The sequence below is a fragment of the Heterodontus francisci genome, chromosome 9 (genome assembly GCF_036365525.1).
Source record: "Heterodontus francisci isolate sHetFra1 chromosome 9, sHetFra1.hap1, whole genome shotgun sequence".
NCBI lineage: Eukaryota > Metazoa > Chordata > Chondrichthyes > Heterodontiformes > Heterodontidae > Heterodontus > Heterodontus francisci.
Window position 1 is genome coordinate 43563454 of NC_090379.1, and position 1153433 is coordinate 44716886.

Here is a 1153433-nt window from a genome sequence, read left to right on the forward strand (position 1 = left end):
CATGTGGCCCATTGAGCCTGCTCTGCCTTTCGATCAGTCCCATCTGAACAGATCACCATGGGGAACAGTTGCCACACAATGTAACTGAGCGAACTGTGAAGAAAATTAGTATGTTCAGATAGACTTTATTTTTTCTGTATATCTGCTTGGCAAAGAAGTAGTTAACAAAACATAGCTTTATCCATTTAATGATCGATCAAACCATGGCTTTATATAGCTGATAGTTTTGATCTCTCTCTTTCTGAGATTAACAAGTGAGATCTAATGTTAGATTTTGAAACGTATGGCTTCAGATTTTCTGAAAACTCCCCTTGGAAGCTACAGTAGGGGCTAACTTCTGCACTGAAATTACAAGGCAATTATAGTTCCCTATCATACTTGATTCTTTTTCTCCCTAATCTTCTCCTCTTTGAAAACATTTCACACTTGTCAGCGTCACAGAATTCTTACAGTGCAGAAGGAGGCCATTCAGCCCATCGCATCCGCACCAGCTCCCCGAAAGAGCAATTCCCCCAGCTCCATTCTCCTGCCCTCTCCCTCATCCTTGTAACCATGTGAGCCTAGACAGTAAGGGCTGTCTTAAACAAACTAGATCATGCCCTCATCCAAATCCCCCCCCCCACACATTTTCCAGCAGGGATCACTAGATGGTGACCAAAAGTGGAAACCCAGGATGATTCTTTCCTCTCCCTAGTTGAGTGCTGAGGCCAGTTGGAGCACATGTGCTGTATCTATTAACAGTTTGGAAAAGTTTCATACCTGCTAAAGATGGGTGTTTATTCTGTGCTGTAAATAAGCTCATCTTAATTTCAATCTTGTGGACTACATGGGCAAAGTGAGCATCCAGTATTATCCTATTGGAGTTTTGGGCGTCCTTATCCAGGTCACTGTGAACCTGATGGGTCAGTCAGCTGCTTACAATTATAAACCATTTTTGTTGATGCTTCTGTTGGTGTTGTGCAGGAAGCTTCTGTCTGAAATTTTTTTTGGGTGTGATGAGTTGGGGAATGCAGTGAGAGAAACAATTCGGGCTGCAAATTTTTCTCATCTGAAGGCTTGCAGTGTAGGGCAAGTGTTAATAAATAGAAATACTACACCCAGCTCTTGCCCATTCTAATGGTGGACGTAGTTTCTGTATTTGCCTATCTAGCTATCCAAGTAAAAAATATTGCATTTGGTAAGTACCTACAGCGATTGGATCATTTTGATATGTCTGTTGGATGTGGAAAAATATCTCATAACAGAGGGATGTTTTTGCTATGTCCATGGATACAGATTAGTTCCACTTCCCTATTCATTTTATAGAAAAAAACACACTACCCGTAAAACTTTTTTCTGTGTCTGTGTTTCCATTAACTAAATGAACAACAGCAAAAGCAGCCAAAGAGCCGGAATAAAAATCTCTTCAGCTGACCAGGTTTGTTCCTTGTCTACTGGGCTATGACGTGCCTAAAAATTAAATTTGGAACAAATGCACAGGATCTAGACATCATCTGATTAGCCATATATTGCCTTTCAAGTTTGCTTTCCTTAACTAATCTAGCATATGGCATCTGTAGTTCTTTTTAATATAACTAGGAACTCTTCAACTTACTTTTACAGGACTGCCATCCTGCTCTTTTGTCATTTGGATTCAGTGTGAACTGTGATTTCATGCTGCTCTCCCTCCCTTTCCAGAAACTTCACCCACTCTTTTACATTCCTTACCTTGGCATCTGGGAGGTGACAGACCATTTGGGACCTTGTCATTGCTACAGAAAAGTTGTCTCTCTTCCATGGAGAAAGAAAGACTTTTTGAGAAGGATGCACCATCTGTGGCTAACTAAGGAAGTTAAGGATGGTATTAAATTGAAAGAAAAGGCATAAAATGCTGCGAAATTTAGTGGTAGACCAGAAGATTGGGAGAATCTTAGAAACCGGCAAAGGAAGATGGCTTAAAAAGGGGAGAAATTAAAATAATAGGAAAAACTAGCAAGAAATATAAAAACACAGTAAAAATCTTTACAAGTATATAAAAAGGAAAAGAGTAGCTCAAGTAAGCATTGGTCCCTTAGAGGATGAGACTGGGGAATTAATAATGGGGAGCAAGGAAATGGCAGAGACTTTAAACAACTATTTTGTATGTGCCTTCACTGTAGAAGACACGAAAAGCGACCCAAGAATTGTAGAAAGTCAAGAGGCAAAAGGGAGGAACTTAAAACTGTCACTAGCGCTAGAGAAAAAGTACCAGGAAAACTAATGGAACGAAAGGCTGACAAATCCCTTAGACCAGATAGCCTGCATCCTAGGGACTTAAAAGAAGTGACTGCACAGGTAGCAAATGCATGGGTTGTAAGCTTTCAAAATTCCCTAGATTCTGGAAAAGTTCTAGCGGATTGGAAAATTGCAAATGTAACCTCTATTCAAGAAAGGAGGGAGACAGAAAGCAGGAAACTATGGGCCAGTTAGCCTAACATATGTCATTGGGAAAATACTAGAATCCATTATAAAGGGAGTAGTAATACAATCAGGCAGAGTCAGTATGGTTTTATGAAAGGGGAATAGTGTTTGACAAATTTCTTGAAGTTCTTTGAGGATGTATCAAGCAGGATGGATAAAAAGAAAACAGTAGGTGTAGTGTATTTGGATTTCCAAAAGATATTTGATAAAATGACACACAAAAGGTTATACACAAGAGCTCATGGTGTTGGGGGTAATATATTAGCATGGATAGAGGATTGGCTAACAGAAAACAGTCAGGATAAATAGGGCGTTTTCAGGTTGGCAAACTGTAACTAGAGGACTGCAACAGAGATAAGTACTGGGGCCTCAACTATTTACAGTCTATATTAATGACTTGGATGAAGGGACCGAGTGTGATGTAACCATATTTGCTGACAATACAGAGATAGTTAGGAAAGCAAGCTGTGAGGAGCACACAAAGAATCTGCAAAGAGATATAGATAGGTTAAGTGAGTGGGCAAACATTTGGCAGATGGAATATAATTTGGGAAAATTAGGTTGTCTACTTTGGCGGGACTGGCCAAGAGAGTGTGGGAAAATGGCACACTGTCACGGAACACAAAAGTCCGAGTGTATCAAGCCTGTGTCCTCAGTACCTTGCTCTACGGCAGTGAGGCCTGGACAACGTATGTCAACCAAGAGCGACGTCTCAATTCATTCCATCTTAGCTGCCTCCGGAGAATCCTTGGCATCAGGTGGCAGGACCGTATCTCCAACACAGAAGTCCTCGAGGTGGCCAACATTCCCAGCATATACACCCTACTGAGCTAGTGGCGCTTGAGATGGCTTGGCCATGTGAGCCACATGGAAGATGGCAGGATCCCCAAAGACACATTGTACAGCGAGCTTGCCACTGGTATCAGACCCACCGGCCGTCCATGTCTCCGCTTTAAAGACGTCTGCAAACGCGACATGAAGTCCTGTAACATTGATCACAAGTCGTGGGAGTCAGTTACCGGCGTTCACCAGAGCTGGCGGGCAGCCATAAAGGTGGGGCTAAAGTGTGGCGAGTCGAAGAGACTTAGCAGTTGGCAGGAAAAAAGACAGAAGCGCAAGGGGAGAGCCAACTGTAACAGCCCCGACATCCAATTTTATCTGCAGCACCAGTGGAAGAGCCTGTCACTTTAGAATTGACCTTTTATAGCCACTCCAGGCACTGCTTCACAAACCACTGACCACCTCCAGGCACTTACCCATTGTCTCTCGAGACAAGGAGGCCAAAGAGGAAGAAAGAAAAGAACTTTGGCAGGAAGAATAGAAAAGTAGAATATTATTTAAATGGAGGAAGACTGCAGAATGCTGCAGTGCAAAGGGCTCTGGGTTTCCTTGTACATGAATCACAAAGTTAGCGTGCAGGTACAGCAATTAGGAAGGCAAATGGAATGTTGGCATTTATTGCAAGGGGGGGTGAAGTAAAAAGTAGGGAAGTCTTGCTGCAACTGTACAGGGCATTGGTGAGACAACACCTAAAGTACTTCATACAGTTTTGGTCTCCTTGCTTAAGGAGGGTTGTACTTTCATTGAAAGCAGTTCAGAGAAGGTTCACCAGGCTGATTCCTGGGATGAAGGGGTTATGAAGAAAGCTTGAGCAGGTTGGGCCTATACTCATTGCAGTTTAGAAGAATGAGAGATGATCTTATTGAAACATAAGCTTCTGAGGGAGCTTGACAGGGCAGATGCTGAGAGGATGTTTCCCCTTGTGTGGGGATCTAGAACTAGGCGGAACAGTTTCAAAATAAGGGGTTTCCCTTTTAAGATGAGATGAGGAATTGCTTCCTTAAAGGTTGTTAATCTTTGGAATTCTCTTCCCCAGAGAACAGTGAAGGCTGGGTCATTGAATATATTCAAGACTGAATTGGACAGATTTTTGATCTACAAGGGAGTAAAGGGTTATGGGGGCCTGCAGGAAAGTGGAGTTAAGGCCACAGTCAGATCAGCCATGATCTTATTGAATGACGGAGCAGGCTTGAGGGGTCGAATGGCCTATTCCTGCTCCTATTTCTTATCTCATGACTGTTATACCAGTTGCCATTTCTCAGCACCTATCGCTTCCCCTGTCTCTATCTTGTGTGAAGTTTCTCTTGCTTGCTTCCTCTGAGTCACTGTTCTAATCAGAATTGTAATTATCCTTTTATATATTCCTCATCCCCTCTAAACCTCCTTCCCCTTACCTTAAATCTATGCCTCCTGGTTATTGACACCTATAGGTGCTATAGGAAATGTTCTTCCTGTGTAATGGAGAGTGTCTGCAGTTGTGGTTCAAGCTAAAATTGTTGCATTTAAGCAACTTCAACTTGTAGACACCTCTTAAACCTGTGATTCTACTAAACAGAGTTCCCAGAAACTCCCACATCAAGCAAGTTGCATTGTTGTGCCATGAACTCGCAAGACTTGAAAACTCAAAAAAAAAACTGAACATAAAGTTCAAACCAAATGCACTTGAGCATGCAATTCCATTTCAGACTCAAATGCCTCTACTCACTCAGCTGCCTTTTCATTTTCCTAGCTTTTTATAAGCTGGTTGTTCTTCGTTTCCGTAATCTGCTTGAATTCATTCAAATCGCAAGTCAATATAACAAACAATTCAAGCACAGATACCACTTTCAAAACAACCAACAATGAAAAACATACCAGTGCTTCCACACCTAATTAATAGGAAGCCTCACTTATCAAACCACAACAACCCCAGTTGATTGCTAACTCATTGAAAAAATATATAATTTAGTATTTATCCAATAAGCAGTTCAGACTTCACACTCTCTTAGCCTAGCAACTTAGCTTTTAAAAAGAAAAATCTTGATCCAGATGCTGGGAATTGCACCATGTAACCAGGAGCTGCAGTGTGGACCTCCTTCCACTATCACGTGCACAGTTTCTTGAGCAAAACACTTGCACACAGGGCTCCCTACTCCTTGACAATCCAATGGGAGATTTAATTATGAGCAAAGTAAAAGACTTCTAAACGGAGTATTATGAAATTTTTTTTATCTCCGTTTTCTTCTGAGCACCAGATCTCTTTCCCCTCTCCTACCATTTCACTTGCCATTCCATTGCTGTACTTAAGAAATTTGTTCTTGATTCAAGTATCAATTCTTTTCTCTTGAAGTAGCTATTTCGAGTGAAGGGTGAAAGGATTTCAGCCTTTCCTTTGTGGTTTTACTTCATTGGTTCAAACTATTCAGTGCCATAGAATTTTTTTTTAAACTTATGAAAGAAGAATAAATTGATGTATTTTATGAAGTCACTAGTTTGTACACTTGTGTAGTTGATGTATTGTGCCCGTGTTGGAAGCAATGTTTGTCTGATTAACTTATTAATAGTCTTTTGAGGTTTGATTTGAAAGGTGTCAAGAGACTTGTGTGCAGGATGGTGTATCTCGTTTCTTATGGAGCTCCCAGTGGGGGAGTGGTGGGGGGTTGCTAATTTGCAGTTCTCCTGGCCTTTGTTAAGGGATAGTCTGAATCACAGGTGCCTGGGTTATGTGGGCTTCTAGGAATGGGTTCCAGGCTCTGATGCATCTTTCTGAGACTACATGTGTCCCACAGATTTTTCATTGCCATGTTTGTTGTGGGAAGAATTCTGTTTTGTTGTAATGGGGAGTGTATCAGCTTGGTAGATAGCAATTATTCTAGTCTGCATATTGCAGGAAGGGGTTTTCTCCTTTTTGGGGGGCGGGGGGATGCGCAGGAGGCAGGGGTGGTAAGCCCAGCAAAAACAGGCTTGATTGTTTGGAATTATCATGCTATCTGTGGCTTACCAGATTCTTGTCAAGAAATTCAGACCAGAAATGCAGCAGTGTACCCTTCTTCAGTTGCTCCAGCATTTGCCCCGAGCGAGTGATGGAATTTGCACACCAAGTGTAGGGTGCTGTTTGCTCGCTGTATTATCCTGAGCTGGCCCTCCTGAATTCTGCTGCAACTAGGAGTTGAGGGTCCACTTCCATACTTTTTCTTATGTTATTTGGTAACAAATCTCACTCACAAGCTTCTTCAAGGCTTTTGTCTTTCCTTTTGAAATGAAAGAGGATGAGAATCTATTGTGTACATATTCAATTTTGGGGACTGGGGGTGTTTGAACATGGCTATGTCATGAAGGAAGCCTGTAACTTTAAGACTTATTTAAAGTTACTGACAAACAGCTTTTGAAGCTAAAGTACATCAATGGTCAACTTCAACAGTTTGATTTCCTATGTCCTTTTCCCCTATTCTTCTTTGAGGAAACATCTGGATTCTCCTTACTGGGCAATGAACTTACATTCTTAATCTTCTGGGGCTGAATGCTGACCAGTTAATAGTTATCTTTTGCAGGATACACCTATAATAGATGAATAGCACAACTCTGACTTTTGGTACCTTTCCTCTTCAGAGTAATAACCTTAGAAGAGGCTTTCTTTCTCAGTATTACACACTCAGCCGACAGTGCTAAATTCTGTTACGTGGTTGAAAGAACTAAGAGCAACCACTAAATGTAGGCCATGAGAGGGAATAGTCATTTACGATCAGGCTAAAAATCCTTCAAGGAGCAGACAACTCTGATTATCTTAGACATGCGGCATGGCATGTAGCTATGGTGTGTGGCAATTAGCTTTCTTTTACGACTAACTACTGATTTAAAATTGAGTAACTTATATTTACTTCAAAAAACTGAATTTCCCTGAAAAGATTTGCAATATGTTTGTGTTTTTTAACATCAAAAATGATCTGTCAAATTTTAATGTTGAGTAATAAAACTGAGAAATAGATACGGTGGCTTGGTGTACAAATTTCCCAACACTTCCACGGGACACCTGCAAGGTGCAGATTGAATGTTTGGAGAATGGAAAATTCTTGGGTAAAGTGAAAGAGGGAGATTTCTTATTTGAGAAAATACTGTAATGCATAGAAGGAGCATTTGATTATATCTTTATATCTTGATTCAACCTTTTAAGAAGTTATTTTATAGTTGAAATGGGGAAATATTCACCTGCATCTTAAAAATGCCTAAAATGGCAAAAATATTTTACAGGAGATGAAGCAAATTATACATCATTGTACGTTTCAGAACTTGAAACATCAGAATGAATGAAGAAAAAGCTTAGACATGCGTAACTGTTGTACACTAATATATGTAATATTGAAAAACTCTGCAGGTTGTGGCATACAGCCTGTCTGGGAAAGGAATTTGAAGTGATGGTGTTTGGTGGGAGCAAGGATGACTTACTTTCCTATGATTCTGTAAGTATGTTGAAATGAGAGTTTTGTTTAATTCTTTGGGAGAACAGATGTACAGTAGGTTAGTAAAAATGGCTTTCCGTTTTGCTACAGCCTCTGAGATGCCTTGAACCTTGTCAGTGTCTTTTGAATTCTGTGTGTTCTATAGTGTTGATAATTCATAGATCCGTACTGAACAAACCACTTTGAGTAAAATAAAAAGGAAAAGCTACAAATGCTGGAAATTGAAATAAAAACTAGTGTTTGGAAATACATGGACATCAGTCAGTGCGTATAGTGAGAAGACAGGTTATGATGTTTTAATGTATTACCACTTTAAAACCATTTCCTAAGGATGTGTTCATCAGAGGTTGAGTTAAGAGATGCAATAAAAAAAATTTGGCCGTCTATGGAACCTAAGAAGAAAAATCTCTAACATTTTGGCAATTGAAGGGATTTGAAGAAAACTCAAATGTATTGATCCAGGTCTATATTCTTGTTAACTAGTTCTGGGTACTTGCGACTGATGATTCATTGGGCCCAACAGAACAGACCAGACACATTGTATTTGAGAACATTTTGATCTGCATGTATCTTTATTTAACCTTGCAGCCTTCAAACCTATTCAGTCATTTTCTTGCTCTCTGTCAAAAAGAATAAAAGGGGAAAGAAAATCTGTCACCTTTTGATTTTTGATCTCTCAGGCACGGAAAGAATTTTGTAATGAGTTACGTTGAAGTATTTGTTTTATTAAAAAAAGTGAATTTGCACATTTTAAAAAAAAAAACAGAGGCTTTGAGATGGGTATTAAAGCTAGATGAGACAGTTGGTGGAATGTTATAGTTCGCAGTCTACCTCATGGAAACAATTAAAGTAAATTTTCTCATCCCAAGCCCATTAAACCAGGTTGCCTACTATTCATTTTGTGCAGGAGATGGTTGCTTGAGGCCATCTCCCCAAGCTGGTAGGAGAGATTTTATTGACAGATCCACTGGCAAATCACTGAAGATGGAGGAAGTCAGAGGGACAGCTCTTCCACTTCCTGTGAATAGATGGGGAGAAAAGGGCAAGGACATAAGGTTGAGCAGGCAGCTAGAGGAGAGGAGGAAGTCTGACCCAGTGAGGGAAGCTCAGAGCTGGTCAGGATCCAGAGCCTGATCAGAAACAGTGAATTAGCCTGATAGTGAAGGTTTGGCATGTTTTTATTATTTTTGTGAAGGGTTCTATAGTGAATTGATTCAAATGTGAAACTTGATTATATGTGTTACTTAGTGTATTCACTTGATGTCCGTAAAATAAAGCAGCTGGCCTTAATAAGTGTTTCCATTCAGCTTCAGAAAGATTGGGGATGTGCTCAGTATTTCAATTAAAATTACATCAGGTTCGGTTTACGCTCCTGGGTTATGCTGCTAGACATTTAGATATTGAATAGGATGGGTACACTCTGAACATAAAGAACTCAGTCTGCTCATGGAAGTGACCAGCAGTACAGTGTCCCTGAGGCAATATCCAAAGCAGACTGAAATTTGCAACACAGTTTTTTCATGTTGAAACACATTATTTCCCTGTTTTCTCTGCCTTTGAGTTGATGCTATCCACTTTGAAGGTGGGAATTTTTATTTAATGTAACTTGGCCTATGGCAGTCTGGAAATTGATGCATCAGTAACATCTTTTAAAACAAATTTCCAGCATCCAGCACAGCTCGGATAAGTTATCCAGTCAGTACCATTGACAGTTTGATTGCATTCTGATAAAATAGCTCATTTGACTCTGATTTGATCCTTATTGGGGTGAAAAAATAGTTGGGTTCAAAATAGTTGCAGTAGGATGATAAAGAAATGCAATGGTGGGAGTTACCAATGGAAGTCTGTGAAGAAATAATTATGAAATAAAGTCTCTAAACAGCAAAACTTAATGCAATTTTTAAATATCAGAACTGGACTTTTGTCTCATTTTATGCAACCCTATATTTTTTCTCAAATATTTGCTACTGATACAGATTTGTGCATCTGTATAAAACTAAACTATTTTATTTATCTTGGGTCAGAACAATAGTTCTGATCAGAAGCATCTCATCAAACTGAACTTTCAGCTTAGATGATGCTTCAGGAGAAATTAGAAGAAATTTGGATGATTGAAGTTCAAATTAATATATAGAATTTATATATGTCCTTGTCAAACCGCTATGCAATTGTAGTTTTCACAGCTGTTGCTACAGTGTATCAATTGAAAGAGCATGATTTAAAGTCTGCTGCAAAGCTTATCTCTATTCTTTTAACTAGGGTCACTGTAATGATGTGCTGATCTTTCAAACACAGCCCTATTCACTGTTCAGGTAAATGTGCTAAAATATCCTTTGATTTTATATTCTATTTGTAAATTTATCATCAGTTAATATTAGCCATGTTCTAATTAGAAAAACAGAAAATAATCTTGATTTCTTGTTCATGGCAAAACAATATTCACAGCCCCAGTTTGAGAGGGTGGGTAACTTCTAATAACTTCAATGTCATGCTTGCCCAAAAAAAATTAACACACTTGCATGGTGAAGTATTTCACTTGTGTGAACTTTCTAATTTTTCCTATCTGTTGGTTAAGGTTACAGGATATCTACTAAAAACTAAAGAGGGAGTAGGGGGGTGCGGATCTAGTAATTCCTGTTGGGTGCAAAAACACATCATGCAATATGTGGGGAAGAATTTGGGGCAGAGCCTGGTGTTGACATCAGTGGAAGAGGTGGATAATGCCAGGGGCCCTAGATCCTGCCAGAGGTGGGGGATTAGCAGTGTTTTGAATTTTGTCTCCGTGGAATAATTGATTGTAAAAATAGATATTTAAATTTCAGAACCTGTTAAATTTTTCTTCTGAGCTCTTGGCTGGCTGTGGTATGTTTCTCCTCTGACTATGCCCCTTCCGCAAAACTGTTGAGATGGTTGCCCCAGCTGTACTAAAATGGCTTGGGCACCCATCCAAAATATGTGTTCATTTATTGACCTTGGGATTTCGTTCAAAGTCAGCATTGGGGCCAGTCAGTGGGCAGAAGTGTTTCTGATTCACGTATGCAGTGGCATTATATAATGGAACATGTGGGTGTGATCCATAACTCCTCTACCTTTTGGGAATCCCACCACACTTTTAAGTTGCAGAACTTTCTCATGTTGCTGGTTGACGATGGGGAAGGAGATGAACTGCGAGGCTTTAGATAACAATGCACCTGTTACTTTGATCACATATTAATTCACAGCTGATGATTGCAATGTCCTCAGTGACAGCTTGAAACAAATATTTTACTTCTATGGTCACTGGCACTGCTGTGGCTATGTTGGAGTTTGACTACACTGCTTCCTTCCCTTGTGAATCAAACTTTTGCAGTCACTGCTCCTCAGATAGCCATGGAAGTGTGTGTCTCTGCTTGTCTACTCCAGTGTTAGGGTACTGATGAATGAGTGCAGTCAGACCTGCTTGGCTTTTCCTCAGCTGGTCCTTCCTATTTCCAAAAAAAATGATATAGGGCAATTTTCAACAGAAAATGTACTGTGAAACTATGGCAGCAACAGTAAGAAAAAAAGACAACACTATAACAATAGTCATGAAGTGTCTTCAAATTGCTCATAGCAGCAGGGAAAAATGCATACTTGTGGCCTGACGATGTAAAAATGTTACAGTTGGTCTCTTCAATTTCTTTATGGAGCTTGATGTCTAGCAGCCCAGTTTAGGAAACAGCATGTAGTTGTGACAGTTACATCATCATGTTGGTAGACACCCATGTACAAACATACTCATACACCAATAAAATTCAGATCAGAGTTGGAATACAAATGAGTGGCGATCTGGCATAATATCTTCACGCAGGGTTTTTGATTGGAAGCACTCACTTTGCACCCAAAGGTCAAACGTTACTGACTGGAGAATGCACCCTTCTGTCTGAGCAAATGCATTTTATTGTTCTAAAATTACTAGGAGACATTTTTCATTTGGCTCAAACACTCCAGCTTAAGTCCAACAGTGCGTAGTTAGCTGATGTCCTATTTGAACTTTTGAACCTGCTTATTCAGGATTCAGCTAGTTTGTGTAATGTCAGACAAGGATTATCCCTTTAATTTAGCAATTGTAATAGTGGCCAGCTTAAAGGGACATGTGACATTTTGAATGGGGCTTAATGACAGCAGTTGAAGAAAATGTTCAGCATTGACCCTGCTTCAAAGAGAAACCAGGTGAAAGATTGTTGCAGTAAGCACAAATGTTATCCTTTTTCCCCAAGTGGCTGTAGAGTTAGAGGGGTCCATGAGAAGTGTTTGATTAAGTTGATTGCATCAGTCCTGGAAAAAGTTCAGTTAAGTCACCAGGAGTGGCAAGATTGGGTACTACACTATGACCTTGTAGTTATACAGTGCAGCAACTATTAATGCTTTTGCATTACCTCCTACCCGTACATTCTTTCACTATTTGTCTTGTTACAACCGAGGCAGGAGGAGTGCACCTCCTATTTCTAGTTCCATTTCTCCACAGGTCACTACATCTAATTAAATGTTTAGCCGGTTACTGATACAGCCATCATATACTCTATTTTTTTATCCCAGAATAAAATATACCAACCAGGTTTCTTTAATAAACAACAAAATTATCAGTTTATTATAAAACAAGACTTATCCAGTAATGAAGCAAAGCATTAACGCATGGATTAAAAAAATATAGAAGTCCCCTTTGTAAATTCCCCAATTACTTACACCCAGGAAAAAAATACAGAAATTCACTGCAGAGGTCTGTTACAAAAAAAACTTCTATGGCCAAATACGTGATAATTCTTGACGAGAAAAGAAGATACGGAAGGAAGTCAGTTGTCCCTTTTTTTGGTCTGACATCCAGATATACGGAGATGGGTCATGATAGTTTCAGAAGCAGTCCATTCTGGAGATGTCTAGAATTAATCTAGTAGGCTTTCTAGGAGAAATGTGGCATCAAAGTTCTTCTGCCAACGCACACTTGAATCACAGGATTTTTTTTCAGCTCCTCAGGAGCTATTACGGCACCAGGGATTTTTTTGTTGTTCCACACTGAATCTTGGCAGATTTCTTCAAAAAGGTAGAGAAGAAGGTGAGCTGGGTAATTTCTTTTTCCTTGGCAGGAAAACACCAACTGTCTTCAAGCAGTTCAGAACTAACTGAAAACAATGTCCAAACAGAGTCGACTTCCTGACCTCCATAAACCTTAACATGTAGCTTTTCAGTAACCATTTTCCCCCAAGTCACCAAGGGTTCTTCTGTTTTCTGAGCCCAAATCACAGGTGGACTCCAGCACAGGTGGCTTTCAAACGACCTCTTGTCCTGTCGGTGAACTTGGTTTTAAAAAAAATCCATGGAATCTTTTCAGTTTTAACACAAGTTCTCAAAAAAAAATTTTAAATAATGGAAGCACTTTCGTAACAGTCTAGCTTCCTGTGGTAGGCCATTAGGCTGCACTGTACACTTGCTAGCATTTTCTTTTGTCATGCAGGCCCCCACCTGCCAAGAATGAGGCATATTAATTTTGGAAAAAACAAACAGTGCTAGGAGGGACAAAAGGGCTATTCCCTGCTCCAATTTAACCCACAATCGACTTTGAGCACCAGGTATTGTGTGTAAGAAGAGACATTCCAGGGTCGGCTAAAACAAGGGAATCTACGAGAACACATGGTCAGACCAGCTAGTCACATGACTAACCTGCTTGGCAACCTGGGTTTTTCTGAATTGTACAAAGAGTTTGAACTGAAAAAAGACGATTTGCTCCTGGAGTGAGAAAACCTCTCCTGTCTCCTCCCATCTCTTACTCTCAAGCCTCTGGACCCACTGAGGACACATGAACTTCGAGAGAAAAATCTCCTACATCAAACAAGGTTTAAGAAGAATATTGGGCCCCAACGAAAAGCAAGACCTACCTACAAGTTAGGACTTTACAGCAAGCTCGAAGAACAGTAACCAAAACCACCTTCAGATATTGCATCAACCTTTTCCACTTTATTTCTTCTCTTTTCTGTCTCTATCTGCCTGTGTGTATCGCATATGCATGTTAGCGTGGGCATGTCGAGTATCTGTAGGCGTTAACTGAATTAGAGTTTGTCTAATAAAGGTCAACCTTTCTTTAAACCGAAGAAAACCTGTTTGGCTAGTTTCTTTGCCTTATAATTGGAAGTAAGTGAGCAAGGATTCACTAAGGGGGAGCTTAAAAAAAACGGTGTGTTTAAAATTAAACACTGATGCAGTAAGATCAGGTGAAGGCTGAGAGGGAACCGAGACCCCTTTCTCACCTGGTCGTAACACTTTGCTCAGCTTTAACCTTTTAGTACAAACCTTAACATGCAAACCCCTGCTGATTCTTTCCATGCACAGTCTCTGTATGAAGCATCTTTCTGTCTTCCCAAATCCTACAAAAAGTATCCTGTTACAAGTGTTTCAGAATATGTCACGTCACATTGTTCAGTACTTCTGTATGCTTCTGTTTTTGTAGGAAAAAATGGCACATAACGAGAGGGAGAGGAATAGGAGGCGGATAGTCCAAGCTGCATCCTCCTTTTTAAGGGGCAGGCCATCCAAATACTGGAGCAGGACTTTGAAAGGTAGACAGACATGAGATGGGAATATAGAAGGCTCCAGATCATAGTTTGTACCACACTTATTCTTTAATCTTCACCTTATTCAGTTGTGAATTCTGCCATGCATTGAACAGCACCATGCCAATAAAATAGGCAAAGGCTGCATGGCCATCCAGTTGTAATGACAGCATGTTGCTAATACTTTTTTTTTATTTCTGCAGGTGTAGCAGAAAAAACTGAGCAGTCAGAGGCTAGTGACCAAGTGTAACCTTGCATCTCTCAGCACACCTGGCACTCAGTCTCATCCAGGCAAGCAGCAGCACAGCTATATGCACCCCAGGAGATTTAGAAAACGAGTTTGAGGACAGTGCACTGGGTGAAACACAAAACAAGTGAACAGGTAGAGGTGACGTGGGAAACAGCTGGCTGGAAGGTTACATCCACAGCTGATGAGGGCAGACGACCTGATTTGGAACCCAGCATTTAAAAGAAGAATGCCTTCTGAGCACGAGAGGAGCTTTTATGTCTTGGTGGTTTATATCCCACAAAAGTGGTGCTTTGATGTACGGGGAAGAAACTACAGCTCACTTTGGAATGCATGGGAACTCTATGGCGGATGTACCTTGTGCACACATTCTGATAGTGAGTGCCACTTGGATGACCTTGGGGCCATCAACAGCTGGGCTAGATTCTATCCTCATCTGGCCTCCGCTATCACAGGATAACACGTCAGGAATTAGAACCACAGCTGTTTGGTTTTATTCCCTAGCTTGAGAAAATTGGGGTTGACCAACTCCTCAATCGAGTGAGAATCAGATCGGTCAAATTCAAAAATATGCTTTGTCTCACTATGTATTATATTTAATGACTGAGTTTTTAAGCTGAGTCGGTGTTACTTCTGATGTGAAAATATGCATTATAGGCTGTTGGATTTTTTTCCTCTGTAGGTTGTGCTTAGACTGCATTGCCAAAAATTCCACTGTTTTACAAAGTCAACTTCCATGGTTACCTCGCCAATTGTTGTCTCAAGTGCAGAAGAAAATCACTTTCTGGGTTTCAGCTGGACACCAAGAGAAATGAGAATGTATTTTAAGATGATAGTTTGATTGAAGAATGTTTGCGTATATCACACTTAATGATATATTACAAGATATATATCATTATGATAGGCAAATGTAATGTTTGAGATGTGAAAACCCAAATTGGGTTGATATAAATGATTGTTCAGTTGTACTGTATTTTATTCATTTTTGTAGACAAATTAACATATCTATATGTTAATACATTTTATATCATCTTGGGGCTAGGTTTTGAAATAAACTGTTTTACATAATAAACCAGTAGTGATGGTCTTTTCATCAGTGAAATATAAACTGGTAAAGCATGACATTTCTTAATTTGCATTTTATTCCAAGACACGAAGATATTAGGTAAGTACTGAGCACCCATTTTTATATTCACTGGTGATGGTCAGTCAACATGTCATTCTTTGCTGCTCACAAGTTGAGATTATCCTCATGAGTGTAAGGTCAATATGTTGAATTGCAGGGAATTCACATTCTAATACTTGCTGGCTGCACACTCACTCCTGTGGACAATTAATGCCTTTGGGACGATCTCTGAAATATGTTTCTTTTAGTATATTGGTCCTAAATATGTAATTGAGTGTAAATACAGAGTAGTATCTTATTGTGGTTTGAGTAACAATGTAAAGATTACAGAAATTATCAGCCATTCTAGGAGACTTGTTTCAGTATTTTGCCCCAAATTCACTTTGGGTTTTGTGCATTCTTGTATTATTTTTAATACGTTCCCATTAAATTTTTTTATTATCAAATTAAATGTTTACTGTTTTTATTTTAAAACTGGCATGAAGTGCATTGGTATTTTGCTATGAGATATTTAAGATCCAAATTAATGTTTTTCATAGTTCAGTTTTTGATAAACTTTTCTTCACACTTTATCAAATCATTAGAAGAGACACAAATGCTCAATTTCCTTTTCTGAAAAGTTACCATGCTCCCAGAACATAGTGACAGACTGGACAGTTGCCACTGCCTTAAGTGGGTATTTTATTGTGTCCTTCACCCAGTACACTGAACCAAAATAATATTTTTGAGCCTTTTGTTGTCATCTGTGTGTTATTTTTTCTTTTGAACTTGCTTCCCACCTTCTCAGTAGTGGTTCTATGCTGATTGTATTCAGCTGAAGGTGTTCATCACCAGTTCTATACTCATTGCTATTTACCTGTGATTTCTCACTGGTAGTGACTTAACTGAAACCACTCATGCAGGTTTAACTCTGAGTAAAATGTAGGACCTGTAATGATGAACCATTGTTTCTGTTCTATCACCTCGGTGATAAACTGCAGGAAGAAAGCTTGAAAGTGTGATAGACCAGAGTCTAATGGTGATAAAAATACAAATACCATTAGTAGCAAGAAATTATGGGATAAAAACAATCATGAGGTTCTCATTTGGGTGGATTAACAAGTTATATTGCAACCAGAAAGATTGCAGATGGGGTGAGCAGGAAAGTAGGCCAGTTAGCCTAACATCTGTCATTGGGAAAATGCTTGAATCCATTGTTAAGGAAATAGTAACAGGACATTTAGAAAATCATAATGCATGGTTTTATGATCGGGAAATCATGTTTGAGAAATTTATTAGAGTTCTTTGAGGATATATCAAGCAGGGTGAATAAAGGGGAACCAGTAGATGTGTATTTGGATTTCCAAAAGGCATACGGTAAAGTGCCACATAAAAGGTTACTTACTACATGAGTTCATGGTGTTGGGGGTAATATATTAGCATAGCTAGAGGATTAGCTAACAGAAAACAAAGTTGGGATAAATGGGGCATTTTCAAGTTGGCAAACCACTGGAGTGCCACAGGAAATAGTGCAACTATTGACAATCTGTTAGTGACTTTGATGAAGGGACTGAGTGTATTGGAGACACATTTGCGGACAATATCAAGATAGGTAGGAAAGCACATTGTGAGGAGGACACATAGTATCTGCAAAGAGAGGTTAAGTGAGTGGGCAAAAATTTGGCAGATGGAGTATAATGTGGGAAAATGTAAGGTGGTCCACTTTGGCAGGAAGAATAGAAAAGCAGAATATTATTTATATGGAGAGTGACTGCAGAATGCTGCAGTACAAAGTAATCTGGGTGTCCTTGAATATGAATCACAAAGTTAGCATGCAGGTACCGCAAATAATTAAAACGGCAAATGAAATATTGGTGTTGCAAGGGGGATGGAGTATAAAAGTAGGGAAGTCTTGCTACAACTGCACAGAGCATTTGTGAGAGCACCTAGAGTACTGCGTACAGTTTTGGTTTCCTTGCTTAAGGAGGGATATACTTGCATGGGCAGCTGTTCAGAGGAGGTTCACTAGGCTGATTCCTAGGATGTCTTATGAGGCAAGATTGAGTAGGTTGGGCCTATACTCATTTGAGTTTAGAAGAGATGATTTTATTGAAACCTAAGATTCTGAGGGAGTTTAATGGTAGATGCTGAGAGGATGTTTCCTCTTGGGGGAATCTAGAACTAGGGCACAGTTTCAAAATAAGGGGTCTCCCTTTTAAGATACATGAGAAGGAATTGCTTCTCTGAGGGTTGTTATTCTTTGGAATTCTCTTTCTCAGAGAGCAGTGGAGGCTGGTTCATTGAATATATTAAAACCGGAATTATATTTTTGATCTACAAGGAAGTAAAGGATTATGCGGAGTAGGCAGGAAAGTAGAGTTAAGGCCACTGTCAAATCAGACGTGATCTTATTAAATGCAGAGCAGACTTGGGCTGAATGGCCTACTCCTGCTCCTATTTCTTATCAACAAATGTTATAATTTCTGAGAAAAGGTATTTGTGACCAGTAAAATGGGTGTGGAAAGAGACAGGTCATAGGGGCCCATGGGTCATTCAGTCAAGAGAAGCAGGTGTGCACTGGTATATGGAAGTACAGGAGATTATTAAAGTAGTGAGTGTTGGGAACCAGAATAAGAATTTTGAATTCAGTGTGTTGAGGGATGGAAGCTAGTACAGGGTAGGATGAGGGCAATGGAGTTTTGTATTAGTTGGAATCTGATAAGGGAATACCATTGGAGTACGGCTCCTCGGCCACAACTTCAAAGTGCCCACGGGAGATGGCTCGGAGAGCATCTGCAGCGCATTGTCAGCAAATTCCTTCTGGTACCAGCGCCCGAGGATGTCACTCACCTCCCGGAGGACGCGGATGAGCGCTCTCGGCATCGATGGTGGGAACTGATGAAATGGCTTATTACCTGCACCCCCTTTCCTTCCCTTTCCCAGCTCCACACACTCAGCTTACCCCACCCCTCTCCCCTCACAACCCCTTCCCAGCTCCTTGCAGCAACCCCTTTGCTCCATCCCTCCCCCTCCTCCCACCGGCATCCTCCTACCCCTGTGTAGGGGTCCTAACAACCCAACTGCCTTGTGGGCGTCTCAGGAGAGACCAAGGCTAAGGGAGTAAACCTTAACAGAAAATCCGGAGCGGAACCCCGTAGGCGGTCATGTGTCACCTTTGGCATGTTTCCGGCAGTTCCTGCAGCCATACCGGTGCCGATCGTCGTGCTCTGCACTCCTCTGGACCCCACCAGAAAGGTCGAGATGGGGGTTTTGACGCTTGAGCAACTCTCAACCTCCATACATTCACCCAGGCATGCACCATGGAGCGGTCACTCTATTGTCGCCTCACAGCGATTGAAATAACACGGAAGGCAGCAGTTCCGGGTTATAAGTCCAGCTCAATTGGCGTAGAGATTGGGTGCCACGGGTTGCCTTTGTCAGTGGGATAGGTCATCGCACTCACTGGACAGCTACCGCCCGCCTCAAACCGGGCAGTCACCGGTCAATAAGGCTCTGTCCCACCACAGTCCACTTGCTTCAATGGGTGCTTGGAGCTCAGGATCATTGCCTGAAAAGTGGACTGCAACACCGCACCAAACAACATGAAAAAAGCAAAGAAGATACCAGCCCTTCGCTTTGCAAGCTGGAACGTCAGAACTGTGTCCTGGCCTGGCGGAAGACCTTACACAAATCAACGATTCTCGGAAGACCGCCATCATTAATAACGAGCACAGTAGACTCAATGTAGACATTGCAGCACTTCAGGAGACACGCCTCCCTGCGAGTGGATCTGTAACAGAGCAAGACTACACCTTTTTCTGGCAGGGTAGGGATCCTGAAGAACCAAGACAGCATGGAGTGGGCTTCGCCATCAGAAACTCCTTGCTCAGCATGATAGAGCCTCCCTCAAATGGCTCGGAAGGCATACTGTCCATCCGACTGCTCACCACCTCTGGTCCAAGTACACCTACTCAGCATCTATGCTCCAACACTGCTCGCTACCTGAAGCTAAAGACCAGTTCGACGAGGAACTCCATAATATCATTAGTAGCATTCCCATCACCGAACACCTGTTCCTGCTGGGGGACCTCAATGCCAGGGTTGGGGCTGACCATGATTCATGGCCCTCCTGCCTTGGGCGCCATGGCGTTGGAAGGATGAATGAGAATGGACAGAGACTGCTTGAGTTGTGTACCTATCATAACCTCTGCATCACCAACTCGTTCTTTCATAGGAAACCCTGTCACCAGGTTTCATGGAGGCACCCAAGATCACGTCGTTGGCACCAGCTAGACCTCATCATCACAAGGCGAGCCTCCTTAAACAGTGTTCAAATCACACGCAGCTTCCACAGTGCGGACTCGACACCGACCACTCCCTGGTGTGCAGCAAGGTTAGACTCAGGCCAAAGAAGTTGCATCACTCCAAGCAGAAGGGCCACCCACACATCAACACGAGCAAAATTTCTCATCCACAGCTGTTACAAAAATTTCTAAATTCACTTGTAACAGCCCTTCAAAACACTCCCACAGGGGATGCTGAGACCAAGTGGGCCCACATCAGAGATGCCATCTATGAGTCAGCTTTGACCACCTACGGCAAAAGTGCGCAGAGGAATGCAGACTGGTTTCAATCTCATTGAAGAGCTGGAACCTGTCATAGCCGCTAAGCGCATTGCACTGTTGAACTACAAGAAAGCCCCCAGCGAGTTAACATCCGTAGCACGGAAAGCAGCCAGAAGCACTGCACAGATAACAGCCAGGCGCTGCGGAAATGACTACTGGCAACACCTATGCAGTCATATTCAGCTGGCCTCAGACACCGGAAACATCAGAGGAATGTATGATGGCATTAAGAGAGCTTTTGGGCCAACCATCAAGAGGATCGCCCCCCTCAAATCTAAACCAGGGGACATAATCACTGACCAACGCAAGCAAATGGACTGCTGGGTTGAGCACTACCTAGAACTGTACTCCAGGGAGAATGTTGTCACTGAGACTGCCCTCAATGCAGCCCAGCCTCTACCAGTCATGGATGAGCTGGACATACAGCCAACAAAATCGGAACTCAGTGATGCCATTGATTCTCTAGCCAGCAGAAAAGCCCCTGGGAAGGACGGCATTACCCCTGAAATAATCAAGAGTGCCAAGCCTGCTATACTCTCAGCACTACATGAACTGCTTTGCCTGTGCTGGGACGAGGGAGCAGTACCTCAGGACATGCGCAATGCCAATATCATCACCCTCTATAAAAACAAAGGTGACCGCGGTGACTGCAACAACTACCGTGGAATCTCCCTGCTCAGCGTAGTGGGGAAAGTCTTTGCTCGAGTCGCTTTAAACAGGCTCCAGAAGCTGGCCGAGCGCGTCTACCCTGAGGCACAGTGTGGCTTTCGAGCAGAGAGATTGACCATTGACATGCTGTTCTCCCTTCGTCAGATACAGGAGAAATGCCGCGAACAACAGGTGCCCCTCTACATTGCTATCATTGATCTCACCAAAGCCTTTGACCTCGTCAGCAGACGTGGTCTCTTCAGACTACTAGAAAAGATTGGATGTCCACCAAAGCTACTAAGTATCATCACCTCATTCCATGACAATATGAAAGGCACAATTCAGCATAGCGGCACCTCATCAGACCCCTTTCCTATCCTGAGTGGCGTGAAACAGGGCTGTGTTCTCGCACCCACACTATTTGGGATTTTCTTCTCCCTGCTGCTCTCACAAGCGTTCAAGTCTTCAGAAGAAGGAATTTTCCTCCACACAAGATCAGGGGGCAGGTTGTTCAACCTTGCCCGTCTAAGAGCGAAGACCAAAGTACGGAAAGTCCTCATCAGGGAACTCCTCTTTGCTGACGATGCTGCTTTAACATCTCACACTGAAGAGTGTCTGCAGTGTCTCATCGACAGGTTTGCGACATGAAGTCCTGTGACATTGATCACAAGTCGTGGGAGTCAGTTGCCAGAGATCGCCAGAGCTGGCGGGCAGCCATAAAGGCGGGGCTAAGGTGTGGCGAGTCGAAGAGACTTAGCAGTTGGCAGGAAAAAAGACAGAAGCACAAGGGGAGAGCCAACTGTGAAACATCCCCGACAAACAAATTTTTCTGCAGCACCAGTGGAAGAGCCTGTCACTCTAGAATTGGCCTTTATAGCCACGCCAGGCGCTGCTCCACACACCACTGACCACCTCCAGGCGCTTAAACCATTGTCTCTCGAGATAAGGAGGCCAAAGAAAGAAGTGCAGTTCTGGTCACCATATTATAGGAAGAATATAGAAGCAAGAGAGAGGGTGTAAAGAAGATTTACAAGGATGATACCAGAAATGCATGGGTATACATATCATGAAAGGATTGACAGGCTGAGTATTTCTCTGGATAAAGAAACGTTGAAGGATGACCTAATACAGGTCTTTAAAATTCTGAAAGGTTTTCATAGAGTGGATACAGAGAGATTGTTTCCTGTTAAGGGAAGAGCATAACCAGAGCCATCAATGTCTTCTATAAGATCTTCTTTGGCCTCCTTGTCTCGGGAGACAATGGGTAAGCGCCTGGAGGTGGTCAGTAGTTTGTGGAGCAGCGCCTGGAGTGGCTATAAAGGCCAAGACTGGAGTGACAGACTCTTCCACAGGTGCTGCAGATAAAATTGGTTGTCAGGGCTGTTTCGCAGTTGGCTCTCCCTTGCGCTTCTGTCTTTTTTCCTGTCAACTGCTAAGTCTCTTCGACTCGCCACACTTTAGCCCCGCCTTTATGACTGACTGCCAGCTCTGGCAATTGCTGGCAACTGACTCCCACGACTTGTGATCAATATCACAGGACTTCATGTCGCGTTTGCAGACGTCTTTGAAGCGGAGACATGGACGGCCGGTGGGTCTGATACCAGTGGCGAGCTAGCTGTACAATGTAGCCTTGGGGATCCTGCCATCTTCCATGCGGCTCACATGGCCAAGCCATCTCAAGCGCCGCTGACTCAGTAGGGTGTCTAAACTGGGGATGTTGGTCGCCTCGAGGACTTCTGTGTTGGAGAAACGGTCCTGCCACCTGATGCCAAGGATTCTCCGGAGGCAGCGAAGATGGAATGAATTGAGACGTCGCTCTTGGCCGACATACGTTGTCCAGGCTTCGCTGCCGTAGAGCAAGGTACTGAGGACACAGGCTTGATACACACGGAGTTTTGTGTTCCGTGTCAGTGCGCCATTTTCCCACACTCTCTTGGCCAGTCTGGACATAGCAGTGGAAGCCTTTCCCATTCGCTTGTTGATTTCTGCATCTAGAGACAGGTTACTGGTGATTATTAAGCCTAGGAAGGTGAACTCTTGAACCACTTCCAGAGCGTGGTCGCCGATATTGATGGATGGAGCATTTCTGACGTCCTGCCCCATGATTTTCGTTTTCTTGAGGCTGATGGTTTGGCCAAATTCATTGCAGGCAACCGCAAACCTGTCGATCACATTCTGCAGACACTCCAGTGTGAGATGTTAATGCAGCATCGTCAGCAAAGAGGAGTTCCCTGATGAGGACTTTCCGTACTTTGGTCTTCGCTCTTAGACGGGCAAGGTTGAACAACCTGCCACCTGATCTTGTGTGGAGGAAAATTCCTTCTTCTGAAGACTTAAACATATGTGAGAGCAGCAGGGAGAAGAAAATCCCAAATAGTGTGGGTGCGAGAACACAGCCCTGTTTCACGACACTCCGGATAGGAAAGGGTTCTGATGAAGCGCCGCTATGCTGAATTGTGCCTTTCATATTGTCATGGAATGAGGTGATGATACTCAGTGGCTTTGGTGGACATCCGATCTTTTCTAGTAGTCTGAAGAGACCACGTCTGCTGACGAGGTCAAAGGCTTTGGTGAGATCAATGAAAGCAATGTAGAGGGGCATCTGTTGTTCGCGGCATTTCTCCTGTAGCTAACGAAGGAAGAACAGCATGTCAATGGTCAATCTCTCTGCTCGAAAGCCACACTGTGCCTCAGGGTAGACACGCTCGGCCAGCTTCTGGAGCCTGTTTGAAGCAACTCAAGCAAAGACTTTTCCCACTATGCTGAGCAGGGAGATTCCACGGTAGTTGTTGCAGTCACCGCGGTCACCTTTGTTTTTATTGAGGGTGATGATATTGGCATCGCGCATGTCCTGTGGTACTGCTCCCTCATCCCAGTACAGGCAAAGCAGTTCGTAGAGTGCTGAGAGTATAGCAGGCTTAGCACTCTTGATTATTTCAGGGGTAATGCCGTCCTTACCAGGGGCTTTTCCACTGGCTAGAGAATCAATGGCATTACTGAGTTCCGATTTTGATGGCTGTACGTCCAGCTCATCCATGATTGGCAGAGGCTGGGCTGCATTGAGGGCAGTCTCAGTGACAACATTCTCCCTGGAGTACAGTTCTAGGTAGTGCACCACCCAGCGGTCCATTTGCTTGCGTTGGTCAGTGATTGTCTCCCCTGATTTAGATTTGAGGGGGACGATCTTCTTGATGGTTGGCCCAAAAGCTCTCTTAATGCCATCATACATTCCTCTGATGTTTCCGGTGTCTGAGGCCAGCTGAATATGACTGCATGGGTGTTGCCAGTAGTCATTTGCGCAGCGCCTGGCTGTTTTAAGTGCTACGGATGTTAACTCGCTGGGGGCTTTCTTGTAGTTCAACAGTGCAATGCGCTTAGCGGCTATGACAGGTTCCAGCTGTTCAAAGTGAGATTGAAACCAGTCTGTATTCCGCTTCACGCGTTTGCCATAGGTGGTCATAGCTGACTCATAGATGGCGTCTCTGATGTGGGCCCACTTGGTCTCTGCATCCCCTGTGGGAGTGTTTTGAAGGGCTTTTTTAAATGAATTTAGAAATTTTTGTAACAGCTGTGGATATGAAATTCTGCTCGTGTTGATGCGTGGGTGGCCCTTCTGCTTGGAGTGATGCAGCTTCTTTGGTTTGAGTCTAACCTTGCTGCACACCAGGGAGTGGTCAGTGTCGAGTCCGCACTGTGGAAGCTGCGTGTGGTTTGAACGCTGTTTAAGGAGGCTCGCCTTGTGACGATGATGTCCAGCTGGTGCCAACGACGTGATCTTGGGTGCCTCCAAGAAACCTGGTGACAGGGTTTGGTGTGAAAGAACGAGTTGGTGATGCAGAGGTTATGATAGGTACACAACTCAAGCAGTTTCTGTCCATTCTCATTCATCCTTCCAATGCCATAGCGCCCAAGGCAGGAGGGCCTGGCGTCATGGTCGGCCCCAACCCTGGCATTGAGGTCCCCCAGCAGGAACAGATGTTCGGTATTGGGGATGCTACTAATGATATTATGGAGTTCCTCGTAGAACTGGTCTTTGCTCGCCACCTGAAGCTAGAGTGTTGGAGCATAGATGCTGATTAGGTGTACTGGACCAGAGGCGGAGAGCAGTCGGATGGACAGTATGCGTTCTGAGCCATTTGAAGGTGGCCATATCATGCTGAGCAAAGAGTTTCTGATGGCGAAGCCCACTCCATGCTGTCTTGGTTCTTCAGGATCCCTACCCTGCCAGTAGAAGGTGTAGTCTTGCTCTTTTAGAGATCTGCTTACAGGGAGGCGTGTCTCCTGAAGTGCTGCAATGTCCACATTGAGTCTACTGAGCTCGTTGTTAATGATGGCAGTCTTCCGAGAATCATTGATTTGTGTAAGGTCTTCCGACAGGCCAGGACACACAGTTGTGACATTCCAGTTTGCAAAATGAAGGGCTGGTACCTTCTTTCCTTTTTTTATCATGCTGTTTGGTGCGGTGTTGCAGTCCGCTTTTCAGGCAATGACCCTGAGCTCCAAGCACCCATTGAAGCAGGTGGACTGTGGCGGGACAGAACCTTAGTGACTGGGGGCTGCCTAGTTTGAGGCGGGCGGTAGCTGTCCAGTGAGTGCGATGACCTCTCCCACCGACAAAGGCAACCCGTGGCGCCCAATCTCTACGCCAATTGAGCTGGACTTATAACCCGTAACTGCTGCCTTCCGTGTAGTTTTGGTCGCTGTAAGGCGACTATGGAGTGACCGCTCCATGGTGCATGCCTGGGCGAATGTATGGAGGTTGAGAGTTGCTCAAGCGTCAAAACCCCCATCTCGACCTTTCTGGTGGGGTCCAAAGGAGTGCAGAGCACGACGATCGGCACCGGTATGGCTGCAGGAACTGCCGGAAACATGCCAAAGGTGACACATGACCGCCTATGGGGTTCCGCTCCGGATTTTCTGTTAGGGTTTATTCCCTTAGCCTTGGACTCTCCCGAGACGCCTACAAGGCAGTGGGGTTGTTAGGGCCCCTGCTCACGCATAGGTGGATGCCGGTGGGAGGAGGGGGTGCGAGGGGGAGCTGGGAAGGGTGCTGCAGGGGGGTAGGGTGGGCGCAGGGGAAGGGGGTGCGGGGGGAAGATGGTGCGAGGGGGGGAGCGGGGGTTGGGTGAGGAGGTGCAGGTAATAAAACATTTCATCAGTTCCCACCATCCAGAAGACCTCGCTGTGCCTGGTGTGTTGTTTGCTGCTGTGTTTAACAGGATTCCTCATAAGGATTACTAATGGAGATGACAAAGGGGAATGGTTCATAACCCAGCACAAAACCACTGCCGCACATCAATTGTCATGAACCTGGGAGAATGTTACCAGTGGAGTCCCACAGGGGTCTGCTTTGCAACCTGTTTCATATCTTCATAAAAACTTTGCAGCAGTTGTCATAGCTGATCCGCGTCCTCCGGGAGGTGGGCGACAGCCTCGGGTGCCAGTATCAGCAGAAATTCGCCGACATTGCGCTGCAGATGCGCTATGAGCCGCACATCTCCCGCGGGTGCTTTGAAGTTGTGGCCGAGGAGCCGTTCCGCGATGGAGTCAACTGGGGCCGGGTCATGGCTTTTTACGTGTTCGGAGGCACCTTTTTCTCAATGCTTCCCCTCTGTACTAGGTCTTATTACCCTAGGGTTCCACTGCTCCTTTCTCTCTGCCTCTCTGCACTGGACTTACCGCACGCCGTGGCCCCAGACCAAGAAATTCAATAGGAAATTCACAAGAAACTTCTATAGCCAGAGTGGTGAGAATTTTTTATTATTTGTTTGTGGGATGTGGGCTTCGCTGGCCAGGCCAGCATTTATTGTCCATCCCTAATTGACCTTGAGAAGGTGGTGGTGAGCTGCCTTCTTGAACCGCTGCAGTCCTAGGGGTGTAGGTACACCCACAGTGCTGTTAGGAAGGGAGTTCTACGATTTTGATTCAGTGACAGTGAAGGAACAGTGGTTATAGTTCTAAGTCAGTATGGTGTGTGGCTTGGAGGGGAACTTGCATGTGGTGGTGTTCCCATGTATCTGCTGCCCTCGTCCTTCTAGGTGGCAGAGGTCACGGGTTTGGAAGGTGCTGTCAAAAGAGACTCGGTGAGTTGCTGCAGTGCATCTTCTATATGGTACACACTGCTGCCATTGTGTTGGTGTTGGAGAGAGTGAATGTTGAGGGTGTTGGATGGGGTGCCAGTTAAGCAGGCTGCTTTTTCCTGGATGGTGTCAAGCTTCTTGAGTGTTGTTGGAGCTGCACTTATCCAGGCAAGTGGAGAGTATTCCATCACACGCCTGACTTGTGCTTTGTAGATGGTGGACAGGCTTTGGGGAGACAGGAGGTGAGTTACTAGCCGCAGAATTCCCAACCTCTGACCTGATCTTGTAGCCATAGCATTCATGTGGCTGGTCCAGTTCAGTTTCTGGTCAAGGATGACCCATAGGATTTGGCAATGGTAATGCCATTGAACATCAAGGGGAGGTGGTTAGATTCTCTCTTGAGATGGTCATTGCCTGACACTTGTGTGTGTGAATGTTACTTGCCACTTATCAGCCCAAGCCTGGATGTTGTCCAGGTCTTGTTGCATGTGGACATGGCCTGCTTCAGTATCTGAGGAGTCGCGAATGTTGCTGAACATTATGCAATCATCAGCGAACATCCCCACTTTTGACCTTATGATTGAAGGAAGGTCATTGATGAAGCAGCTGAAGATGGTTGGGCCTAGGGCACTCCCCTAAGGAACTCCTGTAGTGATGTCCTGGAACTGAAATGATTGACCTCCAACAACCACAACCATCTTCCTTTGTGCTAGGTATGACTCCAACCAGCAGAAAGTTTTCCCCTGATCCCCGTTGACTCCAGTTTTGCTGGGGCTCCTTGATGCCATACTTGGTCAAATGCTGCCTTGATGTCAAGGGCATTCACTCTCAGCTGGAGCTCTTTTGTCCATGTTTGGACTATGGCTGTAATAAGGGCAGGAGCTGAGTGGCCCTGACAGAACCCAAACTGTGCGTCACGGAGCAGGTTATTGCTGAATGTCATGAAAACCCTATATGCCAAATGGGAAATATTAATTTCATCAGTTGGAACTGTGCATTAGACTTTTGCTGGAAATTCTTACCAGTAACTTTTGTTTAAAAGTAAACTGGCACCCAACACCACCGCCACCCCCGCCCCCGCACCCACTCCAAGTGTGACTGGACAGCTTGCAGTGTAGCGCCTTGAATCTTAGAGAAGATTCCAGAAAAATCTCATTAAAACAACAAAGGGGCTTGATAGTGTCTTGTGACTACCTGCGCAGCTCTGGAGAGACTAAGTTTTTTCGCACAGAAAGCAGACAGGAGTAACTGAAAAGCCATCAACGAAGCAGGTCTCTGTCTTCCCAGTAAATATCAAGAGAAGACCCAGCTGCAACTGGGGGACCCCTCAAGCCTACTGACCGCCACAGCCAGCAACCAGGGAACAAGAATCAAACCCCTCTTCTGCCATCAGGAGCCCTGAGAAAAGCAAACCCACAACCATGCGCGTGGCCCATCAAGGACTTCAGGACTACAGTTTCAACTAAGGACTTTGGGACTAATATACCACATTTAAAGTCCATTTATTCCGGACTCTAATCCAACCACCAAATCTGTTTTCCCTCTGTAATTTATTTGTGTATGTGACTCTCATGTGAATGCGTAGCTTATTTTTAATAATTTTAACCGGGTTAAAGTGTTAAGAGTAATAAACTTACATCGTGTTTAAACTCAAGAAAACCTGTCTGGTTCTTTTGCAATTAATCATAGAATGTTTATGGCACAGAAAGAGGCCACTTGGCCCATCGTGTCTGTGCCGACTGAAAATCGTTCCACCCATTCTGATCCCACCTTCCTGCATTTGCTCTGTAACCCTGCAGATTACGGCACTTGAGATGCATATCCATACCTCTAACACCCTCTGGGTGAAATAATTTTTCCTCATCTCCCCTCTACTCTTTCTACCAATCACTTTAAATCTATGCCCCCTAGTCACTGACCTTTCTGCTAAGGTAAATCGGCCCTTCACATCAAGTCTATCCAGCCCCTCACAATTTTGTACATCTCAATAAAATCTCCCCTCCCCTCTCTTTCAAGAACAACCCCAGCCTATCCAATCTTTCCTCATAGCTGCATTTTTCCAGTCCCTGCAACATCCTCATAAATCTCCTCTGTACCCTCTCTAGTGCAATTACATCCTTTCTGTAATGAGGTGACCAGAACTGCACATAGTACTCAAGTTGTGGCCTAACCAATGATTTATACAGTTCCAGCATAACCTCCCTGCTCTTATATTCTATACCTCGGCTAATAAAGGAAAGGATTCCATATGCCTTCTTAACCACCTTATCGACCTGTCCTGCTACCTTCAGGGATCTGTGGACATTTATTCCAAGTTCCCTCACTTCCTCTACACCTCTCAGTATTTTCCCATTAATCTTGTATTACTTTGCTTTGATGAACTTTCCCAATTGCATCACCTCACACTTCTCCGGGTTGAATTCCATTTGCCACTTTTCTGCCCATCTGACCAGACTATCAATATGTTCCTTAGGCCTACAGCTATCCTCACTATCTACCACATGGCCAATCTTTGTGTCATCTGCAAACTTCTTGATCATGCCCCCCACAGTTACGTCCAAATCGTTCCTATAAACCACAAAAAGCAGGACACCCAGTACAGAGCCCTGCGGAACGCCACTGGAAACAGCCCTCCAGTCGCAAAAACGCCCGTCAATGGTTACCCTTTGTTTCCTGCCACTGAGCCAATTTTGTATCCATCTTGCTGCCTGGATCCGATGGGTTTTTTTTTTTAACCAGTCTGCCATGTGGGACCTTGTCAAAAGCCTTGCTAAAATCCATGTAGACCACATCAACTGCAGTATCCTCATCTATCTTCCTTATTACTTCAAAAAATTGGATCAAGTTGGTCAGACAAGATCTTCTCTTAACAAATCCATGCTGTCGATCCTTGATTAATTTGTGCCTTTTTAAGTGATAGTTTATCCTGTCTCTCAGAATAGATTCCAATAATTTGCTCACTACTGAGGTTAGACTGACTGGCCTGTAATTATTCGGTCTATCCCTTTATTCCCTTTTTAAACAGAGGTACAACGTTAGTAGTTCTCCAATTCTCTGGCATCACACCTACATCCAGTGGGGACTGGAAAATGATGGTCAGACCTTCTGCTATTTCCTCGCTCGCTTCTTTTAACAGCCTGAGGCACGTTTCATCCGGCCCTGGTGATTTAGTTATAATAATTACATTAGAGTAACAGGAGCAAGTGTTCACTGAGGTGGTAAGTTCAACCACTGTGTTAAAAAAGGATAAATCCTGCTGCAGTCAAACCAAAGAGGCAAAAGGGGAACATGAGACCCCCTCCTCATCTGGCCGTAACCTGAGCAAGTGTTGCTTGAAATCACTATCAATGACCCCTTCCATCACTTTGCTGATGATCGGGAGTAGACTGAAAGGGCAGTAATTGGCTGAGTCAGATTTGTCCTGCTTTTTGTGCACAGGACATACCTGGGCAAGTTTCCACATTTCCAGGTAGATGCCAGTGTTGTAGCTGTACTGGAACAGCTTGGCTAGGGGTGCTGCTAGTTGTGGAGCACAAGTCTTCAATACTATTGCCGGAATGTTGTCAGGGCCTGGAGCCTTTGCAGTATCCAATGCTTTCAGCTGTTTCTTGATATTATGTGGAGTGCATCTGATTGACTGAAAACAGGCCTCTGTGATGCTGGGGACCTCAGGAGGAGGCCGAAATGGATCATCCACTCTGCATTTCTGGCTGATGATGGATGCAGCCTTGTCTTTTGCACTGATGTGCTGATCTGTCCTATCATTGAGGATGGAGATATTTGTGGATCTTCCACCTCCTGTCAGTTGTTTAATTGTCCACCACCATTCACGACTGGATGTGGTAGGACTGCAGAGCTTAGATCTGATCCGTTGGTTATGGGATCGCTTAGCCCTATCAAATTCTGCTTCTGCTGTTTGGCATGCAAGTAGTCCTGTGTCGTAGCTTCACCAGGCTGACACCTCATTTTGAAATATGCCTGGTGCTGCTCCTGGCATGCCCTCCTACACACTTCTTTGAACCAGGGTTGGTCCCCCGGCTTGATGGTAGTGGTAGAGTGGGGATTTTGCCGGGCCATGAGGTTACAGATTGTGGTTGAATATAATTCTGCTGCTGCTGATGGCCCACAGCGCCTCATGGATGCCCAGTCTTGAGTTGCTAGAACTGTTCGAAATCTATCCCATTTAGCACGGTGGTAGTGCCACACAACACGATGGTGGGTACCCTCAATGTGAAGACAGGACTTTGTTCCACAAGGACTGTGCGATGGTCACTCCTATCACTACTGTCATGGACAGATGCATCTGTGACAGGTAGATTGGTGAGGACGAGGTAAAGTATGTTTTTCCCTCATGTTGGTTCCCTCACCACCTGCCTCAGACCCAGTCTAGCAGCTATGTCCTTTAGGACTTGGCCAGCTCGGTCAGCAGTGGTGCTACCGAGCCACTCTTGGTGATCGACATTGAAGTCCCCCACCCAGAGTACATTTTGTGCCCTTGCTACCCTCAGTGCTTCTTCCAATTGGTGTTCAACATGGAGAAGCACTGATTCATCAGCCGGCCGGGGGGAGCGGTAGGTGGTAACCAGCAAGAGGTTTCCTTGCCCATGTTTGACCTGATGCCATGAGATTTCATGGGGTCTGAAGTCAATTTTGAGGGCTCCCAGGGCAACTCCCTCACGACTGTATACCATTGTACCGCCACCTCTGGTGGGTCTGTCCTGCCAGTGGGACAGAACTTACCTCAGAATGGTGAGGGTGTGAGGGACATTGTCTGCAAGGTATGATTCCGTGTGTTGCCTGACTAATATGTGGGACAATTCTCCCAATTTTGGCACATGCCCCCCGATGTTAGTAAGGAGGAATTGACCAGGTCGAAAGGGCTGGGTTTGCCGTTGTCATTTCCAGTGTCTAGATCAATGCCCTGTGGTACGTCTGGTTTCATTCCTTTTCAGAGACTTTATAGTGGTTTGATGCAACTGAGTGGCTTGCTAGGCCATTTAAGGGTCAACCACATTGGTGTGGGTCTAGAGTCACATGCAGGCTGGACCAGTTAAGGACAGCAGATTTTCCCTAAAGGACATTAGTGAATGTGGAACTTGCTACCATAGGGAGTGGTTGAAGCGAATAGTATCGATGCAGTTAAGCTAAAGCTTGACAAGCATGGGAGGGAGAAGGGAATAGAGGGTTACAATGATATGTTTAGATGAGCCTCGAGTGAAGCATAAACACTGCCATCCGCTGGTTGGGCTGAATGGCGTTTCTGTGCTTAGAGGTGGCAAAGATCCCATTTTAAGTCTTGCATTTTATTTGTGCTGCATTTTTATGTATTTTAGTACATTGTGTATTGCAAGTATTATTTTTAATGAATAAGATGTGCCATTTATTAGGTCTGTAGCAAACCTTTGGCTTGGTGGTAGCGTTGCTGCCTTAGTGTTGCATCTAACCACCAATGAGATGGAGGCAGGAGTGCAACAGTAAGATGGCTCTCTAAGTGAGAACCCGCCCCTCCAGCATTGGAGATCTGAGATTCAGAGCGTTGCATGAAGCAGTAGTGTACAATAAACTTGTAAATACTTCCGTGGATTTTTGCGGCCTACAAAAATCCAGGGTTTCACATGTATGCTGACTGTAAGAATTTGCAATAAAAACAAAAGGTGTTGGAGTCTGGCAGCACTTACAGAGAAAGAAACACAGTTAGCATTTCAGGTCTGTAACCTTCCACAATAAACGCAGCCCCCAAAATACGGCTCGGGTGAGCGACCTTGTGACCCTGGCCCGTCGCTGCCCCTGTCGGGCACGAGCTCCCGATCATGTGATCCCGGCCCGTCGCTGCCCCTGTCGGGCACGAGCTCCCGATCATGTGATCCCGGCCCGTCGCTGCCCCTGTCGGGCACGAGCTCCCGATCATGTGATCCCAGCCCGTCCCTGCCCCTGTCGGGCACGAGCTCCCGATCATGTGATCCCAAGCCGCCTCCTGGAGCGCTTCGTCTGTCAATCTTTAACCAACCGGAAGTTCTCCAGAGCGTGGCTTCCGTCGTTTGCGGTCGCGTGTATAGTTTGTAAACAAGCGGCCGAGATCGGGGATGCGGACACAGGTACAGGGATCCAGCCACACCTTGGGGCTGGGAGTAGGGATAAATACTGCCATTCAGGAGTGGAGGGGGGTCTGTCAGTCGGTGCACAGCGAATAGAGGCCGGCGGAGGCTTTGCCCGCCCTGTTCCGGGTTATCCGCGGTCAGAAGGCCGGCTGTTCTTGGGGATCGAGCTGACTTCTGTCGACCCGAGGCCCATCAGTTAGTTTGAAAGTCTCTGCGAGTCAGGGTGAAGTTCTTTGATTCAGTTGCCGCCCTTGGCTTGTCCGCCTAAACTGTTTCCTGATCTCCACCATGTGTTTCGGACTTTTTTATATACCCCGGTAGTGCAATTTAAAAATAGCTGCTAATTGACGGCATAATTAAGAGTGTACAGTTCTATTATTAATTATATTTGTATGCCTGTTTTAAAATTGCAACAATTTGTGATATACTATCGCTCTGGTTGAAGTAAATGTTTTACTTCATGACTTTCATTTGCTGAATACTTATTTGGAGCCATTTGGAAATTGTACATAGTAAAGTTGCATTGCAGTCAAATGTTGACTACTTTTGTTTACAGATTGTGAAAAATGGAAAATGAAAACGAAGGTGTGAATGAGGAACTGCATGTGGTCGAGGAGGAGGAAGAAGAAGAGGAAAATGCTCTTGATTATCACCAGGATAGGATCCCACTGCCAATTTTGCATGATTCTGTACCAGAAGAACGTAGCGGTCACGTAGCTGTAGCACATGGAAGCTATATGTATATCTTGGGTGGCTATAAGGTAAGATAGTATAGGCTTTGTGACATGTTCATGTAAATATTATGAATTTATCTCCATGTATTCCATTTACTTCAGACTACTGTACACAGCAAATAATTATCTTTAAAACCTTTGTGTGTGAAAAAATATATCTTCAGGGAATCTAGACCATTATTTGAAAAGGCACTAAGGAGGTCATTTGGCCCATCGAGCCCACATTGGCACTCTGTAGAGCAATCCGGTCAGTCCCATTCCCCTGCTGTAGCCCTGCAAGTTTATTTCCCTCAAGTGCCCATTCAGTTTCCTTTTTAATTTTCAATTGCCTTTGTCTCTTCCACCACCCTCGTCGACAGCAAGTTCCAGGTAATTACCATTCGCTGCATTAAAAAAAAATGTTCTTCCCCGCATTCTTTCCCTTGTCTCTTGCCCAGAATCTTAAATCTGTGTCCCCTGGTCCTTGTACCATCAGCTGATGGGAACAGCTTTTCTTTGCCTACCTTATCAAAACTTATTATCTTGTACACCTCATGAGTGCCCTGCTCATCCGAACAAGAAATCGGCATGCCACTGTCAGTGCATACGCTCATACCCTTGAGACAAGACCAACGGGAGATTCAACACTGACCGTGAGAAATTCCTAGCCCGAGTTCCAGCAGACAATAAACTGACTTGGAGACTTGAATGCCAGAATTGGGAAGGACGTGATTGGCAAGGAAGGAGTAGGGAAAGCAAACTCCAACAGAGTCCTCCTCCTGATGAAATGCCTTAAGCATGATCTTGTCATAAATAACGCCCTGTTCTGCCTGTGAGACAAACACAAGACCTCATAGCAACACCCACGGTCCAAACACTGGCACCTACCTGACTATGTCATCGTTGAGCGAGGGACCATAGAGACATCCACATTACCCGTGACATAGAGAGATACAGCACTGAAACAGGCCATTTGGTCCAACGAGTCCACACCGACCATCAACCACCCATTTATACTAATCCTACATTAATCCCATTTTTTTTTACCCTCTCACATCCCCACCTTCCCTCAATTCTCCTATCACCTACCTACACTAGGGGCAATGGTCAATTTACCTATCAACCCGCAAGTCTTTGGCATGTGGGACGAAACCAGAACACCCGGAGGAAACCTATGCGGTCACAGGGAGAACATGCAAACTCCACACAGGCAGTACCCAGAACCGAACCCGGGTCGCTGGAGCTGTGAAGCTGCGGTGCTAACCGCTGCGCCACTGTGCTGCCCGACATGACATACACCGCCAACTGCTGGACTGACTGCCACCTCATCCGAACAACAATCTCCATCAGCCTAGCCCCCAAGCACCAGAAGCAGCAAAAACAATGCTGCAAGAAAATTAACAATGAAGGCCTCAAAGGTCTGAAGTGGTCCTTCTCAATTGGCGTCTTACTGTTGACCTCCAATCACCAGGAGCCGCTGTGTGCCATTAGTGCCTGGTCAACAGTAAAGGCCACCATAGCAAGCACCTGTAAAGAGGCCTTTGGTTTCTCCACTAAGAAGCATTGTGACTGGTTTGACGAGAACAACCAAGAAATACAGGATCTAATCGAGCATAATTACAAAGCCTTTGCAGAATGGTGACCACCTCCCATATGGTTCAGTCTCAGTGTGAGGTTGAAAAAGTCATTCAGCAGTTGAGGAACAACAAGACCTCTGGAGCAGAAGAATCCTTGCAGAAATCCTGAAGTGTGACGGAGATGCATTCCTGGCACGACTGTACAATCTCATATCTCTCATCTGGGATAAGGAGTGCTTGTTGGGGGAATTCGGGGACGCTGTGATCGTGACTGTATTCAAGAACTGGGTCAAGTCTGTCGCGGGAACTACAGAGGAATTTCCCTGCTGTCTGCCACAGGGAAGATCATTACAAGGATCCTCCTCAATCACCTCCTCCCAGTGGCTGAAGAGCTCCTTCCGGAGTCACAATACGGCTTTCACCCATCGAAAGGCACCACAGACATGATCTTCACCTACATGGTAAATCCAACAAAAATGCAGGGAACAATGCCAACTGCTGTACATGGCCTTTTTTGACCTCTGTCAACCGTAAAGGCTTACAGAGTATGCTGCTCAAATTTGGCTGCTGGCAGAAGTTTGTCACCATGCTCCATCTACTCCACAATCATTCTCACCAACGGAACCACCACAGACCCTATCTCCCTCAAGACCAGGGTCAAGCAAGGCTGTGTCATTGCACCAACCCTCCTCTTCATTTTCTTCACTGCAATGCTACACCTTACCTCCAGCAAACTATCTGCAGGAATGGAGATAACAACCTACAGAACAGACGGGGAACTGTTCAACCTACGCTGCCTTCAATCCAAAACCAAAATCACTCCGACCTCCGTTGTCGAGATTTAGTATGCAGATGACACTTGCGTGTGCACTCACTCTGAAACTGAGCTTCAGGACATTGTTGACTCCTTCTCCGAAGCATATGAGAAACTGGTTTTCTGCTAAACACTTGAAAAATGAAGGTCCTCTTCCAATCAGCTCCCACAACTCAACACCTTCCCTCATCAATCAAGATCAGTGGCAAGAACCTGGAAAATGTGGACCATTTTCCATATCTTGGGAGTCTCCGTCAAGGCAGACATGGGCACGAGGTTCATCATTTCCTCCAGTGTGCCAGCTCAGCCTTTGGCCGACTGAGGAAGGGATTAATTGAGGATGAGAATCAGGATCTCACAGAGACTAAGATCATGGTTTACCGGGCAGCAGTGATCCCTGCTCTCCTATATGCTTTGGAGACTTGGACAACCTACAGCAGGCACCTGAAAGTGCTGGAGAAGTACAAGAGGTGCCTCTGCAAGATCCTCAAAATTCGGTGGCAAGAAAGGCAGTCCAACAGCAGCGTCCTCTCTCAAGCCAACTTGTCCAGCATCGGGGTGCTAATCAGCCAAACATAGCTCCGCTGGACATATCGTTCACATGCCTGACACCAGACTCTTGAAGCAGCTGTTCTGCTCAGAAGTTGGTTAGGGCAGGACACTCCTAGGATGACAGCGGATCCCTTTAGCAATGTTTTCAAAGCATCTGTGAAGCAATCAGACATCCCCGTCGACTCATGGGAATCCTTGACTCAAGACTGTCCTAGATGGAGAAAACTCATTCGGGAAGGCATCGTACACCTCGAGGGACTTCGGGGACATGTAGAGGCAAAGTCGAGGTGTCTGAAGGAGCACACAAACCTCCAAACTACCCATCTACCTGACACTTGAAGCCCCTCATGGCAGAGTCTGCATTGGACTTATAAGCTATCTCAGAACCCGTCAAACTGGAGTGGAAGCAAGTCATCTTCGAGCCTAAGGGACTGTCTAAAAAGAGACACCCCTGTCAAATCTCCACTGCTCCAAGGAGAACAGCCCCAGCTTCTCCAACCTAACCTTGTAGCTAAATTCCTTCATCCCTGGAGCCATTCTGGTAAATATCCCCTATGCCCTTTTAAGGACCCTTACATCCTTCCTAAGGTATGGTGACCAGAGCTGGAGTTGAGCAATACTTCAGTTGTGGCCTAAACCAGCCTGTTATGTGGTGCTTTATCAAACGCTTTCTTAAAATCCATTTGGACAACATCCACCACATTCCCTTCATCAACCTTCTCTGTTACTTCAAAAAATTAGATTAGTCAAGCATGATCTGTCTTTTATAAATCCATGAGGCTATCCTCAATTAACTCAAACTGCTCCAAGTGCTTGTGTTTTTTTTTCTGATTATTGTTTTTAAAGCCATGCCCACCAGTTAAACTGGCCTGTAGTTACTAGGAATGTCCTTACACTCTTTCTGAGAGGCTGAGTAAATTGGGCCTATACTCTCTGGTGTTTAGGTGCTCTCATTGAAACATACTAGTTTCTGAAGGGGTTTGACAGGGTAGATACTGAGAGGTATGGGGCACACAGCCTCAAGATAAAGGGGCAATTATTTAGGACTCATGAGAAATTTCTTCACCTCAGGGTTGAGAATCTTTGGAATAGTTTACCACAGAAGGTCGTGGATGCACCATCGTTGAGTATATTCAAGACTGATATAGATAGATAGATTTTTGATTTCACAGAGAATTAAGGGATATGGGGAGCGGACAGGAAAGTGGAGTTGAGATAGTCGATCAGCCATGATCATATTGAATGGTGGAGCAGGTTTGACAGGCCGAATGGTCTACTCCTCCTATTTATGTTCTTTCTTGAACAAGGGTCACATTTGCTACTTTGCAATCTTATGCCATCTCCCCCATATCTAGGGAAGTTTGCGAGATTATGGCAAGCCCACCTGCTGTTCCCTTAGCAACCTGGGTTGCAAGCCATTTGGACTAGGTCCATTTCTAATCAAAGCCAACTTTTCCAGTACATCCTAGCTATCAATTTTCATCCCATCCATTACCTCTACTATATCCACTTCTATTTTTTCAGCATCCTCGTCCTTGGTAAACACTGATATAAAAATTTTGGCCTTGCTCTGTACCTCTAAGCATATATCACTTTTTGTCCCTAATAGGCCCCACCCCACTTCTTACTACCTGCTTACTATTTACATGTTGACAAGATTTTTAGCTTACCTTTTACGTTAGCTGCCATTCTATTCTCATATTCTCTTTTTGCCAGTCTTATTTTCCTCTTTACTTTCCCTCTCAACTTACTGTATTTGGTCTAGTTCTTATTTGAAGAATTCACCTGGCATACATCATGGAGAGATGGTGGCGTAGTGATAATGTTACTGGACTAGTAAACCAGAAGCCTAGACTAATGACTTGGGAACATGGGTTCAAACCCCACCATAGCAGCTGGTGGAATTTAAATTCAATTAATTAATAAAAATCTGGAATTGAAAGCTAGTCTTATTCATGGTCCTATGAAACCATCATCGATTGTCGTAAAAACTCATCTGGTTCACTAATATTTTGGGGAAGAAAATCTGCTGTCCTTACCTGGTCTGGCCTCCATGTGACTTCAGTCTCACAGCAATGTGGTTGATTCTTAACTGCCCTCTGAAATAGCCTAGCAAGCTACTCAGTTGAAGTACAATTAGGGGATGGGCAACAAATGCTGGCCTTGCCAGTGACACCCACATCCCATGAAAGAATAAAAAAAAGATTTTTTTGTTTCATCATATTCTCTATCTCTTTCATCATTCAAGGAGCCCTGGCTTTGGTTCCCCTGACTTTCCCTCTTGTTGGAATGTACCTAGCCTGTACTTGAAACATCTCCTCCATAAACATCACTCATTATTCCATTACATTTTTTCTGTCAAACTTTGTTTCCATTTTACACTGGCTAGATCCCCTCTCATCCGATTGAAGTAAGATCTAGTCCAATTTAGAACTTCTACTTTAGATTGTTCCGTTACTAATCTAAACCCTATGATCCCTCATGGCCCTGCAGCAGATCCAACAATGCCTCCTTCCTGGATGGACCGAGAATATACCGGTCAAGGGAAGTTTTCCTGAACACATTTCAGAAATTCCTCTCCCTTCTTTCCCTTTGTTCTAACATTATCCCAATTGATATTTGGGTAATTAGGTCCTCCCATATCACCACTCTATAGTTCTTGCACATCTCTGATTTTCCTGCAGATTTGTTCCTCTATCTTTCACTATTTAGAGGCCTATAGAATACCCCCAGTAGTGTGATCATACCCTTTTTGCTTCTCAACTCAAGCAAATGGATTCTTTTGCTTCCTCAAAAACATCCTCTCTTTCCAACACTATATCCTCCCTAATCAGTACTGCCATCCCATCTCCCCTTTTCCTTCCCTATCTTTTCTGAACACTTTGTATCCCTGAATATTAAGTGCCCAGTCCTCAACATTTTTAAGTCATGTTTTCTCTCTTTGTACTTGTAGCTCACCAACCTTACTCGCCACACTTTGTGCGTTCATATGCAAGCATTCTAAACCTATCTTTGTATTCCTTGTAGTCCTTCTTAGTCTGCTTCTTTCTTAGTCTGCTCCTGTCTAATCCTTCTCTTGTACTATCCAACACTCACTCCTTAATGCACCTTATTCCTCTTTTCTACTTCTATATGCTGGTGCCTAACCCCTGTCAATTTAGTTTAAACCTTTCCCAACTACACTAGGACATTGGTCCTGGTTCCCATGAGGATGACAATGTCCCATTGGTCCCCATGAGGACATTGGTCCTGGTTCTGTTGAGGTGTAATCCATCCCTTTGAATAGGTTGCTCCTGCCCCAGAACTGGTCCCAATGCCCAAGAATCTGAAGCACTCCTCCTGCACAATTCCACAAGCCATGCACTGATCCTGCCTATTTCTACTCTCACTGGCACATGGCAATGGGAGTAATCCAAGGAATGCTACCTTCGTGGTCCTACTTTTTAACTTCCTACCTAGCTCCTGAAAGTCTGACATTAGGACTTCAATACCTGCACCCTTTGTTGCTGGTACCAATATTTGCCATAACTTCTTGCTCACTCCCTTTCCCCTGCAGAATATTCTGCACCCTCTCCATAATGTCCTTTATCTTGGAACCAGGATACACCATGTGTGACTCATGATGATGGTTATAGAAATGCCTGTCTGTCCCCTAACTATGGAATCTCCTATAATGCAGTTGCATCTCCATGGCCCAGTAATGCTGCATGAGTTCAAAGATTAATTTGCATCAAAGTATTGAGAGAACATTGTACAATATTGTCTCTACTTCTATATCTTCTGTTGAGTAAAGGAGCAGTGTGCAGAAATTCTCAACCTTTATTACCACTGCTGTGGCAGTATTATTTATTGTATTTTGGTAAAATAAAATGATTTGATCAAAAAAATCAGAGGATTTTTATTAAACAGAATAGGGACTTCATAAAATCACTGTAAGGATGTGACATTAGAATTTTAAGTACAGTCATTGTTTTGGTTACTTCTGAACTGATTTATATTTCATTTTGCAGAATGCTGCAATTCGAGGCTATCATGATTTTTACTTGCCAAGAGAAGAACTTTGGATCTATAACATGGAAACTGGACGATGGTATGTGCAATGTTTATATTTCCTATCCATGTTTTACACATTGACATTGAAAAGGTAGCCACAGTCCTTGTTTCCTACAAGCTAGCCAACATCCCAGACAATTTACTCAATTTCCTCATACACACTATGGGGTAGATCTGATTGTCCAAGTCTCCTATGAGACACCTTAACCAGCTTCCTCAGAAAATTGGTCCAATCTGCTTTGTTCACGATTCCCTCTATCTGGCCAGTAATGCAGGTCATAAATTATCATTGAGTCAAACATAATACTTACCAAAGCTAACTGTAATGCTCCAGGGAATGGTTAGCAAGGGCATGGTCACATTCATTGCATGCTCCCAATTGCCTCAGGAGAGTAGCCGGTCTTCTTCACTGGCTGCAATTGTTGTGAAAATATTAGCCCCACAACAGTGTTACGTTGGGGAATTCATGATTCTGATCATGGAAGGTGGAGGACAGATAGTGGGGTTGCTCCTGTTTGACATGGCCATTACCTAGAACAGACATGGCATCAGTGTTACCCACTGCTTGTCAACCCAGGTCTGGATGTTGTCCAGATCCTACTGTAGGCTGCTTTAGGCTGCCTCCATGGCAAGGGAGTAATGAATGTAGCAGAGTGGTGTGGAATTGTCAATCAGTAGCCTCACTCCTGCTGTTATGTCAGAGGGAAGGTCATTGAGGGGCGTTGGTCTTATTTGCAAGCAGTAAAAACAGTCTTGTCTCATATGGTGCTAGCGACGGAACTATTGAGGGAGCCCAGAATCTGTATCTGCATTTCAATGTGGGAGGCATGGCATGATGTGAAGAATACGCTTGTGACTGTGGCAGTCCAGGAGAACAGTGCAGGCACTGGACAGCAGGAGGATGGTATGAGAACTGAAGTAATTTCTGCAGTGGCAAAGTTACTTTTCCATAGATGGAAGTTTGACAGAGACTTGTTTCAAATGAATGGACATGACATGCAGCCAAAACTTTAGTTGCAGAATCACACTCCTGTGTGCTTTCATTTAACCAGCCCCAGCTACCCCTTACCAACCCACCCCCCCCACCATTTGATTCTTGTGGGCACTTTGCAGGCAAGTGCTACAATTAAGATGTTATATTCACCCTTGTTATAAGATAGACAGAGACTGCTGGAGTTGTGTACCTATCACAACCTCTGCATCACCAACTCGTTCTTTCACACTAAACCCTGTCACCAGGTTTCATGGAGGCACCCAAGATCACGTCGTTGGCACCAGCTAGACCTCATCGTCACAAGGCAAGCCTCTATAAACAGTATCCAAATCACGCGCAACCTCCACAGTGCGGACTGCGACACCGACCACTCCGTGGTGTGCAGCAAAGTTAGACTCAAACCAAAGAAGCTACATCACTCTAAGCAGAAGGGCCGCCTGCGCATCAACACTAACAGAATTTCTTATCTACAGCTGTTACATAAGTTTCTAAATTCACTTGAAAAAGCCCTTCAAAACTCTCCTACAGGGGATGCAGAGACCAAGTGGGCCCACATCAGAGACGCCCATCTATGACTCAGCAATGACCACCTATGGCAAACATGAGAAGCAGAATGCAGACTGGTTTCAATCTCACTTTGAAGAGCTGGAACCTGTCGTAGCCATTAAGCGCATTGCACTGTTGAACTACAAGAAAGCCCCCAGCGAGTTAACATCCGTAGCACTTAAAGTAGCCAGAAGCGCTGCACAAAGAACAACCAGGCGCTGTGCAAATGACTACTGGCAACAGCTATGCAGTCGTATTCAGCTGGCCTCCGACACCTGAAACATCAGAGGACTGTATGATGGTATGAAGAGAGCATTTGGGCCAAACATCAAGAAGATCGCCACCTCTCAAGTCTAAATCAGGGGGCACGATCACTGACCAAAGCAAGCAAATGGACCGCTGGGTGGAGCACTATCTAGAACTGTACTCCAGGAATAATGTTGTCACTGAGACCGCCTTCAATGCAGCCCAGTCTCTGCCAATCATGGATGAGCTGGATGAACAGCCAACAAAATCAGAACTCAGTGATGCCATTGATTCTCTAGCCAGCGGAAAAGCCCCTGGGAAGGACGGCATTACCCTGAAATAATCAAGAGTGCCAAGCCTGCTATACTCTAGGCACTCCATGAACTGCTTTGCCTGTGCTGGGATGAGGGAGCAGTACCACAGGACGTGCGTGACGTCAATATCATTACCCTCTATAAGAACAAGGGTGACCGCGGTGACTGCAACAACTACCATGGAATCTCCCTGCTCAGCGTAGTGGGGAAAGTCTTCGCTTGAGTTGTTTTAAACAGACTCCAGAAGCTGGCTGAGCATGTCTACCCTGAGGCACAGTGTGGCTTTCGAGCAGAGAGATCCACCACTGACATGCTGTTCTCCCTTCGTCAGATACAGGAGAAATGCCGCGAACAACAGATGCCCCTCTACGTTGCTTCCATTGATCTCACCAAAGCCTTTGACCTCGTCAGCAGACGTGGTCTCTTCAGACTACTAGAAAAGATTGGATGTCCATCAAAGCTACGAAGTATCATCACCTCATTCCATGACAATATGAAAGGCACAATTCAGCATAGCGGCGCCTCATCAGACCCCTTTCCTATCCTGAGTGGCGTGAAACAGGGCTGTGTTCTCGCACCTGCACTGTTTGGGATCTTCTTCTCCCTACTGCTCTCACATACGTTCAAGTCTTCAGAAGAAGGAATTTTCCTCAACACAAGATCAGTTGACAGGCAACCTTGCCGGTCTAAGAGCAAAGACCAAAGTACGGAAGGTCCTCATCAGGGAACTCCTCTTTGCTGACGATGCTGCATTAACATCCCACACAGAAGAGTGTCTGCAGAGACTCATTGAAAGGATTGCGACTGCCTGCAATGAATTTGGCCTAACCATCAGCCTCAAGAAAATGAACATCATGGGACAGGACGTCAGAAATGCTCCATCCATCAATATCGGCAACCACGCTCTGGAAGTGGTTCAAGAGTTCACTTACCTAGGCTCAACTATCACCAGTAACCTGTCTCTCGATGCAGAAATCAACAAGCGCATGGGAAGGGCATCCGCTCCCATGTCCAGACTGGCCAAGAGAGTGTGGGAAAATGGCACACTGACATGGAACACAAAAGTCCGAGTGTATCAAGCCTGTGTCCTCAGTACCTTGCTCGATGGCAGCGAGGCCTGGACAACGTATGTCAGCCAAGAGCAACATCTCAATTCATTCCATCTTCACTGCCTCCAGAGAATCCTTGGCATCAGGTGGCAGGACCGTATCTCCAACGCAGAAGTCCTCAAGGCAGCCAACATCCCCAGCATATACACCCTACTGAGCCAGCGGCGCTTGAGATGACTTGGCCACGTGAGCCACATGGAAGATGGCAGGATCCCCAAGGACACATTGTACAGCGAGCTCGTCACTGGTATCAGACCCACCAGCCGTTCATGTCTCCGCTTTAAAGACGCCTGCAAATGCGACATGAAGTCCTGTGACATTGATCACAAGTCGTTGCCAGAGATCGCCAGAGCTGGCGAACAGCCATAAATGCGGGGCTAAAGAGTGGCGAGTCGAAGAGACTTAGCTGTTGGCAGGAAAAAAGGACGGAAGCGTAAGGGGAGAGCCAACTGTGTAACAGCCCCGACAACCAATTTTATCTGCAGCACTTGTGGAAGAGCCTGTCACTCTACAATTGGCCTTTATAACCACTCCAGGCGCTGTTTCACAAACCACTGACCACCTCCAGGCGATTACCCATTGTCTCTCGAGACAAGGAGGCCAAAGATGGAGATGAGATGATTCACCCTTGTTATAAGATATACTGGATTTAGGCAGAGGTTGTTATGCACCAGACCAACTTTCATTTTGTTGCTTCCAGCTTTATAGAAATAGCCATTTTATCCAATTTGCAAAGCATTCCAGGACAGTTGCAATTAAGGGAGTTCCACAGACTGTAAAGTGCACAATTCATTATATGTGAGACTAGAGGATGAACTTTGAAAGATAATTTGGCCAACACCAATCTTATCCTCATTTGAAGTTCACACATGCACTTATCAGCAGAGCTCGATTGTTATGACCAGTAGTAGGAACTGTGTGTGATTTTTCTCTTTTTTTTCCCCCCCCCCCCCCCCCTCCCCTGTTTCCATTACCCAAGGGCACTAAAGCAATTGTAGCCTTCCCTCACCCAAACACTCTGACTGAAATCAGTTAACTCAACAGTTAAACTGTCAATAATTTTCCTTAAATAATGCTGGGGAAGGTGGAAGTTGTAGGTCAGAGAATTTTCACTGTGATTGTGAAACCAACATGATGAGAAAATCAGGTGTTTATCTCATTGGGCCCTTGTTTGTGTCATTTCATGGTTGAAGAAGAACAGCATTTGAAGATATAGCTGTCCAACTAACTTTCTCAACCATGAACATTTATGAGAAACTTAATGAGGAGAGGAAAGGGAAGGAATGGAAAAGGGACTGCATGGCCGCCTTTGGAACCAAGACACTCTAGATAGTAAATAATCAAAATGCTTAAGATTTGGCAGTATCCATTTTAAGAATTTTTTAAAAACTAGCCAACTGTAGCTCCTGAAGGTAAAATGGTTTCTTTCTTATAGGAAGAAGAAGTACACAGAAGGTGACGTTCCTCAGTCCATGTCAGGAAGTTGTGCCGCTTGTGTGGATGGAGTACTGTATTTGTTTGGAGGACATCATGCAAGAGGGAACACGAATGAGGTAGCGGATTTGCACTTGTTGAGTAGGAATTCTGTTGTAGTTAACTGTTCGGTTATTAGAATGATACATTTTTTGAAAACTGAATTGTCATGTATTTAAATTTGCACACATTTATGAACCCATTCCATATTTTGATCAGTGCGTGCATAGAATACATGGTAATATTAAAGCTTCTAGGTTGCAGTTGTGCTGGGTGGTATGGGTTTCAAAATTGAAGTAAGTTGTTTCCTTGTAGTCCTTTTGTAATGCTTATTAAGTTATTTTTGAAGGGTGGCTTTTGACTTGTAGATTTGTAAAGACAAAATAAAAAACAAAATTTTTCCACATCCAAAGATAATTTTTTTTAATTTGTGGGTGATGCTGGTAAGGGCACAATTATTGCCTAATCTTAAGTTGTCTGAGAAGGTTATGGTGTGCTTTCTCCTGGAACTGCTGCAGTCCTTATGATGCTTCATATGATGATATTAGATAGGGAATTCCAGAATATCGATCAGACAGCAATGAAAGAACAATGATAACATGTCCAAGTAAGGATGGAGTGTGACTGGAGGTGAACTTGATGGCATTTCCAGGATATTGCTGCTCCTATCCTCCTTGATGGTACAGGTGACTTTAAAATGGTGATGTGGGAGTAACCTTGGTGAGTTGCTGTAAGGCATTCTGTAGTTTGCAGCCTTGTTAGAAGCACAGTGATTACTTGGCAATTATATCATAATTTGATCACTGTCTGTATAATTATGCAACTTGATTTAACAATTTATTACTGTTATAAAGTTTCTGACAAGAACAATTGCGATTTTAGAATTCCTAAACATGCTCCTCAGACATGGGAACAAGAGAAGGCCATTCAGCCCCTTGAGCCTGTTCCACCCTTCAATTAGATCATGGCTAATCTGTATCTTAACCCTCTACCCATTTTGGTTCTATAACCTTTAATACCCTTGCCTAACAATCTATCAATCTCAGTTTTGAAATTTTCATTCGATCTAGCCTCAACAGCATTTTGGGGGAGGGAATTCCAGACTACTTCTACCCTTTGTGTGAGGAAGTGCTTTCTGAGATCACCCACTGAATGGCCTAGTTCTAATTTTAAGGTTATGCCCCCTTCTTCTGGACTCCCCCACCAGAGGAAATAGTTTCAATTTACTACTTGCACAGCTGTAAACTAATACTGTATTAATAACTGGAGTTTGAACCTGTACTGCAACATATCTGAACTTTTCTTCAATGGTCTATGCAGTTTCTTCCTATCTAGATTGTTTAAGATAGTTGGAAAAAAAACAATCCCTTGCTGTAATACTGTAGTATACTACTAACAGTTTTAATATGAATCACTAAGCATAACAGGACAGAGGATCTATTTGTTACTGGCATTATTGAAGTTCATTGGGAAATTATAGATCTGGAATTTTATTGTGACATTTTTGTTTGTTTATCAAAACATAAGAAAACAGAAACTTGAGAATAAAACCGAATGGAGCACCAAGCATCGACCTTGGCACTGAAAGCGACAAAGGCACACCCTGCCCAGTTGATTCTGCAAAGCCCTCCTCACTAACTTATGGGCCAAAATTGGGAGAGCTGTCCAGCAGACTAGTCGAGCAACAGTCTGACATAGTCATACTCACAGAGTCATACCCTACAGCCAATGGCCCAGACTCATCCATTACCATCCCTGGGTATGTCTTATCCCACCATGGTCTGCATTTGGGTGTTAGTTTCCCTGGGATTCATCAACATTGACTCTGGATCCCATGAAGTCTTACGGTATCAGGTCAAACATGGGCAAGGAAATCTCCTGCTGATTACCACCTACCTCCCTCAGCTGAGGAATCAATACTCCTCCATGTTGAACACCACCTGGACGAAGTATTGAGGGTAGCAAGGGCACAGAATATACTCTGGATGGGGGATTTCAATGTCCATCACCAAGAGCGGCTCGGTAGCACCACTACTGATAGAGCAGGCCGTGTCCTAAAGGGCATACCTGCCAGACTGGGCCAGCAGCAGGTGGTGAGAGAACCAACAAGAGGGAAAAACATACTTGACCTTGCCCTTACCAATCTGTCACAGAGACATCTTCCATGACCCTATCGGTAGGAGTGACCACTGCACAGTCCTTGTGGAGATGAAGTTCTGTCTTTACACAGAGGACACAGTTCATCATGTTGTGTGGCGCTATCCGTGTGCTAAATGGGATAGATTCAAAACAGATCTAGCAGCTCCAAACTAGGCATCCATGAGGTGCCTTAGGCCATCAGCAACAGCAGAATTGTATTCAACCACAATTTGTAACTTCAAGGCCCAGCATATCCCTCACTCTATCATTACCAACAAGTTAGGGGATCAACTCTGGTTCAATAAGGAGTGCAGGAAAGCATGTTAGGAGCAGTACTGGGCATACCTAAAAATGAGGTGCCAACCTGGTGAAGCTACAACACAGGACTACATGCAGGCTAAACAGTAGAAGCAGCATGCGATAGAGCAAAGTGATCCCACAACCACCAGATTAGATCAAAGCTCTGCAGTCCTGCCTAATCCAGTCATGAATGATGGTGGGCAGTTAACTGGAGGAGGAGGCTCCACAAACGTCCCCATCCTCTACGATAGGGGAGCCCAGCACATCAGTGCAAAAGAAAAGGCTGCAGCATTTGCAACCATTTTCAGTCAGAAGTGTTGAGTGGATCATCCATCTCGGCCTCCTACTGAGGTCCCCAACATCAGAGGTCCAGTCTTCAGGCACTTCGATTCACTCCATGTGATATGAAGAAATGGCTGAAGACACTGGATACAGCAAAGATTATGGATTCTGACAACATCCTGGCTGTAATACTGAAAACTTCATTATTACAATGCTCCAGAACTAGCCGCGCCCCGAGCCAAGCTTTACTGGTACAGCTACAACACTGACATCTACCTGGCAATGTGGAAAATTGCCCAGATATGTCCTGTCCACAAAAAGCAGGACAAATCCAATCCAGCCCATTACCGCTTGATCAGTTTGCTCTCGGTCATCAGCAAAGTGATGGAAGACAGTGTAATCAAGCATTGCTTACTTAGCAATAACCTGTTCACTGATGCTCACTTTGGGTTCTGCCAGGCCACATGTTCGCTGATGATTGCACAATGTTCAGCACCATTTGTGACTCCTCAGATACTGAAGCAGTCCGTGTAGAAATGCAGCAAGACCTGGACAATATCCAGGCTTGGGCTGATAAGTGACAAGTAACATTTGCGCCACACAAGTGCCAGGCAATGATCATCTCCAGCAAGAGAGAATCTAACCATCTCCCCTTGACATTCAACGGCATTACCATCGCTGAATCCCCCACTATCAACATCCTAAGGGCTACCATTGACCAGAAACTGAACTGGAGTAACCAGGGCGGGAGAGTGACGCAGTGGTTAGCACCGCAGCCTCACAGCTCCAGGGACCCGGGTTCGACTCTGGGTACTGCCTGTGTGGAGTTTGCAAGTTCTCCCTGTGACCGCGTGGGTTTTTGCCGGGTGCTCCGGTTTCCTCCCACAGCCAAAGACTTGCAGGTGATAGGTAAATTGGCCATTGTAAATTGCCCCTAGTAGGTGGTAGGGAATATGGGATTACTGTAGGGTTAGTATAAATGGGTGGTTGTTGGTCGGCACAGACTCGGTGAGCCGAAGGGCCTGTTTCAGTGCTGTATCTCTAAAATAAATAAATAAAAAATAAATATAAATACCGTGGCTACCAGAGCAGGTCAGAGGCTAGGAATCCTGAGGCGAGTAACTCACCTCCTGACTCCCCAAAGCCTGTCTACTATCTACAAGGCACATGTCAAGAGTGTGATGGAATACTCTCCACTTGTCTGGATGGGTGCAGCTCCAACAACACTCGAGAAGCTCAACACCATCCAGGACAATGCAGCCTGCTTGATTGGCACCCCATCTACAAACATTCACTCCCTCCACCATCGACGCACAGTGGCAGCAGTGTGTACCATCTACAAGATGCACTGCAGCAATGCACCAAGGCTCCTTAGACAGCACCTTCCAAACCCGCGACCTCTACCAACTAGAAGGACAAGGGCAGCAAATACATGGGAACACCACCATCTGCAAGTTCCCCTCCAAGTCACAAACCATCCTGACTTGGAACCATATCGCCGTTCCTTCACTGTCGCTGGGTCAAAATCCTGGAACTCCCTTCCTAACAGCACTGTGGATATACCTACCCCAATTGACTGCAGCGGTTCAAGAAGGCAGCTCACCACCACCTTCTCGAGGGCAATTAGGGATGGGCAATAAATGCTGGCCTGGCCAGTGACGCCTACGTCCAATGAATGAATTTAAATAAAAAAAACTTGGCTCCAGACCTCATTACAGCCTTGGTCCAAACATGGACAAAAGAGCTGAATTCAGGAGGTGAAGTGAGAGTGACACCATTGACACCAATTGACCGAGTGTGGCATTATTGAAGTCAATGGGAATCAAGGGGAACAGTCTCCACTGATTGGAGTCATACCTAGTGCAAAGGAAGATTGTGTTTGGAGGCCATTCATCTCAGCCCCAGGACTTTGCTGCACAAGTTCCTCTAGGTAGTGTCCTGGGCCCAACCATCTTCAGCTACTTCATCATAGGGTCAGAAGTGGGGATGTTTGCTGATTGATTGCATAGTGTTCAATACCATTCACAACTCCTCAAATACTGAAGCAGTCTGAGCCAGCATGCAGCAAAATCAGGACAACGTTCAGGCTTGGGCTGATAAGTAGCAAGTAACATCTGTGCTATGCATTACTATCACTGAATCCCCCACCATCATCATTCTGGGGGTTACCATTGACACAGAGCTTAACTGGACCAGCCATATGAATACTGTGGCAATAAAAACAGGCCAGAGGCTGTGAATTCTGCGGCGAGTAACTCACCACCTGATTTCCTATCCACTATCTACAAGGCCCAATCAGGATTGCGGTGGAATACTCTTCACTTTCCTGACTGAGTGTAGCTCCAACGACACCATCCAGGACAAAGCAGCCAACTTGATTCCATCACCTAAAATATTCACTCCCTCCACCACAGGCGCACAGTGGCAGCCGTGTGTACCATCTACAAGATGCACTGCAGCAACTTGCCGAGGTTCCTTTGGTAGCATCTTCCAAACCCACGACCTTTACTACCTAGAAGAGCAGATGAAAGAGCAGCAAATGCATGGGAACACCACAGCTTGCAAGTTCCCCTTCAAGCCATACCCATCCTGACTTACAACTATATCACTGTTCCTTCACTGTCACTGGGTAAAAAACCTGGAACTCCCGTCCTTACAGCACCATGGGTGTACCTACACCAGATGGACTGTAGCAGTTCAAAAAGGTGGCTCACCACCTTTTCAAGGGCCATTAGGGATGGGCAACAAATGCTGGCATGAACGAATTTTTAAAAATTCAAGATCAAAATCCTATAAAGGAAATTTAAACTTGTTATTTCTATTCCATTTCGCTGCAGTTCTACATTTTAAACCTGAGAGCCAAAGACAAAATACTGCATTGGAAGAGAATAAAAGAGTTCAAGGGGATACCACCAACACCCAAAGACAAGCTTGGCTGTTGGGTGTACAAGAACAAGTAAGTATATATTACCTGTAACACAATATATATTGATAAATGAGCAGTGTATGTTGGAATGGGTTCTTCCAGGTGATTATGCAGATAACCTGTGTAAGTTTTGCAGTTGCTGTTTTATTGTGCTCAGAACCGACTTTACTGTACTTTTTAACTTGCTGCTTTTCATGTATGTAAAAAGTACGAATACATAAAGAAAAGTATGGAAATGTTCAAACTATTTTCATTTAATTTTTCACTGCAAGAATATTTTAATTCACAAGGTAGATACAAATGAAAGGGAAAATAAAGGTATGCAATTTTTAAACTTCAATTTTACTGTTCAAAATAATTTGACTCGAAGGGAAATTATAGAATCTAACATTTCTATTCCATTGTTGATTTCAGCCTTTTAGAATTTAAAAAAATAATATATTAACAAAAATTGAAGCTGATCTTGTCAGAGAAGTGCTTTTCCAGTAACTACAGAGGTGGGAGAAAGGGAACCGTCATTGACATTTGATGCTGTTATTCCATTGAGTTCATGGGAAACAGTAGATAGATTGTGATGATCTTAAAAGGTCTAATTATTGACATTCCACATTTGTTATAACAATTTTTCTGTGTACGAAGAGGACCTGACATAAATAATAATTTATTCATTAATGCCATTAAGTTCTATTTTAAAAAAAAAACAATTTTATTCTTGTTGACTTTGCAAATTTCTTTCTTTCACTCTAACTTTTCTCTTTTTACTCCAGGTTGATTTTCTTTGGTGGCTATGGTTATCAACCTCGAGAACAGCATCATGGATCTTTTGAATTTGATGAATCATCATTTTGGGTAAGTAATTTAATATATTACTTAAGATTGTCTTCCTTTGTGTGAGAAGATAATGAGAATGAAATCATTGTTACATTCTTTTCCAGAATGCAAGCCATCCAAGAGGCTGGAACAATCATGTCCATTTCATTGACCTTGAAACTTTTACTTGGAACCAGCCCATTACAAAGGTATCCCCACTGTTGTTATAGTGCTACACAAGAATAGGTTTTAATTTTCCAGTTTGCAGTACTTTCCACTGGTGTGACGGCTATGCTTTTCTTCTAATGTTGATTAGAATAATTTTTATCAGCAGCCAGTACCCCTCCAAATAATGGAATTCCAACCTTTTAGCTATGCTTTATAATGTGTTGTTGTAACCAATAGGGCAAACCCCCTTCACCAAGAGCTGCTCATGCTTGTGCTACAATTGGAAACAGAGGCTACGTGTTTGGAGGAAGGTATCAGGTATGTTATTTGATTTACTGCATAATAAAAAGTTGTCTTTCACTAATTCTGTAATGCTTGTAATAACATCAGAAATGTTACATTTGGTGAAAATATGGAGTGGTTTTTAAGAAAAGGGATCATGCAATTTAAATCAGATTGCATTATTACTTTGTTTACATTAAGGGAGAATAGTTCCTATTATTTCCTAAAAATTAATCTTTAAAATGTTTTATTGCTACAAGAGTGCACAACATTTTTGTAATTGGGTACAGAACACAAAAAGAATAGAAATTCTAGGACAGCCTTTACAATCAATTGAACAGTGTCTTACTGAGGCCTTTTCTTGTTCTTACTTTGAAACAAATTGTTATTGTAACTATTCAAGACAAGGCATAATCATTGCTGAAAAATGGCAAATAGAATTATTTGCCACTTGTAGCACAATCACGCATTCCCAGATCAGGTCTGGTATTGAATGGACCAGATGAAGAGTAAAGGTCTCTCTGCTGCCAAGCTTGTGTTGCACAACTGTACCAGAAAAAGATTATAATTTCCCTTACTGTTTGTCCTTGTGGGATGTCTTCATTTTTATTTCCCAATAGAAGAAAAAGACCTGTTCTACGGAGAAAGAAGTTACAAAGCACAGAAATTAACACCAACATTAGAATTAACAAAGATTTAATGGAATTCAAATCTTTCCATTAAAAAGCCATTTGTATAACAATGTTTTCTGAAGGGGACATGCCCATAACAAAAAATAAAATGCTTCCAACAATTAACTTTGTATTACCTGTCCAATACAACTCAATGTTCATTTATGTACTTTGTTTTCCACTATCTCTACCTAAGGATGCCAGGACCAACGACCTCTATTACCTTGATTTGGATACTTGGGAATGGAATGAAGTGTATGTTACAGATTTCATATATTTTGCATGGTTGTGGATTGATGAATTAAGAATGACCATTTCCCATGCACCATCTCTTCCCTCCCCCCCCAAACTCCTCAATATATTTGTCAGAAATTTCTTTGGTGCTGAACGTAAATGGGGTTTTCATTGCCATTCCGCATTGTTACATTGGCAGAACAGGAGAAGCTCCAAGGAAATTCAGGCAATGATTTCTTGCTGGGGTATAGTTCCAAATGCATTAAATGTCCTTCAGTGACGCATCCAAGTGACTCATCTTCATTTGTAACAATAAGTGTCAACAAGCTAATCAACCCTGTAGAACATCTCAGCCAAGCTTAATTATTCTGCAATAAAAACAAGAAATGCTGGAAATACTCAGCAGGTCTGGCAGCATCTGTGGAGAGAGAAGCAGAGTTAACGTTTCAGGTCAGTGACCCTTCTGCGTTTGGCACCCACATAGAGCTTCTGGAATGGCATTTCTGGATGTAGCCAAGTACAAACCCTAGTTGCAATTTTCCTCTGGGGCGGTGGAGACAGTTGTAAGGCTGCTACCACCACTGTGACTGAGACCAGTCACCAACACAGACATGGATAAACCTGGAACCTCCCTGATGTGTATGGTTCAGCTATGTTATAAACTTGCTGAACTATTGCGGGGACAACGAACTAGTCTTCAAGCATTAGAATGTATTTGGTCCAAAGGATATTGTCAAACTACTGTCTGTTAAATTTGAAATTCGCTATGCTTTTATGAAAAAAAAATTTTTTCCTCACTGCATGAGTAAGTGTGAGCAGCTCCTAGACCTCTGCCAGTGCTGGTTGATAGCCAGTTGTTCAAAGGTGTATGGCAGTGAGCTGCAATAAATACTCTATTTTCGTTTTATAATTTTATTCCTGTGGGAAGTCTCCATACATCAGGTAGCGGCTAAGTTATAGCCTGACCAAGTTCTGAAACTTGGGGCGGCACAGTAGCGCAGTAGTTAGCACCGCAGCCTCACAGCTCCAGGGACCCGGGTTCGATTCTGGGTACTGCCTGTGCGGAGTTTGCAAGTTCTCCCTGTGTCTGCGTGGGTTTCCTCCGGGTGCTCCGGTTTCCTCCCACATGCCAAAGACTTGCAGGTTGATAGGTTAATTGGCCATTATAAATTGCCCCTAGTATAGGTAGGTGGTAGGGAAATATATAGGGACAGGTGGGGATGTGGTAGGGATATGGGATTAGTGTAGGATTAGTATAAATGGGTGGTTGATGGTCGGCACAGACTCGGTGGGCCGAAGGGGCCTGTTTCAGTGCTGTATCTCTAAACTAAACTAAATGTCAGCTTCTGTATGTGTCACATATTAAGAATAAAAACAACTTATAAATATATTTATAATTTATTCAATATACAGGAAATATATAGTGGGTCCACCAATAACTGAAAAGAGAAGGGGCAGGTTAATGTTTCATTCTGAACTCTTCATTTAACCTGTCTTTATTCAGATGCTAATGAACCTGCTGTGTATTATCAGCTTTTATTTCAGATTTCCAAGATTTGCAGTTTTCTTTTCAAATCTCTACTATTTTTACTGTATCAACCTTAAAAACAGAAATATATTCATAAGTTTACATTTGCATCACCATTGCTGATCATAAATATAGTTCCTAGACTTTTCCCATTTTTGACAGCAATGCAATATGCTGCACCACCAGTGCAAACTGCTTATTTAATTTATATAAAAGCAAAATACTGCGGATGCCGGAAATTTGAAATAAAAACAGAAAGTGCTGGAAATACTCAGCAGGTCTGGCAGCATCTGTGAATAGAGAAGCAGAGTTAATGTTTCAGGTCTGTGACCTTTCATCAGAACTGTTCTGATGAAAGGTCACAGACCTGAAACATTAACTCTGCTTCTCTCTCCACAGATGCTGCCGGACCTGGTGAGTATTTCCAGTATTTTTTGTTTTTATTTTGGTTATTTCATTTGTTCTTTCTGTAGTTAAGAGATTTGGTGTATACAGTGTTGTATTACAGGAATTGAGTGTTTAGACTATCTGTGAATCATTGCATTTCCGTTGGAAACGTTGTCTATCATTCAAAACTTTTATTTACTAGGGTACAATCTCCCGATCACATCCCCGTTGGCCGCTCTTGGCACTCACTCACTACAATCTCAAATGACCATCTCTTCCTTTTTGGAGGTTTCACGACTGACAAGCAACCGTTAAGTACGTTTAACTCTTGTTTTGTTTCATAAATAATTTATTATTGCAGAGAATTTTTGGAGACTGCAGTTAGAGTTGAGTCTGCCTTTGTTGTATTATGGTCAAGCTAACTTTGAGCTTTCCCATTGTATACCCGTTCTAGATGTTTACATTTTTGCTTGTGCGTTTATTTTTCTGTAAATCATTTGCCTTAAATATAAATGTGAATATTTGCATTCAGGTTTTGTGCCTAAATTACTAGTGTAAAATATTGCATTTTATATGGAAAAAAAAGTCTGACTCTTAAAATATTCACATCATGGCCATCTTTTAGTGAAAAATGTGATGGCAAAATCTTTTGAGGTATTTGTACTCTCTGTATGAATTGACAAATGAACTAAGCAATTAGCACAACATTTTTTTTGTGAAGTTACATATTTTAATGTATAGGTGTGCTTCAAGAATTCGCAATTAATTGTGTTTCTTAGGTGATGCTTGGATTTACAGTGTGAGCAAGAATGAATGGTTACAAGTAGAGCACAGTTATGCAGACAGACCAAGGTAAACTGCATAAATTGAAGATCTATTAGATTATAGTTTCCTTCTGAATTTTGTATTCTTGAAATGTTAGTTGCAGTCTTGTAACTTTGTGTTAGTCGGTCAGATGATCCCACCATTCTGTTATTTATGAGGATTTTATTCTGAACTGTCTCTGTGTATTTATCCTGTTATCAGCAGTCTTGACTGTTGTCTACACTAGTTTTTAAAAATTGTTTTCAGTGTTTCATTTGCATTTTAAATTGTGGTCTAGTATTTATAGATTTTATGGCCCCCCAATGAGCGGGCTGGTGGCAGGAGAGGCTGAAAAGTTGAGTGGGAAGTGGTGGCTGGTGGGGGGGCCCGTTCCCGAGGCCTTCCCACCTCCCCTGCAGTCGGGATGGTAGTGGCGAGAAACGGCTCGCCCGCTCCAAGCCAATCTAAGCCCTTACATGGGCAATTAACTGCCACTTAAGGGCCTCCTCCCGCTGCCGCGGGTATTTTACCTGCGGTGGTCGAACGGCAAAGGTCTCGAACCCTGGCTGGTAAAACAAGGTTGCCTTCCTGTGGACTATGGTGGGGGGGTTCCCTCCTGATTGGGCACCCTGTGGCCGACGCAAGGCCACCCCAGAAGCCCCAACTGCCCCCAATGCACAACACTCTTCCCTCAACCGATCCCCTTTGTCACGCCAGGGCCCGGCCAATTGTCCCCGTCGAGGCCCCAATACATTAGCTGAGTTCTGGGGCTGTCCTTCGTCTTGATTCCGATGGCTGGGTGTAGTCCCAGCAGTGGCCACTGCTGCCGGTAGTGCTGCTGGGACTAAGAGCTGCCAGCCCACTGATTGACCGGCAGCTCCATTAGGCAGGACCTCCTGCCTCAAGGAAGTGGAAGTTCCGCCCAATCCCGTCTTAGCTCCCCAGGCCCAGCGGAGGCGGGCTTGCCACCGACTTTTCGGCCAGTGGGCAGAGCCTCCTGCCCAATGTAAAATTCCGGCCTATGTTTTAAAAGGTTCAATGTAATTTTTTGAGTTTTCACCAAAGTTGAAGAAGTATCCAACACCATCAGTTTGGCTGATGCACGCTTTAATTTTCATCTTTTCATATCCGTTCAGTCCACTGAGGCCTACTTTGGGCTGATGGGTTCTGGTCATCTCATTTTCAGTCATAGAAGAAACCAGCTCTCTGTTTGAAAACCCTGCATTGAATGTTCTAGTTCTCTAGATTTGTAGCCACTATCCACAGCAGAGAATGCAACCAGCTGTAAATATTGCACATCCATCAGAAGTATAAATCCTACTTCAAGCTTGTGAAGAGGTTTTGCCATGATCTGATTTTCTGGATACCTTATCAAACTGACAAAACTGTCCAAGCTCAACTCCTCTTCCAAAGCAACAAAACACAAGAATAAGCCAAAAACAAAATTCTGCAGATGCTCGAAATCTGAAATAAAAGCACAAAATGCTGGAAATACTCAGCAGGTGAGGCAGCTTGTGTCAAGAGAGAATCAGAGTTTACGGTCAGAAGCATCTCTCCTTAGTCCCTGCGCAACGGCGGGACCATTTCTTGGTTGGGCAAACTGCTGTTACTCTTTCCCAGAGCAAACAAATTATCATCCTGCCTCCGACCAATTAGGGAGGGCAGGATGACATGTCTATTCTGTCAAAGGAAGGATTTCTAATTAAAGGGATCATGACATGGGTTACAAGGGCTTACCAGCACTTGGATCTTTAAGGCTGTGGCAACCACAGGAAGGGAGAGGAGACCTGGGAAGGGTGCCTCCCAGATCTCTCTCACTTTCCTGCAGGTATTGCTCCAGGATCTGAGGGGTTGCAGTGAGGTGAGGTCTCCCAAGGACAGGAGGAGGAGGACAACTTCTCCAGCCAAGCAGATGTGGATGAATAAAAGCAAAATACCGCGGATGCTGGAAATCTGAAACAAAAACAAGAAATGCTGGAATCACTCAGCAGGTCTGGCAGCATCTGTGGAAAGAGAAGCAGAGTTAACGTTTCGGGTCAGTGACCCTTCTTCGGAAGTGACCCGAAACGTTAACTCTGCTTCTCTTTCCACAGATGCTGCCAGACCTGCTGAGTGATTCCAGATGTGGATGAAAGTGGCTGAGGAAAGCAGCAGTAGAAGTGTGGTCTCTCCAATGTGGAGTCAGTGCCCCAAGAGGGTCCAGGATCTCAGGAGATATGACAGGTTAAAAAGATAAGAAAGACTTGCATTTATAAAGTGCCTTTCATGACCACTGGATGCCTCAAAGCACTTTTCAGCCAATGAACTACTTTTGCTGTAATGTAGGAAATGCAGCAGCCACACAATCAGCAATCTGATAATGACCAGATACTCTGTTTTGTGATATTGATTGAGGGATAAATATTGGCCAGAACACCAGGGATAACTCCCTTGCGCTTCTTGGAAATAGTGCCATGGGATTTTTTAGTCCACTGGAGAGGGCAGATGGGAGTCTTGGTTTATCCTCTCATCTGAAAGATGGCACCTATGGTAGTGCAGCACTCCCTTGGTACGTCACTGGAATGTCAGCCTTGATTTTTGTGCTCTAGTCCTGGAGTGGGACTTTAACCCAGAATCTTCTGATTCAGAGGGGCGAGTGCTATCAAATGAGCCATGGCTGACGCTGACAAAGTTGAGTGGCATAACACTTTCAGGTTCCAAATGTTAAACCAATCCCAGCCAAATAGCGAAGAATGAAGATAGACACAGATCCTTTTCTTGATAGTCGGTTTACTCGCAGAATGCAGCATTATATATCTCTGCCTCCTGCCTACCCCCACCCCGTGTCTCAGCAGTCTCTCTTTATATTCACTCTAAGTTGTTAATCAAACAATGCCTTTCACCTGTGTATCTTTAGCAACGTAGTTAAGCTACCATTAACACCAAGCTTCACACTCTGACTTGCCCAGCATTCTGCTGCACAGCATGTCTCGGATGAAGACACCTTACAGCATCAGTGCCGGGCACCTTGTCGGCCAATGGCAGTCAGTCCACTGGAAAGGAGGTCGTTCCATGATGTTGCACATGTTTGATGCTCAGACATGTCGAGAGAGCTGAACCTCTGCCTGCAGACCCTGTGTTGGAGGTCTCTCCTTCCTTCTGGACCTCTGTTCAACCCATCTTGTCCTGAGGAAAGGCATACAGTTGAGAAGACAACTGGTGCTGCTGCTAGTGTTGATCCTGCTGTTCCTGGTGACAGTGGTGTGGACTCTGCTCTTGCGCCTCAGCAGAGATGGAAGATGGAGTTGCATAAGCTGCTCCCATGCCATGTTGAGGGCTGGCAGCAGAGAAGTACTGCTGAAAGTGCTAGACAGGTGAAGTGCCTTCCAAGAAGTTGGAAATCGCCTGTTGAGCAGTGGTAGCACTCTCTCCGAGAAGCCTTTCAATGGCCATGGCTTGAACTCTTCAGTGTAACTGATCAAAGGCTTCACGGCATGTCAGTTACACTGAAGAAGCTCCTCCTGCAGTGCACTTGCCTAAAAGGCCCTGGCTCTTAATTGAGGTGATTCAAAAAGCAGTTGCTTTCCTGCCAGACTCTCAGGGGTTCCCTGCTAGACTCGCATCCCAGCCTGAGGAAAGCCACAAGAGGTTACATCAGGATCCCGACCCGATGTCAGTTTCTGGGAATGCAGTTTTGATCCCCTTACCTTAGTAAGGATATTATTGCCATAGAGGGAATGCAATGAAGGTTCACCAGACTTGTTCCCGGGATGGCGGGACTGTCCTATGAAGAGAGATTGGGGAAACTGGGCCTGTATTTTCTAGAGTTTCGTAGAATGAGAGGTGATCTCATTGAAATCTAGAAAATACTTAAAGGGATAGACAAGGTAGATGCAGCTAAGATGTTTCCCCTGGTTGGGAAGTATAGAACCAGGGAACATAATTTCAAAATAGGTGGGAAGCCACTTAGGACAGAGATGAGGAGAAGTTTCTTTACTCAGACAGTTGTGAATCTTTGGAATTCTCTACCCCAGAGGGCTGTGGAAACTCAGTCATAGAGTATGGTTAAAGCAGAGATTGACAGATTTCTAAATACAAATGACGCAAGGGGATATGAGGATAGTGTGGGTAAAAGGCATTGAAGTGGAAGATCAGACATGATCATATTGAATGGCAGGGTAGGCTCCATGGGCTGAATGGCCTACTCCTGCTCCTATGTTCTCCTTTGAGAAAAGAGAAGATTAAGAGGATATTTGATAGAGATGTTCAAAATCATGAGGGGTCTAGACAGAGTAAATAAGAAACTGTTCCCATTGACCAAAGGATCAAGAACCAGAGGACACTGATTTAAGGTGATTGGCAAAAGAAGCAACAGTGACGAGGAGAAAAACTTTTTTACACAGCGAGTGGTTAGGATCTGGAATGCACTGCCTGAAATTGTGGGGGAGGCAAATTCAATCGAGGCCTTCAAAAATAAACTGGATAACTATCTGAAGAGAAAAAATTTGCAGGGCAACAGGGAAAAGGCCAGGCAGTGGAACTAGGTGAGTTGCTCTTTTAGAGAGTCGGCACGCACACAACAGGCCGAATGGCCTCCTTCCATGCTGTTCGCATTCAAATGATTCTATGATGATTCTGTGAACTGCTTCACGTTCTCTCGCACAAGTGATGGAGCGGAGGTGCAAACTTAAAAATGGTAAAGGTGAAGATATCTCACCCCTGCATGCTCCAGAATCTGCCTCCACCAGGCTTGGAAGATTTTGCCCAGTTTGATGACCTTTCATCAGAACTGGGAAAAATTACAGATGTAACTGGTTTTAAGCAAGTACAGAGGCAGGAAAAGTGGGGAGGAGAGGAAAGAACAAAAGGGAAGGCTTGTGATCAGATGGAAGGCATCTTCACAGATGCTGCCTGACCTGCTGAATATTTCCAGCTTTTTCTTTTTTTATTACAAAAGTAGGCCATGAACCAAGGATCTCTGAAAATTGCTTCAGACCTGCATTTTCTGCCTTAGATCTGCATTTTTTGCCATAGATATCTGCTATAACAATCTTGAGTTCACACACCAATTTATAAGACACAGGTCCCAGCAGCTCTCTGTGCTGTATTGGCCTCTATTAACGTAGTTGATCTGGTGTCAAATGATTCACTTGAAACTAGTATCATTGCATCTTATCCAAGAGGAAGAATTTGGTCTGAGAGCATCAGCAGGAGCAAAGTGATTTCACAGTTCTCCTTCATTCAGGGCTCCAGTCAAGTTGCCTTTGACAACCAGAAAACTTGGATATCACAGTCTTTTTAGACTAGGTAGAGATAGCTTCACCGTTACCATTTCTAGGTTTCCTCCTCCGCTCCATCATCTCTGTCCTAAGTGGCTTCACCCTTATTTTGAAATTGTGTTTCCTGGTTCTATACTTCCCAACCAGGGGGAACATCTTAATGTATCGACCCTGTCTATCCCTTTAAGTATTTTCTAGGTTTCAATGAGATCACCTCTCATTCTTCGGAACTCTAGAAAATATAGGCCCAGTTTCCCCAATCTCTCTTCATAGGACAGTCCCGCCATCCCGGGAACAAGTCTGGTGAACCTTCATTGCACTCCCTCGATGGCAATAATATCCTTACTAAGGTAAGGGGATCAAAACTGCACACAGTACTCCAGGTGCAGTCTAACCAAGGTTCTATACAATCGAAGAAAGACTTCACTACTTATGTACTCAAATCCTCTTGCGACAAAGGCTAACATACCATTAGCCTTCCTAATTGTTTGCTGCACCTGCATGTTAGCTTTCAGTGACTTATTGACAAGGACACCGAGGTCCCTTTGTACGTCTACACGTTCTAATCTCTTATCATTTAAGAAATATTCTGCACATCTAGTCCTCCTACCAAAGTGGATAACCTCACATTTTTCCACATTATATTCCATCTGCCACATTCTTGCCCCCTCACTAAGTCTGTCCAAATCCCCTTGAAGCCGCTTTGCATCTTCCTCACAACAGACATTCCCACCTAGTTTTGTGTCATCTGCGAACTTGGAAATACTACATTTGGTCCCCACATCCAAATCATTGATGTATATTGTGAACAGCTGGAGCCCAAGCACTGATTCCTACTATACCCCACTAGTCACAGCCTGCCAATGCGAGAACGTCCTGTTTATTCCCACACAAACAAGAAATGCTGGAAATTCTCAGCAGATCTGGCAGCATCTGTGGAGAGAGAAGCAGAGTTAACATTTCAGGTCAGATGCTGCTAAACCTGAGTATTTCCAGCATTTCTTGTTTGTGTTTCAGATTTCCAGCATCCACAGTATTTTGTTTTTATTTTACTGTTTATTCCTACTCTGTTTTCTGCCTGTTAACCAATCCTCAATCCATGCTAGTATATTACCTCCTATCCCATGTGCTTTAATTTTGCTAACCAACCTCCTGTGGGGGATGAATACCTGGAATGGGTGGGCTATCTTATGAGGAAAGATTGGACAGGCTAGGCATGTATCCACTGGAATTTAGAAGAGTAAGAGGCGACTTGATTGAAACATATAAGATCTTGAGGGGTCTTGACAGGGTGGATGTGGAAAGGATGTTTCCCCTTGTGGGAGAATCTAGAACTAGGGGTCACTGTTTAAAAATAAGGGGTTGCCCATTTAAGACAGAGATGAGGAGAAATTTTTAATCTCAGAGTCGTGAGTCTTTGGAATTCTTTTCCTCAAAAGGCGGTGGAAGCAGCGTCTTTGAATATTTTTAAGGCAGAGGTAGATAGATTCTTGATAAGCAAGGGGTTGGAAAGTTATCGGGGGTAGGTGGAAATGTTGAGTAATCAGTTCAGCCATGAACTTATTGAATGACGGAGCAGGCTCCAGGGGCCGAGTGGCTAACTCCTGCTTCTAATTCATATTCTCGTATGTACTTTATCAAAGGCCTTTTGAAAATCCAAGTATACCACGTCCACCGACTGTTATCAATTCTGTTAGTAATATTCTCAAAAAACTCGAACAGGTTCGTCAAACTTGATTTCCCATTCATAAATCCATGTTGACTATGCCCAATCAAATCATTATTATCCAAGTGTCCATTCATCACATGCTTTAGAATAGATTCTAGCATTTTCCCAGCGACTGATGTAAGACTAACAGGTCTGAAAATCCCTGTTTTCTCTCTCTCTCTCCCTTCTTAAATAGTGGGGTAACATTTGTGACCTTCCAACCTGCAGGAACCGCTTCAGAATCTATAGAATTTTGGAAGATGATCACCAATGCATCCACTATCTCCATGGCTACCTCTTTCAACCCTCTGGAATGTAGAATATCAGGTCCTGGGGACTTATCAACCGTCAACCCCATTAATATCTCCAATAAAACCTCCTTAGTAAGTTCCTTCAATTCCTCATTCCTCCAATCCCTTAGATTTCTAATTCTGAGAGATTTCTTGTATCTTCCTCAATGAAGACAATGAAAACAAAGTAATCATTTAGCTTCTCTGCCATTTCTCTATTCCCCATTATAAATTCTCTTGACTGTGCCTGGAATAGACCCACATTTGTCTTAGCCAAACGTTTCCTTTTTACTATCCGTTTTTATATTTTTTGCCAATTTTCATTCATTCTCTATTCTCCCTTTCTTTATCAGTTTCTTGGTCCTCCTTTGCTGTGTTCTAAAATCCTCTTAATCGTCAGGTTTAATACTATTTCTGGCAACTTTATACGCCTTTTCTTTTAATCTGATACAACCCTGAACTTCCTTTGTTATCCACAGTTGACTGCCTTTACATTTGGGGTTTTTGTGCCTTGAAGGAATGTATAGTTGCTGTAAACTATGTAATATTTCTTTAAAGACTATCCATTGCCTATGTACAGTCATACCTTTTAATGTATTTTCCCAATCCACCTCAGCCAATTTGCCCTTCATACCTTCATAATTTCCTTTGTTCGAATTTAACATCCTGGCTTCAGATTGAACTACCTCACTTTCAAACATAATGTAAAATTCAATCATATTATGATCATTCATCCCTAAAGGTTCTTTTACAAGAAGATTATTAATTAGTCCTTTTTCATTATATAGTATTAGATCTAAAATAGCCCGTTCTCTAGTTGGTTCCTCAACATACTGCTCTAGAAAACCATTTCTAACACACTCCAGAAACTTGTCTTCCACAACATTAGTGCTCATTAGGTTTACCCAGTCTGTATGCAGATTGAGGTCACCCATGATTACTGTATTACCCATGCTACATGCTTCTCTAATCTCCTGATTAATGCCATGCCGCACACTACCACTACTGTTTAGTGGCCTGTAAACAACTCCTGCCAATGTTTGCTGCCCTTTGCTGTTTTTTAGTTCCACCCAAACAGATTCCAGAACAGACCCAGCTTCTCCAACCTATCCATGTAACTGAAGTTCCTCATCCCCAGAAACCATTCTCGTGAATTGTTTCTGCACCCTCTGATGCCTTCACATCCTTCCGAAAATGTGGCACCCAGAACTGGACACACTCAGGTTGAGGCCGAACCAGTGTTTTACACAGGTTTATCATAACTTCTTTGTTTTCATACTCGATGCCCTTATTTATAAAGCCCAGGATCCAATATGCTTTAGTAACCAGTTTCTCAACTTGCCCTACACCCTTCAATGATTTGTGCACATGTATCCCCAAGTCTCTCTGCTCCTGCACCCACTTTAGAATTGTAACCTTTAATTTATATTGCCTCCTTGTTGTTCCTACCAAAATGAATCACTTCACACTTTTCTGCATTAAATTTCATCTGTCATTTGTCTGCCCATTCCACCAGCCTGTCTATGTCCTCTTGAAGTCGATCACTATCCTCCTCACAGTTCACAATACTTCCAAGATTTGGGTCATCAGCAAATTTTGAAATTGTGCCCTGTACACCCTAGTCTAGGTCATTAATATAGATCAAGAAAAGCAGGGGTCCGTCGCAACACCGACCCCTGGGGAACCCCACTATATACCTTCCTCCAGTCCAAAAAACTGTTCACAACAGCTGTCTGTTTGCTGTCACTCAGCCAATTTTGTATCCTTGCTGCTGCTGTCCCTTTTATTCCATGGGCTCCAGCTTTGGTGACAAGCTCGTTATATGGCACTTTATCAAATGCCTTTGGAAGGCCATGTACACCACATCAGTCGCATTACGCTCATCAACGCTGTCTGTTAACTCATCAGAAATCTCAAGCAAGTTAGTTACTATCACTGTCTTGAGGATTGACAGGTTTTACAGAGCCCCTAATGACAGTTTAAAAAAAACTTGTGTAATCAGCTTGTAGAAAGCTAAATTGGATCTTTTAATAGGAAACTTCCTGGTGCGTGCTAAAAAAACACATTCTTCGAGGAAGCATTTAAAGAAAAGCTTATGACTATTCTCGGGGAACTGTACAACTAAGTGGTCATTAAGAAATAAATAATTTGCTTTTACACATTGCTGTCATATCTCAAAATGCTTCACGTGGAATGAAATATATTGTGCCATTGCTGTTGTGTGGGTAAATGTAGCAGGCTCCCATAAACATCAAATGATGATTGATCTGCTTTTGATGCTGCTGGATAAGGATATTGGGCGGGACACAATGCTTGTATATGCAGTGCCTTGGGATCTTTAACATCCACTTGAATAAGAAAACAGGGCCTCGGTTTAGCATTTCATTTGATAGGTGACACCTCCAACAATTCAATACTGCACTGAAGTGTCAGCCTAGATTGTGTTCCAGTCCTGGGCTGAGTCTTGAATGTACATTGTTTTGCTTCAGATGAGAGTACTACTAGCTGAGTCAAGCTAACTATTAGGTTTGTTAAGTCAAATACACCATCTCAATTACAACTATAGCAGAAGCCTCTGCAGCAATCCAGATTAGTCCCCAGATTAACTGTAAACTGACTGCAGCAGTTCAGTGTGAATGTTTTTGATGTAGAGGGAATTTCAGAAAAGTTAGTGAGCAGCATGAAATGGTGGAAGATCCACTGCGTCTTTATTAGGCTGAAGCTGAGTTGTTTATTAAACTACATTTGCTACTTCTGCCAGAAATTGTTTTAAGTTTCATTTGCTTCAAAACAAATGAAGTTTTATCTTCCAAATGGTACATTTCATCGAAGGAAAATATGATGCTATTCTCATGACCAGAGAGCCTTACTTGGCTTTCTACTGAAATCTTCTCCCAGAACAGAGCTGAGGTAAATATGTTCCTAAACAAAGGAAAAAGAAAATCTGCAAATTCTGGAAATCTGAATTAAACACACTGCTGGAAATACATAGCTTGCCGGTTAGTATCTATCATTTCAGTTGTGAGACGCATTTATCAAAACTCAGAACAAAGATTAACAAATTGGTACCTCCATGTGTTCTCTAGACAAACAGGAACTACACAGAAATTTGATCCAAGTTCTACTTACACTGTTGCTATTAATTTATCAAGACTACGGTGGGTTTCCCTCAACCTGGAGTAACTTAGATAATTTCACCAAACCTTGATGTATTGATCTGACTGCACAGAATGAGAGCTTTTATATTATGTCCTCTGAGGAGCATTTAGGTTTTCAGTGTCCCATTTCGGCATGATGAAGAATATTAGATTTCGTTCAACCTCCATCAAAAAATTGCAAGATGATCTGTTGTCACAAGGCATTGGTGTCATTGAATTGAAAGGAAACAGGTTTGATTGTTTTGTTATGCTCAATTCCTGATCTGAACCACATCAAGCATAGATTAGAGTGTCTTCCTGCTTGAAAGAAGGAAATCAGACTGGGGTCTCCTCATCGACTTGCTATCATATACCCTTGGAGCTGAGTAAACTGGACATTAGCAGTGGTAATGCCCTGTAGGCAGAAGAGGTACAGGATCCATGCAGAACCTAGAAATAGTAGGGAGAAACTGGGGGTATTTGGTTTTTGTTGAAGTATAGATACCATATTTTTTTTAAAATTACCCCTCAATTATCTCTCTAACTGGTGCTGCTCCAAGCTGTTGAGGTGATTTTTTTTTAATGTCATTGTCACATAAGGATTCGGCTGCTACTCTAGTCTTGGGTAGTTAAAAAGAAGACCTTGTACAAACATTGTGAGAAGATAAGGTGACCAAATAGTGGTGATTACTGCCTCCTCTCATAGTGAAAGTAAAATTTAATTTAAATCTAGTCAAAATCCTTTCAAACAACATCAGTAATATAACATTTTGTTGCAAAAAAATGCAACAATTTATACTAATACCATTATTTATTTTCAGGCTTTGGCATTCTGCTTGTACAAGCGATGAGGCAGAAGTGATTATTTTTGGTGGATGTGCTAACAATCTATTGGCTCGTCAACAAGCGGTATGTTTTTTTATATAGTATTTTAAACATTATCCTGGTTTTACCATACATATACCGTTATCTTCTAAGGAAGAGTATTGAGGTGTAAATTTTTTGAAGGCCAGAGAACATATGACTCCAGCGCAAGTGGAGCTCTGCAACTCTACAGAGGGTTAAGTTTCTGGAGGTCACGATTTCAAATCTTTACTTAAGATCAAGCTTTCTATTTTTATAACCTCACAATTTAAGGTATCCTCAAGATAACTAGAACATTCTGTAAATGATGTTTTGAAAGACTAGTTATTCTTAAAATGAGAAGAATTCTGGAAGTACATTATAGAGCTTCAACCAATGCAGTACAGCAAGTAGTATAGCTACAATTTTCCTCACTGTATTGTTTTGCTTATCTCAGTTCATTTTTATTTCCAATACAAATTGATGTGTTCCTTATACAAATATTCTGGTAATGCTGGCTGATATCAAATTACTACCCAAATATACTGTTTACACTGGAAAAGAGTTAGGTCAGTTCTGCCAGCTTTTTAAGGCTCCGTGTGTCAGCTGGATAGGTTATATATATATGACCATTTTACCTGCAGAACGTTTTGCGAGCAGGACAAGCTAAGTGATAATGGAGGAGCTGATATTAATTTACCTTAACATTTCATAATGTTAAGTTGAAAATAATGCAGAAAATTGTTCACTGAGGACTTGAGAATGAAAGTGCTGTGCCTTTTTTAAAATTGCATTAGCAGGTCACTTCGGTGTTGCCAACAATTGTTTTGCTTTTGTGATTTTAAAGAACTACATGGACGTAGTATTTTGTAGATAGACTTGCAAATCTTATATAGATTTACTTGGATTAGGATTGTTTATTTGTAATATAAACAACGCTGCCTCAGCCAATCCATGTTGTTTTAAAACATTTCAAAGCTCTGTTTTATACATCTAAATTGTTCTACTTTTCTGCAGGCTCATAGTAATGACATCCTTATCTTCTCTGTACAGCCGAAGTCCCTTGTCAGGTAAGGGCATAGTTTTGCCAAGATAAACATCGGTCAGGGGTGCTGGGTCTGAGTAAATTAGAACACTTTCATGTTTTGAAATTAATTAAATCCAGCTCAGGCTGTAAGGATTCTAAATTAAATGGTTTTGGTAGTCTGAATCCTTTCCTAGTGGGTGTAAATCTAATGTATCAAATTGTGTATAATTCATCAATAATTAGCAGTTTAAATTGAAGAGGGTACAGATTGCTCTGGTATTATGCAGGGTCTAATGCTTCCCAGTTTGGAGTTGAAGCATATAAGGGCAGTTTAGGAGGAGCTTTTTTCCTTTTCTGATCTGTGTAATGTCTCATTTGGGAATATTTTTGCTGGCAATGTAAATGTAAATGTTTGTCCACATCAACTTAACTTTCTGAAAAAAAGCAAAATAAACTGATAGATTTTTTGATGAAAAATGGTTCATGTTAAAATTTAGCAACTTGAGCTGATTTAAATCATAGCTGTTTTAATTTATCTGCCTCTCTAGCAATTTTTTTTTAATGCCTAAAACTTGTTAAATCTATAACTGAGGCTAGTAAATGCCTGCAGCCTCCTAATATCCAGATGCTGCCGGGGTTAGAATCATGGAATGAACTGGTGTTTTCTACAGTTATAGCATAGCTTCCCTGCTCTTATATTCATAAGAAATAGGAGCAGGAGTAGGCCAATAAAGGAACGTATCCCGTGTGCCGTCTTCACCGAGAGTAGGGTTCAATTGGCGAGCCCTGATCAGGGACAAGTCTTAAGTTTACTTAAACAGTAGGCTAATAAATTGAGGCATGACAGTGAACCTTAGTTCCATAGAATGCACATCCTGTGCTACGTGGGAACTTCAGGAAGCTTCTCATGCCCTGGACAACCATTCGTGCAGAAAGTGTTTTCAGAGCTTGAACAGCAGCTGGCGTCACTGCAGCGTCTCCGCAAGGCTGACAGCTATGTGGATTGCAAGTTTCCGGAGGTGGTCACAGTGCAACTGAAGAATTTGCAGGTTGAGAATGAATAGGTGACTGCCAGACGAGGTAGACCAGGCACATAGTGCAGGAGTCCCTTGACTGCATCTTGTTGTCCAACCAGTATTCAATGCTGAAACTGGTGAGAATGATGGTCCCTCTGGGGAATGCAGCCTGAGCCAAGTTCACAGCAACATGGGTAGCTCTGGTGTACAGATTGGCTAGGAGGAAGATTGGGGAAGCAATAGCGATGGGGGATTCAATAGTTAGGAAACAGACAGGCGTTTGTGTGGCCACAGACATGATTCCAGGATGGTATGTTGCCTCCCTGGTGCCACGGTCAAGTATGTGACGAGTGGCTGCAGAAATTCTGAGGGGGGATGGTGAACAGCCAGAGTTCATGGACCATATTGGTACCAGTGACATAGTGACAAGAGGGATGAGGTCCTTTAGGCAGATTTTAGGGAGCTTCCAACGCCATGTACTACTGAGCAGAGAAATAGGAGGATAGTGCAAATGAATGTGTAGCTGGAGGGAACGTGCAAGAAGAAGGCCTTTAGATTCCTGGGGCATTGAGACTGGTTCTGAGAGAAATGTGATCTGTAGAACCTGAACATGTTGTACTTCAACAGAGCTGGGATCAATATCGGCGCAGAGAGGCTTGCTAGTGCAAGTGTAAGGGGTATTGAGGGTGCAAAATTCTTAAAATGCATTCTGGAGAACTTTTTTTTAGCAGTATGTCTCAAGCTGAACAAGAGAAAGGGCATTATGGATTTAATTTTCAGGAATGAAGCTGCGCAGGTGGAAGGGGAATCAGTGGGGAAAGCATTTTGGTGGTAGTGATCATAATTCAGTTAGATTTAATGTAGTTATGGAAAAGGTCAAAGAGTAAAGGAGTAAAAGTTTTCAATTTGGGGAAAGGCAAATTTTACTACGCTGAGATGTGATTTAGAAACAGCTATTTGAAGGAAATTCTGTGTCAGAGCAGTGGGATGCATTCAAGCAGGAGATAATGCATGTTCAGAACAAATAATTTCCCACAAAGTAAAAGGGTAGGACTCCGAAGTCTGGAGCCCCTTACATGTCTAGGAGCATACAAGGTAAGTAAAAAAACAAAAGGGAAGCATTTGTTGATCATCTTCTTTGGCCTCCTCGTCTCGCGAGACAATAGGTAAGCGCCTGGAGGTGGTCAGTGGTTTGTGAAGCAGCGCCTGGAGTGGCTATAAGGGCCAATTCTAGAGGGACAGACTCTTCCACAGGTGCTGCAGGTAAAATTGGTTGTCGGGGCTGTTACACAGTTGGCTCTCCCCTTGCGCTTTTGTCTTTTTTCCTGCCAACTGCTAAGTCTCTTCGATTCACCACACTTTAGCCGTGCCTTTATGGCTGTCCGGCAACTGACTCCCAAGACTTGTGATCAATGTCACAGGACTCACATGCATTCAAGTCTTCAGAAGAAGGAGGAAGTGGTTCAATGTAACATGTTGCGTTTGCAGACGTCTTTAAAGCGGAGACATGGACGGCCGGTGGGTCTGATACCAGTAACGAGCTCACTGTACAATGTGTCCTTGGGGATCCTGCCATCTTCCATGCGGCTCACATGGCCAAGCCATCTCAAGCGGCGCTGGTTCAGTAGGGTGTATATGCTGGGGATGTTGGCCACCTCGAGGACTTCTGTGTTGGAGATATGGTCCTGCCACCTGATGCCAAGGATTCTCTGGAGGCAGCGAAGATGGAATGTATTGAGACGTCGCTCTTGGTTGACATACGTTGTCCAGGCCTCGCTGCCGTAGAGCAAGGTACTGAGGACACAGGCTTGATACACTCAGACATTTGTGTTCCGTGACAGTGCGCCATTTTCCCACACTCTCTTGGCCAGTCTGGACATAGCAGTGGAAGCCTTTCTCATGCACTTGTTGATTTATGCATCGAGAGACAGGTTATTGGTGATAGTTGAGCCTAGGTAGGTGAACTCTTGAAACACTTCTAGAGCGTGGTCGCCGATTATTGATGGCTGGAGCATTTCTGACTTCCTGTCCCATGATGTTCGTTTTCTTGAGGCTGATGGTTAGGCCAAATTCATTGCAGGCAGCTGCAATCCTGTGAATGATTCTCTGCAGACTCTTCAGTGTGGGATGTTAATGCAGCATCGTCAGCAAAGAGGAGTTCCCTGATGAGGACTTTTCGTACTTTGGTCTTCGCTCTAAGACGGGCAAGGTTGAACAACCTGCCATCTGATCTTGTGTGGAGGAAAATTCCTTCTTCTGAAGACTTGAACGCATGTGACAGCAGCAGGGAGAAGAAGATCCCAAAAAGTGTGGGTGCGAGAACACAGCCCTGTTTCACGCCACTCAGGATAGGAAAGGGCTCTGATGAGGAGCCAACATGTTGAATTGTGCCTTTCATATTATCATGGAATGAGGTGATACTTAGTAGCTTTGATGGACATCCAATCTTTTCTAGTAGTCTGAAGAGACCACGTCTGCTGACGAGGTCAAAGGCTTTGGTGAGATCGATGAAAGCAATGTAGAGGGGCATCTGTTGTTCACGGCATTTCTCCTGTAGCTGGCGAAGGGAGAACAACATGTCAATGGTCAATCTCTCTGCACAAAAGCCACACTGTGCCTCAGGGTAGATACGCTCAGCCAGCTTCTGGAGCCTGTTCAAAACGACTCGAGCGAAGACTTTCCCCACTATGCTGAGCAGGGAGATTCCACGGTAGTTGTTGCAGTCACCGCGGTCACCCTTGTTATAGAGGGTGATGATATTGACATCGCGCATGTCCTGTGGTACTGCTCCCGCATCCCAGCACAGGCAAAGCAGTTCATAGAGTGCTGAAAGTATAGCAGGCTTGGCACTCTTGATTATTTCAGAGGTAATGCCGTCCTTCCCAGGGGCTTTTCCGCTGGCTAGAGAATCAATGGCATCACTGAGTTCCGATTTTGTTGGCTGTTCGTCCAGCTCATTCATGACTGGCAGAGACTGAGCTGCATTGAGGGCGGTCTCAGTGACAACATTTTCCCTGGAGTACAGTTCTAGGTAGTGCTCCACCCAGCTGTCCATTAACTTGTGTTGGTCAGTGATTGTTTCCCCTGATTTAGTCTTGAGGGGGGCAATCTTCCTGATGGTTGGCCCAAAAGCGCTATCAATGCCATCATACATTCCTCTGATGTTTGCGGTGTCGGAGGCCAGCTGAATATGACTGAGAGGCTTACTACTGCAGAAAGCCTAGCTAAGTTTTAGGGGGAAGGTAGCATATTTATAATGTTACTGGGCTAGTAATCCTGGACTAATGCTTTGGACACGAGTTCAAATTATACACAGTAGCTGGGGAATTTAAATTCAAATACATCTGGAATAAAATGCTGTTCTCATTAATAATCATGAAACTACTGGATTGTTGTAAAAATCGATCTGGTTTACTAATGTTCCTCAGGGAGGAAATCTGCCATCCTTTCCCGGTCTGACCTACATGTGACTCTAGATCCATAGCAGTGTGGTTGACTCTTCACTGCCCTTGGCATAGCAAGCAACTCAGTTGCATCAAACTGCTACAGAAAAAAGCATGTGGGTGTACCTACACCACCTGGACTGCAACAGTTCTAGAAGGTGGCTCACCACCACCTTTTCAAGGGCAATTAGGGATGGGCAATAAAGCGACACTTGCATCGCAGAAACTAATGAAACTTTAGAAAATAGGCGACATGTTTAGAGAGAGGATCTGGATCGGCGCAGGCTTGGAGGGCCGAAGGGCCTGTTCCTGTGCTGTAATTATCTTTGTTCTTTGTTCTTTAATAATAATAAAAAGTATGGAAAGTACAGGGGTGAAATTTAAAAAAAAAAGGAAATTCGGAAAGCAAAGAGAAGGCATGAAAAAAAATCAAGGAAAACTCTTGATAATACACAAAGAGCAAGAAAAAAGCAGGGCCTACTGGAGACCAAAAAGGTAACCTGTGTGTGCAGGTGGATGATGTGGGCATGGTTCTTAATGAATACTTTGTGTCTGTCGTCACAAAAGAGAGGATGATGCGCTGGATGGGCTTAACGTAGAGAGGGGAAATATTAAGGGGCTTAGCTTTGAAAGTGGATAAATTGCCTGGCCTGGATAAAATGTATCCCAGGCTGTTGAGAAGCCAGGCTGGAAATAGCGGAGGTTCTGACTATCTGACTGCTAACGTACCATTGTTTAAAAAGGGAGAAAGGAGTACACCGAGTAATTACAGACCAGTCGGCCTAACCTTGGTGGTGGGCAAATTATTGGAAAAAATTCTGAGGGACAGTATTAATCGTCATTTTGCAAGGAACGGAATAAACAAGGACAGTCATCATGGAATTGTTCAAGGAAGATCGTGTCTGACTAGATTACATTTTTTGAGGAAGTATCCAGGAGAGTTGATTGCTGGCACATTTGATGTAGTCTGCATGGATTTTAGCAAGGTTTTTTTGACAAGTTCCCACAGGGCAGACTGGTCAGAAAAGTAAAAGCACCCCCCCACCCCCCAAGATGGGATCCCAGTAAAGTTCCTAGGCCTAACCATTTTCAACTGCTTCCATCAATGACCTTTTTGCCACCATAAGGTTAGAAGTGGGGATGTTCGCTGATGATTGCAGTGTTCTGTCCCATTCTTAACTCTCATAATAAAGCAACCCTCATGTAGCAAGACCTGGACAACATCCAGGCTTGGACTGATCAGTGGCAAGTAACATTCATGCCACACAAGTGCCAGGCAATGACCATCTCCAACAAGAGAGAATCTAACCATTTCCCCTTGACATTCAATGGCATTACCATTGCTGAATTCCCCCAACATCAACGTCCTGGGCGTTACCATTGACCAGAAACTTAACTGGACCAGCCGCATAAATACTGTGGCTGCAAGAACAGGTCAGAGGCTGGGAATTCTGCGGCACATAACTCACCACCGGACTCCTCAAAGCTTGTCCACCATCTACAAGGCATAAATCAGGAGTGTTGTGGAATACTCTCCACTTGCCTGGATGAGTGCAGCTGCAACAACACTCGAAGCTCGACACCATCCAAGACAAAGCAGCTTGCTCACCACCCCCTCCACCACCTTAAACATCACTCCCTCCACCACTGGTGCACAGTGGCAGCAGTGTGTACCATCTACAAGCTGCACTGCAGCAATTCACCAAGACTTTCTTTGACAGTGCCTTCCAAACCCATGATATCTACCACCTAGAAGAACAGTGGCAGCAGGCGCTTGAAAACACCAACACCTGCAAGTCACACACCATCCTGACTTGGAACTATATTGCCATTCCTTCACTGGCTCGGTCAAAATCCTGGAGCTCTCTTGCTAACAGCACTGCAAGGGTACTTACATCACATGAACTGCAGCGGTTCAAGGCGGCAGCTCAACACCGCCTTCTCAAGGAAAATTAGGTATGGGCAACAAATGCTGGCCTTGTCGGTGATGCCTGCATCCCATGAACAATAATTTTTTTAAGAAGTGCCAAGTTGCATCCAAATTGGCAGAAAGCAAAGGTTAATGGCCGACTGGACTTTTATGACTGGAAGTCTGTTTCCATTGAGGTTTCGCAGGGCTCAGTTCCGGATTCCTTGCTTTTCATAGTGAATATCAATGATTTAGATTTAAATGTAGGGGACATGCTTAAGAAGTTTGCAGGTGATACAAAAAATTGGTCGTGTGGTTGATGGTGAGGAAGAAAGCTGTAGACTGCAGGAAGTTATCAGTGGACTGGACAGGTGGGTGGAACAGTGGCAAATGGAATTCAGTCTGGAGAAGTGTGAGGTAATGCATTTGGGTAGGGCAAACATGGCAAGGAAATACATAATAAATGAAAGGATTCTGCCAAGTGTAGAGGAACAGGAGGACCTTGGAGTCTTTGTGCACAGGGAGCAGGACTGGTAGAAAAGGTGGTTAAGAAGGCTTACGAGATACTTTCCTCGATAGCTGAGGCATAGAATATAAGAGCAGGGAGGTTATGCTAGAACTGTATAAAACACTAGTCTAGTCAGGCCACAGCTCGAGTTCTGCATACAGTTCTGGTCACTGCAGTACAGGAAGGATGTGATCACATTAAGAAGACACAGGCGATTTACAAGGATGTTGCCAGGAATGGAGAGTTTTAGCTATGAAGAAAGATTGGATAAGATGGGGTTATTTGGAACAGAGGAGCCGAGGAGAGATTTAATTGAGGTGCATCAAATTGAGGAATACGAAGGACCTGTTTCACGTAGCAAAGAGGTCAATAATCGGAGGCATAGATTTATAGTAATTGGTAGAAGGGTTAGTGGTCGTTGACTTTTTTTCACCCAGAGGGTGGTGAGGATCTAGAACTCACTACCTGAAAGGATGGTAGAGGCAGAAACTCTTATCGCATTTAAAAAAATAATTGGATGTGCACTTGAATTGTCATAACCTACAAGGCTACAGACCAAGAGCTAGAAAGTGGGCTTAGGCTAAATTGCTCTTTAGGCCCATACAGACACAATGGGTCAAATGGCTGCCTTCCGTTCTGTAAATCTCTTTGATTCTGTAATTAACCACCTTATCTGCCTGTCCTGTTAGCTTCAGGAATCTGGTCATGCATTACAAGGTCCCTCTACACATCTCTGTATCCCACCATTCATTATATATTCCCTTGCCTTCTTTGCCCTCCCCAAATACATTACCTTTTCTCACCCTTTTTGCTTCTGATGAAACCCCCCCCCCCCCGTCCTCCATGTTATAAAAATTCCACAGATCCCCGTAACACAAGTATTTAAAAAAAAAATCAGTTATACAATTAAATATATATTGTTTTACTTAATGTGAAACTTGCTGCTGCTGAGCACCAATTCTGTCAAGACATGGAGATCTGATCTATTTGCTCTATTTACCAGATCCATGCTGAAGTTATGAGGTAGCTTTCAGGCAAAAAAGGGAACCTGTTACACGGAGGCAAGATTCTGGGTATAAGCAAACCGTGATCAAGTAATTGAGAAGGTCAACAGATCTCTGTGGAGATACTTCTGCTAAACTTGACATGGGGCAGTGTATTTCCCATCTCTTTTTTTATTCGTTCATGGGATGTGGGCGTCACTGGCTAGGACAGCATTTATTGCCCATTCCTAATTGCCCTTGAGAAGGTGGTAGTGAACCGCTGACTTGAATTGCTGCAGTCCATGAGGGGTAGGTACACCCACAATGCTGTTAGGAAGGGAGTTCCAGGATCTTCACCCAGCGACCGTGAAGGAACGGCGATATAGTTCCAAGTCAGGATGGTGTGTGACTTGGAGGGGAACTTGCAGGTGGTGGTGTTCCCATGCATCTGCTGCTCTTGTCCTTCTAGGTGGTCAAGGTTACAGGTTTGGAAGGTGCTAAGGAGCCTTGGTGTGTTGCAGCAGTGCATCCTGTAGATGGTACACACTGCTGCCACTGTGCATCGGTGGTGGAGGGAGTGAATGTTTGTGGATGGGGTGCCAATTAAGCGGGCTGCTTTGTCCTGGATGTTGAGCTTCTTGAGTGTTGTTGGAACTGCACCCATCCAGGCAAGTGGAGAGTATTCCATCACACTCCTGACTTGTGCCTTGTAGATGATGAACAGGCTTTGGGGAGTCAGGAGGTGAGTTACTTGCTGCAGGATTCCTAGCCTCTGACCTCCTCTTGTAGCCACGGTATTTATATGGCTGCTCCAGTTCAGTTTCTGGTCAATGGTAACCCCTAGGATCTTGATAGTGGGAGATTCAGCAATGGTAATGCCATTAAATGTCATGGGGAGATGGCTAGATTCTCTCTTGTTGGAGATGGTCATTGCCTAGCACTTGTGTGGCGCAAATGTTACTTGCCACTTATCAGCCCAAGCCTGGATATTGTGCTGGTCTTGCTGCATTTCTGCACGAACTGCTTCAGTATCTGAGGGGTCGTGAATGGTGATGAACATTGTGCAATCATCAGCAAACATCCCCACTTCTGACCTTATGATTGAAGGAAGGTCATTGATGAAGCAGCTGAAGATGGTTGGGCCTAGGGCACTACCCTGAGGAACGTCTGCAGTGATGTCCTGGAGCTGAGATGATTGACCTCCAAAAACCACAACCATCTTCCTTTGTGCTAGGTATGACTCCAGCCAGCGGAGAAATTCCCCCCGATTCCTATTGACTCCAGTTTTGCTAGGGTTCCTTGATGCCATACTTGGTCAAATGCTGCCTTGATGTCAAGGGCAGTCACTCTCACCTCACCTCTTGAGTTCAGCTTGTTTTGTCCATGTTTGAACCAAGGCTATAATGAGATCAGGAGCTGAGTGGCCCTGGCGGAACCCAAACTGAGTGTCACTGAGCAGGTTATTGCTAAGCAAGTGCTGCTTGATAGCACTGTCGACGACACCTTCCATCACTTTACTGATGATTGAGAGTATACTGATGGGGTGGTAATTGGCCCTGGTTGGATTTGTCCTGCTTTTTGTGTACAGGACGTACCTGGGCAATTTTCCTCAATGTCTAGTAGATGCTAGTGATGGTGATACGTTGCCATCGACCCAAGACCCCACCCACCACGCTGAAGGCAGTTGTTTCATCTTCTGGCTAAAGGGGAAACTCTGAAACTTGGGAGGACAGCCACTGAAGCATTACCTGGAGACTGAACCAGGGAGAACTATTCCAGTGCTCTGTACTGGAAACCAGTCCCGGGCCACTGGGTAACTCCAGTGGGATACTTGGACGCATTTGGGGGTCCGTGACCCTTGGTTCTGTCAACATGCACATTAATCTCTCTGGAGTCAGGTCAATATAGTCTTTGTCAGGGATAGATTTTGGAATCCATATATAGATCCTGTGTTTGTTTTTTGATACCGATTTACTGGAACCATTGAACTCTCAGTTGCCCTTCCCATTTCTGCTCTGACACTGCAGTGTCTGGCTCTAAATAAGTCTGTTGGTGTCTTTGTTACAGTTCCTAGAAGGATTTGAGGAGTTGAAATTCTTGCTTTACTTTCCTTCAGCATGTTATCTCTGAATGGAGCTGTCCTTCTGCGTATCACGTTACATTTAATATTGATTCTCGGGGGCTACTAGGGTTGTTCTGCATTCTTTATATTTGGAAGATTGAACAGTTGTATGAAATATATTTTCATCATCCCATGACTATATCCCAATGATCTGTTGTGGACAATTTGCAATAGATGTCAAAAGTATCAGGTGTGACATTGAGAAACACTAAATGTGTTGACAGTTTAATCTGCTACTCCATCAGACCCAATTGTATAGGCTGCAACTGAAGAGAATTGTCTGTGGATCAGTTCCCTACCCCAGTGTAGTTCAGGGCAAGAAACCCTCAGGCACTCCATTAAATAAGCCAGGGACCGAAACTGCTCAATGAGAGATCTTTATAACTGCAGTTCCCAGGGATGCCACACAGTGGCAGCACCATTCTGGGTCTGATATTAAGTCTTCTTCTTTGGCCTACTTGCCTGGAGGTGGTCAGTGGTTTGTGCAGCAGCGCCTGGAGTGGCTATAAAGGCCAATTCTAGAGTGATAGACTCTTCCACAGGTGCTGCAGATAAAATTGGTTGTCAGGGCTGTTACACAGTTGGCTCTCCCCTTGCGCTTCTGTCTCTTTTCCTGCCAACTGCTAAGTCTCTTCGACCCGCCACACTTCAGCCCCACCTTTATGGCTGCCCGCCAGCTCTGGCGATCACTGGCAACTGACTCCCATGACTTGTGATCAGTGTCATAGGACTTCATGTCGCGTTTGCAGACGTCTTTAAAGCGGAGACATGGACTGCCAGTTGGTCTGATACCAGTGACGAGCTCGCTGTGTCCTTGGGGATCCTGCCATCTTCCATGCTGCTCACATGACCAAGCCATCTCAAGTGCCGCTGGCTCAGTAGGGTGTATATGCTGGGGATGTTGGCCGCCTTGCGGACTCCTGTGTTGGAGATACGGTCCTGCCACCTGATGCCAAGGATTCTTCGGAGGCAGCGAAGATGGAATGTATTGAGACGTCACTCTTGGCTGACATACATTGGTCCAGGCCTCGCTGCCGTAGAGCAAGGTACTGAGGACACAGGCTTGATATACTCAGACTTTTGTGTTCCGTGTCAGTGCGCCATTTTCCCACACACTCTTGGCCAGTCTGGACATAGCAGTGGAAGCCTTTCCCATGCGCTTGTTGATTTCTGCATCGAGACACAGGTTACTGGTGATAGTTGAGCCTAGGTAGGTGAACTCTTGAACCACTTCCAGAGCATAGTCGCCGATATTGATGGATGGAGCATTTTTGACGTCCTGTCCCATGATGTTTGTTTTCTTGAGGCTGATGGTTAGGCCAAATTTGTTTAGTTTGTGTAAGCCCTTTTTGGCAGATCCCATGCAATCAAGAGGTCCATAAACCCCTGGTTGAAAATCACTGCTATAGGGTACTTTGAGTGCTTGAAGTAATTGCCTCATAAAGCAGGTTTATCTGTTCTATCACTTGCAGTATTATGTGTGTATGAGCACCTGTGTAAAAAGTACTGTTCCATCTTGCTCTTGTACTGAGAGGTTCGGAGAAGACTTCTGGGATGTGCTACTGCCCAGTTTCACAGTACGAAGGAAGATGGGTCAGATAGAATTTCCCATCCCACCATCCCCACACAGCATTCTCTGTATCTCTTTGGTAGTATTACATGAAACAGTATCAGGTAGCAGCATGGACCTTTATACCATAATATTAAAACTTGAATGGGTGAAACAGATAAAAAGATGAATTTGGTCTTTTTGTTTTCAAGTAACATGAATGGTGATTGAGTGGTTGCATTGTGGTATGAAGTTAATGTTTATGCTTTAAACATGAATTTAGATACAAACTACATAAATAATTTTCTATACCATAAAAGTATGCTCAATTTTGATTTTAATGTATTATTTTTATCCCTCAGACTTTGCCTAGAGGCAGTGATCCACTATAAAGAAATGTTGGCCAATATATGGGACTGTCTTCCAAAGCATCTGCTTCTTAGTATTAATCAACGAGCTGGGAGTAGTAACACCTCTGGATCATGAGTTCTACCAATGCAGTTACAATTTCAAGGATCACAGCTATTTATTTAGCTATTCTTTGTTCTAGCAGTCAGAAATACTATCGTGTCACAAACCAATGGTTGAAGGGCAGAGAAGCATGACTTTTGATTTTTATTGGTACCTGCATTTTTGCAGGCAGTTAATATTTTGTTTGTCATGTTCAAAAGAAAAATTGATTTAATGCTTGTACATATAAGATTCTTATTGTTTTCTGTTTTGAATAAATGTGAAGCAAAAGAAAACTGGTCTACTCTGAACATTTAAATGTTCTCTCTCATTCAAAACAATATGTTCACAAATTCAGATGTTGAACCTCAAGCACCTGATGCAATTTTATTCCTCATTCAATTAGCTATTAAAAATAGGGATAGAATCTCAGGACATCCTTTTTTCATGACTGGTGTCATTTCAGGATCTATGTGATTCATGTGAAGTAACATTTGCACCACGTAAGTGCCAGATAATGACTATTTCCAAGTCTAACCACCACCTCCCCTTCACTCAACAGCATGAAAGTTGATGCGGAATCCCTCACCATCCGGGGGAGGAGGTTACTCCCTGGCTCATAAGAGGCAGAGAGTAAGATGAAGTGACAAGCTGACAGGTTGACAATACACCCGAGAACCAGGCTGAGTATAGAAAGTTCAGAGAAGCAGTTATAAAGGGAGTATGAGAAGAAACTGGCAACTAATGGAAAGGGAATATAAATAGTAAAAAGGTAGTTAGAGGAGGGGTGAGACTGATTAGGGACCAAAAAGAGGATCTATGTAAGGAGGAGGAGGGCATGGCTGAGGTACTAAACATCTGTCTTACCAATGAAGAAGATGCTGTCAAAGTCATAGCGAAGGAGGAGGTAATTGAGATACTGGATGGGCTAAAAATGGGTAGAAGTATTGGAAAGGCAGACTGTACTTAGTTGATAAATCATCAGGAGTGGATGAGATGCATCAGAGGATGCTGAGGGAAGGGTGGAAATTATGGATGTAATGGCCATAATCTTACAATCCTCCTTAGATACAGAGGTGGTGCCAGCAAATAGGAAAATTGCAAATATTACACCCTTCAAAAAAAATGTAAAGATAAACCTAGCAACTACAGGGCAATCAGTTTAACCTCTGGTGGGAAAGCTTTCAGAAACAATAATCTGGGGCAAAATTAAGTCATGTGGACAGAGGTGGATTAATTAAAGAAAAGCCAGCAAGGATTCATTCAACATGATTTGCCTTTTACTAACTCAGTTTGTTTGATGAGGTAACAGAAAGGGTTGATGTGTAAATGGGACTTCCAAAAGGTGGTTGATAAAGTGCCACATAATAGGCTTATCAGCAAAGCTGTGACCCATGGAATAAATCAGTAACTTCAGTTACGAGGATAGATTGGACAAGCTGGGGGTTGTTCTCAGAAGAAAAAGTTAAGAGATTTGTAAGAGGTGTTCAGGGTCTAGAACCATAGAACAGATATAAGGTGACAGGAGAGAACTTTTTTTTTTACACAGTGATTAGAGGTGGCTTGCACTACCTGAGTGTGGTGAGGGTAGATTCAATTATTGCTTTCAAAAGGGAATTAGATAAGCACCTGAAGATTAAAAAGTGTGCAGGATTATAGGATAAGGGTGAGGGAGTGAGACGAGCTGAATTGCTCTTGCAGAGAGCTGGCCAGACTCTGCACTGAATAGCCTCTTTCTGTGCTGTAACCATTTTATGATGCATTGACCAGAAAATTTAACTAGACCAGTAACCTAAATACTATGACTATAAAAGCAGGTCAGAGGCTGGGTATTTTGTGGCAAGGAACTCATCTTCTGGCTCCTTAAAGCCTTTCCACAAGGCACAAGATGGAATACTCTTTCACTTGCCTGGATGCATGCAGTGCCAACAACTCAAGAAGCTCAACTCTATCCAGGACACAGCAGCCTGATTGATCAGCACTCCCTCCACCACCAGCACACTACGGCAGCAGTGAGTACCATCTACAAGATGCACTGCAGCAACTCGCCAAGGCTTCTTGACAGCACCTTCCAAACCTGTGACCTCTACCACCTAGAAGGACAAGAGCACCAGACACATTGGGAACACCATCACCTGCAAATTCCCCTCCAAGTCACAAACCAACCTGACTTGGAACTATATTGCTGTTGCTTCACTGTCGCTGGGTCAAAATCCTGGAACTCCCTCCCTAACAACAAAGTGGGTGTATCTACACCCCAAGAATTTCTGTGTTAAGGTGTCAGCTCTACCACCTTCTCAAGAGCATTAGAGATGGGCAATAAATGCTGGCCTTGCTAGTAACACCGACATCCCATGAACAAATAAAGAAAACTTCTCTTCCATTCTATATTACATATAAATGACTCATTCTGGATTTGCACCTCAGTTCTTTTCCAACTCTGATCAACCATCTACTGTTGGTCTACACCCACAAAACCTACTTTCGATATTGTTTAATAAACTGTTCCAGATCTTTGCTGTCTGCAGTTCCAGCATCACTATTCCATGCTCACAGCATTTTTTATTCATTTGTGTTATGTGCTTCAGTCAAGGTTTCCATTTAAACTAAAGCAGCATCAGGCAACATAAGTGGCCAGTTACGTAATCAGTTATGATTGATGCTTATGTTTCCTAAAGTCAACTTGGCCGTAGTTTCTTTTCACTTTTGAAAAAAAAAAACATTTAAACATTTTGCCATGCTTGGGTTAAGGGAAATATAAAACCAATCATTGACAGAGTGGAATACTACCATTCTTCAGAATTTTACATCTAATTGAAATCTTGTCAAACTGTTCTGACTATATTTCCATAAGTCACATGTAAGAGGCTGTAATTTGAACAGCTTGATTAACAATTTTAATTTGGCAACTGCGTTACAATTACAGCAGATTGTGATAGATTACACATAGTATACACCTTACTTTGTTGATATGCACTATAAGTGAAAGAGTTTGGCATTGATCATACAATTGTCCCAGAAACACGACTTTTGTGCAGGTATTTACTGTGTGTTTTCCTACAGCAATATTTTAACACTCACATCATAAGCAGTTTTGATCTGACATCACTGGAATGAGAAGAAAACATTTCTAGCCTTCTTTGATGGTAGCATATTAGCCTCAAATGTGCCTGTCCACATGATCACTAAACAATCAACATTTACTTTCTATGCTTAGTGATAAAGAATGACTACTTGGGTAAGGTACTGCAGGGTGTCTGATGCCCATGGTACTATATTCCAGCATGTACTACTGTGGAGGAGGAGGATAATAGCTGGGAGTAATTTGAAATTAAATGTAGCCATTCTAGAGGGAATCTTCAAATTAGCCATCACACCTTTATCATCAGCACTGTTCAATTCTGGCTTCAAATAAAGGAATAATTTGGCAAGTGTTCTGGCCTTTGCTGATGCTCTTTCTTGGATAGGTGCAGCAACCTCTTGTCTCTGCTCCTGTTAATAGTCATCTTTAGAGAACAGATAAAGTAGGAATGTTATGTTCACTATGCAGAGGGACTTGGGAAGGAGGCAAACATTCTGTTTTCAGTTAGTAACAGGACCTAGTGAATTTAATATAGTGTTTTGTGATGAACCAAGACAAGTAAACTGGGTTGTACACGGAGCAATTTATATTTACAGTTAACAATTGAAAAAATAAATGGATACTTAATTTTAGAGTACAGAGATTTAGTGCTATTGTAGGACATACATGAAATTTGTCTGAGAGGCCTGAACATGGAGGAGCAAGCTAAAATCTTTTGTTACTCCTAACACTTTTTTTTTTATAAAGGTAGCAGGATTACTGACCACAACTATTTTTCAGATGAAGTCCTTCACATACCAAGTTTCATCTTCTGTGGTCATTGATTTGAGCAAGAAAGGAACCTGGGCCTTGGAATGCATTTTAAAAACAAAATGAGACGGCTTCAGAATCAGTGCTGCATGGTTTCATTCTCAGTATTTACACTCAGTTCTATTTTTCAAAAAGATGTGTAAAGCAACTGAATGAAAAATGGAGATTATTCCACAGTTTGCAATCCTCCAAAAGTTAATATTTAGCCTTTATTGAAAGAGGTGGCAGACAAAGTTGCATTGGATGGCCATAATGTCTGGCCAACCAGGCAACTAGCTTCTTTGGGTGGTACCAATTTATGGAAGACAAATTTGCCAGTAAGCGATCCGTCAGTTCTTAAAAGGGTTTTAAAAGTCAGTAATTCTGGCCAGAATTTAACAGAGGTGATGTCCCCGCCCACTGGCTGAAAAGTTGGGTGTCAGCCCATCTCCACTGGGCCTGGAAGCCACACTGCTATTTTGTGTAGCTCAGGCCCTTAATTGGTCTTGTTCAGGACTTACGGCCCTCTGAGGCAGGAAGTTCCACCGCCAAGAGCTGCCGATCAATCAAAGGGATTGGTGGCCACTGCTGGGACTGCACCCTGCGAGGGGAGCCCAGCCTCAGAACAGATAAGTGAGGTTGGGGCTCGCTGGAGATAATCAGCTAGGCCCCAGAAAGGGGTGGGTGGTTTGGAGAGCAGGGTGGGTATGGGTAGCATTAACGGGCCGGCCCACGCTGTTGGGAGGGCCCTCCGTGGGGCACAGGCTGCCCCCAGCCCGCAAGGTGGCCGTCAGGTATTACTGGTGGTCTCAGATGCTAAAGTGCCTGTTGCAGCAGCGGGAAGAAGCCTTTAAGTGGCAATTAATTGGCCACTTGAGGGCCTCAATTGGTTAGGACGGGTGAGCCGTTTGCCAACCATTTCCCCTACCACTGGTAAAATAGCAGCAGGGACTCGTAGGCGACAGGTATGACACCCCTGCCTCCCACACGATTTTACGATTCCTCCCCTGCTCCGGGGTGGGGGGGGGGGTGCGTTGGCGGTGGCATGTAGCGGGGTGTTAAGTTCTGGCCTCTAAAGTAAATTGGTGGGAAAGAACTAGGCAGACCTTCCAAGAGGTTGCATTTTTTTTCACCTAGCCAATCTAGAACATTAGAAGAGGAGGTTGGAAACAGATTGCTGTGCAGTCAAACTAAATAGGAGGCAGTGTTTACCAACCCAGTAAAGAACAGTTTGGGGTATGGTAATTTACTTTCTGTTTATTTGCAGTCCTCAATATATGTATGTGTGTGTGTGTATATAACTGATATTAGGAAGAGCAAGTTTGTAATGCGCCTTTAAAGGGTAAGGAAGAAGATGGAAGCTTCTGATCATCAATAAGGGGATATTGGACATCATGTTTTAAATGAATTAATGAATGACTGCATTTTGATACTAATTACAAGAAAAGTAATTTTGACACATTGCCAAATAAAAGAAGCCAATGCAACTATCCTCTCTCCCCTCCCCACCCCAGCAAAACAAATTAGGTAATTTGATGAGTTGGACTTCAAAGTCACTGCCAAAATGCCTTTTTGATGACAACATGGAATATAAAATGACTGGCATTTCCAAACCAAACATTTAAAAACATTTTGTGCAAAACACTTAGTTAGTCTGGATATTGTGTGTATGAATGTTCAACTAGAGCTTTTATTTCTAATCTTTGAGCAGCACCAACACAGAAGTCCTTGAAGCGGCCAACATCCCCAGCTTATACACACTACTGAGTCAGCGGCGCTTGAGATGGCTTGGCCATGTGAGCCGCATGGAAGATGGCAGGATCCCCAAAGACACATTGTACAGCGAGCTCGCCACTGGTAACAGACCCACCGGCCGTCCATGTCTCCGTTATAAAGACGTCTGCAAACGCGACATGAAATCGTGTGACATTGATCACAAGTCGTGGGAGTCAGTTGCCAGCATTCGCCAGAGCTGGCGGGCAGCCATAAAGACAGGGCTAAATTGTGGCGAGTCGAAGAGACTTAGTAGTTGGCAGGAAAAAAGACAGAGGCGCAAGGGGAGAGCCAACTGTCCAACAGCCCCAACAAACAAATTTCTCTGCAGCACCTGTGGAAGAGCCTGTTACTCCAGAATTGGCCTTTATAGCCACTCCAGGCGCTGCTTCACAAACCACTGACCACCTCCAGGCGCGTATCCATTGTCTCTCGAGATAAGGAGGCCCAAAAGAAAAGAGCAGCACCAAACCAAGAACATATGTTTATCACTTACTCTGGTTATATTTAAATAATTCTTAATACAGCAGCTCTTAAGGGTTTTCATCATTTGACATGCTACACATTGATGGACAGTCCCTGAAAACATTAAATTCAAACCAAAGTAAATCCTGTGTAGTTATTTCCGTTTCTTTGCTAATAAGTTAGGTGCTGAAACCTTCACCTTGCCAGGTATGTTTCTTGACAAGTCAGTATCCTAAATAAAATAGAAAAAAGATGCATTTAGTCTCCAGTATCAACACTAATATAGAACATGAAAACTGGACTATTTCTGCTGGATTCTGTGGTGATAAGGGGAATCCATGTAACCATCAGGAAGGAGAACACATAAACATGATCTTGAAATAATGTGAAATTAAATATTCTAAGTGAACTTTTAATTGTTTCAGCTGCCTCTTAACAACTGCAGTAGAAACACACACACTTTTTGTATGGTAGTAGAAAATAAACATAGCTTTTCAAGACAAAGATCAGCTGAATCTTTATTCTTCAGTAAACAATGTAATATCAACGACTGAAATGAAATACCATTTCACCACAAGTATTACAACAAAAAATAGAACTAGTTTATTAATAAAGTAGCATGAGCTTTTAGCATTCTACATTAAATTACTATAATAAACTATAGGCAAGTGTTTACAATATATTCCAAGTTAATTTAATATCTTCATTTTCCTAACTTTTGTGTTATAAAATTAATGAGGTCTGCATTTTCTGTCTAATGATCTGTAATCTCAGTGATGTATCATTGTTATTAACTAAAAACTGCCTCCTCAACTGCATTAAAAACTTGACCCCATGGAATGCCCACTTTTGTGAATTAAGTTACAAAGGAGAAAAAGTAGGCAGATTACATGTAACTGCAATGAGCTAGAAGCCTTCATAAAAACTGGCTCCAAAAGTACATTTGCTGTACTTCTATTCAATGCTTCCTACATAAAATACTTTTATTTGATACCGAGCTTGAACAGGATAAAGTTCCATTGTGCAAAGAATATTCTAAAACGTATTTACCTTCACACTGCGGAATAAATCTTTTTCCCGTTGCATAGCTTCTTTAGAATGCATGAAGTTGTGCAAAGCTGTTTTAGCTGCTAGAAAACAAAATCAAAAACCATTTCCCATAGTCAATTTGAAACAAGTATGTGGAGAAGATACAGTACCAAGGATTTTACATACCCTTTCCTTTCTTCTGTGTGCCAGGAGTGAGTTTCACTTTGTATCTAAAATAGAACAATACCAATTAAATGGTTTGTTTCCTGTGTGTCAAATGTACTTGTCTCTGTTAGGTAAGTTTCAACATTCCCACCAGCCCATAAATCTTCGTAAAACCAAATACAGTGAGTGATACTAAAATAGCAAAAGGCTGCAAGGACTACATTCACGTCTGAAAGTATCAAGAATTGCAAATATTAAATTGACTAGAATATAAAAATTACAAATTTGAAGAGCAGCTGTTTTGTGTAAAGCAAATTTCTATTTTGTGCCTTTGATTTTGTTCCCTCAATTTCTTCTTTCTGTTTTTAATTAACTTTCAAACATTACATCTTTCCTTCCACTACCAAGTACTTATTCTTGCCAAGGGGAACATTGTTCCCATATTTCTATCAAAGCCAATCTTGGATCAGTGACATGGATCAGTGACAACAGAGTACAGAACAGCAAATACAACGTTCCCTTTAGAGTTCCCAACCTCCTAATGTATAAATGCCTCATCCCCTCCCCCCACCCCCCATAACATGTACATACAGTACCAGTCACCGGATGGGTTGGTCTATCTCTTATATTAATTTTTAATCAATTTCTTATGTTTTATGTTTTTATTTTAACTTCCACAATCTTTAAAATTTTAGCCCTGTCCAAAAAAATCATTCACTACAACTCCGCTACTCTGCCAATTTCATACCCATACAGCCACTGCCCCTTCAATCCTATGGGATTCATTTTTGCTAACAAGGTTTATTATGTGGTACTTTAAAAAACATTTCTGAAAGCCTATATACACAACATCAACTGCACCAACCTCATCAACACTTCCTGTCACTTCATCAAAGAACTCAATCAAGTTAGTCAAACACAAATTTGCCTTTAACAAATCCGTCCTTTCATTTACTAATTCATACTTTTCCAAGTGCCAACTAATTATGTCCCAGATTATTGCCTCTAAAAGATTCCCTACCACCATGGTCAGACTGATTAGCCTGTTGTTCCCAGGTTTTTACCTGCCCCCTTTTTTGAGCATTTGTAATTCTCGGTTCCTCTGACACTATTTCCATATCGAAAGAGGATTGGAAGACTGTGGCCAAAACATCCACAATGTTTCCCCCTATTTCCCTCAGCAACCTAGGATGCATCCCATTCAGACTGGGTGACTTTGAGTAATGCCAACCTTTTAAATACCTCCTTTATTATTATCCTGTCCAATTTCTCTACTATCTACTCCTTTACAGTGATATTGGCAGTATGCTCTTGTTCAGTGAATACAGATGCAAGGTGATCTTTTTGGTCCCTAATTGTCCTCACCCTTTCTTTGACTACACTTTTACTATTTATATGTTTATAAAAGACGTTGGGTTCCCCTTTGTGTTACCCACCAATCTATTCCCATACACTCTCTTTGCCAATTAATTTATTTTTTCAGTTCTCTCTGTACTTAATGTATTCAACTTCTCTACTGTATAATGAGCCTTACATTTATCGAAAGCCTTTTTATTTTTCATCTTAATCTCTATATCTTCAGTCATCCAAGGATCTCCAGCTTTGAATGCCCTTCGTTTCTCTCTCGTGGGAATGTGTCTTGTATGTAGTTGAACTATCTCCTCTTTGAAGGCTTTCCATTGCTCATTTACTGTCTTACCTGCCAAACTTTAATTCCAATTGACCTGGTCCAGATCCCTTTTCAATTTACTGAAATTAGCTATCCTCCCATTGAATATTTTCATGTTTATTTTTTCTTTGCCCTTTTCCATAACTACTCTAAACCTAACGATATTGTGAATGACCAAATGCTTTTTGCTGATGTTGGTTGGCCAAGTCAGCGGAGGACTCCCTACTGTTTGAAAAAGTGTCCTTTGATAAACGTGTCATCTTAATGAAGGCAGGTCCTACAATGCAGGACTCCCTCAGTACCATACTGAACTGTCAGCCTAGATTATGAACTCAAGTCCCAAAATGGTGCTTGAAGCAACAACCTTCTCACTCAGACGTGAGCATGAACTAATGAGTAAACCTGAAAGTTAATTTGATTGATTACTTACTTATACAGTCCTATTTTCTCCTGCCAACTCTCGCCATCTTGCTGAAAGCATGGCACACATTGTGAATCTTAAACAACTTAAGTAAATTCTTGGCAACTGTTCATAATAAAACTTACTTATAGTTGGTCATGGCAGTGTATGGAGCACAGAAAGGTACAGCAAACAGCAATACATCATCTGGGTGAGGTTGACCAGTTAGTGAGTTCAGCAACTTCTCACCCTCCTAAAGTGAAAAGTAAAAATTTATGAAAATTAATTACTTCAATAGTCAATTACAAGTTTTCAAAGTACATTCATGTTCTTACTTAAATGCAATTCTGATAAGTAATTTGCTCTGGCTACAATACTATTAACTGAGTTATTTCTTTTACTTGTCATTCTGGAAGAATGTTCCTAGCAGTGAAATCAAGAACACTTGTGATTATTTGCAGTGAAATCGCAGGCACAAAGAGGAAATATTGCCTTGAATTATCAGACAAAAGCAAAATACTGCGGATGTTGGAAATCTGAAACCAAAACCAAAAATGCTGGAAATATGCAGGTCAGGCAGCATCCGTGGAAAGAAAAACAGAATTAACATTTCAGATCTGCGTGACCTTTCATCAGAACAGGTCTGTTTTTCTCTCCACGGATGCTGCCTAACCTGCTGAGTATTTTCACCATTTTCTGTTTTTGTCTTGAATTATTGGCCTCTTTTACCTCCATGGCCTCACTCCTCCCTACCTCAGAGAGGTCAAGGAAGAAGGGAAACGTAAATCACAGTGAGGGGAAAAGAGTAAGTGAAACAAAAGTGTTCTAGGAGTTTCCCCTTCCCAAGTGCCCATTCTTTATACTTGACCCTTGCCAGTGGGGGTCAGCAGGCTTTTCGAGCATAGGGAATTACACAGTCAAGTCAAATCCTATCTTCACTTCACCTCCACAAATGTGCATTTCTTAGCAGGGTCATTAGTACAGTGCTCAGGATTGGGAATCCTGACTTATTTTTCCCATCCACACATATGAAACCCTGAGGTCCACTGTATCAGCCCAGCGTTTGAGTTGAGATCAGCTAACTCAGCACAGATTGTATTATTCTAATATTTTAACATTTATTGTTACATTTTAATACCAAATTTAAATCACTATAATTCAACTCAAAGTTCCTTTATTTATGTTTCCCAATTTTTCTCTATATTTTATTTATTATTTTTTAAATCTTAATTTTACCTTTTTGTCAACTTTTCAATATTTCCTACACTTAATACTGCATAAAATCTCTGAATAGCTTTCAAATTCCCACACAGACCATTTCAGAGGTTGGAGTAACATCAGAAAAAAAGGCTGATCGGCTAAAAGTCGGCTCCAAAGGCCAATTTTGAATTAAAAGACTTCTATAGTTGCAGATCAGTTCAGGTCAATATGATGCATATTTACACATCAAAACAGCAAACATTTATATTCTTGGATTTCTTTATTAGTGACAATACAGAAATGGGCTATTTGGCTCAACCAATTCATGTAATCTATCCTCTATACGAGCAATCATCCGAAACCCAGGTGTCTGCCAGATTTTTGCTCATATCAATGTCCCCACCCAGTTTCTTTTGGCCCTCAGAAATATTTATTATACCTCTTGTTTGGACATTGTATGCTAATTTGGAAACCACTCCTTCTAACCCTCTATCCAAATCATTGCTGTACACGCTAAATAGAAGCAGTCTCAGAACAAGGACAGTATTGCCTACTTCTAACCACTCTGAGAAACTCTTAACTCCTGCTGTTTCCTCTTGTCCAAAAGTTTTTAATCCTATTTTCTCCTTTCCCTACTTAATCTTCTCCAATATGTGGTACCTTGTCCATGGCTTCTAAAATATACACTATATCAACTGCATTTCCCCCACCTACCATATCTGTCACTTTGTTAAAGAGGTTTATCAGTTTGACCAGCACAATCTTCCTTTCTGAAATTCATATTAGTTGCTTTTAATTATTTTCTCATCTGAATATTAGTAATTTCATCTTTAATTAAATATGTCCATATTTTCCCCGCCTCAGATGTTAAATTAACTGTTTTTTTTACAGCAGGTTAGCTCTGTCTCCCCTTTTGAAAATGGGTATTACATCAACCATTCTTCAGTCATACGAACATATGAATTAGGAGCAGGAGTAGGCCACTCGACCCTTCGAGCCTGCTCCGCCATTCAATAGGTTCATGGCTGAACTCATTACTCCACATTTCCATCTACCCCCGATAACCTTTCACCCCATTGCTTATCAAGAATCTATCTACCTCTGCCTTAAAAATATTCAAAGGCTCTGCTTCCATTGCCTTTTGAGGAAGAGAATTCCAAAGACTCACAACCCTCAGAGAAAAACATTCTCCTCATCTCTGTCTTAAATGGGCGATTCCTTATTTTTAAACAGTTGCCCCTTGTTCTAGATTCTCCACAAGGGGAAACATCCTTTCCACATCCACCCTGTCAACACCCAACAGGATCTTATATGTTTCAATCAAGTTGCCTCTTACTCTTCTAAATTCCAGCGGATACAAGCCTAGCCTGTCCAATCTTTTCTCGTAAGACAGCCCGCCCATTCCAGGTATTAGTCTAGTAAACCTTCTGCGTACTGCCTCCAATGCATTTACATCCTTCCTTAAATAAGGAGACCGATACTGTACACAGTACTCCAGATGTGGTCTCACCAATGTCCTGCATAGCTGAAGCATAACCTCCCTACTAATAAACAACCTACCTCAGCTGCCTGCGGGTCTTGCTCAGGTTCCTCCTGGTCCTAAATGTTAACAAAAATAACACAAATATTAATAAAGGACATTAATTTATCACAAATTAAAAGTACACTATGCCACTTTTGTTAGTTGATGGAATCAAAGTTTTTCAGAACATTAATGCTTAAATGGGATTTCAATGCCTTACTTCTTGGTGATCTTCTACAGCAGTCCCCTCTATAGTAATTTCTGCCAGATGATCTGTCACAATGTTGAGATCTTGTCCTTTGCTTTCAACATTACTTGTTTTGATCAAAGCATGCTGCTTCTCTTGCAGTTTTTTAGCAGGTTGTTTTGTTTTGCCTTTTTTTCCTTTCTTAACCTTTTCCTCTTTACTTGGACCTGCTGACTGGATGCAGGTAATATAAATTAAAATCCATTTACTAAAGCATTTTAAAATAGAATCTGTTTAATGTGAATTTATCCTTACCCCAAGTAATTTCATCATTAATTCACGATCCTCTTCATCTTGATCTTTATATTTTTCTTTAATTTTCTTCAGTTTAGCCTGAAAATTGCAAAACAAAGTAATAACTTCTTTTAAAAGTAGCAGCTGTATCCGAAACTAAGCAGTGATATTTTCACTTAACTAAAATGCACATTCACTGCAGTGTCACTGTCATTTGACTCTTCAGTACCAATTGTTAAATATGAAGAAAGGTTGGTGGAAATTTTCACATCATCAGATCTATAGAGTTTCTCTCTTTCTAATCTATACTTTTAATGGTGCTCATAAAAGGGAAGGTAATGGAACTCTTCCCATTTCAGGCATCCAGTGTCGCCATTAAGCACCAGTAGGCCAGAGTTAGCACAGCCAAATTCAAACTAAAACTCCCTTTACTCTTCCCTAAGAATATGCTTCGGCCTCAACACAAGTACACTCAATTTTTTAATTCTCCCAACCAGCCAACCTGTGACCTTTCAGTATCAAAATTAGTGTCAAGTTAAGAAACCATGTTGGGCTTATGCCCACTAAGAAGTGGACTGGTCAACGAAATTCATTTCACATAGGACCCTACAGTCAGCAGACTGAAGATATTTTCATCCCATTAGTCTGGATCTGAACCCAAGTCACAAAAGGGAAGTCAAGATTCAAAACCACTGCCACCCACTTCCTCCTTAACCATATTTTTACAATATTATACGAGGACCAAAGAAACATCTGAGGCACATGTAACAGCTTTTAATCGGAGAATCTTCCAAAACGGTTAACAACCATCACAGCTACAGAATCAGATAGCTGAAACCAAGCATTAAAAATAAAACATGAATGAAGAATCAGGCAAAGAAATCCAAACTGAGCTGCAGAACTACAGTACCAGTACAAGAAAACTGAAGAAATGGTTAGACTCTGTATTCAGAACTTATGAAATAGGAAAAAAGTAAACATGAAAGTCAAAAAGGATATCCTAATGCATTGTGGAGAAAGATCAATCCTAGCAAGTCCTTCAAGACCCAACTTAGGCCCAAATGAATAAATCAAGGCCTGTGGCTTATGGAACTGACTAAATTATATTAATAGTACAGTAACAATGAGTTGTTGATAAGGGGTGAAACTAAAACAGTTTTAGACAAGAGAAATATCCCCTTTTTAATGTTTTCAAGCATCCAAATAAATGGCCCTTGCTGGGTGTCTTTATCACACTGAAGTTCTGCATCTAGGAAAGGCTTGTAGTTTGAACTGCTTGCTTTAGAAACATTTAACTCACTGCTGCTCTACAGTGCAAAAATATTAGCCAATTTATGTTGTAAAAAATTTTATACCAAGACAAAACCGTTAAGATTTCAACTGCGTTATAAAAGAAAATTACATAGCATGTATAACACCGTCTAAAACAGAAGTTAGATTGATGTTTCAAGTGTAGATCCTTCCTGTCGTTTATGATGCTGATTGACCTGTTGCGACATTTTGAACTTTTTCTGTTTTGAATTGAGATTTTCAGCATTTGTAGTTTTAATGTCTTCAATTATACAGTGCGAGTACTGGAAGATTCTTATTACTGGTGTTACGACCAAAGCGGGAGGAGTGCACTGTTTATTCTAGTCCCACTTCTCCACAGGTCACAACATATATTTAAATTTTCACACTTGCCGATACGCTCAACCATATATTCTATCTTTCCCAGAATAAAACACACCAAACCAGGTTTCTTTAGTAAACAACACAATCATCAGATTATAATACAAGTCTTAACCAATAATGGAGTAAAACATACCCACACAAATTGAAATTTTAAAGCCCCTTATTTATCTTAGCCCCTCGCTCTCTCACACACACACACATATATCTATACACATAGGTTAATCAGAAAAATAAAAAGGGATTTTTGTTTATAGCGCTGTTACAAAGAAAAAAAAACACTTAGGCGGAATACTTGTCCTTGGTTTTGGTTTGGCGTCCCAAATACATATAGATGGCTGTCACTAGGATCTTGCTAGGACAGTTCTTTCCAGGCGATGCTGAAGATCAGTTTGGGAGGCTTTCCAAGAAATGCAGCTGGGGGATTCAGATAGGTCTTACAGTAGAAATGTGGCAACAAGATTTCAGTTCCCGCTCATTCGATATGCAGGGTTTCTTCAAATATGGTTGGAAATAGGAAACTGACACACTGTCTGCAAGACTTCTTTTCAAGAGAGCGAGAGAGCTGGGTCTTCTTTTGGCAGGCAAAAACCAACTGTCTTTTGTAACCGTTCAAACTGAAACTAAAAACATTTCAGAAGTCAAGCCTCCTGACCTGTCACTTCTTTGTAAACATCTCCCAAGATTCAGACAGGTGCCTTCAAGTAAGACTTGTTTACAAGCTAAATCCAGGAAACTTCTGGTGACTTTAAAAAAAAAACACAAAGTTCAGCATCGCTCCAAGATTCCAGATGAATCAATGTCCATAATTCAACTAAGTCCTTAAACCACATTTTACAAAAAAAAAAGCAATCTTGTAACACTGGTAATATCACTGGATAACTCTGACAGCTTAAAACAAAACCCATTTACTGTACAATAATATAGTATTTAAGGCAGAATACATAAATCCATCCCCACCCATTACCTTTTGTCCTCTTTTCAAAGCCTGCTGCGAAGATGATGATGATGATGATTTTTCTACAGATGGTGTTTTCTTGCCTTCAGGTTGAATTGTTAGTTCTGAGTCTTCAGTCTCTGGCTTTTTCTTTTTCTTCATTTCTCTGAAATGTACAAAAAGAAATCAATTTGATCATACCTTCTGTCCCACATCAAAAAGGGTAGGCGGTGGCGTAGTGGTATTATCACTGGACTAGTAACCCAGGGTTAACTCTGGGGACATGGGTTCGAATCCCACCACAGCAGAAGGTGGAATTTGAATTTAATTAATAAATCTGGAATTAAAAGCTAGTCTAATGATGGTCATGAAACCATTGTCGATTGTTGTAAAAACCCATCTGGTTCACTAATGTCCTTTAGGGAAGGAAATCTGCTGTCCTTACCTGGTCTGGCCTACATGTGACTCCAGACCCACAGCAATGTGGTTAACTCTTAAATGCCCTCTGAAATGGCCTAGCAAGCCACTCAGTCGTACCTAACCGCTACGAAGTTAATAAAAAGGAATGAAACCGGACGGACCACCTGGCATCGACCTAGGCACTGGAAACGACAACAGCAAACCCAGCCCTGTCGACCCTGCAAAGTCCTCCTTACTAACATTTGGGGGCTTGTGCCAAAATTGGGAGAGCTGTCCCACAGACTAGTCAAGCAACAGCTTGACATAGTCATACTCACTGAATCATACCTGACAAGCAATGTCCCAGACACTGCCATCACTATCCCTGGGTATGTCCTGTCCCACCAGCAGGACAGACCCAGCAGAGGTGGTGGCACAGTGGTATACAGTAGGGAGGGAGTTGCCCTGGGAGTCCTCAACATCGACTCCAAACCCCATGAAGTCTCATGGCATCAGGTCAAACATGGGCAAGGTAACCTCCTACTGATTACTACTTACCGTCCTCCCTCAGCTGATGACTCAGTACTCCACCATGTTGAACACCACTTGGAGGAAGCATTGAGGGTGGCAAGGGCACAAAATGTACTCTGGGTGGGGGATTTCAATGTCCATCACCAAGAGTGGCTCGGTAGCATCACTACTGACCGAGCTGGCCGAGTCCTAAAGGACATAGCTGCTAGACTGGGTCTGCGGCAGGTGGTGGGGGAACCAACACGAGGGAAAAACATACTTGACCTCGTCCTCACCAATCTGCCTGCTGCAGATGCTTCTGTCCATGACTGTATTGGTAGAAGTGACCACCGCACAGTCCTTGTGGAGACGAAGTCCCGCCTTCACATCGAGGAGTGTGGCACTATCACCGTGCTAAATGGGATAGATTTCGAACAGATCTAGCAATGCAAAACTGGGCATCCATGAGGCGCTGTGGGCCATCAGCAGCAGCAGAATTGTACTCAGCCACAATCTGTAACCTCATGGCCCAGCATATCCCCCACTCTACCATTACCATCAAGCCAGGAAATCAACCCTGGTTCAATGAAGAGTGCGGGAGGGCATGCCAGGAGCAGCACCAGGCATACCTCAAAATGAGGTGTCAACCTGGTGAAGCTACAACACAGGACTATCTGCGTGCCAAACTGCGTAAGCAGCATGCGATAGACAGAGCTAAGCGATCCCATAACCAACGGATCAGATCGAAGCTCTGCAGTCTTGCCACATCCAGCCGTGAATGGTGGTGGACAATTAAACAACTAACTGGAGGAGGTGGCTCCACAAATATCCCCATCCTCAATGATGGGGGAGCCCAGCACATCAGTGCGAAAGATAAGGCTGAAGCATTTGCAACAATCTTCAGCCAGAAGTGCCGAGTTGATGATCCATCTCTGCCACCTCCTGAAGTCCCCAGCATCACAGATGCCAGACTTCAGCCAATTCGATTCACTCCTCGTGATATCAAGAAACGACTGAAGGCACTGGATACTGCAAAAGCTATGGGCCCTGACAATATTCCAGCAATAGTACTGAAGACCTGTGCTCCAGAACTTGCCGCGCCCCTAGCCAAGCTGTTCCAGTACAGCTACAACACTGGCATCTACCCTGCAATGTGGAAAATTGCCCAGGTATGTCCTGTACACAAAAAGCAGGACAAGTCCAACCCGGCCAATTACCACCCCATCAGCCTACTCTCTATCATCAGTAAAGTGATGGAAGGTGTCATCAACAGTGCCATCAAGCAGCACTTGCTTAGCAATAACCTGCTCAGGGACACTCAGTTTGGGTTCCGCCAGAGCCTCTCAGCTCCTGACCTCATTACAGCCTTGGTTCAAACATGGAAAAAGAGCTGAACTCAAGAGGTGAGGTGAGAGTGACTGCCCTTGACATCAAGGCAGCATATGACCGAGTATGGCATCAAGGAGCCCCAGCAAAACTGAGTTCAATGGGAATCAGGGGGAAAACCCTCCGCTGGCTGGAGTCATACCTAGCGCAAAGTAAGATGGTTGTGGTTGTTGGAGGTCAATCATCTGAGCTCCAGGACATCACTGCAGGAGTTCCTCAAGGTAGTGTCCTGGGCCCAACCATCTTCAGCTGCTTCATCAATGACCTTCCTTCAATCATAAGGTCAGAAGTGGGGATGTTCGCGGATGATTGTACAATGTTCAGCATCATTCGTGACTCCTCAGATACTGAAGCAGTCCGTGTAGAAATGCAGCAAGACCTGGACAATATCCAGGCTTGAACTGATCAGTGGCAAGTTACATTCGCGCCACACAAGTGCCAGGTAATGACCATCTCCAACAAGAGAGAATCTAGCCATCTCCCCTTGACATTCAACAGCATTACTATCACTGAATCCCCCACTATCAACATCCTAGGGGTTACCATTGACCAGAAACTGAACTGGAGTAGCCATATAAATACCGTGGCTACAAGAGCAGGTCGGAGGCTAGGAATCCTGAGGCTAGTAACTCACCTCCTGACTTGCCAAAGCCTGTCCGCCATCTACAAGGCACAAGTCAGGAGTGTGATGGAATACTCTCCACTTGCCTGGATGGGTGCAGCTCCAACAACACTCGAGAAGCTTGACACCATCCAGGACAAAGCAGCCCGCTTGATTGGCACCACATCTACAAACATTCACTCCCTCCACCACTGACGCACAGTGGCAGCAGTGTGTACCATCTACAAGATGCACTGCAGCAATGCACCAAGGCTCCTTAGACAAACCCGCTACCAACTAGAAAGACAAGGGCAGCAAATACATGGGAACACCACCACCTGCAAGTTCCCCTCCAAGTCACACACCATCCTGATTTGGAACTATATCACCGTTCCTTCACTGTCGCTGGGTCAAAATCCTGGAACTCCCTTCCTAACAGCACTGTGGGTATACCTACCCCAAATGGATTGCAGCGGTTCAAGAAGGCAGCTCACCACCACCTTCTCAAGGGCAATTAGGGATGGGCATTAAATGCTGGCCTGGCCAGTGTTGCCCACATCCCATGAATGAATTAAAAAAAAAACACTGAGTAGTGCAAACTAGTAAGCATAGCAGCTGCTAGTCCTAATACAACATTAACCAAACTCACTTTTTAACCAATCACTAAATACTTTGTTTAATCTTGTCAATGAATACGAATATACCAATTAGGAGCAGGAGTAGGCCACTCGGCCCCTCGAGCCAACTCCACCATTCAATAATATCATGGCTGATCTGATTGTAACCTCGACTCCACATACCCGCCTACCCCAATAACCTTTTACCCCCTTGCTTATCAAAAATCTACCCACCTCTGCCTTAAAAATATTCAAAGACTGTGCTTCCATCGCCTTTTGAGGAAGAGCGTTCCAAAGACTCTCAACCCTCAGGAGAAAAAAATTTCTCCTCATCTCTGTCTTAAATGAGCGAGCCTTATTTTTAAATCGTGACCCCTAGTTCTAGATTCTCCCACTAGGGGAAATATCCTTTCCACATTAACCCTGTCAAGACCCCTCAGGATCCGAAGAAGGGTCACTGACCCGAAACGTTAACTCTGCTTCTCTTTCTACAGATGCTGCCAGACCTGCTGAGTGAATCCAGCATTTCTTGTTTTTGTTTCCCTCAGGATCTTATATGTTTCAAAAAAATCACCTCTTACTCTTCTAAACTCCAGTGGATACAAGCATAGCCTGTTAACCTTTCCTCATAAGACAACTCACCCATTCAAAGTATTAGTTTAGTAAACCTTCTCTGAACCACTTCCAATGCCTTTATATCCTTCCTTAAATAAGGCGACCAATACTATACACAGTACTCCAGATGTGGTCTCACCAATGCCCTGTATAACTGATGCATAACCTCCCTACTTTTGTATTCAATTCCCCTCGCAATAAATGATATCATTCTATTAGTTTTCCTAATTACTTGCTGAACCTGCATACTAACCTTTTGCGATCCATGCACTAGGAACTAGGACACCCAGATCCTCTGCATCTCAGAGCTCTACAATCTCTCACCATTTAGATAATGTGCTTTTTTATTCTTCCTGCCAAAATGGACAATTTCACATTTTCCCACATTATATTCCATTTGTCAGATCTTTGCCCACTCACTTAACCTATCTATATTCCTTTGTAACTTCCTTATATCCTCTTCACAACTTACTTTCCTACCTATCTTTGTGTCATCAGCAAATTTAGCAACCATACCTTCGCTCCTTTCAACCAAGTCACTGATATAAAATTGTAAAAAATTGAGGCCTCTGCACAGATTCCTGTGCACACCACTTGTTACATCTTGCCAACCAGAAAATGACCCACTCTTGGTTTACTGTTAGCTAGCCAATCTTCTATCCATGCCAATATGTTACTCCCCATGAGCTTTTATTTTCCCCAATAATCTTTGATGGGGCACCTTATTCAATGCCTACTGGAAATCTAAGAAACATCTCCGGTTCCCCTTTATCTACAGCACATGTTACTTCTTCAAAGAACTCCAATAAATTGGTTAAACATGATTTCCCTTTCACAAAATCATGTTGACTCTGCCTGATTACCTTGAATATTTGTAAGTGCCCTGCTATAATGTCTTTAACAACAGCTTCTAACATTTTCCCTAAGACAGATGTTAAGCTAACTGGCTTGTAGTTTCCTGCTTTTTGCCTCCTTTTTTGAATGAAGGAGTTACATTCGCTATTTCCCAATCTAATGGAACCTTCCCCAAATCTAGAGAATTGTGGAAAATTAAAACCAATGCATCAACTATCTCATTAGCCATTTCTTTTAGGACCCTAGGATGAAGTCCATCAGGACCCGGGGACTTGTCAGCCCGCAGCTCCAACAATTTGTTCAGTACCACTTCCCTGGTGATTGTGATTTTCTTGAGTTCCTTCCTTCCATTTCCTGACTTACAACTATTTCTGGGATGTTACTTGTCTCCTCTATGGTGAAGACCAATGCAAAATACCAGTTCAATTCATCTGCTATTCCTTATTTTCCCTTATTAATTCCCCAGACTGACTTTCTACAGGACCAACCCTCACTTTGTTAACTCTTTTCTTTTTTAAATATCTAGAGAAACTCTTCGTTGATTTTTATATTTCTAGCTAGCTTTCTCTTGTACTCTAATTTTCCCTTCCTTATCAATCTTTTAGTCATTCTTTGCTGTTTTTTATATTCTGTCCAATCTTCTGACCTGCCACCCATCTTTGTGCATTTTATTTCAGTTCATCTGTTTTGTTTCGAACGCTAAATGCATTCAGAATGCAAAATTTTTTTCATTCTTAATTTTTAAATTCCTGTTAACTAAATACTGGGCTGGATTTTACCTTAGGCGGATGGGAATTCACCACCGACATAAAAGTCGGTGGCGAAACCGCTTCCGCCTAGCCCGGGGATCCGTCCCACATTTTACGGGTCCCTGGGCTTTAATTGTCCCGAGGTGGGACTTCCACCCGCTTGAGGGAGGAAATCTTGCCTCAGTGAGCTGCTGACCAATCAGCAGACCGGCAGCTCTTAGTCTCAGCAGCACTACCGGGAGCGGTGGCCACTGCTGGGACTGCAACCCAGCCGACCAGATGGAGCCAGGAGACAAGGTCAGTTGGGCATGCCTCACCAGGGAGATGGGTCCTTCCCTGGTGATGCTGGAGTGGTCAGTTGGGGGGGGGCGGCATCTTGGGTCCCAGGGGTGGGTTGGGAGGTGGACCTCAATCGGGAATCCTGTGCCCGACTGCCATGGCCCCCCCGGCGCACGGAAAGGCCAGCAGCTATCACTGGGCATGCCCGTTTGCCACAGGCAAAATACCCGTGGAGGCAGGTGAGGGCCCTTAAGTGGCCACTTTAAGGGCCTTGATTGGCCTCGGGCAGGTGGGCCGTTCACCGCCACCTCCCTCCCCACGCCTGACTTCCGTAAAGTTGACCAGAGGCGGCAGCGAGGCAGGTCGGCCTTCTGGAGCCTCCCGCTCAATACACCGCTCCCATGCCACCATCCGACCCGCTGGGGCAGCGGATAATTCAGCCTAAAGAAAATTGAGACTAAAGATGCAAAAAGCAAAATCATATTAAGTCTTCAGGATATAAAGAAACTCCTAAACGCACTGCTTCCCATGGAATACACTCCCTTTTGAATTAAATCAACTAAATAATGCATGGTTGAAGTATTCAGCAATGACCAGCCAAAACTCTGAAGCACAGGATACTTAATTCGTTGTCATAAATTTTTTGTTAACACTTACGAAACTAGAGAAGATAGTTACAAGCCGTGGTGTCACATCACTGAAGCCATCATGACAAGAATTCTGAAAATTTGGGAATTCTCTGAGTGACCAGTACAGGAGTATAATACTAAGTAATAGTTGCTTATTTTACAGAAGTTCTAAATGATACTCACTTCCTTTCTTTAGCTGACAGGTGTTTCCGACTTTGTGATTTCCCATCAACCTGCAGATAGGAAACAAACTTTTACATTGATATCATTGGATCCGTCAAATTCACAACCGATGTTCTGAAGCTCGACACCATGACAAATGAAGCACAGGAATTAAGTAACTGTACTTCTGGTATACATTATAAAGAGAAGGTACAATTAGACATTGCAAAAATGTCATTACCCTGGCCAGTATAAAAGGGAAAACATTTTTATCACAATTCTAAGTGAAAACTATGAGAGTTTGTGAGAAATATCTTCATTGCTAAAATATTAACTGGATTTTGTCCTTGTTCCTTTCTCCTGGCCAAGTATTCTCATCTATAAAAATGTTGTACTCGGATCAAAATCTTCCTGGTGCATATGCTATTCAGCAAAATTAACAGATTCTAAGAATTCTCACCTCAGGAAAAGGATAGACCAGCTGAATATGTGCAGAATAAAATGTTGATAAAATGGACTACAGAGTCCATACTGAAGATATGGGTCATGCAGTGGGATTGGAAAATTATCCTTTCATATGGAGGCCAACATTTGAATTTAGCCCAGGCCAGAGGGTGAAAGTCTTATTGTTGGAACAAAGCAAAGGGAGCTCTACACTTGAGATAACTTTATGACCTAAAAATGCTTGTTGCTGACATTGGATGCCAAAATTAGAAATGTATTAAATTCTACAGTGTAGATACTTTTCATCATCATGGGAATGGGAAATCAGTGCTTTAAACCATTCAGTTTTGCTAGTTTCTTTATTGGGTACCTGGAAAATCTAAACTTTTTTTTGAAAAAGCTGTACATTTGTGCTGTTGTACAGTAATTTTTGGGTTCATCAAAATGAGGAAGGTCAGACACTTCATTTTTGGCACATCTGTCAGAAACAATGACTCTCATAGCGAGACAAGATGAATATCAAAGTTGCATGTGCCCTAAAATGTAATTTAACCATTCTCCCAGAAGCACTGCAGAAAATAATTTTAGTGACCTATCTGAAAGAAACTACCAATTTTTAACAACAATTAGCACAAGTATGTACCTATTAATCAGACTGAAACCCAAGTTAAATTCACTTCAGAGCCTTACAGGCTAGAGACATATCTGCCCCAACAGTCAGAGATGTATTCAAATCTAGATCCCAAAGGTGAAAAAATAGCATTCTATGTCACGCCAACAAACAAGCACAGTAAACCTGGATTTGAAAAAAGATATCACTAACCCTTATGCACCTTACAACTAAACTAAAGACATTTTACCCTTACCTCTTCAATTAGTTCTTCTTTAAAAGTTGCACTATGTATCCGCAAAGGTCTGTTGAAAAATAAGATTTTTAAAAAGTATTTGGATATCAGATTTTTTTTTTTATCACTATGGGCTGAATTTTATGTTGCTGTCACCGATTATGGTGGCGGCTGTAAAAGATGGCGGCCTGCACGCATGGGTTTTACTCCGCGGAGCTGCCGGCAATCTTATACGCAATGACTCATTTATACGGCTGGGGCAGACCGCCCCACCCCCCCCCCCCCCCCCCCACCGATGACAAGAAGGGGCTGGGCGAGCCGCCCCCAGCAACAGCGTCCAGCGCCATTTTTAAAGGTCTTCCAGCCCTTACATTTAATTTAAATGTTTAAAGGGAAAGTATAATAAAACTGATTTTAAAACATTACATGTTTCCAGCCCCTCTCCCAACACCCCATTAACATTACACTCATTCCTTGTCCTCTTCCCCCCACCCCCCAAGAAATACTTACCTTGTGTACCTGACCTTCACCCCCCACCCCTCAAAGTTCACAAAATTTTAACTTTACCTCTTCCCACCATCCCCTCTACCAATCAGAATAGTTTGACCTTGCTTCCCCCTCCCTCTCTGCACTGAGAAACTTACCTCCTCCACCCTCCGCACAGGTGTCGTGCCTCGTTTCCCCAGACGGGGATTCGAAGGCGTGGCAGTGCCGGCCACCGAGGTGACGATCACGGCGGCATTCAGGCGGTAACAGGAACGTTATTAACTCAAGTAAGCTAATGAATTTGAATATTTAAATTACGGTCCCGTTGCCGAGTGGTGGGGGCCATCACGAGGCCTCGCTGCCGCCTGCAAGATCAGGATGGGCCCTGCTAGCATCGAGGTCCGTGGCGGGTCTCATCCAGGAAACCTTCATGCCCCCCCACCCCCCCTGCAAGGAGCCCAACGTAGAGGCCTCTATAAAATCCAGCCCTATGACACTTTAATAGCCCCAAAATGGCTCACTTATATAAAACATAGTTGGATAATTTAAATTTTAAAAATCTGAAAGAACATTTAGTTAAAATAAGCTGCTCACCATGACCTTGAAAAGAAAATTACATGAAATGTGAAACTGGTAATTAGCTTCGCCCAAAGAAGTCCCGTTGTGATGGCCTGTCAGTCTGCCTCAATGGACCATCCCTCAGTGACAGAGCAATGCTCCGGCCAGGATAGCTGACAGGTTATTTTGTATTGTCAGTTGTCATTTTTAAATTTTAGTGGTTTTGTTTCTGTGCATCACAGTAGAAATGTCTCTTCTATAGTTAAATGGCGCCTTTGATAGTAAAAAAAAATCAAACTATTCTACAGAGGAGTGATAGGGGAAAAGACATCAAACTCTAAACAGGAACCAGGACAGAAATTAAGGGAAATGGCCAAAGGCAAAGTTGTAGGGGTAAATTTTGATCATAGACAGGAGTTTTTTTTTTAAAAAGAGAGAATTCTAGAGCTGAGGCAGGAAATTCTAGAGTATCTGAAGATACTGCCATCGATGGGGTAATCTGACTCAATCCCAAATTTTGTAGTTATCTGTGCTTTCATTGTTACTTCTAGTTAGTGTTTTATTTTCAAAACTACTGTTTCAGATTTAGATTTAGATATACTGCACTGAAACAGGCCCTTTGGCCCACCGAGTCTGTGCCGACCATCAACCACCCATTTTATACTAATCCTGCACTAATCCCATATTCCTACCACATCCTCACCTGTCCCTATATTCTCCTACCACCTACCTATACTAGTGGCAATTTATAATGGCCAATTCACCTATCAACCTGCAAGTCTTTTGGCTGTGGGAGGAAACCGGAGCACCCGGAGGAAACCCACGCAGACACAGGGAGAACTTGCAAACTCCACACAGGCAGTACCCAGATTTGATCCCGGGTCGCTGGAGCTGTGAGGCTGCGGTGCTAACCACTGCGCCACTGTGCCGCCCCTCAAGTTAGTATAGGAAGGTATTTTGCATAGAACTCCCTTTATGACATGAAAAATGTCCAAGTGTGCTGTGTCTGATTTGGTTCAGAATTAAATGTCTCAGCTATGGCTCAATGGTAGCATCCTTACCTCTGCGACAGAAGGTTGTGGATTCAAGTCCCACTCCAGGGCTTGAGCACAAGAATCAAGGCTGACATTCCAGTGCAGTACTGAGGGAGTGCTGCACTGGCGAAGGGGTCGTCTTTCGGATGACATATTAAACTGAAGCCCTGTTGGCCCCCTCAGATGGATGTAAAAGATCCCATGGTACTATTGCGAAGAGCAGGGGAGTTATTCCTGGTGTCCTGGCCAATATTTATCCCTAAACGCTGCCACATTTCCTAAAACAGTGACTACACTTCCAAAGTACTTCATTGGCTGTAAAATGCTTTGAGACATCTGATGGTTGTGAAAAATGCTATATAAATGCAAATCTTTCTTTTTTTTTGTCTTTTTAAAATGAATATGGCAGCAACAGGGTACACCAGTAATAACGTGCCAGAAATATTAAGCTGAAAATACATATTTTTAAAAAAGTTCTGGCATGGATTTTTGCTTCCATGAATAAGCAGCAGTAATGACAAGATCACACTTATGGAAAAATAATGAGAGAGAAAAGTGATTTCACAAAGCTGAAACTGAATAAATTCAAAAGTGAAAAACTGATCTCAAAGAAAAAGTTGATTTTTTTAACAACTGGTAAGGGCTCCATGTATGAAGTCAGATTATAAATGTATGTGTTAAATGAACAAAATAGCCATGATCCATCTTCTATTTCGTTTGATTATTTTACTCTCATCATTCCTCCTCATGTGGTCTCACCTTTACACCGTCTGTTCACCTCTCAAGGTGGACAGGCATAGCATGGATTCCTCAATGGCGAATGCCAACCCAGACAACAGGGGAAATGTTTATAAGTAGCAAGAATGACAGATAATATTTATCATCGCCAAAATATTTTGCATAGCAACTTTTGAAGAACTGAAAGTTAAAATGTTAGGAAGCAATAGAACACCAAGCCACTGAAAGAATGAGCTATCTAAATTTCTGTGCTGCAAGACGGCCAATCTCTCAACTTCTCTACTAAACTATTGAGACAAAAACAGACTTGGCTTCACATAAGCTTCTTTAACTCTCGCATGATACATTAAGGGGCTTAGAGACAGCTTAATTTACAACAAAAAAAATTCCAGCTCATTTTTCACATTTGTTGCAATCAGTTTATATAAAAAGAACAGGTATTTGGGGGTTCAACGGAGGGGTGGGGTGAAGCCACTCAATTCAAATACAAACAAACATTCTGTGTAGTTTGTTCAAATAGGTGTTTGACTGATTAAATTCAGAAGGATCAACTATTATTTACATTTATGAGATCCTGGGCACTGTTTCAAAACTCTTTATGAGCCTTTCATTTTCAAATCAATAAGTCTGTCTAGAACCTCTGAAGGCAGAGTTAGTTAAACCAGTTAACCTGGAATGTTGGTGAAAACCGGGGGAAAAAAGATCAACCAATACATAAGAAATTTAAGTACAGTTTAGCATAGAAGGTGAAAAGTTTTTTTTTTAAATACAAGGAGCTAAATTCAACATCTGCTATAAAAATATATTAAGTCTCAGCTACCTTGTATTTTGTTCTATTACTGCTTAATAAATCTGTTTAGTAGTTAAAGATGAAGACAACAACAGCTTGTATTTAAACAGCACCTCTGACGTAATAAAACGTCCCAAGGCACTTCACAACAGTGTTCGAAAGCAAAATAGACACCGATCCACATAAGGAGGTATTAGGGCAGATGGCCAAAAGCTTGGTCAAAGAGGTAGGTTTTAAAGACCGTCATAAAGGAGAAAAGTGAGGTAGAGAGGCGGAGAGGTTTAGGGAGGGAATTCCAGAGCTTAGGGCCCAACCAAGCTGAAGGCACGCCAGCCAATGGTGGAGTGATTAAAATCAGAGGTGTTCAAGGGGCCAGAATTAAAGTGCAGATATCTCAGAGGGTTGTGAAGCTAGAGGAGATTACAGAGATTGGGAGGTGGCAAGGCCAGGAAGAAATTTAACAAGATCTGCTGTAGTGTTGTTCTGCTACCTCTGAAAACCAGGAGGATCCTGTTAAGGCACAGGACAGAACTAGCTCAGGTAATCTGAAAGTGGTTCTCTTTGTTGCCTGGCATGCTACAAATTTTACCCAGTGTTATCAGAACTGATAAAAAAAATTAAAGCAAAATACTGCAGATGCTGGAAATCTGAAATAAAACAAAGTGCTGGAAATACTCAGCAGGTCTGGCAGTATTTGTGGAGAGAGAAACAGATTTAACGTTTCAGGTCTGTGACCTTTCATCAGAATTGGTCACAGACCTGAAACATTAACTCTGTTTCTCTTCCCACAGATGCTGCCAGACCTGCTGTCTATTTCCAGCACTTTGTTTTTATATTGAAAAAATTCTTGAAGTGTAAGGAGATAGGGTTTCAACCTGAGAGTAGTGTGAAGCACAGAAGTCAAAAATAACTAAAATAAAAAAGGTAATAAAGGTCCTAAAATCATAACTACCATGACTATAACCGAAAGAAATGTATTTGCAAATTACCTCTTTGACTGAAGATGTGACAGATCAATAGCTGTATCAGGATAACTAAATTCTACACTTTCTTCTTCACCTCGATCTTCCTCAATCTTTTGGGTTTCTCCAGAATTTTTCAGATCAGCTTCCTTTTCATCTTGTTTGTCTGATTTATCTTCAGCATTGTCCTGTTGACCCTCTGCAACCCCTTTCACCTCTTCATAATGGTTGTTTTCAGCTTCTGTACCAGTCTCTTCATCTTCATCACTACTGCTCTCACCATTGTCCTGTTGACCCTCTGCAGCCCTTTGCACCTCTTCACAATGGTTGTTTTCACCTTCTGTGCCAGTCTTTTTGTCTTCATCACTACTGCTCTCACCATTGTCCTGTTGACCCTCTGCATCCCCTTGCACCTCTTCACACTGTTTTGTTTTAGCTTCTGTACCAGTCTCTTTGTTTTCATCACTGCTGCTCTCATCATTGTCTGATTGGGCTTAACAAAATAATTTTAATTTAATCAATACATAAACCCATATATCATACAGTCATGTAATATTAACCGAGAAACTTACATTTTGGAAAGGAAGCTACAAGAAATATTAGCAATCTTTTCTGTAGCTATGTGTGGACAGATTATCTGCGAAAATAAAACATTCAAGGTACTGAAAGTTAAGTTTATCTATTACCGGCCTGTGATGGTTACACAATATTCTTGAGTTTTGCTCTGTACCAATGGAGTAGTAAAAATTGTGTTCCTCTTTTGGGGTCATTAATGGGAAAGTTTATAATGTTATCAAAAGATAGTTTACTCCCTAATGTGGTAGCCTTCCTTCCTCAAATGAAGGTTATTCCCCAAATGATTCCTCTATTCTATGACATTCCATGATTCCATGGCACCACCACTCATTTAAGGATCTAGAAGACTGGGTGGATGACTATAAAATAACCTGTTTAAAGACATGGATGAAACCAGAACAAAAGGAGATACAAAGGACATGTAGTTACCAGGGGCTTGATGGAGCAGATCATCAGGATGTTAAAGCAAAGTTGCAGATACCTCAAACAATTATGGCTCATCCTTCAATGCAACCTGGCCAAGGTATCGAAGATCCAAGCTTACTGCGCTTTGCACAATTTCACCATACAAAATGGAATTAGTATATTGTGGGCCGACAAATGGAGAGCATAGCCCTCTGCTAGCCAAGGTCATAAGCTCTGCCACAGTTTTCACAGCAATTGCTCAGAGTTGAGACTTCAAAGTGCACTATTTATCATGTTGGGAGATCAGATTGAGACAGCCATTACAGCATTAACTCTGTCAACAACCTTCATTAAGGTGCTGTGCTTCACTGAACAATGTACCTGAATTCCAAAAAAGACTAGTCTTTCTACTGGAGCACCTTCAAAGCTGTGTTCTCAAGTGGTGACATTATGCCTGTGGCCTTGCTCTAACCATTATTCCTCGTAGGCAGCAGGATAATGTTTAAGGAGCCAAGTACACCTTTAAAGACATTAAAATGCGGAACTGCATTATCAGCACCATGAGCTGATACAACTGGCAGGCTGGTAGTTTAAAAGACACAGTAAAGAATCATGTGGATTCCCTCTAAAAAGCTTCTTGAAGGGATATGTATTCTGATTTCACTCACTTGCTTATTTTACCTTTCCCTTGCAAAACTAAATGAAGAACTAATACTGGCTTTTTCTAGTCAGAAGAACAGTACAATGCATGAAAATATGAAAGCCAACAGCTTAATCAAATCTCCCATCATCTTCTGTTGCACAAACTACTTACCTTTAAAAGATATACAGTCACCATGAAAAATGCTCAACAAACTGTTTTTTGCAAATATAACCAAGACACGTGAAACATATTGTCATTTTCACATGGTCACTACAAATCACAAAAGTTTCTTTTGGTCCTGCTTCCTCCACAAAAAATGCTGTATACAATGTCAAGAAGGTTAGACTGAGCAAATAATTTCTCTGGAAACTCAGAATCTTCTGTCATATAAACTTTTGGTATGGCCTCTCCTCAATTACCTAAAGGTATAGTCTCCTCAGAAAAAAGTTCAGATGTGCTGCTAGTTACTGTCTCCATGTCTTCATCCTGCACTTTTACCTTCCGTTCACCTATGTGCCTCCATATAAATTGATCATCAACCTAAGTACAAGCAAATCATAGCATCTTTAAAACGCGGTTGAGACAGAGTATTTAAAATCAAGCAAGATATTTGTATATGTTTTAGTTTTGAATATCTTTACAGCCAAAATACCACACAAAGATAAACTTAACCCTAATGAACTGGGTAATAAATAATTAAGAAATAAATTGAAATTGAGAATTCGGTTGCAAAGTAAAATAACAAAAGGAGATTGAGGAGTGATTTAATAGAAGTATAATGGCATCCGGCGCCATTTTTAAAGGGCTTCAAGCCCTTCAGTGACATTTAAATTTTTTAAAGGTTCCGAAAATGAAATTTTATTACAACTTTGAATCCTATCTCCCAGCCCCCAAATGAATGATCTATAGATAAATTGCTCTCTCCCCACCCCCAGAAACAGCTTTTATTCATATCACGAACGTCTCCCACCCCCCCGAACGTTATTCACTTTGATCCTCAACCCCTTCCCACATTCCGCACAACCAATCGTTTTTGCCGCTCCCCCACCACGCCCTGAAAAATTCACTCCTCCCCCCTCCCCACCAGAGTCACGCCTCGGATCTCCAAATGGACAAGCCGTCGGGACAAGCATGCTTTTGCATGTACTTAAATTTATTTAAATGTTTAAAATATTTAAATGAAGGCTCTGCCGCCAAGCAGCAGTGGGGACCGCCCTGAGGCCTCACCTCCGCCGGTAAAACGTAGCAGGGTCTTCCCGGCATCGTGGCCCGTGGCAGGCCTCTCCTGGAGGTATTTTACGGGCCTCCCCACCACAACCACTGACATCAGGGGGCTTATAAAATTCAGCCCAATGGGCCGAATGGCCTCCTTCTGTGCCATAAATGACTCTATACTGTGGGAAATAGAAATGTCATACTAGTGCAGTATGGTATGCAGAGGTTGGAGCTAAATCACAACAGAGTAAAGGCAGTTTTACTGAAGTAATTAGGAAGAAAATTCAAAATATCCAGAACTCTGCAATGTCAAACAGTAACATAAAGTGCCACATGTGGGAAGGCAACAGTTCCAATCATTGAAGGTGGCACAGCAGGTTGAGAAAGATGTTATAAAGATATATTGGCTTTATAAATAGAGGCATAGAATACAAAAGCAATGACGTTATGATCAAACTTTATAAAACACAGGTTCAGCCTCAACTGGAATGTTGTGTCCAATTCTGGGCACCACACTTTAGGAAGGATGTGAAGACTTTAGAGAGGGTGCAGAAAAGATTTACAAGAATGGTTCCAGGGATGAGGGACTTCAGTTACGTGGATAGAATGCAGAAGCTGGAGTTGTTCTCTTTAGAGAAGATTGAGGAGATTTGATAGAGGTGTTCAAAATCATGAGCAATCTAAACAGAGTAGATAGAGAGAAACCGTTCCCATTGGTGGAAGGGTTGAGAACCAGAGGACAGCGATTTAAAGGAATTGCCAAAAGAAACAATGGCAGCATGACATTTTAACATTTTACACAACAGGTGGAATGCACTGCCTGAGCATGCGGTGGCAGCAGATTCAATAGAGACTTTCAAAAGGGAATTGGATAAGCACTTGAAGAGAAAAAGTTTACAAAGCTACGTGGAAAGGGTGAAGCAGTAGGACTAGCTGAGTTGCTCTTGCAAAGAACCAGCATGGGCACAACGGGTAAAATGACTTCCTTCTGTACTGTAACCATGCTTTAATTCTACCCACTCCACTCAGTTTCCAGTTTATGCTAGGAGAACCAGAGGGGAACGTTGTATCTGAGCAGACTCCTTGCTGTCTCCGACAGGTTGCACCCCATAGGACCACTGACTCCCAGATTAACTGAGACAATATAAAAATACTATCCTCGCAACATGACTTGTAATATTACTTTAGCATAGTTGCAAAAGATAGTTAAGGGGTCCACTAAACTCAATTTTTCAGCTTTTATTTCATCACGAATTTCTAGAAAATATTAATACATTACCTTAAACAAAAAGCCAAATCCCATCATAAGATAAGAAGGTGGGAGGTAGTTCTTTTTACCTGGAAATATGAAATAATGGTATGAACCTTGTATCAACATTATTTGGAGCTTGAGAAAATACTATAAAAATAATCAAGCGCCTGCAAAACATTACTCAACAGAACATCAGATCTAAGAGAAAAACATGCAAATTGTTATACTAAAAATAATTTATCTTAAAACCTGTTGACATTGTATGAAAACATTTATTTTGGCCAAATAAAATAATACACAATCTACCTGGGCTTCTGTCTTCACATGGCTATCCGGGAAAGGGATCAACAGCTTTATATCAAAAGAGGAGGTGGTGGCATAGTGGTATTGTCACTGGACTAGTAATCCAGAGGCCTAGGCTAATATTGTGGGGACATGGGTTCGAATCCAAGCACGGCAGATGGTGAAATTTGAATTCAATTAATAAATATGGAATTTAAAAGTTAATCTAATGGTGACTATGAAACCATCGTCGATGGAAAAGTCCTGGGGAAAATTGATGTCCAGAGAGATTTGGGTGTTCAGGTCCACTATTCCCTGAAGGTGGCAACGCAGGTAAATAGAGTGGTCAAGAAGGCATACGGCAGGCTTTCCTTCATCGGACGGGGTATTGAGTACAAGAGTTGGCAGGTCATGTTACAGTTGTATAGGACTTTGGTTCGGCCACATTTGGAATACTGCGTGCAGTTCTGGTCGCCACATTACCAAAAGGATGTGGATGCTTTGGAGAGGGTGCAGAGGAGGTTCACCAGGATGTTGCCTGGTATGGAGGGCGCTAGCTATGAAGAGAGGTTGAGTAGATTAGGATTATTTTCATTAGAAAGACCGAGGTTGAGGGGGGACCTGATTGAGGTGTACAAAATCATGAGAGGTATAGACAGGGTGGATAGCAAGAGGCTTTTTCCCAGAGTGGGGGATTCAATTACTAGAGGACACGAGTTCAAAGTGAAAGGGGAAAAGTTTAGGGGGGATATGCGTGGAAAGTTCTTTACGCAGAGGGTGGTGGGTGCCTGGAACGCGTTGCCAGCGGAGGTGGTAGATGCGGGCACGATGGCGTCTTTTAAGATGTATCTAGACAGATACATGAATGGGCAGGAAGAAAAGAGATACAGACCCTTAGAAAATAGGCGACATGTTTAGATAGAGGATCTGGATCGGCACAGGCTTGGAGGGCCGAAGGGCCTGTTCCTGTGCTGTAATTTTCTTTCTTTGTTCTTTGTTGTAAAAACCCATCTGCCCTTTAGGGAAGGAAACTTGCTGTCCTTACCCTGGTCTGGCCTACACGTGACTCCAGACCCACAGCAATGTGATTGACTCTTAAATGCCCTCTAAAATGGGCTAACAAGCCACTCAGTTGTATTAAACCGCTTCGAAGGAATGAAACCGGACAGACAACCCAGTATTGACCTCACTGTTGCTGGATCAAAATCCTGGAACTCCCTTCCGAACAGCACTGTTGGTGTACTTACACCCCAAGGACTGCAGCAGTTCAAGAAGGCAGCTCACCACTACCTTCACAAGGGCAATTAGGGATGGGCAATAAATGGCCACATCGCATGAACGAATAAATTTTTAAAAAAAGAACGTTCTTTATTTACAACTTAAGATTTATATACAAAAATATGACTTGTATTGCAAAATATGACTTCAACTGCGGTGGATCAACTCAATTAAAGTAAAATGAGAAAATCCTATTAAATGATCAAAAATGTCAAATTATCAAACCACCAATCAAGTTGAATGTCAGTAACTTTCTACTTACCTCTGATCATAAAACTTCCTGTGGTCAGGTATTCTCCTGTAGGTGCTGTTTTTGATACCTGAAAGTTTAAAGATGACAAATTTAAGAACATCTTTTCTACATTTATCTATTTGTTTTAAAATAGATATAAATAAAAACTATGTCCCAGTGTGGTATCATCAATTAGTGCAGTGCATGGAACAAGAAGCTCAACTTTCACACTCTGACTGTCAAACAGTGAGCTTCTGACTTTAGCCAGATCAACAAGTGAAGATGTAGAGGTCAAGCCCTGGCTAATAGAAAGGAGGAAAAACTTTTTTAAAGCATCACAAAAGACTGGGGTGAAATGACACCACAGCAACAGTACAATAGTGGGGGGCGGGGGGGGGGGGGGGGGGGGTGGCGGTTGAAATATTCTAGCATGAAAGACTGCAAAGGACACAAAAGTACAATCAAATAAAGTTCATTTTCATTTTTTGAGGGACAAGATTGGTGGCCCTCAGCCACACAGCTTCTAGGACTTTAAAGATCAGCAGTTTAAAAGCAATTATATTGACCATCTGGAAAAGTCATCACTTCTGCTAACCTCAAAAGTACTACAATGCAGTGTAATATTATTAGATTACTTTTGGCCAGTATTCCTATACATTAGGGATTACTGATGACACAATGTCATCAATAAATGATGACACAGTCATCATTGTGCAATTCTTCTTACACATCTGGTAAACTGGCCTTCAAGTTACTTTAGGATGATGATATTGCCTTTAAAAAAAATTAACTGCAGCAAGAATGAGTTCCTGATGTTAGCCAAGCCAGGTAGGTACCAGGTAGAGAGTTGACATTACCTCACAAGGAGGGTAAGAACTTGAAACAAGAGATATTCTGGTCTAATCTTATTTGTCTCAGTGGCTCAGTGATGTTAGTGTGAGCCAGGGATCAGACAAAATAATCCACTTTTCCTGCCTCCAACCAAATTAAATCTAAATAAGTGCATATACAAATCTGTTTTAAAATAGGAAATGGAAGTCACGCAAGAGAGGTTGGGTGGGGTGGGGTGTGGGCGGGGGGGGTGCCCACCATAGAGAGGTAGGAAACCAGTTCATGCCTGCAGTTACCCAAACGGTGAGTTACCAATCATAGCTGCACTGTTGTATGAAAGTGTCAAGCAGAGTTTAGGCACTTGCCCATAGGGAGGGAATATTAGAGGGAAAGTAATTCTTCTGCACCTTCTAGTGTACAGACATTCATAGCGCAACAGAGCACATGTTGATGTCCTCTGCTGGGAATAGAGTGTGGTATAGTCTGCAGAGGGAAGGGGGAAAAATACTTACAAATATATTTTTAAAAGATATGCAACACAAAACATAACCAGAATAACCTGCATGAAGATACAATTTTATTTTTTCACATGCTTTCATATTTGCTACTTTTGATTACTAATTACTGAGGCATCACTACGTACAACTCCTAACTCAGTCAGGACTACTGCAGCATTTAGAAAATAGAATTGTAAAAATAATTTTCAGATTTTTATTTTGTACAGAACACATTACCAAATAAATCTTATTTTGATGAATACTACATAAACTATCTTCACTGACACACTGGCAAATTTTTGTCTTCACCATCTAGGCAATTAATACGACAGAGAAAATTGCCTATCCAATTTTTATCCCATTAATTTCAATGGGTAGGCAATCTGCTCTGTCAGATTACCAACCAGACAGTGAAAATGAAAATCTGCCTCACAATTCTTAGAGTTCTGTGTCAGCCATGGCTCAGTGGCCACACTCTTGCCTGAGTCAGATGGTTGTGGCTTCAAGCACTGAGCACGTGCTGCCTGTCAGAAGTGCCATCCTTCAGATGAGATATTAAACCAAGGCCCTGTCTCAGGTGGATGTAAAAGATCACTTATTCGAAGAAGAGCACGGGAGTTATTCCTGATATTTTGGTCAATATTTATTCCTCAAACAACATTACCGCTCCATAACTTCGATTACACATGCATCCAAGGTAATGTTAAAGATCCTAACAAATAAATTGGAAGCCATTACATCGGCTGTGATCAATTCGGTTTTAGGAAGGTTTTAGAGAGGCTATTGCAGTGATGAGAACGTTAAGCAAAAGAAGCTTAGAATACCAGTAATAAGTGTACACCTGCTTTGTGGATTATGAAAAGGCATCTGACCTGATGAACTGGCAAAAGCTGTTGAAAATGCTAACTGGAGAGATGAAAGAATGATTGTAGCCCTGTACATGGGACAGACTGCTACAATCAGGACAGTATTTGGTGAAACTGAGCCTGGTGTAATCGGGCACACAGCGAGAAAAGGCTGTCTACTATCACCATCGCTCTAACATTAACGTGGAAGCCATGATAAAAGTAGCACAAGGTGAAGTACAGAAAGGTGTCAAAGTAGGAAGGCCAATTGGTGAAGGTAGCGAGATTTGCAGACCACCAGGCCCGAGCGGCTAGCACAGCAGAAGATCTACAAATACTAATGGATAGAATGAATGAAAAATTAATGTAAAAAGGACGAAAGTTATGAAGACTGGAAGAAACAATGGTGGGAAAATAGAGGTAGCGATAAATGGTCAACAGCTGAAAGAGGTATCACAATTTAAGCACCTGGGAAATATCATGTCAGATGATGTTTACTGCCATAAAGAAATCAGAGCTAGAATAGCAATGGCAAAGAATGCATTCTCCAAACATTAAGAATTGTTCAGTATAGGAATGAAGAGAGATCTTAAGAAAAGAATTATCAAGACTGTGATTTGGAGTATCCTGTTGTACGAGGCTAAAATGTTGACCTTGAAAAAGGACTAGAAAGTTGTGAAATGTGGTGCTGGAGAAGGATGGAGCAGGACACTTGGAGAGAACACAAAAGCAATGAAGTAGTTCTCAGGATGGTGGAGGAGGACAGATAGTTAGTTAATATCATCAAGAAAAGGCAACAGGGTTGGAATGGCCATATTCTAAGGCATGAACACTTGCTGAAGAAGGTGACTGAAGGAAGATTAGAGGGATGTAGACCAAGAGGGAGAAAGAGAATGATGATGTTAGACAACTTGAAATTGAAAATGGGAGACTCCTAAGAGCAACTGAAGAGAAAAGCGCACGACCTGGAGAAATGAACAGAGGACCTACCCTTCAGCAGATCACTATAACAATGACGTTACTGAAAAACAGATTATTATCTCGTCGTTGTTTGTGGGAGCTTGCTGTGTGCATACTGGCTGCTGCGTTACCTACATGACAAGTGACTACACTTCAAACGTACTTCATTGGCTGTAAAGCGCATTGTGATGTCCTGAGGTTGTGAAAGACGCTTCATAAATGTAAGTCTTTTTCTTTCTATTAATATTCAAAAGGTTAACTATTATTTTTAACTACAGACTGTATAAGCAATGACTAATCTGGGGATCTCTGCAGCGTAATACTGCAAAAATAAAAATTCCACAGCGGCTGATTACCTGATTATGATAGACCCACCAAGCACTAGTAATTACACGTGCTTCCCATGCAGCGCTGTAACAAACTGCCATTGTGCCAGCTTCTGTCAATGTGCGCGGAGGAATTGGCTCCCCTGTAAATAAAGAATTTCAATAAGGTTGTTTATTTTTTTTTAAAGTAGCAGAAAGATCAGTTTGCAACATTAAATAGTAAATGAATTGACCTTTTTGGTTCTTGATGACACAGCTGGTGGCACCATGGAGGTCAGCATGTACATACATATCACCTACAAAACAAAAATCAAAATAAAATTATCATTGAAAAAGAGCCACTGTAAAAAATAATATACAAAAAATAACAATAACTAGCCTCAGTGTCCCGAGGTTCAGGAAGGGGTGAAAATTGGTTAGAGTTCCTGATAATTACTATTCAGTGAATGCCAATGGAGTATGCATGTGTGAAAATTAAATAAGGACCAGGCTTAGTTTTAATGCACTTTGGTTTGGAATAACTTGTCAACACTTACTAGTTTGCATCACAACAAGAATGGCCATGAGCAGGTCCTGGAAGAAAATGGGCAAGAGCAAATCCGTATAATCAGTTGATATATACAGGATTGTGCAGTTTTAGTGATCGGCCCAAGGGCAGGTCCTCTGTTCATTTCTCCAGGTCGTGCACTCTTCTCTTCAGTTGCTTGTAGGAGCTTCCCATTTTCAATTTCAAGTTGTCTAACATCATCATTCTCTTTCTCCCTCTTGGTCTACATTCCTCTAACCTTCCTTCAATCCACCTCCTTCAACAAGTTCTCATACCTTTATAACAGGGGTTGCCAACTAACGGTAGCTCGCGACAGTCTTTTGAGTAGCTCTCAACATAGTCAGATCGCCTATATCTTCCAATCTGCGCATGTGCATCCGTGGTGACTTCACAATGCGGTGATGTCACAACATGGTGACATGACAACGCGGCAAGTCCAAAGGCGAATTGAGCGGCGAAGTGGCGAGACCAAGTGGCACAGCGAGAAAGCAGCGAGGCGGGGAAAGAGCTAGCGGTGAGGGAGCAGCGAGGAAGGAAAAGAGCAAGCGCGAGGGAGCAGGAAGGCGGGGAAACGAGCAGGCGCAAGGGAGCAGTAAGGCGGGGAAAGAGCAAGCGTGAGGGAGCAGGAAGGCGGGGAAAAGAACATGCGCGAGGGAGCAGCGAGGAGGGAAAACAGCAAGCAGCGAGGGAGCAGGAAGGCAGGGAAAAGAGCAAGTGCGAGGGAGCAGCGAGCGGGGAAAACAGCAAGCGGCAAGGGAGTAGCGAGCAGGGAAAAGAGAAACCGGCGAAGGAGCGGTGAGGATGACTCGAATCATGGATGCTGAGGCAGGCCCATCCATAAAAAGACAGAAGATATATTATTTTCATTAAGAGTGGGGAAACATCAGAGGAATGTATGATGGCATTAAGAGAGCTTTTGGGCCAACCATCAAGAAGATTGCCCTCCTCAAATCTAAATCGGGGACACAATCACTGACCAATGCAAGCAAATGGACCGCTGGGTGGAGCACTACCTAGAACTGTACTCCAGGGAGAATGTTGTCACTGAGACCGCCCTCAATGCAGCCCAGTCTCTGCCAGTCATGGATGAGCTGGACATACAGCCATCAAAATCGGAACTCAGTGATGCCATTGATTCTCTAGCCAGCGGAAAAGCACCTGAGAAGGACGGCATTACCTCTGAAATAATCAAGAGTGCCAAGCCTGCTATACTTTCAGCACTCTACGAACTGCTTTGCCTGTGCTGGGACAAGGGAGCAGTACCACAAGACATGCGCGATGCCAATATCATCACCCTCTATAAGAACAAGGGTGACCGCGGTGACTGCAACAACTACCGTGGAATCTCCCTGCTCAGCAGTGGGGAAAGTCTTCGCTCGAGTCGCTTTAAACAGGCTCCAGTAGCTGGATGAGCATGTCTACCCTGAGGCACAGTGTGGCATTCGAGCAGAGAGATCGACCATTGACATGCTGTTCTCCCTTCACCAGCTACAGGAGAAATGCCGTGAACGACAGATGCTCCTCTACTAAAAATCAATGAAAGCAACGTAGAGAATGGCGATCTTTTGCTGCATGCTGAAATCCGGTGGTTTAGCAGAGGGAAAGTGCTGCGTTGATTTCTTTCCCTTGTGTCAGTACTTAAAGCTTTTATGGAGTCAAGGAACAAAAGTACCACCCAAATATCAGACAGTGCATGGCTGCTTGACTTGGCATTTCTAACAGACATGACAGAAATTAAACAGCCTGAACTGTGAATTACAGGGAAAACAAAAACAATTGCCAACATAAGTACAGTGAAAGCTTTCAAATTGAAACTAGACTTTTGGTCGCAACAATTGCAGAAAAAGAAAATGCAGCACTTTCCATCTGTGCTCCAAAAGCTGGTAGAAAATGAAGCTGCTGCTGAACTTCTGGACACCAGCAAGAAGAGTGATCTCTTGACCAGGCTCGGTCAAGAATTCAACAACAGATTTTGTGACTTTAAGCAACTGGAGCCGTGCGTGATGTTTACTGCAAACCCCTTTTTGGAAGTGGATGTAAGTGACTTTTCTCAACAAGTGAGCTTGCGGTTTAATCTGGATTGTGCCGATTTGGAAATGGAGATTATTAATCTTCAAAATGACAAGGTACCCTGCAACTGATTTCTGGAATCTTGTGGATATAGAGAGGTACAGCAATATCCACACAGCAGCAATGAAAGTGGCTTCATTGTTTGATTCCACATATCTTTGTGAGTCTGTCTTTTCTAACATGAACTTTATTAAATCGAAATTTCGAACCCGATTGACCGACGAGCATCTGAACAACTCCATCAGGGTTGCCCTCTCCAGTTATAAGTCAAATTTCACAGGACTGATGGACAGCATGTAGTGTCAAGTATCACACTGAAATAAAGTTAAGATCAGTTTTCCTTCATATTAAATATAATATAATGTAATTATAATAGCTACATATTTAGTTGGCATTTATCTATCGATATTTTTCAATATATGTTTAAGTAGCTCGTGATATTTTTTGTTTATTAGAAGTAGCTCTCACTAAAGGAAAGGTTGGAGACCCCTGCCTTAGAATATGGCCAATCCAACCCTGTTGCCTTTTCTTGAAGATACTCACCAACAATCTAGCCTCCTCCACTATCTTGGGAACTGCTTCCTTGCTCTTATGTTCCCTCCAAGTGACCCGCTCCATCCTTCTTCAGAACTACATTTACCAACTTTCTAGTCTTTGGATGTCCGCTTTTCTCAAGGTCCAGGTTTCAGCCCCATACAAGAAAATACTCAAAATCACATTCTTGATAATTCTTTTCCTAGGTGCTTATAATTGTGATACCTGTTTCAGCTGTTGGCCATTTATCTTGACCTCTATTTTCCCACCATTATTTCTTCCAGTCCTTGTAACTTTTGTCTTTTATACATTAATTTTCATTCTATAAGCTTTCATCACTTCATTCATTCTATCCATTAGTATCTGTAGATCTTCTGCTGTGCTAGCCACCAGGGCCTGATCGCCTGCAAATCTCACTACCTTCACCAATTGGCCTCCTACTTTGACACCTTTCTGTACTTCACCTTCTTCTTCTTTGGCCTCCTTGTCTCGAGAGACAATGGGTAAGCACCTGGAGGTGGTCAGTGGTGTCAGTCGCTGCGAGGCAACTATGAAGTGACCTCTCCATGGCGCATGCCTGGGCGAATGTATGGAGGTTGAGAGTTGCCCAAGCGTCAAAACCCCCCTCTTGGCCTTTCTGGTGGGGTCCAAAGGAGTGCAGAGCACGACGTTTGGCACCAGTATGGCTGCAGGAACTGCCGGAAACATGCCAAAGGTGACACATGACCGCCTACGGGGTTCCGCTCCGGATTTTCTGTTAGGGTTTACTCCCTTAGCCTTGCCTTCCTGAAAAATGGTACATTTACTGTCCTCCAGTTCTCTGGCACCTCTCCTGTGAAAAGAGAGGATTTCACCTAGTGCTTCTTTTATCATGGCTTCCCCATTGATGTTAAAGAGCAATGATGATAGTAAACAGCATTGTCTCACCAGGCTCAGTTTCACCAAATACTGTCCTGATTGTAGCAGTCTATCTCGTGTACAGAGCTACAATTGTTCTTTCATCTTTCCAGGCAGCTCTGATCGCCTCCAGCACTTTCAACAGCTTTTGCCAGTTCACCAGGTCAAAAGCTTTCTCATAATCCATAAAGTGGGTATAGACTTCTCCGCTTCTTTCGCTTAATATTCTCATCACCACTATAGCCTCTCTATTTCCACAACTCTTCCTAAAACCGAATTGATCACAGATGATGTAATGGCTTGCAATAGCTTCCAATATACTTGCTAGGATCTTTAACATTTTCTTGGAAGCATGTGTAATCAAAGAATTAAGGTTATGGAGCGGTGTTCTTCACATTTTGTGATATTTGCCTTCTTCTCCAATGGGACCATTGTGCTCCTCAAAAAATCTTTTGGCCATTCTCCTTTAGTGTACTTCTCTCTACACAAGTTAATCAATTCTCTTGTTGCCTTCTTTCCAAGCCCTTTTATCATTTCTGCAGTGAATCCATCACATCCTTCTGCTTACACTGGCTTGAGTTCTTTTATAGCTCTAATTATTTCATATTCCAGAAGATTAGGTCCTAAATCATCCTGGGAAATGTCTTCTTCTTTCTCTGGTTCTAGTTCTGTTGGCTTTCCATCTTTGTCATTCAGGTCTTTGATGTACTTTTTCCATCTATTCTTTACTTCCCCAGGTTTTAAAAGCAGCGTACCATCTCTACTATAAATTCCTCTTTGCCATTTCTTACCGCTCTTTCCTCTAGTCAATTCCTTTATTTTCTCAGAGAGTGTCTACTCTTCCTTTTTTTTAATAATTCTTCCAATTCTCTGCATTGCTCTCCCCACCAACTCTCTCTTGCTTGGTCTTCTCAGCTCATTGTTTCGTTTTCCTTACATTTGCTTACCTTTATTAGTGTTTTTGTTCTTCCACTTTCTTCTCTCATTTCAGCATTTCTTTTAAGACCCATGGCTTTCTAACTCTTTTCCAATGATAGACTGCTATTCAGTGGATGTTGTTATTATAGCAATGTTCATGCCCACATCAGAGCACCCGGATCAAGAAGTGGGGACAAAGTATAGAAACTGGAACAACTGATAGAAAAGGAAAAAGGAAACAGATTCCTGGTAATCATGGGACACCGGACTGCTGCAGTCAGTGAAGGCAGAGATGGAAACAAAGTTGGAAGCCATGGACTGGGTGTCAGAAACAACAGAGGAGAGATGCTGGTTGAGTTCTGTAGAAGATGGAAGTTGTGCATCATCAATAACTGGTTTAAGCGTAATCAGAGGAAACAGTATACTTGGAAGTCACCTGGGAATCTGAAGAGGTACCAAATTGATAGCATCCTTGTCAAGCAGAGATATCAAATCAGCATAAAGAATGCAGTAGCTACCCAGGTGCAGCTGTGGACACAGATCATAATCCAGCTGCCATGAGAGTAAAAATTCAGCTGAAGAGAATCAAGAAGGAAAATCAAAAGCCGAGATGGGATAGAGAGAAGGTGCAGGGCTCTTGGAGGGAGTGGGGGGGGGGGGGGGGGGGGGGTCAAGTTTCACAAAGTAGTAAACAAAATGTTAAAGGTTAACAACAGTTCAGAAAACAATTGCCAAGGTCAGCGGAATAGACTGAAAATGGCCATCTTGGAAAGTGCTAAAGAAAACACTGATTACACAGATTTTCAAGGTGTACTAGCTGGATGGATAAAGAACTGGCTGGGCAACAGGAGACAGAGAGTAGCAGTGGAAGGGAGTTTCTCAAAATGGAGACGTGTGACCAGTGGTGTTCCACAGGGATCCGTGCTGGGACCACTGTTGTTTGTGATATACATAAATGATTTGGAGGAAAGTATAGGTGATCTGATTAGCAAGTTTGCAGACGACACTAAGATTGGTGGAGTAGCAGATAGTGAAGGGGACTGTCAGAGAATACAGCAGAATATAGATAGACTGGAGAGTTGGGCAGAGAAATGGCAGATGGAGTTCAATCAGGGCAAATGTGAGGTGATGCATTTTGGAAGATCCAATTCAAGAGTGAACTATACAGTAAATGGAAAAGTCCTGGGGAAAATTGATGTACAGAGAGATTTGGGTGTTCAGGTCCATTGTTCCCTGAAGGTGGCAACGCAGGTCAATAAGAGTGGTCAAGAAGGCATACGGCATGCTTTCCTTCATCGGACGGGGTATTGAGTACAAGAGTTGGCAGGTCATGTTACAGTTGTATAGGACTTTGGTTCGGCCACATTTGGAATACTGCGTGCAGTTCTGGTCGCCACATTACCAAAAGGATGTGGATGCTTTGGAGAGGGTGCAGAGGAGGTGCACCAGGATGTTGCCTGGTATGGAGGGCGCTAGCTATGAAGAGAGGTTGAGTAGATTAGGATTATTTTCATTAGAAAGACGGAGGTTGAGGGGGGACCTGATTGAGGTGTACAAAATCATGAGAGGTATAGACAGGGTGGATAGCAAGAAGCTTTTTCCCCAGAGTGGGGGATTCAATTACAAGGGGACACGAGTTCAAAGTGAAAGGGGAAAAGTTTAGGGGGGATATGCGTGGAAAGTTCTTTACGCAGAGGGTGGTGGGTGCATGGAACGCATTACCAGCGGAGGTGGTAGACGCGGGCACGATAGCGTCTTTTAAGATGTATCTAGACAGATACATGAATGGGCAGGAAGTAAAGAGATACAGACCCTTAGAAAATAGGCGACAGGTTTAGATGGAGGATTTGGATCGGCGTAGGCTTGGAGGGCCGAAGGGCCTGTTCCTGTGCTGTAATTTTCTTTGTTCTTTGTTCTATTTCCCAGAAAATCTGAATACAGGTCCAAATTTAATTTCTTGGAACCCCAGATTTGTACAAGCCTTTGGAAATCACCTGTTGTACACGTCATCACATCTGAACAAGGATTCAATGCTTTCAGATGAGGTGGCGTGGACAGAAAATCCTACCTCAAAGGGGTTGAAATAATAAAATGAAGTGATACTTCAGCTGTATACAGCCTTGGTCAGACCCACTGGCCTTGCAGGCATGCAGTGCAGGTTCACAAAAATGATACCAGGGTTTAAAAGGTTAAGTTATGCAGACAGTTTGCATAAACTTGATTTGTATTCCCTTGAGTTTCGAGGGTAGATTAGATAATTTCTAATCTAAGTCTTTAAATGATAAAAAGATTCAATAGGGTTGATACAAAGAAACTATTCCTCTGGTGAGGGAATCCAGAACATGGGAGCATAATTTTAAAATTAGAGCTATGCCATGTAAGAGTGAAATCGAGAAGTACTTTTTCACACAAAGTGTAGCAGAAATCTGGAACTCTTTCTCTGAAAAGGTTATGAATGCTGGGTCAATTGAAATTTTTAAGACTTTACAATCTAGAAAGCAGGTTCATAAATAGCAATAAAGTTAACGGTATCTAAAATATTAAATGGTATAAATACATAAGGTAAACACATATTACTACTTTGGTTTGCCATTCCTCTCCCTGGCCACTGCCTGAGGCTGAGCCACGCCATTCACAACCTTGGCATCCTATTTGACCTTGAGATGAGCTTCTGACCCATATCTACTCCATTACCAAGACTGCCTATTTCCACCTCCGGAATATTGCCCATCTCTGCCTTAACTCATCTGCTGCTCAAACCCTCATCCTTTATTATCTCTACACTTGACTACATGTACTTGAGCTCATTTGAAATTCTGCTGCCCGTATCTTAAATCGCACCACGTCCCATTCACCCATTGCAGTGTTTGCTGACCTACATTGACTGCAGGTTCAGCAGTCCATGGTTCATCCATGGTCTCGCCCCTCCCTATTGCTGTAACCTCGTCCAACCTACAACCCTTCCAGGTCTTTGCTTTCCTTCAGTTCTGACATTTTGCTCATTTCTGACTCCCTTTGCCCCTTCATTGGACACCATGTCTTCAGCTGCCCAGGTCCTAAGCTCTGGAATTTCTCCATAAACCTCTCTGCCTCTCTTCTCCTTTAAAATGCTCCTTAAAACCTACCGCTGTCATGACTCCAATGCTCTCCTGGCCAGCGTCACGTCTTCCACCCTCATCCCCTCCCATATACTTGAAGTCTTTAAAATTGAAATTGGTTTCAGTGTTTTTGTTAACTGCAGTTATGATCTATTCGAAATCTTGTGCACTTTTTAAATTACTGTGACTACCTGTTCTAACATCTCCTTCTGTGCCTCAGCATCAAATTTCATTTGATAACAGTGTATAAATGAAAGTTGTTGCCGCCAAGCGGGACCAAATACTATAATGGAAATTGGTGAAATATAAATTTAGAACAGTTATGCCAAGAATTTGTTATTCAATGCCTGATAATCCACTGAGCTATGTAACAGAGGCAGGAACACTATTCAAAATTAGATGCCTTGGTGGGAGAATTAATTTACTGGACGAATGAGCTTTGATGTGCAACCCAGAGTCTTATGCGCTTAATCCTCTTTTCTAGAAGATGCTTGGCACAGTTTAAACAGCTCATCCCAATTCCCCTGTGACTTTGTATCAGGCACCAATCACGCTGAATTGTGTATTAATAAAACAGTGACAATTCTACAAATGCAAAAAACAATAGCCTATGGAAAAAAAACACAAGCAGTAAATACAAACCTGATTTAAGATAACGTTTGACAATTAACTCATTTTGCTGCTGATCTCGCCCTGCTATTACGAGGTAGTTTTCACTGCTGATAAACCACAAGAATTTCTCAAACCTGCAAAAGAAAACGTAAGCTAATAATAACGAGCTAAGATATATTAAAATCATTTCTCAAGTTTGAGCTAACCATTATAACAGATGAATTGAAAAGCCAATATCAAATCCTACATAACCCAGAGTTAAGATGATTCACTACAAATTTATAAAGATAATGTTTCAGTCATAGGAGTAAAATATACCTTCCTACATACATACATTAGAATATTTTTAGAAATTGAAAGAACTTGATAGCTCGAGTGCTTTGTAAATTGGGTACTGCATATAAGATTTAGAATAGATCATAATTCTTGTTAAAAAAAACCGAAAACAAAATCAATTTTAAAGACTTCAAACACATGACTTGCATCTTTCTGTGTTATTTCACCAATATCCAATCCAATAACACATTGGCCTGGATTTTGTGGGCTCACCGCTGCTCCTGAAGAAAGCTGCCCACAAAGATCGCTCGATCCAGGCCAATGCAAGTCATGTGTTTGAAGTCTTTCAAATTGATTTTGTTTTCAGCAAGATTCAGAACAGCTCTAGCAGCTCAAAACTGGGCATCCACTGGCCATCAGTAGCAGAATTGTATTCAACCAGTCTCTAACCTCAGGGCCCAGCATATCGCTCATCCTACCATTACCATCAAGCCAGGGGGTCAACCCTGGTTCAATAAGAACTGCAGGAAAGTACGCCAGGAGCAGTACAAGGCATACATAAAAATTAGATCTCAAACTGGTGAAGCTACAACGCAGGACTACAGCATCCAAAGACAGAGCAAAGTGATCCCACAACAGTACAAAAGACAAGGCTGAAGCATCTGCAACCATCTTCAGCCAGAAGTGCCAAGAGGTTTGATCCATCTTGGCCTCCTCCTGAGGTCCCCAGCATCACAGCTGCCAGTCTTCAGACAATTCATCCCATGTGATATCAAGAAACAGGTGAATGCACTGGATACAGCAAAGGCTATAGGATTAGTCAACATCCTGGAGATTTCTGCTCCAGAACTAGCTGAGCTTCGAGCCGAGCTGTTTCAGTACATCTACAACATTGACATCTACCACACTGACATCTACCCGACAATGTGGAAAATTGTCCAGGTATGTCCTGTCCATAAAATGCAGGACAAATCCAATCCAGCCAATTACTGCTCCATCAGTCTACTCTAAATCACCCAAGTGATGGAAGGTGACGTTGACAGATCTATTAAGCGGCAATAACCTGCTCACTGATGGTTTCACTAGACTCCAGATCTCATTACAGCCAAACATGGACAAAAGAGCTGAATGAGGTGAAGTGAGAGTGACTGCCCTCGACATCAAGGCAGCATTTAACCAAGTGTGGTATCAAGGAGCCCTAGAAAAATTGAAGTCAATGGAAATCAGGGGAAATCCATTGGTTGGAGTCATACGTAGCACAAAGGAAGATGATTGAGATTGTTGAAGGCCCATCATCTCAGTCCCAGGATATTTCTGCAGGGGTTCCTCATGATGGTGTCCTAGGCACAACCATCTGCAGATGCTTCATCAAGACCTTCCCTCCATAAGGTCAGAAACAAAGATGTTCGCTGATGATTGCAGTGTTCAGTACCATTTGCAACTTCGCAGATATTGAAACAGTTTGTGTTCACATGCAGCAAGACATGGACAACATTCAGGCTTGGGCTAATAAATGGCAAGTAACATTTGCGTCACACAAGTGCCAAGCAATGACCATCTCCAACAAGAGAGAATCTAACCATCTCCCCTTGACATTCAATGGCATTACCATCGCTGAATCCCCCACTATCAACACCCTTGGGGCTACCATTGACCAGAAACTGAACTGGAATAGCCATATAAATACCATGGCTACAAGAGCAGGTCAGAGGCTAGGAATCCTGCAGCGAGTAACTCACCTCCTGACTCCCCAAATCCTGTCCACTATCTACAAGGCACAAGTCAGGAGTGTGATGGAATACTCTCCACTTGCCTGGATGGGTGCAGCTCCAACAACACTCAAGAAGCTCAACACCATCCAGGACAAAGCAGCCTGCTTGACTGGCACCCCATCTACAAACATTCACTCCCACCACCACCGACGCACAATGGCAGCTGTGTGTACCATCTACAAGATGCACTGCAGCAACGCACCAAGGCTCCTTAGACAGCACCTTCCAAACCCACGAGCTCTACCAACTAGAAGGACAAGGACAGCAAATGCATGGGAACACCACCACCTGCAAGTTCCCCTCCAAGTCACACACCATCCTGAATTGGAACAACATCGCCGTTCCTTCATTGTCGCTGGGTCAAAATCCTGGAACTCCCTTCCTAACAGCACTGTGGGTGTACCTACACCACATGGACTGCAGCGGTTCAAGAAGGCAGCTCACCACCAACTTCTCAAGGACAATTAGGGATGGGCAATAAATGCTGGCATTGCCAGCGATGCTCACATCTTATGAACGAATTTAAAAAAAGGATGATTTATTACTTTGAAGAGTTCACAAGCAATTTGTTAGCAATGACTAGTCATTCAGTAGATATCCATCAAGTGGGTTTATGCACCAACTGAATTACATTATACTTAGTGATTTGTACCAGCCAAAGCAAACAATAATTCATCTAGTGTTAACTTCTTTCCACCTTTACAGCAATTCAAGGACAACAGGTGCTTAAGTTGCGGAGATCCAATCCAGATCACAAAGGAGATTCATTGTTACACTCCTGGGTCCCACTACCGCACTAGCAGTTACAGATAAGTGGGAGTCAACTTCCTTATATAAAAATGAGCAATCAGAATGCATAAGGCAGTGACTTACACCACTAAACCTCAGTAGATACATGCAGCAGACCCATCATTGCAACACTGATGCATGAAATGTCGCATTAATGCCAGGGTGTGTGGGGGGGCTGGTGGTCATCATTTGATATCGGGCTGAGCAAAGGGAAATTTATTCTGAAGCTATCCTTGCTAAGTGCTTGATGCTGATACTGAGTGCGTGAAATAGGAATCTATTCAATTTATCATTACAATCATTCCTCATGTTTGCCTGGTTGTATTGACTTGGTCTCTTTTGTTGACTTCTTCATTCTCCCCTCCCTGCGAAGAGGTACCTGACCCTCCTAGTAATAGTACTGTTAAGATCAGGAACTGACTGTGTGGGAAAATATAGATGTCAACCCACATCTTGACAACATTATTTTGTGCACAGCATAAAACTGAAAATAAAGCAATTTACATTGTTCCCATAGAGTAATACAGCACAGAAACAGGCCCTTCAGCCCATCGGATCCACGCCAGCCATCAAGCACTTAACTATTCTAATACCATTTTCCAGCACTTGGCTTATAGCCTTGTATGCTATGGTGTTTCAAGTGCTCATCTAAATACTTCTTAACTGTTGTGAGGGTTCCTGCCTCTACCATCTCTTCAGGCAGTGTGTTCCATATGACCTTTTGCTTAATCACTAGTTTTAATCTTGAGAGGGAGTTAGTTTTCATGCCTAATTTACTTAAATTCATCATTCTGAGCCAATTTATCAGTCACCTTGTTGATATTCCCAGTCTGTCTTACTCAGAATCCCCTATTCTTACTCTAGGCTCATTTAATAAGTGAATTATCAAAGACTGAAGTAATATGTGGAGGCACATTAGTCCAATTCAGCAAGAACACATTCTAAATGTAAACCAGACATACTACACCACCTACCAATACACTTTTCTTGCCTTCTGAATTGTAATGACTGTTTGAACTTCTTTTAGTGTCCTTTTTGTCTTCTTTTCTGCTGATTTAAATGCCTAAAAGAAACATAAATTAAGAATAAATTAAAAGATTCAAGTTAGAAGTTTTAAAAAAAGTTAACTGATTTAATCTAGTCATTTTGGAGCCGAAATCTGTAGTGCCAATAGATATAATGGGCTGAATTTTACGTCGGGCGGACAGGAGCTGGCCAATGACGTAAAAGTCAGTGGCGAACCCATTTCTGCCTGGCCCGGGGATCCGACTCGCATTTTACGGGTCCCTAGGCTTTAACTGTTCCGAGGCAGGACTTCCACCCACTTGAGGGAGGTAGTCCCACTTCAATGAGCTGCTGGCCAATCATTCGGCCGGCAGCTCTTAGTCCCAGCAGTGCCACTGGGAGCGGTGGCTACTACTGGGACTGCAGCCCAACTGAGGACATGGAGCCAGGTCGATAGGTAAGTTTGGTTTGCCTCACTGGTGTGATCAGTCGCATCTCGGTGAGGCAAGGGTAGTCGTGTGGGGGGAAAGGGGGCATCTCGGGTCCTGGGGGCAGTTGGGGAAGCGGGGTGGCCCTCAATCGGGCACCCAGTGCCCGTTTGTCAGTGCCCATCCCCGGGGCGCTGAGAAGCCGCCAGCTTTCACTGGGCGGCCTTTCACGTCTTCTGGACGCCCGTTTGCCACGGGTAAAATCCCCGTGGAGGCGGGCGAAGGCCCTTAAGTTGCCACTAAGGGCGGCCCGTTTCTTGTGCCTCCCCTGGCCCACATAAAGTGGGGCGGAGGCGGCAGCGGGTCGGGAAGGCCTCTCAGAGCCTCCCGCTCAATTTTATGCCACCCACCCCCCGCCACCATCCGGCTCGCTGGGGTGGCGTAAAATTCTGGCCAATGGGCTATAAGGAAATTGAAAAAATTAAATTTCAACAAAGCATCTGGATCAGACGGGATACATCCTAGAATCCTAAAGGGAACTAAAAGATACAGACATGGGTAATACATCTTTAAAGAGTTCTGTAAACATAGCAGCCGTTCCTAGATCAAGAAGCTATCTAACGTTATCCTAATATTTAAAAAAGGAGAGAGATGTTTATAGAACAACCAAGGGGTGAACAAGTGAGTCTCGCTTGAAGTCAAAATTAAATTCTCTGCTATTAATTACTAATAAACCAGAATTAAAACAAAATCTTTCTCTCTACCCCAATGGCAGGGCAGCATTTGAAGAAACCTCACTGCGGTACAGGAAAAAACAAATCAGAACTGCAGTTGTCACCAGGCCACTCTCGCGCACCATGTGACCAGTAGAAAAGCAGCATTGGTAGAAGCATGGGGACAGATTGTCAACCCCTGAACCTCAAGAGCTCTATGGCCCAGTAAAACCTGTACCAGAAAAAAAGGGGAGGGACATGCAGTGTCATTGTTCTAAAAATCGTGAAAAAAAATTGTTTGTGTAACACTGCTTCTAGTTTTTGACACTGTTGCACTGATGGGGAAGAAATTAATTAGAAGCGGCACTACACAGACCTACATCGATTTCCAAGGGCAGGCCATGGGCCGTTATGTGTGTGGCCTGCATGCCATTTTTTACTGATATAATTTGTCTTTCAATGTGAACTATTTCTTACCTTTTCTGCAGCTTCAACTGTCTTCTTCTCCTTCTTCGCTGCATGTCTTTTGTGATCATAGTATCTGTATCAAAATATCATTTGAAAAAAACCATTTACAACCTAGTTAACATATTACCCCCCATTAACCACTTGCAATTAAATATAAAACAACAGGCATTAGAACAAATTAATGCAACCTTTCCACTTTCCTTTTCTCATTACAGGATACTTCTTTTTATAACTGTGCTCTACAATTTTAATTACATTAACCGTATGTACAGCTATTGCAAAATCTGCTTACTCAACTACAAATCAGTAGCATATGGTAATTCAATGCAATGTTACGCTGGTAAAAGAGCAGAGCGGTGGATAGGCGATGGGAATGTGCCCCCCCACCCCCAACCTCCCCCTTGATTTTACGCCCCCTAAACCCGCCTCCAGCCCATTCCCATAGGGTGTAAAATTCCAGCCTTGGAATCAGGCTGGCGAAGCAATAGTATTAGCTAGGATACTGAGACGGTAATGAGCAGAGACTAGATCCTTCCCTCAAAAAGACCAAGAATAATAATCAGCAGGGCACCCAACCCCTTATTATGCACTTTCTAGTAATTAACTTGAGCATCAGTGGCAGAGTCATAAGTTACAGTTCATCTCTGCCGATAGTTTTGAACTTTGAGGCAGAAGAGAAGCTTACATAAAATTGGGAGCTCTTATTTATTGTACATGGGAACACTTCAGAATGTGTAAAATCAAGCATTACACGTCAAAACGCTCGATAGTTAGCAGTCCATGGTGCAGTGTTCTACAATTTCCTCAAAGACATGATTCAAAGTTTTATCAATTTCTTCAAACTGAAATTCAAGAGACTATCTCACCATTAAGTTACATTCTTTCACATACAGAAATCTCATTATTGGTAAAATATTCTACGTCAAATATTTCAATAATAATTGATAAAATATTCAATTAGAAAATGTGTGAAATTATAACTTAAATCTTAAATATTTGAAATGTGAATAGAATACAAACTCAAATTTAAAATTTAAAGTTAAAGCAACAGTGTTTATCTATCCAATTAAAGAGAAAGCATCAAAGTATCACAGGTATTTTAAGTTTTCTAGATGAACACCTACTTTTTTGCATTAGCATAGGCAGACAGACCAAGATCCACATCTACTAATATTGGCTTGTATTTCTGTACCATTTTCTTCTGATTTTTATTTTTGTTCTTTTTCTTCTTGCCTTTTGTTTGCTCATTTTGAACATCTTCATCCAGGTCAACATCTTGTTGATCTTCATCATCAGTTGTATATGGGTTTCTAAACAGTGTACAGAATTACAATTATATACTAGTGGATAGAGACAGAGCACAAAATAATCCACATCCCAAACCGTCCCACTTTCCTGTCCTTTAAAATACGAGGCAGAAGACAAAAATAGCAAAAGGTAGGAACAATAACAAGATACAGTCTCTGACATTTCATTTTCTATTTGAAAACATTTTATTAACAAGAATTCAAGAGTCAAGGGTGAGAAAAGGCCATTCAATCCATCAAAGCTCAACTCTCTAATAAGGACATTTTCAATTGACTTCCTATCAAAATCTTTAAAAATTGAATGACATGGCAGTTGTAAGACAAGCAGATCTCCCTGTTTGCTGAGCATAGTCCCAATCAACTGTTGCATAAATGCAGAATGCCCTTGACTCAGCAGGAACAGGGTGGTGCAGAAACTAAGCCACAAGGTATGCTTTGGTTTATCTTAAAGGTGGGGAGCCAAGGCACCTCCCCAGTTCAGGCAACAGCCTCATGAATTTATCAAACGTTGGGGTCTTATCATGAACTACTGGTCACAGAATTTGTTGTTGATGCTTTATTCAGTAGAGGCTGTTGGCCCCAAAGCAAATATCTGATGAGTACTCCAAGCCCCACAAAAATAATTCAGATCGCTGCTGCCACTAGCGCCCCCATTCTTTGTTCCCAAGAATTTGGTGATGACTTGCCCTACTGCTGGCTGGGTGGCCTCTGGGCTATTCAATATTGTGCCAGTCCGAACCTGTCTCTGGATACCAGTTTGACGGGGGGACGTCAGCTCACCAGTTCTATTTGAATGAAGCAGAGTTGTTAAAATGGACTCGGCCTCTTAGTGTACGGGAGTTAAATTTCCCCTTATGACTTTCATCTGTAAGTAACTGGCTATTTAAAAGGGCATAACTCTCTAACAAACTGCCTTGGCAGGAATAATGATTAGGCTAGTAACAAGACAGCAAATGTCATTAATTCTTTGATATAATTTTCTTCCAAATTCTAAAACAATAACACTCTTGCTTTCATTTTCCATTGCCGTAATTTCAGAACATGAAAGCTGTCAATAAAGATGAGCATAACAGTTTCAGTATGTATCCATTATTAATGCAACAATATTAACAAAATAAACATTATTATCCTACTACAAAAATAACCTGGTTTCATAAGATTTGGGCAGAACAAAATTAAGGCAGGCAAGTGTAAAGTATTGTATAAAGGAAGGGAAAAGGAGCAACACACATAGTCCATGAATGGTGCTGAGATAGTTGAAAAGAATATTAGCAGCTCAATGCTAAACACGTCCAATCAACAAAGCCAACAGAATGTTGAACTATACATAGCCAAAACAATAGAAGTCAGAGGAATTCAGGATTAAAGCTGGGCTGGTAAGTAGCTAGTAACATTCACGGCACACAAGTGACAAGCAATGACAATCTCCAACAAGACAAAGTCTACTCACCTCCCGACATTCAACATCACGACCATCATTGAGTCCCCCACCATCAACATCCTAGGAGTCACCATTGACCAGAAATTTAACTGGACCAGCCTCAGAAATATAGTGGCTACAAGAGCAGGTCAGAGGCTGGGCATTCTGCACTGAGTAACTCACCTCCTGATTCTCCAATGCCTGGTACACCATCTACAGGACACAACTCAGGAGTGTGATGGAATACTCTCCACTTGCCTGGATGAGTGCAGCTTCAGCAACATTCAAGAAGCTCGATACTATCCACCCTAGTTGACTGGCACTCATCCACCACAGTCATACCGTGACCATAATGTGTACTATTTACAAGATTTGCTGAGGCTTCTTCAACAGCACCTCCCAAACCTGTAACCTCTACCACCTAAAAGAAAAGGGGAGCCGGTGCATGGGAACACCACCAGCTCCAAGTCACACACTATATTGGCATGGAAATATATCACCGTTCCTTCATCGCCACTGGGTCAAAATCCTGGAACTCACAACCTAACTGCACAGTGGGAGTACCTTCACTACATAGACTTCAGAGGTTTAAGAAGGTGGCTCACCATCACTTCTCAAGGGTTGTTAGAGATGGGCAATAAATGCGGGCCTTGCCAACGATGCCCACATCCTGTGAATGATGATAAAATTAAAAGTGCACAGTGCTGCATGTGATCTGTCCACACATCAAATACTCCATTTAATTCTGGTCGCCAGGTCACAATAGAGAAGTACATGTGGCGAAGGCAGTGCAGGAAAGAGCTATCAGGCTGACCCCTAATGTCATGGGTCTGAGTTATTAGGAAATACTGGAGAAACATGGGCCTTCTAGCCTGGAACAGAGGCATCTGAGAGGTAACCTTATTCAGGCAGACAAGATGACTATGGAAATAGACCCAATAGCCTTTTCTTGTCTTAGGTACATAACACAACAGGTTATATTAAACACTTAAGAGGTTTATGTACTCTCCAATGCTTAACCTTATGATGAATATCGCAAGATATTTACAAAGTATCAGCTGATGTATCTGTATCTTTAAAGCTCTGGTAATTAGAAGTTAGTCACTTAATTCAGTAGTGTACTCTTTCCTTGTTATAATTGGTTTGCGGTGTGTAAAATGATTCAACGGTCAGCTAAATTTAAAGCATCTACAAACTAAGATGTATGCGGTAGAAATCTAGTTCAGGAGAAAGATCAATTTGATTCCTCATAAGGGGTTTAGACTGAATGTCAGAAGTTCCAAGAGTATACTTCATATATACAAACATGTTCTACAATCTACACAGCTTTTTTACACAACCTTTGCAACAAAATACACAATTCCAAAACCTATTAGTTTATTCAACAAGTTATTTATAGGGAACAATAACAATAACAATTCCAACCAAACCATAAACCTTCAGAGGGATTGACATGGATCATTGACCCCAAACAACAAAGAAAATTACAGCACAGGAACAGGCCCTTCGGCCCTCCAAGCCTGCGCCGATCCAGATCCTCTATCTAAACATGTCGCCTATTTTCTAAGGGTCTGTATCTCTTTGCTTCCTGCCCATTCATGTATCTGTCTAGATACATCTTAAAAGACTCCATCGTGCCCGCATCTACCACCTCCGCTGGCAATGCGTTCCAGGCACCCACCACCCTCTGCGTGAAGAACTTTCCACGCATATCCCCCCTAAACTTTTCCCCTCTCACTTTGAACTCGTGACCCCTAGTAATTGAATCCCCCACTCTGGGAAAAAGCTTCTTGCTATCCACCCTGTCTATACCTCTCATGATTTTGTACACCTCAATCAGGTCCCCCATCAACCTCCGTCTTTCTAATGAAAATAATCCTAATCTGCTCAACCTCTCTTCATAGCTAGCGCCCTCCATACCAGGCAACATCCTGGTGAACCTCCTCTGCACCCTCTCCAAAGCATCCACATCCTTTTGGTAATGTGGCGACCAGAACTGCACGCAGTATTCCAAATGTGGCCGAACCAAAGTCTTATACAACTGTAACATGACCTACCAACCCTTGTACTCAATACCCCGTCCGATGAAGGAAAGCATGCCGTATGCCTTCTTGACCACTCTATTGCCACCTTCAGGGAACAATGGACCTGAACACCCAAATCTCTCTGTACATCAATTTTCCCCAGGACTTTTCCATTTACTGTATAATTCACTCTTGAATTGGATCTTCCAAAATGCATCAGCTCGCATTTGCCCTGATTGAACTCCATCTGCCATTTCTCTGCCCAACTCTCCAATCTATTTATTTTCTGCTGTATTCTCTGACAGTCCCCTTCACTATCTGCTACTCCACCAATCTTAGTGTCGTCTGCAAACTTGCTAATCAGACCACCTATACTTTCCTCCAAATCATTTATGTATATCACAAACAACAGTGGTCCCAGCACGGATCCCTGTGGAACACCACTGGTCACACGTCTCCATTTTGAGAAACTCCCTTCCACTGCTACTCTGTCTCCTGTTGCCCAGCCAGTTCTTTATCCATCTAGCTAGTACACCCTGGATCCCATGCGACTTCACTTTCTCCATCAGCCTACCATGGGGAACCTTATCAAACGCCTTACTGAAGTCCATGTATATGACATCTACAGCCCTTCCCTCATCAATCAACTTTGTCACTTCCTCAAAGAATTCTATTAAGTTGGTAAGACATGACCTTCCCTGCACAAAACCATGTTGCCTATCACTGATAAGCCCATTTTCTTCCAGATGGGAATAGATCCTATCCCTCAGTATCTTCTCCAGCAGCTTCCCTACCACTGACGTCAGGCTCACCGGTCTATAATTACCTGGATTTTCCCTGCTACCGTTCTTAAACAAGGGGACAACATTAGCAATTCTCCAGTCCTCCGGGACCTCACCCGTGTTTAAGGATGCTGCAAAGATATCTGTTAAGGCCCCAGCTATTTCCTCTCTCGCTTCCCTCAGTAACCTGGGATAGATCCCATCCGGACCTGGGGACTTGTCCACCTTAATGCCTTTTAGAATACCCAACACTTCCTCCCTCCTTATGCCGACTTGACCTAGAGTAATCAAACATCTGTCCCTAACCTCAACATCCATCATGAGATTAGGGTGCATGTAACAATATGCTGTTATCAGTTATTTTGTGTGTGGAAAGTTTCAAGGGCTCTTATTATTGAATAACAATATCCTGAGTTACATTTCCAGTGGGCATTCTACTCCATTCTGATGTAATTAAGGATAATTAGAAAATAACAACAGGAAAGTTCCATAATTTACACCATAAATTTGAAATTTTCAGGGCCATAGTCATGCATTTTTATATTGACTGACGACGTTTCTCAAAAAATAATTTTCCAAGATGATTTGCAAGCAGCTCAAACAGTTTCCTTTTGTATAGAAATGTTGGTATTTTGTTGATACCATAACTATCAGTGCAAAGAGAGTCATTCATCTTGGAATCTGAACAACAAGATTCACATCAGCAGGTATTCCAAAATACCATAAACTAGAATAAGACAAAATGGAGGAGACAAAAAAAAACTATTTCAGAATTGCAAACTATTAATTTTTGTGATAATTTTTGTGTGTTGAAATCCTTCGTCAATATACAGTACATCTTCAATTATATTTCTTAGATTAAGAGCTTAGATTGATAAAAGTAAAAAGCTTACTTTAGCAACATCGTGATATGATTGGTATTCAGCTTCAGCTCTTTAATGGAACAAGCTACAAGGTCTTCTTGTTCCTGTGCTTCCTTTACAATGCTTCCAATTTCTGTCCAGTCAATCTGATTAGCTAAGGCACTGCGTATCACTTGAATAGCTTTATCAACGATGCTCAGATTGATCTCAATTAGCTCTCCCTTCATCTTATCGTATTCCTATTGAAACAAAGAAATGTAGATATAAAATTATTTATATTTTTACAACATACACACACATATATCACCTTTAACATAGAAAAATGTTCCAAGGCCCTGCAGTGGTATAATAAAAAAATGTTGTCAAAGAAAAAATAGGAGGGAGCCAAATGTTTGGTTGAAAAGGTGGGTTTTTAAGGAGAAACCGAGTTAAGAAGTATAGGGAACAAATTTCAGAACATGGAGCCTAGGCAGAGCATCTGGGTGGGAGGGTGGGGAGTGGGTTGGGCAAGGGCATGAAGCAATGTAAATAAGAGGATCAGAGTGTTAAATCGGAGACATTGGGGGAATAGGAGCCAAAGTAGGTTAGTGAGGATAGGGGTAATGGTGAACAGGCCCTGGTGTGGGATAAGATACAAGCAGCAGAACTTTGGATGAGCTCAGTTTATGGAGGATAAGGGCAGTCAGGAGAGCATTGGAATAGCCAAGTCTGAAGGTAACAAAAGCATGGATGTAGGTTTCAACAGTTTATGGTCTAAGGTATGTGAAATTATGAAGGTGGGAGTCAATGGTTTCTATGATGGAGAAGATATGGGGTCAGAAGCTCTAAATTTGGGTGCAAATTTGGACTCACTAGTACCAATTCTCTGGGCATTACGGGAACCAAAATGACATATATAGACTTCTGCTGTGAATCATGCCAGATGCCACCTTGGTGAGGACATTGGCGCAGCTCACGTCCACTGGAAATATGTAAAAAAGGCAGATTATGACATCACTCAGTGTACAATACTGATTTGATGTCTGCGATGCCACTTTGGAGCTCAACGCTCCAGCTGACACCCTCTCGGAACCTCGCACAGCTGAACACGTTAAGCAGCAGGAAGGACACCCCCACTAGTGCTATTTAAAGGCATCATCAACTACTTACAGGTGAGTTGCTAGTTGATTTCTTCCGGCTGCTGCTATGATTTTACAATTGCTTAGTCCTTTCTATATTTCTTTCAAGTTACGAAAGTCTAAAGGTAGTGGTGTGGCAGGCGATGAAGGACTTTTTGTTGACTTCAAGGCTTCTGCAGAAACCAGTTGTTCCCAACACATGCGCACAAATAGGCATTCACTTTGGAATACAGCATGACTGAGAGAATGAGCAAAGGCCACACAGAGTAGGACAGCTGCCAGAAGAGGGAGGAGGAGACAGAAGTGCATTCAGCAGGAGGACATATCCGTCCAGAGTGTTCAGGGAGCAACTCTCCTACCTGAATCTCAGTGAGGAACAGTGTAAGATATCTGTGTTTCAATAAAGGTGTCCTCACTGAAATCTGTCACCTGCTGCAACTACAACTGCAACCTCAAAGCAGGGCAAGGATCGTATTGTCAGTGGCTGAGAAGGTGACCATGGCAATGAACTTTTACGTCTGGCTCCTTCCGGGGTGGAGATATTTGTAAAATTTTGCAGTTTGCCATCCACTATTCATTAGGGAGGTCACTGATGCTATCTATTAAAAGAAAGCTGACCATATTTCATAATCTCTTGCCAGAGACCAGCAGGCAGAGCGCGCATGGGCTTTGCTAAGATTGCACTCTTCCTGATGGTGTAGGGTGCCACTGACTGCATGCATATTGCTGGTTACACTCTTCACAAGCAGATCCCACCTCTAATCTATCGTCTAAGATAGGTGCTGTGCCACTATCTGAGCTGTTGCCTTTTTTTTTTGTTTAAAATTCATTCTTGGGATGTGACGTCACAGGCAAGGCCAGCATTTATTGCCCAGTTCTAATTGCCCATGAAAAGGTGGTCTTGAGCTGCCTTCTTGAACCGCTGCACTCCATACGGTGTAGGTACACCCACAGTGCTGTGAACATGAAATCTAGTGACAGTGTTGTGTCTTCATCATCACCCTCTTCATGGAGTCCCTTCATTGCCTGGCCAGGAGGCACTTCTTTGATATTGCTGGTAAATTTGAACAACTTAGCCTCAGTGCTGTGGGCAGGGCAGAAGCCAGACTGAAGGGTACAGGCATGAAATTATGGTTTGGGGTGGGGGGGGGGGGGGAAAGAGAGGGGCGGAGTGAAACACCAAGATGGGTGGCAACCTCACAAAATTTTCAGGAGCAAAAGAAAGCTAGTTAAGGTAAATGGGAGAAGAAGGAGGGGCTAACTGTAGGATTGTTGAGGACAGAGTGATGGGGACAGGGGGTTGGGATGGTGGGGGGAACTGGAGCCTGTGCAAAGTCATTAATAATGTCAGTGAGCACTGGGGCAAGAAGGGGTGATTGAGTGGTTAGGAGTTAGGTATGGAGAAGATCATTCTCATAGAGGAGAGAAACCCAGTGAGGACTAGATGGATGGGGGATGGAGAGAAGAGAGGTTGAAGATGGGGTAAGGAAAAGGCTACAGCTGATCATCTCAACCTGTGAGATAAAAAGATATTGGCTCTTCAATCTAAAAATAAGGAATTCATACATAAAAAATAATAATTACATATGCACAGTATCCCCAAAGATTACTGCAGCCGTATAATTGATAGATTAATATTCAAAGCAGGTTTACAATTAACTATCATACTGTATATACTGTTACAAGTTTATAATTAGTCTTACCTGATTCACTTGCAGGGCATCCAATCTTTTCTCATGGTCTTTACGAACATTTTCCAGTTTCTTCAATGCTTGTTTTTCCTTGAAACATGAAATATAAGGTATTGTGCATACCACGCATTTTGTCTACAGTGAGCATCAATTGTATGTCCTTTCACATGGAAGGTTTCAAAATATTTTCACCTCTTTTGAAAGTGCTTGTAAACTATGTATTAATCTGCTTACAGGTCATGCTCTTATAATATCCTTACCAAGGAATAAACCTGAAATTCTGTGGGGGTGTTCTACTTTGGTGGGAGCCCAGCAAAACTAGCAAGTAAAGGAGTAAACAACTAGTTTCAGCCTTTACACTGTTACCATCGTCTCTTGCCAAAGTCAGGGCTGGAGACTAGAAGAATCTCCACAGAATCGGAGTCCTAATGTTTGCAGAACCTTGGAATTGCTGGTTGAGTCATGTTCTTTATTTTTATTTAATGAAACTGTTATAATGCAATACTAAATCTTGTGTACAATTATTGTGAATAAAGTGCAAAGATTCTGATTTCTGAGCCAAAGATAAACTTCGTATGTAAACAAGTGAAGTAACAGTCACCATACAACATAATGCATTACGTGCAAGAAAGTTTTAAGTTGGGCAATGCACAAATAAAATTAATAAAACTTCCAATGATTTAAAAGTTAATAATAAAACAGGAGAACATTCTGATTATAATTGAGATGGGAGAACTGTTTTCATACTGAAAGCCACAAAGAGACACAAAGGTACAAATAGACCCTAGCATGCTTATTATTGAAAGGTGCTTAAAACAGAGAAGCTTGGTTAAAGCTTTTTAAAATGATGTAAATAAAGAAAGACTGTAAAATTAATTTAGGAGATTAGGAAACAAGTTTAGGAGTAGGATTTCAAGGGTGAACATTTCAGCTCTTCATGCGCAGCCACATGCTAGGAATGGAAGATTACGGAGCTCGATGCACGAATAACCATGCGGCGCAAGGAATAAAGATTTTACCTTGCGGGGCACTGGCGCAGTTCTAGGACAGATTGGAGCTATTCTGTAAGGACAAGGATGGGCTATATCTGAAGAGGGGGGAGTACTAATGTACTTGCAGAGGATCATTTTGTTCCCAGGCGGTGAAAAATTTAAAATTAAAATCCCTATCTTTGTAAATGTTAACATGAATGTCTAGTAGCACTGAGACCACAGCTTTGTGGTACAAGACGAAAACCAGTTTGACAAAATTTTCCTCAAACACCTAAGTCTCAACGCAGTACTCCACAATGAAAATGGTATTTAGCAGCTGTGCAACAGTATTTACATTTAGCCCCATATGTATATAAGTTACTCCATAACATTTTAAAAAACATTTTAAGCATAGCTATCACAAAAGTGAAAATATTACTGAAACATCAGTACATTTTTCATACAATCAAAATAATAATTTGCTCTTCCATTTTCGGATGAAATTATGTCACTCTGCAAACACAAAATGCTCTATAGAAATACAAAATTCAAATAAGAGCAGCTTCATATATATTTTAACCAACTGTAGGCAGGGCTAGAACTTTCCACGGTTTGTCATGTTAATATGCTAATGCGCAGTTTCCAGCATGTCTGCTTTCAAAAGCAATCCAATCAGATGATTTTTTTGAAGTTTGGTAACTAACCTGTTAAATGCTAGAGTTGTTAATTTTTTTTATTATTCTAGATACATGGATTGATCCAGACCTTTCTTAAATACTTAGTTTCGATAGAATACAATCTAACAAGTTCGTTGAAAATGCAATAAAATGGTTAGGGATGTGATAAATTAGGTACTTAGTTTCCATTATCATGTTTTCTAAGATGAAAATAGTTTCAAACATTGGCAAAAATCTGATAATTTTTTTTTTTTAAGGTTCTCGGGCAATGCATTTATATGTTTTAGAACGCTATGTTTACAAATTGTCAGATACTCATTAGTTTCAGCAGATCCATTTTGAAAAGGACCTCAAAGATGAATGAAAAGTCATTTAACAAATCTGGTGTAATCTTTACTTAGCATGACAGAGACAGACATCCCTTTAACTCTGGTGAGGGAAGATGAAGAAAGAACTTCAACAATATACATTCAATAATTAAAATATTGTGCAATTTGTCAAGGTTGTTTAAAGGCAGTTAAACCTTACCTGCTGTAAAGCCTTTAGGTCTATTTTCTGGCTTTCTAATTTTGAGTAAAATTCATCAACTGCCTGAACAAAAAATGTATTTTTACAAAGTCAGTATAAAAAAATTAAACATGAATGAGAAACAGACAGTAGTATTTATGATGCTGGGGTTCTGCTGCATAGGTGTTAGGCACCCTCCTATTCCGCTTCCCAAAGTGGTCCTTGAACTTTGGTATCGAGTGTTAGCAAACTATTCAGCATAGAATGGATATCACACCCAAGCCAAATCCTGCCTTCACCCAAACTACATGTGCATTTCCAATAGAAGCTGCTAGATAGTGATTAGGAGCAGAAATTCCTTAACCTACGAGCACGGAGACCGGCTGTACTATCCCTATCTGCATCCTAGCTGACTTAAACTAACTCAGTACAGACAAGGAATGAAATTGGGACATTCCTGGTTTGTATAATTCAGTTATGTACTGTCTATTGTTGGAATAATAGTTCTTATTTGACAGTGTTTTTCCACTATAAAGTTTAGTTAATTTTGCAAAGGATTTTATTAATATACAAATAAGTTAAAGATTTTAACTTTTAAACTCAAATATCAGCATAGTACAAAATCTATTTATTTGCACTTCATCTTCAATGTTTGGATGGCAAGAGAATTCCACTGAAAGCAGTATTTGCAGCATAAATTTTATCTATAACATGCCACCAGGCATAACTGTTAATCCTGTACCACCAGTTCTCAACAACCATTAAAACAGTTTTAAACTACAAATGGGACAAAATGCCAGTGATTGTTTTATAGCATTTCCTCTATCAAGCATAGAACTACAACATACATAATCAATCTCCATGAAAGAATACATAAAGGGAAAATTTGATTTACATTCTTACACAACATACATAAATCCAAGTTCTTTCTTTCCTCTTTATTTATAAAAGCCTATGGTTAGAGGACCAATTTGTGTTGAATTGAGAAATAACATTAAACTTGTCATTAGCAACAAAAAAAATCAGTGTTCTCATTTTTGGCTTTTACTTACATGGTGCAAGAATGTGAGCCAGGTGTTCCCAACAAAAAAGGTCATTCATTTAAAAAAAAATGCTGAGTCTCTTTTGTGGATATTGCAACTGAATAATCCCACTTTAAAGACTGAAATGCTATTTAGTCACTGATACTTTTGCCTCCATTTTTGCTATAAAAAGTACTGAGTTACTGAAAACCCAATCCATATTAAAACAGTATACTAACACCAAAACTGAAATGTAGAATCCTGAAAGCAATAATAAATAGAAAGAATAATGGAAGTCATGCAAGAATACTCAAATTACAGCCAAGATCATACAATGAGGGTACCTTTGAGAACTGCACTGCTTACGAGAAATCTTGCTCACAAGCAACCTGAATAAGATTGAAATTTTACCCAACAAACAATAAGATAAAAAACAAAATATATAAAATCCAGAAGCGTATTATCACCTTATCAAATGAGTCGAATACAATGCAAGAACAGTTCGCATGCTGTGCAAAAAGAAATGGATGAAATTCCTCATAGCTGTAAAAGATAAAAACATTTTTTAAATAAAAACACACCTAAAAACTCTACAACCAAACTACAGTGAAAAAGGTATTAGACTTACGTTAGTAACTCTTCAGGTGGCTTGCTTGGATCCAAACTTGGCTTTGTTTCTCGTTTCTGTATTATATAACCCTAAACACAAATACCAAAAATAATACAAGTTTTGTGTATTTCATGGTTATAAATAGTTTAAAATTTAAATAGTTACATGATTTTTAAAAACACAACTCTCATCAGTGAACCCTCAATCTAACTAAAAAAAGGAGTAAAGGAGAACAGAAAACACTGGAAATACTCAGCAGGTCAGGCAGCATCTGTGCAGAGAGAAACAGAGTTAACGATTCAGGTGTGTGACCTTTCATCAGAACGGGGAAAAGTTAGAAATGTAATAGGCTTTGAGCAAGTGAAAGGGGAGAGGGTGGGAAGAAGGAATAAAAGGGAAGATCTGTGATTAGTGGAGGGCAGGAGGGATTAAATGACAACAGGTTTCATGGTGCAAGGCCAAACGGAGTGGTAATGGGACAAGAGATGTCTTTTGTCATTACCGCCTGAAATATTAACTCTTTCTCTTTCCACAGATGCTGCCCGACCTGCTGAGTATTTCCAGCATTTTCTGATTTTATTTCAGATTTCCAGCAGCTGCAGTATTTTGCTTTTTTAAAGGAGGACTGTACCCTGGCTCTCAAAATTAACCGAAGAAAACAAGATTGAACGAACAACCTGTTAGAGTTTCATATCATTATAAGGGTTCAAATTGTTACCCTGAGTCTGAATTTGACTCTGCATAAGAGTTTGCATTAAAACAATAAGTGTCAACAAGTGGAAACAAGAAGCCATCAACATAAAGTGATGCAAGATGGCTCTGTGAAACCTCAGATATTCATGATTGAATTTTTGATCTCAGTTGTGTCACTCATGGAAATACATAGAAGTTATAACTTAGAAACAGACCATCTGGCTCAACCAGTCCATGGTAGCATTTATTCTCCATGCATCTATCAATCCAATTTCATCTTGAATGTTGCCATATCCTCACAACTGTGTGTGCAAAGAAGGTCCTCTTATTCTTTTCTAAGTGTCTTGCCTGCATTTAATGTTAGACCCCTCAACTACTGGAAACAGTACGCTTTATCTACCTTGTCGCATTCTTATATTATTTTTAAAACTTTTTTTCATATCACCCCATAATCTACATCATTATAACAAAAACAGTCCCGATCTTTCAAGTCTCTTTTCTATTTGTATTTCTTCATACCAAGTAGCATCCCAGTGAGTATGTGTTACATCCTCTCTCAAATTTCATTAACATTCCTGTAGCGTGGAGGCCAGTGCGATGTACAGTACTCTATCTGAGGTCTTATTAACTTTTAATATAGGTTCATCATTAGTATTGGCTTGTACGTTGTATACCTCGTGTGATAAAACCTAGAATGCCATTAGCTTTTTTTAAAAATGTCTCATCAACTTGAGATGTTGACGGTAATGTTCTGCGAGGCTCCACCCTGCACACACACCCAAAATCTCTAGGCTTTTCCAAAGCACTAAGTCTATTTCCACTGTTGTTATTTGTTCTAAACCAAAATGTATCGCCTCAAGCTTACGAACACTAAATTTGATCTGCCTATTATCTCATCTTATCAATATATTTTTGCAGTTTCCTTAGGCATGCTAAAGAATTAACTTTATCTCCTATTTCACATCATCTACAAATGTTGACATCGCTTTCTCCAAGGCTATATCCAGACCAGCAATATATACAGGGAAGCACAAGCAGAGACTAGGTCAGGATGGTATCTGAAACAGGGAGATCCAATTACAGAATGAGGCAAAATAACTTACAGAAAAGAGAGAGACTTAGCATCACTAAGTAGATAATACTACATAAGTCTACCTGTCCTTTAAAGTTATTTGTCATCGCAGTAAATTCCTCAGCCTTCTGTAGAGCAGCCAAAAGTTTCTCTCCATCTAGAAATGAAAACTAAAAATTAATACGAACAAAGACAGAATTTAAAGCTTTGAAAATTAAAGCAGAAAATAAGTAAAAACATGTCCAATTTCCAACAAATTCAAATTACTCCCTTTCGTTATTCATACCAGAGATTCCAATTACGTTGACAATACTATGTCATTAATTTAAAGTTTAAACTATATTCATAAAATGGATTATTTTAAATAGAACTATAATAAAAATCAAAGTTCATAAATGCTGTTGGAAAAATTTAATTGCTCCTCTAAACATACCTTTAGACAAATCAAAGTCTTGGCCTACTTTTGCACTGCCAGAGAATCCAAACGTCATGAGGCAATGCTCGATCAATGTTGCTCCATAAGCTTTAAAATGAAAAAGATTTTTTAAACGGATAGGAAATTTCATCACATTTCAAATCATAAGAAAATCAATATGTTTTCAGTATCTATTCTGAAATGTGTCTGCCCACTTTTAATATATTTTATTGCAGGCTCAGTGCTGAATTGGGTAAAACCCACATCCCGCACGTACTTGAAAATGACCTTCGACAGTTGGATGCAGATTCTAGCTCATTGTGTTAAAACTTTGGAATTACAAATCCAATAGAACTGATCCAATCAGAAGCGCTTCTGTATAGTTATCGTTGTTAGTTTGTTAAGCTGTTTAGATGTGTATGGGAAGCCAGCATTATGCCTTTAAGCCTTGCTACAAGTGACAGCTGTATTTGTGACAGCACCATTTTGATTCCCTTTGTCCTGGAATTAAACAATTTTGATTTACTGAGTAAATCACTCCTACCATTGGGGAAGGTCTTGCAGGAAATCTCTGAGGCAAGCAGGCAGGTGGAAGATGATGAGCAAGCAGAGATATACCTGAAGTCATTACTCTCAGTTTGACAGTTCTATCTTGTATCACTGTATTGTAGCTCAGTGGAGGTGTTCTTGAGCTGTGAGGGCCATTACAACAGTTAGTGTCATCATTAGAGCTTGTCAAGTGTTGTGTATTTTGTTATTATTGTATCACAGAGTTAAAAGTTCTGTTAAATAGCACAAGTTGCTGTATTGTCTATTCCTACTTCTTATCGATTACTTCTAATAAACCTACATCATAATTTATAACCTACATCATGATCTTATAGCGCACATTCTTCCACTTTCCTAGTCTATGAGAACACAAGGTTCACGTTATATTCAGTAAGTTATATACAGTGAAATGTGTTTCTGTTTTACACTTACTCTGATGTGCAGGAAAAAAAAATCACACATTAGATCATAAGGAGTGAGGGCTCGAATACAGAAGTGTTCCTTGGTGCCTAGTATGAGAGAAATACCTAGGTACAGCCTAAACAGAGGTGTCAGATTAAACTACTAAGAAAAAATGTAATCAATCAGATCCACATTGATAATGTTACTGTAAAATAACATGAGAAACAAATAATAAAAGCAAAATACTGCAAATGCTGGAAATACTCAGCAGGTCTGGCAGCATCTGTGGAGAGAGAAGCAGAGTAAACATTTCAGGTCAGTGACCTTTCATCATGAGAAACAAATAAACTTGCTTTGAACTTCTTAGATAAGAAAGCAACAATCTCCCATGACTTCCTTATGAAAAATTTCTCAACACAGAAGCTATCTTTGCTGATGATAGAATGGAACTGATCGGTCTGTACTTAGATAAGGTAGATGGAATGGGAGGAGACTTGCGTGGCATACAAATGCCAGCACAGACCAGTTGGGCTGAATGACCTGTTTCTGGACTATGTATTCTATGTAACTCAACTGACAGATTATCGGCTGCTAATCACAGAATCGTTACAGCACAGAAGGAGCCATTCGACCCATCGTGTCTGCACCGGCTCTCCCTCAGTCCCATTCCCCTGCCTTCTCCCCATAACCCTGCACATTCTTCCTTTTCATATAACTGTCTAATTCCCTTTTGAATGCTTCAATTGAACCTACCTCCACCATGTTCTCAGGCAGCGCATTTCAGACATTAACCACTCGCTGCGTGAAAATGTTTTTCCTTATGTCACTTTTGCTTCTCTTACCAAATACTTTAAATCTGTGCCCTCTCGTTCTCGATCCTCTCACAAGTGGGAACAGTTTCTCTCCATCTACTCTGTTCAGACCCTTCATGATTTTGAATACCTCAATCAAATCACCTCTCAGCTTTCTCTTCTCCAAGGAAAACAGTCCTAACTTCTCCAATCTATCTTCATAACTGAAATTCATCATCCCTGCAATCATTCTCATGAATCTTTTCTGTACTCTCTCTAGTGCCCTCACATCTTTCCTCAAGTGCGGTGCCCAGAATTGGACACAATACTCCAGCTGAGGCCAAACTCGTGTCTTATACAAGTTCAACATAACTTCCTTGCTCTTGTACTCTATGACCCTATTAATAAAGCCCAGGATACTGTATGCTTTATTAACTGCGCTCTCAACCTGTCCTGCCACCTTCAATGAGTTATGCACATATACACCTCGGTCCCTCTGCTCCTGCACCCCCTTTAGAATTGTACCCTTTATTCTATATTGTCTCTCCATGTTCTTCCTACCAAAATGAATCACTTCACTTTCACTGCATTGAACTTCATCTACCACCTGTCTGCCCATTCCAACAACTTGACTATGTCCTCAGACATGATACCAACTGTGGCATGGAAAATAAAAATGCCAAGCTCTGTGCTTTTCATGTCAGTACACTGCCCAACAGCTCTATTCTTCACCATTAACCCTGCTCCATCTCCCCATTATTCACCATTAACCTTGCTCCTCATCTCCATTATTTACTATTAACCCTGCTCCACCTCCCCATTATTCACCATTAACCCTGATCCACCTCCCCATTATTTACCATTAACCCTGCTCCACCTCCCCATTATTCACCATTAACCCTGCTCCACCTCCCCATTATTCACCATTAACCCTGCTCCACTTCCCCATTATTCACCATTAACCCTGCTCCACCTCCCCATTATTCACCATTAACCCTGCTCCACCTCCCCATTATTCACCATTAACCCTGCTCCTCATCTCCATTATTCACTATTAACCCTGCTCCTCATCTCCATTATTCACTATTAACCCTGCTCCTCATCTCCATTATTTACCATTAACACTGCTCCATCTCCCCATTAACCCTGCTCCTCATCTCCATTATTCACTATTAACCCTGCTCCACCTCCCCATTATTCACCATTAACCTTGCTCCACCTCCCCACTATTCACCATTAACCCTGCTCCACCTCCCCATTGTTCACTATTAACCCTGCTCCACCTTCCCATTATTCACCATTAACACTGTTCCATCTCCCCATTATTCACCATTATCCCTGCTCCACTTCCCCTTTGCCCTATATTAACCCTGCTCCACCTCCCCATTATTCACCACTAACCCTGCTCCACCTCCCCATCATTCACCATTAGGTCTGCAATTTCTATAACTTACTATTAATCATGTACTCAAAGACAGTTATTAGCTTAAAAAAAACTGCAGATGGAAATCTGAAATGAAAACAGAAAATGCTGGAAAAACTAAGCAGGTCAGGCAGCATCTGTGGAGACAGAAACATTGTAATGTTTCGGGTTGATGATCTTTCATCACAACTGGAAAAAGATACTAATGTAAAAAGTTTTAAGCAAGGCAGGGAGAGGGAAGGAAAAAACAAAAGGTAAGTTCCGTGATAAAGGTGGAAAACCGGACAGATTAAATGTCAGAAGCGATGATCATGCAACGCAAAAGGAGAAGGTAATAGGACAAGTAAAGAAACAAAAGATGGGTCTAGAGGATGTGTAAATGGAAATAGCAGTATCATGACCAACAGCTGCCATCCAAAAAAATGGGAGCGGAGATTATGATCTGAAATTGTTAAACTCAATGTTGAGTCCAGAAGATTGTAAAGTGCCTAATTGAACGATGAATTATAAACAGAAAATACTGGAAATACGCAGCAGGTCTGGCAGCATCTAGAGAGAGAAACAGAATTAATGTTTCAAGTGTGTGACCATTCATCAGATCTGATGTTCTGATAGAACGAATAAAAAACCCATATTTACCAATTGAGGTTATCATGTTATGATCAAATGCCACCTGTGATTGGGCACTCTCCCAATGGAGGAGGGAATTTGTGTGATATTGCAATAAATACTGCAGCTTAAAGGGTAGGTGGCACTTTGGAACATTGTTGAATAAATTAATTGTGCAGTGAAGACATGTCTGGTAGCAGTCCGTGGAGAAGAAAACCACCATGCTTTGATAAGTTTCTACAGAAATCGTGGTGCAACAAGATAGGCATCGGGTGAGCAAGATAGTAGAGCAACAAACTTGGCAGAATGTGGCAGATTCCATCAATGCAAAGAGCATTGTGGGTTCTACGTGGTTTAAATTTCATAAGAAATTTGATTACCTTTACAGGTCAGGCAAGCTAGAAGACAGCAACGTGATCTCATATTTATGCACGATACCAACTATTACGATCATGAATTGCTCCGTTTAACCCTTGCATTCCTTCACTTTTGTCTTCACCTTTTCATGGGTGCTCAGTATACTATATTGTGCATTTTCAACCACCTCCCTGGCTCAGCATCATCTACTTAAACAGAAAGGTGGAAAGAACAACTCGCTGCCAAGAGCCACTGACATGTGGGGGTAGGGACAATCCATGCCACCAATACCAAATAATCAATGTATGTTCTGTTTTTGAGGAGAATGCAACACTAACAACTCACTTTTATATATTTTAACATAAAGGAACACTGCAAAGCACTTCACAAAGTCGTGTAGGAAACTGATGCTATAGCAGAGGAGAGATTAGGTTCGGTAACTGTAAATTTAGTTGAAGATAGATTTTTAGTAAGTTTTTACAGGAGGAGATAGAAGTGGATAGAAAGGGCTTGGGGAGAGAATTCAATGGAGTAGGGTCCAGACAGCTGAAGGCTGTTGTTGAAATGCTAATTTGTAGGATGGCTTATTATACCGGTCTTAAGAACACTTTTGATCTTCATTCTTACATAACATGTCTGCGTAATCCTGAAATTAAGCATGACATATTGTAACTGTAACATGGGACCTATGGTTCCCAAAGCTTCTCACCACTGGAAGTTTTCTTTGCCTCATGTCTGGAACATTGCAGATGAATCGATAGAGATTGACTGTCTTGACTAGTCAACAACTCTATTAGTGTTGTATAATGCGCCTACCAAGATGGTAAAAGGTCAACAAGATGAACCTCTTGCATCTAGCAAGTCCTATGTATTTGATTATCATGATTACAGTACATTTTAGATTCATGATATAGGACTATATAGACTGAATATATACCAGCTTATGACTTTTTCATATCAGTCACCATACTGATAACACAACTGTACCATTTAAGCAATAAAAGCAGGTCAGGCACCACCTGGAGAGAGAAACAAAGTTGATATTTCAACTCAATGACCTTTTATCAGAATGGGAAAAATTTAGAGCTGTAAGAGGTTTTAACCCAGTACAGAAGCTTTGTCTTGCTTAAAACTTGTTATAGCTCGAACTGAAATGTTAATTCTGTTTCTAGCACCAGAAATGCTGCCTGACCTGCTGAGTATTTCCAGCATTTTCTGTTTTTATTTCAGATATCCAGCATCCACAGTATTTTGCTTTCGCATTAGTAATACTTAAGAACATAATTTTCTTGCTTTTATTCAATGGTGGTTTCAGTAAATTACCGTCCTTAAGCATATTATAATACAACTAGCATATTGATACCTCAGAGATTTCCTGATTATCTGATACCTTATCTATTGTACTTAGAAACAAAAATATTACTAACATAGGTGGGGGTTGAGCATTTTCTTTATTTGTTCCCCTTTTGGTGTATTAGCCAAGACTTCTGTCAACCTGTAGAATAGAAATCTCAGCAGTTACAAAAATTGGCAACCGCACAAATTTCGATTAATTACTGCAATATACAGACACATCAATCAGAGTTAAAATTATGTAGTGGGGGCGATTTTCCACCACACTGAATCTGGTAAATTTATTTCCTGGGATCAATGCAAAGGTCTCCCCTTTACACTTTGTGTGCACTCTGGAATATGTCCATAGCATAGGCAGAGTGGTATTGCCGCAGAACAGTGGTCTTATTGAAATAAAATGTAAATGGAATTGACTTCAGAATGTCTCCAGTGTCATTTTTTGGGGGCTTTGCCTGCTGCAGCCCCAAATGTTGATGTGGCCCCAAGAAGTGCATTTGGAGGTTGCTCTAAGCCTCTCAGATTGAAGTAAACTGGAGGGCTGGCTACCAACAGCATCTCATACTCCTAGACAAGTAAATGCTTCCTTTTGAGGGCCAGCAAACAGGATTGCTGGGGCTAGAAAACTTTTGGCTATCTCTAGATAGCCACCAGGCTGGTGGCAATCACCACTCCTGCAGTATCAAAATACTTTCTTCCAATTCTGGATGAATTCCCATTCCAAGGGGCATAATTTTGCCAGCAGTATGTTGGGGCACAGTAAAGAACAGACTCGCTAAAATATAAGTGGTTTAAGTTCTATTCAGGGTGTGCTTCATCCAACTTGACCCAAGTCAGAGGATGGGGGAGGAAAATCAATCCAATACCTTTCAGCAAATGACAAACTGAAATGCACCTGGACGAAACCCACTGAATGTTTCACCCCTCCATATTTTAACTAAACCCAAAAAGGACTCATTACTGCTCTGATGTCATCCATCACGGAGTCTCTAACAACTTCAAATTGGTGAAACAAATATTAAAGATGGGCTTGAAAAGATACTGGAGCATTAGTGTTATAATTAATGACTGGTACAGCCAGTAATTCTTAGTATAAGTGAGTGAAGTTTAAAATTATAAACAGAGTGCCAGACTTTGAATAAAATATATGGGGTAGATTTTTGCCTTCAGCACCTGGGCAGTAATCTGGCAAGGAAAATCACACGATTATTTAAAATGAGGCTCGAACTTGAAATGGCTTGGGCCTCCTAACTCTGGCCTTGGTCTGGAGCTGCAGGCGCACATCAACTTTATGCCCATTCTGCGCCCGACTTGAAAATCTCCTCCTGTAATTTCCTTCCTTCTGCTCTATATTTTTCCAACACTAAACAGCTAGAAGGATGTGAGATCCCTGAAAAGGTGCAGAGGAGATTTACCAGAGTGGTTCCAGGGATGGGGGATTTTAGTTAAAAGGTTAGGCTGGAAAGGCTGGGGTTCTCTTCCTTGCAGCAAAGGAGATTGAGGGGAGATTTAATAGAGGTGTACAAGATTATGACGGGCTTAGATAAGGTAGACGAGAAAAAACTGTTCCCTCTAACTGATGCTTAAAGGCCAAGGGGCGCAAATTGACGTTTTTGGGCATGAGATGCAGGGGGACTCTGAAGAACAACTTTTTTACACAGTGAGTGGTAATGACCTGGAGCTCGCTGCCCATAAGGGTGGTGGAAGTGGAGACAATCAATGATTTCAAAAGGAAATTGGATGGGCACTTGAAGGAAATGAACTTGTAAGGCTACGGCAATAGTGTGGAGGAATAGGACTGACTGGATTGCTCTGCGGAAAGCCGGCATGGAAACAATGGACTAAATGGCCTCCTTCTATGCCATAAATGACTTTATGACTCAATATCTCCAAGGCGATTGGTCAGTTTTTGGAAATTACAGATACAAACACAGCTCCAGTGTGATGCATTAATATATTGCCCTTCATTATGCCTAAAGTAACATTTATGGCGTATTCATTAAAATAGGTTCTGAAACACTGACAGCAAGAAACAGTTTTACATCCGAATATATAACAATTTCAAAATAAAACAACGCATTTATATAGTGCCAATAACTTAGCAAAACATCGGAAGTTGCTTCACAAGAGCATTATCAATCAAAATTTAACACCGAGCCAGAGATGATGATATCAGGATTGATGGCCAAAAGCATGGTCAAGAGATAGGAACTACCTAAATGAAGAGAGGTACAGTGGCTGAGAGATTTAGGGAAGGAATTACAGAACTTAGGGCCAAGACAGTTGAAAGCACGGCTGTCAATTGCAGATCAATTAAAATCAGGGATGGACAAGATGCCAGAATTGGAGGAGCGTAGAGATCTCAAAGGCGTGTAGGGCTGGAGGAGGTTACTGAGATAGGGAGGGGTGAGGTCACAGAAGGATTTGAAAACAAGGGCGAGAATTTTAAAACTGAGGCATTGCCAGACTGGTAGCTAATGTAGGTCAGAAAACACAGAGTGATGGATGAACGGGACTTGGTGAGACTAACGAATTGGGTAGCAGAGTTCTGTATGAGCACAAGTTTATGGAGGGTGGAAGATGCCAGGACAGCATTGGAATAGTCAAGTCTGAAGGTAGCAAACACATGGATAAGGGTTTCATCAGCAGATGAGCTGAGGCAAGGTTGGAGTCGGGCGATGTTTTGAAGGTGGAAGTAGGCAGTCTTAGTGATGGAGCGCTTATGTGTTTGGAGGAGAGAGGAGTAGAAGTTTAAGGGGAGAATTCCAGAGCTTCGGACCCAAGTAGTTGAAGGCATAGCCACCAATGGTAGAGCAGGTAAAATTGGAGATGCACAGAGGCCAGAATTGGAGCAGCGCAGAGATTTTGGAGGATTCTAGGGCTAGAGTGGATTACAAAGAAAGGGACAAATTGTGACTTATTTACAGATTGGCAAGCTGTCTGGACAAACCCAAATAATTCCAACTTTATACCGAGCATGTGAATGGGAGAAAGAGGGAGAAAAGAAGTGCTTCAATGTGCAACAGTTGATCTCCTAAACTTTGGACCTTCTAAAGTTTAGGCAGTACAGACCCTATCACATTTTAAAATCTATCTTTACAACAAAATCAAGTTAGGTACTTTTGTTCATGAGGCAAAATGCAACACTTCAGCCACCAGAAATGAGACAAAGTTAAAGGCAATGTCGGAAATATTTTTAGAGTTCATTAGTTTTGAGTAATGCACATGATGATAGTACCTCTCTAAAGATAGCAGAGGCTGTGAACCTTTGGCATTATCAACTGGGTATCGCTCACGAACTGCAAATTTCACATCTTCTACCTCGTCAGTGCGGAATCGCAGAAGATTTAGAATTGTGTATTCATAGTCAGTGAGAATTATGTTACCCTGCGAACACACAGGTCGGAAATATTAAGGTACAATATTCTGGTAGAAATTAATAATTGCAGGTAGATTTAAATATCTTGAAAATAATAAAGTGCAAGCACCTATGGTACAACATTTGAATTTGACAGCTTAATTTTAATAATCATAGGAAATTGAGAACATAAAACTTTATATTCTTTGTACCGGTCAGCATTGAGCACTCTGAAGTCAACTGTAACACTGGAAAAGATGCAGAATTACATAGAATACACAGCACAAAAACCAAGTCGTCTGTGCTGGTGTTTATAAACCACATGAGTCTCCTCCATTCCATCCACCTCATTTCAGCCTTTCGGCTTGTCATTCTATTCCCTTTCTCTCATGTAGTCCTCTGGGTTCCTCTGAAAGCAGCTAAGCTATTTGCCTCAACCACTTCCTCTAGTAGAGAGTTCCACATTCTAGCCACTATCTTGAAGAAATTTCTTCTCATTTCCTTATTGGATTTATTAGGAACTAGTTTGTTTTTATGGCCCCTAAGTTTGGATTCTTCGACAAGTGGAAACATTCTCTCCACATCTACCCTGTCCAACCCATAATTTTAAAGACCCTCTACCAGGTCTTCTCTCAGTGTCTTTTCAAAAGAAAACAGCCCCAACCTGATCAATCTTTCCTGATAGCTGTAATCTCTCAGTTCCGGTACCACCCTTGTAATTTCCCGCCCCCCCACTTTCTATGTCCTTTATATAGTATGGAGACAAGAACTGTGCACGGTCCTACAAGTGCAGCCTGACCAGGGCCGTGTAGAAATTTAACATAACTTCACTACTTTTGAGTTCTGTATCCCTAGAAACAAAATCCAGTGCTTTGTTAACCAGCGATGCTGCTTTTAATGATGTGTTAACCTGTAACCTTGGGTCACTTTGCTCCTCTATCCCAGTTTTTTTTTTATTTTATGAGATGTAGGTGATGTTACTGCTCTTCCTTCCAAAGTGCATAACCTCACATTTATCCATATTAAAGTTCATTTTCCACTTAACGATCCTGTCTCCAAATTTTCTAATGTCTTCTTGTATTATGTTGCATTCTTCCTTAGTGTTAGCTATATCCCCAGTTTAATATTATTTACAAATTTTGATATTGAATTATTCTCAGTTCTAATTTTGAATCTTAAAATGTTGTGATCACTACTGCTGAGATACTCTCCTACTCTTATATCTTTCTATCTGTTCTGGTTCATTACCCATTACAAGATCCAGCAGTGATTTTCTTTCTCTTGTTGAACATTTTAAGTACTCGGTGAGGAAGAAGTTCCGTATACATTGTAAAAACTTAATTCCCTTTCTTCCTCTTGTCACTTCTTCCCTGCCAGTTTATTTGGGGGTGGTTGAAACCTCCCATGATTATTATTCTATACTTGCTATTCACCTTGTAGATCTGCCTGCATATTTCTCCCTTCAATTCCCTCCCACTCTGATCTATAGTATATCCCTATTAGGGAGATGGATCCCTTCTTATCTTCTGTACTATATATGACAACATTTATTTGCTCTTCAGTAATCATGCTTCAATCAATCCCACTATATCCAATCCCCTCTAAAATTACTGCCTCCAGTCATCAATTTTGTTTTGAATACTATGTACATTGTTATATCAACAGCTTAAATTGTTTTTCTTATTCCTTTCTTTTTTGGTATATATAAATGACTTGGATCTTGGAATACAAAGTAAAATTTCAAAGTTTTCCAATGATACTAAACTTTGAGGAGTGGCAAACAGTGAGGATGATACGAACAGCCTGCAACTGGACATGGATAGGCAGAAGGGATAGGGTGAGGCAATTTAGACTTAATGGCAACATTCTAAAGAGCGTGCAAGAACAGAGGGACCTGGGGGTGCATGTGCAGCAATCTTTGAACGTGGCAGGATATATTGAGAGAGTGGTTAGCAAAGCATATGGGATCTTGGGCTTCATAAATAGAGACATAGAATACAAAAGTAGGCAAGTTCTGCTGAACCTTTATAAAGCTCTGGTTAGGCCCCAACTAGAGTACTGCGTCCAGTTCTGGTCAGCACACCTGAGGAAGGATTTGAGGGTCCTTGAAAGGAGGAGATTTACCAGAATGGTTCCAGGGATGGGGGATTTTAGTTAAAAGGTTAAGTTGGAAAAGTTAGGGTTCTCCTCCTTGGAGCAAAGGAGATTGAGGGGAGATTTGATAGAAGTGCACAAAATTATGACATGCTTAGGAATGTTAGCTAATGAGAAACTGTTCCCATTAACTGATGGAAAAAAGGACAAGGGGCCACAGTTTGAAAGTTTGGGGCAAGAGATGCAAGGGGTTATGTGATGAAGAACTTTTTTACACAGCAAGTGGTAATGACCTGGAACTTGCTGCCCATGAGGGTGGTGGAAGCGGAGACAATGATTTCAATGGAAATTGGATGAGCACTTGATGAGGACTATGGGGATTAAGCAGGGGACTGGGACTGAGTGAATTGTTCCCTGGAGAGTCACTATGGACTCAATGGGCCATATTACCTCCTTCTATGCCATAAATGACTCTATGACTGTACATTTTTCAGTAGTTATTTTACCTATATACTCTATGAATTTATCTGATATATGGCCATTATCCTTATTCCTTCCTTTTCTTTTATTGCTAGGTTTCAATCATTTCTAGCAACTCCTCCCCTTCCCCCACTCTCACCATGTTGTTAGTTTAAAGTCTTATTTACAGCCCTAGTTATCCTGGTAAGGCCTTGGTCCCAGCCCTGTTCAGATGCAGCCGATCCCAACAATACAGCTCCTTCCCGTACCAGGTCTGGTGCAAAGGTCCCATGAAATTGAACTTTTCTTTCCCACACCACTCAGTAAAATTTCCTAACCTGTTTGACCCTTTGCCAATTGCACATAGGTTGAGTAATAATCCTGAGATTATTACCCTTGAGGTTCTGTTTTTCAATTTAGCTCCTAACTCCTGTTAGTCCCTTAGCAGGGCCTCTTCCCATATCTTTCCTATGTCGTTGGTTCTGACATGGAGCACAACCAATGGATCCTCCCCCATCCTTTTCCAGATTCTTTTACAGCTATTTAAGATGTCCTTTATCATGGCACTGGGTAGGCAACACACCCTTCTTGACTCTTGATCTTGACTGAAAGGAATACCATCTATCCCTCCTAGTGTGGAATCCTAGAATGAAGCTATCTACACTCTTCCCCAACAATGGGTCTTAACACCAGGTTCTGACGAGTACCTTCTAATCCACATTAATGTAATTTTTTTTCACTTGTTGGATCAGTCTTCTCTATCACCTCTGAACAAGATAGCTGCTCTAATGCTATCTTGTGCCAAACTATGAGTAATCTATATTATGCAGTCATTTCTCCTGGAAGGTGAGTTAAGATTACCCAAACAATTTTACAAAATACATTGCAGTCACCTGGGAAGGAGGAAACATTCAAACTGTTAATCTGAACTTCATTTGGAGTTCCGAAGAAGGGTCACTGACCCGAAACGTTAACTCTGCTTCTCTTTCCACAGATGCTGCCAGACCTGCTGAGTGATTCCAGCATTTCTTGTTTTTGTTTCAGATTTCCAGCATCCGCAGTATTTTGCTTTTATCTTCATTTGAACCAAGTTGCTCGAGTGTGCTAACCACTGTCTTAGTTACTTCTCTGACTGATAACTGATTCCCTACCAGCAAAACAGGAAAGACAGTGTAGAGTGGTAGAGAATCTCTGTGTGGTTCCACTAGAATTGATGCAAACTATCTCAATATAAGTTCTAGAAAACTTAAAGCTGGAGAATTCATGTATGAAAGAACGTTAGGTTTGAACAACAAAATGCTCCAGTGAGGACATATATAGTAATACCTCACTTAACGCGTTTTCACACAATGCGCTTTTGCCAGTAACACGGTTTTTCTATGGTGAACACTTTACGTACAACATGGGACACAGTTTCTGAGCAGTCGGTCCATGATGAACTAGGTGCAGTACTTTGCTGCGCGGCCGAGCGGTATGTGAATTGTGGGTCTACGCACAGAAGGATACAGTACACTGTGTATCCTCATCTCATCCAAGTTCTTTGTCCTGCCTTCTTTACTGTGTGTAATTGTACGGATCTTGCCAAACTTTTTCTCGATTTATCCTACTCTAACGGCGCCATCCATTGAAATGATGATCACAAAGTGACCGAGTGATAAAAGCGTCTCTGTGAGCAAGGAACAAAGAAAATCTATTTCGTTGGAGGTTAAATTGGAAGTATTAGAGAGATATGAGAAAGGTGAATGCGCCAACATAGGGCGAGTTCTCTGTCTAAGTGAATCAATCTTAAGGACAAATCGTGCAAACACAGATGAGATTAAAGCAAGTTGCAAAAGAATGATCCCTGAAAGCGCTGCAAAAATATTTTGCACGCAATCAAACATAGTGGAAAATATGGAAAGATTGTTGAATACCTGGATTGAATGTCAAAATCAACAAAATATGTCCCTAAGCTTGCTCGTCAAACAAGAGAAAGCTAAAAGCTTGTATGAAGACTTGAAAAAAGAACCTGGTGCATCTGAAACAAGACGTTTTGTTGCAAGTCATGGGTGGTTCGAACACTAAGAGAAGCAGTAATTCACATAATATTAAACTGACTGGTGAAGCTGCTGCTGCTGATACCGAAGCAGCCAAAAATTTCCCTAAACTCTAGGAAAAAATTATTGAAGGTGGCTATACCGCTAAGCAGTGGTGATGAATGTTGGATGAGACCGGTCTTCACTGGAAATGTATGCTATCAAGATCATACATCTTCAAAGAAGAAAAAACTGTGCCTAGTTTTAAACCTGCCAAAGATCACTGCAATATTTTGCTTGGTGGAAATGCTGAAGGTTAAAGTTTAAATCATTAATGGTTTATCATGCTGAGACACAGAGCTTTGAGGGGCTATTCGAAGGAACATCTTCCTGTTATCTGGCGATTGGACACAAAAGGCTGGATAACATGGGTTATTTTCATAGAATGGCTTACTGTTTACCTCCACAAAGAACTGCAAGAATATTGCGCAAGAGAAAATTTATCCTTCAAGATTCTCCTGATTCTTGACAATGCTCCCAGTGATGCTACAAACATTGTATATCTTAGAGAACATTAAAGTTGTTTTCCTACCACCCAACACAACATCATTGATCTAACCCATGGATCAGGGTGCGATAGCCGCATTCAAGGTGTATTATTTACGCTGCACCGTTGCCAAATTAATTAAGGAAACAGACGGTGAAGGGAAACCCACGATTAAGGAGTTTTGGCGTGCCTTCAATATCAAGGATGCCATCGATATCACTACCGAGTCACGAGCTGAAGTATCGTCTGCCTGCATGAGTACGGTTTGGCGAAAATTGTGGCCTGAATGTTTTCATGACTTCAGAGGCTTCCAGATGGTCGAGGACATGACCAAAATGAGACGTCAGATCATCAGCTTAGCCAAAGAGGTTGGTTTTGAGGAGGTGGAGGAGGCTGACGTGGAGGACATGCTGTATCATACAAGGAGGAGTTGTCGAACAAAGAATTGATGCAACTAGATGAGCAATGGGAGAAGAACAGGAGGTTTCTGATGTTGCACCTGCTGCTCGCGTATTGACTACCAAGAGATTGTCAAAAGCTTTCCATCATGTTGAGCAAGCACTAACAATCATTGATGAAGATGAGGAGGAAGAACGTTTTTACGCAGTGGGTGGTAATGACCTGGAACTCGCAGCCCACAAGGGTGATAGAAGCAGAGACAATCAATGACTCGATGACTGTATAATGCAGATAGAGAACGCAACTCTGAAGTAGCCAGACTAACGAATGATGCCATGCATCGCTATCGTCAGCTTTATTTAAAAAAAGGGATTAGAAACACAACTGTTGCTTGACAAATTTATAAAATCTACTAAAAAGGCATCCTCAAGCAAAGATCCTGATGTTCCTAGGCCTTCGACCTCCGAAGGAGAAGATGCGCAGCCCCATTTGGCTCCATCTCCGTCATCTACACTGAGTGCTGTTGGACGGCAGAGTGTGAAGAAGGGAGTTTAGTAAGTGAGTGGATTTTAAGGGTTAATCTCTCAAATCTAGTTTTGATTTTGTTTACATTTAGCAATTAATTGAAATTCTTCTTTAAGTTAAAGATAAGTTAGGTTTCTTAGAGTTTTATACAGGGATATACAAGCTCTCTGAGAGTAGCTGTACCTAGTTAATTAGGTAGCCAGCTTAAACTGGTTTCTGAGCTCTAGCACAGCTGACACAGCATTGTTTCAGAGTATAACTTCAGGGGACTCTGTTGGAGGGCACAGAGCGTGAAGAAGGGAGTTTCGTAAGTGAGGGTGTTCGGTAAGGAGGGGAACTATAAATTAATTAAGAAAAAGTAAATTTGACTGCACTCAGTCAGAGCAGTGTGAATCAGCAAGACTAACAGGGCGTAAATCAGTGGGGCTCGCTGTTGCCTGTAACCAATTGCAGCCCGCATTTGGAAAGCGAAAAAAAAAGGTGTGACATCACAGGAAAGTAGTAGGTAATTGGCTGGTGAGTTTTGCAGCTTAGGGACTGTGTCTCAACAACTAGCAGACTAAAAACGAGAAAAAAATTAAGTATTAATAATAAGGAACAAAGGAGTAGCTGGTGAGTCTTTTTTTTTGAGTAAGGTTTATTTTAACTAGTGAACCGTATTGATTAGTAGTAGAATTTATCAGTACCAGTAAGGTTTTATTAATTGTTCTAAGATGTTTTAGTATTGGTAACATTTATTTTTAGCGGTAGCAAAGGGTCACCCAACAAAGGAAGGTATGGGAGGGTTGCTTCAACCTCGAGAGTGTACCTCCTGTGCTATGTTGGAGCTCCAGGATGCTTTCCGTATCCTGGATAACCAGTTGTGCAGGAACTATCAGCAATTGAAGCAGCTTGAGCTCCAGGTTTTGGAACTTGAGCGGCAGCTGGCGACACTGCGGTGCATTAATGAGGATGAGAGCTACATGGCTAGCACTTTTATAAATGTGGTCACCCAACAGTTCAAGATTATGCAGGAAGAGAGGGACTGGATGACCGCCAGGCAGTCAAAAAGAAACATGCAGGAGACCCTTGATTGAATCTCACTATCCAACAGGTATTCAGTTCTGAATGCTGATGAGAGTGATGGTTCAACAGGGGTGAGCAGCCAGAGCCATGTCCATGGCACCACGGGTGGCTCAGCTGCACAGGGGAGTACAGGGAAGACTGGAAGAGCCATAGTGATAGGTGATTCATTGGTCAGGGAAACAGACAGGTGTTTCTGTGGCCGCAGATGTTAATCTAGGATGGTGTGTAGCCTCCCTGGTGCCAGGGTCAAGGATGTCAGGCTGCAGAGCATCCTGAAGGGGAAGGGTGAATAGCCAGTAGTTGTGGTCCACATTGGAACCAACGACACAGGTAGAAAGAGGGATTATGGTCCTGAAGTTAGAATTTAGGGAGCTAGGTAAGAAATTAGCAAGCAGGACCTCAAAAGTAGTAATCGCTGGATTACTCAGAGTGCCAGCGCCAGTGAGTACAGGAATAGAAGGATAAGACAGATGAATGCGTGGCTGGAAAGATGGTGCAGGAGGGAGAGCTTTAGATTATTGGGACTGGCTCTGGGGAAATGGGGCCTGTACAGGCCGGACGGGTTGGACCTGAACAAAGCCAGGACTGAATTCCTCGCAGGATGTTTTGCAAGTGCAGTTGGGATGGGTTTAAACTAGTTTGGCAGGGGGATGGGAACCTGAGAGTAGACTCAGTTGGGACAAAATCATAAATGAAAATGGAAGGCAGAAAATTAATGGAGGAGTCTGGAAGACAGAGGAAACAAAGGTTAGAACATCAAAAGAGTTTGGCAGTGCTCAAGGGTATCTATTTCAATGCAAGGAATATAGCAAATAGAGCAGATGAGCTGGGGGCACATGATAGACACTTGACAGTATGATATCATAGCTATTACAGAAACATACCTTGAGGGGGGGCAGGAATGGCAGCTCAATATTCCTGTTTACAAGGTTTTCAGGCGTGATAGGGAAGGGGATAAGGAAGGAGGGGCAACTTTGGTCTAAGAAACTATTGCAGCTGTGAGAAGGGTTATGTTGGAAGGTTCATCAAATGAGGCCATATGGATTGAGCTAAGGAACAAAAAAGGGGCAATCGCACTGCTGGGAGTGTAGTATAGGCCCCCAAACAGTCAGAGGAAGATAGAAGAGCAGATATGTAGGCAAATCTCTGAGAAGTGCAAGAACAATAGGGCAGTAATAGTAGGGGATTTTAACTACCCCAATATTAACTGGGATAGTTTTACTGTGAACGGAATTGAGAGAGCAGAATTCTTGAAGTGCATTCAGGAGAACTTTTTTGGCCAGTATGTAGCAAGTCCAACAAGAGAGGGTGCAGTTTTAGACTAAGTTTTAGGAAATGAAGATGGGCAGGTGGAAGGCGTGGCAGTGGGAGAGCATTTTGGTGGTAGTGATCATAATTCAGTTAGTTTTAACATAATTATGGAAAAGGACAAAACAGAACAGTTAAAGTTTTCAATGGGGCATGGCCAATTTTACTGAACTAAGGTGTAATTTAGCGAAAGTGGACTGGAAACAGCTACTTGAAGGTAAATCAAGTGGGAGGTATTCAAAGAGGAGATTCAAAGGGTTCAGAGTAGACATGTTCCCACAAAGAAAAAGGGTGGGGCGGCCAAATCTAGAGTCTCATGGATGTCAAGGAGCTTACAGGGTAAGATAAGGCAGAAAAGGAAAGCTTATGCCCCACGCAGGGAACTCAACACTACAGAAAGCTGAGAGGAGTATAGAAAGTGGAAGGGTGAAACATGGAAAATAGGAGCAGGAGTAGGCCATTCGGCCCTTCGAGCCTGCTCTGCCCTTCATTATGATCATGGCTGATCATCCAACTCAGTAACCTGTTCCTGCTTTCGCCCAATACCCTTTGATCCCTTTAGACCCAAGAGATATATCTAACTCCTTCTTGAAAATATACAATGTTTTGGCCTCAACTGCTTTCTGCGGTAGCGAATTCTGCAGGCTCACCACTCTCTGGGTGAAGAATATTTCTCATCTCAGTCCTGAAAGGTTTATCCCGTATCCTTAGACTATGACCCCTGGTTCTGGGCTCCCCCACCATTGAGAACATCCTTCCTGCATCTACCCAGTCAAGTCCTGTTAGAATTTTATAGGTTTCTATGAGATCCCCCCCTCACTCTTCTGAACTCCAGCCAATATAATCCTAACCGACTCAATCTCTCCTCATACATCAGTCCCGTCATCCCAGGAATCAGTCTGGTAAACCTTCGCTGCACTCCTCTATAGCAAGAACATCCTTCCTCAGATAAGGAGACCAAAACTGCACACAATATTCCAGGTGTGGCCTCATCAAGGCCCTGTATAATTGCAGCAAGACATCCCTGCTCCTGTACGCTAATCCTCTCGCTATGAAGGCCAACATACCATTTGTCTTTTTTACCACCTGTTGCACCTGCATGCTTACCTTCAGCGACTGGTGTACGAGAACACCCAGGTCTCGCTGCATATTGCCCTCTCTCAGTTTATAGCCGTTCAGATAATAATCTGCCTGTTTGTGCTACCAAAGTGGATAACCTCACATTTATCCACATTATTCGGCATCTGCCATGCATTAGCCCACTTACTCAACTTGTCCAAATCACCGCGAAGCCTCTCTGCATCCTCCTCACAACTCACCCTCCCACCCAGTTTTGTGTCATCTGCAAATTTGGAGATTTCACATTTAGTTCCCTCATCTAAATCATTAATATATATTGTGAATAGCTGGGGTCCTAGCACCGATCCCTGCGGTACCCCACTAGTCAACGCCTGCCATTCGGAAAAAGCCCCATTTATCCCTACTCTTTGTTTCCTGTCTGCCAATCAATTTTCTATCCATCGCAATACACTACCCCCAATCCCACGCGCTTTAATTTTACACGCTAATCTCTTATGTAGGACTTTGGCGAAAGCCTTCTGAAAGTCCAAATAAACCATATCCACTGGCTCCCCCTCATCAACTCTACTAGTTACATCCTCGAAGGATTCTAGTAAATTTGTCAAGCATGATTTCCCTTTCGTAAATCCACGCTGACTCTGCCCGGTTCTACCACTGTTCTCTAAGTGCTCTGCTATAAAATCTTTGATAACGGACTCTAGAATTTTCCCCACTACCGACGTCAGGCTGACTGGTCTATAATTCCCTGCTTTCTCTCTACCTCCCTTTTTAAATAGTGGGGTTACATTAGCTACCCTCCAATCTATAGGAACTGTTCCAGAGTCTATAGAATCTTGGAAGATGACCACCAATACATCCACTATTTCTCGGGCCACTTCCGTAAGTACTCTGGGATGCATACCATCAGACCCTGGGGATTTATCGGCCTTCAATCCCATCAATTTCCCCAACACTATTTCTCTACTAACACTGATTTCCTTCAGTTCCTCTCTCTCACTAAGCCCTGTGTTCCCCAACATTTCTGGTATGATATTTGTGTCCTCCTTTGTGAAGACAAAATCAAATTATGCATTTAGTTGGTCAGCCATTTCTTTGCTCCCCATAATAAATTCCCCTATTTCTGACTGTAAGACATTTGTCTTCACCAATCTTTTTCTCTTCACATACCTATAGAGACTTTTACAGTCAGCTTTTATGTTCCCCGCAAGCTTGCTCTCGTACTCTATTTTCCCCTTCTTAATCAATCCGTTGGTCCTCCTTTGCTGAACTCTAAACTGCTCCCAATCCTCAGGTCTGTTGTTTTTTCTGGCAAATTTATATGCCTCTTCCTTGGATCTAATGCGATCTCTCTTCCTTGGATCTAATGCTATCAAGAAGGAAATTAGGAAAGCTAAGAGAGGGCATGAAAGAATATTGGCAAGCAAAATCAAGTGAACCCAAAGATGTTTTATCAATCAATTAATAGTAAGAGGATAACTAAGGAAAGAGTAGGGCTCAGAAAAGACCAAAAAGGTAACCATTGTACAGGGACGGAAGATGTTGGTATTGTTCTTAATGAATACTTTGCATCTGTCTTCACAAAAGAGGGGGACGATACAGATATTATAGTTAAGGAAGAGGGGTGTGAAGTATTGGAAGTGATCAACATAGGGAGAGACGACGTATTAATGGGATGAGCATCCTTGAAAGTTGATAAATCACCAGGGACGGATGAAATGTTAAAAGAAGCAAGAAAGGAAATAGCGGAAGTCCCGACCATTATTTCCCAGTTCTCACTGGATACAGGTGTGGTGCCGGAGGATTGGAGGACTGCCAGCGTTGTACCTCTGATTAAAAAGGGAGCGAAGGATAGGCCTAATAATTACAGGCCAGTCAGTCTAATCTCAGTAGTGGGCAAATTATTGCAATCTATTCTGAGAGACAGGATAAACTGTCACTTAGAAAGGCACAGATTAATCAAGGACAGTCAGCATGGATTTGTTATGGGAAGATCTTGTTTGACCAATTTGATCTAATTTTTTGATGTAACAAGGAAGATAAGTGAGGGTAGTGCAGTTGATGTGGTCCACATGGATTTTAGCAAGGCTTTTGACAAAGTTCCACATGGCAGACTGGTTAAAAAATACAATCCCATGGGATCCAGGGAAATGCAGCAAGGTGGATGTAAAATTGGTGCAGTGGCAGGAAACAGAGGTTAATTGTTGACAGGTGTTTTTGCGACTGGGGGGGCTGTTTCCAGTGGCGTTCCGCAGGGCTCAGTACTGGGTCCCCTGCTTTTTGTGGTATATATTAACGATTTGGACGTAAATGTGGGGGGCATGATCAAGAAGTCTGCAGACGACACAAAGATTGGCCGTGTGGGAGATAGCGAGGAGGATATCTGTAGGCTGCAGGAAGATATTGATGGTTTGGTCAGATGGGCAGAAAGGAGGCAAATGGAATTCAACCTGGAGAAGTGTGAGGTGATGCATTTGGGGAGGTCAAACAAGGCAAAGGAATACAAGATTAATGGGAAAATACTGAGAGGTGTAGAGGAAGTGAGGGACCTAGAGTAAATGTCATACAGTCAGAGAGATACAGCACTGAAACTGGCCCTTCGGCCCACTGAGTCTGTGCCGACCAACAACCACCCATTTATACTAATCCTACATTAATCCTATAGTCTCTACCACATCCCCACCATTCTCCTACCACCTACCTACACTAGGGGCAATTTACAATGACCAATTTACTTATGAACCTGCAAGTCTTTGGCTGTGGGAGGAAACCGGAGCACCTGGCGGAAACGCACGCGGTCACAGGGAGAACTTGCAAACTCCACATAGGCAGTTCCCAGAACCGACCCACAGATCCTTGAAGGTAGCAGGACAGGTCAATAAGATGGTTAATAAGGCATATGGAATCCTTTCCCTTATTGGCCGAGGTATAGAATACAAGAGCAGGGAGATTATGCTGGAACTGTATAAATCATTGGTTAGGCCACAACTTGAGTACTGTGTACAGTTCTGGTCACCTCATTACAGAAAGGTTGTAACTGCACTAGAGAGGGTACAGAAGAGATTTACGAGGATGCTGCCGGGACTGGAAAAATGCAGCTATGAGAAAAGATTGGATAGGCCTAGGTTGTTCTCCTTGGAACAAAGAAGGGCAAGGGGTGATTTGATTGAGATGTACAAAATTGTGAGGGCCATGGATACAGTTGATGTGAACGGCCTACTTACCTTAGCAGAGCAGTCATTGGCTAGGGGCATAGATTTAAAGTGATTGGTAGAAGGATCGGAGGGAAGATGAGGAAAAGTTTTTTCACCCAGAGGATGGTGGGGGTCTGGAACTCACTGCCTGAAAGGTAGTTGAGGCAGAAACCCTCAACTCATTCAAAAGAAGTCTGGATATACACCTCAAGTGCCGTAATCTGCAGGGCTATGGACCAAATGCTGGAAGGTGGGATTAGAATGGGTGGAACGTTTTTCGGCTGGCACAGATCCGATGGGCCAAGCATCCTTTTTCTGTGCCGTAACCTTTCTATGATTCTATGATCATCTTTAGTTGATGATCCTGATGACCCTATGCCTTTGACGCCCCAATAACACCACCACACGCCTCTCTACCCCATCCACCAAAACAACAAGCAACCACCACCACTGCCATCTAAGGTAAGTGAAATTTTCTTGCATTAATCATTTTTATTTTAAAAATTGAATAATTGTTACATGTAATATCTCTATCCTCATTTCTTATCATGGCACTTTTCAAGAACGCACCTACTGCAATTCATAGATTAAAATAGGAGCTATGACAAATATTCCAACTAGTTCAATCTAGTGCAGAATAAATTGCTAATTGGTCCTACTGGACAACCATTGGCAATTGCACTACTGTTTAGAGACCTGAGGCTTATCCCAAGATACATGGAAGACAAAATAATGAAGAATGCCCAAGATAGGTTTCAGCTTACATGCAGAAAATACTTTTAATGTTGTCAATTACTTACAACAATGAACCTATCAAGTATATTTGACTATATTGTGTCATGAAGACCCCACCTGCCAAGAATGAGGCATATTAATTTTGTCATATGAACATGCATTTTAAACTGTTGCTGAAAGGAAGAGATGACTTGTTTGAAGAGATCAGCAGTGGCTGGAAAACATTTGCATACTAAGAGGCAATGCCTGGAGACAATAGAATAGCTCCCTGATCCAATTAACCCAAATGGATTTTGATCACCAGACATTGAATGTGTAAGAAAGCCAGCATTTCAGTCTGCTAAGATGGAGAATCCACAAAGGCAAGTGTTTGTTAAAACAGCTAGTCACATGACTAACCTGCTGGCCCAGGTTTTCGGTTTTGAACTGCTCACAGGGCAGTTTGGGTGAGATTGCAACTAAATTTGGAAGAAGAGAGCCTCTCTCCTGGCTAGCTCTCTCTCTCGACTCTCCGGATCCACTGAAGTCACTTAAACCTCAACAGAGAAAAGACTCCTACATTGAAACAAGTTTTAAAGCATGCACTGGGCCCCAACGAAATGGCCTGACCTGCAATCAAACACTCTATATTGAACTCAAAGGACAGTAAATAAATCCCAGCTATTGCCTTTTCCCTTTCTACTTTTCTGTCTCTATCAGCGAGTGTGTTTATCGCGTATGCATGCTAGTGTGGTCGCGTCGCGTATTCATAGTCGTCAACTGAAGTAGAGTTTAAGGTTAATAAACTTCCACCTTTCTTGTTTAAATCTAAGAAAACTTGTCTGGTTGATTTCTTTGCCTTACAATTGGAGAGCAATGAGCAAGGATTCACTGAGGGGGAGCTAAAAACACTGTGTTTAAAATTAAACCCTGTTACGGTCAAACCAGGCAAAGGCCGAGAGGGAACCCCTAGACCCCTTTCTCACCTGGTCATAACAATTATTTTTCAAAGAATAATTAATTTTTATTGCAACTTACTCGGTCGTACAGTTCAACAATCAAGTGGTAGGCTGCTTGATCAGAGCCAAACTGAAAATCTACAATCCTATCAACACCAAGTTGCTTGATGTAGACCAATCTTCGTGACTTTAGATGTTTACGGCACTGCAACCAAAAGAAAAGTCCCATCAGTTTTAGTAGAAATTTGCTGTAATCAAACATCCTAGTAACTAGGGAAAGGATTCTTATTTTGTGATTGAATCAAGACTCAAGGAAGCAGGAAAATCTGCTGCATCTTAACATAATTTCAAAATAAACAAAATAACTGAGGTAGAACTTTTTTAAGCATGTCAGGGAGTAATATACAAAACCATATTTTAAAACAACATAGAATGGTTACAGCACAGGAGACCATTCAGTCCGTCATGTCCATGATGGCTCTCTGCAAGAGAAACTCAACGAGTTTCACTCCCCCACCCTTCTTCCATCGCCCTGTAAATTTTTTTTCTTTGTGCTTATCCAATTCCCTTTTGAAAGCCATAATTGAATCTTCCTCCACCACACTCGTAGGCAATGCATTCCAGATGCTAACCAATTGCTGCATAAAAAGGTTTTTCCTCATATCTCTGTTGGTACTTTTGCTATTCACCTTAATTTGGTGTCCTCTGGTTCTCAACCCTTCCGCCAATGGGAACAATAGAATTCATAAAGGACAAATTATTCTGACATTTAAAAGTAGTTTCTAAGTCCCCCCAGAACAATTATCTACCCTTTAACAGCAGTAAAATTAAATCTTTTAACTGGTTCTGATACTATACTTTTCCTGCTTCCATTGATTTGATAACTTTAAACCTTACATCCACAAAATTAATGCAAACAGAAATACCTCATGGTATTCAAAAAAATCAGCTCAAAATGTTACTTAACAATTATTTATACCCGAAATTACTGCATTGGTAAATGCTACTGCAGGGAAAATTCCCTTGAAAATACCCTGTGTAAGTCTATCACATATTTAAGGATATAGGCGCCCAACACATTGTTAATGTAGTAATGTACAAAACGATATTTTAAAACAGCATAGAATCATAGAATGGTTAAAGCACAGGAGACCATTCAGCCCGTCATGTCCATGATGGCTCTCTGAAAGAGCATCTCAGCTAGTCTCACTCCCCCACCCTTCCTCCATCGCCCTGTAAATTTTTTTTCTTCATGCTTATTCAATTCCCTTTTGAAGGCCATAATTGAATCTTCCCCCACCACACTCACAGGCAGTGCATTCCAGATCCTAACCAATCGCTGCATAAAAAAGTTACTGCAAATTTGTTAAAACTATAGAACGATTCCAAGATTATCATGGATACTATTGGGTAGCAATCATTTAGTACCTTCATTGCAAAGCCGGATGGCATCATATTCTTTGGCCACTCAAACTCTGTTGTGTGAATCCGGATACCAGATTCAACTAAAAGAACAGCTTTTGATTCTGGCCTGTTGGAAATGGAAAGAACAAGTAGAATGGAAACAAACAAGTTAAATATAATGTAAGAAAGCAGTAATATGTTAACAGTAAATCATTCTTGATGCTTCTAATTATAATTATTGGTGCGACATCGAATTTGAATTAAAAACTCTAGCTGGTCTTAAAACCAAATATTAAATTATTTCAAAACTGTACTTCTAGCAAATGAGCTTTATCTTTAAATCTTGACGTTAAGGAGTAACTGATTTTTTTTGTGGAAAGGCAATAGCTGTATTTAAAATTATATTGCTTTCTATCTGGATGAATAGGAAGCACATTTTACAAATAACAAAATAAATGCACTGTTCCAAAGTGGAGGAGAATCAAATAACTTTTGTGTTCAGAATTGTTTCAAATCAATACAAAAGCAAAAGTATCGAAACAAGTTTCACCACCAGCAACAGTAGTTAAGTACAATAGTTGATAGTCTTCTAGATATTGACTGGAGTACTATGCAAAAACAATCCATTCTACCAGACAGAATGGAACTGAAACCTCTGAGTTATCCCTACTTGAATTGTACCTCATTGCTGCTGCACAAACACACACTCTGCTGCAGGAGAGTGCATGTCATCAATTAGACTGCAAAGGCAAAAATTAGAAGGTGGGGGTGGGGGAGGAAATTAAGCTTTTAAGAAGGTATTTAGCCACAAGAATTTAAATGCAAGAAAGTATAAATTCAAGGGATGTTGAAGTATTCAAGACAGTTTACATGGGATACCAAATACACGTGTTTGAAAATGAGCTTGGTCCTGTGCCCATTGTTTCTGAAAGATGCACTTTATTTGCACTGAATAAATTAGCCAATCCAAATAAATAACAAATTTGATTAGATTCAGATGGACTCACCACCTATTCATTTTAGAAAATATGAAGGATGTACAATAAATAATTGTTCTGACAAAAAACAAACTTGATTCAAATACCCATTCTCATTAAATATACATAATTCTGTTAACTGTAAACAGTACTTGACAGATGCAACAAAACACAAGTAACACAGCCAAACTTACTTCTGAAGTCGAATGAGATACGTTTTGTTGTCCACATCATACACATTGTTTACCCTCATCCCTAGTAAGCTAAGTGAAACAAAAATTTATTATTTTAAATAAAGACAAATAATGTGAACAAAAAAAACTTTTACATAATCACCATAAAATCAGTGTTTATTTTCATAGAATAGTTACAGCACAATAGGTGGCCATTTGGCCCATCATGTCCATGTCAGCTCTCTGCAAGAGCTACCCAGCTAAGTCCACTCCCTTGCCTTTTCCCTGTAGCCCCGCAAATTTTTTTCTCTTCAGATAATATTCTAATTCCCTTTTGGAAGCAACAATTGAATCTGCCACCACCACACTCTCAGGCAGTACATTCCAGATCCTAAGCTCTTGCTGCATAAAAAAATGTTTTTCCTCATGTTGTCATTACTTCTTTTGCCAATCACCTTAAAATCACTGTTCCCTGGTTCTTGATCTTTCTGCCAATGGGAACAGTTTCTCCCTATCTACTCTTTCCAGACCTCTCATGATTTTGAACACCTCGATCTCCTCTCAAAAGAGAACAGCCCCAGCTTTGCCCATCTATCCTCATAACTGAAGTCTCCATGACCTCGCTCTCATTTTTTCTGTAATCTCCTTATCTAATCCACCGCCTTAAACTTTCACCCCTTGCCGTTCCTTCACTGTCACGGATTCAAAATCCTGCAACTTCCTCACTATAGATTCGGATGTATTTCCCAGTCATACTCAACAAATCATAACTTACAAAGTCCCAGACTCCTCCATCACCATCCCTGGGTATGTCCTGTCCCACCAGAGCTGGCAGCACAGTGGTATGCAGTCAGGAGCGAGTGCCCCTGGGAGTCATCAACATTGACTCCGGACCACATGAAGTCTCATGGGGTTAGGTCAAACATGGGCAAGGAAACTTCCTGCTGATTACCATCTATCACCCTCCCTCAGCTGATCAATCAGTACTCTTCGATGTTGAACACCACTTGGAAGAAATATGGAGGGTAGCAAGGGCGCAAAATGGACTCTGGGTAGGGGATGTCAATGTCCATCACCAAGAAAGGCTTGGTAGCACCACCACTGACCAAGTTGGCCCCGTCCTGAAGGACATATCAGCCAGACTGGGCCAATGGCCAGCGGTGAGAGAACCAACAAAAGGGAAAAACCTACCTGACCTCGTCCTCATCAATCTGTCGCAGAATTTTAATTAAATTTTTCATGGGATGTAAGCATCACTGACAAGGCCAGCATTTGTTATCCATCCCTAATTGCCCTTGAGAAGGTGGTGGTGAGCCACCTTCTTGAACTGCTGCAATCCATTCGGTGTAGGTACACCCACAGTGCTGTTAGGAAGGGAGTTCCAGGTTTTTGACCCGGTGACAGTGAAGCAATGGTGATACAGACCTAGGTCAAGATGATGTGTGACTTGGAGAGGAAGTTGCAGGTGGTGGTGTTTCCATGCGTCTGCTGCTCGTGTCCTTCTAGATGGTAATCGCAGGTTTGGAAGGTGCTGTTGAAGCAGGCTTGGCGGGTTACTGCAGTGCGTCTTGTATATGGTACACACTACTGCCACTGTGTGCTGGTGGTGGAGGGAGTGAATATTTAAGGTAGTGGATGGGGTGCCGATTAAGAGGGCTGCTTTGTCCTGGATGGTGTTGAGCTTCCAATGTTGTTGGAGCTGCACTCATCCAGGCAAGAGGGGAGTATTCCATCACATTCCTGACTTGTGCCTTGCGGACAATCTTTGGGGAGTCAGGAGATGAGTTACTCACTGCAGAATTCCCACCTATGACCTACTTTTATAGCCACAGATATTTATATGGCTGGTCCAGTTAAGTTTGGTCAATGGTAACCCCCAGGATGTTGTTGATGGGGGAATTCAGCAATGGACACACCCTTGAATGCCAAAGGGAGATTGTTAGATTCTCTTTTGTTGGAGATGGTCATTGCCTGGCACTTGTGTGGCATAAATATTACTTGCCACTTATCAGCCCAAACCTGAATGTTGTCCATGTCTTGCTGCATGTGGACACGGACTGCTTCTGTATCTGAGTAGTAACAAATGTTACTGAACATTGTGCAATCATCAGCAAACATCCCCACTTCTGACTTATGATGGAAGGAAGGTCATTGACGAAGCAGCTGAAGATGGTTGGACCTAGGACACTATCCTGACGAACTCCCGCAACGATGTCCTGGGGCTTAGATGTTTGGTCTCCAAAAAACCACAACCATCTTCCTTTGTACTAGGTATGACTCTAACCAGTGGAGAGTTTTCCCTGATTCCCATGGAATTCAATTTTGCTAGGGCTTCTTGATGCCGCACTCAGTCAAATGCTCCCTTGATTTCAAGGGCGGTCATTCTCACCTCACCTCTTGAAGTCAGCTCTTTTGTCCATGTTTGGACCAAGGCTGTAATGAGGTTTGGAGCTGAGTGGCCCTGGTGGAACCCAAAGTGAGCATTGGCGAGCAGGTTATTGCTGTGTAAGTGCTGCTTGATAGCACTGTTGACGACACCATCCATCACTTTGCTGATTGATGGGGCAGTAATTGGCCAGATTGGATTTGTCCTGCTTTTTATGAACAGGACATATCTGGGCAATTTTCCACATTGTCAGGAAGGTGCCAGGGTTGTAGCTGTACCATCAGCAGCAGCAGAATTCTATTCAACCACAATCTGTAACCTCATGACCGAGCATATCCCTCACTCTACCATTACCAACAAGCCAGGAGATTAACCCTGGTTCAATGAGGAGTGCATGCCAGGAGCAGCACCAGGCAAACCTAAAAATGAGGTGTCAACCTGGTGAAGGTACAACATAGGACTACATACATGCTAAACAGCGGATGCAGCATGCTACAGACAGTTAAGCGATGTCACAACCAATGGATCAGATCAAAGCTCAGACTACTCTCAATCATCAGCAAAGTAATGGAAGGTGTTGTCAACAGTGCAATCAAGCAGCACTTGCAGAGCAATAACCTGCTCACTAATGCTCAATTCAGGTCCCACCAGGGGCATTCGGTTCTACACCTTATTAGAGCCTTGGTCCAAACATGGACAAAAGAGCTGATTTCAAGAGGTGAGGTGAGAATGAAAGCCCTTGACATCAAGGTAACATTTGACCCAGTGCTGCATCAAGGAGCCCTGGCAGAACTGAAATAAACTGAAATCAAGAGGTGGTGCAGTGGTTAGCACCACAGCCTCACAGCTCCAGCGACCCGGGTTCAGTTCTGGGTATTGCCTGTGTGGAGTTTGCAAGTTCTCCCTGTGACCGCGTGGGTTTCTGCCGGGTGCTCCGGTTTCCTCCCACAGCCAAAGACTTGCAGATTGATAGGTAAATTGGCCATGGTAAATTTCCCCTAGTGAAGGTAGGTGGTAGGAGAATGGTGGGGATGTGGTAGGGAATATGGGATTAATGTAGGATTAGTATAAATGGGTGGCTGTTGGTCGGCACAGACTCGGTGGGCCAAAGGGCCTGTTTCAGTGCTGTATCTCTAAATACTGATTGGAGTCATACCTAGCACAAAGGGAGATGGTTGTGGTTGTTGGAGACCAATCATCTCAGCCACATTAGAAGGGTGGTGTCCATCTTCAGCTGCTTCATCAATGACCTTTCCTCAATCATAGGGTCAGAAATGGGGAAGTTTACTGACGAATGAACAGTGTTCAGTATCATTCACAACATCTCAGATATTAAAGCAGTCCATGCCTGCATGCAACAAGACATGGACAACATTTAGGCTTAGGCTGATAAGGGGCCACAAGAGAAGTGTAGGGAACAGCGTATACCCCTTTACCTTACTTTCGCAGATCTCAGTAAGGCATTCAACACCATCAGCAGAGCAGGGATCTACAAGATTTTGGGAAACATTGGCCGTCCACCGAAGCTTTTAAGTTTCATCCGTTCTTTCCATGACAGCATGCACCGCACTGTACAGTTTGATGGCTCCACTTCCTGACAGTTTCGGAGTGAAGAATGGAGTGAAACAGTGTTGTGTCCTAGCCCCCACTCTGTTTGTCATCTTCTTCTCCATGCTCCTATCCATTGCCTTCCCTGTAGATATGAAAGGAATCTACTTGCACAATAGGTCAGATGGCACGCTCTACAATCTAATCGAGGCTGAAAACGAAGACAAAAATAAATCACGCCCTGATCAGAGAACTCCTCTACGCTGATGATTCTGCACTAGTCATTCACATGGAAACTCAGCTACAAAGACTCATGGACTGTCTCTCCCATGCCTGTAAAGTGTTCTCCTTGACTATAAGCATCAAGAAAACCGTGGTCATGGAACAAGGTGTTGCATCTCCACCCCGATCACTAAATAACGCCCCACTGGAATTGGTTAGCAAATTCTGCTACCTTGGGTCCATGGTGACAGACAATCTGTCCCTTGATGCAAAGCTCGATACACGCATGGGGAAAGCAGCTACAACCTTTGGCTGACTTGTGATACGCGCATGGGATAACACCAAGCTGACCCTTAGGACTAAGCTGATGGTTTACAAGGCGTGTGTTCTCAGCACCTTGCTGTACGGCTGTAGAACATGGACGACTTACAGCGAACAGGAAAAGAAGCTCAATAATCTCCATCTTTGCTGTTTGCGGCACATTATGGGTATATCCTGGCAGTCCTTTCAAAGGCAGAGCTCCCAAGTGTGTTGGCACTAATCAAACAGAGGTGGCTGAACACGTCCGCAGGATGAAAGATGGTTGCATACCCGATTACCTTCTGTATGGTGAGATAGCTTGGGCCAGACAACCAGTAGCGTGCCCAAAGCTCTGCTCCAAGGATGCTTGCAAGCGTGACATGAAGGTCCTAAATGTCAACTATCATACCTGGGAGTCACTAGCTGGCAAAAGAGGGAAATGGAAACACATCCTGAGGACTGGTGTGCATGACCATGATGATCCATTGCTGCAGGAGCTTGGCAACAGGCGCCAACGCCAAAAACAACTCACAGCATCACTTGGCAGCTTCACGTGCAGCACTTGTTGGCAGAACCTGCCTCTCAAGGATTGGCCTTCACAGCCATCAGCAAAGGTGCACCAAGAGAAGACACTTCACCAAAATGGATAATTTGTATCATGTCCATCATCTTTCGTAGATGGAAGGATGCCAACCAATAAGCGGCAAGTAACTTTCACGTCCTGGGGGTTACCATTGACCAGAAACTTAACTGGACCAGCCATATAAATACTGTGGCTACAAAAGCAGATTAGAGGCTGGGAATTCTGCAGCGAGTGACTCATCTCGCGACTTCCCGAAGGCTGTTCGCAAGTCAGAAGTGTGATGGAATGCTCCCCACTTGCCGCTCCAACAACACTCAGGATGCGCGACATCATCATGGCAAAACAGTCCGCTTGATCGGCACCCTATCCCCATTTTAAACATTCACTCCCTCCACCATCAGCAAACAATGGCAGCAGTGTGCACCATCTACAAGATGCATTGCAGCAACTTGCCAAGGCTCCTTGTAAACCCACGACCTCCACCACCCAGAAGAACAAGGGCAGCGGATGCATGGGAACACAACCACCTCCACGCACCATCCAGACTTGGAACTACATCACCGTTTCTTCACTGTCGCTGGGTCAAATGCCTGGAACTTCCTCCCTAACAGCTGTGGTGTACTTACACCACCACATGGACTGCAGCAGTTCAGGAAGGCAGCTCAGCACCACCTTCTCAAGGGTATTAGACAATGAATGCTGGCTTTTCAGCAACGCTCACATCCTATGAACGAATCAAAAAAAACTCCAAAAAAAGTTCCAAAACTGGGCAGAGGCCCCAATATTGACGAGGGGACTTCTGAAACACTCCTCAAAGGGATCGGGCTAAAACCTCCATCCCGAAACCAGAGATTGGGGCGGACGGGGGTTACAAGCCTCTCTCGCACCCCTGGCGCTTTAGGATGTTTTATGAAGTTATATAAATACAAGCCATTAACAGTTAGATGCGCGGGCCCCGGAACCCGAAAATGTTTCTAAAACTCCTGGCGGGGTTTTCAGACGAGCAGCTCCAGCACCGAGCTGATCCTACCCAGGCCCATACGGGGTAGAGATAAGCGTCAGTCCCAGATACCTCTGCAGCTCCGAGACGATCGCTTGGATATCGATAGTGCTGAAACGCGACTTCATCTTCACTGCCAGTTAAAGCTGAATGCTCCCGGTTCCGTCTCCCCGCTCATCTGCGCAAGCGCCAACTCCATACGGCGAGCGATTTGACCAAAACACTGCACGACGACCATGCAATGTCAAAATATTGCAAGATGCACCAGAAATATTCTACGTATTGAGTTCATCAAGTTTAAACTATAAGTTATCTTTCAAAGTTAGCCTCCCTTCCATCTGTAAACTATTGCATTTTTCTTTGTATTACGTTTTTCTCTTTTTAAAGCAGTTATGAAAAAACTGTCACAGGTGTGTCCAACATACTTCTCCTCTGCAGAACACCTCCAAAGGACCATTTTCACCCGGTACCGATAGGAAGCATATCCTGCGTTTGCTTCTTATTTTGCCTCTGCATTGCAACCCTTGGAATACCCCAAGATTCCTTTCTGGGTCTCTCCGTTTTCTCGTTTACATGTTGTCCTGCAGAATCAGTACCCACAGGCAAAGGATCTCTCCATCGATCACCACCATTCTTAATGCCATGAGTGGAGCTAAGAAACAGCATGGTATTAATCAGGAGATTAGAGAAGCATGTAGCATGAGCAATACAGTAATCATGGGTGATTTCAATCTGCAAACAGACTGGGTAAACCTAATGAGCACTTGGCTATCGGGCGGCACAGTGGCGCAGTGGTTAGCACCGCAGCCTCACAGCTCCAGCGACCCGGGTTCAATTCTGGGTACTGCCTGTGTGGAGTTTGCAAGTTCTCCCTGTGTCTGCGTGGGTTTCCTCCGGGTGCTCCGGTTTCCTCCCAAAAGACTTGCAGGTTGATAGGTAAATTGGCCATTATATAAATTGCCCCTAGTATAGGTAGGTGGTAGGGAAACATAGGGACAGGTGGGATGTGGTAGGAATATGGAATTAGTGTAGGATTAGTATAAATGGGTGGTTGATGGTCGGCACAGACTCGGTGGGCCGAAGGGCCTGTTTCAGTGCTGTATCTCTAAACTAAACTAATGCTGTGGAGGAGGAGTTTCTGGAGTGTGTTAGGGATGGTGTTCTAGAGCTGTATGTTGAGGAACCAATGAGGGAACAGGCTATTTTAGATCTAGTATTATGTAATGAGAAAGGGCTAATTAATAATATTGTTGTAAAAGAACCTTTAGGGATGAGTGACCATAATATGATTGAATTTTACATTATGTTTGAAAGTGAGGTAGTTCAATCTGAAGCCAGGGTGTTAATTTGAACAAAGGAAATTATGAAGGTATGAAGGGCAAATTGGCTGAGGTGGATTGGGCAGATACATTAAAAGTTATGATAGTACATAGGCAATGGATAGTCTTTAAAGAATTATTACATAGTTTACAGCAACTATGCATTCCTTCAAGGAACAAAAACCTAAAAAGAATAGGCAGTCAACCATGGCTAACAAAGGAAGTTAAGGGTTGTATAAGATTAAAAGAAAAGGCCTATAAAGTTTCCAGAAATAGTATTAAACCTGAGAATTGGGAGGATTTTAGAATACAGCAAAGGAGAACCAAGAAATTGATAAAGGGAGAATAGAATATGAATGTAAACTGGCAAAAAAACATAAAAACAGACTGTAAAAGCTTCTATAGGTATGGAAGAAAGAAACGTTTGGCTGAGACAAATGTGGGTCCATTCCAAACAGAGTCAGGAGAATTTATGATGGCGAATAGAGAAATGGCAGAGAAACTAAATGATTACTTTGGGTCTGTCTTCACTGAGGAAGATACAAGAAATCTCCCAGAATTAGAGATCCAAGGGACTAGGGAGAATTAGGGAGAATGAGGAATTGAAGGAAATTAATATTAGTAAGAAGATTGTATTGGAGAAATTAATGGGGCTGAAGGTTGATCAGTCGCCGGGACTTGATATTCTACATCCTAGAGTGTTGAAAGAGGTAGCTATGGAGATAGTGGATGCATTATGGTAGCTATGGAGATAGTGGATGGTTGGAACTATGATGTTGTTGCTATTACAGAGACTTGGTTGAGGGAAGGACAGGATTGGCAGCTAAATGTTCCAGGATTTAGAAGCTTCAGGCGGGATAGAGGGGGATGTAAAAGGGGTGGGGGAGTTGCATTACTGGTTAAGGAGAATATCACAGCTGTACTGCGGGAGGACACCTCGGAGGGATCATGCAGCGAGGCAATATGGGTGCAGCTCAGGAATAGGAAAGGTGCAGTCACGATGTTGGGGGTTTACTACAGTCCTCCCAACAGCCAGCGGGAGGTAGAGGAGCAGATATGTAGACAGATTTTGGAAAGATGTAAAGGTAACAGGGTTGTAGTGGTGGGTGATTTTAACTTCCCCTATATTGACTGGGACTCGCTTAGTGCTAGGGGCTTGGATGGGGCAGAATTTGTAAGGAGCATCCAGGAGGGCTTCTTGAAAAAATACGTGGATAGTCCAACGAGGGATGGGGCCGTACTGGACATGGTATTGGGGAATGAGCCCGGCCAGGTGGTCGAAGTTTCAGTGGGGGAGCATTTCGGGAACAGTGACCATAATCCCATAAGTTTTAAGGTACTTGTGGATAAGGATAAAAGTAGTTCTCGGGTGAAGGTGCTAAATTGGGGGAAGGCTAATTATAACAATATTAGGCAGGAACTGAAGAATTTAGATTGGGGGTGGCTATTTGAGGGTAAATCAACATCTGACATGTGGGAGTCTTTCAAATGTCAGTTGATTAGAATCCAGGACCAGCATGTTCCTGTGAGGAAGAAGGATAAGTTTGGCAAGTTTCGGGAACCTTGGATAACACGGGATATTGTGAGCCTTGTCAAAAAGAAAAAGGAAGCATTCGTAAGGGCTGGAAGGCTAGGAACAGACGAATCCCTTGAGGAATATAAAGACTGTAGGAAGGAACTTAAGCAAGGAGTCAGGAGTGCTAAAAGGGGTTATGAGAAGTCATTGGCAAACAGGATTAAGGAAAATCCCAAGGCTTTTTATACGTATATAAAGAGCAAGAGGGTAACCAGGGAAAGGGTTGGCCCACTCAAGGACAGAGAAGGGAATCTATGTGTGGAGCCAGAGGAAATGGGCGAGGTACTAAATGAGTACTATGCATCAGTATTCACCAAGGAGAACGACTTGGTGGGTGATGAGCCTAGGGAAGGGAGTGCAGATAGTCTCAGTCATCTCATTTTCAAAAAGGAGGAAGTGTTGGGTGTCTTGCAAAGCATTAAGGTAGATAAGTCCCCAGGGTCTGATGGGATCTACCCCAGAATACTGAGGGAGGCAAGGGAAGAAATTGCTGGGGCCTTGACAGAAATCTTTGCATCCTCATTGGCTACAGGTGAGGTCCCAGAGGACTGGATAATAGCCAATGTTGTTCCTTTGTTTAGGAAGGGTAGCAAGGATAATCCAGGAAATTATAGGCCGGTGAGCTTTACGTCAATGGTAGGGAAATTATTAGAGAGGATTCTTCGGGACAGGATTTACTCCCATTTGGAAACAAATGGACTTATTAGCAAGAGGCAGCATGGTTTTATGAAGGGGAGGTCGTGTCTTACTAATTCGATTGAGTTTTTTGAGGAAGTGATGAAGATGATTGATGAAGGAAGGGCAGTGGATGTTATCTATATGGACTTCAGTAAAGCCTTTGGCAAGGTCCCTCATGGCAGACTGGTACAAAAGGTGAAGTCACACGGGATCAGAGGGGAGCTGGCAAGATGGATACAGAACTGGCTCGGTCATAGAAGACCGAGGGTAGCAGTGGAAGGGTGCTTTTCTGAATGGAGGGATGTGACTAGTGGTGTTCCGCAGGGATCAGTGCTGGGACCTTTGCTCTTTGTAGTATATATAAATGATTTGGAGGAAAATGTAGCTGGTCTGATTAGTAAGTTTGCGGACGACACAAAGGTTGGTGGAGTTGGTGGACAGTGATGAGGATTGTCAGAGGATACAGCAGGATATAGATCGGTTGGAGACTTGGGCGGAGAAATGGCAGATGGAGTTTAATCCGGACAAATGTGAAGTAATGCATTTGGAAGTTCTAATGCAGGTGGGAAGTATACAGTAAATGGCAGAATCCTTAGGAGTATTGACAGGCAGAGAGATCTGGGTGTACAGGTCCACAGGTCACTGAAAGTGGCAACGCAGGTGGATAAGGTAGTCAAGAAGGTATACGGCATGCTTGCCTTCATTGGTCGGGGCATAGAGTATAGAAATTGGCAAGTCATGCTGCAGCTGTACAGAACTTTAGTTCGGCCACACTTAGCATATTGCGTGCAATTCTGGTCGCCACACTACCAGAAGGACGTGGAGGCTTTGGAGAGGGTACAGAAGAGGTTTACCAGGATGTTGCCTGGTCTGGAGGGCATTAGCTATGAGGAGAGGTTGGATAAACTCGGATTGTTTTCACTGGAACGACGGAGGTGGAGGGGCGACATGATAGAGGTTTACAAAGTTATGAGCGGCGTGGACAGAGTGGATAGTCAGAAGCTTTTTCCCAGGGTGGAAGAGTCAGTTACTAGGGGGCATAGGTTTAAGGTGAGAGGGGCAAAGTTTAGAGGGGATGTGCGAGGCAAGTTCTTTACACAGAGGGTGGTGAGTGCCTGGAACTTGCTGCCGGGGGAGGTGGTGGAAGCAGGCACGAAAGCGACATTTAAGAGGCATCTTGACAAATACATGAATAGGATGGGAATAGAGGGATACGGACCCCGGAAGTGCAGAAGGTTTTAGTTTAGGCAGGTATCAAGATCGGCGCTGACTTGGAGGGCCGAATGACCTGTTCCTGTGCTGTACTGTTCTTTGTTTGTTTATTAGTGATCATCTTCCAAAATTATATAGATTCTGGAACAGTTCCTGCAGATTGGAAGGTAGCAATGTCACCCCACTATTTCAGAAGGAAGGGAGAAAGAAAACAGGGAACTGCAGACTTGTTAGCCTTACTTCCGTAGTAGGGAAAATGTTAGAATCTATTCTAAAGGATGTGATAAATGGACACTTGGATCATAAGGATCTGATTGGGCATAGTCAACAAGGATTTATGAATAGGAAATCATGTTTGATAAACCTGTTGGAGTTTTTTTGAGGATGTTACTAACAGAATTGATAAAGGGGTTGATTTTCAGAAGGCTTTTGATAACGTGCCTCGCAAGAGGTTGACCAGCAAAATTAAAGCACATGGGATAGGAGGTAATATACTGGCATGGATTCTTCTTCTTTTCTTCTTTGGCCTCCTTATCTCAAGAGACAATGGATAAGTGCCTGGAGGTGGTCAGTGGTGTGTGGAGCAGCGCCTAGAGTGGCTATAAAGGCCAATTCTAGAGTGACAGGCTCTTCCACAGGTGCTGCAGAAAAATGTGTTTGTCGGGGCTATTACACAGTTGGCTCTCCCCTTGCGCTTCTGTCTTTTTTCCTGCCAACTGCCAAGTCTCTTCGACTCACCACACTTTAGCCCCGCCTTTATGGCTGCCCGCCAGCTCTGGCGAACGCTGGCAACTGACTCCCACGACTTGTGATCAATGTCACAGGACTTCATGTCGCATTTGCAGACGTCTTTAAAGCGGAGACATGGACGGCCGGTGGGTCTGATACCAGTGGCGAGCTCGCTGTACAATGTGTCTTTGGGGATCCTGCCATCTTCCATGCGGCTCACATGGCCAAGCCATCTCAAGCGCCGCTGACTCAGTAGTGTGTATAAGCTGGGGATGTTGGCTGTCTCGAGGACTTCTGTGTTGGAGATACGGTCCTGCCACCTGATGCCAAGTATTCTCCGGAGGCAGCGCAGATGGAATGAATTGAGATGTCGCTCTTGGCTGACATACGTTGTCCAGGCCTCGCTGCCATAGAGCAAGGTACTGAGGACACAGACTTGATACACTCGGACTTTTGTGTTCTGTGTCAGTGCGCCATTTTCCCACACTCTCTTGGCCAGTCTGGACATAGCAGTGGAAGCCTTTCCCATGCGCTTGTTGATTTCTGCATCTAGAGACAGGTTACTGGTGATAGTTGAGCCTAGGTAGGTGAACTCTTGAACCACTTCCAGAGCGTGGTCGCCAATATTGATGGATGGAGCATTTCTGACGTCCTGCCCCATGACGTTCGTTTTCTTGAGGCTGATGGTTAGGCCAAATTCATTGCAGGCACCGCAAACCTGTCGATGAGACTCTGCAGGCACTCTTCAGTATGAGATGTTAAAGTAGCATCGTCAGCATAGAGGAGTTCCCTGATGAGGACTTTCCATACTTTGGACTTCGCTCTTAGACGGGCAAGGTTGAACAACCTGCCCCCTGATCTTGTGTGGAGGAAAATTCCTTCTTCAGAAGACTTGAACGCATGTGAAAGCAGCAGGGAGAAGAAAATCCCAAAAAGTATGGGTGCAAGAACGCAGCCCTGTTTCACGCCACTCAGGATAGGAAAGGGGTCTGATGAGGTGCCGCTATGTTGAATTGTGCCTTTCATATTGTCATGGAATGAGGTGATGATACTTAGTAGCTTTGATGGACATCCAATCTTTTCTAGTAGTCTGAAGAGACCACGTCTGCTGACGAGGTCAAAGGCTTTGGTGAGATCAATGAAAGCAATGTAGAGGGGCATCTGTTGTTCGCGGCATTTTTCCTGTATCTGACGAAGGGAGAACAGCATATCAACGGTCGATCTCTCTGCACGAAAGCCACACTGTGCCTCAGGGTAGACGCGCTCGGCCAGCTTCTGGAGCCTGTTTAGAACGACTCGAGCAAAGACTTTCCCCACTATGCTGAGCAGGGAGATTCCACGGTAGTTGTTGCAGTCACCGCGGTCACCTTTGTTTTTATAGAGGGTGATGATATTGGCATCGCGCATGTCCTGAGGTACTGCTCCCTCGTCCCAGCACAGGCATAGCAGTTCATGTAGTGCTGAGAGTATAGCAGGCTTGGCACTCTTGATTATTTCAGGGGTAATGCTGTCCTTCCCAGGGGCTTTTCCGCTGGCTAGAGAATCAATGGCATCACTGAGTTCCGATTTTGTTGGCTGTACGTCCAGCTCATCCATGACTGGTAAAGGCTGGGCTACATTGAGGGCAGTCTCAGTGACAATATTCTCCCTGGAGTACAGTTCTAGGTAGTGCTCAACCCAGCGGTTCATTTGCTTGCGTTGGTCAGTGATTATATAGCCTGATTTAGATTTGAGGGAGGCGATCTTCTTGATGGTTGGCCCAAGAGCTCTCTTAATGCCATCATACATTCCTCTGATGTTTCCGGTGTCTGAGGCCAGCTGAATATGACTGCATAGGTGTTGCCAGTAGTCGTTTGTGCAGCGCCTGGCTGTTCTTTGTGCAGTGCTTCTGGCTGCTTTAAGTGCTACGGATGTGAACTCGCTGGGGGCTTTCTTGTAATTCAACAGTGCAATGCGCTTAGCGGCTATGACAGGTTCCAGCTCTTCATTATGAGATTGAAACCAGTCTGCATTTCTCTTCGCACGTTTGCCATAGGTGGTCAAAGCTGACTCATAGATGGCGTCTCTGATGTGGGCCCACTTGGTCTCAGCATCCCCTGTGGGAGTGTTTTGAAGGGCTGTTACAAGTGAATTTAGGTTTTCTTGTGCATGAAACACAAAAAGTTAGCATGCAGGTGCAGCAAGTAATTAAGAAGGCAAATGGAATGTTGGCTTTTATTGCGAGGGAGTTGGAGTTCAAAAATAGGGAAGTCTTGCTGCAACTGTACAGGGTGTTGGTGAGGCCACACCTGGAGCACTGTGTATAGTTTTGGTCCCCGTATTTAAGAAAGGATATACTGGCATTGGAGGCAGTTCAAAACAGATTCACTAGGCTGATTCCTGGGATGAAGGGGATGACTTATCAAGAATGGCTAAACAGGTTAGGCCTTTATTCATTGGAGTTTAGAAGAATGAGGGGTGATTTTATTGAAATGTACAAGATTCTGAGGGGGCTTGATAAGGCAGATGTTGAGAAGATGTTTCCACTAGTGGGGAATCTCAAACTAGGGTCATAGTTGCAAAATAAGGGGACACTCATTTAAAACTGAGATGTGAAGGAATTTCTTCTCTCGGAGGGTAGTGAATGTCTGGAATTCTCTACCCCAGAGAGTTGTGGAGGCTAGATCACTGAAAGTATTTAAAGTGGAGGTAGATAGAAATATCGGGGAGTTGAGGGCTATGAGGAGCTGGCACGAAAGAGGAGCTGAGGTCTGGGGCAGATCAGCCATGATCTTATTGAATGGCGGGGCAGACTCGAGGAACCGAATAGCCTACCCCTGCTCCTATTTCTTATGTTCTTATGTCTTATGATTCGGACAGACTTCGTGAGTGGGCAAGAACATGGCAGATGGAATACAATGTGGAAAAATGTGAGGTTATCCACTTTGATAGGAGGAACAGATGTGCAGAGTATTTTTTAAATGGTAAGAGATTAGAAAGTGTAGATGTACAAAGAGACCTGGGTGTCCTCATCAATAAGTCACTGAAAGCTAACATGCCGGTGCAGCAACCAATTAGGAAGGCTAATGGTATGTCAGCCTTTATCGCAAAAGGATTTGAGTACAGGAGTAGCAAAGTCTTGCTTCAATTGTGCAGAACTTTGGTTAGACTGCACCTGGAGGACTGTGTGCAGTTTTGGTCCCCTTACCTTGGGAAGGGTATTATTGCTGAAAATAGAGACATGTTATCGAAGTTTTTGGTCTTGCACTCATCAGGACAATCCGCAATATTGCCAATGTAAGGGAAAACAACAACTTTATATTGTATGAGCAGTGAGTGCTGATTAAAGCCTGGCTACCCGACCCAAACCCGACTAGACCCGACTACATGTGCCGGGCTCGGGTTGGTTCGGGCTGGATAGTTCTGCTTCCGGGAACTCACGGGATCAGGCTAACCCATGATTCCTCACAACTCCATCTGCAGGAATAGCCTGCTGCCGGAACAGCTGAACAGGATCACTAGTACCACCATTTGGACAAGGTAGAGCACAATAACATGTTTGATATCATTAAATTTATTGCAATATTTGGGTCAGGTCAGGTGCAAAAAAAAATTAAAGGACTCGGGCCTGGGTCGGGTTGGGTTTCAATTTTATACCCAAGCAGGCCTTTAGTGCTGATTGTACATGTTTGTACATGTTCTTTCTGTCTGCAAAGAAATAAGTGACAGCCATTCGCTGGTTCATTCCTCAGGGCAATGCCTTGACCAATCAGAGTCAAGCTGCCTGATTTAAATTTTAAACAAAGCTTGGCAGTTAACTGCCAGTCACTGTAAACTGGTGCATTCTCCATGGCAACATCTCTACCAATCAATGTTCACTTGCCAACCAATCAGCTGTTTCTTCTCATACAGTAAAAAATTGTTGTTTTACCTTACATTGGTATTCTTGCAGATTGTGCTGATGAGTGCAAGACGAAAAGCTTTGACAACATGTCTCTATTTTCAGCAATACTCAAGTTCTGTACTACCAAAGGATATTATTGCCAAAGAGAAAGTGCAACAAAGGTTCAACTGACTTGTCCTATGCAGAGAGATTGGGGAAACTGGGCCTGTATTTTCTAGAGTTTTGAAAAATGAGAGGTGATCTCATTGAAACCTACAAAATACTTAAAGGGTAGATACAGGTAAAATGTTTCTCCCGGTTGGGGAGTTTAGAACCAGGGAACACAATTTCAAAATAAGGGGGAAGCCACTTAGGACCAAGATGAGGGGAAATTTCTTTACATAGAGGGTTGTGAATCTTTGGAATTCTCTACCCCAGAGAACAGTGGAAGCTCATTGAGTATGTTTAAAGCAGAGATTGACAGATTTCTAAATACCAATGACATAAAGGGATATGGAGATAGTGTGGGAAAAAGGCATTGAAGTGGATGATCAGCCATGATCGTATTGAATGGCGCAGCAGGCTCGATGGGCTAAATGGCCTACTCCTGCTACTATGTTCCTAGCCATCTCTGTGTTGTCAGACTGATCGTCCAGCATCAAGCCATGGATGAGCCAGAACTTTTTCCAGTTTAACTTCAGGAAAATTGAATTTTTCAGCTCCCATCAAAACTCCATACTCTTGCTCCTGAGTCCCATCCTATTCTCCAGCTGTTTGGCACCTTAGTGTGGAAAGGTGGAGTTGAGCTAGAAGATCAGCCATGACCTTGTTGAATGGCAGAGCAGGCTCTTCAGGCCAAATGCACTACTCCTGCTTGTATTTCTTATGTAACCTGAACCAAGTAATGGACAATCTTATTGTTCTGTTCAACCCTGAAATGTGTCAAAATGCATACCTGATCATCAAAATAGTTTACTTGCATCATCAAAAAATTGCCTACCTCCGGAATTACCTCAGCCCCATCACCACTGAACATCTATACATACCTTTGTTACCCTTAGTCTCAAAGTTTCAAATGTCCTCCTCAATCACCTCAGTTCTGCTCTGCACCAGCTCCAGCTTATTAAAAATTCTACCAGCAACATCCTGTACCACACTAAATTCTGCTTGCTCATCATCCCTGATCCCACCAATCCCTATTAGCCCCTTGTCCTCCAATACACTGAATTTAAAAAATCCTTATCCTCATTTATAATTCTCTTCCTGGCATTGCCTCACTTCATCTTAATCTCCTCCAAGCCTACATGCCAGTTCATGTCCTTCACTCTGCCAACTCTAGCCTCCTGCACATTTCCCATTTCTTCCTCCACAACTACAAATGGGTTGAGTTAAGTAGTGGTGATATTACTGGACAAGTAGTTCAGAAACCTAGACTCATAATGTGGAGAACATGAGTTCAAATCCCACCATGGCATTTTGAGAATTTGAATCAACTTAAAAATCTAGCAAGTAAAGGCTGGTAAATGTGACCATTAAGTTCTTGAATTGACCTAAAAACCCAACTGCTTCACTGATGTAGTTTAGGAAAGGAAACCCACCATCCCTCCCTCATCTGGCCTATATGTGACATGCATCTCAAAATGCGATTACCTCTTAACTACGCCCTGAAGTGACCTAGGAAGCCACACAGTTGTATCAAACTGCTATAAACAATTCAAGAAGGCTCATTCTTTACTGTAATCTTAATTCTGTGATTGTTATTACTACCTCTGAATTAATGAAATGTTCATGATACATGTAATTAAACATGAGCTGATGTTTTGCTAAATAGATGGTCACAGTAGTAATTCACATTACCTTCTGGTGCCAAATCAGCAATGTCTTGTCAATTGAATATTTAATTATTCAGAGCTGCCCTACCAATGCTACCAGGCCAGAAAGGAAACTAAAAGTTCAAAAGTACCAAATTTACTGAACAACCCCAAATAGAAAAAACAAATGGACAAGATTTCACTTTTATAACTTTTACTTTAACAATCAAACCGAAATTGACATAAATTAAGCATGAATTAACAGACAAATCATGGTCAATATATACATTACAAATTGCACGTTAATTATCAGATACAACAAAGATAAATCTCACGAATTTACTGGGCAGTCCATTCAGCATTTATGGCACCAATTACAGCCACAAAGTTCCTCAAAGCTCTGAACTTCTTCAAGTAGATCCCCAGTTTCTTTCTTCAAAGATGTGGGCACCGATTCTCATCTGACAGCAGGTCCCCTTCAATTTGAACTCCACGGGTATGGCCTTCACCCAGAACGGTGCTGTCTCCAGAACCTCCTCAGCTCTGTCCACAACATTCTTGATGGTGTAGATCCACCAGTATTACCTTTATCAAAGTCCTTCAGTGACAACCCAATGCACTGTCTGGCCGGGTCTGGTTAATCAGTTACTTTAAGGAACAGGAACAACTGCAGCAGCCCCTGAATCCAGCCTTCACTTTCTTCAGCCTGCCAACACTCCACTCCTGAGAGATCTGAGATTGGATGGATTTGTGTCCTTTTTATTTGGTTCCAACCAGTTCAGTTTCCCCAGAAACCTGAAGTTTTAGTTACTGTTTCAATTTTAGTTTCCTTTTCAGTTAGAGTCTGTCTCAAAAAAACAAGCTTTGAAGCCAGGGTCAGTGGACCCAACAGGACATTCAACAAGTCATCCGTTCAGACAGCGGCTCGCACATGCTCTCCCACTGGTCCCACACCACAGCGGATTCCATCACAAAATAAATAAATTGTGTGTATATAGCACCTTATTCCTCCCCAAGGCACTTACAATCAGAGGTACAGTCACTGAAATGCAGGCAAATACAGGAGTCAATTTTCACAGCAAGTTCACTCAAATCTCAAATGTATGAACGACTAGATAATTTGGCTCTGAATTTCCTCAATGTCAGTTACTCTGATGTTACTACAAGAAAACCCCCAGCGAGTTCACATCCGTAGCACTTAAAGCAGCCAGAAGCACTGCACAAAGAACAGCCAGGCGCTGCACAAACGACTACTGGCAACAACTATGCAGTCATATTCAGCTGGCCTCAGACACCGGAAACATCAGAGGAATGTATGATGGCATTAAGAGAGCTCTTGGGCCAACCATCAAGAAGATCGCCCCCCTCAAATCTAAATCAGGCTATATAATCACTGACCAACGCAAGCAAATGGACCGCTGGGTTGAGCACTACCTAGAACTGTACTCCAGGGAGAATGTTGTCACTGAGACTGCCCTCAATGTAGCCCAGCCTTTACCAGTCATGGATGAGCTGGACGTACAGCCAACAAAATCGGAACTCAGTGATGCCATTGATTCTCTAGCCAGCGGAAAAGCCCCTGGGAAGGACAGCATTACCCCTGAAATAATCAAGAGTGCCAAGCCTGCTATACTCTCAGCACTACATGAACTGCTATGCCTGTGCTGGGACGAGGGAGCAGTACCTCAGGACATGCGCGATGCCAATATCATCACCCTCTATAAAAACAAAGGTGACGGCGGTGACTGCAACAACTACCGTGGAATCTCCCTGCTCAGCATAGTGGGGAAAGTCTTTGCTCGAGTCGCTTTAAACAGGCTCCAGAAGCTGGCCGAGCGCATCTACCCTGAGGCACAGTGTGGCTTTCGAGCAGAGAGATCCACCATTGACATGCTGTTCTCCCTTCGTCAGATACAGGAGAAATGCCGCGAACAACAGATGCCCCTCTACATTGCTTTCATTGATCTCACCAAAGCCTTTGACCTCGTCAGCAGACGTGGTCTTTTCAGACTACGAGAAAAGATTGGATGTCCACCAAAGCCAGTAAGTATCATCACCTCATTCCATGACAATATGAAAGGCACAATTAAACATAGCGGCACCTCATCAGACCCCTTTCCTATCCTGAGTGGCGTGAAACAGGGCTGTGTTCTCGCACCCACACTTTTTGGGATTTCTTTCTCCCTGCTGCTCTCACATGCGTTCAAGTCTTCAGAAGAAGGAACTTTCCTCCACACAAGATCAAGGGGCAGGTTGTTCAACCTTGCCCGTCTAAGAGCAAAGTCCAAAGTATGGAAAGTCCTCATCAGGGAACTCCTCTTTGCTGACGATGCTGCTTTAACATCTCACACTGAAGAGTATCTGCAGAGTCTTATCGACAGGTTTGTGGCTGCCTGCAATGAATTTGGCCTAACCATCAGCCTCAAGAAAACGAACGTCATGGGACAGGACGTCAGAAATGCTCCATCCATCAATATTGGCGACCACGCTCTGGAAGTGGTTCAAGAGTTCACCTACCTAGGCTCAACTACCACCAGTAACCTGTCTCCAGATGCAGAAATCAACAAGCACATGGGAAAGGCTTCCACTGCTATGTCCAGACTGGCCAAGAGAGTGTGGGAAAATGGCGCACTGACATGGAACACAAAAGTCCGAGTGTATCAAGCCTGTGTCCTCAGTACCTTGCTCTATGGCAGTGAGGCCTGGACAACGTATGTCAGCCAAGAGCGACGTCTCAATTCATTCCATCTTCGCTGCCTCCGGAGAATACTTGGCATCAGGTGGCAGGACCGTATCTCCAACACAGAAGTCCTCGAGACGGCCAACATCCCCAGCTTATACACACTACTGAGTCAGCGGCGCTTGAGATGGCTTGGCCATGTGAGCCGCATGGGAGATGGCAGGATCCCCAGAGACATATACAGTGTACAGCGAGCTCGCCACTGGTGTCAGACCCACCGGCCGTCCATGTCTCCGCTTTAAAGACGTCTGCAAACGCGACATGAAGTCCTGTGACATTGATCACAAGTCGTGGCAGTCAGTTGCCAGCGTTCACCAGAGCTGGCGGGCAGCCATAAAGGCGGGGCTAAAGTGTGGCGAGTCGAAGAGACTTGGCAGTTGGCAGGAAAAAAGACAGAAGCGCAAGGGGAGAGCCAACTGTGTAACAGCCCCGACAAACAAATTTTTCTGCAGCACCTGTGGAAGAGCCTGTCACTCTAGAATTGGCCTTTATAGCCACTCTAGGCGCTGCTCCACACACCACTGACCACCTCCAGGCGCTTACCCATTGTCTCTCAAGATAAGGAGGCCAAAGAAGAAGAAGAAGATACTGTACTTTTACTGGTAAATTACGCTTTTTCTCAGCAGAAGGAGTTGCACACAAGTTTCCTGAATACTTTAATTAGCACTTGAACAAGTGTAAATTCGGGCATAATTCATACATAAAATGATTGAAAGCAACCAAACCTTCCTTTGCTCTTGGATTGCTTCAGAGAGGAAGAATTATAATATTAAACTATGTCATTGATTAACATAATGTTCAAATAGGTGGCAAAAGATTATCACTGGATGTTCCATAATGACAAATCACTTGCCTAAGTATAGTAAACACATAGTTATGAATACAGTGTTTATTCTGCAAGTGAAGGAGCCTGCCTAACTCTCCAACACCAAAGTTATGGGTGAATTATTCCTCAGGAGTGGAATAAAAATCATATTCAACAATTTCTTATGCAGTGTGCTATTTACATATTTGCTCTTGTTTCATGTTATTTTGTTACCAACTTTAATTAAACTTACTTTTTAGCAGTTAAGTTTTCATGCAGTATAGTGCTTTTTATTATATGAAAAAGAATGTTATGAAGTAGCCTCCCAGAATGCTTAGCATTAGTACAGCATTATTATGGTTGCTAGGTATCTGATGCATTTAAGTAGTGTATCTGCCTCTGTTAGTTGTGAGAACGTATAGCGAGAATGGTATATACGATTTTTCTGGCTCAATGACAGAAAATCATTAATAATACAATGCGGTGTTTTCTTTGTCTTCATTGTTTCACTTGATATCCTGAGCCCTTACATTGTTGTAATGTCTATAGTTGTGAAATATTACAGCATTCTGCAGTTGGCTACAAATTCTGTTAAGTAATTCATTTTTGTAGACATATAAACACATTTCGTGGTCCAGAAATTCTAAGTGAAGGTTAAAAACAACCCATGATATTTTCCACAAATCTCTGTAGCACAAAGATGTTGTATATGCAACACTGATATAACAGAAACCTTAACAACAGTTACTCGTTCTTGTTGCTATGATTGCAGTGAACATTGCCTTGTGGTGACAGCACAGTTTAATTTTACTTTGAACTGCCAATAGCTTATGGGAAAGTAGTTCTGGCCAGGTTATTTAAATGAATTTTACATCCACTTACCTGAAATAACAACTATAGAAACATAGAAAATAGGAGCAGGAGTAGCCATTCGGCCCTTCGAGCCTGCTCCGCCATTCATTATGATCATGGCTGATCATCCAACTCAGTAGCATGTTCCCGCTTTCGCCCCATACCCTTTGATCCCTTTAGACCCAAGAGCGATATCTAACTCCTTCTTGAAAACATACAATGTTTTGGCCTCAACTGCTTTCTGTGGTAGCGAATTCTGTGGGTGAAGAAATTTCTCCTCATCTCAATCCTGAAAGGTTTACCCCGTATCCTTAGACTATGATCCCTGGTTCTGGGCTCCCCCACCATTGGGTACCAACTATGCCACATTCTGTCACTGGTCACCTTCAGAGTTAGCACAGGTCCTGTTCTGATTGGATCACTGTTGAACTCCAGAACAACATTCCATTTTTAAACCCTTTCAAAACTTGTTTAACGTGGCCTAAACATTTAAAATCTGCATATTTTCATTTCCATGGGCTATATGCTCTGGTATGAGAATTTCACCAGGTAATCATACAACAATGCACCAAATCAACAATTTAATTCAAGAAGAATTTCTTGTGCAAACTCCTGTGTGGAGTTTGCAAGTTCTCCCTGTGTCTGCATGGGTTTCCTCCGGGTGCTCCGGTTTCCTCCCACATGCCAAAGACTTGCAGGTTGATAGGTAAACTGGCCATTATAAATTGCCCCTAGTGTAGGTAGGTGGTAGGGGAATATAGGGACTGGTGGGGATGTGGTAGGAATATGGAATTAGTATAGGATTAGTATAAATGGGTGGTTGATGGTCGGCACAGACTCAGTGGGCCGACAGGGCCTGTTTCAGTGCTGTATCTCTAAAAAAAAAGAAATTAAATACGATAAAATATATTGGGGTTAAAATAAACATATTAGTTATATATACGTTTAAATCATTAAAAAGAATCCCCTTGTACTTCATTAAACATTAGAAAGCAACTTGGGGGGGTCCCCCCCCCCCCCCCAAATGTGGATAAATTCAATGGCCCAGAATTTGCTGGAGAAGGGCACCTTGCGGTGAGCAACGTGAGTTAGATCTTCTTCCGTATCCTTCAACTCCAGTAAATTTTGCACCAAAAAATTAGAGTCAAATTGGATACAGAAAGAAAAATAGAGAGAATGAAGAAAGGTTGGGTAAGAGAATAAAATTTAAAATAAACCCCTGGGAACAATTTACTACCTGCAGAAGTGAGATTCCACAGTTTCACTTGTTCCCTTTCTGGGCCACTAAGATTAAGTGGTATGTTGGGACCATAAATTATCCCTTTAACAGAACCAACAACCCGAACTCTCCGCAGCCAGCTTGATTTGTATTTATGGTGCAAAACCAGCAATGTCTTGACAGTCATGGGGAGATTGACAGCAAGATCCCATTTTTGTGAGGCTAACGACGGAGCAGTGCAATCATCGGGAAATTTGTGGTGATTCTCAACTCACGTATACCACTTTCATTACCACAAATTGCTTCTTTATGCGGTAATAACGGTGTGTGATGTGAACTCGCCGTTATTTTTTTAAACGAATCCGGGACCAAATGTGGTATGGTTCTCGGCCAACAGACCATATTTAGCTGGATGCCCAGTTCAAGTGACGCCCTCGACCCAAGGCCCTGACGACCTAATTAGCTCATGCACATTTACTCATTTCTTGCTGTATCTGTTGGTAGTCTCCTTTTGTCCATAGGCCTGCCTATTTGTGCATCCCATTTCTCTCACTGTCCCTTTCGCCCGATATGTCCACTGGCGGCAACGCCACCGCCTAACTTGTGTATTTAAGTGACAAAAGAATTGAACCACATTTCCGCCATTTCCTAGTTGACACAGGTACTGCTACTGCTATGCAACAGTAAAATATCCATCCACGTTCAGTGTATTTATTTTAAATAATGTAGTTGCACTCTATTACCGACTAAGTTTTGTTTATCTATAATTTGACAGTCGTAAAAAACGGAATCTTGAATTATGCACTTGAATCAGATATTACAGAACATCGAAACTGCAAGTTTTCTATGTTGGATTGTTGTCAGATTTCTTAGAAAGTATGAAATAATAAATGCCAGCAACTTCCTTTTATAGAATATTTTTAAATCAACTTATGGTGACTTTATAGTTGTTAACATTGTTAGCTCAATGTTATTCCAACTGTAGCCTGTGACTGAGCTGTTCTTGAAATCCTCTACACGATGCTTCGTGTTATATTTGTTTTGGCACAAGGCGATCTGTAAAGCTAGCGACTGGAACAAATGACGAAATCATTTGTTAGGAGAAGCAACTGAAGCACTAATTTTTATATAGTATATATATTTTAAAGAGTAATTCAGCAATTATAAAAATCCTTCTCGAAGATTTATATTTCGAAATGAGTGGTTTAAATTTAAAAAAAAACTGGTTGAAATCCAAAATCTCCTGGAAACCAGAGTAAACAAACTGTAACACAGGATTGGCGGACATATTTCTCCACTCGTTTTAAACATTACGTGCAACTGATTTACGCCAAAGTGGTGTTCAATAACAATCTTAGTCGGGATGACAAATATGATAGACCTGTTGAACGATGGAACTCTTCGAGAAAAACAATGTTACAACCAAAAGGTGTTGGTTCATTTCACACTCAGCAATTTACTCAGAGCTAAAGGTGAGACATTATTGTCATATTTACTGAATATTGTGGAGACAAAGATAATTGTGGTTTAAGACTAGCAGTCGGTCTCTTTTGTGTGCCATTCTTTATGGTTATTCACCTTTGGATCCAAAAAACCCCATAATATTTTCTTAATGATGAGAAACAAGAGACTGGAAGAGCAAAACACTAAAACTATTGCGCATGTAGATAAAACAAATTTAAAAATAAGGCATTTACCTCAAATGGACAGAAATACAAAGGGAGGAAGTTATGCTTCAGTTGTACAGAGCCTTAGACTCCATCTTGAGAACTGCATTCAGACACTGAACATCAGGAAGAATGTAGTGGCCTTGGTACAGCGCAGATTTACTAGAATTTTACCATAATAAAAAAGGGTTAAATTATGAGGACGTGTTCCATAAACTTAGCTTGTATTCCCTTGAGGTTTGAATGTCCAGAGGAGATCTGGGTGAGGTGTTTAAAATGACGAAGGGATGCAGAAACATTATTTTCTGTAGTGGGGAGATTTAGAATAAGGGGGCATAATTGTGAAATCAAGCTAGGCAATTTCAGAGTGAAATCTAAAAGCACATTTTCAAACAAAGTGTTGTATAAACCTAGAACTCTACTCTCCAAAAAGGTTGTGGATACTGGGTTAATTGACATTTTCAAGGCTGAAATCAATGTATTTTAGTTAGGTAAGGATATCAAGGGATATGCTGCAAGGCAGGTAAATGAAATTGAGGTTCAGATCATCCATGATCTAATTGAACTTCAGAACATGCTTGAGGGGATGAATGGTCACAGCACAGAAGGCCATTTGACCCATTGTGTCCATGCCAGCTCTCTGCAAGAGCAACTCTGCTAGTCACACTCCCCCATCTGTAGCACAGAATTTTTTGTTCTTCGGATAATATTCTAATTCCCTTTTGAAAGCCACGATTGAATCTGCCTCCACCACATTCTCAGACATATCCTAACCACTCACTGCATAAAAATGTTCTTACTCACATCGCCGTCGCTTCTTTTGTCAATCATCTTAAATCAGTGTCCTCTGGTTCTCGACTCTTCTGCCAATGAGAACAGTTTCTCCCAATCTACTCTGTCTAGATTCATGATTCTGAACACCTCTATCAAATCTCCTCTCAACCTTCTCTTCTCTAAGAAGATCAACATCAGCTTCTCCAATCTATTCATGTAACTGAAGTCTCTTATCCCTGGAGCCATTCTCGTAAATCTTTTCTGCACCCTCTCTAAAGCCTTCACATCCTTCCTAAAGTACAGTGCCCAGAATTGGACACAATACCCCAGTTGCGGCCAGTGTTTTATAAATGTCCATCATAACTTCCTTACTTTTGTACTCTATATCTCTGTTTGTAAAGCCCAGGATCCCATATGCGTTTAAACTGCTTTCTCAAGATGCATTGCCAGCTCCAGCGATTTGTGCACATATACCCCCAAGTCTGTCTGTTCCTGAACCCCCTTTAGAATTGTACCTTTTATTTAATGTTGCCTCTCCTCTTTCTTCCTACCAAAATGTATCACTTAACACTTCTCTGCATTAAATTTCATTTGTCGCGTGTCTGTCCATTCCACCGGCCTGACTATGTCCTCGTGAAGTCTATCACTATCTGCCTCACAGTTAACAATACTTCCAAGTTTTGTATCATTTGCAAATTTTGAAATTGTGCCCTGTACACCCAAGTTTAGGTCATTAATAGAGATCAAGAAAAGCAGCGGCCCTCGTACTGACCCCTGGGGAACCCCATTATGTACCTTTCTCCAATGTAAAAAACAGCCGTTCACAACTACTCTCTGTTTCCTGTCACTCAGCCAAATTCATTTCCATGCTGCCACTGTCCCTTTTATTCCATGGGCTTCAACTTTGCTGGCAAGCCTACTATGTGGCACTTTATCAAACATCTTTTGGAGGTCTGCATTACCCTCATCAACCCTTTCTGTTACCTCATCAAAAAACTAATTCAAGTTAGTTAAACATGATTTGCCTTTAACAGATTTGTGCCGGCTTTCCTTAATTAATCCAATCTTGTACGAGTGACTTAATTTTTTCCTGGATTATCATTTCTAAAAGCTTTCCCACCACTGAGGTCAAACTGACTGGCTTGTAGTTGTTGGGATTATCCTTACACCCTATTTGTGGACAGGATATACCTGAGAAAATTTCCACATGCTAACTACATTTTGGGAAATTAGGTTGGATGGGCAAAATAAGTCTTATCAAGGAGCACCCCGACTGCCCCCGAGTCCACATTCAAGTAAGTATATTTTACAAAACTTACCTCATTGGTGGCAGCCTCCAGAGGTTCCTTTAAGGTCAAGTGGTTATGCCATACGTAGACCCTATTTTACAGAACAAAGCAGGCTTCGTAATGGCTGTGTTCAGGGCAAACTGATTGGTAAAGGCGGCATCAAACAGATACTAGGTCCCTCATTTCCAGATGTAAAGGGCCTAACACCGGTTTCAGATGTAAGCCTTGGATGACTCTTTTGATGACTATACCAAAATGGCATGCACTTCCAGTTTAGAATGTACATGTGATATTGGGCACATTGGTGCCATTGTCTGCTAATTAAATGGGTACAGCCTCATTGAACTTTTAGCCTATGGTGTCCGGGTAGTTGGAAGGATTACTGTGTGGTCTTCAGCCTCTCGTATACCACAAATTGGAATCATTCACATGCTGTGTTCACTGAATAAAGTTATATGTTGTACGAGAAGCTAAGGTTCCAAGTGGTCATCAGAAATAAGGTCAATTCTCTTTTTGTACTTGGTCTCTTACCATTTCCTGATACATTTTGACAGCGACGATGAGAGGCTAAAGAGAATAATTAAAATTAACAATCAATGCTTTTGTCATGCCAACATGCTATGAGGTGACTTTGCTAGCAGCTTAAGATGGCCACCTTATATGCAACACCGTATCCTACATTCCAAGGACTGTGAGGTGGAGACGAAGTGTCTGCCCCGTCCTAGTAAGAACCAAGACCTGGGAAATTTAAGGGAACTGCCTATTCCCATTAGCAAAGCATCAAGACTATTATGGGCGGCACAGTGGCGCAGTGGTTAGCACCGCAGCCTCACATCTCCAGCGACCCGGGTTCCATGCTGGGTACTGCCTGTGTAGAGTTTGCAAGTTCTCCCTGTGTCTGCGTGGGTTTCCTCCGGGTGCTCCGGTTTCCTCCCACAGCCAAAAGACTTGCAGGTTGATAGGTAAATTGGCCATTATAAATTGCCCCTAGTGTAGGTAGGTGGTAGGGGAATATAGGGACAGGTGAGGATGTGGTAGGAATATGGGATTAGTGTAGGATTAGTATAAATGGGTGGTTAATGGTCGGCACAGACTCGGTGGGCCGAAGGGCATGTTTCAGTGCTGTATCTCTAAATCTAAAATCTTAAAACTATCACTTGAACAATGGGACCCTGGTTATGAGAAAGAAATCCCAGACATAGGCTGTTTTAGTTCCAAGAAGAAAGACATTGCTAACTACCATGCTTGAATCACTGGGTGACTGTTATGTGACAAGCACCACCCCCCCCCCCAAATCTGTGTGTTTTAAGCTGGTGTTTCTCTGCAGCAGGCTGAAAAGCATCTGGGCTCTGACAAGTGCAGACCCAAGTGGAGGTCCCTCCCTTCTCTATCTCTCTCCATTCCAGCTTGCAAGCTTTGAACTCTGCCTGCTGACTGACCATCTCTGCTTACTCTGGCTGCAACCAGAGACCACTTGAGTAAAATCATCCGCATCACTATCTCCAAGAGACCCACCGAATAAGCCATCTATCACTTCAAACCGGAAGCCTCAGGACTACCAAATTCAGCTAGAAGCCAGCCAAATCACCAGACTTCTCAGACTGTATACCCTTTTTATTCAATGGACTCTAACTTGACCAATCTACCCTTCCCCACTCTGTAACCTATTTGTGTGTGTGTGTGTGTGAAAGTTAGAGCATAATTTATTATTTTACTTAGATCGGTTTAAGTACAATAAAGCTAACCTCTTTCTTTGTTAAACTCAAGAAAACCTGTCTGATTAGTTCTTATAATGATCATAGCACACAAATAATTAAATACTCACTGACTTGGCAAGTACATCCATTTAAAAAAAAGAATTAAACCTGTTGTGGTCAAACAAGAGGGAAAAGAGGGAAAAGACGGAAGCCCTTTGAACCCTCCTCACCTAACCGTACCACTTTACATTCGATATGTGGTAGTTTGGCTTTATTTTTACACAGAAATTCATTGGGTGGAATCTTACCGCCTAAAGTTTTAAATACAGGTTGGGACCATTTCTGGGTCCCAACCCCAATAATTTATTAGATCCGCTTGTCTGTGCAATCTTCCCAGAGGCAGCCAATTAACAGGAGCCTCATCCAATTAAGGTCCGGACAGCGGGCGGGCTGTGCAGGCAGGGGGGCCAATGGCTCTGAGTGGCCAGAAGCTCCACTGGGAGAGGTGAATGCCATCGCTGTAGGTGGGACACCGCAAGGCCACGTCAAGATGGAAACGGCCTATGAAGAATTTTGAATGCAAAGAAATAAACTGTTGCCAAAGCTGCCAGCCCAACATTGTGGAGAATTCCCTGCAGCCACAGCTATGGCCCTCTGGCACTTAAGGCTCCATGTTGGCAGGGGTGCATGAGGGGAATTAAAGGAGGCCTCACTGGTCCCCTGGCCTGCCACCAGGAAGCCACTCTAACCATCTGCCGGACTTCAGTCACAGAGGGAGAGCCATCGGGAAGATCCTGATAGCATGACCATTCTGCCCCCAATTTAGCACAATTGCCAATAATTGCCTACGTGCCCCTGCTGGGCAGGTAGCTCTTAACATTCTGAATCCACCGCTGGCAATATCATTTAGAGTGGGATTGTGTCGAGTATACAAGCTGACGCACACCTTTCCAAAATTCTCCCTCCGCTTCCAAAGTCGCCTCCGCGTGGCAGATCAGATTACACATATCTGCTATTTTATGGAAAAGAATATATCATTTGACCATATGTGATGATAAATACATCAGTGGTGAAGTTGACTATAACGCCTTATCATCTTGGTAGATTTACCTTTGGAAATATTTATTATACCTCATTGGTAGAAAATATATCCTGATCTCTGTCACTCGTACTGTTGAAAGATGATGCAATAATAAACTGGTGTGACCTCATGGACTGACAGTCTGAATGGTCTGATGTGGATACATTTAACAGATTTACCTTCTGAGAGAAATTAAAAAGTTAGAACTTTTACACAAAAGAGAAGCCAAAAGGGTCCACCAGAGAACTGATAATGGACAGAGGTAGATTTCCATACAGTAAGGAATAAGAATGAGAGGGTTCTGCACTTCAAAATACCTTGTTGACTTTTACAAAGTTACTGTAAATGGAATTTTTAATGAGGAGTGAATCAAAACATTTTATGGAAAAATTACTTCAGGATCTTAATAATAACTACTTTATATCATCTTTTAAATTTAGAGGACCGAAACACCAGGAAACGTTGCTTCTTAGGTAAGTACGTAAGCTTACTTATAGAACAGAGAAGTGTTGTGAAACGGCATATTTATTTATTTTTAATTCACTGCCTTTTGCTGTGAATTTCTTCCAGTTAAATGTCAGAAGAATGAACACGACACTGCTCTCATATAAATGAACGTCACACACAAAATATTTAAGTGACTGGGAAGCATAACAAGTAATACGTAAAGATCTGAATGCATTGGGCCGGATTTTGTGGTCGGGAACGAAGTGACGGCACTAGTCGCTGACCTCCAACTAAAGTGCCCACTTACTTAACACGATGATTGGTTGGTGAGGGGGATGCGGGAATTTCACCTGGAAGGCAGGAGGATTCCCTCATCCCAGCTCCTGGGCTCCAGCATAGCTTTGCAGTGTTTTCTAATGCAGGGGTAAAGGACAGATCACATGGTGCAGAGGACAGAAGCCATGCCCACAGAATCTGTCAAAACTAAACTATTGCAGCACCTGTCATAATCGAATCATGTTAAAAAGTCATTTAAATTTAATGACTTAAAACAGATAAACCTTATCAGAATCCCGTTAATCATTTAAATTTAAAACTTCAGATAAATATCAGATTCATGTTAAAAAGTCAGTCAAATTTAATAGTTTAAAAGTCAGATAAATGATAGCAGAATCATGTTAAAAAGACACTTAAATTTAATAATTTTAAAAGTTAGATAAATTATCAGAATCATACCAAAAATTTTTTAATTAAATCATTTAAAAAGTCAGATTCCGAATGCTTCCCACAGCCGTTTTGAAAGTTGAAAATGCCTTTCAGTACCAGCGTCCTAATTGACCCAGATTTTTAAAAATTCGTTCTTGGGATGTGAGCGTCGCTGGCAAAGTCAGCATTTATTTCCCATCCCTAATTGTCCTTGGGAAGATGATGGCGAACCATGTTGTTGAACTACTGCAGTCCAAGTGGTGCAGGTACACCCATAGTCGAGTCTTTGGCCTCCTTGACTCGAGAGACAATGGGTAAGCGCCTGGAGGTGGTCAATGGTTTGTGAAGCAGCGCCTGGAGTGGCTATAAAGGCCAATTCTAGAGTGACAGACTCTTCCACAGGTGCTACAGGTGAAATTGGTTGTCAGGGCTATTACACAGTTGGCTCTCCCCTTGCGCTTCTGTCTTTTTTCCTGCCAACTGCTAAGTCTCTTTCACTCGCCACACTTTAGCCCCGCCTTTATGGCTGCCCGCCAGCTCTGGCAATCGCTGGCAACTGACTCCTAAAGACTTGTGATCAATGTCACAGGACTTCATGTCGCGTTTGCAGACGTCTTTAAAGCGGAGACATGGACGGCCGGTGGGTCTGATACCAGTGGCGAGCTCGCTGTACAATATGTCCTTGGGGATCCTGCCATCTTCCATGAGGCTCACATAGCCAAGTCATCTCAAGCGCTGCTGGCTCAGTAGGGTGTATATGCTGTGGATGTTGGCCACCCCGAGGACTTCTGTGTTGGAGATACGGTCCTGCCACCTGATGCCAAGGATTCTCCAGAAGCAGCGAAGATGGAATGAATTGAGACATCGCTCTTGGCTGACATACGTTGTCCAGGCCTCGCTACCGTAAAGCAAGGTACTGAGGACACAGGCTTGATACACTCGGACCTTTGTATTCTGTGTCAGTGCGCCATTTTCCCACACTTTCTTGGCCAGTCTGGACATAGCAGTGGAAGCCTTTCCCATGCGCGTGTTGATTTCTGCATCGAGAGACAGGTTACTGGTGATAGTTGAGCCTAGGTAGGTGAACTCTTGAACCACTTCCAGAGTGTGGTCGCCGATATTGGTTGGAGCATTTCTGACGTCCTGTCCCATGATGTTCGTTTTCTTGAGGCTGATGGTTAGGCCAAATTCATTGCAGGCAGCCGCAATCCTGTTGATGAGTCTCTGCAGCCACCCTTCAGTGTGAGATGTTAATGCAGCATCGTCAGCAAAGAGGAGTTCCCTGATGAGGACTTTCCATACCTTGGTCCTCGCTCTTAGACGGGCAAGGTTGAACAACCTGCCACCTGATCTTGTGTGGAGGAAAATTCCTTCTTCTGAAGACTTGAACGCATGTGAGAGCAGCAGGGAGAAGAAAATCCCAAACAGTGTAGGTGCGAGAACACAGCCCTGTTTCACGCCACTCAGGATAGGAAAGGGGTCTGATGAGGCGCCGCTATGCTGAATTGTGCCTTTCATATTGTCATGGAATGAGGTGATGATACTTAGTAGCTTTGGTGGACATCCGATCTTTTCTAGTAGTCTGAAGAGACCACGTCTGCTGACGAGGTCAAATGCTTTGGTGAGATCGATGAAAGCAATGTAGAGGGGCATCTGTTGTTCACGGCATTTCTCCTGTAGCTGGGGAAGGGAGAACAGCATGTCAATGGTGGATCTCTCTGCTCGAAAGCCACACTGTGCCTCAGGATAGACACGCTCAGCCAGCTTCTGGAGCCTGTTTAAAGCGACTCGAGCGAAGACTTTCCCCACTATGCTGAGCAGGGAGATTCCACGGTAGTTGTTGCAGTCACCGCGGTCACTCTTGTTCTGATAGAGGGTGATGATATTGGCATCGCACATGTCCTGTGGTACTGCTCCCTCGTCCCAGCACAGGCAAAGCAGTTTGTACAGTGCTGAAAGTATAGCAGGCTTGGCACTCTTGATTATTTCAGGGGTAATGCCGTCCTTCCCAGGGGCTTTTCCGCTGGCTAGAGAATCAATGGCATCACTGAGTTCCGATTTTGTTCTCTGTTCCAAAGTAAACATTAGGGATGGGCAATAAATGCTGGCCTAGCCAGCGACACTGACATCCGATGAACAAATTTAAAGATGTTGGTTGGAGGATAAATATTGGTCAGGAGTCTTGTGAGAACCCCCCCAACTCTTCATTGAATCATGGAAATTTACAGCACTGAACACTAGCCTATCCAATCTTCCTCATAACTAAAATTCTCCAGTCCAGGCAACATCCTCGTAAATCTCGTCTGTACCCTCTCTAGTGCAATCACATCTTTCCTATAGTGTGGTGACCAGAACTGCACACAGTACTCCAGCTGTGGCCTAACTAATGTTTTGTAGAACTCCAGCATAACCTCCCAGCTGTCATATTCTTTGCCTTGGCTAATAAAGGTCTTATTGACCACCTTATTTCCAACCACCTTCAGGTATCTGTGGACATGCACTCCAAGGTCCCTCTGTTCCTCTACACTTCTCAGGATCCTACCATTTATTGTGTATCCCCTTTGCCTTGTTTGCCTTCTCCAAATGCATTACCTCACACTTCTCTGGATTGAACTCTATTTGCCGCTGTTTCGCCCACCTGACTAGCCCATTGATATCTTCCTACCGTTTACAGATTTCTGCTTCATTCTTACTTCAAATTAGTGCCGTGGAATCTTTTATGTCCACCTGAGAGCGCAGACGAGGCCTCAGTTTTTCATCTCGTCCATAAGTTGCCACCTTTGACACCCATAGTGCTGTTAGGGAAATGCGATATATTTCCAACTCAGGATAGTGTGTGACTTAGAGGGGATCTTGCAGGTGGTGGTGTTCCCATGCATCTGCTGTCCTTGTCCTTCTAGGTAGTAGAGGTCACGAGTTTGGAAGGTGCAGTAGAAGGAGCCTTGTCAAGTTGTTGCAATGTATCTTGTTAATTGTGTATCACTTGTTTAATTATATGCAGGTGGAGGGTGTTAATTGAGGTCTTGAGCACTTATATGGAGACTCTTACTGAGACTGGCGGAGTTTTGAGTGAGGAGCTACTTGTTTGTAATCCATTTTACTCTGTACAATAAATGTGAAACTGAGTAAAGACAGTATTATCCTTTCACAAGCTTTCTGGAATTTAACAGTACACACTGCTGCCACCATGCGCCGGTGGTGGAGGGAATAAATGTTTAAAGTGGTGGGTGGGGTGCCTATCAAGTGGGCTGCTTTGTCTGGATGGTGTTGAACTCCTTGAGTGTTGTTGCAGATGCACTCATCCAGGTAAATGGAGTGTATTCCATCACACTCCTGACTTGTGCCTTGTAGATGGTGAACAGGCTTTGGGGAGTCAGGAGGTGAGTTACACGCTGCAGAATTACCAGTCTCTGACCTGCACTTGTAACCACAGTATTTATACGGCTAGTCCAGTTAAGTTTCTGGTCAATGGTAACCTCCAAGATGTTGATGATTCAGTGGTGGTAATGCTTTTGAATGTCAAGGGGAGATGGTTAGAATCTTTTTTTGTTGAAGATGGTCATTGCCTGGCACTTGTGTGGCACAAATATTATTCGCAATTATCAGCCCAAGCCTGAATGTTGTCCATGTTATGCTGTATGCAGGCACAGACTGCTTCAGTATCTGAGATATTGGGATGCTACTGAACACTGCGCAATCATCAGCAAACAGCTCCACTTCTGACCCTATGATTGAGGTAACGTCATTGATGAAGCAGCTTGGTTGGGCCAAGGACACTAGTCTGAGAAACTCCAGGAGCGATGTCTTGGGGCTGAGATGATTGGCCTCCAATAACCACAACCATCTTCTATTGTGCTAGGCATGACTTCAACCAGTGTAGACCTTTCCCCCTGGTTGCCATTGACTTCAGTTTTGCTAGGGTTCCTTGATTGCACACTCAGTCAAATGCTGCCCTGATGTCAAGGTCAGTTACTCTCATCTCAACTCTGGAATTCAGCTCTTTTGTCCATGTTTGGACCAAGACTGTAATGAGGTCTGGAACTGAGTGGCCCCGGTGGAACCCAAACTGAGCATAGTTGGGCAGGTTGTTGTTAACTGCTGCTTGATAGCACTGTTGACGACATCTTCCATCACTTAACTGATGATTGATTGTAGACTGAAAAGGTGGTAATTGGTCAGATTGGATTTGTTTTGCTTTTTGTGGACAGGACATACCTGGGCAATTTTCCACATTGTTGGGTAGATGCCTGTATTGTAGCTGTACTGGAACAGGGACACAGCTAGTTCTGGAGCACATATCTTCAGTACTACAGCCGAGGTGTTGTTAGGGCCCTGAGCCTTTGCTGTATTCAGTGCCTTCAGCTGTTTCTTGATATCATGTGGAGTGAATCGAATTGTCTTAAGACTGGCATCTGCAATGCTGCGGACGTCAAGAGGAGGCCGGGATGGATCATCCACTCAGCACTTCTGGCTGAAGATGGTTACAAATGCTTCAGCCTTGTCTTTTGCACGGACTTGCTGGGCTCCCCCATTATTGAGGATATGGATGTTTTTGGAGCCTCCTCCTCTAGTTAGTTGTTTAATTGTCCACCACCATTCACGACTGGGTGTGGCAGGACTGCAGAGGTTTGATCTGATCTGTTAATTCTGGGATCGCTTTGCTCTCTCTTTCGCATGCTGCATCCGCCCTTCAGCATGCCTGTAGTCCTGTGTTGTAGCTTTGCCAGCTTGGCACCTCACTTTTGGGTATGCCTTGTGCTGCTCCTGGCCTGCTCCCCTATACTCCTCATTGAACCAGGGTTAGTCCACTGGCTTGATGGTAATGGTAAAGTGAGGGATATGCCAACCAAAGTAAAGGGAAATAAATGCTTTGGATTGACTTTGGATCCAATAATGCAATGCTCACCATCGGGTCAGAACATCATATCATTGTACACTGAGGCCTGCTGTGCATCCATTGCACATAATATCACACAATGCAGGTTGGGAAAGCCAATTTGGTGCTGAACTAGACTAATACCTAGAATAGGGGAATGTCTTATGAGGAAAGATTGGACAGGCTAGGCTTGTATCCACTGGAATTTAAAAGAGTAAGAGGCAACTTGACTGAAACATACAAGATCCTGAGGGGTCTTGACAGGGTAGATGTGGAAAGGATGTGTCCCCTTGTGGGAGAATCGAGAACTAGGGGTCACTGTTTAAAAATAAGGGGTTGCCCATTTAAGACAGAGGTGAGGAGAAATTATTTCTCTCGGAGGGTTGTGAGTCTTTGGAATTCTCTTCCTCAAAAGGCAGTGGAAGCAGAGTCTTTGAATATTTTTAAGGCAGAGGTAGATAGATTCTTGATAAGCATAGGGGTGAAAGGTTATAGGGGGTAGGTGGAAATGTGGAGTAATGAGTTCAGCCATGAACTTATTGAATGGTGGAGCAGGCTCGAGGGGCCGAGTGGCCTACTCCTGCTCCTAATTCGTATGTAAGTCTTGCACATCATCAATAAGGGAACAAAAATTATATTTGATATGTATTGTACTTTATATTTTGTAACTGAACACTAGAGGGCCCAATGATGGAAGCAAGAATATTGTATCAATTGCACCTCAGGATTTCTCATATTGGATTTATATCTAGAAATAATTCATAGTCTGAAATAAAAGCAGCCATGACATATCTTCTGCAGCCAGTAAATTGAGGTGATGTGGTAGTTAATGAAGATGTGCCAGAAATGGAAATTCCCAAGCTAGAGAAGTAACTTCTGACCTGTGCATTCTGCATCGATTCATCAGGCCAAAGATAGTGAAATGTTTGATAAATTTTATGCACCGCAAGGGAAACTGTGGAGTTTGATGACTTCTGATGTTCACCAAAAAAATCACAATTTTTTCACACTTCAACCGTCACACCCCCCCCCCCCCCCCCCCCCGAGATGTGTGCATGTTTCTTGATTTTTGAGATGTTATATTCACCTTTTAAGATGTAATTTTAAAATGTTATACTGTATTCAAACTTGTAGAATTTTTTTTTCAAAATTTAGACAAAGAAAGGTTGTTGTGCACCAGACCAGCCTTGATTTTTGTTGCTTTACTCAATTTGCATAGTTGTCCCAAGCAGTGACAATTAAACAAGTTGAATTGTATAGCTTTTAAAATGGAAGGGAATAAATATTTGAAGATGAAAAGGAAAGGATATGAGGAAAGAGCAGGGAAATTAGGCTAAGTGAACAGCTCTTTCAGAGAGCTGGTGCCAAGAATCAAATGACCTTTTCTGTATTGTAAAAGTTTTCCAGTTTGGGATTCTTGAAATTTTTCTTTCATTCCCTAACAAAAGAATGCTGGAGGCAGGATTTTGCCAACATTAGTGCATGTATATCACACTCTGTTAAATTTATAGGGCATACAGTTTTATCAGAGTGTTTTCACTTACATCATACATCCGGAATAATTCCACATTCCCATTCTGTTGCTTTCTCACTCTCCAGGCAGAGAAAGCAAAAGAAAAATGATACAGGTGCCCACAAATCTTACGACAGAGCAGACTTTGAAGAGAGCTGATAAAACGAGACAGAAAACGCAAGGTAGAGAAAAAAAAAGAAAATGCAGGATAGAAAGTGCATGGGAGAAAAAAAAAACAAATGCCATTTTTGCACTTTGAAGGTTGCAGTTTGGGCTCTATTTTCACAGTGAGGCTCAAATCATTACAAAGATATGGAAGCATGGTTGTGAAATAGATCATTATAGATTGCTCTTAGTCTTAAAAACTTATCACCTTTGGTGGGGCGTCATGCCGTATGATTTTACACAGCAATTGGCACCCATTCAGTCGGGTGTGAAATCGCCTCATCTGTATGATTTTCGATGAGAAGGTTGCCTGAAAGCAGTAACTACCCCACAAGTATCGGGTGACTCGGCACTGTAGCATGAAATGACGATTATCACATTGAACTGGGACCAAATCCACTTCTGGACGTGGAAAGCCCCACCTGACGGCTGGAGCTTGCAGCTTTACGCTGTGTTGATGCGCTTGGTGCAGGGCAACTGCGTCCACCTCCCCCTCTCAAAATGTTGACTGTTCACGTTTTTAGAAGATAAATATATACAATCAAACGTTTGGGTTATATCAACTGTGGCAAATAAAAATTCCCTGACTTACGAGAGAAAAGATGCGCGGTCACATCAGAGGTTAGAGAGTTGGCCTGGCAGGTGCGGGCAGAGGCCCTCCCTGACCACACCTGGCCACCTAGCAGCCGGCGCTCGAGCCCAGGAGCAGGGGTCAGAGGGCAGGCGTGCCCGGTTTCTAGGGCAATGCCGATATGAGATGGCGGTCGGCAGCTTCCCCTCCTCCTCACTCTCGGCTTGCTGCCTGAATCCCGTTCATCTGTGTGCTGAGGTTTTACACTAAAAAAAAATCGATCCCGGAAATGTATTTAAATTTTTAAACCATGAGCCGACGATGAATAGTAAGAATGATATTTTGCATGAAATAGACCAGCCCGAGAAACACGCGACCATAGTTGGACACAGCTCCACGCAGATGATATGCCATCTTGTGCACACCTGGGTATCAGTGTGTGTGAGTGCAAAACAAGATGTGAAGATTTGTTACCTGCTGCTGGCCCAAAGGGCATGGGATCTACCTGTGTAATGTTATAAAAACAAGGCAGTTTAGATTTGTTGTAAACCAATGTTGCTTTGTTTAATTAAATACTGTCTTTTTTAAAAAAAAGAATATCGACTAATAGCTAAAATAGGCGAAGGGACATTTTCAGAGGTCTGGAAGGCGCAAAGCTTAAAAAATGGGACCTACTACGCCTGTAAAAAGATGAAACATCATATCGAAAGGTAAATTCAAATCATTATACCGTAAAAATTGTGAATTTGTTATTTACGATAGTTTAATATGTTGTGAAATCGTTTTTTAATCTTAGCGTTGTCTTAGTCGAACTTACTCGAATCGAGCAAGTAATTATAAAATAATTCCAAACTATTTGATATGAGCCTTGGTTATATGCACTATTCGAAACATTTTATTGTTACAAGTTGTCATTGCAATTAATTCGTTTTAACTAATAAAGCCTAGTAATCACCAATAGATTTTAAAATCATTACTTTTTCCTACTGACATTTTTTTAGTGGAATGATTAGATTATGATTAGAGATACAGCACTGAAACAGGCCCTTCGGCCCAACGAGTCTGTGCCGATCATCAACCACCCATTTATACTAATCCTACACTAACCCCATATTCCTACCAAACATCCCCACCTGTCCCTATATTTCCCTACCACCTACCTATACTAGTGACAATTTATAATGGCCAATTTACCTACCAACCTGCAAGTCTTTTGGCTTGTGGGAGGAAACCGGAGCACCCGGAGAAAACCCACGCAGACACAGGGAGAACTTTGCAAACTCCACACAGGCAGTACCCAGAATCGAACCCGGGTCCCTGGAGCTGTGAGGCTGTAGTGCTAACCACTGTGCCACTGTGTATACATGGTTATATGGCTAGTAGCTACTTTAAATTTGTAGAGAGTTAGAAATGGTGGTATGTTCTTGTTAACTGCCCTTATCATCGGAGGTCACTAAATCAGTCCCAGTCTGAGGCTTGATTTGGCTCTTACTGAGTCCTGTTGCTGCCATAGTACAAAGCTGAAGTGATTGAATGTGGCTACATAACCACATGATGTAGCTCCAGTCAGCCATTTCAACTTTTACCGTAGCAGCAACAGGACTCAATAGGAAACATGGGGGAAGCTTTGGTAGGGCTTGACATGGGGAGATGTACTGGAATTTGGGTAGGGGTTGGGAACAGAGAGGAAAACCAGGGAGTAGCATGGGGCGGGGGGTGGGGGGAGGCATCCAGTTCCAGTTCCAGTATGGTTGAGGTGTGGGGTGCAGAAAGAGGGACACCATGCAAATGGATTGGAAGCATTGAGGAGGTACACAGTGCCATTATGGACTAGAGGATAGAGATGGAAATCAGTGTCAGCAGGACTGGAGAGGGTGAGGATGAACATAGCATGAACCTGGGTGGGATAGATGGCAGGCCCAGCATGGGTTTGGCTGAAGAAAAAGAGACCCTGTGGTTAGAACTACAGAAAAATTATGGTACAGAAGGAGGCCAATCAACCCATTGCGTCTGCGCCGGCTGAAAAAACTAGCCGCGCAATTTAATCCCACCTTCTATTACCTGGTCCGTAGCTTGCAGGTTACATCACTTCAGATGCACGTCCAGATACCTTTTAAATGAGTTGAGGGTTTCTGCCTCCACCATCATTCCTGGCAGTGAATTCCAGGCACGCAACACCCTCTGGGTGAAAAGGTTTTCCTCTTGTCCCCTCATCCTTCCAGCAATCACCTTAAATCTGTGTCCCTTGGTAATTGACCGCTCCACCAGGGGAAACAGGTTCCTCCTGTCAACTCTATTTAGGCCCCTCATAATTATGTACATCTCAATTAAGTGACTCCTCAGCCTCCTCTGTTCTAAGGAAAATAACCAATCTTTCCTCATAGCTGCAACTTTCAAGCCCTGGCAACATTCTTGTAAATCTCCTCTGTATTCACTCCAGAACAATTATATCCTTCCTGTAATGTGGTGACCAGAACTGTATGCAATACTCCAGCTGTGGCCTAACCAGCATTTTACATAGTTCCAGCATCATACCCCTGCTTTTGTATTCTCTACCTTGGCCAATAAAGGAAAGCATTCCATATGCCTTCTTCACTCTATCTACCTGTCCTGCCACATTCAGGGACCTGTGGACATGCACTCCAAGGTCTCTCACTTCTTCTACCCCTCTCACTATCCTCTCATTTATTGTGTATTCCCTTGCTTTGTTTACCCTCCCGAAATACATTACCTCACACTTCTCTGGCTTGAATTCAATTTGCTACTTTTCCACCCACTCAACCAAACCATTGGATATCATTCTGGAGTCTACAGCTATCCTCTTCACTATCAACTGCACGGCCAACTTTTGTGTCATCAGCAAATTTCCCAATCATGCCTCCCACATTTAAGTCCAAATCATTAATATCTACCACAAACCTGCAAGGGACCCAACACTAAGCCCTGTGGAACGCCACTGGAAACTCTTTCCATTTGCAAAAACATCCATCAACTACTACCCTTTGTTTCCTGGTTTGGATCCAACCTCCCACATTCCCCTGTATCCCATGGGCTTTCATTTTTCTGACCAGTCTGCCATATGGAACCTTGTCAAATAGAGTTTTAGAGAGATACAGCACTGAAACAGGCCCTTCGGCCCACCATCAACCACCCATTTATACTAATCCTACATTAATCCCATATCCCCACAATTCTCCTACCACCTACCTACACTACAGGCAATTTACAATGGCCAATTTACCTATCAACCTGCAAGTCTTTGGCTGTGGGAGGAAACCGGAGCACCTGGCGGAAACCCACACGGTCACAGGGAGAACTTGCAAACTCCACACAGGCAGTACCCAGAACTGAACCCGGGTCACTGGAGCTGCGAGGCTGTGGTGCTAACCACTGCGCCACTGTGCCGCCCTAAATGCCTTACTAAAATCCATGCAGACAACATCCACTACTATCCTAGTGTTTGCAGCCTTGTTTTGAGCAGCTATCTTCTGACTACATTTGCTACATACACCTAATAGTGCATCATAAGAACATAAGAAATAGGAGCAGGATTAGACTATATGGCCCTTTGAGCCTGCTCTGCCATTCAGTACCATCATGGCTGATCTTCTGTCTCAACTCCACTTTACTGTCTGCTCCCCATATCCTATAGTTCCCTGAGAGACCAAAAATATGTCTGTCTCAGCCTTACTCAACAATGGAGCATCCCCTGGGGTAGAGAATTGCAAAGATTCACAACCCTTTAAGTGAAGAAGTTTCTCCTCATCTCAGTCCTAAATGATCGACTCCTTATCCTGAGACTGCCCCTGTGTACTAGATTCCCCAGTCAGGGGAAACGACCACACGGTGTCTACCCTTTTAAGCCCCTTCAGAATCCTGTATGTTTCAATAAGATCACCTCTCAGTCTTCTAAACTCAGAGATATAGGGCCAATTTACTCAGCCTCTCATTTCAGGAACCAATCAGTGAACATTTGCTGTATGGAGACCAAAACTGTGGTACTCCAGGCATGGTCTCACCAAAGCTCTGACCAATTGTAGCAGTCTTCCTTATTCTTGTACTCCAGTCCCCTGCAATAAAGGCCAACATGCCATTGCCTTCCTAATTGCTTGCTGTACATGTATGCTAACTTACTGTGTTCCTTGTACGAGTACAGCCAAGTCTCTCTGAAAATCAACATTTAGAAGTTTCACACCTTTTAAAAATATTCTGCTTTTCTGTTCTTACTACCAAAGACTATCTGACACTTCCCTACATTATACTCTAACTGCCCCCTTGTTTCCCATTCATTCAACCTGTCTATCTATTTTCAGCCTCTTTGTGTCCTCCTCACAGCTTACATTCCCACCTAGCTTTGTATTGCCAGCAAACTTAGATACAATACTCCTGGTCTATTGTCTCGGTCATTAGTATAGATCTTAAATAGCTGAGGCCCCAGCACCGATCTTTGCGGCCCTCCACTAGTTACAGCCTGCCAATCTGAAAATGCCCTGTTTATCCCGACTCTCTGCTTCCTTTACGTTAACCAATCCTTTAGCCATTGCTGATATATTCCCCCCAGTTCCATGTGCCCTTATCCTGCATATTAGCCTTTTGTGTGGCACTGTCAGGCAAACCCCACCTGCCAAGACTAAGGCGCACATTATTTCGCCACATGAACATTAAAACATAAAATTGCAAGCCCTGACCCAAAAGACATTTCCATGAAACAGACAATGTTGAAACAATGAAACAAGAATTACAGTCTCTTCTGTCTGCCTTCATCTCTTCCCGCGGAACTGAATCTTGTGAAAACACATGAAACTAAAAGAGAAAAAGATTTCCTACATGAACAAGGTTTAAGACTAATACTGGGCCCCAACGCAACGCAAAACCATACCTTCAATTAAGGACTACACCGAGCTCGAGATACCAGTAACAAGATATTGCCTCAAACTGTTCTACTTAACTTTTCTTCTCTTTTCTGTCCCTAGTTTGCATATTTATATCGCTTGTGCATGCTAGCGTGAGCGCGTCGTTTATCCGTATGTTTGAACTGTATTCGAGTTAAGTTTAAGAGTTAATAAATTTCATCTTCCTGCTTTAAACCAAAGAAAGCCTGTTTGTGCTCAGTTCTTTGCTTTATAATTGGAAACCGTGAACAAGGATTCACACAAAGGGGAGCTCAAAACACAGTACATTTAAAAAAAAAACCCTGTTACAATAAGACCAGGTAAAGATAGCAAAAGTCCCCTAGACATTGCTCACCTGGTCGTAACAGGCACCTTATCGAATGCATTTTGGAAATCCAAGTGTACAATATCTACTGGTTTCCCCCCTACCTACCCTACTAGTTACTTCCTCAAAAAACTCTGTCAAACATTATTTCCCTTTCATAAAACCACGTTGACTTTCTGATCATTTTATGATTTTCCAACTGCATTAAGACTTCCTTAATAATAGATTTTAACATTTTCCCGACGACTGATGTGCATCTCTGCATTGTCTATTCTATGATGGTCCATTGATACAGCAGGTTGTTTTCTGCAGCCACAGTATGCAGTTATGATTTTCAGCAGCTAACTGTTTTGCATTCTGTTTTTTAATTTCTTCCAGAGGTCAGGGTCCCAATCTCTTCCTCCTAGCCTTCAGTTTGCAGCCTTTCCCTCTTGACTCCCTTACAATGGCAGAGTCAATGCTGAGTCATGACACATCCCTTTCCGCTGCCTCATTACTTTTAGATTGGCTAATTTTGTATGTCAGGACTTGGCCAAAACTGATTCCAAACAATTTACTCATTTACCTCACTCCCAATCACTTGCGGTTTTGATTGTGAAGTGAATGGAGGACATTGTTGTGGCTGTGCTGTGCTGAGTTGACCAAATCTGGATTTTGACCCCCCCACTCCCCCCACAAGCTCCCACCAATCTTTTGACACCCTTGGCTGACTTTGGGCTGGTGGATTTATCTCGTCTTCTTGATCTGTAAAGCTCAGTTACTAACCAGATAAAATAATTGAGAAGGAATGAACCAAACAAAATATCAAGAATCAATCTTTTCTGGGGTAACTGCACCAAAACCCAACACCTCACAAAATAATTTTTCATCTATGACGTGCAGTACAACCACTTCTAAAATTGGCACATCACTGGGTGACATTGCACATCAGGCACTTAATGTGTGCTGTCAAATGTAACCAGTGCAAACAGTTTAAAATGCAGTAAATATCTACAGACAAATTAAGCCATTTATACTGGTTAAAGAGACATAAAATGAGTTGCACAAAGTAATAGAATTTTTGAGGTTCAGTTGATATAAACTGTAGTTTCATGCTCTTTGTTTCAGATATAAATCTATCAGCCGCATAACAAGCTCGCGGATAACGATTGTTCTCTATTCAATTTTGTAATTAGCATGGAGCAAGTGAACAATCTACGTGAAATTCAAGCCATGCGCAGACTGAGTTTACATCCTAATATTCTTCAATTACATGAAGTGGCCTAGTAAGTATTGTTTCATTAAGACATATTATAATTAACTATCTTTATAAAACAACATACCATTTATAGATCTGACTGTTTTATACCTTCAGTAGGTTTGAATTTTGCCTGCTAAGCAAAATGTCTGAATCTGAGAAATGTTTTGCATTTTCATGAAGTGCGGCACCAATACTTACCAATAATGTAAAAATAGTCTCTGTTTTATGGCGGGCAGCCATAAAGACAGGGCTAAATTGTGGCGAGTCGAAGAGACTTAGTAGTTGGCAGGAAAAAAGACAGAGGCGCAAGGGGAGAGCCAACTGTGCAACAGCCCCAACAAACAAATTTCTCTGCAGCACCTGTGGAAGAGCCTGTCACTCCAGAATTGGCCTTTATAGCCACTCCAGGCGCTGCTTCACACACCACTGACCACCTCCAGGCGCGTATCCATTGTCTCTCGAGATAAGGAGGCCCAAAAGAAGAAAGAAGAAAGAAAAGAAAGAGTCTCTGTTTAATGCTGTAAAATCTTTTGAATATTTATCTTTATGTTGTATTGTTTACTGTCAGCTATGCATGCAGATTTTCTGACTTTCTGGTGTTACGAAAGTGCTTCTTTTTTTAATATTTTATTTTTTTGAGGCCATGTGTTAAAACTGAAAAAATTCCATGGATGTGTTTTTCTACCAAGTTCACCGAAAGGACGTTCGAGATGTTGTTTGAAAGCCATCTGTGCTGGAAATCATTTGCTTTGGGCTCAGTAAACAAGAGAACCCTTGGTGACGTGGGGGAAATGGTTACAGAGAAGCCACTTGTCAAGGTTTATGGAGGTCAGGAGGTCAATTCTCTGTTTGCGGTTTGGATATTGTTTTCAGTGCAGTTGGGGTTTGAACTGTTTAAAGACAGTTGGTGTTTTCCTGCCAAGAAAAAAAAAGAAACCACCCAACTTACCTCCTTCTCTACCTCTTTGAAGAAATCCTGCAAAGATCTAGTATGGCAGAGCTAAAATTCCTGGTGCTGCATAGCTCCTGAGAAGCTGAAAAAAAACCTGCGATTCAACTGTGTGCTGGCAGAAAACCCTGATGCCACATTTCTCCTGGAAAGCCTACCAGAATAATTCTCGACATCTCCAGAACGGATTGCTTCTGAAACGATCCCAGTGACCCGGCTCCGTATACCCAGACGCCATATCATAAAGGGACAACAGACTTCCTTCCATATCTTTTTCTCTGTCAAGAATTAGCAAGTATTTGACCAAAGTAGTCTTTTTTTGTCTTTTTTTTGTAACAGACCTCTGCCGAGAGAACGTCTGTTTTATTTCTAGTGTGTGAGTGTAATTGGGGAACTTTAAAAAGGGAAATTTCATATTTCAATCTGTGTGTTAATGCTTTGCTTCGTTACTGGTTAAGTCTTGTTTTATAATAGACTGATAATTTTGTTGTTTATTAAAGAAATGTGGTTGGTGTATTTTATTTTGGGATATAAAAAAAATAAGGTATTTGGCGATCCAGGACAAACACATCTGCAGAAAGTGTAAGCAGCGAGAGGAATTCCGGATCAGAATTATTGATCTGGATGCCGAACTGCAAACGCTGCGCAACATAAGGGAGGGAGAGAAATACCTGGACACTTGGTTCTGCAGGACGGTCACACCTCTTGGAACAGGGTCATCTATTTTGGTCTGCAGTGTGAGACGGGAGGAGTGAGGCAGGTAAAGGGACCGAGCAGACAGTAGTGGAGGAGTCTCAGACTTTACAATTGTCAAACAGGTTTGAGGTGCTCGCAACCTGTGTGGGTGAAAGCGAGGTCTGCAAGGTGGTTGAGCTGGCTGGCCGTAGTACTGTGGTACAGGAAGCCATTCAAGTGGGGGGAGCAAAAAGGAATGTAGTGGTAGTAGGGGATAGTATAATGAGGGGGATTGACACTTCTTTGCAGCCGAGACCGTGAGTCCAGAAGGCTGTGTTGCTTGCCCAGTGCCAGGGTTCGAGACATCTGCTCAGGGCTGGACATGACCTTGGAGTGGGAGGGGGAGGATCCAGTTGTCGTGGTCCATATAGGTACCAACGACATAGGTAGGACTAGGAAAGAGGTTCTGCTTAGACAGTATGAGGAGTTAGGCAACAAATTGAAGAGCAGAACCTCACCTGAGCCACGTGCCAATTGGCAGAGGAACATAAGATTAGTGAAATGAATATGTGGCTCAAAGACTGTTGTGGGAGAAGTGAGTTTCGGTTCGTGGGGCACTGGCATCAGTACTGGGGAAAGTGGTGGCTGTACTGTTGGGATGGTCTGCACCTGAACCGTGCTGGGACCAATCTTTTAGCAAATCATATAACTAGGGATGTCAAGAGGACTTTAAACTAAAAAAGCGGGGAGAGGGATCAAGCTTGGGTAGATGTAGCAAATCAAGGGGTAGAGTGAAGGCAGGCGAGCACAATAGTAATATGGGAAATGAAGGTCAGAGAATGGCAGGAAGGGTCAGAAAGAAAAAACCTAAGAACACACCAACAGTCAAGACCAGGTGTTACAAAGATAGCAAAAAGACAAAACTAAAGGCTCTGTATCTGCATGCACATAGCATTCATAAGGAAGTAGATGAACTGATAGCACACATTGAAGTAAATAAATATGATCTGATAGCCATTACGGAGACATGGCTTCAGGATGACAAGGATTGAGTCCTCAGTATTGAGAGGTATATAACATTCAAGAAGAATAGGAAGCTAGGTAAAGGTGGAGGGGTAGCACTGTTAATCAAGGATGGCATTGGTGCAATAGTTAGAGATGACCTTGGTTCAGGAGATCAGGATGTAGAATCGATTTGGATAGAGATGAGGAATAGTAGGGGAAAGAAGTCACTAGTGGGAGTGGTCTGCAGGCCCCCTAACGGTAACCATAATGTAGGACAAAGTATACAAGAAGAAATATTTTTTTTAATTTAATTTATTTATTTAGAGATACAGCACTGAAACAGGCCCTTCGGCCCACCGAGTCTGTGCCGACCATCAAACACCCATTTTATACTAATCCTACATTAATTCCATATTCCCTACCACATCCCCACAATTCTCCTACCACCTATCTACACTAGGGGCAATTTACAATGGCCAATTTACCTATCAACCTGCAAGTCTTTTGCTGTGGGAGGAAACCGGAGCACCCGGCAAAAACCCACGCGGTCACAGGGAGAACTTGCAAACTCCACACAGGCAGTACGCAGAATCGAACCCGGGTCGCTGGAGCTGTGAGCAGCCACTGTGCCGCCCAAATATTGGGTGCTTGTGATAACAGAACGGCAATAATCATGGGTGATTTTAATCTACATATAAACTGGAAAAATCAGATTGGCAATAGTAGCCTGGATGAGGAGTTCATAGAATGCTTTCGTGATAATTTCTTAGAGCAGCACGTTCTGGAACCAACCAGAGAGCAGGTTATATTAGACTTGGTATTGTGTGATGTGACAGGATTAATTAATGACCTCCAAGTAAAAGCACCTCTAGGTAGCAGTGATCAGAATATGATTTGAATTTTACATCCAGTTTGAAAGAGAGAGGAGTGGATCTAAGATTAGTATTTTAACCTTAAATAAGGGCAACTATGTGGGCATGAAGGCTGAGCTAGCTGAAGTGATCTGGGTTACTAGGTTAGGAGATAGATGAATAGAGAAGCAGTGGCAGACATTTAAGGGGCTATTTCAGAATACTCAGAATAAGTATATTCCTACTATAAAGAAAAATTCTAAGGGGAGGACTCACCATCTGTGGTTAACTAAAGTTAAGGAAAGTATCAAACTTAAGGAAAAAGCGTATAATTGTGCAAAGATGAGTGGCAGGTCAGATGATTGATCAGAATATCAAGAACGGCAGAGAATGACTAAAAGGTTAATCAGGAGAAAGAAATTGGAGTATGAGAGGAAGCTAGCTAGAAATGTAAAAACGGATAGCAAGAGTTTCCACAGGTATTTAAAAAGGAAAAGAGTAAGTAAAGTGAGTGTAAGGCCTCTAGAGCGTGAGAATGGTAAGTTAATAGTAGATAATAAGGAAGTGGCAGATGAAATGAACAAATATTTTGCTTCTTTCTTCACTATAGAGGATACAACAAACATTCCAGTAATAGCTCTAAATCAGGAGGTGGAAGGAAGAGAGGAACTTGGTGAAATTACAATCACCAGGGAAGCGGTACTGACCAAACTAATGGAGCTGTAGGCTGGCAAGTCCCCAGGCCCTGATGGACTTCATCCTAGAGTCTTAAAAGAGGTGGCTAATGAGGTTGTAGATGCGTTGGTGTTAATTTTTCAAAATTTGCTAGATTCTGGAAAGGTTCCATCAGACTGGAAAGTAGCAAATATAACCCCTCTATTCAGGAAGGTGCGGGGAGGCAGAAAATAGGTAACTATAGGCCAGTTAACTTGACGTCTGTCGTGGGGAAGGTGTTAGAATCGATCATTAAAAAGGCTATAGCTGGGCACTTAGAAAAACTCAAGGTAATCAGGAATAGTCAGCATGGTTTTGTGAAAGGGAAATCATGTTTAACCAATTTATTGGAGTTCTTTGAAGGATTAAAATGCGCTCTGGATAAAGGGGAGCCCGTTGATGTACTGTACTTGGATCTCCAGAAGGCATTTGACAAGGTGCCACATAAAAGGTTAGAGCGCAAAGTAGGAGCTCATGGTGTAGGTAACATATTGGCATGGATAGAAGATTGGCTGGCTGGCAGAAAACAGAGTATGCAAAAATGGGTCCTTTTCTGATTGGCAGGATGTGACGAGTGGAGTCCCGCAGGGGTCTGTGCTGGGGCCTCAACTTTTTACAATTTATATCAATGACTTGGATTAGGGGAGCGATGGCATGGTAGTTAAATTTGCAGATGACACAAAGATAGGGAGGAAAGTATGTTCTGAAGAGGACATAAGGAGCTTGCAGACCGAGATTGTTCAGTGAGTGGTATAGATTGTTCAGTGAGTGGGCAAAAATCTGGCAGATGGAGTATGATGTGGGAAAATGCGAAGTTGTTCACTTTGGCAGGAAGAATAAAAAGAGTATTTCTTAAATGGAGAACGACTGCAGAATTCCGTGGTGCAGAGGGATTTAGGTAGTCTAGCACATGAGTCACAAAAGGTTAGTATGCAGGTGCAGCAAGTAATAAAGAAGGCTAATGGAATGCTGTCCTTTATTACGAGAGGAATTGAAAATAAAAGTAAGGATGTTATGCTTCAGTTATACAGGGCATTGGTGAGACCACATCTCGAATACTGTGTGCAGTTTTGGTCTCCTTATTTAAGGAAGGATGTGAATATGTTGGAGGCGGTTCAGAGGAGGTTTACTAGATTGATATCTGGAATGAGCGGGTTGTCTTATGATGAAAGGTTGGACAGACTGGGCTTGTTTTCACTGGAGTTTTGAAGAATGAGGGGAGATTTGATTGAAGTATATAAGATCCTGAGCAGTCTTGACAGGGTGAATGTGGAGGGGATGTTTCCTCTTGTGGGTGAGTCCAGAACTAGGGGGCACTGTATTAAAATTAGGTGTTGCCCTTTTAGGACAGAGATGAGAAATTTTTTCTCTGAGGGATGTGCGACTTTGGAATTCTCTGCCTCAGAAGGCAGTGGAGGCAGGGTCATTGAATATTTTTAAGGCGGAGGTAGATAGATTCTTTTTAGGCAAGGGAATCAAAGATTATCGGGGGTAGATGGGAGCGTGGAATTCGAGACAGAAGCAGATCAGCCATGATATTAAATGGCGGAGCAGGCTCGACAGGCTGAATGGCCTACTTCTCCTAATTTGTATGGTTGTATGGCTGTATCGGTAAACATTTAAATATATGTTATGACCTGTCGAGATGGCAAAAAAGGCTATTGCTGCATATGAGTTGGTCCCTGAAGCATACAAGCAGAGATTTCAGGACCTCAGGAAACAGCCTGGGCAGACTTATGTAGAATTTGAGCAAATTAGTTTTGATTGTTTGATACGGGCACTAAAAGTAGAGGCCACGTATGAGGACCTCAGGGAACTAATTCTCCTGGAAGAATTTAAAAATTCACTCCCTCCGTTAGTAAGAACCCATGTAGAGAACCGGAAGGTTTTAACAGCCAGACAGGCATCTGAGATTGCTGGTAATTATGAGCTTGTCGACAAGCCCAAACCCTTTGTCTGTCGCTCCCACAAACCCGAGAAGGATAGAAGGTGGGAGGGTGAAAGGAAGGCAGGTAGCCGGGGACAGGAAAGGACAGCTGGGAATGCCCCGGGATCTCCTCCTCAGGCCAGAAAGGAAGGTGCTGATGGGGGAAGTGAGGTCTGCAAGCCCATGTGTTACCATTGTCACAAGGTGGGACACCTTCGTGCAGAATGCTGGAAGTTGCAGGATAAACCCGTGGGACTTATTGGGGTGCACAAGGCCAATTCAGAGAAAAGGGCCCTAACGGGAGTACAACAGATCAGGCTGTAGTTCTGACTGCAGCTGTGAGGCCAAGTACAAAAACCGCTGTAAGTGTGGGGGGCGTGAACAAGATACCTGAGAGTTATAGGGAATTCTTGTCAAAAGGAAAAGTAACTCCTTATCCTTCAAGTGAGGCAGGTAAAAGTTATACTTAGGGATACAGGAGCCATCCTAACTCTTTTGCTGGGGAAAGGCATAACTTTTCCACCAGAGAGCACATTGGATGCCAAGGTTTTAGTAAGTGGTATTGACAGGGAGTATATACCCGTACCTTTGTATTGGGTGCGCCTGGAGTGTGAGCTAATGTCTGGAACAGTAACTGTAGGAGTTGTCCATATTTTGCCTGTAGACAAAGTTGAGCTACTCCTGGGGAATGATTTGGCCGGAGTGAAGTAGTCGGGAAGTGTTGCTGCAACTGTACAAAGCATTAGTGAGACCGCACCTGGAGTATTGCGGACAGTTTTGGTCCCCTTACTTGAGGAGGGATGTAGTTGCATTGGAGGCAGTTCAGAGGAGGTTCACGAGATTGATTCCAGGGATGAGGGGTTTGTCTTATGAAGAGAGATTGAGCTGTTTAGGCCTTTACTCGCTAGAGTTTAGAAGAATGAGAGGAGATCTAAATGAGGTATACAAGATGATTAAGGGGATTGACAAAGTAGACGTAGAGAGGATGTTTCCTCTGGTGGGGCAATCTAGAATGAGAGGTCATAGTTTTAAGATAAGGGGTAGCAGATTTAAACCAGAGATGAGGAAAAATTACTTCTCTCAAAGGGTCGTGAGTCTGTGGAATTCACTGCCCCGGAGTGCGGTGGATGCCGGGACATTGAGTAAATTTAAGGAGGAGATAGACTGATTTTTAATTAGTAAAGGGTTGAAGGGTTATGGAGAACGGGCAGGAAAGTGCAGTTGAGGCCGAGATGAGATCAGCCATGATCGTATTGAATGGTGGAGCAGGCTCGAGGGGCTGAATTGCCTACTCCTGCTCCTAGTTCTTATGACATTATGAGTAGCTTCTCCAGTCGTCACAGAAAAACAAAGTGAAGTTAAAGAGACAGAGCAGTTACAGGAAAAGGTTCCAGGAATTTTTCCTTCATGTGTAGTAACCCGAGCAATGGCTTAAAAAAAAGTTCCATTGTCAGAGGTAAAATTGGCAGCACAAACAGATAGCCGAATATCTGAAACTTTCTTTGGGGATTTGGATAATCTGAAGGAAATGTTCAGTGAATCTTCTCTGATCAAGGCTCAGCAAGCCGATCCAGAGTTAAGTAAAGTGGCACAATCAGCTCTAACAGAAGCTGAAACAAAGGGCATTCCCATTGAAAATGGGATTCTGATAAGGAATTGGAGACCTCCTCACAGACCTGCGGATAAAGAATGGACGGTTGTTCCTCAGATAGGAATACTGCCCAAGTATCGCTGGGAAATATAAAGGATAACCCATGAAATTCCTATGGTGGGACATCTGGGGATCCAGAAGACCCAATCATGTATAGGTCTTTCCAAGGACCTGGTGCAGTTTTGTAAAACGTGCCATTTTGTGGGAAAACGCAACCTGCCATAAAACTGGAACCTCTAATTCCCATACATGTTATTGGGGAACCATTTAGTAGGGTGATGGTAGACTGTGTAGGACCTTTACCGAAAATAAAAGTGGGACGCCAGTATATACTCACTGTCATGGATATGGCTACTCGGTTCCCAGAGGCCATTCCCTTGAGAACAATTTCTGCTAAGGTCGTGGTAGAGAAGTTCTTCACTCGATATGGATTACTGATTGAGATTCAATTGGATCTAGGTTCCAATTTTATGTCCAAAATTTTCCAGGAAGTTATGAATAATTTGGGTATAACACAGTTAAAGTCTTCAGCCTACCACCCACAGACTCAAGGACCTTTAGAAAGGTACCATCAGACCCTCAAAACGATGATCAGGGCATACTGTCATGAATATCCCATGATTAGGATGAAGGGCTAGAATTTCTTTTGTTTGCCACTCGGGATTCACCGAATGAATCTACCGGTTTTACTCCTTTTGAATTAGTTTATGGACATGAGATAAAAGGTCCTCTGAAGCTAATTAAAGAAACTTTTTTAGAATAGAGAATTTAATCTTTTGTGTTAGATTATGTATCCGTGTTTCGGGAGCAGCTCACGAGAGCCTGCAAACTGGTTCAGGAACACCGGAAAGCTTCCCAAACAACCATGATGAAATGGGCAGACAAGCATACCAAGACCTGAACATTTCAACCAGGGGATGAAGTGTTTGTATTACTGCCCTTACAGGGTGAACCGCTGAAAGCATGGTTCACTGGTCCATATAAAGTGGTCAAAAGAATTGGTGAAGTAAATTATTTGATTGACACCCCGAATTGCCAGAAAAAGAATCTGCTGTGTCATATCAATACGTTGAAACAGTATCATTGCTGGGAGGAGGATAAGCGAGCACAGGTAGTAGGGACAGAGAAGCATGAAAGGGGTAGTGAGGATGAGGCAGCAGGAGACCTAGACAATTCTCAAATTGAACCTCCTACTATCCGGTTAGCTAATACTGAATTGTTAGAGAGATTGGACACTATACTTTCATATTTAGATGCAGAACAACGAGAAGACCTAACAAGACTACTCACAGCATTTAAAGAAGTCTGTAGGGACAAGCCAGGATGTATAACCTTAGCCACACATGATGTGGATGTAGGGGAATCCTTTGCTAGAAAACAGCATCCTTATCGCTTAAGTCCAGAGAAACAGGCCCAGCTGAAAGCAAAAATCCTGTACATGTTGGAAAACCACCTGATTGAACCCAGTCAAAGCAGCTGGAGTTCCCCAGTGGTGTTAGAGCCTAAACCTGATGGTTCAACTAGATTCTGCATAGACTACTGAAAGGTTAATGCAGTAACAAAGGCAGATTCCTACCCAATTCCTCGCTTGGAAGACTGTTGACAGAGTGGGCAGTGCCATGTTTCTTACAAAAATAGATTTGTTAAAAGGATACTGGCAGGTTCCTTTAACACCCCGAGCTAAAGAAATAACGGCCTTTGTCACACCAGACCGTCTTTTCCAATGCCGAGTGCCATTTTTCAGAGACGAATGAACCAAGTAGTAACCAGTGTTCCTAACTGTGTAGTTTACTTTGACAATCTACTGGTATACAGTGACACTTGGAAGGACCACTTGGAACAATTGGAAGCTCTGTTTGGAAAATTACAGTCGGTTGATTTGGTAATAGACTTTGCCAAAAATTCAAAAACCGGAATGCCAGACTATTCTGATGGGGTTTACTATTACAACCTTATTACTTAAAGATTATCCATATTGAGGGCAAAATTAATGTAATTGTGGATGCTTTGTCTAGAACCTAACTTTGCTTTGAGTTATGAGTGCAAAGACGGCACAGTGGCGCAGTGGTTAGCACCGCAGCCTCACAGCTCCAGGGACCTGGGTTCGATTCCGGGTACTGCCTGTGTGGAGTTTGCAAGTTCTCCCTGTGTCTGCGTGGGTTTTCTCCGGGTGCTCCGGTTTCCTCCCACATGCCAAAGACTTGCAGGTTGGTAGGTAAATTGGCCATTATAAATTGTCACCAGTATAGGTAGGTGGTAGGGAAATATAGGGACAGGTGGGGATGTTTGGTAGGAATATGGGATTAGTGTAGGATTAGTATAAATGGGTGGTTGATGTTCGGCACAGACTCGTTGGGCCGAAGGGCCTGTTTCAGTGCTGTATCTCTAATCAATCAATAATCAAAGCCAAACTGTATTAGCTACAGGTAAAGAGTGAATGGAATGAGTGTGTAAATGTGTTTTAACATTTTTTCATCTTCTGTTTTTTTCACTCTTTGTAATGAAACACGTTTAAAAATGGTGTTTCATTCCTCCAAGGATGGAGGTGTTACAAAAGTGCTTCCTTTTTTAAAAATATTTTTTTTTTGAGGACGTGTGTTAAAACTGAAAAAATTCCATGGATGTGTTTTTCTACCAAGTTCATTGAAAGGACACTTGATGTTATTTGAAAGCCACCTGTGCTGAAAATCTTTGTTTTGGGCTCAGTAAACAAGAGAATCCTTGGTGACCTGGGGAAAAATGGTTACAGAGAAGCCAAGGTTTATGGAGGTCAGGAGGTCGATTTTCTGATTGGGGTTTGGACATAGTTTTCAGTGCAGTTGGGGTGTGAACTGTTTGAAGACAGTTGGTGTTTTCCTGCCAAGGAAAAAAGAAACCACCCAGCTCACTTCCTTTTCTATCCTTTGAAGAAATCCTGCAAAGATCCAGTATGGGAGAGCTAAAATCCTTGCTGCTGCATAGCTCCTGAGAAATTGAAAAAGAAATCCTGCAATTCAACTGTGTGCTGGCAGAAAACCCTGATGCCACATTTCTCTTGGAAAGCCTACTAGAATAATTCTCGACACCTCCAGAACGGACTGCTTCTGAAATGATCCCAGTGACCTGTATCCTTATACCCAGACGCCACACCAAAAAGGGGCAACTGACTTCCTTCCATATCTTCTATATTTTCTGTGAAGAGTTAGCAAGTATTTGGCCAAAGTAGTCTTTTTTTTTGTAACAGACCTCCGCAGAGAGAACTTCTGTATTTTTTTTCCAGTGTGTGAGTGTAATTGGGGATTTTTAAAAAGGGAACTTTCATATTTCAATCTGTGTGTTAATGCTTTGCTTCGTTACTGCTTAAGTCTTGTTTTCTAATCAACTGATAATTTTGTTTATTAAAGAAACCTGGTTGGTGTATTTTATTCTGGGATATAAAAAATAGGGTAGATGATTGGCCGTATTGGTAACCGGGTAAACATTTAAATATATGTTGTGACCTGTCGAGAAGTGGAACTAGAAAAGAGAGTACACTCCTCCCGCTTTGGTCGTAACATTGATTAGTGGATAGAATATCTTGCACTTAGTTTCCTTGCTTAGGACTACAGTATATAGAATATTATTCTAATAAAAAATAAAATATTATTCTCCTATACATTTGAGTGCTTTACATGCAGGAAGACAGGCTTTCATCAAGGCTGAGGTCTGAGAAAATTCTCAGAGCTCTGACACATTGTATAACGCCATCGGAGGTGGACTTTAGTTCAGGAGATTTGGTGTATTATAAAAGAGAGGGCCATAAGGAATGGAAGGGTCCTGGTAAGTTAATTGGTCGTGATGGTAAGACCGTAGTTATCAAGCATGGAAATCAAATATTTAAAGTTCATTCATCATGATTAATAGGGATTGATTACAAAATCTGAGAATCTGAGCAGCTGATAGAGGGAAACGAGGCACCTTGTACCTCAAATACTCATATTTTGTGATGAAATTCCTGATGCACAGAATATGGCAGATCAAGAATTGGATAGTAATGTGACTGATCATGATGCTAAAGAAAGAGCTATTGCATCCAAAGGCCAATTGTCCCGAGTAGGTACGCGGGTGACATATATTCCAGAGGGGTCTAATAAATGGAATGATGTAACAATTGTGAGACATGCAGGAAAATCTACAGGCAAGCTTAAACATTGTTTAAATGTTCAAGATAATGGCCAAGAAGCAAGGTCCATGGACTGGCAGAATGGGGTGAATGAGTCGAGGGTAGAAAACGCAGTGCAAGTTCTAATAGTGGGTCTGGAAATGACTATTGCTTAAGGAAATGATCACATACTGGACAAAGAGCCTCCAATAATGTGCGAGGGAGATCTTCTAGCAGTAGTCCTGAAAGACATCAAAGTGCTAATAGAGGCTGTAGTTGGAACAGATTCCACAATGAAACGAAGGCTAGAGAGCAGTCTCGGAATAGAACTAGAGGCAGAAGTCCTCATTACCGTGAAGTCTTAGTGGCCACCAATAAATTTCAGGATAAACTAATAAGAGAAGCAAACATAAGGAATTAGAGAGTTGGAAAGAGTTTGGCGGCAAAGTGGCGCAGTGGTTAGCACCGCAGCCTCACAGCTCCAGCGACCCGGGTTCAATTCTGGGTCCTGCCTGTGTGGAGTTTGCAAGTTCTCCCTGTGTCTGCGTGGGTTTCTTCCGGGTGCTCCAGTTTCCTCCCACAGCCAAAAGACTTGCAGGTTGATAGGTAAATTGGCCATTATAAATTGCCCTTAGTATAGGTAGGTGGTAGGGAAATATAGGGACAGGTGAGGATGTGGTATGAATATGGGATTAGTGTAGTATTAGTATCAATGGGTGGCTGATGGTTGGCACAGACTCGGTGGGCCGAAGGGTCTGTTTCAGTGCTGTATCTCTAAATCTAAAAAAAAATCTAAAATTTATTCTGAGGTACCAGATAGGGGACAGTCAGCTTTGTCACATAGATGGATTTGTCATGAAAAAGTCCTTCCCGATGGAACTTCCAAGTATTACGACCAGGTGAGCAAGGGGTCTCAGACTCCCCTTTCGCCCCTTCTCTGGGTTGACTGCAACAGGGTTTATCCTTTTTTTAAACACAGTGATGGAACTTGCCTCCTCAGTGAGTGCTTGCTCCTGTTCCTCTATATAGTTGCCAAAGAACCAATCAGACAGGTTTCCTTGGGTTTAAACAAGAAAGATGCAAGTTTATTGTCCTCAACACTCTAAACCAGTTAAAGTTACTAAACGCATTTACGCCCACATCACATGAGAGAAAGACATACAAATAGATTACAGAGGGAAAACAGAGATGGGTGGTTGGAGTAGAGTCTGAAATAAATGGAATTTAAATATAGTTCAGCAGTCCCAGAGTCCTTAGTTGAAATTATAGTCCTCGCTGGGCCACGTTCACAGTTCAGGCTTGCTTCTCAGGCTCTGGAAGGCGGAAGAGGGGGTTTTGACTCTTGTATCCTAGTTGTTGGTTGTGGTGATTGTATACTTGGCTTTACCAGCTGCAGCTGGGCCTTCTCTGGATCTGTACTGGAGAGAGAGAGAGAGAGAGAGAGTGTGCTGCTCCCTTGGTGGCTTTAAGTTACTGTTCTACTTCCTGGCTGACGAAGCTTGGCCTCTCCAAAGTTGCACAGCAGTCACATGATGTTCCCAACACCTCTTTGTTTGGTTAATGAGATCCTTCTTGAATTTTCTCTGAGATTCAAGGCGCCACACCGTAAGCTGTTCAGTCACACTTGGAGGGGTTGGCTCTTTCAAAGTCAATGGGTGTTGATGGCTGTGTTGAAAAAGCCATCATGGGTAATTTAATCAGCGAACACCCCATTTTTCTGGCTAAGTTGCCTCAGTCATGTTGTCTCCAGTCTTCTCTGTTACTGTTTCATATGCAAATTGCCGTGGCCATCTTGGCTGCCAGGTTACTGATTCACAAAATCAGTTTTTCACATTTTGTTTCACAAAAAATAATGCTAGTACAAAGAAATTGTTAGGGGTGCTAGAGGAGGGGTGTCTCACAATGTGATAAATTCCATATTGGGTACAATATATTTCAAAATGTTTGTTGAGCATATTAATCCAAGTTGTACTGTAAAACAAAGAAGAGAATCTGTTAATTGTGTATCAGTGCTTTGATTATATGTAGGTGAAGGGTGTTAATTGGGGTCTTAGTTGAGCACTTATAAGCAGACACTCACTGAGACTGGTGGAGGGTTTGAGTGAGGAGCTACATGTTGGTAATCCTTTTACTCTGCACAATAAATGTGAAACTGAGTAAATATAGGCTCCAGCATTTTCCTTCCATAACAAGCTTTCTGGAGTTTAACAGTAATGACCTGGAACTTGCTGCCTACAAGGATAGAGGAAGCAGAGATGATTAAAATTTCAAAAGGAAATTGGATGGTTATTTGAAGGAAATAAACGTGTAGGGCTACGTGGATAGCACGGGGGAATGGGACTGATTGGATTGCTCTATTAAGAGCCGGCATGGACTCGAAGGTATGAATGGCCTCCTTTTGTACATAATGACTCTATCGGCTGGATTATAGGGAAATGAGTTCGGGGGTGGGAGGGTCCTATAGAATTGCGCGAGGGATGGGGGGGAAGGCGCAGAGGGCCCATCCGGCACACCAGACTTTAGTCGGGCGGAATAGGCTGATGATGGCCTTCCAGCACAGAGGCCTATTATCAGCCACAAGAGCCTCTTTTGCTCTCTTTCCCCCCCCCCCCACCTCCACACCACCACCATGCGGGGAGGTCCCCCAGTAAAATGAGGCAACCGCCCTGAGGGCTTGGTGGGGAGGCTCTCCTCCATGGGCAATCTGTGCCTCATGGAGGAGGGATCCTGCTAGCAAGCAAAACACTTCCCTGTAGCCTCTCCCCCTGTACTCTAGGCTCCTCCTCCCCTCCAAACCCCCCACGATTGCTGGGGCCTTCCAAACTGAGCTGCCAGCCCTTTGATTGGCTGGTAGCTCTTGGAGGCGGGAACCCAGTCTTTAAAGGGATGGGGTTCCTGGTGCCGGCCTGCTAACTACTGGGCATCGTAAAATTGCGCCGGTGGTGTTCCAAATGGCTGAGGCGGGATTCCCCCCATCTTTTTGGCCTGGCACCGGAAGTCCCCTGGGCACCACAACATTCAGCCCTATGACATTAAATCATCGATTGCCACTTTCCACAGAGAGTTAAGAATTTTTTGTGCCACGTTGCAAGCTAACATTAGCATCATTTGGTTGCTCAGTGATGGCCAGGGACGCTTATACACAGTAACTGAATAAAATTGCTTTTTTTTGTTGCGAGATTCTGAAATTCTATCCTGTGGTTTTGGGATTGCTTTTTGCAATTCCCTTTGTTTTCCTGTGAGAATGAAAAGCCAATGAGTGATCTATATAACATTTAAAATTGATTAAAGTATAATTTTGAAGTTATAGCCATAGGAGAACAATAATAATAACTTTCATTTGTATAGCGCCTTTAATGTAGAAAAATGTTCCCAGGCCCTCATAGAGGTATATTTAGACAAACATGAATTCTGAGCCAAAGGATGAGGTGACCAAAAACTTTTTTAAAAAGTTAGGTTTTAAGGTATGTCAAAGGAGGAGAGCAAAGTGGAGAGGCAAAGAGATTTGAAAAAGGAAGTCCTAAGTGTGATGACTGAAGTCATGGCCACCATTGGTGATACAAATGTGGGGAGGATGTTCAACAACAACTTGCCTTAATATAACACCTGTAATGGTCCAAAATTTTCCAAGGCATTGCTCAGGAATGTTATCAAACAAAATTTGATACCAAACCACATAACAAGATGTTGGGACAGTTGACCAAAAGTTTGGTTTAAAGCATCATCTTAAAGGAGGGGAGAAAGGTAGAGAGGTGGAAGGTTTAGGGAAGGAATTCCAGAGTTTAGGGCCCAGGCAGTTAAAAGCATGGCCGTTTGTGGTGAAGCAGTTAAAATAGTGGATGTGCGAGAGGCCAGGATTGGAGGAGTGCTGAGATCTTGGATGGCTGTAGGGCTGGAGGAGGTGACAGAGGGAGGGAAAGGCAAGGCCATGGAAGGATTTGAAAACCAGAATAAAAAAAATTTAAATTGAGGCTTTGCTGAACTGGGACCACAGTAGGTCAGCAAGTACAAGGGCGATGGATGAATGGGATTTGATGCAATTTAGGATGGGGCAGTAGAGTTTTGGATAAGCTCAAGTTTATAGAAGGTGGCAGATGGGAGGTTGGCCAAGAAGAATGTTGGAATAGGGGGAGAAGGTGGGGTAGTGGTAATGTCACTGGACTAGTAATCCAGAGACCCAGACTAATGCGCTGGGGACACTGGTTCAAATCCCACCACAGCAGCTGGTGCAATTTAAATTCAATTAATTAATTTTAAAAAATCTGGAATTGAAAGCTCGTCTCAGTAATGGGGCAGTGAAACTATCATTGATTGTCAAAAATCCATCTGGTTCTTTGTCCTTTAGGGAAGGAAATCTGCTGTCCAACGTCTGGCCAACACGTGACTCCAGACCCAAAGCAATGTGGTTGACTCTTAAGTGCCCTCTGAAATGGCTGAGCAAGCCACTCAGTTGTCAAGGGCAATTAGCGATGCCAACATCCCATAAAAGAATTTAAAAAGTGAACTCGAGAGGTAATAAAGGTATGGATGAACAATAGATAAGTTGAGGCAGGGGCAGAGTCAATGAACAGGATACCTCTGGATGTGCAGTGTACTGATAGGCGCTCCAGCCACACAGTGCATGCTTGCAGAGAGGTTAAAGGAGCCTGTCTCAAGCGTGAGTAGCATGATGTCACAGGCCTTTGTGATGAAGTCTTCATGGAAAGAGCGGCTGCCTACGTGTTGTACTAAATGCAGCGATCAAACAAGTGCATGCAAGTCTTCATCAATGGCAGTCATAAACCTTCCATAGGTTGAATGGTATCCTAGCCGTGACCGTTCATCACTTTGCTGCAGATCAGTTGGCTGTTCTCCAGCTCATTGCTCGCAGGGAATTTCAACTGTTCCGTGAGAGGGATTATGGTGAAAGGGCATATGGAAGAGGAGACATGGCTCACAACATTTCCACTTCTCACCCATTGTCCCCCAGCCTGGTCAGTCTGTATGCTACCTTGTGTCCTGATGGATGAGTTTGCCCCTGCACTGGTGCTGGTGGACCAGTCTTTGGCAGGACCCTCAATGTTTCCAAAACCCAGAGGACATCTGCAAAGAGTAGCCAGAACTAGGACCTGACCAGCCTGCTTCTACATCTGCTGAAGCCACAAGGGTTGCACCATGTAGAGGCGCTCAGAAGATTAAAGATTTGTAGTTGCATAAGTGTATGCACATGGGTATATTACACAATGTTAAATTGGTAGGTTTCTCTTACTTTTCAGCCACATAAATATAATTTCTTTCCACCACTTTCCTGTTTTGTCTATTTTTGGTTGGTGCCTGCCAAGTGGCCTTTTCACTTGTGATGACATGAATTGATGCTGAGCAGTGGAGGGCTGTAAAAGGGATGCTTGGCTGCTGACAGGACTGCTTTGTTGTGTTAGTGCTATTGGTGGGGAGGGGAGAAAGTGGCTTTTGCAAGTGGTTATCAGATGGGAGCAACGGTGGAACCTAAGTGAACCTTGTGATAATGAGGGCATCCCAGGCAGTAATGAGTACCGCTGCTGGTGCATTTGCTGCATCAGGTTCTGCCGCCTGCTCCCTTTCTGTATTGTCGATAGAGACTGTATGCTGTGTGCCTTGTTTCTCCTGCTTGTCCAGACCTCTTAGCAGTTGATTGTTGTGCAGAGTGCAGCACATCTGGTTGTCTATAGTGTTACGGCCACGTTCAACTCCCACCTGACCGCAGCAAATATGTTTTGTTATTGGGGTTTAACCCCTTTGGTGTTTTGTTTGTCAAATGAACAGACAGTGACAGGTTTCATTGTAGGTTCAAAACAGAAAATCAGTTGTTTATTGATCAATATGCATCGTCCTGAAAATGTCGCAACTGTACCCACTCACGTATTCGCTCACGCACACGTGCATGCACACACACACACGAAGAGACAGAGAGGAAAAAAGGGGTAAGCGATTATAAGCGAGGAGTAGGTTTCAGGAAGTCACGGTAAACCTTTTGAATTCTCTTAGAAGTAAAGCTCTTGTTGGTTGCAGATCTGAGGTGTTGGTAGATTTCTCTCTTAGTTGAAAGTTCATTTGAAGACAGTGGATCACTTCTAGTTTATACTGCTGTATAAAGTTAAGGTGTAGAGTTCTGCAGAAGGGTGCGTGCCTTCTGGTTTGATGGAAACAAGGTTCTGGGATGCTGCATTCTGGGTGTCTCTCTTCCCAACCCTCTCTCTCGGCTGCTTTTTAAGGTAAAACTGTGTTAGATCTTGCCTCCGGGTAGGTGATACTTTGGTCTCTTCCGCTATGGTGATCACACAACGGCCTTGGACATGGCTACTTGCACCTTCTTTGTTTCAGACAAACCCAATCAATTCTGGAATGTTTAAGGGTAGATGTGGGATGGGTGCAATCGACACCTCTTAGCTTTGAAGATTTTCCTTTGTTACTGTCAGTTTGAATATTCAAAAGCCAAGTCCTTTTCCTTCGGTGGCCATTTTGGAGCGTTGTTCACTTTTTAAAAGAAAGGTCCATTTTCTGGGTCACACCAGCTGTCCATTGATGGAGTAGCAGCCCTTGCAGTTGATGAAAACTCCTGCTTGACTTGGGGCGGGCGGGGGGGGGGGGGGTTCCTTAATTACCACATGCGTGCAGTTGATAACACCCTGCACCTGTGGAATTCCAGGGAGAGCCACAAACATGAGTGCTCATTCTGACTGGTGTCATTGCAGGAAAAATCTGCATAGTTGACGGCCCTGCCAAACAAGACATCAGTCTTGTGTATTTGTGGGCTACCGACTATGAAATCCTGCAAATGTCTTGGACATTGTGTTGTCCAGATCTGGAGTCATACCTAGCACAAAAGAAGACGGTTGTGGTAGTTGGAGGTCAATCATCTCAGTCCCAGGACATCACTACAGGTGTTCCTCAGGGTAGTGTCCTAGCCTGAACCATTTGCAGCTGCTTCATCAATGACCTTCCCTACATCATAAGCCAGAAGTGGGGATGTTCGCTGATGATTGCACAATGTTTAGTACCACGAGCGACTCCTCAGGTACTGAAGCAGCCCATATCCATATGCAGCAAGATCTGGACAACATCCAGGCTTGGGCTGATAAGTGGCAAGTAACATTCGTGCCACACAGGTGCCAGGCAATGACCATCTCCAACAAGAGAGAATCTAACCATCTCGCCTTGATGTTCAATGGCATTACCATCGCTGAATCTCCCACTGTCAACATCCTGGGGGTTACCATTGGCCAGAAACTGAACTGGAGTAGCCATATAAATACCGTGGCTACTAGAGCAGGTCAGAGGCTAGGAATCCTGTGGCAAGTAACTCACCTCCTGACTCCCCAAAGCCTGTCCACCATCTACAAGGCACAAGTCAGGAGTGTGATGGAATACTCTCCACTTGCCTGGATGGGTGCAGCTCCAACAGTACTCAAGAAGTTTGACACCATCCAGGACAAAGCAGTGTGCTTGATTGGCACCCCGTTCACAAACATTCACTCCGTCCACCACCGACACACAGTGGCAGCAATGTGTATCATCTACACGATGCACTGCAGCAACACACCGAGGCTGCTTAGAGAGCACCTTCCAAACTCTCTCAACCTCTACCACCTAGAAGAACAAGAATAGCAGATACATAAGAACACAACTACCTGCACGTTCCTCTCCGAGCCACACACCATCCTGACTTAGAACTATGTCGTCGTTCCTTCAATGTTGCTGGGTCAAAATCCTGGAAGTCCCTTCCTAACAACACTGTGGGTGTACCTACCCCACATGGACTGTAGCAGTTCAAGAAGGCAGTTTACCACCACCTTCTCGAGGGCAATTAGGGAAGGGCAATAAATGCTGGCCTAGCCAGCGGTGCCCACATCCCATGAATGAATAAAAAAGGGACCCACAGTGAAATTGTGAAAGCCATGTTAATATCGCTATAATTAAGCGATTAACATATTAAAATTGACAACCTGCCTCACTCAAGAGGCTTGTGCACAAGCAGCCAAACGCGCAGGAGTTAAATGCGGAAGTCGGCGGGTTGGAGTTGGCTTCCTGACGTGCTTGTGTTTTTGCAGGACTTAACCCCACACCCAAACCCATTGTCATGAAAATGTGCTATGTTGAATTTTTTTTTAATTCAGCGGTCGGAAATCTGAATTAATTTTTTTTTAAAAGAAACCGATAAAAGGTTAGATAAAATACTAGCAGCTAAAGATGGCCACCCCAATTTGCATCACTGTACTCCACATTCCAGTGCATTGAGGTGGAGACTGATTGTCTGCACAGACCCATCAAGAACAATGACCTGGGGAATCTGAGTGAACTACCTATCCTGTTCTCATTCGCAAGGCATCAATACCATCACCTGAATATTAAACTGCTGGAGACGAACTACTCAAACCTAATCACTTGAACAATGGACCCTGGTTGTGAGAAGGGAATTCCTAGACATGGACTGATTAAGTTGCAAAAGGGAATACACATTGGTAGTCACCATGCTTGAATCACTGGGTGACGGACATGTGACAGGCCCACCATCTGTGTGCTTAAGCTGGTGTTTTTTCTGCAGCTGCCAGACAAGCAGCTAGACACTGACAAGAGAGGGCCCAAGTGGGGTCCCTCTTTCCTGTCTCTCTCTCCAATTCACCTTGCAAGCATTGAACCCTGCCTGCTGATCGTGACCACCTAAGCATATCCTTGCTACAGACAGAAACCCCTTGAAGGAAATCAGCCACATAACTGTCTCCAGGAGAACCACTGAATCAGCTGTCCACATCTTCAAACCGAAAGCCTCGGGACCACCAAAGTAAAGTCATGCAGCCACCGAATTCAGTCTGAAGCCAGCCGAGTCACCAACCTCCACAGACTGTATACCCCTTTTATTTCTCTCGGCTCTAATTAGACCAATCTGTCATCCCCTACTCTAACCTATTTGTGTGTGTGAGAGAGGCAGAAAGTTGGAGTGTATTTTACTTTATTTTGATCAGTTTAAGTACAATAAAGCTAACGTCTTTCTTTGTTAAACTCAAGAAAACCTGTGTATTTGGTTCTTTTTATGACCATATTGCGTAAGCAGTTAAATACTCACTGAATTGGCAAGTATATCCAATTCAAAACGAAATAAACCTGTTGTGGTCAAACAAGGAGAGGGAAAAGAGGGGAGCCCTTTGACCCCTCCTCACCTGATCATAACATCTATGCCCTCACCTGCATTAAACTCTCACCTGCATTAAACTCTCTTTATCCTTTTTGTCTGCAATGATTGACTTATTTTTTATGTTTAAATCAGTAATACATCATCAGGAGTGTGGTCTTACACATCTAATCTTTGTGACTTAGATCTGAAATTTTGGGATGTTTAATTAAGGTTTTTAATTCTCTTGCCTCTTTTATTCTTTACAAAATAGACTCTTTTAACATTGCAGTTCTTCCTTTGCTTATTGTTTCTTGAACCATGCACCAATGTATGGCAGACAGGCGGATGGATACTTTTGACTTATGACTAGCAATAGGTGATTGAGGGGAGGCCGGTGTTGCTTTTGAGCCAGTCACTGGGAAGTGCACAAGAGCTGCAAGGATTGCTCACCAACTATGTTTGACTTCCCTGCATAAACAGAAATAAAATACTGCACGCATATGCTCAAAATTTGAAAACAAGCTGGTAATACTCAGAGAATTTTAGGCAACATCTTTTTGTAAAAACTGATCAGTCCATGTTTCAGGTCTTAAAACCCTTCCTCGGGACTGGGAGATATTGCAGATGATCAGCAGTTAGATAGGAGATGGTTAAGATGCAACTTTAACAGGAGAGAAATCAAAGACGTGTATGAGACATAAAGAATGTCTGAATAGCTGAAATGAGATAAGTAGAAAGGTAAGCATCAAAAATTGGCAAGAGTCCATCAAGGTTGCACCAATAGTGCTCTGATGGGGTGGTCTGCACCCTTGGTATTGACCTGTTTTTGTTTCTGTCACCAAACTCCCAGAACACTGGAGCCTGTACCACCTTGCTGGTTTTTCATGCTTCCTTTTCTAAGTACCTCTATTTAGCTATTTACACGCTGTCTGTGTCTTGTATTTCTTTTATTTCCTTGATTTCCCCTCATTAGGTTCTCCTGTTGTCTCTTCCTAATATCACATTTGCCATTTAACCCTCTTCCTGTTCTCCACTCAAGCACTACACAGGTCACTGTGTTTCTTTACCCTTTTCCTTATCCATGTTCTGTTCCTTTTTAAACGCTATTCATCTGTAATATCTCAGCCTTCAGGAAGCATCTTAAGAAGTGAAATGTTTATTTATTTATTTAGAGATACAGCACTGAAACAGGCCCTTCGGCCCACCAAGTCTGTGCTGACCATCAACCACCCATTTATACTAATCCTATATTAATCCCCTTACCCTCTGCCTTTTTTTCCCACAGATTGGGCCTGACCTGCTGAGTATTTCCAGCTTTCTGTTTTTGTTCTATTTTGCTGTGGTGATATCCATTGCCTTCCTTCAGGATATATTTGTAATTTTTTTTACTCCACACCAGTTTCTCTATCAAATTACTGCTGGTGTGAGAATTGAGATTCATTGAAGGTCTGTGAATCTTTAAACACTCAGCTACAATCTAACAAAAGTTGCACTTAGCCTCATTACAAAATTAAAATTAAAGCAGAAAATGGAACACGGAGGAAAATTGGGTTCATAATTTTTTTTTCATTAAAGTGTTTTAACATTTCTCTGACATTTGAATAAGTGTAAGTAACTGGTTTTGTTTCTCCTTGTCTGTTTCTTTCCAGTGATAAGAAGTCTGGGTCTCTTGCTCTTATATGTGAACTAATGGACATGAATATTTATGAGCTTATACGAGGTCAGTGCTATTCTATTGTCTGACTTTTAATAAGTTGCTTGTTGCTTACAACTTGTTCAATAATAGCAAAATCATAGCAAAGTTATTTTCTATGGAATAACATTTTTTCAGTTGGTTCATGGGATGTGGGTATCACTGGCAAGACCAGTATTTATAGTCCATCCTTAATTGCACTTGAGAAGGTGGTAGTGAGCCACCTTCTTGAACCGCTGCAGTCCTTGAGGCCTAGGTACACCCACAGTGCTGTTACAGGGGGAATTCCAGGATATTGACCCAGGGACAGTGAAGGAACGGCGATACATTTCCAAGTCAGGATGGTGTGAGACTTGGAGTTGAACTAGCAGGTGGTGGTGTTCCTATGCGCCTGCTGCCCTTGTTTTTCTTGGTAGTAGAGGTTGCACATTTGGAAGGTGCTGTCAAAGGAGCCCTGGCGACTTGCTGCAGTGCATCTTGTGGATGGTACACACTGCTGCCACTGTGTGCTAGTGGTGGAGGGAGTGAATATTTAAGGTGGTGGATGGGATGCCAAAGAAGCGGGCTGCGTTGTCCTGGATAGTGTCAAGCTTCTTGAGTGTTGGAGCTGCACTCATTCAGGCAAGTGGCAAGTATTGCAACACTCCTGATTAGCACCTTCTAGATGGTTGAAAAACCTTGGGAAGTAGTGAAGTGAGTTATTCACTGTAGACTTTGCAGCCTCTGACTTGTTCTGGTAGCCACAGTATTTATATTGCTGGTCCAGTTAAGTTTCTGGTCAGTGGTAATCCTCAGGATGTTTATGGAGGATTCAGCGATGGTAATGCCAATGAATGTCATGGGTGGTTAGATTCTCGCTTGTTAGAGATGGTCATTGCCTGGGAATTGTGTGGTGCAAATGATACCTGCTACTTATTGGCCCAAGCCTGAATGTTGTCCATGTCTTGCTGCATGTGGACACGGATTGCTTCATTAGCTGAGGAGTTACGAATGAGACTGAACACTGCAATCATCAATGAACATCCCTGCTTCTGACCTTATGTTAGAAGGAAGATCATTGATGAAGCAGCTGAAGATTGTTGGGCCTAGGACACTGCCCTGAGGAACTCTCGCAGAGATGACCGGGGGCTGAGATGATGGGCCTCCAACAACTATAACCACCTTCCTTTGTGCTAGGTATGACTGCTACAAAACATATATGTAACTCTTTTAAGAAGGCATTACCCAAAGGAATAGTGTAACTGAGAAGCTTGTATATCTGTATAATTAAAAACCTTGGGCTAGAAATCAGTCACTGCCGGTTTTTAGGGGCGGGCAGATTGAGAATCACGACCCCCGTGCCTGTTGCCATGAGTTAGGCAGCGTGAAAATTTCTCCTCATTTGTTAAATGAAGCTTCATTCAAATGATTGTAGCATTGGTCCAACAGGGCCCGTGCTGCTAAAAAGTGTTCAGTGCTCTTTTTAAAGGCATCTGTCCCTCCTAGAGGGAAGCTGCACTGAGTCACAGGAGGCTCCTGCTGCAATTCTAAGCAAGGAAAATATAACACCAGGGCAGGGAGAGGGTTCCCAGGTCATTGATGCGGCACTGGAGGCCTTAGTGGTAGTGAACAGGAGGAGAGAAGCCACGTTTCCACGGGGAGCCCAGGAGGCCACCAAGGACCACCCTCAGAAGGGAATAGGAGCATGTGACTAGGGAGGTCAATTCCCAGAGTCTGGTCCCAAGGGCCAGGCAGCAGTGCCGCAAGAAGTACAATCATCTCACATGGGTGGGCAAGATCAGTGAATGCATCCTCACATGAAATCTTGTACCCACCGTTACACCAACCTCTCCTGCTGTTCAATGTACCATACCCCCATCACTCACCCATCAGCAGTTCCTGACACTCAGGACTCTGGCCTAACATCTTGTCACATTCACCGAGGGAACAACGATGAAATATGAAATGATCTGGAGGAATTATGAAAATAAAGGTAAACTGTTGAACTTAACTACAAGAAAATGGACACTTTTTTATCCGGCAACGTGGAGGGAGAGGTCAGGTAATCTCCTCCTGTACTGCCAATCAACATGTTTGTTGAAGGCAGGACCATTATTAAGGTCTGGAATCACCTTGAGGAGGCACATTGACATGTAAAACAGCCCATTCCATGCCAATCACCCCAATCATCAAATATTGGGCTAGCAAAGGCTTTTGCAGGCAGACTGACTCCGAAGCCAAGTCCAAGATAATAGGTATGAAATAACATCTATTTATCAAAATGGATCACATTCAGACACCATTTTTAACAGTGTTCCCCCATCCTGGGACATTGTATGAACACCCCAGGGGAGAGTGTCTTGAGTCACCTGAATGAAACCAGAACCTGATAGGTTTTACTTTAAAAGAAGTAACTTCTTTGAGAAGGGTGCGAGTCAGAAAGCCATTCCAGCCAGAGAAGCTGAGAGATCAATCCAGCTAAGCAAGGAGCCCTGCCAGCACCATCGTTAAACCACTGAGGCAGAGAGATTGCATGGTGACCTTGAAAACTCCCCATCTGAGAAATTGAACCAGGGCTTCCACCACCAAATTTGGAGTTTTAACCAAAACAGTCTGCAACACTCCATCAGGTCCAAGACGAGGAACATTCAGGCCTGCAACATTGTTAAATATTGCTCCAGGAAAACCAAGAAGGTTTCAAAGTGAGAAGTCTTACAACAGTCAGACTCCATCTTTTCTTGTGTGTATGCGTGAGTGGGTGAGGTTGTGAACATTTTCGGGTATTGTTTTAATAAATAGTTATCTATCTTCTAAAACCTATGAGAAAACCTTTTGTCTGTTTATTTGACCCTTAAACACTCAGAGACTAACACTTTTTTTAAAATGCCATCTGCGGTCAGTTGAGAAGTGAAGAGTGGAAGCCACCCACACGATTTCCCACTTGTCCGTAACAATTCAGATACTCCATCTGATCTTCACACATCTACCAATGATGCCAGCCTCACACCCAGCTACTGCTGCTACATAACTCCAACTATTCAACTGTGGCAGGCACATCATCCAAAAGCAGTGCAACACAATCACTGACATTTTTCCCTCTCTCTTACAGGAGAAGGTGGCCCACAACGGGAAAGAGTAGAACAGAACCAATTGGGGACAAGGATGCCTGCATCTCTTGAGCCCTATGGAGGAGATGGTTCCCTACAACGTGGGGCCTCCTGCGACAGAGCCTGTGACATTCAGCATCACTGAGAACATTGAGGATGACCGTATGCTACTGCCTTATGCCCCTTCTCAACATCCAGCTAACTGCCATGATGACCAAGCTGCAGATGGTGTGATCATGGACCTCCTGCTTTCCACCCCAACCCCCTTCCCTCATCACAATCTTCTGCTTTCTGATTTCCTGCTCTTGGATACCCAAACACTGTCACCAGCCCAGCCCAGCCATGGCAGTCCCAGGAGGAAGCGAGAGAGCAATGAGAATATTGATGGATTGTCATACAGGAGAATGTTGATGAGGATGCATACTAAGATGCTGAGTGCATTAGCTAGTCTGCCAGACAATCTCCTGTCACTGTCGAGAAGCTTTTATCAGGTCCTTTAAATAATGCTAGTGCTGGACCCCTTTTGCAACTGATGCATGTTTTTTGGTGAATGACAGGTGAATGGACCTGTCTCGTGGTCCCAGTTCTCAAACATAGCACCAATCCAGCCAGTAGGGCTTAGTGTTGTCATGACAAAACCAGTTAGGAGGCTTTTGGTGCAGTTATGGGATGCTTGCATAAACGCCCTTTCCAGCATAGGGTGCCAAATAGGTAGTGCTGGAAGTGGCTGGAGGCGCAGTGTGCCCCACTCTGTCTCCAGCGGTGCTACAGATCTGAATTTAGCACCCCTTTTGACTACAAAGACTTCCTGGGCTGAATTTTCCCGTCTCATGGAAATGGGGTTGGAGCTGGTTGCGAGGGATGGTGTGAGGAGCCGGGAAATTGGTGGGAGACAGTGTTGGGATGGCTCCCTGATGTCTTCTTGCGACCAGGCAAGGTTCCGAAGAAGGGTCACTGACCCGAAACGTTAACTCTGCTTCTCTTTCCACAGATGCTGCCAGACCTGCTGAGTGATTCCAGCATTTCTTGTTTTTGTTTCAGATTTCCAGCATCTGCAGTATTTTGCTTTTATAATATTAGTAGGGGTGACTGGGGAATGGGAGTAGCAGCCTGTTGGCTGGCGATGAGCATCTAATTGAGGCTGTTATTGTGATTTTGCACAGCAATTTGAATTTTATAGAATTTTATGCACGGGTCCTGTGGAGCTTCAGTGACTCGTCAGCTCAACTGTGGTGAGAGCACAGCGGGAGGTGATGGTTGCCTGTAACTGACAGGCAGTAAGTTGTGCGCAGTTTCCAAGCAAGAAGGCTCAAGGCTGTTATTGGAAGGAAATGTACTTTGAAGGGATAGCTGGGTGGAAGGACTGCTGCAGAGGTCAGTAACTACAAGGTTTTCTCCCAGGACCCCTGCAGCAAGCCCAGGAAAGATGAGGCAGGGTGGTTTTGGGGGATGGTGGGGCAGGGGCTGCTGTGGCACCTGTTGAAGTTTGAAGGCTGCAAAGGAAGATGGGTGCTCTGCACTCAAGAATTTGTCTCTTCCAGTCAAGAGGGGAGAGAGGGGAACTGTTAGCTTGGATTTGTTAAGGGAAAGTCATGTCTGACTAACATGATTGACCCTCCTTATTAACTCCTCAAAAATTCATTGAGGATAGTGCATTTGATGTAGCCCATATGGATTTTAGCAAGCCTCTTGATAAGGTCCCACATAGCACACTGGTCACAAAAGTAAAAGTTCATGGGATTCAAGGCAAAGTGACAAGTTGGCTCCAAAATTGGCTCAGAGACAGGAAGCAAAGGGTAATGGTTGATGGGCGTTTTTGTGACAGGAAGGCTGTTTACAGTGGGGTTCTGCAGGACACTTGTTTTTTGTGGTATATATCAATGATTTGGACTTGAAGTAGGGGGGTATGATTAAAAAGTTTGGAGACGGTACTAAAATTGTCTGTGTGGTGGTTTATGAAGAAGAAAGCTGTAGACTGCAGGAAAATATCAGTGGACTAGTCAGGTGGGTGGAACAGTGGCAAGTGGAGTTCAGTCTGTAGAATTGTGAGGTCATGCAATTGGGGAAGGCTGACAAGGCAAGGGAATACATAATAAATGGTAGGATACTGAGAAGTGTTGAGGAACAGAGGGACCTTGGAGTGCATGTCCACAGATCCCTGAAGGTGGCTGAACAGGTAGATAAAGTGGTCAAGAAGGCATATGGGATACTTGCCTTTATTCGGAGGCACAGAATATAAGAGCTGGGAAGTTATGCTGGAACTGTATAAAACACTAGTTAGGCCACAGCTAGAATACTGCGTGCAGTTCTGGGCACATTGGAAAGATGTGATTGCACTAAAGAGGGTACAGAGAAGACTTACGAGGATGTTGCCTGGACTGGAGAATTTTAGTTATGAGGAAAAATTGGATAGGCTGAGGTTGTTTTCTTTGGAACAGAGGAGGCTGAGGGGAGTCCTAATTGAAGTGTATAAAATTGAGGGGTCTAGGTAGAGTGGCCAGGAAGGCTGTATTCTTCTTGGTTGAGGGGGTCCATAAACAGGGGGCATAGGTCTAGAGTAAGAGGTAGGAGGTTTAGAGGGCTTTCAAGGGGAAAAGTTTTCACCCAGAGTGGTGGAGATCTGGAACTTACTGCCTGAAAGGGTGGTAGAGGCAGAAACCATCAACATTTAAAAAGTACTTGAATGTGCACTTGAAGTGTCATAACCTAAAAGGCTACAGACCTGGAGCTGGAAAATGGGATTAGGCTAGACGGCTACTTGTGGACTGATGCAGACATGATGGGCTTAATGGCCTCCTTCCATGTTGTAAATTTCTATGAACTTCAGCAGCCACATGGGAGCAGGCTACAGTGACTGAGGAGCACTAGCGACATGACACTGTGCTGACGCGCATGTGATGGGCACATCGGGGCAATAAGGCAGTCGGATGCTTGAAGAAGGCGCTACCCAGCGCACAGGGTCTACAGACAATGGCTCAACTTCGTGGACCTGTCAGAGCACCAGTGTCTCTGAAGACTGCATTTATCAAGATAGATGGTTGCTGACCTATGCGGCATGCTGGAGGAGGAGTTGAGGCCACTGAGGTATGGTGGGCACTCATTGTCTGGCAGTGAAGGTGACCGTGGCGCTTAACTTATTCGCTACGGGGTCGTTTGAGGAATTGGCTAGGGATGTTTGTGGGATCTCGCAATCTGCGGCTCATCAGTGCATCAGGCAGGCAATGGATGCCTTTTTCGTGAGGGCAGTGCAGTACATAAGGTTCCAGACTGATAATGCAAGTCGGGCTGGGAGGGCAATCTGCTTTGGCACCATGGTTGGATTCTCTCAGGTCCTGGGGGCTGTTGCATACATGTGGCCATCAAGGCTCCTTCAGAGCAGCCAGGTGCTTTCACCAACAAGAAAAGATTCTACTGCCTCAATGTGCAGATCGTGTGCGACTACTGCAGTAGGATCCTGTATGTGTGCACTAGGTTCCCAGGAAGCTGCCATGACACTTTCATTCTGAGACAGTCCTAGGTGCCTCAATTGTTTACTCCACTGGAAAGCCTTTGTGGATGGATCCTGGGTGATAAGGGATATCCATCAAAGATATGACTGTTCACAACAGTGCGGAACCCCAAAACTAAGGCAAAAGAAACTTACAAATGCAGCTAACTACAAGGGAGACCATTGAGAAGGCAATTAGCCTTCTGAAAATGTGCTTTAGAGGTTTAGACCGCTCTGGGGGAGCCTTCTAATATGGTTCCTCAAGGGTCTCCTCTATTGTGGTGGTGTGCTGCGCTCTGCACAACCTGGCTCAGCAGAGGGGTTGAACTGGCGCTGGATGATTCTCTTGACGGCGTTGCCTCCTCCAATGAGGGGGAAGTCCAGCTAGACCTGGGGGCCAAGCACAGGAGGCGCCAGTGGCTGTGGCCAGTGACATGCAAAGAAAACCAGTGACTCCCTCATCAACATTAGATTCATCATAGTCAGTTGCCTCATTGTGGATGCCCTGGTGACCTGCGATGCCATGCCATGACAAGGTCATGGCCCCGTGCGGACTGTCTCCCAAGTTCATCACCATCCTTGCCCTACAGTCACTAGCACCCTTTTCATGTGCTCCAGCTGCATGTCATTACATCTGGTCATGGTCCCCTCAGGGAGTAAGTAGCACATGAGATGTTAAAGTAAGGCATAAAGCATACATTGTGGTGAACAAATCAAACACAGTGCCATACTTAAAATAAAGGCAACCCCGTGATACCCCTTGCACAACGAGATGCGTTTACACATTTGCTTCCAGGTGATTATATGTTGTGCTCCCACTGTGGCTGGAGCTGATATGGGGGCAGCCTGCTGGCCTTGATGCTCTGGTACGTTAGATGCCCATGGTGGACGATCGCTGGGTTGTGGTGCTTTGAGGGGCCTAGCACAGGGTGAACCACGTGCATCTGTGTAGGGGCAGCTTTTGTAATTGTATTTTCGTGGCCCACCTGCGCTCACCTGCTTAGAGGAGCGAACAGTCATCAACTGGTCCATGTGTCTGAGTCATCATGCCAACTCAACACTGTTCAAGGTTGACGCGACTGTGGAGGCCAATATATGCACATCCTCTCAGTGGCCTGCCGCATGTGACTCTCCATGCGGGTCACCACTCTCTCAATGGAGGATGCCATGTGGTCGTAAGCCAGAGACATGGTCTAATGGCATGGATGGACTCCTCCATTGTGTGTGAGCGAACTGCCTCTGGGAACTCTAACAAATGTCCATACATTTCCCACTGCTGCTCTGTAAGTACCCGCTTCGCAGGTGACTCCTGAGACTCAGCATCAGCCTGGAGCTGAACATTGTTGGGCCTGCTCTCCTTTGATGAGGATTGGCTGCAGCTGTCACTACCTCCCTCACCTGCTCCTGCGCATGTGTGCTGTGCTCACCAGCTGGTGTCACCTGTTCTAACCACGCACCATGCCCCATTGACGTGAGTATCTGTGCCCGTGGAGGGTACACTGGTCTGATGTGATGGTGCGTCTGCAATTGGCACTTCCTCCTCTGGGGTCTCTGCTGGCTCGGTGCCCTCTGCTGTGCCGCCTCTGCTACTGGCCCTGCGAGAGAGACGAGTGCAATTAACAACAATCCTATGCTTCCCCTTCCTCCTGACAGTACATGCTCCTGAGCTTCATATGGTCATCACGGACCACAGGGGCAGCACTGAAACGACAATTGAGAAGGATTCATGTCTACAGCCGTGGTAACTCTGACTCTGTGAGCTCCACACCCATCTTGCCCTCTGCGACAGCCTAGCCTGCTGCCAACCTGCCGATCTCCATCGCCACCTCCATCAGCGGTATCATTGCAAGGAAGGGCACACCATCACCTGTCCCTCTCTGCTCCCTTGCATTATGAGCTCTCTTCTGCAAAGACACAAATAGTGTGATACAACTCTGTTGCCCCTGGGGACCCCGTTCTTTTTACATGCATTTACAATGCCACAATAAATATTGATTAAAGCAGTTCTCCCCCATAGAATCTGTATCGACCCTATCAAATCAATTAACCATTTTAAATGCACTGATTAGATCACTTCTCAACTGTCTAAACTCAAGGAAATACAACCCTCTACATTATAATTTTGGATGCATGACATCGCCATTCACAAGCATCTATCATTTAATCATAGAGGGAGTAGTTTTTAAATTTATTTTAGATATTACTTTTTAAAAAATATTTTTATATTTTAGTCCTTGCGATTATTCTTGTATATGTTTGGGGTCCCCAAGTTTCACGGGGGTTCTACTGATCTCATGTTATAACTTTTTGGCAGGAAACAGACAGTATCTCCAAAGAAATGGGGGAAGAACATGACTGGACCCCCAGATAGGACTTTTAAATAAAAATCCTGCATGAGACCCGGGGTTGATCTGTGTAGCTCCAGGATCAGGGAGGCCTTAGCAACATCCATTTCCCCCACCCTCGCACCACCGCTGGACCCCATAAATTTAGGTGGGGTGCAAATTTAGAGAGCACTGGTAGGCACGACTTCGTCATGACTGCGTTTAAAATTTCATTAGAGAGTAACCGATTCTCCCCACTGTATGGGGAATTTTATCAAATACAGAAAATTTCATTTAAAATTATTTTTCATGTGTAACATTTTCTGTTGATGAAATTGTTTAATATTAACAGCCAAAGAAACTAATAGCCCTGAATACAATTAAAGTAATATTCTAATCACTTGTTTTAAGGTTATCATAAGACTAGTGTTATATTCAGAATATAGGCAAGTCACAACTAGCCCAGTTTTAATGCATTGATTGATCCAATACACCTCGTACAAAGCTATAGTTCATATTGAGAAAAATACCTTGAAGATTGTACCTGTTTGGGGGGTATTTTATAAATACCTTAGAGAGGTTTAAAATAATTAATTACAAAGAGATTATTTTTTCTTTAGATTTATTTCTAGCATTTTAGAAAGATTTAGGGTGAATTATCCAGCAAAAATGGAAAGAAAAAACTTCTCATACAGGTAGGTCCTAGGCCATCTGAATAAATTTCTATAACACAGATCCCTGAAATCATTTTCTTTTGTTCTTAAAATTGATGTTGCTTACATTGACTTCATAATAAAAATAGATGTATTTGTTTACATTTTACTTGTATGTATAGTGTAGAATATATTACTTCATTTTTACAAATATATGTTTACCCCACAGAAACCTAATAAAATAGTTGAACTCTCCAAAAATAAACAAATTGATTGAGATACAAATCCTATGCAAGTTAGACTGTGCTTTTGATTGGTTTTTAATCTTTCATTTATGGCCCTTTTCCATAAATTTTCTCTCTTTTATTCTTTCCTTTCATTTTTCTTACTGTATTTTTCCTTTCACTTTTTTATTTGATTTTCTTCTTTTGTTGCAATCAAAAGAGGAAAACAGAATATCTTTCCTCCCTTCCCTTCTCATCCTGCCTATCAGCTGTTTCTCCGTCTCATTCTTTCATTTATTGTTCTATTAAGTGGTGCATATTTTTCTTGTTCCTCCAGCCCCTACCCAAGCTGTGTGTTTTTCTCTCTTCTCTGTTTTCTCATGGATATACCCAAGGTTTCAGGAAGGTTCCTGTAGCTGCACGTAATTATTGGGAAAAAGGTCAGTGGCTTTATAGCACTGCTTGTGTGCCAGGAGGAGCAGGGAGAGTAGGAAATTAGGGAGGGGAAGATGGAGAGAAGTGAAGGGAAGAACAGGTCAACGGTTTTTTTTTTTGGCTGAGGGATCTGGATTCAGATCACCTAAATGATGATCAGTGTTGGAGGAAGATGTTGCTTAAATGAGAAGTTGGTTGCTTCACACACTTGGGCCCGATGTTGACAGACCTGCCTTTTCTGAGTGGTGTGTGGAGTAAAGGCCAGCTGCCTGACCCGAACCCGACGGGAACCGATGACGTGTCAGGTTCGGGTCGGGTCCAGTTGCACCTCCGGGTCCGGCATTCGGGCTCAGGTCGGACACGCTGTATCACAGGTAAGTGGCTCCAATGTTAATTTAATTTTTGGACTAGCAAAGTGGTTTTGTTGGTTATTTTAAGCTTGTACAGATCAGCAACAAAGTGAAAAATGGAAGGTAAGTTAACTGATAGTCAGGTTGGGCGTGGGAAAAAATGGAAGGACTCGGGTCGGATGTGCTCCAGTTGGGGTCGGGGCGGGGTTTTTTTTGCAGACCCGAACAGGCCTTTAGTGTGGAGTATTCATCGGGAAACTCAAAGATTGGATTTGCCTGCATGAGCGTGCCTCATTTTTTAAAAAGACAGAAACCCTAGTAGGAAGCTAGCCTGATTGACGTTGGTAAGGAACTTGCTGATGTATTGGGACGAGTTTGGGGATGGTCCAATCTCTGACCCTGGGGGAGGCCTGATCCCCAATCCTGGTGGACTTTAACCCTGAGGGAAGGGTCCAATCCCCAACCTCTGGAGGAGAGGGGAGGGGGGTTGATCTTGGGTGGGAGAGTCCAATCCTCGACCTGGGGAGTGGGGGGGGGGGGGAGCGGGTGGAGGCTGCACTTCAATAGTAGTTCATTGCCTGTGAAATGCTTTGCTAATCTTACGATCATGTAAGATGCTATATAAATGCAAGTTATGCAAGGTCTTTTGCGGAGATTCTGCATGCCTAAATGATAACTTGCTGTTCAGTTCTGCTCAACCTTCTTGGCTAATGAGGATTTTCTGTCTGACATTGGTAGAAGTTAAGTACATTTACTCTTGGTGGAGATGGTGAAATTTCTGGTCAGTGGTGTGCAGTTTTCCTCCTAAATTGTGTGGCTGCGCAACAAACCAAAAGTTCCCGTGCAGGCCCATCCCAATTCGCCCTTTTAAGTTACTACTCCTGCATGTGTGCACAAAAGAATTTAGAGGGCCTGCAAATTTAGATGAATCAGCCGTGCACTGCAAAATACAATTAGAGGGTATGTTGGTGTGGTTGAGTGACCATGAATTCTTTTCAGCAAGGGTGGTGAGAATTTTGCTGATTTCAGGGTATGTGTCACTGTGTTTATGTTCATGTTAAGGGATTTTGATATTGATACTTTGAGGTTTGTGCAGTTCCTTTTATAATCCATTCTGCTGTTGGTATTTTGCTCTAGCAAAATGTCTTCATTTAAAAAGTATAAAATTTAAAGAAGTAGAATTACCTTTCTTTATCTTGTGGTTCAGTAAAATCCAGGAATCTTCAAGCATTTACTACAGCAAGCAATCAGGTTCCATGTGAAAAAAGCAAACTCCCAGTCGGAGGTATTTACACTGCTTGGAACTTGCCTGTGCTGTGCAATTCACATTGAGTTTGGAAATTATGACAGACAGCATGGATTAATGCCGATCGTGCTTGACTGATTTGGTTGATTTTTTTGATGAAGTAACAGAAGGTTGATGAAGGGAAAATAATGGATGTTTTCTATATGGATTTTAAGAAACATTTGACAAAGTACCACATATAAGGCTGTTGAACAAAAATGAGTTTCTTGGAATTGGAGGGTCAATGTCAGCTCGGATAAAAGATTGGCTTAAGGACAGAAAACAGTGAGTCGTGGTAAAGGTTGTTTTTCAGACTGGAGGATGGTCGACTGTCGTGTTCTCCAAGGGTCATTGCTAGGACCACTGTTTTTTTTTTAGGTTCACATAAATGACTTGGATATTGGAATACAGATTATAATTTCAGAAGTTGCCAATGAATACCAAACTTGGAGGTGTGGCAGGCAGTGAGGATGATACAAATCAACTACAGCAGGGCAGAGGTAGGCCAGCAGAGTCCGCAGACAAGTATCAGATGGAATTTAATACAGAGAACTGTGAGGTGATGCAGTTTGGCAGGAGGGATAGGGAGAGGCAATATAGTCTTAATGGCACTTTTCTAAAGAGTGTGCAGGGACAGAGGGACCTGGGGATTCACGTGCTTTGGTCTTAGAAGGTGGCAGGATATAGTGAGAGAGTGGTTAGCAAAGCATATGGGATCTTCACAAATAAAGGTATTGAGTACTAAAAGCAAGGAAGTTTTTCTGAGCCTTTATAAAGCTCTGGTTAAGCCCCAACTTGAAAATTGCATTACGTTGTGGTCACCATACCTTAGGAAGGATGTGAGGGTCCTTGAGGGGGTGCAGGGGAGATTTACCAAAATGGTTCCAGGGTTGAGGAATTTTAGCCACGTGGTTTAGGTTGGAGAAGCTGGGGTTGTTCTCTCTGGAGCAAAGGTAATTGAGGGGAGATTTGATAGAGGTGTACACGATTATGACAGGTTTAAATAGGGCAGACAAAGAAAAGCTGTACCCGTTAGCTGATGGTACAAGGACTAGGGGACCCAGATGTAAGGTTTTGGGCAAAAGATGAAGTGCGTATGTGAGGAAGAACTTTTTTACGCAGCGTGTGATAATGACCTAGAACTTGTTGCCTACGATTGAAGTGGAGACGATTAAAATTTCAAAAGGAAATTGGATGGACACTTGAGGAAAAGAAACTTGCAGGGCTTTGGGGATAGAGCAGGAGAATGGGACTGATTGGAATGCTCGTCAAAGAGCTGGCATGAACCCGATGGGCCGAATGGCCTCCTTCTGTATTGTAATGACTCTATGATTCCAATATTATCTCATGTTGTCAGTCAAGCAGCCGTCCTATCCCATCACACTCTTGGTGGGATTGTGCCCCAGTAAAAAATCAGGACCAATGTGTTTCTGCACCACTTGACACATTTCTATATATCTATGCACACAGAAGGGGATATAGAAGAGAAAACAAGATATTAGTATATATTTTGTGTTATGTGTCTGAATCTATCTTGAGGATAGGTCTCAGGATGTCCTGACAGCTGAGACTTTGGAGAGGATAGCAGGGAATCTTGTTTTTGGGGCTGGTGCTGGGAATGCAAAGCCAGGTCATGGAGTGAAGAGCAAGCCTGGCTCTTGCTCCACGATGGAGCCTGGACTTTTGCTACAGTAGTTAGCGTTTCAGGATTAGCTACTGCATCAAGTGGTGTTACAGTCAACATATGTTCCACTCAGCAGCCTAGTAATGGCTGGAGCTGTGGGGAACTGTATAGCAAAGTTCTGAATTGGTAGGCCAAATAATAGCTCAAATGTTTAAATGCCAGCTGATTTTGCTGATGAGTAGAATAGCAAAGGTGAGTAAAGGATAAAAATGCTGGCAGTCCCGCCTCCTGCTCGAGTCTCTTCCTCAAAAGGCAGTGGAAGCAGAGTCTTTGAGTATTTTTAAAGCAGAGGTCGGCAGATTCTTGATGAGCAAGAGGGTGGAAGGTTATTGGGGGTAGGTGGAAATGTGGAGTAATCAGTTCAGCCATGAACTTATTGAATGGCGGAGCAGGCTCGAAGGGCCAAGTGGCCTACTCCTGCTCCTAATTCGTATGTCAGTATGTTTTGAACTTCTCACGGACAATTAACCACACTGATTGTGGGAGTGTGGATAACTAGAGTTGCACCATATTTCTAGGCATGGTCACTGCCATTATTCCATACCTTTATTTAATAAACATCAAGTACGGAATGGTTGTTATAATATCTGTGCTGGTGCATATAAAGGAAAAGACAAAATATAACATATGGAAACTCAAAATTTAAGGCCATTTCCATCAATGGCTCTGTCATTAGTCTAAAATTGAGCAGACCAGGTAAGACAGTTATGAAAATGGTGACATGATACCCCAAAGAACTAGTCCATTTTATCTATTTGCTGTTTTACTTACCTTGCAACTCCTTTGAAAGTGCTTTTGAATGATATAGCCTATGAATATAGCTAACAGACTGCTGGTGAAGTTATTGTTTAAACGAACAGTTGACTTTTGTGAGATTTACAAAACACTCTTATTTATAGGACGGAGGAACCCGTTACCTGAAGGTAAAATAAAGAGTTACATGTATCAACTATGTAAGTCCCTTGATTACATGCACAGGTAAGGAAAGTATAGGCAGTGAAAATAAGCATCATAAATATTTTCTAGGTAATATTAAGCTGAGTTAATTTGCAATTTCTTTTAAGATGTTTCCATTTATTTTTATGGACTGATTTGTAATGCCAGTGTATTCAAAGATGCATATGCACATTAAAAAAAAATCTATTAATAACAGAAAACCATTGTATATTCAGGAGTTTTATTTGATACAGGAAAAAGAAGCATTTTATTAATTTTCTGAAATCTGTTTATCAATAGCATAGTGATAAAATTGATTAGAAAGTTATAAATAATGAAATCATGGCTCAGCTTATTTGTTTACAAAATCTTCTATTCACCACAGAAATGGGATTTTTCACCGAGATGTAAAGCCAGAAAATATTTTAATTAAGGTAAGTTGTATTTATAGTTCTTCAACACTCAGTAGTTAAGAGTAGTAGGATGCTAGCTGACATCCTCAGTTTTCCTACGTGGTGATTAACACATCGTAGCTGTGTTGTTGTCAGGATGAAGTGCTTTGGCTATTGACTGAGAAATAGAAAAAAAATCACACTGATTTAGTATGGATGAACTTCTGAAATTAAGGCAGAGAAGAGGGAAGTTTACTGTGTACTTGACTGTACAGTACATGACCTAGAATTGCTTGTCACTAACATGAGGTGGCGAAAATAGAAAGTGTTCCATTTGGCATCAGTGAGCCTCATCACCTTCACAAGCACAAAATACAGCATTACGTCTTTGTAAAGATTGAAACATATGGCATACAATATGTGAAGAAAAAATTTGAGATTCACAATCTTTGATTAATTTGGCCTTGTATAAAATTGAATGAGTTATAACGCATGATTGTACTCATAGAATCCTAGTCATTTATGGCATAGAAGGAGACCATTCGGCCTATCAAGTCCATGCTAGCTCTCTGTGGAGCAATCCAGTCAGTCCCACTCCCCTAGTCGATCCATGTAGCCCTGCAAGATTATTTCCTTCAAATGCCCATCCAATTTTCTTTTGAAACGCTTCCACCACCCTCATGGGCAGCGGGTTCCAGGTCATTACCACTGGCATAAAAAAGTTCTTCGTCACATTCCCCTGCACCTCTTGCCCAAAACCTTCAATCTGTGTCCCCAAGTACTTGTACCATCAATTAATGGGAGCAGTTTTTCCTTGTCTGAATTATCTAAGCTTGACATAATCTTGTACACCTCCAAGGTAGGAGGCAGTGGTGTAGTGGTAATGTCACTGGACTAGTAATCCAGAGCCCAGGCTAATGCTCTGGGGATATGGGTTTGAATCCCACCATAGTAGATGGTGAAATTTGAATTCAATTAATTAATCTGGAATTAAAATCTAGCCCAATGATGAACATAAAAGCCATTGTTGCTTGTTGTAAAAACCCATCTAGTTCACTAATGGACTTTAGGGAAGGAAATCTGCTGTCCTTACCTGGTCTGGCCTACATGTTAGTCCAGACCCACAGCAATGTGGTTGACTCTTAAAATGCCCTCTGAAATGGCCTAGCAAGGAACTCAGTTCAAGGGAAAATTTGTGATGGGCAATAAATGCTGGCTGAGCCAGCGATGCTCACATCCCACAAAATAAATTTAAAAAAAAATTAAATCTCCCCTCAATCTCCTTTGCTCCAAGAACAACCCCAGCTTCTCCAACTTAGCCTAAAATCCCTCATCCTTGGAACCATTCTGATAAATCTCCTCTGCACGCTCTCAAGGACTCTCACATCCTTCTTAAAGTACAGTGACCAGAACTGGATGCAGTACTTCCGTTGGGGCCTAACCAGAGCTTTAGAAAGGCTCAGCATAACTTCCCTGTTTTTATACTCACTGCCTTATTTATGAAGCCCAAGATCCCATATGCTTTGCTAACCACTCTCTCAATATATCCGGCCACCTTCAAATATCGATGCACATTCACACCCAGATCCCTCTGTTCCTGCACATACTTTAGAACAGTGCCATTAAGTCTATATTGCCTCTCCCTATCCCTTTTGCCAAACTGCATACACTTGTTTATATTAAATTCCATCTGCCACTTTTCTGCCCATTCTGCTAGCCTATGTATGTCCTGTTGCAGGTGGTTTGTATCATCCTCACTGTTTGCTGCTCCTGCAAGTTTGATATCATCGGCAAAATCTGATATTCTACTCTGTATTCCAATATCCAAGTCATTTATGTAAATCCAAAAAAGCAGTGGTCCTTCCACTGAGCCTTGGAGAACACCACAGTCGACCATCCTGCAGTCTGGAAAACAACCATTTACCATGACTTGTTTTCTGGCCCTAAGTCAACTTTTTATCCAATTGGACACGGATCCTCCTATTCCATGAGCCTCAATTTTGTTAAAATGCCATATAAAAGGCTGGTTATCAAAAGCTTTCTTAAAATCCATATAGACAGCACCCACCGCATTCCCTTCATCAACCTTCTCTGTTACTTCATCAAAAAAATTCAATTAGAGTAGTCAAGCCTTTTACAAATCTGTGCTTGCTATTCTTTATTAATGCAAACCTTTCCAAGTGTCTGTTGATTTTTTTCTCCCCTGATTATTGGTTCTAAAACTTTACCCACCACTGATAAGCTAACTGGCCTGCAGTTGCTAGGACTGTCTTTACATATCTGGGGGAGATTATGGCAAGCCCTTCCACTATCTCCACACCCACTTCCTTTAACAACCTGGGATGCTAGCCATCTGGACCAGGTGACATCTACCCTGAGCAGAGTCAGCCTTTCCAGTACCTCCTCCCTCTCAATCTTTACCCTATCCATTACCTCTACTCTCTCCGCTTCTACTGATATTTTGTCAGATTCCTCTTCCTTGGTCAACACCGATACAAAGTACTTATTAAGTATTCTAGCTTTGCCCTGTGCCTGTAAGCATATATTACCTACCTATTACCCTAATAGGCCCCACTCCATCACTTACTACCTGCTTACTATTTACATGCTAGAAGATTATTTTTGCGTTCCCTTTTATGTTGACTGCCGTTCTATTCTCATATTCTCTCTTTGCCAGTCTCTTCACCTCCCCTCTCAACTTAAAGTATTAGGCCTGGTTCTCACTTGAAGAATTCACCTGACAATGCATCAATATATTACATATTGAGGCATTAAGGTCAAAAATCTGTGGCTATTATGGCACTCTCCTGCTGTAACTTGGTTGGGTGGGGGAAGTGAACCTGGGTAGGTGGAAGCCTGAAATCCGAGCATTTACATTGGGGATTCTAGGATGCCTGTTAGGGCTGGAGCCTCAATCCATCCCAAACATGGCCATTGCATTAGACAGAGTGCAGCTGAGAATAGGGAGTTCACACCTTTCCTTCCCTCATTGAGACCTAGTATATGGCTACTGTGGTGGACAAAGAAATTCTGGCTCCAAAAATTTAGGGTGGCAAGAAGGAGCTGACAATTCACTGAGGTTTAAAGAAAATAATGCGAAGCAAGGAAAAGGAATCTCCAGCAAAATGATGAAGTAGTATAGCATTCAAACTCCCCATTTGATGGAAAGTAGAGAGTAGATGTTGCTGGATGAGATGGCCAGGAGTAACATGTCAACCAGGGTTAGAGATGGGACATGCCTGGGTATCCAAGAAACACATCATTTTAAAAAACAAAACAAAATTGTAAATGTGTTTCCATGGGCCTCACGACCTCACAATTTCTGATGGACTTTCCAGCTTTCTTTTCAATGGTGATGCTGGTGTCTGCCATTGCAATGTAATATACAGAGCCTTCCCTGACTAGAAAGTCCACAGGGGTGAACAGTAGAAGTTTAAAGTAGATTAATTTCAATCCTTTGGCCAGGATGTTCTCCTATGCAGATTTCCAGGGTCCTTGTTTTTTTTGTCCCACAAATTGATCTATAAATATAAATGCTGTTGTATATTTTCTGTTCTTTTATCTTTTTTATCCATGGGCTATTTTGTATTTTCTGTAATTTCATTCCTTCCTTCATCTGTTTAGTTAGCCAAGAGGGTAATTGTACAGCTGTAGCTGCTTAATAACACCGCAAAAAATGTAGTCTCTAGTCATTTATTTGCTATTTAAGGAACCGTGCTATGCGGAAATTGGCTACTATGTTTGCCTACGTATTAACAGTAATTACAAGTCAAAAAATAAATTTATTAGCAGTGAAACTATTTACTGTGTTATGAGGAAAATCTACATAAATATGTTGTTTCGTTCTATTAGGAATTGCTAGGGGCTATTCAGTGATCTAGACACCATCGACTCTGCACTGGGCCCTCCAGCTATTGCTGAGTGTTGTCACACCACCTATGTTATCAATTATATCTGACATTTAGAAATATAGGTATATATTCTCCACTGGTACTGGTGCTCCAGATGCCAGCTTTGAACCTGTCAGCTTTTGGAACTGCTGTCCCCAAAATGGTTGGGGTTTTGCTAATTATTTGTGCAGTGGAAGCTCCAATATGGAATGCAGCTACTACTGAGAGCTCATTTCTTGGGGATTGGAATTTCTGTGCTGCTGCAGCCATGTCAAAGGAAGATTACACTTAAAGGGAAATGGCCATTGTGGAGGACAACAAAATTCTGGCTCCAAAAATTGAGGGTGGCAAGAAGGAGCTGACAATTCACTGTGATGTTTAAAGAAAATAATGCAAAGCAAGGAAAAGGAATCTCCAGCGAAATGATGAAGCAGTATAGCATTCAACTTCCCCATTTGATGCAGAGTAGATGTTGCTAGATGAGATGGTTGCAAAATGGGTTGCATTTTTTTGACATTTCAAGTTACCCTCCAATGAGGAGAGGAGTGCAGCATGCCTGCCTGCCACGTACTGCATACCAGGGTCAATATTATTTGCACTACCCTCTATGGCGACAGATACAGGAAAAAATGCATACCTTAAGGAAACTGTCAAGTAATGTTACCCAAAAGTACCATGTCAATAACCCAAATATGCATATGACTAAGTATTGCCTGTCAACTTGTTGCATATTTACTACAGGTTCTTTCCAAGCCCTCAAACAATCTTGGATCTCTTTCATTGCTTACCATGCATGCCTATACTTCAGAGACAACTTGCAACTGAAACTGTTGGCAAACTGACATCTTAAAAGGATTTCACTCAGCAAATCTGTGCATCATGCAGGTAGTTTCTGTTGCAATATCAGTTACTGACACAAAGGATGGGCTCCTGGTTTGGTACGTGTCTCATAACACAAGCTCATTCAATTTATGGCATCTCAAGACTACTACTCTGCTTGCAGGAGAATATACGCTTAATGCAGTGAACAGGCCTGAACTCAAGGAAGGATGAGAAACTTTAAGCACTTGAATCACTTGGAGATGGCCACCTTCCCTATTCAGAGCTCCAAGTAAATATGGGAAGGTGAAGCCAGAGGCCAAGTCAGACTGCGACCTGGTGCCATCTGCTCTTATCAAGATTCAATTACCTAAATGCAGAGAATACCAAAAAATTAGATTGGTTGAAATAAATGCCTGTAAAGGATTCTATGCAATTTTCCTTCCATTAGATTAAATGGATAGAACAACAGGTGGGTTTCATTACTGGCGAGTGCTGCTACTTGCCTGGTCTTCTAATACTGACTGTGCCTAGGCCAGGGGTCTCAACTAATTTATGGCTCCCAATTTTTTTGAGTTAGATCACGAAATCATGAAAAAAGCCTAAAAAAAAATTAAGTCAAGAAAATGACAAATCAAAAAACTATATGGCAACACGATTTTCCGTATTGAGTAATCATTTGCATAATCAAAAGTTTAGTTTCTACGCTGTTAAATTTCAAAATAGCATTTTTAGGGATTATTTTGGAAAATATATGGTAATTGTAGTCTTAAGGGCAGTTCGACCTTTTATCTTTTTAACAGGGTGGTCTCCTCGTTGACAGTTTATCTTATGATGCAATTTATAGATGTTAAAGAATTTAGCATTCACAATTATTTAATGCTGGAATTTACTAAATTGTATAAATGAGTTTAGGAGAAATATCTCACTGGATTTGTCTCACTTGCTGAAGAAGTGAGAACCACGTTTTTATTGGTGGGCATAAAAGGCTAATCATTATGCCGCATTTTACGGTTTCAAATAATTATTTTAACGAAAAACTCTAAATAAACTCATTCAAGTGGTATAGCGACACCATGGTTATGGATAATGCCTTTTGTTCGAGGAACAGGTTTTATGGTTGCAACCATTATTGTTTCTAATATAGCTGAGATGATAAATTATTCTGAACGTACTATTAAAAGCTATTTTTAATCACGAGCATCGATAGCCGAAAAAATTGTCTTAATTCTACGCATTTTAAGTTAAAGTTTGTTTTAAAGATGACTTTACTGACAATGTTAGTTGTAATAAAAATTCCATTTATTACAAGATCTGTTACAAAAGCACAAAGACTAAAAGCATTCTTTCAGTTTTATTTGTAAATTTCTTTTTACTTTTTTATTCAAAGTGGAAACGTGCTGTTTTTCCTTAAAATATTATTCACAATTTTTATGCTCTTTTTTTAATGTTGAACACATATAGAGCTTGGATTAGTACTTGGAACTATGATGTTGTTGCTATTACAGAGACTTGGTTGAGGGAGGGACAGGATTGGCAGCTAAATGTTCCAGGATTTAGAAGCTTCAGGAGGGATAGAGCGGGATGTAAAAGGGATGGGGGAGTTGCATTACTGGTTAAGGAGAATATCACAGCTGTACTGCGGGAGGACACCTCGGAGGCGTCGTGCAGCGAGGCAATATGGGTGGAGCTCAGGAATAGGAAGGGTGCAGTCACGATGTTGGGGGGTTTCTACAGGCCTCCCAACAGCCAGCGGGAGGTAGAGGAGCAGATATGTAGAAATGTAAAGGTAACAGGGTTGTAGTGGTGGGTGATTTTAACTTCCCCTATATTGACTGGGACTCGCTTAGTGCTAGGGGCTTGGATGGGGCAGAATTTGTAAGGAGCATCCAGGAGGGCTTCTTGAAACAATATGTAGATAGTCCAACTAGGGATGGGCCATACTGGACCTGGTATTGGGGAATGAACCAGGTGGTCGAAGTTTCAGTAGGGGAGCATCTTGGGAACAGTGACCATAATTCCATAAGTTTTAAGGTACTTGTGGATAAGGATAAGAGTAGTCTTCGGGTGAAGGTGCTAAGTTGGGGGAAGGCTAATTATAACAATATTAGGCAGGAACTGAAGAATTTAGATTGGGGGCGGCTGTTTGAGAGTAAATCAACATCTGACATGTGTGAGTCTTTCAAACATCTGTTGATTAGAATCCAGGAACAGCATGTTCCTGTGAGGAAGAAGGATAGGTTTGGCAACTTTCGGGAACCTTGGATAACGTGGGATATTGTGAGCTTAGTCAAAAAGAAAAAGGAAGCATTCGTAAGGGCTGGAAGGCTAGGAACAGACGAATCCCTTGAGGAATATAAAGATAGTTGGAAGGAACTTAAGCAAGGAGTCAGGAGGGCTAAAAGGGGTCATGAAAAGTCATTGGCAAACAGGATTAAGGAAAATCCCAAGGCTTTTTATACATATAAAAAGAGCAAGAGGGTAACTAGGGAAAGGGGGGCCCACTCAAGGACAGAGAAGGGAATCTATGTGTGGAGCCAGAGGAAATGGGCGAGGTACTAAATGAATACTTTGCATCAGTATTCACCAAAGAAAAGGACTTGGTGGATGATGAGCCTAGGGAAGGGAGTGTAGGTAGTCTCAGTCATCTCATTATCAAAAAGGAGGAGGTGTTGGGTGTCTTGCAAAGCATTAAAGTAGATAAGTCCCCAGGGCCTGATGGGATCTACCCCAGAATACTGAGGGAGGCAAGGGAAGAAATTGCTGGGGCCTTGACAGAAATCTTTGCATCCTCATTGGCTACAGGTGAAGTCCCAGAGGACTGGAGAATAGCCAATGTTGTTCCTTTGTTTAAGAAGGGTAGCAAGGATAATCCAGGAAATTATAGGCTGGTGAGCCTTACGTCAGTGGTAGGGAAATTATTAGAGAGGATTCTTCGGGACAGGATTTACTCCCATTTGGAAACAAACGAACCTATTAGCGAGAGGCAGCATGGTTTTGTGAAGGGGAGGTCGTGTCTCACTAATTTGATTGAGTTTTTTGAGGAAGTGACAAAGATGATTGATGAAGGAAGGGCAGTGGATGTTACCTATATGGACTTCAGTAAAGCCTTTGACAAGGTCCCTTATGGCAGACTGGTACAAAAGGTGAAGTCACACGGGATCAGAGGTGAGCTGGCAAGATGGATACAGAACTGGCTCAGTCAAAGAAGACAGAGGGTAGCAGTGGAAGGGTGCTTTTCTGAATGGAGGGATGAGACTAGTGGTGTTCCGCAGGGATTAGTGCTGGGACCTTTGCTCTTTGTAGTATATATAAATGATTTGGAGGAAAATGTAGCTGGTCTGATTAGTAAGTTTGCGGACGACATAAAGGTTGGTGGAGTTGCGGATATTGATGAGGATTGTCAGAGGATACAGCAGGATATAGATCGGTTGGAGACTTGGGCGGAGAAATGGCAGATGGAGTTTAATCCGGACAAATGTGAGGTAATGCATTTTGGAAGGTCTAATGCAGGTGGGAGGTATACAGTAAATGGCAGAACCCTGAGGAGTACTGACAGGCAGAGAGATCTGGGCGTACAGGTCCACAGGTCACTGAAAGTGGCAACGCAGGTGGATAAGGTAGTCAAGAAGGCATACGGCATGCTTGCCTTCATCGGTCGGGGCATAGAGTATAAAAATTGGAAAGTCATGCTGCAGCTGTACAGAACTTTAGTTAGGCCACACTTAGAATATTGCGTGCAATTCTGGTCGCCACACTACCAGAAGGACGTGGAGGCTTTGGAGAGGGTACAGAAGAGGTTTACCAGGATGTTGCCTGGTCTGGAGGGCATTAGCTATGAGGAGAGGTTGGATAAACTGGGATTGTTTTCACTGGAACGACGGAGGTGGAGGGGCGACATGATAGAGGTTTACAAAGTTATGAGCGGCATGGACAGAGTGGATAGTCAGAAGCTTTTTCCCAGGGTGGAAGAGTCAGTTACTAGGGGGTATAGGTTTAAGGTGCGAGGGGCAAAGTTTAGAGGGGATGTGCGAGGCAAGTTCTTTACACAGAGGGTGGTGAGTGCCTGGAACTTGCTGCCGAGGGAGGTGGTGGAAGCAGCAACATTTAAGAGGCATCTTGACAAATACATGAATAGGATGGGAATAGAGGGATACGGTCCCTGGAAGTGCAGAAGGTTTTAGTTTAGGCAGGCATCAAGATCAGCGCAGGCTTTGAGGGCCGAATGGCCTGTTCCTGTGCTGTACTGTTCTTTGTTCTTTGTTCATATTCACACTAAAATGTTAAAATAACACAACTTGCATACAATCACTTTAAATGAAAGTAAATTGGTGTCTATCAAACAAGACTTACCAGTGGTCTGGCACATGAATAACCTTAACAATCGATATCACAAGATGCAAAAAAAAAACATGCATGTTTTAATCTGCATATATCTCTGATTTTCGAGAAGGTTCATCAAAAAAGTTGTTCGGTTACAAAATGAATTGCGGGACAAGATGGGGTTATACACATCATATTAAAGAAAAAAAAATGTAATCACGGAAAGCAAGAGGGTTGAATGGCATTGAAACAGGGAACCATTGAAGATGAAAATAGTGACTTTAGCTTAGAGATGACAAGATTGTGTTTTTCTACCAAGCAAAAGAGGTCTCTCATGTTTCTGATATGGGATGAAATATTCCGTGTTGACAAAAAAAATCAAATTCCGGCCAACAGTTATTTTATTTTATTCGTTCATTGGATGTGGGCATCGATGGCTAGGCCAGCATTTATTGCCCATCCCTAATTGTCCTCGAGAAGGTGGTGGTAAGCTGCTTTCTTGAACTGCTGCAGTCATTGGGGTGTAGTTACACCCACAGTGCTGTTAGAAAGGGAGTTCCAGGATTTTGACCCAGTGTCAATGAAAGAACGGTGTACGGTTCCAAGTCAGGACCATGTGTGGCTTGGAAGGGAACTTGCAGGTGGTGGTGTTCCCATGCATCTACTACCCTTATCCTTCTAGATGATAGAGGTCATGGGTTTGGAAGGTACTGTCTAAGAAGCCTTGCTGGGTTACTGCAGCATCTTGTAGATGGTGCACACTGCTGCCACTGTATGCCAGTGGTGAAGGGAGTGAATGTTGAAGATGGTGGGTGGGGTGCCAGTCAAGCAGGCTGCTTTGTGTTGGATGGTGTCGAGCTTCTTGAGTACTGTTGGAACTGCAGCCATCCAGGCAAGTGGAGAGTATTCCATTACACTCCTGACTTGTGCCTTGTTGACCTTGGACAAGCATAGGGGATTCAGGAGATGAGTTACTCGCTGCGGAACTCCCAGTCTCTGACCTGCTCTTTTAGCCACTGTATTTATGTGGCTGGTTCAGTTCAGTTTCTGGTCAATGGTAACCCCCAGGATGTTGATAGTGGAAGAATTCAGCGATGGTAATGCTATTGAACATTAAGGGGAGATGGTTATATTCTCTCTTGTTTGAGCTGGTCATTGCCTGGCACTTGTGTGGCACAAATGTTACTTGCCGCTTATCAGCCCAAGCCGGGATGTTGTCCAAGTCTTGCTGCACCTGGACACGGGCTGCTTCATTATCTGAGGAGTTGCGAATGGTGCTGAACATTGTGCAATCATCAGTGAACATCCCCACCTTATGAATGGAGGGAAGGTCATTGACGAAGCAGCTGAAGATGGTTGGGCCTAGCACACTACCCTGAGGAACTCCTGTAGTGATGTCCTGGGACTTAGATGATTGACCTCCAACAACCACCGCTATTTTCCTTTGTGCTTGGTATGACTGCAGCCAGCGGAGAGTTTTCCCTCAATTCCCATTACTCCAGTTTTTCTAGGGCTCCTTGATGCCATTCTCGGTCACATGCTGCCTTGATGTCAAGAGCAATCACTCTCACCTCAACTCTGGAATTCAGCTCTTTTGTCCATCTTTGGAGGCAAAGGTTGTAATGAGGTCAGGAGCTGGGTGGCTCTGATGGAATCCCAACTGAGCATCAGTGAGCAGTTTATTGCGGAGCAAGTGCAGCTTAATGGCACTGTCGATGACCCCTTCCATCACTTTGCTGATGATTGAGAGTAGACTGATAAGGCAGTAATTGGCCGGGTTGGCTTTGTCCTGCTTTTTGTGTACAGGAGATACTTAGGCAATTTGGCACATTGCCGGGTGGCTGGCAGTGTTGTAGCTGTACTGGAACTGGTTGGCTAGGGGCGCGGCTAATTCTGGAGCACAAGTCTTCAGTGCTATTGCCAGAATGTTGTCAGGGCCCATAGCCTCTGCAGTAACCAAGTGCCTTTAGCCGTTTCTTGATATCACGTGGAGTGAATCGGATTGGCTGAAGACTGGCCTCTGTGATGCTGGGGACCTCAGGAGGAGGTCCACTCGGCACGTCTGACTGAAATTGTTGGAAATGCTGCAGCCTTATCTTTTGCACTGATGTGCTGCGCTCCCCCATCATTGAGGATGGGGATATTTATCAAGCCTCCTCTTCCTGTTAGTTGTTTAATTGTCCACCACCATTTACGACTGGATGTGGCAGGACTGCAGAGCTTAGATCTGATCCGTTGGCTGTGGGATCACTTAGCCCTGTCTATCACATGCTGCTTTCGCTGTTTGGCATGCAAGTAGGCCTGTGTTGTAGCTTCACCAGGCTGACATCTCATTTTGAGGTATGCCTGGTGCTGCTCCTGGCATGCCCTCCTGCACTCTTCATTGAACCTGGGTTGATCCCCCGGCTTAGTGTTAATGGTCGAGTGGGGATATGCCGGGCCATGAGGTTACAGATTGTGGTTGAATACAGTTCTGCTGCTGCTGATGGCCCACAGCGCCTCATCGAAGCCCAGTTTTGAGTTGTTAGATCTGTTTGAAATCTATCCCATTTAGCACAATGGTAGTGCCACACAACTCAGTGGGTATTCTCAATGGAAAGGTGGGTCTTCATCTCCACAAAGATTGTGCGATAGTCACTCCTACAAATACTGTCATGGACAGATGCATCAGATCGGTGAGGACGCGGTCAAGTAGGTTTTTCCCCCTTGTTGGTTCCCTCACCACCAGCCGCAGACACAGTCTAGCAGCTATGTCCTTTAGGACTCAGCCAGCTTGGTCAGTAATGGTGATACCGAGCCACTCTTGGTGGTGAATGTTGAAGTCCCCCACCCAGAGTACATTCTGTGCCCTTGCTACCCACAGTGCTTCTTCAAATTGATGTTCAACATGGAGAAACACCGATTCATCAGCCGAGGGGGTGGGTGCAGTAGGTGGTAATCAACAGGAGGTTTCTTTGCCCATGTTTGATCTGATGCCATACAACTTCATGGAGTTCGGCGTCAATGTTGTTCGCAAAGCTCAAAACCTTTGTTGAAAAATATCTATCTACCTTGAAGTGAAAGAAAATGTGCCGTTATGATTCTCCAGGAAAAAGTTGATATAGCCGAAGGCAAATTTAAGATTGGGTAGCATCACGATTCAACTTTGAAAATAAAAATAATAGTTTTTAACCCGATCGTGGGACGTAGAAACTGGATTTTGCCCTATCTGTATACAAGATTAAAATTACACGAAATTCAGTTGTAAAGATGGTCATTCTTATATGCGTCAGAGAGAAATTGAAGCAAAGGACTTTTTACGGCATCGAATAAGTGCATAAAGTTCCTTAGATTCTCGCTAAATAGTTTTTTCCCCTTAAGAATTAAGATACGTTTGTGCCTTTACTCCATTCTTTAATTTTTTTTGTTTTGCGGCTCCCATTAGGTTTTATTTTAGGCATTTTTTTTTAAAGGCTCTTTATATAAAAAAAGGTTGCCGCTCCCTGGCCTGGGCAATCCAGCACGCGTGGGCAGAAGCCAGAAAAATTTATTGAAAACTTCCGATCTTCTCCTACACGCAAGCATACACATAATAACAAAACCATTACACACCATATTCTCTAAAGAAGTTTTTTTTTGAACTGGAATTCCAGTAGATGTTCGTCTTCTGTCATTGTAGGTCTCGGAGGGCAGCTTGCTAGAGGCCCAGAACAAAAGCTATCACCAAAGCTGCATAAGCTAGTGACACTGACTCCCTTTTTGAGGGTGCACCTGCAGAGTCCCTGGTACGTGACTATGCATGCCAGGCTAGCGTGTATAATGCTAGTTTTTAAAAATTAGTTCATGGGATGTCGACATTGCTGGCAAGACCAGCATTTATTACCCATCCCAAATTGCTCTCGAGAAGGTGGTAGTGAACCACCACCTTGAAGTGCTGGAGCCCATGTGGTGTAAGTATCCCTACAATGCTGTTAGATAGGGAGTTCCAGGACTTTGACCCAGTAACAATGAAGGAATAGCAATATATTTCCAGGTCAGGATGGTGAATGAGTTGGATGGAAACTTGCAGATGGCGGTGTTCCCCTGTGCCTGCTGCTATTGTCCTTCTAGGTGGAAGAGGTCATGGTTTTGGAAGGTGTTGTTGAAGAAGCCTTGTCGAGTTGCTGCAGTGCATCTTGTAGATGGTACATACTGTAGCCACGGTGCACCAGTGATGGAGGGATTGAATGTTTGTTTGAGGTGGTCGATGGGATGCCAATCAAGTGGGCTGCTTTGTCCTGAATGGTGTCGAACCTCTTGAGTGCTTGAGGGTTGTTGGAGCTGCACTCATCTGGGCAAGTGGGGAGTGTTCCATTACACTCCTGACATGCTCCTTGTAGACAGTGGAAAGGTTTTGGGGAATCAGGAGGTGAGTCACTTGACACAGAATAACCAGCTTCTGATCTGCTTTTGTAGACACAATACTTATGAGGCTGGTCATATTAAGTTTCTGGTTGGTGACCACCCCACCCCCCCGGCCCCCCACCAAGATGTTGATGGTGGGGGATTTGGCAGTGGTAATGCCATTGAATGTCAAGTGGAGGTGATTAGACTCTCTCTTGTTAGATAGAGATAGTCATTGTCTGGCACTTGTGTGGTGCGCACGTTACTGATCTGTTATGAGCACAAGGCTGAATGTTGTCCAGATCTTGTTCCATGCGGGCACAAACTTCATTATTTAGCAGTTGTGAATGGAACTGAACTTATGATAGAGGGAATGTCATTGAAGCAGCTAAAGACAGTTGGGCCTAGGACACTAGCCTGAGGAACTCCTGCAGAGAAGTCCTGGGACTGAAATCATTGGCCTCCAACAACCACAATGATTGTGCTTTGTGCTAGTTATAACTCCAGCCTGCAGAGACTTTCCCCTTGATTTCTGTTGACTTCAATTTTATTCTTCTTCTTCTCTTCTTTTGGGCCTCCTTATCTCGAGAGACAATGGATACGCGCCTGGAGGTGGTCAGTGGTTTGTGAAGCAGCGCCTGGAGTGGCTATAAAGGCCAATTCTGGAGTGACAGGCTCTTCCACAGGTGCTGCAGAGAAATTTGTTTGTTGGGGCTGTTGCACAGTTGGCTCTCCCCTTGCGCCTCTGTCTTTTTTCCTGCCAACTACTAAGTCTCTTCGACTCGCCACAATTTAGCCCTGTCTTTATGGCTGCCCGCCAGCTCTGGCGAATGCTGGCAACTGACTCCCACGACTTGTGATCAATGTCACACGATTTCATGTCGCGTTTGCAGACGTCTTTATAACGGAGACATGGACGGCCGGTGGGTCTGATACCAGTGGCGAGCTCGCTGTACAATGTGTCTTTGGGGATCCTGCCATCTTCCATGCGGCTCACATGGCCAAGCCATCTCAAGCGCCGCTGACTCAGTAGTGTGTATAAGCTGGGGGTGTTGGCCGCTTCAAGGACTTCTGTGTTGGAGATATAGTCCTGCCACCTGATGCCAAGTATTCTCCGAAGGCAGCGAAGATGGAATGAATTGAGACGTCGCTCTTGGCTGGCATACGTTGTCCAGGCCTCGCTGCCGTAGAGCAAGGTACTGAGGACACAGGCCTGATACACTCGGACTTTTGTGTTCCGTGTCAGTGCGCCATTTTCCCACACTCTCTTGGCCAGTCTGGACATAGCAGTGGAAGCCTTACCCATGCGCTTGTTGATTTCTGCATCTAGAGACAGGTTACTGGTGATAGTTGAGCCTAGGTAGGTGAACTCTTGAACCACTTCCAGAGCGTGGTCGCCAATATTGATGGATGGAGCATTTCTGACATCCTGCCCCATGATGTTCGTTTTCTTGAGGCTGATGGTTAGGCCAAATTCATTGCAGGCAGACGCAAACCTGTCGATGAGACTCTGCAGGCATTCTTCAGTGTGAGATGTTAAAGCAGCATCGTCAGCAAAGAGGAGTTCTCTGATGAGGACTTTCCGTACTTTGGACTTCGCTCTTAGACGGGCAAGGTTGAACAACCTGCCCCCTGATCTTGTGTGGAGGAAAATTCCTTCTTCAGAGGATTTGAACGCATGTGAAAGCAGCAGGGAGAAGAAAATCCCAAAAAGTGTGGGTGCGAGAACACAGCCCTGTTTCACACCACTCAGGATAGGAAAGGATTTCTGTTGACTTCAATTTTATTAGGGCTGCATGATACCACACTCAGCCAAATGCAGTCTTGATGTCAAGGGTAGTCACTTTCACCTCACCTCCTGTAATTCAGCTCTTTTGTCCATGTTTGGACCAAGGCCTGGAGCTGAGTAGTCACAGTGGAACCCAAACTGAGCATTGGCAAGCAGGTTATTGGTGAGTAAGTGCTGCATGATAGCACTGTTGACGACACCTTACATCACTTTGTTGATGATTGAGAGTAGAATGTTGGAGTGGTAATTGGCCAGATTGAACTTTTCCTGCTTTTTGTAGACAGGCCATACCTGGGCAATTTTCCTCTTTTTGGTTAAATGCCAGTGTTGTAGCTGTATTGAGACAGCTTGGCTGGAGGCAGGGTAGTTCTGGACATGGTTTCAGTACTACAGCCGGGAGATTGTCGGGGGCAGTATCCGGTGCGATCAGCCATTTCCTGATATGACATGGAGTGAATTGAATTGGCTGAAGACTGGCTTCTGTAATGCTGGGAACCTCAGGAGGAGGCTGAGATGGATTATTCACTCAGCACTTCTGGCTGAAGATGGTTGCAAATGCTTCAACCTTGTCTTTTGCACTCATGCAGCAGGAGGCAGCAGCAATGATGGCAGATAGAGCAGAGTGGGGGAAGAACAGACCTGATTGGAGGTGGCAGCACCGCTAGCATACCTTCCAGTCTACACTCCAAAAATTGAGGAGTGATGTCACAGGACAGCAACTAACTGAGGGGTGACCTAATCACAGACACCAGCAGTGGCATAGAATGAGAGAGGGAGAGAGAGCAGTGGAACAGTGTGGACCTGATCGATGTAAAAGCAAAGAGTGACCTTATAGGACAGCAGGTCGGTGATTGGTTGGTGAGTTTTAAGGCTTTATTTTTCCCCTAAACTAAGGCAGTGGTTTAAATTAGGACCGGGAAACTATTAAGTACTGTATTAAATTTACAGCTTAGCCAGTTAAACTAATGAAATTTCATTTGGGGTGAGTATATGAATTAGTATTAAGAGTATTAGCATGGAGCAGGTATAGAGACATTGATTAAAATTAATAGTTTATACAAGGTGTTAAGACTGAGGTGGGAGGAGTGCACTTTTCTTTCCAGTTCCACTTCTCCACAGGTCACAACATATGTTTAAATGTTTGCCCAGTTACAGATACGGTCAATCATAGATTCTACTCTTTATCACAGAACAAAATACACCAACCAGGTTTCTTTAATAAGCAACAAAATTATCAGTTTATTATAAGAATTTAAGAATTAGGAGCAGGAGTAGACAATTCAGCCCCTGGAGCCTGCTCCGCCATTCAATACAATCATGGCTGATCTCATCTCGGCCTCAACTCCACTTTCCTGCCCGTTCTCCATAACCCTTCAACCCATTTCTAATTAAAAATCTGTCTATCTCCTCCTTAAATTTACCCAATGTCCCAGCATCCACCGCACTCTGGGGTAGTCAATTCCACATATTCACGACCCTTTGAGAGAAATAATTTCTCCTCATCTCTGCTTTAAATCTGCTACCCCTTATCCTAAAACTATGACCTAGATTGCCCCACCAGAGGAAAGATTCTCTCTATGTCGACTTTGTCAATACCCTTAATGATCTTATATACCTCAATTAGATCCCTCTCATTCTTCTAAACTCCAGAGAGTAAAGGCCTAAACTGCTCAGTCTCTCTTCATAAGACAAATCCCTCATCCTTGGAATCAATCCATAAACATAACCAGTAACAAAGCAAAGCATTAACACACCGAGTGAAATATGAAAGGTCCCTTTTACCTTAGCCCCTCTCACTCACACACTCACACACACTCACACACACTCACTCACACACACACACACACACACTCTCTCACTCACACACACACACACTCTCACACACACACACTCTCACACACACAGTCTCTCATACACACACACTCTCTCATACACACACACACACACTCTCACACACTCACACACACTCACACACACTCTCACACTCACACACACACTCACACACACTCACACACACACACACACACACACACACACTCTCTCTCTCTCTCTCTCTCTCTCACACGCACACAGACACACACACTGGTTAACCAAAAAAGTAGAGAATTTTTTCTTTAGAGTTCTGTTAGAAAAAAAGACAAAAAAGAATACTTTGGCCAAATGCTTGCTAATTCTTGAAGAAAAAAGGGAGGATATGGGAAATATGTCAGTTGTCCCTTTTTTTTGGTTTGGTGTCCCAAATACGTACAGACAGCTGTCAAAGGGATCTTTCTAGAACAGTCCTTTTCAGGTGACGTTGAAGATCAGTTTGGCAGGCTTTCCAAAAGAAATGCGACAACAGGGGTTTCTGGCAGGCTTTTCAGAAGAAATGCAGCATCAGTTTCTCTATTTCTTACACTTGATTCTCAGGAAGTTCTCAAAGAGATGGAAGAGGGTGCTGATGGTGACTGCTCTCTTGGCCCATTTTCTCCAACTGCCTTCAAAACGGTTCACACCCCAACTGACTGTCCAAAGCGATACCAAAAACAATATCTCAAGAGTCAAGCCTCCTCACCCGTGTAAATTTTGACCTGTCACTTCTCTGTAAACATCTCCCTCAAGTCAAAAAAGCCCTGCTGCATATTTATCTGAAGACAGGTGACTTCCAGTAAATGTTGTTTTCAAACAAGACCTCTCAGTATCCTTTCAATGACCCCAGTGAAAAACAATCCATGGAATCCTTTTTAGTTTTCCCAAATAAAACAATGTCCATAACTCTAAAATACATGAGTCCTCAAAAAATACTTTAAACAATATAGAAGCACCGTCATAACAAAGGTAATAACTAGATTCTAAAAGAGGGAATAGATTTTTTTCTTAGATCCTGGATGGGCGTTTGAGACCTGTTGCTTGTAATTCCTGCTCCATAGCTGGAGGAGGTGGCTCTGCAAACGTCCCCATCCTCAATGATGGGGAGCCCAGAACATCAGTGCAAAAAATAAGGCTGAAGCATTTTCAACAATCTTCAGCCAAAAGTACCGAGTTGATGATCCATCTCAGCCTCATCCTGAAGTCCCTAGCATCACAGATGCCAGTATTCAGCCAATTTGATTCAATCCGCGTGATATCAAGAAACGACTGAAGGCACTGGATACTGCAAAGGCTATGGGCCCTGACAACATTCTGGCAATAGTACTGAAGACCTGTGCTCCAGAATTTGCCACGCCCCTAACCAAGCTGTTCCAGTACAACTACAGCACTGGTATCTACCTGGCAATGTGGAAAATTGCCCAGGTATGTCCTGTACACAAAAAGCAGGACAAGTCCAACCCAGCCAATTACCATCCCATCAGTCTACTCTCAATCATCAGGAAAGTGATGGAAGGTGTCATCAACAGTGCCATCAAGCGGCACTTGCTTAGCAATAACCTGCTCAGGGACGCTCAGTTTGGGTTCCGCCAGGGCCACTCAGCTCCTCACCTCATTACAGCCTTGGTTCAAACATGGAAAAAGAGCTGAACTCAAGAGATGAGGTGAGAGTGACTGCCCTTAACATCAAGGCAGCATTTGACTGAATATGGCATCAAGGTGCCCTAGCAAAACTGAAGTCAATGGGAATCGGGGGGAAACTCTCCGCTGGTTGGAGTCATACCTAGTGCAAAGGAAGATGGTTGTGGTTGTTGGAGGTCAGTCATATGAGCTCCAGGACATCACTGCAAGAGTTCCTCAGGGTAGTGTCCTAGGCTCAACCATCTTCAGCTACTTCATCAATGACCTTCCTTCAGTCATAAGGTCAGAAGTGGGGATGTTCGCTGATGATTGCACAATGTTTAGCACCATTCACGACTCCTCAGATACTGAAGCAGTCCATGCAGAAATGCAGCAAGACCTGGACAATATCCAGGCTTGGGCTGATAAGTGGCAAATAACATTCGCGCCACACAAGTGACAGGCAATGATGATCTCCAACAAGAGACAATCTAACCATCTCCCCTTGACGTTCAATGGCATTACCATCGCTGAATCCCCCACTGTCAACATCCTGGGGGTTACCATTGACCAGAAACTGAACTAGAGTAGCCATATAGATACCGAGGCTACAAGAGCAGATCAGAGGCTAGGAGTCCTGCGCCGAGTAACTTACCTCCTGTATCCCAAAGCCTGTCCACCATCTGCAAGGCACAATTCAGGAGTGTGATGGAATACTCTCCACTTGCCTGGATGGGTACAGCTCCAACAATACTCAAGAAGCTCGACACCATCCAGGGCAAAGCAATCTGCTTGATTGGCACACCATCCACAAACATTCATGCCCACCACCACCACGCACAGTGGCAGCAACAGATACCCATATATAAGTTGCACTGCAGCAACGCACCAAGGCTCCTTAGACAGCACCTTGCAAACCCGCGACCTCTACCAATCAGAAGGATAAGGGCAGAAAATGCATGGGAACACCACCACCTGCAAATTCCCCTCCAAGCCACACACCATCCTGACTTGGAACTATATCACCGTTCCTTCACTGTTACTGGGTCAAAATCCTGGAACTCGCTTCCTACCAGCACTTTGGGTATCCCTACCCAACATGGACTGCAGCGGTTCAAGAAAGCAGCTCACCACCACCTTCTCAAGGGCAATTAGTGAAGGCAACAAATGTTGGCCTAGCGACGGCCACATCACCTAAATGATTTTTTTTAAAATGTGGGAACTTCAGCACACTTGTTGTGTCTTGGGGGACCAGATGTGTAGGAAGTGCTTCCAGCTGCTTGAGCTCAAGCTCAGGATTTCCGAGCTTGAAGGGCAGCTGGAGTCACTGAGGAGCATCAGAGAGGATGAGAGTTTCTTGGATCATATGTTCGAGTAGGTGGCCACCCCACAGGCAGTAAGAGTTCAGGGTAGTAGATGGATGACCATTCAGAAGAGTAGGAAGAGGAAGGCGGTCCAGCAGGAATCTTTGGGGTGTGTGCTACTCTCAATCCGCTACTCAGCATTTGAATCACTAGGAGTGACAACACCTTACAGGAGTGCAGTCCAGACCTTGGCACCAATGGTCAAGGGACTGTACAGGAGGGAACAGCAAAGAGTAGAAATGTTGTCGTTATAGGAGATTCTATAGTTAGGGGGATAGATGGGCATTTCTGTAACCATCATTGTTAATTCCGCATGGTATGTTGCCTTCCTGGTGCCTGGGTAAAGGACATTTATGGAGAGGGTGCAGAATATTCTGCAGGAGGAAGGGAGTGAGCCAGAAGTTGCGATACATGTTGGTACCAACAACATAGAGAGGGCAGGTATTAATGTCCTACGGTCAGATTTTCAGGAGCTCGGAAAAATGTTAAAATGTAGGACTTCTAATGTAGTAATCTCTGGATTACTTCCAGTGCCACATGCTCGCTTGAGTAAAAATATGGAAGGTGGGGAGTATGAATGTGTGACTTGAGGCATTGTGTAGGAAGGAGAACATTTGATTCTTGTGTCACTGGGACCAGTTATGGGGCAGGAGGCACCTATTCAAAAGGGACAGGGACTGGGATCAATGTGCTCATGGGAAATTCACTCACTAGTGTGGTTGGGGAGGGTTTAAACAAAATTGGCAGTGGGAATTTACACCAGCATATAGAAGTAGAGGAATAAGTTGCATAAAGGACTGAGAGTATTAGATAGGACTACGGAAGGAAATTGTACCATATTAGCTAAAAGCAGAGAAAGAAGGTCTATGAGGAATACAAAGACCGGTTTAGAATGTATGTAAACGCACAAAGTGTGGTGAATAAGTTTGGTAAGCTACAAGCACAAATAGCTGTTTGGGAATATGATATAGTGACAATAACGGAAATGTGGGTTGAAAATGGTGAGGACTGGGTGCTTAATATTCAGGGGTACAAAGTGTTCAGAAGAAAGGGAAGAAAAAGGGAGGTGGGGTGGCAGTACTGATTAGGGAAGATGTTGTAGTGTTGGAAAGAGAAGTTGTTCAAGGACAGAATCCATTTGGTTAGAGTTGAGAAGCAAAATGGGGATGATTGTGCTGCTTGAGGTATTCTATACCCCTCCAAATAGTGAGAGAAATAGATAGAGGAGCAAATCTGCAGGAAAATGACAGAGATGTGCAAGAACTATGGAGTAGTGATATTGGGGAACTGTAATTAACCAAATATTGATTGGGATAATGCTAGAATAAAGGCTTACTCCCTTCCGCCTGCAGATTATTCTGCACCCTCTCTATAATGTCCTTTACCCTGGCACCAGGGAGGCAACACATCATGCGAATTAACAATGGTGGTTACAGAAATGCCTATCTGTCCCCCTAACTATGGAATCTTTTATTACGACTACATTTCTACTCTTTGCTATTCCCTCCTGTGCAGTCCCTTGACCATTGGTGCCATGGTCTGGACTGCACTCCTTTAAGGTCTCGTCACTCCCAGTGATTCAAATGATGAGTAGCGGATTAAGGATAACTTCCTCGACGAGTATGTTCTTGGTCCAATTTGGAAGGATGCATTGCTGGATCAGGTGCTGGAAAATGAGGTAGGCTAAGTGGACCAAGTGTCTAGGGGGGAACACTTAGGTAAAAGTGATCATTGTATCATAAGGTTTAGATTAACAATGGAGAAGAGCAAGGAACAATCTAATGTCGAACTACTAAATTGGAAGAGTGCTAACTTGAATGGGATGAGAAGGGATCTAGCCAGGGTAAAATAAAACCAAAGACTGACAGGAAAAATCGTAACAGAGCCATCGGTGATCTTTCAGGTACACGATTGGTAGATTCCAATGAAGGTGAAAGGGAGAGGAACCATAGCCAGGGCTCTTTGGATGACAAGGGAGATAGAAAATATGATGGAACAAAAAAAAGAGGATGTATGATGCATGTCCAATCACAGAATCGTTACAGCACAGAAGGAGGCCATTCAGCCCATCGTGTCTACACCAGCTCTCTGGAAGAGCAACTCCCTCAGTTCCATTCCCCTGCTTTCTCCTCGTAACCCTGCATGTCCTTCCTTTTCATATAACTGTCTAATTCCCTTTTGAATGCTTCAATTGAACCTGTCTCCACAACGTTCTCAGACAGCACATTCCAGACCTTAACCACTCGCTGCATGAAAAAGTTTTTCCTCATGTTACTTTTGCTTCCCTTACCAAATACTTTCAATCTGTGCCCTCTGTTCTTGATCCTTTCACGAGTGGGAACAGTTTCTCTCTATCTACTTTGTCCAGACCCCTCGTGATTTTGAATACCTCAATCAAATCACCTCTCTGCCTTCTCTTCTCCAAGGAAAACAGTCCTAAATTCTTCAATCTATCTTCATAACTGAAATTCTTAATTCCTGGAACCATTCTCATGAATCTTTTCTGCACCCTTTCTAGCGCCATGACATCCTTCCTAAAGCGCAGCCCCGGTAACTGGACGTAATACTCCAACTAAAGCCGAACTAGTGTCTTATACAAGTTCGACATAACTTCCTTGCTCTTGTACTCTATACCCCTCTCAATAAAGCCCAGGATACTGTATGCTTTATTAACAGCTCTCCCAACCTGTCCTGCCATCTTCAATGACTTATGCACATATACACCTAGGTCCCTCTGCTCCTGCACCCCCTTTAGAATTGTACCCTTTTATTCTATATTGTCTCTCCATATTTTTCCTACCAAAATGAATCACATCACATTTCTCTGCATTGAACTTCATCTGCCTCCTGTCTGTCCATTCCACCAACTTGTCTATGTCCTTTTGAAGTTCTACACTATCCTCCTCACAGTTCACAATGCTTCCAAGTTTTGTATCATCTGCAAACTTTGAAATTGTGCCCTGTACACCAACGTCGAGGTCATTAATATATATAAGGAAAAGCAAGGGTCCCAATTCTGATCCCTGGGAAACTCCACTACAAACCCTCCTCCAGCCCGAAAAACATCCATAAACCACTACTCTTTGTTTCCTGTCACTCAGCCAATTTCGTATCCATATTGCTACCATCCCTTTTATTCCATGAGCTACAAGTTTGCTCACAAGTCTGTTGTGTGGCACTGTATCAAATGCCTTTTGAAAGTCCATGTACACCACATCAACAGCATTGCCCTCATCAACTCTCTCAGTTACCTCCTCAAAAAACTCTAGCAAGTTAGTTAAACATGATTTTCCCTAAAGAAATTCATGTTGGCTTTCCTTAATTAACTCCCATTTGTCCATGTGACTATTGATTTTGTCCCTAATTATTTTTTCTAGAAGTTTTCCCACCACCGACGTTAAACTGACTGGCCTGTAGTTGCTGGGCTAATCTTTACACCCTTTTTTGAACAAGGGTGTAACGTTTGCAATTCTCCAGTCCTCTGGCACCACCCTGAGTCTAAGGAAGACTGAAAAATTATGGCCAGTGCCTCTGCGATTTCCACCCTCACTTCCCTCAATATCCTTGGATGCATCTCATCTGGCCCTGGTGCTTTATTCACTTTAAGTTCAGACAGCCTATCTAATACTTCTTCTTTACCAATTTTAAACCCCTCTAGTGTCTGACTTACCTCCTCTTTCAACATTGCCTGGGTTGCATCTTCTTCCTTGGTAAAGACAGATGCAAAGTATTCATTTAATACCTCAACTATGCCTTCTGGCCCCATGTATAAGACCCCTTTCTGGTCCCTAATCGGCCCCATTCCTACTTTTACCACACTTTTACTATTTATATGCTTATAGAAAACTTTGGGATTTCCTTTAATGGTAGCTGCCAGTATCTTTTCATGCTTTCTCTTTGCTTCTCTTATTTGCTTTTTCACTTCCCCTCTGGACCTATATTTAGCCTGGTTCTCAATAGTATTTTCGACCTGGCATCTGTCATAAGCACACTTTTTCTTCTTTATATTAATCTTTACCTCTTTTGTCATCCAGGGAGCCCTGGATTTGTTTGCCTTACCTTTCCCTTTCGAGGGAACATACCTTGACTGTGCCCAAACTATCTCCTCTTTGAAGGTACCCCATTGTCCATCTGCCAGTTTTCCTGCCAGCTTTTGACTCCAATTTATTCACCCCAGCTCCATTCTTACTCCATTTACATTAACCTTCCCCCAGTTAATTATTCTTACCCTGGATTGCTCTTTGTCCTTTTCCATAGGGTGGCACAGTGGCGCAGTGGTTAGCACCGCAGCCTCACAGCTCCAGCAACCCGGGTTCAATACTGGGTATTGCCTGTGTGGAGTTTGCAAGTTCTCCCTGTGTCTGCGTGGGTTTTCTCCGGGTGCTCCGGTTTCCTCCCACAGCCAAAAGACTTGCAGGTTGGTAGGTAAATTGGCCATTATATAAAAATTGCCCCTAGTATAGGTAGGTGGTAGGGAAATATAAGGACAGGTGGGGATGTGGTAGGAATATGGGATCAGTGTAGGATTAGTATAAATGGGTGGTTGATGGTCGGCACAGACTCGGTGGGCTTAAGGGCCTGTTTCAGTGCTGTATCTCTAAATAAAAATTACAAGATAAATAAATAGTCAGCCTAAACCTTATGATACAATGATCACTATCCCCAAAATGCTCTCCTACTGATACTTGATCCACTTGGCCCACCTTTTTTTTGTTCATTCATGGGATGTAGGCGTCATTGGCCAGGCCAGCATTTATTGCCCATCCCTAATTGCCCTTGAGGAGGTGGTGGTGAGCTGCCTTCTTGAACCGCTGCAGTCCATTTGGGGTAGGTATACCCACAGTGCTGTTAGGAAGGGAGTTCCAGGATTTTGACCCAGCGACAGTGAAGGAACGGCGATATAGTTCCAAGTCAGGATGGTGTGTGACTTGGAGGGGAACTTGCAGGTGGTGGTGTTCCCATGCATTTGCTGCCCTTGTCCTTCTAGTTGGTAGAGGTCGCGGGTTTGGAAGGTGCTGTCTAAGGAGCCTTGGTGCATTGCTGCAGTGCATCTTGTAGATGGTACACACTGCTGCCACTGTGCGTCGGTGGTGGAGGGAGTGAATGTTTGTAGATGGGGTGCCAATTAAGCAGGCTGCTTTGTCCTGGATGGTGTCGAGTTTCTTGAGTGTTGTTGGAGCTGCACCCATCCAGGCAAGTGGAGAGTATTTCATCACACTCTTGACTTGTGCCTTGTAGATGGTGGACAGGCTTTGGGGAGTCAGGAGGTGAGTTTCTCACCTCAGGATTCCTAGCCTCTGACCTGCTCTTGTAGCCACGGTATTTATATGGCTACTCCAGTTCAGTTTCTGGTCAATGGTAGCCCCTAGGATGTTGATAGTGTGGGATTCAGCGATGGTAATGCCGTTGAATGTCAAGGGGAGATGGTTAGATTCTCTCTCGTTGGAGATGGTCATTGCCTGGCACTTGTGTGGCGTGAATGTTACTTGCCACTTATCAGCCCAAGCCTGGATATTGTCCAGGTCTTGCTGCATTTCTACACGGACTGCTTCAGTATCTGAGGAGTCACGAATGGTGCTGAACATTGTGCAATCATCAGCGAACATCCCCACTTCTGACCTTATGATTGAAGGAAGGTCATTGATGAAGCAGCTGAAGATGGTTGGGCCCAGGACACTACCCTGAGGAACTCTTGCAGTGATGTCCTGGAGCTCAGATGATTGTCCTCCAACAACCACAACCATCTTCCTTTGCGCTAGATATGACTCCTGCCAGCGGAGGGTTTTCCCCCTGATTCCCATTGACCTCAGTTTTGCTAGGGCTCCTTGATGCCATACTCGGTCAAATGCTGCCTTGATGTCAAGGGCAGTCACTCTCAGCTCACCTCATTCCCAAGAACCAGGTCTAGCAGTGCATCCTTTCTCGTTGGACTAGCAACATATTGTTGTGGCAAAGCTTCCTGAAAACACTCTAGGAACTCTTGCCTCTCACTGCGCTTTACACTACTATCATCCCAGTCTATGTTTGGATATTTAAAGTCCCCCATTATAACTATCCTATAATTTTTGCACCTTTCTATAATTTCCTTGCAAATTTGTTCCTCCATGTCCTTCACACTAGCTGGTGGTCTACAGACAACACCAAGCAATGTAACCACGCCTTTTTTGTTCCTTGGTTCTAGCCAAATTGATTCTGTCCTTGACCCCCCAGGGACATCCTTTTTCTCCAGCACTGCAATGCTCTCCTTAATCAATACTGCCACCCCTCCCCCTTTTTTCCCTTTCCCACCTTTTCTGAACACCTTGTATCCTGGAATATTTAATACCCAGTCCTGCCCTTTGAGCCAGGTCTCTGTTAAAATCACAGCATCATATTTCCACATGGCAATCTGCACCTGTACCTCACCAATATTATTAACAACACTCTGTGCTTTCACATAAATTCACATTAACCCTGATTCAGACTTTATTACTTTCTCCCTTACTCTGACCCCACCTAATAACGTATTATTCCCTACTCTCGTGCTATCTACCTCCCCCAGTATTCTGTGCACCTTGGTATTCCTCTCTGATTCTTGCTCCTGGTTTCCACACCCCAGACAAGTTACCAGTTTTGCTTCCCTCCAATCTGAACTCCCTCTCAGGTTCCCACCCCCCTGACAATTTAGTTTAAACCCTCCCCAACAGCCCTAGCAAATCTCCCTGCAAGGATATTCGTCCCAGTCCTGCTCAGATTCCAGCCGTCCATCTTGTACTGGTACCACCTGCCCCAGAACTGGTCCCAATGTCTCAGAAATTTGATGCCCTCCCTCCTACACCAGTTCTCCAGCCACATGTTCAATCACTCAATTGTCCTATTTTTATTTTATTTTAGAGATACTGCACTGAAACAGGCCCTTCGGCCCACCGAGTCTGTGCTGACCAGCAACCACCCATTTTATGCTACTCCTACATTAATCCCATATTCCCTACCACATCCCCACAATTCTCCTACCTCACTAGGGGCAATTTACAATGGCCAATTTACCTATCAACCTGCAAGTCTTTGGCTGTGGGAATAAACTGGAGCACCCGACGGAAACCCTCGCAGTCACAGGGAGAACTTGCAAACTCCACACAGGGCAGTACCCAGAATCGAACCCGGGTCGCTGGAGCTGTGAGGCAGTGGTGCTAGCCCCTGCGCTGCCCTATTCTTACACTCACTTGCGCCGTGGGACTGAGAGTAATCCTGAGATTACTGCTTTTGAGGTCCTGCTTTTTAATCTCCTTCCTAGCTCCCTAACATCTGCTTTCAGGACCTCATCCCCCTTCCTACTTATTTCATTGATACAGATGTGGACCACGACCTCTGGCTGTTCACCCTCCCTCAGAAGAATGTCCTGCAGCCTCTCCGTGACATCCTTGAGCCTAGCACCAGGGAGGCAACACACTGCCGCAGAAACGCCTGTCTTTTCCCCTAACGAATCCCCTATCACTACCGCTCTTCCACTCCTCTTCCTCCCTTCCTGTGCAGCTGAGTCACCTGTGATGCCACAAACGTGGCTCTGACTGCACTCCTCTGAGGAACCATCACCTTTACCAGTAACCAAAATGGATAACAGATTAGGAAGTGAGATTGTCTCTGGGGACTTCTGCACTTCCTGCCTGGTTCTCTTAGACTGCCTGTTAGTCACCCATTCCCTATCTGCCTGCATACTTCTAACCTTCGGTGTGATCACCTCCCGAAACATGTGATTCACGTAGTCCTCCGCCTCGCAGGTGAACAACAGTGATTCCAGTCGCCGCTCAAGTTAAGAAACCTGGAGCTCAAGCTTCTGCAGCCGGTGACACTTCCTGCAGATGTGTTCGTTTGGGACACATGGTGCATCCATGACTTCCCACGTACCGCAGGATGTACATTCCACTCGGCAGAGGTGCCCTGCCATACCTTAACTTTACAGATTATTTATTATAAGTAGAATAGTTTACCAGGTACTCACCAAACAGCTCCTTCCACTGCACCGAAGCGGGACCCAAATACTGGAGGATTAAAAAAGTATGAAAATGTAGAAAAATGGAGCACCTCCTCCGCCCCTTCACCAAACTCGAATCTCCAAACTCAGCTTGCAGTCTGCAAACCATGATGAATTCTTCAAGCCAAATACAATAAGTTAAGAGGGCAAGTGATGAGAAAAATAAGACTGGCAGAGAATAGAATGACAGTTAACATAAAAAGGAACCCACAAATCTTTTATGAGCATGTAAATCGTAAGTGGGTAATAAGAGGCAGGGTGGAGCCTATTAGGGACAAAGCGACAAAGAAGGTGATGTACGCTTAGAGGTGCAGGGCAAGGCTAGATTACTTAATGAGTACTTTGTATTGGTGTTTACTAAGAAAGAGGATGTTGTTAAAATATTGATAGAAGCGGACATGGTAGAGGTAATGGATGGGGTGAAAATTGATGGGCAGGATGTACTAGAAAGGCTGGCTATGCTTAGAGTTGCCTTGTCCGATGGCTTGCACCCACGTTGCTCAAGGAAGTGGGAGTGGAAATAGTGGAAGGCAATGCCATAATCTTCCAATCATTTCGAGATGCGGGAGAGGTGCCAGAGGATTGGAGAGTGGCAAATGTGCAACCCTTATTCAAGAAAGGTGTAAGAACATTCCTAGTAACTACAAGCTGGTCAGTTTAACATCATTGGTGGGTAAGGTTTTCGAAACAAGAATCGGGGAAAAGATCAACAAACACTTGGAGAGGTTTCAGTTAGTTAATAGAGCCAGCACCGATTTGTAAAAGGCAAATCTTGCTTGATTAATCTAACTGAATTTTTTGCTGAACTAACAGAGGAGGTTGATGAAGGGAATGCAATGAATGTTGTCTGTATGTGGATTTTAAGAAAGCATTTGACAAAGTACCACTTAAAAGGCTGCTTAAAAAAATTGAAGCTCATGGAATAGGAGTCAAAGAATTATTTACGGCACAAAAGGAGGGCATTCGGCCCATTGAGTCCATACAAGCTCGCCATTGAGCAATCCAGTCAGTCCCATTCCCCTGCTCTATCCCCGTAGCCCTGCAAGTTTATTTTCTGCAAGTGACCATCCAATTTCCTTTTGAAATTGTTGATTGTCTTTTTCACCACCCTCGTAGGCTTTGAGTTCCAGGATCATGGGATCCAAAGTCAATGTTGAGGACTCCTCAACGTTGACACCACACAGGTTAGAAGCAGACTCTTCCACACTATAGTAAGTCCTTGGCAGGCCTTCAAATACAACTGAATGTATGAGGCAAGTAGCTTTTTTTTTCATAGCTGGACCATTGAAGCCATCTGTCCTCAGAAGAGCTGGAAGATAACCTTGCCTCCAACGAGTGATGTCTTGGCCTAGACCTGCCACCAGTACCTGCTGCTGCCTACTTGTACTGGGTGTTTCATCACATGCAGTCCCCTTTGCCTCACTAACCAATGTAGTGCGCTTATGTCTGTGCTGTTGCATGGGAGGGATTGGGCATCTGCCGAAGAATCCTCAGGAGAATTGTCCTCCTCTGAGGTGTCTTCTTCAGGAACTTCTTGCTGCCAAGAAGGTCCTATAGGAAAGAAAGAACGGCCAAGAGTTAGAAGAAGCCAGGTATGGTAATGTAGTGGTTATATTACTGGACTAGTAATCTGGAGGACTGGATGAATATACCAGAGAACGTGAATTCAAATCAACCATAGTTTAAGAAGTTGAATTCAGTTTTTAAAAAAAATTAAAGCAAAAAGATGGCATTAGTAAAAGGTGACCATGAAGCTGTCAGATTGTCATAAAAACCCAAAAGGTTCACTATTGCCCTTTAGGGAAGGAAACCTCTATGTGACTACAAACCATCAACATGGTTGACTGTTAGGTGCCCTCTGAAGTGGCCTTGCAAGCCGTTCATTTTTATCACAACAAAATGTTGCTCAGGTCAATTATGGATGGATAATAAATGCTGGCCTTGCCAACGAAACTGATATCCTGAGAACGAATAAAGGAAAAAAAGTCACTAGCCTGCTCTCCCTATCTCAGCCATGTCATCAAATTAAATACATTTACATTTAGTTTCAATATCCAAGTTATTAATGTAGATTAGGAACAACAAAAAGCCAAGCAATGACACCTGCAGGACCCTACTCAACATCTGTTTTCTGACATTAACATTTGCCATGAATACTTTCTCCTTCCTTTTTAATTTACTTCTGATCATGTTTAACCCTGGTTTCCTGTGACTTTATTTAATTAGGAGTCTTTTGTGTGGTACAGTGGCACTTCTCACCCCTTGCCATGGTTTCACAATGTCTTCTGACCTTCCCGTCTCTGATCCTGAACGATCTGTCCTTAGCAAAGGCTTCAGCTTCATTGCCTTGCGCCCCCATCTCAATGACTTTTGAGCTCAGCAAGATGCTGAGTTCTTCCATCGCATTCGCCTCCATGCCCAATTCTTTGGCCAGGCGTCCTTGCCCCAAACAGTGGACCCTTTTACCTGTCTCTAGTATGCTCCCTCTACCTGGACCCCTCCCTCTGGCCTCTTGCCCTCTCTTGATCTTTCATTGAGAACTGCTGGTGTGATTTTGGCCGTCTGAATTTCTCTGCTCCCCTCACTCACTCTAACTTGTCTCCCTCTGAACTTGCTGCACTCGTTCTCTCAGGTTCAACCTTAACATTGTCATCAAACCTGCTGACGAGGGTTGTCTGATGAACTAATCTCTACCTGACCTCTACCTAATCTCTACAGAGGCTGAATGCCAACTGTCCGACACTTCCTCCTACTGCGACCTGGATCATAACCCCACCACCGAACATCAAGGTGCTGTTTCCAGACCTGTTGCTGACCTAATTTCCTCTGCAAATCTTCCCTCTACAGCTTCCAACCTCATAGTCCCCAACCCTGAACAGTCTGCTTACCTCCTTCCCAAGATCCACAAACAGGACCGCTCTAGTAGATCTATCATTTCAGCCTGTTCCTGCCCCACTGAACTGATTTCTTCCTATCTGAACCCTATCTTTTTCTCCCCTTGTCCAGTCTTTTCCTACCTACACTCATGACTCTTGAGGCCCTCTGTCACTTTAGCAGTTTCCAATTTCCTGGCCCTAACTGTCTCCTCTTCACCATGGATGTCCATTCTCTCTACACCTCCATCCCTCACCAGCACAGTCTGAGAGTTCTCCACTTCTTCCTTGAAAGGAGGCCCAGCCAGTCTCCATTCAAAACCACTCTTCTCTGTCTGGCTGAATCTGTTCTCACATTGAACAGCTTTTCCTTTAACTCAACTCATTTCCTCCAAATAAAAGGTGTTGCTATGGGTATTCGCATGGGTCCAAGCTATGCCTGCCTTTTCGTGGGATATGTGGAACATTCCTTGTTCCGGTCCTACTCTGGGTGGGGGCCCCCTCCCTCACCTCTTCTTCCAGTACATTGATGACTGTAATTGGTGCCGTTTCCTGCTCTCACCCTGAACTAGAAAACTTCATCAATTTTGCCTCCAATTTCTATCCTTCTCTTCACATGATCCATTTCTGACTCTTCCCTTCCCTTCCTCGATTTCTTTGCCTCCACTTGGGATAGTCTATCAACAAATATTCACTATAAGCCCACTGACTTCCATGCTAACTCGACCACGCTTCCTCATACCCTGCTTCCTGTAAGGACTCCATTCCATTCTCCCAATTTCTCCATCTCACCTGTTCTGATGATGCAGCCTTCCATACCAGCGCTTCTGATACGTCTTCCCTTTTCCTCAACTAAGGATTTCCCCAACCATGGTTGACAGGGCCCTTGACCATGTCCGTTCCATTTCCCACACTCTGCTCTCCCCCCTTCCCCTTCCTCGCAGAGCCAAGATAGGGTTCCCCTTGTCCTCATGTTCTACACCATCAGCCTTCGTATTCAGCGGATCATTCTCCACAACTTCTGCCACCTCCAGCGTAATGCCACCACCAAACGCATCTTCCCCTCTCCTCCCCTTTCAGCAGGGACCATTCCCTCCATGACACGCCAGTCCAGTCCTCAATCACCCCCAATAACCCCTCTCCTTCTCATGGCATCTTGCTATGGAAACGCAGGAGATGCAACGCCTGTCCTTTCACCTCCTCTCTCCTCACCATCCAAGGCCCCCTTGCACTCCTTCTGGGTCAAGCTGCAGTTTATATGTACTTCTTTCAATTTAATATACTGTATTTGCTGCTCACAATGCAGTCTGCTGTACATTGGGGAAACCAAATGTGGATTGGGTGACCGCTTTGATCGCCAGCTATTTTAATTCTCACCTAGTTCTTAGGTTGACTCTTTGTCCTCTGCCTACTACAGTGTTCCAATGAAGCTCAAAATAACCTACAGGAACAGCACCTCAATTTTTGATTCAGCACTTTATAGCCTTCTGGACTCAACATTGAATTTAACAATTTCAGACAGTAATCTCTGTCCCCATTTTGTTTCTTTTCTCTTTGCAGGTTTTGGTCTTGCTCTTAATTTCCCTTGTTTTTGTTTTTGGATGGCAGCTGTTCATCATTCTGCTATTCACACCTCCTCCTCTTTGTTTGCCCCATTACCGCTCCCTTTGGTCCTGTAGCACCAACTCTTATTGTTTAATCTCTGCTGTCTTCCACCCTATCGCAGGCCTCCCTTTTGTTCTTTTTCCACCCTCCCCATTCCACTTGCTTAAAACCTATTACATTTCTAACCTTTGCCAGTTCTGATGAAAGGTTATCAATCTGAAACGTTAACTGTTTCTCTTTCCACAGATGCTGCCTGACCTGCTGAGTATTTCAGCGATTTTCGATTTTATTTCAGATCTCCAGCATTCACAGTATTTTGCTTTTGTACTTTTGTACCAGAGCTGGCGGGCAGCCATAAAGACAGGGCTAAATTGTGGCGAGTCGAAGAGACTTACTAGTTGGCAGGAAAAAAGACAAAGGCGCAAGGGGAGAGCCAACTGTGCAACAGCCCCGACAAACAAATTTCTCTGCAGCACCTGTGGAAGAGCCTGTCACTCCAGAATTGGCCTTTATAGCCACTCCAGGCGCTGCTTCACAAACCACTGACCACCTCCAGGCGCATATCCATTGTCTCTCGAGATAAGGAGGCCCAAAAGAACTGTGGTATAAGTAGTAGGTTGGGGGAGGAGTGATGGGGAAAGTTCTGCCAAGCTACACCCTGGCAACAAATTAGTTTCCTCAGACGGCATTCCTTTATACATGTTTAAAAAGATTTTTTTCAGTGCAATACTCTTCGTTGGTGAGAAAATAATTGGCAATAAAGCACTTTTGGATGTCCTGAGGATGTGAATTATACTATATAAATGTAACTTTCTTTCACAACCTCTGAACTTTACAGAGAATTAAATATGTTTGAAGTGTAGTCCCTGTTGTAGTGTAGGGACTCACAGTAGCCAATTAACGCACAGCAAGGCCCCACAAACAGCTTTGAAATACATGATCTGCTAATTATTTTTGGTGATGTTGGTTGTTCTAGCTTTACATCTATCTATGCTCTAGTAGACCTCTTTCTCCTGCTGCATAGTGACATACCTAATAATGGTCGCTACACAGATGGTATCAGGTAGAAAACTCCTCTGTACTATTCATTTTTTAACTACAGTGACTTTGTTAAATTCACTAATGCCACATCTGACCTGGAACAAAATAGTTAATTTTTAAGTGCAGCCATGAAATGCTGTACAACTTCATCATTAATAACCATAACAAGGTCTTCACAGGCAAAGAATAAATACCATGCTGAAAACATGGGTGAATTGTCCATTAGCACTTCCTAATGACATTCTAGCTATGAAGAGAGGTTGAGCAGATTAGGATTATTTTCATTAGAAAGACGGAGGTTGAGGGGGGACCTGATTGAGGTGTACAAAATCATGAGAGGTATAGACAGGGTGGATAGCAAGAAGCTTTTTCCCAGAGTGGGGGATTCAATTACTAGGGGTCACGAGTTCAAAGTGAGAGGGGAAAAGTTTAGGGGGGATATGCGTGGAAAGTTCTTTACGCAGAGGGTGGTGGGTGCCTGGAACGCGTTGCCAGCGGAGGTGGTAGACGCGGGCACGATAGCATCTTTTAAGATGTATCTAGACAGATACATGAATGGGCAGGAAGCAAAGAGATACAGACCCTTAGAAAATAGGCGACATGTTTAGATAGAGGATTTGGATCGGCGCAGGCTTGGAGGGCAGAAGGGCCTGTTCCTGTGCTGTAATTTTCTTTGTTCTCTTTGTTCTTTATACCATTTTGTACTTTCATCTGTTTTTTGGCTCAATATTTATGCTGCAGGGAACTGCCAGGCACTGAGATGAAGCATCACTGGAGTCAATCATTTCGTTTTGATTTTGGACAGCAGATGCTTTATTGTCTTCATAATGAATGAATGGCAAATAACAAAGTTGGATTATATAGGATATACAGCACAGAAACAAGCCATTTGGCCCAACCAATCTATGCTGGTGCTTATGTTCCCCTTGAGCCTTCTCCCATCTTTCCTCATTTAAAACTGTCATTGTAACAATCTATTCCCTTCACCCTCATATGCTTGTCCAGCTTCCCTTTAAATGCATCTAGGCGATTTGCTTCAACCACTCCCTGTGGTAGCGAGTTCCACATTCTCACCACTCTGGGTAAAGATGTTTCTTCTGAATTCCCTTTTGGATTTCTTGGTGACTGTCTTGTATAATGATGGCCTCTAGTTATGCTATTCCCCAGGAGTGGAAACATTCTCTCTCTATCCACTCTATCAAAACCTTTCATAGTTTTAAAGATCTCTATTAGGTCATCCCTCAACCTTTTATCAAGAGAAAAGAGACCCAGCCTGTTCATCCTTTCCTGATACATATACCCACATGTTTCTGGTATCGTCCTTCTCTGCACCCACTCTAGTGCCTCTATATGCTTTTTATAATCTGGCAACCAGAACTGCACGCAGTATTCTAAGTGTGATCTAACCAAGGTTCGATGCAGATTTAGCATAACTTCCCTACTTTTCAGTTCTGTCCCTCTAGAAATAAAGCCTTGCTAACCTGTGGCAAAACATTTAGTGATTGGTGTATTTATGCTCCGAGATCCCTTTGTTTCTCTACCCCACCTAGACTCTCACCTTCCAAGTAATAAGTGACCTTCCTATTCTTCCTACCAAAATGTACAGCCTCACATTTATCTGTATTGAACTTCATTTGCCAATTATTTGCCCATTCTGCAAATTTATTCATGTCCTCCTGTAATTCGTTGCAGTTCTCCTCAATATTGACTATTTCCGTCCCAATTTAGTGTCATCCGCAAATTTCAAAATTGTGTTTTTGATTCCAAAGTCCAAATCATTAAGGTAAATTGTGAACAGGAGTGGTCCCAGCACTGATCCTTGTGGAACATCACTTCCCACCTTCTGCCACTCTGAATAACTACCCTTTATTCCCACTCTGCTTTCTGTCTTACAGCTATCTAGCAATTGATTCTGCCACTTGTCTCCTGACTCCACATTCGCTGCCCTTATTCATTAGTCAATGAAGGGGCACCTTATCGAAGCCCTTTTGAAAATCCAGATAAAGTACATTTACAACATTACCATTGTCTACTCTCTGTTACCTCCTCAAAAAATTCAATAAGGTTGGTCAAGCAAGGTTTCCCTTTTGAAATCCATCCTGATTATTCATTGTTGTATTTTTCTTTTCTGGATGTTCTTCTATTCTCCCCTTTAGAAGGGATTAAGGGATTCAGGGATTCCATTATTTTTCCTACCACTGACGTTAAGCTGACTGGTCCATAATTCCCTGGGCATGTCTGTTCCCCATCTCACCACCCCCCACCCCCCCCCCCCCTTCTTAAATATAGGGATTACTTCAGCTATCTGCCAGTTCTCTGGCACTATACCCTTTTCTAACAAATTATGAAATATGTGTACTAATGCCTCTGCTACCTCTTCCCTAGATTCTTTTAAAATGCATGGATGCAATCCAGTCAGACCAGGGGCTTTATCCTCTTTGAGTTTGACTAATTTATTCAATACGTCCCCTTTTAAAATTTTAAATGCACTTATCTCATTACTTATCTCATCATTCAATGTCGTGTCTACCTGTTCTATCTCCCAGGTAAATACCGAAATGAAATAATTATTTAATATTTCTGCCATCTCTCTATTGTTACCAGTGTTATTATCCTGTCTATCCCTTAATGATCCTATTCCCATCCCAGCCTTCCTTTTTGTTATTGACGTGCCTGTAAAATATTTTACTATTTTGCCTTATGTTCCCTGATAATTTAATTTCATAGTTCCTCTTTGCCTTCATAATTGTTTTTTTGACTTCTCATTCTCTCTTATGCACTCCTTTGCTGTCTGTGTACTTAATGATTGCTTCTTTCCTAACCCTCAATAGTTCCTTTATGTCTTCGTTCATCGATGGAGTCTCACTAATGTTTAATTTGTTCTTTCCTTTTAATGGAATATATTTTTTCTGCGCTCTGTTGAACACCGTTTTAAATGTTTCCCATTGTTGTTCTATATCGTTGTTTACCAATATTGTTGCCCATTTTATTTTCCCAAGTTTTATTCTCAGCCCCCTCCCCCAAAATCAGCTTTTCTCCAATCTATCAACCTTGTTTTCATCAGACTAATGTCCTTCTCTATTATCATCTTCAAGCATATTTTATTATGGTCACTATTGCCTAGATGTTCCCTTACTTTTACTTCTCATCTGCTCTGGTTTATTTCCCAATACTTGATCCAATAGTGAATCTTTCCTTGTTAGACTTTTTACACATTGGGTTAGAGAGGAGTCCTGTATGCGTTGTAGGAACTCCACTCCCTTATCCCCTTTACCCATCTCTTCTGTCCAATTAATATCGGTGCAGTTGAAATCCCCCATGATTATTATTGTTTTTTACTCAATTCTCTAATTTGTCTGCATATTTCTTCCTCCACCTGTGGACTACACCTATTAGTGTGATAGATCCTTTATTATCTTCTATCTCTATCCATATGAATTCTATTTTTAGCTTGCTGATAGTTGCGTCCCTTTTTCCTACTGCTAATATGTTATCCCTGATGAGTACAGCTACTCCATTGCTACAATCCAGAAAATGTGTTATGGAAGGATAATGCTGGGGCCTATCTTTACTCAGTTTCACAATTATTGTACGGAGTAAAATGATTACAAACATGTAGCTTCTCGCTCAAACCCTTCACCAGTCTCAGAAAGTGTCTGCTTATAAGTACTCAAGTAAGACTCCAATTAACACCCTCCACCTGCATATAATCAAAGAGTTGATACACAATTAACAGATTCACTTGTTTCTTTTAGAATACAACGTGGATTAATATGCTCAAACATTTCAAAATAAATTCCATATTGGGCACAAAGTATTACATTGTGAGATGCCCCTCCTCTAGAACCTCTAACAATTTGTACTAGCATTTCTTTTTGTGAAACAATCAGATAGCTGATGACTTGTATCTACCCATTTAAGTTTGGAGATTCCCTTTTCTCCAGCATTTGTTTCAATCCAGCAAGGTCAATACATAGTCTTTTCTCACTCTCATTTGTGTAGAATGTACATTGTCCCACAAAGAATGATTATCCACATAACATTCAATGGGTATCCTATCTTCAGTATGTCCCTTGTTCAGAATTTCACCCAAAATATTTGACAAATAGAACCCCTTATCCACTGCTTCCACAAGACCCAGTGTTTCTTCAGTTAACAACCCGTTTTATTTTCTTAGCCTCCCAAGCTAAAGGGCAAAATTTCCCATTTTCACCCATCGGAAATATTATGAAACCAGCTGCACTCAAATATCCATCAGCAAGATTAGCATGTGACACTTCACTAAAAAAATTATTAGCTTCGTGTTCTTTGGGTCATCTAAGGATGAAAACGTCAGTACACATTTCTCCAGATTTAGTTTTTTCAATGTTTTATTAGTCCTTAAAACATTCTCAACTTTTGGATGATTCATCATTGTGCTTAACTCCAGCACATCAAACCTAACATCAGACCCAGTCTGAGAGCACAACTAGTTTAATTCACGAATCAAGCTTCGCAGTTGCTTAGTCTCTGCTTTAGATAATATCTTTCCGTGATGACCTAACACGATTAACCAGGATGGGAGTAACACTCTCTAAATAGGGCTGTTGATTTAAAGTTACTCCAGACTTATTCTGCTTAATATCTAAACCAATATATTTAAAGGCCCCACAAGTCTGACTCTCAATCTTAAATTCTACCCTAATCTTCTTATTAATATATTTCTCAAAATCCACAGTACCACCCCATAAGAAATCTTCATGATGCATCATGAAGATGCCTGAAAGTTTCCCTTTCTGATACCAATAAAACATTGCAGGATCTGCTTTTAGTTGAACACAACCAATTTTCAACAAAACAAATCGCACCGAGAAATACCACACCCTGAAAGCATCATTAAGGTCATAGACACATTTGTTCAGTTTCCATAGTTTTCCTTCTGCATCTGCTGCCTCTTTGGGTGGTTTCAGAGACACTTCTCTCTGAAAAGTATCACCCTGCAGAAATGTTACTTTAATGCCAATGGATCTACACTCCCATGAATATGTGGCCAAAAGAACTAAAAGGATTTTCAAGATTGCTTTTCCAGCTGTTTGAGAGTCCACTCTAACATCAGTATCACCCTGTCGCTCTTCAAAACCCTTCACAACTAGCCTCGCTTTAGCCTTAAGTTCCATCCGGAAGGACTTTTTTAGTACAAATCCATCTGTGAGACAAGGCTGGCTGTCCCCTATCTGATACCTCAAAATAAACTCCAAACTCTCTCCAACCCTCTAATTCCTTCTGTTTTGCTTCTCTTATTAGTTTATCCTCAAGTTTATTGGCGGCCACTAAAACTTCACAGTGATAAGGACTTCTGCTTCTAGTTCTATTCCGAGACTGCTCTCCAGGTTTAGTTTCATTGCAGAATCTGCTCAAACTATGACCTCTGTTAGCACTTGGATGTCTTTCAGGACTACTGCTAGAAGATCTCCCTCGCACATTATTTGAGGCTTTTCAGTATGTGATCGCTTCCTTACGTGAGTCACTTCCAAACCCACTGTTAGAACTTGCATTGTGCTTTCTTACCCTCCACTCTTTCATCCCACTCTGCCTGTCCATGGCTTTGGCTTCTTGGCCATCATTTTAAACACTTAACCAATATTTAAATTTGCCTGTAGATTTTCCTGCTTGTCCCACAATTATTGCATCCCTCCATTTATTTGACCCCTCTGGAATATATGTTACCTGAGTACCTACTTGGGGCAATTGTCCTTTGGATGTGATAGCTCTTTCTTGAGCATAATGATCCCTCACATTACTATCTAACCTTTGATCTACCTCATTCTGTTCCTCAGGAACTTCATCACAAAACACAAGTATTTGGGGTACAAGGTGCATTGTTTCCCTCTATCAACTGCTCAGATTCTCAGATTTTGTAATCAGTCCCCATTAATCGAGGGAATGAACCTTAACGGTTTGATTTCTATGCTTGATAACTGCTGTCTTACCATCACGACCGATTAGCTTACCAGGGCCCTTCCATTCCCTATGACCCTCTCTTTTATAATACACCAGACCTCCTGAATTAAAGTCTGTCTCAGATGGCCTTATACAATGCTTCACAGCTCTCCAAATTTTCTCAGAGATCTCAACCTTGCTGAAAGCCTGTCTCCCTGTGTGTGCAGAAAAAAATATGGTATTAGAAGTACCTTTGAGAGCAGGAGGATTATCGCACAGCATAGAAGGCAATTTGGGATTCTGCCCATAGACCAGTTGATGGCGACTATATCCTCCAACCATCTGAAGCAAATTCTTCGCATGAACCACCCATGCCAGGGCAGTTTTCAACTTGGAGTTTGGTTGGTCAGCTCAGATTTTATGCAGCATTTCATCAACCACTGCATGATTCCTTTCACAGAGCCCATTGCTGAAAGGAATTTCAGCTGCAGTATTCATCACCATAAATTTTGTGTTTTCACACATGTCTCTGAACTCATCATTGTCAAATTCCCCTCCATTATCAGTCAGAAACTTAGCTGGTGCCCCAAGTCCAGTCCCTATCCATTTCTCCATAATTTTGTCTATAATCACCCTTTTGTCCTTGCTATTTATTATTGTAGAAGAATTAAATCTAGTTGCTCGGTGTATAAAATGTAGAATGCAACAGGCAAACATGGAAGCAAAATATATTGAGCACGCACATAAATGTGAAAAACATAAAATGAATTTACTTTTGCTATAAGTAGGGGGCTAGATAGCGTCCTATGCATCCAAGAACAAGAATCCCAAAGGGATCCCAAAGCAAAATACTGCAGATGCTAGAAATCTGAAATAAAAACAAGAAATGCTGGAAATACTCAGCAGGTCTGGCAGCATCTGTGGAGAGAGAAGCAGAGTTAACGTTTCAGGTTAGTGACCTTTCATCAGAACTGGCAAAGGTTAGAAACATAATAGGTTTTCAGCAAATAACGTGGGGGTGGGGCAAGAGATAACAAAAGGGAAGGTGTTGATAGGACAGGGTCACAGAGAATAACTGACAAGAAGGTCATGGAGCAAAGACAAATGGTATGTTAATAGTGTGCTGAAAGACAAAGCGTTAGTGCAGAGAGGGTGTTAATGGGCAGTAAAATGAACAGCCCTGGCCCAAAGAACAAACATGAAAAAAAAACAGTGGGCAGGCACATCGTGAAAAAAAATGAATGGTGAAACAAACTAAAATAAAATAAAAAGAAAAAAGAACTACAAATAAAAAGGGGGGCCTGTCATGCTGTGAAATTATTGAACTCAATGTTCTGTCCGGCAGGCTGTAGCATGTCTTTTCGGGAAATGAGATGCTATTCCTCGAGCTTGTGTTGATGTTCACTGGAACATTGTAGCAATCCCAGGACAGATATGTGGGTATGAGAGCAGTGGGCAGGGTTGGGGGGGGTTGGTGTTGAAATGGCAAGCAACCGGAAGCTTGGGGTCGTGCTTTCGGGCTGAGCAGAGGTGTTCTGCAAAGCAGTCACCCAATCTTCATTTGGTCTCCCCAGTGTAGAGGACACCACAGAGCAGCGAATACAGTATACTAAATTGAAAGAAGTACAAGTAAATCGCTGCTTCTGCTGAAAGGAGTGTTTGGGGTCTTGGATATTGAGGAGAGAGGAGGTAAAAGGGCAGGTATTACACCTCCTGCTGTGTGAAGGGGACGAGGTGTTGGGGGTAATGGAGGAGTGGACCAGGGTGTCGCGGAGGGAATGATCCTTTCGGAATGCTGCCAAGGGAGGGGAGAGGAAGATGCTGGATGTGGCAGAAATGGCGGAGGGTAATCCTTCGGATGCGAAGGCTGGTGGGGTGGAAAGTGAGGAGTAAAGTGAGGACAAGGGGAACCCTGTCACGGTTCTGGGAGGGAGGGGAAGGGGTGAGGGTAGAGGTGCGGGAAATAGGCCGGACAAGGTTGAGGGCCCATTTATGAAGTCACAGTTGCCTGTAACTGTTCTCCAGGTGAGTTTTTTATTCATTCTTAGGATGTGTGAGTGGCTGGCAAGGCCAGCATTTATTGGTCATCCCTCATTGCCCTTGAGCTGGTGGTGGTGAACCATCTACAACTGAGTGGCTTACTCGGGCATTTCAGAGGGCAGATAAGAGTCAACCACACTGTTATGGATCTGGAGTCACTTGTAGGCCAGACCAGGTAAGAACAGCAGATTTCCTTTTCTAAAGGACATTAGTGAACCAGATGGGTTTCACAACAATCGATAATTTCATGGCTAGCTTCCAATTCCAGATTTTTATTAATTAATTGAATTTAAATTCCACCAGCGACCATGGTAGGATTTGAACAGGCCTCTGGGTTACCAGCTCAGCGACATTACCACTATGACATCAGCTGGCCACGACTGCATCTTGGAGTTTTATCACTGTTGGTCAGGACATCAGGCGAACTGTTGTTGTTCTTTGAATAGTGCCACAGACAGGATCTTGGTTTAACTTTTTAATCTGAAAGACAGCACCTTCAACAATGCAGCACTTCCTCAGTAATCCAGTGAAATATCAAACTAGATTATGTGCTTAAATCCAGTGATATTTAAACACGTAACCACCTGATTAAGAGGTAAAAATAGTACCAACTGTACCAAACTAACACATGCCTTGCATAATTGGAATCTGCAGTGCAGATTCTACTGGTGTTGCCATGTGCTGAGGGGAAGACTGGCAAATAACCATTGGTGAAACCTGACCATTCCACCTTCCAATGGTATCTATTAGCTGTGGTGAAGCATTCCATATTCCAACATCTGCACAAAGAAATTTCTCTCAACGTTTTTCCTCACTCTTAATGGTTTTAAATTGACCTTTCATCATTGACTGTCCAAATAGAGGAAATAGTCTTTCTCTAGTCGCTCTTAACAAAACCTTTTATAATTTTAAAAAGCAATGTCTTAGCTCACCTCTTGGCCTTCTCTGCTCGAGTGAAAATAGTCCCAATCATAAGTATAATTTCTAATCGCTAGAGTTGTCCCATTTGATTTCTTTCTGTATAATTCTATTCATGGTCTATCTAAATCATCTTCATCTTGCATATCAACTGCAGGGATGAAAAATTTCAGCCAAGTGGTGGATTTCGGACATTGGAGTTTCATAAATCTGCCATTGGCTTCTCCCTTCCAACCTTAAAAGACCGGCTGTAAAAAACTGACCATTTAGAATTTTTTTTCAAAAGCCGGCCAACCACAAAGCTGCCCTCGTTGGATGGGGGTGGGGGGGAGGAGTTGGATGGGATACAGTGTGTGGGTGTGGGGGGGGGCGGGAGGAGTTGGATGCGGTATAGTGTGTGGGCGTGGAAGGAGTTTTTTTAAAATTTGTTTGGGGGATGTGGGCGTTGCTGGCCAGGCCAGCATTTATTGCCCATCCCTAATTGCCCTTGAGAAGGTGATGGTGAGCTGCCTTGTAGAACCGCTGCAATCCGTGGGGTGTAGGTACACCAACAATGCTGTTAGGAAGGGAGTTCCAGGATTTTGACCCAGCAACAATGAAGGAACGACAATATAGTTCCATGTTAGAATGGTGTGTGGCTTAGAGGGGAACTCACAGGTGGTGGTGTTCCCATGCATTTGCAGCCCTTATCCTTCTATGTGGGAGAAGTTGTGGGTTTGGAAGATGCTGTCAAAGGAGCCTTGGTGAGTTGCTGCAGTGCATCTTGTAGATGGTATACACTGCTGCCACTGTACATCTGTGGTGGAGGGAGTGAATGTTGAAGGTGATTAATGGGGTGCCAATCAAGCAGGCTGCTTTGTCCTGGATGGTTTCTTGAGTGTTGTTGGAGCTGCACCCGTGCCCTGTAGATGGTGAACAGGCATTGGGGAGTCAAGAGGTGAGTTACTTGCTGCAGAATTCCCAGCCTCTGATCTGTTCTTGTAGCCACAGCATTTATGTGGTTGTTCCAGTTCAGTTTCTGGTCAGTGGTGTCCCCCAGGATGTTGTTAGTGGGGAATTCAGTGATGGTAATGCCACTGAACGTCAAGGAGAGATGGTTAGATTCTCTCTTGTTTGAGATGGTCATTGCCTGGCATTTGTGTGACGCGAATGTTACTTGCCACTTATCAGCCCAAGCCTGTATGTTGTCCATATCCTGTTGCATATGGGCATGGTCTGCTTCAGTATCTGAGGAGTCACGAATGGTGCTGAACATTGTGTAATCATCAGCAAACATCCTCACTTCTGACCTTATGATGGAGGGTAGGTCATTGATGAAGCAGCTGAAGATGGGTGGGCCTAGGACACTACCCTGAGGAATTCCTGCAGTGATGGGACCGAGATGATTGACCTCCAACAACCAAAACCATCTTCTTTTGTGCTATGTATGACTCCAACCAGTGGAGTGTTTTCCCCTGATTCCCATTGACTCCAGTTTTGCCAGGGCTCCTTGATGCCATATTCGGTCAAATGCTGCCTTGATGTCAAGGGAAGTCACTCTCACCTCACCTCTTGAGTTCAGCTCTTTTGTCCATGTTTTGACCAAGGCTGTAATGAGATCAGGAGCTGAGTGGCCTTGGCGGAACCCAAACTGAGTGTCAGTGAGCAGGTTATTGCTGAGCAAGTGTCGTTTGATAGCACTGTTGACAAGCCCTTCCATCACTTTGCTGATGACAGGGAGTAGACTCATAGGTTGGTAATTGGCCAGGTTGGATTTGTCCTGCTTTTTGTCTACAGGAAATACCTGGGCAATTTTCCACATTGCTGGGTAGATGCCAGTGTTGTAGCTGTACTGGAATAGCTTGGCTAGGGGCGTGGCTATTTCTGGAGCACAGGTCTTTAGTACTATTGCCGGAATGTTGTCAGGGCCCATAGCCTTTGCAGTATCCAGTGCCTTTAGCCGTTTTTTGATATCGCGTGGAGTGAATCGGATTGGCTGAAGACAGGCATCTATGATGCTGGGGACATCAGGAGGAGGCCGAGATGGATCATCCACTCATCATTTGTGTCTGAAGTTGGTTGCAAATGCTTCAGCCATGTCTTTTCCACTAATGTGCTGAGCTCCCCCATTGTTGAGGATGGGGATATTTGTGGAGCCTCCTCCTCCTGTCAGTTGTTTAATTGTCCACCGCCACTCATGACTGGAGGTGTAGGACTGCAGAGCTTACATCTGATCTGTTGTCTGTGGGATCACTTAGCCCTGTCTATTGCATGCTGCTTCTGCTATTTGGCATGTAAGTAGTCCTGTGTTGTAGCTTCACCAGGTTGACATCTAATTTTTAGGTATGCGTGGTGCTGCTCCTGGCGTGCCCTCCTGCACTCTTCATGAAACCAGGGTTGGTCCCCTGGGTTGATGGTAATGGGAGAGTGGGGGATATGCCGGGCCATGAGGTTACAGCTTGTGGTTGAATACAATTCTGCTGTTGCTGATGGCCCTCAGTGCTGCATGGATTCCCAGTTTTGAGTTGCTGGATCTGTTTGAAATCTATCTCATTTAGCATTGTGGTAGTGCCACATAACACGATGGTGGGTCCCCTCAGTGTGAAGACGGGACTTTGTCTCCACAAGGCAGTGCGGTATTCGCTCTTATCAATACAATCATGGACAGATGCATCTGCAACAGGTAGATTGGTGAGGATGAGGTCACATAGGTTTTTCCCTCTTGTTAGTTCCCTCACCACCAGCTGCAGACCCAGTCTAGCAGCTATGTCCTTTAGGACTTGGCCAGCTTAGTCATTGAAGTCCCCCACCCAGAGTACAATTTGTGCCTTTGCTACCCTCAATGCTTCTTCCAATTGGTGTTTAACTTGAAGAAGCACTGATTCATCAGCTGAGTGGGTGGGGTACGTAGTAATCAGCAGGAGGTTTCCTTGCTCATGTTTGACCATGGGGTCCGAGTCAATGTTGAGGACTCCCAGGGCAACTCCCTCCCAACTGTATACCACTGTGCCGCCACCTCTGGTGGGTCAGTCCTGTTGGTGGGACGAGACATACCCAGGGATAGTGATTTTGTCAGGGACATTGTCTGTAAGGTATGATTCCATGAGTATGACTATGTCAGGCTGTTGCTTGACTAGTCTGTAGGACAGCTCTCCCAATTTTGGCACAAGCCCCAGATGTTAGTAAGGAGGACTTTGCAGGGTCAACAGGGCTGGGTTTGCCGTGGTTGTTTCCGGTGCCTGGGTCGATGCTGGGTGGTCTGTCTGGTTTCATTCCTTTCCTTGGACTTTATAGCGATTTGATACAACTGTGTGCTTTGCTAGGCCATTTCAGAGGGCATATAAGAGTCAACCACATTGTTGTTGGTCTGGAGTCACATATAGGACAGACCAGATAAGGACAGTAGATTTCCTTCCCTAAAAGACATTAGTGAACCAGATGGGTTTTTACAACAATCGACAATGGTTTCATGGTCACCACTAGACTAGCTTGTAATTCCAGATTTTTTTTATTAATTGTGTTCAGATTCCACCATCAAACCATCAACCGTGGTGTGTGTGTGTGTGGGGAAGGTTGGATGCGATACGCATGGGTGTGTGTGAGGAGGGAATTGGATAGCTGAGAGTGTGTGTGTGCGTGTGTGTGTATAAGGTTGTATGGGGTATTGTGTGTGTGGGGAGTTGTATGGGGAATTGTGTGTGTGTGGAGAGTTGTATGGGGTATTGTGTATGTGTGTGGGGAGTTTTATGGGGAATTGTGTGTGTATGGGGGGAGTTGTATGGGGAATTGTGTGTGTGTGTGTGGGGGGAGTTATATGGGGAATTGTGTGTGTGTGTGTGTGGGGGGAGTTGTATGGGGAATTGTGTGTGTGTGGAGGGAGTTGTATGGGGAATTTGTGTGTGTGTGTGTGTGGGGAGTTGTATGGGGTCTAGTGTGTGTGTGTGTGTGTGTGTGTGTGTGTGTGTGTGTGTGTGTGTGTGTGTGTGTGTGTGTGTGTGTGTGTGTGTGTGTGTGTGTGGAGAGTTGTATGGGGTAAAGTGTGTGTGTGTGGAGAGTTGTATGGGGTATAGTGTGTGTGTGTGGAAAGTTGTATGGGGTATAGTGTGTGTGGAGAGTTGTATGGGGTATAGTGTGTGTGTGTGTGGAAAGTTGTATGGGGTATAGTGTGTGTGTGTGGAAAGTTGTATAGTGTGTGTGTGTGGAGAGTTGTATGGGGTATTGTGTGTGTGTGTGTGTGTGTATGTGTGTGTGTGTGGAGTTGTATGGGGTATTTGTGTGTGGGGAGTTGCATGGGTATAGTGTGTATGGAGAGTTGTATGGGGTATAGTGTGTGTGTGTTTGTGGAGTTGTTTGGGGTATAGTGTGTATGGGGAGTCGTATGGATATAGTGTGTGTGTGTGGGGGGAGTTGTATGGGGTATAGTGTGTGTTTTTGTGTGTGGGGAATTGTATGGGGTAAAGTGTGTGTGTGTGGGGGGGGTTGTATGGGGTATAGTGTTTGTGGAGAGTTGTATGGGGTATAGTGTGTGTGTGGGGGGGGGGACTTGGATGGGGTACAGTGTGCTTGTGGAGGAGATTTGGATGGGGTACTGCGTGTGTGGGTGGGGGCAGTTGCATGGAGTACGGTGTGCGTGTGGGGGGACTTGGATGGGGTACGGTGTGCGTGTGGCGGGACTTGGATGCAGTGTGGTGTGCATGTGGGGGGACTTGGATGGGGTACGGTGTGTGTGTGGGGGGGCTTGGATGGGGTACGGTGTACATGTGGGGGGGCTTGGATGGGGTACGGTGTGCGTGTGGGGGGACTTGGATGGAGTACGGTGTGCGTGTGGGGGGACTTGGATGGGGTACGGTGTGCGTGTTGGGGGACTTGGACGGCGTACGGTGTGCGTGTGGGGGGACTTGGATGGGGTACATCGTGCGTGTGGGGGGGTGTTGGATGGGGTACTGGGTGTTTGTGTGGGAGCGTGTTGGATGGGGTATTGTGTGTGGGGAGGATTTGGATGGGGTACAGTATCTGTGTGGAGGGCAGTTGGATGGGTACAATGTGTTTGTGTGTTGCGGGGGGAGTTGGATGGGGTTCTCTGTGTCTGTCTGTGTGTGTGTGTATGGAGTTGGATGGAGACACTGAGGGAGAACTTCATAGCTTCAATCTGGAGGTCAGATAATTCCATACAGACAAACAGTTGCCCCCCATACCCAAAGGAAGGAAGGTTAGACGTGATGGAATGAAGTACACAAGGGGAACAAGTACAACACTTTCTGCAGACTTGTATTTTCTTCGGTGAGCTTCTACCATTGACCTATAGTTGAAGGTTCTTTCAGCACCATAGTCATATCATTGACTCAGGGTCTACCTGGATGGATGTTAGACATACAGTGCCATCCAAACTGTGAAATATGCACTGAGAGCAGAGCATAAGTCAAGTTTGGAGTACTTCGCAAGAAGGCACAAGTCTAGTGATCCTGTCAGTGGAAAGCTGGTGAAGTGTAAGCAAGAGGCCCGCAAGATGTATGCTGAGGTGAAACATCAGGGGAGAAAAGAAAACGAGGAACAGAGGAAATCACACACCAGAAACTGGCCACAAAACGCTCTGCCAAAGCATTAATGGTTGCTGCTAAGAAAGCTAGAAAGGTCTGTGTTACAGTTCTGCATTCATTAGTTAGAAGAAAAACCTACCCAGTCAATTAGCAGTATTTGTAAAACTTTAGCACAGATTTGTGTACAAAGCAGAGAATACCTCAAATTGTGTGCTGATGTGAAGAAAGCCTGTATAAAAGCCAAAAACAACTGGCTGAATGAAAGAGCAGCAGAAGCTTTCAAGAATGGTAACACCAAGTATATTCGCTAGTCAAGTCATAGCTGGAAAGAAATATGTAAACCCAGGAATAGGTATCAAGGACGAAAACGGAGACTTGTTATCTGATGAGGACAAGATCAGGCTGAGATGGGAAAATTACTGCAGCAAACTGTTTGAAGAAGAACCAGAAAAGGTAAACAACAGATTTGAATTCAATTAGTAAAAATCTGGAATTGAATAACTAGTCAGATGATAGCCATGAAACCATTGTCGATTGTTGTAAAAACTCATCTGGTTCAGTAGTGTCCTTTAGGGAAGGAAATCTGCTGTCCTTACTTGGTCTGGCCTACATGTGACTCCAGACCCACAGCAATGCGGTTGACTCGTCCATGCCCTCTGAAATGGCCCATCAATCCACTCAGTTGTATCTAACCACTACGAAGTCAATAAGGAATGAAACTGGCCGGACCACCTGGCATCAACCCAGGTACCGGAAACGACAACGGAAAATCCAGCCCTGTTGACCCTGCAAAGTCCTCCGTGCTAACACCTGGGGGCTTGTGCCAAATTTGGGAGAGCTGTCCAACAGACTAGTCAAGCAACAGCCTGACATTGTCATCCTCAGAGTCATACCGTACAATGTCCTAGACACCGCCATCACCATCCCCAGGTTGGTCCTGTCCCACCGGCAGGCCAGACCCAGCAGAGGTGGTGGCACAGTGGTATACAGTCAGGAGAGAGTTGACCTGGGAGTCCTCAACATCAACTCAAGATCCCATGAAGTCTCATGGCATCAGGTCAAACATGAGCAAGGAAATCTCCTGCTGATTACTACCTACCGCCCCCTCTCAGCTGATGAATCAGTGCTCCTCCATGTTGAACAGCACTTGGAGGAAGCACTTAGGGTGGCAAGGGCACAGAATGTACTCTGGGTGGGTGACTTCAGTGTCCATCACCAGAAGTGGCTCGGTAGCACCACTATTGACTGAGCTGGCTGAGTGCTGAAGGACATAGCTGTTAGACTGGGTCTGCGGCAGGTGGTGAAGAAACCAACAAGAGGGAAAAACATACATGACCACGTCCTCATCAAACTGCCTGCCGCAGATGCACCTGTCCATGACAGTATTGGTAGGAGTGACCACTACACAGTCCTTGTGGAGACAAAGTCCCGTCTTCACATTGAGGATACCCTCTATCGTGTTGTGTGGCACTACCACTGTGTTAAGCGGGATAGATTTCTAACACATCTAGCAACGCAAAACTGGGCATCGATGAGGCGCTGTGGGCCAGCAGCAGCAGCACAATTGTACTCAATCACATGACCTCATGGCCCAGCATATCCCCCACTCTACCATTACCATCAACCAGGAGACCAACCCTGGTTCAATGAAGAGCGCAGGAGGGCATGCCAGGAGCAGCACCACGCATACCTCAAAATGAGGTGTCAACCTGGTGAAGCTGCAACCCAGGACGACTTGCGTGCCAAACAGCATAAGCAGCATACGCTAGAGCTGAGCAATCAAATAACCTACGAAACATATTTAAGCTCTGCAGTCCTGCCACATTCAGTCGTGAATGGTGGTGGACAATTAAACAACTAACAAGCGAAGGTGGATCCACAGATATCCCCATCCTCAATGATGGGAGAGCTCAGCACATCAGTGCAAAAGATAAGGCTGAAGCATTTGCAGCAATCTTCAGCCAAAAGTGTCGAGTTGATGATCCATTTCGGCTTCCTCCTGAGGTCCCCAGCATCACAGATGCCAGTCTTCAGCCAATTCGATTCACTCCACGTGGTACCGAGAAACGACTGAAGGCACTGGATACTGCAAAGGCTATGGGCCCTGACAACATTCCGGGAATAGTACTGAAGACCTGTGCTCCAGAACCTGCCACACCCCTAGCCAAGCTCTTCCAGTACAGCTACAACACTGGCATCTACCCAGCAATGTGGAAAATTGCCCAAGTATTTCCTGTACATAAAAAGCAGGACAAGTCCAACCCAGCCAATTACTGCCCCATCAGTCTACTCTCGATCATAAAGTGATGGAAGGTGTCGTCAACAGTGCTATCAAGCGGCACTTGCTTAGCAATAACCTGCTCAGGGACGCTGAGTGATGCTCTGTTTGGGTTCTGCCAGGGCTACTCAGCTCCTGACCTCATTACAGCCTTGGTTCAAACATGGACAAAAGAGCTGAACTCGAGGTGAGGTGAGAGTGATTTCCCTTGCCAACAGAGGGATACGGTCCCCGGAAGTGCAGAAGGTTTTAGTTTAGGCAGGCATCCAGATCGGCGCAGGCTTGGAGGGCCGGATGGCCTGTTCCTGTGCTGTACTGTTCTTTGTTCTTTGTTCTTTGTTCAAGGCAGCATTTGACCGAGTATGGCATCAAGGAGCCCAGGAAAAATTGGAATCAATGGGAATCAGGGGGAAATCTCTACTGGTTGGAGTCATACCTAGCACAAAGGAAGATGGTTGTGATTGTTGGAGGTCAATCATCTGAGCTCCAGGACATCACTGCAGGAGTTCCTCAGGGTAGCGTCCTAGGCCCAACCATCTTCAGCTGCTTCAAGGTCAGAAGTGGGGATGTTCGCTGCTGATTGTGCAATGTTCAGCACCATTTGCGACTCCTCAAACACTGAAGCAGTCCGTGTAGAAATGCAGCATTTGCGCCACACAAGTGCCAGGCAATGACCATTTCCAACACGAGTGAATCTAACCATTCCCCCTTGACATTCAAAGGCATTACGATCACTGAATCCCCCACTGTCAACATCCTGGGGGTTACCATTGACCAGAAACTGAACTGGATTAGCCATATAAATACCGAGGCTACAAGAGCAGATCAGAGGCTAGGAATCCTGCGGCGAGTAACTTACCTCCTGACTCCCCAAAGCCTGTCCGCCATCTGCAAGGCACAAGTCAGGAGTATGATGGAATACTGTCCACTTGCCTGGATGGGTGCAACTCCAACAACACTCAAGAAGCTCGACACCATCCAGGACAAAGCCATGCGCTTGATTGGCACCCCGTCCACAAACATTCACTCCCTCCACCACCGACGCACAGTGGCAACAGTGTGTATAAGCTACAAGATGCACTGCAGCAACTCACCGAGGCTGCTTAGACAGCACTTTCCAAACCCACAACCTCTACCACCTAGAAGGACGAGCAGCAGATGCATGGAAACACAACCACCTGCAAGTTCCTCCCCGAGCCACACACCATCTTGACTTGGAACTATATTGCCGTTCCTTCACTGTTGCTGGGTCAAAATCCTGGAAGTCCCTTCCTAACAGCACTGTGGATGTATCTACCTCACATGGATTGCGGCAGTTTAAAAAGAAGGAAGCTCACCACCACCTTTTCAAGGGCAATTAGGGATGGACAATAAATGCTGGCCTGTCCAGCAATGCCCACATCCCAGGAACGAATAAAAAGAAAAATTGGAAGTTGAAAGAGCAACTAGAATCTGAGATACAGAAAGATGACATAAAGGTTTATAAAGAAAGTCGAGTGGAAAGGCAGAAGGACAAGATTAGATACCAGCGGAAGCACTAAAAGAGGGAGGTGAAACAGTAGTGGATGCAATGAAAGAAATTGTTGATGATATATGAACAACAGGTGAATAGGCTTGTAAGTGGAATATATCTGAGATGGTCACAATGCCCAAGATGGCAGCCACACAGGACTGTCCAAAACATCGTACACTAAGTCTCATCAGTTATGCATCTAAAGTACTACTTGACATCATCAGGCAGAATCACTCCCATGTGAACAGAGAAGTGGCAGAGGAACAGTTTGGCTTCATTCCAGGAAAGGGTACAACTGATGCTATGTTCAGAAGTCTGATGGAGAAATGTGAAAACAAGCAGGAAGCCCAGCTTTGGCTCATGTTCATAGATTATGCCAAAACTTTTGACACTGTCCAGCATGATGCTGTATGAAAGACATTTACAGATAGACTTTGGTGTACCCAACCATCTGCTGTGGCTAATACAAGAGCTAAACAGAAATGCTTTCCAAGTCATCCAAGTTGGTTATGAGCATACAAACCAATTCCAGTTTGAGAAGGGAATCAGACAGGGGTGTCTTCTGTCACCCATGATGTTTAATGCGTTTAATGCTGTGGGAGAGAAGATAATGAGGATGGTGCAGGAAGAGTTACCATAGAGAGAGAGAGATACAGCACTGAAACAGGCCCTTCGGCCCACCGAGTCTGTGCCGACCATCAGCCACCCATTTATACTAATCCTACATTAATCCCATATTTCCTACCACATCCCCAACTTCCCTCAATTCTCCTACCACCTACCTACACTAGGGGCAATTTACAATGGCCAATTTACCTATCAATCTGCAAGTCTTTGGCTGTGGGAGGAAACTGGAGCACCTGGCGGAAACCCACGCAGTCACAGGGAGAACTTGCAAACTCCGCACAGGCAGGACCCAGAACCGAACCCGGGTCGCTGGAGCTGTGAGGCTGCGGTGCTAACCGCTGTGCCACTGTGCCGCCCTGTACCAGAGATATGTGGCTGCATTATAGGAGGTTGTAGAATATGGAATCGCAGGTATGCAGATGACACCACACTCCTAGCCAGAACAAAGGAAGGGCTGGAGACTTTGGCAGACCTAGTCTTTTGGACTGAACATAAATGAGGTAAAGACCAACATTATGGCCCTAAATGGCCGTGGCAAAGTCAAGATTAGAAGCACCGAGATAGAGGCAGCGGGCAAATTCAAGTACCTTGGCTCTGATAAGTGTAGTATAATGTACATAAGCTGTTGCTGGGTAGATTATGTATCTCAGCCTCATGACATCACATCCTGTGATGAAGTTTGAGTCTGAACCTTGTACTGCTCAGTGTGAATGTAGATACCTTAGAGATAAGACCCCTGGAAATAAATTCCTGTTAGTTTAATCCAAAGTCTACTATCCTCATTTAATATTAACAGCACACTGACCAGTATAGTATATGGTGGCAGCGGTAAAAATGACTTTTGTAGGGTAAAGACAGAAGATATTGGAGAGAAGCATGAACAAGTCGATATCCTTACTGGAGTGCTTTGAGCAAACAACAGGGCCCAGCTAGGCCAAGGCATGGCCAAGATGGATGAGAAAATTCGACAGTTATGGTTCTGCGTCGGGTCAAGCAGCACAACCAGACAGAGAACAGGTCAGTGTTTTACTTTACGTCATGGGAGTGCGGGCGATATTTTAACTACCCTAGGGATAGATGTAAAGGAAACCCCGGTTGGCAAAGTAATAAAAGCCTTGGAGGGATACTCAAAGAATGTTATTGTAGAAAGGGCGAAATTCAACGCACCCAAAAAGATGGTGAAAGTATCGATTTTTTTTTCCATAAATGATCTATATAAAATAGCTAAGGATTGCGACTATGGAAGCTTGCGAGAGGAACTGATTCGGAACAGAATAGCAGTCAGAGTCACAGCTGAAGCGCTGTCAGACCAGCTTCAGTTGAAAGAGAATTTGACTTTGCAAAATGCCATTCTGTTGAGCAGGCAAGAAGAGGTCCAAAAATTTAATCGACTACTAGCTCAGGGGGGATTGGGGGAGTCCAAGCTCGTAAATTCTAGATTCGGTTGAGTCTGTGGAGAAGACAGAGAATAATGGCGCCATAAAGACCGAGAGGCAGGAAAGACAACTCCAGGCAACAACATGAATTGCAGTATGTGTGGCCGGGAGCGGCACCGGTGGGAAATTTGCCCAGCCCGGGAAGCTGAAAATGTTTCTGATGCAAGAAAAGGGGGCACTTTCGGCAAGTCTGTTGCAGCAGGAAACAATCGCTGCAGTCTAGCATAAAAAATAGATGAAATAAGCAAAACAAATGGTCAATACTCCCTTCTATGGGGAAGTGCAAGAGAAAAACGAAGATTGCTGGGAAGCAGAAATCTTAGTGTGGAAAAATAAAACCAACTTCAAGTTAGATTCAAGAGCAGCAGTTTTGTCCTATCTGGCAAAACGCCATGGCTGAGGAAGGAAAGAATTAGGAAAACTAACAAGAAATTAGACGGAACAAAAACAAAAAGCTCCGGAACTACTCAGCAGGTCTGGCAGCATCTGTGGAGAGAGAAACAGAGTTAATGTTTCAGGTCTATGACCTTTCATCAGAACTGGCAAAGGTTAGAAAAGAAATAGGTTTTAAGCCAGTGAAGGGGAGGGGAGTGGGGGAGAGAATAAAGGGGAAGGTGTTTGATAGGGCAGGAGAGATTAAATAACAAAGCTGTCCTGGGACAAAGGAAAACTTGTGTTAATGCTTGTGGTGAAAGACAAAGCATTAGTCCAGAGAGACTGTTGATAGCGGAATAATGAGCAGCTCTGACTGCCTGAAAAGCAGGCACATGGTTAAAAAATAAAATTAAAAAAGGCCAGTCATGCTCTGAAGTTATTGAACTCAATGTTCAGTCTGCAAGGCTGTAGCGTGTCCTCACTTTCCACCCCACCTGAAGGATCCACATCCAAAGGATCATCCTCCACCATTTCCGCCACCTTCAGTGTGATGCCACATCCAAATGCATCTTCCCCTCGCCTCTTCTGTCAACATTCAAAAAGGATCATTCCCTCCGTGACTCCATGGTCCACTCCTCCATTACTCCCGACACCTCGTCCCCTTCCCATGGCACCTTCCCATGTAATCACAGGAGGTGTAATACCTGCCCTTTTACCTCCTCTCTCCTCACTATCCAAGGCCCCAAACACTCCTTTCAGGTGAAGCAGCGATTTACTTGTACTTCTTTCAATTTAGTATACTGTATTCGCTGCTTACAATGCAGTCTCCTCTACATTGGGGAGACCAAACGCAGATTGGGTGACCGCATTGCTGAACACCTCTGCTCAGTCCGAAAGTATGGTCCCAAGCTTGCCATTTCAACACTCCCCCCTGCTTTCATGCCAACATTTGGCAGATGAACTTAGAGCTTGGATTAGTACTTGGAAATATGATGTTGTTGCTATTACAGAGACTTGGTTGAGGGAACGACAGGATTAGCAGCTAAATGTTTCAGGATTTAGAAGCTTCAGGCAGGATAGAGGGGGATGTAAAAGGGGTGAGGGAGTTGCATTACTTGTTAAGGAGAATATCACAGCTGTACTGCGGGAGGACACCTTGGAGGGGTCGTGCAGCGAGGCAATATGGGTGGAGCTCAGGAATAGGAAGGGTGCAGTCATGATGTTGGGGGTTTTCTACAGGCCTCCCAACAGCCAGTGGGAGGTAGAGGAGCAGATATGTAGACAGATTTTGGAAAGATGTAAAGGTAACAGGGTGTACTGGTGGGTGATTTTAACTTCCCCTATATTGACTGGGACTCGCTTAGTGCTAGGGGCTTGGATGGGGCAGAATTTGTAAGGAGCATCCAGAAGGGCTTCTTGAAACAATATGTAGATAGTCCAACTAGGGATGGGGCTGTACTGGACCTGGTATTGGGGAATGAGCCCTGCCAGGTGGTCGAAGTTTCAATAGGGGAGCATTTCGGGAACAGTGACCATAATTCTATAAGTTTTAAGGTACTTGTGGATAAGGATAAGAGTAGGCTAATTATAATAATATTAGGCAGGAACTGAAGAATTTAGATTGGGGGCAGCTGTTTGAGGGTAAATCAACACCTGACATGCGGGGGTCTTTCAAACGTCAGTTGATTAGAATCCAGGACCAGCACGTTCCTGTGAGGAAGAAGGATAAGTTTGGCAAGTTTCAGGGACCTTGGATAACGAGGAATATTGTGAGCCTAGTCAAAAAGAAAAAGGAAGCATTCGTAAGGGCTGGAAGGCTAGGAACAGACGAATCCCTTGAGGAATATAAAGACAGTAGGAAGGAACTTAAGCAAGGAGTCAGGAGGGCTAAAAGGGATCATGAAAAGTCATTGGCAAACAAGATTAAGGAAAATCCCAAGGCTTTTTATACGTATATAAAGAGCAAGAGGGTAACTAGGGAAAGGGTTGGCCCACTCAAGGACAGAGAAGGGAATCTATGTGTGGAGCCAGAGGAAATGGGCGAGGTACTAAATGAATACTTTGCATCAGTATTCACCAAAGAGAAGGACTTGGTGGATGATGAGCCTAGGGAAGGGAGTGTAGATAGTCTCAGTCATCTCATTATCAAAAAGGAGGAGGTGTTGGGTGTCTTGCAAAGCATTAAAGTAGATAAGTCCCCAGGGCCTGATGGGATCTACCCCAGAATACTGAGGGAGGCAAGGGAAGAAATTGCTGGGGCCTTGACAGAAATCTTTGCATCCTCATTGGCTACAGGTGAGGTCCCAGAGGACTGGAGAATAGCCAATGTTATTCCTTTGTTTAAGAAGGGTAGCAAGGATAATCCAGGAAATTATAGGCTGGTGAAGTTAATAATCCTAGAAAGCTTGGAGGGAATCATCTGCCACATGGATGTTCTGATTCACAGAGCAAACCAAGAAGAACATAACACAAGGATAAGAATGGCATTACACAGATTACAAGAGGCAGGTCTCACATTAAATGAGAACTATGTATTCTCACAGTCGACAGTGAGGTTCCTTGGCCACATAGTTGATGGATCTGGCAATTCATGGGTATGGTTAACCAGGTAGGCACACTGACTAGTACAATAAACACCAAAGTTACATCCAAAAATGAAATCCAAGTTAGATTAGTTACGGCAAGAAGTGTGACCAGTGACTTAAGTAGCGTCTGGAAGTCCAAAAGCATCAGCATGAAGTTGAAAAAAGTTTAGTACAGTCACTAGTGTGAAATGTTGCACTCTATGGATGTGAGTTGGACTCTGAAGAAAGGATAACAGCTTGTGAAATGTGGGTATGGCAGCGGATGCTCAGAATCAGCTGGATGGACAGAAAGACAAATGAGTGGGTTAGATCAAGAGTAGAAGTTCAGGAATCAAAAGGTTTGCTAAGTACAGTTAGAGAAAGATAACCAAGTACGGAAATTGGAAATGAAAATCCGGCAGCTTTGTCTTGGTAACAATTGAAGGAGAAATTGGGGGAAAAAACAGAAGAGGAAGAGGAAAAATCGGATGGGTGGATAACATTGAGACGTGGACTGAGGGAGACTTGAAGAAAGTCAGAGAAGAAGCAAGTCGATGCCAATGGCCCCACTAAGGCCATGGTGACACAAGAAATAGGAGTAGGAGGAGACCATCTGGCCTGTTGAGCCTGCTCTGCTATTCAATGCGATTATGGCTGACCTTAGGCTTCAACTCCACTTTCCCGCCTGCTTGCCATATCCCTTGATTCCCTGAGAGATCAAATAGCTGTTTATCCCAGCCTTAAATGTATTCAACGATGGAGCATCCACAACTCTGTGGGGTAGAGAATTTCGAAGATTCCTTTTGAGTAAAGTAATTTCTCCTCATCTCAGTCCTAAATGATTGAACCCTTATCCTGAGACTGTGCCCCATGTTTTTGATTTCCTGGCCAGCGGAAACAATCTTTCAGCATGTACCCTATCCAGCCCCTTTAAAATCTTGTATATTTCAATGAGATCGCCTCTTATTCTTCTAAACTCCAGAGAATTTAGTCCCAATTTACTTAGCCTCTCATAATAGGACAACCCCCTCATCCCAGGAACCAATTTACTGAACCTTCACTGTACCGCCTCTTGTGCAAGTATATCCTTTCTTAAATGTGGAGACCAAAACTGCACACAGTACTCCAGATGTGGTCTCACCAAAACCCTATACAATTGTAGCAAGGCAATAGCAATTGCGACAGCGAACAAACAAGTACAGATTTATGAATACATTTTCAAGGTCATGTTCTGGGGTTAAAATTTACTTCATCCTTCATAATTACATGATATACTAACTATTAAATGCTGAAATGCTGAGGTCACTGGTGATTTTATACAAATGCATCGGTCCACCGTTTTGACAGTAATCAAAGGTAAAGGGAAAACTAATGTTTCTACACATTTGAAGTGGCAATTGCATTCATTACAGATCATTAATAGTGCTATAATTATATGATTCCTTGTCAAAAATATTTTTCAGACTTTCTTCTCTTCGGCCACTAATTTTCAGCTTTTGGGCGTTGGCCACACTCACCCCTGTAACTATTGTTTGAGCCGTAAGGATTGCTGTCTGTCCAGAAATCGAGCATGCCTGCAAAGTATGATAGGATAGTCATTTTGAGGAATGATGAATAAAGATTATCCATAAGAATTGTCATCTATTATTGTGCTGAAATGAATAGCCATCTTAAAAAAAGTGATTATTGAGGGCTGTACAGTGAGTGATAGGGGATTTACACACAAATAAAATTTTAAAAAGACTAAAATCCAGAATGAGCTTGAGTCTTAGCCTTGTGAAAATTCAAATAGTAACAAATGATTTGGAAGAGAAGCTGAATATGCCTCGGATTAAAATTACTTAAATTTTTGAAGTACACTAAATTAATGATTTGTATTTAGTAATGATTCAGTTTTGTTAGATTAGATTAGAGATACAGCACTGAAACAGGCCCTTCGGCCCACCGAGTCTGTGCCGAACATCAACCACCCATTTATACTAATCCTACACTAATCCCATATTCCTACCAAACATCCCCACCTGTCCCTATATTTCCCTACCACCTACCTATACTAGTGACAATTTATAATGGCCAATTTACCTATCAACCTGCAAGTCTTTTGGCAGGAAACCAGAGCACCCGGAGAAAACCCACACAGACACAGGGAGAACTTGGAAACTCCACACAGGCAGTACCTGGAATCGAACCCAGGTCCCTGGAGCTGTGAGGCTGCGGTGCTAACCACTGCACCACTGTGCCACCCTAGTAGCTTAGTAACTTCTTTCAGCTAGTCCCTATGATGTCAAGGCTACTTTATATCTGAATGCAAATATTCAAAAAAAGGAAACTGAAATGGACAAATGAAGTGAATGCTATGATTCTTCTCTGTAACTGATTTCTAAAAAAGTTTTTAATGTAAAGAGATAATATTGATAACTACTCCCATGTTTTAAATATACTGGGTTTACCGTTGCAGCAAAACTTGCTGAAGTTGGCAGATTTTGGTTCCTGTAGGAGTGTCTTCTCAAAGCAGCCATATACAGAATATATTTCTACCCGATGGTATCGAGCCCCAGAGTGCCTTCTTACAGATGGGTACTACAGTTTCAAAATGGACATCTGGAGCACAGGCTGTGTTTTCTATGAAATAACAAGGTGAAGTTCAAACTCTACTGTGGTAGAAGCATTATTTGATGTTTAAAAACGTTTATACCTTTGAGCCATTTGACATCTTAGTAAAGTTGTACAGCTAGTTAACCAAGTAGTAACTCAGGGGATCCAACAGAGCATTAGGATCATGAATTTTAATTCCCAGTTTTAACTGGTATTCTAGCCTGTGCACCTATTTGGATATTATTCACTAAAAAAACAAAAACCACAGTGTCACCTACAGGGGTAACAGGTAATTGCAACATGTAGACACTTACATAATGAGATTTCCCATAAGAACTAGTTTATGAAGGAACTTTCAATGGAACGCACATCACACATACTGAATTTAATACGTTATAGATATAATGTACACTATTATTAGCCTTATTTGTGGATATTCTGGGATACTACCCAGGGGATAGAAAGGAATAAATTCTCCCTGAAAAGGGCCCCCACTGCACAAGGGGCTTCAGCCTTACTTTCTGTTTCGTGCATGCATTGTTTACCATTCCTCTCCACATGCGTGACCTGAGAGTTCAGTCCCTTGACTGCTGCTTTTTCTCCTTTGTGATGTGCATTAGTAGGAGCTTTCTTGGCTTCCAGACATTTGCAATAATGTTTTCCTATCCTTTTGTGTACACACAACCTCTAGCTGAAGGAGAATCCAATCCTGTTTGAACGAATTTGATTGTTCACTGGAGTACTGAGGGACCAAAAATATATGTGGGGCTAGAATAGTAAAGGGAAATTCTATCAATCCTAAATTAATCAGGTGCTGCTGTTCAGCCAAATTGTTAAGTAAAACATTAATGTTTAATATTTAGATTGACAATAGAATTGAAAAGCTGGAAATGATTCTGAGTCTGAGGGAATCATTAGTAAATAAGTTGATATATAGGATTATATAGTGTTTCTGATGGAACAAGCCAAACGGCAGTGTGGATTAAGTGAAAACGATAAAACACTGCGCGGCAATAAACACACCAATGGATACTTCCTTACCCGTCATTGGGCATAAGCTTTGCTTCAGTGGTTGCATGGTTACCTCTTGAGTCAGTAGGTCATGTGTTTAAACCCCAGTTCCACAGACTTGAACACATAATCTGGGCTGATACTTCATACAGTGAGAGAGTGCTGCACTGTTAAAGGGTACCATTGCTCGGATGAGACATTAAACCCTATCTGACCTCTCAGGTGGACATAAAAGATCCTAAGGCATAGGAATTCTTCAATTCACCTGGTGTCCTGGCTAATATTTATCCCTCAACCATCACCACTAAAAGAGATTATCTTGTCATGTATTTCTTGCTATTTGTGGGACCTTGCTGTGTGCATGTTAGTTGCTGTGATTCCCTACATTACTATGGAACTATACTTCAAAAGTACTTCATTGGATGTGAAGTGCTTTTAAGCATCCTTAAGGTGGTGAAAGTTTCTACTATGAATTTGGGTTCTTTTTCTTTCAGCTAGCATTTTTATTCTAAACATTACAGCCCCAAACTGGCTGGGTTGGCACTTTAATCAGAGCTGCTTATTTTATGTCCATCATACATGTCAGAACTCTGTGTTTAACAAAACAGACATTGTTCCTGTCCCACTGAACTTATTTCCTCCTATCTTGATTCTATTTTTTCTCCCCTTGCCCAGTCTCTTCCCACCTACATCGTCTCTTCTCACGCCCTATGTCAGTCATTTCGATAGTTTCCAGTTTCCTGGCCCTAACCGCCTCCTCTTTACCATGGATGTCCAATGTCTCTACACCTCCATTCCCCACCAAGATGGTCTGAGAACTGTCTGCTTCTTGCTTGAACAGAAGCCCAACCAGTGCCCATCCACCACCACCCTCCTCCGCCTAGCTGAACTTGTTCTCATATTGAACAACTTCTCCTTCAACTCCACTCACTTCCTCCAAATAAAAGGTGTTGCTATGGGTCCTAGATATGCCTGTCTTTTTGTGGGGTGTGTTGAACATTCCTTGTTCCAATCCTACTCAGGCCCCCTTCCCCACCTCTTTTTTGATGATTCTATCAGTGCTGTTTCCTGCTTTCGCCCCAAACTGGAAAACTTCTTTAACTTTGCTTCCAATTTCCACCCTTCTCTTACCTTCCCACGGTCCATCTCCGACACCTCCCTTCCCTTCCTCAACTTCTCTGTCTCCATCTCTGGGGATAGGCTGTCCACTAGTATTTATTATAAGCCCACCAACTCCCACGGCCACTTCAACTACACTTCCTCACACCCTGCCTCCTGTAAGGATTCCATTACATTCTTCCAGTTTCTCCATCTCCGCACATCTGTTCTGATGATGCAACCTTCCACAACAGCGCCTCTGATATGTCTTTCTTTTTCCTCAACCGAGGATTTCCCCGCACTGTGGTTGACGGGGCCCTCGACCATGTCCGACCCATTCCCTGCACTTCTGCCCTCACCCTTTCCCCTCCTTCCCAGAACTGCGAAAGTGACATACCCCACAAAAGGACAGGCATAACGAGGGTCCATACGGGTACTCGTAGCAACACCTTTTATTTGGAGGAAATGAGTGGAGTTGAAGGAGTTGTTGTTCAATGTGAGAACAAGTTCAGCCAGGCGGAGGAGGATGGAGGTGGATTGGGATTGGTTGGGCCTCTGTTCAAGGAAGAAGTGGAGAGCCCTCAGACCACATTCCACCCCACCAGCCTCCACATCCAAAGGATCATCCTTCGCCATTTCCGCCACCTCCAGCGTGATGCCAAATACACCAAATACATCTTCCCCTCCCCTCCCCTGTCAGCATTTTGAAGGGACCGTTCCCTCTACGACACCCTGGTCCACACTTCCATCACACCCGACACCTTGTCCCCTTCCCACGGCGCCTTCTCATGCAATCGTAGGAGATGTAATACCTGCCCTTTTACTTCCTCTCTCCTCACCATCCAAGGCCCCAAACATTCCTTCGAGGTGAAGCAGCGATTTACTTGTACTTCTTTCAAGTTCGTATACTGTATTCACTGCTCACAATGCGCTCTCCTCTACATTGGGGAGACCAAATGTAGATTGGATGATCGCTTTGCAGAACGCCTCCGCTTGGTCCGCAAGCATGATCCCAGACTTCTGGTTGCTTGCCATTTTAATTTGCCACCTTATTCACATACCCACATTTCAGTCCTCGGCCTGCTGCAGTGTTCCAGTGAACATTAACGCAAGCTCGAGGAACAACATCTCTTCTTCCCATTAGGCGTTCTAAAGCCTTCTGGACTCAACATTAAGTTCAACAATTTCAGACCATGAGCACCATTATTTTTTTTATTTTTTTTTAATATATATTTTCTTTCTTTTTAACCATGTTCTAGTCTTAAACTTGTTTTTCTTGTTTTTACTTTCGTACAGCGCTGTTCATAATTATCCGTTCTCTCTGGACTCATGCTTTGTCTTTCACTATAACTATTTAGCACTCCATTTGCACTCTGTTCCATGACATCTGTTATTTAATCTCTTTCCCCTCCTCCCCCCGTCCTATCACAGACCTTCCCTCTTGTCCCTCTTGTTCTTCTTCACACACCCCCCCCACCCCCCCCCCCCACCCCGCCAATCGCGCCCTTTCACTTGCTCAAAGACTGTTAACATTTCTAACTTTTGCCAGTTCTGATGAAGGATCACAGATAACTCTGTTTCTCTCTACACAGATGCTGCCAGACCTGCTGAGTATGTTCTCATTTCAGACATTGTCATAATTGATTAGTTGCTGGTTTAGTGGCTTTGAAAGTTCTTTAGCATTTGGGAAATATAATTGTTAAAAACGGAAAAAGACTTGAAAAGATTTGAAGTTGTATAATGTTTGTCAGGTGTCTCAGATTTGTCTCCCTAACTCTGTGAACTCCTCCTTCCAAACTTCTTGTTCCTCTGACTGACTGGCCTTTTGTGCAACCCACCCATCTTTTTGATCCACCATTCATAGCCGTGCCTTCAGCCATCTCGGCCCCACCCATTGGAATTCTCTCTCCATATCCCTCTGCTTCTTAACCTCCATGTCTTCCTTTAAGCCCCTCCCTGAAACCCACCTCTTTATCAGTCAGTTACTCGATCTAATTTTTTTTTGGCTTAGCATCCATTTTAGCCAAATTGCAGCTCTTCGAAAAGTGTCGCAAGCATTATATAAATTTAAATTGTTACAAGCATTTCACATTTGGTCACAAGATCAAAGATAATTATGGATGAAGAAGCAATTTGGGATATCTGACAGTGCCACCATGGGCTAGTCATCTTATAATTTATATTAAAAATGTTACTATTAAGTTAAATGTAGCTTCCAAGGGATTAAAATTGCAGAACTGCAGAAATTGAAAAATGTACATTAGGATTTAGATGAGCCTGAATCAGAATGCTTTTGACAATGAAAGTTAGTTTCGAGATTCCCATGAACATTCACAAGATTCCAGTTTTACATGGGATTGAACTAAGATTAATGGGTGTGTAGTTGCCTGTGATTGACTTATTGCAATTTTTAAGGACAGTCATCATACTAGCCTGTTTCCAAACTGCTGGTGCTTCCCTAGTATCCAGTGACTACTTCATGATGATTGTTAATGCCTCACAAATTTCTTCCTTAGTGTCTCTTATTACTCTTTGATTAATACCTTCTATTCCTGGTGATTTATTGGTTTTCATCTCTTTAAACCCATTTAGGACTTTTATTTATATAAAAGTCAGTCATTTTGCCTATGCTGTCTCTGTTTGGGAAGGGTGCCCTGTGAATACTTGAAGAAAGTAATTATTCAGAGTGCTAACTGTTATGTTTCCTCAGTTTCAGACTCATTTGCATGTTTTATGATTCTTTTGTTTCTATCTGTTCAGGTACTGTAAGTATTTCTTACTGTTATGTCTTGTTCTGCAGCTATACTTTCTCAGTTTCTCTATTCCCCTCTGATCACTATGTTATCATATTTTTGAATAGAATCATAGAATAATTCATCATAGAATGAGGCTATTTGGCCCATCATGCCTGTGCAACCTCTTTGAAAGAGCTATCCCATTGCCCCCATAGCCCTGCAATGTTTTTCTCTTCAAGAGTTTATACAACTCTTTTGAAAGTTGTTATTGAATCTGCTCCCCACTTGTTCCTCATCACAATGAATTTCATCCCTATTCTTGCTGCAAGATTTGTAGATGCCGTTTTTCCTCTTTGTTTGATTTTTGATTTATTGGTTTATCTACTTAGGACCACTCTAGTTTAGTTCGCATTTGTTAGGTCTAGTTATATATTTGCATGTTCAACGTTGTGCCTCTAAAGGTGTTCCATATGCCTTCTACTGGAGGGATGCTGAGCAACCCTCTGCAATCAGTTTGCTTAAGTTGTGTCCTAATTTCTTTGAAGGTGACTCCTTTATAGTAGTATATGGTCAGAAGTGGGGTAGTTTGCTAATGATTGCACAGCATTCAGTTCCATTCACAATTCGTCAGATAATGGAGCAGTCTATGCCCACTTGCAACAAAGCCTGGACAACATCTAGGCTTGGGCTGAAAAATAGAAAGTATCATTTGCACCACACAACTGCCAGGCAATGACCCATTCAAACAAGAGAATCTAACCACCTTCCCTCGACATTCATTGGCCTTACCATTGTTGAATCACCACCAACGTCCTGAGGGTCACTTTTGACCAGAAACTTAACTGGACCAACCACATAAATACTGTGGCTACAAGAGCAGATTGGAGGCTGCATGTTCTGTGACAAGTGACTCAACTCCTGACTCTTAAAAATCTTTCCAACAGCTACAAGGCACAAGTTAGGAGTGTAATGGAATACTCTTCACTTGCCTGGATGAGTGCAGCTCCAAAAACACTCATGAAGCTTGAAACCATCCAAGACAACAAATCTCACTTGATTGGTACCCCATTCACCACCTTAAACCTTCTCTCCCTCCATCACTGGTGCATTGGGGCAGGTGGTGGCGTACTGGTATTGTCACTAGACTATGTAACCGAGAGACCCAGATATTGCTCTGGGAACATGGGTTCGAATCCCACCACAGCAGAAGGTGGAATTTGAATTCAATTTTTAAAAAAAATCTGGAATTAAAAGCTAGTCTAATGATGGCCATGAAACCATAGTAAATTGTTGTAAAACCCCATCTGGTTCACTAATGTCCTTTAGGGAAGGAAATCTGCTCTCCTTACCTGGTCTGGCCTACATGTGACTCCAGATCCACAGCAATGTGGTTGACTCTTACATGCGCTCTGAAGTGGCCTAGCAAGCCACTCAGTTCAAGGGCAATTAGGGATGGGCAATAAATGCTGGCCTGGCCTGCGACGCCCACATCCCATGAAAGAATTTTTAAAAAATCTACAAAACATGCTGCAACAGCTCACCAAGGCTGCTTCCACAGCAGTTCACAAACCCGCCATCCTCTTCCAACTAGATAGATAATGGCAGTAGACACAAGGCAACACCACCATCTGCAAGTTGCCCTCCAAGTCACACACCATCCTGACTTGGAAATATATCGCTGTTCCTTCAACATCACTGGGTCAAAATCATGAAACTTCCTACCTACCAGGACTGTGGGAGCACCTACGTAACACCCACTGCAGCAGTTCATGAAGTCGGCCCACCTCCACCTTCTCGAGGACAATTAGGAATGGGCAATAAATGCTGGCCTTGCCAGTGAAGTCCACATGCTGTGAATGAATAAAAAGAAATTTAGAAATAAACCTCGCTCTTGATATTTGATATTTCTGAATTCCAGATTATGTTGACTTAATCATTGTGTTCGCTGTCCCCCAGTGGTATCATGACTTGTATTTTCTGTACTTTGTCCAGGTCATTTACGAATACCAGTTCAAGATGAGCACTGCCTCTTGTGGCTTCCCTGATGGGAAGGCGTTTTGAAGCAGATTTGCATTATGTTACCCACCTTTGACCCTAAATAATTTGGGCTCTCCCAATTTATGTATGGTGATGTTACCTTGAATGCAGTTCTTGTTTTAAGTAGGCAGAACTTATGATCCACAATGGGTAAAGCATCACTATTTTATTTAAACCTGTGTTAATGCGAGATATCAAAATGTCATTTTTTTAATCTGTCAAAATGTTATATGTTTAATGATATATTAAATAATATTTTCCTGAACATCACTTTTACATGTGTATATACATTTAAGCACTAAAAGTATAACTTTGTGTCATGATCTTTTATTTCCAGTAATCCTGTTCAGTTATTTTATTCCACTTTTTCCTGACTCGACAGGAGAAAATTGCACAGGCCTAGATATTATATCTCAAGGCTTTATCGAATATGGATGTGTGTCAGAGAACTGAAGAGTGGCCAATGTGATACCCATTTTTAAAAAGGGAGATGGAATTAATCTGGGTAATTACAGGCAGTCAGTTTAGCATCTGTGATTGAGGAAACTTCAGAGATTTTAGTGAAGGGTGTCTAAATTTTTTATTTTATTTTAGAGATACAGCACTGAAACAGGCCCTTCAGCCCACCGAGTCTGTGCCGACCAACAACCACCCATTTATACTAACCCTACAGTAATCCCATATTCCCTACCACTTACCTACACTAGGGGCAATTTACAACAGCCAATTTATCGATCACCTGCAAGTCTTTGGAAGGAAACCAGAGCATCCGGCAAAAACCCATTCAGTCACAGGGAGAACTTGCAAACTCCACACAGGCAGTACCCAGAATCAAACCCAGGTCCCTAGAGCTGTGAGGCTGTGGTGCTAACCACTGTGCCACTGAGAAAGTGGTTAGAAGTTGCCAGTGTAGATTTCAAAAGGGCCGAATATGCTCAACAAACCTCTTAGAATTCTTTTGAAGAGGTAACAGGCAGGAAATGCATATGTAGTGTGCATGGGCTTTAAGAAAGCCTTTGACAAGTTGACACACCGGAGATTAAGAGGTATGGAATTAAGGGGAGGATAGGAAACTGAATTAAAAATTGGTTAGAAGAGAGAAAACTGAGTAGGAGTTAAGGGCAGTTTTTCGTTGTGGTTGGCAGTAGGTAGTGGGTGTCCCACAGTGTTCATTTCAGATTCTACTTCTGTTCACTATGTAAATTAGTGAATCAGATATAGGCTGAGAGGGAGTAGTGTCAAAAATTGCAGATTATACCAAAATAGGAGGTGTAGTTAGTTCTTTAAAAGACTAAATTAAGTTACAAAGGGATATTTATAAGATAGGAAATAGAATAAAAAATGGCAGCAGGAATTCAATGTCAACAGGTGTGAGGTGATGCATTTTGGCTTTAAAAAAATAGTAGTAATTATACTCTGGATGTGAACTTGGTGCTGTGAAAGAACTGAGGGATTTGGGGGTACAAGTTAATGGGACATCAAAAACAGCACCTTAGGGTGATGGAGCAGCAAAAAAGTTGAGTTCTAGGTTTTATCATGAGAGATAGGATGTAAAAGGCAAGAAGTAATAATAAGCCAATATAAAATATTAAGATTTCATTTATAGTACTATGCATAGTATTGAGCTGCACCTTGTAGGAAGCATACCGTTGCTTCAGAGAGGATACCATGCCCACACTCTAAGATGCTGCCTGGTATGAAGATAAGACTTGAAAAAATGTTTTTTTTGCATTAGAACAATGCAGATTATAGGGTAATATGATGGAAATGTATAAAATTATATTAAAAAATTGGACAGGCTAGATGGAAGCAGACTGTTTCCAGTAGTTAAAGTGTCAAGATTAAATGTAGATTTAGAACAGAGGACAGGAGAAACCTCTTTCCAGAGACAGTTGTGAGGCTGTGGAATTCACTTTTAGGGTTGGGGGTTGAAACAGAAACTATGTCCGCATTAATTTATGAATGGGTGGATGAAAGGATCTGATGATAGAATGGGTAATTTTTGTTCGAACTGTTGGCATATGGGATCGGTTAACACTGATATGGACTGGTTGGGCCAAATGTTGTATATATATTTCTAATGCCACAGGAGATCCAATACAGACACAACTGATTTTCAAAATAGTGAAATATAGAATCCTTACAAAAAATGTATTTCAAATATTTTTTATCTGCAGCCTACAGCCACTTTTTCCTGGTTCTAATGAAGTTGACCAAATTGCAAAAATCCATGAAATCATTGGAACTCCAAACTCTGAAACCCTCAGGAAGTTCAAGCAGTAAGTACACACTAAATTGCAATAAACATCGATGCCTTTCAGAATTTTAATTTGTACCATTTGCTGTTGATGCTTTTTAATGACTCTACATATACACATACCTTGAGAGAGAAAGAATATATGTTGACTGACTCGTTTTTTCTCTTTACATGCCTCTCGACTAGGCATCTTCTTTTGATAGCCTGGTTGAGAGAATAACTTACCACGTACATATAGCAATTGTAAGCGTGAAACTGTGTTCCACCACTCTGTGGTGAAGTGCTATGGGGCTTTGATATACAGCAGTGCTGGAGTGATTTTTAGTTGAAATCTTTGTTTTCTTAATTTTTTAAGGTGATGTCTGCAACCATTTATAATTGTGGCTGCATTTCCATGTGTGATTTACTAAAATAGCATATGATGACTTGTCTCATGCAGTATGTAATTTGATTCATAACATGAGGGCAGAAACATTATGGGTGGGAAGATTCCCATTGTTCATTATGTATAGTTCTCAATTACGATTTTGGTATACGTAGTAAGTAGTGGAAATCTTCCTTGTAGATTTATTTGGATCTAAACAGAAAATTTCTATCTATGCCTACACCATGCACTCGATGCTTTGCATTTGAAAATAATATTTTAATTCCAATATTGCAAGTCACACAGGAACACTTAAAGAATGATGCAAAATAATTTAAAGACACAATTATTTATTCTAAGGTCTACTTATTTTTGGATACATAGAGTTAAGCTGTTTGATTTCATATTAAGCTTTTTATGAACCTTGAAACATGATGGTCATGAAGCTGATATATATTTTAGCCTAATGGCAGTTGCTGCACAAATTCACTAGTTGTTGTTAGCAATCAGTATGCCTTTTTCTAGCAATAAGAACGTAAGAAATGGGAGCAAGAGTAGACCATACATCCCCTTGAGCCTGCTCTGCCATTCAGTGCAATCATGTGTGATTTTCTGCCTCAACTCCACTTTCCTGCCTGTTCACCATATCTCTCCATTCCCTGAGACCTAAAGTCTGTCTGTTTCAGCTTGAATATACTCAATGATGGAGCATTTACAATCCTCTGGGGGAGAGAATTCTGAAGATTCACAGCCCTCTAATATGAGGAAATTTCTCCAGCAGTCCTAAATGTCCAATCCCTTGTCCTGAGACTGTGCCCCCCTGTTCTAGAATTCCCAGCTAGGGGAAACAACCTCTATGTCTACCCTGTCAAGCCTCTTCAGCATCTAAAAGAAAAATACTACAGATGCTGGAAATCTGAAATAAAAACAGAAAGTGCTGGAAATACTCAAAAAGTCTGGCAGCATCTGTGGAGAGAGAAGCAGAGATTCTGAAGGGAGTGTGACTGTCACAGACCTGAAACATTCCCTTCAGAATCTTGTACATTTCAATGAGATCACTTCTCATTCTTATAAATTCCAGAGCGTATAGGCCCAATTTACTCAGTCTCTCATCCCAGGAACCAATCTAATGAACCTTCACTGTACTGCCTCCAACTCCAAGGCAAGTATTAATGAAATGGAATCATAAAAAATTGGAAGCAGATGGAGTGAGAATAGATTATGGTAGAGTCATCTAGTGCTTCAATAAGAAACCCTACATTCATTTTTGTCATGTAATAGTATGAAAGAAGATCTATTTCCTTGGTCTTTTTGCTGCCCTTCATGGCTGAATACAGATGGGAAAGCATTGAAAGTATTCATATGGAAAATAACTGAATTAAAAATTGCAAAACATTTATTATTCATTTCAGTAACCTCCACATACAGCAAGAATAAGCCCAAATTGTCAAAAAGAAACAAAATCCCTTTAGAAATAAATGCTACCTCTTTTAAAACATTTTGACATTAAAGATAAAAGCAAAATACTGCAGATGCTGGAAATGTGAAATAAAAACAAGAAATGCTGGAACCACTCAGCAGGTCTGGCAGCATCTGTGGAAAGAGAAGCAGAGTTAACGTTTTGGGTCAGTGACCCTTCAGAACATTAAAGATGTTGTCTACACCATCTATCTTTTTCATATCCTGCAAACCACTGTTCCACATCTTTGCTTGATGTCAGCTGGTTACAGCTTCTTTTGTACTTGTGTGCCAAATAATTTACGAATTTTTAAAAAACTAGCCTGTTTATAAACTGCAACACATTGATTCAGATTAAGTTAATGTTTTCCTCTTATATTTTTACCTTTGTCTTTACTAAAGACATTGCACGAAACTTTCACCTTTGGTGTGGGTGTCAAATGGGTGGTAATGGATTGACTTAAATGAAAAGGAAAATTGTGCAGAGTGTAGAAATATGCTTAATCTGATTTCGCCACTTTCATCTTTTACTCCATCCTCTCAAACCCTGGAACTCCTACTTGGTAGATGGTTAACAATCACAGCAATTGCAGAATTGAGCCAAACTGGACCAATTCTATTTTTCTGTTAAGACTATCTTTTCTAAGCTGCAAGCCAGTCACCAACTGTACCCAGTTTCCTGTTCCTCTCTGTCAGCAGGATTTTGTGCTGACTCACAGGACTTTATACGGATTCCTCTCTCACTGCAACTCAAGAGGCCTCACACCTACTTTCCTCAGTAACAAATATCTGCTTTTATTCAGCTTGATTGCTCTTCTGTCCTACTTCATCAACATTTCCAACACTTTGTCGATACGTTCCTTCTGAGGTCCTCCTCACACCTTTTAATTTGCCTCAAATCCGTCAGCACTTTTCGACTCTTAAACATCCTGTTGATTTCACTATACAATGTCCACTGCCTTAAATAATTATTAAATTCCACACTTATAGGAACATTAGAAAAAAGAGTAGGCCATTCAAACCCTCAAGCCTGCTCTGCCATTCAAGTAGAACATGACTGATCTGGACCTTAACTCCATTTTTACGCCTTTGCTCCATATTCTTTGATATTCTTACATAGGAACATAGGAAATAGGAGCAGTCGTAGGCCATTTGGCCCCTTGAGCCTACTCCACCATTCAACTAGATCAATGCCATATTCCGCACTATCCCCATATCCATTGATAGTTTTAAAATCTAAAACGCTATCGATCTCTGTCTTGAATATATTCAATGACTGAGCCTCCACAGCCCTCTGAGGTAGAGAATTCCAAAGATTCACCACCCTCTGAGTGAAGAAATTCCAGAAATTCCTCCTCATCTCAATCCCTAATGGCCTACCTCTTATTCTGAGATTGTGTCCTCTGGTTCGAGATCCCACTGCCCACCCCCCCCCACCCCCCAACAAAGCCAGGGGGAACATCCTTCTTGCATCCACTCTGTCGAGCCCTGTTAGAATTTTGTAACTTCAATGTTCAATGAGAACACCCCTCATTCTTCTAAACTCTAGAGAATATAAACCCAATCTCCTTAATCTCTCCTCAGGGAACAACCCATCCATTCGTGGGATCAGTCTGATGAGCCTCTGTTGCACTCCCTCAATGGAATGTATATCCTTCTTTTGGTAAGGAGTCCACAGCTATACATAATACTCCAAGAGTGTAGTCTCACCAAGGCTTTATATAATTATAGCAAGACTTTTTTACTCCTGTACTCTCATCCCCTTGCAATAAAGGCCAACATACCATTTGCCTTCCTAATTGCTTGCTGCATCTGCATGTTAGCTTTCAGTGACATGAACAAGGACACTGAGGTCCCTTTGGACATCAACACTTCGCAATCTCTCACCATTTAAGAAATACTTTGCATTTCTGTTTTTCTTACCAAAGTGGATAACTTAACATTTTTCCACATTATTTTCCATCTGCCATGTTCTTGCCCACTCACTCAGCATGTCTAAATCCCCTTGAAGTCTCTTTGCATCCTTCTCACAACTCACATTCCCACCTAGTTTTGTGTCATCAGCATACTTGGAAATTTTACATTTGTCCCCACATCCAAATCATTAATATTGACTGTGAATAGCTGCGGTCCAAGCACTGATCTTTGCGGTACCCGACTAGTCACAGCCTGCCAACTATGGAATGATGCATTTATTCCTACTTTCTGTCTTCTGTCTGTTAACCAGTTCTCAATCCAGTATATTACCCCCAATCCCATGTGCTCTAATTTTGCTTACTAACCTCCTGTGTGGGACCTTCTGAAAATCCAAATACATCACATCTACTGGTTCCCCCTTATCTATTCTGCTAGTTACAAAAACTCCAATGGGTTTGTCAAACGTGATTTCCCTTTCATAAGTCCATGTTGACTGTGCCCAATCCTATCATTATTTTTCTAAGTGTCCAGTTATCACATCCTTTATAATAGATTCTAGCATTTTCCTTTCTACTGATGTCAGGCTTACATTTGTTACCTACCAATATGCAGGAACTGTTCCAGAATTTTGGAAGATGATCACCAACGCCTTCACTATCTCTACAGTCACCTCTTTCAACACTCTGGGATATGGATCATCAGATCCAGGGCATTTATCAACTTTCAGTCCCATTAATTTCTCCAGTGCTACTTTTTTTACTAACGCTAATTTCTTTCAGTTCCACATTCTCGCTAGTCCTTTGGTTCTCTAGTATTCCTGGGAGTTTTCTTTTGTATCTTCCTCTTTGAAGACAGACACAAAGTATTTGTTTAGTTTCACTGCCATTTCCTTATTCTCCATTATAAATTCTCTTGTCTCTGCATACAGTGGGCCCGCATTTGCCTTTGCTAATCTTTTTCCTTTTTACATAACTTATAGAAGCTTTTACAGTCCGTTTTTATGTTTCTCGCTAGTTTACTTTCATATTCTGTTTTCTCTTTCCTTATCAATTTCTTTCTACTGCTTTGCTGAATTCTAAAATGTTCCCAATCCTCAGGCTTACTACTTTTTTGGCAACTTTATAAGCCTCTTCCTTTGATCTAATACAATCTTTAACTTCTCCTGTTAGCCATGTTTGGATCACCTTTCCTGCTTGGTTTTTGTGTCTCAAAGGAATATTTTTTGTTGTAAACCATGTATTAATTCTTTAAATGCTAGCCATTGCCTGTCTACTGTCATGCCTTTTAATGTAGTATCCCAATCTGCCACAACTAATTTGCCCCTCGTACCTTTGTAGCTTCCTTTGTTTAGATTTCAGGCCCTAGTTTCGGATTAAGCTACATCACTTTCACACTTAAAGTAAAATTCTATCCTATTATGGTCACTCTTCCCTAGAGACTCCTTTGCAATGAGATTATTAATTAGCCCTTTCTCATTGCACAATACTGGATCTAAAATAGCCCGATCTCTAGTAGGTTCCTCAACATACTATTCAAGAAAACCATCTCGTGTACATTCCAGGAATTCGTTCTCCACAGCATTAATGCTAATTAGGTTTACCCAGTCAAAATGTAAATTGAAGTCCCCCATGATTACTGTATTACCCATGTTAAATGCACCTCTAATTTCCTGATGTATACCGTGCCCTACATTACCACTACTGTTGAGTGGCCTATAAACATTTCCTACCAATGTTTGCTGCCCCTTGCTGTTTCTTAGCTCCATCCAAACTGATTCTACATCTTGATCTTCCAATCTAAGATCCTTTGTCACTAAGGTACTGATCTCATCCTTTATTAACAATGCTACTTTTCCTTTTTGCCTATCCTTCCTAAATGTCGAATACCCTTGGACATTCAGTTCCCAGCCTTGGTCACCCTGCAGCCACATCTCGTTTGTGCTGTCAATTCACCAACCTTGTAACGAATGCTGTGTGCATTCAGATAGAGTGCCTTTAATTCTGTCATCTTATTTTCGCAACCTCTAGCCTTATCTGCTGGCGCACTCTTAAGTTTGTACGCTCTGTCTCTTCCTGCCACACTCGGATTATCAATTCCCTTATTGCTACCTTGCTCTCTTGCCTTCTTTCTTTAGTTTATCACATCTTCCTTCACTTGATCCCTCACCCCCACTTTTTAGTTTAAAGCCCTCTCTACCGCCCTAATTATACAACTCGTCAGAACACTGGTCCTAGCATGGTTCAGGTGAAGACCGTCCCAACGGTCCCCTTTTTCCCAGTACTAGTGCCAGTGCCCCATGAATCGAAACCCTTCTGTCCCACACAAATCTTTGAGCTATGCATTTAACTCTGTACCTTATTTACTCTACTCCAATTTGCTCGTGGCTCAGGTAATAGTCCAGAGATTATTACCTTTGAGGTTCTGCTTTTTAATTTGGCCCTTAGCTGCTCACAGCTCATACTCTGTATGCAGAACCCCTTTCCTAGTTCTATCTATGTCGTTGGTATCCACGTGGACCATAACAACTGGATCCTCCCCCTTCCACTGCAAGTTTCTCTCTAGCCCTGAGCAGATGTTCCGACCCCTGGCACCAGGCAGGCAACAGAGCCTTCTGGACTCTCTCTCTCGGCTGCAGAGAACTGTGTCTATCCCCTGACTATACTGTCCCCTTCTATGATTACATTCCTGTTTACTACCCCCCCCCCCCCCCCCAGCTTGAATGACTTCCGGTATCACGGAGCTATGGTCAGATTGCTCATCCACCCTGCATCCCTCGCTGTCATCCATACGAGCTGAAAGAACCTCAGACCTTTTGGACAATTGCAAGGGCTGAGGCTCCTCCACTTCTGTCTTCTTGATCCCCTTACCTGCCTCACTCAGTCACACCCCCTGTCCCTGACCACTGACCAAATCAGAAGACACTATCGTATGGGATGTGACTGCCTTCTGGAACAAAGTGACCAGGTAGCTTTCCCCCTCCCTGATGTGTCTGTAGCTCGGCCTCCAGCTCATCTGGCCAAATTTCCTCGAGCCATAGACACTTACTGCAGATGTGGTTGCTGTGGATCACATTGGTGTCCATGAGCTCCTGCATACTGCAGCTGCAGCACATCACCTGCCCTGCCATCCTGCGTTTTAGTTAGCTAATTAATTAGTTTCTTAATTTTTTTAAACTAATGCTTCTCACCAGCGCTTACTGTACTAATTTAAACCTTGGTAATGCAATAAACCTTATTGCTTAAAAATAAAAGAAAACCGTAGACTCATCAGCTTCTTTCTTCCCTTCTGCTTGCATAAATTAGTTATAAGGTAGCTACTCAAAATTATTTAGTTTTTATCTTATGTTTTTCTAATTTCCAGCTATTAACTCACACACCCTAACAGCAGTGTAGTAACCTAGCTATTTATAGGTACTCTCTAACAGCAGTTACTCAACAACCAATCACCTTACAGCTTTCCTATGATGTCTCTTTTTGATTCTTTTATCAAACTCAGTCAGCTTGCACCGACTCCTGCAGCTCCCTTGCAGGTCCAGTTCCTCTCCACTGCCTGAAGGTAGGTGCAGGCCCCAAACTTCGCTCTGTATTTATCCTCTCCCACTGTTAGGTGCTCCCACGCATGCTCGGTTTCTCTCTGAAGGTAGGTTGCCCTAAGAAAAAAATCCTTTATTTCAGCCTTAAAAACTTCAGTTTCCATAGTAACTACAGCCTTTTGAGGGAGAGTGTTCCAGATTTTTACTACCCTTTATGTGAAAAGGTGCTTTCTGATTTTGCTTCTGATTATGTCCCTTTGGCCGGAATTTAACGGTGAAGCAGTTGACCCACCCACTGGCTGGAAAGCTGGAGGTGAGCCTGCCTCTGCCGGGCCTGAGAGCCACGCTGCTATTTTGCGTGGCTCAGGCCCTTAATTGTTTTCATTTGGGGCTTCCACCCCTCTGAGGCAGGAGGACCCATCTCCAAGAGCTGCCGCTCAGTCATCAGGCCTGCAGTTCTTCAATCCCAGCAGCACCACTGGGAGCGGTGGCCACTACTGAAACTGCATGCAGCAAGAAGAGGACCAGGGATGCCGGCCTCCTATAAGGTAAGTGGGGGTCGGACCTTGCTGGGAACGATTAACTAGGCCCGGGCCCGGGGTGATGGGGGGGTTGGAATTTATGGCAAGATGGGTTGTTTTAGCAGGGGCAACTCATGCTGCTGGGTGAGCCTCTGTGGGGAAACAGGGCGCCCGATCAGGAGGGACCCCCCAGCCGCAAGGAGGCCGCCATGTATTACTGGGCAGCCTCTTCAGATACCGAAGTGCCCGTCCACTGCTGGTAAAGTACCAGCGATGGCAGGAAGAGGCCCTTAAGTGGCAATTAATTGGCCACTTAAAGGCCTCAATTGGCCTAAGGGTGGGTGAGCCATTTGCCACCTACCCTGCCACTGGTAAAATAGCAGCGGGGACGGGTAGGCGATGGACACAGCCTCCCACAAGATTTTACAAATCCTCCCCACCGCAGCCCCCTAGCCCGCTCCTCGGAAGTGAGGGGGGGGAAATGTTAAATTCCAGCCATTGTTCCTGATTCCATCAGCAGAGGAAATAATTACTCTGTATCTACCTTATCAAATCCATTCAACATTTTAAACACCTCACTCATATCACCCCTCAATCTTCTATGCTAAAGGGAATTCAAGCCACTGTTCTGCAACCTGTCCTCATAATTTAACCTTCTAAGCCACGGTATCATGATAGTGATTCTGCGCTGCAATCCCAGTATCCTTCCTGAGGTGCTGTACCCAAAATTTAACACAGTACTCCAGATAGCCCTATACAACTGAAGTGTTACTTTCTCTGCTCTGTATTCCAATCCCCTTGAGTTAAAGGCTAACATTCTAATTGGTTTTTGTACCTATCTGCTAGCTTTTAATGACTTCATAGAATGGTTATAGCACAGAAGGATGCCATTTGGCCTGTCCGCACCGGCTCTCTGCGAAAGGAATTCAGTTAGTCACTCCCTCACCCTTTCCCCTTAGTCCTGCAAATGTTTTAGCTCCAGGTGCTTATCCAATTTCCCTTTGAAAGCCCCAGTTGAATCTACCTGAACAACTGTCTCAGTGCATTCCAGATCCTAACCACTCGCTGCATTTAAAAAAAAAATTGTTTCCCCATGTCACTGATGGTTCTCCTGCCAATCACCTTAAAGACCATCTGTGTCCTCTGGTTCCGACCCTCTGCCAATGGGAAGTTTATCTCTATCTACTCTGTCTAGACCCCTAATGATTTTGAACATCTCTATTAAATCTCCTCTCAAACCTCTCTAAGGAGAACTGCCTGCACATAACTCCCCAGATGCATTGCTACACAACCACTGACATTCTGCCCCTTTCTTGCAGGACAAGGTGGCACATAATAGAAGGGAGCAGAGCAGAACTGACAGGGTCAAGGCTGCCTACATCTCCTGAGCCCTGTGGAGGAGATGATCATCCGCATCGTGGAGCTGGCTGCGACAGGGCCTGTGGCATCACAGAACATTGAGGATAATGGCATGTTCCTGTTTTCTTTCCCTACTCAACTCCCAGCACACTCTCATCCCACTATCTGGCATGACAATCAGGCTGCAGATTGTGTGACATTGATCTCTCTCTTCCCACTCCACCCCTTTCCCACACAACAATCTTCCCCTTCTGAGTTCCTGCTTTCAGACACCCAAGAATTGCCACCCACCCAGTTACAGCAGCCCCACAGCACAGCACTGATGAAGAGGCCCCGTCAGTTGATCTGACACTCGCAGCCACCAGCTCAGATACTGGCACTGCACATACCTTGGAGGCTAATATAGAGTTGGGATCAGCATGTGGTGAGCCATCTGAACACAAGTGGCCTGCAGACAGGCCAGGGGTAAGGGGTAGTTTGATTGCCAGCTCACTGGATAGCAAGGTGGCAGATGAGTACTACTGCAGAGGACTCAGGTGAGGATGGGACGACAGACACCAAAGCGCTGAATGGGCATGCACAGAAAGCTAAGTGCATTGGCTGGCCTGCTAGGCAGCTTCCTGTTACTGTTAATGAGCATGGAGGAGTCTGGTTCCAACTTGGCAGAGTGCATCACACAGAGCTTGCCCTTTCCGCACCTTTGCTCCATCTTCCTGACGGTGCCTCAGACCCAGAGGCACTGCCACCTCTGCCCTCATACCTGTTGCAGAATTAGTTTGAACAACTCACCTGCTCCTCTGCCCCTGTGCCCTGCACCCTCCCCACCCCCCCCGCCACGCCCCGTGAGGATGCAACAACACTCTGACAAATGCAGGAACTCACCAAAAGACCTCAAATAACAATCCAGAATACTTCCAGACACTTTACAAGAGAAAACGTTTGTTAAAATCAACTTGCCTGTAACTTGGGTGTCTGGCCCTTTAAATAACACTACTGCAGGGCCCATCTTGCAGCTTCTCGCTTCTTGTTTGCGGAGTGATGTTGGAATATGTTGCCTGCTCATTCGTCCCCTAAATTAGGAGTCTTGGCGTCACATCAGCCAGTTGGGCTGTGTGATGTCAGGATAGCATCCATTCACAGACTTCTGACATAAGCAGGGCATGCCCTCACATGTGCCCTTTTAACAGAACACGCACAGGCCTTGCAGGAAGTGGCCAGCAGCACAGGGGGCAGACAGAGACCAGCGCAAGGCTACAAGCAGCACTATACAAGGCAATTTCTCACCCAAAATCTCGTCGCTATCTCTCCAGCTTGCCTTTTTCTTCAGTATTACCACAGCACTCGAGACAAATTACATAAAATATTTCCATGTTTCTTAATTTCACCACACAGTTTGTTGTCAAGGGTCTTGAAAAATCAGTCAGCACTTCTTCCTATATTCTGCTTAGCTAGCAGCAGAGGGCCAACTTGATTTTTTTGCCGAAACCTTGATTAATCTATCACAGGCTGGGATTCCTGAATAGTGTGTCTTTTCAAGGTTCTGCTGCCCCTTATTATCCTGCACTGGTGTAGTACTGCTTAGTTACTTTGCTGCATCCACTTTTTCTTTGGTGTATCCCAACTCTCTTGCTTGCCTTGAACAATCATCCATATCTCATACAAAGTATGCAAATTTGGTTCTCTATCTGCAAGTCCTTAGTCTCTCACAATATCCCTTATCTACCCTGCTGTCAGGAGCAAAGATGAGGGCAGCTTGGTTGGTAACTAATGTTAGGTGCATCCGAACCACTATGAATAAACACCATTAAAATTGTCACTGTGAATCCTTGTTGGACAATTGGTAGCTAGACTGTATACAGTTATTTACAATTATTGTTGTGTTCTGCTTTTGCTATCGGACGGAAGATGCTTTTACAATATTTAGAGGAGGGAAGATCATTTGTTTGACATATTCACATTATCCAGATCAAAATTTCTTTAGAGGGATGAAGCCCCTGTGATTTTCCCTGTTAGCAGTCTTATTCCTGTGGTATGTGGAGGTTGTTTAATGAAGATGATTGTACAAGGTAGGTAATATATAATTCTACAAGAATTTAAGTTGAAACAATTTTGTGTGGTTTCTTCTGTTAATTTTTACAGATGTCTTTTAATGCTTTTTTAAACTATTTGAGTAAAATAATTACCATTTTATATGATTTTCAATGTAGAACACGGGCTATGAGTTTTGACTTTCCACAAAAAAAGGGAACAGGAATATCGTGCCTCATTCCATACACTACCTCTGAAAGTATTTCACTGATGCATGCAATGATGGAGTATGACCCTGAAGAAAGAATCACTGCAAAGCGGGCATTACAGCATCCTTACTTTCGCGAATTGAGGTGAGCAAAAGTTTCCAACCATTGGAACACTTAGTTATTCCTCTCATTCAGTGTTAAATCTGTCTTTGACCACAAAAAATACTAATGTTTTGTCTGCCCTGCTAAATCTATATATTTCTTGTGAACAAACTAGCTAGAAACAGAAAATAGGAGCAGGAGTAGGTCATTCGGCCCTTCGAGCCTGTTCCGCCATCCTGTTCCCACTTTCGCCCCATACCCTTTGATCCCTTTAGACCCAAGAAAACATACAATGTTTTAGCCTCAACTGCTTTCTGTGGTAGCGAATTCCACAGGCTCACTACTCTCTAGGTGAAGAAATTTCTCCTCATCTCAGACCTGAGAGGTTTACCCCGTATCCTTAGACTGTGACCCCTGGTTCTGGACTCCCCCACCATCCTTCCTGCCATCTACCCTGTCAAGTCCTGTTAGAATTTTATAGGTTTCTATGAGATCCCCCCTCACTCTTCTGAACTCCAGCGAATATAATCCTAACCGACTCAATCTCTCCTCATACGTCAGTCCTGCCATCCCAGCAATCAGTTTGGTAAATCTTCACTGCACTCCCAGTATAGCAAAAACATCCTTCCTCAGATAAGGAGACCAAAACTGCACACAATATTCCAGGTGTGGTCTCATCAAGGCCCTGTATAATTGCAGCAAGACATCCCTGCTCCTGTACTCGAATCCTCTCGCTATGAAGGCCAACATACCTGGGGCGTCACAGTGGCGCAGTGGTTAGCATCGCAGCCTCACAGCTCCAGTGACCCGGGTTTAATTCTGGGTACTGCCTGTGCAGAGTTTGCAAGTTCTCCCTGTAACCGTGTGGGTTTTCACCGGGTGCTCCGGTTTCCTCCCACAGCCAAAGACTTGCAGGTTGATAGGTAAATTGGCCATTATAAATTGCCCCTAGTATAGGTAGGTGGTAGGGGAATTGAGGGAAGGTGAGGATGTGAGAGGGTGATGGGATTAATGTAGGGTTAGTATAAATGGGTGGTTGATGGTTGGCACAGACTCAGTGGGCCAAAGGGCCTGTTTCAGTGCTGTATCTCTAAATAAAAATAAATAAATACCATTTTGTACAAAAACAGGAGAAAAATCAGACTGCTCCTTTCTATTGCTGGGAAGATCCTGGCTAGAATACTTTTGAACAGGCTTGCGCCTACCATTGCGGAAGAAAACCTCCCAGAGAGCCAGTGCAGTTTCAGAGCAAACAGAGGCACCACAGACATGATATTTGCACTTAAACAATTATAAGGAAAGTGTCGTGAGCAAAACAAAGGCCTGTATGCCGCTTTCGTAGTCCTCACCAAGGCATTTGACACTGTGAGCAGAGATAGACTTTGGAAAATCCTTGAAAAACTTGCATGCACACCCAGGTACCTGGCCTCCTGACCCACAGTCTGTCAGACTTGCAACCTATAAAAACATGTTTTTCCAAGGCAGCACAACTCTTCGGACTAAAAATCAGTTTAAAGAAAACTGAAGTCCTGCATCAGCCTGCACCACAAGAAGAACATATACCACCGAGCATTGTCATCGAGGGAACCAAGCTGAATACCATCAAGCAATTTACTTATTTGGGGAGCGTCATCTCGTTTGATGTCACCATAGACAAGGAAGTGGACAATAGGCTTTCAAAAGCAAACAGTACATTCGGCAGACTCTACAAATAAGTGTGGAGCAACCACAGCATCAGAGCACAGACCAAACTCAAAGTGTACAAAGCCATTGTCCTCACCTCCCTTCTGTATGGCGCTCAGCCATGAGTCCTATACCGCCGTCATGTACACCTTCTAGAGTGCTTCCATCAGCGCTGCCTCCACAGCATCCTCAAGATCCGCCGGCAGGACCGCATCACAAACATTGAAGTGCTGGAAACAGCCAACATCACCAGCATCGAGGCCATCCTCCCGCAAATCCAACTGCGTTGGGCGGGTCACGTTGCCCGGATGGACAACTGTCGCCTGCCCAAGATAGTGTTGTATGGAGAGCTGACCACATGTAAAGGGAACAGAGGGGACCCATGCAAACATTTCAAGGAGTCCCTGAAGAAGTCCCTCTCTGTGTGCCACATCGACCATCGCCAATGGGAAACACAGCCATAGATCGTGATGCCTGGAGATGCTACATCAGGAGGGTTACAGACACCTTCGAGACTGAGCGAAGAACCAGTATGAAAGAGAAAAGGAGAAGGATAGATCCATTTGCCCCCAGCAGTGACTACACCTTCACTTGCACCCGCTGTGGGAGAATCTGCTGGTGACGGAAAGGCCTGACTAGCCACCAGTGAGCCTGCAACCGATGTGTACAACCTTCCCAAAATCTTTGCCTGTGAAGAAATACCAAGAGATTGGAGGCTTAGGAATCTGTTCAACGGCTGCTGCATTTGCTGAAATTCTAAGTCACCATGTTATATGGTTTCTCACAGTCCATTTTAGATATCACTACCTCAAAGAAGTCAAAGATTTCTGATCAGACAGGATCTTTTCCTGAATCTATATTGGCTACTGTTCACAAGGGTATAATTGCTCAGATAATTGTCAAAGTTTCTCCTGATAATTGATTTTGCTGTTATACATGGAATGGAAGTGAGACCAATGGGTCTGTAGCTACATTAGTTTGTCACCCTTTTTGGAATATCGGCTAGCAAATATAAATGAGTACTGTAATAATTAAAATGATATTTTAACAAATCAAAAATATTGCTGAAAATAGAGACATTTTGTCGAAGCTTTTCATCTTGCACTCATCAGGACAATTCGCAGAATACCATGTAAGGAAAAGCAACAAATTTATACTGTATGAGAAGAGAATGCTGAATGGTTGGCAAGTGGACTCTGATTGATAGAGGGTCGCCATGGAGAATACACCAGTTTATGGTGACTGACAATTAACTGCCAAGCCCTAAGGGGTTCTTTATCACGGTCTACTGCAAGCCTACCTTCACTGGTCAATACACGCGTTGGGATTCTTACAGCTCTACGCGCTGTCAGATTGGCCTTATCGACAACCTTGTAAATAGGGCCCAAGCCATTTGCTCACCATGCAAGCTTGATGCTGAAATAGGGCGAATCAAAGGCATCCTGTGTGACAATAGCTACCCTGATCAGATCATTTCTCGCTGTATATCGTGCAAACTTATGAACGGGCCTAAGGCCATCATTTTTGGCTAAAAAGTGCCCAGTCTACCTCAGATTACCCTAGAAGGGTAATGTATCCCTAAAATTTGAGCAACGGGTGAAGCTAGCTGTTTCACGCTGCTGCTATGCAGCAGCAAAATGTGTGGTGTTCGCCTCTAACAGGATACTGCCAGCAAGCCAAAAAGACCGTCCTCTGCCTATCACACAAATGAGTAATGTGATATATGAATTTCAATGTCAGTGTGATGCTATGTATATAGGCCGTACATCTCAAAGACTGGCAGATCATATCAAACAACATGCCCCTTCCGCTGTTCACAACGGGCAAGGTACAGGCCCTACCCAACCAGCCCATGCTTGCAAAATTCAGAACACAGTGCCCAACATTAGATGTGATTCCGCAATTGGGCAACATTTGCAAAATAATCCTCAGTGTACTAAGAATTATGCTGACAACCAATTTAAGATTGTCAGTCGGGCTCGCAGTGTGTCACATTTGCGCGTACTGGAAGCTACATATATTAATACACAGGGCCCTGTTCTTTGCAGACAGAAAGAACATGTACACACATTGCGTCTGTTTCAGCTAAACAAAATAAGTGACAGCCATTTGCTGGTTCATTGCTCAGGGCAATGTCTCCATCAATCAGAGTCAAGCTGCCTGGTTTAAATTTCAAACAAAGCTTGGCAGTTAACTGTCAGTCACCATAAACTGGTGCATTCTCCATGGCAACGTCTTTACTAATCCAAGTCCACTTGCCAACCAATCAGCACTCTCTTCTCATACAATATAAATTAGTTGCTTTCCCTTACATTGGTATTCGTGCAAATTGTCCTGATGAGTGCAAGACAAAAAGCTTCAACAAAATGTCTATTTTCAGCAATACTCAAGTTCTGTACTACCAAACGACTAAATCAAAAATACCATGAAGTTAGAAATGGTACAAAATGCTATGAAGGATACTGAGAATATATACCATCATAATAGTATTCTATTGTTGTAGTGACTTGCAGATCTGATTGGATTGAATTGAATTGAATTTCAGTGCTCAAAAAATTGACTAAATCTTCACAAGTGATAAATTCACATTTTTTTCTGACTTATAAAAAAAGTGTACACATATGGTAGCTTTCATGCTTTGACTGCTTTCTTTCAAACTGGATTCTTTGTTGCTTAGGATTTAACTTTCATCTATCTTCTGAAATTGCGAGGTTTATGATTTGTTTAAAAAATTATTTTTCCATTGTAAATTTAAGTGCCTAATCTTACAAAGTATTTATATTTCCTGACCAAAGTGAAGAACAAAAGTGACTGAACTTCAAAATTAATTTGTATAAATCACTAAAATGATTCTCAGAGATGAGAGATGCCCCTAAATACATATAAGTACTTGTTTTTTTTTCTTTTCAACTGAATTGTTCATGTTCTGGAGTGTTATACTAGAAAAAAAAACAAATTTGGACACTCAGTGGAAAACCCAATAGGAAAGTCAACAGAATGTCAGTAATGTTTATTGAAATAATTATTTTTTTGAAAAGTCTAAATAAAATTTCATCCCAAACACTGGGATAATTACTAATTTTTTTATCAAAGTAAGTTTACTGTTGTTTTAAGGTGAACAATCCATAATGTGCAATTTAGCATTCCTTTTGAGGAAGGGACAGAGAATGAGGAGACATTGTCTTTATTGGTATAAAATTGAATCAATTTATGAAAGTGCAAAATAAAAGTAATGATTTTATGGAAGTACTAAAGGGAAACATTTTAAAAATATCAATACAAATGTAGAAAATTCACGTCGTGACAGATGAAGAAGAGCTTGACAAATCTACTTGAATTCTTCGAGGATGTAACTAGTAGTGTTGATGAGGGGGGGGGCGCAGTGGATGTGGTTTATTTGGACTTTCAGAAGGCTTTCGACAAAGTCCCACATAAGAAATTAGCATGTAAAATTAAAGCGCATGGGATTGGGGGTAGTGTATTGCGTTGGATAGAAAATTGGTTGGCAGACAGGAAACAAAGAGTTGGGATAAACGGGCCTTTTTCTGAATGGCAGGCAGTGACTAGTGGGGTACTGCAGGGATCAGTGCTAGGACCCCAGCTATTCACAGTATATATTAATGATTTAGATGAGGGAACTAAATGTAATATCTCCAAATTTGCAGATGACACAAAACTGGGTGGGAGGATGAGTTGTGAGGAGGATGCAGATCGGCTTCAGGGTGATTTGGGCTAGTTGAGTGAGTGGGTAAATGTAGGCGTGGGAATCGCGGCGGCTCATTTAAATATCCAGGGAAAACTGCCCTACTCCGATCACATGGAGGGGGCGGGCTGTCTGTCCTCAGCAATGGCATCAGCTGCCTGTGCGCAGGCATTTATGCCATTTTTTAAACGGCAGTCAGCCATACGGGACATTTGAATATTTGAAGTGACATTGAAATAAAATAAATAAATACATTTCTTTTGTCCACTCCCCCCCCGCCCATATCAATTAAATTAATTATTTGCCCTTCCCCCCGAAAACACAATCTCACCTTCACCCCCCACCCCGCCCAAACTGCACTAACTTTACTCCCACCATTCCCTACACCCATGACGCTAATTGACCCTGTTACCCCCCTCCTCCTCCCTCCTCACCAGTGTTACGCCTCGTTTCCTCAGACGGGGATCCAAAGGCACGGCAGTGCCGGCTGTCAGGGTGAAGAGCGAGGCAGGGCTTCAGGAGCAACGGGAGACTCATTTATTCAGGTAAGTTAATTTATTTAAATGGCGGTTCCATTGCTGAGTGGCGGGGGGTCCGCCATGAGGCCTCACCACCACCAACAATATCGGGCCAGGCCCTGCCGGCATCGAGGTGCGTGACAGGCCTCATCTGGAGCAATCTTCATGCCTCCCCTGCCAGGGATCCCGCGTCGAGGACTCTATAAAATCCAGCCCTATGACTCTACGTGTGGCCAAACAGTCAGCCCTTAAAGAGACTGACTGCCTGTTCGTCTGCAACTGATCACCCACCCTCCCTTCCCAATGCCTGCCTTCCCAGTCCTCTTTAACTAATTACCTGAGGGCCCCTGTTGCCGTCGCTCTGGTCCAATCTTTCATTCCACTTCACTGGCAAGCTGCTAAGTGTTCACAGCTTGCTGGCTCAATTATATTGAGGCACAAGGCCTGATATTAGGTGTGTCTTGGGGCTCATCATTCAAGCACAGGGACTTTTCCATATGCATGCAGAAAAAGCACTTTGAATGATTCAGTTGGTTTATCAATAAATGATGACGGTGAAACTTGACATGGGAAAATTGAATGGAAAATGTGGTCTTAGGAATTTACAGTGGTAAAAATGACACAAACGTGATCACAATGTGAGACTAGAATAAGGTTTATAGACAGAAAATGCATGCTGATTTACATTTACATTTTTAATAAGCTATATAGACTATTTAAGTTGAGAAAGAAGGATATTAGTTCACATTAAGTAACAAAAATAAACACAATCATTGTGATTTCTCTTCCCTGTAGATTGGCAGAGAAACATGCTGCTACCATACAGCGTAAAGTTAGATGCTTAGAAGGGAATGAGAACAATCTAAGCCCAGCTGTGGTGCACAACCTCTGGCGTATCCATAAGGGACGGAAACAGGTAAGATAAGAAACATTGCCACTTTCCATCTTGCCTTCCTGAGTTCGACCAGCTCATCAACTGTTCCATCTTTTAACCAATGCCAAATTTTTTGCTTGCAGAAAGTTACCTGAAATAAATAAATAATAGTTTATACTGTGGTTATTTGCAGCATAAATGATTCAGGATATTTTAAGATTGGAATAGGAACTCTGGACTAATTTTTAAAACTTAAGTGCTCATTTTAAACATTACTGTGGTCTCATGTTTCACTAACACTTTTAATATTTAATTATTTAATACAAACTTAACAGTACTCTCTGAATTACATTAATAAATATAAATTGATTTATTTTATTCCAAGCCTAACATCTTCGATAAAGCAGTAAAGCTACGAGTATCATTTACTACCTATGAGAAAGCAGATATTCATTGGCTGGGTGGTAATCTGGCAGACCAGATTGCGTACCCTTTATAGACGTTCAATATTCTAGTATTCAGTTACTGCCGAGGTGAAGACGACAAAAATCTACTACAGTATTTTTCCAGAAAGTTATCAATGTTCGCTTCAGAAAGACCCCACAGTCTGAGTATGCAAGTGTGCAGGCTTTCCCAGATCGCGTCTGTAGGGTTGTCAGCCTAACTAGAAGAATAATTTTCTTGAGCTTCATTTGATTGTTTTCCCAAAATATTTGAAGACGGAAAAACATTTTCAAAAGCTTTAATCAGCTAAAGCTAATATTGTGCATTGTTGTAACAGAGAAGCTGTTTAATAGAGGTATGGAAACAGATTCCAATTAAAACTTAAGAGGCACTATTGATGCACACCTGTACATGCCTTTGTTTTAGAATTTTAAGATAATTAATTCTCACTAAACATTGGGGGAGATTTTGTTAGATAATTGTGTACCATCTTTAAATATAATTTGGTTCAGGCTCGTTGAATCAGACATGATTATATGCATATTTTAAAAATCACTTTAACCTTTGTTTATGACAGACTTCTTGTGTACCAGCAAAGCAGCAACCTTGACCATAACAGTGTAACAACATGCTATTTATAGGCAGCCCTTACCAATCAGGACACTGATTATTTCTGTTAGGGGAGCCATGCCAACAGAGGTTTCCCTCTTCTATGGAGGATTCACTGTAGCTCCTAGTCTAGGTGCACACCCTCTCTCTTGATACCTTTTCTTATCACTGTTCATAATACTCAGCATCCTGTGCCAATAGCAACTTTCCTTTGTCTCACAGACTTTATGTAGCCTTCATTACATGAAGAAAGGAAGTCTTTTAAGGAAATGGTTCTCTGTTGCTGAAATAACACTTTAATATTGTTGTAATTTATGGAAGTAAGTACTAGTTACCCTATCACACACCACATTCTTCCTGCAATCAATTGTTGTCTAGCCATCTGGATCAACAAATCATAATACAAAAGGCAAAATCCTGCGGATGCTGGAAATCTGAACAATAAACAGAAAATGCTAGAAATGCTCAGCAGGTCATGCAGCATTTGTGAAGAGGGAAACAGAGTTAATAAGGGGAATTTTGACTTGCAGGAGCAAGTGGTGTGGCTGTGGGTGGAGAATTACAAACGTTGAAATTGCTGGCTCCAACCTGCTGATTTGTGCATTTAGTTGCAGTGTGTTAGGCTGCACGCGAGCAACCCCCCTTGAGAGACGCAGATTGTTAATTTAATTATATTACTAGCTAATTAAAAGTGCTATTAACATGGGCTTTGGGATTTAACAATGGGTGCACAGGTTTCCTTGGCTTCCCAGAGCATACCAGTGAAAGCAAACTAACACATAGTGGCAACTGAAGGGGTTGAAGAAATGACAGGCAAAAATTCCCTTAAGTACTAAAACCTCTCAGTTGCTTTCTTAACTAATTGTGTGAGAGACTTTTGCTCACAGTAGTTGTTCTGAGAAGTGACTTTCACCACTTTGGAGGTTTGTGCATCTGATCTCCATTTTGCAGCTGTGATCCATCAGATCAACATGGGGGTTGCTTATGCTGTATTAGCTTGGACCTCAGATGATATACATAAATGATTTGGAGGAAAGTATAGGTGGTCTGATTAGCAAGTTTGCAGACGACACTAAGATTGGTGGAGTAGCAGATAGTGAAGGGGACTGTCAGAGAATACAGCAGAATATAGATAGATTGGAGAGTTGGGCAGAGAGATGGCAGATGGAGTTCAATCAGGGCAAATGCAAGGTGATGCATTTTGGAAGATCCAATTCAAGAGTGAACTATACAGTAAATGGAAAAGTCCTGGGGAAAATTGATGTACGGAGAGATTTGGGTGTTCAGGTCCATTGTTCCCTGAAGGTGGCAACGCAGGTCAATAGAGTGGTCAGGAAGGCATACGGCATGCTTTCCTTCATCGGACGGGGTATTGAGTACAAGAGTTGGCAGGTCATGTTACAGTTGTATAGGACTTTGGTTCGGCCACATTTGGAATACTGCGTGCAGTTCTGGTCGCCACATTACCAAAAGGATGTGGATGCTTTGGAGAGGGTGCAGAGGAGGTTCACCAGGATGTTGCCTGGTATGGAGGGCGCTAGCTATGAAGAGAGGTTGAGCAGATTAGGATTATTTTCATTAGAAAGACGGAGGTTGAGGGGGGACCTGATTGAGGTGTACAAAATCATGAGAGGGATAGACAGGGTGGATAGCAAGAAGCTTTTTCCCAGAGTGGGGGATTCAATTACAAGGGGACACGAGTTCAAAGTGAAAGGGGAAAAGTTTAGGGGGGATATGCGTGGAAAGTTCTTTACGCAGAGGGTGGTGGGTGCCTGGAACGCATTGCCAGTGGAGGTGGTAGACGCGGGCACGATAGCGTCTTTTAAGATGTATCTAGACAGATACATGAATGGGCAGGAAGTAAAGAGATACAGACCCTTAGAAAATAGGCGACAGGTTTAGATAGAGGATTTGGATCCGCGTAGGTTTGGAGGGCCGAAGGGCCTGTTCCTGTGCTGTAATTTTCTTTGTTCTTTGTTCTAGTACAGTTCTAAAGAGTTTACAGGGGGCAGAGGGACCTGGGTGTATGTGCATTGATCTTTAAAAATGGCAGGACATATTGACAGAGTAGTTAACAAAGTATATGGGATCTAGGGCTTCATAAATAGAGGTATTGAGTACAAAAACAGGGAAGTTATGCTGTACCTTTATAAAGCTCTGGTTAGGCCACAACTGGAGTACTGCATCCAGTTCTGGTCACCACACTTTAGGAAGGATGTGAGGGTCCTTGAGAGGGTGCAGAGGAGATTTACAAGAATGGTTCCAGGGATGAAGGATTTTAGCTACAAGGTTAGGTTGGAAAGGCTGGGATGGTTCTTCTTGGAGCAAAGGAGATTGAGGGGAGATTTGATAGAGGTGTACAAGATTCTGACAGGTTTGGGTAGAGTAGACAAAGAAAAGCTATTTCAAAAAGCTGATGGTACAACGTCAGATTTAAGGTTTTGAGCAAGAGATGTGGGAGGGATGTGAGGAAGAACTTTTTTACGCAGCGAGTGGTAATGACCTGGAACACTGTGTCTGTGAGGGTGGTGGAAAAGGAGATGATGAATGATTTCAAAAGGAAATTGGATGGGCACTTGAGGGAAATAAACTTGCCGTACTACGTGGATGGAGCTGTGGAATGGACTGATTGGATTGCTCTGCAGAGAGCCGGCACGGACTCGATGGTCTGAATGACCGCTTTCTGTGCCATTATGACTCTATGACTCATATTTCACTGGCTGCTGATGTGAAGTCAACATGAGTGAGTGTTGTATGCCAAATGGCTACGAGATATTTAATGTTGTCACCAGGTAGCTGGGAGGCCCCCATCTCTGATGGCCAGGTATGCCAAAATTCCACTGATCTCCAGCACTGCCTCCTCTGCAGATGTTAATTGCGAGATTGATGGAGGACCACCTCCAATTCTGTGCCTCTCCCTGATGTTCTGTGCTGTCTTCTGCAAGGAGGTAAAGAAGAAACCCATGAGTTAGAGTAATGGAATGTGTCGAATGGATGGGTGGACAACATTTGTTGAGGGTGACTATAAGGGAGAGGTGTGACATCGCTTTAAGATGAGAATGAGTGTCAGTGGTGGATGGACAGATGGGGTAGTGAGGGAATGCATATAGTCAGGGTGGAATGGGTACACTTGCACGGTAAGTTGGTGTGAAGAGTGATGTGCTGAAGTAGCCTTGAGAAAGCAGAGTGAGGGGTTGGCGTGATACATCAGGATATACTTGAAAGTTCCACTGTACACCGCCTCCCTACTCTGCTGAGGTCATTAAACCACTTTTGACAGTGAATCCAGGAATGTGGCACAATACTCCTGCTGCTGACCTCCTCCACTACCTCTAGCCATACCTCCTTGCTTTTGCTGACATGATTCTTCCTGCGGTCAGTAGGGAACTATCTCTGAGGCCGTTACAGCCCCCAACATCGCATCCAGGGAGGCATCACTGAAGTGAGGCACAGAATTGGAATATTGGGATTTTGTTCTGACAGTTCTTTCGTTTTTCCACCTCCAGAATCCATCAACTGTCATTTTTCCAACACTCCCAACACCTGCTCCCCTTCCCATGGCACCTGAAATAGCTGCTCATGTTGCAGTCTTCTCTCACAGTGCAGGATGGCTTTGCTCAGCTGGACGCAGATGCTGAACCTGGGGGACATTGAATGAAATGGATACTTCTAGAGCAGCAGCAAAGAATTCATAATTTACTGGCTGGTTTTCCAGCTGCACTTTGCGCAAGTGCAGAGAGATTCGAGGAGTCCGTCTCGAGCATGAGTGGCATGATGTCGCAGGCCTTTGCAATGATGTCTTTGTTCATGGAAAGAATGGCCACCCACGTGCATGAAACCTGGCAATCAAACAAGTGCATGTCGGCCCTCACCAATGGCATACACACTCTGAATGCCACTTGGGGAGACCAAACAGTTTGGGTGAATGCTTTGCTGAATGCTTTGCTGCTCCCGTTCATTCGAACAGCAGATGCTGGTAATTATTGCCACTTGCACCTCCTCTACATCCATTTTTTTTTACTTGTCTCATTAACACCTCCTTTTGCTCACACCATCAACCCTTTAGTCATTTAAATAAGTTCTGCCTTCCATCTGGTCACTGATCTTCCCTTTTATTCTTTCAACTTCCTCTCCACCCATCCCACCGTTTTCCTTGCCTCTGTGCTTGCTTAAAACCAGTTATATTTGTAACATTTTGCTGCTGTGACGAAAGGTCACAAATGTTAACTCTTTCTCTGTCAACAGATGCTGCCTGACGTGCTGAGGATTTCCAACATTTTCTGTTTATATTTCTCCTAATCAGAAGTCTGGTTATTCATCATGAGGAAACTGTCACCTTCCAAGTCTTGAGTCTCATCCTGAACTGCAATATTTCATTGCAAAGATGCACACTATTCATTTATCTAACCTCAACACTCGTATTACCTTCTAGCCACAAATGTCACTTTGTATTCATTCACTAGCTCAGAAACCATCTGTTTTGTTACATGGAACACAAAACCGAATTTAGGCACTGAAAAGTTACTTTGAAACATTGCGGCTTAAGGACCATATTATCATTTTAAATTTACACTTGTATTAATCAAAGCCTAGTAATGCTCAACTGGCAGATTCCTTCATCAGTCAAGTCAGCCATAGAATATCTGCTGCTGCCCTGACTATCCCTTTTCATACTAAATTTACAGGGCTATGGGGATGGAGCCGTGAAATGGACTGAGATTGATTTGCTCTGCAGAAAGCCAGCATGGACTCAATGGGCCAAATGGCCTCTTTCTGTGCATTATGACTGTACAAATCAGCAGGCCAGGCAGCATCCATTGAGAGAGAAACAGAGTTAACATTTCAGGTCAATGACCTTTTGTCAGAACAATCCTGATGAAAGGTCATCAACCTGAAAAGTTAACTCTTTCTCTCCTCAGATGCTGCCAGACCTTTTTGCCTTTATTTCAGATTTCCAGCATCTGCACTAGTTTGCTTTTGTCTTAGATTATTGTGCGTAATCATGGGCATTACTTTATAAGAATAATACATTGTAAATTAAAGGCAAAGAAAGTGGACATTGTAGATTTTACCAGGATGTTGGCAGGGATGAGATAACTGTAATTAAGCAGAAAGCCTTGAGAAACTTGGGCTATTACCACTGAAGCAAATTCAGAAGTGATTTAATTTAAAAAAAAATAAAATTATAAAGAGTTTTGATAGGGTGACTAGACCATTTCCTCTGGTTAGGAAGTTAGTGATAAATGATCCGTTTAAAAATTATTACCATGAGAGTGAGATGAGCGATTGGGAGAAATTTCTGAAGTATTCACATCCATTTTTAGCCAGAAGTGTTGAGTGGATGATTATTCTCGATATTGTTCTGATGTCCTTGCCCTCCCAGATGCCAGTCTTCAGTTAATTAATTCACTCCATGTGATATCAAGAAACACGAGTGTACTGAACCACAGCAAAGGCACTGACAGCAACCCTACTGTACTCCAAAGACCTGTGCTCCAAAATTTGCCATGTCTCTAGCCAAGCAGTTCCATTAGAGTTACAACATTGGCAATGTGGAAAATTACCCAGGTGTGTCCTGTCTACTAAATGCAGAATAAATCCAAGCCAGCCAATTGCCACCCTATCAGATTACTCGTAATCATCAGCAAAGTGATGAAAGAAGTGCCAAAAGTACTATCAAGCAGAACGTACTAATAATCTGCTCACCAATGTTTTTTTCGTGTTCCACCAGAAACATTCTGCTCCCAGACCTCATTACAGCTTTGGTCGAACCATGGCTGAAATCCTGAGGTGAGGTGAGAGTGACTGCCCTTTCCATCAAGGCAGCATTCGACCAAGAGTGGCACCAAGGAGCCTTAGTAGAACTGCAGTGAATAGGGATCAAGGAGAAATATCTCCATTGGCTGGAGTTATACCTGGCACAAAGGAAGATGGTTGTGATTGTTGAAGGCCAATCATCTCAATCTCAGGAAATTGTTCAAGGAGTTATTTTCAGCTACTTCATCATTGCCCTTCCCAACATCACAAGGTCAAAAGTGGGACTGTTCACTGATGATTGCATAGGATTCAGATCCATTTACAATTTCTCAGATAATGAAGCAGCCCATTCCTGCAGGTAGCAGGATAACCTCCTGGCTTGGTCTGTTAACTGGGAAGTAACATTCGTGTCACACAAATGCTGGGCAATGACCATCCCCAAAAAGAGAGGGCCTAATCACATCCCCTGGATGTTCAGTGGTATTACCATCACTAACTACATCCCCGGGGTGACTATTGTTCAAAAACTGAACTGGACTAGCCGATTAAATGTTGTGTCTATCTCAGCAAGCCAGAGGCTGGGTAGTCAATGATGAGTAGCTCATCTCCTGACTCCCAAAAGCCTCTCCTGCATCTATAAGGCACGTTAACATTGTGATGGAATACACACCACTTTCCTGAATGGGTGCAGCTACAACACTCCAGAACAGGGGTGGCCAACCTTTTCACCTGGGGAGCCACATGGCAATATTTGTCTTACGTAGGGGGCCGGTGAGACAATTTTGGAAAGATAAAGGCATAAAAATTTATCTTATTAATCAAAACAACAAATGTGCAAATTTGTGAAGAAGCTTTAAATGAGAAGACTAATATATTGTCTTACTTTCTCTTCACTATGTTGGACACTGATTTAGTGGGATACTTAGGCATACTTGCACAAGTAGTCAATGTTTGCCCACGCACTTGTAATGATGCGGAACGTTCCAGATAGATGTCCATCTGTCAGGACTGATCTTGATTGCTCTCTCTCCCTCTTCTCCCTCTCTGTCTGTCCCTCTCCAACCCCTTCTCTGTCCCACCCCCGAGTTGTCCCCTCACCCCCAGGTTGTTCCCCACTCTGTTGTCTCCCCTCTCTATATTCCCCCTCTCTGTGTGTCGTCCCCGCCCCTCTGTGTGTTGTTGCCCCCCTCCCCCGCCGTGTCATCTCTCCCCTTTGTGTGGCTCCTTGCCCCCTCAGTGTGGCGCCTTGCCCCCTCAGTGTGGCGCCTCACCCCCTCAGTGTGGGGTGGCGCCTCCCCCTCTGTGTGGTTCCCCTCCCCCCCCCCCCCCCCCCGGTGTGGTTCCCTCCCCACGTTTTGGTTTCCCCCTCTCTTTCTGCCCACCCTCCCTCTCTGCCCCCCTCTCACTGTCCCTCCCCATCTCTCTCTGCCCCTCCCCCTGCCCCCCGCTCTCTCTCTCTGCCAACCCCCTGCTTTTCCATCCCTGCTTTTCCACCCCCCTCTCTTCCACCCCCCTCTCTTCCACCCCCCTCTCTTCCACCCCCCCCTCTCTTCCACCCCCCGCTCTCTGCCAGACCCCGCTCTCTGCCAGACCCCGCTCTCCGCCAGACCCCGCTCTCCGCCCCTCTCTTGCCCCCCTCCCTTGCCACCCCCTCCCTTGCCACCCCCTCTGCTGGCCCCCCTCTCTGCACCCTCCTCTCTGCACCCAATCTCTCTGCCCCACCCTCTCTGCCCCACCCTCTCTGCCCCACCCTCTCTGCCCCCCTCTCTCTGCAAGCCCCTTCTGCACCCACCCCCGCACTCCTTCTGCAACTCCCCCGCACCCCCTGCTGCACCCCGCCCCCTGCACCACCCCTCTGCTCCCAGCCCCCTGCACCGCCCCTCTGCTCCCCTCCTCTCTGGCACCCCCCCCCCCCTCTACACACCCCTCGACATACCCTTTTCTCTTCCCCCCCCCTTCTCTTCTTCCCCCCCCCTTCTCTTCTTCCCCCCCCCCTTCTCTTCCCCCCCCTTCTCTTCCCCCCCTTCTATTCCCCCCTTCTCTTTCCCCCCCTTCTCTTTCCCCCCCTTCTCTTTCCCCCCCTTCTCTTCACCCCCCCTTCTCTTCACCCCCCCTTCTTCACCCCCCCTTCTCCACCCCCCTTCTTCACCCCCCCTTCTTCACCCCCCCTTCTCCACCCCCCTTCTCTTTCCCCCCTCTCTTTCCCCCCCTCTCTTTCCCCTCTCTCTTTCCCCTCTCTCTTTCCCCCTCTCTCTTTCCCCCCACCTCTCTTTCCCCCTTCTCTTTTCCCCCCACCTCTCTTTCCCCCCACCTCTCTTTCCCCCCACCTCTCTTTCCCCCCTCTCTCTTGCCCCCATTCTCCTGCCCCCTCTCCCTGCCCCCTTCTCACCTGCCCGCTTCTCACCTGCCCTCTCTCCTGCCCTCCTATCTCCTGCCCTGCCTCTCCCGTGCCCCGCCTCTCTCCTGCCCCCCTCTCTCTTGCCCCCCTGCCCCTCTCCTGCCCTCCTCTCTCCTGCCCCCCTCTCTCCTGCCCCAATCTCTGTGCCCCCCCTGCATCCCCCCTCTCTGCACCCCCCCTGTATCCACCCCCTCTCTGCACCCCCCCTTTGCCCCCCTCTCTCTGCTCCCCTCCCCCGCCAAAACCCGCCCCCCCCCCCACCATCTCACTCTGTCTCTGACCTTTGCTGAGAGTGGGAAGAGCGGTTTCTGAACTTTGGATAGATTCAGGGTTGTCCGGCAGATTCTGATTTTGTTTTAAAGTTCGTTGGAAAACCACGAATCTTGGATATGGAAAGGAGTGTTAATGAGCATTAGATAAAGATCATAGAGTTATACAGCACAGAAACAGGCCCTTCGGCCCATCATGTCTGTGCCGACCATCAAGCACCTAACTATTGTAATCCTATTTTCCAACATTTGGCCCGTAGCCTTGTATGCTATGGCGTTTCAAGTGCTCATCTAAATACTTCTTAAATGTTGTGAGGGTTCCTGTCTCTACCAGCTCTTCAGGCAGTGCATTCCAGATTCCAACCACCTTCTGTGTGAAAAACTTTTTCCTCAAATCCCCTGTAAACCTCCTGCCCCTTACCTTACATCTATGCCCCCTGGTTATTGACCCCTTCGCTAAGGGAAAAAGTTTCTTCCTATCTAACCTATCAATGCCCCTCATAATTTTGTATACAGAGCTTAGAAATTCCAATAGAAAGTCAGTCTGATCTTCTTCTTCTTCTTCTTTGGCCTCCTTGTCTCGAGAGACAATGGGTAAGCGCCTGGAGGTGGTCAGTGGTTTGTGCAGCAGCGCCTGGAGTGGCTATAAAGGCCAATTCTAGAGTGACAGACTCTTCCACAGGTGCTGCAGATAAATTTGGTTGTCGGGGCTGTTACACAGTTGGCTCTCCCTTGCGCCTCTGTCTTTTTTCCTGCCAACTGCTAAGTCTCTTCGACTCGCCATGCTTTAGCCCCGCTTTTATGGTTGCCCGCCAGCTCTGGCGATCGCTGGCAACTGACTCCCACGACTTGTGATCAATGTCACAGGACTTAATGTCGCGTTTGCAGACGTCTTTAAAGCGAAGCCATGGACGGCCGGTGGGTCTGGTACCAGTGACGAGCTCGCTGTACAATGTGTCCTTGGGGATCCTGCCATCTTCCATGCGGCTCACATGGCCAAGCCATCTCAGGCGCCGCTGGCTTAGTAGGGTGTATATGCTGGGGATGTTGGCCACCTTGAGGACTTCTGTGTTGGAGATACGGTCCTGCCACCTGATGCCAAGGATTTTCCGGAGGCAGCAAAGTTGGAATGAATTGAGACGTCGCTCTTGGCTGACGTAGTTTGTCCAGGCCTTGCTGCTGTAGAGCAAGGTACTGAGGACATAGGCTTGATACACTTGGACTTTTGTGTTCTGTGTCAGTGTGCCATTTTCCCACACTCTGTTGGCCAGTCTGGACATAGCAGAGGAAGCCTTTCCCATGCGCTTGTTTAATTCTGCATCGAGAGGTTACTGGTGATAGTTGAGCCTAGGTAGGTGAACTCTTGAACCACTTCCAGAGTTTGGTCACTGATATTGATAGATGGGGCATTTCTGACGTCCTGTCTCACGATGTTCGTTTTCTTGAGGCTGATGGTTAGGCCAAATTCATTGCAGGCAGCCGCAAACCTGTCCATGAGTCTCTTTTTTTTTTCTCATTTTTGAAAGTCAGTCTGATCAGAAAGAAGAAACCATGGGAACTTTCTCATCTCTGACATTACCAGTCACGGACCTTTGGCGACGATGAGGAATGGCTGTGTACAATTTACATCCACAGGCCGGGTAGAAACCTTTGGTAGGCCTGATCCTGGCCCGCATGCCGTATGTTTGACAATTCTGCTCTAGAAGGTCCACACTATCTTGTAAAAGCAGTCCAGGGCAACTAGGGATGGGCAATAAATGCTGGCCTTGCCACTGAGGCTCTGATCCCAAAGAAAGAATGAAAAGTTTTTGCGAAGGGGTTTTTGGGAACATTTTGCGTTCAGAAGGTGGAGCAACCCTGGGTTGGTGAGGACTAATCTTTCCTTGTGGTTTCTCAACTAATTAATTTCCAGGTTTTAAGCAAGTGTTTTTTTCCTATTCTTATTTAGGGTACTTATGATTATGTAGAGTAGAATTATATTTCCTTCAGAACCCTGGAACAGATTCACAGAAGAAATAATATTGTTTTTCATTACGCATGGTATTCAATGTAAATAAAGATTACATTTTGTGACTATTACCATTCTTTCATTTTAGGTGCTATTTTTACAAGTTATTAGGCTAAGCCATATCTGATATGGATATTGATATGAAGAAAAGTTCAGTGGGGGATTGTAAAACAACTGTTAAGCACGCAAAATTTATTTCAGCATACAAATTATCCACAGGGAATTCCTATACGACGCCAAATTCCTCCGTATCCTATGGAACTGCCAAAGCTGAATATGGCAGCTGCAACAAAGATTGTTGGTTATCCCAATCAGACTTTAAAGTCTGTCTTTCCAACAGCGTCACGGGCTGAAAATGGAGCTCTACCCCAAATGTCATCTGTACAATACATTGGAAAAAGCAAGGTATGAATTTTGATCTTTTGTTTAGTTCTAATTAAAGATGGACTGCATTTTAAAAAAAATTCTAACCATTTTGTATGTGATGTCCATTCTATATGGATTTATAGAACAGCCACTTTTCAGGTTAAGGGCGATTTCATTGTCAGAACCCCAGTATATTGATTCCAATCATCAATAATATTATTTGAATGAAAGTATACATACCATGGGTAACTAGCTAATCTAACCAGGAAAATTACGGGGACGACAACAGCTTCACATTGTTTTAGTTAGCACCCACTGCTATTCCTACCTCCAATACAGATGACACCTCCGTGCAGACATTTTCATTTGTTTTCATTGCTGGAGCCATGGATTAATAAGAAATCCAAAAGGTTTCTGTATCTATATGCAAATGAGGAAGGTGGATAATTTCAACAACTAAGCACATACAAACTGGGATTTTTTGGGTGTAATTTATTTTCTCCTATAATCTCTCCTAAAGGTGGTGACTCGTGCTGAGGTACGGTATTAGGTGTTATGATTGTTTTTAATGAGAGTTTTATTTTAGCACTGTTATGCTTATCTGCACAGTTCCAGCAGTGTTTATGTATAGCTTTCAGAAGTAACATTGGGCAATATGTTTATAATTATATTAGAAGAAAAAGTGCAGTTAGGAGTAACGTGGGCCCATTAAAAACAGATGGGAGCAGTATTGCAAATGAAAAGAAGGTAATTGCAGACTTGTTAATTTTTATATTCATTCTTGGGATGGCAAGACCAGCATTTATTGTCTATCCCTTGAGCAGGTGGCAGTAAGCTGCCTACAACTGAGTGGCTTGGTAGGCCATTTCAGGGGGCACTTAAGAGTCAACAATTTTGGCCTGGGTCTGGAGTCACATGTAGGCCAAGCCAGATAAGGATGGCAAACTTCCTCACCTGAAGGACATTAGTGAACCAGATGGGTTTTTACGACAATCCGGTAGTTTCATGATCATTATGAACAAGACCAGCATTTTATTCCAGATTTATTAATTAAGTTTAAATTCTGCTAGCTGCCATGGTGGGATTTGAACTAACTCCTTTGGAGCATTAGTCCGGACTTTTGGATTACTAGTTCAGTAACATTACCACTATGCAACTCCTTTGTGTCAGTCTTCACAGTAGAGAAAGAGGATTACATACCTGACATTCCAGGGAAATTAATAATGAATCAAGGACTGGAACTCATTAAAGTTAATGTAGGCAAGAAAACAGTATTAGAATAATGGCAGTAAAGACCAGCAGATCCACAGGACTTGATGGTTGCCACCCCAGGATTTTAAAGGAAGTAGGTGAGGAAATTGTAGAAGCTTTAGCCATAAACTTCCAAAGCTCACTCAATTCAGGAATTGTCCTTTTAGGTTGGAAAATTGCAAATGTAACTCCATTATTTATGAAAGGTGAGAAAGAGAAATCAGGAAATTATAGACCTGTTGGTCTAAAATTTGTTGTGGGTAAGCTATTGCAATCTATAATAAAAGACAAAGAGACTGAACACTTGGAGAAATTTGAGGTAATTAAAGATAGTCAACATGAATTTGTAAAGGGTAGGTCATGTCTAATGAACCTGGTTGAATCTTTTGAGGTAGTAGATAGGGTAATGTGTATGGATGTAGTTTATATGGCACTTGGTAAGGTTTCACATAAGAGACTGTCAGCTAAAATCAAAGCCATGGACATGAAGGCAAATTGTTGACCTGGTTAGGAGATTGAATAGACAGTAGAAGACAGAATTATATAGAATTAAATAGAATACACATCACAGAAACAGACCATTTGGCCCAACCAGTGCCTGCTGGCGTTTATACTCCACTTCAACCTCCTTCCATCCTGCCTCATCGAATTCTATCAGTATAACCCTCAATTCCCTTTTCCCTCGTATGCTTATCTAGTTTCCCCTTAAATGCATCTATACTATTCAGCTCAGTTACTCCATGTGTTAGTGTGTTTCATATTCTCACCACCCGTGAGGTAAAGAAGTTTCTTCTGAATTCCCTATTTAATTTCTTGGTGACTATTTTATTTTGATGGCCTCTCGTTTTGCTCTTCCCCACAAGTGGAAACACTCTCTTTGTGTATACTCTATCAAAACCTTTCATAATTTTAAAGACCTAAAGAGAGTACAGATAATGAATATGTACTCGAATTGGAAGGAAGTGTCCCACAAGGATCTGTGCTGGGCTCTCATCTAGTCATAGAGTTATACAGCACAGAAACAGGCCCTTTGGCCCATCATGTCTGTGCTGGCCATCAAGCACGTACCTATTCTAATCCTATTTTCCAGCACTTGGCCCGTAGCCTTGTATGCTATGGCATTTCGTGCTCATCTAAATACTTCTTAAATGTTGTGATGGTTCCTGCCTCTACCACCTCTTCAGGCAGTGCTTTCCTGATTCCAACCACCCTCTGTGTGAAAAAATTTTTCCTCAAATCCCCTGTAAACCTCTTGCCCCTTACCTTACATCTATGCCCCCTGGTTATTGACCCCTTCACTAAGGGAAAAAGTTTCTTCCTATCTAATCTATCAATGCCCCTCATAATTTTGTATACCTCAATCATGTCCCCCCTCAGCCTTCTCTGCTCTAAGGAAAACAACTCGAACCTTTTCAGTCTCTCTTCATAGCTGAAATGCTCCAGCCCAGGCAACATCCTGGTGAATCTCCTCTACACCCTCTCCAGTGCAATCACACACTTCCTATAGTGTGGTGCCCAGAACTGTACACAGTACTCCAGCTGTGGCCTATCTAGTGTTTTATACAGCTCCCTCATAACCTCCCTGCTCTCATATTCTATCCCTCGGCTGATAAAGACAAGTATCCCACATGCCTTCCTAACCATCTTATCTACCTGTGCTGCTACTTTCAGTGTAGAGACCTGCTTTAGGTCGGGAAAAAGAACCCTACTAAACCACAGCGGGCCCGAGCCCGACCCGGCCCAAACCCAGCACTAGTTGGCCCTACCTGAACCTGACCCAACCATCCCTTTACTTACCTTCCTGACATCGAACCTGCAAGAAGCTGCAGCACGTGCGTGATGACGTCACAGTGACGTCACTCGCTCGCTGCACAGACTCAGTTTCGTCCCGGACTCCCAGCTCAGTTAAGTTTTTTTTTAAATTTTTAATACTTACCAGTAGAGCACTTACCATGTGTGTCTGGCCAACCCGACCCGACTCGATCTGGGCTCGGCCCGACCCAACCCGACCTGACCCGAGCCCGAAAGTTGTCCCCGGAAGATAGACCCGACCCGAACCCGACACATGTTGTCGGGTCCCGTTGGGTTTGGGTCGGGTAGCAGACCTCTGCTTCAGTGATCTATGGACAAGTACACCAAGGTCCCTCTAACCTTCTGTACTTCCTAGGGTCCTACCATCCATTGTATATTCTCTTGCCTTGTTAGTCCTCCCAAAATGCATCACCTCACACTTCTCAGGATTAAATTCCATTTGCCACTGCTCCGCCCATCTCACTAGCCCATCTATATCGTCTTGTAATCTAAAGCTTTCCTCCTCGCTATTTATGACACCACCAATTTTCGTGTCATCCGCGAACTTACTGCTCATACCTCCTATATTCACATCTAAATCATTAATGTACACTACAAACAGCAAGGGTCCCAGCGCCAATTCCTGCAGTACACCACTGGTCACAGGCTTCCACTCGCAGAAACAGCCCTTGACCATCACCATCTGCCTCCTGCCACTAAGCCAATTTTAGATCCAATTTGTCTAATTGCTCTGGATCCCATGGGCTCGTACCTTCTTGACCAATCTCCCATGCGGGACCTTATCAAAAGCTTTACTGAAGTCCATGTAGACTCCATCAACTGCTTTACCCTCATCTACATATCTATTCACCTCCTCGAAAAATTCAATCAAGTTAGTTAGACATGATCTCCCCCTGACAAAGCCATGCTGACTATCCCTGATTAATCCCTGACTCTCCAAGTGGAGATTAATCCTGTCCCTCAGAATTTTTTCCAGTAGTTTCCCAACCACTGATGTCAGACTCACTGGCCTGTAATTACTTGGTTTATCCTTGCAACCCTTCTTGAATAATGGTACCACATTTGCTGTCCTCCAATCCTCTGGTACCTCTCCTGTGGCCAGAGAAGATTTGAAAATTTGTGTCAGAGCCTCTGCAATCTCCTCCCTTGCCTCACATAACAGCCTGGGTTACAACTCATCTGGAACTGGAGATTTATCCACTTTTAAGCCCGCTGAAACAGCTATTACTTCCGCCCTTTCAATACTAATATGTTCAAGTATATCACAATCCCCCTCCCTGATCTCTACACCTACATCGTCTTTCTCCATAGTGAACACAGATGAAAAGTAATCATTTAAAACCTCATTAAAAAGTCACTGTTTGTTTGTTGTTAATAACTTAATAACATAATATAAAGCCATTTATCCAAGTTTGACAATGGCACAAAGATTGGTAGCATATTAAGTCGTGTAGATGGCAGCATAAAATTACATAGAGACATTGATAGATCAGTTGAGTGGACAAAACTGTGGGAGATGGATTTCAACACAGGTTAGTGTGAGGTTTTGGACCAAAAAGGGATAGTATTTAAATGGTGAAAAGCTAGGAACAGTGGAGATCCAAAGAGATTTTGGAGGCTATGTAAGTTGATCACTAAAATGTAGTAATCAGGTACCAAAAAAATCAACAAGGCTATTATAACTAGAGGACTAGAATATAAAGTAGAGGAAGTTTTACCCTGGTTAGACCACATTTGGAGTACTATGTACAGTTCTTGGCACCGCATCGTAGACAGGATATATTGCCCTTGGAAGGAATGCCATACAGAATCACCAAAATGTTACCAAGGACCCAAGGGTTAGACTGTGATTAGAGATTGCATAACCTAGGCTTGTATACCCTGGAAAGATAATGTTAAGGGGTTTGATTGAGGTTTTATATGGTTTTGAAAAATATTGATAGTATAGGTAGAAACTTCCTGCTGGTGAGGGAGTCAAAGACAAGGGGGCATAACCTGAAAATCAGAGCCAGGCCATTCAGGAGAGAAGTCAGGAAACATTACTTCATGCAAAGGATGGTAAAAGTGTGGAACTCTCCCACAAAAAGCAGTAGGTGCTAACTCAATTAATAATTTTAAATCCCTAATATGGGTAAGATTTTTGCTAACCAAAGGTATAAAGGAATATGGAGCCAAGGTGGGTGGTTGGAGTTAAGATTCAGATCAACCATGATCTCATTGAATTGCAGAATAGGTTCGAGGGACTGAATGGCCTACCCATGTTCCTATGTTCTTCGTCTCTGCATCCTGCTCAGTGAGTTTGCCAAATTGTGGGAATTTTGTTCTACAGCCACGTGCTCGTTGGGAATTTCATTCACACTGCCCAACCTCATTTCACGGAGGCCATAACTATAATCTTCCAAAGATCTCTTGACTCAGGAACCGTTCATTTAGATTGAAAAATTGTGCATGATAATCCGTTATTTACGAAAGGTGACAGAGAGAAAACAGCGAATTATAGACCAATTAGCCTGACATCTGTTGTTGAGAAATTGCGACAGTCTATAATTAAGGATAGCGTGATTGAACACCTTGAAAGTATTCTGCTGATCAGAGAGAGGCAGCATGGATTTGCAAAGGGTAGGTCATGCCGACGAGTTTGATTGAATTGTTTGAAGAGGCGACTAATGCAGTGGATAGGGGGATGTCTGTGGATGTTATTTATTTGGACAAGCAGAAGGCATTTGAAAAAGTTCCTCATAAGAGACTGTTAGCTAAAGTTGAAGCCCATGGAATTGAAGGTGAATTATTGACCTGGTTAGGAAGTTGGCCAGAGATAGAGAGTGAAGATAATGGCCAGGTACTCTAATTGGCAGTATATAATGAGTAGTGTCCCACAAGGATCTGTGTTGGGGCCAAAACTATTAATTAATTAATTGATTAATGACTATTTAATGACTTGGATGATAGGATAAAAAGCCATATATTCGGATTTGCTGATGACACAAAGATGGGCGGCAGTGTAGATGGAAGCATAACATTACAAAGAGATATTGATAGATTAAGTGAATGGGCAAAACTAATGGCAAATGGATTTCAATGTAAGCAAATGTGAGTGTCATCCACTTTGAACCTGAAAAGGATAGAACAGGGTACTTCCTAAATGGTGATGAGCTAGAAATAGAGGAGGTCCAAAGAGATTTGGAGTTCAGGTACATAGATCATTAAAATGTCATGAACAGGTATAGCAAATAATCAAAAAGGTTAATGAAATGATGCCCTTTATCTAGAGGGATAGACTACAAGAAATCATGCTTCACCTGTACAAAACCCTGGTTAGACCACAACTGGAGCACTGCGAGCAGTTCTGGGCATCACACCTTAAGAAGGATATATTGGCCTTGGAGGGAATATAACTTAGGTTTACCAGATTGATACCTGGACTCCAAGGGCGAAATTATGAGAAGAGATTACATAAGGGCGGCACAGTGGCGCAGTGGTTAGCACCGCAGCCTCACAGCTCCAGCGACCCGGGTTCAATTCTGGGTGCTGCCTGTGTGGAGTTTGCAAGTTCTCCCTGTGTCTGTGTGGGTTTCCTCCGGGTGCTCTGGTTTCCTCCCACAGCCAAAAGACTTGCAGGTTGATAAGGTAAATTGGCCATTATAAATTGCCCCTAGTACAGGTAGGGGAATATAGGGACATGTGAGGATGTGGTAGGAATATGGGATTAGTGTAGGATTAGTATAAATGGGTGGTTAATGGTCGGCACAGACTCGGTGGGCTAAAGGGCCTGGTTCAGTGCTGTATCTCTAAATCTAAAAAAAAAATCAAACAGGTTGTATTCCCTGGAATTTAGAAGGTTAAGGGGTGATTTGATTGAATTTTTCAAGCTATTGAGAAGAACATACAGGATAGATAGTGAGAATCTATTTCCACTGGTTGGGGAGTCTAGGACTAGGGAGCACAACTTGAGTACTGTGTGCAGATCTGGTCACCTCATTACAGAAAGGATGTAATTGCACTAGAGAGGGTACAGAGGAGATTTACGAGGATGTTGCCAGGACTGGAAATTGCAGCTTTGAGGAAAGATTGGATAGGCTGGGGTTGTTCTTCTTGGAACAGAGAAGGCTGAGGCGACATCTGATTGAAATGTACAAAATTTTGAGGGGCCTGGATAGAGTGGAGGTGAATGGTCTATTCACCCGAGCAGAGAGGTCAGTGATGGGGCGGGGGTGGGGTGGGGGGGGGGGGGGGGTACGTAGATTTAAAGTAATTGGTAGAAAAATTAGAGGGGAGGTGAAGAAAAACATTTTCACCCAGAGGATGGTGGGGGTCTGGAACCTGCTGCCTGAAAGGGTAGTTGAGGCAGAGAGCCTCAACTCATTCAAAAGGGGTCTGGATATGCACCTCAGGTACCATAATCTGCAGGGCTACGGACCAAATGCTGGAAGGTGGGATTAGAATAAGTGGATCATTTTTCGGCCAGCAAAGATACGATGGGCCAAGTGGCCTCTTTCTGTGCCTTAAACTTTCTATGATTTCTATGATTCACAGTCTAAAAATTAGAGCCAGCCCTTCCAGGAGTGAAATTAAGATACACTTCTACACATAAAGGTTGGTAGAAATTTGGAACTGTCTTCCACAAACGGCAATTCATACTAGATCAATTGTAAATTTTAAATCTGAGATTAATAGATTTTTGTCATCCAAAGGTATGAAGGGATATGGGGCAAAGGCAGGTATATGGAGTTAGATCGCAGATCAGCCGTAATCTCATTGAATGGCGGTACAGCCTTGAGAAGCTAAATGGTCTACTTCTGTTCACAGAATCATAAAATTGCTACAGGGCAGAAGGAGGCCATTTGGCTCATCGTGTCTGTACCGGTTCTACTAATGAGCATTTCACCTAGTGCCACTCACCCGCCTTCTCCCCGTAACCCTGCACATTCTTCCTTTTCAGATAACAGTCTAATCCCTTTTGAATGCTTCAATTGAACCTGCTTCCACTGCACTCGCAGGCAGTGCATTCCAGACCTTAACCACTCGCTGTGTGAAAAAGTTTTTTGTCATGTTGCTTTTGCTTCATTTACCTATTACTTTAAATCTGTGCCCTCTCGTTCTCCATCCTTTCACGAGTGGGAACAATTTCTCCCTATGTACTCTGTCCAGACCCCTCATGATTTTGAATACCTCTATCAAATCTCCTATCAGCCTTCTCTTTAAAGAAAACAGTCCCAACTTCTCCAATCTATCTTCATCAACGGAACCATTCTCGTGAATCTTTTCTGCACTCTTTCTAACGCCATCACATCCTTCCTAAAGCGGAGCCCCCAGAACTGGACGTAATACTCCAGCTGATGCCAAACTAGTGTCTTATACAAGTTCAAGATAACCTCCATGCTTTTGTACTCTATGCCCCTATTAATCTTCTTTGGCCTCCTTGTATCGAGAGACAATGGGTAAGTGACTGGAGGTGGTCAGTGGTTTGTGAAGCAGAGCCTGGAGTGGCTATAAAGGCCAATTCTAGAGTGACAGACTCTTCCACAGGTGCTGCAGATAAATTTGGTTGTCGGGGCTGTTACACAGTTGGCTCTCCCTTGCGCCTCTGTCTTTTTTCCTGCCAACTGCTAAGTCTCTTCGACTCGCCATGCTTTAGCCCCGCTTTTATGGTTGCCCGCCAGCTCTGGCGATCACTGGCAACTGACTCCCACGACTTGTGATCAATGTCACAGGACTTCATGTCGCGTTTGCAGACCTCTTTAAAGCGGAGACATGGACGGCTGGTGGGTCTGATACCAGTGACAAGCTCGCTGTACAGTGTGTCCTTGGGGATCCTGCCATCTTCCATGCGGCTCACATGGCCAAGCCATCTCAAGCGCCGCTGGCTCAGTAGGGTGTATATGCTGGGGATGTTGGCCGCCTCGAGGACTTCTGTGTTGGAGATACAGTTCTGCCACCTGATGCCCAGGATATTGTATGCTTTATTAATCGTGCTCTCAACCTCTGCTGCCACTTTCAGCTACTTATGCACATATACACTGAGGTCCGTCTGCTCTAGCACACCCTTTATAATTGTACCCTTTATTTGATATTGTCTGTTTATGTTCTTCCTACCAAAATGTGTCACTTCACATTTCTCTGCATTAAACTTCATCGGCCACCTGTCCGCCCATTCCACCAACTTGTCTATATCCTTTTGAAGTTCTGCACTATTGTCCCCACAGTTCACAATGCTTCCAAGTTTTGTATCATCTGCAAACTTTGAAGTTGTGTTCTGTATACCAAGGTCTAGGCCATTAATATATATCAAGAAAAGCAAAGATCCCAAAACTGATCCCTGGGGAACTCCACTACAAACCTTCCTCCAGCCCAAAAAAAAAATCCATTAACCACTACTGTTAGTTTCCTGTCACTCAGCCATTTCTGTATCCATGTTGCTACTAACCCTTTTATTCCATGAGCTATAACTTTGTTCACAAGTCTGTTGTGCAGTACTGTATCAAATGCCTTTTGGAATTCCATGTGCACCACATCAACTGCATTGCCCTTATCAACCTTCTCTGTTACCTCATCAAGAAACTCCAGCAAATTAGTTAAACATGATTTTCCCTTAAGAAATCCATGCTGGCCTTCTTTAATTAACCCACATTTGTCCATGTGACTATTAATCTTGTCCCGAATTATTCTTTCCAGAATTTTCCCCACCACCGAAGTTAAGCTGACTGGCATGTAGTTGCTGGGCTTATCTTTACACCCTTTTTTGAACAAGGGTGTAATGTTTGCAATTCTTCAGTCCTCTGACACCACCCGTGAGTCTAAGGAAGACTGAAAAATTATGGCCAGTGCCTCCGCAATTTCCACTCTCATTTCCCTCAGTATCCTTGGATGCATCTCACCTGTCCTGGTGCCTTATCCACTTTAAGTATAGACAGCCTATCCAATACCTCCTCCTTATCAATTTTAAACCCTTCTAGTGTCTGAATTATCTCCTCTTTCACCATTGCCTGGATTGCATCATCTTCCTTATTCATTTAATATTTCAACTGTGCCCTCTGCCTCCATGCGCAAATCCCCTTTTATGGTCCCTAATCAGCCCCACTCCTCCTTTTATCACCCTTTTACTATTTGTATGTCTATAGAAAACTTTGGGATTCTTTCTATGTTAATTACAGGTCGCTTTTCATACTCTCTGTTTGCTTCTCTTATTTGCTTTTTCACTCCCCTCTGAGCCTTCAATATTCAGCCTGGTTCTCAACAGTATTTTCTACCTGGCACCTGTCATAAGCACACTTTTTCTTCTTTATCTTAATCTCTACCGGTTTATCATCCAGGGAGCTCTGGATTTGTTTACCCTATCTTTCCCCTTCGAGGGAACATATCTTGACTGTGCCTGAACTATCCCTTCTTTGAAGGTAGCTCATTGTTCAGCTACCGTTTTTCTGCCAACCTTTGACTCCAATTTATTCGTCCCAGATCCGTTCTTACCCCATTGAAATTGGCTTTCCCCCAGTTAATTATTTTTACTCTGGATCATTCTTTGTCCTTTTCCATAGTCAGCCTAAACCTTATGATACTATGGAAAGCATAAACGGGATTGGACAAAGCTGGAAAGCATAAACAGGATTGGACAAAGTCAGCATGGGTTTATGAAAGGGAAATCATGCTTAACAAATCTACTGGAGTTTTTTGAGGATGTAACTGGTAGAATAGATAAGGGACAACCAGTGGATATGGTGTATTTGGATTTTCAGAAGGCTTTTGGTAAGGTTCCACATAAGAGGTTTGTGTGCAAAATTAAAGCACATGGGATTTGGGGTAATATACTGGCTTGGATTGAGAATTGGTTGACAGACAGGAAATAGACAGCAGGAATAAACAGGTCTTTTTCAGGGTGGCAGGCAGTGACTAGTGGGGTACCACAGGGATCAGTGCTTGGGCCCCAGCTATTCACAATATATATGAATGACGTCAGTGAGGGAACTAAATGTAACATTTCCAAGTTTGCAGACGACACAAAGCTGGGGGGGAATGTGAGCTGTGAGGAGGATGCAAAGAGGTTCCAATGTGATTTGAACAAGTTGGGTGAGTGGGCAAATGCATGGCAGATGCAGTATAACATGGATAAATGTGAGGTTATCGACTTTGGTTGTAAAAACAGAAAGGCAGATTATTATCTGAATGGTGATAGATTGGGAAAAGGGCAGGTGCAAGGAAACCTGGGTGTCCTTGTACACCAGTCACTGAAAACAAGCATTCAGGTGCAGCAGGCAGTTAGGAAGGCGAAAGGTATGTTGGCCTTCATTGCAAGAGGATTTGAGTACAGGAGCAAGGATGTCTTACTGCATTATACAGGGTTTTGGTGAGGCCACATCTGGAGTATTGTGTGCAGTTTTGGTCTCCTTACCTGAGGAAGGATGTTCTTGCCATGGAGGGAATGCAAAGAAGATTTACTAGGCTGATTCCTGGGATGGCAGGATTGACAGATGAGGATAGATTGGGTCGACTAGACCTATATTCACTAAGGTTTAGAAGAATGAGAGGGGATCTCATAGAAACCTATAAAATTCTAACAGGACTAGACAGGCTAGATGCAGAGGGAGGATGTTCCCGATGGCTGGGGAGTCCAGAACCAGGGGTCACAGTCTCAGGATACTGGGTATGCCATTTAGAACTGAGATGAGGGAAATTTCTTCACTCAGAGGCTGGTGAATCTGTGGAATTCTCTACCGCAGAAGGCAGTGGAGGCCAAGTCATTAAATATATTCAAGAAGGAGATAGATATATTAATGCCAAAGGGATCAAGGGATATGGGGACAAAGCGGGAGCAGGGTACTGAATTAGACCATCAGCCATGATCTTTTTTGAATGGTGGAGCAGGCCCAAAGGGTCGAATGGCCTACTCCTGCTCCTATTTTCTATGTTTCAATGATTACTGTCCCTTAAATGTTCTCTTACTGACACTTGATCCACTTGGCCAACCTCATTCCCAAGAACCAGGTATAGCAGCGCCTCCTTTCTCGTTGGACAAGAAACATACTGCTGTAGAAAATTTTCGTGAACACACTCTAGGAACTCTTGCCCCCTACTGCCCTTTACACTACTACTATCCCAGTCTATGTTTGGATAATTAAAATCCCCCATTATAACTATCCGATAATTGTTGCACCTCTCTGTAATTTCCTTGTAAGTTTGTTCCTCTACATCCTTCCCACTAGTTGGTGGCTGATAGATAACACCGACCCCTCTGGGACATCCTTATCTTCAGCACCGCAATGCTCTCCTTAATCAGTACCGCCACCACCCTCCCTTTTTTCCCCTTCCTATCTTTCCTGAACACCTTGTATCCAGCAATATTTAACACCCAGACCTACCCTTCTTTGAGCCAAGTCTCTGTTATCGCCACAACATCATATTTCCACATGTCAATCTGCACCTGTAACTCATCAATCTTATTAGCAACACTCCGTACTATCCTATTAGGAATCTAAAGCCCCTCCCTCCTGCACCACCTTTCCAGCCACGCATTCATCTATCCTACCCTCCTGTTTCTATACTCACTTGTGAATGTTACTGGGATTAATCCGGAGATTACTACTTTTGAGGTCCTGCTTGCTAATTTCTTACCTAGCTCAATAAACTCTTTCTGTCGAACCACAGCCCTCTTCCTACTAATGTGGACCACGACTGCTGGCTGTTCCACCCACCTCAGGGTGCTCTGCAGCTGTTCAGTGACATCCTTGATACTGGCACCAGGGAGGCAACACATCATCCTGCATTCACATCTACGGCAACAGAAATGCCTGTCCCCCTATCGGATCTCCGATCACTATCGCTCTTCAAAGTATTTGCCCCTCTGTGCAGCCGTGGTGCCATGGATTTGGCTCTGGCTGTACTCCCAGATGAACCATCACTTTCCTCAGTACTCAGTACTGATTGGAGAGTAAGACACATTCAAGGGTCTCCCACACTACCTGCCTGTTTCTTCTTGACTGTCTGGCGGTTGCCCATTCCCTTTCTCCCTGCATACTCTTATGCTATGGGGTGACCACATCTATAAATGTGCTATCCACGAAGCTCTCAGCCTCACAGATGCACCGCAGTGAAGCCAGGTGTTGCTCAAGTTCCAAAACCTGGAACTCAAGCTGCTGGAACTGATGACAGTTGATACATATGGTTATCCAGGATAGCATAGTTCCCACATAGCACAGGATGTTGGAGCAGCCCTGCCATTCCTTTACCTGTTAGTTAATAACATTGCTACTGCTAATAAACCTTTACCAATACTAATAAACTTTACTACTATTACTAAACCTTAATGTTAATAAACCTTATTAATACTGATAAACCCTACTAATACTTAATACACCTTACTAGTAGTAATAAACGTTACTTTAAAAAAAATATAGGACACACCAGTTGTTAGAAAATGCTCACACACCTTGAGAAGGTGGTGGTGTGGTGCTGTTAGGAAGGGAGTTCCAGGATTTTGACCCAGCGACAGTGAAGGAACGGCGATATAGTTCCAAGTCAGGATGGTGTGTGACTTGGAGGGGAACTTGCAGGTGGTGGTGTTCCCATGCATTTGCTGCCCTTGTCCTTCTAGTTGGTAGTGGTCGTGGGTTTGGAAGGTGCTGTCTAAGGAGCCGGTGCATTGCTGCAGTGCATCTTGTAGATGGTACACACTGCTGCCACTGTGCGTCGGTGGTGGACGGAGTGAATGTTTGTAGATGGGGTGCCAATCAAGTGGGCTGCTGTGTCCTGGATGGTGTCGAGCTTCTTGAGTGTTGTTGGAGCTGCACCCATCCAGGCAAGTGGAGAGTATTCCATCACACTCCTGACTTGTGCCTTGTAGATGCTGGACAGGCTTTGGGGAGTCAGGAGGTGAGTTACTTGCCTCAGGATTCCTAGCCTCTGACCTCCTCTTGTAGCCACGGTATTTATACGGCTATTCCAGTTCAGTTTCTGGTCAATGGTAGCCCCTATGATGTTGATAGTGCGGGATTCAGCGATGGTAATGCTCTCAGAGTTCCTAGGTTTTTTATAGCTAGCAGAGAGAAAGGGATGTGAAATTTTCATTAAAGCAATCTGGTGCACTCATCTTGTTGCACCATCTTCTACTCTAATCATTATTTTCCTTGGATAACCTTGATTTACTTAGTCATCTTCCCTAATTTTCTGACAGTTGTCCTGCACTATAAGCTTGGTTACTGACATGTCTTCCCTGTCCTCCAACATCATATATTTTGAAGTGTAAATCCTGCTCCAATCTCAGTACAAGAGCTCATTGTGGCAGACTCATCCACTGGAATGACTGCTGGCTACAAGAGTATCAAAGCTTGGTTCTTCTCATTACAAAGACATGTCAGGGTCCAGCCAAGCATAAAGTGCATCTACATTCCCAGATCAGATAGAAAATTGAAGGTGAGAATGGAATGTTTGGAAGACCACTGCTATTTTTAACTAAGCAATCGCTGAGCATGTTCTACAACAGCTCACAGATGGTGTCTTCACATAATCTCTTGCAGCATCAATTAGCCAATGTATCTAAGATCTTGTGTTAACACAATGGGGGAGGATAAAGTGCACATGGTTCGAACTAGGAGATTTTTTCTCTAAAATGATGTGATGTTAAAAGAGAAAAGCCAAATCTATGGTGGATAATCTAACGTTATTAAAAAATCATATTTTACATGGCTAAGAGAAGATAAGCTTTCAGTGTAACAGCCTAACCATCTAATTAACAAAAAACAACTTCCACAACTTTTCCTTGGTAAAAGAAATATGATTTCTAATTTTATCTACATTAACTACATGATCCATTAGCAAATTGCTCTATGGATACTGATAAGAAAACATCAGAGACTTTAAAAAAATTGGCTAATTTAATCGCAAACTTATTTCTTAATTAAATAGAAGAACATTCCGAGCACTTGTTTGGTGCCAGTAACTTTAATTTCAGTTAGTTTGTTGGATTCTGCTGGTTACTAAATTTTCAGTGTTCTGTCTGCATATATAAAATCATATACATAAATATAATTTTACTTTTTATATATTTATTTTGATTTGAAATTGCTTATGTCTTATTACAAACATCCTTTGCTATTCCAATGTTCATATAATTTTGAAGAAAGACTGTTGTCTCTAACTCATTTTATTAGTGCGAAATGCCCTAACAGCTGAGTGAATTGGGAAACAGCATAATCTTTCCTTATTATCAACATTTTGAAATACATTTAATATATAAATATTTGAACATAACACTAAAGACCATGTCATAGATCGTCTTCCAGAATTTGTAACACTCATTTTGAAGTTGTATGCCTTTTTATTATTGTTTAGTTCCTGAGAAATACTGAGAAGTATTCAAACCCTGAAGGATGATATTTGTTCAGTTATGTTTACCATTATTTGTTTTTGCATGTATTCTAGAATTGGTCATACTAAGGACCTCTTTTTCCTCATGCTAAAGGTTTGTAATTGGTTTTTTTCCAACAGATGTTCCTGCTGACATTCCCAATTTACAACTTTTGTCCTATACTGTATGGCTCTGGATTTCAAATTTATATCCCTCTGTAGTTATTTTATTTATGTACAGACTGGTTGTGAGAAATACTTGTTTATAATATTCCCTTTATGGATAAGACTAGTAAGATTGACCAAAGATTAATTTCTCCAGGAAGGAATTTCTCAGTTTTCCATTTAGTTGTGGCACTTTCCTGTGACTCAAGGAAGAGATTTGGCAGGAATGAGTTAAAAAGACTTTTAGAAGTCAGGGACCTTTGGGTGTATAAGCAAGGAAGGAGCGTTATGTTTGTTTTCCTGTCTCTTTCCTTTAATTCCCCCCAAAATAGGAGGACCCATTCAATCTTTCTACTCTTCAGAACGAGATTGTGTCAATCAGGAAGACTACTGATGACCAGGGATAATTTAGTTTAGGTAAGATTTTCTTTTACATGCTTCTGGAAATCCCTCCATTGACACAGGGAGCACCTCACCACCGTACAAACATTTATTTCTAAAAGAAGCCGCCAATCAGCCAATGCAACAAAAAACAAATGTCACTGCAGACAACACACTCCAAAATGCAAGAGTAATGAACATGGTGTGGTGGGAAATCCCATTTTGAATAAAGCTAGATTTACACTATTGAAATTCATAACTCAACTGATTGATTTGATTAAAAATGAGGAAAACATAGGCATGTATTATCAAATTCTAAGAAAGAAAATGGGAGCAGCATGAGAAATTGGTTTGGTCTTAGACAAGGTGGGCCAACCAATCAAAGATACAGAATGATACAAAATTATAAAAAGAGGTTCACCCAAAAGACATCCGTTATATTGTTTATTGACTAATACGTGATGCAAAAGGATACACCCAAACACAAAGATCCACACCATGCATTGTGCATTATACTTATTCATGCAGAAAAAGATAAAGTTAAGAAAAAAGTTTAAATGGGAGGTATGGGGAGGAAAGGGAAAATCAGCAATTCATCACTGAAAATACAGGATATAGAAATTGGACCATGGAAAACGGGCGCAAAAAAGGTCCAATTTCATGGAGCTGTATCCTATGACTCAAAGACACCTGAAATATGTCCAACCCCTTGCTTATGTTAACGAGAGGCCTATCACCTTTTTTTTAGGCTTCCTTCCCAAAATTCTGCTGTCCTAACAGTAGCTGCACCAGGCCATTTACATTCAGGAGAACCAGGTCTACGTGGAGGCTGCTACCAAAAAGGTAAGTTTCCTAAAAACAAAACAAATCACACCTGAATTTGGAGCCAGGAGGTGCAGGAGTGCTCCTAGTTCCACAGCAGACCGGAAGACTGTTGCCAGTCCCTGTTCAACTCCTTCCTGATCACCTACTCTCCACAGGATCCGAGGACCTATCTGAGGGCCACTGCCAATGTTGCAGTGGTCCAAAATTGATATTCATTTCTCCAGTGTCCACAGTTTGCTGGTCTAATTTAAATGAGCCCAATTTTGATGGCCTCTGACATATGTTTTTTGGTGCAGGGATCATCCTAATTCTATAATAAAAGCAAAATACTGCAGATGCTGGAAATCTGAAACAAAAACAGGAAGTGCTGGAAATACTCAGCAGGTCAGGCAGCATCTGTGGAGAGAGAAGCAGAGTTAACGTTTCAGGTCTGTGACCTTTCATCAGAACTGGCAAAGGTTAGAAAAGAATTAAGTTTTAAGCAAGTGAATGGGGTGGTGGGGGGGAATGGTGGGGAAGAGAACAAAAGGGGAGGTGTGTGATCGGGCAGAGAGCGCAGGAGAGATCGAATAACAAAGCAGTCCTGGGACAAAGGCAAAGAGTGTGTTAATGCTTGTGGTGAAAGACAAAACAACAGGCCAGCACTATCCAATTTCTACTCCCATATCCCTGAAACCAATCTCTCACTAATTTAATCCTTTATCCAGAAGAGAGGAAAACTGGTAAATATGATTGGTTTGAGGGTACAATCTTGCAAGGATGTAGTTAGTACCTTTGTCTTTAGTTCTTCTTTTGCAAGCAAATAGTGGTAGCTAGGTTTTTTTAAGGAGCAGAACTGACATTCACATTCAGATATGGATGCTCAAGAATTTTTGATATGATTGGAGCTCATTGGATCAATATAAATTAAGATAAAATGAAACAGATACCAGTTTCTCTTCTGGAGAAATAAACAGAAGAAAATGCTCTGCATCACCAACAAGCTTTTGCATCTGCTAGAAAATTATTTATCTGGAAAAAGCTGTAAGATTACACCTTCAAAAAGAAAATCAAAGGCCTTTGCAGTTCTACTATCAAATAAATGAGTGAGAACTTCGAGCCTTTTATTCTACCAACTTAAAAACCTAAGTCTTGCTATCCCAGGAGAGATGTCATGGTTATTCAAGAAAGAATTGGCTAATGGAGCAAGAGGAATGGTAGAAGAAGCTGTTAAGTGAAAAGAGCATGGAGAGCGGGAGAGGCTTCATTGAAAAGAGCGCGGAGTGCTGGGAGAGGCTATCCTCTATCCAATCCTGTATCCTATCAGATGCTCTGTTAAGTTGAACCAGCTCATTCAAGAAAATCAAGTGTGACATCATAGGCAAGCAGGTAGGTGATTGGTTGGGGAAGAAGCTACCTGTTTGGTGAGTATTTGGTAGGTGATTAAGGTCTATTCTAATCCTAATGTTTAAAATAGTAAAGGAACTAGTGGTAAGCTTAATATATTTAAAAAAAGGAAAATACACTAAATCATTGAATAAAATAATTAAGTAGTTAATTAAAACACATTAAGGATGGCAGGACAGGTGATGTGTCACGGCTGCAGCATTTGGGAGCTCCTGGATGCCACTGTGATCCAGGGCAAACACGTCTACAGTAAGTGTTTGCAGCTCGAAGAGCTTGGCTCAGAGTCATTGAACTGGAATCCGAGCTTCAGACGCTGCGACACTTCAGGGAGGGGGAGAGTTACCTGAACATTTTGCATTTGCAACAATCTTTAGCCAGAAGTGCCAAGTTGATGATCTATCTCGGCCCCCTCCTGAAGTCCCCAGCATTACAGATGCCAGACTTCAGCCAATTTGATTCACCCTGCGTGATATCAAGAAACGACTGAAGGCACTGGATACTGCAAAGGCTATGGGTCCTGACAATATTACAGCAATAGTACTGAAGACCTGTGCTCCAGAACATGCCGCACCCCTAGCCAAGCTGTTCCAATATAGCTATGACACTGGCATCTACCTGGCAGTGTGGAAAATTGCCCAGGTATGTCCTGTACACAAAAAGCAGGACAAGTCCAACCCAGCCAATTACCGCCCCATCAGCCTACTCTCTATCATCAGTAAAGTGATGGAAGGTGACATCAACAGTGCCATCAAGCAGCGCTTGCTTAGCAATAACCTGCTCAGTGATGCTCAGTTTGGGTTCCGCCAGGGCCACTCAGCTCCTGACCTCATTACAGCCTTGGTTCAAGCATGGACAAAAGAGCTAAACTCAAGAGGTGAGGTGAGAGTGACTGCCCTTGTCATCAAGGCAGCATTTGACCAAGTATGGCATCAAGGAGCCCGAGCAAAACTGGAGTCAATGGGAATCGGGGAAAACACTCTGCTGGTTGGAGTCATACCGAGTGCAAAGGAAGATGGCTGTGGTTGTTGGAGGTCAATCTTCTCAGCTCCAGGACATCACTGCAGGAGTTCCTCAGGATAGTGTCCTAGGCCCAACCATCTTCAGCTGCTTCATCAATGACCTTCCTTCAATCATAAGGTCAGAAGTGGGGATGTTCGCTGATGATTGCACAATGTTCAGCACCATTCGCGAATCCTCAGATACTGAAGCAGGCCGGGTAAAAATGCAGCAAGACCTGGACAATATCCAGGCTTGGGCTGATAAGTGGTAAGTAACATTTGCGCCACACAAGTCCCAGGCAATGACCATCTCCAACAAGAGAGAATCTAACCATCTCCCCTTCACATTCAATGGCATTACCATTGCTGAATCCCCCACTATCAACATGCTAGGGGCTACCATTGACCAGAAACTGAACTGGAGTAGCCATATAAGTAGTGTGGCTACAAGAGCAGGTCAGAGGCTAGGAATCCTGCGACGAGTAACTCACCTCCTGACTCCCCAAAGCCTGTCCACCATCTACAAGGTACAAGTCAGGAGTGTGATGGAATACTCTCCACTTGCCTGGATGGGTGCAGCTCCAACAACACTCAAGAAGCTTGATACCATCCAGGACAAAGCAGCCCACTTGATTGGCACACCATCCGCTAACATTCACTCCGTCCACCACCGACACACACTGGCAGCAGTGTGTACCATCTACAAGATGCACTGCAGCAACGCACCAAGGCTCCTTAGACAGCACCTTCCAAACCCACGACCTTTACCACCTCAAAGGACAAGGGCAGCAGATGCATGGGAACATCACCACCTGCAGGTTCCCGTCCAAATCACACACCATCCTGACTTGGAACTATATCGCCGTTCCTTCACTGTCGCTGGGTCAAAATCCTGGAACTCCCTTCCTAACAGCATTGTGGGTGTACCTACCTCACAAGGACTGCAGCGGTTCAAGAAGGCAGCTCACCACCACCTTCTCAAGGGCAGTAAGGGATGGGCAATAAATGCTGGCTTAGCCAGCGACGCCCACATCCCATGAATGAATAAAAAAATAATAATTTTGTACCAGGAGGCGGTCACACCCCTTAGGATAGGGTCTTCTGATTTGGTCAGTTGTCAGGGACAGGAGAGTGTAGCTGCAGCTGAGGCAGGTAAGTGGACCCAGAGGGCAGGAGTGCAGGAGCCTCAACCTTTGCGATTGTCCAACAGGTTTGAGATTCTTTCAGCTTGTTTGGATGAGAGTGGGGGCTGCAGGGTGGATGAACAACCTGACTATGGCACCATGGTACAGGAAGTCATTCAAGTGCAGAGAGAAAAAAGGAATGTAGTGGTAGTAGGGCAATGTATAGTTAGGGGGATTGACATTGTTCCCTGCAGCCAAGAGCGAGAGTCCAGACGGCTGTGTTGCCTGCCTGGTGCCAGGATTTGGGACATCTGCTAACGTCTGGAGAGGAACTTTCAGTGGGATGGGGAGGATTGTCGTGGTCCATGTAGGTACCAAAGACATAGGCAGGACAAGGAGAGGTTCTGCATAGTCAGCATGAGGAACTAGGCACCAAATTAAGAAGCAGAACCTCAAAGGTAATAATCTGTGATTACCTGAGCCACATGCAAATTGGAATAGATCATATAAGATTAGAGAAATTAATGCATGGCTCAAAGACTGGTGTGGTAGAAGTGGGTTCCAGTTCGTGGAGCACTGGCACCCGTACTGTGGAAAGTGGTGGCTGTACTGTTGGGACGGTCTACACCTGAACCATGCTGGGGCCGGTGTTCTAGCGAGCCATATAATTAGGGAAGCAGAGAGGGTTTTAAACTGAACAGTGAGGTCAAGGGATCAAATTTGGGAAGATATGTGGTAAATCAAGGAGTAGAGACAAGGCAAGAGAGAAAGGTATTAATATGGGAAATGATAGACTGTTGACAGGAAGGGACAGAGCGTACAAATCTAAGTGTAAATCAACAGATAAGACTAGAGGTTACAAAAATCATCAAAGGACAAAACTAAAGGCTCTGTATCTGAATGTATGTCGCATTTGAAACCAAACAGATGAACTGAGTGTGCAAATAGAAATAAATATGTATGATCTGATAGCCATTACAGAGACATGGCTGCAGGATGACCTAGATTGGGACCTGAATATTGAAGGGTACATGGCATTTAGGAAGCTAGGGAAAGATGGAGGGGTAGCTCTGTTAATTAATGATGGTATTAGCGCAATAGAGAGGGATGACCTAAGTTCAGGAAAACAGGATGTAGAAGCAGTTTGGGTCGAGATGAGAAATCATAAAGGCAAGAAGTCACTTGTGGGAGTGGTGTACAGGCCACCTAACATTAACCACATGTAGGACGGGGTATAAAGGAAGAAATAATGGCAGCTTGTCAGATCAGAAAGGTACAGTGATAATTATGGGGGATTTTAGCCTACATATAGACTGGAAAAATCAGATTGGCAGAGGTTGCCTAAATGAGGAGTACATAGAATGTTTTCGGGATAATTTCTTGGACCATACGTTCTGGAACCAACCAGAGAGCAGGCTATACTCGACCTGGTATTGTGCAACGAGATAGGATTAATTAATAACCTCATAGTTAAGGTTCCCCCAGGTAGCAGCGATCGTAATATGATTGAATTTTACATTCAGTTTGAAGGAGAGAAGAGTAGGTCTAAGACTAGTATTTTAAACTTAAATAAGGGCAATTATGAGGGCATGAAAGCAGAGCTAGCTAAAATGAATTGGCAAATTAGGTTAAGGGATAGGTCAATAAAGATGCAGTGGCAGATATTTAAGGGGATACTTCAGAATACGCAGAATAGATACATTTCAACAAGAAAGAAAAATTCCAAGGGTGGGACCCGCCATCCTTGGTTAACTAAATGAGTTAAAGATAGTATCAGACTTAAAGAAAAAGCCTATAATTGTGCAAAGATGGGTCAGAAGATTGGATAGAATATAAAAAACAGCAAAGAATGACTGAAAGATTGATAAGGAAGGTAAAATTAGAGTACAAGAGAAAGCTAGCTAGAAATATAAAGATAGATAGTAAGAGTTTTGATAGATATTTTAAAAAGAAAAGTTAACCAAGTTGGTCCTATAGAAAGTGAGTCTGGGGATTTATAATGGATAATAAGGAGATGGCAGAACAAGTATTTTGTATCGGTCTTCACTATTGAGGATACAAGTAACATCCCAGTATTAGCTGTAAGTCAGGAAATGGAAGGGAGGGAGGAACTCAAGAAAAGTACAATCACCAGGAAAGTGGTATTAAAAAATTATTGGAGTTGTGGGCTGACAAGTCCTCGGGTCCTGATGGACTTCATCCTAGGGTGTTAAAAGAAGTAGCTGGTGAGATAGTTGAGGCGTTAGTTTTAATTTTCCAAAATTCCCTAGATTCGGGGAAGGTTCCGTTAGATTGGAAAATAGCGAATGTAACTCCTTTATTCAAAAAGGGAGGGAGACAGAAAGCAGGAAACTACAGGCCAGTTAGTTTAACATCTGTCTTGGGGAAAATATTAGAAGCTGTTATAAAAGATGTTATAGCAGGGCATTTCGAAAAATTCAAGGTAATCAGGCAGAGTCAACATGGTTTTGTGAAAGGGAAATCATGTTTAACCAATTTATTGGAGTTATTTGAGGGAGTTACATGTGCTGTGGATAAAGGGGAACTGGTGGATGATTTGTGCTTAGATTTCCAGAAGACATTTGATAAGGTGCCACATCAAAGGTTATTGCAGAAAATAAAAGCTCATGGTGTAGGGGGGTAACATATTGGCATGGATAGAAGATTGGCTAGCTAACAGGAAACAGAGAGTAGGCATAAATGGGTCATTTTCTGGTTGGCAAGATGTAACAAGTGGTGTGCCACAGGGACCTGTGCTGGGATGTCAACTTTATACAATTTATATAAATGACTTAGATGAAGGGACTGAAGGTATGGTTGCTAAATTTACTGATGACACAAAGAAAGGTAGGAAAGTAACTTGTGAAGAGGATATAAGGAGGCTACAAAGGGATACAGATAGGTTAAGTGAGTGGGCAAAGACCTGACAAATGGAGTATTATGTGGGTAAGTGTGAAATTGTCCACTTTGGCAGGAAGAATAAAAAAGAAGCATGTTATCTAAATGGTGAGAGATTGCAGAGCTCTGAGATCTGGGTGTCCTAGTTCATGAATCACAAAAGGTTAGTATGCAGGTACAGCACGTAATTAGGAAAGCTAATAGAATGTTATCATTTATCGCAAGGGGAATTGAATACAAAAGTAGGGAGGTTATGCTTCAGCTACACAGGGCATTGGTGAGACCACATCTGGAGTACTGTGTACAGTACTAGTCTCCTTATTTAAGGAAGGATGTAAATGCATTGGAGGCAGTACAGAGAAGGTTTACTAGACTAATACCTGGAATGGGCGGGCTGTCTTACGAGAAAAGATTTGGACAGGCTAGGTTGTATCCACTGGAATTTAGAAGAGTAAGAGACGACTTGATTGAAACTATAAGATCCTGAGGGGTCTTAACAGGGTGGATGTCGAAAGGATGTTTCCTTTTGTGGGAGAATCTAGAACTAAGGGTCAATGTTTAAAAATAAGAGGTCGCCCATTTAAGACAGAGATGAGGAGAAATTTTTTCTCTCAGAGGGTTGTGAGTCTTTGGAATTCTCTTCCTTAAAAGGCAGTGGAAGTAGAGTCTTTGAATATTTTTCAGGCAGAGGTAGATAGATTCTTGATAAGCAAGGGGGTGGAAGGTTTTCGGGGGTAGGTGGAAATGTGGAGCAATCAGTTCAGCCACGAACCTATTGAATGGCGGAGCAGGCTTGAGGGGCCGAGTGACCTACTCCTGTTCCTAATTAGTATGTTTGTATGTAACCAGTCTCCAAATCATAGGGTGACCCAGATCAAAGGATGAGATTGCAATGGAACTGGGGCACTTAATTGATATAGCAGAAAGAAAGTTACAAAGTATAGCAAGCAGCATTTCTACACCTGCTCTTACACTACCTGCAGTTGACCTGTGAAGAAGTGATGCAGTTCTACATGGAATGAAACTAAGTAATATGTCAGTCTAATCTGTATATTAACCTGGAATTTGAAAACGCATAGCAACCGGGGAAGAATCTCCATTTTTAGGACAATCACTGGAGCATAACTCATTTGGCCAAAACCCCTTTAATGATCGGAAACAAGGACACAAGAAATAGGTGCAGAAGTAGACCATATGGCCCATCGAGCCTGCTCCGCCATTCAAAACAATCATGGGTGATCTTAGGATGCAACTCCATTTTCTCACCCACTCGCCAACCCCCTTGATTCCCTGAGAGACCAAAATTCTGTCTACCCCATCCTTAAATGCATTCAACGATGGAGCATCTGCAACCTTCTGGGGTAGAGAATTCCAAAGCTTCACTATTAGTCTTATGTAATATTTACAGATCAGATGTGACCAGCAGTTCAAGTGTTTAGAAAAAGTATTAGTTCATTAGCAAGAAAGTCTGCATGTTCTGCATCCCTCTTCCTCTACAGAATCTTGTCAATTTGTTTATCCTGTTGTTACTTTTGGGTACAATTGTGTCCTGAAAAATTAAAATTAGTTACTATATTTTTTCCAAATAATTGCAATTCATAAGCTCCTTAAAGTACTATACTAAATCCATAGCTATCAACTTGGTATATGGCCTTCCATCCCAATGGAGCACCATATTGTTCAATATCCAACATCACATTTGAAAAAATGTACCATATAAAATCATACATGATGATAACAACCTGCATTTAATATGGAACCTTCATCTGGGCTAAATTTGTGGGAAGGAGAAGTCATCTTATACATGGTACACTGAGGTTTTTCTTGCTGGTGGAATAAATTAAAATAAAGATGGTGGATCCAGCAGCAACATTGTAAGAGTTTGTTTCCCCAGGACTCTGATATTTAAATAACTGCTCTCAATCCAAGCTTTACTCTCAGTTCCCACTGCTGATTTTAAATCTCCTCTTTCACTTCCGTTCTGTCAGCAGGAAGAATTGCCATTTAAATATCATAGCCCTGGAGGAGCAAGAAAGTAGCTGACCAAAACACGCGATAAGACTGTTCAGGCTCCTCCAACACTATTTTTCAAATGTCAAAAATCATTCACTTCAGTAATGAATGGCTGGAATTTATCAGAGCTCAAAAGAGTCAAAAAGATGAAGGTTACATAAACAACACAATAAGCTGACAGTGCCAGACTGGTAAAGCAGAGGGCCAGTTGACAGCCGATAAAAATGCACTGCACTCCTCTGGTGCTGCAGGACTGCATTTTGCTGTAGAAATAATGGTGAGGCTGACCGCGCTGACCATTCTTAAAGTGTCATTCAGACAGCATCTTCCAGCGATTGCACATGAGCAATTACATGCAGAAATCAGGAAGTTGCTATCTGTGTTGCCCTGCTCCTCCAGAAGCTATGCTATACCCACATCTCACCGAGAGACAGCACTGAAATGCATGCAACTGCATGAGTTTGCTGTACTTGTGATAGATACCCATTTATGCTTGCCAGAAAAAGTTAGAGCTTGTTCATTCCAGAGTAAATAAAGTTTTAACAGTATGATAAGTCTTAATTACTGCCAAACAATCTCTCTGGCACTGAAAATTAACTTTTACTCATATGGAATATCATACTTCCAGATATTAATTATTATTGGAGATGTTAAAAAGGTAAATAACATTTTCTTCATTTTTTCCTGATGATCGCTGTAATGCTCCTGCTGCTGACTTAAAATTGAAAGCATTCAGCATGATGCATGGATAAAGATCAAATTTAAAATTGGTACTAGAACTCAAGACTGATGGGTTGCTGTTTAAACATTAAAAATTTAAAAGAATAGATGGACAACAGCTGATGGGAATGGGCTGGTTGAAATGAGAAAGAACATAGAAACAGCAGACTTTTGTCAGAGAAATAGGAGCATAAGAATTAGGAGCAGGAGTGGGCCACATGGTCCATCGAGTCTGCTCAGCCATTCAGTAAGATGGCTGAACTGTTACATCAATTCCAGTTTTGCACCCTGTCTCCATATCCCTTGATTACGGTATTGCCCAAAAATCTATCAATCTCAGTTTGAATATACTCAACAATGAACATCCACAGCCCCTCTGGCGTACAGACTCCTTAGATTAGATTAGATTAGATTAGAGATACAGCACTGAAACAGGCCCTTCGGCCCACCGAGTCTGTGCCGACCATCAACCACCCATTTATACTAATCCTACACTAATCCCATATTCCTACCAAACATCCCCACCTGTCCCTATATTTCCCTACCACCTACCTATACTAGTGACAATTTTTAATGGCCAATTTACCTACCAACCTGCAAGTCTTTTGGCTTGTGGGAGGAAACCGGAGCACCCGGAGAAAACCCACGCAGACACAGGGAGAGCTTGCAAACTCCACACAGGCAGTACCCAGAATCGAACCCGGGTTCCTGGAGCTGTGAGGCTGCAGTGCTAACCACCGCGCCACCGTGCCGCCACAACCGCCTGAGTGAACAAATTTTTCCTCTTCTCAATGAGTGATTAACTGGTGATCCCCTTATCCTGAGACTATGGGCTGAATTTTACGAGTGGTGTCGGGACCCCAATGATGGGGGTAAAAAAGGACTCCCTCGGCAGTTTTACCACAGGCACCCTCCTAAATGGCTACCTGTGGCTTGCCGTCCAATTAAGGATGGTGGGTAGGCTCCTGATCCTGCTGGCCCAATCAAAGGGCCAGCAACTATGAAGGCTCAGCAGCACCACCTGGAGAGGTGGTTGCTGTTGAGGAATGTAGGAGATCTGGGGCCTACAGCAGGTAAGTTTAAAAAAAAATCATTGGGTCCCAGTGTTGGAGGGGAAACCCTTCCTGGGAAATCGTTGGGGTCTGCCTTCTGTTATGGTCAGGTGAGGAGGGGTTGAAGGGCTTCCCTCTTTTCTCTCTCATTGTTCGACCACAGTAGGTTTAATTCTTCCTTAAAGTGGGTGTACATGTCAATTCAGTAGGTGTTTGATTACTTATTTGCTATGATCATAACAAGAACAAATAGGACAGGTTTTCTTAAGTTACCAAAGAAAGAGGTGAACTTTATTGTACCTAAACCAAACAAATAAAAAACATGCTAACTTTTACTCACATACACACTATTATAGAGGTTTACACACACAAATAGGTTACAGAGTAGGGAAAGGTAGATTGGTTGAGTTAGAGTCTATAAATAAAGGTACACAGTCTGTGAAGTTTGGTGATTCGGCTGGCTTCTAGCTGAATTCAGTGGTCCTGAGGCTTTTAGTTTGAAGAGGTAGATGACTGGTTTGGTGGGTCTTTTGGCGACAGTGATGCAGATAATTTCCTCCAATGGAGTTTCTGATTGTAGTCAGAGTATGCAAAGGTGGTCAGTCAACAAGCAGGATTAGAAAGCTTTCAAGCTGGAATGGAGAGAGAGAGGGACCCCCACTTAGCGTCTGCTCATGTCAGAGTCCAGTTGCTTCTCCTCTGCTGCAGAGAACAACACCAGCTTAAAAACCACAGATGGGGAAGGGCTTGTCGCATGACAGTCACTCAATGATTCAAACATAGCAGTTATCAGTATTTCTCTGCTTACTGAGAGAATAGGTAGTTAGAACATAGAACATAGAACATTACAGCGCAGTACAGGCCCTTCAGCCCTCGATGTTGCGCCGACCTGTGAAACCATCTGACCGACACTATTCCATTTTCATCCATATGTCTATCCAATGACCACTTAAATGCCCTTAAAGTTGGCGAGTCTACTACTGTTCCAGGCAGGGCGTTCCACGCCCCTACTACTCTCTGTGTAAAGAAACTACCTCTGGCATCTGTCCTATATCTATCACCCCTCAACTTAAAACTATGTCCCCTCGTGTTTGCTATCACCATCCGAGGAAAAAGGCTCTCACTATCCACCCTGTCCAGCCCTCTGATTATCTTATATGTCTCTATTAAGTCACCTCTTCTCCTCCATCTCTCTAACGAAAACAACCTCAAGTCCCTCAGCCTTTCCTCGTAAGACCTTCCCTCCATACCAGGCAACATCCTAGTAAATCTCCTCTGCACCTTTTCCAAAGCTTCCACATCCTTCCTATAATGCGGTGACCAGAACTGCACGCAATACTCCAGGTGCGGCCGCACCAGAGTTCTGTACAGCTGCAGCATGACCTCGTGGCTCCTAAACTCGATCCCCCTACTAATAAAAGCTAACACACCATATGCCTTCTTAACAGCTCTATTAACCTGGGTGGCAACTTTCAGGGATTTATGTACCTGGACACCAAGATCTCTCTGCTCATCTACACTACCAAGAATCTTCCCATTAGCCCAGTATTCTGCATTCCTGTTACTCCTTCCGAAGTGAATCACCTCACACTTTTCCGCATTAAATTCCATTTGCCATCTCTCAGCCCAGCTCTGCAGCCTATCTATGTCCCTCTGTAACCTACAACATCCTTCGGCACTATCCACAACTCCACCGACCTTCGTGTCATCCGCAAATTTACTAACCCACCCTTCTACGCCCTCATCCAGGTCATTTATAAAAATGACAAACAGCAGTGGCCCCAAAACAGATCCTTGCGGTACACCACTAGAAACTATACTCCAGGATGAACATTTACCATCAACCACCACCCTCTGTCTTCTTTCAGCTAGCCAATTTCTGATCCAAAGCACTAATTCACCTTCAATCCCATACTTCTGTATTTTCTGCAATAGCCTACCGTGGGGAACTTTATCAAACGCCTTACTGAAATCCATATAGACCACATCCACGGCTTTACCCTCATCCACCTGTTTGGTCACCTCGTCAAAAAACTCAATAAGGTTTGTGAGGCACGACCTACCCTTCACAAAACCGTGCTGACTATCTCTAATGAACTTATTCTTTTCAAGATGATTATAAATCCTATCTCTTATAACCTTTTCCAACATTTTACCCACAACCGAAATAAGGCTCACAGGTCTATAATTACCAGGGCTGTCTCTACTCCCCTTCTTGAACAAGGGGACAACATTTGCTATCCTGCAGTCTTCCGGCACTATTCCTGTCGACAATGACGACATAAAAATCAAGGACAAAGGCTCTGCAATCTCCTCCCTGGCTTCCCAGAGAATCCTAGGATAAATCCCATCTGGCCCAGGGGACTTATCTATTTTCACACTTTCCAAAATTGCTAACACCTCCTCCTTGTGAACCTCAATCCCATCTAGCCTTGTAGTCTGTATCTCAGTATTCTCCTCGACAACATTTTCTTTCTCCACTGTAAATACTGACGAAAAATATTCATTTAACACTTCCCCTATCTCCTCCGATTCCACACACAACTTCCCACTACTATCCTTGATTGGCCCTAACCTATCTCTAGTCATTCTTTTATTCCTGATATACCTATAGAAAGCCTTAGGGTTTTCCTTGATCCTATCCGCCAATGACTTCTCGTGTCCTCTCCTTGCTCTTCTTATCTCTCCCTTTAGATCCTTCCTGGCTAGCTTGTAACTCTCAAGCGCCCTAACTGAGCCTTCACGTCTCATCCTAACATAAGCCTTCTTCTTCCTCTTGACAAGCTCTTCAACTTCTTTAGTAAACCACGGCTCCCTCGCTCGACAACTTCCTCCCTGCCTGACAGGTACATACTTATCAAGGACACGCAGTAGCTGCTCCTTGAATAAGCTCCACATTTCGATTGTGCCCATCCCCTGCAGTTTCCTTCCCCATCCTACGCATCCTAAATCTTGCCTAATCGCATCATAATTTCCTTTCCCCCAGCTATAATTCTTGCCCTGCTGTATATGCCTGTCCCTGCCCATCGCTAAGGTAAACCTAACCGAATTGTGATCACTATCACCAAAGTGCTCACCAACTTCTAAATCTAACACCTGGCCGGGTTCATTACCCAGTACCAAATCCAATGTGGCATCGCCCCTGGTTGGCCTGTCTACATACTGTGTCAGAAAACCCTCCTGCACACACTGGACAAAAACAGACCCATCTAAAGTACTCGAACTATAGTATTTCCAGTCAATATTTGGAAAGTTAAAGTCCCCCATAACCACTACCCTGTTACTCTCGCTCCTGTCAAGAATCATCTTTGCTATCCTTTCCTCTACATCTCTGGAACTATTTGGAGGTCTATAGAAAACTCCCAACAGGGTGACCTCTCCTCTCCTGTTTCTAACCTCGGCCCAGACTACCTCAGTAGACGAGTCCTCAAACGTCCTTTCTGCCGCTGTAATACTTTCCTTGATTAACAATGCCACACCCCCCCCTCTTTTACCCTCTTCTCTGTTCTTAGTGAAACATCTAAATCCCGGAACCCGCAACATCCATTCCTGTCCCTGCTCTACCCATGTCTCTGAAATGGCCACAACATCGAGATAACTTGGTGAAAATCATCCTGTGCTTTTTGTATGTTTTTTTTTTCTGTGCTCATCCAGCCTGACCAACAATTCCTCCTCAGTTAGGATACTTGACTTGCAGTTGCCACCACCATCACCACCCTCCAAACCTGGCACAAAGACCTTTTTGGGCTTAGGGTTTTCCTTTGGCTTATGAGCTTTTCTGTGTCTCCCTTCAGAATTTAATTCTTTAATTTCTAGGTCTTCAATCTGAATTTCCTCCCGATTCTGGGTCACTTTGCTGGGACCCAGGCAATAGTGATTTTGTCTTATGGGAGGGGTCTCTCCAGCATCCACAGCGTGTAGGGTTAAGGTTGTGTACACTGGTTTGTCCCTGCAGATCCCTTTAAATGCTGTGAGCAGCCTTGTCAGGTCTCCTCTCTGTTCTGCATTTAAATAGGAGAGTACCGTATCTAATTTTCCCTGACCAGAACTGCACACAGTACTGAAGTTGTGGCCTAACCAATGAGTTAAACAGTTCCAGCAGACCCTCCCTGCTCTTGTATTCTATACCTCGGCTAATAAAGGAAAGGATTCCATATGCCTTCTTAACCACCTTAACCACCTAATGTCCTGCTACCTTCAGGGATCTGTGGACATTCACTCCAAGGTCCCTCACTTCATCTACACTTCTCAGTACTTACCCATTAATTGTGTATTCCTTTGCCTTGTTTGACCTCCCTGAATGCATCACCTCACACTTCTCCAGGTTGAATTCCATTTGCCACTTTTCTGCCCACTTGACCATACCATCAATATCTTCCTGCAGCCTGCAGATATCCTCCTCACTATCTACCACACGGCCAATCTTTGTGTCATCTGCAAACTTCTTGATCCAAATCGTTAATATATACCACAAAAAGCAGGGGTCTCAGTACTGAGCCCTGTGAAACACCACTGGAAACAGCCCTCCAGTCGCAAAAACACAGTCAACAATTACCCTTTCTTTCCTGCCACTGTATCCACCTTGCTGCATTTCCCTGGATCCCATGGGATTTTATTTTTTTAACCAGTCTGCCATGTGGAACCTTGTCAGAAGCCTTACTAAAATCCATGTAGACCATTTCAACTGCACTACGCTCATCTATCTTCCTTGTTACTTCTTCAAAAAATTTGATCAAGTTGGTCAAACAAGATCTTCCTTTAACAAATCCATGTTGACTATCCTTGATTAACCTGTGCCTTTCTAAGTGACAGTTTATCCTGTCTCTCAGAATATATTCCAATAATTTGCCCACTACTGAGGTTAGACTGACTGACCTGTAATTATTCAGTCTATCCCTTGCTCCCTTTTTAAACAGAGGTACAAAATTAACAGTTCTCCAATCCTCTGACACCTGTATCTAGTGAGGACTAGAAAATGATGGTCAGGCCTTCCACTATTTCCCCTCTTGCTTTTTTTAACAGCCTGGGTTCCATTTCATCCGGCCCTGATGATTTATCAGTTTTCAAGGATGCTAATCCCATTAATACTTTCTCTTTCCCTATGTTTATCATATCCAATACTTCACACCCCTCTTCCTTAACTACAACATCTGCATTGTCCCCCTCTTTTGAAGACAGACGAGAAATATTCATTAAGAACAATACCAACATCTTCCGCCCCTACACATAGGTTACCTTTTTGGTCTTTTATGGGCCCTACTCTTTCCTTAGTTAGCCTCTTACTCTTAATGTATTGATAAAACATCTTTGGGTTCAACTTGATTTTGCTTGCCAATATTCTTTCATGCCTTCTCTTTGCTTTCCTAATTTCCTTTTTGATTTCACCCCTCCACTTACTATACTCCTCTTAGCTTTCTGTCGTTCTCGGTGTTGGACATAAGCTTTCCTTTTCTGCCTCATCTTACCCTGTAAGCTCCTTGACATCCATGGGGCTCTAGATTTGGCCGTCCCACCCTTTTTCTTTGTGGAAACATGTTTACTCTCAACCCCTTGAATCTCCCCTTTGAATGCCTCCCACTGCTCTGACACTGATTTACCTTCAAGTAGCTGTTTCCAGTCCACTTTTGCTAAATCAATCTTCAGTTAGTTATTTAACTCAAATTGTTCTTAGCGGAATAGTATCTGGAAATCAAGTAGCCACATCCATAATGGCAAGAAGATACTAGTAGCTCCCTTTTGTTTTTGATGGGGCCCCACACAATCTACCAGCACTCTGCTGAACATTTCCCCAAAAGCTTGGAATTAGGGATGCAGGTTTTATGGCAGGGTTGAAGCTTTCCCAAAACCTGGCATATGTGGAAAGTCTTACAGAACTCCACCACATCCTTGAGTTGTGGCCAGTGAAAATGCTGTCTGTTGCGGGCTTGGGATTTTCTGATACCGACATGTCCAGCCATTGAAATCTCGTGGGCTATTCTCAATATTTCCGTATGGTACCTCGGCAGCATCACTACCTGGTGAACCACTGTCCACTCTTCGTCTGTAGGTCTGTGAGGAAGTCTCCACTTCCTCATCATCACCTCATCCTTTAAATAGTAGCATGCTGGAACTCCTCTGTTTCAGCTTCCATTTAGGCATTCTGTGTTAACTTTTTTAACTCTAGGTCGGCTTGCTGAGCCTCAACCAAGGAAGACCTGTTTAACCCATCCTTTGGATCCTCTAACTTCCCAAACAAGGTTTCAGATAAGCAGACAATAGGGTCATCTGTCTGCAATGTCAGTTCAGTCTCCTCTGATGGAGCTTGTTTGACCATGGACCATGGGTCACCACACAGTCAGGGGAAAATGCCGGGGACATTTTCCTGTAACTGTTCCGTCTCCCTGACCTTATTTTGGTCTCCCTAAAACCACTGGGGAAGCTACCACCTTTGCGCCCCCCCCCCCCAGATTATTACCCAGGAGAGGTCGACCCCGTCCACAGGTAAACTAGGGACAATCCCCACAGTTACTGGTCCTGAAACAAGATCGCACTCTAGGTGCACTCAATATAACTGCATGGGCATATACTTTCCTCTGATACCATTTACTAGAACTCTAGCATTCAATGCGCTCTCTGGGGAAAAGGTCATGTCTTTTCCCAGCAGAAGGGATTGGGTGGCCCTTATATCCCTAAATATGACTATGGGCTTACTTGCCTCACTCGAGGGGTATGGGGTCACTTTTCCTCTGGACACAAGATCCTGGCAGCTCTCAGGGATTTTGTTAAGTTTTCCCAAACTCTCACTGGTAGGTTTGCTGGGTTTTACTGCCACAGTTAAAGCCACAGCCTAGTCTGCTGTGCTTTCCGTCAAGGCCTCTTTTTCTGCACTCGTCTGGTGTACCCTGAATAACCCTATAGGTTTTCCCCGTAACTTCCAGCAGTCAGCTCGAAGGTGACCTGCCCTTGTTACAATGGAAACATACAGACGTCTGGGAGTCACTCCTGTTCTCAGCATCTTCCTTTTTGGCCTGAGGAGGGCCCCCTGTTTTTCCAGCTCTCCTTCCTCACTCATGGCTGTTCATACTCCTATCACTCTTCCACCTTCTGTTCTTTTCAGGTTTTTGGAGGTGACTAGGGAAGGGTTTCCCTTGGGGCAAAGGTTTGTGAATAAGTGTATAATTATCAGCCAGGATTGCTGCCTGCCTTGCTCTTGGAACCTTTTGTTCCTCCATGTTTTTATGGAAAGGTTAAGTAAGTTTTTGAACTCCCAAGGAGGATTACCTCTCTGAGGTTTTCATAGGTGGACTCTATCTTAAGTGCCCTTATCCATCAGTCAAAAGCGAGTTGCTTAAACCTTTCGAACTCTATGTAAGTTTGTTCCTGCTGCTTTCGGAGAGTTCAGAACTTTTAGCGGTATGCCTCAGGTACTAGCTTGTATGCACTCAGGATGGAATTTTTAGTCATCTCGTAATCTGATGAAGTCTCATCAGACAACAGTGAATAAACCTCATGGGCTTTTCCTGTTAGTTTGCTTTGCATTAATTATGTCCAGCTGTCTATTGGCCACTTCAGCTGTTTTGCAAGATTTTCAAAAGAGATGAAAAATGCTTCCACATCCCCCTCATTGAACTTCGGTATCAACTGGGAGAACCTTAAGAGCTCTGCACCCAGTCCTGAGCTAGGGGTAACTCCCTCTCTAGCGGTGCTTTCACTGGGTACATTGGGTCTTCCCCTATTCAGTTCAAACTGCCATAACTCCCTTTGGAAAGCCCTTTCTTTTTCCCTTTCCTCCCTTTTTCCCGTTCCTGGAATTTTCTCTCTGGAACGCTCTTTCTTTCTCCTTCTGGAATTAAATTTTAGTCTCCTGTGTTCTAGTTGTACCTTAGCTAATTTTACTTTGTCTGTTTCAGATTCTATGCCTGTCTCCAGTGCTTCAGTGTCAATTTTAAAATGGTTGGCCACAAGTTTTAGGATTTCAGGTTTCCAAGCTTTTGGACAGATAGTAATCTCCAACTGCCCAGCTACATTCCTCAACCTTCCACGGATTGGGCTTTTAACCTGGTCCTAGTTACTTAACTCTGTCATGGGAAGGTACTGGCCTCGATTGTGGACATTTTAGTACTCTAGCACTAAAAACCACAAGAAAATCTGTATTGAAATTTTTAAATTATTGCTAAGGAACAATTTCGTTTCCTGCTTCTAATTTCCTGTTTGTCTTTGGGTTTGATCCCAGATGTAAGCCCCCAAATCTCTGTTACGGATAAGTGAGGAGGGGTTGAAGGGCTTCCCTCTTTTCCCTCTCATTGTTTGACCACAACAGGTTTCTTAAAGTGGATGTACTGGCCAATTCAGTGGGTGTTTGATTGGATCTTGCTATGATCATAACAAGAACCAATCGGACAGGTTTTCTTGAGTTAACAAAGTAAGAGTTTATTTTATTAGTTCGGTTTAGGTACAATAAAGTTAACAATGCTCCAATTTTCTCACACTCACACACTCATACACACAAATAGATTACAGAGTAGGGAAAGGTAGATTGGTTGAGTTAGCGTCCATAACAAAGGTATACAGTCTGTGGAGTTTGGTGATTCGGCTGGCTTCTAGCTGAATTCAGTGGTCCTGAGGCTTTTAGTTTGAAGAGGTAGATGACTGGTTCGGTGGATCTTTTGCTGACAGTGATGCGGATGATTTCCTCCACTGGGGTTTCTGATTGTAGCCGAAGTATGCAAAGGTGGTCAGTCAACAAGCAGGATTTGAAAGCTTTCAGGCTGGAATGGAGAATGAGAGAGAGGGACCTCTACTTAGGGTCTGCTCATGTCAGAGTCCAGTTGCTTCTCCTCTGCTGCAGAGAAAAATACCAGCATAAAAACCACAGATGGGGAGGGGCTTGTCACATGATAGTTACTCAGACATAGCAGTTATCAGTGTTTCTCTGCTTGCTGAAAAGAACAGGAAGCTCCTTTTAAACTTCCTGGGTCTTGGTTCCTGCTGGGAAATGCACAGACATTTCGTCTCCCTCTTCACAGTCCCTTTGCAGTGCAGGATACAGCTGCCAGCAGTCATCCTGTTTTAAATGTTCTTTTTCATTTTCTTCAAAAAGAAAATAAATTCAGATCTCCAGTCAGTGTACCAAAGAAATTTATCATTCAACAAAACACATTGGTGTAACACATCCCTGCCCACAGCCCCCTCTTTCTTCCCACCCACCCCGGCCTGCTGCTGTGAGGCTGCCTGCATCTAGCTGAATGCCATTGGCCCCTAATTGGGCCTTTAATTATGGTAATTGGCTGCCGGCCTCCTCGGAGTGGGCAGTCTCTCCACTTCCAGTTCCACCATTGGTAAAATGCTCCGATGGCAGGATCACGTCAGGGAGCCAAACTGACGCAGCCGCTTGTGATTTTACCAACCCCTCTGTAAAATCCTGGCCTGTGATCCCTCCAAGCAGGGGAAACGGCCTTTCACTATCAAGCACACTAAGAATTCTATACGTTTCAATGAGATCACCTTTCAATTCTTAAATGCAGAGAATATAGGCCCATTCTATTCAATCCCTCCTCATAGCACAGCCCTCTCATCCCAGGAATCAATCTAGTCAACCTATGTTGCACCCCCTCTAAGGCAAGTATACCCTTCCTTGGGTAAGGAGACAAACTATACACAGTACTCCAGGTGTGGTTTCACTGAAGATTTATATAATTGCAGCAAGACTTCCTGATTCATATACTCCAAACCTGTTCCAATAAAGGTTAACATACTTTTTCTCTTCCTTATTGCTTGCTGTACCTGCATGTTAACTTACAGTGATTCATGTGCAAGGAACCCCAAATCCCAACATTTACTGGTTTCTCACCCATTAAAAATATTCTAGTTTTCCATTCTTCCTACCAAAGTGGGTAATTTCACATTTCCCCACATTACACTCCATCTGCCGCCTTCTTGCCATACCACTTAACCAGTCAGTATCCCTTTGTAGGCTCCTTAAGTCCTCCTCACAACCTTTCCCACCTAGCTTTATGTTGTTAGCAAACTTGGATGGATTAACTCTATCCCCTCAAATAGGTCATTGATATAGATTGTAAATAGCTGAGGCCCAAGTATTGATCCGTGCAGCATTCCACTAGTTAAAGCCTGCCATCCCAAATATGGCCAGTTTATTCCTTATTATTCCTTATCTGTTTTCTATCTATAAACCAATTCTTAATCCATGCGAATATATTACCCCTAATCTCATGAGCCAATATCTTTTTTAACAATTTCTTATGTGGCACTTATCAAGTGCCTTCTAAAACTCCAAATATACCACTTTCACTGGTTACCCCTCATCTACCCTGTTAGTTACACTGTCAAAAAACTCAATCGATTTTTCAAACAGAATTTTTCTTTCATAAAACCATGTTGACTCTCTCTAATCATACTCGGACTTTCCAAATGCAATTTACCATGTCCTTAATAATAGCTTATAGAATTTTCCCTATTACTGATGTCAGGTTAACTGACCTATAGTTCCCTGTTTCCTTTCTCCCTCCTTTCTTGAACAGCAGGGTTGCATTTGTTATCTTCCAATCAGGGACCATTTTAGAATCTAGAGAATTCTGGAAGATCAAAACCAATGCATCCACTATCTCTGCAGCCACCTCTTAAAATCCTAGGACGTGGTCCATGGGATTTGTTGGCTTTTAGTCCCATTTAATTTCTCCAGTACTTTTTCTAACTAATATTATTTGCTTTAAGTTCCTCACTCTCTTTACACCCTTGGTTTCCCATAATTTTCAGTATGTTCTTCTTGTCCTACTGTGAAGGCGGGCACAAAATAATGTTTAACATTGGCATAAAGGTAAGAACTTTGGTTGATAGCTTTATAATATTGGCTCTTGTCTTATACAAGAATCATGGATTTTTTTTCTGAGCTTTTGGGAATTGTCTTTTAAATAGGTCACTTGAGAATGTAAATATTGTGATCCAGCCACGTGAACATTGTGTACTTTACATATTTTTCCACTTTCAGTGACGAGTTCAAATTTACAGTTTTTTCTAGTTTGTGACAGTCAATCTTAGCATTACTAAAATCATTTTATGTTATATCCAAATAGGATAGTATAGAAGTTCAAAGCTATGTTAAATGTTTTAAGGATGATTGTATTAATAGTTACAGTAGACCGACAGTTGCTGATTATATGGGAGCAAAGTAGCTTGTGTGATTAGACTTTTAGTTTTCTTCCTTCCGTGTTGCAGAAGAGATGAAGAACAGATAGGTTACTCATCTTTTAGATGTGTTTTCCTTTTACAGTGGTTGTTATATTTTATGTATTTAGAATACAAACATGGAGGGATAAGGAGGCGTCAAGTCGATGATCTTGAAGTTATTGCTCTGTAGTATGGGGAGTCAGTGTAGCTCAGAAAGGACTTGATTGAAACATATAAGATTCTGAGGGGTCTGGATGTTTCTTGTGAGACAATCTAGAACTAGGGGTCACTGTTTAAAAATAAGGGTTCACCCATTTAAGACAGAGATTAGGAGAAATTTTTTTCTCTGAGTGTCATGAGTCTTTGGAACTCTCTTCCTCAAAAGGTGGTGGAAGCAGAGTCTATCAATATTTTTAAGGCAGAGGTAGATAGATTCTTGATAAGCAAGGGGATGAAAGGTTATTGGGGTAGGTGGGAATGTGAAGTTGAGGTTACAATCAGATCAGCCATGATCTTGTTGAATGGTGGAGCAGGCTTGAGGGCCCAAGTGGCCTACTCCTGCTCCTAGTTCATGTGACTAGGGTGATTAGTGTACAGGCCTTGGTGGAGGAGGAAACATGAGCTGCAGTGTTGTGGATGGGCTGAAGGTTGTGGAGGTTGAAGTGGGAACACCAGCAAAGATCACTGGAAATTCAGGCTCTACATAATTGATTTTTAATGCCTTCTGAAGTGGCCAAGAAAGGACAAGACTCAGGCAATCACAGCCAGAGAACCTTGCAAAGTTGTCCTCACCAACATCTGGGGACTGGTGCTCAAAACAGAGAGCTGTTCCAAAGAGTAGTGAAGCAATAATCTGATGTAGGCATACTTATTGAGTCATATCTTTCTGCCAACATCCCACACTCCCCTTTGACCACTGTTGGTATGTCCTGCCCCTCTTGTACCAGAGGTGGAGCACAGTCAAAGAACAAAAGAACAAAGAACAGTACAGCACAGGAAGAGGCCATTCGGCCCTCCAAGCCTGCGCCGATCTTGATGCCTGCCTAATCTAACACCTTCTGCACTTCCGGGGTCCGTATCCCTGTATTCCCATCCTATTCATGTATTTGTCAAGATGCCTCTTAAACGTCTCTATGGTACCTGCTTCCATCACCTGCCCCGTCAACAAGTTCCAGGCACTCACCACCCTTTGTGTAAAGAACTTGCCTCGCACATCCCCTCTAAACTTTGCCCCTCTCACCTTAAACCTATGTCCCCTAGTAACTGACTCTTCCACCCTGGGAAAAAGCTTCTGACTATCCACTCTGTCCATGCCGCTTATAACTTTGTAAACCTCTATCATGTTGCCCCTCCACCTCCGTCGTTCCAGTGAAAACAATCCGAGTTTATCCAACCTCTCCTCATAGCTAATGCCCTCCAGACCAGGCAACATCCTGATAAACCTCTTCTGTACCCTCTCCAAAGCCTCCACGTCCTTCTGGTAGTGTGGCGACCAGAATTGCACGCAATATTCTAAGTGTGGCCTAACTAAAGTTCTGTACAGCTGCAGCATGACTGGCCAATTTTTATACTCTATGCCCCGACCGATGAAGGCAAGCACAGGAAGGCAAGTATGCCTTCTTGACTACCTTATCGACGTGCGTTGCCACTTTCAGTGACCTGTGGACCTGTACGCCCAGATCTCTCTGCCTGTTAATACTCCTAATGGTTCTGCCATTTACTGTATACTTCCCACCTACATTAGACCTTCCAAAATGCATTACCTCACATTTGTCCGGATTAAACTCCATCTGCCATTTCTTCGCCCAAGTCTCCAACCGATCTATATCCTGCTGTATCCTCTGACAATCCTCATCACTGTCCGCAACTCCACCAACCTTTGTGTCGTCCGCAAACTTACTAATCAGACCAGCTACATTTTCCTCCAAATCATTTATATATACTACAAACAGCAAAGGTCCCAGCACTGATCCCTGCGGAACACTACTAGTCACAACCCTCCATTCAGAAAAGCACCCTACCACTGTTACCCTCTGTCTTCTATGACCGAGCCAGTTATGTATCCATCTTGCCAGCTCCCCTCTGATCCCATGTGACTTCACCTTTTGTTTCAGTCTGCCATGAGGGACCTTGTCAAAGGCTTTACTGAAGTCCATATAGATAACATCCACTGCCCTTCCTTCATCAATCATCTTCGTCACTTCCTCAAAAAACTCAATCAAATTAGTGAGATACGACCTTAACATTGACATCTGATCCCATAAAATCTCATGGCTTCAGGTCAAGACCAAGGAAACTTCCTGCTGCTTACCACCTGCTGTTTCCCCCACAACTGATGAATCAGGAATCCTCCATGTTGAACACCATTTGTAGGAAGCACTGAGGAAAGCAAGGGCGTAAAATGTACTCTGGTTGGGGGACATCAACATCCACCATCAAAAGTAGCTGAATAGTACCACCACTGACCAAAGTAGCCAAGTCCTAAAGGTTACGGCTGCTGGACTTAGTTGATCCTCTCTTTGCCTATGTGCCACAGACATGTCTGTCCATGATAGGTAGCTGTGACCACAGTCCCGGTGAAGGTGAAGTCTCATCTTACAGTGGGGACACCACTATGGTATAATGCGGCACTACCACTGTGTTAAGTGGGTAAGACTTGGGACAGAACTAGCAACCAAAAACTGGGCCTCCCTGAGGCACCCTGGATTATCATCAGAAATTATATAACCAACACAATTCGTAACATCATGGTCTACACATCCATTACTACTTTAGCTCCATCGTCAAATAATCAACCCTGGTTCAACGGGCAGTAAAGAAGAGCAGGCCAGTATTTCAAATCGGGCACCAACTTAAAGAAGCCATAATACAGGGCTACTTTCTTGCCAAATATCTGAACAGGGAGGTGGCGCAGTGGTAATGTCACTTGACTAGTAATCCAGAGGCCCAGGCCTAATGCCTATGGGACACAGGATCAATTCCTGCCATGGCAGCTGGTGGAATTTTTAAAAATCAATTAATTAAAAAAAAATCTGGAATTGAAAGCTACTCTCAGTATTAGTATCATGAAACTATCATTGATTGTCGTAAAAACCCATCTGGTTCACTAATGGGCTTTAGGGAAGAAAATCTGCTGTCCTTACTCGGTCTGGCCTACATGTGACTCCAGAGATTGACTCTTAACCGCTCTCTGAAGTGGCCTTGTAAGTCACTCAGTTCAAGGGCAATTAGGGATGGGCAACAAATGCTGGGCTGCCAGTGATGTCCACATACCATAAAAGAATTTTAAAAAAGTAGATGCCATTGATATCCAACACCAATTTTTCATATGGATTCAGGTTTAGGGATTCAGGTGTAGAAATTCAATTACGCTTGGGTACTGCTGCATGCATGTCTTCACATGGAATTAGTGCTGCCAGCTCATTATCTTGAGTCATATGTGAAGCAAGTACTACTTACTGGCTGCGTGCCTGCTTGGGTGGTTAGGAATTCAGGCTTGACTGATATCACTTAAAAGTAGCGAGCACCTCTTGAAGGGGAGGTGCACTCTGGTTGCAGACAACAGGAAAATGCAGTCAAAGGTTTAAAATGACTAGAAAAGGTTCAGAGAGGGCACCCAAGTCCTCAAATGCAGCTTTGGAGATCCTGGGCCAGGGTACTGATGAGGGTAGAGATTCTGTAACCCACCAGAAGGCAGAAAGCCTTCCAAGCAGCAGCCATTGGGAAGAGGAATCCAAAGAGGATAAAGCAGCTTAAGATTGTTGGGCCTAGGACACTTCCTTGAGGAACTCCTGCAGTGATGTCCTGGGGATGAGATGATTGGCGTCCAACAACCCCAACCATCTTCCTTTGTGCTAGGTATGACTCCAACCAGTGAAGAGTTTTCCCCCTGATTCCTGTTGACTTCAGTTGTGCCAGGGCTCCTTGATGTCACACTCGGTCAAACGGTGCTATGATGTCAAGGACAGTCATTCTCACCACACCTCTGGAATTCAGCTTTTGTCCATGTTTGAACCAAGGCTGTAATGAGGTCAGGAGCTGAGTGGCCCTGGCAGAACCCAAACTGAGCATCAGTGAGCAGGTTATTGCTGAGTAAGTGGTGCTTCTTAGCACTGTCAATGACACCTTCCAGCACTTTGCTGATGATTGAGAGTATACTGATGGGATGGTAATTGGCCAGATTGGCTTTGTCCTGCTTTGTGTATGCAGGACATACCTGGGCAAATTTTCAGTGTCAATAGCTGTCAGTGTTGCAGCTGTGCGGGAACAGCTTGGCTCAGGTTGCAGCTAGTTCTGGAGCACAAGTCATCAGTACTGCAGCTGGGATGTTGTCAGAGCCCATAGCCCTTGCTGTATCCAGTGATTTCAGCAGTTCAATACGCACAGTGAATCAAATTGGTTGAAGACTAGCATCTGTGATGTTGGGGACCTCAGGAGGAGGCAGAGATGAATCATCCACTCGGCACTTCTGGCTGAAGATGGTTGCAAATGCTTCAGCCTTGTTTTGCACGGACATGCTGGGCTCCCCCAACATTGAGGATGGAGATGTTTGTGGAGCCTCCCTCTCTGGTTAGATATTTAATTGTCTAGTCCATTCCTGGCTGGATGTGGCAGGACTGCAGAGCTTTGATCTGGTCTGTTTGTTGTGGGATCACTTAGCGCTGTCTATTGCATACTGCTTGCGCTGTTCAGCATGCATGCAATCCTGTGTTGGAGCTTCACCAGGTTGGCACCTCATTTTTATGTGTGCCTGGTACTGCTCCTGCTCCTGCTCCTGGCACTTTTCTTCTGGTTGCATTTCTGTGGTGATGATGAGTTTCCACTGGAGGGAGAGAACTCACTATTAAAGGCACTTGGATGGCGAAGTCACTGGCCCCATATGAATACATGCATTCCATGAGGTGGAGAAGTGCAAGTGCCTTGTCCCTTTAAATCATGTATCCTTGACAACCTGCAGATCCCTTGGCAGGCAATGTGAGTTGACAGAGTGGGTTGCAGTAACAATGATGCTTGAATATTTGTAGAAGTTTTCTTTTGTATATGAGAGTTTTACTGAGTCCCAGGTGCTGTCAAGCAATATAATAGGTAAGGAGTTGAGTGAAGGTTTTCACAGTGATGCAGGATGTGGAATAACAACCAGGCCTCAAGAGAAGTCAGTCTTATATGGCCTAAAAGGACACCATTCAGCTGATCAGGTCCATGCTGGCTCTCCGAGGAGCTATCTGTCTGTCTTACTACTACGCTCGATCCCTGTAGCCCTGCAATTTTATTTCCTTCAAGTGCCCATCCAATTTCCTTTTAAAATCATTGGTTGTCTCCTCCCACCACCCTGGTGGGCCGTTCCAGGGCTCGCTATGTAAATAAGTTCTTCCTCACATTCCTCCTGCATTTCTTGCCCAAAACCTTCAATCTGTACCCCCTAGTCTTTGTACCAACAGTTAATGGGAACAGATTTTCCTTGTCTAACATATCTAAGCCCGTCATAATCTTGTACACCTTTATCAAATCTCCCCTCAATCTCCTTTGCTCCAGGAAGAACTCCTCCAGCTTTTCAAACCTAACCTTGTAACTGAAATCTCCCATCTCTAGAATCATTCGGGTAAATCTTCTCTGCCCTCTTTCAAGGACTCTCATATCCTTCCTAAATTATGGTGACTAGAACTGGATGCATTACTCTAGTTGGGACCTAACTAGAGCTTTATAAAAGTTCAGCATAACTTCCCTGCATTTTTACTGTATGCCTCTGTTTACGAAGCCCAAGATCGCATATGCTTTGCTAAACACACTCAATAGGTCCTGCCATCTTTAAGGATCGATGCACATGCAACCCCAGGTCCTTCTATTCCTGCATGCTCTTTAGAACTGTGCCATTAAGTCTATATTGGCTCACCCTATCCCTTCTGCCAAAGTGCATCACCTCAAACATCTGCCACTTGTCTGCCCATTCTGCTAGCCTATCTCTGTCCTGTTGCAGGCAGTTTGTACATCTTCACTGTTTGCCACTCTTCCAAGTTTGGCATCAGCAGCAAATTTTGAGATTCTACTCTGTATTCCAAGATACAAGTCATTTATATATAGCAAACAAAAACAGTGGTCCTAATACTGATCCTTGGGGAACACCACTGTCTACCATCCTTCAGTCTAAAAACAACCATTTACCACAACTTGCTGTTTTCTGTCCTTAAGCCAATTTTTTATCCAAGCTGATGCTGACCTCCTATTCCATGATCCTCAATTCTGTTAACCAGCTTTTTCTGTGGTACTTTATCAAATGCTTTTTTTAAAAATCCATTTGGACAACATCTACCACATTCCCTTCATCAACCTTCTCTGTTACTTCATCAAAAAATTCAATTAGATTAGTAAAGCATGATCTGTCTTTTACAAATCAGTGCTGGCCATCCTTAATTATCTCAAACCTCTCCAAGTGCCTGTTGATTTTTTTTTCCTGATTGTTTCTAAAACCTTACCCACCACTGATTTTAAACTAACTGGCCTGTAGTTGCTGAGACTGCTCTCGCGCCCTTTCTTGAATAAGGGTGTCACATTTGCCACACTCCAATCCTCTGGCACCTCCCCAGTATCCAGGGAAGATTGGAAGATTATGGCAAGCGCTTCAGCTATCTTCACCCAACCTCTTTTCACAACCTGGAATGCAAGCCACCCGGATCAGGTGTCTTATCTACCACAAGCATAGCCAGTCTTTCCAGCACCTCCTCCCTCTCAATTTTTACCCTATCCATTGCCTCTACTCTCTCCGCTTCTCCCGATGTTTTGTCAGATTCCTCTTCCTTAGTAAACACCGACACAAAGTACTCATCAAGTAGTCTAGCTTTGCCCTGTGCCTCTAAGCATATATTACCCTTTGTCCCTAATAGGCCCCACTCCACCTTTTACTATTTTCTTACTATTTACATGTCAGGTGATGATTTTTGGGTTCCTTTTTATGTTGACTGCCAACCTCTCTTTGCCAGTCGCTTCACCTCCCTTCTCAACTTATTGTATGTGGTCTGGTTGTCACTTGAAGAATTCACCTGACATGCACTATATACCCTCTTTTTTGTTTCACCATAATCTCTATCTCCCTCATCATCCAACAAGCCCTATTTTTGGTTCCCCTACCTTTTGCCCTTGTTGGAATGTACCTCACCTTAAAGCCTGGCTCGGGTATAAAATTAAAACCCGACCCGACAGCAGCCAACCCGAACCCAACCCAGGCCCAAGTCCTTTAATTTTTTCTCATACCTGAGCCGAAAATATCAAACATATTATTGAAACATAAAAAAGGTTAAAAAGAAAACAAAACAGTACAGTCCAGCCTGACCCAACCCTGAATGCTGGACGGAGAATATAGACCCGACCCAAACCCGACTCACGTAGTACCTGAAGCATCTCTTCCTTAAAGATCATCTATTGTTCCGTTACAGTTTTTCCTGCCAGTCTTGCTGGGTCCTGGCTGAATCCCTTCCCATCGCATTGAAATTAACCCCCTTCCAAATCTAGCCGTTTTACCTTATATTGTTCCTTACTTTTCTGCATTATGAATCTAGATTTTATGATACGAAGATCACTCTTACCCTTCTGCTTTGGTTGTGTCAGCACAGACTAACGTCCATATTCTGCTAAAGGGGCAGGGCGAGGAGGCGGGTCTCAAACTCTTCCTCAGCTGGAATGCAAATTGAACCCGTGCTGTTGGCATTATTCTGAACCACATACTGACCATCTAGACAACTGAGCTAACTGGCCCAACCTAACCCAGTGCACCCCCACAGACACTTGGTCCACCTCATTTCCCAGCATGAGATCCAGCAATGCCTCCTTTCTAGTTGCGCTGAGAACATACTGATCAAGGAAATTCTCCAGAACACATTTCAGAAATTATTTCCCCACTTTTCTCTAATATTATCCCAATTGATATTTGGTTAATTTATGTCCCCTAATATCATCACTCTATAGCTCTTGCACATCTGATTTCCCTGGATTGGCTGCTCTGTCTGTCTATTTGGAGGCCTACAGAATACCCCTAGTAGCGTGATCAGTTCCTTTTTGCTTCTCAACTCTAACCAAATGGATTCTGTTCTTGCCCCCTCAAGGCCGTCCCCTCTTTCCAACACTACAGTGTCTTCCCTTATCAGTACTGTCACCCCATCTCCCTTTTTTCTTTTTCTTTTCTGGACACTTTGTATCCTTGTATATTAAGTCCCCAGTCCTCACCATTTTTAAGCCATGTTTCCCCTGTTGCCTATTACATCATATTCCCATACTGCTATTTGTGCTTGCAACTCACCAGCTGTATCACACTTTGCACATTTACATACATGCATTGTCATCCTGTTTTTGCAGTCATCATAGCCCTTCTCAGTCTGCTCGTATTTATGAAACTACTTTCTTCTCTAGTACTGCCCAATACTCTCTCATTATGCACCTTATTCCTTTTTTCTACTTTTATAGCCTGGTGCCCATCCCCCTGCCAATTTAGTTTAAACTCTTCCCAACCACACTATTGAACCTCACCAGGAAGGAATTGGTCCTAGTCCTGGTGAGGTGCAATCCAGCCCTTTTGAATAGGTGTCCTCTGCCCCAAAACTAGTCCCAATGCCCCAAGAATCTGAAGACCTCCCTCCTACACCATTCTTCAAGCCACACATTGATCCTCCCTATCTTCCTATTTCTACTCTCATGCATGGCACTGGTGGTAATCCAGAGATTACTACCTTTGAGGTCCTACTCGTTAACCTCCACCGTCACACTTGAAAATCTGCCTGTAGAGCCTCAATACCCGGCCTTGCTATGTCGTTGGTACCATTGTGTACCACAACTTCACTCAGTCCTGCACCTTCTCCGTGATGTCCTTTACTCTGGCATCAGGGAGGCAACACACCATGAAAGTTATTGAAATGCCTGTCTGTCCTCCTGACTATGGAATCTGCTATAACAACTGCATTTCTACACTTTGCTGCACCTCCTGTACAGTCCCTTGCCCATTGGTGCCACGGTTTGAACTGTACTCCTTCAGGGTATTGTCAGTCCCAGCAGTCTCAAATGCTGAGTACCTGTTTGAGAGTGGCACACACCCTGAAGACTGCTGCAGCTCCGGCCTCGTCGTAGTCTTCCGGATGGTCACCCACCTAGTATCCTGGACTCTTACTGCCTGTGGGGTGACTACCTCCTGAAAAGTATGATCCAGGAAACTCTCCTGCTCCGACACTCCGCAGTGACTCCAGCTGCCCCTCAGGCGCGGAAATCCTGAGTTTGAGCGGATACAGCTGGAAACACTTCCCATACGCATGGTCGCCCAAGAATTGTGAAGTGTACTGGAGTCCCCTCATGGCACAGGAATTGCAAGCAGCAGGTCACAGCTGCCCATCCATGATCAAAAAAATTCCTATTCCCCTTTTGCAATTTAGTTAGTACCTTGTTTAAACTATTTTAATTAATGCCTCTCAACCTGCTTTGTGCTAATATTAATTCACTTACTGTGACACTTCCTTGATTGAATTTTTTAATTTCCCAGCTCAAAATTTGTACCAATGCCTTAGTTTCAAGACAGAAAGAGAAATACTCACCAACCACTTACCTGCTTTCCTGTGACGTCACACTTTGATTTTTTTTTTTCGAACCGTCAGTTCACTCTGAACCGTCCCCAAAGCTCTTTTATCATTGCCGCTGGTCTAGCTGTGCTCTCAGTCTCTGCCGCCGGTCTCAGAATTTCACAGCCTGTTTGTTAGATTCACACATTTTTCTAGCATATATATCCTTGCTGTGCATATTTTTGATTTAAAAGTTTTCCATTTTTCCTTAACCCAGATGTCACTCAGCATATTTCTTCTAGTTTGTTCCTTATTTCCCTCAAGTTTACTTTCCTGAAATCATATCTGTCTGGTGCTCACCGGTTCTGATTGCTAGGTGGTCTCAAATTTGATCCTATTATAGTTAATCTTTCCCATAGATTCCATTACTTCTATATCATAGAGGCAACCAGGTTACAACAGCCAGGTACAATTATGCAGTAAGACAGAAACTGCTGGAAAATTACAGCATCTGTAAAAAGAAAAGACAAGTTTAATGTGTTGGGTGTAAATCCATCATCAAATCATATTTCAGAGTTCCAGCATATGAATGTTTTAATATCTTTTCATCTTTACACCATTAAAATCTGTAAGTGGCAGATGCAATTTACTGTACCCAAGAGCAATTGAAGAAAAAGAAGTCCATGAATGTACTATGTGAATTATGACAAAGTAGCTTAATATAAAGTTGAGAGAGATCTAGGTGTTTTACTGTCCTTGACACTATGAAGCAACAGTTAAAATAAATTAAATTCTGGACTGTACTGCCATTTCAGAGCATGCCATGCTAAAACTGTACAGTATTTTGTTTAAGAACTTGTCCAGTTTTGATTACCAAGACACAAGGGAGACATTCAAGTCCCAGAACTGCCATAGAAAAGAACCAGGTGACTGCTGGCTGAGGAAAAGACAAGAGAAACTTGTCTTCGGGAAAAAAGGCAAATAACATAGTTAGAGCAGTGGAGGGGTAAGCTTTGGAGTTATATTTGGAGCAGTTTAGTGCCATGTGGGGGTGAATTATAAGTATTTTTCTGGATGGAGGAGCTGCATTGATTCATGCAGGATTGAACCTCTCCAATTAAGTTTTGGATCCTGCCACAGAACTAAAACAGTCATTATCAAAGTTACAAATGGCATCCTATGTGACAGTGGTAAACTATCTCTCCTTATCCTTCTCAACCTGTCTGCAGCCTTTGACATGGTTGAACACACCATCCTCCTTCAACACTTCTGTCATGCAGCGGTGTGGGACTGTCCTTCCTGGTTGCATATTTCTTAACAAAATGCTGCCCTTCAGTGACATTACTGGAACACACGTCAGGTACACTGATGACACCCAGCTCTGCTTGACATCCAGTATGGGAAGAGCAGAAATTTCTTCCAATTAAGTATTGGGAAGATCAAGGCCATGCTCTTCAGTCCCCACCATAAACTCTGCCCTAGCTATTACTTTCCCTGGCAATGCTGAACCAGATGTTTGCAACCTTGGCATCCTATTTGACCCAAAGCTGAGCTTCTGACCCGATATGCTCTGTCAACATGACAGCCTAATTCCACCTCCATATCATCCAACTCCACTCCTGTCTTTCTGCTGAAAGTCTCATCTATGTTTTTGTTACCTCTTGACCAGTGCTCTCCTGGCTGGCTTCCCACCTTGCACCCTATGTAAACTTGAGCTTATCCATTACTTTGCTAAATTGCAAAGTCCCTTTCCCCATCACCCGTGCTCTCTGACCTACATTGGCTCCCAGTCCGGCAATACCTCACTGTTTAAAATTCTCATCCTTGTTTTCAAATCCCTGCACAGCCTCACCCCTCCATGTCACTGCAACTTTCTCCAGCTCCACAACCCTCCAAGATCTCCACGCTCCTTCAATTCTAGCCTCTTGCACATCCCCGATTTCAATCACGCCATCTTTGGTGGCTGTGCCTACAACACAGGACTATCTGCGTGCCAAACTGCGTAAGCAGCATGCGAAAGACAAAGCTAAGCGATCCCATAACCAACGGATCAGATCCAAGCACTGCAGTCCTGCCACATCCAGCCGTGAATGGTGGACGACAATTAAACAACTAACTGGAGGAGGTGGCTCCACAAATATCCCCATCCTCAATGATGGGGGAGCCCAGCACATCAATGCTGGATAAGGCTGAAGCATTTGCAACAATCTTCAGCCAGAAGTGCCGAGTTGATGATTCATCTCGGCCTCCTCCTAAAGTCCCCAGCATCACAGATGCCAGACTTCAGCCAATTCGATTCACTCCGCATGATATCAAGAAACGACTGAAGGCACTGGATACTGCAAAAGCTATGGGCCCTGACAATCTTCCGGCAATAGTACTGAAGACCTGTGCTCCAGAACTTGCCGCACCCCTAGCCAAGCTGTTCCAGTACAGCTACAACACTGGCATCTACCCTGCAGTGTGGAAAATTGCCCAGGTATGTTCTGTACACAAAAAGCAGGACAAGTCCAACCCAGCCAATTACTGCCCCATCAGCCTACTCTCAATCATCAGTAAAGTGATGGAAGGTGTCATCAACAGTGCCATCAAACGGCACTTGCTTAGCAATAACCTGCTCAGGGACGCTCAGTTTGGGTTCCGCCAGGGCTACTCAGCTCCTGACCTCATTACAGCCTTGGTTCAAACATGGACAAAAGAGCTGAACTCAAGAGGTGAGGTCAGAGTGATTGCCCTTGACATCAAGGCAGCATTTGACTGAGTATGGCATCAAAGAGCCCTAGCAAAACTGAGCTCAATGGGAATCAGGGAGAAAACCCTCCGCTGGCTGGAGTCATACCTAGTGCAAAGGAAGATGGTTGTGGTTGTTGGAGGTCAATCATCTGAGCTCCAGGACATCACTGCAGGAGTTCCTCAGGATAGTGTCCTAGGCCCAACCATCTTCAGCTGCTTCATCAATGACCTTCCTTCAATCATAAGGTCAGAAGTGGGGATGTTTGCTGATGATTGCACAACGTTCAGCACTGTTTGTGACTCCTCAGATACTGAAGCAGTCCATGCAGAAATGCAGCAAGACCTGGACAATATCCAGGCTTGGGCTGATAAGTGGCAAGTAACATTTGCACCACACAAGTGCCAGGCAATGACCATCTCCAACAAGAGAGAATCTAACCATCTCCCCTTGACATTCACAGAATTACCATCGCTGAATCCCCCACGATCAACATCCTAGGGGCTACCATTGACCAGAAACTGAACTGGAGTAGCCATATAAATACCGTGGCCACAAGAGCAGATCAGAGGCTAGGAATCCTGAGGCGAGTAACTCACCTCCTGACTCCCCAAAGCCTGTCCACCATCTACAAGGTACAAGTCAGGAGTGTGATGGAATACTCTCCACTTGCCTGGATGGGTGCAGCTCCAACAACACTCAAGAAGCTCGACACCATCCAGGACAAAGCAGCCCGCTTGATTGGCACCCAATCTACAAACATTCACTCCCTCCACCACCGACGCACAGTGGCAGCAGCGAGTACATTCTACAAGATACACTGCAGAAATGCACCAAGGCTCCTTAGACAGCACCTTCCAAATCCGCGACCTCTACCAACTAGAAGGACAAGGGCAGCAAATACATGGGAACACCACCACCTGCAAGTTCCCCTCCAAGTCACACGCCATCCTGACTTGGAACTATATCGCTGTTCCTTCACTGTTGCTGGGTCAAAATCTTGGAACTCCCTTCCTAACAGCACTGTGGGTATACCTACCCCAAATGGACTGCAGTGGTTCAAGAAGGCAGCTCACCACCACCTTCTCAAGGGCAATAAAAGCTGGCCTGGCCAGTGTCGCCCACATCCCATGAATGAATTAAAAAAAAGCCGCCTAGGTCCTAAGCTCTGGCATTCCCTCCCTAAACTTCTCTGCCACTGTGCCTCTCTCTCTCTCTCTCTCCCCCCCTTAAAACCGACCTCTTGACCAAGCTTTTGATCTGTCCTTATGTGGCTTGGTGCCAAATTATGTGTGATAATGCTCCTGTGAACTGCCTTGCGATGTTTTACTCTGTTAAAGGTGGTATAGAAATGCAAGTTGTTGTTTTGATGCCTCTTTCAGTGAAAGAACTAAAAATAAGCATCCTCAACATCCTTGCAATTCCCAGAGATGCCAAGCTTCCTTTACCCATGGTATGTATTGATATAATAGCTTGAGTAGCGCTACCGATATATTCAAATTGTAAAATACTTGGTCTTTCATTATTTGTGTTATTGTGCATGAGGGAGATCATTTGATCACAATTTCCAGTTAAATCATGTACACCTGTTTTGGCAAAGCAATTTGGAAAGTGCATTATTTTCAAACTAATACTGTATATATGAAATTATGAACAATTTTGGTATCCAAAATAGAAGCTCTTTAACATTTTAAATGGTTATGTATTAGCTTATAATGCATAATACTTGCAATACAGTTTTTCGTATTCTGAATTAGATGTCAGAAACAAATTCAGTTGTATTGTATTCATAAGTTTTCATTTATTTATACAGTGTGCAGGACAACGGAAACCTACTACAAAGTGTTACAATTTACCCTCTTCAGAAAGAAAAAGTGATGGCTACTGAGAACAATTACAATTCAAGAATATTCAATAACTATTCCTTTACACATCAAAGCTCTTTGTAATGTTTTTTAAAAAAAAGTTGTAAGAGACCATATTTTAATAGTCTTCTACTGGGCTACAGGCCAACCATCAGGTTTGTGCCTTATTCCTAACTTCATTTTAATCAAGTGACACACTAGCTCAGGACTACATTCTTCATTTAGTTGATATTGGAAGGTCATGTGATAAAGCTCACAAAACATTGTTTGGCTTATTCCAATTTTTTCAATGTGACATTTGATATGTTGATCTGAAAAAATTGGCACTTTACATTCAAACTTGTCACATGTTATTAGTTATGGAATTAACCTGAGAGGAGGGTTCTTGTTGGATCAAGTTATTTTACTAGATTAATGTGAACAGTTACTTATGCCCCTCTTAAATCTCCACAAAACGTCTACACAAAGTGGAGGAAGAATTTGTCATTATCAGTCCTAAAACATTAATCAGCTTTGGAGTGAAATTTCACTTACATTTTATGTAACAAAAAGTGAGCAACATTTAAACAGTTAAGTATTTTCATCGAAATAATACAATATTTATGACTGCAGAGATTTTTGATGTTCTACAGTTCCTATACTGAGTATGTTTATAGATTGTTTGTCATCCCAACATTATTTCTTCTTATCCATTAAATGGAAGTTTTATTAAAAAGTTGTAATCACATTAATGAATAAAATGGATTTCCAAATATAGCTTCAACTGTATAATTTGTTTTATAGACATAACACAAATATACCAGAAGTTTTAATAAAATGGTTGAATATTCTTTTTGGAAATTTGCTCTTTAGTGAAGTGAAAGCATTTTTCTCAAAGTATAATTTTTTAATTTATCTTTTGTTGAGAGGAAAACAAAAAAAAAACAAAATGATAGTTGCTCCATTTCTGTCATTTACGTTATCTTCAGCCTATTTAAATTGTTGTCAAAGTACCAGAATGATTTTGGTGGAATATGAACAGTGGCTGTAAATTGTATAGTAGCAGAATTCCTGTGGAAGGTTTGTTTTTCAAATATATGTACAATTCCAACGTTAGCAGCAAGTCATTGGGAACACTGACTTATCTGCATTCTAATGTTAAATATTTAACATTTTACAAAATTATAGAATATTAAAATACCAGACTAATCATTGTATTTTAGTGTTTAGCTAATCCATTTGAAAAAAACTCAATTTAATAAACCAACATTATATAATTGTTTCTTTGTATATGTTAAAATGTAGTTTACGTACTATTTCTTCACAATACTTTTGGTTGATAATGCTCCTGTGAATTGCCTTGGGATGTTTTACTCTGTTAAAGGTGCTATAGAAATGCAAGTTGTTTGGAATTACACAACAAACAAAACAATTTACATTTATCTAGCATCCTTAAAATGCCCAAGGCATTTTACAGGAGCATTAACAAAATTTGACACCAAGTCACATAAGGAAATAATTGCGGAGATCACCAAAAGCTTGGTCAAAGAGGTGGGTTTTAAGGAGCATCTTATAGAAGGAAAGAGAAATAGTGAGATGGAGAAGTTTAGGGAGGGAATTCCAGAGCTTAGAACCTTGGTCGGTGAAAGCACGACTGCCAATGGTAGAGCGATTAAAATCGGGGATACTCAAGAGGCCAGAGTTGGAGGCATGCAGGTAAGTCAGAAGGTTGTAGGACTGAAGGAGATTACAAAGATTTGCCAAGGAGAGATCTGAAAATTAGGATGAAAATTTTAAAATTAAGGTGTTGCTCAACAAGGAAACAATGTAGGTCAGCGTGCACATGGGACTTAGTACAAGTTAGGACATGAACAGCAGAGTTTTTGATGACAAGTTTACAGAGGGTAGAATGTAGGAAGCTGGCCAGGAGTGCGTTGGAATAGTCAAGTCTAGAGGTAACAGAGGCACGGAGGCAGTTTCAGCAGGACATGAACTGAGGCAGAGGCATTGTTACAGAGGTGGAAATGGGGGTCTTAGTGATGGTGCGGATATGTGATCAGAAGCTCGTCTGAAGGTCAAATGTGACATCAAGCTTGTGAACAGTATGGTTCAGCCTCAGATAGTTGCTGGGGGAGGAATGGAGTCAGAGGTTCAGGAACAGGGTTTGTGCTGAGGAGCAAAGACAATGGCTTCAGTCTTCACAATACTTACTAGGAGAAAATGTTCTGCTCGTCCAGTACTGAATGTCAGACAAGCAGTCTAACAAATTAGAGACACTGGAGGGATTGAGGGAGGTAACATTGAGGTAGAACTGGGTCTCACCCGTGTACATGTGGAAACTGACGCCGTGTTTTCGGATACAAATATAGAAATTAGGAGCAGGAGTAGGCCGCTTGGCCCTTCAAGCCTGCTCCGCTATTCAATAAGTTCATGGCTGAACTGATTAAGCCACATTTCCACCTACTCCGATAACCTTCCACCCGACCTTGCTTATCAAGAATCTATCTACCTCTGCCTTAAAAATATTCAAAGACTCTGCTTCCACTGCCTTTTGAGGAAGAGAATTCCAAAGACTCATGCCCCCTCAGAGAAAAAATTTCTCTTCATCTCTGTCTTAAATGGGCGACCTCTTATTTCTAAACAGTGACCCCTAGTTCTAGATTCTCCCACAAGGGGAAACATTCTTTCCACATCTACCCTGTCAAGACCCCTCAGGATCTTAAATGTTTCAATCAAGTCGCCTCTGATGCTCTAAACTCCAGTCTAGCCTGTCCAATCTTTTCTCGTAAGACAGGTATTAGTTTAGTGAACCTTCTCTGTACTGCCTCCAATGCAGTTACATCCTTCCTTAAATAAGACCAGTATTGTACACAGTAGTCCAGATGTGGTCTCACCAATGCTCTGTATAGCTGAAGCATTAGCTCCCTACTTTTGTATTCAATTCCCCTCGCGATAAACGATAACATTCTATTAGCTTTCCTAATTATGTGCTGTGCCTGCATACTAACCTTTTGCGATTCATGCATCCAATCCCTCTGCATTTCAGAGCTCTGCAATCTCTCACCATTTAGATAATATGCTTCTTTTTTATTCTTCCTGCCAAAGTGGACAATTTCACACTTACCCACATTATACTCCATTTGCCAGGTCTTTGCCCACTCATTTAACCTATCTATATCTCTTTGTAGCCTCCTTATGTCCTCTTCACAAGTTACTTTCCTACCTATCTTTCTGTCATCAGTAAATTTAGCAACCATACCTTCGGTCCCTTCATCTAAGTCATTTATATAAATTGTAAAATGTTGAGATCCCAGCACAGATCTCTGTGGCACACCCCACTTGTTACATCTTGCCAACCAGAAAATGACCCATTTATGCCTACTCTCTGTTTCCTGTTAGCTAGCCAATCTTCTATCCATGCCAATATGTTACCTCCCTACACCATGAGCTTTTATTTTCTGCAATAACCTTTGATGTGGCACCTTATCAAATGTCTTCTGGAAATCTAAGTACAATACATCCACTGGTTCCCCTTTATCCACAGCACATGCAACTCCCTCAAAGAACTCCAATAAATTGATTAAACATGATTTGCCTTTCACAAAACCATGTTGACTCTGCCTGATTGCCTTGATTTTTTCTAAATGCCCTGCTATAACATCTTTTATAACAGCTTCTACCATTTTCCCTATGACAGATGTTAAGCTAACTGGCCTGTAGATTCCAGCTTTCTGTCTCCCTCCCTTTTTGAATAAAGGAGTTACATTTGCTATTTCCAATCTAATGGAACCTTCCCCGAATCTAGGGAATTTTGGAAAATTAAAACTAACGCATCAACTATCTCACTAGCCACGTCTTTTAAGACCCTAGGATGAAGTCCATCAGGACCCGGGGACTTTTCAGCCCGCAGCTCCAACAATTTGTTCAGTACCACTTCCCTGGTGATTGTAATTTTCTTGAGTTCCTTTCTCCCTTCCATTTCCTGACTTACAGCTAATTCTGGGATGTTATTTGTACCTTTCACTAGCAAAGACCGATGCAAAATATCTGTTCAATTCATCTGCCATCTCCTTATTATCCATTATTAATTCCCCAGACTCACTTTCTATAGGACCAACGCTCACTTTGTTAACTCTTTTCTTTTTTTAAATATCAATTGAAATTCTTACTATCTGTCTTTATATTACTAGCTCGCTTTCTCTCGTACTCTAATTTTACCTTCCTTATCAATCTTTTAGTCATTCTTTGCTGTTTTTATTAATGTTCTGCCCAATTTTCTGACCTGCCTCCCATCTTTGCGCAATTATAGGCTTTTTCTTTAAGTTCGAAACTATCTTTAACTGTTTTAGTTAACCACGGATGGCGGGTCCCACCCTTGGAATTTTTCTTTCTTGTTGAAATGCATCTATTCTGTGTATTCTGAAATATCCCCTTAAATGTCTGCCACTGCATCTCTATTGACATATCCCTTAACCTAACTTGCCAGTTCACTTTAGCTAGCTCTGCTTTCATGCCCTCATAATTGCCCTTATTTAAGTTTAAAAACTAGTCTTGGACCCACGCATCTCTCCCTCTAACAATGTAAAATTCAATAATTATAATCGCTGCTACCTCGGGGTGCCTTAACTATGAGGTCATTAATTAATCCTATCTCACTGCACAATACCAGGTCTAGTACAGCCTGCTCTCTGGTTGGCTCCAGAACGTATGGTCCAAGAAATTATCCCGAAAACATTTTATGTACTCTTCAACCAGGCTACCTCTGCCCATCTGATTTTTCCAGTCTATGTGGGCTAAAATCCCCCGTAATTATCGCTGTACCTTTCTGACAAGTTTTATTATTTCTTCCTTTATACCCCGTCCTACAGTGTGGTTAATGTTAGGTGGCCTGTATACCACTCCCACAAGTGACTTCTTGCCTTTATGATTTCTCATCTGTACCCAAACTGCTTCTACATCTTGGTCTCCCGAACTTAGGTCATCCCTCTCTATTGCACTAATACCATCATTAATTAACAGAACTACCCTTCCACCTTTTCCTAGGTTCCTGTCCTTCCTAAATGCTACGTACCCTTCAATATTCAGGTCCCAATCTATGTCGTCCTGCTGCCATGTCTCTGTAATGGCTATCAGATCATATTATTTATTTCTACTTGTGCTCTCAGTTCATCTGTTTTGTTTCAAATGCTACGTCCATTCAGATACAGAGCCTTTAGTTTTGTCCTTTTATTGTTTTTGTAACCTCCAGCCTTATCTGTTGATTTACTTTAGATTTGTACGCTCTGTCCCTTCCCGTCAACAGTCTATCATTTCCCATATTAATGCCTTTCTCTCTTGCCTTGTTTCTACTCCTTGATATACCATATCTTCCCAAATTTGATTCCTTGCCCCCACTGTTCAGTTTAAAACCCTCTCTACTTCTCTATTTATGCAGCTCGCTAGAACACTGGCCCCAACAGGGTTCAGGTGTAGACCGTCCCAATGGTACAGCCACCACTTTTCCCAGTTCTGGTACTAGTGCCCCACGAACCGGAACCCACTTCTACCACACCAGTCTTTGAGCTATGCATTAATTTCTCTAATCTTGTTTGTCCTATGCCAATTTGCACGTGGCTCAGGTAATAATCCAGAGATTACCACCTTTGGGGTTCTGCTTCTTAATTTGGCGCCCAGTTCCTCATGCTGAACCTCTTTCCTTGTCCTGCCTATGTCGTTGGTACCTACATGGACCACAAGAACTGGATCCTCCCCCTCCCACTGCAAGTTCCTCTCCAGCCCTGAGCAGATGTCCCGAACCCCGGCACCGCGCAGGCAACACAGATGTCTAGACTCTCGCTCTTGGCTGCAGAGAACAGTGTCAATCCCCCTAAATATACTGTATCCTACTACCACTACATTCCTTTTTTCTCCCTCCACTTGAATGGCTTCCTGTACCATGGTGCAATGGTCAGGTTGCTCATCCACCCTACAGCCCCCACTCTCATCCAAACAAGCTGAAAGAACCTCAAACCTGTTGGACAATCGCAAAGGCTGAGGCTCCTGCACTCTGGAGATGGGCTATTGTCATCATCAGGGTAATAACAGATACCCTGCAAGCCCCTCCCAACTTGACTGGTGAAGCATATTGAAAGAACCAAGATCTGTACTAATTAAAGAAGTTAGAGGAAGTTATGTTTTAAGCTAGAAATACAAAAGCATCATAAATAAACCATCAATTTTAAAGAAAAACACCCATTGAAGGCAAGCTTGGTACAGTACAAAATATTAAACATTTAAAACTCCTTTGTCACAAAAAACTGGGGGAAAAAAAAAAATTGTCCAGGAAGACTGATATTTTATAATTTGCACTTGACAACGATGCCCAACAATCTTGGAGAAAAAAAATCAGTCTATATATCAATCTAACTGGTAAAATATTGACAGGGTTCAGAGAGCAGAGGTTGTAAAATGGTTACTAAAGAGAACACGTTTGGCCATAACTTTTGGTAAACTCAACAGCAGACTTTTAAAAAAAATAAATCAAGAGTGGTGGGGATTGCTACCAGAAGACACAGGTTTAAGATAATAAGCAAAAGAACAGAGGGGCGGAGATTTTTTTTTAAAGTAGCGATTTATGATGATCTGGAATGTACTACCAGAAAGGGTAGTGAAGCATTTTCAATAGCAACTTTCAAAAAGGAATTCGATATATGCTTGAAAAGAGGAAATGTGTAGAGCTGTAAGGAAAGAGCAGGGAAGTTGGACTAATTGGATAGCTATTTTAAAGAGCTGGCACAGATATGATGGGCCAAAGGGCTGCCTTCTCTGCTGAATGATTCCATTATTCAATGAGACAGCATAATCAACCTGTTAAAGACCCAAGAGTTCTAAAATTGCAGTGGTTGCGGGGGTGGGGGGGGGGGGGGGGGGGGAAATCTGCATACTTTGACTCTAGGGAGGTGGTCATAATTTTTGAATTTATTTCATTTTTATAATACAAAAATCAAAGTGGTTTATTTCATTTGGAACTGGACTCATATGTATTTCCCGTTTTATTTCATCTTAAATCTCTAGCTCCATATTTACATCTTTTTTGGAGATGTATAATTGTCAATTGTATATTTGAATGTAATATTGAACGTGTGGCAATCCCTACTTCAAAAAAGATTGTGAAATTTTGCTTCTGTTCAACAGTTCTGATTTCTAGTATAAGGGTATATTAAAAATTTTGTTCAGTTCCCTCTGTGCTCGTTTTATGTTGTCACGAGTTAAAAAGTGATACATTAATACTGAGAGTGTTACAAGTAGACAAAGGCTGACAGAACTTGCCATTCCCAGACTGAACTCCATCCAACTATCAGACTTTATTTTTCCATCTGAAAATATTTTCATAATTGGTCCATTGAGAACTTTTGCTGAATGTGAGAATTAGATTGTAACTTGCAGTATTTGCTGAACTTTCGTGTTTAAAATTTCCATTTAGTTGTAAATAAATTAGTTCATTCAAAGCTGGTTAGTAAAATCTGGTTTATTGAATATACACCATTCCAAAATGAGACTAGTCGTTCAGTTTGAGACTGCTTGAATTCAATATACAAATGCCTGTAAGTGGAATAATTGATGATCTTCAGGATACATATCTTTGCAAGGGCAAATTATCAAAGAAGTCAGCTTCTGGATCGTAGGAAACAAGATTTAATTCTAAGAACTATTACTGTTAACCATTGAGACAGATGGCCATCTGTAAAACCCTAAACTATTAATGAGCAAAAAAAAGTGAGGATGGGGCTAGGTAAACAGGGAGAGGGCATGTACAAGTTGTTTAATAGCTTTAAGTGTACATATATTCTGTTTATTTTATATATTACACTGCATATTTATCAGATTGCACTAATTTTAAGTATTATTGTTGCTGGTTTTTTGATTGACAATCTTTGGTTGCAGATCAGTCAAGTTGAAATACATATCACTGCTTCAATGCTGCAAAATATATATTTTTGTTCATCTTCATTGAACCCAAGTACTGCCATTTGGTCAGAGATCAACTTTCAGGATTTTTTTTTAAAAACCCAAATTCCTTCGGTTATTAGCAACCGTATTGAAAAAAGCAGGAATTACTTCGATTAAACTTGCAACTGGTCATGTGCCGTCAGAAAAATTGCTCAAGGGAAGCAGTTCAAGACTATCTTTCCTGCCGAAATGGGTGAGATTTATTAACTAATGGAAATCCCAACTGCAGCCATGCAAGACTTGTCCATAGATAGCATTTTCCAAACAGGAGCAGGTGTAGTATCCCTTTTAAAGTACTGATCCAGATCAATACTTCATATTGGTAATTGACTTTGAGCTCAATGTACAGATACAACAAACTGATGACTACAGGCATCTTTCCCATGCCTCAATGCAACAAAACTTTCTTATTCAGTGGTCTCTGATATATTTACCATTATCTCAAATAGTTGCTTAATCATATTGTATTTGACACCTTGCTGCCAGCAACGGCCAATCCTTTCCTTACATATAGAGCACTCATCCAGGGAATGCACAGTGCCCTCCCCACCATGTTATGGTTTATAAACCAGTTCTAGTGCAGAGGATCTTGGTTAGCTGCTTAGAAAACTGCTTGCAGGACAGTATACTCAAAATACAAACTAAAGAATAATGCAATAATGGCCCACCCTGTGAACTAGCTAAGCTAAAGGTGAGAAGAGAAACCATCATCGACCGTCTGCAATGACATGCTGAAAATCTGGCATCTGTATGAACAGAGATCCGTTTATCTGCCAGCGCAGCAGCTTATGAGTAAAATCAAGACAACAGATGCACTCAGTGGAGCACAATATTAGTCATGTGACTGGACACTACCAAGGGCATATCTAGGTCATTTTCCACAAGAGGTATTTAAGCATGGATCTCATGGGCTCTCCATTACACACAACTCCTAATACGTGAATGGAGCATTAACTTGTTAATCTTTAAATCTCCAGTCAGCCATTCATTAAATGGCTTGTGACACAGGAAGACATAGGAAGGTAGACAGAAATATGAATACTTGATTACATACAAAAAGACAAGAGAACAGTGATAAATTACTCCATACTGACCCATGAAAGTCTGAATGAGTTTGATGAAGGGGGAGACCTGCCACAATAATCTGTAGGGCTTCCATCTGATGACATCGCTCTCAAGTGCCAGATGGCCTACAGCTGTTCTGACACTGCTGGCTAGTCAAGGGTTAGCATATCACAAAAATTGTTTATCTGAAGAGAAAATTGCAGGGTCTGGGGAAATGGCGGATGTGGAACTAACTGAGTTGCTTTTGCAGAGCCGGCACAGACATGACAGGCCAAATGGCCTCCTCCTGTGCTGCAACTGTTCTATGATTCTATACAGCAGAGTCAGGAACACCATTTTAGTTTCTTGGAGTGCAGTGTACCAGCAACCTTATACCCATAATTATACTAACACTTCTCAATGCTGTTGCTGGGGGTGAAGGCCTTCCTGTTGCTTCTATGTGCAGAAGTGAGGGGCTGCCTCAAAACTGGGGGAAAAAAGAGTTGGTCTGAACCAAAGTTATAAAGTGAGTTTCCTTGATTGTAATTTTTCTTCCCTTTAGGATGCAAGCAGCTCCTATTTCGTGTAGAAACTCTGAAGAACTTTCAAGGAATGAGAAAGAGCAACAGTAAGTAATTACCAATATATGGGCATCAATCACATAAGTTAGCAAATTCTGAATTTTGCCCTGTTTAAGAAAGCCATTGCAATTTAAATATTATATTGTCTTTCGCCTCAAGTCCTTGAACAGATGAAGCCAACCTTGCAAAGTTCAAGTACCAGAAAGGAATTTGTCTGATGCAAGAACCACAAGGATAGATTTAGATTAGAGATACAGCACTGAAACAGGCCCTTCAGCCCACCGAGTCTGTGCCGACCAACAACCAGCCATTTATACTAACCCTACAGTAATCCCATATGCCCTACCACCTACCTACACTAGGGGCAATTTATAACAGCCAATTTACCTATCACCTGCAAGTCTTTTGGCAGTGGGAGGAAACCGGAGCACCCGGAGGAAACCTACGCAGACACGGAGAACTTGCAAACTCCACACAGACAGTACCCAGAATTGAACCCGGGTCCCTGGAGCTGTGAGGCTGTGGTGCTAACCACTGCGCCGCCCTAGCATACTAACATTTTCTCACTGACTGCAAATCCAAGTATACCATGCAAGAAATAAAGAGAATCAGCAGGAGCTTTGCAGGATGGATCAATGCAGCTCATAGGCCACATTGGTCTGCAGGCTGTCTGAGACATTACCAAGTGCTCTGTAGTGTATGTTAACAAAGGGCTGTTGCAACAATTCCTCACATCTCAGACAGTTATGAATGTACAATTAATTAAAAGGTAGATATATAGCAGTCATTTCAAAATGCCATTGGTAGTTTTAAATTAACTTTACTATTTAAAAGGGATAGATTCAGAGTTTGAAACAGCATTGCAACAAAAAAATTGAAGCTTAATGCTCAAGTTTAGCAGCAAAGTAAGAGAAGTCGTTTGTTTTCATACTTTTGTTCTGCAGGCCTAGTTTTGAAGGACTAGTTGTTGGAAGAAACCATACTCTTTAACGATAAGTTTACAGCAAAGACACTGGCTGACAGCTAATCACATATGCTCAAACCTTAGTATCCACCTTGAACCAAGAACATCTAGCACGCTGTTCCTATTTGATCATACTGGCTGGCCAATTAATGTAACAGTCTGTTGACTTTCAGTGAAGTGAAATTAGGGCATTATAAATGGATCTGTCAATGGTAGAAATTCACAACACAGGGATCTCATATTAAACTCAAGCCAATTCTCATCAGTGGAGACTTTAAAGTACATGTTAAATGACCTAAGTAAAGCAAAACTGTCAAGAAGTATGCAAGGTATCCTTTATTCAAGCTTCATCTGTACTTTTACATTCTTCCAAGAAATCAGCATTAGCCTGTACAGCAAATTTTATAATGATGTAACATAACCCAACCAGCAATTCCTAGTTAGATTGTGTGACAACTGTAAAACATTTGGCACATCCTAAATTCTTTTACATTGATGAGGGTCTGTTATGACCTAGCAATTCTAACCCACAAAGAAATTGCATCAACCAATTCCTCAATACAGCTGTTCCTAACTGGCATCTAGTAAGTCAGTCCCTGTGCTAGTTTTTGGACCTCGGTGATGCATCAACCACAGAAGTACAAAGATCAGAAATTTAAAATATGCATTAGTTATAAGAACTCTACAGCTGAGATAGCTTTAATTTCTTTTAATACAAAATTTCCTCTTGTACCAAACAGTTAATTCAACAAAGGATTAATTACAGCCAAATTTACTTTTTACAACTGAAAATAAATGAACAAATAAAACTATATTCAAGATTTTATGTATATTTTCTGAATTAGAAACCACTTTCATTAGAGGACAAAACTTCAACTAGTGTAAATGATCATTGCGCCATGACTTGAACAGTATTTATACATATAGTACGCAGTTGGTTCAATTTGAAACAATATTAAAATAAATGTTTAATAGATACAGAAGAATTTCCTTTATTGTCTGCAACATACCTGTTCTGGGAGATTTTGCACGTCCCATTTTAGGTCATTCTCTACTTGCATTAAACTATTAAGTGCAACATTTTAAATATAAATCTATGATTGCAACATCCACCTCCTGAATCACAAATTCAAGCCAGAAAGTAATGACTCAATTTCACGGAGTGCATTCTAAGCTGCCTTCCAACCAGTTTCCGTTTAAAAAGAGAAAAAAGCAAAACAAAAATCAGTGCAAAGTACACAGTGAGATACTAATTCGCAGGATCATTTAATGTACCGCGAACAGACATAGTTCTTTTGTTTTAATAATTTTTTCTCTATACATATGATTAAAGTACATCAACTCTGAGAAGACGAAAGAAAATTGAAAAGTTAAGATTCATAAAATGGTTTTTGGTTTTTTACTGCCAACACCAAGGAAATAAGTTCGCAAGATTCTTGGAGTTAGCAGCTTTCCCATTTTACTTGAACAGATAAGCCCATGTCAACAGCTTACACGCGACATTGTTCTCCCAGTGTTAGCTCTACACAATTCACAGCAGAATCCTGAACAAAAACACCAGTATAATAAAACTTCTAAAGCTCTGTGGCTGAAGACCAGCTCCTGGCTCCAATGTCATTACGTCTTATCCTGTGGCGAAGGTTTGCTAGCAGTAGTGCGATGGCTATACTACAGTCCCACTCGGTGAATTGGCTTGATTTTGGGATGACAATAAGCCCTGTAAATACAGCATTTCAAATTGTTATACCTTTGACATTTGTACTAAATAGTAATTCATGTGTTAATTATGACCTATTAAGTGTTTCAAGTTTTTCTGATGAGGCATCATAACAAAGTATAGGTAAATTGGGAACCTTTTCAAAAGCAATGAAATCCTTTATTAGTAAAGTTTTGCTTGAATTTGCACTTATAGCAACGCAAATAAAAATAACTTAACTCATTCAACAGGTCCAGCACGAACAGAAAACATCAAAACATTTATATAGAAATTATTAAACTTCTACATTGCAGTTGGCTCTAATGCAATTTGGCAAGTCAGATGACTCAAGTATTGAGCACTCAAAACTAGACAGCTGGAAAACATTTTCTGATAGGATGACAAACTATGAAATTAGAACAAATGTGATGCAGTTTGAAATACTAATACAATGCCTGGCTTAGGCATACTACAAAGGTAAATTCAAATGTTATATTTTCCATAAAGTTCACAAATGATTGCAGCCACAAAAAAAGATGTTTCAATTTACCAATATGAATCAAAGGTGTTAAATGGCAATATTTACACCCTCTAAAGAGTCAAGTCAAAAATGTGGCTCATTTCCTTTATAAACCTCTGATACTGAAGCTTTCCCATACACAGTATGATAAAAAAAACATTAGTCTTTTGTTATAGCTTGCATCTCAATGTAAAATGCAAGTCACCAAAACAGTTGTGTGGTGGGGGACAGGAGTGGTGGTGGTGATAGGCGTGTAGTGGAGCACTATAGGAAATGTGAATGAATTTGCATCAATTCAAAATTGCCTAGGATACAGTAGAAATGGCTATATGTAATTATATGTAAAACTAAATCAGTCAATCTGGAAAGTAATTAGTTGGCCCTGGACCTCCAAGTAGCCATGAAGGATCATACAGGAATTTCCATAGGGGGAGGGTTAATGGACAGGGATAAAAGTCAACCAAGGATGGAAGTAAACAATTATGGGACCTATGGTCTTTCTCATTCTGGATATATAAATACATCCATCCACATTACTGTAAGAATGCTAGCTTTCTCCTTGTGACAGCTAATGAGTTTCCCAAATTACCTTGACCAATGAGCATAAAATTACATAGAAATTACAAAGTTTCACATATACTCATCTGCTGCATTTGCTAAGCAACCTGAGTACCTTAGGGCATATTCAGACACAAAAGTAATGGCATTTGCTTTATATTATTAAAGTTAATTTACACCATGGTATACAGATTTGTTTTGAATTTATAATACTATTAAACCAATATGAAATGCACAAATTTACTTTAATGTTATTGGAATTAGAAACTCATCACCTGATGCCAAAAGGTGGGAGGATCTATTAAGTTTTCTCTAGAATTCTCCCTAGGAGTTGCTCAGCTAAATAAGGACTAAAGACATCACATCACATGATGAAAACTCTTTGGACTAACCCTTGCAAATGCAATGCAGGATTAGCATATTACTGCCAGAAGTCAACCTCAATAATCAATAAATGAATATTGCTGTAAAGCTACTAGAAAACAAAGCTCAAATGTTTTCCAGGTATACCAATAATATCCATTGGTTAAATTCAACATTTTGAGCAATGCTCCTTTAGTGACTAATTTTGCAAAACATTAAATACCAAATTTACAAATCAGTTATAATTTATGTGTTTTAAGGTTCTAATCCTAGCCTCTATTGGCATTTATATTAGAATTTTTACATACAGGAACTGTCAATCTTAGTTATCAAAACTATTCAGTGCCAGGTCCGTGAGCACCACCATTACTGCTCAAGTCAGGCTGTTCCTTTTTATATCAAACAGAAGAGCTGTTGCAACTGCTTCCACACTTCAAAAGTACACAGTCTGCATTAAAAAAAGGTAAATTTTTACATGCACATTCTCCTGTTTATGTAACTCTTTCCCATGCAACCCAAGTTATCTGGAATGCTGTTCCCTGCACTCAAAAGTTCAGAGGTGGACCATGGATATTCTTTTGGGCCTCCTTATCTCGAGAGACAATGGATACGCGCCTGGAGGTGGTCAGTGGTTTGTGAAGCAGCGCCTGGAGTGGCTATAAAGGCCAATTCTGGAGTGACAGGCTCTTCCACAGGTGCTGCAGAGAAATTTGTTTGTTGGGGCTGTTGCACAGTTGGCTCTCCCCTTGCGCCTCTGTCTTTTTTCCTGCCAACTACTAAGTCTCTTCGACTCGCCACAATTTAGCCCTGTTTAACCATGGATATTAGATACACATTAAGCCATTAGGAAACTTGTGAATTGCCCATGGGCAGTCCAGTTTAAATTCTCCTTGTCTGATTATTCCCAACCACTTGCAGCAAACCTGTCCTTAAAGTGCACTATGTAGAGAGATGGCCAAAGTCAAGTGCAAGTGAAACTTTATTCACAACACCTTCCACCAGCTGAACCAATGTCAATGGCAGTGGACATTAAAGCTAGCCTACTCTCTAGCTTTCCTGTGTGTTCACGGAGTCGCAAAACACTACCTTTAGAAACTGCACACACACACAGCTTCAAAATTACTATGTTTAAATACATTAACAAATGGTTAATGTTTCAAAGCATTCGATCAACTCATAATTCACAATCATGAAAGCTTAGTGCAACAAAGCAATTAAAGGAGAAAGAAACTGGGAAATTTCAATTTGTTACTCACCATTCATAATGCATCAACCACATTTTATGTTCTGCAAAATAATGTACTTTTTCATCAAATGGTTGAATCAGAACTGGTTTTAGTGTTTTTCAAAATCTAGGTGAAATACGGTATTTTGGAAGTGGTTTGAATTTTTTTTAATGTATGTGGAAAAAAAATCAGCAAATCAACACTGCATAAAGTTTAGTGTTGAAAATTGCATCTTTCCATAATAAAGCAGTATATACTGAGAGCAGAATGGCAGACTGCTGCAGAACATTTTGGAAATTTACATTTTCAAAAAAATCACATTGAGCTCTCCTTTAAGGTCTTCATTTCACATTTCTCAGATTGCACATGACAATCCAGATCCATTTCTCAGTGTGTACAACTAAATTATTTATTTTCTGGACCACTAAGTACAGCATTGCCCTAGGGAGAAAACTAATAACTGGATCACTTTATTGAAACATGAATTTTCCTGACAAACACCACAGGTGCCAAGAGATGAAAAAGCATGAAACCTACTTGGTTACACAAAACCCCGGAAAAAAACAATGGTAGGGGGCAGCTGCTGTGGGGGTTGGGGGTAAAAAAAAGAGAATTTGATTAAAAACCTCCATATCACTTATAAAATTAATTTTGTTGATGCAAGATGATGACTGCTATGCAAGATAGATTACTTCCACTTGAAAGTTAAAATTATATGCAGTTAAAAAAGGGCTTTTGATTGTTCAGGTACTTTTAATAATGGTCTAAAGGTTGTTTAAAGGAACACTGCCAATTCTTTTTAAGGTGGCAAAACTATTTCCAATGAGGCAAAGAATTTATAGGAAAATCAATACAAATAATTTAGCTGGAAAGTGCAGAACAGTATTAACTTGTTAATCCCAAATACAATTTTTGTCTTAAAATTGAGAGGTAAATGATTAAGATAAAAGTTCCAGTGTTTCAAAGGAGATTAAGACTAATTTAAATTACTTCCCAATGATGGTAGTTTTTAAAAAAAATATGGATCAAAGACGTCTTTTTCAGTCAAGTTTACGACATCCCAACTGTACATCCCTCCAAAAAGTTAATTATTACACTATGAAGTATTTTATTTTTTAATTGTAGAAGACACAACTGCAATTACACATCTTCCAACAATTAGTGCTGTATTCAAAATGAATTCAAATGATGATTTCACTCAATTATTCATAGCCAGTTATGTAAACAACTTTCACTGTTATCTACTGAAGAAAATTGTTTCCCCCTGGCTCGCAATACCAGGTAGCAATCTTTAGTGGGCTACAGTCTCGTCTGTAATCAGTGTCGATGCTGTTTACCATTGGCTTACTGAAAGCTTCCTTGAAAAGCAGGGCGTGGATAATAGTACCCGTGTTCAAAACTGAAATTATCCGTAACCCCAGCAGGGGGCATAATTAACAAGAATTAGGTAAAATCAGACAGTAATTAATTCAAATGCTCATGGATCACTGAGAGACATTGGGTCATCATTGCTACCAAAGTAACAGTGAGGCTAATGGTACCCACCAGTCCCACCCAGCTGGAGGACAGTGGAAAGACGTTGGAGGAGGATGGTGTGGCCGTGTCAAAGGCTGCACTGGTCGAAAAGGACGAGGAAACAAAGTTTACCTATGTCACAGTCACATAGGATGCCATGTGTGACTTCGATAAGAACGGTTTCGGTACTGTGGGGAGGATCGGAAACTTGATAGGACGGATTCAAATAGAGTTCCAGGAAGGCAACAACGCGTTCAAGGACTTTGGAGTGGAAAGGGAAGTTGGAGATGGGACGGGTAGTTTGCAAGGACTGTGTGGTCGAGGGGTGAGGACAGTAGATTTAGGACAGAGGGACAACAACCTGAAGACAGAAAACCATTAACAATATCGGCTAACATGGGGACCAGGAAGGGAAGTTGGGTGATCAGCAGTTTAGTGGCAAGAGGGTTGGGGGAGCAGGAATTGGGTCTCATGGACAAGATGAACTCAGAGAGCAAAAGGGGAGATAGGAGAGAAACTATAGAAAGATGAGAGTTTGGGCTAGGACAGTGGGGAGCATTAGAAGAGCTTGGCCAGGTGGCTAGTGGAAAGGAGGAATGCCAGAGGCAGCTGATCAGGTAGTTTTGATCTTAGTGACAAAAACGTCTATGAGCGCCTTGCACTTGTTGTTGGAAGGGAGGATGGGGAAAGGTGTTTAGGAAGACTATTTGCAGTTTAAAAAAGAAACTGGGGGTTATTTTTGCATTCTAGGATGATCCTGGAATAGTGAGCAATTTTAGCAGGTGAGAGCAGGACCCAATAGCGTTTTAAGTGGATCAGCCAGACCTGGCAGTGGATGGCTAAACCAGTTGTCCTCCATATCCTTTCAAGTCTGCGTGTCATGGACAAGGGAATGGAGATGAGAACAGCATAAAGTTGCTGTACTTCAGCAGTAGATACAAACTAAACTCGCCACAGAAAGTTAAGTCTTGTTGATTCCAGTTCAAGTACACTTAGCAATGTGATAAATGTCAATTACTGCCAAACAACCTCTCTGGCAATGAAAATTAATGACTACAAGTGTAGAATTTCACTCCTGCGGCTTTGAATTCTAAGGGATTTTAAAAATGTAAAATTTAATTTTAAAAAAACTTTTCCTTTCTCTCAATCCAACCTTTCCCCCTCTTTTTTTCCTTCTGTGTCTGATTGGCATTGAATTCACACATGCTAATTTACACTTCCTTCTCAGTCCTTGCGCTGTTAACTTGACAATCCTTCAATCTAGAGATATGCAGTTGCTTGCCCTGTTCACTCAGATTGCAGATGTCCAGTTTTCTGCATTGCAACATCATCAGCTTACACTTCTAGCAGCTTGCATAGCATATATATCGGCCCGATTTAAACAGGTAAGTCTAACTAAAGGCAAATGCCATTTGGTGCCCTGCTACAGCAAATTATGGCCCTTTAAAAATGCTGCTTTTCAGGTGAAAGAAACAAAGATGGAGTGACAATACCATCAAATTCTTATCTGGTTAGCCTTGCATGGAAATTGTTTATGGATATAATTAGGTTACTGCCTAATCACAACAATCAATTTAAGAAACTGGAATGAATTCATAAAATGCAAGTTACACACTTACTTTGAAACTGGATTAAATATTTAAATATGTATATTTCAGATAATGACTTACATCTGCATACTTAATATATACACCACCTATAGAGTTTGTTAAAGTTAATGTCCTTCTTAATCCATAAAACACGAGAAATGTTAAATGTAGATCAGTACAGCCTGATTGTTTTGTGTTACAACAGATTATTGATGCTACATTGCACAGCAAAAAATATGTAAGAAACATCTGCAATATTTTCATGAATTCAGTTACAAATTACAAACTTATTGTAATGCCATACAATCAAATACAATAGGAACAAGTTTGTCAGCTGGACATTGTCAAAAACCTTAGTTTATATATAAAATAAAATGGATCATGACCGTGGGTTGACAGTAAGTCAATAATCAGTGCAAATGTAAAAAAACAAGAGCAACAAGCAGCAGCTCCACTTTAAAAAAAAAGATTTCAGTGTGAAAGTCTTAACTTAAAAACATTTCTGGTGCAACAATTGTTGTTTAAGAACAAGGAATAAAAGCAATGTGTATTTAACAATACAACCGATTTCCTCAATTACATAATCCATTACTGTTTCACACTTGTTCAACCTCCAAAAATTCATGGCATCAGAAAACGCTACCCTGAAATGTGCACATCTCAGGGATTTCACAGCCATTGCAGTAATGACTCAATTTTATCAAAGATAAAAAGATGTCATTGGGAAATCAGTTTTAAATAATGAATCAAGATTTGCAATTAAAATTTTAACAGCTGTTCAAATTATATAAGGCTTCCTAATTTGCTCTAATATTTATCCATTGCGCCATTTTGTTTATTGGTAAACAAAGACCGTTAAACCATTGATAATTTAAGGATATTAAAAGCACTAGACCGTGAATCCATCTCAACATTTATTTCACAGATTGTTGCTATATTTACTCAAGTTTGAGAATCTTTGATTGCTAGCATGCCTCCAACACAAATAATATTGAAATGATGCAATGTCATAATTCTGTTTTCTTAGTTACGGGAAAAATGCATCTGAAGTATTTACCTTTTAAAAGCGGAATTATTGTGCCAAGTATATTCCTATCTCACTTCTGTATTTACAGTAATACAAAGGATTCAAAACAAATAAAATGATGTACTTTAAAAAAACATGCGCCAAAAAGACTACAATGTTAATGGCTATATTGAGCTTGTAATTTTTGCTTCAAAAGCTTTCATTTTCAGATGTGATGACACTTATTGTAAACTGAATCTTTGTTACCACAGTCAGAAAAACTGAAACAGCATTTATATACAGCATACATCCATTTAATATACACTGGCAGTATTCACTGATCTTCTTGTCCAAACTGTGAATTAATGAAATTGACATCTCACTGAATTCCACTGTAAAACTTGTGGACTGTTCTGGTACACACCAGATCATGAAGACATGCACAACTTTTTACAGAGATGTACAGTAGTAAATACAAGACATGATAAATATATCCCATGTTTAAGACAAGATATTATACACATAACTCCATTTAAAGAAGCACTTAACCTTCATTAGAAAAAAATTATCTTTTTATAAATGATGTTTTTCATATAGAGATATATATCTCTATATACACATACATATGTATATATACACACATCTATTATATATATATATATATATATATATATATATATATATATATATATATATATATATATATATATATATATATATACATATATACACACACACAACTATTTTGGTACTTTATATTCATGAAAGGGTGGTGCGCCCTCATCTAGGAATTCCATTTGTGAAGGGAAAGAAATCAAATGGGATACGATAAATCTGACAGACCACACTAGTCTTAATGATTGGTGGTCCAATGTTTTCAGGAGACCATGTTGTCGTAATCCCTTCACAATGTGGACCTGAAATGGCAGGCCTGGCGAAAGAGATTACACTTCGCATTTTGTAATTTAAAAAAATATATTTACAATATCTCATGGTTTACTAGTAAGTATCACATCAGTGAGTTTAAGCATGGCTTTAAGAGCAAGTCATTGCAGAACAATTTTGCTCAAAAGCAATTAGTATTTATCAATATTTGGACTTAACAGTGGCTGTGGGAAGGAAATCATAATTTTGGTCAAAAAGCAGCTTTTTGAAAATAATTTGTTCCAAAGAGGAACTGACTGAACTTAGATTTTTTTTTATAACTTAGGTCTAAGAGCTCAGACTTACCACTTTACCAGGCCTTGCCCATGTGCAAATAAAGCCCTCTTGACAGGCAGTGACAATACAGTCTTCAAGAAATATTAATACAGTCAGTCTTTCATGTGCTATCTTTTTACAGATAAGAGGCTCTAACAAGGGCACATCATCCATTCTAGGGCAGAGAGATGTTCCCAGAGTTTTAGCTGAGTCCATTTTAGTTTTGGTGACTAGATTTAGTTTGTCACTGCTTTTGCTGGAAATGTGGCCCATGCTGTGATTTCGTTTGTGATCCTTCTCATGGTGTCTTTCCTTGCGGTCGTGTAGTGATAAGGTTGCAAATTTACTGACTCCAGAAGCAATTGCACCATCCAGAACGTTGCTTTTGTTATTGACGTTCGTAACTGCTGAGTGCGGAAGGCTATTTGATCGAGGAAGAGGAGGAGGTAAGGAGTTGCTGGGTGTTGTAGTGATGCTGCTATTACCATTGCTTCCAGTGCTGGTTGCAACATTTCCAGCTGATGGGCTTGTGGCATTCATCACATTTGTGTGTGTCCGAGCACGTGAAAGAGGTTGATGAGGGAACAGAATATCTTCCGTCAGATCCCATAAACAGAGCTGTGTGTCTTGGCCAACAGAGCCAAACCTATATGTGACACTTACAGGACGACTGTCTGTAGAATTCCTTTTTGACAACCTAGATTGTGTACTATTTGCTCGATCTCTGCCGAAGTGTATTTGGTCTTGGAAGTCCTCATCACTCCCACTGAACTCCATAGGATCATTTTCTTCTACACTAGTGGTATAAGGGTCAAATGCAACAACACTGACCCACGACTTATGTCCATGTCCCCTGGCTATTACACGACAGTCTATAAAAGACCACACGGTCACTAGATCATCCTCTCCACCTGTCACAATGTATTTTCCATCTGGACTCCAACACACACAAAGCAGTCCTCCAAAGTAACTTTTCATTGTACCATGCAACTCCACCGAATCAAAGTTAAACACACGGAGAAATCCATCCTGACTTACACAAGCAAGGTACTTCCCATCAGGAGAGAATGCAAATTCATTCAGGGCCCCTTCTCCAACCGTCCATTTGAGTAAAGGGTTTCTTGTAGATTTGCTTTTGCAGGTGTGAACTGCATAATTGTCTCCTTGTTTCAGTGGCTGATAATGTGGTGTTGTGGTACCACAAGAGTGTTCCACATTATACAAGTACATATTGCCACTGGAATGAGATACTAAGAAGAGGCTTTCTGAACCAGGAACCCATTTTACACAGGTTACTCGTGACTTGTCTATTAACCTCTGTTGAGGAAAAAGACAAGTCTATTAGTATTTCTACTGTGCAATATCTTCTAAACTATTGAAGCATGTAGCGGATAGAACAGTTAAAATTAAAACAAGGTACATTCAATTTCCTTTACAAACAACCTTTTAAAATACTATTAAAACCTTATATTAGCCTACTACAAAACAATGATCACTTTAGTTATCAAAATATATAGCAATGAGCCACTTACTATTGAATGTTGGATAAAAAGGACCTGAATGACCAAATCTAAATATATAATATAAAATAAAAACAAGAAATGCTGGAAATGCTCAGCAGGTCTGGCAGCATCTGTGGAGAGAGAAGCAGAGTTAAGGTTTCAGGTCAGTGACCCTTCGTCTGCTTGAATTCTGATAAAGGGTCACTGACCTGAAACGTTAACTCTGCTTCTCTCTCCACAGATGCTGCCAGACCTGCTGAGTATTTCCAGTATTTCTTGTTTGTATGTCAGATTTCCAGCATCTGCAGTATTTTGCTTTTAAATCTAAATATCTATCCTTCACCATTATACTGGCTGGGTTAGTCATTTTGATCTTTAATAGATCAAGCCACAAACGTAGATGGTCACTGTGTTACGTTTTGCGAGTGAGTGGGTCACTGAACCAAGATCAATATCGTAACTTCAGATCATGGATGTCCCCAGGTTTTGATAAATTTAACAATCCAACTTGGGAATAGTGAGTTAGGCAAAAAAAATTGACTCCATTTGCAATCAATTGTCTCCCAATCTCATACATGGTATATTCCCTAGGTGACTTGGACTGTCACCTGGATTTTGCTGTACTAATTAATGGTGAGGCTGTAGCACTCACCGTTGTCAGTTTTATCCAGTAACAACAACTTCTGGCATCCATATATGCACTGTTAAAAGCGGAAATCCGGAAGTTGCTGTGATACCCTGCTCTTCTACAGGTTGCAGTCTTTTCCAATGGAATCTGCACAGGGATCATTGTCATGGCGTGAACTTAGGCTAATTACCCAAATTCTCGACTAAAGAACGATGAAAAAGTTAGGATTTGTTCAATCAGGAGTAAATGATTTTTTTAAAACAGGGTAGTAAATGATAACTGTTTAACAACAAAGTGTGGAGTCTCATTCCCTCAAGAAAATTAATGTTGCAACTTTTAATAGTTCTTTTTTTGCTCTTTATGTCTTCCCTTAATCCCATATGCATGTCCCAATATTTATTTCACTTCATGCACCATGATTTAAAAGTAATTTCTATTTCCAGTTTTCTTTTTACTTCCAGCATTGCAGTCGGTCTTCAATCTAATTGGTTTACAAGCCTCCCTGCCGTTTGCCCTCTTCATAGGGTGTGGGTGAAGCTGAAGATTCAGCTGATTGCACAAGCATTTAAAGAAATATGGAAGTCTGTTACCCTTCCATATCATACACTTTTTAGATCAAGATCAACTGGGGAAATTTCCTCAAATATGGCTCCAATGGGATGGATGGATCAGTTAGTCCTCAGTTGTAAAGTGATGGGTGAATTGTAGAGCACACCTTGAACAGCCTTTCGCTGTATTTGCATATGGTCGTGCGAGAGAACGCAAGCGCTTTCTCCCACTGTCGAATTATAGGATATTCTGGTTCTTCTTCCTTGACAAAGTGACACATTGGATACTCAACATGTAGTCAATGAAAACATTACAAGAGGGGGAATTAAGCAACAGAGATATCATTTGTTAACTTCCTAACAGATCCAATGTAATACAGTTGTAGTTTTAGACTTGCCTAAAGTGTCTTTCTCACTATAAAGTCTTAATGGTGAAATGATTTTCTTTAAATTAAAAATGAGACCCTGAAAGCAAGATTAAACATTTAACTCTAAGGAGATAGGAATAATTAAAATATAAATCAAGTATAGATTTGGAGTACCAGTAAACTAAAAGGTACATTTTATATCCAAGTCAAAATCTGTCATCTTTCAATAGGGAATATACTTTGAAAACCTGGCCTGCTGGATTGTCCAATTTAAACAAGCAGCTCTTAATGACAAGAGTGCAGCAGATAACCAAATCTGTGAGCTACAGAGTTATGCAAGAATTCAATACAGCCTATCCAACATTGGGAAACTGGGTTTTACAAAGAGCTTTGGTAGCAGTATCCCAAATTGCACCACCCATGACAGAATCCAAAAAAATCTCTGGGAACTTCAAAGCCTCAAAAGAAGTGCAGTAAAACATAACTTCAACCCTATGCTTGGTATAAAAAAAACTTTCCCAAAATACTTGGAACTTATGGCCTGGTTCATCTTCATATTTCTTGTCTTCACACAGAACAAACTGCCATTGAAAAACCCATCAGATGTCAGTTGAAAAAAGGTGCAAGGAACCCATGTGATAAATATGGTGGACTGTATCCTTCCATAAAGGTGAGAACAACACTCATGAAATTTTACAATAGTAGCTGGAATGAAATACAATAATTAGCATAACCATAGGTACACAGGGGTTACAGGACCAGAAAAGGTAATGCAGCCAAGCTACTGGTCCTAAAAGCTAATACCTCACACTAACCAACTCGCACAAATACAGAACTAAATCTCTTTAAAAAAAAAACTTCTTTCCCCACATAATTTGCCTCCTTGAGTGATCTATTCCACTTTTTCAGCAGCACCTGCATAAAGAAGTGTAATATAAACTAACTGTGCATCTTCCTTATTCTAAACGTAAACCTTTGTGCCCTAGTTCCAGAGCAGGGTTGTCCAACATACGACCAGGATCCAGCCCGCGGATGTAAACTGTACCAGGCCATTCCTCATCCTCGCCAGATGTCGGCAATGTGTCCGAACACAGACACCAGTGCTCGTGGTAAAAAAAATTTTGAAGATTGTGACTGGCAATTTCAGAGATGATATATTGCCCATTGGCTTCTTTCATTCCAGCATTTTTTTAAAAGCACAATGTCAGTTTCAGTGCTGACAGGTGCTGGGAGCAGGGGTGGACACACAGAGAGGGGGGGGTGGGTGGAGAGACGGAGAGATGTTGGGGAGGGGGGTGGGGGGGGAAGAGACGGAGAGATTGGGGGGGGGGGGAGAAAGAGACGGAGAGATTGGGGGGGGGGGAAAGAGACGGAGAGATTGGGGGGGGGGAAAGAGACGGAGAGATTGGGGGGGGGAAAGAGACGGAGAGATTGGGGGGGGGGGAAAGAGACGGAGAGATTGGGGGGGGGGAGAAAAGAGACGGAGAGATTGGGGGGGGGGGAAGAGACGGAGAGATTGGGGGGGGGGGAAGAGACGGAGAGATTGGGGGGGGGGGAAGAGACGGAGAGATTGGGGGGGGGGGGGAAGAGACGGAGAGATTGGGGGGGGGGGGAAGAGACGGAGAGATTGGGGGGGGAAGGGACGGAGAGATGGGGGGGGGGAAGGGACGGAGAGATGGGGGGGGGGAAGGGACGGAGAGATGGGGGGGGGGAAGGGACGGAGAGATGGGGGGGGGGGAAGGGACGGAGAGATGGGGGGGGGGAAGGGACGGAGAGATGGGGGGGGGGAAGGGACGGAGAGATGGGGGGGGGGAAGGGACGGAGAGATGGGGGGGGGGGGAAGGGACGGAGAGATGGGGGGGGGAAGGGACGGAGAGATGGGGGGGGGAAGGGACGGAGAGATGGGGGGGGGAAGGGACGGAGAGATGGGGGGGGGGGAAGGGACGGAGAGATGGGGGGGGAGAGAGAGACTGAGAGACGGGGGGGGGGGGGGAGAGAGAGACTGAGAGACGGGGGGGGGGAGAGAGAGAGACTGAGAGACGGGGGGGGGGGGAGAGAGAGAGACTGAGAGACGGGGGGGGGGAGAGAGAGACTGAGAGACGGGGGGGGGGGGAGAGAGAGACTGAGAGACGGGGGGGGGGGAGAGAGAGACTGAGAGACGGGGGGGGGAGAGAGAGAGACTGAGAGACGGGGGGGGGGGGAGAGAGAGAGACTGAGAGACGGGGGGGGGGGGGAGAGAGAGACTGAGAGACGGGGGGGGGGGGGGAGAGAGAGACTGAGAGACGGGGGGGGGAGAGAGAGACTGGGAGACGGGGGGGGGGGGGGGAGAGAGAGACTGAGAGACGGGGGGGGGGGGGGGAGAGAGAGACTGAGAGACGGGGGGGGGAGAGAGAGACTGGGAGACGGAGGGGGGGGGGGGGAGACGGAGGGGGGGGGGGGGAGACGGAGGGGGGGGGGGAGACGGAGGGGGGGGGGGAGACGGAGGGGGGGGGGGAGACGGAGGGGGGGGGGGGAGACGGAGGGGGGGGGGGGGAGACGGAGGGGGGGGGGGAGACGGAGGGGGGGGGGGGAGACGGAGGGGGGGGGGGAGACGGAGGGGGGGGGGAGAGACGGAGGGGGGGGGGGAGAGACGGAGGGGGGGGGGAGAGACGGAGGGGGGGGGGAGAGACGGAGGGGGGGGGGAGAGACGGAGGGGGGGGGGAGAGACGGAGGGGGGGGGGAGAGACGGAGGGGGGGGGGAGAGACGGAGGGGGGGGGGGAGAGACGGAGGGGGGGGGGAGAGACGGAGGGGGGGGGGAGAGACGGAGGGGGGGGGGGAGAGACGGAGGGGGGGGGGGAGAGACGGAGGGGGGGGGGAGAGACGGAGGGGGGGGGGAGAGACGGAGGGGGGGGGGAGAGACGGAGGGGGGGGGGAGAGACGGAGGGGGGGGGGGAGAGACGGAGGGGGGGGGGAGAGACGGAGGGGGGGGGGAGAGACGGAGGGGGGGGGGGAGACGGAGGGGGGGGGGAGACGGAGGGGGGGGGGGAGACGGAGGGGGGGGGGGAGACGGAGGAGGGGGGGGGAGACGGAGGGGGGGGGAGACGGAGGGGGGGGGAGACGGAGGGGGGGGAGACGGAGGGGGGGGAGACGGAGGGGGGGGAGACGGAGGGGGGGGAGACGGAGGGGGGGGGAGACGGAGGGGGGGGAGAGACGGAGGGGGGGGAGAGACGGAGGGGGGGGAGAGACGGAGGGGGGGGAGAGACGGAGGGGGGGGAGAGACGGAGGGGGGGGAGAGACGGAGGGGGGGGAGAGACGGAGGGGGGGGGAGACGGAGGGGGGGGGAGACGGAGGGGGGGGGAGACGGAGGGGGGGGGAGACGGAGGGGGGGGGAGACGGAGGGGGGGGGAGACGGAGGGGGGGGGAGACGGAGGGGGGGGGAGACGGAGGGGGGGGGAGACGGAGGGGGGGGGAGACGGAGGGGGGGGGAGACGGAGGGGGGGGGAGACGGAGGGGGGGGGAGACGGAGGGGGGGGGAGACGGAGGGGGGGGGAGACGGAGGGGGGGGGAGACGGAGGGGGGGGGAGACGGAGGGGGGGGGAGACGGAGGGGGGGGGAGACGGAGGGGGGGGGAGACGGAGGGGGGGGGAGACGGAGGGGGGGGGAGACGGAGGGGGGGGGAGACGGAGGGGGGGGGAGACGGAGGGGGGGGGAGACGGAGGGGGGGGGAGACGGAGGGGGGGGGAGACGGAGGGGGGGGGAGACGGAGGGGGGGGGAGACGGAGGGGGGGGGAGACGGAGGGGGGGGGAGACGGAGGGGGGGGGAGACGGAGGGGGGGGGAGACGGAGGGGGGGGGAGACGGAGGGGGGGGGAGACGGAGGGGGGGGGGAGACGGAGGGGGGGGGGAGACGGAGGGGGGGGGGAGACGGAGGGGGGGGGAGACGGAGGGGGGGGGAGACGGAGGGGGGGGGAGACGGAGGGGGGGGGAGACGGAGGGGGGGGGAGACGGAGGGGGGGGGAGACGGAGGGGGGGGAGACGGAGGGGGGGGGAGACGGAGGGGGGGGGAGACGGAGGGGGGGGGAGACGGAGGGGGGGGGAGACGGAGGGGGGGGGAGACGGAGGGGGGGGGAGACGGAGGGGGGGGGAGACGGAGGGGGGGGGAGACGGAGGGGGGGGGAGACGGAGGGGGGGGGAGACGGAGGGGGGGGGAGACGGAGGGGGGGGGAGACGGAGGGGGGGGGAGACGGAGGGGGGGGGAGACGGAGGGGGGGGGAGACGGAGGGGGGGGGAGACGGAGGGGGGGGGAGACGGAGGGGGGGGGAGACGGAGGGGGGGGGAGACGGAGGGGGGGGGAGACGGAGGGGGGGGGAGACGGAGGGGGGGGGAGACGGAGGGGGGGGGAGACGGAGGGGGGGGGAGACGGAGGGGGGGGGAGACGGAGGGGGGGGGAGACGGAGGGGGGGGGAGACGGAGGGGGGGGGAGACGGAGGGGGGGGGGAGACGGAGGGGGGGGGAGACGGAGGGGGGGGGAGACGGAGGGGGGGGGAGACGGAGGGGGGGGAGACGGAGGGGGGGGAGACGGAGGGGGGGAGACGGAGGGGGGGGGAGACGGAGGGGGGGGGGGAGACGGAGGGGGGGGGGGAGACGGAGGGGGGGGGGGGAGACGGAGGGGGGGGGGGAGACGGAGGGGGGGGGGGGAGACGGAGGGGGGGGGGGGAGACGGAGGGGGGGGGGGGAGACGGAGGGGGGGGGGGAGGACGGAGGGGGGGGGGGGGGAGACGGAGGGGGGGGGGGGGAGACGGTGGGGGGGGGGGGAGACGGAGGGGGGGGGGGGAGACGGAGGGGGGGGGGGGAGACGGAGGGGGGGGGGGGAGACGGAGGGGGGGGGGGGAGACGGAGGGGGGGGAGACGGAGGGGGGGGAGACGGAGGGGGGGGAGACGGAGGGGGGGGAGACGGAGGGGGGGGAGACGGAGGGGGGGGAGACGGAGGGGGGGGAGACGGAGGGGGGGGAGACGGAGGGGGGGGAGACGGAGGGGGGAGACGGAGAAATTTTTTTTAAAATTTGTTCATGGGATATGGGCGTCACTGACAAGGCCAGCATTTATTGCCCATCCCCAACTACCCTTGAGAAGGTGGTGGCGAGCTGCCTTCTTGAACCGCTGCAGTCCATGTGAGGTAGGTACACCCACAGTGCTATCAGGAAGGGAGTTCCAGGATTTTGACCCAGTAACAGTGAAGGAACAGTGATATAGTTCCAAGTCAGGATGGTGTGTGGCTTGGAGGGAACTTGCAGGTGATGGTGCTCCCCTGCAACTACTGCCCTTGTCCTTCTAGGTGGTCGAGGTTGTGGGTTTGGAAGGTGCTGTGGAAGAAGCCTTGGTGCGTTGCTGCAGTACTTTTTGTATATGGTACACACTGCTGTCATTATGTGGCGGTGGTGAAGGGAATAAATGTTTGTGGATGGGGTGCCAATCAAGTGGGCTGCTGAATGGTGTCGAGCTTCGAGTGTTGTTGGAGCTGCACCCATCCAGGCAAGTGGAGAGTATTCCATCATACTCCTGACTTGTGCCTTGCAAATGGTGGACAGGCTTTGGGGAGTCAGGAGGTGTGTTAGTCACCGCAGGATTCCTAGCCGCTGACCTGGCTGGTTCTTGTAGCCATGGTATTTATATGGCTACTCAGTTTCTGATCAATGGTAACCCCCAGGATGTTGATAGTGGGGCATTCAGGGATCGTAATGCCACTGACTGTCAAGGGGTGATGGTTAGATTCTCTCTTGTTGGAGATGCTCATTGCCTGGCACTTGAACGGCACAAATGTTACTTGCCACTTATCAGCTCAAGCCTGGATATTATCCACGTCTTGGTGCATTTCTACACACACTGCTTCAGTAGCTGGGGAGTTGCAAATTGTGCTGTGCAATCATCAGCGAAGATCCCCACTTCTGACCTTATGTTTGAAGGAAAGTCATTGATGAAGCAGCTGAAGAACGTTGGGCCTAGGACTCTACCCTGAGGAACTCCTGCAGTGATATCTTATATTGAGGAAGTATTAATGGGATTAACATCCTTGGAAGTTGATAAACCACCAGGGCCAGATGAAATGTACCCTAGGCTGTTAAAAGAAGCAAGAGAGGAAATAGCAGAGGGTCTGACTATCATTTTCCAGTACTCACTGGATGCAGGAGTGGTGCCGGAGGATTGGAGAACTGCTAACGTTGTACCTCTGTTTAAAAAGGGAGCGAAGAATAGACCAAATAATTACAGGCCAGTCAGTCTAACCTCAGTAGCGGACAAATTATTGCAATCTATTCGGAGAGACAGGATAAATTGTCACTTAGAAAGGCACTGGTTAATCTAGGATAGTCAGCATGGATTCTTACGGGAAGATCTTGTCTGACCAACTTGATTGAATTTTTTGAAGGCGTAACAAGGAAGACAGATGAGGGTAGTGCAGTTGATGTGGTCTACATGGATTTTAGCAAGGCTTTTGACAAGGTCCCACATGGCAGACTGGTTAAAAAAATAAAATCCCATGGGATCCAGGGAAATGCATCAAGGTGGATACAAAATTGGTTCAGTGGCAGGAAACAAAGGGTAATTGTTGACGGGGGTTTTTGCGACTGGAGGGCTGTTTCCAATGGCGTTCCACAGGGCTCAGTACAGGGTCCCTTGCTTTTTGTGGTATATATTAACAATTTAGAAGTAAATTTAGGGGGCATGATCAAGAAGTTTGCAGACAACACAAAGATTGGCTGTGTGGTAGATAGCGAGGAGGATAGCTGTAGGCTGCAGGAAAATATTGCTGGTCTGGTCAGATGGGCAGAAAAGTGGCAAATGGAATTCAACCTGGAGAAGTGTGAGGTGATGCATTTGGGAAGGTGAAACAAGGCAAAGGAATACACAATTAATGGGAAAATACTGAGAAGTGTAGAGGAAGTGAGGGACCTTGCAGTGAATGTCCACAGATCCCTGAAGGTAGCAGGATAGGTCGATAAGGTGGTTAAGAAGGCATATGGAATCCTTTCCTTTATTAGCCGAGGTATAGAATACAACAGCAGGGTGGTTATGCTGGAACTGTATAACTCATTGGTTAGGCCACAACTTGAGTACTGTGTGCAGTTCTGGTCACCTCATTACAGAAAGGATGTAATTGCACTAGAGAGGTTACTATGACGAAAGATTGGATAAGCTGGGGTTGTTCTCCTTGGAACAGAGAAGGCTGAAGGGAGATCTGATTGAAATGTACAAAATTTTGAGCGGCCTGGATAGAGTGGAGGTGAAGGGTCTGTTTACCTTAGCAGAGAATTCAGTGACGAGGGGGCATAGATTTTAGAAAGATTAGAGGGGAGATGAGGAAAAACCTTTTCACCCAGAGTGTGGTGGGGTCTGAAACTCACTGCCTGAAAGGGTGGTTGAGGCAGAAACCCTCAACTCATTCAAAAGGAGTCTGGATATGCACCTCAAGTGCTGTAATCTGCAGGGCTACGGACCGAATGCTGGAAGGTGGGATTGGAATAGGTGCATCACTTTTTGGCCAGCACAGACACAATGGGCCAAGTGGCCTCTTTCTGCACCTTAAACTTTCTATGATTCTATGTCCTGGAGCTGAGATGATGGACATCCAACAACCACAACTATCTTCCTTTGAGCTAGGTACGACTAGGGCTCCTTGATGCCATACTCAATCAAATGCTGCCTTGATATCAAGGGCAGTCACTTTCACCTCACCTCTTGAGTTCAACTCTTTTGTCCATGTTTGAACCAAGGCTGCAATGAGGTCAAGAGCTGAGCAGCACTGGCGGAACCCAAACTGAGCGTCACTGAGCAGGTTATTGCTAAACAAGTGCCACTTCCATCATTTTACTGATGATTGAGAGTAGACTGATGGGGTGGTAATTGGCCAGGTTGGATTTGTCCTTTTTGTGTACAGGATATACCTGGGCAATTTTCCACATGGCTGGGTAGATGCCAGTGTTATAGCTGTACTGGAACAGCTTGGCTAGGGGCGCGGCGAGTTCTGGAGCACGTCTTCAGTACTATTGCTAGAATGTTGTCAGGGCCCATGGTCTTTGCAGTATCCAGTGCCTTCAGTTGTTTCTCAATATCACGCGGAGTGAATCGAATTGGCTGAAGACTGGCATCTGTGATGCTGGGGACTTCAGGAGGAGGCAGAGATGGAGCACTCGGCACTTCTGGCTGAAGATTGTTGCAAATGCTCCAGCCTTAGCTTTTGCACTGATGTGCTGGGTTCCCCCATCATTGAGGATGGGGATTTTTGTGGAGCCACCTCCTCCAGTTAGTTGTCTAATTGTCCACCACCATTCACGACTGGAAGTGGCAGGACTGCAGAGCTTGGATCTGATTCGTTGGTTGTGGGATTGCTCAGCTCTGTCCATCACATGCTGCTTACGCTGTCTGGCACACAAGTAGTCCTGGGCTGTAGGTCCACCAGATTGACACCTCATTTTGAGGTAAGCCTGGTGCTGCTCCTGGTGTGCCCTCCTACACTCTTCACTGAACCAGGATTGATCCCGCACCCCCATAACCACCAACCCCCCCACCCCCAGCTTGATGGCAATGGTAGAGTGGGGGATATGCTGGGCTACAGATTACAGATTGTGGTTAAATAAACACATCGTGGTATCCACAGCACCTCATGGATGTCCAGATTTGCATTCCTAGATCTGTTCTAAATCCATCCCATTTAGCATGGTGGTAGTGCCACACAATACGATAGATGGTACATTGTCTTCACAAGGACTGTGCGGTCATCACTCCTATCTGCATCAAGTGAGGACAAGGTCATGTATATTTTTCCCTTTTGTTGGTTCCCTCACCACCTGCTGCAGACCCAGTCTAGCAGCTATGTCCTTTAGAACTCAGCCAGCTTGGCCAGTAGTGGTGCTACCGAGCCACTCTTGGTGAGTGACATTGAAGTCCCCCACCCAGAGTACATTCTGTGCTCTTGCTTCCCTCAGTGTTTCCTCCAAGTGTTGTTCAACGTGGAGGAGTACTGATTCATCAGTTTTGGGGGGGGGGGGGGAGGGGGGGGGGGTGGTAATCAGCAGGAGGTTTCCTTGCCCATGTTTGACCTGATGCCATGAGACTTCATGTGGTCTGGAGTCAATGTTGAGCACTCCCAGGGCAACTCCCTCCGGACTGTATACCACTGTGCCACCACCTCTACCGGGTCTGTCCTGCCTGTGGGACAGGACATACCCAGGGATGGTGATGTCTGAGATATTGTAAGGTATGATTCGGTGATTATGACTACGTCAAGCTGTTGCTGGACTACTCTCTGGGATAGCTCTCCCAACTTTAGCACAAGCCCTCAGCAGTTAGTAAGGAGGACTTTGCAGGATCGACAGGGCTGGGTTTGCCGTTGTCGTTTCCGTTGCCTAGGTCAATGCCGAGTGGTCCGTCCGGTTTCATTCCTTATTGACTGTGTAGTGGTTTGATACAACTGAGTGGCTTGCTAGGCCATTTCAGAGGGAATTAAGCATCAACCACATTGCTGTGGGGTCTGGAGTCACATGTAGGCCAGATCAGGTAAGAACAGCAGATTTCCTTCCCTAAAGGACATTAAAGGACTTCTACTCCCTTGTATTCTGTTCCTTTTGATGTAAAAGCCAATATTTCATTAACCTTTTTGATTATTTATTTTTTCTGTTCATGACATTTTAACAATCTATGTACCTGGGCCCCCAATTCTCTTAGGACCTCCACTGTTTCTAGCTTTTCACTATTTAAAAAGTACTCTGTCCCATGCTTTTTAGGTCCAAAGTGGATAACTTCACATTTGCCTACATTGAAATCTATTTGCCACAGTTCTGCCCATTCACTTCATCTATCAATATGCTTCCATCTACACCGCTTACAATGAAACCTACCTTTGTGTCATCAGTAAACTCGGATATGTGGCTTTCTGCCCCATCACCCAAGTTAATAATTATGATGGATCTGTGATGGGGCTTCAACTATTCATGTGGGAAACCACTAGTCACATCCTGATAATTAGAGCATCTGCCCATTATACCCACTCTCTGTCTCCTGCTGCTGAGCCAAATTCCTAACCAAGTCAATAACTTGCCTTCAATTCCATGAGCTTCAACTTTAGCTAAGTCTCTTGAAGGACTTTAACATATGCCTTCTGCAACTCCATATAAATAATATCCAAAAACATTCCCCTATCCACTAAAATAAAATATGAAAATTATCTACTACTTTTGTCACTCTTCAATAAATTCATAACAGGTTCATCAGGCATGGCCTACCCTTTACAAATTCAGGTTTGCTCTCTCAGATCAGCTGAAAATTTTCAAGGTGTTCAGTCACTAGAGTCTATAATTAAGGATAGAGTAATTTCCTGACAACAGATGTTAGAATAGGTTCCCTCTCTCACCTTTTCTTAAATAGCAGAGTGACATGCACAATTTTCCAACCCATTATTATTTTCCTTGGGATTCCAGCATGCTGACCTCTTCCTCTACTGTAAATACTGATGCAAAGTAATTATTCAACATGTCTGCCATTTCAATATTTTCAATGATAAATCACAGTTATCAGTTTTCAAGGGGGCCACATTGCTCCTGACCACCCTCTTTTCCTAATTGTAAAAATTGTGCGTATTGTTTTGATGTCCCTTGCAAGCATCTTTTTATACTTCCATTCTGTAGCTCTTCCTTTTGTCACCCTTTGATATTTTTTGTATCTCTCCCATTCGCCAGGATCTGTGATAGTTATTGCATCTTTGTGTGTTTTTTCTTTTAGTTTTATGTTGCCCCTTGATTCTTTAGTTGCCCATGGCTGTTTTTTTTGGCAAATGGAGCTCCTGTGCCTTATGCATATAAACTGGTTCTGTATGACATTAAATTCCTTTTTGAACACCTCCCACTGATCTTCTGCTATTTCACCTAACAGATCATAGAATGGTTACAACACAGAAGGCAGCCATTTGGCCTGTCGTGTCCATGCCTGCTCTCTGCAAGATCAACTCAGCAACTCCCATGTTTTCCCTGTAGGCCAGCAAATTTTCTCTCTTAAAGTGCTTATCCAATCATTTTTGAAGGCCATGATTGAATCTGCCTCCACCGCACTCTCAGGCAGTGCATTCCAGATCCTAACCACTTGCTGCATAAAACAGTTTTTTCCCACGTCACCATTGGTTCTTTTGCCAATCACCTTAAATCAGTGTACTCTGGTTCTCGAATCATCTGCCAATGGGGTCAGTTTCTCTCTATGTACTTTGTCTAGACCCCTCATTATTTTGAACACCTCTATCAAATCGTCTCTCAGCTTTCACTTTTCCAAGGAAAAGACCAGCTTCTCCAATCTATCCACTTAACTGAAGTCCTTCATCTTTGGAACCATTCTCATGAATCTTTTCTGCACCCTCTCAAATGCCTTCACATCCTTGCTAAAGTGTGGTGTCCAGAATTGAACACAAAACTCTAGCGGAGGCCAAACCAGCATTTTATAAAGGTTCATCATTAACCTCCTTGCTCTTATACACTATGCCTCTATTTATAAAGCCCAGGATCCAGTGTGCCTTTTTAACCACTTCCTCAACCTGTCCTGCCACCTTCAACAGTTTGTGCACATATATGCCCAGGTCTCTCCCTACCTGCAAGGAGGTGGTGGCACAGTGGTAATGTCACTGGACTAGCGATCCAGAACCCAGGCTAATGCTCTGGGGATATGGGTGCGAATCCCACCACAGCAGATGGTGGAATTTGAATTCAATTACTAAATCTGGAATTAAAAAGCTAGTTTAATGGTGACCATGAAACCATTGTTGATTGTTGTAAAAACCCATCTGGTTCACTAATATCCTTTAGGGAAATGGATCTGCCGTCCTTACCTGGTCTGGACGCACAGCAATGTGGTTGACTCTTAAAATGCTCTCTGAAATGGTCTAAGCAAGCCACTCAGTTCAAGGGTAATTTGGGATGGGCAATGGGCTTAGCCAGCGACACCCACATCCCGCAAATAAAAAAAACCTTTAGAATTGTATCCTATTTTATATTGCCTCGCCTTGCTTTTAACCAAAATGTATCACTTCACACCTCTTTGCATTAAATTTCATCTGCGACATGTCCGCCCATCCCACCAGCCTGTCTATGTCCTCTTGAAGATGGTCGCCATCCTCCTCACAGTTTACAATACTTCCAAGTTTTGTGTCATGTGCAAATTTTGAAATGAGATTTGCCCAGTTTACTATGGACAGCCTCCGTCTCATTGCATTGAAGTCAGCTTTAACTAAATCTATAATCTTATTAGCTGCCTTGCATTCCTCTCTCAGTTGAACTTGATTGTATAAGGATCATGATTAGATAATTGTTCACGCACCGATGATTTCACTAATTCTGGCTCATTACTCATTACTAAATCTAATATGGTATGACCCTTGTTGGTTCTAGGGCATATTGTTGCAGAAAGCTATCCTGGACACACAAGAAACTCACTACCTTTCTGATGTGCTAGTTTTCTTGTACCAATCTATACAAAAGTTAAAATTCCTCATTAAAACCACTGTCTTTGCTACATTCTTGTCTAGTCTCTGCATTTATACATTGTACCATTTCACAGTTGCTATCTGGGGGCCTATTCACAACTCCCGCTACAGTTTTAAATCCTTTTCTATTAATTCTACCTATAAAGTCTCCAATGCCTACTTACTTCATTATATTCTTTCTCATCATTGAAGGCAACTCCTTCCCCATCTACTGTTTTCCCTATCCCTTTCTGTAGACCTTATAACCTGGTATATTTAATTCCCAGTCCTGACCATCTGGCAGCCATGTTTTAGTAATGACTACTATGTCATACTCTCCCTAATTGAATTTGCGCCTGCAATTCATTCAATTTGCTTTACTCTGTGCATTTGCATAAAGAATGCTTATTTGAGCCATATACCCCAAAATGTCCTTCTGCGCTAATGTTTTACTCACAAGGTTTTTAATTCGCTCTCTGGGTTTAATTACTTAACATCTTTCAATTTTCCCTTTACCTGTAGTGCTTAAAAGCACAATTTCTGAATGTAACTCTACTCTTATCTTTCAGTTGTTTTCAAACTATTTATACAAGCTTTTCCACCCAAGCCCTCCCCGGGATCCACAAGGACCCTGGTCCCAGCCTGGTTTAGGTGGAGCCCATCCCAATGGTACAATTCCTTCCTGTCTCAGTAGCAATGCCGATGTTCCATGAAATGGAACCCCTCATTCCCACACCACTCCTCCAGCCATGTTTTCACCTCCTTAATCTGCTTATCCCTATGCCAAATTGCACATGTTTCAGGTAATAATCCAGAGATTATAACCCTTGAGGTCCTGTTCTTTAATTTAGCTCGCAGCTCCTGGTACTCACCAAAAAGAACCTCTTGCCTACTCTTCCCTATGTTGTTTGTCCCAGCATGGATCACAACAACTGGAGTCACCTCCCTTTCCAATATCCTTTCAAGCCAGTTCAAGATGTCCCTCAATCTGGCACCAGCTAGGCAACATACCACGTGGGACTCTTGATACTGCTTACAAAGGATGCAGTCGGTCCCCTTAACTGTTGAATCCCCTGCAACTACCATATTACGCTACCCCTCCTCCTCCCCATTTTGTACAGCCTCCTGTTCCATGTTGCCATGGTCCACATTCTAGCTGTCCTTCTGACAGGCATCGGATCATAAGTATTCGGCCCGTCGAGCCTGCTCTGCCATTCAAACAGATCATGGCTGATCATCTACCTCCACGTCATTTTTCCCCACTATTCCCATATCCCTTGGTGTCATTAGTATCCAGAAATCCATTGATTTTTATCTTGAACATGCTCAATGATTTAGCTTCCACAGCCCTCTGGGGTAGAGAATTCCACAGATTCACCACGCTCTGAGTAAAGAAATTTCTCCTCATCTCAGTCTGAAATGGCCTGCCCCTTATTCTGAGACTTTGTCCCCTTGCTCTAGACTCACCAGCCAGAGGAACCATCCTGCCCACATCTACCCTGTCACGCCCTGAAAGAATTTTGTAAGTTTCAATGAGATCACCTCTCATTCTTTGAAACTCTAGAGAATGCAGGCCCAGTTTCTGCAATCTCTCCTCATAAGACAATCCCGCCATCCCTGGCATTAGTCTGGTGAACCTCCGTTGCACTCCCTCTATGGCAAGTATATCCTTCCTTAGATAAGGAGACCAAAATTCTACACAATACTCCAGGTGCAGTCTCACCAAGGCTTTATACAAGTGAAGCAAAATATCTTTACTCCTGTACTCAAATCCCCTTGCCATGAAGGCCAACATACCGTTTGCTTTCTTAATTGCTTGCTAAACCTGCATATTAGCTTTTAGTGACTCATGAACAAGGACACCCAGGTCTCTTTGGACATCAACACTTCCCAACCTCTCACCATTTAAGAAATACTCTGCCTTTGTTTTTGCTACCAACGTGGATCACCTCACACTTATATTCCATCTGCCATGTTCTTGCCCATTCATTTAGCCTGTCCAAATCCCCTTGAAGCCTCCTTGCAAATTCTTACAACTTACATTCCGTCCTAGTTTTCCTAGTCTTTATCCTTATCCTCAAAGGTAGCAAGTACATTATACTTATTGAACAGGATCAGTTTCTGCTGATCCTTGTTCTCTCTCCCACCGAAGTTCCTCTTACTCTGCACAGTTATTGGTCACACTGACCCCGTTCTGAACCTGCACTTCTCAACAAGGTGTGACCGAGGTCTGGAGCAAACTGTCAGATACTTCGCCCCTCGCTTATGTGTTAGCACGTCTCCAACGCAATGAGTCTCAACTGGAGAGATTTGAGACAGAGACATCTACTGCAGATGTGTTCGCTCGGGAGTCTTGCCGACAAACTCCCACATACTGCAATCCAGACACAGCCTGCTCTGCAATATCTTAATCTAGATTATCTAGATCTACTTTTTAAGTTTGTTGATATCTACTTTATAGTTTGTTGTAATTTTTTCATTTTTCTGCACACTAACTTGCACCACGCGTACAGGAGCAAAATACTGTGGATGCTGGAAATCTGAAATAAAAACAGAAAATGCTGGAAATACTCAGCAGGTTTGACAGCATCTGATGCCTCCACCTTCTCACGGGCAATAAGTGATGAGCAATAAATTCTGGCCTAGCCAGCGACACCCACATCCCATGAACGAATAAAGAAAAACACATCTTTCCCTCCTCTCCCATTTCAGCCTACTGAAGGGACTGTTTCCTCTGCGACACCCTGACCACTCCTCAATTACTCCCATTACACCCCTCCCTCTGCACCATCCCACACAAACACAGGAGATGCAACACCTGCGCTTTTACCTCCTCCCTTCTCACCATTCAAGATCCCAAATACTCCTTCCAGGTGAAACAGTGATTTACTTTTACCGCTTTCAATTTAGTATACTGTACTCACTGTTCACAAAGCAGTCTCCTCTACATTGGGGAGACCACCCACCCCCGCAACTTGATTAACAGCTTTGCTTCAAATCATTTGTATACACTACATCAGTGGCCTTATGGAATCCTGCTAGTGACCGCTTACCATAATGAAATAGCTCCTTTCACAACAGCCTTTTGCTTTTATGGTTTAGTTAACTTTCCAACCACTTCATACATTTTTACCTTGTGGATGCACTTGTGTAGCACTGTTGCAAAACCTGCACAATTACATCCAGAAAATTCCTCCTGTCAACAATGTCCAACATTCCCTCAAAGAACTTCATTAAATTTATTGGGCCAAACCTCTCACCACATCCATTCTGTATTTTGTAAGCGTTTTACTGACCCGCCTTTTAGCGTAATGCCCCTTTTTGGAATTATTTAGCTACTTTCCAATCCTAAAGTACTACTCAAGCTTCTAATGACTCCAAAAGATAGTTGCATTGATATAACCATTTTCATTGGAAACTTTATGTATCTTTGTTATGATGTCCATCAAGGCCTATGCCTTACCTTCCTTTAACGTGAACAGTCCCCCGAGATATCTGCAATTTCTATTTATTTTTGTACTTCCTGTGCTCAACTTCTGATATGACAAGACTGCCCAAAGTCTCCTTAGTGAACACAGAAGAATTAATTTAGTAGTCGGGACACAAGTAGCAGAATGGATAGCAAGCTGGCTACAAAAGGTAATAAGTCAGATTGGCAAAAGGTGGGAAGTGACATTCCACAAGGAATCTATGCTCGGACCACTGTTGTTCCGTATTTACATAAACAATTTGAAAATTCAATCTCAAAATTTATGGATAATACCAAATTGGAGGAGCTGTAGTTAATATAGAGGAGAACTGCAACAAAATACAGAAGATTATTAATAAACTTGCAAAATGGATGTGCAATTGGCAGGTGAACTGCAATATATTTATATTTTTTTAATTTTATATTTAGAGATACAGCACTGAAACAGGCCCTTCGGCCCGAGTCTGTGCCGACCAACAACCACCCATTTATACTAATCCTACAGTAATCCCATATTCCCTATCACCTCCCTACACTAGGGGCAATTTACAACGACCAATTTACCTATTACCTGCAAGTCTTTTGGATGTGGGAGGAAACAGGAGCACCCGGCGAAAACCCACGCAGACACAGGGAGAACTTGCAAACTCCGCACAGGCAGTACCCAGAATCGAACCCTGGTCCCTGGAGCCGTGAGGCTGCGGTGCTAACCACTGCGCCGCCCTAATAGATAAATGTAAGGAAGTGAAGGAGGCCACATACACCTTGGAAAATAAATGTCTAAATGGAGTAAAGGGAACAGAGATCTGGGGATACAGATACACAGATCACTAAAAAAAAAAGTAGTGACACAGGTTAATAAGGCCATAAAAAGAGTAAACAAAGAACAGGGGTTCGATTTTGATCGCGTTCTTTTGATGAGGTGTACTTGGATTTCCAAAAGGCATTTGCTGACAAGTCTTTGTGGCTCTTGATCAAAGTTGAATCCCATGGAATAAAAGGGGCAGTGGCATGGATAAGAAGTTGATTTTGAGTGACAGGAAACAAAGTAGCTATTGGACTGAAGCAAGGTATATAGTGGGGTTCCTTCCCCAGGGGTCAGAATTAGGACCACTGCTTTTCTTGATCTATATTAATGACCTAGACTTAGGTGTGCAGGCCACAATTTCAAAATTTGTGGACACAAAACTTGGAAGTATTGTGAACTGTGAGGAGGATAGTGATAGACTTCAAGAGGATATAGACAGGCTGGTGGAATGGGTGAAATGATACGGACGACACAGTGGCGCAGTGGTTAGCACCGCAGCCTCACAGCTCCAGCGACCCGGGTTCAATTCTGGGTACTGCCTGTGTGGAGTTTGCAAGTTCTCCCTGTGACCGCGAGGGTTTTCGCCGGGTGCCCCGGTTTCCTCCCACAGCCAAAGACTTGCAGGTTGATAGGTAAATTGGCCATTATAAATTGCCCCTAGTATAGGTAGGTGGTAGGGGAATATAGGGACAGGTGGGGATGTGGTAGTTTAGTTTTAGTTTAGTTTAGAGATACAGCACTGAAACAGGCCCTTCGGCCCACCGAGTCTGTGCCGACCATCAACCACCCATTTATACTAATCCTACACTAATTCCATATTCCTACCACATCCCCACCTGTCCCTATATTTCCCTACCACCTACCTATACTAGGAATATGGGATTAGTGTAAGATTAGTATAAATGGGTGGTTGATGGTCTGCACAGACTCGGTGGGCCGAAGGGCCTGTTTCAGTGCTGTATCTCCAAATAAAAAATAAATAGATACATTTTGGTTAGAAGAACGACGAGAGGCAATATAAAACAGGATACAATTCTAAAAGGAGGTGCAGTAGCAGAGGAACCTGGGGATATATGTGCATAAATCATTGAAGGTGGCAGGGCAGGTTGAGAAAGTGGTTAATAAAGGCATACGGGATCCTGGGCTTTATAAATAGAGGCACAGAGTACAAAAGCAAAGAAGTTATGGTGAACCTTTCTAATACACAGCTTTGGCCTCAACTGGAGTTTTGTGTCCAATTTTGGGCACCATTCTTCAGGAAGGATGTGAAGGCATTAGAGAGGGTGCAAATAAGATTCACGAGAATGGTTTCAGGGATGAGGGACTTCAGTTACATGGATAGATGGGAGAGGCTGGGGCTGTTCTCCTTTAGAGCACGTTGAGAGAAGATTTGATAGAGGTTTTCACAATCATGACAAAATCATCTGGACAGAGTAGATGGGGAGAAACTGTTCCCAATGGCCAAACAGTTGAGAACCAGAGGACATCGATTTAAGGTGATTGGCAAAAGAACCAAAAGCAACATGAATAAAACTTTTTTTTTTAAACGCAGAGAGCGGTTGTGATGTGGAATGCATTGCCTGAGTGTGGTAGAGGCAGATTCAATCGTTGCTTTCAAAAGGAAATTGGAATATTACCTGGAGAAAAAGATTTGTAGAGCTACGGGCAAAAGGCCAGGGAGTGAGAGTAGCTCTTGCAGAGAGCTGGCATGGATATAATGGGCCAAATGGCCTCCTTCTGTGCAGTAACCATTGTCATGGTCCTGTAATTTTTATTTCGGAATATGCGGTTTGCCTTTAAGGCTTGCAGGGGATCAGTATTGCTTTAAGAGCCGGCAAACCTTAAGAGTTATAGGAAGGTGCATTTTCGTTGCCTTAGAAACAGCCATTTGGAGACTGCGATTCAAAGGGTGCAATCGCGATACCATGGAAACAGCTACTGGGAGTGAGCCTGATGCGATACATTTGTTACAATTCAGTTTGAACTGGCAGTTAGGAAGACAGTTTGAACACACACAGAAGACACAGAAACAGCTGTGGGTGTCAGCACTGAAAAAGAACTCTCAACCATTTATACTGAAGGAAAGAGGATTTTAGTCTGTTTAATTCTTATCTCTCAGAACTCAAACATCAAGCAAAAAAGAGATCTCTGGTAATTTAAATTGAAGAAAGGGAAGTTAGACTGTGACAATCTTTTATCCCTCAAAAACTCAAGTCAGATTGATTCTGCTGAAAGTGTTTGCAAGTCGTTAACTGTTGAAATTCGCGGGGACTGCGGACAACGTTCTGCGGGGACTGCGGACAACGTTCTGTAAGGACTCTAATTTTTCTATTTTTAAATGTTCATAGTGTTTAAGAATTTAATTCTTCTAATTAAAGAGTTAATTTGTTGATTTAAAGACACCTGGTTTGGTTAGCCTCATTCGGGGGTCAATAGATGGTATAATTTGGTGGGTCTTTAATTTAAAAAGTTTTTACATATGTTAGCCGATCTGTGGAACGACGGGATTGAATTAACAGTGCGTTGGTCTCACCACAATCACAATCAGGAGCCGTCGGTCGTAACACCATTCTAGTTTCTAAAGGGATAGAACTGAAAAGCTGAGAAGTTGTGTTAAACTTGCATTGAACCTTGATAGAGTCATAAAGCATTACAGCACAGAATGACTATGACCCTTATCAAGGTTCTATACAATTTTAACATAACTTCTCAGTTTTTCAGTTCTATCCCTCTCGAAAGGAACCCCTGTGCTTTGTTTACTCTTTTTATGGCCTTATTAACCTGTGTCTTTACTTTCAGTGATCTGAGACCACAACTGGAGTACTGTTCTGGTCTCCATATTATAAATAGGACATAGAGGCATTGGAGAAGGTGCAAAAAAGATTTACTAAAATGAAACCACCATTGAGAGATTATACCTACAAGGAAAGATTAAACAGGGTGGGGGTCTTTTCTGGTGTAAAGAGAAGACTGAGAGGTGATCTGATAGAGGGATTTAAGATTATGATAGGGGTCAATATAGAGAAGATGCTTCCACTTGCAGATGAGAACATAAGGGGTCATAAATGCAAGATAGCAACCAACAAATCCAATAGGGAGATCAGAAGAAACTTCCTCACCTAGAGTGGTTAAAATGTGGAACTCGCTACCACGAAGAGTAGTTGACAAGAATAACATGGAAAGATATGTTGATGGGGTTAGAAGAGGGGTGGGAGAAGACTTTTGCAGAACAGAAACTCCTACGTGGATCTGTTGGGCCGACTGACCGGCTTCTGTGCTGCAAAAAATTTGTAGTACATTTGCTATCCCTTGATTTTGTGTAACCCTTTGAATGATTCAATAGTGTCACCATTTCCTCCCTTACCTGCTCGCTGCAGAAATGTTTATAAGAAGAAATGTTTGACATTTAATATTCCCCATACCCTAACCTTACTTTTTATGTTCGGTTTTCTGATGAGCTCCTATATCTCATTTAACTTGTTTATGTTCATCGCGCTTCACTGCGCCACCCATTACTTTGCCCTTACTCTCTACATTGCTTCTGCTGTCATCCAGAATGATCTTTTTCTCTGTTAACCTTCTTCCCTTCTGGTATGTGTCTGTTCTTTCTGTATTCAGTGTATGGTACTTCTGAACACAATCTATTTTTTCTTCAATGCTTTATCCCCAAACAGTGCTGTTCTGATTTCTCATCCTCTTCAAATATGCCTTTTGTCATTTAATCTCTCCTGCCTTCCACCCCATCACAGACCTTCTCTTTTGTTCTTCCTGCAAACCCCACCCCTGCCACTGTACTTGCTTAAAACCTCTAACTTTTTCCAGTTCTGACAAAAGGTCACTGACTTGAAATGTTAGCTTGGTTTCTCTCTCCACAGATGCTGCCTGACATTCCGAGATTTTCTGTTTTTATGCCTTTCTAAAGTTGAACATTTTTATTACAGCAATTCTCTTTTCCTTCATAAGACTAACCTTAAACTTCACTTTATTGAGATCACTACTGCCAAGGTGATCTCTGATTCTTGACATGTCTACCACCTCCAAATTGTTACTTACTACAAAGTTCTATAGTGCACCTGTTCTTATATGGAACAGAAAGTCTATAATAGAACAATATTGTGTCCAGGATCATGTTTTCAGTCCTATTACGGATTAGGTTGGAAATCTTAATACAACTGAAGTCACTCATAATAACTCCATCTGTTCCATATATATTTCTCTTATTTGACTACAAAGTTCTTGATACCCTCTTCTGATCTGGTAGTCCATAGCAGATGAGCATAACTGATTTCCTTCCCCTTGTGTCGCTCATTGCTACCCACACCCAAACCAAATAGGTCTATCTCTGGTATGGTATCTTGTCTTTCATAGTGAGAGGATTCGAGTACAGGAGCAGGGATGTCTTGCTGCAATTATACAGGGCCTTGGTGACGCCACACATGGAATATTGTGTGCAGTTTTGGTCTCCTTATCTGAGGAAGGATGTTCTTGCTATAGAGGGAGTGCAGCGAAGGTTTACCAGACTGATTCCTGGGATGGCGGGACTGACGTAGGAGGAGAGATTGAGTCAGTTAGGATTATATTCGCTGGAGTTCAGAAGAGTGAGGGGGAATCTCATAGAAACCTATAAAATTCTAACAGGACTTGACCAAGCAGATGCAGGAAAGATGTTCCCAATGGTGGGGGAGTCTAGAACCAGGGGTCATAGTCCAAGGATATGGGGGGTTTAAAGGGATCAAAGGATATGGGGCGAAAGGGGGAACAGGTTACGGAGTTGGATGATCATAATGAATGGCGGAGCAGGCTCGAAGGGCCGAATAGTCTACTCCTGCTCCTATTTTCTATGTTTCTTTGTATGGTTAAGTGCTCTTTTGGGTAAATGGCTACACAATGATATTATAGCCTCTCTCCCCAGCAAAAACCTCCAAGTCGCTCATTTAATTTCCATTATTTTAAGCATTCTTATGTAAAGGTTTGAGGCATCCATGAAACAATAGTCATAGTGTCAAACAGCACAGAAACAGGCCCTTTGGCCCATCGTGTCCGTGCCAGCCATCAAGCACCTATTTATTCTAATCCCATTTTCCAGCACTTGGCCCGTAGCCTTGCATGCTACGGTGTTTCAAGTGCTCATCGAAACACTCCTTAAATGTTGTAAGGGTTCCTGCCTCTACCACCCCTTCAGGCAGTGTGTTCCAGATTCCAACCACCCTCAGGGTGAAAAGATATTTCCTCAAATCCCCTCTAAACCTCCTGACCCTTACCTTAAATCTACACCCCCTGGATACTGACAGCTCTGCTATGGGAAAAAGTTTCTTTCTATCTACCCTATCAATGCCCCTTATAATTTTGTATACCTCAATCAGGTCCCCCCCCTCAACCTTCGCTGCTCCAAGGAAAACAATCCTAGCCTATCCAGTCTCTCTTCATAGCTGAAATGTTCCAGCCCAGGCAACATTCTGGTGCATCTCCTCTGCAACCTCTCCAGTGCAATCATATCCAGTGCAATCATATCCTTCCTATAGTGTGGCGACCAGAACTGTACACAGTACTCCAGCTGTGGCCTAACTAGCATTTTATACAGCTCCATCATAACCTCTAAATTAAAAGCAAAATACTGCGGATGCTGGAAACCGAAGAAGGGTCACGGACACGAAACGTTAACTCTGCTTCTCTTTCCACAGATGCTGCCAGACCTGAGTATTTCAAGCATTTCTTTATTTTTATTTAGAGATACAGCACTGAAACAGGCCCTTTGGCCCACCGAGTCTGTGCCGACCAAGAACCACCCATTTATGCTAACCCTACAGTAATCCCATATTCCCTACCACCTACCTACACTAGGGGCAATTTACAACGGCCAATTTACCTATCACCTACAAGTCTTTGGCGGTGGGAGGAAACCAGAGCACCCGGCGAAAACCCATGCGGTCACAAGGAGAACTTGCAAACTCCGCACAGGCAGCAGCCAGAATTGAAACCAGGTCCCCGGAGCTGTGAGGCTGCGGTGCTAACCATTGCGCCACTGTGCCGCCCACTGCGCCACCCACAGATTTTTATTGTTTTTATTCCATCATAACCTCCCTGCTCTTATATTCTATGCCTCGGCTAATAAAGGCAAGTATCCCATATGCCTTATCTACCTGTGCTGCTGCCTTCAGTGATCTATGGACAAGTACACAAAGGTCCCTCTGTACTTCCCAAGATCCTACCATCCATTGTATATTCCCTTGGCTTGTCAGTCCTCCCAAAATGCATCACCTCATACTTCTCAGGATTAAATTCCATCTGCCACTGCTCTGCCCATCCTACCAACCCATCTATATTGTCCTGTAATCTAAGGCTTTCCTCCTCACTATTTACGACACCAATTTTTGTGTCTTTTGCGAACTTACTGATCATGCCTCCTACATTCACATCTAAATCATTAATGTACACTACAAACAGCAAGGGCCCCAGCACCAATCCCTGTGGTACACCACTGGGAACAGGCTTCCAATTGCAAAAACAACCCTCGACCATCACCTTCTGCCTCCTGCCACTAAGCCAATTTTGGATCCAATTTGCCAAATTACCCTGGATCCCATGGGCTCTTCCCTTCTTGACCAATCTCCAATGTGGGACCTTATCAAAAGCCTTACTGATGTCCATGTAGATTACATCAATTGCTTTACCCTCATCTACATACCTAGTCACCTCCTTGAAAAATGCAATCAAATTTGTTAGACATGATCTCCCCCTGACAAAGCCATGTTGACTATCCTTGATTAATCCGTGCTTCTCCAAGTGGAAATTAATCCTGTCCCTCAGAATTTTTTCCAATAGTTTCCCTACCACTGATGTTAGACACACTGGCCTGTAATTACCTGGTTTATCCCTACTACCCTTCTTGAATAATGGTACCACATTCACTGTCCTCCAGTCCTCTGGTACCTCTTCTGTGGCCAGAGAGGATTTGAAAATTTGTGTCAGAGCCCCTGCTATCACCCCCCTTGCCGCATATAACAGCCTGGAATATATCTCATGTGGGCCTGGGGATTTATCCACTTTTAAGTCTGCTAAAACCACAAATACTTCCTCCCTTTAAACGCTCATTTGTTCAAGTATATCACAATCCCCCTCCCTGATCTCTACACCTACATTGTCCTTCTCCATAGTGAACACAGATGAAAAGTAATCATTTAAAACCTCGCCTACGTCCTCTGGCTCCACACACAGATTGCCACTTTGATCCCTACTCTTTCCCTGGTTATCCGCTTGCCCTTAATATACTTATAAAACGCCTTGGGATTTTCCTTTATCTTGCCCGCCAGTGTTTTTTCATGCCCCCTCTTCGCTCTAATTACTTTTTTTTTTTTAAGTACGCCCCTACACTTTCTATACTCCTCTAGGGCCTCCGCTGTTTTCAGCGCTCTGAATTTGCCATAAGCCTCCTTTTTTCCTTACCCAATCCTCTATATCCCTTGACATCCAGGGTTCCCTGGAACATATTGGCCCTGAACTCTCACTATTTCCTTTTTGAATGACTTCCATTGGTCTAATGTAGACTTTCCTACAATTAGCTGCTCCCTGTCCACTTTGGCCAGATCCTGTTTTATCAATGTGTGGCTATATCGTTATAGACCACACACTTTCCTCGTGTCTGAGGATCTGTACTTGAAAAATCATCTACCAACTCCCCAGCCCACCTCTCCACTTTCATAGAATGGTTACAGCAAAGGAGGCAGCCATTCGGCCAATCGTGTCTGTGCCAGCTCTCCAAGAGCTATTCAGCTTGTCCCATTCTCCCACGCTTTCCCAATGGCCCTGCAAATTTTCTCTCTTTAGATAATTATCCAGTTCCCTTTTGAAATCTATGATTGAATCTGTCTCCACCACACTCTCAGGCAATGCATTCCAGATCCTAACCGTTCGCTGCGTAAAAGAAGTTTGGCCTCATATCACCTCTGATTTTTTTTGCTAACTACCTTAAATCAGTATCCTCTGGTTCTAGACCATTTTGCCAATGGGAACAGTTTCTCCCTATCTACTCTGTGCAGACCCCTCATGATTTTGAACATCTCTATCACACATACATACATAATGTGTGAAGTAGTTGGATCATGCTTTAATTTATTAAAAGACATTTTAATTCAAGATCAGGAGGACCCCTTTAATGACCCAACTTCCTTACTGAAGGGCATATAATCCTTAGGAGGTATCGGGAATAACACGGTCCTCATTTTAGCCTGCCAATTAAAGCAAAGGTTGTCTTGCCACAACAACAAAAGAGATTCAAGATTGGAGACTTTTTAATTATACCTCAAATAAGCAGTCACTGGACAAACATAATGGTGCCAGCCTAATTTTAAGAATATCCATGTATAGAAATCACAAAGTTAGTGGAAAAAGTAAATCAAAAAGGCAAATGGAGCGTTCGCCTTTGTCTCAAGGTGGTTGGAATTCAAAAGTAGTGATTCTTTAGTTGTGTAAGAGTTTGGTCAGATCCCATCTGTAGTACTGCACCCAGTTTTGGGACCAAACCGTAAAAACAAGAACAAAGAACAGTACAGCACAGGAACAGGCCATTCGGCCCTCCAAGTCTGCGCCGATCTTGATGCCTGCCTAAACTAAAACCTTCTGCACTTCCGGGGACCATATCCCTCTATTCCCATCCTATTCATGCATTTGTCAAGATGCCTCTTTAACGTCTCTATGGTACCTGCTTCCACCACCTGCCCCGGCAACAAGTTCCAGGCACTCACCACCCTCTGTGTAAAGAACTTGCCTCGCACATCCCCTCTAAACTTTGCCCCTCTCACCTTAAACCTATGTCCCCTAGTAACTGACTCTTCCACCCTGGGAAAAAGCTTCTGACTATCCACTCTGTCCATGCCACTTATAAATTTGTAAACCTCTATCATGTTGCCCCTTCACCTCCGTCGTTCCAGTGAAAACAATCCGAGTTTATCCAACCTCTCCTCATAGCTAATGCCCTTCAGACCAGGCAACATCCTGGTAAACCTCTTCTGTACCCTCTCCAAAGCCTCCACGTCCTTCTGGTAGTGTGGCGACCAGAATTGCATGCAATATTCCAAGTGTGGCCTAACTAAAGTTCTGTACAGTTGCAGCATGACTTGCCAATTTTTATACTCTATGCCCCGACTGATGAAGGCAAGCATGCCGTATGCCTTCTTGACTACCTTATCTACCTGCGTTGCCACTTTCAGTGACCTGTATGCCCAGATCTCTCTGCCTGTCAATACTCCTAAGGGTTCTGCCATTTACTGTATACTTCCCACCTACATTAGACCTTCCAAAATGCATTACCTCACATTTGTCCGGATTAAACTCCATCTGCCATTTCTTCGCCCAAGTCTCCAACCGATCTATATCCTGCTGTATCCTCTAACAATCCTCATCACTATCTGCAACTCCACCAACCTTTGTGTCGTCCGCAAACTTACTAATCAGACCAGCTACATTTTCCTCCAAATCATTTATATATACTACAAACAGCAAAGGTCCCAGCACTGATCCCTGCGGAACACCACTAGTCATTTTTCTCCATTCAGAAAAGCACCCTTCCACTGCTACCCTCTGTCTTCTATGACTGAGCCAGTTCTGTATCCATCTTGCCAGCTCACCTCTGATCCCGTGTGACTTCACCTTTTGTACCAGTCTACCATGAGGGACCTTGTCAAAGGCTTTACTGAAGTCCATATAGATAACATCCACTGCTCTTCCTTCATCAATCATCTTTGTCACTTCCTCAAAAACTCAATCAAATTAATGAGACACGACCTCCCCTTCACAAAATCATGCTGTCTCTCGCTAATAAGTTCGTTTGTTTCCAAATGGGAGTAAATCCTGTCCGGAAGAATCCTCTCTAATAATTTCCCTACCACTGACGCAAGGCTCACCGGCCTATAATTTCCTGGATTATCCTTGCCACCCTTCCTAAACAAAGGAACAACATTGGCTATTCTCCAGTCCTCTGGGACCTCACCTGTAGCCAATGAGGATGCAAAGATTTGTGTCATGGTCCCAGCAATTTCTTCCCTTGCCTCCCTCAGTATTCTGGGGTAGATCCCATCAGGCCCTGGGGACTTATCTACTTTAATGCTTTGCAAGACACCCAACACCTCCTCCTTTTTGATAATGAGATGACTGAGACTATCTACACTCCCTTCCTTAGGCTCATCATCCACCAAGTCCTTCTCTTTGGTGAATACTGATGCAAAGTATTCATTTAGTACCTCACCCATTTCCTCTGGTTCCACACATAGATTCCCTTCTCTGTCCTTGAGTGGGCCAACCCTTTCCCTAGTTACCCTATTGCTCTTTATATACGTATAAAAAGCCTTGGGATTTTCCTTAATTCTGTTTGCCAATGACTTTTCATGACCTCTTTTAGCCCTCCTGACTCCTTGCTTAAGTTCCTCAAGCAATGCTGGAAATACTCAGCAGGTCTGGCAGCATCTGTGGAGACAGAAGCAGAGTTAATGTTTCAGGTCAGTGACCCTTCATCAGAAGTAGGAAAGATATGTTGGCCTTGGAAGGGGTACAGCATTGATTCGCCAAAATGATACCATATTATGACTGGGCATGCAGGTCATCTCTTTGCGGTGAGAGGTAAATTTAATAAAAGCTCAAAATCAGCTAACGAAACTCCAATGAGTTATTGAGGAAATACTGGGCAGTAGTAGGGTCTTCTACCTTTTAAATATCTAACAGTGAGATGCTACTGAGATATGAGGAAGAGAACAGTGGCACTGTATGATAGAGAGATAATACTGACTTCTCAAGCCTACAGATAAATAAACTATTGCTAATCTGCTTCATCGGATATCAAATGTTCTCAACAAACATAACACGAATTAACAGTCTTGTATTAACTGCATAATTACAGCAACCGATAATTGCTCAATTTTTTCTCCTTTGCAAATGAACGCTATCATTCTGTAAATTTCTTATACTGATGTGCTTTATATTTGACAATAGTCTATATTAAATTTTAGCAGCTATTCTTTAGCTTTTGAATGCTATCTCGAGAAAGCCAGGTTAAATTTCACAAAATTATGAAGGTATGGGGGGGCAAATTGGCTGAGGTGAATTGGGAAAATGCATTAAAAGGTATGACACTACATAGGCAATGATTAGTCTTTAAAGAAATATTACATAGTTTACAGAAACTGTACCTTCATTCAAGGCACAAAAACCCCAAAAGTAAAGGCAGTCAACCGTGGATAACAAAGGAAGTTAAGGATTGAGTAAGATTAAAAGAAAAGGACTATAAAGTTGCCAGAAATAGTAGTAAACCTGAGGATTGGGAGATTTTAGAATACAGCAAAAGGAGAACTAAGAAACAGATAAAAAGGAGAATAGAATATGCATATAAGCTGGCAAAAAACATAAAAAAGGCCTGTAAAAGCTTCTATAGGTACGTAAAAAGGAAACATTTGGCTAAGACAAATGTGGGTCCATTACAGGCAGAGTCAGGAGAATTTATAATGGGGAACAGAGAAATGGCAGAGAAGCTAAATGATTACTTTGTGTCTGTCTTCACTGAGGAAGATGCAAGATATCTCCATGAATTAGAGATCCAAGAGATATGGGAGAATGAGGAATTGAAGGAAATTAGTATTAGTAAGAAGGTTGGATTGGAGAAATTAATGAGGCTGAAGGTTGATAACTCCCCAGGATCTGATATTCTACATCCCAGAGTGATGAAAGAGGTAGCTATGGAGATAGTGGATATGTTGGTGATCATCTTCCAAAATTCTGTAGATTCTGGAATGGTTCCTGCAGATTGGAAGGTAGCAAATGTCATCCCACTATTTAAGAAGGGAGGGAGAGAAAACAGGGAATTACAGACCTGTTAACCTTAATCAGTCATCGGGAAAATGCTAGAATCTGTTCTAAAGGATGTGATAAATGGACACTTGGATAATAACGATCTGATTGGGCATAGTCAACATGGATTTATGAATGGGAAATCATGTTTGACAAAGCTGTTGGGAGTTTTTTTTTTTAAAGGATGTTACTAATAGAATTGATAAAGGGGAGTCGGTTTAGTGATCCTCCCCGCAATAAAGTCCCCCATAGGAGGTTGGTTATCAAATTTAAAGCACATGGGATACTGGCATGGATTAAGGATTGGTTAACAGGCAGAAAGTAGAGAGTAGGAATAAACGGGTCATTCGCACATTGGCAGGCTGTGACTAGTGGGGTACCACAGGGATCAGTGCTTGAGCCCCTATCAATAATTTGGATGTGGGGACCAAATGTTATATTTCCAAGGTCGTGGATGACACAAAACTAGGTGGGAATGTGTGTTGTGAGGAAGATGCAAAGTGGATTTGGACAGACTTAGTGAGTGGACAAGAACGTGGCAGATGGAATATAATGTGGAAAAATGTGAGGTTATCCACTTTGGTAGGAGGAACAGATGTGCAGAGTATTTCATAAATGGTAAGAGATTAAAAAGTGCAGATGTACAAAGGGACCTGAGTGTCCTTGTCAATAAGTCACTGAAAGCTAACATGCAGGTGCAGTAAGCATTTAAGAAGGCTAATGGTATGTTAGCCTTTATCACAAGAAGATTTGTGTAAAGGAGTAGTGAAATCTGGCTTCAATTGTACAGAACCTTGGTTAGAACGCACCTGGACTACTGTGTACAGCTTTGGTCCCCTTACCTTAGGAAGGATATTATTGCCATCAAGGGAGTGCAACAAAGGCTCACTGGACTTGTTCCTGGGATGGCGGGACTGTCCTATGAAGAGAGATTGGGGAAACTGGGCCTGTATTCTCTAGAATTTCGAAGAAAGAGAGGTGATCTCATTGAAACCTACAAAATAAAGGGATAGACAGGGTAGATGCAGCTAAGATGTTTTCCCTGGATGGGGAGTCTAGAAACAGGGGACACTATTTCAAAATAAGGCAGAAGCCACTGAGAGGAGGAGAAATCTCTTTACTCAGAGGGTTGTGATTCTTTGGAATTCTCTACCTCAGAGGGCTGTGGAAGCTCAGTCATTGAGTATGTTTAAAGCAGAGATTGACAGATTTCTAAATACCAATGACATAAAGGGATATGAGGATAGTGTGGGGAAAAAGGCATTGAAGTGGATGATCAGCCATGATCTTATCGAATGGCGGGGCAGGCTCGATGGGCTGAATGGCCTACTCCTGTTCCTATGTTCCTAGACAATAATGGATAAAGCTCATTTATAATCACAGGTATCTTCATGCAAGATGAGAAGGGAGAGTCGCATTGTCATCACAATGTCAGAAAATTTTAAAAGGGACTTTGACTTTGTGGTTCTATCTTTCGAACACCAAATTTACTCCTACAGTACGTGGTTGTTTTTGAATGAGGGAGAATGAGTTTATGATTGCCGAAAGTACACATGTTTAATAAAAAAGTACAAACATAGGTTGACCAACAACGGCTGCACAATGACAAGATTCAGTCCTCATGTGATACTTACTTCCTCATTAAATAACTTGCTAGTTTCTTTCTTTACAGGGTCTATAAGTTGAACCTGTCCTGCAGAGAAGCCCACAAGTAGGGAGACACTTTCTGCTGTCGCTGTCAGATGGTTGAAATCATGGCAGGTGGGCTGTGTTCCTTTGTATATCCGCTTGTCTATAGGTTTACTTAAATCTGCAGCCTAAGGAAGAAAAAGGAACATTTATTGCATTATTTTCATTCACTCAGGTGTAAACTGATTTTAATTTATAAACCTTAATTTCCAACCGGTTTCAAAGACATTTTGCCTGCTTCCAACTGCACCTCTAGAATCTCGATACAAACTACTTCAGCTACACACATTAAAGTTCTCCAAAATAAAAGCAAAATACTGCAGATGTTGGAAATCTAAAATAAAAACCGAATAAGCTGGAAATACTCAGCAGGTCAGGCACCATTTGTGCAGAAGCAGAGTTATCGTCGACCTGAAATGTTAATTCTGTTTCTCTCGCAACAGATGCTGCCAGACCTGCTGTGTATTTCCAGCATTTCTTGTTTTTATTTCAGATTTCCAGCATCTGCAATATTTTGTTTTTATTATGCTGAATGTATTACCTTGATGTTGTTCAAGACTGAGACTTGTACTGAAAGATATATTGTCTTTTACAGAACAAAGTCAACACAAAAAATTAAGCTGATATATTAAAACAAACTTGGGTTTGAATTTTATTCTACTGTATTGTCCTTCTCCATTTCCCCTTTCATTATTTTCAGTTTTCACTTCAAAGTTTGAGCTGTCACGTGAAACCAGCCTGCAGATTCTCTTCCAGTATTACTGAATTTTCCACTGCTGGTAAGTTTGACACTGCTGCCTTCAAGAAACAAGGAATGCTACTGGAAAGCTGCTGTACAAAGAATCAGTTTGTAGCAGTGGTTACGCAAGCCTCTTAAAATTGTTTATAACAATTCTGCTATAAAACAGCTATAAAAGTATCAGACACTTGAAGTGATGACCATCATCATGACTCCTGCATGGTTTGTTGTCTCCCTGGTGCCAGGGTAAAGGACATCAGGGAGTGTGCGCAGAAAATTCTGCAGGGGGAAAGGAGTGAGCCAGAAGCTGTGGTACATGTTGGTAATGACAGAGGACAGGTGCTGAGGTCCTAAGGTCAGATTTTCAGGAGCTAGGGAGGAAGTTAAAAAGTAGGAACTTGAAGGTAGCAATCTCTGGATTCCTCCCAGTGCCACGTGCTAGCAAAAGTAGAAATAGGAAGATAGGAAGGAGCAATGCATGGGTTGAGGCATGGTGCAGGAGGGGGGCTTCACATTCTTGGGTCATTGGGACCAGTTTTTGGGCAAAAGGCACTTATTCAAAAGGGATGGGTTGCACCTCAGCAGGACTGGGATCAATGTCCTTGCGGGGAGATTCATAAATGTGGTTGAGGAAGAGTTTAAACTAAATTGGCAGGGTGATGGGCACCAGCATATAGAAATATAAAAGAGAAATAAAGTGCATAAAGGAGTGAATGTTGGAAAGTACTAGAGAAGGTAGTAGTACCATATTAGATAGCAGAAGACTATGAGGAATAGAAGGACAGGTTTAGAATACATATGTGTAAATGCACAAAGTCTAGTGAATGAGGTTGTTCAGCTAAAAGCACAAATAGCTGTGTGGGAAGGATGTAGTGGCAATAATGGAAAAGTGGCCTAATTAAGGATACATTCCTCTTCAATTTATTAACTGCCCAAAGTGTTCAGAAAAGTTAGGGAAGGAAGAGAGGTGGGGTGGCAGCACTGATTAGGGAAGACAAATGTAGTATTGGAAAGGGAGCACGTCCTTGAGGGAGCAAAAACAGAATCCAGTTGATTAGAGTTGAGAAGCAAAAAGAGTATGGTCACACTATTGGGGTATTCTACAGACCTTCAAATAGTGAGGAAGAGATAGAGGAGCAAATCTGCAGAGAAATCAGAGATGTGCAAGAACTATAATCTCAACAGCTGCTGGGCTCATTAAGGCGATTCTTTGCGATCAATGTCCAGTGGAAGGTGAAAATCTTGATGAGCAGGGTGAGGGACATGCAGACAGAGACACATGCAGCTAATTTCTAGACATGGACAGAATTAACTACTCAGGACAGGCCAACTTGACAGCAGCAATTCTTCTGCGCTTATGATAATGAGAAACACGAGCCAGTGCTTGGAATCACTTGCTAAGATTTACAATTATCTTCTTGTGTATAGGAGCAGGTATTGGTCCTCCTGTGCATAATCACTGCAGGAATGACACCTGTTGCTTTCTATATTTGTGAAATACTGGACCAATGAGGTCACTCACTAAACTGCATGATTTAGACACTGGTGATATTGGGGGACTTTAATTACCCAAATACTGACTGGGATAACGTTGGAGTAAAGGGCAAGGAGGGGGAGAAATTTGAAATGTGTTCAGGAGAACATCCTTGACCAAAATGTTCTTGATCCAACTTGGAAGGAGGCATTGCTGGATCTGGTGCTGGGGAATGAGGTGGGCCAAGTGGACCAAGTGCCTGCAGGGGAAAACTTGGGTAAGAGTGATCATCGTATCATAAGGTTTAGATTAGTAACGGAGAAGAGCAAGGAACAATCTAAAGTAGAACTTCTAACTTGGAAGAGGGCTAACTTCAATGGGATGAGAGGGGATCTAGCCACAGTAAAATGGAACTAAAGACTGACAGAAAAAACTTTAACGGAACAATGGGTGATATTTAAGGAGGAGATGTTTCAGGTACATTTCAATAAGGGTGAAAGATAAGGGAATCAAAGCCAGGACTACTTGGATGGCAAGGGAGATAGAGAAAATGATGAGAGAAAAAATAAGAGGAAGGATGATGCATGTCAGGTGAATTCTTCAAGCAGGAACCAGGCCAAATACACTGAGCTGAGAGGGGAAATGAAGAGGAAAATAAGATAAGATTGGCAAAGAGAGAATACAGAATAGAATGGCAGTTAACATAAAGGGAACACAAAAATTTTCTGCCGGCACGAAAATAGTAAGTGAGCAGTACGTGGTGGGGTGGGGCCTATTAGGGACAAAGAGGGTGATATATGCTTAGAGGTGCAATGCATGGCTAGAATACTTAATTAGTACCTTGTATCTGTGTTTACTAAGGAACAGGATGCTGACAAAACATTAGAAGTAGATATGGTAATGGTGGGGTGAAAATTGAGAAGAAAAAAGACTTACATTAGTACAGTGCTTTTCAAGTCCACCAGACATCTCAAAGTACTTCACAGCCAATGGAGAACTTTTGAAGTGTAGTCACTGCTATAATGTAGAAAATGCGGCAGCTAATTTGCGCATAACAAACAACGTGATAATGACCATATAAACTGTTTTTTGTGATGTTGATTAAGGGAGAAATATTAGCCAGAGCACCAGGTTAACTCACTGCTCTTCTTCGAAATATTGCCATGGGATCATTTACATCCACCCGAGCAGGCAGATAGGGCCTCGGTTTAACGTCTCATCCGAAAGGTGGCAACGCTGACAGTGCAGTGCTCCCTCCCTCAGTACTGCACTGGAGTGTCAGCCTTGTTTATTGTGCTCAAGCCTTGGAGTGGGACTTGAATCTGGAACTCTGACTCAGAGGCTACAGTGCTACCCACAGAGCCATGGCAATCAATAGGAAGGATGTGCTGGAAAGGCTGGCTATGCTTAGATTCAGTAAGTCGCCTGATCCTGATGGCTTACATCCCAGGTTGATAAAGGAAGGGGGGCTGGAGATTGCAGAAGGGCTCTAATCTTCCCTAGATACAGGGAGGTGCCAGAAGATTGGAGAGTGGCAAATGTGAAAGTCTTGTTCAAGAAAGGGTGTAAGGACATTCCTAGTAACTACAGGCCAATCAGTTTAATATCAGTGGTGGGTACAGTTTTAGAAACAATAATCAGAAGGAAAAAAAAAGTCAACAAGCACTTGGAGAGGTTTGTGTTAATTGGATTTAAAAAATTGACTTAAGAACAGAAAATGGCAAGTCATGGCAAATGGTTGTTTTTCATATTGGAGGCTGATAGACAGTGATGTTCCCCAAGGTTCAGTGCTAGGACCACTGCTTCACTTATATATATAAATAAATGACTTGCATATTGGAATACAGAGTAAAATTTCAAAAATTGCCAATGATATCAAACTTGGAGATGTGGCAGACTGTGAGGATGATACCAATCAACTGCAGCAGAGCATTGACTAGCAGAATAGGCAGACAAGCAGCAGATGGAATGCAATACAGAGAAAGTGTGAGGTGATGTATTTTGGCAGAAGGATAGGGAGAGGCAATAAAGACTTAATGGCACAATTCTCAAGAGTGTGCAGGAATAAAGGGACTTGGACATTCATGTGCATTGATCTTTGAAGGTGGCAAAACATAGAGAGTGGTTAGCAAAGCATATGGGATCTTGGGCTTCATAAATAGAAGCATAGAATACAAAGCAGGAAAGTTATGTTCAACCTTTACAAAACTCATGTTTGCCCAAACTAGAGTATTGTGTCCAGTTCTGGTCACCACACTTTAGGAAGGATGTGAGGGTCCTTGAGTGGGTGCAGAGGAGATTTACCTGAATGGCTCCAGGGATGAGGGATTTTTTTAGCTGCAAGGTTAGGCTGGAGAAACTGGGGTTGTTCTCCTTGGAGAAGAGGAGATTGAGGGGAGATTTGATGGAGGTGTACAAGATTATGACAGGTTTAAGTAAGGTAGACAAAGAAAAGCTGTTCCAATTAGCTGATGGTACAAGGACTACAGGACACAGATTTCAAGTTTTGGACAAGAGATGCAAGGAGGATATGTGGAAGAACTTTTTTTTAATGCAAGTGGTAATGACCTGGAATAACCTCCTTCAGTGCCGCTATGACTCTGAGGCAAATGCCCATTTATTTTCCCCAAATAAGTCATCTAGGAGGATTAGAAAGTTGAAGCAAATCTCCTTCAGAAGGATTTAATGACCATATTAATAGAACACATGACTACCAGAAATTAACTAATGCAGACCGTATCAAAGGTAAATACTTCGATATTCAATCCATGATATCAACGTAAAGATACTAAAGTACTTACATATTAAAGTACTTTGTACATTCTCTAGAATAAAAAGAGTCAATTTTAATCATTAAAAGTCAAACAGCTCTAGTGGTTGTGTACTAAACTCCAAGGCAATTCAGTCCAAATCACCTTGGCCACCATCAGCATGTTTTGTTGATTTGCGGTGATGAATACTAGTTATGTTGGCTGATTAGAGACGTCACGCCATTTTCATGTCGAAAGAGGTGTAATCTCCACTGCACTGAAGAATATCTCCTGCTCAAATACTGCAACCAGCAGTTGCGGCAACAGTGAGCAGTCTAGGATCCTTATTGTCTTATCATCCTAACTAAAAAGGAAGCTTACTAATGGCAGCAGAGACTGAAGGGAAGGAATATCCATTCTACTTGGGCTCACGTGATATTCAATCCAAGGGGTAAACTAAAAGACTGTTCAGTGGAAGGCAAAACCTACCCACTTCTGCAGAGTAGCCACTAGGTTTAATATTTTTCCCTTACATATCTGGCAGACAATATCAATGGCATAACAAAAGTCCCTCCCAGTTCAGATAGAAGCTATCTGGGATTTTGTACTGAAGCCCATTTGTGCTCTCCCCCATAGCAAAAAACTACAGCACCTACCACTGTAAGCCTCTTGTTTTCCAGTAGCAAAGAAGTTCCTTAGCTTACTGATTTATGGCAGTTGTTGGGAAATATTTACACAAATCAACAGATGGGAGTGCTTGGCAGAAAGAATGAACGGTCCAGTATACTGGACTCATTTAAAAAGCCAGAAGTTGCAATGGAAATATGGTGAGAGTTGGTATTCTGGCAGGTGGTTATCAAATAGGCTAAAGGGCATTTTCCATCGAAACCTACCTTGTCACCTTGCAACATTTTCAAATAGAAAAGACAATTAACTTGAATTGCGACCGAATTTTTAAACCGAGTTTGGAATTTGTGTGGAAAATGCAGAGAAACACAATACGAGAGGGGCGTTTAAATGTTAGTCTTGAGGGATATTATCCATCATGTCAAGGCTGCTCCTTGCTTCACAAATATACTGGCAGGCTTTTCAAATTTATAAAATTATTTCAGTTCTGACATTTTGGCTTAAAGCAAGCAAGTAAAGATGATAGTTAAAATGTAGGCAGAACAGCAGGAAACCACAAGACGAAAGGTCACAGATCTGAAACATTAACTCGCTCTCCACAGATGTTGCCAGACCTGCTGAGTATTCCCAGCATTTTCTGCTTTTATTTCAGGAAACTACAAGTATATTAACAGTCATCAATTGTTTCTTGCACCTCACTTTTCGACAGGCTTAAGAAAACCTAATTTTCATCCCTCTGCCTTCCCCGTAGCTTTAGCTAAGGCATCATCTACATCTTTACATGATACTTGCATGCAATCCAGAACCCAAAACCTCACCGCTGCTTTCATGGTAAATGGGCACAAAACGAGCAAGAAATGCTGCTTCCATAACTGTGGTTGCCCAGATTGGGAAAAGTTTAGAATTATACTGAACATCGGGGAGTAGATTTCAGCAGAAATTATAACCACTGGGGTACATAATATATAACCCTAGACAAATTCCAGACTGGCTTGGGCCATTACATACATTTTCATTAACTGGGTGGGTATACAAAGAAAAAATATATATATAAAATGGCACCTCATATTTAAGCTATTAGAATAACCGATTTGCAAATCTAAACCCCTAAATAATTTCATGAGATGACATTCCATCCAAAGCATTTTAAATTAAAAATGCCTTTGAAGAAGATTGCTCTATTGAAACTTGAATGTTCCTTCACATATACTCGATGGTGTTGTGCTGTGTAAGCAGAAGAAAATAACATACACAATAAAAGATCGTAAAATTGCTGGGTGTGGTGCATTCCAGAATTAACTTTCCGTTTTTAAAAATGATTTGGACACATGGAGCACTTAGCCATTCAACTACATAAAATGGCTACATTAACTGGAGCTGTAGCAGTGCACTTTGAGAGAAGACTGGTTACTAAAGGAGACAGATGAGGCCCAACAGCAGGAGTCCACAAAGAGGTGTTATAAATTTTAGGTTTTGCACCAGATATCGTATCAAATTTAATGTTACCAGTCACTTCCATTCCTAAATCCTGTGATTCCCTATGATCTACAATGCACCTTTGACTGCCAATATCTAGTTAAACAGTAGGTTTAGAAATTTTGGGTCAGCCATAGATATTATCTTGGCTTAAGCAGGACTGGTCACTCATGTAAGAGAAGCCCTCAACTTATACGCCATAGGTAACTTACACTGCCCAATATCTACTTATAAAATAGCATAAATGCGGATGAGTGGAGGGAGTATGTAACAATGTGCACCTTCCCTTGCCATGTGCCATTGTGCACTTCTGTAATATTTTGGTAGGTGGGCTAATTAACACTTTGGTGAGATGAGGTTGATTTTTACAGTCAGAAAGTGAACATACAGCTATAAAAAATCTCACTTTTTCCAACCTAACCTTAGGTCCCCGTTATAAACAAGAAAAATATAAGCCATATCATCCTGAACTGGTTATGGGACAGATATACTCACTCCCTCACCAAGACCACTTACTTCCACTTCTGCAACATTGCCCGTCTGCACCCCTGCCTCAGCTCATCTGCTACTGAAAGGGGTGGAAGATTATTGGGGGTAGGTGGAAATGTGGAGTAATCAGTTCAGCCATGAACTTACTGAATGGCGGAGCAAGCTCGAGGGGTTGAGTGGCCTACTCCTAATTCGTAAACCCTCAACCATGCCTTTGTGACCTCTAGGCTTGATGATTCCATTGCTTGCCTGGCTGGCCTCCCATCTTCCATCCTACATTGACTTGAGCTCATCCAAAACTCTGCTGCTAGTACCATAATTTGCACCAAGTCCCAATCACCCATCACTCGCTGACCGGCACTGGCTCCTGATAATGCACACCTCCATTTTAAAATCCTTATCCTGGTTTTCAAATCCCTCAATGGCCTCACCCCTCCCTATTTCTATAGCCTCCTCCAGGCCCTACAACTCTCCGAAATCTCTGCATGCCTCCAATTCTGACCTCTTGCATAGCTCAGATTTTAATCACTCTGCCACTGGTGGTCATGCCTTCAGCTGCCTAGGCCCCAAGCTCTGGAATTCTCTCCATAAACCTTTCCTCCTCTCTCTCCTCCTTTTAAGATCCTCTTTCCACAAACTTTTGAATGCCTGTCCTAATAGCCCCTTATTTGGCTCGGTGTCAAATTTTATTTGATAACACACCTGTGAAGCATTTTGGGATGTTTTACTACATTAAAGGTACTATGTAAATACTAGTCAGCTTTATTCTCAAAGTAGCTTGCCTGGGCAGAGCTCACCAAATGCCTTTCATTATACAGGTCTATGCTTGCTGTCGCAGAAGAAATTGAAACCTCAATTCCAAATCCCTCTTCCTGTCCCAAGGCTAACCAGAATAGCTGCCAATCAGGCTTGCTATTGCAGACCCCAACTTTTGAGAATAGCTTCAGGTAAAGCTCAGAGACACTCCAACCATCTAGGTATGTTTGCTGGAAGCATGAGACCAGATAATCTCTCCCCTATTGTCCTCAGTCAATATGGGTTGTTGTCACAATGGTTGCTCATTAACATACCAAACCTCTTTTTATTGCAGCAACTCCACTGTGTGATTTGTCTTAACATTTTGTAAAGATGCATTAATTTAAAAGCAAAACTTTAACATAAATCATATCCAGATTCTGTGGAAAACGGTTGAAACTCCCAAATCTCAAGACAGCTTGACTCAGGGATTATACCCCTGGCGAGTTTTAAGCAGAAATTGAGGGGGGGGGGGGGGGGGCGGAGAAAACACTTCTCGAAACCAGTGCCATTTGCACTATGTGCAGATCCACAGTGATCCAAGATAGTAGCCATGTCTGGGAGTCAGATTCTTCCCACTCAGTTCCAGACAATCCTACAAACCTATGTTCCAATGATCCTTGGTCCTTGGTGGAGGACACACAGCAGGAAAATTGCCTGTGCTCTGTGCTGTTATATCTGGTTAAGCTGCAGTGGTTCCCTAGTGTATTCTTGCATTACTTGTATCGAAGTTCTCTGGACCCAAGTAATTGATTGTACCCTTCCGAGGGGCATGTGCGCGGTCCATATTGGACAAACAGAAACTCTATCTGCGTGGATTACTCAGTAGCTTAGTTTGGAAACTCATAAGAATGGTGCACTCCATGCACCATGGGGTCTGCCCAGACATACAGGACAATTAAAGCAGAAGCACACAAGTAAACCAGAGACACAACTAGTAGGCTTGCTTTAAGATTTCCTAGGATGGATTCAAATATATCCACTGATCCCTTAATGAAAATACAATATACACGCACAAAAAGCTTATATATTCTAGAAAACTGAAAAATTATAGAATTAAAAAGGTGTTTTTTCAAGTTCTTAATTAAGTGCCAAACTCCATCTCAAACCAAATTCTGAAAGTTTGGTGCTTCTAATTCTCGAGATGGTACACTCGATAAGGTGACTATGTTGAAGCTTTGCCAATAAATATCTACATGCATTTTTATAGCCCACAGCTGTTCAATAAATAGTCACATTGTAATATGCTATTATGCATTGGCATTAAAGCCAGCTTAAAATAGTCAATATTTGCTGTATCTCTAAATAAAATAAATAAATAATCGTTCCATTCTGATAAAAAACCAGAAACTGGTTTGAGCCAGATAATTCTGAACCTGCTGCAATGCACGTAAGGAGTATCTGCACAATGTTATAAAATTCAATAAAAACAGAAAATGCTAGAAATAGGTCAGGCATCTGTGGAAAGAGAAACAAAGTTAACGTGTCAGGTCAATGACCTTGAATCAGAAAATAAAACTGTACACAAAAAGCAGGACAAGTCCAACCCGGCCAATTACCGCCCCATCAGCCTACTCTCAATCATCAGTAAAGTGATGGAAGGTGTCATCAACAGTGCCATCAAACGGCATTTGCGTGGCAATAACCTGCTCAGGGACGCTCAGTTTGGGTTCCGCCAAGGCCACTCAGCTCCTGATCTCATTACAGCCTTGGTTCAAACAAGGACAAAAGAGCTGAACTCGAGGTGAGGTGAGAGTAACTGCCCTTGACATCAAGGCAGCATTTGACCGAGTATGGCATCAAGGAGCCCTAGCAAAACTGAGCTCAATGGGAATCAGGGGGAAAACCCTCCGCTGGCTGGAGTCATACCTAGCGCAAAGTAAGATGGTTGTAGTTGTTGGAGGTCAATCATCTGAGCTCCAGGACATCACTTCAGGAGTTCCTCAGGGTAGTGTCTAGCCTAGGCCCAACCATCTTCAACTGCTTCATCAATGACCTTCCTTCAATCATAACGTCAGAAGTGGGGATGTTCGCTGATGATTGCACAATGTTCAGCACCATTCGCGAATCCTCAGATACTGAAGCAGTCCGTGTAGAAATGCAGCAAGACCTGGACAATATCCAGGCTTGGGCTGATAAGTGGCAAGTAACATTTGCACCAGACAAGTGCCAGGCAATGACCATCTCCAACAAGAGAGAATCTAACCATCTCCCCTTGACATTCAACGGCATTACCATCGCTGAATCCCCCACTATCAACATCCTAGGGGCTACCATTGACCAGAAACTGAACTGGAGTAGCCATATAAGTAGTGTGGCTACAAGAGCAGGTCAGAGGTTAGGAATCCTGTGGCGAGTAACTCACCTCCTGACTCCCCAAAGCCTGTCCACCATCTACAAGGCACAAGTCAGGAGGGTGATGGAATACTCTCCACTTGCCTGGATGGGTGCAGCTCCAACAACACTCAAGAAGCTCAACACCATCCAGGACAAAGTAGCCCGCTTGATTGGCACCCCATCTACAAACATTCACTCCCTCCACCACCGACGCAGAATGGCACCAGTGTGTACCATCTATAAGATGCACTGCAGCAATGCACCAAGGCTCCTTAGACAGCACCTTCCAAACCCATGACCTCTACCAACTAGAAGGACAAGGGCAGCAAATACATGGGAACACCACCACCTGCAAGTTCCCCTCCAAGTCACACACCATCCTGACTTGGAACTATATTGCTGTTCCTTCACTGTCGCTGGGTCAAAATCCTGGAACTCCCTTCCGAACAGCACTGTGGGTGTACCTACCCCACATGGACTGCAGCAGTTCAAGAAAGCAGCTCACCACCCACTTCTCGAGGGCAATTAGGGATGGGCAATAAATGCTGGCCTGGCCAGCAACGCCCACATCCCATGAATGAATTTTAAAAATGCTCCAACCCAGGCAACATCCTGGTGAATCTCCTCTGCAACCTCTCCAGTGCAATCATATCCTTCCTATAGTATGGCCTAACTGGCGTTTTATACAGCTCAATCATAACCTCCCTGCTCTTATATCCTCTGCCTTGGCTAATAAAGGCAAGTATCCCATATGCTTTCCTAACCACCTTATCTACCTATGCTGCTGCCTTCAGTGAAATATGGACACCAAGGTCCCTCTGTACTTCCAAGGGTCCTACCATCCATTGTATATTCCCTTGCCTTGTTAGTCCTCCCAAAATGCATCACCTCACATTTCTCAGGATTAAATTCCATCTACCACTGCTCTACCCATCTTACCAGCCCATCTATATCGTCCTGTAATGTAAGGCTTTCCTCCTCAGTATTTATGACACCAATTTTCCTGTCATATGTGAACTTACTGATCATACCTCCTATATTCACGTCTAAATCATTAATGTACATTACAAACAGCAAGGGTTCCAGCACCGAGCCCTGCGGTACACCACTGGTCACAGGCTTCCAATCGCAAAAACAACCCTCAACCATCACCATCTGCCTCCTGCCACTAAGCCAATTTTGGATCCAATTTGCCAAATTGCCCTGGATCCCATGGGCTCATACCTTCTTGACCAATCTCCAATGTGGGACCTTATCAAAAGCCTTACTGAAGTCCATGTAGACTACATCAGCTGCTATACCCTCATCTACATACCTAGTCACCTCCTTGAAAAATTCAATCAAATTTGTTAAACATGATCTCCCTCTGACAAAGCCATGCTGACTATCCCTGATTAATCCCTGCCTCTCCAAGTGGAGATTAATCCTGTCCCTCAGAACTTTTCCTAATAATTTCCCCACCACTGATGTTAGACACACTGGCCTGTAATTACCTGGTTTATCCCTACTACTCTTCTTGAATAATGGTACCACATTCACTGTTCTCTAGTCCTCTGGCACCTCTCCTGTGGCCAGAGGGGATTTGAAAATTTGTGTCAGAGCCCCTGCTATCTCCTCCCTTGCCTCACATAACCGCCTGGAATACATCTCATCTGGGCCTGGGGATTTATCCACTTTTAAGCCCGCTAACCACTAATACCTCCTCCCTTTCAATGCTAATTTGTTCAAATATATCACAATCCCCCTCCCTGATCTCTACACATACATCGTCTTCCTCCATAGTGAACACAGATGAAAATAATTTAAAACCTCACCTTCGTCCTGCGGCTCCACACACAGATTGCCACTTTGGTCCCTAATGGGCCCTACTCTTTCCCTAGTTATCCTCTTGCCCTTAATATACTTATAAAATGCCTTGGGGTTTTCCTTTATCTTGCCCGCCAGTGTTTTTTCATGCCCCCTTTTCGCACTAATTACTTTTTTTTTCTTTTAAGTACACCCCCTACTCTTTCTATACTCGAGGGCCTCCGCTGTTTTCAGCGCTCTGAACCTGCCATGGCCTCCTTTTCTTTTCCATAAGCCTCTTTTTTTGTAGGCAGAAGTGAGCCAGCTATGAAGTTGTGTTCAATTCAGTAGTCTGGGCAACAGTTATTATTGAGGTTCATACATGAATGATGGTCAACTACATGAGTTATTGAATGACACTGGAGCCAACTGAATAGTATTTGAGCAAGGAGTCAATGCCTTCTAGAAGGGGAAGAATCACGAGGAACAAATTGCCACAAAACATAAGTACATAGTTCCCTGAAAGTGGCAACACAGGTAGACAGGGTGGTGAAGAAGGCAAATGGCATGCTTGTCTTCATCAGCCGAGGCATTGAATAGAAGAGTTGGGACGTCATGTTACAGTTGTACATAACATTGGTTAGGCCACATTTGGAGTACTGTGTGCAGTTCTGGTCGCCGCACTACAGGAAAGGTGTGATTAAGCTAGAGAGGGTGCAGAAAAGATTCACAAGGATGTTGCCTGGTTTGGAGGGCTTGAGTTATAAAGAGAGATTGGATAGGCTGGGTCTGTTTTCCCTCGAGCGAAGGAGGCTGAGAGGAGACATGATAGAAGTATATAAAATTATGAGAGGCATAGATAGGGTAGACAGCCAGAGTCTGTTTCCCATGGTAGGGGTGACTAAAACTAGAGGGCATAGATTTAAGGTGAGAGGGAGGAGGTTTAAAGGGGATCAAAGGGGTAAATTTTTCACACAAAGAATAGTGGGTTTCTGGAATGAGCTGTCCGAGGAGGTGGTGGAGGTAGGAACGGTAGCAACATTTAAGAGGCATCTGGACAGGTACTTGAATGAGCAAGGTATAGAGGGATATGGAATTAATGCAGGCAGGTGGGATTAGTATAGATAGGCATTATGGTCGGCATGGACGCGGTGGACCAAAGGGCCCGTTTCTATGCTATACGACTCTATGACTATTTGTTCTTCGCAATGTATGGACGACTTTTGGAAGTTATGGAAATAATGTGTATTCTCCAAAGATTCTCCCACCCAAAGATGCTTGTGCCTATTTTAACATAATGAGTTGTCCCCTGCATATTTTTCTGATGCACGGTCCTGCACATTGTGGTCTGAAAGAAATACCCCCACAACACCAAGTATCTTGTGAAACTACTAGGAGGTCTAAGATTCTAGCTAACCATGTCATCCTTAGCAATCCTAGACCTCTGTCAAGGGGATTCATAATAGACTGCTAAAGCAGTTTGATTGCTTAGGAAAATACAGTCTGTTAACTTGAATGTATTTTATTTACAAATACTGGGCTGTTGAAGCACATAAGCAACTTGTTTATAAGCTTAAATATAATGTGTTTGGTAGCAAATTATTTGCATCAATGGTGCTTCCTAAATGTAACCTTTCATTTTCTCAGGGCATGTGCTTTCTTCTGTTGGGAGAATTTTCATACTGAAAACCACAGGGAAACTTGCCACAGATACAAGGACAAAAAAAAAATGCTGGGGTGTTTTGACCAAACTATTCTGAATTTGAAACAAGCAAAAGCAAGTGACTCCACAATCAGCAGGAGCAAAAGGATATAGGGTTTTAAAAAAAACACAGGTGGTCAGATGGTGTCCTGAAATCAGATCTCAATTGTAAGATCAGCTAAATGGGTTGCATTCTTACAACTGGATTTTCTTCTTTGTTTGGTTATAAAATTTCTTCCTGACACCTGAACGCAGAGTTTCTCTTTGATAAAATTACCTTTATTTATTTCCCAATACAATTTGGTTGAAAGCAACTTCATCCTATAGAGATACAAAAATTCTTATACAGCGTTATAATTAATACCTACAAAAGCTTTACATAAGAACGTTTTATTTAGGTGAATAGGTCATACTGAAGGGTGGGTACCTCTCTTCCATTTGTGGAAAACAAAAGCAAGCATAAGTAACATGCAAGCCATCATGCCTGCAGCATGCCTTCACTCCCAAGGGGACTCAGGAATATCTGATACAATGCTGCATAGAAAAAAAGTTGCTGCACACCTGTTGATCTTTGGAGTAAATCTGCAAAATTGCTAGGTAGGGCTACATATGTCACAAAGAGAGAAATCTGCTTCCTTTTGTCAGAAAAGAATGACAGGTGGATCATTTTGTGGCAAAGTGGAAAAATCACTTTAAGTTGTCCCGATATTTAAGTCAAAAATATGTTTTACATACATGTAGACAACACTTCCCATTTGGTTAATATTGATACTATAATCCAAATACAACTTTGAAGCCCACAAAAAAGGACCTTGAAGTGTAAGACTACAGATTCCTAAAGGTAGGGCAGGTAGATAAAGTGGTCAAGAAGGCATACAGGATACTTTCCTTTATTGACCGAGGCATAAAATATAAAAAGAGTAAGAAGGTTATGCTATAACTATACAAAACACTAGTTAGACCGCAGCTAGAATACAGTGTACGGTTAGTATGCAGGTTCAGTAAGTAATTAGGAAAACTATTAGAAATGTTATCTTTAATTGGGAGGGGAATTGAATACAAAAGTAGGGAGGTTATGCTTCAGTTATACAGGGCATTGGTGAGATCGCATCCCGAGTATTGGTCTCCTTATTTAAGGAATGACTTAAATGCGTTGGAAGCAGTTCAGAGAAGGTTTACTAGACTAATATACCTGGGATGGGCGGGTTGCCTTATGAGGAAAGGTTGGACAGGCTAGGCTTGTATCCACTAGAGTTTAGGAGAGTAAGAGGCAAATGGATTGAAACATACAAGTTCCTGAGGGGTCCTGACAGGGTAGATGTGGAAAGGATACTTCCCCTTGTGGGAGACTCTAGAACTAGGGGTCACTATGTAAAAATAAGGGGTCGCCCATTTTAGACAGAAATGAGGAGACATTTTTTCTCTCAAAGCGTTGAGTCTTTGGAACTTTCTTCACTGGGGAGACAGGAGGCAAGTTACTTCAATTCATCTGCCATCTCCTTATTTTCCATTATTAATTCCCCAGACTCCCTTTCTATATAGGACTAATGCTCACTTTGCTCATTCTTTCTTTAAAAATATCTATGGAAACTCTTACTATCTGTTTTTATATTTCTAGCTAACTTTCTCTCATACTCTAATCTTTCCCTCCTTATTAATCTTTGTCATTCTTTGCTGTCTTTTATATTGTGTCCAATCTTCTGACCTGCCACCCATCTTTGTGCAATTATATGCTTTTTCTTTCATTTTGATAGTATTTTCAACTGTTTTTTAGTTAACCATGGATGATGGGCCCTCCCCTTGGAATTTTTCTCTCTCATTGGAATGTATCGATTCTGTGTATTCTGAAATAGCCCCTTAAATGTCTGCCACTGCATCTCTATTGACCTATCCCTTAATCTACTTTGCAAGTTCACTTTAGCTAGCTCTGCTTTCATGCTCTCATAACTGCCCTTATTTAAGTTTCAAATACTAGTCTTAGACAACCACATTATGATCGCTACTGCCTAGGGGTGCCTTCGTTATGAGGTCATTAATTAATCCTATCTCGTTGCATAATACCAGGTCTAGTATAGCCTGCTCTCTGGTTGGCTCCAAACATGCTGTTCTAAGAAACTATCCAAAAACATTCTATGAACTCCTCATCTAGGCTATCTTTGCCCATCTGATTTTTCCAGTCTACATGTAGATTAAAATGCCCCATGATTATCGCATTACTTTTCTGACAAGCTCCCATTATTTTTTCCTTTATACTCTGTTCGACAGTGTGGTTACTGTTAGGGGGCCTGTACACCACTCCTTCAAGTGATTTCTTGCCTTTATGATTTCTCATCGCGACCCAAACCGCTTCTACATCCTGGTCTCCTGAACTTAGGTCACCCCTCTCTAAATGCGCTAATACCATCATTAATTCACAGAGGCACCCCTCCACCTTTTCCTAGTTTCCTGTCCTTCCTAAATGTCATGTACCCTTCAATATTCAGGTCCCAATCTATGCCATCTTGTAGCCATGTCTCCGTAATGGCCAACAGATCGTATTTACTTATTTCTATTTGCACTATCAGTTCATCTGTTTTGTTTCGAATGCGATGTGCATTCAGATACAGAGCCTTTAGTTTTGTCCTTTATTTTTGTAACCTCTAGACTTATCTGATTTACTTTCAGATTTGTACTCTCTGTCCCTTCCTGTCACGATCGGTTTATCATTTCCCATATTAATACCTTTCTCTCTTGCCTTGTCTCTACTCTTTGATTTACCACATCTTCCAAAATTTGATCCCGTGCCCCCACTATTCAGTTTAAAACCCTCTCTACTTCCCAAGTTATGCAGTTTTCTGGAGCACTGGTACCAGCACAGCTCAGATGAAGACCATCCCAATGGTCTAGCCTCCACTTTCCCCAGTACTGGTGACAGTGCCCCACTTCTACCACACCAGTCTTTCAGCCACACATTCATTTCTCTAATCTTATTTACCATATGCCAATTTGCAAGTGACTCAGGTAATAATCCAGAGGTTACCACCTTTGAGGTTCTACTTCTTAATTTGGTACATAGCTCCTCATACTGACGATGCAGAACCTCTTCCCTTGTCCTGCCTATGTCATTAGTACCTACATGGACCACGACAATCGGATCCTCCCCCTCCCACTGTAGGTTCCTCTCCAGCCCTGAGCCGATGTCCTGATTCCTGGCACCGGGCAGGCAACACAGCCTTCTAGACGCTCGCTCTTTGCTGCAGAGAACAGTGTCAATTCCCCTCACTGTACTGTCCCCTATGACCACTACTTTCCTTTTAGCACCCCCCCGCTTAAATGGCTTCCTGTACCATGGTGCCACCCTGCAGACCTCGCTTTCGTCAACACAGGTTGCAAGCACCTCAAACGTGTTGGACAATTGCAAAGGCTGAAGCTCCTCCACTACTGTCTGCTCAGCCTCTTTACCTGCTTCACTCACGGTCACATCCTCTTGTCCCTCACTGCTGGCCAAAACAGTTGACCCTATACTAAGGGGTGTGATCCTCTTCTAGTATTGAATGGCGGAGCAGGCCTGAAGGGCCGAGTGGCCTACTCCTGCTCCTAATTCATCTGTTCATATGTTCTGGTCACCGCATTACAGGAAGGATGTGATCACATTAGAGATGGTACAGCAAAGATTTACAAGGAGAATTTTAAAGAACGACTGGATAGGCTGGGGTTTTCTTCTTTGGAACAGAGAAGGCTGAGGGGAGATTTAATTGAGATGTATAAAATTCTAAGGGGCCTAGAGAGAGTATTTTATTCCTTCATGGGACGTGGGCACCACTGGCAAGGCAAGTTTTTGTTGCACAATTCCTAATTGCCCTTGAGAAAGTGGTGGTGAGCCGCCTTATTGAAGCACGGCAGTCCACGTGGGGTAGGTACACCCACAGTACTATTAAGGAGGGAGTTCCAGATATTTGACCCAGTGTCCGTGAAGGAACAGTGATAATAGTTAAGTCAGGATAGTGTTTGGCTTGAAGGGGAACTTGTAGGTGGTGGTGCTCCCATGAGTTAGTTGCCCTTGTCCTTCTAGGTGGTAGAGGTCACAAGTTTGGAAGGCGCTGTTGAAGGACGCTTGGCGAATTGCTGCAGTGCAACTTGTAGATACCACTGCCACTGTGCATCAGCGATGGAGGGAGTGAATATTTAAGATGGTAAATGGGGTGCCAATCAAATGTGCTGCTATGTCCTGGATAATGTTGAGCTTCTCGAGTGTTATTGGAGCTGCACTCATCCAGGCAAGTGGACAGCATTCCATCATACTCCTAACTTGTGCCTTGTAGATGGTGGACAGGCTTTGGGAGTCAGGTGGTGAATTACTTGCTACAGAATTACCAGCCTCTGACCTGCTCTTGTAGCCACAGCACTTATATGGCTCGTCCAGTTAAGTTTCTGGTCAATGGTGGGGGATTCAGTGATGGCAATGCCATTGAATGTCAAGGGGAGATGGTTACGTTCTGTCTTGTTGGAAACAGTCATTGCCTGGCACTTAAGTGGCAAGTAACATTACACCACATATCTGCCTAAGCCTGAATGCAGTCCAGGTCTTACTGCATGCGGGCAAGGACTGCTTCAGTATTGAGGAGTCGTAAATGGAACTGAACACTCTGAAATCATCAGCGAACATCCCCACTTCTGACCTTATGATGCAAGAAAGGTCATTGATAAAGCAGTTGAAGATGGCTGGGCTTAGGACACTATTCTGGGGAACCTCTGCAGCAAAGTCCACGAATTGAGATGATTGGCCTCCAACAATCACAACCATCTTCCTTTGTGCTAGGTATGACTCCAGTGGAGAGATCCTCCCACCACTCCCTGCAAGATTCCCATTGACCAATTTTGCCAGGGCTCTCTGATGCCTCACTCGGTCAAATGCTGTCTTGATGTCAAGGGCAGTCACTCTCACCTCACCTCTCGAATTTAGCTCTTTTGTCCATGTTTGGACCAAGGCTGTAATGAGATCTGGAGCAGAGTGGATGGAACCCAAACTGAGTATTGATGAGCAGGTTATTGCTGAGTACGTGCTACTTGATAGCACTGTCAATGACATCTTCCATCACTTTGCTGAGTGGATGGGAAGGATCTATTTCCCTTAGAGAGGTCAATAACCAGGAGCCACAGAGTTAAAGCAATTGACAGAAGGATTAGAGGGGAGTTCTGGAATAATTTTTTCACCCAGAGGGAGGTGGGGATCTTGAACTCACTGTTTGAAAGGGTGGCTGAGGCAGACACCGTCATCACATTTAAAAAACACTTGGATATGCACCTAAGGGGCTGTAACCTACAAGGCTATGGACCAAGAGCTGGAAGGTGGGATTAGACTGGATAGCTGTTTTTGGCTAGCACAGACACGATGGGCCAAATGGCCTCCTCCTGTGCTGAAAATCTTCTAAACTATCCATTACAATGACTGCCTATTTCCATCCCTGCCCCTACCTCAGCCCATCTGCCACAGAAACCCATATCTATGCCTTTGTCACCTCCATACTCAACTGTTCTAACAATCTCCTAACCCTGCTGGCCTCCCACCCTTCATCTTCTGTAAACTTCAGTTTATCAGAACCCTGCTGCGTATATCCTATACTGCAGCAGGTCCCACTCAGCTAATCTGCCTGTTTGGCTCCTGATCTCCCAACATCTCCAATTTAACACTCTCATCTTCAAATAAGTTCATAGTCTTACTTCTCCCCATTTCTATAACCTCCTCACACCTTCACTCATCCTTACAACTCACAATTCTTCTAACTGGATCCTTTTATGTACTCTTCCCCCTTCATCCCACCATTGGTGGCCACACCTTCAGCTCCCCAAGCTCTAGAATTCCCTCCCTAGCCCCACCTTATTTAAAGTTCCTGCTTAAAACCTAATCCCTGACCAAGTTTCTCAGCACTGCGCACCCCCCCACCTGATCCCCAATAGCTCCTTCTTTGGTTCAATATTCACTATGGTCCAACTATAAAAATAATCTGTATATTGCTTGACCACTGCAATGTTTTATAGAATGAAGCATCATGGAATATTTTTCTTCCTTAAAGGCTTTGTATAAATACAAATTGTTGTTATGCTAGATACAAAAGAACCGCATTTGCTTTTTACGGCCTTATCTACTTGTGCTGCCACCTTTAAATGACGTGTGCAAACCTCTGCTCTATTTAAAATGTTACCATTTAAAGTATATTCCCTTTCCTTATTTTCAAAGGACTGCAACTTGCAACTCTAATGAACTGTAAAACCAAGTTTAAAAACTACCCAAAGAGTTCCTGCGACCAAGCTTTTTCAACCTGCTTGTAGTTCATTCATATGTTTATCAGCATCCATACCATCTAAGCATTTACATTTTAACTAGTGGGAGGAAAAATATCCTAAGCAGATAACTTGGAAGTTCTAAATAGATGGTATAAAGGAGCTATTGTCAGGCTGAAACCCTTGCTGCAGACATGGTCCAAGACAGGTAACTGGGGTAAATGTAGCAGTACATTCTCCAGCAATACAATTCAATTGCCTGAGTGTTCAATTTTCCCACCCCCATTTAAAACTCACAAGAACCGCAGCTTGATTGCAATCAAAACATGCAAATACTCTACAAGCAATTATACTAAATAGCCTCTTTCACACTATGACCACATAATCTAAGGAAATAATACCTGTCTGGATTCTATTCTGCAATCGGTTTCTGGAGACAGAAATTCACAGTGCTTTTGTAATAAAATGGAAATGAACTCCTTAGAAATCTGACCAGGATACCATTCAAATTCTGTTTAAAGTCTAAAAGATCAAGTCAGGTAATCAGTATCTTTGGTTTGTATATTATTCCAATTTATTATTTCATGTCTTTAATAAGCACATATATGCTAGGGCACAAAGTTCCATTCAGCTCTTAGTTTCTCAGCTGGTTCCAATAGAAGGGGCAGTCCAATAGCCACTTCCTCAGAAGTGCTCCAAACGATGATCTAATCCAGCCTAGAGAAAATTAACAGGAGAGACAAAGGGAGAGGTGGAAAGGTTTAAGGAGGTAACGCCAGAGAATAGGATGAAGAGCTGATGGCTTTCAATGGGGGTGTGAAGAATGTGGGTTGAATACACAGAAGGCCAAAATCAGATAATGAAGTATGTCAAAAAGAATAAAGGGCTGGAGGAAATTGCAAAAATAGCATAGGGCAAGGCCATGAGGGAGGTACAGAAAAGGTCAAACATTTTGAATTAAATGCTGTGGGGATTAATAGTGAGGATACAGTTAATAAACCAGCAGCGTTCAGTGAAGGACAAAATACATTTGACATTATTGGTTAACTTTATGAAGGGTGGAGGGTCAGAGGTGAGCAAGCAAAGTTGCCAAGTCTGGAGATGACAAAGTTTCAGCCGAGGGGTTAAGGAATGGAAAGAGGCCAGCAATGCTGCAGAGTTGAAATAAGTAGTCTTAGTGATAAATTGGATGTGACATTGAAAACTCACTTCAGGGCCAAACAAGTTGCCCAAGATTACAACAGCTTAATTCTGTTTGACAGAGTTAGAGAGGGAATCAGTGGCAAAGGGACAGAATTTGTGGTGGATAAAGGCAGCGATCACCCCACCGTTGACCTGGAAGAGCAAATAACTCTGGACAAACAGTCTGACAACACAAAGGCAGGATTGAGAAGTGATGGATAGGTCGAGCTGGGCATCATCAGTGTACATGTGAGAACTGACTCACTGCCTGCATTGCATGTGATGTTGCCAAGGGGCAGCATATAGTTAGGGACCCATTGAGAGCCAAAGGTTCTTAAGAGAACTTGGAGAGAAGACATTGCTGGAGATGCACTGGCTGTATTTGGCTAGCTAGGCATGGGACCATGAAAAGGCTACAATGTAAGTGAATGATGGAGGAGGCAACATCCACTTAATTGGAAATTTGGGGAACTGGACTGTGCACACAAAAATTCACTTGCATTATATAATTCAAGTGGATGTCAGCTTTGGGTCAGTTGGTAGCACTCTCACCCAAGTCACAAGGTTGTGGATTTAAATTCCACTCCAGGATTTGAGCACAGAAATCAAGGTTGACACTCCAGTCCACTGAGGGAGTGGTGCACTGTGAGATGCACCACCTTTTCGATGAGACGTTAAACCGAGGCCCCATCTGCCCTCTCAGGTGGATGTGAAAGATTCCAGGCACTATTTCAAAGAAGGGAAGGGGAGTCATCCCTGATGTGCTGGCCAACATTTATCCCTCAATCAACACCTCAGAAACAGATTATCCGGCCATCACACTGGTGTTTGTGGGAGTTTGCTGTGTGCAAATTGGCTGCTGCGTTTCCTACATTACAACAGGGACTACACTTCAGAAGTACTTCATTGGATGTAAATTGCTTTGAGACACCTTATGGTCATGAAAGGCACTATATAAATGCATTTTTTTTTTTATTAACAGTGGAAAGAAACATGGAAATCTCATCAGTCCTGAAGTAAAAGATAAGCAAATTTAGAGAGAAGCCAAACAACTATAATTACTATATGTACAGCATTACACAAATGTTTAAAAAGATAGTCCAACCACAATTCAAGGGCTGTCCATTGCCACTGCTCCACAATCTCAGTACAAAGCAACAAATTAGAATTAAGTTCTGCCTTTACCTATAACACAAGGAATGGGAACAGGAGACGATCTTCTCAAGTCTCAGGGTGCCAGATTTTTTTTTAAATAAGTGCTTAACATGAGGCGCTACACTGAAATATACTGTAATGCTCAATTCTAGCCACTAGGTGGCAAGGCACTTGCAGATCTCTCTGCATCCAGTCTCACCCATCAGGCCTCATTGCATCTGGGTTGGGAGGGGGCAGGGATGGCAAGTGTGCTCAAACCTGATCAGAATCCAGTAACCCCTACTGTAAGTCAGCATGCATGTATGGATACAGGCGATGGCAAGATCATATTCAGCTGTAATGTACCCCCACAGATAATCTAAGTTCACATATGAATAACAACTTAGTTAAGATACCAGTAACTAGGGCCCATTAAGCCTTAACCCAGCAAGGAATTGATGCCTTCAGGAGAGGAGGGGTATAGAACAAAATGGCATTTAAAGGAGGGAGACAAAAAAAGTATCAGGAATTCCACAAGAGGATTTACTCAAAATCCTGCACGGATCATTTTAAAACCTCTACGCAAATATATCCAAAATAACTCCCGAGAAATTGAACATTTTTAGAATTTCAGATTGTAAGTGTTAGCATCAAGCACGACTATGTTGGTATAGCACAATAGTACACTGTAAAACTCCTTTACTCTGCACTAAATGTAATTTAGATCCAATCTCACAAGATCCTCCACTGCATGAGTATGATTTCCCACTGCCCATACCAGCTACCATAAGAAAAAGCCCAATGAAGCTCATCCCTCTAGTACAACGCTCTATCATGGCATTCAATTGTATTTTGAATATTTCAAATCTTTGCTTTTGTTACCTTGTTTAGTAGATTAAAAATGAATATCGATGAGTAAAGGTTTACAAGATTTTTACATTTTACTTATGAATTTCCAATTATATTTTTTGGTCCTACTTTCTTGAAGTAGTGTTTTGTTTTACTTATCTACACCATCTAATAAGGTCTTCTTCCTTTCCTTGACCATCTTCAAAATGTGATCCAAACTTTAGCATATCATGTTCTTCTGTCTATATATCCAACCTGTTTTAATTGTTTCTTCATATTACTAAATCATGAAATCTCTCTGAGCAAAATTGTCAATTAGAGTAGTTATTTATTTTTTTTTATTTAGAGATACAGCACTGAAACAGGCCCTTCGGCCCACCGAGTCTGTGCCGACCAACAACCACCCATTTATACTAATCCTACATTAATCCCATATTCCCTACCACATCCCCACCATTCTCCTACCACCTACCTACACTAGGGGCAATTTACAATGGCCAATTTACCTATCAACCTGCAAGTCTTTGGAGGTGGGAGGAAACCAGAGCACCCGGCGGAAACCCACGCAGACACAGGGAGAACTTGCAAACTCCGCACAGGCAGTACCCAGAACTGAACCCGAGTCGCTGGAGCTGTGAGGCTGCGGTGCTAACCACTGCGCCGTCCCTTCAATGCAAATGTTCTGCAATGCAAATACATGTTCAAAAGGATCTAGGTTAAGATCTGCCAAATTCATTTCATAAAGCTTTGTTATAGGCAGCAGAGAACACTTTGGGAAGTCAGGTGAGTTACTCGCTGTGAATTCCCAACCTCCGACCTGCTCTTGTAGCCACGGTATTTATATGGCTCGCCCAGGTAAGTTTCTGGTCAATGGTAACCCCCAGGTTGCTGATGGTGGGGATTCAGCAATGGTAGTGCCATTGAATATCAAGGGCAGATGTTAGATTTTCTCTTGTTTGAGATGGTCATTGCCTGGCACTTAATACACTAAATATTTCCAATGTTGATTTGATTAAGACAAGGAGTTTAAAACAATATGCTACTGAAGCAGCAATACAAAACTTGTCAAATTACATTTCTCCAAATATCTTAAAAGTATTTCACAAATTAGTATCTTGAACTTTGGACCGTCATCTAAATTTTTCAACAGAAAAATGTTTACAATAAAACTAGAAATGGTCTTAAAAGCATTTTGTTCGCAATATTAAATTGTTTACAACTACCATGAAGGATATTAATGTTGTACTTACTGCTACCTTAGTTGCTACTGCACAGAAATCTTTTCCCAAACCGGCAGGATTTTTTCTTACATTTCTCAAAAATTCTAAAGCTAATTCTAAAGAATTACTTTGAAGTGCTGCTATGTAGGCAATTACTCTTATGCAGCCGAATGTACCATCCATATTAAACACAGCAAGGTCCCACAAAGAGCAATGGGATGAATACTAGTTGCTCTATTTTTGATGGTGTTGCTTGAGGGAAGGATGTTGGCGAGACACCTGGAGAACTCCCTGTTCTTGGAATAGTGCCATTGAAACTTAACATCGACTAACCACTGGAACTGTAAGACTGGACCACAGTTTAATGTCTCATCCAAAAGATGGCACTTCTCCCTCAGTGAAGAATCAGCTGAGATTATGCGCTCAAGTTCTGAAGTTTGACTTGAACCCTAAACCTTCTGACGCAGAAGAGTGTTCTGCACCAGTCAATTTGCTTTGTAATCAGAATCAGATTTGTAATTTCCTAGTGGTCGTACAATATAGGTTTTAAACTTTAAAAAACATTCTGGATTAGGTTATGGGCAGCAAGGCAGACTTAGTGCTTTCACACAGAGTGGAAGGAAATCTGTCACCTTGGACTGTTCTTGCGTGTCTCCTAGCAGCTGAATTTTCTTTTGCTCAGCTAGGTGACAGATAAACTTAAAATAGTGATGGGTTTCTTTGTGTATGTCTCCAAGCCAAGCTATGAAGAAATCCATAGAGGTGGAGTTTCTCTTTATCCAGTATAGAGTGTACACTATATCCTTATAGGAGGTCACCTCACTTAGCTAAATTTAGAGACCTTAGGTGCAGACTGACAGAGCTATGGCTTAGGAATTGCATCTCATCCCCCTCAAATATCCACCAGGCAACAGTGGAGTTTAATCAGCAAGAACCACATAACCTACTAGCACAGAGTACTATTTCTCCATCCAGGCCCATCGTACACACAGGGTTGGTTATGTAGAAAGTAGGAAGAATTCCAAACTCAAATGACAGGTCTACCCTCTAAGTTCCATTTAGTGAGCCAGGCAAGCTGATTAATCATCAACAGTGCTCTCGAGTACTACAGATCTGATTGCCTCAGGGATCATTTGACCACAGTTTGCCACAGAAGGTTGACGGTTATGAACTTCCGGCAGCATGTATCATCTTGAAACCATCTCAACCCCATAAAAACCTTGTTTATGTGCACACCCACCCAAGGAGGACACAACTACATCAAGAATAGTACTATCAATAACCGTGGCACAAATCATCGAACACACTCAATGGAATGGTGTATGTCTCAAGGAGACACAATTAAATTATAAAAGCAGAAGGGGAAAGAGTGAAATCAGCTTGTATTTTTACATTATTGAAACTTATAAAATATTTAAGATAAATCAATACTTGACAAAAGTCCACCTAGTAGGATGTAATATTTTAATGGCTACTGACTAGCTTAGTTATTGCATAATTTCCAAGATCAATAGTATTGCAAATTTTACTGAAACAGCTCAATTGAGACATCCAAAATATTTGGAGGGGAGATTACAAATCATCTGGAAAAACAGAAACTATTGAGCTTCTGAAACTAGTCTTGTGTACAGATTTTAATCATCAGTGACCAAGTCAAATGCAACAAACTGCTGACCAATAATGGTCACCTTGCTGTTTACGAAGGCTTCAGTAACAATGCGAGTAATTAACAGTCCCTCCTGTATGCTTACAGCTTTATACAAACACCTGCTGCAGGTTGCCTTTAGGAAGTCCTACAACTGTTTAACCATCTCTTTACATCTGCAAATTAAATATGTTCAAATCCTTTTCTGTAAAAATGCAATAGGTGAAATTTTAATTTCACATTTTTAGTTTGTCTCATGTCCAGATCAATAAATACAACTGTATATTCTCAATAATTTACAACATCCTAAGTACTTCAGCATTTTGTTTATTTTTCCTCACCTTTTTTCTTAGTAGTCAAATAACTCAAGTAGCATGAAATGATTTTTCTTCTAGGTTGTTCTCTCCACCATAGATAGATATTAGTACAATTTCAAACTCACTGGTTCAGATATTGCAATCTTAAGAAATGCACACCATGCTCACTTTCCCCATTTTCAGTTTTCCTTTTGTTTCTATCACCTCACTATCCCCCGCCCCCCATCTCTTTAAATCTTTTTTTTTAAAGGTAAATTCAACACATGCAAATGCAGAAATGGCTTATTGTCCCTTCACCTCACCTTATATTAAGTAAATATATTCTGTTAATACAAAAATAAACAGCTATTGGACCTTGGACTAAAGAGCATTTGAACCCTGTAAATTAACGTATGTACAAGGTACATCACCAAAGTTACACAACCCAATGCATCAAGCAAATACTTGCAAAATTTATAAAAGGTGTTAAAATACATATTGCACAATGCCACCTTTGGAAAATGGCAGAAAACAAATGTCAAATTTGACATCTTAATGTCTGGTGACTTCTAAAAAGGTCATGTATTAAGCTGGACGTATCTGCTATACCCACTCCAACAAAAATCTTTTTTGATGGAATTGCATTTTGAAAAGGTAAAATGCCCTAAATTAATGACAATTTTATTTAAGTAAAGTTTTAAAATATGCTAAAGACAATCACAGAACGTTTTTAATCTTACCCCCATTATTTGTAGAAAAACGATGCAATCTATTGACATTTCGGAAAACATGATTTAAACCACTCTACACGATTTATTCCTATTACTTTTTAGTTATTTTAAGCAATAACCCTAAAATGCTTGACGAAATGCATTATTTGTATAATCTATAATACAGTAAATACGCAAAATGAACCTAGTTTATACAGTTCAATGTTAGAGAATCTTATCTCTGCAAAAGCTCGATTACTGAATCCACCGCAAACTGAAAGCTACTTGCATAACTGTTTGGAGGCGGGGGGATAGGTGACAAGTTCGCCTGAGGGGTGAGCTCCCACCCTCATCACCCGCAATAACAACTGATTGCCAACGAGGTTGATGCACAGTACTCCATGTATGCACACACAACGCGTTTTTTAAGCCTTGCTTTCCATCCGCAGCCCACCCTAGAAAAAACAACTCACAAAATATCTTGATGTTTACCTTCCTTACGCCTTTGTAAATGTAAAAGTACAGTTCCCGGCCCACATTAAAGCAGATTCTGTCTCCATTGCCGGACTGGTCGTTCACATTTACGAATGACACTTTGACTGGATTCGATCCTTGGGAATTAAAAGGTACCCTGTTTGGCCGGCTGTATTCGGAGTGGGTCAACACTTTATAAACACCTTCCCTGGTAGTAAACTGAGTTTTGATTTCGTTCATCTCCTTCCCTCCTCCCTCGGTCGCCATGTTGTAATTTAGGATTCATCCTATCCGAGCCCGGATGTTACTCAGGACGCCTGCGTCAGCCGGGGGCTTTCCACAGCGCATGATGTCTTTCATGCACGGTACGTACGGTGCCGCCCGGATGCTATTGTGTTGTTCCGGAGGCGGGGGAGGGACCGGAAATGTTATTTGATGCTGTCAAAGACAAAGTTTAAGGTGTCATTGCGCAACCTCAATCTGTTCTTTGCTTAGAGCCTTGTGCTCAGAAACTATCTGCACTGAAGTGTTCTCAGGGGCATGTGCTTGGGAGACCTTATTTTGTATTAGTTTCCTTTAATTTCACAGGGTTTGTAATTTCTCATCAATGTCATTAATGGCTGTGAAAACCTATCAGTCCATTTGGTTCTACGCAGCACTCTTCCCTCACCACCAATAATTGAATATACAGTATATTCAGTGCACCATCGAGGGGGTGTTGCACCGTCCATGATGCCATCTGCTGGATGAAAAGTTAAACCGATGACTTATTTTCCTGTGTCAGAGTTATACAGCACAGAAACAGGCCCTTTGGTCCATCATGGCCGCACCCGCCATCAAGCACCTATTTATTCTAATTCCACTTTCCAGCACTTGGCCCACTGCCCTGTATGTTACGGTGTTTCAAGTGCTCATCTAAATACTTATTAAATGTTGTGAGGGTTCCTGCCTCTACCACCCCTTAAGGCAGTGTGCTCCAGATTCCAACCACACTCTAGGTGATTTTTTGTTCTCAAATCCCCTCTAAACCTCCTGCCCCTTCCCTTAAATCTATGCCCTCTGGTTATTGACACCTCCACTGATGGAAAAAGTTTCTTCCTATCTATGCCCCTCATACAAAATTATACCTTTTCTGCTCTAAGGAAAACAACCCTAGCCTATCCAGTCTCTCTTCATAGTTGAAAGGCAACATCCTGGTGAATCTTCTCTGCACCCTCTCCAGTGCAATCACATCCTTCCTATAGTGTGGCAACCAGAACTGTACACAGTTCTGCAGCTGTGGCCTAATTAGCATTTTATACAGCTCCATCATAACCTCCCTGCTCTTATATTCTATGCCTCGGCTGAAAAAGGCAAGTATCCCATATGCCTTCCTAACCACCTTATCTACCTGTGCTGCTGCCTTCAGTGAGCTATGAACGAGTACAGCAAGGACCTTAGGAAATACAGAGGGTCAGAGGGACCTATCACCCATTGTATATTCCCTTCCCTTGTTAGTTCTCCCAAAATGCATCACCTCATACTTCTCAGGATTAAATTCCATCTGCCACTGCTCCGCCCATCTTACCAGCCCATCTATATGGTCCTGTAATCTAAGGCTTTCCTCCTCACTATTTACGACACCAATTTTTGTGTCATATGCGAACTTACTGATCATACTTCCTATATTCACGTCTAAATCATTAATGTACACTATAAACAGCAAGGGTCCCAGCACCGATCCCTGCGGTACACCACTGGTCACAGGCTTCCAATCGCAAAAACAACCCTCGACCATCACCCTATGCCTCCTGCCACTAAGCCAATTTTGGATCCAATTTGCCCTGGATCCCATGGGCTTTTACCTTCTGAACCAATCTCCCATGCGGAACCTTATCAAAAGCTTTACTGATGGCCATGTAGACTATATCAACTGCCTTATCATCTACACATATAGTCACCTCCTCGAAAAATTCAATCAAGTTAGTTAGACACGATCTCCCCCTGACAAAGCTATGCTGACTATCCCTGATTAATCCCTGCCTCTCCAAGTGGAGATTAATTCTGTCCCTCAGAGTTTTTTCCAATAGTTTCCCAACCACTGATGTTAGACACACTGGCCTGTAATTACCTGGTTTATCCTTGCAACCCTTCTTGAATAATGGTACCACATTCGCTGTCCTCCAGTCACCTCTCCTGTGGCCAGGGAGGATTTGCCTCACACAACAGCCTGGGATACATCTCATCTGGGCCTGGGGATTTATCCACTTTTAAGCCCGCTAAAACTGCTAATACCTCCTCCCTTTCAATGCTAATTTGTTCAAGTATATCACAATCCCCCTCCCTGATCTCTACACCTACATCGTACTTCTCCATAGTGAACACAGACGAAAAGTAATCATTTAAAACCTCACCTGCGTCATCTGGCTCCACACACAGATTGCCACTTTGGTCCCTAATGGGCCCTACTCTTTCCCTGGTTATCCTCTTGCCCTTAATATACTTACAAAATGCCTTGGGACTTTCCTTTATCTTGCCCGCCAGTGTTTCTTCATGTCCCCTCTTTGCTCTCCTAATTACATTTTTAAGTACGCCCCGACACTTTCTATACACCTCTAGGGCCTCCGCTGTTTTTAGCCCTCTGAATCTGCCATAAGCCTCCTTTTTTTTCCTTATATAATCCTCTATATCCCTTGACATCCAGGGCTCCCTGGACTTGTTGGCCTACCTTCACCTTTGAAGGAACATGTTGGCCCTGAACTCCACTATTTCCTTTTTGAATGACTCCCAATGGTCTGATGTAGACTTTGCCACAAGTAGCTGCTCCCAGTCCACTTTGGCCAGATCCTGTTTTATCATATTGAAATCGGCCTTCCCCCAATTCAGTACTTTTATTTCCGGTCCATCTTTGTCCTTTTCCATAACTCCCTTAAATCTTAGAGTTATGGTCATTATCCCTGAAATGCTTCCCCATTGACATCTACCACTTGTCCGGCTTCATTCCCTAAGATTAGCTCCAGTACCACCCCTTCTCTTGTAGGATTTTCTAGGTGCTTGCTGAAAAAGCTCTCCTGTATGCACTTTAAGAATTCCGCCCCCTTTAAGCCTTTTGCACAAAGACTATCCCAGATAATATTGGGAAAGTTGAAATCCCCTATTATTACCCTATATTTTTACACCTCTCTGAGATTTGCCAACATATCTGCTCCTCTATCTCTCCCTGACTATTTGGAGGCCTGTAATACACTCCCAGCAAAATGATTGCCCCCTTTTTGTTTTTATATTCTACTTAAGCCATATGACCTCATTTGAGGAACCTTCTAAGATATCATCCCTCCTTACTGCAGTAATTGACTCCTTGATCAATAGTGCAATGCCACCTCCTCTTTTACACCCCACCCTGTCATGCCTGAAGATTCTATATCCTGGAATACTGAGCTGCCAATCCTGTCCTTCCCTCAACCATGTTTCTGTGATAGCAATATCATATTCCCATGTGTTAATCAATGCCCTCAATTCATCTGCCTTACTTGTAAGACTCCTTGCTTTAAAATAGATGCAATCCAGCCTCGCATTATTCGCTTGTGCCTTTACAGGTCTATATTTGCTCTGCCTTCCAGACTGACTTAAATTTCTCTTCTATATTTGACTGTGCATCACCTCCTACTGTACCTCCACTCTGTATCCCATCCCCCTCTCAAATTAGTTTAAACACCCCCGCCAACAGCACTAGCAAACCTCCCAGCAAGGATGTTGGTCCCACTCCAGTTCAGGTGCAACCCGTCCAACTTGTACAGGTCCCACCTTCACCAGAAACAGACCCAGTGATCCAGGAAACTAAAGCCCTCCCTCCTGCACCATGTCTTCAGCCAGGCATTCATCTGCTCTATCCTCCTATTCCTATACTCGCGAGGATGTGGCACCGGGAGTAATCAAGAAATTACAACCTTTGAGGTTCTGCTTTTTAATCTGCTACCTAGCTCCCTAAATTCTTGTTGCAGGATCTCATCCCTCTTTCTACCTATGTCATTGGTACCATTGTGAACCACGACCTCTGATTGTTCACCCTCCCCCTTCAAAATGTCCTGCAGCCACTCCGTGACATCCTTGACCCGAGCACCAGGGAGGCAACATACCATCCTGGAGTCATGTTTGCGACCATAGAAATACCTATCTGTACCCCATACGATTGAATCCCCCATCACTATAGCTCTCCCACTCCTTTTCCTCCCCTCCTCTGCAGCTGAGCCACCCATGGTGCCACAGACTTGGCTCTTGCTGCATTCCGCTGAGAAGCTATCTCCCCCAACAGTATTCAAAATGGAATATCTGTTAGAGATGGAGATGGACCCAGGGAACTCCTGCACTACCTGTCTAGTTCTTCTACTCTGCCTGGCGGGCACCCATTCCCTTTCTGCCTGAGCAGTCTTTACCCTGCGGTGTTAGCACCTCCCTGTACGTGCTATCCACAATGATCTCAGTCTCGCGGATGCTCCAGTGTTCCCAACTGCCGCTCCAGATCCGAAATGCGGATTTCGAGTAGCTGGAGACACTTCCTGCACATGGGTTCATCCTGGACACTGGAAGCGTCCCTGACTTCCCACACTGCACAGGGGGAGCACTCCACGTTGCCGAGCTGCTCTGACCTACCCTTAATTTACTCCCCTAAATTACTCAAAAAGTTGAGATTATTTACACTAGGGACCTTGATTCCCTAAAAACCACTACTTAGTATATTTTTAAAAATTGTAATAATTACTAGTAATTATTAATAATTTACACTAATTAATAAAAAATACTTTAGTAGTACTAACCTTATCACTTATAAGGTAGATAGAGTTTTTTTTTAAAAGAACTTTCTCCCCTGATTTTTTCAGCTATTTATAGGCACTAACAGCTGTTACTTACCCAACCAATCAGCTTACAGATTTCCCGTGATGTCACTGTAAGTCTTTTTTTCCCCCCTCTTGCTGGTGGATTAAGCGAAGATCCCATAATGCTGTTTCATTTAGCCACCTGTCTGCATTTTACATGGGCACACAGTGTTAGGATAGAGTGCATGCTTTATCCATGTCTGTATTTGAAATGCATCTTGCAGACTGATCCCCATTCTAACTTCTAGGATCCCACTGTTACCACAACAACAAATTGCATTTACATAGTGCCTTTTGCATAAGAAATATTTCCCAAGATGTTTCACAAGCATGTTATCAGACAAAATGAAGAGATATTACGACAGGTTGGTCAAAGCAGTAGTTTGAAGGAGGACAGAAGGTAAAGGTAGCGAAGTATAGGGAGAATTCCACAGTTTAGGGTCTAGGCAGCTGAAGACATGGCTGGCAATGGGGGTGCAATAAAAATCAGGGATGTACAAAAGGCCAGAATTGGAGGAGCTGAGTTCTCGGAGGGCTATAGGGTGGAAGAGATTACAGAGATAGGGAGGGGTGAGACCATGTATCGATCTGAACACATGAATGAGAATTTTATAATCAAGGCGTTGCTGGGCCGAGAGCCAATGTAGGGTCAGCGAACACGAGTGATGGGTGAATGAGATTTGGTGCAAGCTAGGATACAGGCAGCAGAGGTTTGGATGAAGGATGCAGATGGGATGCCAGCCAGGAAAGCACTGGAAGAATCACATTTGGAGGTAACAAAGGCATGGATGAGGTTTCGCAACGGATAGGCTAAGGTTGCTAATATGGAGGTGGATGCGGATAGTCTTGACGCACTGGATTGGGGTCTCAAGATCAAATAAGTCGAAGGTACGAACAGTATGGATCAGGCTCAAAGAATGGCCAGGAAATGGTTTAGTCTGCACCTATAATATTTTGTGCTCTGCCAAAGACCAATCCTGTAAATAAGCCCTTGCTTGCAACAAAGCATAGTTTGACTTCACGCGCATGATATGTGATAATGTAGCATTTCCTAAGGGCCAAATTGAATCTCTTGTTAAGGTATTTAGCCTGCTTGTGATTTCTCAGACTTTGGAAAACAGAATACCATATTAAACCATTGTTTAGGTTAAAAACTACACAATAGGCTTATTAAAATTAACAGTTAATCAGTAGAAATTGACAGGACAGCAGACTGCACTTTTGCGAGCTCTTTCTTTTATACCAAAATAATAGAAGACATGACTTTTCACATGCTAAGCTAATACTGAACATGAACGAGCAGTTATATTGTAACTTTTATACTTGAGTATTCATAATGCCCACTGGAACTCTACAAGAGCATCTCCACATAAGGAGTAGTAAGGGATTGAACTTTTAAGCTGATGGATATGGTCAGAGATGTATCTCCACAAGGAGATGAAGCTGTCAATCAATCCCCTCCCTCAAGAGGCTTTCTCTGATCAATAACTAGGTTACTTGAGTAAAATATTCCATCTATTCTCAGGACAAAAGTAATCAAAATTGTTGTCACAAAGAAAAACAGCTGTCGCCATGATGAGGTACAAAGGCACAAGATTGGTCTTTAGTCAAGGTAACAAATTATCAATCTTATAGAATCAACCCAGTAAAATGTAGTCACAAGTTATCAGAAACTATTTCTGGTGAGATCAGCTACAGTTTCATTGCAATTTAAAATGTTTACAAAATCAAGGCCATCTAGACTTGGGCAGGTTTTCTTTCCTGCCACAATGTTGTCACAACTTCAGCGGGATCTATTCCTCCCAGCTGGTTTCCCAGTTTCAGGGTCATTCAAACATTTTCATTGGGCTCCTGATGGGATTTCCACCTCTGTCAGAAAGTCTGTTTAAATGTAGAGAGGAAAATCACTACTCGAGGCCTCAGAACCCTACAACCATGTTGCATGCCACTGGGGCAGCTAAAGAAATTATTTCTGGCTTTAAAAATATCTCGTAAAATTAGGGCAGAAATAATTTAATTTTTATTTATTCATGGGATGTGGGCGTCGCTGGTCAAGCCAGCATTTATTGCCCATCCCTAATTGCCCTCGAGAAGGTGGTGGTGAGCTGCCTTCTTGAACCGCTGCAGTCCATTTGGGGTAGGTACACCCACAGTGCTGTTAGGAAGGGAGTTACAGGATTTTGACCCAGCAACAGTGAAGGAACGGCGATATAGTTACAAGTCAGGATGGTGTGTGACTTGGAGGGGAACTTGCAGGTGGTGGTGTTCCCATGCACTTGCTGCCCTTGTCCTTCTAGTTGGTAGAGGTCGCGGATTTGGAAGGTGCTGTCTAAGGAGCCTTGGTGCATTGCTGCAGTGCATCTTGTAGATGGTACACACAGCTGCCACTGTGCGTTGGTGGTGGAGGGAGTGAATGTTTGTAGATGGGGTGCCAATCAAGCGGACTGTTTTGTCCTGGATGGTGTCGAGCTTCTTGAGTGTTGTTGGAGCTGCACCCATCCAGGTAAGTGGAGAGAATTCCATCACACTCCTGACTTGTGCCTTGTAGATGGTGAACAGGATTTGGGGAGTCAGGAGGTGAGTTACTCGCCTCAGGATTCCTAGCCTCTGACCTGCTCTTATAGCCACGGTATTTAGTTTCTGGTCAATGGTAGCCCCTAGGATGTTGATAGAGGGGGATTCAGCGATTGTAATGCCGTTGAAAGTCAAGGGGAGATGGTTAGATTCTCTCTTGTTGGAGATGGTCATTGCCTGGCACTTGTGTGGTGCAAATGTTACTTGCCACTTATCAGCCCAAGCCTGGATATTGTCCAGGTCTTGCTGCATTTTTACATGGACTGCTTCAGTATCTGAGGAGTCACGAATGGTGCTGAACATTGTGCAATCATCAGCAAACATCCCCACTTCTGACCTTATGATTGAAGGAAGGTCATTGATGAAGCAGCTGAAGATGGTTGGGCCCAGGACACTACCCTGAGGAACTCCTGCAGTGATGTCCTGGAGCTCAGATGATTGACCTCCAACAACCACAACCATCTTCCTTTGCGCTAGGCATGACTCCAGCCAGCGGAGGGTTTTCCCCCTAATTCCCATTGACTTCAGTTTTGCTAGGGCTCCTTGATGCCATACTCGGTCAAATGCTGCCTTGATGTCAAGGGCAGTCACTCGAACCTCACCTCTTGAGTTCAGCTCTTTTGTCCATGTTTGAACCAAGGCTGTAATGAGGTCAGGAGCTGAGTGGCCCTGGCGGAACCCAAACTGGGCGTCACTGAGCAGGTTATTGCTAAGCAAGTGCCGCTTCATGGCACTGTTGATGACACCTTCCATCACTTTGAGAGTAGGCTGATGGGGCGGTAATTGGCCGGGTTGGACTTGTCCTGCTTTTTGTGTACAGGACATACCTGGGCAATTTTCCACATTGCAGGGCAGATGCCAGTGTTGTAGCTATACTTGGACAGCTTGGCTAGGGGAGCGGCAAGTTCTGGAGCACAGGTCTTCAGTACTATTGCCGGAATATTGTCAAGGCCCATAGCTTTTGCAGTATCCAGTGCCTTCAGTTGTTTCTTGATCTCACGCGGAGTGAACGAATTGGCTGAAGACTGGCATCTGTGATGCTGGGGCCATCAGGAGGAGGCCGAGATGGATCATCAACTCGGCACTTCTGGCTGAAGATTGTTGCAAATTCTTCAGCCTTATCTTTCGCACTGATGTGGTGGGCTCCCCCATCATTGAGGATGGGGATATTTGTGGAGCCACCTCCTCCAGTTAGTTGTTTAATTGTCCACCACCATTCACGGCTAGATGTGGCAGGACTGCAGAGCTTAGATCTGATCCGTTGGTTATGGGATCGCTTAGCTCTGTCTATCGCATGCTGCTTACGCAGTTTGGCACGCAGATAGTCCTGTGTTGTAGCTTCACCAGGTTGACACCTCATTTTGAGGTATGCCTGGTGCTGCTCCTGGCATGCCCTCCTGCACGCCCTCCTGCACTCTTCATTGAACCAGAGTTGGTCTCCTGGCTTGATGGTAATGGTAGAGTGGGTGATATGCCGGGCCATGAGATTACAGATTGTGGTTGAGTACAATTCTGCTGCTGCTGCCGGCCCACAGCGCCTCATGGATGCCCAGTTTTGCATTGCTAGATCTGTTCGAAATCTATCCCATTTAGCACAGTGGTAGTGCCACACAACACGATGAAGGGTATCCTCAATGTGAAGGCGGGACTTTGTCTCCACAAGGACTGTGCGGTGGTCACTCCTACCAATACTATCATGGACAGATGCATCTGAGGCAGGCAGATTGGTGAGGACGAAGTCAAGTATGTTTTCCCCTCTTGTTGGTTCCCTCACCACCTGCCGCATACCCAGTCTAGCAGATATGTCCTTTAGGACTCGGCCAGCTCAGTCAGTAGTGGTGCTACCGAGCCACTCTTGGTGATGGACATTGAAGTCCCCCACCCCAGAGTACATTTTGTGCCCTCGCCACCCTCAGTGCTTCCTCCAAGTGCTGTTCAACAGGGAGGAGTACTGACTCATCAATGGTTATACTCCATCCCCCTCCACCATTGCAACACTCAGGAACGCATGGCATTCCTAGTGTTCAGCATTACTTTAACAGAAATATAGGAGATATAATGATTTCCCATCATTTGCACCTCAGGAAAATACAACTTCCTAAATTTGCGTGAATATATTGGATGCCCAAGATCACTTTTATGAATTCCAGCAGCTGGCAGGTTGTTGATCAGGGTGACTGCTTCATCTTCCTTCCCTGCATACTGGAGTTATTTTGGGCAACAGATGTAACTCCAGAGGAAAATCTGTCTATTTGAATCCTCCTTTGGACAAGTCAACTGTAGAATGCCATTTCTAGTCACATACAGAATTTATTTATTTTTATTTTATTTTTTTTTATTTAGAGATACAGCACTGAAACAGGCCCTTCGGCCCACCGAGTCTGTGCCGACCATCAACCACCCATTTATACTAATCCTACACTTATCCCATATTCCTACCACATCCCCACCTTCCCTCAATTCTCCTGCCACCTACCTACACAAGGGGTAATTTACAATGGCCAATTTATTTATTTATTTAGAGATACAGCACTGAAACAGGCCCTTCGACCCATCAAGTCTGTGCCGACCAACAACCACCCATTTATACTAACCCTGCAGTAATCCCATATTCCCTACCTACACCAGGGGCAATTTACAATGGCCAATTTACCTATCAACCTGCAAGTCTTTGGCTGTGGGAGGAAACTGGAGCACCCGGCGAAAACCCACGCAGTCACAGGGAGGACTTGCAAACTCCGCATAGGCAATACCCAGAATCGAACCCGGGTCCCTGGAGCTGTGAGGCTACGGTGCCAACCAATGCGCCACTGTGCCGCACAGGCTGTACCCTATAATTTAGATTATAGCCGCTCAATAATAGGCTTGTTAAATAAAGATCGATTTAAAGTGACTAGCCACCTCTCAAACAAATATTGAAAACATAATTCACAGTGCTATATTCAAAAGTTATTCCGGCAGTGGTCTGCAGAAGTTAGGAAAGGTATTTGGCTGACCCATGACATTCACTAAGCCATGTCCTGAAGCCAACAATGCAACTGCCTTAAACACATGAAAAAGACAGAGATATCACAAATCATGGTTCTGTGACTTACACGAAGAACACCAAATAACCCAGTTTCAGTGGTAAAAGCATAATGCACCATCTCACTGCAATCCCACATGTTCATAGCTACAAATTAAGATATTTTATATCCTGAAAAGTAATGACTTTTTACTTAAAATTATAATGTGCAAAAGTAAAATTTTGGATAATAAAAGCAAAATACTGCAGATGCTGGAAATCTGAAATGAAAACAGAAAGTGTTGGAAATATTCATCAGGTCTGGCAGCATCAGTGGAGTGAGAAACAGACTGAACGTTTCAAGTCTGTGGCCTTCTGATAAAGGTCACACACCTGAAACGTTAATTCTGTTTCTCTCTCCACAGATGCTGCCAGACCTGATGAGTATTTCCAGCACTTTCTGTTTTTATTTAAAATTTTGGGTATTTATCTTGAATGTCAGACCTTCTAAAGTTCATGCAACTCACCTGTGCTACTCGTCTATTTTTTTCACTGTCTCATCTGTAGATGATATTTTTCAAAATAACCCTTTCCCTCATGCTGAAAGCATTTAATTTCATCGATAGTGAAGAAAGGGCTACTGTGCAGCATAGTATTGCTGCTTTTGCTATTATTACTAAGTGCCTGTGCTATGGCAAATAACCACTCTGTGCCCATAACTCCCTCACATGGCAAATTTCAGTTTCTGTCTATGCCATGAGGAGTAAGTGCTAAACAGATTCTTATGCTTCAGTTGTCCTATACCAAATAATGCAATGTAAGGTGCTGCTAAAACAACAATGCCAACAGAGAGTTTGGCTACACTACCTACTCACCTTGCTTTTGAATGCAGGGAAGCAGAAGTTAGCGCATTTGGTTTCAAAAGCATACATGACTGCTGCTTCTTAGATTCCAAGACTAGGTATTGTGTAATGAGAGAGGAATAATTGACAATCTAGTGGTGCGAGACCCCTTGGGGATGAGCGACCATAATATGATAGAATTCTTCATCAAGATGGAGAGTGACGTAGTTGATTCTGGGACTAGGGTCCTGAAGCTTAGTAGAGGAAACTACGAAGGTATGAGGCGCGAGTTGGCTATGACGGATTGGGAAACATTATTTAAAGGGATGACGGTGGATAGGCAATGGCAAACATTTAAAGAGCGCATGGATGAACTGCAACAATTGTTTATCCCTGTCAGGCGCAAAAGTAAAACGGGGAAGGAAGCCAAACCATGGCTTACAAGGGAAATTAGAGATAGCATTAGATCCAAGGAAGAGGCATATAAATTTGCCAGAAAAAACAACATATGAGGATTGGGAGCTGTTTAGAATTCAGCAAAGGAGGACCAAGGGATTGATTAAGAAGGGAAAACAGAGTACGAGAGCAAGCTTGTGGGGAACATAAAAACTGACTGTAAAAGTTTCTACAGATATGTGAAGAGAAAAAGATTGGTGAAGACAAATATAGGTCCCTTACAGTCAGAAACAGGGGAATTTATTATGGGGAACAAAGAAATGGCTGACCAACTAAATGCATACTTTGGTTCTGTCTTCACAAAGGAGGACACAACTATCATACCAGAAAGAGGAACTGAAGGAAATCAGTATTAGTAGAGAAATGATGTTGGGAAAATTGATGGGTTTGAAGGCCGATAGATCCCCAGGGCCTAATGGTATGCATCCCAGAGTACTTAAGGAAGTGGCCCGAGAAATAGTGGATGCATTGGTGGTCATCTTCCAAGATTCTACAGACTCTGGAACAGTTCCTACAGATTGGAGGGTAGCTAATGTAATTATTTAAACAGGGAGATAGAGAGAAAGCAGGGAATTATAGACCAGTCATCCTGATTTTGGTAGTGAGGAAAATTCTAGAGTCCGTTATCAAAGATTTTATAGCAGAGCACTGAGAGAACAGTGGTAGAATCAGGCAGTATCAGCGTGGATTTACGAAAGGGAAATCATGCTTGACAAATCTACAAGAATTTTTTGAGGATGTAACTAGTAGACTTGATGAGGGGGAGCCAGTGGATGTGGTTTATTTGGACTTTCAGAAGGCTTTCAACAAAGTCCCACATAAGAGATTAGTGTGTAAAATTAAAGTGCATGGGATTGGGGGTAGTGAATTGCGATGGATAGAAAATTGGTTAGCAGACAGGAAACAAAGAGTAGGGATAAATGGGTCTTTTTCCGAATGGCAGGCAGTGACTAGTGGGGTACCGTAGGGATCGGTGCAAGGACCCCAGCAATTCACAATATATATTAATGATTTAGATGAGGTAACTAAATGTAATATCTCCAAATTTGCAGATGACACAAAACTGGGTGGGAGGGTGAGTTGTGAGGTGGATGCAGAGAGGCTTCAGGGTGATTTGGACAAGTTGAGTGAGTGGGTTGATGCATGGCAGATGCAGTATAATGTGGATAAATGTGAGGTTATCCACTTTAGTAGCAAAAACAGGAAGGCAGATTATTAACTGAACGGCTCTAAACTGAGAGAGGGAAATATGTAGCGAGATCTGTTCTCGTACACCAGTCGCTGAAGGTAAGCATGCAGGTCCAACAGGCAGTAAAAAAGGCAAATAGTATAGCGAGAGGATTCGAGTACAGGAGCAGGGATGTCTTGCTGCAATTATACAGGGCCTTGGTGAGGCCACACCTGGAATATCGTGTGCAGTTTTGGTCTCCTTATCTGAGGAAGGATGTTCTTGCTATAGAGGGAGTGCAGCGAAGGTTTACCAGACTGATTCCTGGGATGGCGGGAGTGACGTATGAGGAGAGATTGAGTCGGTTAGGATTATATTCGCTGGCGTTCAGAAGAGTGAGGGGGGGATCTCATAGAAACCTATAAAATTCTAACAGGTCTACACGAGCGTAAATAAGAGCTTCTATTCATAAAGCCACAGTAAAAAAAACAATAAAACCATTCGAGTGTGAAGAACATAAACTCTAGCAGCTAGTGGCCAGCTGTGTAAACAGAACAGGCTGAAGTGCTGGAAGCAAGATAAACACACAGCACTAGCAAACACCTGCTCCTGTCAATCAAAGCAGCTTGTATAAATAAGAGAATCTCTTAAAAGGAGAAACAGTGCAGAGCCATAGAACAAGTCTTAAAGCAAGTTTTAAAACAAAAGAACAGCGGAAATATGGATTCCAAATATCCTAGCATGACTGGAAGGCCTTGGATATCCTATCCAAGTTCCAACTGTTCAAACAAAAAATGCAGTTATTCTTCACAGCCCAAATCATTGTAGAACCAGAAAAACAGGCTGTAAGAGTACTAATAGCAGTTCAAAATAAGAGATTACACAAAATCAATACCTCCAGCTTATCTGACGAGGACCAGAAAGATCCCGCAAAGATATGGAAAGTGCTGGAAGATCAACTCAGATTACGAGTGAATTTTCAAATTCACTGCCTGGAATTGATTTCCTACAGGCAACAGCCACAGGAATCAATAGACTAGTTCGTCAGTAGATGCCGTAGTAAGGGCAATGAATGCGACTTCTCAGAAACTGAGCTGTCGAACCAAATAATGCATCGAGTGATTGTATCAACACCCAGTGAAGCATTTCAGAAAGATCTCTTGGGGCAAAAGGTCACAGCATTGATGCACTGCTGGAAGATGGCAGGTAGTACAAAGCCATTGTAGCTGGACAACAGCACCTGCAAGCACTAGGTGCAGCCAACAGTATCAGCACCATAACCAGGTCGAAAAGAGCAAGCAAGCTGCGTGGTAAGTGCGGTCTGTCATATTCACGGTGAAATTGCCCTGTATTTCGTGACCTGTGCAAGGCATGCTGTGCAAAAAGACACTGGGCCCGTCTATGCAAGAAATCTGGCTCTAAATACACAGCCAGAAGCCGCAGCAGGACACAGACAAACAGAAGACATGCACAGCATCAGGGCCACAGCAGCAAGGAGAGCGCCGGAGACCTGCGTAAATACAAGCCAATATACGAAGTCCACAGCGAAACAGACCTGAGACAAGACTCAACAAGGAGTAATTCTCAGCCTGAAGTCGAACAGTTGTTCCACATTATGAACCTGAGACATCAAATTGATGAAGTCAAATAACTGGAAGGTTTTGCCACTATTAACATCACATGCCCAAATAAAGCTGGCAAACATACACTCGGGGTCAAGATTGACACCGGCGCTAGTGCAAATATCCTACCAGTCCGAAAACTCAAGGATATGTACCGGAGTTGTTGGAAATCAATGATACAACCGACAACTGCCAAGTTATCTGCATACAATGGGTCACCCATTCCTTGCAGTGGTGCACTAACATTGCGATTCAGCTATGGCAAGTTGGCATGGAAACCACAAACATTCTACCTTGTAGACATGAGCAGACCAGCAGTGACAGGACTACCAGCGTGTAAGGACCTCAACATCGTGACCATCCACAAGGTCACCAAGGTACCCATTACAGCAGAAGAGACCAAAAGTACCTGCATTCAGTTAGTACACAACCTACAACAAATGTACCCAGACAGGTTCGACGCCATAGGACATTTCAAAGGCGATGCCGTACTGCACCTCAGAGAGGATGCAATTCCATCAGTTGACCCCCACCCACCCCCCGCAGCCCCAGATAGTGCAGTGTGCACATACAGGAAAAGCTTAAACGTGATTTAGATAACATGAAACGCAATGGCATCATCCGTCGTGTGCATCATTACACACACTGGTGCAGCTCAATCATGTGCGTACCGAGAAAGGATGGAGCAATCAGGGTGTGTCTGGATCCGAGACGTCTAAACCTCTCCCTAAAGAGATACCCCACAAGACTCCGACATTAGAGGAACTGAATCCCAAGTTCACAGGAGCCAAATTCTTCTCCAAGTTGGATGCTAAACATGGATATTGGTCAGTACACCTAGCTAAGGAATCTCAAGAAGTCACCACGTTCAGGACACCATTTGGAAGATAGTGCTTCCAGAGACTACCCTTTGGCTTGTTATACATATATAAAGAGAAAGAGGGTAACCAGGGAAAGGGTTGGCCACTCAAGAACAGAGATGGGAATCTATGTGTGGAGCCAGAGGAAATGGGCGAGGTGCTAAATGAGTACTTTGCATCAGTATTCACCAAAGAGAAGGACTTGGTGGATGATGAGCCTAGGGAAGGGAGTGCAGATAGCCTCAGCCATCTCATTATCAAAAAGGAGGTGGTGTTGGGGGTCTTGCAAAGCATTAAGGTAGATAAGTCCCCATGGCCTGATGGGATCTACCCGAGAATACTGAGGGAGGCAAGGGAAGAAATTGCTGGGGCCTTGACAGAAATTTTTGCATCTTCATTGGCGACAGGTGAGGTCCCAGAGGACTGGAGAATAGCCAATGTTGTGCCTTTGTTTAAGAAGGGTGGCAAGGATAATCTAGGAAATTATAGGCCGGTGAGCCTTACGTCAGTGGTAGGGAAATTATTAGAGAGGATTATTCGGGAAAGGATTTACTCCCATTTGGAAACAAACGAACTTATTAGCGAGAGGCAGCATGGTTTTATGAAGGGGAGGTTGTGTCTTACTAATTTGATTGAGTTTTTTGAGGAAGTGACGAAGATGATTAATGAAGGAAGGGCAGTGGATGTTATCTATATGGACTTTAGTAAAGCCTTTGACAAGGTCCCGCATGGCAGACTGGTACAAAAGGTGAAGTCACACGGGATCAGAGGTGAGCTGGCAAGATGGATACAGAACTGGCTCGGTCATAGAAGACAGAGGGTATCAGTAGATGGGTGTTTTTCTGAATGGAGGGATGTGACAAGTGGTGTTCTGCAGGGATCAGTGCTGGGACCTTTGCTGTTTGTAGTATATATAAATGATTTGGAGGAAAATGTATCTGGTCTGATTAGTAAGTTTGCGGACGACACAAAGGTTGGTGGAGTTGCGGACAGTGATGAGGATTGTCAGAGGATACAGCAGGATATAGATCGGTTGGAGACTTGGGCGGAGAAATGGCAGATGGAGTTTAATCCGGACAAATGTGAGGTAATGCATTTTGGAAGGTCTAATGCAGGTGGGAAGTATACAGTAAATGGCAGAACCCTTAGGAGTATTGACAGGCAGAGAGATCTGGGCGTACAGGTCCACAGGTCACTGAAAGTGGCAACGCAGGTGGATAAGGTAGTCAAGAAGGCATACGGCATGCTTGCCTTCATCGGTCGGAGCATAGAGTATAAAAATTGGCAAGTCATGTTGCAGCTGTACAGAACCTTAGTTAGGCCACACTTAGAATATTGCATGCAATTCTGGTCGCCACACTACCAGAAGGACGTGGAGGCTTTGGAGAGGGTACAGAAGAGGTTTACCAGGATGTTGCCTGGTCTGGAGGGCATTAGCTATGAGGAGAGGTTGGAAAAACTCGAATTGTTTTCACTGGAACGACGGAAGTGGAGGGGCGACATGATAGAGGTTTACAAAGTTATGAGCGGTATGGACAGAGTGGATAGTCAGAAGCTTTTTCCCAGGGTGGAAGAGTCAGTTACTAGGGGACATAGGTTTAAGGTGCGAGGGGCAAAGTTTAGAGGGGATGTGCGAGGCAAGTTTTTTTACACAGAGGGTGGTGAGTGCCTGGAACTTGCTGCCAGGGGAGGTGGTGGAAGCAGATACGATAGCGACGTTTAAGAGACATCTTGAGAAATACATGAATAGGATGGGAATAGAGGGATATGGGCCCCGGAAGTGCAGAAGGTGTTAGTTTAGGCAGGCATCAAGATCGGCGCAGGCTTGGAGGGCCGAATGGCCTGTTCCTGTGCTGTACTGTTCTTTGTTCTTGTTTGTCAGTCAAGATCTGTTTCAGCAGCATATGGACAGAATTATAGAAAACATGTTTGGCTGGTGATTGCATTGCTGGTGATATCGCGGTAATGGGCAAAACCATAGAAGAACATGATCGAAATCTCCATTCACTGATGGCAGTAGCTCGTCACGAAGGGCTCGTTTTTAACAGCAAGAAGTGCCAGGTGAATGTGAGTCAGATCAGTTTCTTTGGATCAATCTATTCAGATCGGGGAATCCGTCCTGACCCAGGCAAAGTCGAAGATGTAAAGCATATGCTTACCACACAAGACAAAAGGAAGACCTCCAGGGATGTTTTAGAGTCATACAGCACTGAAACAGGCCCTTCAGCTCACCGAGTCTGTGCCAACCATCAACCACCCATTTATACTAATCCTACATTAATCCCATTTTCCCTCTCACATCCCCACCTTCCCTCAATTCTCCTACCACCTACCTACCCCAGGGGCAATTTTTACAATGGCCAATTTACCTATCAACCTGCAAGTTTTTGGCATGTGGGAGGAAACCGGAGCACCCAGAGGAAACCCACGCGGTCACAGGCAGAACTTGCAAACTCCGCACAGGTAGTACCCAGAACCGAAGCCGGGTTGCTGGAGCTGTGAGGCTGCGGTGCTAACCACTGCGCCGCCCAAATTTTTCAACTTCTTGGCACCATACATTCCAAATTTTTCTGACAAAGCACCATCACTGAGAAAGCTCCTAAAGACATACTGTTTGTATGGCAGGAGGCCCATCAACATATGTTCTAGTCTCTCAAACAAGCATTGTCAGCAGAAACCTGTACCCTGCAGTACTACAACCCAAGGAAGAAGACATCCTGGAAGTTGCACCTCACAGAAAGGGCTAGAAGCATGCATCCTACAGGATGGCAAACCAATTGCATTCTGGTCCAAATGTTTATCCTCAGCACAGTCCAATTACTCAAACATAGAGCATGAAACACTGGCTCTGGTAATTGGGATCACAAGGTTCCACACCTACCTGTTCAATAAGTAGTTCACTGTGGAAACTGACCACAAACCACTGGAGATGGTCTGGCGCAAACCACTGACAAGTGCACCACCTCGACTACAGCAGCTCTTTGTGAAAGTACAGGGGTACGACTTCGACGTCTGCTACAAACCTGGTACCAAAATTGTCACCTCGGATATGCTGAGCAGATTGCCAAACCACAGCAAGAATGAAGAAGTTCCACTAGATCTACAAGTGGACAACATGGACATCGAGGTGAAAGATGTGCTCAAAATCGATTTATTGCATTTTAGTTAGCACAAATGTGACCAACTATAATCAGAAACAGCAAATGGCCCACAACTGAAGGCACTGGGGACAGTCATCATAGAAGGCTGGCCTAACAGGGTAAAAGAGGTGCCAGAAACCCTCAGCTGCTTTTGGCCTTACAGAGATGAACTCGGTATCTCAAGAAGCATCACCTTCAAGTGAAAACAAATGATTGTGCCCAAAGCTCTCCAACAGGACATCTTGTCACAACTTCACCAAGGCCATATGGGCATACAATGAACAAGACTGGCACGAGACACTGTTTATTGGCCAGGGATAAACAGTGACATCGAAAGGTTAGTGAGGATGTGCGAGGCATGCCAAAGCCACCAGCCACAACAATGCAAAGAACCTCTACACCCTCACGAGATTCCGTCAGTCCCTTGGTCCAAAATCGCCACTGATTTGTTTTCCATGAATGGAGACGACTTTATCATCCAAGTGTTCCAAATTTCCAATTATCAGACAGGTAAAAGACACTTCAAGCAAAGCTGTCGCAAACACATTGTTCAACATGTTCAATCTATTTGGTGTACCTGAAGACATCATTTCGGACAATGGGCCACAGTATACAGGCAAACCTTTCAGGGATATGTGGTGTAAACCATGTGACGTCCTCAACACTTTACCCTAGATCTAATGGTCTTACCGAGCGAATGGCTCGCACACTTATCCTGAAGTGTAGGACAATGAAACAAGATTTTTGTGTTGCCATACTCCACCTCAGAGATACACCTATGGATATGGGCCTACCATCACCAGCAGAGATGATGTTTGGCAGACAAGTGCGGACTCTGCCAAGCCACCATCTGTCCAAATTCTCCAAGATGCAGGAGACACTGCTCGAAAAACAGGGGAGAATGAAGATGGTGCATAATCGACATTCAGGGGCAGAACTACCTCAGCTACACATAGGACAAAAGGTCAGGGTCATACACCCAACCATAAGAACGTGGCTACCCGCAGAGATATCCAAAACTTGCAGTGATCCTAGGTCCTACGATATCACAACACCTAGCGGAGCAGTGTTGAGAAGGAACAGTAGCCAAGTAAGAGAAGTGTGCAACACCCCAATTGCGCACAGCGGACTTGAAAGAATACACTCCGACGATAAGGATGTGACAGAACAACAGGACAAACAACCAACACAGTGACAACATGCCTGCAAACCCAAAACAGCCAAGGATGACATCCCCAGAAGATTATACCATAACCAGATCTGGAAGAGTTGTCAAATCACTGAAACGATATGTGGACTGCATGTGTAAAGTTCATAATCTCTATACCTGTGTAAATAATTTTGATGTTATCTAATTTTGTGTTTTTACTTTTAGCGCACAGGACTTATCTTTGAAAGGAAGGGGAATGTAGTATGATTGCCTTTAAGATCTTAGTATGTTAATGTGCTAACTGCATGGACACAGTCAGGTGACTACAAGCCTGAGTCACTCTGCAACTTTAACACCCAGAGTAAGGTTCTGTAAATAGTTGGCTCTGTACTGTATATAATAGTCTAGCTGTAAATAAACCTGTTTGAGATCTTCAACCAACTGGATTCCACACATCTCATTTATGTTTCATCAGACAACATAAAAGAACTCATTATATAACTGTGGTTTGCTTTCTACCAACAGCACATTTGTCGACTGGTATTTAACACAAAGGAAAGTTCCATTGAGATTCTGCACTTCTCAGGAGACCCAAGGTAACGAGTCTCTGATTGACCTTGCCTAGTATTTACAGAAATTAGCCTCATAGCCTTCAAGAAATATCGCTTCACTATTTTTTTCTTCTTAGGCAGTCCCTCGGGAACGAGGATGACTTTCTTCCACTCCAGGGTTGTGGGTCCTTAGGTGACTGAATAGTCCAATTCTGGATCCGCATGCTCTTCCACAGGTGGAGCAGGTGGTGTTTGGTGAGGCGAGTGAATGGGATGTTCGAAATTCCGAATGCTCCTTCCACTGTTTGCATTGGTCACTGCCTGGGCATGTCGACGTTGTTCAAACTGGCTGACACCATCACGGATGCTTCTTCTCCATTTTGGGTGGTCTCGGGCAAGAGATTCCCATGAATCGGTGGAGATGTCACATTTTTTCATGCAGGCTTTAACGACATTCTTGTAGCGTTTTCCCTGCCCACCTGGTAGTCTCTTGCCGTGATGGAGCTCGGAGTAGAAAGCTTGTTTTGGGAGTCTTCTGTCAGTCATGCGGACGATGTGGCCTCTCCAACGTAACTGACTAGCCATGAGCAGTATCTTGATACTGAGGATGTTGGTCTGAGAGAGGACAGATATTGGAGTGCTTGTCCTGCCACTGAATTTGCAGGATATTGCGCAGGGACCACTGGTGATATCTCTCCAGGGCTTTGAGATGTCTGCTGTACAGTGTCCATGTTTCTGACGCATACAGGAGGGCAAGTCACACTGCAGCCCTGTAGACCATGAGCTTGGTGCCAGGTTTGAGGTCTGTGTTGTCAAATGATCTTTTCCTCAGACAACTGAAGGCTGCTCTGGCACACTGGAGGCGATGCTAACTTTCATAATCAATGTCTGCCCTTGCTGAGAGGCGGCTCCCAAGGTATGGTAAGTGATTCACATTGCCCAGTGATTCACCATGGATCTTGATAGTCAGGGGGCGGTGCAGTGCTGCAGCAGCAGGCTGTTACAGGACCTTTAACTTCAGAATGTTTAGCTTAAGGCCCATTCTTTCATTCGCCTCCATGAATGCCTCGACGAGGGTTTGAAGCTCGGCCTCTGAGTGTGCGCATACACAAGCATCGTCAGCATACTGCAGCTCATAGCAGAGGTTGGAGTGGTCTTGGTTCTGGACTGGAAGCGACTTAGGTTAACTAATTTGCTGCTCGTCCTGTACAGTAGATCTACTCTGGCAGGGAGCTTCAAGATGAGGTGGAGTGTTGTAGTGAGGAAGATGGAAAAGAGCATTGGTGCAATGACACAGCCTTTCTTGACCCCAGTTTGCACTCGGATTGGGTCAGTGTCAGATCCGTTGACAAGGATTACAATCTGCATGTCGTCGTGCAGCAGGCGGAGGATGGTGACGACTTTCTCCGCGCGGGCAAATTTGAGGAGGATGTTCCATATTACCTCCTGGTTGATAGAGTCGAAGGCCTTTGTGAGGTCAAAGGGGGTCATGTATAAAGGTTGTTATTGCTCCCTACAATTTTCTTGGAGTTGTCTTGCTGTGAAAATCATGTCCACTGTGCCTCTTGACCGACAGAATCCACATTGTGATTCCAATTGGAGCTCTTCAGCCACAGGGAGGAGGCAGTTGAGAAGGATTCTGGCAATGACCTTCCCTGTGGCCGACAGCAGGGATACACATCTGTAGTTTTTTGAAGATGGCCACAATTACGGCGTCTTGGCAATCCCCTGCCATGCTCTCCTCCTTCCAGATGAGAGAGATGAGACCATATGTTTGTGTCAAGAGTGCCTCTTTGCCGTATTTTAGAATTTCAGCGGGAATCCCGTCTACGCCAGTGGCCTTATTGTTTTTTAGCTGTCGGATGGTCATTTCGATCTCATGTCTGGCTGGGGTTGTGCTGAGGTCGTGGCGGGTAGCATGCTGTGGGATACAGTTAAGGGCGCTCGCATCAAGGACAGGGTAGCAACTGAGAAGGTCTTCAAAGTGCTCCTTCCAATGAGCGCTAACTGCCTCTCGGTCCTTGATCAGCGCCACTCCATTCTTTGCTCTCAGTGGGGTAGGTCCTTGGGTTCTTGGGCCATAAATGGTCTTGACTGCGCTGAAGAATCCATGCATGTCGTGATTGTCAGTGAGTTGCTGTACTTCCTGCACTCTTTCAGCCCACCAGCTGTTCTGCATTCCATTTTGTAATACTTCTATCCTTATTTTAAAAAAGTTATCCACTACTGAGCATATAAACATGCATGTGTTTCACCTATCACACTTCGTTCTCGATTGAAAACAATTTTAAAAAGTTAGTCATTTAACGCTGGCTGCTTCAGATCTGTAGTCTGAACCATACATTGTCCAACTTGCAAAATGCTCTCACCGCATCATACCATTCAACTTCCATGAAGAGTGCTACAAGAAATGCACTCGTAAATAAATAATAAATATATTTATGTTTTAATGCAAAGTAACAAATGTGCTGAAACCACAATTTCAGAAACTGTTACTAACAACTGGGTCATGTTACATTATTTGCAAAATAATGCATTAAAACTGCTTTGGTTTTCTCTTTATTAGTTTCTATCTCACACTTTATTTTCTTTCATATAATTGGCTGATAGTCTTTGCGCCAAAGTCTTTTATTGATAACAGAGAATCTGTTACACTTTGTAATCACTGGTTTGGAGATTAATGGTTAGAACAGTAGACTTGTAAACAAGGTTAGGAAATAAATCAGCCAGGTGTATTTCTGAAAAGATGATCGTAGTTGCTCAGAAGTTGTGCAGCATGGAACATCAACATATCGAGAGTCCACAATTCTTTCTTTACCAATTTTCACTCCTTTTCTTCTCCTGAAGTCATCACCTCTGCTAAGGGTTAGTTCCATGACAGCCAGTTGTCCTCTAGCATCTTATCTAAGTGGCTATTGTTTACTAGTGAGTATAAACAGTGTATTTGTCCATGAAGGTCATCCCACCAAGCTTGATCCTTTCTGACTGGTGCTCTAGGATAGACAGGAACACAATCTCCATGACAGAGGTACTGAGGGCCTATCAAGATGTATTGCTGAAATCAACTAACTCAGCGCAGCCCAAATCTGGCATATTCCTCATCTGTATGGCTCAGCTATTAAGTGGATAAACTCAATGGGCCCTACTTTGCTGTGAGCTGCGTACAAATGGCACCAGCTGTTCATTAGACTTCCACTTGCCTATAAACGTTGCATGGGATTCTGCATGGCAAGTTGCTGTCAGCAAGACATCCAAATGGTGCAGCACTCTCTACAGAGCAGCTGGGACCTGTATCAACGAGTCAAGCAACTGTGTATCTCCGTAACCAATCAGATTCAAGAATAGTTAATGAGAAGTGCAGTCTGAACTAGGAAGTGTAAATTAGAATAATGAAGTCAATGCCATATCAGGTATAGAAAGTGAAATAAAGAAAGGGAAAAAGGGATTGGATTAAGCAAGAGAGATAGAAAAGAGACAGAAAGAAAAAGTATGCAGGGTGGATGAACAACTTGACCACGGTACAGAAAGCGGAGTCAAGTGGAGGGAGAAAAAAGAAACGTAGTGGTAGTAAGGGACAGGGAACTAAGGGAAGTAAGGGGGATTGGCACTGTTCTCTGTAGCAAAGAGCGAGAGTCCAAACTGCTGTGTTGCCTGCCCGGTGCCAGGATTCGGGAAATCTGCTCAGGGCTGGAGAGAAACTTAAAGTGGGAAGGGAGGATCCGATCGTTGTGGTCAGTGTAGGTACCAACGACATAGGCAAGACAGGAAAGAGATTCTGCATAGTCAGTATGAGGAACTAGGCACCAAATTAAGCAGAACCTCACAGGTAATAATCTCTGGATTATTACCTGAGCCACGTGCAAATTGGCATAGGGCAAATAAGATGAGAGAAATTAATGCGTGGCTCAAAGACTGGTGTGGTAGAAGTGGGTTCCGGTTCATGGGGCACTGGTACCAGTATTGGGGAAAGTGGTGGCTGTACCATTGGGATGGTCTACACCTGACCCGTGCTGGGGCCGGTGTTCTAGCAAGCCGTATAACTTGGGAAGTAGAGAGGGTTTTAAACTGAATAGTGGGGGTAAGGGATCAAATTTGGGAAGAAATGGTAAATCAAGGAGTAGAGACAAGGCAAGAGAGAAAGGTATTAATATGATAAATGATAAACAGTCTGTGACAGGAAGGGACAGAGTGTACAAATCTAAGAGCAAATCAACACATAAGGCTAGAGGTTACAAAAATAATAAAAGGACAAAACTAAAGGCTCTGTATCTGAATGCACATAGCATTCAAAACAAAACAGATGAACTGAGAGCGCAAATAGAAATAAATAAGTACGATCTGATGGCCATTACAGAGACATGGCTGCCGGATGACATAGATTGGGACCTGAATATTGAAGGGTACATGGCATTTAGGAAGGACAGGAAGCTAGGAAAAGGTGGAGGGGTAGCCCTGTTAATTAATGATGGTATTAGCGCAATAGAGAGGGATAACCTAAGTTCGGGAGACCAAGATGTAGAAGCAGTTTGGGTCGAGATGAGAAATCATAAAGGCAAGAAGTCACTTGTGGGAGTGGTGTACAGGCCACCTAACATTAACCACACTGTAGGACAGAGTATAAAGGAAGAAATAATGGAGGCTTGTCAGAAAGGTACAGCGATAATTATGGGGAATTTTAACCTACCTATAGTCTGGAAAAATCAGATGGGCAGAGGTAGCCTAGATGAGGAGTACATAGAATGTTTTCGGGATAATTTCTTGGAACAATACATTCTGGAGCCAACCAGAGAGCAGGCTTTACTAGACCTGGTATTGTGCAACGAGATAGGATTAATTAATGACCTCATAGTTAAGGCGCCCCTAGATAGCAGCGATCATAATATGACTGAATTTTACATTCAGTTTGAGGGAGAGAAGAGTGGGTCCAAGACTAGTATTTTAAACTTAAATTAGGGCAATTATGAGGGCATGAAAGCAGAGCTAGCTAAAGTGAACTGGCAAGTTAGGTTAAGGGATAGGTCAATAGAGATGCAGTGGCAGACATTTAAAGAGATATTTCAGAATACACAGAATACATACATTTCAACAAGAAAAATTCCAAAGATGGGACCCGCCATCCGTGGTTAACTAAAACAGTTAAAGATAGTATCAAACTTAAAGAAAAAGCCTATAATTGTGCAAAGATGGGAAGCAGGTCAGAAGATTGGATAGAATATAAAAAACAGCAAAGAATGACTAAAAGATTGATAAGGAAGGTAAAATTAGAGTATGAGAGAAAGCTAGCTAGAAATATAAAGACAGATAGTAAGAGTTTCTATAGAAGTTTAAAACAGAAAAGAGTTAACAAAGTGAACGTTGGTCCTATAAAAAGTGAGTCTGGGGAATTAATAATGGATAATGAGATGGCAGATGAATTGAACAGATTTTGCATCGGTCTTCACTATTGAGGGTACAAGCAATATCCCAGTATTAGCTGTAAGTCAGGAAATGGAACGGAGAGAGGAACTCAAGAAAATTACAATCACCAGCAAAGTGGTACTAACAAATTATTGGAGCTGCGGGCTGACAAGTCCCTGGGTCCTGATGGACTTCATCCTAGGGTCTTAAAAGAAGTAGCTAGTGAGATAGTTGATGCATTAGTTTTAATTTTCCAAAATTCCCTAGATTCGGGGAAGGTTCTGTTAGATTGGAAAATAGCTAATGTAACTCCTTTGTTCAAAAAGGGAGGGAGACAGAAAGCAGGAAACTGCAGGCCAGTTAGCTTAACATCTGTCTTTAGGAAAATGTTAAAAACTATTATTAAAAACGTTATAGCAGGGCATTTAGAAAAAAATCAAGGTAATCAGGCAGAGTCAACATGGTGTGGTGAAATGGAAATCATGTTTAATCAATTTATTGGAGGTCTTTGAGGGAGTTACATATGCTGTGGATAAAGGGGAACCAGTGGATGTATTGTACTTAGATTTCCAGAAGGCATTTGGTGAGGTGCCACATCAAAGTTTATTGCAGAAAATAAAAGCTCATGGTGTAGGGGGTAACTTATTGGCATGGATAGAAGATTGGTTAGCTAACAGGAAATGGAGAGTAGGCATGAATGGGTAATTTTCTGGTTGGAAAGATGTAACGAGTGGTGTGCCACAGGGATCTCTGCTGGTGCCTCAACTTTTTACAATTTATATAAATGACTTAGATCAAAGGACCGAAGGTATGGTTGTTACATTTGCTGATGACACAAAGATAGGTAGGAAGGTAACTCGTGAAGAGGACATAAGGAGGCTACAAAGGGATACAGATAGGTTAAGTGAGTGGGCAAAGACCTGAAATATGGAGTGTAATGTGGGAAAGTGTGAAATTGTCCATTTTGGCAGCAAGAATAAAAAAGAAGCATATTATCTAAATGGCGAGAGATTGTAGAGCTCGGAGATGCAGAGGGATCTGGGTGTCCTAGTGCATGAATCGCAAAAGGTTAATATGCAGGTACAGCATGTAATTAGGAAAGCTAATAGAATGTTATCATTTATCACGAGGGGAATTGAATACAAAAGTAGGGAGGTTATGCTTCAGCTATACAGGGCCTTGGTGAGATCACATCTGGAGTACTGTGTACAGTACTGGTCTCCTTATTTAAAGAAGGGTGTAAATGCATTGGAGGCAGTACAGAGAAGGTTTACTAAACTAATACCTGGAATGGGTGGACTGTCTTATGAGGAAAGATTGGACAGGCTAAGCTTGTATCCAAGAGGCGAATGGATTGAAACATATAAGATCCTGAGGGGTCTTGATGTGGATGTGGGAAGGATGTTTCCCCCTGTGGGAGAATCTAGAACTAGGGGTCACTGTTTAAAAATAAGGGGTCGCCCATTTAAGACAGCAATGAGGAGAAATTTTTTCTCTCAGAGGGTCGTGAGTCTTTGGAATTCTCTTCCTCAAAAGGCAGTGGAAGTAGTCTTTGAATATTTTTAAGGCAGCGATAGATAGATTCTTGCTAAGCAAGGGGGGGTGGAAGGTTATTGGGGGTTGGTGGACATGTGGAGTAATCTGTTCAGCAATTAACTTATTGAATGGCGGAGCAGGTTTGAAGGGCCGAGTGGCCTACTCCTGCTCCTAATTCGTATGTTCGTATTTAAATTTTTATTTTTTTTAAATCCCCAAACCTAATTAAAATCTGAAGGAATGAGATTCCACACTGGTTGAAGATAATTTTCAGTGCCAGAGAGGTTGTTTGGTAGCAATTAAGAATTACCACACCATCAACTGGGTACTTCGACAGGAATGACTCAACTTTGTGTGACAAGGTTGGCATCTACGCCGTCAATGTAGGAATTTCATGCCGCTTAATGCTCCCAACTCCTAATGCATTTGAATGGGGAGCCAAACGGCAAGCTGCCACTTTTACGCAGCTTGTGGAGGAAAGTTGTGTGCTCTCACCAGAAGCTGCGATCCAAATTGCATGTAAATAACAGTGAGAATGTGGAATTCGATGTCACATGGAGTGGTTGAAGTAGATAGCATTGACACATTAGTGGAGGCTTGATGCATACATGAGAGAGAATCGTTATTTTCACAGCAAAATTCAGCCCACTAATTTACATAGTAATTTCAGAGGAACAACGGTTCAGCTCCCTACTTTACTGTGTTCCGACACCTTGCAAATAGATGCCAGTGGAAGACAGGTATCTTTCAGTGTGTGGATAGGGGGAAAAAGAGAGATATAGGGGTGGAACAAAAGTAAAAGAAATCTTCAGCAGGCTGCTGTTACACACCACCAGTTGGTCAACGTAGTACTGGTATTGCTCAGAGCTTTCTTAAATGCAGGAGCTGTGAGTTGTGTGGTAACGGAGGCCAATGAAGGAAGAAATTAAAGTGTATGCAATCATTGGTGATGAATAACCTCAAAAAAATTTGTTTACAAATGTCTAATAGCAATTTCTGCCATACACTTGATATTCCTGCCACTAAAAACGCTTCCTGCGTTCCGGAGGACTACATCTGCAGGAAGTGTACCCAGTTGCAGCTCCTCACAGACCGCATGGATCGGTTGCAGCGGCAACTGGATGCACTTAGGAGTATGCAGGTGGCGGAAAACGTCATAGACGGGAGTTTTAGAGAAGTGGTTACACCCAAGGTGCAGGCAGATAGATGGGTGACCACTAGAAGGGGCAGGCAGTCAGTGCAGGAAACCCCTGTGGCTATCCCCCTCTCGAACAAGTATACCGTTTTGGATACTGTTGGGGGGGATGGCCTATCAGGGGAAAACAGCAGCAGCCAGAGCAGTGGCACCACGGCTGGCACTGTTGCTCAGCAGGGAGGGACAAAGCGCAGAAGAGCAATAGTTATAGGGGACTCTATAGTCAGGGGCACAGATAGGCGCTTCTGTGGACGCGAAAGAGACTCCAGAATGGTAAGTTGCCTCCCTAGTGCCAGGGTCAAGGATGTCTCTGAACGGACAGGGGGCATTCTGAAGGGGGAGGGTGAACTGTGGTACACATCGGTACCAATGACATAGGCAGGACGAGTGATGAGGTCCTGCAGGGGGAGTCTAGGGAGTTACGTAGTAAGTTAAAAAACAGGACCTCTAGGGTTGTAATCTCTGGATTACTCCCTGTGCCACGTGCCAGTGAGGCTAGAAATAGGAAGATAGTGCAGCTAAACACGTGGCTGAGCAGCTGGTGTAGAAGGGAGGGTTTCAGATATTTGGACCATTGGGCTCTCTTCAGGGACAGATGGGACCTGTACAAGAAGGACGGGTTGCATCTAAACTGGAGGGGCACTAATAACCTGGCTGCAAGGTTTGCTAGCGTCACTCGGGAGGGTTTAAACTAGTGTGGCAGGGGGGTGGGAACCAGAGCAGTAGGACAGCTAGTGAAATAAATGAGGATGACATAGTAAATAAGGCCAGTAGGACTAAGAGGAAGAGCAGGCAGGGAGATGTTGCTGAGCACAGCGGGACTGGTGGTCTGAAGTGCATTTGTTTCAATGCGAAAAGTATAACAGGTAAGGCAGATGAACTTAGAGCATGGATTAGTACTTGGAAATATGATGTTGTTGCTATTACAGAGACTTGGTTGAGGGAAGGGCAGGACTGGCAGCTAAATGTTCCAGGCTTTAGAAGCTTCAGGCGGGATAGAGAGGGATGTAAAAGGGTTGGGGGAGTTGCATTACTGGTTAAGGAGAATATCACAATATCACAGCTGTACTGCGGGAGGACAACTCAGAGGGGTCATGCAGCGAGGCAATATGGGTGGAGCTCAGGAATAGGAAGGGTGCAGTCACGATGTTGGGGGTTTACTACAGGCCTCCCAACAGTCAGCGGGAGGTAGAGGAGCAGATATGTAGACAGATTTTGGAAGAATTACACACAGTACTCCAGCTGTGGCCTTACCAAAGTTCTATACAACTCGAACATGACCTCCCTGCTTTTGTAATCTATGCCTCGATTGATGAAGGCAAGTGTCCCATATGCCTTTTTCACCACCCTATCAACCTGCCCTTCTACCTTTAGGGATATATGGACAAACACGCCAAGGTCCCTTTGTTCCTCGGAACTTCCCAGTGTTGGGCCATTCATTGAATATTTCCGTGTCACATTATTCCTTCCAAAGTGTATCACCTCACACATCTGCCACTTTTCTGCCCATTTCACCATCCCGTCTATATCTTCCTGTAACCCAAGACACTCAACCTCACTGTTAACCACTCGGCCAATCTTTGTGTCATCTGCAAACTTACTGATCCTACCCCCCCATAGTCATCTATGTCGTTTATATGGATGACAGACAATGGGGGACCCAGCACGTATCCCTGTGGTGCGCCACTGGACACTGGCTTCCAGTCACTAAAACAGCCGTCTGTCATCACTCTGTCTCCTACAGCTAAGCCAATTTTGAATCCACCTTATCAAATTACCCTGTATCCCGTGTGCATTTGCTTTCTTGATAGGTCTCCCATGTGGGACCTTGTCGGGGGCTTTGCTGGAGTCCATGTGGACGATATCAACTGCACTACCCTCATCTACACACCTGGTCACATGCTCAAAAAGTTCAGTCAGGTTTGTTAGGCATGAACTCCCTCTGACAAAGCCATGCTGACTATTCCTAATCAAATTTTTCCTCTCCAAGTGGAGATAGATTCTCTCCTTCAGAGTTTTCTCCGGTGGTTTTCCTGCCACTGACGTGAGACTCACTGGTCTATGGTTCCCTGGCTTGTCTCTACCATCTTTCTTGGATAGTGGGACCACATTGGTTGTTCTCCAGTCCTCTGGCACCTTCCCGGTGGCCAGAGAGGAATTAAGGGTTTGGGTCGGAGCCCCTGCGGTCCCTTGCCTCCCACGGCACACTGGGACACAAATCGTCCGGACCTGGAGATTTGTCCACTTTTAAGCCTGCCAAAACCTCCAATACCTTGTACAGAACCTTAGTTAGGCCACACTTAGAATACTGCATGCAATTCTGGTCGCCACACTACCAGAAGGACGTGGAGGCTTTGGAGAGGGTACAGAAGAGGTTTACCAGGATGTTGCCTGGTCTGGAGGGCATTAGCTATGAGGAGAGACTGGATAAACTCGGATTGTTTTCACTGGAACAACGGAGGTGGAGGGGCGACATGATAGAGGTTTACAAAGCTATGAGTGGCATGGACAGAGTGGATAGTCAGAAGCTTTTTCCCAGGGTGTAAGAGTCAGTTGCTAGGGGACATAGGTTTAAGGTGCAAGGGGCAAAGTTTAGAGGGGATGTGCGAGGCAAGCTCTTTACACAGAGGGTGGTGAGTGCCTGGAATTTGCTGCCGGGGGAGGTGGTGGAAGCAGGTACAATTACGACATTTAAGAGGCATCGTGACAGATACATGAATAGGACGGGAATAGAGGGATATGGACCCCGGAAGTGCAGAAGGTTTTAGTTTAGACAGGCATCAAGATCGTCGCAGGCTTGGAGGGCCGAATGGCCTGTTCCTGTGCTGTACTGTTCTCTTTCTTTGTAACAGGGTTGTGGTGGTGGGTGATTTTAACTTCCCCTATATTGACTGGGACTCGCTTAGTGCTAGGGGCTTGGATGGGGCAGAATTTGGGAGGAGCATCCAGGAGGGCTTCTTGAAACAGTATGTAGATAGTCCAACTAGGGATGGGGCCATTCTGGACCTGGTATTGGGGAATGAGCCCGGCCAGGTGGTCGAAGTTTCAGTGGGGGAGCATTTCGGGAACAGTGACCATAATTCCATAAGTTTTAAAGGTACTTGTGGATAAGGATAAGAGTAGTCCTCGGGTGAAGGTGCTAAATTGGGGGAAGGCTAATTATAACAATATTAGGCAGGATCTGAAGAATTTAGATTGGGGGCGGCTGTTTGAGGGTAAATCAACATCTGACATGTGGGAGTCTTTCAAACATCAGCTGATTAGAATCCAGGACCAGCATGTTCCTGTGAGGAAGAAAGACAAGTTTGGCAACTTTCGGGAACCTTGGATAACACGGGATATTGTGAGCCTAGTCAAAACGAAAAAGGAAGCATTTGTAAGGGCTGGAAGGCTAGGAACAGACGAAGCACTTGAGGAATATAAAGACAGTAGGAAGGAACTTAAGCAAGGAGTTAGGAGGGCTAAAAGGGGTCATGAAAAGTAATTGGCAAACAGGATTAAGGAAAATCCCAAGGCTTTTTATACATATATAAAGAGCAAGAGGGTAACCAGGGAAAGGGTTGGCCCACTCAAGGACAGAGAAGGGAATCTATGTGTGGAGCCAGAGGAAATGGGCGAGGTGCTAAATGAGTACTTTGCATCAGTATTCACCAAAGAGAAGGACTTGGTGGATGATGAGCCTAGGGAAGGGAGTGCAGATAGTCTCAGTCATCTCATTATCAATAAGGAGCATTAAGGTAGATAAGTCCCCAGGGCCTGATGGGATCTACCCTAGAATACTGAGGGAGGCAAGGGAAGAAATTGCTGGGTCCTTGACAGAAATCTTTGCATCCTCATTGGCTACAGGTGAGGTCCCAGAGGACTGGAGAATAGCCAATGTTGTTCCTTTGTTTAAGAAGGGTGGCAAGGATAATCCAGGAAATTATAGGCCGGTGAGCCTTACATCAGTGGTAGGGAAACTATTAGAGAGGATTATTCAGGACAGGATGTACTCCCATTTGGAAACAAACGCATGGTTTTGTGAAGGGGAGGTCGTGTCTTACTAATTTGATTGAGTTTTTTGAGGAAGTGACGAAGATGATTGATGAAGGAAGGGCAGTGGATGTTATCTATATGGACTTTAGTAAAGCCTTTGACAAGGTCCCTTATGGCAGACTGGTACAAAAAGTGAAGTCACACGGGATCAGAGGTGAGCTGGCAAGATGGATACAGAACTGGCTCGGTCATAGAAGACAGAGGGTATCAGTGGATGGGTGTTTTTCTGAATGGAGGGATGTGACTAGTGGTGTTCCGCAGGGATCAATGCTGTTTGTAGTATATATAAATGATTTGGAGGAAAATGTAGCTGGTCTGATTAGTAAGTTTGCGGACGACACAAAGGTTGGTGGAGTTGCGGATAATGATGAGGATTGTCAGAGGATGTAAGAGTCAGTTACTAGGGGACATAGGTTTAAGGTGCGAGGGGCAAAGTTTAGAGGGAATGTGTGAGGCAAGTTTTTTTACACAGAGGGTGGTGAGTGCCTGGAACTTGCTGCCAGGGGAGGTGGTGGAAGCAGATACGATAGCGACGTTTAAGAGACATTTTGACAAATACATGAATAGGAAGGGAATAGAGGGATATGGGCCCCGGAAGTGCAGAAGGTGTTAGTTTGGGCAGGCATCAAGATCGGCGCAGGCTTGGAGGGCCGAATGGCCTGTTCCTGTGCTGTACTGTTCTTTGTAATACAGTCCAAGAACATTTAAAATAGCAGTTGTAAGGACTCTGATGATTTGGTGGTTTATTATAAATTCTAGTTCTAATCTAGATAAATGCACTTTACATGAAAACCCAAGTGTTGTAGGAATACTATAATTGGTCCCTGATGTCAGCTGTGGAGCATATTCCTTGGACCATCTCCAGAGTGTGGTGGCAGAACTGTTTATGTTGCCCTTTGTACTTATGTTCATGAAAAAATTTAACCTAGTAGCAGACATATTTCTAAAATAACATTAAATGCTATATTACAGCTTTTCAGTTTCCAGTACAGAAATCACATGCATACTTTTTTAAAATTAATTAATTTCAACTAAAGAGTTCCTGAACATTGGAACATAGGAAATAGGAGCAGGACTAGGCCATTTGGCCCCTTGAGCCTGTTTCACCTTTCAACTAGATGATGACTGATATACCAAAACGCCTCCACAGTCCTCTGGGGTAGAGAATTCCAAAGATTCACCACCCTCTGAGTGAAGAAATTCCTCCTCATCTCAGTCCTAAATTCTGAGACTGTGGCTGGGATTTTGAGTCCCGCAGCATTCCCAGCGGCGGGACCGGAAGTTGTTGTAAATTCAGCTTCCACCATTTTTCCCGTTTCCCACACCATTATATATGTAAATGAACCGTGCAGCAACGAGCACAGTGAAACATTGGATTATGCGACAGGGACGGCCTTTCATTGGTGGAACCTGCCATCAATGGGCCAAGAACCATGATCGCCACGGATATAAAGCATTCTGTGCTTGCAGCCTCAAGGATCAAAGCCTTCCTGTCATGTAAGTCTCTGCATAGGAACCTAAAGTAAAGCTAGTACTAATTCAAAATGCTTTTGCCTTCCTTAATTATTGTAATCCAGCACCAACTTCATATAATTTACTTTTCTCTGCAGCAACAGCAAAGAAAATGTCAGGCTCCAGGCAGTGTCCCACCCCACGTTTCAATGACGCCTCCCTGCAGGTTCTCCTCCAGGCCGTTAGGGAAAGGTGGGAGGTCCTCTTCCCTGCAGGTGGAATCCAAAGACCCTCCCACCTGACCAAGGCGGCCTGAATGGAGGATGTAGCGGAGGTCTTAAACCATGGGGTAACGTACAGAACCTGGGTGCAGATCAGATCAGTGAGGGTAAGTGGCCTTGGCGAGGCTATTCCATCGTTTTTCTCCCCGGCTCCGTCACTTTAAGACAGAGGGCAGACAAGACATGCAGTGAACTGTGTAAGCAACCTTGGTGCACTACACATACTGATTTTGCACAAACTTGGCAACTGGCATTGTTGATGTGCTGAGATGTGTCATACGAAAGCCAGTCCTGGATGAGTAATGTTGTGCATGTTTACAATGGATGTCATTTATCTTTTGACAGGTCATTATATCTGCACTCTCTCCTGCAGGATAAACGCATCCACAACCAGCACAAGTGGGCAAAGACAGGTGAAGGTGTCCCAGACATTAGAGTCCTGTTATGAAAGTGCTTCCATTTTTTTATGTTTTTTGAGGACACGTGTTTTAGAATTGTGGAGATGGATTCATTGGCAGACTGAAGTGATTCCACAGATGCTGGACTTATTTTTTTTTCAAAAGGGTCACTGGAAGGACTCTGTTTAAAAACATTTACTGGATGTCACATGTCTTCAGCTAAGTAAACAACAATGTGACTTACATAACAAAATCTTTCAAATCTGTGTTCCAAGGTGTAATGCCTAATGCTGTCCATATTACATGTAATGCACGTATAATTTTAGAAAAGTGATTTTGGTAATGTTAACTGGTCAGCTACATTAAAAAGATCTTCAAACACTGCTCTATCCGCAAGCTTCGATACAAAACACATTACAAATGCGGCTGAAATGGCTGAAATTGGGGAACAAAACATCGCCCTTCCTCCACAGCCAGTAATTACACATTAATACTACTCAGACTTTGTCTCAGAAGAGCTCACACTGACACCAAAGAGACAGGTTTTAACAGACATTGTAACCCTTCTAAATGATGCTCAGCTTAATGAGAAGGTTCAGTTTGTTGCCAAGAATGCTACACAACTGATGGATATAGTCACTTGTTTGAATTTCGACATATCATAATTCATAGAGGTTACAATAAAGTAATGGATGTACTATTCTGGGTTGAAGCACAGTCAAACAAACAACACTCTGATGATGCTGAATTAAAAGCCTGTTTTTCATATGGCAAAAAAGCTCAAGCAATATTACGGCTATGGGGAAGAGTCAAGCAGTGAAGTAAAGAGTGAAGAAAAAGTGGCTCAGAGGTTTCAACAACCTTCTGCGGTGTTCCTGAAAGCTGTGCGTATCTTTGACCCTGCACAAATGCACCTCTTGATGGTGGATTTAAACTGCAATTCCTGGCTTTGAGAAGAACTGTAGGCTTGAGATTCTTGCTTATGAAAGCATTGCAAAAGAAGCGGATTGTACTTTCCCTGTACCGCAGTTTTGAAACTCGATGAAATGCAGAATCCCCCATGCAAGGCTAGCATGGCGCTATATGGCAATTCCAATAAACTCTGTGGACATGGAGAGAGCGGTGTCTAAACATGGACAAATGTTCGCAGTGCAGAGATGTTAGTGTCTAATAAGTTCTGTTAATGGATGTTAAATACCTAGTAGTTGAAGGTATTATGGTGAATAGGTGTTGGGTGTTGTTAGGAGTGGAGAAGTAAGCTCTGTGACAAGCAATCAACAGTCTCCACCAAAGCATCCTAGTCTCAGTGTCTTCTTCACAAACAGGCTTAGAAGTTTCTCTAACCTTGGTAGCAGAGGATGGTTGCCTGAAAGTGAAGATTGGAGACTAAGATTTGTTTTCGGACAGGAGATTAGAAATGGAGTTTTTTTTTTGAGAAAGCTGCAATTGGAGTTTTTTTTGGAAGAAAGATGACTGAAACCAGGTGTAAGGTGTCGGGATATGATTTTCCACCGCTGTTCTGTGAAGCCAAACCTTATGATCAATGGAAGAATGAAACTGATCTATGCACTCAGGTTACATCTTTACCAAAAAGGAAGCAAGAAATAGCCCTTGCACTTTCACTTCCCGCTAGAAGCAATATCAGGGACAAAGTGTTCTCGGAGCTAGAGGCTCATCATTTGAACAATGAGGAAGGTTTGGACAATCTCTTAAAATTTATGGATAAAATTTATATGATAGATGACTTATTGAGTGCCTATGAGGCGTGGTTGGACTTTGATAAATTTAGAAAAATGGATGGTTCTTCCATAGAAGAATATATGCAAGGTTGCAGCGATTCTACTTGAAAATTCCTAAATCCGTACTTGCCTTCAAATTGTTGGATTGTGCTAGCATATCGAACATGCATAGGCTCCTGGTATTAACTGGGGTTAGATTCAAAGAAAGAGATATGCTTTTTGATCAAATGTCTGATGCCCTGAAAAAATATTTGGGAAAGCATTCCTTTCCGGACACTTTCATGGCGTAAAAGGGCTCTTCAGCAGTGACACTGAAGGTGGAGGATAAAATGCTAGCAGCATTTTGAGGCCGTTCAAATATGGGGCCCAAACATCAGTACGAAAGGAAATTCAGAAACAAAACAAATGAGGATAGAAACCCTTTTGGCAGCTATAACAGATGGCAGGAATTGGGCAATTATGGCAGAAGAATGAACTCCAGGAAAACAAAGGGGTGGTCAACAGCTGTTTCCGATGTGACTCAAAGTATCATTATGCGTTGCATTGTCCAAAAAGGAATAAAAGGGTTTTTGAGATGACAAATGCCATGGAAGGTTCAAAAGGCAAGGATGACACTACTGATCAATCAGAAGCTTCAGTCCAGTAATAAGTGTCCTAACCGCAGATTCGTTCAATTGCACATTGGGTATACGTCCACGGTATGTGGAGCGGACTGGTTAAGGTGTTACATGGATTCTTTAAGTAAGGAAGACCGAAATAAGGTCAAAGAATACAACAGTTCTACCAATTTCAGGTTTGGGGATGACAACACGTTGAAATCACTAAAACGTGTGGTAATTCCATGTAAAATAGCAGGGGTAAACCATTTTATTAGTACAGATGTAGTATCCAGTGAAATACCTTTGCTGTTAAGTAAACTATGAAAAAGGCTCAGATGAAATTGGATATGGAACATGATTGTCTTTGGGAAATCTGTAGCTTTGCAGTATACACAGTCGGGACATTATTGTATTCCTTTAGGGAGACCTAACATCTCTAAGCAGATGTTAAAGAGGTATTAATGGCATCCAGGGGTATGGATTTGATGGAGAAAAGGCAAATTATTACAAACCTACATCGACGGTTTGCACCTCCACCTTGGCATAGGTTGAAGATTCTGTTAAAAGATGCAGGGGTAATAGACCTAAACCTATCAAGAATATCAGTGAAAAATGTGATATCTGTAAAAATACAGGAGGACGCCATCGCGGCCCATAGTGAGACCACCATTAGCAAGAGACTTTAATGAAACCGTAGCTATGGACTTGAAGGTATGGGATAAAAACAAAAACATTTTTCTTCTACACTTTATAGGCATAGCAACTAGATTCAGTCTATCAACGGTAATTTATAGTAAAGACAAAAAAGTAATAGTGGACAAGATAATGGAAAGGTGGATAGGAACAGGACTGAGAGCACTTGCTAGATTTCTAACTGACAATGGAGGAGAATTTGCTAATGATGGGTTCAGGAGTATGTGTGAAAATGTGAATATTGTAGTAATGCACACAGCAGCAGAAAGTCCTTTTAGTAATGAGATTTGTGGGAGAAATCATGCCGTGATTGACAAAATGCTCCAATAAATTTTAGCCGACCAACTAAACTGTAAATTGATGACTGCTTTGGTGTGGGCAGTACATGTGAGAAACACGCTTCAAATGGTTGGGGGCCACAGCCCCAATCAATTAGTTTATGGCAGTAATCCAAAAATACCTTCGGTAATGTGGGATCATCCTGACATTAGAGGGGAATACAATTAGTTCTATTTTTGTGGAACATTTGAATGCCATGCATGCAGGGAGAAGAACATTAAGGTGAAGGTTTCAGAAAAAATCAGGAGAGCTTTGAGATATCAGGTCAGGCCATCAGAAAAGAATTTTAATACCGGGGACATAAGAGAAGGGCAGAAAGAATGGAGAGGCCCAGGAAAAGTTATAGGCACTGATGGCAAAATGACGCTGTATGGCAATTCCAATAAATTCATGGACATGGAGACAGCTGTGTCTAAACACGGACAGATGTTCACAGTGCAGAGATGTTAGTGTCTAATAAGTTCTGTTAGTGGATGTTCAATACCTAGTAGTTGAAGGTATTATGGTTTTGGGTGTTGATAGGAGTGGAGAAGTAGGCTCTGTGGCAAGCAATCAACAGTCTCCACCAAAGCATCCTAGTCCTAGCACCCTAGTAATTTTGCAACATGGCAACCAAACCATTAGCTCAGGGATTTGAGGAATGACTAGGCAACCAAGAAGTTAGAGTAGACTCCCCAACAGCAGGAGTTTAGAAGAGTGAGGGGAGACTTGATTGAAGTATATAAGATCCTGAACGGTCTTGACAAGGTGGATGTGGAAAGGATGTTTCCTCTTGCGGGCGAGTCCAGAACTAGGGGGCACTGTTTTAAAATTAGGGGTCGCCCTTTTAGGACAGAGATGAGGAGAAATTTTTTCTCCCAAAGGGTTGTGCAACTTTGGAACTCTCTGCCTCAGAAGGTGGTGGAGGCAGGGTCATTGAATATTTTTAAGGCGGAGGCATATAGATTCTTGTTAGGCAAGGAAATCAAAGGTTATTGGGGGTAATGGGAGTGTGGAATTCGAGACACAAACCATTCAGCCATAATCTTATTGAATGGCGGAGCAGGCTTAAAGGGGTCGAATGGCCTACTTCTGCTCCTAATTCTTATGTTCATAGCAGGAAAAGCAAGTTTGAGGATTTTCCTGGCCCTTTTAGCGACACACTCATGGGAATGTAAGTCCATTGACATCAAAGCAGCATTTTTGCAAAGAGAGAAATTTCAAAGGGAAATTATGGAAGCTAAACAAATATGTTTATAGGCTTAACGATGCATCCAGGGTGTGGTATTTTTCAGTTAGGTCTGTCCAACTAAAAACTGGTTGTGTTCAGCTAAAAGCGGATCCGGCAATATTTTAATGGTACTATGAAGAAAAACAAGCAGGCATTTTCTTGATGCAGGCAGATGATTTTCTGTGGGGAAGATCTGCTGAATTTGAGAAATTTGTGGCAGATGAAGTTCTACAGGAATTTAAAATTGTAAGTCGGGCTTCCGGAGCTTTTAAATAGATAGGGTTGAATATTAGGAAGACTAAGTTGGGGGTAACCCTAAATCAACAGTCTTACCTAGAGAATGTAAATAGGATCCCAATAAATCGGGCCAGATCCTCACAAAAGGAAGACTCTGCAACCAAGGAAGAAGCAGACCAGTTATGGAGCTTAATCGGGCAATTAAACTGGTTGTGCACACAAACTAGGCTGGATACTTGCTATGATGTATTGGAATTGAGCACCATGCTGAAACATGCTACTGTTGGGGAAGTGCTAAAAGCAAATAAGACATTGAAGAAATTGAGTTTAGACAAATGTACACTCAAGTTTCCATCATTGGGTGACCCAGAAGAAATGAAATTTTTCATTTTTAGTGACGCCTCATACGCTAATCTTCCCGATGGTTATTCAAGCGCAGCAGGGTTCATTATATTTTTGGTGGGAAGAAATGATAAATGTTATCCATTAGCCTGGGAATCGAAGAAAATAAAGAGGATAGTTAAAAGCACCTTAGCTGCTGAGCCACTTGCACTGATAGAAGCAATAGATATGGGTATGTATTTATTATTTTAAAGGAACTCTTATATAAGGGGAAATCAGAGAAAAAATTTTCCTATAGAATGCTATATAGATAACCATTCTCTCTGGGACAATGTCCATTTGACAAAAAGTGTCATGGAAAAGAGGTTGAGGATTGATCTTGCAAGTATAAAAGAAATGTTAGAAAGAAAAGTAATTTCCAAAAGAAATTTCCAAAATAACATGGGTCGCGCAAGTCATCAGTTGTCAGATTGTTTTACCAAGAGAGGTGCTTGTTCAAAGAAATTGTTGGATGTCCTCGAAAAGGGCCGTCTTATGTTATGATGAGTTAGGAAAACATGGAATTTTTTTCTGTTAAGATCACTTTATAATTCTTTAAACAATTTTTTTTTGTTTAAAAAAAGGGAATATACAGTATGTTAATAGGTGGTGCTGTTGAATGTTGATGGTATAATAATGTAAGGCAAATAAAAATGATTTTGTCTCTCTTTTTTGTTTTATATATATGTATTTAATTTAAAGAGGGGAATCTGTTAATGTCTAATAAGTTCTGTCAATGGATGTTAAATACCTAGTTTTTGAAGGTAATAGGGTGAACAGGTGTTGGGTGTTGTTAGGAGTGGAGAAATAAGCTCTGTGGTAAGCAATAGATAGTCTCCACCAAAGCTTCCTGGTCTCAGTGTCTTCTTCACAAACAGGCTTAGAAACTTCTCTAACAAGAGACAGGGAATGTTGCTCCATGCTCACATTCAACCAAAGACTTGCAGGTTGATAGGTAAATTGGCCATTGTAAATTGCCCCTAGTCTAGGTAGGTGGTAGGGAAATATAGGGACAGGTGGGGATGTGGTAGGAATATGGGATTAGCGTAGGATTAGTATAAATGGGTGGTTGATGGTCAGCACAGACTCGGTGGGCCGAAGGGCCTGTTTCATTGCTGTATCTCTAAATAAAAAAAATAAATAAACCACTGACTTCAGTGAGTAAAGAATGTGACTTGTTTATAGTCAGCTTTTTACAACAGTTTTGAGTATACAATAAATGCCATTTGAAATCAGAAACCTCCCTTGTCATTTTGTGGTTTTAAATAGATCATTTGCATAGTTTGTTGTGACACCATGAAATTTACTATTTAAATATGTGAAATTGTGGAATTCACGGTTCTTAAAATGCCGTGACTGTGAAATTTGTAAATTTTGAGCATGAATTTGGTAGGGCTCTACCTCAGCGTTATCAGTCCAGTACAATAACCATTAGGCTACTATAGCCCTACATTATAATCAGCTATTGCATGCATTAAGAATGGTGACATTGTTTCACTTTACATACAGAATACTGCATATTATAAACTACATCAAGGGTGTCCAACCTTTTCACATGAAGAGCCACGTTATAATTTCTGTCCTACATAGGGCACCAGCGAGCCAATTTCAAAAAGATAAAGGCAATAGAAATTTATCTTACTATTAATCGAAACAAAAAATGTGCATTTTGTGAACAAGCTTTAAATGAGAAGACTAATTTATTAACTTACTTTCTCATCACTATGTTGAACATTGATTTAGTGAGAACACTGGCATTTTTTTGCTTGCAGAACTAGTCACTGTCTGCCTGCACACTTGACGTAGCAATGCGGAGTATTCCGGATAGATGTCCAGAGTGATCTTGATCTTGTTTTGATGCTTTTCATTCTTGAAAAAACGCTATTCACAGAACTATGTGCTGCCAAACAGTGCAATGAATCGAAGGGCATGTTTTGATAGATTTGGATAAGACACAGAGAACATATTGACTATAAAATGTCAGACGGTCATGCTCTGAGAAAGCTCTCTTCATGTCACCATCATTTTGGATCTCAGTTAGTTCCAGTTAGAACATGTCATGAGAATCAATGGCATCAGTTCCAAATAGATAAGTGAACAATTTCAGTTCATCACAATGTTCCCCAAAATCTGCAAACCTTTGTTTGAATGGTCAGTTCTGAAGAAGGGTCACTGACCTGAAACGTTAACTCTGCTTCTCTCTCCACAGATGCTGCCAGACCTGCTGAGTATTTCCAGCATTTCTTGTTTTTATTTCAGATTTCCAGCATCAGCTTTTGCTTTTATTTGTTTGAATTCATCTCTCAAGCTGCCAATCAGTGCAGAATACTTTTCATGGCTCACTATCTCAGCATGCCTTGTTGAAAGCCAACAAAAATCTATCAATCTCAGTTGTTAAATTTTTAATTGACCCTGGCCTCAACAGCTTTTTGGGAAAGAGAGTTCCAGATATGTGAAGAAGTGCTTCCTGACATCACCCCTGAACAGTCTGACTCTAATTCTAAGGTTCTGCCCCCTTGTTCTGGAGTCCCCGTCACCAGAGGAAATAGTTTCTCTCTATCTACCCTTTAATCATCTTAAACCCCTCGATTAGACCAAACCTTAATCTTCTATAAACTGCCCCCGGGGGGAGACTGACCACAGTCCAGGGACAGAGGCCACAGGGTCAGGCCAAGTCCATCGGCTGAAGCCCCTGAAGCAGCCAGGCCTTGGGACTCTTCTCCCCCTAGGCCCTAGGCCTCCTGTCTTTACCAAAGGCCCGCGGCTCCAGCCTGCGATCCGGCCACCACCTCCACTCGCTGCCCTGGAACCCGAGCTCCAGACTTACCCGATAGCATATCCATGCACACCGCTCAGCACACAAAAGAGTGGATTCCAAGCTGTGTCAACCCCATAGCCGTCCCCTGGCTTCTGGGCAACAACCACTTCCTGTCTGCAGAATGACTGCATGAATCCTCTCCTAGCAGTGGAACTGTACCTCCGCTATAGGAAGCTTTTAAAAGAAATTAATTTCATCTGTAAAGAATCACCAATATTAGTGTATGTTTTTACTTTAATGCCGTTCATGTTTTGTTTATCTTTAAAGTTATAAGTTTTGAAGAAAACTAGATACTAAGTGTAATAATAATGTATATGTCATAAACGACTTTACATTGTCCCATTCTAGGTATACAAATATATTTGAGGACATTATCTATAAACCTTCATCTATACAATACTAAAAGTAGCTTGTGTGTGTGTTTTGGTAAAACCTCCAAGATCAAATAGTATTGGATCAGTGACACTCTAGAATCAACCGGCGGGCCAGATTCTGGCCCGCGGGCCATATGTTGGACAACACTGATCTACATCAAGGTTTCCAAACGGTTTCTTCTTGATATGGGGATTTATTATGTGCCGATGTGCAATGGAATATGACAATAGATTGTCTCCTAACCCTTTGTGGCAATACCAGAAGTCAGTCCTCTTTCAGTAAGCTCAACTGTTCCAGGTTTCTGAATGTCTCAGCTAATTAAAAGTGATATACAGTTACTCAACAATATACAGATTATATATATTTATATATATATTTTAAAACACATCCAGTGACAACAGCGTTGTCAATGGAGGTTTCTAAACTTAACCCCAATAGCAGTTTTTAAACTTAATCCCTAACCCCTTCACCCTAAACTGTGCAGTGTCAATAGTGTAATACAAGGCCAGTTGTGGTGTCAATAGTCATTGTGGTGTTGTCGATAATACAGGTTGGCCACACTGTCAATAGTTACTCCGGAATATACACATACACATCTCATTAAAAATCTTATGCCTGCACACACTTCCTCTCTATAAAACCTTACTGCATGTATATAAAAACTTTACTCTTGTGGGGTGGAAGGAGTTGGATAGGATGGACGTGGAGAAACTGATTTTCTACATGGCTGAATTCAGAACCAGGTGGCATAAATACAAGAAAATCGCCAATTAAATAAAGAATTTAGAAGGAATTTCTCTATAAAGACAGTTCTGAGAATGTGAAATTCGCTGTCACATGGAGTTATTCAAGCAGATAGCATTGACACATTTCATGGGAGGCTTGATGCATACATGAAAGAGATGGGAATACAGGGACATGGGGCAGGGTGAGAAGAAGTAATCAGAGTAGGAGGCTCATGTGGAGCATAAATACTGATCTAAAGCAGTTAGATCAAATGACTTGCTTGTTTGCCATAGATTCTATGTAATTCTATGTGACACTCTCTTTTAATCAACTTTTTCCCCCATTATAAAATTCTTTGTCCACATTTAAAATGGAAAAACCCTGTGCTACTACATAATTACTGTCTTTACCCAGTGGGTGGTTCTCCTTTGGGCTAGATTTTACTGTCAAAATAACAGCGAGACTGATGGCACTTGCAGTTATTTAAATATAAATGGTACAGCAGCTTCAGGCGAGGACCAGATGTGCAGTTAATTGCCAACATCCAAAAGTTGCTATCCTAGTTGTGCACTCCACCTTTAGCTTCTCAATAACAGCATTTCACCATCTGCCTCACCATTGACATGCACTGAATGTCACAAAGTTGCTGTATTTGCATTGTAGATATGAACTAAACCCATTGCAGATACTTAGGACTAGTAACCACAAGCACAAGTACCCTTTCAACAATGTGATCTACAGTTTGCGGATGACTGCAATGCTGTTGCCCACTCTGCACCAGATTTGCAAGCCGCTCTCGATCTCTTCAATTCTGCATACAAGAGATTCGGCCTGTCCCTGAAAGTTGCCAAAACAATACTCATATCAACCCACACCTGGTCAGCCAAATATTCCACCTCCCATATATGTTGAAGGAGAGAACTGCTGCGCCAGCTGAGAGATCAGCTGCGCCAGCTCAGCCTTCTACAAACTACAGCAGTGAATGTTTGACAACAAAGACATCCACAAGTCAACAAAAGTCCTAGTTACAGAGCAGCTGTTATCACCACACTCCTGTACTGCAGGGAGACCTGGACTGTGTATCAGCGACACATAAGAGTACTACAAAAATTCCACCAGCAATGTCTCAGCCGCACCTTCCGGGTTCAATGAGAGGACCGTCGAACAAACACTAGTGTCCATCTTGAAGCAAGCTCCACACGTATTCGGGCAAAACTCCTGCAAAACCAACTTTGATGGACTGGACACTGTGTCCGGATGGCCAAAAACCGTCTCCTCCACCAGGTCCTGTTATGCCAACTCTGAAATGGCCAGCATTCCAGAGGGGGCCAAATAAAATGCTTCAAAGACACTCTGAAGCTCTCTGTGAAGCGTGGCAGCATTGACAATGACGACCGAGAGGAGCTTGCTACTAATTGTTCAAAATGGCAACAACTTGTCCACCAAGCTGCATCATGCTTTGAGTCCAAACGCCTTAATGCTGAGGCAGAGCAGTGGCAGAGAAGGAAAGAAAAAGAACCAAATCCTGCACTCCGGATCCCACTACCTCGTGGGACGTCCTGCCTCATGTGCCCAAAGATCTGCAGGTCAAGAATCAGCCTGTTCAGTCACCTGAAGAGCCATGGCAGAAACTAGTGACCTTGAGTAGATGTCATCCTCAAATCGAGGGACAGCCAATGATAACGAAGCGTTAATGATTGCCAATCAACCTCTTTGGCATTGGAAATTAATTATTACAAGTATGAAGTCTGGTTCCTTCAGGTTGTGAATTGTTTTAGAAGATTTTAATGTCAAAATTTAAACTAATTTTTTTCTTCCTTTTCCTTTTTTCTATTAATGCAAATTTTCTCCCTCTTTATTTCTCTTTCTGCACCTGATTTGGCCATGAATTACCTCCTTTTAATTCACATTCCTTCTCTGTCCTTCCACTCTATTTCCCAATCATTACATTTCAATGGTTAAGGAGATACCCTGTTGGTTGCCCTTTCCACTCAGATGCCAGATGCCCTGTTTCCCTCACTGCACTGTTCTCAGTTTGTGCTTTCAATAACTTATTGACAAAAATTATTTTGAGCTGAAGGATGCAGGGGCAAGTCTAGCTGATGACAGATGCTATTAGATGCCCTGCTACAGCAAAATCTGGTCCATTACCTTTCCCCCACAAATTGTTTAAAGTGCTTTCTGAAATTTGTCATTTTTCACAGTAACTATATCTTTTTATGTCCAAAATAATGGTTAAAACAAAAGCAAAAACGTAAAAATTACTATTTCACAATAATATGATTCAATTAATCCATTGAATTGTCTTTTGTGTCTTATAATACCTTCAGTAAAGTTTCCCTTGAAGGCTTCAAACTCTCAAATGCCTCGGTTTGGACATAACTTTGTGCAGAGTTATACCACTGTTAGTTGAAAACAAGTCCTGCAGGCTCAGTGTGTGATCAGTAATATTTAAGCCAAATTAGAGACTCAGATAAAAGCAATATACTGCGGATGCTGGAAATTTGAAATAAAAACATAAAGTGCTGAAAATACTCAGCAGGTCTGTCAGCATCGTGGAGAGAAACAGAGTTAACGTTTCAGGTCTATGACCTTTCATCAGAACATGAGACAGAGACTCAGATCTATTTAGTTATTTTACAAAGTGGTAGAAAATCGAGATGACAAATTTCAAAAGCTTTGTTGAGGTAAAGTTTGTACTGGGTTAGGATTACAGAATGGTTACAGCACAGAAGGTGGCCAGTCGGCCTGTTGTGTCCATGCCGGCTCTCTGAAAGAGCAACTCACCAAGTCCCACTCCTCCACCTTTTCCCCATAGTACTGCAAATGTTTTGCTTCAGATAATTCTCCAATTCCCTTTTGAAAGCCATGATTGAATCTGCCTCCACCACACCCTCAGGCAGTGCATTGCAAATAGTAACCACATGCTGCGTAAAAATGTTTTTCATGTCGCCATTGCTTTTTAAAAAAACAGGCTTTGTTGTATGAAAAATGGGAATGTACTGATAAAAGCTACAGCATGTGCATATCAATTCCTAAAAAATAGGGAAAGAAAAAAGAATGTTTTTCTTCATTCTAGTTTTAATTTCATTAAAAAACTAGAATTTAAGAAACTAGAAAGCTTCTAATTATGTGTTTTTTTGGATATTTATAAAACATTCATTTTGCTGATGCTGCTGGATACAGAGAAAGTGTGCTTTCTCAGAATATAATTTGATATACATTATTTTAGAAAAAAAACAGAAGTACATTGAAATTTGATAGCAAACAAAATCTTTTTGAGGAAGATGGATAAGAGGAGAGGGTAGACGGAAAACAATTTGAGATTAAAGGGGCCTCTAGCCTCTTGCCACTGCTCCTCCCCACCCACCCCCCATTTCAGGGAAGTAAGTAGAAGTGAATGGAGGCTTTACGATGAGGTAAGTGACAATAAAGTGAGAATGAGCAGAGGATATATAAGTTGACCAAGCAACTGAAAAAGAGAAGTTATGAAGTAGTGATGGGCATGTGTAAGCGTAGTGATGGAAGTTAGTTGGTGATAGGATGCAGAGGGGCGACTGGGAAGGCAAGTGTGGCCTGCTGGGGGTCATATTTTCCTGCAGCCTCCACTATAAAATGAATATTGTAGTCGTTGGCAACTCATTTCTTTGATACACCACACAGAAAACAAAATCAAGCGAAAGGTTAGGGAGGGAGAAGCAGAAAGATAGGGCTGGATTTTATTCTGGCAGCAGGGGTCCCAACGACGGGCCAGAATGCTGAGATCCCCTTTAAAGACAGCTGCCCGTCTCCAAAAGCAGCCAGCCAATAAAGGCTGGCACCTCCACAGTCCCAGCAGCGCCACTGGGAGCAGTGGCCACTGCTGGGACTGCAGATGGAGATGATGGATGCTGACCACCACACAAAATGAGTGGGGTGGGGGTTCGTGGGGATCAATCAAGCAGGCAGGCTCCAGTGATCGAGGCGGGGGGAGGGGGCGTTGGATGCATTGGTAAGGGCAGGAGGGGTTGCTTTGTGGGGCCCCTCCATGGGCCACATAGTGGCCGAGTAAGAGAACCCCCCCACCTCAAGCTCGCTAGGGGGCTGTGCCAGGTTTCCCCTCCGACATTGGCTAAATGCCAGCAGAGGTGGCAGGCAGACACTTAAGTGGCTCAACTAGCCTCCAAGTGGACTTCCTGTCCACCATGGTGCGCGCCGTGGACAAAATGGCACGGCGGAAGGACGTTGGGCATGTCACCTGACGCCACCCCATGCCATTTGTCTGCGCCTCCCACCTCATCGCCGCAGGCTCCTTAAAATTCCACCAAAAGAGACAGAAGCAGAAAGGAGGGAATGTGGAGAGAGAGTGAGCAACTAACACAAAGATAACAAACAAGAGAGTTACCTTGTACAATGCCACAGGTGACCTACATATAATACTTTTTTTTAAATTTCAATATGGACCGGCTGCAAAAGCACAGTTCTCCCCATCAACAACCTGACTTTATTCCATTGACAGAAAACAGTACAATTTTATCATGTTGAGCTCACTCCAGTTGATTTGAAAGATGAGACTAATTCAATCAGTGATATGCCAGAACTCTTAAAAATAGTACTAATCCAATAATGATAATAATAGAACATTATCTTTTATTGAATAGTTTCTGCTGAATGTTATACTGATCATGATCAGGGGTTAGGTAGCAATTTGAAGTTGGCAGAAACACTTGCTGATCCATTAACCCTTCATCCCTATCCTCCTGAGTAGATGTTATTATGTACCTAATTTAGGAGTATAAACATTGTTTATCTATGATTTGAGTACAACAAATTGACTAATAATTTTGACGATACATCATTTACACCCAAATTACACAGGTTCTGTAACAAAGCCAAGTTGGCGGGTTCTGTCTGAACATAGAGCTTTTGTTGTAAACATACCTCTAGAACTCGGAATTGATATGGTGCAGATTCACAATACAACTTATCAAAGCGACCCCTTTATAGGGAGGTAAAAAGCAAATTGCTACAACAAATGGATACCAAAGAATAGCATCTGCAGAAATAGCAGGCACCATTTCCACAGAAGGGGTCGGGATGTCTGATCCTTTGTTCACCCTCTTAGCAATTTGGATGCTTTGCTCATCCATTGAGATCACGGCTGGGATACTTTAAATATGTTTATTTTAATTTGTTTCATTTTTTTTTAACCACTTTTTTTTCATGTTTGTGCTTTGGGCCAGGGCTGTTCATTTTTCTGTCAATTAACACCCTCTCTGCACTAACGCTTTGTCTTTCAGCACACTATTAACATACCGTTTGCCTTTGCTCCTAGACCTTCTTGTCAGTTATTCTCTGTGACCCTGTCCTATCAACACTTTCCCTTTTATTATCCTTTGCCCGACCCCAGCTTTATTTGCTTAAAACTTATTACATTTCTAACCTTTGCCAGTTCTGATGAAAGTTTACTGACCTGAAATGTTAACTCTGCTTCTCTCTCCACAGATGCTGCCAGGACTGCTGAGTATTTCCAGCATTTTTTGTTTTTATTTCAGATTTCCAGCATCTGCAGTATTTTGCTTTTATTATTATACTTTTTATATATATATATATATATATATATATATACTGATTCTTGGGATGTGGGCAAGGCTGTCATTTATGTCCAACCCTTGTTGGTGCGTGTTTATTACATGTTGAAAGCACAGAAATTAACAGGTTCTCAGATTATGTAAAATATTCTCTCCCTACATAAAGTGTAATAGGGTTATTAGGGAGAGCCAACTGTGCAACAGCCGCGACAAATTTCTCTGCAGCACCTGTGGAAGAGCCTGTCACTCTAGAATTGGCCTTTATAGCCACTCCAGGCGCTGCTTCACAAACCACTGACCACCTCCAGGCGCGTATCCATTGTCTCTCGAGATAAGGAGGCCCAAAAGAAGAACATAAAGTGTAACAGGGTTATTTCAGTGGAAGCAAGATAAATTACACAGAACAAGAAAAATTGGTGTAAACACGAATAAATACAAGATATGGATTTTTTAATTCAACCATCATCTTCAAAACAACAAAGCCCACAGAGCAATGATACAGAACTTCCTTCATCAAGTTCAACCATAAGGGCTGAAGAACACCGCAGAGTTGGAGGTGTGAATAGAAATCATAAAGCCGCATTAGCTCTGTAAAACTAAGGAAATACAAAGACAAATACTTGAATTTCAGTTATATTTGGACTGGAAGTGGAGATATACCTCTCGACCGCAGTGTGTAATTTGTGAACAAGTACTGTCCAATGAATCACTGAAACCCTCCAAATTACAGAGACATTTAATGACCAAGTATGAGAAAAAGGACAAGCAACATTTGTTTTTTTTAAAATTATATAACTAATTTTTATACAGAAAAAATACTTTTGTTGTCTTACAGGGGGTCCACAGACCTATTATAACATGGGAGAGGGCCTCAGAAGCAGAAAGATTGAGAGCACCTGCACTAGTTGTTTCACTTTCATAATATTACTAATCGTGTTCTCATGACTTTGCTCACGGTATGTAGCAGATATAATGTCTGCCTTACCAGTCAATGTCACCTTCATGTTGGTTATATATCTCCTTTCTGATCGTCTCCATTTATTCTGTTGTTTTGTAGCTCTTTTGCCTGTCTCTTTTGAGATTATTTTTCAGTTGTGTTTTTTTCTTTTTTAACCTTGTCTTTATGTTATTTCATTTTTCTGTTTCGTCGGCCATGGTGGGTGGGAAGTTGTGTGTAAAGGAATGGGTGATGGCTAGGGTAGAGGAATTTTGTGTAACAGGTGGGGCAGGATTTTACCAGGTGGCATGACGCAACCAAAAGTAACGTGAAAGTGTAACCAACATTATGTGTAATTTTTTTGTTGTTCATGGCCCATTCATTTTACGTTCGTGGGCTCTTTAAATTTTTTGTGCACCCTGATCTCGGCAGTCCGCACACGCGGACACGCCGTCGTTGAGCCCTGCAATATTTCACGCACCAGCTCATATATAAATGGAAGGGGCGGTGCGGCCACCACCAATGACGTAGAGGGGGCAGCCGCACCGTTCCCGGCAATGGTATCCACCGCCACCGCGCAGGTGCTGGCACCATCTTTAAAGGGCTTTAAGCCTTTAGAAAAGCTTTGAATTTGTAAAGTTATATTCCTGTGCAATTTAATAAAAATAGTAAATAAAAGCTGGAGGCCCTTTCCCAACCCCCCCCCCACCCAGTGTTTTTTGGGCCTATATGACGAAAACGAACTTTATTCCCAACCCAAACTGCAGCCCCACCAACCTCGCAACATTTGCCTTTCAACACCTTCCCACAGCCAATAAAAAGTGTTTTTCCTGCTCCACTCCCCCACTGAAAATCTCACTCCTCCCTCCCTCCCCACCAGTGTCACACCTCGGAACTCTGAACAGAGTTCCAAAGGTGCAGGAGTTGCGGCCATAATATCAGCGTGGGACGGCTGCCGGGGCAAGGTAAGTTGATTTGCATCCTTTTAGCTTAATTTTAATAATGAAATGAAAACCCCGGCACTCGGCGGCCACACCAAGGCCTCGCCACTGCCGGTAAAATGCGGCAGGGCCTTCTTGGCGTCGGGGGTCATGGCAGGTCTCTCCTGAAAGAATTTTCCGGGCCGCCCCCTGCCACGACCCGAGGCCGGAAGCCTCATAAAATTCAGCCCATTAGGTCATCAAGAATATATGAAAAAAATTCTGAAAATTGCCATAGCATAAAACTTTTTACAGGAAATTTATCCCCTGGCTAACCTTTGCAGTACTAAAAATCTAAGTAAAATACAACATTCAGACAAAAAGTTCTCAGTAATTGTGGTTAACGGCAAAGGCCGCTCATTGATGAGCCAAGCCTGGTTTCTTGGCCTGAAGTTAAACTGGGTCAGTATTAAGAAGATCACCATTCCAAGACCCATGACAGAGTACAAGTTCTTAGTGTGGCAAAGAGTATCCAAGTACAACGTTACGTGAAGGAGAGGGGCAAGGCCAAACTTTTTTTAATCTCAGATTGGTGCCCTATGCTTTAAAGGGATATGATCAGTAGTTGGGAAAATGCTAGAATCTATTCTAAGGCATGTGATAAATGAACACTTGGATAATAATGATCTGATTGGGCGTAGTCAACACGGATTTATGAACGGGAAATCATGTTTGACGAACCTGTTGGGGAGTTTTTTTTGAGGCTGTTACTAACAGAATTGATAAAGGAGTCGGTGGACGTGGTATACTTGGATTTTCAGAAGGCTTTTGATAAAGTCCCCCACAGGAGGTTGGTTAGCAGGATTGGTTAACAGGCAGAAAACAGAGTGTAGGAATAAACAGGTCATTCTCGCATCGTAGGCTGTGACGAGTGAGGTACCGCAAATATCAGTACTTGGGCCCCAGCTGTTCACAACATATATTATATATATATATATAAAAATAAATAAATGATTTGGATGTGGGGACCAAATGTAATATTTCCAAGTTCACGGAAGACACAAAACAAGGTGGGAATGCATGCTGTGGGGAAGATACAAAGCCGCTTCAAAGGGATTTGGACAGACTTAATGAGTGGGCAAGAACATGGCAGATGGAATATAATGTAAGGTTATCCACTTTGGTAGGAAAAACAGATGTGCAGAGTATTTCTTAAATGATAAGAGATTTGAAAGCGTACATGTACAAAGGGACCAGGGTGTCCTTGTCAATAAGTCACTGAAAGCTAGCATGCAGGTGCAGCAAGCAATTAGGTAGGCTAATGGTGTTAGCCTTTATCACAAGAGGATTTGAGTACAGGAGCAGTGAAGTCTTGCTTCAGTTGTATAGAACCTTGGTTAGACCGCACCTGGACTACTGTGTGCACTTTTGGTCCCCTTACCTTAGGAAGGATATTATTGTCATAGAGGGAGCGCAACAAAAGTTCACCAAACTTGTTCCCGGGATGGTGAGACTGTCCTATAAAGACAGAGTGGGGAAATTGGGCTTGTATTCTCTAAAGTTTTGAAGGAGAGGTGATCTCATTGAAACCTACAAAATACTTAAAGGGATAGACAGGGTAGATGCAGCTAACATGTTTCACCCGGTTGGGGAGTCTAGAACCAGGGGACACAATTTCAAAATAAGAAGGAAGCCACTTAGGACCGAGATGAGGAGAAATTTCTTTCCACAGAAGGTTGTGAATCTTTGGAATTCTTTACCCCAGAGGGCTGTGGAAGCTCAGTCATTGAGTATGTTTAAAGCAGAGATTGACAGATTTCTAAATACCAATGACATAAAGGGATATGGGGATAGTGTGGGAAAAAGGCATTGAAGTGGATGATCAGCCATAATCGTATTGAATGGCGGAGCAGGCTCGATGGGCTGAATGGCCTACTGCTGTTCCTATGTTCCTAACAATAAATGCGCAATGACTGAATTTTGATACTGTATTTGCTTCAGCCATATTTCAAAAAACTGTGGAGGCAATTTTTAGCTGGTCTCCAAGGAACTCTTGATCTACCGGTTACTAGACGTTCAGAGGCAACACATCTGCAAAAAAGATTTCCAAACATTTGCACGAATATGATATCCAAGTAAAGAAGTCCAAATGCTCACTGTTCCAAGACCAAAAACACTGGAGTATTGTTCTTTCATTAACAGGTTTGATTTTCAACCATTGAAGAAGGTTGAAGCAATGACTTTTGCATCTGCTCCAATTAATGAAGATCAATTACAATAATTTCTGGCTCTAGTCAATTATTACCCAAACTTTGTTCCAAACATGTTAACACGTACCCATTGAGGAGATTCCTTCATAAGTGGGAGTAGTCGAAGGACTGACGAGTAGTTTTGAATGGCTGAAGAATTTGATAAGTGTGATAAAAGGGATTGTTTTTTTGTTGAAAAATATTTGAAAGGAATTTATGGTTAAGCTGAATAAATGTTGGACCAGTTTTTTAAAAAAAGAGCCATCAGGAGGACACTGACGGAGCCGGATTGGCAACAATGTTGCTGGTTATCACATGGCTCGGGTTAGGCTTGCAGCGGAAACCCTGTTGACAGGGGCAGAGAAGTGACAAGCGCAGTAGCAGCAGAGCACCTGGAAGGGCAGAAATCCGACAAGCTCTCTGGTTGTGAGTGTGCGTGTTTTACCTTCTGGAAGGAGATAAAGTCAAGTCTGCTGAAGTGTCAAGGAAGGAGAAAAGACTACAACCCAGCTTACTTTCCAGCAATTCCATAAAAGACCCTGTGAAGTCCGTTTCGAGGCATCTCGTCTCCTGTCTGAGGAGGGCTTGCTAGAGTTGCTTTTCAGTGCGGCCTGAAGAGAACTGTTCTAGGGGGCACTCGGTGGCCTGTCTGCATGTGCTCGGAGGTTGGACTATGTGCCAGTTTTGGTGCAGCATGTCTCATCTGTTATTTTCTTCAGGAATGGGCAAGTGACCTGCTTTTTTGTCTGTAACAGAGCTCTGATCCAAAAAATCGTGTTTTTTTTTAGTTAACCAGTATACATATATGTGTGTGTGCGTGAGTGTGAGATGCTCAGATAAAAAAGGGGTCTTTAGTGTGTCCTATTCTGGGAAAAATAGTGTACATGATTGCCTGTATTAGTAAGTGGGAAAATTTTAAATAATATGTTGTGACCTATGGAGAGGTGGGACTGAATTACCAGTGCACTCCTCCCGCCTCGGTCGTAACAATAGCAAGTGCACCATAATTGGGACATTATGACCGTAATTTGCCGCTAATTTTATCATTTGATTGTCTCACCTGGGGTTTGGAGCTGCAATTTCTCACCAACATCCTGACTGTTCTAAAGAACCAATAACATTCACCTCCCATACCCTAACTTTCTCAGAGACCAAACATGAGGCTCCGACTATTATATTTGCAGTGAAGAAATTACACACATACTTATTTGGATGTTGATTTTTTTCTGTAAACTGATCATAGCTTTTGGCTTTCACATTCTTTACAAACAGGAATACCAGTTTCAAAGATGGGCAGTTTAATTATCATCTAAGCAGTAGAAACATATTTTTTATTCTTTCACGGGATAAGGGTGTCGCTGGCCAGGCCAGCATTTATTGCACATCCCCAATTACCCTGGAGAAGGTAGTGGTGAGCCACCTTCTTGAACTGCTGCAGTCCATGTGGGGTAGGTACACCGACAGTACTTTTAGGGAGTTCCAGGATTTTGACCCAGCGATAGTGAAGGAACAGCGATATAGTTCCAAGTCAGAATGGTGTGTGGCTTGGAGGGGAACTTGCAGGTTGTGGTGTACCCATGCATCTGCTGCCCTTGACCTTCTAGGTGATAGAGGTCACAGGTTTAGAAGGTGCTGTCTCAGGAGCCTTGGTGAGTTTCTGCAATGCATCTTGTGTATGGTACACACTGCTGCCACTGTGCGTTGGTGGTGCAGGAAGTGAATGTTGAAGGTGGTGAATGGGGTGCCAATCAAGCAGGCTGCTTTGTTCTGGATGGTGTTGAGCTTCTTGAGTGTATGGGGCTGCACTCATCCTGGCAGGTGGAGAGTATTCCATCACACTTCTGACTTCTGCCTTGTAGATGGCAGACAGGCTTTGGGGAGTCAGCAGGTGAGTTACTCACTGCAGAATTCCCAGTCTCTTGACTGGTTGTAGCCACAGTACTTATATGGTTGGTCCATATGGCTGATCATTCAACTCTGTAGTAATAAGTTCGATTCGTTCTTGTTGGAGATGGTCAGTGCCTGGCACTTATGTGGTCAAATGTAACTTATGCTGATATATGCTGAATGTTGTTCAGGTCTTGTTGCATATGGACATAGACTGCTTCAGTATCTGAGGAGTTGCGAAAGGTGCTAAACATTGCACAATCAGCGAACATCTCCACTTCTGATCTTATGATGGATGGAAGCTCATAGATGAAGCACCTGAAGATGACTGAGGGGCCTAGGACATTACCCTAAGGATCTCCTGCAGTGATGTCCTGGGAATAAGATGATTGACCTCCAACAACCACAACTATCTTCCTTTGTGCTAGCTATGACTCCAACCAGTGGAGTTTTCCACCTAATTCCCATTGACTCCAGTTTTGCTAGGGTTCCCTGATGCCACACTTGGTCAAATATTGCCTTGATGTCAAGGGCTGTCACTCTCACCTCACCTCGAGTTCAGCTCTTTTGTCCATGTTTGGACCAAGGCTGTAATGTGGTCAGGAGCTGAGTGGCCCTGGCGGAACCCAAACTGAGTGTCTGTGGGCAGGTTATTGTTGAGTAAATGCTGCTTGAAACACTTGACGACACCTTCCATCACTTTACGATCGAGAGTGGACTGATGGGGCAATAATTGGCCAGTTTGGGTTTGTCCTGCTTTTTGTGTACAGGACATATTTGGGTAATTTTCCACAGTCAGGTAGATGCCAGTGTTGTAGCTGTACTGGAACAGCTTGGCTATGGGCCCTGACAACATGCCGGCAATACTGCTGAACACTTGTGCTCCAGAATTGTCAGTGCCCCTAGCCGTTGCAGTATCCAGTGCCTTCATCCGTTTCTGAATATCCTGTGGAGTGAATTGGATTGGCTGAAGACTTGCCCCGGTCATGCTAGGGACCTCAGGAGGAGGCGGAGATGGATCATCCACTTGGCACTTCAAGCTGAAGACGGTTGCAAATGCTTCATCCTTGTCTTTTGCACTGATGTGCTGGTAGCGTAGGAGATATGCCAGCCCTTGAGGTTACTGATGGCCCACTCATAGCACCTCATGGATGCCCAGTTTTGAGTTGCTAGATCTGTTTGAAATCTATCCCATTTAGCACAGTGGTAGTGCCACACAATACGACAGAGAATATCCTCAATGTGAAGATGGGACTTCGTCTCCACAAGGACTGTGCAGTTGTCACTTCTACCAATACTGTCATGGACAGATGCATCTGCGACAGGTAAATTGGTGAGGATGAGATCAAGTAGGTTTTTCCCTTTTGTTGGCTCCCTCACCACCTGCTGCAGACTCTGTTTACATAGGAAAATAGGAGCAGGAGTAGGCCCTTTGAGCCTGCTCTGCCATTCATTATGATCATGGCTGATCATCCAACTCAGTAACCTGTTCCCGCTTTCGCCCCATACCCTTTGATCCCTTTAGACCCAAGAGCTATATCTAACTCTTTCTTGAAAACATACAATGTTTTGGCCTCAACTGCTTTCTGTGGTAGCGAATTCCACAGGCTCACCACTCTCTGGGTGAAGAAATTTCTCCTCATCTCAGTCCTGAAAGGTTTACCTCACATCCTGAGACTATGACCCCTGGTTCTGGACTCCCCCACCATCGGGAACATCCTTCCTGCATCTACGCTGTCAAGTCCTGTTAGAATTTTATAGGTTTCTATGAGATTCCCCCCCTCACTCTTCTGAACTCCAGCGAATATAATCCTAACCGACTCAATCTCTCCTCATGCGTCAGTCCTGCCATCCCAGGAATCAGTCTGGTAAATCTTCGCTGCACTCCCTCTATAGCAAGAACATCCTTCCTCAGATTAGGAGACCAAAACTGCACACAATATTCCAGGTGTGGCCTCACCAAGGCCCTGTATAATTGCAGCAAGACATCCTTTAGGACTCAGCCAGCTCATTCAGTAATGCTACTACCAAGCCACTCTTGGTGATAGACATTGAAGGTCGCCAAGCAGAGTACATTCTATACCCTTGCCACCCTCCGTGCTTCTTCCCATTGGTGTCCAACAGGGAGGAGTACTGCTGATTCATCAGCTGAGGGGAGCATGGTAGGTGGTAATCAGCAGGAGGTTTCCATGCCCATGTTTGACCTGATGCCATGAGATTTCATGGGGTCCGGATTCAATGTTGAGGACTTCCAGCGCCACTCCCTCTCGACTGTACACCACTGTTCCGCCACCTCTGCTGGGTTTGTCCTGTCGGTGGGTCAGGACATACCCAGGGATGGTGATGGTGGTGTCTGGGACACTCTCTCTAAGGTATGATTCCGTTAGTATGCCTATGTCAGGCTGCTGCTTGAGTAGTCTGTGGGACAGCTCTCCCAATTTTGGTACAAGCCCCCAGATGTTATTAAAGAGGGCTTTGCAGGGTCGACAGGGCTGGGTGTGCCATTGTCATTTCCAGTTCCCAGGTTGATGCCAGGTGGTCTATCTAGTTTCATTCCTTTTAGATTTCTTTCATTTCATTTCAGAGGACGGTAGTGAACCAGATGGGTTTTTACAACAACTGACAATGGTTTCATGGTCATCATTACTGAGACTAGCTGTTTTAATTCCAGATTTATTAATTGATTTTAAATTCCACTAGTTACCATGGTGGGATTTAAATCCATGTGCCCAGAGCATTAGTCTGGGCCTCTAGATTGCTAGTCCAGTGACATTACCACTATGCCACTGCCTCCCCAACATCAAGTTTAAACCATCAAAATTGATTGCTAATCTGGATTTTTTTTAATCGATCTACCAATTCTGCTTATTGCCAAAGAATTGACAATGATGAAACGGTTTACTGAGCAGTTGAACTCACTTCCAATCACAGTCAAGTGACATATACAATACTATAGAGCACGACCCTGTATTGTCCTGTGTTATGTATGTGGTGACTGGCTGGGTTAATGTTGGAGTTTTACCAGATCTACAAATGTACTGTATTGAAATTAAATCAAAAATGGGTGCTTGCTGTGCAGACTTTTAGGCTGTTGTTCTACCGAAGTTCCAAAACCATATAATCCAGGAACTACATGACAGTCATCCTGTATAGTAAGAGGGAAAGGATTTGCTAGAATGCACATGTGGTGGCCTTCCCTAGATGGCAACAGAGATGCTGTTCATGGGTGTCAAGATTGTCAAATCAACATACCTGTAAACCCTGTAGAAACTACCACTTGGAAACCGCCAACAAAACCATAGTGATGTATTCATGATCTCAGAGCTGAAGAAGCAGAAATTTTAGTTATTTTGGATTCTCATTCTAAATGGCTTAAAGAGGTTCCAATGTGATCAAGAGATGCAATGGTGATGATTGATGTGTTACGATATTTGTTTGCCCAATATCGACTTCCTGTGGAACTGGTCTTTGACAATGGAACACTTTTTCGTTCAGGTAGTTTTTCCTCAATTTTTGAATAGGAATGGTGTGCTTCATATCACATCTCCACACCCAGACACCCAAAATCAAGTGGAGAAATTGAGTGGGCGATACATTCAAAACTTCTCTAAAGATGATCTTGGCACTACGCATCAGAAATTAGCTGTATTTTTGACTTGAGTTACCGTACAATGCCTTATAGGGTTACAAGTATACTATTTTCTGAGTTATTCACTGAAGAAAGCTGAATATTTTGATATTTTTAAGCGTGACTCAGAAACAGTGTTGAGAAGAAAACTTTTTAATGCTGGATTGCTAATTATGAAACTTTGAAGAGAAAAAGAAAAAATGGAGTGTTAAAAGTATTGAACAGAAGATTGGACCTGTTACATTTTTAGCTTTGGTAGATTGTTACCTGTGGAAACATCATAAGGATCAATTATTGTATTCAACTAGTGTCTTTGATGTGGTATTGTTTATGATTTGTCAAAAGCTTTAGATCTTTCACCTATTCCCATGCGTAACAAACTAACCATCTCCCTGGATGTTGTCTGTGCTCCTCTTTCTGATGTGAACTCTTCAGAACAGTCTTCAAAGTTGTGAAACCCAACAATGTTGAAAAGAACCTGTGAAGTTTCCATCTACTGCTCCTGTTATTAATGAGTTTATCCACAGTCAAACCTACTCAGATATCCTTAAAGGCAAAAGATACCTCCAAATTTGGACTTGTAGTTACAAGTGTACTGGTTTTCATTACGGTTCTGGTGTTAATGTAAACCATCTTTAGTTTAGAGATACAGCACTGAAACAGGCCCTTCGGCCCACCAAGTCTGTGCCGACCATCAACCACCCATTCATACTAATCCTACACTAATCCCATATTCCTATCACATCCCCACCTGTCCCTATATATTTCCCTACCACCTACCTATACTAGGGGCAATTTATAATGGCCAATTAACCTATCAACCTGCAAGTCTTTGGCATGTGGGAGGAAACCGGAGCACCCGGAGGAACCCACAGACACAGGGAGAACTTGCAAACTCCACACAGGCAGCACCCAGAATCGAACCCAGGTTCCTGGAGCTGTGAGGCTGCGGTGCTAACCACTGCGCCACTGTGTGTATCAGGAGAATGCTATGGATTTTTTAAAAAATCACTATTGTATAGTTGCTGAATTTCTTTAACCGGTTAAAAAAAAGTTAACTAATCAGCCTCATTCTTGGAGATGGCTATTGTCACCTTGATATTCTGAGGACGGTGAGGGTTGGTACTTGAGTAGTGTGTAATTGAACACAAGGAGGACCCTAGCGGGAGAAAGCATACCTTAGCAATTACACTCCAGTCTCTCATCTCATACTGAATCTTACATCCTGTAAGAATGTTCCAGAGTCTGAAACTAAAACAACCACCACATTGCCACACGAATTGAAGGTTTCTCAGATATCATGTCCTCATCCTCCCTCCCCCTTCACCTCATCCACTCCTTCCTTCCTTCTCCATCTGTGGTATTATCAATGGTGACTGGGCTGCTATGTTTTACAAAGCGCTTAAAGCTTTCATGTCTAGTGAACATCATGGACTTGTATGAATTGATGTATTAAAAAAATTAAATTCAACCAAAAAAACTGTCCACTAAGACACTCGAAGTCAATCTGATGTATAAAAGAACCAATTATATTTTGATGTTTTAAAAAATCTTCAAGAACTAACCAAGAACACCAATTATTTTAAACAACTCTTACTCAATTTCATAAGATATAAACCCATATTATAGGTTACGATATTAACAACGAAAAGGTTGTTCCAAACTCGAGGTCATTCTTACGACGAAACAAGTGAGATTAAGGTTTTGATATCTAAATTTAAACAAATTGTAAAACGTAGTTACATATTCAAAATGGTACTATGGTAATGTTTTTGTTACAAGACACCACGATTTTTCGCGTTTTTAAGAAGACAATTCATTTAAGTTCAGTAAGCGCTGCAACACGTCAGCTCCTCCTCACCTCAAAACGGCTCAGAAAATTCCAGCAACAGAGGGGCTGTGACTCATTCAACTGCTTTCCGCATTGCCAGGCGTGTCTCCGCCTTCACTCCGCTTATTGGTCCATTCGGATTTGAAACGCCGGGTGCTGAGATTTCCCATTGGCCGACGCCTCTGTCAATCAGTGCAGCGCCCTGACTCGGGTTCGAGATGTTTCTCGAACTTTAATTCGGCGAAGTCGAGGCGCCGTATAAAAGTCGGTTCGCCGCCTTTTCTGCTTGTATTAGTTAAGGTACTAGTGTTGATAAAAGTTGTAGGCACGGTGATCGTAGCTGTATTATTCTTTAACCTTGGAGCGTGAGCGACTTGAAGGTAAACGTTTAAGAAATGTTTAAAATTATCAATGGATAATTAAGAGAAAATGTTAGCAGTTACGTCTTTTAATCGCAATGTTTGATTTTCCACATTTTGTGGAAAATGAAACGGTTAATTTTCTATAACTTTAAATCGCCAAGCTGATTTACCGACCGTAAGAATGTTCCGGATGTTTTTGTTTCACGTAGTTCATAATTCAAACACCGAAAAGATCAATATGGCTATTAAGGAAAAGTTGGCTTTCCTTGGACGGTTAGCAATTCTGTCCGTTCATTGTCAAGCGCTGTTACTGCGCTAAGCCTCGAGACTTTTCTAGAAGCTTGTTCTGGTGGGTGGAGTATGTTTGCGCATGTGGAGTCACTCGGATACCACGAATATCAGTGGTTTCTCCCTTGCTCTGATTTTAATTAATGGCAATCGTGTTTTTTGTCTTGCTTATTAAACGTTTATACCTTTATGAACAGATGCCTGAAGAAACTCCGGTAGCTACGCAGGATATGCCAATGGAGGAAGAAACTGAGACCTTCGCCTTCCAGGCGGAAATTGCTCAGTTGATGTCCTTGATCATCAATACATTTTATTCCAACAAAGAGATTTTTCTGAGAGAGCTCATTTCTAATTCCTCTGATGTAAGTCATTTTTCAAGTGACTTGTTATCAAGATACAACTACATCAAATTTCCACATGGTTTAGCATACTCAATAAAGCTTAATGTTCCTGGTGTTTTTGTCTGTGATGCAGGAAAAATGCTTAATATAACTACTTTCTACTTCACGTCAAGCTAGTTAACTTTCTGATTAACAATGAGAATGTTCAGAACGTGTAGATAAGAAATTTTGCCCCCACCCCCCCTTTCCCGAGGAAGGTTGTGTCCTTCGATGAAGGGTTACTCACCTGAAATGTTAACTCTGCTTCACTCTCCATAGATGCTACCAGATCTGAGTATTTCCAGCATTTCTTGCTTTTATTTCTGTCATCTTCAGTATTTTGCTTTTATAATAGCTGGTATACTTAAACAATGCCAACAGTAGATCAGAGCAGGTAATAAAATTCCATTGGCCTGGATGGAAAGTTTTGGCATCTGAGGAGCCACATTTATCAATAGATGTGCATTAATCTTCAAGACATTCCCTAGATTTGAAGCAGTCTTAATTTATAAGCAACCTGTGCTAATTCCAAAGGTTCTTACCCTGTCACCTTAATGTATTTGCACAGTTAGTCAAATCTTACTGCACTCCATTGCCAATGAATACTTAACTGTAGTCAGTTGTTTAGACAAATGCAGTAGCCACTTGGGCTAATGAGACAAATGTCATGGCTACTAGAGCAGGTATTCTGCAGTGAGTGGTTAACCTAACTCTCCAAAGCATCTCCACATCCTATCTACAAGTCAGGTGTGTGATTGAGAGCCTCACTTGCTTCAATGGGTATAGCTTCAAAAATACTGATGCTTGGCACCATCCAGGACACATCTGGAGCAAATTCATCACCTTTAAACATTTTGTTCCCTCTGCCACTGGCACACTGTCCTATCTACCAGATGCACTACTGCTGGAGCCTTGGCAAGATGCTGCAGTAGTGAAGCTCCCAACTGTCTCCCTTCTCCCCCCACTTTGAATGTAGGCAGCTGTTGCAGGGGTACAGTGGCACACTATCCCAAATTGCACATATCCCCATTTTCCCTCATCAGAGTTGAAATCCTACTTGACAGCATTGTGACTTAAATGCGTTGACTGCTTACTATGTTCTCAAGGCTAATGAGGGATGTGTGATAATGTTAGCAGTGCCACCCAAATTTCAAAAAATGAACAAAAAAAAACCTTGTTGCCCCAACAATGTCTTCGCATCTCAAAGCCTTGTACTGGACCAGTGTAACGTTTATCTGCCATCCTGTTTTGATGAACTGGATTGAGACTAAACAAATATAATTAAGATGCTTTGTGATTAATAGAGGACACTTTGATTTGGTCTGGATTAAATTTGAGCCCAAGTTCCAGAAATGGAAAACAATCACTTCATGTCTGGTTTCAAATTCTTTAAAATAGCAAGCTGAACCAAATTGACGAAGATTTGATATCTGGTCTGTGAGTTAACTGATCTCAGCCAGGGTGCTGGTAGGAATGCTGCCATTACATCAGTGGTTAATCTGCAAATACCAGTCAAGATGCGTTTAGCTTTAATGCTATTCCAGTCAAATAGTTTGATGTGTAGTCAAATGAATAATAGCCATTTAATGCTAGTTACTGGAATGTGCCCAGTGTCTAGAGCCACACTCTGGGAAAATCTCCAAGAGGAAGGGGCAGAGAATATGGCATAAACACATTAGAAATAAGTATCTTTTTACATTTAATCCTCCTTTTGTTTTTTCTATACAATAAGATGCTGCGCCAGTGACGAAACAATGTGTATAAGAAATGAACTTTCAGCAAGAATGGGGGACTGGAGTTGTCTAAATCGCTAAACTAGTTACCCAGAAAAAGCAGTTAACACTGTTTCTTTCGTTCATATTTTTATGGATTTGTTAGAGGTGCTTAAAATTTGAGGGTTTTTGATACACTTAGATAAGAAATTGTTTCCACTGCCAGGTGGATTGGTAACCAGAGAACACAGATTTAAGATAATTAATAGACAATCCAGTGGGTGAAATGAGCATGTTCTTTTCATGCTAAGACCTGGAATGCACTTCCTAAAAAGGTAATGATTGCAGATTCAATAATAACTTTCAAAAAAGAAAGGGTAATTAGGTAAATACTTGGAGAAATCTTCAGGGCTTTGGGCAAAAGAGTGGGAATGACCACCCCAAGGACTGCAGTGGTTCAAGAAGGCAGCTTGCCACCACCTCCTCGAGGACAATTGGGGATGGGCAATAAATGCAGGCCTTGCAAGCGAAGCGCACGTCCCAGAAACAAATTCTTTTTAACTGATAGGTTATTCAAAGGTGCAGCTCAAACGTTGAACTGAATGGCCTAGGCAGTGTTTCTATGATCTCTTCAAACATAAACACGCCATCTGGATAGCAACTTTATGTCGAGGTTGAGCTACTTTAAGTTTGCCATAGTCTTGGTTGAAAAGATTGGACAAATGTTTCACTTAATTACAAATGCAGAATTGCATAGTTGAAGTAATTTTATTTCTTTGCTACTTGTCCCAAACCAAAAGTCAAATTTCTGCAATTAAGTAATTGTTTCTATTTTTAAAGGCTCTTGATAAAATTCGCTATGAAAGCTTAACTGATCCTAGCAAGCTGGATTCTGGCAAAGAACTGAAGATTGACATTGTTCCAAATCAAAAGGAGCACACATTGACTATTCAGGATACTGGTATTGGAATGACCAAAGCTGACCTCATTAACAACCTAGGTACCATTGCCAAGTCTGGAACAAAAGCCTTCATGGAGGCCTTGCAGGCTGGTGCAGACATATCCATGATTGGGCAGTTTGGTGTTGGTTTCTATTCGGCTTATCTAGTTGCAGAAAAAGTAACAGTCATCACTAAGCACAATGATGATGATCAGTATGTATGGGAATCATCTGCTGGAGGATCTTTCACAGTGAGACTGGACCATGGTAAGTAATTGTGTAGATTGATTAAGTATTAAATATCGGCTCAAATCAGAGTCCAAGCTCTAAATTGCTCTCTTCCCTAGTTCTGTTCTTAAAGGTTTGTTATGCTACAGCTCCATTTATTCCATCTGCTTGAGGATGGAAAGGGGTATTGTGCAGTGATCAAAAGATTGCTACACAATATTTATGTAGTAAAGATGACATCGCTTGAATGTACCTGGAAGAGACAAGGTTTTTACTTTAAGATATCTCTGTATTGGACACTTAATCAAGCTTCTGTAATGAGGATAATGCCCATAAAAACATGCATTCATTGGGTTTGTTTTTTTAAAAAAAAAAGGTGAGGAGATTGGCCGTGGGACTAAAGTAATCTTGCATTTGAAAGAAGATCAGATGGAATATGTAGAAGAAAAGAGGGTCAAAGAGATTGTGAAGAAGCACTCTCAGTTCATTGGCTACCCTATCACTTTATTTGTAAGTCTTTTTCTTAATTTAAAACTTAGTGTCTTACAGGGATTTTAATAAACAGATGTTCACATCATTGACTTATCAATCTAATAATCCATAACTAGTTTCCCTAGAAATGGTAGATATTTTTATTTTACACAGGTGGAGAAGGAGCGAGATAAAGAGATCAGTGATGATGAAGGAGAGGAAAAAGAAGAAAAGAAAGAGGATGATGCTACCGAGGAAGACGACAAACCAAAAATTGAAGATGTTGGATCAGATGATGAAGAAGATGAAAAGAAAAGTGACAAGAAGAAAAAGAAGAAAATTAAGGAGAAATACATAGACCAAGAGGAGCTGAACAAGACAAAGCCTATTTGGACAAGGAATCCTGAAGACATTACAAATGAAGAATATGGAGAATTCTACAAGAGTCTGACAAATGATTGGGAGGAACATTTGGCAGTAAAAGTAAGTGCAGTGTTGTATGTTAGTTGATTTGCTTAATGACAAACTTGGAAGTTGTGTTGACCTCTAATTGCTTATGCAACAAACTAATCATGTGTACAGCATTTTTCTGTTGAAGGCCAGCTGGAGTTTAGAGCATTACTCTTCGCTCCAAGACGAGCACCATTTGACTTGTTTGAAAACCGAAAGAAAAAAAACAACATTAAGCTGTATGTGCGCAGAGTCTTCATTATGGATAATTGTGAAGAGCTCATTCCAGAATATCTCAGTAAGTATTTTTTGGACAGGGACAAAAAAGCTGTTGTGTTTATATACTTCTGTGACTAATTTTGTTTTAATATCTGGTCCATTAAATTTGTCATGTTAAAGAACACTTTATGGTAGTTCTACTTAATCTAGGTTAATAGTTTAATAAATTTAACCTGATTATTCCAAAATCACTTTTCCCTAAGATTTTATTAAGGGGGTAGTGGATTCAGAGGACCTGCCCCTTAACATTTCCCGTGAGATGTTGCAGCAGAGCAAGATTCTAAAAGTTATTCGTAAAAACCTGGTCAAGAAATGTCTGGAGCTCTTCACAGAATTGTCTGAGGACAAGGAAAATTACAAGAAGCTATATGAGCAATTTTCCAAAAACCTCAAGGTAAAAATATAGGAGCTAATAAAGGTGTGGGGGGCATTGTTTTTTTTTCTTGCCAGTATTTACAATAACTTGGCATTGACTAATGGGGGGGGGGAAAGAAGAGAGGTCGTGTAATTCTGCCTTGATTTAATCTCTATACTGTTGACTTTCAGTCTAGTAGTTGTAATGTATATTTGTTCCAAGCACTTTTTTTTTTATATGTGGACTAAAACTGGGGCTGCTGCTTCCCATTCTCCTCAACTCCCAGAAAAAGCTTCATCCACGAGGAGTACATTTTTAAAAATTCATTCGTGGGCTTTGGGCGTTACTGGCTAGGACAATATTTATTGCAGTTACGACCTGGTGAAGAGGTTTAGGGCTCCCCTCGGCCTTTTCCTGGTTTGGCCAAACCAGGGTTTAACTTTTAAAACACCATGTTTTTATCTTCCTTCTCCCCCTCCTCCCCCCCCCCCCCCCTTCCCCCCTCAGTGAGTCCTTGCTCACTGCTCTCTAATTGTAAATGCAAAGAAATCAACCAGGCAGGTTTTCTCAGATTTAAACAGAAAAGGTGTGTGTTCATTAATCTTGACTGTAACTGTTAAAACGGCAAATACGTAACACGACCACACTGTCGTGTATACACAGACACGCACGCAAATAGAGGAGAAAACAGTTTGGGTGGGGGAAGGTTTGAAGTAGTAGATGTAAATTCAGATACTGGTTTTGAGTTGGATGTAAAGTTTGTTTGAAGTTGTCATGCAGTTCTCGTTGGGGCCCAGTCACACTTTCACTTGTTTAGCTGGTACCAGAAGGCTGCAAGAGTTGTCTTTCAAGGCTTGAATTACTTCCATGGGTCCCTGAAATTTTGAGTGGTCCTCTCTTCTTGAAGTCTCTTGCAAAAACTGTTCTGTCAGACACTAGTTTTTTTTTTTAAAAAACCAGGTTGGCCAGCAGGTTAGTCATGTGACTAGCACCTTATTTGAAGCTGCCTCACCTGAGATTTGTGGATTCCTGCAAGTTTACCAGACTTTTTTTTATTTGGGGGGGGGGGGGTGGTTGCAGTTGGAATGCTGGTTCAGTGACTCTCTCTCTTGATCGTTATTGACAAAATCCATCTGGCTAATCGAATAGGGAGTGCTTCCATTATCTCTTTTCTGCAACTGTCATTTAAAATACAAATGTGCAGCCATATTTTCAGCCAGTTCTGTGGTCTTGAGCAAGTTTATTCAATGTCCAGTAACAGTTCAAAAATAAGGTTCCATACAACAAAATTAATGTCTCATTTTGGCAGGTGTGGTTTGTCACAATTTCCCATCCCTAATTGCCCTTTAAGGAGGTGTGAGCTGCTGTCTTGAACCGCTGCAGTCCATGTGGGGTAGGTGTGCCCACAGTGGGGGATCCAGGATTTTGACCCAGCTATAGTTCCAAGTCAGGGTGGTGTGTGGCTTGGAGGGGAACTTGCAGTTGGTGTTCCCATGTATCTGTTGCCCTTGGCCTACTAGGTGGTTAGAGGTTGTGGGTTTGGAAGGGGCTGTCTCTAGAACCTTGGTGCATTGCTGCAGTGCATCTTGTAGATGGTACACACTGCTGCCACTGTGTGTTGGTGGTGGAGGGAATGAATGTTTGTTTGTAGATGGGGTGCCACTGAAGTGGGTTGCTTTGTCCTGGATGGTGTCTAGCTTCTTGAGTGATGTTGGAGCTGCACCCATCCAGGCAAGTGGAGAGTATTCCATTAACACCTGGCTCGGGTGTAAAATTAACACCCGACCCGACAACAGCCAACCCGAGCCTTTTTTTTATCACATCCAACCCGACACACCTCATCTGTTCTGGCAGCAAGCTATTCCTGCAACTGCAATTGTGGGGAATCATGGGTAAGCCTGATCCCATGACTTCCCAGAAGCAGCACTGTCCACCCTGACACGTAGTCTGGGTCGGGTACCCAGGCTTTATATTCCATCACAATCCTGACTTGTGCTTTGTAGATGGTGGATAGGCTTTGGGGAGTCAGGTGAGTTACTCATTGCAGGGTTCCTAGCCTCTGATCTACTCTTGTAGCCACAGTATTTTATATGGCTACTCCAGTTCAGTTTCTGGTCAATGGTATCCCCTAGGATGTTGATAGTGGAGGATTCAGGGATGGCAATGCCATCAAATACCATGGGGAGATGTTTAGCTTCTCTCTTGGAGATGGTCATTGCCTGGCACTTGTGTGGAGCAGATGTTACTTGCCACTTATCAGCCCAAGCCTGGATATTGTCCAGGTCTTGCTGCATTTCTACACAGACTGCTTCAGTATCTGAGGAGTTGCAAATGGTACTAAACATTGTGCACTCATTAGCAAACATCCCCACTTCTGACCTTCTGATTGAAGGAAGGTCATTGAAGCAGCTGAAGATGGTTGGGCCTGAGGATCTGCTGTAGTAATGTCCTCCAGCTCAGATGAGTGACCTCCAATAACCCCAACATCTTCCTTTTGTGCTAGGTATGACTCCAACCAGCAGAGAGTTTTCTCCTTCCCCCTGATTCCCATTGACTCCAGTTTTGCTAGGGCTTCTTGATGCCACACTCTCAGTTGCTGCCTTGATGTCTAGGGCAGTCACACTCTCCTCGGCTCTTTTGCTCAATTTTTGAGCCATGCTGCATTGAGGTCAGAAGTTGAGTGGCCCTGGCAGAACCCAAACTGAGCATCACTGAGCAGGTTATTGCTAAGCATGTGCCACTTGATAGACAACGCCTCCATCATTTACTGACTATATCGAGAGTAGACTGATGGGGCGGTAATTGGCCAGGTTGGATTTGTCCTGCTTTATGTACAGGACATACCTGGGCAATTTTCCACATTGCTGGATAGGTGCCAGTGTTGTAGCTGTACTGGAACAACTTGGCTAGGGGCACGGCCAGTTCTGGAGCACAGTCTTCAGCAGTGTTGGAATGTTGTCGGGGCCCATAGCCTTTGCAGTATCCAGTGCCTGCAGTCGTTTCTTATGTGAAGTGAATTGGATTGGCTGAAGACTAGCATCTGTGATGCTGGGACTTCAGGAGGAGGCAGAGATGGATCATCCAGTCGGCACTTCTGGCTGAAGATTTTTGCGAATGCTTCAGCCTTGTCTTTTGCACTGATAGTGCTGGGCTCCCCCATCACTTTGAGGATGAGAATATTTTGTGGAGCTACCTCCTCAAGTTAGTTGTTTAATTGTCCAGCACCATTCATGACTGGATGTGGCAGGACTGCAGAGCTCCGATCTGATCTGTTGGCTGTGGGATTGCTTAACTCTTGTCTATCGCATGTTGCTTACACTGTTTGGCATGCAAGTAGTCCTGTGTTGTAGTTTCACCACATTGACACCTCCATTTTTGTGTGTTTGATGCTCTAGCTTGCCCTCCTGCACTCTTCATTGAACCAGGATTGATATTTTTTCCCTTTTTTTTCCTCCCGCCTGTCCCCCGGCTTGATGGTAATGGCAGAGTGGCTGATATGCGGGGCCATGATGTTATAGATTGTGGTTGAGCACAATTCTGATAGTCCACAGCGCCTCATGGATGCCCAGTTTTGCTTTGCTAGTTCTGTTCAAAATCTCCCATTTAGCATGGTAGTAGTGCACACATGATAGAGGATATCCTCAATGTGAAGATGGGACCTCATCTCCACGGACTATGCGGTCATCACTCCTACCAGTGCGGTTATTGGACAGATGCACCTGTGACAGGCCGATTTTGGTGAGGGACAAAGTCAAGTATGGTTTTTCCCTCTTGCTGGTTCCCATGCCACCTGCCGCAGACCCATTCTATCAGCTATGTCCTTTGGGGCTCAGTCAGTAGTGATGGACATTTTAAGTTTCTCCCCCAGAGTACATTCTGTGACCTTGCCACCCTCTGTTTCTTCCAAGTGGTGTTCAACATGAAGTACTGATGCATCAGTTGGTTTGGGGGGGTGGGTGTTGGTGGAGGGGAGGTGATAATCAGGAGGTTTCCATGTTTGCCTGATGCCATGAGACTTCATGGGGTTCTGAGTCGATATTGAGGACTCCCAGGACAACTCCCTCCTGACTGTATACCACTGTGCTGTCATCTCTTCTGGGTCTGTCCTGCTGGTGGAACAGGACATAACTGGGAATGGTGATGGTGTTTGGGACCTTGTCTGTAAGGTATGATTCTGAGTATGACTCCGGCTGCTGCTTAACTAGTCTGTGGGACAGCTCTCCCGACAGGACCGGGTTTGCTATAGTCATTTCCAATGCCAGGTGGTCTGTTTGGTTTCATTCCTTTATTGACTTTGTAGCAGTTTGATACAACTGAGTGACTTATTAGGTTATTTCAGATGGCATTAAGAGTCAACCACATTGCTGTGGGTTTGGAGTCACATGTAGAGGCCAGACCAGGTAAGCACAGTAGATTTCCTTCCCTAAAGGATATAAGTTAACCAGAGGTTTTTACAACAATGGTTTCATGGCCATCATTAAAGTAGCTTTTAATTCCAGATTTATTAATTGAATTTAAATTCCACCTTCTGCCATGGTGGAATTCAAACCCATGTTCCCAGAGCAATACCCTGGGTCTCTGGGTTACTAGTCCAGTGACGACAATGCAATGCCACTGCCTCCCCATATTGCAGGTGAGGGAAGGATGCGAATGTGTTTCTATTTTGAAGGAGCCTTATTTGCTGGGATTATAAATTCAAATTGACCCAACTTGTTTCACACTTTCTACATAACCTTTTCTGTTGGCTAACCTTCTTTCCCACCATAAATTTGTTTGTTCAGCTATGAAGGCACAAATCCAAAAATCAAACCTTTCTACATATGAATGTAGATGAATAAAAGACCAGTCTTATCAAGTTTATGTCCAACTGCTAGTCAAACAATACAGCGGTGATGGTGTTGTTGACTAATCATAATCTGTTTCCATCAGTCTACAACAGACTCAAGTGAGGGGGGAAGCTTTGGGAACCATAAGTTCAAGGTCACCTGTTTCTCAAGGATGCCAGCCCTTTTTTTAATCTAGCAAGATGTACCATTCAAATCCTTGAATGTTTTTCAATATCTGCTGTCCACTGCCCTTTTTTGAATTTAACAAATACATAATTTAGTTGTTTGTGTATATTTAGTTTTTCAGAGGCTTTGTCTGAAGCTTAATATTTGGTCCAGTTTGATTTCAAAGTGCTTTTCCTGGACTTTGACATTTGTAAATGCTTGTTTTGTGGCAGCAAATGTGTTAGTTCACACATGGCTCTTGTATATAAATCAGCATGTTTTTATTTTCCCTGATCACTTTTTCAGCAAATGTACTTTTCTCATGCCAATTAATGCATGACCGGAAGTTGAACGCTGAGCCTTTTATTAACTGGCCCGAATTGTGCTGAATAACCAATCTTTTTTTTTCTCCCTCTTTTTTTTTTCTCTCTCTCTCTTTCCCCTTCTTTCCCCCCCCCCCCCCCCCAAATAAAAAAAACTCCAGCTTGGAATCCATGAGGACTCCCAAAACCGCAAGAAGCTTTCTGAATTGCTGCGATACCAGACTTCAGTGAGTGGTGATGAAATGGTATCCCTGAAAGATTATGTCTCCCGTATGAAAGACAGCCAGAAACACATTTATTACATAACTGGTATGTAAAATGTACACCATATGATTTCTGAAATGAACATGTTACATGCATGTAGTCATTCTGAATTTTGTTAAAATCTAGGTGAAACCAAGGATCAAGTAGCCAACTCTGCTTTTGTGGAACGGCTAAGAAAACATGGATTGGAGGTGATCTACATGACTGAGCCAATTGATGAATACTGTGTGCAACAACTGAAAGAATTTGATGGGAAAACTTTGGTTTCTGTAACTAAGGAGGGCTTGGAGCTTCCAGAAGATGAAGAGGAAAAAAAGAAGCAGGAAGAAAAGAAAGCAAATTATGAGAATCTGTGCAAGATTATGAAAGACATCTTGGAGAAGAAAATTGAGAAAGTATGTTTTTATATTATGGATAATAGAATATAATTGCATAAAATACAAGTGCTGTAAGATGAATAATTTTCAGCCTTTTTTGCTGTTTGCTTTTTTTTTGAGGGGAAAAAAGCTGACTTTTAAAAACACTTGATTTCTATAGTTAAAGCTGAAGAACCTCAATTCCTATTGTTTGTAGTCATAAAACACTGGTGAAGATTAATGGTAACCCAGTAGATCCCATTAGCACATCTCAGAAAAATCTGTCCTATTGCTGAGAATTCCCCTAATGCTAAAAAGTTGATAGCTAATTTACTTAGTGAACAATACATTAGCCTGATGGCACAGATGCTTCCATTTGGTTGTAGTTATGAATGTTCATTCAATATTTGGATTGAATTTGCCAATTTCTGCTTCATGTCCCTATGTATGCAAGTAGAGATGGAAAAAGAATACTGTCAAAATAGTGTCACTTTTTTTAAAACTATAATTTTTTTTTTTCTAAATCTAATGCATTTAAGGCCATATGTCAAACGTTTAGTTGCTTGTTTTTTTGGATGCTTTGCCCCTATAGTACTGAGGTTCCAATTGTGCTATCAGCCCTCCAGTGTCTCTTCCAAGCTTTGGTCTGGGTAGTACCTCAGTAAATATTGGGCTATTTGGCAATGGTAGGAGTTGAAACCAAACTTTGACTTTGCCAGTTTGAATAAAATTACTAAAATGGGTCCCAAAGAATTTGGCTGCTTTTAATATCAAATTGGAAACTAATGTTTTGCAGGATTTTTGTTGTACTGCCTTTGTCTTTAAATTTCCACAAGTGCAGTTTTTTGACAGATTTCAGTGTTTAGTTATGAATGGACTAGTGCATTTGAAAACGGTAAAGTGAGGATTGTAAGATCTCAAGAGGAATAGAATGATTTCTTTAAATGGCTGAAATTTCAACACAAGTATAAAGTGATTGATTTTTGCTTAAAAAATTTGAGACCATATAAATTAAACAGTGCAATTTAAAGGTGCTGCAGGACCACAGACCTTGGGTATAGATTATGTAAGCCTTCGAAGGTAGCAGGACAAATTGAGAAGTCTTTTTTTTTTTAAGCGTCCATGGATCTTTAGCTGGGGCCTACAGTATTTTACCTCCATTTTATGGTGAATTGCGGGCAGCGCAGTGGTTAGCACTGCAGCCTCAGCTCCAGGGACCTGGGTTCGATTCTGAGTACTGCCTGTGTGGAGTTTGCAAGTTCTCCGTGACCGCGTCGAACAAAAAAGGCTATAGGCTGATCTAATGGAAGTGGTCAAAATCTTGACTGACTTGCTGATTGCCAAGTCAAAAGGTTGCACAGTTGGATGTTCTGATGAGGAATGCATTTACTGAAAGTGGTGGAAGCAGATACAATGGTAACTTGCAAAGGGAATTGGATAAATACATGAAGATGAACAATTTGCAAGGGAGTGGGACTAATTGGATAGCTGTTTCAGACACTTGACATAAGCATAATGGGTTGAATAGCCTCTTCCTGTGCTGATCATTCTATGAGTTTAAACATAGTTGCGGTGATTTTTAAAAATATATTCATTACCTTTTTATTTCCCCCAGGTAACTGTTTCCAATCGCTTAGTTGCTTCGCCATGTTGCATTGTGACCAGTACCTATGGGTGGACTGCCAACATGGAAAGAATCATGAAGGCACAGGCACTTCGAGATAACTCAACAATGGGTTACATGGCAGCTAAGAAACACTTGGAGATCAATCCTGATCATCCAATTATTGAAACACTGAGACAGAAAGCAGAAGCTGACAAAAATGACAAGTCAGTAAAGGATCTGGTCATTCTTCTCTTTGAGACTGCACTTCTGTCCTCTGGTTTTTCATTGGAAGATCCGCAGACTCATGCTAATCGCATCTACAGGATGATCAAACTTGGTCTTGGTAAGTATCTTGACTAAAATATGCTCAATGTTATGATTCCCATAAGAGATGAGAAGCTTTTATTTAAAACATCTGAACATTAATCCAGAATTATTTCCTTGCATAAAGGAATGTTATCTATCTCCTAAGATAGAAAAGGTTCAATGCTAGACATGGTTTCCAGGATCTGACTCTACTCTCTCCTATTGGAGGAATTTTTTTTTTTTTTTGCTGCCTTTTTCCCCTCTGATCAAGACCATCTGCCAACAGGCTTTTCCCCTTTAGCTGCCATTGATTTCATAGGTTTTTCAATAAATTTTTGGATGAAATGCTTAACAAGCATTCATAATGTATGTCTGTTTCTGTAGGTATTGATGAAGATGATCCTGTCATGGAGGATGCAGGCACAACAGCAAATACAGAAGAGATACCGCCCCTAGAAGGCGATGATGATGATACATCACGAATGGAAGAAGTTGACTGAACGAACTATATAGCTAGTACCAATCCACTTTATGCTTAAATTCTGAAGAGCTGTTGCAGTCTACAGTTTTTTAAAAAAAAACCTAGTAATAGACAACTTCAACAGTATCACTTCAGTGAAGCACAGTTGATGCTGAGTTCTGTAAACTTGTATCCGTAAACTGCAAGTTAACAACTGAGTATATGTTGCAAAATAAATTTAGTTTAAATCCTTTGTGGTGTGTTCTGAAGGTACTGTAAATAAAGCTATTCCTATTAGATTTTCCCCTGCTTAGCCAAAACCAGTACTTTAGCTCCAATTAATTTATCTTCATTTCCATGTTTCACCTGAAGAGGTTTGCGATGACCTAGAGCTAGGTTAACAGTGATATTAAAATCCTAGTGGGATGGAAAAAGCAGGTTTTCTTGAAGCTTGTTACCCATTGCCAATGGGTTTAATTAGACAATAATACAATGTTTGCTATCATTAGATGCTACTTTATTCCTTCTGTCCTCATTCTGCAAAGAGGCTTCCCTTTTTCTGTAAAGCTTTTTGGGTTTCCATGGGAGGTGTCAGAGTAGTGACTTTGGAGCCTGTATATTCTTTCAGAATAGAGTATTTCTTGTCTTACGAAGTGACCATGTAGCATATACTGGATTTAGTGGATAAAGATACACTAGCAAAACCTATTTGCAAGAAATTACAATTACAATCTCAATTACAATGGTTTGTCCAGCTGCTATGCAGCTACCATTTGGTGATGCTAATGATGGTATGCTGCTTTGGAGAAGGATTGGCAGATAACCATGTTACTGCAGTACTTTGGACACATTGTATCAGGTTACAGGCTAAAGGATCGGCTTTCTTGGTTTTGAATTGCCTTGGGGATTTCAAGAGCTATGAACTGTTTGCACATTTAATAACTACAGGTCGTCTTTGATGGAAGTAACAGGATAGTATTGTTCATTTCATCAGCCCCACAAACGAGGGGTTGTGACTAGTTTTTCAGGACAATCTGTAGATCTATAGACTGGATGAACTGCAGGAGCTTCATTTTTTTTTTTAATGGATCTATGTTTTGTAGTAGGCAGAAGTACAGGTGGATTTTTAATTCCCTGGAAGGGTGTGTGTTTTACTTTAGGTTCTGAAGTTAATAGTTACCTTTTAACAACCTGCATTTGTGAGGCACCACTTGTGATTGACTGCTCCAATCAAAGCCCCCAATCAATATGATTCTGATTGTGGTGGGAGAAACACACTTAAGTAATCTGTGGAGAGACTGGATTGAATTAACATATCATTTTAAACTTTCCAAATTAAAGACCCAGCCAAATTGTACTAATAACCCCTGAATGAGGCTAACCAAACCAGGTGTCTTTAAATCAACTAACTAATTTAAAAAAAAATTCTTACACTACTAAGATATAAACATTTAAAATAGAAAAAATTAGAGTCCTTGCAAATTTACAGTCCATGTTGCTTGAAGTCCTCACAGCTGTCCGATGGGGGAAGAAATAGGATCTTCCACAGTAAAATAGTCTGTAGTCTAATTCCAGCAGTAAGTGATGCTTTCCTTCTTTCAGTAAATTTCAACAATTAACAACTTGCAAACACTTTTTAAATGAATCAATTTGACTTTAGAGTTTTTGAGGGATAAAAGATTTTCATAGTCTAACTTCCCTTCAGTTTAAATTAAGTCCTGAGGCTTGCTCGTTCTTAAACCAGTACTGATCATTTGCAAGCCTTGAAGACATACTGCATCTCCCAGAAAAAAAAACTACAGGAACATGACAATATGTATGAAAATGAATTTGATATTGGAATACAATAAAATTTCAATTTGCCAGTGATACCAATTGACTGCAGCAGGACATAGGCTAGCAGAATAGGCATACAAGTAGCAGATGGAATTTAATAGAGTAGTGTGAGGTGATGCATTTTGGCAGAAAGGATAGTGAGACAGAAACCACACTGGCCAAATGGAAACATTAATTTTGTCATATGGAATACTACTTGAACTTTCTATTGAACATAACTTGTTTAAAAGGACCACGGAACTGAACAGCTAAAACATGGCTGCCTATTTGCATTCTGAGAGACAGTTGAATAGAGAGACAATGGAAGTGTTCACTGATTCAATTAACTAGATTGGTCTGGGCAACAGTGATAATCCACATCTTGTCTAAGAGCCAACCCTCCACCCAGTGCGTCTAGTAAGCTTTGAAGAATCAACAACCCTTGCAGATGATGCTGTTTCAAACAAATAGCTGGTCACCTGACTTATCTGCTTGCCAGACTGGGAACTGTTTGAATTGTGCCTCACAGAAAGGTTTGGGGCAGATTGCAATTTGAAGACCAAAGAGAACGAAGGCCCCTCTCTCAAGCAAAGCCCCAGGGACCCACAGAAGCATCTTAAGCCTCAAGACAAAGGACCCCTTTGGTTCGGCCTTCTGGAAGCAGAGAAACAAGTTTGAAAGTGTGCACTGGGCCCCAGTGAGAACAGTAAGACCTCAACTCCAATCAAGGACTTTATGTCCAAAGGAAAAGACAGTAACTGAATTCTATTTATTGCCAACTCTATTTAATCTTCCCCCTTTAATTCTTTCTCCTCTATCTATTTGTGCGTGTGTTTATCTCGTATGCATGCTCGCGTGGTTGTGTCACATATTTTAGTAATTTTAACTGATTTAGAGTGGTAAGGCTAATAAACTTATGTCTTTCTTGTTTAAACCGAAGAAAGTCTGTCTGGTTGGCTCATTTACAATTACAATTAGAGAGCAGTGAGTAAGGACTCACTGAAGGGTTAAGCTAAAAACACAGTGTCTTATAAGTTAAACCCTGTCAGAGCCAAACTAGGAAAGGGACCAAAGGGGAGCCTGAGATCCTTTCCTTACCTGGTCATAACAATAGGAAGTGGCAATATAGATTTAATGGCACAGTTCTGAAGAGTGCAGGAACGGAGGGACCTGAGGGTTCATTGTGCATAAATCTTTGAAGGTGGCAGGACATATTGAGAGAGAGAGAGTAGTTGGCAAAGCATATGAGACCTTGGGCTTCATAAATAATTTAGTATAAAGGGGTTCAGTATAACTTTCCTGCTTTTTTAAAGCTCTGGTTAGGCCACAATTAGAGTATTGTGTCCAGTTCTGGTCACCACATTTTAAGAAGGATGTGAGGGTCCTTGACAGGATGCAGGGGAGATTTTCCAGAATGGTTCCAGGAATGAGGGATACTCGCTACAAGGTTAGGTTGGAGAAGTTGGGGTTCTCCTTGGAGCAAACAAAGTTGAGAGGAGATTTGATAGAGGTGTATTAGATAAAGTAGACAAAGAAAAGCCATTCCCATTAGCTGATGGTACAAGGAGTAGGGGAGAGAGATTTAAAGTTTTGGGCAAAAAATACAGAGGGGATTGTGAGAAAGAACTTTTTAATACAGTGAGTGATAATGATCTGGAACTCACTACCTATGAGGATGGGTGGAAATGGAGACAATGATTTCAAAAGGAAATTGGATATACATGAGGGAAATAAACATGCAGGGTTTCAGGGATAGTTTAGGGGAATGGAACTGACTGGGTGTCTCTACAGCGAGCTGGCATGGACCTGAAAGACCGGATGGCAGCCTCTTGTGCTGTAATGACTCTGACTCTTTGACTCTTAAGTGCATTGAGTGCATAAATAAATTAAGTCTTTGTATTTTTGCTCAAAGTTAAGTCTGTGGCATATTACCAAGTTTGAATTTATTCCCTTAAGAATCTTGTATAGAATCTCCCTAAATTTCTTCAGAATAAGAAATCCCAACCTAGGCTTTTTAATCTCCCTTCATAACTCACATGCCTGAAGCTAAGTATTAGTTTGGTTGCTTCTGCTGTAGTACAATGACTTGAAATGTTCACAGTACTGCCAGGTGTCATCGTACCAACTGCCTTGTACTCATTATTCCCGTGATTTGTATGCTATTCCTCTGGCTATACATCCCAGGATCTAGCTAGCTTTCCATCCTGCCACACTGCACTATTGGCTTCAAAATCAAAACTGACGGATTCCTCCTTTGTTTTATGCCTATAGCCAATAACTTTATATTCCATTCTTGATTTATTAATTTTACTTCTGTAGTTACATTTACATTTTTCAATGTTAATTGACATTTGCCTCTCCAGCCCACTTTCACCAACCTATCTGTTCTGGTCAAGTGAGGAGGGGTCGAAGGGCTTCCCTCTTTTCCTCCTTCTTCTTAGACCACAACAGGTTTAATTCGTTCTTAAAGTGGATGTATTGGCCAATTCAGGTGTGTGTTTGGTTCTTGTTATGAACATAGCAAGTAAGTAATCAGAAAAATTTTCTTGAGTTAACAGAAGACGACATTAACTTTATTGTACTTAAACTGAACTAATAACATAATAAACAATGCCAATGTTCACTCACACACACACACAAATAGGTTACAGAGTGGGGAAAGGTAAATTGGTTGAGTTAGAGTCCATTAAAAAAAGGTATACAGCCTATGGATTTTGGTGATTTGATTAGCTTCTAGCTGAATTCAGTGGTCCTGAGGCTTTTAGTTTGAAGAGGTAGATGACTGGTTCGGTGAGTCGCTTGGAGAAAGCGATACAGATGATTTTTTCCAACGGGGTTTCTGATTGTAGCCAGAGTATGCAAAGGTGGTCAGTTAACAGGCAGGATTTGAAGGCTTTCAAGCTGGAATGGAGAATGAGAAAGAGGGACCACCCCACCACCCCCACCCCCGTCACATGACAGTCACATAGCAGTTAGCAGTATTTCTCGGCTTGCTGAGAGAACAAGTAGTTCCTTTAAACTTCCTGAGTCTTGCTTCTTGCTGGGATATCAGCAGACATTTCGTCTCTCTCCCCACAAGCGTTGCAATATAGATACAGTGTTGCAAATTAGGTGATCATTTTAAACTGAAAGGATGACTTTGCTGGCAGCACATCTTTTTAAAATGTCTTTAAAAAAAAATACAAATTCAGATCTCCATTCAGTGGATTAGAGAAAATGATCATTCAACAAAACACATTGGGGTAACATATCTGTTACCTTTATTTTGCTTGTTATTGTTTGAACCCCTGGCACCCCCATCCCCACCCTTGGTGTTACCAGCAAACTTAGACATTTTCACCTCAGTCATCTAATCCAAACCATTTGGATAGTGGCATACTACTAGCGTCCGCTTACCATGCCAATACAAGCTGATTCAGAATTCTGGTTTAGCCAAATGTTCAATCTACCCGCAGCCAAAACAATATTCCATGCATACTAATTTGGGATCAATAGCCTACTGAGGAACCTTTGTAATGAAACACCAACTGACCAAAGGGCTCTGGGCCATAATTGCTCAAGCTACCCTGAGAGGGGGTGTATGGTCGACTGACTGGAACTTGATGTACTGTTCAAGGACACCTATTCTTCTGACGACAAAAGATAAGTGGAAATAATGAAGGACAGCTGCTGCTGAGTGGTGAGGAATAAAAAAAGAACCAGTATATTCTGCCCAGTAACAGACTCAGGAAGAAAAGGTATAAATATGCAGGGCTACACTGATTTTCAGAAGAGCCACTAACAGTATTTGAAGAGAACCATGAGAAAAAACATCTTGACTTTCCCAGGACAAGGGCCTGATCACCCTTGGTTGCTGAATTGTAATTTCCAGAACAAGCTTGTATTGCTACGTTATCTGGTAAAACTTTTGTGTTTAAATGTCAATTAAAATTACAAAATTATAAAGTCTTGGTTGATTCTTGACTTTTTTGGGCCAATAAAAGTGATAACCTTTTTCAGTACTTTCATTTGAAATATCATGTCTTCCTTAAGATTTGAAATACACTGCCTGATAGGGTAGTGGATACAGATTCAATAGCAGTCTTCAAAGGGGAATTGGATAAATACTTGAAGGAGAAAAAATAGCAGGGATATGGAGAATGAGCAGGGGAGAGGAACTAACTGGGTTGCTCTTTGAAAGAGCTGGTGCAGACTCAATGGGCTGAATGGCCTCTGTGCTGTACTATTCCATGATTCTATGAACTTCTTTAACCACATCTGGCCATTAATTCAGTACCAACGAATCTGAAAACTATTTCTTTTAGTACTTCAACCAGCATAGAAATACAATTTAAATTACAATTTAAATTAAATTAAATTATTTGTAATTATATTTCTATGCTTAGATTACAAATAATTTAATGAACACAGAAAAGAATTTAAGGTTTATGTAGTTCCTTGCTTACATGATATCATGTCACCTGGGCTATCTTTAGTGGTCTGACAGCTTCCTATTTTACCTCCTTTATCTTGGTTTTTATATTCATCCTCACCAGCATTTCACCCATAGCTTTATCCTTTAGGACCAATTTTTTATTCTTGCCTTACTTCTATTAATGCCCACAAGATATTTTCCCTCTGTTGCCCTACATCTATTCTGTACTGTGTTTAAAGTACTTAAACGTGATCCATTTTTCTTCCATGCTGTTCCCCTCCCTGTTACACTGCTGTAGTCTAGTCTCCCAAATGAACGTTTCTATTAGATTCATTTTCTTTTCCATTTGTTACAATCAGGCGAGGAAGGGGGCATCCCTTTTGCCCCTTCTCTGGTTTGACTGTAACAGGGTTTATCCTTTTAGTACAGTGATTTAACTTACCACCTCCATGAGCACTTGCTCCTGTTCCTCTAACATAATTGCAAATGAACCAAATGGACAGGTTTTCTTGGGTTTAAACAAGAAAGATGTAAGTTTATTATCCTTATCACTCTAAACCGGTTAAAATGACACACACACATACACACAAACACAAATAGATTACAGAGGAAAAAATGGAGTTGGGAGGTTGGAGTAGAGTCTGTAATAAATGGAATTTAAATACTGAATCTCAGTTCCAGAGTTCTAAGTTGCAGTTGTAATCCTGTGCTCCTCACTGGGCCATGTGCATGGTTTGGGCTTGCTTTCCAGGTTCCAGAAAGCAGAAGAGGGGCTTTATCAGTGTCCCCTAGTTGCTGGCTGTGATGGGCTGTAGGTTTGAGGCTTAGGAGTTGCAGCCGAAGCTTCTCAGGGACTTTACTGGAGGGAGAGAGGAGAGAGATGTTCCCTTGCTGAATTTCAGTTACAGTTCTTTTTTTTTATTTGTTCTTGGGATGTGGGCATCGCTGGCTAGGCCTGCATTTATTGCCCATCCCTAATTGCCCTTCTTGAACTGCTGCAGTCCATGTGGGGTAGGTACACCTACAGTGCTGTCAGGAAGGCAGTTCCAGGATTTTGACCCAGCGACAGTGAAGGAACAGCGATATAGTTCCAAGTCAGGATGCTGTGTGGCTTGGAGGGGAAATGACAGGTGGTGGTATTCCCATACAAATGCTGCCCTTGGCCTTCTAGGTGGTAGAGGTCGCAGTTTTGAAAAGTGCTGTCTAAGGAGCCTTGGTGCATTGCTGCAGTGCATCTTGTTTGTTTTTTTCATATGCAAATTAGTCGTGGCCATCTTGGCTGCTAGCTATTCTGTTTTAAAGGTTATTTGTAACAATTTCCATGAAAAGTCTCAGGCAAAGTTCCACACGATGAAATTAATATTTCCATTTGGCATGTGGGATTTTCATCACACATTCCAAGGTTCAACTCTACCATATGTGGTCACTGTTGTAAGAAATGGTTTTCTAATGACTTTATGAAATCTTAAGAAATTAATTGAATATTTTAGAAATAGAGGTCTCTCTTTCTCCCTTATTAAGAAAAAATTTCAGCAGTCTGTCAGAGTTGACACAGACACAGAATAGCAGTCAGGATAGATTTACATTTTCATCATGGAGCCTGTTGTCTGACCAAAAACACAACATAGAAGCTGGCCTTTGTGTAGACATTGCTAAGCTTGAAAAGGTGGAAACTTATCCCCACTTAACTAAACAACTGTCTGGGTGAAATTAACCAGATGTCCTTCCCAGAGATAAGGAGGGGTGACCTCCTGGACCAGGGGCTGGAGTGGGAGGGCTATACTTTGGGTACCTATCCCTTGGTAATTGGACAATTGTATAGGAAGATGTAATTGAACAAGTTATTGGCAATGAGATACCTACCAGCCCCTAAAAATAAAGTATATAAATGGGCAGTGTAGAAGGAAACAGCATGGACAAAGGGAGGAGGCCCTTTAGGGTTGCTAGCTTCGGCTTAACATCCTGATCAGCCTAACGGCTTGCAAGAGATCATTTCTGCAGGCAGCAGAGACCAGGCTGTTCCATCTGTCCGTTCCAGGACCGGTAAAACTTCTCAACTGCCACGGATCATATTTCAACTATATCTTCTGATTATGTGTTGTATTTGTACTGTAGCTTCTCAATAAACCACTTTAAACATTTAAACTTAACCGCTTGCTTGTGACTCCTCAACTCTTTCTGTAACCCCTGATCAAATCTTACACTGTCATCAAAGTATCCTCTGACTCCGACCTGCCTTACTATTACTTAGTATCTGGCCCAATTGCACACTTACTCATGTGGGTTCCTTGACCAGCTGTTCCATGTAACAATTCAATATTGTGTCCAGTTTCATGTTTTCATTTCTATGCACTATAGATTTCCTAGTCTGCTCCAGGTAAATTAATTTATCCCGAACAACGATATCTGTTCTTGCTTTGATTGCAAAGATTTTGGTCTAACCTGTCCTCCTGACCTGTTGGTCGATAGCAGGAGTCCATATTTTCCATTCCCTCATATCTCTCAACTCTTTCTGCCAGAATTCCACTTTATGCACACTTTCCTGCTCCATGTGTTTGCACTTGGACTGCCATCTACCAGCGGCAGCTCTGTAATACAACATTTAGCTTCAATATCTTTTCTGCATATCATTCTTTATTTTCTAACTAAGTCTGCTCCCCTTCACATCTGCTTTATTAAAATGTAAGTGTCCCGCATTACCTTACATACCCTCTTTGCACAGTCATTGATACTGGTTTGATCAAGGTGAAGCTCATCCTATCTCTACAGCCTCACTCTGCTCCAGGATTTCTCTTGCCCTAGGAATCTGAAACCCTATCTTCTACACATCTTTCCAGTCATGTGCGCTGTAACTTGTCCAGGAAGTGGCACAAGAAGTAATTCTGAGATTACCACACTTTGCTTATCTTTAGTTTTGATGCACAGCCAGTGGTCTAATGCCAGCCTACTGGCTGCATCTGACAGTATACAGAAACCAATCTGAGACTTCAGCCTAAAATACTCAACACATCGCAGATGCTATGTCGTTTCCTTGATATGTGACCGTATATATTTATGACATACATAAACACACACACACACAGATGTATATATATATATTGCAACTGCACAAACTATTTTCAATATAAAGATAAAAAGTAAAATATTTAAAAGTCTCTATTGTAGGGGTGCCTACGTTTTATTGACATAACTGGACTGAGAAAGGTGGAAATGAATTAAGAAAGGTAAAACTAGTGGGCATCACGGCTCAATGAACAGAATGAAAACGCCAAGCTGTTCTGGACCAATAATGTTGATGCTTAACGGCTACCCACTGTTTTATTTCTCTTTGGGGTTAGGAGGTGTTTAATTGGTCTCCAGCTGTTTCTGTTTAAAGTGATAGAAGTTATGAAGCAATCACTGCTGCCACTCTTCCATTAACAAATGGAGATCCCACGCTCGGGTTGAATAGCAGGTTCCAAGCTGGACAGCATTGACTTGAATGAAGTCTGTCATGACAGTTAAAACAAAATTGGATAAGTTTGGTTCGGTAGTTTAAAAAGGGCGAATAACTATGTCAAACAGGAGGAAAAAGAGGCGACTTCGCTGTTGTGTTCAAGGTAAAGAGGGTGTTGTAACCCATTCTGCCTGGATTTTTCTAAGATATTATGTTCCCTCCTCTTTTTATTGTGTCAACTAGATTTGAATAATGTAATTACCTAACTGTAATGTTACAAACTGGCACCGTACAGATGGAGTGGGATGTGTTATTAATTGCTGAATAAAGCCAGTTGCTGTACTTCCTGTTTTGTTTCATTCATGCAGTGAACGGTTAACTTAACGGTCTTGAATTTATTGCTGTCGCTGCGAAATATTAGAAGGCCTAAAATCAGCCATTGAAAAGGACCAACATTAAAACATTTAGTTATGGCAGCTATTTTAGCTCCGCAAACTTGCACATCATTACGTGTCAACAGTGGATTATTTTATTACCCTAATAGTGGGGTCTTACTGTCCGTGATCAATGAAATCTGAGGAAGTTCTGCACAAATGTCAGCTGTGGTGCAGGGCAGGGAAGGTGCAGGGGCGGGCGGCGGCCTCGAGTTTAAGCCCTACTTCAGACACTTGAGCACTTTACCTGAGGTGACGCTACTGTACATTAATTTTGAGACTCGGTGTTTTCTATTAATGAGATGTTAAACCCTTGAGTCCCAGTTTACCCTCTTGGGAATGTAAAAGGTCTCGTGGCAACATTTGTCACTTTTCCTTGGTGGAATGATGCATTTGTTGCTTTGTTCCACCATGGTAAAATTGAAATGAAATGGTCTAAGACCTGAATAAATGTGGGGATGAACTAGATGTTTGTGATCAGTTCTGATAGGTTATGGACCAGAAGCGTTAACTCTGTCTGTTTCTTTCTCTCTCTGCAGATGCTGCCAGACCTGGTGAGTATTTCCAGCAGTTTGTTTTTATCTCAGGTTTCCAACATCTGCAAATTTTTTTTTTTGTGGTTCTGGTTATAAAAGTGCTTGAGGCTGTATAAACTTAGGTACCTGAAGTTGATCGTGGTGTAGAATCTGAAGGTGTATGGCTTCATATGACCAATAGTTTTTTTAAAGCTCAGGAAATTATTTTTAAAAGTAATCATTATAGAGGACACAGGAACCTGAGTGCCCGGCTAATTCTACAAAGCCTGATACCACTTAAATCACTCATGAAAATTACTTAAGGTAAAAAGTGACTTTTTGTGGGTGGGGAAGTTCATTCAAATGAACATGAGTACCAATGTCAATTTAATGTAACTTATGTCCTGCAAACTTTTAGTAAACTTCAAACTTATTCCAGGATGGCAACCTGGGGGGGGACAAAGATTTGATTTTATATAGCACTTTTCATAACCTCAGGGTGTCCCAAAGCCCTTTACAGCTTTTGACATGTAGTCACTATTTTATATATGAAATGCAGCAGCCAAGTTGCATATAGGAAGCTCCCACAAACAACAACATGATAATGACCAGATAAACTTTATTAGTGATGTTGATTGGATAAATATTGGTCAGGACACTGGGAATAAGTCGCCTGCTCTTCTTTGAAATAACATCATGGGATCTTATACATCCACCTGAAAGAGTAGATAGGATCTTGGTTTAATGTCTCATCCAAAAGATGGCACCTTCCAGCCTACATTTTTGTGCTTCAGTCTCTGGCATAGGTCTTAAAACCACCTCTTTCTTACTCTGAGGCAAGTGGATCACCCATTGAGCCATGGCTGACACCCAAGGGAGAACTCTATTTACATAAAGAAAAATACAAATTTTCACTTTTTTTAAGGCATGTAATGTAATCCATCAAGTCTTGGATCTATATAGCCAGAAGTCAATCTGATTTTTAAAGAGACCCATTTGCTGATAATTCAGTGGAGGGACATGTTTTGGATCTTTCCATTTTTGAGGAACTTGTGTTTATTTTCAATTATCTCCACTTAGCTAAGTCAGGACATTGTCATTTCCAAGCTGTGTTGGGAATTATCTGTTGACCAGAAGTTTTTCTTCTACATTAGAATGTATGATTCCCTCATAGGAAGGATGATTAGCTGTGTCTCAAACTCTGCCTTTTGGGTTCTTGTTCTGTTAGTAACAGCAATTTTTGTGATTAAATATGAAATCATCTTGCCCAAAAGTTTTCAAATCACTTGCCATTATTTGAAGGACAAACTGGCCAACAACTTTAGATTTTCATTGGACTCGTGGCTGCACTTGCATTTAATTGTTTTTAGTGGAACTAACTGAATCTGTCAGTCTTTTATTCAACCTTTGCATTTACTTGTGAAATAAAATTCACACCAAGGAAGCTTAATTTTAATGCCATAGCCCAGGGTTTCAAGTTAATTTGGGCAGTAAGGAGGAATGATGCATAAATGGTTCTTTGGGTTTAGTCACCAATGTGACTGGAAAGTTTAGGCATATGGACTATTTTATTGGATTAAAGGTATCAAAAGTCAAAGACAGAATGATAAATATATCTGATCTGGGGAACACGACACAATAGCGACAGGAATATTTAAGGTACAACAACAACTTGTATTAAAAGGCATTATATAAATGTAGTAAAATGTTCCAAGTCACTTCACAATATGACTAGATTTGACACTGAGCCACAGGAGATATTTGGACAGGAAACCAACAGCTTGGTGGAAAAGGTACAGTTTAAGGAGCATCTTAAAGGAAGAGAGAAATGTGGAGGTTTAGGGAGTGAATTCTAGAGCTTTTAAGGCCTAGACAACTGAAGGCATGACTGCCAATGGTAGAGGAAAAGGAAATGGGATGCACAAGACAATTAAAACTTGTATTTAAGTATTAATTTTGTTGGCCAACCTTGGTTTTTTTGGTTGTCCCTTACATAGAGGAAATCCTGAAATTCTATATATCCTTGTTGCAATAATTTATTTTAAGTAATGGTTGTTTTCTTTCAGAATTTGAGAGCACAAATGTGTACACAACTCCAGACTGCATGGAAGTATTGGCAACTCAATACAAGGTGACATGAAAACACTTTTTAAAGAGAATGTTTATGAAAAAATGGAGGAAAGGAAGGATGCATAAGTTACACTTTTTTCCTCTTTCAAGGAAAAATGTAAAGTCGAGTCAAGTACAGAATCTGAATCTGATGCCTGTGCTACTAATGAGGTAATTTTCTCTTTCATTTAATATGCCAAAAGGTTATACATTATTTTTATATCCTTTATTTATCCACTACAGGCATTGATGAACCCAAATTTACCTGATTCTATAAAGAATCTCAAAACAGTGAAACAAGTAAGTATCTGAAACTTAAAGTAAATCTAGAGCTAAAGTAAATGTTGAAATTGTTCTTCAAAATGAAAATTTCCACATACTAGAGTGGCAGGATGTATTCAAGAACACAGTACTGTGTTCTGTAACGTGATCTATATTGTAAGCATCCAAAATAGATTGAATATATTACTTAGATATTCATAGCCATTGGTTTTACATTACATGCCATGGATTTACATAAAAGAAGTTTTGCCTCCAACATGTACATTTTCTCAAACTTTAATTGACACATGAACTCTTGTGCAATCACTGGAGACTAATTAGCACATGGCTCAGCAATGAGATTCCCTCACCCCATATTCCTATATCTGAGAGCAGTTATTTTTGTCCAGCTTTTGATAATTGGTTCTATTTTGTTAACTTTGTTAAGGAGTGTCTATCATTATGTATAATTTTTATTAATGAACTGCTCCAGCAGAGTAATGTAGGTGCTGGGGGAATGGAACAGTTTCCATCTTTGATATGCAACATGGATTCTCCCAAATGAAATATAACTGGTCAGACACAAAGTTAAACCACCTTTTACTTTGCCACAACTATATGACTTAACTCCCTAAAGCTGGCAGAAGGAGAGATTTCCCTTCCATCAAAACTCTATCCCACACGTGAGGGGATGGTAAGTAAAACAATATGCTGGTCCTCTGTACTACTTGGTCCCACTTCCCTCCTGTCACACTAACTTTTTTGTATTTTTTAAAAAATTGCTTTAAAAGCTACAAAACTGATGATTACTCACTTTTTTAAAATCTTTGATCATTTTTCCAAGGTAAGCAAACTATTTGTATTCTTCAGTCTTCCTGGACTCGCTGCTGTGGCTGCGGGCAGGTGGACTTGACTTGCACAAAACAGTGCAAAAGAAACATCCAGGTTTATATATTCAGCTGGTAGTTCTTTGGGGGCCAAGTGGATTCAGACCACTCCTTGGCAGGTCAAAAGTGCTGGTCCCATTGTAGTGATGATCACTCTGGATGTATGCAACCCTTCCCCCACCTCATGGATTGGCTAGAGAAAGACCTGAAATAGCAAGTGTTAATGAAGCAATGAATTTCATAACTGGTTAAATTTATAGCATAAATATAAGAATTAGGATAGAGATATGGAGTGCTTTAAGTTAATCTGGGTACTGGTGTGTATGCATGTGGATCGATTGTACTTGTTGTCCACAAACCTTACTTTCAATTGTCATAATTTTGGTAATGCCTTTATAGAACCATAGTTTATAGCACAAAAGTAGGTAATTGACCTTCTCATGTCTGTTTGGCTCTTTTTGCTACAGCTAGAAACAGATCTCATTTCTCTGCTGTCTCCACTAGCTCGCTATCTTCCTCTGCTCCAAATGTTTATACAGTTTCCCTTTTAAAATATGCTATAGTCTGTTTCAACCATTTTTCTGGCAAATCAGTTCATGCTCCAAAAATCCTCCCCTAATGTGTGTTTTTTTTAAAATGTATTCATTCATGAGCTGTGGGCACAACTGGCAAGGCCAGCATTTATTGCCTATCCCTAATTGCCTTTGAAAAGGTGTTGGTGAGCCACTGCCTTGAACTATTGCAGTCCACGTAGCGAAGGTACTCCCAAAGTGCTGTTGGGTAAGGATTTCCAGGATTTTGACTGGGTGACAATGAAAGAACGGCAATATATTTCCAAGTTGGGGTGGTGTTGAGCTTTGAGTGTTAGAGCTGTGCTCATCCAGACCAGTGGAGAGTATTCCATTACACTTCTGACTTGTGCCTTGTAGGTGGTGGAAAGGCTTTGGGGAGTCAGGAGGCGAGTTACTTGCTGCAGAATACTCCGCCCCTGACCTGCTCTTGTAGCCATGGTGTTTAAAGCTGGTCCAGTTGGTCTGGTCAACAGTAACTCCCTCCACCTCCAGATATCGATGGTGGAATTTTAGCGATGGTAATGCTGTTGAATGTCAAGGGGAGATGGTTCAGCTGTCTCTTGTTCGAGATAGTCATTGCCTGCCATTTGTGTGACACGAATGTTACTTGCCACTTACCAGCCCAAGCCTGAATGCTGTCCGGGTCCTGTTATATGCAGACACTGGCTTCATTATCTGCAGAGTTGCAAATGGAACTGAATATTGTGCAATTATCAGTGTAAATCCCCACTTCTGGCCCTACACTGGAGGGAAGATTACTAAAGCAGCTGAAGATGGTTGAGTCTATAACACTACCCTGAGGAACACCTGCAATTATGTCCCGGGGCTGAGATGATTGGTCAACAACAACAAGCGGCTTCTGTTGTGCTCGGTATGACTCCAGCCAATGAAGAGTCTTCCTTAGAAGTACCATTGACTTGGATTTTACTAGGGCTCGTTGATGCCACGCTCAGTCAAATGATGCCATTGTTGATTGAGAGTGCACTGATGGGGTGATAATTGGCTAGATTGGATTTGCCTTTTTTTATGGACAGGGCATATCTAGGTAATTTTCCATATTATTGGGTAGATGCCACTATTGTAGCTGTATTGGAACAGCTTGGCTAGAGGCATGGATAGTTCTGGAACTTTATAGCCAGGATGTTGTCCAGGCACATGGCCTTTTCTATATCCAGTGTGCTCAGCCATTTCTTGATGCCGCATGGTGTGGAGTGAATTGAATTGACTAAAGACTGGCATCTGTGATGGTGAGGACCAGTGTTCTCACTAAGCTGCGTATGTGTGACTGTTACTGTGCTGACTGCTCACCAGTCATCTCCTTTTAAGATACAGCTTGTGTGTGATCACATGATTTAAAAAAAAAAAAAATTCATTCATGGGATGTAGGCTCACTGGCCAGGCCTGCATTTATTGCCCTTGAGAAGGTGGTGGTGAGCTGATAAAGTTTAAATACACCCTGCACTGAAATGCAGGCAGCAACAAAAACATTAAAGGGGTTGTTGGGACCTCAGGAGGCCAAGATGGACTCTTCACTCGGTATTTCTGGCTGAAGATGGTTTAAAATACTTCATCTTTTGCATCATGTGCTGGACCCCCACCATCATTGAGGATGTTCATGGAGCTATCTTCTCCCCTTTAGTTGTTTAATTGTTCACCAACATTCATGACTGGATGTGGCAATACTGCAGAACTTTAATCAGTTCTATTAGCTTTGTATAGCATGCTGCTTCTGCTGTTTACCAGTTAATAATGGATACGTGGCTTTAAAATGGTCAGGATGGGGCATTTAGTATTCAAGGATATAAAGTGTTCAGAAAATATAGGAAAGGAAAAAAGGGAGGTGGGGTAGCAGTACTGATTAGGGAAGGCAGTATAATGTTGGAAAGGGAGGATGTCTTTGAGGGGGCAAAGGCAGAATCCATTTGATTAGAGTTGAGAAACAAAAAAGGTATGATCTCACAACTAGTGGTATTCTATAGGCCACCAAATTGTGTCAAGAAAACACTATATGCCAAATGAGAAATATGAATTAATCAGTTGGAAACTTACATTAGACTTTTAATGGAGAAAATCCTGCAGTTAACTTTTTTTTTTATTTTAAAAAAACTGGCAACCAAGATGGCCACTGCAATTTGAATCTGAGACACTTTTGCACATTCCAGGGCACAACTGGAGCCAGAAGTCTGAAGCCCTGGACCCAGAACAATGGCTTGCTCCAAGTCATTGAGTTACCCAGGATTGCTTTAGCACAGCAGTCAAGGAAATCCTGACAGATTAACTTTGAAAGAGCAAACTCCTGAGTGTAAATACTGGTATCTTGGGACCTGTGGAGCCAATTCTGAACCTTGTATCTCATGCCATTATTGTAGCTGTATTGGAACAGCTTGGCTAGAGGCTTAGCTAGTTCTGAAACATTATAGCCAGGATGTTGTCAAGGCGCATAGCCTTTTCTATATCCAGTGTGCTCAGCCATTTCTTGATGCCGCATGGCATGGTGTGAATTGAATTAAGACTGGCATCTGTGATGGTGAAGATCAATGTTCTCACTAAGCTGCGTGAGTTAGAAGGTTCCGAGAATATCCTGAGGCAGTCATCTATTTTATTTATTTAGAGATACAGCACTGAAACAGGCCCTTCGGCCCACTGAGTCTGTGCCGACCATCAACCACCCATTTATACTAATCCTACATTAATCCCATATTCGTCCCACGTCCCCACCATCCCTCCGTTCCCCTACAACCTACCTATACTAGGGGCAATTTATAATGGCCAATTTACCTATGAATCTGCAAGTCTTTGGCTGTGGGAGGAAACCGGAGCACCCGGCGAAAACCCACGCGGTCACAGGGAGAACTTGCAAACTCTGCACAGGCAGTACCCAGAATCGAACCCAGGTCGCTGGAGTTGTGAGGCTGCGGTGCTAACCACTGCACCACTGTGCCACCCATCTGTCCATCTCTGGAAAACTGGGAGTTTTGTTACACAGACACACCTTGTCTCTTGTGTGTCAGCAAGTTTGAAAACTGTCTGCAACTGTGGACCTTCCAAGCCTACAGACTGCTGCAGCCAGGACCAGGGAAAGAGAGCCACCTACAATTCTGCCTCCAAGAAAACCCTGAGCAAAGCAGGCCAACCACAAAGTGCACTTTGACCAGCCAAAGACTTCAAGAATAGAACTCTAACTGGAAGACCACCGAATCATCCAGCCCCAGACTCTGTATTTAACTTTTTTTTAAATTCTGGACGTCAATCCAACCAAAAAAACTTACTTACTTTCCACTTTGTAATCTATTTGTGTTTGTGTGTGTGTGTGTGTGTGTGATCCTCGTGTGAATGTGTAGTGTATTAAAATTATTTTACATTTTGGTTTAGCTTGTTGAATAGAATAAACTTGCCTCTTATTTAAATTCAAGAAACCCTGTTCGATTAGTTCTTTCATGATCACATTAAAGGTAAAACACTGAGGTGGTAAGCACAACCATTGTTTAAAAGGAATAAACCCTGTTGCGGTCAAATAAGAGGAAAGGCAAGAGGGTGACCCCCCCCCCCCCCCCCAACCCCCTCACCGTGGTCGTAATAACTGAGAGATATATAGAGGAGTAAATCTACAGGGAAATCTGTGCAAGAACTATAGAGTGGTGATATTGGGGGACTTTAATTACACATCGATTGGGATAATGTTAAAGTAAAGGGAAAGGAGAGGGAGGAATTTCTGAAATGTGTTCATGAGAACATCCTTGACCAGTATGTTCTCAGTCCAACCAGGAAGGAGGAATAGCTGGATCTGGTGCTGGGGAATGAGGTGGGCCAAGTGTCTGTAAGGGAATGCTCAAGCAATAATCTAAAGTAGAACTTCTAAATTGGAAGAGGGCTTACTTCAATGGGATGAGAGGGGATCTAGCCAGGGTCAAGTAGAACCGAAGATTGACAGGAAAAACTCATGGAGCAATGGGTGATCTTTCAGGTACAGGCTTGGTATATTCTAACAATGATGAAAGGCAGGGGAACCAAAGCCAGGGCTCCTTGGATGACAATAGATAGAGATTATGAAGAAACTAAAAAAGAGGGTGTATGATACATGTTAGGTGAATTCTTCAAGCGAGAACCAGGCCAAATACAATAAGTTGAGAGGGGAAGTGAAGATGAATGTACAACTGGCAAAGATTGAGAGACTAGAAAGACGGTTAATGTAAAAGGGAACCCAAAAATCATCATCCAGCATGTAAATAGTAAGTGGGTTGTAAGAGGTGGGGTGGGGTCTCTTGGGGACAAAGAGGCACAGGGCAAGATCTGAATATTCAATGAGTATTTTGTATTGGTGTTTACTAAGGAAGAGGATGTCTACAAAATATCAGTAGAAGCAGAGATGGTAATGGATGTGGGGAAAATTGATGGGCAGCCTTACCAGTACATCCTGCCTATACTTAGAGTGGCTAAGTTGCCTGGTCCAGATGGCTTGCATCCCAGGTTGCTAAAGGAAGTGGGGTGGTGATAATGAAAGGGCTTGCCATAATCTTCCAATCTTCTCTAGATATGAAGGAGCTGCCAGAGGATTGGAGAGTGGCAAATGTGACCATTTTTCAAGAAAGGGTGTAAGGCCATTTCTAGTAACTACAGGCCAGTCAGTTTAAGATCTGTGGTGGCTGAAGTTTTAGAAACCATAATCGAGGAAAATATCAACAGGCATTTGGTGAGGTTTGAGTTGATCCAATATGGATTTGACTAATTTTTTTTTTTGATGAAGAAACAGAAGCTTGATTAAGGGAAAGCAATGGATGTTGTCTAGTATTTTAAGAATGACTGACAAAATACCACATGAAATGCTAGTTAGCAAAATTGCTCACGGAATAGGAAGGTTAGTGTCAGCTTGGATTTTTAAAAAAATTGGCTTAAGGACAGAAAACAGTGAGTCATGGTAAATGGTCGTTTTTCAGACTGGTAGATAATGTTCCCCAAAGTTCAGTGTTGGGACCATTTCATTTTTGATGTGTATTAATGTCTTTGATATTGGAATAAAGAGTAAAATTTCAAAAGTTGCCAATGATACCAAACTTCGAGGTGTGGCAGACAGTGAGGATGATACCAATCCACTGTAACATGCCACCGCCAAGTGGCAGATGGAATTTAATACAGCCAAATGTGAGGTGATGCATTTTGGCAGAAGGGATAGGGAGTGGTAATATAGACTAAATGGTACAGTTCTAAAGTGTACAGGACAGAGGGACCTGGGGGTTCATGTGCATAGATCTTTGAAGGTGGCAGGACATATTGAGACAGTTGTTAACAACAAAGCATGGGATCTTGGGTTTCATTATTAGAGGTATTGAACACAAAAGCAGGGAAGTTCTGCTAAGCCTTTATAAAGCTCTGGTTAAGCCACTAGAGTATTGTGTCCAGTTCTGGTCACCTCACTTTAGGAAGGATGTGAGGGTGCAGAGGAGATTTACCAGAATGGTTCCAGGGATGAGGGAATTTCGCTACAAGGTTAGGCTGGAGAAGCTGGGGTGGTTCTCCTTGGAGTAAAGGAGATTGAGGGGAGATTTAATGGAGGTGTACACAATTATGACCAGTTTAGATAAAGTAGATAAAGAAAAACTGTTCCCATTAGCTGATGATACAAAGATTAGGGAACATAGGTTGAAGGTTTCGAGCAAGAGCTGTAGGGGGTGCGAAATTGAAGTTTTTAACCTGGAATTCACGGCCTTTGAGGGTGGTGGAAGTGGAGACGATGAATGATTTCAAAAGGTAATTGGGTGGGCACTTGAATGAAATAAACTTGCAGGGCTACAGAGTCAGGGAATGGGACTGATTGGATTGGTCTACAAAGAGCCGGCATGGACTCAGCCAAATGGTTCCTCCTGTGCCACTATGACTCTATGTAGTCCTGTGTTGTAACTTCCCTAGATTGGCGTCTCATTTTCAGGTAGGCCTGGTGCTGCTCTCCTACACTCCTCCATGAGCCATGGTTGGTCCCCTGGCTTAATTGTAAAGTGAGAGATGTGCTGGGCCATGAGGCAACAGATTGTGGTAGAATACTGTTCTGCTGATGCCTCACAGCACCTTATGGAGATCTATTCTGAATCTATCCCATTTAGCATGGTTGTGATGCTGTGTAACGTGATGGAGATTGCCCTTAGTGTGAATACAGGACTTCAGGGTCAAGGATGTCTCTGAACGGACAGGGGGCATTCTGAAGGGGGAGGGTGAACAGCCAGAGGTTGTGGTACACATCGGTACCAACGACATAGGCAGGAAGAGTGACTAGGTCCTGCAGGGGGAGTTTAGGGAGTTAGGTAGAAAGTTAAAAGACACGATCTCTAGGGTTGTAATCTCGGGATTACTCCCTGTGCCACGTGCCAGTGAGGCTAGAAATAGGAAGATAGTGCAGCTAAACACGTGGCTGAACAGCTAGTGTAGAAAGGAGGGTTTCAGATATCTGGACCATTGGGATCTTTTCAGGGACAGATGGGACCTGTACAAGAAGGACGGGTTGTATCTAAACTGGAGGGGCACAAATATCCTGGCTGCAAGGTTTGCTAGCGTCACTCGGGAGGGTTTAAACTAGTGTGGTAGGGGGGTGGGAACCAGAACAGTAGGTCAGCAGGTGAAATAACTGAGGGGGAACTAGTAAATAAGGCCAGTAAGACTAAGAGGAAGAGCAGGCAGGGAAATGTTGCTGAGCACAGCGGGACTGGTGGTCTGAAGTGCATTTGTTTCAATGCAAGAAGTATAACAGGTAAGGCAGATGAACTTAGAGCTTGGATTAGTACTTGGAACTATGATGTTGCTATTACAGAGACTTGGTTGAGGGAAGGACAGGATTGGCAGCTAAATGTTCCGGAATTTAGAAGCTTCAGGTGGGATAGAGGGGGATGTAAAAGGGGTGGGGGAGTTGCATTATTGGTTAAGGAGAATATCACAGCTATACTGCGGGAGGACACCTCAGAGGGGTCATGCAGCGACGCAATATGGGTGGAGCTCAGGAATAGGAAGGGTACAGTCACGATGTTGGGGATTTACTACAGGCCTCCCAACAGCCAGCGGGAGGTAGAGGAGCAGATATGTAGACAGATTTTGGAAAGATGTAAAGGTAACAGGGTTGTAACAGGTGATTTTAACTTCCCCTATATTGACTGAGACTCGCTTAGTGCTAGGGGCTTGGATGGGGCAGAATTTGTAAGGAGCATCCAGGAGAGCTTCTTGAAACAATATGTAGATAGTCCAACTAGGGATGGGGCCGTACTGGATCTGGTATTGGGGAATGAGCCCGGCCAAGTGGTCAAAGTCTCAGTAGGGGAGCATTTCGGGAACACTGACCATAATTCCGTAAGTTTTAAGGTACTTGTGGATAAGGTTAAGAGTAGTCCTCGGGTGAAGGTGCTAAATTGGGATAAGGCTAATTATAACAATACTAGGCAGGAGCTGAAGAATTTAGATTGGGGGCGGCTGTTTGAGGGTAAATCAACATCTGACATGTGGGAGTCTTTCAAATGTCAGTTGATTAGAATACAGGACCGTGAGGAAGAAGGATAAGTTTGGCAAGTTTCGGGAGCCTTGGATAACGAGGGATATTGTGAGCCTAGTCAAAAAGAAAAAGGAAGCTTTCGTAAGGGCTAGAAGGCTGGGAACAGACGAAGCCCTTGGGGAATATAAAGAAAGTAGGAAGAAACTTAAGCAAGGAGTCAGGAGGGCTAAAAGGGGTCATGAAAAGTCATTGGCAAACAGGATTAAGGAGAATCCCAAGGCTTTTTATACATATATAAAGAGCAAGAGGGTAACCAGGGAAAGGGTTGGCCCACTCAAGGACAGAGGAGGGAATCTATGTGTGGAGCCAGAAGAAATGGGTGAGGTACTAAATGAGTACTTTGCATCAGTATTCACCAAAGAGAAGGACTTGGTGGACGATGAGTCTAGGGAAGGGAGTGTAGATAGTCTGGGTCATGTCGTTATCAGAAAGGAGGAGATGTTGGGCATCTTGCAAAGCATTAAGGTAGATAAGTCCCCAGGGCCTGATGGGATCTACCCCAGAATACTGAGGGAGGCAAGGGAAGAAATTGCTGGGGCTTTGACAGAAATCTTTGTATCCTCATTGGCTAATGGTGAGGTCCCAGAGGACTGGAGAATAGCCAATGTTGTTCCTTTGTTTAAGAAGGGTAGCAAGGATAATCCAGGAAATTATAGGCCGGTGAGCCTTACGTCCGTGGTAGGGAAATTATTAGAGAGGATTCTTCGGCACAGGATTTACTCCCATTTGGAGACAAACGAACTTATTAGTGAGAGGCAGCATGGTTTTGTGAAGGGGAGGTCGTGCCTCACTAACTTGATTGAGTATTTTGAGGAAGTGACCAAGATGTTTGATGAAGGAAGGGCAGTGGATGTTTGTCTATATGGATTTCAGTAAATCCTTTGACAAGGTCCCTCATGGCAGACTGGTACAAAAGGTGAAGTCACATGGGATCAGAGGTGAGCTGGCAAGATGGATACAGAACTGGCTCTGTCATAGAAGACAGAGGGTAGCAGTGGAAGGGTGCTTTTCTGAATGGAGGGCTGTGACTAGTGGTGTTCCGCAGGGATCAGTGCTGGAACCTTTGCTGTTTGTATTATATATAAATGATTTGGAGGAAAATGTAGCTGGTCTGATTAGTAAGTTTGCGGACGACACAAAGGTTGGTGGAGTTGCGGATAATGATGAGGATTGTCAGAGGATACAGCAGGATATAGATCAGTTGGAGACTTGGGCGGAGAAATGGCAGATGGAGTTTAATCCGGACAAATGTGAGGTAATTCATTTTGGAAGGTCTAATGCAGGTGGGAGGTATACAGTAAATGGCAGAACCCTTAGGAGTATTGACAGGCAGAGAGATCTGGGCGTACAGGTCCACAGGTCACTGAAAGTGGCAACGCAGGTGGATAAGGTAGTCAAGAAGGCATACGGCATGCTTGTCTTCATCGGTTGTGGCATAGAGTATAAAAAATTGGCAAGTCATGCTGCAGCTGTACAGAACCTTTGTTAGGCCACACTTAAATATTGCGTGCAATTCTGGTCGCGACACTACCAGAAGGAAGTGGAGGCTTCGGAGAGGCTACAGAAGCGGTTTACCAGGATGTTGCCCGGTCTGGAGGGCATTAGCTATGAGGAGAGGTTGGATAAACTCTGATTGTTTTCACTGGAACGACGGAAGTGGAGGGGCGACATGATAAAGGTTTACAAAGTTATGAGTGGCATAGTCAGAAGCTTTTTCCCAGGGTGGAAGAGTTAGTTACTAGTGGACATAGGTTTAAGGTGCGAGGGGCAAAGTTTAGAGGTGATGTGTGAGGCAAGTTCTTTACACACAGGATGGTGAGTGCCTGGAACTTGCTGCTGGGGGAGGTGGTGGAAGCAGGTACGATAGCGACGTTTAAGAGGCTTCTTGAAAAATACATGAATCGGATGGGAATAGAGGGATACGGACCCCGGAAGCGCAGAAGGTTTTAGTTTAGACGGCATCAAGATCGGTGCAGGCTTGGAGGGCCGAATGGCCTGTTCCTGTGCTGTACTGTTCTTTGTTCATCTCCCCCAGTAACTGCATGATGGTCACTCCTGCCAATACTGGCATGGAGAGATGCATCTATGATGGGTAGATTGGTGAGGATGAGGACAAAGTAAGTTTCTTTCTTGTGTTGGTTCTCACCACCTGCTGCAAGCCCAGTCTTTCAGCTGTGTCCTTCAGTGCTCAGTTAGTGGTGGTGCTACCGAGCTACTCTTGGTGATGGACATGGAAATCCTTGCGCCCTTGCTACCCTTGAGCCTGTTTCTTCCAAGTGATGTTCAACATGGAGTACTGATTCATAACTGAGGGAGGACAGTAGGTGGTAATTAGAAGGTTTCTTTTCTGATGTTTGACCTGATAACATGAGATTTCATGTGGTCTGGAGTCCATGTTGAGGACTCCTAGGGCCACTCCCTGTTGACTGTATAACCACTTTGTCGCCACCATTGGAGGGTCTGTCCTGCCGGTGGGACAGGACATAACCAGGGATGATGGTAATGGACTCTGGGACATTGGCTGAAGGGTGTTATACTTTTGAGTAAAACTGTCGGGCTGTTACCTGACGAGTCTGGGACAGCTCTCCCAATTTTGGCACAAGACCCCAGATGTTAGTGAGGTGGACTTTGCAGGGTTCACTGGGCTGCAAGTACCTTTTTATCATGTCTGAATCTGGTACCTAGGTCAATGTTGGTCGTCAGTCAAGTTTTATTTTTATAGCACTTTGACACAAGTGAGTGACTGACTTGCTAGGCTATCTCCGAGGGCTGTTAAGAGTCAACCACATTGCTGTGGTCTGGAGTCACATGTAGGCCAGACTAGGTAAGGATGGCAGATTCCTTTCCCTAAAGGACATTAGTGTGCCAGTTGGGTTTTATGAGCATCAGTTAGTTTTATGGTCACCATTACTGATTTTTTTTTTTAATCTCCAAATTATTTAATGAACTGAATTTAAATTCCCCACTGCAATGGTGGGATTTGAATTAGTGTCTCTGGATTACTAGTCCAGTAAGATGACCCCTATTACACCCCTATTAGAGCCTTTAACAATTTAAAGTTATGAACAAGCAGATGAAGTCTTTTATTCCTATTCTATAAAATTCATATTTTAAAAACTTCTTAAATCTCCTCTTGGTCTTCTCTGGTGCAGTAGAAATAGTGTCAATATCTAAAGATTCTCTTAACTATAGTTTTCCATCCTTGGCATCATTCTGGAGAATATATGTTCTGTCTTTAGTGTCCTTTCTATAATAGGGTTCCTAAAATTGTACACAGTATTCTAACTGTAGCTTAACCAATGATTTTGTTTTTTTTTTTAAAAATCATTTACCTCTTCACCCTTGCAGTCTGACCCTAGTTATAAAACCCAAAATTCTATTTGCCTTTTTTATGCCTTTAGCTATCTTGTTTGTGCTTTGAGGGGATTATGTATTTGAACCCTGATGTCCTGTGCTCATCTACACCCTTGAGTGTATTATCTCATACCTCCCCTGCCCCCTGCCAAAAATGTATTACCTCACACTAATCCACATTATATTGTATTTATTTGTTTGCCAATTCCACTAACCTATGTCTTTCAAGTCTTTTTTCAGTCCTCATTATTTGCTATACACCCTAACTTTTTTTTTCTCTCCCTCTCTCTATTACCCTTAATATCTTTAAATTTGATCAAATCAGCCCTTAACCATCTAAATTCCAGGGAATACAATCCTAATTTGCATAATTGTAATTTAATCCTTGGCGTCAGGTATCATTCTATTAAATCTACGCTACACTCTCTCCAAGGCCAATCTATTTCCTAAGGTGAGGTGCCCAGAACTGCTCTCAGAACTCCAGGTATGGTATAACTAGGGTTTCATGTAACTGAAGCATAATTTCTACTGCTTTTGTATTCTAGCTCTCTAGGTATAAAGAATGTAGTCCGTTAACCTTTTTTTGATTTTATTTTCTGTACCTGTTCATGACATTTTAATGATCTATGTACCCAGACCCCTCCCCCAAACCAACCCCAAATCTGTTTGGACCTCCACTGTTTCTAGCTTTCACCATTTCACTATCTACTGCATTTCTTTATCCAATCAGTTACTACTTAAATTCTAAAGTTTGTCAAACACAACTGGCCTTATATGAATCTGTGCTGGCAGTCTTTGATTATCTCAAGCATTTCTGAATCCCAGTTACGGATTCCAAGTTTGCCCACAAATTATGCCAGACTAACTGGTTTATAAATCATCCATTTTATCAATTTTCCCCCCTCTTTGATTGAGGTAGATACAACAACTACGGCACAATTTGCATGTTTGAGGATAGAAAATGTGATCAAAGCCTTTACTATCTCTTATCTGATGTCTTTTGACAGCCTAGGATAGCATCAGAGCCCTGTGACTTATCCATCTTCTGTTATACTAAACTTTTTACAGAACCAATTCCTTTCCCAGTTAGCTCTAACAATTCTTTGTTCTCCTGTTCACCTTTTAACCTTTAACATTGAAACTGTCTTCAAATATTTTGTAAGGGCATTTCACTATGTAAACAGTTGCCTATTGTGGTTTGATGAACCAATCAAATTGGGTGGGGGTGGATTTGTCTGTTTTCCCCTGTTACTGAAATTTCTAATCTTTTAAAATTTAAAAGAAATTTTAAAAATATGTCCATTGAATAGTCTTTGGTGTCTCTTAATGCTTTCAATAAAGTTTTAACTTGAAAACCTCAGCATCTGCCAAAAGCTTGAGCTTGACGGGTCCTGCAATATGACCATATGCCCTGTACGTGATCTCCTAGGTTGTATCAGTAATATTGAAGCTAGCCAAATGAAAATCTTCTCTTGGTCTCCAACATTTGGTCATTAAATTATTTGAAGAAAGGTGAGGGAACAAATTGCAGTAGCTTTATTCAGGTAAAATTTATATCCAGTGTATTTTTTAATGTCTAAACACAACTGACTACTGATTTGAACACATTGTAGCTTTAGCTGCATCAATACTCTCTAAACTTTTGAGACTGTCTTTCCTTGTCCTTGCTTGAATTTTAGAAAACACACAAAAACCTCATCAATTGTGTGATGTAGATTGATCAGAAAATGTTTAGATTCTAATTATTAGAGAAATTTCCAGGAACTAATCCTAAAATTATCAAATTTAATGCTTACAGAGATCACTTCAAAAGTACTCACAAAATCCCAGGAATCCAGAAGTGAGCCAATTCACACCCCACCACAAATGATACCAAACCAAAAGATTCCCTGCACACCGTCAAAGCCCAGGACTCCCATCCCAGTGCTACCAAACTGACTTCCCTGTGCCCAAAGCCAGTTCCGCTAAATGCCAGATATTTACCTCCAATTGCTACTGCACACCAACTTGCTGTGTATTTGCAGCTTTAAAATTGAGATTAAAAATGATCTATATGGGTTTGTGTTTTCACAGCATTATGGATAGATCTGAGAAATTCAATCCCCAAACACCAATAACCAAAAATAGAAATCATACAATGTTTACAGCACAGAAAGAGGCCAATTGACCCATCATGTCTGTGCCAGCTGCAAAAAGATCCACCCAGTCTAATCCCACCTTCCAACATTTGTTCCGTAGTTCTACAGATTACAGCACTTGAGGTGTATATCCAGACTCCTTTTGAATGAGTTGAGGGTTTCTGCCTCTACCCTTTCAGGCTGTAAGTGCCAGACCCCCACCTCCCTATGGATGACATTTTTTTTCTCACTTCCCCTCTAATTTTTCTACCAATCACTTTTTAAATCTATGCCCCCACTGACCTCTCTGCTAAGGACCCTTCACCTCCACTCCATCCAGGCCCCCCAAAATTTTGTACATTTTCAATCAGATCTCCCCTCTGCCTTCTCTGTTCCAAGGAGAACAACCCCAGCCTATCCAATCTTTCCTCATAGCTGCATTTTTACAGTCCTGGCAACATCCTTGTAAATCTTCTCTGAACCCTCTTGAGTGCAATTACATCTTTTCTGTAATGAGGTGACCAGAACTGCGCACAATACTCTGGTTGTGGCCTAACTAATGATTTATACAAAAACAAGAAATGCTGGAATCACTCAGCAGGTCTGGCAGCATCTGTGGAAAGAGAAGCAGAGTTAACGTTTCGGGTCAGTGACTTATACAGTTCCAGCATAATCTCCCTGCTCTTACATTCTATACCTTGGCTAATAAAGGAAAGAATTCCATATGCCTTCTTAACCACCTAATGTCCTGCTACCTTCAGGGATCTGTGGACACTCACTCCAAGGTCCCTCAGTTCCTCTACACTTCTTAGTATTTTCCCATTAATTGTGTAATCCTTTTGCCTTGTTTAACCTCCCTGAATGCATCATCCCTCACTTTTCAGGGTTGAATTCCATTTGCCACTTTTCTGCCCATCTGACCAGACCGTCAATATGTTCCTACAGCTATCCTCGCTATCTACCACATGGCCAATCTTAGTGTCATCTGCAAACTTCTAGATCATGCCCCCTACATTTTTGTTCAAATCGTTCATATAAACCACAAAAAGCAGGGGACCCTGTACCGAGCCCTGCGGAACGCCACTGGAAACAGCCTTCCAGTTACAAGAACACCATCAACAATTACCTTTTGTTTCCTGCCACTGCACCAATTTTGTATCTGCCTTGCTGCATTTCCCTGGATCCCATGGGATTTTTTTTTTAACCAGTCTGCCATGTGGGACCTTGTCAAAAGCCTTGCTAAAATCCAGGTAGACCACATCAACTGCACTATCCTCATCTATCCGATCAAGTTGGTCAGACAAGATCTTCTTTTAACATCCATGCCATGTAAGAGAAAATGAATTTTACTTTAAGTCAGTGTTTGATGTCCCCTGCATGGTATAAACGCCTTTACTGTTATACAACAGTACATCCTCAGTTACTGAGCAATATTCCAGGTAATTTGCCAGGCATTACTAAACTACTGAGCCTCAAGTGAGGCGCGAGATTAGAAGAAATCTCTATACCAACCCACATGCTTTAATGTGGACTAAATTCCCAGCTAAAGGAAACTAGAGTTTGATTTTAAATATAATTAATGGGATAAAATCCTGCAAGAATGGATGTAAGTAATTAAATTCTTGCTGCTACGATGGTAAATGAGTCTTTCATAGAATGTTAAATTTTGGTTGTAAGCATTAATATTTTGAATTAATGCACTGACATTTTGTTTACTTTAAGGATTGGGGAATTAATTTTATTTTGGAAGCTTTATTTGTAATTAGTTGCATCCTTCAAGAGATTTGAGTTGTGTAGAATCCTTATGAAGCAAAACTTGGGTCTGGAGAAGGAAGATGATTGATTTGGGTCTCATATTGCAAGTAGTTATTTCTAATAACGTGACTTTTCCAAAACTTAGTATTTGGATCCATATGATGGAGACTTAGAAAGTACATCAAGTGAATCGGATTGTAGCAGAAGTGTTCTGCTGGATGGTTACATTGAGAAGATAAATTATCAGTCCCATGCTATTGTAGCAATTGATGGAAGGAAGTTGCCAATAAAACCATATAAACAATCCTTGCAGATGACTTTTGAGACTGTGTGTAGTTATACAGAGTTAAACTCCACAAAAATGGAACCTGTGCCCACTGCTGATGCACTTCTACAATCTTCCAGTGAATCAGAAGTACTGTCTAACAGAGTACATGATCTGACATTTCCAACAAATAGACTTTTCTCAAATACCAAGCAGAAGCAGTTTGAATCATTAGATTTGGAGGTATTGACTTCTCCTGTAAACTCAGACATTGGAGAACATGGATTTATGAGTATGTTAGCTCTGCAAAGCCCGGGGAAATGTGACTCTGGACACCAAAATACCCAGCTATGCTCAGGACGAATTTTAAAGGCTTCTCATGAAAGATTTCATGAAGGAAAGCGCACGCCAAAGAGAAAGCTTGGAAACCCTTTGATTGATACAGGCAATGACCGGATGAATAAAAAGAAAAGCCGTATGAATAAAAACTGAGGTAAGCAATTGCCTTGCGAAATAGTTTGTTGAAGAACAATGTATTGCTTTGAACTGTAGCATTACCGAAAGTGTATATTAACTAATGACTTTTTATTTGAAATATGTGCTTTTCAACATGTTGCTGGGTCATGCAACTTTCTTTCCCATTTCAGGCACCCAGTGTTAGCATTAATAACACTTTCTTCAGGTATAGCCAGGGAGATTGAGTAAGACTCCATCACTCTGTCAAAACAACACTGCCTCAGCCCAAGCAAAGAATATGTTTTAATACAGAATTCTGAAGTAGTTGACTTTTTTTACTGTGGTAAAGTTCTGTGGGTGCCAACAACCTTCAAATACAAGTTGAAAGTCTTGTGAATGCGAGTGGAATACTTTGGGCTTGTACTCATCCTGCCTCCCCAATCATTCTCAATAGCATGAGATGCTGGGGCCAATTGCTGTAATAGATACTTCAATACAGACCAAGGATCAAACTTGGAACCTTCTGTTCTGTATGATCTAATACTAAACCTGACCAGTGCATTTACCCATTAAGGCATTGTGGAAGCTCTTAAGAGTTTGTGAAAGAACCACCATATTTGTGATATGAGGCTAATATCTTGAAGTCACTTTTGTTTCCACCAAGATGAAAGCAGCTTCTTGACAGTAAAAACTCAGTTAAACAGATTCTGAACAAGTCTATTGATTTTAGGTTTAACATTTTCTAAACTATGCCAAAAAAAAAAAGTATGGATGAGTTTTTGTTCTCAGAATATGGGCAATGCTGGCAAGGCTGTACTTGTTACTCGCCCTTAGTTATGCTGATGAGATAATGGCCTCCTTCTATAGTGTTTGTTTGTTTTTACAAATTGCATGGCTTCTAGGTCCCTTTTCAGAGGATATTAAGAGTCAACTACAAAGTATGGGATTGTACTCGTGTATAGGCTAAACCAGACAAAGGTAGTGAGCTCCCTTCTCTGAAGGGCATTAGCCAAGTGCCCAGGCTAAAAGTAATTTTGCTCTCGTGTTTCTTTTTTAAAGAGCTTTATTTCAACCATGTACCTAGAAGTTGATATCGTCACTCGGCTCAAGTCATAGTGTGTGTGTATATAAAAAATCTTTGTTTTGTAGAAGTTTACTGGAATCCACTGTGGCTACCATTTTGAATCAGCAAGCATTAGTGGTCATTCATTAAAGTATGCTATTTCTATGTAGGATCTATTTTTAATAGATCTATGTGTTTTTCGCTCTTTTTCAGTCTCAATGTTTTAGGGCTCACCACACATTTATTATTTGGGAGAAAGAAGACAAAACCTGTTCTTTTCTAATGAGCCCTTGTGTTCTAGTCTCACTAAAGCATACCCCTTTCACTTGAGGAGAACCTTTTGCTGAAATAGGGCATTCAACACCACACAAGAGGAGGTGATGTCTGTAAATTGTATTGGGGGTGGGGGAAGAGGAGAGGAATGGTCTTGAAGTTTAATGCAATAATTGTCCAGCAGTGGGGGTTGATGTGCTGCCTTGATTTGTATTAAGGAGAAAGAAACCACGAAATAGAATTATAGCTTGTTCCATTTTCAGTTTGATATTCATTTTAAGTATAGAATAATCTTAAAAACTGGTACAAGATCATTGTGCATATACTTAATGAAAGAGGCTGATCTACTGAAGTATAATCAGCACAATGAATGTTAATGCTGTACCAGAAAAAAAAAAATGCTTTCTTAATTCAGTACGACTCAATGTTGGTATGGACATACAGTAATATGTTGGAAATAAAGTGGGTTAGGGAGTATGAGATGTTTTGGATAGAGTGCTTTCACTGGTCTTGACTGGTTCTTAAAAGAAAATTCAGTGAATGGTAATCAGAACTTTAAGAAGCTATCTCAAAATAAAAACCTTTTTTTTTTATATAAAAGCCTCTTGCTGTAATACTGTAATGGCCTAGCAAAGGAAGGAGCGCCATCTGTGACTAGGAGTCTGCACCACTCTAGGGGGAACAGTAGTCCAGTTTATGCTTGTAGGTGTTAGCAAGCAGAATATTAAGTCCCAAATAGTTCCATCCCAGAGCCTCATAAAAGTGAAGGTAAAATTGGGAAGAATGAGAAATCTTTCTCTATAGTCTGACCTGATGTGGGTAAATTCAGTTGAAAAACATTCCACATGAGCCTACTGTAGTGTTTGCTTAAACCACTGGGTGGAGCAAGAGAGCAGAATGGAATTGTGGGAGATTTTTGGAAGCTTCTGAGACATTTTGAATGTCTCTCAGAAACCGGCTGTTAAGATATGTTTCCAATCTGTACGATCCCTTATAGCTAATGTTGTTGTGCTTTAAATAAACAAGTTGGTTTTTTAAACAGTGTGATATCTGCATTGCTTAGAGTTAAATCGGATATCAAAATTAAACCCAGCGTAATCATAAAAATTTGGTGACTAGTGTTAACATAACCAATTTTTTTTTGTTCAGGAGTGAAGAGGATCGAGTGACCAATTGGATGTATTTATTCATTAACTGGGCTAGAAGAACCATGAGGACAGGAATATGATTGTTGTTGTATATTGCAAGTTGTAAACAAAGATTTACTATAACCATTTAGTTTGCATAGAGTTTTAAAGCAAAGCCATGGTTTTCTCTAGCCATTAATCCTAGAAATGGCCTCAGTCACTTTCAGTATTTGAATGAGTATGCCAAATGCATAATTTGCCAAGTCTTTGAACCAAAAGTACTCCCTTTCCCTCTAAAAGCAAAATAGTAACTATATGGCACAAAGTTAAATTTAACAAAATCTCTAATCATAGAATGGCTACAGCAGAGAGGCCTTTCAGCCTGTTTCAGGTCAGTGACCCTTATCTCGACCTTTCTGCCAATGGGAACAATGTCTCCCTATCTATTCTGTCCAGACCCCTCGTGATTTTGAACACCTCTATCAAATCTTTTCTCTCCCTTCTCTAAGGAGCACAGTCCCAGCTTCTGCAACCTATGTATGTAACTGAATTCCCTGATCCCTGGAACCACTCTCCCTTTCAAATCTATTCTGCACCCTCTCTAATGCCTTCATAACCTTCCTAAATCCTGGTGTCCAAAATTGGACACTATTCCAATTGAGGCCAAACCAGTGTTTTATAAAGGTACAAAAGTAAAAGTTACATTAAACCTTATGCCTCCTATTTATGAAGTCCAGGATCCTGTATGCCTTTTTAACCGCTTTCTCAACCTACCCTGCCACCTTCAATGATTTGTGCACATACACTTTCTGCCCCCACCATCTTTCTACTCCTCTTTTAGAAATGTACCCTTTATGTTATATTGCCTCTCCTAATTCTTCCTACCAAAATGTGTCACTTCATGTTTCTCTCCAAATTTCATCTGCCTTGTGTCTGCCCATTCCAGCAATCTATGTCCTCTTGAAGTCTGTGGTTATCCTCCCTATTCACAATACTTCCATGTTTTGTCATCAGCAAATTTTGAAATTGTGCCCTGCATGCCCAAGTCTAGGTCATAATAGAGATCACGAAAAGCAGTGGTCCTTCTACTGATGACTGCCTATATTACCAATTTGAGGAATTGGTCAGCACTTCCATCCGTTGACAGTGATGAGTAAGAAAAAAATGGGTTTTAGGCACTTAATGTATTACTTTAATTATACACATTATTTCTGGTAATCCTTTCACCACAATAGTGACTGTCTGTTTTAAGATATATCCTTTGGACAGAGAACTTGCATTTTATATAGTGTTGTTCACAACCTCAGGAAGTCCCAAAGTGCTTTACAGCCACTGAAGTACATTTTTTTTTTTTGAAGTGTAGTCACAATTTTAACATAGAAAATGCAGCAGCTGATTTGACGGGTTGGGGATAGAGGCCTGCTACCAGACCTGAACCTGACAATGTGTTGGGGTTGGGTCCGGTCGCTCTTCCAGGTCGGACACACAGTAAGTATTGCATTTTGCTCTGTTGGCAAGTGTCAAAAGTTGAAAAGCCTATCTGAGCTGGGTGTCTGGGATGTCAAGGAGGGAAACTCTTGAGTCTGCGCAGTGAGCATCTCTGATGTCATTGTGTTCATAATGCAGCTTCCTGCAGATTTGAAGTTGGAATGTAGATAAAGTGAACATTCCAGTGGTCAGGTTGGGTCGGGCATGGGAAAAAAAAATGGAGGCACTCTGGTCCGATGTGGTTCTGTTGGGTTCGTTTTTTTCCCCCTGACTTAAGCAGGCCTTTAGTTGGGGTAACCTGAGAGGCTTGATCTTGGAGATGTGTACGTTGAGGTCAGATATGAAGCCAATGCCTAAGATCTGAAAAAATAGCCTAAACTAACACCCCTTGAAGAATGTAATCTCCAATGAAGATCTATGCAAAAAAAAAGGAAATATTTGTCAGTGTCCACAAATTGTTTTGATGTGATATTTGTTTACAGCAAGCTGTATTTTTTCTACAACCTCAGTCAGAGTGCCACAGCCAGCTGTAAAGTTAAGTCCAAAAAACTACAGTTGCAGGAAATCAGACAGACATTGCCAGAAACACACAGGTCTGTGGCGAGAACAGATTAATTGTCAGCAGTAGACCTTTCAGTTTGCCTGTTTCAGAACTCCACAGCTGATTTAGGTGTTAGGAAGTGACACAGCCATGAAGTGGGCAGTGATGGAGAAAAAGCATTGCTCACTGAAGAGCTACTTCCTGTTGTCAGTTCTAAAATGTGCTTTCCCTTTTGAACTTTTTCCTAGCTCTACCCTAATTTTCTACATTTCCCCTTTTGTCATCTTGTTTTGCATGAAGACATTACTATTCAAGGTTGTAAAAACAAGTTTCTCCAGTCTATTGCAGCATCGCCTTTGGGTCTCTGAAAAGAATTGGATGTAGTCTTATAACAGTATATACAATTTTTGGTGGACTGCCTTTCTTGCCTGCAAGATCCTCCAACACTGGTGGCAATAAAAGTGGTCCAACATCAGTGTCCTTTCCCAAGCTAATCTGCCCAGCAGTGGGGTGCAAAGCACCCAAAAGCAGTTCCATCAGCCAGGGCATGTTGTTTGCATGCCTGATTCCAGAGTGCTGAAGCAGCTGTTCTACTCAGAATTTGGTCATGACAGGAGACACAAGGGCAGTGGAAACACTTCAGAGATGTTCGCAAAGTATCCTGGAAGAGATCAAACATCCCTGTGGCCTTATGGGATTCCCTATCTTGTGACCATCCTTGATGGCGATAGCTCGTGTGGTAAGGCATTGTACACGTTGAGGGACTTTGGGACCATGCAGAAGTGAAGTCAAGAGGTTGGAGGGAATGCACAAACCTGCTGACTACTCATGCACCTGACCCTTCAGGTACTACCTGCACATATCACACATTGGACTTACCAGCTGTCTGAGAACCCATCAAACTGGAAGCAAGTCATCTTTGATTCCCAGGGACTGCCTAAGAAGGATATACAATTTGGTGAATTAAACTAAAGAGCAAGTTATGCTCCTTCTATGGCTTTGATGATTAGTGCTCCGTAGTGGTTGGAGTTGATAAGCACCCAGTGCAAGATTCCTAGCTTCAGTTTTAGCTGTTTTAACACTATTCATGTACATATGCAACTCTTTCCTTTCTCTATCCGGTATTTTTTTTTTCATTCATGGGATGTGGGCGATGCTGGCCAGGCCAGCATTTATTGCCCATCCCTAATTGCCCTTGAGAAGGTGGTGGTGAGCTGCCTTCTTGAACTGCTGCAGTCCATTTGGGGTAGGTATACCCACAGTGCTGTCAGGAAGAGTTCCAGGATTTTGACCCAGTGACGGTGAAGGAACGGCGATATAGTTCCAAGTCAGGTGTGTGACTTGGAGGGGAACTTGCAGGTGGTGGTGTTACCATGTATTTGCTGCCCTTGTCCTTCTAGTTGGTAGAGGTTGCGGGTTTGGAAGGTGCTGTCTAAGGAGCCTTTGTGCATTGCTGCAGTGCATCTTGTAGATGGTACACACTGCTGCCACAGTGCATCGGTGGTGGAGGGAGTGAATGTTTGTAGATGGGGTGCCAATCAAGCAGGCTGCTTTGTCCTGGATGGTGTTGAGCTGCTTGAGTGTTGTTGGCGCTGCACCCATCCAGGCAAGTGGAGACTATTCCATCACACTCCTGCCTTGTGCCTTGCAGATGGTGGACAGGCTTTGGGGAGTCAGGAGGTGAGTTACTCGCCTCAGAATTCCTAGCCTCCGACCTGCTCTTGTAGCCACAGTATTTATATGGCTACTCCAGTTCAGTTTCTGGTCAATGGTAGCACCTAGGATGTTGATAGTGGGGGATTCAGTGATGGTAATGCTGTTGAATGTCAAGGGGAGATGGTTAGATTCTCTCTTGTTGGAGATGGTCATTGCCTGGCACTTGTGTGGCCACTTATCAGCCCAAGCCTGGATATTGTCCAGATCTTGCTGCATTTCTACACTGACTGCTTCAGTATCTGAGGAGTCACAAATGGTGCTGAACATTGTGCAATCATCAGCAAACATCCCCACTTCTGACCTTATGATTAAAGGAAGGTCATTGATGAAGCAGCTGAAGATGGTTGGGCCTAGGAAACTACCCTGAGGAACTCCTGCACTGATGTCCTGGAGCTCATATGATTGACCTCCAACAACCACAACCATCATTTTGCATATTATTTCATAGCGAAGAGTAATAGCAAATCACCTTATCCAATCCAACTCACTTTGCATTTGAGCAGTCTTCTCAGAAATCATTACACCTTTGTTAGAGACAAGTGTATAACATTTAACTTCAAGCTTTGGCTGTAACTGAAAAAGTAGTGGTGCTACTCTCACCTCCCTTCTAAAGACATTTCTACCAATTTCTGAACTCTTCCTAAAGTTTACCCTGACAATTATTTTCAGCTTTACATCTTTTTGGTTGGAACTTTTGTCACATGTCAAAGGGGTTAGGCAGGATGCTGCTGTAAGTTACTAAAGAGCAAGGCTTGGCTCAGTAACACTCACCTGTGTCAAAAGGTTGTGCATTTAGGCAAGATTACATAGGCATACTCCAGAATTGGCCTGTCTAGCCACTCCAGGTGCTGTTCCACAAACCACTGACTACCTCTAGGCACTTACCCATTGTCTCTCGAGACAAGGAAGCCAAAGATCAAATAGGAATTATAGCACAGAAACAGGCCATTCAGCCTAACCAATTCATGCTGCATTTTTCTCCATTCCAGCCTATAAAAATATAGTATAAAAATGGGTGGTTGGTGGTCGGCTCAGACTCAGTGGGCTGAAGGGCCTGTTTCAGTGCTGTATCTCTCTATGACTGAGTGGGAGCAGTTTAGAATTCAGCAAAGGGGGACCAAGGGATTGATTAAGAAAGGGAAAACTGAGTACGCGAGCAAGCTGGCGGGAACATAAAAGTTTCTATAGGGTATGTGAAGAGAAAAAGATTGAAGACAAATGTAGGTCCCTTACCATCAGAAACAGGGGAATTTATTACGGGGAACAAAAGAAATGGCTGACCAACTGAATGTATACTTTGGTTCTGTCTTCACAAAGGAGGACACAATTATCATACCAGAAATGTTGGGGAATGCAGGGCTTAAGGAAATCAGTACAAGTAGAGAAATGGTGTTGGGGAAATTGATGGCTGAAAAATCCCCAGGGCCTGATGGTATGCATCCCAGAGTACTTAAGCAAGTGGCCCGAGAAATAGTGGATGCATTGGTGGTCATCTTCCAAGATTCTATAGACTCTGGAACAGTTCCTACAGATTGGAGGGTAGCTAATGTAACCCCAACTATTTAAAAAGGGAGGTAGAGAGAAAGCTGGGTTATAATTCCCTGTCAGCCTGATGTCAGTAGTGGGGAAAATTCTAGAATCCATTAGCAAAGATTTTATAGCAGAGCACTTGGAGAACAGTGGTAGAATCGGGCAGAGTCAGCATGGATTTACGAAAGGGAAATCATGCTTGACAAATCTACTAGAAATCTTTGAGGATGTAACTAGTAGAGCTGATGAGGGGGAGCCAGTGGATGTGGTTTATTTGGACTTTCAGCAGGCTTTTGACAAAGTCCCACATAAGAGATTAGCGTGTAAAATTCAGGTGCATGGGATTGGGGGTAGTGAATTGCGATGGATAGAAAATTGGCTGGCAGCCAGCAAACAGAATTGGGGTAAATGGGTCTTTTTTCAAATGGCAGGCAGTGATTAGTGGGGAACTGTAGAGATTGGTGCTAGGACCCGTTATTCACAATATATATTAATGATTTAGATGAGGGAACTAAATGTAATATCTCCAAATTTGCAAATGACAAAACTGGATGGGCGGATGAGTTGTGAGAAGGCTGCAGAGAGGCTTCAGGGTGATTTAGACAAGTTGAGTGAGTGGGCTAATGCATGGCAGATGCAATATAATGTGGATAAATGTGAGGTTAGCCACTTTGGTAGCAAAAACAGGAAGGCAGATTATCTGGATGGCTCTAAACAGTGGGGAATAGGCAGCGAGACCTGGGTGTTCTCGTACGTTAGTCACTGAAGGTAAGCACGCAGGTCCAACAGGCGGTAAAAAAGGCAAATTGGCCTTCATTGCTAGAGGATTTGAGTACAGGAACAGGGATGGCTTGTTGCAATTATACAAGGCCTTGGTGAGGCCACACCTGGAATATTGTGTGCAGTGTTGGTCTCCTTAGCTGGAGAAGGATGTTTTTGCTAGAGGGAGTACAGTAAAGGTTTACCAAACTGATTACTGGGATGGTGGGACTGATGTATGAGGAGAGATTGAGTCGGTTAGGATTATATTCGCTGAAGTGTAGAAGAGGGAGGGGGAGGGGGAGGGGGAGGGGGAGGGGGGGGCGGAGGGATCTCCTAGAAACCTATAAAATTCTACAAAGTGATTCTTGACAATGAAGCTGGCCACTGATGTCATCAGGCTGCGCCAAGGTGCGCACATGCACAGACAGGCTCCTGCTCTCTGCGTGTGTGTTGCGTTCGGACTTGCCAGGACTGGTTAGTGCAAGTGCCAATGACGTCGTCGTGTGACGTGCCTGGTCGGCCTCTGTGCATGCGCTTTATGCGTACAACAAAGCAATGCCAACGGGTATTCACCCGTGCGTAAAGCTCCGCTCCCCCCGGTTGCTCCGCTTTCCCCTATTACCCCGTTCCGGGCCTGTTCTCTCCTGCCATGTGTTTAGGTTAGGTTGCCTTCGTGTGATTATTTGAGCAGCGCCATCTTTAGCCCTGGCAGCTGCCTGACGTCACAGACTGACATTTTAGTGGCATATGCTGCATTTGTGCATGTGCCATTGCAGCACCACCGAATGGTAGTGTGGTCAGCAAATGCAGCCAAAATTCTAACAGGACTTGACAGGGTAGATGCAGGAAGGATGTGCCCGATGGTGGGGGAGTCAACAACCAGCTATCATAGTCTCAGGATACGGGGCAAACCTTTCAAGACTGAGATGAGAAATTTCTTCACCGCGAGTAGTGAGCCTGGGGAATTCGCTACCACAGAAAGCAGTTGAGGTCAAAACATTGTATGTTTTCAAGAAGGAGTTAAATATAGCTCTTGGGTTTGAAAGGATCAAAAAGGATATGGGGCACAAGCAGGAACATGTTACTGAGTTGGATGATCAGCCATGATAATGAATGGCAGAGCAGGCTCAGAGAGGCAAATGGCCTACTCCTGCTCCTCTTTTCTATGTTTCTAATATGGCAGCCAGAACGGCATGCAGTACTCTTCAGTCGCACCAGCATTTGATTCAGATTTACTTTCACTTCCCTACTTTTCAATTCTATCCTTCTAGAAATAAGGCCAAGTGTTCAGTTTTTTTTTAGCACAACTTTGATGTATTTGTACTTCAAGATCCCTTTGTTCATCTACCCCATAGACTGGCAACTTCCAAGTACTAAGTGACCTTGAGCGAACCCTCTATCAGAACAAGGGTGATCGCGGTGACTGCAACAACTACTGTGGAATCTCCCTCTCAGCATAGTGGGGAAAGTCTTCGCTTGAGTCGCTTTAAACAGGCTCTAGAAGCTGGCTGAGTGTGTCCATGCTGAGGCATAGTGTGGCTTTCGAGCAGAGTTCCACCATTGACATGCTGTTCTCCCTTCGCCAGCTACAGGAGAAATGCCGCGTACAACAGATGCTCCTCTACGTCGTTTTCATTGATCTCACCAAAGCCTTTGACCTAGTCAGCAGACGTGGTCTCTTCAGACTACTAGAAAAGATTGGATGCCCACCAAAGCTACTAAGTATCATCACAATTCAGCATAGCAGCGCCTCATCAGACCCCTTTCCGGAGTAGTGTGAAACAGGGCTGCATTCTCACACCTACACTGTTTGGGATCTTCTTCTCCCTGCTGCTCTCACATGCGTTCAAGTCTTCAGAGGAAGGAATTTTCCTCCACACAAGATCAGGTGGCAGGTTGTTCAACCTTGCCCATCTTAGAGCGAAGACCAAAGTACGGAAAGTCCTAATCAGAGAACTCCTCTCTGCTGATGATGCTGCATTAACATCTCACACTGAAGCGTGTCTGCATAGACTCGTGGACAGAATTGCAGCTGCCTATGCTGAATTTAGCCTAACCGTCAGCCTCAAGCAAACTATCATGGGACAGGACAGCAGAAATGCCCCATCCATAAATATCGGTGACCACACTCTGGAAGTGGTTTAAGAGTTCACCTACCTAGGCTCAACTATCACCAGTAACCTGGCTCTCGATGCAGAATTCAACAAGCGCATGGGAAAGGCTTCCTCTGCTATGTCCAGACTGGCCAAGAGTGTGGGAAAATGTTGCACTGACACAGAACACAAAAGTCCAAGTGTATCAAGCCTGTGTCCTTAGTACCTTGGTCTACGGCAGCCAAGAGCGAGGTCTCAATTCATTCCATCTTCGCTGCCTACGGAGACCCTTGGCATCAGGACCATATCTCCACCACAAGTCCTCGAGGCGGCCAACATCCTCAGGATGTAGACACTAAGCCAGGGGAGCCTGAGATGGCTTGGCCATGTGAGCCGCATGGAAGATGGCAGGATCCCCAAGGACATATTGTACAGCGAGCTAGTCACTGGTATCAGACCCACCGGCTGTCCTTGTCTCCGCTTTAAAGACATCTGCAAACGCAACATGAAGTCCTGTGACAGCAATCACAAGTCGTGGGAGTTAGTTGCCAGCGATCACCAGAGCTGGTGGGCAACCATAAAGGCAGGGCAAAAGCATGGCGAGTCAAAGAGACTTAGCAGTTGGCAGGAAAAAAGACAGAAGCGCCGACAACCAATTTTATCTGCAGCACCTGTGGAAGAGTCGGTCACTCTACAAATGGCCTTTATAGCCACTCCAGGCGCTGCTTCACAAACCACTGTCCACCTCCAGGCACTTACCCATCGTCTCTCGAGACGAGGCCGCCAAAGAAGAAAGAAGGTTCCAAGATTTAACATGACATTGAACACTAATGGGTGCATAGTAATCTGAATCAGTTTGATCTTTCAACAGTGTATACCATGTTAGCCTGTTTTCAATCTATTACGAACACGCCAGTAGCACTTTCCATACAAGGCACTGCCTCGAATCACTTCTTAGACTAGTGGTGCTCTTGGATTAATCCACCTGGATTAAGGCTGTTAGGAACTTCCAGCTCAGTTATACTGAAGAGATGAATTATACCTGTTATCTTTATTTCATCCGTTCATGCAATCATTCAGGATATTAACAGTGTGCTCGGTTTGTTTCCAAACGTAACTGCCACGTAACTACTGATGGTGTGGGTCACATAGCACAATAAAAACACGAACCAACAGACTGGAAATAAAGTCACTGTTGCATTTCACTGCAACAAAGGGAAACTATCAATATAAAGGCCCCTATACATTTAAAAAAAATCAAAGTAGTAAAGGAAAGCAATAAGGAGCAGAGTGGGAAAACAGATAAATGGCCACACTTAACTAGCCACTTTCATGTGTACTTTGATTTAAAAGTAGCAGCATACCTCTAGTCATAGCTAATCTGACTCAAGTACACTGAAGGCTAGTGCATGATCCTACTTGGAAAACATGTAACATTGCTTCCTTTTGGCATGCAAATCTGCTAATTTTCTCCAGTGGCTTATGCATCATATACCTAAGTGCTAATAGCAGAACCAGTAAGCAACACCATGAAATCTACTAGCTACAATATATAGGGAAACAGGTGCTGTTTAAGGAATGTACACTGATTACTGCAAGTAGTAGTTTATATTGCTAGTCTCACAGGCACAGGCCATCTCTACACCAGTGAAATCTCACCCCCCAAATGGACATGACTTTGAGGTAGTCTGCATGATCATGATAGGTAGGAAATGTACCAAGTCAATTTGCTAGCAGAGTGTTCAGTCTAGATTATTTCAGTGCACAATTATATCACCTTGTCACAAAGTCTCATATTTCCATTTAATCTTTAAGTCCCAAATCCATGGACACCTTCAAGGAGAGAGATAGAACTATATTGGTTCAGAAACTCTTTCACATGCATGGACCATTCCTACTAAAGTGGTACAGCCAAGCCCTGTGTAACAGAACATTGTTTAAAATGTGATCTACCAGTATGTTATCTCTCAAACAGTTTTCCAAAAGCATATGCAAGAACAAAGTAGTTTGCAGCTAGGACACAGGGAAGGGACAAAACAGATGGCATTAACATGCATCTCCCTCTTCCTGGCTGGAGAGGTGGTGGGGGAAGAGAGAGAGGGCAAGAAAGGGGAAGGAAAAATATAAAAACTGGGGAGGTACATACACAAAGCAGTTCTAACACATGAACTGGAAGCTACCCCACCACTAGACATTCTAATGTTTAACTCAATTTTTCCTAAAGAAAGCACATTAAATCCACTATATAATCTTTCTCCAGTATCTTTAAAGTCCAATGCTTTTGGAATTTCACTAGAAAATACAGATCCTCAATCATGATATATAGTTTTATTAACTGTAAAACCACCTGTAGAACATCTTCAAAATGAATTACAAAATACATTTTCCAAGTCTGCTGAATCTCGGTAGCCGTCATACCATCTCACTTACAGAACCCTAATAAAATCGCTCATTACTTTGAAAGGTTACTACGATTCAGTTCTAACCAATAGCACATGCAATGCAATTATGTAATATGTCAAGTTTCAAAGCAGCAATAATTTCCATTTATTCTGTACATAGTAGTGCAACACCACGCTCATAAAAGCTGCGCGCATCTTCCTTGGTAGCAATTTCAAAGTCAACAGTGAAGATCAGGTCAGCACGAGTGAAGTTTAAGTACACAGGAAGTGTCACCTGTGAATTGAAAGTGAAATGGTACATGCAAGTTAGTAAGGTAAAATAAAACCTTAAACATGATTAGATAAACAAAATGGACACAACAGCATACACTGGAAAAGTAAACAGGATAGATGCTGGAAATCAAAATAAATGCTGAAACAAACTCAGGAGGCCAGGCAGCATATATAACGATAACAAATCGACACTGAATTTTGACAAAGGGTCAAAACCCAAATCAACTTGTTTTTTTCTCACCACAGATGCTGCTTAATCTACTGAGTACTATGAATTCTCTAGTTTTGTTTCATTATAGTTTCTTATGAACATTCAGGTAATTAAAAAAGCAGACTCATTTTTGACAAAACCAGAACATTCACAATCTGAAAACTGAACACCTTTTCTGAATTTAATAAAGGAACTATTTCCTCAATCTCAGTCCCAAGATGCAATTCTTTTGAAGATGGTTAAGTAGCTTGTAATATGACCCAAAATGTGCTGTGGCAGGCCAACAAATGGAGCCTGCTTAATATTGATTTTATTTGCTGCAAGTTGCTCTAAGTGCAAGATGGAAATGGTGTGGCGCCTCAGACAGGGCATCTGGGATCTGAGAGAACAGTACAAGCAACTGTATCTCCCTCCTTAACCAATCAAGTTAAAGTATTGTGCAATTAATTTCACAAGGACTGAAGTTCAATTTTTTTTTCATATTCGTGAGCATCGCTGGCAAGCCCAGCATTTATTGTCCATCCCTAACTGCCCGAGGTGGTTGTAAGCTGTCTTCTTGCACTGCTGCAGTCCATGTGGTGTGGGTACACTCTCAGTACTATTAGGGAGGGAGCCCCAGAATGTTGAATTTAATGTCAAATCAGATACAGATGATAGAAATATAGAGAGGGCAAGATAGACAGACAAAAATAGTAAATTCTCCAACAATTAAAACCTGAAGAAATGAAACTTGGAACAGATTTTTTTATTTTTTTTTTAAAAAAGTGCCAGAAGAATCAACTGGCAATAATGAACACATCACATCCTCAAAAAGATGCATGGACTTGACTCAATGCATTTCAATGGGGAGCCGAAGAGCGAGATGCGACTTGTGTGAAGTGAACAGCAGGGTGCCACATCTTTGACAGCAACTTTTAAAATTCGTCTGCAATTTTAATTAGGCATCTGCTCTTGCCTGCTGTGGCATTCGTACATAAGTAATGCCATCATCAGCCTCACTCTTATTTTAAACAGCAAATTTTGGGTCAATATCTCACTCAGTAGGCCTACACTGCAGGTTACACTAAGTAAATCAAGTCAATTACTCACCATATTAGCTTTCCTTTCAACATTTGTCTCCTTAACCCACCGAAGCTGTGTAAGAGGCAGTTCAGTGGATATTGAATTGGACAAAGAAAGCTTGTTGTTATTACAAGTGGCACCCTGAAGCGTCAGGCCTGTATAAAGGAAAGGGCATGTTAGCTTGTATTTAAATCAACCTTTTTTAAAGGCTGCCATTACACTTCCATGTGTCAATGTAACATGAATTTACATATGCATCCACACAAGAGTTAAAGTATAACCTGAGAATCAGATCACACAACTCTTGAATGCACTGACAATGCACCATTTTATATCTTACATAGCCCCACAAGACTTGGCCTTATGTCCAGCGAAGCAAACCAGCCAAACATCATTTGTCGTAACATTATCCACGTGCAATGTAATTGCACACTTTGATGTAGATTGCATAACTTGTTTCTGAAAAAAAATCCCAAAGACTTAACACATTTTTTCCCCGTTTTACTCCAATTGGACAGTAATTGCAAGTGTAAGACACCCTGCTGCAAATATCTGGAGAAAATATTACAGATGGTAGTGTGAAATGACAAAACCTGCTATTGAATTAAAGATATCGGCATGAATAAAAACATCATTTTAAACTGCTGCCAGTCAAACACTAGATTCAGGACTGCACTAGTAAATATGGGGGGGGGGGGGGGTGGGGAAGGTGAAAATACAGCCCATAAAACATTCCAAATTGAACTGTGTCATACAAGTTCTAACAGAGCTCAGATTTGCAACTCATTTGTGTTTGCCTTGAGATTAGGTTACGTTATCCCAACTAACTGCAGTATCCATCATTGCTGAAAATGATTTGCACTAACCTGTTATCCCAAAACTGCAAGCATCTAGTGCAGCGTTCTGATTATTTGTAACAGTGACTTCCAGTCGAAGCTCCTCCAATGACCAACTGTTTGCCTGAGCCACGTACTGCCGTGTTGCTGTGATATAAGCCTCTGGCACATACAAACCACCCAGGCAAACATGGATATTCTAGAGCAAAAAAAAATGTAAGACATGAGAAAATATTTTATTTTAGCAATACAAAAGTCCAGCCTATATTCTTCAGACACTAACTCCATTGTTTGTTGGGAGAGATGATTGCTCCCCTGTTGGAATGAACTAAGGTCTTAATTCACCAAACTTGTCCATCTGATGCCAAGACAGAACAAAATTTTCATCTTTCTGAACTAATCTGTAGGTACACCATTGTCTGCGAATGGCAAGATCTGTGTAAAAAGAAAAGCAATGTCCAATACAGGTACTATTTTATGCTGATAAGAGTCTATGGGGCTTGCAAACATCAAATCAACAATCCATAGAAGGAATAGGGAACATAACAGTATTTATAAAAAGTCAATAAACAGACTAAAAGCATTTAAGTATAAACTAAAGTTTTTTTTCTACATTTCTGTATAGCTTCATTGCTGGAATCTAGTGACTTCACATTAAGTTGCCTAAAAGTTACTGCCATGAAAAAAGTATTAACTATACACAGTTAGCAGCTTTTCACTACAAAAACACAAATAAAGCATAAAAAATTGCAACATCTCACCCAATTAGTTTCTTAAGCTAATGTACTGCAATTTGTTTACATTTTGAAACAATGTTCATTCACGCTCACAATTACATGAAAATTCAATTCAGCTTTTATATCTAAAGACCTATCCATATGTAGCTGATCACATCAATTCACAATGAGGGCGGCAAATCCCAAACTTATACACTTTTCACTTAGTACGACAAAAAATAGAAGTAATTGGGTCAGCATTTTTATCATTTTACATAAAGTCCAATCTCTACACACACACACCTTTAGTTCTTTAGCTCCACCACTGGATGCTGCCTGAGATATCTGTTGCAGCTGCTTTATACGTTCACTGAAATCAGATACCCACTGAATAACAGTCATATCTGCAGGGATTGTATAGCGGACCCAGCTGCGAGGCAAGATACCTTTTTTGGGAGAGGAGTGGAAAGATGAGGAAAAAAATTCAGAATTGTACATTTTAAAAGACAGATGTGCATTTATATAACATCTTTCACAACTTCAGGACATTCCAAAGTAACTGAAGTACTTTTGAAGTGTAGTTACTGTTGTAATCCAGGAAATGCAGTAGCCAATTTTCAGTGCAAGCTTCCCATAATGACTAGATAATCCATTTAAGTGATGTCGATTGAGGGATAAATGTTGGCTAGGAGACCAGCGATATCTCCTGTGCTCTCCTTTGAATAGTGCCATGGGATCTTTTACATCTACTTGAGAGCAGATGGGCCTTTGATTTAACGTCTTGTCTGAAAGACAAGCATCCGACAGTCCAGGACTTCTTCAGCGGCATCTCAGTCCAAAGCCCTTACAAGTAATTTGGATAGACCAGCTATATACACAGGTTATTAATCTTGTATTCTGTTGTATGTTGAATATGTATAACAAACTTTTTAAGTAACTCTGCAGGAAATCCGATATAAGCAGTTTGAATGCAAGTTGTTTACAGAGCTTTATGCCACTGCTTCAAACATTATGCAATTTTAAATACAGTTTACACCCTATATAGCCTAGGTTAATTTCTTTACCTTTCACCATCTCGCTGATCAGTGTTCGCAGATAGTTGGTTTGTTTCTTTTTCCCTTCACATACTTGCACTACATCAGCAAGGTCTTGGCGAATATCTTGCAATAACTTTGCACCACTCTTAACCTCTCTTTCAAAGAATCTAAACAAAGGATCCTATAAAGACAAACATTTGTATAACTCTCCTCTTGACTTGTAATCAAGTTGGTAATGGACATTTTAATTGCATTAAGGGACAGTGAACCCCACAGTTGGGGAAAATGGAAATACATGTAATGTAACAGCACTATTCTAATTATGAAACACATTTCATTCTCCATTACCATTTAAATCCTTTCCCTCTTCATTCTTGGGTTAAAAGATTTGAAGAATATCAGTGACTGCTTTCATCTCCAGCATCTCCTACTACAGGTCCGATATCCAAAATCCAGCACCCCCAGGACTGAGAACGTGCTGGATTTTCACGGTTTTTGGACAATTAGTAAAACAATGTTGTTAGCATTCAGGAAATACCGTGTGTCAGATTATCAGTTAAGAGTCATCTACAAACATATAGCGTCAATATGTCCAAAAATGGTTAAAACACCAAGCTCAAAGCATAGGTTCTGTTGTCATGTTTCACTTAACCAGACTTGACGTTTAAGACCAGGACCTTGTACCTAACAGTTTCACTATTCTCAGCAGAAAAAATAATTGGTGCACATTTCCATCAATTACAGTGTCTACGATTAGCTCCTGATTGTTTTGCTTCTGTGAATTGTGGCTTTAAATATGAAAAACAATCTCAAATTATAGTCAGAATCAGAGGCTGTTTGTAATGATGGAAGTGCAGCAAAAACATCTTGTTTTCAAAGTGCCAGACTTTGGGTATTGGACTTGTACTAATTTAATTCACTTTACAACTTCTAAAAACTTGGCCACAATTTTAAGAAATGCCCAATATCACTGATAAAGCCTACAGTTTGAATAGATGAAAAGTACAACCGTGATCTAGTAATATATAAAACAAACTTCTGATCCTAATGTACTCAAGGCCGTTGTCCAGCCTTCAAAAAAAAAACACACCCAAGTGCAAACATATGCAGACGCAAATCTTTCATGGATGCTGCTTCTGTCAAGTAATCCGGAGAGAGAACAGTGTTGACATTTTGGGTCGATGACCATTCATGAGAGGCCATCGGTCTAAAATGTTAACTTTGTTTCTCTCTCAACAGATGCTGATTGACCAGCTAAATATTTCCAACATTTTCTGTTTTTATTTCAGATGTTCAGCTTCCACAGTATTTTGCTTTTATCTAAAACATTAAGAGCATTTTGAAAAAAAGTAAAAAAGCAAGCCATTCATTTGTGACACCAGGTGTGGGACCATCCATTAACAGACAAAATGTTCCCTTTTTTTTTTAAACGGAGAGCACGGGCAATTTGATCAAGTCTGCGGCCTTTTAAAACTTTTTTGCGTAGCCACGCATGCACGGTAATTTCAAAGAGCAAACTTGTGCATGGCCTGCACGGGAATTTTTGGGCTGCTTAGAGGGAACATTGTTTATCAGTGAAAATTCCAGTCAGACTGCCACCTAAGTGTTACAAAAAGGTAATGAAGAAAAACCTGTATTTATATAGCACTTTCCACAATATTCCATAGCCAGTGAAGTAGCTCTGAAAAGTAATCACCGTTTTAATGTAGAAAATGTGCTGCCAATTTCCAAGGTCCAACAAACAGCAATGAGATAACTGACCAGATAATCTGTTTGTGATGTTGGTTACGGGATAAATATTGGCAAGGATAACAACGGCAATAGCACGCATCAACATAGTAAAAGGTGCTCCACAGAAGCATACTCAGATAAAAAGTGATACCGAGCCAAAGGTGGAACGATTAGGAGGGGGAACAAAAGGGATGCCCTTTAAGATACGTCTCAAAAAAGCTGGGGTGGTGGATAGGAAGAACTCCAGAGCTTCATGCCTAGACAGCTGAAGGCACAAGTGTCACTAGCTGGGTGAAAGGAGCAGGACATGCACAAGAAGTCAGAGCTGCAAGAATATAGTATTCTCAGAGGATTGTAGCTCTGGAGATGGTTACACTGATAAGAAGGGGCATGAGAAGAGAATTTTAAATTGAAAGCATTTGGGGACCTGGTGCCAATGCAGATGAGCGAGAGGGTTATGTTGCAGGTTAGAATACAGGTTGCAGAATTTTGGATGAGCACAGAGACACCAGGAGTATATTGGAATAGTTGAGTATAGGAAGTGATGAAGGCATGGAAGACTGTCTCGGCAGTAAATGGGGTGAGGTGGGGCAGAGACAGATAATGTTTGAGGTGCAAGTTGGTGGCCTTTGCGGCCGAAAAGATATGGGATCAGAAGCTCAGTTTTGGGCCAAACAGGACACAGAGACTGAACAGTCTGGATGTACTAGAGACAGTGGATAGGGTCTCGGGAGGTATCAGAGATAAGAGGAGAAATCATTGGAGATGCTCTGATAATAGCATCACACTTATCTAATCAAGGACAGTCTCACTGAGCTAGACAATGGAAGAGACATATGGAGTAGAGTGTGGTCAACCATAGCAAAGGCTTCAGAGAAGTTGAAAAGGACGAGGAACAGAAGATGCCAGCAATACACTGCCAAGAGATGACAGTGTGCACCATGGTTGGTAAATGTAACTTAGTTACTTTGATCAGGGCCATTTCAATGTTGCAGCAGGGATGGGATCCTGAATGGCGAGATTTAAAATGGAACTGCAAGTGAGGCATGGAGATGGCAACGCATTCAAGGACTTGATGAGAAAGGGAGTTCAGAGGTGCAGCAATAATTTGGAAGGGTGGAAGGATCAAAGTGTTTTTTCTAAGGAGAGATGGATTTAAAAAGGGGGATAGTTCCTGAGAGGAAACTATTTACAGCTAGCATGGGGGCAAGAAAGTAAATTGGGTAATCAGATTAGTGGGACTGGGATCAAGAAAGCATGAGTTGAGGTTCACGGACAAGACGGGTGTGGAGCATATACAAAAGGTGATAGGAGAGAACAGAATCACGTTCAGGACTAGGACAGGTGAGGAGAAGGGGTGGATGTGGCAGAGACAGCTGATCAGGTGGTTTCAATCTTTGGGACAAAGTTGTCCATGAGCTCCTCAGACTTGTTGGAGGTGAGGGTGGAGATGGCTAGAGAGTGATTTGAGATGGCAAGCAGTGCAGAAAAGCAGGGGGTTATCTTTGCTTTCCAGGATCATTCTGGAGTAGCTAAATGGTTCTGGCAGTGGCTAGCAAGGTCTGATCGTGCTGGACATGGTACAGCCAGATCTGGTGATGGGTGGCTGAACCAGTTTTGTGGCAGATATACTGAAGCGCGTGCCTCGTGGACTTGAGAACAAAGAGGCTATGCCCGAGGGAACGAATGGGAACAAGGGCTTCAAAAGGTCATCAATAGAAGTCCCCAGCTTTTCTTTGAATAGTACTACAGGATCTTTTACATCCACCTGAGGGGGCAAAAGGGGCATCAGTTTAATGTCTCGTCTGAAAGGCAGCACCTCCAACAGAGCAGAACTTCAATTCAGCACTTAAGTATGAGTGTACATTATGTGCTCAAGCTTCTGCAGTGCGGCTAGAATCCACAATTTGACTCAAAGCTAAGAGTGCTACCACTGAGCCAAGGCTGACACTGGAAACAGCACCAAGTATATCTGAAAAATGATGTCCCAACATAGGACTACATACATGCTAAACATAGTAACATAGGAAGAAAGGAACAGAAGGCCATTCAGCCCCTCGAACCTGTCCCACCATTCAATGAGATCATGGCTGATCCGCGGCATAACTCCATATACCTGCCATTGGCCCATATCCCTTAATATCTTTGCTTAACAAAAGTCTATCTAACTCAGATTTAAAATTAACTGTTCTAGCTTCAACTGCTGTTTGCGGGAGCGAGTTCCAAACCTCGACCATCCTTTGCGTGAAGAAGTGCGTGCTAACATCTCTCCTGAACGGTCTGGTCCTAATTTTTAGACTATGCCCCCTAGTTTTAGAATCTCCAACCAGTGGAAATAGTTTCTCTCTATCTAGCCTGTCTTTTCCTGTTAATATCTTGAAGACTTCAATCAGATCACCCCTTAACCTTCGAAATTCTAGCGAAAACAGGCCTAATTTGCGTAATCTCTCCTCGTAACTTAACCCCTGCAGTCCAGGTATCATTCTTGTAAACCTACGTTGCACTCCTTCCAAGGCCAGTATATCCTTACCAAGGTGTGGTGCCCAGAACTGCTCACAGTACTCCAAACACCAGAAGCTGATTGCTATAGCCTGAGCTAAATGATCCCACAATGCAGGGATCAGATCAAACTTCAGCAGTCCTGTCATTTCCATTTTCAAATGGTGCAGGACAAGAGGACAATTAAGGGACAGCAGCAGAAGACTCCATGAACATTTCTATCCTTTGTGATGGTGGAGCTCAGCAGAATAAAGCAATAATATTTACAATCATCTTAAACCCCCAAGTGCTTAGATGATCCTTTTTGGCCACCTCCCAAGTTTGCCATTGTTGCAGATGCCAGTCTTCAGCTAATTCGATTCACTGCACGATAAATAAATGGTTAGTGTTCTGGCCACTAGGACTACTATAACATCTCAGCTATAGTGCTGAAGACCTGCGGTTCTCAACTAGCCACATTGCTACAACATTGGCATCTACCCAACACCACTTGAAATATAGTCTACTCCTCTTAATTCAACCTTTTTAAGGCACTAAATCCCACTTCTGCTGTATTATTTGTTACTTGTTTATGTTTATGTAAGAATCCTTCATGTTTGACATACCTGCGCTCTCATCAGAATTCTTAAAAATATTTTTGTAGATGTATGCCAGAATTGTAAAGGAATTTGAACCTAATCCATAACCCAAGTAATAATATAGCCTGAAAATGTACTAACCTCATAAGGAAATGATTGCTCTCAGGAATCTAGAATCAAGTTTAAAATATCAAATTTCTGAATACATGCAAGCAATTTCAGCCTTTTCCCAGTTAATAAGCAGAATCAACCTTTCTTTAGGTTTGGCAATGGCTTTACTTTCATTTCCAATAAGCAAATGCTGGTGGGAAGCCTAGGCAAAGGCTTGGCATATGGTCAGTTTGCTTTAGCTAATGGTAAAATCCATACAACACCCTTTCCATAACTCAGTAATCTTGGATTACTAAATCACTGCAATTAGCCGACAGTTACATCATACAGAAATTCTTTTATACATTACTCTGCAAATCCTATAATCAGCAGTTAGGTTCTATTAAAACATGTACAGATTAGCTTTTATATAACATTTGTACTTCATTGTACACAGATATGCGATGATACTTCATACTTCTTACCTTAATATTGTCAACTGTGCGTTTAAGATGGTGGAGTGACTGCGGAATAAGTTGGAGCCAGTTGCATGCTGTGGTATGAAGTGTTCGCATCCAAATTGGCCGTCCATCTGAAGTAGAACCTGTCCGCTGCTTCTTCTCTGTCTCAGCATAAGCTAGATCATCCTCATCCTCCAACATCTGCATTTTCAGCATTTTGCTGAGCATGTCAGTGCCTGAACCAGATAAGGGTCAAGGGATCAAAGATAGCCTAGCTAAAGAAAAAGGATGCTGCCCAATCAACAAACACCAGAAAATGGTGGTAAAATAAACCAATTTAAAGCAGGTACAAGGGGCAAAAGATGATGTTCTCAAAGAAAAAAAAATACATTAACAGAAAATATGGTATACTTCGAAAAAGATATTAGGGAAGCCAGTTCAAAAAGGTCTAGGGATAGCTTCATTCAAAAATAATAGTGTAAACTCAGGCTGCCGATAATCAGACAAATGCACGAAAGTACATGTCTGCTGAAGAATGAGATCAGGCTAGTGTTAGTGACTGTGTTGTTACACAAGACACAGGAAAATATGCCAGACACAGAAGTAGTAGGACAAGCATTGTCAGTTAGAAAAGTACGATCTTCTGTAAGTTTTGGCTGAAAAGAAAAAGATTTAGAAACAGCACAAAGAACAGTCTTTAACAGATGATGATTTGATTACTCAGATTTCTTGATCAATGGTGAACACAAGAAATAGGAGACGATCATATGGCCCATCGAGCCTGCTCCGCCATTCAATATGATCATGGGCTTCAATTCCACGCTCCTGCCCGCTCCCCATATCCCATGATTCCCTGCAAGACCAAATATATACCTATCTATCCCAACCTTAAATGTATTCAATGATAGAGCATCCACAGCCCTCAAAAGATTCACAACCCTTTGAGTGTAGTAATTTCTCGGCATCTCAATCCTGAATGATCAGCCCCTTATCCTGAGACTGTTTCGTGTTTAGATTCCCCGACCAGCAGAAACAATCTCTCAGCTTCTACCCCATCAAACCCTTTCAGAATCTTGTATGTTGCAATTAGATCACCTCTCATTCTTCCAAACTCCAGAGAATGTAGGCCCAATTTACTCAGCCTATCATAGGACAACTCCCTCATCCCAGGGACCAATTTAGTAAACCTTCGCTGCACTGCCTCCACTGCCAGTATATCCTTTCTTCCCTACATTATACTCCATTTGCCATCTTGTTGTCCACTCACTTAAGCTGCCTATATCTCTTTGCAACCTTTGTCCTCCCCACAACTTACCTTTCCATCTACCTTTGTACCATCAGCAAACTTAGATATATTACTCTGTCTCTGCACTCTATTAATGATTTGGATGAAAACAGCTAAGGCCCCAGCACTGATCTTTGCAGCACCCCACTATTCCTGCCAACCTGAAAATGCCCCATTTGTGCCCACTCTCTGCTTCCTGTCTGTTAACCAATCCTCTATCCACGTTATTACCAACACCATGAGCCCTAATCTTGCCTGTTAATCATTTGTGTGGCACCTTATCAAATGCCTTTTGGAAATCCAGGTATACTACATCTACTGGTTCCCCTTTATCTACCCTACTAGTTACATCCTCAAAAAACTCAAATTTGTCAAACAGGATCTCCTTTTAGTAAAACCATGCTGACTTGTTCTAATCATACTATGCTTTTTCCAAGTGCAAGGTTAAGATTTCTTTAATAATAGTTTCCAGCATCTTCTCAAGAAAAGCGGTGAGACATTTGCCAACTTCCAATCTGGCAGGACCATTCCTGAATCTAAGGAATTCTGGAAAATCATAGCCAGTGCATCCACTATCTCTGTAGCTATCTCTTTTAGAATCCTCGGGGGTAGGCCATGTGGTCCCGGGGACGTGTTAGATTTTAGTCCCTCAAATTTCTCCAATACTTTTTCTTGGCCGATATCAATATCCTTAATTTCCTCACTCTTTTTAGCCCCTAGGTTACTGCCTATTTCTGGTATGGAACTTGTGTCTTCTACAGTGAAGATAGACAAAATATTTGTTCAATGCCTCTGCATTTCCTCATTCCTCATGATGATTTCTCCTATCTCTGCCACTAAAGGACCAACACCTACTTTAGCTACTCTCTTTTTACGTACTTATAAAAGTTCTTACAATGGGTTTTTATATTGCTGGCTAGTTTACTCTCATTCTATTTTTTCCCCTTAACTTTTTGGTGGCTCTTTGCTGGTTTCTAAAATACTCCCAATCCTCAGACTTGCTACTATTTTTTGCAACATTGTATGCCTCTTCTTTTAGTCCAATACTCTCCTTAACTTCCTGAGCTAGCCACGGATGGGTCTTTCTTGATGAGTTTTTGCTTTTGAACGGAATGTACTTTTGTTGAACCCTTTGAATTGACCTTTCGAATTGTTTCTTTAAATGTTTCCCACTGTTCATTTATTGCCATACCTTCCAGTCTATTTACCTAATTAACCTTAGCCAGCTCTCCTCTCATACCTTTGTAATTGGCTTTAAGTTTAAGAATCTAGTTTATGATTGAAATGTGTCACTTTCAAACTTAACATGAAACTCAATGGTATTATGATCACTATTTCCCAGTGGATCTTTTACTATGCCATTGCTTATTAACCCTGCTTAATTACACAATACAAGATCTAAGATAGCTTTATACCTCGTTGGTTTTATAATGTATTGCTCCAAGAAACCATCACGAAAACATTCTACAAACACATCTTCGAGGCCACTGTTACCAATTTGATTGTCCCAGTCTATATACAAATTAAAGTCCTCCACAGTGAAGTGAAGGCGCTCAACCACTGCCCACGAAGAAAGTTGCCCACAAAGATCTAGTGACCTCTGTGGCGTGGATTTCACCTTTCCCAATGTCAGTTTGAACTGACACCGTCAAAAAGATTTCCAGTCGTCCGGCAACAGTGATGTCATCAAGCAGGGTAAGCAGCCAAAGTATTTTCTTACAGTAAACCAGAAAATAAAATGCCCCAATTATCCTCTGCTTTAAATTTTACAGTGAGATAAATGATTTGGACATACAAATGTGACTAAAAGTAGAAGTGGAAATATCAAAAATAAACTTTAGAAAATGTGAAACTTTATCATAATGGAGCAATTTGACAATCCACAAATGAAAAATTAGCTTTCCAGGCTCAGGATGTTCAGCAGTAATTATGAACTTAGCATGCCGTTAAAACCCAGTTATACTTCATTCAACAAGGTGCAATTTTTTTTTTTTTAAAAAGTGTTTTTACAGTGAAAATAATAGTGTAAAAGGCAAGTTCTCATCAGTTCAGTGATTTCTACTTGACTGCAGTCTGGGGGACTTCAACAATGCACCCTATGGGAAAGCACAGAATCAGACAGCAACTTCTGGATTTTGGCATTTAACTGCAAATGTGTGAACTCCAGAAGTTCCTGTCAGTTTCAAAGGAGTAATGACGCTGAATGCTGACAATTTCACAAACATTACCACCACAAGATCCAGGCCAGTATGTTTCAGAAAAGTACAAAGCATATAGTTAGTGAAATTATGATGCCATTAAAAAGGAAGAAAAAACCCTGCAGCAGTTGCATAGTAACTGGAATGTAAACATTTCTTTCTTAAAGTATTTAAACTGAAGTTTTCCAATTTTGCGCACATTAGATTTATACCGCTTTTATAAAACTAAATCCAATTCGACAGGATACGCATAAAGTGTACCGTCACTGAATTAATTTAATCAACAATATCAAGCTTATTCTAGACTAGGCCTCAAAATTACAACATTTTATAAGGAACCAACTTGTTCAAATGGTCGGCTACGCATTGGTCTCTTCGTCTTCAGGGACTTATTGAGAAATATATAGTGCAGTGAACCTGAACATCTAATGAGGAGTTATAAACAGATAACTTGAAAATTCTTTTCGTGTAGGTCTACAAATCGCACTCTCCATCTTCATGTGTTCTGAGAAGTATATAGTGCAACACAATTGATTAAACAATGAAAACTTGGAATGTTCCAATGATCAGATTTTCATGGCATTTAGGTGGGGGTGGGGATGGTGGGGGGAAGAGAAGGTACAGGGATTGCTTTCAATCCAGATTTTCCATTTTTGGTGGGAAATGGAAAGGAAGAGAAAGGGAATGAAGTGAAAGCCATCTATAATAAACACCTCTGGGAGAAGAGCAAAGCATCTGAATCAGACAACAGAACAGTAGAACAATGAAGTGAGAGGAACATGATAAATGAAGTGACAGCACAAAATGAAGTACATATATTTTTGACTGTGGGTGTACATCACTTGTGAAAATGTAATGCTGTAGTACATTTGTCTAAATCTATGTTATATAAATATTACCAATGTCTACTGTATTATCTTTACAAATCACAAAACCATCAATTTAAGTATTTAGAAAGGTTAGCAAAGTTCTAGTCCTTGGAAATTTTATATTTACCCTGTGTAGTTAGAAGTACTTTTTCAGCATTGTTTGGTAGACCTAGCCAGGATGGAGTCTGAGCATCAGGAAGCAGCTCAACCCATTGTATGAACTCCTCGCGTCTGCATAAAAAAAATCACATTTGTTAATTGAAGCTAAAAGGGAGAAACCTTTCCAAATTAAGTTTGGATATACATTTCCTCTATTGAGGATTCCATAAACTATGCAGGTTTTAAGCAATCACTATAAAAGAGGGCCTTATAGCAAATAATTTAATTTTCTCTGAAGTCAGCATTCTTTAGAACATGAAATGCATCATTTTTAATTGACACGATCAATACATTGTCTGTTTAAAACAATACAGACTTGAGATCTTTACCTGATGCCATCTGGCATTAGAATATCCTTATGTCCATCGACCTTGCATGCTAATTTGAATTCGCTGTCAAAGCTAGCAGTTGTAAATAGACGCTCCAAGAAGGAGTTCAACAACCGCTGGTCGAATTCATTATCGATACGCCCACCATAAATCGACTGTGCCATCAGGGTTTTCAAAGCTGCCCAAGGAATTTTATCAGGTGAAATGTTCTGGCGTCCCTGAAGATAAAAAAAGTCATTCAATTTTCATCACTGAAGTTGGGAACATTTGAGATTTGAAAGTCCACTATTTGACACACTTAAGATGCTTGGATTGCAAATAAATTACTAATCTTGAAAATTAGTAATAATGACAATAGTTTCTAATTATGTGTAATAAATGTGCCAATGTAGAAACTTTTCACTCGTTTTCATAATTATACAGTTGAAAGCCAAATTAATGCCTAAAACATCCAGTGATTCAGTTTTCCTTTGCTGGAAGCAACACAAATTTAAATGAGAGTACACCAAATCAACCTTTTGTGCTGGGTTACAGAGTTTGTAGAATTAATGGCACGAGAAGAGTCCATAAACAAGTTGATCTGACCATCGCTAAACAGCCCTATGTGCCCTCCAGCATTTTCAGAATAACCCCAGAAAATAAAAAGAATAATTTTACCAAAAGGAGTTAAAACAGTCTTTGAAAGCAGTGATAAAAAAAATTAGGTTTACAGCCTTTTGTCATATCAAGCAGCTACTACACAAATCGCAAAGACTTTTTTTAAAAAAGGAAAAAAATTCTCTTAATAGCTACATTGCAGTGTTCAAAATTCCAAAATAGGCAATTCCTACTTTAAATCTCAGCTAATAGCAGGCAGCCTCATGCTACTCAGCAACAAAGGTGCAATGATCTCTGTAAAGATATAATTTCAATCCAGGCAAGTAGAAATATTTCTTTAAAGCATTTTCCATTCATGAGTCAACAAAATGCAGTTTAAGTAAATAATGACATTCTACATGCTATACATTTGGGACTTGCTTTTGAAAGAAGCTTAATGAAAGCAAATGTTAGTAAATCCTGAAAGGACATGCCCATCATTTGCAGAGTATGTAATAGTTCCAAAATGACAAGATTGAAATACCTCAGTTGCCTGTAGTGTAGTGTAAAATGGCAACCAAAATGTATATAAATACTGAAAGTAAAGTTAAAGTTTTTTCCTGAAATGTTTTCCTTAATCAAGTTATATTTTAAAGCACTATTCTTTTTAGTCTTGCCCAACAAACTTGGCAACAAACAAATTATCCCCTCCCCACCCTCAAGCTACAGTTATCCACACTCCACTCCAAAAGCTAAACATATTTGATGTATCCTATTTAGTTACGGCAGATTTTTGTTTAGCTGCAAGAATTCCAACATAATCTGCACTCTCATTTCAGTGCCATTTTGTTCTTGCATCACTTTTAATGTTTTGAACAAAAATTTACCTTTGCTGTATCATCCAACCAGGTGTCCACAGTATCACAAGCAGATCTTAAATCTGATTCACCAAACTCATACTTCTTGGACCAACCCAGGGGAGCATATCGCAAACGTTCTTGTATAATAGCATGGAACCAGCCCAGAAGAAAGTACAAACGTGCACGCTCATTTGGTGACTGGAATAACATTTCAATAAATTAAGTTTATAAAATAAAAGACATTTGGCATAAATCTTGGGGATTTCTAAATCTATACAACATTTTAAAATTACAATAGTTTCTAACTTGTGCATCAGTGAACGGGATTAGAGTGTAAACCTTAATTCAAACTATATAAATCACAGCAAAACAAATTATGAAGTACAAGCAAAAAATACTAACTTTAAAGCTGCTGTTCTGACAGATAGCAACATTAAAAGTACATGTACTTATTGTCTTTTAAAATGCTGAAAAAATATAGAACCCACAAAAGATTGAGGAAGTCAATTTTACATTATCATATCTTAAGAAATGGATCATAGATGGTCAACCACTGTTTTTGGCTCCTATGCGAATATTTGATGGGTGCTCAGGGTGTATTGTTCTAGTGTAGTGTTTATGATGCTCCAGGATATAGTTCTTAGACCAGCAGGATTGATTTAGGGTAGATAAACACAAACAGATGATGTGTCAGTGATTGAATATCTGCACAATCATATGCAGTGCACACTTTTGTATCTTGTCAAGCAACAATTATTGTTCTAGACATAGAATGACAGCAGCTGGGAAGAATTCTCTTATGAGTGGGACGAGAATGCATGGTTTTAACAATTGTTTGGTACCTACCATGATTGGCTTGCAAAGAAGCAAGCAGCTGCTGTAGAAACTCAACCTTCAACTAGTGCAACAGACTACCCATTCTGTGTACCCAATATGTAGTCAGAAAGATGGCAATGTATTTATCTTATACTTGTGCTGCTCAGCATGCCACACATGAAAAGGTCCTGGTTTTTGCTCTCCATGCAAGACTCAAAAATATGCTGTTCTGTTCTTTAATGACCAGACTTTTGAGTATTGCCTGCCCACCCCTACATGGGAAATTCGACCTGTTTGTTGATATGAAGTACACTTTCAAGAAAATATGGGAGGGCAAATCTTAGTCTATTCTTACTTTGCACATCCTGGAAACCGGGATACTACTGAAGGTCCTTAGCATATTGGCCTTCACACCAGGTGGTGGTTCAAACACAAATATACGCCCAGCTCGCAACAAGTTCACTGGAACCTGCAAACAAGTTAAAAGGTTACGAGAAACTCAACACTATTTTGTCCAATAAAGTACAGGGATACCTGTAGAGTGACATGGAATGTATTTTAAAGTATTTGACTGATTATTTTTTTTTTACACAAAAGACAATACAACTATTTCCAAACATGTGCTTGATAGGAATGGAACTTTTGATCATGCTGCTAGAGGATCACAATTGAGCTGATTTCATACTTCCTAATGGTTAGTTGCAACATACCAAGAACAGGTTAGTCAATCCACCTTCTTAGTCAATAATGCCTAGTGATATAAAAAGCGATTTTCTTTTGTGAAGAGGAAATACTACCAAAATATAGTACAGTATCAACAGAGGTTGATAGATTTTAGGGTACTAAGGGAATTAAGGGATATGGGGATAGTGCAATAAGGTGAAGTTGAGGTAGATCAGCCAGGATCTTATTGAATGGCATAGCAGGCTCAAAAGGAGCCAAATTGCCTACTCTAGATCCAATTTCTTACTTGATCACCAAGATTAGCTGCCTTTATTTTGTGTATCTGTGGTTGAATTTAAGGTTTGAAGATTGACCAATATGCTCAGGGCAAATTTAATTGTTTTGACTGCTGTACATGAATTAATTGAATTTTATAAAAATCTTTTAGCAAAAACTGGCCATAAATATTGGTAAAGTTATACCTTCAGTAGAGTCCAAAATGTACAACCAACACTATCAACTTATTGAAACGCTAATACTCAGATTTTAAGTGCAATGCATTACCTTGGGGTTGATCTCCATGGTAAGGAAGAGACGGAAATTAGCATGAGGTTGCAAGGAGTGTAGCTTCTTCTCCAGTTGCATGAGCCAGCCAGGAGCTAGATGTACATTCTTCAACATCACCCACCTATTAAGGTCATTAAGCTGGTTATGAAGTGACATTTGCAGAGGAACAGCAGCACACAACCTGCCATTAATTCTTGGTCAGACAGTAAGGTCCAAATACACTCAACTGTTATATCCATTTACACTTAACTGCAGGGTAAAAGTACACCATACATGAATTCCATTTGATCAACAACCACATTCTAAATTGGCGAAGCTAGTTTTTGTTTGGAAATGTACAAATTGTAGCGCACTCCAACTTGAACAAATTCTAAAATGTGAATAGTATTGATACAATGAGCAAATCAAGCCAGATTTGTGTGCAAGTTATTCAATGCAAGACGAATGACAGTGTGCAAGTATACTGAAGTATTAAAAAACTACATAAATTAAACTGTAAAACAAAGATCAAATTCAACTAGTGAAATATGCAACGTAAACCTCACTTACCTGCCAGATTTGACAGCTGTATTAATAGCTTTTTCGGCCTGGTTGAAGCCCTCTGCAGAACCTATATTGTATTTTTGTTAAAATAATTAAATATTCAATGGCAAGCTGCATTGAAGGTCTCGATTAAAAAATGTAATTGAGTAAATATTATTTGATCACTGAAATACAAACAGCAGAATTCTTACCAATGGCAATAGATGTAATTTGTGTGTTTTGCTCAGCTGCAAGATCCTCCCCATGTCCACTAGCATCATATCCAGGTACAGAGCACATGAGCACTGGAGTGTTTGGTTTCACCTAAAAAGGTAATAAGCAACTCAACCTAAATAGATATTACAGAAATAAACTCCAACAAATTGCATACACACACCCACACAGTTGGTTATACAAACTATTTGGTACAGGCTAGAATAGTATGGAGAGAGAAAATAATTACAAAAGGTGGAAATTTGTTAATTTAAGATGTGCAACACTTAACTGATCAATATTATGGCCAATAGCTATCTATTCAAACACATCAAAATGAGTGGAAATGGATAAACACTAAGCTATGAGGAATAGGAGAATTAAAATATTAGAGTCAGAGTTTTACAGCACAGAAACAGGCCCTTCGGCCCAACGCGCCTGCGCCGACCATCAAGCACCCGTCCTAACTAATCCCATTTCCCCGCACTTGGCCCGTAGCCTTGTATGTTATGGCGTTTCAAGTGCTCATCTAAATACTTCTTGAATGTCATGAGTGTTACTGCCTCTACCACTTCTTCTGGCAGTATGTTCCAGATTCCAACCACCCTCTGGGTGAAAAATTTCTCACCTCCCCTCTAAACCTCCTGCCCCTTACCTTAAATCTATGCCCCCTAGTTACTGACCTCTCCGCTGAGGGAAAAAGTTTCTTCCCATCTATCCTATCAATGCCCCTCAATTTTGTATACCTCAATCTTCATAACTGAAATGCTTAGAATAAAAAAACAATTGGAATTTCATACTCCCCATATAATTACTGTCACTGATTTTGCTGGGAAAAGGATAGAGACTTGGAATTTGATTCCCCAAGCACCTGGAAACCCACATATAAAAAATGTTCAAACAATGGCTCTGCAAATGTTGTACAAGTTGTTTCATCCACATACCTCAGCATCTACAATCGTAGCCAGGTCTAATGGCTGTTCAATTGTTGACATGAAACTGTCTCCCAAAACTGTGGCCACAAAGATGTGAGCCATTGCCAAGAGGCGGTCTGGTCGGAAAGCCTGGATCAGAAGCAGTCGGTGCATAGCCTGCCCAATAGGAGCTGAACAAAAAGTAGTAACTTGTAACCTTACATGAAGCATGAAAAATTAATTGAATGCATTCTACCACAAACATTCTATAAAATTTTTTTTAGATTTAAAAGCTTGTTGCTTACTGAAAGGTTTCTCATCAGCCCACAGATAAGGCACAGTTTGTTCAGGTGAACTACTCTCCAGCCAGATGTTAAATTGCTGCAGTAAAAGAATATTTATATAATTATAGACCAAAAATGTATCCCATACTTGAAAGGTGTTTTATTTTTTTTTAAATAAAAGGTGTTCTAAATGTTAACCAACTGTTTTGTAGGTCTACAGCTAAAAATATTATAAACTAGAAAGTGTCATTTTTCCAAATGCAACATCTTTTTGCAACTCATAGCAATGTTACATGTACATTTTGTACTGCGTACTAAGGCTTTGCTGCATGTAACGATGCACCATGACAACTCCATGATGGATTTTCAGCAATGTGCTGGAATATCCTGGCAAAGCATTTGAATTAGAGGTGGCATGAAATCTTGGAACATAAATGAAACAGTTGTTAAAGCTCACCCTTTTTTCAAAGGAATTATTCACGACAAATGTTGACGGCAGAAGTGATGAACATGTGTTGTGCACACAGATTTCCAGAGCTTAACCAAATTTAGGATGAAATGATTCCAATTTGTTGCTGTTTTTGTTAAAAAAACAAGCAAACTTTTGAATTTTTTTGGAAGAATTTGCATTGCATTTTTCAGCTGAATACATACATGCTGGACATCAGTGTATCTTATTGCTGACCAATCCCAACCAGAAACAAACCTTACTTTCACATGAGAACAAGTTATGAGTATTAATGAGGTTGTTCATGAACATTAATTTGTCTCAACTTCACCAGATGCAACCAACTTCACCGCTTCCTTCACCCCAAGAAAAAAACAACTCAAATCTGCTGTAAAAGTGGTGAGCTTGAGCCAAAATATTCAAGTGTAACCACCAGATATCAATTTGTTTAAAATGTGACTTACATTATCCACCTGAACTTTGGAAATTAGATCAAAAAAGACAGGTAAACGGCTCAGTCTCTCCATGCCTTCTACTTGTTCTGTAGTGAGATAATCTATCTTTGACACAGAAGAACCATTCAGTACAATCTCTCGGCTACGAAGAAAGTGGTGGAACTCCAAGTCATAAGATGGTTCACTGGAAAGAACAAGTTGGAGGAATTGTATTTATGAAATATGTTCTCAAATGAATGTTTACAGCCCAAATGAGTAAAAAAACTATGAAAACCCCAATTAGCAAAAACAAAATTGCATATTAACCTTCCTTGGAATACAGAAAATCAGACAAGATAGATAAAATCCTAAATAGGGCTAAATGTTAAAAAAAAATCAAGTTCCTTCACAAAACAAATGTTAAAACTGGTTCATGGATAGCAAAAAGAGGAAAATTTTACCTAGTTAGACCCTTGAGGCGAATCTTGGCCAACAGCATTGCAATGGTGATATGATCATTGTGCACCATACCCCGTGCTACTCTGTTAAATGTTACCTGTGACATTAGAAAATAATGTAATATCTGTTTGTGTGAAAAAAATATAGCCTCTTTTGTATAAATGTTTACAGTTTCAAACGTCTTAATGACTGTTCATACATACCTGGAAAAGGTCCTTAGTAATAAAAGAGAGACGCTGAGTATGATCAGTAACTCCTTTCAGATTTGGATTCTCATATAGAACAGTGTGATAAATATCCAGGAAGAACTGAAGTGAATACTGATATAGGAAGTGGATCTAATGACGAATGAACAACAGCAACTTGATCAGATTATCCATAAAGTAAAATCATATATTTTTCATAATTTTCTAACAGATTGGAGTTTGATAATTAGTAATGTGTAAAAATGGATCCAATAAGTTCTGTTAACATGCTACAATTTATATGATTAATATCCATAGTATGCATTAGCACAATGTCTTAAAAGTAGTGGCTAGTAAGATAGTTGATGCGCTGGTTTTAATTTTCCAAAATTCCCCAGATTCAGGGAAGGTTCCATTAGATTGGAAAAACAACAAATGTAACTCCTTTATTCAAAAAGGGAGACAGAAAGCAGGAAATTACAGGCCAGTTAGCTTAACATCTGTCATAGGGAAAATGTTAGAAGCTATTATTAAAGACGTTCTAGCAAGGCACTTAGAAAAATTCACGGTAATCAGGCAGAATCAACATGGTTTTGTGAAAGGGAAATCATGTTTAACCAATTTATTGGAGCTCTTTGAGGGAGTTACATGTGCTGTGGATAAAGGGGAACCGGTGGATGTACTGTACTTTGATTTCCAGAAGGCATTTGATAAGGTGCCACATCAAAAGGTTATTGCAGAAAATAAAAGCTCGTGGTGTAGGGGGTAATATTTTGGCATGGATAGAAGATTGACTAGCTAAAACGAAACAGAGTATAGGCATAAATGGGTCATTTTCTGGTTGGCAAGATGTAACGAGTGGTGTGCGACAGAAATCAGTGCTGGGGCCTCAACTTTTTACAACTTATAAATAACTTGGGTGAAGGGGCCGAAGGTATGGTTGCTAAATTTGCTGATGACACAAAGATAGGTAGGAAAGTAAGTTATGAAGAGGATATAAGGAACCTACAAAGGGATGTAGACAGGTTAAGTGAGTGGGCAAAGATCTAGCAAATGGAGTATAATGTGGGAAAATGTGAAATTGTTCATTTTGGCAGGAAGAATTAAAAAAAAAGCACATTATCTAAATGGTGAGAGATTGCAGAGCTGAGATGCAGAGGGATCTGGGTGCCCTAGTGCATGAATCAAAGTTAGCATGCAGGTATAGCAAGTAATTAGGAAAGCTAACAGAATGTTATCATTTATTACGAGGGGAATTGAATAAAAAAGTAGTGAAGTTATGCTTCAGTTATACAGGGCATTGGTGAGACCACATCTGGAGTACTGTGTACAGTATAGGTCTCATTTAAGGAAGCATGTAAATGCATTGAAGCAGTTCAGAGAAGGTTTACTAGACTAATATCTGTAATGGGCTGGTTGTCTTATGAGGAAAGGTTGGACAGGCTAGGCTTGTAGCCACTGGAGTTAAGAGTAAGATGCGACTTAATTGAAACATATAAGATCCTGAGGGGTCTTGACAGGGTGGATGTGGAAAGGATGTTTCCTCTTGTGGGAGAATCTAGAACTAGGGGTCACTATTTAAAAAAAGGGTCACCCATTTAAGATAAGATGAGGAAATTTTTTTTCTGAGGGTCTTGAGTCTTTGCAACACCCTTCCTCAAAAGGCGGTAGAAGCAGAGTCTTTGAAAATTTTTAAGGCAGAGGAAGATAGATTCTTGATAAGGGGGTGAAAGGTTATCGGGGGTAGGTGGGAATGTGGAGTTGAGGTTTGAATCAGATCAGCAATGATCCTGTTGATTGGCGGAGCAGGCTCGAGGGGCCGAGTGACTGACTCGTGCTCCTATTCATTTGCTCGTATGCATGTCTAAAACTAATTTTAAAGCCTCCACTGGTTTTATTCTGATTGTGAATTGATTATTCCAAAATACTCAAACAAAAGCTTAGTCAAAATTCAAAATCTACTGATACGCTTGTATCAAAAATCTAATGCATTCACACAAAATATAAATAGCAGAGGATTTTTTCTACTTTCTTTCATATTATACCCATTTCAAAAAGATCTCCCAGATTGTTTTAAAAATTACTGTGCACTAATATAATGAAAAAAAATTAAGTAATGTTTTCATGCAAATTAACTTGGTCTACATTTGCTTCAGTTCATGCTATACATAATTCTACCTGGTTTAGTGCTTCCATAGTGAAATAGATGCTGCTACATGCTGTAGAAAGTGGCAGGTACTGTTGAGAGACAGCATCCACCTCTGCCATAACAATATCTGTTTCTTCAACCTTCCTAGTGACCTCTGCTGCCTCCTTTTTTAGGTTCTCCAGCGTGGTGATGATGGTGTCATCATCCAAGATACGACCTTTAACTTCGTTCAAAGCCTGTAGTAAAGACTTCTCCAACTGGCGTAAACGAAGCTGGAATTCGCCTAACAAAAACATCAGTGAAATTGCAACTCTTGTTTAACCACGATCAAAATTATTTTAAAATTGCAGATTACAGCAGTTCCCATTTTTAGTTAATAAAACAAAAGGAGAATAAAGACACCAAATGCATAAATTACAAAAACCTGCATGAAGGGGAGATTGGAGAATCTGTGTGTGTAATTTGTACATTACAAAGTTATCTCTTCTTCCTCAAAGGGCATTAAAAGTTTCACACAGTAGTTCAAAGAAAATGTGGAAAGCAAATTTGGTTTTACATGTTATTGAGAATTTGGGAGGACTCGCTCATCTATTTGCCAAGTATTACATAAGGTCTAGTTACAAAATAGTCACCAGTGGATTTGTGATCACTGAAAACTAACCTTGCAGTTTCAACAGGTCTGAACGTTTCTCATCAACATCTGGTCTCTCAGCCTTCAGCACCTCATTCAAACATTGGCTTTGTAAGCTGCTACGGGTCACTGTGAAGTTAACAAATGTGACACGAGAGCAGAGGTCTGGTGGGAATTCAACCTATAAAAAGAGAATACATGAATGATAACCATTTTTATTTAACCCCACTTCAAAATCATTAACCTATGATTAAGTTATCTGGATTCAAATGCATCCTTTTTTCTCCCTTCATGAAATTACTCCTCTCCATTTCGAAGGCTAGAGTTACTGCTGAAGTATGGTTCCAAGGGTGGCCTTTGGATTGCTATGAAATTTGATAATGATTTTTGTTTGTTTCATGGGATATGAGCATCACTGGCAAGGCCAGCATTTGTTGCCCATCCCCAATTGCCAGTAAGCTGCCTTCTTGAACTGCTGTAGACCATCTGGTGCAGGTACGCCCACAGTGCAGTTCGCAAGTTCCAGGATTTTGATCCAGTGAAATGAAGGAACAGCTATATACTCCCAAGTCAGGATGGTGTGTGACTTGGAGGGTAACTTGCAGATGGTGATGCTCCCATATGTCTGCTGCCCTTGACTTTCCAGGTGGGAGGGGTCACAGATTTGGAAGGCGCTGTCAAGGGAGGCATGGCAAGGTGCTACAATATATGGTACACTACCACCAGTGTGCATCAATGGTGGAGGGAGTCAATGTTTCAGGTGGTAGATGGGGTGATCAGGTGGACTGCTTTGTCCTGGAATGTGTCGAGCTTCGAGTGTTGGAGCCATAGTCACCAGCAGGCCTGCAACCAATGACCTCAACCTTCCCAAAATCTTTGTCTGAGAAGAAATGCCAAGAGACTCATCAAGGCAAGTGGAGAGTATTCCATCACACTCCTGACTGAGTGCTACAAGTTATTTTGACTGCTGGAGGCACCTCAGCTGAATTCATTCTAGTCTTTGCCCAGTGTCTACACCCCATATTTCAGCATGGATTGCAGACATCCTGTTCCCCAATGAGGGGTACTTCAGAACAGTTAAAACATTTCTAAAACTAAATTGAAGCTAGAATACTGGAGGATTGCTAAAACTGAATTTTGAAATTTTCAAAGCTTAAATCAAGATGACCGTAAGGAAACCAGATCGTTGCCAGATACAGTGAATATGCTTTGAATCAAAACAATGATTTCTATAAACTTCTAAAGCTGTGATAACATTTATCCAGCAACTGGGGAGCAAAAAAAACTTATGTAGCACTGTGATAATGCATTAGTCCTTAAAATGGGACCATTCTGACCACATTAATTTCAGTGACTTACAGTTGGGTCTCGGGTAGAGAGGAAAATGACAAATGATGGCGACAGGTCAATATCTTGATCACCAAGAGTAATGAGTACTCTGCCCCCAGTTCTGCGAACTTCACGATTCAGCACAGGGTTTAAGATTGGATCATAACTTTCAACATCCTAGAATTAAAAGGATAGGCAGAGTAAATATACAGAAGCTGGCAAAAACAAAAAAGATGTTTCACAATGCACTTTTACCACATACCTGGACAAGTAATGGATTACCAAATCTCAGTGCACTCTCTAGGTTTTTTCTGAAGGCATCATCCAAGAAGCTGGTTCTGGTAATCTTGCGTTCCTTGTACTCATTCATGATAAACTCAGTGGCCTGACCAGATGGGTCAATAATTAATGGGTATCTTTACAAAAATAAAATGTTTATTTTAAAAAATTGCAATGTAATAAACACTTGAACAAGATCCCATTCCTTTAAAAAAAAACTGACATAGCAAAACGTCAAACTACACAACGTTCACATATTAAACAGCCAACATGAACACCCAATGTGTAAACACGAGCTCCAAAGTGTAGCGAGAATTCAACATTTGGACTCTGATGGACCAGTGGACAAAGGTATTGTGTGCGAGCCAAGCCATACAGATTAGGTTCAAAGTTGTGACCCTACTGCATGTTAAATTTGATAATTATAGCCAGGCAGTGGTAGAAAATACTCAGGCCTTGGTTTGTACAACAAATGCTGGCCTTGCCAATGAAGTTCCCATTCCATGAAATAAAAAAAAAAAAATGTTGAAACACCTCCAAAATATCATGCATGAACAGAAGGAGGAATTTAAGAGAGAAAAACTGGGGTTGGATTTCACCAGCAACCCTGGTCAATATTCTGCCAGTTGATGTTGCAGTGTATTTAAACCTGAATATGTGAATTTGGGAACTGTTACAATAAGTGCAGGTGAGACCAACTGGAGCATGGAGGGCATCTGGATCACTAACTGGAATAGGAAGGAATAGCTGGAACAAGGCTGTGAGGGAACACAGTATGCACCCAGATTAGAAAAGTAGTTTCAAGTGGGTGCATGGACTCAGTGTATCAGGACAGATTAAAGGATTTTCTCAGCATTGACCCTGCTGCTTGTAGCACTAGGTAAGCATTTGTACTTGTACTTAGTATACGGTCACAGTGTGTCTGGGCCACAAATGAAAGCCTTCGTATCTTTCACACCTTACGTTTAAGGCTGAAGTGTTCCAAGACCCACTAACCCTATATCTGGTGTCCCTGTTCATGCTCCTGTACTGCTGCCAAAGCCACACTCAGTTGCTTCCCTAAAAGATATGCTTGGTGCGAGTGCAACACATTCCTCCACTCATTCTTAAGCCCAAACATATCTTTTTCACCTTCCTCCACATCTCAACACTGCCCCTCTTGCTACCCATTCCATCAGTATATTCTCTCCTTCCTTGCCCCAACAGGGTTAGTCAGTTTCATCCATCCCTAATCTGTCAAACAAGGTCTTTCAAGCACATCAAGTCAACTCCAAATAAGAGGGAAGAGAGATTTCTGATCTGTTTATCCAATAAGAGTAAGCACAATACTGTTTCAGTTTTAAAGCTCTCTGCCTTACTCCCATCAGAGGCTGCCTTCACAGCAGTGCGAGACAATGCTCAAATATTAAAAGGTATACACTTGAAAAAGACATTTACAATAATATTTCAAAACCACAATGAGTTTCAAAATTCTGCATATTACTATGAAAACACTACATCTATCAGAAACTGAATCAGTAGCCATTAGTCAGAGAATTATGTGTCCTGAGTTCAGACCTTTAATCTGTTCCCATACATCACTGCAGAGACTAATAAGCAAAATCTGCATTTCATCATGCAAGAACTTCCCTATATTCTATTTCTATACCATTCCCTATTATCTCTCAATTTAATCGTATCAATCTTTCTACATTTGTCCCTTTTTCATTTAGTTCAGCCTTCCTCACATTTCTCTTCACTTCTATTTCTACCTATTGCTTTAGTTTTCTGTTTCTATCCATCTCAAACAATTTTATTAAAAAATTGTTTCACATGATAAAAGTGTGCAGGAAAGTATATCAAATGGAAAGTAAACCCTGAGAAGGATTTTGGATCCAACAGTAAAGCTCTGTAGCCTATAACACAAACAACCATCAAGTAGTTCTGAGCAAGTACCAACACAAAAACGTCAAAATTCAGGGAACGATTGTGCACTAAAACTGAAGTACTAGATCCCCTCCAGGATTCCAAACTGATTTTGCATTTTAGACTGCATCAGTTCAGCCTCATGCACCTCAGAAGGTCCCCCCGAAAGTTCCTATTAGTTGCTCCCTTTCAAAGCTCAAGTGGAGGAATTTTACTTAACTTACCTGACCCACAAAGTGTGGGGTCAGTGTGTAGTTGGGGATAAATAGGCCTGAGGTGGTCAGGGAGGTTGGAGACCTCGTGGTGGGAACAGAGGCCTCAGCAGGGGGTTTGGGGTGGGGGTGGAGAAAGAGTGCGTGTGAGAAGAGGGAGGTTGATGAAGGCGGTGTTTCCCCAATCATAGGCTTTTTTGGCAGGCACCTAGACCCAAGAGATGGTGCAAAGACACCTCCTGAATCCACCGAGTCCTCGCCCCAATGAAGCTGCCGGTTTCCTGATGAAACCCAGTCAACAGCAGTTAAATCCCAAAAGAATAATGACAATGAATCTTGCAGCCTTATTATCATATTTAATATTCCAATCGGCTCAATAGGAGCAGGTTGGTCACCTGCACACCATCCAGCTTCAGCTAAAGCAGGAAATGGGTGGGTTGGAGGCAGTTAGGGTCGGGAAACAGATTGCTCAGACATTAACCATTGTCACTGCCTCCACCTGACCCAAACCACCCCTTTTTATTTAAGTTAAAATTTCCTTCAAAGAGTCCAAGTGAGCCAAACGTTTCTCAAGGCTGAATTCTTCATTTTGCCTTTGCGCTGCTGCAATTTCTTGGATTTGTCAATTATTCATTCACCCAATTCCGAATTGTTCAGAGAGTAGCTTTTATTGTATGTAAAAAGAAATGAACTTCAGGGGCATTTTTGCTAACAATGGTGTTTAAAAAATTTTAACATTTCCTCATCAGATGGGTTGTGGCTTAGAGTTTTCAACTAGAATACTTTTTGAAAGGAACTTTATTTTCTGTGCATATACACAGCTTCATTAATCACTCTCCTACAAATTTAAACAGGAATGTATGCAACACAGCAGAGGTTTGCCCACCCTTGTGTGCGAATGAACTAGATTAGAAGAACTGGCATTAAGTCTTCTGTATCTGTCAGCAACACAGTCTCCTACAATGGCTCACAATCACTGAAAGGAACCATCACTGCGGTGGGGGGGAATTTTCCCAGTCCCTTGGAGACTGCGGGGACAGGCAAATTTAAGGAAAAAAAATAGAGTCAGACTGGTTTGCTGAGAGTTCCCGCCACTTTCCCCAAGGGCAGGCTGGTTCCGATGCCAGAAATCCGCACATCCATGGCGGAAAGCCAATTAAGGCTAATTTTCAGTGATTTTTCCCAGCACGAGGCAACTTTGCACAGTCATCCTACCCACCCCCCACATTGTGTCAGCACCCCAGCAACTCAAAGGAGGCAGCTGCACAGCGGGAGGTCGGAGCTGCATGAAATTTCGAGGCTTTTTAATGTTTACCTGCAGGAAATGGCAAGACTCCTGCATTTCCATGTCAGAGACTTGGCATAGCGCAAATCTCCTGCAGAATGATGTCTCTGATAGTGCAGAGACTGATGTTGTGCCAGCCACTCTACTCCATCCCCACCGCTCCTGCTGCTCGCCCCTCAGCAGCCATCTCACTGCTTACAGGCTGTCGGCCACGCTGTATCCAGCTTCCAGCTCCAGAACCCGTCCCTAATTAGATGGTACTCCCAGAGGTGGGTTCTGAATTGGCTGGCTCACGTAAGATTGCGCCTGAAGTCCTGCTGTTGCCATGTATGGGGTGGGGATCCGAAAATGGTCCCAATGCCCAAAAATGTTTCAAGTCCAGAAGATTCAGCACTGGAACTTTAAAAATGTTCTAGTTTAAAGTGCCAATGAGTAGAGAAAATGAAGTGAGCAGGGAAACATGGGAACTCTTCCCATGAGTACAGTTTGCTGCATTCAGCCAGAGACCATGAATTAAATGTACAAAATATTTTGCTGTATATTTAAGTCCAGGGTCCTTTGTCATACCAAAAATATATCTCAAAAGGCAAGTTTCCATTTTTATAGTATAGACATAAATGTAGAACCCGTGCACGTTCAAAAAAAAAGCTTCAACCATTCGCACAAAAATTCATGTGTGCTTAAGCTACCTAAAATACAACAGCTCTGACACATTACTTTAAACTGTAGGAACATACAGCTAAAATCCCTTCTGAGTAAAATTTTGCCATATTCTTCCAAATCAAACTTTACACAAGTTTAAAAAAAAAAAATACATACCTATTGAAACGTTTCAGCATGATAGCATTTTCCGTACACAAGTCATCTGCAGGTAAAGAGTTTGCTTGCCAGCGCAGGCGTTCATCAGCATTAGATAGATACTCTGTTCTCGCAATGTCTGTACGGAACTGAAGTTAAAAGGCAATGATTAACTTGGGGAAAAACTATTTTTGATACAATTTTGCTCATGTATGTCCAAATTAATAGCTGATATGTAGAACAAATAGTTTACATAGGAACATAGTAACAGCATTAAGCCATTCAGCCCCTCTGAACTCAATTAGATTATGGCTGATTTGTATCTCAACCGATTTACCTGCCTTCAATCAATATTCCTTGCTACTCTTATTTAACATAAATCTGTATCTCATTCTAGAAAATTTCAATTGACCCGCATCCACAACCTTTTGGGAGACAGTGTTCCAGATGTCCACTGCCCTTTGTGTGAAGTGCCACTTGCTTTCACTCCTGATGGCCTAGCTCTAATTTTGAGATTACATTTTTGTCTGGATTCCACAACTAGAAAAATATAGTTTCTCTTGCTTATTTTTTTTTTTAAAAACAGTTAACTTACACTGAGATTCCCAAGGCCAGGCTCAGTACAGCCCACTGCTCCCAGCTGAAGAGTTAACCGTCAGTCAACTAACCTGCAATGTCGAAAGGAGGAAGGGTTGGGATAACTAGGAAAAGAGAAAACTTTAAATGGGAAACAGAAACAGTGCTTGAATAATGAGCATCTGAATGGGATGGAGGAGCAAAGGGATCTAGTGGTACAGATAGATAAACTAAAAGTAGAGATGTAGGTTAATAAGGCCATTAAAAAAAAGAGGCAAGCCAAGCACTGGGGTTCATTTCCAGAGCAAGAGAATGGAAAGGCAGAGAAGTTGTTAAACTTGTATCGAACTTTGGTTAGACTACATCTAGGGTACTGTGAACAGTTCTGGTCTCCATATTATAAAGATACAGAAGCATTGGAGAAGGTGCAAAAAAGATTCACAAGGATGATAAGCAGAACAGAGAGGATATTCTTATTAGCAAGACTGAACAGGCTGGGGCTCTTTTGACCAGAAAAGAGAAAAGGCTGAGGGGTGACCAGATGGACATCTTTAATGAATGGGTTAGACAGGGTAGAGGTGGCAAAAATGTTTCTACTTGTAGGGGAGTCTAAAACTAGAGGTCATGGATATAAGCCCATCACTAATAAATCCAATAGGGAATTCAGGAGAAACTTCTTTACCCCTAAAGAGTGGTAAAAAATGCAGAACACACTATGACAAGGAGTAGTTGAGCCAAAAGACAAAAATGCATTTAAGAGGAAGCTAAGTAAGCATGAGGGAGAAAGGGATAGAAGGATTTGCTAATATAGTTAGATGAAGCAGAGTGGAGGAGACTTGTGTGAAGCATTCTAATGTGACCAAATACCCTATCGAATCACAATCATTTTACCAATCTTAATTAGATCATCTCTACATTCTGAGCACAATGGAATACAAAAGCAAAGTACTGCAGATTATGGAAATCTGAAATAAAAGCAGAAAATACTGCAAATACTCAGCAGGTCAAACAGCATCTTGTGGAGAGAGAAACAGTTAAAGTTTCAGGTCAATAGCCTTTCCTCAGTTCTGAGGAAAGGTTACTGACCTGAAATGTTAACTGCTGCTCTTTCCACAGATGCTGTGTGACCTGCTGAGTATTTCTAGCATTTTCTGTTATTACAAGGAAATACAAACCTGGTTTATGCAACCTGTCCTCATTCTTTAACCCTTTAAACTCTGGTACACTCTGTAGCCAGGTCTCTAATGGTTGTATCATACTAGTTAAACTGAATTTGTGCTAATTTGTTTTATTACATTTACTGCATTTTTGTGCAGTTTTTATTTTAGATACCTGTACCCACTATGGCAATAAGCTGCATTTTTTGACTCACTTGCTCTGTAAATTGCTATATATGCAGTATATGATCTTGTATTTCATCACGTTAATATTTTATTACTGCCTTTCCCCCCCCCCCCCCCGATTCCTGAGTATTTTAATCTGTTTATCTACTCGTACCATTGTTGCTATCCCCAGTTACTGTTATTACCACTGGACGCTCCCCCCACCTTTGTTGCTTTAAAGTCCTTTCTATCATCCTATTTATCCTTTTCCTTAGGACTGCGTTCCCAGCCCACACGCAGCCTATACTAGTGCTACAACTCCTTACCCCATTAAATACAACCCATCTGTCAATCTATCAGCCACACATTTACTTTCCTTACCTGTTTATCCATGTATCCATGTGCCAATTAGCATGTGGCGCTGATAATCTGATTATCCTCAAGGTCCTCCCTTTTAATTTAGCATCTAGATAGTGATACTTCCTTATCTCTGTTCCTGCTTCTGCTATATAGATTTTGACAATGCTTCTCTTCACCACTCCCCTGCAACCACCCCTTTACCAGCCTCTTAAAAGAAACCTCTTACCCTGGCACCAAAGAAGGGAACACACCTCCTAGACTCTTGATAGTGGTATAGACTGATAGTGGTATAAAGGGTATCCTCTAGTCTCAAACTATCGAAACCCCTGTAACTAAAACCTTTCTATTCTGTACATCAATGATAAACAGGATCAAAAACAATTAGATTCAACATAGATTTTACTTTTTTGATGTTACCCCTTTCATCAACACAATAATTGTAAGCTTTTCAAATTATTTAAAATTACCAGAATGCTTGCTTGCTGTAGGTGATGTGCCCACGTTGTAAACAGATTTTGACGCATTTGCTGATCAAAGTATCCTGCATAAGCAATGAAAGCAGCCGATAATAAGCAATCTCCAGCAATGGTGGCCATCTGATTCTTGAATGTTTCACTGGTCTTTTCCCAGCGGTCTCGCTCAGCAGACAAACTCTTCAATAGTGCAGTACTTCGGTTAACCTGAAAAGAGGATTTTACGAACATTTTACTGACAAAAAAAATCACTACCTTTGAACCCAACAGGTAAATTATCCAAGCCTTGGCTCACATCCCACCCCCCAATCTTTTAGAAAGATTTCCATGACACAATTGGAAGCTGCATTAGAAAACCTTTACTTATAATGCCACTCACCTTTGCTTCTACTGCTGCTAGATCTGCCTTAATGGCTTGGGCTTCAGATATCAGAATAGCATACTCTTCTTTGTAACGAGCAATACTGGTCTCCAGGTCACGGATCATTTGCTCTACCTCATCAGCCTTCTGTTGGTTCTCTTTGGCATCATCTTCCAGCTTCTGTAGTTCATTGCGTAAAGGTTCTACTCGTTTTAACATATCAGCATAATTAAGCTATAAAAAATGATATGAAATTAAAGCAGCTCTGCAAGGCTGAAATGATAAAACAATCTTCTTTAAAAAAAAAATATCCAGATTTGATGCATACCAGAAATAGAAGGTAGCCCATGAGTGATTAAAGTAATTATCAGAAAAATGTTAAGGGACAAAAAGCTGACAAATCTCCAGAACCTGTTGGCCTATATCCTAGGGTCCTAAACGAGGTAGCTGCAGAGATAGTGATGAGTTGGTTATGATTTTCCAAAATTCCCTAGGTTCTAGAATGATCCCATCAGATTGGAAGTTTGCAAATGTAACCGCTATTCAAGAAAGGAGGGACAGAGAAAGCAGGGAACTACAGGCCAGTTAACCGGACATCAGCCATCGGGGAAATGGTGGAATCTATTGAGTCTTAATAACACACTTAGAAAGTCATAGTATGATCAGACATGGGTCAACATGGTTTTACAAAAAAGAGAAATCATTTCAGGATGTACTAGTAGGGTAGTTAAAGGGGAACCAGTAGCTGTAACATACTTGGATTTCCAAAAGGTATTTGGTAACGTACCACACAAAAAGTTATACACAAGATAAGGCCTCATGGAATTGGCATGGTTGGAGGATTGGTTAATGGACAGAAAGGAAACAGTAGGAATAAACAAGGCATTTTCAAGTTGGTAGGCTGTAACTAGTGGAGTGCTGCAAGGATCAGTGCTGGGTCCCGAGCTATTTATAATTTAAATTAATGACTTAGAAGAAACTGAGTAATATATCTAAGTTTGCTGACAACACAAAGCTAGATGGGAATGTATGCTGTGAGGAGGACACAGAGGCTGCAAAGAGATATAGACAGATTAAGTGAGTGGGCAACAAGTTGCGAGGAAGTGAGAGGTTATTCACTTTGGTAGTAATAGAAAAGCAGAATATTGATAGACTTGGGTATACTCATACAAGGAACACTGAAAGCTAGCATGCAGCTACAGCAAGCAATTAGGAAGACAAATCGCATGTCGGCCTTTGTTGCATGGGGATTGGAGTACAAGAATAAGTCATGCTACAATTGTACAGGGCTTCAGTGAGACCACACCTGGAGTGCTGTGCGCAGTTTTGGTCTCCATATTTGAGTACACTTTCATTGGAGGCAGTACAGCGATTGTTCACTAGATTGAGATGAGAGGGTTGGCACAGACTCGGTGGGCCGAAGGGCCTGTTTCAGTGCTGTATCTCTAAACTAAACTAAAAAACTAAACTATGATGAGAGGCTGAGTAAATTGGGACTATATTCTCTGGAGTTTAGAAGAATGAGGAATTAAAACAGACAAGATTGTGAAAGGGCTTGACTGGGTAGACAAGAGGTTATTTTCCCTGGCTGGAGAATCAAGAACACAGGGGCAGAGTCTGAGGATAAAAGGACAATCATTTAAAACTGAGATGAGGAAAAATTTCTTCAGAGGGTTATGGATGCTCCATCGTTGAGTAGATGGAAGGCTGAGACACAGATTTTTGGTGTCTCAGGGAATCAAGGGATATGGGAATGGGCAGGAAAGTGGAATTGAGGCAGATGATCAGCCATGATTGTACTGAATGGTGGAGCAGACTCAAGGGGTCATATGGTCTACTCTTGCTCCAATTCCTTATGTTATGTTCTCAAGTTACTCACCTGTGCAATAGCCCACTTCACCATTGGACCACAAGCCAAAGATGCTCTGTTGACAATTTCATAGTTGTAGCTTGGATTAGACATGTAGTTTTTCTTCATTTTCTCTCGAATAACATCACTAATGAAGAAAGATGAACAATGTTAACACAACCACCCTCCTGAAATTTTATGGATGGAAATTTATCACAATTTGATATAGTGCTACAAAACGGTGCCAGTCACAAACTAGGTGGTGCATAGCAATGAAGAGCTGCAACACAATCAAAATGTAAGAAAAATGTGATTTTTAAATAAAAAATGAATACCTTAATTCTTCAGTATTAAAGTTGACTATGCTGGTGATGAAATTATCTCTGATAATAACTTGTCTGATCTTTTTCCAGTCATTTGTCTCCTCACCCAGCAGGAGACAGATTGATTCTAACGCGAGTTTTACTGCAGCAGGTGGATTGGCCATGGCTCTCACTTCAACAAGATGCTGCTTCTTTATAGAGCTCACAGCTAATAAGAGGGGTGAAAAGAAAGGGGCTTTAAATGGACATGCAAAAGGATAAGGGTGTGTAACAGTTGCTGGGATTTGAAAGGAAATTTTTAATTTGAAGACCAGCAGTGCCACCCAAACAGCAAATTTGTTTTGTTAGTAAATGCTACACCAAAATGTTCTAATCATTTCTTAAATGACCAATTGCTTTTGTAGTTTTTCTTTAGTTTTAAACATTTGGCTGTTCTTCTGGGCAATTTCCTTCTACCACAGCAGCTGCGTGCACCCCATTATTCACCTGATTTCGTCAGCTGAAAAATTTACTATGGTCGGAATGAAGTTTTCCCTCATTATGATCGATCGGATTTGTTTCCAGTCAGTTGTACTTTCGCCCAGGAGAAGACAGATTGACTCGAGTGCTAGCTTCACTGCACCTGGCGGATTAGCCATTGAACGAACCTCTACCAAGTGCTGCTTCTTGATCGATTTTACAGCTAAATCAGACCAGCACCGTAGGCCAGAGTGCAAATAAACATTAAGAGAAAGTGAAGATTAGGAGAGACAGAAAATTGAGAGATAAACACCACACAGAAAAGATCAGTTAATCAGTTGTTTAAAAAAGGCAGAAAAACTAACAGGATTATAGTTCCAAAAACATAAAAACTAAATAAAATGTTACCACAGATAGCAATTCAGCATACTACATAAATTTCATTAAATTTTTAAAAAGCACAATTCAAAACACATCTAACCATTCTGAGCCTCAATAACAGCAGGCTCTACCATGTCCAGATCTTCCTTTACTTTCATCTGCTTGTCAGCAATTATTTCCTGCTGTTTGTGAAGCTGCTCCTGAATTTCTTGACTCATAACCTATCAAAAATAGTGAAAGGTGTCTTACTTGATCAGACCGAGTTTGAGATTTTCATTTCAAGTAAAAAAAGAGTTCTTGTTCTCAAAAGCTACAAGTCATTACCTTTTTCTTTTCCGCTTCTTGTTGATCCTTCACCATTTTCTTCAACTTATCATTGGCTGCTGCATTTTTAACCTCCAATTCTTGGCTCTTAATTCTCAGATCGCGTCGCAATTCTTCAACCTAGAATGTGAGAAAAGGATTTAAGAAAAGCAAATTATTTATTAATTACACCTTTTATGAACAAATGTTATGGTATTTCCACTGTTAAACAGAACTACCTTGCATTAGTATCCCAGGTTTTTAAAATATACATTTATCCAGAGCATCCTTTGTTGTACTGTGAAAAGCAAATGATTTTACGTTAACAAAAAATAAACACTAGAGAAATACTTATGATATCCTTAAAAAAAGGGCAAGAGATAAAAGCATGTTGGATTTACAAGAATCAAAGAGTATGGAAGATGTTTAGTAAGGTCTTCTTCCATTTCTACATTGCAGTTTAATCTCATAAGGATAGTGGTACGGATGGAGTAGGAAAGAAAGAAAAGAACTACTTGGGGCATTGGCCCTTTAAGACTTTAGTATCATTAAGGAGATCGCATTGATGCAACATGACAAATATAATCTGCTTCAGCTCATAGAATGTGCATGAAGGTTGAATAGAGGACTACCATACCAAAGGGGGCAAGGGGAACCTAATCCCATTCAATCTTATATGGATCATAGTAATGTCTCATGCAAATATACTATATAAATCCAATGTGGAAATCTCGATGGGCCAATCCAGACACAAAAGCACTTAATTGCTGGCCATCTGGTGTTAGATCAATAATGCTTTAAAGAATGCAAATAATTTTGGTTAACATATAAAATTAACACTTTGGGAAACAGTTATGCTATTCCAAAAGGAGACCAGGGGTGGGTGGGAGATGGGGTAGCAAGAAAACTAGATGGATATCAGAGAAATCCTTAACACTGAACATTCACATGAGTACAACACAAGAAGCTTGGACCTTTGCTGGTAAGTTTATTACCAATATATTAATCGCTTTAGATGTATTCCAATATCTGTACATCCTGTAGAAATAAATTTACCCGATTTTTTTAGCCAAACAAAACTCAACCAAGGTTATTGATCAATCTACTTATACAGAATCTTAAAGCTTAGTGAGAAATTACTCAAATATTGTGCAATTATTAAATGACTTGTTAACTGTACCTGGTCTACTGTTTCCTTAATCTTTCTCAGACCAACATTTAAATGCATCTGTTGTTCCTCCAGTTCACTACGCTTTTCATTGAACATGTTGGCATAGTGATTGATGAAGTCCAGATAATGCCGAGGAGTGATGGCCATTATTCTGCCTCCACGTTTGGCCAGCCGAGTATTTGCCTGATAAGAAAACAATTATTCCCACTTTAGCTGATTTCCAGATATTCTCAGTGAGCACCTTGAAGTTTATGCCCTGATATCTGTATCATTAAAACATTCCTATAGCTGCTGCTAAATATTATACCAACAGAATCAGATACTATGCAAAGCAATGAGTGAAAAATAAATGACCTCAGTCAGTTTTAACATAATTATGGAAAAAGCTGGAGATAGAACAAGAGTTAGAGTTCTCAATTGGGGCATGGCCAATTTTACAAAACTGAGGAGTGATTTAGGGAAAGTGGACTGGAAACAGCTACATGTAGGTAAAATCAGTGTCAGAACAATGGAAAGCATTCAAAGGGGAGATCCAAGGGGTTCAGAGTAAACATATTCCCACAAAGAAAAAGGGTGAGACAGCCAAATCTAGAGCCCCATGGATGTCAAGGAGCTTACAGGGGAAGATAAGACAGAAAAGGAAAGCTTATGTCCGACACAAAGAACTCAATACTACAGAAAGCCGAGAGGAGTATAGAAAGTGGAGGGCTGAAATCAAAAAAGGAAATTAGGAAAGCAAAGAGCGGACATGAAAGAATATTGGCGAGCAAAATCAAACCCAAAGATGCTTTATCAATACATTAAGAGCAAGAGGATAACTAAGGAGAGAGTAGGGCCCATAAAAGACTAAAAAGGTACCCCAAGTGTATGGGCAGAAGATATTCGGTATGGTTCTTAATGAATACTTTGCATCTGGCTTCACAAAAAAAAAAAAAAGAGGGGAACGATGCAGATATTGTAGTTAAGGAGTGTGAAGTATTGGATGTTATCAACAGAGGGAGAGAGGAAGTATTGATAGGATTAGCATCCTTGAAAGTTGATAAATCACCAGGGCTGGATGAAATGTACCCTAGGCTGTTAAAAGCAGCAAGAGATAAAAACAGCAGAAGCTCCGACCATCATTTTCTAGTCCTCATTGGATACAGGTGCGGAGCCAGTGGATTGGAGAACTGCTAACGTTGTACTTCTGTCTAAAAAGGGAGCGAGGGATAGACCAAATAATTACAGGTCAGTCAGTCTAACCTCAGTAGTGGGTAAATTATTGGAATCTATTCTGAGAGACAGGATAAACTGTCACTTAGAAAGGCATAGGTTAATCAAGAATAGTCAGCATAGATTTGTTAAGGGAAGATCTTGTTTGACCACCTTAATCAAATTTTTTTTTTTGAAGTGACAAGGAAGCTAGATGAGGGTAGTGCAATTTAAGTGGTCTGCATGTATTTTAGCAAGGCTTTTGTCAAGATCCCACATGACAGATTGGTTAGAAAAATAAAATCCCATTGGATCCAGGGAAATGCAGCAAGCTGGATACAAAATTGGCTCAGTGGCAGGAAACAAAGGGTAATTGTTGACGGGTGTGTTTGCGACTGGAGGGTTGTTTCCAATGGCATTCCACAGGGCTCAGTACAGGGTCCCCTGTTTTTTGTGGTATATATTGATGATTTGGACGTAAATGTAGGGGGCATGATCAAGAAGTTTGCAGACAACACAAAGATTGGCCATGTGACAGATAGCGAGGAAGATAGCTGTAGGCTGCAGGAAGATATTGATGGTCTGGTCAGATGGGCGGAAAAGTGGCAAATGGAATTCAACCTGGGAGAAGTGTGAGGTGATGCATTTGGGGAGGTCAAACAAGACAAAGGAATACACAATTAATGGGAAAATACTGAGAAGAGGGATTTTGGAGTGAATGTCCACAGATCCCTGAAGGCAGTAGGACAAATCGATAAGGTGGTTAAGGCGGCATATGGAAACCTTTCCTTTATTAGCTGAGGTATAGCATATAAGACCAGGGAGGTTATGCTGGAACTGTATAACTCATTGGTTAGGCCACAATTTGAGTACTGTGTGCAGTTCTCGTCACCTCATTACAGAAGGGATGTAATTGCACTAGATGGGACACAGGAGATTTACGAGGATGTTGCCAGGACTGACAAAATGCAGCTATGAGGAAAGAATGGATAGGCTGGGGTTGTTCTCCTTGGAACAGAGAAGGCTGAGGGGAGATCTGATTGAAATGTACAAAATTTTGAGGGGCCTGGATAGAGTGGAGGTGAAGAGCCTATCCACCTGGTCAGTGACTAGGGGGCATAGATTTAAAGTGATTGGTAGAAAAATTAGAAGGGGAGATGAGGAAAAACATTTTCACCCAGAGGACGGTGGGGGTCTGGAACTCACTGCCTGAAAGGGTAGTTGAGGCAGAAACCCACAGCTCATTCAAAAGGAGTGTGGATATGCACCTCAAGTGCCACAATCAGCAGAGCTACAGACTGAATGCTGGAAGATGGGATTAGAATGAGTGGATTGTTTTTTGGCCGGCACAGACACAATGGGTCAAGTGGCCTCTTTCTGTGCCTTAACCTTTATGATTCTATAACCTCATATCCTGGAGATTTAGAAAAAATTGTTCATCTAAAAAATTGTTTGAACTTGATTTTTAAAAACATGCTAAAAAATTTTAAAGCTAATTATGAGTGTGTAGCAAAAAGAGTTTGATTTTATTAACCATCCTAACCAAAATGCACCAAAAAAAGTTTTCAGATTGCCAGAGGTCAGATGACTAGTTCTGTTGACTTCAGATCAAAGATAAAGCCCATTTACTGCTGAAATCTTCATCCAAAGAGACATGAACTATTTCACACTTTAAAAAAAACTTCCAAACACCTGCTTAAATGTTTAAAGTATGATTTCACTCATAAGAGTACCTTTTTCACATTTAAAAAAGGAAATCAATATTGTTCTGGATATCATTTGCATGCAGTACTCACCTGATGCAATGTCAGATGAACAAAAACACAACTGTTAACAATAGCCTCTCTGTGGGATGGTGGTTGAGGAAGCTTATCATATGCAATTGGCATATAGTCAGGGACAATGTAACTGGGTTTTTCGAGGTCCATTTTGCTGGTGAACTCTTTGCCAACTTGATACAAGGCTTCAGTGGACCAATCTCCAAACCAATTCAAGACACACCTATGGGGATTAAAAAAAAGTTGCATGACAAAAAAATTACATTAATGATGGGTTTCAAACATTCTAATATGCTCAATTAATTCAAACATAAAGCTGTTTATAACTATTGAACCAAATAAAGACAACACAATTAATATGAAGTTGTGCTAACTGAATCACAGCTTAGATAGCTTTTGTTCAGAATACTTTTTCAAATCAAAAAAGGGAAAATGGACGAAGAACCCCAAACCACAGCACCGCCACATCCACGTTTACCTGTCATGCGTTCCCAAAGACCAAATACTTATAACCTTTTTACCATTAATGAGCCAAGAGTGCTGGGATGGCTGCTTCCCGATTGGTGGATTTTGACCAGTCATGGAGTAATAGTGCTCTGGGCCCAGGAACTTTAAAGAATATAAATCCAAAGCTGCTGTAGCTGCTTTTGTGTACAGCACCAACAGCTTTGTGAGCCCATCTGAAGGGACACTTTGGGCCACATCTTGGTTGCTTTAAGACAAATAATTCATTATGCGCTTTTCTTTCAGAAGGGTTTGGTTCAGCATTTTGGGCATTGGCTTGACTTCTACTCAGTTTAATGAAGCTTACCCAACTGCACAACAAGCAGCATGTGTTAGAAATGAAAGATACCACACATGCAAATAAATTTGCTCTAAAAGGTGGTTTAATCAGGGGAAGATGTAAGCAGGAAAATTATTAATTGGAAAGTGATCAGTATATACCGCAGTTTGGTCAACAGGTGGTATCTGTTTTACAAGTATTGATTCTCCTTCCCAGAGCTCAAAAGTAAATACAAATGCTCAGTAGCAGCTAATTTAGTTATTTTAGAACTCGAGGGCTGACATACAGGACTGAACACCAACTGATGTCTCTTATAAATGCATTTCCTCAAAAAATAAAATCAGACTGATACCTGAAACATAATACAACTAGAATTGAAAGGTAAATACACCTTAAAAATCTGTTTACCTATTGAAAAGAGCTGGAGAAGTTGCAGCTCTATCCTTCAAACCTTCAGATGATGGATTCATGGTGAATACAACATGCAAGTTGCGAATAACCTGACCGGTGAACCACTTGTACAGTTCTTCATGAGTGTCGAGCATTAAACCTTCCTTCTGAGCACCTTCTTTGCACTGGGTCATTAAGGTCGCATATTCATCCCCTTCAAATAGCCCAGGCACCTATTCAATAGGAAGTAACAGATTAATATGTTTGATTTGGCTGAGTTTAAGTATTCCATCACTCCAAGTGTAAGCTCAGTAAATCTGAAGCTTTTCAAGGTTTGCCTCATTTTGATTTATCCTCAGTGTTCTGCTGAAAGGCATCAACTTGAAACGTTAACACGGTTTCTCCCTCTACAGATGCTGCTGGACCAGAGTATTTCTTACATTTCTTGTTTTTACCTTCAGCATTTCTGCTGAGTCAGGTGTCAGCACAAACTCAGGCTAACCAAGTTTGAGAGCAACCCAATGTGTAAGAATCGTTTATTAATTATTTAGAGATACAGCACTGAAACAGGCCCTTTGGCCCGAGTCTGTGCCGACCATCGAACACCCATTTATACTAATCCTACATTAATCCCATTACCCTCTCACATCCCCACCTTCCCTCAATTCCCCTACCACCTACCTATACTAGGGGCAATTTATAATGGCCAATTTACGTATCAACCCACAAGTCTTTGGCTGTGGGAGGAAACCGGAGTACCCAGCGAAAACCCACGCGGTCACAGGGAGAACTTGCAAACTCCGCACAGGCAGTACCCAGAATCGAACCTGGGTCACTGGAACTGTGAGGCTGCGGTGCTAACTACTGCGCCATCCAGTTTGTTTGAATGGACACACTTTGAAAAAAGTCATTTTGTTCATGGCTGGAATATATCACATGGTCGCAGTATTCTGCAAAGTTTAGTGTTAGCTGTTTTTACAATAAAAACAATTTTATCTATACACTTAATGCTTTGGCAGGTCATTAGTTTGCAAGAATGGTTCATATTTGCAGTTAACATTTCAAATATTTACCTCCCCATTGGCCAACAACGTGTTCATGCGTTCCAAGAAACTGGAATCCAATACATTGGACTCGTCCATAATGAAAGCAATCTTCTCATTTTTGCAGCCTGAGCGCCTCAACACTGTTCTCAGATCTTCATCAAAATCCTCACCAGTATACTTCCTATGAACCTACACACACCAATATTTTAGCATTTTACTTGCAGAAATTGAACTTGTTAAAGAAAAAGCTCCCCAGTTTCTGACTGCTGGAACAGGAAAAATTAGCACTAACCTTTATCTGATAAACACTAAGGCCATTCATCCAGGCAACAAAACGAGAGAGTGTCGTTTTTCCTGCACCACTAACTCCAATAAGCAGCAAATGTCCTTGCGGTTGCCGGAATATCCTAAAAAAAAATTAGTTACATGAAGCTGATTATTTTAAAAGTATTTTCTTATACTGAAATTCTAAATTTTAGGAACTACTCAAGTATAAATCAAAACTGCAAGTTACAATTTGTTTTTGAACAGTACAAAGAGAAATGGGTCACCAAATCCTACCCATGTTAGGTTATAAACAGAAAGGATCACAATCCTTTCAGAAGTTTTAAGCAATCTGTGCAGCTGCTCTTACTTTTTCATCCAACCAGACACCAAATCTGATTTCTTATTAGCCCAACAACTCTGCTACGCCAATGCCACAGCATTTTAAGTAGGTTTCACACTACAAATTTGATTGCTGCCCCCATCAGACCTTATTTCCATAGCTTGCTCTCAACATGAACTTCAGTCCCAGACAGAAATCTCCTCTATCTATTCCCTCCCTCCATGCTATTGGTCTAGGCCTCTAGATTACAAGTCCAGGAGCACAGCCACTGTTGCCCTCACCACTTCTTTGTGTGAATATCAATTCTGGCCTTTGGTGCATCCCTGATATCCATCACCCCATTACTGGCAGCCGTACCTTCAGCTATCTAGGCTCCAAACTTGAATTCCTCCACTAAGCCTCTCTACTTCTCTCCCCTCCTTTAAGATGCTCCTTAAAAGCTACCTTTAAAATGTATTAAAATCTCCCAAGAAGCTTTACAGGAGTGTTATCAGACAAAATTTGCCACCAAGCCACATAAGGAGATTTTAGGACAGGTGAACAAAAGCTTGGTCAAAGACTTAGGTTTTATGGAGCAACTTAATAGGAGGTGAGAGGTGGAGAGGTCTAGGGAGAAAATTTCAGAGTTTAAGGGGTAGACAGCTGGAGGCATGGACAAAGGAAACCAGAAAGCACAAGAGGCCAGAATTGATGGAATGCAGAATTCTTGGAGGAGGTTACAGAGATAGGGAGGGACAAAGGCCATGAAGGGATTCAAACACAAGGATCAAAATTTTAAAATTGAGCCTTTGCTGGAATGGGAGCCAAGGTTGATCAGCAAGCAGGTGTATGGGACTTGGTGCGAGTCAGGATATGTACAAAGTTTTGCATGAGCTCAAGTTTACAGAGGATGGAAGATGGGAGAGACTGGCCAGAAGGACTTTGGAATAGTCGAGCCAGAAGTAATAGATTGGATGAGGATTTCAGCTTTAAATGGGCTCAATCGGGGCAGGAGACCAGTGATATTAGAGGTATAAGTAGGTGGTCTTGGTAATGGAAAGGATATGGAGTCGGAAGCTTAGTTCAGGATCAATTAGCTTAGCAAATAACTGAGGGCAAAAGAAGCTAACTGGCTGATAGGATGGTGGAATGGGGAAAAAGTTGCTTATGGAACTCAAGGTCAGTAAAATGCAAGATGGCACATTTTGGTTAAATAATTATGCTTTGAATGGGGAAAGGCTGGATCACGTGGAAGAGGGTTTTGGAGGTTGAGGCTCAGCTTTCTCTTGCCTTCTGCTCTAAATCACTTACATTTAATCTTATATACACATGACCCCTCTTTCCTGGCCCCATAACTACTGAAAACAGTTTGCTTCTGAAAGCTACTCTATACCACCCCTTCATAATTTTAAAATTTATATTACTCTGTAATCTGCACTGTTCTAATGAATCGAAGTTGGACCTCTCCATTACCTCAAAATTTTTCCTATAGTAGAGACCAAATGTAATATTTCATGAATACAAATAAATTCAAATGACATTAATTTATGTCTGTGTATATCAATTTTTATTAATCTATGGGGTTTACTGAAAGTGAAAGCTTACATGGACTTTTGTGCATAATTACATACCTGTCAATTCTCAGCACATGATCCAATACTTCATTAAACAGTACCAAGGGGACATCTAGCTCCTCCTCATAGAAAACTTTGAGCCTGGCTTTGACATAGTCTCTTAGCTCTTCTTGATCCACAGGTATATAATCCTAAAAATAAAGCAGACAAAGGACTTGGAGAAAGACAGATCAGATTGGTCAATATATAATTCAACACATTGTGGGATGGAAGGGTTCCATTTGTGGCCCACATACCACTTCTGGGCCAATTACAAGGTTATAATATCAGAAAAGCCTTCATTTAAATGGAGGGGCAGATTAATAACTGGAAGGATTTAAATCAGTAAGAGGGGAGAAACACTCTGGACCCTCAATCAGATGGCGACAAGATGATACAGCAGGGAAGGCAATTAATGATAAAAAATGTACATATAGGAAATCCAAGAGCATGGAAATAAAATACCCGCCTTGGAAATGATTGCAAACAGAGCCAAAAAGATATGAGAGCTCCCTCAGCTGAAGGAGGACAAGGAGTGGGAAATGGGACCAAGTGTGCTTTAGGAAAATTTACAAAGGACAGGAAGAAAAGTGGTATCTTATGGTCTAGAAAGATTTACATGCTCTTCGGAGGAATGAACGGGGATTTGACAAGTCTTTATGGGCAGATTTGGCGACTAGAAATAAGGGAAAGAAAGTTAGTTGCAGGCCACCACAAAATAAAATATAGGTGGATGCACTGCTATGGAAGTGCAAACACCTCAGTTTATAAATACAGGGTTTTTTTTTTTAAATTTCCCAGACACAAGACTAAAGACTTACAATTGGGACAATTTGTATGCATGCAGGAATTTACTGAAATTAATCAGGAAACTTTTTGAAAGTCTGACCACTTTTCCCACAAGGGAGAAGTCAGCAGAAATTGGATGGAACTCAAATGATTTCCAGGACGAAGATAAAAATAGAATCCAGGAAAGTTCCTCTGGAAAGCACTGGATTCAACAACTAAGGAACATAGGTTAAGACTAAAGGTGTGTGAAAAAAAAAGTCAAATGAAAATGAAGAATTTTTGCAGCAGTTTTTCAGTAAGCGGGTGTAAAAATGTTAAATAGACTACCAGTAGGGGCAGTGAACAAAAATAACTATGGTGAGCTTTAAAACCAAGAGGACTTACTGAAAATGAATTATTTTATTGAGGATGCAGGGCCCTCAGTTCCAAAATCACAAAGGGATCTGAGTGGTGTTTTGGAAGGGTAAACCAGAAGGACTAAAACATTGCTGAGTTACTACTAAATAGAAAATTATGAGCTGCTTTATGTTAACTTGTTACAAATTTAAACCAAAGGCATTAGATTTAAGATAAATTGATAATTAACGATACACAAATAATGTTTAGTACACAAGATAAAAAGTCTAATTGAAAATTAATTGAGCACTTCAAGACCAACTTATGACAATTTACATTTTTTTTTAATACAAAAGTGTTTCAGCCATCTCATACCTTGGATAGCCAGTTGCTATACAAAATGGGTTTGGTCAAAGCTTTGTCTTTGTCAATATTAGGGAAATGCTTGAGAGCCACCACATCAATGTTCTCATCCGTCCATTGTCTTTCCTCATCATCTACAAGTCTAAAAATGAAAGCAGTGGAATATGAATTCTGTATTCACGCATTTTAACTTGGTTCGGTGTGAACAGTTGAAATAGCAACAATACTGCCAAAGAATGAACATAAACAATACAAACCTATCTTGGAACAAACGCAGAGCCTCATGAGCCCAGATCCTAATCAAACCTTCAACTGCCAGCGTTTCCAATGGTCTCAAAGCTTCAAAGATTCCTCTCACCCAACGTGTCATTTCACGAGGGGAGTAAATGTAATGCGGCTGTATGTCTTGGGTGAAACGCTCCTGTGAAATAATGCAGTATGCGTTATTGAACAAAGTTCAGTTTTTAGATCAAAATTTTGAACTGCTTTTAATTGAGGTGGTTATCAGGCTGTTTTAAAGGACCTGCATTACAACAGTGACTACACTTCAAAAAAAAATACTTCATCGGCTGTAAAGTGCTTTGAGACGTCTGGTGGTCATGAAATGCCCTATATAAATGCAAGTCTTCCTTTTTTAAAACTTGCACAAAAAATATAGAATACATTGTACCCTTTCAGAGATTTAAAGAGGGTTTAATGCTTAAACATACATATTATGCATCATATTGGAGGCGAGTGCTTATCAGAAATTTACAAGAAAATCCAGAATGAAAAGGACCATCTGTCCATCAAGTCAGTTCCATGCAAAATCCAGGTAAAATTATTCTATCATACACTTCCTTTCCATAGCATCTCCAGATCCCCCATTTTAGGGAGCACCAAGTTCCTTCCCTGACCACCTCTGGAAAAAAAAATATCAAGCAGCGTTGATTCATCTATCCCACTCAACAGATACTGATTCAGCTTCTTGTTTTGTTAAAGTCGCCAACTCAACCGAATCAACTACCTTCTCTGGGAATGTTTCCATTATTCTGCAATGCAGCACCAAGTTCCCCCCACCCCCCACAAGCTTGAGAATTTTGTTCTTGTATACTTTAGCCCCATCACCATAACCAAGGTAATGAAATTTCTCTCATCTAAATCTTAACATTAATTTGAAAACTTGTACTATTTTTATCTCAGGCTTCAATGCTCCAGATCACAAACATAATCTACCTGTGACATAATGTAGAATTCCACCATAGCTGCAGTAAGGGGGTCTGCATATGTCCGCAAGGATGGAATGAGTCTAAGCATAGCACGGTTGAAAGTTCCGTAAATCTGAGTGAGAGATGCTGGTCCTGGATAGTCCACATACACAACAGGTACATGACGTAGGAACCTATGAAGACAGAAGTAAAAGATTTTACAGAACATTTCCAACCATCACTTCCAGGTTTAACAGTACAAATCTAACAACTTCCAACACAGTCAATCAACACTTCATTGTACTTCCAACCAAACGAAAGCTAAACTGTTGCATCCCAATGAGCAAAAAACTAATTCAGGAAATTTATGGATACAACGGGCCAGATTTTCAAAAGGCCGCAGAGTCGGGTGCCGGAACGGACACGATTTGAAGATTGCAGTCCTGGAAGTCATTTCAGGGACAGTATACTATCTTCAAAGTCAGGGCATGGGGGAGGAAACAGGGAAGCTGCTCGACTTCAATTAAGGGCCCATTAAGCTCCTCTAGGAGCACATTAGTGCACAGCTGTCGGGTTTACTGCGGGATAAAGGGAATTTTTTTTTTTTAATGTTTAAAATTTGTCAGGAGTCCAGGTACCCTGCGTGGCGACTTGCGCCGTACCTTTGTTTTGGCCGTTTTGCCTCTATTTCATTTTATATTTGGTGTTGTCCCTCCAAGGAGCTGCCCGCTCTCCTTGGCTAGGCAGTGACAGGCCCCATTATGGCTGCCACTTGCCTTTGCCTCTGGCGGTAGGTAGGTAGTTCCCGCCTCCTAGAGGTAATTGGGTGCCAAGCTCGCCTCCTATCCAAATCAGAAGTTAGCATTTAAAAATAGCATTGCATGAGGTAGGATCGGGACCCAGAAATGATCTGGGCGGCAGGTTCCTGACCAGACTGTAAATAAAGCCCAAAGTCTTTACTATGCATTAGAAAAAAGGTCTGAATATCTTGTACAGAAACAAAAGTAAAAATGTTTGACAAAAATTAAATATTGAAAAAGGACAGTTTGAGATCATTTTAATTTAGAATGGATTTCAACTGACATTTGTCTTGTCAACAGTTTTAAATATATTTTGTTGGCTGAAAACTGAAAATTAAAGTTCTTAATCTTCACCCTTTCAATAGTTACTTTAATTTTTGTCTAGCTTTTACTCAAGCCATTCTGCACCAGTTTAATTAATTCAAAATCTTAATCTTCAGTACACAATGTGAAACAGCAGAGTTATTACCTGTGTGAAAGTGGCTTTCTTCCTGGATCAGTAGATGGATTGCAAGCTCCAACAAATTGGATTCTTTCCAATTTAACCCATGTCTGGTCTGAAGTACGGAAGAAACCTCCATGTTCTACCATCTGGAACAAAAAGAGGACTCATAATGATTATGCTTCAATCGATGCCCCGACAGCTTTAACTCAACTATCTGCCAGACCTTCTCTTACTTACCTGCCTAATAAAGGATATAACCCTTTGAGTACCATATTTGTCCATGTCTGGAAGATTAATTTCATCACAGAAGAGCACAAGCCATTTCCCAAGCTGCACAGGTGCTAACACAACTCCATTTGGTGTCCGACGGTATTCACAGTAGTGATCAAATGTTTTCAGAACTAACTCAGGCGTGGTTGCACTGGAGAAGTTCAGACCCACAACCTAATAAAATGGAGACAAACATTGCTAGAATGGCTTCAAGCTTATATTAATCATATTAACAAAAACTAGAAAGGAAAATGGATAGTCCAGAAATAACTGTTACAGCTGCCACATAAATACTAAAGCTACAAAGGCAATTTAAAAGATGACAATTTCTTACCTCCATATCTGGTAGAGCTCTTAGTGCACTGAATAGGGTCATAGTCTTGCCAGAACCAGGTGGGCCACATAAAACTAGTGGTTTATGCTCAGCCAGCCATGTGTATAGAAGGGCTTCATGACGGACTGTATCCAAGGTTGGTACAACAACATCTGGGGCAGCAACTTTGTGAGTCTCAACTTCAATCTGTGGTACCTTTGACTGCCAAGGAACCCACTCTCCAGTAATGGATACCTAAATATTTTTTAAAAATGTTGCTAAACCAAGTTAATTACTTTCAATTTGAATCTGCTCAAGCAATTTATAGCGACTGAATAACTTTGACAAAGAGATCAATTTATGATTAAACTGCTGCACAAATTGAGTCACATTTATACTATCTGCTCCATCAAAATAATTCTGACATTCACGACTAGAATCCAAAGGTATGATTAAATTAATTACAAGTATATATCAAACATGCTGTAGTGTGGACTGTTAGGACATGGTTTGTGCCTATGAACCCCGTGAAGTTATTATTCTTATTGGTGTTATTACATATAGGTGCCAAGTGGAGGCCACTTGTCTTTCCACGTGAGGGTGAATAAAGAAAGGGGAAAATCACAATTCCCATTCCAGTTTTAGAACTGCATCAGTGGAGACCTGATTGTCTTAGTGTTCAATACAGTAAGTTGGAGAGGAAGAGATTAAGAGAATGTGGGCTCACATGAGTTATGTACCTCACTATCTGGGACTGTTCATGGGATCAGCACACGATGAGTTAAATCAGCGTTCAATGCTGCTGAACAAGGATGTTTTGTGAAGCAGACCTAGTTGAAGGAAGGGCATGCATCCATGTCTTGAGGGTCTTGATGTTGTTTTAGTCACTGCTTATATGATTTAATAAAATGATTGAAGAGCTTAAGTGGACCATATAACCATGGTAACAATCATTGGCAAAATTGAGGACATAACCGTATCTTCTTGGCTCTATGTATATCTGAGAGTCTTTTGATGTATTGCAATTTAGTGTTAGTAGGTATGGAATGTAGAGATCAAAAGTAGAATTGGTACAAGTGTTTTGAGTAAACCACTATACTGTAGTCATGCTGGAATTGTGAAGTGTGATACCCGAGTTCTTATGGTGAATTGTGAACTCAATAATCATAAAAATCAGTGGAATGGCGTGGTATGATTTGCTTGAGTATTCACATTCTACTGCGTAACATGAGCTCATTAAGGATAATGATCTGATTCCGTGGTTGTTATAACTGAGGTCTGTGTTTGATGCAACAAAACAAAATAGGATAGGCAAGCAGTCCAACAGAGTTAAGGAAAAAGGAGGAAATTACAAAATCAGCATACTTTGCAAGATTCAACTACCACATACTAATTTTGACCCACACCGTCCCACTACCATGGGTGGAACATCTACAAACACTGCTTCTGAGACCATAAATGGGTTAGATGATTTCATCCCTTCCAATTCTCATGAAAAGGTCTCATCCTGGGTATTTTTAGTTCTTTGGCTGGGGAAGGCATCACTAACCCTGCAAATAATCAAAAAATACCACTCCAAATTGCACCAGGTCTGAAACAAAAAAAAAGGTCTAAACTAGGATCTTTGTATGAGATATCCAGAATTTATTCTGAACCACCTTACAGACAACAGCATGGAACCCTCTACAAGCTGGGTCAAAAAGAGGCCACTGCAGAAAGTAGAGCAAGCTCAAACTCTTAAATACTTAATTGAACTGAGTCTGTTATCTATTTGTGCTTGTGGCCGTAAAACTTTCATTAATGGCTCAATGCTAATAACCACTCAGGTCAGAACGTCCAAGGTCTCTGGTCTGTCCGATGTTAGTGGAATCAACATGGGGAAGGGTGGGGGGAGCACAGAGACAGAGGGATAATGAAGGGGAGCCAGGAGTTTTTATCTCAATATTTTCGAGGAGGAAAATAAAAGATAATAGGCAGCACTGGGGCAAAAACACTGACTGATTTCTTGGAGATACATAAAGAAGAAATGTTTAAGATAGATTAGCCAGAGGACCACCCATGCCAAGTTTGAAAAAAGGTGGATTGTCCAGTAACACATACAGTCTAATAGCTTACTGTGCAGATACAAAGGCTTGCACAAGTATTAGTTTACATGAAAAAAAACTAACTTGCATGAATATATAGGTTCAAAGGAATTGGACGCAAGTTTTCACAAACAAATTCAAACTCCAAGCAGGAACAGGTAACACTTGCAGGTATTTTGCATAATCTGTGACAAGATGGGTGTCACAACAGTTACCCATCAGACATTACTGAATAGCAGTCGTGTATGTTCAGAATGTAGGTTCATAGTCCATGATACAGAATCAAACTCAAGGCATCCCACTTTAGATCAATACTGCAATTCTAGCCAAGTAGGAAATACAAAACAATTTTAAAAAGGAAAGCGATGTTAACGGATTGCAAAATGTTCAGCACGATTCGTGATTCCTCAGATACTGAAGCAGCCCATATTCATATGCAGCAAGACCTGGACAACATCCAGGCTTGCGCTGATGTGTGGCACGAATGTTACTTGCCACTTAAGTGCCTAACAATGACTGTCTCAAACAAGAGAGAATCTAACCATCTCCCCCTGATGTTCAATGGCATTACCGTCGCTGAATCACCCACTAACATCCTGGGGATTACCACTGACCAGAAACTTAACTGGACCAGCCACATAAATGCTGTGGCTACAAGAGCAGATCAGAGGATGGGAATTCTGTAGCAAGTAACTCACCTACCATCTCCCCAATGCCTGTCCACCATCTACAAGGCACAAGTCAGGAGCGTGATGGAATACTCTCCACTTGCATGGATGGGTGCAGCTCCAACACCACTCAAGAAGCTCGACACCATTCAGGACGAAACAGCCTACTTGACTGCCACCCATCCACCACTTTAAACATTCACTCCCTCCACCACTGACACACAGTGGCAGCAGTGAGTACCATCTACAAGATGCAATACAGCAACTCACCAAGGTTCCTTCGACAGCGCCTTCCAAACCCACGACCTCCACCATCTAGAACCACAATGGCTGCAGATGCACGGGAACACCACCTGCAAGTTCTCCTCTAAGCCACACACCATCCTAACTTGGAACTATATCACCATTCCTTCACTGCCGCTGGGTCAATATCCTGGAACTCCTAACAGCACTGTTGACGTATCCACACCCTTAGGACTGCAGCGGTTCAAGGCGGCAGCTCACCACCATCTTCAAGGGCAATTAGGGATGGGCAATAAATGCAGGCCTAGCCAGCAATGCCCACATCCCAGAAAAAAAGCCCCACAAATTACTAAGGACATTTTAAAGAACAATTCTTTCTCTCTTCTTCCCCTCTCCATATGCTAGCACTAGAAATATCCAGTTATATGCTAGTAGGGACTGTTGATAATAGGACAAGGGAAAGGAGGAGCATGGGGAGAAGAAGCTACATAGTTGTGTGGCTGTTATGGAGCCAAACTCAAGAGACATTGTCACAGTTCTTGCTTATTCATTTCCTCCCTCTCCTCCTGAGTAGATGCTCCTAAGTTATTTGCAATGAATAATGAGCAAATCTGTACAGTTATTCAGTAGATTCTAGAAATTAAGAGGGGTTGATAAGGGTAGTAGTTGATGTGTATATAAACTTTCAATAGGGATTTGACAAAGTGCCACATAATAGACTTGTTGCAAAATTAAAACCCATGGGATCAAAGGATCAGTGACAGCAGGAACACAAAATTGGCTAAGGAACAGAAAACAGTAGTGGTGAACAGTTATTTTCCAGACTTGGGGGAAAGTGTAAAGTGGTTTTCCCTGCAGAGGTCATTATTAGGATCACAGCTCTTTTTGATATATAATGACCTGACTTGGGTAAACAGGGCATAATTTCAAAGTTTGCAGATGACTCAAAACTTGAAATGTAGTAAACAATGAGATTATTAACAGACTTCAGGAAGATATAGACTGATGAAATGAACAGATGAAATTCAACAGAAGTGATTCTATTTGATAGGAAGAACGAGAAAAGGCAATATAAACTAAATGGTACAACTTTAAAGGGGATGCAGGAACAGAAACAGAAACAACTGGGAGTGGATGTACACAAATCTTTGAAGGTGGCAGGACAAGTTGAGAAGGATGTTAAAAAAGCTTATGGGAATTTTATTTTAAATTCAGCAAGTTGTTGTGGTCTTGAATGATGGAAGCGGATTCAATAAGAACTTTCAAAAGGGAATTGGACAAATACTTGAAAGGAATAAAATTAGAGGCTATAGGGAAAGAGCACAGGCTCTGCCAAAAGAACTGGCACAGAACAATGGACTGAATAGTCTATGATTCAATCATTTGTTTTGTGGGAAGTTACTCATTTACATTCTGCTGCCTGCAGACCAGTGCCAATTTAGGTTAATTCAGTAAGTATCATGCATATTAACTATTCTATCAATCCCTACCTAACAGCACTATGGGTGCATATGTACCCAGTGACTCCAGTGGTTCAAGGCAGTGGCTCACCACCACCTAAGGGCAATTAGGGATGGGCATGCTGGCTTTGTCAGCGACGCCCAAATCCTATGAATGCAAAAATCTACTGAATCAAGCATTTATAGCTGAAGTTTTGAATATAGATGCATGACAAAGATCAATAAGCACTAGATGTTCAGAACAGAATACAACATATTCCAAAATGGGCAAACAATTTGTATTAGATCGGCAAATTATACATTTCCTACCTCAAAGTCAATGATAGGCATGTTAGGTGTGCTGGGTAGTGGAATGGTGGTAATTCTTCTGATGTATTCACCAAGTTCTGCTCTCATCTTCAACCGCGCATCACCCGAAAGTGACCACAGAATGGCATAAATTAGGTATTTCTAATCAAGGAAAAAAAATACCGCGAACATTTAAAAAGGTTATGTGACGTGGTACATTGGCTCATTTCATGTATAAGATGAGACAAATAAATCTAAGACTAGCAAGTCATACCTGGATGTAGCGTTCCAACTGATCACTCGGCATTGGGAAGTCAGGATGGTTAGCATTATACAATGCAATGTTTCGACAACCTTGGTGCATCATGGAGAAGAGGGAACCAAGACATCGTAATCTGGTAAAATCCATAATGTGTTCCATCTTAGCAGCGTGTTCTACTGCTTTGATAATCAGGCCATTTGAAGTGAAGAATGGCTGCAAAACAGTTGCTGCATCTCTCTGTATCTGTAATAAAAGGTTTACAGCGTACCATGAAGTTTTTGCACAAGATTTCTACAATATTTTAAAGTAATTAATTTAAAATTGGAAAAGTTATTGGGTGGAAAGTAAAATACATTTGCAGATACCGACGACTAAAATCACATCTTAAAATAATCCTAGAAGAGATAATCAAAGTAGTTCATATATAAAAAGTATAAAAACAGGTTTGCAAGAAATCTACTGGTGGGAAAATTATTCAGTAGGGAGAGGTACAGCACCATTTACCTTTTATTTCAATACATCACCACTTACAACTTCAACAGTCATCCAAATGATCTGGCTCCGATTTGAAAAGATTCAGCTTCTGCCAAATTGATTCAGGAGATGCACATATAAAAGTGATCTTTCTGCTCTGGTTTCAAACTGAAGCAAATTACATAAACTTTCTTGTGCAGAAAATTGACTGATAAATTAGTTTGGTACCTGAAGCATCGGGGAAGCGGCTTCTTGTTCCTCATCCTCTTTGCCCTTGCGTCTACGCTGGGCTTCATCCTCTCCTTCATCCAGAGGAATACTACGCAGTCTAGCCAAGAAGTTATTGAAGATCATATCAGTACTGAGAACATCCTCACTAAACCATACCATTCCACATCTGGATACAGTAGCCAGTGTAGCATATTTCAAGTCTTGGACCTCAAACATAATTCGCACCTATTGAAAGGAAAAGAAGTATATACTTTAGGACTTCATTACTTTTTTTTTGGGGAGCATAAAATCTGTTCAACACAATTCTGTATTAATCCTTTGCAAAAATTCTTACATTTGGTGGAAGGCTGAGACGCTCTCCATTGGGCAGGGTAAGCAATTTGTTATCATCCAAAACAGAATTCAAGTTTTCTACCCATTCAGGATCCACATCACCATCAAAGATAATCCACTGGCGTTTCTGCAGCTCACCTCGCACATTGTCAATAATCCTAAAAACCATAAATATAATTTACATAGAATGCAAAACATTAACTACCTTGAAGCATACATTTTGAACTCCAAGTACACACTTATAATTTAATGCTGATTTTTTTTTTAAATAAATGGAATACAAAATTCTGGGTTCCAATGGATGGTTGAGCAAGTTTACCTAGACTGTAGTTGAGCCACATGGACCAGGAAGGTCTGAGGTCTGTTCCCCACCCGAGTGAGTGGATTGCAGCTCAACAGCCATGAGTTAGGATGGAAGACAGGCCACCTAGGGCTGACCTTTGGTGCAAGTGTGAATGTGTGAAATTAGGTGAAGGAAAGATCAAGCTTGGCCACCTTGCCACTGCTGTTGAATAGCCTACTGACATTCACTGTTAAGCCTCAGGTGTAAAAAATGGCCAGCTAGGCAACCAGCGCCTTGGAATCATATTGAGAAGTCAAAATCTTCAGGAAGAGAAAAGGGAGAGGGGAGAAAAATTGAAGAAAACAAAAATTCCCATTACTGCCACATAATCAACTTACTTTCTAAGAACATGTGTGAACAATCCATCAGTCCATTCTCTGGTGTTTGGGTCTAATGTTCCATATAAATGGTCCTTGCTGATAGCTTTTGGATCAATGATGTGAGCAACTCCTTCGACTCCCTCTAGCCGTTCAAGTGCCTTTAGTAAAACACGCCAGGCCATACTTTTTCCACTGCCTGATGGTCCCACCATCATCAAACCATGGTTTATCTGAGATATCTGATATAGCTGAAGCACCTAAGGTAGAACATGTAATTAAAGTTACTATGCAGTTGAATAGACAAAATCTTAAATGCTGCAGAAAGCACCTCCATAAAATCTAGAAAGGGATGAAAATTCAGAACTCACCTTTTCAATCCACATTCCACCAACATCTTCACCATCACCATAGGTAAGGTACATTTCTAGACAAACCTTCTTCAATTCATCACGCAGTTTAGTCATTGCTCCACGGTGGTACTGTACTCCAGGGAATACATCAGATAAAAGGCTAAAAAGCAGTGGGATGTCTTCTGCAACTAGTTTGGGAACCATCGTCTCACAAACACTCTGGATCAGAATCTGTGGATGGATTGATCAACTCGACTCGAATTACTCAACATAAAAATGGTTTCACAAGTTTTAATAACATTTAAAGTCGGGGGGGAGGGAAGTGTTCAGTTGATGGGGAGGTGAGAAATGCTTATTTTTAAGTTGTGCTTGACTACAGATTCTACACAGAGAACATAAGAGTACAATAACTAAAGTTGCAAGATGTCTAAGAAACATTAAGTTAATTTAACCCATTTAGCCTCACTAAATATTGAGAGATAAATGAAAATATTTATAACATGGGCTTAAGGACAAAAATAACTGAAAAATATTTACAACAGTTATGATTAGGACAGCATAGCAAAGAAATACACTTCTGTCTTATACATGTATTTTTCTATTATATACACAGTTCAACATGTAATTTGAAAAGATGTATGGAATTGTAACCTTTCCAGACACTGGTGAACAACTAACCTCTTGCTCAGGCAAGTTCTCTGCAATTTCTGCCTCATCAACATCTTCACCACGTTCTCCCTTCTCTTTCTTTATCTTCTGAATCCTCTCCCGCTTCACGTTACCCGCACTTACTAGCACACTTTTCAGGGCTCGCAGACCAAAATCATAGTGGCTCTGAGAGGACAGCTGCTCATCACAAAGCCTTGAAAAAGCAATTTTTGAAAAACTTCAATGTATTGCCAGTTGTGCAACTAAAACATTAACAAACATGCAAGTTTTACAATTGCTCTTATGCCAAAAGTAGTAAATTAAAATGAGCTATAGTCAAGTTATAATGCTTACTTGAAGAATGGAACAATTTTGTTTGCAAGTGTTTCAGCAGTACGGAACCCTTGTGAATACAACATAACCTGTGCAATAAGTTGGCGATCAGGTTTTGTCATTGCCAAACTACGGAAGAGTTTTTTCAAGTTATCCGGTAGGTTGGAGCGACCAGCATAGCCTGGATTCATAGTAATGAAAATAGCCATATCTGCCCTGACTTTCACTTGTTTGTTCAGCAGCTCACATGTGATTGTAGGAGAACCTGAAAGAAAATTAACAGAGCTGAAGCTGCAAGTCTGATGCTTCACATAACAGGACTGGGCCAGTCAGGATATCGAGTCTGTTCTGTCATTCCAACAGATGATGTCTGAACTGTTCCTCAACTCAGTTGCCCGTCTGTTTTTGATCTATATCCCTCAACACCCTTGCCCAACAAAATCTACAGATCTCAATCTTCAACATTTCAACTGATCCAGCATCCATAACCTTTTGAGGGTGAGGGCTTGTAAAAGATTTTCACTAGCCTTTACAATAAAGTGCTTTGTGATTTCACTTATAAACAGCTTAGGTGAAATTTTATGATGCCCACTCATCCTAGATTCTACCACCAGAAAAAAAGATGCTCTGCATCTACCTCATCAAATCAATTTCTCATTTTAAACACCCCGCATCCTTTTAAATTCAAGGGAATACAAACCAAGTTTTTGAAACCTGTCCTCTTAATTCAACCTTTTAAGCCCTAGTTTGATACTAGTGAATATGCACTTTACCTCTTCCAAAGTCAATATATCTTTCCTGAGGTTGGGTGCTGAATAAGTACCCCAGATTAGAATCTGACCACGGCTGTATACAACTGAAGCATCACTTCCTCACTTTGATATTCTAACTCCTTAATCCTAACATTCCATTTGCCTTTTTGATTGTTTTTAAAAAATCTGTGCACTAGAATCATAGAATCTTACAACACAGGAGGCCATTCAGCCAGTCATGCCTATGTCGAGCTGAAAGAGCTATCCAATTAATCCCATTCCCTAGCTTTTTCCCCATAACCAGCGCATGAGTCCTTTCAAATACATGTCCAATTGCTCTTTGAAAGTTACAATGGAATCTGCATCCACCACACATCCAGGCAGTGCATTCCAGATTTTAAACAATCCTCTGCAAAGAAATTTCTTATTTCCCCTCTAGTTCCTTCACAAATTTTAAATCTATGACCTCCAGTTACCAACCCACTTGCCAGAATAGTAGCTTCCTACTTGCTCCATCAAAACTACCCATAATTTTGGAATACCTCCATTAGCTCTCCCCTTAATTTTCTCTGCTCAGAGAACAATCCCAGCTTCTCCAACCTCTACACACGGCAACTTCCTCATTCCTGGTAGCATTCTGGTAAACCTCCTCTGTACCCTGCCCAGGGCATTGATCTCCTTCCCAACAGGTAGTTTCCAGAAACGTACACAATACTCCAACTGAGGCCTAAACAGTAACTGTTTAGCATGACTGCCATGTTTTTGTATTCAATTCCCGTATTACTAAGCCAAGTGTCCCATATTATTTAACTATTAACTTGCCCTGTCACTTTTGAAAACATGCACCTCCATGACTCTATGCTCTTGTATGACCCTCAACATAATAGCATTTAGACCATATTGCCTCTCCATGTTGTCTCTCCCAAAGTGCTTCACTTCACACTTATCCACATAACATTGCATCTACCATGCGACTGCGCATTTCACCAGTCTACATCCTCCTAAGGTCTGCTACTATCCCATACACTAATTATGTTGTATTGTTCTGTATTATCTGTAAACTTCAAACTGTACCCCCAATAATCAAGACCAGGTCATTCATACTTAAGTTAAATAATTAGCTCTTAGTAATTTTTTTTTTTACATGTACATCCAAATCCCTTTAAAACTCCAGCTCTTAGTCCTTCACCTTAAGAAAATATTCCAATTTGCTTATCTCTAATTCAAAGTGGATGTTCTACCTCCCCATACTGGACTCTACTATTTTCTTTTGCAACTTCCTGCTCCCATGTACATAATTTACACCTAAGCTATTAGGTAGAAAATAATCAGTTACAAGATTACATTATCTGGCTTTACATCATCCTTCCAGTCAATGCAACACCCCACCTCATCTTCAACCACCGTTCCTCTCCCAAAGTTCTCAAATGTGCCAACCCCAACTCTATCTAACCTCCTTGTTAAAACCCCTAAAACCTAGCTTTTGCCCCTCTCACAGCAGAGAGTCTTGGCTAAAGGTATAATCGCAACCTCTAACTACAATGCTTTATTGCTTCTTTACTATTGTACAATGTTTGATATGATCAACCATGCCATCCTACCTCACTACCCAGAGGTGTTCTCCAGCAAATATTTCTCCTTCTGCAGTCACTTTCAGATCCTCCAAAGTTCTATTCCTAGTGTACTTCTCTTACTCATCTACAGGCTGCTCTTTTCAATGTCTTCTGCAGACACATGGTCAGCTTCCACAAAGCTGCTAATGGAACAAAGGTCTAACCCTCCACCACTGCCTGTAATCACCTCTGTAGTCTGACTGGTGGTTTAAAATCAAGAAGTGGATGTGCCACAGTTGTCTTGGAACAGTGGGGAAAAATATAGGCCAATTTTTTCAGTTCTTGTCCTAACCTATGCTGCCTCGCTTCTAATGTCATTCCTCCCTGGTCACTCTAGACTGAGCCACACCTTCCAGATTAATTCAGACTGTGCAAAATATTAGCAACCTGTTGAATCTACAGCTGACCTTCAAACCCCACATCTCATCAGCTGCTGATTTCCTCCTCCATCTTTACTTAAGGCCCACAGCTGCTGAGACCCTTATCCATACTTTTGGCACATTTAGACTCAATTTCTCCAAGGTCCTCCTATCCTTCATCCTACTTAAGCAAGTCAGTCATAACCCAAGCCTGCCAAATATGCACTGTCCTGCACTGAGTTTCACTTGTTTATCAACCTCACTGAACTACACTGGCTCCCTATCTCAACACGCAATGTAAAAATGATCTTCCAATCCCTCCACAGCCTTGCCCTCTCTCAGTAAAGTCCTCCAACCTTAGATACTCTTTTACCTTTCAATTCCACGACCATGGAATCTTGTGCATCTGCTCCTCCCTTTATTCAATTATTGACAGCAAAGCCTTCAACTGCCCTGGCCCCATTCTTTAGAACTCTCTCCCCAAGTCACAACCTCACTTTTCCTTTTGCCACTTTTGAAAACTTGTTAAAATCCATCTATTCAACTTAACTTTGCTTCCTCTCCCAACTCTCCCACCAGGGCTTGGCATAAATTCCTTTAGTTTTATTTTTCTCCCTTCTCTGTAAAATATCTTAGGGTGTTTTCTCCTATATAAATGCAAAGGAGTTGGTCTTCATTCTAGGTTTTGCTGTATACTTTTAAACAAAATCCATGGATGCAGAATCAAGTGAAGACTGTGTACTTCAATGCTGAAAACCTTTTAAACTAATAGCAAACATGACTGCTGCAAACTGTAAAAGGAAACCTTAAAAGTAAAGTTGTTGCCCTGTAGAAATTTAATAAAGTTTAATATCTAGAAAGATGACCAATAAAGCACTAAATCAAACGATGCATAATGTTACATACTTCGGTCACGGCTGGGATTGGAGTGCTCACGGAGTGCCTCCTGGATGCACTGTATTTGCTGGGATACAGCAGAGAGCATACGTTCTTCAAGGCGATTGAATTCATCGAAACAACCCCAGGCTCCCACCTGGCACAGACCCACGAATATACGACCCATGGCCTGAATTAATAAAAAAACCTCTTTTTAAAAAAAGTACTGCAAGCAGTTTATAAATTTTACGTAAAGCACCAAAGACTTTAGAGGCAAGTGAGATCAGCAATAAGGCGCAAGTTTTAAATGATTTTCCCACTTCTCAGCAAAATATAAATCAAGTAACTGGAGGGGTTACATTGGTATAAACTCTCTCACTTCAGGTTCTCTTTTTATAAACCTTGTTTTAAGCTACAAGAGTTAACAATACCATAACAATTAGCATATTAAAATTACAATTCATATCACAACTGCTCAATGCATAGCCAATATCCCACAGTACTGAAAAAGTATTCCAAAAATAGTTTTAAGCAAGCTCAATAAAACACAGGAGAGATTGGCACCATATTAAAATCAGTTACAGCACCTGGAAATCAAAGGTCTCATCACAGTTAAAGACTAGAACAAAGCGTCCAAGCTGGTGTCCAAGCGCCTTGACAGATTCAGTTTTACCAGTACCAGCAGGGCCTAATGTGGAACAAAGATGGGAATTTAAAAAATTAAACATGAAATACACAAGCCATCAAGGTAACTTTTGATAGTGAAGTGACATTTCACTTTCTAACAGATGCCGTTTATAAAAATCACTAGTTAACAAATGGTATAATTGTGGAATATGCTTTTCTATGGTCATCTGAAATATTCATGCTACACCAGTGGGAATAGACAAAAATGTGGCCAATATTTTAAGGTCTTTCTATTTGGCCAATTTTATTACTTCCTTCTCTTGATATTGACCCCTGCTGAGGTACAGTTCCATGGAAAAACTGTGTCAGCTACCAGAATTGACCTTTCATGCGTCAGCCTATTTAACTGTGGAAAGCACTGCAGTCAAGCTTAATTCTGTCTCCATCAGATGTACACAGATATAGTTTTGCAGGAGGGGTCACCAGACAAAGATAAGGAGCACTCATTTTCTTCTTCCAAGTAGAAAGGAGAGTCTCTGTCCCCACCCTGCCACTGCCGACCCTGCCCCCAGTTGTTAAAAGTCCAGAAGTCAAATGAGGGATCTTCAGACTGTTTCATGATGGCTCCAGACATTAACATATTGGGAAAGGTCTTTTAATTCACGTTAGTCTAGCTAAACCAGAAGTATAAAATTTCTTCAGCTCTTGAACATATGTCCCACCACCTACCAAATGGAGACCCGCCAAGTCGAGCTTCCAAAGCCTGCGTCATAGTCAAGTAGCAACGGTCTGTGAGAGGTGTCTGTACAAGTTTATCTTGGACACCGAGGTACTCAAAACCATAGTTGAACTTGGCATTAGCCATTTGTATAGATAGCTGCTGTAACACATCAGTTTGCTTGGGATCAAAGTAGAATCGCATTTGACTAAGCCAGTCAAAAGATTTAGGTTGATCTACTTTGTTCTTGATCAACATTCGCGTTACATCTCTCTGGTGTACTAATTCAGTAATCTGCAACAAAAATATTTAGGGTTTACATTTTTGTTAAATCATATAATCAATCTAGTAAAAAGCTTTAGGAGGGATCAACTCTTCCATGCAGAGCTCTTTGTTAATCTCTTGTGCATGCTAAAACAGAAGATCTACTCAGAAAATCCACTCAAAATATAGGCACATAACATTTTCTAGTCAGATATTTGAGTTAGCTATTATGTATTCGCAAGTTAAACATAATTTCAAAACAAAACGTTAATTTGCTTTTGAAAAAGCACACCAAATTGAGAGAAATATTCCAAACCCATTAAGTTTCAGGTAGATCTCTAATTTAATATGAACGCTCTCCACCACCAACTTTCCCTCAAGGGATACAGGATGTTGACTCACCAGGTGCTCAAGTTTCCTCCTGCGAAGTGCTGGTTGTTCCATCAACACAGAATCTGCCAACACAGTCAAAGTAGCTTCCACGTTGACCAAGACTGGGGCAAGTGGGGACTGGCCACTGCTAGTACCATTATTCAGGGCATTTTCCACATTTTCAGACCATGATATCTGAGCTGAAAGGACAACAAGCTGGGCCTACATTTTGGGAGATAAATTTGAAGAAAACCTAGTTAAAAATAAGCGTACTTCTTTTTAAATGTACTGCAGCATGGACAAAGCAAAGTCTTCCAAGTTCTATTTCAGAAGCTTTTGCCAAGATTTTCAGTTTTGCATAGTGGAAGGGCTTCATGAAGAAAATACGTTGAGTATTGTACTACTGAGAAGTTGTATAGAAATGGTACACTGTTACTTCATTGCAAATTAGTCATTCTTTATTTCTGCATACACACCTGGTATTTATCAATCCAGGAAATGTAGTCTGCAGCATCAATCGAAGTACCTTGGCCAAATATTCCAACTTCAGTGACTGATTCGGCCAGCAACTTGGCCAGGGTGACCCTCATTTCTTTTTCCACCAAAGTCAACCACTCATTAATCTTAGGGTGCTCAGTGATTGAAACAGCAGTCTTGAAAAGCACCTGTCAGAAAAAACACAGCTCCTTGATGTTACTTTAAAAGACAATTAGATGCACTTCAACTTGATCTATATTGAGTATTCCTTATACCATATTTAAATAATCAATGTAATACATTAGTGAACTTCAGTTGACAAAGCAATAATTGTAAGTAAACATTTAAATATACCTCTTCTCCCTCACGCGATGCAATTCCCAAGACAACTGTAGCATCTTCATTGAGAATGATACTAGAAACACCAGCAAACATCTTCTTAAAGTGTTTCTGTAATTTAGCCACGTTTTTACTGTTGCCAATAATTTCCAGTAAGTCTTCATCGCCAACAAAATAGAACCTGAAGATCAGTACAAGTATATACTGTGTTCATTAAAGAATGCAAGACCATAAGAAATAGGAGTATTCGGCCCCTTGAGCCAGCTCTGCCATTCAATAAGATAGTGTTTGAACTTATACATCAACTCCACTTTGCTGCCCTGTTCCCATATCCGTTTATTCCCATAGTGCCTTGCTGAACTCACTCAGTCTTAAATATACTGAAAGACTAAGCATCAACAACCCTCTGGAGCAGATGATTCCTAAGTTCAAACCCTCAAAAGTAAATTTTCCTCATCTCAGTCCAAAATAGCCAAACCCTCATCGTGGAGACCATGACCCTAGATCTAGACACTCCAAACAGGGGAAACAGCATTTCAGCATATCCTGTCAAGCCCTCTCAGAAATTTATACTGTTTAAAGAGATCACCTCTCATTCTACCAAACTCCAGAGAATAAGCCCATTTTACTCAATCTCTCCTCATAGGTTAGCCCTCCCCATTCTAGGAATCAATCTCATGAACCCTCATTGCACACCTTCTCAGTTAAGCATATCCTTCCTTAGGAGATGACCAAAACTGTACACATTACTCTAGGTGTGGTCAAATCAAAGCCTTATATTGCAGCATGATTTCTTTACTCTCATATTCCAATCCCCTTGCAACAAGGCTAACATTAACATTTGCCCTCCCAATTGATGTTGGGGGGGGGGTAGGTTATACCTGCATGTTAACTTTGTGATCAGAGTATAAGAACCCCAAATACCAATCCCCACATTACATTCCATCTGCTACCACCTTACCCATTTAACTCGTCTATATCCCTTTTCAGCCTCTGTGCACCCTCCTCAGCTTACTTTCCCACCTGTGTATTTTCAGCAAACTTGGATAGATTAAACTCAAACCCCTCATCCAAATTATACAGATCGTAAATAGCTGAGGCACAAGCACCAACCCTTGCGACACTCCACTAGTTACAGCCTGCCATTCCGAAAATGACGTGTTCCTACTCCCTTTCTATCTGTCAACCAATCTTTAATCCATGCCAATATATCACCCCCAATCTTGATTATATTCTTGTGTGGCACCTTATCAAATATCTTCTGAAAATCCAAATATATTATCATCTGCCGGTTCTCCCTCATCTGCCCTGCTTGTTACACCAGTAAAATAGATTTGTCAAACACAAAGGGTCAAAGATGTCCAATTTTATAACATAACATGCTACAATAATTCGGTAATACTATTAGAGTACAGGACTCTGATTTACATAAGGCAAGTTTGAGTTCTTGTCTTAGAAGCAAGCCTCAAACTTTTTACATTTTTATAGACTGTAATGTACAATAAGTAGTTTTTCCTCTTGCAATTTCTTTCTCTTCCTTCCAGTACTCAATGCAACCAGTTTAAAAAAGTATTCAATTCTCTACCGAGGGAAGGATGATCGCTCTCTCTCCAGATATTCTCCTAAAGCCTTCTGTATCTTGCCCAATAGATCTGCCAACCGTTCCAATGATCGCTGCACTCCTGGGATATTCAAAACATCCATGACGAGGGGAGACTTGGTCACTTTCTTCATGAGTGCAAGGAACTCTGTGCTGATGCTGATTTAATAATAATACAATCAGAACATACACTTCAGTTCAAGAATTCATAAATAACTGTCTATAATGAAATGTTAATCTACTCGCATACCTCTGGAATCTCTGAGTTTCCACAGGTAGCAAATGTTTAATGTCAGCACTTCCTGTAAAGATGCCTTCAAGATAGACCCAGCGACGCTGGACGTCAATCCAAACATCAAAGAGTGCCATTATACGATTTAGCTTATCTTCCCAGCTCAAGGCATCCTCTTCAAAGACCTAAAGAAGTGTTACAATTAGCACAGAGAGGATATTGATTAGCCATTTATCAATATAGATCAGCTTTCTGTTGAACAATTCTCTTGGGAAAACCATAATTGCTGAACTCTACAAACATTTTTGAACAGAGCAGAAATTCATAAATATCTTTTTTTAAAAAAAAAAAACTTAAAAATCTCACTGCATCAAAAAGGAAGACAAAGACACACAACAGATACCTTGTAATTTGGTAATGCCTAATGCAAGGTGAGCGAAAGCATGAAGGAATAGAAATTAAAATGCAAAATTATAAAAATATGTACACAAAGCTAGAAATGTATCAATTGTAAAACATATGGTGGATGGATGATTAACTGCAATTCAGAAAGGATTTCATCTCAATAGGAAAAAGGGCAAAGCATAAAGCAAAATTTTCTTTTTTTTAAAAAAAAAGAACACTACCATAAATACTTGCCTTGTAGTAGGGAGACAGCTTCATGGCAGATACACTGTTGATGTGCTCTTTCACCTTGTTGAATAGGTCATCCCAGCCACGGATCAATCTGCACTTGTTTTGATAGTTCACCAAGTCCAGTTCATAGGAGTTCCACATTTCTCTAATCTGTTAGCAAGTTTTAAATTAAGACAATACCGCAAATTGTAAAATTTACAAAGATAAGTTGCACAGAATTATAGAATTTAGCCCAATGACTGCCATTTCAGGTTTCAAAACAGAATACTGTTGGGAAATAACTTGAGCAAAAGTAGTGTTTCAGAATTTATCTGTAGTGGTTACTGGGACCATACTTGAATAATTGCACTGGATTACCAGCAGGCTACAGGAAATTTGCTTTGTCTAACACACTTTCTAAGCAACCATGGACCAGCATATAATGGTTAAATCTATATTTGAATTTCATTTTTCCATACAATAGACAAAAATTTAGTGGGACTAGAAAAATTTAAAAGAGATTTGAAGTTGTACCACTTGTATATGGAGAAGACTTATACCAGATATAGAATGCTGAGGCACCAACACCTTAGCGCTGTTGCTATGAAAAAGGAGATACTATTGAAGTTTAGACAACCTGTATTTCAACAAACTTGAAAACAAGTTTCTAAAATGTTCAAAGTTATTCCTTCCCTACTTGTGCTCTATCCTGAAACCCAAGAAAGAGCTGGTCAAATTTGAAAGTTACTAACCTGTTTCAAGAATTCTTCCAAAGCCATTTCTCCCTGGGCCACAAGTAGCACATCCTTAACAATAGCTTCATTTCTTTGCAAGTCAACATCCCATATCTGACCCAGTGTTAATTCAGATACCACCCAGTTAACCTGGAGTCGTTTCATCAGCTGCTTCCAGTGGCGGTCCTTCAAGGCCTCAGACTTTAGCTCAATCACCAACATGTTAATCTACAAGACAAAGTTTAAAATTAATGTTTCGTTGTTTTGCCATACAAATGAACACAATTTTTTCCTGTTATATTTAAATTTATAAGACGTGCCTTCATGTAGCCCTTCAAAAGTCTCTGTACAAACTCATATGACGCATACTGGCGCAGACGAGCTGGGAAATTCTTCAGTTGGTTAAGCAGTCCATCCAAGTTCTGACGAAGCTGTTTTATGTAATAGTAGAAATAAGTCAACTGTAAAGTGTCATTATCTATAAAACATATTAGTACTGTACTAAATGTCTACTCTAGGGGTTTCAACCACCACCAGAAGGATTTCCACATAAACAGGAGGCAACTTCAGGAGCTCAATCTCTATTTGAACATTAGATTCAGAGGTGCTTTGCTCAAAGAGGAACTGCCTGTTATGCCTTAGATAGAACATGTGCAACATCTGGTACCAAGTCAGGGTAAAAAAGGAACAAGTTCCAGATCAGCATCTGGAAATAAACGAGGATACGGATCCACAGTGCTGTTGATAAATCATGTTTTGGATAATAAATATGCATTTCTTCCTGTGATAATCAGAAAAGGTGTTTTTTTTATAAAATAAAAAGGACATTGATCTCTGAAAAGCAAGTGGCTTATTTTTTTAATGTATGCATGTCCTTTATTCATTTTTAAAGTCAAGGCTACACAGCAAGATATACCTGTTGGAGGTAGGTATCTGGCATTTAGTAGTACTCTGGAGTGTGCTAAGTATTGCACTGGGAATGCTTCTAGACGTTATTGGCATTGTGGGAGATGTTTCTGGACTTTATAGTCATGGTGGGGGGTGGTAAACATGGGGGTGGATCCTGTGGTTCACCAGTAGGTTTTTGTGATCAGTCAACAGTGAACGGAGGTAGAAAGCACGAGCCACACAGCGTTTGGGGAGTGGGGATGGGTTTTCCCCAAGTCCAAGACTTACTTGCATGTTTAAGAAATTGCTACAAATACGGAATTGAATGTTCTGTGCTTGGTTTCTGGACCTGCACCTGAATCAGTTTCTGTCTTTTGTCATGCGTATACGCATATCTCTCTCTACTCTTTCCCACCACCTCCAAACCCTGGTCCTGGTCTCCTATCGAATGCTAAGCAGATTATTAATGTTTTCCAATCAACAAAACACAGGTGATGGTAACAAGAAGCTGTTTGCCCAAGTAGCTTCTCAATTCTTTTTTATTTTTGAAAAAAATGAACCTCATAATCATGTGTTTTTTTCATACTTTGCGTGGTTGCACTGAAACCCATGGTTGTTCTTTCAATTGGTCAATTTGTTCCCAGACTTTGGACAGCTCAGACCAGACTCCTTTGAGATCCTGCAGTTCTTCCAAAGCAACCTAGAGAGAGGGGTAATGGGTCAGTATGAGAGCTGTAGTTATGAGGCATCATTTGCTGAGAAGATATTCAGGATATCACAGGTGTACATAATCAGAACATTTTCCATGCATAGACTACCTTGCTCGTTGCCTTTTCAGAATGGACACTTAACTTGCATTCAATCTTATGGAAAATCGAGCACAGATATTCTGATAAAGTAATAGCTTATACCCAAATGACTACTGGCAGATTCTTGAGACTAAATAGGAAGAGTACCATGTAACCAAACTTTCCAAGTTAGTCCTTTAAAATTAGCCAAATGTGACACAGCTCATAGATCCATCTCATATTAGGTGAGTTTTTAAAAAAAGTCCAACACATCCAAACCTAGGAAAATAAAAAAGCACCCATTGAAGCGAAGCTCTTCCAAAATCATTGGCTCCCCCCCTCCAGAAACTAGATGGCGATGGAAAGTGGACAGAGTTCCAGCAGGACGGAGTCTCTACCGTTTTCAGCAACGAGTTGACTGATTTATTCCAGAAAAAGGTGCACAGCAGCTCGGCTTCAAAGTTGTTAGAATACATACCTGTACTCGTTCTTCACTCCCACTGAGCAATCCTGTATCTGTCAGTTCCAAAGCCTCTTTGGCTTTTGCACATTTTTCACGATCATCTTTTAGGCGACCAAACTTGCCTTCATAGATAGTGAGTGCTTGCAAGGCATCCTCTGGACGAAGGTTCCCCTAAGTACCCAGTTTTTTTGATAATTAATATATTTATATAGCACCATCCAATTCAAAACGCTTCACATGGTAAATTTATACTTGAAGTACACTGACACAATATGGACAATATGGCATTTTGTTCTCTCTCTAGCTCAAAAGCAGAGAACATTTAGATACAAAAAATGGTTTTATGCCAACATTTAAAAAAAAACTTACTAATTGAACTTAAATCATTTCACTACTTTTTAAACTACAATAGACAAAGTTTTACATATTATCTCAGTTGAAGCTTAAAGGCATCATATATCCAAAAGAAGTTAAACATACAAAGTATGACTAAATATGGTTTGAAATATTACTTACAGCTACAGGTTTTGTTTTCTCCCATTCGCCCAAGAGATCAGTAGTACGGCTTTCCACAGCACGATCCTCCTGAACTATCTTCATTTGTAGGTTAGCCACCTGCTGCTGGATAGCACTGTCTTTCCTACGCATGATGTCATTGAAAGCACCCCATTCTCCATCAATGTTATCAATGTAAAGCCAAGATGGAGGAAATTGGAATCGCTGTTTTTCCAGCAAACGCTGGCCATTGCGATAAAGCTACAGGAGGAAGAATGGTCAATTTACTTTCCACAAATTTATTTAAAAGTTACATTAAATCTGACACGCAAGCACACTCAAGACAGACAAGATTATTCATTGCAGTTTTTAAAAAAGTACTTACCTTCGGTTGATTTTGATTACATCCAATTACTCAAAACTGGAAGCAGACTGAAAAATTTAACATAGCTGAAAGCGCAAAGACTAAATATGGAGCAAACCTCCTTAGAACACAAAATGTAAATTAAATCTAGTTTTAAACTTCAAAGTCCATGCATCAAAACTTTGTAACAGCCATTGCTATAAGGTTGCCAGCATTTTTGTATTTCTGTGCAGTTATTTCAAACTTTTTCCTGAAACCTCCTGAATTCTGAGTTAGTTGCAGCACGACAGTGCCATCACTGATGTCAGCGTCATGAGGTGCAAACTGGATAGGTTTGTGGTGAGGACAAAGGCCAACCAGGGTTCCTACTTCTAATTACTACCGAGAGTCCATGCTAGGAAGTAGTTACTTGGACATCAAATGAGAACAGGGTTAGGGCTCAAGTAATATTTCGTGGCTCAATAGCACATAAGTGGCACAGCTCTAATTGTAAGAATCATCATTAACATTCAACCAGCAGAGGAAATAGTTGCTATGCATCGACTCAATAGGCTTCATTATTTTAAGGCTGTTTGCTGAAAACACAACCACCACTCGGTGGCACAAACACAAATACAAACTCAGACAGAAACGTCACTGTCTGCGACATCTCTGGCAGCTGCTAGTAATAAAAATGGCACTGTTCAATTTGACCAAAAAAAAAAACACGAATTGAACCCAAACCCCTTCACCTCTCAAAGGCTGCGATCGTGACGATTGTGGGAGGGAGCAGGGAAGAGAAGCGGCAATTGAGGCAGGGAATGGGGTGCTGTTGGAGGGAATAGAGGCGACAATTGCAGCCATTGAGGGGTGAAGCAACACAGAGGTCATGACATCCGACGTCATTACATGGTGACGCTGACATGCGCAGACCCATACTGAAAAGCAGGCAAATGTTCGGAAGCACTGACGACGCCAGCGATTGCTCTGCATTGTCAGGAAACACTCCGTTACCTTATACGCCTTGATTATATTACCCCTCAACCTTTTAAACACAAGGGAATAGAAACCAAGCTGTGCACCTAGCCTTATAACTTAACACTTTAAGCCCTGGTATCACAATGTGGAATCTGCACTCTGTCTCCAAGAACAATATATCTTTCCTGAGGTTCAGTGTCCAAAACTGAACACAGCACTCCAGACTGGGTCTGACCAAGACTCTGTACAGAGAAGCATCACTTCCTCACTTATTCCAATCCCCTTGAGATAAGGGCAACGAAATAGCAAGAGCACCTTACTTTTTTGTTTAAAAAGAAAGTTAAGGTGCTGACAAACTTACACCGCACCCCTCCCAGCAACAGTTGGCACTGAGTTTATATCCATCTCACAGCTGACCTGGTCCCCATGCCCAGCAACATTGCATCCTCCTTCATGACAACTGCCACTGTGCATCCACCCGCTGCAACCACAAACCTCACCATTTTCCCTGACCTGCAACTCTACAGACAGCCTTGCTGCTTTTTCTCTACCAATGTCCCAATTCTCCTAGTGGCTGCTTTCTTCGACTTGCCACAGGGCATTCATTTCCTTTGCCCCTCCACTTCAAATTCCCAGCATTAAACTGGGAACAATGTGTTCAGCACTATGGTGCTTGCATCTAACTTAGTGCAAGGAACCAGGCTGCCTTCGCTGCTTTGTTGCTAGACCCTCCCTGGTTTATTAGTTCTCTATCTAGCACTAAAGCTAGGACACAATAAGCTCCCGTGCTCTCATGCACCCCCACTGCCCCGTAACACCAACCTTTAACATAATCTGCCCATTCCCACGTCTGACCTATACCACTTACAACTCGCATTTATATAATCCCCTTAATGTATTAAAATGTCCCATGGTGCTTTGCTGGATAGTTAACAGAACTTGATTTTAAGCAACAAAAGGAGACATTAAGGTAGATGAGCAAAAGCTTGGACAAAGAGGTAGGTCTAAAGGAGTTTCTTAAAAGGAGAGAGAGGTAGAGAGTCAGAGAGGATTACGGAAGCAATTCCAGAGTTTAGGGCCTTAGCAGCTGAAGGCACGACCAATGGTGGAACAATTAAAATCAGAGGTGCACAAGAGGCCAGAATTGGAGGAATGCAGAGATCCAAGGTTTGTAGGGCTGGAGGAGGTTAGAGATAGGAGGGGTGAGCACATGGAGTAACACAAGGATAAGAATTTTAAAAATCGGGAGCCAATGCTGGCCAGCAAGCATAAAGATGATGGGTGAATGAGACTTAATGTGAGTTAGAAAACAGTCAGTAGAGTTTTGGATGAGCTCAAGTTTATGAAGGATGGAAGATGGGAGGCTGGCTAGGAGTGTATTGGAATAGTCTAGGAGGTAATAAAGGTCTGGATGAGCTGACGCAGGGCAGAGTCAGGCAATGTTGTGGAGGTGGAAGTAGGTGGTTTCAGTGATGAAATGGGATATGCAGTTGGAAGCTAATCTCTGCATCAAATACTACATCGTGGTTGTGAACTGTCCAGTTCAGCCTCAAGGCAGTTAGTTGCCAGGGAGAGGGATGAAATCAGTGACTAGAGAATGTAGCGGGAAAGCCCAGGATACTGTACGCTTTATTAACCGCTCTCTCAACCTCTGCCACACTATGGTCCTGTTTGCCTCAGTCCAAGTCCATAATGCTCTCAGACACCATCATTGTCCAGCAGTAGACTGCGAATCTGCCATATCACTTAACCAAATGAAAGAAAATAAAAAGTCTGAAGAAAACAAAATCAACTAAAACTAAAGAGAACAAGCTAGCAAAAAAAAAGATCTGCACTTTAAATCTACAGGCTAGTCATCTGTAATGATGAAATTAAATAAAATAGTTTTAGGGTAAGAATGCTAACTCAATACTTACATCTACTTGCTTCTCAAACTGCTTGATCTTGCGTTTCAATGACTGCACGTAGGTTATGAAGGTCACAGCATCTGAAGTACTTGCTGTATCCACCGAGTGTTGCTCCAACTCTTGACGAGACTGATTTAAAAAAAAGTCAACAAGGGCTCAATTGCATTGGTCAACATAGAATCCAATTATGCAACCGCTGCGCACATTACTCAGAAACCTACACCCCTTACCTTGGAAATCTGTGAATGGAACTCCTGCATATTCTGACCAAGCATCTGTCCAAATTTGCTGAGAACCTCCTTATGCCAAGAATCATACTTTAGATTCACCTTTGATTGCACCTTGAAGAAAAACAAACAACTTTACAGTACTGTTTCAGGGAAATTAATTTTTTTTAAATCCAAACAAAGGGAAACGTTCAAACTATTAATTACTCTTTTACCTTTCCATAATCAATGACAACAGGTCCAAATTCCTTTCTAGTTTCTGCGTTGTCAAAAGTTCCTCTAGCCTTTCTGATTTGGACAAGTAGTGCTTGCCATTTGTTCAGATCATCTTCCAGACGGTTATAGATATTTTCAGGTTGCATATCCCACAAACACTGGTACTGAAGCCAAACCTACCAATAGAAAGCAAGCACACAAGTCTTATTCTGTTCACAGAAGCACAGAAGTGTTACAGAGGAGCAGGCCGCCATTTGGCCCATCATGTCTACACCAGCTCTCCGAAACAGCAATTCACTTGGTGCCATTCTGCCTTCTCCCCATAACCCTGCATATTCTTCCTTTTCATCTAACAGTCCAATTGTCTTTTGAATGCTTCAATTGAACCCCACACTCAAGCAGCACATTTCAAACCTTAACCACTAGCTGCGTGAAAAAAAGTTTCTCATGTTGCTTTTGCTTCTCTTACCCATTACCTTAAATCAGTGCCCTCTCATTCTCGATCCTTTCACAAGTGGGAACAGTTTCTCCCTATCTACTCTGTCCAGACCCCTCATGATTTTGAATTCCTCCATCAAATCACCTCTCAGCCTTCTCTTTTCCAACGAAAAGGAGTTCTAACTTCTCCAATCTATCTTCACAACTGAAGTTCCTCATCCCTGGAACCACTCTCGTGAATCTTTTCTGTACTCTCTCCAATGCCCTCACTTCTTTCCTTAAAGTGCAGCACCCAGAACCAGATGCAATACTCCAGCTGAGGCTGAACTAGTGGCTTATACAAGTTCAACATAAATTTTGTGCTCTTGTACTCTATGCCCTTATTGATGAAGCCCAGGATACCGTATGCTTTATTAACGGCTCTCAACCTCTTCTGCCACCTTCAATGACTTATGTACATATACACCCAGGTCCCTCTACTCCTGCATCCCCTTTAGAATCATATCCTTTATTTTATATTGGCGTGCCATGTTCTTCCTACCAGCATGAATCACTTCACACTTCTCTGCATTGAACTTCATCTGCCACCTATCTGACCATTCCACCAACTTGTCCAACAAGTCGAAGACTCAATATAAGCAATCTTCAAAATGCTTACCTTGACATATTTTTCAACCTCTCTGACAATTCCCATCACAGCTTCATGAGCTTCTTCCAAAGCAGTTGGTCCATCTGGCATTCTTGTTAATGCATTTCTGTAGAATTTCTCCTCTTCAGACAGTTCATACTGAAAACCAACCTAAACCAGGGTGGGGCATAGAAAATCAAAATACTCTGATCACTATGCGAAGGAAAACTTTCTATGTGTCCTACAGAATTTCAAAATCATAGTTAACAGTTTCACAACTTTCCAAAAAGTTAAAATAGAGCCAAAATTAATGACAAGTTTTCCATTTCCAACTGCAGTACGATCGTAGTGAACAGGAAAACTTTATATTCAACATTCCAACTAAAAACTTCACAATTACACAATTAAAATATAATCCTCAATGCATGTTTTACAAAAGAGATTAAAGTACTTTTATTTAAATGCTAAGTCACATTTTAACTGACATGTTGTGCATAATTTTGTTCAGTTAAATTTCTTCAGCTATTCCCCAGGCAAAAATCTGTAAAAATAAAACTAGAACTACATAGTTGCATATGAAAAAATTAGTAGGGAAAATCATACTATTAAAACTCATTGATTTTGCAAAGTTTAACATTAGCATAAGTTATGCCAACCATGGATGCATGATATCTAATGAATGCTGTATGATCAGTTCCTTAAAACAAACTACAAAAACATTAAGAATGCAGGGAAATTATATATAGCCATCGCCATTTTTGCTCACCTGATATCGCTGACTCTGTATCCTAGGAAGTGTTAGGATAATCATCTTCCAGCTAAACAGCTCTTGGTACAACTTGTATCTGCAGTCTTCAATTGGTGGGTGTAAATAAATTACCTGATTTGTGATGTGAAGCTCATGCACTACATTCTACAATAGGGAGAAAGAAAGAGTTTTCAAATAGCCTTGGGAGGAAATTTCTATTTTATTAAGTCTAACTATCCTATTCCATTAGAACAGGTTGAGCAGCATTCAGCGCAGCAGAAATGCCAGGAAACACATTTAGTATCCCGATAAAAAAAGGGTTCAACTATAACAGAAACAGGACCACTGATATCGAAAATGTCCTCTTATAGTGTGCTTTGCATACAGGTTAGTTACCGTTTGAATGGGGGTAGTAATCTTGAGTGAACAATAATGCAACACAAATGTTATTCGGAACGTCTTTCAATAGTCCATTTACAATGTAGACCCACCTAATTAATGTGATCTCCTAGGGAGATGACTAATCACATAAAACATCTACAGAATGATACAGCAAAGGAGACTATTCAGTTGATCCTGCCTGTGCCAGCTTTTTGAAACAGCTATCCAATTAGTCCCATCCCCTGCTCTTTTCCCATAGCCTAGAAAATTTTTCATTTTTGAAGTATTTGCACCTTTTGAAAATTATTATTGAAGCTGTTTCCACCGCCCTTTCAGCAATACATTCCAGATCATCATAACTCACTAATTTTTTTCCCCTCATGTCGCCTCTGGGTTTTCTCCCAATTATCTTAAATTGGTGTCCCCACTACCAACTTTTCTTCCACTGGAAATAGTTTCTCCTTATTTACTCTATAAGCCCCTTAAAGATTATGAAACCCTTTATCACATCTCCCTTAACTTTCTCTGCTCAAAGGAAAATAATCCGAGTTTCTCTCATGTCTCCACTTAACTGAAGCTTTCACCCGGCTACTGTTCTAGTAGCTTTCTTTTGTACCCTCTCTAAAGCTGTCACAGCTTTCCTAAAGTGTAGAGCCCAGAATTGGCTATAATAATCTGGCTGGGGTCTTATCAATGTTTTAGAAAGGTTTAGAATAATTTCCTTGCTTTTGTACTCTAATACCTCTATTGATAAAGCTAAGGATTCCATATGCCATTTTAAACAGCCTTCTAAAACTTTCCCTGCTGCCCAAGACTTGTCAAAGAGCCATTTACAGCACAGGAAAGAGGTCATTTTGACCATTAGGTCCATGCTGGCTCTCCACAGAGCTGTTTAGTCAGCCCCACTCCCTTGCTAGATTCCCGTAGCCCTGAAAGTCTATTTCCTTCAAGTGGCCATCCAATTTCCTCCAAGTGGCCATCCAATTTCCTCTAAGTCATTGATTGCCTCTTGTGTACGTACACCCCACGTTTGTGTTCCTGCAACCCCTTTAAAATTGCACCATTTAGTTTATGTTGCCTCTCTTCAATTTTCCTACCAACATGAATCACCTCACACTTCTCTTCATTAAATTTCATCTGCCATGTGTCTGCCCATTTCACCAGTCTGTTTACATTGTCTTGAAGTCTGTCACTATCCTCCTCACTGTTTACCACATCTGAGTTTTGCGTCATTTGCAAATGTTGAAATTATGCCGAGCATACCCAAAGTCCAGGTCATTAATATACATCAAAAAGAGCTGTGGTCCGAAAATCAATCCCTGCGAGACACCACCACATGCTTCCCTCCAGACAGAGATAAATTGCTCACCACTACTGTTTTCCGTCCCTCAACCAATTTTGTATCCACACAACCACTTGCCCTTTAATCCCTTGGGCTTCAATTTTGCAAACAATTCCATTATGTGGCACTTTATCAAAACACCTTTTGAAAGTCCATAGACTGCAACTGCACTACCCTCAACCCCCCCACCGCACCCCCCACCACCTCCCCTTAAAGAACTCGAGTTAGTCAAGCACAACTGACCTATAACAAATCTGTGCTGGTTTTCATTTAATAACTCAGATTTTTCCCTAAGTGCCAATTAATTTTCTCCCAGATTCATGAGAAGAAATGCCCCACTGCTGATATTAGGCTTATTGGCCTGTAATTGCCAGGTTCAGCCTTCTGTTTTTTGATTATATTATTTGAAATCCTCTGGCTCCAATCCCATATTTAAGGAAGGCAGGATGACTGTGGCCAGAGTTTCCACAATTTCATTACTTTCCTCAGAAACCTAGGATACATCCCATTCAGACTGTGACTTTTCCCACTTTGAGCACCGCCACTCTCTGGTGCCTCCATTATTTTTATCCTATCCAATTTCTCCACAATCTCCCCCTTTACTGCAATATTAGCAGTACCCTCGTCAGTGAAAACAGAAGCATAGTACTCACTTAGTACCTCAGTGATAGCCTCCGCCTCCCAAACATCTTCCATTATCAGAACCCACCCTTCCTTTGACTAATTTATTACTATTAATGTGTAAAAATTACTTTTGGGCTCCCATTTATGTTACTCGCTAATCTATTTTCATACAATCTTTTTGTTCCTCTTATTGAAGCTCTGAAAGGAATACAGATCGCCAGAGTATCTACATTTCCTATAATCTTCAATCCTGATTTTATTCTTTCAGCTCGTGTTTTGCAATAAAAAAAAAAGAACTTTAAAACTGATGCTGCTGGGAATTTAGGCCACATATCTACCAGTGAGGTGACAGGAGTGAAAGTATTTCCAGTCTCACTTAAACCAGCTCAAATTCACGCCTTGCCTAAAAGGAGAAAAGTCTTACTCTGATCTTTGGGTCGCCTCCTGGTTTATGGCTGGTTTGTGGTGCATCTGTATCCATATCAACATCAGCCTTGTCATCAGCATGTCCAAACAAAACCAGGGTCCATGCTTTCAACCCAGCCTGTAAACGAACTCCCAAGATCCTTTCAATCTACAAGAACAGTTCAGTTAGAGAATTCTCAATCAAAAAAAAACCTCTCTCTTTCCTAAAGAGTTCTATTTACATCTTCAAGCACTATTTCTAGTTATGGCAGCTCTTACCTCAATATCCAGTTTATTTACCCAGATTGGCAAGTTGGAATACGAATGGAGGTTCAAGTCGTCAACTGCTTTCTGAACACGGTTTAGGATTTCAGAAAAGACTTTGTAGTCATATACACAGGTTTCCAATGAACGAACTTCAAGGTCTATTTTCTCTTCAATAATTAGAAGATCATCCACCTGAAAGATTTATGCATATAACAACCTACATCACTGCAGCCATTTAATTGAATTACCTTTCTGCAACAGCTCTCACTTTTTAGATCGAATTAACAGATATACAATAGTAAAGTTCTGAATAGGAACGCAGGAGTAGGCCACTCAGCCTGTCAAGCCTGTTCTGCCATTCAATTAGATCATGGCTGATCATCTATCAACGCCACTTTCCCACACTATCCCCATATCGCTATGTCATTAGTATCCAGATATCGACTGATTTGTCTTGAACATGCTCAATGCCCTCTGGGGTAGAGAATTCCAAAGATTCACCACCCGCTGAGTGAAGAAATTCCTCCTCATCTCAGTTTTAAATGGCCTGCTCCTTATTCTGAGATGACGTCCTCTAGTTCTAGACTCAACAGGCAGGGCAAACGTCCTATCTATATCTACCCCGTCACACCTTGAGAGAATTTTGTAAGTTTCAATTAGATCACCCTCCTTCCTCCGATACTCGAGAATATACAGGCCCAGTTTCCTCAATCTCTCCTCATAAGATAATCCCGCCATTTTAGGGATTAGTCTGGTGAACCTCTGGTGCACACCCTCTATGGCAAGTATATCCTTCCTTAGATGAGACCACCAAAACTGTACATAGTACTTCAGGTGCTGACTCACCAAGGTTCTATACAATTGCAGCAAGACTTCTTTACTCCTGCACTCAAAACCCTTTGCGATACCGGCCAACGTAGCATTTGCCTTCCTAATTGCTTGCTGCACCTGTGTGCTAGCTTTTAGTGACTCATGAACAAGGACACCCAGGTCCCTTTGGACATCAACACTTCCCAACCTCACCATTTAAGAAACACTCCATCTTTCTGCTTTTTCTACTAAAGTGGATAACTTCACACTTATTCACATTATCTTCCGTCTGCCATGTTCTTGCCCATTCACTTATTCTGTCCAAGTCCCCTTGAAGCCTCCTTGCATCGACCTAGTCAGGACTTGTCAGTCCTCAGCTACAAAGTCTACACTGAAATATTTGAAGAAAAATTAAACATGTAAATTGGAAATGTTGAAAGAAGTGATTAACTGTATTTAACACATAGAACTTACACTACACACAACTTAAATTACAGTGATGCACAAAGAGCAAATAAAATTTAAACTAAAAATAGGCAAACCTTTTCCTGGAAGCTGAAAACACTTTCTGCCAACCGCTGCACATAAGGATCTAATTTGTAGGATTCCCAGACCAAGGCAATTCCTTCAGCTATCAATCCCTGCACCTCTCTCTTCAGGCCAGCAACCAACACAGATATTGAAATTCGCTCTTCTACCTTCTCACATGTTCTTTCATAAGTACGAACACTTTCAATTAGCGAGATAGCAAATGGATAGAGCTGGTTAGCTTGGTGCGCTTTGTTGACAATTGCAAGTGGAACACGGAACCCAAGCCATTTAAGATTGCGAACTTCTTTGGAAAGTGTAATAATCTCAGGCAAAAAATTCACTTTCAACTTCAGAACATTCCCACTACGACCACGAGTACGTGTGCTTTCTATAGTGAAGATACGACCAGACACTCCAAGGTTACGCTGCTGGACCTTTCTTGCCCAGTCGTCAAAAATCTCTTGCGTGTTAAGCTTCATACGAAAACTGTCACCATCTTGTTTGAGTTTCTGTCCTTCTACATGATTCTCCCAACCCTTACCAAGAACATCTTCCACGCGTTTCATGTAGGCAGTGAGCTGTCGGTCAATCTGTTTTGCCCAAATAATAGACCCAGAAACAGGAGGCAAGTCACGGACATGACTCATCTTACAGGCTTGGCTCTGTGGGTACTGCACTTTGAACTTATCATGCAAGGCTTCAATATCATCCTTCACACGTTGGATTAACTGTGTTTGGTATTCACGAATAGCACCTCTAATGTGAGGACGAACAAAGAGAGCATTAAATCTGGAAAATATTCTGAACATTTCATTGGCATTTTTGGCAGTGCCAAGTTGATCTCTAAGACGGGCTGTGATACGTGTTTCAACTCTGTCAATTCGCTCATCATAGCGTTTTAGTGCTGCTTCCCAAGCTTCAGTGCCTTCTTTGGAAACATCCAACCCATCAACCTCCTTCACGTTTTCATAAGCAAGGTTCACCTCTTCAATGGCATTTGCATCAGCTGCATCAAATAGAACTTCTGCTACTTTCATGTCCTGGGGTTCAGGACCTTCCCCCTGGGACTGCTGGGCAACTGCAGTCACCTTTAAAAATTTAAAAAGGAAAAAAAGAAATACAACTGTAATTCTACATTATCACACTTAACGTCATAACCAAAGAAATGTTAAAACATTTGTCCTAAACAGGGAGAAGTTTTTTCCCCCCCAAAGACAGGTTTTACATAGATGGGATAAATATGATTCAAAAATTGGCTAAAGCAAAAAGTTTCCTTTGCTGCTTTCAAATTACACACGAGCAGTGTCAATGTTATTGGCTCCCAACACAGGTGGATACCCCAAAATAAACCTCGACTGATTTGGACATTAAACAAGTGCCATTTTTCCTGCCCTTGACCTTCTTCAAAGTGTATTGTGTTTCGAGATGCAACTGTTATGTAATCAGAAGTGATCTTTTTCCCTTTCCTTCCTCACACACAACCAGCTTCTCTCCTCCAAGTGCCCAAGCACAATTTTGGATACAGCCTTATGCACAGAAAAAAAACAGCACGCAACTACAATAATAGCCAACGTTCTGGAAAGAAAGTTAAACTTCAATGAATTATTTTTAAATAACTAAGATAAATAAGTAAGCACTGAATAAATAAGAAATCTACTCATGAGTTTTGCCTTATATTTGGCTACTTAGTGAGAACCTATGAATGCACGTATTGAGTCTTAGCATATTTTCAAAACAATTCTAGTGCCTCAAGCAATACATAATTGTTAAAACGTGAATTAACCTTTGTAGTCACTGCATTGAGGAGTTACTCTAGTTAATACACTGCACAATACAACTATCAGCTTCTGCTGGTTAGGATTCCTATGCATCAAAAATTACCTGGGGTCTAAGAACTCTGACAATAACAGCCCTCAGTTGTTCATGCTGCCGCCTGAATTTTCTCATCTGATCAAGACGAGCCTGCAACCTACGATGAGCAGGATTGATACGCCATACCATCTTAAGATTTTCTTCCCGCTTTCGTTTAACTATATCTCTAAGCAAAACCTGAAGCTTCTCATATTCATCATCCCATGTCTGGAACACTTCAAAACATGCCACCATCACCTGAAAAACAAAGATTCCACATAAAGTTCAATATAATAAATTATTTTTACTAAAGTTACATACGTGAGCTTAAAAGAAATTGCGAGAACAAGTATGAAAAAAAATAACAAAACTATATAAATCTCAAGTTACCTTTTCAAATTCTTCATAAGCAACATGCATCAATTTTCGTGTTCCCAACACTTTAAGCAATTGGGAGCTCAGGTCTCTTGAAATTGCTTCCACAAGTCTCAATGCTCGCTGAATAGGATATTTTGTGTTTCTGATTTTTCGCAAGTGAGTGAAGATTGCAACTAGAGCCTGTCTGATTTTATCCAGTTCAGTTGCAGACAGCAAATCATTTAGCGGGAAATCTTTCATCAGGGGATTATAGTCATTTACTGTTTCCAATGCCTGTTTAAGTCCTAATTTTTAGAAAAAATATCATACAATTAAAAAAGTCAAACATCTTAAACTCACTGAATTTAATGCATACATCTTTCAAAATAAAGTATGACAATTGACCTGTGACCCAGCCATCTCAATAATTCGATATGGACAAGCGTCAGGTTTTTAGATGATAGTGATCAAACTTGAAAATTTACGTTTAACTGTGCATAATATTATTAGATAAACATCTAACATGACAAAGCTCTTCAGCTTATTTGCCATAACATTAACTTTCATTTTTTTTTTACTACTTCTGCAAGATCTTTGTAACCTGCTGTTTGTTACACCAATAATCAATCTGAACAGGAGCAATTATGCTATTTACTGGATTTTTTTTTTTTAAATACAAAAAGAGGCATTACTTATTAAAAGCCATTCCTAGCAGATTATTTATTTTGTTTTAAAAACAAACTGAGTCAACTGATCGAAATATTGCCAGAGTTACAGATTTGTTTCAGGCAGATAGAACAGAGGTCTGACTATAAGAATACAAATACTCCGCAGTTAACATTGATCTTGAAGATTTCCTGATGACACTTATAAACAAGTTTTAAGCAGGTAATATCTAAAAGTACTTTCATGGAACCCAGGGTTCATGAAAAGGCTTTTTTTTCATAAAATTGATGAATTACTGTGAAGGGACGGGAAACATTCAGGCTTGGGCTGGTAATTGGCAAGTAACATTCACGCCACCCAAGTGGCAGGTAATGGCCATCTCCAACAACAGGGAAACCATTACCCCATAATATTTAATAGGATTACCATCGCTGAATCCTCCAATTTCAGCATCTTGAGAGGGGGGGGGGGGGGGAAACCCAGAAACTTAACAAGGCAAGCCTCAAATACTGGGCTGAATTTTACGCTGCCCAGCGGGTCGAATGGTGGCATGGGGGCAGCGTAAAATTGAGCGGGAGGCTCCAGGAGGCCTACCCGCCCTGCTCCCGCCTCCGGTCGACTTTACAGCGGTCAGGCGGGGGAATGGCCCATCCACTCAAGGCCAATCAAGGCCCTTAAGTGGTCACTTAAGGGCCTGTGCCCACCTCCATGGGTATTTTACCCACAGCAAGTGGGCATGCTGGGAACATGAAAGGTCGCCCAACAATAGCTGCCGGCCTTTCCGCGTCCCGCGGGATGCCATGGCAGTCGGGCATAGAGTGCCCGATTGAGGGCCGTCCCCGCCTCCCAACCCACCCCTGGGACCCAAGACGCAACCCCCCCTCCCCAGCCTCACAGGGAAGGACCGATCCCCCTAGTGAGGCATGCCCAACTTACCTGGACTCCTGGCTCCATCAAGTCAGCTGGGCTGCAGTTCCAGCAGCGGCCACTGCTCCCAGTGGCGCTGCTGGGACTAAGCTGCCAGCCCGCTGATTGGCCAGCAGCTCAATGAGGTGGGACTTCCTCCCTCAAGCAGGTGGAAGACCCGTCTCAGGGCAATTAAAGCCCGGGGACCTGTAAAATGTGGGACGGATCCCCAGGCTAAGCGGAAGCAGATTCGCCACCGACTTTTACGTTGGTGGCGAATTCCCATCCGCCTAAGGTAATATTCAGTCCACTGTGTCTACAAGAGCTGGGAATTCTGTGGCAAGAAACTCATCTCCTAACTTCCCAAAACCTTTCCACAATACACAGGCACAAGTTAGGAGTGTGACAGAATGCTCACCGCTTGCTTGGATTAATGCAGCTCCAACACTCAGGAAGCTCGACACCATTCAGAACAAAGCAGCCGCTTGACTGGCACCCCATCCACCACTTCAAACATTCACTTGCACACCACTGCTGCAGTATTACCATCTATAAGATGCACTGCAGCAACTCACCATGGCTTCAACAGCTCCTTCCAAACCCACGACCTCTAATGCTTAGAAGGAGAGCAGGCCACCACCTGCAAGTTCTGCGCCAAAGTACATAAACATATTGCCGTTCCTTCATCAACACTGGGTCAAGATCCTGGAACTCCCTACCCAACAGCATTGTGGGTGTACCTACAGTACACAGGCTGCAGTGGTTCAAGAAGACAGCGTACTGCCTACAAGGGCAATGAGGGATGGGCAAGAAATGACAGCCTTGCCATATCCCATGAACAAACAAAAAGAATTGTTACACAAATAAAACCCCTTGAAAGCACTCAAAGCTAATGTACAGCCGTCTCGGGGTGCCCTTTAAATGTTTCTAGGAATATAGAAACAAGAGTCATTTAGTCCTTCAAGTCTATTCCACCAACGAACAACTGATCTATGACCTAACTACACATACCCCATCTTTGCTGGATATCCTTTAATGCCTTTGGTTAACAAAAATCTAAAGTTAATTGATGTAGCATCAACTGCTATTTGTGGAAGAGTGTTCCAAATTTCTATCACTCTTTGTGTGAAGTGTTTCTCAATTTTGCTCCGGAAAGGGATGGCTCTAATTCTTTGACTATGCCCCACTCCCACCGCCGCCCAGTTCTAGATTCCCCAACTAACTAATAGTTTCTCCCAATCTATCCTATTTGTTCCCCTTAATATCTTGAAAACTACATCAAATAACCTTCTAAATTCCAGGGAATACAATCCTAGTTTATCTAAACTCGCATCATAGTTTATCTATTCAAGTCCAGGTATTATTCTAGTAAATCTATGCTACACTCCCTCCAAGGCCAATATATCTTCCCTAATTCGTGGTGCCCAGAACTGTTCACAGTACACCTGGCGTGGTATAACCACAGCTTTGTATAGATTATTAGATTAGAGATACAGCACTGAAACAGGCCCTTCGGCCCACCGAGTCTGTGCCGACCATCAACCACCCATTTATACTAATCCTACACTAACCATGAATTTGGCCTAACCATCAGCCTCAAGAAAACGAACATCATGGGGCAGGATGTCAGAAATGCTCCATCCATCAATATTGGCGACCACGCTCTGGAAGTGGTTCAAGAGTTCACCTACCTAGGCTCAACTATCACCAGTAACCTGTCTCTAGATGCAGAAATCAACAAGCGCATGGGTAAGGCTTCCACTGCTATGTCCAGACTGGCCAAGAGAGTGTGGGAAAATGGCGCACTGACACGGAACACAAAAGTCCGAGTGTATCAGGCCTGTGTCCTCAGTACCTTGCTCTACGGCAGCGAGGCCTGGACAACGTATGCCAGCCAAGAGCGACGTCTCAATTCATTCCATCTTCGCTGCCTTCGGAGAATACTTGGCATCAGGTGGCAGGACTATATCTCCAACACAGAAGTCCTTGAAGCGGCCAACACCCCCAGCTTATACACACTACTGAGTCAGCGGCGCTTGAGATGGCTTGGCCATGTGAGCCGCATGGAAGATGGCAGGATCCCCAAAGACACATTGTACAGCGAGCTCGCCACTGGTATCAGACCCACCGGCCGTCCATGTCTCCGTTATAAAGACGTCTGCAAACGCGACATGAAATCGTGTGACATTGATCACAAGTCGTGGGAGTCAGTTGCCAGCATTCGCCAGAGCTGGCGGGCAGCCATAAAGACAGGGCTAAATTGTGGCGAGTCGAAGAGACTTAGTAGTTGGCAGGAAAAAAGACAGAGGCGCAAGGGGAGAGCCAACTGTGCAACAGCCCCAACAAACAAATTTCTCTGCAGCACCTGTGGAAGAGCCTGTCACTCCAGAATTGGCCTTTATAGCCACTCCAGGCGCTGCTTCACAAACCACTGACCACCTCCAGGCGCGTATCCATTGTCTCGAGATAAGGAGGCCCAAAAGAACTAACCCCATATTCCTACCAAACATCCCCACCTGTCCCTATATTTCCCTACCACCTACCTATACTAGGTGACAATTTATAATGGCCAATTTACCTATCAACCTGCAAGTCTTTTGGCTTGTGGGAGGAAACCGGAGCACCCGGAGAAAACCCACGCAGACACAGGGAGAACTTGCAAACTCCACACAGGCAGTACCCAGAATCGAACCCGGGTCCCTGGAGCTGTGAGGCTGCAGTGCTAACCACTGCGCCGCCCTCATAATTTCTACCCCTTTGTATTATACTCCTCTAAATATAAAGCCCAGTATTCTATTAGCCTTTTTGATTATTTTTTGTGTCTGTTGATGACATTTTAATGATCTATGTCCCTGGAACCCCAAGTCTCTTTGGACTTCAACTAGTTCTACCTCTTCATTTAAAAAGTACACAGTTCTGTCCTTTTTAGGTTCAATAAAATCCATTTGCCACAATTTTTCCCATTCACTTAATCTGATCAACAATCTCTTCGTACTTTTACGCTTCCACTGCTTGCAATACCACGCACCTTTGTCTCATTGGCAAATTTGGATATGGGCTTTCTATCCCATCATTTAAGTCATTAATGAATACAGTGAATAGTTGAGGCCCCAAAACCTTGTAGGACACTAGTCACATCCTGCCAATTAGAATACCTCTCCATTATCCCTACTCTCATTTACAAATCTGACTATCTGAAAGTTTTTAAAGTGTTCAGTCACCCTATCCTTAATTATAGACCGTAGCAATTTCCCGACAACAGATGTTACGTTAATTAGTCTGTAATTCCTTGGATTCCCTCTCACCTTAAGTAGTGGAGTGACGTGTAATTTTCCAATCTAAAAGCAACAGTTCCTGAGTTAACAGAACTTTGCAAGATTAGTTAGGGCATCTGCAATGTCCTCACCCCTTCTTTTAAAACCCTGAGATGGAAACCATTTGGCCCTGAGGAAATGTTGTTCTTTAATACCCTTAATTTCTCCATTACTGTTATCTTGCTTATGTTAATTTTGGTGAGTGTCCCCGACTCAAAAATAGTTGCCCTGGGATGTCTGGAATGCTGACCTCTTCCTCTACTGTAAATACTGACCCAAAGTAATTATTCAGCATCGAGTCACAGTCATAGTGTCATACAGCACAGAAAGAGGCCTTTCGGCCCATCGTGTCTGTGCCGACCATCAAGCACCTAACTATTCTAATACCATTTTCCAGCACTTGGCCTGTAGCCTTGTAGGCTATGGTGTTTCAAGTGCTCGTCTAAATACTTCTTAAATGTTGTGAGGGTTCCCACTTCTACCACCCCTTCAGGCAGTGCGTTCCAGATTCCAACCACGCTCTGGGTGAAATTTTTTTCCTCAAATCCCCTCTAAACCTCCTGCCCCTTACCTTAAATCTATGCCCCCTGATTACTGACCCCTCCGCTAAGGGAAAAAGTTTCTTCCTATCTAACCTATCAACACCCCTCATAATTTTGTATACCTCAATCATGTCCCCCCCTCAGCCTTCTCTACTCTAAGGAAAACAACCCTAGCCTTTTCAGTCTCTCTTCATAGCTGAAACGCTCCAACCAGGCAACATCCTGGTGAATCTCCTCTGCAACCTCTCCAGTGCAATCACATCCTTTCTATAGTGTGGTGCCCAAAACTGTACACAGTACTCCAGCTGTGGCCTAACTAGCATTTTATACAGCTCCATCACAACCTCGCTGCTCTTATATTCTATGCCTCGGTTAATAAAGGCAAGTATCCCATATGCCTTTCTAACCACCTTATCTACCTGTGCTGCTGCCCTCAGTGATCTATGGACAAGTACACCAAGGTCCCTCTGACCTTCTGTACTTCCTAGGGTCCTACCATCCATTGTATATTCCCTTGCCTAGTTAGTCCTCCCAAAATGCATCACCTCACACTTCTCAGGATTAAATTCCACTGCTCCGCCCATCTATATGGTCCTGTAATCTAAGGCTTTCCACCTCATTATTTACGACACCAATTTTCCAGTCATCTGTGAACTTACTGATCATACCTCCTATATTCACGTCAAATTAATTAATGTACACTACAAACAGCAAGGGTCCCAGCACCGATCCCTGTGGTACACCACTGGTCATAGGCTTCCACTCGCAGAAACAACCCTAACCATCACCCTATGCCTCCTGCCACGAAGCCAATTTTGGATCCAATTTGCCAAATTGCCCTGGATCCCATGGGCTCTTACCTTCTTAACCAATCTCCCATGTGGGAGCTTATCAAAAGCCTTACTGAAGTCCATGTAGATTACATCAACTGCTTTACCCTCATCTACATACCTAGTCAACTCCTCGAAAAATTCAATCAAGTTAGTTAGACACAATCTCCCCCTGACAAAGCCATGCTGACTATCCCTGATTAATCCCTGCCTCTCCAAGTGGAGATAAATCCTGTCCCTCAGAGTTTTTTCCAATAGTTTCCCAACCACTGATGTTAGACTCACTGGCCTATAATTACCTGGTTTATCATTGCTACCCTTCTTGAATAATGGTACCACATTCACTGTCCTCTAATCCTCTGGTACCTCTCCTGTGGCCAGAGAGGATTTGAAAATTTGTGTCAAAGCCCCTGCTACCTCCTCCCTTGCCTCACATAATAGCCTGGGATACATCTCATCTGGGCCTGGGATTTATCCACTTTTAAGCCTGCTAAAACAGCTAATACTTCCTCCCTTTCAATATTATGTTCAAATATATCACAATCCCGCTCCCTGATCTCTACACCTACGTTGTCCTTCTCCATAGTGAACACAGATGAAAAGTAATCATTTTAAACCTCACCTCTGTCTCCAGACACAGATTCCACTTTGGTCCCTAATGGGCCCTATTCTTTCCCTGCTTATCCTCTTGCCCCTAATATACTTATAAAATGCCTTAGGATTTTCCTTTATCTTGCCCGCCAGTGTTTTTTCATGTCCCCTCTTCGCTCTCCTAATTCCTTTAAGTACCCCCCTACACTTTCTACACTCCTCTAGGGCCTCCGCTGTTTTCAGCACTCTGAATCTGCCATAAGCCTCTTTTCTTTCCCTTATCCAATCCTCTATAACCCTTGACATCCAGGCTTCCCTAGACATGTTGGCCCTACCCTTCACCTTAACGGGTACATGTTGGCTCTGAACTCTCACTATTCCTCTTTGAAAGACTCCCACTGTTCTGATGTAGACTTTCCTACAAGTAGCTGCTCCCAGTCCACTTTGGCCAGATCCTGTTTTATCATACTGAAATTGGCCTTCCCCCAATTCAGTACCTTTATTTCTGGTCTCTCTTTGCCCTTTTCCATAACTCCCTTAAATCTTACAGAGTTATGGTCACTATCCCCAAAATGCTCCCCCACTGACACTTCTACCACTTGTCCGGCTTCATTCCCCAGGATTAAGTCCAGTACTGCCCCTTCTCTGGTAGGACTTTCTACATACTGGCTCAAAAAGCTCTCCTGTATGCATTTTAAGAATTCCACTTCCTTTAAGCCTTTTGCACTAAGACTATCCCAGTTGATATTAGGGAAGTTGAAATCCCCTATTACCACCCTATTATTTTTACATCTCTGAGATTTGCCTACATACCTGCTCCTCTATCTCTCCCTGATTATTTGGAGGTCTGTAGTACACTCCCAGCCAAGTGATTGCCCCCTTTTTCTTTTTAAGTTCTACCCATATGGCCTCATTTGAGGAACCTTCTAAGATATCATCCCTCCTTACTGCAGAAATTGACTCCTTGATCAACAGTGCAATGCCACCTCGTCTTTTACCCCATCCCCTGTCACATCTGAAGATTCTATACCCTGGAATATTGAGCTGCCAGTCCCACCCCTCCCTCAACCATGTCTCTGTGATATCATAATCCCAAGTGCTAATCAATGCCCTCAATTCATCTGTCTTACTAGTAAGACTCCTTGCATTAAAATAGATGCAATCCAGCCTTGCATTTTTCACTTGTGCCTTAACAGGTCTATATTTGCTCTGCCTTCAAGTTTCTCTTCTATATTTGACTGTGCATCATCTCTTACTGTACCTCCACTCTGTACCCCATACCCCTGCCAAATTAGTTTAAAATTCTCCACCCCGCCCCTCACAACAGCACTTGCAAACCTCCCAGCAAGGATGTCGGTCCCGTTCCGGTTCAGGTGCAACATGTACAGGTCCCACCTTTGCCAGAAACAGGAAACTAAAGCCCTCCTTCCTGCACCATCGCCTCAGCCACATATTCATCTGCTCTATCCTCCTATTCCTATACTCACTAGCACGTTGCACCGAGAGTAATCCAGAGATTACAACCTTTGAGGTCCTGCTTTTTAATCATGTCCACCTTATTTTCTATGACATCACTGTTACAAGTTTTCAAGGGTCCTCATTGCTTCTGACTAGTCTCTTTTTCCTAACTATTGTAAAAGATGCGCTGATCTTAATATCCCTTAAGAGTTTCTTTCCACACCCCCTTTTAATAGCTCACCATCTTTGTCACTCTTTACATGTTTGCTATTCATCAGGATCTGTGCTAATTTTTGTTTTAGTTTTATGTTGAATCTTACTTTTTTTTTTAGTTGTCCAAAGCTCTCCTTTTGGACAAGTAGAACTCTTGCCCTTTAGGGGTATAAACTGGTTCTGTATCATATTGAATTTCTTTTTTTGAATACTTTTCACTGATCATCTGTCATTTTACCCATCAACAGATCTGGCCAGTTTACTGTCTCATAATCCCATTGAAGTTAGCCATGCCTAAATCTAGAATCTTCGTAGCTGTTTCATGTTTCTTCATTTTAAACACCATCTTGAAATCGATCATATTATGACCGTTATTTGATAAATGTTCACACACCTTTAGGCTGTTAACTAAATCTGGCACATGTGCAAGTGCACACAAATACATACCAGTGTCAGTGTCAAAGCTCACAGTGGCATGAAAACGTTTGCCATGTTTCAAGATTTCTAAAGTCAGGAGCACTTCTCCACTTTCTCGTTTCTCTTGAATGCGATACAAGGCTCTCTCCAAATTCAACCAGAAGCTGATTTCTTGTAGAGCAGTCCCTGAGGCAGGATCACGGTCAAGCTTGGTTACCTACATATAAGATTTTGAAAGAACAGTATATCAGTACAGGTCAGCTTTACCTTTAGATATTAACAAAATTCCTTTGTGTGGGGAACTGAGCTGTTAAAAAGACAGGAAGGTCTCAAGTTGTGTTGAGTCACGTGGTTAGTCCAGCTGCAGTAAGGTGTGCAACAAGTCTCAAAACCCCTGAACAAGCAGAAAGGGAATAAAGATTGCCAGCCCAGTTTTTGATGAATATCACTCCTGCGATTAACAGAGCATGCGTGTTTGGACATGGTAAGAGGAGCAGAATCTGGCTCAAATGTGATATTCAACTCTCGCCCGTTTGAAGATGCAGAGCAGTCATTTACGCAAGGTACTAGAGAATGCATACAAACAACTATCCTTTGGGACTCTTGCTACATCTGCCAATCTTCCATATTTTCCAGTTTCTATATCTGCAATGCTGCTTGAAAGCTCTTTTTGGATCAACCTGGTTGGAAACTCAGACATACATAACCAGCCAAGAACTGAAATCAATGAATTTGTTCATGGTTAATACATTAAATGTTTGTAGACAGAAATGTGACTGAGTCTCAAAAGCATAAAGGAAAAAAAAAATGACTGCACAATTGATTTTAAACGTCTTCCCCTACTCTCATGAAACACAGTCATCTTGTGATGGTACAATTCCACAAGCATAACGTATTGAGTTATCCATGAGGTCACAAACTACAATCCAGAATGGTATTATGTTCTGTGCTCCAGAACTAACCGCGCACCTAGCCAAGCTATTTCAGTAGTTACAACACTGGCATCTACCCGGCAATGTGGAAAATTGCCCAAGTATGCTCTGTGCACAAAAAGCAGGACAAATCCAACCCAGCCAATTACCGCCCTATCAGTCTACTTGCAACCATCAGCAAAGTGCTATCAAGTAGCACTTGCTCAGCAATATCCTGCTCACTGAAGCTCAGTTTGGGTTCCGCGAGGGCCAGTCACTTCCTGACCTCATCACAGCCTTGGGTCAAATATGGACGAAAGAGCTGAACTCGAGGTGAGGAGAGAGTGACTGCCTTCGACATCAAGGCAGCATTTGACCGAGTATGGCATCAAGGAGCCCTAGCCAAATTGGAGTCAAAGGGAATCGGAGAAAACTCTCTGCTGGTTGGAGGTATACCTAGCACAAAGTAAGATGGCTGTGGTTGTTGGAGGTCAATCATCTCAGACCCAGGACATTATTGTAGGAATTTTTCAGGGTAGCGTTGTAGGCCCAACCATCTTCAGCTGCTTCATCAATGACTTTCCCTCCATCATAAGGTCAGAAGTGGGGGTGGTCGCTGACTGTTGCACAATGTTCAGCACCATTCACAACTTCTCAGATACTGAAGCAGCCCATGTTCATATGCAGCAAGACCTAGACAACATCCAGGCTTGGGTTGATAAGTGGCAAGTAGCACTCATGCCACACAAGTGCCAGGCAATGAATATCTCCAAGAAAGAATCTAAGCATCTCCCCTTGACATTCAATGGCATTACAATTGCTGAATCACCCACTATCAAAATCCTGGGGGTTACCATTGACCAGAAACTGAACTGGAGTAGCCACATAAACGCTGTGGCTACAAGAGCAGGTCAGAGACAGGGAATTCTGTGGTGAGTAACTCACCTCCTGTCTCCCCAAAGCCTCTCCACCATCGACAAGGCACAAGTCAGGAATGTGATAGAATACTCTCCACTTGTTTGGATGGGTGCAGCTCCAACAACACTCAAGAGGTTTGACACCATCCAGGACAATGCAGCCCGCTTGACTTGCGCCCCATCCACCACCCTCAACATTCACTCCCTCCACCACCGACGCCCAGTGGCAGCAGTGCGTACCATCTACAAGATGCACTGCAGCAACTCACCAAGGCTCCTTAGGCAGCACCTTCCAAACCCACGACCTCTACCGCCTGGGAGGACAAGGGAAGCAGATGCATGGGAACACCACCAACTGTAAGTTCCCCTCCATGCCACACACCATCCTGACTTGGAACTATATCGCTGTTCCTTTATTGTCGCTGGGTCAAAATCCTGGAACTCCTAACAGCACTGTGAGTGTCTACACCTCAAGGACTGCAGCAGTTCAAGACGACAGCTCACCATCACCTTCTCGGGGGCAATTAGTGATGGCAATAAATGCTGGCCTAGCCAGCAACGCCCACATTCCACAACCGAATAAAACAAATGTGCTTTTCATGAGGCATGTTACATAAATTGAGTTCTTCAGATGTTGGTGAGGTTACTAATTACCAGTAAAGTAAGGATATTTCGCCACCTCTATGTTATCTTAGACCTGATGGAAGGCAAAGATTCATCTTATTAGGATTAATTTGGAACTAATGAAAACAAGAAATTGAAAGGGATATGGCAAATGGCAAGACCAGTCATGCCTTTGGTGGCCTCGGGACATCCAATCAGAAGAGCTGGAGGAAAGGGGTGGACCAGTAATAGTTAGGTGGGACATGCCATTATAGCCACAGTCCCATCAGCATCCACTGTTTGTGGAAGGTGATGTACACACATTGAAGAGACTGGAAATGCCAAGATGAGAGTTGCTGTGGTTGTCAAATTAAGATGCCATCTGCATTTTACTCTCCTAGTCTGTATCCCATAAACAAGGGTTCATTTTATTTATTTTATTTTATTTATTTAGAGATACAGCACTGAAACAGGCCCTTCGGCCCACCGAGTCTGTGCCAACCAACAACCACCCATTTATACTAACCCTACAGTAATCCCATATTCCCTATCACCTCCCAACACTAGGGGCAATTTACAACAGCCAATTTACCTATTACCTGCAGGTCTTTGGATGTGGGAGGAAATCGGAGCACCCGGAGAAAACCCACACGGTCACAGGGAGAACTTGCAAACTCCGCACAGGCAGTACCCAGAATCGAACCCGGGTCCCTGGAGCTGTGAGGCTGCGGTGCTAACCACTGCGCCACTGTCGCTGACATCTCCTTTTTCTAATGGAAGTATCGTAATCAATTGACTCTCAAATAACACATCACCAGAACAGGTTAAATTACTTAGTGTGAAAAAGCAGAATCCCATTGTCTTTTTTTGGGGGTGTCAGGAAAGACAGGCAAAAGGGCAATATCGAAGGTTGAAGATTCCTGAATCACAACACTAAAAGAACATTTTGATAGAAGTCTATTCTGATTTGCAGAGTAACGAATACAGGGGAAGACAAAAATTGAGGCTGATGTACAGGCCTTTTTTAAAAAATACATTTTAGCCAACAAGATAATAGCGTGCATACTGGAAGAGATTGGAGAAAACTGCAGTTGGGAAAATAAAAATCTGGGCACTAGATGGCAGAGTTCATGCAGAGTCTTCTCACTACTGTGACGTAGAATCAAATGAAAAAGTCTTTTCTACTAATTATGTGGGTTTTATATAAAATGAGTTTGTCTAGTTTCAATTCAGTGTGGGTGTGGGTCCACAACACAGAACTGCCTACATAACTTGCAATCTTGCTTGGGGGCAAACTTTCCTGAGTGTTGATTTAATATTTTGAAAGTATTTTTCATTGCATGTTCATTGCTAAATAAAACGTAAAACGTTCATTCCCTCACCATAACTAACATTTAAACAAGACTGTCAATAGCTTTCCATTACTTTTTAGGGCTTCACTAGATATTCCTTGTGTCCAAAAGGACTACTTCCAAAAATGAACCTTTGCTCGACAAACTGAAAATTGATCTTATATGTACAAATGTGGTAATATGGCAATGCCCAGAGTTGAGAGGTAGATCAGCCATGATCTAGTTGAATGGCCTACTCCTGCTCCTATTTTCGAGATTCCTTCTTTCTGAAATCAACATGCACACATGTTCTAGCCTTTGGATGAAAAGCCACCACCAGACACTTTTAGCTTTAAGCCAAAGCAGGCTCATTAAGCAGAATAGTGGCAGGCAAATCAATACAATAGACTTCATTTGAGTACAGAACCTAGATCTACACATCCTCACCATACAAAAATAAAAAAATGACAACAGTTTGCTAAATTAATACTAAATCCGGATTGCCAACTGTTACATTAAACTAAGCGATTTTGCTTAAGCAGCAGAGTCTACATATTTATCTCCAAAATGGCTGCAGTACCATCGTACAGGAAGCCAAAAGGTTACATCAGACTGTTCAACATTAATAAAGTATGCAGAAATATTCAAATTTCACTTTGAACTCTTATCTACTTGCAGAGTTCAGCTTCAATCTCCACCACAACCATAAGAAAATACTGCTAAACATTTGCACATTTTATGAAGGATAGTTTTTAATTGTCTCATATCGGTAAAGCATTGAACACAGTATGATTTGATAAACTCTTACCTTCTGAATTTCTCTAATCCAACGGTTCACACCAGACTGCAGTTGGTTGAGGAAGGTTGGATCCTCCACTTTATCACCAAAGTCAGTGACTTTGGGTTTCTCTCCACGTTCATAGCACTGCTTAGCTAAATTGGTTATGACTGGATGGATTGCGAGGCTGATCTCTGGGATCTCAATATTCTGCTGCAGATGGAGAAGTCCCATTTCCAGTTCTGCAATCTTCTTCTCAACAGATGGTGCCATTTTGTCACCATCCCTGGTAAAGCAAAGAATAAATTTAGAGTCATGGAGTTATACAGCACAGAAACAGGCTTTTCGGCAGTGTCTGTGCCGGCCATCAAGCACTTAACTATTCTAATCCCATTTTCCAGCACTTGGCCCATTGCGTTGAATGCTATGGCGTTTCAAGTGCTCATCTAAATATTTCTTAAATGTTGCGAGGGTCCCTGCTTCTACCACCTCTTCAGGCAGTGCTTTCCAGATTCCAAACACCCTCTGGGTGAAATTTTTTTTCCTCATACCCCCTCTCCCTTATCTTAAATCTATGTCCCCTGGTTATTAACCCATCCGCTAAGGGAAAATGTTTCTTCCTATCTAAGCTATGCCCCTCATAATTTTGTATACCTCAATCAGGTCACCCGTCAGCCTTCTCCACTCTAAGGAAAACAACCCCAGCCTATCCAGTCTCTCTTCATAGCTGAAATGCTCCAGCCCAGGCAACATCCTGGTGAATCTCCTCTACACCCTCTCCAGTGCAATCAGATACTTCCTATAGTGCCCAGAACCGTACACAGTACTCCAGCTGTGGCCTAACTAGAATTTTATACAGCTCCATCATACCCTCCCTGCTCTTACATTCTATGCCTCGGCTAATAAAGGCAAGTATCCTATATGCCTTCCTAACCACCTTATCTACCTGTGCTGCTGCCTTCAGTGATCTATGGACAAGTACACCAAGGTCCCTCTGTACTTCCTAGGGTCCTACCATCCATTGTATATTCCCTTGCCTCATTCGTCCTCCCAAAATGCATCACCTCACACTTCTCAGGATTAAATTCCATTTGCCACTGCTCCACCCATCTTACCACCCTATCTATATTGCCCTGTAATCCAAGGCTTTCCTCCTCATTATTTATGACACCACCAATTTTCATGTCATCTGCGAACTTACTGGTCATACTTCCTATGTTCACATCAAAATCATTAATGTACACTACAGACAGCAAAGGTCCCAGCACCGATCCCTGTGGTACACCACTGGGCATAGGCTTCCACTTGCAAATACAACCCTCGACCATCACCATCTGCTCCCTGCCACTGAGCCAATTTTGGATCCAATTTGCCAAACTGGCCTGGATCCCATGGGCTCTTACCTTCTTAACCAATCTCCCATGCGGGACCTTATCAAAAGCCCTACTGATACCCACGTAGACTACATCAACTGCTTTACCCTCATCTACGCGAAAAATTCAATTAAGTTAGTTAGACACGATCTCCCCCTGACAAAGCCATGCTGACTATTCCGGATTAATCCCTGCCTCTCCAAGTGGAGATTAATCCTGTCCCTCAGAATTTTTTCCAATAGTTTCCCAACCACTGATGTTAGACTCACGGGCCTTTAATTACCTGGTTTATCCCTGCTACCCTTCTTAAATAATGGTACCACATTCACTGTCCTCCAATCCTCTGGTACCTCTCCTGTGGCCAGAGAGGATTTGAAAATTTGTGTCAGAGCCCGTGCTATCTCCTCCCTTGCCTCACATAATAGCCTGGGATACATCTTATCTGGGTCTATGGATTTATCCACTTTTAAGCCCGCTAAAACCGCTACTACTTCCTCCCTTTCAATGCTAATTTGTTCAAGTAGATCACAATCCCGCTCCCTGATCTCTACACCTACGTCGTCCTTCTCCATAGTGAACACAGACGAAAAGTAATCATTTAAAGGCTCACCTATGCCCTCCGGTTCCACACACACATTGCCACTTTGGTCCCTAATGGGCCCCACTCTTTCCCTAGTTATCCTCTTGCCCTTAATATACTTATAAAACGCCTTAGGATTTTCCATTATCTTGCCCGCCACTGTATTTTCATGTCCCCTCTTTGCTCTCCTAATTCCTTTAAGTACCCCCGCTACACTTTCCATACTCCTCTAGTGCCTCCATTGTTTTCAGCGCTCTGAATTTGCCATAAGCTTCCTTTTTTTCCCCCCTTATCCAATCCTCTATATCCCTTAACATCCAGGGTTCCCTGGACTTCTTGTTCCTACCCTCCACCTTAACGGGTACATGTTGGCTCTGAACTCTCACTGGTCTGTTGTGGACTTTCCTACAAGTAGCTGCCTCTAGTCCACTTTGGCCAGATCTTGTTTTATCACATTGAAATCGACCTTCCCCCAATTCAGTACCTTTATTTCCAGTCCATAACTACCTTAAATCTTAGAGTTATGGTCACTATCCCCGAAATGCTCCCCCACTAACACTTCTACCACTTATCCGGCTTCATTCCTCAGGATTAGGTCCAGTACTGCCCCTTCTCTTGTAGGACTTTCTACGTACTGGCTCAAAAAGCTCTCCTGTATGCAAATTAAGAATTCGGCCCCTTTAAGCCTTTTGCACTGAGTCTATCCCAGTTGACGTTGGGGAAGTTGAAATCCCCTATAATTACCCTATTATTGCTACACTTCTGAGATTTGCCTACATATCTGCTCCTGTATCTCTCCCTGACTGTTTGGCGGCCTGCCAGCCAAGTGACTTCCCCTTTTTTGTTCTACTCATATGGCCTCATTTGAGGCTTACTGCAGTAATTGACTCCTTGATCAACAGTGCAATGCCACCTCCTCTTTTACCCCCTCCCCTGTCACGCCTGAAAATTCTATACCCTGGAATACTGAGCTGCCAGTCCTGCCCCTCCCTCAACCATGTCTGTGATAGCAATAATATATGCCCAAGTGCTAATCAATGCCCTCAATTCATCTGCCTTATTAGTAAGGCTCCTTGCATTAATAGATGCAATCCAGCCTTGCATTTTTCACTTGTGCCTTAACAGGTCGATATTTGCTCTGCCTTCCAGACAGTTTCTCTTCTATATTTGAGCATCATACCCTACTGTACCCTCCACTCTGTATCCCATCCCCCAACCAAATTAGTTTAACCCCCATCCCCCCCACCCCCCCCCCCCAACAGCACTAGCAAACCTCCCAGCAAGGATGTTGGTCCCATTCCGGTTCAGGTGCAACCCGTCCAAGTCCCACCTTTGCCAAAAACAGTCCCAGTGATCCAGGAAACTAAAGCCCTCCCTCCTGCACCATTTCCTCAGCCAGGCATTCATCTGCTCTATTCTCACCAGCACGTAGCACCGGGAGTAATCCAGAGATTACAACCTTTGAGGTCCTGCTTTTTAATCTGCTACCTAGCTCCCTAAATTCTTGTTGCAGGACCTCATCCCTCTTTCTACCTATGTCGTTGGTACCAATGTGTACCACGACCTCTGATTGTTCATCCTCTCCTTCAGAATGCCCTGCAGCCGCTCTAACATCCTTGACCCTAGCACCAGGGAGGCAACATAGCATCCTGGACTCACGTTTGCAGCCACAGAAATGCTATCTGTACCCCTTATGATAGAATCCCTATCACTATAGCTCTCACTCCTTTTCCTCCCCTCCTGTGCAACTGAGCCACCTATGGTGCCACAGACTTGGCTCTTGCTATATTCCCCAGAGAAGCTATCTCCCCCAACAGTATCTAAAGTGGAAAATCTGTTAGATAGGGAGATGGACCAAAGGAACCCAGATGGAAACAAAAGCATTGAAAAAAATACTTCCTGCAAGCAAACATTATCCTCCTTTTGAGATCTTGCTGCAATGAAACAGAGGATATGAGTACCTACTGAAGATATCCTATGGCTTTTCCCTTCACAGCTTGGTCTCGGGCTTTATGAAACCAAAGTTGAACAGACTTTGTTCATCTTGCTATTACTCAAAAGGCTGTATTGATTTAATTGAGTCTGATTATAATTGTGGTTCTAGATGCTCAGCTTACTGTGACATAAAGCAACTTATTGATCCATATTAGGCCGCATCTCATCAAATGCTTGCTCAGCCTGCTGCAGGGACTGAGATTTTGTGCAAGAGTCACAAAGGCAACATAGTTACATCCCTAAGTTTCATTATCATACAATTAGATATAAGCCACTGGCAGTCACCACTGAACCAAGAATGTAGCTTATAGAACCCCTGACTTTGCAACTAGTCGTAACATGGGAGTGTACCATCCTATAATCTGCAAAAGGACCCTCTTTTGAACTTTCCAATTGTGAGGAGTCCTACAGAATCTTCTGTAGAGATGGTGATCAAGATGATGGGACATGAGAAGAGAATGATGAATATCAGACAGCAATCAGATACCAATCTCAACAGGGAGTGAGGGGAGGGGGTGGGGGTGGGAATGGGAATGGAAGGGTCTCTGGCAGGGAAAGAAGCAGAGATTAAATTGAAAGCAAGGTTCAAACAGTTTATAAAGGTCATCTATAACCAACATTCTGATTACTTGGCTAACCACTGCATTTTATTATTGTGGAGGTGGTCGGTTTTGCTAACAGCATATGATGGCAGACATTTTGATGCCCATTATAGTCAAAATGCAATAACTTTTCAAACTGAAGGATTAAAGATTGTGATCACATTGCAAATCAATTGCACATTAAGTTAGCATATACTTGTGACATTCTAAAAATTAAGGGCAATCTATATATAACTTTGCAAGACTTAATGCTGGACTTAACATCTACATAGAAATGCAAATGTACTATATGTTGACACATGAACATGTACCTGTCAGCTTTGCCAGACTCTCTGATGTACGACTTGAAGAATGGAGCCACTGCATTGCTAATAATTGAATGCAATGTTTCATATGGAGAATCTTCACTTAGTGTTATAACACGCAGCTGAGATGAAATTGGTTTATCTGCATCAATAACTGGAGTACGCTTGATGAAGGCCAAACTAGAAGCAGAAACATTTTGAAACTAAAACGGAAATAACTAGATTGCGTACAAATATACATATCCATACGCAAAGGAATATTTTTTAAAAAGAGGTTCGTTTTCCCAAAAGCAGATTAATCTCACTATAAAATTAGTATGCAAGTAGGACACTAACGTAACTTCATAATTAATTCTAACAGACCGGAGCCACTTTTCAGCAGTACACTTTAGATCAGAGTGACAAATGTTATTGAATGAATACTAATCTGCATAAATGCTCATAAATCTAAAACTCAGTACCTGTTAGACTTAAGTCCATAATGAATATCAGTGTTAATGTTGTAAGCAATGTGCTCTTTCTCCTCTTCCCCTTCATCTCCAACATCCTCTATTAAATAAACAAGTGTTAAAATACATAAAATCTGATGGCATCCATGGAGTACATAATCAAGCAATTTGATCAAAAACAATGTTGCTACTAAAACAATTTTATGGCAAAATTTCAGTGTTATTTAATTGCTTCAGATGCTTTATTGTTGTAAATGGTGCAAGAGCAGTAAGCACATATACACAGGTGCCAAGGACAGGCTGGATGATCATAGAGATTAAAGGTCACCCACAGCTACTTTCACATTCCACCTGGTGGCCAACCAAAAATTCCAGAAACATTTAAGGATTCTGAAGAATGTTTTAACAAGAAACATCCATATTGTACCTGTCTGAGGTTAGTTCAACATTTCACTAACAGTGCTTCTTTTTATGAGCATCCAAAAACTGCAAAGAAATGACAGCTGTAGCTATTTCTCCACTCCTTCCCCAAAAAACAAAAATCTACATTAACCCTTAAGCATAAGTTCCTTACTGAATAAGACTAAATAAAATATATTTAATAAAAGGTAGTCCATAATTTGCACGTGAAACCAAAAATTTTACTGCTCAGCTGCGGATTGGATATTTTTACTTGAAATGACAGTTGAGGACCAAGACAAAATGCAGTTCGAGAACACTGCAATGCAGATGACTCCTGACCTAAATGCTTTCGGTAATTTGACACTGCAATACTAAGTAGCATTTAAAGCATACGTAACTCATGAATCCTTTATAACTAAAGAGAAAAATAAATTAATTCTGATGCACTCCATAACACATTTACACAAAACCATTCAATATTCCCTTCTGAACTATGCTAATCTGTAAATAGAGCCAGACAACACTACCACATGAAAACAATTTACTATTTCCACCAAACGTACTGTCCTAACTTCACATCTGCCCTCCACTTCAGTAGTTTTAACAAAACAAGCGTAAGCAGTATTATTTTAAGATTTGTTTGTGAATGGCCCAGAACAACTATTTGGTAGGATAATGTATTTACCAAACAAGCCTATATACAACGGGGAGGGGAGGTCACAATTGCATGTGTTGAAAACTAATTCCGATCAAAATAAAGCTGACACATAAAGCAAATGTTATATTCATGCGTTGATCAATCTCGGTGGAAAAACACAAGTTCTACTATATACTGACTCAGCTCTAAAGTAATAATGAAGTCAAGCACTTAAGCGTCAATTTACATAAATTTCCTCTTTCCAAACCACGGATTTGTTCACAAAGACAACCAATAATATTTAACAGTATTAAATACTACATTTAAGCAGAAATTTAATCCAATGTCCCTAAAGTTTTAAAATGTGGGGAGGTGGAGGTTCATACATTGCTCAAATCAGAAAAAGGTTTTTTTTTTGTCTCCAGAAATAACTGGTTTTCCATAACTTGAACTACAGGAGGGGAATGAGAGGAATGAGCTACATCAACCTCAAGGGAGAGCCTGCAGCGGAGCTCGGGAGCTGTCACAAGAAGCGGCCTCTCCATCGACAGCCTTTTGTCTGCTACAGACTCTTACCCACCCAAACTCCCGTCCCGCTTCCTTCATTTGTTTCAGACTCTCCCCGTAATTCCTCACCGAACCCTTCACAACCCAACACTGCAGCGGGTGTTGTTCTTTCTCGGACCCGGCTTTTGGACAGCCGCTGGCTGGGTGCGGCCGGCTTTGTGGGGGAAGGGGGGGGTGAGGACCCGGACTCCTCGCTGCCTCGGCGCCGCACGAACCTTTCAGAGTCGTTCGCTCGACCAGCACCGTGTGCATCTGCGGGTCGGAGAGAAATTTTTTCATCTGCTCCACCGCACACTTCTCCTCGAAAGCCGTTTCGAGCGCAGCCGGCACGTCGCCGCCATCTTCCAGCAACAGCGGCACCAGCTTGCGGATGTGTTTCTGTAAAAGCGACACGTCGGCCACATTCTGCACGGTCACTTCTAGACCGGTCGTGCCGTCCTCCCCTCCTCCTCCTCCTCCTCCACCACCTTCCGACATGGTGAGTACCTGCAGAACTATAACCCGCCCGAGCACCGCTCCTTCAGAGACGGAACAAAAGCAGCACTGCAGCCGCCCACCGACTAAGGCTGGGCTGGCACATCACGTGACACTGCGGTGGATGCGGTCATGCCGAAACGCAGTGCCTGCTGGGAGTTGTAGTCCGCCTCGCCCAGACAACAATGTCCAGTTGCCGATGCTGTTCCAGACAGAAACTACACCTTCCAGAGTGCACGGCCCTATCCGCAATCTAGCTGCAGTTGGGTGGGGTTGCTCCGTTTTATTTTTTCCCATTTCTGAACATGAATTAGAAATTGATGTTGAATAGAATATTTTTGCGATATTACGTCTGTCGCTGTTTCTTATCCTGCAAGTCTTCTTTGTAGCCTTGAGGAGGAGCATTATTTCGGCTTTTTCTAGATTTTCAGTTTGCTCCTTTCAAATAGATTCTTTTCAATTTCCATTGCGACCGTGAAAGCTATTGGGAATACAGAAGATTTTGAAAGGCTAAACAATTGATTACAAATTTGAATTCAAAACTAAGAATCTTCTTGCTGAGCAGTTACGCAATAACTATCTACGGCTTGTGCACAATAGCAGTGTAACTCGATTATTTTAAAAAATCAATATTTGGAAGCTTCTGTAGTTGTGATGTAAAAAAGGCCAATTGCGCGTTCATGACCATTGAAAACTCACCAATGCACCAATGTTATTTAAACCAGAAATTAATTGCATTATGCAGTGTGACAAAGGAATATTAAAAACCTTTTTTGTTGTCTAATAGGGATAAGTAATTTTTAATTAGACTTTGTCATCTATTGGAGGCAGTGTCAACATGCAGTCAATATTTAAATGTATTTACTGCGTCCTCGAACAAATTATTTATGATAAATTACGTTGTTAGGATAATTTAGCACATCAAAGTGTGGAGCCAGACCCCATGTTGGCAACACAGGCGGATTGGTGATATTTACAAAATTACTATTGTAGGTACCATGCTTGGTCTCTGTTATCGTTGTCCAAGTATTCTGAGATGATTACCTGTTCATCCAAAATGGTCGATGTGAGTAACTTGAGAACATAACGTAAGAAATAGGTGCAGGAGTGGGCCATTTAGCCCTTCAAGTCTGCTCCGCTATTTAATAAGATCATGGCTAATCTGATTGTGACCTTAACTGCCTGCCCCCCATAACCCTAGACTTCCTTATGGATCAAAAATCTATCTAACGCAGCCTTGAACATATTCAATGACCCAGCCTCCACTGCTGTCTGGGGAAGAGAATTCCAAAGATTAACAACCCTCAGAGAAGAAATTCCTCCTAATCTCTGTCTTAAAACGGAGACCTCTTACTTTGAAACTGTGCTCCCCAGTTTGAGATTTCCAAGGAGGGGAAACTCCACTCCCTTCAAATAAAAGGTGTTGCTATGGGTACCTACATGGGTCCTAGTTATGCCTGTCTTTTTGTGGGATATGTCGAACATTCCTTGTTCCAGTCCTACTCAGGCCCCCTCCCCCAACTCTTTTTCTGGTATATTGAAGACTGTATCGGTGCCGTTTCCTGATCCTGCCCCGAAGTTGAAAACTTCATCAACTTCGCTTCCAATTTCCACCCTTCTCTCACCTTTACATGGTCCATCTCTGACACTTTTCCCTCACTCGACTTCTCTGTCTCCATCTCTGGGGATAGACTGTCCACTAATATTCATTATAATCCCACTGACTCCCACAGCTACCTCGAATACACTTCCTCATACCCTGCTTACTGTAAGGACTCCATTCCATTCTTCCAATTCCTCAGTCTCCGCATGTCTGCTCTGATGATACAACCTTCCACAACAGCACTTCTGATTTCCAACATCTGCAGTATTTTGCTTTTATTTGCTTTCCTACTTATCTTTGTATTGTCCACAAATTTGGCTACAATACACTCTGTCCCTTCATCCAAGTCATTAATATAGATAGTAAATAGTTGCGGCCCGAGCACTGATCCCTGTGGCAGTCCACTAATTACAATTTGCCAACCTGAAAATGGACCATTTATCCCAACTCTGTTTCCTGTTAGTTAGTCAATCCTCTATCCATGCTTATTTTACCCTCAACACCATGAGCTCTTATCTTGTGTAGTAACCTTTTATGTGGCACCTTATCAAATGACTTTTGGAAATCCCAATACTCTACATTGACTGGTTCCCCTTTATCCATTCTGCTTGTTACACCCTCAAATAACTCTAATAAATTTGTCACGTGATTTCCCTTTCATAAAACCGTGTTGATTCTGCCTGATTGTGTTACAATTTTCTCAATGTCTTGCTACTGCTTCCTTAATAATGGAGTCCAGCATTTTCCCAATGACAGATGTTAGGCTGTCACCTCCCACCCACCCCCCCTCCCCCACCCACCCCACCCCTTTCTTGAATAGAACTGTTACATTTGTGGTTCTCCAATCCTCTGAGACCTTTCCAGAATCTAGGGAATTTTGGAAGATTATAAGCAATGCAGTCACTATCTCTGCAGCCATTTCTTTTAAGACCCTAGGATGTAATTGCCTGTATTTAAGTTTAAGACACGAATTTCAGACCCAAACTTCTCGCTCTCAAACTGAATGTGAAAGTCTATCATGTTACGATCACTCTTGTCTAAAGGATCCTTTATTATGAGGTCATTTATTAATTCTGTCTCACTACACATTACCAGATCTAAAATAGCCTGCTAGCCAGGTTGGTTTCAGAATGTATTGTTCTAAGAAACTGTACCTAATAGACTATGAATTCATCCTCCAGGCTACCTTTTCCAATTTGATTAGTCCAATCTATAAGAAGATTAAAATCACTCACGATTATTGCAGTACCTTTCCTACAAGCCCCCATTATTTCTTGATTTATACTCTGTTCTGCAGTGTAGCTACTGTTAGGAAGCCTATAAACTATGCCCACCAGTGGCTTCTTTCCTTTGCTATTTCTAATCTCTACCCAAACTGATTCTACATCTTGATCTTCCAAGCCCAAGATCATTTCTCACTACTGTACTGATCTCATTCTTTATTGACAGAGCTACTCCACCTGCTTCCCATTCTTCCAATCCTTCTGAAATGTCAAATATCTTGATTATTTAGCTCCCAGTTGTTACGACCAAGGTGCAAGGAATGCACCGTTTATTCTAGTTCCACTTCTCCACGGGTCAGAACATATATTTAAATATTTTCCGACGTACCAATGTGGTCAATCATAGACTCTTTATTCTAGGATAGAAATAACACACCAACCAGGTTTCTTTAATAAACCACAAAATTATCAGTATTATAAAACAAGTCTTAACCAATAATGAAGTAAAACGTATGGGCAGCACAGTGGTGCACTGGTTAGCACCGCAGCCTCACAGCTCCAGCGACCCGGGTTCGGTTCTGGGTTCTGCCTGTGCGGAGTTTGCAAGTTCTCCCTGTGACCACGTGGGTTTTCGCCCGGTGCTCCGGTTTCCTCCCACAGCCAAAGACTTGCAGGTTGATAGGTAAATTGGCCATTATAAATTGCCCCTAGTGTAGGTGGTAGGGGAATATAGGGAAGGTGAGGATGTGGTAGGAATATGGGATTAGTGTAGGGTTAGTATAAATGGGTGGCTGATGGTCGGCACAGACTCGGTGGGCCGAAGGGCCTGTTTCAGTGCTGTATCTCTAAATAAATAAAAATAAATACACACAGATTGAAATATTAAAGCCCCTTATTTATCTTAGTCCCTCACACACACATACATACACCGGTTAACCGGAAAAATAAAAGGAATTTTGTTCAGCACCGTTACAAACAAAAAAACAGAAAAAAAACACTTAGGCTGAATACTTGAAGGGAAAAAAAAGCTTCAGAAAGATGTCCTTTGTTTTGGTTTGGCGTCCCAGATGTGTATAGACGGCTGTTACTGGGATCTTCTTAATAGAGTTCTTTCCTGGCGATGTCGAAGGTCAGTTTGCAGTTCCAAGAAATGCAGCTAGAGGCTTCAGATAGGTCTTACAGCAGAAATGCGGCAACAAGGGTTTCAGTTCCTACACATTGGAAATGCAGGGTTTCTTCAAATACAGTTGAAAATAGTAAACTGACGCAGGGTTTCTTTTTCAGAGAGAGAGAGATAAGCTGGATCTTTTTGGCAGGCAAAAAACAACTGTCTTTTGTAAGAATTCAAATTGAAACTAAAAACATTCCAGAAATCAAGCCTCCTGACCTCTATAAATCTTGGCCAGTCACTTCTTCGTAAGCATCTCCCCAAGACAAAAACTACTCCTGCTGGGTGATCATCCATAGACAGTTGTCTTCCAGTAAGACTTGTTTACAAGCCAAGTCCAGGAACCTTCTGGTGATTTATTTAAAAAAAAACACCAAGTTCAGCATCTCCAAGATTCCAGATGAATCAATGTCCATAATTCAACTATAAGTCCTTGAAACATATTTTACAAAAAAAAAACATTCTCATAACAAAACCTTAGTCACCTTGCAACAATGTCTCTGTAATGGCTATCATACTAATTTATTTCTATTTGTGCTATCAATTCATCCATCTTATGATTGCTGCATGCATTTGGATATAGAGCCTTTAAATTCTGTCTTTTTACAATTTTTCTCTACTCTGACCTTATTTGCTGGTGCACTTTTGTTTATGCACTCTGTCCCTTTCTGTTACGCTCTGGTTATCACCATCCTGCACTATTGTCTTGTCCTTCTCGTTTACTTTCTAGATTTCCCCTCACCTGAACCCTCCCGCCCACCACTATTTAGTTTAAAGACCTCTCTATAGCTTTAGTTATCCAATTCACCAGGATAATGGTCCCAGCATGGTTCAGGTGCAGGCCATCCAAATGGTACAGCTCCCTCTTTCCCCAGTACCGGTGCCAGTGCCCCATGAAGCGAAACCCATTTCTCCCACATCAATCTTTGAACCACACATTCAACTCTCTGATCTTATTTACCCTGTGCTTTTTTTTTTATTCATTAAGGGATGTGGGCGTCGCTGGCTAGGCCAGCATTTATTGCCCATCCCTAATTTCCCTTGAGAAGGGGGTGGTGAGCTGCCTTCTTGAACCGCTGCAGTCCATTTGGGGTAGGTAGACCCACACTGCTGTTAGGAAGGGAGTTCCAGGATTTTGACCCAGCGACAGTGAAGGAACGGTGATATAGTTCCAAGTCAGAATGGTGTGTGACTTGGAGGGGAACTTGCAGGTGGTGGTGTTCTCATGCATTTGCTGCCCTTGTCCTTCTAGTTGGTAGAGGTCGCGGGTTTGGAAGGTGCTGTCTAAGGAGCCTTGGTTCTTTGCTGCAGTGCATCTTGTAGATGGTACACACTGCTGCCACTGTGCGTCGGTGGTGGAGGGAGTGAATGTTTGTAGATGGGGTGCCAATCAAGCGGGCTGCTTTGTCCTGGATGGTGTCGAGCTTCTTGAGTGTTGTTGGAGCTGCACCCATCCAGGCAAGTGGAGAGTATTCCATCACACTCCTGACTTGTGCCTTGTAGATGGTGAACAGGATTTGGGGAGTCAGGTGCTGAGTTACTCACCTCAGGATTCCTAGCCTCTGACCTGCTCTTCTAGCCACGGTATTTATATGGCTACTCCAGTTCAGTTTCTGGTCAATGGTAGCCCCTAGAATGTTGATAGTGGGGGATTCAGCAATGGTAATGCCGTTGAATGTCAAGGGGAGATGGTTAGATTCTCTCTTGTTGGAGATGGTCATTGCCTGGCACTTGTGTGGCGCGAATGTTACTTGCCACTTATCAGCCCAAGCCTGGATATTGTCCAGGTCTTGCTGCATTTCTACACGGACTGCTTCAGTATCTGAGGAGTCACGAATGGTGCTGAACATTGTGCAATCATCAGCGAACATCCCCACTTCTGACCTTATGATTGAAGGAAGGTCATTGATGAAGCAGCTCAAGATGGTTGGACCTAGGACACTACCCTGAGTAACTCCTGCAGTGATGTCCTGGAGCTCAGATGATTGACCTCCAACAACCACAACCATCTTCCTTTGCGCTAGGTATGACTTCAACCAGCGGAGGGTTTTCCCCATGATTCCCATTGACAGTTTTGCTAGGGCTCCTTGATGCCATACTCGGTCAAATGCTGCCTTGATGTCAAGGGCAGTCACTCTCACCTCACCTCTTGAGTTTAGCTCTTTTGTCCATGTTTGAACCAAGGCTGTAATGAGCTCTGGAGCTGAGTGGCCTTGGCGGAACCCAAACTGAGCGTCACTGAGCAGGTTATTGCTGAGCAAGTGCTGCTTAATGGCACTGTTGATGACACATGGCATCTGTGATGCTGGGGACTTCAGGAGGAGGCCGAGATGGATCATCAACTCGGCACTTCTGGCTGAAGATTGTTGCAAGTGCTTCAGCCTTATCTTTCGCACTGATGTGCTGAGCTCCCCCATCATTGAGGATGGGGATATTTGTGGACCCACCTCCTCCAGTTAGTTGTTTAATTGTCCACCACCATTCACGGCTGGATGTGGCAGGACTGCAGAGCTTAGATCTGATCCATTGGTTATGGAATCGCTTCGCTCTGTCTATCGCATGCTGCTTACGCAGTTTGGCACGCAGATAGTCCTGTGTTGTAGCTTCACCAGGTTAACACCTCATTTTGAGGTATGTCTGGTGCTGCTCCTTGCATGCCCTCCTGCACTCTTCATTGAACCAGAGTTGGTCTCCTGGCTTGATGGTAATGGTAGAGTGGGGGATATGCCGGGCCATGAGGTTACAGATTGTGGCTGAGTACAATTCTGCTGCTGCTGTTGGCCCACAGCACCTCATGGATGCCCAGTTTTGCATTGCTAGATCTGTTCGAAATCTATCCCATTTAGTACAGTGGTAGTGCCACACAATACGATGGACGGTATCCTCAATGTGAAGGCAGGACTTCGTCTCCACAAGGACTGTGCGGTGGTCACTCCTACCAATACAGTCATGGACAGAAGCATCTGCGGCAGGCGGATTGGTGAGGATGAGGTCAAGTATGTTTTTCCCTCGTGTTGGTTCCCTCACCACCTGCCGCAGACCTAGTCTAGCAGCTATGTCCTTTAGGATTCGGCCAGCTCAGTCAGTAGTGGTGCTACCGAGCTAATCTTGGTGATAGACATTGAAGTCCCCCACCCAGAGTACATTTTATGCCCTTGCCACCCTCAGTGCTTCCTCCAAGTGGTGTTCAACATGGAGGAGTACTGAGTCATCAGCTGGGGAGGGCAGTAGGTGGTAATCAGTAGGAGGTTACCTTGCCCATGTTTGACCTGATGCCATGAGACTTCATGGGGTCCAGAGTCCATGTTGAGGACTCCCAGAGCAACTCCCTCCCTACTGTATACCACTGTGCCACCACCTCTGGTGGGTCTGACCTGCCAGTGGGACAGGACATACCGGGGATGGTGATGGCAGTGTCTGGGACATTGTCTGTTAGGTATGATTCCGTGAGTATGACTGTCAGGCTGTTGCTTGACTAGTCTGTGGGACAGCTCTCCCAACTTTGGTACAAGCCCCCAGATGTTCGTAAGGAGGACTTTGCAGGGTCTACAGGGCTGGGTTTGCCGTTGTCGTTTCCGGTGCCTAGGTCGATGCTGGGTGGTCTGTCCAGTTTCATTCCTTTTTGTTGACTTCGTAGCGGTTAGGTACAACTGAGTGGCTTGCTAGGCCATTTCAGAGGGCATTAAGAGTTAACCACATTGCTGTGGGTCTGGAGTTACATGTAGCCCAGACCAGGTAAGGACAGCAGATTTCCTTCCCTCAAGGACAGTAGTGAACCAGATGGGTTTTTACAAGAATCGACAATGGTTTCATGGCGATCATTAGACTAGCTTTTAATTCCAGATTTATTAATTAAATTCAAATTCCACCTTCTGCTGTGGTGGGATTCGAACCCATGTCCCCAGAGAAATACCCTGGGTCTCTGGGTTACTAGTCCAGTGATAATACCACTACGCGACAGCCTACCCTAATTTGTGCTAATTTACTTGTGGTTTAGGTAGTAATCCAGAGATTATTACCTTTATGGTTCTTGTTTTTAATTTAGCCCTCAGCTGCTCCTTCCTCTCCCACTCCAAGCTCCTCTCCAGCTCTAAGGAGATGTTCTTAACCCTGGCAGCGGGCAGGCAACACAGCCTTTGCGATGCACGCTCTCAGCTGCAGAGAGTAGTATCTATCCCCCTAACTGTACTGTCCCCTACTACTATGATGTTCCTTTTTATTCCCACCATTTGAATGATATTCCTGCACCATGGTGCTGTGGTCAGTTTGCTCATCCTCCCTGCTGTCCCTGCTCTCACCCACACAAGCTGCAAGAACCTTGAACTTGTTGGACAAGTGCAAGGGCTGAGGCTCCTCCATTGCTACCTTCTAGATCCCATACCTGCCTCACTCGTAGTCACACTCTCCTGTCTGTGAGAACAGACCAAATCTGAAGTACCTAACCTTCTGGACCAATGTGTCCAGGTAACAACCCTCCTTGATGCATTGCAGTGTCTGAATCTTGGACTCCAGCTCATCAACTCTGAGCTGAAGTTCCTCCAGCTGCAGACACTTATTGCAGATGTGGTTGCAGTGAATTACACTGGTGTCCACACCTCCCACAAGCTACAGCTGCAACACATCACCTGCCCTGCCATCTTTAGTGTTTTATTTAAATAATTAGGTTTCAAGTTTATAAAGATCATTGATGATTTGTAGTTATATTAATTAATTTATTTAGAGATACAGCACTGAAACAGGCCCTTCGGCCCACCGAGTCTGTGCCGACCAAGAACCACCCATTTATACTAACCCTACAGTAATCCCATATTCCCTACCACCTACCTACACTAGGGGCAATTTACAATGGCCAATTTTCCTATCACCTGCAAGTCTTTGGTGGTGGGAGGAAACCAGAGCACCCGGCGAAAACCCATGCGGTCACAGGGAGAACTTGCAAACTCCGCACAGACAGTACCCAGAATTGAACCGGGGTCCCTGGAGCTGTGAGGCTGCGGTGCTAACCACTGCGCCACTGTGCAGTAGTTTAACTATTTAAGCTACAAATTTAATACAATACTTGTTTCTCCCCAGTACCTGTTTAAACTACTTCCCCAGTTTAGAAAGGAAAAAAAAACCTTAAAACTCACCAACTAATCACCTACCTGCTTATCTAATTAAAACCTCTAGGCTTCAGCTCTCAGATCTTACTATTTCTGGCTTCCTCTCTTGGATCAGTGGGGTTCTGTAAAAGACCAGAACAGCACCTCCTCCCTTACTGCACTGAATTCCCACACTTACCAAATTCCCGAGTTAAGCAGTCTGTTGCACAGCACTCAGTTGAGCAGAACTTCATGCTACTTAATCTATTGTTATATTAAGTCACCAAACAGCTTCCACTGTAAAGGGTAAATCAGGGTGCATCCTGGGCTGGTATTTTCTTAACTTAAGTGATCAGTTCAGACATAGCATTGACAAATACCTCCAACTGGTGTTGGCAATGGTATTTTCTAGAATTTATTTTCAAACTTTGGGCATTTATTGCCCATCCATAGTTGCTTTGAGAATGTAGTGGCAGGACTCCTTCAAAACTGCAATACTGCTGTAGTTCAAGTATAACTGAGTGGCTTGCTAGGCCTCTTCAGAGCTGTGATAATCAATGGTATGGGTGTAGGACTGGATTCAAATATCAGACAGCCCGGGTAAGGATGGCAGATTTTCATTTCTAAAGGATATTAGTGAATCATTTTTTTTTACAGCAATTGGACAAGTTCATGGTCACTTTCTCAACTCATTTCCAACTGCTCTTTCCTCTCCAGAGTTCTTGAATGTGCTGCTGCTTCCATTTTTTCCTACAACTCCATGTTTGAACCTCTTCAATCAGGTTTTCATCTATGCCACTGTAAAATGCCTTAAATAACATTGTGCAGCCTTTGACATGGTTGATCACATAACCCTCTTCCTCCAGCTGAGTGGGACGCACTTGCTTGCTTCCACTTATCCAGTCATAGCCAGAGACACTCTAGCAATGACATATGTCCTCACTCCCACACCATTACCGTTGGAATCCCCCAAGGATTCTTGGGCCCTCCTATTTATTACATCTTACCCCTCAATGACATCATCCAAACATGGCACCGCATTTCACATGTACACTAACAACTCCCAGTTCAACCTCACAATCACTTCTATGAATATTGATCAGGCCTCCCACTGCATCATTGGGCAAGTAGAGTGGTCATGCCAACCAGCATGCATCTGTGTTGTCAGACTGGATGAGCTGTAATTTGCTTCAATTAAATATTGGGAAGAACAAAACCATTGTGTTCAACCCCGCTATAAAATTAATTCCCTTGATACTGATTTCATTTCCCTCCTTGGCCACCATCTGAGGCTGAACCAGACTATACCTAGCCTTGCTATCTTAATTGACCCTGACCCCATTTCATCATGGAGTTCCATCATTGTAACATCCCTGATTCAACTTATCTGCTGCTGGTATACTCATCGATGCTTTTTCACCACCACTCAATTATTCCAGTGCTCTACAGGCCTGCTTTTTATCTTCTACCCTCCATAACTTTAAGCTCATCCAAAACTCCACTGCCTGTATCCTATCCCACACCAAATCCCTATCACTGTTCACGCATGCTTGTTGATCTACATCGATTCCCAATCTACCAACATCTCAGTTTAAAACTTCGCATCCTGTATTTAAATTCCTCCTAACTTTGTACCTTTGTCCAGCCCTCCAAGAACTCTGCATTTCCCCAAATTGGGAATTGTGCATCTCCCATTTGCCTCACCCCAGCATTGGCAGCTGTACATTCATTCATTTTAGCTCTTAGCTCTGGAATTTCTCTGTAAACCTCACTCCTCCTCATTTCTGTTCCCCTTAAAACTTACTTCTTGGACTAAGCTTTTACTGACGTAACATCTCCTTCTTTGGCCTGGTTACAACCTTTAAGCTCATTACACTCTTGTGAAGCACCTTAGGTGTTTCCCCATGTTAAAAGAGCTAAATAGATGCAAGTTGTTGTTTGCAAACCTCACCCCTACCCCAAGAGATGTAAAATTGCTGGCTGAAGTTTGCTAGTTGAAAATAAAAATATTTTACTGAAGCAGTTCATGTTATTTCCCTTTCCAAAGGCAGAACAGAATCAGAATTTTTATTTGTGCACCCAAGATACAAGAAAAAAAAAACACTTTGGAAAAGGCTGCAGAGACTGTACAGATTAAAACTCTAATTTTCAAACCATTTCTTTTTTAAAAATTTGAATGTTTGTAATCATTTACATGAAGCAAATGTGTTAAATGTCTTCATTTATTACAAATGTAGTATTGAAAGCTCACCAATTCAGTGCTAACCAGACCTGGCCATGAAAATCACCTTTCTTTCTTATGTACCCTTCGCCAATTTGCAGGTGTTAATGAGGCAAGGCTAGATCCAAATTATTAAGCTGTTTGATTTTACAATTAGCTAGTGAAAGTACAGTCCTTAATCTTAATGACAAAGCAGTCCATGAACTTCTTGCATTTATTGGGAAATGAGTGGATAGTGGGCAAGAGGTTTAAGGAGATAATTGTTAAAGAAAAAGGAGCCAGAATTTTAATTTCCAGGATGATTGTTTCTGGCAGATGGGAGCAAGCCCCGATACTGCCTGATGTGGTTTAGCCAGATTTGGTGCTGGTAGGCTGAAGCTAGTTGTGTACAATATGCTTAAATCTGCATCCCTTAGACTTGATACACAAACTTGTATGTCATCAGCAGGAGTGGGAGACAGCAAGTGTTTTATTGGGGGGGGGGGGGGGGGAAATACATCAAAGGTGGAAGTTGTGAGTGGCTGAACACATTGACAACTGCAGATGTATTATGGCAAATAGTGGATCAAAGGTTACACAATTGGAGCTTGAAAGTGCAGTTGTAAGTGACTTGGGTGGGGGTGGGGGTGGGGGGGGGGGGGAGAGGTGAAGAGTGAGTGTCTATTTTGGGATGGATGCAGAAGCTGGATTGTAAGCCTTTCTCCTATATTAAATAGAATCTTTGTTGCTCTATTTTAAATACTCATCAATGCATCAGCAACCTTTTGAGTTGATTTATCCAGAATTATAAATTTCTCAAACATAAAGGATTTACCTTTCTAAGTTTATTCGGGGAATGGCTGAAAGGTAGACTGCAAATCATTGTGGTAAATGGATGTTTTTCAGATTGGCAGGTGTTGGCTATTTGAGGTGCCCCAGGGATGTGTTAGAACTGCTTAGGGCTTGAAGGGGTGGGTCTCAAAGTTTATCGATAATGCCAGAGTATAGCAGCAAAACAAAGAAAAAAAGACCATGGGTGGACATAAATAGGCTAGGTGAATGCAGAAATAAGTGGCAGATGCAGCCTAATACAAAAAAGTGAGGGAATACATTCTGGAAAATAATATATTTTTTTAATGGTAAACTTTCTCGATGCAGTGGAAAAGCAGAAGGTATCTAGCTGCACAGTTACATCGACACAAGTGGTTGGACATGTAAAAATAAGCCATTAATAAAACTAATGGGAATTTGGGAGTTAGATCAAAGACACTGAATAAAAAAAGCCAGAGGTCATGGTTAGCCCGCTCGAGAATACCATGTGCAGTTTTGGGCTTCTCACTGAGAAAATTCAATGCAGATTTACCAGGATGATATCTGGAATGAAGAATCTGAATTGTGAGGAAAGACTAGTCCAACTAGGGTTTTGCTCTTTCAAACAAAGAAATTAAATGAGTAACTTCTAGATGTCCAAAATGATAAACAGAATAGACAATGTATCCAATAAACCAAAGATAAAGGCTGTGATGTCAAGATAAGCACAGAATATTTTCACCTGAAAATTGAAGAAATTGTACTGCAGTGTTACTGGAATGTTGAATGAATGGTTATATTGCTTATTGAAACAGTAAACACAAGCCTATTGAGCATTGGTCACTGTAGTTCACAGGCTGAAAATGTACGATTAATGTGGTATTTTTATTCTCTCTACAAAGCTGTAGAACTATTCTATAACTCCAAACTGGATAAAAGTGCACAAAAACAAAACATACTGAGTTTGAATAAACTCAAATTTTTTGACATTTTAATATCTTTAATGCCAACTCATGGCAAATTTTCTATGAAAAACCTCTTTGCCACTTACCAACTTTTGTAGTTGCTAGGAAGTTTTTATTCTGTACATAGGACCATTTTGTACAAAATATGAAATCTACTTTATTAGATATTACACTACTTAAAACAAAGTACAACATATGTACAATATTAAAATGAAGCTGTTTATATAGGTATCACACTAAAGGTCACTTGTCATGTTACTGGACATTCCTCTTGTACAGGGCTTTTTTATTAAAAAACAAAACAAAATACATATAAACAAACTTAAAAAGTGTCAATCAAAGCTGCTTTTAAAGAAAATCAGCCACCAAAACGAGCTTTGGAATTACTTTTTCTTTAGACATTTAAGAATTTCTGTAACCAGTCATAAAACTGCTCATGTGCTGGTTGTGGGGTGTCCATTTTGTGCTGGTTGATCTGTGGAATGATCAAAAACCACCCCAATTGATTTTAAAATTATCCCAGTCTTCCAGAGTCTACATACCTTTCACCAAACTGTCACTCAGTTTTGAATTGAATAAAAAGATATTCTGCAATTTATGAACAGAACAAATCTCAATGTCTTGCACAGTAACTGCTAGTACTATTTTAGTAACAGCGGAAGCAGGTGAAACTTACCACAGCAATCACATGTATCATCCATTGCAAGTCAGAAAACAAGAACTAACCCTTTTTAATACAATGTAAATTGCCCAGTAATATGAAAATTCTCCCAATTATACTGGCAGAAAAATGGTAATTCAAAGTTGACTTGCAATTTGGTGAGTGCCAATCTTTAGCAATAGGTAAGTTAAAATAAGGGAAAACTGCTAAAGACAGGATCATATTCTGAACTGTATACAAACAATACACTTTCTAGTGGCCAAAATAAAATTACAATCCTTCTGGAACACCTCACACAAACATATTGCTGAACACCCAAAACCAATGAATGAGAGATAAACTACTAGTCAATGCAAGATGGAAGTTCAAACAATGGTATGCAAAAAAAAAAGTCAAAGCTTGTAAGATACCACATAGGAAAAGCACCCTACTGTCCTGAAAGAAAAAGGTATTGGGGACAGATTTCCATGACAACTGTTAAGAAGAAAATACACAACTACAGATAAATCAAAATAGATTTTCCAACATGCTTGTGGAGAACATTTTCTTTTTAGCATTCTCTTTTCAAGTTAAACAGGAAGTGCTTTCTGAAATTTGATTTATCTCAATGAGTTGGGAAAACTTCAAATGTTGTTCTTTCCTTTACAACCCTGAATACCCCTACAATTTTAAACTTGCTTTAACATGCTAGGCTCAGAAAAAAATCTTTTCAAATAATGTAAACAGAGATGGGTACACTTGAGAGGAAATTTTAACTGAATGGTGTTTGCAGATATTCTTACTGTTTTGCATCAGAAACCTGATGATCAGCTAGAGATTATAATCACTCGCAAACTTGATGCTGAAGTTACATGAGACAGACCAAACATGAACTACTCAGAGAACATGCACACACACTTATTTTTGGCTTTCCTCGAACCAACTTCTGATTACTAATCAGTTATTTCATACAGCTGACTACAGATATGCATACCTTGGTGTTTCACATGCCTGGCACATCAGATCTTCATTCTAACAGGTGTTGTAAAATCTAATGCACATTAAAGTTAGAGCAGTGTGTGACATTTTTCATATCCAAAATCTAGTGCACATTAAGTTAGAAGAGTGAGATATTTTTCCATTCTCCACAAGGGATCTCAAAATTCTTAATTCTTAATTTTGAGATAGAACAATTAGAAAAAGTAGACCAGAAAACATAGATGATAAAAGTACCAGGAAAGTTACTTTTGAGAACATTAATAGGATGAAGGAATGAATTAAGATAATAGCGAACCCTGAGATTTTTTTTGCCACAGCCGATTTAGTATAAGGAGTTCCATCAGAGCTCCTAACTCTCGTCTTGCATAATATACATGGAGACAACATGCAAAGAATTTTGCAAAACTTTAAAAACAATAAAATTAGATGTCAAAGCACCTGAATAAAAAAAGATTAGATCCAAACCAATCCAGCAGTAAATAAATTGTAGCTATTTTATATATTAATGGGGAATCAAATCAAATTTAAAATTTCAAGTTAGCAATTTACTTAGAGATGAAATCCTATGGGTTCTAAATGATATGGTACTATAATTATGGGGAAAAGAAATATCAGCCATCACTTTTAATATCCCCTGAAACTAAAGATACTTTCTTTTCATGCAGTGCATTAATAGAATTTATTTTAAAAACAGGATGATTCCTTCTTTAAAATGGTCAGATTTAGTGCAAGATGTTTAACGAGTTCAGAAACTCTTGACATTTACATTTATACTAAAATTTTGGGACACAATAAGTAAATTGGGTTGAATACAGTAATAATGCAAAAATGGTAGTTTTAGTACTAAAAATTCAATCTGTGACTTTCTCAGGAATAACTTTAGACTCAATATCCCATTTATTTTCAAATACAGGTGTAAATAAAAGGATAAATATAAATGACAAACATTTTATAACTCAATGGTTCTGTGGACATGACAACTCACAAATTTAACTGCATCTTTTGATATAAATTGTAGAAAGCACAATACTCTATTTACCATTGTTTGAACTACCAAAGCTTGACTTCATACATGGTAAAAGTTATTGCCTACAAACTGGATTCAAGAAAGCGTTGACTCAATGTATAGCTGATTGGTATGGCACAAAGCATAATAGCTTCTACAATAAACCGAGTTCTGAGAACAGCTTTTTACAATATTCTTCTTTTGAAATAGCCTAATGCCCATCGTGAGCAGATATAATCTCTTCAGCTCGGCGATGGGATTCCAAAGCCTTCACAGTGTAGATATCCTGAGGCAGCTCAGACTTGCGACGCACAAGTGGACGATCCTTTCGAAGATCTTTCTGTGCCTGCATAAAAATAAGTGAATGTCAATCAGTGCTAAAAATACTTGCAATTAAAATGACTTTATTGGATTTTGCTTCAATCATATTTTAATAAGACTGACCACAGAAAAAATTGTATCTAAAATTTAAATTCAAAGATGATGAAAGGTCATTGACTTGGAACATTAACTGTTTCTCTCCACAGATGCTACCTGACCGGAATATTTCCAGCATTTGTTTTTATTTAAGTTTTAATTTTTGCTGTATCAGGAATTTTATTTTAAATTGAATATGTAATTAGATCAGGTTAATCAAAATAATTATTTTACCATGCCATTAGCTATTAATATATAGAACACTGCCTTTTCTTCAAGGGAGTAGTTGACAAAGAAATATCTTCTTACTAAAGACTTCCAACTGGAACCAGGAAAGGATCCTGTTACAGCAATAGTGAATTGCTACTGTACATTACAAATTATGTAATGAGTGCTACCGAGATCGATCTGAAATGATATACTGCATTAATACCCACTATACTGCTTAAAATATTTGCTGAAATCATAGCTTCTCATGGGTGAAATCTGAAGTTAGAAAAATGCTATATCTCTCAAAACAAGGGCATTTATTTTATATAAAGGTGCATAATTGGCTAGTAATCCATTGAAATACATCACAAATATTAATCCCCCAGTGTAATCACTACACACATAGTTCAATTACATGTGATGTCTGAAATTGGTTACTGGAAAACAGACCTGCCAAAAATAAAACCATAATGTAAGTTCTGAATTTCTCATGGAGTTGCTTGTAGTAAGTTGGATGATAACTGTTCTATAAAGACAGGAGCATTATGCCATGTCAAGCACAATAAACTGATCTGCCAAGACAAACATGTGTTTCTAACAGAGAAAAACAAACTTAAACAGTAAGTGAGGATAGAGTTTAATTGCTCTTCAGTCTGTAGAGGTCAGAAGCTTAACTTTCAATTAAAAAAGAAATTATGACAAGGTGAGGCAGTGGTCTAGGGCTCCCCTCTCAGCCTTTTCCTGGCTTGGCGGTAACAGGGTTTAATTTTTAAAACTCTGCCTTTTTAGCTTGCCCTCAGTGAATCCTTGCTCACTGCTCTCGAATTGTAATGGCAAAGAAATCAACCAGACAGATTTTCTCAGATTTAAACAAGGTGTAAGTTTATTAACCTTAAAACTCTAATTCAGTTGAAACTAATAAAAATATGCGACGATGCTCGAATGTATATGCGATTAACACACAAGCAGATAGAGACAGAGGAGAAAGAATTAAGGGGGAGGGAAGGTTTAAAGTAGTAGATGGAATTTAGTTACTGGTTTTGGATCGGATGTAAGGTCCTTGATTGAAGTTAATACTTGCATTTCTCGTTGTGGCCCAGTGCACACTTTCAAATTTGTTTTTCTGGTCTTCTGTCTCGGGTTAAGTTACTTCTGTGGGTCCCTGGAACTTTGCGCGCGCGAGACAGCGAGAGAGAGAGAGCACGAGACAGCGAGCGCGCAGAGAGAGCGAGAGAGAGCGAGCGAGCGCTGAGAGAGCGAGCGAGCGCTGAGAGAGCGAGCGAGCGGAGAGAGAGCGAGCGAGCGAGCGGAGAGCGAGCGAGCGGAGAGAGAGAGAGAGAGCGAAAGAGAGCGTGCGGAGAGAGCGAGCGAACAGAGAGAGAGCGCGAGCGAGCGAGCGGAGAGAGAGCGAGCGAGCGGAGAGAGAGCGAGCGAGCGGAGAGAGAGCGAGCGAGCGGAGAGAGAGAGAGCGAGCGGAGAGAGAGCGAGCGAGCGCTGAGAGAGCGAGCGAGCGCTGAGAGAGCGAGCGAGCGCTGAGAGAGCGAGCGAGCGCTGAGAGAGCGAGCGAGCGCTGAGAGAGCGAGCGAGCGCTGAGAGAGAGAGCGAGCGCTGAGAGAGAGAGCGAGCGCTGAGAGAGAGAGCGAGCGAGCGCTGAGAGAGAGAGCGAGCGAGCGCTGAGAGAGAGAGCGAGCGAGCGCTGAGAGAGAGAGCGAGCGAGCGCTGAGAGAGAGAGCGAGCGAGCGGAGAGAGAGAGAGCGAGCGAGCGGAGAGAGAGAGAGCGAGCGAGCGGAGAGAGAGAGAGCGAGCGAGCGGAGAGAGAGAGAGCGAGCGAGCGAGCGGAGAGAGAGAGAGAGCGAGCGAGCGGAGAGAGAGAGAGAGCGAGCAGGCGGAGAGAGAGCGAGCGAGCGGAGAGAGAGCGAGCGAGCGGAGAGAGAGCGAGCGAGCGGAGAGAGAGCGAGCGAGCGGAGAGAGAGCGAGCGAGCGGAGAGAGAGCGAGCGAGCGGAGAGAGAGCGAGCGAGCGCTGAGAGAGCGAGCGAGCGGAGAGAGAGCGAGCGAGCGGAGAGAGAGCGAGCGAGCGGAGAGAGAGCGAGCGAGCGGAGAGAGAGCGAGCGAGCGGAGAGAGAGCGAGCGGAGAGAGAGCGAGCGAGCTGAGAGAGAGCGAGCGAGCGGAGAGAGAGCGAGCGGAGAGAGAGCGAGCGAGCGGAGAGAGAGCGAGCGGAGAGAGAGCGAGCGGAGAGAGAGCGAGCGAGCGGAGAGAGAGCGAGCGAGCGGAGAGAGAGCGAGCGGAGAGAGAGCGAGCGGAGAGAGAGCGAGCGAGCGGAGAGAGAGCGAGCGAGCGGAGAGAGAGCGAGCGGACAGAGAGAGAGAGAGCGAGCGGACAGAGAGAGAGAGAGCGAGCGGACAGAGAGAGAGGGAGCGAGCGGACAGAGAGAGAGGGAGCGAGCGGACAGAGAGAGAGGGAGCGAGCGGACAGAGAGAGAGGGAGCGAGCGGACAGAGAGAGAGGGAGCGAGCGGACAGAGAGAGAGGGAGCGAGCGGACAGAGAGAGAGGGAGCGAGCGCGAAAGAGAGAGGGGGCGAGCGCGAAAGAGAGAGAGGGCGAGCGCGAAAGAGAGAGAGGGCGAGCGCGAAAGAGAGAGAGGGCGAGCGCGAAAGAGAGAGAGGGCGAGCGCGAAAGAGAGAGAGGGCGAGCGCGAAAGAGAGAGAGGGCGAGCGCGAAAGAGAGAGAGGGCGAGCGCGAAAGAGAGAGAGGGCGAGCGCGAAAGAGAGAGAGGGCGAGCGCGAAAGAGAGAGAGGGCGAGCGCGAAAGAGAGAGAGGGCGAGCGCGAAAGAGAGAGAGGGCGAGCGCGAAAGAGAGAGAGGGCGAGCGCGAAAGAGAGAGAGGGCGAGCGCGAAAGAGAGAGAGGGCGAGCGCGAAAGAGAGAGAGGGCGAGCGCGAAAGAGAGAGAGGGCGAGCGCGAAAGAGAGAGAGGGCGAGCGCGAAAGAGAGAGAGGGCGAGCGCGAAAGAGAGAGAGGGCGAGCGCGAAAGAGAGAGAGGGCGAGCGCGAAAGAGAGAGAGGGCGAGCGCGAAAGAGAGAGAGGGCGAGCGCGAAAGAGAGAGAGGGCGAGCGCGAAAGAGAGAGAGGGCGAGCGCGAAAGAGAGAGAGGGCGAGCGCGAAAGAGAGAGAGGGCGAGCGCGAAAGAGAGAGAGGGCGAGCGCGAAAGAGAGAGAGGGCGAGCGCGAAAGAGAGAGAGGGCGAGCGCGAAAGAGAGAGAGGGCGAGCGCGAAAGAGAGAGAGGGCGAGCGCGAAAGAGAGAGAGGGCGAGCGCGAAAGAGAGAGAGGGCGAGCGCGAAAGAGAGAGAGGGCGAGCGCGAAAGAGAGAGAGGGCGAGCGCGAAAGAGAGAGAGGGCGAGCGCGAAAGAGAGAGAGGGCGAGCGCGAAAGAGAGAGAGGGCGAGCGCGAAAGAGAGAGAGGGCGAGCGCGAAAGAGAGAGAGGGCGAGCGCGAAAGAGAGAGCGAAAGAGAGCGCGAAAGAGAGAGAGGGCGAGCGCGAAAGAGAGCGCGAAAGAGAGCGCGAAAGAGAGAGAGAGCGCGAAAGAGAGAGAGCGCGCGAAAGAGAGAGAGCGCGCGAAAGAGAGAGAGCGCGCGAAAGAGAGAGAGCGCGCGAAAGAGAGAGAGCGCGCGAAAGAGAGAGAGCGCGCGAAAGAGAGAGAGCGCGCGCGAAAGAGAGAGAGCGCGCGAAAGAGAGAGAGCGCGCGAAAGAGAGAGAGCGCGCGAAAGAGAGAGAGCGCGCGAAAGAGAGAGAGCGCGCGAAAGAGAGAGAGCGCGCGAAAGAGAGAGAGCGCGCGAAAGAGAGAGAGCGCGCGAAAGAGAGAGAGCGCGCGAAAGAGAGAGAGCGCGCGAAAGAGAGAGAGCGCGCGAAAGAGAGAGAGCGCGCGAAAGAGAGAGAGCGCGCGAAAGAGAGAGAGCGCGCGAAAGAGAGAGAGCGCGCGAAAGAGAGAGAGCGCGCGAAAGAGAGAGAGCGCGCGAAAGAGAGAGAGCGCGCGAAAGAGAGAGAGCGCGCGAAAGAGAGAGAGCGCGCGAAAGAGAGAGAGCGCGCGAAAGAGAGAGAGCGCGCGAAAGAGAGAGAGCGCGCGAAAGAGAGAGAGCGCGCGAAAGAGAGAGAGCGCGCGAAAGAGAGAGAGCGCGCGAAAGAGAGAGAGCGCGCGAAAGAGAGAGAGCGCGCGAAAGAGAGAGAGCGCGCGAAAGAGAGAGAGCGCGCGAAAGAGAGAGAGCGCGCGAAAGAGAGAGAGCGCGCGAAAGAGAGAGAGCGCGCGAAAGAGAGAGAGCGCGCGAAAGAGAGAGAGCGCGCGAAAGAGAGAGAGCGCGCGAAAGAGAGAGAGCGCGCGAAAGAGAGAGCGCGCGCGAAAGAGAGAGCGCGCGCGAAAGAGAGAGCGCGCGCGAAAGAGAGAGAGCGCGCGAAAGAGAGAGAGCGCGCGAAAGAGAGAGAGCGCGCGAAAGAGAGAGAGCGCGCGAAAGAGAGAGCGCGCGCGAAAGAGAGAGCGCGCGCGAAAGAGAGAGAGCGCGCGAAAGAGAGAGAGCGCGCGAAAGAGAGAGAGCGCGCGAAAGAGAGAGAGCGCGCGAAAGAGAGAGAGCGCGCGAAAGAGAGAGAGCGCGCGAAAGAGAGAGAGCGCGCGAAAGAGAGAGAGCGCGCGAAAGAGAGAGAGCGCGCGAAAGAGAGAGAGCGCGCGAAAGAGAGAGAGCGCGCGAAAGAGAGAGAGCGCGCGAAAGAGAGAGAGCGCGCGAAAGAGAGAGAGCGCGCGAAAGAGAGAGAGCGCGCGAAAGAGAGAGAGCGCGCGAAAGAGAGAGAGCGCGAAAGAGAGAGAGCGCGAAAGAGAGAGAGGGCGAGCGCGAAAGAGAGAGAGGGCGAGCGCGAAAGAGAGAGAGGGCGAGCGCGAAAGAGAGAGAGGGCGAGCGCGAAAGAGAGAGAGAGCGAGCGCGAAAGAGAGAGAGAGCGAGCGCGAAAGAGAGAGAGAGCGAGCGCGAAAGAGAGAGAGAGCGAGCGCGAAAGAGAGAGAGAGCGAGCGCGAAAGAGAGAGAGAGCGAGCGCGAAAGAGAGAGAGAGCGAGCGCGAAAGAGAGAGAGAGCGAGCGCGAAAGAGAGAGAGAGCGAGCGCGAAAGAGAGAGAGAGCGAGCGCGAAAGAGAGAGAGAGCGAGCGCGAAAGAGAGAGAGAGCGAGCGCGAAAGACAGAGAGAGCGAGCGCGAAAGACAGAGAGAGCGAGCGCGAAAGACAGAGAGAGCGAGCGCGAAAGACAGAGAGAGCGAGCGCGAAAGACAGAGAGAGCGAGCGCGAAAGACAGAGAGCGAGCGCGAAAGACAGAGAGAGCGAGCGCGAAAGACAGAGAGAAAAAGAGCGAAAGAAAATAAGAGCTATGCTCTCTTTTTGAAGTTCAGTTGCAGTGTCTTCCCAAAACTATTCTGTGTCAGGCACAATTCAAAAAACCCCAGGTTGACCTGGTTAGTCCTCTGACTAGCTCCTTGTTTGGAGCAGCCTCACCTACGAGATGTGTCGATTCCTACGAGATTTGTGGATTCCTCCACTCTCACTGGGGTGGAATGCTGGCTCAATAACTCTTGATCATCACTATTGACAAAATCCATATGGCTAATTAAATCAGGGAGGCACTCCCATTGTCTCTCCATTCAACTGTCTCTCAAAATGCAAATGTGCAGCCATGTTTTCAGCCATTCAGTCCTGTGGTCTTTTTAAACAAGTTATTTCAATGTCCAGTGACAGTTCAAAAATAATGTTCCATATGACAAAATTAATATGTCTCACTTTGGCAGGTGTGGTTTCTGTCACAGTGTGGTTCTTAAGTTTATACAACATTATGCCAGCATCTGTGTCAATGAAAGTATTTTCAGTTACTGGGGGACTATGCAATTCCAAATGAGTTTAAAATAAACAAAAATGAAGTGAGTAGTGAATTGTGACAGACAAGAAATGCACTGAAGATATGACTTTTTCTAATAAACAAGCTGATCTTTTATGGGATTACCCATGGAAAAGTCAAATGATACATATAACTTTACAGTCCTTACAAAATAGTGTAACGCAAAATGTGCTATTCTGATGGTCATATGAAAATGTATCCCTTTAAAGGCACAAAAAAATACTTCAAATGTTTATGCCAACGATTATATGTACATTAATTTCATTTCTAAGTGACACAAGATGTTGGGAAAAGGAAGTTCATGTAGACATATCATTTTTAATATATTATTGCAGATTGACCACAGCGTTGCTCAGTGATTCAAGTTATGCTCTTGTAGGACAGGGTTGATGAACTGTACAAGTTGGGGAATGAGTTTGCATCACCAGTGAAATAATATTAAAAGGAATGTTTAAGACGTCAGCTGTATTTTTGATTGAGGCTTGTGAAATAGTGAATACCCACTGCAGCTGGATGAATAGTTAGAACAGGTGCAACTAAATAAACTTGAAAGCAAAGATTATTTTAAGGTCCTATCAGGAGTCTCTTAACCCAGTTTAAAATACACTAATTCCTGGAAGGATTTGTGCATTTAAAAATATGCATTTCCATTTACTATTACAGTATCCTATCGCCCGTTGCACTAATGTTATTCCAATTTAAACTGAGGAACTGCTCACACAAAGCCAATCTTATTTGTATCCACTGGTGATGAGATTCTTTGTAGGACCTAGTGGATTAAAAAAAAGGAAACCTTGGGCTGTTGCAATTTTTACTGCAATTTCATATTTTTAAAAAAGGATTCAAAATTACAATGGAATGCAAACACCTCCATTAATCATGGCAAGAGCAAATTATTAAATTGAACACCAATAAATCCACAACATTAAATAGTGTAGGAAATTAAATTTATTGTTACCACTTCGACTAATCAGACAGGTACCCATTTTCAGCAGTATGTGAGTTGTGCAATGTCATTAAGTACTCTCACGACTTTCATAAACAGTAAACAAATAAATGGTGGCATTTCTGTCACCATATTATACCTGAGTTGCTTGATCTTCTACTGCCTTTCTGATCATCTGGATATCTTCTATCAAGGGACCATCTGTTTCCATAGCAACTGGACTAAAAGCTGATACTGAAAGATAGAATTTAAGTTTCAGGTACAAATAATCTTAAGAAATAACAAATAAAAATGGCTCTACAAATAACTAGAGATATAGCATGTTTCAAATTAAAAACTAAAAAGATGTGCGCACCCTGGATGCTCAAAAGCATTCAAGAACTTTCAGGTGGCACTACTTAAGTGGTGGTGGAAGGACCATGCAAGTGTTGGGGAAGCACTGAACAAAGACAAACCAAAGAGAGCTGAACCTGGGCCTACTGGATGGCTGACTTGAGAGCAGGATTGAAGAGAGTTAAACTGTCCAGATACTTGGTCATCCTGGGTTAGCTAATCTTAGCCACAGAAATGATGACATAATTGGTCAGGATTCCCACTTCTAATCTCAGTCCTGCAACCCTCAACACATCTGTATTTATATGACTATATAGTAAGGACAGGACCAAGCTCAGCTGTCATGCCCTGCTGTCAAATAGCCTCCACCATTCATAGTCAATGCTCAGATATGGATAATGGCCTTTTAGACTTTGGGGGGTGGGGGGGTGCGGGGGAAAGGGATTTCAGCAGTGAAGCGATACCCCAATAAGGAGCAAATACCTTCTGGAGGAGGGAAGGTTAAAACTCAGGGGGAGGAGACAGATTTAGAAGTAGGCTATTGGCCCTCCCAGCCACAGATGTACATAACACGGAGGATTCATACTCATCAAAGATTCAGTACAAATACAGGTCAATGAAGATATTTTAGTTCAAAATAAAAATAGTAAAGTGTAAACATGCAGTGTAAAGTCATCCTAAAGTGACCAAAATGTGCTCATCCCAATCAAAATTAAGATTACATAAAATTTTAGAATTGCTAATGTGGTATTTGCAAAGTTGCCCAATTAGGTAACTAAAAGAGGAGGAAAAAAGTTCCTTTCAGGATGTTAACTGAATTTTTCAATGGAGTAGTATTCTATCCAGTAGTGCTGGCAGGTATCAACAGTGACTATACATCTATTACTTGCCCTTTAATGCAATGTGACAGGCCAGGCATAAAGCTCAATCTAGGTGACAATCAAGTTCTGATTGTTTCTGCTGCACATTCCATCTACGACATATCAAACTTTTGAAACAAAGGGACTACATTCAGTAGGTTTCATATGCCAATCTTGTAAAGTAGGCAAAATGATCAAATTGCATGAAAAAGGCAGTGACATACACAAGTGACAGTATGTTCTGTGGCAGGTTTTCCTTTGTTGGAAAATGGAAATAAAAACAGATGGGTGGAAATTGTATTTATTCTTGGTTGTATTTGTTTTACAACTCAAATTGTGAATTATAATAGTTGATTTGCTAACTGGGACAAACATGACAAGCTTTTTACCCCCTCTCTCCATTTAGGATGTTGAAAATAACAGTGAAATTCTACAAAGACACTATCTATTTTGTATTTAGGTCTAACATAAGAAATATTCATTTGGATTCATCTGGACAAGCCTGCCATGCAACATCTTATATAATCTTCATATATGAATATATAATATGGGCACATACAATGTATCGAAGGCCACATCAAAAGGTAGATCATCTTTCATTCTTTGAGCCTGTAGCCCTGATCTTCCAAAGCTGCATTAGTGATGTTGAAGCTTGCAGGCAGCAGTGCCATTTTTAACCAGTGATTTTCAGTACGAAGAGAGACAGTGCTACCACCATGCTTGAGTCTTATTTAAATAGATCATGCAAATTCAGTCCCATCAGAATCTACAAAAGCATGCCTGTTTTACATGGGTGCATCAGGGACACAGCTGAAGCAGGCCTCAAACTGCAGTCCATGCCATGTTCATTGGAGACAATTCTTTTTGTTTGAGCTTTCAGTTCAATGTGGCTACATTCTGCTCCACAAACATGTTTTTATGAAGTTTGTATTTTTGGGATTATTTGCTGCTAATGCTTTCCTTCAGCATTCTTGATTGTACAGAACATTTAAATACGCTTACCAAAGTGTTAATCATGAGTATTCCTCCTTTCAGGGGTCCCAACATACTAGATACTTTAGATGAAGTAAATGAGTTCACAAGGAACCACCAAACATAGAAGAAACTCAAATAAAAACAAGTAGTGCTGGAAATACTCAGCAGGTCAGGCAGCATCTGTGGAGACAGAAGCAGAGTTAACGTTTCAGGTCAGTGACCCTTCATCAGAACTGACAAATATTAGAAATGTATAGGTTTTAAGCAAGGAAAGTGGGGGTGGGGCAAGAGATAACAAAAGAGGTTATTTTTAGTTATTTTTTTCTTTTTTTGTTTATTTTATTTTAGTTTGTTTAGTTTGCTTCTACTGTGCCTACCCACTGTTTTTTTCATGTTTGTGCTTGGGGCCAGGCTGTTCAGTTTTCTGTCAATTAACACCCTCACTGCACTAACACTTTGTCATAGAGTCATACAGCACAGAAACAGGCCCTTCGGTCCATCGTGTCTGTGTCAGCCATCAAGCACCTGCTTATTCTAATCCCATTTTCCAGCACTTGGCCCATAGCCTTGTATGCTATGGTGTATCAAGTGCTCATCTAAATACTTCTTAAATGTTGTGATGGTTCCTGCCTCTACCACCTCTTCAGGCAGTGCGTTCCAGATTCCAATCATCCTCAGTGAATAAATTCACCCTCTGGGTGAATTTTTTCCCCCTCTAAATCTCCTGCCCCTTACCTTAAATCTGTGCCCCCTGGTTATTGACCCCTCCGCTAAGGGAAAAGGTTTCTTCCCATCTAATCTATCCATGCCCATTCATAACTTTGTATACCTCAATCATGTCCTCCCTCAGCCTTCTCTGCTCCAAGGAAAACAAACCTAGCCTTTTCAGTCTTTCTTCATAGCTGAAACGCTCCAGCCCAGGCAACATCCTGGTGAATCTCCTCTACACCCTCTCCAGTGCAATCACACACTTCCTATAGTGTGGTGCCCAGAACTGTACACAGTACTCCAGCTGTGGACTAACTAGCGTTTTATACAGCTCCCTCATAACCTCCCTGCTCTTATATTCTATGCCTCGGCTAATAAAGGCAAGTATCCCATATGCCTTCCTAACCACCTTATCTACCTGTGCTGCTGCCTTCAGTGATCTATGGACAAGTACACCAAGGTCCCTCTGACCACACCATACCATTTGCCTTTGCTCCAAAACTTTCTGGTCAGTTATTCTCTGTGACCTTGTCCTATCAACACCTCTTTTGTTATCTCTTGCCCCACCCCCGCTTTACTTGCTTAAAACCTATAACATTTCTAATATTTGCCAGTTCTGATGAAGGGTCACTGACCTGACACGTCAATTCTGCTTCTCTCTCCACAGATGCTGCCAGACCTGCTGAGTATTTCCAGCATTTCTTGTTTTTATTTCAGATTTCCAGCATCTGCAGTATTTTGCTTTTATAGAAGAAACTCTGATTGCAGAAGTCACTATTCAAGAGCCATATTTAGACACACCTCCATATGTACCTGGACAAGTCAAAGCGGACCTTTATTTTGCTTCACAAGTTAGGCTTACACAGTAGTACCATTTGCTATAGGATGACCTGCAAACAACTGGAACAATCGTGGTTTTTCCTATACAAGTGCAGCCAAAGATTTCATGCCACTGAATTCTTTTAAGTCATGTGAGAATACTTGTGCCATATTAGGCATTCTTCAGTGCACAGCTGCATGAAGCAAGAGTTTGCAAAGGGCAATATCTTCATTACTTTATATTGGAAAGGAAGTGGTCAGGATTCAGAGCTTTCATCAGGTAATAGACTTCTCTCAAATGCAAGATGCTGGTGACCCTCGTGAGCATTGAGATCCTCGTAACAACATTATAGCCGACGTGCAAAGACAGGATTTGCAATCAATTCATCCTCAGGCATTATCTAGCCACAGAAATATTACACACAATGACTCTTATGCAGGAAACAGCCGAATACATGGAGTAAGCTGCTGCATTTTTGAAAGAAGAAACACAGAAAGGCGTTTTGAGATGATTTGGGCTAAATTATGCTGATCCCACAGTGGACATTGTGTTTCACAAACAGCAGAGGGCAGCCTTGGGCTGAAAGCCTGAGCATCAGTTTTTTGTCTACATCTTCCACTTAGATCTGCAAGGGAAGTGTCCCATCTGAATTTGGCACAGTGGTTGTGTACAATGCTCAAAATGGTACCTCAGAGAATTTTGGGGAGTCGATAAATCATGAACTGGTTAAAAGATGAGGGATTTTAAAAAGAGATAAAAGTTAACTACTCGAGGACAAATGCCAAAAGACCCGACAGATACATCCAAGGATCCTGTGGAAAAAGGAAGAAAAATCGGAAACTCTAGAAATTATATTTTCTGGTTGACAAATGGTATATGGGGAAATACAGTGATATGGTGTATATTGATTTTCATTAAATCTTGAACAAGGTTCCACACAATGTTTGAAGATTAAGGAGTACAGAATTAGAGTAGCAGCAAATTGGATTTAAATCAGGTAGAAGGAAGGAAACAGAGGAGGAGTTAATGGTAATTTCTCAGTTGTTGGAAGTAGGTAGCAATGTCCAACAGGGTTTTGTACTATATACTACAATGCAACGTTCCTGCTGTCCTATTCACTTGAGTAGAATATCCTATTTGTGTTGACGAATAATTCAAGAATGAAGCACCCTCAATACACATGTTCTCTCGTGAGTTTAATATTAATTTATGGCTATTGTTATTCAATGTCTGAGTTGTATAAAAAGTTTGCAGTTACAAGCACAAATTGAATGCAATTTATAGTTTAAAATAACATCTCAATATAGCAAAAAAAAACTCTCTTCAATGCTCAGCCTGAAAGAGTAAAAGCCACTTATAAGATTACCAGTATATCAGATGATCACGGATTTCAGTCTTGATGCACATCAGTTAATAGACTTTGCTTCAAGTTCTCCCAATAGCTTAGTGGGTAAATGCGGCAGTGCTGGGTACACACTGGGTCATATAGACCACTAACGATATGTGCTGAATTAATTAACTAATTTCAGCACCACTAGGATATTGAGTTCAGGAAATCATCTCGGGATCCCCCCCGTGATTAATAGCCAGTGACCCTTACTGGAATATATGCTTGCGTAGACATTGGGTGCAGATGGGGGTTTAACTTGGCTGTGATGCCTATGGAAAAATGGCACTGCACACATATGCAAGGAATGATCACTTGAGCAAGGTATTAGAGGCTTGCAAGTCCCCAAAGAACTATTTAACAGTATAAGTAACCGTGCTTGGGAGAGGGGCAATTGGAGGAATTTGTAGGGGGAGAAAAAGGATTTAAGTGAATTGAAAAGGTCGTACGGAATGCAACAGGGCAGGCTCAAAAAGTTGCCATACTATCTTTGTACAGGCTGCTGTCATCTTCTATAAAACAAATCCCCAAATTCAAGGTGATTCACCTTGCAGCATATGAATTAAGTGCTGTAGATGCTGAACAACTTTGTATTTAGGCTCAAGTCTTATTTTCTACAACATGCATACACATTGGTTGGGGGAGGCAGAGATAAGAGCTGAAGAGACATTTGTTACCAGGTTAGAATAAATATTCCATTAAAATGATTTTGCACTGAGATTTAATCAATAAATGTTCCTTTTTAGTATACAGCAAGTATCTGCTCTGGTTAATTACATTTTATTTTTAATACACGTGTGCATGCTGCTTTCTGAGTTCTCATGTTTGTCCCAGTTGTATGCATGAATGTGTGACTAGAAGGAATAACTCTAGAGAACATGCACTGAAAATTGATGATTCAATGTCCAATCTCCAGTTGATTTGCAGTATGGGTTAAGATTATGTTTTTTGCATTCAACCAGACAAGTCAAACATGTACCCAGAACTGATTTTTTTTTCAAATAATTATTGAACAGAACAAGTTCTTCTTTGGGCATTCAGTGGCAGGACCCAGCAATTCCAGGGCAGGCACATCACAGACAAGGAGTAGCAGTGAAGGCTCCTTCTACTCTGTTCCATCATGTACTTGAGCCTCAATCTGAGAAGACCAACTCTAATTGCAGTAAAAGTTTGTTTTCCCTCTTTTTCACACCAGTACTTCCCAATAGCCCAGATTTTGCAGTAGAAATAACAGCGAAGCTATCAGTGCATGCTGTTATTAAAGTGTCAATCCAGCTACTGTACATGCGCAGTTAAATGCAGAAGTCAAGATGTTCCTGTCCGAGTTGCCCTGCTCTTCCAGAAGCTGTGCTATACTGCTACCTCGCCGACAGACTCGGCATTGAAACACATGGAACTGCATGAAGTTGCTGTACTTACGTGACTGTATATCCAGCAAAGTCACTAGAAAAGGTTGTGGCTTGTCCATTCCACTGCAAGTATAAGTCTTAATTACTGACTAAGCCACCCCACTGGCAATGAAAATTAACTTTTATATGCATGGGGTCTCATTCCTTCAGATTTTAATTAGTGTTGACGATATAAAAAAAATAAATAATTTTTTGTTAACTGTTTCTTTGTCTTACTCTCAATCACATCTTTATTTTCCTCTCATTCACTTTTGTACATGATTTGGAATTGAATAATCTTGTCTAACTTACTTTCTGGTTCAGACTTCACACTACTTAAGAATTCTTCAATCTGATTGCTTCAGGAAAAACATATTTGCTTGCCCTGTTCACAAAGGTCTCAGATTCCCTTTCCAGGGCGCTGTACCAAAATGGCTTTCCAATCATAGCAAGGTCCAGTGCAAAACAGCACAGAAAGCCTGTGGGCAAGCATCGTGCAATGAATGATGCTGCCCGCAAAATTTGTCTACATGGGATTGCCACTTAATGTCATAAATCATTAGTAATTCTATGCAGCAGCCTCACATGCAATAGAAACTGAACCGAGACCAATTTTACAATATTTAGGTAATAAAATTCCAAGAACTGATTAACTCCAACTGGCAATAATTCTTGAATTCTTAAAAGCAAACCTAAACACCAAAGTTTTAACCATGTACACCCGGAAGAACATGCATGCATATTATTAATTGTTATGGCATAGAACTGTAGAGTTGCATCCTAAAATTGGTATTAAGAGACGATTAAATCTCAATCTTTGCTGTAAGGCTGCGTTTGCTGACAACGCAACCACCCGGTGGTGCTGCAGTGGCACATGCGCAAATGCAGCTCGTGCCACTAAAATATCACAGTCTGCAACATCAGGCAGCTGCCAGGACTAAAGATGGCGCTGCTCAAATAATCACACATGGGCAACCTAAACACATGGCAGCACACAATGGCTGGAGAGGGAGTGAGCAAGCAGGCCGGGGATGGAGTGAGGGAGCGAGGGGGGAGGGGAGGAGAGCGTACCTGCCACCACCAAGGTCTTCAGCTCCACTTTCCCCACTTCCCCCACCCCCGCTCTCTTCCCGCTTCCCCCACCCCTGCTCTCTGCCCGCATGTGCGCAGACTGGCGCAGTTTGATGAAGTCAACTGCCAGCTACGTTGTCAATAATCACTTTGTTACTGTAATTAAGCCTTTATCCTCTACGCCTGTATAGATCTTGTGCATTCCTACACGATGGCCACATTAGGTCAAAAAGCAATTTAGTTATACAGAGCCAATAAAAACGTGCTAAGGCATACAGTTACAATCTAATTCAGATTGTTTTCCCTTTAACAGAATTGTAGCCAAATAGTTTAACTCTGCTTTAACTGATAGCCATGTCCTAACAAAACAATTTTACAAAATACCTACGGTTATCTAATAGAACTTAGTAATTCATCTGTACTGTTGTTTTGCATTAGAAAAGGCCTTTCTTTTATAAATATTCCATAATAGAGGTATTTCAATAGCTCCACAATAGAATGTCAAATTCTTTAGTGTTCAATAACCCCCGAAGCCTTAATGTTCAAACCTGCTCGTCCTAGTGACTGAAATTTTAAGTGGTCTCATTCTGGTCACGGAGTGTTTTATACAAAAAGCCACAAGTATTACTGCATAACAATGATCTTAAAGCACACCTCATATCATCTGCTATAAAGTGGCACTGATGAAATCATGGATAGAAAAAAAGATTTAAAAGTACATTACAACAGTAAATACATATTAAAAGTACTTTAATAGCTATGAAGTACTTTGAATGTCTCAAGGTTGTGAAAGACAATATATAAATGCAAACTCCTTTCTTTTCTTTTAAAAATAGTTAATACAGTAACTGGTGGCAAATACCCTCAGACTAGAGCTAGAACTTGGGAACATGAGTAGGCTACTTGCCCACTAAGCCTAATATAAAGGACTATACAGAAGATTACACCCATTCACTAAGAAAATATTATTTATTTTGAAATCCTTTGTGCTAAAAATGGATTAATCCAGTAATTAGGCAACTTTGAACACAGGTGTAAACTCTACACCAAAGGATAAATTTACCACTTATGCACTCTAGCCACAGAGCACTCACATCAGGAGCATGTAACTGCAATATTTACCCTCAATTTTTTTATTCCGTAATACTGCTAGTGATCAATAGTTAGGAAGCCATTCAAAATTAGGAAATACACAAGTATGTGCAACATTAAAAATGTTCAAAGGCTCTTGAAATCTGACATTTACAACACATTCTAAATGGAAAGGTTTATTGTATTACAACAAGAATAAATATCTACAATGAAAAAAGTTGCGCTGATTCTGTACATTTTTGGACCACGCTGAGGTTAAGTGGTAGTTAAGAGTATTTTCTTTGAGCTCGTTGACCTTGCTTCCAGCATTGTGCATGCCATTAGCAATAGTGTCAATTCTATATCTAAGGAGAGCTCCATCTGTTCCAGATGGCTAGACATTTCATTTGTTCAGTGGGCTACTAATTAAAAATCACAAGACATTTTTTTTAAAAGTTGAAGTTTCGGTGCATTTTGATATAAGTGCCTACCTGGTTTTTGGAGACAGGGCACATGGACAGTTCCCAGGATGGCCAGTTTTGAAAGGAACCCAGTGTCTGATGAAAGGAAGTCACTTATGAAGTTTGGTTACAATAAAGCATTTTTGACTTGGAGAAATGTCAGTATTTATGGACAAATAATCTCAGGTCAGGTAAAGCACAATAAATCTTCCTCTACTTTTCCCAACAATGGAATTCAACCTCAACTTCAGAAGAGTGCTCTCAAATGGATGATCGTATTCTCATTTCCCCAAGGAAAACTGAAACTATCAAATTATTGGCAGTTTCTTTCTGTGGACCTACATCTACTAGGTTGAGATTGGTCAGTCATTTCACTTGGGCTTACTTGAAAGAAACAAGACATTCATTCAATTCGTCTTGGCTGTATTATTCAGATATGAGAAGGAAACTACTGTGCCACTCAGCCACTTATGAGCTTTTAAAATTTACTAGTTGAACTCCTGTGCAGTTGCATATGTGGAGTCAATTGCACTATTCAAATCAAGAAAATTTATTGGCGGGGTGGGGAGAAAGAGGGTGGGAATAGGTGGACTGAGGCAGGGAGGAGGGATGAGGAAGGGAAACTGGGTGGAGAAGGGGTTTGGAAGCCAGAAAACGAACATTGGTGGGGAAGGAAAGGTTGAAAAAGTGCACTAGGGAAGTGCCATTACCAGTGACCTAGCAATTTATTACTGCCATGTCTGGTAAATAATCTACCTATGGGGGCTGAGGGAAGAAACAAAGATGAGCGTGCAGCCATTGAAATTCACAGCTTGTGTCACTGTAAATTTCACTGGCTCAGAAAATGATTGACTTTCCGGAGGCCTGCTGCATATTTCCCATAATGTGTCTTAGGGGATCAAAAGAGAATCATACAGAATACACAAAAAGGGCACCAGTAGAAAGGACCGCAAGCCTCATTGCAAAATTAAGTTAATGTTCAGGCAATGATGAGGCAGGTGTGGAAAAATGTACATTAAAATGAACTTAAATTGTCCATTTGTAGGCCCTTAGATTAAATGTTTTAAATAGTTCTGATACTTATTTATTAAAATTACAACAGACTCAATATTGCAAAGCCACCTGAACTTGAATGATTTAATACGAGTTACAACACTGTAAAGCCTTACTACATTGCCACTTACAGCATAACAGGTACTAGAGGTGCATGGGGCACAATTTAAAGTAGAATCCCATAGGAAATGGGTGACATGGGAGTTTTCAATGCATTTCCAAATGAAATGTTGTGACCTACCAGCAATTTTAAGTAAAGTGAATAAATGGACAGAGCTGACAATATCACACCTAGTGGTCTTGTTAGCTAATGGGAGAGTAGTGATATTGTTGGTGAGAGAGCTTAAGAGCGAGATAAGACTTCTCTATTCAAGTTATTCTGATGTGTTACAGTTGCACAGTTTTCTTTGTTGAACTCTGAACAAAAATGAAAGACTAAAAACAATTTTTGCAATCTATCAGGATAAACAGCTGGAATTGAAGACAGTAGATATTACAACATACAAGCTTAAAAAACAGTTCCAAGTGGTTCCTTTTTTTAAAAAGTTGCAAAATCGATAATCAGATACCAATACAAGTTTACAACCAGACTTCAATTTCTAAAGCTGACCAAAGCAAATCAATCCACTGTTAATTCTATTTCTGAATTTGTTTGGAAACATGTACAATATGCCTAGCCTTACAAATAATATTTTCATAAATAAATAATCAGCTCAACATAATCCAAATCCTCCAGTGCTGAAAAGAAAAAGCTATGAAGTTGATAGCTTGTTTATTGCAACACATGAAAATACTGTCCATAGAATATTTAAAAGGTAACATTGATAATGTGAGCATACCTGTGGATTTGCTTTGGCTAGATTCTCTATTTTGAGCCAAGCTTCTTCACGTTCTTTCAACTTTGCTTTCTCCCTAAACATAACAAAAACAAAAATGAAAGGCACCTAAAGAAACCCATTCAATAGTTTGAAATAGCTGTAAACGCATTTTCTCAGATAGAGCAAGGCTGAAGTAATTTAAATTATAAACAGCAATTTCTGTGGTATTGCTCCCCAGTCTGAACTGTACAGAACTATTCTTAGTAGGTATGAAAACAATGGAACCATAGAAGTTTACAGCACAGGTAGCCATCATGTGGCCCACTCGGTTTATGCTGGCTCTGTTAGTTGCAACAATCGAAAACTGTCTCTCACTTTTACAAATGTGAGGTAATGCATTTTGGAAGGTCTAATGCAGGTGGGAGGTATACGGTAAATGGCAGAACCCTCAGGAGTATTGACAGGCAGAGAGATCTGGGCGTACAGGTCCACAGGTCACTGAAAGTGGCAACGCAGGTGGATAAGGTAGTCAAGAAGGCATACGGCATGCTTGCCTTCATCGGTCGGGGCATAGAGTATAAAAATTGGCAAGTCATGTTGCAGCTGTACAGAACCTTAGTTAGGCCACACTTAGAATATTGCGTGCAATTCTGGTCGCCACACTACCAGAAGGACGTGGAGGCTTTGGAGAGGGTACAGAGGAGGTTTACCAGGATGTTGCCTGGTCTGGAGGGCATTAGCTATGAGGAGAGGTTGGAAAAACTCGGATTGTTTTCACTGGAACGACGGAGGTGGAGGGGCGACATGATAGAGGTTTACAAAGTTATGAGCGGCATGGACAGAGTGGATAGTCAGAAGCTTTTTCCCAGGGTGGAAGAGTTAGTTACTAGGGGACATAGGTTTAAGGTGCAAGGGGCAAAGTTTAGAGGGGATGTGCGAGGGGCAAAGTTTTTTTTACACAGAGGGTGGTGAGTGCCTGGAACTTGCTGCCAGGGGAGGTGGTGGAAGCAGATACGATAGCGACGTTTAAGAGACATCTTGACAAATATATGAATAGGAAGGGAATAGAGGGATATGAGCCCCGGAAGTGCAGAAGGTGTTAGTTTCGGCAGGCATCAAGATCGGCGCAGGCTTGGAGGGCCGAATGGCCTGTTCCTGTGCTGTACTGTTCTTCGTTCTTTTGCTCTGCCAGTTATCTAATTTTAAATAAGGATCGATCATGACTGTCTCCTCAACCAGAAGAAACTATCTTTCGCTATTTACTGTCGAAACCTTCCACAATTATATAAACTTCTATTCAATTTCCTCTTTGCCTCCTCTGCTCAGTCTAAATAGTCACTGTATCTTAAGTCTCTCCTCATAACTATCTGGTTTCCCATCCCAGACGTTGTCCTGATGAATCTAGACTGCATGCTTCTGAATGGCTTTAATGTCCTTTTAATATTTTAAGACACCCAAAGCTGCATACAATATTATGCCAATGTTTTACACAAATATATCATGAATTATTTACTCATGTACTTTGTGCTATTAATTATTAAAATTTATTAAACCCAAAATGCTTTTGGCCTTTATGACTTCCCCTGCCTACACCCGGTTTCCATCGGGTGCTCCGGTTTCCTCCCACAGCCAAAGACTTGCAGGTTGATAGGTAAATTGGTCATTGTAAATTGCCCCTAGTGTAGGTAGGTGGTAGGGATGTGGTAGAGAATATGGGGTTAATGTAGGATTAGTATAAATGGTTGGTTGTTGGTCGGCACAGACTCGGTGGGCTGAAAGGCCTGTTTCAGTGCTGTATCGCTAAATAAATAAAAAAATATAATAAAATAAATACACTTACTTTCAGGGAATTATATAATTGTCTACCTTAATTTAGTTCCCTGGAAACCAAACGTAGATTGGATGAATGCTTTGCGGAACATCTCCGCTCAGTCCGAAAGCATGACCCCGAGCTTCCGGTTGCTAGCCATTTCAACTCACCACCCTGCTCTCATGCCCCCTTTTCTGTCCTTGGACTGCTGCAGTGTTCCAGTGAACATGAATGCAAAATCGAGGAGCAGCACCTCATTATTCGATTCGGCATTCTACAGTCTTCCAGACTCAACACGGAGTTCAACAATTTCACAGCATGACTAATTCAAATTTTTTTTTTTTCAATATAAAAAAGGCAATTTTATTTTTTTTTAAAACCATGTGTCTGCCTTAAATTTAGTTTTCATGTTGTGCTTTTGGACAGAGCTGCTCATTATTCTGTCATTAACAGTCTCTCTGGATGAATGCTTTGTCTTTCACCACAACCATTAACATTCTCTTTGTCTTTGTCCCATGACATCTTTGTCATTTAATCTCTCCTGCCCTCTGCCCTATTACACACCTGTCCTTTTGTTCCCTTCCCTGCCCCTTCACTTGCTTAAAATCTAATACTTTTCTAACCTTTGCCAGTTCTGATGAAAGGTCACAGACCTGAAATGTTACATCCGCTTCTCTCTCCACAGATGCTGCCTGACCTGAGTATTCCCAGCACTTTGTTTTTCTTTCAGATTTCCAGCATCTGCAGTATTTTACTTTTATTTTAAAGTTACTATTGAACCTGCTTCCACCATTCCTTCAGGCAGTGCATTCCAGATCATAACTCTCTACGTAAAAGTGTCTACATTTCCTTGGACGATCAAAGTGTATAATCAGTTTAGGTGGAAATAAGAAATAGCAAGGGAAAGAAGTCACCTGGTGGAAATAGTTTATAGGCCCTTTAACAGTAGCTACACTGTAGGATTGAGTATAATGATGGGGGATGGTAAGAAAGGTACTGCAATAATCATGGGCAATTTTAATCTTCATATGGATTGGACAAATCAAATCGCCAAAGGTAGCCTTGAGGACTATTCAGAGAGTGTACTCGGGGCAGTTACTTAGAACAATATATTGTGGAACCAACCAGGGAACAGGCTAGTTTAGACTTGGTAATGTATATTGAGTCAGGATTAATTAATGATCTCTTAGTAAGGGATCCTCTAGGCAAGAGTGATAACATGATGAATATCACATTCAACTTGAAGGATTTCACATTCAGTTTGAAGAGGAGAAACTTGGATCTGAAACTAGTGTCATAAACTTAAATAAATAAAGGCAAATACAAAGATATGAAGACAGAGTTGGCGACAGTGGACTGGAAAAATAGGTTAAAAGGCAAGATGGTAGAAAAGCAGTGGTAGACATTTAAGGACATATTGCATCACTCTCACCAAAGATACGTTCCATTGAGAAAGACTGAGAAGGATGAATCATGCATGGCTAACTAAGGAAGTTAAGGATGGCATCAAATTCAAAGAAAAGGTGTACAACGCTGTGAAGATTGGGGAAATTTTAGTAACCAGCAAAGGATGACTAAAAAGAAAATTAAGTGGGAGAAAGTAGAGAGTAAGCTAGCAAGAAATATAAAAACAGACAGTAAGAGCTTCTACAAGGATATAAAAAGGAAGAGAGCAGCTAAAGGTAAGTGTTGGTCCCTTAGAGGGAGAGACTGAATTAATGGGAAACAAGGAAATGGCAGAGACTTTGAACAAATATTTTATATCTATCTTCACAATAGAATACACAAAAAGCATCCCAATAATAGTAGAAAATCAAGAAGCAAAAGGGAGGGAGGAACTTACAACAATCATCACTAGAGGAAAAAGTACTAGGAAAACTAATGGGATTAAAGGCTGACAAGTCCCCTACACCTGATGGCCTGCATCCTAGGGTCTTAAAAGAAATGGCTGCAGAGATAGTGGATGTATTGGTTGTGAACTTCCAAAATTCCCTAGATTCTGGAAAGATTCCAGCAGATTGGAAAATTGCAAAATGTAACACCTCTATTCAAGCAAGGAGGGAGACAGAACACAGGAAACTATAGGTCAGTTTGCCTAACCTCTGTCATTGATTCCAACATTTTCCCAATCAGTCATTAAGGAAGTAGTAGCAGAACATTTAGAAAATCATAGTACAATCGAGCAGAGTAAACATGGTTTTATGAAAGGGAAATCGTGCTGGACAACTTTATTTGAGTTCTTGAGGATGTAACAAGCAGGGTGGATAAAGGGGAACTAGTAGATATAGTGAATTTGGATTTCCAAAAGGCATTCGATAAGGTGCCACATAAAAGCTTACTGCACAAGATAAGAGCTCATGGTGTTGTGAGTAATATATTAGCATGGATAGAGGATTGGCTAACTAACAGGAAACAGCATTGGGATAAATGAGTCATTTTTAGGTTGGCAAACTAACTAGTGGGGTGCTATCAGTGCTTGGGCCTCCTCAACTATTTACCATCTATATTAATGACTTGGATGAAGGGACAATGTATTTTTTGTAGTCAAATTTGCTGACAATACAAAGCTAGGTGGGAAAGCAAGTTGTGAGGACAGAGTATACAAAGGGATTATAGTGAATGGGCAAAAATTTGCAGATGGAGTATAATGTGGGAAAATTTGAGGTTGTCCACTTTGGTAGGAAGAATTGAAAAGCAAAATATTACCAAATGGGGAGAAATACAGAATGCTGCAGTACACAGGAATCTAAGTGTCCACACAGATGAATCACAAAGTTAACATGCAGGTACAGCAAGTAATTAGGAAGACAAAAGGAATGTTGGCCCTATTGCAAGGGGGATGGAGTATAAAAGTAGGGAAGTTTTGCTACAACTGTACAGTGCATTGGTGAGACCAGACCTTGAGTCTTGCCTAAAGTTTTGGTATCCGTATTTAAGGAGGGATATACTTGCATTGGAGGCAGTTCAGAGACGATTCACTGGGCTGATTCCTGGGATAAAGGGGCTGTCTTAGGAATGGTTGGGCAGGTTGGGCCTATACCAATTGGAGGTTAGAAGAATGAGTGGTGATCTTATTGAAACATACAAGATTCTGAGGGGACTTGGCCGGATAGAGGCTGAGAGGGTGTTTCCCCTTGTGGGGAAAATCTAGAACTAGGGGGCACAGTTTCAGAATAAGGGGTCTCCTATTTAAGACGGAAATGAGGAGGAAATTTCTTCTTTCAGAGCATCGCTAATCTTTGGAATTCTCTACCCCAGACAGCAGTGGAAGCTGGGTCATTGAATATATTCAAGGCTGATTTGGTCAGATTTCTGATCTACAAGGGAGTCAAGAGTTATGGGGGCAGACAGGAAAGTGGAGTTGAGGCCATGATCAGGTCAACCATGATCTTAATGAATGGTGGAGCAAGCTCGAGGGGCCAAACAGCCTATTCCTGCTCCTATTTCATATGTTCTCTTCTACAATTGGCCAGAATTTTTTTGATGATCCTCGTGAAACACATATGCCTTCTGAAAATCTATACACGTTGACTATTCAAGAACTAATCCAAGATTCGTTCAATAGAAGCATTCAACTTTATAATGACAGAATTTGAAGGAATGAATGTGAGCTAAGGAAACTGAATTGGACAGCAGAGAAAAACGATGACAAGAGGATCATATTAGTAATACATACAGTACAGAATAAATACATATCACTAGGTGGAAAATAAAGACTGATGTGCATCTCAATAAACGTTAATGCAGGGTATAAGGGTAAAAACAAAGATATCTTGCAAAGTATAAGTTTATGGGTAGCACAATAGGCCAAGATGAAGATGAATGCAAGAAGGAGGGCTTTAGTTTCCTGGATCACTGGGTCTGTTTCTGGCAACGGTGGGACCTGTACAAGTTGGACGGGTTGCATCTGAACTGGAATGGGACCAACATCCTTGCTGGGAGGTTTGCTAGTGCTGTTGTGAGGGGGCGGGTTACACTAATGTGGCAGGGGAATGCGATACAGAGTGGAGGTACAGTAGGGGGTGATGCACAGTCAAATACAGAAGAGAAACTGAGTCAGTCTGGAAGGCAGAGCAAATATAGACCTGTTAAGGCACAAGGGAAAAATGCAAGGCTGGATTGCATCTATTTTAATGCAAGGAGTCTTACTAGTAAGACAGATGAATTGAGGGCATTGATTAGCACATGGGGTTATGTATGATATGGTTGCTATCACAGAGACTGGTTGAGGGAGGGGCAGGACTGGCTGCTCAATATTCCAGGGTATCGAATCTTCAGGCGTGACAGGGGAGGGGATAAAAGAGGAGGTAGCATTGCACTGTTGATCAAGGAATCAATTACTGCAGCAAGGAGGGATGATTAGAAGGTTCTTCAAATGAGGCCATATGGGTAGAACTTGAAAACAAAAAGGGGGCAATCACTTGGCTGGGAGTGTACTACAGGCCTCCAGTCAGGGAGAGATAGAGGAGCAGATATGTAGGCAAATCTCAGATATAAAAATAATAGGGTAATAGGGGATTTCAACTTACCCAATATCAACTGGGATAGTCTTAGTGTAAAAGGCTTAAAGGCATTCTTAAAATGCATACAGGAGAGCTTTTTGAGCCAGTATGTAGAAAATCCTACAAGAAAAGAGGCAGTACTGGACCTAAACCTAGGGAATGAAGCTGGACAAGTGGTAGAAATGTCAGTGGGGGAGCATTTTGGGGATAGTGACCATAACTCTGTAAGATTTAAGGTAGTTATGGAAAAGGACAAAGACAGGCCGGAAATAAAGGTACTGAATTGGGGGAAGGCAGATTTCAATATGACAAAACAGGATCTGGCCAAAGTGGACTGGGAGCAGCTACTTGTAGGAAAGTCTACATCAGACCAGTGGGAGTCATTCAAAGAAGAAATAGTGAGGGTTCACCCTTAAGGTGAAGGGTAGGACCAACAAGTCCAGGGAACCTTGGATGTCAAGGGATATAGAGGATTGGATCAGGAAAAAAAAAAAGGAGGCTTATGGCAGATTCGGAACGCTGAAAACAGCGGAGGCCTTACAGGAGTATGGAAAGTATAGGGGGCATACTAAAATAAAAGTAAAGTAATTAGGAGAGCGAAGAGGGGACATGAAAAAACACTGGCGGGCGAGATAAAGGAAAATCCTAAGGCGTTTTATAAGTATATTAAGGGCAAGAGGATTACCAGGGAAAGAGTGGGGCCCATAAGGGACCAAAGTGGCAATGTGTGTGGGGAGCCGGAGGCCATAGCTGAGGTTTTTAAATGATTACTTTGCATCTGTGTTCACTATGGAGGAGGACGATGTAGGTGCAGAGATCAGGGAGGGGGATTGTGATCTACTTGAACATATGAACATTGAAAGGGAGGAATTACTAGCTGTTTTAGCAGGCTTAAAAGAGGATAAATCCCCAGTCCCAGATGAGATGCATCCCAGGCTATTATGTGAGGCAAGGGAGGAGATAGCAGGGGCTCTGACACAAATTTTCAAATCCTCTCTGGCCACAGGAGAGGTACCAGGGGATTGGAGGACAGCGAATGTGGTACCATTATTCAAGAAGGGTAGCAGGGCTAAACCAGGTAACTACAGGCCGGTGCATCTAACATCAGTGGTTGGGAAAATATTGGAAAAAATTCTGAGGGACAGGATTTATCTCCACTTGGAGAGGCAGGGATTAATCAGAGATAATCAGCATGGCTTTGTCAGGGGGAGATCGTGTCTAACTTGATTGAATTTTTCGAGACAGTGACTAGATGTGTAGATGAGGGTAAAGCAGTTGATGTAGTCTACCATGGACTTCAGTAAGGCTTTTGATAAGGTCCCGCATGGAGATTGGTTCAGAAGGTAAGAGCCCATGGGATCCAGGGCAATTTGGCAAAATAGATACAAAATTGGCTTAGTGGCAGGAGGCAGAGGGTGATGGTCGACGGTTGTTTTTGTGAGTGGAAGCCTGTGACCAGTGATGTACCGCAGGGGTTGGTGCTGGGAACATTGCTGTTTGTAATGATTTAGACATTTATATAAGAGGTATGGTAAGTTTGCAGATGACACAAAAATTGGTGGTGTCGTAAATACTGAGGAGGAAAGCCTTAGATTACAGGTAGATATAGATGGGCTGTTAAGATGGGCAGAGCAGTGGCAAATGGAATTTAATCCTGAGAAGTGTGAGGTGATGCATTTTGGGAGGACTAACAAGGCAAGGGAATATACAATGGATGGTAGGACCCTAGGAAGTACAGAAGGTCAGAGGGGTCTTGGTGTACTTGTCCATTGATCACTGAAGGCAGCAGCACAGGTAGATAAGGTGGTTAGGACGGCTTATGGGATATTTGCCTTTATCAGCCAAGGCACAGAATATAAGAGCAGGGAGATTATGATGGAGCTGTATAAAATTCTAGTTAGGCCACAGCTGGAGTACTGTGTACAGCTCTGGGCACCACACTATAGAAAGGATGTGATTGCACTGGAGAGGGTGCAGAGGAGATTCACCAGGATGTTGCTAGGGCTGGAGCATTTCAGCTATGAAGAAAGACTGAAAAGGCTAGGGTTGTTTCCCTTAGAGCGGAGGAGGCTGAGGGGGGGGGGGGGGGGGGGGTGGGGGGGGGGTGGGGAAACATGATTGAGGTATACAAAATTATGAGGGGCATTGATAGGTTAGATAGGAAGAAACTCTTTCCCTTAGTGGAGGGTTCAATAACCAGGGGGTATAGATTTAAGTTAAGGGGCAGGAGGTTTTGAGGGGATTTGAAAAATGCTTTCACCCAGAGGGTGGTTGGAATCTGGAAAGCACTGCCTGAAGAGGTGATAGAGGCAGGAACTCTCACAACATTTAACTAGTATTTAGATGAGCACTTGAAACGCCATAGCATACAAGGCTACGGGCCAAGTGCTGGAAAATGGGACTAGAATAGTTAGCTGCTTGATGGCCAGCATGGGCACGATGGGCCTGTTTCTGTGCTGTATAACTCTGACTCTAAAAGGTAAAGGTGGTTAGTAAACTGGCCAGGAGAGTTTACGTAGAATAGGATCATAAGGGAATTGAAAAATGTCACTGATTTCTATAAATAGATTTGTAGCGAGCAGGTTGAAAGTGCGCAGCAGCACAGGTGAAAAGGAAGGAAGTAGAATTGTTGGATTAGGGGAGGCAGATAGATGGTTGCGGCAGATGTACAAAAAGAAACAGAACTTTCAGAGAACAGCACCACCAATAGGCTGAGGTAATTAAAGACAATGCCCCAGTTCCAGATGAACATCATACAAGGATATTTAAGGTGACAAACAAAACTAGTCATGACCTTCATTCGAAACAGGAGTACTACTTGCTGACTGGAAAGTAGCTAACACAACACCAATCTTTAAAAAGAATAGAATTGACCCAAGAAATTACAGACCAGTGAGCCTAACATCTGTTGAGTAAATTATAAGATATCCTAACATAAGACAATAATGAAACATCTGGGTAGGTATGGCAAGGGGGAAAATCAGCATGGATTTATGGGAAGGAGGTCATATGTAACAGATTTACTGAGTTCTTTCATAAAATGACAGAATTTGTTCATAATGGAAATTCTGTGGGTGATATATATTTAGATTTCAGTCCCCGACAGTGAGACACAAGGGCTTAGCCACAAAATAGGAAGGTATAGCAGATATCTCCTATTTTTTTTTAAATCAACTCTATTCAGGTTGCATGTTTCATCAGAACCTTTTCTATAAACTTTCTCCCATAGGAAAAATCCACTATTGTGCCTGTAGTACCCACTATAAAGGCCTGCTCAGGTCGGGGAAAAAAGAACCCAACCCGCCCCGAGTCCCTCTGATTTTGCCCCAAGCCCTACCCGACCGAAGCCTGGCACGACCATCCCTTTACTTGCCTTTCCAACACTGAACCTGCAGGAAGCTGCAGCTCATGCGTGATGACGTCATAGTGACGTCACTCGCTCACTGCGCAGACTTAGTTTCGTCCCAGACTCCCAGCTCAGGTAAGTTTTTTTAAATTTCTATACTTACCAGCAGAGCACTTACCATGTGTGTTTGGCCCAACCTGAGACAAAAAGCCAGACCTGGAAGAGGGGCCCGTCCCGACACGAACCAGACATGTTGTCGGGTCCCAGTCGGGTAGCAGGCCTTTAACCTGCAATGTCTGTAAGTGGTACCATTAACAGAAGTTTCCAATAAGGTTCTTCTTAAAATATTACACACCGCCTCCCGCCAACTCCTCCTAAAGTTCCTCGTCCCACTTTCCTGCCAGCCTCTAACCATTTAGATACATAACTCCTTATAACTCCTGCTCTTTACTTTAAAAAAAAAATGCCTTTGTGGAAAGTGATTAATGATGAATTTTGTCTTTAGTGGGCGGCGCAGAGGTTAGCACCGCAGCCTCACAGCTCCAGCGACCCGGGTTCGGTTCTGGGTACTGCCTGGGCGGAGTTTGCAAATTCTCCCTGTTACCGCGTGGGTTTCCGCCGGTTTCCTCCCACAGCCAAAGACTTGCAGGTTGACAGGTAAATTGGCCATTGTAAATTGCCCCTAATGTAGGTAGGTGGTAGGAGAATTGAGGGAAGGTGGGGATGTGGTAGGGAATATGGGATTAATGCAGGTTAGTATAAATGGGTGGTTGATGGTTGGCACAGACTCGGTGGGCCGAAGGGCCTGTTTCAGTGCTGTATCTCTCTATGACTCTATTATGATTACTTTTAGTTTCATGTACCCCACCTGTCATTGTTATCCATCCTTGCTGTTTATTTTCTAGCCCACACTCAGTTGACCTACACACCATGCTGTAACTTTTACTCATAAGACCCAATACCATCAAGCATTATGAGTGCCCAGTTCGGTGATAACTGTCACTATGATGTCCAAATGGAGCCAGAAGTATGTCACCAAACTAGCTTCCAGAAACAGTAGACAGCGCCACAAAGGCTCAAGTGGGGATAAAGACCACCTGAAAGGTAATGTTTCCTTCAAATATGGAGAGAAAAGGACTGTTGGGGCAATCAACATCTCAGATACAGCCTACATTCCTCTCCCAGACTTTTACAATTCAGTACATTTGTTTATTTTGCAGGGCAGCTGCGCTCCTCTTGGAGCTCTCCTCAAACCTTTATGTTAATATTTTATAATGTCTATACCCCAGGGATACACAACACCACAGAAACTGGAGAGCATTTTACCTAATATTTACTCCACTTTCATCTTACTGTTACTACTTCTTTGCAGTTTAGCTTGTTAAATTTGTATCCGTTTAAATGAATGTGCTGTAATTATTTATTATTGTAAAATAAAAACTTTAGGGAATTGTGTATTGTTCTGTTTGCTGATTGGCACATTCATTTGTTTTTTTTTATTTTATGAATTAAATGCATGATGGACAACTTCATGCAAGAGTAAGATTTGTACATATAGTTAGATAGCTGGACAGATAGTTTAACTTACTTTTGCCTTTCTGCTTTGAACTGTTGGGTGCAGTCATCAAATAGTTTCTGATTCATTTCCATAAAGAGTTTCAGAGCATTGTAGATTAATCCATGGATAGTCCTATATTCAGAAAACTTTTAATTAAATCTCAAGTCTGCTCAACAAGTGCATTCCTCCATGAACACAAACATACAAAATATTGTGGAACTAGAAATAAAGCGAAGAGCTAATTCAGGAACTAAACTGCACATTAATAAACATGAAGTTTAAAGTCATGCCTTCTCCTTCCCAAAGGAAATGATCTACACCTTTACAGAAACTGAGCCCAAATTGCATAATTTTAATGAGAACGAAGAGTAATTTTAACCTACCCACCTGGGCAGGAAATTGATGGGATTGGACGCCCGTTTTACAACCCGCCCAATTTTACATTTTATTGAAGTCAACGTAAAGCAAAGATCGGGCCGGTGAAAAATGGGCGAGTGATCCATTTTCTAATTTTTCTCATTTAACCAGGCGGGTTAAGTGAAAATTACTTCTAAAGTTTACAGTTAAGAATACACTAAAATACTCATCTATAGTAACATTAAATGTAACAGTGACATGCTTCTAAAACTGTAATATCTTAGTAACTCATTTCCATTTATAGCAAGGCGCGAGTTCACTTTATAGGTTATCTAAAGTAACATCAAAAATCTCACTTTACTGTTAACATAAACCTTCCACTGATCTATCAAACTTCACCACACAGGGCAAGGAGCAAACAGATAATTTTAATGTTAAGCTTTTAAAACTATAGCATCAAAAACATTAAAGCTACAGATCACAGGAACTTATAAAATTCTGATAGAAAAATTACAAATGAGTTTTCTAATTGCATAGCTAGCAAATCCAGGAACAAACTTTAAATATTTAGAGAAGATTTTGGATATATTCTACATGCTCCTAAACGGTCACCTGTAGGTGGCAAGTTCATTTGGAACATACAAATTTGTGTGAAGGACTTATGGTAACAAAGTTTCAGACGCATCCTCCCTATGCTTTCTATTATGGAATTAGTCATACTTTAAAGTGGTAATTAAGTCAGTACTGTTAAATACTGAACGCCAATCTATGTAATTTGACAAATTCAAATATGAGATAGTATAGCACAGAATTACCAGAATTGTACCAGGGTTCAAAGGGTTAAGCTATCAAGTCAGGTTGCATAAATTTGTATTGTATTCCCTTGAGTTCAGAAGGTAAAGAGGTGATCTATTTAACATGTTTAAAATGATTAGAAGATTTCATAAGGTAGATACAAGGAAACTATTTATGAACAGGGGGCATAATTTTAAAATTAGTCAGGCCATTCAGGAGTGAAATCAGAAAGCACTTCTTCACACAAATAGAAGAAAAAATCTGGAACTCTCCCTCCAAAAGATTGTGGCTGATCAACTGAAACTTTCAAAAGTATGGTCAATAGGTTTTTGTTAGGTAAGGGTATCAAGTGACATGGAGAAAAATGGGTGAACGTCGTTAAGATACAGACCAGCCATGATCTAACCGAAAACAAGAAATGCTGGAAATACTCAGCAGGTCTGGCAACATCTGTGGAGAGAGAAGCAGAGTTAACATTTTAGGCCAGTGAAGGATCACTGACCTGAAACGTTAACTCTGTTTCTCCCTCCACAGATGCTGCCAGACCGGCTGAGTATTTCCAGCATTTCTTGTTTTTATTTCAATTTCCAGCATCTGCAGTATTTTGCTTTTAAGATCCAACTGAATGTTGAAACTGGCATGAGCAGCTGAATGGCCTATTTCTGTTCTTATGTTCCTATATAAATCGATTTGGCTTATTCACACAAAACAACATTTTGCAAAATTATAAACATACCCAACTGGATAACTGGAGCATACATATTTTAAGTTGACTGCATGAAAACATGAGTTTTATTTCATGTGAACACTTATTTTAATACACCACAGCTTAAAAAATGGGAGAAACATTCCTTTTTAAAAATCACGCCTTTATTATTCTTCATTGAGTTACTTTAATATTGTAACTTATTTCAAGAGATTTCTTTGGCATATAACTTATGAAAGGCCAATGATAACATAGAGGTCCACTTACTTGTTCCAATGAGTCTTTGAATTACGATACAGGGAGGGGAACATAATGGGCAAGATCTTGGCAGCATTGTCACTGATTAGACTCATGATGTACTCATTATTCCAATAATACAAGGCTCGTTCTGCCACCTAGATCAAAGAATACAGATCAAAACTAGAATAAAATAGTAATGGACAATTATATGGCAGAGTCAAACATAAGCTTTTGTTATTACATGAAATAGTCCATAAACTATTTTATAGCTTGGTTAGTATCGTACCTTTTGCTTTAAAATAACTTGCAATGTGAAACATTAATTATCCAAATTCTTTGCTGTGCATCTGACTGCTCACCTGAAAATGTGGACTGGAAACGCACTTAGCCAGCTGTCGAAACAGGGGTTCCATGACTTTTACAAATTCTGATGGTTCAATGACATCTAAAATTTCTTCCAATTCATTTAGAAACATCACTTCCTTTGGACTGTGGGTTTTTGGCCAGTACTTCAGCAATGCCATAACCACCTACAAAAGTCAAAACTGTGTTGGAGCCAAATACTTTGAAAATTCTGAAGCAGATTAATCCCTTAGAGTAGCCAATACAAGAAATAAGTTTAGCTATTGAATGAAAAAAGATAGTCAACTAGCTTGTGAAACTACTTCTTTTCAATACAATGATCACATCTCAACATTGAATGATTTCTGCTAACAGCCAGAAAGAGGCATCTTTCAGCAGTTCGCAACCATTTTATAGTTAACAGCTGGTAAAAACAACATGATGCAATGGTCCAAGGAAGCCAAATAACTTGCAAGTATTTTTCACATCTAACTAGTAGCAACTATTACTTAAATAAATCTTACACATTAGATATTTCTGTAACAGTGATTATTGACAACGCAGCCGGCAGCGGACGTCATCAGACTGTGCCAATGCGCAGATTGGTTCCTACTCTCTGTGTATGCACCGTGTTCCGCATTGCCAGGACTGGTTGGCGCATGCGCAGATGATGTCATCGTGTAACGCGAGCAGACAGCAGGGGTGGGGGAAGAGCACGGCCGAAGACCTTGGTGGTGGCAGGTGCGCTCCCCTCCTCCTCACATCCCCCCTCCCCCCCACCCACTTGCTTCCCCCCACCCACTCCAGTCATTGTGTGCTGCCATGTATCTAGGTTGCCTTCATGTGATTATTTGAGCTGCGCCATCTTTAATCCTGGCAGCTGCCTGACGTCTCAGACTGCGACGTTTTAGTGGCACAAGCTGCATTTGCGCCACCTAGTGGTTGCGTTGTCAGCAAATGTAGCCTTTCTGTAATTGCATATTATTCAATGTATACATTTTATATAGCAATGTACCCCATTAAGTGAAATTAATTGAAACACATTTGCTATTGGCAAAATGGAAAAAAGGGCAATTAATGCAACTGGAACTAAAAATTTCCCAAGGCAGAGAAATCATGATTAGTTTAGGATAATAAAACTCTGCAGCCAAAAATACATTATATTCAGCACAATGGAATTTTTACAACAGGTTAACCAAAGTAAAACAGATCAACTAAAATTTAATTTTGAAATTTATATAAATGGAAGTTCAGGATGCTAAGTATTTCAGAAATAAATTTAGAATGCATTATGAACACTTAAAAACTAGAAATTTTCAAAAATGCAGTCTTCAAAACCTTCAAACATAACAGAACTATAAATCCCTTTTGCATTGGGATGCAAGTACATATTTAAATTATTTTAACTGAAGGTAAACACATCACACAATTAAGGTAAACTCACAGGTTCAGTAAGAGTGCTGTCTTTTTCTAGGAACTGCACCACACAGTATGCCAGCTAAATGAAGAGCAGAATCAACAGGTTAAAGCATTGCATATTGTATTTCCTTTTATAACTTAGAAGATGCTTGACTTGTGGGATTACTATTGCCAAAGCAGCTTTCAAACAAGTAAAATAAATATGCTTTATACTATTCCAAAGACCTATTTTGGATGGCAGATATAGATTCCCATTGTGCTAATTTTCATAATTTCTGTCTGATAAGTGACTAATCACATGGGAGGTTATAAGTTTTGATAGATGTATAAATGCACATGGATTCAGTGTTGAAAACAGTGAGAAGGAAATGTCCTTGACAAAAATCAGCATTTTTGAAGTTGGGATGCCAACTTAGAGAATTTGCCTAGTCTGTGGCAAACTCTGCATAATCACAGCATATTCTGGGTTACTCACTGGAATCAGTTTGCTTTAGCACAGTATTCTATTGCACCTCAACTTCTTTGGCAGCATTTGGTACTATATTAGGGTGTGGATAGGGCTGGCTGGGATCAGGGTAGACAGTATGGCAGGTCCTCTTTGTGCTAACTAATTTTCACCTCAACAGGGAAGAGCAAATGGCCCGTTAAAAATTGCACCAAACTCCCCTTTGCTGGATACCGGAAAATATACAAGGTGGGTCCAGCAATTTGGTTTCCAATTTTACCTGCTTTTGGGGAACAATTTGGCATCTAACAGCACAGCTAATGTATAAACAAACCTGCAATCTATGCAGTGGCACAGGACACTGCAATCTGGCACACCACCCCAAGATTAAGTTCCATCCTGTCACACAGTTCGTGCAGTTTATTTCATATTATGTGCATAGCTGCAACATCATACTGCTCAATGTGGCTAATTTATGAGCAATAAAGACAAGGCACGAGTGTTTTTTTGAAAACGAGTAGAGCAAAAAGTCAGAAACTTTCAACATTTATCAATTAGAAACATAGAAAAATTTACACACAGGAGGAAGTCATTCAGCCAACTGCCTCCGTGCTGGCTGAGAAAGAGCTATCCAGCCTAATCCCACCTTCCAAGCTCTTAGTTCATAGCCCTGTAGATTATGGTACCTCAAGCACATATTCAAATGAATTTAAAATGCATTGAGGGTTTCTGCCTCTACGACCCTTTCAGGAAGTGAGTTCCAGAGCTCCACCGGCCTCTGGATGAAAAAAATTACTCCTGAACCCCCTCTGATTCTTTTGTCAATTGCTTGAACTCCATAACCCCTGGTTTTTGACCTCTTTGCTAACGAAAGTAGGATAGGTCCTTCATATCCACTATCCAGACCACTCATAATTTAGTACAGTTCAATTAAATCTTTCAGCCTCCTCTGTTCCAAAGAAAACCCCAGCCTATCCAATCTTTCTGAAATTCTCCATTCCTGGCAACACCCGCATAAATCTCTGTACTTTCTCTAGTGCAGTCACGTCCTTCCTGTAATGCAGTGACCAGAACTGTACCCGGTACTCTAGATGCAAACTAGTGTTCTATACAGTTCTAACATAACCTCCCTGCTCTTATATTCTATGCCTCAGCCTATAAAGGAAAGCATCCCATACACCTTCTTAACCACCTTACCTATCTATCTTGCTACCTTCAGGAATCTGTAGACAAGCACTCCAAGGTCCCTCTATTCCTCTACATTTCATAGTATCCTGCCATTTATTATTTACTCCCTTGCCTTGTCTGCCTTCCCCAATTGCATTAGCTCACACTTCTCCAGATTGAATTCCATTTGCCACATTTCTGCTCAACTGACCAATCCACTTACATCTTCCTGCAGTCCACAGCTTCTTCCTCACTACCAACCACACGGTCGATTTGCGGATCATCTGCAAACATTAATCATGTCCCCTTCAATTAAGTCTAAATCACTAATATATACCACGAAAATCAAGGGATCTACTAGCACTCAGCCTTATGGAACCCCACAGCAAACAGCCTTCCAGTCACAAAAACACCTGTCGACCATTATCCTTTGCTTCCAGCCACAGCCAATTTTGGATCCAACTTGCCACTTTCCCTTGCATCTCGCGAGCTTTTAATTTTCTGAATTCTCTGCCATATGGGACCTTGTCAGAAGATTTGCTACTTCTGTAAAATCAAGTCAGAGATGACCTTCCCATAACAAATCGATGCTAAATGTCCTTATTAGTCCATGCTTTTCTAAATAATGATTTATACTGTCTCACAATTTTGTCCAATGATTTGCCCACCACTGAGGCTAGGCCGACTGGCCTATCCCTTCCTCTCCTTTTAAAGAACAGTACAAAGTTAGCAATTCTCCAGTCCTCTGGCACCATGTCTGTAGCCAGAGGGGATTGGAAAATGACGGTCAGAGCCTCCCTAGCTTCTCTTAGCAGCCTGGGATATGTTTCACCCAGGCTTGGTGATCTATCCACTTTCAAGGATTCTAAACACCTTAATATTTCCTCCCTCACTATGTTTTCATATTTCACACATCTGCTTAACTACAACAGTTGCTTCACAACGCCCCCATCTCCAACCTCCTTTGTGCTGCATGGTTGTGCAATTTAAGTAAAAATCCTGCTTATAAACGCATGGGAAAACAAAGCAGAACCCATGTGCAAATTCAATTAAGACAATGAGATGGTACAACATCCTTATGAACACAAGTTGTATAAAGAATCCAACATGTCTACCTTTATGGAGCTAAATGTCTGATTGAAGGAGGAAACTTGAAAGATTGGATAAAAATTAGTGGAATCTTCAAGCTAACAGTTTTCAGAGAGAGCACAATTATCTTTCTTTCGCACTCTCCACTGCTCCACAATTCAATGGGAGCCATAGAATCACAGAATAATACAGTGCAGAAGAGGCCCTTCGGCCCATCGAGTCTGCACTGATGCATTAAAACACCTGACCTGTCTACCTAATCCCATTTGCCAGCACTTGGCCCAAAGCCTTGAATATTATGACGTGCCAAGTGCTCATCCAGGTACTTTTTAAAGGATATGAGGCAACCTGCCTCTACCACCCTCCCAGGCAGGGCATTCCAGACCGTTACCACCCTCTGGGTAAAAAAGTTCTTCCTCAAATCCCCCTTAAACCTCCCACCCCTCACCTTAAACTTGTGACCCCTCGTAACTGACCCTTCAACTAAGGGATCACAAAATTATCATTTTTGTTCTAATTTATAACAAAAACAATTAGCAGAACACATTATTCTTCCAGGTACAAGGCTCTATTGTGGAAATTCAGTAAGGTTATGGGCGACCGGGAATACAGTTCGAGTTCCCCCTCCAAGGAGTCTTAATGTAGTGGTCCCATTATCAAATTTCACCAAGGTAATTTTTTGTTTTGAAAAATGAATTACAGGCTGAGTGATTCTACTGTTAAATAATTTGGTTCCTGAAGGGAGTGCTCTTAAGCAGGTTAAGCTTATCCCTATTTAAATTTAAAATGTTGCGACACCTAAGGCTCCATTTTTGACCAATTTCAAAAGCAAAAGTACATTTCTCTTGAAATTCTTTTCCAAAAACTGATCACAAAACAAATGAAACATTTCTCCTCCAATATATGTCATTTTAAAAGTTACATCTCAAACCAAGAACTTCTAGCTCGTTTGTAAAGCACTTGCTTTATAAAATCCATAATTATATTTTACAATATACGGTGTTATATCTTCAATCCTCAGCCAATATAATTTTCAAGTACGGAACTGGCATGCCAGGTTATATGGGGACTCAATCAAACTTAAAATTCGAAGTTTTTGAGGTGACAATTCTACTCTCTGCAACTAGTTCTAGGAAAATACATTTTCCAAAACAAAGCCTACAGTGTCTGAAGACAAGGTAAAACATAAAGACTGGGGAAAATTAGATACACTAAACGCACATTTAAAGCTTCAATATTAGAGCCTCTCCCTTTTGTTTCACAGAATCACTAGAGCACAGGAGGCGGCCATTCGGCCCATTGTGTCCGCACCGGCTCTCTGAAAGAGCAACTCCCTCAGTTCCATTTCCCTCACCATAACCCTGCACATTCTTCCTTTTCATATAACTGTCTAATTCCCTTTTGAATGCTTCAACTGAACCTGCCTCCACCATATTCTCAGGCAGCGCATTCCAGACCTTAACCACTAGCTGCGTGAAAAAGTTTCTCTGGTCACTTTTGCTTCTCTTACCAAATACCAAATGAAAGTGGAAATTAAGAGTCAACTGCATACTGTCCCTGATATGCAACTACAAATAGTGCAGATAGAAAGCTACAGGGGAAGAAAGCCAGAGAAAAAAAAATAGATAAGCAAATATAGTAAAAATTGCAAATGAATTCTGAAAAAACTAACTTTTAATTTTGAAAATCAGGATATTTGAGTAATTGGAAATTCAAGCAGAACTATTTCACACAAAGATAACATACATATACAGTAAGTCACCAAGAAAAGCCACCTAAGCAAGTAGTTATAAATGGATTCAACAGACAACTAGATGAATTTCTGAATAAAGGGAAAATTCCAGGAATGGGATATCAAATTATTGCCTGCTGCTGGGTCTTTTTGATCAATAGCAACCATAATTTATAACTAGCGTTTTCTTAAAAGATTTCCAGTTATTAAGGTGGTGGGTGAGGTTGCTTTCAGGAATCAACACAAATTCTTCCTCCTATTCTCATGGAAGGATAGGGCTACCACCAACTTTAGCTTTGAAATAACAGTGCACTATTGTGCTCTTTCAATGGAACCAGCGTTTCAATATATTGCATTATGACTTACCATATTAAATAAACTGCATCAATACTAACCAAGTAAAGCAGTAATGACTCGGTGCAAATTCCTATTTTACATATTAAAACATCTCTTTCAACAAAATATCAATTTTAAATTACCTGTGGATGGTAGACACTGAGAGATTTTACTTTGTGGAGTGGTAACAACACTTTCAACAGGAAAACCTTGTGCTCTTCTTTTAATGGCAAGGCAAATCCATTAATTATGCTATAGTAAGAACAAAATGAAAGAAATGTTAGCCAATGAAGTATTCAAACTTATCTACTCCAATTATTTGAAACAAAAATTGGCTAATAGCAGATCTTCTTTGGTGTGCTCTGGATGAGTGGAAGTTCTGTTGTTTTAACCGCAACTTCCCACTGCCATGTACAATTAATCACAGTTGTCAGACATGTCTAAACCGGCATCAAAAATTGGATCTGAGGACAGGTATGGTACCAATTAGCAAAATGTCACCTCAAAAATCTGCATTTTTATGAAAAGCTTTGAGCAAAAACAAATTATCCGTTCCAAAGTAGCCTCAATGTACAATATCAAATAGGCAGGCCATCCCCATGTGTTTAGCATGAGGAGCAATTAAAGTAGAACTGAAGGTTAAACTAATTTGTGTTGTTCCTTATTGAACAAGTAATTCCAGCATAACGTTCATTACTAACTACCAAAATTGTGTAAATTAAATATTTTATTTCAGAAGGGGTCCACTCCAAACTGGAGTAAGGATAGTATTTCCAGAAGTTGTCATTATTTCTGCTATTCTATCAAACACAAAAGTACAGCCATTCTAATTGTTTACAATACATCATAAAATACATAAACTTTTTCAAAGCACAAAGTTTTACTTGTCACATACATAACATGCATAAATAAAAATTGCTTGAAAATAGTAATATTGATTTTTGTGAAAGTTACCTCAGTTAAATTCCAAATTTCATACATATTTTAAGTTTAGGTGATTTTACATAAAACAAATTTGATTTACTTTCAGTGTCGAAAATAGTTTCCTTAGGATTTTAGCTGTCAGTCTTCCTTCATCGATTGACAGAACTGGAAAAAGGGGCAGGGCTTACAACAGCAAGCCTTGGCATGCTTTGAGAATGACTCGCCCATCAAGTAAGTAAAAATACATGCTTGGGGGGAGTTCTTTCACTTGGAAGTGATGGCTCTGTGAGTCATCATGAACTGCAGACTGACTTCTCATTGGGTTCATGTCTCGGATAGGAAGCAGGCATTTTGAACACAGAAAATTCTACTCTTTAGGCAAGTTTAATTGTTTTTGTCAACTGTTACAAATATTATTAACCTGATTCTCAGCAAGTCTAAAACTTGCTAGACAATGGAAGATGGTAGCCAAAGAACTTTGAAAAAGATTTTTAAAAGATTTCACTGGCTCTTTTATTGGTGGAATTTGCAAACTGCTCATGCTTAATTACTTTAATACACCCTGAAATATTGCTTATTGGTATTTCTCTAAAGTCTTGTTCCCTCCTTTTGATTCATATGCTGAGAAAATTAGTGACCATTGTGAGACAGAGAGATACATTTCGAAGAACCAGTAAAGCAAAGGGCTCAATTGGTACAGAAATTTCTTAAAACCTCATGAATCAGTGCCCGGAACTGTGATTCTCCCCCATCACTCTTGGGCTCGTGCCATCGCCTTCTATTCATTACTGGTAGACAGTTAGAATCCTCCAATGATCCTCTTCAGTTATAATTTGTTGTTAATGAATGTGCAATTTCAGTGACTTGTGTCCAAGCACAATACAAATCCAAATTCAGTTTTTATTTCATGATATTCTGGATTATATATCAGAGCTTTGTGGAACAAATTCCACGACATTGTTCATTATGGAATGAGTAAATTTTAACATTTCTCTATTTGCCTATGTAGTTTTATTAAAGCTAATGATGCACAGAAAATAGCATGCAAAATCTGCCAATTGAAGGTAGGTATCTGGACCTTAGACCTTCAATCTACAAAGCAGTACTAAATAGTGTGGTGAGGATAGTTATAGGCTCCAGGATGACAGAGGATGGTGAAATGGCAGATGTAGTTCAATGTGTAGAAGTTTGAAGACTAATTTGGGAAGACCATATACTATAAATGACACAATTCTGAAACGTGTAAGTGAGCAGACAGACCTTGGTGTCCATATATACAAATCCTTAAAAGGTAGCACGGCAAGTTGATAAGGTGATTAAAAAAAGCATAAGTATAACTTGGGTTTATAAATAAAGGAATATAAGAGCAAAAAGATCATGCTAGAGCTTTATAAATCACTGACCAGATGTCACACTGGAGTACTATGGACATCACACTTCAGGAAAGATGTAAAGATCTTAGAAAGGGTACAGAGGAAGTTTACCAGAATTATTCCAGGGACGAGAGACTTCAGATATGAGGAAAGACTGTGAAAGTTAGCTCTGTTCTCCTTGAAAGAGAAGGTTAGAGGTGACTTAGGAGGTTTGAGAGGTTTTGATAAAGAATTATTTCCTCTGGCAAGTGAGTTAATAACTAGAGGTCATAAATTTAAAAATCGCTGGCAAAAGATCTAGAGAGGAGATGAGGAGAAACATTTTCACTCAGTTGTTGGGATCAGGAACATTCTATTTGAAAAGGTAGTGGAAACCGAATCTATTAATTTAAAAAGGGAACTGTACAGGTACATGAGGATGAGGGACTTATAGGGTTACAGGCAAAAAGTGAGGACGTGAACTAAGTATAACTGCTTTTTCAAAGAGCCAACATAGTCATGACAGGTTGAATGGCCTCCTCCTGTGCTGCAAATTTCTATGATTCTTAATGCTGACTGTAACCTACTTATTCTAAGCCAGTTACCATCAGTGCTACAATCTAAAAATCTGGATTTCTAAGTAGAGTACTGGAGGCAACTACGGCCTTTGGTGGTATTGGACAAAGGTTTTGGAGCTGGACAGAATTGGAATGGGGGTCTGCAGGTTTGGTAGCACTGCTTGGGGGGGGGGGGGGGGGGTGGAAATAGTGGAGCCCCTTTGTCTCATCTTGGAAGGAGAACCTGTGGTTTGGAAAAATGGTGGTGACGAAAAGAATCATGGAAGGATTCTAGCTGTCTAAATGAGTGGAAGGTGATAGCACAAACCCAAGAGCAAAGGTGGAGAGGATTTACAGTTTCGGACATTGGTTCATGAGGTTTCTGAAATTTCTGCAAATATTGAATCCTATCTGTTGTGACTGGTTCTTAGTAAAGCACAGCTGTCACTAATTTTCTCAGCAAAATGAGGATAAATCAGAACCAGTTTACCTAAAATGCTTTCGTAACACAATGCTAAAACAGCTCAAATTAGGATGAGGAAAGCAGTCTTCCTCATTCGATTTATTTTCTGAATTTATTAAAGGCTTATAGTTCAAATGAACAAAAGCTACAACTTATATCTGCCACATATGAAATCAATCTGACTTTTCTCTAAGAAAAATCAAAATAAGTTTTACATGAATAAAGCTTTTGAAATTTGTGCCAAACCTTTCTTCAAATAATTTAGGGGAAAAAAAAACTATAAATGATAGCTAGAAACTGAGGAAAGCACTGCATCAGTTGTCCTAAGTGCAAATGCATCCTGGGAAATTGTGCACATTGCACATGCTCAGACTGTAGGATCTACCTTCATCCATCAGAGCCACAGCTCTTCCGAAAATATCAAGTCCATTTCTACACTGTCAGACAAGGCCAAGACCTTGAACTAAAAACTATATACATATTTAAATGAGTAAACTGAATTATTTTTATTTGAAGATTCGTCCAATTGGTAATTTTTGTGTTACTGGCAGTTTTCTACTATCTCATTTTTGATATACACATTTTCTACCTCTTCAATTCTGAATTGTTTTACTTTGCGCTTAATTGACAAAAGATGATAGTAAAAGTGACAGAAATATGACAAAAGGAAGTATAACAAACAGAATATGCCTAAGGGACATAGAACTTAATATATTACTACCAGATCTCTCATGGCAGTTCATATAGTAAATCAGCACAGACAAGTCTCTCTTAGCTCAGTTAATCATCTTTGTTGCCATTTCTCGGTCCTTTATTTTGCTTGCACCACTTCCTTTTACTCGTTTTCTGCTTTCTTCTTGGTTACATATTTGGTCTTGTGCTTCCATTTTTCTCATTTTATTCTTTCAAGTGGGAGTAGGTGGCTGGATGACATGGCATAAATTGCTGGTTCTCGATCAGTGCTGGTAATTGGGTTATCCAAACAAGCACAGTGAAGAGAATGGCATGTGTCGCTGTTGCAGATAGGATCATGGCGGCACGTGGGAATGAGCATGGCACAGGTCAGGACTGGGGCCTTAGCAGCAACGGAGCAATCTGGCTGATGTAGCAGTAATCATGAAGAAGTCAGGAGACTACCACCACAAATGTCATGCCAGGTGACAGAGAGGGAACTATATTGAGTGGTACCAGGAGCAGGCAGCATGAGGCTGAATGAGGGAACAGGGACAGAGATTTCTCTAGTCCTTCTCCATCAACTCTTGCATCATTCCCTATTCTACCAATTCACACTCAGTGCCTCACTAAAGTTGGTTGCTCAGCACTGATTGATTTTAATAAAGGTGATGGGACTAAAAGAATTGAATAGTCCTGAATTTAGTGCTGAAACTCAGTGAAGGGAAGCGAGCAGGGAATTGGCAAATAACAGGTATTGGAATAAGGCAAGATACAGATGCTGGGAACCAAATTTAAAATACTGAGAACGGGTGAACAACAGGGCATGGGTATTGAAATGGCATGGAACGAGGAAAAGGACTAAGATGAGGTAGAAAAGGAGAGGGAAAACAAGACATAGGAGTGGGGCAAAGAAACAGCAGGAGACTGGCATACAGGGTACAGGAATGAAGGAAGCAGGGCAAGCAATAATGGGAGAATGGAATAGGAACAGGTTTATATTGAAGACAGAAGATGTGCGATAGCCAAGTGATCAAATGTATGTCCCTCTTACCCACGTCAATCATCATGTTGCTGATCCTCATCCACCTCTTCTGCTTCCTTCTCCTTTTGTACTGTTTGCCTTTTATTCTATTTTCTTTTCAGTTAAGAGGCAGTAGATGCTTTGGCATAGTGGAAAGGAAGTTGGAGTTACTGAAGGCAGATTGAATTTTTCACTGGTGGATGTGCAGAGCCATAAATTGCTGCATGCTATAGTTTCAGATTGCGGACATGGGATATGCCGATTATAAAAGGAATCCTGCCATAGCTGGATGGTACATGGTGGGTTTAGACCAGTAAAAGGATGTTGTCAGGATGCAGGGTTGTAATAGAAACAAAGCAAATGAAATGGGGTTTCTGTGAGGGAAAAATTATTTTTACAGTGGTTCAGAGCTGGAATTGAGGCACATGATTTAAAGTAAGGGGAGCAGCCCAAAGGATAAGCTAAGAGAATGTCCTTTTATTACCAAAAACTGCAAATTTACTTAATATGACATGACTGACAAGATTACATTCCTTCCTTATAACTGAAAGAACTGGTGTCAAATAAACCTTCCTCCTTCTAATTAATTAGAAGGCTATAAAATATATTCCCTGTGCGTTCTGTATGTGATTCAACAGGTAAAGAAATGAAGGCTTTTGGATTTTTTTGAAATTTAAAATAGTGTCTGGGACCTTTTTATATACTGTGAAGCTTTTACTCCATACTACAGCAAATATCACACTCATTCCTAATTAAGAATGAAGCATGCATGCACTGCAAAATTGCCGAACTGACCGACGTGGGTCACCCAAGTCATAATTACTAAAAAATACTGCAGCTGTTCCTCTGTGCATAGTTGGCAAAAAAAAATTCCACTATCATAGTGATAGTAACCACAATGATAAACATGGGTTTTTCAATTTTAATTTTAAAAAATCATCCAGGAGTTAAGGAAGAACCTGATAGTGAGCCACATAAAAGTAGTGTCTGAATTATGCAACTGTGTGTTGTCACTTTATTTTTTCATAAAAAGTATCTGTTTGAGTTTGAGTGACATTTAATGTTTTACTGATTTTTTTTTGTATTTATCCAGGTTTTTGGGTCCAATTTGACACTAAAATAAAGCACAGGCTTCTAAATTGGGAATAAAAACTGACCTCAAAAGGCCCTTTCTCAAGTACAAAGCACCTAGCTGACCAAAAATAAGTACATAATAATGCATCTCAGTAAAAGTTATGTCAGTATTTCCCCTAATGACATTACTCCAGTGATCGTTAATTTCTCCTATTGTAAAGCTGTAGCTGGAAATACAGCAGAACATTGCTTATTTTGCACATTTATTTACCATGTGCTCAATTATACACGAGGCATCTCCCCAGAAATGATATCTGTGACTATCCCGATCATCATGCAATGGCTAGTATTTAAAGTATTACACGGTTTACAACAAATATACGTTCCTCTAAGACACAAAAACCCAACAGGAAAGGTGAATCAATCATGGCTAACAAAAGAAGTTAAGGATTGCATTAGGTCAAAGGACGTGGCTGATAAGGGCATCAGAAAAAGTGGTAAGACCGAGTATTGGGAGCAATTTAGACTCCAACAAAGGAGGACCAAGGAAACCAATAAAGAAAGGGAAAAGAGATTATGAATGTAAGCTAGCTAGAAACAAAGGTGGACTGTAAAAGCTTCTTTAGGTATGTGAAAAGGAAACAATTAATAAGGACGAATGTGGATCCATTGCAAGCGGAGATAGGAGAGTTTGTGGTGGAGACACTAAACAATTACTTTGGGTCAGTCTTCACACAGAAAATCTCCCAGAAATACTAGGGAACCAGGGGACTTATACAAAATGAGGAACTGAAAGTAATTAGCATCAATAAAGAGGTAGTACTCAAAAAATTAATTGGATTGAAAGTTGATAAATCTCCTGGAGCAGATGAGCTACATTCCAAAGTATTGAAGGAGGTGGCCATAGAGATAGTTATCTTTCAAAATACTATATTTAGAGATACAGCACTGAAACAGGCCCTTTGGCCCACCGAGTCTGTGCCGTTCTGGAAGGATTCCTGCAGACTGGAGAGTAGCAAATGTAACCCCACTATTTAAGAAGGAAGCGAGAGAGAAAACGGATAACTTCACACCTGTTAGTTTGACGTCAGTAGTAGGGAAAACGTTAGAATCTATTATAAAGAATGATATAACTCGACACTTGGAAAATAATGGGCAGAGTGAACTTGGATTTGTGAAAGGGAAATCATGTTTGACAAGCCTGTTGGAGTTTTTTTTTTAAAAGGATGTTACTTTTAGCATAGATAAAGGAGAACCAGTGGATGTGGTGTATTTGGATTTTCAAAAGGCTTTTGATAAGGTTCCACTCAGGAGCTTAGGAAACAGAATTAGAGCACATGGGATTAGGGGTAATATACTGCAATGGATTGAGAATTGGTTAACAGACAGAAAACAGAGAGTAGGAATAAATGGGTCATTCTCAGGATGGGAGGCTGTTACTAGTCGGATACCGTAAGGATCAGTGTTTGGGCCACAGCTGTTTACAATCTATATAAATGATTTGCATACGGGACCAATTGTAATATTTCCAAATTTGCAGCGGACACAAAACTAGGAGGGCATGTAAGTTGTGAGGAGGATGCAAGGAGGCTTCAAGGGGATTTGGACAGGCTAAGTGAATGGGCAAGCGCATGAAAGATGGGGAGACAGTGGCGTAGTGGTAATGTCACTGGATTAGTAATCCAGATGCCTAGGCTAAGGCTCTGGGGACATGGGTTCAAATCCCATCAATTAATAAATCTGGAATTTAAAAAAAGTCTAAAGTGACCAAGAAACCCATTGTCAATTGTTGTAAAAACCCATCTGCTTCACTAATGTCCTTTAGGGAAGGAAATCTGCTGTCCTTTTCTGGCCTGGCCTAAATATGACTCCAGACAGCAATGTGGTTGACTCTTAACTGCCCTCTGAAGTGGCCTAGCAAGCCACTCTGTTGTCAAGGGCAATTAGGGATGGGCAACAAATCCTTGCCAGCAATGCCCACATCCCATGAAATTTTTTTTTAAAAATGTGACTAAGTGTAAAAACAGAAAGACAGTATTTCTTAAATGGAGAGGGGTTGAGAAATGATGATGTCCAAAGAGACCTGGGGTGTCTTTGTTCAGGAGTCACTAAAAGCTAGTATGCAGCTGCTGCAAATTGCAGCAAGCAATTAGGAAGGCAAATAGTATGTTAGCCTTCATTGCAAGGGGATTTGAGTACAGGAGTAAAAGATATATTGCTTCAATTATATAAAGCCTTGGTGAGACTGCACCTGGAGTAGTGTGTGCAGTTTTGGTTTCCTTATCTAAGGAAGGATATACTTGCCATAGAGGGAGTGCAATGGAGGTTCACCAGACTAATCCCTGGGATGACAGGATTGTCTTATGAGGAGGGATTGCGGAAACTGGGAAACTAGAGTTTCGAAGAATGAGAGGTCATCTCACTGAAACTTACAAAATTCTTACAGGGCGTGACCGGGTAGATGAGGATAGGATGTTTCCTCTGGCTGTTGAGTCTAGAAAAAGGGGACACAGTCTCAGAATAAAGGGGCAGACCATTTAAGACTGAGATGAGGAGGAATTTCTTTACTCAGAAGGCAGTGAACCTATGGAATTCTCTACCCCAGAGGGCTGTGGAAGCTCAATTATTGAGCATGTTCAAGACAGAAATTGATAGATTTCTGAATATTAACGACATCAAGGGATATGCGGACAGTGGGGAAAAATGGCATAGGGGTAGATGATCAGTCATGATCTGTTTGAATGGTGGAGCAGGCTCGATGGGCTAAAAGACCTAATCCTGCTCCTATTTCCTATGATCATTGTTGCAGTGTTCATACTTGGGCAAGTGTGTGTTTGCAAAGTTTGTGCATTCTCAATGATCTGATAAAATATTACATCACTTCAAATGAAATGTTTTGTAGTTATTAATTTGTCCTCTCACTGCAAAATGCGTGAATGGTTCCACAATGAATGTTCTCTATTTTGAAAATAGCAGAAACCAAGCTCCAAGAATCCATGGTTTTTGTACTTTTCAAATTTCAAATTTTTTGCAATTAAACTCAAAGCATTAATTTCAGTGCCATTGAATGAAAATAAGTACTGAGTTATAGTCTAATCAAAACAGATATAATCAATCTGCCAGAAGTAGGGATTACAATTTACAGCACCAAATGTGGGGGCTTGACAGGGTAGATGTTAAGATGTTTCCACTAGTGGGGGAATCTTGAACTAGGGGACATAGTTACAGAATAAGGGGACACTCATTTAAAACTGAGATGCAAAGGAATTTCTTCTCTCAGATGGGTAGCGGCTGTCTGGAATTCTCTACCCCGAAGAGTTGTGGAGGCTAGATCACAAAGTATTTAAAGAGCAGGTAGATAGATTTTTGAAATATCAGGGAGCTGAGGGCTATGAGGAGCTGGCACGAAAGAGGAGTTGAGGTCTGGGGCAGATCAGCCATGATCTTATTGAATAGCGAGGAAGGCTTGAGGGGCCAAACGTCCTACTCCTGCTCCTATTTATGTTTAACTTTTAGGAAATTTGTGTTTGCAGCAGTTAAATGCCAGTCAACAGCTTCCCCCTTACAGTGCAACTGAAACATAGCGAGCAGGGGATCAACCTCCATCTACACATTGTGCATGGGTTGTTAATTCCGTAATGTGCATACAAGATAAACAGCTGCATTTGTATATTGCCGTTCACTTCAAAACATCTCAACATAACTTTACACAAAGTTACTTTGGGAAATGCACCGACTTTTATATAGTCAAGAACAGAAGATGGTGATTACCTGATATCCATGTTTTTTTCAACTGCTAGGTGGCTGGTTCCCATTAGTGCAGATAGGCAATGTTTTACTGTAGATGAAAACTAAATGACTTTCCTCTCCACTCATTCAACAACTGCTCGTAACAATTACATGAAATGACCTTGAGCTCCCTTTAGATTGCAACCACTGGGTGATTTCACATTATGCAGTAGCAGTGTATGAGAATATGCACCTTATTTTATTTCTATAAGATGTTGGCTTACCACAACTGGATAGAACTCTGCATATACCAGAAAGTTTGGGAAAATACAGTATTCAGTATTCATGTACATGATAAATGCAGCATAAAAGTTAGAACTAAATTTTACAAATAAATTCAGATAGCAGAGTGAAATATGTACTGTTTTTGTTTAAAGTTATGTAAACAAATAACCAGTTTTTCTCAAAAGTGGATTAAAATTATGACCAATACAAAAGCAAAATATTGCAGATGCTGGAAAACAAATAAAATCAGAAAATGCTGGAAATACTCAATTCAGGCAGCAACTGTGGAGAGACACCTTTCATTAGAACTGGAAAAAGTTAAGGATGTAACAGGTTTTAAGCAAGTACATAGGCAAGGAAAGTGGGGGGGGGGTGGGGGTGGAGGAAAGAACAAAATCCATCTTTTGTATACTTGCCCAATTATCATCTCCTTTTGCCTTGCATGATCATCCTTTTTGTCATTTAACCTCTTCTGCCTTCCACCCTACTGGACCTTCCCAGCTGTTCATTCTTCCCCTTTCTTTATCCCTCCTGCTACACTTGCTTAAAATCTGTTACAACTTTTTCCAGTTCCGATGATCCAGTTCTGAAGAAAGGTTATCGACATGAAATGTTAACTGTGTTGCTCTCTCCACAGATACTGCCTGACCAGAGTACCTCCAGCATTTTGTGTTTTTATTTAAAATTAAGACTCTTCTTTCCTTACTTCAAAGATGATTGCTTATTTTTACTCCTCTTCTGAAATTAGATCAGGTAGCTAATTTGAAAATATTACATGGAATGTTCATTTCTGGAGTATTTAATTCAATTCAGCTATATAACTACAATTAGTATGAAATTCATTTCTGCAACATAAGTAGTTTGATATGGTGAAATATCAGATAGAAATGCGGCACTGTTGTGCTAAAATGGCTGACTGTGATGTGCGAAAGTTGCATGTGGCGAGTTGATTCCATAGAAAAATATACCTCCTTTGGATCAAAGGCAGTACGGCCGTAGACTTCTAAGTTTCTAAAACAATGAAACAGCTTTTCTTCAAAATGAATTAAGGGGAATTAAAAGCAGGACCTTTAAATGGTTTGTTAGTGCTAGATGGAGTTCTGCAGAATTGAATGAAGTGCTTTGAGAGCATTTGGCTAGTATATTTAATCTGAAACTCCCTACCCAAGGAATACAAAATTGGGTTGATTCACGCCACACGAGTGCCAGGCAATGACCTTCTCCAACAAGAAAGAATTTAAACACATCCCCTTGACATTCAACAGCATCACCATCGCTGAATTCTCCCATCATGACCCTGGAGGTTACCATTGACCAGAAAATTAACCGCACTAGCCATATAAATACTGCGGCTACAAGAGTAGGTCAGAGGCTGGGAATTCTCTGGCAAGTAACTCGCGTCCTAACTCCCAAAGACTGTCCACTATCTACAAAGCACAAGTCAGGAGTGTGATGGAATACTCTCCACTTGCCTGGATGAGTGCAGCTCCAACACTCAAGAAGCTAGACACCATCTAGGACAAAGCAGCCTGCTTGACTGGCATCCCATCCCCCACCTGAAACATTGACTCCCTCCGCCACTGGTGCAAAGTGACAGCAGTGTGTACCATCTACAAGATGCACTGCTGCAACTTGCCAAGGCTTCTTTGTCAGCATCTTCCAAACCTGTGACCTCTACCACCTAGGAGGACAAGGGCAGCAGACACATGGGAATATCACCACCTATAGGTTCCCCTTGAAGTCACTCACCATCCTGACTTGGAACTAAATTATCATGCCTTCACCATGGCTGGATCAAAATCCTGGAACTCCCTCCTTAACAGCACTGTGGATGTACCTACACCACATGGACTGCAGTGGTTCAAGGAGGATACTCATCATCACCTTCTCAAGGGCAGTTATGGATGGGCAATAAATGCTGGCCTTGCCAGAGACGCTCACATCCCAAGAATGAATAAATTAAAAAAATTCAACAGCAATAAAATTTATTTCACGAGATTTGATTTTCAAGTCTTACAGTATTTTCCAATAGCGATCCTTTTCATTTGTTAGTACGAGTTATTACATTGAGCCCAAATTTTTTTTGTGCTTCCCCCTCTGCTCTCAAGTATGCGCATGTACTCATTTCCTGAGAGATCGTTTTCTAAACTGTTATTTGTAAATGTGAAAACTTTGGTTTAGAAATATTTTATGAACCTTTCAGAACACATCCTCCAGTATGGTTAAACAGCACTGTTTATCACTTTTAAAGATGCTAAAATCACTCATATTTCCTGTGAGAATTATGATTTTCATAGTTCTTGGCTACTGCTGCATTAAATACAATGCATTTATTTGCTGCTTTAACTGAACAAAGTCAATGCTTCTTAAAGATCTTATCTACACAAGTGTAGATTACAGGTCAAGATCTTTGTTAATGCAAACACCTACTCGAATAATAAACCTCATCACAAGCACATAAATTCAAAAGCATTACCACATAGGAGCATAACAGTACATGCAACCTAGTTACATTTCCTCTAGATATACCACAGACCTATTTTTAAATACTTCTGCTCAAACAAGGCACGATTAAAGCCATGCACTTTCTCCTATGGTAGTCATGGTTATTATAATCAATACTTTGGTATCAGTCTATTCTTTTGGAAATAGATCATAGAATGGTTACAGCACAGGAGGCAGCCATTCAGCCTGCTGCAAATTTTTTCTCTTCAGATAATTATCTGTTTCTATTTTGAATGCCTTGGTGCATTCCAGATCCTAACCACTCACTGCATATAGAAGCATATTAATGGTCAATATGGCAATCTTTTTTAAATTCCCAATGTCTCTAAACTGCTCAAGAAAGAAAAGAGCAACTACTCACCTTCCCAAAATTTCCAACAGTTCTGCTATACCATTGTGGTGTTCGGTTTCGTAAATAAACCTAGGACGAATAAAGTACATTACAGTACATTGAGAAATTACAGTACCCAAGCCTATCAACTAAATCTAAAAATCAGAATAATGCTGAATTACATAATTCAGTTTAAGTGCCACCTGAATCATTGTTTCAGATCTCATCAAAGCCCTAATCCAGACATGGACCCAAGAACTGGATGCCAGAGGGTAGTAAAGAGCAATTTGCCTCAACAGCATTTGACGAAGTATGCCGCCCAAGAACTCTAGCAAAACTGTTGCCAGTAGGGTTCAGAAGGAAAACCTGTGGCAGGAGTTTTACTGATGCAAAGTAAGATTGTTGTAGTTCTGAGGCCAGTCATCACACCCCCAGGACATTAAGGCAGGAGTTCCTCAGGTAAGTGCCCTTTGCCCAACCAACTTCATTAGATGAAGTTTGGTCCATAATAAAGTGATTCAATAATGTTCAGCAGCGGATGGCAATGACCTGGAACTCACTGCCCATGAGGGTGGTGGATGAGAAGATATTTAATGACTTCAACAGGAAGCTGGATAGCCACTTGAGGGTGTTACAACTGACCCTCCAGTCAAAGCCCCCAATCAAAATATACGATTCTGATTGTGGTGGGGGAAACGCACCGTTAATTCAATTCCGTCCCTCCACAAATCGCCTAACATTTCATTTTAAACTTTCCAAATTAAAGACCCAACCAAATTGTACTAACTATTAATCCCCGAATTAGGCTAACCAAACCAGGTGTCTTTAAATCAATAAATTAACCGTTTAATTAGAAAAACTAAATTCTTAAACACTATGAAGATTATAAACAATTTTTAAAATGGAAAAAAGTTAGAGTCCTTGCATATTTACGCTCCTGCCGGTGAAAAAAAGTCCAAGGTTGCTTTAAGTCCTCACAGGTGTCTGATGGGGAGAAAAAGGTTCTTCAACAGTAGAACAGTCCGTAGTCTAATTCCAGCAGTAAGTGATGCTTTCCTTCTCCAACGATGGATTTCAACAATTAACAACTTGCAAACACTTTCAATAGAATCAATCTGACTTTAGAGCTTTTAAGGGATAAAAGATCGTCACAGTCGAACCTCCCTTCCTTCAGTTTAAATTATCAGCAATCTCTGTTTTGGCTTGACTTTTTTTTAAAAAAAAGAATTTTGAGAGATAATAATTAAACAAACTAAATTCCCTCCCTTCAGTTTAAGTGGCTGAGAGCTTTTTCAGGTGCTAACAGCAGCTGTCTGTCTGTGTCCAGCTAGAACAGTCTGTTTTCAACTAAAAAGCCTGCTCAGAAGATAAATGCAACATTGCATATCCACTCCTTGGTCCCTGAATGGCTGTTGCCGGGTAACCAGGATGCATTCTCTGAAGCTGGTTGGTTCCCTCTCCATATGGTTGTATCCAATGGCAACCAAAATGCACTCCAACTCCTGAGGCTTGCCGGTTCTTAAAGCAGTAAGGCTCCTTTTCCAGCCTTAAAGACACACCACATATTTCCCAGAGCAAAACTACAGGGCCATGACAAAGGAAATAGACTTGCAGGGCTACCCAGAATAAGTGGGGGAGTGGGACTGACTGGAGAGCTCTGTGGAGAGCCAGCATGGACTCGATAGGCCGAATGGCCTCTTTCTGTGCCATAAATGACTATGACTCTAGTCATAACTCTTCCAATATTAAAGCAGTCTGTGGCAGGACCTGGATGGCATTCAGCTTGGGCTGACAAGTGACAAGTCACATTTGCACCACAAATGACAGGTATTGACCACCTTAAACAAAAGGAAATCCAGGCATTACCTTATGATCTTTAATACACTACCATTTTGGAGTCACCACTGACCAGAAATGGAACTGGACTAGCCATAATCATCAAGAGCAAGGGTACTCTGCAATTAATGATCACAAGAAAGAAGAGCAGGAGTAGACCATATGGCCCATCGAGCCTGCTCCGCCATTCAAAATGATCATGGCAGATCTTAGGATTCAACTCCACTGTCCCGCAGGCTCTCCATAGCCCTTGATTCCATGAGAGATCAAAAATCTGTCTCTTGAATCCCTTAAAGCCTCTCCACATTACATTATGAGTCAGGAATGTGATGGAATACTTATCACTCATCTAGTTAAGTGCAGCTGCAACAATACGTGAGAAGATCAACATCACATAACACAGAATTGCTTGTTTGATCTGTGCCTCTGTCAATATCCACCATCTGCGCACAAGATCTACAGGGTGCATCTCTCTCTCCTGCAACCTCCACCACTGAATGATAAAAGTAACAATGTAGTGGGAACACCATCACTTCCAAGCCACATTCTAACTTGTATATATAATGCCATTGGAATACCCATCCACCACCATTGTGGGAACACCCAAACCATAAAGACTACAGCTGTCCAAGAACAAGGTCCACCATTACCTTCTCAGTTTAACAAGGGATGGGCAATAAATGATGACCTTGCATCACCCATATTTCTAGAAAAATACAAAACGTGGAAGTCATAGTCAAACTGTATAGTGCTCTGGTCAGCTCATACTATATCCAGTTCTGACCACCAAGATACAAATGAGTTATTGAAGCCTTGGAAGATGATCAGAAGAGGTACAAGGCTGATTTCTAGTGCGAGAGGACTGAGGCATAAGGAAAGACTGGGTTTTAGAATCTTGAAAGGTGGTGAATAAGAGGTGACCTTATCGAGGTATATGATAATAAACTGCATACAAAATATAGATCCAGAAAATCTTTTCAGGTTAAACCTGACAAGTTTGACAAGGGGCTCAAACTGGTAAAAGGTAAACTTAGGACTACAACCAGCAAGTCCCTCTTCAGAGTGATAAATACATGGAAATGAAAACTTGAATTATTTAAAGATCAACTGAATGTCATGATGGCGGGGGAAGGAACAGATGAGCTAAGATAGGATGAATAGCTTTCCTTACCTGCATTTCTTTCATATTCAAAATAATCATTATTCTGGTTTTAAAAAATTACAACACACTACATTCCCTGTTACCAATTAAAAAATACAGCATGCAAATTTACACAAAAAGAGTTTTTGTCCACACACCTATAAAATATATTATTGATTTGTTTTCGGATATAAGCCCTTAGGCCCAAGAATTTTCCGTAGATGCGATGCAGGGTTGTTTTCAAAAAGTCTCTTTCACGTGGATCTTCACTGTCAAACAATTCTAACAGCTGTTGAAAAGAAAAAAGTTAAAAATGAAGAAATATATAAATGCATACACAATCCTAGCCAAATGACAGCTATAACTTTTATTGGTTGGAAATGAGCTTGGTAACAGTAAACAGGTAATGATACATTGTCAGGCACTACTGGGTTTGGAGGTAGACAGTGGTGGCACTTCAGAGGGCTATTTTCCTTCATATTCTTTTCACATTATTAGCAATATAATTTTTTCCTCAATTACGTCAAACCACATGGCCAGGTTTAGGGAAGACAGCATTACAACAGAAAAAGGATCAATTCACATCAACTGGATCCTCAACAGGGTTTAATCATACCAGTATAGATATTTGATTAAAATTTTAAAAATGCAACTTAGAAGCAGGGCCACAATCAAACACTGCATGCTATTTGGGCATGGTACTTTTGACAGTGGAAATTCTTAGCAAAAGCAGCCAAAATTTGGCTTGTTGGCATTGAAAAAGAGGTGATCAAAAGTTTTTAAAATGCTGAAAACATTGGCAAACCAGAATAGAGATTAGAACATTACCCATCCACACAGTGGCACATACACAATACATTCTGAAGAAAAGGGGTTAATACTAGGTCAACAGAAGAACTGAATGAGAGACTAATCTTAGGTTCCAAGATTGGAGGCAGATCAAATATTTTATTATACACAATCCAGTGTCCAGTCTTCTTGGGACATTGGGATAACAAAGTGTTGATTGTAATGTTGGTGATACCCTAGAATTTCCTTAAATTCACTCTAGAATTCCCTTCGATTAACTTTGGCTTTGACAGAAATTTCATAGTTTTCTCACTGATCTCAGGATATAAAATAAATAAGGATGCATGGTGTCAATATAAATTCCACAGTGTGTTGGATGACATTGGCTCAGTGAATGGCCTTCCCATTCCATACTTCACAGGCCACCAAAAACAGGCAATTTATGGTTCACAGTTGCTTTAGAAATCAGAAGTTACTTGTGTCAGTTCTGCTTAGTTGGTAGCACTTTCACCTCTGGATTCAAGCCCCACTGCTCCTAATCTATGCTGATACTTTATGCAGTACTGAGGCTACATTACTAGAGGAACCATTGTTTAGGTGATATATTAAAGCAAAGTTCAATCTGTCAGTTCTGATTAAAAATCCCATGGCAGGTTTTTGCTAAAATCTGCTTTGGCACCAGAGAACCCCAGCAAATCATCAGCTAACTACATGGAACAAATATATGGTATAAGTCCCGGCAACGGGAGTGGGGCCCAGAACTCAAGCTTCCTCCTCCCGCTAAACTCGTTGCGCTGAGACTTAGGATGGTAACCTGGACCTAGATTTCAGCCCAGGCCCAAAAAACGCCAACTCTTTACCGATAAGCAGGAAAACATATTTTATAAATTTGCACATCTGGTAGGATCATGAGAGATGCCCTAGCTCAGGGGTTGGCAACTTTTTTTTTTAGGAGGAGACTTTTTTGCTAAAATACAAACTGTCTGGAACCGCAGGACAAAGATAAAATTTTAAAAGATGGAGTAAAGGAATAAGCACAAGTTAGGGTGAAAGGTGAAGGAACCAAAAACAGGGCTCCTTGGATGACCAGGGAGATAGAGATTATAATAAAACAAAAAAAAGTGTATGATGCAGGTCAGGTAAATTCCTCAAGAGAGAACCATGCCATCTACAATAAGTTGAGAGGGGAGGTGAAGAGGAAAATAAGACTGGCAAAGAGAGATGAGAATAGAATGATAGTTGACATAAAAGGGAACCCAAAAACTTTCTACCAGCATGTAAATAGTAAGCAGGTAGTAAGAGGTGGAGTGGGGACTATTAGGGGCAAAGAGGGTAATATATGTTTGGAGGTGCAGGGTAAGGCTAACATACTTAATGAGTACTTTGTATCAGTGTTCACTAAGGAAGCGGAATCTGACAAAATATTGGTAGAAGCAGAGAGGGTAGAGGCCGACCATGACTCATGGCCCTCTTGCCTTGGGCGCTATGGCATTGGAAGGATGAATGAGAATGGACAGAGACTGCTGGAGTTGTGTACCTATCACAACCTCTGCATCACCAACTCGTTCTTTCATACTAAACCCTGTCACCAGGTTTCATGGAGACACCCAAGATCACGTCGTTGGCACCAGCTGGACCTCATTGTCACAAGGCGAGCCTTTATAAACGGTGTTCAAAACACACGCAACTTCCAGTGCAGACTGCAACACCGACCACTCCCTGGTGTGCAGCAACGTTAAACTCAAACCAAAGCAGCTACATCACTCCAAGCAGAAGGGCCGCCCACGCATCAACACTAACAGAATTTTCTATCCACAGCTGTTACATAAGTTCCTATATTCACTTGAAAAAGCCCTTCAAAACACTTCTGCAGGGGATGCAGAGACCAAGTGGGCCCACATCAGAGATGCCATCTATGATTCAGCAATGACCATCTTTGGCAAACGTGAGAAGTAGAATGCAGACTGGTTTCAATCTCACTTTGAAGAGCTGGAATCTGTCATAACCGCTAAGCACATTGCACTGTTGAACTACAAGCAAGCCCCCAGCGAGTTAACATCCGTAGCACTGAAAGTAGCCAGAAGCGCTGCAGAAAGAACAACCAGGCGCTGGACAAATGACTACGGGCAACACCTATGCAGTCATATTCAGCTGGTCTCCAACAATGGAAACATCAGAGGAATGTATGATGGCATTAAGAGAGCTTTTGGGCCAACCATCAAGAAGATCACCCCCCTCAAGTCTAAATCAGGGGAAACGATCACTGACCAACGCAAGCAAATGGACCACTGGGTGGAACACTACCTCGAACTGTACTCCAGGGAAAATGTGGTCACTGATATTGCCCTCAATGCAGCCCAGTCTCTGCCAGTCAGGGATGAGTTGGACGAACAGCCAACAAAATCGGAACTCATTGATGCCATTGATTCTCTAACCAGTGGAAAAGCCCCTGGGAAGGACGGCATTACCCCTGAAATAATCAAGAGTGCCAAGCCTGCTATACTCTCAGCACTCCATGAACTGCTTTGCCTGTGCTGGGATGAGGGAGCAGTACCACAGGACTTGCAAACAGAACAAGGGTGACGGCAGTGACTGCAACATCTACCGTGGAATCTCCCTGATCAGAATAGTGGGGAAAGTCTGCGCTTGAGTCATTTTAGACAGACTCCAGAAGCTGGCTGAGTGTGTCTACCCTGAGGCACAGGGCGGCTTTCGAGCAGAAAGATCCACCATTGACATGCTGTTCTCACTTCACCAGCTACAGGAGAAGTGCCACGAACAGATGCCCCTCTACGTTGCTTTCATTGATCTCACCAAAGCCTTTGACCTCGTCAGCAGACGTGGTCTTTTCTGACCACTAGAAAAGATTGGATGTCCACCAAAGCTACTAAGTATCATCACCTCATTCCATGACAATATGAAAGGCACAATTCAGCATAGCGGTGCCACATCAGACCCCTTTCCGATCCTGACTGTCGTGAAACAGGGCTGTATTCTCGCACCTACACTGTTTGGGATCTTCTTTTCACTGCTGCTCTCACATGCGTTCAAGTCCTCAGAAGAAGGAATTTTCCTCCACACAAGATCAGATGGCAGGTTGTTTAACCTTGCCCATCTTAGAGCAAAGACCAAAGTATGGAAAGACCTCATCAGGGAACTCCTCTTTGCTGACGCATTAACATCCCACACAGAAGAGTGTCTGCAGAGACTCATCAACAGGATTGCAGCTGCCTGCAACGAATTTGGCCTAACCATCAGCCTCAAGAAAACAATCATGGGACAGGACGTCAGAAATGCTCCATCCATCAATATCGGCGACCACACTCTGGAGGTGGTTCAACAGTTCACCTACCTCGGCTCAACTACCACCAGTAACCTGTCTCCAGATGCAGAAATCAACAAGCGCATGGGAAAGGCTTCCACTGCTATGTCCAGACTGGCCAAGAGAGTGTGGGAAAATGGCGCACGGACATGGAACACAAAAGTCTGAGTGTTTCAAGCCTGTGTCCTCAGTACCTTTGCTCAACGGCAGCGAGGCCTGGACAACGTATGTCAGCCAAGAGCGACATCTCAACTCATTCCATCTTCGCTGCCTCCGGAGAACCCTTGGCATCAGGTGGCAGGACCGTATCTCCAACGCAGAAGTCGAGGCAGCCAACATCCCCAGCATATACACCCTACTGAGCCAGCGGCACTTGAGATGGCTTGGCCATGTGAGCTGGATGGAAGATGGCAGGATCCCCAAGGACGCATTGTACAGCGAGCTCGTCACTGCTTTCAGATCCACCGGCTGTCCATGCCTCCGCTTTAAAGACGTCTGCAAACGTGACATCAAGTCCTGTGACACTGACCACAAGTCGTGGGAGTCAGTTGCCAGTGATCGCCAGAGCTGGCGGACAGCCATAAAGGTGGGGCTAAAGAGTGGTGAGTCGAAGAGACTTAGCAGTTGGCAGGAAAAAAGAAAGAAGTGCAAGGAGAGAGCCAACTGTGCAACAGCCCCGACAACCAATTTTATCCGCAGCGCCTGTGGAAGAGTGTCACTCTAGAATTGGCCTTTATAGCCACTCCAGGCGCTGCTCCACAAACCACTGACTACCTCTAGGCGCTTACCCATTGTCTCTCGAGACAAGGAGGCCAAAGAAGAAGAACTTTGCATCAGTGTTCACTAAGGAAGTGGAATCTGACAAAATATCTGTAGAAGCAGAGAGGGTAAAAATTGAGAGGCAGAAGTACTAAAAGGGCTGGCTACGCTTAGGGTAGTTAAGGATAAGTTACCTGGTCCGGATGGCTTGCATCCTAGGTTACTATGGGCTTGTCACAATCTTCCCTGGATACGGGGGAGGTGCCAGAGGATTGGAGCATGGCAAATGTGAGGACCTTATTCAAGAAAGGGTGTAGGGACAGTCCTCGCAAATACAGGCCAGTTAGTTTAACATCTGAGATGGGTAAGGTTTTAGAAACAATAATTAGCGAAGAAATCAACAGACAGGTTTGAGTTAATTCAGGATAGCCAGCACACATTTGTAAAAGGCACATCATGCTTGACTAATTGAATTTTTGATGAAGTAACAGAGAAGAAGGTTGATGAAGGGAATGCAGTGCATGTTGTTTGTATGGAGTTTAAGAAAGAGTTTGATAAGGTACCATATAAAAGGCTGATTAACAAAAGCAAGGCTCATGGATTAAGATGGTCAGCGTCAAATTGGATTTAAAAAATTGGCTTAAGGACAGAAAATACGGAGCTGTAGTAAATGGTTGTTTTTCAGACTGGAGGATCATCGACAGTGATGTTGCCCAAGGGTCAGTGCTGGGACTACTGCTTTTTTTTTGCTATATATAAATGACTTGGATCTTGGAGGGGCAGTGGCGTAGTGGTAATGTCACTAGACTAGTAATCCAGAGCCCAGGCTAGTGCTCTGGGGACATGGGTTTGAATCATGCCACAGCAGATGGTGACATTTAAATTCAATTAATAAATCTGGAATTAAAAGCGAGTCTAATGGTAACCATGAAACCAGTGTCAATTGTTGTAAAAACCCATCTGGTTCACTAATGTCCTTTAAGGAAGGAAATCTACTGACCTTACCTGGTCTGGCCTACATGTGGCTCCAGACTCACAGCAATGTGGTTGACTCTTAACTGCCCTCTGAAATGGCCTAGCAAGCCACTCAGGTCAAGGGCAATCAGGGATGGGCATAACCACATCCCACAAATGAATAAAAGAGTAGAATCTCAAGATTTGCCGTTGACACCAAACTTGAAGGGGTGTCAAACATTGAAGATGTTATGAACCGCCTGCAATAGGACAGATAGGCTAGCAGAATGGGCAGATGGAACTTAATACTGACAAGTGCAAGGTGATGTATTTTGGCAGAAGGAATAGGAGAGGCAACATATACTTAATGGCAGAGTTCTAAACAGTGTGCAGGAACAGAGGGACCTCGATCTTTGAAGGTGACAGGTCATATTGGGAGAGTGGTTAAAGCATATGGGATCTTGGGTTGCATAGAAGCATTGAGTACAAAAGCAGCGAAGTTATGCTGAACCTTTATAAAGCTCTGGTTAGGCCCCAATTGGAGTATTGCGTCCAGTTCTGGTCACCACACTTTAGCAGGGATGTGAGGGTCCTTGAGAGGATGCAGAGGAGATTTCCCAGAATGGTTCCAGGGATTTTAGTTGCAAGGTTAGGTTGGAAAAAACTGGGGTTGTTCTCCTTAGAACAAAGGAGATTAACGAGAGATGTAATAGAGGTGTGCAAAATTATGACAAGCTTATACAAGTTAGACATGGAAAAACTGTTCCCATTAACTGATTGTACAAGCACTAGGGAACACAGATTGAAGGTTTTGGGCAAGAGATGCAGGGGAATATGAGGAAGAACTTTTTTTTTTCAAAAACACAGTGGTAATTGTTAAACTCCAGAAAGATTGGGAGGAAGGATAACGCTGGAGCCTATCTTTACTCAGTTTCACATTTATTGTACAGAGTAAAAGGATTACAAACATGTAGCTCCTCACTCAAAACCCTCCAACAGTCTCAGTAAGTGTCGGCTTACAAGTGCTCAAGTAAAACTCAATTAACACCTTCCACCTGCATATAATCAAACTGATACACAATTAACAGATTAACAGTAATGACCTAGAACTCGCTGCCCACAAGGGTGATGGAAGCAGAGACAATGACTTCAAAAGGAAATTGGATGGCCACTTGAAGGAAATAAACTTGCAGGGCTACAGTGATTGAGCAGGGGAGTGGGACTGACTGGATAGCTCCGTGGAGAGCCGGCATAGATCGATGGGCCAAATGGCCTCCTTCTGTGCCGTAAATGACTATGAATTAAAGGTGTTAAAGTTGTTCAAGAATCTAATGAACATTTGCAGTTATCTGATGCTGCAAGCAGAAAATTGTCTGACCTTTTCTGGCACCTCCAAGAATATAAAATGTAAATTTTGTTTTTTTTTATTCATTCATGTGATGTGGGCATCACTGGCCAGGCCAGCATTTATTGCCCATCCCTAATTGCCCTCGAGAAGGTGGTGGTGAGCTGCCTTCTTGAACTGCTGCAGTCCATGTGAGGTAGGTACACGCACAGTGCTGTTAGGAAGGGAGTTCCAGGATTTTGACCCAGCAACAGTGAAGGAACGGCGATATAGTTCCAAGTCAGGATGGTGTGTGACTTGGATGGGAACTTGCAGGTGGTGATGTTCCCATGCAGCTGCTGCTCTTGTCCTTCGAGGTGGTAGAGGTCACGGGTTTGGAAGGTGCTGTCTAATAAGCCTTGGTGCGTCGCTGTTGTGCATCTTGTAGATGGCACACACTGCTGCCACTGTGCGTCGGTGGTGGAGGGAGCGAATGTTTGTGGATGGCGTGCCAATCAAGCGAGCTGCTTTGTCCTGGATGGTGTCGAGCTTCTTGAGTGTTGTTGGAGCTGCACCCATCCAGACAAATGGAGAGTATTCCATCACACTCCTGACTTGTGCCTTGTAGATGGTGGACAGGCTTTGGGGAATCAGGAGGTGAGTTACTCGCCGCAGGATTCCTAGCCTCTGACCTGCTCTTGTAGCCACGGTATTTATATGGCTACTCCAGTTCAGTTTCTGGTCAATGATAGCCCCTAGGATGCTGATAGTGGGGGATTCAGCGATGGTAATGCCATTGAATGTCAAGGGGAGATGGTTAGATTCCCTCTTGTTGGAGATGGTCATTGCCTGGCACTTGTGTGGCGCGAATGTTACTTGTCACTTATCAGCCCAAGCCTGGACATTGTCCAGGTCTTGCTGCATTTCTACACGGACTGCTTCAGTATCTGAGGAATCGCTAATGGTGCTGAACATTGTACAATCATCAGCAAACATCCCCACTTCTGACCTTATGATTGAAGGAAGGTCATTGATGAAGCAGCTGAAGATGGTTGGGCCCAGGACACTACCCTGAGGAACTCCTGCAGTGATGTCCTGGAGCTCAGATGATTGACCTCCAACAACCACAGCCATCTTCCTTTGGGCTATGTATGACTCCAACCAGCAGAGAGTTTCCCCCGATTCCCATTGACCTCAGTTTTGCTGGGGCTCCTTGATGTCAAGGGCAGTCACTCTCACATCACCTGAATGCTGAAAAGTTCAATAACATTATATCTGACTCGAGGTCTCAATATAAAATTTAGTGTTATTTATATCTTTAAATTCATGAAATTGACCAGCAAAAGGCTTCTTTAATTTTTCTAAAAAATCTTGATACATTTGTCTTTAATAAAGTTCTTTAAGCAGCAGGAAAATGTGCCAAACAACTGCCCTTTTTTTTTGGCAAATAATTCAATCAGTCAAGAGGATTTTCTTCCAAAAGTAGGATGGCTATGTTCCTCTGTCCTTGTAGCTTTTTGTTAAGGATATTTAAATGGTCAGTGATATCAATCATGAAATAAAACTTCTGTAACCAATCAGGATCTGTTGGTTCACATTCCTTTTCACACAAATCATAACTACTTCTATATGTGCTGCAAATCGAGCTAAACATTTCTTCTAGATATCCAACGTACTTTATTAAGAATAAGATCAGAGTATTGACAGTTTACTTCAGTTTAAAACTCGCAGAATTGTCTGAGAACTGGCTGATAAAGGTTGGCAGCCAAAAATGAGAGAATACGGATCCGCAGGTTGCCGACCCCTGCCCGAGCTGATTAAATGCAAGAACATTTTAAAGCTCAACTTAGCACAAAGTCGGAATTAACGTAGCAACAAGGAAACAGTCCTAATAAGCATACAACCAGCATTATGAAAACCTATCCTTCTCTCAACTCCTCCACTTACCTCTCGGGTAAAGGGAACTGGGCAATTCCTGCATCTCTCCTCAGAGTGGCCAATGTAAACAAAGCAGCAGCTATCCAACCACTGAAGCTGCTACCGACTTGGACAGTTTCCCTTGCATCACATCCCAAACCATAAGTCCTTGCCGTTTCTCTTAGCCATTAAAGGGCGTTTACATTAAAAGGAAAACATTCATAACAAATTTCTTCAAGCGGCATGGTCAGCGACAGCCCCCAAGCCGTAAAACAATGCAAATGCTGCACAGATGTCCACTAAAAGTACCCAACAACCCACAGGACCACACCAGACCCCTAAGGAATCTAAACCACTCCCCACCCAAGACATCAACCTTTTTCTCAGTGACCTGAAATTCAGAACCTGCCTTCTACACCTGGCTTATCCATTTTCCCTCAGAATGGGAGCACTAAATCCACATCAACATCATTATGGATGCAGCACAGTGGTTAGTACCGCAGCCTCACAGCTCCAGCGACCTGGGTTCGGTTCTGGGTACTGCCTGTGCGGAGTTTGCAAGTTCTCCCTGTGACCGCGTGGGTTTCCGTTGGGTGCTCCGGTTTCCTCCTACAGCCAAAGACTTGCAGGTCGATAGATAAATTGGCCATTGTAAATTGCCCCTAGTGTAGGTAGGTGGTAGGAGAATGGTGGGGATGTGGTAGGGAAGATGGGATTAGTATAAATGGGGGTTGTTGGTCGGCACAGACTCAGTGGGCCGAAGGGCCTGTTTCAGTGCTGTATCTCTCTATTCTCTAATCTAAACAAAGGCAGTCTTCAAGAGACACATAATAGCCTTCACTACACACTAGAAAAACACAAAAAAAGATACACAGAACAGGGAATAGGTGAACTAGAAATCCATAAAAGCAGCTTAACAGTCTATTCACTGTTGACACTTAATAACAGTCCGCTGCACTAAGGCCAAATACTTTCAATGGAAGACAAGCCAGGATTACATCATGCACAAATAAGTAGAGAAAATAACCACTGAATAAAATCAGAAAACCAGACGGCCAAAACCTTAGTGACCCCAATGGGAATAAATAGTTTGCTACATATTATGCTTTCCTCTGCATCTCAGAAGTGTACACAAGAAATGGAACTGCCCTTCCACTGCCTCATCACAAAGGAAAGCTATTTACCATATACTGATGATGCCCACCACAGGATCATTCAAATCAGCCACAATTACATGGAATCACATAAAAATGTACAGCACAGAAACAGGCCATTTGGCCCAAGCCAGTATTTATGCTTTGCATAAGTCCCCACCCACCCACAAACATCATACATAACAAAGCAAAGACCCCAATGCTGATACCACTTGTCTGCAATTAAGTACTGAGAGAGATATTCTACCTGGACATCTGCCCTGGACTAGTTTCCCCAACTAAGTTAATTTGAGGACTGCTCTCAGCAAACACCACCAGCTCAATATATCATGTTGAACTCGAGTCCTTAGCCCACAACCAGCAGAGCAAGAAATTCCTACTACTCTCAAGCTTGTACAGATCTTGCTCCCAACCACAAAAAAAAATCCACACCTTGTTGTGGCACAATCCAACCTCCTTCAACAACTAATGTGGTCTGAGCACATATACTATATTTGCCCATCAGAGAAAATAATGTATGAACCTCCTTTCCATAATCAGATTAATCAGAGGGATAACTGCTTTGCATATGTCACTACTCTGCAGAATTATAATAAGGACCTGCACCTTTTGTAGCCTTCTGCAGTGCCACAACTCTTTCCAAATCCCAAGCATCCACTGACCCAGGATGCACCTGGACCTGTCAGAGCATTCCTTAACCTCATACATATAACTAACTTCCCCACATTTACATAATTAAGGAATCCAAACCACTCCCTGCCCAAGACACTTTAATTCACCAAAAGTCTTGTGAAAGCTGAATAATAACATATACTCTAGTGACCCACGTTTTGAAAGTATCTAAAATTTCTATTTGGGAAAGCTGCCTGCTTCTCTTCAATATCCTGACTATCATTTCCGCTTCAAACAGCAAAAACAAATTAACCAGTTACTGTTGTTTATGAGCTGTTGCTATTTCCAAAAAGGCTGGCACATTTGCCAACATTATGGTCACCATATTCAAAGTAATTCATGGTACGTTAATTGCTAGGAGGTATCTGAAACTGTGAGATTCTCTACAGGAAAACAAATTTGTATTTATACAGCATCCCATCATATCCTCAGGAGATTCTAAAGCGCCTCACGATGAATAAATTACTTTTGAAGTGTACTCATGCTGGGAAACAAAGCTTTTTTATAGCTTTGTACTACATCTCAAAAATGAAAGAAACTAAAAGTTAACTAGTATATTCACTTCATTATATCAGTTATAAACCTCTACAGATTGCTTTATGGTGGTACAACTTTGGACAACACAAAAACCTAGCATCGCAGTTCTACAACTAAACATTACAATATTAGACATGACGTGAAGCAATTTACTCTACTGCCAAAGATACATAAAAATCTGTACAGCAACAGTCACTGTAGAATCTGAGGCACCAAGAAGTTACATATGAAAGTTTATCTTGTCTGGACTACCACTACACATCAATTAGTAGCAAAAATCATGGAAATTAGTGCTGAGGATGATCCAACTTAATGTGATCAGTTTGATTAAGAAAGGTACGCAATGCCACAAAATGCAAACTAGGAAGCCATTGCCATCTACACTGCAGGATTATAAATGTAAAAAATGAACACTGTGCTCTAGAAGGGAAAAATAAATCAAAATTGAAATGATCAAACAGCTGATTATTTCTCTTACCTGCATTACAAATTTCTGGTCAATGTACTTCTTCGCTATATTTGGTTGAAAATCAGGAGACTCTAGAAACCTCAAGAAAAATTCATACACCAACTGTAGAAAGAGCATTTTAATAAAGTTCATTAGCATTAACAGATTACCAAGATCTCACTACATTGCTTAAAGAGATGATATAAAATGTAATCATGTTCTAATTTCAAATCTCTTTTGGTTGTACACCATTCGCAGCTGAGCTGGCTCGTAGGACATGTACAAGTGGCTTATGGAAACTTGCCCACTATGTTCACCCCTCCCCCTGCTGTGAAGTGCTTTATCACCAGCTGTTGAACCTGCAGCAACAAGGCAGAAATCAAGATCCTGGAGCTTAGGCCAATAGTGCTTTTCTTCCCCCCAAAAAAGTACACAAAAGAATGGTAGGAAATATATTATTTCCTGGTGTGGGAAATCACTTAGTTCTAAGAACAGAAGAGGCATTAGCTGCAGGCTTTTTACCCGCATTCCTAAACACCTCCCTCCAAGGGTGTGGTTTAACTAGTACACAGAAGTCCAGATAACGTAACTACTCAGCAATTTGTTTCACGATTGTTTTTGCTTTTCCAGATTTATATACGGCTTCTTGTTAACAATCACCTGTGCTCAGATGATGGTTGCTTGCTAGTAGTACTGTGCTGATTTGCAGCAAGAAACCATAAGAGTTATCTGCAGCAGAGCAAGAGGCCATTCGGCCCAGAGTCCATGCTGGCTCTCCATGAAGCAATCCAATCAGTCCCACTCCCCTGCACGTTTATTTCCTTCAAGTGCCCATCCAATTTCCTTTTGAAATCATTGACTGCCTCCCTTTCCACCTGTCTTGTGGACTGCAAGTTCCAGGTCATTACCACTCACTGCATAAAAAAGTTCTTCCTCGCATACTTCTGCATCTTTTGCCCAAAACCTTCAATCGGTGTCCCCTAATCCTTGTACCATCAGTTAATGGTGTTATGAAAGTACTTCCATTTTTAAAAATATTTTGAGGACTTGTGTTTTAAAATTGTGGAAATGGATTCCTTTGGAAGACTGAAGTGATTCCATAGATGCTGGAATTTGTTTTTTGTTGAGCTTTCATTTAAAAACACTTACTCGAAGTCGCATGTCTTCAGCTAAGTAAACAGCAAAAGCCTTGGTGACTGCCGGGGGTGGGGGGGAAGAGAGCGGTTTACAGAGAAGTGACGTGTCAAGATTTATGGTGGTCAAGACTTGGTTTCGTTTTGGATATTGTTTTGAGTCAGTTGAAGGTCAGCCTGCTAAAAGAGAAGAATCCTTTCTCCACCTCTGAGAAACCCTGTGAATCCAGTATGTGATAGCTAAAACCCCTTATGTCATACTTCCCCTGAAAAGGTTGCCAGACTAATTCTTGACACCACCTGAAAATAACTGCTCCAGAAAGATCCCAGTGACAGCCATCTACGCGCACATTTGGGATGCCAGAATAAAAGGGACAACCGATATCATTCCAAATCTTCTCCTTTCCTTCAGAAATTAACAAGTATTTGGCCAAAGTATTCTTTTTTGGAAAAAGATCTCTACAGAGAAAATTTCTTTATTTGTCCTTTAACCGATGTGTGGATGTATATGCACGTGCATGTTTGTATATGTATGTGCATGTGTATGCGTGCATAAAAATGTGTGTATAATATTTAAATATCTGTGTGTGTGAATCATAGAAATCATAAGGCACAGAAAGAGGTCATTTGGCCTATCGTATGTGTGCTGGCTGAAAAACAATCCACTCATTCTAATCCCAACTTCCAGCATTTGGTCCGTAGCCCTGCAGATTACGGCACTCGAGCTGCATATCCAGATTTCTTTTGAATTAGTTGAGGGTTTCTGCCTCTCCTACCCTTTCAGGCAGTTGAGTTCCAGACCCCATCACCCACTGGGTGAAAAAAAATTCCCTCCTCTCCTCTCTAATTTTTCTACCAATCACTTAAAATCTATGTCCCCTAGTCACTGACCTCTCTGCTAAAGTATCTAGGCCCTGCTCATCCACTCTATCCAGGCCTCTCAAAATTTTATACATTTCAATCAGATCTCCCCTCAGCCTTCTCTGTTGCAAGGAGAACAACCCCAGCCTATCTAAAATAAAAACAAGAAATGCTGGAAATACTCAGCAGGTCTGGCAGCATCTGTGGAGAGAGAAGCAGAGTTAACATTTCAGGTCAGTGACCCTTGTTCAGAACTCAGCCTATCTAATCTTTCCTCATAGCTGCAATTTTCTAGTCCTGGCAACATCCTCGTAAATCTCCTCTGTACCCATCTAGTGCAATTACATCCTTTCTGTAATGAGGTGACCAGAACAGCACACAGTACTCAAGTTGTGGCCTAACCAATTGGTTATACAGTTCCAGCATAACCTCCCTGCTCTTATATTCTACACTTCAGTTAATAAAGGAAAGGATTCCATATGCCTTCTTAACCACCTTATCGACTTGTCCTACTGCCTTCAGGGATCTGTGGACATTCACTCAAAGGTCCCTCACTTCCTCTACACCTCTCAGTATTTTCCCATTAATCGTGCATTCCTTTGTCTTGTTTGACCTCTCCAAATGCATCACCTCGCACTTCTCTGGGTTGAATTCCATTTGCCACTTTTCTGCCCATCTGACCAGACCATCAATATCTTCCTGCAGCTATCCTCCTCGCTATCTACCACACGGCCAATCTTTGTGTCGTCTGCAAACTACTTGATCATGCCCTTTACATTTATGTCCAAATCAATATATACCACAAAAAAACAGGGGACCCTGTACTGAGCCCTGTGGAACACCACTGGAAACAGCTCTCCAGTCACAAACACCTGTCAACAATTACACATTCTTTCTTGCCACTGAGCCAATCCACCTTGCTGCATTTCCCTGGATCCCGTGGGATTTTTTTTTAAACCAGTGTGCCAGGTGGGACCTTGTCAAAAGCCTTGCTAAAATCCATGTAGACCACATCAACTGCACTACCCTCATCTATCTTTGTCAATTCTTCAAAAAATCTGATCAAGTTGGTCAAACAAGATCCATGCTGACTATCCTTGATCAACCTGTGCCTTTCTAAGCGACAGTTTATCCTCAGAATAGATTCCAATAATTTGCCCACTACTGAGGTTAGACTGACTGGCCTGTAATTATTCGGTCTATCCCTCGCTCCCTTTTTAAACAGAGGTACAATGTTAGTTTTCCAATCCACCAGCACCACATCTGTATCCAGTGATGACTGGAAAATGATGGTCAGACCTTCCACTATTTCCTCACTTGCTTCTTTTAACAGCCTTGGCTACACTTCATCCGGCCCTGGTGATTTATCCACTTTCAAGGATGCTAATCCCATTAGTACTTCCTCTCTCCCTATGTTTATCACATCCAATACTTCACACTTCTCCTCAACTACAACCGTTCCCCTCTTCTATGAAGACAGACACAAAGAACAATACCAACATTTTCCACCCCTACACACAAGTTACCTTTTTTGGTCTTTTATGAGCCCTACTCTCTCCTTACTCTTAATGTATTGATAAAACATCTTTGGGTTCACCTTGATTTTGCTTGCCAATATTCTTTCATGCCCTCTCTTTGCTTTCCTAATTTCCTTTTTGATTTCACCCTTCCACTTTCTATACCCCTCTCGACTTTCTATAGTATTGCGTTCTCGGTGTCGGACATAAGCTTTCCTTTTCTGCCTTATCTTTCTTTGTAAGCTCCTCTACATTCATGAGGCTCCAGATTTGGCCGTCTCACCCTTTTTCTTTGTGGGAACATGTTTACTCTGAACCCCTTGAATCTCCCCTCTGAATGCCTCCCACTGCTCTGACACTCATGTACCGTCAAGGAGTTGTTTCCAGTCCACTTTCGCTAAATCACTCCCCAGTTTAGTAAAGTTGGCCTTGCCCCAATTGAGACCTCGAACCCCCGTTCTATCTCCGTCCTTTTCTATAATTATGTTAAAACTGACTGAATTCAGATCACTACTACCAAAATGTTGTCCCACTGCCACTCCTTCCACCTGCCCAGCTTCATTTCCTAAAATAAAGTCTAAAACTGCGCCCTCTCTTGTTGGACTTACTACATACAGGCTATAAAAGTTCTCCTGAGTGCAGCTCAAGAATTCTGCTCCCTCAATTTCTTTCACACTAAAACTATCAGAGTTAATATTTTGGCAGTTAAAATCCCCTATTACTGCCCTATTGTTCTTGCACTTCTCAGAGATTTGCCTACATGTCTGCTCTATCTCCCTCTGACTGTTTGGGGGTCTACAGTACACACCCAGCAGTGTGATTGCCCCTTTTTTGTTCCTTAGCTCAATCCATATGGCCTCATTTGATGAACCTTCCAACATATCATCCCTATATGTGCTCGTGCACGCATATGCGTGTGTGCATGTATGTATGTGTTGGGCTAAGGTAGAAAGGAACTTTCATATTTCAATCTGTTAATGCTTTGCATCTTTACTGAATACGTCTTGTTTCAAAATTAATTGATAATTTTGTTGTTTATTTTTTGGTGGATTTTTATTCTGAAGTAAGAGAGTATATAATTGGCCGTTATCGGTAACTGGGTAAACATTTAAATACACGTTGTGACCAGTGGAGAAGTGGAGCTAGAGAAAGACCGTATGGTATCATCAGCAAATTCATATTCCAAGATCCAAGTCATTTATATATAGTGTCAGGCAAGCACCCCCACCTGCATGCAAGCCTCTGACTGGAAAGACATTTGCATAGTAACAGAGAGTGTTGGAACAATGGGGAGCCCGTCGTTGCTTCCCCAATACACAGAAGTGGTCAGACCAGTTTAGTCACATGACTGACAGTTTTTTTTTAAATTTGAACTTCCAACAGGAAAAGAAATCAGAAAGCACTTTTCCCCTGGACTGAGAACATCTCTCCCCTGTCTGCTCTCATCTTGCTCACACCAGCATTGGAAACCACTGAAGGCATATGAACACTAAAAGAGAAAAATCTCCTACAGAGAACAAGGTTTAAGAAGAATATTGGGCCCCGACGAAAAGTAAGAGCGGTCTACAATCAAGGACTCTATAGCGAGCTGGAAACACAGAACAGTAAACTAGAAACTCTTCTGTAATTGCCTCAAACCTCTCCATTTTATTTTTCTTCTCTTTTCTGTCCCTATTTGCATGTTTGTATCATGTGTGCATGCTAGCGTGGGCATGTCGTATATCTGTAGGTGTGAACCGCATTTGAATTTAAGTTTAAGTTTAATAAAATTCACTTTTATTCTTTAAACCTAAGAAAAACCTGGTGCGCTCATTTCTTTGCCTTATAATTGGAAAGCTGTGAAGAAGAATTCACAAAGGGGGAGCTCAAAACACTATGTAAAATTAAACCCTGTTACAAGAAGACCAGAAGACAATAACAGACCCCAGACACCTTTCTCACCTGGTCGTAACAACAGCTTAAAAAAAATGGTGGCCCTAACACTGACCCTTGGGGAACTCCACTGCCGACCATCCTCAAGTCTGAAAAACAACCATTTATCCTGAAATTTCCAATAGTCGGTCTCTATGCAACCTTGCTACGTTCCCTCTCTTCAATCCCTCAAATTTGGCACAAATTTCACCATAACTGATGCACAGCTGGCTTTGGCAGCCACTGCCAGGTACAAGTGGATCACATGAAAGCCTCACTCTCCACTACCAAACCGCTCACCCACGAACTCTGCGATATCTGGAGGGCAAAGAAAACAATATGCTCCTTTTCTGTACTTAAAACAGTCTACTTAAACCCCTCTCCCTTGCCTTCTTTAACAGGTTAGAAACTCATGGATTTCTTTGCCACACAGATACAGACAACTTGTAACTACTGCTGCTTCTCACCCTATCCCTTGCACACCAAGCCAAACCTTTCCCAGTACCCCACTTACCCTAGTGCTTTGATTAGAGATACAGCACTGAAACAGGCCCTTCGGCCCACCGAGTCTGTGCCGAACATCAACCACCCATTTATACCAATCCTACACTAATCCCATATTCCTACCAAACATCCCCACCTGTCCCTATATTTCCCTACCACCTACCTATACTAGTGACAATTTATAATGGCCAATTTACCTATCAACCTGCAAGTCTTTTGGCTTGTGGGAGGAAACCGGAGCACCCGGAGAAAACCCACGCAGACACAGGGAGAACTTGCAAACTCCACACAGGCAGTACCCAGAATCGAACCCGGGTCCCTGGAGCTGTGAGGCTGCGGTGCTAACCACTGCGCCCACTGTGCTGAATCTGTAATTTCTCTCCCATCTCCCCAGGCCCTCAGATTCATTGGAAACATACCATGATCTTAAAGCCACTAAACTGATAAACAACTTCCCTACCTGGCCACCATGCTAGATGACATTGTAAGTTTTCTCCTCTCGGGGTGACCGAATAGAGGTCTTTAAAATTATGAACGGTTTTGATAAGTGGAAACATTCTGTGTCTACTCTAAGGGGAAGAGCAAAACTAGAGGCCATCAATGCAAGATAGTCAGTAAAAAAAAAATATAGGGAATTCGGAAGCTTCTTTGCAAGAGAGTTTTGAGAAAATGGAAGTTGCTACCACGGAGTAGTTGAAGCGAATGATATAGATCAGGGATGTCCAACAAATGGCCCACGGGCCAGAATCCAGCCTGCCAAAGGTTTCCATCCAGCCTGCAGATGTAAACTGTACTGGGTCTTTTCTCATTTTCGCCACTGGTTGGCAACGTGCAACGTGTCTAGACACTAATGTCACTAGCAAAAAAAAAATTGTGGCCCGTGACTGGTAATTTCAGAGATAAGAAATTTCCCATTGGCTTCATCTTCCAGACTGGCTTTGGAAAAAAAAAAATCGCCATGTCAGTTTCACAGACTGGGAAGAGGATTAGCAGTTTTTGAACTTGGGGCACATTTGGGCTTTTCCGGCGGGTTCCAACTTTTTTTCTTAAAAAGCCCGCCGGAAGAGCGCGCCAGAGGGGAAGGGCGAGAGGGGGTGGGGGGAGAGACATGGAGTATTGGGGATAGATGTCCACCGGTCAGGCGTGATCTTGATTGCTCTCTCATCCCCATTTCTTGGCCTCTGCGAGTTCCCCCCATCCCATGTCTCCATTTGTGCGTCTCACTCTCTCTGACCCCACACCCCTCCCCCCAATGGTTACCACAGCACCCCGCCTGGACCCTACCACCACCTCAGGCAGCTCCTCCGCAGTGACGGAGATGAAGAGCCCAGAGCCTGAGGCCGAGACCGGGTCCGGATGCAGGCAGAGCCAGTGCTGGGCCTGGCGCTTGAGCTCAAGCTCAAGGCTGGGAAGTCCGCACTGGAAATGCAGTTCAGGCGAGAAACGCTGGCAGACATGCAGCTCAGCCCAGGTGACTGCATCTTACTAAAGGAACCAGATCAGGTACTGAAGGGTGTCCGCTATCTTGGTAAAGGAGGACGGACACAGCGAAGTTTCTCAGCCATTTTAGTAAAGGAGCTACAGCCAATGTCAGTCCCAAAGTTTTGGCCGGCTGGAAAAAGCCAATGGCGGATTTCCAGAGGAAATTTCTCATCCTTGGCAAGCCGAAATCTAGGTCGCGGACTTTATGTTGGACAACCCTGGTATAGGGGGTTATGCTGAGTTAGATGAGGAAAGATGGACAAGGCTCGAGTGGCGCTGAAATGGGCATATACTGGTTGGGCTGAATGGCCTATTTTTATGCTGTATATCCTTGTAGGGATTCACTCTTACCTATCTAATAATACAAAGAACAAAGAAAATTACAGCACAGGAACAGGCCCTTCGGCCCTCCAAGCCTGCGCCGATCCAGATCCTCTATCTAAACATGTCGCCTATTTTCTAAGGGTCTGTATCGCTTTTCTTCCTGCCCATTCATGTATCTGTCTAGATACATCTTAAAAGACGCCATCGTGCCCGCATCTACCACCTCCACTGGCAACGCGTTCCAGGCACCCACCACCCTCTGCGTAAAGAACTTTCCACGCATATCCCCCCTAAACTTTTCCCCTTTCACTTTGAACTCGTGTCCTCTAGTAATTGAATCCCCCACTCTGGGAAAAAGCCTCTTGCTATCCACCCTGTCTATACCTCTCATGATTTTGTACACCTCAATCAGGTCCCCCCTCAACCTCCGTCTTTCTAATGAAAATAATCCTAATCTACTCAACCTCTCTTCATAGCTAGCGCCCTCCATACCAGGCAACATCCTGGTGAACCTCCTCTGCACCCTCTCCAAAGCATCCACATCCTTTTGGTAATGTGGCGACCAGAACTGCACGCAGTATTCCAAATGTGGCCGAACCAAAGTCCTATACAACTGTAACATGACCTGCCAACTCTTGTACTCAATACCCCGTCCGATGAAGGAAAGCATGCCGTATGCCTTCTTGACCACTCTATTTACCTGCGTTGCCACCTTCAGGAAACAGTGGACCTGAACACCCAAATCTCTCTCGACATCAATTTTCCCCAGGACTTTTCCATTTACTGTATAGTTCACTCTTGAATTGGATCTTCCAAAATGCATCACCTCGCATTTGCCCTGATTGAACTCCATCTGCCATTTCTCTGCCCAACTCTCCAATCTATCTATATTCTGCTGTATTCTCTGACAGTCCCCTTCACTATCTGCTACTCCACCAATCTTAGTGTCGTCTGCAAACTTCCTAATCAGTCCACCTATACTTTCCTCCAAATCATTAATGTATATCACAAACAACAGTGGTCCCAGCACGGATCCCTGTGGAACACCACTGGTCACACGTCTCCATTTTGAGAAACTCCCTTCTACTGCTACTCTGTCTCCTGTTGCCCAGCCAGTTCTCTATCCATCTAGCGAGTACACCTTGGACCCCATGCGCCTTCACTTGCTCCATCAGCCTGCCATGGGGAACCTTATCAAACGCCTTACTGAAGTCCATGTATATGACATCGACAGCCCTTCCCTCATCAATCAACTTTGTCACTTCCTCAAAGAATTCTATTAAGTTGGTAAGACATGACCTTCCCTGCACAAAACCATGTTGCCTATCACTGATAAGCCCATTTTCTTCCAAATGGGAATAGATCCTATCCCTCAGTATCTTCTCCAGCAGCTTCCCTACCACTGACGTCAGGCTCACTGGTCTATAATTACCTGGATTATCCCTGCTACCCTTCTTAAACAAGGGGACAACATTAGCAATTCTCCAGTCCTCCGGGACCTCACCCGTGTTTAAGGATGCTGCAAAGATATCTGTTAAGGCCCCAGCTATTTCCTCTCTCACTTCCCTCAGTAACCTGGGATAGATCCCATCCGGACCTGGGGACTTGTCCACCTTAATGCCCTTTAGAATACCCAACACTTCCTCCCTCCTTATGCCGACTTGACCTAGAGTAATCAAACATCTGTTCCTAACCTCAACATCCGTCATGTCCCTCTCCTCGGTGAATACCGATGCAAAGTACTCGTTTAGAATCTCACCCATTTTCTCTGAGTCCAAGCATAACATTCCTCCTTTGTCCTTCAGTGGGCCAATCCTTTCTCTAGTTACCCTCTTTCTCCTTATATATGAATAAAAGGCTTTGGGATTTTCTTTAACCCTGTTTGCTAAAGATATTTCATGACCCCTTTTAGCCCTCTTAATTCCTCGTTTCAGATTGGTCCTACATTCCCGATATTCTTTCAAAGCTTCGTCTTTCATCAGCCGCCTAGACCTTATGTATGCTTCCTTTTTCCTCTTAGCTAGTCTCACAATTTCACCTGTCATCCATGGTTCCCTAATCTTGCCATTTCTATCCCTCATTTTCACAGGAACATGTCTCTCCTGCACGCTAATCAACCTCTCTTTAAAAGCCTCCCACATATCAAAAGTGGATTTACCTTCAAACAGCTGCTCCCAATCTACATTCCCCAGCTCCTGCCGAATTTTGGTATAGTTGGCCTTCCCCCAATTTAGCACTCTTCCTTTAGGACCACTCTCGTCTTTGTCCATGAGAATTTTAAAGCTTACGGAATTGTCATCACTATTCCCAAAGTAGTCCCCTACTGAAACTTCAAACACCTGGCCGGGCTCATTCCCCAACACCAGGTCCAGTATGGCCCCTTCCCGAGTTGGACTATTTACATACTGCTCTAGAAAACCCTCCTGGATGCTCCTTACAAATTCTGCTCCATCTAGACCTCTAACACTAAGTGAATCCCAATAATAGCCAGAACATCTCTACCAGTGGCCTTTCTTGCTATCCCCCAAACATAAACCCTTGGCCTTGCCTCCTCCTTGGTCCCTTGATGCCATCACCCACATGTACATTGATTACATCCAGCTCTACCTGACCATCATCCCCAAGCTGTCTGACTGCTCATCAGAGAGTCTTCCAGCAAACAAGACTACCAAAACATGCCAGTTTTCCAAGTTTGGACCAAGCTTCAAACTTCTGCAAGTCCCTTTTTGTCAGCATGCAAGTCTTCTTGTTGCTTGCCATAGGGAAAAATCCATGAAATTCCAAAATAGACTTTAACAAAATATGTACATTGAATCATATTTCACTCCGGCCAATCAGAGCAAATTTGACAGAGATTGGTCTCAGTAGACCAAGATCTGGAGTGCAAATATGAAATTTTTTTTGAAAAACTGATGTACTGAAGTACAGAAAACAAAAGCAGAACTCCATCCCATGTGCATAGACAAATAGATGCCAACAGCCCATGGTTCAAACAAAAATTCATTTGCAGCATGGAAAGACCTAACAAAATGCCCACACAACGGTGTAAAATTTTCAAAAAGACAGTGCTTCAACATCATTCCCCATGCCAGGGATATCATGCACTGCTGTATTCAGCAGTCGAGTGGACAGGAAACAGGAAAACAAATCTATCTTTTCAGATTATAGTTTTTTTTTAAAGAAAAGGTATGTTTTAATGCGTGGTGCATCACAGAATGGCATTTAAGCAGTCCCCAAAGATTTTCACACTGCCAAACTTCTCTCAGTACAGAAATAAAGAAAAGGTTTCAAAAGGACAACAGAAAAGAAAAGAAAAACATGCAAAATAAAGGAAAAACTAATTCAAGAAACAAGGCTCTCTTCTCTGGTTGTCAGGGGATCATTTGCATGGATGGGTGCAGCTCCAACAACACTCAAGAAGCTCGACACCATCCAGGACAAAGCAGCCCGCTTGATTGGCACCCCACCTACAAACATTCACTCCCTCCACCACCGATGCACAGTGGCAGCAGTGTGTACCATCTACAAGATGCACTGCAGCAATGCACCAAGGCTCCTTAGACAGCACCTTCCAAACCCGCGACCTCTACCAACTAGAAGGACAAGGGCAGCAAATACATGGGAACACCACCACCTGCAAGTTCCCCTCCAAGTCACACACCATCCTGACTTGGAACTATATCGCCGTTCCTTCACTGTCGTTGGGTCAAAATCCTGGAACTCCCTTCCTAACAGCACTGTGGGTGTACCTACCCCAAATGGACTGCAGCGGTTCAAGGAGGCAGCTCACCACCACCTTCTCGAGGGCAATTAGGGATGGGCAATAAATGCTGGCCTGGCCAGTGACGCCCACATCCCATGAATGAATAAAAAAAAAGCTCTGAATTGGAATGTTTGAATACGGATAAGCATCAGTACCTGTAGATGAGGCCATGCAGCCTCCAGTGTTGGTTCATCCTCTTCGGGATCAAACTCTGCTCCTGTGGGGTTAGATGATGGTGGTAACGTTCGAAACATGTTCACTGCGAACTGAAAAAGGTTTTCCAGAGGTTAGCAGTGTTTCATATTTGTTAAAAAAAACATTTTGGTATAGTTGAATCACTGGAAAAAAATAAAGTTTAAAATTCTTAAGTTTTATTCTACTTCACAAATATAGTTTCAGCCTATACTTTTTTTTTAAAGATTAAATATTGTTAGCACACAAGCCACAATGATCCTCTCATAAAAGCAAAACCCAGTTCACTGTATTGATGAGTAACTGCCTTTTCAAACTAGTTGAGTGAAATGCAACATGCTGTCCAACATGTAGTCAGCTTGGACCACTAAAGTCCAAACTTTAAGAACCATTTTCAGTGAACCTTTACATTTATGAAAAAGTTAAACTTTTAAATCAAAACTGTTCAAAAAGCCCAAGAATAGCCTTCAGCAAAATATGATTAAAAGCCAATCAAAACGATTGAGAATATAACATTTATATTTTTCTGCTTGCCAATTTCTTTTCTTTCCAAATCCTTCCACCGCAAAATAAATGTTGACTCGTTGCTGGGTTACTATTATCTAGCCCAAATAACAGTGATTGTTGGCATCATCAACCACAGGGTGGGGATGTCCCAAATGAGTTGGATTTGCCCTTCATTTGATATCCACAGAAACTCAGATCAGGTGGTGGTGTGACTGAGCTGCTAAATTAAAATCTGCCTCTGCTTTAAACTTGGATAAAACCTTACACCAATCTTACCACAATACAAGCTGTAACTTTAGAAGATTGGTGGAAGCTCCAGAAATACACTGATAATGACTTTTCACATCGTTTCTCAGGGCTTCTGCCTTTTACATAATCAGGGAGAACCATTACTGAAATTCTACCCGGTTATCTATGTGTAAACTGAATATTTGTCTTGGAGACTATTTTTAAAATATTACAATACTTCTGTTTAAATATCTGTTATTTGGGCTGCCTATTTCAACTTCCATAGCATTGCCCAACTCTTTCCTTGTCTCAGCTCATTTGCTGCTGAAACCCTCATCCATGCCTGTTACCTCCAGACTTGACACTTCCAACGTAAAGCTGCCTGTTCTCCCCTCCGAAAACTTGAGGCCATCCAAAACTCTGCCACCCATGTCCCAGCTTGCACTAAGTTCCATTCACCCATCACCCCTGTGCTCGCTATCTACACTGGGCCGGCTAAGCAACACCTTAAAATTCTTATCCGCATTTTCAAATCCGTCCATATCACTAATCTCCGCCAGCCCACAACCCTCAGATATTTGCGTCTCAATAATAGTGCCATGAAACTATCGATTGTCATAACAATCCATCTGGTTCACGAATGTCCTTTAAGGAAGGAAATCTGCTGTCCTCACCTGGTCTGGCCTACAGACTCCAGACTCTGTGACTCCAGACCCACAGCAATGTGGCTGACCCTTAACTGCCCTCTGAAATGGCCTAACAAGCCATTCAATTCAAGGGCAATTAGAGATGGGCAACAAATGCTGGCCTTGCCAGCGACACCCACATCCCATGAAATAAAAAAATATTGCACTCCTCTATTTCTGGCCTCAAGCATCCCCAATTTTAATCGCTCCACCATTGCCAACGACGCCCACATCCCAGGAACAAATATAAAAAACATTGGCGGCCATGCCTTTACCTGGCAAGGCCCGAAGCTCTGGAATTCTCTCCCTAAATCTTTCCACCACTCTATCCTTCAAGACGCTCCTTAAAACCTGCCTCTTTAACCAAGCTTTTGGTTATTTGCTCTAATATCTCCTGTGGCTCAGTGCTAGATTTTTGCTTTATAACACTTCTATGGAGCAGCTTGGGATGTTTTATTACTTTAAAGGCTCTATATTAATAGAAGTTGTTGAATGGATTTTTTCAAAATAGTACTGCTGTGACATAACCAATATAAATCAGACATTTACAACACAAAACAAAGCTAATCAGTCCATCGTTCCTGTACTAGTTCTTAGCTGAGTAATCCGGAACTACTCACTCCATCTTTGAAACAGCAATGATTTAAATGAAACAAAAACAAGAAATGCTGGAATCACTCAGCAGGTCTGGCAGCATCTGTGGAAAGAGAAGCAGAGTCAACGTTTCGGGTCAGTTTCGGAACCCTTCCAAAGAAGGGTCACTGACCCGAAACGTTAACTCTGCTTCTCTTTCCACAGATGCTGCCAGACCTGCTGAGTGATTCCAGCATTTCTTGTTTTTGTTTCAGATTTCCAGCATCCGCAGTATTTTGCTTTTATTTTAATGATTTAAATGAAATGAGTTCAAGAAGTGGATAACAAAAACATTCACAATGTAGCCTATACTATATACTGCTTTCATTCCCTTTATAAACAAAGTGAATAAGATGTCAAATAGAGCAGCCTAGTTTATTAAATTTAGATTATAAAGCTGCCAAGTTTATGAAAAACAGATAAAACAAAAATGACAAAACCATGAAGAAAATTTTAATAAAGCTTCAATGTGAATTTTATAGCTTAATGTGCACTACAATCCAGCTTGGCTTGGTTCAAATCAACATAATAATGCATAATTATTAGCATTTGTAGCAAACTTTACTCTTTGAAGTTTTAGATGAAAGGGTACAGCTTCAAAGTTATTTTAATAGATTAAAAACTGGTGATGCATTCGCTGACTCTTTCCCTGTGGAATAATTTAGTCCCCAATTGAACCCTAATCCCATATACTTTCATTAATCTGAAAGACATACACACAAAGCTCTTTGATTAACCTGTGCTACACTTATCATTTGTTTCATTACCTGTTTAAATAAAAATGTAATTTCAGTTCCCAGGTTTCTTCTCTTATTCCATCCCACTCCCAATGGGATGGAATAAAAGCTCCTTATTGCCATTATCCATCCCATCAGTCTCTATCTTCACTAGGTAATATTCTATCATTTTCACCACTTACAATATGATCCCAACATCAAGCATATTTTACTCTCCAGTCCCTGCTTTCTAGAGGGACTAGTCCCTCTTGTTCACTCTTCCAGCACCCCTAGTTCCAGCTACCCTTTGGCTGGTACCTTCTCGCATGAATTCAGCTGGAAATGGAACACCTATATCATTTATTTCCTTCCACACCATTCTATAGGGCCCAAAACACTTCTTCCATGCGACAGCAATTCACATGTAGTTCCTCCAATCTAATATAATGTGTTCCCTGCTCGTGGCAATTGCCTCTACATTGGGGAGACCAAACACAGATTAAGTAATTACTTTGCTGACCACCTTAGTTTTGCCTGCAGCTCTCTGGCATCAATCTCTTGCACTGTTCCAATGATGCTCAACACATGCTGGAAGGCTACACACCTGGAATGTCAACCAATTTTTTTTTTTTTAATAGGTATTGACTGATCTGCTGTGTCCTTCCAGAATTTTTTGATTTTTGTATCAGATTTCCAATGCAAGAGTTCACGCTAAACATACAGGCATTGCTCCCCAAGTCTTTTAAATCAAATTGCATTACTATCTAATTTTTTAAAAATGTTCGACAAAAGTTGCCAGACCTGAATATTTCCAGCATTTCTTGTTTCTATTTCAGATTTCCAGCATCTGCAGTATTTTGCTTTTATATTATTGCATTACTATCTACTTCTGTGTCTTTTTTTAAATAAAAGTCCCAACCAAATATACTATCCCAAAAAATTCTGATATGCAGTTTGATCGATGGGGATATTTCTTATTTATCACTCAATATTTGGTATAAAGATGGTCATTAATTATTTCATCACCTTTACTATGAACAGATATTGAAAGATTTGGTGCCTGCCTTTCTTTTAGGAACATAGGAGGAGTAGGCCATTCAATACGATCATAGCTGACCATCGACTTCAATGCCTTTTTCCCCACACTATCCTTATATCCCTTTGTGTCACTGGTATTTAGAAATCTGTCAATCTCTACTTTAAACATACTCAATGACTGAACTTCCACAGCCCCCTGGGGTACAGAATTCCAAAGATTCACAACCCTGTCAGTAAAGAAATATTTCCTCATCTATGTCCTAAGTGACTTCCCCCTTATTTTGAAATTATGTCCCCTGGTTCTGGACTCCCCAATCAGGGGAAACATCTTACCTGCATCTACCCTGTCTATCCCTTTAAGTATTTTGTAGGTTTCAATGAGATCATCTCTCATTCTTCGAAACTCTAGAGAATACAGGCCCAGTTTCTGCAATCTCTCTTCATAGACTTCTAGAACAAAGAACAAAGAACAGTACAGCACAGGAAGAGGTCATTCTGCCCTCCAAGCCTGCGCCGATCTTGATGCCTGCCGAAACTAACACTTTCTGCACTTCCGGGGCCCATATCCCTCTATTCCCTTCCTATTCATATATTTGTCAAGATGTCTCTTAAACGTCGCTATCGTACCTGCTTCCACCACCTCCCCTGGCAGCAAGTTCCAGGCACTCACCACCTTCTGTGTAAAGAACTTGCCTCGCCCATCCCCTCTAAACTTTGCCCCTCTCACCTTAAACCTATGTCCCCTAGTAACTGACTCTTCCACCTTGGGAAAAAGCTTCTGACTATCCACTCTGTCCATGCCGCTCATAACTTTGTAAACCTCTATCATGTCGCCCCTCCACCACCGTCGTTCCAGTGAAAACAACCCGGGTTTTTCCAACCTCTCCTCATAGCGAATGCCCTCCAGACCAGGCAACATCCTGGTAAACCTCCTCTGTACTCTCTCCAAAGCCTCCATGTCCTTCTGGTAGTGTGGCGACCAGAATTGCACGCAATAAGCTAATTTTACATCGACACCTCTGATATGTTGCTAGAAAACTTGAGCAGTAACTGGAGTTGATAGTTAATCTGCAATTGTAAAAATAGTCTGTATTTTATTAATTTGTGGACTACTTGAGAAGTGAATGGGTCTCCATTTAAAGTTAACTGCAAGATTTTTCTTGGATAGAAATAGATTCAGAATGCAAGGGTGAAAGGTTTGTATAGCTATTAATTTATAATACTTTGTGTAGTTGTGCAGGAAGACTATCGTTCAAATTCCAATTGACACTAGTCCAACATAGTTCAACCAGTCTGGACTGGTACCTGTTTGAAGAATTCGATGTAGAGTATTTTGCTTTTACATTGGCAGCCACTCAAATTAAAGTGAGTATTTTTACAGATAGTGGACAAAATCTAGGTGTTCATGCTCCATCAACCATTAAATATTTATCCCTGGTCAACTACCACACATAAATATGCTGACAAATTACTTACCACATGGACTACTTCTGGGTAAATGGGTTCTGTGATAACATTGCGGTTGTGTGTGATATATTCCACCATTTCACTTAAAGCAGCCCTTTTCACTTCCTTCCATTTTAAGTCACTAAGTGGATCAGCAATAAAGTCGAAAAGGACACAACACTGACGCAGTTTTTGAATAAAAAGTTTTTCTTGTTCAGGTGCAGGAACATCTAAAAAAAAGACAGCATACAATCATGACCAAGAACTTAATTTTATTTTCTTCATCTCCCAGTCAATATGCTAAATCTATATATCAGGACGAACACAGCATGCCACAATTGTCGATATTTCACAAGAGAATAAAATATTTACACTGAGTCAAGATTCAGGGACTCAAAATTTGGAATTCATGAAACGAGATAGCCACCCTCTGTTATTTGCTAATAAAAAATACTATGCAATTAACCTCAAAAAATGGTAATTTTCACATAATGACCCATTCTGCAGCTAAATACCTCTTACTATTTAGATAAAATGCCAAAGCTGCACAGAACATATTCAAATCTGCACAAATAAAACAGTGCCAATTCATAAATATACACACATGCACCTGGGAGAATAAAACACCCATTTTCAAGTTCACATGATTTAAACCAATACCATTTGTGAGAAATGTGTAGGAAAATAAGACCTCAAATTTTTGCTTCGGACTCAAATTAGTCATCACATCGTACACGCTTTTATTGTAATTGATGAGGAAGACGAGCTACTGACAAAGGCAAGAATCTGCTGATGGCTGTATGAAGCCGGTTACTTAAAGGAGGATTTTCTTTTTCTTTCATAGGATGTGGGCATCGCTGGCAAGGCCATTTGTTGCCCATCTCCAATTGCCCTTGATAACGGAGTGGCTTGCTAAGCCATTTCAAAGGGCAGTTAAGATTCAATGACATTGCTGTGGGTCTGGAGTCGCATGTAGGCCAGACCAGGTAAGGATGGCTTCCCTGAAGGGCATTAGCAAACCAGATATAAAAACAGGAAGCGCTGGAAATACTCAGCAGGGCTGGCAGCATCTGTGGAGAGAGAAACAGAGTTAACATTTCAGTCCAATGACCTTTCATCAAAACTGGTAAAAGTTAGAAATGTAATCGGTTTTGAGCAAGTGAAAGGTGGGGGGGGCGGGGGGGGGGGGGGGGAGAGAAAGAGAGAACAGGAGGTCTGAGATAGGGCAGAGGGCAGGAAAGATTAAATGACAGATGTCATGGAACAAAAGGCAAAGGAATGCTAACAGTTGTAGTGAAAGACAAAGCATTACAGCATCCTCAGTGTTTTGCTTTTATTTTAGTGAACCACATGGGTTTTTACAACAATTAATGACAGTTTCATGGCACTATTACTGAGACTAGCTTTCAATTCCAGATTTTTATTAATTGAATTTAAATTCCACCAGCTGCCATGGTGGGATTTGAACCCGTGTCCCCAGGGCATAGCCTGGGCTGCTGGATTACTAGTTCAATGACATATCAATGTGCAACCCTCTCCCCATATATCAGTAGTCTAAGTGTGCTCCAACATAAATGAGTATTTTAAAGACACTGGGCTGCACAAAAGCTGAAGCTATGCACCTGTACTAGTGGCTACAGCTGTAAAAATTTAATTTTGATCAAATGGTGATGTGGAAGTAGGCATACCTGAGCCCTGTTGTGGCTGTCTAGGGACACACTGCTTGAATACGTGAGGCATTGCTATCACCTTCTTGAGAACCTACCTATTGCTTGGATAAACAAATTGGGATAGAATTCTCAGGTATTAATGCTATGAGTGAAACCTATGCCTTTGCTAATTAGTTGAACTAGCCAGGTTTCCAGAAATGACAGCAGGCTGCTGTCCTCCATCAACAACGTATTCACTAGAGCAGAATTACTCAATTTGATGAGGCCATGCCCCAAAAATAAGCAGACAGAGACCAAAGAAACCAAACTGAGCATCTTGTGATTTCCCTTTTTGCTGTATCGTATGTTAAATGGTCATCCGCCGTTGTTCACTGATGGGTTAGGAGCCACAGGTAAATAGGATTGCTACCTGACCAACTAGATTCTAGAAAGACTCTAAATAGCATTTATGTATATGAATTTGTAAAAACAGAAATTAAACTACAACACCTTTTTCCCTTTGGCTTGGGACTGCAAGCAGAAAACTTGCAAAATAACTCCAAGCCCTATTTACTTCACTTCAAAAGTTCCTGTATTAGTGTTACTTCGAGAGAAATCATGGTACGCCAGTAGAGAATACAACAGGAAATTGCTATCAGATAGAATTTGCAGTCTTTTCATTGTTGCAGAGTAATTTATTGGATAGGTCTACATTCGCACTTTTTAAAACTGGGCGGGAAAATGTTTGTTATTTAACCTGAAATACAACTCATCAGGCACATACACAAGTACAGAGTGAACTTGTAAGCACTTCTTGAAAACTATTTTTTGATATAAATCTGGATAACGTAGAAATGGCTTTGTCATTCAATTAGATCAGAGCTGACCTGTACTTCAAATCACCTTTGCTCTATATGCCTTGATACCTAACCAAAAAAAAAAATCAGTCTTGAAAGTTGAATTTGACCCAGCATCCTTGTTCTAGATTTACCCCATTAGAGGAAAGTTTTCTCTGTATCTACCTACTTAAATCTTATTTTAAAAATACATTGATTATACCACTTCTCAAACTTCTATACTTGAGGGAATAGAATCATAGAATGGTGATAGCACATAAGATGGCCATTCGGCCCATCGTATTGTGTCAGCTTTCTGCAAGAGGAACTAGTCCTACTCCCCTACCATTTCACTGTAGCCCTGCAAAGTTTTTCTCCATATAATTATCCAATTCCCTTTTGAAGGTCTTGATTGAATCTGTCTCCACCACACTCTCAGGCAGTACATTCCAGATGCTAACAACTCAGTCCTCATGTTGCCTTTGCTTTGTCCCCCAATCACCTTAAATCAGTGTTCTCTGGTCCTTGATCCTTCTGCCAACTCATGATTTTGAGCAACTCTATCAAATCTCCTCTTAATCTTCTCTAAAGAGAACAACCCCAGCTTCTCCACTCTATCCAGATAACTGAAGTTCCTCATCCCTGAAACCATTCTCTTGAAATCTATCCTGCACCCTCTCTAATACCTTCACATCCTTCCTGAAGTGTGGCGCCCAGAACTGTACGCAATATTCCAGTTGAGGCTGAACCAGTGTTTATATAGGTTGATCATAACTTGCTTGTTTTTGTACTCTATGCATTTATTTATAAAGTCCAGGATCCCATGTTTTATTAACCACCTTCTGCACCTGCCCTGCCACTTACAATGATTTGCGCACAAATATTTGGAACTGTACCCTTTATTTTGTATTACCTCTCCCAATTCTTCCAATCAAAATTGATCACTTCACACTTCTCTGCATTAAATTTCATTTGCCACTTATCTGCCCATTCCACCAGCCTGTCTACCTATGTCCTCTTGAAGTTTATCACTATCCTCCTCATAGTTCACAATACTTGAAAGTTTTGTGTCATCTGCAAATTTTGAAATGATGCCCTGTGTCCCGAAGTCGAGGTCATTATCAAGAAAAGCCCTGACCCCTGGGGAACACCACTATATACCTTCAACCAGTCCAAAAAGCAACAGTTCACCACTACGGTGTTTCCCGCCACTCAGCCAATTTTCTATCTATGCTGCTGTCCCTTTTACTCCATGGACTCCAACTTTGCTGACAAGCCTGTTATGTGGCATTTTATAATCAATCGCATTACCCTAATCAACCCTCTCGGTTACCTCATCAAAAAACACAAGCAAGTTAAACACGATATGACCTTAACAAATCATGAACCTGGCTTGTATAAATAATAAAAGGGTGGTAAAAGGAGTGTGGTTGATTAGGGGCCTAAAAGGGGATTTACACATGGAGGCAAGGGTGCATGGCCAAAGTACTAAATGAGTACTTTGCATCTATCTTTACCAAGGAAGATGATAAGAACATACGACTTAGGAGGAGTAGGCCACTCGGCCCCTCAAGCCTGCTCCGCCATTCAACAAGATCATGGTTGATCTAATTGTAACCTCAACTCCACATTCCTGCCTACCCCCAATAACCTTTCACCCCCTTGCTTGTCAAGAATTTAGTTACCTCGGCCTTAAAAATATTCAAAGATTTTGCTTCCACTGCCTTATGAGGAAGAGTTCCAAAGACACCCATGAAAAAAATTCTCAACTGGCTGAAATGGGTGACCCCTTATTTTTAAACAATGACCCGAGTTCCAGATTCTCCCACAGGAGGCAACATCCTTTCCACATCCACCCTGTCAGGACCCCTCAAGATCCTATATATTTCAATCAAGTTGCCTCTTGAAATTCCAAACTCCAGCAGATAACAAGCCTAGCCTGTCCAATCTTTCCTCATAAGACAACCCACCCATTCCAGTTATTAGCCTAGTAATACTGTTTCCAATGCATTTACATCCTTCCTTAAATAAGGCAACCAATACTGTACACAGTACTCCAGATGTGGTCTCACCAATGCCTTGTATAACTGAAGCATAACCTCCTAATAATTCTATTAGCTTTCCTAATTACTTGCTGTACCTGCATACTAACCTGCTCTCTGGTTGGCTCCAGAACATGCTGTTCTATGAAACTATCCAGAGAACATTCTATGAACTCATCTAGGCTACCTTTGCCCAACTGATTTTTCCAGTCTATATGTAGATTAAAATCCCCCATGATTATCGCCATACCCTTCTGACAAGCTCCCATTATTTCTTGCTTTATACACTGTCCTACCATGTGGTTACTGTTAGGGAGCCTGTACACCACTCCCACAAGTGACTTCTCATCTCTACCCAAACTGCTTCTACATCCTGCTTTCCTGAACTTAGATCATCCCTCTCTATTGTGCTAATACCATCATTAATTAACAGAGCCACCCCTCCATCTTTTCCTAGCTTCCTGTCCTTCCTAAATGTCATGTACTTTTCAATATTCAGGTCCCAACCCATGTCATCCTGCAGTCATGTCTCTGTAATGGCCATCGGATCATACTTATTTATTACTATTTGTGCTATCAGTTCATCTGTTTTCTTTTGAATGCTATGTGCATTCAAGATACACAGCCTTCAGTTTTATCCTTTTATTATTTTTGTAACCTCCAGCCTTATCTGATTGACTCTTAGTTTTGTACTCTCTGTCCCTTCCTGTCATGGACTGTTTATCATTCCCCATATGAATACCTTTCTCTCTTGCCTTGTCTCTACTCTGATTTACCAACAATTCTAAAATTTGATCCCTTGTCCCCACTATTTAGTTTAAAATCCTCTCGACTTCCCTAGTTATGTGGCACTTACAACTTACATTAACTCTTGGATGTACAACTCCCTATTACTGCATTCAAAAGTTGAGGCCCCAATAGAGTCCGAGGAACACCATTTGTCATACCCTGCAAATCAATGCTTTCTTTATCCCTATTCTGGCTTAGAACTCTCAACCAATTACCAACCCCTATTACAAGGTTACCTTCAATTCTGTGTCCTTCGATTTTTGATAACCTATGTGGGACCTTATCAAATGCCTTCTGAAAATCCAGAGATAACATTCATGTCAATGACCTCCTCAAAAAATCCAACTTAATAAGTCAGACTTGATATACACTGCACAGCTTCATGCCAACTCTGATTAACTCAATCCTAAATTTACTAATTGAAACCTTTTTCTCCTCATCATGTTCTAGCAATTTGGAGCAGTATTAGATTTACCTTTGTCATTCCCTTATGTCCCTTAGATGCCCCTTTTCCAGGCCAAAAATCTCAAGTTTCACCAATCTTTTCATAAAGAGCTTTTGCAGTTGGGATCTGCTTCTTGGTTCTCCTCTCTGCTGCCTCCGGAGCTCCAGGGTGAACAAAACTGAATGCAGTATTCAAGGCATGGTCTGAACAGAGCACAGTACAATCTGCCATAACTACCTTGGACTTGTGTCCTGCACTTTTGGGTATGTAGTGCAACATTCTTAGCTTTGGTGATTGCTATACATGTTGAACCAATGCAGAACACCTTCTTCTTCTTTGGCCTCCTTGTCCCGAGACACAATGGGTAAGCACCTAGAGGTGGTCAGTGGTTTGTGAAGCAACGCCTAGAGTGGCTATAAAGGCCAATTCTAGAGTGAAAGACTCTTCCACAGGCGCTGCAGATAAAATTGGTTGTCGGGGCTTTTACACAGTTGGCTCTCTCCATGCGCTTCTGTCTTTTTTCCTGCCAACTGCTAAGTCTCTTCGACTCACCACTCTTTTTATCCTCGCCTTTATGGCTGCCCGCCAGCTCTGGCGATCACTGGCAACTGACTCCCATGACTTGTGGTCAATGTCACAGAACTTCACGTTGTGTTTGCAGACGTCTTTAAAGCAGAGACACGGACGGCCAGTGGGTCTGATGCCGGTGGCGAGCTCGCTGTACAATGCGTCCTTGGGGATCCTGCCATCTCCCATGCGGCTCACATGGACAAGCCATCTCAAGCGCCACTGGCTCAGTAGGGTGTATATGCTGGGGATGTTGTCCACCTCAAGGACTTCTGCGTTGGAGATACAGTCCTGCCACCTGATGCCAAGGGTTCTCCGGAGGCAGCGAAGATGGAATGAGTTGAGACGTCACTCTTGGCTGACGTACGTTGTCCAGGGCTCGCTGCCGCAGAGCAAGGTGCTGAGGACACAGGCTTGAAACACTCAGACTTTTGTGTTCCGTGTCCGTGCGCCATTTTCCCACACCTTCTTGGCCAGTCTGGACATAGCAGCAGACGCCTTTCCCATGCGCTTGTTGATTTCTGCATCTAGAGACAGGTTACTGGTGATAGTTGAGCCTAGGTAGCTGAACTCTTGAACCACTTCCGGAGTGTGGTCGCCGATATTGATGGATGGAGCATTTCTGACCTGTTCCATGATGTTCATTTTCTTCAGGCTGATGGTTAGGCCAAATTCATTGCAGGCAGCTGTAATTCTGTCGACGAGTCTCTGCAGACACTCTTCTGCGTGGGATGTTAATGCAGCATCGCCAGCAAAGAGGAGTTCCCTGATGAGGACCTTCCATACTTTGGTTTTCGCTCTAAGATGGGCAAGGTTGAACAACCTGCCAACTGATCTTGTGTGGAGGAAAATTCCTTCTTCTGAAGACTTGAACGCATGTGAGAGCAGCAGTGAGATGATCCCAAACAGTGTAGGTGCGAGAACACAGCCCTGTTTCACACCACTCAGGATAGAAAAGGGGTCTAATGAGGCGCCACTATGATGACTTGTGCCTTTCATATTGTCAAGGAATGAGGTGATGATACTTAGTAGCTTTGGTGGATATCTGATCTTTGCTAGTAGTCTGAAGAGGCCACGTCTGCTGACAAGTCAAAGGCTTTGGTGAAATCTATGAAAGCAATGTAGAGGGGCATCTGTTGTTTGTGGCATTTCTCCTGTAGCTGGCGAAGGGAGAACAGCATGTCAATGGTGGATCTCTCTGCTCGAAAGCTGCACTGTGCCTCAGGGTAGACATGCTCAGCCAGCTTCTGGAATCTGTTTAAAACGACTCGAGCGAACACCATTGTCTACTAAAACTCTTAGGTCTCTTTCAGATTCATCAAGGAATTTCAACCCCTTTCATGGAGAATGTGAATCACAATCATGGGGTCAAAACACATTAACTTTTGCTTTCAGTTTTCATTGAGACCCACGATGTTGATGGCTAGTCAGGTAAGTGTAATGCACATGTTACATTATTCTGCTGTCAAGATGAAGCATTGTCCCTTTCAGAGCAGAAAGTCTAATTGCTAAGCAAACACAGCCGCAAGCCAATCAGTTTAACTGTTATTTAGTGAGGAAACTATGATTAGAAAATGCTCAACAGTTTCAGACTTCAGGTTACTGCACCCACCAATAAGTGATCGTTACAAATGAAAAGCACAAAGCCAATGAGAAACATCTGGATTGTGGAGTACAAAGCATGCACATAGGATGTTCTACTCTAAATATGAAAGTGTTTTATACTACATATTTTTCCACACTTGCAATACGTGGCAAAAGCCAACAAGGTTTTTAAATACTGAGCAACTACCGGTATTTTTTTTCCATGTTTGCCGTAATCCTTTTCGAAGTTATTTCGTGATTTTAGTCATGGCAATAGAGATTCTACTGTAAATCGCAATTCAGAAGTAATTTTAAAATTCATCTTCTGCAGTGTTCAATACCAAGCTTTAAAGGAATCAAACAATGAGGAAATTAGCAAGAGGAGTGCTTCATCAAAGCAAACAGTTCAGGATATGAAACCAAACTCAATTTGTGCCTTCATCTGTGTTGCTAGGTGATCGTAAAACCCTCTATCTACCAAAATGATGCTAAATGATAGCTGCTTCTCAATATAGCTACAACGTCTTGATATTTCATGATAATCACACTGGATTTAAAATCTAAGCGTAAAACATTTGAGAAACCACGAGACTCATTAGATTATCTTTTTCTCATTCAAAATTCAACCATCACAGGAGGACAGGAGAAAGATCTGGTGGGAAGTCATCTTGAGACATATCCTTTGAGAAAAGTAAAAGCAGATGTGCAAGTGTTCATTGTGAAATAGCTTCTATACAAACTAATCTGCTCCCAAGGAAAAAATTATATCTGCAACCTACTAGAAGACTTACATGTTTTAGCAGCATATTGTTATCCTCATGGAGAACAACTTGAAACTAAATTCAAATTCCATATGCAACTTATTAAATTTTCCAAGCATCACTAATGATTGCGGACTCCAAAGGGTCCCCACTAGATTGTTTTGACTATAGAGGCAGCAGTGACCAGTGACTGAGCAGTAGAGAGTAGAAAGCAATTTCTCCTAGAAATTATTCAGGTCCATCAAGTCTCATGAATTTTAAAAGCATCTGACTCCTAAAAATAAACACCTCCGTGGTTTAGAGGTTTGAAATGTGCCACAATGACTATAAATCTCACTCTAAACATTTACCTTATTGCAGTCTACTTTCATTGTTTGAATTCAGATATAAAACATCCTCCTATCCTGCCCAACAACTAAGCACCACAGAGCTTGGTGGCCTTGGACTTTGCAGCCATACCCAAAACAGTTTTAAGACTTTGCTAGGTCTTGTAAATTTCCACAGTAGCTGCAATTTGGTTCAAATGCAGTTTTCCAGGAAAAATTGATTCCACACAGAATCCTTTGGCTGCTATGCTCAAACCTACATCTGGGATATCTGCAGTAAACTGCTACAACACGGTTCCCATCATTATAGCTGACACTTAAGCTGTATTCAGACCAAATTGGATGATTTGGATATAAACTTAACACAATGAGCTTGGTTAAAAAGCTATCCTCATCGATAAATTTTCTATAGAACCCAAGTGTCTGCCCTAATCGAGATACCCATCTGTTTGCTCTAGGCAACAAAGTTAACACCATGATAACTTGTTTTTAATATATATAGGTTATCTGCTGAGAGGTGACCATTGTAAGCTGTTCTTACTATTTTCGTAGAACACGTAGGAAAGATGATCTGGAATCCTGGGAGTACACAAGCTGTGAATATTCAACTATGTCTCAAAATGAAGTCTGTTAATATTAGGGGAACCAAAATGAGAGGTGGTCAAAGATGAATTGGATCCTAAAACTAATTCATTCTGAGGATGCCTCTTAAGGATATACTACTTCCAATCATCCTTGGAAGCATGGTATTCGCATCTCATTCTGGGTAAAATATACCAGTGTTATGACCGAGGCAGGAGGAGTGCACAGTTTATTCTTGTCCCACTTCTCCACAGGTTACAACATATATTCTATTTTTCCCCAAATGGAGCACACTAACCAGGTTTCTTTACTGAACAAAAATATCAGATTATAAGACAAGTCTTAACCAGTAATAAAGTAAAACATAAACACAGATTTTAAATTTTAAAGTGCCCCTTTTTACCTTAGTTCCTTAACATTCTCTCACACACACATATACACCAGTTAACCAAAAAAAGGATAAAAGGGATTTTTATAAATTCAGAGCTTTTACAGACAAAAAAAAACTTGGACAGATTACTTGCTCATTTTTGAAGAAAACAGATGAGATATGTAGTTCCAAAACTGGCACACAGTCTAACTTCTGAGTATACATGGTCACTGAGTAAACTTCAGTATACTGAGATCCTTCAGAACAGTTCTTTTCAGGCGGCACTGAGAATTAATTTTAGCAGGCTTTCTTCAAAGACAGATGATGAGATGGATCGACAAAGTGGACTTCACATGGTCTTTCATGGAGTTTCTGGAAAGCGAACTTGGTTGTGGCCTTCTCTCCCTCCTTTACACTTTTTCAGCAGATGTGACTATCTCCTTCCAGAAGGTAAAACACACACACACACTAACAACCAAAAAGCTAGTCAGTTTTCTGCCCTTCCAGTGGCGCTGCTGCTGGGCTTGTCCAATCAAGGGATGTTTGCCACCTCTCTACCCATTACCAGGGTTTCTGTTCTATCTTTAACTTGAGTCATGTGACAACCAATAACATTGTTGCCAATCCGGTTCCCCATGTCCTCTTGACGGCTCAAAAAAAAACTGCTCCAACATTTATTCAGTTTAAATATTTTTTTTAAAGGAATTTATCGTTAACAAAAAACAATCACTTTCATAACAAGTTTCAGGACCAACGATATTAAAACATGCTGATATAAACTGGGCTCTGCAGCATTTGTGTTTTATGGGTTATTACCAGGAATGGAGGAAGTGTTACTATAAACAACAGTACAAAGCATGGCCACACTTTCCTTTTAAGATGGTTGGCAATTAAGAAAGTCATGAGTGGTTTTGCTGATCAACAACTTTGTTACAAATGTAACAATTGGAAGGTTTGCTGGCTCAAGTCATTTCCACCTGCTGTGCATTAGTGCCAAAATAGAAAATCAGCTGCAATCAGTATTGTCATTGTCAAAGGTTTTTTTTAACTTCATCTGTGCAAAGACTTCACACATTGGTCAACCTTGTCAAGTAAAATTGAGCTCGAGTCAAATATGCAACTTGTGAAGGAGGTTGAGAGAACACAAATGCTTTCTCTTCAGCCACTGAAAGTGTTTAACTAGATTCTTCCTTTTGGAATGCTCCTGAATGTAATCCTAAATTTGATTCTCTGACATCTGGAACAATGGAGGTATGCTTCTTGCAGGCACCAAAAGTTAAGGTTTCTTTGCATCTGGAAGAATTGAACTAAGATATTCTCATCAATAAAACTGTCTTTTTAAGGCTATGGCAGTGAAAAATTCTACAGAGTTTAGAACACATCTTTGGGATTGGTATTGTAAGCAGATGACTTGGTTCTATCTCCATTCCCTAGCTACTGACTCCATTCCTCTCCCTGGCAACTCAGACTAAACCACATTATTTGCAACCTCGGGGTCAAATTTGACCTGGAGATGAGCTTTCGTCCACATATCTGCGCAATCACCAAGACTGCTTAATTCCACATCTGTTAACATCGCCTGACTTCGCCCTGCCTCAGCTCATCTGCATCTGAAACTCATTCATGCCTTTGTTACCTCTAGATTTTACTATTCCAACGCACTCCTGTCTGGTCTCCCACATTCTACCCTCCGTAGACTTAGGTCATCCAAAACTCTGCTGCCCACGTCCTTATTCATAGCAAGACCCGTTCACCCATCATCTCAGTGCTTGCTGACTTGCACTAACTCCTGGTCAAGCAATGCTTTGATTTTAAAATCCTCATCCTTGTTTTCAAATCTCTCATCTATGTAATCTCCTTGAGCCTCACAATCCTCAGATATCAAATTCTGCCCTCTTGAGCATCCTAAATTTTAATTGCTCCACAATTGGCAGCTGTCTTCAGCTGCCCAGGCCCAAACTTCTGGAATTCCCTCCCTACATCTCTCTGGCTCTCTAACTCCCTTTCTAACTTTAAGGCAGTCCTTAAAACCTCCCTCTTTGACCAAGCTTTTGATCATCTGACCGAATATCTCATGTGGTTTGGTGTCATATTTTGTTTTATAAAACTCCAGTGAAGTGCCTTGGGACATTTTGTTACATTAAAGGCACTATAAAAATACAAGTTGCCGTTGTTGTTATGGTTACTGTTGCTGGAAAGGGTCAAAGTACACCAATATTACAACAAAAAATACTCCAAATTTGAAGGTGACAGAGAACCACAAACAGAAATGACGAAGTTAAAGCAGAAAATTAGGATTATGCAAAACTAAATAAATGATTTAAGTAATTGTTGGGTTAAAAAAAATGGCATACCAAAAACCATTTTCCTGATAATGGAATGTTAAATGGAGGTGAATTAGAAGATGCAAATAGTGCCATGTACAAGAGATCACATATCTATCATGAAGGAAACTCAAAAATGGCCACTTTCCCAAAATTGCCTAAATCATCACCTGAATCATGGCTTAATTTTATAAATTTTATTTAAGATACTCATTGACAGTGCAGTGCTGTTTCTTTGCTAGAGCAATCCAAAATTAATCCCACTGCCTTGAATCTTAGTGCTTCAAAGAAAAATGCAATTCTATCCTCCAACATCATTGAAGAAAGAAATCTCTCAATGTCTCTTCTGTGACAATTTTAAATTGATGAACCCCATTTCTGCTCCAGTGGAAATAGTCCCAGTATGGTGTTTCTCTTCATAAGAAAAAAGCAGGACTAATCCAATCTGGCCATTTACCAGTTCTGATGAAAGGTCACTTACCTGAAAGGTTAACTCTGCTTCTCTCTCCACAGACGCTACCAGACCTGATGAGTATTTCCAGCACCTTTTGTTTTTTATTTCAATTACCAACCCAGTCTACTCTCAATCATCAGAAAATTAATAGGAGGTGTCATTGACAGTACTATAATGCAGCACTTACTCACCTATAACCTGCTTACCAATGGTTAGTTTGGGTTATGCCAGGATCACTTAGTTTCAGACCTCATTACAGCTGTGGACAAAAGAGCTGAATTCCAGAGGTGAGGCGATAGTGACTATCCTTAAAATCAAGACAGCATTTGACCGAGCGTGGCATCAAAGAGCCTTAGTAAAATTGAAGTCAATGGGAACCAGAGGGAAAGCTCGCCACCGACGGGAGTCAAACGGAACACAAGATGATCGTGGTTGTTGGGGACCAATCATCTCAGCCCCAGGAGACTGCCGCAGGAGTCCCTCAAGGCAGTATCCTAGGCCCAACCAGCTTCAGCTGCTTCATCAATGGTCTCCCCTCCATCATCAGATTAGAAGCAGGGACGTTTGCTGATGACTGCAGTGTTCACTTCCATTCATAACTCCTCAGATAAAGCAGTCTGCACCTACATGCAAGCAAGGCCTGGGCAATGTTCAGGCTTGGGCTGATAAGTTCCAGGCAATGACCATCTTCAATGGAGTCTAACCACCTCCCCTTGATGTTCAATGGCAAGACCATCGCTAAATCCCCCATCAATCTCCAGGCGGCGGACAATAGGCTGACTTAACTGTGGCTACAAAAGCAGGTAGGCTGGGTGTTGTGATGAGCGACAAACTACCTGACTTCACAAAGCATTTCCACTATCCAAAAAGGCAGAAATCAGGAGCGAGATGGAATACTCTCCAATGTCTGGAGAGTGTAACACTAACACAGGAATTAGGAGAAGTAGACCATATGGCCCATCGAGCCTGCTCCACCATTCAAAACAATCATGGCTGATCTTGGGATTCAACTCCACTTTCCAGCCCATTTGTCATATCCCTTGATTCCGAGACCGCAAAAATATGTCTATCCCAGCTTTAAATGTATTCAATGATGGAGCAACAACCACCCTCTGGGGTAGAGAACTCCAAAGATTCACAACCCTTTGAGTGAAATAATTTCTCCTCATCTTAGTCCCTTATCCTGAGACTGTGCCCCTGTGTTTTAGATTCCACAACCAGTGGAAATACCCTATCCAGCCCCTTTAGAATCTTGTATGTTTCAATGAGATCATCTCATTCTTCTAAACTCCAAAGAATACAGGCCCAATTTACTTAGCCTCTCATAGGACAACCCCCTCATCCCAGGGACCAATCCAGTGAACAGTCGCTGTACCACCTCCAGTGCAAGTTTATCCTTTCTGAAATGTGGAGACCAAAACTGCACACAGCACTCCAGATGTAATCTCACCAAATCCCTGTACAATTGTAGCAATACTTCTTTATTCCTGTACTCCATTCCCCTTGCAATAAAGGCCAACATGCTATTTGCCTTCCTAATTACTTGCTATACCTGCATGTTAATTTTCTACAATCCTTGTACAAGCACACCCAAGTCTCTGAACATCGACACTTACAAGTTTCACATCTTTTTAAAAATTTCTTCTTTTCGATTCTCACAACTAAGTGAATAACTTCACACTTCCCTACATTATACTCCATCTACCATCTTGTTGCCCACTCACTTAACCTGTCTATATCTCTGCGGCCTGTGTCTTCCCCACAGCTTACCTTTCCACCTATCTTTGAATATACATACATATGAATTAGGAGGAGTAGGCCACTCGGCCCCTCGAGCCTACTCCACCATTCAATAAGATCATGGCTGATCGGATTGTAACCTCGACTCCACATTCCTGCCTACTCCTGATAACTGCTTGATTGGCACCCCATCCACAAACATTCACTCCCTCCTCCACCACCAACGCACAGTGGCATCTACAAGATGCACTGCAACAACGCACCAAGGCTCCTTAGACAGCACCTTCCAAACCTGCAATCTTTACCAACTAGAAGGACAAGGGCAGCAAATGCATGGGAACACCACCACCTGCAAGTTCCCCTCCAAGTCACACACCATCCTGACTTGGAACTATATCGCCTTTCCTTCACTGTCCCTGGGTCAAAATCCTGGAACTCCCTTCCTAACAGCACTGTGGGTGTACCTACCCCTCATGGACTGCAGCGGTTCAAGAAGGCAGCTCACCACCACCTTCTCAAGGTCAATTAAGGATGGGCAATAAATGCTGGCCTGGCCAGCGACACTCACATCCCACGAGTGAATAAAAAAAACCTTTCACCCCTTTGTCAAGCATCTATCTACCTCTGCCTTAAAAATATTTAAAAATTCAGCTTCCACTGCCTTTTGAGGAAGAGAGTTCCAAAGACTCGCGACCCTCAAAACATTTCTCCTCATTTATCTTAAATGGGGGAATCCCTTATTTTTAAATAGTGACCCCTAGTTCTAGATTCTTCCACAAGAGGGAACATCCTTTCCCATCCACCATGTCAAAACCCTTCCGGATCTTGTATGTTTCAAACAAGTCACCTCTTACTCTTCTAAACTTTTGTATCAGCAAAGTTGGATACATTACTCTCTGTCTCTTCATCGAAGTCATTAACATAAATTGTAAATAGCTGAGGCATGAGCACTGATCCTTGCAGCACTCCACTAGTCACGGCCTGCCAACTTGAAAATGCCCTGTTTATGCCCACTATTTGCTTCCTGTCCATTAACTAATCTTCTATCCATGCCAATATATTACCCCCAACTCCATGAGCCATTATTTTGCCTATTAACCTTTTGTGTGGCATCTTATTGAATGCCTTTTGGAAATTCAGGTATACTACATCTGCTGGTTCCCCTTTACCTACCCTACTAGTTACACGCTCAAAAACTAATTTATTAAACAGGATTTCCCTTCAGTAAAAGCATGCCGATTTGTTCTAATCATACTGTGCTTTCCTAAGTGCATTGTTAAGACTTCCTTAACAATAGACTCCCACAACACTCTCAAAAAGCTCAACACTATCCAGGGCAAAACAGCTCGCTTGATTGGGACCCCAGCCATCTTAAACATTCATTCCCTCCACCACCAGCACACTGCAGCTGCAGTACCATTTACAAGATGCACTGCAGCAATTTGCCAAGGTTTTTTCAACAGTATCTCTGTGGTCTAGAAAGACAAGGGCAGCAGGTGCATCGGGATACCACAACATGCAAGTTCCCTACCAAGTAACACACAATTCTGACTTAGAAATACTTTGCTTCATTGTCACTGGGTCAAAATTCTGGAACTTCCTACCTTACAGCACTGTGGAAGTACCTACGCCACAGACTGCAGCAGTTCAAGCAGCTGGCTCATCACCACCTTCAAGGACAATAAATACTGGCTTTGCCAGCAAGGCCCACAGCCCAAGAATGAATAAAAACAATGCCTTTCCATCGTTGGCGAATCTATGGCATTAATGTTTTTGTAATCGGGCTCCCAAAATTGCAATCTGCACTCTACCTGTGATCTAATTATTGCTTTCTATTGTCTTTTATGTCTATGCTTTTATTAAACCCAGAATGCTATTGGTCTTTTCTATGACTTAATCTACCCGTACTCGCTTTCTCAAGGTTATGGATTTGCACCTGTAGATCTCTGTTCATCCACGCATAACAGCCTTCAGACTCCTATTTATCGTAATTCTATTCCTCATTTTTTCCTCTGAAAATGTATCACATCTTCCCCAAAAACCTACCCTCAACCTCTCTAACCTTGCAAACGTCCATCCGATCTCCAATTCCTGCCCTTCTCCAAAATCCTTAAATGTGATATCACCTCAAATCAGTGTCCAACTTTCCTGCAATTCAATGTTTGAATCTCTCCAATTAGACTTAGGTGTTTTATTTCTCATTTTAAATTTGCCCCCAGGGCTTGCAGTTCATCAAAAAACTAAACTCTTACAACTTTTTAATAAACAATTTAAATTCCTAATAAAATTATACATGCATAGTTAAATGGCTCTTCGTCTTAAAGAGCATCAAATGGTGTATATATCCTTGGTTGGGAGTGCGGGGAAGACGAAAAAAGTGCAGTATGTAGGGTATTTAAGTGTCTCTTCCAGCAACCATATCAAGATGAAAACGGCATTGTATCGTTACAAGATCCACGTCATTTCAACAGTGATACAAGCTATATTTCAGATAGTGCCACGCACTAATGTTTTGGGTATTCTTTTTTTTTTCTTCTTTTTTCTTTTGGGCCTCCTTATCTCGAGAGACAATGGATACGCGCCTGGAGGTGGTCAGTGGTTTGTGAAGCAGCGCCTGGAGTGGCTATAAAGGCCAATTCTGGAGTGACAGGCTCTTCCACAGGTGCTGCAGAGAAGTTTGTTTGTTGGGGCTGTTGCACAGTTGGCTCTCCCCTTGCGCCTCTGTCTTTTTTCCTGCCAACTACTAAGTCTCTTCGACTCGCCACAATTTAGCCCTGTCTTTATGGCTGCCCGCCAGCTCTGGCGAATGCTGGCAACTGACTCCCACGACTTGTGATCAATGTCACACGATTTCATGTCACGTTTGCAGACGTCTTTATAACGGAGACATGGACGGCCGGTGGGTCTGATACCAGTGGCGAGCTCGCTGTACAATGTGTCTTTGGGGATCCTGCCATCTTCCATGCGGCTCACATGGCCAAGCCATCTCAAGCGCCGCTGACTCAGTAGTGTGTATAAGCTGGGGGTGTTGGCCGCTTCAAGGACTTCTGTGTTGGAGATATAGTCCTGCCACCTGATGCCAAGTATTCTCCGAAGGCAGCGAAGTTGGAATGAATTGAGACGTCGCTCTTGGCTGGCATACGTTGTCCAGGCCTCGCTGCCGTAGAGCAAGGTACTGAGGACACAGGCCTGATACACTCGGACTTTTGTGTTCCGTGTCAGTGCGCCATTTTCCCACACTCTCTTGGTCAGTCTGGACATAGCAGTGGAAGCCTTTCCCATGCGCTTGTTGATTTCTGCATCTAGAGACAGGTTACTGGTGATAGTTGAGCCTAGGTAGGTGAACTCTTGAACCACTTCCAGAGCGTGGTCGCCAATATTGATGGATGGAGCATTTCTGACATCCTGCCCCATGATGTTCGTTTTCTTGAGGCTGATGGTTAGGCCAAATTCATTGCAGGCAGACGCAAACCTGTCAATGAGACTCTGCAGGCATTCTTCAGTGTGAGATGTTAAAGCAGCATCGTCAGCAAAGAGGAGTTCTCTGATGAGGACTTTCCGTACTTTGGACTTCGCTCTTAGACGGGCAAGGTTGAACAACCTGCCCCCTGATCTTGTGTGGAGGAAAATTCCTTCTTCAGAGGATTTGAACGCATGTGAAAGCAGCAGGGAGAAGAAAATCCCAAAAAGTGTGGGTGCGAGAACACAGCCCTGTTTCACACCACTCAGGATAGGAAAGGGCTCTGATGAGGAGCCACCATGTTGAATTGTGCCTTTCATATTGTCATGGAATGAGGTGATGATACTTAGTAGCTTTGGTGGACATCCGATCTTTTCTAGTAGTCTGAAGAGACCACGTCTGCTGACGAGGTCAAAGGCTTTGGTGAGATCAATGAAAGCAATGTAGAGGGGCATCTGTTGTTCACGGCATTTCTCCTGTATCTGACGAAGGGAGAACAGCATGTCAATAGTCGATCTCTCTGCACGAAAGCCACACTGTGCCTCAGGGTAGACGCGCTCGGCCAGCTTCTGGAGCCTGTTCAGAGCGACTCGAGCAAAGACTTTCCCCACTATGCTGAGCAGGGAGATTCCACGGTAGTTGTTGCAGTCACCGCGGTCACCTTTGTTTTTATAGAGGGTGATGATGTTGGCATCGCGTATGTCCTGGGGTACTGCTCCCTCGTCCCAGCACAGGCATAGCAGTTCATGTAGTGCTGAGAGTATAGCAGGCTTGGCACTCTTGATTATTTCAGGGGTAATGCTGTCCTTCCCAGGGGCTTTTCCGCTGGCTAGGGAATCAATGGCATCACTGAGTTCCGATTTGGTTGGCTGTATGTCCAGCTCATCCATGACTGGTAGAGGCTGGGCTGCGTTGAGGGCAGTCTCAGTGACAGCATTCTCCCTGGAGTACAGTTCTAGGTAGTGCTCAACCCAGCGGTCCATCTGTTTGCGTTGGTCAGTGATTATGTCCCCCGATTTAGATTTGAGGGGGGTGATCTTCTTGATGGTTGGCCCAAGAGCTCTCTTCATGCCATCATACATTCCTCTGATGTTTCCGGTGTCTGAGGCCAGCTGAATATGACTGCATAGGTGTTGCCAGTAGTCGTTTGCGCAACGCCTAGCTGTTCTTTGTGCAGTACTTCTGGCTGCTTTAAGTGCTGCGGATGTTAAATCGCTGGGGGCTTTCTTGTAGTTAAAAAGTGCAGTGCGCTTAGCGGCTATGACAGGTTCCAGCTCTTCATTATGAGATTGAAACCAGTCTGCATTTCTCTTCGCACTTTTGCCGTAGGTGGTCAAAGCTGACTCATAGATGGCGTCTCTGATGTGGGCCCACTTGGTCTCAGCATCCCCTGTGGGAGTGTTTTGAAGGGCTGTTACAAGTGAATTTAGAAATTTTTGTAACAGCTGTGGGTGAGAAATTCTGCTCGTGTTGATGCGCGGGTGGCCCTTCTGCTTGGAATGATGCAACTTCTTTGGTCTGAGTCTAACCTTGCTGCACACCAGGGAGTGGTCGGTGTCGCAGTCCGCACTGTGGAAGCTGCGTGTGATTTGAACACTGTTTAAGGCGGCTCACCTTGTGACAATGAGGTCTAGCTGGTGCCAACGACGTGATCTTGGGTGCCTCCATGAAACCTGGTGACAGGGTTTAGTGTGAAAGAACGAGTTGGTGATGCAGAGGTTATGATAGGTACACAACTCAAGCAGTCTCTGCCCGTTCTCATTCATCCTTCCAACGCCATAGCGCCCAAGGCAGGAGGGCCATGAGTCATGGTCGGCCCCAACCCTGGCATTAAAGTCCCCCAGCAGGAATAGGTGTTCGGTGTTGGGGATGCTGCTAATGATGTTATGGAGTTGTTCATAGAACTGGTCTTTAGCTTCAGGTGCGGAGCAGAGTGTTGGAGCATAGATGCTGAGTAGGTGTACTGGACCAGAGGTGGTGAGCAGTCGGATGGACAGTATGCGTTCCGAGCCATTTGAGGGAGGCTCTTTCATGTTGAGCAAGGAGTTTCTGATGGCGAAGCCCACTCCATGCTGTCTTGGTTCTTCAGGATCCCTGCCCTGCCAGAAGAAGGTGTAGTCTTGCTCTGCTAGAGAGCCACTCGCGGGGAGGCGAGTCTCCTGAAGTGCTGCAATGTCCACATTGAATCTACTGAGCTCGTTGTTAATGATGGCGGTCTTCCGAGAATCGTTGATTTGTGTAAGGTCTTCCGACAGTCCAGGACACATAGTTCTGACGTTCCAGCTTGCAAAGCGAAGGGCTGGTACCTTCTTTCCTTTTTTCATGTTGTTTGGTGCGGTGTATCAGTCCACCTTTCGGGCAATGACCCTGAGCTCCAAGCACCCATTGAAGCAGGTAGACTGTGGCGGGACAGAACCTTATTGACCGGGGGCTGCCCGGTTTGAGGCGGGCGGTAGCTGTCCAGTGAGGTGCAATGACCTCTCCCACCGACAAAGGCAACCCGTGGCGCCCAGTTTCTACGCCAATTTATCTGGACTTATAACCCGTAACTGCTGCCTTCCGTGTTGTTTTAGTCGCTGTGAGGCAACTATGGAGTGACCTCTCCATGGCGCATGCCTGGGCAAATTTATGGAATTTTGGGTATAGTCTCGATTTATTTCAATTTCTATGGATTCAATTAGTTACCTCATGCTATAAATTTCGCACTGATCAACTTGAGACCACCTGTGTTTTATTCTTTCATGGGATGTGAGCGTCGCTGGCAAGGCCAACATTTGCTGCCCTTGACAACTGAGTGGCTTGCTAGGCCATTTCAGAGGGCAGTTAAGAATCAACCACATTGCTGTGGGTCTGGAGTCACACGTAGAATAGACTAGGTAAGGACGGCAGATTTTCTTCCCTGAAGGAAATTAGTGAACCAGATGGGTTTTTACGACAATAGATGATAGCAATGGTGCCATGAAACTGAGACTGGCTTTCAATTCCAGATTTTTATTAATTGAATTTATTAATTAATTGAATTCAAGTTCCACCAGTTGCCATGGTGGGATTTGAACCAGTGTTCTCAGAGCATTAGCCTGGGCATCTGGATTACTAGATCAGTAACATTACCACCACGCCATCTTCCCTTGCATACACCCAACCACTTGACAATGACAAAATGGCATTTATGTGGAAAATGCACACCAGAGATGCAAGACTTAAATTTCATGAAAACATCGTATAACCTTTCAGCAAAGGAAGTTTAGCACTCACAGCTTTCAACGTAACTGGGAGAAACCAGACAAATATGAATTATACCATATTTTGTGAAAATCCCAAAATTAAACTGAGGTGACAGATGGTGTTAATTTTTGCAGTTCTAGACATGGTGGTGGAAGAGAGAAGGTTCATGACATTTATTATATATTTGATAAGTAGTAAGGTGAATGGTCCATGTTGACAGAGTTAGATATTCAAATAAATTTCTCACTTCCAACAAAGTACAGATATCTAAACAGATATACAAAATACTTTAATTGCATTAAACTTCTTTTACCAGGATTGTTCTTAAATTAGCAGATCTCCCATGGCATTGCTCACCAAAAGTGGGAGAAATATTATTTTAATAGGAACATTAGACCATCGATGTGCACCTGAAGTGCTGTAAACTGCAGGGCGACAGACCAAATGCTGGAAAGTGGGATTAGGCTGGATGGCTCTTTTCAGCTGGCGCAGACGCGATGGACCAACTGGCCTCTATCTGTGCTGTAAACTTTCTTTGATTCTATCTAAAGTATTATTGTGCTCCAAAAATGCAACTGTGTTCAACTTGATTTAAGACTATGTAATGGCTATGTTTTCTGAAGGTTAGCAATAACTCCTCCTGGATCCATTGGATTTTAAAAAAATGTATTTTAATTAAATTTTACTCATGTAGAAGCTCTAATCTGAACTACTGGCTCGAAATAGGAAATCACTGGCTTCCCAGCTCCATCTATTTTGTACCCTTTTTTAAAGTATGGCAAATTTATATGACATCTCAAGGCTAAATGACACATAATTGACATTTTGACTGCTTCAGTACACAAGGAGACAGAAAACAGGAACATAGGAAATAGGGGCAAAGCGGCCATTCGGCCTCAAGCCTATTCCGCCATTCAGCTAGACCATAGTTGATCTTTTACCTCAACGCCATTTTCCCCATATCCCTTGATAACTTTTACATCTAGAAATCTATCGATCTATCTTGAATATATTCAATGAGCCTCCACAACCCTCTGGGGTACAGAATTCCAAAGATTCACCACCCTCTGAAGAAATTCCTCCTCATCTCAGTCCTAAATGGCCTACCTCTTATTCTGAGACTGTGTCCCCTCGTTCTAGACAAACCACCCCCCACATTCCACCACCCCCCCAAGCCAGGGGAAACATCCTCCTGCATCTATCCTGTCCAGCACTGTAAGAACAAATTTTGTATGCTTTATGCATCAACTCTTTGAAGCAATCATTTATATTTCTGCATCAGCATCAGACTATCATAAGCCTTCAATCCAGCTGAAGTTTAGAAAACTACTAGCAGAATAATACCAAGCCATGAGTTTTAAAATTTTGAAAGCACTTCCAAATTATGACTCCTTTGAAATTGCGCAACATAAAGCTTCAGAATGAAAAACTCACAGATAAGCAGCGTGCAAAAAACAGTTCGACATGTCTGAAGCTGCCCTGCACTGGAATTCTAGGTACAAAACACTACTTCGGCCTCAGCTGGAGTATTGCATCCAATTCTGGGCACTGCGCTGGAGGAAAGATGTGAGGACACTGGAGAGAGAGTACAGAAAAAATTCACAAGAATGGTTCCAGGAATGAGGAATTTCAGTTGTGAAGATAGAGTGGAGAAGTTAGGACTATTTTCCTTGGAGAAGAGAAGGCTGAGAGGTGATTTGATAGAGGTATTCAAAATCATGAGTGGTCTGGACAGAGTAGATAGAGAGAAACTGTTCCCACTTGTGAAAGGATTGAGAACGAGAGGGCATAGATTTAAAATATTTGATGAGAAGCAAAAGTGACATGAAGAAAAACTTTTTCACGCAGTGAGTGGTTAAGTCTGGAATGCGCTGCCTTGGAACGTGGTGGAGGTAGGTTCAATTGAAGCAGTCAAAAGGGCATTAGACTGTTATATAAAAAGGAAGAATGTGCAGGGTTATGGGGAGAAGGCAGGGGAACGGAACGGAGTGTATTGCTCTTTTAGAGCCGGTGCGAATGGGCCGAAAGGCCTCCTTCTGCGCTGTAACGATTTTGATTCTGAAATCCTGTTCCATTTATATTACATCGTACTGTTACAATAGCTCGCAAATTAATGCAAGTAAATCATCAGCCACTCTGTGCAAAATTTATCAGACAAAATATATTCACTAATGTCCTGCGGTCAACACTTCTTGCACTCAAGATTTGTAAAAGAATGAAAACAGGACTAGTAAAATATATTTCACTCTTGTGAGCTTAAAAATATTTACAACTATGTTTCCCGATAAATGAGTTTATTTAGTGCACAGTCTGTACAGTTACTGGGCCTCAGCTAGGGCAGCAGCAGAAAGCTATACACAAGCTAGGAAGTGGAAACTAACTTTGCTTCCTCTACTGATCACTTAAGACCAAGCCCACAGGAAGGGAAGAAGTGACAAAGAGAGCAAGAGCAGAGAATGAACAACAAAAAGAATACGAGACACACAGAGGCACACACATATATGTACAAACAGCAACGAAAGCAAAGCAGTAGGCCATTCAGCAGCATCAGCCTGTTCCACTGTTCTATTGGATCATGGCTTATCTGCACTTCTCCATTTATCCAACTTTTTTTTCAACAGCCTTGCATACAAAAAGAATTAATCTCATTCTTTGGTCCCCATTAACTTCAGCTTTGCTAGGGTTCCTTGATGCCAAACTTGGTATTGCTGCTTCGTGTTGAGGGCAGCTCTCACATCCATATCTAGAACAAAGCTGTAATGAAGTCCACAGCAGAGTGGTTCTGGTGGAACCTGAATTGAGCTGCAAACAGGTTACTGGTCAGTAGGTACAATCTTACACATTGTTTGGTAGATGCAGCTCAAATCAGCCAGCAGCTCCAGGCATTGATCCATAAAACTATTGGTATTTTATCTGTCCTCGCACCCCCCCCCCCCCCCCCCACGGCTTTACAGCATGAATACTGCCATCCAACTAGTAGCCAGATGACAGAGTGTGCAGTCCACTTCCTTATTAAAGCCTATGTCACAGCACACTGATTGTTTTTCCAAGATCAATGCAGACAGGTCCAATCTATGGCCTATTAAGTCAGGTGCCAACTCAGGATAATGCTCTTCTTGGAGGACTCCTCTACTCATTTCTTGAACAGCAAGCTGATTTGTCAGATATTGTACTAGTGCAAAGGATCTCATTTGACAGATTTTAGCCAAGGAAAAATGATTTTAAATATTTTTGTGCAATTGTACACCTTTGCAGTTAAACATAGTCCACTGATCATGCTTGACCTCCCTAATGATTCGCTTGACATCATGACAGACTACATGATAATTTACTTTTACAGTAGCTCGATTGCTCTGAAGAGGCTTCAAGTATAGTTTAAAAGCCCTCTGCTTTCACTTAACAGCCCTCTTTCCCTTTGCAGTTGCCACAACAGGACCATGATTAATGGATGTCTCTATAGGGTTTATGACAGACTGCAGGGAGAAGAAAATCATTAAATACATCATGTGCCAGCTAATGGGATTAGTGTAGGATTAGTATAAATGGGTGGTTGATGTTCGGCACAGACTCGGTGGGCCGAAGGGCCTGTTTCAGTGCTGTATCTCTAATCTAATCTAATCTACCAGCCTCCTTCAGCTGATGAATCAGTACTCTTGCATGTTGAACACCACTTGTAAAAAGTACTGAGGGTATCAAGGGCACAGAATGTACTCTAGGTGGTAGACTCCAATGTCCAACACCAACAGTGGCCCATTGGCACCACTACTGATCAGCCCCAAAGGCAGGGAAAATCGATGCCAATGCCACAAACTTCACTCATGGAAAAGGTGAACATTGCACAGATTGAGAACAGTCCTCTAGAGGGTGCTATCCTGAAATTGGGATTAAGATACAAAGTTGGAGCAGTAAATCCTTTCCCCAACCACATAGTTGATGCTGACAGGGAGCAAAAAATGAAACACTTATTAGCACTGACATCTATTGCCTTGATCATAAATGTATCCAAATACTCTACCCAAATTCTCTCAAGTTTAAGATTGTAGCTGCAGAGAACTGAACTTCATGCTTTGTATTTTAGATTAGATTGCTTTGAATTTCCCTTGTGCCTTGTTTCCACTGTCAAACTGCAATGGAACAAAATTCAGAGCATTTTTAAGTATTAACTTTTTGCCGATGCAGCCCTATTTCTGCTGTAGGTGGTTTCACTAATGGGGGAAGAGACAAAAAGTGGCCAGCCACAGTGAGAAGGAAAGAAATGTTCCCACTTACTGCACTTCTGTCTGTTGTGGATAACAAAACTTTCTCGATCTGTAGATTGTAGCTGCTTGCCACATGGCTTTTAAAAACAAAATGCATATATTCACAGCCCTTTTGAAATTGTAAGCTTTACTTTACAAATAATTAAGACTAGCAACATCGAGGCATTACCATTGCTAGATCAGCCGGCTTCACCAACCTGGGGGTTGCTACTGATCAGTGGACCAGCCACATAAATACTGTGGGTAAAAGGACAGGTCAGAGGCTGGGTATTCTGCAACAAGTGACTCACCTCATGACTCCCCAAAGCCTTTTCACAACCGACAAGGCACAAGTCAGGACTGTGATGGAATACGCTCCACTTGCCTGGATGGGTGCAGATCCAACAGGAGGCGCTGAGCTCCACCCAGGACAAAGCAGCCTGCTTGAATGGCATCCAGTCAAATGAGGTGAGTTACTGCCCTTGATGTCAAGGCAGCTTTTGACCAAGCATGGCATCAAGGAGCCCTAGCAAAATTGAAGTCATGGATCGGGGGAGAAAATTCTCCAGTCGTTGCAGGCACATCCAGCACAAAGGAAGATTGGAGTGGTTGTTGGAGGTCAAACATCTAAGCTTCAGGAAGTACTGCAGGAGTAGTGTCCTTGGCCCATCCATCTTCAGCTGCTTCATCAATGATCTTCCCTCCATAAGGTCAGAATTGGGGATGTTCACTGATGATTGCAGTATTCAGTACCATTCATGACTCCTCAGATACTGAAGGAATCCATGCCCAGATGCAGCTAGACCTGGACAGCATTCAGGCTTGGGCTGAGTGGCAAGTAACATTCATGCCACACAAATGCCAGGCAATTACTATCTCCAACAAGAGAAAATCTAACCATCTTCAACATTCAACAGCATTGCCATCACTGAATCCCCCACCACCAGCATCCTGGGGATTACCACTGACCAGAGCTTAACGGGAACATATAAATACTGTGGCTACAAGAGCAGGTCAGGGGCTGGGAATTCTGCGGTGAGTAACTCACGTCCTGACTCCCCAAAGCCTGTCCACCACCTATGTGGCACAAGTCAGGAGTGTGATGGCATACTCTCCATTTACCTGGATGAGTGCAGCTCCAATACTCAAGAAGCTCGACACCATCCCAGTCAAAGAAGCCCATTTGACTGGCACACCATCCGCCAAGATGCACTTCAGCAACTCACTAAGATTTCTTTCTTTGACAGCACCTTTCAAACCCACTACCTCTACCTAGAAGGACAAGAGCAGCAGATGCATGGAACACCACCTCCTGCAAGTTCCCCTCCAAGTCACACACCATCCTGACTCGGAAATATATAGCCATTCCTTCATAGTCACTGGGTCAAAACCCTAGAACTCCCTCCCCAACAGCACTTGGGTATACGTACATCGCGTGGACTGCAGCAGTTCAGGAAGGCAGTTCACCACTACCTTCTCAAGGGCAATTAGGGATGGGCAACAAATGACAAAGATAGGTAGGAAAGTATATTGTGAAGAGGACATATAAAGCTTGCAGACTGATATAGATAGGTTGAGTGAGTGGCAAAAATCTGGCAGATGGAGTATAATGTGGGAAAATGTGAAGTTGTTCACTTTGGCACGAAGAATAAAAAAAGCAGAGTATTACTTAAATGGAGAATGACTGCAGAAATCCGAGGTGCAGAGGTATCCAGCTGTTCTAGTGCATGAGTCACAAAAAGTTAGTATACAGGTGCAGCAAGTAATAAAGAGGCTAATGGAATGCTATCCTTTATTACAAGAGGAATTGAAAATAAAAGTAAGGATGTTATGCTTCAGTTATTCAGAGCATTGGTGAGACCACATCTCAAATACTGTGTGCAGTTTTGGTCTCCTTATTTAAGGAAGGATGCGAATGCAGTCCAGAGGAGGTTTACTAGATTGATACCTGGAACGAGCGGGTTGTCTTATGAGGAAAGGTTGGATAGACTGGGCTTGCTTCAAAGGAGTTTAGAAGAGTGAGGGGAGACTTGATTGAGGTATATAGGATCCTGAATGGTCTTGACAAGGTGGATGCAGAAAGGATGTTTCCTCTTGGGGGGGGGGGGGAAGGAAAGGGCGGGGAAGAAGTCCAGAACTAGAGGCACTGTTTTAAAATTGGGGGCCGCCCTTTTAGGACAGAGATGAGGAGAATTTTTTTCTCTGAGGGTTGTGCGACTTTGGAACACTCTGCCTCTGAAGGCGTTGCAGACAGGGTCACTGAATAATTTTAAGGCAGGGATAGATTGATTCCCTTGCCTAACAAGAACCTATGGTTGTCAGGGGTAGATGGGAGTGTGGAATTCGAGACACAAACAGATCAGCCATGATCTTATTGAATGGTGCAGCAGGCTAGAGGGACCGATTGGTCTACTTCTGCTCCTAATTCATATGTTCATATGCTGGCCTTGCCAGCAACATTCACATCACATGAAAGAATAAAAAACCTTACAGATTCACTCCCTTTACCACCGGCACACCATAGTTGCCGTGTGCACCATCTACAAGATGCAATGCAGCAACTCACCAAGGCTCTCTCGACACCACCTACCAAACCCACAACCTCTAGCACCTAAGAACAAGGGCACCATCGCGTGGGATCACCACCACCTGCACGTTTCCCTTCAAGGCACACACAATCCTGACTTGGAACTATATCATTGCCCCTTTACTGTCGCTGGGTCAAAATCCTTGAACTCCCTTCCTAACAGCACTGTGGGTGTACATATACCACACGGACTCCAGTGGCTCAAGGCAGCAGTTCACCATCACCTTCGCAAATGCAATCAGGGCTTGCAATAAATGCCAGTCAATAAATGATGCCCACACCCATGAACTAATAAACAAAAAGCTGGTGGAACTGCATTTACCTGGTCTGATTCCTTTCTATCCAGTTACAGCCAGAGAATCACTACAATGGCTTCTCTCCCTGCACCCACACTGTTATCACTGGTCCCCCAAGGATCTAGCCTTGGTCCCCTATTTCTTATTTTCATACACCAACTCCATCCATCTCCCTGGCAACGGTGAGGCTGAACCAGCCTGATTGCAACCTTTGTGTGGTATTTGACCTAGAGATGAACAACCGATCACATATTCACACCACCAGCTCAACAGTGTTGCCACCTCCAACTTCATTCAATTCTTTTCCTGCCTCAACTCATGTGCTGCTGAAACCTTCATCCATGCCAGTTACCTCTAGATTTGACTATCCCAACAGAGTCCTGGCTAATCTCTGAACTTCCATAAAATTTGAGGTGATCCAAAATTCCATTGTCTGTATCCTAACCTGCACCAAGTCCCGTTCACCCATCACTCCTGCGCTTGTTGGTCTACAGTGGCTGTAAGCAACATGTCAATTTCAAAATTCTCATCACCTTCAAATCCTTACATAGCCTCATCCCTCCCTACCTCTGTAAACTTCTCAATCCCTATAATCCTTTACAATATCTGCGGTCCTTCAATTTTGGCCTTTGTTGCATCCAAGATTTTAATCGCTCCACAACTGGTGTTTGTACCTTCAGCTGTCGAGGCCTTCAGCTCAGAATTTCATCCATAAACTTCCCCGCCTCTCTGCCACTGTCCCATCTTTTACGAGGCTCTTTAACATCTACCTGATCAAGCTTTTGGTCATCTGTCCATGGGCTCATTGTCAAATTTTGCTTGATAACACTCCACGAAGCGCCTTAGGATGTTTTACTGTTAAAGGCGCTATATAAATGCAAGCTCCTGTACAGATGGTAACTGAGGCCCAGTCTGCCTTCTCCAGTGATTCAGATGGACGTAAAAGATCCTAAGGCACTATTCAAAGAGCACCAATGCGTTATTCCAGAATTCTAGCCAACATTTCTCCCTCACCAATTGCCAAAAACAGGCAAACTGCCCATTCATCTAATTTGCTAACTGTGGAGTCTTCCTGTGATTAACCTTTTTTATTCATTCACTGATGTGACCACCGCTGGCCAGGCCAACATTTATTGCCCATCCCTGATGTCCTCGAAAAGGTGGTAATGAACTGCCTTCATGTACCCTGCAATCTATGTGGTGTAGGTACACCCACAGTGCTGTTAGGGAGGGAATTCCAGGATTTTGACCCAGTGACAATGAAGGAATGCCTATATATTTCCAAGTCAGGATGGTGTGTGTCTTGGGAGGGAAACTTGCAGGAGGTGGTGTTCCCGTGCATCTGTGTCCCTCTAGGGGGTAGAGGTGGTGGGTTTGGAAGGTGCTGTCAAAGGAATCTTGCCAAGTTACTGCAGTGCATCTTGCAGATGATACACACTGCAGCCACTGAGTACTGGTGGCGAAGGGAATGAACGATTCAAGGTAGTGGATGGGTGCAAGCAGCCTTCTTTATCGTGGATGGAGGTCAAGCTTCTTGAGTATTGTTAGAGCTGCACTCATCCAGGCAAGAGGAGGGTATTCCATCACACGCCTGACTGGTGCTTTGTAGATTGAGGACAGATTTTGGGAAGTCAAGAAATGACTTACTTATTTCAGAATTCCCAGTCTCTGACCTGCTCTTGTAACCACAGTATTTATATGGCTGTTCCAGTTAAGTTTCTCATCAATGGTGACCCCCAGGATGATGATGGTGGGGGACTCAATGATGGTAATGTCATTGAACGTCAAAGGGAGATGGTCACTTACTTTCTTGTTGGAGATAGTCATTGCCTGGCACTTAAGTAGCAAGTAACAATTGTGCCACACACCAGCCCAAGCCTGAATGCTGTCCAGGTCTTGTTGCATGCAGACATGGACTGCTCCAGGATGAGGAGTTGCCAATGGTACTGAACACTGTGCAATCATCAGTGAACATCCCCACGTCTGAAGGAGAGAAGGTCAATGATGAAGCAGCTGCAGATGGTTGGGCTGAGGACACCGCCCTAAGGAACTCCTGCAGCAATGTCCTGGGGCTGAGATGATTGGCCTCCAACAACCACATCCATCTTCCTTTGTGCTAGGTATGACTCCAATCAGTGGAGAGCTCCCACCCCCACCCAATTCCCACTGACTTCAATTTTGCTAACACTCCTTGATGCCACACATGATCAAATGCTGCCTTGATGTCAAGGGCAGTCACTCTCACTTCACCTCTGGATTTCAGCTTTTTTGGCATATTTGGACCAAGTCTGTAATGAGGTCTGGAGCTGAGTGGCCCTGGTGATACCCAAACTGAACATTGGTGAGCAGGTTATTGGCACTTGACAGAACTGTCAACAACACCTTCCATCACTTTGCTGATGAACAAGAGACTGATGGGGCAATAATTGGCTGGATTAGATTCATCTTGCTCTTCGTAAACAGGACATTCCTGGGCAACTTTCCACATTGTCAGGTAGATGCCAATGTTGTAGCTGTACTGGAAGAGCTTGGCTAGGGATGTGGCTAGTTCTGGAGGACAAGTCTTCAGTACTACAGCCGGGATGCTGTCAGGGTCCATAGCCTTTGTTGTATCTAGTACCTTCAGCCATTTCTTAATTTCACATGGAGTGAACTGAATAGGCTGAAGACTGGCATCGGTTAAGCTGGGGACATCAGGAGGAGGCCGAGATGGATCACCGACTCGGCACTTCTGGTTGAAGAGCCTTGTCTTTTGCACTGACGAGCTGGGCTCCCCCATTATTGAGAATGGGGATGTTGGTAGAGCCTCCTCCTCCGGTTAGTTGTTTAATTGCATCTTAACAGTGACTGCATTCCATAAGTAAATAATTGGTTATGAAATACTTTGGGATGGATGCCATAATTACGTGGCGCAATGTTTACAAGTGCCTATTGAGAAAAAAAACGGTCTCGATTCAAACTCAGGTTTTAGGTGAAAGGAATCCTCTTAATGAAATGGAGATCACAACCTTTTAACACTTAACCAAAAGGCTGCATTTGCTGACAACACAACCACTAGGTGGCACAGTACTAGCACATGCACAAATGTAGCCTCTTCCACTAAAACATCACTGTCTGCGACGTTCAGGCAGCTCTCAGTATTAAAGATGGCACTGCTTAATTTATCACAGAAAAACTGCAACCCGAAAATCCCCACAAAGGTTGCCATCGCCGCCTCCATCCCACCCCCAACAGTCCCCAGCTCCCTCCTGCCATTGCTTCATTTGCATCATTTCTTGGATGTCTCCTGCTCAACTGTTTAGACTTTTTTTGACAAAGACAGAATATCTCTTATGATACTGCCATTGAAATTTGGAATGTTAAAGCAACTTTCTATGGGACGATAGTCAACATTTGTACTGTGAAGTTTATGGAGGAAATAACTCTGAATTTCCGCCCCAGCCCCCCTCACCCCCATTCAGCAATCACCCATTCTTCCAAACCACACATTCACTCTCACTACAGCCTCACCTTTCCCCCCACACCACCCCCCTGCCCTCGGCTGACTGTTCCCTGCTCCTTGCACCCTGCCCCCACCCGCCCCCCCATCTTTCCGGCCGATCGCACCCCCCCCCCCCAACACCAGTCGCTAGCTCTAGGCTGTGCCACTTCCCTCCTCTTGGCCACTCGCGCCCTCATTTGATCGTGCGTCGCGTGCTACCCAAAGAAGCAATTAGCCAAGAGGAGGGAAGCGGCGCGGCCTAGAGCTACCGACTGGGGGGAGGGGGGCCAGAAGCGGGGAGCGAGAGGCCGGAGAGCAGAGTGGCGGGAAGCGAGGAGTGGGGGAGAGCAGCAGCGAGGTCTGGAGCGCGTGGCTGAGGGGGGAAAGCAGTCAGTGGTGCGGGAGAGAGTAGCTGAGTGGTGGGGGGGGGGGGGGGGGGAAGAACAGGCGAGGGAAGCGAGTAGCTGATGATGTTTTCCTGCACACGCGCCAATTAGTCCTGGCAAGATGTAGGCTGCGCATGCACAGCATCTCACCGAGAGCAGGAGACCGTTTGCACACGTGCGCAGCCTGGAGCGCTCTGATGAAGTCGGCTGCGTTGTCAGGAGTCAATTTGTTTTCAGAAAGCCTTTGACAAAGTACCACATAAAAGGCTGGTTAACAAAAGTGAGGCTCATGGAATATGAGGGTCAGTGTCCAATGGATCAAAAATATGGGCTTAAGGAGAGAAAGCAGTGAGTCGTGGTAAATGAAATAAAAACAAAGTGCTGGAAATACTCTGTGGAGAGAGAAACAGAGTTAACCTCTTGAGTTGGATATGACTCAAATTTCCAGCATCCGTAGTATTTTGTTATTATAATTGTGGTAAATGGTTGTTTTTCAGACTGGAGGATGGTAGATAGTGGCGTTCAAGGTTCAGTGTTCAGACCATTTTTTTTTGATAATATAAATGACTTGGATATTGGAAAACAGAATAAAATTTCAAAATTTGCCAACGGAGGTGTGGCAAACCGCAAGGATGATAGAATCGACTGCAACAGGACAGATAGGCTAGCAGAATGGACAGACAAGTGGCAGATGGAATTTTATACAGAGAAGTCAGAGCTGATACATTTTGGAAGAAAGGACAGGCAAAAGACAATATAGACTTAAATGGTACAGTTCTAAAGAGTATGCAGGGACACGGGACCTGGGGTTCATGTGCACAGATCTTTGAAGGTGGCAGAACATATTGAGAGTAGCTAGCAAGGTATATGGAATCTTGGGCTGCACAAACAGATGTAGAGTACAAAAGCAGTGAAGCTATGCTGAACCTTTATAAAGCTTTGGTTCGGCCACAAGTAGAGTACTGCACCCAGTTCTGGTCACCACACTTTAGGAAGGATGCGAGAGACCTTGGGAGGGTGGAGAGTAGATTTACTAGAATGGTTCCAGGAATATGAAATTTTAGCTACAAGGTTAGATTGGAGAAGCTGAGGCCATTCTCCTTGGAGCAGAGGGGATTAAGGGGATATTTCACTGAAGTGTACAAGATTATGACAGGTTTAGAGAAGGTAGACAAAGAAAACCTGTTCCCATCAGCTGATGATACAAGGACTAGGGGACACAGGTTTAAGGTTTTGGGCAAGAGAAACAGGGAGGATGTGAAGGACTTTTAAAAAAAAAAAAATATGCGAGTGGTAATGACCTGGAACTCGCTGCCTACGAGGGTGGTGGAAGCAGAAACAATTATTTCAAAAAGAAATTGGATAGGCAGTTGAGGTAAATAAACTTGCAGGGCTACGGGGATACAGCGTAAAGGTCTGCTCAGGTGAGGAAAAAAACACCCGACCCGAACCACATCGGACCCGAGCCTGACCCAGCCCAAGCCCAAAAGCCAGACCCAGAAGAGCGACCCGACCCGAACCAGATAGGTCATCGGGTCCGGGTCAGGTAGCAGGCCTTTAATAGAGCGGGGAAATGGAACTGACTGAATTGCTCTAGAGAGCTGACATGGATTTGATGGGCCAAATGGTCTCTGCCTATGCTGTTATGACCATGACTCAATGAATGTGATAGTTTGCAGTAAAACCAGGATTTTCAATGCCTGCAAAACATTTTATGCAAAATTGAAGTACTTATGAATTACAAATTACACTCCAAGTATAGAAAATTCTAGGATTGTAGCTGAATATCATGCTGCACCCAAACACTTGCTCTTTAGACAAATGTATGAATAGAGAGATAGTTAAGTTTCACACTAATGATAATGTTCTATCTACAAGAGACATGTACTTTGGTTGAAAATTTCCTGACAGGTCAAAAACTGTAAAGCTGTTCTTCACAGAGTAATTCCTAGCAACATGTAATTTTGATTAACACGAAGACTACTGCAACTTCTGACCACAAATTAAGTAATGGGACTGGTAAATGCTGTCCACATCCTGGACTCAGAAAGCAAACTTAAAAAAGACTTGCGACTTACAACTCGCAAATATCACAATAATATAGTTGCTTAATACCAGTCTGAATTTTGACTTTGAATTATCTTACAAAATACTTTAGTGTTATAAAATTACAATCTATATCTGACTAAAAAAGTCTCTCAATATTAGTTTTTGTTGCAGCTTTCAGGGATAGGCAGTTTGTGTCCTTAAATTCACAACCTCTGATCTTTGCCCTTAGGTTCGTGCCAATTAAATCTAAAACTCGGGTGAAAAGAGAAGTCAGCAACATAAATACAAAATGTCATGTATTATGAAACTGACTTCTGCTGCAAAAAGAGTCATTTACGGCACAGGAGGTCATTCGGCCCATCGAGCCCATTTTTCATGAATGATGGCAGTTTTTTTTGATAGTTGCACTTAGCACCTGCCTTTATGCGGAACACTATTATAAATGTAGAAACACTACAGACACTAAGAACATGAAAATATTGTAGCGCGCATCCAAAAAAAACAAAATGGGGAAACTTTTTCTAATAAACATCTAAATTATGAAAGTAGCTTTTAAATACTTGGCTAATTATAATTCCTGGATAGGTCCCATCATGTACACAACATTCCAAAAGTTTTTTTTAAAATCAGCAAGTAAAACAGTCCAAGCTGCAAATAAATTGAGCCCAATACACACCTAGATTCTTCTGATCACTAATGCAATCATTCACTATCGTGCAAAGATCTAAGAAGATTTTTTAGAAGTCAAATTAGAGTTGATTTGAGTGTGCCATTTTTAGAATATGTAAGTAATCAAAAATTATGTTACAAAACAAGCTCCGTGAAGAGCCAAACTTGGGCCGATGCCCAGCCCCCAACAATCACTCTAAAGGCTAATGACCTCACTTCCTTTGACATCAGCATGCTTGGCTGGGGGATGGGACAGTGACAGCAGAAAGCAGCAAACCTCGACTCAAGATAGGTATGAAATGCTTCAATGAACCCAAGCAGTTTTACCAATCCTATAATTGCAGCCTATTATAGGGTTTATCCTATTAAGGAACAGCAAATGAAAAGCTTTCGGAACAGAACGTTTAATAGAACTCCTCTACTAGAGCGCACTTCCTTTATTTTCAATCTCATCTCACAAAAGCTCTGCACGAACAGATAAGCAAGCGTAACATTTCACTGTCGCATACATTTTAACCCACCTCGAAAGTGTAGAAGGCCCGTGGGCTGGAAAGGCCCATTTGAACTGGCTGCATCCACCACCATCCTGCTACCAGGTCTGTTACATGTCAACATCTAGCCTATACCAGCAGAACAAGCTGTTCCTTAAGGCAAGAAAGTAGCTTCCATTTTAGCACAACACTCAGAAAATGAAGCTACACCGAAGGGAAGAGGCTAGTTAGTGATGTCAGCACCCAGCAGAAAGCTGATTGGGTAGTAATGACTACATAAAATGACACTAACAAACTGCAAATAGAAAAACATTTCTGATTGGCCATCAATGTGCATTCAGTGTATACATTGATCAGATTACTGTTCAACTCTGTTCATTCCCCAGGTTTAATTAGGAATAAGCAATAGCTCCTTAGCAGAAAACACGTACACATATAAAAGATAAAAATCAGACTTTGAAATCTTGGTAAAGCTACCCATCAGATTTTGTAGCACACTATTTTCATTTTTTTCTCTTAAGCCCCCCCCCCCCATTTCTCATTTCAAATAAAAACAAATCATTTCATATATTCTTGAACCTTTTCATTAGGTCACCATTGTTCATCAATAAGGGAAGGTTGAAGTACATCATTTAAAGGTGCTGTGTAAGTCAATTTGGAACTGTCAATGTCAGATCTACCAAATTAATCTAGAAGCAAATAACTCCTGCTGCCATGCCAGGGATACAATTTTTGCTCATGACAGGCTTAGGTGACTACAAAGCATTTTCACCATCGGAGGTCTGATCCCATTTCACCATTGGTTTCACTTTCAAGCCTGGAGCTCTCAGAATAGAAGCAAAAAAAAGTTTATGGCACAGAAAGAAGCCACTTGGGCCATCGTGTCTGCACCAGCTGGAAAAAAAACGAGCCACCCAGCTTATTCCTACTTTCCAGCATTTGGTCCATAGCCCTGCAAGTTACAGCACTTCAGGTGCACATCCAGGCACCTTTTAAATGAGGTGAGGCTTTCTGCCTCTACCACCCTTTCAGGGAGGGAGTTCCAGGCTCCCACCCCCTTCTCGGTGAAGGGACTTTTCCTTATCTCTCCTCTAATCCTTCTACCAATCACTTTAAATCTATGCCCCCTTGTCACTGACCTCTCTGCTAAGCTAAATAGGCCCTTCCCATCCACTCTATCCAGGCCCCTCATAATTTTGTACATCTCAATTACATCTCCCCTCAGCTTCCTCTGTTCCAAGAACAATCCCAGCCTATCCAATCTTTCCTCATAGCTGCAATTTTCCAGTCCTGGCAACATCCTCGTAAAACTCCTCCGTACCCTCTCTAGTGCAATGTAATGAGATGACCAAAACTACACACGGTACTCAACTTGTGGCCAAACTAATGATTTATACAGTTCCAGCATAACTTCCCTACTACTATATTCTATGCCTCAGCTAATAAAGGAAAGGATTCCATATGCCTTCTTAACCACCTTATCGACCTGTCTTGCTACTTTCTGGGATCTGTGCACATTCACTCCAAGGTCTCTCACTTCCTCTACACCTCTCAGTATCCTCCCACTGATTGTGTATTCCTTTGCCTTGTTTGACCTCCCCGAATGCATCACCTTACACTTCTCTGGGTTGAATTCTATTTGCCACTTTTCTGTCCACCTGACCAGTCCATTGATATCTTCCTGCAGTCGACAGCTATCCTCCTCGCTATCTACCACACAGCCAATCTTTGTGTCGTCTGCAAACTTCTTGATCAAGCCCCCTACATTTACATCCAAATCTTTAATATATACCACAAAAAGCAGGGGACGTGGTACTGAGCCCTGCAGAACGCCACTGGAAACAGCCTTCCAGTCACAAAAACACCCATCAACAATTACCCATTGTTTCCTGACACTGAGCCGATTTTGTATCCAGCTTGCTACATTCCGCTGGCTCCCATGCTTTTTTTTTTTAAAGTCTGCCATCTGGGACCTTGTTGAAAGTCTTGCTAAAATCCATGTAGACCACGCCAACTGCACTATCCTCATCAATCCTCCTTGTTACCTCTTTTAAAACTTCAGTCGTTAGTCAGACACGACCTTCCCTTAACAAACCCACGCTGACTATCCTTGATTAATCTGTGCCTTTTTAAGTGACAGTTTATCCTAAGCCTCAGAATTGATTCGAATAATTTACCCACTACCGAGGTTAAATTGACTGGCCTGTAATTATTTGGTCTATCCCTCGTTCGCTTTTTTAACAAAGGTACAACATTAGCAGACCACCAATCCTCCGGAACAAGGCCTGTATCCAGTGAGGATTAGTAAATGATGGTCAGACCTTCTGCTATTTCCTCCCTGGCTTCTTTTAACAGCCTGGGGTACATTTCATCCGGCCCTGGTGAGTTATCCACTTACAAGGATGCTAATCCCCTTAAAATTTCCTCTCTCCCTATGTTTATCACATCCAATACTTCACACTCCTCCTCCTCAATTACAATGTCTGCATTGTTCCCCTCTTTTGTGAAGACAGACACAAAGTATTCATCAAGAACCATACCTACATCTTCTGTGTCCACACATAGACTACCTTTTTGGTCTTTTATGGACTCTACTCTTTCTTTAGTTATCTTCCTACTCTTAATGTATTGATAAAACATCTTTGGGTTTTCCTTGATTTTACTTGTCAATATTCTTTCTTGCCCTCGCTTTGCTTTCCTAATTTCCTTTTTGATTTCACCCCTCCACTTTCTATACACCTCTTGGCTTTCTGTAGTTTTGAATTCTCGGTGTCGGACATAAGCTTTTCTCTTCTGCCTTATCATACCCTGTAAACTCTTTGACATCCAGAGGACTCTAGATTTGGCCATCCCACCCTTGATCTTTGTGGGAACATGTTTACTCTGAGCTAAAGGCCTGCTAACTGACCGGAACCCGATGGGATCCGATGACATGTGTCGTGTTCGGGTCGGGTCAGACCCCTCTTCCGGGTCCAGCTTTCGGGGTCGAGCAGAGTCCGGGTCGGACACACATTGTAAGTGCTCTGCTGGTAAGTATTGAAATTAAAAAACTTATCTCAGCTGGAAGTCTGCGACGAAACGGAGTCTGTGCACTAAGCGAGTGACATCACTATGATATCATCATGCATGCGCTGCAGCTTCCTGGAGGTTCCGAGTCAGAACGTAAGGAAAGAGATGGTCGGGTCGGGTTGGGCTCGGGTCCGCTGTGGTTCAGGTCGGGTTCTTTTTCCATGACCTCAGCAGGCCTTTACTCTGAGCCCCGAATCTCCCCTTTGAATGCCTCCCACTGATTTACCTTCAAGTAGCTGTTTCCAGTCCACTTTTGCTAAATCACTCTTCAGTTTAGTAAAATTGGCCTTGCCCCAATTGAGAATTCTTCAATGTGATTCATCAATTTAGAACTTTAACTCCTGTTCTATCTCTGTCCTTTTCCATAATTATGTTAAAACTACCTGAATTATGATCACTACCACCAAAATGCTCTCCCACTGCCACCCCTTCTACCTGCCCACCTTTATTACCTAAAACCAAGTCCAGAACCGCCCTCTTATTGGGACTTGCTACATACTGGCCAAAAAAGTTCTCCTGAATGCACCTCAAGAATTCTGCTCCCTTCATTCCTTTCACACAAACTATCCCAGTTAATATTGGGTAGTTAAAATCCTTTAACAGTGCTCTATTGTTTTTGCACTTCTGAGCGATATGCCTACATATCTGGCCTTCTATCTCCCTCTGACAGTTGGGGATCTATAGTACACTCCCAGTAGTGTGACTGCCCCTTTTTTTGTTCCCAAGCTCAATCCATATGGCCTCAATTGATGATCCTTCTAACGTATCATCCCTCCTCACAGCTGTAATTGTTTCTCTAACCAAAATTGCCACCCCCTCCCTATCTCGTTTGAAAACCGTGTAACTAGGAAGGTTGCACTGCCATTTCTGTCCCTCTTTAAGCCATGTTTCTGTAATAGCTATGATACCATACTGCCACATTTCTATTTTTGCCCTCAGCTCATCTGCTTCATTTGCTATACTCCTTGCATTGAAGTATACACCCTTGAGCAATGCCAAACTCTATTTTCTATCCTTTGTTTCCTCTGCCTTCCAGACTCAATACTAATTTTCTGCCTTCCATTTCTGATTTTGCCCCATTGGAGTCTACCCTCAGGTTCCCATCCCCCTGCCAAACTAGCTTAAACACTTCCCAACAGCATTAGCAAACCTCCCGGCAAGGATACTTGACCTGGCCCTATTGAGGTGCAAACTGTCCGGCTTGTGCAGGTCTCACCTCCCCCAAAACCAGTTCCAATGCCCCAGGAATCTAAAGCCCACCCCCTCCTGCACCATCTCTCCAGCCATACATTCATCAACTTTAACCTATTTCTTTGCTCACTAACACGTGGCACAGAATATTCCGGAGATGACTACCTCGGAGATCCTGCTTTTTAATGTTTTACCTAGCTCCCTAAAATCTGCTTTCAGGACCCCATCCCTCCTTCTACCTTTGTCGTTGGAGCCAATGTGAACCACAACCTCTGGCTGTTCACACTCCCCCTTAAGAATGCCTTGCAGCCACTCTGCCGACCCTGGCATCAGGGAGGCAACATACCATCCTGGAGTCACGTCTACGGCCGCAGAAACGCCAGTCTGTTTCCCTACTATACTTCTCTTCCACTCATCTTCCTTCCTGCCCATGCAGCTGAGCCACCAGTGGTGCCCCAAACTTGACTCTTGCTACACATAACTGAGGAACCATCGCCCTCACCAGCATTCAAAATGGAAAACTGGATCATAAGCGAGATAGACTCAGGACTCCTGCACTACCTGCCTGGTCCTCCTAGACTTTCTGGTGGTCACCCACTCCCCCTCTGCCTGCACGCTCCTAACCTGCAGTGCGACCACCTCCCTAAATGTGGTAGCCACGTAGTTCTCAGCCTTGCGGATGTACCACAGTGACTCCAGCTGCCACTCAAGTTGAGAAAACCCGGAGCTCAAGTTTCTGCAGATGTGTTTGTCAAGGCCACTTGAAGCATCCACGACTTCCCACATACCACCGGAGGCACATTCCACTTGGCCAAACTGCCTTGCCATACCTTAATCTTGCTTTTAAACTGACCCAGACAAGTTGAAACAAAATTACTTAAGTTTAATAAAATAGATTTGCGAATATACCCAAAAATGACCCGTGGAACCAGTGCAAATCATGTCCCAGTCTGAAATACATCAATCCACCACTACCCTTTGCTTCCTGTAACTGCACCAATTTCATATCCATACTAACATAAAAGCTAAATACTGCGGATGCTGGAAATCTGAAATAAAAACAAAAAATGCTGGAAATACTCAGCAGGTCTGGCGGCATCTGTGGAGAGAAGCAGAATTAACGTTTCAGGTCTGTGACCTTTCATCATATCCATGCTGCCACTTTCCCCTCAATTTCATGGGCTTCTTCAGTGGCACTTCATTAAATGCCTTCCAAAAACCCATAAAGACAGCACCAACTTGGTTAACTTTCAAAGAATTCAAATCAAGTTAGTTAGAAATGATTTGTCTTTAACAAATCAATGCTAGCTGTCCTGGATTAATCCATACCATTCCAAACAAAAGTTTATTTTGTCCTCGATAATGATTTCCAATAACTTCCCCAGCACCAATATTAGGCAGACTGGTCTGTAGTTTCTTGGTTTATCCCTCCCTCCTTTCTTGAATAGTAGTATCCTGTATCAATGATGATTAAAAGACTATGACCAATGCCTCTGCTTTTTCTACCTTTACTTAAACAATTAAAAAAAAAGCATTATTTAATGTCAGTCTCAAAGCTGAATTATGCTTTTCACGACAGTTACCAGTGCAAAGAGATTTAACTGGAATTTGGCATCAAACCTCAATCTGAAAGTATATATCATTTCACAATGCTTTTAATATAAGGGCATTTAAATTAGGGTATTTTTCCAAAACATCTTTCTTCCAGAAGTCATAGAAGGAAAAAAAAAGAAAAGGACTTGCATTTAAGTATCATTTTCATAGCTTCAGGACGTCCCTTTATAGCCAAAGAAATACTTTTGTAGTGCAGTCACCATTATAATGTAGAAAATGTTCCAGCCAATTTGTGCACACCAAGCTCCCACAAACAGCAATGAAACAGATGACTACATATTCTGTTTTAGGTGTTCGTTTAGAGATTAATGTTGGCCAAGACACTGGGAGAACCCCCCTGTTCTTTTTTAAATAGTGCCACGTGATTTTTAACTTGCTTTCAGCCACATAGGTTCTGGGATTCTCTCCATATAACACTCTGCTGCTCCAGCTCCCACTTTTCATCCAAGACCCTTTTTATAACCCACTTCTGATCAAGCTTATGATTACTCCACAGTGTTCTTTGGCTTGGTAACTACATTCCTTTTTTGCACCTTCGTGAAGTGTTTGGTGAAGCTTTCCTACTTTAAAAAGTTATTGGATAAATGCAAGTGGATTTCCTTCTGTCTTGGACTTCTGTTTTTTTCCATTTGAGCACGGAGTGTCTGGTTGTGGGTTACTTACTGAGGTGGTCATCCTCGGAGAAGGGGTACAGTCAAGCCTCAAAGCCAATTCATGTAAAGTGCAGAGTTGCTGTGGGTGTTTGGTGTGAGTGCAGACAGAGCCCCTGCTGATGGTGGAAATTTACACTTGCTCAAGTATATCAAACAAAAATGTTTAATTGTGTAACTAATTTTTATACAGAAAAAATGTGTATGTTACGGGGGTCGGTGGAATCTTTATAACACGGGAGGGGCGTCTCAGAAGTAAAACATTTGAGAAACCCCTGAGCTAGACAATGACAACGGGGAAATAGAGGTCACCTCACCCTGCTTCTCTTCAGCCACACACCCCTGACACCTCCTTAACTTTAGCCAAATAAAGTGATGAAATATTTTCTCTCGCTTTCCTTAAAATAATTGAGAAACGACAGTTGAAACTATGAGAAGCTAAAAGAAAACATTCCAGCTGACTGAATAATACAACACATCCTGAAAACTGGGTACAAAAGCCCATGCTCAAACTACACAATCTGAAATTAGCTAACCAAATCACAGCTCTGCACAAAAATATCAATGTTAGCCCAGGCTTTTGGGAGTGGTCAAGTTTAAAAAATAATGACATTAAAAAGGGGACAGTTCAAAAGGATAAATGTAATTACGTTCAAGAAATATGTAATTTTTTTGATTTTGTTTAAAACCTAACTATGAACATTAGGCATTTCAGTTAGTGAGAAAAATGCAAATATTTTCAGAATACATCTGGGTGCTTTGTAGGGAAATGATAATACATGCGACGGTGGAACAAGAAGCTATGAAAGGCCACTGCTCTGATTAACACTGGAAATGCTATTAGTGTCAAAGGGCATGACATTGCACCATGCCAGGCAAGTGTGGACCTTTTTACACTAGAATTCAAGTTCCTATAGGAAATGTTTACGTCACAGTTTTCAAAGAAATTTACAATTTTAATGTAGTATGGATATCAGTACAAAAATATGGCAGTAATGAATCGGACATTTCCAACTTTTTTTATTCAATTCATGGGATGTGGGTGTTGCTGGCAAGGCCAGCATTTGTTGCTCATCCCTAATTGCCCTTGAGACGGTGGTGTTGAGCTGCTTTCTTGAACCCCCAAAGTCCATCCGGTGCGGGTACACCCACAGTGCTGTTAGGGAGGGAGTTCCTGGATTTTGACCCAGCAAGTGAAGGAATGGCAATATATTTCCAAGTCAGGATGGGCATGGCTTGGAGGAGAACTTGCAGATGGGGGTATTCCCACACATCTGCTGCTCTTGTCTTTCTAGGTGGAACATGTAGTGGATTTGGAAGGTGCTGTCAAAGGGGGCGTGGGGAGTTGCTGCAGTACATCTTGTAGGTGATATATACTGCTGCCACTGAGTGTCAATGGTGGAGGGAGTTAATGTTGAAGGTGGTGGATGGGGTGCTAATCAAGCGGGCTGCTTTGTCCTGGATGGTGTCCAGCTTCTTGAGTGTTGTTGGAGCTGCACTCATCCTAGCAAGTGGACCATATTCCATCACACTCCTGACTTCTGCCTTGTAGATGGTGGACAGGCTTTGGGGAGTCAGGAGGGGAGTTACTCGCTGCAGAATTCCCAGCCTCTGACCTGCTCTTGTAGCCACAATATTTATGTGGCTGCTTCAGTTCAGTTTCTAGTCAATGGTAACCCTCCAGGATGTTGATAGTGGGAGATTCGGCAATGGTAATGCCGTTGAATGTCAAGGGGATATGGTTAGATTCTCTCTTGTTGGAAATGGTCATTGCCTGGCACCGTGTGGCGTGAATGTTACATGTCACATCAGCCCAAGCCTGAATGTTGTCCAGGTCTTGCTGCAGATGGATACGGACTGCTTCAGTATTTGAGGAGTTGCAAATGGTACTGAACATCAGACAATCATTCCCACTTCTGACCTTATGATGGAAGGAAGTTCATTGATGAAGCAGCTGAAGATGGTTGGGCCGAGGACACTGCCCTGAGGAACTCCTGCAGCAATGACCTGGGGCTCAGATGATTGGCCTGCAACAACCATCTTCTGTTGTGCTAGGTATGACTCCAAACAGTGGAGAGTCTTCCCCAGCCCCCCCACCCCCGACTCACACTGACCAATTTGGCTCGGGCTCCTTGATGCCACACTTGGTCAAATGGTGCTTTGATATTAAGGGCAATTCCTCTTACCTCACCTCGAGTTGAGTTCTTTTATCCATGTTTGGACTAAGGCTGTAATGAGATCAGGAGCCAAGTGGCGGAACTGAAACTGAGCATCGGTAAGCAAGTTGTTGCTGTTTAAGTGGCGCTTCATAGCACTGTCGACGACACCTTCCATCACTTTACTGATGATCGAGAGTAGACTGATGGGGTGGTAATTGGCCAGATTGGATTTGTCTTGCTTTTTGTGGACAGGACATCCTTGGGCAATTTTTCACTGTCAGGCAGATGCCAGTGTTGTAGCTGTACTGGAACAGCTTGGCTAGGGGTGTGGCTAGTTCTGCATTGCACATCTTCAGTGCTACGGGTGGGATGTTGTCAAAACCCATAGCCTCTGCAATATTCAGTGCCTTCAGTCGTTTCTTGATTTCACGTTGAGTGAACTGAATGGGCTGAAGACTGGCATCTGTGATGTTGGGGTCCTCAGGAGCTGGCCGAGATGGATCATCCACTCGGCACTTCTGGTTGCAAATGCTTCATCCTTTTCTTTTGCATTGATGTGCTGGGCTCCTCCATCATTAAGGATGGGGAGATTTGTGGAGTCTCCTCCTCCTGTTACTTGTTTAATTGTTCACCGCTATTCACGACTGGATGTGGCAGGACTGCAGAGCTTTGATTTGATCCGTTGGTCGTGAGATCGCATTAGCACTCTCTATTGCAAGCTGCTTCCACTGTCTGGCATGCAACTATTCCTGTGTTGTAACTTCACCAGGTTGACAACTCATTTTTTGGTATGCCTGGTGCTGCTCCAGGCATGCTCTTCTGCACTCTTTATTGAACCAGGGTTGATCCCTTGGCTTGATGGTAATGGCAGAGTGGGGGATATGCTGGGTCATGAGGTTACAGATTGTGGTTGAATACAATTCTGCTGCTGCTGATGGTCCACAGTGCCTCATGGATGCCCAGTTGTGAGCTGCCAGATCTGTTCTGAATCTATCCCATTTAGCACAGTGGTAGTGCCACACAACACAATGGCGGGTATCCTGTGTGTGAAGATGGGACTTTGTTTTCACAAGGATTGTGCAGTTGTCACTCCTACTAATACGGTTATGGACAGAGGCATCTGCAACTAAACAGGTAGATTGGCAAGGACAAGGTCTAGTAGGTTTTTCCCTCTTGTTGGTTCCCTCACCACCAGCCCAGTCTGGTAGATATGTCTTTCAGGACTCAGCTAGCTCGATCAGTAGTGGTGCTACCAAGCTACTCTTGGTGATTGACATTGAAGTCCCCCACCCAGCGTACATTTTGTGCCCTTGTCACCCTCGGTGTTTCTTCCAGGTGGTGCTCAACATGGAGTATATGAAGAGGTCATGTGCCATTTTTATTACATACATAAGAGACCTGCATAATTCATTCTCAACAAGTCAGTGTTAATTGTGCAGTCTCTGCTTTGGGCACAAAAACAGCAATTTAACTTAATATACAACATTCATTACAAGATGCACTTATTATAAAGTCCTCCTCTTTGGCCTCCTTATCTCGAGAGACAATGGATAAGCGCCTGGAGGTGGTCAGTGGTTATAAGGTATGACAATATATTTGTATACTTCCAGAGTAATAAGCTCCTCAGGCACCAAGTCAGGGAGAAAACAGAAGTTTGTGTATGTAGGAGAGGGGAGAAGAAAGGAGGTAATTTAGTGTGGTTTAACCTCAGTACCTTGCTCTATGACAGTGAGGCCTGGACAACGTATGTCAGCCAAGAGCGACGTCTCAATTCATTCCATCCTCGCTGCCTCCGGAGAATACTTGGCATCAGGTGGCAGGATCGTATCTCCAACACAGAAGTCCTCGAGGCGGCCAACATCCCCAGCTTATACACACTACTGAGTCAGCGGCGCTTGAGATGGCTTGGCCATGTGAGCCGCATGGAAGTTGGCAGGATCCCCAAAGACACATTGTACAGCGAGCTCGCCACTGGTATCAGACCCACCGGCCGTCCATGTCTCCGCTTTAAAGACGTCCACAAATGCGACATGAAATCCTGTGACATTGATCACAAGTCGTGGGAGTCAGTTGCCAGCGTCCGCCAGAGCTGGCGGGCAGCCATAAAGGCGGGGCTAAAGTGTGGCGAGTCGAAGAGACTTAGTAGTTGGCAGGAAAAAAGACAGAGGCGCAAGGGGGGAGCCAACTGTGTAACAGCCCCGACAAACAAATTTTTCTGCAGCACCTGTGGAAGAGCCTGTCACTCTAGAATTGGCCTTTATAGCCACTCCAGGCGCTGCTTCACAAACCACTGACCACCTCCAGGCACTTATCCATTGTCTCTCGAGATAAGGAGGCCAAAGAAGAACCTCCCAAAGAAATGAGAAAGGCCACATTCACAGCAGACTATCTAAAAATCTTTCAGCCTCCATGTTTAGATGAATTACACTAAATGTAGAAATAAGTGGGAAATTCTGAACCTTAATACAGAAGGACAGATCAAAATGTCATGAAATCCAAGTCTTTTGTAAATATAGAAATCCAAATCTTATGGATTAAAATAAGCTTTCTGATTTCCATTCATAAATTCAGGTTTTTTTCAAGCAGTAAATCAATTTAAAAAAAACAATATTTCCATTTTTTTTTTAATGAAAAAGGTTACCTGCGGAGATGTGCACACGTTGCATCCATAACGTCAACAAGCACATAATGTGCTAATACCACAGATGCAATGCATGTGAATCTCTGGACCCTATTTTCAGCAGGAAAGTGAACAAAGACTGCAATTTGGGTTTTTCAAGGGGATCTGGATCACCTCAGTTACTGCAGAGACGATTATTTCTTGATATTGCAACAAATGTCAGTCTTTCCTTCTCAGTTAGGTATGGAGCAAGGACAGAAGTATACTAACACACTTACCATGCTGGTAGCTCCCCGAAGACAGAGATCATTCATCAAAGACTAACTCAGATCACACACCAAGGCATTATTTTACTAAAAACAAGATCACGATCTGCATAATCTCTAATTTTTATTATTCCATCATCAGAATGACAAGCAATTGGCTGCAGTCACAATAATAAACACAGACTCTTCAACTTAACCTCTAGTTTTCTAATTAAAAGCAAAGTAGGAGCCATGATGAATTCTCAAACTGGTGTACATGTTCTTTACTTGTTTTATTTAGCAATGTTCAAAATTAACTTACTTTTTAAAAAGTTTATTTTTTCTAAATTTATTTGGGTTCAATTTTTGCCCCCCACCACACCCACAAAGAATGTCTCTCTTTTTCCAAACAAACCTGAAAAAAATCCCACAATTTTAAATTGGAAATAAAAACTGACCAGGGATCCTTACCCTTAATGTAGCTATAGTTTTGGCAGAATGAGCTTCGCTAATACCAGTATTATAGAACTATACACAATCAAGAGTTGGTGCCTTTGGAAGAGGAGAGATGAAAAAGGGAGAAGTAAGCTTTTAAACCATTAGATCTTTACCAGCGAATATTTATTGCTTAAAGCTATTAAGTAGAAAAATAGGAAACTACTTTGAACTAATACAAGCACAAGCTCTGCTTTATAGTCTCATGAGTCTGTACACAGGCAATCTTTCCATTGCTCGTCGTTGGGGTACATCTCCCACGACTTCTGAAATATTTACAACTTTATATATAAATACAATGTTGTACATGATGGAATGGAAATATTCTTCAATTAAAAATTACAGTTTGCATTTCCAAGAGAATTCTTGTTGGTGCAGAAGGCAGATACTGCTTTTGACCTCAAATAATGTAGTCCTGATTTACCTTTTAAATAGTTTTCAGCAGCAATGCCTGCATGAGTCAGGCTGGTTAAGTCACCTGGCACATCTGGTGTGTATGGCATTGTATCAAATTGTGTGTGCTTACACTGGGCTACTGGAGAGGCCAACTGTTAGTCAGCTTTAAAAAATTGGTTACGTTCTTTCTTAATATATCTGCAATAGCTTATAAATCTATTTTAATCATTTGATTTGGGATAATCTTTTGATGCTATTAAAGACTGTTCATCTCTGTAGTTCCAACAGGGCAACATTATGGGAGGTCAGAAGCATTCTCTGCTCTTTGCAACTGCAAGAATTCTCTCACGCTGAAAAAATTACAATAAGTTAACAAAAAAAAAGTTCCAGCATAAATAGAATTCTGTATTTGTGTTGAATATAGAAAATATTTCTGGAAGGAACTGAACTTGTCACTGCCTCATGTTTAATCACTTGTGGGTTTCAGTTCTGTTTCCTCCTGAAATACGTAGTCAGAGTAAATGGCAGTTTCCATATATTAATTTTTATATATATTATGCATGGTAAATTTGGGTTAGATGACAGGCTTTCTGCATTACTTAGCTCCAAACCATCTTTGTGAACGAAGTCATCAACAACAAATCAAGCTGTGGCAAGTTTTCTGGCAATTGTTACGACCTCAGTGAGATTGTTAACATGAAAAAATACGAGATATTAACCCCCAGACCAATTTTAAGAATTGCACAAGATTTCACGTTTTAAGACTATTATAATTCAACTGAAAGAATTCCCCAATTAACTGAATAGTACTTTGTAAATAGCTGATACTCCAAGTTACAAAGAAAGGTACTTTCTTTACTTATTAAAATACTTGAAAAACTTCATACCACACTTATACATTACAGTCCTTTTTGATGACGACATCCTTTACAGTTAAAAGTCCCAAACTCCTCCCAGTCTTTTTTATTATTTCATGGGACGTGGGTATCGCTGGCAAGGCCAGCATTTGTTGCCCATCCCTAATTGCCCTTGACAACTGAGTGGCTCACTAGGCCATTTCAGAGGGCAGTTGAGATGTACCAGGTGAGTTAACCAGCCTGTATCATGTAGTCATTGCTGTTGAAAACTATTTAAAAAAGTTAAACATCTCCAGTTTATGCAGGATAACATTATTTGAGGTCAAAAGTAGTATCTGCCCTCTGCATCAGCAAGAATTCCCTTGAATTAAAAATTACAGTTTGCAATACCAAGAATATTTCCATGCCATCATGGGCAAAATTAGCATTTTTATATCAAATTATAAATATTTCAGAAGTCAGGGGAGATATACCCTGGCAAGCAATGGAAAGATTGCCTGTGTACAGACTCATGAGACTATAAAGCAGAGCTTGTGCTGTATTAGCTCAAAGTAGTTTCCTATTTTTCTATTTAATAGCTTTAAGCAATAAATATTTGCTGGTCTGGAATCACATGACGGCCAGACCAGGTAACGAGGGCAGATTTCCTACCCTAAAGGACATTAGTGAACCAGATGGGTCTTTACGACAATCAACGAAAGTTTCATGGCGCCATTACTGAGACTAGCTTTCAATTCCAGATTATTAATTAATTGAATTCAAATTTCACCAGCTACCGTGATGGGATTTGAACCCATTTCTCCAGGATATTAGCCTCGGACTCTGGATTACTTGTTCAGGGACATTACTATTATACTACTGTCTCTCCAGTAGTAATCATTTAGATCTCCCAGACCTGTACAAATATCAATGATCTCTTCGCTCACTTCTCCAAGCATTTCTGACCTAGACATCCATGAATAAGGCATTTCCTGTGTGATCCTGCTGGCCTTCTACTTCTTCTCAAGCTTCAACTTTCACTGTTTTCACTGTATCTGGCTTCTGAGAACAGGTGTTCCCCCTCTCTCTCTCTCTAAAGCTGTCACCACTGGTTGTCTTCCTTCCTTACAGCCTGTCTTGAGGCTACAACCGCTGGTTTCTTCTCTTACAACCTGTCTACCTTCAGAAAGTCTGTCAAATTTATCTGGGCTCAAGAGTCAATGGCTTATTGTACTGCTCCAATATGCAGAATCCAGAAGTCTGGTTTCACAGAGCAACTTGGGCCACCCAATGTTCCCAGATGTTAGCAGCTGCCTGGTACATCTGCACCTTCCAAATTACAGACTCCTTGTTTTACAACCCAAAGTCTGGGAGGGTGAAACCCATTGTTCTTCAGGTGTTAGCCCTGCAGTGTCTGTTTTTCAAAAGTCATCTTTGATCTGTGTTCTCTGTTGCTCTGATAACCAAGACTTCTGACCTGTCCTTTTGAGAGTGGAGGTGAGGTCACCTGACCTTCCAGATTCCATCTTGAACTTTTAAAAATCACAATTTTTAAAAAAAAGTTACAAGGTCCAGCGCTCAGAACACAGTACAAAACTCAAATAAAATTTTCAACAGGCAAAATGTTAAATTCAACATGCCAAGGTTACAATTTATTTAAACCCCCAAGTGCTCACAATCTCAAATCAGATTTTTAGAACAATGCTGAAAAATAGCACTTCCATCTAAAATGTCAAAGTTATACTTTGGTAAACCCAAATTTTCAAGAACTTCTGACATTTTCAGGTGTGTATTTAATTAAAGCCTTACATGAGCAGGTTTTGTAAGGTTTGGCTAGAATGTTGGCATTAAGAACAGTGTCAAGCACACAAGAAGTATGATGATACAAATTATGGACAAAATCTGAAGTGTTATAAAAACTGTCTTGTCTTTTAAAAAATGGACCTTTCTTTTAAAAAGTGAACAATACTCCAAATGGCTGAAGAAAAAAGGGGCTTGGTATTTGTATATTCAAACTGTCTGACAGGGACAAAATGAAAAACTTCAAAGCTACAGGTGTCAATTGAACCCATCCTAAAACATTCCAGAATTGAATGACTTCTTCTGAAACAAAGGTGCGAAGTACCACATCCTGGGCCATTGTGCGATTACCATGGAAGAGACACCAAAGTGTCTCCTACCCAGAGGCAAGAAGTAACAAAGTTTTACCTTAAAAAAACAGCCTAGAGAGGGAGACCCAAGAAAGAAGACAGCATTCAGAAGCTTGTTTCCTGAAAACCAGAAGGCACATGCCCTGCTGTAAAATTTTGCATTTACACTATACAGCAATTTTTTACCCAAGAGAGAAATCTGCAATCACCTCAGGCCTGCAACCAATGAGAACTCGATTTCCAAGAGAATTCAACAGGTTTACCGTAACTGCCCCCTAAACCTACCCCCCCCCCCACTTATAATCGCTTACCCCTTTTTCCCTCTCTATCTCTTCTTGTGTGCGAGCGAGAATGCGCGAGTGGGTGCATTTGTGACAATTTCAGGATAAGGTGTATTGATCAATAAACAACTGATTTTCTGTTTTCAAACCTACACGAAAACCTATTGCTGTCTATTTGGCAAATAAAAAAAGGGGTTAAACCCCAGTAACAAAACACACTTGCTGCGGTCAGGTAGGAGTTGAACAGTGGGAACCACCTACACCCCTCACCACATGGCTGTACCAACAGGTAGTGCAAGGCTAAAGATTTAACTGTCATTCTTGTATAAATTCTCTATTTATAAAATCCAACTAAAATCATGCAGCACTTTCAAAAAAAAATTTTGTATATAAGGAAATATCCTACAGTGACATGCATATATGCCAGTCTTTGGATATGGTTCACATCAGAAATAGGCTGCCATCTAAAAAAAGAAACCATTGGGATACTTGCTGTGTGTGTCTGGCAACTCATTTTGGCATGTTATGTACCTCAGATTCTTGATACATATAAACTGTTTAATTCTGATACTGTACCTTAATTCTTTTGGAGGCAAGGGCAACAAAATAACTAATTATCTACTTGTCCTTTGCTTTACTGAATTACTGCTTCTTTTATACCTGTTGTATTGTCTTATCTGCCACTACTTGTTTTCAAAGAAACAAAGCATCTCATTATAGTGTTTTATGCCATGCAGCTAAATAAAGATAATCTGCACAAATGGCCCCTATATAATCAAATGTTTAAAATGTAGAGTCCCAGTGATCCCCCATTTACATATGGGAGGCTACAATTCAAAGAATGAAAACCCCACCAAAAAGGTAATTAATATAACATTTGTTTAAATCTAAGCAATGACAGCAAATATGTATAAATATGCTCTGTACCATCATGTATCCCCACTTCAATAACTTTAGTGAGACTTTATAAATCTCTTGCTATATTTTAGTTTCCCTAAATTCTGCATATCAAGTATATTAAAAGAGAAAACATATACTGTAAATCAGTGCAAATTGATCTAGGCTTTTACTGGCTCCAGAAACAGGGAATTGCATAAAAAATGAAACAGGGTATTTATCTGAACAAACAAAAAAACTCAAACGTTTTACGTAAGGAGTAGGAGTAGGCAATTCAGCCCCTCGAACCTGCTCCGCCATTCAATACGATCATGGCTGATCTCATCTCAACTGCAACTCCACTTTCCTGCCCGTTCTCCATAACCCTTCAACCCATTACTAATTAAAAATCTATCTATCTCCTCCTTAAATTTACTCAATGTCCCGGCATCTACTGCACTCTGGGGTAGTGAATTCCACGGACTCATGACCCTTTGAGAGAAGTAATTTCACCTCATCTCTGTTTTAAATCAGCTACCCCTTATCCTAAAACTATGACCTCTCGTTCTAGATTGCCCCACCAGAGGAAACATCCTCTCTACATCTACTTTACCAATCCCCTTAATCATCTTATATACCTCAATTAGATCTCCTCTCATTCTTCTAAACTTTAGAGAGTTAAGGCCTAAACTGCTCAATCTCTCTTCATAAGACAAACCCCTCATCTCTGGAATCGATCTAGTGAAGCTCCTCTGAACTGCCTCCAATGCAACTACATCCCTCCTCAAGTAAGTGGACCAAAACTGTACGCAATACTCCAGGTGCGGTCTCACTAATGCCTTATACAGTTGCAGAAACACTTCCCTACTTTTATACTCTATTCCTTTAGCAATAAATGCCAAAATTCCATTTGCCTTCCTAATTACCTGCTGCACCTGCATTCTAGTTTTCTGCGATTCACGCACGAGGACATCCAGGTCCCTCTGCACCGAAGCACTCTGATGTTTCTCTCCATTTAGATAATAATTTGCCTTTCTATTCTTCCGACCAAAATGGATAACCTCACAATTATTCATGTTAAACTCTATCTGCCAAATTTTGGCCCATTCACCTAACCTATCCATATCTATTTGTAAATTTCTTATTTCTTTATTGCAACTTACGAGCCCACCTATTTTAGTGTCATCTGCAAATTTGGCTATAGTACTTTCTACCCCTGCATCCAAGTCATTAATATAGATTGTAAATAGTTGGGGCCCCGAGGACCGAACCGTGTGGCACCCCACTAGTTACATCTTGCCAACCAGAAAAGGACCCATTTATCTCAACTCTGTTTTCTGTTGGTTAGCCAATCCTCTATCCAAGCTAATAAATTGCCCCTAACCCCATGTGATCTTACCTTGTGTATTAACCTTTCGTGTGGCACCTTGTCAAATGCCTTCTGGAAGTCCAGTTATACTACATCTACAGGATCCCCATTATCCACTTTACTTGTTACATCTTCAAAGAGCTCTAGCAAATTAGTCAAACACGATTTACCCTTCATAAAACCATGCCGACTCTGATGGATTACATTTTGACTTTCTAAATGTCCTGTTAGTACTTCCTTAATAATGGATTCTAACAATTTTCCAACGACAGATGTTAAATTAACTGGTCTATAGTCTCCTACTTTCTGCCTCCCTCCCTTTTTGAATCCACTGGAACCTTTCCCGCATCCAGGGAATTTTGGAATATTATAACCAATGGATTCACCATCTCCGCTGCCACTTCCTTTAAGACCCTAGGATGTAGGCCATCAGGCCCTGGGGACTTGTCTGCCTTCAATCCCAATAGTTTGCTCAGTACTTTTTCCCTAGTGATGATTATTGTTCTAAGTTCCTCCCTTTCTATAACCTCTGCATTACCGGTTGCTATTGGGATGGTACTAGTGTCCTCCACTGTGAAAACTGAGGCAAAGTACTGATTTAGTGTCTTCGCCATTTCTGTGTTCCCCACTATTAACTCCCCAGTCATATCCCCCAAGGGACCAACATTCACTATAGCTAATCTCTTTCCTTTTATATACTTATAGAAGCTTTTGCTATCCATTTTTATATTTTGTGCTCATTTTCTTTCATAATTTAGAGTCATAGAGAGATACAGCACCAAAACAGACCCTTCGGCCCACCGAGTCCACTCCGACCATCAACCACCCATTTATACTAATCCTATATTAATCCCATTTTCCCTCTCACATCCCCACATTCCCTCAATTCGCCTACCACCTACACTAGGGGCAATTTTTTTTTACAATAGCCAATTTATCTATCAACCCGCAAGTCTTTGGCATTTACCTTTGCTCTTTTTATTACTTTTTTAGTAACCCTTAGTTGATATTTAAAAGTTTCCCAATCTTCCAGCCTGCCACTGGCCTTTGCAATATGGTATGCCTTAGTTTTTGTCTTTATGTTATCCTTAACTTCCTTGCTTAGCCATGGATGTTTTTTCCTCTCTGGAATATATTTTAATTGCGAGCAATTTAATATCCCCTTAAACATCTGCCACTGCTCATCAACTGTCCTACCTTTTAGTCTTCCTGCCCAGTCCACTAGGGCCAAATCTGTCCTCATGCCTATGTAATTACCTTTGTTTAACTCCAGAACGCTAGTGTGGGACTCCAGTTTCTCGCCCTCAAACAGAATTTGAGATTCTAGCATGCTATGATCACTCTTCCCTAGAGGATCCTTAACTATGAGATCATTAATTAATCCCACCTCATTACATAATACCAAATCTAGAAAAGCCTGCTCTCTGGTTGGTTCCACAACATATTGCTCCAAAAAACAATCTCTAATACATTCAATGAGCTCTCCCTTGCAACTACTCGTGCCAATTTGATTAATCCAGCCTATATGCATATTAAAATCACCCATGATTATTGCCGTAACTTTCTTACAAGCCCCCAGTATTTCCTGGTTTATACTGTGCTCCACTGTGGAACTACTGTTTGGGGACCTATAGATTACTCCCACCAGGGACTTCTTTCCCTTGTTATTTCTTATTTCTACCCAGACTGATTCTACATCTTGATCGCCAGTGCCTATATCATTTCTCACTACAGCACTGATCTCCTCCTTTACTAACAAAGCTACACCACCTCCTTTTCCTTGATGCCTATCCTTCCGAAATACTGAGTACCCTTGGCTATTCAATTCCCAAACCTGGTTTCCTTCCAACCATGTCTCAGTAATCGCCACTAAATCATACCCAATCGTCTCTATTTGCACTATTAACTCATTAATTTTATTCCGAATGCTTCGTACATTCAGATACAAAGCCTTTAAGATTGTTCAAATTTCCCTACTCTTGTATGATTCCTTGGTGTAATATGATGTTCACATGTTCTGTCCCTACCTTTTATTTTCTGGTAACAATCAGTCTCATCACTAACCTACACGCCTACCTTCTCCTTTAACTTTGACTTCCTAATTTTCCATGCAACCGAACCCTCCCCCCCACTATTTAGTTTAAAGCCCTATCTACAGCCCTAGTTATGCAAATCGCCAGGACTCTGGTCCCAGCGTGATTCAGGTGGAGCCCGTCCCACCAGAACAGCTCCCTCCTTCCCCGGTACCAGTGCCAATTTCCCATGAATTCGAACCCATTTCTCCCACACCAATCTTTGAGCCACGCATTTGCCTCTTTAAACTTATTGACCAATTAGCTCGTGGCTCAGGTAGTAATCTGGAGATTACCACTTTTTTGGTTCTGCTTTTTAATTTAGCCCCTAGCTGCTCATATTCCCTTAGCAGAACCTCTATCCTCATTCTACCTATAACACCGGTACCTATGTGGACCACGACAACTGGATCTTTCCCCTCCCACTCCAAGTTCCTCTGCAGCCCAGATGAGATATCCCGAACCCTGGCACCAGGTAGGCAACGCAGCCTTCGGGACTCTCGATCCTGGCCACAGAGAACAGTGGCTATGCCCCTAACTATACTATCCCTGATTATGACTACATTTCTCTTTTCTCTCCCCACTTGAATGGCTCCCTGTACCATGGTGCTATGGTCAGTTTGCTCATCCTCCCGACAGTCCCTGCTCTCATCCACACAGGGAGCAAGAATTTCAAACCTGTTGCATAAGGACAAGGGCTGAAGCTCCTGCAGCACTCCCTCCTGGATCCCTCTGCCTCACTCAGAGTCACACCCTCCTGTCCTTGACCACTAGCTGAATTCAAGGTAGTTAATCTAAGGGGTGTGACTGTCTCCTGAAACACAGCGTCCAGGTAACTCTCCCCCTCCCTGATGTGTCGCAGTATCTGAAGCTCAGATTCCAGCTCATCAACTCTGAGCCGGAGTTCCTCGAGCAGCCAACACTTGCTACAGATGTGGTCACTAGGAACTACAATGGGGTCCAACAGCTCCCACATCATGCAGGTGCAACACATCGCCTGGCCCTGCATCTCTATTTTATTTAATTCGATTTTAATTTGTTTTTAAAATTTCCGACTGGTCTTCAGTTTTTAATCTGTAAAATATTTCGCCTATTCACCTTTAATCTGAAATCAACTTCGAATAGGTAATTCAAATTAGCAGTTACTTACCAACCAATAAGCTTACGGTTTTTCTGTGATGTCACTGTTTTTTTTCAATCTGTTTTTACGCCCTTAAAATACCCCCAAATTTTGCCAGACTTGCTATACTGGCGAGGATGGAAATGGAGCAGCAGACAGATCATACGCATGCACACACACACACAACGGAATGAACAAAGAAGCAGAGTCCATTTAAAGAAGCAGTCTATTATTTGTTCTTGGGACAATGGTGAAGTTAGCAAGGTGGTGGTGAGCTGCCTTCTTGAACCACTGCAGTCCATGTGGTGTACACACACCCACTGTGTTATTAGGGAGGGAGTTCCAGGATTTTGCCCCCAAGGGCATTAAGAGTCATCCAGGTAGTGTAGTAGTTCCCTTCCCTGAAGAACATTAGTGAACTATTTTGGGTTTTATGACAACATGGCAATTTTCATAATCACCTTATCTAGCACCAGCCCACAATTACCAGATCGATTGAACTCAGGATCTCTGGTTTGTTAGTCCTTTATCATAACTACTAGGCTACTAAACAACTATGAACTATTGTTGCAGATGGTTAAATACACCCTAGATTCCTGCATGATTCCCTGTAATTCACCTCTAGTAAAGGGATTAAGTCTTGTAGCAAAACCTATAATCTGTAGCAGAAACAATGATATAGATGCAAAAGTACTGCATGGGACTACTTCGCCATATTGTATCAATGGCAGGTGAGAAACAAAGTGAACGATTGCACACTTGTAGCTTTTGATCTGGGCTCTATAAATTTTATGAAGTATACAAACCTGAGAGCAAGACAGATGGGGGAACAAAAGCACATAAGATTGAAGAGATAGCAAAAATGACAGGAAAGGAAGGAGCTGGGGAGGAGCAGAACACATGCTAGTGAGTGATGGGAAAGCAAACACCACAAACACTCAGTCCCCTCACTCCCACCTTTCAACTGGAAATTCAGTTCCTCTTTGTCTGTGATGCCCAGCCTCAGTGCTAAACTGGGATTTGGAATATGCCCCTAGCTTTGGCTTCTGTCCCAACCTGATCCTGCACCAAGCTTGAGGTCCAGCCTCAGCCCCACACCAGCTCTAGGCTCTGAGAACCATGAATTTGTTTTTGAAGCACTTATTTATTACACACTAAGCACCTGAAAAACTGCTGGTTCCTTGCTTTTAGTTAGGACACAAGTGGAAGTGGGGGGGCGGGGCGGAAGAGGTGGCAAGATGGGGGTAATATGTTAGAAAATGAGAGTGAGTAGTGTATGGTGCCCTCCTGACCTTACTTAGCCTCAGCCACCTTCTTCTAGTCTGGCTTACTGTCTCACCCTCACACTCATTCAGACTCATATTTACAACGTTCTCGTCTCCACTCCCCCACCCCTAGACAGTGACCATTACAACCAACCCTCAAGTCTTCGCTTACCCATTGTCAAGGGCTCAGCTCCATTCCATACTGCTTTGTTCCAGCCCTGGTTTTTGCCATTTCATAGAACGGTTACAGCACAGAAGGCGGCCATTCGGCCTGTTGTGTCTGTGCCGGGTCTCTGCAAGAGCAACTCACCTAGTCCCACTCCCCTGCCTTTTCTCTGTAGAACTGCAAATTTCTCCTCAAATAATTATCCAGTTCTCTTTTGAAGCCTTCGATTGAATCTGCCTCCACCACACTCTCAGGCAGTGCATTCCAGATGCTAACCACTCGCTGCGTGAAAAAGATTTTCCTCATGTTGCAGTGCTTCTTTTGCCAATCACCTTAAATGGGTGTCCTCTGGTTCTGGATCCTTCGGCCAATGGCAACAGTTTCTCCCTATCTATTCTGTCTAGACCCATGATTTTGAATACCTCTATCAAATCACCTCTTAATCTTCTCTTCTCCAAAGGGAACAGACCCAGCTTCTCCAACTTTTTTTCTAATATTCATTCAAGGGATGCAGGTGTCGCTGGCTAGGCTAGCATTTATTGCCCATCCCTATTTGCCCTCAAGGAGGTGGTGGTGAGCTGCCTTCTTGAACTGCTGCAGTTCTTGGGGTGTAGGTACACCAACAGTGCTGTTAGGAAGGGACTTTCAGGATTTTGACCCAGCAACAGCGAAGGAATGGCGATATAATTCCAAGTCAGGATGGTGTGTGGCTTGGAGGGGAACTTGCAGGTGGTGCTGTTCCCACACATCTGCTGCCCTTGTCCTTCTAGGTGGTAGAGGTTGTGGGTTTGCAAGGTGCTGTCGAAGGAGCATGGGTAAGTTGTTGCAGTGCATCTTGTAGATGGTACATACTGCTGACACTGTGCATCGATGGTGAAGACAGTGAATGTCAAAGTGGTTGATGGGGTGCCAATCAAGCGGGCTGCTTTGTCCTATTCATATGTCTAAAATTCCTCATCCCTGGAACTATCCTCATGAATCTTTTCTGCACCCTCTCAAAAGCCTTAACATCCTTCCGAAAGTGTGGTGCCCAGAACGGGACACAATACTCCAGCTGAGGCTGAACCAGTGTTTTATACAGGTTTATCATAACTTGATTGTTTTGGTATTCCATGCCCCTATTAATATAGTCCAGTATCCCATATGCTTTATTAACCACTTTCTCAACCTGCCCTGCAACCTTCAATGACTTGTGCACTGTACAGTTTGATGGCTCCACTTCCGACAGTTCCGGAGTAAAGAATGGAGTGAAACAGAGTTGGGTCCTAGTCCCCGTTCTGTTTGGTATCTTCTTCACCATGCTCCTGACCTTCGCCTTCCCTGCAGATATGGAAGGAGTCTACTTGCACACTAGGTCAGACGGCAAACTCTACAATCTATCAAGGCTGAAAGCAAAGACAAAAACACATGCTGATCAGAGAACTCCTCTACGCTGATGATGCTGTGCTAATCGCTCACACGGAAACTCAACTACAAAGATTCATGGACTGTCTCTCCCATGCCTGTAACCTGATCCCCTTGACTATAAGCGTCAAGAAAACAGTGATCACAGCACATCTCTGCCCCTGATCACATTAAATAACACCCCACTGGAACTGGTTAGCAGATTCTGCTACCTTGGGACCATGGTGACAGACAATCTGTCCCTTGCTGCAGAGCTCGATACACGTATAGGGAAAGCAGCTACCGCCTTTGGCTGAATCACGAAGCGCGCATGGGATAACACCAAACTGACCCTCAGAACCAAGTTTATGGTTTATATGGCTTATGTGCTCAGCACCTTACTGTATGGCTGTGAAACATGGGTGATCTACAGTGACCCAGGAAAAGCAGCTCAATAATTTCCAACTTCCCAGTCTGCGGTGTATTACGGGTATAGCCTGGCAGGAGAAAAATCACAAAGGCAGAGCTCCCAAGTGCATGGGCACTAATCAAACAGAGGCAGCTTTTAGTGGATTGGACAAGTCCGCAGGATGGAAGACGGTCACATACCCAAGGACCATCTATAAGGTGGGGTAGCCGGGGCCAGACGACCAGTGGGGCGCCCAAAACTCCACTTCAAGTATGATTGCAAGCGTGACATGAAGGCCCTAAATGTCGACTACTGCACATGGGTGTCACTATCTGGCGAAAGAGGGAGACCTGTGGACTGGTGTACACAAAGAAAGATGGTTGTGGTTGTTGGAGGTCAATCATCTCAGCCCCAGGAGTTCCTCAGGGTAGTGTCCTAGGTCCAGCCATCTTCAGCTGCTTCATCAATGATCTTCCCTCCATCATAAGGTTAGAAGTGGGGATGTTTGCTGATGATTGCACCATGTTCAGCACCTTTCACAACTCCTCAGATACTGAAGCAGCCCATGTCCAAATTCAGCAAGACCTGGACAACATACAGACTTGGGCTGATAAATGGCAAGTTACATTCATGCCACACAAGTGCCGGGCAATGACAATCTCCAACAAGAGAGAATCTAACCATCTCCCCTTGACATTCAATGGCATTATCATCGCTGAATCCTCCACTATCAACATCCTGGGGGTGAACATTGACTAGAAACTGAACTGGACTAGCCACATAAATGCTATGGCTACAGGAGCAGATCAGAGGCTGGGAATTCTGTGGCGAGTAACTCACCTTCTGTCTCACCAATGCCTGTCCACCATCTACAAGGCAGAAGTCAGGAGTGTGATGGAATATTCTCCACTTGCCTGGATGGATGCTCGACACCATCCAGGACAAAGCAGCCCGCTTGAGTGGCACTCCGTCCACCACCTTCAACATTCACGCCCTCCACCACCGACGCACAGTGGCAGCAGTGTGTACCATCTACGAGATGCACTGCAGCAACTCACCAAGGCTCCTTTGACAGCACCTTCCAAACCCGTGACCTCTACCACCTAGAAGGACAGGGCAGCAGATGCATGGGAACAGCACCACCTGCAAGTTCCCCTCCAAGCCACACACCATCCTGGCTTGGAACTATATAGCCATTCCTTCACTGTCACTGGGTCAAAATTCTGGAACTCCCTTCCTAACAGCACTGTTGGTGTACCTACACTCCAAGGACTGCAGTGGTTCAAGAAGGCAGCTCACCACCACTTCTCAAAGGCAAATAGGGACAGGCAATAAATGCTGGCCTAGCCAGCAATGCCCACATCCCCCAAACAAATATTAAAAATTACCACGATGATCAGTTGCTACAGCAGCTTGGCAACAGGTGCCAATGTCAAAAACAACAACTCACAGCATCATGTGGCAGCTTCACGTGCGGCACTTGTGGACAGAACCTGCCTCTCAAAGATTGGTCTTCACAGCCATCAGCAAAGGTACACCAAAAGAAGACACCCCACCTAAATGGATTGTTTGCTGCGTGTCCATCATCTTTCGTAGATGGAAGGATGCTAACCAACCAACCCCCCCAGGTCCCTTTGCTCCTGCACCTTTTAATTTATATTGCTTCTCCTCATTCTTCCTATCAAAATGAATCACTTCACACTACTTTGCATTAAATTTAATCTGCCACTTGGGTTCCCATTTCATCAGCCTTTCTATGTCCTCTTGAAGTTGATCACTATCCTCCTCATAGTTCAGAATACTTCCAAGTTTTGTCTCATTTGCAAATTTTGAAATTGTGCCCTGTACACCCAAGTCCAGATCATTAATATATATTAAGAAAAGCAGGGGTCCCAACAACCTGTATTCAATTGGATAAAAAAAATGGGCTTACGGACAGAAAAACAGCAAGTCGTGGCAAATGGTTGTTTTTCAGACTGGAGGATAATAGACAGTGGTATTCCCCAAAGGTCAGTGCTAGGACCACTGCGTTTTTGCTATATATAAATGACTTGAATCTTGGAATACAGAAGAGAATTTCAAAATTTGTTGATGATATCAAACTTGCAGGAGTGGCAAACAGTGAGGATGATATAAACTGACTACCACAGGACATAAATAGGCTAGCAGGTTAGGCAAGCAAGTGGCAGATGGAATTTAATACAGACAAGTGTGAGGTGATGTATTTTGGCAGAAGGGATAGGGTGAGGCAATATATACTTAATGGCACAGTTCTAAAGAGTATGCAGGAACAGAGGACCTGGGGTGCACGTGCATCGATCTTTGAAGGTGGCAGGACATATTGAGAAAGCAGTTAGCAAAACAGGTTCCCCTCCAAGCCATAGACCATCCTAACTTGGAACTATATTGCCATTCCTTCACTGTTGCTGGGTCAAAATCCTGGAACTCCCTTCCTAACAGCACTGTGGATGTACCTACCCCACCTGGACTGTAGCAGTTCAAGAAGGCAGCTCACCACCACCTTCTCAAGGGCAATTAGGGATGGGCAATAAATGCTGGCTTAGCCAGCGACGCCCACATCCCACAAATGAATTTTAAAAATGGGATCATGGGCTTCATAAATAGAATACAAAAGCAGTGAAGTTATGCTGAACCTCTATAAAGCTCCGGTTAGGCCCCAACTAGAATACTGCATCTAGTTCTGGTCACCTCACTTTAGGAAGGATGTGAGGGTCCTTCAGAAGGTGCAGAGGAGATTTACCAGAATGGTTCCAGGAATGAGGATTTTAGTTAGGAGGTTAGGTTGGAAAGGCTGGGGTTGTTCACCTTGGAACAAAAAGGAGATTTTAAGAGGTGTACAAGATTATGACAGGCTTAGATAAGTTCGACAAAGTTAAACTGTTCTCACTAACTGATGGTACAAGGACTAGGGGATAGAGATTGAAGGTTTTGGGCAAGAGATGCAGGGGGAATGTGAGGAAGAACTTTTTTTTTTTAAACCCACCAAGTGGTAATGACCTGGAACTCGTTGATGAGGGTGGTGGAAGCAGAGACAATGATTTCAAAAAGAAATTGGATGGACACTTGAGGGAAATAAACTTGCAGGACTACGAGGATCGAGCAGGCAAGTGGGACTGACTGGATTGTACCACGGAGCACCAGCATGTACTCAAATGGGTCAAATGGCCTCCTACTGTGTCACAAATGATGCTATGATGATTTACCCTCAACAAATCTGTGCTGGCTTCCCTTAATTAATCCACATTTGTCCAAGTGACTATTAATTTTGTCCCGAATTATCATTTCTAAAAGCTTTCCCATCACCGCCGTTCTACCAACTGGCCTGTAGATGCTGGGCTTGTCATTCCTCCCTTTTTTGAACAAGGGTGTAACATTTGCAATACTCCAGTCCTCTGGCACCACGCCTGTATCTAAGGAGGACTGGAAGATCATGGCCAGTGCCTCCACAATTTCCACCCTTACTTCCCTCAATACCCTTGGATGCATCTCATCTGGTCCTGGTGACATATCAACTTTAAGTACAGCCAGCCTATCTAATACCTCATCAATTTTTATCCCATCCAGTGTCTCAACTACCTCTTCTTGGGAACATCATTTTCCTCAATTAGTACCTCAGCCATGCCCTCCGCCTCCACATGTAAATCCCCTATTAGGTCCCTAATTGGCCCCACTCCTTTTAATATATGACCTCCTGAAACAAAAACGAGAAGCCTTCATTGCCTGGCAGAACAATCCAAGGTCGCAAGTCAAGAAGGCAGGATTCCAATAGCCCAAGGCTGACACCCAAAGACAAATCCGGAAGATAAAGGTCAAGTGGTAGGAAGAGAAAGCCAGAGAGATCTAACAATATGCTGCCCATCATGACATGCAAAGCTTTTTTGAAGTCACCAGGGCCATCTACAGACCAAGATCAAATGGACAAAATCCCTTTCGCTCACAGGATGGTGTCTCTGCCATCAGTCAATGCTGGAAAGAACATTTGGAACAACTCCCCAACCCTGAATCCATAGTGGCAGCTGATACTCCAGGATATCCCCCAGTACTCGGTGGTAGAATTCATGGATGAACCACCATCAATGGGAGAGCTGCAACAAGCAATCAAAAACAACAAAGCCTGCGGCTCTGATGGTATTCCAGCTGAGGTCTTTTGCTCATTTCAAGACTCCGTGCACTCATCCTGCGTATTTGGGAGGAAAACAAACTCCCCCACTGCCCCCCCCCCCACCCACCCACCACGCACCCAGGAATGTGACAATTGTAACTATCTTCAAGAAAGGAGATAAACCATGCTGTGGGAACTATCGTGATATCTCCCTCTTGTCCATAGCAGGGAAAATCCTGACACGCATTCTCCTGAATCACCTACTTCCTATGGCTGAGAAAATCCTCCCATTGATGGAGATCCAACACTGGAGCAGCTGCGCCAGCTCAGCCTTCTACAAACTACGACAGCGAGTTTTGACAATAAAGACCTCCGCAAGTCAACAAAAGTCCCAGTGCACAGAGCAATTGTCACCATACTCCTGAAGTGCAGTGAGACCTGGACTATGCATCAGCGACACACAAGAGCGCAAGAGAAATTCCATCAGCAATGCTTTCGCCACATCCTCCGATTCAATGGGAGAACCGCCGAACAAACACTAGCGTTCATCTTGAAGCAAGCTCCACATGCATTCATGCAAAACTCCTGCAAAACCAACTTAGATGGACTGGACACTGTGCCCGAATGGCCAAAAACCGTCTTTCCCCCACCAGGTCCCGTTTTCTCAAATGGCCAGCGTTCTAGGGGAGGACAAAGAAAATGCTTCAAAGACACTCTGAAGCTCTCTTTGAAGCGCGGCTGCATTGACATTGATGACTGGATGAGCTTGCTACCAATGGTTTAAAATGGCGACAACTTGTCCACCAAGCTGCATCATGCTTTGAGTCCAAACACCTTAATGATGAGGCAGAGCAATGGCAAAGGAGGAAAAGAAAGGAAGCAAACCCTGCACTCCGGATGCCACTACCTCATGGGACATCCTGCCCATGTGCCCAAAGATCTACGGGTTGAGAATTGGCCTGCTCAGTCACCTGAAGACCCATGGCAGAAACTAGTGACCTTGAGTAGATGTCATTCTTGAATAGAGGGACAGCAGACGATGACGACCCCTGTCTATATTAGGATAACTGAAGTCCCCCATTATAACTACTCTACAATTCTTGCACCTCTCCGTAATTTCCTTGCAAATTTGTTCCTCTATATCTTTCCCACTAGCTCAAGGATGCTTGCAAGTGTGTCATGAAGGCCCTAAATATCTTAATGGGGACAAGGGCATCAAATTTGGTGGTATCAAGTATAGTAACTGTGATAATGTAGGCAGCGCAACTGCCCATTTGCAAAAATTATATTTATATAGCACCTTTAACATAATAAACAGTTCCAAGGTGCTTCACAGGAGCAATATAAAGCAAAATTAGACACCAAGGCATATAAGGCACTATTAAGGCAGTATGCCAAAAGCTTGGTCAAAGAAGTAGATCTAAGAAGCATCTTAAAAGAAGAGAGGTAGAACGTCAGAGAGAGAATTCCAGAGTAAGGGTCTAGGCAGCAATGGTGGAGCAATTAAAATCATGGATGCTCAACAGGCCAGAAATAGACTAGCACAAATATCTGAGGGTTGTGGGGCTGGAGAAGATTACAGAGATAGGGACGGAAGAAGCCACAGAGGGACTTGAAAACAAGAATGAGAATTTTAAAATTGAGGTGTTGCTTGACTGGGAGCAAGCATGAGGGGCAAGTTGGCTGTGGTAGATTGAAAACCTACATTAAAAAGGTATGAGAGTAGACAGGCGATGGCTAGCATTTAAAGAATTAACACATGGTTTACAGCAAATTTGAGGCACAAAAATCCAGCAGGAAAAGTGATCCAACCATGCCTAACAAGAGAAGTTAAAGATTGTATTCGATCAAAGAGGCTTATAAAGTTGCCAAAAAATGTAATAAGCCTGAGGATTGGGAACATTTTAGAGTTCAGCAAAGAGGGAGCAAGAAACTGATAAGGAAAGAGAAAATAGAATATGAAAGTAAACTAGCAAGAAACATAAAAACGGACTGTAAAAGCTTCTATAGGTATGTAAAAAGGAAAATGATTAGCAAAGACAAATATGAGCCCATTACAGGCAGAGACAGAGGAATGTATAATGGGGAATAAGGAAACGACAGAGAAACTAAACAAATACTTTGTGTCTGTCTTCACAGAGGAAGATACAATAAACATCCCCGTAATACTAAAGACCCAAAGGAATAGCGAGAATGAGGAACTGAAAGAAATTAGTATTAGTTTAAAAACAAAAGGTAGTACTGGAGAAATTAATGGGACTGAAAATTGATAAATCCCCTGGACATGATCGACATCCCAGAGTGTTGTAAGAGGTGGCTGTAGATATAGCGGATGTGATCATCTTCCAAAATTCTATAGATTTTGGAGCGGTTCTTGAAGATTGGAAAGTAGCAAATGTAATGCCACTATCTAAGAAAGGAGGGAGAGAGAAAACAGGGAACTACAGACCTGTTAGCCTGACATCAGCAGTAGGGAAAATGTTTAGTTTAGTTTAGAGATACAGCACTGAAACAGGCCCTTCGGCCCACCGAGTCTGTGCCGACCATCAACCACCCATTTATACTAATCCTACACTAATTCCATATTCCTAACACATCCCCACCTGTCCCTATATTTCCCTACCACCTACCTATACTAGGGGCAATTTATAATGGCCAATTTACCTATCAACCTGCAAGTCTTTGGCATGTGGGAGGAAACCGGAGCACCCGGAGGAAACCCACGCAGACACAGGGAGAACTTGCAAACTCCACACAGGCAGTACCCAGAATTGAACCCGGGTCGCTGGAGCTGTGAGGCTGCGGTGCTAACCACTGCACCACTGTGCCGCCCATAAATGCTAGAATCTATTATAAAGGATGTGATAACTGGATATTTAGAAAATAATGGTAGAATTGGGTAGAGTCAACATGGATTTATGAAAGGGAAATCATGCATGACAAACCTGTTGGAGTTTTTTGAGGATGTAACCAACAGGATAGATAAGGGGGAACCAGTGGATGCGGTGTTTATGGATTTGCAAAAGGCTTTCGATAAGGTCCCACACAAGAGGTTAGTAAGCAACATTAGTGCAGGTGGGATTGGGGTAATATACTGGCATGGATTAAGAATTGGTTAATGGACAGAAAACAGAGAGTAGGAATGAACGGGTCATTCGCAGGTCGGCAGGTTGTGACTTGTGGAGTACTGCAAGGATCAGTGCTTGGGCCCCAGCGTTTCACAATCTATATCAATGATTTGGATATGGGGACCAAATGTAATATTTCCAAGTTTGATGACACTAAAATAGATGGGAATGAGAGTTTTGAGGATGATGCAAAGAGGCTTCAAGGGGATTTAGACAGGCTAAGTGAGTGGGCAAGAACATGGCGGATGGAATATAATGTGGAAAAATGGGAAGTTATCCACTTTGGTTGGAAAAACGGAAATGCAGAGTACTTCTTAAATGGTGAGATTGGAAAGTGTTGATGTCCAAAGGGATCTTGGGTGTCCTTGTTCATAAGTCACTGAAAGCTAACATGCAGGTGCAGCAATCAATTACGAAGGCAAATGGTATGTTGGCTTTTATTGCAAGAGGATTTGAGTACAGGAGTATAGAAGTCTTGCTGTAATTCTATGGAGCCTCGGTGAGACCATATCTGGAATATTGTGGACAGTTTTGGTCTCCTTACCTAAGGATGGATATACTTGCCAAAGAGAAAGTGCAACGAGGGTTCACTAGACTGATTCCTGGGATGGCAAGAATGTCCTATGAGAAGAGAATAAGGAGGCTGAGCCTGTATTCTCTTAAGTTTGGAAGAATGAGAGGTGATCTCATTGCAGCATACTAAATTCTTACAGAGCTCAACAGGGTTGATGCAGGAAGGATGTGACCCTGACTGGGGCAGGGGCAGTCTAGAACCAGAGGCCAGGCTCAGAATAAGGGGCAGGCCATTTAGGACTGAAATGAGGAGGAATTTCTTCACTCAGAGGGTGGTGAATCTTTGGAGTTCTCCCCCAGAGGGCTTGGGAGGCTGTGCCATTGAGTACGCTCAAGACAGAGATCGACAGATTTCTAGATATTAAAGATATCAAGGGATATGGGGATAGCATGGGAAAATGGTGTTGAGATAGATCAGCCATGATCTAGTTGAATAGCAGAGCAGTCTCGAGGGGTCAAATGGCCTACTCCTGCTCCTATTTCCTACGTTCCTATAAATGGAACTTGGCACACCTAAGGACTCAGTTTACGGAGAGTAGAATGTGGGAGACCAGCCAGGAGTTTGTTGAAATAGTCAAGACTAGAGGTATTGAAGGCATGAGTGAGGGTTTCAGCAACAAATGAGCTGAGGTTTGGATGAAGTTGGGTAACGTTACGGAGGTGGAAAGAAGCAGTCTTTACGATGGCATGGATATGTGGTCGAAAGTTCATCTCGGGGTCAAATATGACACCAAGGTTGTGAACAGTCTGGTTTAGTTTCAGACAGCTGATAGGGAGAGGGATGCTGTCGGTAGCTAGAAAACGGAATTTGGAGAGGGGACCGAAGACAATGGCTTCAGTCTTTCCAATATTTAATTGGCGGAAATTTCTGCTCATCCAGTACTGGATCTCAGATAAGCAGTCTGATAATTTAGCAACAGTGAAGGAGTTGAGAGGGGTGGTGGTAATATAGAGCTGGGTATCATCAACATACATATGAAAACTAACACTGTGCTTTCAGATGATTTTGCCGAGGGCAGCATTTAGATAAGAAATAGGAGGGGGCCAAGGATAGATCTTTGGGGGCCACCAGAGGTAACAGTGTGGAAGCGGTAAGAGAAGCCATTGCAAGTGATACTCTGATAGATAGATGGAACCAGGTGAGTGCAATCCCACCCAGCTGGATGACAGTGGAGTGGTGCTGAAGGAGGATGGTGTGGTCAACCACGTCAAAGGCTGCAGACAGGTCAAGAAGGACGAGAAGGGATAGTTTACTTATGTCACAGTAATATAGGATGTCATTTGTGACTTTGATAGCCATTTCAGTATGTGGCAGAGACAAAAACCTGATTGGAGGGATTCAAACACGGAGTCCTGGAAAAGATGGGCATGGATTGCACAGAGCAAAGCCCCACAAACAGCAACACAATAAAATATGACCAGATCATTTGTTTTAAGTGAAGGTCAGGACACCAGGAAAACTCCCCTACTCCTCTTTGAATAGTGTTGTGGGATCTTTTACATGTACCTGTTGGGGCAGATAGAACTCAATTTAATGTGCATCTGAAAGGCAGCACCTCTGATGAAGTAGCACTCACTTAGTAGGTACTGCACTGTAGTGCCAGCCTAGATTACATCCTCAAGTCTCTCGAGTGGGGCTTAGAACCCCTTCTGACTCAGGTGAGAATGCTACCACTGAGCCAAAGCAGAAGAAAGAAGTAAGGCACCAAAACAGGAGTAGACCATATGGCCCAACAAGCCTGTTCTGCCATACAAAATGATCATGGCTGATCTTAGGATTCAACTCCACTTTCCCATCTGCTTGCATACCCCTTGATTCCCTCAGAAGCCAAAAATCTGTCTATCCCAGCCGTAAATGTATTCAACGATGGAGCATCCACAACCCTCTGGGGTAGAGAATTCCAAAGATTCACAACCATTTGAGTGAAGTAATTTCTCCTCATCTCAGTTCTAAATGATCGACCCCTTATCCTAAGACCAGCGGAAATGATTTGTCTACCCTTTTGAGTCCCTTTAGAATCTTGTATGTTTCAATGAAATCATCTCTTATTCTTCTAAACTCCAGAGAATACAGGCCCAATTTACTTAGCCTATCATAGGACAACCCCCTCATCCCAAGGACCAATGTAGTGAACCTTCGCTGCACAGCCTCCAATGCTAGTATATCTTTTCTTAAAATGTGGAGACCAAAATTGCACACATTATTCCAGATGCAGTCGCACAAAAACCCTGTTTTTGTAGCAATATTTCCTTATTCCTGTACTCCAACATGCCATTTGCCTTCCTAATTGCTTGCTGTACCGGCATCAACTTCCTGCATTCCTTGTACAAGCATACACAAGTCTCTTTGAACATCGACACTTGTTTTACACCTTTTAAAAATATTCTGCTTTTTTATTCTTACGATCAAAGTACATAACTTCACACTTCCCTACATTATACTCCATCTGCCATCTTGTTGCCCACTCACTTAACCTGTCTATATCTCTTTGCAGCCTGTGTCCTCCTCACAGCTTACCTTTCCACCTACCTTTGTATCAGCAGCAAACTTAGATCCATTACTTTGTCTCTTCATCTAAGTCATTAATATAGATTGTGAATAGCTAAAGCCCCAGCACTGATCCTTGCAGCACTCCATTATTTACTGCCTGCCCCATTAATGCCCAATTTTTGCTTCCTGTCTGTCAACCAATCATCTATCCATGCTAATATATTACCCCCAACTCCATGAGCCCTTACCTTGCCAATTAACCTTTGTGTGGCACCTTAGCAGTATCCAGATACACTACATCTACTGGATACATACAAGGAACCAGCAACAAGACAAAGACACAAACAGGTAACAAATGATTTCTGCTGACTTTCCATGAGCATCACAGGATATTTACTAGTCTGGAAAAAAAGTAGATGCCTTAAGAGTTAAACAAAGACTGAACACAAGTGTTACCTTTCAAAGGTGGTAGTTTTTGTAGTTCCCTGTTGTTACTGATATTGAACCTAGAAGAACTCTGACGCTTTTCTTTCTTCACTACTGCTGTAGGACCAGGAAACTTTATCTTTGTTAGCTGTGTAGTAGGAGGGGTACTGTTGTTGGGCCTCTTGTTTGAGGTCTGCAAAAAAAGATTTGTATTTCTCAGTCTTACTGGAAAGTTTAGATTGGCGACCAGCTTAATTAATGATTCAACTTCATGACGTATAAACTCTTCAGAGCCCAAATCATTCACAGCATTTAAAATATTACAGCTTTTTGAAAGCTGCAACTTTTACAATTTAAATCAAAATGGTCAGTAATTCAGTAATTTTTCAAATATCACTTTCATGTAGCTAATTTCAAAAATATTTTAAATATGGAGGGAAACTAGTCTATGTCAATATTTTCAGTATTTCTTAAGGCAAGTCAAATAGCATATGTGGAAAGTTAAAATTTAACATTAAAAAGACTTAAAGATAAGGATATCATACACTTCATATAGTTATAAAATAAGGCAACAGAATAGTTTTTAGGAAATAATACTAAAGACAAATAGTTTTGATCAGAACTTAGAACTTTTGGAAATAGATCAAGCTTTCAACATAACTGAGGTCTATGTAGTTTCCACTAAAATCAAGTGTCATAAAAAAAAACATTCTTTTGCCTTATTAAATGCCACCAAAAGACTAAAACACAAGCATAATGTAAAAAGATGCAATGCCAATTATAATGACAGAAATTAAGATAATTTATGTTTGCATTCTGTTCTAAATGGACATAATCTTTATACTCTAACTATATTGAAAAATCACGAAAAACTGAAATTTTAAGTTCATTCAGCTTTACAGTTAACCAGTACATATTTCCAAATACTTATGTTTGATTATTTTTGGTAAAGGACATCAAATCTTTCTTCTCTTAACTACATACCATCAGCATGAGGACATGAAAATTGTTCCAGAATCTGTCAATAGTACTCTTATGCCAGTTATTGGGATAAAATATGCAAGAGCATCTCAGGGCTCTTCCTTTTCTTTCACAAGCAGTCTCCATCAGATCACTGATCCCAGATGAGATGAGAAGCAGCACTGAACCAAATATACTGCCGTGGTGGACTCCAGGTCTTACAGCAATAACATTACAAATACCATCTACGGTGATCCAATTATTCTACATTGACCCACGTATTCTGAAGTCAGAGTGGTGATCAGTTAGCACCCAGTGATTGAGATAGTCTAATGAGATATTCACTATGAGCTTGTTTACAATTTGCAGTAGCGATATTGGTCTGTAGCCAACATCTCTAATTCTTTCTTGTAGAGACACAAAATGACCTCGATAATAACCCCAACAGGCGGGAGGAAATTAAAAAGTGAAATTGACATAGCTCGACTCCAGTCCACCACACACAGCATGCCACCATTTTTTTTTTTAAAAACAGCAGCAGATATCAGGGTGTCAAGTGCCCCTCCTTGCAGAGGCAGGACATTTAATTAACATATTTAAACTGGGCTCCCACAGTGCAATTAGAGGCCCAATTTAACATTTACCGGTACAACATGGATTGGGAAACACTGCAGTGAAACGAATGCATGAACTTTTAGATTTTTTAGATTTAGATATACAGCACTGAAACAGGCCCTTCGGCCCACCGGGTTTGTGCCGACCATTAAACACCCTTTTATACTAATCCTACACTATCCCATATTCCTATCACATCCTCACCTGTCCCTGTATTCCCCTACCACCTACCTATACTAGTGGCAATTTATAATGGCCAATTTACCAATCAACCTGCAAGTCTTTTGGCTGTGGGAGGAAACCGGAGCACCCGGAGGAAACCCACGCAGACACAGGGAGAACTTGCAAACTCAACACAGGCAGTACCCAGAATTGAATCCGGGTCGCTGGAGCTGTGAGGTTGCTGTGCTAACCACTGCGCCACTGTGCCGCTCTCCAAAGTAAAGTGCCTCTTTTAGCAGTCCTTGAGGGTCAGGAGGAACAGCGATTCCCCCAGTCCCTTCAAGGGTGCCTTTGGCTTCCCCAGCCCCAACTGCAAACATCCCCCAACCCACCATCCCCGACCTCCCACTAGCAGGCCTCTCTCCCCTCCTGATCACCAGGGACTGTCCAAGGGTGCCCGGCTGTGGCTTCCTGAGAATAGTGTCCCCCCTCGTCCGCTGGACAGGCTATCCATTTGGCTGGCTGCCAGGCAGGAGACGAACACACAAAACGTTAATGAGCTCCTGCTCTTTTCAGCCTCACCTGCACCCTTCCCACCAATGTTGGGGCCAATGTTTCTATTTCAGAAGGATTACCAATTAACGAGTTGAAATGGGTGAACTGATTCGTAGAATCATAGAATGATACAACACAGGAGACCATTTGGCCCATCATGCCAATGTTGGCTCTTTGGTGATTGCTTTGAGTATAGAGGGATCAAAACCTGGCTGCAGCGATAGTCTAAAGCTACAATATTTAAACTTGCAGAACAAGAACTAAGTCATCCATTAAACCCTCAATTGCTGTATAAATAATCTCATTCTTTGGTATATCTAGTATTCTGCTTATGATAGAGACTAGATTGATGCCAATTGGTTATTTCAGTTTATGGTTATAAATGCTAAATCAGTACCATCATAAAGCAGATATACCTAAAACTCTGCTCAAAAGGAGAAGCAAATTTAGATATCTCAAGTAGTAAATATTTGCTTCGGCTTCTCACCCTCAGGATAGCCCCACTGCTTCTACTTGTCACAATGATCATTTTGTCTTTTGCACTGTTCTGATGAAAGGTCACAGACCTGAAGCATTAACTCTGTTTCTCTCTCCACAGATACTGCCAGACTTGCTGAGCATTGAGGACTCTGTGTTTTTACTTAAGAACACCTCCTTGAGCTACACAAGAAGATGGAGTCAGAAAGCAGAGTGGGATGGTAGTATAGGGCTGGAGGAGGTTAGAGATATTGAGTGATGAGGCCATGGATGAAAATGTTAAATTTGGAGAAGGGGAGGCTGGGAGCCAACGTAAAACACCTCATTCAGTCCACAAGAGCAACCTCAAGCCTCTGGTTGTCTTCCATTTTAATTCTCCGCTCCACTCCCACTCTGACCTCGACCTTCTATACTGTTCCAAAAAAGCTCAACGTAAATTTGTGGAACAATAATTCATTTTTTGATCAGGCACTTTACAGCCTTCTGGATTGAATTCAATAATTTCAGATCATAACCACCACCACCATTTATTTTCGGATGGCAGCTCTTGGTAATGGTTCTGTTATTCCCATTTACACCACCCATTTTTTCCTTCTTTAACTTGCCCCATAAGCAACCCTTTTGCCTTGCATCATCATCCCCTGTTATTTAATCTCTCCTGCCTTCCACAGGCCTTCCCTTTTGTTCTCCCCCACCACCCCACCCCCCCCCCTTGCCTGTTCTCCCTCTAACATTTTCCAGTTGTGATGAAAAGTCATCAGAAGCATTAACTTTGTTTCTCTCTCCACAGATGCTGTCTGACCTGCTGAGCATCTCCAGCATTTCTCCTTTTATAACAGAATCTTGTCCTACTTCATTGTACTTACTTAGCCTTGGATGACGATAGATGATTTGAAAAGAAATGTCAAAATTAATTGAAGTTCCTCTTCCCATCGCAGAAGCAGACTTTTCTAAATTCAATTAAAATTTGCTCAAATAATAGATAAGACTTCACATTTGCTATGTTCCAATCTGAACAATGGTAACATTACTCAATTGGCTAATAAGATTTACCATGTTAGTAGGAAATGGAAGAACAAGAAAGTGATATTAACAAAGAACAGTACAGCACAGGAACAGAATATTCGGCCCTCCAAGCCTGCGCCGATCATGATGCCTGCCTAAACTAAAACCTTCTGCACTTCCGGGGTCCGTATCCCTCTATTCCCATCCTATTCATGTATTTGTCAAGATGCCTCTTAAACGTCGCTATCGTACCTGCTTCCACCACCTCCCCTGGCAGCAAGTTCCAGGCACTCACCACCTATTGAAGTAAAAAAAACTGAAGTGGGAAACAACAGATCATAAAGACCTTGGCCACCAATTCCCACCCTAGCCACTGTCTTAGTTTGAACTGGACGGTTTATAATCTCAGCATCCTATTTGACCAACCCAATATTATCTCCATCACAAAGACCACCTACTTTCATCTCTATCCATCTGCTGCTGAAACCATCAATAGAGATGTAGTGGCAGACATTTAAGGGGATATTTCAGAATACACAGAATAGATATATTCCAACGAGAAAGAAAAATTTCAAGGGGAGGACCCACCATCCATGGTTAACTAAAAAAGTTAAAGATAATATCAAACTTAAAGAAAAAGCATATAATTGCGCAAAGATGGGTGGCAGGTCAGACTATTGGACAGAATATAAAAAGCAAAGAACTACTAAAAGATTAATAAGGAGGGAAAAATTTGAGTACAAGAGAAAGCTGGCAAGAAATATAAAGACTGTAAGGGTTTCTACAGATATTTAAAAAAAAAGTTAACCAAGTGATCATTGGTCCTATAGAAAGTGAGTCTGGGGAATTAATAAGGGAAAATAAGGAGATGGCAGATGAATTGTACAGATATTTTGCATCGACCTTCACTATTAAGGATACAAGTAACATCCCAGAAATAGCTGTAAATCAGGAAATGGAAGGGAGGGAGGAACTCAAGAAAATTACAATCACCTGGGAAAGTGGCACTGAACAAATTGTTGGAGTTGCGGGCTGACAAGTCCCTGGGTCCTGATGGACTTCAACCGAGGGTCTTAAAGGAAGTGGCTAGTGATATAGTGAGATAGTTGATGTGTTGGTTTTGATTTTCCAAAATTCCCCAGATTCAGGGAAGGTTCCGTTAGATTGGAAAATAGCCAATGTAACTCCTTTATTCAAAAAGGGACGGAGAAAGAAAGCAGGAAACCGTAGGCCAGTTAGCTTACCATCTGTTGTAGGGAAAATGTTAGAAGCTATTAAGCAAGTTATAGCAGGGTATTTAGAAAAATTCAAGATAATCAAGCAGAGTCAACATGGTTTTGTGAAAGGGAAATCATATTTAACCAATTTATTGAAGTTCTTTGAAGTAACATGTGCTGTGGATAAAGGTGGATGTACTGTACTTAGATTTCCAGAAAGCATTTGATAAGGTGCCACATCAAAGATAATTGCGGAAAATAAAAGCTCATGGTGTAGGGGATATCATACTGACATGTATAGAAGATTGGCTAGCTAACAGGAAACAAAGAGTAGGCATAAATGGGTCATTTTCTAGTTGGCAAGATCTAACGAGTAGTGTGCCACAGGGATATGTGCTGGGGCCTCAACTTTTTACAATTTATATAAAATGACTTGGATGAAGGGACCGAAGGTATGGTTGCTAAATTTGCTGATGACAGATAGGAAAGTAACTTGTGAAGAGGACACATGAGCCTACAAAGGGATACAGATAGATTAAATGAATGGACAAAGATTTGGCAAATGGAGTATAATGTGGGAAAATGTGAAATTGTCCATTTTGGCAGGAAGAATAAAAAAGCATATTATCTAAATAGTGCCCTAATGCATGAATCACAAAAGGTTAGTATGCAGGTACAGCAATTAGGAAAGCTAAGAGAATGTTATCATTTATTGTGAAGGGAACTGAATACAAAAGTAGGGAGATTATGGCTTCAGCTAGACAGGGCATTGGCGATACCACATCTGGAGTACTGTGTACAGTATTGGTCTCCTTATTTAAGGAAGGATGTAAATGCCTTGGAAGTTCAGAGAAGGTTTACTAGACTAATAATGGGATGGGCGGGTTGTTTTATGAGGAAAGGTTGGACAAGCTAGGCTTGTATCTGCTGCAGTTCAGAAGAGTAAGAGGTGACTTGATTGAAACATATATAAAATTCTGAGGGGTCTTGACAGGGTGGATGTGGAAAGGATGTTGCCTCTTGTGGGAGAATCTAGAACTAGGGGTCACCTTTTAAAAATAGGGGTCGCCCATTAAAGACGAACTTGAGAAGAAATTTTTTCTCTGAGGGTCGTGCGTCTTTGGAAAACTCTTCCTCAAAAGGCAGAGTCTCTGAATATTTTTAAGGCGGAGGTAGATAGATTCTTGATAAGCATGGGGGTGAAAGGTTATTGGCGGTAGGCGGTAATGCGGTGTTGAAGTTACAATCACATCAGCCATGATCCGATTGAATGGCGGAGTAGGCTCGAGGGGCCGTGGCCTACTTCTGCTAATTCATATGTTCGTATGTTCATATTATTCCTTCATGACCTCCAGACTTGCCTATTCCAATAAATCTCAATCTACAACCCTCCTAAAGTCTGCGATCATTATTCCCCCTCCTATATTTACATAGCACATTTAACGCAATATAACATCCCATGATGCTTTTCAGGAGCATTATGAAACAAAATATGGCACCGAGCCCCATAAGGAGATAATAGGTCAGATGACCAAAAGCTTTGTCAAAAGGGTAGGTTTTAAGGAATGTCTTAAAGGAAGAAAGGGAGGTGGAGAGGCAGAGAGGTATAGGGAGGGAATTCCAGACCTTGGGGCCTAGGCAACTGAAAGCATGGTTGCCAATGATGAAAACGAGTAAAATCAGAGATGCACAAGAGGTCATAATTAGAGGAGCGCAGATATCTTGGAGGATTGTGGGGTTTGAAGAGGGGCAAGGCCATAGAGATTTGAAAACAAGGATGAGTATTTTAAAATCAAGATACTGCTTGACCAGGAGCAAATGTAGGTCAGTGAGCACAGAGGTAATAGTGAAACGGGACTTGGTCCAAGTAAAGACACGGACAGTAAAGTTTTGAATGACCTCAAGTTTACGGAGGGCAGAATATGGGAAACCAGCCAGGAGTGCATTGGAATAGCCAAGTCTAGAAGTAATGAAGGCATGAATAAGGGTTTCAGCAATAGATGAGCTGAAACAGGGGCGAATCTGGGTGATGTTACGGAGGTGGAAATAGATGGTCTTAGGCAATGGCACGAATACGAGGTTGGAAGCTCACCTTGGGGTCAAATGTGACTAGTTTGCGAACAAACTGGCTTAATCTCAGATTGTTGCCAGAGGGAGAGATGCAGTCAGTAGCCAGGGAACGGAGTTTGGAGTGGGGACCGAAAACAATGGTTTCAGTCTTCTTAACATTTAATTGGAGAAAATTTCTGCTATCCAGTACTGGATGTCAGATAAGCAGTCTGATAACTTAGCAACAGTGAAGGACTCAAGAGAAGTGATGGTGAGGTAGAGCTGAGTGTTGTCAGCATACATGTGAAAACTAATGCCATGTTTTTGGATGATTTCGCTGAGTGACAGCATGTAGACGAGAAATGGGAGGGGGGGTGGTCAAGGATAGATCCTTGGGGGACACCAGATGTAATGGCGCAGGAGCAGGACGAGAAGCCATTGCAAGTGATTCCGTGGCGACGATCAGATACGTAAGAATGGAATCAGGCGAGAGCAGTCTCACCCAAGTGGATGACAATGGAGAAGCATTGGAGGAGGAGGATGGGGTCAATCATGTCAAATGCTGCAGACAGGTCGGGAAGGACGAAGAGGGCAAGTTCACCTTTGTCACCGTCACATAGGATGCCATTTGTGACTTTGATAAGAGCTGTTTCGGTACTGTGGCAGGGACAGAAACCTGATTAGAGGGATTCAAACAGAGTTCCAGGAAAGATGGGAATGGATTCAGGATGCAACAAACACGTTCAGGGACTGTGGAGAGGAAAGGGAGGTTGGAGATGGGACAGTAGTTTGCAAGGACGCTGGGGTCAAGATTGGATTTTTGAGGAGAGACATGATGACGGCAGATTAAAGGAGAGGGGACCAACACCTGGAGAGAAAACCGTTAACAATATTGGCTAACATGGGACCAGCAGTTTAATGGGAATAGGATCAAGGGAACAGGAGTTGGATCGCATGGACAAGATGAACTCAGAGAAAGCATGATGGGAGATAGGAGAGAAACTAGAGAAAGATGCAAGTTCAGGGCTCGGGTGAGGGGAACATTATAGGAAGTTTGGCCAGGGCCAGGTGGACTAGTGGAAGGGATGGACGTGGCAGAGGCAGCTGATCGGATAGTCTCTATTTTAATGACAGAAAAGTCCATTAGCTCCTCACACTTATTGTTGGAGGGGAGGGTGGAGGGGATGGGGAAAGGAGTTCAAGATGACCGTTTGCAGTAGAGAAAAGCAGCACAGGTTATCTTTGCATTCCAAATGATACTGGAATAGTGAGCAGTTTTAGCAGATGACAGCTGGACCCAATAGTGTTTTAAGTGGTCCAGCCAGATCTGGCGGTGGATGGTTAAACCAGCTGTCCGCCATATCCTTTCAAGTCTGCATCCCTTGGAGTGAGGGAGCGTAGATAAGGGCCATATCGGGGGAACGGCGAGGGACTGATTTTTTATTGGGAACGGTAGCAATATGGATACGAAATTGGTCTAGTGAGAGGAAACAGTAATGGTTAATGGATGTTTTTTGGATTGAAGGAAGGTTTGTAGTGGAGTTCCCCAAGGATCGGTGTTAGGGCCCTGATATATTTTAATGAACTAGACCTTGGTGTACAGGGCACAATTTCAAAATTTGCAGATGATACAGAACTTAGAAGCATTGTGAACAGTGAGGATAGTGTAGAACTGCAAAAGGTCAGAGACAGTTGGTGAAATGGGCGTACAAGTGGCAGATGTAATTTAATGCAGAGTAGTGTGAAGTGATTCATTTTAGGAGGAAGAACACTGCACAATAACATAATAAAGGGTACAATTCTAAAGGGGTGTAGGGGCAGAGGGACCTGAGTGCACATGTGCATAAATCATTGAAGGTGGCAGGACAGGTTGAGAAAGTGGTTAATAAAGCATACAGCATCCCAGCTTTATTAACAGGGACATAGAGTACAAAAGTAAGGAAGTTATGCTAAACTTGTATACAATACTGGTTTGGGCTCAACTAGAGTATTATGTCCAGTTCTGGCCAGATAGTCGAGATTTTGAAAGTGCAGTTGTAAGTGAATAGGGGGTTAGTTTTTTCACTCAATATCTCCAACCTCCTCCAGCCTTCTACCACCATGCCACTCTGCTTTTTAACTCCAGCCTCTTGTGTAGCTCAGGGACGATATTTTCGTTGATTTTTGCAACTAGTTGCAGAAATGTACTAGAGGAAGATATAAAGCAATTATACAAAAGGAAATGATTTTTAAAAATAGCAAAACTCAAGGTGGATAAGTCACTGAGCCCTGATAGCATGCACCCTAGGCTTTTGAAAGAAGCCGTACAGGATTTAGCAAAAGTTCTGGCCCCAATTTTTCAATCCTCAGTAAATATGAACATTTTGCCATGGGACTTTTCTTCAAGAAAGGAGAAAAGAATAAGCCGGGTAACTCTACACCAATATCTAACATCAGTTGTTGACAGAATCATTGAGATGAAATTAGAAAGCACTTAGAAATACATGGGCTAATCAATGACAGCAACATTGATATGTTAAAAGTAAATAATGCTTGCCAAATGTGTTTTTTTAAATGACCAATTTGATAAAAGGGATGCAATGTGTATGATTTTTTTTTTTTTAAAGGTAATAAGATATTTCAAGTGGCTTTAGAAAAAAATCAGGCATATGTGTTGCATGAGAAAACATGGCAGCCATGGATAGAAAGTTAATTGATAGACAGGAAACAAAATTAGGATAAATTGGTGCTGCTCAGATTGGTGATGGGCTGGAAATGGTATATGCCAGGGTTACTGCTTGGTCGATGTTTGCTCTCACCATATATAAATTATTTTGATTTAGACCAATGGAGTACATTTTTAAGTTTTGATGACAAATTTAGGGAGATTAGCAAACAGTATTGACTGTTAAAGACAGGTTAGCAGAATAATTAGATAGGTGACATATGCAAGTAGATTAAGTGTGAGCTTATAATTTTGGGAAGAGGAACAAGGAATGGGAGTATACAATTAAACAACAAGGCACTGAAGGAAGCCAGAGAGGTTCAGATATATTTACTTACACTTGCAAGTAAATAAATTCAAGGCCAACAAGCATTTTGGGTTTTCTAAAGAGGCACAGAGTGTAAAAACAAAAAGGTAAACAAGTAACAAATTTTTACAAAACAACTGTTAGACCCAGATTTATTATATACAGTTTTGGGTCTCCCATTATATAAGTGACTTTAAATGCTCTAGCACAGACCTGGTACTTGCATGATGGGCCAAATGGTCTCTTTCTGTATATATAATAAACAGTTGAGCTCTCATATGTTTGAAGTGTAATATTGTTAAGCATTACCCATTTACCCTGCAATCCATCTATAAGCATTCTCCCAAATCATCAGAATTCCATCTTCAAAAGACATGTTAAAAGCTAAATGGTTTTCAAATTCAACAATGCACTGAGTTGTGGAATTTTGTGTGGCAAAGATTCAGTCTTGCTCTAATCAGCATAAGAGACCAAAGACGGGTGGAGAAGGACAATGTGATAAATTCCACCTCTCTGACCTGTCAATGCAAATGGCTCCAATAGCTAAACAAAAAGGAATTTACCCTATGATGAATATTGCTGGTTATGCATATTTAATTATACAGCATTTGAATTCTTCAATACCTCATACTTCCATTATCTAGTTTTAAATATTTTATTAAACCTTCAGATTCCTTGGGATATTGTTTATCGAGTTCACAAAAAGCAAGACTAATCCAATCTGGCCAATTACAACCCCACCAGTCTAATCTCACATCAGCAGCAAAGTGATGAAAGGTGTCATCAACAGTGTTTGCAAGCAATACTCACCAATAACTGGCTCACCGATACACAGTTTGGACTTCATGAGTACCAATCAGCTCCAGACCTCATACAAACTTGGTTCAACTGTGGACAAAAGAGCTGAATTCCAGGTGAGGTGGGAGTCTCTGCCCATGACATCAAGGCAGCATTTGATCGGGTATGGGACCAAGCAGCCCAAGTAAAATTGAAGTTATTGAGAATCGCTGGGGGTAGGGGGGGGGGGGGGGGGTAAGAATCTCTCTATTGGCTGCAGTCATACCTAGCAGAAAGGAAGATGGTGGTCATAAGTGAAGGCCAATCATCTGAGCCACAGGACATTGCTGCAGGAATTCCTCAGGACAATGTCCTAGGCCCAACCATCTTCAGCTGCTTCATCAATGGCCTTCCTCCAACATAAGGTCAGAAGTGGGGATGATAATGCTCACTGCAGTATTCAGTACCATTTGCAGCTGAGACAAATGAAGCAGTCCATTCTCACATGCAGCAAGACCTGGACATCACTCAGTTTTGGGCTGATAAGTAGCAAGTAAGATTTGTGCCACACAAGCGTCAAACAATGACCATCTCCAACAGAAAGTGTCTAACTACTTGCTGTATAACACTATGACTCTAATGGCATTACCATAGCTGAATGCCCCACTATCAACATCCTGGTGGACACCACTGACAGAAAAAAAATAACTGGGCAAGCCAAATAAATACTGTGGCTACAAAAGCAGGTCAGAGGCTGGGTAATCTGCGAGTAATTCACCTCCCTAATCCCCAAAGCCTTTTCACCATCACAAGGCATAAGTTAAGTGTAATGGAATACTTTCCACTTATCCCAATCCACCACCTTAAGCATTCATTCTCTCCAGCACTGGTGAACCATGGCTGCAGTGTGTACCATCTACAAGAGGCTCTACAGCAATTCTTCAAGGCTTCTTTGGCAGCACCTTCCAAATCAGTGACTGCTCTCGCCTAACAGAACAAGAGTAGAAGGCGCTTGGGAACACCACCACTTGTAAATTCACCTTCAAGTCATACACCTTGCTGACTTGTAAATATATTACTACTGGGTCAAATCCAGGATCCAGGCACTCCCTACCTAAAGCACATGGAGTGGAACAGTTGAAGATGATGGCTCACCACCACCTTCTCAAGGGCAATTAATGCTGGCCTTGCCAGTGACAACCACATCTCATGAACAAAAAACAAAGAAATACAGTTCTACAATCCCCATGACTATAGTAATCCTCCACTCTTTGTAAATTCTATTGTACCACCTGCATAGGAACATAAGAAACAGGAGCAGGAGTAGGCCATTCAGCCCCTCAAGCCTGCCCAGCCATTCTATAAGATCATGGCTGATCTGTCCCAGACCTCAACTCCTCTTTCGTGCCAGCTCCTCATAGACCTCAACTCCCTGATATTTCAAAACTCTAGCTCCCTTCTCTTTAAATACATTCAGTGATCTAGCCTCTACAACTCTCTGGGGCAGAGAATTCCAGACATTCACTACCCTCAGAGAAGAAATTCCTTTGCATCACAGTTTTAAATGAGTGTCCCCTTATTCTGTAACCATGTCCCCTAGCTCGAGACTCCCCACTAGTGGAAACATCTTCTCAACATCTACCCTGTCAAGACCCCTCAGAATCTTGTACATTTCAATCAGATCACCCCTCATTCTTCTAAACTCTAATGAATAAAAGCCTAACCTGTTTAGCCGTTCTTGTTAAGTCAACCCCTTCATCCCAGGAATCAGCCTAGTGAATCTCTTTTGAATTGCCTCCAATGCTAGTATATCCTTTCTTAAATACGGGGACCAAAACTGTACATGGTACTCCAGCTGCGGCCTCACCAACACCCTGCACAATTGTAACAAGACTTCCCTATTTTTAAACTCCAACCCCCTAGCAATACAGGCCAAAATTCCATTTGCCTTCTTAATTATTTGCTGCACCTGCATGCTAACTTTTTGTGGTTCATGCACAATAACACCCAGATCCCGCTGTGCTGCACATTTTTGGAGTTTCTCTCCATTTAAATAATAATCTGCCTTTTGATTCTTCCTACCGAAGTGTATGACCTCACACTTTCCTACATTAAACTCCATCTGCCAAGTTTTTGCCCACTCACTCAACCTATCTATATCCCCTTGCAGATTCCTTATGTCCTCATCACAACATGCCCCCCCATCTATTTTTGTATCAGCAAATTTGGATATATCACACTCTGCCCCCTCTTCCAAGTCATTAATATAGATAGTAAATAATTGAGGCCCTCGAACTGATCCTTGTGGCACTTCACTAATTACGTCTTTCAACCTGAAAAAGACCCATTAATCCCGACTCTCTGCCTTCTGTGTGTTAACCAATCCTCGATCCATGCTAATACATTACCCCCAATACCGTGAGCTCCTATCTTGTGCAATAATCTTTTATGTGGCACCTTATCGAATGCCTTCTGGAAATCCAAATACATTACATCTACTGGTTTCCCTTTATCAACTCTGCTTGATATATCCTCAAAGAACTCTAACAAATTTGTCAATCATGATTTCCCTTTCACAAAACCACGTTGACTCGGTTTGATTGCGTTAAGCTTTTCTAAATGTCCCGCTATTTCTTCCTTAATAATGGACTCTAGCATTTTCCCAATGACCGACCTTAGGCTGACTGGCCCAAAGTTTCCTGCTTTTTGTCTCCCTTCCTTCTTGAACAGGGGTGGCACATTAGCGGTTTTCCAATCTGCTGGGACCCCCCGGAATCCAGTCAGTTCTGGAATATTTCTACCAATGCCTCCACCATTTCTGCAGCCACATCCTTTAAAACCCTTGGATGTAGGCCATCAGGTCCTGGCGACTTGTCTGCAGTGACTCGAAAAACACCAAAGCTTGATGAGGTAGGAAAAAATGTTAGTTTGGTAAGATACTTAAAAAATGTCTATTAAGGGTTAAAAAGAAAAAGGCCTTGGAGTTTGCCAAGTCATTTAACAGTTAAATCTCATTTTACTGTACAAATTTTAGGTGTTTGATATGGATTTCTCATCTTCAAAAAATTCAGTACATCGACTGCCATTAGGAAAATTGGCAAGGAAGTTTCCTATTAAATGCAGGGTAGAGTTGGGGGTTGTTCTTCCACAATGCAGCAAGTGGAGCACAAGGCCCAAGTAATACAGCCTCAAGCTTACCACCAAGTTAAGCAAATAAGAGTCACGGATAGACCATAGATTTAGATCTACCTACCACAAATGAAAATAGTCCAAGTGATTAATTTAAATTGAAAGGAAAAAATAAACAACTGGATAAAACAAGAGTGGGTGAACCCAGACAACTTGTATCAAAATGCTACCACTAGTGGGAGGCCTGAAACTACAACATGGCTCAGCGATAGGCTTTTCTCTATTATAAAAAAAAGTTGACATATCTTTTTGTCATTATTGCCAGTGTTAGCCACAAAAGTTGTGGGTTCAAGTCTCCAGACCCGAACACAAGATCGAGACTGACATTTTAGTTTAGTACGGAGAGTGTGTTGTCCTGTCAAAGGTGCTATCTTTTGAGTCAGTGCCCTGGGCAACATTTATTCCTCAACCAAAAATCACTAACTCATTATCTCATTGCTGTTTGTAGGTACTTTCTGTATGCAAATTGGCTGCAGCATATCCTACAATGATTATATTTCACATTGGCTGTAAAATGCTTTGGGAAGTCCTGTGATTGTGAAAGGCATTACATAAATGCAAGCCTTTCTTTCTTTATAAAATGTTGACATGCTGCAATAAGGTTTTGCCATTACGAAATATTGACAAAAACATAGCACATCAATTGTGTCACAGGAAATAAGCTTATATGGGCAGGAAGTGCATACCACAGGACTTACAATATGTACAAATTTTAGTTGCTTTAGTGTTCAAAACTTCGAGATCATGTCGAATATCAGGAGAAAAGCATTTTCCCCCCCACAAAATTTCAACACCCTCAATCTCAAAAATGAGACCAACAAGACAATCTGGGAAAGGTGATTTTGTACTATAGGACTATAAACAATATCACAATGTGTATGCTACTGAATTACCACAAAGATGAAGAACTTTTAATTACATGGCTTTCAACATAATTCATTTCATAGCCCATTTTCTCAAGTCACTGTAGTATTGTGCAAAGTTCATATAATTTCACAAAATAAAGGATTATACCTGTACGCACTTGGAACTCAGACCAGGCAAATAATAAACACAATTTTAAAACATCTGCTCATAACCTCAAAAAACATCAGTAAGGCACAATAATGGAGTGTCATTAATGTTTATATTGAAAATATAGAAATTTTATGCAAGTCAGAACAATGTCATATACTTTTTATTTTTCAATTTAGATTTCAACTCGAGAAAGATAACTGGTATCAAGACGTTGACATATCTACCACCTGGTTACTAATGTGATAGAGGCACTGCCTTATTACATATGCACACACCTGATGAATACGTTATTCAACTACTCAATTTTCTGAAGTCTTTAAATTACTTAAAATTTCATATTTAGACTTTAATACATCACATTTGTTATATGAGCACACAGCTTTCAACCTATGTAATGTATTTTCCTAATCAGGACCAACAAATCATTTCCATTCTTAGTCCTCGCAAAAACAAAAAGGACACTTTCAAAAACACAAAAATCCACTGTACTGGTAGGTTTGAGTACCAATTCTGCTGAGTTCCTGATCCTGTATGCAGTGAGGGCTGACTGAAGGCCTGTTATCACCAACAGGCACTGCCATTAAAAATCACGAGCATTTCCAGTCAAGTTATGTGGATTTCCTTATAGGCACGATCAAGTCCCCATGACATCTCCCACTCCAACCCCTTTGTGACAACGTGACTTGTGAACAGCAAGAGTAAAAATGTGTCATTTTAAATTCAAATACCAAAATCAAATTTAAAGTCAATTACGTGTAAATATTTCCCATTTACTTATGTCTGAATAAAGCCTTCCAAGATTAACAACTCAATACCACAAAAAAGTCATTATAACTGGACTACATTATTTTTGTGTAGTTGAATCACACTAACAACTTGGAGTCAGACAAAATATCAGCTGCCCATCATACTTGCAGACATAGCAAATTCAGAAGTGTTCTCAAATACTATATTTCATGTGTTTGTGGGAAAAAATCCTGAAATGGAAGGGAATACAGACAATGTCCAGATCACCATAAATCCTAAATCAGAAGACTTTTTTTATTCCATTAAGTACCTCATTTCTAGATTAAACAACCCTATTTTAGTTGATTACTCTTACACTAAGGATCAGCCTTATTATTCTCCTCTGCACAAACTTAAGGGCCTGGATGCCCTTCTCTTGCTCTGGAAATTAGAACAGTACACAGGGTGAATTCTGGCAGCATAGAGAAACAGAAAGATTTACACTGCTTTTAATACTGTGTGTTTTGGCCACATTTTTGAGACAACACAGAAGGAACAATTACCATCCACAGGGCATAGCAGTTCTCAATTTGTCACATTACTAGAGGTTAAGTACTCTCAGTGGGAACTTCAATGTCCATCACCAAGAGTGGCTCGGCAGTACCACTACTGACCAAGCTAAACGGGGCCTGAAGGACATAGCTGTCAGACTGGGCTTGCAGTAGATGATGAGAGAAGCCAAAATGAGGGAAAGACCTACTTGACCATATCCACACCAACTTACATGTTGCAGACGCATCTATCCTTGACAGTATTGGTAGGAGTATCACTGCACAGCCCTTGTGGAGACAAAATCCCACCTTCATATTGAGGACACCTTCCATCGTGTTGTGTGGCACTACCACTGTGCTAAAATGGGAAGCTTAAGAACAGGTCAAAAGTAAGAATCCATGAGATGCAGCAGAACTGTATCCCACCACAATCTGTAATCTCATGGCCTGGCATATCCCTCACTCTGCCATTACCAACAAGCCAGGAGATCAACCCTGGTTTACTGAGGAGTGGAGAGTTCTTTTTGCAGCGGCAACAGGGAGACCGAGGTGGCAGCTGGGTAAGTGAGTTTACAACTTATATAAACTTACCTTTTGGTTTCGGCAGTTTCTTTTTGCAGCGGCGACAGGGAGAGCGAGGTGGCAGCTGGGTAAGTGAGTCCTATATATTTGGGCAGCGGCTGAACCCGAGACACTACACCTGTCGTGTCTCCCACCCACCCTCCTCCTCTAACCAAAAAAAAAAAAGGACTCAGTGGTGTGCAGATAAGGTAAGGCTTTTTCTATTTATTTTTTTTTCGTGTGATTGGTAAAAACTTTTCGTTCCTTTTTCATTTATCTAAGTTAAAACTAAGTTAAGCTTAAGATTAAAAATGGCAGGAGATCTCAGACCCGTGTTATGCTCCTCTTGCTCAATGTGGGAGCTCAGGGACACGGCTGAGAAGGTCATGTCTTACCAACTTAATAGAATTCTTTGAGGAAGTGACAAAGTTGATTGATGAGGGAAGGGCTGTCGATGTCATATACATGGACTTCAGTAAGGCGTTTGATAAGGTTCCCCATGGTAGGCTGATGGAGAAAGTGAAGTCGCATGGGGTCCAGGGTGTACTAGCTAGATGGATAAAGAACTGGCTGGGCAACAGGAGACGGAGAGTAACAGTGGAAGGGAGTTTCTCAAAATGGAGACGTGTGACCAGTGGTGTTCCACAGGGATCCGTGCTGGGACCTCTGTTGTTTGTGATATACATAAATGATTTGGAGGAAAGTATAGGTGGTCTGATTAGCAAGTTTGCAGACGACACTAAGATTGGTGGAGTAGCAGATAGTGAAGAGGACTGTCAGAGAATACAGCAGAATATAGATAGATTGGAGAGTTGGGCAGAGAAATGGCAGATGGAGTTCAATCAGGGCAAATGCAAGGTGATGCATTTTGGAAGATCCAATTCAAGAGTGAACTATACAGTAAATGGAAAAGTCCTGGGGAAAATTGATGTACAGAGAGATTTGGGTGTTCAGGTCCATTGTTCCCTGAAGGTGGCAACGCAGGTCAATAGAGTGGTCAAGAAGGCATACGGCATGCTTTCCTTCATCGGACGGGGTATTGAGTACAAGGGTTGGCAGGTCATGTTACAGTTGTATAAGACTTTGGTTTGGCCACATTTGGAATACTGCGTGCAGTTCTTGTCGCCACATTACCAAAAGGATGTAGATGCTTTGGAGAGGGTGCAGAGGAGGTTCACCAGGATGTTGCCTGGTATGAAGGGCGCTAGCTATGAAGAGAGGTTGAGTAGATTAGGATTATTTTCATTAGAAAGACGGAGGTTGAGGGGGGACCTGATTGAGGTGTACAAAATCATGAGAGGTATAGACAGGGTGGATAGCAAGAAGCGTTTTCCCCAGAGTGGGGGATTCAATTACTAGGGATCACGAGTTCAAAGCGAGAGGGGAAAGGTTTAGGGGGGATATGCATGGAAAGTTCTTTACGCAGAGGGTGGTGGGTGCCTGGAACGCGTTGCCAGTGGAGGTGGTAGACGCGGGCACGATAGCGTCTTTTAAGATGTATCTAGACAGATACATGAATGGGCAGGAAGCAAAGAAATACAGACCCTTAGAAAATAGGCGACATGTTTAGATAGAGGATCTGGATCGGCGCAGGCTTGGAGGGCCGAAGGGCCTGTTCCTGTGCTGTAATTTTCTTTGTTCTTTGTTCTAGTATGCCAGCAGCAGCACCAGGCATACCTGAGAATGAGCTGCCAACTGGTCAAGCTGCAACACATACTACATGCATTCTAAACAGTGGCAGTAGCATGCCATCGACAGAGCTATGCCATACCACAACCAACGGATCAGATCAAAGCTCTGCAGTCTTGTCACAACCAGTCATGAAAGTGGTTTAATTGTCCAAACAGAAGACGACTCCATGAATATCCCCATCTTCACTGATGGTGCAGCCCAACACAAGTGCAAAAGATAAGGCTGGGGAATTTACAACCAGGAAAGAATATTTTTTTAAATCTTTAGCCAGAAGCGTTGAGCAGGTGATCCATCTGCAGAGGCCCCACCTTACAGAAGCCAGCCTTCAGCAAATTTGATTAATTCCATGTCATAAAGAAATGGCTGAGCGCACTGGATACAGCAAAGGCTATGGGCCCTGACAACATCCCAGCTATGGCACTGAAGGTATGCGCTCTGGGACTAGCTGCACCTCCAGCTAAGCTGTTCCAGTACAGCTACAACAATGACATCTACCTGACAATGTGGAAAATTGCCCAGGTATGTCTGTCCACAAATAGCAAGACAAATCCAATCTGGCCAATTACCATCCCATCAGCTCACTTTCAATCAGCAAAGTGATGAATGGTGTTGTCGACAGTGTGGTCAAGCAGCACTTACTCACCACTCAGTTCAGATTCTGCCAGGACCACTCAGCTCCAGACCTCATTACAGCATTGGTTCATTTTTGTTTCTCTGGTTCACGGGATGTGGGCGTCCCTGGCAAGGCCAGCATTTGTTGCCCAGCTGTAATTGTTCTTGTGATAGTGATGGTGAGCTGCCTTCTTGAACCGCTGCAGTCCATCTGGTGCGGGTACACCAACAGTGCAGTGAAGGAACAGCGATATAGTTCCAAGTCAGGATGGTGTGTGGCTTGGAGGGAAACTTGAAGACGACGGTTTCCCCAAGCATCTGTTTGTTCTGCTTGGGAGGAAGAGGTCACAGGTTTGGAAGGTTCTGTTGTAGGAGCCTTGCTGCAGTGCATCTTGTATATGGTACACACTGCTGCCACTGTGCGTCAATGGCGGAGGGAGTGAAGGTTGAAGGTAGTAGATGGGTGCCGATCAAGCAGGCTGCTTTGCCCTGGATGGTGTCGAACTTCCTGAGTGTTGTTGGAGCTGCACCCATCCAGGCAAATGGAGAGTATTTCAACACACTCCTGACTTGTGCTTCGTAGATGAACAGGTTTTGGGGAGTTAGGAGTTGGGTTACTCACCACAGAATTCATAGCCTCTGACCTGCTCTTGTAGCCACAGTATTTATGTGGCTGCTCCAGTTCAGTTTCTTGTCAATGGTAACCCCCAGGATGTTGAAAGTAGGGGATTCAGAGATGGTAATGCTGTTGAATGTTAAGGGGAGATGGTTGGATTCTCTCTTGTTGGATATTATTGCCTGGCACTTGTATGGCGTGAATGTAACTTGCTATTTATCAATCCAAGCCTGAATGTTGTCCAGGTCTTGCTGCACATAGACACGAACTGCTTCAGCATCTGAGGAGTTACGAATGATACTGAACATCAAACAATCAGCAGCAAACATCCCCACTTCCAACCTTATGATGGAGGGGTGGTCATTGACGAAGGAGGAGAAGATGGTTGGGCCTAGGACACAATCCTGAGGAACTCCTGCAGCAATGTCCTGGGGCTGAGACGATTGGCTTCCAACAACCACAACCATCTTCCTTTGTGCTAAATATGACTCCAACCAGTAGATAAAACATGGATTAAAAAAAAGTTGAATTCCAGGGGTGAGGCAAGAGCGACTGCCCTCGTCATCAAGGCAGCATTTGACCAAAGTTTGCATCAAGGAGCCCTTGCAAAATTGAAGTCAATGGAAATCAGGGGAAAATCTCTCCACAGGTTAGTCATACCTGTTTGTGGTTTTGGTGGCCAATCATCTCAGCCTCAGGACATCACTGTAAGAGTTCCTTAGGGGAGTGTCCTAGGCCCCACCAAATTCAGCTGCTTATCCATGGCCTTCCCTCCAAATTAAGGTCAAAGGCAGGGATGTTCATGGATGATTGCACTCCGTTCAGTTCAATTCGCAGATCCTGACAGAATGAAGCAGACTGTACCCACTTGCAGAAAAACCTAGACAATATTCAGCCTTGGGCTGATAAAAGTGGCAAATAACAATCACGTGACGCAAGTGCCAGGCAACAACCATCTCCAACAAGAGTCTCAAACCATCTCCCCATGACATTCAACAGCATTACCAGTGCCGTACCCCACTCAATATCCTTGGGTTCGCTGTTGACCAGAAACTTAAATGGGCCAGTCACATAAATACTGTGACTACAAGAGCAGGTCACAGGCTGGGTATTCTTCAGCGAGTGATTTACCTGACCCCTCAAAGCCTTTCCACCATCTACAATGTTCGAGTTAGAGTGAATTCCATCACACTCTTATGTGCCTGGATGAGTGCAGCTCCAACACTCAAGCAGCTCGACACCATCCAGGACATAGCAACCCAATTGATTGGCACCCCACACAACACATGAAACATTCACTCCCTTACTTCCTCCACCACCAATAAAAGGAAATACCATCTAAAGGATGCACTGCAGCAGCTCACCAAGGCTTCTTCAGGAGCACCTGCCAAACCTGTGACCCCTATCGCCTAGAAGGACAAGGACAGCAGATGCATGGGAACACCATCACCTGCAAGTTCCCCTCCAAGGCACAGCATCCTGACTCAGAAATATATCACTGTTCCTTCATCTCCCTACCTATTAGCACTGTAGGAGTACCTACAGCACATGGACTGCAGCAGATCAAGCAAGCAACTCACCACCTTCTCAACGGCAATTAGGGATCAGCAATAAATCCTGGCCTTGCCAGCGACACCTACATCCGAAGAATGAATTTTTAAAAAAATTGATGGTGCAATCCAATCATATTAGCTTGAACCACAATCAAAGCAATGTAGAAGTGGAACAAAATAAAAACATTAGTAACAGTTTCCCAATGAGCTAAGCAAAGCTTTATCAAACAAAAATTTGCATTCATATTGCCTTTTACAAACGATTGCTTCATTAGAGAATTAAATATATTCTATATATATTAGAAAATATGTGACAATGAAAAGTTCCTGATTATTACTCGATGTATGAAAAAGAAAACTAGTAAGCACTCTCTCCTTTACCCCATCCATGAACACTAATACATTATAGCGTTGCAATTCGTTGCTTGCAACTTCACTGCATCGAAGGTTTGTGGATTTTGATTAGCAATGTAATTCAAATCAATGTTCTATATGGTTATCACTTGTGACAATTTTTCAGCAACACTACATTTGCAACAGTCAAGTCCAGCGACCACAACATGAAGTGAAAGGATCAAAAGATCATCCAGAAACTAAACTCTTGATATATGAGCTACATACTTTTGAGCCAAAATCTGTCATATCACTTTACTCATCAACCCTTATAATTTACAAGAGAAAGTGAAAGAACATCTATCCGGTTGGAAAATATTTTCTTTCTCAGTCCCACAGCTCTACTACTTTAGGTCGTCACGCAACAGTTTAGGGAACTTCACGATTAGAAAGAGCACCAATTAGCATCCTATTGTCCCCTAAATACGTTTCAAGAAGCATCTGTAGCAGGAAAATTCAGAACAGCACAATGGTGAGTGGTACATGGAGTAAGGAGGAAACAAAGAAAAATCAAAAAAACTAGAGCTTTGAAATCTTATTAAAAAAATTAAACTCCACTCATCTTGAACACGCTTGCAGTAGTATGGTTCCAAGATCATCGAGTCATGGAATCATTTACGTCATACAAGACAGTTGATGTGGTCTGCATGGATTTTAGCAAGGCTTTTGACAAGGTCCTCCCACATGGCAGACTGGTTAAAAAAATACATGGTATCCAGGGAAATGTAACAAGGTGGATACAAAATTGGCTCAGTTGCAGGAAACAAAGGGCAATTGTTGATGGGTATTTTTGCGACTGGAGGGCTGTTTCCAGTGGCGTTCCACAGGACTCAGTACTAGGTCCCCTGCTTTTTGTAGTATATATTACTGATTCGGACTTAAATGTAGGGGGCATGATCAAGAAGTTTGCAGACGACACAAAGATTGGCCATGTGGTAGATAGCGAGGAGGAAAGCTGTCGGCTGCAGGAAGATATTAATGGTCTGGTCAGATGGGCAGAAAAGTGGCAAATGGAATTCAACCCGGAGAAGTGTGAGGTTATGCACTTGGGGAGGTCAAACAAGGAAAAGGAACACACAATTAACGGGAAAAAGCTGAGAAGTGTAGAAGTGAGGGACCTTTGAGTGAATGTCCACAAATCCCCGAAGGTAGTCGAACAGGTCGATAAGGTGGTTAAGAAGGCATATAGAATCCTTTAATAAAAGCAAAATACTGCGGATGCTGGAAATCTGAAACAAAAACAAGAAATGCTGGAATCACTCAGCAGGTCTGGCAGCATCTGTGGAAAGAGAAGCAGAGTTAACGTTTCGGGTCAGTGACCCTTCTTCGGAACTGACAAATATTAGAAAAGTCACAGATTATAAACAAGTGAGGTGGGGGTGGGGCAAGAGATAACAAAGGAGAAGGTGCAGATTGGACCAGGCCACATAGCTGACCAAAAGGTCACGGAGCAAAGGCAAACAATATGTTAATGGTGTGTTGAAAGACAAAGCATTAGTACAGATTAGGTGTGAATACACTGAATATTGAACAGCAGCAAGTGCAAACCTGAAGAAAAACAACCTGAAAAAAACAGTGGGTAAGCAAACTGAACAAACTAAGATGAAATGAAATAAATGCAAAAAAAGATTGTAAAAAATGTAAAAAGGAATGTAAAAAAAAAAGGAAGAAAAAATAACTAAAAATGAAAGTAAAATGGGGGGCTGTCATGCTCTGAAATTATTGAACTCAATGTTCAGTCCGGCAGGCTGTAGTGTGCCTAATCAGTAGATGAGATGCTGTTCCTCGAGCTTGCGTTGATGTTCACTGGAACACTGCAGCAATCCCAGGACAGAGATGTGAGCATAAGAGCAGGGGGGAGTGTTGAAATGGCAAGCAACCGGAAGCTCAGGGTCCTGCTTGCGGACTGAGCGGAGAAGTTCCGCAAAGCGGTCACCCAGTCTGCGCTTGGTCTCCCCAATGTAGAGGAGACCACATTGTGAGCAGCGAATACAGTATACTACATTGAAAGAAGTACAAGTAAATCGCTGCTTCACCTGAAAGGAGTGTTTGGGGCCTGGGATAGTGAGGAGAGAGGAGGTAAATGGGCAGGTATTACACCTCCTGCGATTGCAGGGGAAGGTGCCCTGGGACGGGGACGAGGTGGTGGGGGTAATGGAGGAGTGGACCAGGGTGTCGCGGAGGGAACGATCCCTTCGGAATGCTGACAGGGGAAGGGAGGGGAAGATGCGACTGGTAGTGGCATCACGCTGGAGGTGGCGAAAATGGCGGAGGATGATCCTTTGGATATGGAGGCTGGTGGGATGAAAAGTGAGGACAAGGGGAACCTTGTCACGGTTCTGGGAGGGAGGGGAAGGGGTGAGGGTAGAGGTGCAGGGAATGGGTCGGACACGGTTGAGGGCCCTGTCAACCACAGTGGGGGGAAATCCTCGGTTGAGGAAAAAGGTCACATCAGAAGCACCGTCATGGAAGGTAGCATCATCAGAGCAGATGCGTCGGAGACGGAGAAACTGGGAGAATGGAATGGAGTCCTTACAGGAGGTAGGGTGTGAAGAAGTGTAGTCGAGGTAGCTGTGGGAGTCAGTGGGCTTATAATGGATATTGGTAGACAACCTATCCCCAGAGATGGAGACAGAGAAGTCGAGGAAGGGAAGGGAAGTGTCAGAGATGGACCATGTAAAGGTGAGAGAAGGGTGGAAATTGGAATCAAAGTTGATAAAGTTTTCTAGTTCGGGGCGGGAGCAGGAAACGGCACCGATACAGTCATCAATGTACCGGAAAAAGAGTTGGGGGAGGGGGCCTGAGTAGGACTGGAACAAAAAATGCTCTAGATATAGAATCCTTTCCTTTATTAGCGGAGGTATAGAATACAAGAGCAGGGAGGTTATGCTGGAACTGTATAACTCATTGGTTAGGCCACAACTTGGGTACTGTGTGCAGTTCTGGTCACCTAATTACAGAAAGGATGCAATTGCACTGGAAAGGTACACAGAGGTGATTTACGAGGATGCTGCCAGGACTGGAAAAATGTAGCTATGAGGAAAGATTGGATAGGCTGGGGTTGTTCTCCGTGGAACAGAGATGGCTGAGGAGAGATATGATTGAAATGTCCAAAATTTTCAGAGGCCTGGATAGAATGGAGGTGAAGGGTCTATTCACCTTAGCAGAGAGGTCAGTGACTAGGGGGCATAGATATAAAATGATTGGTAGACAGGGTAGATGAGGAGAAATATTTTCACTCAGAGGGTGGTGGGGGTCTGGCACTCACTGCCTGAAAGGGCAGTTGAGGCAGAAACCCTCAACTCATTCAAAAGGAGTCTGGATATGCACCTCAAGTGCCATAATCTGCAGGGCTACTGACCAAATGCTGGCAGTGGGATTAGAATGGGTGGATCGTTTTTCGGCCGGCACAGACACGATGGACCAAGTGGACTCTTTCTGTGCCATAAACTATGATTCCAAGGAGGCCATTCGGCCCATCAAGTCCATGCCAGCTCTCCACAGAACAGTCCAGGTCAGTCCCACACCCCTGCTTGAGATCCGTAGCCCTACAACATTATTTCCATCCAATTTCCTTTTGAAATCATTGATTGTCTTAACTTCCACCACCCTTGTGGGCAGAATGTTCCAGGTCATCACCACTCACTGGGTAAAAAAGCTTCTCTCTCACATTCCCCCTCCATTTCTTGCCCAAAATCTTCAATCAAATAAAAAAAAAGCTCTTCCAACCTAACCTCGTAACAAAAATCCCTCATCCCCAGACCATTTTGGTAAATCTTCTCTGCACCCTCAAAAAGGACCCTTACATCTTTCCTAAATTGTGGGGACCAAAACTAGACACAATACTCTAATTGGGGCCGAACCAGAACTTTATAAAAGGTTCATCATGACTTCCTGCTTTCGTACTCTATGCCTCTATTTATGAAGCCCAAGGTCCCATATGCTTTGCTAACCATTCTCTCAATATGTCCTGCCACCTTCAATGAGTGATGCACATGCACCCCCAGGGCCCTCTGTTCTTGCACACTCTTCCATCTGCCATTGGTCTGTCCATCCTGCTGGCTCATATCTTGTTGCAGGCAGTTTGTATCATCCTCGCTATTTGCAACTCTTCCAGGTTTGGTATCATCAGCAAATTTTGAAATTCTGCTCTGCATTCCAAGATAAGTCATCTATATAGAGCAAAAGAACAGTGGCCCTAGCACTGGCTACAATCCTCCAATCTGAAAAACAACCATTTACCACGACCCGCTATAATCTATCCTTGAGACAATTTTTTTTTATCCAACTGGACACTAACCCTGCTATTCCATGAGCCTCAATTTTGTTAACCAGCCTTTTATGTGGTACTTTGTGAAACACTTTAAAATACATATAGACAACATCCATTACATTCCGTTCATCAACGTTTAATTAGTCAAGCATGATCTGCCTTTTACAAATCCGTGTTGGCTCTCCTTAATTAATTCAAACCTCTCCAAGTGCCTGTTAAGTTTTCCCCTGATTATTGTTTCTATAACCTTACCCACCACTGATGGTTAATTAACTGGCCTGTAGTTGCTAGATGTCAGCAGCTTAGCTGCTAAGTATCAACAACTTATCAATATCTCACCCAAATAGCCATTCTTCATGCTTCAACCTAGACAGTATATGTCACCAAGTTATGTGCCAAAGCAGAGGCCCATAGCTTCCACCAAATACTATATTTATCTTCCTTATGGGAACAAGGGAAACTTTCAGCCAGAGATGTTCATTGTATTTGATGAAACACACTGTGGTAACATTGTCCATTTACAGATACAGCAACTGATCACAAAGAAAGTTCTGGAACTTTGCAGAGTTAGAAAAACAAGATGTTTTGTAAATGTGCTCCCTACATGCTAAGGGAACCATCTAAACTGTGGTGGTAAGCGTCCAAGCAGATGTAAATTACAGCCCCAAAATTCATAACAGTAGATGCTCCATCTAGTTAGAGCAATACTGATAACTTTAGAAACCCTTAACAGTCTGAGATTTTCTTGTTCAATGGTTTCATGCCAGGGGAATAAGAAGATAAGGAAGACTATTTTCAGTTGTCCAAACAATGATAATTGCTACTAATAAAAATCATGCAAAAACTGTTTTACTTAAACTAGTCTTGTTCTTCATTGTGCTTGGGGATAAGCAGGTAGGCAGACTATTCTGTTATCCAAATATGATGGTGGGTCTGACGTATGAGGAGAGATTGAGTCGGTTAGGATTATATTCACTGGAGTTCAGAAGAGTGAGGGGGGAATCTCATAGAAACCTATAAAATTCTAACAGGACTTGACAGGGTAGATGCAGGAAGGATGTTCCCGATGGTGGGGGAGTCCAGAACCAGGGGTCATAGTCTAAGGATAGGAGATGAGGAGAAATTTCTTCACCCAGAGACTGGTGAGCCTGTGGAATTCACTACCACAGAAAGCAGTTGAGGCCAAAACATTGTATGTTTTCAAGGAGGAGTTAGATATAGCTCTCGGGGCGAAAGGGATCAAAGGATATGGGGGGAAAGCAGGAAAAGGTTACCGAGTTGGATGATCAGCCATGATCATAATGAATGGCGGAGCAGGCTTGAAGGGCCGAATGGCCTACTCCTGCTCCTATTTTCTATGTTTCTATGAGGACCATAAAAAGGAATTTGGGTTCTAGTAGGAATGTCTCCTCTTTACCAGACAACAAAAATCTCCCAAAACTTGGAGTACCCATCTAACAGCAGCATTTGAGTCATTCTAAATATGGAGGAGCTGAAATCTTAAGTTATCTACAGCAAATGCTTCATAAAAAAAAAATCAAAACTGGAATTACTCTGTACTGCACCATTTCCACTGAATATGAAGCCTTAGGAATTGATGGACATATGGAAATGTCAATTTTATGGAAATCGGTAAATTGAGATCCACTGTAACAAGTCACTTTCCTGCACTAACAAATTTTAGCAGTGACTACCTCAGCATTTTAAAGGAAGTTGTTCAGATGTACGAGCTGAATGTTACCATGACACTGATGGGAAAAATAACATGCAAGATTGAGTAATATGATTGTTTCTGTCTTGATCTGAATTATCCTCTAGTATTGCTTAATCAGCTGAATTGAATGTTCCAATTTAGATAAATTTCAAATACAGGAGGTAACAAATTATGCTCTTATCAGTTACTAAGTTTGTCCTCTGGTCTGCAGCCATCTACTTAAGTTTCTTGCAAAACAAAATGGAAAGAGAAAGGGGCAAAAAAAAAAAAAATCAGTGGAGAAGCAGCACGGGGCTACAAGACATTTTAGAATTACCCCATTCGCTATTCTCAGGTTTTCTTGAGAAGTTACAAACTCCTCCACCACCTGTTCACCGTCACTGCATTATGTACAATCTACAGATGCAATGCAGCAATTCACAAAGGCTACTTCAATAGCAGACCCCCTCCCTGTAGCCTTTACCACACAGAAGGAAACAAACATCATGAGAAAATCACTGCTTCCAAGTTCTACCCAATGTCTTTAGGATAGCGAGTCTTTAAAAACCTAGAGCTAGAACAATGCACACTAAGTTAAGGCTGGGCTCTAAAGATATTAAAAACCAATTGGGACAGTATATGCAAGGGCAAAAGACATAGGGGAAAAAATCATACCCAAGTTTTAAAATTCTCCTAGCAATGATTGCCTCAAACTTATTGGGGATGTAAAGTAATGTCTTCTGGTGCTTGAAGGGGGAAGATTTAAGAAAACTGAGGATATGAATAAATGGCCGAGACCATTTTCATAATAGGAAATAAAAAAGGAACTAGAACAGATGAATTGCACCTACAAAGTGATTATTTACGAGGAACATTGAGGCAGCTGTTGAAATTCATTTAAATTAGAGATGTGTGGAAGGTGGGGGGAAAACAGGGAAGAAATTGGAACTCAAATGAGACTGACTGAAGAATAAAAGCGATTAACTCTGAAGCTTTAAGAATCAACTATAAGAACCCAATACCAGAACAGATACTAGGGATGAAAATGAAGTAAATCGATATCAAAATATATGTACAATGAGAGGGTGATTATAGCTATAGGGCAAGCTGGACAGCACAGTGCTCAAGCTAGCCCCCGATTCCTCTGGGTGGGTCCTCATTAACATGCCACCAACAAGCTGCACATCCTAAATGGGTGCTTTCCTGAAGTTCGTTTGCTGCAGGCCTTCACAATATCAGGCATCAAGTCCGAGGGTAGGGTTGGAAGAGCCTGGGATGGCAGCGACCTATATTTTTCTCGTGGAACAGTAGATATATTCAACTAGTATACGACAAATTACCTGATGCTGGGAAGTTCCTTGTCACATAAAGGGTGATCAACACATGGAATGAGCTTCCAAGTAGTTGAATGCAGAGTGGGGGAGTGGAGGAAGTATAGGTTAAGAAAAAGGTCATGCCGTTCTAAATTGATAAGCTAAGATGTACTTGAATAGCCTTCCTCCTCTATGTAATTGCAAATATGACACACAGGCCTATGTTTACTAAGTGCACTGTAACAACATACGTAGGGCTCCTGTGATTATTTTATTGCTGCACAAAGACCAATGTTGAAAATTGAAATGTTAATCAGCTTATGAATTTGATTTTAATTATTTTAAAAATCAGTTTTATACTGTTATAGCAAAAACTACTTGAAAAGGAAATGTTAAAAGTAAGATTCAAAAAAGGTACTTTTTTCAAAAGTTCACTCTCCACTCCATCCACGCCACCTCCCCACCCCCAAAGCAGGGAGGGACAATTTAAAGGCAAATTTTCAAGTCCAAAAAAATACACATGCAAAAAATTACAGTGCCTACAATCATATTTATTTAAAATCACCACCTGATTATTTTCAGACTGCAGATTGGCAGCAGTGCAGACCAAATGTTTGTACTAGCACTATTTTCCAGCAAATTTACAAAACTGTTAAAAACACAGGCCCAATAGTTCAGTCTTTTCCTTCTCCCACTGAGCCCAATAACTCCCTCCTAGAGTACAATTCCATGGCTGCTGGCTGTTCTTCAGCATCTTGTGCAAATCAAAATTATTTTATGCATATGCGAGTGAACGTTGCCAGATTATTTTGCCAAAGGGCAGGCTTGCCCAATCGCATGCTCAGCTGACAGCTACACAACTGCACTTCGAGAAGTCAGCAATGGGCATCATGGCTGATTTTTCTTTTCCTAATCCAAAGCCATTAAAACCAAATACAATTCCCCTTCTATTGTCCTAGAAGGAGACTCAGGACCAAACCAGGACCTTTCTGGTCTGCAGGGATCAGCTATTTGCTAGATAAAATCTCAACCACTGGGAAACTTCTAGGGTCTTCAAGATCAACTCAGTTCATAATTCAAAGCTGTAAGGCATTTGATAAAGTGCCACACCAAACTGCAGAAAATAAAGCTCATGATGTAGAGGGTAACATTTTGGCATGGATAGAAGATTGGTTAGCTAACAGGAAACAGTAGGCATAAATGGGTCATTTTTCTGGTTGGCAAGATGAAACGAGTGGTTGCCACAGGGGTCAGTGCTGGGGCCTCAACATTTTACTATTTATATAAATGACTTAGACGAAGGGACTGAAGGCATGGTTGCTAAATCTGCTGATGACACAAAGAAAGGTAGGAAAGTAAGTTGTGAAGAGGACATAAGGAGGCTACAAAGGGATATAGATATAGTCATTTGGTAGTACAGAACTTCAGTATTGCTGAAAATAGAGATATGATGTCGAAGCTTTTCATCTTGCACTCAAGACAATCCGCAAGAATACCAATGTAAGGGAAAACAACCTTATACTATATAAGAGAGTGCTGATTGGTTGGCAAGTGAACTCTGATTGGTAGTGGCATTGCCATAGTGCCTGCTCCATGGCAACACCTCTACCAGAGTTCACTTGCCAACCAATCAGCACTCTCCTCATACAGTATAAAGTTGCTGTTTTCTCTTACATTGGTATTCTTGCGGATTGTCCTGATGAGTGCAAGACAAAAGGCTTCAACATCATATCTCTATTTTCAGCAATACTCAGGATGGTTAAGTGAGTGGGCAAAGATCTGGCAAATGGAGTACAAAGCGGGAAAATGTGAAATTGTCCATTTTGGCAGGAAGAATAAAAAAAGCATATTATTGAAATGGTGAGAGATTGCAGAGCTCTGAGATGCAGAGGGATCTGAGTGTCCTAGTGCATGAATCGCAAAAGGTTAGTAAGCATGTACAGCAAGTAATTAGGAAAGCTAATAGAATGTTATCATTTATTTCGAGGGGAATTGAATACATAGAAACATGGAAAATAGGAGTAGGCCATTCGGCCCTTCGAGCCTGTTCCGCCATTCATTATGATCATGGCTGATCATCCAACTCAGTAACCTGTTCCTGCTTTCGCCCCATACAAAAGTAGGGAGATTATGCTTCAGCTATACAGGGCATTGGTGAGACCACATCTGGAGTGCTGTATACAGTATTGGTCTCCTTATTTAAGGAAAGATGTAAATGCATTGGAAGCAGTTCAGAAAAGGTTTACTAGACTAATATCTGGATTGGGCGGGTTGTCTTCTGAGGAAAGATTGGACAGACTAGGCTTGTATCCGCTGGAGTTTAGAAGGGTAAGAGGGGACTTGATTGAAACATAAAAGATTCTGAAGGATCTTGACAGGGTGGACGTGGAAAGGACGTTTCCCCTTGTGGAAGAAGCTAGAACTGGGCTTACTGTTTAAAAATAAAGCGGTCGCCCATTTAAGCCATAAGAGGAGAAATGTTTTCTCAGGTGGCATGAGTCTTTCGAACTCTCTTCCCCGAAAGGCGGTGAAAGCAGAGACTGGATATTTTTAAGGCAGAGAGATTCTTAATAAACAAGGGGTTGAAAGGTTATTGGGAATAGACATGAATGTGGAGTTGAGGTTACAATCAGATCAGCCATGATCGTATTGAATGGCAGAGCAGGCTCGAGGGGCCTACTCCTGCTCCTAATTCATATGTTCGTATACTTTCCCAGCTATGTCACAAACTTGAGAGAGAGGCAATTCCGAAGTAAAATTAAGTCTCACTCATGATCGTGTGACAGATCTCAAATCTCAGGATTTTGCACCTACTGGCATTATTTGTATGTAGCTTCTCATTAGTTACGTTGGAAAAGGCAAATCAAAGCATGTGTCACCACTATTGAAGCGGTTTCTACCCAGTAGGAAACAGCAGACTTTCAGATGAACGACACCTTTTGTCTCATTTGCTTTGAGGACATGAGCATAGGGAATTCTAGAGTAAACATCTCAAAGCAGCTAGAAATTTATAAGCATGCAAGTCGAGCTGCAGCCCCGAAAATACAACAGTTGGTAACAAGCTTTTTTAACCCAGCTCAGCACACTTCAGGTCAGAAGGTTACAAATGCTGAAGAGCTCTTTTACCAAGCCATTGCAGAACATGGATTACTAATAAGTTTTCAGATCATTTCACAAAATTCGCCAAGTTGGTGCTTCCTGATTTAAAGAAGTTTTCTGTGGGATGAGTGTGAAACCAGTATCAAGTAGATTCTGAACTGCCCATTTTCCAACCAGGGGGAGCAAGACTGGATGGTTGGTGGGAGAAAGTGCTGGATCTTAACAAAATTGACACACAAGAAAAGCGGCATCCAGCTCTTTGAGTGCTACGCTTCTGATTCTCCCTGATCAGGCGAGCGTAGAATGTGTTTTCTCCCTAATGCTGAGAAACAAAACCACATTCCAATCCAGAACATGCAAAGTTTTATTTGTTGCACTTGTAACAAAAACAAAGGCTCTGGCCTGCTATGAACTGAAACCTTCCCAACAGCCACTTGGAATTGCTAAATGTGCAACACTTCAGACCTCATCCCAATCACCATCATCATAACCTTAAACTGACAAACAGCAACATGGGTAGGATTTTTTAAAAGTAAAAACAGAAAATGCTGGAAATACTCATCAGGTGTGGCAGCATCAGTGAAAGGGGCGTTAAAATTTCAGGTAATGGGACACGTAAAGAAACAAAAAAGAGGAGTCTAGAGGTGGTGTGAATGGCAGGACCGTCACCCTATCTCAGACCTTCCCTTTTGTTGTTCTTCCTACCCTCCCCCCTTTCACTTGCTTAAAATATTACATTTCTAACTTTCTCAGTTCTGATAAAAAGGTCACAGACCTGAAATATTAACTGTTTCACTCTCCATAGATGCTGCCAGACTTGCTGAGCATTTCCAGCATTTTCTATTTTTATTTCAGATTTCCAACAGTCACAGTATTTTGCCTTTGTATTAGGACTTAAAAAAAAAATTGTAAAGCATTTTCGGATGCAGTAATAGTTTTTGTAAAGAGCTCTGACCCATTAAAAATTAAATAAGCCACTAATGAGATATATAAACTAACTGCTAAACTATATTAAAAGCAAAATACTGCGGATGCTGGAAATCTGAAATAAAAATAAGAAATGCTGGAAATACTCAGCAGGTCTGGCAGCATCTGTGGAGAGAGAAGCAGAGTTAATGTTTCAGGTCAGTGACTCTTCTTCAAAACTAGCAAATATTAGAAATGTAAAAGGTTATAAGTAAAGCAGGGGTGGGACAAGAGATAACAAAGGAGAATGTGTAAATAGTACAAGGTCACAGAATAGCTGACCAGAAGGTCGTGGAGCAAAGGCAAACAATATGTTAATGGTGTGTTGAAAGACAAAGCATTAGTAGAGATAGGGTGTTAATGGACTGAAAATTGAACAACTGCAAGTACAAACATGAAAAAAAAACACAGTGGGTAAGCAAACTGAACAAACTAAGATGAAATAAAATAACACAAAATAAATAAAAAGGAAAAAGAATAAAAGTAAAATGGGGGGCCCCGTCATGCTCTGAAATTATTGAACTCAATGTTCAGTCCGGCAGGCTGTAGTGTGCCTAATTGGTAAATGAGATGCTGTTCCTCGAGCTTGCGTTGATGTTCACTGGAACACTGCCGCAATCCCAGGACAGAGATGTGAGCATGAGAGCAGGGGGGAAAGAGTGTTGAAATGGCAAGCAACCGGAAGCTCGGGGTCCTGCTTGCAGACTGAGCGGAGGTATTCCGCAAAGCGGTCACCCAGTCTGGAGACCAAATGCTTATTTGCAAAGTGACTCCTGATAATGCAGCGGCCCACTGACATCAGAGCGCTCCAAGCTGTGCACATGCGCAAACGGTCTCCTGCGCTCAGTGAGAGCAGCCTACATCTAGCCAGGACTAACTGGTGCATGTGCAGGAAAATGTCATCAGCTACTCTCTCCCCCCCCCACACCCCCTCGCTGCAGGCCTCGACACTCTTCACTTCCCGCCGGTTCTCCGGCCGCTTGCTCCCGCCCCCACCTCCTAGCTCCAGGCTGCGGCGCTTCCCTCCTCTCGGCCACTCGCTCCTACGTGGCCCCGTCACCCAAGGCCCGCCTTGCTTCTTCGGGTGGCACGGTGTGGAACGATCGAACGTGGGAGCGAGTGGCCGAGAGGAGGGAAGCGGTGCGGCCTGGGGCGAGCGTCTGGAGAGATGGGGTGGGGGGGGTGGGGGAAGGGGGGAGCAAGTGGCCAGACAGCAGGATTGGGGGTGGGGGAGAGCAGGGAGTATGCAGCCTGACAGCAGGGGGGAGTGGTGGGGGTGGGGTGGGAGAGGGAGCTGAAACAGAGACAGATCCGCATCATCAGTTTCAGGTTGACCTGGAAGCCTTATTTTATCGCAAAAGATCCCCTGGAAGACAGATGGTGCAGTCTCATCTCTCACTGATATGGTTTCAGAAGCAGACACATTATTATTCCTAGACTCCAGGAAACAGGGAGTGAGGTGAACAACGTTCCAAATGTAATGCTCTTTGCCCTGTTGAACACTCTGCAATCTTTCAACTCACACCGTTCACTATGACTCTCAGTGAGGGAGAGTTTCAATGTGATGACATTAATCTGGGACTGTTCGAGCGGCAGGAGAGTGGGGGGTTGGGGGAGCGAGGGGCAGTATCAAACCAGAGTTCTGCCTTTGTCAATAAAAATCAGAACAGTTGAGTAGAAGACATCCAAAAAATTATACAAACGAAGCAATGGCAGGAGGGAGCGGGGGACTGTTGGGGGTGAGATGGAGGCGGTGATTTTTGGGTTGAAGTTGTTTTTCTGTGATAAATTGAGCAGTGCCATCTTTAATCGCGGCAGCTGCCTGACCGCCAGTGACATTTCAGTGGAAAAGGCTGTATTTGCGCATGTGCTAGCACTGCACCACCTAGTGGTTGCGTTGTCAGCAAATACAGCTGTTTATTTAAGGCCTCAGATCTGAAGTTTTCATGATTTTCTCAGGAATGCAGTAATCTCCAGGCCATAATGATGACTAAAGTTAAAAGTAGCAGTAACAAGCGGAGACATTGGGCAGAATTTTCCCAGCCAAGTGGAGGCAACTTTCAATGTGTGCAGGGAGTTAAATCCCCTGAAATTCATGTCATGTCAGGATCTCGACATCATCCCGTCCTCTTCTGGCTTTCCCCGGGGAGGGTTTTAAGTCCAGGAGGGATTCCCCTTGGGTTTGGCAGAAAGCAATTAGGCCAATTAAAAAGGCAATTGAGCTTTTTAACCCTAGATTACTTCTTTTCAAACAGTGCACATGTTCCGCAGTGTCTGCAACTTGCCAGGTTGGAGAAGGCACGTACACAGCGGGAAATCACTACAGAGTGAGCTGACCTGATAAAAGCATAAAGGCTGAAACCGGCAAACCTGTGGTCAGCCATTAGGAGAGGCTTGTGCTGATGGGAACAGTTCTTTCAGCCTAAATTCACTGATCTCATTGTGAACAGCAATTTTGTGCAATTACTACCAAGTAATCTTACATAATTGTCTGCAAGACTTCCCTGTAACATGGTGGCTACATATTCTGCAGTTGCTTGGACCCCCAAAGAGGAGGTGCAGCTTGCTTCAGCTCAGTAGTCACAGTGACAAGGGAAGCAACTCCAACAGCAGCTGCCTTCTCCACAGCCACATGTAGCTGCATGGAACAAAAGGGGATGGACATAGAACAGTACCCTCAGCACAGGGTCTACGGACCAAGGGTCAGTTTCCTTGACCTCTCTGAGCACCAGGGCCTCAGAAGGCTCATGCTCTAGTGAAAGTAGTTGCAGATATCTGCAGCCTCTTGGAAAACCTCTATGCAAGAAGAGCAGGTGGCCACCCATTGCCCGTGGCCATCAGGATGACCACAGCCCTCAACTTCTTCACGTCCGGTTCTTTCAGGGTTTGGGTGACATCTGTAGGATCTCACAATCTGCAGTTCCCAATTGCATCAGCCAGGTCACCAATGCCTTGTTTGTGTAGGCTTCAAACTATATGAACCTTGGGATGGATGAGGCCAGTCAAACCCAGAGGGTGTCAGCTTTGCTGCCCTCGCAGGATTTCCACAGGTACAGGGGCTCCATGGACTGCACACTTGTGTCAATCAAGGGGCCATCAGACCAGCCAGGCCTATTTGTTAATCAAAAGAGCTTCCATTTTCTTAATGTGCAGCTGGTCTGTCATCAACGTAAGAGGATAATGCAAGTCTTCACTCAGTATCCAGGGAGCTGTCATGACTCTTTCATCCTTCAACAGTCTCAAATTCCACATGAGTTTTCTCTCCACCAGACAACCTCAGCAACTGGCTCCTGGGGGACAAGGAATACCCACTCAATATGTGACTGATGACCCCAGTGAGGAACCCTACAGAGGCACAGACAAAAGGAGCTATGCCACCCCCTAGGGTGACAACAAAGCAAGCCATTTGTTTGCTCAAAATGAGGTTCCACTGCCTTGACAGATCTGGACACATCCTTCAATATGTAAAAGCAAGGGTCTCCAAGGTTGTTGTGGTCTACTGTGCGCTGCATAACGTGGCACTGCAGGGAGGACTGAAGCTGGCACCACAGAAAAGCGGTGAGCGTCCAGTTTCCTTGGAGAACAAGGACCTGATGTGCTTCTCGGTGCCCGCAGCCGCAGACCTACCTACCAGAGCAGCCCACGACACCCTCGCCCCTCGTTTAGACATGCTTCACCTAAGAAGTTTGCTTGCAGCATTGCAAGCTTCTCATCAAGACCACTGTGCAAACCACCCCCATCAAACCTCCTCCCTACAGTCACTCAGCCAGTCATCACATTCAAAGCCTTTCATCTCCATCAAGGCAGTTCATTCCATTAAGCAGACTGAAACTGACCAGGGTCAATGGGGGATCCAGAAAATTAGAGGCCATGACAATGACTAGCTCACATAAACTTATACATTCAAATAAAGAGCATCAATGGAACTGTATCATAAACACCCAACTGAACCCCTTTGGGCCATAAAGACCTTTTCCTCATACACTGTCTAATGGCACTACCCAGGGATTCAGCAGAGCTAGAGACAGGCTGCCTGTTCCCCTGCCCCGACATGCCCATGAGGGCCCAGCCAAAGCCTGCCCCACCTGCACTTATGCAGGATGAGGACACAGCACGTGCGTCTCTGACAGGGTGGGGGGAAAGCAAGGGCCGAGAAGTGAGGGTGCCTTGAGGAAAACCCCCACTGCTGCCATGAGCCCTTTCCCTTTCCCCCCTCAGGGCCCACCTATACTTCCCTGCTAGCCAATAGCGGGCGAACACCTGGCTGCATGCAAACGTGTATTTAGCCACCACGGCGAGGCTTTGATCAATGTGGTGTAAACTGGCAGTCAGAGGCGCTGGCGACTGGCATGGGCCAGCATGCACTTGGAGAATCAGATGCAGCAGGCCTCCATGAGAGGCCACTCTTTCAATAGAGGTGGTCATTGGCGCAAATGCCCGAGACATCATGCCACTCATGCTAGAAATGGACTAATCCATTTTCTGTGCAAGAGTGAAAATTGCCTCTGGAAATTCTGACTGAAGCACACATTTCTCTGCTACTCCACATTTAGTGGCTGACCCCAAGCCTCAGTATGCGTCTAGTTGAGCAGAGCTTGAAGTGTTCTGTGCACTCTGACGGAGACTCTCCACTGCTGTCCCTGTCTCCAGCTCCTGCTCATTTGAGAAGTGCTTATTACGTGCCACCCTATCAATCTAGGATGCTAGACCCACCAGTGTGTGCGCATCTGCGCAGAAGTCTTTTAACAGTCCATCTACCTGAGAACTCCTTGGACTCATCTCCTCCACTGGCAGAGTCAATGCACCAGTGAGAGATGAAAGATACAAGTTAGTGTTGAACATAAGTGAAATTGGGTTCCAAGTTAGCACAGTGCAGATTATGACATTAGATATATTGATGCCATTCAACATGAGTGACAGTTAAGTGCCAAGTGGCATTGTGCTATCAAATGCTGTCACCAGGTCTCTGGGCTACCCCCATCTCTCTATTGGCAACAGCCTGTATTGCTGCCAATTGCCATCAGGGTCAGAGCAGCCATGGCTGCAGGTCAACCCCCAGTTCTCTACCTCACCCTGGAGTTGTGGGCTCTCTTCTCCTTCAATGAGAAAAGGCAGAGATTTGAATGAGAAATGAACAGATTGCTGAGGATGAAGGGTAAACATTTGAGGGGGACGGTGAGGAATGTGTGCAAAAAGGGCAGTAGGATGAGAGTGAGTGTGAATGTTCTATGTTGAGATGGAAATGTGAGGAGGAGGCTGGAGAAAGGAATGTGTGTGACAGCAAGGTGTGTCAGTCAGAGGACTGCTGTGCAGGAGAGTGCTAGGGAGGAGTGATGGCTGCCAGCTAAGAGTTGCAGGGCACTCAACTTGTCAGACCTCATGAGGCGATTAAAACGCTTCCGGCACTTGGCTCCTGACAGCCTCTGCAACTTGCAGCCACATCTGCTTGGTGAGGCTAGCTGGCCTCCTCCTGCTGTCCTCAGTGAAGACGACTTCTCTCTGTGCTCTCACTACATTAATCACCTCCTCCAGGGTCGAGTCTAAACAATGGGCAGGGCAGTCTTCCCACGTTTTCCATCCATTCTGCAGGTCTTTGTTCCTTCCCAGTGGATTCTATGCTGCAATCACTGTTGCCATTGAAAGTCCTGTGGGGGTCCCTTTAAAAAGGGATCCATTATGGTTTGTTTAGGCATCTCATACCGCTCACCCTTCCTGATTGGTTGGGGAACCAGCGGCAGGATGATAATTACATTGCTTTGGGAAACAGCAACAAGCTGCGCAAATTAGTCGGGTTACCGACTCGAAAACGGCCCCACCATTCAGACATGGACTGTCTTCACAAGATTCCACCTGTTACTGGAAAGCACACTCCATAGATACATCATTACTATTTATCAGTAATGCCACATTATGTACATATACCCAATGCACAAATAAATATTCAAAATACAGCCCAAACTAACGGAACCCTCTGTAGACAAGTTAGATTCAACACAGTCAAAATTTAGTTGCTGAATTCAAGTGGTTCCACCCTGATCACCTTTGTAATGCTTTTACAAGGTATATTTATACCCTGTTTAACTGCATGGGGTGCATTTGGGTCTTCAAAGCATTGCTGTTGAACAGGTGATGTTCGAAGTGGATAAACACTTTCATAAATACTTTTTGCTAGGACAGGAGGCAGTTACCTATGCAAACATCCTTATTTCCAAGTGACTATGCCTAAAAAGACAATTCCTCATCCCAGGGCTTCAGAATACCAGCATACATTGAGTGGCCTCCAATCAGAGAAAGGCATTCCAAGTCAAGACCCAAATCATGCATGACCTGGAAGATCAACTCACAGTAGCAGTCATTATTATTGCTAATGTAGCAACGCTACACTAACCTAGTCAACTGCGGTTCAGTTGGTAGTATTCTCGCTGAGTCAGTAGGTTGTGGGTTCAAGTCCCATTCCAGGAATTGAGCACAAAAAAAAACAAGGCCGACACTCCAGTACTGAGGGAGTGCTGCACTGTTGGAGGTGCTCTTTCAGATGAAATGTTAAACCAAGGCCCCATCTGCCCCCTCACGTGGATGTAAAAGATCCCATAGTACTATTTCAAAGGATAGGGGATTTATCCCCAGTATCCTGGCCAATGTTTATCTATCAAAGAACAGATTATCTAGTCATTATCACAGTGCTGTTTTTGCAGCTTGCTGTGCCCAAATTGGCCGCCACGTTTCCTACATTATAACAGTGACTATACGTCACTGGCTGTAAAGCACTTTCAGATGTCCTGTGGTCATGAAAGGTGCTATATAAATGCAAGTCTTTCTTTCTTATTAAAGTAGAGGGACAGGTTTCTCCTAGGTTCTTCCTGTTCTCCTAATCCTGTAGGGACTACAATTAATAATAAAACAGTAGTCTGCCATCAGCCAGGATAAGTATCCTTCATTCCAGTGCCATCTGGAAAAAGTGCAATCAATTACTTTGGCCACAAAGACCACCACCAGAAATCCTGTAAAGATGTGAAACTAAACACAATACTGTACATTTTGAAACTGAAGTATTCCATGCAGCATTCTTGCTCGGCACATTTACTGTATTGGTACCAATATAAACAGATCACATGCCCACTGTAAAGCTTTATTGAAGTTTAGTAATACTATGAGTTTGTTGAAAAAAAATTACAAATCCAAAGATTTCAGAGTGATTACAAGTTCTTTTATCATATGCTAACAAGCCTTTTCCAAACCTGTAGCAGAACAGATACAAATTGCAATGGTTTAAGCACTTAATAAACTTATTCAAAGAAAAAAGTAAATCCACTACAGATGAGCAAATCCATGCTAAATGAACAAAGTTCAAGAATTTTTAATGGAACTTATAAATACAGCTTTACCCCATTAATTGCAGCTCACTTCATTACAGTCCCTGTTTTAGTACAGCCATTCTAAATCCCTTTGTCTCCCTTATACTTCCAATTGTGAAAAGTTTGTTGGATTGCAATTCCTGCTTATATGCAAGCGCAACAGGCAGAAATCCACTTTAATGACACTGACTCAGAAGCTTTCACCTCCTAATTGGATTGGGCTCGGTGGTCAACGTGGCTAACAATTTTGACCTGGTTTTCCTCCTTTTTTAAATTATTCATTCACAGGATGTGTACACTGCTGGCAAGGCCAACATTTATTGCCCATCCTTAATTGCCCTCTTGAACCTCTGCAGTCTGTGTGGTAAAAGTACTCTGTTAGGTAGGGAATTTAGTGTTGCATAGGTGATGGATGAATGGAAGAGGAACTTTCCAGGTAGTTCAACAAAAAAGGAGCTGTGAATAACCCCTGTGCCAGCATGTGAGCATTCTGAATAGCTCATAAGTTTAGAACAAATTAATGCAACTAACATCAATCACAAAATGGTGCAGAACAGCAGCAAATTTTCAGGGTGAAATTAAGGCATTTATGTCTTCTCCTTCCAGAAAATAGCATATGCATCATCTTAGAATGAAACAACAATGACTGGTCTATTGTGGATTTATACCAGTCCTAGACCTTCTCCAAAACTTGATATTGAACTTATGCAAGAGCTTTTAGGGTTAACTTCCCCCTCCCTGTGCAGAAGTAAGCAGTCTCCATTCAGTCAGGCTCAAGCCTGACATCAGAAACTGAACCTCACAGACCACAGGCTTACATATGTATGCCATACTATTTATAGGTAATTCCAATGCACCACCCCAAAACTATTAATTTTTATTCCTTGAAGCTATGAGGATTGATCAAGTTATATACCAGCAGTTACCACATTCAAAGCTGGAGAAAAATTTGGTTTGTCACATTTAGGGAACAAATGACAGCATCCAGAAATGAAAACTATGCCACTCTTGCAAACTTGTTAAAATATCATTCGGCGAGTTCTGTCGGTCAATGGAGAGTCCTTTTTTTCGTCCCTGCAAAGTCCTTATGAGCCCTTGGGTCCCTGTGATGTTTGGAGGAAATATATAAATAGCCCTCCTTTAAAAACTTCGTAGCTTCAAAAATTGTTTTTTTGCTCAATGCTGGGCACCCTTCTGGAAAAGTATTTTGCCTACTTGATTTCATGTTGCTGCTTACTTCAAATCATCTTCAAAAGTAATTAAAAAATAAAAGTAAATGAAAATTAAAATAAATAATGGCATCCACCCAACAACCCTTGATGTTTAGAGAAAATTCAACTTAGATTTTACCTCCAAAAGCGACCCAATGTTTCAGTACTTCCTGTTCCACCCCCAAACCTGACCACGGACCATTCCAGTTCTGTCTCCAGAGGATTGTTCATCCTGCACCCAGCTCACATCCCCAAATGGGAGAATAGCCCCATTGTTCTCCTTTCGGTGAAGTTGCTTACATTGTCATAGTAGCTAGAACATTTTCTGAATCTGCTCATGCTTCACTGGTATTACTTCACTAGAAGTGTGGTAGATCCAAGGAACTTCCCGACTAGCAAGTTCTAATGAAATGATTGGAATTTATATTAAAACCAAAAAGTATGAGGGAACAGAACTTTCCTGACAGAAATATGGAAAAATAAAAAAAGTCAATCTTCAGCATCTAGAAATAGTCGTTAACTGGATGATTTTAGTGCAACTATTAATCATGTCAGGAAGGAATAATTAGCAATCACTCAAGCAAAAATTCTCAACTTCCTCAGAAGGGAACATTTAATCATTGGCCAACTTTTTATATAATCTAGTTTAAGACAGGTACCTGATGAAAGTGCTGCAGGATCATCAAGGACCAGTTTAATTATCGTTCCGGATTACTATCGGCATTCAGAGAAGAGTCCTGGGACTGAGCACTAGTTAAATTTTAACGCTAGCCAGTCGACTGCTCATTAACACTAAAAATAACTTCTGAATAACTTCGGTGGTGGGGAAATTTCTATAAACAACAATTTGGGACCAAATTAATAGTCACATGGACAAATGCGCATTAATTAAGCAAAGCCAGCACAAATTCGTTAAGGGAAAAATCATGTTTAACTAACTTGGAGTTTTTTGAAGAGGTAAACAGAGATGGTTGATGAGGGCAACACTGTTGATGTGGTGCATGTGGACTTCCAAAAGTTATTTGATACAGTGCCGCACAACAGACTTACATGCAAAATTACAGCTCATGGAATAAAAGGGACCACAGCAACTTGGATAAGAAACTGGCTGAGCAACAGGAAACAGAGTAGTAGTTAATGGATGTTCTTTGGGCTGGAGGAAGGTTTGCAGTGGAGTTCACCAGGGATCAGTGTTGGGACCCTTGCTTTTCCTGATATATATTAAATGACCTAGACCTTGGTGTTCAGGGCACAAATTCAAAATTTGCAGATGATAAGAAATTGAGAACAATTGTGAACAGTGAGGAGGACAAAGTAGAACTTCAAAAAGGACAGACAAGTTCGTGGAATGGGCGAACAAGCAGCAGATGAATTTCAATGCGGGGCGGCACAGTGGCGCAGTGGTTAGCACTGCAGCCTCACAGCTCCAGGGACCCGGGTTCGATTCTGGGCACTGCCTGTGTGGAGTTTGCAAGTTCTCCCTGTGTCTGCGTGGGTTTTCTCCGGGTGCTCCGGTTTCCTCCCACAAGCCAAAAGACTTGCAGGTTGGTAGGTAAATTGGCCATTATAAATTGTCACTAGTATAGGTAGGTGGTAGGGAAATATAGGGACAGATGGGGATGTTTGGTAGGAATGTGGGATTAGTGTAGGATTAGTATAAATGGGTGGTTGCTGGTCGGCACAGACTCGGTGGGCCGAAGGGCCTGTTTCAGTGCTGTGTCTCTAATCTCAACTAATCTCAATGCGGAGAAATGCAAAGTCATTCATTTTGGTAGGAAGAACATGGAGAGACAACACAAAGGGTACAACTCTAAAGGGGGTGCAAGAACAGAGGAACCTGGGGATATATGTGCAAAAGTTATTGAAGGCAGCAGGACGAGTTGAGAGAGCAGTTAATAAGCTTACAGTATCCTGGGCTTTATTAATAGGGGCATAGAGAACAAGAGCAAGGACGTTATGTTAAACTTGTATAAGACACTAGTTCAGCCTCAGCTGGTGTACTGCATCCAGTCCTGGGCACTGCACTTTAGGAAAGATGTGAAGGTATTGGAGAGAGTACAGAAAAAGATTCACAAAAATTGTTCCAAGGATAAGGAACTTCAGGTATGAAGACAGATTGGAGAAGTTGAGACTGCTTTCCTTGGAGAAGAGAAGGTTGAGAGGGGATTTGATAGAGGTATTCAGAATCATGAGGCGTGTGGAAAGCGCGAATAGGGAAAAACTGTTCCCACTTGTGAAAGAATCGAGAGTGAGAGCACACAGATTTAATGTGACTGGAAAAGGAAGCAAAAGAGACATGAGGAAAAAGTTCTTCACGCAGCGAGTGGTTCAGATCTGGAATGCACTACTCGAGTGTGTGGTGGAGGTAGGTTCAATTGAAGCATTCAAAAGGGAATTATACTGTTATCTGAAAAGGAAGAATGTGCCGGGTTACAGGGAGGACACAGAGGAATGGCATTAGGTGAACTGCTCATTCTGAGAGGTGGTGCAGACACGATGGGCCGAATGGCCTCCTTCTGCACTGTAACAATTCTGTGATTTTGTGAAACTTATATCTGCACTAGCTGTAGTTATACAGCATGGGCGGGAAGCTAAAGTACAACATTTCTTCCGAGAGATGTGCACACCCACATTCCTAATTACATTTAAGGAATCACACTGCTGTTTGCATCCATACAAAAGTCAAAGCCACGCGCATTTCAGAATGAATGAATGATTTCTTTCCACCCATATTCAAATCTGCTAATCTGCATAAGATTGTATTAGAAGTGTTAACTGGTGGGTTAGCCACCTTCTTTTACACAACAATCCATTACTGCAACTAATGAAATCCATTAATGAAATCCATTAATGAAATCCATTAATGAAATCCATTAATGAAATCCATTAATGAAATCCATTAATGAAATCCATTAATGAAATCCATTAATGTTCATAATTTAGTAATATAAACAAATTAGTTAGCAGTAGAAATAAATAACTGAACAGAAAATAAACATATAGAACAGTGAGAATACCAGGAGCACAGAATGTAAAGATTTGCACACAACAGGCCTGACCCAAGAAAATGTCTTGTCAAGTGACTCTGATTCAGTCATTGAGCTGCAGCAAGAGATATAGAGACACTTCAACAAATAAGAGTGGGGGGTGGGAGGAACATCTAGACAATCTATTCCAGAAAACAGTCACACCACCTAAGAGGGGCACAGGTACAGAAGAGGAGTGTGTGACTGACAAATCAGCAGAGTAGGGGGAACCTAGTGGAGGGAAAGAAGAGGAACTACAGAAAATAGTACTGTTCAACAGGTATGATGTATTTACTACTGTTGGTGGATGCAGAGGAAAATTGAAAATAGGTAGCCAGAACAGTAACCAAGGCACCTTGCAGCAGGAGGCAATTCAAGGGAGAGGTGGAAAGGGCACAGAATAGAAAGGTTGGAACTTTAAGGAATTCAATAATTACAGGGCAAGAGGGTATCTTCTCCAGTTGGGATAGGTGCGATGCCAGTGTCAGGGCAAGGTATATTGAAAAGCAGAGGGTGGGGGTAAGGGAAAGCAGTTGTGGTGATCCATGTCGGAACCAACAGCATAAGAAAGAGCAGGGAGATGACCCTAAGTGATCAGGGGGTAAATTTAAAAAGCAGCACCTTGAGGGTGGTAATCCCCAGATCACTACCCAAGCTACATGCTCCTTGGCATGGGGAGAAACAAATCTCAAAAGTTAATGTGTGGCTAAGTGTGGTGTAGGAAGGAGAGGTTTCAGTTCATAGGACACTGCCACCAGTACTGGGACTTGCTGCACTTGAATCAGGCTGGGACCAAGGTCCTACCAGAAAGGATAAATGAGACAGTAGAAAATAAACTTTAAAGTAATAAAGGATGGGAGGATATAACGGAAACTTAAAAAGGTACAAATAAGAAATACAAGCAAAGGACAGAGTACAAAAACAGATAAAGATAACATGCTCAGGGAATAGAAAGACTAATAGGAATAATTGACAAAATCATAGCAAAAAGAGCATATTAAACTGCCTGTATACAAAAAGATTAGAGAGCATCAGCAATAAAACAGGGAAATTGCAGACAATAAAGAGAAGTGAGGAAAGAGTTGCATTAGGGATAGCAAACAAAAAAGAATTTAAATATTGGAGGCTACAATGTATTTAGAAATGATCAGGAAAGAAGACGGAGTCGGGGTGCACTAAGCTGCGTTAATCAGAAACACTATTATGGCAGTAGCAAGAAACGACATAACTAGAGTTGTAACAAGATCCATGGGGATTGAGATAAAGGATAGGAAGAGAATCAGTCACACTATTAGGGATATCCTAACAGATCACCAAATTATGGAAAGGAAGTGGAAGGAGAAAAATGTAGGCAAATATATGAAATGAATAATATACATAATCATAATGGAGATTTCAACTACCCCCAAATAAACTGGCAGGAAGACAGGGATGGAATTTTTAGCAATGTAGGCAAGGTTGCAGCAGCTTTTTCGGGAGCAGAGAGTGCGGGCGAGTGAGCAGCTGGGAAGCTTTTTCGGGAGCAGAGAGTGCGGGCGAGTGAGCAGCTGGGAAGGTCAGCTTGAAAGTAAACTTAATTTCCTTTTGTTTTCGGCGGAGGCCAGGGGGCTGCTGGGTAAGTAAAACACTATATATTTGGGCGGTTTCTGAACCCGAGACACCACACTTGTAGTGTCTCCCACCCGCCCTCCTCCTCTAACCAAAAAAAAAGGACTCGGTGGGGTGTATATAAGGTAAGGCTTTTTCAATTTCTCTGGTTTTATCGTGATTGGTAAAAACTTTTCGTTCCTTTTTCATTTAACTAAGTTAAGTTTAAGATTAAAAATGGCAGGAGATCTCAGACCCGTGTCATGCTCCTCTTGCTCAATGTGGGAGCTCAGGGACACAGCTGATGTCCCTGACTCCTTCACGTGCAGGAAGTGTGTCCAACTGCAGCTCTTGTTAGACCGCATGACGGCTCTCGAGCTGCGGATGGACTCACTTTGGAGCATGCGCGATGCTGAGGAGGTCGTGGATAGCACGTTTAGTGAATTGGTCACACCGAAGATTAGGATTGCTGAGGGAGAAAGGGAATGGGTGACCAAAAGGCAGAGAAAGAGCAGGAAGGCAGCGCAGGAGTCCCCTGCAGTCATCTCCCTCCAAAACAAGTATACCATTTTGGATACTGTTGAGGGAGATGGCTCACCAGGGGAAGGCAGCAGTAGCCAGGTTCATGGCACCGTGGCTGGCTCTGCTGTTCAGAAGGGCGGGAAAAAGAGTGGAAGGGCTATAGTCATAGGGGATTCGATTGTAAGGGGAGTAGATAGGCGGTTCTGTGGTCGAAAACGAGGCTCCCGAATGGTATGTTGCCTCCCAGGTGCACGGGTCAGGGATGTCTCAGATCGGCTGCAGAACATTCTAAAGGGGGAGGGTGAACAGCCAGTTGTCGTTGTGCACATAGGCACCAATGATATAGGTAAAAAACGGGATGAGGTCCTACAAGCAGAGTTTAGGGAGTTAGGAGCCAATTTAAAAAGTAGGACCTCAGAGGTAGTAATCTCAGGATTGCTACCAGTGCCACGTGATAGTCAGAGTAAAAGTGAAAGAATAGTCAGGATGAATGCGTGGCTTGAGAGATGGTGCAGGAAGGAGGGGTTCAGATTTTTGGGACATTGGGACCGGTTCTGGGGGAGGTGGGACTATTACAAATTGGACGGTCTACACCTGGGCCGGACTGGAACCAATGTCCTTGGAGGTGCTTTTGCTAACGCTGTTGGGGAGGGTTTAAACTAATGTGGCAGGGGGATGGGAACAAATTGAGGTCAGTTGACAGTAAGGAGGTAGTAACAAAAGCCTGTAAGGAACTAGATAATGAAGTCAGTGTGACTAAGGGGAAAGAGCAGGCAGGGAGCAGATGATGAATGTAAAGGGACTGGTGGTCTGAGGTGCATTTGTTTTAATGCAAGATGTGTAGTAGGTAAGGCAGATGAACTTAGGGCTTGGATTAGTACCTGGGAGTATGATGTTATTGCTATTACTGAGACTTGGTTGAGGGAAGGGCATGATTGGCAACTAAATATCCCAGGATATCGATGCTTCAGGCGGGATAGAGAGGGAGGTAAAAGGGGTGGAGGAGTTGCATTACTGGTCAAAGAGGATATCACAGCTGTGCTGAAGGAGGGCACTATGGAGGACTCGAGCAGTGAGGCAATATGGACAGAACTCAGAAATAGGAAGGGTGCGGTAACAATGTTGGGGCTGTACTACAGGCCTCCCAACAGCGAGCGTGAGATAGAGGTACAAATATGTAAACAGATTATGGAAAGATGTAGGAGCAACAGGGTGGTGGTGATAGGAGATTTTAATTTTCCCAACATTGACTGGGATTCACTTAGTGTTAGAGGTCTAGATGGAGCAGAATTTGTAAGGAGCATCCAGGAGGGTTTTCTAGAGCAGTATGTAAATAGTCCAACTCGGGAAGGGGCCATACTGGACCTGGTGTTGGGGAATGAGCCCGGCCAGGTGTTTGAAGTTTCAGTAGGGGACTACTTTGGGAATAGTGATCACAATTCCGTAAGCTTTAAAATACTCATGGACAAAGACGAGAGTGGTCCGAAAGGAAGAGTGCTAAATTGGGGGAAGGCCAACTATACCAAAATTCGGCAGGAGCTGGGGAATGTAGATTGGGAGCAGCTGTTTGAAGGTAAATCCACATGTGATATGTGGGAGGCTTTTAAAGAGAGGTTGATTAGCGTGCAGGAGAGACATATTCCTGTGAAAATGAGGGATAGAAATGGCAAGATTAGGGAACCATGGATGACAGGTGAAATTGTGAGACTAGCTAAGAGGAAAAAGGAAGCATACGTAAGGTCTAGGCGGCTGATGAAAGACGAAGCTTTGAAAGAATATCGGGAATGTAGGACCAATCTGAAACGAGGAATTAAGAGGGCTAAAAGGGGTCATGAAATATCTATAGCAAACAGGGTTAAAGAAAATCCCAAAGCCTTTTATTCATATATAAGGAGAAAGAGGGTAACTAGAGAAAGGATTGGCCCACTATAGGACAAAGGAGGAATGTTATGCTTGGAGTCAGAGAAAATGGGTGAGATTCTAAACGAGTACGTGGCATCGGTATTCACCGAGGAGAGGGACATGACGGATGTTGAGGTTAGGAACAGATGTTTGATTACTCTAGGTCAAGTCGGCATAAGGAGGGAGGAAGTGTTGGGTATTCTAAAAGGCATTAAGGTGGACAAGTCCCCAGGTCCGGGTGGGATCTATCCCATGTTACTGTGGGAAGCGAGAGAGGAAATAGCTGGGGCCTTAACAGATATCTTTGCAGCATCCTTAAACACGGGTGAGGTCCCGGCGGACTGGAGAATTGCTAATGTTGTCCCCTTGTTTAAGAAGGGTAGCAGGGAAAATCCAGGTAATTATAGACCAGTGAGCCTGACGTCAGTGGTAGGGAAGCTGCTGGAGAAGATACTGAGGGATAGGATCTATTCCCATTTGGAAGAAAATGGGCTTATCAGTGATAGGCAACATGGTTTTGTGCAGGGAAGGTCATGTCTTACCAACTTAATAGAATTCTTTGAGGAAGTGACAAAGTTGATTGATGAGGGAAGGGCTGTAGATGTCATATACATGGACTTCAGTAAGGCGTTTGATAAGGTTCCCCATGGCAGGCTGATGGAGAAAGTGAAGGCGCATGGGGTCCAAGGTGTACTAGCTAGATGGATAAAGAACTGGCTGGGCAACAGGAGACAGAGAGTAGCAGTGGAAGGGAGTTTCTCAAAATGGAGACGTGTGACCAGTGGTGTTCCACAGGGATCCGTGCTGGGACCACTGTTGTTTGTGATATACATTAATGATTTGGAGGAAAGTATAGGTGGACTGATTAGGAAGTTTGCAGACGACACTAAGATTGGTGGAGTAGCAGATAGTGAAGGGGACTGTCAGAGAATACAGCAGAATATAGATAGATTGGAGAGTTGGGCAGAGAAATGGCAGATGGAGTTCAATCAGGGCAAATGCGAGGTGATGCATTTTGGAAGATCCAATTCAAGAGTGAACTATACAGTAAATGGAAAAGTCCTGGGGAAAATTGATGTCGAGAGAGATTTGGGTGTTCAGGTCCACTGTTCCCTGAAGGTGGCAACGCAGGTCAATAGAGTGGTCAAGAAGGCATACGGCATGCTTTCCTTCATCGGACAGGGTATTGAGTACAAGAGTTGGCAGGTCATGTTACGGTTGTATAGGACTTTGGTTCGGCCACATTTGGAATACTGCGTACAGTTCTGGTCGCCACATTACCGAAAGGATGTGGATGCTTTGGAGAGGGTACAGAGGAGGTTCACCAGGATGTTGCCTGGTATGGAGGGCGCTAGCTATGAAGAGAGGTTGAGTAGATTAGGATTATTTTCATTAGAAAGACGGAGGTTGAGGGGGGACCTGATTGAGGTGTACAAAATCATGAGAGGTATAGACAGGGTGGATAGCAAGAGGCTTTTTCCCAGAGTGGGGGATTCAATTACTAGAGGACACGAGTTCAAAGTGAAAGGGGAAAAGTTTAGGGGGGATATGCGTGGAAAGTTCTTTACGCAGAGGGTGGTGGGTGCCTGGAACGCGTTGCCAGCGGAGGTGGTAGATGCGGGCACGATGGCGTCTTTTAAGATGTATCTAGACAGATACATGAATGGGCAGGAAGAAAAGAGATACAGACCCTTAGAAAATAGGCGACATGTTTAGATAGAGGATCTGGATCGGCGCAGGCTTGGAGGGCCGAAGGGCCTGTTCCTGTGCTGTAATTTTCTTTGTTCTTTGTTGCTTTCTGATCCAAAATGCAAGAAGCCCAACAAGGGAAGAAGCACTGAAAAGCTCGAGTAATGGGAAATGAACTAAAGCAGGTAAGAGAAGCAAATGTGGGAGAACATCTATGAAGTAGTGATCACAATACAATAAGGTTTAAGATAATGATTGAGAGATATAGATAGGAGCTAAGGCCAAAGTAGTAGACTGGGGAAAAAAGCCAGCCATGTGTAATTGAGAATGAAAATTACAAAGGTGACCAGGAGAAAAATACTCAATGACATAGGAACACAGGAAATAGGAGCAGGATTAGGCCATTTGGCCCCTCGAGCTTGCTCCACCATTCAATCAGATCGTGGCTGATCTTCTCCCTCAACACCATTTTCCTGCACTATCCCCATATTTCTTGATATCTTAAAATGTAGAAATCTATCGATTTCTGTCTTGAACATACTCAATGACTATGCCTCCACAGCCCTCTGGAGTAGAAAATTCCAAAGATTCACCACCCTCAGTGAAGAAATTCCTCCTCATCTCAGTCCTAAATGGCCTACCTCTTATTCTGAGACTGTTTCCTCTGGTTCCAGACCACACCCCCCAGTCAGGGGAAACATCCTTCCTGCATCAACCCTGTTGAGCCCTGTAAGAGTTTTGTATGCTGCAATGAGATCACCTCTCATTCCTCCAAACTCTAGAGAATACAGGTTCAATCTTCTCAATCTCTCCTCATATGATAATCCCTCCATCCCGGGAATCAGGTTGGTGAACCTTTGTTGCGCATCGGGCAAGGAGACCAAAACTGTACACAATACTTCAGGTGCAGTCTCACCAAGGCTTGACACAATTGCAGCAAGACTTCTTTACTCCTGTACTCAAAGCCTCTGGCAATAAAAGTCAACATACCATTTGTCTTCCTAACTGCTTGCTGCACCTGCATGTTAGCTTTTAGTGACTTATGAAAAAAGACACCCAGGTCACTTTGAACATCAACACTTCCCAATCTCTCACCATTTAAGAAATACACTGCATTTCTGGTTTTCCTACCAAAGTGGATAACTTCCCATTTTTCCACATCATATTCCATCTGCCATGTTCTTGCCCACTCACTTAGCCTGTCTAAATCCCCTTGAAGCCTCTTTGCATTCTCAACTCACATTTCCATCTAGTTTAATGTCATCTGCAAACTTGAAAATATTACATGTGGTCCCCACATCCAAATCATTGATATAGCTTGTGAATAGCTGGGGCCCAAGCAGAGATCGTTGCAGTATTCCACTAGTCACAGCCTGCCAACCTGAGAATGACCCATTTATTCCTACTTTTCTGTCCGTTAACCAATTCTCAATCTATGCCAGTATATTACCCCAATCCCATGTACTCTAATGTTGCTTGCTAACCTCTTGTGTGGGACCTTATCAAAAGCCTTCTGAAAATCCAAATACACCACATCCACAGCTCCCCCTCATCTATTATGCTAGTTATATCCTCAAAAAACTCCAAGTTTGTCAAACATGATTTCCCTTTCATAAATCCATGTTGACTCTACCCAATCCGACCATTATTTTCCAAGTGTCCAGTTATCACATCCTTTATAATAGATTCTAGCATCTTCCCTACTGTTGATGTCAAGCTAACAGGTCTGTAGTTCCTCATTTTCTCTCTCCCTCCTTTCTTAAATAGTGGGGTTACATTTGCTACTTTCCAAATTTAGAAACCACTCCAGAATATACAGAATTTTGAAAGATAATCACCAGCGCATCCACTATCTCTACAGCCACCTCTTTCAACAATCTGGGATGTAGATCATGTCCAGGGGATTTGTCAACTTTCAATCCCATTAATTTCTCCAGTACTTCTTCAAAAAAAACTAATACTAATTTCTTTCAGTTCCTCATTCTCGCTATTCCCTTGGTTCTTAAGTATTTTCTGGGAGGTTTATTGTATCTTCCTCTGTGAGGACAGACACAAAGTATTTGTTTACTTTCTCTGCCATTTCCTAATTCCCCAGTCTCTGCCTGCAATGGCCCAATTTGTCTTGGTTGATCTTTTCCTTTTTACACACCTATAGAAGCTTTTACAGTCCATTTTTATGTTTTTTGATAGTTTACTTTCTTATTATATTTTCTCTTTCCTTATCAGTTTCTTAGCCCTCCTTTGCTGAATTCTAAAATGCTCCCAATCTTCAGGCTTACTACTTTTTGGCAACTTTATAAGCCTCTTCCTTTGATCTAATATAATCTTTAACTTGACAAAGAACAACAGGAGGCAATATTTAAAGAGGAGCTCAATTAGCATTCAAGAGAAGTATGTTTACTAAAAAGAACAGAGGTAGACAAGAATAGGTTGCTGTGGATAAGGAGGTGAACATAAAACAATGAAAAGGAATATGCAAAGTACCTAAATAATAAAAGAACGACAAAAGGAAAAAAGAATTAGGATGGCAAAGATGATTTTTTTTTTTATTCATTAGATGTGGAAGGTCACTGCATTTATTACCCATGCCGAATTGCCCTTGAGGTGGTGGTGCTGAGTCGCCTTCTTGAACCACTGCAGTCTGTTGTGCAAGGACACCAACAATGCTGTTGGGTGGGGTTCTAGGATTTTGACTCAGCGACGATATATTTCCAAGTCAGGCTGTTGTGAGACTTAGAGGGCAACTTGCAGGTGGCGATGTTTCATGTGTATGATGCACTTGTCCTTCGAGGGAGCAGAAGTTGGGGAGATGCTGTTGAAGCCTTGGCAACTTGCTGCAGCGCATCTTGCAGATAATAGACACTGCGGAGAGTGAATGCTTAAATTGATAGAAGGGGCGTCAATTAAGCTGGCAGCTTTGTCCTGGATAGCATCAAGCTTAAGTGTTGTTGGAATTGTACTCATCCAGGCAAGTGAACAGCATTTCATCGCACTCCTATCTTGCTTTGTAGATGGTGGACTTTGGGAAGTCGGGTGGTGGGAAAATTCAGCAATGGCAATTCCATTGAATGTTAAGGGGAGGTGTTTACACTCTCTCTTATTAGAGATGGTCATTGTCTGGCTCTTGTGTGGGAAATTAAAATATTTTTAAAAAGCATTCTAAAGGCACATAAGTAACAAAAAGATAGGGATTGGGCTACAATGATGTGAGCAAGATAAAAATCACAGTACACAATAATGAAATGGCAGGGATACTGAATAGATTTTTGCCTCAGTTTTCACTAAAAAGAGAGACTACCAAAGAAGAAATTATAACAGTAGAAGTCAAGGAGGATATTACCACAGTTCAGACAGATATGAGATTCTAAACAAACCGTAGGACAGATTTCCATGACCAGATGGATTGTGCCACAGATACTCAAAGAAACTAGCCAGGAGATAATAGGTGCACTAGCATCCATGTATAAATGGGAATAGTGCCCGAGTACTGGCAAATAGGAAATGTAATTCTTATCTTCAAAAGGGAGATACAAGTAACCAAGGAAACTACAGACCAGTTAGCCTATAATTGTAGGAAAGATACCAGATAAGATACCAGCTAAAAGATGAGATAGAATGCAAGAAATAGGAGCAAGAGTAGGCCAGACAGTCCCTCAAGCCTACCTCAATTCAATAAGATCACAGCTGATCTTCATTACCTCCAACTTCCTGCCCTATCCCCATATCCCTCGACACCCTTAGTGCCTTCGCAACTGAAGACACGGCCAATTAAAATCGGCGTTGCTCAAGTGCTCAGAATTAGACGAGTGCAGATATCGGAGGGCCGTGGTACCGGAGATTACAGAAATAGGGAGAAGCAGGGCTATGGAGGAATTTGAAAACAAGGATGAGAAATTTAAAATCAAGTTGCTGTTTGATCAGGAGCCGATGTAGGTCAATGAGCACAGGGCAGAGGAATGGACCAGGACTTTGTGCAAGTTAAGACATGAAGAGTAGAGTTTTGAATGACTTCAAGTTTACAGAGGTAGAATATAGGAGAACAGCCAGGCAAAGACATGAAATAAGCTGAGACAGGGCAACGTTACAAGAGTGGAAATGGGCAATCTTAGTGTTGACGCAAATACGTGGTTGAAAATTTATCTTGGAGTCAAACATGAGACCAAGGTTGTGAACAGTCTGGCTTAGTCTCAGACAACTGCCAGGGAAAGGGATAGAGTCAGTAGCTAGGAAACAGGGACTGAAAACAATGGCTTCAGTCTCCCCAATAATTAATTGGAGGAAAAGACATAGATGAGAACTAGGAGGGACCAAGGATAGATCCTTGCAGGTAGGGAGACACCAGAGGTAACAGTGTGGGAGCAAGAAAAGAAGCCATTGGAAATGATACTTGGGCTATGATTAGATAAGAATGAAGCCAGGCAAGAGCAGAATCCTCCCCCGCCCCCCTCCCCCCAGCTGGACAACAGTGAAGAGGTGTTGGAGGAGGATGGTGTGGTCAACTATGCTAAAGGCTGCAGACAGGTCAAGGAGGAATAATTTATATTTGTCACGGTCGCATAGAATAAAATGGAAAATTGTCCAGGTATTTCCTGTCCATAAAAAAGCAATCTGGTGAATTATTGCCCCATTAGTCTACTCTCATCATCAGCAAAGAGAAAAAGGTATCGTTGATAGTGCTATCAGATGGCACTTACGCGCTGATTCTCCGTGTGGGTTCCCCAGGACTACTCAGCTCCAAACCTCATTGTAGCCTTGGTCCAAATGGGACGAAAAGTGCTGAATCCCAGAGGTGAAACCAACGCAGCATTTGACTGAGTGTGGTATCTCAGCCAAAGACATCGCTGCAGGAGTCCTCAGGGCAGCATTCGAGGCCCAACTATCTTCAGCTGCTTCATCAAATGACCTTCCATTAGGAGGGAAGTGGGAATGTTAGCTGATAATTGCGCTGTGTTAAGTTCCATCTGCAACACCTCAGACAATGAGCAGTCCATGCCCACATGCAGCAAGAGCTCGACAAGATTCAGGCTTGGGCTGGTAAGTGGCAAATACATACATGTCACACAAGTGCCAGGCAATGACTATCTCCATAAGAGCATCTAACCACCATGGCATTCAGCAGCATTGTCATTGCTGTATTCCCCAAGTCAATAGTGTGATGGAATACTCTCCAGTTGCCTGGACGAGTGCAGCTCTAACACTTGAAGCTCGACACCATCCAGGACAAAAGACAATAACCTGCTCACTGATGCACAGTTTAGGTGCCGTCAGGACCACTCAGTTCCTGACCTCATTACAGCCTTGGTCCAAACATGGACAAAAGAGCTGAACTCCAGCAGTGAGGTGAGAGTGACTGCCCTTGACATCAAGGCAACATTTTACAGAGTATGGCATCAAGGAACCCTCGCAAAACTGGAGCCAATGGAAATCAGGGGCACAAATGTCCGCTGGTTGGAATCATACCTAGCACAAAGGAAGATGGTTGTGGTTGTTGGACGTCAATCATCTTAAGCCCAGGACATCACTGCAGGAGTTCCTCAGGGTAGTGTCCTAGGCCAAACCATATTCACCTTCCCTCCATCATAAGGTCAGAAGTGGGAAAGTTTGCTAATGATTGCACAATGTTCAGCACCATTCGTGACTCACAGATACTGAAGCAGCCCATGTCCATAAACAGCAAGACCTGGACAACATCCAGGCTTGGCTGATAAGTGGCAAGTAACATTCACGCCACACAAGTGCCAGGCAATGAACATCTCCAACAAGAGAGAATCTAACCATCTCCCCTTGACTTTCAATGGCATTACCATTGCTGAATCCCCACTATTAACATCCTGGAGGTGACCATTGACCAGAAATGGAACCGGACCAGCCACATAAATGCTGTGGCTACAAGAGCAGGTCAAAGGCTGGGAATTCTGCAGTGAGTAACTCACCTCCTGTCTCCTCAATACCTGTCCACCACCTACAAGGCACAAGTCAGGAGTGTGATAGAATACTCTCCACTTGCCTGGAGGGGTGCAGCTCCAACACTCAAGAAGCTCAACACCATCCAGGACAAAGCAGCCCACTTGACTGGCACCCCATCCACCACATCAAACATTCACTCACTCCACTACCAACGCACAGTGGCAGCACTGTGTACCATATACAGGATGCACTGCAGTAACGCACCAACGCTCCTTCGACAGCACCTTCCAAACCTGCAACACCGAGAAGGACAAGGGCAGCAGATGCATGGGAACACCACCACCAGCAAGATCCCCTCCAAGCCACGCAACATCCCGACTTGGAACTATATCGCCATTCCTCCAAAGTCACTGGGTCAAAATCCTGGAATTCCCTTCCTAATAACACTGTTGGTGTACCTACACCCAAAGGACTGCAGCTGTTCAAGAAGGCAGCTCACCACGACCTTCTCAAGCGCAATTAATGATGGGCAATAAATGCAGGCCTTGCCAACGATACCCACATCCCAGAAACAAAAAAAAAAGCAACCCTAGATTGGATAAACTAGAGGTAGGATGCCATTTATTCCCTCCACCAGCAGCACACTATTTCTGTAGTGCGTACCATCTACAAGATGTGCAGCAGCCACTTGGCAAGGCTCCTTCAATAGCACCTTCCAAACCTCTACCACGTAGGATGAGGGCAGCAAACACACGGAAACACCACCATCTGCAAGTTCTACTCCAAGTCATACAACATCCTGACTTGGAAATATATTGTCATTCCTTCATTGTCACTGGGTCAAAATCCTGAAACTCCCTCTTTAACAGCATGGTGGATGTACCTGCAGTAGTTCAGCGCCACCTTCTGCAGGGCAATAGAGATGGATAAATGTCATCCACGAACAAATAATAAAACTATCAGGAAAGATCAATCAGTCTGTGGCACTTTGCTCCGGAAAAGGACAACAGGACACCTGACAGAGGCGTTTAAAATTGCACAAGAGTTTGATGAAAAGGTTGTGGAGAAATTACTTTCACTTATGTGGGTCAAGAACAATGCACCATAAAGCCACTAACAGATCAAATAAAGAATTTGGATGAATTTCTTTACACCAAGAGTTGACAGAATATGGAATTTACTACCACATAGACTGGTTGAAACAGATCGCATTGCTGCATTTAAAAGGAGCAGCATGATGTATACAAGAGATTAAAGGAAGAGGTAGAGTGGGAGGAGGCTTGTATAGAGTATAAACACCGATATGGTCCGTTTTTGTGCTTTAGTTTCGAGGTAATCACGGGTTAAGCTACCCTTCCAGAAACGATGATTAGTGGTACCTCTCCCATTTACAAAAGTACACAAGCACCCAAATGGGATTAAGGTGACAAGGAAATCCTACATCAGTGTCCACAACAAGATACAAAATATTCCGCCGCAGTGTGTTCTTGTATCAAACGGAACAGTAGATGCGTGACTAGGGCGACGAAGCCCAAGGGCTGCAGTAACAGCCGGTAAACCAGAGTCACCGGCAGCGTTCGGCTTCAGCACCGACCCACACTCTCCCTCTCCAGTTAACCGCTCCGAGGGCGCGAGGGCCGCCGCCGCCTCCAATCTCCCTCATTCAATCTTTACCTCGAGTTCGGCATTTTCCTGCCCATCCTTTGTGCCGCTTTTGCCACTTTTCCCAGTTTTAGGAGGTTCCTGTGAGAGATGCAGAGATCCATCAGTTCAGGAGCAGAGGGCGGAGAGTCTACAGTTAAGTGGCCGCGAACCCGAACCGACCCTCTTCCCCGCCCCCCCCCCGGGTTACCGGCTACTCCACCGTTTCCCCGGCGGCCGCTTCAAACAGGACAACGGCTAAAATCCCATCAAATACGCCAGAGGCACCGAGACCCTCGGGCCGCCGGTCAGACGGAAACGGTGGCCGAGAATGAGGGGTGGCCCTGCCGGAGGAGACACCGGCCATCGCCGCCAGGGAAACACACAAGCGGCCCCGGAGTGGGGAGCGTTGGAGGAACAAGTCCAACCCGTCCCTGACCCTGTAGAGCCGGGAGACACACCATGCTCAGCTGAGGTCCCAGCCCCCTTCAGCAGACGCTTCCCCTTCCTCACCTTGTCTTTCTTGTTTTTATTGGGCATTTCCAGTCCGGACCGGCCGGCCAAGCCCACTCCGCTCTGCTCCGGGGCCGGGGCTTCCTTCCTGCTCGCGAGCGCGCACACCGACACAACCCTCACTGCCATTGGCTGCTCGGCCACACGTGACCACCTGCCCTCTGAATCTCTCACATCCCACACTCAGTTCCATGCATATTCACACTACACTTGTAAAGTTAAATAAAACTTCTCAAGTGTAGTATCAAGCTGTACCACCAACCTCACACATTACATAAAGTGCAATACAGTTCAGCTTCTTTCAATATTCTGATGAAAGGTCACTGACCTGAAACTTTAACTCTGCTTCTTTCTCCACAGATTCTATCAGACCTGCTGAGTTTTTCTGGCACTTTCTGTTTTTTATTTCAGCTTCTTTCAATACAGTGCATGGCACTCTGAGGTGCCTCACTACATATTATGTTTACAATATACATTTACATTTCATGTCAAAACATTCTCTGATGCATACAACCCAAGGGATTTTACATGGTTTCCAGCCCCTCAATATACTGTGGCAGGAGGACCTTAGACATTGGCCTTTCCCCATCTAGTCTTTGTGGTGGGTGCCCCAAGCTTTAGTGTGTCCCCCAGCACATAGTCCTGGACCTTGGAGTCTGCAACTCTGGGTACTGCCTGTGCGGAGTTTGCAAGTTCTCCCTGTGACCTTAAAAATCTATTATCCATTTTACAATACAATTGTACAACATGGGTCTTCAGACAATAAACTTCAGTATACATGTGTTTTTCCTTCCAGTGTTACTACCGGGTTTTCGCTGGGTGTTCCGGTTTCCTCCCACAGCCAAAGACTTGCAGGTTGATAGGTAAATAGGCCATTATAAATTGCCCCTAGTATAAGTAGGTGGTAGGGGAATTGTGGGGATGTGGTAGGAATATGGGATTAATGTAGGATTAGTATAAATGGGTGGTTGATGGTTGGCACAGACTCGGTGGGCCGAAGGGCCTGTTTCAGTGCTGTATCTCTAAATAAAAATAAAACTCTTTGCAGTGGAAGACCAACAAGTTGCAGGCAGACATAAATGCATCTTAATACACCACACCCCCCCATCAGTCACCCATCATCACTCCATTCACAATCAGGACCAGTGCCTAACATTCAGATGTACCACCTCACCCACACACTTTCCAATACTGCAAGCCTCACACCTCCATCTGGCAGCTTCACATACTTCTGGTTATTCAGCTGTGGCAGGCACATCATCTAAACACCTTGCAATACACTTACTGACACTCTTCCCTCTATCCTGCTTTCCACCTGCTTTCCTTTTCAGTTACATTACCACTACTCCACCATCTCTTCCAGCGCACACATGACATGCCTGCTGTAGCACCCTTCCAAGCATGGCATGCCCTGTGGGCTGCGCCGCATGTGGCCAGAAGCAGATCGTTTTTTAATTTCAGAACTCCAGGCTTCCATAGTGCCAACACCAGTGGCACTATGGATCCCAATTTTGTGACCCATATTTCTTATTTTAACTGGGAAAGAAGTGAGGAATCACGTTAGTGAGCAACAATTCACATTTAATGTCAAAAGCCTTGAAGTGACATCATGGAAGCATTGGCACAAAATTCATAATACTTGGCCGAGAATAAATTTTATCTGAAAGGAAGGTTTATGTACTGTGAGGCAAGAGAATCTATGTCAGTTTGAGAAATTACATAAAAGGAAGTTTTGTAACACAGTTCACCCTGTTATTAACATGGTGCATACACAGTAAAAAAGTATAACTTTTTAAATATTAAAATATATTTTGTTAAAATCACTTAGTAAAAGGTTATTCAGCAACAAATAAAATATCTGGTTACAATGTGGGTTTTAATGAAAATTGGCAGCAATTCATGCAGTGTAGAAATAAGGAAATTAAGCAAATTGTTAAAATGCTAATTTTTATTTAGGATAGAGGCCTAACCAATGCATAAAGAGATTTTTGGGAATATCAGAGTTAATTCCAGGTTTACAGAAAAGCACAATAACCCAGGTTAAAGAAATGGGGTGGGGTGGGGTGGGGTGAGAAGATGCTTTCCCTTTATTCCCCCTAGTGGGTTGTTCCTATAATTTACGGCATAAAAACACACAAACTATTTTTTAAAAATCAAATTCACATCTATAATTTTTATAAAAGAAATACTAATTTGTGGTATTTGTACAACTTAAAAGGGCTTGAAACAAACAAATCACTATAGACAAATGATATTTATCCCAAAATGCTGAAAGAGAATAGGAAGAAGATTTGCAAGGCATTGCCAATTATTATGATGGAGTTGCTGGATATTGGGAAGGTACCAATAGATTGGAAGCTGGCCAGTGTTGTGGCCATATTCAAAAAAGTGTAGTAAAACAGATACAGGAAACTATAGAATTATTATTATCACCTCTATTCTATGTAAAATAATGAAATTGATCATTAGCAGTAAATTTGAGGAATATCTGTATAATAATATAATAAATAGTAGTCCACATAGATTATGAAGGGGAAGATGATGTCTGACCAACTTCCTCAATGAAACTTTCAAAGAGCATTTGACAAAGTCCCTCATGATTGGCAAAGCTAAAACTGTGGTGATTCAAGGTAAACCCTGGGAATGAATAAGAAACTCTTTGAAGGAGAGAAAGTTAGGAGTGTTTGATGGAGGAGTTAGGTCAGGGTGGGGAGAAGTACTGAATGGATGCCCAGGGCTCGGTGTTGGGATTGTTATTACTTCTCTGTCACTTAAATAACCTAGACTCAGAAATACAATGCAAAGTGATCAAATTTTCAGATTACCAAACTGTGGGGGTGGGGGTGGGTGGGGGTGGCAGTGGTTTTGGAAGTATTGCAAAAATAACAGAGTTCTATAAAATAAATATGTTGACAGACAAATGACAGATTAAATTTAATGTAGATAGGTGCAAAGTACCGCACATTGGATGGAAAGCTAAGAAACACATATACTTGATAAGTAGTGTTGGCATAGCTAAGGATGAAATGGAAGGAGACCTATGTGTTTTAGCAGATTCTGTGCTAAACATGTTCAATCAAACTAGAGCAGAATCAACAAAACTAACAGAATGCTGAAAACAGTTAAACATAAGTCAAAACTGTACAGATATCTTGTCAGGCCTTGAGTACAGGAAGATGGTCATGATTGTCACAGAATAGTTACCAAAGTCCCCGGAGATCACTGCATGAGTTCCTCAGGGAAGTGTCCTCAGCCTAACCATCTTCAGCTCTTTCAATAATGACTGTCCCTCCATTACGAGGCCAAGAATGGGCTGTTTGTTGATGATTCCACAGCATACAATTACATTCACAACTCCACTATGCTATCCTACAATAGGACATGGATAACATTCAGCCTTGGGCTGACAAGTGGCAAGTTACAGTCACACCATATCAGTGCCAGATAGTGGTCATTGCGACCAAGAGAAAGCCCAGCCACTTCCCCTTGACTTTCAATGATACCACCCGCTGAATCCCCACCATTAACATCCTGAGTATCATCATTTATCAGAAGCTGAACTAGACCAGTCATACAAACACTGTGACAAGACCATGCTGGGTAGTGTGTGACGGGTGGCTCACCCAATAACTCTTCAAAGACTATCCACCATCTACAAAGTTCAAATCAGGAGTGTGATGGAATACTCCCAACTCACCTTTTTGGATGCAGTCATAATAACACTGAATAACTTCAAAACGATCCTGGACAGAGAAATTTGTTTGACTGCTGCCCTGCCACTCAAAATCTACGCAATTAGGGATGGGCAACAAATGCTGGTCTTGCCAGCGACACTCACGTCCCATGAACGCATAAAAAAATTCCTGCCATGAGGGAGCATTGGAAATGAGTGCACAGCCCTGAATTTTCTGTCAGGTGGTCATGGTGGATGAGGTAAAGACTTAGAAAATCTGCCTCGCAAATTGTTCTAAAAGGAGAATTAGATAGTAGTTTGAAATAAAAGTCAGTAATAAAAAAGTAAGGAGTGAGCAAGAGAATGTGATAAGACTAGATAGTTAAGGTGGAGAAAAACATGGCAAAGGATTAATGCATGGTCTATTTCTGTGTTGCAACATTCTACGATTGTATGTAGGGCAGTTATCTAATCAGACTGATCTAGGGTTGATCTCAGATTCCAGAGGCAAAAGGATAATACCACAAACTACCATTCTGTCCCAAAGCAGCATTTATGCATTTTTCGCCTGGACTCTTGAAAACGTATGTACATGGAAAGATATTCAGAAGAAACTTTTTTTTCTCTGGAGATGATCTATAAACGGCTGTATGGTACTGCAAACAATTGTTAAAAGTTACAGTTAAGTGTCTTTTTTCAGTGATTTAAACTGAAAATCTAACTAAAATGCAAGTTTGGGTTGTGCACTATAACATCGTGCATGTTTTAGTAGTGCCATATAGTGGGTAGATTATGTATTGCATTAGCTGACATCGAAGTGCAAAACACCATTGTTTACATCTCTGACAAAAAATTACTTGTTTCTTCTGATGAATTAAACCTAATAACACTGTCTTATGTTTACTATTAATGTAACAATAGTGTGTTTATATCATACTAATTTAGTATCAATGAATATGGCTATAATTTGAAGGAGACCAACTCCAGTACCCGGTGCTAAAAGTTGCATAGAAATACACATATCACCTATGATTACCATATATTAGACTGTTAACCTTCACTATAACTTGCAATTGTAACTATAAGTAAAAAGATTTTTTAATTTAAGTAATGAAGGTGAAGAACCAAAACCTACAGAGCAGACATTGCACAGCTCTAAAAGAGAGACATTAGAAAGTAATGGTTAAGTAAAGCCAGCTTGGATTTTAAAAGCCTGATATTGTATGAGGAGGAAAGAACTAAGGAGATAAAGAATTCCATTGTTTTGAAGTCATGGGAAGAATAAGCTACTGTATCTGAGAGATAGCACATGAAAGATGCAGGGAGGAGAAAATGCATGTAAGATGGCACAATTAGAAGTTAGAAGGAACAAGAAAGCAAATGCCAGAAAAGTACTGACTATTGCTACGTCAACAAAATTGTGAGATAGAAGCTTTCAATGGAGAGGAAAAAATGTGAGACTAGTAATAACAAGCTTTTTTTTGTATTCTGTCCAAGAATGAGAAAGACATTATAAAGTCTTCACCAGATCTGAGAGGAACATTATAGAGTTGGACAAACTTTGGTTTAATAGAAATTGTTGACAGTTGTTGAGGGGAAAAGAAGTATTTGGCACAGAAGAGGAAACAAAGCTGCTTGGAGCCATCGTTAGCAATAGATGAGATAAGGCATTTCATTTCAGGTCGGTATTTATATCTTTGTATTATGAGAGTGTGTTCTGTGATAGAAGTGAACACGCGTTTTAGATTAGGTCATTAGGATTCTGCAAGCTAAAGCTAGGCAAACAGGATGTGATGTGTTGTTAGGTAATTTAGGAATCAAAGGATTTATGTAAAGAATTATGTCTAATTTGAAGACAATAGGTCTAGTTTAATATTATTATTCTGGAAAAGTGTGATGTTTATAACCATGCAACATTGTCTTACTTTTTACTGATAAAAAGTGAAACTGATGGATTAGTTTGAAATGAATCCTTTAGGTTTACAAATTGACTTTAGAGGCTAAATAGCCTAAATAATCTTAACAGGACAAAATAGACTAAATAGAGGAAACCAACACTATAGGGATTCAATTTGCATTAAATAAATACCTTTAATACATAAATAATAAGTAATCAGAGTAATTAATTACTAATTAATTTGAAATCAAACTAATCCATCAGCTAATTAATGAGACCTCAATCGATTCTATCAGTTCTAGATATAAATTACTGCTAATTAATTTTTTTCATGATTCGTTCATGGGATGTGGGCATCGCTGGCTAGGCCAGCATTTATTGCCCATCCCTAATTGCCGTTGAGAAGGTGATGGTGAGCTGCTTTCTTGAACCGCTGCAGTCCTTGGAGTGTAGGCACAGCAACAGTGCTATTAGAAAGGAAGAACCAGCGACAGTGAAGGAACAGCAATATAGTTCCACGTCAGGATGATGTGTGGCTTGGAGGGGAACTTGCAGGTGGTGGTATTCCCATGCATCTGCTGCCCTTGTCCTTCTAGGTGGTACAGGTCGCGGGTTTGGAAGGTGCTGTTGAAGTAGCCTTGGTGCAGTGCATCTTGTATTTGGTACACACTGCCTCCACTGTGCGTCACTGGTGAAGGGAGTGAATGTTGAAGGTGGTAGATGGGATGCCAATCAAGAGGGCTGCTTTGTCCTGGATGGTGTTGAGCTTCTTGAGCGTTGTTGGAGCTGCACCCATCCAGGCAGGTGGAGATTATTCCATCACACTCCTGACTTGCGCATTGTAGGTGGTGGACAGGCATTGAGGAGTCAGGAGGTGAGTTACATGCCACAGAATTCCCAGCCTCTGACCTGCTCTTGTAGCCACATTATTTATGTGGCTGGTCCGGTTCAGTTTCTCATCAATGGTAACGCCCAGGATGTAGATGGTGGGGGATTCAGTGATGGTAATGCCATTGAACATCAAGGGCAGATGGTTAGATTCTCTCTTGTTTGAGATGATTATTGCATGGCACTTGTGTGGTGCAAATATTACTTGCCATTTATCAGCACAAGCTGATAATAATCAGCCCAAGCTAATAAATAAATATTAATGTTGACAGCACAGGCTATGTGTTGGAACTGTGTTTGTGGACAGTGCATCTGTCCTGGATTGCCATATCTGCAGGAAATATCTCTGCCTTGGAGTCAGTCCAGCTCAGAGTCATTGAGCTGTACCACCTACAAGATGCACTGCAGCAACTTGCCAAAGCTTTTTCGACTGCCCGTCCAAAACCATCTACTTCTACCATTCACTTTCACCACACCTCTGTAAATCAGTTCTTTTGACCACATTTAGACCAAGGCTGTAATGAGGTCTGAAGCTGAGTTGCCCTGGCAGAAACGACATTGAGCATCATTGAGCATGTTATTGCAGAGTAAGTGTCGATTGATAGCACCTTTGATGGCACTTTGCTGATGATTGAGAGTATACTGATGGGGCTGTAATTGGCTTGATTACATTTGTCTAGCTGTTTGTGGACAGGACATATCTGGGCAATTTTGCACATCATTGGTCAGATGTCAGTGTTGTAGGTGCACTGGAACAGCTTGGCTAGGAACGCGGATAGTTCTGGAGCACAAGTCTTCATTACTACAGCCGAGATGTTGTCAGGGCCCATCGGACCCTTTGCTGTACCCAATGCATCCAACTGTTTCTTGATATCATGTGGAGTGAATTGGCTGAAGACTGATTGACATCTGTGATGCTGGGGACCTCAGGAGGAGGCCGAAATGGATCATTCACTCGGCACTTCTGGCTGAAGATGGTTGCAAATGCTTCGGCCTTGTCTTTTGCACTGATGTGCTGGGCTCCTTCATCATTGAGGATGAAGATTTTGGAGCCTCCTCCTCCAGTTAGTTGTTTAATTGTGTACCACATCCCCAACTGGGTGTGGAGGACTGCAGAGCTTTGATCTGATCCGTTGGTTGTGGGATCACCTAGCTCTGTTTGTCTTATGCTGCTTCCGTTGTTTAGCATGTATGCAGTACTGTGTTGTAACTTCACCATATACTGTCTTTCATTACCTCAGGATGTCCCAAAGCGCTTTACAGCCATTGAAGTACTATTGAAGTGTAGTCACTCTTGTAATGTGAATCATGGTTACTATTAGAAACATGAAAAAGAAAGGCTTCATTCATTGGAGCTGAAGTGTTCAGAAATATGAATTAGTTTGGTGAGGCTAAGCGGTGGAAGATTATTTCCAATGGTTATCTATTTGGTAATGGGGTGGAGGGAGAAAGAAAAAAGGAAAGAAAAGCAAGAAAAAAAGGACAGAAGGAAAAGAAAGAAAATAAAGGAAGGAAGGAAAGAACTTGCATTTATTCAGCATCTTTCATGACCTCATCCCAAAGCATTTTACAGCCAATGCAAAAGTTTTGAAATGTAGTCACTGTTGTAATGTCAGAAATGTGGCAACCAATTTGCACAGCGCAAGCTCCCACAAACAGCAATGAGATACTGAACAGATCATCTGTGTCAGTGATTCACGTGGTGCTGTGGGCCATCAACAGCAGTAGAATTGTATTTGACCACAATTTGTAATCTCATGGTCTGGCATATTCTTCACTCTATCATTAACATTAATCCAAGAGACCAAACTTGGTTCAATGAGGAATGTAGGAGAGCATGCCAGGAGCAGCAGCAGGCATACCTAAAAGTGAGGTGAAAACCTGGAGAAGCTACAACACAGGACTACATGCCTGCTAACCAGTGGAAGCAGTATGCTATAGACAGAGTTAAGTGATCCCACAACCAATGGATCAGATCGAAGCTCTGCAGTCCTGTACATCCAGTCGTGAATGGTAGTGAACAATTAAACAACTAACCAGAGAACCTAAGAACATAAGAAATAGCAGCAGAAGTAGACAGTAATAGACCGTAAGGTCCCTCGGACCTGCTCCACCTCTCAATAGAATCATGCCTGATCTTCTGCCTCAACTCCATTTTCCTGCCTGCTCCCCATATCTCTTGAATCCCTGAGTGACCAAAATTCTGTCCATCTCAGCCTTGAATATATTCAATATAGAGCATCCACAACCCCCTGGGATGGAGAATTCCAAAGATTCACAACCCTTTGAGTGAAGAAATTTCTCCTCATCTCAGTCATAAATGATCGACTCCTTATCCTGAGACTGTACCCCCGTGTTCTAGATTCCCCAGCCAGGGGAAACAACTTCTCAGTGTCTACCCTGTCAAGCCCCTTCAGAATCTTTTATGTTTCAATGAAATCACCTCTCATTCTTCTAAATTCCAGAGGGTATAGGCCTAATTTACTCAGCCTCTCATCATAAGTCAAGCCTCTCATCCCAAGAATCAATCTAGTGAACCTTCGCTGTACCGCCTCCAAGGCAAGTTTATCCTTCCTTAGATATGGACACCAAAATTGCTCACAGTATTCTTAGTGTGGTCTCACCAAAGCCCTGTACAGTTGTAGCAAGACTTCCTTATTCTTGTACTCCAATCCCCTTGCAATAAAGGCCAACATACCATTTGCCTTCCTAATTGCTTGTTGTACCTGCATGCTAGCTTTCTGTGTTCTTTATAACCAAGTATCTCTTATCATCAACTTTTTACAAGTTTCATGCCTTTTAAAAACATTCTACTCTTCTATTCTTACTGCCAAAGTGAATAACCTCATTGTTCCCCACATTATACTCTATCTGCCACCTTGTTGCCCACTCATTTAACCTGCCTTTATCTCTTTGCAGTCTCTTTGTGTCCTCCTCACAGCTTGCATTCCCACCTAACTTTGTATCATCAGCAAACTTAGATACATTAGTCTCTTTCTCTTTGTCTAAGTCATTAATATATATTGTAAATAGCTGAGGCCCAAGCACTGGTCCTTGCAGCACTCCACTAGTAACAGCCTGGCAACTTGAAAATGCCCCATTTATCTCTACTTTTCGCTTCCTGTCCGGTAACCAATCCTCTATCCGTGCTAATATATTACCCCCAACTCCAAGAGCCCTTTCTTGTGTATTAACCTTTTGTGTGGCACCTTTTTGAATACCTTTTGGAAATTCAAGTATGCTACATCTCTGGTTCCCCTTTATCTACCCTACTAGTTACATCCTCACAAAAACTCTGATAAATTGGTCTACCACTATTTCCCTTTCGTAAAACCATGTTGACTTTATCTGATCAGACTATGATTTTCTAAGTGCATTGTTAACACATCCTTAATAATAGAGTCCAGCAGTTTCCTGATGACTGACGTCAGGCTAACTGATCTATAGTTCCGTGTTTTCTTGAATAGCAGTATTATATTGGCTAAATTCCAATCTGCTGGGTTCATTCTTGAATCCAAGGAGTTTTGGAAAATTATAACCAGCGCATCCACTATCTCTGCAGCTGCCTCTTTTAGAATGCTAGGATGTAGTCTATCAGTTCTGGGGATTTATCAGATTTTCGTGCCTCAAGTTTCTCCAATACTTTTTTTCTGCTGATATGAATTACCTTAAGTTACTCACTCTTATTAGCTCCTTGCTTATCCTTTATTTCTGGTATGTAATTTGTGTCTTCTACTGAACATTTGTTCAATGTCTCTGCCATTTCCTCATTCCCCATTATAATTTTTCCTGTCTCTGCCTCTAAGGGATTAACGTTTACTTTAGCTACTCTCCTCCTTTTTATTTACTTGTAAAAGCTCTTACAATCTATTTTTATTTTCCTGACTAGTTTGCTCTCATGTTCTATTTTTACCCTTTTTAACAAACTTTTGGTCACCCTTTGCTGGTTTCTACAACACTCCCAATTCTCAGGCTTACTATTATTCTTTGCAACATTATGAGGCTTTTCTTTTAATCTAATACTACCCTTAACTTCTCTAGTAAACCAGGGATGGATCTTTCTAGCGGAGTTTTTGTTTTTAAAATGGAATGTATTTTTGTTGAATATTTTGAATTGTTTCTTTAAATGTTTCCGACTGTTTATTTATTGCCATGCCTTTCAGCCTATTTACCTTAATCAACCTTAGTCAGCTCTCCCCTCATACTTATGTAATTGGCTTGGTTTAAGTTTAAGATTCATGTTTGAGACTGGAATATGTTGCTTTCAAGCTTAATAGGGAATTCAATTGTATTATGATCACTTTTTCCCAGTGGATCTTTTACTATGAGATTGCCAATTAGTCCTGCCTCATTGCACAATACTAGATCTAAAATAGCTTTATCCCTTGTTGGTTCCACAACATATTGTTCAGGAAACTGTCATAAAAACATTCTACAAACTCATCTTCCAGACCACCTTTGCCAATTTGATTGGTCCAATCTATATGAAGATTAAATTCTCCGACAATGATTACATTGTCTTTGTTACAAGCTCGAATTATCTCTTGCTTAATCTCTGTCCAGTAGTATAACTATTGTTAGGGGGTTTATAAACTACTCCCACCAGCATTTTCTGACCGTTGCTATTCCTAATCTCCATTGATTTTTCTTCCTGATCTTCTGAGCTAAGATCCTTTCTCAGTCCTGTCTTTATGTTATCCTTTACGATCAGGGCTATTCCTCCTCCTCCATCAGCATAACGCAGCAGTGCCAAGGCGAGAGAAGGACGAGGTGCCTGGAGTCTTCTCCAGCTCCTTGTCCTTCTCTGGTCAGCAGGGAGGTTCAACTGTGTCTTGAAAGGGAGGAGGAGAGGCTGACCTCCACAAAAGGGGGCACCCCTCTGTGGCCACTGGCTCCTCAGCCCCTCCGCCAGCAAGCCCAGCTAGAGTACCCATGACGCCTGCGGAGAGTCCTGCACCTGGGCAGGAAACCCTCAGGCAGCCAGGGTCCTCCTGGCTTCAGGCAACCAGAGGATGGCCCCTAAAGTCATCACATGGGCAGTCTGATCAGCAGCCTGCCTCCAGCCCAGCTGCTAGCGCTGGAGTCACTCCTCATAGAAGCACTTGTAAATGTATAAAGGAAACCACCTAGACACACCTGGGGTTTCATGGGTGTTTGAAATTTGACATTTGCTTCATCATATAAGTTCTTTTATTTCGAAATTAATCTTCATTGTGTAAAAGTGATTATTCTATCATGCATTAATTGTGAGCTACTGACTTCCCCCTTCCCTCCTAGTGGATGCCCATGTAGGCACAGCTTTTGTTTGAATAGGGTGTCCCATGGGCCATGGCATGAGGTTCAGCTGGGAGCTAGACACGGCAGACAGATAGAAAGGAGGTGACAGACATGCATTGAGGTGAGTTTTTATTGTTTTTACTCTGAGTGGCCATCATGGTGGCTGGAAGCAGGTACGTATGAGATTGTCCCTTGCCTCCTTGGCCCATTGCTTAATCTGCCTGGCTGCCGATGGAAGGGCTTCAACATCCAGTGTTGCTTGCTCATCTCCCTCCTCCATGTCCTCCTCAGCATTGGAGGAGTGTCGTTCAATCATGTCCTCATCATGCAACCCCTCCCCCCTCTGCAGTGCTATATGTATGGAGCACAGACCATAACGCTACATGAATCTCTCGCTGGGGCATACTGCAGGTCTCCACCAGATCGATCCAGGCAACAGAATCTCATCTTCAGCAGCCCAAAGGCCTGCTTGATAGTCACATGGGTAGAACAGGTGCAAGTGTTGTCCCTTTCCTCCGTTGCATAGTGAGGGTTCCTCACAGTAGCCATGTCTTCAATGGGTAGCCTTTGTCCCTGAGAATCCATCCCTGAAGGTGAATGGGGGGCCTGAAAAGCTGTGGCGCCAGGGACTGTCGAAATATGTAGGCATCATGGCTGCTTCCCAGGAAGTGGGAACACACCAGCAGAAAACGTTTTTGGTGGTCGAAGACCAGTTGTACGTTAATAGAATGGAAACCCTTGCTGCTGAGGAAGGCGGCTGGGTGGTCCATTGGAGCCTTGATGGCCACATGTGTGCAATCTATCATGCCTTGCACTTGGGGGAATCCAGCGATGGCACTGAATCCGATGGCCCTCTCAGCCTGACTGTTAGGGTTGGTCCGGTAGTGCACATAATCGCCGGTCCTCTTGAACAGGGCATCGGTCACTTCCTTGATGCAGCGGTGGGCTGCTGCCTGTGAGACGCCACACCTGTCCGCCATGGAGCCTTGTAATGGTCCACACGTGTAAAAGTTTAGTGCTACTGTGATCTTCAAGGCCCCTAGCATTGGGTGACCACCAAATCCCATAGGTCGCAACCGATCCTGCAGCATGGCTCATAAGTCGGTGATGGTCTCCCTGGAGAGCCTTGGTCTTCGCTGACGATGCTGCTCCGACATTTGGAAGTAGCTGATTTGAGTCTGGTGGAATCTCTGGAGAAAGTGGGCCTTGCTTGGCATGGCTGGCTGCTGCTGCTCTCATTGTGGAGCTTCACAGGCAGGCACACCTCCCTCCATTGGAGGCACTGCATCATGTCATGGGATTCCAAAAAGACAGGGTGTATGAGACCCATGTGAGGTGATCAGTGGGCCTCCAGAGCGCTGCTGATGCAGAGACAACCTTGCCTTGGCAGCTGTACCTTTGCTACTTCTCCCAGCAGATTCCCTGATGGCCCTCAATGCTCACCTTTGCAGATAGCCAACCCTCCCATCCAGCAGCATGGACACCCACCCATCTCTCCCAACAATAGGGATGCCTGATACCATCACCCAGAAGCAAATTCTGCACCCATCCCCCCTTGCAGATCACCCGACCACCTGACAGCTTGCTCAGCCGGTATTCCCACCCGAAACCAACCCCACCACCCCCCCCACCCTTGGAGACCACCCAAGTCCTGCTCAGCCAGCACTCCCACCCGACACCTTGCTCAGCTGATACTCTCACCCGAGTCCAACCCCCCCTTGCAGACCATCCGAGTCCTGTTCAGCCGGCACTCCCACTCTAGTCCCTGCTCAGGCGGTACTCCCACCCGAGACCAGGCCTCACCCTCCCCCTTGCAGAGTAGACAGCATTGTAGACCAACAATGGCCTCCATTCCCCCCTCTTCCCCTATGCTGTGCTGGCCATGGCTGCCTACTCATCACGGCTCTGAGGCCTTGCCTCAGTGCCACCAGCTTTCAACGGCTGGGAATCTGAAGGCACGTGAGGGCTTCCCATCATCCACTTAATTCCAAGAGCTCCAATGAATGGCTATGCATTAGATGCCAATGTATTTAAACTAAGTGTTCAGCAATTTAAAATCGCTGCCTTAGTGCTTTCCCACCGCTGACTAAATCCAGAACTGACGCCATGGCGTCGGATTTCTAGGCAGACATGTAGGATGCAATTCTCTGGCCCCCACACCACCATTCCCTCTCCAAACAGCTGCGCTAAATTCAGTCCCATGTCTCTGTAATGGCGATCAGGTCCAAACCATTTATCTCTATTTGTCCCACTAGTTCATCAATCTTATTGTGGATGTTTCCTGCATTCAGATAAAGAGCCTTTAATTCTATTTTTTTTACTATAATTCTTTGCATGGACCCTATTCGCTGATGCACTATTAATCTCTGTCCCTACCTGTCCCACTCTGCGTGTCTTTACCCAAATCGCTACAACGTTCTACTGTCTCAACTTTTCTTTTTAGATTTCCAAATCTTCCTTCATCTGAACCCAACCCCCCCTCCTTTTAGTTTAAGGCTCATGGAGGAGGCTCCATGAGCATCCCCACCCTCAATAATGGTGGGCCCAGCATGTGAGTGCAAAGGACAACGCTAAAGCGTTTATAACCAACTTCAACCAGAATTGCCGAGTGGCTTGGTCCAAACATGGTCAAAAGTCATAGCCTCCTTCTGTGCTGTAACAATTCTGTGATTCTGTGATGCTGTGAAAAGAACTGAATTCCACAGTGACTGCTCTTGACATCAAGGCCGCATGTGACCGGGTGGGCATCAAGGAGCCATAGCAAGATTGAAGTCAATGGGAATCAAGGGGAAAACTCTGGAGTATATCCAGCACAAAAGAAGATGGTTGTGTTTGTTGGAGGCCAATTATCTCAGCCACAGAACATTGCTGCAGAGGCTCCTCAAGGCTGTATCCTAGGCCCAACCATCTTCAGCTGCTTCATCAATGACCTTCCCTCCATCCTTAAGGTCAGAACTGGGGATGTTTGCTAATGACTCTTCAGATACTGCAGCAGTCCGTGCCCACATGCAGCAAGACCTGGACAACATTCAGGAGTGGGCTGATAAGTGGCAAGTAACATTTGCACTACACAAGTGCCAGGCAATGAACATCTCCAACAAGAGAGAATCTAACCATCTCCCCTTGATGTTAAATGGAATTACCATTGCAGAATCCCCCATCATCAACATCCAGGGGGTTACCATTAACCAGAAACTTAACTGGACCAGCAATATAAATACTGTGGCTGGGTTAGAGGCTGGAAATTCTGCGGTGAGTAACTCAACTCCTGACTCACTAAAGCCTGTCAGGAATGTAATGGAATATTCCCCACTTGCCTGGATGAGTGGAATTGAAAGCTAGTCTCAGTAATAGTGCCATGAAACTACCATCAATTGTCATAAAAACCCATCTGGTTCTCTAATCTCATTTAGGGAAGGATATCCTTACCTCGTCTGGCTTACAGACTCAGAGCAATGTGGTTGATACTTAACTGCTCTCTGAAATGGCCTAGCAAGCCATTCAGTTGTCAAGGGCAATTAGGGATGGGCAAGAAATGCTGGCCTTGCCAGCGATAGCCACATCTCATGAAAGAATAAAAGAAACTGGCAGCATACTGTGTATCATTCACAAGATGACCTGCAGCACTTCGCCAAGTCTCCTTCAACAGCAACTTCCAAACCTGCAATCTCTATCACTGAGATTGAGGGCAGCAGATGCATGGGAACACCACCACCTGCAAGTTCCCCTCTAAGTCACGCACCATCCTGACTTGAAACTATATCGCTGTTTCCTCACTGTCGCTGGGTCAAACTCCTGGAACTCCCTCCCTAACAGCACTGTGCGTGTACCTACATCACATGGACTGCAGCGATTTGAGAAGGCAGCTCACCATCCATCACCTTCTCAAGGGCAATTAGGGATGGGCAATAAATGGTGGCCTAGCCACTGACGCCCACATCCCATGAATGAATAAAAAAATATATAAATGCAAGACTTTCTTCCTATAAATAAAACTGACAAGTTGATTTATCTCTGGTATCCAAACCCCTATAATTTGGATTAATCTACTCAGTTGATGTAACACTCCAGACAGTAAAGCAATTAAAAAAGTATGCTCCAAACTTGCATAAAGTCGATTTGGAACCCAGATGGATGGTACTAAGAACTTGGTTGTCTGAAGCTCAAGCTGTGCAATTATTAATAGCTATGTGTGAATGCACAGAAAGGATGGATGTGAAAGTTGCAGGTGGTGGAGCTCATTGTGTACATTTATAATTAGTACTTGCCTAGCCCCTTATTAATTCTATCAGACAATAGTCTACCAATGAAATTCCTGTTCAGTGCAGGACTGTGATAATGAGGTCTCTTTTTTGTATATAAAAATATGACAGCTTTTAGAATAAGCAGATTTGTTTGAACAAATTGCACCATGAATTATGGTCCTCACCTATTACATATTAATAACCATGAGTGGTTTCTGGATTCTAAAGGTACTACGGTTGTTGTTGGCACTGTAACATCTTGTGGCAACTTGAGAACAACTGGGCATCGCTTAACATTTTGTGACAAACCCCAACCTGAACCCTCAGTAGTCCCAAGGTACTCCTTTCAGAAAAGAATCAATGATTAAAGCTTTCCAGGAACTGGCAAAGCAAACAGAAACTACTCAACACAAAACCCTTGTGTGGACTGAATTCAATTGGTAGAATGAAAAGCTGCCAAACATGTGCACTTCTGCCAGAGAATTTTTTATTTTTACCCAGTCTGTGCCGACCATCAACCACCCATTTATACTAATCCTACACTAATCCCATATTCCTAACACATCCCCACCTTCCCTATATTCCCCTACCACCTACCTATACTGGGGCAATTTATAATGGCCAATTTACCAAGTCTTTGGCTGTGGGAGGAAACCAGAGCACCCGGCGAAAACCCACGCGGTCACAGGGAGAACTTGAAAACTCCGCATAGGCAGTACCCAGAATTGAACCCGGGTCGCTGGAGCTGTGAGGCTGCGGTGCTAACCACTGTGCCGCCCACAGAATGTCCACCAATTTTATTCATGGTAATGAAAGCAGAAATAATGGCCCACATCTTTTGGTTGTAATGACAGCAAAACTATCATTACCCTATGAAACTGACAGCAACTTCTGGCATCCGCACATACGCAGTTAAACATTGAAATCCAGAAGTTGCTGTCAGTAATTTCCTGTTCCTTCACAGGGTGCACTATTGAAGTCCTCACAGATGGCAATCTTTAGAAATCACTGAACTGACAAGAACTTCCCCTTTTACATTGTAATATTGCCATTTAAAATGTTGCACCTTGTTAACAAGTCATACTAAGTCATAACTACTGTTGAACAACCTCTCTGGCCCTGGAAATCTAATTTTATATTTATCTAATGTCAATTTTTCCATTATGATAAAATTCCATAGGTTTTTTAATATAATAAAAAATTTGTTTTGAAGTTTGTTTATGATATTTTTGCTTCTAATATGTGTGTTCCGATCTTAATTTCGATCTTTGCAAAATGAAGGATAATCTGTGTATTAAACTGTCAGTGAATTCTTCAATGTGATTTGCTGCTTACCCTGCTTGATAACATCGCCGGTTGCTGGATGCCTGGAGATCCCCTTGACTTGGCATCAGATTCAAACTAATTTTGGGAAAGTTGAATTCTACACCACAGAGATTGCTATGTCTTTGTGGGCAGCTTTTTTAATTCTTTGAATGGGATGTGGGCATCGTTGGCAAGACCAGCATTTGCTGCCCATCCCTAATTGTCCTTGAGAAAGTGGTGGTGAGCTGCCTTCTTGAACTGCTGCAGGAAGGAATTTCAGGATTTGATCCAGCGACAGTGAACACACGGCGATATATTTCCAAGTCAGGATGGTATATGACTTGAAGGAGAACATACAGATGGTGGTGTTCCCATTCGTCTGCTGTCCTTGTTCTTCTAAATGGAACAGGTCGTGGGTTTGGAAGGTGCTGTCGAAGGAGACATGGTAAGTTGCTGTAGTGCATCTTTTAGATGGTACACACTGCTGCCACTGTGCGCAGTGATGGAGGGTGTGAATGTTGAAGGTGATGGATGGGGTGCTGATCAAGCAGGCTGCTTTGTGCTGGATGGTGTCAAGCTTCTTGTTGGAGCTGCACCCATCCAGGCAAGTGGAGAGTATTCCATCACTTGTGCCTTATAGATGGTGGACAGGTTTTGGGGAAACAACAGGTGGGTTACTCGCTGCTGAATTTCCAGCCTCTGACCTGCTCTTGTAGCCATAATATTTATGTGGCTGCTCCAGTTCAGTTTCTGGTCAATGGTAACCTTCAGGATGTTGAAAGTGGGGTATTCAGCGATGATAATGCCATTGAATGTCAAAGGGATATGGTTAGATTCTCTTTTATTGGAGATCATCATTGCTTGGCACTTGTGTGGCACGACTGTTACCTGCCATTTATCAGCCCAAGCCTGAATGTTGTCCAGGCCTTGCTGCATATGGACACAGACTGCTTCTGTATCTGACGAGTTGTGAAGGGTACTGAACACTGTGCAATCATCAGCGAACATCCCCACTTCTGACCTTATGATGGAGGAAAGGTCATTGATGAAGCAGCTGAAGACAGTTGGGCCTAGGACACTACCCTGAGGAACTCCTGCAGTGATGTCCCAGGGCTGAGATGATAGGCCTGCAACAACCACAACCATCTTCCTTTGTGCGAGGTATGACTCCAAACAGCGGAGAGTTTTCCCCCTGATTTCCATTGACTCAATTTGGCTAGAGCTCCTTGATGCCACACTCGGTCAAATGCTGCCTTAATATGAAGGACAATCACTTTCACTTCACCTCGCGTTCAGTTCTTTCGTCCATGTTTGGACCAAGGCTGTAATGAGGTCTAGAGCCGAGTGGGCCTGGTGAGCACCGGTGAGCAGGTTATTGTGGTTTAAGTGGCACTCGATAGCACTGTCAATGACACCTTCCACACTTTGCTGATGATGGAGAGTAGACTGATGGGATGGTAATGGGCCTGATTGGATTTGTCCTGCTTTTCGTGGACAGGACATACCTGGGCAATTTTCCACATGGTTGGGTAGATGGCACTGTTGTAGCTATACTGGAGCAGCTTGGCTAGGGCTGCGGCTAGCTCTGCAGCACATGTCTTCTGTACAACAGCCGTGATGTTGTCAGGACCCATAGCCTTTGCAGTATCCCAGGCCTTCAGCCATTTCTTGATATCATGTGGAATGAATCGGATTGGCTGAAGTCTGGCATCTGTGATGTTGGGGACCTCAGGAGGAGGCCAAGATAGATCATCAACTTGGCACTTCTGGCTGAAGATTGTTGCGAATGCTTCAGCCTTGTCTTTTGCACTGATGTGCTGGTCATTGAGGATGGGAATATTTGTGGAACCCCCTCCTCCTGTTGGTTGTTTAATTGTCCACCATCATTCATGGCTGGAAATGGCAGGTCTGCAGAGCTTTGATTTGATCTGTTGGTTGTGGGATCGCTTAGCTCTGTCTATTGCACGCTGCTTCCGCTGTTTGGCATGCAAGTTGTCCTGTGTTGTAGTTTCACCAGGCTGACACCTCATTTTTAGGTATGCCTGCTGCTGCTCCTGGCATGCCCACCTGCACTCTTCATTGAACCAGGGTTGGTCCCTGGCTTGATGGTCATGGTAGGGTGAGGGATATGCCAGGCCTGAGGTTACAAATTGTGTTTGAATACAATTCTGTTGCTGCTGCTGCTGATGGTTGACAGCACCTCATGGATGCCCAGTTTTGAGCTGCCAGATCTGTTTTAAATCTATCCCATTTTGCATGGTGTTAGTGCCACACAACACGATGGAGGTTATCCTCCATGTGAAGACGGAACTTTGTTTTCACAAGGATTGTGTGGTGGTCACTCCTACTAATACTGTCATGGACAGATGCATCTGCAACAGGTAGATTGGTGAGGACGAGGTCTATTAAATGTTTCCCTCTATTCAGTCCCCTCAACACTTACCACAGGCCCAGTCTGGATATGTCCTTCAGGATTCGGCACACTCAGTCACCCGTGGTGCTACCGAGCCACTCTTGGTAATGGACATTGAAGTCCCCACCCAGATTACGTTCTATGTCCTTGCCACCCTCAGTGCTTCTTCCAAGTGGTGTTCAACATGGAGGAGTACTGATTCATCACCTTTAGCAATCAACCCTCCATGAGCAGAAATCTTTGGAGTGTACAGAAAACTCACCTTAACCACCCCCACCCCCAAACAGAAATGGTTAAATTGAATTCCGTCTTCTCAGTGCTCAGAATCACAATTGGTCAACATTTGCTAAATAATCCTCAGTGTGCTAAGAAGTACCACTGATAACCAATCTAAGATCGCCAGTAGGGCTCACAGTGTGGCACATTTGCGCATACTGGAAGCTGCATATATTAATACACAGGGCCCTGTTCTTTGCAGACAGAAAGAACATGTACACATATTGCACCTGTTTCAGCTGAACAAAATAAGTGACAGCCATTCGCTGGTTCATTCCTCAGGGTAATGCCTTGACCAATCAGAGTCAAGCTGCCTGGTTTAAATTTCAAACAAAGCTTGGCAGTTAACTGTCAGTCACAGTAAACTGGTGCATTCTCCATGGCAATCTCTACCAATCAGAGTTCACTTGCCAACCAATCAGGACTCTCTTCTCATGCAGTATAAGTTGTTCTTTTCCCTTTCATTGGTTATTCTTGCGTATTGTCCTGATGAGTGCAAGACGAAAAGCTTCGACAACATGTCTCTACTTTCAGCAATTCTCAAGATGTGTAAGTAATATAAGTATTATTAATTGATCTTATCCAGGCTCCGAGACTTTATCAATAATGCCCTAGCTATGCTGTAACTACAACAATAGCACAAAACATGATGGCACCGGTTAAAACGACCAGAAGGTACTGAGAACACCTTACATCGTGAAGTAGCGCCAAGAGAACAGCAGATCTCATTGGGGGACTGCAAAGAGCTCCAGAGCTGCTCCGTAGCCGAAGAAGACGCGGACAGTTGACGAGCCAGCCATGCAGGTATTCAGACTGCTCCAGAGAAGCATGGTCTGCAATGAAACATCCAGGTCCAGTGATCGGGTTCTGAGTCAGAGTGCCGGGTGACGGTCCAGGATCGGGTGAGAGAATTTCAAAAGAGACATTGTTGGGAAACGGCGCACTGGGTTGGATAAGCGAGGAGAGAGGTTTTTATCTAGCGAATAGGTGACTTGGGAGTTGGGGGGAGTCGGCAGTCATTACTCAACCAGACTGCAGAGAGAACACGCAGGAGCTCCTAGAAAGCGCACGAAACCCCCAGAAAGTGCGAGCACTTCCACTTAAGTCTAAATGATTAAAAAGAAAGAGAAACACCCTAAAAAGCCTAACAAAGTCTAGGAAAACAAAATGGATTCAAAATTTAGAATGCCTGAAAGCTTCCACGATAAGGAAGGACCCAATCAGGTACAAAATTGGTCCATGTGGACAAAAAGATTCCTACGATTTAGGATAGCTTCCCAGCTGCATACTAACTGAGAAGCAGAACAAGTAAATACCCTTTTGTACTCCATGGGTGCAATTGCAGATGACGTGATTGTGAGGCAAGGAATAAACAAGGCTTTTTATAAATTTGAGGATGTGCTACAAGCCTTCGACAAATACTTCAATTTATGCACTAACAAAATTCTGGAAAGAGCAAAATTTAACAAGAGAATCCAAAAGATAGGCGAATCTGTAGATTCTTTTATAAATGATCTGTACAGATTAGCTGAGGGATGTGACTTGAAGGCAGAATTGATAAGGGACCGAATAGTTGTTGGAATCGCTGAAGACTCTTTATCAGATCACTTACAGTTGAAAGATGACCTTACACTCGAGAAGGCTATCCAGATCGTATGACAGGCAGAAGTCTGAAGACAAAACAGAACCGTTCTATGGGCTGAAGAGAAGCCTTGGACTAGAAGAAATCCAATGGCTGTACAGATCTTGAAGAAAAAGATGGAGAGGCAATCTATAGAGAAGACACACACGGGTGAGAAGATGCATGACACCAGGAAACCGTGCTAGCGCTGTGGAGCCAGGTAGACCCTCAGACAGGAGCAGTGTCCTGCTAGTAAAGCAGATTGTTTCAACTGTAAAAAGATAGGCCAATATGTAAAAATGTACCAGAGCAGCACCTCTTCGCTCAAAATCGCAAAGCAAAAGACCTTCACGTGAAGAGCGGTGAATGAAGTGCATCAACTTCCAGCAGAAAAGGAACCAGGAGATTTCCTAGGAGAAGGATTTTGGGCAGCTGACATTTACCTAAATGGACACCTAACAAATTTCAAATTAGACACTGGTGCTAGTGTCACGGTTCTGTCAGACCAAGAGCCATGGTTGATGAGACATTGCCTACAACCGGCAGATACATAGTTGCATGGCCCAGGCGGGACCCATCTGAAAGTGAAGGGTAAGCTTCGAGCAACTCTCCAATACAGTGGGAGACAAATTATGGAAACCCTTTACGTCTTGCAAAACCAAGAATTTTCCCTCCTAAGCAGAAAAGTGTGCTTAGACCAGCATCTGATCAAGAAGATTGATGAGGTCAAACAACCACAGTTAAACAGTCGTTTTCAAGCAGACTATCCGAAACTTTTCTCAGGTCTCGGAATACTCAAGACAGAGTATAGAATATAAAGAAGCTGCCAGACCAGTATATATCTTTGCACCCAGAAAGATACCTTACCCGTTGATGAACCAAGTTCAAGACCAACTGGAATAGATGACCAGGATGTGAGTCATTTCCCCTGTTATGAAACCAACGGAGTGGTGTTCGGCTATGTTTCCAGTCCCAAAACAAAATAGTACTCTTTGAATCTGTGTGGATTTAATGCAGCTTAACAAAGCAGTGGCATGCAGGATTCACCCAATGTCCAAATTGGATGACAGCTTAGCAAAATTGTCTCAGAGCACCATCTTTAATAAACTCGAAGCCAATTGTGGGTTTGGCAGATACCCTTAGATGAGACCTCAAGATTACTAACTACATTTATAACGGAAGGTTTTGTTTCAATCGATTACCATTTGGGATAACTTCCACACGAGTGATCTTCCAAAGGTCTACCTCTAACATCTTAGAAAGGCTCAAGGGAGTTATTTTTCATATGGATGATATCTTGGTACATGGGCAGACAGTAGAGGAACACGAGCAGTTTTACAATGGTTCTGAGAAGCAGGGCAAACACTAAACAAGAAGTACGAATTCTCCAAGACATCAATTTGTTTCTTGGCACACATAGTAAGAAGTAAAGGTATAATGGCAAATTCACAGAAGACATGAGCCATTGCAGAATTCCCTACTCCTACTTCCGTTCAACAGCTCCAAAGATTCCTTGGAATGGTGAATCAGTTAGCCAAATTTCTGCCTCATTTAGCACAGGCAACAGAAACGCTAAGACAACTTCTCAAAAAAGATCAAGCATGGTGTTGGAGTTCACATCAAGAACAAACATTCCAAAAGATTAAAGAAATGCTCATATCGCTAGACATCTTGGCGCACTATCAGCTGGATTTTGTGCTGGAGGCAGTCTCCTAGTGCCAGGCCGAAAAGGCGGGGTGAAACCTGCCTCTGCCTTCCCCCCACTGCCCCACCCCGGAGCAAACCTCCAGTCTTTTTTTGTCAAAGTTTAGGAGGTGAGATACCCATCTCTTTAAAGACTTTAATGGGATGGGGATCCCGCCTCCAAGAGCTGCTGGCTAATCAGAGCGCTGGCAGCTCAGCAGGATTGGCAGTGCCACTGGTGGCCACTGCCGGTACTGTAGAGGCCTTGGCTCCAGGCCCAGTGTTGGAATTCCGGAGAAGAGGTAGGTGAGGCAGGGTCGCCGGGGCCAGTTCGGAAGGCCCTGGTGAGGGGTGGGGTGGAGGTTGGTTTTGTGGTCTGGGGGAGGGGTGTCCCAGGGGGTGAATTGGTTCCTGGTAGGGGTCCTCTGTGGGCCACAAATTGCCCACGAAGGACGGACCTCCCCAAAGCCTTTTCAACCTCACTTCCAATTTATTGATCTACACCGTTGACGTGTGGACTATCACTGGCAGAGTTACTGATGGGCAGGAAGATACAAACACAACTTCCTATGTTGCCTAAAAAAATTGCTTCCAGGATTGGATGTCTGGGACAACGAGAAAGTAAGAGACCAGGAAAACTCTTATAGAAGGCAACAAACTCGAAATTACAACAAAGGATTTTGTGCCAGAGACTTACCAAAACTGAATGAAGGCCAAAGAGTATGGATACGTGACCTAGAAAGGGAAGGTCCTGGAATGTACAGAGATGAAAACTACCAGAGATCGTGTATGGTACACACAGAAGGGAACATATGTAGAAATAGGAGAAACATTATCCCTATTCCCCAGAAGCAACAGTCAATCATTTATTTGGAAGAACCAGATGATGATGAAGAAACATAGAGCAAACAGAATATGACAATCCTTAATAGAAATCAACCAAGTCAGCGATCTGGACTTACAAGGAAGACTATTGATCATTCCTCACAACAGGACCAGGGAGAGTCGTAAAACCTCCTATCAGACTAAATCTGTGAAGTCAGAGACTTGGGGGGAGAAAGGGTAGTAGGTAAAGTCAAGAATGTATATATGTTAAAGAAAATGTATGGATAAAGGCTTGGGGGGAGATGTGGTATAAGGACCTGAAACCCCTCCCACTGTAGTGATGTAATAACAATCACATGGTAATGGGCTTTGGAAGAAGAGAGTTGCAGCACGAAGGATGCTAGCTGAAGAGGCTTGTGGAGAATGTAAATAGAGATATGTAAATTATAAGAGTTATTAGTTGACCTTATCCAGACTCTGAGACTTTATCAACAACACCCTAGATATTCTACAACTACAACAAAAACAACACACAACAGGACCTAAAAGGAGGTAATACATTTGGAAATAGCTCATAAGGCAAGGGAATACACAATAAATAGTAGCATACTGAGAGTGTAGAGGAACAGAGGGATCTTGGAGTGCATGTCCACAGATTCTTGAAGGGGGCTGGACAGGTAGATAAGGTGGTCAAGAAGGCATATGGGATACTTGCCTTTATTAGCCCAGGCATAGAATAAAAGAGCTGAGGGTTGATGCAGGAACAATATAAAACACTAGTTAGGCCTCAGCTGAAGTACTGCATGCAGTTCTGGTCACCACACTATAGGAAAGATGTGAATACACTAGAGAGGGTACAAAGGAGATTTACAAAGATGTTGCCTAGACTGGAGAATTGTAGTTGTGAGGAAAGATTGGATAGTCTAGGGTTGTTTTCTTTGGAACAGAGGAGGCTGAGGAGAGACCTACTTGAAGTGTATAAAATTATGAAGGATCTAGATAGAGTGGTAGGAAGGCCCTATTCCCCTTGGTTGAGGGGTCCATAATCAGCTGGCATAAATTTAGGGTAAGAGGTAGGAGGTTCAGAGGGGATTCAAGGGAAAGGTTTTCACCCAGAGGGTGGTGAGGATCTGGAACTCACTGCCTGAAAGGGTGGTTGAGGTGGAAACATGTATTACATTTAAAAGGTACTTGGATATGCACTTGAAGTACTGAAACCTACAAGGTAATGGACCAAGAGCTGCAAAGTGGGACTAGGCAGGATGTCGTCTTGCTGGCTGGCACAGACATGATGGGCTGAATAGCCTCCTTCCATGCCGAAGTTTCTATGACTTCTATGACTTCTTCATTGGTTTTCCTATCCTACAGAGAGAGCATGATCCTCAACTTTGTGCAGAAATATCTAAAACATACTCCAATCCTACATTGGATTCACCCAACTAAGCATAGATATCATGATAACCTTCTTGCATTTGTCTCCTCTCCCTATCACCCCACCAATGAGGGCAGATATGTGGAAGGAATCCTCCAAATCACACTTAGCAATATCCTTCAGAGCAGAAATAAAGTAAGGTGGCCTCTGTCACCCCAAGCAGTACCTAGGTGTTTCGAGGCAGTCGCACCCCCTGCTCAGGAGCATTGTTTAGGTGGTTGGCATCCACCCACTCAGTCAAGCAACATTCCTCACACACTAACAATTGTTTTGTTGATCAGAGCTCACATTCTTCATCTGAGCTCATCTTCCCATCTCCACTGAGCAGCTGCTGATTGGATCTAACCCGCACCATCTTTTATCATCCCCTCACTACTCTCTCCTCCATTCTCTTCCCTCCCTCTCTTTCTGTCATCTCTCCCTTGCCTTCTACTGTCTCCTCCCTTCTCCTTGTACCTCCCCATCCTCTTTTCTTTTCTCCCCAGTTTCCATTGCCCCTCTTCCTCTTTCTTCTCACCTTGTCCCATCTCTCTCCCTTCCCCCCCTCCCCTCCTTTCCTTTCCCCCTCACTCTTCACCAAGCTTTTCAAAGTATAGTTTCTAAATACAGACATGCAACTCTCACAAATTAATTGCAAGAGACATGATTGCTCACTCAAATTCAGTTAGAGCGAAAGGATCTGTAGGCAGCCCTGTCGCATGGAGCAGTTAAGAGGCTTGAGGAGGAGGAGAGGCTCGGAGTCTCAGGTGCATTCACACAAAGCTGGGAAACCCTTGCACCAAGTGGCCAGGTGCTGCTCCCTGAGGTCTAGGATTGGATCTGGTGAGGGGGGGCGGGGAATGGTGAAAGAGAGACCGAGGGTAAGAGAGGGAGGGTCCCCCCCCCCCACTCATAGACCCTCACTGGAGGAAAGCAAAGAGATTATTGAGCCTTCCAAGAGAGACCTCCCAAGGATTGCCAATGGAGGGAGACACCTGTGAAGGGGAGACGCTGAGCCCCATTGGTGGGAGCAGGCCTGATATCTGGGCTTCTCAGTTTCCCCAAGAGGGTCCTAAATCAGGCATTAGGCCTCTCATTAGTCTATGCAAGGGGCCAAATGCCTGTCTTAGGCAACCCTAAAAAATGGCTTGACTCAATCTTGGATCAGACGTTGTTCAAGCATCCTTGGGATGCAGGATGTTGGTCCCTGAAGTTAGGCCTCATTATGCCTAAATGGGGCAATAATATAATTTTTGTAAAGTGTTCTGACCAGTTCAAAGTTAAATAAATGTGGTTTATAAAGCAACTGTCAATCTATATTGATTTATGTTTGAAAAGAATTGCAACATTTATACCAAATCTCTTGAATTTTAAAAGTTTGTCTCCTGATTTATGAGATGGTGAGCTTGACATTACTGTAAAAAGTATGAACAGTTTTGATCAGTCATTTTAAATCTTGTAATTAATTAGAAGGTTGGCAATGACATACTGTTTTGAGGCCCCTTCTAACATTTGAGTGAAAAGCAGTTTTGTAAAGTTTCCAGCCTATCCTTTTGATAGGGAAGAAACAAGAAAGCTAGAACAGGAGGGAGAATAGTTAAATACAAATGAAAAAAATTAAGTATGAGTCAGTTATAATGAGTCAGATGTACCAGCAGTAGGAGGAAATGTTATTCAAAGGCACAGTTAAAATTCTAAAATCGTTACTGTCAGCCTTTCATTATATTGACAATGGGCCAATCTAAAACCAACAGCACCCCCATTGGCCCTTTAACACCAGAAAATTAGTGGGAAGCTCACCTGTCATATAGTAACGAGATCTGACCATCAAAATGCCTCAGGCTTCTCACACATTTCATTGGGCAGAAGGCCTGATTGCCCCAGCCATAAGCCACCACTTCAGTCCCGAAAAATAAAATCTTCCCAAAGTCACAAATGTGTGACCCTGATGAAGTTCAGAACTAATTGTGTGCTAATCTCGTATCCTACCACTCCATGGCACACTCACTTATTCATTCATATAAATGAACTATCTCAGAGACCTAAAAAAGAAACAAACCTATTAATTTTATATATAGTGTTCTTTTATTTTCTTCTATCACAATTGATTTACATATTTCACTACCTTTTTAACGTTGGTTTATATATATTTTTGTTACTTCTGTTTTGATTTTTTATATTCTATAATGAGAATCAGGTTTGAAGAAAAGATAAACTTATAAGGGGCTAAAAATTGGCTTGCCCCATTTTTTGGGCACAGGGGTCATGATTTGTGCCGTCCCACACCAGTTTCGTTGGGGCTGGCAGCATGTAAAATTATTACCATAATTATAGCATAGGGCTGAGTGCCTGCTGTGCTGCTGGCTGTCTCTGTGCTCTGCAGAGGGGTGAGCAGCAATCTGCAAATAGCACATGGTGCAACCAGCCTTCTGCTCTTAAAGGCAGCCTGTCCCTCTTAAACAGGGGTTGGACTGAATAATATTGCTGCAATTCAAAACATGGAAAATGGAACTCCAGGGCAGAGAGAGGGTTCCATTGCAACTGATGCAGTATTGGAAGCATTAGAGGTGGAGGTGGACAGGAGGAGAGATGCATGGTTCTGCAGGGGGGCCGGGAGGCCCTGAATGACTGTCCCCAGAAAGGAATGGAAGTAGGTGGCCAGAGAGATCAGTTCCCAGTGTCTGGAGCCACGGACCTGCCAGCAGTGCTGCAAGAAGTTCAATATCATTATGCAGGTGTTTAAAGTCAGTGAATGCATCTTCACATGACGTCTCCTACATACCACATCACCAACCTCTCACGGTGCTCAATGCACCACACTCCCATCACTCACCCAGTGGCACTCCCTGGCACTCAGGATCCACGCCTAACATCCAGATACTCCACCACACCTTCACAAACCTACTAATGCTACCAGCCTCACACCCACCTCTCACTGCGCCCACGTACCTTCAGTTATTCAGTCATGGCAGGAATATCACCCAAACACAGTGCCACCTTCCCCTTCCGTCACACCAAACTTCCCCTTCTGATTTTCTGCTTTCAGACACCCAAAACTGCTTCCTGCTCAGCCACAGCAGCCCAAGATGGAAGACAGAGTGAACTAGCACAGTTCTGATAAAGAGGCTCAGTAACTTGATCTGAGACTCGCAGTCACCATCTCACGATACTGGCACTGCATGTACCTTGTAGTTGGGATCAGCAAGTGGTGAGTCACCGGCCACGAGTGGATTTCAGCCAGGAGTAAAGGATGGCTCATTTGCCAGCTCACCAGAGGGCGAGGTAGCAGACAGGTTCTGCTGCAGATGGAGCAACATGCAGGAGAGCTCTGTTTACATGCACACCAAGATGCTGGGCGCATTGGCTGCCATTCTGTCACTGTCAAGGAACATGGAAGAATCTGGCTCCAAGTTGGCAGAAGGTATCGTGCAGAGCTCTCTGCAACCTCTGCTCCATCTCTCTTTTGTATTGCAGACCTAGAGACAGTGCCACTGCAGGCCCCATACCTGTTGAAGCCTTTGTGTGAAAAGGTCACCTAATCCTTTGCCCTCCCTGGAAAATCCTGGAACTCATCAAAATGCCTCCAAAAACACTCCAGCGTACTTCCAAATACTTTGCAATAGCAGAAGTTCTTCAAAAATCATGATGCCTACAAGTTTGAGACATAGAGTTATACAGCACAGAAACAGGCCTTCGGCCCACTATGTCTATGCCGGCCATCAAGCCTATTTATTCTAATCCCATTTTCCAGCACTTGGCCCGTAGCCTTGTATGCTATGGCGTTTCAAGTGCTCATCTGAATACTTCTTAAATGTTGCGAGGGTTCCTGCCTCTACACCTCTTCAGGCAGTGTGTTCCAGATCCCAACCACCCTCTGAGTGAAATTTATTTTCCTCAAATCCCCTCTAAACCTCCTGCCCCTTACCTTAAATTTATGCCCCCAGTTATTGACATCTATGCTAAGGGAAAAAGTTTCTTCCTATCTACGCTATCTATGCCCCTCATAATTTTGTAGGTACCTGGTCCTTAAAATAGCACTTGTGCTGAGTCCATCTTGCAGCTCAATGTTTGCTCTTTGTAGAGTTATAAGCAAATTCTTTCAAAGGACCTACATGGTCCAAATTAGGAACTCTAGCATTACATCAGCCGGTAGGGCTTGTGATGTCAGGACTGCATGCCTTCAGTTGCTTCCAGTGCATGCAGCGGCACCCGTCTGAGAACCTTTCTCAAGGGGGCATGCAACGCAAACCACGCCAGAAGCAGCTGGTGGCGATGCGCACACCCCCAGGAGGGTGCAAGCTCAATTTGTACCCATCTGGAGGTTGGTACAGTTCTCCCTACTGGATGAACAGGCCTTCATTGATATGCCTTCTGTGGATAAGGCAAAAATGCTGAACATCACTTCTATGAATTTGGTTCTACTGTCGCGACATTCTTGGGTTTAGTGGCATCAGTCACTCCTGTAGGGAGTTTGAGAATCTTATTTTTATGGGAGTTGTTTCATCATGCCTGTGTTAGCTTACGTGACAGCATAACTCAGGGATGTAACAATGACATTTTGGTGGTCGGAACTGAAAGGTTATATCTTTCACAGGTATTCAGTCTCTCAAAGGTGAACCAAGGTTTGGTATGAGTTATTAAAGAGGTTTATTTTACATCAGATGATGATCAAATTCATTTATTTCAATCATCACAATTTGTCTTTGTAATTATGTAAAATAATGAACATGCTGATTTCGCTCAGAATACCCTTTGTACATTTTCCTGTCTTTCTGAGCCGAATGTTTGCTGCCTAACTGTCTGTGCAACATCCTGTTACCTTCTCTCTTCCTTTTTATCTCTCTCTTCACAGACAGAACATCTGATGAAATGTCACGACCTGAAACGTTAATTCTGTTTCTCTCTCCACAGCATTTTCTGTTTTTGTTTCAGATTTCCAGTATCCGCAGTATTTTGCTTTTGTATCCTTTAAATTATTTTAGCTTTTAAGCTATGATTTTTAAAGCCCTGTCTGAGAAACTAGATTCGCCAGTTTCAACTGTCTCTACTAACTGATGTATAAAAAAGAAAGCGTTGTGCCTATCTGCAAGCAGACATCAAATTCAGACTGTATTAACTAAGCTTGAATTATCTCTACAGTTAATTATATCAAAGCTCAGGCAAATTATAGTGACGAGAAACTATTGCAATATATTAATGTAACTGTCTGCTATTTCCCAATCTCCTTCATAACAAATTGATCAATTTATGACACTGTCAGTCTCATCATCCAGAACAAAAGTAATTTTATCCATGTCCAACATAAAGTTTTTAAAAATAAAAACAAGAAATGCTGGAAATACTCAGCAGGTCTGGCAGCATCTGTGGAGAGAGAAGCAGAGTTAACGTTTCGGGTCAGTGACCCTTCTTCGGAACTGGCAAATATTAAAAATGTCAAAGGTTATAAGCAAGTAAAGCTGGGGTGGGGTAAGAGATAACAAAGGAGAGGGTGTAGATTGGACAAGGCCACAGATTAGCTGACCAGAAGGTCGGGGATCAAAGGCAAACAATATGTTAATGGTGTGTTGAAAGATAAAGCATCAGTACAGATAGGGTATTAACGGACTGAAGATTGAGCAGCAGCAAGTCCAAACCTGAAAAAAAAAGTGGGTAAGCAAACTGAACAAACTAAGATGAAATAAAATAAACATACAAAAAAAATGTAAAAAAGAAAAAATAACTAAAAATAAAAGTAAAATGGGGGGCCCATCATGCTCTGAAATTATTGAACTCAATGTTCAGTCCGGCGGGCTGTAGTGTGCCTAATCGGTAAATGAGATGCTGTTCCTCGAGCTTGCGTTGATGATCACTGGAACGCTGCAGCAAGCCCAGGATAGAGACGTGAGCATGAGAGCAGGGTGGAGTGTTGAAATGGCAAGCAACTGGAAGCTCAGGGTCATGCTTGCAGACTGAGCGGAGGTGTTCCACAAAGTGGTCACCCAGTCTGCGTTTGGTCTCCCCAATGTACAGGAGACCACATTGTGAGCAGTGAATACAGTATACTAAATTGAAAGAAGTACAAGTAAATCGCTGCTTCACCTGAAAGGAGTGTTTGGGGCCTGGGATAGTGAGGAGAGAGGAGGTAAATGGGCAGGTATTACACCTCCTGCGATTGCAGGGGAAGGTGCCATGGGAAAGGGACAAGGTGGTGGGGGTAATGGAGGAGTGGACCAGGGTGTCATGGAGGGAATGATCCCTTCGGAATGCTGACAGGGGAAGGGAGGGGAAGATGCATTTGGTAGTGGCATCACGCGGGAGGTGGCGGAAATGGCGGAGGATGATCCTTTGGATGTGGAGGCTGATGGGGTGGAAAGTGAGGACAAGGGGAACCCTGTCACGGTTCTAGGAGGGAGGGGAAGGGGTGAGGGTAGAGGTGCGGGAAATGGGCCGGACACAGCTGAGGGCCCTGTCAACAAATGTGAGGGAGAATCCTCGGTTGAGGAAAAAGGAAGATATATCAGAATCGCTGTCATGGAAGGTAGCATCATCAGAGCAGATGCGTCGGAGACGGAGAAACTGGGAGAATGGAATGGAGTCCTTACAGGAGGCAGGGTGTGAAGAAGTGTAGTCGAGGTAGCTGTGGGAGTCGGTGGGCTTATAATGGATATTAGTAGACAACCTATCCCCAGCGATGGAGACAGAGAAGTCGAGGAAGGGAAGGGAAGTGTCAGAGATGGACCATGTAAAGGTGAGAGAAGGGTGGAAATTGGAAGCAAAAACTTTATCAACTTTGCTTCCAATTTAATTATTTGCTTCCATTATAAGCCTATTATAGGCTACTTCTTCCCTGTGGTGGAATATTGTTGCTTTGCTTGTCAGGTTGTGGATAACCCCATTTTTTCTTGGTTTCACTGTGGCCCAAAGCTGGACAGCTGAGTAGATTTGGTTGGCATGTAGTCTATTACATGCCAAAGAACACTCTCTACGACATTGAAGATCTATGGCTAATCTCTTGGTCTTCTGATAAATTATGAGATGTACATCAGAAAACCCTCAAGCCATGATTTGAAAACAAAAGCTATTATCGCTGCAGCAGAACATTCTCTTTCAGTTCAAAACATATGCACAGAACATCAGCAACAAAGCTCTCTTCACTCTGAATCCTCTTTGCCATGGTACAATCCTTTATTCTTCTCATTCCTAGCCTTTTAAAGAAATTTCTAGTCCCTGCTCTCATAAATTCTTGACATTACTTCCACTGCATACCTTTCACAATTATAAAGCATGGCTTTGCACTCAGCAACCAAATCTACAGATTTAGAAACTTTAGCAGCTTTATTTCATGCGTCTGCTCTCCCATAGGAACATCATATGTACACTCTTTATCCATTCTGCCTAAAGCACTATATTGTCCACAGTCCATAAACTCCAATTCATCCTAATGTAGCTACCTATATCCTGTCCTCGACTAGGTTTTGTTTGCATAGCACTCCAGTCATTGTGGACAATTTTGGCTCCCTGGTTCCCCAATACATAAGCTTTACAATCTTTTCTATTATCTTCAAAGATTTGGATGATCTGGCAGAAACTTTGCTGCAAGTTCTGAAAAACAATGGTCTAAAACTAGATGAATGTTAGGATTTCTTTTATTCATTCATGGGATGTGGGTGTCGCTGGCTAGGCCAGCATTTATTGCCCATCCCTAATTGCCCTTGAGAAGGTGGTGGTGAGCTGCCTACTTGAACCACTGCAGTCCTTGGGTGTAGGTACACCAACAGTGCTGTTAGGAAGGGAGTTCCAGGTGAGGTAATGGCAATAGATGCCTGGCTACATAAGTAAGATCTTCAAAATAAAACCTTAACATTTTTATGTCTTTGTGACTATAATCGCCTTAATCTAGTTGCAATGCTGAATTATTAGTTGTACAATAATATAAAAGCAAAATACTGCAGATGCTGGAAATCTGAAATAAAAACAAGAAATGCTGGAAATACTGAGCAGGTCTAGCAGCATCTGTGGAGAGCGAAGCAGAGTTAACGTTTCAGGTCAGTGACCCTTCATCAGAACTGGCAAATGTTAGAAATGTAATAGGTTTTAAGCAAATAAAGCAGAGGCAGGGCAAGAGATAACAAAGTGCAAGGTGTTGATAGGACAGAGGGTCACACAGAATAACTGACCAGAAGGTCATGGAGCAAAGGCAAAGGGTGTGTTAATGGTGTATTGAATCAGTTATACAAGCTTTGTTCTCTGACTTACATTTGCAGTTGTTCAACATTAAGATCTTAAAAAGCTTAAAAAATACACTTTTTGTGAGTTTTTATATTTATCATGATGGGAGATTGAATGCCCTCTCTTTGGAGTCCATTATCAGCAACAGTCATTTTCAATCAGTTACACCATAATCAAATGCAGAATAACGCTTTCTCTTCTGCTCCTCCTACTCTGACTAAACTCCAAATTTAAATTACCTGTGCTGCACAAGTGTGACTTGTTTTCTTTTCAAAGCAGTCAATGTTCAGTCTCTGAATGAAAATTGTCAATTTATGCTGAATTATTGGCAAATTTGTTCTGCAACTTACACTTAGAAGGAACTAAATTGCAGTATATAACTTATTTCATGTAGAACTTAAACAGCCAGGAGAAAGAGAAACTATTCATTAAATTACTTGGGGCTAGGCTTGAATCTAGATAAAGAAAGATGGGAGAACAATTTTCTAACCCATTGCAGTAACCAATTCCCATAGCAAAATTGTTTGCAACAATGTAAAGAAGATACTAAATATTTTGCCTGGTACTCAATTGGAATTCACAATGAAGAATGATTATATGATTTGTCATATTGTGTGATACCAGTAATAAAGCAAAGAACAGACTTTCCTAGAAGCAGTGAAACTTAAGGAAAAAAGTGTCTACCTTCAAGTTTTTTTTTAGAGATACAGCACTGGAACAGGCCCTTCGGCCCACCGAGTCTGTGCCGACCATCAACCACCCATTTATACTAATCCTACACTAGTTCCATATTCCTACCACATCCCCACCTGTTCCTATATTTTCCCTACCACCTACCTATACTAGGGGCAATTTATAATGGCCAATTTACCTATCAACCTGCAAGTCTTTGGCATGTGGGAGGAAACCGGAGTTCTTGTTGTGCCTTTCAGTTTGGCTTAATAAATTGCATCGAGTTACATCAACTCTATGGTAAACAAACAGGACATTCAGCCCAACTGGTCTATGCTAGCATTTATGCTCCACATGAACCCCCTTTCACCCCTGTTCCTCTGGCACTATTAGCATACTTTCCTTACCTTTCTCCCTCACGTGCTTATTTAGCTTCTCCTTAAAGGGCGGCACAGTGGCGCAGTGGTTAGCACTGCAGCCTCACAGCTCCAGGGACCCGGGTTCGATTCTGGGTACTGCCTGTGTGGAGTTTGCAAGTTCTCCCTGTGTCTGCGTGGGTTTTCTCCGGGTGCTCCGGTTTCCTCCCACAAGCCAAAAGACTTGCAGGTTGATAGGTAAATTGGCCATTATAAATTGTCACTAGTATAGGTAGGTGGTAGGGAAATATAGGGACAGGTGGGGATGTTTGGTAGGAATATGGGATTAGTGTAGGATTAGTATAAATGGGTGGTTGATGGTCGGCACAGACTCGGTGGGCCGAAGGGCCTGTTTCAGTGCTGTATCTCTAATCTAAATGCATCCATGCTAATTGTCTCACCTACTCCTTATGTGAGGGCATTCCACATACTTACCACTCATAGAAAATACTGGAAATACTCAGCAGGTCAGGCAGCATCTATGGAGAGAAAAACGGAGTTAACTTTCCAGGTCTGTGACCTTTCATCAGAACTGGCAAAAGTTAGAAATGTAATAGATTTTGAACAAATGAAAGGGGTGGGGGGAGGGGGGAGAAGAAGAACAAAAGGGAAGGTCTGTGATAGGGTGGAGGGCAGGAGAGATTAAAAGACAAAAGGCTTCATGGTTTTTGTTTCAAATTGCAATTGTGAAGATAAATATATAATGACCATAGAGTTTTACAAAGTCTTTTATTACATGCTTGATGTTTTAGTAAATTTGCCTGACAGCTGTTTCCAACTGAAGATTGACAGAAAAAAGGGAAAAGCTAATTGTTAAATTTATAGCTACATGCATTATGTATTCAAGAATAAATTTATGAATGAAAGTAATTGGCTAGCACAGTTCACATGGCTTTTTGAACTCAGGTTGGTGAAATTGAAGCCAGATTTATGTTTTGGAAGTGCTCTCTCTTTGCTGGTTTGCACAGCCTCATTCCCAGTAAGTGTGAGTTGACAGCGGAAAATTTCTCATAATTTGGTATAAATGACAATGTATTAACTTTCATGTCTGAGAACAATAGACTCAGTGCAAATGAGGAAGGGGGTGGGCAGGGAAAACATGTCAAACCTGGCACCTTCCTAGTCTAAGGCAAAATACTGTGAATGCTAGAAATCTGAAATAGAAACAGAAGAAGCTGGAAATAGTCAGCAGATCAGGCAGCATCAGTGGAGAAAGAAACAGAGTTAGCATTTCAGGTCGATGCTCTTCCATCAGAACTGGAAAAAGTTTTTCAGCAAGTACAAAGGCTGGGAAACAGGAGAGGGGAGGAAAGAACAAAAGGAAAGGTCTGGAATAGGATGGAAGGCAGGAGAGATTAAATTACAAAAGGGATGATGGTGCAGAGCAAAAGAAGGTGGTAATGGGATTCGTAAAGAAATAAAATATAGCACTAGAGGAGGTGGAAAGGGCAACAGCAGAATCATTATCAGCATTTGCTGTCTAAAAAATTGATTACCTTCTTAGTCTGTATGGCTCAGCTATTCAGTGCATAAATTAGCTGAACTATTAACAAAATCAAAAGCAAAATACTGCAAATGCTGGAAATCTGAAAATTACAAACAGAAAATGCTGGAAACAATCAGCAGGTCAGGCAGCATCTGTGGAGAGAGAAAAGAGTTAACGTTTCAGGTCAATGACCTTTCATCAGAATGCTCCACAGTGGCACAGTGGTTAGCACCGCAGCCTCACAGCTCCAGTGACCCGGGTTCAATTCTGGGTACTGCCTGTGTGGAGTTTGCAAGTTCTCCCTGTGTCTGCGTGGGTTTCCTCCGGGTGCTCCGGTTTCCTCCCACGTGCCAAAGACTTGCAGGTTGATAGGTTAATTGGCCATTATAAATTGTCCCTAGTATAGGTAGGTGGTAGAGAAATATAGGGACAGGTGGGGATGTGGTAGGGATATGGGATTAGTGTAGAATTAGTATAAATGGGTGGTTGATGGTTGGCACAGACTTGGTGGGCCAAAGGGCCTGTTTCAGTGCTGCATCTCTAAACTAAACTAAACTAAATTCTGACAAAAGGTAATTGACTTGAAATAAGGGGCTGGATTTTAACTTTAACTTCTCGATGTGCTGCTAATGGGGGACCTGGAGGTTTCAGCAGTGCATTTGTCTGTGGCTTTTTAATGCTTTCATCTTTAATAGCATCTTTGATGCTATTCACTTTCATCTGACTTTTGGGTTTCCTAACCAATTCGCATGACTGGGCGTGATAATGACCCACATGATTTCAGCTGATATATTTAAAAGGACCCTGCAAGGGTGAAACTTGAAGGATTATCCAGATGTTTCAACAGAGCATGGAAGTGCAACAATGGACTCACAAATTTGCAAGGCAGCTCCACGTTTCACTGATAACCTCCCCAGAGCTGATGCTGTAGGCTGTAAGAAGATTCTGTTCCCTGTTGCTTGGAGCAAGAAGCCTGCCACAGAGAACAAGAAAGCATGTTTGGAAATTGCTGAGGAGGTCAGTAGCAGGAATGTGGTGCCACATTCCTGGATACAGTGCCTGAAGATATTTAATGACCTAATCAGATTTAGAGAGGTGAGTGGCATAACACATTCAAGTATATCCTGGTTTGTGTCTAACTCCAATTTGCCTTCCCAATCCTACTCCAGCACATCACTCCCCATACCAGTTTACCTTGCAGTTGCATCCATCCCTCTCTGTCTAGGCATGTCCTCACATCCCCATCTGACCATCCAACACTGGCACTCACCCTCATTTAATGCAATGTCACACCTATCCTTCACAGTGAGGCATGCTGCTTATATCCATCCTCTGACTGCTCAGATTCTCTTGGCCAATGCCCTCTGGGGGTTGGAGCCCATGAGGGCCCTGCCAAAGACTGCCACACCTGTACCTGTGCAGGGGCAGTCTCAGCCATCGGGACAGGAGACAGCATGTGTGGCACCGACTAGGGGGAGGGGAGTGTGCAACTGGTGAGAAGTGGAAGCAGTTGGAGCAGAGTCCCCACTTCCACATCCCCTTTCTTTATCATTCTTCTTATGATCCAATTGCCTGTCTTCCTGGTCCCACAGAGGTGCGTTGGTGGACGGTCTGCACGAGTCCTGTCAGTGCATCCTTCGAATGAATGGGTTTCTCTGAGGAGTCCTTGTCCTCCTTCAGCACCACCTCCTGTGGGATGCTTGCTAAGCTTGTGAGAGATGAAAGACATAACTTCTTTCCATATTATATTTGGCAACCCGCCTCCCTCGTGGGGGTTTCCCATGTACAGTCGAATGCACTGAAGTTAAAGGCAGAAAATGATGGATTGCTGCCAGCTTCCACATGCGCCATCAATTTCAGCCTTTTAACCAGCTGTCTGCTCCCTGACCTACTCAAGAACACAAGAAATAGGAACAGGAGTAGACCGTAAGACCCGTTGAGCCTGCTCTGTCATTCAATATGATCATGGCTGACCTTAGGCTTCAACTCCACATTCCCATCCGCTCGCCATATCCCTTCATTGTTTGAGAGACCAAATGTTTGTCTTGAATATATTCAACAATGGAGGATCCACAACCCTCTGGGGTGGAGCATTTCAAAGATCCACAATCATTTGAGTGAAGTAATTTCTCCTCATCTGAGTCTTAAATGATTGGCCCCTTATCCTGAGACTGTGCCCCCATGTTTTAGATTCCCCGACCAGCGAAACAATCTCTTAGTGTTTACCCTAACCAGCCCCTTCAGAATCTTTTATGTTTCAATGAGATTGCCTCTCATTCTTCTAAATACCAGAGAGTATAAGCCCAATTTACTCAGCCTCTTATCATAGAACAACCCCCTCATCCCAGGGACCAATTTAGTGAACATTTGCTGTACTGCCTCCAATGCAGGTATATCCTTTTTGAAATGTGGAGACAAAAATTGCAGACAGTACTCCAGATATGGTCTCACCAAAACCCTGCACAATTGTAGCAAGATTGTTTATTCAGGTACTCCAATCCCCTTGCAATAAAGGCCAACATGCCATTTGCCTTCCTAATTGCTTGCTGTACCTGCATGCTAACTGTCGGCATTCCTTGTACAAGCACACCCAAGTCTCTTTGAACATCAACACTTACAAGTTGCCCACCTGTTAAAAAATATTCTGCTTTTCTGTTGTTACGACCAAAGCGAATAACTACACATTTCCCTACATTATACTCTGTCTGCCATCTTGTTGCCCACAGACTTACCCCGTCTATATACAAAGAACAAAGAACAAAGAAAATTACAGCACAGGAACAGGCCCTTCGGCCCTCCAAGCCTACGCCGATCCAAATCCTCTATCTAAACCTGTCGCCTATTTTCTAAGGGTCTGTATCTCTTTACTTCCTGCCCATTCATGTATCTGTCTAGATACATCTTAAAAGACGCTATCGTGCCCGCGTCTACCACCTCCGCTGGTAATGCGTTCCATGCACCCACCACCCTCTGCGTAAAGAACTTTCCACGCATATCCCCCCTAAACTTTTCCCCTTTCACTTTGAACTCGTGTCCCCTTGTAATTGAATCCCCCACTCTGGGAAAAAGCTTCTTGCCATCCACCCTGTCTATACCTCTCATGATTTTGTACACCTCAATCAGGTCCCCCCTCAACCTCCGTCTTTCTAATGAAAATAATCCTAATCTACTCAACCTCTCTTCATAGCTAGCGCCCTCCATACCAGGCAACATCCTGGTGAACCTCCTCTGCACCCTCTCCAAAGCATCCACATCCTTTTGGTAATGTGGCGACCAGAACTGCACGCAGTATTCCAAATGTGGCCGAACCAAAGTCCTATACAACTGTAACATGACCTGCCAACTCTTGTACTCAATACCCCGTCCGATGAAGGAAAGCATGCCGTATGCCTTCTTGACCACTCTATTGACCTGCGTTGCCACCTTCAGGGAACAGTGGACCTGAACACCCAAATCTCTCTGGACATCAATTTTCCCCAGGACTTTTCCATTTACTGTATAGTTCACTCTTGAATTGGATCTTCCAAAATGCATCACCTCGCATTTGCCCTGATTGAACTCCATCTGCCATTTCTCTGCCCAACTCTCCAGTCTATCTATATTCTGCTGTATTCTCTGACAGTCCCCTTCAGTATCTGCTACTCCACCAATCTTAGTGTCGTCTGCAAACTTGCTAATCAGACCACCTATACTTTCCTCCAAATCATTTATGTATATCACAAACAACAGTGGTCCCAGCACGGATCCCTGTGGAACACCACTGGTCACACGTCTCCATTTTGAGAAACTCCCTTCCACTGCTACTCTCTGTCTCCTGTTGCCCAGCCAGTTCTTTATCCATCTAGCTAGTACACTTTGGACCCCATGCGCCTTCACTTTCTCCATCAGCCTACCATGGGGAACCTTATCAAACGCCTTACTGAAGTCCATGTATAAGACATCTACAGCCCTTCCCTCATCAATCAACTTTGTCACTTCCTCAAAGAATTCTATTAAGTTGGTAAGACATGACCTTCCCTGCACAAAACCATGTTGCCTATCACTGATGAGCCCATTTTCTTCCAGATGGGAATAGATCCTATCCCTCAGTATCTTCTCCAGCAGCTTCCCTACCACTGACGTCAGGCTCACTGGTCTATAATTACCTGGATTTTCCCTGCTATCCTTCTTAAGCAAGGGGACAACATTAGCAATTCTCCAGTCCTCCGGGACCTCACCCGTGTTTAAGGATGTTGCAAAGATATCTGTTAAGGCCCCAACTATTTCCTCTCTCGCTTCCCACAGTAACCTGGGATAGATCCCACCCGGACCTGGGGACTTGTCCACCTTAATGCCTTTTAGAATACCCAACACTTCCTCCCTCCTTATGCCGACTTGACCTAGAGTAATCAAACATCTGTCCCTGACCTCAACATCCGTCATGTCCCTCTCCTCGGTGAATACCGATGCAAAGTACTCGTTTAGAATCTCACCCATTTTCTCTGACTCCACGCATAACTTTCCTCCTTTGTCCTTGAGTGGGCCAATCCTTTCTCTAGTTACCCTCTTGCTCCTTATATATGAATAAAAGGCTTTGGGATTTTCCTTAACCCTGTTTGCTAAAGATATTTCATGACCCCTTTTAGCCCTCTTAATTCCTCGTTTCAGATTGGTCCTACATTCCCGATATTCTTTCAAAGCTTCGTCTTTCTTCAGCCGCCTAGACCTTATGTATGCTTCCTTTTTCCTCTTAGCTAGTCTCACAATTTCACCTGTCATCCATGGTTCCCTAATCTTGCCATTTCTACCCCTCATTTTCACAGGAACATGTCTCTCCTGCACGCTAATCAACCTCTCTTTAAAAGCCTCCCACATATCAAAAGTGGATTTACCTTCAAACAGCTGCTTCCAATCTACATTCCCCTGCTCCTGCCGAATTTTGGTATAGTTGGCCTTCCCCCAATTTAGCACCCTTCCTTTAGGACCACTCTCGTCTTTGTCCATGAGTATTCTAAAACTTACGGAATTGTGATCACTATTCCCAAAGTAGTCCCCTACTGAAACGTCAACCACCTGGCCTGGCTCATTTCCCAACACCAGGTCCAGTATGGCCCCTTCCCGAGTTGGACTATTTACATACTGCTCTAGAAAACCCTCCTGGATGCTCCTTACAAATTCTGCTCCATCTAGACCTCTAACATTAAGTGAATCCCAGTCAATGTTGGGAAAATTAAAATCTCCTATCACCACCACCCTGTTGCTCCTACAGCTTTCCATAATCTGTTTACATATTTGTACCTCTATCTCACGCTCGCTGTTGGGAGGCCTGTAGTACAGCCCCAACATTGTTACCGCACCCTTCCTATTTCTGAGTCTGCCCATATTGCCTCACAGCTCAAGTCCTCCATAGTGCCCTCCTTCAGCACAGCTGTGATATCCTCTTTGACCAGTACTGCAACTCCTCCACCCCTTTTACCTCCCTCTCTATCCCGCCTGAAGAATCGGTATCCTGGGATATTTAGTTGCCAATCATGCCCTTCCCTCAACCAAATCTTTTTGTAGCCTCTCTGCATCCTCCCACAGCTTACCTTTCCACCTATCTTTGTATCATCAGCAAACATAGATACATTAGTCTCTGTCTCTTCATATAAGTCATTAATATAGATTGTAAATAGCTGAGGCCCCAGCACTGATCCTTGCGGCACTCCATTATTCACTGCCTGCCAACTTGGAAATGCCCTATTTATGCCCACTCTTTGCTTCCTGTCCATTAACCAAACTTCTATCCATGCTAATATATTACCCCCAACTCCATGACCCCTTATCTTTCCTATTAACCTTTTGTGTGGCACCTTATCAAATGCCTTTTGGAAATCCAGGTATACTACATCTACTGGTTCCTCTTTATCTACCCTACTAGTTACATCCTCAAAAAACTCTAATAAATTTGTCAAACAGGATTTCCCTTCAGTAAAACCATGTTGACTTGTTCTAATCATATTGTGCTTTTCTAAGTTCCTTAATAATAGATTCCAGCATTTTCCCACTGACTGATGTTAGGCAAACTGGCCTATAGTTCATTGATTTCTTGCTCCCATCTTGAAAAACGGTGTAACATTTGCCAACTTCCAAATGTTCCCGAATCTAAGGGAATTTTGGAAAATCATAGCTACACATCCAGCTATCTCTTTAGAACCCTACGGTGTAGGCCATCAGGTCCCAGGGATTTTAAGAAATGTTAGTCCCTTAAGTTTCTCTAATACTTTTTCTCTGCTGATGGTAATTTCCTCACTCTTTTTAGCCCCTAGGTTACCGTCTATTTCTGATATGAAACTTGTGTTTTCTACTGTGAAGACAGACACAAAATATTTGTTCAATGCCTCTGCCATTTCCTCATTCCCCCTGATTATTTCTCCTGTCTCTGCTTCTAAGGGACCAATGTTTACTTTAGCTACTCTCTTCCTTTTGATATACCTATTAAAGCTCTTATAATCTGTTTTTATGTTACTGGCTAGTTTACTCTCATTCTATTTTTTCCTTTTTTATCAACTTTTTGGTGGCCCTTTGCTGGTTTCTAAAATTCTCCCAATCCTCAGACTAGCTACTCTTTTTTGCAACATTGTAAGCCTCTTCTTTTAATCTAATACTATCCTTAGCTTCCTGAGTGATCCACAGATGGGTCTTTCTGGCCAAGTTTTTGTTTTCCAGTGTATTTTTATTGAATATTTTGAATTGTTTCTTTAAAGATTTCCTACTGTTCATTTACCGCCGTACCTTTTAGTCTATTTACCCAATTTACCTTAGCCAGTTCTCTCCTCATACCTATGCAATTGGCTTTGTTTAAGTTTAAGATTCTTGTTTGTGATTGGCGTATGTCACTTTCAAACTTAACATGGAATTCAATGAGTTGTATGGGGTGTTCAGATGTATTTTCAGTCAGCTGCATCCAATTTGTAGGATGGACTGGAATCACTGGTCCTCATCTACTCCAGCTCTCACTGCTGGTTCCAAGTACCACACCCCAGTACACCATCTCAGTTGATGGGCGAAATGGAGTGAGGAGAGAAACAATGAACATGACACCACCTGGGCGGATGACTTTCTTGATAAAGGTAACGGCCAGGGCAGAAGGATTCCAAGCGGCTGAAGTGACCATCATGTTCTGGATCAAAGGCGTATCACATCATATTGCATGGACTACAATTGTTGGTATATCAGCTATGGATAAATAGCAAGGGAAGGAGGGTCCCTTCGAGTCTTAGTCGGCAACCCACCTAGGAGAGGGCAATTCTGAATCTAAGCCTATGGCTTGGTAACCTCGCTGAAGCCGTCCCAGTTCACTGGCCATGACAGATGAGCTCCAGGCTTAAAGGGTGGGGTCAGTCAGTGCAAACTGTACTCCAACTTAAAGTACCACTGCACAGGCAGGAAGGAAATCCATCCACTCCAACTATAATTCAACAAGTAAGTACTGTAGCGACGGGAAAGGGGCGAAAAAGGCAGGTGCAAGATGGCACTGGCAGCCACAGTTCCAATCCTGCATGCAGGCGGCTCTGGATATTGTTCGTTTTGATTATCACCAAGAGACGACATCATCACCCGGTAGCACGCTGAGCAACCGAGTTGCCTTTTTGAAGGACAGCACTGCTTGTTCCGAAATTGGAGAGGGACCTAGAAAAGGTGGCCTAAACAAATGCCCATCTCCCTACCATCTAGTTGGCTTGCTACAGACAACGGGCATCTCTTAATGTGATTAAACTATGACAGAGAAGGAAATGCAAACTCCTAACCTCGCTTCAAAAGGTGGGAAAAGAAGAAAAATTCTGAAACTCGCCTGATGGAACGTGGGAGAACAATACTCGACTCTGGTGACAACAGTCGCCCTAACAACGCTCACCCCTGGTGGCCCATGAGCTAGCCAGACTAGACATTGATATAGTGCCTCTTAGTGAGGTTCACTTCTCAGAGCAAGGCAGCCTTACAGAACACAACGCTGGCTACACCCTCTATTGGTCAGGTAGACTTAAAGGTGAACAACCCCTCTTCGGTGTTGGCTTCATGCTGAAGAAGACTATCGCCACTAAACTTTCAAGCCTGTCAATCGGCCATTCCAAATGCATCATGTCCCTGCCCCTCCAAGACCAGCAGCACGCAACTCTTATCAACGTTTATGCTCCAACCCTGAAGGCTAACCCAGCTGACAAAGATAAGTTCTACACAGATCTCCGTGAACTCATCCAGAATGCCCCTCCCCAGGACAAAATTGTTGTCCTTGGTGATTTCAACACCAGAGTGGGCCATGACAGCCTGCCATGGAAGGGAGTGCTCGGAAACCATAATGTAAACGGACGTTTACTCTTGGAACTCTGTGCAGAAAAGCAGCTATCCATAACCAACACCTTCTTTCAACAAAAAGATTGCTTCAAGACCACATGGATGCATCCCCGCTCTAAAAGCTGGCACCTGATAGATTACGTCTTGGTGTGTCAGTGTGACCTAAAGGGCATCCTGTATACTAGAGTCATGCCCAGTGCTGACTGTCATACAGACCACCAGTTAGCTTGTTCAAAGCTGAACTTACACTTCAAGCCTAAGCCTAAGACCAGGATTAGAGACAACCCATCAAAGAAATTTCGAGTCAGCAACCTGCAAACCTCATCTTGCAGAGATAGATATCAAGCAGTCTTACAGACTAGACTGAAACATCCTGATCTCACTGCTGATTCCACTCCAGAAGAACTCTGGGAACACATCAAAGCTGCAGTACTGGATACTTCCAAAAAAGTCATTGGATCCAGCACCAAGAAGAATAGGGATTGGTTAGATGAAAATGACAAGGAAATTCAAGATCTGCTAAAAATAAAAAGGTCAGCTCATCAGGGTCACCTGGCTCAGTGGCCAGCCAAGAGAAAAAGACAGCCTATTGTCAAACATGCAGCATCCTTCAATGTAAACTGAGGAACATCCAAAATGACTGGTGGATTGCACTTGCGGAAAAAACTCAACTGTATCCTGAAACTGGTGATATAAGAAGTTTCTATGAAGCACTAAAATCTATCTATGGACAAGCACATCAAACCGAAAACCCCCTGAGGAGCGCCGATGGCAAGACCCTACACACCGACAAGGAGTCAGTCCTGGCTCACTGCCCAGAGCACTTTGGAACTCTCTTCAATGCCAAGTGTACAGTGCATGATACTGCCATCAATCACATCCAACAACAGCCTGTCAAAGAAGAACTGGATGAGAGCCCAACTCTGGAGGAAACTGTGTCCGCCATCAACCAGATGAAGAACAACAAAGCCCCCGGAGCTGATGGAATTCCACCCGAAGCCTTGAAACATGGTGGTTCTGCCCTATACACCAAGCTGCATGAGTTTTTCATGGCCTGCTGGGACAGGGCAGGATTCCATGGGATCTTCGTGATACCATTGTCATCACCTTGTATAAAAACAAAGGAGAAAAATCAGACTGCTCCAACTACTGTGGGATCACCCTCCTTTCTATTGCTGGGAAGATCCTGGTTAGAATACTTCTGAACAGGCTTTTGCCGACCATGGCAGAAGAAAACCTCCCAGCGAGCCCATGTGGTTTCAGAGCAAACAGAGGCACCACAGACATGGTATTTGCACTCAGGTAATTACAGGAAAAGTGTCGTGAGCAAAACAAAGGCCTGTACGTCACTTTCATAGACCTCACCAAGGCATTCGACACTGAGCAGAGACAGACTTTTGAAAATCCTTGAACAACTTGGATGCACAACCAGGTTCCTGTCCACGGTGAAGCAGTTTCATGAAAATCAGTAGAGACAAGTCAAACAAAACAGTAACTTATCGAGTCCCTTCCATATCTCCAATGGCGTGAAGCAGGGATGTGTGCCGGCCCCAACCCTACTCACCATCTTTTTCAGCATGATGCTGCAGCAGGCAACAGAAGACCTTGAGGAGGGAGTTTACGTACGCTTCCGGACTGATGGAGGCCTTTTCAACTTCAGGCGTCATCAGGTGCACACAAAGATACAAGAAAAAATCATCCGTGAACTTCTTTTCTCCTGGCCCACGGCCAGTCAGACCTGCAACATATAACAACACATTTTTCGGAGGCGGCACAACTCTTCGGACTAAAAATCAGTTTAAAGAAAACTGAAGTCCTGCACCCTAAGAAGAATATAGACCACCGAGCATTGTCATCAAGGGAACTGAGCTGTATGCCGTCAAGCAATTTACTTATTTGGGGAGCGTCATCTCGTTTGATGCCCCCAATAGACAAGGAAGTGGACAATAGGCTTTCAAAAGCAAACAGAACATTCGGCAGACTCTACAAACGAGTGTGGAGCAACCACAGCCTCAGAGCACAGACCAAACTCACAGTGTACAAAGCCATAGTCCTCACCATCCTTCTGTATGGCGCCGAGTCATGGGTCCTATACCGCTGTCTTGTACGCCTTCTAGAGCGTTTCCATCAGCACTGCCTCCGCAGCATCCTCAAGATCCACTGGCAGGACCACATCACAAACATGGAAGTCCTGGAAACAGCCAACATCACCAACATCGAGGCCATCCTCCTGCAGAGCCAACTGCGTTGAGCGGGTCACGTTGCCCGGATGGACAACAGTCGCCTGCCCAAGACAGTGTTGTATGGAGAGCTGACCACAGGTAAAAGGAACAGAGGGGACCCATGCAAATGTTTTAAGGACTCCACAATGGAGTCCCTCTCTGTGTGCCACATCAACCGTCAACAGTAGGAAGCGCAGGCCATGGATCGTGATGCCTGGAGATGCTACATCAGGAGGGCTACAGACACATTTGAGACTGAGCAAAGAACCAGCATGAAAGAGAAAAGGAGGAGAAGGATAGATCCAATTGCCCCCAGTAGTGACTACACCTTCATATGTACTCGCTGTGGGAGAATCTGCCGGTCACAGATAGGCCTGACTAGCCACCAGCAGGCCTGCAAACGATGACCAAAACCTTCCCAAAATCTTCATCCATGAAGAAATGCCATAAGCTGTCACTTTCAAACTTAACATGGAATTCAATGGTGTTATGATCATTATTTTCCAGTGGATCTTTTACTATGACATTCCTAATTAGCTCTGCTTCATTATACAATACTAGGTCTAAGATAGCTTTGTGCCTAGTCAGTTCCACAACAGTTCCAAGACACTGTTCCAAAAACATTCTACAAGCTCATCTTCTAGACCACTCCTGCCAATTTCATTGTCCCAGTCTATATGAAGATTAAAGGCCCCACAATTATTACATTGCCTTTGTTACCAGCTCTGCCTTTGTTACAAGCTCCAATAATTTCTTGTTTAATGCATTGTCCAACCATATAACTACAGTTAGGGGACCTATAAACTACTCCCACCAGTGTTTTCTGATTCTAATTTCCACCCATACTGATTATACTTCATGATTTTCTGAGGCCAAATCCTTTCTCACTAATGTCCTTATGTCATCCTTTATTATCAAGGTTACCCCTCCTTCTTTGCCATTCTGCCTGTCTTTCCACAATATTATGTACCTGGAATATTTATTTCCCAACCTTGTAACCACGCCTCTGTAATGGTAATTAGATCTAAATCATTTACCTCTATTTGTACCACTAGTTCATCTATCTTATTGCAGATGCTTCGCATATTCAGATAAAGAACCTTTAATTTCATTTTGTACTTCTCTTCCCTTCAATGACCTTATTCACTAATGTACAATTTTTGTTAAACTTTCTGGCCCTTCCTGTTCCGTTCTGCTTGTCTTTACCCACCATGCTATACTGTTCAGATGCCTCGACCTTTCTCTTTAGTTTTCTAAATCTCCCTTCACCCGAACCCTCCCCCCGTTAGTTCACTACCTCTAGCCTTATCTGCTGCAGCACTCTTACGTTTGTATGCTCTGTCCCTTCCTGTCACACTATGATTATCCTTACCCTTATTGCTATCTTGCTCTCTTGCCTTCTCCTCTCTCTTTAAATTATCACATCTTCCCTCACTTGCTCCCTCACCCCAACTATTTAGCTTAAAGCCCTCTCTACTGCCCTGGTTATACGATGCTCCAGAACACTGGTCCGGGCATGGTTCAAGTGAAGACCATCCCAATGGTACAGCTCCCACTTTCCCTAGTACTGGTGCCAGTGCCTCATTAATTGATACCCATTACTCTCACACCAATCTTTGAGCCGCATTTAACTCTCTAATCTCATCTACCCTATGCCAATTTGCTCATGGCTCAGGTAATAATTCAAAGATTATTTCCTTTGAGGTTCTGCTTTTTAATTTAGCCCCTAACTGCTCATACTCCCTATGCAGAAGCTCTTTCCGAGTCCTAAGTACATCGTTTATACCTACGTGGACCACGACAACAGGATCCTCCCCCTCCCAATGGTGAGCTTTTAACTCATTCATAATCAGGTTGCACAGAATTAAAATCAGGTCCAAAGTGTCAATTATCAATGCATTTTACTCCATTCTCCTTACAATATATATTCAGGAAGCAATTGAAACTAATTATTCTATTCATCATCTCATCATTCCAGGATATTGGGTGGAAACTTCCTGGTCCTGCAGAGGTGGGCCTGAAGGCAGGATTGGGAGGAAATTTAGAAATGAGAGCATGGGTCAGCTGTCCAATGCGTTGCCAGCGACGAGTCATCACCAGCAATTGTTAACCACCCAGCAGTGGTGCGTAGTGAATTTACAGAATTAAGCGCCAATTTTTGGGCTAATTGGGGAAACTGCCAGGACCCTTCCAGTGGCAAACAGGCACCCCAACCCTACTGAGGCCAAAGCAGGCAGATTGCCGACAGCTGGACGGGAGGTCTGCGGGGCCTCCTGTTCTTACATAAGAACATAAGAAATGGGAGCCTTCTCTGCCATTCAATAAAATCACCGTGACCATTTTCCTGCCAGGTCCCCATATCCCTTGATTCCAAGAGAACAAAAATCTGTCTATCTAAGACTTAAATATATTCAACAATGGAACATCCACAATCCTCTGGGGTAGAGAATTCCAAAGATTCATAACCCTTTTTGAGAGAAGACGTTTCTCCTAATCTCTGTCCTAAATGATCAGCCCCTTATCCTGAGACTGCGCCCCCGTGTTCTAGATTCCCAGCCAGGAGAAACAACCTCTCAGCATCTACCCTATTAATCACTTTCAGAATATTATATGTTTCAATGAGATAACCTCTCATTCTTCTAAACTCCAGAGAGTATAGACCCAATTAACTCAGCCACTTGTTGTAGGACAACCCTTTCATCCCAGGAGCTAATCAGGTGAACCTTCGCTGTACCACTTCCAATGCAAGTATATCTTTCTTTAAATATGGAAACCTAAACTGCATACAGTATTCCAGGTGTGGTCTCACCAAAGCCCTGTACAATTATATCAAGACTTCCTTATTCTTGTACTCCAATCCCCTTGCAATAAAGGCCAACATGCCATTTGCCTTCCTAATAGTTTGCTGTACCTGCATGCTAACTTTCGGTGTTCCTTGTATAAGTACAAACAAGGCCCTCTGAACAATAATATTTATAATATAAAATAAAAACAGAAAGTGCTGAAAATACTCAGCAGGTTTGGCAGCATTTGTGGAGAGAGAAGCAGAGTTAACGTTTCAGGTCTGTGACCTTCCATCAGACCTGGCAAAGGTTAGAAATGTAATAGGTTTTAATCAAGTGAATGGGGTGGGGGGGGGGGGGGGGGGGAGGTAGGGGAGGTGGGGGAAGAGAACAAAAGGGAAGCTGTGTGACAGGGCAGAGGGCAGGAGAGAGTAAATGTCAAAGATGTCATGGGACAAAATAAAAGGGAGTGCTAATGGTTGTGGTAAAAGACAAAGCATTAGTCCAGAGACAGTGTTAATGGCAAAATAATGAACAACCCTGTCCAAAAGCACAAACATGAAAAACCAAGTTTAAGGCAGGCACATGGTTAAAAAATAAAATAAAATAATAATAAAAAAGGCCAGCCATGCTCTGAAATTGTTGAACTCAAAGCTGAGTCTATAAGGCTGTAGAGTGCCTTATCGGAAGATGAGGTGCTGCTCCTTGAGTGTGTTTTCACGTTCACTGGAATACTGCAGCAGGCCAAGGACAGAAATGTGGCATGAGAGCAGGTTGGTGAATTGAAATGGCAAGAAACCGGAAGCTTGGGGTCATGCTTTCGGACTGAGCGGAGGTGTTCCGCAAAGGGCGTCACAGTGGCGCAGTGGTTAGCACTGCAGCCTCACAGCTCCAGGGACCCGGGTTCGATTCTGGGTACTGCCTGTGCGGAGTTTGCAAGTTCTCCCTGTGACCGTGTGGGTTTTCTGCGGGTGCTCCGGTTTCCTCCCACCGCCAAAGACTTGCAGGTGATAGGTAAATTGGATGTTGTAAATTGCCCCCAGTGTTGGGAGGTGGTAGGGAATATGGGATTACTGTAGCGTTAGTATAAATGGGTGGTTGTTGGTTGGCACAGACTTGGTGGGCCGAAGGGCCTGTTTCAGTGCTGTTTCTCTAAATAAAATAAATAAATAAATAAAGCAGTCACCCAATCTGTATTTGGTCTCCCCAATGTAGAGGTGACCTCATTGTGAGCAGCAAATACAGTATATTAAATTGAAAGAAGTACAAGTAAATCGCTGCTTCATCTGAAAGGAGTGTTTGGGGCCTTGGATGGTGAAGAGAGAGGAGGTAAAAGGGCAGGTATTATACCTCCTGTGATTGCATGGGAAGGTACCGTGGGAAAGGGATGAGGTGTCGGGGGTAATGGAGGAGTGTGCCAGGGTGTCACAGAGGGAATGATCCCTACGGAATGCTGACAGGAGATGGAAGGGGAAGATGTGTTTGGAGGTGACATCACGCTGGAGGTGGCGGAAATAGCAAAGGATGATCCTTTGGATGTGGAGATTAGTGGGTTGGAAAGTGAGGACAAGGAGAACCCTGTCATGGTTCTGGGACAGAGGGGAAGGGGTGAGGACAGAGGTATGGTAGATGGGTTGGACGCGGTTGAGGGCACTGTCAACCACAGTGGGGGAATCCTCGGTTGAGGAAAAAGGAAGACATGGCAGAAGCGCTGTTGTGGAAGGTTGCGTCATCAGAACAGAATCATCGGCGACAGAGAAAGTAGGTGAATGGAATGGAGTCTTTACAGGAAGCAGGGTGTGAAGAAGTGTAGTCAAAACAGCCGTGGGGGTCGGTGGGCTTATAATAAATATCAGTGGACAGCCTATCCCCAGAGATGGAGACAGAGAAGTCTGCTAGTGGGGCTGCCGCCCATCCAAGGCTGAAGGCCTTCTGATTCGGTCTGCAATCTCAGGATCCCGCCTGCGTTCCCTAGTTGGATGGCAGACCCTCCAGGAAGATCTCCCAGGCCGGTGTGCAGACAGCAGTGTGGGACTGGCACCTGGAAGTGGTCCTGACAATGAATTATTTTTAAATGACATATGATTCCGCCTATTACTGTCAATATTCCACCTATCAGTGTGCGGTTCCAGTTATTATGGAGTAGCAGAGAAGGAGGCCATTTGGCCCATTAAATCCATGTTGGCTGTAGAGCAATCCAGTCAGTCCCATTCCCAGCTCTATCCCCATAGCCCTGCAAGTTTATCTCTCCCAAGTACCCATCCACTTTCCTTTCAAAATCATTAATTGTTTCCGCTTCCACCACCTTCATAGGCAGCAAGTTCCAGGTAATTATTAATCGCTGTATAAAAGAGTTCTTCCTCACAAACCCCCTCCATCTCTCATCCAAAATATTAATTTTGTGTCCCCTAGTCCTTTTACCATCAGCTAATGGAAACAGTTTTTCTTTGTTTACCTTATCTAAACCTGTCATAATTGTGGACACCTCGATCAAATCTCCCCTCAATCTCCTTTGCTCTAAGGAGAATGATCCCAACTTGTCCAATCTAATCTTGTAGCTAAAATCCCACATCCCTGGAACCATTCTGGTAAATTTTCTCTGCACCCTCTCAAGGATACTCAGATCTTTTCTAAAGTGTAGTGACCAGAACTGGACACAATACTCTAGTTCGAGCCTAACCAGAAAGGTTCAGTGTAACTTTCCTGCTTTTGCACTCAATACCTCTATTTATGAAGCCCAAGATCCCGTATACTTTGCTGACCACTCTTTCAATATGTCTTGCCACCTTCAAGGATCTATGCACATGAACCCCAAAGTCCCTCTGTCCCTGCACATTCTAGAATTGTGCCATTAAGACTATATTGCCTCTACCTATCTGTCATGAAAATGTGCTTTGTCGAATGATGATTTTTAATCCACTGGCTGGAAACCAGAATTGAATTAAACAAAACAGAGACTAAAGGTGACATGATTGCTTGCAGCTAAAGACGGCTACCTCAATTTGCATCACTGTACCTTCCACATTCCAATACACTGAGATGGAGACACCATGTCTGCACAGACCCATCAAGGACAATGACCTGGGAAATCTGAGTGAACCACATATCTTGTTCCCATTAGCAAGGCATCAAGGCCATCACCTGAGGTATTCAACTGATGGAGCCGAACCACTCAACCTAATCACTTGAACAATGGGACCCTAGCTGTGAGAAGGGGATTCCTAGGCATGGACTAATTAAGTTGTAAGTGGGAATACCGTAGTAATGACCATGCTTGAATCACTGGGTGACGGTTATGTGACAGGCCCACCCTTCGTGTGCTTAAGCTTCTGTTTCTCTGTAGTAAGGAGACAAGCAGCTAGATGCTGATGAGAGAAGACTGAACTTGGGTCCCTCCTTCCTCCCTCTTTCTCACCAGCCCACCTTGCAGGCTCGAACCCTGTTTGCTGACCGTGACCACCCAGGGATGCCCCTGCTACAGACAGAGTCTCCTTGAAGGAAATCAACCCCACACTACAGTATCCAGGAGAACAGTCAAATCAGCCATCCACATCTTCAAATCAGAAGCCTCAGGACCACCAAAGGAAAGTTGCAGGACTACCAAATTCAGCCTGAAGCCAGCTGAGTCACCAACCTCCACAGACTGTATAACCCTTTTATTTCTCTGAACTCTAATTTGACCAATTGATCCTCCCCCCTCCCCCAACTCTGTAACCTATTTGTGTGCATGCGTGAACTTTGAGTCTGTGTGAGAGCGTATTTTATTATTTTACTTAGATCGGTTTAAATACAATAAAGCTAATCTCTTTCTTTGTTAAACTCAAGAAAACCTGTCTGATTGGTTCTTTTTTATGATCACACCGTGTAAACAGTTAAACAGTCCTGAATTGGTGAGTATATCCTTTTCAAAAAAGTAAACCTGTTGCATTGAAACAAGGAGGGGGAAAAGAGGGGAACCATTCCACCCCTCTTCACCTGATTGGAACACTATCCTTTCTGCCAAAGTCATCACCTCACACTTCTCTGTATTAAATTCCATTTGCCATTTGTCTGCTCATTCTGCTAGCCCATCTATGTCCTGTTACAGACAATTTGTATCATCCTCACTGTTTGCCACACCTCCAAGTTTGGTATTATCACCAAATTTTGAAGTTTTACTCTGTATTTCAATATACAAGTCATTTATATATATACATCAAAAAAGCAGTGGACCTAGCACTGACCCCTGGGGAATATCACTATCCACCATCCTCCAGTCTGAAAAACAATCTTTCAAACTCATGATCATGTTTTTAGACTTTTTTAATGCATGACCCACAATTATATATATCATTGAAATCAAATTGCAACTTAACTCTTTTCCAACTAATACTCTCTGCAATGCCATTCATTAAATATATTCACACTGTCACTAACAACCAGTAACTATAAAACCACTCAATTAATATTAACCTTCATATGCATTTATTTATCTACTTATCCAATCATCAAACTGCCAATCGCAGTTACTCGACTTTTCATGGCCGGTTTTAATTGACTTACATTCAGAGACTTACTTTCAAACTTTTATCCTGATTCTCTATTTCTATTTTATCTTCTCCAATCTCACTGTTGGCCCGTTCCACTTGCTTATCAATTATCCTCTGGCTCTAATTTAGTTAATCTTTTTTATATCTATAAATAACTAATTTTCATTATGAGGTGAACCACCAGTCCTCCAAAACTCTCATCTTTCCTATTGACAACAAAGACATTTAGATGGCACCTTTAATGTTGAAGCAATTCCAAGGCACTTCACAGAGGCATAATCAGACAAACCAATAGTGTCAAAGAATGACGTATAAGGAGGTCTGACTGAAAGCTTGGTCAAATAAATGGGTTTTAAGGATGTATCTTGAAGGAGGATAGGGAAGTGAAGAGGCAGAGGTGCGTAAGGAGTGAATTCTACAGTAATGGACGCAGCCAGCTGAGGGCACGACTGCAAATAGTGGGGCAAAGTGGAGGATCCCCAAAGGCAAGAAATTTGTATATATGCTACAACACAAGTATATATATGAAATGCATTCAAGTTTGTATGTTTATGGGGGGGGGGGGGGGGGGGGCAGGGTTGGGAGGAAGCAATAATTCTGATAGAGGGTGTAATTATCTTTTCTATGTAGATTATCAGTCCGACTATTTTCATAATCAAGGATGGGTCTATAACCAAAACTTCAACCTATCTTTTCTGTTTACAGATGCTGATTTTATTGTAGATTCGCATTTGCAGTTTTCTCTTTAGTTATTGCAATAGACACCTAACATATCATGAGAAAACCTTATACTACTACAGAAATTGGAGATCATAATTATAATTTTGTATAGCTCAATTATATATTTTCTCATTGACTATTTTTGGGCCAGAACACAGAAAGTACAAAAGCCAGAAAATAGTTGGGTACACCATTTTCTTGGTCTAGTCAAAAGAGTGGACTGATTTACTTCTTAAATTCTAAATTAGGAATGGAGGTGTAGAATTATAGCACCAGCTACCCAAACTTCAATTTCTGATATTAAACTATGGAAAATCGACACTGTATCCTGCTGAGAGGGTGCACAGTTTGTTCAATCTGAGTAGCAGGAACATGCACCATTTCAATACAACAAAGCTCATTTAGTCCAATTCAGGAAATGAGAGCAGGGGCGAATATTGTCAGAAACCTATGTGAATTATTGGTCTTCCTATGTTATGCAGTATGTCTTGCCTTCTCAGCTGACATGGCAAGACCATTAAATAGAAAGATAAAGAACAGGAGACCTATGTAGTCCATCTAACCATTAGAAAAAGGAATTGGAAAAAACTTGCTTGCAGACATCCACTCCTTCACTGAAATGACTGGCTCTGGTTCAGCTGGTATGAGAAATGTGTAGTGCAGAGAATGGTAAGCACGAAACCATGCCTTAACATTATGACATGCCATATTGGACAGTGAATTAGCCAGCTTCCTCATTCAGTTCTCTTTATTGCTTTTCTTTGCATTCATTATAGACTGACATGGTGAATATTGGCATTTTAGTAGTATTCCGCATTGTAAGTAAGTACTTTCTGCAATTGGAGACAATGCCAAAAATAATCACAACCCAGATGCTACAGAAAATATCTACTTATGGAAAAGAGCATATCTACAATGCACAGTGCTGTTGAAGTTTCGCTATTCAGAGTCAGTATGTACACTTCAGACAATTAACTAAATATCTGGACTACACATAGTACAACCCAACTTAAGCTGTCAATTGGTACACTTCCAGTCACAGTGAGGAATGAACAAAGTGCACCACTTCTATATTGCTTCTCTTTCCAAAATGAGAGATTCTTATCCTGTGATCCATTTCACACTTAGAACAAGGAAACATCCAACTCAGATTGGCACAAAAGCTCAAGTGAAGAAAGTTGGTGCTAAAATCCCCCACACCTTCTTGTTACCCGACACAAGTTTACTAACATATTTCTGAAAGTTTTTAAAGATGCATGGTTTTGACCAATATCAGTTACTAGTTTGAAATAATTAGTGAATGTGGTTGATTAAATGTATTTTGGCAAATTAATTTTCTATGGAGGTGATGGAAATTCAAATCCAAATGTAACAGTCCTTTAAAGATTGCTTAAAGGACTTGACTATATGATGCAAAACTCCATGGATAGTGACAATGGTAACAGAGGTACAATACCTTTATAGATAACACTTGGTCCATGTGATTTCCTAGATTGGTTTTGATCTCCTGAGGGGGTGGAGAGGCATTTTCTAATGTATTTGTCCCTTATTGACACTGGGTGTTTTGATTTTTTTTGCCTCTCCCAGGAGATTACATGGGGTGGGAAGAAGTGTGTATGATGTGGGGCAGGCTTGATGAACCAGCTGCTCTTTTCCTGCCCGTCAATGTCGTATGTTCGTAATGTGTGGTTATGTCCAACTTTCCGGATATTAACGGATAATAGAAGATTCCACATGTTCTGGCGGTGTGGTATGGGTGGCGGGAGCAGCAGAAGTTCTGCTCCGGGAACCTGGATTCGATAGCTTGTTGTTGGACCCGTGTGAAATTAAGTTTTACATTTGGTAAGATACGCCCCCTTTCCGCTTGCCCACACCCCAAACCAGGTATACAATCAACTCTAAACTATGCCAGTTGAAAGCTGGCACGAGGAACGAAACATACATCCCATAGTTTTTTTTGAATATTTATTATAAAATGTAATAAAAGTGTTTGATTTTTAAAAAATGCGAAAACACGACCTATCTGCAGAAAAGAAAGTCCGCGATTTCGAAACATTTGTTTTCATCAGGCTCAATACAGTACTGGTCTCATATAGTTCACCATATCCCGAACACTTGTCACATCAGGCGCGGTTTCCTGGCACAAAGCCATTTCAAAACCGGCTTTCACAAAAAAGTGTGAAGAATATTTGCGAATTCAACTTTACTTTAACTCCCCTTTCAAGCCAGGTAAAAAATAACAAAAATAAACACTTAAAATATATAGTATTTCAAAGTGTATTTACAAATATACAGTAAACATTTAGAGAATAAGGTCACATTAACCATACAAGTCACTACGTGTTTCACGAGTTCGTTCAGTGATAAACACTGCGACATGCAGAACGGAGGAAGAGTCGTGTTCCAAATATATTAACCTTTCTACAAGTTCAGTGCATTTAGTTCATTCACACTTCAATCAGGGTAGTGCTGCAGTTGTGGCTCTGTTTTTTATATTGCTCAAGCCAGATCCTGAGTTCCGAGATCTTGTATCCCTCTGGCCCCCTCCCTCCTTGATACACCACTTTCTGATTCTGGAGGACATACAACCTTTCAAAGTAAGCACCGTAGGCAGCGTTGGAAGAATTGTCCATGGTGTCAGCGACCACAAGGCACCCGGGGTTCTCCTTGTTTATCAGACTGGCTGCTTTCAGTCGGTCTTCCAGACAGCGATGCCTTGGGATATCATAGGGGGCATCGGTGCTGACCCAGCCGTCAGAAGGGTGGGCTTCCTCAATGTAGATCAGGAGAAAGTCTGCAACGTCTGCATATTGGGTGGCGAGCCGCTGGAAGGACTGGAGGCGCGCCATGAATGGGGGTCAGGTGCAGCTCCCAAAGTTGAGAATCAGTGGCCTCGTCCCTCGGATGTAATGGAGCAGCCGGACCTTTCTTTGCCCCTGCAGCTGCACCACTTCGGGGTTTGGAGCCGGCGAGCCCACGTGGGCGGATTTGAAAAAGTCCAGTTTCTGCCCATACCAGATCGCTTTGAGGGACTCGAGAGTAAACATGCGGTTTGTGTCTGAGACACAGAGAGGAGGATCATCCGCATTTCCCTCGGTCTGTTCCCTAGTCCGAGACAACAGCCGCTTTCGGATGCACAGGATATCGAGTAGCCACAGCATGAGGGCGGTGACGAGAAACCGGGGCAGTAGAATGAGCGCAGCGACTGCCTCTTTCAGGAGATTCATGCTTGGCTTGGAGTTTGGTCCTTGCCCTCTGCCAGCAGTATCTCCCTGCTGCTCTGATCGAACAGCCACGGCTCGCCCCCTTTTAAAACCCCTGTGTTGAATGAAGACAGCCCCCGCCTGCTTGTAGACCCGCCCCAGGGATTACCCACCAGCTACTGAACACCTCGGAGATCAGCAAGGAAGGAGGGAAGGAAATAGTAAGAGAGCAAGTGGGAGAGTGAAGGAGCAAGACGTAGAAGTAGCTTCCGAGACCAGGTATCTGAGAGAATAGTCATTGGTCCCCTCTTCCTTTTAGGTGATATAGTTTCATCGCAGCAAAACCTAAAACTATATATCATGAAAGGGCAATTCGCAAAATGGCATGAAATAGGACGCGAATGTAAGCAAATTAATCCATGTAAAGGAGTTTAGAGTTGTACAGTAAAGTTATACCTGATCTAACACCGAATCAACGACCTGAGTTAAAAAAAAAGTGCTGGCTGTTAACAAACTTTGAAAATATACGATCATTTTATACAAACCTGGTTAGAATGATACGACAAAGAGTAATCATCTTATCTAATTACATTGCCGCGTAATGCTTTAATGAAAAGTTCAGTTAGTACCTCCTGTGGGCTGAATAAAAAGCGTAAGGGTTTAGTCTGAAATCGAATACTCCAAAGCTCAAATTTAAAATAATTAGCGATATTGATGTATGCAACAAGACACGGAGAGTTAGTGACTGTTTGACCATTTAACAGTTAACATTTCATAGGCATTAACATTAGCTAATTAGAGTTTAATTATGCATGTCACCATCAAAGTTTAAGTCCAGCAAATTACTGTATTTTCGTTTTAATTGTACAATCTTTTGGGTTGATGCATGAATTGCCGTTGCAAATATTTCCATCAGCTGTTTATTGGACGGCTTGTTCGAACTGGACGTAAGGAAGGAAGTTAGTTTTCGAAACTCTTTACAATATAAATTCCTTGGAGAGTTGCCCCGAGTTTGATCTACAATAAGCTCATGTACAGATAGTTTAGTTTTATTTTGAGATTTCGAAAGAAAACCTCATAAATAACTCAGTCGGTTTGATTTTTGCTGTTTTGAGTGCAGTGAGGACATGTGTGCCGGTACAGAACTCAATCATTAGAGGGCGCTGTTGACTGCTTGGTGTTTCACATCCTGCGACAATTTGAAAGTTACTTGTTTTTTCATGAAGAGTAGCATAATCCACGAATTTTGTTGGCCATCGTGGGGGCACATAAATAAACGTCATTATTTTTTCAAACCACATCAAACTCCAAAGGAACGCTTCGTAGCTTAAATTGTACATCCATTTATCTACTAGTAAAATCCCAAGAGTTCCCAAAACTAATACAAATATCTTTTCAGGTGCACACACCATTTACGTATACAAATATTATAGAGGGAATTGGATGTTTTGTAAAAATACGCCTGCGATCAACTGGGGAACACAGGGCCCATTAGTGAGATTCCAGCTTAAGTGCTTTTTGATGACAAAGGGTGAAATATAATCCAAACTGATTCTACTCATGCAAGCCCCAGTCAAAGTATCACAGAGACAAAGATTTAGTAAGCGATATAATAAAGTTGACAGATTAATTTATGAATGTATGATAGTTTTAAATTTGGTTGGGTAGAGGCCACTTATAAGGATATAAACCCCGATATTAACTCAGAGCGGCAGTCATCTGAAGAACGTTGATGATGAGATTTGGCAAATAATGACTGCATTTTGCTTTTATTTTACTGCATAATAAGTACCTGGCGAGTTAGGTTCAAATGATCCCATTATGTGTATTTTAACAAATTGCTGGGTTGTTTTCCAGTATAAAGGTTTTTAGACATAGTGTGAAGAATCAAGAGGATGTAATGTTGAATTTCTTTTTCATCTTTGTATTGTGTGCTATGAAGTGGTTACGGATAATTTGCAAAGTTGCTTGATATTGGTGAAAAATTACTTTTTTGTTTTGTTTGATGTGATGATGTGTTTTATGTTTGCTGCTTTATGCAACCTAATTAAAGAGTCCAAGCCAATAATTTGTCTTTATTCAGAAGGGAGTGATGCTGTTGAGAAGTAAAAACTGAAACTCGTGAAAGAGCAGGTTGCTGCTCTGATTTGGAAGAGCTGTGCTGAAGTAGACTGGGGTGGGGAAGGGATAAATTTGGGCCTGGTTGTAACAGCACTATGGCGATACATTGTGCTTTTGATGAGCTTTATGAGAAGAAGTGCGAAAAGATGGCAAGCATGTGAGGAAGGATCTACTGAACAAGCTGAAGAGGAACAATGCACGTGGGATGTGACACAATTGTGGGGTAAGTTCTCATTTAACATGCTTGGGACTGTATATATTATATCGAGGAGTTCATAGAAGAGGAAGTGAAATGGAAAGAAATAAACTCTAGTGGAAAGACAGGTGGTAGAAGGGTCAAATGAGTTAGGAACATTAGTAACAGGAGTAGACCAGTTGGCCCCTAGAGCCTGCTCCACTATTCAATTAGGTCATGGCTGCTCTGCAGTGCAACTTCATTTGCTCCATATCCCTTGATATCCTTACCTAACGAAGTCCCATCTTCACATTGAGGATACCCTTCATCGTGTTGTGTGGCACTACCACCATGGGATAGATTTCGAACAGATCTGGCACCTCAAAACTGGGTGTCCATGAGGTGCTGTGGGCCAAGAGCAGCAGCAGAATTGAATTCAACCACAATCTGTAACCTCATGGACGAGCATATCCCCCACTCTACCATTACCATCAAGCCGGGGGACCAACCCTGGTTCAATGAGGACAGCAGGACAGCATGCCAGGAGCAGCACCAGCCATACCTAAAAATGAGGTGTCAACCTGGTGAAACTACAATGCAGAACTACATGCATGCCAAACAGTGAAAGCAGCATGTGATAGGGCTAAGCGATCTCACAACCAAGGGATCAGATCAAAGCTCTGCAGTCCTGCCACATCCAGTCGTGAATGGTGGTGGACAATTAAACACCTAATAGGAGGAGGTGGCTCCTTAAATATTCCCATCCTCAATGATGGGGGAGCCCAGCGCATCAGTGCAAAAGACAAGGCTGAACCATTTGCAACCATCTTCAGCCAGAAGTCGCGAGTGGATGATCCATCTCGGCCTCCTCCTGAGGTCCCCAGCATCACAGATGTCAGTCTTCAGCCACTTCAATTCAGTCCATATGATATCAAGAAATGGATGAAGGCACTGGATACTGCAAAGGTTATGGGCCCTGACATTTCAGCGGTAGTACTAAAGACTTGTGCTCCAGAACTGGCTGCAGAATAAGCCGAGCTGTTCTAGTACAGCTACAACACTGGCATCTACCCAACAAGTGGAAAATTGCCCAGGTATGTCCTGTCCACAAAAAGCAGGACAAATCCAATCTGGACAAAGTAGCCCACTTGATCGTCACCCCATTCACCACCTTCAACATTCACTCCCTCCACCACCGATGCACAGTGGCATCAGTGTGTACCATATACAAGATCCACTGCAGCAACTCAGCAAGGCTCCTTCGACAGCACCTTCAAAACCTGAGACCTCTACCACTTAGAAGGACAAGGGCAGCAGATGCATGGGTACAACACCACTTGCAAGTCCCCTCCAAGCCACACACCATCCTGACTTGGAACGATATTGCTGTTCCTTCACTGTTGCTGGGTCAAAAGCCTGGAACACCCTTCCTAATAGCACTATGGGTGTACCTACTCCACATGGACTGCAGCAGTTCAAGAAGGCGGGTCACCACTGCCTTCTCAAGGGCAATTAGGGATGGGCAATAAATGCTGGCCTAGCCAGCAACGCCCACATCCCATGAAAGAATAAAAAAAGCACAAGTTCCCCTGTAAAATGAAAGTATTAAAGCTAGCATTCGGGTTAAAGTTCATGATAAGAATAAAATTAAAATGGATGATGCTAATACTTGATAATGAATCTGGTTGGCTGATGGAAGATCAGTGTCCTAGGCCCAACCATCTTCAGCTGCTTCAATGACCTTCCCTCCATCATAATATCAGAAGTGGGGATGTTGGCTGATTGGCTCTGAACAATTTACATTTGCAACTCCTCAGATACTGAAGTAGTCGCACCTGCATAAAACAAGACCTAGACAACATTCAGGCTTGGGCTGATAAGTGGCAAGTTACATTTACGCCACACAAGTGCCAGGCAATGACCACCTCCAACAAGTGAGAATCTAACCATCTCTTCTTGACATTCAACAACATTACCATCGCTGAAACCCCACAATCAATATCCTGGGGATTATCATTGACCAGAAACTTAACTGAAACAGCCATATATATATATACTATGGTTACAAGAGGAGGTCAGAGGCTAGGAATTCTGTGGTGAGTAACTCACCTCCTGACTTCTCAAAGCCTTTCCACCATCTACAAGGCACAAATCAGGAGTATGATGGAACCCTCCCCACTTGCCTGGATGAGTGTAGCTTCTAACACTCAAGAAGCTTGACACCATCCAAGACAAAGCATCTGGCATGATCGGGACACTATCCACCACCTTAAACATTCTCTCCCTCCACCGTCGGCGCCCAGTGGCAGCAGTGTGTACCATCTACAAGGTGCACTGCAGCAATTCACCAAGGCTTCTTTGACAGCACCTTCCAAACCTGCGACCTCTACAATTTAGAAGAACAAGGCCAAGGTGCTTGGGAACACCACCACCTGCAAGTTCCCCTCCAAATCACACAGCATTCTGACTTGGAATTAAATTGCTGGTGTTGGGTCAAAATCCTGCAACTCCCTTCTTAACAGCACTCTGGGTGTACCTACACCACATGGACTGCTGTAGTTCAAGAAGGAGGCACACCACCACCTTCTCAAGGGCAATTAAGGATGGGAAATTACTGCTGGCCTTGCCTGCAATGCTCACATCCCAAGAACGAATAAAAGTATTGGGAAATCAGAGGTACTTGACATGGAAACTGAGAATTGGGATAAGGGTGACCAAAGGAACTTTATGGAGTAAAGAAATAAGGAAGAGAAGGACAGTGGGGAATTAGATGTTCCTTCCGTCTTTCTTGGAGATTGCTCCCAGTCAGAGAGGATACATGTTGGCTTCCTAGTTTAGATCTGAGGATATTAAATAGTGGGAGCGAGGGATTCAGTGAGGGAAGATGTAATAGTTTAAAGATAGAGGAGAATGCAAGAGAGCAAGATAGCAATAAGGATAATGATAATCAGGGTGTGAGAGAAGGGATAGAGCATACAAACTCAAGAACGATCCAGCAGATAAGAGTAGAGGTTGTGAACTAACAAAGTGGGTGGAGGGTTCGGGAGAAGTGAGATTTAGAAATCCAAAGAGAAAGGTCAAGGCATCGGAACAATATAGCGTTGTAGGTAAAAACAAGCAGAATAAGATACAGAGTTTAACAGAAATTGTACATCAGCAAATATGGTCATTGAAGGGAAGAGAATAAAAAAAAGAAATTAAAGGTTCTATAACTGAATGCGCGAAGCATTATGCAATAAGATAGATGAACTAGTGGCACAAATAGAGGTAAATGATTAAGATTTAATCACCATCACAGAGACATGGTTACATGGTGATCAAGGTTGGGAAATAAATATTCCAGAGTACACAATATTTCGGAAAGACGGACAGAATAGCAAAAGAGGAGAGGTAGCGCTGATGGTAAAGGACGACATAAGGGCATTAGTGAGAAAGGGTCTGGCCTCAGAAGATCATGAAGTAGAATCAGTATGGATGGAAATAAGGAATAGCAAGAATCAGAAAATGCTGGTGGGAGTAGTTTATAGGCCCCCTTACAGTAGATATACTGTTGGACAGAGCATTAAACAAGAAATTATTGGCGCTTGTAACAAAGGCAATGTAATAGTAGTGGGGATTTTAATCTTCATGTGGACTGGGACAAAGAAATTGGCAGGAGAGGTCTAGAAGATGTGTTTGTAGAATGTTTTCGGGACAGTTTCTTGGAGCAATATGTTGTAAAGCCAACTAAATAAAGTTGTCTTGGATCTAGTATTGTGTGAAGAAGCAGGGTTAATAAGCAATGCCATAGTAAAAGATCCACTGGGAAATAGTGATCATAATACCATTGAATTCCATGTTAAGTTTCAAAGTGACATGCTCCAATCACAAACAAGAATCTTAAACTTAAACAAAACCAATTAGGTAGGCATGAAAAGAGAATTGGCTAAGGTAAATTGAGTAAATAGACTAAAAGGTATGGGGTAATAGTAGGACACCTTTAAAGAAACAATTCAAAATATTCAACAAAAATACATTCCTTTGAGAAACAAAAACTTAGCCAGAAAGCCCAGCCATGGATTACTCAGGAAGTTAATTAAGGACAGTATTAGATTAAAAGAAAAGGCTTATAATGTTGCAAAAAAGAGTAGCAAGTCTGGGGATTGGGAATGTTTTAGAAACCATCAAAGGGCCCCCAAAAAGTTGATAAAAAAGGAAAAAATAGAATATGAGAGTAAACTAGCCAGTAACATAAAAACAGATTGTAAGAGCTTTTATAGGTATATCAAAAGGAAGACAGTGCTTAAAGTAAACATTGGTCCATTGGAAGCAGAGATAGTAGAAATTATCATCGGAATGAGAAAATGGCAGAGGCATTGAACAAAAAATGTCTGTCTTCACAGTAGAAGACAGAAGTTCCATACAAGAAATAGGCAGTAACATCGGGGCTAAAAACGGTGAGGAAATTAAGGAAATTCATATCAGCAGAGAATAAGGGGCGGCACAGTGGCGCAGTGGTTAGCACCGCAGCCTCACAGCTCCAGCGACCCGGGTTCAATTCTGGGTACTGCCTGTGTGGAGTTTGCAAGTTCTCCCTGTGTCTGCGTGGGTTTCCTCCGGGTGCTCCGGTTTCCTCCCACATGCCAAAGACTTGCAGGTTGATAGGTTAATTGGCCATTATAAATTGCCCCTAGTATAGGTAGGTGGTAGGGAAATAAAGGGACAGGTGGGGATGTGGTAGGAATATGGGATTAGTGTAGGATTAGTATAAATGGGTGGTTGATGGTCGGCACAGACGCGGTGGGCCGAAGGGCCTGTTTCAGTGCTGTATCTCTAAAAAAAAAGTATTGGAGAAACTTAAGGGACTAAAATATGACAAATCTCCAGGCCCTGATGGCCTACACTCTAGGATTCTAAAAGAGATAGTTGCAGAGATAGTGGATGTGCTCGCTATGATTGTCCAAAATTCCTTAGAATCGAGAATCAGACTGGAAGTTAGCAAATGTTACACCACATTTCAAGAAAGGAGGGAGAGAGAAAACATTGTACTACAGGCCAGTCAGCCTAACATCAATCATTGGGAAAATGCTGGAATCAATTATCAAGGAAGTCTTAACAATGCACTTCGAAAAGTACAGTATGATTAGAACAAGTTAACATGGTTTTACTGAAGGGAAATCCTGTTTGACAAATTTATTAGAGTTTTTTGAGGATGTAACTAGTAGGGTAGATAAAGGGGAACCAGTAGATGTAGTATACCTGGATTTCCAAAAGGCATTTGATAAGGTGCCACACAAAAGGTTAATTGGCAAGATAAGGACTCATGGAGTTGGGGGTAATATATTAGCATGGATAGATGATCGATTAACAGACAGGAAGCAAAGAATGGACATAAACGGGGCATTTTCAAGTTGGCAGGCAGTAAATAGTGGAGTGCTGCAAGGATCAGTGCTGGGGCCTCAGCTATTTACAATCTATATTAATGACTTAGATGAAGAGACAGAAAGTAATGTATCGCAGTTTGCTGATGATACAAAGGTAGGTGGAAAGGTAAGCTGTGGGGAGGACACAGAGAGGCTGCAAAGAGATATAGACAGGTTAAGTAAGTGGGCAACAAAATGGCAGATGCAGTATAATGTAGGGAAGTGTGAAGTTATGCACTTCCGTCGTAACAATAGAAAAGCAGAATACTTTTTAAAAGGGGAGCAATTTGTAAGTGTCAATGTTCAAAGAGACTTGGGCGTGCTTGTACAAGGAAGGCAGAAAGTTAACATGTAGGTGCAACAAACAGTTAGGAAGGCAATTGGCATGTTGGCCATTTTTACAAGGGGATTGGAGTACAGTAATAAGGAAGTATTGCCACAATTGTACAGGGTTTTGATGAGATCACATCTGGTATACTGTGTGCAGTTTTGGTCTCCACATTTAAGAAAGGGGTCCATTGGAGGCAGTGCAGCGTAGGTTCACTAGATTGGTCCCTGGGATGAGGGGGTTGACCTATGAAGAGAGACTAAGTAAATGGGGCCTGCATTCTCTGGAGTTTAGAAGAATGAGAGGTGATCTCATCGAAACATATAAAATTCTGAAGGGGCTGGATAGGGCAGACACTCAGAGATTATTTCCGCTGGTCAGGGAATCTAAAACACTGAGGTACAGTCTCAGGATAAGGGGTCGATCATTCAGGACTGAGATGAGGAGAAATTACTTCACTCAAAGGGTTGAGAATCTTTGTAATTCTCTACCCCAGAGGGTTGTGGATGCTCCATCGTTGAATACATTTAAGGCTGGGATAGACAGATTTTTGGTCTCTCAGGGAATCAAGGAGTATGGTGAGTGGCCGGGAAAGTGGAGTTGAATCCTAAGATCAGCTATGATCGTTTTGAATGGCAAGCAGTCTGATGGGCCATATGGTCTTCTCCTGCTGCTATTTCTTGTGTTCTTGTATGCCAGTTTTCTGGAGGTGTCAGTAGCACCCTTTTGAGGACAGTTTGGAGGAACATTATTGCCTTAGAACGGTTAGGAAGAGGGGAAAGGTTAAAAGAAAGGTCGTGGAGACCCAAATAGGTAGTTCATGACAATCATGGTGGTGTTGTTTTTTCCTTTGTGATTTGGTTATGAATTTGACCATTGTATCAATAAATGTGATAACGTACATATTTGCAAACTGACAGAACCAATATATATTTATTTAGGAGCTTACAGTCAATTATAAGTGTCCCTGTTAGAGTGGGTGATAGGAAACTAATTACATGGTTTATATCAACATTGGGTTGAAACACTGTCGCCTGGTTTATTTAATACTGGAAGCAGTAATGAATCTTGCACTAAAAGATGATATTGGAGAAGTCTGCTTATGAGACAAGATTTTAAACAATCTCAGATTTGCTAATAGCATTCATCATGTAGCAAAATCTAAAACAGATTTAAAGAAATTAATTGATAAAGGGTACGTGGAAAGTAGAAAATTTGAATTACACACGAACAAAGAAGTCAAAGATCATGTCATCTGGGAAACATCTGGAAGATGTACATATTATAGTTGGAGAGGATGCAGCTGAATAGGCGGTACAGTTTGTATAATAAAAGCAAAATACTGCAGATGCTGGAAATCTGAAATAAAAACAAGAAATGCTGGAAATATTCAGCAGGTCTGGCAGCATCTGTGGAGAGAGAAGCAGAGTTAACGTTTCAGGTCAGTAACCCTTCATCAGAACTGACAAATATTAGAAATGTAAAAGATTTTAAGCAAGTAAAGCGGAGGCTGGGGCAAGAGATAACAAAAGAGAAGGTGTTGATAGGACAAGGTCACAGAGAATAACTGACCAGAAGGTCATGGAACAAAGGCAAACATCATGTTAATGGTGTGCTGAAAGACAAAGCGTTAGTACAGAGAGGGTGTGAATAGACTGTAAAGCACAAAGCACTCCAAGCACAAACATTAAAATTAAAAAAAAACAGAAACAGTAGGTAGGCAGAGTAGAAACAAACAGAACACACTAAAAAACCTAAATTAAATTACCAAATTAAAAAGAAAAATGAAAAAATAACTAAACATAAAAAGGGGGGACTCGTCATGCTCTGAAATGATTGAGCTCAATGGTCAGTCCGGCAGGCTGTAGCGTACCTAATCGGTAAATGAGATGCTGTTCCTCGAGCTTGTGTTGATGCTCGCTGTATACCTTGCTGGGTTATTGTCAGAAAATGGGAATTGAGAAGAAGGATTGGACTTGCTTCTGCTTGCCAGATATGGAATGCGAAAGATATTTTGGTAAAAATTAAGGTGAAGTTTGTGAAGCAGTGGTTATCCCTATATTGTATGAAACTGAGTGTTGGAACATGAGAAAAGTTGATGAGAAAAAGATACTGGCAGTGGAGATGAGTTCTTTGAGAGGAATACTGGGAATATCCAGGATACAAAGAATAAAGAAAGATGAATGCGATTGTTTGGACATATCTCATAAATGAATACAGCTAAAATACCTTTCATGGCCCTGCATATAGTGGTACATGGAACAAGAAGCCAAGAAAAACCAAGGAAGTGCAGGATAGAAAATGTTAAGAGTAACACGTCAAAGAAAGGGATACAGGTGATTGTTATCACTGCTGTGCGAACAGAAGGGAAGCACAGGTACATAAATCATTAAAAGTAGAAATGAAGGCCATAAAGAGTGCAAGCAAAGTACTGGGGTTAATTTCTAGATCAATGGTATATAAAAGTAGGGAGGTAATGTTAAATTTATATAGAACTTTGGTTAGACCATTGAGTTCTGGTCTCCATACGATTAAAAGGTCAGTGAGCCACTGGCAAAGGGCAGAAATTATTTACAGGGATGTTACCATAATTGACAGGATGCAACAATCAGTAAAAAAAATTAAGTAGGCTGAGGTTTTTTTCTCTTGAAAAGAAAAGACTAAAAGGAGACCTAGTGGTCTTTTTTTTTTAGAATTAGAATTAGAATTAGAATATTACAGCGCAGTACAGGCCCTTCGGCCCTCGATGTTGCGCCGATCATCTGACCTACACTATTCCATTTACATCCATATGTCTATCCAATGACCACTTAAATGCCCTTAAAGTTGGCGAGTCTACTACTGTTGCAGGCAGGGCGTTCCACGCCCCTACTACTCTCTGCGTAAAGAAACTACCTCTGACACCTGTCCTATATCTTTCACCCCTCAACTTAAAGCTATGTCCCCTCGTGTTTGCCATCCTCATCCGAGGAAAAAGACTCTCACTATCCACCCTATCTAACCCTCTGATTATCTTGTATGTCTCTATTAAGTCACCTCTCCTCCTCCTTCTCTCTAACGAAAACAACCCCAAGTCCCTCAGCCTTTCCTCGTAAGACCTTCCTTCCATACCAGGCAACATCCTAGTAAATCTCCTCTGCACCCTTTCCAAAGCTTCGACATCCTTCCTATAATGCGGTGACCAGAACTGCACGCAATACTCCAGGTGCGGCCTCACCAGAGTTTTGTACAGCTGCATCATGACCCCGTGGCTCTGAAACTCGATCCCCCTACTAATAAAGGCTAACACACCATATGCCTTCTTAACAGCCCTATTAACCTGGGTAGCAACTTTCAGGGATTTATGTACCTGGATACCAAGATCTCTCTGCTCATCTACACTACCAAGAATCTTCCCATTAGCCCAGTACTCTGCATTGCTGTTACTCCTTCCAAAGTGAATCACCTCACACTTCTCCGCATTAAACTCCATTTGCCATCTCTCAGCCCAGCTCTGCAGCCTATCTATGTCCCTGTGTACCCTACAACACCCTTCGACACTATCCACAACTCCACCGACCTTCGTGTCATCCGCAAATTTACTAACCCACCCTTCTACACCCTCATCCAGGTCGTTTATAAAAATGACAAACAGCAGTGGCCCCAAAACAGAACCTTGCGGTACACCACTAGTAACTAAACTCCAGGATGAACATTTGCCATCAACCACCACCCTCTGTCTTCTTTCAGCTAGCCAATTTCTGATCCAAAGCTCTAAATCACCTTCAACCCCATACTTCCGTATTTTCTGCAATAGCCTACCGTGGGGAACCTTATCAAACGCCTTACTGAAATCCATATACACCACATCCACGGCTTTACCCTCATCCACCTGTTTGGTCACCTTCTCGAAAAACTCAATAAGGTTTGTGAGGCACGACCTACCTTTCACAAAACCGTGCTGACTATCGCAAATCAACTTATTCTTTTCAAGATGATTATAAATCCTGTCTCTTATAACCTTTTCCAACATTTTACCCACAACCGAAGTAAGGCTCACAGGTCTATAATTACCAGGGCTGTCTCTACTCCCCTTCTTGAACAAGGGGACAACATTTGCTATCCTCCAGTCCTCCGGCACTACTCCTGTCGACAATGACGACTTGAAGATCAACAACAACGGCTCTGCAATCTCCTCCCTGGCTTCCCAGAGAATCCTAGGATAAATCCCATCTGGCCCAGGGGACTTATCTATTTTCACTCTTTCCAAAATTGCTAACACCTCCTCCTTGTGAATCTCAATCCCATCTAGCCTAGTAGGCTGTATCTCAGTAATCTCCTCGGCAACATTTTCTTTCTCTACTGTAAATACTGACGAAAAATATTCATTTAACGCTTCCCCTATCTCCTCTGATTCCGCACACAACTTCCCACTACTATCCTTGATTGGCCCTGTTCTAACTCTTATCATTCGTTTATTCCTGATATACCTATAGAAAGCCTTAGGGTTTTCTTTGATCCTATCCGCCAATGACTTCTCGTGTCCTCTCCTTGCTCTTCTTAGCCCTCCCTTTAGATCCTTCCTGGCTAGCTTGTAACTCTCAAGCGCCCTAACTGAGCCTTCACGTCTCATCCTAACATAAGCCGCCCTCTTCCTCTTGACAAGCGCTTCAACTTCTTGAGTAAACCACGGCTCCCTTGCTCGACAACTTCCTCCCTGCCTGACAGGTACATACTTATCAAGGACACGCATTAGCTGCTCCTTGAATAAGCTCCACATTTCGTTTGTGCCCATCCCCTGCAGTTTCCTTCCCCATCCTACACATCCTAAATCTTGCCTAATCGCGTCATAATTTCCTTTCCCCCAGCTATAATTCTTGCCCTGCGGTATATACCTGTCCCTGCCCATCGCTAAGGTAAACCTAACCGAATTGTGATCACTATCGCCAAAGTGCTCACCTACATCTAAATCGAACACCTGGCCGGGTTCATTACCCAGTACCAAATCCAATGTGGCATCGCCCCTGGTTGGCCTGTCCACATACTGTGTCAGAAAACCCTCCTGCACACACTGGACAAAAACAGACCCATCTAAAGTACTCGAACTATAGTATTTCCAGTCAATATTTGGAAAGTTAAAGTCCCCCATAACCACTACCCTGTTACTCTCGCTCCTGTCGAGAATCATCTTCGCTATCCTTTCCTCTACATCTCTGGAACTATTCGGAGGTCTATAGAAAACTCCCAACAGGGTGACCTCTCCTCTCCTGTTTCTAACCTCGGCCCATACTACCTCAGTAGACGAGTCCTCAAACGTCCTTTCTGCCGCTGTAATACTTTCCTTGATTAACAATGCCACACCCCCCCCTCTTTTACCCTCTTCTCTGTTCTTTCTGAAACATCTAAATCCCGGAACCTGCAACATCCATTCCTGCCCCTGCTCTACCCATGTCTCCGAAATGGCCACAACATCAGGATCCCAGGTACCAACCCATGCTGCAAGCTCACCCACCTTATTCCGGATGCTCCTGGCATTGAAGTAGACACACTTTAAACCAAGTTCTTGCTTGCCAGTGCCCTCTTGCATCCCTGTAACCTTATCCCCTACCTCACTACTCTCAACAGCCTGTACACTGGCACTGCAATTTAGGTTCCCATTCCCCTGCTGATTTAGTTTAAACCCCCCCGAAGAGCACTAACAAATCTCCCCCCCAGGATATTGGTACCCCTCTGGTTCAGGTGAAGACCATCCTGTTTGTAGAGGTCCCACCTACCCCAGAAAGAGCCCCAATTATCCAGGAAACCAAAACCCTCCCTCCTACACCATCCCTGCAGCCACGTGTTCAACTCCTCTCTCTCCCTATTCCTCTCTTCGCTAGCACGTGGCACAGGCAACAACCCAGAGATAACAACTCTGGTTGTTCTCGCTCTAAGCTTCCACCCTAGCTCCCTGAATTTCTGCCTTAAATCCCCATCTCTCTTCCTACCTATGTCGTTGGTGCCTATGTGGACCACGACTTGGGGGTGCTCCCCCTCCCCCTTAAGGATCCCAAAAACACGATCGGAGACATCACGTACCCTGGCACCTGGGAGGCAACACACCAACCGTGAGTCTCTCTCGTTCCCACAGAACCTCCTATCTGTTCCCCTAACTAAATTATGAACACAACAGCGACTTGCATTTATAGAGTGCATTTCACCTTGTAAAATGTCCCAAGGTGCTTCACAGGAGCATTATCAAACAAAATTTGAGATTGAGCCTCTTTAGGAGATGTTAGGACAAATGACCAAAAGCTTGGTCAAAGAGGTAGATTTTGAGGCATGTCTTAAAGAAGGAAAGAGAAGCAGAGAGGTTTAGACAGGGAATTCCAGACCTTAGGGCCCAGGCTGCTGAAGGCACAGCCACCAATGGTGATTAAAATAGGGTATGCGCAGGAGGCCAGAATTGGAGGAGCACAGACATCTCAGAGGGTTGTAGGGCTGGAGGAGGTTCCAGAGATATGGAGGGATCAGGCCATTGAGGAATTTAAAAACAAGATTGTGAATTATAAAATTGAGATTTTGCCAGTGCGGGAGCCGATGTAGGTCTGTGGGCATTGGGGTGATGAGTGAACGGGACATGTTACAAATTAGGATAAGGGAGCAGAGTTTTGGCTGAGCTCAAGATACTGGAGTGTGGAAGATGGGAGGTCGGCCAAGAGAGTGCTAGAATAGTCAAGTCTAGAGGTAACAAAGGAGGTTAATAGGCTGAATATAGAGAAATTGTTTTTGCTAATGGTGAGTCGGGAATAATAAGAAATAAAAATAAGATAGCCACTAATAAAACATTTAGGAGGAATTTCTTTACACTGAGAGTGGTGACAATGTAGAACTCGTTGCTGCAGGGAGCGGTTGAAGCTGATAGCATTGATCCATTTAAGGGGAGGCTTGATGCATGAGGGTGTCATATGTGAAGGAGTTAAAGTGCAAGGAGGCTTGTTTGGAGTAGAAACACCATCATAGACTAATTAGACCGAATGCCCTGTTTTTATACTGTAGATTCTAAGTAATTCTATGAACCCAAAAAATTGCTTCAAAATTTGGGGATAATCATGAAGGAATTGCCTACTTTAAGAGAAAGTATGATTTAATAAATAAATCTTAATTGATTTATTTTAGGCACCCTGTCCTGCTAATTATAAACTTGTGTCATGCTAGGACCCCACCTGCCAAGAATGAGGGACATTAATTTTGCCATGAACATTGATTTTAAACTGTTACTGGAGTGAGAGTAGGACTTTTCCAGCCATGGCTGGAAAAGATATTTGCATATTAACAGATGGCGTTTGGAAGGACAAAGCTGCCATTCCCAGACATTCAACACTCAATGAACATTTGATCACCAGATGTTGAAGGTGGGGTAGCTCACATTCCAGGTTGAGTGTTAAGATGGCCGAATACACAAACGGACATGGTCAAACCAGCTAGTCACATGACTAACCTGCTGGGCAACCTAAGGTTTTTGAATTTGTACAAATAGTTTGGGCAAAAAGTTGTTTGCTTCTGGACTGAGAAGATCTCTCTGCTGTCTGCTCCCATCTCTTACTCACAAGCCTCTGAATCCACTGAAGACACATGAACCCCAAGAGATAAAAGTCTGCCACAGTGAACAAGGTTTAAGAAGAATACTGGGCCCAACAAAAAGCAAGATCTACCTACAATCAAGGACTCTACAGTGAGCTCGAAGAACCATAACAGCACCTCTTCAGATATTACCTCAAACTTTTCCACTTTATTTTTCTTCTGCTCTTTTCTGACTCTATTTGCATGTTTGTATCGCGTATGCATGCTAGCGTGGGCACGTCATGTGTCCGTAGGTGTTAACTAAATTAGAGTTTAATTTGAATAAATTTCAACTTTTTCTTTAAACCTGAGAAAGTCTGTTTGTGCTGGTGTCTTTGCCTTATAATTGGAAAGCGGTGAACAAGGATTCACCAAGGGCGATGTGTAAAAAAATTAAATCCTGTTACAGTGAGACCAGGTGAAGGCTGAAAGGGAACCCTAGACCTCTTTCTCAGCTGGTTATAACAAAAATTTTAGTGCTAGCGTCTGGTATTGACCCACATACAAATGAAGGAAATTGGAAGTGGGAAGCCAAATTGTTCCCAATCAAAAAAGAGCAATATTTCAATACAGGTATTCTTGTGGTTGTGTGTGCTTGAATACTAACATATCTGCTACTGAAGCTGGCAGCTTCTCAAGCCAGGGTGAAGTAACTTAGGATAAGTTAAAAGCACTGTCTATGGAGAAGTTGAGAAAAATGACTGAGCAGTGTGGGATCACTGTACATGGCAAGGCTAGGAAGTCTGAACTCCTATGACTTGTGGCCAACCATTTTTCCCATGAATCTGAAGAAGCAGAAACAGGCTTAGAAGCAGAATCTGACAGGATATTGTTAGCAACGATACAATTGGAACAGAGGAAGCTTGAATTTGAGGAAAGAGAGAGGGAGAAAGAGAGAGCCTTCCAGAAGGAACGTGAAGAGAAAGACAGGAGAGAGAGAGATCAAGAATATTCCAGAAAGAATGTAAAGAAAGAGAGCTGAAGCGGCTTGAGTTAACTAGGGGGCGACAGAGTAATCCCATTGAAAGCACGGCCAATATGGAGGAGCGTAATTCAAGGCTGGGTACAGAATTGTCAAAACTAGCTCAATTAATTCCAAAATTCAATGTGGAAGATGTAGAAGCATTTTTTGTGTCCTTTCAAAAACTGGCAAGGCAGCTAAAATGGCCAGCTGAGACCTGGCCTCTTTTACTGCAAAGTAAGCTAACTGGAAAAGCCCATAAGGTCTTATCCCTGTTGCCAGATGAGAGTTCATCAAATTATGAACTGACAAAAAATGCTATCCTCGGGGCATATGAATCAGTACCCGAAGCCTATCGCCAAAAGTTTAGAATCCTAGAGAAGCAAGCTCATCAAACTTATCTGGAGTTTGAAAGAAGCAGGAAGCTGGGTTTTGACCAATGGCTGAGGGGTCTTAAAGTACAGCTCATCTTTGAGAAGTAATTCTGTTACAGGAATTTAAATACTCTCTCCCACTCTCCATAAAGACCCATGTAAAAGAGCAGCGGGTTCAGAGAGCCCGGCAAGCGGCCGTTCTGGCCGATGAGTTTGATTTAATTTATAAGTTGGTTTCCCAGGGGAGAACCTTTCCTAATCACCCCCACAAATCCAAAAAGGACAAAGGGTGGGAAAGTGATAGCAGCCCAAGCAGTTCTAGGAGAGAAAGGAAAACAGAAGACACATGGGAACCTTCTCTAGCCAAAAAGGAAGGTGCTGTGAGCAAGAGTGAGACCTAGAGACCTGCGTGCTTCCATTGTAATAAAGCAGGGAATTTAAGAGCTGACTGCTGGAAACTAAAGGGAAAACCTATAGGGTTAATCAGGGCACACCCGCTCAGTGAAGAAGATAACCTGATCTAAAGCACAGTAGAACAAGCTGTGGCTTTAACTGCAGTAAGAGTGAGACTCAGGAAGTCTACCGCTGCAAGTGCAGGAAAATTTAATAGGGTTCCTGAGGGTTATCAGGGTTTTGTGTCAGAAGGGAGAGTAACCCCATACTCCTTGAGTGGGGCAAGCAAGCCCATAGGGATTCTCAGGGACACAGGGGCCACTAGATCCCTTTTACTGGGAAAAGACCTAACCTTTCCCCCAGAGAGCGCAGTGAATACCAAAATGGTGGTGAATGGTATTGGAGAGCAGTGTATGTCTGTACCAGGTGCACCTGGAGTACGACCTAGTTTCAGGACCGGTGACCGTAGGGATTGTCCCTAGTTTGCCTGTGGACAGGGTTGACCTGCTCCTAGGTAATGATCTGGTGGGGGTGAAGGTGGTAGCCCCCCCAGTAGTGAAAGAAAGACCACAGGAGGTCAGAGAGACAGGGCCGTGGTGGGAGACGGACTGCTGCATATGTAGTGGATCAGGCCATGACCAAACCAGCTCCCCCGGAGGAGACTGTATTGGCATTGCAGGCAGATGACCATGAGGTCCGAGACTTTCTTTGGCAAATTAGGAGACGCAGGGAATGAATTAAATGGATTTTCCCTAGCTGATGCTCAGCGAGCTGACCTGTATTGCAAGAGTTAGCACCAGTCAGCCAGTCTGAAAGTGAAGCAGAGGGAGTCCCTGATTGCTACTATTTAAAGAATGAGGTACAGATGAGGAAATGGAGTTCTCCTCACAGACCTAAGAGCAAGGAGTGGACAGTGGTTCACCAGTTAGTGGTGCCACAGAGGTACCAGAGAGAAATATTAAGAAGGGCCCATGAGACTACAGTCTCTGTACATGCCGGTGAACGAAAGACCAAAGCCTGCATAAGACAGCAGCTTGACTGGCCAAAGTTCCACAAAGATGTGGTGGAGTACTGCGGGAGTTGCCACATATGCCAGGTTGAGGGGAAACACCAACCTACAGTGAAACCTGCAACCTGAAGTCCTGTACTGGTGTTAGGAGGACCTTCCAGCAGAGGGCTGGTGAACGGTAAGGGACCCCTGCCGAGAACAAAAGGGGACAGGCAGGCACAAAGCTGGCAAAACGCTAGACAGGGAAGGGGAAAAGGTGATCAAGAGGGCAGGTTAAAGGAAGTCCGGGAGGAATCCAGCATGAAAGCCCCCACTGTCTGGTCAGGCAACCCCAAAAAATTTGAAAAGTTAGACCCCACATCCTCCTACGTAAATGCAGACACTAGAAGCACCCCACCAGAGTTGCTAACAGCATTTACTGGAACTTGCAGAGACAAAGAGAGACCTCTAGGGGGCAGAGAAACCATGAGAGTGATACCTCACCTAGTCAAAGTGCGACAGGGGAGTGCAGTAGAGTCTGCACAAATACTTGCATGCAGGAGTGTCCTCTGGGGACAAAGGGGAGATTAGCAAAGAATCCTCCCCCACAGTCAGAAAAAAAGCGAACCACCCCAGTGGATAAATGTGAGGTTATCCACTTTGGTGCCAAAAGCAGAAAGGCAGATTATTATCTGAACAGCAATAGATTGGGAAAAGGGGAGGTACAGTGAGACCTGGGTGTCCTTGTGCACCAGTCGCTGAAAGTAAGCATGTAGGTGCAGCAGGCAGTTAAGGCAAATGGTCTGTTGACCTTCATAGCGCGAGGATTTGAGTACAGGAGCAAGGATGTCTTGCTGCAATTATACAAGGCCTTGGTGAGACCACATCTGGAGTATTGTGTGCAGTTTTGGTCTCCTTATCTGAGGAAGAATGTTCTTGCTGTGGAGGGAGTGCAGTGAAGGTTCAGCAGACTGATTCCTGGGATGGCAGGACTGACGTATGAAGAGAAATTGGGTCGATTAGGCTTGTATTCATTAGAGTTTAGAAGAATGAGAGGGGATCTCATAGAAACCTTCAAAATTCTAACAGGACTGGACAGACTAGATGCAGGAAGGATATTCCCAATGGCGGGTAAGTCCAGGACCAGGGGTCACAGTCTAAGGATGAGGGGTAAGCCATTTAGGACTGAGATGAGGAGAGATTTCTTCACCCAGAGAGTAATGAACCTATGGAATTCTCTACCAGGGAAAGCAGTTGAGGCCAAATTATTAAATATATTCAAGAAAGAGTTAGTTATAGTTCTTAGGGCTAAAGGGATCAAGGGATATGGGGAGAAAGCAGGAACAGGTTACTGAGTTTGGATGATCAGCCATGATTGTATTGAATGGCATAGCAGGCTCGAAGGGCTGCATGGCCTACTCCTGCTCCTATTTTTCTATGTTTCTATCCACTGAAGTCAAAAGGCTTTGCATGACTCAGCAAAGCACTGAAAGAGAGTTCAGGATAGACCAGCCCACTACTGATTCTTTAAAAAAAAATTACATCAGCAGGAGCAAAGACCCTAGGCAGCCATGGAAATGGACAAATGGAAGAGAAACTTCCCAAAACAAAACATGTTTATTGGGATGCCAAAAAGGAGGCAATTAAAGCAGCACTGGCACCAAGAGAAGACGGTTGTAATAAGTTTTAAGATTTATGAATGAATGGGAATGAATGAATGAGGGAAATGCATGTTTTTTTCTGTATCATATTTTTCTCAGCCCTTTTAATAAAATGCGCCTTTTTTCAAGTCATATTTCATTCCGCTGGGTGTGGAGGTGTCATGCTAGGCCCCCACCTGCCAAGAATGAGGCACATTAATTTTGTCATGAACATTGATTTTAAACTGTTACTGGAGTGAGAGTAGGACTTGTTGAACAGATCCGCCCATGGCTGGAAAAGATATTTGCATATTAACAGATGGCGTTTGGAAGGACAAAGCTGCCATTCCCAGACATTCAACACACAATGAACTTTTGATCACCAGATGTTGAAGGTGGGGTAGCTCGCATTCCAGGTTGAGTGTTAAGATGGCCGAATACACAAAAGGACATGGTCAAACCAGCTAGTCACATGACTAACCTGCTGGGCAACCTAAGGTTTTTTGAATTTGTACAATAGTTTGGGCAAAAAGTTGTTTGCTCCTGGACTGAGAAGATCTCTCTCCTGTCTGCTCCCATCTCTTTCTCACAAGCCTCTGAATCCACCGAAGACACATGAACTCCAAGAGATAAAAGTCTGCTTCGGTGAACAAGGTTTAAGAAGAATACTGGGCCCCAACAAAAAGCAAGATCTACCTACAATCAAGGACTCTACAGTGAGCTCAAAGAACCATAACAGCAACTCTTCAGATATTACCTCAAACTTTTCCACTTTATTTTTCTTCTGCTCTTTTCTGTCTCTATTTGCATGTGCGTATCGCGTATGCATGCTAGCGTGGGCACGTCGTGTATCCGTAGGTGTTAACCGAATTAGAGTTTAAGTTTAATTAAGTTAAACTTTTCTTTTTTAAACCTGAGAAAGCCTGTTTGTGCTGGTTACTTTGTCTTATAATTGGAAAGCGGTGGACAAGGATTCACCAAGAGGGAACTAAAAAGTGTGTAAAAACATTAAACCCTGTTACAGTAAGACCAGGTGAAGGCTGAAAAGGAACCCTAGATCTCTTTCTCACCTAGATATGCGTTACACACATGCAAATAGAGACAGAAAAGAGCAGAAGAAAAATAAAGTGGAAAAGTTTGAGGCAATATCTGAAGAGTTGTTGTTATAGTTCTTTGAGCTCACTGCAGAGTCCTTGATTGTAGGTAGATCTTGCTTTTTGTAACACCTGGCTTAAACATTTGCTTAAACAATAAGGACAAGATGTAAGTCAAACAATTTCCAGTCGAAAACTTGGTAAATATTAATTTGAGTGAGACAGAGGGGAATATTTCATGCATTGTTGTGCATTAGTGTTTTGTGCATATTTTTTCTTTATAATCAACATCTTGTGCTTGTATGTGTATATCTTAGCATTGGCTGTAGAAAGGGAGAGATAGTTGATCACACTCTGGGATTGATCCTTGACACTTGATTTGGCAGAAAGCATCTCCTAATCAGAATTTTATGAACTCTTGAAGGATATTAGAAGATAATTGATTATATAATTTGTTTAATAGGTTGGGATTTGGTGGAGACGCAACATAGATAAAGCTTATTATTAATACCATTAAATAAACCTTATGATGGGCCACAAGAAATGTGTTTTTAAGAGAGTTTATCTTACTGAAACTGGTAATCTGTTAAAAGATCCAAAATTATATTTTAACAGATGTTCAGAGGTGCGGAAAAGATGAGGTCTTACAACTGAAGAGGATTTTATTTGGTTTTGTGATTCTTATAGGGGAAGTTGTCCGATTAGCAGACAGCAAAACAAAAACAGTTAAAAATAATTGGATGATGCTAACTGTGTAATGATTTCTTTGTTATGAGATTATTGTGTTTTTGATTCATTTTCTGATATTTATTCTGGAAAATTATGATACTAAATGTGCGTGCTTTTATGTATTGTATGGGTTTTGTTCCGACTCTTACAAAAAATAATTCAGTGCATTCTACTATTTTTATCTCTTTACCAATTTCTTTTTGCCTTTTTTAACTTTCTTTTTATGTCGTCAGAAATAAATTAATCCAGTTTATTCTACTCCCTTTACCAGTGGAACTTTACAATGAATTGTGGGACTTAACTGATCCACAACTGTTAAATACCATTTGAAGACATGCAGGACCAATGCCAAGTAGCCAGTGTGATGTTCACTACGTTAATTTCTTCCCTGGGGTGAAGCAAGATCCAGATCCAACAAGTATGTTGAAACAACAACTGATTTCTCTCCTTTAGGTGGAGCATAAGATCCTTGCTAAACTCTTAGCTAACATACTGGGGAATAATGCACTGCAGCTTGTACATTCAGGTCATTTGAGTTTACCACTTTAGAGATTATCCTTGGACATGACTAAGAGGATTATAAAACCTTAACAAGATTTTGCTGTCCTAGAAGCTATTTCTTCTCATGATGAGAAGATGGTGCAGAATGGATACCTTTTCCGCACATTCCATCATAGCAATTGAAAAGACAACATGGTTGTAAGAAACAATAAAATGCATTTCCAGAGAGGGAAGAAATTGAGGTTTATGGTGAGGTGGATTGATAAAGTTTATGGATCAGAAAAGGATAGGTTTGTTGACCTTTTCCAGATCCTAAAAATCCATACTGTTTTATTTTGGTTTAGGGCCTCCTTTATAAATTGTATGTCAATTTTTGTGGATTTATTATTGCCTCAGTTCCATACACCAAGGGAAAGCACAGTGCTACTGTTGTAAAATGGCTGTAAACTGGCTGGGAAACTGTTCATGCATTTTCAGTTACTGGACTATCGTAGTGGAATATACTGACGGCATACTGCTGGTTGACTGATGATGTGGCAACTGTAGAAATGTGGATTTTATTTCACACTTGCCAGATCACATGAATGTTATAAAAATGGCTTCATGTTTCATTGAATTTAAAAATGCAATTTAAAGTCATGCTACAAATAGCGACAGATTTGACTCATTGCATTATGCCTTGGACTGTTTAGATTTAATGTGCAAAATTCTATTATACATGTCAATTCAAATAGAATAAATTTATGCAGTATGCAATATTTTAGTATTTTAAGTTGATATATAAATGTCTTATCATTGCTTTTAAGGTGTCTGTGGTACAGTACTTGAAAAAACATTTCCTGGAATTAATTTTGATTTTAATGGTTATTTTAGAGTTAATCTATGCTAAAAATTAGGTTGTTACTTGGGTGTTGCCATGTCAATCTGTTATGTTATCATAGGTTGATCTTATTTTCTATTTCATGTGGTGAGAATTGACTTTGTGTACTTAATTTCTCAGTTCCTGTGAGGTATTTGACGGTTTAATTTCCACAACCTTCAGACCACTTTATCCCCGTGAGCAGAAGAAGGACTAAATTCCTAGTAAAACAAGTAGTTAAAGATTTCTGGACATATTTAGCTACCAAAATCCAAATATTCAATTTCCTTTATGTCTATTAGAAACTAGATCAAAAGATGTAAATATTCTTCTCGTATTTCATTGTATTATTAAAAGTCTTGGGACAGCATGCCATTCCTGTCCACAAGCTTTGCATCCTGTTCTTGTGATTTGGCTTCCTTTATTTCCAAAATTTCCACTTCAAATAACAGACCATTTCCTCAAGTTGTGGGGATGCCCTTTGGTAAATCCAGCATTATGCAGCCATTGCGAGTAACTGATGCCTTCTCTGTCACAGAACCCACTAACTCCAACCCAAAAAGACAGAAGAGAAAGGAGCAGGAATGGACAGATAACAAAGTCAAAAAGAAGTGGTGGGGGTGAATGGAGAGAACCACTAGAGAAAAGAAAGAGAGAGAGAAAAGTGTAAGTGAGGGAAAAGAAGAAGAGTTAAAAGGTAGGAACATTAAGGTGACAGAGACAGGTAGGAGAGAAAGCATATCCTCCAACTTACCATTAACAATGCCATGGGAAATCTTTTGATTATTTTATTATACATTGTATATTGCATGTCATAAAACAGTATATTCTGTGATCAATAAGCAGTACCATAGAAGATCTACTAATTTAATTCAATGAGAGGATAATAAGTAATGATATTTGTATTGCAACTTTTGTTAACTGAAGTCTTCTAGGCAAATTAAGTGTTAAAAGTGCCCAATGCTGTTAGCAAAAATCAGAAATTGCCTCGTTAAAGTGTATTGCTTGGGGTGCAGGAAGCATGCATCCTTCTTTCAAATCTGAAAATAAAAGCTAGATTCATTCACAAAATGCAGATTATCATTCACATGATGCAGTTCCCATTCTTACACATAGGGGGCTGGATTTTAAGAGCTGCCATTGAACTCGGTGGCGAGCTCACAAAGTGGTGGCCTGCCCGTTCGGGCTGCATGCCAAAGAGCCACTGCGATCTTAAGTGTGACGGCTCATTTAAATAGCTGAGGTAGCTCGCACCACCCGCGCCGCCCCCCCCCCCCCCCCCCCCCGGCCAATCTCATGGAGGGGGCTGGCTGTCCATCCCCGGCAATGGCGTCACCTGCCTGTGCGCAGGTGTTGGCACCCTTTTTAAAGGGCAGCCAGGCCTGCTACCTAATTTAAATTTTTAAAGACAGACCCCCCAAAATTAAATAAATAAATTTCTAACATCCCTTTCGCATCCCCCTCATAACAATTACATTAACTATTTATCCTTACACCTCCAAAAACATTTATCTTTAACATCTGACCTTTACCCCCCAAAATGCACAAAGTTTACAGTTCAACCCTCCCCACCATCCCCCATACCCATTACATGTATTTGATCCCATCCCCCCTACCCCGCTGCACTGAAAATCTTTCCTCCTTCTCCCCACCAGTGTGGCGCCGCCTTTCCCCGGCCAGGGATTTGAAGGCATGGGATGCCGGCTGCCGTGCCGAATATCATGGCGGGCCCTCAAGATTGCAAGTAAGTGTATGTTAATTCATTAATTTCATTGATTTGCATATTTTAATTGTGGTCCCATTGCCCAGCAGCAGGGATCGCCACAGAGCCTCGCCGCCGCTGGGAGGATCGGGCTGAGTTCTCACAGCATCGAGGTCCACGGCGGACCTCATCCGGAGAAATCTTCAGGCCCCCTCGACACGGAACCTGACACCTGGGAGTGAACAAGGTCTAGCCCAGGATTTCTACTATGATGGATCTGACTTACTGGTTGAGCTACCAATGGATTCACTGCTCTAATTATAAGGTTTGAAATTGACCACATAATACTCATTGCTGAAGAAAACTAAAATGCATTACAGTAGCTAATCACTTTTCAGCAGAATAGAAAAATGGTCCTTTACTTCGAAAGTACTTCCTTTCCTTTATTGGATTTACACTTAAGGCATTTTCTTGAACTAATTGTATCCTTATTTGATTCAAAATATAAATTGGAAATGGAATTAAATACTTTGAAGCTTCTCGTTAAATTACAGATATTACAGAACACCGGTATATATTGAAGCAGACCATAAATAGGATTCTGCACAGCATTCAGAATTAGATTTTTGTTATAGATGTGAGAACAATTCTTTAGTTTCCTCAACATTTCATTGTAACTCAAAATCCTAAATTCTGCAAAGTTAATCTATATATATCTTCAATCAAAATTATAGTTAATTGCATGATTATATTGGCTGCAAAATTCCTGGGCTTTGGCTTGCCATAGGTTGGAACACAGGAACAGGAGTAAACCATTCAGCCACTTGAGTCTGTTCTGCCACTCAGTTAGATCATGGCTGATCTGTATCTTAATTCCATTTACCCGCCTTGGTTCCATACTGTTTAATACCCTTAGACGCACTGATGCTAATTTTTGCGGTAGTGGGTTGTGGGGGACAGGCAGGACTTTGGGATAGAGTTTCTGCCCCGTATAAATGCATTTTAATTTGTCCAGTATGAGAGGGAATGAACAAAGAACAAAGAACAGCACAGCACAGGAACAGGCCATTCGGCCCTCCAAGCCTGCACTGATCTTGATGCCTGCCTAAACTAACACCTTCTGCACTTCCGGGGTCCGTATCCCTCTATTCCCATCCTATTCATGTATTTGTCAAGATGCCTCTTAAACGTTGCTATCGTACCTGCTTCCACCACCTCCCCCGGCAGCAAGTTCCAGGCACTCACCACCCTCTGTGTAAAGAACTTGCCTCGCACATCCGCTCTAAACTTTGCCCCTCTCACCTTAAACCTATGTCCCCTAGTAACTGACTCTTCCACCCTGGGAAAAAGCTTCTGACTATCCACTCTGTCCATGCCGCTCATAACTTTGAAAACCTCTATCATGTCGCCCCTCCACCTCCGTCGTTCCAGTGAAAACAATCCGAGTTTATCCAACCTCTCCTCATAGCTAATGCTCTCCAGACCAGGCAACATCCTGGTAAACCTCTTCTGTAACCTCTCCAAAGCCTCCACGTCCTTCTGGTAGTGTGGCGACCAGTATTGCATGCAATATTCTAAGTGTGGCCTAACTAAAGTTCTGTACAGCTGCAGCATGACTTGCCAATTTTTATACTCTATGCCCTGACCGAGGAAGGCAAGCATGCCGTATGCCTTCTTGACTACCTTATCCACCTGCATTGCCACTTTCAGTGAGGATGTGGATGACGTGCCTGACGCATATGAAGTGCAAGCATGTAAATGATGGATTTAGGACAGGATGACATTGCCTGTCCTAAATTCCTTCATTTCCATCCTGAACTCTGCCTTCCAGGAAAAGCCTGCGTTAAGACCAAGGCGGGAGGAGTGCACTGTCTTTATCTAGTTCCACTTCTCGACGGGTCACAACATATATTTAAATATTTACACAGAAACCGTTACAGCCAATTATATACTCTATTTGTATTTCAGAATAAAATCCACCAACCTGATTTCTTTAATAAACAACAACATTATCAATTTATTATTAAACAGGATGCATTTGGTAAAGATGCAAAGCATTAACACACAGACTGAAATATGAAAGTTCTCTTCTAAATTAGCCCAACATACACATCGGTTAAAGAAAAAATAAAGTTTACTCTGCAGAGATCTCTTCACAAAAAAACAAACAAACCCCCACCCACCCAAAAAATTGTTAATTCTTGAAGGAAAAAGGGAGAAGATATAGAGTGATAACAGTTTACTCTCTTTATTTCCTTTATTCTGGCGTCCCAAATATGCATAGGCAGCTGTCACTGGGATGTTGTTTGGAGCAGTTCTCTTTAGGCGACGTCGAGGATTAGTCTGACAGGCTTTCCAGGAGAAATGCGGCATCAGGAGTTTCAGCTATCACACTGGATTCTCAGGGTTTCTCAGAGAGGTGGAGAAATGATGAACTGGTGTCTTCTCTCTTAGCAGGCTGACCCCGACCCCCAGCTGACTCAAAACAATATCCAAAATGAAACCAACTCTTGACCACCATAACTCTTGACATGTCACTTCTCTGTAAACAACTCCCCTAGTCACCAAGGCTCTTGCTGTTCATTTAGCTTAAGGCATGTGACATCCAGTAAGGGTTTGTTTTTAAACAAAGTCCCCCAAGTCCTTCCAGTGACCTTTAAAAAAAACAAAGTCTAGCATCTATGGAATCTCTTCAGTCCCAAATGAATCCATCTCCACAATCTTCAAACAGGAGTCCTAAAAAAATATAAAAAAATAGAAGCACTTTCGTAACACTTGTAGAAAGCAGATGTGTCTGCCAGAATGAGGTAATAGAAAAGCTAATGGAGTCTTACAGGGACATTGCAGCAGCTTTGGAATAGGAATGGACTATTGCTTATAACTTTGCTTTTGCCTTGGCTGAAACATGGACAAAAGAGCTGAACTCAAGAGGTGAGGTGAGAGTGACTGCCCTTGACATCAAGGCAGCATTTGACTGAGTATGGCATCAAGGAGCCCTAGCAAAACTGAGGTCAATGGGAATCAGGGGGAAAAACCCTCCGCTGGTTGGAGTCATACCTAGCGCAAAGGAAGATGGTTGTGATTGTTGGAGGGCATTCATCTGAGCTCCAGGACATCACTGCAGGAGTTCCTCAGGGTAGTGTCCTAGACCCAACCATCTTCAGCTGCTTCATCAATGACCTTCCTTCAATCATAAGGTCAGAAGTGGGGATGTTCGCTGATGATTGCACAATGTTCAGCACCATTCGTGACTCCTCAGATACTGAAGCAGTCCGTGTAGAAATGCAGCAAGACTTGGACAATATCCAGACTTGGGCTGATAAGTGGCAAGTAACATTCATGTCACAGAAGTGCCAGGCAATGACTATCTCCAACAAGAGAGAATCTAACCATCTCCCCTTGACATTCAACAGCATTACCATCATTGAATCCCCCACTATCAACATCCTAGGGGCTACCATTGACCAGAAACTGAACTGGAGTAGCCATATAAATACTGTGGTTGCAAGAGCAGGTCAGAGGCTAGGAATCCTGCAGCGAGTATCTCACCTCCTGACTCCCCAAAGCCTGTCCACCATCTACAAGGCACAAGTCAGGAGTGTGATGGAATGCTCTCCACTTGCCTGGATGGGTGCAGCTCCAACAACACTCAAGAAGCTCAACACCATCCTGAACAAAGCAGCCGTTCGATTGGCACCCCATCTACAAACATTCACTCCCTCCACCACCGACGCACAGTGGCAGCAGTGTGTACCATCTACAAGATGCCCTGCAGCAATGCACCGAGGTTCTTTAGACAGCACTTTCCAAACCTGCGACCTCGACCAACTAGAATGACAAGGGCAGCAAATGCATGGGAACACCACCACTTGCAAGTTCCCCTCCAAGTCACACACCATCCTGACTTGGAACTATATCGCTGTTCCTTCACTGTCGCTGGGTCAAAATCCTGGAACTCCCTTCGTAACAGCATTGTGGATGTACCTACCCCACATGGACTGCAGCGGTTTTAAGAAGGCAGCTCACCACCACCTTCTCAAGGGCAATTAGGAATGGGCAATGAATGCTGGCCTGGCCAGCGAATCCCACATCCCATGAATGAATAAAAAAAAAATTCCTGCAACTTTCTGGAGATTTCTTTGCCCTGTTTAAATCTGAAGCCTTCAGCTTCAAAGCCCTCCCCAGGAGAACCTTGATATCAGCCAGGATAATTTGGCATATAATTTCAAAAGACAGCAAAATGGGGATTCCATTATTTTGAATACATGTAATGAAGGAAGAAGAGGAGCAAGTCATTGGCTGGGAAGCTTTGCAAATAAATCAACACTCATGGAGATCAGGTCCTCTCTGATACCCTGCCAACAGGGTTTAGAGAGCTAGGAGGACCTTTCTGAATCTCTTACTCGAGTTATGCCAGGGCCTAAACTTCAGCCCTAAAACCCTGGAGGAGTTGCACTCCCTGTTTCAACCAGAACTGCAGACTAGTTTCAGAGATAGGACATCACTTACTGTGACAGAAGAAATGACTGCTGCACTGAATTTTTACGCCACTGGCTTATTCCAAAATGTGACAGAATTAATGCCGTCATCACTGCTTAGGAAGGATACATTGGAGTGAATGAAGCGTAGATTTACCAGAATGATACCTGGACTCCAAGGGTTAAATTACGAGGAGAGATTACACAAATTAGGGTTGTATTCCCTGGAATTTAAAAGGTTAAGGGGTGATTTGAATGAAGTTCTCATGATGTTATGAGGAATAGATAGGGTGGAGAGAAACTATTTCTGCTGCTTGGGGAGCCTAGGACTATGGGGCATAGTCTAAAAATTAGAGCCAGCCCTTTCAGGAGTGAAATTAGGAAACAATTCTACACACAAAGGCTGGTGGAAGTTTAGAATTCTCTTCCGCAAACGGCAATTGATGCTAGATCAATTGTTAATTTTAAATCTGAGATTGATAGATCTTTGTTAACCAAAAGTTTTCCATGTGAGGCCACACCTGGAATATTGTGTGCAGTTTTGGTCTCCGTATCTGAGGAAGGATGTTCTTGTTATAGAGGGGGTGCAGCGAAGGTTTACCAGACTGATTCCTGGGATGGCGGGACTGACGTATGAGGAGAGATAGAGTCGGTTAGGATTATATTTGCTGGAGTTCAGAAGAGTGAAGGGGGATCTCATCGAAACCTATAAAATTCTAAGAGGACTTGACAGGGTAGATGCAGGAAGGATGTTCCCGATGGTGGGGGAGTCCAGAACCAGGGGTCATAGTCTCAGGATATGGGGTAAACCTTTCAGGACTGAGATGAGAAGAAATTTCTTCACCCAGAGAGTGGTGAGCCTGTGGAATTCACTACCACAGAAAGCAGTTGAGGCCAAAACATTGTATGTTTTCAAGAAGCAGTTAGATATAGCTCTTGGGTCTAAAGGGATCAAAGGATATGGGGGGAAAGCGGGAACAGGTTACTGAGTTGGATGATCAGCCATGATAATGAATGGCGGAGCAGGCTCGAAGGGCGAAATGGCCTACTCATGCTCCTATTTTCTATGTTTTCTATGTAAGTATGAAGGGATATGGGGCAAAGGCGGGTAAATGGAGCTAGGTCACAGAACAACCATGATCTCATTGAATAGTGGAACAGGCTTGGGGTGGGGTGGGGGGGGGTGGCAATAGCTAAATGGCCTATTCATGTTCCTATGCTCCCCAGATGATATCTAGAATTGTGGTGTCCTCCACTGCTTTGCTGTCTATAAAGACAGTGAGGAGACAGACCAGAGGAGGAGACTGAAGTGGATGATGACACAATGAAGGCCGACGATCACCACAGGAATAGGGAGCAGTTGAATCAATAGCTACAGCAGCTAGAGCTGCGAGAGAGATATATTTTAGACACATTCAGTAAGGTTTGAACATTGCTTGTCTAAATCTATTGCTGCTGCCTGTAGCTACTCCTACCAGGAGATCTGCTATCACGGTATGTCACGCTCGTCTATCTTGCGCCATCCTCACACATCCACTGTAGCTCGTCTGCAACAGCTCTGTGATGTCCATTATCCAACTACACCCAGGACGACCCTTCTTTCTGCTGCCCTTCACTTTGCCCTCTAGAAGAGATCTCTGTAGCTTTTCATCTCTGATCAAATGACTGAAATATTGACATTTTCTTTTCTGGATGTCACTTTTTAAGAGTTCTTTTTGCTCTTGCAATTTCAAGTACCTCTTCATTTGTCTTATGGTCTGTATAAGGATTTTAAGCATACATAATAGCATCCATATTTCAAAGGCCTCTATTTTCTTCCACAGGTTTCTGAGGCATACAGGAAAGTGGATAGAATGTCGCATCTTATGAGTTTTCTCCTCGATAAAAGCCTGAGCTTTCTTGTTGTTAACACGTCCTTAATCTTCACAAAATTACTTCTGGCTATCTCCATCCTTCTAACTTCGGCATCGCATCTACCATCTTCTGATATCATTTCTCCTAAATAGACAAACTATCTACTTTTTCCGATGTGACAAAATCCACTTCAATCTTCACTCTGGTTTCTTTTAAAGTATTTTTGGACACAGGAGTTTCAGTTCTGGTGGAGATAGCCAGTGTGTAAATTTGGTTGCCACCTCATTTCCATGATTGTCATGTAGGACCGAGCTTCTGCTGTGCTGCCTCTGTGCTCATCAGGGAGCTGAGCAGTGTTATCTCATCTCACGTAATGCAGCCAACCTTCTGATCTTAAAGGCAGTGTGTGCCTCTTAAAGGGAAGCTACACTGAATTACAGGAGGCTACTGATGAATATTATTGCTGCAATTACAAACAAGGAAAATGGAACATCAGGACAGAGAGAGGGCTCCAGGATCACGGATGCAGTGATGGAAACATTAGTGGTGGAGGTGGACAGGAGGAGAGACACCATGGTTCTGTCAGGGGCCAGGAGGTCTCAAGGATAATCTTCAGAAGGGAGTGAGGGAAGGTGGCTGGGAGGTCAATTCCTGGCGTTCAGACCCCCAGACCTAGAAACCTGGCAGCAGTGCCACAAGAGGTCCAATGTCCTCACGCGGGTGGTCAAGGTCAGTGAATGCATCGTCACTTGACATCTACCTACCACTCCACCAACCTCTCATGCTGCTCAATGCACCGTACACCCTTCACTCACCCACCACCACTCCCTGGCACAGGACTCACACATAACATCCAGATACTCCACCTTGCATTCACAGACTGTCAACCTCACACCAACCTCTTGTTGCCTCTGCATAGCTCCGGTTATTCAGCTTTGGCAGGTACATCACCCAAGCACAGTGCAACACATCATTGACATTCTTCCCCCTCTCATGCAGGACAAGGTGGCACACAAATAGAAGGGAGCAGAGCAGAGCCTGAGGGGGACAACGATGCCTGCATTTCCTGAGCCCTATGGAGGAGATGGTTCTCCACATCATGGGGCCGATTGCAACAGATCCCCTGTCATCCTGCATCACTGAGAACCTTCAGGATGATGGTATGTTCCTGCTGTATGCCCTTTCCCAATTCCCAGCTCACCCTCATCCTGCTAGCTGGCACGATGAGCAAGCTGCAGATGGTGTGACCATGGACCTTCTGCTTTCCACACCGCCCCTCTTCCCTCACACGACATTCACTTCTGATTTCCTGCTTTCAGACATTCAAGAACTGCCACCTGCCCAGTCACAGAAGCCCCAGGAGGAGAAAGAGCTACAGCAAGCACTGATGAAGAGGCCCCATCACTTGATAAATAACTTCGATGAAGGGACCAAAGGTATGGTTGCTAAATTTGCTGATGACACAAAGATAGGTCGGAAAGTAACTTGTGACGAGGACATAAGGAGGCTACAAAGGGATATAGATAAGTTAAGTAAGTGGGCAATGACATGGCAAATGGAGAATAATGTGGGAAAATGTGAAATTGTCCACTTCGGCAGGAAGAATTTAAAAAAAAGTATATTATCTAAATGGTGAGAGATTGCAGAGCTCTGAGATGCAGAAGGATCTGAGTGTCCTAGTGCATGAATTGCAAAAGGTTCGTATGCAGGTACAGCACGTAATTAGGAAAGCTAATAGAATGTTATCGTTTATTGCGAGGGGAATTGGTGAGACCACATCTGGAGTACTGTGTATAGTACTGGTCTCCTTATTTAAGGAAGGATGTAAATGTGTTGAAGGCAGTACAGAGAAGGTTTACTAGACTAATACCTGGAATGGGTGGCCTGTCTTACGAGGAAAGATTGTACAGGCGAGGCTTGTCCGCTGCAATTTAGAAGAGTAAGAGGCGACTTGATTGAAACATATAAGAGGAAAACTGGTAGATGAGCAGTGGGTTACCTTCAAAGAAGAGAGAGTTCGGGCACAGTCAAGATATGTTCCCTCGAAGGGGAAAAGTAGGACAAACAAATCCAGAGCTCCCTGGATGACAAAAGAGATGGACATTAAGATAAAGAAGAAAAAGTGTGCTTATGACTGATGCCAGGTAGAAAATACTATTGAAAACCAGGCTGAATAGAGAAGGTCCAGAGGGGAAGTGAAAAAGCAAATAAGAGAAGCAAAGAGCGAGCATGAAAAGAGACTGGCAGCTAGCATTACAGGGAATCCCAAAGTTCTCTATAGGCATATAAATAGTAAAAAGGTGGTAAAAGGAGGAGTGGGGCTGATTAGGGGGGATTTAAAGGTGATTTAGTGCTTTGGATCAGAAATTGGCTAGCTGAAAGAAGACAGAGGGTGGTGGTTGATGGCAAATGTTCATCCTGGAGTTTAGTTACTCGTGGTGTACCACAAGGATCTGTTTTGGGGCCACTGCTGTTTGTCATTTTAATAAATGACCTGGATGAGGGTGTAGAAGGGTGGGTTAGTAAATTTGCGGATGACACGAAGGTCGGTGGAGTTGTGGATAGTGCCGAAGGATGTTGTAGGTTACAGAGGGACATAGATAGGCTGCAGAGCTGGGCTGAGAGATGGCAAATGGAGTTTAATGCGGAAAAGTGTGAGGTGATTCACTTTGGAAGGAGTAACAGGAATGCAGAGTACTGGGCTAATGGGAAGATTCTTGGTAGTGTAGATGAGCAGAGAGATCTTGGTGTCCAGGTACATAAATCCCTGAAAGTTGCCACCCAGGTTAATAGGGCTGTTAAGAAGGCATATGGTGTGTTAGCTTTTATTAGTAGGGGGATCGAGTTTCGGAGCCACGAGGTCATGCTGCAGCTGTACAAAACTCTGGTGCGGCCGCACCTGGAGTATTGCGTGCAGTTCTGGTCACCGCATTATAGGAAGGATGTGGAAGTTTTGGAAAGGGTGCAGAGGAGATTTACTAGGATGTTGCCTGGTATGGAGGGAAGGTCTTACGAGGAAAGGCTGAGGGACTTGAGGTTGTTTTCGTTAGAGAGAAGGAGGAGGAGAGGTGACTCAATAGAGACATATAAGATAATCAGAGGGTTAGATAGGGTGGATAGTGAGAGTCTTTTTCCTCGGATGGTGATGGCAAACACGAGGGGACATAGCTTTAAGTTGAGGGGTGATAGATATAGGACAGATGTCAGAGGTAGTTTCTTTACTCAGAGAGTAGTAGGGGCGTGGAACAGTAGTAGACTCGCCAACTTTAAGGGCATTTAAGTGGTCATTGGATAGACATATGGATGAAAATGGAATAGTGTAGGTCAGATGGTTTCACAGGTCGGCGCAACATCGAGGGCCGAAGGGCCTGTACTGCGCTGTAATGTTCTATGTTCTATCCTGAGGGGTCGTGACAGGGTGGATGTGGAAAGGATGTTTCCCCTTGTGTGAACTAGGGGTCACTGTTTTAAAAATAAGGGGTGGCCTATTTAAGACAGAGATGAGGAGAAATATTTTCTCTCAGAGGGTCGTGAGTCTTTGGAATTCTCTTCCTCAAAAGACAGTGGAAGCAGAGTCTTTAAATATTTTTAAGGCCGAGGTAGATAGATTCTTGATAAGCAAGGGGCTGGAAATGTGGAGTAATCAGTTTAGCCATGATCTTATTGAATGGCGGAGCAGACTCAAGGGGTTGAGTGGCCTACTCCTGCTCCTAATTCGTAAGTTCGTATGATCTGACACTTGCAGACACCAGCTCAGATACTGGAACTGCTTGTGCCTTTAAGTTTAGTATAGATTTGGAATCAGCATATGGTAAGTCATTGGGCCTAAGGGGGCTGCAGTCAGACCAGGGGTAATGGATGATTCATGTGCCTGCTCACCGGAGGCAGAGGTTGTAGACTAATTCTGCTACAGGGAACTCAGATGAGGACCTTGATGCATATGGGAGAACCCTGATGGGCATGCACACCAAAATGCTGGGTATATTGGCTGGCCTGCCAGATAGCCTCCTGTCACTGTCAAGGACCACAGAGGAGCTCAGCCCCAAGTTGAAGATGGCGTCGCGCAATGCTTGCCCGCTCTGCAGCTTCTGCTCCTTCTCCCTATTGTGCTACTGAGCTAGCATCAGTGCAACTGCAGCCCTCATACCTGTTGCAGCCTTTGTATGGGCAGGTCACCTACTCCTCTGCCATCCACGTGAGGATGCAGCAACACTCCCTGCCAAATCCAGGAAATCGCCACAACACCCCCTAAAACTCTTTAGTACACTTTGCAATTGCAGAAGTTCTTCTATGTTACTTTGCCTGCAAGTTGGCCTGGTCCTTTAGATATTGCTAGTGCTGGTCCCCTCTTGCAGCTGAACGCTTAATCTTTGGTGAGCGATGTATAAATTCGTTGAATGGACCTGTGTGGTCCAAATTTGGAAAATGCGTGTCATATTAACCATAGGGCTGTGTGACATTATGATATCAGCAGTTCAGTTGCTTCTGGTACTTGCAGGGAATGCCCACACGTGCGTCCTTCTCATAATGGTGCACTATGTGGGCTGTGCTGGAAGTGGCTGGAAATGCAGGATGCCTGCCCAACAGGGCAATTGGCCTCCGTAGTGTCATCTCCAGTGGCCATTGGCCTAGTTAAGGGGGATTTTTCTAGAAATCCCACTTTCTCCAGATGAAAATCCCTCTTGAATTTTTTGGCAGAGTTGGCACCCACCTGCATCACTACTCTTGAGATGCTGTGCAGTGTCTCCACATGTGTATGTTGCTCTGCAAGCGTCCTTTATGTTACGGCCGTGCCCATGAGATCATTGTCTGCTCACTCTGCAGTGAAAAGACATTTCTGAAGCCTCCCCTCATGAACTTCATGCTCCACTTCCACCCATTCATTCTCTGGCCTTCCTTACTCAGACTTACCTAGTAACAATAATTTATCCACATTATCCTGGTGATCCCCGATGACTCTGCCTAGGTTAGTGAGTGAAAGTGACAGTGTGGTAAGTTTTGGCCATATGTGGACCGTCGTAGTAATTATTCTTCAGTTGTTTCTGATGTTTCACAATTGTTTGCTTCAGAGGATTGTTACAAGTGCTTTCAATTTTTGGTTAAATTTTTTTTGAGGACTTGGGTTTTAAAAATTGAAAAGGATTCCAATGATGCTGGAACTTTGTGTTTTTTTTAAAAAGAAGTCATTAGAAGGTCTTTTGGACAGAGCTTGTAAACAACAGTTACTGGAAGAATGAAGGAATGCTAAAAACAAGCCCTTACTGGAAGTCACCTGTCTTCAGATAATAACCCAGCAGGAGTTTTTTGACTTGGGGAAAGATATTTACAAAGAAGTGACAGGTCAATGTTTATCGGGGTCAGGAGGCTTGACTCCTGAGACGTTTTTGGTTTCCTTTTGGAGTGAGTTGGGATATGGACAGTGTTAAAAAGACAGTTGGAGAAAACTTGCCAAGGGAGCAAACCCCAACTCAGCTTGTTCCACCTTTTTAAAAAAGCCTGACAACTTTTCCGTCTCTTTAAGAAGCGCTGAGAAGCAAGTGTAAGAAACTGTCTGAAACCCCTGTTGCTGCATTTTTCCTGGAAAGCCTGCCCAAACTGATCTTCAATGTCGCCTGACAAGAACTGTTCTAGGAAGATCCCAGTGACAGCCGTCTACCCGTACTTGGGACACCAAACCAAAACAAAGGACATCTGACATCTTTCCATATCTTCTCTTTTTTCTTCAAGAATTAGCAAGTATTCTTTTTGTCTGTTTTTTTTTTTGGTAATAGAGCTCTAAAGAGTAAATGTCTTTTTTTGGGGTTTGTGTCTGTGTGTGTGTGAGGGGCCTAAGGTAAAAAGGGAACTTTTATATTTCAATCTGTGTGTTTATGCTTTGCTTCGTTACTGGTTACGACTTGTTTCATGATAAACTGATAATTTTGTTGTTTAGTAAAGAAACCTGGTTGGTGTATTTTATTCTGGGATAAAAATAGAGTCTATGATTGACTGTATCGGTAACTGGGAAAAAATATAATTATATGTTGTGACCTGTGGAGAAGTGGAAGTAGAAAAACAGTTCATTCCTCCTATAGTCTATCCCCACTACTGGTCCGGAGGTTTACTCTGGGTATCGACGACTCAGGGCTACCAAATTATCTATTCACACATAGCACGTTTATTCAGCATTTCAAAATCTTATCTTCAACAGAGATTATACTCACACGTCCTAAGCTAGGTTACTTAGATTCATCCAAGAGTCAGAACGGAGCAGATGATCAGTCCTCCCTTTCCGATTCTCCAAATAGTTGATACGACTACTTGGTCCTGAGCTAGCTAGCACTTCGGAGTACACTTTCTTATACCTGGTTTTGTGCATGCTACCTGCATGATCAGCTTGGGATAAGCCGGACTTGACTACCCGATTTACAGTGATTGGTTGGTCAGCTGCTGCTAACGCCACGTGTGCGCTACGTCAACCGCAGTCGGTCAACCTGTCACTGGTTTTGGCATCCGCTTATCTTTTGTAACCTCATCCCTCAAGTTTCGACCACATAGCTCGTTCTCTGTTGTCCAGCCCTTGTCTGATAACAAAATTACTTCACTCTGCCGACCCACCTGGTCTCCAAGCAACCAGCCCACATGGCGCAACTGTTACAAATTTAATTATAATTTAGACATGCCTCAATGACCACCTTGCAAGTTTCACTACATTCACTTCCCCTTTAGCAGTACCATTACACCACTTTGCTCCTTCAATACATCCCACTTCCCTGCTGTGGATACTTATTTATCACTTTTAGCCGCACACACTACTTTCCCCACATACCAGGTTACATGCAGTTCACAGGTCGCTTACAATCCTGCCTTGGTTGTAACAGGATACGAAAGAAAACTAACAATGAACATCCTTATATTGTCATCGAATTCTAACATTATCAGCTTACATTGCTATTTCAATCAAATATTTTGTTCAAGTTCTTGTCCATTGGCATCATTGTTGTTTTTATAAGTGTATTTGGTCATTACAAACCAGTTATGGGCATCTGACCTTCAACTTCTCCATCTGTCAGATCTTGGGAAGAGTTACTGCCCTAAATTTCTATTGCTTCCTATATCTACTGGCTTAAATATTGGATATCAATATTTCCTCCATCTGTAGCTTGTCATCATCTAACAACTTCTCCTGTAAATAAAATTATATACATTTGATATCACAGCAGCAATTTCATTGTTTTATCTCAAGTTATCTCATCGTTATTGAAGTGTGGAGTGAAATGGAAGGAGCTGTACTGCTATTTGGAAACAGGAGGGAAGCTGGAAAGGACATGGCAAGATGTGGGGATTTGTGAAGTGGGGGGATACACTCAGGAAACACACTGGTGCATGGAGCAATATATATTCTGTGAAACTGCATTGAGCAGCTTTAATCATTGAGGCGAGAAGTGATGTTTTCTCTTTGAAAGTCGCATCAGATAGTCCTAGCCTTTTTGATGAAAGGTCATTGACCTGAAACATTAAGGGGGGAATTATATGCTCTCCCCACCTCCAAACCCACCACAGGGGAGAGCATAAAATTGGGTGGGATGGTGGTTGGGGGGGGGGGTGCTCCTCTGCCTCCTTCCCACCTCCACCAAAATTATGCGGGGCAGGAAGCCCTGTGAACAGACTTCCCTCCCTGCCGCCATTTGAGGTCCTTAGCTGGTCAATTAATGCCCAATTAAGGGCCTAATCTTGCCATCTCAACTAGCTGTGCGGCAGGTGGCCCTATTGCAGCACTGGAAGCATGGCACGAAAAACCATGTGGGTTGCTTCCTGGCTCTGGGGGGTAGGGTCCCTTGTTCAGAGGCACTTAGTGCCTTAACGAGGGACCCAGCATAGGGAAGGGGGCCCGCTGAGAGCCACCCCCCTGCAACCCCTTCACCCCATGAGAACCCTCCTGCCCTCACGTACCTGTGGCCCGGGTCCAGCGGAGCTCAGGTATTGCTCCACTGGCAGCAGTCACCTCCTCCTTGGTGGTGCTGCTCACTGGAAGAGCTGCCAGCCTCTGACTGGCCAGCAGCTCTAAGAGGGTGGGACTTCCGTCACCGAGGTTCTTGATCCTTTGGAAGGTCTGCTGCTGTCCACTTGGCCCTAGATGCGACAGGCCTTCCACAGAAGAGGTGATGTGGGGTTCACAGCGTCGCTTTTTCTGGATGGCCCCCGTCGCCAGCATTAAATCCTGCTTAACTCTGCTTCTCTCTCCACAGATGCTGCCTGACTTGCTGAGTATTTCCAGAATTTTCTGTTAACCAGTTTACTGGGTAAGACTTGTTTTATAATAAATTGATAATTTTGTTGTTTATTAAAGCAACCTGGTTGGTGTGTTTTATTCTGGGATAAAAATAGAGTCTATGATTGACCGTATCGATAAGTGGGAAAAAATTTAAACATATGTTGTGATCTGTGGAGAAGTGGAACTAGAATAAACAGTGCACTATACCTGCCTCGGTCGTATCACTTGTCTTCAGCTCAATTTGCGTCTTCGGTAGCTCTGCTACTTCAAGTTTCCAGCACTAAGATAGAGGTGCAGCTGAGATGTGCACCCCACAAGCATGCAGGGCCTGTTGTGAATATTTGAATTATCCCCTCCCCAGGATTTGGATGGGTCACCTGCAGGGGAAAGCAGTACTTCCACCCCCTCAATAGGTACATGGAAGTTGTTTGTGAGATGTATTTTCATTCATGCCAAGGATCCATTATCGCCTTTGGATAAAAGTTACCTTTTGAAACTCTCTTACCTTGTGGCTGTTGTTTTGATCCTTTACAATAGATCTCTGGTGACACTGATCACAGATTGTCGAGATTTGGAATATGGTTTTTGATATTTATTTCAGTCCTGCTGCAGCATAAATGTCACAGCAGTAATTGTAATTCAGTAAATTCACTGAAGCAATCCATCACATGAATTATTCGGGTAAATGTATTACACATCTGACTGATACTAAAAGTTACATACCCCATGGATATAATATTTCTAATTATATTAATCCATTATTTTTTCAAAACTTTTAAGTTATTCCTGTACTCTTAAAGCTGAGTTTCAATTCCAAGATGTCTGGGGAACGTTTACATCGCAGCTGCAAAGGAGAGGGAAAGAGGCCGACAAACATGATGCTGTGCTTCTGCCTCTTTAATGTTTCCAGGCATTTTCAGAGTTTCTTCGGGGTGGAGCGGAATGTAGCAGCTGCAAAGGGCATGCATGGTATTGAGGCAGGAAGGCGCATAATTAGGCTACTTTTTCTCTCCCAATGCCAAAGCAACCCAGCAAAGTGAGTTTTACAACCCCTTTCTGATTGGAGAGGGCAGCAGCAAAGACCAGAGGACCGAAGAAAGTAAGTCCCGTTCTCTTTCAGGTAAAGTCGGACTGGGATTGGCACTGGAGAATGCTGTCAGAAGATCCTGAGGCCGATTGCCTTCACTGCTGTAAGATGTGGAACAATGGCTTGATTTCTGCATCCTTTGCTGGGCACAAGACTTTTAACATGGGGTGAGCCTGCACTTGGGGTATGTTGGAACTAGGCTAAATGATCTAAACAAAGGTCAGATAGATTGCGCTTCTCGTGCCCAGGCACAGGAAAAGGGGTGAACCTTTATTTCCAACTCAAACTCCAGATAGAACCATAGAAGTTTCTAACACACAAGGCCATTTCCCTAAAATAAAACTACAGAAAAAGGCTATTTGACCCATCTATTTATGCTCTACATGAACTTCCTTCCATCCTTCTTTATCTAACTCTATCAGCATAATCTTCTAGTCCTTTCTCCCTTACGTGTTTATGCAGCTTCCCATTAAATCATGTCTGCTGGCTGGAGCAATCAAAACATATTCTGTTGCCTTGCTGTAATCCCCATAGCCCTGTATCATTCTCAGTTTAAAAATGCAATGGTCTCTGCTGAAGTGTGTGCTATTCTAATATCTCTGTGTAATAACATTTCTCCTAATCTTTCTACTCGCTCTTTTAATGAGAATTTTAAATTGATGACGAAGCATTAATAACTCCCCAACTGGAGGAAGTAGTCTTTCCCTATTCAGCCTATTAAGACCATTACTTTAAAAATCTCTTAAATATCCTCTTGGCCTTCTCTGTTCCAGTGGAAATTACCAACTCCTTGGTATCATCCTGGTAAATCTGTACTGTATACTCACTATGACTAATGACTTTCTAAAATGAGTTACTGAAAACTGCACTGTTCTAAGTGTAACCTAACCATTGGCTTGTATAAATGCATCATTACCACTTTACTGTTGCACTCTGTGTCTCTACTTGCAAAACTAAAAATGCGATGGCTTTATCTATCTGCCGTCAAGGAATTATTTATTTGAATCTTATGTCTTTCAGTAGCTTTCTATTAACCACATGCTTCCATTGCTTGTTTTTCCCCCAAAAATGTATTCACACTTTTTCATCTTAAATTCACCTGTCAGCCTATTCTGCTAATTTGTCTAATTACACATTGAATTATTTTACAGTCCTCGTTGCTGTTTTCGGAACCTCCTACTTTTGTGCTGCCAGCAGATTTTGCTATTGTGTCTCCTTATCTTGTCCAAATCATAATAGACATTGGGCTGGATTTTATGAGCTCGCTGCCGATCACCGATTTGCGAGCAGCACGCCAAAGAGTCTCCGCAATCTCAATAAATAGCCGGGGCGGGCCGCCACCCCCACCCCGTGCCCAATCACGTGGAGGGGACAGGCTATCCGTACCCGGCAATGGAATCAGCATTTTTAGCGGGCCCTGCCAGCATTTTTAAAGGGCAGTCAGCCATACTGGCTGATTTAAATATTTAAAGACATATTGAATAAAATTAAATAAATACATTTCTTTTGCCCCTCTCCCACCTCCCCCAATAACAATTAGATTAACTATTTGCTCTCCGCTCCCAAAAAAAACTTATCTTTTCCATCAGACCTTCCCCACCCCAAAACTGCACAAAGATTAAAGTGCAACCCTTTTCACCATCCACTGCACCAATGAGGTTTATGTGACCCCACCGCACTGATCAACTTACCTCCTCCCCCCTCCCCACCAGTGTTGCTCCTCAATTCCCCGAACAGAGATCCGAAGGTATGGGAGTACCGCGCGCCAGGTCGAAGATCGCAGCAGGCCATCAAGATTAGACGCAAGTATATGTAAATCTATTAAAGTTATTAATTTGCATATGCTGATTGTGGTTCCATCGCCGAGCAGCAGGGCGTGGTGGGGGGGGGGTGGGGGTGGCGTGGTGGGGATAGCCACAACGGTGCCTTGACGCTGCTGGGAGGATCGGGCCGGGCCCTGCCAGCATCAAGGTCCATGGCGGGCCTCATCAGGAGCCATCTTCAGGGCCTCCGACACCACAGGTCCCGACATTGAGGGCTCCTTAAAATCCAGCCCATTATTTTGTACACAGAGACTCCACAAATCTGAGGCCCCTGAGCTTTCTGGGTGTAACACTTTCTGGGCCTAAGCCAAGTCCAAAATGAGTTTAGGAAGGAGCAACCCCTAACATAGGGAGTCCTCAGTTCTGGCAGGGCTCCCACAGGTGCCCATCCAATAGTGCTTAAATTAGTTGACTCCTAGAAAATACACCAGGGTCAGTGCAAACACATGAGTGGGTAGAAGTCCTGCTGTGTTGCACTTCTACTAGCAATATGGCAAATGGAAAATCCCAGCCATTATTTCAAGTTGTATGTTGAAGCAGTCTGTGCCTGCATGCAGTAAGACCAGGACACATTCAGTGCTGGACTGATCAGTGGAAAACAACATTCATACCACACAAGTGCGAGGCAATGACCATTTCAACACAAGAGAGAATCAAACCATTTCTCTTGACATTCAATGGCATTACCATTGCTGATTACCCTCCATCAACATCTTAGGGGTTACCATTGACCAGAAACTTAACTGGACCAGCCATATAAATACTGTGGCTTGAGGAGCAGGGCAGAGGCTGGGAATTCAGCAGCGAGTAACTCACCCCCTAACTCCCCAAAGCCTGTCCATCATCTACAAGCATCTGCAAGGCACAAGTCAAGAGTATGATGGAATACTCTCCACTTGCCTGGATGAGTACAGCTCCAACAACCCTCAAGAAGTTAGACACCATCCAGGACAAAGCAGCCTGCTTGATCAGCATCCCATCCACCACCGGTGCACAGTGGCAGCTGTGTGTACTATCTACCACAAGAAGCACTGCAGCAACTCGTCAAGCCTCCTTCGACAGCACCTACCAAACCTGCGACTCCTACCACCTAGAAGGATGAGGGCAGCAGATCTATGGGAACATCACCACCTGCAAGTTCCCCTCCAAGCCACACACCATCCTGCCTTGTAACTATATTGCCATTCCTTTACTGTTGCTGGATCAAAAGTCTGGAACTCCCTGTACCTACACCACATGGACTGCAGCTGTTCAAGAAGGCAGCTCACCATCACTTTCTTGAGGGCAATTTGGATGGGAAACAAATGCTAACCTTGCCCGTGACACTCACATCCCATGGAAGAATTAAAAAAAAGTCATCTAATACAATAAAGAAGAAAATTAGCAAATGAAAACTGAGGAATCTACTGAATTCTAAAACCCTAAAAGAAATAAGACCAAATGTGGCAACCATCTTCGGTGCTCAGGATTTAAATTTAGTGGTCTAACAAGTTAGTTTGACAAATAATTGGTTTTCTTAGGCTCAAGTATAAAATACATTAGCCCCAAATCTCCATGATCATCTGGGTGCAAAAATATAACTGAGTGGGCTGTAGCAGAACTTGGGGCAAGATCTAGTTATGCTGCATCCCCAACTCTTTTCTGCCCATGAAGAATTTTTCTGGAAGCAGAATATATCCCGGAGCATATGAGATAACATTATGTACTGACCCAGATTTAGCGGTCAATGTGGAAGTGACAGTGCTCGCCACTGACCTTAATGAATGCTGTCCACAAAGATCTAGCGATCTCTGTGATGTGGATTTCATGTCATCAAGCTAAGCAGCCAATCAGTTTGAAGAGCTCTCACAAACAGCAATCCAGGAAGGTTTTACAGAGAGTGAAATAAAAATTGCAACAACATATGGTATTAATGTAGATGCTGAAATGTCATAAACAAACTTTAATAAAAATTAAGTTTTATTATTCTAAAAATTTTTAATTTGACATTTCACAAATATAAAATTAGTTTTTCAGGGCCAGAGAGGGTTGTTTAGCAGTAATTATGATCTTAGTATGTAATTCAAAACCCAGTTACACCTCATTCAACATGACCTAATTCTTTAAAGGCTTTTATAGCGTGACTAATAGAGTAAAAGTGAAAGTCCACGTCAATTCAAGCAATTTCTAAGATTTCCATCTGCAGGGACTCCAATAGCATATCCTGTAGAGAAGTGAAGAATCACTGACAGCAGCTTCTGGATTTCCACATTTAACTGCACAGGTATGAATGCCATAAATTGCTGTCAGTTTTGCAATTATAATGATGGCGAATGCACAAAATCTGGGCCATAATGATGACATACAAATCAGGGAAATGCCTAAATCGATTTCCATCATTTTAACCATAGTAATTTTTGATGTGCCACAGTCATCCAATGTTGCTATGGGCCTCAAGAGGGTATTTAAAATTTTTATTACTGTGTACAGTTCTGATCTCCATATTACAAAAGTGATCGAGAAGCACTGGAGAAAGTGAAAAAAGATTTACAAGGATGATACAAGAACTGACAGTTCATAACTATCAGGAAAGACAGAATAGGTTGGGGCGCTAAATGGGTGACCACCAGCAATATGTAAGTACCCCAACTCTGGGATATGGAACAAAGTCATGTGTGCGTCTGCTAGGTGGATGGAAGCTCTTCCCTGCCCCACTACGAATCCCCAAAACCCTCCCCTGAAATTTCTAGGTGGTTTTCAGGATTGCGAGAAAAGCAAAGCTTTTATCCTGTGTCAAATCATGAATCTTTTTATATGACATATTATATTCCTCTTACCTTCCGGGAGCGGAGCGGAGAGGACCTGAGCGGACCTGTGGGGGAGAACGCTGGGAGCGGGGCCTATAAATCGACCCCGAGGATCGAGGCCCAGTCTCTTACCTTCCGGGAGCAGTGCGGAGAGGAACTCTTCCAGCGCGCCGGAGTTTTGAAAAAAAAAGGCAAACAGTGACATCAGAGGAGAGCTGCAAGGTGATTGGTTGGTGAGTAGCAGCTGTTAGAATATCTTAAAAAAAGGGGGAAAGTTGTTTTTTTTTGTTGGAAAAAAAATCTCCGGTGATAAGGTGAGTACTACTAAAGTGTTTTTTTTTAAGGACTTTAGATTTAATTGGGTAGAACAAGGCCCCTAGTATAATTAGTATTATTTAAATAAGGGAGCAACTAATTAACCTAAGGGTAAGTCATGGCAGGAGAGCTCAGTGCCGTGATATGCTCCTCCTGCGCTATGTGGGAAATCAGGGACGCTTCCAGTGTCCCTGACGACCATGTGTGCAGGAAGTGTATCCATCTGCAGCTACTGGCTACCCGCATTACGGAGCTGGAACTGAGGGTGGATTCACTGTGGAGCATCCGTAATGCTGAGGACGTCATGGATAGCACGTTTAGTGAGGTGGTCACACTGCATTTAATGGCTGCACAGGCAGAAAAGAGATGGATGATCACCAGATGGAGTAGTAGGCGCAGGCAGGTAGTGCAGGAGTCCCCTGTGGCCATCCCCCTCTCAAACAGATATACCGCTTTGGATACTGTTGGTGGGAGATGACCTCCCAGGAGAAAGCAGCAACAGCCAAGTTCGTGGCACCACGGAGGGCTCTGCTGCACAGCAGGGGAGGAAAAGGGTTGGAAGAGCTATAGTGATAGGGAATTCTATTGTAAGGGGTGCAGATGGGCGTTTCTGTGGCCACAAACGAGACTCCAGGATGGTATGTTGCCTCCCTGGTGCTAGGGTCAAGGATGTCTCGGAGCGGCGGCAGGACATCCTGAAAGGGGAGGGTGAGCAGCCAGAGGTCGTGGTCCATATTGGTACTAACAACATAGGCAGGAAGAGAGATGAGATCCTGCAAAGTGAATATAGGGAGTCAGGCAGAAGGTTAAAAAGCAGGACCTCTAGGGTTGTAATCTCAGGATTACTCCCTGTGCCACGTGCTAGTGAGAGTAGGAATAGGAGGATTAGGCAAATAAATGCGTGGCTGAAGAGCTGATGCAGGCAGGAGGGCTTCAGCTACTTGGATCATTGGGATCTCTTCTGGTGCAGAGGTGACCTGTGCAAGAAGGACGGGTTGCATCTAAACTGGAGGGGGACCAATGTCCTTGCTAGGAGGTTTGCTAGTACTACCCGGGAGGGTTTAAACTAGTCTTGCAGGGGGGTGGGACCCAAAGTAGTAGTCTCTCCGATGAGATAGTTGAGGCAAATGGAGAGGTTAAAGCAAGCAGGTCCAGTAGACAGGCCGGGCAGGGGCAGGACAGGGAGCGTGGAAGGTCTTGTAGGCTAAACTGCATTTACTTTAATGCAAGAAGCCTTACAGGTAAGGCAGATGAACTCAGAGCATGGATCGGTACATGGGATTGTGATATTATAGCCATTACAGAAACGGGGTTGAGGGATGGGCAGGACTGGCAGCTCAATGTTCTGGGGTACTGATGCTTCCGCGTGACAGAGGTGGAGGTAAGAGAGGAGGGGGAGTTGCACTATTGATTAGGGAGACATCACGGCAGTACTTAGAGAGGATATCCTGGGGGGATTGTCCAGCGAGGCCATATGGGTAGAACTTAGAAATAAGAAAGGGGTGATCACTTTGATGGGATTATACTATAGGCCCCGCAATAGTCAGAGGGAAGTGGAGGAGCATATATGTAGGGAAATCACAGATAGGTGTAGGAATTATAGGGTTGTAATAGTAGGTGATTTTAACTTCCCTAATATTGACTGGGATTGCCTTAGTGCTAAGGGATCAGATGGGGAAAAATTTGTTCAGTGTGTCCAGGATAATTTTCTGAAGCAGTATATGGATGGCCCTACTAGAGAAGGGGCTACACTCGACCTGCTCTTAGGAAATGAGGATGGGCAGGTGGTTGATGTGTCAGTGGGGGAGCACTTTGGGACCAGTGACCATAACTCTATTAGCTTCAAGATAGTTATGGAAAAGGAAATGACTGGTCCTCAGGTTGAAGTCCTAAATTGGGGGAAGGCTAATTTCGATGGCATCAGACAGGAACTCTCAAAAGTTGAATGGGAGAGGCTGTTTACAGGTAAAGGGACGTCTGGCAAGTGGGAGGCTTTTAAAAGTGAGATAGGAAGAGTTCAGGGCCGGCATGTTCCTGTTAGATTGAAGGGCAAGGCTGGCAAGTTTAGGGAACCTTGGTTGACGAGGGATATTGAGGGTCTGGTCAGGACAAAGAAGGAGGCATATGTCAGGTATAGGCAGCTGGGATCAAGCGAGTCCCTCGAGGAGTATAGGGGATGTAGGAGTACACTTCAGAAGGAAATTAGCAGGGCGAAAAGGGGCCATGAGATTTCCCTGGCAGATAAGATAAAGGAGAATCAGAAAAGATTCTATAAGTATATTAAGAGTAAAAGGGTAGCTAGGGAGATAGTAGGTCTCCTTAAGGGTCAGTGTGATAATCTATGTGTGGAGCCATGGGAAATGGGCGAGGTCTTAAATGAATACATCCCGTCTGTACTTACCGTGGAGAAGGTCATGGAAGCTAGTAAGTTCAAGGGAGGGAACAGCGATATCCTGGAGCATATCAACATTACAAAGGAGGTGGTGTTGGAGGTTTTGAAACGCATTAAGGTGGATAAATCCCCAGGGCCTGACCAGGTGTATCCTAGGATGCTATGGGAAGCAAGGGAGGAGATTGCTGGGGCCCTGGCAGAGATTTTTGTATCATCGTTAGTTACTGGTGAGGTACCGGAAGACTGGAGGATAGCTAATGTTGTGCCTTTATTTAAGAAGAGTAGCAGGGATAAGCCAGGGAACTACAGGCCGGTGAGCCTTACATCAGTGGTGGGAAAGTTATTGGAAGGGATTCTGAGAGACAGGATTTATATGCGTCTGGAAAGGCATGGTCTGATTCGGGATAGTCAGCATGGCTTTGTGCGTGGGAAATCACGTCTCACGAATTTGATTGAGTTTTTTGAGGAGGTGACCGAGAGGATTGACGAGGGCAGGGCGATGGACATTGTCTACATGGACTTTAGCAAGGCTTTTGACAAGGTCCCGCATGGTAGGCTGGTCCAGAAGGTTCGAACACATGGGTTCCAGGGTGAGCTAGTAAATTGGATACAAAATTGGCTTGGTGATAGGAGGCAGAGGGTGGTAGTGGAGGGTTGTTTTTCAGATTGGAGGCCGGTGACCAGTGGTGTGCCACAGGGATCGGTGCTGGGCGCTCTGTTGTTTGTCATATATATTAATGACTTGGATGTGAATGTAAGGGGCATGATTAGTAAGTTTGCAGATGACACCAAAATTGGTGGTATAGTGGACAGTGAAGAAGGTTGTCCAAGGTTACAACAGGATATAGATAAACTGGGAAAGTGAGAAAGGGAGTGGCAGATGAAATTTAACTCAGACAAGTGTAAAGTGATGCATTTTGGGAAGTTAAACCAGGGCAGGACATATACAGTGAATGGCAGGGCCCTGGGGAGTGTTGTTGAGCAGAAAGACCTTGGGGTGCAAGTACATAGTTCCCTGAAAGTGGCAACACAGGTAGACAGGGTGGTGAAGAAGGCGTATAGCATGCTTGCCTTCATCGGCCGAGGCATTGAGTACAAGAGTTGGGACATCATGTTACAGTTGTACATAACGTTGGTTAGGCCGCATTTGAAGTACAGTGTGCAGTTATGGTCATCGCACTACAGGAAAGATGTGATTAGGCTAGAGAGGGTGCAGAAAAGATTCACAAGGATGTCGCCTGGTTTGGAGAGCTTGAGTTATAAAGAGAGATTGGATAGGCTGGGTCTGTTTTCCCTGGAGCGAAGGAGACTGAGAGGGGACATGATAGAGGTATATAAAATTATGAGAGGCATAGATAGGGTAGATAGCCAGAGTTTGTTTCCCATGGTAGGGGTGACTAAAACTAGAGGGCATAGATTTAAGGTGAGAGGGAGGAGGTTTAAAGGGGATCAAAGGGGTAAATTTTTCACACAAAGAATAGTGGGTATCTGGAATGAGCTGCCAGAGGAGGTGGTGGAGGCAGGAGCAGTAGCAACATTTAAGAGGCATCTGGACAGGTACTTGAATGAGTAAGGCATAGGGGGATATGGAATTAATGCAGGCAGGTGGGATTAGTATAGATAGGCATTATGGTTGGCATGGACGCAGTGGGCCGAAGGGCCTGTTTCTATGCTGTACGACTCTCTGACTACATAAATTTGTACAAACGACTTTAGATACAAAGAGTAAATATGTTTTCGACATAAGTAAAATTAAGATAGAAGCTGTTGTTCCTCACTGAACTACAAGTTGGAGGCTGGAGCCCAGCTATTTACACAATACAGACAAGTTATTTGTTCTGCAGATTATCCGGATGCAGAGCTTTGTTATCTATGATCAAAGTGTTAATAGGTAAGCAGGCCTCGATGGCGTCACAAAGGCATCTTATCATTTTCTATGCAAAGGATCTTTGAACTTGGTTGATTGATAGCTCTTTATTCAGAGGAGTTTTGCCTTAGATATACGCAGATCACTTTCCTCAACATCCTAAGTTTAAAGTTCACATTGCGAGTTCTGTTGTCAGTCCATTTCTGGAACTGATACCCCAAATCCACATAATGGATAATAATATTGCCTCATCATGTACAAACATTCCCCGTGTAATTATTAAATATTGTTTCCTACAACAGTTATACCAATTAATGGGGCTGTATTGTGAAGAAATTAATTTAGCCTTTTCTGAAGTAATTTAGTCTCCGTTGTTTTCTAAATACTTGGCTGGATTTTATTAGTGCACCGTGCAAGTCCGACATGGAAGTGCCGCCACACAGTCCCAGTGATATTACGCAATGGGGCTGATTTAAATAGAGGGGCGGAGCGGTCGCCCCCATGACGTTGAGGGGGCGACCGCTGAATCCCCAGCAACGGGGACTCAATAACTCTATAACGGCATCCGGCACCACCGCGCAGGTGCCGGGGCCATTTTTAAAGGGTTTTAAGCCCTTAACACAGATTTAGATTTTTAAAGATGTAGTGTACCTAATGTGTTTTTAATAAATAATTAGGAGACGGAGGCCCTTCTCCAACCCCACCAATCGTCATTTCACTGCCCGAAATTTGCACAACTTGCCTTATTCCCTACCCAAACTTTACCCCCCAACTTACTAACATTTTGCCCTTCATCCCCTTCCCACCATCCCCACATCCAATAAAAAGTGACTTATCCGCTCCCCCACCCCTCCCGCCCTGAAAATTTAATTCCTTCCCCCCCAACCAGGTTCTCGCCTCGGAACTCCGTATGGAGTTCCAAAGGCGTGCGAGGTAGGGATATTGGCCATAAAATCGGCGTGGGACGGCTGCCATCTATTTTAGGTTGATTTAAATATGTAGATGAAGGCCCCACCCCTTGGCGGTGGGGGCTGCACTGAGGTCCCCCCGCCGCCGGGAATATGCAGTGGGCCTTTCTCGATATTGGGGATCAAGGCGGGCCTCTCCCCGCAGAATTTTACCTGCCCCCCTGCCGCGACCCATGGTGTTGAGGGGCTGGTAAAATTCAGCCCTTTATATCATTGGTTTCTTGCTATGTTTTTCAGCTTCTGTTGTTATGAATGCTGGACTTTGTAAGTATGGGTATATTTTAATAACTGTGATCTTTAATGCAGTATAAACGACTGAAGGCACTGGCTATGTGCCCTGACAATATTCCGGCAATAGTACTGAAGACCTGTGCTCCAGAACTTGCCAAGCTATTCCAGTACAGCTACAACACTGGCATCTACTCTGCAATGTGGAAAATTGCCCAGGTATGTCCTGTACACAAAAAGCAGGACAAGTCCAACCCGGCCAATTACCGCCCCATCAGCCTACTCTCAATCATCAGTCAAGTGATGGAAGGTGTCATCAACAGTGCCATCAAGTGGCACTTGCTTAGCAATAACCTGCTCAGTGATGCTCAGTATGGGTTGCGCCAGGGCCACTCAGCTCCTTATTTCATTACAGCCTTGGTTCAAACATGGACAAAAGAGCTGAACTCAAGAGGTGAGGTGAGAGTGACTGCCCTTGACATCAAGGCAGCATTTGACTGAGTATGGCATCAAGGAGCTCTAGCAAAACTAAGGTCAATGGGAATCAGGGGGAAAACCCTCCGCTGGCTGGAGTCATACCTAGCGCAAAGGAAGATGGTTGTGGTTGTTGGAGGTCAATCATCTGAGCTCCAGGACATCACTGCAGGAGTTCCTCAGGATAGTGTCCTAGGCCCAACCATCTTCAGCTGCTTCATCAATGATCTTCCTTCAATCATAAGATCAGACGTGGGGATGTTCGCTGATGATTGCACAATGTTCAGCACCATTCGTGACTCTTCAGATACTGAAGCAGTCCATGTAGAAATGCAGCAAGACCTGGACAATATCCAGGCTTGGGCTGATAAGTGACAAGTAACATTTGTGCCACACAAGTGCCAGGCAATGACCATCTCCAACAAAAGAGAATCTAACCATCTCTCCTTGACATTCAATGGCATTACCATCATTGAATCCCCCACTATCAACATCCTAGGGGCTACCATTGACCAGAAACTGAACTGGAGTAGCCATATAAATACCGTGGCTACAAGAGCAGGTCAGAGGCTAGGAATCCTGAGGCGAGTAACTCACCACCTGACTCCCCAAATCCTCTTCACCATCGACTAGGCACAAGTCAGGAGTGTGATGGAATACTCTCCACTTGCCTGGATGGGTGCAGCTCCAACAACACTCAAGAAGCTCGATACCATCCAAGACAAAGCAGCCCGCTTGATTGGCATCCCATCTACAAACATTCACTCCCTCCATCACCAACGCGCAGTGGTTACCATGAGAACAAAGAACCCAGATCAAGGACCCTTTTGAAAGCAGGGTGCAGGTCGTAACACCTAAAGGACAATGGGTTTCACTCTCCCAGACTCTCAGATTGTAAACAGGGAGCCAGAGGCTCTAAAATGCAGACTTGAGTTGCAATTTTTAACACCTGGAAATAATGGAAGACCCAGGTAGTTTTGCTATGGTCAGATTTATGGTCTCTGAGAACTGTGAAATGTAAATTCATCCTTAGTTCTATTCCAGTTTATGATTTAGCATCACTAATTATATTCTTTTTATTTTATTAAATTTTACTTTCCTGATGATTTAACAAGAAAGCACATTGACTGCAGATGGTGTGGCAAATAATTGCTTCTAGGGATAAAGAACAAGAAACACAATCCCCGTCTATATCTCTCAATTTCTTGTTGGATTTTCTTATATTCTCTTAGAATTCTGTAAAGTCAGCATTGTGTTAGGATTTTAACGCGATAAAGCTTCTTTTTCATTATTCGGCCTTAAGGTATTGTGCTTACTTATTCTGGTATGTGGTACCTTTACAAATTCCTGCCAAAAATACGTTCCAATGCTTTTCACAGTATTTGTGGAGAAACTGATTCAATTACTTTTACAGTAGGAGTTATCATGATAGGGCTTTTGTACCTTACAGACCCACAGGCATTTCGCAGTAAGCAAAATAGTCTAAAATTTAAAGTTGGGCGGTAGCATCCAATTTCAATTAAATTGATTTCAGGCAGACTTAGCCGTTAATTTTGACTTTGCAGAGTTAGTATTATAAGGTAGCTTATCCTGGATGTCAGATGAGATCATTGTCAGGTTCTGTAGTAACATGTTAAAAGCAATCATGTTTTTCTGGGATAGGATCGTGATCCATCTTTAAAAAAGACTGACTGACTGACTAGGGTAGAAAATGCATTCAGGTGCAGAGAATATTTAAAAATAAAAGTTGAACAGAAGATACCTAGAAGCAACTTATCAAACTCCAAGGCCTAAACTCAAGCAATGAGAAAATCATGCTGGGAGACCCAAGGATTCCTTGTAGAGCTCTGGGAACTACTCCTCCTTCTCCTGACTCAAAGAATCCTTGGATAATGTAAGTACTTAACTATGCATCTTCAATGATTTCTGGCTTGGTGCAGATGCTGGGGTTGGCCTTGTGCAGATGCTGTGATATCGGCAGTTAAAATTGTGTTGCGCTGCCAATGACATAATTGGGCTGCGGCTTCTAACTGTAAATTAGACCCTCGCCTGCCTGTCCAGGGGTAGGTGGCCTGCCCGTGTTTGTTTTGAGGTAAGTTACAATGGCAACGGGCAGGAAGACATCACAATACCTCGGCATCTTATTCTCCCACTGGAGAGTGTCAGTGGAGCAGCGTAAAATCAACTCCAAAGTATGTGTTTCAGAATTATAGAGAAAGAAGGTCCTAAGTTCTGCTCCTGATCGGTGCTGAGTTATTTGATCTCAGTCAAGGCAATGGAAGGGGCACTAACACTCCCCTCAGAACTCTGAGATTAGTGAAGGGAAAATCAGTGAGATTTCCTGCTCCTGCTTTCTATTGGATGATCCAGACTAGAAGCGTGTGTGGACGTCAGATTTGGATAGGATCAGGTTCGCTATGATGTCAAGCACAACTAGATAGACTGCTGCCCTCACTTTCAAGGTTCACACCTCAATAATGTCCTGTTAGATTAGGGGGAACCACACTACAGCGATGGAGTTCACATTTTCAAGAGAGAAACTGGAGAGAGAAAATAAGAAATTAGCTATGAAAAGAGCAACTAAAGATCAAAGCAAGGAAAAGGAATCAAGTAATTTTCTACTAAGCTGTATTCCTAGCATGGCTGGAATGCAGGAAAAACTTCCATTTTCACCTTACAGCTGTGATTGACTTTTCTATAACAAACAGAGTCCTGGTGTCATAGAGTCATAATGGCACAAAAGGAGGCGATTCGGCAATTCAAATCCATGCTGGCGCTCTGTAGAGCAATCCTGTCAGTCTCATTCCTCCACTCTATCTCCATAGCCCTACAAGTTTATTTCCCTCAAGTGCCTATCCAATTTCCTTTTGAAATCATTGATCATCTCCACTTCCACCACCCTCGTAGGCAGCGAGTTTCAGGTCATTACCACTCACTGTGTAAAAAAGTTCTTCTTCACATCTCCCCCGTATCTCTTGCCCAAAACCTTAAATATGTGTGCCGTAGTCTTTGTACCATCAGCTAGAAAGGAACAGCTTTTCTTTGTCTAGCTTATCTGAGCCGCTCATAATCTTGTATACCTCTATCAAATCTCCCCTCAATCTCTTTTGCTCCAAGGAGAACAACCCCAGCTTCTCCAACTCAACCTTGTAGCTAAAATCCCTCATCCGTGGAGCCATTCTAGTAAATCTCCTCTGCACCCGCTTAAGGACCCTCACATCCTTCCTAAAGTGTGGTGACCAGAACTGGACACAATTTTTTCGAGTTGTGGCCTAACCAGAGCTTTATAAATGTTCACCATAACTTCCCTGTTTTTGTACTCAATACCTCTATTTATGAAGCCCAAGATTCCATATGCTTTGCTAACCACTCTTTCAATATATCCTTCCACTTTCAAAGATTTATGCACATGCACCCCTAGGTTCCTCTGTTTCTGCATCCTCTTTAGATCTGTGCCATTAAGTCTATATTGCCTCTCTCTATCCCTTCTGCCAAAATGCATCACCTTACACTTCTCAGTATTAGATTCCATCTGGCACTTGTCTGCCCATTCTGCTAGACTGTCTATGTCCTGTTGCAGTCGATTGGTATCATCCGCATTGTTTGCCACACCTCCAAGTTTGGTATCATCAAATTTTGAAATTTTCCTCTCTATTCCAAGATCCAAGTCATTTACATATATTAAAAAAGCAGTGGCCCCAGCACTGAACCTTGGCGAACACCATTGTCTACCATCCTCTAGTCTGAAAAATGATTTCCAATGACTTGCTGTTTTCTGTCCTTAAGCTAATCTTTTATTTAACGCAACACCCCCCACCCCCCACTCACTTCATTTCATGAGCCTCAAATTTGTTAACCAGCCTTTTACCCAGTATTTTGTCAAACACTTCTTTAAAATCCATATAGACAACATACATTGCATTTCCTACATCAACCTTCTCTGTTACATCAAAGAGTTCAATTCGATTAGTCAAACATGATTTACCCTTTACAAATCCATGCTGGCTATCCTTAATTAACTCAAACCTCTCCAAGTGCCTGCCAATTCTTTTTTTCCCTGATTATTGTTTCTAAAACCTTACCTACCACTGATGTAGTCAATCAACTGCAACAGGACAGACAGTCTAGCAGAATGGGCAGACGAGTGTCAGATGGAATTTAATACAGAGAAGTGTGAGGTGATGCATTTTGGCAGAAGGGATAGAGAGAGGCAATATATACTTAATGGCACAAATTTAAAGAGCATGCAGGAACAGAGGAACCTGGGGGGTGCATATGCATAAATCTTTGTTGTCACATTTGCCACTTTCCAATCTTCCGGCACCTCCCCCGTATCTAGGGAAGATTGGAAGATTTTGACAAGCCCTTCTGCTATTTCCACCTCCACTTCCCTTAGCAACCTGGGATTTCGGACCAGGTGACTTATCCACTGTAAGTCTAGCCAGCCTTTACAGTAAATCCTGCCTATTAGTTGCACCCCTTCCATTTATCTACCATCTCTGCTCTACCGATATTTTGTCAGCATCCTCTTTCTTAGTAAACACCAATACAAAGTACTCATTAAGTATTCTAGCCTTGCCCTGCACCTCTGAGCATTTTTTTTAGTCTTTCACACTATGTGGGCATCATTGGCAAGGCCAGCATTTATTGCCCATCCCTCTTGAACCGCTTCTCGAACTGCCTTCTTGAACTGTTGCAGTCCATGTGGTGTAGGTACACCCACAGTGTGTTAGGGAGGGACTCCAGGATTTGACCCAGCGACAGTGAAGGAACGGCGATATAGTTCCAAGTCAGGATGGTGTGTGGCTTGGAGGGGAACTTGTAGGTGGTGGTGTACCCATGTATCTGCTGCCTTTGTCCTTCTAGGTGGTAGAGTTCGTGGGTTTGGAAGGTGCTGTTGAATGAACCTTGGTGAGTTGCTGCAGTGCATCTTGTAGATGGTATACACTGCTTCCACTGTGCATCGGTGGTGGAGAGAGTGAATGTTGAAGGTGATGGATGGGGTGCCAATCAAGCGGGCTGCTTTCTCCTGGATGGTGTCAAGTCTCTTGCGTGTTGTTGGAACTGCACTCACCCAGGCAAGTGGAGGGTATTCCATCACACTCCTGACTTGTGACTTGTAGATGGTGGACAGGCTTTAGGGAATCAGGAGGTGAGTTACTCGCTGCAAAATTCCCAGCCTCTGAGCTGCTCTTGTAGCCACAGTACTTATATGGCTGGTCCAGTTCAGCTTCTGGTCAATGGTAACCCCCAGGATGTTGATAGTGGGGGATTCAGCGATGGTAATGCCTTTAAATGTCAAGGGGATTCTCCCTTGTTGGACATGGTCATTACCTGGCACTTGTGTGGCGTGAATGCAACTTGCCATTTATCAGCCCAAGCCTTCTTTGTCATATCACCTTCATATCACCTTCTTTGTCCCTAATAGGCCCACCTTGCCTCCTACTACGCGCTTACTAGTTACATGCTGCTCGAAGATATTTGGGTTACCTTTTAAGTTAGCTGCGATTCTCATATATTCTCTCTCTGCTAGTCTTATTTTCCTCCACTTCCCCTCTCAAATTGTTGTACTTTGCCTGGTTCGTGCTTAAAGAATTCACTTGACATGCATCATACACCCCCTTTTTTATTTCATCATATTCTCTTTCTCTCTCCTCATCCACAGAGTGCTGCTTTGGTTCCTCTGCTTTTCTATCTTGTTGCAATGTACCTAGCCTGTACCTAAAACATCTCTTCTGTAAGGATTACTCATTGTTCCGTTACAGCTTTTTCTATCAGACTTTGGTTCCATTTCAATCCAAATGAAGTTAGTTCTCTTCCAATTTAGTAGTTCTACTTTAGATTGTTCCTTGCTCTTCCCCATTACTAATCTAAGCCTTATGATACAATGATCACTCTTATCCAAGTGTTCTTCCACAGACATTTGATTGACTTGGCCCGCCTCATTCCCCAGCACCAGATCCAGCAATTCCTCCTTCTGAGTTAGACTGAGAACATACTGGCAAGGAAGTTCTCCTAAACATATTTCAGAAATTCCTCCCTTTCTTTCCCTTTAACATTATCCCAATAAGTCCTCCAGTATCACCACTCTATATTTCTTACACATCTCAGCGATTCCCCTACAAATTTGCTCCTGCATCTCTCTCTCTGACTATTTGGAGACCGGTAAAATACTCCCAGTAGCGTGATCATACCCTTTTTACTTCTCAACCCCATCCAAAATAAAATACACTTTTGCAAATCTAGTAAGCATGCACCATCTAACATATATACATACGCAGAATATGTGTATGTACCAGAGTCGGTATTAAAATGAGAAAAACAATAGAGCAATCCCTCTACATTAATAGATACATATGTATTTGAGTTGCAAGCCTGAATATTAAAATGCTTGAAGCTATCAGCAATGATCTAAGGCATAAACTCTTCATATACTGTTGGGTGCCAAACTGAGCCATTTCATCTAGAAAGGATATATAATTAGATTATTAGAATTAGAACATTACAGCGCAGTACAGGCCCTTCGGCCCTCGATGTTGTGCCGACCTGTGAAACCATCTGACCTACACTATTCCATTTTCATCCATATGTCTATCCAATGACCACTTAAATGCCCTTAAAGTTGGCGAGTCTACTACTGTTGCAGGCAGGGCGTTCCACGCCCCTACTACTCTCTGAGTAAAGAAACTACCTCTAACATCTGTCCTATATCTATCTCCACTCAACTTAAAGCTATGTCCCCTCGTGTTTGCCATCACCATCCGAGGAAAAAGACTCTCACTATCCACCCTATCTAACCCTCTGATTATCTTATATGTCTCTATTAAGTCACCTCTCCTCCTCCTCTCCAACGAAAACAACCTCAAGTCCCTCAGCCTTTCCTCGTAAGACCTTCCCTCCATACCAGGCAACATCCAAGTAAGTCTCCTCTGCACCCTTTCCAAAGCTTCCACATCCTTCCTATAATGCGGTGACCAGAACTGCACGCAATACTCCAGGTGCGGCCTCACCAGAGTTTTGTACAGCTGCAGTATGACCTCGTGGCTCCGAAACTCGATCCCCCTACTGATAAAAGCTAACACACCATATGCCTTCTTAACAGCCCTATTAACCTGGGTAGCAACTTTCAGGGATTTATGTACCTGGACACCAAGATCTCTCTGTTCATCTACACTGCCAAGAATCTTCCCATTAGCCCAGTACTCTACATTCCTGTTACTCCTTCCAAAGTGCATCACCTCACACTTTTCCGCATTAAACTCCATTTGCCATCTCTCAGCCCAGCTCTGCAGCCTATCTATGTCCCTCCGTACCCTACAACATCCTTTGGCACTATCCACAACTCCACCGACCTTCGTGTCAACCGCAAATTTACTAACCCACCCTTCTACACCCTCTTCCAGGTCATTTATAAAAATGACAAACAGCAGTGGCCCCAAAACAGATCCTTGCGGTACACCACGTGTAACTAAACTCCAGGATGAACATTTGCCATCAACCACCACCCTCTGTCTTCTTTCAGCTAGCCAATTTCTGATCCAAAGCTCTAAATCACCTTCAACCCCATACTTCCGTATTTTCTGCAAAAGTCTACCGTGGGGAACCTTATCAAACGCCTTACTGAAATCCATATACACCACATCCACTGCTTTACCCTCATCCACCTGTTTGGTCACCTTCTCGAAAAACTCAATAAGGTTTGTGAGGCACGACCTACCCTTCACAAAACCGTGCTGACTATCGCTAATGAACTTATTCTTTTCAAGATGATTATAAATCCTGTCTCTTATAACCTTTTCCAACATTTTACCCACAACCGAAGTAAGGCTCACAGGTCTATAATTACCAGGGCTGTCTCTACTCCCCTTCTTGAACAAGGGGACAACATTTGCTATCCTCCAGTCTTCCGGCACTATTCCTGTCGACAATGACGACATAAAGATCAAGGACAAAGGCTCTGCAATCTCCTCCCTGGCTTCCCAGAGAATCCTAGGATAAATCCCATCTGGCCCAGGGGACTTATCTATTATCACACTTTCCAAAATTGCTAACACCTCCTCCTTGTGAACCTCAATCCCATCTAGCCTAGTAGTCTGAATCTCAGTATTCTCCTCGACAACATTTTCTTTCTCTACTGTAAATACTGACGAAAAATATTCATTTAACGCTTCCCCATCTCCTCTGATTCCACACACAACTTCCCACTACTATCCTTGATTGGCCCTAATCTAACTCTAGTCATTCTTTTATTCCTGATATACCTATAGAAAGCCTTAGGGTTTTCCTTGATCCTATCCGCCAATGACTTCTCGTGTACTCTCCTCGCTCTTCTTAGCTCTCCCTTTAGATCCTTCCTGGCTAGCTTGTAACTCTCAAGCGCCCTAACTGAGCCTTCACGTCTCATCCTAACATAAGCCTTCTTCTTCCTCTTGACAAGCGCTTCAACTTCTTTAGTAAACCACGGCTCCCTCGCTCGACAACTTCCTCCCTGCCTGACAGGTACATACTTATCAAGGACACGCAGTAGCTGCTCCTTGAATAAGCTCCACATTTCGATTGTGCCCATCCCCTGCAGTTTCCTTCCCCATCCTACGCATCCTAAATCTTGCCTAATCGCATCATAATTTCCTTTCCCCCAGCTATAATTCTTGCCCTGCGGTATATACCTGTCCCTGCCCATCACTAAGGTAAACCTAACCGAATTGTGATCACTATCACCAAAGTGCTCACCTACATCTAAATCTAACACCTGGCCAGGTTCATTACCCAGTACCAAATCCAATGTGGCATCGCCCCTGGTTGGCCTGTCTACATACTGTGTCAGAAAACCCTCCTGCACACACTGGACAAAAAGTGACCCATCTAAAGTACTCGAACTATAGTATTTCCAGTCAATATTTGGAAAGTTAAAGTCCCCTATAACAACTACCCTGTTACTCTCGCTCCTGTCGAGAATCATCTTCGCTATCCTTTCCTCTACATCTCTGGAACTATTCGGAGGTCTATAGAAGACTCCCAACAGGGTGACCTCTCCTCTCCTGTTTCTAACCTCGGCCCATACTACCTCAGTAGACGAGTCCTCAAACGTCCTTTCTGCCGCTGTAATACTCTCCTTGATTAATAATGCCACACCCCCCCCCCCCTCTTTTACCATCTTCTCTGTTCTTACTGAAACATCTAAATCCCGGAACCTGCAACATCCATTCCTGCCCCTGCTCTACCCATGTCTCCGAAGTGGCCACAACATCGAGATCCCAGGTACCAACCCATGCTGCAAGCTCACCCACCTTATTCCGGATGCTCCTGGCGTTGAAGTAGACACACTTTAAACCAAGTTCTTGCTTGCCAGTGCCCTCTTGGGTCCTTGTAACCTTATCCCTGACCTCACTACTCTCAACATCCTGTACACTGGAACTACAATTTAAGTTCCCATTCCCCTGCTGAATTAGTTTAAACCCCCCCGAAGAGCACTAGCAAATCTCCCCCCCAGGATATTGGTACCCCTCTGGTTCAGGTGAAGACCATCCTGTTTGTAGAGGTCCCACCTACCCCAGAAAGAGCCCCAATTATCCAAGAAACCAAAACCCTCCCTCCTACACCATCCCTGCAGCCACGTGTTCAACTCCTCTCTCTCCCTATTCCTCGCTTCGCTATCACGTGGCACGGGCAACAACCCAGAGATAACAACTCTGTTTGTTCTCGCTCTAAGCTTCCACCCTAGCTCCCTGAATTTCTGCCTTAAATCCCCATCTCTCTTCCTACCTATGTCGTTGGTGCCTATGTGGACCACGACTTGGGGCTGCTCCCCCTCCCCCTTAAGGATCCCAAAAACACGATCCGAGACATCATGAACCCTGGCACCTGGGAGGCAACACACCAACCGTGAGTCTCTCTCGTTCCCACAGAACCTCCTATCTGTTCCCCTAACTATGGAGTCTCCAATGACTAATGCTCTGCTCCTCTTCCCCCTTCCCTTCTGAGCAACAGGGACAGACTCTGTGCCAGAGACCTGTACCCCATTGCTTACCCCTGGTAAGTCGTCCCCCGCAACAGTATCCAAATTATAATACATAATTGTAGGAATAAGGAATAAAACATAATGATAGTAATAAATCAATTTTACAAAAGCATATCAAACTGTGTCTGTGATTGTTGATAAGTTCACTAAACAATATATTCAATTATTTGCAGAAAATTGTAAATTGTCTCGTGATAGCCCACAAATTACCAGATTTACTAGAAATCAATTTCACAATATGTCAGTGAAATTTGTTCTTAGCACCTCTGAGTTGCTCATCCAGGACCATAGCCTCTAGGCGACTGTACCCTCCGCACTGCGCGTCAGGTGGGCTATATAGCATAGCACTCTCAGAAAGTGTCACCTGCTCACAAAGAATATCAAATAAAATTATGTAAAATTTCAGTATTTCAAATTGAAATTGTTAGAAGTTGGCCAAGGAGCCAGATGCTCAAGGTGGAATGTTTTCAAACAGTAAACTAGGATGCTAGTTTGAAAACTAAAATTTTTCTCAATGGATTGATGTCATGTCCAATGTGACTGAAAGTTTTCTTAAGAAATGTATCTTTTTTCCTCCTTTAATTGGACCAACTTAGTATCATTTTGTAAGACATTAGCTCTCCAGTGGGGAGCTTGGTGTATGTTGTTGAGATTACCATATTGATTTGATGCAACTAAATTGGTGTGAAAGTCTATGGTCACCTCAATTTCCTCATCATGCGTTACTAAAGAAATGTAAATTCACCTTTCCCTGGCAATCTAGAAGACCACCAAGACTCTTGAATTAATTGTTAAAATTCTAACCATTGTTCAAGAAATTGCTAATGAATACTTTTAAGAGGAAATCTTAGTAAGCACAAAAAGAAATCCATCTATTATCCAAGATCCCCTGCATATGCTCCCACACCCTATGATGCCCTTTCTCACATTTCAGAACCAACCTCACAAAACTACTGGACAATACAGGCTCCTCAACTCCCCACTTCTGTTACACACAGATCCTGGAACTTATCTTCCATCTGCATTGAACATCTCTACATCTTCCTCTGTATTCAAGTTTTTTAAAAAAAAAGATGGAGTTAAATTAAGCACATAGTGCCTTTGATCACTAAAAGTCATTTAACTAATTTACAATTTTTATTCAGATTTGAATACAATCATAAAATTAAAAAAACAACACTAATATAATGTAATAAAAATGTAATTTGATTTATTGAATCACCATAAATAAGTGGCCCTCCAACTATCATTGTATTTTACATACCATAAAACAACATATCTTCTGGCTCACTTTGATCAATACCACAGGAGATTCACTAATTCCTTTAAATATTATCTGATACCAACAACCTTATGCCACTTATAGACAAAGGGGACCATCTTGCGCTTGAGAGTGAGGGAATGGCAGAGATGCTTAAATATTTTGCATCAGTTTTTACAGAAGTACTGGGAAGAAGGAATACCTGAGAGGATACAGAGAAGCCATGAATTGAGATAGACATTCAAAAACACACAGTACCAACAATTAATGTTATCAGGTGAATATCATATACATTTTAGAATAATGAAGGAAGTTTCCAAAAATATTCAACCATGTGAATTGTGCCAAAGATTAGAGGCTGGTAGATGCTACAATACAGTTCAAAACAGAGAAAATAGATAAGCCAGATAATTATGGGCTAAATTATCTTATCTTGCTTGAGGTGTAAACTTCCTCTTCAGGTCTTTGCTGTGGGGCTGGGGTGCAATCCTCTCCATCCCATTTTTCTCCATATTGTCTTTGAGGGGAGACGGTGACATGGTGGTAATGTCACTGGACTAGTAATACAGAGACCCAGGCTAATAGCCTGGGAACATGGGTTCAAATCCCACTTTGGTAGTTGGTGGAATTTAAATTCAATTAATTAAAAATCTTGAATTGAAAGCTACTCTGAGTAATGGTGCCATGAAGCCAACATTGGTTGTCAAAAAAACCTAATGCCCTTTAGAGAAGGAAATCTGCTGTCCTTACCTGGTCTGGCCTACATGTGACTCCAGCCCCACGGCAATGTGGGTGACTCTTAACTGCCTGCAAGCTACTCAATTCAAAGACAATTAGGGATGGGCAACAAATGTCACGGGACACCCACTTCCCATGAAAGAATAACAAAAATCTTCAGGTGATACCTTACACTCAAGTGCTAAAGAGAAAAATGTGCTCACTGTAGTCCATGATGTAATGAAATTAGAAAGATGTGGGACAGTCAGCATGGATTTGCAAAGGGTACGGTAGCATACTTTAATTTATTCGTTCATGGGATGTGGGCATCACTGGCAAGGCCAGCATTTGTTGCCCATTCCTAATTGTCCTTGAACTGAGTGGCTTGCTAGGCCACTTCAGAGGGCAGTTAAGAGTCAACCACGTTGCTGTGGGTCTGGAGTCACATGTAGGCCAGACCAGGTAAAGATGGCAGATTGTCTTCCCTAAAGGACATTATATTACTGGACTGATAATCCAGAGACATGAGTTCAAATCCCAACGCAGCAGCTGAGGAATTTAAATTCACTTAATTAAATAAATCTGGAATAAAAAAACTAGTATCAGTAATGATCATGAAATAACTAGATTATTGTAAAAATCCATTTGGTTTATTAGTGTCCTTTAGGGAAGGAAACCTGCCTATACGTGACTCCAGACTTGCACCAATGTGGTTGACTCTTAACTGTCCTCTTAGCTGGCCTAGCAAGCCACTCAGTTGCATCAAACCACTACAAAAAGTCTAGAAAAAAAACTGACAGACCATCCGGTATCAACCTAGGCACTGACATGACAAAGACACGCCCAGTCAACCCTGCAATGTTCTCTTCACTAATATGTTGGGACTTGTGCCAAAATTGGGAGAGCTGTCCCACAGACTAGTCAAGCAATAACCTGACATGGTTATACTCGCAGCTTTCGGTCAACTCCTCCATCACCATCCCTGGGTATAACCTGTCCCATTGGCAGACCCACCAGTGGTGGAAGCAGAATTGTATATAGTCTGGAGGCAGTGGCCCTGGAAGTCCTCAACACTGACTCTGGACCCCCATGAAGACCTATGGTTGCAGATCAAACATGAGCAAGGAAAACACCTTGCTGATTATGACCTACCACTCTCCCTCAGCTGATGAATCAGTACTTTTCTATGTTGAGGGCAGCAAGGGCACAGAATGTACTCTGGGGGGGACTTCAATGTCCATCACCAAGAGTGGCTTGGTAGCACTACTACTGACCGAGCTGGATGAGTCCTGAAGGACACAGCTGTGAGACTGGGCATGCAGCAGGTGGTGTGAGAACCAACAGGAGGGGAAAACCTACTTGACCGTGTCCTCACCAACCTACCTGTTGCAGATCCATGACAGTACAGGTAGGAGTAACCACCACATAGTCCTTGTGGAGATAAAGTCCCGTCTTCAGACTGAGGTCATGCTTCATCATGTGTGGCACTACCACGTGCTAAATGGGACAGGTTCGGATCCAGCAGCTCAAAACTGGGCATCCGTTAGGCACTGTGGGCTATCAGCAGCAGAACTGTATTCCATCACATTCTGTAACCTCACGGCTCGGATCTCCCTCACTCTACCATTACCATCAAGCCAGGGCACCAAGCCTGGTTTAATGAGTATAGGAAAGCATGGCACAAAAAGTGGGACAAATCCAACCTGGCCAATTACTGCCCCAGCAGCTGACAGTCTATCATCAGTAAAGTGATGAAAGGTGTCGTTGGCAGTGCTATCAAGTGGCAATTACTTATCGATAACCTGTTCACTGATACTCAGTTTCACTTCTGCCAGGCCCACTTGGCTCCAGACCTCATTACAGCCTTGATCCAAACATGGACAACAGAGCTGAATTCAAGCGATGAAGTGAGAATGACTGCCCTTGACACCTAGGTAACATTTGACCAAATGTGGCATCAAGGCGCCCTAGTAAAACTGAAGTCAATGGGAATCCAGGGGAAACTTTCCATTGGCTGGAGTCAGACCTAGCACAAAGAAAGATGGTTGTGGCCTTTGGCAGTCAATTATTACAGCCCCAGAACATCACTGCAGGAGTTCCTCAAGGCAGTGTCCTAGGCTCAAACATCTTCAGCTGCTTCATCAATGACCTTTCCTTCAACATAAGATCAGAAGTGGGGATGTTTGCTGATGATTGCATAGATTTCAGTTCCATTCGCATCTCCCCAAATAATGAAGCAGGCTATGCCTGTGTACTACAAGACCTGGGCATTTAGATATGGGATGGGATTTTATTGAGCTCCCAATGTTGAGCTCCATGGTGGTGGTGGGGGGGGGGCGCTGGAAAATCATTCCGGCAGCGGCCCGTCACGGAACCTGACACAGAGTGCTGGGTCCAATCTTCCCAGCTGTGGCAAGGCTCCATGGGGACCCCCACCTCCGCTGCTGGGCAACGGGTCCCGGATTAACATATTTAAATTAATGAAATGAACACATTTAAATAAAATCAACAGCGATCTTACCTTCAGGCTGCGATTATCCGAGCGGCGGACGGCACTCATGCACCTTCACTTTCCCATCCAGGGAAAGCAGGCGCCACCGTGGTGGGGAAGGGAGGAAGTTATGATTTTTAGTGCATTGGGCGGGGGGAAACTGGCTCTAATGCAAATTACTAGTGTAGGGGAGGGTGGGAAGAAGAGACCTCTGCACTTTGATCAGTTTGTGGGGGGGGTGGGGGGGGGGCGGTGGCGGGGGGAGGTCAAGTGTTAAAGGTAAGTGTTATGGGGGGGGGGGGGAGATGGAGAGGGCAAATGTTGAATTTGTGAGAGGGGTAGGGGCAATAGATTTATCGGCAGTACATTGAGGGGTTAGTCCTTTAAAAATTTAAATGACCTGGCAGGGCTGGCTGCCCTTTAAAAATGGCACAGGCAGCTGATGCCATTGTGGGCATCGGACAGCCCGCTCCCTCCACATGATTTGGGGCAGGCGCTGGGGAGGAGGGGCCTGACCGGCTCATTATCCTGGGCCGCCACGAGGAAGATCGCGGCAGCATGGCCACATGAGGGCTGCCATTTTCCAGCCCTTGAAATAATAAATTGCAAGTAACATTTATGCCACACAAATGCTAGGTGATGACCATCTCCAACAAGAGAGAATCTAACCACCTCCTTTTGATTTTTTTGATTTGATTTAGAGATACAGCACTGAAACAGGCCCTTCGGCCCACCGAGTCTGTGCCGACCATTAACCACCCATTTATACTAATCCTACACTAATCCCACATTCCTACCACATCCTCACCTGTCCCTATATTCCCCTACCACCTACCTATACTAGGGGCAATTTATAATGGCCAATTTACCTATCAACCTGCAAGTCTTTTGGCTGTGGGAGGAAACCAGAGCACCCGGAGGAAACCCACGCCGACACAGGGAGAACTTGCAAACTCCGCACAGGCAGTACCCAGAATTGAACCTGGATCGCTGGAGCTGTGAGGCTGCGGTGCTAACCACTGCGCCACTGTGGCATTACCATCACTGAAACCCCACCATCAAAATCTTGGGGGTTGCCATTGACCAGAAACTTAACTGGCCCAATCACATAAATACTGTGGCTATAAGACCAGGTCAGAGACTGGGAATTTGGCAGCAAGTAACTCACCTCCTGACTCCCCAGAGCCTGTCCACCATCTACAAGGCACTAGTCAGAACACTCCACTTACCTGGATGAGTACAGCTTCAACAACACTCAAGCAGCTTAACACCATCCCGGACAAAGCAGCTCGTTTGATTGGTGTTCCATCCACCACCTTAAACATTCACACACTCCAACATCGGCGCACCATGGTTGCAGTATGTGCCATCTACCAGGTGCGCTGCAGCAACTCGCCAAGGCATCTTTGACAGCACCTTCCAAACCTGTGACCTCTGCAATCTAGAAGAACGAGGGGAGCAGGCACTTGGGAACACTATCACATGCAAATTCCCCTCTAAGTCACACATCATCCTGACTCGCTGTTCCTTCATTGTCACTGAGTCAAAATCCTGAAACTTCTTACCTAACGGCACTGTGCATGTTCCTACACCACACGGACTGCAGCTGTTCCAGAGGCAGCTCACCACCACCTTCCCAGGGCAATTAGGGAATTAGGTAAGCGACACAAACATCTCATGAATGAATAAAATTATTCTATTTTTCATCTTTACACTTTGTTACTCTAGATATTTCTTGCATTCTATGTCTGAGACCATTTTTGTAGATCAACCATTACTTGCCATGTCTCAAAAGTGCTTTCACGCCCAAATATCTAGTTAATGTTGAATGTACTTAGAGGCTGAACAGAGAGCCTCCTTCATTTTATTTCAGTTTACTGGTTTTATCACAATGTTCTTTGACTATGTAAGGCAACAGAATAACATTTAACTCGATTATGACTGAGGCTTTCATTACCAAATAAATATTATTAAACAAACTACAGTACATGTAGATTTTGAGCTTAACCAACAGCTCAAGTAAGTGGAAAATGACAATTAGTCACAACTCCTGTGCTAAACCATAATGTGCATAATATTCTTGCGTGGCAGTTCTTTTTTTCACTCACCATTTACAGACATTTCCGTTGAAGGCTTCAGATAGATTGAGAAATACTTTCCAAACAAAAAAAAGGCCAAGAAAATTTAAATAACTGTCGGTTAAAAATTCAAAGAGCTGCTGATCAAATATATTTTTAAACCAGTCCTATAAGATGTTTAAACTTGAATGCTTTGATCCTTTTATCATACAGAATGCCATTGAATACAACAATTAAAATGTAAACAAGAACATTTTCCTGTCTGTGAGTGAAGCCAGTTGTTAATCTCTCACATACTGTGACAGAATTAAAGAAGCCAAAAGCATTTTCCTGGTTTTGTGTCCAGGTGCAATGCATCATCTGCAATAAATACTGGAAAATTAGGTTGCTCGGAGTATATGCCTGTAATGGAACCTGCCCAATCTCCACTCCATTCATTTAAATGAAATCACAGTCAGGTGGGCTCTTTGACAGGCATGTACTCCAAGACACCCCATTTTCTGATGCACACTTCTGAAGGGTTATAAATCTCAGCTCACTTGTTGTACCAGCCTTGAGCTGCACAGCAGGTCCAGTTCAGGCCACGAAAACAGAAACCTCCAGTATAGTGTGGTTCCCCCAAAGCAAGGCTAAAAGAAACTGCTTTATGAGGCCTAGAACTGATGTATTTGTTCTGCAAAAGTTACAGTAAATCCAACTCAATAGCTGTGTAAGTTGGGGCGCCAGAGTTTTTTGGCCCAATGAGGTCCCCATTTTCAGAGATCAATTATCGTTGTATCCCTCAATTACTTTATCTCCTCAAAAACACATCAGTTTTCTCTTCAACTCATTTATTGAATCCACGTCAGTGACCCTGCCTTTTATCTTATTCCACAAACTTTGAACGGACTGGCTCCACTATCTGAAAATTGAAATATTCTACATTCACTGATTCCTCCTTATCTACCCTGCTTGTTACACCCTGAAAAAACTCAAAGATGTCATAAAATAATTTTCCTTCATACTGTGATTTTTTAAGTGCCCTGTTACCACATCCTTAATAATGGATTGTAGCATTTTCCCTGCAACTGACGTCAGGCTAACTGCTCTATAGTTCTGTTTTCTCTCTCATTTCTTTTCGAACCGTGGGATTACATTTCCTACCTTCCAATTAAATGGGACTGCTCTAGAATTTAGGGAATTCTGGTAGATCCCGTGGGTTAGGCCATCAGGTCCAGGGGATATGTCGGCTTTTAATCCCATGACTTTTGCTTGTACTGTTCCTTTACTAATATTGATTACTTTCAAATGTTTCCATGTCCTTACACTCTTCCTATCTCTGCACTTTCTTCCAGCCCTACAACCCTCTGAGATATCGGTGCTCCTCCAATTCTGGCATCGTGTATCCCCAATTTAATCATGCCACCATTGGCAGCCATGCCTTTAGCTGCCAAGGCTTCTAGAACGCCCTTCCTAAACCCCTCTGCCTTTCTTCCTTAAAACCTACTTTTTTCATCAAGCTTTTGGTCTTCAGCCCAAATATTTCATGTGGCTCGGTGTCAAATTTTGTTTGATAATGCCCTGTGAAGCACCTTGAGATATTTTACTACATTAAAGGCATTATATAAATGCACGTTGTTGTTGTTTAAGTTCCTCATTCTCATTAGACCCTTGGTTCCCCACACTTTCTGCTATGGTCTTTGTGTCTTCTACTGTGAAGATAGACGCAAAATATTTGTTTAATGTCTCATTTGTTTATTCCCTATTATAATTTTTCTGTCTCTCCCGATAAAATAACCCATGTTTACTTTCACTAACCACTTCCTTTTTATATACTTGAAAAGCTCTTATAAATCTGTTTTAATATTTCTTGCTAGTTTACTCCCATATTCTATTTTCTCTCTCAATCAATTTCTTTGTCATCCTTTGCTGATCTTTAAAACCTTTCCAGTTCTCAGGCTTACTATTCTTTTGGCAACATTGTACACATCTTTTAATTGTGTCATCTTTAACTTTTCTAGTGGAGTTTTTATTCCTCAAGGAAATATGTATTTGTTGAGAAGTAGGAATTATTTATTTAAATGATTCCTATTGCTTATCCACCACATATCTTGAAATCTAGTTTCCCAGTCCACCTCAGCCAACATGCCCCTCATACCTCTGTAATTGGCCTTTTAAAAAAAAAAATTTAAGCTCTAGATTCAGACTTAACCACATCATTCTCAAACTAAATATGAAAGTCTATCATATTATGATCACTCACCCCAGAGGATCCTTTACTTTAAGATTACTAATCAAGCTCTTCTTATTACACAATACGAGATCTAGAATAGCCTGCTTGCTAGTTTATTTCTCAAGTGTATTCCATGAACTTGTCTTCCCTGCTACTTTTGCCAATTTGCCATGATTATTCCATTAACCTTGTTATATGCTCCTATAATTTCCTAATTTATACTCTGTCCAACACTATGGTTACTATTAGAGGACCTATAAACTACTCCCACTAGCATTTTCTGCCCTCTGTTATCATGTAGCTCCATTCATACAAATTCTATATCCCGATTTTTTGAGCTAAGATCCTTTCACCCCATTTATCTCATCCTTTATCATCAAGGCCAATTCTTTTTCCATTTTGTCTGTCTTTTCTAAAAGAAAAGTACCGTGGAATATTTAGTTCTCAACCTTGGTCACCCTGCAATCACACCTCAAGCACATCCAAATCAAGCACATTTATCTCTTTGTGCCATTAATTAGTTAATTATAAATGCTGCATGCATTTAGATATAGTGCCTTCAATTTTAGCTTTTTACTATTTTTTCCTGATGTGGCCTTAGTCACAAGTACCTTATTACCACTATTAAACTCTGTCCCTTTCTGATACAAATGCTTGATTTTACCCAAATTACTAATTTGCTTTACAGTCTTGACTTTTTTCTTCAGACTTATAAATTTACTCTTATCTGAACTCTCCATCCCCTTACTAGTTTAAAGTCCAATCTACTGCCCTAGTTATTCAATTTACTAGGACATAGGTCTAACCCCAGTTTAAGTCGAGTCCATTCCAATGGAATAGTTCCCTCTTTCCCCAGTACTGGTGTCAATGCCGCATGAACTGAAACCCCTGCCTCCAACACCAGTCTTTCCATCATGTATTTAAACCTCTAATCTGCTTCTCCCTATGCCAATTTACCTGTGGCTCAGGAGGTGATCATCCAGAGGTTATTACCTTTGAGATTCTGCTTTTTAATTTGTCCACCTCAGCAGAAATCATTTAGTTCTGCCTATGTCATTGTTTCCTACATGGACCACACCAGCTGGATCCTCCTCTCCCTTCACCAAGTTCATCTCTGGCACCAGGCAGGCAACTCATTCTTCATAACTTCTGGTTGTGGCTGCAGACAGTAGCATCTATCCACCTGACTATACTATCCTCTACCATTGACACATTCCTTTTTGCGCCCCCCACTTGAATGACCTCCTCTATCATGATGCCACGATCAATTTGCACATCTTTCTTCTAATCTTTTTTCTCATCCATACTGGTAGCAAGTACCTCATACTTGTTAGACAGTGCCAAAGGCGGAGTCTCCTGCATTGCATCTGCAGTCCCCTTACCTGCCTGAGTAGCAGTCACATCCTCCTATCCCTGACCACTAACCACTACCTAACCTAAGGGATGTGACTGCTTCCTGGGCCAAAATGTTTAGGTAACTCTTCCCCCTCCCTGATGCCCCACAATGTTTGGACCTTGGATTCCAGCTCAACAACTCTTGAGCTGAAGTGCCTTGAATTGCAGATGTGGCTGCCAGGAACCACGTTGCTCTGCACGAACTCCCACTTCCTGCACTGCCATCTCTTTCTACCCTTGTTTTATATATTTAATTAATTAAAGTTTTATGTAATTAATTCACTTGGTTCATTTTAAACTATTTAATTTAACTAAAAGAAGAACCTCCTCCCTCCCCCACCCCGCCCCTCTGTATTCAACTCACAGCGGCACAGTGGTGCAGTGGTTAGCACCGCAGCCTCACAGCTCCAGGGACCCGGGTTCGATTCTGGGTACTGCCTGTGTGGAGTTTGCAAGTTCTCACTGTGTCTGCGTGGGTTTTCCCGGGTGCTCCGGTTTCCTCCCACAGCCAAAGACTTGCAGGTGATAGGTAAATTGGCCGTTGTAAATTGCCCCTAGTGTAGGTAGGTGATAGGAAATATGGGATTACTGTAGGGTTAGTGTAAATGGGTGGTTGTTGGTGGGCTGAAGGGCCTGTTTCAGTGCTGTATCTCTAAATAAATAAATAAATTACCCCGATTCAGGCAATGACTTACAGTTGATTGACTGTTAACTGTCAATTGCTTAACTGGTAACTGCTTTGCAGCTTTTAAAGTTCAAAGTTAAATTCTAAATGCTGAGACTACATTTCATTTTGACCCACTCACCCACTTACCAGAAAATCCCACTCTTACTAAATTTTCGATTTCACATGCTGTTTACGATGCACTCAGTTAACATTGCGATCTGTGGTTACGCTCTGTGCCTCAGCTTTTTCCTTGGCTGAGATCACATAGTAATTGTATTAATTGAGGTTCAGGACATAGCAACATAGAGCGGATAGTTAAAGAAAGGTCAGGGAGAAGAACTGTTAGGGTACTTGCAATATTAGATAATTGTCTGTTGTTGAGACATAAACCTATATATATATATGTGTGTGTGTGTGTGATAGTATATTTTTGTGCGTGTTTGCATATGAGAGACACTAACGACAATACTCATTGTGAAACTCAAAGTTCTCCAGAAACAGTGTCAACATCAGACTGGATTGTGTAGCTCATTAGTTATTAAGCAGTACAGTAATCTTCTATAGGTTGTATATCAGAAATAAAGTAAATAGATCTATTAAAAATAAACCGGAATAGTTTACTTTTAATATTGAAGACCTGTTCAATGTCCAAGTAATTTTCAACTCTTTCATAAAGTCAGAAATTTAATGGGGTGAATTCACTGTTTGTCTTCTGAGCCTGAAGATGATACATCCTTTGATAGTGGAAGGCTCCTTCTTGGCAGGGAGAAATATAGTCAGAGTATTGAAGGAGGTGGCTGTAGAGATAGTGGATGCATTGGTGGTTATCTTTCAAAATTCTATAGATTCTGGAAGGGTTCCTGCAGACTGGAAAGTAGCAAATGTAACCCCACTATTTAAGAAGGGAACGAGAGAGAAAACGGAGAACTACAGACCTGTTAGTTTGACATCAGTAATAGGGAAAATGCTAGAATCTATTATAAAGAATGAGATAACTGGACACTTGGAAAATAATGATATGATTGGGCAGAGTCAACATGGATTTGTGAAAGGGAAATCATGTTTGACAAACCTTTTGGAGTTTTTTGAGGATGTTACTTGTAGCATAGATGAAAGAGAACCAGTGGATGTGGTGTATTTGGATTTTCAGAAGGCTTTTGATAAGGTCCCACACAGGAGGTTAGTAAACAAAATTAGAACACATAGGATTGGGGCTAATATATTGCAATGGATTGAGAATTGTTTAACAGACAGAAAGCAGAAAGTAGGAATAAATGAGTCATTTTCAGGATGGCAGGCTGTTACTAGTGGGGTACCGCAAGGATCAGTGCTTGGGCCACAGCTATTCACAATCTATATAAATGATTTAGATGTGGGGACCAAATGTAATATTTCCAAATTTGCTGATGACTCAAAACTAGGTAGGAATGTAGGTTGTGAGGAAGATGCAAGGAGGCTTTAAGGGGATTTGGACAGGCTAAGTGAATGGGCAAGAACAAGGCAGATGGAATATAATGTGTATAAGTGTGAAGTGATCCAACTTGGTAGAAAAAACAGAAAGGTAGAGTATTTCTTAAATGGTGAGAGGTTGGGAAGTGTTGATGTTCAAAAGGACCTGGGTGTCCTTGTTCATGAGTCACTAAAAGCTAGCATGCAGGTGCAGCAAGCAATTAGGAAGGCAAATGGTATGTTGGCCTTCATTGCAAGGGGATTTGAGTACAGGAGTAAAGATGTCTTGCTGCAATTGTATAAAGCCTTGGTGAGACCGCAGCTGGAGGATTGTGTACAGTTTTGGTCTCCTTATCTAAGGAAGGATATACTTGCCATAGAGGGAGTGCAATGGAGGTTCATCAGACTAATCCCTGGGATGGCGGGATTGTCTTATGAGGAGCGATTGCGGAAACTGGGCCTATGTTCTCTAGTGTTTCGAACAATGAGAGGTGATCTCAATGAAACTTACAAAGTTTTTATACGGAGTGACAGGGTAGATGTGAATAGGATGCTTCCCCTGGCTGGTGAATCTAGAACCAGGGACACAGTCTCAGAATAAGAGGCGGGCCATTTAAGACTGAGATCAGGAGGAATTTCTTTACTCAGAGGGTGGTGAATCTGTGGAATTCTCCACCGCAGAGGGCTGTGGAAGCTCAATCATTGAGCATGTTCAAGACAGAAATTGATAGATTTCTGGATATTAATGACATCAAGGGATATGGGGACAGTGGGGAAAAATGGCGTAGAGGTAGATGATCAGCCATGACCTGTTTGAATGGCAGAGCAGGCTTGACGGGCCGAATGGCCTACTCCTGCTCCTGTTTCCTATGATCCTAATGCATACTGTGCTTGTGACTTCTGTGATGATAAAGTGGTCTGACTGGCAGCCTTGAAAAATCTCAGATGGAGAAAAGTCGAATAGAGTCAAAAAGGCAGTTGAGAGATACAAGTCTGGTAAAATTATTTAAATACAAAAATAGTAATTACCAATAGTCCTAAAGTGGTTTGACTCATTTTGGAACCAAATCATATTGCAACAATCAAAAAATGGTAATAATACTGAATTTAAAAATGGTAATGCTGATCTGTTGTCTAGACTAAGTTATATTTAAATAAATATGTAGCTTGCTCGATAATTTAGAACACATTTGTGGTGTATGAAATTCAAAATGTTTCACTAAATTTAAATAAATGGATGCAAAATAGAGATCAGCTTTTATCTTTCATTTTTGGAAAAATAAGACATTATAGAACAGTAGTACAACCTTATAATTAAATATAAAGCCATGCCAGGATTAAATTATATTCAGACTCTAACATTTCCTCATATGTGTTTCAATTTAGGCATAACAATGGATAATTTATAGAAATGTAATTTGCTTGAAAGTTAGTAGAAATTTAAAAAAAGCCCAGTGCATCAGCTTAGGGCCAAAATAAATATAGGAAGGAAGCCATGATGTGGCACTAGAAACATATGATTACTACATTGCTATGTAAATAAGAAACCTTACCAACAGGTAAATTCTAGCCAGTTTTTAACAATGCCAAAATATGCAGACATAAAAATAAAACTGACCAAACAATTTTTCCATTTTATAAATGACTGCTTAAGAGCACTCACATTGAGCAGAATCTCACTTATTTGCCAAAATGAAAGGAACCACCCTCTCCATATGAATAAGTGAAATTACTGGATAATCAACTCAGTGGTGTGAAGGACTCATTCTGAAGCTTTGACCTAAGCTGAATTGGCAGGTCATCAGTTAAAGAAGCCCAGTAAAAAGGCACAGCATGATCTGACCTGAATTCCCAACTTGACATGAAATTGTACAGGAAACAATATGACCCAGTTTGAATGTTCAAATAACCTGACCCAAATGCGCAGAAAATGAGTGAATGCATGGCATGACCTGGAGTAGCAGTTTGACAGTGAAAGACATGACCTGTTCCCTTGATTCCCAATGGTCTTGTTGCAAATAATCATGAACCTACGTGGATAACTGTTCATTCCATGGGTGTTTTTGTTTCAATTTTGTTTAAGCATTGAAAAGCAGAATGCATAACATATATTCATCTGTGTTTCCTTCAAAATATTTTAAATCTACAGAACATCTTTTGTGTTTTACAAAATTATGAACTATTTTCTAATGCTGGACATCATAATTAGAAGATGATGGGGTGGAAATTGGTCCTCATTTTGCCTGTTTTTGGGTGCAAATCAAGCAGCAGTAATGATCACAGCTCCAAAACTGATGATTGTAACGCAGCAAGGCATAAAGGCTACTCAGGCTGCACCTTCCAAATCTGCGACCTCTTCCACCTAGCAGGACAAGGGCAACAGATGCATGGGAACACCACCACCTGCAAGTTCCCTTCCAAGCCACAGACCATCCTGACTTGGAACTATATCACCGTTCCTTCACTGTCACTGGGTCAAAATCCTGGAACTTACTCCTAATAGCACTGTGGGTGTACCTACCCCACATGGACTGCAGCGGTTCAAGAAGGCAGCTCATCACCACCTTCTCATGGGCAATTAGGGATGGGCAATAAATGCTGGCCTGGCCAGTGACGTCCACATACCATGAAACAAATTTAAAAAACCTATGACACTAGTCCTCTTACGCCATCAGGAGGTGATTAGCGTACTGCGACCACTTGTTCCTATGTCAGAAGATGGTGAATTTAAACCATACTCCAGGTCAAGAGTAGAGAAATTGAGCACATAATCTAGATTGCCACTCCAGGAACTGCTGTACTGTCAGAGTTGCTATCCTTTGAAGGAATATTAAATTAGATCCTGTTTATGGGTTCAGGTATATATTAAAAGTTCCATTGCCTTATTCAAATAAGAGTAGCGTCTCATCTTGGTGTCCTGGCCTGCATTCCTTTTTCAGAAACACCATCAAAAGAAAAGAATGACTGGTCATTCATCTCACTGCTGTTTGTGAAGCCTTCCGTTTTACAATATGGCTGCTGCATTTATTTATGTAACAATGTTCACTGCACTTCAAAGTAATTCATAACATGTTTTGGAAAGGGGTCACCAGGCACTATATAAATGGAAATCTTTCTTTCTTGATAATGTAAAGGTTGTGTGTTTTTGTGGTTGAAGAATACTGCCATAGTCCTCAAAGGTAGCAAGGAAAGGATTATATTTGCCATTACATGCAAAATGAATATTCTATGACAATCTCTCATTCAATACCTTTGAAGGTGTATTTTTTGATTATTAGGGTTCTTTTACCTAGAGGCTAAAATGCTACTGACCTAAACAAAAAATATTGTCTAATGTTTAACTAGTAAACCTAATTGCAGCTCAGTTGCTCAAACAACATTATTGACCACTCTATTAAATATTATTTAAAAATTGCATGTTCTGGTTAGAAAACAAATCTTGCTTCAAACAGAATATTGATTGTTCATCTTGGAAATGTAAACACTTTTAAAGTGAAATTACCAATTGTTATCAGAAAGAAGGAAAGTTTAATAGGGTTTAGCTGTCCTTAAATAACCACTAGGTTTTATTCATTTATAAATAACTTATTGAGCTATTGCTATCTACTGCTGTGAGAAAACATCTTAAAGTTTAGTTCTTTCAAATGATTGTTGAAAAATGATCTACACTCTACTTATTGTAATTACTGTATCATAAATTAATTTGTAATTAATTTTTGAATCCAAGGTCTGTCTAGGTATTGTATTTCTCAGGATGCTATAAAAATAACATATTTAAATTCCATAGCATATGTGATAATTGCACTTACAGAAGAAGGCTTTATTTTTAAATAATGGATCCCTAATATGCAATTAGACAAGGTATAGGAACAGGGATTAGGCTAGTTGGCCCAATGAGCACCTTCCACCATTTTGATAGCCATAGGTAACTCTACCTTATTAAACTAAGTAGCACTCTTTCTCCATATCATCTGTACTTTATTTCTTAAGAAAATCTATACTCATATATAGTTACATAAATAACAAAAAGACTTGCATTTATATAGCAACTTTCATTACCTCAGGACATACCAAAGTACTTTACATCCAATGAAGTACTTTTGGAGTGTAGTCACTGTTGTAGGAAACCCAACAGCCAATTTACACACTGCAAACTCCCACCAACAGCAATGTGATAATGACCAGATGAATTTTTTTTAGGTTTTGGTTGAGGGATAATTATTGGCTAGGATACCAGGGAGAATTCTCCTACTCTTCTGCAGGGCAGGCAGGGCTTCGGTTTAACATATCATCCAAAATATGGCACCTCTAACAATGCAGTACTCCCTAAGTACTGTACTGAAGTGTCAGTCTGGATTTTGTACTCAGGTCTCTGGTGGGGGACTTGAACCCACAACCTGCTGACTCAGAGGAGGGGGAGCCACCCATCGGTCATCACCTTCCTCCTCCTGCAGCTCCAGTCCCCTCTGTTGCGCTGTGTTGTGCAAGGGACAGCACACCAGTATCATTTGGGATACTCTTGCTGGTGAAGGGCACCCTTGAATCTGTCCAGGCATGTGAATCGCATCTTTAGCACCTCAATGGCTTGCTCAATGACTACTCGTGCTCATGTGGCTTCTGTTGTACCATTCCAGTGGTAGGACTCCTCATAGGTGTCATCAGCCATGTCCTTAGAGGTTATCCCTTGTCTCCAAGGAGCCATCCACTGAGTCTGCTTGGAGCTTGGAATATCTGTGGGAGACTTGACTGGCACAGAATGAAGGCATCATGGCAGCTTCTAAGATACCTTATACAGATATGCATGATAATCTTTTGGTGATACTTGTACTTCTTTCAGTTTATTATACAGTATTCACTGCTGATAATGCTGTCTCTTCTACACTGGGGAAATCAAACGCAGATTGGGTGACTGCTTTGCGGAACACTTCTGCTCAGTCCGAAACATGACCCCGAGCCTCCGGTTGCTTGCCATTTAAACACACCCCCCCTGCCCTCATGCCCATGTCTCTGTCCTGGGCCTGCTGCAGTGTTCCAGTGAACATCAACGCAAGCTCAAGGAACAGCACCTCATTTTTCGATTAGGCATGCCACAGCCTACCGACTAACATTCAGTTCAATAATTTCAGAGCATGACTGGCCCTTTTCTATTTTTATTTTATTTTATTTTGTTCCTTTTTTTGTTTTTTGCCATGTGCCTGCCTGCTGTTTTTTCATGTTTGTGCTTTTAGCTAGGGCTGCTTATTATGCAACATTAACACTCCCTTTGTCTTTCACCACACCATTAGTACACTCTCTGCCTTTGCCCCATGACCTCCTTGTCAGTTAATCTTTCCGGCCCTCTGTCCTATCACACACCTTTCCTTTTGTTCTCTTTCCCCCACCGCTGCTTAATTTGCTTAAAACCTAACACATTTCTAACCTTTGCCAGTTTTGATGAAAGGTCACTGACCTGAAATGTTAACTCTGTTTCTTTCTCCACAGATGCTGCCAGACCTGCTGTGTATTTCCAGCACTTTCTGTTTTTATTTTAGATTTCCAGCATCCACAGTATTTTGCTTTTATAATATTGTGTGCATGCTATGTTGCCTTTCCAATTTTCCATGATTTATTGGTTAGTTGTGAGAAGCAATTGGACAAAGCACTTGAATTGGACAATCGAGGTTAGATGCATAATTTGACTTTTTGGGGAGGGAGAGCCGGAAACAATTCCACAGATCTTTCTTTAGAACCTATAATAGGCCAAGTTGTACAGACTGGCACCTTGGGGTGTTTTATTACATTAAAGGCGCTATATAAATACACGTTGTGGGACTGAGCTGATGGTCCCAATGCTGATTACTCATCAATTTTTTTTAATGTTCCATAGAGTATTAACAACAACAACTTATAATTTTAAAGCACCTTTGACATAATAAAACCAAGGCACTTCACAAGGGCATTATAAAACAGTTAATCCTATCCATATAACTGTTACTCCCCTTCATAAATGTCTAGATCCTTTTAAAAGGAGTTAATCAAGAAAACCAGCTGTGTTAAATTTAATTAATTAGTTTTTAATTAGATTTAATTTAGCTTTCATATTTCCGTGCCCTTTTTTCAGTTCTGTGGTTTAGGTTTTGCTATTATTTCTCAGAAACATAGGCCTATATTTTCTTCCATGGCACAGGGCTATACTATTACCTACTGATGCGACTTCACTTTTCCCCATCCCACTTTCCTGGGTCAGGTTAATTTTAAGATTACAGGTGACTCCCAAAATAGTGGCTGCAGTGGTTTAAAGGAGCAGAGCTCTGATTAGGAAGTAAGGATTTGAAAATGGGTGTGTAATGGAAGCATGCTTGAAAGAGCTGCACCAGGGCCCAGAGTCTGAAGTTTGCTGATACCTCTTTAAACTTTCTATTGGCCCAAATAACTGAATGAAGGAGGCATGGTACTATGGTAATGGGTGAAGGGCAGTCATTGCCAGCTCTAGCAAACTCCGCATGGTAATTCATCACTGCAATAAGTTAAATAATCTCACCTTGGTTAGCCAAGGCAGGAGAAAATAGTCATACCTGGTGCATTGCAGACACATTCTATCCATATCATTTTTCACTTATATATTGTTTTTGGTTATATTCTTAATTACAACATTAAAGCTGTTTTGTCAATGATATTTGAACCCAACTCTTGTATGAATCATTTTAGGTTAGATTGTTCAATACTAAACTAAAGAAAACACCTGCACAGTACACTTCTAAACATGTTGTGTTAAGAACCAGTTACTTATTAACTATGAAGTTGTTTATCCTTTCGCTCTGATGTTATCCCTGATTTTAGGGAGATAATTATCAACTGACCATCATAGTCGGAGCAACTTCATCAATGGCTTCTCTTCCCTCTGCAACGCCATTACCTATAGAGACCCCAAACATCTAGCTTTAGCTTTTTCCTTTTCCTCATCTACAACTGCCCCTTGGCAGCATCATCCTTAACCATGAGCCGGCCTCCACACATATGCTGATGACACAAATCTCTACCTCTTCACTATCTCTATTGACTCTCAGACTGCTTGTCCAACATTCAGTCTTGGATGAGCTGAAAATTCCTGCTGATAAACACTGGGAACACAGAAGCCATTGGCTTATAAGCTGACACTTTTATTTATGCGAAAATGCCACAGCAACTTTAGGCGAGGGCAGCTGCACGATTAAATTGACAAGTTGCTGTCAGAGCTGCAAATGCCTTGAGTGTTGTGAAATTCCTGCACATAGATGCATTTAAGGGGAAGCTGGATAAACACATGAGGGAGAAAGGAATAGAGAAAATATAATGTGGTTAGATGAAGAAGAGTGGGAGGAGGCCCCCATCTAAATGAACTAGTTGGGCCGAATGGCCTGCTTCTGTGCTGTAAATGCTATTTAATTCTATGTATTTGCACAGTAGACATTTAATAACAGTCAGAGATTTAATTAAGTTGTACAAAATTTGGAGGTGCCTAGATAGAGTGGATATGAATGACATATTTCCCTCAGCAGAGAGATCAATAACCAGGGGCATTGATTAAAAGCAATTGGCAGAAGGATTAGAGGGGAGCTGAAAAGAAATGTTTTCACCCAGAGGATGGTGGGGGTCTGCAACTCACTGCCTGAAAGGATAGTAGAGGCAGAACACATCATCGCATTTAAAAAATACTCAGTGATGTACTTGAAGTGCTATAACCTACAGAGCTACAGACCAAGAGCTGGAAAGTGAGCTTAAACTGGATTGCTCATTTTTAGCTGGCACAGACATGATGGGTCAAATGGCCTCCTTCTGTTCCAAAAATTTTCTATGTTTCTATGCCGTGCTTCATTCAAGTTAAAGTACCCTTTTGAAGGAGTGGTAAGTGTTAATTACTGCCAGTCAACTTCTCTGGTACAGTAAATTAACAGTTACAAGTGTAGCATCTCATTTCTTCAGATTTTAATTGCTGTTGGAGATTTAGAAAACATTCCTTTTAAAATTAATATTTAAAAAAAACTTTTTCTTGTTTTAATCCAATCTTTCTTTCCTTTCCTTTATTTCTCTTTCTTTATCTGATTTGGCATTGGATTCACTATTCTGCATTACACTTCCTTATCAGTCTTTGCACTGTTAATTTCTGAATACTCCAATTTGATTGGTTAAGGAGACAGACACACTGTTGCTTTCTCTGTTCACTCCGATGTCAGATGCCCTGTAGAAGGTGCTACATCATTTTCATCTTGCACTTTCAGCAACCAGCAGGGCAAAGTATCATCAATGCTAAATGTGCAAGGGTAAGTCTAACTAACAGCGGGTACCATTCATTGCCATGCCACAGCAAATTTTGGACCAATACCTTTGGCCCCTGCCACAAACTCTCTACCCTTGCCTACCACTCCAGCTCCCAACCTAGTCAAAGTGTTAGGCTGAACCAGACTGTTTGCAAACTTGGAGTCCTACTCGGCCCCAAGCTGAGCTTCTGACCTCAAGCTGAACGTCCGACCCCATATCATTTCCATCACAAAGACCTAGCTACTTTCAACTCCGTAACTTCCCTCACCTCCACTCCTTGGATCATCTGCTGCTGAAACTGACATGAATACCTTTGGCACTTCCAGACACGACTATTCGAATGTTCTCCTGGCTGGCCATCCATCCTTCACACCCTGTACACTTCACCACATCCAGTACCTCCGATCCCCTTATTCTATCCCGTATCAAGTTCCAAGCACAGATCACCCCATCCTCACCACCCCACATCGGTTTCCAGTTCTAGGAAGTCTCAAATTTAACATTCTCATTCTCGTGTTTAAATCCCTTCATGATTCACTCCTCTCTATCTCGGTAAGACTCTCAGTTCTACAGTGCTCCCAAACTCTCCACTCCTGAGTCTAGCCACATCCTTTCTTTTCAACCTAGCATTGGCAGTCATGACTTCAGCCACCTAAGCCCCTCGTCTAGAATATCCTCCCTAAACCCCTCTAACCTCTACCTTCTTGTCCCTTTTTAAAGCATTTTTAAAAATTTAACTGAGTTGACCAAGCTTTTCATTACCCTTCCTACTAGCTCCTTCTTTGGCTTAGTGCCCATTTTTATTATTACACTTCTGTGAACTGCTTTGGGATATTTTTCTATGTTAGAGACATATAAAGGTACTAAAGGATATGGGGCAAAGGCAGGTATATGAAGTTTGGTTACAGGTCAGCCATGATCTCACTGAATGGCTGAACATGCTCAAGCGGCTAAATGACCTACTCCCGATCCTGTGGTCCTACGCCAGGATAAGAATGCATGTGGTTCTAATTGTTCTCAGAACATTCTACAATACTTAATTTAGAGGAAATTCAGTAGTTTTTATTTAAGTTTTAAATTCACTGATCCCTGAGATAACAAATTCCAAATTCTTTTTCCTTTCACACAGAGAATTCCGACTATTTCTTTGACACCGTATTCAAACCTTGAAGGACTTAGAGTGCACTGCTTTTTGCAATTATCTATAAATCTTTGAAGCCATGTGTATGTTTCTACATTGTTTTTCTAGGAAATATTTTAGTAGCTACAAGTGATCTTAAGGCATGACTTTCAAAGTTTAGTTGCAGCTTGAAATGGTTGAAGTAATCTGTGCGTCTTAGGCTCTGCTCCTGCCCATAGCTATTCAAGTGATTTAAACCCGTTTCATAGAACATAGAACAGTACAGCACAGTACAGGCCCTTCGACCCATGATGTTGTGCCGACCCTTTAACCTACTCTAAGATCAAACTACCTACATACCCTTCATTCTACTATCATCCATGTACCTATCCAAGAGTCGCTTAAATGTCCCTAATGTATCTGCTTCTACTACCACTGCTGGCAGTGCATTCCACGCACCCACCACTCTCTGTGTAAAGAACCTACCTCTGACATCTCCCCTAAACCTTCCTCCAATCACCATAAAATTATGCCCCCTGGTGATAGCCCTTTCCGCCCTGGGAAAAAGTCTCTGGCTATCCACTCTATCTATGCCTCTCATCATCTTGTACCCCTCTATCAAGTCACCTCTCATCCTTCTTCGCTCCAATGAGAAAAGCCCTAGCTCCCTCAACCTTTCTTCATAAGACATGCCCTCCAGTCCAGGCAGCATCCTGGTAAATCACCTCTGCACCCTCTCTAAAGCTTCCACATCCTTCCTATAATGAGGCGACCAGAACCGAACACAATATTCCAAGTGTGGTCTAACCAGGGCTTTATAGAGCTGCAGCATAACCTCGTGGCTCTTAAACTCAATCCCCCTGTTAATGAAAGCCAACACCCCATAAGCCTTCTTAACAACCCTATCAACTTGGGTGGCAACTTTGAGGGATCTATGGACTTGGACCCCAAGATCCCTCTGTTCCTCCACACTGCCAAGAATCCTATCTTTAAGCCTGTATTCTGCATTCAAATTCGACCTTCCAAAATGAATCACTTCACACTTTTCCAGGTTGAACTCCATCTGCCACTTCTCAGCCCAGCTCTGCATCCTGTCAATGTCACGTTGCAACCTACTACAGCCTTCCACACTATCCACAACTTCAGCAACCTTTGTGTCATCGGCAAACTTACTAACCCAGCCTTCCACTTCCTCATTCAAGTCATTTATAAAAATCACAAAGAGCAGAGGTCCCAGAACAGATCCCCTGCGGAACACCACTGGTCACCGAGCTCCAGGCTGAATACTTTCCATCTACTACCACCCTCTGTCTTCTATGGGCCAGCCAATTCTGTATCCAGACAGTCAAATTTCCCTGTATCCCATGCCTCCTTACTTTCTGAATGAGCCTACCATGGGGAACCTTATTAAACGCCTTGCTAAAATCCATATACACCACATCCACTGCTCTTCCTTCATCAATGTGTTTTGTCACATCCTCAAAGAATTCAATAGGGCTTGTGAGGCATGACCTGCCCCTCACAAAGCCATGCTGACTATCTCTAATCAAACTATGCTTTTCCAAATAATCATAAATCCTGTCTCTCAGAACCCTCTCCAATAATTTGGGCGGCACAGTGGCGCAGTGGTTAGCACCGCAGCCTCATAGCTCCCGCGACCCGGGTTCAATTCTGGGTCCTGCCTGTGTGGAGTTTGCAAGTTCTCCCTGTGTCTGCGTGGATTTCCTCCGGGTGCTCCGGTTTCCTCCCACAGCCAAAAGACTTGCAGGTTGATAGGTGAATTGGCCATTATAAATTGCCACTAGTATAGGTAGGTGGTAGGGAAATATAGGGACAGGTGAGGATGTGGTAGGAATATGGGATTAGTGTAGGATTAGTATAAATGGGTGGTTAATGGTCGGCACAGATTCGGTGGGCCGAAGGGCCTGTTTCAGTGCTGCATATCTAAATCTAAAAAATCTAAAATTACCGACGTAATACTGACTGGTCTGTAATTCCCAGGGTTATCCCTATTCCCTTTCTTGAACAAGGGAATAACATTTGCCACCCTCCAATCATCTGGTACTACTCCAGTGGACAGTGAGGACGCTAAGATCATCGCCAAAGGCGCGGCAATCTCTTCCCTCGCTTCCCGTAATAACCTTGGGTATATCCCGTCTGGCCCCGGGGACTTATCTATCCTCATGTCTTTCAAAATTTCCAGCACATCCTCCTTCTTAACATCAACCTGTTGGAGCATATCAGCCTGTTTCACGCTGTCCTCACAAACGACCAGGTCCCTCTCACTAGTGAATACTGAAGCAAAGTATTCATTAAGGATTTCACCTACCTCCTCCGACTCCAGGCACAAGTTCCCTCCACTATCCCTGATCGGCCCTACCTTAACTCTGGCCATCCTCTTGTTCCTCACTTAAGTGTAGAACGTCTTGGGATTTTCCTTAATCCTACCCGCCAAGACTTTTTCATGTCCCCTTCCAGCTCTCCTAAGTCCATTCTTCAGTTCCTTCCTGGCTACCTTGTAACCCTCTAGAGCCCTTTCTGATTCTTGCTTCCTCAACCTTAAGTAAGCTTCCTTCTTCCTCTTGACTAGCTGTGCCACATCTCTTGTCATCCAAGGTTCCTTCACCCTACCATCCCTTCCTTGCCTCATCGGGACAAACCTATCCAGCAGTCGCAGCAAGTGCTCCCTGAACAACCTCCACATTTCTGTCGTGCATTTCCCTGAGAACATCTGTTCCCAATTTAAGCTCCCCAGTTCCTGCCTAATAGCATTGTAATTCCCCCTCCCCCAATTAAATATTTTCCCATCCTGTCTGCTCCTATCCCTCGCCATGACTATAGTAAAGGTCAGGGAGTTGTGATCACTATCACCGAAATGCTCTCCCACCGAGAGATCTGCCACCTGGCCTGGTTCGTTGCCAAGCACCAAATCCAACATAGCCTCCCCTCTAGTCGGCCTATCTACATATTGAGTCAGGAAACCTTCCTGGACACACCTGACAAAATCTGCTCCATCCAAACTATTTGCACCAAGGAGGTTCCAATCAATATTAGGGAAGTTGAAGTCACCCATGACAACAACCCTGTTACTTCTGCACCTTTCCAAAATCTGCCTCCCAATCTGTTCCTCTGTGTCTCTGTTGCTATTGGGGGGTCTATAGAAATCTCCCAATAAAGTGACTGCTCCTTTCCTGTTTCTGACTTCCACCCATAATGACTCAGTAGACAAACCCTCCTCGACGACTTCCCTTTCTGCAGCTGTGATACTATCCCTGATTAACAATGCCACTTCCCCACCTCTTTTACCTCCCTCCCTATTCCTTTTGAAACATCTAAACCCCGGAACATCCAACATCCATTCCTGCCCCTGTGATATCCAAGTCTCCGTAATGGCCACAACATCGTAGCTCCAAGTACTGATCCATGCTCTAAGTTCATCACCCTTATTCCTGACACTTCTTGCGTTAAAATAGACACACTTCAACCCATCATACTGGCTGCAATTTTGCCCTGTCAACTGTCTAACCTTCCTCACAGACCCTCTGCACTCTGTATCTGCCTGTTCAACAGCTACCCCATCCACTGATCCGTAGCTCCGGTTCCCATCCCCCTGCCAAACTAGTTTAAACCCTCCCAAAGAGCTCTAGCAAACCTCCCGCCCAGGATATTGGTGCCCCTCCAGTTCAGATGCAGCCCGTCCTTCTTGTACAGGTCCCACCTTCCCCAGAAGGTATCCCAATGATCCACATATCTGAAGCCCTCCCTCCTACACCAGCTCTGTAGCCATTTGTTCAGCTGCACTCGCTCTCTGTTTCTAGCCTCACTAGCACATGGCACCGATATCAATCCTGAAATTACTACTCTGCTCGTCCTGCCTTTTAACTTCCAACCTAACTCCCTATATTTGCTTTTCAGGTCCTCATCCCTTTTCCTAGCTATGCCATTGGTACCGATGTGTACCACGACTTCTGGCTGCTCCCCCTCCCCCTTAAGAATCCTGTAGACTCGAACCGAGACATCCCTGACCCTGGCACCTGGGAGGCAACATACCATCCGGGAGTCTCGTTCGCGACCACAGAATCTCCTGTCTGTTCCTCTAACCATTGAATCTCCTATCACTATCGCTCTCCTATTCTCCCCCTTTCCCTTCTGAGCCACAGAGCCAGGCTCAGTGCCAGACACCTGGCCACTGTGACTTTCCCCTGGTAGGTCCCCCCCCCCAACCGTATCCAAAACGGTATACTTATTATTGAGGGGAACGGCCACAGGGGATCCCTGCACTGTGCGCCTATTCCCTTTCCCTCCCCTGACGGTCACCCAGCTACCTTTATCCTGTAACTTAGGTGTCACTACTTCCCTATAACTGCTCTCTATCACCCCCTCAGCCGCCTGAATGATCCGAAGTTCATCCAGCTCCAGCTCCAGTTCCCTAACGCGGTCTGTGAGGAGCTGGAGTTGGGTGCACTTCTCACAGGTGAAGTCAGCAGGGACACAAGTGGTGACCCTTACCTCCCACATCCTGCAAGAGGAGCATGCAACTGCCCTAGCTTCCATCCCCTCCGCACTAAATTGACAAAAGAGAAAAAAAAATAAAATAAAATAAAGGAAAACCTTACCTTACCAAACCCTCCACACAAGAGTCCTTTTTTTTGGTTAGAGGAGGAGGATGGGTGGGAGACACTACACTTGTAGTGTTTCGGGTTTAGCCACTGCCCAAATATATAAGTTCACTTACCCAGCAGTCCCCGTGTCCGTGTCCGCCGAATCACGAGGTAAGTACTTTATAGCTCAGCTTACCTCCCCGGCTGCCCCCTGGCTCGCACTCTCACCGCTCCCGCTGCTCAAATGGAAGAAAGAAATACCCACCAATCACTTACCAGCTCTCCTGTGACGTCACACTTCAATTTTTGCTGGTCAAGCAGGTCTCCCAATATAGATATACTATTAATTTTCCACCTCTAAACAATTTCCTATGAATCCAGATTAATAGATTTGGAGTTGCACATTCTCTTCAAAATGTCTGTGAAACTAATAGCCATTGGGATGTCCTTAAGCATCCCTGGGTATTACATAACTTCTTTGTGTGGTACTGCCAGAGGCTGTTCCAGTTGGAACATGACGCCTGCTTTTAGGTTGCAACAATGTTATATCTCACAGGGGTACATGAGCATTCCATGAAGGTAAAGATTTTTTTGTGTTTGAGCTTTGATCATATACATGCTTCACTCTTGGCTGAAACATCCGAGGACAAGGTTGTCCCTGATGTTCCTTGCATGCCTCTCCATGGCCCTAGCATCCATTAAATTTGCATTTACATTATTGGCCTCCTCCTCAGGCTCTTCAAATTCATCCTCACTGGTGTCACTGGTGTCATTAACTATGTCCAAAGTGGGTAATGTCAGCCAGGATCCAGTCGTCAACTTGCACTGGTGGTTCAAAAACTCCTGGCAGTTGTGAGTTTTGCAAAACGTATGAGTCGTGACAGCTGCCTGGGAATCGAGCACAGACCTGCATGCTCTTTTTGCCTGCAGTCGCAGACCAGTTGAACATTCAAAGAGTGAAAGCCTTTGCAATTAACAAATACAGCAGGTTGGTTCCATGGAGCTCTTATGGCCACACGAGTGCATTCGATCAGGCCTTGCACTTAGGGAAATGAGCAATGGTGGCGAAGGCCGCTGACCTTGCTGCCTGGCTGTCCTTGTCTACTGGGATATAGATCAAATTATTGGCACGACGGAATAGGGCATTGGTCCCTTCTTTTATACACCTATGAGTTGCAGCCTGTGAGATGCCACAGATGTAGCCCGTTGAGACTCGGAATGCACCGCTGGCAAAATATTGAGTGCAGCAGTCACCTTGGCGGCAACTGGCATGAGATTTCCACCAAAAGCATGTGGCTGCAGGTCATGCTGAATGATCCCACGTGACATCCTCAGGTGTCTCTGGCATTGCCTCTCCAACATCTGAAGGTAGTTTGCCTTTGATCTGAGAATTCGCTGATGTGCCAGCGCCTGCCTTTGATGCCTTCCCAGGATGGCATCATTCTGAGCTGCCTCCCCCTCTTGTGCTGGCATTGCAGCATCAGCCACTGAACAGCAAGAGCCCTCCTAAGTTGTATCCTCTGCTCTTCTTCCTGAGGTAGCAGAAATATTGGGTGTATGAGATGCATGTCCTTGCAGCTTTGCAACTATTATAATGAGACAAGCATTAAACTTCAACATTGCTTTGCCATGGAGCTCAACCAATGAAGTAATGAGAAGCTTGTATGCATCTAACATTGTAGGCAGCCTAAAATCCACCCACTCATCATTGTTCTCCTCCCACTTCGATTTTCAATCCTAGAATGGTCACATGGTTTGTCAATGAGAATAATGAACATATTACAATTCAGGTGAGTTTTCCCATGCATAAGGATAGCAGCTACTGCCTTTGGCCAACTTGCGAAAGGCACATGGGATAACACCAAACTGACCATTAGGACCAAGCTGATGGTTTATAAGGTCTGTGTTCTCAGTACCTTGCTGTATGGCTGTGAAACATGGGTGACTTACAGCTACCAGGAAAAGAAGCTCAATAATTTCCATCTTCACTGTCTGTGGCATATTATGGGTATATCCTGGCAGGACAAAATCATAAATGTGGCAGTCCTCTCACAGGCAGAGCTCCCAGTGTATTGGCACTAATCAAACAAAGGCAGTTTCAGTGGATTGGGCATGTCCGCAGAATGGAAGACGGTTGCATACACAAGGACCTTCTATATGGTGAGGTAACTGGAGCCAGATGACCAGCGGGGTACCCAAAGCTCCGCTTCAAGGATGTTTGCAAGCGTGACATGAAGGACCTAAATGTCGACTATTGCACCTGGGAGTCACTAGCTGGCGAAACAGGGAAATGGCGACACATCCTGTGGACTGGTGTGCACTACCACGATGACCAGTTGCTGCAGCAGCTTGGCAACAGATACCGTCAAAAACAACTCACAGCATCACTTGGCAGCTTCATGCGCAGCACTTGTGGCAAAACCTGCCTCTCAAGGATTGGCCTTCACAGCCATCAGCAAAGGTGCACCAAGAGAAGACACTCCACATAAATGGATTGATTGCTGCATGTCCATCATCTTTTATAGATGAAAGGATACCAACCTAATACATTACACTTGAGGTGAGTTTTTCCACTTTCCAACCTCCTCCTGCCACCTTCCAGCCTACATCCATCACTCTTGACCCACCCAACGCTACCTTACACCTTCCCTCTGTGACCCTTGAACCTCCCCCCATTATCTTGGACCGGATCATTGTTAACTTGTACATGCCATCTCACCCCCCCTGTTCCTACACTGGTCACAATCGACATGGCCACTCTCATCCTTGATCCTCCAGTTCCCCACCTCAGTGTCATTGCCAAGTCCCATTCACCTCCCCATTGAATATCCAACCCTGAGTCTAGACCTGCCCCATACAGAATCTAACTGCCCATTTCCTCCAGCAGCCAGTACCTGGAGTATGCCCCACAGTACCCCGACATTGACAGCACTCACCCCTGCCTTTAGGCCTGTCATGACCATCCCATTCATTATCTGTTCCAAGCAAACCCCCACCCCACACCCCACAACAGCAGCAACAGCAACACTAGTACAATCCCTGAACGCAAGACCATTCCTTCCCCCTGCACCTCCACCCCCGACCCCACCCTATGTCCTCCCCGGCTACTCTCCCCCACACCCTACCCCATGCCTTCCCCGCCTCTGCTGCAAAAGAATTGCCCTTCCTGGTGCCGAGCCTGGTGCCAAACATCCATTCTGATGTTGGTCTTCCTTGTGCTGAAGAGTTCACGAAAGAACACCACTGACCTCAGACACAACTGCACAAAGCCGATCGGTGCGCACTGCCTTTAAACAAACGTGAACTGGGTGCCACAAGATTCCCACATGCTGCTGACTTATTCTGGCAGATAGGACTTAATTTGAAATAATTATTATGTAATGAGTATGCATGTTATACAAATGTATGGAAAACTGGAACCCACCACAGGACAGCATGAACCCTGAAATGCCGCTGACTCATGACCTGCCCTCGGGAATGCGAAATATCACCTCCCGCCTAATTAAGTTACTCTGCCCACCACGAAAGCAGCTCTTGCAGGCCCATAAAATTCCTCCACCAAGGCCAATTAGGGATGGACAACATATGCTGGCCTTGCCAGTGACACTCACATCCCATGTTATAATAAAAAAATGAATTACTAATGTAAATTGCATCTTTAATTCCCCTCTCTTGTCTATGTTAGGGTAAGTTCAAAAGACATATCCTGGGCATCTCCTTAAATGTAAGAAAGCAAGGATAAGTGTACATGTAAACCTCTTTGTACAAGGGACAGACTTCCAGACTGTATGAGAAAGGGTTCCACAGGACAAATTTTGTACATTTGAAGGCCTGTTGTTGGGATTCTGTGGAGACTTTTTGCATTAGTAAACAATTAACAGCTCTTGTGTTCCTGGCATCATGCTGGAGAGGTAGTTCAATGGCTATGAATTTGTGTATTCTATCTTTTTGCCAGTGCTGCAGCCATTTTTCAATTGTGACACAATATTAATGACGATTATATGGAAAAGTTAAGGCAGAATTAAACACCACTTACTGAACCAGTGTTGTTGGACTAACCGTCAGACTATGAAAAATCTGGGAGTTGCCTGTTAGCATTCCAGTATAATTTACCAATCATCAGATTACATTTGTGAGTGATGGCGGGGGGGAACCATAATAAATGAGTCTAGTTATCTGAAATAAACAGAAAATGCTGGAAATACTCAGCAAGTCTGGCAGCATCTGTGGACAAATAAGCAAAATTAATGTTTCAAGTTTATGACCCTTCATGAGTATTTCCAGCATTTTCTGTTTTAATTTCAGATTTCCAGAAGCCACAGTACTTTGCTCTTGTATTAGAGTCTAATTATCGGGTTTGATATGTCAAAGCCTGCTGTCTGAAGTTTATAATAGAACATGGAAAGTGTTGATAATGTTTTTTCTCCTAACCAAACAAAATACAGCCAGGAAAATTATTTATGTGGAGCAAGTTGCTGCTATTGCTGTATAGTAAACAGTTGTGAGGAGTTCAACTGCATTGTAAGCATGAGACTGTTGTGAATTTTTGAACAAGATTTATAAACGTTTTAAGTACTCATTAACACAAAAAAGAAAAGATAAAAAAGCTTCTGAAGCTAATTTTATGGAGAATATAGTTTTATTTACTTAGCAATTGGTTTACTTTTGCTCAGCTTGCATTCAAAGTTGTTCAGGATCAGTAAGTTAACAATTACATAATCTGTATTTTAACTTTAAAGTTTGGGTTCATTTTTAAAGTATGAGACACAGTGAGAAGCTTTGCTTTTTCATACTTGCCAATAAGTGTTGCAAAATAAACAGAAGATTAATGTTATAAATATGTTCTGTTCCTTTTTGGCAAGAAAGGTACTACCAAGAATGTGAAAAAGAGTGCTGATTGAAATTTCTCACAACAATCACAGGTTGAGTAGATTCTTATTATTGCCACTTTGTTTTCTAGCCAAAAAGCTGGCACCAAAGGTGAGGTAAGTGTTTGGGTTTGACTCCACAGAATGTCACTTTTCTCAGAAAAATTCAAGGGCAGCACAGTGGCGCAGTGGTTAGCACCGCAGCCTCAGAGCTCCAGGGACCTGGGTTCGATTCCGGGTACTGCCTGTGTGGAGTTTGCAAGTTCTCCCTGTGTCTGCGTGGGTTTTCTCCGGGTGCTCCGGTTTCCTCCCACAAGCCAAAAGACTTGCAGGTTGATAGGTAAATTGGCCATTATAAATTGTCACTAGTATAGGTAGGTGGTAGGGAAATATAGGGACAGGTGGGGATGTTTGGTAGGAATATGGGATTAGTGTAGGATTAGTATAAATGGGTGGCTGATGTTCGGCACAGACTCGGTGGGCCGAAGGGCCTGTTTCAGTGCTGTATCTCTAATCTAATCTAATCTGAAGTGGCTTGCCATAAACGCCGCTGAAAATAAATTGTCCCTTTTCTGCAGTAACTGCAGCTGTCGTCCTGTGAAGATTTTGATTACATCAGCTATAATTACACACATTCCATCGACTGTCTCCATTCTCCCAAAGGAAAAACATTGGGGGGCAATTTTAATCTACCCCGCCCTTTGGGAAACTGACAGGATCGGGTGCTAAAGCCAAGTATTGCCGATGCTGGAAATCTGAAATAAAAACAGAAAATGCTAGAAATACTCCGCAGGGCAGGAAGAATTATAGGTGACATTTGGGCTTATGCATCTTCAACAGAACAACCAGACCATAATTTCCCTAAAACCCACCACAATGTTCAACCTCCCACTTTACATTGACTGTCTCTGTCTAACTCACCTTTGTTCACAAAACACTTTCTCTTTTTACTCATTATTCCTGGGTGACAGAGGCATGTACACTGCGTATTTGACATGCTGTTTATTGCTCCATTTCTGGGATCAGGAACCATTTTGCAAACAGGAATTTCTGGGTTGTTATAAGACCAGGAATTCCCCCACTGCACCCAGGACTAGTAGTGAAAAGAATACCAGTGAATGAGTGCAACGATTTCCATCTAAGATTCTTTGGAAAAGATATCCGCTGTTTCAAAGCAAATTCACATTTCCACAGCTGCTTTGCCACCCATGGCATAAAACATACAGATCAGTGCACGCTGCACAGTCCTGGCTACACCACTGCACAGAGACAAAATTGTGAACATGTATATTTACTGGAACGACAAAGAAACAAGTAAATAAATTTATGCATGAACCTTTCATGCAAACTGAAAATGACAGGACGTATGATTTTAAAGTAAAAAACACGATTATATTTCAATAATGGGATTACTAGAGCTGGATTCCATATGCTACAATTTAGTTTAGTTTATGGGTATTTAGCAAAGCACACACTTTGTTATCACATTCAAAATGATTAGCTCTTGAAATACTTGAAGATATAATGCAGTTCTTTTAGGTTATATTTTCTTTTGCTTTAACTTAATTTTAAATGAATTACATAATATCAGCTCCTGCTAAAAATATTAAATGTTAACTCTCAGGTTTCAAGCAACTCCTATATTGTAGGTGCACATATCATACCCATATTTTTCCAGTGATATGAATAATACTATTTATTTTACAAATAGTGTGGGATCTCCAAATGTTTTTCATATTGAACAAGTCCAACTATTTAGTTACAGGGACTGGGGAATGGTTGCCTGTAATGACAATTTAATCCTTTTCCCAGTCTTTCAAGAGATGGGCCATCTTAGCTCCAAAATCAATTTGTTTTAACAGTGAGTGATGGGATAAGAATGACTATTCAACTCTGTGGCTTCAGGTAGAATTAATTTATGGAAATACTGTTCCAGTTTAGTAATTGTACTTCCTATCACTTATATTTTGCTAATGGAATTAGCATGATATACACAAGTTTTAGTTAATTATAGCAATTAAAAAGAATTTTCAACATTTCTTTTCATCTGAGCACATTGTTACCAAGATGTGGAGCTAGAAGCGAGTATTACTGTAGGGAAAGCACTTTCAATGTAATGTGCTTTCTTCTTCTAGATATTCCACATTAAGGTTTTTAAAAAATATTTTCCGAGCAAAGGCTCCCTCCATTGAGCAGCTGAGACATACAGTCTAGAAAGACCCAGGTTTGATTCCTCATCTGCCTGAGGTAATTGATTTCAACTGCCGTGGGAGTTTAATTCCATGACTCTGTTCATTACTCTGTAAAAAGTGTAAATGAATGGCCTTATATTTCATGTATTAGATTAGAGATACAGCACTGAAACAGGCCCTTCGGCCCACCGAGTCTGTGCCGAACATCAACCACCCATTTATACTAATCCTACACTAATCCCATATTCCCAACAAACATCCCCACCTGTCCCTATATTTCCCTACCACCTACCTATACTGGTGACAATTTATAATGGCCAATTTACCTATCAACCTGCAAGTCTTTTGGCTTGTGGGAGGAAACCGGAGCACCCGGAGAAAACCCACGCAGACACAGGGAGAACTTGCAAACTCCACACAGGCAGTACCCGGAATCGAACCCGGGTCCCTGGAGCTGTGAGGCTGCGGTGCTAACCACTGCGCCACTGTGCCGCCCTTAGTAGTGTATATTAGCTGATCTACCATGGCAATGCATACAGAAATCAAGCCCGTGTGGAGTTTTCAAATAATTGGAGGGTCTGGGGGCAGTTGTCCAGGGTGGGGGAGGGGGTGGAGGGAATTAACTAATTGGACTGGATTTGGAGGGAGCACAGCAATGCTAGAAACCAGAGAGGGAAGGTACAATAGGAAAGGAAGGAGCAAGTCAGTGGTTGGAGACAAGGGGAAAGGCAGACCACGGTTAGAGCCTGGTACGGTTGGAAGCTGGGGTTAGGGGAGAGGGAAGTGAGGGGAGGGTGGTGGCTGGGAATGGTGAAAGATTGAACATACCATGAGGATAGAGAAGAGTTAGAAACCTGGATAGGAAGGAAGTTAGTGTATAGTAAGAGACAGGAGAGCACTAATGGCTCAAAAAGATGACTTGATGGCCACCATAAAATACTGGAGCAGGACTGGAACCCAGAGGAAGAGGCCACTTTGCTGGAATGAGTGACATCTGTATGGTAAGCTTGGCAAGAGTAAAGCTGTAGGAGAGGATGGCTGAAATGGGAATTGCAGGAGGCGGAGGGGAGGATTGAATAGGAACTGAGAATAAGGCAGAGCGTGGGAGAGAGGGGCAGGGAGGAAAGGCAAGAGGAAGATGGGGAAAGTGGAGAGGAGAGGAGGGGGAAGTACAGAGGGGGAGCAGGAGATGAAGGGAGCAGCAGTGGAGGAGTAAACCAAAGTGAAGATGGGAGTGAATGGATTAGACTACTTCTTCATGATTGAATAACCAGTTCATTGAAAAGATATTGAATATATAATGGGAACTGACCTGAAGTATGGACATGCAGGGACAGGAACTAGCAGTAGCAACTTAAAATTGGCTGTTGAAGCATTGCCGATTAGAGCAAGGTCAAACTGCAGCAGAAGCAGTTGAAAATTAATTACTGACGTTTTCTTAAAAAAGTTTGGGATGATGGCAAAGGGCCACAGAACAACTGATTAACAGGGACAAAGACCTAAGAATGGGACACAAAAGCACAGTCCAGGCAGAGTTATGAATGGACGGTCAAAGTAAAAAATATGGTATAAGTAAAATGACAGTGAAGGGCCATAGAGTGGCTGATCAGTGGGTAGGTGGGGACCAGCAACAAGAAGTGGATACAGACCCTCAAAGTTGCAAGCAGTTGGCTGAAACAGCAAGGGATGAGAGGCACTATATGCCCGAATGTGAGGTCAAGATATTGACATAAAAGACCAAGGAAGAGCAAGAGGAAGACATATCTATAAAATATTAAAACTATTATGTATGCTTGTATTTCCTCTCTCATTTCCTGGTCCCACTTTTCCATTATAATGTTAGTTGCCCACAGTTATAATGAAAACAGCCAATGTAACTGTCATGTTGTAAGTACACCCTACTACCACTGGTGGTGCTATAGCATCTTCCTGTTCCCCAGCCTATACTGCTCCATCAGCTCAAATTTTCTGCTTCTTAATTTGCCCTCAGTTTTGCAGGTTGGTCTTTACTGCTCATGTGCAACATCAAGTGACATTGTCTAGTAATTATTAATATTTACCATAAAATACAGAAATCTGAAGTTCAAAAGTTCACATTTGAACTTTAAAGTCAACTTGCCTGTCTGGAAAAATCACTTGCAAAATAATCTAGGTGGCATTGGAACTGGGAGAAACAATTCAGAGATTTGGTTCACAGAGTTCCAGCCCCAGTGACCAAATCGTGCAATTATACAGCATGACTAATTTACATAGGGATTAATAAATTAGCAAAGGATTTTGGAGTCAAAGTACACAAATCATTAAAGGCCACCAGGCAAGTACAAGAAGCAATCAAAATGACTGATAGAATTTTGACCTTTACTGCAAGAGGCTGGATTACAAAGAAGAGGAAATTATACTTCAGGTGTATACAGACAGCTTTGGTCAGACTCCATCTGGAGTTCTGCTTTCAGTTTTGGACACGGTACCTCAAGGAGGATATATTGACCTTGGAGAGGGTGCAGTACAGAATGGTACTGGAGCTTCCAGGCTTAAATGATGAGGACTGTTTGCATAAAGTTAATTTGTATCCCCTTGTGTATAGAAGATCAAGGGATGATTTTATCAAGGTATTTAAAATGCTAAAGGGTTTGATAGAGTAGATACAGAGAAACTATTTGCTCTGACAAGAGGAAACAAAAACATGAGGACATAATCTTAAAATGGAGCTAGGCTTAAAATGTACTTAAAATAGTGAGATTGGGAAGCACTTTTCCACACAAAAGGTGGTAGAAATTTCAAACTCTCTCAAAAGTCTGCGGATGCTAGATCAATTGGAGTCTTTAAGTCTAATATAGTTAGCTCTTTGTTAGCTAAAGGTATAAAAGTAGGGCAATAGGGAGCAAAGGCATGAAAATGGAATTGAGGTGCAAATCAGCCATAATTTAACAGAATGGTGGAGCAGGCCTGAGTGGCTGAATGGTCTACTTCTGTTTCTAATGTTCCTATGTTCATAATAATGGGAATATACTGATCACAATGAGACAAAAAACTTCACAACAGGAAGTAAGAGTTGTGTGGACAGGAAGGACACAAAGATCTTCAATGTTAGGAAGATGTAACTTTGTTTTACCTAAGTATGCAATTTTGATCCATTACCAGTTTTAAAGCTGAGAATACAGAAAAAGATATGAAAGATGTACGAGCAGGAGTTAGATATTTAGCATTACTAGGGAGGGGGAATGTGATATACTGGGAACAGTCCTAAGTAATACTAAGTAGTACTAAGTAATGGTCTTTTGGCAATACTTGGAGGGGGGATTTTGGAATTTGGCAGCATGGTATTTAATCCTTTGGTTTGGCATCACTGTGGAGGGGGAACCCTGGTTTGGCACAATTGTGTTGGGTAAACCTATGATTTGGCAGAACTAGAAGATGTGGAATGTGAAGGCTGGCTCCCTGGTGGATTCCAAGCCAACAGTGAGAGTCATAGAGTCATAATGGCACAGAAGGATTCCATTTGGCCCATTGAGTCCATGTTGGCTCTCTGTAGAACACTCCAGTCAGCTCATTCCCTTGCTCCATCCCTGCAAGTTTATTTCTCTCAAGTGCCCATCCAATTTTTTTTTAATTCATTGATCTTCTTCACCTCCACCACCGCCATAGGCAGCGAGTACTACTCGCTGCATTAAAAAAGTTCTTCTTCACATTCCCTCCTGTATCTCTTGCCCAAAACCTCATATCTGTGTCCCCTGGTCCTTGTACAATCAACTAATGGGAACAGCTTTTATTTATTTACCTTATCTAAACCTGTCACAATTTTGTATACCTCGTTCAAATCTCCCGTCAATCTCCTTTGCTCTAAGGAGAAAAACCCCAGGTTCTCCAACCTAACCTTGTAGCTAAAATCCCTCATCCTTGAAACAATTCTGCTAAATCTCCTCTGCACCCTCGCAAGGACCCTCACATCCTTTCCAAAGTGTGGTGACCAGAACTGGACGCAATACTCCAGTTGGGGCCTAACCAGAGCTTTATAAAGGTTCCGCATAACCTCCTTGCTTTTGTACTCAATACCCCTATTTATGAAGCCCAAGATCTGATATGCATTGCTAACTTTTCTCGCAATATGTCCCGCCACCTTCAAAGATCGATACACATGAAGCTGCACACTCTTTAGAACTGTGCTATTAAGTCTATATTGCCTCTTCCTACTCCTTCTGTCAAAATGCATCACCTCACACTTCTCTGTATTAAATTCCATCTGCCACTTGTCTGCCCATTCTGCTAGCCTATCTATGTCGTACGGCAGCCGATTGGTATCATCATCACTGTTTGCCACACCTCTAAGTTTGATATCATCAGCACATTTTGAAACTTTACTCTGAATTCCAATATCCAAGTCATAATCAAAAAAGCAGTCGTCCCAGCACTGACCCTTGGGGAACACCACAGTCCACCATCCTCCAGTCTGAAAAACAACCATTTACCATAATGCACTGTTTTCTGTCCTTCAGTCAAATTTTTTTTATCCAAGCTGACACTGCCCATGAGCCTCAATTTTGTTAACCAGCATTTTATGTGATATTTTGTCCAACGCTTTCTTAAAATCCATATAGACAACATCCATTGCATTCCCTTCATCAACCTTCTCTGTTACTTCATCAAAAAAATTAATTAGATTCGTCAAACATGATCTGCCTTTTACAAATCCATGCTGGCTATCCTTAATTAGCTCAAACCTCTCCAAGTGCCTGTTGATTTTTTCCCCTGATTATTATTTCTAATACCTTACCCACCACAGATATTAAACTGACAGGCCTGTAGTTACCAGAAACCTGGGATGCAAGCTATCTGGACCAGGCAACTTATCCACTCTAAGCATAGCCAGCCTTTCCAGTACATCCTGCCTAGGACAGGAGGACAAGGTCTTACCCCACTGGGTGGGGGTGAATTGTCTCAGGCCTGGCAGCACTGGTTTTATAATTCTAAAGGATGTCACGGCAAACATTGTATTCAGTATTTATGATTGCTGAAACATGGACATGCCAAAGACTCTGTGTTTGCCTCCTTGCTCTGTCTCTGACTCTTGTGTCTATTTCTATCTCTTTCTGTGTTTCACAGTTGTCAGTAATTGGAATGCTTCTATTTTTAACTTAAATATAGAAGTGACAATCAAGCGACAAGTAGAGCTTTTGTTTTCTTTCAAAATGCAACTCACCAAAAAGAGCATAATGAAGAGCATACGAACATATATATGAATTAGGAGCAGGAGTAGGCCACTCAGCCCTTTGAGCCTGCTCGGCCATTCAATAAGTTCATGGCTGAACTGATTGCTCCACATTTTCACCTACCACCGATAACCTTCCACCCCTTTATCAAGAATCTATCTACCTCTGCCTTAAAAATATTCAAAGACTCTGCTTCCACCACCTTTTGAGGAAGAGAATTCCAATGACTCACGACCCTCTGAGAGAAAAAATTTCTGTCTTAAATGGGCGAGCCCTTATTTTTAAACAGTGACCCCTAGTTCTAGATTCTGCCACAAGGGGAAACATCCTTTCCACATCCACCCTGTCAAGACTCCTCAGGATCTTATACGTTTCAATTAAGTCGTCTCTTACTCTTCTAAATTCCAGCAGATACAAGCCTAGCCTGTCTAACCTTTCCTCGTAAGACAGCCCATCCATTCCATGTATTAGTCTAGTAAACCTTCTATGTACTGTCTCCAATGCATTTACATCCTTCCTTAAATAAGGAGACCAGTATACAGTACTCCAGATGTGGACTCACCAATACCCTGTATAGCTGAAGCATAACCTCCTTACGTTTGTATTCAATTCCCCTTGCGATAAACTATAACATTCTATTAGCTTTCCTAATTACTTGCTGTACCTGCATACTAACCTTTTGTGATTCATCACTAGGACACCCAGATCCCTCTGCATCTCAGAGCTCTGCAATCTGTCACCATTTAGATAATAAGCCTTTTTTATTCTTCCTGTCAAAATGGACAATTTCACACTTTCCCACATTATACTCCATTTGCCAGGTCATTGCCCACTCATTTAACCTATCTATTTCCCTTTGTAGCCCCCTTATGTCCTCTTTCACAAGTTACTTATCGTTGTGTCATCAGCAAATTTAGCAAGCATACCTTCGGTCCCTTCATCTAAGTCATTTATATAAATTGTAAAAAGTTGAGGCCCCAGCACAGATCCCTGTGGCACACCATTCGTTACATCTTGCTAACCAGAAAATGACCCATTTATACCTGCTGTCTGTTTCCTGTTAGCTAACCAATCTTCTATCCATGCCAATGTTACCCCCTACACCATGAGCTTTTATTTTCTACAATAACCTTTGATGTGACACCTTATCAAAAGCCTGCTGGAAATCGTAGTACAATACATCCACCGGTTCCCCTTTATCCACAGCACATGTAACTCCCTCAAAGAAGTCCAATAAATTGGTAAAACATGATTTCCCTTTCACAACACCATGTTGACTCTGCCTGATTACCTTGAATCTTTCTAAATGCCTTGCTACACCATCTTTAATAATAGCTTCTAACATTTTCCCCAAGACAGATGTTAAGCTAACTAGCCTGTAGTTTCCTGCTTTCTGTCTGCCTCCCTTTTTGAATAAAGGAGTTACATTCGCTATTTTCCAATCTAACGGGACCTTCCCCGAATCTAGAGAATTTTGGAAAATTAAAACTAACACATCAACTATCTCACTAGCCACTTCTTTTAACACCCTAGGATGAAGTCCATCATGTTATGATCCTGTAGTTTGTTTTTTGGGAAATATGTGGTGTGTCTTTAAGATAGCAAAGGATCAGTACTGCTTTAAGAATAATCAGGCTTCAGGTGCAGGTGCATTCTCATTGGTTGGATATAGCCATTCGGAAACTGCGCTTCAAAGGGTGCATTCTTGTTGCCTTGGATACAGCCACTTGGACTGAGCATCGAGATATACATTTGTTACAATATAATTTTCAATTGGCTTATAGTGGAAACAGTCTGTACTAACAGGAGAAACAGAGACAGCTGTGTGTTAGCACCTGAAAGGAGATTTCTGATAATTTAAACTGAAGGAAGAATTTAAACTGTGACTATATTTTTAAGCCTCAAAATTTTAAAGCCAAATTGATTAATTTAAAAAGTGTTTGCAAGTCATTAATTGTATAAATTCATCACTGGAGAAGGAAAGCATCACTTACTGCTGGAATTAGACTACTAATTGTTCTACTGTTGATGAACCCTTTTTCCCCATCGGACGGCTGTGAGGACTTCATGCAACATTGGACTGTAAATTTGCAAGGACTCTAATTTATTTCTTTTTTAAATGTTGTTTAGGTCTTAGTAGTGTTTAAGAATTTAGTTTTTCTAATTAAACAGTTAATTTGTTGATTTAAAGATACCTGGTTTGGTTAGCTTCATTCGAGAGTTAATAGATGGTACAACTTGGTTGGGTCTTTCTTTAATTTGGAAAGTTTAAAATAATATGTTAGGCAATCTGTGGAGGGACGGGATTGAATAACAGTGCATTACTCCCACCCCAATCAGAATTGTACATTTTGATTGGGGGTTTTGACTGGAGCAGTCATAACAATCAGGACCTGGGGACTTGTCAGCCCACACTTCCAACAATTTGTTCAGTACCACTTCCCTGGTGATTGTAATTTTCTTGAGTTCCTCCCTCCCTTCCATTTCCTGACTTACAGCTAATATTGGGATATTACTTGTATCCTCAATAGTGAAGACCAATGCAAAATATCTATTCAATTCATCTGCCATCTCCTTATTATCCATTATTAATTCCCCAGACTCACTTTCTATAGGACCAATGCTCACTTTGTTAAGTCTTTTCTTTTTTGAGTATCTATAGAAACTCTTACTATCTGTCTCTATATTTCTAGCTAGCTTTCTCTCATACTCTAATCTTACCTTCCTTATCAATCTTTTAGTCATTCTTTGCTGTTTTTTATATTCTGTCCAATCTTCTAACCTGCCTCCCATCTTTGTGCAATTTGAGGCTTTTTCTTTAAGTCTGATACTATCTTTAACTGTTTTAGTTAACCACGGATGGTGGGTCCACCCTTGGAATTTTTCTTTCTTGTTGAACTGTATCTATTCTGAAATATCCACTTAAATGTCTGCCACTGCATCTCTAGTAACCTATCCCTTAACCTGATTTGCCTGTTCACTTTAGCCAGCTCTGCTTTCATGCCCTCATAATTGCCCTTATTTAAGTTTAAAATACTAGTCTTGGACCCACTCTTCTCTCCCTCAAACTGAATGTAAAATTCAATCACATTATGATCACTGCTACCTAGGGGCGCCTTAACTATGGGGTGATTAATTAATCTTATCTCGTTACACAGTACCAAGTCTAGTATACTCTGCTCTCTGGTTGGCTCCAGAATGTATTGTTCCAAGAAATTATCTCAAAAACATTCTATGTACTCCTCATTTAGACATCCTCTGCCCATCTGATTTTTCCAGTCTATATGTAGGTTAAAAGTCCCCCATAATTATCACTGTTCCTCTCTGACAAGCTGCTATTATTTCTTCCTTTATACCCCGTCCTATAGTGTGGTTAATGTTAGGTGGCCTGTACACCACTCCCACAGGTGACTTCTTGCCTTTATGATTTCTCATCTCTACCCAAACTGCTTCAATATCCTGGTCTCCTGAACTTAGGTCATCTCTTTCTATTGCGCTAATACCATCATTAATTAACAGAGCTACCCCTCCACCTTTTCCTAGCTTCCTGTCCTTCCTAAATGCTACATACCCTTCAGTATTCAGGTCCCAATCTATGTCGTCCTGCAGCCATGTATCTCTAATGGCTATCAGGTTGTACTTATTCATTTCCATTTGTGCTCTCAGTTCATCTGTTTTGTTTCGAATGTTACTTGCATTCGGATACAGAACCTTTAGTTTTGTCCTTTTATTATTTTCGTAACCTCTAACCTATCTGTTGGTTTACTCTTAGATTTGTACGCTTTGTCCCTTCCTGTCACAGTCTGTTTATCATTTCCCATATTAATACCTTTCTCTCTTGCCTTGTCTCTACTCCTTGATTTACCATATCTTCCCAAATTGGATCCTTTGCCTCCACTGTTCAGTTTAAAACCCTCTCCACTTCCCTAGTTATGCGGCTCACTAGAACACTGGCCCCAGCACAGCTCAGGTGTAGACCGTTCCAATGGTACAGCCACCACTTTCCCCAGTACTGGTACCAGTACCCCATGAACCGCAACCCACTTCTACTACACCAGTCTTTGAGCCACGCATTAATTTCCCTAATCTTATTTGCCCTGTGTCAATTTGCACGTGGCTCAGCTAATAATCCAGAGATTATTACCTTTGAGGTTCTGCTTCTTAATTTGGTGCCTAGTTCCTCATACCGACCATACAGAACCTCTTTCCTTGTCCTGCCTATGTCGTTGGTACTTACATGAATCACGACAACTGGATCCTCCCCCTCCCAATGTAATTTCCTCTCCGGCCCTGTTTTGCCATGTGTGTTTCTCTTCATCTCTGTCTCTCTCTCTCCAGCTCAGTGTCTCACAGATGTCCATAATTAGAATATTTACATTTTCTAATTATTAGCAAGCACACGATTTGGTTGATAATTTTGTTTGCCATCAAAATTTAGTTTTTTAAAAAACAACTCAAATTGGAAGTAATTAAATTCTCTCTAATCCTCATCATTTTCTGAAGTTTTTTTGGCTCTTTCATGGGCCGTGGACATTGCTGGCAAAGCATCCCTAATTGCCCTTGATAACTGAGTGGCTTGCTCAGCCATTTCAGAGGGTAGTTGAGAGTCAACTACATTGCTGTAGGTGTGGAATCACATGTAGGCCAGACCAGGTAAGGACAGCAGATTTCCTTCCCTAAAGGACATTAGTGAACCAGATGGGTTTTTATAACAACCAATGACAGTTGCATGGTACTGAGACTAACTTTCAATTCCAGATTTATTAATGAATTGAATTTAAGTTCCACCAGTTATTATGATGGGATTTGAACCCGTGTCCCCAGGGCATTAGCTTGCGCCTTTGGATTACTAGTCCAGTGACATTACCACTCCATTGGTTTTTCTAATTCATTGCCAACAAAAGCTGCAACATGTGTGTGATCAGTACAGTTTGACTTTTTCCTTTCTTTGACACACACATAGAGAGACTCCCTGTTTTTTTTCAAAATATAAATTTGACCTGAATAAACCTTTAGAAAATTGTCCTCTAACTTTCTTTCAAATAATTTTGCAGGATAACCAAATTCAACCGAAGTGTGAAACTGCCATTTGGCTAGCCAAATGTTCCTGGTACAGCCTGGGAAATTGTGTATCATGCACATAGCCAGACTACATAATAATAAAAGCACAATAGTGCGGATGCTGGGAATCTGAAATAAAAACAGAAAGTGCTGGAAATACTCAGCAGGTCTGGCAGCATCTGTGGAGAAAAAAATAGAGTTAACATTTCAGGTCAGTGACCTTTCATCAGAAAGATGAAGCCAGACTGCATGATGTGCAGCTGACAGGGTTACCACTCTTGGCAAAAATATCATATCCAAGCCCAGGCTTTTGGAATATGCCATTATTAAATGAAGATATTAAAAAACAATTGAATGAATAAATGAAATATGGAATTTTTGATTTAAAAAATGTTTAAAATTATATTTTGAATGTTAGAAATTTTAGGTTTTGACAAAAGTGGCAGATACCTATTTCTTCAAAAAACATTCTGATTGATTCATCAACAAACCATGGCAGAAAAATATTTACATCTGTTTATCCATTATAAAATGTTAACATATTGAGGTACAGCTTTCCCATGTTTACTTGGCTGTCATGAGGTTACTACATTCATGAATAATTTCTGATATGAATCACAGGAAATACAATTGAATCATTTTCTTTAGCAGTTCACACAATCAGCAAATCAAAATGACCAGATTGCTCTTTCTTTTGGAATACATGAATAATGAAATTTATTTTTAGCACAGATCTACATATTAATTGTGTTTTAACACACCAAATTAAAAATAGCTGCAAAATCTTGTAAAATGAATTTCCATTCATGGTTAAAAACTATTTTGGTTGTGTGGACTTCCACACTTCAATAATAGAATCTTTTAGTTTAAGGTTTAATTGTAGTATAGAAATAAGGCGTAAGAGCAATTTATGGTAGCAGTGAATGTACTGAAAGCATTTAACAGTTCTTTGTGGGTTCTACTCAAAATGTCAGCCAGGGCTTACTCCCAGTTAGATGGTTGCGGGTTCAAGTCACAATCCAGAGACATGAGCACAAAAATCTAGGCTGGCATGCCAGTGCAGTATTGAAGATCAGATTAGAGATTGAAGGAGTGCTGCACTTTCGGAGATGCTGTCTTTTGGATGAGATATAACTAAAGCCCAGTCTGCCTCTTAGGTGGATGTAAAAGATCCCACAATACTATTTAGAAGAACAGCAGAGGAGTTATCCCCAGTAGCCTGTTCAATATTTATCCCTCAATCAACATCACAAAAACAGATTATTTGGTCATTGTCACATTGCTGTTTGTGGGAGCTTGCTGTGCACAAATTGATTGCTGTATTTCCTGCATTACAACATGATTATGCTTCAGAAAAGTACTTCATTGGCTGCATCCTGAGGTCATGAAAGGTGCTATATAAATGCATTTTTTCTTTCTTTCATACATTACAAAATGTTTGTAAATATCACACCATGAAGCACATCTTTAATTCATGATTACACTGGCATCAAAGCATAGTTCATGATAACGTAGCTTAATGTTGCATATTTTTAGAATGCAAGATATTCAAAGCCTAATGTATTCGCTACACAATGAACACATGTTGTATGCTGAATCACCCCTCCCCCCCCCCCCACCCCCACAACCCTTTGCTGCCAAGTTAACCAAATAACATTTTCTTGTTTTGATATTCTGTTGCTTGACAGACTGCCCAGAGTGCTGGCACAGAGTGGAGTTCATCTGGGGACAAGCAGTGTTCCAACGCATGTTGAATGCTGTTGAATGTGGTATTTATTACACAGATTGAACATGGAGTTGGTTTTAATCACTGCATTCCTGACAGTACATTGACGAAAACAATTTTAATTATAACATTCAGACACTTATACACACACAATCAAGCCTCTTGTATAAAACAATGCACAACTCACAAGCGACTTAAATATCCCGAGTTTACCGCAGCACTGTTCTGAAAATAAATGTGTTCAACTGTTTGATAATCCACAACAATGTGGTTGACTCTTAAAACCTTCTGATATGGCCTAGCAAGCCACTCAGTTGTATCTAACCGCTACAAAGTCAATAAAGAACGAAACCGGATGGACCACCCAGCATCGACCTAGGCACTGGAAACGACAATGGTAAACCCAGCCCTGTTGACCCTGCAAAGTCCTCCTTACTAACATCTGGGGGCTTGTGCCAAAGTTGGGAGAGCTGTCCCACAGATTAGTCAAGCAACAGCCTGACATAGTCATTCTCACAGAATCATACCTTACAGACAATGTCCCAGACAACGCCATCACCATCCCTGGGTATGTCCTGTCCCACTGGCAGGATAGACCCAGCAGAGGGGCAGCACAGTGGTATACAGTCAGGAGGGAGTTGCCCCAGGAGTCATCAACATCGACTACAGACCCTATGGAGTCTCATGTCATCAGGTCAAACCTGGGCAAGGAAACCTTCTGCTGATTACCATCTACTGCCCTCCCTCAGCTGATGAATCAGTACTTCCTCCATGCACTTGGAGGAAGCACTGAGCGTGGCAAAAGCACAGAATGTACTCTGGGTGGGGGACTTCAATGTCCATCACCAAGAGTGGCTTGGTAGCACAGCGATTGACTGAGCTGTCCGAGTCCTAAATGACGTACCTGCTAGACTAGGTCTGCAGCAGGTGGTGAGGGAACCAACAAGAGGGAAGAACATACTTGACCTCGTCCTCACCTCAACCACAATCTGTAACCTCATGGCCCGGCATATCCCCCACTCTACCATTACCATCAAGCTGGGGGATCAACCGTGGTTGAATGAAGAGTGCAGGAGGGTGTGCCAGGAGCAGCACCACACATACCTCAAAACGAGGTGTCAACCTGGTGAAGCTACAAGCCAGGACTACTTGCGTGCCAAACTGCGTAAGCAGCATACGATAGACAGAGCTAAGTGATCCCATAACCAATGGATCAGAATTAAGCTTTGCAGTCCTGCCACATCCAACTAACTGGAGGAGGTGGCTCCACAAATATCCCAATACTCAATGATCAGGGAACCCAGCACATCAGTGCAAAAGATAAGGCTGAGGCATTTGCAACAATCTTCAGCCAGAAGTGCCGAGTTAATGATCCATCTCTGCCTCCTCCTGAAGTCTCCAGCATCACAGATGCCAGTCTTCAGCCAATTTGATTCACTCCACATGATATCAAGAAACGACTGAAGGCACTGGATACTGCAAAGACTTTGGGCCCTGACAACATTCTGGCAATAGTACTGAAGACCTGTCCTCCGGAACTTGCTGCACCCCTAGCCAAGCTGTTCCAGTACAGCTACAACACTGGTATCTACCCAGCAATGTGGAAAATTGCCCAGGTACGTCCTGTTACACAAAAAGCAGGACAAGTCCAACCTGGACAATTAGCGCTGCATCAGTCTACTCTCAATCATAAGTAAAGTGATGGAAGGTGTCATCGACAGTGCTATCAAATGGCACTTGCTTAGCAATAACCTGCTCAGTGACGCTCAGTTTGGGTTCCGCCAGGGCCACTCAGAGCCTGACATTACAGCCTTGGTCAAAATATGGACAAAAGAGCTGAACTCCAGAGGTGAGGTGAGAGTGACTGCCCTTGACACCAAGGCAGCATTTGACCGAGTATGGCATCAAGGAGCCCTAGCAAAATTGAAGTCAATGGAAATCAGGGGGAAAACTCTCCGCTGGTTGGAGTCATACCTAGCGTAAAGGAAGAGGGTTTAGGTTGTAGGAGGTTAATCATCTGAGCTCCAGGACATCACTGCAGGAGTTCCTCAGAGTAGTGTCCTTGGCCCAACCATCTTCAGCTGCTTCATCAATGACCTTCCTTCAATCATAAGGTCAGAAGTGGGGATTTTCACTGATGATTGCATAATGTTCAGCACCATTCGCAACTCCTCAGATACTGAAGCAGTCTGTGTAGAAAGGCAGCAAGACCTGGACAATATCCAGGCTTGGGCTGATAAGTGCCAAGTAACATTCACACCACACAAGTGCCAGTCAATGACCATCTCCAACAAGAGAGAATCTAACCATCTCCCCTTGACATTCAATGGCATTACCATCACTGAATCCCCCACTATCAACATCCTGGGGGTTACCATTGACCAGAAACTGAACTGGAGTAGCCACATAAACGCTGTGGCTACAAGAGCAGGTCAGAGGCTAGGAATTCTGCAGTGAGTAACTCACCTCCTGACTCCCCAAAGCCTGTCCACCATCTACAGGGCACAAGTCAGGAGTGTGATGGAATACTCTCCACTTGCCTGGATGGGTGCAGCTCCAACAACATTCAAGAAGCTCGACACCATCCAGGACAAAGCAGCCCGCTTGATTGGCACCCCAGCTATAAATATTCACTCCCTCCACCAACGACGTACAGTGGCAGCAGTGTGTACCATCTACAAGATGCACTGCAGCAACGCACCAAGGGTCTTTAGACAGCACCTTCCAAACCTGTGTCCTCCAGCACCTAGAAGGACAAGGGCAGCAAATGGTTGAGAACACCACCACCTGCAAGTTCACCTCCGTGCCACACACCATCCTAACTTGGAACTATATCGCCGTTCCTTCACTGTTGCTGTGTCAAAATCCTGGAACTCCCTTCCTAACAGCACAGTGGGTGTACCTAACCCACATGGATTGCAGCAGTTCAAGAAGGCAGCTCACCACCACCTTCTCAAGGGCAATTTGGGATGGGCAATAAATGCTGGCCTAACTAGCGATGCCCACATCCCATGAATGAACAAAAAAACATATTTTAAAACTTTTAAAGAACCAGTGAACAAGATAGGTTAAAAGTTGATCCGGTTATAAACCTGTAAGATATTCAAATAAACAGCTCAAAGTCCATTGCGGAACACACGAATGCGCATTATTTTCACACATCAACTTTTAAAGAAACTGCTCATTTAATCAATATACCATTTTCATTTCAATTTTATCCGAATCCTCTTTTCAGGAGTCAATCTAACTGCTGTTGAAATGAGCTTTCTAATTGAAGAGGAAGCGAGTAAAGATTTCTTACCAAGCTGCACTTTCAAGCAATGTCCTGAAAATTCCGGTAGGAATTTCTGAAGATTTCGGGAAACTTGACTAATCCTACACTTCACACTTTAACACGAAAGTTCTACTCTAAAGGAAATCTCTAAATTGTTGAATGCATACATGTTTCGAAAGTGCAAATGACCAATAAACGCGGCAAGGGTCAGTGCGCTTGCAAGAGAAGAAATGCAAAGGCTTTCAAAACACAGGAAATACGTGCCGATATCTTGTCTTGCTTTATTTTCAAGACAGAGAGAGCCATCCGTTGGGAAAATTGATGCACATTATCTTAAGATATAATTTTAATCTAATGTGCTTCGAATATTGGGTAACTTTTAACCCCAGTTTAAAATCTTACTTTACATTTATCTCTCCTAGAAGGACTGACTAACATTCCTGAGACAAATATAAATTGACAAGAAAGCTGGTATTCCTCAGAAAAGCGACTTCCCTTTTATTCCAGGCTGTGGACATGGATTGATTGGGGTACGTATGGAATTACACTGGCGGAATGTTTTCTTGTTCCACCTTGTGCAGTGCTAATGTAACGGGAAATCGTAACCAACTCCATCTTTAAGGTGTCATTTAGCGGCCAATTATGACAATATTTTTAACTGCACATTTTTCTCAGAATTATTTTGGGGAGATTCGCATTTATTTTTGTTACGGTCAAAATGCGGTTCTTAAAGAGTTTTAAAGTGCTGTGGTAATAAATAAGACAGCATCAGGTTTAACTTCACAGTCTTGTAAACAAAATAATAATTTCTGGTGGCCATGGAAGGAACCTGTCAGACTGTTAAACAGCGTACGAATCCTTCAATTGCTTCACAATATTCTCCAGGGCAATATTCGGAAGATACGAGAAACAACAATCCTGCTGCATAAATATTGTATCCCATTTGTCACTAATTGACTTTCACAATTTAATAGAAACAAAATAAACAATAGTATGAGAAAAGGATAGCAAGTCTTCAAACTATTACAGTTGAAGTTAATGGAGGCAGGGTGCGATGCAGTGTGAAAATCCAATCTCTTGAATGATATGAGTTCAACAGTACAACCCACGATTATATCAGACTTATTTTGCCATCAGCCATTGTAACAGTTTAATGAATCTCATGTTATATTGCTATCCTGAAGCAAGTGCGAGTGCCAATGCACGTGAAAAATCTAAAAATCGTACAGAAAGATGTAAGGTAACACGTGGAAGCGTTCTTCTAAACTGACCTGGCTGCCTTAATCCCTTAGTAATGTTACGTTTGACATTCAGTACAGTTAAATATAACTTGGCAATTGCGCAAAACGCTTGTTTTCTTTACAAAGGTCCAATGCTCAGACTTTGCCTTACTTTCAGATCCAAATGAAATTCCGTATTTTTAATTACTTATGAAGTAATAGCTGCTTGATATGAATTATAGTACAAACAAGATAGTAAGCTTCCCTTTCATCTGACATACAAGGTTATGCAATACAACTTCAGGTCATAATGATATGTGAAATTGCATTGGAAAAGTTACAGATCAAGCAACGGACAGCTGGGTTGCACTGCAACCCTGTTTCTTTTTTACACAATGTAGAGTTCTATTTCTGACAGACCATTGCAGATATAACATTTATTTATTGGAGCAAAATACAACACATGCCGGATATCTGAAATAAAAACAGATAATGCTGGAAGTACACAGCGGCTCTGGGAGCAAATGTGGAGAGAGAATCAGAGTTAATGTTTCAGGTCAGTTCTGACGAAAGGGCATTGACATGAAATGTCAACTTTCTTTCTCTCTCCACAGATGCTGCCAGACCTGCTGAGTATTTCCAGCATTTTCTGTTTTTGTTCATTTACTGGATTGGTTTCAACTCCATTAGACTGAAAGATAGTTGAGGCAAATGTAGAGGTTAAAGCAAGCAAGTCCAGTAGGCAGGCCGGGCAGGGGCAGGATAGGGAGCGTGGAAGGTCTGGTAGGCTAAACTGCATTTACTTTAATGCAAGAAGCCTTTCAGGCAAGGCAGATGAACTCAGAGCATGGATCGGTACATGGATTGTGATATTATAGCTATTACGGAAACGTGGTTGAGGGATGGGCAGGACTGGCAGCTCAATGTTCCGGGGTACCGATGCTTCCGGCGTGACAGAGGTGGAGGTAAGAGAGGAGGGGGAGTTGCACGATTGATTAGGGAGGACATCACGGCTGTACTTAGAGAGGATATCCCGGGGGGAACGTCCAGCGAAGCCATATGGGTAGAACTTAGAAATAAGAACGGGGTGATCACTTTGATAGGATTATACTATAGGCCCCCCAATAGTCAGAGGGAATTGGAGGAGCATATATGTAGGGAAATCACAGATAGGTGTAGGAATTATAGGGTTGTAATAGTAGGTGATTTTAACTTCCCTAATATTGATTGGGACTGCCTTAGTGCTAAGGGGAAGAATTTGTTAAGTGTGTCCAGGATAGTTTTCTGAAGCAGTATATGGATGGCCCTACTAGAGAAGGGGCTACACTCGGCCTGCTCTTAGGAAATGAGGCTGGGCAGGTGGTTGATGCGTCAGTGGGGGAGCACTTTGGGACCAGTGACCATAACTCTATTAGCTTCAAGATAGTTATGGAAAAGGATATGACTGGTCCTCAGGTTGAAGTCCTAAATTGGGGGAAGGCTAATTTCGATGGTATCAGATAGGAACTCTCAAAAGCTGAATGGGAGAGGCTGTTTACAGGTAAAGGGACGTCTGGCAAGTGGGAGGCTTTTAAAAGTGAGATAGGAAGTGTTCAGGGCCAGCATGTTCCTGTTAGATGGAAGGGCAAGGCTGGCAAGTTTAGGGAACCTTGGTTGACGAGGGATATTGAGGGTCTGGTCAGGACAAAGAAGGAGGCATATGTCCGGTATAGGCAGCTGGGATCAAGCGAGTCCCTCGAGGAGTATAGGGGATGTAGGAGTACACTTCAGAAGGAAATTAGGAGGGCGAAAAGGGGCCATGAGATTTCCCTGGCAGATAAGATGAAGGAGAATCCGAAAAGATTCTATAAATATATTAAGAGTAAAAGGGTAGCTAGGGAGATAGTAGGTCCCCTTAAGGGTCAGTGTGATAATCTATGTGTGGAGCCATGGGAAATGGGCAAGGTCTTAAATGACTTCTTCCCGTCTGTATTTACCGTGGAGAAGGTCATGGAAGCTAGTGAGTTCAAGGGAGGGAACAGCGATATCCTGGAGCATATCACCATTACAAAGGAAGAGGTGTTGGAGGTTTTGAAGCACTTTAAGGTGGATAAATCCCCAGGGCCTGACTAGGTGTATCCTAGGATGCTATGGGAAGTAAGGGAAGAGATTGCTGGGGCCCTGGCAGAGGTTTATCATCGTTAGCCACGGGTGAGGTACCGGAAGACTGGAGGATAGCTAATGTTGTGCCATTATTTAAGAAGGGCAGCAGGGATAAGCCAGGGAACTACAGGCTGGTGAGCCTTACATCAGTGGTGGGAAAGTTATTGGAAGGGATTCTGAGAGACATGATTTATATGCATTTGGAAAAGCAAGGTCTGATTCGGGATAGTCAGCATGGCTTTGTGTGTGGGAAATCATGTCTCACGAATTTGATTGAGTTTTTCGAGGAGGTGACCAAGAGGATTGACGAGGACAGGGCGATGGATGTTGTCTACATGGGCTTTAGCAAGCCTTTGACAAGGTCCCGCATGGTAGGCTGGTCCAGAAGGTTCGAACACATGGGATCCAGGGTGAGCTAGTAAATTGGATACAAAATTGGCTTGGTGATAGGAGGCAGAGGGTGGTAGTGGAGGGTTGTTTTTCATATTGGAGGCCGGTGACCAGTGGTGTGCCGCAGGGATCAGTGCTGGGGCCTCTGTTGATTGTCATATATATTAATGAATTGGATGTGAATGTAGAAGGCATGATTAGTAAGTTTGCAGATGACATCAAAATTGGTGGTATAGTGGACAGTGAAGAAGGTTGTCTAAGGTTACAACAGGATATAGATAAACTGGGAAAGTGGGCAAGGGATTGGCAAATGGAATTTAACGCAGACAAGTGCAAAGTGATGCATTTTGGGAAGTTAAACCAGGGCAGGACATATACAGTGAATGGCAGGGCCCTGGGGAGTGTTGTTGAGCAGAGAGACCTTGGGGTGCAAGTACATAGTTCCCTGAAAGTGGCAACACAGGTAGACAGGGTGGTGAAGAAGGCATATGGCATGCTTGCCTTCATCAGCCGAGGCATTGTGTTCAAGAGTTGGGACATCATGTTATAGTTGTACATAACGTTGGTTAGGCCGCATTTGGAGTACTGTAATAAAAGCAAAATACTGCGAATGCTGGAAATCTGAAACAAAAACAAGAAATGCTGGATTCACTCAGCAGGTCTGGCAGCATCTGTGGAAAGAGAAGCAGAGTTAACGTTTCGGGTCAGTGACCCTTCTTCGGAACCCACGGTTCCGAAGAAGGGTCACTGACCCGAAACGTTAACTCTGCTTCTCTTTCCACAGATGCTGCCAGACCTGCTGAGTGAATCCAGCATTTCTTGTTTTTGTTTGGAGTACTGTATGCAGTTCTGGTCGCTGCACTACAGGAAAGGTGTGATTAGGCTAGAGAGGGTGCAGAAAAGATTCACAAGGATGTTGCCTGGTTTGGAGGGCTTGAGTTAGAAAGAGTGATTGGATAGGCTGGGTCTGTTTTCCCTGGAGTGAAGGAGGCTGAGAGGGGACATGATAGAGGTATATAAAATTATGAGAGGCATAGATAGGGTAGATAGCCAGAGTTTGTTTCCCATGGTAGGGGTGACTAAAACTAGAGGGCATAGATTTAAGGTGAGAGGGAGGAGGTTTAAAGGGGATCAAAGGGGTAAATTTTTCACACAAAGAATAGTGGGTATCTGGAATGAGCTGCCAGAGGAGGTGGTGGAAGCAGGAGCAGTAGCAACATTTAAGAGGCATCTGGACAGGTACTTGAATGAGCAAGGCATAGAGGGATATGGAATTAATGCAGGCATGTGGGATTAGTATAGATAGGCATTATGGTTGACATGGATGCGGTGGGCCGAAGGGCCTGTTTCTATGCTGTAAGACTTTATGACTCTGAGGATGAGTCTTGTAACATTAAATGATATGTCACCCTCTAATACCCATGATTTAAACTCGAGATTTTACACATTAAAACATTAAATTCCTCTGTCAATAAAAATTGTAACACACAAAACAAAGGCCTAAATGAAATATAAGATTTATTCACTTTTAAACATTTTTTTGTGAATATTGTGCTTATTGATGTGAGATGTTGTTTTTGGAGAATGGAACCTTTTCCAATTTTCATATTCAGTGTGAGGATCACATTCTACCAGTTTAAATATGGCACAGATTAGTTGTTGAGTACAGCTCTCTTTATACTATCTTGGCTCTGAAAGAGCATTCTGGATCTGTCATGTGTTACATTCCTATTTCTTCCACTTTTTATTATTGAGAAACTAAGTTGAAAACCAAGGTTCATAGCACAGATGAAAAGATCAAGTAAGTCAAGAAGTAGTGAGTTGATAGTAAACTACATTTTTAAAGTTTGAAAATTGTAGAACCAAGTAAAAACAGTGATAGGTAAAGAATTGTATACTTCAGGTCTGGGAAAACGTTAGCTTGAGTAGGTTACTGTACAATGAATCTTGATTTCAACGTAGTGTAAATGTAAGCGTTGTTGGGGCAGGGGGGGCACATTTGATGAGGTGGATTTGAATCTTCGAAGGAGAAAGGAATAAGATATTTCAGAGACGTATTGTCCACAGTATTACTGATAAAGAAATGCAAGAAACATTTTGATGGAGTGAAAGATTGAAGGCTGGAAGTGAGGGAACAATCACCAGTTTTTTCTCCTATCAAAGGAGGATCTAGAAAATATGGGAATTGTATTAATTCTGTAAAGCCTAATCAACAGTAGTATTCTTGAGTGAATTTAGACTTTGGAGAGAGTTAAGAATCAATAAGCAGAAAATAAATAAAAGCAAAATACTGCGGATGCTGGAAATCTGAAACAAAAACAAGAAATGCTGGATTCACTCAGCAGGTCTGGCAGCATCTGTGGAAAGAGAAGCAGAGTTAACGTTTCGGGTCAGTGACCCTTCTTCAGAAAATAAATGTTTGGCATGAAAGAGTAAGCCAAGCTTCTAAGAGTTCAGTCATAGAAGAGATTTGAGCATTTCAGTTGAGTTCAAAGAAGATAGTGAGGCCAATCATGTTGATAGATGAAGGAAAGATAAAGGCTGGAACCATCAAAAATAGGAAGTGGTATTTATTGTTTGAACAGAAGCAGGCCATTCAGCCCCTAGAACCTGTTTCACTATTCAATTAGATCATTTCTGATCTACCTCAACTCCATTTTCCTGCCTTTGCTCCATATCCTTTGATGTGCTTATCTATCAAAAAATTATCAATCTCAGTCTTGAAATTTTCAATTGATCCAGCATCCACAGCATTTTAGGGGAAGAGAGTTCCATATTTCCTTTAACTCCTTGTGTGAAAAAATGTTTCCTGATTTCACTTCGAATGGCATAGCTCTAATTTTAAGATTGCGCCCTCTTATTTTAGAATCCCTCTCCACAGGAAATCATTTCTCTGTATCTACCCAATTGAAACCCCTTACAATTATAAATATTCGATTATGTCACCCTTCAATTGTCTAAGCTGCAGGGAATACATACCAAGTTAATGTAACCTGTACTTATACTTTAACCCTTTAAGCCCTGGTATCATTCTGGTGAATCTGCTCCCTCCAAGGTCAATATATCCTTCTCGAGATGTGGTACCCAAAACTGAACTCATGACACCAGATGACATCTGACCAAGACTCTGTACAACTGAAACATAACTTCCATTGCTTTGTGTTCTATCCACCTTGAGATGAAAGCCGACATTCTATTAGCCTTTTTGATTAGTTTTTGCACCTGTGCACTCGCTTTTAGTAATTTGTGCACACAGACACCCAAAGCCCTTTGCTCCTCCACAGTCACTATTCTCTCACCATTTCGAAAATATTCTCTACTGTCATTCTTGGATCTAAAGACCTCACATCCTTCCACATTACACTCTATCTGCCAATGTTTTGCCCACGTGTACACACAAAGTGTGGTGAATAAGGTCGGTGAACTACAAGCACAAATAACAGTAAGGGAATATGCTGTAGTTGGAATAATGGAAATGTGGATTAAAAATGGCAAGGACTGAGCACTTAATATACAAGGATATAAAGTGTTCAGAAAAGATAGAGAAGGAAAAAAGGGATGGGGTGGCAGTACTGATTAGGGAAGACAATGTAGAGTTGGAAAGCGAGGATGCCCTTGAGGGGCAAAGGACTGAATCCATTTGGTTAGAGTTGAGAAGCAAAAAGGGTATGATCATGCTGCTAGAGGTATTCTATAGGCCTCCAAATAGTGAGAGAGAGAGAGGTAGAGGAGCTAATCTGCAGGGAAATCTGAAAGAACTATAGAGTGATGATATTGGGGGACTTTAATTACACAAATATTGATTGGGATAATTGTTGAGTAAAGGTTAAGGAAGGGGAAGAATTTTTGAATTGTGTTCAGGAGAACTTCCTTGATCAGTATGTTCTCAGCCCAACTAGAAAGGAGGCATTGCTGGATCTGGTGCTGGGAAATGAGGTGGGCCAAGTGGTCCAAGTGTCTGTCGAGGAGCACTGTCGACTGATCATCGTATCATTAGGTTTAGATGAATAATGCAGAAAAGCAAGGAACGAAATAAGGTAGAAAGTCCAGATTGGAAGAGGGCTAATTTCAATGTGATGAGAAGGGATCTAGCCAGGGCAAAATGGAACCAAAGACTGACAGGAAGAGTGGTATCGGAACAACGGGTTATCTTTAAGGAAGAGATGCTTCAGGTACAGGTCAGATACATTCCAACAAGGGCGAAAGGTAAGGGAACCAAATACAGAGCTCCTTGGGTGACAAGGGAGATAGAGATTATGATGAACCGGTAAAGAGGGTGTGTGATGCATGTCAGGTGAATTCTTCAAGTGAGAACGAGGCCATATACAATAAGTTGAGAGGGGAGATGAAGAGGAAAATGAGACTGGCAAAGAGAGAAAATGAGAATAGAATGACAGTCAACATAAAAGGGAAACCAAAAATCTTCTACTGGCATGTAAATAGTAAGCAGGTAATAAGAGGTGGAATGGGACCTATTTGGAACAAAGAGGGTAATATTTGCTTAGAGGTGCAGGGCAAGGCTAATATACTTAATGAGTACTTTGTATCAGTGTTCAGTAAGGAAGTAGAATCTGACAAAATATTGGTAGAAGCGGAGAGAGTAGAGGCAATGGATAGGGTAAAAATTGAGAGGGGGGGAGGTACTAAAAAGACTGGCTATGCTGAGGGTAGATAAGTCGCTTGGTCCGGATGGCTTGCATCCAAGGTTGCTAAAGAAAGTGGGGGTGGAGATAGCGGAAGGACTTGCCATAATCTTCTAATCTTCCCTAGATACAGGGGAGGTGCTAGAGGATTGGAGGGCGGCAAATGTGACACTCTAATTCAAAAAAGTGTGTGAGGACAGTCCTAGAAACTACAGGCCAGTTAGTATAACATCAGTGGTGGGTAAGGTTTTAAAAACAATAATCGGGTAAAAAAATCAAGACACCTGGAGAGATTTGTGTTAATTAAGGATAGCCAGCATGGATTTGTAAAATGGAGATCATGCTTAACTAATCTGATTAAATTTTTTGATGAAGTAACAGAGAAGGTTGATGAAGGAAATGTGGTGGATGTTGTTTATATGGATTTTAAGAAAGCATTTGATAAAGTACCATGTAAAAAGCTGGTTAACAAAATTGAGGCAGATGGAATAGGAGGGTCAGTGACCAATTGGATAAAAGATTGGCTTAAAGACAGAAAGCAGAGAGTTGCAGTAAATGGTTGTTTTTCAGACTGGAAGATAGTAGACAGTGGTGTTCCCCAAGGGTCAGTACTGGGACCACTGCTTTTTTGCTTTATATAAATGACTTGAATCTTGGAATACAGAGCTGAATTTCAAAATTTGCTGATCACACCAAACTTGGAGGTGTGGCAAACAGTGAGGTTGATATGAACTGCCTGCAACAGGACATAGATAGGCTAGCAGAATGGGCAGCCAGGTGGCAGATGGAATTTAATACTGAAAGTGTGAGGTGATGCATTTTGGTAGAAGGAATAGGGAGAGGCAATATATACTTAATGGCACAGTTCTAAAGAGTGTGTAGGAACAGAGGGACCTGGGGGTGTATGTGCATCGATCTTTGAATGTGGCAGGACATATTGAGAGAGTGGTTAGTAAAGTATATGGGATCTTGGTCTTCATAAATAGAGGCATGGGGTACAAAAGCAGGGAAGTTATGCTGAACCTTTATAAAGCTCTGGTTAGGCGCCAACTGGAGTATTGCATCCAGTTCTGGTCACCACACTTTAGAAAGGATATGAGGGTCCTTGAGAGGGTGCAGAGGAGATTTACCAGAATGGTTCTGGGGATGAGAGATTTTAGCTACAAGTTTAGGTTGGAAAAGCTGGGTTTGTTCTCCTTAGAACAAAGGAGATTGAGGGTAGATTTAATAGAGATGTACAAGAACAAAGAAGAACAAAGAACAAAGAAAATTACAGCACAGAAACAGGCCCTTCGGCCCTCCAAGCCTGCGCCGATCCAGATCCTCTATCTAAACATGTCGCCTATTTTCTAACGGTCTGTATCTCTTTGCTTCCTGCCCATTCATGTATCTGTCTAGATATATCTTAAAAGACGCTATCGTGCCCGCGTCTACCACCTCCGCTGGCAACGCATTCCAGACACCCACCACCCTCTGCGTAAAGAACTTTCCACGCATATCCCCCCTAAACCTTTCCCCTCTCACTTTGAACTCGTGACCCCTGGTAATTGAATCCCCCACTCTGGCAAAAAGCTTCTTGCTATCCACCCTGTCTATACCTCTCATGATTTTGTACACCTCAATCAGGTCCCCCCTCAACCTCCGTCTTTCTAATGAAAATAATCCTAATCTGCTCAACCTCTCTTCATAGCTAGTGCCCTCCATACCAGGCAACATCCTGGTGAACCTCCTCTGCACCCTCTCCAAAGCATCTACATCCTTTTGGTAATGTGGCGACCAGAACTGCACGCAGTATTCCAAAAGTGGCCGAACCAAAGTCTTATACAACTGTAACATGACCTGCCAACCCTTGTACTCAATACCCCGTCCGATGAAGGAAAGCATGCCGTATGCCTTCTTGACCACTCTATTGACCTGCGTTGCCACCTTCAGGAAACAATGGACCTGAACACCCAAATCTCTCTGTACATCAATTTTCCCCAGGACTTTTCCATTTACTGTATAGTTCACTCTTGAATTGGATCTTCCAAAATGCATCACCTCGCATTTGCCCTGATTGAACTCCATCTGCCATTTCTCTGCCCAACTCTCCAATCTATTTATATTCTGCTGTATTCTCTGACAGTCCCCTTCACTATCTGCTACTCCACCAATCTTAGTGTCGTCTGCAAACTTGCTAATCAGACCACCTATACTTTCCTCCAAATCATTTATGTATATCACAAACAACAGTGGTCCCAGCACGGATCCCTGTGGAACACCACTGGTCACATGTCTCCATTTTGAGAAACTCCCTTCCACTGCTACTCTCTGTCTCCTGTTGCCCAGCCAGTTCTTTATCCATCTAGCTAGTACACCCTGGACCCCATGCGACTTCACTTTCTCCATCAGCCTACCATGGGGAACCTTATCAAACGCCTTACTGAAGTCCATGTATATGACATCTACAGCCCTTCCCTCATCAATCAACTTTGTCACTTCCTCAAAGAATTCTATTAAGTTGGTAAGACATGACCTTCCCTGCACAAAACCATGTTGCCTATCACTGATAAGCCCATTTTCTTCCAAATGGGAATAGATCCTATCCCTCAGTATTTTCTCCAGCAGCTTCCCTACCACTGACGTCAGGCTCACTGGTCTATAATTACCTGGATTTTCCCTGCTCCCCTTCTTAAACAAGAGGACAACATTAGCAATTCTCCAGTCCTCCGGGACCTCACCCGTGTTTAAGGATGCTGCAAAGATATCTGTTAAGGCCCCAGCTATTTCCTCTCTCGCTTTCCTCAGTAACCTGGGATAGATCCCATCCGGACCTGGGGACTTGTCCACCCTAATGCCTTTTAGAATACCCAACACTTCCTCCCTCCTTATGCCGACTTGACCTAGAGTAATCAAACATCTGTCCCTAACCTCAACATCCGTCATGTCCCTCTCCTTGGTGAATACCGATGCAAAGTACTCGTTTAGAATCTCACCCATTTTCTCTGACTCCATGCATAATTTTCCTCCTTTGTCCTTGAGTGGGCCAATCCTTTCTCTAGTTACCCTCTTGCTCCTTATATATGAATAAAAGGCTTTGGGATTTTCTTTAACCCTGTTTGCTAAAGATATTTCATGACCCCTTTTAGCCCTCTTAATTCCTCGTTTCAGATTGGTCCTACATTCCCGATATTTTTTCAAAGCTTCGTCTTTCTTCAGCCTCCTAGACCTTATGTATGCTTTCTTTTTCCTCTTAGCTAGTCTCACAATTTCACCTGTCATCCATGGTTCCCTAATCTTGCCATTTCTATCCCTCATTTTCACAGGAACATGTCTCTCCTGCACGCTAATCAACCCCTCTTTAAAAGCCTCCCACATATCAAATGTGGATTTACCTTCAAGCAGCTGCTCCCAATCTACATTCCCCAGCTCCTGCCGAATTTTGGTATAGTTGGCCTTCCCCCAATTTAGCACTCTTCCTTTGGGACCACTCTCGTCTTTGTCCATGAGTATTCTAAAACTTACGGAATTGTGATCACTATTCCCAAAGTAGTCCCCTACTGAAACGTCAACCACCTGGCCGGGCTCATTCCCCAACACCAGGTCCAGTATGGCCCCTTCCCGAGTTGGACTATTTACATACTGCTCTAGAAAACCCTCCTGGATGCTCCTTACAAATTCTGCTCCATCTAGACCTCTAACACTAAGTGAATCCCAGTCAATGTTGGGAAAATTAAAATCTCCTATCACCACCACCCTGTTGCTCCTACATCTTTCCATAATCTGTTTACATATTTGTACCTCTATCTCACGCTCGCTGTTGGGAGGCCTGTAGTACAGCCCCAACATTGTTACCGCACCCTTCCTATTTCTGAGTTCTGCCCATATTGCCTCACAGCTCGAGTCCTCCATAGTGCCTTCCTTCAGCACAGCTGTGATATCCTCTTTGACCAGTACTGCAACTCCTCCACCCCTTTTACCTTCCTCTCTATCCCGCCGGAAGCATCGATATCCTGGGATATTTAGTTGCCAATCATGCCCTTTCCTCAACCAAGTCTCAGTAATAGCAATAACATTATGACAGGCTGAGATAAGTTAGACAAGGAAAAACTGTTCCCATTACCTAATGGTACAAGGTCTAGGGGACACAGATTGAAGGTTTTGGGCAAGAGATGCAGGGGGAATATGAGGAAGAGTTTTTTGATGCACTGTGTGGCAATGACCTGGAACTCGCTGCCCACAAGGGTGGTAGAAGCTTGGACAATCATTGACTTCAAAAGGAAATTGGGTGGCCACTTGAGGGAAATAAACTTGCACGGCTACGGGGATCAAGTGGAGGAGTGGGATTGACAGGATAGCTCCGTGGGGAACCAGCATGGACTTGATGGGCCGAATGGCCTCCTTCTGTGCCGTATATAATTCTATGACACTCATTTAATCTGTCAATGTCTGTTTGCAGCTTCCTGCTCCCACCTACACAACTTAGAGTGTCTCTTAACTTGGTATCATCTGCAAACTTGGATCTACAACTTTCCATTCCTTCATCCAAGTCATTGTTATTTCTGGTGAAATGTTAAGGCCTCCATATAGATCCTTGGGGAACACCATTTGTCACATCCCACCAATCAGTGTGCATTCCCTTTATTCCTGCTCTCTGTCTTCGAATCAATGATCCACTCATGTCACAAGGAAAGACTTTGGAGAGGTATGGAGAAATAGTGTCTTTGAAGAATTGAGGGGTTGAAAGGCAGAAACAAGAATTTGATTGTTCTATTGAAGGGCATAAGGGATAAAGCTGTAGTGATTTAGCCATTGCACTGCTAGTGGACTGAAAGTTACAAGCACTCAGTTTGTGATCTGAAGGAAGTTGATGAAGGTAGAATGAAAAATACAAAACTGAACAGGGTTGGACAACATGTACTATGAAGCAGTGCGAGAAAGCAGAGGACTAGGGAACCGTTGAATTAATGTAAACTCTGAGAATGAACTGTAAAATACTGCAAAGAGATTTTTGGGAGGAAAGTAGATAGCAATGATGATGTAACTGTGGTGAGGAGACATGTGATGATAACTTATTCATAAGTGACAGACTGTGTCAAAAACTCTGGTGCTGTACAAGGCAGTAATAGATCATTCACCAAAATGTTCATGAGCAGAGTTTGAGGTGTTCAATGTTAGTAACAAGGTGACCAGTACAACAACCGTGTTGAAATCCATACTGGCAATATTGGATGAACTTTCAAGATCATCGATAATTTTAGAGATTACAACATCTTCCATAACTTTAGAAAGTAGAAATGTATGGCGAATAGGATAGCAGTTAGAAGGGTACAGTGTTGTGGGGGAGGGAGGCGGTGGTCGCCTTTCAGAGGGATTGGATGAACACAAGCAAACTTTCAAGGAGATTTGAAGTACATTGGGAGTAAGAGATTGAAAAAATAAATTAGTGTTTTGAATTCTTTGTCTGCATTTGCAGAAGAATATCAGCATTACTAAAGGTCGTATTGCTGCTTGGAGAATAGAATACTAGTATAGGTGGAAATTCTTGAAATAGATATTCAGAATCAGCAGAGCTTCATTCCTAATGTAGCAGGGATGGAGTGGTCGGAACATTTACTTATTTATTTAAAATGCACAGATAGGGGGCCTAGAGAATAAAGGCCCCCTTGACAAAATGAAAACAGCCTGTGGCTATAAAGGCAAAAACAAAATGGAAAATGAGATCCTGGTCACAATCTGTGAGACTTGCTAAGTAAAGGCAGAACATTTCCCAGGGAGATGGTTATTTCAATCGACAAAATAATACAAGCAAATCGACCTACTTTATTCTTAGGCAGTATGAGAGGTGGAACAGAGGAGAAGGGGGAGAAGGATTCCAGCATGAACTGAGGGGAGGGGAAGAAAAGCGTCTGAACAATTTTAAAACTATATAACAATCAAGAATACAAAATACATATCCACAATAGTTCACAATTTCCCCACAAGAATGGGGTGGGGAATAGTGGCAGGGAATGTTTCCTCACAACATTTGCTACCATTTTCCACTATGCAACTGATGAAATATTAGGTGTACCTGCAACTTAAGTTATGTCAAGACCGTGCCACACTGAACTTCCAGTGTAACCACATGTCATATTCAGAACTGTTTTTGAGGTTGTATTAGTTTTGTTTTTGAAGCTGTTGGCCAGCTTTTGCTAGGCACCTGGATTGACATGTATGCAAATGATGCCTGATACTGGGCTAAAAGTGCCCAAACCCTGCTTGAGATATCTCACAGCCATCAGTGAGAAGACATTCGTCTCATCAACCTAATTTGAATTCAAATTTAAGTCCCAGTAGTATTCCATCTTTTTATGTCAACAGTCCTACTAAATTGTAGATGTTTAATAAAAGGGGCATCTGATTATTTAATGTGAAAATTTCGAATTACACAACTCGTTCACAATCTATTTGCATAAGGTCAGATGTTTTCTTTTTCAGACTTATATAGGTGGATGACCTCGGGAGAGAAATTCATTCGCTTACTGCCACTCCTAGCAATTCAGTCAGCAGAGTTACGTGAAATATGCACTCTCAATCATAGTTGTGTTTCCGTGACCCCTCCTTACATGCTTGCCCTATTTTGTAAAAGGCACTTGCATTTTAATGGTGAAGTATCTGCTTTCAATTTCCTCCCACACAACAAAACTGTGGAAGAAATTTTGAGGAGACACTCAGGACAGAGGAAAGGAATTTCAAGGGCCATCATAAAATTATTTGGGAAAGGTAAAATGGGAACCAAACAAAACACAAAAAATATTTTTTTCAGACTTGTTATTAAAAAGGTGGAGGGGTGACTTTTAAATGAGCACAAAAATACATTACATTCACTGAAATCATCTTCAACTAAAACAATGCTGTAAAAGGTCAGTGCTTAAGTTTTGCAAATGTAAGATATAAATAGATGTAACAACTGATGATAGTGAATCTAGTTAGCTTAATTTAAATCACTCCACTTTCCAAAGAAGGATTCTGCTGTTGCTGTGACTTTCTGAGATGCCTGATGAGGGACGAATCTCCATACAGGTGAATGTCAGTAGAGTTGGAGGCAGGATGAGTTGCTTCCTGCTTGGCTTAGTGGGGACCCAATTCATCACTGGAGCTCAGCATGCAGAGTGAGCTGAGAGATACTGGCCTTTAGAAGGGCGGAAATGGCCCTCACTGGTGGGTTCCAGTGGACTGGTGGACCCCTGATGAAAACTGACATTTCTTTTATTTAAAAAAAAAAATCTCTTGATGAGCTCCCTTGCATAGGGAGATGTGGCCAGGGTTGCGAAGAAGGATGGACAACCATCTCCACTCCTCCCTTACTTAGTGGAGGCATGGGCCAGGCAGATGCTGGAAATGCAGCACTATGCAAATTATATGTCCTGCAACAGACCTTACAACTACTGGTGGGATTAGTGCTTGAGGACACTAGTGGGTGTAACCACCAGGATCATGTCCCAAGGATTTTTGAGCCCACTAAGTACTGCCTTCTGATACCTTGAGCCAACTGTAACTTGTAATAGTTAGTATATTTTGTTATTTAAAATACCTCTAACCCTTCCAGAATAAATTAGCTATTGCTTCAAAGGTTTGAATGTACAATGCAAAATTCTGAAAAATGTCCCATAGATTTTTGGGGATGAACATAAGAACATATGAACATACGAATTAGGAGCAAGAGTAGGCCACTCGGCCCTTCGAGTTTGCTCCACCATTCAATAAATTCATGGATGAATTGATTACTCCACATTTCCACCTCCCCCTGATAACCTTCCACCCCCTTGCTTATCAAGAATCTATCTACCTCTGCCTTAAAAATATTGAAAGACTGCTTCCACCACCTTTTGAGGAAGAGATTTCCAAAGACTAACGACCCTCTGAGAGAAAAAAATTCTCCTCATCTCTGTCTTAAATGGGCGAGCCCTTATTTTTAAACAGTCACCCCTAGTTCTAGATTCTCCCACAAGGGGAAACATCCTTTCCACATCCACCCTGTCAAGACCCCTCAGGATCCTATATGTTTCAATCAAGCCGCCTCTTACTCTTCTAAATTCCAGTGGATACAAGCCTAGCCTGTCCAATCGTTCCTCATAAGACAGCCTGCCCATTCCAGGTATTAGTCTAGTAAACCTTCTCTGTACTGCCTCCAATGCGTTTACATCCTTCCTTAAATAAGGAGACCAGTACTGTACACAGTACTCCAGATGTGGTCTCACTAGTGCCCTCTATAGCTGAAGCATAACCTCCCTATTTTGTATCCGATTCCCCTCGTGATAAACAATAACATTCTATTAGCTTTGCTAATTACGTGCTGTACCTGCATACTAACCTTTTGCAATTCATGCACTAGGACACCCAGCTCCCTCTCCATCTCAGAGCTCTGCAATCTCTTACCATTTAGATAATATGCTTCTTTTTCATTCTTCCTGCCAAAGTGGACAATTTTACACTTTCCCACATTATACTCCATTTGCCAGATCTTTGTCCACTCACTTAACCTATCTATATCCCTTGTAGTCTCCTTATGTCCTCTTCACAAGTTACTTTTCTACCTATCTTTGTGTCATCAGCACATTTAGCAAACATACCTTCAGTCTCTTCATCTAAGTCATTTATATAAATTGTAAAAATTTGAGGCCCCAGCATATAGTGGCACACGAGTGGCACACACTCGTTACATCTTGCCAACCAGAAAATGACCCATTTATGCCTACTCTCTGTTTCCTGTTAGCTAACGAATCTTCTATCCATACCAATATGTTACCCCCTACACCATGAGCTTTTATTTTCTGCAATAACCTTTGATGTGGCACTTTATCAAATGCCTTCTGGAAATCCACCAGTTCCCCTTTATACACAGCACATGTAACTCCCTCAAAGAACTCCAATAAATTGGTTAAACATGATTTCCCTTTCACAAAACCATGTTGACTCTGCTTGATTACCTGGAATTTTTCTAAATGCCCTGCTATCACATCTTTAATAATACCTTCTAACACTTTCCCTAAGACAGATGTTAAGCTAACTGGCCTGCAGTTTCCAGCTTTCTGTCTCCCTCCCTTTTTGAATAAAGGAAGTACATTTGCTATTTTCCAGTCTGGGTGGCATATCCCCAGGCCTGTTGGAAAGCAAACTTTGTGTCTTCAGTGTTCATAAATTTCTAGATCTGCCACAGCCAAATATGCATTTTGTATTCTTCAGGTGTGTTGTTTGCAATAAAAGCATTGGGTATACCTACAGCTTAAATTGTAACAAACTCATTGCACCCTGAGCAAAACCAATTGTTTATACATCATAGGCTAGGCTTCAGTAAAAAGATCTAAATTTTGAAATATGGCTCTGAAATTCTCATGAAAATCTTGAAATGCCATGAAATGAAACAACATTTAACCAACTCTATTGCCAGAAAGCATTATTTTTTTTAAAAAGTGCATAGCTGTTAATAAGGCATATAGGCTTTATAAATAGAAGCATAGAGTGCAAAAGCAAGGAAGTTATGGTGATCCTTGATATAACACTGGTTTAGCCTCAACTGGAGCATTGGCCAGGATCTTACCGGCATGCTGTGAGTCCTGACATTGGGCTACAATGTGGATCCCGAGTCCACGCAGGGGGACAGTGGAACTATGGTGGCAATTTTACGGCGGGGGGCAATTCAGAGGCTGCCACCAGGTCCTCCGATGGCAGCCTGCCTCTCCGAGTTGCTGGCCCAATCAGAGGACCGGCAGCTCTGCAGCCTCAGCAGCACCACCGATGGCGATGGCTACTTCTGAGGCTGCAAGGGGAAAGAGAGGGCAGCTCCAGCTTGAGATGTTCTCGAAGGGCTGGTGTGAAATGTTTTGATGTGCCGGGGCCAGGCAGGCAGGCCTCAGCGATGGGAGTGGTGAACCCTCCAGCAGCAGCATCACGGCTGCGGAGGCGGCCATGGCTGCCAGGAGGTACCTCCATGGACCTTGTAGACTGTGGAAGGAAAGGCCCTCAGGAAGCTGCTGGGAGGCTGCATTGATGCAACTGGTGTACTTCCTATGTGGCGGAGGGCCTTTCCAACACCAGTAAAATGCTGGCGGCCTAGTAAAATGGCTGCCAATAGGCCAATTAATTTTCCTACTTGACCACCTGCCTCTGGTCGGTGGACGAACAAGCCACTTCCGTTCCCGCCACTAGGAATATCCATTTTACCACCTCTCCCGTCTCTCCACTCGTTGTCACTGGGAGGGTAAAATCCTGGCAATTTTGTCCAATTCTGGGCACCAAAATTTAGGAAGGATGTGAAGGCATTAGAGAGGGCGCAGAAAAGATTTTTGAGAAAAATTTCAGGGATGAGGGACTTCAGTTATGTGGATAGATTGGAGAAGATGGGATTGTTCTCTTTAGAGAAGGTTGAGAGGAGATTTGATAGAGGTGTTCACAATCATAAGGGGTCTGGATAGAATAGATAGGGAACAACTGTTCCCATTGGTGGAAGGGTTGAGAACCAGAGGACACTGATTTAAGGTGAATGGTAAAAGAACAAAATGTGACCTGAGGAAAAACATTTTTACACAGCATGTGGCTAGGATCTAGAATGCACTGCCTGAGAGTGTGGTGGAGACCGATTCAATCATAGCTTTCAAAAGGGAATTGGATTATTATTTGAAGAGAACAAATTTTCAGGGCTACGGGGAAAGGACGGGAAAGTGGGACTAGCTGAGTTGCTGTTGCAGAGAGCTGGAATGAACACAATGGCTGAATGGCCTCCTTCTGTGCTGTATCAATTTGATGATTCTATATGATATGGAACATACAGTGTACAACAATTACTATAGTCAAATAAAAGCAAAATACTGCGGATGCGGGAAATCAGAAATAAAAACAAGAAATGCTGGAAATATTCAGCAGGCCTGACAGCATCTGTGGAGAGAGAAGCAGAGTTAACGTTTCAGGTCAGTGACTCTTCTTCAGAATTATTATAGTCACCTTTGTCAAGCCAGACAGAAGCACTCTGTGTCAGCAGCCCGAACAGCTTTGCCTTTGGTTAAGCCTTTCAATGTGCACTGTATAGAATTCTGGTTGACATTTGTCTACTGTTCTGGGGTTTCTTGGTGGGAGCATTGCTGCAAAGGAGAGTTTTCTAGAAAAGCTACCCTTATGGAAATTGTCTGTAGATGTGTTTGGAGCCAGTGACAAAACTCAGTGATGGCCTCTCTTGTGTAGCTGAGGTAATTGTAAAACAAAAATAAAACCAGAAAGTGGTGGAAATACTCAGCAGGTCTTGCAGCATCTGTAGAGAGAGAAGCAGAGTTAACGTTTCAAATCAGTGACCTTTCATCCATTTTCCATTTAAACACCCCCCCCTGCTCTCATGCCCACGTCTCTGTCCTGAGCCTGCTGCAGTGTTCCAGTGAACATCAACGCAAGCTTGAGGAACAGCACCTCATTTTCTGCCTACCGGACTGAACATTGAGTTCAATAATTTCAGAGCCCTTTTTAATTTTAGTTTAATTTTATTTTGTTCCATCTTTTCTTTGCTTTTTACCACGTGCCTGCCTACTGGTTTTTTCATGTTAGTGCTTTTGGTTAGGGCTGCTCATTATCCTGTCATTAACACTCCCTCTGCACTAATGCTTTGTCTTTCACCACACCATTTTCACACTCTCTTTGCCTTTGCCCCATGACCTCCTTGTCAGTTAATCTCTCTGGCCCTCTGTCCTATCACACACCTTACCTTTTGTTCTCTTTTTCCCCCACCCCCGTTTTATTTGCTGATGAAAGATCACAGACCTGAAACGTTAACTCTGCTTCTCTTTCCACAGATGCTGCCAGACCTGCTGAGTACTTCCAGCACCTTCTGTTTTTATTTCAGGTTTCCAGCATCTGTAGTATTTTGCTTTTATTTCAGTGACAGCCTCTCCCCTCACCTGGTGTGTTTGGTTCTGTAAATATGGCTGCAGAGATAGTGACTGGTGCAGACATATACCTCAGGTGTTATTGCACCTTCTTTCCTATCTTGCTCATCTTTATTGTGGAACGCAATTTGAACTCCCAAAGGCATTCATATCCTCAACACTTAGGTTTGCGCAGGGTCCTTGCAGCAGCAAGCAACAAGTTTGTTAAAGCCACAAATTATGTCAAAGTGGTGACCTCAACACTTGGCATCAGGTGGCAGGACTATATCTCCAACACAGAAGTCCTTGAAGCGGCCAACATCCCCAGCTTATACACACTACTGAGTCAGCGGCACTTGAGATGGCTTGGCCATGTGAGCCGCATGGAAGATGGCAGGATCCCCAAAGACACATTGTACAGTGAGCTCGCCACTGGTATCAGACCCACCGGCCGTCCATGTCTCCGTTATAAAGACGTCTGCAAACGCGACATGAAATCGTGTGACATTGATCACAAGTCGTGGGAGTCAGTTGCCAGCATTCGCCAGAGCTGGCGGGCAGCCATAAAGACAGGGCTAAATTGTGGCGAGTCGAAGAGACTTAGTAGTTGGCAGGAAAAAAGACAGAGGCGCAAGGGGAGAGCCAACTGTGCAACAGCCCCAACAAACAAATTTCTCTGCAGCACCTGTGGAAGAGCCTGTCACTCCAGAATTGGCCTTTATAGCCACTCCAGGCGCTGCTTCACAAACCACTGACCACCTCCAGGCGCGTATCCATTGTCTCTCGAGATAAGGAGGCCCAAAAGAAGAAAAAAGAAAAAGAGGTGACCTCAACAGCAAAGAAACAAATGCAACCGAATATCTATATCTTTAAGAATCCAATTTCAGTAGACCAGACCAGTGGATATGTATTTTACCATTTTACCCATGGCTTACCAGAATAATGCGAATTATGTTTGGGACATAATAATTCTAGTATTACAGTATGGCTACAGCTGGTCAGCAACACAGCCACTCTTTGGCTCTTTTTCTTTTGCTGCAAATTGTTGTGCCCTACGGATTGGGCATGCACACCTATGTGCCTAAAATTCCGATCCACACTCAGTGCTGCCGAGGCTCTGCCCTGCTACCACATCTTTGCAATTTTGGAACTATTGTGTTCAAAAACTGGAACTATTAACATGTCAACATTTAGCCGGACAGCCATCTGTTGATTTTCCATTTACTGTAATGTCATTTAACTAACAATGTTTTTGTACAGTAGAATAGGAGTCTGTTGACCTGGCACCAATGATTTTGGTTTTATTGGTACCAAGCAGCTACACTGAATTAATTGTAGCCATGTGTGCTCTGCAAAGCACTATGCTGCAAAGTTGTTGACAAAAGTCTTTCATTCCTGGTTGCAGATTTAATTGGGCTTCTATATTGCCCAGGGTTGCTGAACAATAATATTTCAGCAGAGGGAATTGGCAGGAGATATTAAGAATGATTTTTTGCACTACCATCCTGAAGCTGCTAAAATCTGTTTGAGCATTAGGATAGTTTGAAAAATACATGCTTTCATGTCCTGGGATGCTGCAGTCAATTGTGACAGCCCACTACTGCTTTGGCTAAGATGAACTTATACATATGAACATACGAGTTAGGAGCAGGAGTAGGCCACTCGGCCCCTCGAGCCTGCTCCACCATTCAATAAGATCATGGCTGATCTGATTGTAACCTTAAGTCCACATTCCTGCCTGCCCCCAATAACCTTCCACCCCCTTGCTTATCAAGAATCCATCTACCTCTGCCTTAAAATATTCAAAGGCTCTGCTTCCACCACCTTTTGAGGAAGAATTCCAAAGACTCACGACCCTTTGAGAGAAAAAAAAATTCTCCTCTTCTCTGTCTTAAATGGGTGACCCCTTATTTTTAAACAGTGACCCCTAGTTCTAGATTCTCCCACAGGAGGAAACATCCTTTCCACATCCACCCTGTCAAGACCCCTCAGAATCTTATATGTTTCAATCAAGTTGCCTGCTCTATTTTGCTATGTTCCACCTCACTGTGCTTTTACCCACTGAGCCATTCTGGCAGCATTTATTTCATTAATTTTTAGAATTAATTTTAGTTATTTCAAATAGCACTTTTGTTACCAAAAGGTTACATTAGATAAATGTAATTTAAAGTACAGAAACTTCTAAATATGTTTCAAGGACAGATATTAATTTGAGTTTACTCTCTGAACCATGTGAGAGTGTATTGTAGCCATACTTTGTTTATTTCTACTCCCAGCAGTTGGAATGGAATGTCAGACAGTAGACAAAGGCATTTTTACTATCTGGCAGCTTCATTGTGTTGTAAAATTGGTGCCTCAGTGCTGCAACTGCTTCTTCCAACAGCGCACTGCTTCAACTTTAATTTATTCAAGGTGAAGTTTCAGCATGTTATATACAGGCCGTTTAAAACTGTTTAATTCTGTTCATTTTTAAAGAGTGAGAAGGTGAAATTCAGCTTTAGCGGGATTGAGAAATGGGTGATAGCAGATCTGCCAATCCATTATACATAATGCCTGATTTTCTTTCCCTGTGATGTCAGTAGATGCAGGATGCACAACTGCTTGCTTTACAGCTCCGCCGAAGTTGAATTTTTTTTTATTCGTTCCTGGCATCGCTGGCTAGGCCAGCATTTATTGCCCATCCCTAATTGCCCTTGAGAAGGTGATGGTGAGCTGGCTTCTTGAACCTCTGCAGTCCATGTGGGGTAGGTACACCTACAGTGCTATTAGGAAGGGAGTTCCAGGATTTTGACCCAGGGACAGTGAAGGAACAGTGATATAGTTCCAAGACAGGATGGTCTGTGGCTTGGAGGCGAACTTGCAGGTGGTGGTGTTCCCATGTAGCTGCTGCCCTTGTCCTTCTAGGTGGTAGAGATCGTGGGTTTGGAAGGTGCTGTTGAAGGAGCATTCAGTTCTAATAGCAGGATGATAATGGGATTGACTTATGTAAATTCCCATACACTGTTAGAATTAGTAAACCGGTATCATCAGAATTTACTGTCTAAGTAATGATATTCGGGAAAAATAGAAACAGAAGCAAAATCAAACAGATGTTGAAGTTAAGCGTAGCTCCCTTTAGCAGTTTAATATAGAAGATGATAGAAGTTGATGATACTTGGTCTTTAAATTTGAAGTAGACACTGGATAAATTCTGGTGGCATTCTACCTGTTGAGTCAGAGGACAGAGTAGAAGCTTGTGAGAAATGTAGGGAAAGGCTCTGTACTAAGTGGTTGTGATGCTTTTTCGTTTTGGTTGGCTCAAATGAGTCGATCAGAAATTTTCATTTTATGGACACAGCGCAAATCACAATTTAATTAGGTACAATACTTCTTATGTTAGCAGAGCTCTCATTGTGCTGCTAAGGTGAAGCTGGCTCCCTTTAAGGCTACAAGCCTAATTATTACTAACGAGACACTGGATGAGTTTCATTCAACTTTTAATTGCTGTTATTTCTAGGATAGTTAAATGGAGAGGCTTCAGATCATGTGACTCTGGTATTTTCTGCTTTTGGAGACTTTTCTTTGCATTGTTATTTCTTTATACTTTATAAAAATGTAATAACTGATGTTACGACTGACCACTCCAGTCAAAGCCCCCGATCGAAATATATGATTCTGATCGTGGTGGGAGAAATGCACTGTTAATTCAATCCCGTCCCTCCACAGATCGCCTAACATATCATGTAAAACTTTCCAAATTAAAGAAATACCCAGCCAAATTGTCCCATTTATTAACTCCTGAATGAGGCTAACCAAACCAGGTGTCTTTAAATCAACAAATTAACTACTTAATTAGAAAAATTAAATTCTTAAACACTACTAAGATATAAACAACATCTAAAATAGAAAAAAATAGAGTCCTTGCAAATTTACAGTTCAATGTTGCTTGAAGTCCTCACAGCTGTCCGATGGGGAAAAAAGGTTCTGCAACAGTAGAACAGTCCGTAGTCTAATTCCAGCAGCCAGTGATGCTTTCTTTCTCCAGTGATGAATTTCAACAATTAATGACTTGCAAACACTTTTTAAATGAATCAATTTGGCTTTAGAATCTTTGAGGGATAAAAGATTGTCACAGTCTAACTTCCCTTCCTTCAGTTTAAATTATCAGAGATCTCTGTTTTGGCTTGACTTTTTTTTGAATTTTGAGAGAGAATAATAAATAAACAGACTAAATTCTCTTCCTTCAGTTTAAATGGGCTGAAAGCTCTTCTTTCAGGTACTAACACACAGCTGTCTGTCTGTATCTCTGTTAGAACAGACTGCACTATAAGCCAGTTCAAAATTAAATTGTAACAAATGTATCTCTTGCTCAGTCCAAGCGGCTGTATCCAAGGTAACGAGAATGCACCCTTTGAATCGCAGTCTCCGAATGGCTGTATCCAAGGCAACGAGAATGCATTAAAACAAGAAATGCTGGAAATATTCAGCAGGTCTGGCAGCATCTGTGGAGAGAGAAGCATAGTTAACGTTTCAGGTCAGCGACCCTTCTTCAGAACTATCATAATGGGAATGCATTCTTTGACTCAGTCTTTAGAGCTTGCTGCCTTAAAGCAGTATGGCTCTCTTTCCAGCCTTAAAGGCATACTGCATTCTTCCCAAAAAAAATCTACAAGATCATAACACTGATAAAACAATGCCATATATGTTACTATTAGACATCATCATTTCTAGGCTATTTACACTTCTTGATTGATCATGTTACTGAAGGATACGAGAGAGTTTTATTAAATTGCAGAGGAATTTTGAGTACTGTCTGGTAATGAAATAAACTGGATGGTTAGGGGTTTTCTGATTACGGCTGTGGGGAGGCACATAAGAGAGAATCGTTCTCAAGTTGCTGCCATGCATCTCCTAATGGTAAACTCATTGCAGCATGGTTGTCAACTTAAGAGCAGATTGCTAGCCTTCTTAGTTGCAGGTGGACTATTAATGGGAATACTCAGGGGACTGGGGGAAAGGATTCAATGCCTTCAAAATAAAAGAGTAACTTTAAGGCTCATTAGTATTAACTTGGGTATAAAATAGAAGGAGCTAGGTTTCCTCATTTAAATCTGCAATAAGAAAAACATTTGGTTCATCAACTTTCAGGATGAGAAAAGTCAGATTAACATTTTGGGTTGAGACCTTAGCTAGAACTTTTAATCGGCAGTAATCACTTCAAGAACACATTTTGGCGTCTTTGTTTTTGCTCAAAATATTTTCAACAATGGCTTTCCACTTAATGTGAAAATGACTAATGCACTTTGTAAAAATATAAACCTGGATTTAGAACTGCACAGCTAAGTTATGACTCATTTCTTATGATCGTTGACTTGAACCTTCAACAAAATGAACCTCAAAAATATATTCTGTAGAACTATTGCCAATTTCAGGAGTCTGATAATGTCAGGCTTTATGTGACTGTTTAGAGATAATGCACTTCAAGAGACATGAAGATAGTTAATGATTTACACTGAAATGTCAACAACTGAGCTGAGGCAGGGACATAGTCAGGCAATGTTACGGAGGTGGAAATTGGCGATCTTAGTGATGGTGCAGATATATGGTTCGAAGATCATTTCGAGATCAAATGTGACACCAAAGTTGAGAATAGTCTGGTTCAGCCTCAGAGAGTTGCCAGGGAGAAGGATGGAGTCAGTAGCAAGGGAATGGAGTTTGTAGGGGGATTGAGGACAATGGCTTTGGTCTTCCCAATATTTAACTGGAGGAAATTTCTGCTCATCTAGTACTGGATGTCAGATAAGTGATAGTGGAGGAGTTGAGGGAGGTGGTGGTAAGGTACAGCTGGGTATGATCAGCTTACATGTGAAAATTAATGCTGTGTTTTCAGATGATGTCGCTGAGGGGCAGCATGTAGATGAGAAATAGGTAGGGGCCAAAAAATGATCCTTGGGGGACACCAAAGATAACAGTGCAGGAGTAGGAGGATCAGCCATTGGAGGTGATACTCTGGCTATGGTTAGATAGATAAGAATGGAACCAGGCTAATGCACTGCCACCCAGCTGGACTACGACAGAGGTGTTGGAGGAAGTTGGTGTGGTCAACCGTGTCAAAGGCTGCAGACAGGTCAAGGAGGATGAGGAGGGAAAGTTTACCTTTGTCACAATCACATAGGATGTCATTTGTGATTTTGATAGCCATTTCAGTACTGTGGTAGAGGTGGAAACCTTATTGGAGGGATTCAAACATGGAGTTGTGGGAAAGGTGAGTACGGATTTGGGAGGAACACACGTTCAAGGACCTTAGGAAAGAATGAGAGGCTGGAGATTGGACAGTAGTTTGCAAGAATGATGGGGTCAAGAGCTTTTTTAAAAGAGAGGGGTGATGATGGCAGTTTTGAAGGAAAGTGAGACACTACCTGAAGAGAGAGAGCCATTAACATGAAGACGAGGATACAGATAGAATCGCAGAAAGGTGCAGCACAGAAGGTGGTCAGTCGGCCCATCATGCCTGTGCTGGCTCTTTGAAAGAGCAGTTGTGCTTAGTCTCACATCCCTGTTTTTTCCATAACCCTGTAAATTCCTCATCCTCAAGTACCTATCCAACTCCCTTTTAAAATTATTTATGGAATCAGCTTCTACCAACTTTTCAGGTAGACCATGCCAGATCCCAACAAACATTTTTCCTCATCAACCCTCCAGATCTTTTGTCAATGATTTTAAATCTATTGACCCACTCAGCAGAGGGAATAGTTTTGCTCTATTTACTCTATTAAAACCTCTCATCATCTTGAAATCTTCTATTAGCTCACCTTTTAACTTTCTCTGTTCCAAGGAGAACAATCCTAACATTTCCAACCTCTCCTCATAACAGAAGTCCCTCATCTCTGGTCACATCCTGGTAAACCTCCCATGTAGCTTTTCTAAGACCTTTTACATCTTTCCCAAAGTGTGGTGTCAGAATTGCCCACAATACTCTGAGACATTTATGACTTATAAAATTCTGGCATGATCTCTTTGTTTATATATTCCATGCCTCTACTTATAAATCCAAGTAACCCATATGCTTTTTTAACCACTCTATCAACCTTTCCTGTCACCAGTAGGGATTTGTGTTTATGCTATACTTATCAAAATTGTGCCATTTACAGTATACTGTCTTTCTATTGTCAGTCAAGCCCCCACCTGCCAAGACTGAGGCACACATTATTTCACCACATGAACAAAAACTTAAAATTGCAAGCCCTGACTGAAGGACATTTGCATAGTACCAGACAAAGTTGAAACAATAGGGACCCAGTAGTTGCTTCCCCAATACACCGAAGTGGTCAACCCAGTTTTAGTCACATGACTAGCTGGCTGGAGTTTTTGAATTTGAACTTCCAACAAAGGATTTTGAAGAGAACACTGTGTGCTCATGGACTGAACACATCTCCTCTCCTGTCTGCCTGCCTGCACCTCTTTCCCATGCAACTGAATCTTGTGAAGACACGTAAACTTAAAAGAGAACAGTCTCCTACGTGAACAAGGTTTAAGACGAATACTGAGCCCCAACGAAACGTAAGACCATATCTTCAATCAAGGACTACAGTGAGTTTGAGAAACAATAACAAGATATTGCCTCAAACTGTTCTACTTATATTTTCTTCTGCTCTTTTCTGTTCCTATTTTCAATTGTGTATATCACATGTGCATGCTAGCATGGGCACGTCATATATCTGTAGGCGTTAACAGTATTAGAGCTTAAGTTTTAAGTTTAATAAAATTTCATCTTTCTTCTTTAAACCTGAGAAAGCATGTGTGAATTGGTTTCTTTATCTTATAATTGGAAAACGGTGAACAAGGATTCACAAAAAAGGGAGCTCAAAACACTGTGTGTTTAAACTAAAACCCTGTTACAATAAGACCAGGTAAAGATAGTAACAGACCCCTAGACACCTTTCACACCTGGTGGTAACACTATATTAGTTCTCCTAAAGTGCATTACTTCACACATTGAACTCCATCTGCCATGGTTCTGCCCAGTTCACCAACCTGTCCATGTCATCCTAAAGTCTACAACTATCCTCATCACTATCTACTTTATTGCTAAGCTGAAAACTTTATAATGCTGCTCCCTACACCCGAGTCTAGATTGATTATAAAAATTAAGTTTACTGGATCCAAAACTGACCCTTGGGAAACACCACTGCAAACCACCTCCCAGTCTGAAAAACATCCATCCACCACCACTTTCTGCTTCTAACACTGAGGCAATTCTGTATCAATCCTGTCAATATCCCCTTGATTCCATGGACTTCCATCTTAACAAGCCTCCTGGCTGGCACTTTGTTGAATGACTTTTGAAAGTCGATATGTACAACATCTACTCCACCCACCTTGATCAACCTTCTTTGTTTTCTCATCAAAGAATTGAATCAGGTTAGTCAGACACGATTTGCCTTTAACAAATCCATGCTGGTGTTCCTTGATTAACCCATGAACGTTTATTTTGTCCCTGATAATGGTTTCTAATAACTTCCCTACCACCAATGTTAGGCTGATTGTCCTGTAGTTTCCTGGTTTATCCCTCTCCCCTTGAATAGTAGTATAACATTAGGACCTCCAGTCCTCTAGCACTACTCCTGTATTCAATGAGGACTGAAAGATTGTAACCAATGCCTTTGCTATTTTTACCTTTGCTTCTTTCAGCAATCTAGATTGTATTCCACCTGGACCAGGTGACTTACTAACTTCCAGTGCTAATCTTTTTTGTACATCTTCTGTATCTGTCACTATCCTGTCCATAACAGCCTTGTCTTCTTTTAGTGTAATCATTCCTTTGTGAAAGCGGGTGAAAAGTACTCATTTAATATGCTAGCCGTGTCCTCTGCCTCTACATGAAGATTTCCTTTTGGGTCCTTAATGGCCCAAATTTTTCCATAGCTAATCTCTTACGCTTTATATGTTTATAAAATGTTTTAGGGTTCAATTTAATGTTGCCTGTTAATCTTTTCTCCTAATCTCTCCTAGCCTCACATATTAACTTTTTCAATTCTCTCCTGTGCTTTCCATTGTCTTCCTGGTTATTAACTGAATCTTGCTCCTGACATTTGTCACAAGTCTCCTTTTCCTGATTTATTTTTTAACTTTCATTTTCTTTGTCGTCCAGGGCATACTTGCTTTGGATGCTCTCCCTTTTCCCTTCAAAGGAATATGCCTTGTTTGAACCTGAACTGTCTCTTCCTTGAATGCCTTCCATTGCTCCGATACTGCTTTACCCTGCAATTGCCTTTTCCAATCTACCTTTCATAGGCTCCTTCTTAAAGCACTGAAGCTCTTCCTCAGTTGAGCATTTTTACCTTTGATATTTTCTGGTCTCTTTCCATATTTACTCTAAATTGAATTAGGTTGTTGTTGCTATTAGCATATGCAACATGCTCCATTTGCTCCATTTCATTTCCCAGAACCAGATCCATCATTGCTTCCTTCCTTGTTGGACTGGAGACCTATTGATCGAAAAAGTTCCCCTGTACACAGATCTGAAGTTTCTCTCCATCGCTACACATGGCTCTATGTTTTTCCCAGTTTATATTAGGGTATTTAAATCGCCTAATATTCCTACCCTAGTTTTGTTACACACCTTTGAAATTTGCCAACAAGTTTGCTCAGCTACTTCTCACTATTTGGAGCTCTACAAGAAACTTCCAGCAATGTAACAACTACCCCTCTGTTCCTTAACTCAAATCAAAGAGATTCAGTCCTAAAATCAGCTAATATGTTCTTTCTATTTATAACTGTAACATTGTCCTTAATCAATACTGTGAATGCCCCCCCCCCCCCTTCTCTATTTTCCTTCTCTATTATTCCTGAATACTCAGAAACCAGGAATATTAAGAATTAATTTCTGGCCTTGGATGAGCAATGTCACTGTTGATGCAACTACATATTATTAATTTTACTGTTGTTCATATCTCTCTGTCCTCTGATCTAATTTCTCTTCCTTTCTGTTATTTTAGGGTTCCCCAACCACAACTGCCACCAGCCACCCCCCCCCCCCCCCACCACTTCCTGTCCCCCACCACATTGTCCCCTCCCCTCAGGCCCACCAAATTAGTTTAAACCCTTCCCAACAGTGCTTTTAATTTCTTAGCGAGAACACTGTTCCTGGCTCTATTCAGGTGCAACCCATCCATCTTGTACAGGTGCCCCTTCCCCTTGAACAGGTTCCAGTACCCTAAAAATCTGAAGTCCTCCTTCCTGCACTGCTTCTCCAGCTACACACTTAACTACACTATCTTCCCGTTTCTATATTCACTAGCAAGAAACACTGGGAGTAATCTGAGATTGAGTAATTTGAGGTCCTATTTCTAAATTTTTACTCAAGCTCCTGAAGCTCTGCTGAAGGACCTTATAATTACTCTAAACCAAATTATGTTGTGGTTACATGAAAGTAATTGAATCTTACCTCTTTAAATTGTAGATTAATTATACTGCTACCTATTAGCTCTGAATATTAATATGAACTCCGCACTTTAAAATATACTTTGATAAGATGTCACTAATATTCAAATCATAAGAAGTTCTAAAACTGCTAAGTTGTGGCACTTGTCTTTTAAAGAGTGTATATTTCTAAATTTCTGACCACATGCACAGTGGTTTCTAACAGAACATTTTTATTTTTAAAGATGGATCCCTGTAAAGTATGAGCTACGTGCTGTATTGGCACTTATATGTTAATTAGTTAGTTATCAGGAATTTAAGATGGTTGTTGTTAGCTTACTAGAATTCTTCTGAAAGGAACATAAATTGGATAGGAAGAATTAAAGGGGAAATGTTTGGTAACCTGGGAGAGGCTTTATTTGATTTACACTTAGGTATGATATATGACATAACTAGGAATACTTTATAGTGTGAGTCATGCACTTTGTCACCCCTCCTGTAGGTTATTAAATTTTGTCTGACTGTTTAACTAACCGTCACATTGATAATTTCTTCCTTTTTAGAATCAGCCGCATGAAGATAATTTTTACTTAATTAAGATTCTTAAAACTGCAATTAGTAAAAATATAAAAACCAGCAGTTGCCGGTATTCAGCATTGTTCCCAACACTGAAAAAATTTCAGTTCTGGGAAAATGTTGCTGGGTCAGTGAATAACGATCAGAAGTGAGAACTTTTACTTGTTTTTCTCCTTTCTATCTCTGAGTCATTGAGGTGAATTGTACTCTCTTCATTGTTGCAGTGGCTGATATCCTTTACTCAGTGCAAACCACTGATCAATGGATCTTTCTGATCTATACATCTATACAAGGCAATGTATTTATCCACTGAGCATTAGGAGTACGTGCAAGTCAATAATTCTTGAACAGTTTTGAATTATGTGGTGTAAGTCTTAGATATGAATGTTTTTCATTATGGTTCATATCATCCATGGAGTTCAGATATGTTTAAACCACACAGCATTAGCAAAGAAACAGAAACAAAAACAAAGATTGTATCATGCTGGATTATAGTAAGGCCTCTCTGCTTTCTAAATAAACCAAAAATTAACAGCTGGTTTTTGTTGAACCAGTCTTCCAGTACATGCAGTGCTGTCTAGATTTGATCAGCAGAGGGCAAGAACATTCAATTTCCAGACATTTTAAGAGTTTTGGATAACATTTACAGAATGCAGCTAGTCTGAGTTATGAATGATTATGGAATAGAATAGGGTGTGTGGAAAATGTGAAATCAGTGAAATTTTTGCTGCCTCCCTGTTGGATTTGTGTAGCGCATAAAATTTCTGTCTGAATTTTTAGGCTAGCGTCACTTTATTGCTCAGCATCATGTAAATTAGATCTAAAGTAGTGGAATCCCATTCTTTCCCATGGGATCATGAAGAGAGATCCCCATGCCCAATAAGGAAAGTCACAGACTCCTCTGCCCGACTTCCCCTCGACCTCACACCCACTCCCCCACTTCACTCTTCCCCTTTTTGGCCTTGTGCTGCCTTTGGTGGGGGTGGGGGGGATTGTGTGGAAATGGGGGTGAGTGGTTAACACCCTTGAGCTGTTTCCCACTTGAAACCTGCTCCAAGTTAAAATACACCCAGTAGTCTATAGCAGCAATGACGTGCCAAGGGTGAAGGTTACAATCAGATCAGCAATGAGGGCCGAATGGCCTACTCCTGCTCCTATTTTTTATGTTTCTATGATCTTATTGAATGGCGGAGCAGCCTCGAGGGGCTCAAGGGGCCGAATGGCCTACTCCTGCTCCTAATTCGGATATTCATATGTTCAAAGCCCTGACCCATGGTGGTGCACATCAGCCCATGCACCCGCACTGCCTCAGGGAACTCTGATATGTGGGTACACATCTGTTGCTGCTGGTCTTGGTGCAGCCTCCTTTCTTGTGACTGCAGAGGCCATGCATTCAGCTGAGCATGTCTCTGTCTGTCTTCCATCTACCGAGGGGGACTGCCCACAGCTGCTTCTGCCTGTCTCACCATTGCTGGCTCACTAGTGCCGTGCTCTTCACCCAGTACTACTCTATCCACGTACACACGAGGACCCACTGATTTGAGCGTATTTGCACTGGTGGAGGATGCACTTATAGGCTTTGCTGTCTCTGTTTCTTGCAATGGCCCTGGTGCCGTGACAGGTTTCAGGTGTTTCCCCTCCATGACAGAACCTGTGGGAGACACAAGTAGGAGGTCTTGAGAACTAGCCTTTGACAGCAGAACCCTCTGCAGAGCTGAGGCTTCCCAATGCAGCTGAGTCTTTGGCCTGGTGTTGGACAGGGAGGGGTGCACTTCACCCCTTCATCTACAGATAGCAATATCTTCTTATGCTCTCCTCCCAGTATGCCCATCTCTCCTTCCCCCACTTGGTCCTGCTGGGCCACACTGGTGAGTTCCATCATTCCCACTTCATTGAAATGATGATGGTGAGCTGGGCACTCTTCCTCCATTCTGAGCCCTCTCCCGAGCATTATGTGCCCTCTTCTCCTGCAAAAACCTAAGAGAGAGAGATAAGGCACTGCTGGCCTATCTGACCAATGCTGGCCTATCTGACCAATGCCAGAAGCTCATATACATAAGAAGCTACATGTATCAGTACTGCCAGGCTCTGTAAGATTTACGTTTGTGAGTCACAGATACTCAAAGAAGGGGATCAAGCTTCAAATAGTTTGTTAAGAAGCAACCGTTTAAATATAATGTACATTAAATAGCAGTTTAAATATGATGATGCATAAGCTAAATAGACAGAAAAAACATACGACCTGCAACAGATTGAACAGATTACCGATCCCAGATCATACAGTGGGGCAGAATGGTGTTGACAGTCTCCCCGATGGATGAAGCAGATGAGGGTTTGGTGGTCTTTTTGGTCCTCTGGGTCCTCAGTCTTCTTGAGCTGACCAAAATGGTAGGCCGAAGCCAGCATGGATCCATCTTGGGAAGCTCTTTTCCATTTGAAGAAGACCCCAGATTTCTCTCCTGAGCATCTGTTTTTATATACTTTATTTCTGACAGGTGGTGAGTGTACCATGTCAATCGTATTCAAAGTAATCCCTCCCCTTTCCATCCAGAGCCCATGGAGTCATCTCATGGTTCATCGCTTGCTATAATATCCTGTTTAACCCTTACTCATGGGATCCCACCTTATCAGCTTTAGGAATGTCTTGTTTCAGACCCTGCGCTGGAATCACGTCCTTGGCAGAGATAACAGGATACGCTGCCCTGGCTGCCTGCCAGAGGATCTTTCTTAACAGAGAATGAGGCAATCACAATACTATGTCTATTATATTTATAAGAATGTCATCAGGGTCTTGTGTTGCACTCACCTTGCCAGAGTGAAGAAGGTCATTGAACCTCTTGCGACACTGCATCCAGTTCCTCCACACTACACTCTGCTGCTGACTTTCTCAGTCACCTTTAACCGTGCCTGTTTTGTTCGGCCGGGTGCCCTTCTCCTGCCACCCTCTGGAAAGAGGACCTTCTTCCTCTCTGTCACAGCCTCCAGGGGGACCTCAAGGTCAGTATCACAGAAGCGCGGCACAGTGCTGCCCCGGGTGCCAGGTTTCTGCTTCTCCTCTTGTTACCATGGTACTTGCATTCTGAGTCAAAACAGCAGCCACGGTAATGCCCTTAAATCTGGCCTGCACATCCCATCTCCATCCCGCACCCAAGCTGCTAATTGGCCACCCAACCCACCCGCCGGCCAATTAACAGCCTGCCTCTGTGAAAATTGCAGGCTGTTTTTGCTTCTCCCCCACCACCCCCACCCCCAATCAGGGCGGGGACGGGGCATAGAAATGGTCGCGGCGTCGGATTTCCGACCCCAGAGGTAAAATCCTAACTCGTGTTACAGCAACTTTCAAAATTACAGCTGCTGAAATTTGCCAACTAACCTGTGGTAAAATTACCTGAGTTTTTAACTATCATCAGTGATCCATAAACCAAGAAAAGTCTTAAGTGCATAGGCATGTTTCAGAAAGGAAACCAGATCAGTATAGCTTTCCTTCCTCTTGGGAGGAGTTAATGTTTGACAGAGCTTCTATTGACATATAAACCACTTTTGTTTCAAGTCATAGTCTCTACCTGGGAGGCCTTAAAATGTCAGTTTGTGATGACTTATTTACAGATGCCTGCAGTGATTGTCACCGAATGACACATTTTCTCTGCTGATTTTACCCTCTCCTCCTTTCCTGATGTATTACCACCTGTTGGGATGCAATTCAACAGATGCCTGGTCATTCTTGCACCTTACCCAAGTGGCTATTCATCAAGAGTGTATTTAGACAGTGATTGTTCATCATGGAGGGCATCACTGCCAAGCCAATCATGTCCTTATTTGACATCTGCACTTTTCAGCAGGGATAACAATCAGCAGTGGGAATCCTCATTTATTTTGCTCTCTTTTTCTACCTAGGGGCATTGAGGCCAATTATAGTTCTCCCACTGACACTCTGGCTGAGATTGGCTAACTCAGCACAGATCTGCAGCATCCATTTCTTTAATTGCAGCTAATTATACAGTTATAATTTAAATTTATGTTGTTTTCAATTTTTTTTTAAAGTATCAGTTTCATTAGATCATCCCTTCCAAGACACTGTCCCTTCAGAGAAGGTATGTATTTGTTCAGACAAATTGTTAGTTGGGTCTACCCTGTAAAGAGAAGCACTTAACATTGTAACACAGTGTCATTGGGCTTCGCCCTTTTGCACAGCTAACTGGCCTATTCTAAAATAAGATCCCTTTGTGTACACACACCCCAGGAAAATTACATTTTTCTATATTAATATCCATTTGTTGTTCCTCAGTTTATCTGCTTATTTGGCCAATATTCCTTGAAATGCTATCAATTTCCCTCATGCACATCATTGACAACACATGTCATCGCCAATGTTGCTAAGATGTCCTCCTGTCCATGCCGTTAATGAACAGTATGAATAGTAGACCGTCCAAAAGAGATCATACAGAATACTGTTTGTATCTCCTCCACAGCTGAAGCTTGTCATTCAAAACCCTCTTATATTCCCTGTTGCCAGTCTAGTTTTCAGCTAGCTAATTTGAATTAATCTCAGGAATCTTAATCTTCCCCAAAAGTTTCACATATGGAACATGATGAAATGCTTTCTGAAATCTAAGCAAATTACTGTAAATCAATTGGATCATCCCATCCCACAATTTAATTGTCTTCTAAAAGAATGCCAGTAGAATTGTGAGACATCATTTATTGCCTCTTAATTGATGCTGACTATTCATCTTACGAACACAGAGGCTATAAGAAGTATTGATGGGATCCGAGATAATGCTTTACTCTCGCATCTATAGCAGTAAAAATGTTTAATTAGTCAATAATTTCGAGGCCACCTTTTTGAATATTGTGACCATATTAGCTTTCCTCCAATCTTTAGATATGGTTCCTGTATTTATTGAGCTAATTTCCTGACACATTTCCATGAAGTTTGCATTTGCAATTTGTCCATTTCCTTTTTAAATTTTTGAATCCAGTGTTTACTGCACTGGTGACAGTTTATCTTGCAAATTTATACGTCTAATTGTGAAGATATTACTACAGTATGTTAAATGACTTACTTGTATTGATTATCTACTGGTTCTGCTCAAAACATCTTCTCTCGCACCGTATCCATTCCTTTCATGATTTAAATGTTTGAAATGTATTATATTTCAAACTTTTTCTTGTGAGAATCAGTTGTATTCACTCAGCCTCTCTTCACAGCTCAATGCTTTAAGACCGTGTCCAATCCTTGTTGCCTTTCTTAGAACCATTTCCAATGCTTTTATGTTTTTTGATCTATTAGAACGCTAGAAGGCACATGTGAGTGCTTTATTCAACAGTATCATTATCTGGCTGGCAGGTGTAGATTATGATAGCATAGTGGTTATATTACTGGACTATTAATTTTGAGATATGAGTTCAACTCCCACTATAACAATTGGGGAATTTATGTTGAATTAATTAAATAAATCTGAAATGAAAAGTTAGTGTCAGTAATGGTGAGCATGAAACCCATCTGAACCACTAATGCAGGGAAGGAAATCTGCCATCCTTACCCAGTCTGGCCTAAATGAGACCCAAAGCAATGTGGTTGACTCTTTACTGAAATGGCAAGTCATTCAGTTGTATTAAAGGAGGTGGCTCAGCACCACCTTCTTAAGTGCAATTAGGGATGGGCCACTTTGCCAGTTACACCCATGTCCTAAGTATGAATATAAAATAATCCTTGGACTTAAAAATTCAATTTAGTTATACAATATTCTACGTTGGCAATCTTTCCCTACCAATTCAGCTTTTGGTTAATATCATTTCAAAGTTTATGTCTTTCATTCACTTCGAACAATGTCTCTTTTGTTGTTATTCATATTTACTGCTGTATTATAGCCTCTGATCTGTCTTGGTATAGAAGTGTAAACTAAGAGGGTACAACAGCAATCCATTTCATTTCTCAAAACTATGTTTATATGTACATCTATATAGCAAATACTAAAGGGATATATTTCTGATTCCCAACTTCTGATGGGGATGGCATTGCTCTAATGGGAGTAAAATCAAATTGAATGCAGAAAAAGAGAAAACTCAAAAATTAAAGTCAAACCAAAATTGTTACTTAAGTACAAATGACTGAAACTCAGGAAGCAACAAGGACAGAACAATTATTTTTACATTCAAATTTAAACCACATCACTCAATGAAGCAGAAAATGCGATCTTCAGTGATGCAATGCTCTATTTTGTTCTGGGAATCTAGGAAGTGTTATGAAAGAATAGTTTCACAAAATAAACATTTTAAGGCTGCACTGAAGGAACAAGTACATAACAAAACTCTTGATGAGTCATTTGGAACATAACAAAGGGCCTTAGGGAGTTTGCAGTAAAATGGTACACCCAAGAACAGTAAACATTTCAACACATGTAGAGAAATTGCTGTTTATGAGTAAGAACAGCAGTCAGTTTGCTGTCCTGCCCTCTTCCGAATGCATTGATTCATTACTGGGGTATGGTTCTAATGGGACTGGGTTCCTGACCACCCTCCCACAATAGTACACCAAGTGATTATTCATCTGTAAACCGTGATAGTGAGTTTTGACTGGCTAATTGATTTTTAAGGACATGATCCTACAAGCAGACGAGTCACTGAAGGCTTTTGAAGGACTAGTTAGTTAATAGAATCCTATGTGTCCATACTAGTTTCAGGGTTTGATTTCAATTTGGGGCTGAATGCTGGCACTCTCACCTGAGACAGAAGGTTATGGGTTCTAGCCGTACTCTGGAGAGTTGAGTACATAATTTAAGGTGCACACTCCAGTGCAGTACTGAGGGAATGCTGTACTGTTGGAGGTGTTGTTTTCTGATGAGATATTAAATGAAGGCGGACATAAAAGAAAAGGGGAATTCTCCCAGTATCCTGGCCAACGTTTATCCCTTGACCAACGCCGTTAAAACTGGTAGTTTATCTTACTGCTGGTTGTGAACAAACTTGCTACACATTTCTCCTACATTCCAACAGTGACCATATTAGTTATGAGTGCTTTGAGCCGTCTAAGATAGTAAAAGATATGATATAATGCAAATTCCTTCTTCTGAAGTTACAAAATCTGAATGTCTGTAAAACCGATATAAACAGCTATTTTAAGTTAGATTTTGTGGATTGGAGGCACACATCACTGAGGTGCAGTGGCCAGTCTACTCCAGTACACTGCCAGAAATTGAGTGTACATTGCCAAGGGCTTCAGTAACACCCTGTTCCCTGTACGTCATATTGTTCCCCATAACAACCTTGCAAAAGAGGTTATTTAAGTTTGTGAAAACCACTGGACATCTTTAGACCATTTTGTTCCGTTCTGGTATTAAATTTTGTAGAATTGTATGAGTGTTGGTTAAAGTGGAAAACTCACATGATTTTCCAGCTGGGAGATTAAAAGAATTAAAAGGAATGGCAGAAAGTTAGCCAACTATGCATTTGGACTAACACTGCATCCACACATGTCATGCAGATAAACAGCTACTTAACTAGTTTAAGGATGAACATTTTGTTAACCCAGCAGTGAATTGCTCAAAAGCGAAATGCTCACAAATGGACAAAAGTGATCCTATTTCAAGTTTTTGAACAGACACTGTAATCGGCCTGAGAAATAATTGTAAAAATGTGCATGTGTGAGACACCCTCCTACCTTCATATAAGGAATCTTTTTACGATTTTACAGAGAAAAGTGGCTTTATTAAATATTTAACTAACATTTTTGTTCTTAATTTTAAAGATTTGCTGAGCGTATTGCTTTTATCTGTGTGCAAAATTAAAGAAAAAAGCAATGCGTCTTCAGTGGTGTATTTACTGCCAAAATAGCACTGAAAGAGCACTTTTGCTTGTTGCTGTTACACTGTTGAGAATCCATCCAATTTTTCTCACTGCACAAATAGTACCCTCTCTCAGCAGTCTGCCTCTGGTGGGAAGGGTAGGGCAAGGAAAATCCAGTGTTGCAACTGCAGCTGAAAGTGCTCAGGCAGCCATTTTGTGTTTATAACATAAGAAGAACAAGAGGGAAGGACTGTGATAGGACGGGTGGGGGGGGGGGGGTGTGGGGGGGTTGTGGGGGGTGGGGGTGGGGGGTGCGGGGAGAATTTAAAAGACAGATGCCATGGAACAGAATGCAAATGGAGTGCTAACTAGTTGTAGCAAAAGACAAAGCACGAGTCCAGGGAGAGTGCTAAAGGCAGAATAATGAACAGCTCTGTGTGAAAGCAAAAACCTGAAAAATAAGTTTAAGAATAATACACGGTTAAAAAAATAAGTAATTAAAAACGAATATATATGTATATAAATAAAACAGAAATAATAAATAAACAAAAAATAGTGGGGCTCATAGCCTGAAATTATTGAACTCAATATTGGCCGGAATTTTACGCCTCCCCCACTCCAAAAGAGCAGGTTGGTGGCAGGGTGGAGAGGTGGAGTGGGGGAGGGGGGCACGTAAAATGGAGTGGGAGGCTCGGGAGACATTTCCGACCCGCTCCTACTTCCGCCATCATTTTACGCGGGGCGGTGGCGACGAAAACCGGCTCACTCGCACCAGGCCAATCAAGGCCCTTAAGTGGCCAGTTAATGGCCACGTAAGGGCCTTGTCCCGCCGCCACCGGGATTTTATACTTGGCCGGTCGGGTGACCAGGCCTGAGAAAAGCTGCCTGACAAAAGCAGGCGGCTTTCTGATAGCCTGGGGGGTTGGGGGGGTGGGCCCTCATGATCAGGCACTATGTGCCCGGCGGAGGGCCGCCCCCGATGCCTCAACCACCCTCAACACCCAACACGCACCCCTGTCTCCCCAATTGACCACCTTGCCGGGGCCCAACTGATCACCCCTGGTGAGGCCCCAAAAACGTACCTTTTCTCGAGGTCGTCCTTCCTCTTCTTCTCGAAACTGGATTGCAGTCCCAGCAGTGGCCACCACTCCCAGTGACGCTGCTCGGACATAGAGTTGCCGGCCTGCTGATTGGCTGGAAGCCCCAGTAAGCGGGACTTCCTGCCTCAATAAGGTGGAAGTCCCGCCTCAGCCCAATTAAAGGCCTGGGGACTGAAAAATGCAATCCGGATTCTCAGGCCAGGTGGAGGCCATTTCAGTCGGTGGACGGCTCCCGTCTGACGAGGGTAAAATTCAGCTCATTGAGACCAGCAGGCTGTAGAGTGCCTTATCGGAAGATGAGGTGTTGTTTCTCGAGCTTTATATTGAACTCAATGAACTCAATTTAATGTACTTTGTCCCTACCAAGATCCCATATGCTTTACTAATCACTCTCTCAACATGTCCTGTCACCTTCAAAGATCAATGCACATGCAGCCCCAGGTCCCTCTGTTCCTGCACACTCTTTAGAACTGTGCCATTAAGTATATATTGCCTCACCCTATTCCTTCTGCCAAAATGCATCACCTCACACTTGGCTGTATTAAATACCATCTGCCACTTTTCTGCCCATTCTGCTAGCCTATTTACGTCCTGTTGCAGGCAGTTCATATCATCCTCACTGTTTACCACTCCTGCAAGTTTGGTATCATCTGCAAGTTTTGAAATTCTCTTCTGTATTCCGAGATCCAAGTCATTTATATATAGCAAAAAATGCATTGGTCCTAGCATTGACCCTTGGGGAACATCATTGTCTACTATCCTCCAGTCTAAAAAACAACCATTTACCATGACTCACTGTTTTCTGTCCTTAAGCATTTTTCAAAATCCATTTTATCCAACTGACCCTCCTATTCCATTAGCCTCAATTTTGTTTAACCAGCCTTTTTTGTGGTACTTTATCAAACGCTTTCTTAAAATCCATATAGACACCATCCACCACATTTCCTTCATCAACCTTGTCTGTTACTTCATCAACATTTCAATTTGATTAGTCAAACATTATCTGCCTTTTACAAATCCGTGCTGGCTATCCTTAATTAACACAAACCTCTCCAAGTGTCTGTTGACATTTTCCCTGATTTTTGTTTCTAAAACCTTACCCACCACTGATGTTAAACTAACTGGCCTGTAGTCATTAGGAATGTCCTACACCCTTTCCTGAATAAGGGTGTCACATTTGCCACTCTCCAATCCTTTGGCACATCCCCGTCTTCAGACAAGATTGGAAGATTATGGCAAGCCCTTCTACTATCTCCACTCCCAGTTCCTTTAGTAACCTGGGATGCAAGCCATCTGGACCAGGTGACTTATCTACCCTAAGCATAGCTAGCCTTTTCACAGTCAGAGAGTGTCATAGAGTCATGTACGGCACAGTATCTCCTCCCTCTCAAATTTACCCTATCCATTGCCTCTGCTCTCTCTACCTCTACTGACATTTGATCAGATTCCTCTTCCTTAGTAAACACCAATACAAAGTATTCTAGCCTTGCCCTCTTTGTCGCCTCTAGGCCCCACTCAACTCTTACTACCTGCCGACTATTTATATGCTGGCAGAAGATTTTTGGGTTCCCTTTTATGTTGACTGCCATTTTGTTCTCATGTTCTCTCTTTGCCAGTCTTATTTTCCTCTTCTCCATCCCTCTCAACTTATTGTATTTGGCCTGGTCCTCACTTGAAGAATTCATCTGACGTGCATCATACACTTTATTTTTTGTTTCATCATAATTTCTGTCTCCTTCATCATCCAAGGAGCCCTGTTTTTGGTTCCCCTACTTTTCATCATTGTTGGAATGTACCTAGCCTGTACCTGAAGCATTTCTTCCTTAAAGATAGCCCATTGTTCCAAATTTTTCTGTTAGTCTTTGGTTCCATTTTATCCTGGCTAGATCCTTTCTCATCACGTTGAAATTAGCCCTCTTCCAATCTAGCTGTTCTACTTTATATCATTCCTTACTTTTCTGCATTATGAGTCTAAACCTTATGATACAATGATCACTCTTAGCCAAGTGTTACCCCACAGACACTTAGTCCACCTCTGAGCTTCCCAGCACCAGATCCAGCAATGCCTCCTTTCTAGTTGGGCTGAGAACATACTGATCAAGGAAATTCTCCTGAACACAATTCAGAAATTCCTCCCCCTCCTTTCCCTTTACTCTAAAGCTATCCCAATCAGTATTTGGGTAATTAAAGTCCCCCAATATCACAACTCTATAGCTCTTGCACATCTCTGTCATTTCCTAATCATATCCTTTTTGCTTCTCAACTCTAACCAAATGGATTCTGTTCTTGTCCCCTCAAGGACATCCTCTCCTTCCAACACTACAATATCTTCCCTAATCAGTACTGCCACCCCACCTCCCTTTTTTCCTTCTCTGTCTTTTCTGAACACTTTATATCCTTGTATCTTAAGCGCCCAGTGCTCACCATTTTTAAGCACGTTTCCGGTATTGCTACTAAATCATATTCCCATACAGCTGTACGTGCTTGTAGCTCACCAACCTTATTCACTATGCTTTGTGTATTTACATACATGCATTGTATGTAATCCTGTATTTGCATTCTTTGTACTCCTTCTCAGTCTGCTCCTATCTAATATGGAACTGCTCCCTTCTGTAGTACTGTCCAACACTCTTATATTATGCACCTTATTCCTCTTTTCTTCTATATGCTGGTCCCCAGTCCCCTGCCAATTTAATTTAAACCCTCCCCTACTGCACTAGTGAACCTCAATGTGAGGACATTGGTCCCAGTCCTTTTGAATAGGTGCCTTCTGCTGCAGAACTGGTCCCAATGCACCAAGAACCGGAAGCCCACCCTCCTGCACCATGCTTCAAACAACACATTGATTCTCCTTATCTTCCTATTTCTACACTTGCTAGTGCTTGGTACTGGGAGTAATCCAGAGATTACTACCTTCGAAGTCATACTCTTTAAGTTCCTCCCTAGCTCCTGAAAATCTGACCATAGGACCTCAATACCTCACTTGCTATGTTGTTGGTGCCAACATGTACCACAGCTTCTGGCTCACTGTCTTCCCCCTGCAGAATATCCTGCGCCCTCTCCGTGATGTCCTTTACCCTGGCACCATGGAGGCCACACACCATGCAGGACGTGTGATGACGGTTACAGAAATGCCTGTTTGTACCCCTGAACATGGAATCTCCTGCACGCTGATCACACCGAGCACTATCTCTACCCCTCCTCTCGACCTCTGCAATGGCTCTGTGATGTCAGACATCCAGTCTTGGATGAGTTGCAACTTCCTCCAGCTAAATCTTTTGTCCCTACCGCAAACTCCATGCCCGTGTCCATCCTCCTCTTTGGCTATAGTCTCAGTTTGTATCACAGTATCCTATTTGACCCAGAGTAGATACTCTGATTCCATCACAAAGACCAGCCAAATGTATTTCATACAAGCATACGAACATATGAATTAGGAGCAGAAGTAGGCCATTCGGCCCCTCAAGCCTGCTCCGCCATTCAATAATATCATGGCTGATCTGTTTGTATCTCAAATTCCAGACTCCCATCTACCCCCGATAACCTTTCATTCCCTTGCCTATCTACCTCCGCCTTAAGAATATTTAATGACCCTGCCTCCACCACCTTCTGAGGCAGAGATTTCCAAAGTCGCACAACCCTTTGAGAGAAAAAAAATTCTCCTCATCTCTGTCCTAAATGGACAACTCCTAATTTTAAAACAGTGTTGCCTAGTTCTGGATTCACCCACAACTGGAAACATCCTTTCCACAGCCAACTTGTCAAGACCGTTCAGGATCTTATCTACTTCAATCAAGTCTCCCCTCACTCTTCTAAGCTCCAGTGAAAATAAGCCCAGTCTATCCAACCTTTCCGCAAAAGACAACCTGTTCATTCCCAGTATCAATCTAGTAAACCTCCTCTGAACTGCCTCCAATGCATTTACATCCTTCCTTAAATAAGGAGACCAAAACTGCACACAGTATTCAAGATGTGGTCTCACTAATGCTCTGTATAACTGAAGCATAACATCCTTTTATTTTAAATTCCTCTCATAATAAAGGATAGTGTTCCATTACCTTCTTTATGATTTTCTGTACCTGCATACTAACTAGATCCCTCTGCACTTTGGATTCTGCAGTTGTTCTCCATTTAAGGAATACCTGCTTTTTTATTTTTCCTGCCAAAGTGACCAACTTCACATTTTCCCACATTATACTCTATCTGGCAGATTTTTTCCCACTCACTCAACCTATCTATATCGGTCTGCAACCTCCTTATGTCCTCTCACAACATGTTTTCCCACCTATCTTTGTGCCATCTGCAAATTTAGCTACCAAGCCATCACTCCCCTCATTTAAGTCATCGATATAAATTGTAAAAAGTTGAGGCCCCAGCACAGATCCCTGTGGGACTCCATTCATCACATCCTGCCAAAAGGACTCTCTGTTTTCTGTCAGCCAGCCAATCTTCCATGCTAATATGTTACCCCCTACACCATGAGCCCCTACTTTGCGCAATAACCTTTTATGTGGCACCTTGTCAAATGCCTTCTGGAAATCTAAGTACAGTACATCAACGGGCTCCCCTTTATCCATAGTGCATGTTACTCCTTCAAAGGGCGGCACAGTGGCGCAGTGGTTAGCACCGCAGCCTCACAGCTCCAGTGACCCGGGTTCAATCCTGGGTACTGCCTGTGTGGAGTTTGCAAGTTCTCCCTGTGTCTGCGTGGGTTTCCTCCGGGTGCTCCAGTTTCCTCCCACATGCCAAAAGACTTGCAGGTTGATAGGTTAATTGGCCATTATAAATTGCCCCTAGTATAGGTAGGTGGTAGGGAAATATATAGGGACAGGTGGGGATGTGGTAGGAATATGGGATTAGTGTAGGATTAGTATAAATGGGTGGTTGATGGTCGGCACAGACTCGGTGGGCCGAAGGGCCTGTTTCAGTGCTGTATCTCTATACTAAACTAAACTAAAAGAACTCCAATAAATTGGTTAAACATGATTTCCCTTTCACAAAACCATGCTGACTATTCCTGATTACCTTGGGTTTTGCTAAGTGCCCAGCTATAACTTCCTTAATGATCCATTCTAATACCTTCCCCATGACAGACAACAAGCCAAGTGGCCTATAATAACTTGTTTTCTGTTCCCCCCCACCCTTCGCCCCTTCTTGAACAGAGGTGTAATATTTGCCATTTCCAGTCTGATGGAACCTTTCCAGAATCCAGCGAATTTTGAAAAATTAACACCAACGCATCTACTACCTCATTAGCCACCTCTTTTAAGACCCTAGGATGAAGCCCATCAGGACCCAGGGACTTGGCAGTCTGCAGCTCCATCAGTTTGCTCAGTACCGTCTCCCTGGTGATTTCACAAGTTCCTCATTTCCTTCCATCTCATGATTGACAACTATTATTGGAATGTTTTTTGTATCCTCGATAGTGAAGACAGAAGCAAAATATTTGTTCATTTCATCTGCCATTCTCTTATTATCTACTATTAACTCCCCATTCTCACTCTCTAGAGGACCAACACTCACTTTACTTACTCTTTTCCTTTTTAAATACCTGTAGAAACTCTTGCTATCTGTTTTTACATTTCTAGTTAGCTTCCTCTCACACTCTAATTTCTTTCTCCTGATTAACCTTTTAGTCATTCTGTGCTGCTCTTTATATTTGGACCAATCATCTGACCTGCCACTCATTTTTCTGCTATTATATGCTTTTTCCTTAAGTTTGATGCTTTCCTTAACTTCTTCAGTTAACCACGGGATGGTGGGTCTTCCCCTTAGAATTTTTCCTTATACTTATTCTGAGTATTCTGAAATATCTCCTTAAATGTCTGCCACTGCTTCTCTATTCATCTATCTCCTAGCCTAGTAACTCAGTTCACTTCAGCTAGCTCAGCTTTCATGCCCACATAGTTGCCCTTATTTAAGTTTAAAATACTGGTCTTAGACCTACTCTTCTCTCTCCATACATTGTCCACCTCTGCCCTTACTTCAGACAACCTTATCCCTGCATTTGTCATTTCCAGTCTCAACTATTCAAATGTTCTCCTGTACCATCTTACTTTGCCCTACACTCTGTAAATTTTACCTCATCCAAAATTCCACTGCTCATATCCTATACCACACCAAATTCTACTCATGCATCACTCCTGTCCTTGCTGATTTATATTGGCTTCTGAATCTCAAAGCCTGAAATTTCAAATATTAGTTTAAGTGTTATATCCCTCATGGCCTTTGCCCGCCCTATGTCTGGAACTTCCACCAGCCCTTCAACCCTTCACAAACATTCCATTTATCTGGACTCTAACTGCTTCTGTATTTTGACTTCCCTTCAGTTCACTTTTGGTGGTTTTGCCTTCAGCTCCCTAGGCACCAAGAATTTGCTCCCTCTTGCTAATAACTTAATCTTTGACCCGGCATCTGATTTTTAAAATTTCACTTCTGAAATGCCTTGTGTCAAATTTCCACATTAATGGTGTTGTGCAAGTAGTTGATGATGACAATCAATCCAGTACAATGAAATAAAGTGAAGAATCCTCTGATTTCAGGACAAATTAATTGTCCTGGATAATTGAGCAGGATAAATCAATGGAACATAGGGAGAGGAGGAGTGAGGAGTCTGATGCACTGAACTGTCCCCACCCCCATCAAAAAATATATATCTAGAGTCTGAATCCCTGATCTTTGCTTGGAGACGGGAAAGGAGTGTGTTCGCTGTAGCCAGGGATGAGCCGGCAACATTGTGCGCCATGGAAGACTGGCCGATTTTAACACCACAGCATTCTTTAAATAAAGCTTCCAGGTTGTGCAGCAGGTTGACATGTCTGCAGATCTGCCGCCTACCTGCATGATGCAATTTCTCGGCCACTACTTAAAGTCTTAATCCGCTTTTGCAGCGAGGCTGAGGTCTGAAGACCATTGCATGGAAAGCAAAGTTAAAAATTGGCGACAAGGCTGGAATGAGAGGGAAGGCGACCTCCAAGTTCTCAGATGCTTCCCAAAAGAGTAACGGATTAAGAGGAAACACTTAGTGCCATACATACATGTGGCAGTTACTCAGCATAAAAAGCAGTTTGATAACCTTAACTTGGCAGCCTTGGCTTTGTTGACAACATTCACTCTGTCAGCTATCTCCTGCCAAACTTGCTGCACAAGTCATTTCTCTTGAAAAAGCGTTGACCTTTCTCCCCTCACTTTCTGCAGTGTAGAGTTCTCGTGCAGCATTAGCAAGTCTGCTGATGTGTGGTCAAGAAGCCTTCATTGTCCAGATCATCATGCAGCTTAAATACCTTCCCTTTTGTGGCAGCCATTTAAGATGCTGCCAGAGACTTTTAGATCTGCAGAGCCATTCCATCAGGTAGGTAATAAAAGCAAAATACTGTGGATGCTGGAAATCTGAAATAAAAACAAGAAATGCTGGAAATACTCAGCAGGTCTGGCAGCATCTGTGGTGAGAGAAGCAGAGTTAACGTTTCAGGTCAGTGACCCTTCTTCAGAACTGGCAAATATTAGAAATGTCAAAGGTTATAAGCAAGAAAAGTGGAGGTGGGGCAAGAGATAACAAAGGAGAAGGTGTAGATAGGACAAGGTCACAGAATAGCTGACCAGAAGGTCATGGAGCAAAGGCAAACAATATGTTAATGGTATGTTGAAAGACAAAGCATTAGTACAGATAGGGTGTTAACAGACTGAAAATTGAACAGCAGCAAGTATAAACATGAAATAAAAACAGCGGGTAAGCAAACTGAACAAATTAAGATGAAATAAAACAAAATAAACACAAAAAAAATAAAAAAAGGAGAAAGAAAAAAATAACTAAAAATAAAAGTAAAATGGGGGGCCCGTTGTGCTCTGAAATTATTGAACTCAATGTTCAGTCCGGCAGGCTGTAGTGTGCCTAATCGGTAAATGAGATGCTGTTCCTCAAGCTTGCGTTGATGTTCACTGGAACACTGCAGCAATCCCAGGATTGAGATGTGAGCATGAGAGCAGGGGGGAGTGTTGAAATGGCAAGCAACCGGAAGCTCGGGGTCCTGCTTGCGGACTGAGCGGAGGTGTTCTGCAAAGCGGTCACCCAGTCTGCGTTTGGTCTCCCCAATGTAGAGGAGACCACATTGTGAGCAACGAATATAGTATACTACATTGAAAGAAGTACAAGTAAACTGCTGCTTCGACTGAAAGGAGTGTTTGGGGCCTGGGACAGTGAGGAGAGAGGAGGTAAATGGACAGGTATTACACCTCCTATGATTGCAAGGGAAGGTGCCCTGGGAAGGGGACGAGGTGGTGGGGGTAATGGAGGAGTGATCCAGGGTGTCACGGAGGGAATGATTCCTTTGGAATGCTGACAGGGGAAGGGAGGGGAAGATGAGTTTGGTAGTGGCATCACGCTGGAGGTGGCAGAAATGGCGGAGGATGATCCTTTGGATATGGAGGCTGATGGGGTGGAAAGTGAGGACAAGGAGAACCCTGTTCACAGTTCTGGGAGGGATGGGAAGGAGTGAGGGTAGAGGTGCAGGAAATGGGCCGAACATGGTTGAGGGCCCTGCCAGCCACAGTGGGGGGGAATCCCTGGTTGAGGAAAAAGGAAGACATATCAGAAGTGCTGTCATGGAAGGTTGCATCATCAGAGCAGATGCATCGGAGACGGAGAAACTGGGAGAATGGAATGGAGTCCTTACAGAAGGCAGGGTGCGAAGAAGTGTAGTCGAGGTAGCTGTGGGAGTCGGTGGGCTTATAATGGATATTAGTAGACACCCTATCCCCAGAGATGGAGATAGAGAAGTCGAGGAAGGGAAGGGAAGAGTCGGAGATGGACCATGTAAAGGTGAGAGAAGGGTGGAAAGTAGAAGCAAAGTTGATAAAGTTTTCCATCAGGTAGGACCTCTCATGATATAGACAAATTATGCAAATCCTAAATATCAAGAGTAAACTGTCGCATGAATGCAGTAATGTTAACCAGTCATAACATACCATCTACCCCAATTTGTAAAGTAATAGGCTAATGTCAATCGACTACAACTTGTGTCTTTGCGTCTTGGAGGTACAGAGTGAAATTTGCTGACTCTATACTCGGCTTTTCCCATTGTATTTACATTTTTGTGCATAGGTGGATGACTGTCTGTGATTGGTCACTGTCTGTGACTTACAGCAGGCTGCTCAGGTGTGGTGAGCACTGATTGGCGGTTTGTGGTGCAGGTGCTTTGGGATCGGCTGCTCCTGTTGTTTTTGTGGGGTTCAGGGAATGTGCAGGAATGGAGCGAGGAGCAGGGAGCAGCAAACTGTGGGTGGGGAGCGAGAGAGACACAGAGAGAGGGAGGGGGTCAGAGACACAGAGAGGGGGGGGGTTACAGAGAGGGGGGAGAGACAGAGAGACAGAGGGGGGAGAGGGAGGGGGAGAGAGAGTCAGGGAGAGTGTGGGAAAAGAGTCACAGAGAGAGAGAGGGGGGAAAGAGAGACACACAGAAAGGGGGAGAGAAAGACACAGAGAGAGAGGGAAAAAAAGAGATCAAGATTACTCTTGATAGATGGTATTTTAACTGGAATACTCCACCTCGATACAGCAAGTGTGCAGGCAGAGATTGACTACTAATGCAAGCAAAAACGATGCCAGGTACGTCACTAAATCAGTGTTCAACATAGTGATGAGAAAGTAAGTCAATAAATTCATCTTCTCAATTAAAGCTTCTTCACAAAAATGCACATTCGTTGTTTTTAATTGATAGTAAGATACATTTTTAATGCCTTTATCTTTTCGAATTTTCTCACCAGCCCCCTATGTAGGACAAAAATTGTAATGTGGCCTACCACGCGAAAATGCTGGACACCCTCGTGTAGATGCATGCTTGAACGTATATCAGAAAAAACAATTATAGCTTATAATGTGAAATGAAAGTATTTTAATGTCATTTTAAATGCATGCAATTTGTTTTCTATTACAATGCATTGTTGGTGGAATCATTGGATAAAATATGAAAAGACTGAATCGTAAATTGTTGCTGGTAATTCCAAATCTGTGAGAAAGGTTAATCTGATTTCATTAAGCCAGATTTAGTAAACTGTCATGAAGAAATAACTGGCAAGAGTGGAAAAAAAATGTCTCGTTTACGTAATATAGCTGACCGCAGGGTTTGATAAGTAAAAGAAAAATGAAAACATAGATTTTTGTCTGGGTAGTAATCCAATGGAACAGATGGCCTGTCCTTTATAGAACCTGCCTGATTTTCCGATTTCAATAGAATGAAAATAAAGGCAAGCAATCTGCTCTGCCAGATCACCACGAAGGTGGTAAAGACAAAATCGACCTCACAGTACTTGTCTTTGTGTGTGGGAGAGTGGGTCTGTCAGTTCTTTTATTGTTTATCCTACTTGAAGATTTTCATTAATGTAGTGATTTGCAGAGATTTGTGAACGAGGTCAACTAAGGTATTGCAGCAGTTCAAACAAGGTTTTAGGATTCATCAATAGTGCTATAATCTTCTCAGCCTGAATAGAATAAAGCAGTTTATTTTTAAACAAAAATCTTCACCACAGCTCTGACAAACTTTGTGTGTTTACTCATTTCAGCTATTGTACACGTGGCATGCGGCTACTGAGATTTTCTTGCAGACCGCAAGGCCGCAAAATTGGGCTCTGTAACTTTGGTAGTTTTGTCACTTCATGTGCTGTTTTAGTCCCAAAATTACATCTGCGACACTTCCACTCACATCCGGCGTGGCCCACGCTGAATACCATTGTGGTGAGGGCAGGGCGAGCGTGCGCTGGAAGTATGCGGAGTGGGCAGATCGTGATGTCAGTCATTGTGTAATGCTGATTTGACATTGGTGCTGCCATTTTGGACCTCACCACTCCAGTTAACGCACTTTCTTAAAAACGCAGAGCTGAGCATGCATTCAGCAGCATGAAGGACCCCTCACTTGTGCTATTTAAAGGATCATCAACAACCCGAAGGTTAGTTGCTGATTACTTTCTTTTGGCTCTGTTTGAGTTTGTGGAAGTTCTGGGTGTTTTAAAGAGTTGGTGAAGTCTGTAAGGAGTGGTGCTGCACATGCAGAAGGCATTAGTTGTGACTGCAAAGGCTGTGGGAACACCACTTGCTCCGGGTCATGGGTGCTGTAGTAGCAATTCCCCTTGGACTGCAGCATGTGAAGGAGATTGGGCAAAGGCTGCAAATTAGCAAAGTTGCTCACAGAGTGAGGAGGAGAAGGGGGAGAAGGGTTCTCAGTAGGAGGCCTTATTCACCTAAGGCCTTCTGGCAACACTTTTCTTACCTCCACCTAAGTCAGGATCAGTTTGAGTATCATCTGCAATTCATGAAGGAGGTGCTTATAGAACCCTCCACCTCTTGGAACCAGACTTGCAGCCTCAGGACTTTGCGAGCACAGCTCTGCCAGTGGCTGTGAAG

General features: G+C 42.6%; 10 protein-coding genes across 42 annotated transcripts in view; 5 read left to right on the forward strand and 5 right to left on the reverse strand.

The window, feature by feature from the left end:
• Positions 1-16071, forward strand: part of LOC137373701 (kelch domain-containing protein 1) — a 73959-nt gene extending 57888 nt beyond the window's left edge. For 5 of the 11 annotated variants that reach the window (XM_068038897.1, XM_068038900.1, XM_068038904.1 and 2 more), the window contains 3 exons: positions 7631-7715; positions 9975-10027; positions 15208-16071. In XM_068038897.1, coding sequence (XP_067894998.1) covers positions 7631-7715; positions 9975-10027; positions 15208-15340 — 271 coding nt within the window. In that variant the 3' untranslated portion in view covers positions 15341-16071. Of the gene's footprint in view, positions 1-7630; positions 7716-9974; positions 10028-14175; positions 14299-14481 lie in introns of those variants that run through there. The other 6 variants (XR_010975673.1, XM_068038903.1, XM_068038899.1 and 3 more) reach the window with 6 other exon arrangements.
• Positions 16072-32911: 16840 nt separating this feature from the next.
• On the forward strand, positions 32912-80542 carry klhdc2 (kelch domain containing 2). Of its 3 annotated transcripts, none has more exons than XM_068038907.1 (14): positions 32912-33078; positions 33638-33842; positions 40748-40827; positions 45435-45552; positions 51031-51149; positions 51887-51968; positions 52055-52138; positions 52335-52415; positions 53247-53305; positions 55402-55514; positions 55979-56051; positions 67218-67305; positions 68257-68309; positions 80159-80542. In XM_068038907.1, exons 2-14 carry the CDS (start codon positions 33648-33650, stop codon positions 80280-80282), a joined length of 1269 nt encoding a protein of 422 aa, XP_067895008.1. In that variant the 5' UTR covers positions 32912-33078; positions 33638-33647; the 3' UTR covers positions 80283-80542. The 3 variants fall into 3 exon arrangements, with proteins under 3 accessions (XP_067895008.1, XP_067895010.1, XP_067895009.1); XM_068038909.1 differs by lacking the exon at positions 32912-33078 and adding an exon at positions 33282-33304; XM_068038908.1 differs by lacking the exon at positions 32912-33078 and adding an exon at positions 33316-33398.
• A 5807-nt stretch (positions 80543-86349) lies between these two features.
• Positions 86350-178688, reverse strand: LOC137373704 (ribosome quality control complex subunit NEMF-like). 3 transcript variants are annotated; one of them, XM_068038911.1, is made up of 33 exons: positions 178590-178688; positions 172500-172568; positions 171353-171455; positions 170004-170129; positions 155449-155597; positions 152288-152355; positions 146748-146837; positions 146398-146471; positions 144568-144638; positions 144407-144482; positions 142939-143001; positions 140775-140852; positions 137984-138192; positions 132682-132867; positions 131567-131630; positions 129918-130006; positions 126137-126240; positions 117664-117726; positions 117461-117573; positions 114002-114059; positions 112207-112265; positions 110132-110252; positions 108116-108581; positions 103542-103590; positions 102253-102302; positions 95460-95595; positions 92843-92920; positions 92561-92761; positions 92379-92417; positions 89765-89871; positions 87571-87614; positions 87406-87482; positions 86350-86587 (listed from the first exon to the last, which is right to left on the reverse strand). In XM_068038911.1, the coding sequence occupies exons 1-33, from the start codon at positions 178643-178645 to the stop codon at positions 86510-86512; spliced, it is 3414 nt and encodes a 1137-aa protein (XP_067895012.1). In that variant the 5' UTR covers positions 178646-178688; the 3' UTR covers positions 86350-86509. The 3 variants fall into 3 exon arrangements, with proteins under 3 accessions (XP_067895012.1, XP_067895011.1, XP_067895013.1); XM_068038910.1 differs by having other exon boundaries at positions 87406-87485; XM_068038912.1 differs by lacking the exon at positions 178590-178688 and adding an exon at positions 176301-176526 and having other exon boundaries at positions 87406-87485.
• A 17942-nt stretch (positions 178689-196630) lies between these two features.
• Positions 196631-405629, forward strand: LOC137373462 (MAPK/MAK/MRK overlapping kinase-like). 5 transcript variants are annotated; one of them, XM_068038288.1, is made up of 14 exons: positions 196631-196792; positions 202269-202301; positions 210701-210815; positions 216498-216587; positions 239231-239301; positions 253702-253780; positions 254124-254172; positions 313320-313498; positions 322515-322616; positions 333953-334126; positions 340784-340904; positions 352549-352752; positions 368607-368691; positions 404909-404987. In XM_068038288.1, the coding sequence occupies exons 1-13, from the start codon at positions 196684-196686 to the stop codon at positions 368679-368681; spliced, it is 1401 nt and encodes a 466-aa protein (XP_067894389.1). In that variant the 5' UTR covers positions 196631-196683; the 3' UTR covers positions 368682-368691; positions 404909-404987. The 5 variants fall into 5 exon arrangements, with proteins under 5 accessions (XP_067894389.1, XP_067894390.1, XP_067894388.1 ...); XM_068038289.1 differs by having other exon boundaries at positions 352567-352752; XM_068038287.1 differs by lacking the exon at positions 368607-368691 and having other exon boundaries at positions 404909-405629.
• Positions 405630-416460: 10831 nt separating this feature from the next.
• Positions 416461-547215, reverse strand: wdr20a (WD repeat domain 20a). Of its 9 annotated transcripts, none has more exons than XM_068038916.1 (4): positions 547138-547215; positions 458455-458637; positions 425221-426507; positions 416461-417234 (listed from the first exon to the last, which is right to left on the reverse strand). In XM_068038916.1, the coding sequence occupies exons 3-4, from the start codon at positions 426418-426420 to the stop codon at positions 417181-417183; spliced, it is 1254 nt and encodes a 417-aa protein (XP_067895017.1). In that variant the 5' UTR covers positions 426421-426507; positions 458455-458637; positions 547138-547215; the 3' UTR covers positions 416461-417180. The 9 variants fall into 9 exon arrangements, with proteins under 9 accessions (XP_067895017.1, XP_067895015.1, XP_067895016.1 ...); XM_068038914.1 differs by lacking the exon at positions 547138-547215 and adding an exon at positions 486473-486797; XM_068038915.1 differs by lacking the exon at positions 547138-547215 and adding an exon at positions 427345-427522 and having other exon boundaries at positions 458455-458528.
• A 93-nt stretch (positions 547216-547308) lies between these two features.
• LOC137373705 (heat shock protein HSP 90-alpha) lies at positions 547309-561131 on the forward strand. Its single transcript, XM_068038913.1, has 11 exons — positions 547309-547487; positions 547955-548119; positions 550690-551056; positions 551394-551527; positions 551663-551971; positions 552071-552236; positions 552421-552611; positions 558048-558195; positions 558277-558545; positions 560122-560455; positions 560803-561131. Exons 2-11 carry the CDS (start codon positions 547955-547957, stop codon positions 560916-560918), a joined length of 2199 nt encoding a protein of 732 aa, XP_067895014.1. The 5' UTR covers positions 547309-547487; the 3' UTR covers positions 560919-561131.
• A 9812-nt stretch (positions 561132-570943) lies between these two features.
• On the forward strand, positions 570944-593351 carry LOC137373463 (uncharacterized). 2 transcript variants are annotated; one of them, XM_068038293.1, is made up of 6 exons: positions 570944-571229; positions 573559-573623; positions 573713-573772; positions 573845-573901; positions 590218-590830; positions 593279-593351. In XM_068038293.1, the coding sequence occupies exons 2-5, from the start codon at positions 573597-573599 to the stop codon at positions 590827-590829; spliced, it is 756 nt and encodes a 251-aa protein (XP_067894394.1). In that variant the 5' UTR covers positions 570944-571229; positions 573559-573596; the 3' UTR covers position 590830; positions 593279-593351. The 2 variants fall into 2 exon arrangements, with proteins under 2 accessions (XP_067894394.1, XP_067894395.1); XM_068038294.1 differs by lacking the exon at positions 573713-573772.
• A 10348-nt stretch (positions 593352-603699) lies between these two features.
• On the reverse strand, positions 603700-706381 carry dync1h1 (dynein, cytoplasmic 1, heavy chain 1). Of its 2 annotated transcripts, none has more exons than XM_068038924.1 (78): positions 706025-706381; positions 704216-704303; positions 703761-703934; positions 698930-699185; positions 694390-694576; positions 685456-685727; positions 685096-685323; positions 683226-684302; positions 681886-682065; positions 681626-681775; positions 678873-679019; positions 678137-678277; positions 677040-677216; positions 676828-676938; positions 676607-676726; positions 673391-673630; positions 672890-673045; positions 672210-672323; positions 671056-671166; positions 670754-670963; positions 670026-670172; positions 669405-669571; positions 669140-669313; positions 667570-667735; positions 667215-667403; positions 666769-666960; positions 666114-666396; positions 665345-665445; positions 664788-664947; positions 661179-661422; positions 660855-661038; positions 660195-660407; positions 659845-660083; positions 659165-659321; positions 658828-659055; positions 658138-658368; positions 657885-658025; positions 653142-653375; positions 652775-652981; positions 652562-652683; positions 651321-651486; positions 650363-650526; positions 650118-650247; positions 648636-648769; positions 646711-646825; positions 646446-646607; positions 645391-645605; positions 644217-644421; positions 641239-641412; positions 640080-640199; positions 639856-639976; positions 638928-639123; positions 638623-638740; positions 636762-636977; positions 636377-636589; positions 633673-633800; positions 629435-629588; positions 629203-629349; positions 627874-628024; positions 627242-627495; positions 625082-625216; positions 624881-624975; positions 624450-624624; positions 623559-623634; positions 623284-623444; positions 622339-622450; positions 622154-622214; positions 621602-621725; positions 620730-620843; positions 619586-619756; positions 618123-618340; positions 617762-617865; positions 613307-613518; positions 607951-608104; positions 607190-607332; positions 606201-606369; positions 605362-605489; positions 603700-604062 (listed from the first exon to the last, which is right to left on the reverse strand). In XM_068038924.1, the coding sequence occupies exons 1-78, from the start codon at positions 706284-706286 to the stop codon at positions 603934-603936; spliced, it is 13944 nt and encodes a 4647-aa protein (XP_067895025.1). In that variant the 5' UTR covers positions 706287-706381; the 3' UTR covers positions 603700-603933. The 2 variants fall into 2 exon arrangements, with proteins under 2 accessions (XP_067895025.1, XP_067895026.1); XM_068038925.1 differs by lacking the exon at positions 638928-639123 and adding an exon at positions 639402-639597.
• Positions 706382-719324: 12943 nt separating this feature from the next.
• ppp2r5ca (protein phosphatase 2, regulatory subunit B', gamma a) lies at positions 719325-933967 on the reverse strand. Of its 5 annotated transcripts, XM_068038928.1 has the most exons (19): positions 933859-933967; positions 933379-933447; positions 875454-875616; positions 804996-805195; positions 799675-799785; positions 788055-788147; positions 776307-776437; positions 773202-773261; positions 760399-760507; positions 755512-755565; positions 754085-754255; positions 753753-753880; positions 751658-751759; positions 740433-740505; positions 738571-738636; positions 735950-735963; positions 729937-729957; positions 729606-729687; positions 719325-722324 (listed from the first exon to the last, which is right to left on the reverse strand). In XM_068038928.1, the coding sequence occupies exons 1-19, from the start codon at positions 933883-933885 to the stop codon at positions 722190-722192; spliced, it is 1809 nt and encodes a 602-aa protein (XP_067895029.1). In that variant the 5' UTR covers positions 933886-933967; the 3' UTR covers positions 719325-722189. The 5 variants fall into 5 exon arrangements, with proteins under 5 accessions (XP_067895029.1, XP_067895031.1, XP_067895032.1 ...); XM_068038930.1 differs by lacking the exons at positions 729937-729957; positions 735950-735963; positions 738571-738636; ... (1 more) ...; positions 933379-933447; positions 933859-933967 and adding an exon at positions 840347-840546 and having other exon boundaries at positions 729606-729694; positions 740378-740505; XM_068038931.1 differs by lacking the exons at positions 719325-722324; positions 729937-729957; positions 735950-735963; ... (2 more) ...; positions 933379-933447; positions 933859-933967 and adding an exon at positions 840347-840546 and having other exon boundaries at positions 729600-729694; positions 740414-740505.
• Positions 933968-990979: 57012 nt separating this feature from the next.
• On the reverse strand, positions 990980-992016 carry dio3a (iodothyronine deiodinase 3a). The gene has a single exon (XM_068038932.1). It carries the CDS (start codon positions 991945-991947, stop codon positions 991168-991170), a length of 780 nt encoding a protein of 259 aa, XP_067895033.1. The 5' UTR covers positions 991948-992016; the 3' UTR covers positions 990980-991167.
• Between the last annotated feature and the right edge of the window lie 161417 nt (positions 992017-1153433).

Bases quoted from the DNA above. Each gene is read 5' to 3' on its own strand.
- klhdc2 (XM_068038907.1), top strand. From the start codon at position 33,648: ATGGAAAATGAAAACGAAGGTGTGAATGAGGAACTGCATGTGGTCGAG. The intron at 40,828-45,434 runs GTATGTGCAATG...TCTTTCTTATAG, and splicing joins AACATGGAAACTGGACGATG to GAAGAAGAAGTACACAGAAG. The intron at 51,969-52,054 runs GTAAGTAATTTA...ATTCTTTTCCAG, and splicing joins TTGATGAATCATCATTTTGG to AATGCAAGCCATCCAAGAGG.
- LOC137373704 (XM_068038910.1), bottom strand. From the start codon at position 178,645: ATGAAGTCGCGTTTCAGCACTATCGATATCCAAGCGATCGTCTCGGAG. The intron at 146,472-146,747 runs GTATGTTTAGAG...TTTCATTTCTAG, and splicing joins AGACTTTGATTTGTCTAAAG to ATGGAGAGAAACTTTTGGCT. The intron at 89,872-92,378 runs GTAGGTTGTTTA...TTTTCACTTTAG, and splicing joins AAGACCCGCAGGCAGCTGAG to GAGGGTGAGAAGTTGCTGAA.
- LOC137373462 (XM_068038287.1), top strand. From the start codon at position 196,684: ATGACAAATATGATAGACCTGTTGAACGATGGAACTCTTCGAGAAAAA. The intron at 210,816-216,497 runs GTAAATTCAAAT...TTTTGTAATTAG, and splicing joins ATGAAACATCATATCGAAAG to CATGGAGCAAGTGAACAATC. The intron at 254,173-313,319 runs GTAAGTTGTATT...TTACCGTTGCAG, and splicing joins CAGAAAATATTTTAATTAAG to CAAAACTTGCTGAAGTTGGC.
- wdr20a (XM_068038914.1), bottom strand. From the start codon at position 486,721: ATGGCGACCGAGGGAGGAGGGAAGGAGATGAACGAAATCAAAACTCAG. The intron at 458,638-486,472 runs GTAAACATCAAG...TTTCTTCCTTAG, and splicing joins TTTACAAAGGCGTAAGGAAG to GCTGCAGATTTAAGTAAACC. The intron at 426,508-458,454 runs GTAAGTATCACA...TTTCCTCAACAG, and splicing joins GCAAGTTATTTAATGAGGAA to AGGTTAATAGACAAGTCACG.
- LOC137373705 (XM_068038913.1), top strand. From the start codon at position 547,955: ATGCCTGAAGAAACTCCGGTAGCTACGCAGGATATGCCAATGGAGGAA. The intron at 551,057-551,393 runs GTAAGTAATTGT...TAAAAAAAAAAG, and splicing joins CACAGTGAGACTGGACCATG to GTGAGGAGATTGGCCGTGGG. The intron at 551,528-551,662 runs GTAAGTCTTTTT...TATTTTACACAG, and splicing joins GCTACCCTATCACTTTATTT to GTGGAGAAGGAGCGAGATAA.
- LOC137373463 (XM_068038293.1), top strand. From the start codon at position 573,597: ATGGAAGTATTGGCAACTCAATACAAG. The intron at 573,624-573,712 runs GTGACATGAAAA...TCCTCTTTCAAG, and splicing joins TATTGGCAACTCAATACAAG to GAAAAATGTAAAGTCGAGTC. The intron at 573,773-573,844 runs GTAATTTTCTCT...TATCCACTACAG, and splicing joins ATGCCTGTGCTACTAATGAG to GCATTGATGAACCCAAATTT.
- dync1h1 (XM_068038924.1), bottom strand. From the start codon at position 706,286: ATGTCGGAAGGTGGTGGAGGAGGAGGAGGAGGAGGGGAGGACGGCACG. The intron at 652,982-653,141 runs GTAAGAAATTGT...CCATTTTATTAG, and splicing joins GAGCTCTACCAGATATGGAG to GTTGTGGGTCTGAACTTCTC. The intron at 623,445-623,558 runs GTAAGCAACAAG...CTTTTTGTTCAG, and splicing joins GGCTGATGAGAAACCTTTCA to CTCCTATTGGGCAGGCTATG.
- ppp2r5ca (XM_068038928.1), bottom strand. From the start codon at position 933,885: ATGCCCAATAAAAACAAGAAAGACAAG. The intron at 933,448-933,858 runs GTGAGGAAGGGG...CATCTCTCACAG, and splicing joins ATAAAAACAAGAAAGACAAG to GAACCTCCTAAAACTGGGAA. The intron at 753,881-754,084 runs GTGAGCAGTCAG...TCTTTGATCTAG, and splicing joins TTTCCAGTCCACATTTTCAG to GTGGCAGAACGAGCCTTGTA.